At 37.4% G+C, this 1,118,578-nt stretch overlaps 3 protein-coding genes, 2 long non-coding RNA genes and 1 pseudogene across 10 annotated transcripts; 3 read left to right on the top strand and 3 right to left on the bottom strand.

Annotated features, from left to right (window-relative positions):
• Positions 1-50,011: 50,011 nt before the first annotated feature.
• On the bottom strand, positions 50,012-536,365 carry C7H8orf34 (chromosome 7 C8orf34 homolog). Of its 5 annotated transcripts, XM_004047129.5 has the most exons (14): positions 535,403-536,069; positions 433,702-433,849; positions 426,872-427,003; positions 404,528-404,656; positions 385,279-385,307; positions 351,590-351,762; positions 340,426-340,592; positions 232,483-232,618; positions 163,851-163,936; positions 151,434-151,510; positions 92,585-92,635; positions 81,474-81,567; positions 53,103-53,162; positions 50,012-50,796 (listed from the first exon to the last, which is right to left on the bottom strand). In XM_004047129.5, exons 1-14 carry the CDS (start codon positions 535,727-535,729, stop codon positions 50,789-50,791), a joined length of 1,617 nt encoding a protein of 538 aa, XP_004047177.4. In that variant the 5' UTR covers positions 535,730-536,069; the 3' UTR covers positions 50,012-50,788. The 5 variants fall into 5 exon arrangements, with proteins under 5 accessions (XP_004047177.4, XP_030869810.2, XP_030869809.2 ...); XM_031013950.3 differs by lacking the exon at positions 404,528-404,656 and having other exon boundaries at positions 535,403-536,365; XM_031013949.3 differs by lacking the exon at positions 92,585-92,635 and having other exon boundaries at positions 535,403-536,365.
• LOC134759022 (small ribosomal subunit protein uS8-like) lies at positions 347,647-348,042 on the top strand. The gene has a single exon (XM_063708997.1). It carries the CDS (start codon positions 347,659-347,661, stop codon positions 348,040-348,042), a length of 384 nt encoding a protein of 127 aa, XP_063565067.1. The 5' UTR covers positions 347,647-347,658.
• Positions 371,461-372,318, bottom strand: LOC109027901 (ret finger protein-like 4A; annotated as a pseudogene).
• On the top strand, positions 467,028-484,548 carry LOC129524327 (uncharacterized). Its single transcript, XR_008668109.2, has 3 exons — positions 467,028-467,165; positions 481,649-481,885; positions 484,401-484,548. It is a non-coding gene; the product is annotated as an uncharacterized lncRNA (long non-coding RNA).
• Positions 535,234-564,580, top strand: LOC109028095 (uncharacterized). The gene is made up of 3 exons (XR_008668108.2): positions 535,234-535,435; positions 560,280-560,415; positions 562,065-564,580. It is a non-coding gene; the product is annotated as an uncharacterized lncRNA (long non-coding RNA).
• A 65,113-nt stretch (positions 564,581-629,693) lies between these two features.
• On the bottom strand, positions 629,694-914,913 carry PREX2 (phosphatidylinositol-3,4,5-trisphosphate dependent Rac exchange factor 2). Of its 2 annotated transcripts, XM_019032811.4 has the most exons (40): positions 914,235-914,913; positions 849,027-849,098; positions 847,276-847,398; positions 844,810-844,914; positions 839,608-839,709; positions 836,281-836,442; positions 828,712-828,845; positions 822,419-822,522; positions 813,793-813,942; positions 811,062-811,206; positions 806,261-806,361; positions 797,883-797,986; positions 797,134-797,183; positions 794,440-794,515; positions 789,471-789,543; positions 786,342-786,484; positions 786,089-786,181; positions 783,540-783,688; positions 779,112-779,197; positions 776,203-776,339; positions 773,190-773,307; positions 769,705-769,889; positions 767,068-767,229; positions 758,564-758,786; positions 757,273-757,480; positions 751,000-751,179; positions 748,294-748,388; positions 747,424-747,506; positions 746,652-746,742; positions 745,889-746,017; positions 739,491-739,532; positions 732,638-732,855; positions 728,386-728,488; positions 720,525-720,668; positions 709,446-709,560; positions 675,158-675,224; positions 674,398-674,588; positions 649,013-649,115; positions 642,119-642,186; positions 629,694-635,397 (listed from the first exon to the last, which is right to left on the bottom strand). In XM_019032811.4, the coding sequence occupies exons 1-40, from the start codon at positions 914,373-914,375 to the stop codon at positions 635,352-635,354; spliced, it is 4,821 nt and encodes a 1,606-aa protein (XP_018888356.4). In that variant the 5' UTR covers positions 914,376-914,913; the 3' UTR covers positions 629,694-635,351. The 2 variants fall into 2 exon arrangements, with proteins under 2 accessions (XP_018888356.4, XP_018888355.3); XM_019032810.4 differs by lacking the exons at positions 629,694-635,397; positions 642,119-642,186; positions 649,013-649,115; ... (12 more) ...; positions 757,273-757,480; positions 758,564-758,786 and adding an exon at positions 761,165-761,746 and having other exon boundaries at positions 914,235-914,874.
• Positions 914,914-1,118,578: the final 203,665 nt, after the last annotated feature.

The raw sequence follows: 1,118,578 nt of genomic DNA on the forward strand, positions 1-1,118,578 counted from the left end.
ACCAGTGCTTTCTTATAAGAATAATAAGGAAGCAAACAAGGCTTTTCTTTTAGTGCATGGACTAAATCTGGAGCATTTCCAGGTCCCCAGAGCCCAATATCCTGCTTGGCCAACAATTATCAATCCAATCCTCTGGAGAAGTTTCAACAGACTTCCTCTCTGAGATGATATTTATATTAATTCTCTTAGTCTCCTCTTTATCACATGTTGGCTGTTCATCTTCCTTCTCTCAAACACCCAGATTATAATACTTGGAAAATTACTTGTCTTTCCTAGTGGATTTATTATGCCTCTCCCTGTTAATACCGGAAACAGTTAAGTCTAAGACTACAGTCATCCACTGATCTAGAATAGGCTGGAAGTTCTTCAAGAGGAGGTATTTATGTAGAAAGTAAACCAGTGAACAAAGAATAAGCAACCTCAGTTTGTTTTGTTTAGGTGTAGGAACGGGGACTATGGAATATAGTTACACATAAAGACATTTGAGAGCTAAAGAAAAACCTCTGGCTTAAATCGAAATGTTGAGTAAGATTTTCCAAAGCTCAAAACCAAACCTATTTCAATTTCACTGCTTGTTAAACTCTTTCATTTGAAATCCCTCTCAGTTGCTGAATTGTCTGCTTTTGTAGGAAGAAATTGTGATATTTTTTCCTTCTTGTCCTAGGTCAGTTTTAAAAATCAACTTTATTGAAGTATAATTGACATACAATAAATGACATCCATTTAAAGTGTGTAGTTCAATAAGCTTTCACAGATGCATACACCACAATCAAAATACAAAATATTTATATTCATCACCCCAAAAAGTTTTCTCATGCACCTTATTATCTATCCCTTTTGCTGTCCCTAGCACTGTGGGCCACCACTGATTTGCTTTTTGCTTCACAGAATAGTTTGTATTTTTAGTATTTTACATTAATGGAGTTATGCAGTATGTACATTTTTGTTTCTGACTTCTTTCACTCAGCTTAAAGATTTTAGATTCGGCCATGTTTTTGCATATATTCATAGTTTGCTCTGTTTTATGGGTGAGTGGAATTCTATTCTATAGATATATCACATTTTGTTTATTTATTCAACTGTTGATATGTGTTGGAGTTATTTCTAGCTTTTGAGTATAGTAAATAAAGGTTTGGGTGGACATGTTTTTATTTTTCTTGGTTAAATACCTAGAGGTGGGATTCTGGGTCATAAGGTAAGTACATGTTTTACTTTTTGAAAATCTGCCACAGAGATTTCCAAAGTGGCTGTACAATTTCACATTCTCACCAGTGATTTGTGAGTGTCAGTTGCTCCAATTCTTTATTCGCACTTGGCATTACCATTTTTAGTCTTTTTAGTTTTAGACATTCTAATGGGTAGGAAGTGACATTTTATGTGGTTTTAATTTGCATTTCCCCATGAGTACTTGATGTTGAGCATCTTTTCATGTGCTTTTTGGCCATTAATATATCTTCTTTTGAGAAGTCTGTTCAAATCTTTTATTCATTTTCATGTGGTGTAAGCCTTCTTATGATTGAGTTGTGAGAGTTCTCCATATATTCTGGATGTCATTCCTTTGTCAGAGATATGTATTGTAAATATTATTTCCCATTTGTAGCTAAACATTTCATTTCCTATTTCTGTCTTTAAAAGACCAAACTTTATTATTTTCATAGTCTAATTTATGAATTGTTTATTGTTTTATGATTCATATCTATTATGTTCTGTCTAAGCATTCTTGACCCTCTCCAAAGTTGCAGAGATTTTCTCATGTGTGTGGTTTTTTTTCTTCTAGTCTTATTCAAAGTAAATCCCTTCTAGAATAATATAATTTTGAGAATATCTCAAATACTATTTATTCAGTTTACAAATTTTGATATGTGTATCGGTAATGTCAGGGATCCTCAGCATTCCCAAACGGAATAAATGGTCCATAGAGTAATGCTGAACAGAAAATCAGGTTTTGGTGTAGAGCCATTTTTTTCATTTTCTTTCTTTTTTTCTTTCTCTCTTTCTCTGCTTCCTTCCTTCCTTTCTTCTTTTTCTTTCTTGCTTTCATGCTTTCTTTCTTCTTTCGTTTTTTCTTTCTTTTTTTTTTTTTGTAACTCTAGAAGCAGCTAAGATTCATCCATAGAATTTAAGGCCAGAAGATTAGAGAACAGCGATATTTTCGTCTGATTGCCACCAGTTTGTAGATAGAAAAACTGAAGAGTCTAAAGGTTATGTGATTTTCACATGAACACGTGATTAGTTCTTTTCTTTTTTTTTCTTTTTAAAAAAGACCAGGTCTCACTGTGTTGCCTAGGTTGGTTTCAAACTCCTGGGGTCAAGCAATCCTCCATCCTCAGCCTCCCAAAAGGGCTAGGATTACAGGCATGAGAAACGACGCCCAGCCCGAGTTCTTTGTTTTTTCTACAAAGTTGTCTTCCTTCCATGAGCAATAATCTGAACCCTCACATGCAGTTCTGAAGTAAGAGTCTTCATATTTCAACAAATCTTGATTATGATCAGGAGATCATTACTGAGAATACGCCTTAATTGAAGTTCCAATCTCAAATATGCCTCAGAAGAACTACCTGAAAGTTGCTAATTTGAAATGAGAATTTCGCTATTCCCCAGGTAGCACCTTTCTAAATGATAGGATGTCAGAAAAACTCTTTCTCCAAATATTCCCTATTTATCCACTATATTTACTTAACTATTGCTGCATTGCACATTACCACCAAAACTCAGTGGCAACATCTGGGAAAGAAAAGAGAAGGGCAAAATGGGGTGGCAGGAATGTCACTTTCTGGGATCCTTTGTCTGGAAGCAGCCCCCCCCTCAAGAGGTATTAGGAAATACCTGTACTGGAAACAAAATTGTGAAATCCACTGAATTTGTTCTATTGAGTCCAGCTTGTAGAATGGTTATTTCATAGACTGAAATTGCCACACTGACCCTCAAAGTTCCTACTCATGCGGGACTTTTCTATGGAGAGCAGGAATTTTGCTAATCTGTTCAGTCCTTTTGATGAGAAAAAATGCACCCCCTCTGGGAAAAAGCAGCCTCTGGGATTGTGGCTGGGTGCATTTTGAGACGAAACAGTCATCTTTGTCTCCTGTAGAAACAATCCTCTGGCACAAAGCTTAGAAAGGGGAGGATGCAGTGCCTTTCAGCCTAACTCATCTCCCTAGTTGGGAGCTTTTGTGCAGGGTACATACCACCTATCTGGATTCAGCAGCATAGATTTCTAGAAAGGAGTAAATTCAGCATTCTTTGTTGTCTTTGCAGTCAAAAGTTGAGCTTAAATTTGGAGGTAGAAGACCTGAATTTGTGTTTCAGTATTGCACCTTACTTAGACAGCAATCTAGGGCAAATACCTCTCAAAGTTTCAGTTTCCTCTTCTTACATGAGGCTGTATGTGACAGATGAAAGTGTACATGACATAATCCTTGTGGTAATTAAAGATAATAATATTTTGATGTTTTATAAAGTATAAGTTTTATGTGACAGAGCCAGTTTGGTTATCTTTTGAATGAGTCTATGATACGGATTCTCTATTCTTCAAAAGAGTTAGGGAGGCTGCAGAGTTCACGGCTGGCCCATAGACTAAAATTGTGGACCAAGTGATCTTCAAATCTATGTGTGTCCACAGAAATTCTCATTATCATAAACTTACTGGTATGCATAAATGAATACCATTTCTTGCATATATTAGTGGCCCATTTCTTGCATATATTAGTAAAGCTGTGTTTTAAAAAAAACAGTTAATGGAGAAAGAAACAAAAGGATTACAAACACAAGTTAGAAGCGTGGCTGAAAATCATAGATATTTAATCTCTGTCTAAAAAATACAATAAAATTGTATGTGTGTTTTTTAATTTCTTAAATTTCCCCCGAGAGTAGAGAGCTATGGGGGAGTATTAAATGACAGGACTCCTTCAGTCTCCATTTTCTCACATAAATAAGTCCACCGCCTCAGTTATCTTTCTTATTTCTTCTTAAACATCTCCCCCAATCTTACCATTATCTTTACGGTACCAAAAAAAAAAAAAAAAAAAGAAGAAGAAGCGGCAGCAGCAGCAGCAGGTGGGGGTGAGGAGGGAAGGACAAGCTATTGCAATTACGGCAACAACATGAAAAGGAAACCAGACACAGAAAGAAAGACTGCAAAGGGAAAAATTTAGTTTAGATGCAAGATAAGATTAAATACTTAAGTATTGACAAACTTGGCCCTGTTTATGGGTCTCGAAAAATTTATATGCTGGATCTTAGGGAGCAACAGAGGGCCGTGAAAGGCTTGAACTTTTTGCAAAGCAAGAACATCTGGCTCTGAGGAAGTGGCCCAGGCAGGAAAGGCTCTGCCTGTCTGGTCCTCCCTGGTTCCCACATCAATGTTGGACTGTTTTCCCCAGCTCAGGACCTTCCTGAGACTTCCTGTAAATAGGCCAGCCAGTCACAGCCAGGGAAACTGATCTCCCTCCCCACCCCAAAGACGTTGTGAGAAAACCCATTTTCAACCCACAGTAGCCATGAAATTGCAGTAAAAACCAGTTCTAAAGAAAAACAAAACAAAAAGCCCATAAAATCTTGTCGAACCGACCTTTCCTGAAAGGAAGCAAGTAGGAGAAACAGTGGGGTGTTTCTAAAACTTGAATCAAGTCCAGGCTTATTTTAAGGGAAAAATATAATTCTTTCTGATCCCTGATGGTGTTTTAGGACACTTTCTTCTCCCATCAGCACTTCTCAGACCCCAGTTACAAAACAGTGACTTACAAAAAGACACATCCGTCAGGGAGTGGTGGTTCAAGCCTGTAATCTCAACACTTTGGGAGGCAGAGGTGGGAGGACTGCTTGAGCCCTAGAGTTCAAGACCAGCCTGGGCAACATTGTGAGACTCTATCTCAATAAATTAAATGAAATTAATAAAAAGATATTCAATGGAAACAGCTTTCGATTGTGAGTTGTTATTGTAGTTGGTATTTATAACTTACATGTTTTTGGAGTTCCAGAACATATCTGTGGCTCCCAGGGTTGAGAATTAACATTACAATGGAAAAGATGCAACTTAAATATGCCTGGTATTGAATCTCAGCACAAATACTTATCAGGTATATGATATTGAACAACTTACTTAAATATTCTGTGCCTAATGAGGTTAATACAGGGCCTGGCACATAGCAGAAGCAAAACACGTGTTCCTAGTCTGTATTCACAAACGATGCAGAGTATGGGTTTTCTATTGTCCCTTGCTCTATAATCTAGACAAACATTCATTGGCTGCCTCAGTTTGTAAGATATTTATTTCTTGGCTCTTTTTTTCCTTTTTTTTCTGGCTTTTATCATTACAAATTAGATTTCAGAAAATCATACTCAAACTTCTGTCTTAAGGAAAATTGGTGGTGCTACCCTTTCCAGATCTCAGAGGAGCTTCACCTCTTGATTTATTTCCAGGCACTGTGGAAGTTAGGAACACATAGTTTAGCATCCCCTCCACACTCATAGAAATGTTGGATAAAATATAATAAGAAAGTAATTTTAAATACATTGTCAATTTTTAAAAAGAAAAGAAAAATCTCATTAATACACAAATAAAGAGTGTTTGCAAACCTAAAGCTAAAGCTGCAGAGGAATGGGATCTGGATAAAGTCCTCAGAAGAGCAGAGGTTTATGGCCTAGGCTGAGATAGAAGAGGTCTCATGGTTGTGTGAAGAGGGATAGGATAAATCACAGAGAGACCTGAATCAAGCCGGCAGGCCTCAGGGAACACGCTTTCCATAATGCTGGAGCTGCAAAATTCTGCTTCCTGTCTAAAGAACCGGATATTTTGGGGGACTGCAGAGAGCAGAAAGAAGCACAAAGAGAAATTAAAAACCTAGGTCAATAACACATGCAGGAGTGCAATGTGAATTTATACTACCTTCGTGGTATGGGAGCCTATAACAGATAGAGGAAATAACACAACTGGTTTGGATCTTAGGGCCCAAGAAGTAAATGCAAAACTTAAAAAAAAAGCATAGAGGACTGCTTTAACATCTCAGAGTTATGGGAGTTCTACAATAAGTAAACTCCACCAAAGTTAAACTCACAGTTAAAAAAATTATTAGCCATAGAAGAAAATGTACCATCAACAGGGAGAGATGACATATGCAACCAATAAGAAAATTTAAACCCCAAAGTCAAGAAAAAATGCTAGAGCAACTGATATATAACTGTTTAAAAAATAATTTTTGACAAAATATCATCACATTGAAGTTGTTAAATATCATAGACAAAGGACTAATATCCAAAGTCCATGTTGATATGCATGTGTGTGTGTGTGTACTGAGTATATGTGTGCCTGTGTGTATATATGTGTGTTATTCTGATGTAGACTGGAGTAATATTGGAAGGAGATACACTTTATGGTTTGGGGTTAGAGTTTTATTAAGGCTGACAGACCAATCTTAGAAAGGAAACTTTTGCAGGAAACTGCATAGAGGTGGGGCGTCAGAAGATTTCCTTGGTTTTATTTAAGAGGAATTAGAAAAAATCCATACATCAGCTCAGGACAGCAGCAAAGGAATCTTGCCATCCACCTGAGACTTGCCTGAGACAAGTGAAACCCGGAGGCCCTAGTAGAATCAAAAGCAAAACTGCCTTATGAGAACACAGTCAGAATCCAAGGGACACAAGCAACTCCTGCAGGAGGTTAGTTCCCAACCTAAATTCACAACCTCGGAAGAAAACATGAGGTCAAATGAAAATGTGCTACAAGAGAATTAATGCCCCAAGGTCTGGCCATAAGAACAGTTTAATTTATACCATAACTATCTTTAGAACATTGAGAGTTGAAAAGGAAGATGAGGAAGCTGTAATGATTGCTGTCATGTGTACTAAAATACTTGTATGTTGGGAAAAGTGTAGAGATAATTCTAGACCAACTGAGATTTTAAGAAAAGCTTCAAAGGACAGAAATAGAATGGATAACTTCCAAACTCATGGAGGAGGGGAGAAGTAATAATAATAACAATAAATCTAGAATAACCCAATAGAGAAATGAAGAAGGGGAAAAAAGAAGCAAGGGGCAACTGTGGAAAAAAAACTGGTATAAGTAAGTCCAAATATATCAGTAATTACAAGTTCTTAAAGCTATATAATATCCTATTGTATGTATTTGTACATATAATACATATTAGGGACTTCTGAACTATGCCAACATTTTTGACACATGGTTGCAATCAATATCTCTGGGTCATTAATTGTCAGTGACTTCCCTTTGGCATTCTCCTTTGTCAATTCCACTCAACAAGCTTTTCCTTTTACTCATAGTACCGTATACTACTTAATAGTCATATCACCATACGCTATATAATTTACTACTTAACAAGTAGTGAATTTCTCCTCCTTACCTCTCTACTATCTTCCTGTTCTTTATTATTTTTCTTGATCAAATTGTTACTTATTTGCATATTGATTTATAGAGCATTTTTATAATGAAAAGTATAATTTGATTGTTAAATATATATCAGATTTTTTTTCTGAATTAGTCACTTGGATTGTCATTTTTTAATGTAGTTATCTTTTGGTTTCTTTTTCAGTTTAGGACCAAATTTATTGACCTCATGGTTTCTGTTTTTTAAGTCATATTTTAAGAGGTCTTCCCACACATACACAGACACACACACACACTCGTGCATAAATGTGCATATAGTGCATATGCCTATGTAAGGGTGTATGTATATGTGTATATATAATGCATATAGACTTACATATATAATATCGCCTCTAATGTTGGTATGTTCAAATGTTTTCTCCTCATGGAATTTATGTTTGTGTAAGAGTTAAGATAGGAAATTGTCTTTTTTTCCTAAATAGTTACCATAAGTTTAAAAATACAACTCTCATCTATGGATATGCAGTGCCAGCTTTACCAAATGGTAAATCCTTGTATATCTCTGAGTCTATTTCTGGGTTTTCTATTATGCTCTGTTATTCTGTATATCTATCATGTGATTCTACCCACTATTTAGTTACTGTAAATTTATAATATGTTTTAATATCTGAGCATTCAACTCAAAAACTTCTATGCCACTTTTATATGTATATTTTTCTACATGATCTTTAGCACCACCTTGGAGGGTTTAAAACACACACTACAAATATATAACACCCTTCATTCTTATTGACATAGCAGCTTTTATTTTTATTGATATTTATAGATAGATTTAGAGAAAATCTACTTCTTTGTAATTTTGATTTTTTTTACTGTTTTAAAACAGGGTATGCTTCACTCTATATTTATCAAACTATATTTTTATACTCATGAATCAACCTTCTCCCCCTACCCTGGTGATATGGTTTGGTTGTGTCCCCATTCAAATATCAACTTGAATTGTATCTCCCAGAATTCCCACATGTTATGGGAAGCACCCGGGGGAGGTAATTGAATCATGGGGTCTGGTCTTCCCCGTGCTGTTCTCGTGATAGTGAGTAAGTCTCACAACATCTGATGGGTTTATCAGGGGTTTCTGCTTTTGCTTCTTCCTCATTTTCTCTTGCCTCTGCTATGTAAGAAGAACCTTTCACCTCCCACCATGATTTTGAGACCTCTCCAGCCAAGTGGAACTGTAAGTCCAATTAAACCTCTTTTTCTTCTCAGTCTCAGGTATGTCTTTATCAGCAGCATGAAAATGGACTAATAACCTGGTAACCACCAATCTACTCTGTCTTCATGAGATACACTTTCTTAGCTCCCACATATAAGTGCAACATGCACTATACATTTAATCTTCTTTTGTGTAAATTGGGTACATTTAAAGGATTTGGAAAGATTTAAAAATGATGTAGATATTGCTTATTTCTTCTTCAGCATATTTCCAGATAATTTATACACTAAGTTGCTATTAAGAATGAGATTTTTCTTCCATTGTCTTTGCTACTGGATGTTATTAAGACATAAAAAAACTATTCATTTATATATGTTAATTTTAATTCAATCAAGTTCAAAAACCTTATTGAATTCTCTGATTTTAATGAGGTTTAAGATTTGATGTTTTCTAGGTATTGCATCATATTATTGGCAGTGATATTTCTTACTTTCTCTTGGGTTTTTCCTCCCTTTCTCTCTTGTCAGATATATCACTTACTATTTCCAAAACAACGTTACATAATAGTAATGATAATGAAATTCTTATTTGATTTTTGGTTATCATGGAAAGGCTTCCAATGTCTTCGGGTTGAGTTAAAGTATATATTTCATTATTTTAAAGTAGTTATATGTCAAGCATATATTTTGTCATATTAGTTTGCTTCTATTCCTATTTTACTTAGAGACATTTAAAAATATATATACATTTTTAATGGAAAAAATGCCTTTCAGTATCTTTGGAGATCATCATATTAATAGATTTTTTAATATTGAGTCATAGTAAAAATCTTTTTTTTTTTTTTAGGCGGAGTTTCACTCTTGTTGCCTGGGCTGGAGTGCAATGGCGTGATCTCAGCTCACCGCAACCTCAGCTCACCACAACCTCTGCCTCCCAGGTTCAAGCAATTCTCCTGCCTCAGCCTCCCGGGTAGCAAGTAGCTGGGATTACAGGCAGGCTCCACCACACCCGGATAATTTTGTATTTTTAGCAGAGACGGGGTTTCTCTATATTGGTCAGGCTGATCTTGAACTCGCGACCTCAGGTGATATGCCCGCCTCGGCCTCCCAAAGTGCTGGGATTACAGGCGTGAGCCACTGCACCTGGCCATAAAATCTTTTTATGGGTTTCTCTTGGTCAGGTGCTTTTCTCTTTGCTTATATTTTAAAATTTTAACTTAATATTGACAAATATTTCCCATGTGCTACTTTTTAAAAATTTGGGGATCAACATTGCACTGGTTTCAAAAAGAAGAACCAGAAATTGTCTTTTTTTGTCCATGTTCTACAACAGTTTATAAAGCTGTCTTTTTTCTGTTCTTTAAAAGTTTTATGTAATTTTCTGAGCTAACTCTCTGGTTCTAATGCCTTAGGGGAGGCAAGTAGGTACCTTGTAACATTATTTCCTGTTTGGAAATTGGTCCTTTTGTGTGAGTTTCAATTTGTTACTTTTTCCTAGAAAATCATCTATTTTATGATTTTCAAATTTATTTTTTTGAGTTGAGAAAAGTTTTCATTCATAATTCCTTTTATTCTTCTGTGTCTGTGGCTATTTTCCCATTCTCATTTTTTACTTTTATATTTCCCCCTTTTCATAATTATATTTGCTAATAATTTTTTTACTATATGGATAATTATTTTTCAAAAAGATGACTCTTAGTTGTATTAGTTCTACCATTTTTCAGTTTTCTTATTTATTAATGTCTGTTTTTATTTTTTAACTTCTTTATTTTCTCTTGTTTTTATTTTTCATCTTGTTTCAAATGTTTTTAGTTGTATGCATGATCTGTTAATTTTTAATCTTATTTGTTAATATAATTACTTAGGGCTTTTCTCTCAACACTGCTTACAGTGCAGCCACAGCTCTGATTTATTTTTATGCCATTTCTATCTGCTTTATATCTTTGTTATGAGTTCTTTATTTATTAGAGGTTTTTTCTTGCTTTTTTATTAGTATGCAGATATTTGAATTATTATCAGATTATATTTACAGTGCCATAAATCTTTAGAATTTACTGAGATCTCCTTGGTGGCCTAATATTTGTTTGATATGTGTTAGTAGTCCTTGAAAATTTGAGAAGAAGGTACATTCTAAATTATAAAATGATATATATTATATGTAATTATATTTAATTTTAAAATCTAACATATTACTTAGATCTTCTCTATCTTCATTTGTTCTTCACTTGACTTGTCAAAATTAAGAAGTAAAAGTCTTCTGCTCTTAATATGTTCAGTCTATTTATCTGTCTCTCTACCTCCACCTCCCTATCTGTGTCTCTCTCTCTCTGTTTTACATATTTATATTTTAGATAATTTATATCTTAGATACTAATGAAATTTGGACGATCTGCATAAATTGTGCCCATTATTATTATAAAAAAAACCTACTTGTTTTGTTCAATCTTTTTACTCTGAATTCTACTTATCTAATATTAAATGTTATGACTACTAGTTTCTTTCCTCTTCAATTATTGAAATGTTTTTTCCTTTTAAAAACAATTTTCCACTCTTTTTAGTCACTTTGTTTTAGATGTGTTCCTTATTTATGCTTTGTGAATTTGTACGATGACCTTTGTTATTATTCAGGAGGTTTGCTTTCTGCTTTTAGAAATGTTAGCAGTTACTTCTATTAATATAACTAGAACTTACTATAACATATTTAATTTTCTATGTCTATGAATAGTATCAACTAACTCTTAATATGAAGACACAAGAAATTAACATATTCCACAGCCTTTCAGTTCTTTCTTTCCTTTCTTCTCAGCATTGCCAATATAATACTTGATTATATCATTTCCATGGTTCTTGTAGTCTTTGCCTTTCTGACATTAAGAAGACAAACTTTAATTATCTGGTTTATCAGCTTTTAAATTAATAAATTAACTTGGCTATAAAGTGAAAAGTCAGTTTTATTTATACTACAAACTTCTTTAAATAATTTGTGTTTCTGTTGTGGGTATATATTCAAATGGTAGAACTACCTACACATCACATTCTTAACATTGGAAATCCAATAAGATTTTTATGTCTCTCTAAAAATAAATATAATTTTAAAAGCAAAGATTTTTTCCTGTAGTCAACTGAGAGTTAGCTAGCAATTTTAAGAAGAAATTTAGATAGGACAAAGGCATATACAGTATAGAAAAGAATAAATCCAATGGCACAAGAGTAGTATAACTCAACAGTTTGTTACCGAATATTTTAAGTACATAAATTTAAATCACATCACTATAGTACTATTTCACATGTAATAATGTTGCAATAAAATATTGCAAGACAAAGATAATATTTGTGAAGTGAAATAAAAATGCTTTGTCTTAGCTTCACCTGCATGGTGCCTTATGTAAACACACTGCTGTTTGCTCACTAGAAAGAATTAGTTGAATATACATTCTCAGGACAGCTTGACATACAGTCAAGAGGTACAGACTGTACTACTTGTCTAACTATGCAAACTTTTCATTTTGAGTTAAGTAGAAGAGGCAGTTTCCAATGTGTTTGTCTTTTGCCTGAGAACCTCTTTACATCTCGTGTAACCCCAGGAGACAATACCACTGGGGTTACTTAGAGGAACTCGGACTACTAGAATTGGATCTGAGTTTTATTTGCTGTGTCAGGAAAAGCCTACTTGTCTACAGGGTGACTGTTGCTATCTCAGAAGAAGTTCGGTCTTAGTTGTTTAGGAAGTCACATATGGGCAGTCTTCACATGGACTTTTTTATATGCCCTTAATCAGTTGCGTCTACCTTATACTGCCCCCTAGAGTACACAAAGTCCATTGACAAGCGTTATCTTCCACACATTTTGAGTGTGCCAACCACAAACTGCATCTTTAAGTCATTTCTCTATTGCTCATTCATACATGTATAACCGTAAATAAGATTTACAACTGACCTTTATTGTGAAGTACACATGCTATATCGTACTGCTTCTCTAACACTGCTCAAAAAGAATGTTAGATGTCTTAGTAGATAGACTCAACATGCCTATCATCAGAGAGATAGACATAGTTGCATTAACTTTCATAGCATTGACAAACCTCAGCCTCCTTGCTTGAAATGTTACCAATACTAATGCTATTTACCCCTATCATAATCATCATCGTAAGACAGCAAGCCTCCCTCCTACACATTTGTAACTAAACTCAGTGCTTCCAACTCAGAGATGGTTTTCAATCAATATATCCATTGTGTGAGAGTAAATGCGACTTGGCCATCAGCCAAGACTATGCCCAAGACATTAGTTCTGTGTTCCCTGAGTGAATTCAGCCTTTCTTATAGGATTCAGGTATTTAATCACTCCACGTCTACACAATATCACTGCGAGCCCTGGGAAGCATTACCACATTGCTGTTTTTATTTTGTCACTCACTCCCCTTACTGGTTTGTTTTTAGAGGTTTAACTGAGCCTTTAGCCTAAAGGCTATTTCCTTTACATGTGTTATACAGAAGTATGTAGGAATTTCGCCAAGAGGCAATATAATGAGTGTTGGAAATGGGACAGGTTTTGGGGTCAGATGGACCTGCATTTGAGATCTGGCACTGTCACTCACTTACTGAGCAACCTGGGAAAGTTTACTTAACGTCTGAAAATCTTATTTTTTCATCTGTAAGAATGCATACTACACTCCAAATTGCATAATTATTTTGAAAATTAGAAATAAAGCCATGTATCTAACAGATTTTCAAAAAGTAAATAGCTCATGGGTATGTAATGTATTTAAAAGAAAGGATTCACAGGAAAATATGTGACTTCTTATCTCTACTATCAAAGAAAAGAAAAAAAGAAACATTACCCTAAGAAAATAAGATATCCTTGGGTTTTTTTAGTTCTAATGTTTAAATTAATATGTTTCACATAAAAAATCTTCTACCAGTTTTCAATTACAGATGACTTAATCTAACAACAACCATCCAGGAAGTGTGAGGACTGTGCTAAGTGCCATGAGAAACTCAGGACACACTGCAAGAGCCTGGCACTTACTGAGGCTCAGAAAACAATACCCCAAAGTCTGGCACTTTGGCATGCTGGGTACTTGAACTAAAGGAGATTGGAAGGCCTGAAAAGCAGCCTCAGAAGCAGTATCTCTCCGACCTGTTCCTGCCTTCCTATCTCCCACCCCTCATTTCCTCACAAAGCAAGCCATAAAGACTAGAATTCCTCTTTCTCAACCTAAAAAATACATCTGTAATTTTCCCCTGCCTTTCTGTGTAAGATCTGGCCATCAAGACATTTTTTGACCTACCTTCCCTCATTCCAGGAAGGGTCCTGTCCTGTACCCGGGAGGAAGAAATGCTACACAGAGAAGCCAAGATGAATCTGAACAGACAGGCTTTGGTGAGTTTCTCCCCTCAGTTTATTACTATTAGATTATTCCCTTTTTGTCTGATCACATTTCTCCATGTCTGTCTATTCTTCCTGGAGCCTAACCATGAACAATAGACACTTTTCCCAAAGTCTTTGGATATGTGTCTCTTCATTTGGCAATTTTGATTCATGTCATTCATAATAAAATTGTAGCTGTTAAGTGTAGCATTTTCCTATGTTGTCTCAGTCATTTTAGTTAGTTATCAACCTGATAAAGTCATGGGAACCTCTTAATTTGCAGCCAGTTGGAAAGACATGTGGGTGGTATGTGGGCCCTGAAGTGTGGCTGGTGTTTGCAGTAAGGACAGCCTTGTTGAGGGTCCATGCCCTTTAACCTGTGGGTCTGGTGCTGACTCCAGGTGATTAATATTAGAATTGTATTACAGTATACCAGTTGGTATCAGAAGACTTGCTCAGAAAGTTCAAACTCAACTGGGGAGAAGATAATGATAAAACCAATACCAAAAATATAGAAATTATCTGGAATTGCACTAGGAGGTATTTGAGATACTCAGAAGATTTCCTGAAATAAAACACTGTATTAGTTTGCAGAGCTTCTAAAACAAAATACCACAGACTGGGTAGCTTAAACAACAGAAATTTATTTTTTCACAGTTCTGAAGACTGGAAGTGCAAGATTAGGATGTCAGCAGGTTTTGTTTCTTCCTGAAGCCTTTCTCCTTGGCCTCTAGATAGCCTCCTTCTTGCTGGGCCTCATGGACTTTTTTCTGTGTGTATGCACCCTATTTCTTCATTTTCTTATAATGACACCAGTTATATTGGATGAGGATCCAATCCTAAGAATCTCATTTTATCTTAATCACCTTTTTAAGGACCTTATCTTCAAATACAATTGCATTCTGAGATTCTGGGGGTTAGGAGTTCACATATAAATGTTGTTGGAGAGACAATTCTGCCCAAAACATGTAGTATTTGGACTCATCTAACCATAAGGTGTCAGTCAAAAACATGGTAGTGGAGGAAATTGCTAAGGGAATGAGTATAAAGAGAATATAGATAAGAGCTAATAACAAAGTACTTGGGAATAGCACATAACAAAATATAGAAAGTCAAAAGTTAGAAATCTAAAATACTTAAAGATCAAAGTGGAAAGAATGATGATAAATCATTCAACTATTATAATGCCACAAGTAGCTAATGCAATTAGTTTGCTGGTTACTCAACTAATAGGACTATATCACTGTGGCTACTGCAACAATTAATTAACTGGGGGAAGAGGAGAATCTGGAAGGCAATCTCCAAAACAAGTGGATGAGGACGGATAAAAGGAATAATGAATGTGGGCAGAAAAAGAAAAAAGAATAAATTACCAGCAGAATATCTGTGTCATGAAGCCTTTTATTAAAAACTAACCTCTGATCCATACTTGGAGGATAAGCTGATTTCCTCTTTGAGTATCTCTGATATCCTAGGCATGTAAAAAAAAAAAAAATGCAAAATCTTCCTCCCCTTCCTCCAAGACTGGGAAAAAAATCTCACTAATTTTGCCTGAACTCAACGACATTGCAAAGGAGGATAAAAATGAAATTTCTAATAGGTTAATCAGTTATATAAATTAATAGAAGTACTACTGACTTTTTAATATTTTAGTTATAATATATATAGCAAACAATCTAGGAAGAAATGATTCTTTCATTTACTCTCTAGATGTTAGAAGACACTGAGGCATCAACAGGGTTTAATTCCATACTCTGTCATTGAATATAGCAATTGTAATTGCACCAATCAGCGCTTTGTGTCAAGCTCAAGATTTATAAATACACCGATCAGCACTCTGTGTCTAGCTCAAGGTTTGTAAACGCACCAATCAGTGCTCTGTGTCTAGCTAATCTACTGGGGACTTGGAGAACTTTTGTGGCTAGGTAAAGGATTGTAAATGGACCAATCAGCTCTCTGTAAAACGGACCAATCAGCTCTCTGTAAAATGGACCAATCAGCTCTCTGTAAAATGGACCAATCAGCAGGATGTGGGTGGGGTCAGATAAGGGAATAAATACATGCTGCCTGAGTCAGCTGGGGTGAGCCAGCGGAGGTGAGCCAGCAGGGTTAAGCTGCTCGCATCCCCTTCCACGCTGTGGAAGCTTTGTTCTTTTGCTCTTTGCGATAAATCTTGCTGCAGCTCACTGTCTGGGTGGGGCCGCCTTTATGAGCTGTGAGTTGTAACACTCACCGCAGAGGTCTGCAGCTTCACTCCTGAGGCCAGTGAGACCATGAACCCACCGGAGGGAATGAACAACTCCAGACACACTGCCTTTAAGAACTGTTAACACTCAGTTTGAGAGTCCGTGGCTTCATTCTTGAAGTCAGCAAGACCAAGAACCCACAAATTCCAGACACATAATGACCATAGCAACTTAATCAGAACTCAGTGAGTAGTAGATTTGAACTTAACTAAGAAAATGCAACAAAAACTAAAGTAGGTTTTACTAAAATATATGATTTAATAAACTCTAAATCTACAGATTTTGCTGAAGTTCTTATAATTGGGTCATAGCAGTAAATTCAATAAATGACTTCTAAAATGCTTTAATGGTGTTTGTGTCCTGGACATGATTTTCCCCAAGAAGAACTGTTGTATTCACCCTACCTTTAACTGTTTCTAGTCAGTTCCACAGATTCCATGAAAGTTAACTCCAGAGCAGAGAATGATGCTGCAGTCGGGATAACATCCAATATTTGCAATCAGAAGAAATATGAGGTAACACCACCAAATAAATAATGTATTAACACTACAGAATTTCTTCACAACTAAAAAGAATGGACGTTGTTTATTGTACTCTACCAAAATACCTAGTGTTCTCTTTGAAAATAAGGAAAATAATCAAGACTCTCAGTTACTATTCAATTGTGTTGGTTAAGACTATTGCTAGAACACTACATATTCATTTCTATAGGCAAGAATATCATGATGAGGTAAAAACATCGAAGAGAGCCTGTATTCTAAGTTAGCTAGGAGATTAGACTTTTATTTTCTTCTTTGATAGATTATATAATTTTCCACAGCAGTGTACATAGAAACCCTAATATGTTACTACTTATAAAAATGAGACTTTTTGGCTGGATGCAGGCTCATGCCTGTAATCCCAACACTTTGGGAGGCCAAGGTGGGAGAATTTCTTGAGCCTAGGAGTTTGCCCAGCCTGGGAAACATAGGGATATTCTGTTTCTACAAAAGTAAAATACAAAATTAGCTAGGCATGGTGGTGCAAGCCTGTGGTTCCAGGTACTTGGGTGGCTGAGGTGGGAGGATCACTTGAGTCTGCGAGGTTGAAGCTGCAGTGAACCATGATTGAGCCACTGCACTCCAGCCTGGGTGACAGTGAAATCCTGTCTCAAAAAAAAAAAAATTAATTAATTAAATTAAAAAGAAAGATACTTCTTTAGAAAAATGTCTCTAGTCCCTTCTAGCTGGGGCATTTTATTCTTTGCTAAAAGCTGTAGCTCTTTGTATCATTTTATATCCATAATCTGTCATCTGTCATGTACCGTGTTTATCCATGTACTTGATTTGTATTTATTCTCTTTTTTTTTTTGAGACAGAGTCTTGCTCCATCACCCAGGCTGCGGTGCAGTGGCGCGATCTTGTCTCACTGCAAGCTCCACCTCCCGGGTTCACGCCATTCTCCTGCCTCAGCCTCCCAAGTAGCTGGGACTACTGGCGCCCACCACCATGCCTGGCTAAATTTTTTTGTATTTTTAGTAGAGATGGGGTTTCACTGTGTTAGCCAGGATGGTCTCTATTTCCTGACCTCGTGATCTGCCTGCCTCAGCCTCCCAAAGTGCTGGGATTACAGGCGTGAGCCACTGCGCCCGGCCGTAATTATTCTTTTCGTGTTAAGCAATGGTAAAAGAACTGACTGAAAATAAGAATATTAAAAAGTTTCTCTGCTAAAAACAGAAAATTATGTTTGTTACCATTCCTACTATAACCCCAGTGATATGGCTCCGATGAGTGGAGGAACACCAAGGTTCTTGGTCTTCATGCCAGTTTAGATAAAACGACACAGACATACGTGGAGTGGTTTTAAGGAGCAGACAGTTTAATAGGCAAGAAGAAAAGAGAAAGCAGAAGGAAAAGGCTCCCCGATACAAAGACAGAGGGAGGGGGCCTCCAAAGGCAAAAGAGGAAATCCCAAGTGCAGTGGATACCAGCCGGGTATATGTAGAGGCTGGAGGAGGTGGTGTCTGATTTGCATAGGGCTCAGGGGATTGATTTGACCAGGCCTGTAATTCACAGGGCCTGAAAAAGCTGGCCCTCCCACCCTAGCATTTAATATGCAAATGCAGGGCGCCACGATGTTCTACAAACGTGGGTATATGTGGGCGTGGGTATATGTGGGCGTGGCCATGTTGCCAGGAATATGTGGGGCAAAGGCAAGAAGGCCGCGGGAATCACCATGTTTGGGTAGACCCAGTTTCTAATGGCTTGCATTTGCCTATCAAAGGTTGCCAGCCGCTCTAAGAGCCAGGGCTTTCCAATTCTGGAGCTGCTTTAAAAATGAAAACTTCCCAAGGATCCCTTTTCCTTTCTATCTGCCTAAAATAATTTCTTAATAACTCCTACAACACAATGATTTTCAGTGAAACAAAAGCTGCTGTTTTATTTTTGTTAAATTGTTTTTCTTAGCTAAAGAGATAAAAGTGAGGATGAGGGATTCGAAATGTGGTTTACTTTATAGAGCTTGCAAAACTCACAGCATTTAAAGCAGTTTTTAACAGGAGTATGGGGATAGGGCTTGAATGAACTTGGAAATGCCATTCTATTGCTAAAATCATATGCATCACATTGTGTTCGTCTGCACATACGAGCACTTTTCTGGTAAGAAGTTTCAAACTTACAACAAATTTTCAAAAGAGGTCTATACTTTTGAAAGTGTAAGAAATCACTTAGTTTACTGACTTTCCTTATTTCAGGCCACATCCAAAAGTACAAAACAGCACATTTACATTTTGTATTTCACATTTTTTTCAATACTTACCGTGGGAGCCATAGGCCCTGCTAAAGTTTTGCTGAAAAATCATGGACATGATGCAGATTAATTAAGAGGAGAAAAGGCATATAAATTTATTTAACATGTATACACAGGAGCATTCAAAATGAAGAGCCAGCTTCTCCATGAGTTACAGAAACTTATATACCATCTTGAGTTTGCAGAACGAATGGGGGCTTGCATCCTGGTAAGACAGGATATAGGAAGAAGGAGAAGAGAAATTCTATTGAGGGGCAATAAATGACTGTGAAGGAGAATGATTGGATCAGGGAACAGAGATTAACTTTGTAAATAGTTTTCTTTGAAATTTAAATGATCCTTGGAGACAATCATTGTTCTTATTAAAAGGTCTGTTCAGGTATTGGTCACATCTTGGCCTTCTTTTCTGCAATAGATAATGAGATAACAGAGAGGGGAAGAAAACACAATAGTTCTCATTGGTAGGTCTGGATCCTAAGCAGATAAAGGAACTTCAGTTTATTTGGGAGAGACAGTGGTGGTGAGAGGCCAAAGAGATCTTCAGGCTTCTTCAGCTCAGCATGTCAAAATGCAATATTTTGGCATATGAATTTCTGAGCCCCAACATTCTCCCATCTGAAACTTCCCTAGGAGTTTCACAAACTAAAAGCTGAGTTAGTGGCTGTGGAAGAGAAAAGTTAAGCTAAAATATGAATGGCAAATAATTCTATTTAACCAATCTGTGAATAGGTCAATTAAACACCTCTTTCATTTTAGGAGATAGCATTGCAGATGGGCTTTCAAACAGAAGAAAAACAGGTTAATGTTGGAAACAGTCTATAAACCAGTTTCCTTACAGTCTGCAGGGCAGTCAGTTGAGGTGTCCAGATGTTAGACTCAAAGCCCAGTTAAAGAGGAAGCCAGCAATGGCAATCTGACAAGATTTTTTTTGCCTGTTTCAAAAAGTTTAAGCTTTAGCTTATAGGGCCTCAGGAAAAAGGTAGTAGCAATTTCATTGAGTCCAAGTAAGAAAAATCCTTTTGAATTTTTTATTACCAGATTTTAGTGAGGATAAACAGTTGATATTTCTGGCTTTTAAACTTTTTTTTTTTTAACCAATGACATCCTCCCAATTACCATAATCGAGGTTATAACTTAAGCGTAAGGTGTCTTCAAAGATGTGGCAAACACTTTTTACAAGATATAAAATTACCCCAAAGATAGCTCAAAGAAAGGAAAATTTTGGTAGCCATAAATGGAGTGTGACTCACATTTCTGTTTGGCCAGTCTCTGGAGTCTCAGCTGCTCAGCTCATTTTCTACATACAGAAGCCAAAACGCCTCATATGCCCCCACAGATGAAAGACAGGAAATCAAAATCTGTCCATGGAAGGGAAAATAATCAATAAATTTTGGGAAGGTAACACAAACGTCAATCCAGAAAGCACTAAGTCCCTTGCCAGAAGTTTAATCCAGGCTGCTGTGGTAAAAGGGCAGACCTTGGCTACTAGGTTACAACATGAGGTGGTCTTTATTGTTCTTCCCAGAAGAAATCCAGAGCAGACAGTTTGAATTTGCAAGGGATTTTAACTTTGTTTTAGGTCAGATTTTTTTTTTCTCTTTAATTTAGTCAGAGAATTCTCAAGGCTAACTGTGACCCATTATGTGTCCTTTTAAAATGTATTTTCCCATTAATTCTTTCCAATTAAAAAAAATCTCTAAAATCTTTTAAAATTTATCTTTTGGCCACTGACAATTAGAATTTTCAATGACATACTTAATTCCAATAGTGACTTTATCCAAAAGCCTCTTCATGTAAAGCCCAGGTGGTAATTTTCCAGGTTTTTACCATGTAAGCAACAGTTGTTCCCGGAGAGGGTGTAGAGGAGGCGATCCCCATGATCTCCACAAATTCATTCTCAGAAATAGACTCAACATAGCAAAGATGACAAAAACACCATAGGGTTGGGACTTTTTAAGACAAAACTCACCTAAAAGCTTCATACATTCAGAATGAAGAGTGTGCTGCTTAAAATATTACATGCCTCGGTCTTGCAATCTTTCAGACTGGCTGCCTAATGTGAACCTGAAAAATCACACCCTTCGGATGATGGAGACTAAGAGAGGACCCCCACTTAGTCAGTCATGCTCTCAAGGACATAAGACAGGATAAAAGGAAAACCTCATCTGTATTACAGGGACCCATAGCAAAGTTTGTTTTAATAGACACCCATCTAGCCAGAACCACCAAACCAGCCAATCTTCAGGGCTGGCTGAAACAATGGGCTTATAGGGGTTCTAGGCCCATGTTCTACACTATGGTACCCATCTTCACGACAGAACAACACAGAAGGACAAAGACAAAGGAAAATGGCAACAACAACAACAACAACAAATCACCTATTTCTGAGAGGAAAGGGGGGTCGAAGAATGTGAATATTCATACCTCACAGTACTGAAAGTACACTGGAGTCACTATAACCCAAGACTCATCACACAAATCCTTTTTTCTCATTAATAAAAGCATTGCAGATGAGACAAACAATGATTTTTTTCCCATCCACTCAACTGGAATGCAAAGAGAGAGAGAGGTCAGGAGACTGGCTGGTAAGAAATCCTTATCCCTTTGCTGGCAGGTCAGGTTCCTGGGTTCTCTTTACTGCCGCTTATAGAAGAGAAGAGCAGCTTTGATTACCCTGCTCACTGCACTATACTGTGGTGGCCATAGGCTCTTGGTCCCTTAAAGTTTCACTGAAAAAAAAATCACTGACATGAAGCAGATAAATTAATAGGGGAAAAGGCATGTAAATCTATTTAGCATGTATACACAGGAGCCTTCAGAATGAAGACCCAACTTCTTCATGAGTTACAGAAACGAGGTTACAAAAGAATGGGGGCTCGCATCCTGGTAAAACAGGTTATGGGAACGGTGGGGGTTAGAGGAATTTTACTGATGGGCAATAAATGATTGCAAGGGAGAATGACTGGATTGGGGAACAGAGATTAACTGATCCGTAGAGACAGTAATTATCCTCATAAAAAGGTCTGTGCAGCTATGGTCACAGCTTCTTTTCTGCAGTGGATAATGAGATAATGGGGAGGGAAAGAAAAAGACAAATTATTCTCCTTGGTGGGTCTGGATTTTAGGCAGATAAAGGAACTTCAGCTTCTTTGGGTGAGATCATGTGGAGGTTAGGTCAGAGAGACCTTGAAGCTTCTTCAGCTTAGCATGTCAAAACATCATATTTTGGGGTAACAATTTCTGAGCCCAATATTATTACGTCAACCCCTCCAGGAAACTGCAATTGAGCAGAATAGATAGTAATGATACTAAGGTTATAAGGGTGTTAAAAGATAACATTTTTTAAGGGTAAAAGCATTCTTCTCAAAAAATATAAAACACATGAAGATTCTATTAAATTCATTAATTAATAATGGAATCAAATGTTAGAACCAGTTCAGAGTAGTTCTTTTTAATGACACAAATGTAGGGAATAAGGAATGCTAAAACAAAATTTTAAATAAAGACAAAAGTGATCTATCTACAGGACAATAACCAACTGCATTCCACAAGGACCCAATTTGTTTGTATTTCAACTGAAAAGAATCATTCACATTATTATGAGTTTTAAATCCTTCAAAAACAATGACAAGCACAGAGATTGCTGATGGGTACACTATAAATGTTGCCAGTGCTCTCCCCCTCCCTCATTTCGAATGTCACAATTTTTCTGACATGCATCTGCAGAGAAATTGTGATGAAGTTTTTTTCTGTCACACAAAAGCAAGCATCCAATTTGACTGAGGGAGTCAAAGGTAGTCCCCACAGAAGTGGTATTTAAATGAATGTTGAATGAATGTGCATTAAGTAAAGAATATCTATGGGGACTTAACATTTGAAAGGTTCTGGGGCATCTGAAAAAACAGAGCAAAGCTGTTGGATGACAATGGAATGCTAATTTAGAGTCGTGTTTGGAAGAACTGAGGTCCCAGTGGTGGAATTTGAGTTTATGATTTCCCAAAGTACGCCTCCTAGAGGAGGAAGTATACATCAGTGCTTGATGGCTTTGAGAGAGTCTTGAGAGTGTAGCCTGCAGCTTCTCAATGAAAAATGTCAAATTTATCTGCAATCATGTTTTATCTTAAAATTTCGCTTGGTTTTTAATATAACAATCTATGAGATTACAACTTATTGAGTAAAATTTATTGTGCTTAGTACATGAGAGGAAAGAAGTATATATTGGTTTTGAATTTTGGCTGAACTGACATTCCGCAAAGTCATCACAGGCTCTTAGCCAGGCTCTCTGGATACACTCACTTTGTCTCCGGAGATATGCAAGCTCCTCAAATTAAGGTGCAAAACATGCATTGACTACAGGTTACTAAAAGCTTTTATTGGTCAGTGAAGTCACACGGTTAGTTTTATTATGTTTGGGGAAAATTACTGCCAATTCCATGAAAGAAGATTTGACCCAGCACCAGTGGGAAGCAGTGATCAGAAAATGGGCTGCCGAAACAGGCTTGGACTGAGGGTGTGAATGGGAAGAAAAACGCTATCTTACAGAGGTAATTAAAATGTTCTGACCAATTATCTACAGGCGAGAAAAGAGAAGGGTCAGGTATAACATTTCTGGTTGTATTCCTGCAGACAGTTTGCTGGTAGAACTGGAGTTAGATACTATGCCACTGATAGAAACAGGAGACAGCCAAGGGTCCCCGGAGAAACCCTGCCTTCAAGCCTAAAACGCCCTGCAGGCTGAAAAACCAGCTGCTGGTCCTGGATGAAACCCACAACCCAGAGGGAGAACTGCCCCTGTTTGCCCGCCCTTTCCCAGCCGATTCTTTCAGAATAAGGCCCACATGCGCACCGGGGAAACGGGTGGAGCCACAGAAAGTTGCGCCTTGTTCAATGGGGAGGAGTCTGGTCTCTTCAGTTTTCCTGTGCGTGGCCTGGAATCAATCTGTGAGGTGGGGGCCTATTGGCAGGATCCCCTCTCGCTTTCTTGAGAGTTTTTTTCTTTTTTTCCTTTTTGCCCAGTAAATTCTGTTCCCTACACCCTTCAATGTGTCCACGTGCCTAAATTTTCCAGTTGTTGATATATAAGAACCCGGATTTAGCTGAACTAAGGAGCAAAAATTCTCCTTAGAATTTTTGGAAGGTTGGTGTAAAGTTAACAGTTGCAGCCACCTGACAGTTTCTAAATCCCAGGTTTCTTGTATTACCCATTGCTCTTTTTCTCTAGCCTTTTAAAGCAGACCTGTAAGAGACCAGGCCAGCTTTAGCATTTCTTTTGTCTTTTAATCTGTAAGTTTTGTGCTTGAGCAGGAAGCAGACAGGTTACCTTTTTAAGACACTAAAGGAGATGAGATGAAATTATTTGTATGATCAAAATGCATATTTAGAGTGTGCATCTGTAAGTTTTCCATGATTAAGTTCTTGGGAAAAAATTTTCATTTTCCTACCTGGGATTAAAGAAAATTCATCATAATAGTGTAGTTAGAAGAGTGAATATGAGGATGCAAAGCCAAGCAATATTTAAATTTACCAATCTAAGAAGAAATCTTTAATCTGGCATTATGGCCAATGAATCTCATGTAAAATTTTCTTCCAGATTCCCACACAGCTTAACTTTTAGAAATACAACACAGGATATTTCAGAGATAAGCTGTGATGAGTTCAGGACACGCTACCCCCAAAATATGACACAGTGGCATATGTAATATTTTAGGTGGAAGGAATTTGAGAAATATCATGAGTGGGAAGTGTCTTCTGACCTTCCCATGAAGCAGATCATAACAACCTCATGTGAAAGGTGCCCTCCCTATACCCAGATGAAAGGAGCAGCCTTCTCTCTGAAGACACAGGGACACAGACAAGAACTGAATAAAGGGATTTTGCTCAGTTTTCCCCAGTTTACTCATACCCTTTATGCTATCACATTTTCCCATAACTTTCCACTTTTCATTAAACCTAGAATAAAAACTCTCAGGTTAAACTGTTTCTTTGCGTCTTCATTTCCTTATGAAAACTCCCATGTCACATAAAACTTAAATAAATGTGTATGCTTTTCTCTTGTTAATCTCTCTTTTGTTACAGGAGTACCAGCCAATGCACGTTAAGATGAGTAGAAGGAAAATATGTTTTTCCTCCTCTATAGCTACATAGTCACAAACAAGGCTGTACCTGTATAAGGTTTCTTTGGATAGCAGTGAGTAAAACCTACGCGGAGAGGTTCTATGCTGAAGGAATTTTGCTTACTGGAGGACCAGAAACACACGCGCGCGCGCACACACACACGGGCAGGGGACAAGGGCGTGGCAAAGGGCGCAGAGTGATTAGGGAACATGAGCCTTATGGAAACCAAAGGACCCTGGAAAGCAGTAATAGTCATTGCTGACATTCATTAATAGCTAATTATGAGTGTGTGTGTGCAACACACACACACACACACAGAGAAAGAGAGAGAGAGAGATTGATTCTGCTTTTTCTGGAACTAGAGCTAGAAACCTGGTTTAGGAGGGTTAGGATACAAATCCTATTCCTTTGGGATTGCATCCTTCAAAGGGTGTATGAGGAGAATTATCATTTCTTTAATAGTGCTTGGTCCTAAACTTTCCCACAAGTCTGGTCATGGAAAGATTTCCCAAGGAGTTCTGCTTTGAGTATTTATATCCGTCTGACTTCTAAGAAAAAGCCAAGAAATAGACAGAGAAACAAAGAATACCCTAAAGACACTTAGAGATGTACCAGATTGTAATGTTGCACGTTTCTTAGGACAATATCATATATCAGAAGAGAGTGGGTTTACTTGGATAGAAGTCAGAAATTTGGGGAAATAATGGCTGTGTTAGCAAATACTCCTTCACCCTACCAAGAAGGCTTGTTTTTCTTAGCACACAGTGGATTTAAAGTTACAGCCTGAGTGGATATTCCCAGCTCAGTTGATTTCTCATGAGCCACATATATTCACATGCCCCAGACAAGATTATTTCCAGTTTTCAGCACTCGTAGTTCTGGGAAGGGAGAGCTAAATTATGTGAGAGCACTCCCAGTGGGGGGACACATAGAGAGAGTTGTTCTAGCAGCAATAAAACTAGGGCAAAAAGGGGAATTGAAGGTTAGGCAAGTCTGAGGCCTCAGACATGGTGTTCAATCAATTATAACAGAAGGACCTGCATTGATTCCAGCTGAAATCTTAAGTAGGTAGCAGCTAGATTAGCCTCATCAGAGAAAACAATTATTTTTGGGGCCACCTGTGAAGATGAATTCCCTAAAAAGCTCTAATTTTTAGAAAATATTTCTTATCGTTTCAACAAACATTATGAAGTATATTCTGGACACTGGGAATAGAAAAGTGAGTACGAAGACCCTTTCCTCAAAGGTTTTCTAGTCTTTTCACAAATTCCTTATGGGTTTGACAACAGAAATAATACTTGAGAATATTTATACCTATAATTAATAAATTAATTTTTGCCATGAAGAAGGAAGATAAAAGAACATCCAAAAATTCATAAAATACTCTCAACAAAGTAAAAGTTTATTCCACATTGAATCAAAGTATTAATTTCATTTTCTGCAGATTTTTCAAATTGGCACTTGCCGTTAATAAGAAACTTTTACTTTGTTTCCATGATTTATATAAGGTAATTTATATCATTCAACCTGCTGTAAAAGTTGAGACTGTTGGAATTTCTTCAGTAGTTCCACTTCCAACCTTGTGCAGGAACTATTTCTAACTTCCTATTTTCAGTCTCCCCATCTGCAAAATGGATTTAATGACACATTCACCCAATAGATTTTTAAATAAGTATTTAAAAAGTAAATATAGGGCTGGGTGCGGGGGCTCATGCCTATAATCCCAGCACTTTGGGAGGCTCAGGCGGGCAGATCATTTGAAGCCAGGAGTTTGAGAACAGCCCAGGCAACGTGGCGAAAACTATCTCTACTAAAAATATGAAAATTAGCCTGGCGTGGTGACGCATGCCTGTAATCCCAGCTACTCAGGAGCCTGAGGTGGGAGAATCGCTTGAACCCGAGACGAGGAGGTTGCTGAGATTGTGCCACTGTACTCCAGCCTGGATGACAGAGTGAGACTGTATCTACAAACATTAGAATTAAAATTAAAAAGTAAATATATATATAAAGCACAAAAAAGAGTAACTTACTCATAGTAAGCTATTAATGAATGTCAGCAACGACTATTACTACTTTCCAGGGTCCTTTGGTTTCCATAAGGCTCACGTTCCCTAATCACTCTGAGTCCTTTGCCATGCCCTTGTCCCCTGCCCATAGTGTGAAGTGCTATTCCCTATTTAGAGAGCAATAGCCACTGCTTTATGTTCTTCACCTGGAAGGGGCTGATCCAGCAACAATCCCCAACACAGGGATTGGATCTTTTTCTTCTTCTTTCTCACAAAGACCAATGGGAGGCGGAGACCTAGGTAAGTGGGTCTGCTCTGTGTACTGGAATTTTCACTCGGGTGGGCAGTTCCAAGGTCTATATGGGAGGGGAGGGGAGGAACAAGCATATTTTCACTTTCATTCTCACACTGGGCTAGGTCTCTTTGATAGTTGATTTTGGTGCTCCATGTTCTCATGCTGTTGTCATATTTCTCACATTAGACAGAACCTGGGAGCAGGAAGCAGCCAAGGGAAGAGGTGATTTTTATTCAACCTTTCAAAATGCCAATATTGTTAATAATATTGTAGCACTACTAATAATGCAGGTGAGCAAAGAATTAAGCTTTCCTATTTGTCAATATAATATTTGATCATATTATATATGAGGCACACCAGCCTTTGTTTCCATAGGAAGCTTCCTCTAGCTCTATCCTGTGTCCTAGTTCCTGCAAGGTCTCTGCTGGTTGGCAATTAAATGGACTTACTTAAGGTTTAGTAGAAGCCATGACAAGTCTCTCTCTCTTTCTCTCTCTCTCTCTCTCTCTCTGTGTGTGTGTGTGTGTGTGTGAGAGAGAGAGAGAGTGTGTGTGTGTTTATGTGTGTGTTGGGAGGAGTAGGAAGAAGCATGGAAGAAGATATTTGTATCAATTTTTGCAGAAGAATGGATTCAAACCTTAGCATACATCAGAATCACCTGGGTTGGATCACTAGGATTCAACCTCAAAGTTGCTGACTCTGTAAGTCTTGTCAAGTATTGTGTGTGAATTTGAAATGAGAATAGTGTAATTTTTTCTCTATACTTTAAGGCTCAGTAAAATAGAAATTTTAGGATCAGAAAACACAATAACCAAATTTAAAAGCTCAGTGAATGGGCTCAAAAGTGGAATGGAGGGAACCAAAGAAAAAGAATCAGTGAACTGGAAAATAGAACGGAAATTGCCCACTCTAAACAAAGAGAGAAAATGGAAAAGATATTGAACAGCACCTCCAGGACATATAGTACTATAATGAAAATTTTTATGTTCATACCATCAGAATTCAAAAGGAGAGAAGAAAATGGACAAGGCTGAAAAAGTAGCCAAAAATTATTGACTGAAAGTTTTCTTCTTTTTTCTTAATATGTTTTGAAGCTCTGTTACTAAGTCCATAAACATTTTAGCATTGTTATATCCTCTTGATGAACTGACTGCTTTGTCATTATGAAAGGATCCTTTTTACCACTGGTAATTTTCTTTCTTCTGGAAGCTACTTTATCTGATATGAATATTACCATCCTGGCATTTGTTAAATTTAGGGTCAGCATAACAGATCTTTTTCCAACCTTTACTTGTAACTTATCATCTTTGTATTTTAAAGATTCTTTTGTAAGGAGCATGTACTCGGAGCTTGGCTTTTTGCCTAATCTGCAATCTAGCCCTTTTAAATCAGTTGTTGAGACATTTACATTTAATGTAATTTCAATATGATTTATTTAAAATGTACCATCTTGCTATTTTGTGACCTATTGTCAATGTGTTGTCCATGTATTCCTCTCGTTGTGCCTTATTAGCGTTTGACTTTTTCTTTTAATGATTACATTTGCTCTCCTTGATTGATTGATTAATTGTAAGTCTTTTATTTTAGTGGGTCATTTTGGATTTATAGTATACATCTGTAACTGACCACTGCATATATTCAAGTTATTTTATATCACTCACATATAAGAACCTTAAAATTATATGCATTCCTTCTCTTTTTCCATGCTTTGTGCTATTGTTTTCCTTTTTTAGTAGACTTGTAAAGAACCATTTTAGATTTACAGAAAATTAAAAAGTGAGTATAGACTTTTTAATACCCTGCATCCAATTTTCCCTATCATTAACATCTTACATTCATATGAGACATTTTCTATAATTAATGAACCAATATTCATACATTACTATTAACTAAGGTCTATAACTTTTGTTTATTTAGTTTTTAACTAATGCACTACCCAGAATTTCACATCACATTTAGCTGTCATGCTTCCTTAGGCTTCTCTTGGCTGTTGTAGTGTCTTAGATTTTTCTTGTTTTTGATGATCTTGACAGTTTTGTGGACTGCTGGCCAGATGTTTTGTAGAATGGGAAGATATTTTGTAGAATGTTTTCTATATGGGAGGGTAGTCTATTGCAGTTTGTCTAATGTTCTTCACATGATGAAGCTAGAATTACAGGTTATTAGGACGAGGACCACACAGGTATAGTGCCATTTTCATTATATTATATCAACATATTATCAATATGATTTATGAGTATTGACATTGGCCTTGATCACCTGGAATCCTGGATAGTGTGTGAGTTTAAAAACTACAGATATACAAACTATAGACTTTATTAATAATATATCGATATTGATTCATTAGTTATAGAAAATATTTCATATGAATGTAGGATATTAATGATGATTGTGAAGTTTATTTACTGTAAAGTTACTCTATTTTTCCTCCTTTCCATACTGTACACTTTGAAAGAAAGTCACTCTGTGAGCCCACACATAAGGAGTGCGGAGCTATGCTAGTTGGGCAGTAAATTATCTGGAACTCATCTGCATGGTAGATTTGCCTCTTCTCTTCCATTTGTCATTGTATTCACTTGTATTAGTATGGACTCATGGATACTTATTTTATACTTTTGGCAATAATCCAGTACTTGTTGGTCGAGTTCTTCTTCTTATGTAGTTTGTTCTTCAAGTTCTTTGGCCAGTGCAAACTCTTTCAGCTGTCTTTTGGGTTTCTTTGACATACCCCATCAGTGTGTGTGATTTTTTTTTTTAGCATGTCCTTACTCTCTGACATTAGACAACGCTCCAGTTTCATCCTGCATGTAGTCAGCTTTATAATAGAATCAGCCATTTCTTCATAAAGCCCTCGTTTCTTTTGTTAGAAAATAGTATTAGAGACTAAGATCAGGTAATAAGTGTGCTCTTTGCTATTGGGATGTCACCTCTTTTAGGTCTTCTCAGCTGACAGAGCAAAAAAAATGTGTTTATACAAATATGTGTATATACACATATCTACAAATATTTCTATGTGTAACCCTATGTATACATCTATAGTAAGTGACATGATTAGGCTTTGTATCTTCACACAAATCTCATCTTGAATTGTAATGTCCATAATACCCATGTAGTTTCCCTCATGCTGTTCTCATGATAGTGAGTGAGGTCTCATGAGATCTGATGGCTTTATAAGACAGTTTTCCCTGCTCTTGCTCACTTTCTGTCACCTGCTGCTATGTAAGACATGCCTCTTCCCCTTTTGCCATGATTGTAAGTTTGCTGAGGCCTCCCCAGCCATGCAGAACTGTGAGTCAATTAAACCTCTTTTCTGTATAAATTACCTAGTCTCAGATATATCTTTACAGTAGTGCAAAAATGGACTAATACAGTAAGCTAAACATGAGTTCACACTGATGTCTCCAACTTGAATCCACTGCCATAGACATCATTCAGCCTCTTCCATTGCTTACCTGTAACTTCCCACTCTGCAGTGAGAAACCTGGATCTCACCATTTGCCATTTATTTACTTAATTGTCCCATTTCATTATACGTGTATAACAGTATAAGGATTGTCAACCCATACTCTTATGGGAAACATCTTTATCAAGTACAATACTCATGAGCAGTTCCTTTTGACTTTAGTCCCACAGACTGTACTCATTTCCACAGATACTTAGATTAGCATCTTTTCCCCTCATTCCCTAAGTGAGGTTGTTTCATACATTTGTAAAACAGATTTTGTTGGCACCATCTGAATTCCTTCCTGAATCCCCTAAACTCCTAAAAGAAACTTTTAAGTGTGTATACATTAAGGTTCATTATAATTGTATAGGATTAGAAAAATATATAATGATTTATATTTATAACTGTAGTACCATACAGAATAATTTTACTGCGCCCCAAATCTCTGGAGCTTCATGTATTCTTCCCTTCCTCCTCTCCCCTAACTCCTGGCAACCAATGATCATTTTTCTTTCTCTATAGCTTTGAGTTTTCTATAATATTATATGTTATTATATGCATCGCATAATTGGAATTATACAATACGTTGTTTTTTCATACTGGCTTCTTTCACTTAGCAATATGCACTAAGTTTTCTCCGTATATCTTCTTGGCTGGATAGCTTATCTTTTTGATTTCTGAATAATATTCCATTGTGTGGAAATATCACACTTTATCCATTCACTAATTGAAGGACATCTTGGTTGCTCCCAGTTTTGTTGATTATAAATAAAGCTGTTATCAACATTCACATGCAGGTTTTTGTATGATCATAGGTTTCCAAATCAACTGGGTTTTTTAATGTTTAGTTTTTTAATAGGCTATGAAATTGTCTTCCAGTGTGGTTGTAGCACTTTGCATTCCTCCAGCAATGAATAGATTTCCATCTGCTGTGCTTGCTCACTGACATTTTTAGTATTGCCAGCTTTTTGCATTTTACCCATTCTAATAGGTGTGTAGTGGCATCTGCTTGTTTTAATTTGAAATTTGTGCCATTATTTCCATATATTTAATTCTACAAATGGTATAAACACTGTGATACTTTGTTTTTATTTTGGTTTTAACAGTTGATTAACTGTTAAAGAGATCTAAGTAAGAAAATATATATATATATATATTACCCTTAATAGTGACCCATTTTGATGAATTTTTCATTTGCATAAATCAAGATTTATATCTGCAAGCATTTTTTTTTCTGCTTAAAGGACTTCCTTTAATATTTGTTTTAGTAAGAGTTTGTGGGCATTGAGTAATTTCAGCTTTTTTATGTCTGAAAATATTTTTGTTTTGACCTTATTTTTGAAAGATATTTTTGTTGGTTATAAAATTATAGGTTGACAGATTGTTGGTTATAAAATTATAGGTTGACAGATTGGTTTGGGGTTTTATATTTCTTTTTTGTTGTTGTTCATTTTGTTTGGTTTGATTTTTCAGTGAATCATATTGATCCACATTCTTCTGGCTTGCATTATTTCTCACAAGAAGTCTGCTGTCTTCCTTATCCTTGTTCTTCTATGTATATGTCTTTTTTCCCTGTGGCTTCCTTTAAGAGTTTTCCTTTACCACTCATTTTCATCAATTTGACATACCTTGGTGTAGTTTTTTTTTTTTGTTTTTTTGTTTGTTTTTTTTTTGTTTGTTTGTATTTTTTTACGTTTCTAGTGCTTGGAGTTTATTAAACTTCTTAGATCTGTGGGTTTATAGTTTTTATCCAACTTGGAAAATTTTCAACTAGTATTATTTAAATATTTTTCCTTCCACTTTTTCCTCTCTCTTTTTTCTTAGGGACTGCAATTATGCATATAAAAGCTGTTAAAATTGTCCCATAACTCAATACTTCTTTCTCCTTCTTTTTCTTATTTCTGTTTTCCTTTTTTTCTCTTCCTTTCCTTTTTCTTTGTTAATTCTTTTTTACTCTTTGTGTTTCATTTGAAATTGTTCCTATTGCTATGTATTCAAGTTTATGAATCTTAATTTCTGTGAGTTTTCAAACAGCTATTAATCCTATTGTGTATTTTTTAATCTCAAACATTGTCATCTTCTCATCCAGAAGTTTGATTTTGGTCAGTTTCTGTATTTTCTAAGCCTCTATTTAACATTTCTGTCTTCCCTCTAGCTTCTATTAGGTTGGTGCAAAAGTAATTTTGATTCTTGACATTGCAAGTAATGGCAAAAACCCCAATTGCTTTTGCATCAATCTAATATGACATATGAGATAGTTATAATAATGGTTTTTATATCTTTGTCTATTAAATCTGTAATTCTTAACTCAGTTTCTATTGATTGATTTTACTTCTCATTGTGGGTCACATTTTCCTGCTTCTCAGACATTCTGATAATTTTTAACTGGATAATAAATATTGTAAATTGTACCTTACTAAGTCCTGATATATTTGTACCCTTTAAATATTCTTAAACTTTGTTCTGAGATACAGTTATTTCCAAATAATTTCATCCTTTCACGTCTTGATTTTAAGCTTTAGCAAAAAGGATAATAGCAGTAGTCTTATCTTAATTTTTCCCCTCTAAAGAGGTAAAACCCTTCTGAGTGCTCTACTAATGCAGTGAATTATGAAATTTGGCACTCTGACTGGTGGGAACAGGAAGTATTCAAAGCCATGTGGGAGCTCCAAATAATGCTCCTCTTAATCCTTTTGGATGGCTCTTTTCTTGGTCTTAGGTAGTTTCTTTACATGAATGTGCAGATAAGTACTCAGCTGATGACTTGAGAGAAGTATTCTGAAAATATCTGGAGTTCTCTCTTTCAAATTCTTCTGTCTGTTGTCCTTTGCCCTGTAAACTCTGTCTTCCTTGACCTTGCTAGACTCTCAGCTCGGTCTCCTCAGTCCAGAGAAATGAGAAAATTCTGCCTAGGTTCTCCTTTCCTAGGCCACTGTCTAAAAACTAGAAACTTTTTTTAGGCAACAGACTGAGACAATTGTAGGGCTCCCCCTGTTTGTTTCTGACCCTCAGTGATCAGTATGTTTCATTGCCTAATGTCTAATAGCTTGAAAACCATTTTGTTGTATAATTCGTCCATGTTTAGTCCTCCCACCTAAAAAATTAAAACAATGGGCAAAGTATATGAGCTCAACATTGGCCAGAAGTGAAAGTCTTATTACTCATTTTTAAATGGATGTAGTTCTATTTCTGCTATTTGCTCAAGAATAATTTACAGAGTAGCAGGAGAAGTAATCTGGGGCTGTAGGCAATTTTAAATGAGATGTGTTTCCACAAACTCTTCATCATCATAAACTTTTCATCCTGTGCTTAGAGGGCACATTTCTACTGAGGTGAACAGATTATCCAGACAGGTTGCATAGTTCAAAGTTAAGCACTGTGTTTTATTTCTACTAGGCTATTGAGTTGATTTAATTTATGCTTCATTGATGTTGATCAGGAGCTAGTATTTTCTGTTTCTTGTTAACTTGACTTCACATTCAGATGATTTCTCCCATTTGGTAGCAAGGATTTAAAAGAAATCTACATCCCACAGGGATGTTTATTACTTCAGGCCACCCACACTCCCTTAGGACTCTCACTTTTAAAGAATTCTATACCTGACTTAAGATGTGAAGCTATTTGTTTATTTTGGCTTTTAGCAACCTTTCTCAATTCATCTGAATTACAGAGTATTTGGCATACTCTTTACAGACCGTGGTTTGGAGAAGTAGCTATTTTCCATGTTCACTGCAAATAGAATTTTCTTTTCATATGTTTCTTGTTGTTGTTGTTGTTGTTGTTCTTTTGAGTTGGTTTCAGCAAGGGTCATAGATTTCACCATTACACTACCATCATTCACTACAAGCCCTGCTAATGAAGCTATATGTCTCTCATTCATCAAAGTCTGAAACCTCAGCCACCTTTCTAAATATGGGGAGCAAAAAAAAAAAGAAGGATGTTAATCATTTATCTGCCAATAATTTTTAACAATTTTTCTTACATTGATCTCTTTTCACTGCCACTAAACAATAGTGTAGACCTTTATCATTGAATGCTCATCTACAGAAATCTTCCTTTTATGTATTATTTAAAACCTTCATCTTTAAAAAGAATGTTCGTTTCGACTTACAATATGAGATGAAGGTATAAGTCTTGGCTTAGATGTTACCTTTTCAGTAAGGCCTACCCTGACTACTATATTAAAATCTTTTAAATTGCAATCTACTCTCTCCTGGCACTACCTAACTCCCTTTATCTTGCTCTACTTTTTCATTTTTTTCACAGAAATTATGAATAAGCTCTTAAATATATATTAGAGGCATATTATAGTTATATGATATATAAGTCATATTATAGAGAGTCTATCATATGGTGTATAATTTTATATACTTCTAATATATGATATAGCTTATTTTTTATTATGTTTATTGTCTCTCTTTGTTGGAATATAAGCTCATAGAAGCAGGCTTTTTTGTTTACCTAGAATAGAGGTTGACATGTAGAAAGTTTTAATACACATTCATTGAATTAATAGAACTATTAAAAAAGAGATAAGCTGTGAGAAACAAATGAAAAAATGGAGCTAATTGCTGCGTTTGTTGAGTTTCTTGGCAGAAAGGCAAAAATGTTACAAGCTACAAGGCTCACTTTTGATATAAATTGAAAATGATCTTTTACCCAGCATTAAACTGTCAAAGAATTATTGCAACAGCCTTCTAGTTTGTCTCTCTGCACTTAAAAATTTATCTCTCCTACTCCTATAGAAACATTCTTGCTGAAGTGCTGCTTCATACTTCATAATTCTTCTGTTCACAAACCTAAGGTGCATTCATATTTTCTATAGAATAAAGTATTAACTTCTTAGTTGCATTCAACATCATTATCAAGTTGGCCTCGATTTATTCTCTGTCTTTTTCACTCTCTATAGTTATCTAAATGTTCAACTCAAAGGTTATCTACTTTTACTGGTCAAAATTTCAATAAAAATATTTGTAAGAGTTTTGCACATCCCTTCATCCTCTCTTTTATTTGCAAGATTCCCATTGTCTTAGTCAGGTAGGGCTGCCCTAACAAAATACCATAGACTGGGTGACTTGAACAACAAACATTTATTTTCTCACAGTTCTGGAGGCTGGGAAGTTCAAGATCAAGGTTCTGGCAGAATTTGATTTCTGGTGAGGGCTCTCTTCCTGACTTACAAATGGCTGCCTTCTTACTGTGTCCTCACATGAAAATAGGACCTCTAGTGTCTCTTCCTCTTCCATAAGGACAATTCTAACAGATCAGGGCTCCCATTTAACTGTAATCACCTCCTAGTTCCAATACAGGCCCTATCTCTAATATAGTCACGTGGAGATGAGGGGAGTTAGGGCTTCAACAAATAAATTCCAGTGGAACATAATTCAGTCCCTAGCACCTGTCTCACACATTTTGGATTGCCCTTCACTTATCAGTGTTTTTCTCTTTTCTTATAACCCACTCAAATTCTTCCTGTTTTAAAAGTGGTTTATAATTCATTGATTTCTTTTGTCTTCCTCTGAACTTCTATGAGAATTGTCAGAGGCAATTAATTTCATCTGGAAATTAATTATACACTACCAACTGAATTTCTAGTAATTGGATAATATTTATCACTTGTGTTATTTAACATTTAAAATATTTGGATTCTTTCTTTTTAACAAAATTGTAAGGTCCTTGATGTCAGAGATTATGACATATCTCTTCATAATGTATAAGAACCTAGCACATATTCAATTAATATATGTTAATTTTGTTTCATAGCTATCAGTAATTTTAAAGTACTTGAATATATAGTAACTAATTTATGTCTTATTAGATTACCATGATAGGTAATACTAATTCTATTTTAAAGATGAAATAAAAACTCAGACAAACTATGTCACTTGTCCAAAATAATACATTAGCAGTAACACTACATCTAAGTTCTAAGGATGAGTCCTTGTTCAGATTTCTTTCTACCCACATTTACTAAATTGTGTTCAGTAGAACAAGAGTTTCTTTAGCTGTCACTCAAAGAGGACATCCACAAAAATAAGCTCTTCCTCTCACATCAGGTAGACTGACCTCTAATAAATGCTAATTGAAAAAATTTAGGCAGCAGAAGTCATAATCATTTGCCTTTATTTAGTGTCACTGAGTCATCACTCAATGTAGTTAGTACTTGGAGTGTTCATAGAGACTCACAGCCACTCCACAAGCCTGTGTGCTTCCCCCAGAGCTGAAAATACACAGCCTCCCCTCCCCTCAGTATAAGTGATGAGTCATTGACTCTAAGGTATGCAATACTTTACTTTTCAGACCAAATCTGGCTCCAGATTAATGGCACTACTTGCTTCTCATATTACTCTGACAATGGGCCTCAGTATATCAGTAGCAGGCCCTGCCTTCCAGAAGCTGTTGGGGTAGAGAGGCTGTAATTGCTCAGTGTATCAGTGGGCTTGAGCCCCTCAATGGGCAACCTCCACTGACTCAGAACTCTTGAATTCCTCCTCTCTGGACTTGATTATCTTGTAAAAGGCTGCCAGATCCGTGGCAAGGACTGGCATCTTTGTTCTTGACCAGAGTTTGGCCTAAAGGAGCATTTTATACAAATAAACATACTTTAACTTTTCTGTTCACAACAGACAGCACCTTTTTGCAAAGACACTAAGAGGCTTTGCATTCGTAGAAATCTGCCTGTAAACTCCAGCCCTATTCTAATTATTAGTGTGAACTTTTGCAACTTGATATTTCTGGGTTCAGTTTTATTTATAAAATGAAGATAATCTTTACCTTACATGGTTGAACTAGGATTAGAGATAGTACATTAAGAGGCTGGAATATTATCTGGCATAGCAGGTTGGTAATACAGGACTATTACTAAGAGATGGGTCATAAAATTCTTTTTTTCCACTTCGAGAAACCTCAGATGGCAAGAAGAAATGTTGCAGGCTTGTGGCTAATAGGACTGAAATATTATTAGGTCAGGATTTAATAGGTTTATTTTACATAGTAGTAAAGACAGTTGCCACTCAGTACATGGTTTGGCCTAAATTTGGGGTGTATAGCACATGTGTGGCCGCAGGAGTTACTTACATCTAAGAGTTATTATTTCTCCTACCATCTGGACTAGGGAACAAACCATAAATTAGCCCTGTTTTAACTTTACATGGTTCACTTTCACTGGAAATGTTTAACCAGCTTTTTAATAGTCATCCAAAGAAAGGAGTAAAGGCATATATTTTGATTTTCCTTTCATTTTCTATAAGCTGCAACTGTTAACTAAGAGACCACTGTGTTTGTAAGTGATCCCACAGATAAAATGTAGGTTGCATAGAGTCATGATGTTCTCCTCCCTTTTTTAGTTCTCCCCATTTGTCTGGTGAGAGGGGAAAGGAACCTAGTGTCTCTGTGTATCAGCCACACAAAGCCAGGGGCAATGTGAACAGTGTGCTGAAGCCAGCTTAGAGTACCTGGTAAGAGCCTATTATGCACATCTCTTGCCAATTGTATGGTCAGTGATAACCTCTTGGTAGCTTGGAATCAGCGATAGTTAAGATTACTTACACCATGAGAATGGGCATATACTACAAATCAGGACTTTATATTAGGGGAGATAAGGTTGCTAAATATTTACTAACAAACCACTAAAACTGACCTTAACACATCCTTACCCCCTGGTACTTTTATCAGTCTAAGGATATTTAACAGACACGGAATCTCAAATATAGACTGATTATGATTGAACTTTGATATATATTAGAGGGAAAAGAACTAGTATGATATTCCACACTTTGTAATGCTATAGCTCTTGGATTATTGGAAGTATATTTACTTAACAGCTCTGAAAAAAAAAGAAAGGTTGACCCAAAAAATCAATGTCGCTGACAGATGAGTGAAATAATAAACACAAACTCTGCAAAGCTTCATGCTGAGAAGGCGCACACATCACTCCAAACCTCTTTGGTCTGGCTATCAGGCTGGAAATCACAAACTTGAGCTGGCGAGGGAGATTTCCAATGTTTCTTGGGTTTGGCTCAATCAGGGACGCCACAGGCTGGGTTCACTTTCTTCTGTGGTATTGCTTTACTTCCGATTCCACAAGAACCATGAAGTGAAAGGATCAGGCAAACAAAACAAAGTACATGAAAAGGAAAGCAGGAAGGGAATTTGACCAGTGACTTCAACTCTCAGCAAGGATCTGGTTTGATTTTTATGGCAAAGGCTCTTGTGTAGTTCAGACCAACTCGAGCTCCCCTGCGCCTTCTCATCCCCTCACATTCCACTCAGCAAGATTTCAACGCAGAGATACAGAGCCGATGCCATGAATTTATTGCTTTGGCTTGTGCCAGCTCTTATGAGGATCTCTGGCAAGAAACGAGAAACCTGCTTTTGGCACCAATCAACTTGGCAGATGAAGATCTTCAACTTGTCGTGAAAGCAAAGTTGGTGTGTTTCCCATGCCTTGTATCAGAACATACACAGCATTTTATTTGTTCTCTGAAGATTATCTGCTCTGTTGAAATGAAGCTAAAAAATTAAAGGGACAACTTGATTATCCTGTCTTTGCCAAAGATGTTCATTCCAGAGCGGAAGCCCATCCAACAAAGCAGAATGCCATTCCCTCTTCTCAGTTAAAGGTTCTTTCTAATGCAGCGTTAACTTCCACATGGAAACAGAAGCACAGGAGGATTTTACTACAATTTTCAAAAAAAAAAAAAAAAAATGAGGTGTGACTGAATAGAGAAAGCCAGGAATGTCAGGGAATGAGGTACTACGTTGGGAGGGGTGCCAGGATTAGCCATGGTCTCTCTTTCCTTAGACCCATCAATGTTCAAAGCTGCCTGCTATGGCTCCATGTGGGAACCCCCCTGCCCAGCAATGAGTTTGGCCTATTGGCTTCCAGGAAGGCACCTGCCACACCTTTATCCATGGCTGGCCTTTGAATACCTGTGCAACTTTGGCCTCCCTGGAATTGTACATATATTTAAAGTCTGTTGAAAAGTCTGAATTAAGGAATTTTAAAAGGCCAGGAATTCTCTCTCTAAAGACCAGAGAACAATCATAAATATTTATTTTGAATCCTCTACTACCCAGCTTCGGCCTGATCAAAGGGAAAAATGGTGTAGTAGGCTCTTACAGAAGGGTGGAAAAACTGGGACCAGACATTTGTTTGCTATACATCAGATCACTTACTCTTTCTGGCCAAGCCAAGGCACTTACATGCACTAATGAAGGGGGCTAGACTTTAGTGGCCACATCCCTGGCTTCACACATCAGACAATTGGGATTCAAATTCCGGCTCCATCACTTCTTGGCTTGGGCATTACTGAGAAAGTGAAGTCTCAATTCCTTCATTCATCATATAAGGACAATTATAACCGATTGATTTTCTGCAAGGAAATAAGTGAGTCAGTGCATATAAAACACCCAGTAAAAGCCTTGTCTCACAGTAAGCACTAAATATATGGGTAGCTTTTATTATTACTAAGCATATCAAATTAAGCCTCTCCCAACTTATTTTATAAAACAAAATGCCCCCAGGCTACAATGGAGGGTACAAGTCAGTAGAGGCCCTGGTTTCAGGTTGCCTGGCTGGACTCCTCTGTTTATGGACATCAGAGCAGCTTTCTCAGCATCACAGCCTGTTCCTTTTTTTTGGTGCTCCGTTTGCTATACTGCCCAACTGACAAAGAGCAGCATCCCCCAGCACCACTTTGCAACTCTGACCCTTTGGTTTAATGTTATTTGTTTTTAATTAATGCCCAGAGTATTATGATTGTTATTAATATCCTATTTTTTGTTCTGGTCGTCTCCAGTCTTTTTAACGTCAGAGGCTGGGGAATTCCCTGGAACCGGTTGTTGGATTTTCAAGGTGGGAGGTTGAGGTAACCTCTCTTCCAAGAAGGGGAAACTCTTCCTTAATTGCTTCCCCAGGAAAGAGCCAGGCTTAGGATATTCACCCAAAGTAGCTGGTTCTCTTTCCTATATATTTGTTTATTTATTGAGAGCCTACTATGTGAAAACACAGACCTACCCCTAAGGATACAAAAATAAGTTAGAATCCATCACGGAAGAGGTTTCTCAGAGCCAAGTGGCTGAGACTATCAGTTTATCATTGTATGTTACCCAAAGGAAGGGACAAGGAGCTAGAAACATAACTACTATGATAAGAGCAGCACAACATACTCTCCAAGTTCATGTCCTGAATCATCAGGTTATAAATCCCTCCATGACTACACATCATGAAGTTATAATAAAGTCAGCTCACTCTGGAAGACACACACCTGCCAGGTTAAAACACAGTACAAAGGCCTTTCAGTCTCTACGTTCATGGATCTACCCTGAAAACTACTGCACCATCCCAGATAAGTTAATTCACATTTCTTTTTGACTGACGTGTCTCATCTATATAATGGAGATAATCATAGTGCTACCTCCAAGGGCCACCATAAAAATTAGATGAAATAATGCATATAGAGTACTCAGGGAAGTTGCTGATATTTGAAAAACCCTCAATACATATTACTGGCAAAGAAATAGTAATTTCACTAAAGGTTATTTAACAATGTGCAATTGCAAATTTGTTTCACAAAGAAAATTATAGGTATGTTTAACTTTTGCTTACAAAGCAAATGGAGTCTTTGAAACTCTTTAACTCACTGTATCACCATTAACAGAACTTCAAGTTGTGGTGTTTCTCATCCTTGGTTGCATATAAGAACCTCCTGAGAGGAATCTACAAGTACCCATGCCTAGGCTTCACCCCTAGATATTCTGGTTGATTACTCTGGGATTGGACCCCAGCTTTGGAAATGTTTAAAAAATCTCCCCCCAAGTGATTAGATGGTACAGTTAGTTTCTAGAACAACCTGAATTAGAAGAATGACAAGTAGAAGTTGATTCTTGTTAAGTTGAACCTGCATGCTCCAGTGTTATGTTGCTTTTGTAGTTTGGCTGCTATGGAGGATAGTAGGAAGTCACAGTCAAGTAGGGTATTTTGGAAAATGTGACACTTAAACCGAATTCCAATTTTCTGGTTAAAATGGTCAGGTCTAATTGTTAGACCCTCAGAGAATGCTGAAGACACAAGTTTCTAGATATCTGCATTTCTACAGTCATTTCTTAAGAGTATTAGGTACAAACACCCTTCATTTTATTGCACTTTGCAGATATTGTGTGTTTTTACGAATTGAAGGTCTATGGCAACCCTACTTCAAAGCAAGTCTCTTGTCACTATTTTTCTAACAGCATGTGCTCATGTCCTGTCTCAGTATCACATTTTAGTAATTCTAGCAATATTTCAAACTTTTTCATTATTATCTGTTTTGATGATCTGTGATCTTTGACATTACTATTGTAATTGTTTTAGGGCACCATGGACCACACTCATATAAGACAGTGAACTTAATAAATGCTGTGTGTGTTCTGACTGCTCTGCTGAGCAGCTGTTTCCCCATCTCTCTCTCTCTCTCTCTCTCTCTCCCCTAGGACTTCTTTATTCCCTGAGACACAGCAGTATCGAAAATAGGTCAACTAATGACCCTACGATGGCCCCTACGTGTTGAAGTGAAAGGTAGAGTCACAAGTCTCTCAGTTTAAATCAAACGCTACAAATGATTAAGCTCGGTGAGGAAGGCATGTCAGAAGACAAGACAGGACAACAGCTAGGCCTCTTGCACCAAATAACCAAGATGTTCATGCAAAGGAAAAAATCTTGAAGGAAATTAAAAGTGCTACTCCAGTGAACACATGAATGATAAGAAAGAGAAACAGCTTCGTTGCTGACATAGAGAAAGTTTTAATGGTCTGGATAGTTGATCAAACCAACTATAACATTTCCTTAAGCCAGAACTCAACCCAGAAAACAGCCCTAACATTTCAATACTGCGAAGGCTGAGAAAGGTAAGGAAGCTGCAGGAAAAAAAGTTGGATGCTAGCTGAGGTTGGTTTATGAGGTTAAAGGAAGGAGCTGTCTTTATAACATAAAAGTGCAAAGTGAAATAGCAAGTGCTGATGCAGACGGTGCAGCAAGTTATCCAGAAGATCACGCTAAAATAATTGGTGATGGTTGCTACACTAAATGACAGATTTTCCACGTAGATGAGACAGACTTCTATTGGAAGAAGATGCCATCTAGAACTTTCATAGCAAGAGAGGAGAAGTCAATGGCTGGCTTCAAAGCATCAAAGGAATGAAGCAACTGCTCAAACATACATCTGTGGCAACAAACCACATGGTCTTATTGCTATAACACACTACCTCTGCTTTTCCCCTTCAAGTGATCTATGTCTTGGCACAATGACATTCCTTCTAATATGAAGGCTATATGTTTAAATCTGGCTATAATTGGGAAAGATTTCCTATGTAGACTTCATTTTCCAATGATTTTTACAACTGTCAGTACCAAAAGAGTTTCCTGAGATGTACAGTTCTGTTTTTGGAACACAAATAAACCAAAGATAGAAAATAAGTTAAAAACATATCAGTAATGCATATGAAATTATATAACTTGTTCCATAAAATCTAGGAGATATAATATCCTCTTTATTCCACTTGATAAACTTCACAGCCTTGAGAAGCTAACTCCCTTATGTTCCATCTGAAACTTTCTTCTATCTTGAGGCTCTAGCATCATTCAAACCCAAACTTACAGATAGATTATGAAGTATAATCCTAAATAAAATAATTGGACTATCTTGCCTAGATGTTAAGTACACAAGTGCTAAATTCCTTGAGATCATAAATAAAAAATCTAGACTAGGTATAATAAAGTCAAGGTGAGACTTATTTTAGATGAACATTTTAATCTACCTTACAAATGTATCTAATTGCAAACTAGTTTTCTCAATGTACAACGGACAGTTTTTTAAAAAGGATCATGATCAGTTATGTTTTCTCTAAACTCAAGAGTGTCTACAAAACCTAAATTACATGACCTAGAATTGCCCTTTTTTGGATGCATCATTTAAATCAAGGAGAGAATTTGATCCAATATTACTCAAAATAAGCCATATTATGCTGCAGTAACAAATAAACCCTTAACCTTAGGGGTGGAATAAAGGTTTATTTCTCACTCATATTACCTGTTTAATACAGGTCAGCAGAGCTCTATTCTACACAACCATGAACCCAGACATCTTTAGATATTGCCATCTCAATTGGTAACATCCAGGATCACTGCAATAGAAAAAAAAGAGATACAGAGAACTCACACTTCTCCTAAATGCCTTGGACTGGAAGTGATATATATGACTTCCACTGATGGCTATTTGCCAGAACTAGTAATGTATAGTTGCAGCAGACTGAGAAATCTTTCATGTATCCAGGAAGAAGAGGAGAATGAGATAGAGTGAACAATACTGATCTTCAGCACAAAATATTTCACAGTGAATTCAAACAACAAATATATAAAAGATGTTATAACCTTGGCTTATAACCTACTCAAGCTATATGAGATAACTATACAAGATGTATATTTTCCACACTGAAGCACACATTTTTGTGGCTCAATGTAATCTATTGATAACATGATCCTGATTATGCTCTAAGGAAGTTTTCCTATATATGCTAATTACCTATAGCCTAAAATATTTTGCAATATCTAGTAAAAAGATTTCCACAAGCACAATTTTCCTCTTTTTCTAAGAATCCAAATGGTGAGGTAAACTTTGGGCTAATCATTACATCAAATACCTACTTATAAAGGGCCCTTCAGATATGGTTATAATGTCGGAAAACTGCAAGTTTACCAGATGAGATGCAAGCTCTTTTAGAGCTTCCATGTTTAAGCTGTAGGTTGGCTGTTTCCCCACAAGAAGCCATGTACACTGCACAGCCTCAAAGCCATGTGCTCCTGCTACCATTTGCTAGGCAATTTTTTAGAGCAAATGTCTCTGTAATAATTATAGTTTTCAGACATGGGGTCACATTACTATTGTAGTTTTGCATGTAGCACTTGGAGTTTTTCAGGCATATTTTAAATAATTATAATAGTGAGAAGAGTTGCCAAATCATAACTTCCACCAATACCCAAATCCACTTATGTTAGCTCTCCAGAGACAGACTCTGTAAACATCAAAGACACAAATGGACAAAAAGCCACCATAGAAATTTTACAAAAACAAACAATCGGCAAGAGCAGTGGTAAGAGGGCCAAATGCAAGTTGAAAAGCTAACACATATTTATAGTGTGGGCAAGCCACAATCTACAGCATAAGAAGAGCTCTGTGCCTAGGACCAAGGGGATGCTCGATGCTCCTTCCTCTCCTGAAAAGTAGTGTCTTACAGGACTCCGAGTTAAGCAGCTAATAATAGTTATTGTCTTTATAACCAAACGAAAACATGTTTGATTAGTTGTAGACAAAAGGGAAGATAAATAAAAATGTTGCAAATTAAAACTACACTGAGATAAACTAGCAGGAGTCATTTGTAAGCTTGATCCTAAATGTGTTAGTTGTCCCTTAAACACTAATAACTAAAGAAAAAGGAATTCTCAAGCAGGTGCTTCCACACACTGACTGAAAAGACCCCAAATTGACAATTCTTTAGCTTTACTTTCTAAATAAGGGAAGTTCTAAGTTCTTTACATCCCCCTCTCCTACTCATGTACAGTTTTTTAAATTTCATCCACCCACAGGAAATTTCTACAGCCTCATTAAACCAGACTACTAAAGGTTGTTGAACAAACGAACATGCCTGTCTTTCCCCTGAAACCCAGCTGTGCTTACAGGAACCGGGGACCTCAAAGTGCAAGGATTTTGACCTTCCGCTTACTAGAAACAGTGTGTGGGCCACCCACTCTATCAAGTGTACATAAAATCTTTACTCTTGAAATCACTTTTTCGGTCTCTTAAGTGCTGGTATGTTCATGAGACATCTCTTCACTGCAGACTCTCATTGGGTGATGTTAGCTATTGCCTTGATTTCTATTATGCACTGTTTGACTGTCTTTATGTTGATGACATTCAGAATCTTGGATATGGCTCCAGTCTCTTTAAATTTGAAATGACCCAAATGAACTCAACATTTTCCCCTCATTCTAAACAGATTTCACTGCCAGGTGTCCTGGCCAGAAATCTGACCATTATCTGTGACTCCTCCCTTCTATCTTTAATCAATTCACTGCCTAAATTTCTCTATCTATGCAGTTCTGTGTCTCCAACATTGATTACTGCAAGAGTGTCCTAGCCATTCACCCTACCTCTGGTTTTGTTCCTTTACAATTCATTTTCCACCATGGAGCCAAGAATTGTCTTTCTAAAATGCAATTCTTGCTATTTACTTGCTTAAAACTTCCATGTGTTTCTCTTACCCTCTGAATGTAATATATCTTTTAACAGCCTTTATGGTTTGGCTGCTACTAACTTCTCACTGCATCATTTGGCAGCAGCGTGCATCTCCCTGTGTTCCAACCATATTCAAATGTTCATTTCAGCTGATATGCCATGCTCATCTATGTAACTGAATCTTGATATAGTCTGCTCTCTCAAAATATTCTTCATCTCCTTTCTTCAAACCTATTCCCAACTCTCCTCAATCTTCCTGAATTTCACCTGAATAAACCTCATTCTTTAGACTGAACAGGGTAACCAAAGCCCAAGATTCTTTATCTGCAATGCAGACTAGATGGTCCTCAGGTGTGGGTCCTCAGCATCCTGTCTTTTGTTCTTAAGATTTACTGTAGCTGACTGTCAGTGTTGTTCCCACACTAGCCACCTAGCTCCATGAACGCAAGGACTGTGTATGTCCTACTACTGCTGGGTCCCCAGAATCTAATACCATAGTAGACATATAGTGGCTGTTCAGTAAGTATTTGTTGAATAAGTGTTATATGAAGCAGGGTGGGGGATCTGACATTCTGTGGATGAGATAGTCCCTTATTCTAAGGAAATGAAGGGCAATAGTCAGTTCATAAGACCTTTCTCTTTTCTCTGTCTGGGTGTACCCTGGTGGTGAAATCATACAAGGATAGTTATGGTTCCTGCCTGTCTCATTCCTAGAGGCTCCATCCAAGGTGAGTATTTTCTTGGCCTTCCAGCTAAAGGAAGAACAAGCCACTTTTTTATGGGAGTATGTTCTAGGAAGAATATAGTGCATATAGTGTCAGATGGAGATTTGAATCTAACTGGGAAAATTTCTATGAAAACAGCATAAAATCATGATTTTCTATTGTCTTACCAGCTGTGACAACCTCTCTTTTCTCTATTTTTCTGGAGATGTTTTTATTGGCTCTTTTCTGCCATTTATTTTTGCCTGACCTCTAAACCTAGGTATTCCTTAGAGAGGCTAGATCTGTTCAAGCCATAGGCTTTCCTCAGGCAATGTGCATAATTTCATCATTTTCACAAACCCATATATGCATATGAACGACATGTCTGTATCTTCAGCATTGCACTTTGGCCCCCATATTTGCTGAACATTTTAGATCAAATGTCCTATAGGTAGCTCCATCTCAACAGCCCTACATGGAAGTTAACATCTCCAGCACCAAATCTCCCTTTTTTTTCTTTTTTTCCTATTGTCTTACCGCCACTCCCAGTCCCAAGCCACAGACCGAAGAGGCACTCTTGAAAACTACCTTACCCTTCCCTTCTATGTGCAACAATTCCACAAGAACCACCCTTAAATAGATTTTGGTTCTATCAGCTCCCTGTTTCTGGAATATCCCAACAACCATTAGAACTTTACTATCGTTTGCCCTAATAAAAACCTAAATAGACCTTCATCATTTTATGTTAACTCTTGCAATAGGCTCCTAACTAGTTTCCCATTTCCAGGCTTGCCTGTTTCTAGGCTTGCCCACTTCCTGTTTCACCTACTCCTGCATTTTTACTTGCAGCTACCAAGGTGAGCTCATCTAACTGTTTATCCAATAGTGTCACTCTCCCCTCCCCTGCTGAAAATCTTCAGTAGCTCTCTTCAGCTATGGCTCTCATCCTTGGCTATTCATTAGAACCAAGTGAGAAGCTTTTTCATAAATATGGATGCTTGGCATCCCTCTCAGTCCAACTGAATTCTCAGTCCCGGAGTGTGGGGCCTGAGCATTTGGGATTCTGCTGAACAGCCAGTGTTGAAGACTACAGGGTGGCATATGAGAATTTTCTCATCCCAATCCCTGCCCATTTCTCTACCCATCAACTACCACATCGTATCACACTCTATTCGCACTAGTAATAAATATCATGCATTTATTGCACTCATTGCCATGCACACTCTGCCCACTCAGACATCCGTACTGGGTTTATTCTGTTGCTCCCACTAAGACCTTCCTACCTACCTTCATTGCTCCATTGACTCTGTCTCATCTTTAAAGGACTTGCTGAGGCATCATCTCTTCCAGGAAGACTTCTTTGATTTCCTACACACCCCACAACTTACCCACTTCCAAGTCCAGGTCTCAGATATATTCACAACTGTTCTTTCATGCTCCCACAGTAGTCTGGCCTGTAAATGTCTTTATCATTGCACACTACAACATGTTATTTAAATTATATGCTCATATGTGTGTTTCCCCTACTAGAATGTGATGGCCTCTATGTCCAGAAGGTCAGAAGTTACCTCAGCCCGCTCCGGGGACACACGGAGGCCATAGCATAACATGGGGCCCAAAGCCATCTGTTCACAGCAGTGATACTGACGTATGGAATCTGAGGAGCATTTTGAGAAGCTCTTTTAGTGCAGGTTTTTCAAGCCTCATCATTGCAGTAACTCTGGAGCTATGTTAAGAAACCCAAAAGAGGCAAAAAGAGTAATGGGAGCCAAGAGGGGTGCCAAGAGATTCAGGTTTCATGTGTGACATTTGAAACAAAAGACTGGGAAGCAACCTGGAGAAATTTTCTGATTTGGTATTTAGCTGTTCACTGGCCTTGACCTCTGGCCTTGGCCATGAGGAAATGGTTAAAGTCATTGACAAAGAAAAGAGAGCAGATAATGGGGTGTGTGTGTGTGTGTGTGTGTGTGTGTGTGTTTGTGTCCTGCCTCATAGCCCTTGATGAAGATTTTCTCCTTGACTAAACACCAGCCAAGCTCCTCTGAGTCCTCTTCTCAACTAACCCTCAACCTTGGCCTAAAACCACAAAATGTCAGCATAAACAATTTCATCCACCCCTGTCCCCCACTTTAAAAGATGTGAACAAATACTAACATAGTTTCTAACAGCTCAAGGGCATATCCTTAGGATGATGACTCCAGCGCCGTAAGTTCCTGACTGAGAAAGCTCAGGGTTGCAAAACAATTTACTGTTTTGTACCAGCCAACACCTGAATAGGGTCCCTATCTCCCAGTCTTGGAGGGGGAGTAGGAATCTAACTTTGATAAATGCCAGTTTGCAAACCCAGGTAGCTCCACGTGGACCAACCCCACTTTCTCACATTTTGTAAATGTCCACTTCCCTGATTCTGCTCAAGCCCCTGCTGTTCCCCGTCCCTAGCTCCTCATCCTTCCTCTGTAAGGCCTAGCCACCTCTGCACAAATCGTAGTTCAGTTCAGTTCACACTGGACCTACTTCTCTATTGCAATAATTTATGACTAATGAAAATGTGTCTTTACCACTTCCCTTGGTGTCTGGTTTTCTTTATCTTTGACAGCACCTTCAGCAATACACATTCTGATATCCTGGGGGATCTGATTTTTGAGGCTGATGAGGCACTTAGTAGGGTGACTATTTCCAGGAAAAGCTCAGTGAGCAAGAGGAGGATGAAAACCAACCAGGCAATGGTTGGAGGAAAGTGCGGCTCAGATGAAAACATTAGGAGTGACATATTTTAAACAAAGAATATTTCTAATAGAAAAAGCATTTGGATCCTCAGTTAAACAATTTCGAAGAAATATTCCTCATGGCAAGGAGTTTTAAATAGAAGAATGTTCTGGTCCCCTAAACTTACTCTCTTGCCTTCTCTCCTTTCTGATTAAAAAATTTACTGTTTCTAAACCTTCCTTTTTTCTACCTATAAAACATAAAAATTTTATTAAAATGAGTCACATGAGTTTCTATACACAAGAAAATGTTAATGTAAGAAAAATTGTTATATTATTTGATTTAGGGAATTGACTTAATTTATACAATCTGAATTATTTTTATTCTTTATCCATGTTCTGGCCTTTAACAACATTTGTTTCCCTGATATAGTTCCTTGTTATATAGTTTTGTAATTTAACTTTATGTCTTAAAGGTCCAGAAAGCAAACTTAGATTAAGACAAATAAAATAAAACAGACAGTAGAGATATCAATAGATTTACTTAGATCCATTTACTTAACATCAATGCATAACACATTCCAAAAGCGAGCATATATTAAATTTAAAATGGATCATCTTAATTGGGTTCAATAATTGGATAAATGGTCAAACAATTTTCATTTTCTATGTTTTGGGCCATGCATTTCATTCCTTATTGATTTGCTTTACTGAATTAACATATCAATTATTCATTTTAATAGGAATAGAGAAAATAATCATGAGAAAGAGCAGTGGTAGAGAATATACTTCTCACTGCTGCACACAACATGTATGGCAGGTGATGATACCAAACAGCTAATTTCTGCAGAGACCTAAATGTCACATCTTGGCACATGTGGATAAGTATAATGTTTAGTAATCTAAAAAATGAGAAAATATTATAAAAATAGAAGAAGTAGAAAACCCTAGACAAGTTAAAATACAGAAAAATTTTAAGCAAAGTTATTAGAATCAGGCAATATTTAATATATCAAATATTAATCTTAATAACTATTTATAAAGTAATCTAAACCCAGGACACTAACCATGTCAAAAGGCAGCCAGCCTCCTGACCACCCCACAATCCTTTGCCAGGATTAGTGTTCTCTGATTACATACTTGGGCACCCCCTGGCTATGATAGTACTTGTTTATTATTGAGATTATAAAAATAACCATTCTCTAAATGATTACACATAGTAAATAAAATTAGAACTATACATAAGGATTTGAATAACTGCATTTCTTTAAGGACCACTTGCAACTTCTTCTGTCTGTTTCACAAACCTGCAGAGGAGAAATGAAACAGAAGAAAATGTGCTTAATAACGTTTACATTATAGCATATTAAAAAGAAAAACTGTGATTTTAATGCTTTCCTCTATTCCAATGAACTTTTGAAAGGATATTGACATTAGAATACTACCTCTATTAATCATATTTGCAGCCAATATATCAATTTCTGATATCTGTATAAAATTCTAATCACATTAGATGGTGATATGGTTAGGCTTTGTGTCCTCACCCGAATCTCATGTTGAATTACAATCCCCATAATCTCAAGGGAGATACCAGGTGCAGGTAATTGAATCATGGGTACGATTTCCCCCATGCTGTTCTCAGGATAGTGAGGTCTCACAAGATCTGATGGTTTTATAAGGGGTTCCTCCCCCTTCACTTGGCATTTCTCCTTCCTGCTGCCTTGTGAAGAAGGTGTCTTGCCTCCCTTTTGCCTTCCGCCATGATTGTAAGTTTCCTGAGGCCTCCCCAGCCATGCTGAACTGTGAGGCACTTAAACCTCTTTTCTTTATAAATTACCCAGTCTCACGTATGTCTTTATAGCAGTGTGAAAATGGACTAATACAGATGGCAAGGGAAAATATTCATGTTTCTAGAATATTTTACATGTTTTTTCTGCTTTGTATCATAGTTATATTTAATATTTTTGATTCGCCAATTAGACCATAAACATTTTGAAGGAAGACCTTCAATCTCCATCTTACTCACATTACCTGAAGTAATGCTTTGTGTGTGGCATTAGCTTAGGAAATATTTATTTGACGAAAGAGAGGGAGAAAAGTTAGAGAGGAAGAGAAAGAGAGGGAGAGTCTGGTTGTTTTTGCACACACTTTTTATTTATCTGGAATGCTTTACTTACTCCAACTAACCCCAGCTAACTCTTTTATCAACTGCATCTTACATTCCTTTAGGCCTTACCCTTAGACATTACTTTCTCTTGACCCTTTGACTACTAGTTAAGATAGAACTCTCCTGATATGCATACTTATCCTCATGCTTCTATAATCACCATCAGCGCATTTTCTGTAAATAGCTGTTCACTGTGTTTCTTCTCCACAATTTAGTAAGTTCCATGATAAGAAAACCTATGATAGGTGCTGTATCACCCATGATAATGACTTGTGCTATTCTCTGACAGTAGTTCCTGATCCATTATAGGTTTTAAATATGAATCATATGAGTGATTTACTTGGTTAGAGCTCTTGAACGGAACAGCAGTATGCCTGTATGTCATACAAAGCACACTTGATGGGCTGAGGAAGAGAACCACGTGATAGTTGTGTACCTATATCCTTAATATACATCTCATCCTTCATAATGGATTCATAGCTTTCTAATATACAGATTGCTATAATTTTTCTAATCAATCTCTTTTTTGGTTATTAGGTTGTTTCTACTTTTTACATGCTTTCTGTGTTTTCTTGTAAAACATTCTTCATGCTTTATTATAAAATGTATGGCAATGAACATAATATTCTGGTAGCTATATCATAGTACATTGAAGAAATTATTTATTTAGATAATGTCCTAATGCAGAATTATTGAGTCAAGAGCAATTACAGCAGAGCAAAATTAAATGAGCAGACAAGGGTAACAGTAAACTCCCCATTACTCAAGGTGTTTATGTAGAGTCTGGGTGACCATTTGGTAGGGGTATTGCAGAGAAAAGGCTAGCATTAAATTAGGGAAGGAGTAGCTGGTTCTAAGTTCTTTCCAGTTTGATATTCTGTGATTCTATAAGTGGTAAGGACAATCTCAACACCTTTGCTTTTCTCTGGAACATACTTAAGAGATGACAAAGTGATTTATTTTTTATCTTTGTGTATCCAGTTCATAAAGTAGCCTCATATTCATGGACATGAAACTGTTCTGAGATCCTATAACTGCAGGGGATATATAATAGCATCATAGAGTCCATGGCCTGCATGTGGGAGAATATGTTTTTCAGCTCATATCTATCTAGAAGATATTATTTTTCCTGCCAAGGAGAAAGGGTTTAAAATCCCCATCCTCCCACCTTAGCAAGGGAGAGTGCAGACTAAATGAGAACTCCAAAACCTATAGAACATGCACACACACACACACACACACACACACAGAAACACACACAGACACACACACACACACACACACACTCTTAGGAAATCTTATAATCTTATGCAGGATACTTGGAGAAAAAACTATTCTCATTAGAGGTCATGAGGACTACGTACTTTTTTAATACAAATCCTGAGCAGTTTCAGAAGGTACCCGCCATTACCCGACATCGATATTAAGTGCCCTGAGCAAACATACCAGAGTAGACCAGTGTAGGACAAGAAGAGCATGGAACGCAAAGAAGAAGATCAGCGGAACCTGCACAACAAAAGAAACAGAGATAATATGCCAGGCCAGGAAAAATCATCAATCAAATACCATTCCCTAGCACTTTAACCAATTTCTAGTGAAGATTAATTGAAATTAATATCAAAACTACATTTATAGTATGTACTGTGCTGCAATTCTGTATTTTAACTGCTTAGAAGTGTGTATATCTTCATTCCATTATTCAGTCATTTTCCACTTAAACCTCTGGTAATTTTTCCAATAAAATCTAAGGCAAAATGCCCCTCCAGATAGTGTTCTGGATATGTATGTAGTCTATGTGAAGATCCCATATGAATTGTGGTCATAATTGTGATGCCCAAGGTGGATTAGGCAGGAAAGCCATGGTCTGCTCTGCAGACTGCTCCCCTAACACAGCTTATTCAGCCCCAGACAGGTACATGCTACTTATTGTGATGCTACAAAATTATAAATTACTACCATATTATCAAGAAATATGATTTCATGAGGTAGTATATATATGTGTGTGTGTCTGTGTATGTGTATATGTGTATATATATGTGTGTGTACCCATATATATGCACACACACTATATTGTCTGGTTCATAGCATTATAGGCTAAATGTGATTCCTCTAAACCCAGCCCTGAGGCAGAAGAATATAAGACTATCTTTGAAGGAAGCGAAAAGTAGTACCTAGTGGGGAAATGGGGCATGACTATTCTAGTTCAAAAGAGTGACAAAATAAAACAGAGGGTGAAAGCAGATGAAATAAGAAAGATAAGCATTTCCACATGTCTTGAAAAGAATGGAAATAGATTAAGTCCAAATTTTCCACAGCATCTCTTGGAACACTAGCCCTACAAGATGTTAATCTAGATGATTCACAAACAAATGGTTCATTGGTCAAATAATTTTGGACAACATCATACTATATCTGATTTTTGAAGGATCGAAATATACAACAGCACATTTAAGATTCTTAGAAGTCCTACACTAAGGAAAATGATTTAACCTGATATTTAGCAAAGTTATTTTATAGTAGATTTTTATAGAACAATCACTTTTAAAAATCCTATAAAGCATTCATTGGTTAAGTGCTACTTCAATTCGAATGAAATGACTTATTGATTTGGTTGTCATTTCATACATTCTGCAGCAAAATGGAAAAAAGCATGGATTTTATATTAAGCTAGAACTGAGTTTATCAGGGTGAAATCTTATCTTCACCCTTTCCTACATATATCACTTTGAGTAAGTTAGCATTGCTCAGAATCCTTCACAGAGGATGGTTCTAAGCAAAACACCTTTGGAAGTATCAAGTAATGGGCATTTAACATTTTTCAGTATTAAAATTTAGATGAATAGGAACTACAAAAAAATATTTGGATTGAAGGTGGAGGTTGTATATGGAAGGTAGATGCTGGATACAGCTGGAGAACTTGGTGAATTGTTAGAAATCTTATACATGGAAGGGTTTGAAATAAAATAATGATGTATTTTTGTTCTAGTGTTCTTTGCCACCCAAAGACATTAAAGGTGCTGGCAAGCGAGTGGTTGAATTCATGCTCTGTATTAGTAGTTCTTAAATTTTAGAGTGTATAAGAATCAGCCACAGGGCTTTTTAAAACACAGGTTGCTGGGCTCCAACATCAGAGTTTCTGATTCAGTAGATCTGGGATGGAGCCCAAAGAAACTGTGCTTCTAGTAATTCCCAAGAGATGTTGATGCTGATACTGCTTGTTTGAGAACTTCACTTTGAGCATCACTGTTCAGTGTAGCACAGACTTTAGAGTGAAGGATGAAGCTAGCTGTGGTCTTACATACTTGGAGATAGATGAGTAATCAAGTGTCTGGGTACCAAAACAAGACTGAAGTGCAGGTTTAGTAGAAAATGAGGAATTGTAAGGGAAGGAGGTTTGTGACAGATAGCAGATTACAGTAATGTAAGACTTTAGAGTTGGATGCTATTTCACATTTGATAAGAAAAAAGTATCATACAGCCTATGAGAATAACTAGATTTGAGAAGCAAGGAATTATAATGGCAGGATATTGGGTAAGTCACCCAAGTAGCAGTTAAAATTTTCTGATGAAAATAGTTGTGGTAGAGAGGAAAACAGTGAGCCCGATGGAAGCATCTCACAGGAATGAAGAAAAGTGATTGGTAAGACTATAGTGACCAGGACGAGAACAGAACAACAACAAATGTTAGGAGCCTTAAAAAAGGAATTTCAGGTAGAATGTTGATGCTATCTCATGGTGCTTGGCACAGGGCAATGGAGAGAAGCAACAGCTTCCTCTGGAGGAGGCTAACAGGGACCCAATGTTTTCCAGGAGGAAACCATTTCAAATAAGACCAAAAAAAAGCACATAAAGTATTATTTTAATACCACTGAAGAACAATCAATTTGCCAATCAAGTTCCAGTCCCATAGAGCATGGTGCAAAGATCTGGAAAATATTCAACAGTACAAGTGCAGGAGAAGACTTTATTTTGATTAGAGTATGGGGCAAGGGAGGGTGGCCAAGGATAACAGAGAATAAAAAAAAAACAAAAACAGAATTATCTGATTTCAAGTTTCTGAAATAACCTTTGACATAATACTTTTCTTGCATGGAAATCACTTAGGCATTCAGCCTGGTACTGCTTCCTTTTCTTTTGAAGTCCATTATTTCCTATACTTGTGGGAATGTAAGAAATGAAGCAGCTTTGATGGGGAAAACAAATAAGAGAGTGGCCATCAACTCTGAAAATAAACATAATATTATGGATTAGAACACTATTTCTTCTTGAGGATAATGCCATTGCTACAAGTTTTTTCAGAGAGAAACAGCAAAACAAATCACCTAAGGCAATACATGACAAAGCACGTGTTGGGATTAAAGTGAATTCTATGTTGATGCACCATGTTCATTGCAACTCTGATGAACTATGATTACTACAGAAGAACAGCACATTGAACATATGACATGTCATTAAACACATCCTGTTTTCTATCAGATATCAACAAACCACTTATTACATGCATGTATCTGTGTTTCTAGAGGTTATGACCTCCCTGAATAAACAGAAGACAAAGATAGAGACTGAGGTGTGGCCACATCTCAAGTGATCTTTAAAAGTTACATAACCAATTTGAACTAAATTTATTCATTTATTCATTCATGAAGTTGATTCAATAAATATTTGTTAAGCAAAAAAATTATGAACACATAAATATCTGTTAAGTATATGTTGAACATTTACAATGAAAAATAGGGATTTTAAGATTAAACTTTTCTTAATAGGCTAATTTTTTATAATTAGGTAGAAGTGATGTGTAAACTATAAAGCCTTATATAAGTGGTAGAAACTTTAAAAAAAATTTTAAAGTTTTAAAATGGATAATCCTATGTGTCCTAATATGGAAGAGAAAGTCACATATAATTTATGTCTAAGAACACAAGAAAAAGCTATGTTTTTGGTCTGAAGAATGTTTAATTATACTAAAGATGATATACAGTTTTGAGATACTTAGTCAACATTTCAAAACAAGTCATTTTGAAGTAATTTGGCAGCATGCTTTGAACAGTTGTTGTACTTTTAATAGCTTACCATGGGATTGAAAACATACTTAATGTAATTACTAAATGCTATTTATTTTATTCTGTCAAAATTCTAATTTTTATGTTTATCATAAACATTTTCTGGATGACTTTGCTTGTAGATAATAATTTGGAACACTGTAAATATAACTAAATCAAGTTGAAGTTTCTATTAAAAGCAGATTTTCTACTCAAATGTATTACTGCTTCAGTTTCTTTATATGTTGTTTTCCCTTATTTTCTTATTTTATAGTGTTTTCTTTATGTTAAAACTCTTTCAGTGCAGAGTGAGATCATTCCTCTCTTGATGTTATCTTTACACACATCCCTCCCACCCTGAAAGGTTTATTTAGCTTTTAGGGACACAGTGAAATTTTGGAGTGGAGGATCTGGTCTTGGGTTAGATTCGAATTTAAATTGCACTTACTAATTCTGTATTCTTGGGAAAAAATATTTCACAAATCTGAGTTTGTAAAATCATATTAATAATACCCATACAATACATTGTCACAGGGATTAAATAAGATACCACTACAAGGCACATAACAATCAAAATTTAATAAATGTTACTTCTGTCCCATTTCCTCCTCCTTCAGAAATGCATTTGTTTCTGTATAAGCTTTAAAATGTCAATGGCTCATAATAGGCTTTAAGGAGAAATGGAATGCTATGATTCTAAATATCTCTCCAAAAGAGATTTGGTGGATCTATTTAATGTTAGTGATTGCAGCAGCGGACCATCTGGAGCGGCTGCTGCGAAGACACCAGCTGTAGCAGGGGAGGCGTGGCCAGGGATGTGCACTCCATGGAGCCAGTGGGAGCTGGGAAAAGGTGGAAGCTGCCTGCGTCTGAGTTGGCAGGGTGGGAGCCCCGCCCAAAGGGCACAGGTGCAGCTGTTCAGTCATGGCTTTGGACCCAGGCATCCTTGTGCTCTTGGGGGCCCAGGAAGATCACCTGCCCCTGCAGGCTCGGAAGTGACTGCTCCCGCTGCCTGGCCTCTCCCCCACTCCTGATGCCCACTCCGATCTCAGAGCAAAGTTGTGACTCAGTTCAGGCACTGTCACAACCCAGCTGGGTGTGCATGCACTTGGGGCAGAGCTGACATGTCAGCCCCCTGCTGCCTCAGCCCCCTCCAGACTTTGAGCACCAACAAGCACGGGAGAAGTGTCGAGGGGGTACTGAGGGCAGCTCAGAGCAGGCCTACAGGCGCCTTATGGCACAAACAACCTGGGAACCATGGGCACCATGAATGGCAGGTTGATGGTGGCAGGAGGTAGACAGGCTCCAGGGCAGAAAGTGGTGGGTCCCCAGTAAAGCCCTACCTTCAAGCTGTGGATGGACTGAAGCCTGGGGGCTGGGCTGCCAGTTCTGCAGACCAGAGTGAGAACTTATGATGCTTCTCCTAGGCGCACGCATGGACCAGTCAGTACACACTTCCTCCCTTCTGAAGCCCATAAAAACCTGGACTCAGCCAGACTTGGTCAAATGTTGGGACCACCTGTTTGTGGAGAGGAGCTACCCACTGTGGGTCTCCTCTCAGGTGAGAGCTGAGCAGATGTCAGGATGACCTGCCTATAGAGAGGAGCTACCCAGTTGGAGTCTCTGGAGAGCTATCCTGGCACTCCATAAAGCACTTCTTGACCTTACTCACCCTCCAGTTGTATGCGTACCTCATTCTTCCTGGATGGAGGACAAGAACTTGAAATCCCCCAAATAGCGGGACTGAAAGAGCTTTAACACAAACAGGGTTGAAACATGCCCCTCACTCACCACCTTGCGGGCTACAAGAAGGAGAGAAGAGAGAAGGAGAGAAGAGCGGTGGCCCTTCAGGGACCCCAGAAGTAGGAGCTCCCTGAGCCAGGGCTTTGACACCCTCTTTCGGGCTCTGTGGTTCCTGGCATCTCCAAGATTACAGGCACCACCACATTCTTCACTGCCAGCAGCAGAAGCTGCTTGCAGCATGCCTAGTCCAGCCGCAGCCTCAGAGGAGACAATGTCGGTGCTGGCGCCTGGGGCTGCCTGCCCTGCCGCAGCCAGCATGCCTGGCTGTGTGTAGTAGCCAGACCCTGTGCCCGCTCACTCATGCACCCCTTACTACTCTGTGCCTGGCTTGCCCTTGGCAGGCATGGGATCTGGGAGGGTAGCACAAGCCAAGCACAGCCTGCCAGGCCAAGCAGGCAGGATGAGACCAGCAGGCTCAAGCAAAACTAGGCAAAGATGCCACTGGCCACAGAGGTTTCCAGCTGGTGAAGCAATACCCCAAAGATCCCCAAAGATTGACATTAGGCTAGTGTCACTTTTCTCAATTTATTATTCAATTAGCTCTCCATTAAAATATATGCTAACTCAGTAAGAAAAAAGTATTATGTCACACTTTTGGAGCTCTGTGCTTAGAGCTCTTCTTTTTAATCTTCACATGCCATCTTTATTATGCCTACACAAGTAGTTTCTTCAGCCACCATATCTATCCTCAGACTACCTCCAATGAGACCATGCCAGTCAACTTCTACACTAGCTCAAACAATGGAAATACAGTATAACATCTGCTGGAGGGAATAGTTTATTCATTGGTTTTCTTCACTTAAGTCTGAAGTGGAGGAAAAAGGAGGTAGGTTGGGATTAATGATGGTATAGCACTGGGTCCCCCATTTAGGAGCATGAAATATTTACATGATGAAAATCCTGAGTAATGGGTTCTTTTTTGTTTTGGAGTCTCACTTGCTAAATTGTTCAAGCTGGACTCCAACTCCTGGGCTCTTGCCTCAGCCTCTCAGTAGCTGGGACCACAGGCATGCAACACCATGGCTGGCTCCAAAACCCTTTCCTCCAGCTTGGGAGAGCACCTAAGAGCATTGCATAAGACAAATATATCACCTATGAACTCATCTAATAGAGAGGTCACTCTTTTTGCCCCAAATTAGGACTATAAAACCTTTCCCCTGTAGTGCTAAATTGTATCAGAGGCATAAATTGAATGTAGAAGCCATAGAATAATTCAGAGACACAGAAAAATGAGCTCTAGTTTTACAGGTGAAAAGAGAAATCATTTCTAGTTAGTAAGTAAAATGCAGAAAGTATTTAGCAGAGAACCCTAGAGGAGAGCATTTGCCTTTACTATCATGTAGTTAGTATATCCCTTATAGTTAAAATCTGACAATTGGACAACTGTAGATGCACTTGAGTGCAAGCCCTTTCTCTGCAATTTACTAGTCTGGGACCACCGGGAAGAAGCAAGACCTTAGCTGAGTCTTCTGACTTCCAGGTTTTTTTCCACTTCATGATAGCCTCCAGAAAAAGGAAATGAGCCTCCCACTGAGAAAGTTAAGTGGCAGATGTGTATGCTCACAAAAAAGGGTGAATCATTAGTAAATTACAGTGAACACTTAAGTGGCTGGCAACAAAACTATATAAAGGAGTAAGAATATTATGTCAATAATTACATCAGTAAAAGTAAATAGAAACCTAATAATAAGCAAAAGACTGAAGTCCTTGTAGGAGAGCAGATAAACTAAATATAGTTGTCCTATGGGTTCCAAGACCCCTGTGGATATTAAAATCCAAGTCCCTTATAAAAAATGGCACAGTCCCTAATAAAAAATGCTCAAGTCCCTCATAAAAAATGGCACAGTATTTGCAAATAACCTATGCATATTCTCTCATATATTTTAAATAATCTCTACATTACTTATAATAACTAATACAGTATAAATGTTATGCAAATGTTTTTTTATTATTTCTTTTTATATATATATATTTTTTTGATCTACGGTTGGTTGAATCTGCAGATGCAAAACCCAGTAGATACAGCAGGCTGATTGCATTGGCGCTCTTTTCATAAATAGAAACCATTTTACATGGTACATACTTAAAAGTAAAAACTTAGAACTAATATTTATCAAGCACATACTATGTTTGGCAAAAATAAAAACCATTAGAAAGTAAATATTTTCTTACTCCATGAAAACAAAATGCAATAATCTGAATATTTAATGGTTCTGCCCAAATTTATTGAACTATATTAGAGTGTAAAAATCCCTACCCAGTAACAGCAGGATAAATTATTTGGATAAAGCATTTCACTGAAAGTGCATAGAATAGCTGGATAAAATATTTTTTAAAAACCTGTGTGAAGGCACCAAACATCTATCAAAGCAGTAAAGTATTAAATGGCCAATATCCCAGATAATGAAGAAATAAAAAGAAATGAGCATAGAATTTGGAGACATGCTTCCTCTAAAGGTATCTACCAATTCCAGAGAGACTCCTGAGAGGCTGAGACCCTAAAGAAGGGTTGTAAAATCCTCCCAGGCTAAAGGGGAAAAAAAAGTGTAGTTGTAATCTTACTGAGAAATGTGACCCAAATAAATTCCCTAGGTTTTAAGCTTCTAGGCTGAAAGGCCACACTGGAGGAGTAAGGGTAAGATGGAAATATACCAGCCCTCTCAAGGAATAAAGCCCAACTTAAAATCTTTTTGATTTTTTATTTAATTCAAATAATCTCAGATTGTTAGTTTCCCTGCACCTCTGCTAGAAGCAAGATAAAATACTCTCTAGAAGAAGATAACATCATCCTAGGCCTCAAATTATCTTTGCAACATATCATATATAATGCTCAACATTTAATCAAAAATAAGCAGACACACATGATGACAAGGCCATGTGTTCTAAAGCCAAGAAAAAGCAACAAAGAATAGAAACACCCACAGGAATCACATAATGAACTTATCAAACATGGATTTTAAAATAAATATGCTTAATAAGAAAATTAAAGATAATATCTAGAATTTTAGAAAGAAGTAGAAACTACAAATGAACCAAATAAAAATGCCAAAATATAAAAAAACTACAAGTCAATGTATATATTAAACAGCAGATTTGATAGCATTTATAGAGAGAAACAAACTACATTTATTCAGAATTATACTCAGAGTTAAATGGATGAAAATATGTGAGCAGGAAGTAAGGGGAATTATTTTGCATATAGTTAGAATGTCTAGCATATGTGTAATTGAAGGCTTTGGTGATTTTAAAACATAGTCTTCAAATTCTTTTGTTTTCCCAAGTGGTAGAACCATGTCCGTTGACCTTGACTGTATTACCTACAACTGCTTGACCAAACAAAGATAGCAGAAGTGGTGCTGTGAGTTTCCAAGCTTAGGACTTAAGGAACAGGACTTTTCCACTTCCTGTCTTTATTCTTATAATCTAGCTACAATAATGTGAAAAAGTCCAAATATTTCATGGAGAGGTGCATGAGGAAATGTCTATAGGAGAGAAATCAAGGTCTTTGGCCTGCAGCCTTGAATAAACTCTCAGCCAACAGTAACCACCAATTCACTAGACATGAGAGTTAACCATCTTGCAAGTGTATCTCCAGCCCTAGGTAAATCACTGCAGCTGACACATCATGGAAAAGGCATAAGCCTCCTTGTTGAGCCCCACCCAAATTGCAGATATATGTACTAAATGAGTGATTATTGTTTTAGACCACTAAGGTTTGGGGTGATTTGTTAGGCAGCAATAGCTGAATGGAAAAGGAACCAAAACAAGACTCAAAAGAGAACAAGGCACAATCCACAGCTACCAAACATATAAAAACGATAGATTTAGAAGCACTTTGCTCATCCAAGTCTAATACAAAGAACCTAGGATTAAACTGAGCTTAATAACATGTAGGCACACCACGATAAAACTGCTGCAAAAATAAAAGACAAATGGAAAATGTTAACATTTGAAGACGTAATAATCTAACAGGTGACTAAAAATATTATTAGTAGTAATAATCTACAGGTGAAAATAAAATGACAGATATCATTTTATCTTCTCAACACAAAGAAAAAATGATATCTTTGACGTGCTGAAAGAAAAAAAAACTTTCTTGATTTTTATACTCAGTGAAAATATCCTTTAAAAGGAGAAATTGAGAAATTTCAGGCAAAGATAATTCACCACCAGTAATTACAAACTAAAACAAATTTTTTTTTTATTTAGGCAGAAGAAAGGTGATCCAATATGGAATTTCAGAGATATTGAAAAAAAGGAATAGTGACAAACAGAATAAAACTGGGAAAATATGAATGGATATTGGCAATATTTAAAAATAATAATGAAGCCTTATGGTGTTTTAAAATATATAGGGGATTTAAATACATGCCAATACTCCTATAAAATTCGGGATGAAGAGATACAAAGCTAAACATTTTTTAAGTTTTACAAAGCTAAAATATAAAAGGACCAATTGACATGAAACTTTTCTACATTAAACAATACATTGTTGCAATCTCAAGAACAGCTATCGAAAGAATCTTAAGAGTGTATAACCTTCAAGCTAAAATAGAATAAAAGAGCAATAACAAAAAAATTATCCCAAAAAAGGCAAGAAAGAAGGAAAATGAAAACATAATATAGTGGAGAAAATAAAATATAAAGTATAAAGTAAGTTGGTAATATAGTAAATTCAAAAATAAGTATAATAATAATTACACTACGCACAAGTAGACTAAATGAGTTAAACAGAAAGGACTGCTAGAATTGATTAAACAAATAGCCTAACTACATGTTGTTTTTGAAGAGAATTGTCTGATATATGTGATTACAGAAATAATGAAAAGTTAGAGAATAAAAATCATATACCATACAAACCAATTTTTAAAAAGCTGGGGTACCAATGTCATAGAATGTGGAATTTAATGCAGAATTAATTGCTAGGGATACAAGGAAATATCTCCTAATAATAAAAAGTTCAATTCACCAGGAAGATACACTTCTAAATTTATATAAAACTAATAATATAGCACCAAAATTTATAAAGCAGGAATTCATACAAAGAGAAACAGTTAAATCCGTAGTCATAGCAGGAGGTGTTGACACACAGCTCTTGCTAACTGATAAAACAACACCCCCCAAAACATACAGTAAGAAGACAGAATATTTGAACAACACAATCAGCCACCTCTACCTAATGGACACATAAAGAAAACTCCACCTAACAACAGCAAAATACATTTTACCATTGTTTTCCTAGAACTTGGTGGTTCTAAACATTTGGCCAAAGCTGGTCATTTACTGGATCATTAAGGAAGTCTCAACACATTTCAAATGATTTAAACCATCCATACAGAGCTTGTTCTTTCAACAAAATAAATGCAGGATGAAAACAAAGCTGGACTTAAAGGAAACATTTAAAACTTAAACCTACATATCAGAAAAAAAATGCAAGCCTGAAATTCAATGAGGCAGGCATCTGCCTTGTGCCAGATATCTTCTATTTTTCTGCCAGATATAATTTCTGTCTTTAATACTAAGTTCTTTGCTTCAGGAGACTGAAGTTTGTGGTCTATATCAACAGAATTCCCAAACCCTCTCCTTATATGTAGGTTTTGCCATAAGGAGCCTCAGCTAAGAAGGAAGGAATGGAAGAGAGTAAAAATTGAGGGTATTTATTCTGCCTGAATCCTTCCTCATCTTAATCTAGCTTGTCTTTCAATATTTATTTATTTATTTGTTTGTTTATTTATTTATTTATTTTGAGGCAGGGTCTTACTCTTGTCATCCAGGCTGGAGTGCCCTGGTGCAATCACAGCTCACTGCAGCATGGACCTCCCCGGCTCAGGTGATCCTCTTGCCTCAGCCTCCCAAGTAGCAAGTAGCTAGGAATACAGATATGCACCTAATTTTAAAAGTATTTTTAGCAGAGATGGGGTTTCGCCATGTTGCCCAGGCTGGTCTCAAACTCCTGGGCTCAAGCAATCTGTCTTGTCTGCCTTGGCCTCTCAATTGAAGGTTATAGTTAAAGTTAAATAGATGAATTAAACCCAGTTGTTTTTCTGAAATTCTATATGCAATTAATAAAGGGGATACTTAGCTTTACCATATTGACTGATGAAAATAATATTATATTTCTTCAAGGGTATTTATAAAATTCTTGCATCTGATTTGATTCATAAAAGCATGTTATTTAGCACTTAGGTATTAAATCTCTAGCCAAGATGCTCCGAAAAGTACTGAATAAGTAACATCTGCTATCTGTCCTCAGGGGTATTTTATTTTAATCGACGGGAAAACATGAGCATTATAAAACAATTGCAAAAGTTTGAAGATGGCAGATTTGGCTCTTAATTGTTAAGTTTCAATACATAGGGCCTTAAATGAGAAAATGACAGCAAAGTTGCGGAAAACTGATTTGCAGTGGCATCAGTAAAGATGCTTTGTTAGACTGCAATTATTCTGAAGCTAGATTCATTATCACTGCAGATACATTCAAGATGTTATTGATGATTTTTTTTAAAAATTGTCAGTTGACAGTGAACCTTTCATGAACTACCAAACTAAATTCTCTACATAGAAATGTTTGTAATAAATGTTCATAAGCAATACAAAAATATTATTCTAAGCTATTAGAAAATCAAGAACACTTTCAACACTGCCTATTTTTTAATTTGTGAAATGTAATATGCAAAAAAGTACTACAAAAGGTATAATTCAGTTAAAAAAAAATGACCCACTGACCACCATCTAAGTTAAGAAATATAATTCTGACAGCCCTGAAGCTCAATCATTATTACCTGCACAAAACTATCTATTATCTTATATGTAAGCATTTACTTGCTTTTCTGTATATTTTAACAAGGTATCAAAGCATATTTAAAAACAATTGTTTAGATTTTTCCTGATTATTGTAGAAATTTTGGTCTCATTTGATTATCATAGAAATTTTGGTTTTTAGGTCATCCCTGACCTAAAAGAGAAATGCTTCAGTAATTCATCAAGTATGATGTTTGCTGTAGGATTTTTGGAAATACGCTTTTTTTTTAGATTAAGAAATTTTTCTTACGTTTCAAAGCCACTGAATTTTTTGTCATGATTAGATGTCAAAATGTATCAAACACTTTTTATGCATTATTGACATTATTTATCTCATTTATTATGTTAGTGTGGCTAATTTCCTGATTAATTTTCAAAAATTAATCTGGTAATACATTTCTGCAATAAACTCAATGTAGTAGGGATGTATTACCCTTTATACATGATAGGAATTGGTTTAGTACCAATTTGTTTAGAATTTTTATATCTATGTTAATAAGTCAATTGGCTTATTTGGCTAAAAGTTTTTCTTTCTTATAATTCCTCTGTTGTGTATTGGAATCGAGGTTAGCTAGTCTCATAAAATGGATTGGGACGTGTTTCTTCTTGGATTCTATGGAAGTGTTTGCATAATATTAGAATTATTTCTTAAAAGTTTAAAAGAATTCAGGCCCCATATGGGCCTGAATATATTTTAATATGAGGTTTTTAAATTATTAATTTAATTTTTAATAGATATACGACTACTCAGATTTTCTATTTCCTGTGTGTCAGCTTTGGTAAATTGTATTTTCTAGAGATTTCTGTGTTACATTTGAATTTTCAGGTTTGTCTAACAAACTTTGAAAATATGTATCACTAATAGATGTAAAATTGAATGCACAAATATATTCTTCATGGTATTATTTAAAATAATGTTAGGCTGGACACGGTGGTGCATGCCTGTAACCCCAAAACTTTGGGAGGCCCATTGCCTCCCAAAGAGGCAGATTGCTTGAGCTCATGAGTTTGAGACCAGCCTGGGCAACACGGGGAAACCTTGTCTCCAGAAAAACTACAAAAATTATCTGGCATGGTGGCATACCCCTGTAGTCCCAGCTACTCGGGAGGCTGAGGTGAGAGGATGGTGTGAGCCCGGGAGGCAGAGGTTGCAGTGAGCTGAGATCACACCACAGCTCTCCAGCCTCAGCAAGAGACAGAACTTGTCTCAAATAATAATAGTAATAAGTTTTAAATGGCATATGAACTGTAGAAGAGTGATTAAATAAGTTATAGTACATCCAGATAATAAAATGCTATGTACTTATTTTAAAAATCATCTTACACCAGCCAGGCACGGTGGCTCACGCCTGTAATCCCAGCATTTTGGGAGGTCGAGGCAGGTGGATCACCTGAGGTCGGGAGTTCAAGACCAGCCTGACCAACATGGAGAAACCCCTTCTCTACTAAAAATACAAAATTAGCCAGGCATGGTGGTGCATGCCTGTAATCCCAGCTACTCGGGAGGCTGAGGCAGGAGGATCACTTGAACTTGGGAGGGAGAGGTTGTGGTGTGCCAAGATTGCGCCATTCCATTCCAGCCTCGGCAACAAGAGCAAAACTCCATCTCAAAAAAAATAAAAAATAAAGTAATTATCTTACAGAGGACTATTTGACAATATGGAAAATATTTATAATATAATGCTAAAGCCACTTTATAAAGCTGTATATAGAATGTATATTATCATATATTATTGTATGAATGATTGTATAGATGATCTCAGGTGTGGATATGTATGTACGCACATGCCTGTGTGAGAGAGAATGCACATGAGAATCTTTTTTTTTTTTAATTACTGCATTAAAAACAACAAAGTAATCACAGAGAGTATTTTGGGATGGTGAGATTATAGGTGATTTTAATTTTACTATTTATTATTTTTCCTTATTAAACATATCCCCTTCAAATTAAAGCATCGTATTTCCTCTTTCCATTAGATAGATTCTGAGAATTACCTAAATGCCATCAGACAAAACTAATTTACCTTAAGTTCTGAATGTGAATCTTTGTGGACTTAATCCTATCAACACTATAGAGTATATTTGTGGAAGAAGCTGCTGGTTAGCAGAAAGGATTCAGACACTGTTAACATTTTTTAAATGCAGTATGACAGTATGAATTGAAAACCCTTGGGCAGCTAGAGGAAAACGATTTTGGCTAACAAGGAAAACTTATTACCTTATCAGAGGGTAGAGATAGCAACCTTAAATTCTGACCAAGGTAGGAATGGAAGGTAAATGAGTGAAACAAATTGGTTGGAGAAACTTCTGGATTGGGAGAAACCATGGCAAACTGGACAGTATGTTCAGCTCAAGCTAATTCTTACTATGAGGGAAGGCAAGCCTAGTATTGCCGTATCTTCTGTTTTTCAAAGAGAGTATCTGAACTTTTTGAGATCTAATTTTTAAATGTTAGATTTATTTTTGTTAAAAGATTGTTCTGGCCAAACAAAGCACATCTGCAGACACACCCAGCCCATAGGCTGGTAATTCATAGTCTCTTGTTCTTAAACATTACAATACAAAGATAAACAATCACTTAGTGCCTTTTGAAACCCCAGCCTTAGCTATCAGCTTGAGCCCTGGGAGAGGCTTTTAACAAAAGCAGTAAGCCATTCCAAAATAGCAGTTTTTCTCAAAAGTTATATCTAAAATTAAGAAAGAAATCTCAATTAGAAGAGAAAATATGTAAACATAGCCTCATAGACAATAAATTCCCTGAATATCCCTCCTCTGCATATGCATTTATTTTTCATTTAAAGAGGCCTAATCTGAATTCTTTATTTTGGATTCAGAACACCAACACTGAAGCAAAAGAAAAGCCGATGAACGTAGAAAGCAGAGTGTGCTAACTTCTGTAGAATTTTATTTATTTCTGACCTCTTATCAACAAAGTAGCTAAAGAGCCCTGAAAAGTCACTGTCATTCTTTTGGGCTTCAGTTTCCTCACTTGTAAAATGAAGGGGTTGGGTGGATATTTCCTATCTTTAAAATTTTATGAGTCAATGAGACTACCTATACAGTGAGAAAACAGCCACATAAAATTTGCAATCCATTTATAGGAAGTAGTCATGTATACTTTGGAACATCAGGTAAGGGCTTACTCTGAAAATTACTCAAGTTTTACAGAATTAAAAATATAACCCAGAGTTACATATATTTACTGTTGTTTAGATTAATAACTATACTCAGTAAAAGCAAAGTTTTAAAAAGCACTTCTTAAATTATTTGTTTCATCCTCCTATGAGCTAGGCTGCACTATTGGTCTAACTTTACTCTCTGCCTAATACAGAAGATAGATAGCTTTCTTAAAAAAAACCCAAATTACTCTACAGTCTTTTGTACAAAAAATGTGTCTCGGGGAGGTGCTTACTCTTTGAGATAGGACTATGCAGAGGTAGTTTAGAACCCAGTTTTCTTCTCATCAATTCATGACATATGCAAAGAGCCAGACACCTGGGCCTCCTCAAGTTTTGAATTATTTGAATCCAAAGCTACAGATATAAATGCTCTCATTAGAGTTCTTCCCTATGCAAAGATTTTCGCGCTATCTACTTAATCAATTCACACTTCTTATCCTTACAACCTGGACCCTCTCTGCTCTTCTCATGACTTAGTTTTCCAGGCATATTTCCTTCTCACCCCCTGTGTCTAATGTGTCTCCCCAAACAGTATTAATTGCTATGTTTCCTGGGCCATCAAGTGTAACCGGTATTCTTCCTGTCTTTGTGCCCTTGCCCATGCTGTGGTTCTTGCCTATATGACCTTCTTGTCCATCCCTGCCCTTCAAAATATTATGCATCCCTCAGTTCAAACACCATTTGCCTCATGAAGATCTCTCCAATCTCTCCAATCTCGTGTTTCTACTGTCAACTCTGTGATATTTCCTTCCTATGGTTTCTTTAACATTTTACTTCTCTCAAGAAACAGTGTGCCTAATGCTTCAGATGCTTATGGACTTCTCTATAACTTGATAGGGGAAACACACAAGAAAGCCCAACATACGGTAGCTTCTCAGTATATGTATGTTGACTTTTCAAGATCCACAAATATGATTGCTTTAAGGGGGTAATCTGGCCCATAGGACTTATGAGACTCATTGGAAAATCTTAACTAAATTCCTGGTTTAGGACAAAAATCTCAGATCCGTTTAATCTGAGGAGGTGAAGCAGGTCAATGCTTCAAAAAGAGCCAAAGAAAATCATGAAACACCTTGGCTGGTATGAATATGCTCAAGTTCTTGCAGTGACAAAAAATATACAAAACAATCCATAGAGAAAAACAATAGGCTTTGCTTGCAGTCAGCCAATACATTCTTACTTCTGAAAGATATGCTCCATCTGATATAAGGCTGACCTATAACCTACATCCATCAAGGTTAAAGAATGAAGTAGATTTTCTTTTGTTTTGTGGTTTTAGGCCACACCTGGAGCAAATATAAGAATATTCCAAGACAAATAAAAAGTGTTTAATAAAATAATTAAAAACATGTGCCGCTCCTTTATAACTCTGATTTTTAAAAATAACAAAAATTTGGGCCATGTATCCCCTATTCTAACTTTTAAAGACTTCAACTCCACGCATTGCTCCAATCCAAATAATTATGCATTGTAAAAGAATAGTTCTATCATCTCATTGTTTAAATACAGCCTTCTCTGATGCTTGTTATGACATTTTCTGGTGAGTATTGCACATGACAAAGACATGTTAATAAACAAAGCAGGTAGTCTGAAGCATGTAACCTTATATATTGTTGAGCAACTTGACACATTTTTCCGTTACACTTAATAATAGTTTATGTGGTGAGATTAAGTTTTATATGTTACTAAATGTTACTCTTTAAATTTTTTTCTAGGGCCTTAGGAATCAATTGGACCTTTCATAATATAACAGTTTTACCACAAACATGGGGAACATTTCAAAATAAGAATAGCACGCAAATGATTCAGAGGCATTTGCCCTCTAGAAACTGTAAAGAAGTTATTCAGATCCAAATAATTCTCTACAACCAGTATTATAATGAAAAATTGCAATTTGGCACTGGAATGTTTTGCTTTTAACAAATAATTAACAGTAATTGTTTTTACCTTATTTTTATATTTATGGGTTAAAGATCAATCCTAAGATATTTATGATAGTAGCATAACAAATACGCAGATATCTGATATACCTAATTTAGAGATTTATCATCTGATAAGAGTTTAGATGCCCTGAACTTTTTAGACGCTTTAGAACTTTCTGAAGCTCATAATATGTTGAAAATGAAGATGTGGGATTAAAAAATTATCAAGCCTGGGAAGGTCCAGGCTGCAGTGAGCTGTGATCACGCCACTGCACACTGCACTCCGGCCTGGGTGACAGAGTGAGACTCTGTTTAAAAAAAAAAAAAAAAAAAAAAAGCCAGACGTAATGCTTCACACCTGTAATCCTAACACTTTGCGAGGCCAAGGCAGGAGGATCACTTGAGCTCAAGGAGTTTGAGACCAGCTTGGGCAACATAGCAAGACCTTGTCTCTATTTAAAAGCTAAATATATAAATAAATATATAAATAAATAAATAAATAAAATTTTTAAAAAGGAAAAAAGTATCAAGATTTCTTTTGATCTTCTGAAAGAACCTACTACAGACTACTAGAAAGTTTTGTCTTTTTTTCTTTAAGAGCTCATTTTTCTAGCTGTCTTCATGTGTTTTTATTGTACTACTATTGTTGTTTTATTCTTAGTTGTTTCCAGTGAGTGTTATGTCTTTTCTCTACAAATATTTGTGTTGTGTGAGATACCCTAGCTGACCTTTAAATACTAACAAAGCACCAAAGTCCTGTCTCACTTTTTTCCTGAGAAATGTATACCCAAATCTCTAGTGCCTATTTCTGATGCCACAATCCTCATGAAGCCCTGACACTTATCTGACCTAATTGGCTATTAACTCATTTTAGCCTTTATATTCCATACAGTGCACACTTTCTGACCCATCCCTTTCATGTCTTCATTAGCTAGATCAATCTGTTAGTACCTTATCTTGAGCCTCGTGACATAATCAACTCTAACACCCCAGTACCACTATCTCAAATATTGCTCAAATACAAATCTTGGGAGACTGCCTGGAAAGAAGTAACCTGAGGTTAGGTGAAGGAGAAGAAACGTTTTGTTTTTTTTTTTAAAGTGAAAAACCTGGCCACATTCTGGGTGGCCAATGGAATATGGTAGCTCCACTTATTGTACTAAGCTCTTCTGCTCTCAGGAGTCATAGCATCAACTGTGTCACTCCTAGTAATGAGAGGGGAAGTCATGAGTGAAGCATGGGTCAATGAAAATGAATAGGACTGAGCCCAATCAGGAGACCTTCATTCTAGTCCTGCCTCTGCCACTAATTAAGTGACATGAACAGGTCCACAGTCTCTTGGAACTTCAATTTCCCCATCACTAAATTGAGAGAATTAAGACTGAGATGATTAGATTAGATTAGCCTCTCCTAAGTGCTTAGAGCACTTCTTCTTCCAAAAATTAATAGATTCTGCAAATTATAGGCATTCTGAAAATAGACGTGCATTTTACAAGAACTCAAATAGGCTGGGTGCGGTGGCTCACGCCAGTAATCCCAGAACTTTGGGAGGCCAAGGTGGGTGGATCACCTAAGATCAGGAGTTTGAGACCAGCCTGACCAACATGGTGAAACCCCATCTCTACTAAAAATACAAAAATTAGCCGGGCGTGGTGGCATGTGCCTGTAATCCCAGCTACTCGGCAGGCTGAGGCAAGAGAATTGCTTGAACGCAAGAGGCAGAGGTTGCAGTGAGCCGAGTTAGCGCCACTGCACTCCAGCCTCAGCGACAGAGCAAGACACTGTCTCAAAAAAAAAAAAAAAAAAAAAGAAGAAGAACTCAAATATATTTTTCAAAAGCTGAACTAATCAAAGTCATGCAGATCTCATTGCCACAGGACTACCCAGTGATTGGATTATGTAAATATTTTAGAAGTCTCTGTGCCATTTCCTCAAGTCCAATAATGGACAACATTTCCCCCATTTTAAACCAGGATGCTTATTATATTTGATCTGTTCGTTTAAAATTATAGAGTTGCTTTGCTCCTCTTGAAAAGCTGTTGTTATATCAATGATATGGTCTTACAATTATGAATTTCTCAAATATTGTAATATGCAGACTTTACCAAAACTTATTTTTCCACAGAATTGTTTTTAATAGCTTCTCATGAAACTAGGGCCCAAAGAAGCAGATTTAATCTGGTTCTATACCCGATTTTGAAAATATCATACTTCCATTCCTCAAATAAAGAGAAAACTAAGCTGATGAAATCAAGGACTATAGTAGTAGAGAAATACTTGCAGAAAGGTGGTATGGGAATCTCCAAAAATCAGGGGCTCCTGAAAAGTAATAAGAACAATGGCAAAAATAATCATCAGAATTAACTTTTTTCAGAACTCTGGCAATAAACCAAAGACTTACAACAACCCATAGAACATTAACTCAAGAAAAACGGCTGAATCTCAATAAGAACAAGTGAGTTATGTGGGGTTTTAACTTGCCGTATGTCAATATGCTTCTCTCTAGCTCTGCAGTAGCCTTAAAAATCAGCAGACTCACGATGACAGTGGCTGTGAACCAGGCAGCCTAGCAACTGCTAGAGAGGGAAGGATGTATTTGACGTTTTCCCAAATGCGGCACCCTCAGACAATTGTCACTCCTTGACTTATATGGAAGCTGCCTTAAAGGGCTGTTCTTTAATTCACTTGAATTAAAGCTCACTCAGTGAGAACCTCTGCTCTTAGGATGTTTGTCAAAAACAATCAGGGACAGTAGGGTTACATCACAGCTGTCTAAGAGAGTGATACCAGCTGGGCTAAACAAGAAGCTTACCAAAAAAATTTAGAAGAAAATCTGGTAAATGAGACTTCCATGGAAGGCCACAGAGATGTGTAGTGCTGTGCACCTATTAGGAAAGACTCCATAAAGCTCTACATAAGGCTCTCTCTCTCACCTCTGGTTGACATAGAGGCTCTGTGGAAGCAGAGTTAAAAACTACTTGAGTGTTCATAAAATGCCGTGACACCTGTCCAGTCATTAGCTGACCACTATGCTACTTAGCAGAGACTTCAATGGCTGAGTACAACAGATAACATAGACTTGACCTGCATTACTTCACAGAAGTTGCTAGATAAAGAAACAGCAGCAGCAGCAGCAACAGCAAAACAAACAGCAGCAATAGCAAACCCTAGGAGAAAGGGTCTGAAGTCCAGAGTTTCCACATTATGTTATATTACATGTCCAGTTTTCAACAACAAAACAAAAATAATAAATGACATGCCAAGAAACAAGAAAGTGTGGCCCATAAATACGAAAAAAAAAAAAGCAGTCAATAAAAACTGTCCATGAGGAAGTCCAGATGATTAACTTACCAGACAAAGACTTTTAATCGGGGCTACTATAATATATTCAAATAACTAAAGGCAATTATGTCAAATAAATTACAGTATGAGAATGATGGGTCACCAAATGGAGACCAGCAGTAAAGAGATACAAATTATAAAGGGAACAAACTAGAAATTCTGAAATGGAAATAAAAATCCACTAGAAGGGCTCAACAGCAGATTTTAACAGTCATAATGGAAAAAATAACTTGAAGATAGGTCAATGTACATTATGCAGTCTGAGGAACAGAATAAAAATAGAACAAATAAAAATTAACAGTTACCTATAGAGTATATGAATATACATATACAGAGCATCCCTTATCCAAAAATCTGAAAATCCAAACCCCAAATGTTCCCAGATCTAAAACATTTTGAGCATTGACATGACGTACAAAGGAAATGCTGATTTCAGATTTTAGATTTAGGATGTTTATGGGTCCTCAACTGGTATGTATAATACAAACATTCCAAAATCTGGCTAGGCATGTGGCTCATGTCTGTAATCCTAGCACTTTGGGAAGCTGAGGCAGACAGATCACTTGAGCCAAGGGGTTCAAGACCAACCTGGGCAACATGGTGAAATATTGTCACTACAAAAAGTACAAAAACTAGCCAGGTGTGGTGGTGTAAACCTGTAGTCCCAGTGGGAGAATCACTTGGCCCCAGAAGGTTGAGGCTGCAGTGAGCTATGATTGTGCCACTGCAGTCCAGCCTGGGTGACAGAGCAAGAGCCTGTCTAAATATATATATATATATATTTATATACTGGGCACAATGGTTCATGCCAGTAATCCCAGCACTTTGGGAGGGCAGGGAGGGAGGATTGCTTGAGCCCAGGAGTTCGAGACCAGCCTGGGCAATATAGCGAGACCTTGTTTCTACAAAAATAAAAAGAATAGCCAAGTGTGGTGGTGCACATCTGTAGTCCCAGCTACTCGGGAGGCTGAGGTAGGAGGATTGCTTGAGCCCTGGAGGCAGAGGTTTCAGTGAGCTGTGATTGCCCCCCTGCACTCCAGTCTGGGTGACAGAGTGAGACCCTGTCATACTGTCTCAAAGAAATTTTTAAAAAGAGAAAAAAAATTCCAAAATCAAAAATATCAAAAATCTGAAACACTTCTGGTTCCAATAATTTCTGATAAGAGATACTCAACCTGCATGCACATATAAGTTTTAAGACCCTCATAGCTTATGAATAGAACATTTGTTATGTTAATAATAAATGAAACTAGATTAAGCAGCACTTTCACATCACCATTTATTTATTATACCAGGTTTTTGTAATTATGAACTATTTAGACTTATTTATACCAACACATTTTTATATGTACCATATTTTTCTCCCCCCCATTTCCTGTTTTCTATTGGAAATTAATACTTTTTTTTTATTTTTGCCAGTAATTTTTTTAATCTTCAACTTTTATTTTATTTCAAGTTCAGGGTGCATGGGCAGGATGTGCAGGTTTGTTACATAGGTAAATGTGTGCCATGGTGGTTTGCTGAATAGATTATCCCACCACCTATAGGTATTAAGCCCAGCATCCATTAGCTATTCTTCCTGATGCTCTACCCTACTTCAGACAGGCCCCAGTGTTGTTCCCCTGCATGTGTCCATGTGTTCTCATCATTCAGCTCCCACTTATAAGTGAGAACACTTGGTGTTTGGTTTTCTGTCTTTGCGTTGGTTTGCTGAGGATAATGGCCTCCACCTTCATCCATGTCCCTGCAAAGAATATAATCTTGTTCCTTTTTATGCTTGCCAGTAATTCTTAAAGGTTGACAACATGTTTACCAATTTTTCTTCTAATATTTGCTTTTTTAATACTTGAAAATCCTTCTGGAATCAATTATTTTTCTACTGAAATATAACCTAGAACAATTTCTTCAGTAAAGATCTGTGAGTAGTGATCACTCATACACAGTAGTTTCTCTGGACACAAGATTTACTCTCAGCCTTTTGGAAGTATGTAGTTTTAACTGAAGAAAATTCCACTGTCTAACTTTACTATTTTTATACAATCTATGTGCTTTTTCTTGTTGTTTTTTAGATTTTCTTTCTTTGTGATATTCTGTATTTTTACAATGTGAATATCAAAATAAATAGTGTTTGTTATGCTTTCCAATTTGAAAATTAAAACTTTCCATTAATTCTGGAAAATTTTTTAGTCACTGTATCTTTCACTATTGCCTTTCTTCTATTTTCTCTTGTGGAGATTGTACCATATGCAGCTTATAATCTATATGTATGTTTGTGTATGTATACATATACACATATATATTAAAAGCTATATCTATATATGTTTGTAAGTACATGTATGTATTTTTATATATGCATACATACACACATACACACACACACACTCATACACACACATATCACATGCCACTTAACCTGAAATTTCAATTTTCCATCTCTTTATATTTTTTATTGCTTTCTGGCAAACTTTCTATTTTTCTTTCATCTAATTCTATCTTCAGAATTTTTTAATGAGATATTTAAAACATTAAGTTTTTAATTTCAGTAACTATTTTTTTACTTGGAGAAGTTCTTGATAATCTTTTAAATATCTCTTTGTCTTTTTCCTTACTTTAGAATTCTTTCAGTATGGTTCCTTTTCCTTTTCTATCTTTAAATATCTTTTTTTTTTTTTTTCTTTTTGAGATGGAGTCTCACTCTGTCGCCCAGGCTGGAGTGCAGTGGTGTGATCTCGGCTCACTGCAACCTCCACCTCCCGGGTTCAAACGATTCTCCTGCCTCAGCCTCCCGAGTAGCTGGGATTACAGGCGTGTGCCACCATGCCCAATTAATTTTTTGTATTTTTAGTAGAGACGGGGTTTCACCGTGTTAGCCAGGATGGTCTCGATTTCCTGACCTCGTGATCTGCCCGCCTTGGCCTCCGAAAGTGCTGGGATTACAGACGTGAGCCATTGCGCCTGATTTATATATCTTTAAATATCTTAAGCATACTTTTAATATGGTCTCTTTCTGATTGTCTTATTTCTTTCCTTTCTCATCATTCTAATTCTAGTGTTTTTAGCATTTGCTGACTCTGTTGTTTTGCTATAACTTTTCAGGCAGCTTGTAATTTGATTGAGAGCTCATCTTCAGCAGGAGTTGATATTTAAATCTTTGGGAGTTCTAAATGCCCCAGTTCTTACATTTACACATGAGAGGACCCTGTGAATTTTAATGAAGCTGGCCAATTGTTATTATAATGTGGGGTTTCTGACAATACAGATAGTTTAAGTTTGAACCCAATAACCAAAGTATAGAGCTGAGAGTTTGATTCCCTATGTGTATCTTTACATTTTTCGTTCAAAGTCTAACACCAATAGCAAATTTCATGGCTTGTTCCACAGTTAGAGAGTACAGGTATTTTATTTCCCTTTTTATACCTGAGTCAGTCCTTGCAGGTGACAGGCTCTATACCGTGTCATCATCTCAATCTCCCTGCCTTAAGGAGACCCAGGGCCAAATTACCTATTGTTACAGACATTAAGACCTCAGGAAGAACTAGGACCCAAACCCAAGTGGGGAAGTCTTAATGTTTTATGACAGCATTAGCTTTCATCTGTGACTATGGCTATTATTTCTTTATTTGGGACATTTGTGTTGTTTTGTTGGTTTGGTTTGGTTTGATTGTTTGTTTGCTGTTTGCTTGTGTGTTTTTAGCTTGTTTATTTGTGTTTTTAAAAATCTAAAATGTAATTAGAGGGTACTGGCTAAATTGATTCTAGATGTTTTATGTTTTGATTTTGTAAGCATTGAACCCACAGTCTGGAGGACCTGTCTGATATTATTCGGCTCAGTGTCCCCACCCAAATCTCATGTCAAATTGTAATCCCCATGTGTCAGAAGAGGGGCCTGGTGGGAGGTAGTTGGATCATGGGGGCAGATATCCCCCTTGTTGTTCTCATGATAATGAGTTCTCACGAGATCTGATGGTTTAAAAATGTGTGGCTTTCACTGCTCTCTCTCTCTCCTTAGAAGAAAGTGCTTGCTTCTCCTTCTCCTTCTGCCATGACTGTAAGTTTCCTGAGGCCTCCCCAGACATGGGGAACTGTGAGTCAATTAAACCTTTTTTCTTTACAATTACCCAGTCTCAGGCAGTTCTTTATAGCAGTGTGAAAACAGACTAATACACTGTCTTTCATGTCTTCTCCATGTATATTTCTTCAAATTTTAGCCTTCCTTTTTCTCCAAACTCACATTTTATATTCAAACTTATTTATAGATGAGGAAAGAAGCCTAGAAAAAGAAGACTCAAAGTTTAACAATACTTTGAAGCTGATTCAGAAAACATAACCCTCTGATTCACTGAAATTTTTCTTCTAGTTCTCAACTTTTAGAATAAGCAAATATTACCAAAGTATGAAAAATGCAGAATTCAGAGTCCCAGCCACAGAGATTCTGATTTAGTAGGTCTGAAATAGAGTCCCAGAATATGAGTATTAAACAAGTTCCCCAGTAGATTCAAATATTTGGAATTTGATTTGTTTAGTGACTTCAGACCATAATCTGAGAGATTAGAAAGAAACACAACCCTGACACAAGTTTTTTCACACTTGAATTTATACTTTTTAATTAAAAGCAAAGAAAAAAACTATTTAATCAAGGGTTTTGCTTATCTTGCTTATAAAAAGTTTATAAAGCTCCCTATTTAATTGTTCACAATATCTTTTCCTAAAGGTGCTGATTTATAAAAATTTATTTGAGCTAAGTCTTATTTTTAAATGGTGCAATAAGAAATATGCATTACCCCTGACGTTATTTGGAAGCTATCTGCCAAGATGATCTTGTCTCAAGAGAAATTAGACAATTCCATAAAATTACCTAGGCATAATTTATAGAAAGCTGAGTCAAGAAACAGGTGTTGTTGAAATGATAAACTTGTCATCTTCCTCACTCATAAGTTTCTAGGATATGAGCCTGTAAATTCTAAATCAGATACTGGGCTCACAAAGATTTATGTCATTTATTTCCTTTTCCTGAGACAGAGGTAGATGATCTACGCATATCTAGCCAGCTGTTCTACAAACCACATGCGTTGACTGAAAGTATCAGTGGAGATACCAATGCTTCAGTGGCTCCAATGTATACATGTCCCAGCACCTGGTTGATGGAAGCTACTCTTATTTGCATCTCTGTGCTGGGAGCTTGGCTACAATGCTAACTAGCATTCCATTTCCAGATGGCTCCCATTACTACCCAATTACTTTAAACCCTGATTTTATTTCAAGCAATTTACCATTGTCAAGGGTCATCTCCCAGTACAACATTGCTAAGATCAAATATTTTTGCTTCTAGTTCTATGGTTACAAGAGTTCAGGAATGGACTTTCTTAGAGTGATTGATGGACCATTTAGCAAAACCCATGGATAAACTATAAATCCAATATTAAAATTTTAATAAAAGTATAAATAACTTTTATAACAGTTATTCATAGTTACAATAGTTATTTATTTTGTTTTATTTTTTAATTTCTAACTGTCCTGATAAACAAGTTGGAAAAAAATAAATCTATTCATTCATTTTCTCATTCATTTACTAATTCTTCTGATATTTATTGAAGGCTTATTTTGTGTCTCAATAAGATGAAAAAGGGAATGGACCCTTTCCCTCAAATAACTTGTACCCTAGTAGAAGAGAAGAAAATTAAAACTTATTGCCAAAATATTGTAAAAATATAAGCAGAAAGGCAATGTGTATTAGGTGACAAGGGTTGAAGAAAGTTCTGGGGATTTGCATATCCTTTACATGATTAGGCTATGTTTTCTACTCTTAATATTGATTGGAGATATATGGATTTAAGGAAAAGAAAAGAAGACTAAATTTGAAACTGGATATAATATACTATTTTGATGGATTATTTTCTTAAGTTTTAGTTTATTATAAAATATAGCACACTCATATAATTAACATGCTCTGCATTCTATAACAATGTTGTTTACCAGTTTTGCCCACTTTGGGCACCTCTTGTAGGATCTAACAGTAAAACTAGCACACTTTCCCATATTGTGTTTATACAATACACACCCACAGTGCTTGAAGGTTTTTTTTAACACGAAATTTTCGAAGGCCTCAAAAGAATTGGTGAAAAATCACTACAGCCAAAATCTAGAATGAGAGATTATGTATATTTAAATATGTGGGAAGATGGGGGGATGTGGATATGTTTGCATTTTTTCATAAAACTTTTGGAGCACTATTAATACTTTCACATTTGGGGATTCTTTTCTCTGTATCCCACAGTATTATATTTTCTAAACCATTTTACTTAGGATTCCTTGCATTAAGGGACTTCCAAAATACTCTTTGCTTTTGTACTTGCTTAAAGTACATTCCACTTTCTCCATCTTTATCAGTTGTTTTCTTTTTTTTTTTAGACAGAGTCTCGCTCTGTCGCCAGGCTGGAGGGCCGTGGCGCGATCTCGGCTTACTGCAACCTCCGCCTCCCAGTTTCAAGCAATTCTCCTGCCTCATCCTCCCAAGGAGCTGGGACTACAGGTGAGCACCACCATGGCCAGCTAATTTTTGTATTTTTAGTAGTGACGGGGTTTCACCATGTTGGCCAGGATGGTCTCCATCTCTTGACCTGGTGATCTGCCCACCTCGGCCTCCCAAAATGCTGGGATTACAGGGGTGAGCCACCATGCCCAGCCTATCAGTTGTTTTCTATAGAAGATGGGTGCTGTTTTCCTTCAATAGAATCTATAAAGTACCACTGTGTTTTTTACTCTGTTTCTGAATGTGACAGCTGAGTGAACCTTGGCCTCCATCCTCCTCCTCTAACCTGAGCACTCACTCTCATGCCCGTGCTCCCTCTGACCACATAAACCCACAGTATGGAAGTGGGGAAGTGGGATAAGAACATTTTAAAATGGCTTTTAACCTGGAAGTGTAATTTCCTGGATTCTCCAGATTCATGATTATAATGCTACCTATGTAACATATCAGTATTTCTCATGGTTATGGCTCAGGAGAATTATTTATTCATCACATCACACCAATTATCATGAGGGCTACATTATCACATACAATTGTTATTTTTCTCTGAGGGCTACCACTAGAAAAATACATAAATAAAATTTGATACTAACTTCTCAACCAGATTTCTGGGCCCATATGTCTTACAATTTCAATAAACCCTGGAGAGCATGCACTGAGCCATGGCATTAGTATAGTGATTCATTCCTCATTATTATTAGAATATGGTGACTTGAACCAAGAGCCATTAGTCTACTTGTTTTCAGTTATCTTATAATATTAACTTGTTTTGTGAACTTAGAACAGTGTCTACATATGTAAATATCTTCATTTAACTAATGAGTATAATTTCATATATAATAATCAGCTGATCCTGACATACTTTGAAATTTTGAAAATAATTATAAATTATCACTGATGTAATCGTAGACTATTCATAGAAGATTCATATTCCAACTAGACAGTCTATGTTGGTCTTTAGAAAGAATTGCTTTTTTTTTCTAGAAAGTTAGTCTATGAGTCTCTGTACCATAATTAAGATGTTACTGAATGAAGACGTAGACCTGAAGGATAGCTTGTCTTTACATGTTCTTCCTAACAGAGTCTGGATTTTTTTTTTTTTTTTTTATAGAAGCTGTTTATTGCTATGAAAGTGAAATAGCTTTATTGTGGATTTCCTTCTGGTAAAATAAATTTGTCAATAAACAATAGTGTCTACTCACGTTTCTCTTGTTCTGCTTCCACTCCTTCACTTTCTGTGTCGCTTGGCAAGATCCATGGTTGATGAACTACCTGCAATTGCTTTAAGGATTCATCCTGCAAAAGAACACATTTATTTTAGATTAAACTCTGTTTGATATCATGAACATTAATGTGAATAATCACTTCAATCTTTATGAGCTGCATCTTCAAAAACCTTCAGAATAATTTCCTCATTAAAAAAAGGAGAGCTCTAACTTTAAATTCATTTTCATGTCATAGACGTACTACAAACACTGAACTCATTTTTTACATTCTTCTTTCTTACATTCTTCTTAATAACATTTAGAGTCAAGAAATACCTGAACTGTATTCCTTATGAATTAATATTTTTATGGAAATGTTGACACTCATTCTTGGAAACATAATCATGAAATATTCAATATAAAATGGCATAAAATGTGCCTCTTTGCCATCAAGGTTTCAAATTCCCTTTAATGAGAATGAAGATGAATGGGATTTAGAGAACATCTTCGATTTCACTCTCCTAGTATTACTTCACTGCCTCCTTCCTCTTCTCACTTTCTGAAGTTTGTTAACATATTTCTCATATACTTCCTTGCTGCTCTTTCCCTTCTGTCATTGAACTAAAGCAGACCCTCATTATCTCCCACCCTGACTGTAGTAATAGCCATCTGGGAAGTTTTCCAGGATCATGTATCATATCCTGTCTAATTCTCCCACCAGTCATCTGCCAGAGCACGCTTTTTAAGTTGCCATATGATGTAATCACTACGTTGCTTATAATTTTTCAGTGGCTCTATTCATTATTCCCTGGGTAAGATTTAAACTCAAAGCCCTGCATGATCCATACTTGTCTAACATGTTCTATCATACTATTCTCTCAATCCCACCTTGACCACTCCAGCTATAATTAACTGGTAGCTCTACAGTGCATTTCCTTATCTGTCTTAAACATTAACACTCCTCTTCCAAGGCTCGGGAGTCACTTCTACTGGAAGTCTTCCCTGATCCTGCAAGGCAGAGTTACTCCTCTATTCCTTTATGTGCCTATTATACCAATAGAATCATACCATGTAATAATTATACTTTCATCTTTTCCATCCTTAAAAATAATAAAAAAGGTCCTTGAGGTCATAAATAACTTTTTTCACCTATGCATTCCTAGCATCTACTATATCCCTTGCACAAAATAGAGACTTACTAGGTAAACATTCATATAGGAGGAGGTAACGAAGAAAAGAAAGGAGAGGATGAAGGGTAAAAAGGAAGGAGAGGGGAAAGATGGTTCTCCTCTAGAACAAAATAACAACTTTAAATTTATTGAGCCATGACTCAAGAACATGTTTTCAAACATATTTGGAAAATTAAAAACATAAAATCAGTATGATCTGTCAATTCACTCTTTAGCTCTCAAATTCACTCATCATCTCTACCCCCTTTCAATTATATTTTTCTCCAATATGAGATATTGTGCTTTATTTTTATTCAGACAAATACTAACAAGGTAAAAATAAAGTTCCACAACCCTTGATATTTAAGAAACATGACACCACCAGTCATTAAATGTCCACTTTGCTTAAAACAGTTCCTTTATGAGATAAATATTCTATCTGCCATGGCTTTCATTTTGATGTCAAATTCTGGAGAAGTTCAGCCCCAATCTAGAGTTTCAAAACAGCACAATTTTCCAGAAGTTTGGAAGTGGAGTGGTGGTTTGGTTGTGTGATGCACAGGATATATTTTAGGGCAGTAAAACTATTCTGTGTGATATCATCATGGCAAATGCAAGACATTAAGCATTTGTCAAAACCCATAGAATTTTATACCATAAGCTTTAATGTATGCAAATGAAAAAAAATCCATTAGGAAGTTGGGGAATCCAAGAATGAATGGCAATATATCAAAAAAGAAAGAACATAAATGTGTTACAGATGTATGAAACAACCTCACTGAAGGGGGAGGAAATAAGGTGCTAACCTAACTAACTTTGAAAATGAGTGGAGTTTGTAAGACCAAAGGCTAAAGGAACTATACATATGCACTGTACTCGAGTTGATAAACTTGCTTTCCATAGGAGTATGGGTTAACAATTCTGAAACCACTATATATGTACTCTGGAAATGAACAGTAAAGTAAATGGATGATGGGAGCCAGGTTTCTCACTGCTGGTGTGGCAATTTACAGATAAGCAGGGGAAAGAGACTGGAATGATCCGTGCATAATGTATTAGAGTTAAAGACGTCAGTATGAATTTGTGTTTACCTTACAATATATACAGATGGCTACACACAGAAATGTTGATAAGTATTTCTTTTTATTTATTTATTTTCTTTTTTTTTTCTGAGACAGACTCTCACTTTGTTGCCCGGGCTGGAGTGTAGTGGTGAGATAATGACTCACCTCAACCTCCAGGGCCCAAGTGATCCTCCTGCCTCAGCCTCCCAAGTAGCTGAGATTACAGGTGTGAGCAACCATGCCTGGCCCATATTCATATATACACATATGTTTCTCTACTCTGGCACCTGAGAAGACTTAGAAGCAATGACACTCAGTAGCAATTAACACACCTACCACCCCAATCTTGGTTTCTAAAATCATTCTCCAATGAAAGAACTAGGGTTTCTGGATAAATGATTGGACTCCCTAGGACTGAGGGAGGAAATGTACAAGATAAGCCGAACCATCTGGTAGTGCCAAAAAGCAAGAAAGTACTCGAAAACACACACACACACACACACACACACACACACACACACACACATACACAATGATGGAAGTATGTCAAAAAGATAAGGGACTAACTGAAAAAGCTGTCATTAGCCAAAGCTAGAACAATTTGAGTAACAAAACACATAAGCCAGTATTGAGTCATTATCCAAAATATGCAATAAATATCTGTAAGTCCATATAGATAAAAATAAATGTTCAAATAAATAAATGAATGGATGAGAATAGACAAATGTGTATACAGGAGCATTTCAAATAATTTATGTAAATTCTCCACCCTTAAGGATGTGGGGAATAACTTCCCACTTTTTAAGTGTGGGCTGTGTTTAGTGACTTTCTTTCAAATAGTTCAGGAGGGATAGGGAAAGGATAAAAGTAACTTTACAGTGAAGAAACCTGACAAACCCTATCTCCAGCCAGGTGACCAAGGTCAACAGCAATACAGCATATTGATAGGATGTACCCTCGACAGGATGTGATGAAAATTAAATTTTACCTCTGTGGTCTTCCTCCTAAAAACACGTTAACCCAATCTAATTATGATGAAAATATCACATAAATATCAACGGAGGAACAATTTGCAAAATATCTGAGCTGTACTCCTGAAAGCCATTGTGGTCTTTAAACACAGGGAAAGCTTGGTTGTGAGAAAGGGTCACAACCAAGAAAAGCCTAAGGAGACACAATGACTAAATGTATTGTGGATCCTGGATGCGATCATGGAAGAGAAAATGACAGGGAAAACCTGTGGAAAGCTGCACACAATACAGATATGGTTACTAATAATGTATCAATACTGGTCTGTTAACTGTGACCAGTGCCCCATACTAACATAAAGTATCAGTAATAGTTAAAACTGAATAAGAGGCATAGCAACCTCTGTATTATCTATCTAATAATTCTGTACATCAAAAACTGTTCTAAAAAAGTTTATTTTTAATATTGAAAGTGTGAACCCCAAATATTTGAGATGGTTTCGGTTAATTTAGAAAGTTTTTTTTGCCAAAGTTGAGGATGCATACCTGTGACACAGCCTCAGTAAATCCTGACGACATGTGCCCAAGGTGGTCGGGGCACAGCTTGGTTTTCTACATTTTAGGGAGACATGAGACATCAATCAATATATGTAAGAAGTACATTGGTTCCGTCCAGAAAAGTGGGGACGGCTCCAGCTTGAAGTAGGGAGAGGCTTCCAGATCTCAGGTAGGTGAGAGACAAAAGGTTGCATTCTTTTGAGTTTCTGATAAGGCTTTCCAAAGGAGGCCGTCAGATATGCTTCCTTTTTTTTTTTTTTTTTTTTTTGAGACGAAGTCTTGCCCTGTTGCACAGGCCGGAGTGCAATGGCACGATCTCGGCTCACTGCAACCTCCACCTCCCAGGTTCAAGCAATTCTCCTGCCTCAGCCTCCCGAGTAGCTGGGATTGCAGGCACACGCCTCCATGCTCAGATAATTTTTGCATTTTTAGTAGAGACGGGGTTTCACCATGTTGGCCAGGCTGGTCTCGATCTCCTGACCTCGTGATCCACCCGCCTTGGCCTCCCAAAGTGCTGGGATTATAGGCGTGCGCCTCTATTTCAGTGAGCAGAAGCATGGCTTTGAACAGAGTGGGAGGCAGGTTGCCTTCAGCAGTTCCCAGCTTGACTTTTCCCTTTAAGTTAGTAATTTTGGGGCCCTCAAATTTTCCTTTTACAAAAGAAAACAAAACCAAATTTCAAAATGATTTTCTTTTTCTTTTTCTTTTTTTTTTTTTTTTCTTTTTTTGAGACATGTTCTCTATTGCCCAGACTGGAGTGCAGTGACACAAACATGGCACACTGCAGCCTCGACCTCCTGAACTCAAGCCATTCTCCCCTCTCAGCCTCAGGAGTAGCTGGAACTACAGGCACGTGCCACTATGCCTCAATAACTTTTTCTTTTTTTTTTCTTTAACTCCTTGTAGAGACAGGGTCTCTCTCCGTTGCCCAGACTGGTCTTCAATTCCTGGGATTAAGCCATCCTCCGCCTCTGCCTCCTAACGTGCTGGGATTACAGGCGTGAGCCACCACGCCCAGCCTCAAAAGTGATTTTCATTTTAAAAATAAAAGCACAAGATTTTTAGCACAAGCAGCTCTTGAAAATGGCCTGTTAATTGGATTAAAACTTAAATTCCTATCATAGGAGAGATGGGCTCCACAGCAGAAACTCACTGCCCCAGGGGTCAGAAGGCACAGCTTTTTATCCTGGTGAATCCAAGGCATGCTAAAGTCTTTTTTGGGATAGAATGAGATAGTTACTGGATTAGATGATCTCTTGTACTTCATAAGTAGTATCTATCTAGGTCTAGATTCCTTTAGAGAGTAGAATGTGAGAGGCACTAGATGGCCTATTGCAGAGAAAGTCAGCAAAAAAAAAAAAAAAGACACTCAATCTTGGAATATACCATTTAGATATAAACCAGTGTTTATTGTAAGGACTTTAACTTGCTTTTTTTTAAATTTATGAATTATTAAATTTGATCTTGCTGAGCTACACCGAAAAACAGCATAAATGTAAAAAATTGTAGATTTAAAACTCCATAACTATGTAGAAGATAACAGAAGTAAAATTTCAGAGAGGGAGATCACACTGCTGCAGTTTTTAAAAAATGTGACATAGTCTCTGATGTTCAAAGAAGAAATATGAAAAATAGACATTTTGGATACATAAGGGAAAATGAAATTGCTGAAGTGATTCCTTTAAAACAGAAAAATTTAAAGTGATCATAAAAAAGTGTTTTTAATTTAAAAATATTTTGGTTATTTAGCTTTTTGATTGAAATACTAAAATTTGTTTTCATGAAAAAGATATGAGTAGTAAGTCAATTGTGTTATTATTTTCCCATAATAGTTCAGCATATTAAGCAATACTACTGACTGGTTTTCGGTTTTAATGGCTTTATTCCTGAACAGATAAGCAGCATTCAGCTATTCTCTAATTAATGCAAATTGCCTAAAGTACAAATGGAACATGAGCTTGGTAAAATATGTAGTTTGGGAAGAACTTTAAAATGTTGAATTATTGTAATCATAAAGATAGTACAAATATTATTGTTAATAGATGATTTAAATGTTTTACTTTGGTTTTCCCCGGAATAGAGCTAGTAATATAACGCACCTGTTCACTTTATCAGTGCCAAAAAGCACCACTATGTATGTCTAAAGCTCAACCCATAAGGCTACATATAATTCTTTTTGATGGGGTCAAAGAGCTAAAATCTTGAACATTTTAAAATACAAAAGCTGACGTGTCCCTCTTTGCCAACTTATTCAAATATACATTTTCCACAAGAATATTAAACTGTATCTGAGTGTAGTACAAACTTTTTCATATTCCCAAGAGCAACTTCTTTGTGTTACTTTTAGAAGAAATCCTATTCAATCTTTCTCTAAAACACTTTCACCATAATTATAGCAAATGTACAGGGACTAGGAAGTGGTGGGAAATAGTGATATTTATCACATGGAAAATGGTTGCTAGCTCTGAATCAATATATTATTCTATCTGCTAACAGAATAAGTGCTTTACAGACTTCAGCAGCATTGTTGATCCACATGAAGAGCTTATTTTTAGATTCTCTAAATGCAACCAGTCAGTGATTTATCATATGTGGCCCTGGAAGTTCAGTGTATTTCAAGAAAAAAAAATTACTTCTTTGCTCAAACTTCTACCATTGGCTGTTTTAATTCTGAATCAACTAAGTATTTCTTTTCATTTGGTATTAATACGTCACTAACGCACAAAACATCAGTTTCTATCTTTCAAAATGGTTTAATCACTTTAATTTTACTTCCATAACCATGGAATCCCTGTAAAATAAGATTCCCTGAAGCATATTATAAAACAAACAAAGTCACACTCCACTCTGGATACATGTAATGGACTGCTTCCACTGACAAAGAATTAATCCTTCCGTTAAAAATCACTTCCGTTAAAACGAAATTCCCTTTATATAATGTACACAGCTAAATTTGTAAAGTTTGTAAATAACTTTCTTGTTGCATTTGTTAATGAAATGGTTCATACTATCCATGTGGGGTGTGTATGTGTGTGTTTGTGTGTGTGTTTAGTGATGGGGTTTCACCATGTTGCCCAGTCTGGTCTCTAACTCCTGGACTGCAATCTGCCCACCTCAGCCTCCCAAAGTGCTGGGATTACAGGCATGAGCTGGGCCAAAATCCACAATTTTTCAGTGAATTATACTTATGAAGCCTATTTATTTTGGGAATTGTAAAAGTTACTTAAGATTAAGAGCTATTAGTATAAATTAATAGAATCTGGGAAAATGAAAGAGAGAGAGTAATAACAAAGTCAGAAAAGTACAGTAGGTTGTGAAAAACATTACAAAGTAAATGCAAAATACTTAAATAAATTTACATGACTATTTTGCCATCCTACACTATACTTCGGGATTGTACTTCATCTTCTTTTCCAACTCATTCCACTTGGTGGCTTTTCTTTCCAAGGAAATTGTAGTATGAATTTGGAAAAGACTTAGAAAAAAACCAAAAGATGATTGGGTGTATCAGTGAAAAACAAGTCATTTTTCGAGCATGCCTGATTTTACAGAAGCTCTGGGACTTCATTGACTTTAGCTATTTTACAATTATGGAATTTGTAGAAAATGGTAGCAGTGCAAATGCCTCTTGTCCATATAAGTGTAAATCGTGTCCATTAGAATGTGATAGAGTGTTATCCTATGGATAGTGATTAAATTTGCCAATTTTTCCATCGATTTATAATGTCATTTCAGCATTCCTTTATGACTATGTAAGTGAGGGTTTAATTCTTTGAAATCATTGGAATGCTTTATTTGTTCCCTCATTAATTTATCAGTTAAATAAATCTTTCACGTGTTCATTTTACATCTGTCTGAGTGCCATGATTACAACTTTTTTAAAAATTATGATTTAGCATGTTTCTGTTCTTAATGAATGTTAATGATAAAATAGGATTTTCTTGAAAAAAGATCTTCATTTCCTAGTTTTCTAAGTGAAATAAAACTATGATAATTAATAATTATTTAAATTTTTAGAAAGTAAACCTTCGTGAATGATAAAAGGTAAACTTTCTCTTATTGATTATAGCGAATAATGTCATACACTCTCCATCAGAAGTAGAACTGAAACTTCTTTACACCACAGAGAGCAGAATACTACACAGGAGAAACAAGACAAGCAGGCCAAAACTGGCATCCAAAGTGATTCCAGGACATTGTGTTGCATAGAATTGATCCCCTTTCTGGTTCAGATGGCACATCTGGCAAAGCCAACCTCAACAGATTTGAAAAGACCTGTCTCGTGATTTTAATTCTGTTTGACACCCTAAGAGATTGTGAAGCTGCCACACTGCCACTAAGTTCGCACTCCCATGTGTGTTGCCTCTGGCCCTCACCAACTAACTTCCTAAGGGTGTGAGGAATCTCAAATGAAATCACTGACTTCAGTCTAGTTCTTTACGGCTTCTCAATCATTTGAATTGACAATACTTACCTGATGCATATATACTTAAATTACTACACTTCACTAATGATAAAGGGATTTTTAACCAGTATACTCTGCTGCTTCCCAGTTATTCGTCTGGGTAGTGTGTGTGTGTGTGTGTGTGTGTGTGTGTGTGTGTGTGTGTGTGTGTGTGTGTTTCAGAGACAGGATCTTACACTGTCACCCAGGCTGGAGTGCAGTGGCGAGATCACAGCTTAATGCAGACTCAAACTCCTGGGCTCAAGCAATCCTCCTGCCTCAGCTTCCTGAAGAGCTGAGACTATAGGTGTGTACCACTATGCCTGGCTAATTTTTTGATTTTTTGTAGAGACAGGGTCTCACTATGTTGCCCAGGCTGGTTTTGAATTTCTGGCCTCTAGCAATCCTCCTGCCTCAGCCTCCCAAAGTTCTAGGATTACAGGCATGAGCCACCAGCTTGGTCCTGGTAATGTGATATTGTAAATGGATTAAATTTGCTACAAAAATTATGATAATCCAGATTTGGAACTGATTGAATTTGATAAGTTATTTTAAATTATACTCTTTCTAAATGAATGTTAATATAATCCAAAAACTAAGATTTCTGTGATGTAAAATTATTCCCACCTTGAGTTATCAAGTATCTTAGATGTAAAAAGCATGTAATATTTTTAAAAATTTAACTATCAGAGCTATTTTGAGGACAAAGAAATGTAGCCAATTATAAAATATTTCATTTTTTATTTGGTCAAAACCACAAATCTTAGCCAAATAATACATTAAAAAATAGAAGATGTTGAATAAAAGCTCCATTTTAGCTTTACTTTTGAGAAGACCATATCATCTCTGTAGTTTTGATTCAGATCTAAACAAAATTGTCTAATTTCATGTGGTTATGATTCTGTCTCATTATAAAACTAGATGAAAAAAAGAGCATTTGATCTGCAAAGAGCTGTTCAAACTTTAGTAAGAAATGTTAAATATATTAAAAATGTAAACACTATGGTTTGAGTTTTATTGTGTATTAAATAAAAGCAAATGTTTGCTAGCTCAGTTTTAGCCTCAATGCTTCTAACATTTATAAATACTATTTTTTATTGTTTACCAATTCTACTAACATGAAGAAAAAAGAAAAAGTGAAATAAAAGCCTAAGTGAGAAAAGACAAAAGACTATCATTTTATGGCTCACATTCTAAACATGTTCTCAATGGAGAAGAGTTTAAGTACATATATATTTTCTAATACATAAATGGATTGTCTGTGAGAAAAGCCAACTAGTCGTAAGTTAATAGTTTACTAATTAAGATCTTAGTTTTATTGTAAAGAATGGTCATCTGTTGGCTTAAGAAAGAGCTAAAATCTCACTATAAGTCAATAATAAATGAAAGTACTGAGTAATACTAAACCCCTAAGAAAGGCAGTTCACATGTTTTGCAAAATTCAGACTGAAAGTCAGTAATGGATCTCATAAACTGGAGAGATTTTATATATTTTATTTCAGACAATTATTATTGAGAGTAGATGAATAAGCAAGATATAAATTTATAAACAAAGGTTTTCTCTTTACCTATTTTATATAAAATTGGAGATTTTTAAACAAAATTGGGATTTTTCATGATGCACACAGTTACTCCCTAGAAGGAACGTTGGAAAAGACACTTTATGGCAGAGCATCTTGGCACTTTTAGGATGCATATAAATCAAATGGAGATCATGTTAGGATGTTGATTTTGATTATTTGGGTCTGGGCTGAGCCCCAGGATTTTGTATTTCTTACAAGCCCCCGATGATGGCAGTGTTGTAGTCAGAGGACCACAGTCTGAGGAACAATAGCCTTTAAGTACTTTAAGTGAAAAGGCATAAATTCTCAACCTTCTTGCCACATTGAGCACTTACACTTGTGTACAACATGTACATTTACATTGCACATTAGTAATTATGAAGAAAACAAGCCTATTTTTCTTGGATGAGAACTACAAAATTAGAAGACTTATTCTTAAGTTCTATCATCAGCAGGCAGCCCATGTCTTGGCCCAGCACCTCAGTTCTCTTCAGGTGGGAACATGGGGTTAGACCTAGACAGGACATATTACAAGAGGCATCAGCTATCCCTCTGTGGAGGTGGCCTATCACCCACAGATCCACTGTTAAGTGGGGAATGCTGAACCAAGAGCTTGGGCAACCACAAAAATCCTTTTAGGCTGTTCTTAACATCACCAAACTGTTTCCCAGTTCCCTCCACCTGCAGTGGATTTAGACAGCTAATTTAGTGGCCACGGTGGTCTGGCTTCAGGCCAAGTTTTATGGGCTCTGCCCACTGGTTTATCTGAGAGTTCTGCAATAGTTTGCCATCAGTCCAAAGTTCCATGACACAGAACACCCTTGGATATCTCCAAAAATAATAAATCTAGAAGTCTAAAAAGTTTCCAAGTGAAATCTAGTATATATTTAATTGTTGGGATAGCCCTTTGCATAATGGCATGTATGAATATCATCCCTGATGACCATTTGTCCCATGAATGGATCCAAACCTAGTATAGATTGTTCTTTCAGTAGGAAGAGCGGTTGTGTCTTTTTTTGTGCACACTCCAATGTAAACCATGTTATTCTCATTTATTTGAATATCAACAAATATTTGTGTATAAAAATATATATTAGTACCAGGTTTATGCAGTTTTACTTTCATGTTCAGGATCACTGAACTGATACACAGTATCTTTCTCCCAATGAGGACCAAAACCTGTTTTGCTAACCTATTATTTATTATCTTGTTTTTGTGGACATGACCATTGAACACATACAGACTAGAAACCCTACAGGTAGATGGAGAAAGCCTAAGTGAGTGCTTCATCCTGTATCATAAACTGATTTCAGACTACATTATAAAGCAACCTTAAAACTCACTTCTTCCATGTAGTTTTTCAGTGAGTGTCCCACTCCACTGGAGGCTTCTCCCTAGAAGTAAAGAGGAAGAGAGGTTGAAAAGGTCAGGAGAAGGAGAGAAAAAGAATGAAAGAATCATGGAGAGTGAGATCTGAGAGCAACACCAAATATTTGCTATTCTCCCACCTTTTCAGTTGATACTTGTGGGATTGTTAGTTTGCCAAATTCTTACACTTTGAAAAAAAAAGAAAAGAATTTTTGCAAAACAACAATATAGCTTTCAAGTGGATTTTTAAAATATATTTTATTTTATTTTAAGTTCTGGAATACATGTGCAGGACGTGCAGGTTTGTTACATAGGTAAACATGTGCCATGGTGGTTTGCTGCACCTATCAACCCATCACCTAGGTATTAAGCCCTGCACGCATTAGCTATTTATCCTGATGCTTACACTCCCTCCGCCACCACAGCAGGTCCCATTGTGTGTTATTCCCCTCCCTGTGTCCATGTGTTCTCATCGTTCAGCTCCCACTTATGAGTGAGAACATGCTGTGTTTGGTTTTCTGTTCCTGTGTTAGTTTGCTGAGGATAATGGCTTCCAGCTCCATCCATGTCCCTGCAAAGGACATGATCTCATATAGATCTTAATTCATGTTAACAAATGAGCAGCTAGAGTAACTAACTAAATCTTGGAACAGAATGCTAAACAAATTGTGTAACATTTTCTGTTGTTAATGTTATAAATATAGTCTCATAATTAGGCTAAGGAAAGAAGTCACAAATTCTATATTCTATAAATTTGTGTGACGATCTAAAACATGGACTTAAAAATATTTTTTACATAGAGGACAGACAATTAACCTTTATATCCAGACTTTACATTAAGTCTTTCTTAACCTATTAATATGTAATTAGTAAATTCTCCATCATCTGTGTCTTTACTAGCACTTCACTGAGCACTAGTAATCACATATTCGAATTGTTGAAATTTATAAAATCAAATTAAACATATATCCCAAACTCATCTAAACATTGGTGGTCAAAATTGTCAAACAACTTGGTGCTTTGGATAAGTTATGCTTTTATACTCCATGACGAGAGACATTTGGAAATAAATTCTGAAATATCATGAAATTATAAATCCTAGGACACCATGTGTGTTTAAAAGATAATTAAATAAGTGTGCTAAAAGCTTACATTTGTTTCTACAGAATCTTTTTAACTTTCCAATGACCAACACATATATTATCTCATTGAGGGCAAGACAACCTCAGGCCAATTTAATACTTGGGGAAACTGAGGCCAAGAGGGGTAGAGTGAAGTGCCCTAAGTCAAGGACCAAGGAGAAGCATCGCTTGGACTGGATTCTAGTTTGATACTCTTCTTCTTTTTTTTTTTTTTCTGGGCTTACTGCAACTTCCGCCTCCCAGGTTCAAGTGATTCTCCTGCCTCAGCCTCCCCGAGTAGCTGGGACTACAGACATGTGCCACCCCACCCAGCTAATTTTTTTTTTTTTTTTTTTTTTTTTTTTAGTGGAGACAGGGTTTCATCATTTTGGAGAAGGTGGTCTCGAACTCCTGACTTCAGGTAATCTGCCTGCCTTAGCCTCCCAAAGTGCCGGAATTACAGGCGTGAGCCACCACAGCCGGCCCAGGGTGACACTCTTCTATGTCACTGAGATACAACAATTTAAAACATACAAAATTAAATTCATTTTAGTTTTTTTTAAAAAAATTTGGATGTATTCTTGCAAGTACTTGGGGAAAACAGGAGGCATGCTCATGTCAAAACAAAAATTGAGCTAGAAATAGAATGCTAGTATTCCCCAAAACTTAGAAATCACAGGTTAAATCACAAAGGTGGTAATATTTCTTCCTAAATCATATTTCCACTGGCAAAACATTAATATGCCGTAGTTTAAATGTTTCCAAATGCTTCCAAACTTGTAGGATTTTCAATGGATAAGATAGTGAAAGAGATAAGGTAGGTCTATTTGCTTAAAACATAAACTATTGGGAAAAATTAAGTTCATATAAATCCCTCAAGCTGTGAGGAATTTAACTCAAAGCACACAGAGAAAGCTGAGAACTTATTTCAGATAAACTGTTTATTTTTTTGTTTATTTTATATTTATATATATATATATATATATATATATATATATATACATATTTTTATACATAGATAAACTGTTTCTTAGAGGTGAACTTCCCACACTATCTTACCCTCATTCGGACACTAACCTGGGAGTGCTATGGGCTTTTCCAATGTGGCTCTTTCATGACAGAACAGATCAGTCCTTTATGTGCTAATCATCCTTTCTCCTTTGCCTGGGTTGTTAGGAGTAAGAGAACAACGTGGCAAATTGCTCGGAGTTACAAATGTGCTTTCTGGAGCAGCCAGCATGGGAGGCTTGCCTGGTTGGCCTCTGCACATTTGAGGGTTAACAGTGAGAGATGCAACTTCTTCCTGGTTTAGTCTTGGGAGAGTGTATGTGTCGAGGAATTTATCCATTTCTTCTAGATTTTCTAGTTTATTTGCGTAGAGGTGTTTGCAGTATTCTCTGATGGTAGTTTGTATTTCTGTGGGATCGGTGGTGATATCCCCTTCATCATTTTTTATTGCGTCTATTAGATTCTTCTCTCTTTTTTTCTTTATTAGTCTTGCTAGCGGTCTATCAATTTTGTTGATCCTTTCAAAAAACCAGTTCCTGGATTCATTAATTTTTTGAAGGGTTTTTTGTGTCTCTATTTCCTTCAGTTCTGCTCTGATTTAATTATTTCTTGCCTTCTGCTAGCTTTTGAATGTGTTTGCTCTTGCTTTTCTAGTTCTTTTAATTGTGATGTTAGGGTGTCAGTTTTGGATCTTTCTTGCTTTCTCTTGTGGGCATTTAGTGCTATAAATTTCCCTCTACACACTGCTTTGAATGTGTCCCAGAGATTCTGGTATGTTGTGTCTTTGTTCTCATTGGTTTCAAAGAACATCTTTATTTCTGCCTTCATTTCGTTATGTACCCAGTAGTCATTCAGGAGCAGGTTGTTCAGTTTCCATGTAGTTGAGCGGTTTTGAGTGAGATTCTTAATCCTGAGTTCTAGTTTCATTGCACTGTGGTCTGAGAGATAGTTTGTTATAATTTCTGTTCTTTTACATTTGCTGAGGAGAGCTTTACTTCCAAGTATGTGGTCAATTTTGGAATAGGTGTGGTGTGGTGCTGAAAAAAATGTATATTCTGTTGATTTGGGGTGGAGAGTTCTGTGGATGTCTATTAGGTCCGCTTGGTGCAGAGCTGAGTTCAATTCCTGGGTATCCTTGTTGACTCTCTATCGCGTTGATCTGTCTAATGTTGACAGTGGGGTGTTAAAGTCTCCCATTATTAGTGTGTGGGAGTCTAAGTCTCTTTGTATGTCACTCAGGACTTGCTTTATGAATCTTGGTGCTCCTGTATTGGGTGCATATATATTTAGGGTAGTTAGCTCTTCTTGTTGAATTGATCCCTTTACCATTATGTAATGGCCTTCTTTGTCTCTTTTGATCTTTGTTGGTTTAAAGTCTGTTTTATCCGAGACTAGGATTGCAACCCCTGCCTTTTTTTGTTTTCCATTTGCTTGGTAGATCTTCCTCCATCCTTTTATTTTGAGCCTATGTGTGTCTCTGCACGTGAGATGGGTTTCCTGAATACAGCACACTGATGGGTCTTGACTCTTTATCCAATTTGCCAGTCTGTGTCTTTCAATTGGAGCATTTAGTCCATTTACATTTAAAGTTAATATTGTTATGTATGAATTTGATCCTGTCATTATGATGCTAGCTGGTTATTTTGCTCGTTGGTTGATGCAGTTTCTTCCTAGTCTTGATGGTCTTTACATTTTGGCATGACTTTGCAGCGGCTGGTACTGGTTGTTCCTTTCCATGTTTAGCACTTCCTTCAGGAGCTCTATTAGGGCAGGCCTGGTGGTGACAAAATCTGGAAGCATTCCCTTTGAAAACTGGCACAAGACAGGGATGACCTCTCTCACCACTCCTATTCAACATAGTGTTGGAAGTTCTGGCCAGGGCAATTAGGCAGGAGAAGGAAATAAAGGGTATTCTATTAGGAAAAGAGGAAGTCAAACTTTTCCTGTTTGCAGACGACATGATTGTATATCTAGAAAACCCCATTGTCTCAGCCCAAAATCTCCTTCAGCTGATAAGCAACTTCAGCAAAGTCTCAGGATACAAAATCAATGTGCAAAAATCACAAGCATTCTTATACACCAACAACAGACAAACAGAGAGCCAAATCATGAGTGAACTCCCATTCACAATTGCTTCAAAGAGAATAAAATACCTAGGAATCCAACTTACAAGGGATGTGAAGGACCTCTTCACGGAGAACTACAAACCACTGCTCAAGGAAATAAAAGAGGATACAAAGAAATGGAAGAACATTCCATGCTCATGGGTAGGAAGAATCAATATCGTGAAAAATGGCCATACTGCCCAAGGTAATTTACAGATTGAATGCCATCCCCATCAAGCTACCAATGCCTTTCTTCACAGAATTGGAAAAAACTACTTGAAACTTCATATGGAACCAAAAAAGAGCCCGCATCGCCAAGTCAATCCTAAGCCAAAAGAACAAAGCTGGAGGCATCACACTACCTGACTTCAAACTATACTACAAGGCTACAGTAACCAAAACAGCATGGTACTGGTACCAAAACAGAGATATAGATCAATGGAACAGAACAGAGCCCTCAGAAATAATGCCACATATCTACAACTATCTGATATTTAACAAACCTGAGAAAAACAAGCAATGGGGAAAGGATTCCCTATTTAATAAATGGTGCTGGGAAAACTGGCTAGCCATATGTAGAAAGCTGAAACTGAATCCCTTCCTTACACCTTATACAAAAATTAATTCAAGATGGATTAAAGACTTAAACATTAGACCTAAAACCATAAAAACCCTAGAAGAAAACTTAGGCATTACCATTCAGGACATAGGCATGGGCAAGGACTTCATGTCTAAAACACCAAAAGCAATGGCAACAAAAGCCAAAATTGACAAATGGGGTCTAATTAAACTCAAGAGCTTCTGCACAGCAAAATAAACTACCATCAGAGTGAAAAGGCAACCTAAAAAATGGGAGAAAATTTTCGCAACCTACTCATCTGACAAAGGGCTAATATCCAGAATCTACAATGAACTCAAACAAATTTACAAGAAAAAAACAAACAACCCCATCAAAAAGTGGGCGAAGGACATGAACAGACACTTCTCAAAAGAAGACATTTATGCAGCCAAAAAGCACATGAAAAAATGCTCACCATCACTGGCCATCAGAGAAATGCAAATCAAAACCACAATGAGATACCATCTCACACCAGTTAGAATGGCAATCATTAAAAAGTCAGGAAACAACAGGTGCTGGAGAGGATGTGGAGAAATAGGAACACTTTTACACTGTTGGTGGGACTGTAAACTAGTTCAACCATTGTGGAAGTCAGTGTGGCGATTCCTCAGGGATCTAGAACTAGAAATACCATTTGACCCAGCCATCCCATTACTGGGTATATACCCAAAGGACTATAAATCATGCTGCTATAAAGACACATGCACACGTACGTTTATTGCGGCATTATTCACAATAGCAAAGACTTGGAACCAACCCAAATGTCCAACAATGATAGACTGGATTAAGAAAATGTGGCACATATACACCATGGAATACTGTGCAGCCATAAAAAATGATGAGTTCATGTCCTCTGTAGGGACATGGATGAAATTCGAAAACATCATTCTCAGTAAGCTATCACAAGAACAAAAAACCAAACACCGCATATTCTCACTCACAGGTGGGAACTGAACAATGAGATCACATGGACACAGGAAGGGGAATATCACACTCTGGGGACTGTTGTGGGGTGGGGGCAGGGGGGAGGGATAGCATTGGGAGATATACCTAATGCTAGATGACGAGTTAGGGGGTGCAGTGCACCAGCATGGCACATGTATACATATGTAACTAACCTGCACAATGTGCACATGTACCCTAAAACTTAAAGTATAATTAAAAAAAAAAAGAAAGAAAAGGAAAGAAAAAAACAGTGAGAGATGCTGGAGAGCAGTTTCTGGGCGCTCACGGAAGAGGGCGATGTGTTTCTTTGGAGCTGGAGTGTGTGGTTTTTCCCGTTTGTCTGGACATTTGCAGTCTTCTGCTAAGACCTGGTGATGACCACGGGTTTTCTTAATGATCGAATATAAATAAAGCAAGCTTCTTGACAGCCTTGCTTCTTTCCTTAGTGTCAGTGTCATATCTACACCACAGGAAAGGAGAAACCTACACAATACCATTTGTTTCAAGGGCCATACAACCAGAGTTTGGTTGTAACTGCCATTTGTAAGTCACTGCAATGGGTGACACCAGTGAATGAGGAGCATAAAGCAAAAGACTCTCGGAGGGGCCGGTGTGGCGGCTCACACCTGTAATCCCAGCACTTTGGGATGCCGAGGCAGGTGGATTACTTGAGGTCAGCCTGGCCAACATGGTGAAACCTCGTCTTTACCAAAAAATACAACAATTAGCCAGGCTTGGTGGTGTACCTGTAATCCTAGCTACTCGGGAGGCTGAGGCAGGAGAATCACTTGAACCTGGGAGGCAGAGGTTGCAGTAAGCCGAGATCATGCCACTGCCCTCCAACCTGGGCGACAGAGCAAGACTCCGTCCCAGAAGAAAAAGTAAAAAAAAAATAAAAATAAAAAGATTCTTGGAGGAAAATACAGAGGAAACTAACATTTTGAAGAATGCAAGTGTGGTACAAGGCCAAGTGGACACAACGAAGAATAAGGCATCAGGATCTCTGATTCTGATGGGTCAGAAGAGATGGCCCCAGTCAAGAGGCTTGATCCAATACATCTATCTCGGGTTCCCCATTTCCAACACCAGACCAGTGAAATGCCAGCATCCCCTCCTCCCTCTCACTGGGATCGCTAATGAAATAAAATCCCCTTCAAAGCACAAACCTATCAGTTTCAGATGTCCTTTTCTTAATTTTAAAGAATTGGCATTTTAAATATCAAGTCATTCTAGCAACATAATATTTTGGTAATTACCTGGGAATGAATAAAAAATGCCATAATGCAATTTCCCTTGAAAAACAAAGAGGGGGAGAGGATACAACGAGAGGCAGACAGAAGCATGTGAAGGAGGAAAAGGAAACAAAACATGGAAATTATGTCTTAGAAAAAAAAGAAGGAAGGAAGGAAGAAAGGAAGAAAGGAAGGAAGGAAAGAAGGAAGAAAGGAAGGAAGGAGAGAAAGAGAGAAAGAAAGAAAAGAAAGAAAGACAGAAAGAAAGAAAGAAAGAAAGAAAAAGAAAGAAAGAAAGAAAGAAAGAAAGAAAGAAAGAAAGAAAGAAAGAAAGAAAAAGAAAGAAAGAAAGAAAGGAGGGAGGGAAAGAAAGAAAGGAGGGAGGGAAAGAAAGAAAGAAGGAAGGAAGGAAAGAAGTAAGGAAGGAAGGAGAGAAAGAGAGAAAGAAAGACAGAAAGAAAGAAAGAAAGAAAGAAAGAGAAAGAAAGAAAGAAAGGACGGAGGGAGTGAGGGAGGGAAAGAAAGAAAGAAGGAAGAAAGAAAGAAAAGGTCTTTCTGAAATGTGGTTTCACTTATTGTGAGTTTTTAATATAACCACAGTTGAGATAAGTGTTTAAATGTAAATTAGAAAATTTAATATATTATAAACTCAGGGAAAGGGGCACAAAGAGGCTGATGTGATTACTGCTTAACGTATGGCATGGGACTATGCCTGTCAGAGATGAAGGCTCTTGTCTGTCCCCTGGTTATTTTGTAGTTAAGGAAACATTCTCAGTGAGATGGAAAATCGTAGAGAGTGAGGTAGGACTAGAACCACACTGTCCTCAATCCATTGCCATTTTTATTATGCCATGCTTCTCTTGTTTCAATCAATAAGTATTTTCTATTCATCTTTCACTAATCCTTAGACAAAATGCAAACAGACTGGCACTTGTGTGTAGGGTACATTTATTCACAAACAGTATCTGTCTAAGACCTCTGATGTTAATTTTCTTTTAAAAAATTCCATGAGAAACCTACTTCTACCAGAATAATTTTTCTTCTCATCTTTTTCAAAGGAAACCAAACAATAATTCTAACCTACAGAGCACTCTCTTAAGAACTACCTGAGGTATTTGGAACCCATGGAAGAATGGGAGCTCGATATGAATGGCCAGGGCATTTCTAACCCAAGGGGCCCATAAAACTTCACCCATCATTTTTTCCATAGGTATTTATTAAGCACTTCTCATGTGCCATATACTGTGTTAGGTGTTGGGACAAAGAGCTGAACAAGAGTTAATTACTACTATAAAAAAGTTTACCTTGAAAAAACATATACGAGTGATTAGAATACAAAGCAAAAGTTATTTGCCACACGTAAGATCAAGATGCTATGGGAAAAAGTCAGAGGAAAGGCATCTAGTCTTTCATTTTTTTTTTAAACAAACATGTATTGAGCACTCCCACGTGCTGGGAACTGTTGTAGCCTCTGCATACATGTGATGAAGGAGACAAAGTGGAGAGAATAGTGCTTGAGCAAAAAAATAAAAAAAAAAATTTTTTTTGTTTAGTCCTGAAATCTTAGTCATTAGTCCACATAAATGAGCTGCTTAAGGAGGAAGACTCATATTAGGAAGAAGGAAAATTTGGGGTAAGGGCCCAGACACAACAGAGGAAATATGTCAAACCACAAGCATTGCAATGAAGAGCACCAATTATACCACGCACTGAAATGTGTGCTGTATCTTCAGATACAGAAATATCAACATCATATATCACTTCCTAATTTCATACTATAATTTCCTGTAATGCAGCTGCTAATATGATGGCTACATGTTGTGTTTTCTCACTGCATTATTACACAGAGTTACCACATTTATGATAGTTGATGAAGAGATCGAAATTCAGCTTTCTGAACTCGACAACCTCTATAGGCAGCAACTACTATTCATGTCCAAAAGAACAGGCAGTGATTTATCCCCAATTAACGAAAAACTAGGTACAGTGGTTTAGAAACTCAAAAATTTTTAGAAAGCTCAAGTCTTTGAAATTATTCATGTATCCAATAAATTGTTATGTTTGTTTTCAGACCTACATATATGCCAGATGCTATTTCTGTTTAGTTACCTCCAATGCTTTTTCATATCGTTTACAATATTTTTGAAAATTTGCCCACAATCTTCCAAATAAATATAGCATCAATGCAGACCACATTTCTCTGGAAATGACCCCTTTTACTGGTAGAGAAAATACTTGATAAATTTAGCATTGCTAAGGACAAAAACACAGTGGCATTTTAAGATAAAATGTTATGATTCACTCTGCAGTATCATTTTTTCCAAGATTTTTATGTTAAGATAAACAGTTCCTTTAGAAGTTAATGCCTTTGCCTTAAAAGGATGAAAATGAGAAGGAGCAATTATGTGACTAATGACTAAAATTTAACACTAAGAATGTTAAATTTTAAATGACTTAAAACATTTTAGTGTTCTTTCCTATTTTCTGAAAAGTGACTATTAGCTGAAAAAAAAAAAAAGCCGTTTTTATTTTTCTCTTTCCTTCACTCCCATGTGAAAAAGTGAGAGGGCAAAGCCAGGAAAAAGGGGCTCCATATTTGGAAGAGTGGTGACTTTTATCAGTGGATGTTGGACAAGAAAAGGGACAGAAGGAGAGAATGTAACTGTAAGAATGAATGGCTAGTATTAATTGTTTGTAATTGCATGGACTTAGAAATAGACTAAAGCATACATTATTGGTCAATTGACTCTAGAAAGATCCATTTACCATTGAACTAGTCATTGTGCCAACATGTATGTTCCCTAATATTTGTTGATTATGTCAATAAATAATATTATTTCACTACTATGTACAAAAAATAGTATTCATTCATTCTTTCTAAAATGCTTTAACGTGTCAACACAGCAAATTATTAGCCATGGTATCTTAGAGAGCTACAACTTTTCTTCTGAAGCTGAGTTTCTTTAGCTATGAGGTATTGACAATAGAACCAGAGGGTTGTGTTTTATATGACATAATGAATTAAAAAGAGTATTAAAAACTTGAAAGATTTTGGCAACTGGAAAGTATGGTATTATTATTTGGTAAATATGTGTATCTCTATTGACCTACTCATCACTGGTTTTTCTGTCTCCTGCCTTGGCAAACTATGTATAGCTCTGCAAACTTGCCAGATTTCTCTCTTGTCCCCCATCTACTTGGGAACTTCTTCCTTGTACTTCTACCTTGTCTTTCAAGTCAGAAAGCCATCCCCGGCTCCCCTCACTCAAATCTTCATGTGCTCCCTTGAAACTACGCCTATCCTTACGAAAGCACGTATCGCGCTCACTGGTTACTTTCTACATCTTTTCTACTTAACTGTGAGTTGTTAGAGGGCAAAAATTGTTTTTAATTAATATTTGTTTTCCAAATCCTGGAACAGGGTCTGGCAATATAGATAAAAAGTAAACGTCTGAAAAATAAATAAATGAAGGAAAACAAATTCTAGATCTTAGCTGACTCTGGATGTACACAGAATCTATACAAATCATAAAGTTTGTAAATAGTAGGAAAAAAGAGCTAAGTCACTTTTAAAACTGGTGAATAGATATTGTTGCTGAATGTGCAATAAACTCACTGAAGAAACTGCTGATTACTTCGAGTTTGTAAGTAATTATTGATTATAACTTTCACCTTGAGCTGAGAAAAATACATATGAATAAGTATATTTTTATTATTTTTTGGAAATTTAGTGCTATGAATGAGTATTACCTTTGTAATACTAAAATATGAAAAGATTCAAAATGGCCTTCTAAAAAAATAATAAAATATAGACTAAAAGCAAAAACCATAAGGAGAAACAAACAAAAATAATGCCTTAAAATCACTAGAAAGTGAAAAAGAGGGAAAGTTTAAAAATAAAAAAAAATTAAGAGATTTTTCTTTAGAAAAAATCTTGGGAAAGTGAAAAACATTGAAGATAGGCAGAGGAGATCAAATATAAGGATAATAGCAGATCTTAAGGAAGAAAACAAAAAGCAAGGGAAAAGAATTATGCAAAAAGTTCTAATTCAAGAAAACTTTCCTGAAATTAAAAAAAAAGAAATTACATATTGCACTGCATGCCTGACAATAATGAATCAAAATGACTACCACATGATATATTCTAGCAAATTGATTGTATTTTTTAGATAAGAAAAATGTCTTTTAAGGATCTAGACAAAAAAGACCACATGATTTTTAAAGAGAAAATATTTATATTACCATCAGACTTTTATAGCAGTGCTTTATGCTAGAAGAAGAATGAAGTAATATACTTAAGATACTAAAAAAAAAAAAAGTGTGAACCCAGTGATCTAGTAGAGAAAACTCTAGAAAGCCAAAATGCCTAGGTATGGGAACTGGTGGTATTAACATGCAGTTGCCGGCACAAAGACCACGTGGCAGCTGAAGAGAATGTAGTATGCAGAGGCTATATCCTATGACATTGTGGATTTCATATGACTCTTACAAATTGCAAGAGAATGGTGAAAGCATGTGCAAATAATTTGTTTTCAGTATCCCTATTGTTAGATGTATCAGTATTTTTGTTCTGAGACTACCATGCATGTAATATGGAATAAAACAAATGAGTTATTATGAGATATTCTAACTCTAGAGTCACTTTTCATTGAGAACCAGAATTGTTGGTATGGAAAAAAGAGGAGATAAAGATACAAGAAACGAGGTTAAATGAAAGTCTTAGTATTTTCTAATTTGAATTGAAAGTGTTGATGAGAACTAACTGTCCACTGAAAAGAGATCGAAATAATGACAAACTCAGGGGCAATGAGCAGCCCTGGGGACCAGGTTGTTGCCTTGAAATATCACTTCTCACTAAAATAAGCTAAGACTTTTAAAAAAATCAGCCATTTTCAAAACACGGCTGATTCCATGTGTAGGGCAGGAAATATACAATATAAGCTTGGCACATCCTGTACCACCCAATAGCAAGGAAGCTATCGGAGACTACCAGGGGCATTGCAAAATGACTCATAAACAAACTTGAAGGAGCTCTCATGAGCCAAAGATGGGACAATTTGAGCTTAGCAATGATCATAATTGTCATGTGTTGCTATGTATCAAATAAGTTTAACAAAAGTAAGGGTTATCTTCAGGAGCTATTAGAGAAATGATTCGTTGTCTTGAACACTCATAAATAAAAAGGACAAATCAAGCAAGTACCCTACTTTCCTATCAGAACTGTATTACTGGCTCACCAAATAGTAAGTGAGGGAAAGGATTTCTTAACAAAAGTATTCCATCTAATAAATAAAAAATAAATGATAGAATAGAATATCATCAAATAAATAGATATCAGTATTTAGTATCACCGGCTGCTAAGATGATAAAATGAGAAACAATCAGATATTAAATAGCCACGCCAGCTAGGTGTGGTGGCACATACCTGTAGTCCCAGCTACTTGTGAGACTGAGGTGGGAGAATTGCTTGAGCCCAGGAGTTAGGGTTCAAAGTTACAGTGAGTTATGATTGTGCCCTTGCACTCCAGCCTGAATAACAGTGAGATCCCATTTCTATGAATGAATGCATGAATGAATGAATGAATGAATGGTCATACCAAAGAGGAGCTTTATCTTATTTCTGGATAATTTTCAGAAAAATATAGAGAACCGAAGGAGCACGTTGAATTGCACCAAGAATATGACGTTAGTAAAAGCCAGACTGTGGAAAATATTACAGGTCAAATGTCCTGCATTCTTTAACAGATAAACTGAAAGCAAATGCTAGGGATGGAGGAGGCATCTATAGACTGAAAAAACTTAAAGGATGTGCCAGATTTTTTAAAGTTGGCAAGGTTAACTTTGGGGGTCAATGAATGCATATTTAGGTGATAAAACTATTTTTTAAATGCAAGTAGTTTATTTCTATAAAAGAATAGTTTTTATTTGCAGTGGGAAGTAGAGGTTGTGACTGGAATACTGATCGGTTTTCTTAGTTGTCTGGCAAAGTGCTATTTATTTATTTATTTATTTGGAGGCAGAGTCTTGCTCTGTTGCCTAGGCTGGAGTGCAGTGGCGTGAGATCTCATCTCACTGCAACCTCCGCTTCCCAGGTTCAATTGATTCTCCTGCCTTAGCCTCCCGAGTAGCTGGGATTACAGGCACATGCCATCAATGCCATCACACCTGGCTAATTTTTGGTATTTTTAGTAGAGACAGGGTTTCTCCATGTTGACCAGGCTGGTCTCGAACTCCCGACCTCAGGTCTTCCGCCCACCTCAGCCTCCCAAAGTGCCAGGATTACAGACATGAGCCACTGTGCCCAGCCTCCAAATACCATTTCTTGGCATCAGTGGTGTTCTCATTATATTAAGTAATTAACCCATACATTTTATTTGAGTGATTTTCACTATTTGTGTTTAATCTTGCAATAAAAGATATTTAAATATAAACAGACAACTATTTCTAATATTAAACTACAGTTTTACCAGCATAATTGTAAAGTCCAAGTGAAACTTTAAAAAAGTAGAGTGAAATTTTACAAATCTCCATTTGTTGTTGGCTATATCTCCAAGATATGTGCCTATTCCCTTTGATCCAAAGCTTTTGGTCTAGATAAAGTGGTATTCCTTATTGGTTACATATCAGCAGAAGTAGTTAAATGACATTCTTATTGTTTTGATTTAATCTTAAACTAATCTAATTATAACACTGACCTCATAAAAATCAGTTAGCAATTTTGATTTTTACTTTTTGAAATAAGCCTTTAAATTCTCCTCCATTAAGCTCTTTAAAAAATCAATAGATTTCACTTTGGAATTTGTAAAGTACTTGTATAAATTCTCTAAGTCTGTGAAATATGAATATGAGTCACATAATTTAAACCAAACATGTAATGTATTCTTTTAAAATTAAATCAACCTGTGTCTTTGCAAAATGACTAAACGGCTAAGGTGACCAACTTCCTGAACTGTGACTCAGATAGGAGCATGGAAAAAAAACTGATACCCAATGCTCATGCAATACCAAGGACTTTACGTCTCTCATGTTTTTGGCTCATGCTTCCTTAACTTAAAAAAGTGATTGATTTTTCAGATAAGCGGTATTACTAGGAATTTCTCTATATTTAGGGAAACATTTCTCTAACTGATGCATGGACACAAGTAATTACGTGTTTGTTTCTTTTAAGATGTGTCTCTAATTTTTTTTTCATTCAACAACCAAAAAACCAGTTTCACATTTCAGAAACGTTTGCATTATTTAATACACATTAAAAGGTTATTGAACAACGTAAACTTCGTGAGAAAAATTATTTTTCACTGACTTGTAAACAAATTCAGGTCATATAATAGAGAAGTGCATTTAAATTCAAAATTATACTTTTAATCCTTAACATATTTAATTGAAGGGGCCTAAATTTCTATTTTTTTAATTAATTACACAAGTGATTTAGAGAAAATGCTATCTGCAGAATTAAGGTTCCAACCAAATTAGCAAAATGCATGAATGAACATCATCTAGTCTGTCATAAACTTGGCAGCTGATACCATTAACAGTGTCACTAGTAAAGTTGTGTCTTGCTGGTAGTAAATGTGTAGAAGCATAATCAATTGTCTAAGAAAAAGAAGTGACCTCCAAATATATGAGAGTGACTTGGAATCAGAAAATAGTGGGGGTTTTAATTTATTCAAATTATTATAATTACTAACTCTGGAGTTTTACCTACAGTCTCTAGGACACTTTGAAAGGTGATTTCCATTGGTGGGTCCAAACTCACCACCTGTGTTTATGTACATTATTTCTTTTGCTTAATGGGGGCTGGTCATTAGACTAAGACTTGGCCTAGACTCTACATACTGTCAGAAGGTGCAAAGGTGTTACCTAGAAAAGTAAGAGGACAGGCTTTGGGGTCAAACAAAGGTGTTCAAACTCCAGTTTTGCCACTTATGCTTATGCACATTGGGCAAATTTACATAACTTCCCTGATTTCCATTTTCTCATCTGTAAATGGTGATAACACTATTTTCCTCGGGGGTTATTATGAGAATTAAATGAAATACTGTCTATAAAGCAATGAAGACAAGGACAAGTCCCTGGCTGTCATTATTATAAATCACTGTGATAAACGTTAGTACTAGTATTTAGTTTATAATGAAAGGCAGGAAAAAACAACCTAATATTGTGAAAGGTACAGAAATGAGGGATATGCTTAAGACTTTAATAATATAGGTAGGAAGGAAATCAGATGCTACTTCTTCATTTATCTCTTATTTTTGTGTTACTTTCATTAGAAGAATCTTGTACTTTCAGTGATAGGAAATTATCAAATGGCTTCATATACAAATAAGTTTTCATGAGTAAATTCATGGATGAATGGAAGATTGATTAATAAAGGAACACTCTGAGAAATTGCTGAGACAAGGGAGTAAGACAGCATCCTTAGCAAGCCCTTGTTCCCGACTATCTATTCATCTCCATCTCAGGAAGCTCCCAGTGCTCTAGTCATACTGAATAATCCTGAGGCCCCCAAAGGCAGTGTCTCTTCTGTCTCTTTGTCTCCTTTCCCCCAACCTTTGGCATTCCTTTCCTCTTCCAGACATTCCTTTCCACATTCCATGTCCTTTTCCTGATGTTACATGGCAAGATTTTACACTTGGCAGGTCTCAGCTCCAATGCTACTTGTTCGAGGAAGACTCCCCCAGCCCACATGTTTGTGTGGTCTTCATCCCACTCTGCTATGTGCTGTCTTGACTCCCCACTATTAGAAAACCTGCCCACTGACTGCACTGGTAGAAGTGCTCTCTCCTACACTGTTGACTCCACAGACCCAACCTTAATATTTGCAAAGCCTGGGCCAAGAGGTCAAACAGAGGTCTGCACTGCCAACAAACTATCACATAAACTGTATTTTGACTTTCCATCAGACTTAGAAGGCCAGTTTCAAATTTAGAATCCTTGTATTCCTTCAAGTTCTGCACCAGAATTTGGCAGAAAAAAGAAAGCAGCAGGTAGGTGCTAACCTCTAACTCTATCTCCCTGTCCCCTCTCCTCACACCCTGCACTGTACCACAAGGGGCTCTATGAGGACATTATGTGGATATCTGTACCTGTATGTCCAAGCTCGTCCACATATCCCCAAAACAGCTGTCTCTTGCCCACTCCTCAGACCTAGAGTTAGCTGTAGGGAGTGATGGACTGAGGAAAGAGGCCAATGCAGGTCCAGAGAGCAGGCTTGGGATCTCTAGTGAAAGAGATTCTAGGATTCTAGTGCCTAGCACATATTCAGGCTCCAGAGAGATACATCTTGATCCCATGGACTCCTCATCCATGGGGAGGGATACAGCCTTGGGCTAGTCTAAGGCAACCAGTGAATCTCTTTTATGGTGGACATATCTATCTCTTTACCATTAATAGCACTTAGTGCAGGGCTTGGTACCTGAATCTCTCCAAAACAGTTCTTGAATGAATGAGGATTATTGCAAGAAGCACAAATTTCTAATTTAATATACAAAAGATAGAAGATGTCATCTGAAGACATAAAGACAAAGACTTTTTGTAACAATGTTGAATATTTCAAAGTGACAGGATCGGGGATATTCTAGTAGCAAGAGATGGGGGACAAGTCATATTTTAGATCTATATAGGATCAACAGAAAATTGAGTATGAATATGAAGTAGAGAAAGACATTTTCAAAATTGACTACGTTTGTTTTGAGTTGGAGAATGACCCAAAAACACAGGTGACCAAAAATAAACTGAAGGTAGAATAGAAGAAGAAGAAAAAGGGAGTAAGATCCAGTTGATTTGCCTACCACAAAGACACTGTCAGACCCATCAGAGTAAATGGTCTTTTTGAGAAGAAATAAAAGTCAAAAGCTCTCTCCAGGGAAGGCAGGGTCATTATCAAGGAAAATGGATAAAACTTAGAAAGGAAACAAAGTTAGGGAAGGATGTGAAATTACCTGCTTGCAGAAGATATCACTGCAATCACATTCCACTAAGGAAAGAGTATACCATTGTCTAAACCCCTTCAGCCTAGTCTTAAATTTTTGTTTACAAATTCATTCATTGGGAGTTTAGTCCAAGACTATTGTAGCATGAACTGAAAAAAAGTAAGTCCATCTTACTCCGAGGAGAATTTATCCAGTAGGAATCTGTTTCACTGATGCCTAGGACAGACTTTATAGACCAATCAGTTAGGGCAAAACCACAAAGTGATACCAGACCCAGCAACTTAATGAACCACAGTTCCAATGCTTCATTACATCTAAGACAGGGCACAGAGTGTGGGCCCTGTGATGATGTTCCTAGTCTCTTTGATGCAATACAGTCTTTCCTTCGTGGTCTAAAACCCTTGCCCCTTTGGGGACTAGAAGAGCCCCAAGATGTTCTATAGGAAGAAATTTCTCTGTTAATTCTTAGTCCAAAAAGTGAATATAATGTGCCTTACAGAACAAAGCTTACTTTGAGACCCTGAAAAGGCCAAACCACATCATAGAGAGTAAGAGGATATCTTCTATTCTCACGAAGGTATGCCCATCTTTAGAACCCAGTTCAAAGCAAACATCTTTTGAGGTCTTACTGAACATGACTGAACACTGAGGTTTATTACAATGTTTTTGCATGTGTTTGCATTTTGTGAAAACAGCTAAAATCAGAAACAGAGGAGCCAAAAAGATTTCCTGCCAAGTCTGGGAATCTAAAAGCCAGAAATTTCAAGAGAACAGAATAATTCTTGTAACATGTGTAGTGTAATTTTATGGACTTTCAATGTTAATTGAGATAAACACTTAAAATCTTGGGTACTTTTTGACAATAAACTTCAGAGCCAAACTATTTAGCCCCGTCTGAAACCCATACCAATATTGCAGGTTGAAAGTTAAATGTAAATCATCTTATGGTCACTGCCAGTTAGTTAAATATATCAATTTAATAAAGTCAAGTTATGAAACGGCAACCCCAATATTCTTAAAGATCACAAGTCTCTTGGGAGTTTTCTTTACTCTGGTAGGATACTCTTTGAAGCTCCGAGATGACACAAATCAAGCTAATCAAGGCCCCTTCCATACTTAATGTTACTTTAGAAAATTAAGAGAATCTTTAATCACTGACTTGGCCAAGCACCAGACTTATCACTGGCCACCACATGCAATTATGCAGTGTGCCACAGCCAAGGGGGTGAGTGAGAGCAGTGTTGGCCACTTTTATAAGAGCTCCAACAGTGATGGTGAGATTTAAAAAGTGTACAACAACAAATTTTCAAAGTTATCAAGAAGCTGAAACTAGCCCAGTGAAATTAACTGCAAAATACTCTACTATGCTTTTTATTTATTTTTTTTAAATCACATAGACACAGGATATAAAAACACAGCCACACTGTAGTTAGTGTTAAAGAAAAAAGGGGGCAGGGGAGAATTTTAGTTGACTACAACTTTGGTGTGCACCAGAAATGCAGTGGAAGCTACTAAAAAAGCTATTTCAAAATTAGACATCATTAGTAAAGGTACAGCAAACTTCTCCAGGCTGTTAGTGGGTGAATTGGACTTTGTTGATCAGGTTAGAGCACTGTGGTTCCATTTGGTGTGTTGGTGGCAAATAGAGAGGGGTCTAGAAATAAGGTCACATAAAGAATGGTTGAAGAAGTTATTTATTTTTCATCAGAAGGACAGAAGACCTAAAGAAAGAGTAGTGTGTTTAACTGAAGATTTAAAAGATGGAAAGGAAATTAGACGGTTTTTTGTTTGTTTCAGAGAGTCAAATTGGGGCTTATAGATGAAAGTTTCAGGGAGACAATTTTTTTTTCCTCAAAATAAGGGAGCACTGCTCTAGAGGAGTAATAAAATATGAGTGGGAGCAGGAAGTTTCAGGAAAGAACTGTTGCCTGAAATCCTGAGGGCAAGGTACAGTAGTGAGCTACAGAAGGGGTTCCTCATTGGGGAAGAAGTGGCTCCATATTCTGATACCAAATTTCTGTTGTGGTCTCTTCCTAAAGTTCTAAAGCTGGGCCACCACATTGAGGCAGATTGGTAGTGAGGGGATAGAATTAGATTGTCCCTTGTTTCTCATAATTATAACCTCGTTGCATTTAATTTGGGAGAAGAAGGTGGAAAAGTATTCAGATAGCCTTGCTTTTGACTGTGTCATCATCTGAATCAAGGTAAGGAAATTGGCCTTTATCCAGTACTGGCTATAGACCAGGCATATGTACTGCTGCTCTCAATATTCCTGCAAACGAAATACTTCTATTTTACAGCTGTAGAAGCTGAGACTAACAAGATTCCAAGGCAGAGCTAGGAATCCATAGCCTATGGTCTTCTAGAAGACAGGAAATGGAACCAACCATTGTATTAGTCAAATTAAATATTTCAACAGTGATAGAGGCTGATTTAAACTCACACCCTGGACTCCTAACCCAGTTCTCCTTCCATTATCTCAGGTAGATATTTTCCACTTCTTAGTTTTGCTACTCCAGGGTCAACCCAACAAATTATTTACATTAAACCTCAGTGTAAATTATTACGGACAAATGAACTCCTTGAAAATATACATAAAGTCATTTAAAGGAAAAAAAACCTACTGTGAGTTATGAAATCTTTTGTTAGGCTCTTATAAGAATTTAATAAGTAATATTGCAAAGAGTCTCATGCTCAGATAAATTAGTTCATTTCTGCCAGGAGGAAGAAGTAGGCACAAGGGTTTGAATCATTCAGTGTCTCCTCCAAGCTTCCAGAATATAAACACATTATTCAACACTCCCCGGAAATCAAGCTCCAAATTGGATTTGGACATGAGATTGGGTCTGAATCCTTTTTTTCTGACACTCATTTATTAGGTATGTGTGGCCTCTGAGGCAAGTCACTTCAATTTTCCAAGTCTGTCTTTCTCAGTTGTAAAGACACTACAACTAAGAATGCTTTCGATTGAACGAATTAGAGGCAATACCTATAAATCACAGAGCTAGGCACTGGAGAAATGATTCTCATTTTCATTATGACCTGCCACTCCAACATCACGGCCCCCCATCACCTAATTCTCCAGCTGTGCTGACCTGTGGGTGGCCTCCGCAGGCTGTCCTCCACCTGTGTTGTAATGACTCTTCCCAGCAACTCCCTTCACTATCAAGCCACAGGCCAACTTCTCCAGGAAGCTGTTTCTGATCATGCTCCACCCTGCAGGCTACTTTGTGTGCCTCTGCCTCTCCTAGGCATGCCATGCATACCTCTGTCACAGCACTTCCGTACTCTCACAAACATCTGTTCATTCAGCTGCCCTTCCTGTCATACTGTAAGTGCTTTAATGGCAATGAGTATATCTTTCATTTCCAGATTCCCAGTACCTCACAGGATTTCACCATAGAAAATGCTTAATAGATGTTTGTTGAATGAATGGATGCACTAAGCCTAGAAAGTGAATATAGCATGTTCTTTCAATGCTATACTAACTTATTTTTTGAAAATAGTTTTATCCATCAATCCATTCAAAATCCTACTTAAGAATTCAGTGAATTTTAAACAAACATGCATCCTGCAAGATAATCTGAAAGGTAGTCAGAAAAATCAAGGATAACTTTCTTTACATTTTTGACTAATATTCAAACAAACACACCACTTATTCATTCCCACATGTATATGTAAATTCAGTAGACCCTGACAAGGTACTTCTTGGCATTCTGTAATTCTTTCACAGCTAATAAATCTTTTGAGAGTTCACTGTTGAGAAAGCTCTCACTTTTGGCAGGCTGGAAATATAAGTCCCACACCAGGAGAAACTGAAACAATGAGGATGAATGGGGTGGGTGTGTGAAGAAACAAGAAAACTCAAAATCGCGTTTTTCTAATTTCTGAGCCTTCAGCATAAAGAAAGACTAGATCCTCCACTGTTGTTTTTATTTGAATGAGGATGGAATAACTTCTAGTTAATAGATGTTAACTTTAAATTAAATTGTAGTTAAATGTAACTTTAAAGTTAAATTAAATAGATGTTAACTTTAAATTAAGTTGATAATTTAATATTTTTTTCTTCCTGTAAGTAAAATGAATGTCTATATAATGGGTAAAAAATGTGACTTGGATATACATGTGCAAAGATTTGGTTAGAATGACTAAGAGGAATATGGTCTGTGTGTATATATTTTATATGTGTGTGTGTTTGTGTATATGTATGTATGTGTCTACGTATAATTTTTTAAGAGCATTTCCTTTGAAAGTTCAGGTGCTCTTTTTGGAAATGCAAATAGTTAAAGCTAAACTAACAAGTTCTTATCTTTATCATAATTGTAAGAAATGACAGTAAGATCACAGCTGTGCCAGTTGCTAAGAATGATTATAGGAAAAATAAGTATAAATCCAATTGCTTTTACTGCTGAGTTTAGAACAATTTTTATCCATTGAGGAAAGTCCGGACCATTTAGTAAGGAAGTCTACTTATTAGATATAATACACTATTTAAATGGATATGCCTATAAGAATCATAAAAAAATAAAAACAAAGTCCAAGGGAATAATGTACAGTCTCTATATCATCTCTGCTTGAGATGTAAGAAGTGCAGTTCTGCAAAGCCCCCAGGTTCCCACGCAGAAAGCAAGCCGCCACGATCCCTTATAACTCTTCCTGCCAGAGTTTGGACTAAAGTTAGCTGACTTGAAAGGCTTAATTAGAGATAGATAGTCCTTAATGATGGGACTATACTCCCTGATTTTTCAGAACAAATGTAAATATGTTCATATATCACTTGTTTCTAGAGAGTATATTTTGGCCTGATGTTCCCAGCCAAGGCCACTGCAGACTAAGGAGTATGGCTTGACCTTAACTTCGTAAAAGAACCATCCTGTGCTACTGACCTGATTCTGGCTTAGCTTGAGAATTTGCTGTTATACTACTATGGGGTGGACTACCAAAATCTACTGACCCACAGAAACAAAATAAACAATTCCACATGGGATGAGGAGAAGTTACTCAATTTTACTGTTTGTATAAAGCAGAGAAAATTTTAAAAAATATATGAGCCATTTGTTTTGCCTTCTTTGCTACTGTCCTAGCAGTGGGCATCCTAGACTGGCCAAATTTCATGTTTATGTCATTATTTCCTCAAACAGAGTGGAAACTCCTTATGGACAAAGGCGGAGTCTCATTGTAATTGCATCCCCGATGCCATCAGTGTGCCTGGCACACAGCAGGCAGCAGTAAATATTTGCTGACTGACTGAATGTGTACTTTGTTGGGCTATTCCAATCCAGGAGAATCTGGAACAATTGTGAATGAGTTACATACCTGCCATTTTAAGCACTTTACATATCTCAATTAATCCTTCCTAGAACCATATAAAGTTGATGTTATATGTTTTATGAGTAAAAATAGTAAGCTCAGAGAGACTGTATTACTTGCCCAACATCTTAGAGCTAAAAAACCAAGCCAGATTTGACCTTGGGTCTCTGGAACTCCACAGTCCACATTCTATCCGTTGTACGTTATGTTTACTTCTCAGAAGAGAATCAAAATTCAGCTTGGCCTAAATGTAAATTTTGCACCTACTCTTTACATGTTCACCACAATATTCCCTATAAGCAACATTTTTGTGCTTTATTTATTGATTTATTTATTTTTTTGAGACGGAGTCTCACTCTATTGCCCAGGCTGGAGTGCAGTGGCGTGACCTCGGCTCACTGCAGCTTCCGCCTCCCCGGTTCAAGTGATTCACCTGCCTCAGAAGCTGGGACTACAGGCGCCCGCCATCATACCCGGCTAATTTTTGTATTTTTAGTAGAGACGGGGTTTCACCATGTTGGCCTGGCTGGTCTTGAACTCCTGACCTCAGGTGATCCGCCCGCCTCAGCCTCCCAAAGTGCTGGGATTACAGGCGTGAGCCACTGAGCCCGGCTAACATTTTTGTTTTTAATCTTTCGCACTTGTTAAAGTGAGCTGGTTAACATCCGTCACTGACCCACTGCCTCCAGAGTCCTCCATTAGATAATCTGGAGGGACACAGGACCTGCAGAACTCTCTTGTTGAAAGCACATGGTTTAATCTTCATTTTGAAAGTTGGCTTGAAGGATCCTGATCATAAAAAGAAAATAAATAATTTTTAAAGTTGTGTCTTTTCTCAGTTGCACAGCAAGACTTTAAAACGGAATCAAATTTATTTTCAATCTAACAATGCCATTCAACTATGAAATGCAAGTGTGCTAAGATACCTTTTTTTATCTTGTGAAGGAGGAATTGTTTTAATTCATGAATAGTATACTTGGTAGGCATCTAATCACCCTATGTGTAAATCATTTATTAACCCATCTGTCAACTGTGTTTAACTAAATAAGAGTTCTCTTTCATCTTTAAGAAGAAATATCCATATGGGAAGCTCTAGATTTTCATAGAGCAACAAGCTAGTCCTGTTTAAAATCATATCAATCAACACAATCTAAATTACTGAAAATATTGATCAGGATATTTATTTACTGATACAGTTTTTGGCATGTTTTGGTGTACAGACTTACTCCCTTACCAGTCTTCTTTTGATGAACATACCTTAACATTTTTCCAATTTATAAATCAGTGATTTATAAATTGGAAATTAAATAAATTGGAAATTAAAAAGCAAAACTAAACAAACTCAGAGTACTTAAGTAAGATATTATTTAAGCTTTCATACTTTTTTCTTTCTTTTCTTTGAGTACCTCCTTTTCATCCTTAAAGTTTCCATTTATAATTAAAATTGTCCTCCCACCCCCTACCCGTTACTTCAGAAGTATACACTTCCGATCAACAGAATGCCCAGCAGAGGTGCTTAGCAAATGCTGGTTGGATGAAAAATGAATGAATGAGTTAGCGTCACAGTGCATTTTCTAGAATCACAGGCCAGAAGTTCAGCAGAGCTACACTTTTCAAAATAGAGTGAATTAGTACATAATGGAATTAATTCTGTGTAAGTGATCTATAGCATCAGAGCATTTATATCCCTCTGAGGCTGCAAATGTAGGAAAAATAAAGTCCCTGAATCCTGTTTCCTCATTCAAGCACACATTCTGTGCCAGGGTACTGTATTCAGCACAGGTGCCATCAGACATAATTTAAAGAGCAAGGCCACTGGCGGCTCTCATATGCACTGTCCATCTACATTTGGGACAGTCACTCAGGTTTTTTTTTTGTTTTTTTGTTTTTTTTTTTAGATAGAGTCTCACTCTTGTCGCCCAGGCTGGAGTGCAGTGGCGCAATCTCGGCTCACTGCAAGCTCCGCCTTCCGGGTTCACGCCATTCTCCTGCCTCAGCCTCCCGAGTAGCTGGGACTACAGGCGCCCGCCATCACACCCGGCTAATTTTTTTTTTTTTTTGTATTTTTAGTAGAGACGGGGTTTCACCGTGTTAGCCAGGATGGTCTCGACCTCCTGACCTCGTGATCCACCTGCTTCGGCCTCCCAAAGTGCTGGGATTACAGGCGTGAGCCACCGCGCCTGGCCAGTTACTCTTAGTTTTAAGCCACAAATATATTTGTACACGAAGTGACTTCTTAGAATGTGAAGGATACAGTTCCCCCTAGTTACCTAGGTGGCTTGGACAACCATAGGAGGTTGGACGTCTACACAAGAGAAGGCAAGGTATTAGAATTAAGAGTGGAGGTTGTAGCACCATGTGACCTGGTGTCAAAACCTGGCTCTGCTCTTCCCTGGCTGTGTAATCTTCAAAGATTACTGAGCCTCCCGGCAGCAGTTTCTACAACTGTAAAATTGGTATCAGATATCTACTACATAGGATTGGTATGAAGATGTTACAAAATATCTATGAAGAACATAGCATAGTCATGAGCAAATAATAAATTTTCCATATATAAAAGGCAACACCTTTATAATGCTGGCTTATTACTCTATTACTATTATTACTGAAACTGCCATTATGCCAGTTTCTTCTGTTGGAGTCCACAGGGAATTAGAGCAGACTCAAAATTTTCAGTGTCAGGAAGACACTCACATAATCCGGAATACAACTTTCCCTCGTCACTGAATCTTGACAGTTCTTCTAAGGTTGAGCTTGGGCTTTAGTTTGAATGCAGAGGCCCTGTTGTCTTCTAGAAAGATCTTATACATGCTTAGTACAAAATATTTACTGCAAGTCGAAAGGAAGAAATTTGAAATAGTGTGAATATTTATAATGACATAGGACACATTATTTCATCAGAATAAGCAACCAAAAAAATATGTCCTAGTTGTGCTATAAAATTTTCAGTTTTGTAGTGTCCAGAAATTTCCTACAAGGCTAAATATTTCTAAGCTTTTGAATACAGAAAAATATATAAATATACTATTTACTAATCAAAGGTTACATGGCCACTAAAAAAAATTCCAATGTGTCTATCCTATGTTCAACCAAAGTTAATAGATATATATAGTACAGTTGCCCTGAAAAATTTGTTCTACCTCAGCTTTTCATATACAGGTAGACATTTTATATAAACAATTCTAAGTGTACTTTTTCCGTGACTGGTAATAGACTATGATACCCATGTCACCTTCAAAGTTTTATAAAGTAGAATTTCAGAGGTAGAGACTTTTAGAGTGGTCATCGTATTTCTGTCTTCTTAAAAATCCCAGAAGTTACTCATGCAAATAGTACAGCTTCATTTAGCCCAGACGTTAATTCACTGTGGCTGGGACACCCTTGGGTATTCTTCCCAGGCTCTAGATTTATTCAAGGCCCAGGGAAATTTGGGTGGGTTCAGTTTACTTAATGTCTTCTTTGGCCTCAAGCTTCCAACCTTCACCTGCTGTTTAACATTCCTTTCTAGATTCTTAAAAACCCTGTTTACATCGAAAAGGAATGTTATGCCTCAATACAAAGTAATCATGAAAGAACATACTTGTCAACTTCATTCCTGGTAGCAGATTTTGGCTTCTTTTCTCCACTTTGAACTAAGGTAGCAATTTGACATAGCTTTAGAAGAAATGTAAAAGTAACGCTTTCAGGATACACTTTTTCAGGATTTTACTTTTTCTAAGGTCAACAGTATGTTTTATTAGTTTACAGTCTGACTTATTAGTTTGGTTTTTCTCATACCATAATGTGATCCATGTAGCTCTGCATTTTTTAAACAGTTTGTTGAACTAAATTGCTCCCGGCCCTTTTTTATTTTTTAAGTGATTTTTTTTTCCAGTTAATCCATTCACAAAATTGCTTGAAAGAACATGGTAACCAAATGCTAGACATCAACTACAGATACTGGTACTTGCACAGAATGTGGGAGGTTCATTCTCAGAGCTCCTTGCTCCTGACTAGAGCATGACTTGATCTCTCCAGCAGCCACTGAAAGGGCTTGGCACCAATGACTGTGACTCTATTCCTGGCCAGGAGCAGAACACACACCAAGAAATGTCATGCAGGGGCCATGCATGACAGATCAAAGTGATTAGTCAATTTCAACAATATGGAGGATGTTATTCACACATCAGAATTCTCTTTATCATGTTTGAAACCACATTCCTCAATGAAAAATGGTTTTCAAAACATAATTTGTAGGACAGGGCCTATCTCAGTAAACTACATTAAATTCTAAAAGAGGGTCACATAAAATGTAACTGAGGCTGGACTCCTAGTTTCCTGTTTTCCTTATGCTGTTACTTTGTAAATCTAGAAAGAGATACTGTGCTACATTAACTAGTGAAGCAAATGCTAAAAACAATTTCTGTGATAACAAAGATCAAGTTCAATCCTCCCTTGAAATCTTATCTAACTCTTCCAATCTATGGAAAGCTCTCCTGTCTCTAAACTGACATTATGTATACAGTCTACATCACACAATTTACTTAATGGTTTTCATCTTAGTGCATTTAGATAATTTTCCTAAGAGAACCATTATGTTTTTAAGGTTAAAACCATTTCACTTTCCACTTTTTTTCTACAAGGCTTCATGCAATCGGTTTAGTGAGAGGGGCCATGTTAGCAACTTAATATTTATTATCTCAGTTGATTAAAAAAGCAGGGTCAAGTTGTGTATTAAATTTAATATTCAGCACTCACAATCACATTTATATGATCCAAGAGTGCTCATTATTTACAAAACAGTGATCATTTCCTTTATCTACAAGAACATGTTTTCAATATTGCTGTGTTATGACCATAAAATATGCTGTCTGTCATTTTCTTTTAAGCTTTCCTTCAAGAACAAAATAATGTGTGGCAATACAGAGCTTCACAAGATACTGCCTGTCATTTTTAAAAATCAACAACATTTTCTGGTGGATTGGGAGGAAATTAGATCCATATGATTCTCAAAAAGACCTATCTACAAATATATGGATGGTTTCTTGATATTCAAAAAAACACAATTCAAGAGCTAACTAGAGAGAAATCCTGGCCTAAACATAAAAACTAAAGTTAAAATTAAGAAACATTTTTCCAACACAACCAGTTGGTCTCTGATCTATGAAGTGTAGAATTCCACTGCTATTTTATATAAGAATGGGAGAAAAATTCCCCACATTAATTCAAGTCGGAAAATACCAATCACCCATTATATACACAACCCTATGGAAAACTCTCGAAGGACACAAATTCCCAGTACTTCCACTGCGCATCCACAACGAAGCTTCCTGGTGAGGCCCTAAAAGAAGTCACTTGTCAGTTTTTATAGCATCATTCTCTATATTTCCCATCTAAATTCTTAATATCAGTGGGACATGGTAAAAGTTTAACAACCAGTTCTCCAGAAGAAAATTAAGGCTCTTAAAGCATTTGTTGATTTCTGTGGAATAAATCCTCCCATAGGGCTGATTTCAAGGTACCAATGTGATGTCATTGTATAAAGTTGGGGAAAGACGGCCCTACCCAGCCAGGGAGCCATACCACCTGGTTCCAGCACAGTAGAACCAGGTCAAAGGGAAGGTCCCACAGGATGAGCAATGAACTTACAAGTATAAGTCATGCCAGGGGACTAATTAGAAAAGTTTAAGGAGTTGTTGGCTCATAGAATTTGAAGGCAGGGAAATTTAATTTAATGAGACATCAGCACAAACAATCTGTGGAAGGTAAAAGGAGTCAAATTTTGATCACTCTAAATGAGGAAGAACTGGAAGAACTCTCTTACAAGTTTAACAGAGATACGTTCCCTCTCTTAAAGGAAGTCTTAGTTTGTTTTAACCTGGAGAGGTTAAGAAAATGTTGGAAGACTTCCTAATATTAGATGGTTGAGAATTCAACTGCTGTTAGAGTTCTCCACATTCTCTGAGCCTATGAGGCTGAAACTGCAATTAAACTAAAACATAAAAATCTTAATGCTTTCATCTTATGATCTGAAGAAAGTTCATGCATTGTGGGTATGTATATATAGATGAACTTATACAAGAGGTTTTGAGTTTATTTGTAATATAATAATTTTTTAAAATTCAAATATATATTTTATATTTTATAAATATAAATTTTACTATTAATTTCCCAAACATCATAATAAAATAATTCATATATTTCTTATAACCCCTATAGTCTATCTTCAGGCTTAGAAGTGGTTTTCATTAGTTTGTTTGTCATATTTTTTGTTTACTTCACTTAGTATGGCCAAATACTTCTCAAAGTAATTTCATGTTTTTCTAACAACTATTGGTAAATCTATATTTCAAATAAATCCTAACCCACAGCATAAGAGGCTGACTGTAATTTAAGCCTCTTATCCCTCAATACTGTGTGGTGTATAAGAGTTTTAACTTACTATTGAGATTCTATAAAAAACCACTTCACGCAACCTACATTTTTCTATTAAGACTCACCAAGTATTAAGTCCTTTAGCCTTTGCAGTCTTTTCAAGCAGAGGGGTGAGCTGGTCCACTTGGTCCTTAAAGTAATTTAAAAATAACAATCCTTCTCTGAAACTTGTTGCTGTCCTGGCAGTCAACTCTAATGCCACCCTCCAATATTAAGACAAGGTTCTACTTGAAATACCATGTAATTGAAATTACAAGCTCTGCGTTCTTCCTGGCAGTAAGCCAAAATATTTGAAATCAGCTTATAGTAAGCATATATTGAGCTAAGAACTGTCATGTTACAATATGGGATTCATTATGGTCATTGTTCCAGTTTACCCAGGGGTCCACTAGCGTTAAACACAATGTGAATTTCCTAAAACTCTGAGATATTCAATAATAGAGTCCCTCTCCAGGTCCTTCTGCCTTCTTTGATAATAATGCTTTGTTTTGCTATTCTTTTGTGCACAGTGCCTTCCAGCTAGAATATGCTCAAACAATTTTGAAACAACAAAATACAGTGTAAAATCCACAGGCTTTAGAGTAAAAGAGAATATCTCTTAACTCCCAGTTTCAGCATTTATGAGCTCTGTGACTATGAATATGTTAATCTTTTAGAGCTTGTGTTTCCTAGTCTTAAAAATGGAATTAACAACACCTGCCTAGTTGGAGTACTATAAAAATTAGAAATAATGTCTGTAAAGCTCCTAGAACAATGCATGGACATGGTAGACACTGAATTCAGGAACTATGAGGATGACTAATTGATTCTAAGAAAGCATCATTTCCCTAAGCATTCTGATTCTCCAAAAGCAGTGTACCAAAGCAAATTAATCTCTATTCATGTGGATTTTAGACTTTCTGTTTGTGGATCACACACAGCTTTTTTTATTGTGGTAAAATACACATAACATAACATTTACCGTTTTATATTTTAAAGTTAAGATTGAATGACATTAGGTACATTCACAATGCTGTGCAACCATCACAACTATCTAACTATAGAAATTTTTCATCACCCCAAAAGAAAACCTCAAACCCATTAAATACTCACTTCCCTTTTTTCTTTCCTCCCTGGCCCCTAGAAAACCCTAATCTACTTTCTGTCTCTGTGAATTAGCCAATTCTGGATATTTCATGTAAATGAAATCATAGAATATGTAAGCTTTTATGTCTGGCCTCTTTTACTTAGTGTAATGTTTTCAATGTTCTTCCATGTTGCAGCATGCAATAGAACTCTATTTCTTATGACTGAATAACGTTCTCTCATATAGTTTATCCATTCATTAGTTCATGTATGTTGGGTTATTTATACCTCTTGGTTATTATGAATAGTGTTTCTATGAACAGTTTTGTAAAGGTTTTTCCTCAAATACCTATTTTCAATTTGTTTGGATATATTCCTAGGAGTGGACTTGGTAGACTATTTGGTAATTCTATGTTTCACAACATTAATTTTGTTCCCTTAAGAATTGCAAACTGGAAATGTGAAGTTAAATATAAATCTGTCATATGACCCAGCAATTCCACTCCTAGGAATCTCTGAGAAACAAAAACATGTCCACAGAAAGATTTGCATAAAAATCTTCATAGCCACACTATTAATACTAGCCCAGTATTAAAAACAATCCAAATGTCCACCAACTCATGAACAGACGTACAAAATGTAGTGAATCCAAACAGGGAGTTCTAGTATTCATCAATAAAAAGCAATAAACTACTTTTTCCTATGTAACATGGTCATACTGCAACATGGCTGCAACATGGATGAACCACAAAAACATTATTTAAGTGAAAGAGACCAGACCTAAAATAACATATACAGTATTATTCAATTTATATGAAATTTCTAGAATAGGCAAATGTATAGGAACAGAAAGTATATCAGTGGCTTCCTGGGTCTAAGAGCAGACATGGATATTATTAACTGTAAATGGGCATGAGGAATCTTGCTGGGGTGATGACAGTGTCTTCAAACTGCATTATGATGATGGTTTCACAACTCAGAAATTTTAAAATGTTTATTACATACTTAAAATGGGTAAATTTTATTTTATTTTATTTTATTTTGTGCTTCCTATTTGTCCTTTCTGTCCGGTGTTTCTTTCTGTCTTTTTATTATTATTATATTTTAAGTTTTAGGGTACATGTGCACAATGTGCAGGTTAGTTACATATGTATACATGTGCCATGCTGGTGTGCTGCACCCACTAACTCGTCATCTAGCATTACGTATATCTCCCAATGCCATCCCTCCCCCGTCCCCCCACCCCACAACAGTCCCCAGAGTGTGATGTTCCCCTTCCTGTGTCCATGTGTTCTCATTGTTCAATTCCCACCTATGAGTGAGAATATGCGGTGTTTGGTTTTTTGTTCTTGTGATAGTTTACTGAGAATGATGATTTCCAATTTCATCCATGTCCCTACAAAGGACATGAACTCATCATTTTTTATGGCTGCATAGTATTCCATGGTGTATATGTGCCACATTTTCTTAATTCAGTCTATCATTGTTGGACATTTGGCTTGGTTCCAAGTCTTTGCTATTGTGAATAATGCCGCAATAAACATACGTGTGCATGTGTCTTTATAACAGCATGATTTACAGTCCTTTGGGTATATACCCAGTAATGGGATGGCTGGGTCAAATGGTATTTCTAGTTCTAGATCCCTGAGGAATTGCCACACTGACTTCCACAATGGTTGAAATAGTTTACAGTCACACCAACAGTGTAGAAGTGTTCCTATTTCTCCACATCCTCTCCAGCACCTGTTGTTTCCTGACTTTTTAATGATTGCCATTCTAACTGGTGTGAGATGGTATCTCATTGTGGTTTTGATTTGCATTTCTCTGATGGCCAGTGATGGTGAGCATTTTTTCATGTGTTTTTTGGCTGCATAAATGTCTTCTTTTGAGAAGTGTCTGTTCATGTCCTTCGCCCACTTTTTGATGGGGTTGTTTGTTTTTTTCTTGTAAATTTGTTTGAGTTCATTGTAGATTCTGGATATTAGCCCTTTGTCAGATGAGTAGGTTGTGAAAATTTTCTCCCATTTTGTAGGTTGCCTGTTCACTCTGATGGCAGTTTCTTTTGCTGTGCAGAAGCTCTTTAGTTTAATGAGATCCCATTTGTCAATTTTGGCTTTTGTTGCCATTGCTTTTGGTGTTTTAGACATGAAGTCCTTGCCCATGCCTATGTCCTGAATGGTAATGCCTAAGTTTTCTTCTAGGTTTTTTATGGTTTAAGGTCTAACGTTTAAATCTTTAATCCATCTTGAATTGATTTTTGTATAAGGTGTAAAGAAGGGATCCAGTTTCAGCTTTCTACATATGGCTAGCCAGTTTTCCCAGCACCATTTATTAAATAGGGAATCCTTTCCCCATTGCTTGTTTTTCTCAGGTTTGTCAAATATCAGATAGTTGTAGATCTGCAGCGTTATTTCTGAGGGGTCTGTTCTGTTCCATTGATCTATATCTCTGTTTTGGTACCAGCACCATGCTGTTTTGGTTTCTGTAGCCTTGTGTTATAGTTTGAAATCAGGTAGTGTGATTCCTCCAGCTTTGTTCTTTTGGCTTAGGATTGACTTGGCGATGCAGGCTCTGTTTTGGTTCCATATGAACTTTAAAGTAGTTTTTTCCAATTCTGTGAAGAAAGTCATTGGTAGCTTGATAGGGATGGCATTGAATCTATAAATTACCTTGGGCAGTATGGCCATTTTCACGATATTGATTCTTCCTACCCATAAGCATGGAATATTCTTCCATTTCTTTGTGTCCTCTTTTATTTCATTGAGCAGTGGTTTGTAGTTCTCCTTGAAGAAGTCCTTCACATCCCTTGAAAGTTGGATTCCTAGGTATTTTATTCTCTTTGAAGCAGTTGTGAATGGGAGTTCACTCATGATTTGGCTCTCTGTTTGTCTGTTGTTGGTGTATAAGAATGCTTGTGATTTTTGTACATTGATTTTGTATCCTGAGACTTTGCTGAAGTTGCTTATCAGCCTAAGGAGATTTTGGGCTGAGACAATGGGGTTTTCTAGATATACAATCATGTTGTCTGCAAACAGGGACAATTTGACTTCCTCTTTTCCTAATTGAATACCCTTTATTTCCTTCTTCTGCCTAATTGCCCTGGCCAGAACTTCCAACACTATGTTGAATAGGAGTGGTGAGAGAGGGCACCCCTGTCTTGTGCCAGGTTTCAAAGGGAATGCTTCCAGTTTTTGCCCATTCAGTATGATATTGGCTGTGGATTTGTCATAGATAGCTCTTATTATTTTGAAATACGTCCCATCAATACCTAATTTATTGAGAGTTTTTAGCATGAAGGGTTGTTGAATTTTGTCAAAGGCCTTTTCTGCATCTGTTGAGATAATCATGTGGTTTTTGTCTTTGGTTCTGTTTACATGCTCGATTACATTTCTTGATTTGCATATATTGAACCAGCCTTGCATCCCAGGGATGAAGCCCACTTGATCATGGTGGATAAGCTTTTTGATGTGCTGCTGGATTCAGTTTGCCAGTATTTTATTGAGGATTTTTGCATCAATGTTCATCAAAGATATTGGTCTAAAATTCTCTTTTTTGATTGTGTCTCTGTCTGGCTTTGGTATCGGGATGATGCTGGCCTGATAAAATGAGTTAGGGAGGATTCCCTCTTTTTCTATTGATTGGAATAGTTTCAGAAGGAATGGTACCAGTTCCTCCTTGTACCTCTGGTAGAATTCGGCTGTGAATCCATTTGGTCCTGGACTCTTTTTGGTTGGTAAGCTATTGATTATTGCCACAATTTCAGATCCTGTTATTGGTCTATTCAGAGATTCAACTTCTTCCTGGTTTAGTCTTGGGAGGGTGTATGTGTCGAGGAATTTATCCATTTCTTCTAGATTTTCTAGTTTATTTGTGTAGAGGTGTTTGTACTATTCTCTGATAGTAGTTTGTATTTCTGTGGGATTGGTGGTGATATCCCCTTTATCATTTTTTATTGTGTCTATTTGATTCTTCTCTCTTTTTTTCTTTATTAGTCTTGCTAGCGGTCTATCAATTTTGTTGATCCTTTCAAAAAACCAGCTCCTGGATTCATTAATTTTTTGAAGGGTTTTTTGTGTCTCTATTTCCTTCAGTTCTGCTCTGATTTTAGTTATTTCTTGCCTTCTGCTAGCTTTTGAATGTGTTTGCTCTTGCTTTTCTAGTTCTTTTAATTGTGATGTTAGGGTGTCAATTTTGGATCTTTCCTGCTTTCTCTTGTGGGCATTTAGTGCTATAAATTTCCCCCTACACACTGCTTTGAATGTGTCCCAGAGATTCTGGTATGTTGTGTCTTTGTTCTCATTGGTTTCAAAGAACATCTTTATTTCTGCCTTCATTTCGTTATGTACCCAGTAGTCATTCAGGAGCAGGTTGTTCAGTTTCCATGTAGTTGACTGGTTTTGAGTGAGATTCTTAATCCTGAGTTCTAGTTTCATTGCACTGTGGTCTGAGAGATAGTCTGTTATAATTTCTGCTCTTTTACATTTGTTATAATTTCTGTTCTTTTACATTTGCTGAGGAGAGCTTTACTTCAAAGTATGTGGTCAATTTTGGAATGGGTGTGGTGTGGTGCTGAAAAAAAATGTATATTCTGTTGATCTGGGGTGGAGAGTTCTGTAGATATCTATTAGGTCCGCTTGGTGCAGACCTGAGTTCAATTCCTGGGTATCCTTGTTGACTTTCTGTCTCGTTGATCTGTCTAATGTTGATAGTGGGGTGTTAAAGTCTCCCATTATTAATGTATGGGAGTCTAAGTCTCTTTGTAGGTCACTCAGGACTTGCTTTATGAATCTGGGTACTCCTGTATTGGGTGCATATATATTTAGGATAGTTAGCTCTTCTTGTTGAATTGATCCCTTTACCATTATGTAATGGCCTTCTTTGTCTCTTTTGATCTTTGTTGGTTTAAAGTTTGTTTTATCAGAGACTAGGATTGCAACCCCTGCCTTTTTTTGTTTTCCTTTTGCTTGGTAGATCTTCCTCTATCCTTTTATTTTGAGCCAATGTGTGTCTCTGCATGTGAGATGGGTTTTCTGAATACAGCACACTGATGGGTCTTGACTCTTTATCCAATTTGCCAGTCTGTGTCTTTTAATTGGAGCATTTAGTCCATTTACATTTAAAGTTAATATTGTTATGTATGAATTTGATCCTGTCATTATGATGTTAGCTGGTTATTTTGCTCATTAGTTGATGCAGTTTCTTCCTAGTCTCGATGGTCTTTACATTTTGGCATGATTTTGCAGCGGCTGGCACCGGTTGTTCCTTTCCATGTTTAGCGCTTCCTTCAGGAGCTCTTTTAGGGCAGGCCTGGTGGTGACAAAATTTTTCAGCATTTGCTTGTCTGCAAAGTATTTTATTTCTCCTTCACTTATGAAGCTTAGTTTGGCTGGATATGAAATTCTGGGTTGAAAATTCTTTTCTTTAAGAATGTTGAATATTGGCCCCCACTCTCTTCTGGCTTGTAGAGTTTCTGCTGAGAGATCCGCTGTTAGTCTGATGGGCTTCCCTTTGAGGGTAACCCGACCTTTCTCTCTGGCTGCCCTTAACATTTTTTCCTTCATTTCAACTTTGGTGAATCTGACAATTATGTGTCTTGGAGTTGCTCTTCTCGAGGAGTATCTTTGTGGCGTTCTCTGTATTTCCTGAATCTGAATGTTGGCCTGCCTTGCTAGATTGGGGAAGTTCTCCTGGATAATATCCTGCAGAGTGTTTTCCAACTTGGTTCCATTCTCCCCGTCACTTTCAGGTACACCAGTCAGACGTAGATTTGGTCTCTTCACATAGTCCCACATTTCTTGGAGGCTTTGCTCGTTTCTTTTTATTCTTTTTTCTCTAAACTTCCCTTCTCGCTTCATTTCATTCATTTCATATTCCATTGCTGATACTCTTTCTTCCAGTTGATTGCATCAGCTTCTGAGGCTTCTGCATTCTTCACGTAGTTCTCGAGCCTTGGTTTTCAGCTCCATCAGCTCCTTTAAGCACTTCTCTGTATTGGTTATTCTAGTTATACATTCTTCTAAATTTTTTTCAAAGTTTTCAACTTCTTTGCCTTTGGTTTGAATGTCCTCCCATAGCTCGGAGTAATTTGATCATCTGAAGCCTTCTTCTCTCAGCTCGTCAAAGTCATTCTCCATCCAGCTTTGTTCCGTTGCTGGTGAGGAACTGCGTTCCTTTGGAGGAGGAGAGGAACTCTGCTTTTTAGAGTTTCCAATTTTTCTGTTCTGTTTTTTCCCCATCTTTGTGGTTTTACCTACTTTTGGTCTTTGATGATGGTGATGTACAGATGGGTTTTTGGTGTGGATGTCCTTTCTGTTTGTTAGTTTTCCTTCTAACAGACAGGACCCTCAGCTGCAGGTCTGTTGCAGTATCCGGCCGTGTGAGATGTCAGTGTGCCCCTGCTGGGGGGTGCCTCCCAGTTAGGCTGCTCGGAGGTCCGGGGTCAGGGACCCACTTGAGGAGGCAGTCTGCCCATTCTCAGATCTCCAGCTGCGTGCTGGGAGAACCACTGCTCTCTTCAAAGCTGTCAGACAGGGACATATAAGTCTGCAGAGGTTACTGCTGTCTTTTGTTTGTCTGTGCCCTGCCCCCAGAGGTGGAGCCTACAGAGGCAGGCAGGTCTCCTTGAGCTGTGGTGGGCTCCACCCAGTTTGAGCTTCCTGGCTGCTTTGTTTACCTAAGCAAGCCTGGGCAATGACGGGCGCCCCTACCCCAGCCTTGCTGCCGCCTTGCAGTTTGATCTCAGACTGCTGTGCTAGCAATCAGCGAGACTCCGTGGGCGTAGGACCCTCCAAGCCAGTGTGGGATATAACCTCCTGGTGCATCGTTTTTTAAGCCCATCGGAAAAGCGCAGTATTCGGGTGGGAGTGACCCAATTTTGCAGGTGCCGTCTGTCACCACTTTCTTTAACTAGCAAAGGGAATTCCCTGACCCCTTGTGCTTCCCGAGTGAGGCAATGCCTCACCCTGCTTCGGCTCGTGCACAGTGCACGCACCCACTGACCTGCACCCACCCACTGACCTGCACCCACTGTCTGGCACTCCCTAGTGAGATGAACCTGGTACCTCAGATGGAAATGCAGAAACCACCCATCTTCTGTGTCACTCACGCTGGGAGCTGTAGACCAGCGCTGTTCCTATTCGGCCATCTTGGCTCCTCCCTTGTAAATTTTATAATACCTAAATTATGCCTCAACAAAGTTGCAAAAGCAATTACATAGGAGAAAATGAAAAATAAAAAAACATGCTATTCCTCCTTCTTATCCATTGCTACTCTAAGTCCATAAATTCATCATCATACTCAAGAAAAACAGGTTTCTAACAGGTGTCCTTGTCATCTATCGAATTGTTCTCCACTCAAATTTAACTACCTCAAGTCACCACCAGATTATTCCTCCTAATAATAGGAGAGCTGGACTTAAATTCAATAGAAATCATGGCTGTGAATGGAATTACTCAGAGAGAGTGTGCAAGATGAGAATAAAACAGGGACCAGAAGTATTGGTTAATGTCAAAATTTCAGGGGAAGACAGGAAGATGTCTAGCAAAGAAGACTAAGATGGATGGTCAGGAAGCCAGATGATCAGAAGGGAATGGGGTCTAAGAAGACAAAAGAAGCAGGACCTTCAGGAAGAAAAAGTGGTAATTAACCTTATCAATTTCCACAGAAGGATGAAATAAAATGAAGGCTGTAAGGAGTTCATTGGATTTTGATATGTAGAAATATATTTTCACTTTTGCAATGAATTAAAGAACTCATTAGTGAGAAAGAAGCTGTGTCTTTCTTTTCTAAGATGTTGGTGAAAGGGCAGAAGACAGGTAAGGGCAATAGTAGCTAAAGGTGGAAAATGAAATCATTTGTACATTTGTTTGCCATTGAAAAATGCTTGAGAATGTCCATAGCCTGCAGGAAAGTCAAAGAGAAGTGTTAAAAATACAGCAAAAAACAAAGAAGTACATTTTTAGAAATGGGGAGAAAGGATTCTATCAAGAGCAATCCTGGAACACGATAATTTAAACCTCTTCTGAGATTGGATGAAAACAAATGAGAGGGGCTGCTTACACAGATGAATACAGGCTTATGAATGTTAAAGGACTTTACAGCTTAGGGACACAAGTTTTGTTTGTTTGGTTTTACTTGCTTGCTAGTTTTATTTTTTCTTGAGAAGTAGGAGGCTAGGATCAGGTTTGGAATAATTGGTAGGGAGAATAAGATACATATTGAGGACAGATTAAAACTGGACATTAGCAGCAAAGGAAGGCTAAATGGAGAGTCATTGATGAAATGCACTGTTCAGGGACTGGCCGGATAAGGCAGCCATAAGGAGGCAATGGCTTAGGGCCTGGAGTTCTTAGGGAAATCAAAGAAAAGGAAGAGTGGGACTGATGGAGTTAGAAAATGAAAAGGAGGGTATTACCACTGACACACTGGAGTTCAAGTCCAGAAGAAGAACAAAACTAGGTTATGATAAGGTTACAGGTATGGCCACAGGCATGAAGTATTGGGTGGAAGGTATGGTAGAAAAATTTTGGAGATAGAATGTTAGATAGAATGTTGGATAGATTGGTTATGTCGTGTCAAAATCCTCAGTGACTGAGGAGTGTGAGTGCTAAATTGAAATTCTATAAACCTAAATGTCAATCAACAGATGAATGGATAAAGAAAACGTGGTACATATAAACAATGGAGTACTATTCATCTATACAAAAGAATGAGATCCAGTCATTTACAACAACATGGATGGATCTGGAGGAGATAATGTTGAGTAAAATAAGCCAGGCACCAAAAGACAAACTTGGCATGTTCTCACTTATTTGTGGGAGCTAAAAATTAAAACAATTGAACCCATGGAGATAAAAGAGTTGAAGGATGGTTGCTGGAGGCTAGGAAAGTTAGTATGGGGTGGGGTGGAGGGAACTGAAGATAATTTAATGGGTACAAAAATATAGTTCAAAAGAATAAGACCTAGTATTTGCTAGCACAACAGGGTGACTACAGTCAAATAATTTAACTGTACATTTAAAAATAACTAAAAGAGTATAATTGAATTATTTGTAACATGAAGAATAAGTGCTTGAGGTTATGAATACCCCATTTACCCTGATGGTATTAAGATGCAGTGCACACCCATATGAAAACATCTTATGTATCCCATAAATATATCCACCTATGTACCCACAAAAATATAAACAATATAAAAAATTTAAAATGAAATAAAATTGTTTATTTTTATTGGAAATAAATTATATCAGGTAATATGAATGTCAGAGGAAGAATTTTTTTATTTAACTTTTATTTTAAGTTCAGGGGTACATGTGCAGGTTTGTTATATAAGTAAACTTGTGTCACAGGGGTTTGTCGAACACGTTATTTTGTCATCCAGCTATTCAGCCCAGTACCCATTTTTACTGATCCTCTCCCCTCTCCCTCCCTTCACCCTCTGATAGGTCCCAGTGTGTGTTGTTCCCCCTCTACGTGTCCATGTCTTCTCATCATTTAGCTCCCATTTGTAAGTGAGAACACACAGTATTTGGTTTTCTGTTCCTGTATTAGTATGCTAAGGATAATAGCCTCCAGCTCCATCCATGTTTGCACAAAGGACATGATCTCATTCTTCTTTAGGACTGCATAGTATTCCATAGTGTATATGTACCACATTTGCTTTATCCAGTCTACCGTTGGTGGGCATTTAGGTTGATTCCATGTCTTTGCTATTGTAAATATTGCTGCAATGAACATATGTGTTTTTATGACAGAACAATTTATATTCCATTGAGAATATACCCAGTAATGGGATTGCTGGGTCAAATGATATTTCTGTTTCTAGGTCTTTGAGTAACTGACATGCTGTTTTCCACAGTAGTTGAACTAATTTACACTCCCACCAACAGCATATAAGCATTCCTTTTTCTCTGCAACCCCACCAGTATCTGTTAATTTTTGACTTTTTAATCATAGCCATTCTGACTGGTGTGAGATGATATCTCATTGTGATTTTGATTTGCATTTCTCTAATGATCAGTGATATTGAGCTTTTTTTTGTATGCTTGTTGGCTGCATGTAGGTCTTCTTTTGAAAAGTGTCTGTTCATGCCCACTTTATAATGGTTTTTTTTTCTTGTAAATTTGTTTAAGTTCCCTATAGATGCTGAATATTAGACCTTTGTCAGATAAATAGTATGCAAAAAACTTTCTCCCATTCTGTAAGTTGTCTGTTTGCTGATAGTTTCTTTTGCTATGCAGAAGCTCTTTACTTTAATTAGATCCCATTTATCAATTTTTGCTTTTGTTACAATTGCTTTTGGCATCTTTATCATGAAATTTTTGCTGGTTTCTGTGTCGAGAATGGTATTGCCTAGGTTGTCTTCCAGAATTTTTATAGTTTTGAGTGTCACATTTAAGTCTTTAATTCATCTTGAGTTAATTTTTGCAGATGGTATAAGGAACGGATCCAGTTTCAATCTTCTGCATATGGCTATCCAGTTATCCCAGCATCATTTACTGAATAGGAAGTCTTTTCCCCATTGTTTGTTTTTGTCAGCTTTGTTGAAGATCAGATAGTTGTAGGTGTGCAGCCTTATTTCTGGGCTCTCTATTCTGGTCTATGTTTCTGTTTTTGTACCAGTACCATGCTGTTTTGGTTACTGTAGCCCTATAGTATAGTTTGAAGTCAGGTAGCATGATGCCTCCAGCTTTGTGGGGTTTTTGTTTGTTTGTTTGTTTCTTAGGATTGCCTTGGGTATTTGGGCTCTTTCTTGGTTCCATGTGGATTTTAAAGTATTATTTTCTAGTTCTGTGAATAATGTCATTGGTTGTTTAATAGGAACAGCATTGAATCTACAAATTGCTTTGGGCATTAGAGCTATTTTAATGACATTGATTCTTCCTATCTATGAGCTTGGGATGTTGTTTCATTTGTTTGTGTCATCTCTGATTTCTTTGAGCAGTGTTTTGTAATTCTCATTGTAAAGATCTTTCACCTCCCTAGTTAGCTGTATTCTTAGGTATTTTATTCTTTTTGTGGCAACTGTGAATGGGATTGTGTTGCTGATTGGGCTCTTGCCTTGACTTTTGTTGGTTTAGGAGTGCTACTGACTTGTGTACATTGATTTTGTATCCTGAGACTTTGCTGAAATTGTTTTTCAGCTGAAGGAGCTCTTCCAGCTTTTACCCATTTGGTATGATGTTGGCTGTGGGTTTGTCAGATATGGCTTTTATTATTTTGAGGTATGTTACTTCCAAACCTAGGTTATTGAGAGTTTTTAATATAAAGGGGTGTTGAATTTTATTGAAAGCCTTTTCTGCATCTATTGAGATAATCATGTAGTTTCTTGTTTAGTTCTGTTTATGTGATGAATCACATTTATTGATTTGCATATGTTGAACCAACCTTGCGTCCCAGGGATAAAGCCCACTTGATTGTGGTAAGCTTTTTGACATGCTGCTGGTTTCAGTTTGTCAGTATTTTGTTGAGGATTTTTGCATCAACATTCATTAAGAATATTGGCCTAATGTTTTCTTTTTTTGTTTTCTGTTTTTGTTGTGTCTCTGCAAGGTTTTGCTATCAGGATGATGCTGGCCTCATAGAATGTTAGGGAGGAGCCCCTCCTCATTAATTTTTTAGAATAGTTTCACCAGGAATGGTATGAGATTTTCTTTGTACATCTGGTAGAATTCAGCTGTGAATCCATCTGATCCTGGGCTTTTTTTGGTTCGTAGGTTATTTATTACTGATTCAATATCAGAGCTTGTTATCGGTCTATACAGAGATTCAATTTCTTCTTGGTTCATTCTTGGGAGGATGTATGTATACAGGAATTTATCCATTTCCTCTAGATTTTTCTAGCTTATCTGCATAGTTGTGTTTATATTATTATCTGATGGTTATTTGTATTTCTGTGGGGTAAGTGATAATATCCCCTTTGTTGTTTCTGATTGTGTTTGTTTGGGTCTCTTTTCTTCATTAGTCTAGCTAGCCATCTATGTAATTTATTAATTTTTTCAAAAAACCATCTCCTGAATTCACTGATCTTTTGAATGGTTTTTCATGACTCTGTTTCCTTCCTTCCTCTGATTTTTGTTATTTCTTGTCTTCTGCTAGCTTTGGGGTTGGTTTTCTCTTGGTTCTCTACTTCTTCTATTTGCAAGGTTAGGTTGCTAAATTGAGATCTTTCTAACTTTTCAATGTGGGCATTTAGTGGTATGATTTCCCTCTTAACACTGCCTTAGCTGTGTCCCAGAAATTCTGGAACATTTTATCTTTGTTCTCATTAGTTTCCAAAAACTTCTTGATTTCTGCCTTAATTTCATTATTTACCCAAAAGTCATTCTGGAGCAGGTTATTCAATTTCCAAGTAATTGTATGGTTTTGATTGAATTTCTTAGTTTGGACTTCTAAATTTGTTGTGCTATGGTCCAAGAAACTAGTTTTTATGATTTCTGCTCTTTTGCATTTGCTGAGCAGTGTTTTATTTCTGATTATGTGATCAATGTTAAAGTATGTGCCATGTGGCAATAAGAAGAATGTATATTCTGTTCTTTTGGGATGGAGAGTATTGTAAGTGTCTGTCAGGTCCATTTGATCCAGTGCTGAGTGAGTTCAGGTCCTAAATATCTTTGTTAATTTTCTGCTTTGATGATCTGTTTACAACTGTCAGTGCAATGTTGAGGTCTCCCACTATTATTGTGTGGAAGTCTAAGTTGCTTTGAAGGTCTCTCAGAACTGCTTTATGAATGTGGCTGCTCCTATGTTAGGTGCATGTATATATAGGATATTTCAGTCTTCTTGAATTGAACTCTTTACCATTATGTAATGCCTTTCTTTGTCTTTTTTTTTTTAATCTTTGTTGATTTAAAGTTTGTTTCGTCTGAAAGTAAGGTTGCTACCCCTGCTTTTTTCTGTTTTCCATTTGGTTCGTAGATTTTTCTCCATGCCTTTATTTTGAGTGTATGGGTGGCATTGCATATGAGATGGGTCTCTTCAAGACAGCATACCAATGGGCCTTGGTTCTTTATTCAGCTGACCATTCTGTGCCTTTTAATTGAGACATTTAGCCTGTTACCAAAGGATTTTTATTTAGAGATGAAAATGAATGATCAGGAAGTTGCAGTGGAGAGCTATGATAAACAATACTGCCTCTCATAACTGTGGCATGAAAAAGTAATGAGTATTTGCATAAAAGAACAAGTGATAAATGCCTGGGAAAAAGGTTTCTATTAAGGACAGAAAATGGAGGCAGCAATGGACAAAGAAGTTGAAGATATGGAGCAATTTATTTTCCTTCAAATAAGAATTTAAACTAAGAGTTTTAAGGGCATACTGCCTTAGGCAGAGCTTTCCAACCCTGTTCTAGAAGCATGTTTTAGACATGCCTTGGAGATACTAAGACCTTATAGTTTCCAAAGCCATCCTGAGTTAAACTAAATCCTATTACTTATGGTTGTACTGACACTATGGCCACAATGATGATAATAATATTATGGCATACTCAAACATTTAATTTGGAGCTACTCTTATTTAGTTAGATAAAAACTTAAATTTCTAAAGAGATTAAAGGTCAAAAAATGAAAATTACTCAGATCCACATTACCCAATAACCTCAGCCTAATAATTGGACTCATGGGAGGTACCTAAGACACAGGACCTCCCTCTTTAAGTGTAGTTAAAAGAACTATAATGTGACGTTTGAAGTATACCATTATATTCTACTTATGACACTAACCATGTGGAAAAAGTGGCCAATGAATAAAAGGACACCTAAAAGTTCTCAGGGTGATTTTTCCTCCTTCAGTTCAATCTACCAAGCATTTATTGAGTATCTCTTCTTCTTGACACTGGGCTAGGTACTGAATATCCTGAGATGAACATGACTTGTTATGATAAAAATTATGTTTCATTTTATTGTATTATATTGATTTATTATAAATATATTCTAGTGTTGATAATCACAGAATCTACATCATGGAACTCTCTGAACTCATATCAAACAAGGGTAAAGTAATTTGATTGAAGATTTTGCAAGCTACACTGCCACCTATTTGCTAAAATTCTAAAGGACATTCAGAATAAACCTAAAGGAATTCTAGTTCTATATGATTGGGGGTGCCATTCTCTCTGTGCTTCATTTCACATCTTTAAAATGGAGATGATAATAATAATAACTTCTAGGTTTGTTGAAATAATAAAAAGCATTTTAGCAATGCACTTACAAATGTTATTGATTTTTGAAAACCAGCCACAGACCTGGACAGTTTGCCTTGCTACAGTCTATTTTACTGACAGTATGAAAACACATCAAAAGTCGACCATTTGACACTTGCACATCATGGCTGAGCAAAGGCTTAAAACCACAGATAAAATGAGGATGTTATGCTTTAACTTGTAATATACAAAAGATGATTTATTAAGTTTCTTTGCTTTCCTTTTATGTCAACAGCTGTATGAAAAAGCCATTGGCCTAAGAAATGTACAACATCAGCTTTCTGTTGTCTAGCAGGAAACCAGTCAACAGTGGAATAAGGAGGCTTTCTGAAATGTTACTGGGGTGTTGTTGAACCTAAAGTCACGAGCTAACTACATTCTTGAGAATCAGCCTTCAAAGACAGAATTTAAATTGGGCAGTTTCACAAAAAGAGGGAAAGAGGAAATTTGGTGTTTTACAAATTTGGATTAGGACTAATATAGTTAAGATTTAATGTTCATTAAAAGAATAAGTGATAGAATTGGCTAGGGTTCACTCCTGAGTATGAAACACTTTCTCATAAATTTCTGACAATTTTTATTTATTAATGACATTGGATTTATGTTTTTTCTTTTCTCTCTCAAGTTAGACACACTTGCAAATCATTTAAAGTATAAAAAATTATAACTGTGGCCTCCTCTATCTAATTTTATGAGTCTTGAAAAAGTTTAATGACATTATTTAACATAAGTAAATGTTTTGTTACTTGACCAAAGCAAACATGATTTTTAGGCCCTTAAAGGCATTCAACATCTCCAATATAAATGTGTTTGCAAAGAAAATACTTTTATAATTCTCTAAATCATTAAGCCCCAAAAATGCTTACTAAAAAAGACAAAACATTCACATGATGCAAAAAGAACAGACAGCTATGTGTCATCATTAATGCTCCATAAGAAAATAGGGTAAACATTGAAATTTCAGAACAGTTTGAATGGGTAATTTCAAAGTTTGTTTACAGCAGGGCAGTTCTTATGTTCAAAGCAAACCTTACAAATAAATCTTGTGTATAAGACAGATACCATTGAAACTGCTCTCTGAAGTCCAGGTACATACTGCCTGGCCTCCAGAAACTAGTGGGAAAGTGATTATTTGAATCCCATTAGTGCCCCAAGGTGGGCCACCAGGGCTTTGGAGTGTGACAGATAGGTTCCAATCATACCTACACCATTAACTGTAGTTACTTACCTTCTCTAAAACTTAGTTTTTCCATCTAAAAATTAAGATAAACTTACCTCACAAAGGGGTTGTGTAATTTTAAATAAGTTAGTGTAAGTAAGGCCTTAATTTCAATTATTTCATGTGATTATAGCAGAGTTCCTGCTCTTTCAGGGGAAGTATATAGTCTAGGAGAGCTGTGGGCCATTCACAATTAGTTTCCCCACCTGTATCTCTATCAATATCTACAGCAGTACATCTCAAGAAAGGTCTGGCTGCCCAGAGTGGCATGTATCCCACTATCCACCAGATGGGAACTCCTGGGTTGGACAGTCATGTGGAAAAATAAGAGTGCAGCAGAGATGTTAACATGATGAGTGTGACCGCCTTAACCCAGGCTGGGAGCAGAAGGAGGGATGAAGGATGGTGTGCAGCTTCCTAGGTTATTAACTAGGAGAAACAGTGGTGATATCCTGAAGGAAGAGGTTTCTACAGTAATGGCAATGAGGTGGGGCACTGGCCAGAAGACAGGAATGGAAACTGAAAGGGATCTGGAGGTGGAAGTTATGTTGGGAATAGAAAAGACTACAAGCAAAATTTGAATTGAGCATGTTCATTCATATTGTCATCTCCCAGGAATGCAGTCTAGTGAGGCAAATCCACGAAAGTATTATTGATTTCCCCACATTGATCACTGACTTGGCCTCAAGTGGTGGGGCCACAGGAACACACAGGTGTCAGGAAATGCACCCCTGGCAGAGGTTAATGACTTCCACTTCCAAGGTCTCCCTACTGTCTGCTTGCACTTGACTGTCCTTAGGCTGCAGGTTCTTCAGGCTGAGATATTCTTGTCACTTTCTCCTGGAACAACAGACCCTACATGGCCATTTCTCAACTTTTGTGATCTCCAAGTACAGATGTCTACTAGTTCTTGATTACCTTTTCTTGATATTATTTGAAGTTTGTCTCCTTAGCTAATAAACCCTTTATATTTCTTCTTCGATTAGGTGATCTTTCCAGAAATTTCTTTTTAAAAATATGCTTGTATTCTTACTACTGGAATGCAAATACTTTCTTGATAAACATAAAAAACCATTAGTGAAACTTAAAAAGGAAATGACAAGTTTCAGAAATTCAGATTTAAGTAAAATAAATACAGACATCTGATTCACAATTCTTGAGAAATGCAAATAACATTTTTGTAGTTGTGACATCATGGAGAGATATTTACTTACTTACTTACTTACAAATTACTCAGCTTCCTTTTTTCCCAAGAAGTTTGTGTTATTTCTGAATCTAGATGTCCCAGTATTCTGAACAAAATAACTGGAAGTTAAGATTTCAATTCTGTCTTCTAATTTATAAGATTCTTGTGAATATGATTTAAGCTTTATTTAAGAAACTCTATAAAAATCACTAGATGAAATACTTTCTGTATAAGCAAACTAAATAATCTCTAGAAGCTGATGAATAGTTTTTTGTATTCTGGGAAAAGGTCTCCCAAGCTTTTCTTGAAATATTGAAACACTAAACCTGTTCTTAAAAAAAAATCATATAAGAAGGCATGCTTTAGAACAGCTAGTTATTGTATGATGGTTAAACTCTTTGATTTTGCAAAAGAAGAACAAAAGGAAGGACTTTATCTACTTTAAACATGTAAAACTACAATAACTAAAACAGAAATAACATATGTTAATGGAGGCTAACTCTCCATTGCCTAGATGATAATCGTTAACTTAGTGCAGCCTACATTTGGCGAACGTGGAGTGGGTACAATCCTGGCTCCCCAGGCTTAGAAACTGAGGGATTTAAAGCAATCTATTACATCTCCCTCAATATTAGTTTTCTCATGTATAAGTTGGTTAATAATTACAATCTGCTTGCAAACAAAATGGGATAATGTTTGTACAATGCCTGGTAAAAATGAAAGATTTAATAAATATTAGCTGTGACAATATTATACATAGTAATTAAGATGAAAAGAAAAAGTTCAAATTAATAAAGAAGGGATGAATTATCAAAAACAAATGACACTAACAAACTGTTTCTTTTTTTTTGTTGAGACAGAGTCTCACTCTGTTGCCCAGGCTGGAGCACAGTGGGGTGATCTCAGCTCACTGCAACCTCCGCCTCCAAGGTTCAAACAATTCTCCTGTCTCAGCCTCCCAAGTAACTGAGGTTACAGGTGCCTGCCACCATGCCCAGCTAATTTTTTGTATTTTTAGTAGAGATGGGGTTTTGCCATATTGGCCAGGCTGATTGCAAACTCCTGACCTCAGGTGATCTGTCTGCCTCAGCATCCCAAAGTGCTGGGATTACACGTCCAGCTTCTAACAAATTTTATTTGGAAATACCTTGTTAAACCCTTGCCTCACAATAACCACCAAAATAAACTCAAAATTGATTGAAGAATTCCAAGAGGAAAATGTGAAGAACTTTTAGGTAATATTTGTCTAATATTGGAGAGAAAAAACTGTATAAAATGAATGGAAGAAATTGGAAAGAGAAAAATATAGCTTCTCTGTAATAAAAAAGCTATTATAACATTAAAAGACAAGAGAAAAATTGCTAAAAATTATTTGCCACAATATGAAATGATACAAGTCATTATTTTTAATACATAATAAATATCAACAAGTCAATAGGAAAATAAACTCTCCGAAAGAAATATGGCCAGGAACACAAAAAAATCATTAAAAAGTCTAATAAATATATGTAAAAATTATTTATTAGTGATTAAAGAAATTCACTGGTAAACCAGGAAATCCAACTTCAAGGACAAAAAGTTTCATTTTATATTTATCAACATGATGAAACAATTTTGTGGGATTTTTACTTTTCATTTATAGATTTTAAGAGAATACTTAATTCTGGCAAGAGTTTAGGAGATTCCTGGTAAATATGCCTAATGGCCTTCCTCTGGAATGTATTAAGACCTTTAAAATAGTTCGTATACTTTAACCCTTTAAGGACTTTAGCCTGAGGAAAACATTGAGACACTGACTGTGATTTTTGTTCTCCAAAGCATTACTCTCAAGCCTCAAATCTCAGACGCAATCTTAACCAGTGTGTCCCAACACCTTCACATCAAAACAAATAAAGGAAATAATAATATTTGTACAGTACACAGTGAACCCAGAATAGGCTGCTTGCACGGAATGAAAGTTCAACCAGTTACCAGAAGGACTGGAACGCTGAGGTCCCAGCATATCTGTCACCAATCCCAATGATCAGTAGCCTGGGACAAACTATTTGGGAATATCCAACCTAAAAGCCTAACATTAAATCACGTATAGCAACTCTATGTTATGATTTAACACCAAAATTAAAGTCTTAAACTTTTAAAAGGTGAAAAATAAGAGGCTACTTGGTCTAATTGGTACTAAAACAGATAAGGCTGCAATAATGCACAGCCATTAGAATTAGACTAATAGATAGTTTTATGTAAGAATATGCTTATTGCGTTTAGCTTGTAAGATAGATGTAATTTTTTTTTTAACTTTCAGAATAACAAAACCATAGTGGGAAAAAAGAATATGCTTATGATGTAATGTAAAGTAAAGAAAAGCAGAATGTAAGGCTTTTTATATTCAATTTTAAAAAGAGTTTAATTTCTGAAAAAGGAATTTTCATTCAATATAACCTAACAGTCAACATCCTTTCAATATAAACATATAAACATAATCATTTTCCAAATGTTCTTTTAATATACATATTAGGTCAACATAATATCAGGAATATAAAGTACTTTTTTGGTTTGAGTCAGCACACTTTTCAGATTCAGAACACAAATATGGTCACTTTTTACAATAAGCAGAAATATGATCTTGATTAGATGAATGTGGTTAAAAGGTAAAAAAGAACCCTGCAAATGTGTAAGCTTCTGTAGGGAAGCACTCAAAATCCACCATTTTATGTAATCTATGTAGTTTTCGTAGCTGAAGAAGGAGAGGAACATGTAAAGGAAATGCCCTTGTGGGTAATTTAATGTTTTTCCATTTCCACAAGGGATTGGATATTAATGTGTTTCCCAGCACACATCCTGCACAAGTCATAGTCAGAGCTATAAGGCTTTACCTCGAAACACAAACATAATCCATATTACTTTTTTTCTCTTCAGCCCATTTCTACTGCAATCTAATGAAATTTGCAGGAGGTGACAATCACTTTAGTAAAGAATTAGCAATAACTTCAAAATACCGAAAATGTAAAAATATAGTTTCCTTTTTGCTCATCACGTTCAGAACAGACTCATGACTGGGATCTCATGCTGTCATACATCTCCTCGGGTATTATTTGCCTAGAAATTAATTATACTTGCTCTGCATCAGTGTATATTAGGCCACACTCCCTTCCCATTATTTTAAAAACTAAAGGCAGAATTTAACTGATACCACAAAATAATGTCATACTTTTATTAATGGAGAAACAGTAAAATTATGTAAAGGGATTGAATTAATTACCAAAACCATAATCAATGTTTAAACATTTATTAGATCACACTTTATCATCTCAGGCCATTTTTTCCCTACGCAAATGTAACATTTAGAAGTTACATTTTCAAGCTCATAGATGTTTTAAAAAATAATATTTGCATAGGTCTGGGCAAATATTTTCATCCTTAACATGTCAGAAATCAACAGACCTGAAATGTCAAAAGGAAAAATCCCACCAGATCCCAAAATTTGGTTAGATAACTTGCCTACTAAGGCACTTAATTTTGAGCAGCTTTATTGGCATCTTAGCTGATGAGTCATAAAAGCCAAGTGAAATTCCACAGGCCAGAAGGAAAAAGAAATAGCACAAACCTTTAGGATTGAGCAAAATATGTATAGTCACTGTTCTTTAACATAAATTTCATTGCTACAATTAGCCGCCAGCAATTTGCCAACACTATCTTTCAAGGGACAAAATTCATCATAATTTATTACTTCTATTTGGTGAGATTATAATGAACATTCATTTCTTTTTCATTTTGCAAGAGTACAAGTTGAAATATGTTTAATCTTAATTCCACAAATGCTAGCTGTGTGCCTAGTTTTCCATTATAGATGGACATTGCAAGAAAAATTGCAAGTTGTTCATTAATTCATTCACTCAACTTTGCTTCTATTGCTCAACTATTTAAACCAATTTACATAAAATCACAAACCCTCTAAAATATGTGCAACAATTTATGTACCATAAAATTATACCTGAGTATGAAAAATAATCTGGAACATGTTTTATTGGAAACATTTAAAATGTTAAGTTGTGAGTATGATGAAACAGACAAAATGTTTCTGTGGGCAGGGTTGTGTGTACAGTGTAGCAATATTAATAAGAAAGGAGATATAAAGCAGGAATATGTATAGTTAAATACATAATGTAAAGGTCCACTAAAGAACTATTCCTCACCCATGTTTTATACAAGAATTATATGAGTACAATTTTTTATGCTTCCTGTCAAGCCTAAGTGTGATTTTATAATTTTCTTTCAAATGTATAGATTTGTAAAAATTATTTTTGACAAATCTCACCTGGAATCAAATGTATAGATCTTTTTATGCATGCCTGACAACACAAGAGGTAAAGATCTGGGAAAGAAGAAATGCGATAGAGGAATGAATCTCCAAGAAGACACAGTATTTGGCCTGAAAGTAGTATGTATGCTTCTGGAGAAAAGAAATAAAAGGCATTTGTGCAACTTGCATATTGAGAAATGTCATATGACTTCAGCAGATTGCCAAAGTTTCTTTAAGTCTTAGCAGGCAATGTTCATTGTGTATAATTGAATTCCTCTTTTAACATAATTCCCAAAAGCATCCAGGACTTATTATAAGAGGATTCCACTCTGCTAATTAACATTCAGTCAGTGAATAGAAATACAGGAGGGACTCTGCTGACTTATGTACTGCATTGGCCAAATAAAAAAATTAAAAATTAACAAAAAGTAATCATCTAATTCTTTCTTGTAAAAAGAAATTCATTTAGGAGCAATGCTCTTGCTGTTCAATCTTTCTGAAATTATACATCAGTTGTATGTGTTAGAGAAGATATATGCATAGATGCTTCATCTTCATGTTTTCCAATTATAGTTGTGAAAAGAGTATATTTGCATCTTATCCAAATTCATTATTTTTTAAGTTTCTATCCATGGGACCTTGGGAAATATGGCATATGTGAGAAATTTCAATGTCACACAATCAGATCCAAACTTCACTACTTGTGAGTAGAAGTAGAAAGAATCAGGAAGAGTGAAAAGGGTAAAAGCCATTCATTTGTTCCTACAGCAACAATAAACAGAATGTTGCATACACTAATCAACAAAACACAATGATATGGTTTGGCAGTGTCCCCACTGAAATCTCAACTTGAATTGTATCTCTCAGAATTCCCACATGTTGTTGAAGGGATCCAGGGGGTGGTTATTGAAACATGGGGGCTGGTCTTTCCCATGCTATCCTTGTGATAGTGAATAAGTCTCATGAGATCTGATGGGTTTATCAGAGGTTTCCACTTTTGCTTCTTCCTTATTTTCTCTTGCCACTGCCATGTAAGAAGTGTATTTCACCACCTGCTATCATTCTGTTCCCAGCCTTGGTTATGTTTTTATCAGCAGCGTGAAAACAGACTAATACAGTAAATTGGTACCAGTAGAGTGGGGCATTGCTGAAAAGATACCTGAAAATGCAGAAGCGACTTTGGAACTGGGTAGCAGGCAGAGGTTGGAACAGTTTGAAGGGCTCAGAAGAAGACAGGAAAATGTGGGAAAGTTTGGAACTTTCTAGACACTTGTTGAATGGCTTTGCCCAAAATGCTGATAGCGACATGGAAAATAAAATTCAGTGTGAGATGGTCTCAGATGGAGAAGAGGAACTTGTTGGGAACTGGAGCAAAGGTGACTCTTGTTATGTTTTAGCTAAGAGACTGGCAGCATTTTGCCCCTGTCCTAGAGATTTGTGGTACTTTGAACTTGAGAGAGATTATTTAGGGTATCTGGAGGAGGAAATTTCAAAGCAGCAAAGCATTCAAGATGTAACCTGGGTGCTGTTAAAGGTATTCAGTTTTATAAGAGAAGCAGAGCATAAAAGTTTGGAAAATTTTGCAGCCTGACTATGTGATAGAAAATAAAAACCCATTTTCTGGGGAGAAATTCAAGATGGCTGCAGAAATTTGCATAAGTAGCAAGGATCCTAACGTTAATCCTCAAGACAAAATGTCTCCAGGCCATGTCAGAGAACTTCTCGGCAGCCCCTCCCATCACAGGCCCCACAGGCCCAGGAGGATGGGCTGGGCCCAGGGTCCCTATGCTGTGTGCAGCTTAGGGACTTGGTGCCCTGTGTCCCACCCGCTCCAGCCATGGCTGAAAGGGGCTGATGCACAGCTCAGGCTGTGGCTTCAGAGGGTGGAAGCCCCAAGCCTTTGCAGCTTTGTGGTGTTGAGCATGTGGGTGCACAGAAGTCAAGAATTGAGGTTTGGGAACTTCTGCCTAGATTTTGGAAGATATATGGAAACTCCTGGATGCCTAGGCAAAAGTTTGCTGCAGGAACAGGGCCTGCATGGAGAACTCTGCTAGGGCAGTGCAGAAGGGAAATGTAGGGGTGGAGCCCCCACACAGAGTCCCTACTGGGGCACCACATAGTGGAGCTGTGAGAAGAGGGCCACGGTCGTCCAGATCCAAGAATGGTAGATCCACTGACAGCTTGCACCATGCTCCTGGAAAAGCCACAGCCACTCAACACCAGCCCATGAAAGCAGCCAGGAGAGAGGGTGTATCCTGCAAAGCCATAGGGGTGGAACTGCCCAAGACCATGGGAACCCACCTCTTGCATCAGTGTGACTTGGATGTGAGACCTGGAGTCAAAGGAGATCATTTTGGAACTTTAAAATTTGACTGCCCCACTGGATTTTGGACTTGCATGGGCCCTGTAACCCCTTTGTTTTGACCAATTTCTCTCATTTGGAATAGCTGTATTTACCCAATACGTGTACCCCCACTGTATCTAGGAAGTAACTAGCTTGCTTTTGATTTTACAAGCTCATAGACAGAAAGGACTTGCTTTGTCTCAGATGAGACTTTGGACTGTGGACCATCAGATTATTGCTGAAATTAGTTAAGACTTTGGGGGACTGCTGGGAAGGTGTGATGATTGGTTTTGAAATGTGAGGACATGAGATTTGGAGGGGCCAGGGGTGGAATGATATGGTTTGGCTGTGTCCTCCCCCAAATCTCAACTTGAATTGTAAATCCCAGAATTCCTGTGTGTTGTGGGAGGGACCCAGGGGGAGGTTATTGAATCATGGGGGCCAATCTTTACTGTGCTATTCTCGTGATAGTGAACAAGTCTCATGAGATCTGATGGGTTTATCATGGGTTTCCGCTTTTGCTTCTTCATTTTCTCTCTCTGCTGCCACGCAAGAAGTGTCTTTCACCTCCCGCCATGATTCTGAGCTCTCCCCACCCATGTGGAGCTGTAAGTCCAATTAAACCTCTTTTTCTTCCCAGCCTTGGATATGCTTTTATCAGCAGCATGAAAATGAACTAATACACACAACATCTGGCAAGATTAAAAATAACCAAATTTACCTCCAATGTAGCTCAGCAGACACTTTATCAAGATAATTCCAGAATTACCAGAGTCTCTAACTTTTGGATTAAGCTTGTCACAGATATTTTTTTCTTAGACATATACATTTTTCCCTTTTGCTTTCTTTCTCAGTAGTTTCCCCATCCCGGGACCTCTTTTCATACTGTTCTGGTTTCTCAGAGTCCTCCAATTCTGAAAAACCTGAGCAAGGCTTATCTCTTATGCTGAAATGTACGGATCCCTTTCTCTCATGAAAAACTACCTGTTCTGATCCAGTCCCCTCAAACTGTTGCTTTTCACTATCTACTTAATCCGGCGAATAATTCTACCTTTGATATTGGTGACCAGGCATGGTGGCTCAGCCTGTAATCTCAGCACTTTAGGAGTCCGAGGCGGGCAGATCACTTGAGGCTAGGAGTTTAAGTCCAGCCTGACCAACATGGTGAAACCTGGTCTCTACTAAAAATACGAAAATTAGCTGGGTGTGGCGGCGTGCATCTGTAATCCCAGATACTAGGGAGCCAGAGCCATGAGAATTGCTTGAACCCAGGAGGCGGAGGTTGCAGTGAGCTGAGGTCACACCACTGCACTCCAGCTTGGGTGACAGAGTGAGACTCCAACTTAAAAAATAAATAAATAAAAAATAAAAAATAAAAAAAGATATTGGCTACTGATAATAGCCTAATACTTATCTCCTTTTCATTACAGTTGTTAACAGTGACTCAGTGCCTAAATACAAATTTGCAAATAAGTACCAATTGTACGGATCCCAACAAGTTCTATGAAAGACAGTTTGGGCACTGGGAACCATGAGTTTTTGTCCTGCCCTGTCTATGTGACCTGGGACAAATCACAAGATCTTTTGGAAGCTCAGTATGCTCATCTGAAGCTAAGTAAGCACTACTTCACAGCAAAGTGATCAGGATAAAGTGATAAGCCACGGAAATGACAAAATTCAGACATCATTGGTATAAAATATGTGAAGCACTTAATAATTAAAAAGTGCTGTACAAATATGTGATATCATCCTAGTCAATTTTATGTATTTCCCCAAGTAGATAAAACTCTCCAGGAGGAGAATATACCAAAAGCATAACTTTTAGTAAACCCTGGGCATTTTAGGAAACCTTTTTTACAGAAGTCTTTCTAATTTTCTTTTCTACTTTAAGTAAGAAATGATGACCAGTTACATAAAATCTTATGAGAGTCAGATTATAATGAGCTAGTCATTACTGACTAATGAATACAATAACTTAAAAAATTTACAAGGAAAAAAGAAAAAAGTCAGTAAGACATTTACTATCAATGGTCTTTCTTAATTATCTTCATCTTCCCTTAACACCCATATGTTTATTTAATACTTTTACAGCAAAATAGATTTTTTAAGATAAAGGAAGCTCATTCCTGTAATCCCAGCATTTTAGGTGGCCAAGGAAGGAGGATTGCCTGAATCCAGGCGTTCAAGAGCAGCCTGGACAACATAGCTAGATTCTGTCTCTACAAAAAAATAAAATTTTGCCAGGTGTGGTGGTGCACACCTGTAGTCCCAGCTACCCGGGAGGCTGAGGTGCTGAGGTGGGAGGAATGCTGCAGCCCAGAAGGTCAAGGCTGCAGTGAGCTGTGATAGCACCACTGAACTCAGCCTGGGCAACAGAGCTAGACTCTGTCTCAAAAAAGAAAAAAAATAAGAAAGCCATAGAAATTATGCAATCCAAAATCATCGACATTAAGTGTTCATCAATCATTGATCTAAAATAATGTATTATATTTATGAAGCTAAGAGGTCATAATCAATACCTGCCTGTTCGGTATTTTCTTTTCATGGTTGTCTTTTTGTTGGTTTACCAAATGGCTTTACCTGACAAATACAGTTTTAACCTGCATAGGCTGTATATATACCAAGAGGCAGTCCAGAAAACAGAGGGCAGAGAGGGAGAGGGAAATTCCAGAAGAACGACTTGCTTATTTGGAGGAGGATAAAACTTCAAATATAAATGTTGCCTCCACGTCACTTAAATATTCACAAAATATTCAAGAAATGTTCCAGGCACAGGGTAAGCCACTAGGAAAAAACAGTTTCCAAGAGTCTGTTCCCCACTTATTAATATACAATATTCAACATGGAAAGTTAGCAAATAGAGACAGCCTGTGTTGAAACTACCTTAAATGGTTTTCAACATTTGTGGTATATTTATATTTGTACAGGATATGACTCAAAATTTGCTTTGAAGTATTTTGTATTTCTTACAGTAATAAAGAAAAAGTTTCTTTGTTCCAATTCTTCGTAATATTTAGATAAAGTCACAATTTTCTTCTTGATTTACTAAAAATACTATCCCAAGAAATACTACCGAAGTTTTTTTTAGAAACTCTATATCTAAAATATCATCATTTTAACAAAATTAACTTTTATTTTAACCCATGCTTTCCTCATAATAAAAGCAGCTACCATCTAGAAATTGCCTGCTTCAGGGTCCTGACATTCATTCATTTATTCATGTATTGTTTTATTCCACTTAATTCCAAAAAGATTTGAATGTGTAATATGATATTAACTGGAATTGGATAATTTTTAATGCAAAATCTAATGAATGTAAATAAAAACAAACAAAGTTGACCTATAACAAACTTTTGCATTGGGGAAGCAGTATGTGAACACAGTGGAAAAAAGCAAAGATCTCTAAGAACCCATTTGAAATCACTCATGAAAACTTCGGTCAAATAAAGCTAATTTCTTCTTTCTTTGCATTTTTATGTATTATTAAGGAAGCCAAATACTAAAGACAGGATATATCTTGATTGGAGAAAATGATTAGAAGAAGAATCTAATGGTATATGTTTAGGCCTGAGGGACAAATATGGACTTTGTGGAATTCACAGCTGATAAACCTTTGCAAAAAGTGACGAATGACAGATTATTACAACCTGAAGGACAACATAACATCATGAGGTTATGGAGAAATACTAAAGTTTATAAATGGCAGAACATTTCTTAAAAAATAAAATTAATGCAACAGTAGGTTATAATCACCAAATAATATTTTTTCCAACCACATACTTCATTGTACTCTATGTGAGAACATTATTTGGAACCCTAGATTTGGTTGTGGCATAACTCACATGTTACAGGGGACTTGGCAAACAAGGATATGTTCAGAGAAAGCATCAAGGTACTGAAATTGTTTGAAACTACACAATGTAAGCACTGGTTAAAAGAATGGACTATGCTTTGACCTAAAAATTTAAGTCTCATTTGGGACATGCTGGTAGCTTCTAATATCTGAACATCAGTTAATTGTAAAAAGGATTAGGTTTAAGCTATCACTCCACGAGTAGAACTAGGACCAATGTTTGTGAGGAATGGAAGACAACATCTAACAAACAGGAATAAACTGTTTCTACAAGAAACAGAAAAGCATTAAAAATATTAAGGATGTACAGTAGAAGGAAAATTGACTAGTCCCCAACTCCTGATATCACTGTTTTTTAACTTTAGGACCTTGGTTTAGTTCCTTAGCTCCTCTGAATTTCTGTTTCCTTATCTATAGGTTAGATATCTCTGCATTGAATAGAGGAGTGAAAATATCCTGTTGAAAATGCCAAGGTAAGAGATGGGAAATGCTGAACTGGAGGGTTACCATGGTTTTTTTTTATTTCTAAGATTTTACCATTTTACAGTAAAGGAAAATATAACAGTTTTCATCTCATGGTGAGGAATTATTGCTAAACTATGCATTCAACATACATACATATGTACGTGTGTGTTTCATATTATGGGCCTACTGTGTGTAGGTACTCTTCTAGAGATGTGGAAGTGAAAAAAATGTACAAAAATTCTTGCCCTGCTAGACCTTATATTATAGTGGAAAGAAATGGACAGTAAAACAAATAAGTAAATTGTATCACACAGTAGAAATCATAAGTACTGTATAAAAAATAAAGAAGGGAAATGCAAAATTTTAAATAGGGTCTGGGAAAATAACATCTGAGCAACGATATATTGATTTTGTCAGTAATTTTAAAAATTAATTTTATTATGAAGTTCATTGGAAAACTTGGTGCCTTTTACCAAATCCTGTGATCTGAATAATGTTTTAAATCATGTAATCTCATCACAGAGTGTTATGGGTTGAACTGTGTCCTCCTAAAATTTCATATGTCGAATTCCTAGCCCAAGTACCTCAGAATGCATTTGGAGATAAGGTCTTTAAAGAGGTAATTAAGTTAAAGGAGGTTATTAGGGAGTCCCTCATCCAATATCACTGGTGACATTTGTGATGTATCACTGGTGTTAAGTGCTTAGGACATAGACATGTACAAAGGGAAGAAGCTGTGAAGACTCAGGGAGAAGACATTCATCTACAAGGTAAAAAGGGAGACCTCAGAAGCAAGCAGCCCTGCAAACACTTTGATCTTTGATTTCTGCCTCCAGAACTTTGAGAAAATAACTTTTTGTTATTTAAGCAACCCAGTCTTTGCTACTTTGTTATGGCAGCCCTAGCAAATTAATACAGAGAATATAGACACATACAAACCCAGTCCAAATATTACATTTAAGATAAAGCGATTGCATTAGCTATTTTTATAGAAACTAAAAATATTTTATGAACTTTAGAATTTGTAAAAAACTTATTTTTATTTAGAATTTATATAGAATTTCAGGTTTTTTCTATTTATTCTTTTAACCTTAAATTGCATTAAAAATCTTAAACCTAATGGTTCTCTCCCAAAATACTGTATTGAAGATATATAGTTTAACAAACATATTACAAGGACTTCACTACTAAGAATAGCATAAGTCACATATAAACTTTCAGGATATGCAAAATATTTGTTTTACTACCAAGGTAAGTATAGTTAAACTTATTGAAGTTTCACATGGCAGCTCATAACCTTTCAGCATGCGCACATGCACAAGCAAGCAGTTAATAACACCAGAACTTCACTTTTCCCATCTAGTTCAAGTCTTCTTCCCCAACTGTTGAAACAACTTAGAACAGCCTAATTAATCAGTAAGAAAGCTGGCTTTATTATATTTTATTTAGATTTTCCTACTAGTAATTTAAATTAATTTTAGCAATTAAAAAATAAGTTAATGAATATACTTACAGGTCCTGTTAGTTTAGATGCTTTCTCAAATTCGTCACCCTCCTCCATTAGTGCTTCTTCAGTCCCAGGCAAGGAATCTATTTTTATTTTTAAAAAATGAATAAATTATACTCACATATTGCTTATTAATTCTCTGATATATAAACCTGTTGTGAGAAGAATAAAATGATGGAATTGGGTGTTGAAAAAATCATAGTGTTTGTGAGTTAAAATAGAAAGTGAAATAATATTTAGCTTAAAAACAACTTATGAAAAATGATAAGTATTTTTAATTTAGAAGGGCACAATAATGTCAGGAATAGGCAAGAGCCACAGTTATCTTAGTTACACAAATAAAGCAAGATATTTTGGCATATTATCCAGCTAATTGTTGGAACATAATTATATTTAATGCCCTTTTTCTGTTTTATAATTTCATGATTATTTCTTTTATCTATCAATTGTCTCCTTTTGGGGGGTTACACAATTTGAGTAATATTTTGTGCTCTCTCTTTTAGATGGAATGGAACATTCTGAAAAAAGTTCAGAGAAAGGTGCATATTATTAAATGGTGATCGGTTTTCCATTTCAACGTATGAAGGAAGAAGTTGCAATTAGCCTGAATTGAATATATTGGGGGTAGGTGAGTAGTGGCTTTCAAATATGTGAAAACAATGATGCAACTTTTTTCATATGTCTTCTGACATTATAACAACCACCACAACAACAAGGATTTCTATGGGTTATAAAGAATTCTGTGATAGGGATAGGTAAATGGAGCAACTAGAAATAATCTATGCTGAAGAATGTCGACTTCCTTAGTTGAGGTGGAACTCCTTCTTTTCAAATTAAAAAAAAATCAGTTAAGAGAAAGGTATTTTAAACCACTGGATTTAAAAATTAATTTCTTATATTTATTAATACTTGAGGGAGTCATATAAAGCCCTAAATATTTTCCTTTAGCTTTATGTACATATGGAGACAGATTTTTCTGTTGCATAAAATGTATACTCTGTAAAGAGAATTAGAGCATGAAATCTTTCAAACCCTTAATGGCCACTGAACACCAGGGAGACAATGGAAAGCTTAGCACAAATCCATAATAAATCATAGCTTTTGAATCATGGAGTGCTCTCTATCTCTGATAACTCAGAATTTTACATTCAAGAAGACAAGTTTCTAAATTCTGGGGCACACAGTTTATGTAGATGTAAATGTGGATTTTGTTTTAGAACACAGAATAACTTCCACCGTAAAACTGACTTCGGGAGAGACATATCATTCTCAAATTATAGGTGAATTTAAAGATTTTACTTACTACCTTTCCTGACAGAACATAGATATTAAAAATAAGCAAGTTTTAGTTGATAAAATCAGGAGAATTATACCAAATGCAAAACTATTAATCCACTTGTAAAGAATACTTGAAGCTCTAGCTCCCAAAACCCAATTGTAAAGGTGACAATAAATTTGTTAAATTAGGATGTAAATTAAGCATAATTTAAGTCCTCTAAAACTGAATTATATTCTGCAGAACTGTGAGCAAATGCTACTATAATTTTAGTATTCACTCAGTATGTTTCTTGTTTTGTTTGTGTATTGAAGTTCTTATTTCAATAATCTATTGACTTAATAAATAAATAACATTAAAATGTTCTATTCTACATTACACAGCAAATTATTTTCATATATAGGACAGTAAAATCCACCTTCTCATGGATTTGCTAATTTTTTTAAAGTTAGAAATACTATAAATAAGTTCTCAAGCTCTTCTCCACGAGTAGTTAATGGTTTTTAAGAGATGTCATTCTGCTTGATTATTTATGTATTCATTCATTCATACATTTATTGTATTGTATATTTGTGTATTCATTTATTCAACAAATACTATATGGCAAGCACTGTATTAGGTGCTTTTAAAAGAAGTTGAATATTTTCTATGACACTTTCTTTCATGAAATTTACTTGAACACATTTACAGGGCAGTATTAACTTTTTAACAAAGATGAACATTTATAAAGCGAAAGTATTAGTAACTTTGTATGATTTACATTTTGTTTGGTTTCATTTTTGTTGAATTCTCCCTGGTTATTGGTACCATATCCAGAAAGATCTATAATACAGTAATGCCCATTGAGCTTAGGATGAAGGGACAACTATAAGTACTGCCAGAACATTTGAGAGTTTACGTAACTACCGTTTTTAAAAGTTATGAAGTCAAATGGATACTGCCAAATAGCCCAAATCTAATAATAGGGTACCAATCTAACAAGCTAGTAGGGACCAGAGACACCATGAAAGTAAAACCTTAGTGTTTAATGCTTAGAGCAGTAAATGCCATTGTTTATGTGTTCTAAGTGCATCACTCATTAACAGTAACAGGTGAGTATATATGTGCAAGCTATTTTGCTCTGTCTATTCCAGAGCAATTTCTTTTATATATGATTTTCAAATGTAAGTAATTTTTTTAGCTATTTAAAATCACCTATGGGTGGGTGGGAAATGAGTCCCTAAATTTGTCAAATATTACAGTTTATCTTATATCCTCATTTTAGAGAAGAAGAAACTGAAGCATGGAAAAATAAAGTAATTTTACCAGAAACCTAATAATCTGTGGCAGGAGTAGGACTAGAAATTCAGCCTGTGTGGTTGATTGGACATGTTGGTGGGAACCTAAAAATCTGTAGTTTATTGCAGTGCTTAGCTACATCCAACTTTTTTCAGCCATTATTTTTACTTTTGCTGCTTGTGTCACAACAGACTTTTTTATGCACAGTTATAGCAATTTATAGAAATGTTTATGCTTCCCGAGCCAAGTTCAATGTGGATGCACAGTTGACATAAACTCACAATAGCACTTTTGGATACTATTCAATTATTGGATCTAGTCATTTGACTAATTTAAGTAGAAAAGAATGTACTAAATCAGAAACTCATATTCTGGAATCTGCAGATTAGGTATACTAATAATTGAATGTGAAGAATGCAGGATTAGGCATTTCAAGAAAGGAGCTTAAAGTATAATCTGCAACACATTATTGATATATTATTTAATTTCCCAGGAAATTTGAGTCCTTATAATACTCAGTAATTATGTAAATGAGAAGCTGAAGGATATATATAGGTAAAGATTGGTAGGTTGGAGTTATTTTGATAAAATTTAAAAAATTAATGGCAAGTAATTAAACAGTATCTTTCTTGTGCCTGGTTTTGTATTGGGCATGATGGGTAACATAAGAAAACTTCAAGCAGCATATAATCCAATGGAAGTAGGAGAAACACACAGAAGAAGCAATTCAAAAACAATTTGGAAATGAGAGAAAGAAAACATCAGAGAGACTTTACATGATCTTAGAACAGGTGATCTAAATAGGCAGAGAAGGGAGGGAAAAGGCCTTATTGCTAGTCAGGGAAGGATGGCATAAGTGAAGGTACACATGCAAGAATATCTATGAGCAGAAACCAGGCTGACTCCAGAAGCTATGCGAGTGTCAACGAATGGCCAGCCTGGGGCTTCCATGTTGCTAGTGACACATTACTTAATGTTCATTGTCAGGGTTAAAGGTCTATCATAAGAACATGCCATGTCATCACCATTATAACAGATTTGAGTATGCATTAACTATGGTCATTTCTTTCTATTATGCTACATTAACATTGGTTTATGTTCCCTTAGCAGTTTTTTAAATATTTATTACCTAATATTTGACTTATAAAAATGCAACATCTGTAAAACATTCATATAAATATAACATGTAAAATATATCACATCTATTAGTATATATGATCTATTTAAATTACAAATTACAAAGACAAAATAAACACCCCAAACCCACCACTTAATAATTAGGGCATTTTCAATAACCTTCATATATCCGTGGGGTCCTTCCTTATCCCATCACCCAGCCTCCTCTTACCTTGAGAATAACCAATATTCTGTGTTTGTCATTTTTTTTTTTGAGACAGAGTCTCGCTCTGTCGCCCAGGCTGTAGGGCAGTGGCACGAAATTGGCTCACTGCAAGCTCCTCCTTCTGGGTTCACGCCATTCTCCTGCCTCAGCCTCTCGAGTAGCTGGGACTACAGGCGCCCGCCACCGTAGCTGGGACTACAGGCACCTTCCACCGCGTCCAGCGGCAAAATCTTTGCATTCTTACACCGGGAGTCGAACCCGGGCCGCCTGGGTGAAAAAACCAGGAATCCTAACCACTAGACCATGTGGGAGACAACTCCTGTTTTTAAATATAGTTTTGTCACTTATGTTTTCCTAAAGAACATATTATTTAGATTTGCTTTTTGGAGCTTTATAAAAATGGCATTCTGTGACTTGCTTTTGTTCAAGAAGCATTAGGCTTTTAAGACTCATTTAATGGTGAGCTGCAACTTGCTATACCAGAGTGGGAGAACCAACTGCCATTTCAGTTTGGCTGCTTGAAATCAGCCACGGTGGGAGTATTCACACCACGGAAATCTTCAATCTCTACAAATCAGGGCTTCCTTTTTTCAGGAAAACAATTGTTGTACATTTACACAGTAGAAATCTGAATGCCTTTCAACTACATACAGGGGATGTATTTGTACATCACTGATTTTATCCATCGCCTGTATGTAGTTGAAAGGCATTCAGGTTTCTACTGCATAAAAAAATTTCACAATTTATCCATTTCCCTATCCATGAACATACTAACAAGGGTTGTTCATATTTCATGCTATATGATACTTATTTCTCTAAGGCATTTACCTAGAAATGGAGTTTCTAGGTTTTAGATTATATAAATGCTCAAGATTTTAAGATAATGGAAAACTTTTCCAAAACTCATATATCTGCCTTATACGAGTTTCTTTTCATCTATGACTTCACCAGCGCTTAGTTTTGTCAGCTTTCTTCATCAATGCCAATCAAAAGGTTATAAAAGAAAAAAGATTGTATCTCTCCATGGTCTTAATTTGCTTTTCCCTGATAACAAAGATAATTTAAGTATTTTTCATCTGCTTGTTGGACTTTTGTGTTTCCTCTCTGTAAAATGTATATTCATACTTGTTACTTATTTTTCTGTTGATGTGTTGATTTTTTATTTATTAAATTGTAGGTGTTCTTCATATTCTGAATATTAATCTTTGATCAGTGGCAATTATATTGCAAATATGTTTCCCTATTTGTGGCTTTTCTTTGGGCATCTGTTTTTTAATTTTTAATTTTTTTCAATAGGTTTTTGGGGAAAAGGTGGTGTTTGGTTACATGAATAAGTTATTTAATGGTGATTTCTGAGATTTTCGGTGCACCCATCACTGGAGCAGTGTACACTGTACCTAATGTGTAGTCTTTTATCCTTCGCCACCCCCACCCTTTCCCCCAAGTCCGCAAAGTCCAATATATCAATCTTATGCCTTTTCGTCCTCATAGCTTAGCTCCCACATATGAGTGAGAACATATGATATTTGGTTTTCCATTCCTGAGTTACTCTCCTTAGAATAATAGTCTCCAATTCTGTCCAGGTTGCTGTAAATGCCATTATTTTGTTCCTTTTTAAAGTTGAGTAGTATTTCATGGTGTATATATATCACATTTTCTTTATCTACTCATGGATTGATGAGCATTTGGGCTGGTTCCATATTTTTGCAATTGCAAATTATGCTGCTATAAACATTTATGTGCAAATATCTTTTTCATATAATGGCTTCTTTTCATCTGGGTAGAAACCTAGTAACAGGATTGCTGGATCAAATGGTAGATCTTCTTTTAGTTCTTTAAGGAATCTCCACACTGTTTTCCACAGTGGTTGTACTGGTTTACATTCCCACCAGCCCTGTAAAAGTGTTCCCTTTTCACCACATCCACACCAACATCTATTTTTTTTATTTTTTATAGTAAAAATATAAAAATGGCCATAGTAGGCCATTCTTGCAGGAGTGAGGTGGTATTGCAGGAGTGAGGTGGTATCACATTGTGGTTTCTATTTGCATTTCCCTGATCATTAGTGATGTTGAGCATTTTTCCATATGCTTTTTGGCCACTCATATATCCTCTTTTGAGAAATGTCTATTCGTGTCCTTAGCCCACTTTTTGATAGGATTGTTAGTTTTTTCTTGCTGATTTGAGTTCTTTGTACTATAGATTCTGGATATTAGTCCTTTGTCATAAGTATAGATTATGAAGAATTTCTCCCACTCTGTGCATTTTCTGTTTACTCTGTTGATTATTTCTTTGGCTGTGCAGAAGCTTTTTAGTTCAATTAAGTCCCATCTATTTATCTTTGTTTTTGTTGCACTTGTTTTTGGGTTCTTGGTCATGACGTCTTTAAGCTAATGTCTGGAAGGGTTTTTCTGACATTATCTTCTAGAACTTTTATGGTTTCAGGTCTTAGATTTAAGTTATTGATCCATTTTGAGTTGATTTTTGTATAAGATGAGAGATGAGGATCCAATTTCATTCCTCTACATGTGGCTTGCGAATTATCCCAGCACCATTTATTGAATAGGGTGTCCCTTCCCCACTTTATGTTTTTGTTTGCTTTGTCAAATATCAGTTGGCTGTAAGTATTTGGGTTTATTTCTGGGTTCTCTATTCTGTTCCAGTGGTTTACGTGCCTATTTTTATAATACTACTATGCTGTTTTGGTAACTATGGCCTTATAGTATACTTTGAACTTAGGTAATGTGATGCCTCCAGATTTGTTCTTTTCACCTAGGATAGCTTTAGCTATGCAGTCTCTTTTTTGGTTCCATATGAATTTTAGGATTGTCTTTTCTAGTTCTGTGAAGAATGATGGTGATATTTTGATGGGAATTTCATTGAATTTGTAGATTGCTTTTGGCAGTGTGGTCATTCTCACAATATTGATTCTACCCATCCATGAGTATGGAAAGTGTTTCCATTTGTTTGTGTTGTCTATAATTTCTTTCAGCAGTGTTTTGTGGTTTTCCTTGTAGAGGTCTTTCACTTCCTTGTTTAGTTATATTCCTAAGTATTTTTTTTTTACAGCTATTATGAAAAGGGTTGAGTTCTCGATTTGATTGTCCAGCTTGGTCGCTGTTGGTGTACAGCAGAGCTACTGATATGCGTACATTAATTTTGTATCCTGAAACTTTGCTGAATTCATTTACCAGTTCTAGGAGCTTTTTGGATAAGTCTTTAGAGTTTTCTAGGTATACAATCATATCATCAGCAAACAGTGACAGTTTGACTTCCTCTGGATGCCCTTTACTCCGTCTCTTGTCAGACTGCTCTGGCTAGGACTTCCAGTACTATGTGAATAGAAGTGGTGAAAGTAGGCATCTTTGTCTTCTTCCAGTCTCAGGGAGAATGCTTTCAATTTTTTCCCTGTTCGGTATAATGTTGGTCGTGGGTTTGTCATAGATGGCTTTTTTACCTTAAGGTATGAACCTTCTATACCAATTTTGCTGAGGGTTTTAATGTTAAAGGGATGCTGGATTTTGTCAGATGCTTTTTCTGCCTTTACTGAGATGATTATGTGAATTTGTTTTTAATTCTGTTTATGTGGTATGCTATATTTATTGACTTGCATATGTTAAACCATCCCTGCATCCCTGATATGAAACCCACTTGATCATGGTGAATTACCTTTTTGATATTCTGCTGGATTTGGTTTACTAGTATTTTGTGAGGATGTTTGCATGTATGTTCATCAAGGATACTGGTCTGTAGTTTTCTTTTCGTGTTATGTCCTTCCCTGGTTTTGGCATTAAGGTAATATTGGCTTCATAAAATGATTTAGAAAGGATTACCCTTTTCTCTACCTTTTGAAATAGTGCCAATTCTTCTTTGAATTGTCTGATAGAATTCAGCTGTGGATTCATCTGGTCCCTAACTTATTTTTGTTGGCAATTTTTTTTATTACTATTTCAATCTCACTGCTTGTTATGGGTCTGTTCAGAGATTCTATATCTTCCTGGTTTAATCTAGGAGGGTTGTATATTTCCGGGAATTTATCCATCTCCTCTAGGTTTTCCAATTTATGTGTGTAAAGGTGTTCATAGTGGCCTTGAATAATCTTTTGTGTTTCTGTGGTATCAGCAGTAATATCTCCTGTTTCATTTCTAATTTGGCTTGTTTGCATCTTCTCTCTTCTTTTTTTGGTTAATCTTGCTATATTTATGTTTTCAAAAACCAGTTTTTTGTTTCGTCTATCTTTTGTATTTTTTTTTTGTTCTTTCAGTTTGTTTTAGTTCTCCTCTGATCTTCGTTATCTCTTTTCTTCTTCTGGGATGGATAGTTCTTGTTTCTCCAGTTCCAGGAGGTAGGAGGTATGACCTTAGATTATTTATTTGTGCTCTTTCAGACTTCTTGATATAGGCATTTAATGCTATGAACTTTCCTCTTAGCGCAACTTTTACTGTATCCCAGAGGTTTTGATAGGTTATGTTACTATTATCATTCAGTTCAAAGAACTTTTTAATTTCCATCTTGATTTCCTTGTTGACCCAATGATCATTGAGGAGCAGGTTATTTAATTTCCATGTATTTGCATGGTTTTGTGCTTCCTTTTGGAGTTGATTTCCAATTTTATTCCAGTGTGGTCTGAGAGAGTATTTGATATAATTTTGATTTTCTTAAATTTACTGATACTTGTTGTGTGGCCTATCATATGGTCTATTTTGGGGAATATTTCATGTGCTGATGAATAGAATGTATATCCTGCAGTTGTTGGGTACACTGTTTTGTAAATATCTGTCAAGTTTAGGTCTATTGTTTCTTTGTTGACTTTCTGTCTTGATGACCTGTCTAGTGCTGTCATGGGGTATTAAAGTCCCCCACTATTACTGTGTTGTTATCTATCTCATTTCTTAGATCTAGTGGCAACTGTTTTATAAATTTGGGAGCTCCAGTATTAGGCACATATATATTTAGGACTGTGATATTTTCCTATTGAACTAGTCCTTTTAACATTATATAATGTTCCACTTTGTTTATTTTTAACTGCTGTTGCTTTAAAGTTTGTTTTGTCTGATATAAAAATACCTACTCCTGCTCACTTTTGGTGTCTATTTGCATGGAATACCTTTTTCTACCCCTTTACCTTAAGTTTATATGAGTCCTTATGTGTTAGATGAGTCTCCTGAAGACAGCAGAAACTTGGTTGGTGAATTCTTATCCATTTTGCCATTTTGTATATTTTAAGTGGAGCATTTAAGACATTTACATTCAATGTTAGTATAGAGATGTGAGGTAGTATTCTATTCATTGTGCTGTTTGTTGCCTGAATACCCAAGTTTTTTTTCATTGTGTTATTGTTATACAGGTCCTGTGAGATTTATGCTTTAAGAAGGTTCTACTTTGGTGTATTTCAGGGATTTGTTTCAGGACTTAGAGCTCCTTTTAGAAATTCTTGTAGTGCTGACTTGGGAGTGACACATTCTTTCAGCATTTATTTGTCTGGAAAATACTGTATCTTTCCTTCATTTATGAAGCTTAGTTTCTCTGAATATAACATTCTTGGGTAATAATTGTTTTGTTTAAGGAGGTTAAAAATGGGTCCCCAATCCCTTCTGGGTTGTAGGGTTTCTGCTGAGAAATCTGCTATTAATCTGATAGGTTTTCCTTTATAGGTTACCTGATGCTTTTGCCTCACAGCTCTTAAGATTTTTTCCTTCATCTTGACTTTAGATAACCTGATGACTATGTGTGCAGGTAATGATCTTTTTGCAATGAATTTCCCAGGTGTTCTTTGAGCTTCTTGTATTCGGAGTTCTAGATCTCTAGCAAGGCCAGGGAAGTTTTCCTTGATTATTCCCTCAAATATGTTTTCTGAACTTTTAGATTTCTCTTCTTCCTCAGGAACACCAACTATTCTTAGGTTTGGACATGTAACACAGTCCCAAACTTCTTGGACACTTTGTTCATTGGAGGCTTTGTTCATGTTTTTAAAATTCTTTTTTCTTTGTCTTTGATGGATTGGGTTAATTGAAAAGCCTTGTCTTTGAGCTCTGGAATTCTTTCTTCTGCTTGTTTAATTTAATTGCTGATACTTTCCAGTGTATTTTGCATTTCTCTAAGTGTGTCCTAGATTGCCAGAAGTTCTGATTATTTTTTATTTATGCTACCTATTTCACTGAAGAATTTTCCTTCCATATCCTGAATTATGTTTTTGATTTATGTAAGTTGGACTTACCTTTCTGTGATGCCTGCTTAATTAGCTTAATATTCAACTTTCTGAATTCTTTTTCTGGCAATTCAGATTTCCTCTTGACTTGGATCCATTGCTTGTGAGCTCATATGATCTTTTGAGGGTGTTAAAGAACCTCATTTTCTCATATTACCAGAATTGTTTTACTGGTTCATTATAATTTGCACAGACTATGTTAGAAGGAAGACGTAGGATTCAAGAACCGCTGTTCAGATTCTTTTGTCCCTTAGTGTGTTCCCTTGATGTTATGTTCTCCCCCTTCCCCTAGGAATGAGGCCTCCTGAGAGCTGAACTGTAGTGATTGTTTTTGCTCTTCTGGTTCTAGCCATCCAGTGGAGCTACCGGGCTCTGGGCTGGTACTGGGGAGTGTCTGCAAAGAGTCCTGTGATGTGATCAGTCTTCAGGTCTTGCAGCTGTGGATACCAGCACCTTCCCCGGGGGAGGTAGCAGGGGAGTGAAGGGGACCCTGTAAGGGACTTTGGTTATGTTTTTGTTTAGTGTGCTGGTTTTGTGTTGGTTGGCCTCCAGCCAGAAAGTAGTGCTTTCAAGAGCTCATTGGCCCTATGAGGATGCAAACTTGCCCTAGGAACACCTGGTTAAGTATTCAGGTTTCTCAGGTGGTGGGCAGGGCCATAGAGCTCCCAAGAAACTGTGCCCTTTGTCTTTGGCTACCACAGCAGGTAAAGAAAGACCACCAGGTGGGAGCAGAGATAGGTGCGTCTGAGCTCAGCCTCTTCTTATATGGGGCTCGCTGTTTCTGCTGTGGTGGATGGGGGTGTGGTTCTCAGTCCAATGGAGTTATATTCCCAGGGAGATTATGGCTGCCTCTGCTGAGTCATACAGGTCGCCAAGGAAGTGGGGGAAAGCCAGCAGTCACAGGATTCACCCAGCTCCAAGGCAGCCCATAGTCCTAAAGGCTGGTACACCCACCGTGCCCCCTCAACAGCAATGAGTTTATTTCCAGGCACACCCACTGTGCCCCCTCAACAGCAATGAGTTTATTTCCAGGCAGCAAGTGATCAGGGATGAGAATTTGCCCCAGACCATGAGCCTCCTCATCTAGAAAGCAAAAAGACTCACAAATTTTTGCATCTCAGGGAGCCTGCAGCGGTGATCCATTTCCTTCAAATAGTCTGTGGATTCTCTCACCTTTCCTGGTATGTTCCTGCGGTACTTCTTGGAGCAAAAGTTCACGATGTGAGTTTCTACATGCTGCTCTGTCTGTCCGAGTGGGAGCCGCAATCTAGTCCTGCCTCCTGTCCACCATCTTAATCCTGAGCTTCCTTGGGCATCTTTTGATAAACAGGAGTTTTTAATTTTCTATGGCTGAATGTTTCAATTATTTCTTTTATGGCTGGAGATGTTTTTTTCCTGTTGAAGATGTCCTTCTCAATCCAGGTGTAAGAAAAATACTTTCCTATAGTTTATCTTCTAACTATCCAGGTTGAATATATGGACTGTGTTTTGCTATTATGCTGACTGATGAAGACGCGATGTACCTTAGACGGCATTGGAGTGGCATTACCTGTACTTATTTACATATACAACAAACATTTTGAATTGCTCTGATATTAAGTTTGTTTGCTAAGTTAAGGAATTTCCATTTTATACTATAGAAAATGGAAATGAAATAAGCAGCTTTATTTTCAGAAAAACAATGAACTGAAGAGGGGTGAGATAGTCCGAGGAGGGCCAAGAAGGGAGTTGATGGAGAAAGAGGGAAAACACATAGACCAGGCAGTATTAGGGCAAATACAAAAGAGGCTGACTCAGGGAGGAAATTCTGAAGTGACGCTGACATAATTGGAGACCAATTTAATACAGGGCTGGGAGAGAGGGAGTATGATATTGTCAAGTATGATATTGACATTTCTGCCCAAGAAGAATGACTGGATCAATGACGTGAGAATGGGAGCAGCATGTATAGCAAGTGACAAGGGGCAGAGAAACAGTTCCATTTTCTAGAAATCCAGCTGACAATGTGGGTTTCTAAAGACAAGTTTGAATTAGTGACATAATTTAGGGAGTAGCCAACTTATAGTTGATATGTTTGGACCTTAAACAGAACAGGCCTAAAGAGATTACTCCTCAGAATCCGCACTTCTCAATTCCTTCTCTCCTTTGTTCTTATCCTGACACAAACAGCCCCAAGGAGTGTGCCAGCGGTAGACATGTGACCTGCAGCTGCAGTGAATTCATGCAAGATAAGATGTTTGGTTTAGTTTTTTTCCTTTACTTCTTTAATCTTTAAGTGCCACTAGAACTGCAATAAATATTGTTGGACTTAAAACTTACCGAATGAATCTGGGATTTTTTCATCTGGAGAATGGAGTATTGGTAGTGACTCTCCTGTCCTTTCTTCCAGGTTGTCTCCTTGAAGCCTAAATAATTAAAAATGATCATTGAAACATCTCATAATGTTAAATTGTGAAATGTGAGCTATGCACCATGGGGGACATGGCTGTGAACTTCTAGACTCTAAACTCAGATATGCATGTTCAAAATAGAAATACAAGTTCACTAAAGCCATTTTAATATAGGATTTTTGCTGTTCTAACCATTAAGGAAAAGTCTTCTATACTTCCTGTTACATACATACCAGGATTTATCTAGGTAGAATCTGCTTTTCTTCTCAGACTGACCGTAGAAAGGTTTAGAAGCACGTATTTTCACTTAAACACCAAAGGGGAATTGAGTGGAAGGAAAACAAGAGGCCAACACAGTGTGCTCACCTAACATCAGGGTCTGGGAGTCATAAAAGGGTTTTCCTGATTCCACTGATGTTTATCAAACACAATCTTCCAAATCAACTAACCTAAGCTTCAAGGCCTGTGGGTCGAGATATGTCTCAGCAGTGGAGGTAAAGTTTCCTAATGTGTGACTGCCCAGACTTCTCATAGACACTGAGCCTTCCTCAGGAGAGAACAATAAATACAGGCATAATTTATAACTATACTGGGTTCAAATGTTATATTGTTATGTAAGTTGTAATTTTTATAAATGTTATAATCCTCAGCCATTTTATGTCTTTGCTTTTATATACCACAGCAGAATCTCATATAATTTGCTTTTTGACTTTTACAAATTCAAGCATATATGCATATCTCTTGATCTTTTGTATAATTACAAACAATGTAAATTATATGTGCACCATAATTTTTATAATATTAAATTCTGCACATCCCTCTATTATACATTTATACTTACTTATTACCTTCTGTATATGAAATCACATTTACTGTATTGTATAAGAAAATTAAAGAATTCTCAAGGGGAATTTCCTGAAACTTGTAACATTTTTTGCTAAGCTTTGTGTGCTTTTGTACTTTTAATTAATTTTTTAAATTTTTTCTTGGGAAAAAGACCACTTTTAAATAAATAAATTAGCTACATATTTTCAAATATTCTCTACTATTTCCTTTTTATTGTATTCACTTTGGATAAACAATTTTAATATTCAGCAATATCAAATATTCTGTTTTGAGCTCTCTTTGTCCAGGACCATTCTATCAAAATCATATCAAAGAGAGAAGGTACAGAGGTGCATTAAATATTTAAAGGTATAAGTAAAAATTATTATTGAAAATTCACAATGAGCCCTAACACATTGGGATATTTAACATTAAGTTAAAACCCTAGGTCAGGTGTGGTGGCTCACTCCTGTAATCTCAGCACTTCGGGAGGCTAAGGCGGGTGGATCACTTGAGGCCAGGAGTTCGAGTCTGCAGTGAGCCATGATCACGCCACTGCACTCCAACTGGGGTGACAGAGTGAGCCCCTGTCTCTAAAAAAAAGTAAATTTTTTTAATCCTAAAAAGAAAATAAATCTCCAACAAAGACAGAAAGAACCAAGATCTAAAAATAGTGCTGTAATTTTTGTTTGCTTGTTGTATGCATCAATAAAACAAAATATTTATTTAGCACTTATTAATATGCTCAAGCATAAGCCAAATGTCATAGAGATGCAAAGAAATTATAACTGTTCCTGATAGGCTTTAATATAGCTCAGTTGAAGAGACCAATGGCTATGGATTAAAAACCCAACAAATTGGGTGGCCTTGCAGCTGGCTCGTCCTTGTCCACACAGTGCCCTCCAGATACCTTAAGAGCTGAGTTTACTGTCACTTGGCACCAATTCCATTGCGGAATGCTTCACAGTCCTGCCATCCTCGAGTACTCTGCCAATGTTTCCCAAGCTGTAACCCACACAGCACCACTTCTGTAAGAGGTTAATGGGCGCTATGCAAACAAGGGGTGTATGGGCAAGTCCGGGAAATACAGTCTAAATAAAAGTTAAATTGCTTTTTGTTTTTTTACCATAAGAGTTTTACTCCTACTCCCAAAGCTTTTTGTTTTGCTTTCTAAAACTCCTTTTCCATATTAAACAGACTCCCTTATATTTTCAGCCCCTAAACAGAATGTTGGCTGCTCCTCCTTTTCATATTGGGAAGTCTCCCCTAAGAATATCACATCCCTTTTCTCTAAGGGTCTTCCAGGACCTCCTCTCCCAGGGAGGCTGCCTGACCCACCAAACTGAGATAGCACAGGATTATATATAACTTTCTTCTCTCTGCCTGCAACAACTTGGGTCAGGCTCAGAATTTTCTTCTTCAACTCAAGTGTTATTTTTATCCTGAGTGATTTTGATATTCATGTGTATCTACTTACTAATCTTAAAGTCCCTTGACCTCCTCACATTTGGAGATCTTCCCTTCCACTTCACCTTCCTTAACCCAAGGACAGACAACTTGGAATTGCTTCATGGCAGAAATCTGTAAGTCCAGTGTTCTGGTCCCCGAAAACAAATTCACCTCCTTCAGGCTCTTTCAGTGTCACTCTCCTTAACACTTTCTATGCAACCAAATATTAACAAATCTCCATTTCCCTCTTCTTTCTCCTAGGTATCAGGGAGTGTCCCCTCCTGCTTCCCTGCCTTCCCTGCTCAGTTGGGACTCATTGTCTCAGCTCCTCTGCACGCCCGTCCTCTATCACTCCTGCAAAGGCAGACTCCAAACCTATATTAACCCACCATTTTCCCGCACATGTGCCACTGAACAATAATCGAGCAAATCATCATTCTAGGATTGGTGACTATAAATCAGTGGTCTCTAACTTTAAACTTGAACTTCTTGATTGTCTTTCTTTTTTCCATTCCTTTCAAAGTATTTTCAAAAATCTCACCATCAGCTCTCCTCTGTGTCACCCAGAACAATTATGTAATCAGGAGTACAGACCTCATCTTGCCCTCACACACCACCTCCAGAATTATTTTCCCCCTAATCTGTATTCACTACCTTTCCAATGCGCAGAGCAGAAGAGGCCCTGTCTCCTGTGTAAGGCTGAGACTATCCATTATGCTGGAAAGATTTGGATCTCAATGTCTCATCAACCTATTTTATCCACTATCACCCCCCAACCAGTATTTTTTCTGTTTTTTTTTTCCACTATCATTTCCCACAGCATATGAACAAGCTCACTTCTCTTTCAGTCTTATAAAAAACCCACAAAAATTAAATACCTCCCTTAATTATATAAAATAACTAGCTGTTTCCTTTTCATGTTCAATCTTCTTTGAGCCAAACTCCCATATTCTTCATTCAATGCCTTTACATCCACAGTTTTTATTCACTCCTACTCCTCAACCTGTTTTAATTTGGTTTCTGCCTCTACCACTGAGAAAACAGCTTATGCTGACTGTCTGACCTCCTAATTGCCTTGCACAATGGGAAATTTGCAGCTGTTGTCTTTATTTGACCTTGTGTTAACATCTATTTGTTCTTAAGGCTGTCATTGCTTTTCTTCTGTGGCCCTTCTCTCTCCTGCATATCTGACTACCATTTCTCAGTCTCTTTTAAAGGCTTTCTCTTTTTGTAAACCCATAAATATTATATTTTCCCTCAGCTCTATCCAAGGCCCTCCTTTTCCCATTCTAATCATCCCCCTGAATCATCTCAACCACTTTGATAGTTTTATTAAGTTCATATAGGTTGAGATATTTTAAACCTTTATCTTAAACCATCATCTCAAGATTGGTGTACCCAAATTCTTATAGGACTTATTACTTGTATGCAAGATAAGCACCTCAAAGGCAACATGTCCAAAAGCAAACTCATCTTCCGAATCACTCTGCCTCTCATTGCACATGGCTAACCAATCTGTCTTGCTGAATCTACTTCTTAAAGAAATGTCTTGAATCTATCATTTCTTTATAGTACCACCATAGTGTGATTTCTCATCTTGATTTGTCTGGATTATTGTGTAGTTTCCTTACAGAGAGCCATACTTAGAAACCCCTTTTCCATAAGGCTGTCAGAATGTTCAAAACACAAATCCAGCCATATTTTTCTCATGCTTTCAATATTTTAGAGCAAGAGGTCTTCACATTATATTCATGTTAACATTATACTCATGTTAAGACATAAGTATACTCATGTTGCTCTCAATATTTTAGGAGTATAATGTCAAGACCTCTTGCTCTAAAATAAAGTATGAGAATAATATGGCCAGATTTGTGAGTAAGCAGTCTTAACATGAGTATATAATCACAATAATTCACAGTGAGTGGAATGAAGAGTTGTGGGTGGATGTGATCTTTTTTGGAGAGAGAGACAGTAATTTTAGCCAGCTTCTCAAAATAATCCTTGACTCACAAGGATTTTAGAACTACCATTTTTATTGGCTTCTCATTACCTACAAGATGAGTTACGGCTTCCTTCGTAAGTCATTTGAGTCTCTATATTGCATAATCCCTACCTGTGTCTGCAAATTCATCCTCTTGGATCCTCCACCATGGATTTTATACTCCATAAACTCCAAACCGCTTTTGCTTTTTTCAGGTGTTTTGTTATTAAGCCTCTGTGTCATTATACTATTACCTCTGGCAGAATATATCTACCCCTCCCCACCACGCCATCCCTCTGCATTTTACTATTTGGCTTATTTCTAGCTTTTCCTTCTAGATTCTCCTCTTTTCTGAAGGTTTTCTTCCAAAAGTCTTAGCACCTGTGCAAATCTTTACCATAGCTCTTACTTCAACTGTGACTGAATTATTTATGTAGATGTCTGTGTTTGCCAAAACACTGCAAGTGTCTTAAAGGAAAGGATTTTGTTTTTCCTATTTTTATGTAATTAAAGTCTAGCTTAGATAGAGCTTGGTATATTTTAAACTCCAAAAGAGATTTCTTAAGGTACTTCTTAGTGATTATTTCATCTTGGAGATAAAGAAAAGAAAATATGGCCCAGCCCTATATTGGGGATTTTGTATAGAATACTATAGTATACTTATAATTATATTCCCTTGAAAAGTGGTAAAAATCATGCTGCATATAGTTAAGGTTAAGTAGGTCTTAGCCTTGTCCTCCCTAATGCAGGGTGTGAGGCAGAGGCTTATGTGTGAGTGGTTGTTTGACCCAGGAGGCAGGAGTGAGGGACGTGAGTATAAAACATGAAAGGAGGAAAGGCAACACAGCATGAGTCATTGAGCCAACCCTGGACAGGTGGCTGTTGCTCAACCCCACAAGAATTTTTGAGGAGCCTAATGAGGTGTGTCCACTGAAGGATGAAAGGACAAAGCATTTATTCATAGGCTCCTGGTCAAGGGTGGGCCTTGGCACTAAAATCCCTGAGCATTTGAGTTGCACATACATGTGTATTGAATGATTCCCATTGGCCATCCTGGGGCAGGAAATAAGATCTGAAAGAAACCTGGATGAGGCAAAATGCTGAACTTTGCATTTGCACAAAGTTGCTTGTCCCAGCTTTAAGCATGGGAAGAAATAGTTGTCAAGAAGAGGTGAGGCAGAGAGTATTTGAAGTGGGATACAAGTGGGGCTGATAAAGATAGTAAATGTGATTGAATTTAAAATAACTGACTGAGATTTGATTTTATACTGGCCAGTGAGATCTTGCTAGAGGAAATGCTGTTATAAATATTAGTAAATTCTATTCCAAGGTTTGTGTCATTAATCACCTTCTATTGACTTAGTCTTAACAGTGAATGAGGCAATGAAAGTTTGTATCCACAAAGATTATTGTACCTATCACAGAGCCTATGATAGTACCTAGTACATGTGCGTGATCAATAAATATTTGTTAAATAAATGTTGCTGAAAAGTCTCTGGCACTTACAAAATAGACTTAAGGAAGATGGACTAGTCAAGAGAAAAGAGGTCAGAGTTCATTAAGGGGATTGGTTGCGATAGCAGTAGTTACAACTTTGCTTGCTTGGTGATGTTATGAGATCCAACTGATCCTGATGTTTCACTCTGTAAGAAAAAGCAAGGAGACTGAAAATAGGACCAAGTAGCAGCCAATTACTGGGCTAAAAGGATCAGTAAAGATACACTCACAACAGCCGAATCCATAATGATGAGGGAGTTTTAAATAATATAAACAGTAAGAGAATGGATGGTGATTTGTGCTATTTTTTTTATACTTTAAAAAACCAAAACACCCAATAAGGTGATATAATTCCCTTAAAAAATTCCCTGATGTCAAATGTCCATTCAGTTAAACCACGTAATGGATGAGAGAAGATTTAAATAAGCAAATTAACAATTTTTTCATGTTGGACTGGAATGGCATTCAGATTTCAGGTTCATGGGCAGTCGTCCTTCCGTATATTATCATGGAAAAGCACACACACTCATACACATACATAAAATATTTTTAATCTTCCCTGAATACTTTCTGGAAGAAAACAGTATGTAACTAAAGAGTAGACATTTGTCAAATGTTTTTTTGAATTGAATAAGAATTGAATACGTTGCAAGTAACAAACAATATATCTAGATAGGTAAGATAAATTCAGATGCAGTCTTGCAAATCAAACAAGAGAAACTAAACTTCGTGTAGCAGGAAGCTTTGAAAGTTTTCATTCATATGCCTCATAGGGTAAATGCACTACTAAAAACATAATATTCATCTTTGGATTGGTAAAATCTAGGAGGGTATTTGGGGAGCTTTTGCGATAATCCAGCAAGAGAAGAGGAGAAGCACGGAGTAAGGAGTATCTATGGAGAATGCCCATGGTGGCTGGAGCTGTTTCAGGTGCTAAGGAGAGAGTAATAGGTAAAGCTGGCCAGCTTCCATTCTCATGGAGATTACATTATGCCGACTGGAGATGATGAACAAACAAGTAAAATATACAGAATCAGATGTTGATAAGAAATCTAGTTAAAATTAAAGGAAGGAAATGTAAAGCACAGAAGACATATAAGGAGGGTCTGGGGGAGGGTCTGGGGGAGGGGCAGTGTACAACTTCATAGTGTGTGTCTGGGGAAGGCCTTCCCTGAAGGTGATCTGTGAGCCTAAACTTGAAGAAGTGAGGGATTAAGTGACTTAGACCTCTGGGAAAGAGCATTACAGGAAGTGGGAATAGCAAAGAAAAATATATGGAGGCCAATGACCGGAGTGGCTTGAATGAGGGGAGGAATGGGAGAATATGCCATCAGCGTGGTAGCTGCAACATTTGATGATGAATAATCTAGTCTTCTGATGACAATGGGAAGCCACTGGAGAGTTTTGAAACACAGAAGTGACATGATGGGACTTTTGCTTTAACCTGCTGTATTGATAATAGACTGTAGGAGCAAGCATAGGAGCCAGGAGACACTTTAGGGGCTCTTGCACCAATCATAGTGAAAGATGAGTGTGGTCAACAAAAGGGCTGGAGGTGCTCAGAAATGGACTGGCTTAATTAGACTTCGGGGGTGAAAGAGCGGGGAAAAAAAATTGTAAATATTTCTGACCTGAGCAACAGAACTAATCCTGTTGTCATTTAGCAAAATAAGGAAAACAGAGAAATTTGGTAGGGATTAAGTGGAATTTTGTTTGGGATATGGTAAGTTTAAAATGCATTTCAAGGAACATTTATTTTACTTTATGGAATAAAGCATTATCTGATTCTAGAATCGCAATGAAGATAATTGAGATCTCTTTAAGCTAAAAATAAATAAATAAATCAATAAAATGCATTTTAGACAGGTAGGTAGAGGTGTAGAGAGGTAGGTGGAAATCTGTGTGAAGATATCGAACAGGCTGTTTGAAGTGGTGGGGAGAGTTTTGCCTTCCCTGGATTCCAAAATTTCTACAAAGAACTTTAGAATATTATATATTACTATTTAATCCAGCTACTTAGAATATTATGATATTATATTTCACTGCAAAATAAATAGCAGATCCTGATAAATGTCAATTAGATCAGGGGAACCACATTAAACAGTTTTGGTTTTAAGAGATTTTGAGCCATTTGCTTCAAAGGGTTAGAAAATTAACCTATCTTTCTCGTCTAAAGTCTGCTTTTAATTCACAAAGCCTCTTTCATAACAACATTCATGAAGTTACTTCTAAGTCTCTTTCAAAATGTTAAATTTCCATTTTTAGAATTCCAGTATGTTTCTCCAGATTTATTTTTTTGAGGGAAAGTCTAACAACTTATTGTCACTCACTCAATTTTGAAGTCTTAAAAAAGTCAAAACTGTCACCAACATCAAAAATTTATGGGGGACTTTCAAAGGCAGTGCTCTGCCTCAAGCCCTGAGCCTGTAATTTGGCATGAGACCACTTGCATTTGCATGATCTCCCCAATTACTTTGCAGGCTTCCTGAAGCCAGACACCAAGGTCTGATACTGTCCACAACATCAGGGCCTTGCACATTAATTTACACTTGTGGTCCCCAGAATAACTGTCTAATTCAAATGCTGTCTATCTGAATTCCCTCAGCATTTGAATGGTTCCCTTTTACCCCAGAAAAAAAGTCACTGCTGCCCTACAAAACCTTGCCTCCATCCTCCCCAAGTCCCAGTTCTTCAGCATGTTCTTCCTCCCATTCTCTTTGCCGAACCCATTTAACTCCATCTCGCTCTTCGCTTTCATCCTTGATCATTCCAACCTGACACCTTGGTGAGCAACCTGCTTACCTTGATTCTGGCCCTTTCACACCATCTCTCAGATCCCTCCCGGATATCCCTGCATCCCAGACACAGCTCTACCTCCCCAAATCTTCTTTTCCAAGAAAAATTTCCAACACTACCTAGATTTCCTTTCTTATTCTAGTATATTCTTTTCTAGTTTGTTTGTTTGTTTGTTTTTGGGTTTTTGGTATTTGTCGGTAGGCACTCTTGCTGTGGCTTGATCCTTGCTATTGATGTCACACAGGAGGATAAGTAGCAATGCATGAAGATGATAGTAGAATGAAGTAGAATAGCAGAGGACTGCCCTCACATTCTGCTTCTTCAATTCTCTCTCATTCGCAAGAACCTCTGAACATTTGCCTCTAAAGTATAATGATTAATGGTGACATAGAGATAGAAACCATCCTCTTTCCTGTTAAATTTTCCTTGTAACTTCCTATCTCCTGAAAGTGAGATATGGGCCTGCAAACTATCTGTAACTTTCTAATCAAATTTATAGTTCCTTTTATATATGCATGGTGGCAGACATGTAGTTGGCATAGGTGCTGTCTTATCTGGACTGCTAATTACTTTCCTGGCAGAGGCTTAAGAATTTTAAAAACAAATCTAGAGAAAGAACACTTGGAGAATAGATATGTTTTGTGTTTGGTCTCTTCTGCTTTACCTCACCTCAGATGTAAAAATGTCAACACTAAATAAGGTAGAGAAGATGAAGTCTGGAGCAGGATTGATTCATGACAAAACCAGATTTTCCAGGCAGATATGACCAGATTGTGGGCCTCTGACTCACATACCTTGGCCAGATTATTATGTGCACAAAGGACAACCCTGGGGACATTCCAATCTCCCTGAAACCTGAGGCAGCCAAAAGAAAGGATTATGTTCATATGGCCAGCATGCTCTGCAGCTAAGGAAACTCCAGGAGAAAGCAGCCAAACGGAATATCTGAGCTAGAGGCAGCCCTGGGCATTGGAATCAGCATACTTCATTCAGAACAATTATTCATGTTCATTTTTAACAGGGTTTCATGTCTATAAAAAGATCTGGTGAACTGTGAGTGTGCTTTCAGCCTGCTTTTATTCCTAGAGCCAACCTTTTAAAAAACCAATCTAAATGGACATAGGCAGTTAAGGCCTCTGTGGACTCTCGGTGGTTCTCAAATTTAAGACACCTTGAAATCTCCAACAGGACTTCTAGAACACAGATTGCTGGGCTCCATCATAGACTTTCTGATTCAGAAGGTCTGAAGTAGAGCCCAAGAATTTGTGTTTCTAGTAAGTTTCCAGATGATACTGATATTGCCGACAGGGTATATTGCCTTCCGTGGTGCCTAATCTTTACAGCTTTATAGCTATGGAAGGAGGCCTTTCCCTTCCCATCCATCCTCATTGTGGTAGTTGTATTGCAACATGCCCAGAATTTCAAAAATGGGGAAGACTCTACCAGGGGATGCTGGTGTTTTTCTTTCTCTAACTTGCTGGGTATTGAATTTTTGCTGAACACTAAATTTTCTTCCCAAATATGAGGCTCAAAATCTGAGTGTGACTCCACTTGAGCCCAGGATCCTGCATACTTAGCCTAACAGAGAATTGCTTGGTCAGCAGACATCAAGTTCAGCAGCTGTAAGGAATCTTTTTAAAGCACTGATTTCTAGCAGGTTGAAAAATGGGATTGTGTGGGAAGCTAAAACATCCTTTTGAAAAATCGCCAAAACCTTATTTCTTCTTTTAATCATAGATCCCTTTATGGTGCTGAAACTGAAGGCTGCCTCACATATGTACGTGGTGAAAAACCAGCCCCTCTTCTGTACATTCCTTGGAAGCATCTGTTAGATAGCTGACTTCTTTTGTATATAGCCAGTCTCTCTCCTTCTCTCTGGTGGCTAAAAGCAAACTCAGCACTTCCAGGCTTTTCTATGCTATAACATTGAAAGTGACAGTAGGTTTTGCTGCCTTGGTAAAACGGTTTAAGTTCCCTTCTTTGCTTTTTCCTTTTGATAAGATTTAGAATACTTAAAAATAAATTGTGATAACTAGTAAAATTAGAAGGTATACTGAAATGTTCAAGTATACTGAACATTCCAAAGTAATATTACTTAGTACCAGAGAAAGACAACATTTTAGTAGGGTTCTATCTGTCCGCAAATGGCAATTGGGATGTCACCAGTGATATACAGTATCACAAACATTGAGCAATTGCTACTAGACATGGAACCAGCAAGAAGAAATGAATCAGGGGTAGCCTCATAGCAACCTTCTTTAGAAAGTTGTACATTGTTTTGAAGAGTAAACAAAGGAACTCCGGAAAACCCCACTGAGTTCTTTCTAACTAGGAAGGATGGGGAACAGAAGACAGGAAAAATCTGAGATTCCCGTAGAGTTCTAAAACAACTGTGTCCTGAGGTTGCAGCCTAAGGAAAGTGAGCTGTCGTGCAACACCAACAAACAGAAAGGCTCCCCCAAGGGGGAATTTTATAACTCATTTCTCTGTGAAGGTTTAGGATCATGCCATGCAGGGATCACTTTCCTGAATTGGACGAAAGTTCCCCTAATCTGGAGCAGTGAGAGCAGTCCATGGGCTGGGAACTGCTTCACTAGGAGATACTCACTCTGCCAAGAGTCAGGAAATCAGTAGCTCCAATACTGTACTCAGGAAATTAGTTCAAAATTCTACATCCTCCATCTGCCCTTACTAAAACCTTCCCTGTGGCGGCCCAAAGAGAAAGAATCAAAATGCAAAACTCATTCATAAGCAAGCATAATATTAGGGATGACTAGCAAGTATTGAGGTCATTTGAGTAATAGAAATAAGACTAAGTCTATCATTCTAACAACTATGGTTAAAGATCAGAATGCTCACACTAAGATTCTACGCAGAGAAGACACATGAGGGGAAAAAAATTCAATAGTCATTAAGCAATACTAAACTGCAAAAATCCTGAAAGTAATGGGAGGAAGCTGCGAGGAGTCTAGGTACACCAATTCCTATATCTTACAGAAGTAAGAGATACTGCTTCTGATAATTCAATAAAGGTAAACTTAAATATATTCTCATTAGTGTAACAATAACTATCTGTGAAAATAAGCTATATAGCTTACAAATTATAAGAAGAAATACAGCAAATAAAAGGAAATATCAAGAAATATTAAAGTACCAAAAATGACTAGCAATTTACAAAATATACCCGATATAAAAATAAATTAGGTCATTTGTTTATTTAATATGCAGTGTGGGACAAAAATCTACCATATAGTGACTAAAAGAGGTATCTAGCACAGAGTTATAAAAAAAAGTTAAAAGTTAAAGGATGGAGAAAAATACGCATGAAAATGCAAAGTAATTAATCTGTCATAAGAGTAGAGTTGAAACAAAAGACAATGCAAAATAAAGTTTAGCCATAGTTAATATTAATACTAGGAAAATCAAAATTAGAGGGGAAAAGAGATTAAATAGCAGTGAGGTCGTTAATTGTAATGGATTTCTATTAGCGAAATTATATAGCACTAAATTATATAAAGCAAATCAATTATAGCTAAAGGAAATTATAACTAATTTTAGTAAAAAGTGAAGCAAAGCAATTACAGCTAAGAACATTTTGAGAAAAAGTAAATGATGTAGAACTTTTTTATGTAGCACCTTGGTAAAGATTTAAAAACATGATTTGGGGACAGATGAGTGCTTGTGAAATGGTGATGGAAGAGAATATGTACCACACTTTAAAAGCGTAATTTGGCTATCACTATAGATATAAACTTATATATAGATATTGATTCATTAGGTTTTGTATCTCTTCTGAATCATCAATTCCTTTTGAGGAATTTATCTGAAGTAGAAAATTTAGCAGTGTCAGAAAAATGCTCAGTACTGTGTTGTTTAGGGAACAAACTAAATGTGAACAGTAAAGGACTGGTAATAAAAAAAATAGGGACTATGTATATATAAAATCTAGTTATATATAATCTCTCTATATAATCTATAATCTATATATATAATCTATCTATATAATCAATATATAATATAATCTATTATGTGTTTTGATTGTATGATATATATATATAGTCCCTATTTTTTATTACCAGTCCTTTACTGTTCATATTTATTATATGAACAGTATTTTATTATATATTTATTATATATTTTACTATATATAACATAAAGTATATATACATATTAGTGTCTTTTTTTCTCCCCTTGAGACAGGATCTCACTGTCACACAGGCTCAAGTATAGTCGCGCAATCACCGCTCATTGAAGTCCTGACCTCTTGGGATCAGGTGATCCCCTAACCTCAGCCTTTTGGTAGCTGGGAATACAGGCGTGAGCCACCAGGCCCAGCCTATAATAGTGTCTTAAACAATGAGAAAAGACAATGCAGGTAAATATCTATTGATGTGCCAGATGAGTCACAACAAATTAACTGAAAGAGCAAGCAGCAAAACAACATATATTTTTCTTTTACTTCTGGAAAACAATCAAAACACATGATAGATTAATGAATGAATAAATGGATGGATAGATGATAGATAGACAGACAGATAGATTATATAGATGACAGAAAAAAGTACAAAGGAAATTACACTGGATTCAGTGCAAAGTGTGTCTCCCAAGCTCATGAGACATATGATAATTCTCCCATCCAAGTACTAAACAGGCTCAACCTTGCTTAGCTTCCAAGATCAGATGAGATTGGGTGTGTTAAAAGCGTGATAATTCTGATTTCAGAATACAGAGCATCAATATTACCACGAAATCGGTACCTATTTTCCAAATGCCTGGTTCTATGTAACACTCTCTGTATTTCAGTAGCCCAGAGTAGAATGTCAGAAATTTAAGCATACAAAGTTAATTTGTTCTCCTTTTCCCCTGTGTTTTAATGTAGCATTGAAGATGTACTTATAAAAAGGAATAAACAGGCTGGGTGGGGTGGCCCATGCCTGTAATCCCAGCACTTTTGGATGCCAAGGTGGGTGGATCACTTGAGGTCAGAGGTTCAAGACCAGCCTGGCCAACAAGTGAAACCCTGTCTCTACTAAAAATACAAAAATTTAGCCAGACGTGGTGGCGGGTTCCTGTAATCCCAGCTACTCGGGTAGGTTGAGGCAGGAGAATTGGTTGAATCCAGGAGGCAGAGGTTGCAGTGAGTTGAGATCATGCCATTGCACTCCAGCTTGGGCAACAAGAAAGAAACTCCATCTCAAAAAAAAAAAAAGGAATAAACAGTTGCTAATTGAGTAATTCTTACTTTAGCATTACCTGCCTGTGAGCTTAATATATTTTCTAGATATTAAGTTTGTTGTATGGCAGGAAACTTGGCTTGTTTAACTTTGTGTTTAACATAACCCTGCGAAATAAATATAAATTTGGATAGTAAATCGTTTTTTGAATGATCCAATATTAAATTGCTTCCGTTATTGGTATTTGGACATCATACTGAAATTTGTTAATAACAAATAAAATAAATAAAAATAAAATAAATAAAATCTTATGTTTGCTAGGGCTTATGCTCACCATTTAGGCACTGTGATCAAATTATAAGGCTAATTACCATAGCAAGTAATTAAAAGTAATGGAAATTCCAATTTTACTAAAAAGTGAACCAGGGAGATCCAGAATGTTAAACAAATGAATAACTAAGAAGCCCCCAGATGTGGATAAAAAAGTGAAATATAAGCTTTCACTATTCGTTCCTATTTATTACATAATATATCTCATTTATGACAATAGGGAAATAAAAATGAGAAAACAAATAGGAAAAGTATTTAAATCAACATTTTCTTATTGTGACAGTAAAATAAACTCTAACAGTGCTATTGCTGTTAAACAGTTAGAAAGGTTTTTAAGCAAGAATAGATACTAGGACATTTTCAAAAATTGTATTTTTTTTTTACTTCATAATTTAAATTCTTGATATTTATAGAAAAACACACAAAACTGAGAAACTTAGACTTTTCTGTCGTGGCAATTTCTATGATTATTTTATCTATAGAAGTAGCATATAAAGCAAACACTCTTTTTCAACCAAATTGTCATCATTTCCCAAATCACTAAATAATGTGTTTTTATTGTGTGTCATTCTGTCAAACACTTTTTAAAAAATATTCCCAAGGGGGGCATAGGGAAGCCAGATGCACTTAAGGCCTATTTGTTTCATTTTCCTAGGATTTTTGAAGGCAGCTTGTTTTCCTGGATAATTAATTTCCTGGATCAATCGCCCTCCTATTTTTAAAAGTATAGCCCTTAGAAAACATTCCATAAAAATCCTAATAAGAGGTGCTTAGAGAAAGGGCCTTATAAAAGTTATATTTTTCGGAGCATCCAAGTAGCAAATAAGTAGGTATTTGGGGATATTGCTTATATTGAGGAAGATTATTCATTGGAAAAGAAAATAGCAACTGGCACATTGCAATATTCCTCCACCCTTTTTGTGGTACCCCTTTCCTGTTTGCACCTCATTCTTAATTTATTATTAAAAGCCATCCACAACAGATGGGAGCTGCAACACATCCAGGGCTTACTTTGTACCAGACGCTGCAGGATTAAACAACCTGTCCGAGGACCCTAAGCTAGGAAGTGGCAGAACTGGGTCACTGTTAGATGCTGAAACTCAAATTCTTAACCGTTGTGCTGTACTTGTTTTCACAGGCTCAACTGGTTAGATGGAAATGTCATTTTATTGGGTCATTTATCAAAACAAAGCAATTCACTATGAAAATATGTTTTGGGTATCAAACCAGTACCTATGCATTTATTTTTAGTCTTCAGCATAATTAAATTCTCTGTGCAAAACACCGCTTGCCTTTTCCTACTCCAGGAAAGTCTTTTTCTTTTATTCCACCTGATATTCCTCTCATGCACAAGAAACTTTCAAATCTATTTCACTTACTTTTCACGAGAACAATTTTCAGATTTTAAAAAAGCTGAGATTAAGGAAGGTTAAGAAATTGTCCCCAAGTTATATACCTAGTAAGTAGTAAAATCAGAATGCATCCACATACATGTGTTTTGACTTTAGGGCTACTAAATCCTTCCATGGCATCACTTCCACTGGGCCCTACCAACAGAAGTCTTCCAGGCATTCTCCCTTAGTCACTTTCCACTATGCCTACCCAGGTCATTACCAACAGTACTGTTAATGCTGAGACCCACAGCCTTCCTTTACAGACTGATGCGTCTTCAAAACAGCAAGTACTTAATCGTTAAGATAGACAGCAAGATTCCTTGATCAGAAATTTAGGAAGGACAATTCATAAATTTGGGGGAAATCTAAGACTACAGGAAATGAAGAAATTATCATAAACCATGTCATTATTCTTTTTGACTTGGAGAAATTTAGCTCATTTATTCAGGTAAAGTTTTTAGGTAGAAAGTCTCTCTCTAGGTTTCTGCCTTATCTCTTTCTAGGTGTCTGGCTCAATTAGTTAGCTCTTTATCTTTAAATCATATGCTGATAGTTTTATAGTCTAAGTAAAAATTTCTCCCTAAAACCCACCGTAGGGGACCAGAATATGCCACCCAAAATATAAGATTGTACACTGAAGGCAGTTAAGAAGGAGCAGATACAGAAAAGCTCTCTGACTTCCTTCTATTTGCCTAGAAGCAAGACAGATACACAAAGACAAAAGGTATCCTGCCTTCCTTCTACTAGAGAGAACAAAGGTAACACTAAAGACTTTAGATCCTTATTTTCTGGAGATGATGCAGAGGAATCTATATTAACAAGTTTTACTAATGAGCCTTTACCTGTCATTTATTTGCCTTTCCATAAGTTTTTTTCCCTTAGAAACTCGAAGTCTTTTTTTGTTATAACTTTTCTAATAAATGTACCATTCTTTGTTGAAGACACTATATAAGCTGGAATTCAAAGCCACTTCTTTGTGAACTACTCATTCCCTGGGTGTCTCCCATGTACATAAGAAATATACATGTTCATAAATGACTGTGACTGTTTTTCTCCTGTTAATCTGTCTTGTGATACAAGGGTTTGGTATTGTTACAAAAAACTTATTATTGAAGAAAAAATTATGAATTTTCCCCTATACCACAGTCTAGTTATTTCTTATGTTTGATTTTTGTACTCAGCAGTCATCCTGAACCTATCTCCTATTCATTCACACAAGACGGTATACGTGTCCAAGAAAATCTTCTCTGCCTCCTTGTAGTTCCTTCTCTTCTGTTCTTTGTCCATTCAGCCATTCCAGATGGACAGTCCACTCATCATCTGCCAGCTTATCCTACCCTCTGATCTAATTTCAACAAACCTGGATCATCCCCGGGCTTTCTCATATTGCAAACATGAGTGTTTCTTGCCTTTTTTGCTACATAACCCTCCTCTCAAATATTTAATATTTGTCACATCAGTTGTTCTCTGAATCTCCACTCACAGAAAGAGTCTCCCCTCACATTTTATTCCGAGTTGCTCAGCTTTGTCTCATGTAATTCTTAACACAAACTTATAACCCAAAATATTTATTACTATTATTTTTGCTAAAACCAAGTATGCTCAGAAAATACACAGTCATTTGACATAGATGTTGGTTTAGGAAGGATAAGAAAAAGGCACACATTTACCACTAAAAAGAAAAGGAGGACTCACCTTTATCTTTCAAGTAAATATTCTTTTGATAAGCTAATGCTTATGAGGACAAACCTAAATAGAATTTGAACTCTGAATAAATTCAGTAAAAATTATGAACAAGGATTATTTTCCCTAACATGAACCACAGTGATAACTAAAATCAATGTATTTTTGAAAATTCATAATGCTTTGAACTCCACAAAAACAACTAAACAATTTTACCTTTAAACATAGTTAGAAAAAAGATATTTAAACAATTCACTTATCAGTTTGAAGTCATTTGTTTAATAGGAATATTTTGTAGATAATGTGGGTTCTGTTCCAGACCATCACAAAACGAAAATCACAATAAAGGTAGTCACAAAAATTGTATTGTTTTCCAGTGCATATAAAAGTTATGTTTATACTATACTGTAGTCTATTAAGTGTGCGATAGCATTATGTCCCCAAAATGTACATACCTTAATTCAAATACTTTATTATTAAAAAATGCTGACACAGAGACATGAAGTGAGCACATGCTGTTGGAAAAATGGCACAGACAGACTTGCTCCAAGCAGGGCTCACACAAACCTTCAATTTGCAAACAATGCAGTATCTTCACAGCTCAATAAAGCAAAGTCAATAAAACAAAGTATGCCTGAACTACACTGAGAAGGGTAGCAGAATGTGCTACTCCAAAATATGTCACTTTAGTATAAAGATTAATTTGAGCTAAAAGTACTTAAAAGAAACCAGCAGGTGCAAAAAGGATACACTGACCTGGCCCCCTTTCTTCCTGAAAGCAGGAGTTAAAACTTCCATATGGAAGATGTTCTCCCTAGACCAGAAGGAAAGTAGCATTCTTCTTATCAAGGCTGGGAATTTGAGACTGAGAGAGTTCTATACAAACAGGCCTTGTTAAGTTAACTCATCTTTCTTTAGCCTCCCCACATAGTTCAGTTATATTTTCACAATTGCCTCTATTTGTTCAAGCTAACGTAAAAGCATTTAGGTTTTGATACTTCTTTGAGTCTTCATTTCCTAATGAGGGTTACCATTTCATTTTGCTGTGGTCTGAATGTTTCCCCCTGACAAAATTTATATGCTGAAATTTAGTCTCTACTTTGACAGTAATAAGAAATGGGCCTTTATGAGGTGATTATGTCATGAGGGCAGAGCTCTCATACATGAGTTCACTGACCTTATAGAAGAGGTGGAAGGGAACTGTTGACCCCATTCATCATGTGAGTACTCTGCTAGAAGCTGTCTATGACAAATGGGCCCTCCCTAGACATTGAATCTCCTGGCGCCTTGATTTTGGACTCTCCAACCTCCAGAACAGTAAGAAATAAATATCTGTTATTTACAAATTACCCAGTCTAAGATATTTTGTTACAGCAGCCCAAACAGGCTAAGACATATGTCAAGCTTATATTAAATAAATTTGTATGCTTTCTCCTGCTAATTTTTCTTATGCCAGTTTAATTCTGAGGTCCAGCTGAAAAATTCTAGGAAGGTAGAGGTGAAATGTTGCCTCCCCTACAATAGTTTTCAAATGTCCATTGTATTATCTGAACGCTAACACTCATATAAAAAAAAACTATAAAAACAGGATAATTATTTCATTCCAATAATATAGGCAGAAATGTATCTGTTTGCTTCATTTGAACTTTTATAGCCTAACACGTTTTTAATTTCTTATAACAGGCCTGACCCCACCATATCAGTCCTTTATTCCAAAAAATGGATGAGGCAATATGATAAATTTGGAAAATGTGTCAAATTCCAAAATAAGACCAGCAATTTGACTACTTTAAAACTAGGAGGCAGCATTGCACAGTAGCAATTGGGGCTTTGAAGTCAGTCTAAGCCAGGGTTTAAATTTCCACCGGTGGCACCTGATAGGGTTTTGACCTTAAGCAGCTTACTTAGCCTCTCTAAACCTCACTTCTCATCTGCAAAATAAGACTAGGGAAGGCACCCACTTGGAAGAGTTTTTTTGTAAGGATCAGAGATAACTGAAACTTCAAGGAAGCAGATAGATCCCAAAACAGACCAGTCGGGTAACATAATGCCTCCAGGTTTGTTCTTATTTTCTCTCTCTTTCATATATTTATTGCCAAATGCCTCTTGGGAGGCAGGACCACAACTAGATGAGGCCCACCTTTTAAAAATTGCATAGTATTCTATATTAAGTAAGTTCATTTATACTGATGATGAACATTTAAGTTATCTCTGGTGTGTTGAATGATATACCATACTTCAGGGAGCTTCTTGCAGAAAGGCGATATTGCAGAGAAGTTCAGAGCATGGGCTGTGAGGCCACATTACCTGGGTTAAATGCTGGCTCTGCTACTTAATTTTTTTTAAGTGTTATTTTTCAATTTTTTTATTTCAATTGCTTTTGGGGTACAAGTAGTTTTTGGTTACATGGATGAATTCTACAGTGGTGATTTCTGAGATTTTAGTTTCCCCCATCACCAAAGCAGTGTACACTGTATCCAATATGTTGTCTTTTATCCTTCACCCACCTGCATTCTTCCCCAACACTCCCCCTCCATCAAGTCCACAAAGTCCATTATATCTCTCTGTATGTCTTTGAATCCTCATAGCTCAACTCCCACATACATTGGGAACATCGAGTATTTGGTTTTCCATTCCTGAGTTATTTCACTTAGAACAATGACCTCCAGCTCCATCTGAGTTGCTGCAAAAGATGTTATTCCATTCCTTTTTATGGCTGAGTAGTATTTCATGGTGCATTTATACCACATTTTCTTTTTTGTTGTTTGTTTTGTTTTGTTTTTTATTTTACTTTAAGTTCCAGGATACATGGGCAGAACTTGCAGGTTCATTACATAGGTAAATGTGTGTCATGGTGGTTTGCTGCACTTATCCACCCATCACGTAGGTATTAAGCCCCACCTGCATTAGCTATTTGTCTTGATGCTTTCCCTCTCCTCATCCCCCAACAGGCCCCGGTATGTGTTGTTCCCCTTTCTGTGTCCACATTCTCGTTGTTCAGCTCCCACTTATGACTGAGAACATGCAGTGTTTGGTTTTCTCCTCCTGTGTTAGTTTGCTGAGTATGATGGCTTCCAGCTTCATCTATGTCCCTGCAAAGGACATGATCTCATTCCTTTTTATGGCTGCATAGTATTCCATGGTGTATACGTACCACATTTTCTTAATCCAGGCTATCATTAACGGGCATTTGGGTTGGTTCCATGTCTTTGCAATTGTAAATTGCAACTGTAAATATTGCTGCAATAAACATACTTGTGCATGTATCTTTATAACATACTGATTTATATTCCTTTGGGTATATACCCAGTAATGGGATTGCTGGGTCAAGTGGTATTTCTGGTTCTAGATCCTTGAGGAATCGCCATACTGTCTTCCACAATACCAAATTTTCTTTATCCATTCATTGGTAGATGGGCTTTTAGGTTGGTTCCATATCTTTGCAATTGCGAATTGTGCTGCAATAAACGTGAGTGTATGTGTCTTCTTCATATAATTACTTATTTTCCTTTGAATAGATACCCAGTAGTGGGATTGCTGGGATCTACTTTTACTTATTTAAGGAATCTCCATACTATTTTCCATAGTAATTTACATTCCTGCCAGCAGTGTAACTGTTCCCTTTTCATCACATCCATGCCAACATCTATTGTTTTTTGACTTTTTAAATATGGCCATTCTTGCAGGAGTAAGGTGGTGTCTCATCATAGCTTTAATTTGCATTTCCCTGATGATTAGTTATGTTGACCATTTTTCATGTTTGTTGCCCATGTGTGTATCTTCTTTTGAGAAATGTCTATTCCTGTGCTTTGCCCACTTTTTGACGGAATTATTATTTTTTTGTTTTGCTTTGTTTTGTTTTTGCTGATTTGTTTGAGTCCCTTGTAGATTCTGGATACTAGTCCTTTGTCAGATGCATAGTTTGTGAATATTTTCTCCATTCTGTAGGTTGTCTATTTACTCTGTTGATTATTTCTTTTGGTGTGCAGAACCTTTTTAGCTTAATTAGGTCCTATTTATTTATTTTTGTTTTCTTTGCATTTGCTTTTAGGGTCTTAGTCATGAATTCTTTGCCTAGGCCAATATCCTGAAGAGTTTTTTCAATGTCATCTTCTAGAATTTTTATGGTTTTAGGTCTTAGATTTAAGCCTTTTATCCATCTTGAGTTGATTTTTTTATAAGGTGAGAGATGGGGATCAAGTTTCATTCTTCTACACGTGGCTTGCCAGTTTTCCCAGCACCATTTATTGAATAGGGTGTCCTTTCCCTAATTTATGGTTCTGTATGCTTTGTCAAAGATCAGTTGGCTTTAAGTATTTGGCTTTATTTCTGGGTTCTCTATTCTGTTCCATTGGTCTAAGAGCCTATTTTTATACCAGTATCATGCTATTTTGGGAGCTATAGCCTTGTAGTAAAATTTGAAGCCCAGTAATGTGATGCCTCCAAATTTGTTCTTTTTGCTTAGGATAGCTTTGGCTATTCAGGCTCTTTTTTTGGTTCCATATAAATTTTAGGATTTTTTATTCTAGTTCTATGAAAAATAATATATTTTAATAGGAATTGCATTGAATCTGTAGATCACTTTGGGACATATTGTCATTTTCACAGTATTGATTCTATCCATCTATTAGCATGGGATGTGTTTCCATTTATTTGTGTCATCATATTTTCTTTTTGGCAGTGTTTTGTAGTTTTGTTTGTAGAGCTCTTTCACCTCCTTGGTTAAGTATATTCCTAGGTATTTTATTTTTCTTGAAGCTGTTGGTAAAGGGGGTTGAGTCCTCGATTTGATTCTTAGCTTGGTTGTTGTCGAGTGCTATTGACTTGTGTACATTGATTTTGTAACCTGAGACGACTGAATTTGTTTATCAGATCTAGGAGTCTTTTGGATGAGTCTTTAGGGTTTTCTAGGTATAGGATAATATCATTGGTGAACAGCACTAGTTTTACTTCCTCTTTTCCAATTTGAATGCCTTTTATTTCTTTCTCTTGCCTGATTGCCCTGGCTAGGACTTCCAGTACTATGTTGAATAGAAGTGGTGAAAGTGGACATCCTTGTCTTGTTCCAGTTCTCAAGGAAAACGATTTCAGCATTTCCCCATTTAGTATGATGTTGACTGGGTTTTTCATATATAAATTTTATTATTTTGAGGTAAGTCCCTTCTATGCCTAGTTTATTGAGAGCTTTTGATCATAAAAGGATGCTGGATTTTATCAAATGCTTTTTCTGCATCTATTGAGATGATCATATGGTTCTTTAATTCTATTTATGTAATGTATCACATTTATTGACTCTCATATGTTAAGCCATTCCTGAATGTCTGCATGAACCCACTTGATCATGATGTATTGTCTTTTTTATGTGCTCTTGGATTTGGTTAGTTGGTATTTTGTTGAGGATTTTTGCATCTATGTTCATCAAGGGTATTGGTAATTAGTTTTCTTTTTTTTGTAAAGTCCTTTCCTGGTTTCAGTATTAGGGTGATAGTGGCCTCATAGAATGATTTAAGGAGGATTCTCTCTCAATCATCTGGAAGTTTCAGTAGGATTGGTATCAATTCTTCTTTGAATATCTGGTAGAATTCAGCCATGAATCCATCTGGTCCTGGGCTTTTTTGTTGGTGGTGGTGGTGGTAATCTTTTTTTATTACTGATTCAATCTTAACTGCTTGTTATTTGTCTGTCTATTTCTTCCTGATTTAATCTAGGAGGGTTGTGTGTTTCCAGGAATTTACCCATTTCCTCTGGATTGTCTAGTTTGTGCACATAAATGTGTTCATAATAGTCTCGAATGATCTTTTGCATTTCTATGGTATTGGTTATAATGTCTCTAGTTTTACTTCTAATTGATCAGCATTTATTTATTTATTTATTTGTTTATTTACTGAGATAGGGTCTCACTCTGTCACCTAGGCTGGAGTGTAGTGGCATGATCATGGCTCACTGCAGTCTCAGCCTCCCCAGTCTCAGTTGATCCTTTCACCTCAGCCTCCTGAGTAGCTGGAACTACAGGCACATGTGTCCACGCCTGGCTAATTTTTGCTTTTGGGGGTTTCTTTTTGTATTTTTGGTAGAGATGGGGTTTCACCATGTTACCCAGGCTGGTCTCAAACTCCTGGGCTCAAGCAATCCACCTGCCTTGGCCTCCCAAAGTGCTGGAATTACAGGCATGAGCCACCACATCCAAACCCTGGATCAGCATGCTTTTTAAAGCAATTTCCAAACTCATACCTCAACTTGGAAATTGTTTGAGTATTACATGTAAGGCCATTGGGTTGATCAATTTGGCAGGATTTATACACTGACAATTTTAACTGAATTGATCATGTTTTAGCATTTTGAAGACATATTACTTTGAGTCTCAGTTGTTCAGTTAATATTAATTTGGGCTGTGAATTTCTACATCCTTTATCTCTTTCTCCTCACCTTATTTATTTGTTTTTAATCATTTCGCTTTGAGAAGTTAAAAGGTTATTGAATTTAACTTACTTGTTATGCCTCTGAATGCTATGGTGAACCCTTGTCTAAAGAGATAATGAAGAGGAGCTCTAGTTATCAAAAAGTAATAAATGATAGAGAAAGAGGAAAGTTTGAAATAACAATAGGTTCAAGCATTAAGTATATATATGTTACCTTAGTATGAAAGTATAAGAGTTAAAACAACTGGTACAAATTTTTTATTTCCTTCAGATTTACTAATATTACCTATGTAAAGATTATGTTCTAATTTTACCTGTTGTATATTAATGAAACATAATTTATAATAAACTAAAACTAATTATTCTAAATTCTTATCACTTATTTCACCAAATTTAACTCCAACATAATTTTCCTTTTACCACACAAAAATTTTTTTGCACTCCAGCCTGGGTGACGGAGTAAGACCCAGTCTCAAATAAAACCAAAAAGGGAAATTTTTTAAAAAATAATTTTTTTTTAATAAGCAGCCTATAATTTTTTTTCTAAAATTCTTCCAGAAAGTTATGTGAAATTAGATGAGTGTCTTAAAGAAATGAGCTCGATTTACATGCTTATAGCAGGATTCTTATAGAAGATTAAAGGCTAAATATTATGCTAATTTTAAAATTATTCTCAGAAATCATACATAACGTCAGAGATTAAAGTCAGACAATTAATCTGGCACAAATTATTCATTGCCAACCCATTGTTAGAAAAGTTTAGAAAGATGTAATGACAATTAGTGATAAAAGGAGAATGGCTAGCTATCTAAATGGCTTGTCTCTTGTTTGCAGTACTTTGTACTCTACAGAATTTATAAATATTTCTTACAACTAGAATTTGTTGTGATCCCAATGTCCATCCAAACTGGCTCCTAAATCCTAATACTTTATGCCTGTTTAAGATTTCTTTTCTGTGATGTGAAACCTTTTCCACAGAATGTATTTAGGTCCTGTCTCGTTTTCTTCCTTTTCTGAACTGGGGATCCTGTGCTTCATGTTTGTCTTGAAGCAGACATCCCAGGCCCACAGTGATACATGCTGGCTCTCAGAAGGAAGCCCCATCACGCTCTGTATTTTTATGAGTTCATTAAACATTTTTAAATAAACAGGGTCCAGTTGGTGTCATGAGGCTTCATTCAGATGATGAAAGAAAAAGAAAGTAGAACAAATAAAATAGAGGAAGTAAAAGAAACAGAACAAGAAATAAGCAAACTTAACCTCCTTTGGATGTTACACAAAATGCTTACTATTTTTATAGTTTTTTGTTTTAAAAGTCTATTTAAAAACATGAGCCTATCTTGAGAAGAGTTTTGTGGGTGAGCACAATGTAGCTCCTTGTTGGCCATTACCATCTGGGAGTTACACTCACTGGGAACACAGTCAGCCAGACTGTGCCAGAGGCACATGCGGTCTGCCTCTTCCAACCCTTATGAACATGGACTATTTTTCTGATTTGAATGTGAAAAGTATCTCTAAAGGCCAGGTATTCCAAAAAATAATAAATGTGACTTTTTTTATTGTTATCTAGCTACCACCTTTTTTTCACATGATTTTTGGAAAGACTATGTACAGGTTCTGATATTTTACTCTCATATATATTTAAAAGTTGTTGAGATACGTTTTTTCTTTCTGAAACTTATACCTTTTTCCAGACATCAAATTTGTCATTTTCATTTCTACCCATGTTTCAAATGTGTATATATCAGAGTTATTTGTTTCTTTTTCTGTTTAGAATCAAGAGGAGTAAAGCAAAATAGAGTTACACCCCCACCAACCCTTCATGTTAGTTCTTCGGCAAGCACTTGAGACATAGGTAATTGATACAGAAACAGATCACTACTCCCCGTTAGGTCAAGATGAAATCTTTGTTCCTCTTCACAGGAATCAATTTTAAGTTCCTCACCATCTAGTATAGGCTGACTATTGATTCTGTTTCTAAAATTTTAACAGTGAGCAGGACTGACAGTCTTATATGAGTTCTAAGCCATAATTTTGTTAGAATCGTATAAATATCTTTTTAAATAAAATCTGAGTTCCCAAAGCAATATTCTATATGACTTAATTGAAATTATTTGACACCAGTCAACTAAATAAGCCTACAGTACAGGAATCTGGGGGGTCCAGATTTCTCACTGTTCTCATGATTCTCAAATTCAACTATAAATCATCTCATTTCCTTCTGTTCAATATGACTAAACTCAAAAGCTTACTTGGGTCCAAAATCAGTGATAAATCTCAACAGCCACACTTGGCAGTCAATCTGCCTTGCTATCACTTGGCAACAATGAGTCTGTGAGATGTGGAATCTCTAGGAGTGTCCTTCCAAGTACAGCCACGCAAAACATTTTTTTCCTCCTAAAAACTCAATAGAAATGTAATAGTTTGCTTCCTAATTTGGAAAAAAGTAAACAAAATTTGAAAAGAATTCAATAAAGTTATTGTAAAATTCCTTTAGCCAGAAAATAATGTGACTATTTCTATGTTCTAACAGTTAATTTTTAAATTTGGAAATAACACTTTGGTGCACATTGACTGAATTCAACAAGAACTACTGTTGAAGAGGAACCAAAATATGTCACTCTGAAATATAACTTTAGGAGACAGGAATACACCACCACAAAATAAGATTGTAAGAGGTCAGAATATGACACCTGAAAATGTGCCTCTTTGACATAGTATTATTTTAAGCTGATTATTTTAGTAATTGTAGACACAGGAGAATTCTGAAAACAAAGTATAAGTTGCCCTTTTATGAGGAAAATTTACACTTATAAAGAAATGTAAGGGATACTCCCTGTCTGCACCAGGAAGAGAAGGATGACTAAATTATGAGACTCATCAGTGGAGAAGGCACCAATCTAAATCTGCATAACAAACCTTACCCTTAAAAAAATATCTTTTTAACTTTTGTGGGCACATAGCAGGTGTACATATTTATGGGGTACATGAGATATTTTGATACAAGCATAAAATGCATAATAATTACATCAGGGTAAATGGAGTACCCATCACCTCAAGCATTTATCCTTTCTTTGTGTTACCAAAAAATCCAATTATACTATTTTAGCTATTTTTAAATGTACAACAAATCATTGTTGTACTACAGTCTACAGCAGTACTACAGTACTACAGACTACAGCACTACAGTCATCCTGTTATGCTGTTGAAAGCTAAATCCTATTTGTTCTATCTAATTATATTTTTATACCTATTAGCCATCCCCACTTCCCCCACCCACTTAACCCTTTAGTCTCTGGCAACCATCCTTCTACTTTCTATCTCTTCATGAATTCAATTATTTTAATTTTTAGCTCCCACAAATAAGTGAGAATATGTAAAGTTTGTCTTTCTAAGCCTGGCTTATCTCACTTAACATAGTGACCTCCAGTTCCATCCATATTGTTGCAGATGATTGGCTCTCATTCCTTTTTATAGCTTAATAGTACTGCATTGTGTACATGTGCACTTTCTTTATCCATTCATCTGTTGATAGACACCTAGGTTGCTTCCAAATCTTGGTTCTTGTGAACAGTGCTGCAATAAACATGAGAATGCAGATATCTCTTTGACATACTGATTTCCTTTTTGTGGGGGGGGGGGTGGTATATGCCTAGCAGTAAAATTGCTGAATCACTTGGTAGTTTTATTTTTAGTTTTTCGAGGAACTTCCAAACTGTTCTCCATAGTGGTTGTACCAATTTACATTCCACCAACAGTGTGCAAATGCTCCCTTTTCTCCACATTCTCACCAGCATCTGTTGCTGATATCTTTGGGATAAAAGTCATTTTAACTGGGGTAAGATAACATCTCATTGTAGATTGACTCACATTTCTCTGGTGATCAATTGTTGTGGGAAGTCAGGGAGCCCGAATGGAGGGACCAGCTGGAGCCACGGCAGAGAAACATAAATTGGGAAGATTTCATTTTAATATGGACATTTATCAGTTCCCAAATAATACTTTTATAATTTCTTATGCCTGTTTTACTTTAATCTCTTAATCCTGTTATCTTCATAAGCTGAGGATATACATCACCTCAGGACCACTGTGATAATTGTGTTAACTATACAAATTGATTGTAAAACATGTGTGTTTGAACAATATGAAATCATTGCACCTTGAAAAAGAACAGAACAACAGTGATTTTTAGGGAACAAGGAAAGACAACCATAAGGTCTGACTGCCTGCGGGGTCAAGCAAAAACAGCCATATTTTTCTTCTTGCAGAGAGCCTATAAATGGACATGCAAGTAGGGAAGACATCACTAAATTCTTTTCCTAGCAAGGAATATTAATATTAATACCCTGGGAAAGGAATGCATTCCTGGGGGGAGGTCTATACACGGCCGCTCTGGGAGTGTCTGTCTTATGCCATTGAGATAAGGACTGAGATACGCCCTGGTCTCCTGCAGTACCCTCAGGCTTAGTAGGGTGGGGAAAAACTCCACCCTGGTAAATTTGTGGTCAGATGGGTTCTCTGCTCTCGAACCCTGTTTTCTGTTGTTTAAGATGTTTATCAAGACAATAGGTGCACCGCTGAACATAGACCCTTATCAGTAGTTCTGCTTTTGCCCTTTGCCTGGTGATCTTTGTTGGACCCTTATCAGTGGTTTTGCTTTTTCCCTTTGTCCTGTTCCCTCAGAAGTATGTGATCTTTGTTAGACCCTTATTAGTAGTTCTGCTTTTTGCCTTTTGAAGCATGTGATCTTTGTACCTACTCCCTGTTTTACACCCCCTCCCCTTTTGAAACCCTTAATAAAAAACTTGCTGGTTTGAGGCTCAGGGGGGCATCACGGTCTTACCGATATGTGATGTCACCCCCAGTGGCCCAGCTGTAAAATTCCTCTCTTTGCACTCTTTCTCTTTATTTCTCAGCTGGCTGACACTTATAGAAAATAGAAAGAACCTACATTGAAATATTGGGGGTGGGTTCCCCTGATAATCAGTGTTGTTAAGCACTTTTTCATATGCTTGTTTGCCATTTGTATGTCTTCTTTTGAGAAATATCTATTCAGATCTTTTGCCCCATTATTAGATTTTTTTCCTATAGAGTCATATGAGCTCCTTATATATTCTGTTTATTAATCACTTGTCAAGTGGATAGTTTTCAAATATGGCCTCCTATTCTGTGGGTTTTCTCTTCACTTTGTTGATTGTTTCCTTTGCTGTGCAGAAGGTTTGTAACTTGATGTGATCTCATTTGTCCATTTTTGCTTTGGTAGCTTGTGCTTGTAGAGATAACTCAAGAAATTTTTGCCCAGTCCAATGTCCTGGAGAACTTCCCTAATGTTTTAGTAGTTTTATAGATTGAGGCCTTATATTTGAATCATAATTCATTTTGATTTGATTTTTGTATATGGCAAGAAATAGGGGTCTAGTTTCATTCTTCTGAATGTAGATATCCAGTTTTCCCAGCACCATTTATTGAAAAGATTGTTCTTTCCCCTGTGCATGTTCTTGGCACCTTTGTTGAAAACGAGTTCACTTTAAATGTATGAATTTCTTTCTGGGTTCTCTATTCTGCTCCATTGGTCTATGTGTCTGTTTTTATGCCAGTACCATGTTGTTTTATTTATTATAGCCCTGTAGTATAATTTGGAGTTAGGTAATACGATTCTTCCACTTTTATTCTTTTTGCTCAGGATACATTTGGCTATTCTGGGTCTTTTGTGGTTCCATATAAAAGATAGTGGTTTTTTTCTATATCTGTGAAGAATATCATTGGTATTATGATAGAGATTGCATTGAATCTATAGATTGCCTTGGGTAGAATGGACATTTTGCCAATTTGATTCTTCTAATCCATGAATATGGAATACCTTTCCATTTTTGTGTCCTCTTAAATTTTTTTCATCAGTGTTTTATAGTTTTTATTGTAGAGACCTTTCACTTCTTTGGTTAAGTTAATTCCTGGGTATTTTATTTTATTTTATTAATAGCTTTTGTTTTTTGTTTTTGTTTTGTTTTGTTTTGTTTTTAGACAAAGTCTCGTTCTGTCACCCAGGCTGGAGTGCAGTGGGGGGATCTTGGCTCACTGCAACCTCTGCCTCCCAGATACAAGCGATTCTCCTGCCTCAGCCTCCTCAGTAGCTGGGACTATAGGTGCGTGCCACCATGCCTGGCTAATTTTTTGTATTTTTAGTAGAGACAGGGTTTCACTGTGTTTCGATCTCCTGACCTTGTGATCAGCCCACCTCGGCCTCCCAAAGTGCTGAGATTACAGGCAGGAGCCACTGTGCCTGGCCTATTAGTAGCTATTGTAAATGGGATAACTTTCTCGATTTCTTTTTCAGATTGTTCACCACAGGCCCATAGAAATGCAACTGATTTTTGTTTGTTGATTTTGTATCCTGCAATTTTACTGACTTTGTTTATCAGTTCTAACAGTTTTGGTTTTTTTTTTTTCGGTTGTGGTCTTTAGGTTTTTCCAAATATAAGATCATATCATCAGCAAACAAGGATAATTTAAATTTTTCCTTTCCAATTCAGATTCCCTTTGTGTCTCTTTCTTATCTGATTGCTCTAGCTAGGACTTCCAGTACGATGTTGAATAACAGTGGTGAAACTGGGCATCCTTGCTGTGTTCCAGATCTTAGAGAAAAGTCTTTCAGTTTTTCCCCATTCAGTATACTACTAGCTGTGGGTCTGTCAAATATGGCTTTTGTTTAGTTGAGGTATGTTCTTTCTATATTCAATTAATTTTTTCAGGATTTTTATCATGAAGAAAGATGTTGAATTTTATCACATGCTTTTTTTTATCATCAATTGAAATGATCGTATGCTTTCTGACTTTCATTATCTTGATATGGTGTATCAAACTGATTCATTTGCATATATTGAACCATCCTTGCATCCCTGATATAATTCCCATCTGATTGTGATGAATGATCTTTCTAATGTGTTGTTGAAGTTTTGCTATCATATTGTTGAGAATTTTTGTATCAGTGTTCATCAGAGATATTGGTGTATAGTTGTTGTCATTGTTTTTTGTAGTTGTTGCTGTTTTCCTGATGTGTCTTTGTCTGATTTGGGTTTCAGGGTAATACTGGACCATAGAATGAGTTTGGAAGTATTCCATCGTCTATTTTTTTAGAACAGTTTGAGTAGGTATTAGTTCTTCTTCAAATGTTTGGTAAAATTCAGCAGTGAAGCCATCGGGTGCCAGGCTAGGAGATTTTTATTACAGCTTAAATCTCATTACTCACTATTGGTCTGTTTAGGTTCTGAATTCCTGCATGGTTCAATCTTGGTATGTTGTATGTGTCTAGGAGTTTATCCATTTCTTTTAGGTTTTCCAGTTTAAGGCATATAGTTTGTCTTAGTAGCCTCTAATAATCCTTTGAATTTCTGCAATATTGGTTGTAATGTCTCCTTTTTCATCTCTGATTTCATTTATTTGGGTTGTCACTCCTTTTTTTCTTAGTCTGGCTAAAGGTCTGTCAATTTCTTTTTGTTTTCAAACTGCCAATTTTTTGTTTTGTTGATCTTTTGTATTATTTTCTTCATTTCAATTTCATTTATTTGTACTCTGATCATTATTATTTCTTTTCTTCTACTATTTTTGGGTTTGGTTTGCTCTTGCCTTTCTAGTTCTTTAAGATGCATTGTTAGGGCCAGGCATGGTGGCTCATGCCTGCAATCCCAGCACTTTGTTAGGCCAAGGCAGGTGGATCTCTTAAGCCCAGGAGCTTGAGACCAGCCTAGGCAAAATGATGAAAACTTGTCTACAAAAAAAATAAGACTTAGCTGTATGTGGTGACCCATGCTTGTAGTCTCAGTTACTTGGAAAGCTGAGGTGGGAGGATTGTCTGAGTTTGGGAGGCAGAGGTTGCAATGAGCCAATATCACACCACTGCACTTCACCCTGAGTGACACAGTGAGACCCTGTCTTAAAAAAAGAAAAAAAAAGATGCATCATTAGGTTGTTTATTTGAAGTTTTTCTACTTTTTTGATGTAGGTGCTTATAGCTATAAACTTCCCTCTTAGTACCACTTTCACTTTATCCCATAGGTTCTGGTATGTGTGTTTCCATTATCATTTCTTTCAAGACATTTTTCAATTTTCTTCTTAATTCCTTTATTGACCCACCGGTCAGTCAGGAGCACATTGTTTAATTTTCATGTGTTTGTATAGGTTCCAAAATTCGTCTTGTTATTGATTTCCCGTTTTATTCCATTGAAATCTGACATAGTTTGGCTCTGTGTCCCCAGCCAAATCTCATCTTGTAGCTCCCATGATTCTCAGGTGTTATGGGAGGGACCCAGTGGGAAATGACTGAATCATGGGGGTGGATCTTTCCCGTGCTCTTCTCATGATAGTGAATGGGTCTCAAGACAGCTGATGGTTTTAAAAATGAGAGTTTCTCTGCACAAACTCTCTCTTTGCCTGCCACCATCCACATAAGATGTGACTTGCTCCTTCTTGCCTTCTGTCATGATTATGAGGCCTCTCAGCCACGTGGAACTGTGAGTCCAGTTAAATCTCTTTCTTTTGTAAATTGCCTAGTCTCAGGTATGTCTTTATCAGCAGCATGAAAACGAACTAATACAAAGTCAGAGAAGATACTTGATATTACTTCAATATTTTAAAAATGTATAGATGTTTTTGTGGCCTAACATATGTCTATCCTTGAACTGAGGAAGGATATTTGGCCTAACATATGTCTTTTCCATGTGCTGAGGAAAAGAATATGTATTGGGCTGTTGTTGGATGAAATGTTCTGTAAATATCTATATTAGGTCCATTTGGTTTATAATGCAGATTAAGCCTGATGTTTCTTTGTTGATTTTCTGTCTGAACGATCTGTGCAATGCTGAAAGTAGGGTGTTGAAATCTCCAGTTATTATTGTATTGGAGTCTATCCCTTTATTCAGCTCTAATAATTTTGCTTTATATATCTGGTGCTCTAGAGTTAGGTGCATTTTTTTTCTTTTTGGAGAGGGTCTCACTGTGTCACCCAAACTGAAATGCAGTGGCAAGATCACAGCTTAGTGCAGACTCAACCTCCCTGACTGAAGCAATTCTCCCACCCCAGCCTTCCAAGTAGCTGGGACTACAGGTGTATGCCTCCAAACCTGGATAATTTTTCTGTTTTTTGTAGAGATGGGGTTTCACCATGTTGCCCACCTGGTCTTAAACTCCTGAGCTCAAGCAAGCAGCTAGCCTCAGCCTCCCAAAGTTCCAGGATTATATGCATGCTCCGCCATGCCAGGTGCGTGCACATTTATTTACAATTGTTATATCCTCTTGCTGAACTGACCCCATTATCATTATATAATCATCTTTGTCTCTTTTTATAGGCCTTGTCCAGAGATCTATTTTGTCTAAGTATAGCTACTCCTGCTCTTTTTTGGTCTCCATTTGCGTGGAATATCTTTTTCCATTCGTTTATTTTCAGTCTGTGTGTCTTTACAGGTGAAATGTGTTGTAGGCAATACATCACTGAGTTTGTATTTTTATCCATTCAGCAATTGGATATCTTTTGATTGAAGAGTTTAGTCCATTTACATTCAATGCTATTATTGATAAGTAAGGACTTACTCCTGCTATTTTTTATTTGTTTTCTGGTTATTTTGTGGGTACTTTGTGTGTTTCTTTCTTCTTTCTTTCATTCCTATATGTCTTCTTTTAGTGAAGGTGATTTTCTCTGGTGGTATATTTTATTTCTTGCTTTTTATATTTTGTGTGTTTATTTTTTTATTTGAGATTACTATGAGGCTTGCAAATTCTAACTTAGAACCCATTATTTTAAACTTTCGACAATTTGACACTGATTGCAGAAGAAAAGAAACAACCTAACAAACAAGCAAAGCAAAAACTAATAAAAGCTCTACACTTTTACTTTGTCTCTCCACTTTTTAACTTTTTGTTGTTTCTATTTATATCTTTTTATACTGTCTCTGTCTTGAAAAGTTGTTGTAATTATTTTTGATCAGTTCACTTTTTAGTTTTTCTACTCAAGATATGAATAGTTTACAAACCACCATTACAGTATTATAATATTATGTGTTTTTCTGTGTACTTACTATTACCAGTGAAGTTTTGTACCTTCAGTTTTTTGTTTGTTTGTTTGTTTTGTTTATTAACATCTTTTTCTTTCAGATTGAAGAACTCTCTGTAGCATTTCTTGTGGAACAGGTCTGGTGTTGATGAAATCTTTCAACTTTTCTTTGTCTATGAAAGTACTTATTTCTTCTTCATGTTTGAATGATATATTTGCCAGATATATTACTCTAGGGTAAAAGTTTTTACTTCAGCACTTTAAATATGTCATGCCACTCTCTCCTGGCCTGTAAAGTTCCCACTGAAAAGTCTACTGCCAGGGGTATTGGAGCTCCGTTGCATGCTATTTGTTCCTTTTCTCTTGCTGCTTTTGGGATCCTTTCTTTATCCTTTGGGAGTTTGGGACCTTTGGGAGTTTGACTATTAAATGTCTTGAGATACTTTACTTTGGGTTAAACCTGCTTGGGATTCCATAACCTTCTTGTACGTGGACATTGATATCTTTCTCTAGGTTTGAAAAGTTCTCTGTTATTATCCCTTTGAATAAACTTTCTACCTCTCTCTACCTCCTCTTTCTTTAAGTTCAATAACTCTTGGATTTGCCATTTTAGACCTATTTTCTAGATTTTGTAGGCATACTTCATTCTTTTTTTTCTTTCATCTCCTCTGACTGCGTATTTTCAATTAGCCTGCCTTCAAGCTCACTAATTCTTTTTTCTGCTTGATCAATTCTGCTGTTAAGAGACTCTGATGTATGTTTCAGTATGTCAACTGCATTTTTCAACTCCAGAATTTTTGCTTGATTCATTTTATTTCAATCTCTTTGTTAAATTTATTTGATAGGGTTCTGAATTCCCTCTGTGTTATCTTGAATTTCACTGAGTTTTCTCAAAATGGCTATTTTAAATTCTTTGTCTGAAAGATCATATCTCTCTCTCTCTCCAAGATTGCTCATTGGTGACTTATTTAGTTCATCTGGTGAGGACATTTTTCTTTTCTGGATGGTCTTGATGCTTGTGGACATTCATCAGTGTCTGGGCATTGAAGAGTTAGATATTTATTGTAATCTTTACGGTCTGGGCTTGTTTGTATATATCCGTCTTGGGAAGGGTTTCCAGGTATTTGAGGGGATGTGGGTGTTGTCATCTACATTTTTGGTCACTCCAGCCATATTTGCATTTAGGGGCACCCCAATCCCAGTAACACTGCGGCTCTTGCAGACTCATAGAGGTACCACCTTAATGGTTTTGGATAAGATCCAGAAGAATTCTCTGGATTACCAGGCAGACTCTTGTTCTCTTCCCTTAATTTCTCCCAAACAAACAAAGTCGCTTGCTGTGTGTTGAGCTGCCTGGAGCTGGGGGAGGAGTAACACAAGTACCCCTGTGGTCACCACAACTGGGACTGTGCCGAGTCAGACGAAACCACTACAGCACTAGGTCTTGCCCAAGGCCCAGGGTTACCACTGTCTGGCTACCACCTATGTTCATTCAGAGCTGTGGGGCTCTATAATCAACAGGTGGTGAAGCCAGCCAGGCTTGTGTCCTTCCCTTTAGGGTGATGAGTTACTGCCAGTCCCATGAAGATCCACAGATGTTTTCCAGGAGCCAGAGCCTAGGGTTGAATAGGAATTTACTTGGTGCTCTATTCTACTGTGGATGAGCTAGCACCCAAGTCACAAGACAAAATCCTTCCCAATCTTCTCTTCTCTTTTCACAAGCAGAGGAGTCTCTCCCTGTGGCCACCATTGCTCCAGGCTCATAGCAAATACTGCCTGGCTACTGCTGATGTTCATTCAAGGCCCAAGGTCTCTTCCATCAGCTTGTGGTGAATGGTGTCAGGGCTGGACCCTCCTTTAAGGACAGTGGGCTCTCCTCTGACCCCAGGCAGGTCCAGAAATGCCATCCAAGAGCACACGCCTGGAATTGTGGACCCCAAGTGTCCACTTAGGGGTCTACTTGGAGTCCACAATTAGGTGTGGCTGAGCTGGTACTTAAGCTGCAAAACAAAGTCTCCTTTACTCTTCCCTCTCCTTTTCTTAAGTAGAAGTCCCTCCCATAGCACCATAGCTGGCAATATGCTGGTTCACAGCTGAAGCCCACACATATCTGAGTTTCATCTAAGGCCCACAGAGAGTACTGCCTGGGTACCACTGCTGGTTATGCAGGGCCCAAGAGCTCTTTAGTCAGCAGATGATTAATCCTACCAGAAGTAAGTACTTACCTTCAAGGCAGTGGGTTCTCTTCTGGCCCAGGGTATTTCCAGAAATGTCATCTGAGAGCTAGGGCCTGGAATGGGGGCCTCAAAACCCTGCCCAATGCCCTATCCTACTGTGACTGAGCTGGTATCCAAGATACAAGACAAATTATTCTTTATTCTTCCCTCTCCTCTCCTCAAGTGGAGGGGAGGTGTCTCTCCAAGAGCTGCAAGCTGCACTGCTTGAGGTTGGGAGAGGAATAGTGCAAGCACTCCTTTAGCCACCTGTACTGGTGTCTCACTAGATTGCATGCCCCCCAAGTCCACTGCCTCTGAAACCAGCACAGCACAAGGACTTGCCCAGGAATTGTCATTCTTGTAGTCTAGACTGCCTTTCAACTTTATTTATGACCCTCGAGAAATTTAGCCCATGCAGGCAAGGCTTGCTGGAACTCAGGTTCTTATAGCTGGTATGAGTGATTCCCCTCTGGCTAGGGATGGTCTAAATGCTCCGTCTGTGGGCGCAGGCTGAGTTCTACCTGGTGTTGCTTTCCATTGTGACCGGGCAGCACTGAGTTTCAATGCAAAGTCCCAAAATCTCTTGAGTTCTCCCTCCCTGAGCCCACAGATTCTCTCTTTGTGCCACATGGCTACTGCCAAGGGATGGGTGTAGGGTGGCCTTGGCAATTGAAGACTCTTTCCTACCCTCTTCAGTGCCCCTTTCAGTGATATGAAGTTAAAACCAGGTACTGTGATTGCTCACCTGATTTTTAGTTCTCATGAGAGTGTTCTTTTGTGTGCGGATAGTTGTCAAATTTGGTGTCCCTATGAGGAGGATGATCAGTGGAGGCTTATATTCAACCATCTTGCACTGTCTCCTAAACCCTAAATCCTTCCCCCTTGCCTCCACAACCAGACTTCTCTACACTCCTCTTTCTTTGTTTCAGCAGTCATAGTATTTAAGGTGGAATTCAAAGTAATATCTTTGAGATCTACTCCTTTCTCTGGGTATTTCTCATATATTTTATACATATGTGGTTTACTTGTTAATAAACTTTTGGTTTTTTTCCTCATGTTAATCGGTCTTCTGTTACAGGAGTCCCAGCTGAGAACTCAGAAAGGATAGAGTGAACATTATTTTTCCTCCCCTATAATGACTTATACTTTATCTAGCACAAAGATTCTGTTTACTAAATGCACTAATCTACCTAAATTGCAAACCTCAGGAAACACTTTCGTTAAAGGAAAATAGTTCTCTAGAAGCCCCATATTGACTTATATTAGTTTTAGTGTTAATTTAATAATAAACCACAATTTTATACATAAATTCCTCAGACAACTCTTACCCGATTATAAAACTTTAAATTATAAATTAAATAAAAGCAAAATTATAAAATAAGAAAACTTAATTTTTTAGCAACAATTTAACACAACTACAAATTGAAACCAATTGCTAAGGTAAATGTGGTGCTGACAACTGCAATGTGGGCTCTTCTGCATTCAGCATGCCCATGCTAGTATTGTATTCTAAAATGTCGCTCTACTTCTCTCCATTAGAACTATTGAGACAACTTAGTTCTCAGAGTGAACCAAGACTTCTGTTGACCTTTACTATTTACTTAGCTCTAACATGCCATTAAAGTATTAGATACAGCTGTTTCTCATCTCAGTAACTTGCAACTAAGTGGCAGCAGCACAATTTTCAACATCTGTGGGCACTAAAATCACATGATCGTCCTCAGTGATCAGATGGTTGTTCATATAATCCAGAATATGCTCATATTTTTCAGTTCATCTTTAACATGAAAATACAGATTTTGTAAAACAATTATGAATAAAAATATGTGGATTCAAAAGGTCAAATTGAGTTTGAAAAATGCTGGATTAGTCCCTGAAACTTAACAGCTATCATATCTTCCGCCTTAACTCATTACCACTCATTATTTTAGAGATGGAGCCAGCAGTGAGCCCAGACACAGCAATTCAAATTTGAAAAGAATCAGTGTAATTATCTAGTTAACTATTCAAAACTATATTGAGTGCATAATGTTCGCATTAAGTTGTGCTAGATAGGGAGGATAAGACAAGAAGCTCAGTCTATTTGTTACATGGACCTGTTGTCTAAAAGAGGAGAAAAATCAGATAATTAAATCACACAATTTATAATAATTTTCATAAGTGCTATAAGAAGTATTAGTGCCTTAGGGGCAGGGTGAAAGCTTCCTTTCTACTCACTGAAGGTTTACTGAAATAAATGACAATAGACAGATAAATAGAGAAAGAAGCCATAACAAATTAATGTGCGTATGTATATTGGAGTCCTGCAAATATGAGACTCAAAGAAGGGCCAGATGGTTGAGGGTTGAATGCCTTCTTCATAAGGGAGAGGGAAATGGGGGGTGTAGGCAATTGTAAGGGGATAGTAAATGAGTTTTAGAGGAATTAAATGAACCCAAAGAACAATGGTCTGGGACAAGTTTCCTCTGAGCTTTGCAGGAAATGGCAGGAAGGTGAGGGGTAGAACTTCACTGTGAATAAAATTTGCCTTATTACACAGAGAAGGTCTTCCAGGTAATCTCTCAAAGTTGCCCTCAAAAGAATAGATGGAAAGGTTATATGCGTATGGTGGCAGATTTTTAGTTTCTTATCTTCTCTGGTTGTTAAACGTTCTTGGTTATTTGATGAAATTCCTAGGGAAGGGATTTAAGATAATTCATTTCTTTTGGAAATAAGTTTCCTTGGTGAGATAAGGAAATTCCAGAGGGAGTCCTTCCCTGCATTTACTGAGGATTGGGGACAAGAGAAGATTAGAAAGTCTTTCATTCTGAAGCCACTTCTGAGGCCTTCTTGTTTTAGTTCAAAGTGTTCAGAATACCAAAATGCCAAAATTTGGGATATCATTTTATGAGGCCCAAACAGTGCCAAGTCACCTAGTATATCTAGGGATCTAACCTATCAGTATACTAAGATGAAAAGGCAGAATGCAGAGCTGCTGACCAGGTAGGCTAGCAGCATGCTGTTCATATAGAAACTCCATCATCATGAATGAGCCAAAAGAAGAAAGATCAAATCTTGTGTCTGGGAGGCATAATTGCTGAGTGAGTAGGTTATTCAGCCATTCATGTTACTGTCTTCAACAACAAAGAAACATTTGGTCAATTATTTGGGAAATCAGAAATTCATCCCAGAGTTAGACAAAGGGGGCCTGAAATGACAGTGGCCTGAGATGAAAATTCACCTTGATGTAAAACTCCATCACTCCAATTTTCTGTTTGTAGCTCTTCCTTGGAACTCTGAAAAACTCCATTGATATACTACAAAGACCAACTGATTGGACTGGAAGAATCATCAGCTTGGCAAGTAGTAGGTGTATGAATCCATCTGTGAGCTCAGAACTTTATTCATAGCTCAGAAAGATGGATGAAATATCAATATGAACATTACAATGGCTTACTTGCAAAAGCTGCTAGCATCATGCCCAATATTATTGTTTTCCTGATAATTTCCCGTTTGTTCACCTCATGGGATTTTTATACTGCAACACAATAACATTCTTGTGAGCCATCCTACTCTCCTTTTGAAATAAAGTAGAATACAAATAAGTAAATGGGTACATAAAAACATATGAATATGTTGTTACTAATATCAAGTGAGAGCTCATTCCTGCTTAACCATTTTTGTTCTTGCTAAAGGATCGTTTTTTTAAAACTCTAATATTTTTAGAGCAGCTTTGAGTTCACAGCAAAATTGAAAAGGAGGTACAGAGATTTCCCACATACTCCTGCTCTCCCCTCCAACATACATCACAGCCTCCCCCATTATCAACATCCCCCACCAAAGTAGCATATTTGTTACAATCGATGAAACTACATTGGCATTATCATCATCGAAAGCAGGATGAATTTTTAAAATTTCAGAGTTGAAATGGATATTTAAGGTGAGTTATTCGTTTTTTATTCCTATATAACAAATTACCACAAATTTAATGGCTTAAAAAACACTCATTTATTATCTCACAGTTCTGTAAGTCAGGAGTCCTGGTGAACTTGGCTAGGTTCTCTGCTTAGCATCTAACAAGCCCAAAATCAAGTCATTGGCTGGGCTGGGGTCTTATCTGGAGACTCTAAGGAAGCATCTGCTTTCAAGCTCATTGGAGGTATTGGTTGAATCCAGTTCCTCCTAAGGACTCCTCTCCTTGCTGGCTGTCAGTCAAGAACTGCTCACAGGTCACAGAGGCTGCCTCCTTTCCTTCCCGCAGGCCCCCTCCATCTTCAAAGCCAGTAATGACACCTTGAGCCCTTCTCTGCCTTCCTCTCTGCCCATCAACAGGAGAATGCTCTCTATTTGTAAAGGCTCATAGATTCAGTCTGGCTCATTAGGATACTCTTTCCATCTTAATGTCAGCTCTGTCATATAACACAACACATTTTGGGAAATTCTGCTTTTAGAAATTCTGCCTACCAGGTCATCTTGTCCGATCTTTTACTCAACACCAACTCTCCACCAGATAGTTACTTGGCATCTACTTGAATATTTCAAACAACAGAGCCTCACATTTGCTAGGAATCAGCCTTTCCATTTTTCTACCATGTCAGTTGTCCCAGTGTCCCTTCTGAAGTTGAAGGAAAGCCTGTGTATTCTCTACTTTAGTGCCAGTCCTGCTTTTTTGAGCAACAAAAATAAGTATATTTTTTCTTCCATGGAATTGCCCTTCAAATATGCATAACTCTATTTATTCTTTTCCAATATAAACTCCCCTAAATCCTCCTATTTTCCTAAATCATTGAGCTAAGGAAAATTTTGTATTTCTCCTGTGTTATACAACTTGGTACTTAGACCCAAAGGCAATTTTGAATGGAGGTTCAAAATAAAAATATAATAATACATTTTTAAGGTTAAATGTAGTAGCTATATATTGATACTTATAGAAGAAATTGATTTTTATATAAATTTATACTTTCAAAAGGATTTTTCTTGATTATTTAATATCTATATTATTTTCTAGAATTTCTGAGCTCTCAATTATTTCTAAATTATTAGATATCTGTCTCCCAAGATTTTCTGCTTTGCATTGTTGGATGTTTCATGGCAGAATTTTATTTTCTCCTCTGATTTTATTTTTCTGAATTAAAGCTGTTGGAAAATGATTCAATTTCATATTTTTATGAAAACTCTTCCAAAGTGTGCTGATCAGTTGTGACAGACAATTCAGTTTCCTTCATCCTAAGCAGAAACATTTACCCTGAACTGTTTTATTTTTAGTCACTCGCTTAACCCTCTAGTGACTAGAAATTGGCTTAAATACAAGTATCTATTCACTTGTTAGGATAATTGACTAAAATATTGGTGTAAAATGCCTTGCAGTAATAACTAAAATGAGTTAAAATAGATCTAGAATACAGAATCTTAGGCCAGTTTTGGAATTATAGTCATTGAGGTATTTATAACATCTAGCCTCTGGGAATGCAGCTTAAATGAGGTCTTATTTCTTTTTTTGCCCTGAGTTAGTACCACAGATCCTTGCACAGGGTAGGAATTCAAAAAATACTGATTGAATTTCATCAAGTTTCCATAACTGCTGCTGCTGGACTTAACAGGAAAATCTGGTACAGAAGTGAAAAACAATCTATAGCCACTGAGATAATAATTAAACTGTTGACATTAATCTTTGGTTTAACATGTCACTTCCTAAAACTTAAATTAAGGGTTTGGAAATCAGAGAAGATACCTAATTTGAGAACCTTTGATTCTTGTTTGATTTGATTCATTTTAAAAAGAAAAGGTAAAAAATATCTCCATGAAGCTTTTACTTTTCTAGTATACAGGCATTTGATAAACATTAAGTAATACACACATTTTGATGGACCAAGGGAATATAAACTCGTTGACTTCACTGTTTCAAAACCAACAAGGCTTTAAATAAATAGGGAGTGTCCTTTAATTTTCTTTATTTGCAAAAAAAAATTAATCAAATTTTGGCTCTAGAAGGTTTTTCATATTTTGTAATAACTATCAAGGTAAGTTCTGTGAGTTCTCTCCTTCAGCGATTAGAATAATTTTGCTCTGCATGTAAAAGCAAACCTCTAAAAAATAGCAGTGTGTACATATTATAGTGATATAGTAATCCATTTCATAAAAAAGATGCATTTTTATATGCAAGATGATAAGAAAATATTAATGAGGATAAAAATAGCACTTTCCTGGCCAAATTTAAGCCACATCATTTGAAAAACTTTAAAAGGGCACTTATCCTTTTAAATGCAAAAGAAGGAAAAATCAATTCATTTTTTCTAAATTGTTTCTTTTTGTATGTAAACAAAAATATAATTTGGAGTACACCTACACAAGAAAAATACACGCAAGCAAATTTTATTGCAAATCTAAATGAGACAAAAACAATTCTGCAGGAGGGTCGATTTGTTATGATTTCCTACTCAGTTCATGAATGGCAGGCCACTTCCTTATGTTGTGTGGCCACCAAAACAATGTCTAGCATATTGAATTTGCAGATCAAAATGTGTTTTGTTTGTTTTTCATATACACATCATTCGCTAAAGCAATTACAGTGAAGTAGTTACTTGGTTGGAAGAATTTCTGCCTTTTTAATAACTCTGAAAATCCTTTCATTCTCCTTTAAACAGCAATATCTACTTAGATTGTCCACTCCAAAAGGGCAGACATAGCCACAAATTTATTCTCACTGCTTGTTAATGACAATGATAACAAAGACATGGGGGTACTTTCTTATGGAAAATTCAGCTCATTATGCTAATATAATAGCCAGATATCACACAGCCACTTTCTTGGCCTCCTCCCCATCCCTACCTTACCCTAACATCGTTGTTAGCAGCAGAGAAGAAAAGAGCACGTGTTCTGGATGGAGCAAGACTTCCTGGTTAATTTCCTCCCCCTGTTACTTACAGCTTGTGTGGCACTGAGTACCCAACCTCTCTGATGCTGTCAGGATTAAATGAGTTAATACATATAAAGTGTTTACAAAAATACCTGCCATGGGACACACTCAATAAAAATTAGCTATTATTCCTAATTTTTAAATTTTTAATTTTTCTAATGTGCCTCATACACTTGCCATTAATTTGTTCAATGATTTGGTAATTATATGTGTTCTGGGCACTGTTCTCAGTGCTGGAATTATAGCAGTGAACAAAACAGACAAGATCCCTGACCTCATGGAGCTAGTATTCTAGCAGCGGGGAGATCCAGGAGCATGGAGTGAAATCAATAATAAGTGACGATACTTTGAGAAAAAAGTGTGGTAAAGAGAAGGAGTATAACAAGGTTGGGGTCATGAAAGGTCTCTCTGATGAGGTGACACTTGAAATGAAGGAACAGGACCTGAATAAATAGGTCTGTGTGGAGCCCACATCAGTCAGGAGAAACAGCAAGTGATGAAGAAAAGCAAGACTGGAATCTAGTTGACATGTTAGAGGAAGAGCTTGAAGGTCATTGTGATTGCTGGTCAGGACCACGAGGAGAATGGTATGAAATGATGTAAGAGAAGAAAAGGGGCAGCATCAGCACCTACAGTCAGTTAAGCAGGATTCAGTGCTCTTGGTAAATGTGGGATGGGATCTTGGCTGCAAAAATCACACCCAACCACCCGTATGCAACAATACAGGAAAGCTGCAGCTGGAGGTGAGGTAGTTGTTGGGAAAGGAATGTTGCATATCTCATGAATTCCTTTAGGTAATGTAATTATAGCAGTGAAAAAAACAGACATACACATACACAATAGCTACTTCTCTAAAACATTCACATAATTCTCATTGCTGCCTACTGCCTGTATACACAATTTAAAGTTGCCAATATTTCCACCTGTATTTTGAATCAAAATTGATCTATGAAGACGTACTGTAAATATTTTTATATTGACTCACTCAAATAAATGGACTATTCATTACACAAATGTGAATTTCATTTTGATGATTTTTTTCCCAACCTTCTGTCATCAATAAATTGAACCCAGATTTTTCTAGCTAAATCCATGGGAGAAGAGAATTAGCGTTTGCAACATAACCTGTTTCTTGAGTATCATGTAGTTGGATAATTCTTTTATAAATCTTTCCAAGTTCTAGGTATTCTTTCCACTCTAAAACATGGGACAATCTAAAATCTATATTAGAAAGTCTCTAATTCTAACTTTATCTAAACCATCTAAAATATGAATTGTCTCTCATCATATAATATTTTTATAGCAGATGGGAATCATGAACTGTAGTGAAATATGAATCTCCCAGGGCAGCAGCTACTCTGTCACCAGCCCATCCCTCTCATGAATGCAGCCAGACTTGCTGTGCTGTGGCTTCCCTGGTGTTCTCTCTGTGGATGAACTAGGGCACACTAAGGAAGGGGCATGTGATTAAACTTGTTACAAATGAATAGCAGATTACAGATGTTCCTCAGTGTTCAATGGGGTGACATCCTGATAATTTAGCTTCACCTACCTTAAACATATTCAGAACACTTACATTAACCTACAGTTTGACAAAGTCATCTATCACAAGGCCTACTTTATAATAAAGTGTTGAATAGCTCACCTAATTTATTGCATACTATACTGAAAGTGAAAAATAGAATGGATGTATGGGTACTTGAAGTATGGTTTTTACTAAATTTGTATTGCTTTTGCATCATCTCATGGCAGTGAAAAGGAGGCCTAGCATGACTAACTCCATTTTGCTCTTAACCCCCTCACCCCTTATGCCATTTAGGTTAACTGCTTTTGCTGATCTCTGCATATAGGCCAAGCTAACTACTGGAGGAATTCAGCCTATAGTTTAACTTTAAGGCAAGGATAATAATAGTATCTTCCCAAAACTAACCCCTGAGGAGACAAGAAGTGTATACACACAAGTGACAATATTATGTTAAAGATTTATAGGAGCTCTGTGACCTGACCAAGGAAAAGGAAGTTTCATAAACTCCATAGACCCTCACTGCCACCCAAATGTCTGTGCTCATTGGCTGTCTCTTGACCTCAACCCCACTCCTCTTTCCCCTTCCGGTAACAAAAGAGGCCTAAAATTCAACCCCACTCCTTTTTCCCCTTCCGGTGACATGAAAGAAGCCTAAAATTCACATTACTTTTTTTAGGACACTGGTCCACCATCTTCTCAATTTGTGGGCTGAGTAAAAGTCACTTTCTTTGCCCCAAACACTTTGTCTCTAAACTTATTGTCTATTTTGCAGTGAGCATTATGAAGTTTGGACTTGGTTACAATCATAAAATCAGAAACTCATAAGCTGAACCATCTTAAGTCAGGGACCATCTATCAAACAGTAATGCAATCTTTCATTTATGCTGAACAAAAAAAATCTAAAAACCCTATGGTCCTAGTTATAAAACTTCAATTATCTGCTCTCACAAGGCACTTGTGAGGCTCCTGACACCTAACTATCCTGATTTCATACAACATAGCAGGGATCCTCTGGCTCCAGAAGATTGTACCAGGGATGATGCCTGACTCAAATTCAAGGCACTGATGTCAAGGTGATAGAAAATAAGAACTTTGCTCAAGTTAAGACATGATATTGAATGTAACTGGTGGACTCCACCGGATTTTTTCTCTGGGATTTTTTAGATAAGATTTAGTGAGATACCAAGATGTGTAGAGGAGGAAAAATAATCTCTTCTACCTTTCGTGAGTTCTGGGTCTTTTGCTAATTTGTAAGAAAACAAATTAACAAGAGAAAAACAAACAGAAGTTTAATAACATGTGTATCTTCTGTATAAATGGGAGCTAACCCAGATAAATGAGCAAATCACTTGAGCAGATCTCAGAGAGTTGTCTTAGACTTCAGGATTAAACAATATTCTTCTCTGAAACAAAAAAAAAAATAAGGATGTAAGGAAAAGCCTAGTTATGATGAGGTGGTCTGGACAAACAAGAATAAGCTTTGTTATGCAGATTGATGTAAATTCCATCTCTAGTAAGAGTTTCTGTGATTTAGTCATATCCCTCTCTTCCTGGTACAGAGAGCGAGAAAAAGAGAGAGAGAGACCCTCACAAATGGAGATTTTCTTTATAAATGAAAATTTCAGTCAAAAAGGGTAACTTCCATTGTTTTCAGAACTCCTATGTTTACACTTTGTCAAAACAATCAGCTCAAAATAATCTCTATGCCAAAGAGGCATATTTGGGTGACATACTGTTAAGACTCAGAAAATGGTACTCCAAAGTATGGTGCTTTGACATGATGAGTGCTTTGAATTAAAAATGAACCAAGGTCCTCTGACCTCTTGTGCTATTGACTCTTGTTCCTCTTTCTACCCAAAAGTGAAAAAAAGGGGATTCCTATGAAGTTCCCTTATCTGTCTAAAGACAGATTTCCTCCTGTATCATCTGTTCTCATGCTGCTGATAAAGACATACCTGAGATTGGGTAATTTATAAAGAAAATAGGTTAAATTTACTCACGGTTCCACATGGCTGGAGAGGCTGCACAATCATGGTTGAAGGTAAAGGAGAAGCAAGACACATCTTACATGGCAGCAGGCAAGAGAGCTTGTGCAGGGGAACTCCCATTTGTAAAACCATCAGATCTTCTGAGACTTATTCACCACAATGAGAACAGTATGGGGGAAACTTCCCCCATGGATCAATTACCTCCACCTGGCCCTGCCCTTGACAAGTGGGGATTATTATAATTCAAGGTGAGATTTGGATGAGGACACAGCCAAACCATATCACTTCCTAAAGGAATTCAATGTCTTGTACTCCCTTTCTAGGACTCTCATCAACTAGGAAAGACTAACTGTATCATAGCAGAGGAGACTAAAGGTTGACACACAGATTGTCAACAGCATCACCTGTTCTTCTGAGGGCTTCACCTAGACAACTTTTATTACCTGAGAGATTTTTTATCTACATAACAAAACAACTTTTGTTTGCTGTGCATTTCCTCCCAGCACCCTTCCATAACCCATTGCCACTTTCCCGCCAAAGCCCCAAGCCCTATTCCTTTCTGCAGCTCAGCATGTTGTAAAAACTTCAATCATCTGGCTCTTCTTTGAGTTTCATATTTTGTGGGACTCCCAGGCATTTGCATATAATTAACATGGTTTTTCTCCTGTTAACCTTTCACTGTCAATTTATTTTATAGACTCAATTATTAAGCCTTCAGAGGGTAGAGAGAAAGTCTTCCTTCTCTCCTATAATAGTTTTTTTCCTCCTACAGTCATATGTTTGGGTGGTATGTCCTGAGCCCCTCACATTGAAAGGAATTAGCCAGCTTGCTTTAGGCAGACAGTAAGGAAAGGGTCCCCCGAGAACTTCCAACTACCCCACAAGTGCTTCACCAGATATTTTTTGCAGATAAGGGTTCTTGCACAACGGGCTTACCTAAATATGCCTGCAGCAGACTAAGGGCTCACATGAGCCCTAGGGGAATGGGGTAGAGTGACCAGGAATTCAAACTTTATACAAATAGGGAACCTAGTCCCATCAGCTTATATATAAAAGCCCTGGTATTCAGCTGGTAAGGGGGCAACCGGCAGCCTGCTTTTAGGACTCCTCTCTTTGCTAGGATCTTTCGTTTCACTTAATAAATTCTATTCCATTCACTCTTCAAGTGTCTGCATGCCTAATTCTTCCTGGTTGTGAGACAAGAACCCGGACCTAGCTAAGCTAAGGAGAAAAACCTTGTATCATTTTGGTGGCCCATATGGGGACCTAAGAAAAGGTGAGTAAAATGCAGACCCAAGAAGAAACCTCTTTCACTTTTTCATTTCCGAGCCTTCCTTTCAGACTTTTTCTGAAAACAAATGGAGCACCAGGTCTCTGTTAGCCAATTAAGAATGAATGGTACAGCTGCAGAGACTGCCATCTGCTCCCCAGGTCTGCTGCATGTGCATGCTGCGTCCAATGACCACACTGGGTGGGAATGCACACTGGTAGCTGCCCATGCCCCAGGGCAGTCTCAGGGATCAAGGCCCCGGCGTGGCCAGCTGGCTAGCAATTCCCGCTCACTGTCTCCTCGTACCACATGCCCAGAGTCTTTCCTCCCCCAGCCAAGCCAAAAGGAGGGTACAGCAGTTAAGAGTTTCTCTCCCTGTTGGAAGAAACTATTTGCATAATGCTATACATTTTTTCCCCCAGGCAGCTTCCCCACCCTGCACTGTAGCTGTTGTTTTCCCCCCACTTTTTGTAGCTATGTCAGGAGTTAACACATAGCCCTGTCAATACAGGGAATTTTTCTATGTGAGTGATTCTTCTTTTCCTTTTGGAAGGTGTCTTGCAAGGCCAGGACCCCAATTCATAGGACTCCCTTTTCTCTCCGTTGTTTGAGGAGGGCCACTTGGGACTTAATGAGTCCATGAACCCTCCTGAAGCACATTTTTGTCCCAAACACAACTCCTACCTTTGGCTTGAAGCCCTAGAAAGAAAAATTAGATCTGAGGGATCCAGAGGCAGGCAACAATGGAAGAAAAGGGGCACAGCACAGGTGAGCATGACTAATTTCTGCCAATTAGCCCTCCCCCCATTACGTGGGTAGAGGTCATGCTAGTATCCATGGCATAGACAAGGTCTAAGGAACTCAAAGGTTACCAACAGCAGGGGAAAGACAGTGTGTGGGTAAATGTGGATAATTCTCACCCTCCAGACCCCCTGTTAACATGAGTGAAAAAGCTGCATTGGCACCCATGGGCAGTACTCTGCTGAGGTCTCTGGGACTTAGGGATGTAAGAATAAAAGAAAGGAAGATGGACATGTCTTCTTTCTCTCCCTCACATACCCCTGGTATTCACTGGGAAGATAAAGTAACTAGGGACAGCTTGTTCCCCTCTTTCTAGATGGGTAACAATAATCTTCAGTCTGTATTTCTCTTGAATGCCTCCTGAATCACTGGGATTCCTTTGAGGGAAAAAATGGCTTCTTTCTCCTTTTTCCTCCTCTGTCCTCTCTTCACAGATGGGTAACCGTGTCCCTGTACCACAGACACTCCCCTTGGATGAATCCCCCAGACTGGGAAAAGTTAATTTCCCCAAAACTTAAACTGCATGGCTTAAAATTGAGCTTGGGGGAAGGTTATTATGTTAAGCTACTGTAAACTACAAGAATAACAAAATTTATTTGTCAATTGTGTTTTTGACTGTAACTACATTGGATATTTTGTCATTCGCAATTGTTGTCTTAGATCCTTTTCAAAGGTTGGTTTATAATCAGCTATAGGACTTTGACAGGTGCTCTTAAATGTAGGTTTCTGATATCTTTGATGATTGTAACATTGGAATAGACGAAAAATGTACAGGACTCATGAAGAGCTGAAATGTTCATGAATATCAAGCAGAACTAGAGTTAATGGAATGGACTGAACTAATAGAAAACCGAAGTAATCTTTTAAGCTTTTTGCTTAAAATGTTGCTGATCCTTGTTCTGTTTTTCAGAGTCAAGGAAACTTATTCTGAGCTATTTATACTCTTTAGCAGTGGAGTAAGGTATACTCCTGTGAACAAAATTTGGAGCATATTTGTTTCTCTCTGCCTGGCTTCTCCAGAATTTGGAAACTATTTGTGAGTATGATATAAAATACACTGTAAAATGTACTTTAAAAGACATAACTATGATCAATTCAAGAAAAAACAGTCTTATGAACTGAAATAGACTCAAAATGGATTGACAAACAGGAGATTAAAAACACCACAACCTATTAAGTTCCCAGCACCAGAAGGAGGCAAAAGAGGCTGGAAAGAGTAGGAAATACCCTGTTCTTGAAACCAGGCTCACTGTGTGAGATGAGCCAAAATTAAGTGCTCCAATATTAAATCAAGGCTGGAAAAGAGAAAAAAATACTGTATATCTATAAAACCCAGGGATGGCTCAATGACACAGAAGTAATCATCAACCAGAAACCCAAGCAAGCTATCTGCTGGCTGGGACTCTCAGGTCTCCAGTATAAAATCTAGTATTATACTGGACATCCCAGAGTGTCCTGGGTGAAATAAACTGAAAAGCCAGGAGACAGAAGGGGTTGAGGAAGGAAGGGAGGGAGGGAATCGAGGGAAATATCTCTCTTCCTGATGAGTTTACAAAAATTGTAAAGTACATGAAGAAAATACATGCCATGAAAGATAGCTAACCAACTGAAAGTAAAATGGTAAGATTACACCTATAAGGAGGTTTTGATAGGTGAGCTAGCTTAAAAATGACTTTAAAGCAATATATTTTAAAACTTAAGGAAAGAGAAAACAATGTTTGTCTAAACAAAATGGTATTGCATGGGGAAAACAAGATTTTACATAATTTAAGAACATAGAGATATTTAATCAAAATTGGACATAAAGGGATAATTTGGTTACTTGAAAGTAAGGTCCAGAATTTAAAACAGAACTTAGAAAAAAAAGATTCAAAACTATCAAAGAGACTTTAGGAGACATGGAAAATAGATTGAGAAGCTCACATATTCATCTAAGAGAAAAGAATGAATATATCGAGAAAAGAAGAAATAGAAGGGAATAAATTTTCAAAGAGAAAGTGGCAGGACACCTTACTAAAAATAGAATAGCTATGAGTCTCTGGTGGACAATAGTCATTTTGCTGTGCTTACATTAAGTGGGAATTTAAGAGCTGAATATCAAGCAAAAATAAAAGAACTTAAGAGTTTTCAGAAATAAAGGAAACATTACATATTAATGACAAAGACATTGGGAATCCACCAGCAACAATGATGGCCAAAAAACAAAGGAGTAACCTCTTCAAATTGAATGGAACAGTAATGGATAGCTCAGTCATTATTCAAAGGGGAGGGAAATTTCAAGACATTTTCAGACATGCAAGATCTAAAAGTTTACCACCCATGGAGTATTTAAGAAACTACTGAATGGTGTATTACAGGGAAAAAAAGTAAATTGTAATAAAAATATACGTCTTAAGAAGAAATTTTTTAAAAAATGATAAAACCTCTTAACTCATTGAGGTCCCAAGAAAAGTGATTTGATATTGTTGATATGGAAAAAGTATATGTGGGGAAGAGAAGAGGGATTGTGTTGTCTGGATAACATGATCAAAATGCCCTTCTTGCTCATAAAGAAAAAACTGCTGAAAGCAGATAAATAAAAATGGTAAATATTTGAGACCATAATAAAAAAAAATTTTAAACCATCAGAGTAGAAATTTGTAATCACTAGGCCATCGAGCCAGGAAAACTGCTGAGCTTTCTGACTGCATAACCAATTTTTATTTTTTCCTGCCCTTAACCTTGGCAATAACTTCCCTATTCCCACCTTTATAAACAGGCAGGCAATGAGGCAGGAATGATTTCAAAATATCCTGTAAAGTGTCAACACCTTGAATTAGATACAAAGGAAGCAACAGATATGTTGTTGCCTTTTTATCTAGAAGAGGAAAGTAAATAACAGTGAGAAAGTGAACAAGGGTGGAAAGCAGAAAAAGATAAAAAATGAAGCTGAAAAGTAAAAGAAGCAATCGCTTTTCATTTAAAAGCATGGAGAAAACTGTCTTAGTCCATTCAGACTGCCCTATAACAAAATACCTTAGACTGGGTAATTTATCAACAACAGAAATTTATTGCTCACAGTTCCGTAGACTGGGAAGTCTAAATCAAGGTGGCGGCAGATTTGGTGTCCAGTGAGGATCTGTTCCTTATAGAGAGTGCCTTCTGTATGTCCTCACATGGAAGGGTGGGCAAGCAAGCTTCCTTAGGCCTCTTTTATAAGGACACTAATTCCATGCATGAGAGCTCCACCCTTATGACCTAATTACCTCCCAAAGGCCCCACCTCTTAATATATACTGGGAAATAGATTTCAACATGAATTTTGGAAGAATACAAACATTCAGACTATTGCAAGAACTTTACAGAAAAGGAAGCGAATATGAACTGTGCTTAAACAGTGAGTATTTGGACACGTTTGTGGAGTTATAAGTAAGGAAGAAGTCCTTCCAGGCAGAATGAGGTAAGCTCATTTCAGAAAGGAAACCATAGGGCATATGAGGGACATTCGTAGGAAATTTGTAAGGAAAAGAGAGAAGCTCAATTTACCTAGGGTTTAGGGCAGAAGATAAAAAATAAAAATACATCAGGACAAAATTATCACTATATGTGTATTCTCAAGCTGTTTTCCCAAACGACCTTTTACTCCTATTACCAAAATCTAAAAGAATTTCAACTTTTCAGGACTTAGCTTCTATCTCTTTATTATGTTGACTAGATAAATTATAGAAAATATCAGGACTGAAAGAATCTAGAATCACAGTTGAATACTTACATTGGAAAGGGAGAAACCTACTTGGGGTGAAGATTGGATCCAGGAAGGCAGAGGAATCCAGGGTCTCCAGGGACTGGGTTGGAGTAAAGGGGATAGGCATTGTGAGAGGAGGAGGAAGGGTGTCACCAAGGCAGCTGTGGGGCTGCAACTTCAGTGTTTGTTGGATGCACAACTGGAATGTATAAGAAAAGACTTATGCTTATTGATAGTGCAATATTAATGGAAAGAAAATCATAAAGGACTTTTAATTCCAAACTAGAAAATTGAAGATTATGAATAGTAAGTTTCAGAATGAGTTATGGATGCAGTGTGCTATGGCTGAAAGAACACTGAATTTGTATCAGAAGCACTGGGTTCATGCCTACCTCAGCCATTTATTACCTGTATGTAGACATTATTTAACTGGATCATATTTCTTCATACATACAGTTGATGTGAAAATTACAAGGACTGGAATTACATGAATTAATGTCTGTGAAAGTACTTTGTCTAATTTATTCTATAAATAAAACATTATATTTTTATTGTGGTGGTCATGCCATTATTATTTTCTGTGTTGAATCTCTTAAATGATCTTCACCAACTTCTCGGGATTCTGTTAAAATTATCAATTAAGGGGGTCTCTTTTGCTAGCATATGGTTGAGTCCATGACCAAAGATTAGTTAGAGATCTCATCTCTCATATACAATACCTGATTTCTGGTAGGCACATAACCTGGGAGAGGAGAGCAGCATCTCTTTAAAGATTATTATGTAAACTTCGGGAGCGAAAAGGCCTAAGTTCTAAGGACATCATTATAAACTGGAGTGTCCAGGTGGCAGGGGCCATCTTTCCCACCACATGGAGCAGTCCATCAGAAAGTAGAATCTGGAGACAAAGATGGAGATGGAGATAGAGGTAAGGAAACAGAGAAAAGGAGAGAGAGGAAGAAAAAGGGAGAGTTTCCTGTTGATAATCCTCTAATCTTTCATTCATCCAAGTACTTAAAGAATACGTCATGTACACTTGGGTGCTATTTCCGGAGAAGGAGCTCCTTTACCAAGTATGCCTAAGATCAATTTTTCTAAGTCATTTTCAGAGTTGTGCAGCTGCCCTCACCAATAAGTCAATCTCTGTAGGTTTAAAGAAACCACCAGTCAGAGCAGATGCATTGGGAGTGTGGGAAATCTTTAGCACCTGCGGTAGATGTAGTACTGTGATTTCCTGGGCTGTGCCTGCAGCACCTGGGACCTGGCAGCTAGGCTGGAATCACCAAGCACAGGGACCTTCAACATGGTTCTGTCTGAATACAATTTCTCAAACCAATAATTATATTTTACCGCTAGAATTTTTAAGGTCCAAAAGAACAATTTAACTTTGGGTTAATAAGAAAAAGTCACAGGCCAAGGAATTGAAAAGCAGTTTCCACCTAAAGTTTAGGGGCCTAAGGCTAGATATTCAGCATAATTACCAGTGCCTACATTCTAGAAAGATGGAAATAGGATGACTACCATCCTCCTTATAATTGATAAACACAGAGTTTTAAATCTTGCTATTGTTGTTGTGGGTTTCCCCCTATCCCCTAAACAGATGCTCCTCGACTTACGGATGGGGTTACATACCTATTAACCCATCGTAAATGGAAAATATTGTAAGTCAAAAATGCATTTAATACACCTAACTGCTCGAACAAGCTTAGACTCACCTATCTTAATTGTACTCAGAACGCTTAGTGCGGCTGACAGGGAGCTAAAGCTTGCTGCCACTGCCCAGCATTGCAAGAAAGCATCATTGTACCATAAATCTCTAGCCTAGGAAAAAAATCAGAATTCAAAATTCAAAGTACAGTTTCTACTGAATGTGTGTGGCTTTCACACCATTCTAAAGTGAAAAATGGTAAGTTGAACCATCATAAGTTAGGGAACTTCTTTACTCAAAATCAAAGATTTTGTATTAAATGCTTTCTAATTCATGACAGGAAAAAGTTAATATTTTATACTAAAACTGAGAGATTTATTGCCTTATTTTAATTTTAAAAAATAGTTATATGTTTTACCTTTTAGTAGCTGGTACAGCTATTACCGAACGTAATACTGAGAATGTGGGCATGTAATATGATTATTGTAAGAGTTTAGATTTTTGCACCAAAATTAAATCCAAAGCTAATTTATAGAATATGTAAATACCTAATTACATCTAAAGCTATTTACATATTCTATAAATATGATATAAAACCTGAGTTTTGAATGACATGTATTGCAACAAAATGGGTACTAAATGTAAATAAACGCCAGTGATTTTTATTAAAGCCTCTAGAAAATCCAGACAATCTAGAAATTAGATATTTGGAGGATTTTCCATGTAAATTTTTTGGATATGCACTAAAGGTATTATAGCTGACGCATTTCCCCATTATCTTTCAAAAGTGTAATTTTATTCTAGTTTATATATACTAGTTTCAAAATATTCTTGACACTAAGATACTTAAATTTATATTTGCTTTACAAAATACAGTATGGCTTTTGACCTAGCAGTCAAAAGAATTTTTCAGGCAAAACTTCAAGTGCTTCAACATATTTTGTTTTGTTCTTTGTTATTTATATTAAAATGTAGAAATCATGTAGAAGTTGAGGTATTTCCTTTTTATATCCCCATGGAAGAATAGGAAGCTTTCATATGCAGGGCTCAAATAAAATTGAAAATAAATTAGATTAAATACTATGTATGTAAATCAATATATTTGATTATAATATAAGATGTATTTGTAGATAAAAAAAGCAATAAAATTATAAATTTTGAAGATTATACCTGGATTTAGCAATGTTGAGGCCCTGAATTAGATACAAATGAATCAGTAAATATGTTGTTACCCTTTTATCTAGAGGAGGAAAGTAAATAACAGTGAGAAAGTGAACAAGGGCAGAAAGCAGGAAAAGATAAAAAATGAACCTGAAAAATAAAAGAAGCAATCGCTTTTCATTTAAAAGCATGGAGAAAACTGTCTTAGTCTGTTCAGGCTGCCCTATAACAAAATACCTTGGACTGGGTAATTTATCAACAACAGAAATTTATTGCTCACACTTCTGTAGGCTGGGAAGTCTAAATCAAGGTGGCGGCAGATTTGGTGTCCAGTGAGGTTCTGTTCCTTATAGAGAGTGCCTTCTGTATGTCCTCACATGGAAGGGTGGGCAAGCATGCTTCCTTAGGCCTCTTTTATAAGGGCACTGATTTCATCTGTACTGAATGAATGCAGGTATCTTTATTCAAAATTATTAGAAATTAATAGTAGTATGAATAATAATATAAAGCAGAATTGTTTTAACCCAAACAAAATTATATATATGTTCTTGTCAAATAAATATGTATTAAAACATTGTGGTTGGACCAGACGGTGCTGAAATAAAACCATAATATATAATTTTGGAGTATTTTTTGATCATTTCTGTTTAAAATCAGGCCCTTCTCTCAGTAGTTGGCAATATGCACCAAGAGAAAATTAGTAGCTATTATAGACGAAATGTATGTGTCAGCCCAATATGTGTGTGTCTCCCCTGAATTCATATGTTGAAATCTAATCTATAATGTGACGCTATTTCAAGGTGGGGCCTTTGGGAGGTATGTAGGCCATGAGGGAAGATCCTTCATGAACGCAATTAGTACTCCTACAAGAAGAGTTTAGAGAGCTAGCCAGCTGTCTTTCCACCATGTGAGGATACACAAAGAAGTTTGCATTCTGCACCCTGGAAGAAAGTCCTCACCAGAGCCATGCTGGCGCCCTGATCTCAGACTTCCAGCCTCTAGAGCTATGAGAAATAAATTTCCCTCGTTTATAAGCCACCAGTCTATAGTACTTTTTTTATAGCAGGCAAACAGATTAAGACAGTAGCTAAAAACAGGAGCCTTTCAGGATATTAGAATGTAAATTAGCATTGGTCTCAAATTGAAGGTAAACTAAAATACAGGAACTGATTATTTACCAGACAAGTGTAGAAATTATATTGCTATACAGAGTAAGATACTGTGAATGACTCTATAAACTCTGAAACGAGTAACCTGGCTACAAATCATTGGTGAAATCAATGTAATCTAAAAACAAAAGGAACCACATAGGATTTTAAAAAATTAATTCAGGAGTTTTAATGTTTGCATAATTTTCTATAAGGTATCCCAAAAGTCTTACTGCGGTTTTAAATTTTAGTAACCTTAAACTGCACTAACAATCTTGGGACCTCTTACGTTTTACTTATTACATATTTTCTTGACTTGAAAACAAATAAATAATTGTATTTTGTCAGAAATAAAGATCTTTAGTAGAAAAAGAATTTTCTATTACAGAACCAAGAAGTTAAGTAGGAACACAACACTGTTATAATTTGAGTGGAAATATCAATATAAAGCCATGCCTTACATACATATTTATCTAATAAAGTGTATTTTTGCCCTGATCTTTTTCACTAAAGTAGACGAAAAGCAATGCCATTCCCACAATCCACCCTAATAAGCAGATTTTATTCTCTACTGTACATTTTTGCTAGCAGGAACCAGGGATCCTTGGAGAAATGTCTAATTCCAAGTTTGGCACTGTAAGGCATAAGATAAGCAGAAATTTATTATATTAGAAAGCACTTAAGATAAACCTGATTTCAGAAAAGGGTACCAAGACAATTCAAGGTGGAAGGAATAATCTTTTCAACAAATGGTGCTAGAACAACTGGATATCATGCAAAAGAATGAAAATGAATCCCTGTCTCACATCATAGACAAAAATTAAGTCAAAATACATCATAGAACTGAATATAAGTGGTAAATTTACAAAACTCTTAGAAGATCACATAGGAATAAATCTTTGGGAACTTGAATGAAGCAATAGTTTCTTAGATATGACACCACATGCCTAAGTGACAGCAGAAAACACAGATAAATGGGACTTGATCAAAATGAAAAAGATTTGTGCTTCAAAAGACACCATCAAAAAAGTGAAAACCCTCAGAATGTGAGAAAATATTTGCAAACCATGTATCTGATAAAGGTCTAGATACATAATGTATAAATAATTCTTACAACTGAACAATTAAAAGACAATAGCCCAAATTAAAAATGAGTAAGGAATTGAAATAGATACTTCTCCAAAGAAGGTATCAACATGGCCAAATGTCAATAAACTAACAAGGAATAGGCATGGAGTACTGGCCCACCTTCCTCTCCTCTGTCAGGCATCTTGCTCAAGGATGCATTTTGTAAAGGAGGTGTGGGGGATCAACAACCTTATTGGTTCCTTGATTTTCCAATATGGTTATTTCTCATTTTGTGTGTGACTCTGTCTATTATAATGCACGGAAGTCAGTCCATAGATATCACTTAGCACCCACTGGAAGGTTAAGACTCTTCCCCTACCTGAAAATTGAGTGCATAGACTTTCTCAAGACAATATACTATTTTATTTTATTTTATTTTATTTTATTTTAGATTCAGGGGTACATGTACAGGTTTGTTACATAGGTATATTGCGTAATAGTGGGGTTTCGGCTTCTAGTGTACTCATCACTCAAATGGTGACTATTGTACCCAATGGGTAATTTTTCATCCCTCACCCCCGCCAAACCTCCCCACTTTTGGAATCCCCAGGGTCTATTGTTTCCATCCTTATGTCCATGTGTACCCAGTGTTTAGCTCCCACTTATAAGCAAGAACATGTGGTATTTTATTTTCTGTTTCTTAGCTATTTCACTTAAAATAACAGCCTCCAGCTCATCCATGCTGCTGCAAAGGATGAAAAGGATTTTATTCTTTTTCATAGCGGCCAGTATACTGTTTTCATTCCCTAATTGTAGGATGCTTATTCTCTGGGTGGCCTTAGGCTTTTCCTGAATTTCTCTTCCACATATCACAGATATTCTCGAAAGTCCAAAAATCCTGGAAGAGAAAAGGAGTTTACCCTGAATGAAGGCCACAGCAAAGTCTTGAGGAACTAAATGGAGAAGTGAAAATATATCCTCAGGTCTGCTGGTATGAACTGGAAACCCAGTGGACTAGTTAGTATAGACTGCAGGATTCATAAACAGGCTTTCTTGCTGTTGTTTGAGCCGGCTGCTGTGACTAGGAAGATCACCTTTCCCTGCCTCTCACATCATCCATTTCCTTCACATCACAGTCTTGGGAAAAGGTTTTATGGAATAGATGGATGGATGAATAGGTAGATAAAGTAAACACACAGATTTGTACATCCATAGGGAGAATGATAAGGAAATCCGCCTCTCGATAATCACGGTGATAGAGGAGCTAGAAAAAAATTTAGGCAGATAGTGAGGGTAAAAGGAGTCCTCAGCAAGGCTTCCTTTTAACAAAAAGCAGAAACCATTTCTTTTCTAACTAAGAGCAGCCTGTAAAATTGAGCTGCAAACATAGATAAGCAAGCTGGAAGCTCGCTCTGGTAAATGCTGACAGCTGTGCCAATAGAACAGGGCTACCTGGAAGCCAGGTATGTTCAACATGGAGGCTCCCTTTTGTCACCACGTATATAGTGAAGAACCAGGCAACATGATGCCAGACAGGGAAGGAACCATCTGCATAATAAAAGACTAGGGTGGGGCAGCCAGCCTTTTCCCGCTCTATGCAAATGGCACACCTAGTCCAACCAATCTTTTGTGCCCTATGTAAATCAGACACCGCCCCCTCAAACTCATTTATAAAACCTCTGCATTTCACCAAGGAACTGGTAATGCATTTTCTCCAGGTCCCCTCTCTGGACCCCTCTCTTCTCTTCCTTTTGCCTGTTAAACAAACTTCTGCTCCGATCCTCACTCTGGTGTGTCGGCATCCTAGTTTTCCACGGCCATGGGACAACGAACCTCGGGTATCACCTCAGACAAACGATGCTGCTTCAAAAGTACTTCTATTTATTTAGTTAAAACCCAATCAGAATTATTCTTAATATTTTACTCGAACAACCCTCATGACTGTTTCACAGACCTTCAATTTAATATTTCTTTTCTTTTTTTTTTTTTTTTCTAAAATATACTGTGACTTCTCTGGATTTAAATGTATATTTGACTTCTTTCGAGATGTATATCGCCAGTTTTTTCTCTTGAAATAGACTTTTTTTCAGAGTAGATTCTCTGCTAAAAACTGAGGTAACCACTCCATTCCACTACAACCTCATAGGCAAAAATTATCATCCCCAGGTTCATACAGAAAATTGAAGTCTACAGAGGTTTTTTTTTTCCATACGTTGTACAGTGGCCAAGCTGAGATTTCAACCCTGATATCACTTGCTCTGAAGCACCAGCTCTTTGTCATGTAACAAGAAAGGCTTTGAGATGGTGTGTGTGAGTGTGCACACATGTGCATAAAAGGCCCTCCCTCCCCTATGAATCACAAAACAGCTACCAGAAGGAGTGGGGTTAAGGAGAATTTTGCATTGATTTACAAGCAAAAGAAAAACCATGAAATCGATGTGGCCCCAGTTTCTGGCTGGCATTTGTTATTCTCATGTCTTCCTTCATGCAGATCTTGAATGAACAATGAGGGCAGTATACCAATATTTCCGAAGGTGAGGCTTTTTTCCACAGTAACAGCCCTCATGAAATTGCAACCAATCACATCTGGGATGACGTAGCCATTCTAATATGTTTTATTTTCTCCCATGGCACTATCGTCATCTGACATTTTGGGTTGCACTTGTTTGCATGTCTGATTCTAGCTGGTATACAAGTAAGTTCCTAGAAATCGGAGGTGTTCATTTGTATTTCTAGAGCACATCACAGTATCTGACACAGAGTAGTGCTAGATAAATGCATTTGGATTCAAATTAAATGTTTCTATCTCTTGAAACATGGCAGTATATGGTGCGTTGTATACACGACTCAAATGGAATCTTTTACACCTCTAGGCCTGGGAGGTCAGCTTTATGAAAAACTTCAAAATTTAAACAAGTGATAGTAATACTTTTTTGTCCTTATCCATTTTCCTTCATATTTGTTTTGCTCACCATTCCTTCCCATGGGAAGCTGCTGAATATAAACGTGTAAAATAGTTAAGAAAAAATATCATAAACAAAATGAAACCAAATATAATGTATGGTTATTTACATAGGTTTTCTCAAGTCAACTAATAAATAATATAGACAATTTGAAATGAGTTCACATTGATAACACTTGACATTCATCTTTTTTTCCAGCTGTCACCAACAGTGATCTACTTGTGCTTTATCAAGTCCACATATAACTATACTCAATATATTAATCCCATGATATTTAGGAGAAATGAAGAACAATCTTTGGTTGAATTACATGAGACAAATCAGTTCAAAAACAACAAGCTATTTAGGAACAAGTTTCTCCTGGGATTCTCATGCTGTAGTTTCTGAGCCAGTATCACTGTATGTTCTCTATAATCCAATTTCTTTTAAAATGGCTTTCGGCTCCCTTTTTTGTGCACTATTGATGTTAAGCATGAAGGAATGCAAACACTTGCACCATCAAAAGCAAATAGCATCTTACCACCCGGAATGCCCTGGCATGAGTCCACACAAACAAGATTTAACTCTTGAGAATGGCAGTGGGTAGATAGAATTAGTGGGTGGTCTTTCCAGAAAAATGGCTTATAAACTTTATTGAAATAGTAATTTAGTGCCTTGGTATCAGCAGTTGTCTGCCAGTTATTGGTATCTTAACTGTTATATTAAAACAAAATTCAAGACATTAAATAGAGAATTTTAATGCAATGCTCACAATTTTTCAAATTATAATTTATTTAAGCCAGGAAAATTTTGATAATTACTGATAATTTGCATTACTGACCTACCAACACTTTACTTTTTTGATATGGCTTACTTTGTAGTGTGACTCCTAGGCAAGAAATGCAGCTTGTTTGGCCCATATCATTCGAGGATATCTAACTGTATTTGTGGAATCTTCTATAAGTCCAGCCAAGACACTCATTGACTATTTTAAACATCTATCTGATAACAAATAAACTCACCAATTATAAGAACCACTACTATATCCTACATAGTCAATGCTCTATTTACTCAAAATTGCTGTTTTATAAAGGCTTATTTTACTCATGATCTAAGGGGGAAAATAAGATGTTCTGGATTAGATTCTTTATAAATTTTGATGGTGAGTTATCTATTAGCCATGCATTTTCCCACTTGCCAAACAGTGTCATTTCTCTGTTTAAATCACACAAATTGCAGCAATGTTCACACCAGACTAAGGCTGTCAAGTGATATGAAAGTAACAGGATAATTTCCAGCTTAAAAACACAAGCTATTTTGCATTTTTCTAACGTCATGTGATACATTTATGAAAAAAAGCTTCTATTTTTCTTTATTTCTTATAACTATGCTAAACAACAAACCTTGTGTTATATTCTCGATCCTTTAATCACTTTTTGGCACAGAACACTCTACAGAGCTATTTAACGTAGCCCTAATTTCTCTTTCCCTGATGCCTGGAAAAGTAGAAGTTCCTCCAGTGGTTGTGTATCTCTCAAATCCCTCAGTCATTCCCAGTACAACGTGTCAGTCCCATTACTGATCACATCTTCCAGTCAGGCTCTGAATGAGAAGAATTCTTTGCAGATATTTCTTTGGCATAATGATTTCAATTCCTTTAAATATATACCCAGAAGTGGGATTGCTGGAACATATAGTAATTCTATTTTGACTTTTCTACAGAAACTCCATGCTTTTCAATAATGGCTATATTATTTTTCCTCCAACAGTGCACAATTGTTCCCTTTTCTCTACATCCTCACGGGTACTTGTTATCTTTCCTCTTTCATCTTTTTGATGACAGCCATTCTATCAGGTGTTAGGCAATACCTTTTGCAGTTTTAAATTGCATTTCCCTGATGACTAGTGATGACTAGCATTTTTTCATGTTATCTGTTGGCCATATGTATGTCTTTTTCTGAGATATGTTTATTTCAATCATTTGCCCATTTTTAAATTGGGTTCTTTGTTTTCTAGTTATTGAGTTGTTTGAGTTCCTTATATATTTTGGATATTAGCCCCCTATCAGAGTATGGTTTACAAATATTTTCTCCCAGTCTGTGGGTTGGCTCTATTCAGTGTTGCCTTTGCTGTGCAGAAGCTTTAGAATTAAAAACAGCATGTCATAGTGATATCTGCATTCCCAAGTTCATTGCAGCATTATTCATAATAGCTAAGTTATGGAACCACTGCAGGTGTCCATCATTGGATCAATGCATAAACAAAATGTGGTATATATACACAATGGAATACTATTCAGCCTTTAAAAAGAAGAAAATTCTGTCATTTGCAACAATGAACCTGGAGGATATTATGCTGAAATAAATAAGCAGGCACAGAAAGACAAACAGTGCACAATCTCACCTATATTTGAAATCTAAAAAAGTCAAACTCACAGAAGTAAAGAATAGAATGGTGGTTACCAGAGGCTGGGGGAAGGGGGACTAATGAAGAAAGAGAATATGTTGGTCAAAATGTACAAAATCTCAGTTGGACAGAAGGAATACATATGTTTCAGTGACCTATTGCACAAAACAGTGACTATAATAAATAATAATGCATTGTATATTTCAATCACTAAAAAAGTAGATTTTAAGTGTTTTTTACCACAAAAAAAGTACGATTGGTGGTGGATTTGTTAACTTGCTTGATTTAATCATTCCATAAAATAAAAATATATCAAAACATCATATTGTACCCCATAAATATACAATATATACAATTATTATTTGTTATTTAAAACATTTTTTAAATTAAATTTTAAAAATTAAATTATATTTAAAATTAATTTAAATTAAAATTTTTGCTCTTATTGCTGGATAAAAGCAATAAGGTTCTGGATATACCATATGCAAACTCACTTTCAGACACTGTGACAGTAGGGGTCAAAAGATGTGCTACCTTTCCTCACCCATCATAAGGGCCACAGATGACACTCCTATAACAAAAGACAAGGTAACAAGAGAAAAGCATAACAGATGTATTAACTAAAATTTTAAGTGACACAGGAGCCTCCAGGAATAGAGGCCTAAAGACCCAGGAAGAGGAATTCTGGTTTCTGTGTCTTGCTTCAAGGGAGAAAGAATGGCAGAAGACAGGAGGAGGAGACAAGGTCAGAGAGACATTGCTTCTGAGGTTCTACCAGTCTCCTTCAGTTCAAAGTACCCAACATGCCGAAGCGCCATATTTGGGGTAGCATGATCTGAGTCCCTATAACCCTATGAGTAGTTTACAACCAGTGGAGTATTTGAAAAAAAGATTAAGGAAAATAAAAATCTGAAGAGTGGACTCCACTTTTTACATTAACTAGGTCACTGATGGGCTTTTAGGAGAAACCCTCAACATCACTTGAGTCTTATTGATTCTATATCAAGACGGTTGATAATATCTTAGCATTATAGTATTGCTTCAATTTCACAAGACATCCATTAAGCTCACTTATTAAGTTCTATGAGAAAATGATTTCTTGACCTGGAAACTCTTAAGAAACAACAACAACAACAAAAAACAAACAAACAAAAACATTGCCACTTCACACGTTTCACTGAACACAGAAATCCTGAAAGATGGACCAGAGATTTCTCCCTTAGCCAGGCAGAAGTCTTAGGCAGACAGAAAACACTCAATGTCAGGAAAATGCGGCTCTTTTTTCCTTAATATCTTAGCATTTTAATGTGAGTTTCTCAAAAAGATGAGGAAAAAAGCTCAAAGCATTTTAAAATGCTCAAGTATTTACACAGTAATTATTCCAGCATGCGAGAAAAAGAGAAAACTGTGTTGTTTCTAGTTATCGTATCCAGCCTTCCCACTCGCCCTTGGAAATTATCTCCAAGGCTATATGAACTCCGTTTCACAGCTAAAAACCCAGCTTTTAAGAGCTTTCCCTAAAATGACATACCAGGTAATTTAGAGTGTGGATGTCAGATCCCTTTTCTCACACTCCAAAGCAGATTGTCTTTCTATTCTACCTTTGTGTAAACTCTTGAAAGGTATTGGTAAGTAAAGTGACATAATTTAACACTAATTATCCTAAACTGTCTTACTCATCTGCACCACACTGTCTCCAACCCTGCAATATTTGGAATTAAATCCTGATTCCAAGGCTAAAATCCAATGTATGGTTTTGCTCTATGAATTCTGCATTCTCCTCTCATCTGCGTCTTCCCCACAAAATATAGATGCCCAAGAAGAAAGCAATGGGGATGGGCATAGTTCTCTAATTGAAGCAGTCATTTCTCTACATGTTGGTCTGATCTACAGCACTGAATTTCTGACTGGCTCACTCTGTCTGGATTCTGAGGGATTACCTGGCTCTCAAGACTGCAGGCTGCTTGCCTTAAACTCGTGCCCATAACCTGACCCTCAGAGACATTAGAATGCTGTCTGTATCTTCTTGGCACTGGATCCTTCTCCCACTGGCCTGGCCAGCCTCTTTCACCTGCATTCTTCCAGACCTGATTCATTGCTTATCCTTGTTCTAGCTGAAGGAGTTTAGAACATGCCACCCCAAAATATGCTGTTTTGGTATACTGATTACTTTGAGCTGAAGGCACTAGAAAACAGCAAATGCAACAAGAGGCTTTCTTTGAATTTCCCTCATCCACCTAAAGACAGATTCTCCAAAAAGAACTTCATCATTACCATCAGTCACCTCCCTGGAATTTTCATTAACCAAGGAAGATGAACTTTTATCACAGGAGAGGGAGACTAGGAATTGACACCATGCCCAGGTAAACTTTCTCACAAACTACCATTGATTATCCTAAAGACCCATTCTTCTTTCCCCGAAATCATTCCTTCTCCCCTAAGTTGCCTCCATTCCCCTTACCCTCTCCCCTATGAAGATGGTATATAAGCTCCTAAATCTCACTAGGTTTTTGAGTATTCACTTTTCTTTCCTGTGATGCCACTTAGTTCATAATTAATTTGTAGACCTTTTCTCCTGTTAACCTGCCTGTTGTGAGTTTATTTCATAGATTCACTTACCAAATGTTTAGAAGGTAAAGGGAGAGTCTTTACTCCTTTACACGGTGTTTCTACAATTCAGAGGTTACAAACACCTCTAGACTTTAGACAGTTAGTATAAATGAATGAAGCTAAGCAGACAGACCAAAGTGCACTGGAGCATGACTGCTGGCCTCAGGGTCTAGAGAAGGAGGAAGCTACTAATGTGAAGTATTTCCAGAATATAGACCCAGTGTTATCAGCTGCACTGATTTTTAAGAGAAGATAGATATCCTGATTTTTTTTTATGTGAAATTGGTAACTAATTGGTATGGTCTGAATGTTTGTGCCCCTCCCAAATTCATATGTTGAAACATAACCCCCTGTGTGGTAGTATAAGGAGGTAGGGGTATTGGGAGGTGATTAGGTCACAAGGGTGGAACCCTCATGAATGGAATTAGTGCCCTTATAAAAAAGACCCCAGAAAGCTAGCTCACCCTCCCACCATGGGAGAACACCATGAGAAGACAGCCATCTATGAGGAAGCAGGTCCTCCCCAGACACTGAATCAGCCAGCACCTTGATCTTGGACTTCTCAGTCTCCTGAAGTGGGAGACATAAATACTTGTCATTTATAAGACACAGTTTATGGTATTTCTGTGTTATTTTATAGCATCCCAAATAGACTAAGACACTAATCAAGTGGTATTTCAAAGCATTATGTGGACACACAATACAACCAGACATTCCCCACCGTGATTCAGTTTATGACTTCTGCCTCTGATAATTGCTCAGCCCTGCTTAGAAAGCATAATTCTCACAATTTTAAATGCCTTACTTGCAAAAAGAGAGGTGAGACAATGACATGGATTGGTGTTGGAGAATTAATGATGGAAAGCTTTGATAATCACATCAACGTATGACAAAAGTAATCTACCCAAAGTAGCAATGGGAGACAGTTCTCCATGTGTCTCTCATATTTAAAGACATTAACAGCCTTTTTTGCAGATCACCTGTTCAAGAATATTTGTATAGCATGGGGGTCCCCAACCCCCAGGCCATGAACCGGTACTGGTCTGTGGCCTGTTAGGAACCTCCTGGCACAGCAGGAGGTTAGCAGCAGGCAAGGGAGCATTACCACCTGAGCTCCGCCTCCTGTCAGATCAGCCATAGATTCTTACAGGGGCATGAACCCTGTTGTGAGCCATGCATGAAGGGATCTAGGTTGCTTGCTCCTTATGAGAACCTAATGCCTGATGATCTGAAGTGGAACAGTTCTATCTCAAAATCCACCCTATCAACCATCCATCTAAAAATTGTCTTCCATGAAACCAGTCCCTGGTGCCAAAAAGGTTGAAGACTGCTGATCTAACACACAGCCTTGGAGAATACAGATGGAGGCCCTCCCTGGAGTAACAGGAGTGCTAATGGTCTGTTATGGAATAGTCACATTTTCTAAGTTCAGTTTCCTCTTACATAATATAACCTTTTGCACTATTTGTGTTACTCTGAGAACTGTGGCTCAGGAAACCAGTGAAGATGCTAATACCCTGGTTATTGTTATTGCTGTAAGTAGTAAAGTCCTTGGTCTCTGACCCAGGTGTTTCATGAGTTTTCCTAGTATGCATAAAACAGTGGCAGACTAATATATAAAGCTCCAAATGGGATAAAATCTCAGATTCTCTATAGTTCTCGACAACTGATACTTGTTTTTTCCTTAAATTCTAGCTATAGTAGCTGCTCTAAAATGAACAGTCTAGAATCTTCTTCCATACTGTTTACCACATTTATCTGAATCAATGTATTTCTCCTTTGCTTTTGAAAGTACAACAATGCCTTATTCTCCATCAAAACAGTCATGAACTTTCATCATTTCAAACACCTAAATCTCTTTCTATCTCATTGTTTTTATCTATTTTAGGCCTCCATCTTCACCTTCAGACAATAGCTTGGTGCTTACCAATAAAGCAGAATGACTAGTAGGTAGACTGTCAACCGATGCTGCCTGAGTTTCAAACTGTATTTTTCTACCTATTGGTTGTATTACTCTGGACAAGTTACTCAATCAATACATGCCTCAGTTTTCTTATCTATAAAATGGGGATAGTAATAGTAATTAACTCCGAGAATGACCTGCAAATTAAATCAGTTTACACATTTCATGTCTTTAGACTAGTATGTGGTTTATAGTAAGAATGTAATACATGCCACCAATGATTATTCCGTTGAATATTTTTTGAAAAATTCCGTTAAGGTCCGACTTTAAATGCAGGTTGTTTGTGATTTACAGTCTACATATTAGGAAGCTGAATGATAATTTAGGGCTACAAATGTGCTTGGTCCTTTCACAGTTCAAATCCTCAATAGATCAGAAAAACATTTTTTATAAACTTTCTGTTTTGAAAAAACAAACACCTCATATCCCAGTCTTCTACAAATGACATGAACCAAGCATCGACCCCTCTCCAGTCAAAATGTAAATATACAACTGTACTACAAAGTTTAAAACAAAGTATCATATAACTCTTCCAGTGATGACTGTGTTCACTCAGGATGCTTAAATATTATCACATAAATATTAGAAGTTCTCTTCACAGCCCTACTAAAAAAAGTCAATCCACCAAATATTACTTGTCTGAAGCAATGTTTCCATTGCTGTTTTCACTATGCTATGCCATTTCTCTTAGTGGCCTCAAATAACATCCCCTGATTTTCTAAGAGCTGTCCTTTCTATTCTTCTAAGCCTGTGAAAATTAAAATAAAACTTCCAAAGGGGTAAAGCAAAAGAGAAAAAGCTACAAAAATCTGGTTTGATTTTCCTACGCTTTCCTCCCTCCCTATATCCAAGCAGCTAATCTCCTCTCAAACAGTACAATAGAGCAGCTAGACATAAAGAAAAGGAGATAAAATTGGCCAGCCAGTACATTGTTCTTGCTAATCTGGACCATTTACATAAGGGTTAGAAGGCTTGTTTCATCATTTAAACAGGCTTAAAAGCCTCTTTGCAAATGAGATTTAGTTCCTACAAAAGAATGAATTCTAGCTATTTGGTGAGTTTCTGCTAGACCAGCACTGGGAGCTGACTTGGCAGTAACTACAAGCTACTTCTTTGGCCACATACAGTATAGGCAAAGATTGCTTCCAGCTGCCAAAACTGAAAAGTGTCAAGCTGATTAAATTCTTTCCAGGAGGTGAACAGGATAAGGGGCAGGTTAAGAGGTCAATAATATCAGATCTTAAACTGTACCTGGCCAAACTCTTCCTCTATGCAGGTGCTTTAAAAGTGGCTTTGAATGTTCAGAGCCGTTAAATTTTCTTTGAAAGAGAACGGAATGGTGGACAGTGAATGAAATTCAGAGACAGAAGACATAAAATAGTCTCAAGCTGTGAAGTGAAGACAATCTAAACTCTTTGATTCATTGTTGTTCTGAGTGGCACTGGGCACAGGATAAACTGCGTAACTAACTCCCTTGCCAATATTAGCACAAAAGATCACTGGAAGGAAAAGATGTTCTTAACACAGAAGAGTACAATCTTTGTATCAAAATCTTAGATTTTAAAAATCAAGATCATGTTTATATATACTATACCTATTATGTCTTTTACCTGGCACACCTTGAACAGATGTTCAGTGTGACCTTGGCCTGAGGCTCAGCAGGGTAAGTAGGACGGCCTTGGTTAAATTTGCTCCCAGAAGGTACCAGGGTTGTTACTCCCTCCATTCTTAAATCATTAAGATCCTCTGTAACAACACAAACAATTACAGAGAAAAAAATTAACTCTAGTGGAATTAAGGAGAAAAATTCATATTTTCAGGTATCTGCCATTAGTTTGTTAAGCAAAACAATATATATCCCCTTTGCAAAAATCTAACTACATATATCAATTATTTTTCAAATTATTTCTAGACGTAGTTGGAGACAAATTATGTGTGAAGATTTACAAGAGACACAACGGTGACAGACTGAATATATGGAGAGTGGGCAGAGCACTTATGACCACAGACCACTGACACACAAACTCTGCCATACCCACTGGGGAAGCCAAACTATAACCTCCGCAGCAATCAGCCCTAAATGGTCAGGACTTGGTCAATGACTGCCAGCTCTCCTATTTTTTTCCTTTGTTCTCAACTCAGAACCAACCACACAAAACCAAATATGTTTCAAAACCAATTGCATAAATCCTCCGCTTCTAACGAGTCTGCTTCCAGCTTCCCCATCAACAACCTCCAATCAAAATACAACTGATGTCTTCCCCTTTTTCACTCTCAATGTTTGCTTTCTACCTTCACCTGGGGAGGACAACAGTAAACCTGAATAGTCATGCTCCAAAGGTTTACTGAAGCCCACTTCTATTTTTCCCAGGTCCTTAATCAAGAATGAAAAGACCTAAATTTTCTCTTGAGATTCAGCTCTGTTACAATATGTATATGATCTCCTACTTTTTCAGAGAACAAGGAAGCTTGTAAAAAGGATTCCAATTACTTGCTCTCAGCTTTAGCACTAAAGATACATAAAGTTTCAAAAGATAAATCATAATTTTTACAAAAATCTAATTCATTATTGAAGGCATAACGTATGTGAGAAGGAAAATCACTGTCTTCTGATGACTAAAGATCATAAAAACATCCTAGATACCTCAAAAAACAATCAGGAGGATTGCATGTTTTAATTGGATATTACAAATGAGTGTCAAATAAATTGTTCCTGAGATGGTGACAACTCAGTCTAAATCATGAACAGGCCTTCTGGAATCTGAAGAAGCCTTGTCAACAGGCTTCTTCCATAGGCATCCCAAGTGAAAGCCTTGTTGTCCACTTGTACATAAGCAAACTGGAAAAACACTTAGGGTTTTAACTCAACTTCATGGGAGTCATCAAAAACTTATCACCTTGACCTGGTTACCAAGGCTTATTCCCCTTGTTTAAGAGCCTAGGTGCCAATTCAAAACCTGGTGCTTCTGCAGAGCTAATTACAGGCTCCTCCCTCTTGATCTCATGATTCCTCATGCAATACAGACATTACTACTCCCTCTGAACACACACTTTTCAGCCAGCATTAAACACTCATGAGAGTCTGTTACTCTCTTCCTCTCACATTACTGTTCACCACTAGAACACCCTATTTTTGCTACTCTCCTGCCCCTACCAGAAGAAGTGAACCCATGATTTCCCTACCGCAGTTAGGAAACTTTCTGCACTTCAGTATTTTTAAGAACTGCCATTGAAAACCGTGACCCAATATTATTTGTTGCTGGATCATATTTCAGAACTTTAAACTAGAGGTTATCAAGCAGAGTATGCTACCACTAATTTGTGTGACTATGAAATATAGTCCTCTATTGGAGGTAAAATTAGTCCAGATGGCAGAAATATTGTACGTACTCAACTTCATGGGAGTCATCAAAAACTTGTCCAGTTTGTTAACTGGACAACGACCTCAGAGTAAATATATATACAGGTACAATTAAAAAAAAATACATGACTTTGGCGTGCTCTGAAAACAAAGGGTTTCCTAACTCTGCTAGAACCTCCATCAAACATAGAGAAGATGTTTAAAACACTTTTAGATATACTCCTGCTCCATACAGAGGTAGTTTATTATAAAGATTGAAGCTAATGAAAATATAAACAATACAGAAGCTAAAAGAAATGTTCTAATGGAATATTTTGCTAAAGAAGCAGCCTTAATCAAGGTTATGAACCTATCTAAAATTTTAGAGAATAAATCTCTAGAGTACTTATAAGACACCATTATAAAATATCAATATTTAGCCCCTAATTCTGAAAAAAAAAAGAAAAGAAAAAAAAAGTTCTAGCTTTACTCAGATAATCTCTGGCATTTTTGGTGGCACCAGATGGCTTCAAATGAATACTAATTAAATTCCTCCATGAAATGACTCATCATGGTACAGATAAACTGGTTACAATCTTAAATCTTCAGAGTAGACAGCTGACTGGAGACTTTCAGAGGGAGATAATGACCTCAGAGAGTAGACAGCTTCTGCCCACCATATTGGATCAAGATCTCTGGTGTAACTGCTATTTTGTTTTTCATCTACTTAATTACAGCCATTCTCATTTTCTAAAGACCCCTGGTAGTTACCCACCCACAACGACTCTTTTTCTCTTTCATTTTATTCTTATTAAAATTTCGGATCAGAGCATAATCACTTTCTAACACTAATCTTGGATTATCCTAAATAGTAACCTTCAAGCTCATTGATTGCTGGATATGCTATCCCTCACGAGACTACCATAATCAAAAACCCTTGGAAAATTTTGGTCTCATCAAATGAGACCACAGGGAATTAAAACCAAAGCATTTCCACTTGAACTTACATGGATAAATCAACCTGCGATTTTGCTAGTGTCCCTTTCTCACAAAAAAACCCTATTATTATAATCTATTAATTAGAATCTATGTAATTCTAAATTTGAATTCAACAGGCTTCATAGGAAGATGAGCCAATTACTTGTCACCTGGAAGAGATTAATATAGATTCACATGTGTAACCCAACTAATGAACAGCCTCAATCCAACCTCAGGTCATGAACAATTTCTTTTTTCTGGATCCCTGTGTGTTCCTACCAGATGCTACTTTCCTTGCATCTAGATAGCTAGTCCTGCTTGCTTCATGCACACATACATCATGCACTTTAAAAATAGCATTAGAAATCTTACTGGTACACAGACACCCTAATTCTATAGATCATCAAGGCTGGAAATTTTAACTCTGATGCAAGCTCCTAAATGAGGCCTCCCTTTAATATTCAGGCACTCTACTTGGAGGAGTTACTGATTCATTGTTTATACAAACAACCAAAGCAGTTTCCAGCAATAGGAACCATGCAAACAGAAGACTATAAGACATGTATCACTAATGCTGGCAGAAACTATAAGTGATACTACCTCTACCCTAGATAGAATACAGATCCATCTCAACTGTTGGCAAGAGAGTTGAACAATCGCATTCTTCTGGATTTTTTTTTTCACTAGACATGGTGGTATATGTACCATTGTTGATACTTCTTGCTATACTTGGATCAGTGAAACAGGTAAGGTAGAAAAGTCTACATGTCAGCTTGACAAAAGGCTACTTGGTTCTCTAAGTTTGGTCCTCATGACCTGTGAGATTTGTTTTTCTAGCCTGGGTTGGACAATTCAAGTTCTTGGTTCTGAAGAACAAAGTCAGTCACCCCATTGGCTCTGAAGAACCAGGTCAATATTAAATTGACTTAAATTGTTTTTGTTTTTATCATAGTGTCCACGATGCTGGTACATTGAATTCCATGTGGAGGCTTAAATGCTTGTATGTGGCCACTCTCTCAGCAGATGATTGCAATGATGATGCAACAAAAAAGATGAAAAAGATCTTGTGATACGATTGACTAAGGATACAACAGAACAATCATCAAGTAGTGAAGCTCGGGATCTCTCACCTTACCTTTTGACTAACATCCTTTTGGCAAAAAAGAGAGTGACCAAAGGAAGGGAGATTGAATATACATGCAGACAATCATTTATTTTTATTTTTTATTGAGACAGAGTCTCGCTCTGTCACCCAGGTAAGAGTGCAGTGGTGCAATCTCGGCTCACTGCAACCTCCTCCTCCCAGGTTCAAGCAATTCTCATGCCTCAGCCTCCTAAGTAGCTGGGATTACAAGCACATACCACGATGCCTGGCTAATTTTTTGTATTTTTTTTTTTTAGTAGAGGCAGGGTTTCACTGTGTTAGCTGGGATGGTCTCGATCTCCTGACCTTGTGATGTTCTCGATCTCCTGACCTTGTGATCTGCCCACCTTGCCCTCACAAAGTTCTGGGATTATAGGCGTGAGCCACTGCACCTGCCCAGATCATATGCAGCATTAGAACGTTGACCCACAGTCTCTGCAGCCATTGCCTCAAAACATTCAGGACTTCATCAATAAAGATCAATTTCCCTCGTTTCACCCCTATTTCCAACTCAGAACCAACTGGAGAAAGCCAAATGCACTCCCAAAACCAATTGCATAAGATAGTCTGTTTCTAGTCAGCCCTTCTTCAGTTTTCCCATGCCAACAACTTCCAATCAGAACATATTCAAAGCCTTCCCTTTAAAAATTATTATTATAAAGTTTTCCTACTCCCCCCGCATGCCTTTGGGTCTCTGGTAAATGCAAGTGATAGTGGCTAACTCCCATTCTATAACCAGCTCTGAACAAATAGATAAATGTTCTCTGCTTGTTTTCATTTGTGTAGTCTTCATTTATTTCCACAATGCCAACCTTCAAATATCTAACGGTTTGTCATAGAGAAGAGATATTAGAGTTCCCCCTGTGCCTGCAGAGAAGAAATGTGTATAAGAGGAGAGTGTGTTTCTCATCAATATAACAACCTTTTAACATTTATAGTTGCTCAAAGGCATACTGTACAGTGCTGTGTAGGAGATGTGATTACCCCATTCCTGGAAATGCTAAAAGCAGAGGCTAAATAATTGTTTATAGTGGGCAAATTAGAGTTCTGCAGAAGCATTGTACTAAATGGCTTAATCCAAATCTAAGTTTCCCATACTTTCTCATCATACTTCTATGATTTAGGTACATCTGTTAAAAAGAATATGTTGATTATGTAAAAGAAGAATGTTTGTTTAAATGAAGCAATCACCTTTTGGGGGCCATTTTGTTATGAATTAGAACTAAAAGTTGCTTTCTCTTTTTTTATCTTGGAGCCACAAAGCACACCACACTGACTTATTAATGTCTTTCATACTGATATGAAGAAATTGTGTGGTTAATTCTGGGATAGGGAACCCAGACATGCTGGCCCCTCATTACCTTTGAGGATATGTTCAAAGGCCAAAATCTTCAACTATCTACTTGCTTCTGTACCATTTTTCTACTAATAAGACACAGAATCCTGGTATGGAGCACCATGGCAATTATCTAAGCATTTTTAGATTGTTTGACATATGTAGAGAAGGTAATAAGACATGAATTTTATGACTGCATTTTGATGAACAGTAAAAACTCCCTGCCAGAACTCTCCTTTCATGTGCAAATTTGAGTGTATTTAATGAGAATTTTTGAAGATTTCCCAGCAGCTCCTCACACCCCATCTGGATAGCACCTCTTTTTTCCAGTTCAGAATAACTATCACAGTGTGGGAGAACAGAGAACCCTAGAGTCAGAAGCCTTCTGGAATTCATTTGCTGGTTCACTGGAGACTTCAGAGTGCTGTAAGCTGAAACTGCTTCAACAACTGCTATGGTTCCTGTAGTGTCAGATGTGACTGTGGTGATGGCAGTGAAATTGGCTCCTGCAGTCTTAGAAGAGGCCTCACTCTGAAAAGTATCCATTCATTTTTTCTTTCTTTACAAATACTCATTATTTTAAAGAAGATCAATGAGCTCCTAATAACTACTGAATACTTACCAAGCTCTAAAAGGTGACAGAACCATAAAAAATTTGGTTTGGTCATGGAAGGATACTAATAATCTATGCTAAATATACAAAGAACAAAAATAAAATAAAATAAAATCTAGGTCTCACTAGTTCCATTTCCTTGACAACATTATTTAAGGGAGCAGGTGTCTAGGATTAAGTGATTAAGAGAAGTAAAACCCCAAAAATGCCTAAACTGAGGAAAATTTGGAAAGTTTATGAAAATGGAAAGGGAGAAAAACAAGTAATTTAAGTAAGATTCTGTCTAAGGACTTTTCAATACTGCATAAGTCGAGGGAGGAAATACCAGGGACATATCCTAGATGTAGAAAACTGAGAATCTTTGAATACCAATGGTATTGAAGGAGGTAAAAATATGCCATTCTGGCATGTTGACTATTTTGAGTTAAAGGCATTTGAAATACAGCAGGTGCAAGAAAATTACTCTGACCTTCATTCTATTTCTTAAAAACACAAAAAATGAAATTCCAATGTGAAAGATGCCCACTTATACCACAAGAAAAGCAACATTCTTATCATCAAGGACAAAAAAATTGAGACAGAGAGAATTCTGTACAGATCTTTAAAAATATCTCAACCTGTAAGCCTTCCCATATTATTTATTAGATTCTTCACAATTTACTATTCTTTGTCTGATTCAGTATATAAGTGATTGCCTCTGTTTTTGGATCTTCATTTCCTTTTGAGGGCTCCCATGCCATGTAAAACTGTATTAAGTATTAAATAAATTCATAGGATTTTCTTCTGTTAATTTCTATTGTGTCAATTTAATTCTCAGGCTCAGCCAAAAACCAAAAAACAAAACAAAACAAAACAAAACAAAAATCAAAAAAAAAAAAAAATTCCTGCAAGGGAAAAGGTAAAGTACTGCCTCTCTTATAGTATCAGAATCTTTCTGTCTTTTCTTCCTTCTTTTTTCATTCTTCCTTTCTTTTTTCTACTCTTTCTTTCTTCCTTCCTATTTTGGGACTTCTTTTCTAAGATATTCTCCAAAATATTCTCTACAATATCCAGCCCAGTGCCATAGATATGGAAGATATACCATCTTTGGTTGCAAGTAGATAAAAATTTAGTTTGTTAAGAGGAAATTTGGCAAGCTGGAAATTTCTTAGAAGAAATTAGGAATAGTTTCCACAACAAAGAAATTTGTGATTCTTAAGATAACAGTGGTAAAGAAGGATAATATAAAAATCAACCGATGGGAATTTTAAAAAATATACTTGCTATTTTGATGCTTTTGATGCTTTGAAATTGAACTGTCTAGTAAGTGGGAGAAGAATGTTAAGAAGACAGATAACAAAATATTATGTGATCAACCCCATCCCAGAAGAAAAATAAATGTTTTAACTGTTATAAGAAATACATAAGAAAGCAACTGAGGTTGGGGGGGAAATGCCGGATATTGTTTTTTGGCACTTGGCCCTATTCTTACTAGCTTCCGTGCTCCCCTGTATTGGAGAGGCTAGAAAACTAAGAATTGCATTGATTATATTCTTTTACTATCTAGTTCGCCACATAAGTTTTAGGATTTGTCAAGCAGCTGCAGTAACTAGAAGATTTAACAGGTAGAAGAGAGGTAGAACCACTCATTTTCCTCTAGCAGCAACTCCAATTGGGTGGACTTTGTAGATACAAGGGCTGTTGGTTGATTATTTTTTAAAACTCTCTGTACTTCTATTAATATTACAGAAGATTTATGAAATCTGAAGCAATTTCCTGCAGTTTTCTAACTTCTGGGTAGCAATAGCCAATACCTGCACTGCTGTAGCAGAGGTTCTCCTTGAGGGCTCTGACCTGCAGCAGACTTCTGCTTGGACATTCAGACATCTCCATACATTCTCTGAAATCTAGGTGGAGGCTCCCAAAGCTGAACTCTCGTCTTTTGCACAGCAGCAGGCCCAACACCACGTGGAAGCTGTAAGACTTGGGGATTGCATCCTCTTAAGCCATGGTCTGAGCTGTACCTTGGCCCCTTTTAGCCACGGTTGGAGCTGGAGTGGCTGGGATGCAGGGTACAATGTCCCAAGGCTGAACAGAGGAGCAGGGCCCTGGCCTGACCCATAAAACCATTTTTCCCTACTAGGCTGCCAGGCTTGCGATGGGAGGGGCTGCTGTGAAGATCTCTGACATGCCCTGGAGGTACTTTCCTCATTGTCTTTGCCATTAACATTGGGCTCCTCATTACTTATGCAAATATCTGCAGCCAGCTTGAATTTATTGCCAGAAGATAGGTTTTTCTTTTTTACTGCATGGTCAGGCTGCAAATTTTTCAAACTTTTACAGTCTGCTTCCCTTTAACTTCCAATTTCTGATTTTTTCTTTGTGAACGAATATGGGCGTACACTTTTACCAAAAGCCAGGTCACTTCTTGAATGCTTTGCTGCTTAGAAACTTCTTCTGCCAGATACCCTAAATCATCTTTCTCAAGTTCAAAATTCCACAGACCTCTAGGGCGGGGGCAAAATGCCACCAGTCTCTTTGCTAAGATATAACAAGAGTGACCTCTGCTCCAGTTCCCAAAAAGTTCCTCATCTCCATCTGACACCACCTCAGCCTAGACTTCATTGTCCATGTCACTATCAGAATTTTGGTCAAAACTATTCAACAAGTCTCTAGGAAGTTCCAATCTTTCCCACATCTTCCTATCTTCTTCTGAGTCCTCCAAACTGTTCCAACCACTGCCCATTACCCAGTTCCAAAATTGCTTCCACATTTTTAGGTATCCTTAGGCAGTACCTCATTCCTGGTACCAATTTTATGTATTAGCCCTTTTTCACATTGTATAAAAAACTTCCCGAGACTAGGCAATTTATAAAGGAAAGAGGTCTAACTGACTCACAGTTCCACATAGCTGAGGAGGTCTCAAGAAACTTACAATCATGGCAGATGGTGAAGGGGAAGCAAGACACATCTTACATAGTGGCAGGAGAGAGAGAGCAAGGAGGGAACTTCCAAACACCTTTACACCATCAGATCTCCAGAGAACTCCCTCACTATCAGGAGAACAGCATGGCGTAAACCACTCCCATGATTTAATCACCTCCCACCAGGTCCTTCCCTCCACACATGAGGATTACAATTCAAGATGAGATTTGGGTGGGGACACAGAGCCAAACAATATCAATAGTACTTTCTGAAATATTATGCATCTAATATGATGTAGCCTGAGATGTATAGGGATAGCAGAATGGAATATTAAAACAGAGTTTAGTCTCAGATGATAAAGGGAGATAATCAATGATTATAATAATTATGATATTACTATAATAATCATGCAGGAACATATCAATTCTGTGTTTCAGAAAGATAACTAGCTGGGCACAGTGGTTCGTGCTTGTAATCCCAACACTTTTGGATGGAGGTCAAGGTGGGAGGATCACTTAAGCCCAGAAGTTTGAGACAAGCCTGGCAACATAGTGGGGACTTGTCTTTATTTACTTATTTATTTATTTTTATTTTTGAGATAGAGTCTTGCTCTCTTGCCCAGGCTGGAGTGCAGTGGCATGATCTCGGCTCACTGCAACCTCCACCTCCCAGGTTCAAGTGATTCTCCTGCCTCAGCCTCCTGAGTAGCTGCAGGTGCATGCCACCACCATGCCTGGCTAATGTGTGTATTTTTAGTAGAGATGGGGTTTCCCTATGTTGGCCTGCCTGGTCTCCAACTCCTGACCTCAAGTGATCTGCCCGCTTCAGCCTCTCAAAGTGCTGGGATTACAGGCATGAACCATGAACCTTGGCTGGGGCCTTGTCTTTAAAAAAAAAAAAAAAAAAAATAGCTGGGCATGTTGGGGCATGCCTGTGGTCCCAGCTACTCAGGAGGCTGAGGTGTGAGGATCACTTGAGCCCATGAGGTTGAGGCTGCAGTGAGCTCTGATTGTGCCACTGCACTCCAGCCTAAGAGACAGAGTGAGATCCTGTCTGCAGAAAAAACTGAAATATAATTGTAGGTATATTTATTAAAAACCAATTAAATAAATAAATAATTTGCTAAATTTATAAAAATTAATTGTAGGACTTTTTTGGAATATAGTCAATATTATCAATAATATAACCACTATAAAATGTTCCTCAATGACATAAATATATTCAACTAAAATATTCAGTGAATGAATTAATAAATATATTACCTATAACTATAAGTGCATTTCTTATTAAGATATTTGTACTTAAGACTATACAATTATATATTCAACTAAATATCATGGATATAGTGTATATAGTGAATATATTCAATATACTGTAGAACTATACTGTTGAATTCATGAGTCACTAGTTACATGTTATTACTGAGTGCTTGAAATGTGGCTAGTCTGAACGGAGTTATGCTGCAAGAGTTCAATATACACAGAATTTCAAAGAAATAATACAAATAAAATAATGCAAAATATCTAATTTATAACTTTCCTGTTGACTACATGTTGAAATGATAATATTATGGATATACCAGTTTAAATAAAATGTGCTATTAAAATTAATTTTACCTGTTTCTTTTTCCTTTTTTAATGTGAGTACTAGAAAATTTAAAATTATTACATTGTTTCAATTATATTTCAATTTGTAACTCATTATTTTTCTATTGGACAGTGCTATTTTATGATATATGTCATGAATATATTAATAAAAGTTATATTTTAAAATAAACTCTCCTATGTTCTATTGCTTTATACTAAATAAATATTCCTTACATTGATACAAAGAAGAATACATTCATTGACAATATTTAAGAATAATATTCATGAGGTAAATGCAATCATATTATTGATTCTATTCAAAAGAATATTTTAAAATTATTTGCTATACTCTTATCTGGCTCTGTTTTCTTTCTAAAGCCCTTATCATTACTTCACTTTGTACACACATACACACATACGCATGCCCTTATCATTACTTCACTTTGTACACACATACACGCACGCACTTAAACATAAACACACATTTACACACAGACACATATATACACACACACCTATTACATTTATTTTAAAATATCTTTTTCTTTTCTGACACCTTAGAATAGAAACTTGATCTTTCTCATTTATTATTATAATCTCAGTTTCTTAGAAGTATGTCTAGCACAGAGTAGGCATTCATTGATATTTGTTGACCATAAGATTTTGTATAATTTGATAATTAATTAATTGATCATCTGATAAATTAATCTTTACATAGGATTGACTTTTGGAATGTTAGTTTTTGGAGGAATACATTTGTTGCACTTAACAGCCACTGGAAAAATTTTAAAAACTGGAAAAGGGAGATGTGGCAGGAAGCAGGGACCAGGAGTAAGAAGAGAAAGAAATGTATTGAAACGTAATTTCAGAGGAAGATTCAGTAGGATGTAGAGAACAATTGAATGTGCCATCTGAACAGGTTTCTCCATCTTACCACTTTTAGGGAATACAGGAAGAGACGGTGTTTTTGGTTTCACGCATGCTGAGATAGAGCTATCTTCAAGATATACATATGGACGTCTGGTAGACACTCAGAGGGACAAGTCTGGATCTAGTGAAGGAGTTTGGAATGGAGCTATAGACCATCTGGCTGAGAAAACCTGGTATAATTATCATCCCAGTAGTTAAAGTTGAGTAGTGACACTCCTTGCAACTATTTTTACAAGTAAAATGTGTGCATTATATGAATGTTATATTTAAGAACTTATAAAGAAGAGAGTACTACATTTTTTTTTCTTTTTGTACTAGGAAGCTCAAAGTAGTAATTTGTTTTTAAACATACCCTTTAAAAGTGTGTTGTATTGAGGAAAATGAACTAATTTATGACCAAAGACATGTGAGCTTTTCATCTTTACACAATAGCAAATAACCAAGAATTAATCAAACAAAAAAAGTGTTTTGATTTAATTTAAGGAAATAACAGCTGCCTAGATGAAATAATCCCAGGACATTCATTCAAATGTAATCTATGAAATAATTTGCAGCTGCTTGAACTAGACAATGTGGGAGATGAGTGAATTTTCACATCTGTTTCAAGGAACTTTTTAACTAAAATTAAAAGCTTTCCAAACATTAGTCCCTTCACAGTGATTCAGCGATGGGTTACACAAGAATTTTATGGCAGTTTTTCCCTGAATTGCAATTGGTTTGTTGATTTATATCAATAAAGCTGATTTGGTCAAAGGTTTTAAGCAGCTGTTATATATTCTGAGTGAATTATTAAAAATAAAGCAAATGTTAAGAAAACAGATTGGGACTTAGACAAGTTTGAAATAAAACGTGTATGAAAACATTTTTGTTATGTGAGACAGCTATAGTTCCTAAAAAGGGGAAAAGAAAAAAAGGAGAACGAAACATAATTCACTTTGTTGGGACATATTCTGGTTGAAAGATGAAGGAAAGATGTTCAGGCCATGTTTCTGTTGGTTCTCTATTTTTACAATCGTACCTTAAATATGAATTCAGCATTCTTCTTTAGTACCTCAGAATAGTACAACTTCAAGCTCATAAATAATCAAGCTTATAAATAATAAGAACAAAATACATGTCAGAAATTATAGGTTTTAACTTTTTAGGTTAACCTTAGTTTAAAAACAATTTAAGTTAGAATTGCATTTGGAAAAAGAGGGTCTGGTGGAATTTAAGTGCTGCATTGAAATTTTCCATTTTAATAACATAAGAGTAAGTAGGTTACAGAATATTTACTCTTCTTGACCACATGAGATCAATAAAGAAAGAAAGTGATTAGACTAATTAAGTTAGGGAAAATGTTTATATACATTTAAATTTACATATATTCCATGTCTTCTCTTGTTAAGTGAAAAGAGTAAAAAATTTTCTGAGGTTTTCTTTGTTACTTACCAGTTCCTTTTTAATTTCTTTGAATGTAACCATCAATAGTCAAACTCAATAGCCAAACCCAGGATGACCACAGACTTTTGTAAAAATTTGTAGACTAGAATTTGTTTGCTTAGATTGCAAATGAATCACAAGACTTCTGCTAATTGAACCCCTCATTATTTAAATTGTGAAGGCTCTTCTGTTAGTCAGAAAAATAAAGACATCTGGGAGTGGTTTTCTTCTTCCAATCTGGAAGAAAATACCAGTTCAAGCAAATTCAAATCCAAACACTCCCCAAAACTGGGTTTCTGCATCAGAGTGCATCTTTATTATTCTCAGTTTTCACACACCACAAATACAAAAGATTATATTGTGTACACTTTGTTTCCTGTAACTTTTGTCACCCTGTGAAGGTTTGACAGACAGAGGTTAGAGATTGTGAACAATTCTCTTTCATAAAAATCACAGAAACTCCTGGCATGTGAACTCATGTCAGGGGAGGGTTATGCCTTGCCTGGTGTAACTGAAAGCCCAGTAATAGCTTTAATTGAAGTGCAACACATTGTAAGCAACACAAAAATCTAGAGACAATGTCAGAGGAGGAGTTGTTGTCTCAGGGACCAGATTTTGAGGGGCAGTAGGAGAAGGCCATGGAAAGGAGACCAGCACAGAGGGTAGAAGGGTTCAGGAATACAACTGGAAATCAGAGTGAGGAAAGTCAGGCAGAACGTTCAGAGTGTTGACCTGGAGAAGGCAAGGATGGTACCTAGGTAGTCATCAGGAGAGGTTGGTTAACCTAAAAGACTAGGATTATGTAAATTATTGATTATTGTAAGATGATGGGTAAAAATGTGTAATTTTTTGCAAATATGAAAAACACCGCAAAATCTTGCAAAAGCTCATCATTTTAATTACTATTTTAAAGTATATTTATTCAATTCGAATTCTCCCAGGACACTTCTCTGGATAAAAAATCTTATATATTTAATATTTCTTGAGAGTTAAGTCAGTCTTTTTGAAAAGCTTTTCTCACCCCAGCATTTTATTTATGGAATTTTTGCTGGCCCTTTTAGGTACCACTATATTACAGAAAGCATTATTTCAGTTACTATAAATGATACATCAAACATATTTATTCTTTTTAGTTTCTAAACTAATTGCTGACCCTATTTAATAGAATTTTTATGCTTCTACAGCCCCTGTGTCAATAAATAAGATCCTATGTTGAGAACTTCCTATGTGTACTTTATTAATGTGTTGACTGCTCATGCATTTTGGCCATAAACCTAATAATCGAACCTTGTATCATAGTTGATGATATTTTGATTCTTGATCCAAACTACAAATATTAATTGAGCTCATTTTTATAAGTGCTTCTGCGTTGGGTTACGTAATATGCTAACTCAAAAAAGCCATTTGGAGAGACAAATGTATTATGTACTAATTGCTACAATCCCTATTTTAGCAGTTAACTTTTCTGCATCCATGCTCTAAATTTGTCATTAGTAAAGTTCAGACTCTGTCTGAAGTCAGTTTACTTTATATACAACACAAATGCACAAAACTAAATTGACATATTAGTGGATTTCAGTTCAGGATTTAATTTTAGTTTATTTTGTCTTTGATTTCAAATGGAACAAGATTTGGATGGTGAACATCTCCCACTCTCCCATTCCTTTCTTTCCTTGTATTCTGTCTTTGTATTTGCTTAAGTCCTAAGCTCTGACACTACTGTTCCTTCACTAAACCCTTAATTTTGCATACCTCTTTTGCTTCAATTTTCCTCCATTTGATGTCCTTTCTACTTCACTTCCCTTCCTCTCTCTCATCTCCACATGGATTTTAAACATTGCTCTCTTGCAAAAAAATCAAACTAATATTTATGAAAGGTATAGTTGAACTTTGTGTTATTAATATTGAGATTTTCAATGCATCAAGCAACATTCTTAATGAAGCAAATTTTAACCAACTAATGCTCATAAAGTAAAAAATATATCATTACACCAGTCACATTTGTCAAGGTTCTAAATCCAATGTGGTTAATCTGAAATGACATTAAGTTTCATAGCTATCCTCATCATCTCCCCTCCAAACTTCCTTCATTTCTGTCTCATGCTCAGCACTTTGGAATAAATAAAAAAAGAATCAAATTTGGAGACAAATTCAAAAGAAGACCCTTGCTGGCCATATACTAAAATTGCTGTTGATGTATATCGGCCATAGTTGCCAACTCACACTCCCTTGTGGTGTGCCACAGGGAGGAGCAGGCACATGACATACCTTTCCCACTGCTGAGATGCAAGCCACACGCCACAAGATGTTGCCTCCCTGTCTGACACATTGTAAATCCATTTTCCATTCTGTGCTGCTTTCTTGGAATTCACATGCTGTTCTCATCCCTTACACTTCATGCCACAAAACATCGCCACCCTAAGTGGAATTTTACAAGACCATTTTCAATTCTGTTTCATTTTCTTGGAGAGTTGCCTCTGTGAGCTCTTCCTTAATAACATCTCATGCAGCATTCTGTCACCTCACAACCTCATCTCACTTCCCACATTAGATACATATTTTGAATTTCCTAAAAGTGAGTATTTGGTGATAAGAGAAAACTTAAAAATTAAAAATATAAAAAGGTATCAATTAGCTACATAATATATTCCTTTTATCCAGCAGCCCTAGCCTCTTTCTATACTGGGAGCAGGCCAAGAATATTACTGCCCTGAGGTCTCTTGTACTTGCTCCCTTCTCAACCCCGGAAGCCTTTACCTAGCTAACCCATACTGTGTTCTCTCCCTACATTCATGTCTGCTCAAAGTTCACCTTCTAAGAGATCTCCTTGACTATTTTATGTAAGAGAGCATCCTCTATCATTCTTTATTCTGTTATACTTCTTTATCCCCATAGCATTTATTATCTCCTGAAATTACATTATAAATTTATTGTTCATCATCTATTTACTAATAAGTTATCAGGAGGCAGCCTGGGCAATGTAGTAAATACCAGCTATACAAAAAAAAAAAAGAAAGAAATTAGCTGAGCATGGTGGCACATGCCTGTGGTCCCCACTACTCGGGAGGCTGAGGAAGAAGGACCATTTGATTCCCAGAGGTCGAGGCTGCAGTGAGCTGTGATCGTGCCATTGCATTTTTTGTGACAGAGTGAAACCCTGTTTCAAAAAATAATAAATAAATAAATAAATTCCCAGGAGGGCAGGAACTGTCTATATTCGCTGCTGTATCGCTATTTCCTAGAATTGTCCTTGAAATATCAAAGCACACTAGTTATATATTGAATGAATGAGTGAATGATCACAACACCATGATATACATGTCATTATTGTCTCCATTTTATAGATAAGGCATATTACAGATAAGATCCCTTAGAAAGTCTAAAGGGTTTGCCTAAGGCACCCAAGTATTAACTGGAAGAGACAAGAATTGAAGTTTGATCTGTCTAAATTTAGAGCTGAGGGTCAGCTTTTATGTATATACCGCTGAGGTGTTATACATGCACCTTCTACAGATGATTTCTCAAACTAGTGTTTTTGTTAGCTAACATAATATTATTTGTCTTCTGTGTTTCAATTCATACCAAGTTATATCTACTTAACTCTGTGTGTGAGAAACTACTCTCCAATTTCAATTTTTTTTTTTTTTTTTTTTTTGAGACAGAGTCTCCCTCCGTCCCCCAGGCTGGAATGCAATGGCGTGATCTTGGCTTATTGCAAGCTCCGCCTCCCAGATTCAAGTGATTCTCCTACCTCAGCCTCCCAATTAGCTGGGATTACAGGCATGCACCACCACGCCCAGCTAATTTTTTGCATCTTTAGTAGAGATCGGGTTTCACCATGTTGACCAGGCTAGTCTCAAACTCCTGACCTCATGATCCACCTGCCTCAGCCTCCCAAAGTGCTGGGATTACAGGTGTGAGCTGCCGCGCACAGCCCAATTTCACATTTTTGGAGGAAAAATATCATTTGTTGAGTGTCTACTGTGTTTCAGTCACTCTCTTAGGTACTGCAATGGACTGAACATTTCTGTTCCTACCAAAATTCAGAGGTTGAAATCCTAAGCCCTGATGTGAAGGTATTAGGAGGTGGGCCCTTTGGGAATAATTAGGTCATGTGAGTGGAACACTCATGAATAGGATTAGTGTCCTTATAGGAGGGACCCCAGTGAGCTCTCTCACCTTCTTTCTGCCACCCAAGGATTAAAAAAAAAGACAGTGGTCCACAACCCAGAAGAGGGCCTTCATCAGACCCCAACCATGCTGGCACCCTGATCTCAGACTTCCAGCCTCCACAACTGTAAGAAATAAATTTCTCCTGTTGATAAGCCACCCAGTCCATGGTACTTTGTTCAGCCAAATGGACTAAATGCTTTCAAATGTTACACCTTATTTTCTCCCATAAAACAACATCCAAGGCAGTGGTTGTCAACCATGGGTGATTTTTTCCTCCCCTTAAAACAAGGGAACATTGGGACAATGTCTGGAGACATTTTCTATTGTCATAACTGAGGGTGGGGTGGGGAGTGCTACTGTGATCTAGTTGGTAGAGGCCAGCCCCCAACAAGTAAGAATTATCCAGCCTAAAATGTAAACAGTGCTAGGTTGAGAACCACTGCTGTAAGGATTGTCAAATGCCCTATTTATTGCATTACAGGCAGGTACTATATACGAATAAAATGCATAGATATAAGACAATAAAGAGTGTAAGCTGAGGACTGGGCAACTCTTTTGAAAGTGTTTAATGTGTGGGACAAACAACTGTGTAGGCCAGGTTCGGCTAAGCAATCTGACATTTGGTTAATAGAGTTTAGTTTGATCAAGTTACACAGCTAGTATGTGGTATAGTCTGGATTTGAACACAAAGGCAATGTTCTTCCAACCATAACACAATAACCTGTTCACACTACATTGCTGATTCACTCTACCTTACACAAAGAAGACTTGCTCCATAAGGGTCTCTGTTTTTACCATAACACCAGCCCAGTATTTCATCAGATACCCCATCACAAATGACATCTACGAACATTTTATGGAAAATGTCATGACACTATGAAAGAGACAGTTAAATTGAATTTTGCATAGCAAAACTTCCCCCAAATCATCTTTAAACATCTTTGCTCTTTCACCAATTTTTGTTCCCCGTGGCTACTCCATATTTTGCATCTCATCTTTTTTATTTTTTATTCTCTCAACTTTCCTAACTTCAGTTTCATCTCCAGTCCTTTTGAACTACAATTGATCTCACTCTGTTTACGCAGCCACTAAATACCATGACTAACAAAACAAAGATGCTATCTTGAGATTTATCTTCCTTATGAAATATTGTCTCTTATGCCCACTTACTGCAATGCCTTTGCTATTATGAAAGTCTCAAGCTCATTGCCATACCATCAACCTACCACACTGCTATATAAGCAACACAAAAAGCACATATGTTCTGGTCCCTTTCTCACTTACAACTTTTTTTTTTTTTCCTTTAAGAGCGTCATATGTCAGAAAGAAAACAAGAGGAAGAGGTTAGTAGATATTAATATGCTGAACACACTTGTGTCAGGATGACTTTAAGATGGCCCCATGATCCCTGCTTTCCTCCCTCATTGAAAGTCATCTGGATGTAGTGACTTGCTTTTAACTGAAGAATGCTGTCAAGTTGATTGGACTTCACTTCTGTGATTCAGTTACAAGACACTGACTTCCATTTCTGCCGGCATACTTTATTACTTTCTTGGCTTGCACACTTGTGTGAAACAAGTTGCAATACTGGGAGGCCACACCACAAGGAACTGAAGGTGGCCTCTGGCCAATGATCAGCTAGGAACTGACACCCACAGTTCAACAACACTTAATGAACTGAATTCTGTCAACAACTGTGTGACCTTGGAGACAGATCCTTCCCAGTTGAGTTTCAAAAGAGACCCCCTGAGCCCTGGCTGGCATCTTGATCACAACCACGTGAGATGGCCTGAAGTAGAAGACCCAGCTAAGCTGTGCCTAGAGTCCCGACCCACAGACACTGTGGGATAATAAATGGGTGTTGTTTTAAGCTGCTAAGTATATGATCATTTATTGCACAGCTATAAATAATGAATGCAACACTCAAGCAATTTTTCTTTTCCCCAAATTACTTAGAAGAAAATTCTTAGTGAAGTCTTGAAGAATTACTTCAGTGAGCAGTTTTGCCTTGACTAACCCAAGTTGAAGATCAGGTGAGACTTACATATAGAAGAAAAACAGTTAAGATTCCAAACCATCTTAAGACACCTGGGCATTCAAATTATTCCCTAAAATATTTTTCCTAGTTATAAAATGGCAAGCAAAATTATGAATTAAAGACTGACAGCTATCAAATGTTAATATTTGGCCAAATTTATGACATAACCAAGTTGACCATAGAATATTTTATATAGAGTTTACAGTTTTGCTATTTTAAATTATTTATAAAAGTCTAAATTATTTATAAACGCTGAAATTTTCTCTTTTGTGTTGTAGTGTTTATTACAGCTATGTTGTATTGATGCTGTGTCTTAAATTCAAACCACAATTATAACATCGTTTGGGTAGGAAAAATATGATCCAGTTTGTGAGTCTCTGATCCAACATGTGGTTTTTACAAACATATTCTGACAAAAAGTGGAGTCAACTTGTCACAGCTTTTCATAGAAGACACACACACACACAAAGACTGCTGGAGCACCAAAGCACCACGTGCCCCACTTTGTCCCCACTGTCCCAGCTCAACATTTCTGGATGGACTCCAGCCATGGCTTAGATAAAGCCACAGCCAGAGGAGTACACATCTTGTACTTCTTCTGGGGTTCATCTCCTAGAACTTTTGAAATTATGAAGAACACTTTTCATATAAAACATATTGAATAGATTTCCAGATCCAATTTCAATATATTGGTGTTCCCACATCCAGGCAAATATTTATGTATTTCTAACTCTATGGATCACTATTTCCGCATATAAACAACTCCCTCCATTCCACGAGGCTTGACTTATTTACAATCTCTAAAATACTTTCAGAGTGCCCCAAAACAAACTACAATTAGGATGGATAAAAAATCTAGTATCTATTTTCTAGAAATAATCTGACCTTGCTCTCAAACCTCCATCTTATTGGGTAATGGGGGGGAAATAAAAAGCTAAAACTAAATTAATGGACACTTATTTCTGCCATCTACAGTTATCTTCTTTTTCCTCTGGCTTAAACATTTTCTTTTTCTTTTTTTTTCCCCCAGTAAACTTAGTCTTTTTTTTTTTGGACACAGATATAGTTGAATTTAGGTTCAAAATCCCTAAAAAGACTCCTTTTCTGTTTTCAAGTTTCATTTTTCCTTCTTGCCACTCTAGGTGGCATCTGGCTGTAAGGGGAAGCTAATGTGTCCTCAGGGCAGTGGACAGCAAGGGAGCGCCTCTCCGTGCAGGACCTGAGGCCATCTTTTGTGTTCCTTGCTCACTCTGGTAATACAGCTCTTCTCCCTGGTGACTAGACCCAGCCTGTCCTCAGCATGGCCAGGAGCCTGGTACGCATCCCTCTACCACTGACTCAGCTCACCTTCACTCCCAGACCCTCTGAATGCCAACCCCAACCTCTTCCTGGACTCTGGCCTAGGCTGGGATGCCACACCCTCTGGTGTGAGGTCCCTTTGCGCCTCATTAAGTCAGTCCCATTATTCTCAATTTCCAGTTATCCTCCAGGTCCCACTCAGAGCACACAGGAACTGGGGGCTCCTCCCTGTCACATAGGAGCTCAGGAAATATTGGAAGTGCTATCCCTACCCCATCTGGCTAGTCTCTTTCTCTTCACCCCATTTCACCCTGCACTTCCGTGCTGTGTGAATACAGAATGGAAATCAATGGCCCAAGAGCTCCCATATTTTCCATCAATCAGTCTGAGGTTTTTGAATAAAGATTCTGTCACCTTCCTCTTCACTTCTAATCCTCTTCACTCTATTTCTACACCCTACACACCCAGGTTTTCTACTCTGAGGAGTAAATGAGAACATTTATCTGTGACCTAATTTTGTCTTTTTACCTTTTTTCCTACTGGCCAGAAATTATAAGGGCTTTTCTCTTTCACTGTATCAGCTGGGTACCTTCCTTATATCCGTATTTTGCTAAATTGTGACTATGATTTATAATTAAACCTCTGAGGAGCTTTGCATTAGAGACACAAAGGGAGAACATGTGGAATTAGGAAAATTCCAAAATTCTCTCTCCACAGGTCTTTCTTTAAGACGAATATGTACCTGTGCCCTCAAAGAAGTTAGCTTTGAAACATAAAACTGACCAGTAAGTAACCTCCTTATTTTAGATGTTACCTTTTCTTCCTGGAGGTGATAGCTTCATTGTGGTCAAAATCAGCAGAGAAACATAATATAAAATTAAAACATGATTCAAAATTTAGAAAAATACATTGGTTCAAGGGCAAAATATTATCCCTATGGTTCACGATAACCAGGTTCCCTGCATGCCTTGTTTATTACAGCCTGCCTGTCCGTGCTCAGGTTTCCCTCTCATCTGCAAAAGCTTCTCATGATTTATCTGCCAATAAAAATTCAACCTCTCCTTTATTTATGTATTTATTTTTATTTATTTGATATAAGGTCTGTCTCTCATTCAGGCTGGAGTGCAGTGGCGTGATCTTGGCTCACTGAAACCTCTGTCTCCCAGGCTCAAGTGATCCTCCCACCTCAGCTTTTCAAGTAGCTGGGACTACAGGCACATGCCACCATGCCCAGATAATTTCTGTATTTGTAGTAAATGAGATTTCACCATGTTGCCCAGGCTGGTCTCAAACTCCTGAGCTCAAGCGATCCCCAGGCCTCAGCCTCCCAAAGTGCTGGGATTACAGGTGGAGCCACAGTGCCCAGCCCAACCTCTCCTTTAAAGTTCAGCTCAAACATCAGCCCTCCATGAAGACTTTTCCATCCCCCTAGCTCTCAGTAATTATCTCTTTCCATTGGTCTTCAGTAACACATTATCCATGGTATTTAAAACTTAATTAGACATTATATCTTTAACTATATATTAAAATATTTCATTATAAATATTTGTCTATTATTCTTTTACTCAAACATCCATTATTGAAGGCTGACACAAATGTGAGTACCATCTGCCTTTTGTCTGCTCCCCTCTAGATCCATTTGAACTCTCACTAGTTTGAGAAAAAGCTTTTAAGCTATTTGCTGATTTTATAGTTCTTAGATTCATTCACATTATTTTGATTTGTAAAAATAAAGTACTAGATAAAAGGCCAGGTAGAGTGGTGCATGCTTATAATCCCAGCACTTTGGGAGGCTGAGGCAGGAGGATTACTTGAGCCCAGGAGTTTCAGACCACCTGAGCAACATAGAGAGGCCCTGTCTCTACAGAAAATCTAAACATTAGTAGAGCATTGTGTTGTGCACCTGTGGTTCCAACTACTTGGGAAGCAGAGGTGGGAGGATCCGTTGAGCCTGGGAAGCAGGTTTCAGTGAGCCAAGATCACACCACTGCACTCCAGCCTGGGTGACAGGGAAAGACCCTACCTTAAAAATAATAATAAGATGTTCAACCTTTGGCAAAAATAAAGAACTATATTTAGATAAAGAAATGGGAAAGAGGAAAATGGGAGACTAAAATATCTAAAGAATAAACTAATGTTATTCTTACCATGGAATGAAGGGCCTTCAGTATTTATGTCAGTGGCATAACTTTAATCATTACTCTTGCAATTTTATTAAGAAAAAAGAGACAGACCATGAGTTTAAACATCCCTGAAAATTATTTTAAGAAAATTGATATCCATTTGAGACATTCAAGACAAGATGATAGTAAGATTTGAAGATGAATTTTAAATTGGTAAATAGGAAGGGTATAGATGGTCCAAATAAAAAAAACAGAATAGAAAAAGGCATAAAAGAAAAAAGAATAAACAGAAATGAACAAAGCCTCCAAGAAATATGGGACTATGTGAAAAGACCAAATCTACATCTGACTGGTGTACCTGAAAGTGACGGGGAGAATGGAACCAAGTTGGAAAACACTCTGCAGGATATTATCCAGGAGAATTTCCCCAATCTAGCAAGGCAGGCCAACGTTCAGATTCAGGAAATACAAAGAACTCCACAAAGATACTCCTCAAGAACAACAACTCCAAGACACATAATTGTCAGATTCACCACAGTTGAAATGAAGGAAAAAATGGTAAGGGCAGCCAGAGAGAAAGGTCGGGTTACCCACAAAGGAAAGCCCATCATACTAACAGCGGATCTCTTGGCAGAAACTCTACAACCCAGGAGAGAGTGAGGGCCAATATTCAACGTTCTTAAAGAATTTTCAACCCAGAATTTCATATCCAGCCAAACTAAGCTTCATAAGTGAAGGAGAAATAAAATACTTTACAGACAAGTAAATGCTGAGAGATTTTGTCACCACCAGGCCTGCCCTAAAAGAGCTCCTGAAGGAAGTGCTAAACATGGAAAGGAACAACCGGTACCAGCCACTGCAAAATCATGCCAAAATGTAAATACCATCGAGACTAGGAATAAACTGCATCAACTAACGAGCAAAATCACCAGCTAACATCATAATGACAGGAACAAATTCACACATAACAATATTACCTTTAAATGTAAACGGACTAAATGCTCCAATTAAAAGACACAGACTGGCAAATTGGATAAAGAGTCAGGACCCATCAGTGTGCTGTATTCAGGAAACCCATCTCATGTGCAGAGACACACATAGGCTCAAAATGAAAGGATGGAGGAAGATCTACCAAGCCAATGGAAAACAAAAAAAGGCAGGGGTTTCAATCCTAGTCTCTGATAAAACAGACTTTAAACCAACAAAGATCAAAAGAGACAAAGAAGGCCATTACATAATGGTAAAGGGATCAATTCAACAAGAAGAGCTAACTATCCTAAATATATATGCACCCAATACAGGAGCACCCAGATTCATAAAGCAAGTCCTGAGTGACCTACAAAGAGACTTAGACTCCCACACATTAATAATGGGAGACTTTAACACCCCACTGTCAACATTAGACAGATCAACGAGACAGAAAGTCAACAAGGATACCCAGGAATTGAACTCAGCTCTGCACCAAGTGGACCTAATAGACATCCACAGACCTCTCCACCCCAAATCAACAGAATATACATTTTTTTCAGCACCACACCACACCTATTCCAAAATTGACCACATAGTTGGAAGTAAAGCTCTCCTCAGCAAATGTAAAAGAACAGAGATTATAACAAACTATCTCTCAGACCACAGTGCAATCAAACTAGAACTCAGGATTAACAAACTGAGTCAAAACCACTCAACTACATGGAAACTGAACAACCTGCTCCTGAATGACTACTGGGTACATCACGAAATGAAGCAGAAATAAAGATATTCTTTGAAACCAACGAGAACAAAGACACAACATACCAGAATCTCTGGGACACATTCAAAGCAGTGTGTAGAGGGAAATTTATAGCACTAAATGCCCACAAGAGAAAGCAGGAAAGATCCAAAATTGACATCCTAACATCACAATTAAAAGAACTAGAAAAGCAAGAGCAAACACATTCAAAAGCTAGCAGAAGGCAAGAAATAACTAAAATCAGAGCAGAACTGAAGGAAATAGAGACACAAAAAAAACCCTTCAAAAAATTAATGAATCCAGGAGCTGGTTTTTTGAAAGGATCAACAAAACTGATAGACCGCTAGCAAGACTAATAAAGAAAAAAAGAGAGAAGAATCAAATAGATGCAATAAAAAATGATACAGGGGATATCACCACCGATCCCACAGAAATATAAACTACCATCAGAGAATACTACAAACACCTCTACGCAAATAAACTAGAAAATCTAGAAGAAATGGATAAATTCCTCGACACATACACTCTCCTAAGACTAAACCAGGAAGAAGTTGAATCTCTGAATAGACCAATAACAGGATCTGAAATTGTGGCAATAATTAATAGTTTACCAACCTAAAAGAGTCCAGGACCAGATGGATTCACAGCCGAATTCTACCAGAGGTACAAGGAGGAACTGGTACCATCTGAAACTATTCCAATCAATAGAAAAAGAGGGAATCCTCCCTAACTCATTTTATGAGGCCAGCATCATTCTGATACCAAAGCCGGGCAGAGACAAAACCAAAAAAGAGAATTTTAGACCAATATCCTTGATGAATATTGATGCAAAAATCCTCAATAAAATACTGGCAAAACGAATCCAGTAGCACATCAAAAAGCTTATCCACCATGATCAAGTGGGCTTCATCCCTGGGATGCAAGGCTGGTTCAACATATGCAAATCAATAAATGTAATCCAGCATATAAACAGAGCCAAAGACAAAAACCATATGATTATCTCAATAGATGCAGAAAAGTCCTTTGACAAAATTCAACAACGCTTCATGCTAAAAACTCTCAATAAATTAGGTATTGATGGGACGTATTTCAAAATAATAAGAGCTATCTATGACAGACCCACAGCCAATATCATACTGAATGAGCAAAAACTGGAAGCATTCCCTTTGAAAACTGGCACAAGACAGGGATGCCCTCTCTCACTACTCCTATTCAACATAGTGTTGGAAGTTCTGGCCAGGGCAATTAGGCAGGAGAAGGAAATAAAGGGTATTCATTTAGGAAAAGAGGAAGTCAAATTGTCCCTGTTTGCAGACGACATGATTGTATATCTAGAAAACCCCATCGTCTCAGCCCAAAATCTCCTTAAGCTGATAAGCAACTTCAGCAAAGTCTCAGGATACAAACTCAATGTGCAAAAATCACAAGCATTCTTATACACCAATAACAGACAAAGAGAGAGCCAAATCATGAGTGAACTCCCATTCACAATTGCTTCAAAGAGAATAAAATACCTAGGAATCCAACTTACAAGGGATGTGAAGGACCTCTTCAAGGAGAACTACAAACCACTGCTCAAGGAAATAAAAGAGGATACAAACAAATGGAAGAACACTCCATGCTCATGGGTAGGAAGAATCAATATCGTGAAAATGGCCATACTGCCCAAGGTAATTTATAGATTCAATGCCATCCCCATCAAGCTACCAATGACTTTCTTCACAGAATTGGAAAAAACTACTTTAAAGTTCATATGGAACCAAAAAAGAGCCCGCATCGCCAAGGCAATCCTAAGCCAAAAGAACAAAGCTGGAGGCATCACGCTACCTTACTTCAAACTATACTACAAGGCTACAGTAACCAAAACAGCATGGTACTGGTACCAAAACAGAGATATAGATCAATGGAACAGGACAGAGCCCTCAGAAATAATGCCGCAGATCTACAACTATCTGATCTTTGACAAACCTGAGAAAAACAAGCAATGGGGAAAGGATTCTCTATTTAATAAATGGTGCTGGGAAAACTGGCTAGCCATATGTAGAAAGCTGAAACTTGATCCCTTCCTTACACCTTATACAAAAATTAATTCAAGATGAATTAAAGACTTAAATGTTAGACCTAAAACCATAAAAACCCTAGAAGAAAACCTAGGCATTACCATTCAGGACATAGGCATGGGCAAGGACTTCATGTCTAAAACACCAAAAGCAATGGCAACAAAAGACAAAATTGACAAATGGGATCTAATTAAACTAAAGAGCTTCTGCACAGCAAAATAAACTACCATCAGAGTGAACAGGCAACCTACAGAATGGGAGAAAATTTTCGCAACCTACTCATCTGACAAAGGGCTAATATCCAGAATCTACAATAAACTCAAACAAATTTACAAGAAAAAAACAAACAACCCCATCAAGAAGTGGGCGAAGGACATGAACAGACACTTCGCAAAAGAAGACATTTATGCAGCCAAAAAACACATGAAAAAATGCTCACCATCACTGGCCATCAGAGAAATGCAAATCAAAACCACAATGAGATACCATCTCACACCAGTTAGAATGGCGATCATTAAAAAGTCAGGAAACAACAGGTGCTGGAGAGGATGTGGAGAAATAGGAACAGTTTTACACTGTTGATGGGACTGTGAACTATTTCAACCATTGTGGAAGTCAGTGTGGTGATTCCTCAGGGATCTAGAACTGGAAATACCACTTGACCCAGCCATCCCATTACTGGGTATATACCCAAAGGACTATAAATCATGCTGCTATAAAGACACATGCACACGTATGTTTACTGCAGCATTATTCATAATAGCAAAGACTTGGAACCAACCCAAATGTCCAACAATGATAGACTGGATTAAGAAAATGTGGCACATATACACCATGGAATACTATGCGGCCATAAAATATGATGAGTTCATGTCCTTTGTAGGGACATGGATGAAATTGGAAATCATCATTCTCAGTAAACTACTGCAAGAACAAAAAACCAAACACCGCATATTCTCACTCATAGGTGGGAATTGAACAATGAGATCACATGGACACAGGAAGGGGAATATCACACTCTGGGGACTGTGGTGGGGTGGGGGTGGGGGGAGGGATAGCATTGGGAGATATACCTAATGCTAGATGACGAGTTAGTGGGTGCAGCGCACCAGCATGGCACATGTATACATATGTAACTAACCTGCACATTGTGCACATGTACCCTAAAACTTAAAGTATAATAAAAAAAATCATTAAAAAAGAATATGTGAAAAAAAAAAGAATGGATTAAGAAAATGTGGCACATATACACCATGGAATACTATGCAGCCATAAAAAATGATGAGTTCACGTCCTTTGTAGGGACATGGATGAAATTGGAAATCATCATTCTCGGTAAACTATCGCAAGGACAAAAAATCAAACACCGCATGTTCTCACTCATAGGTGGGAATTGAACAATGAGAACACATGGACACAGGAAGAGGAACATCACACTCTGGGGACTGTTGTGGGGTGGGGGGAGGGGGGAGGGATAGTATTAGGAGATATACCTAATGCTAGATGACGAGTTAATGGGTGCAACACACCAGCATGGCACATGTATACATATGTAACTAACCTGCACATTGTGCACATGTACCCTAAAACTTAAAGTATAATAAAATAAAATAAAATAAAATGAAATAAAATAAAATAAAATAAAAATAAACAGGTATAAAATAAAAGAAATTATAAAAGTCTTCTCCACAAGATAAATTCAGACCACAGGGCAAGAATTCCCATTACTGTCTCCTCTTGTACCGTCAAGTTTAATTTCAACAATGTATGTTATTTCCACTTTCCTTTCATCTCACTGAAACCCACCAGCTATGTGCGTTCAGTAATACTGCATCTTTCTAGAAGAAAAATACATATTCTCAATGTTCCCATATGAGAAAATAGCCATACTTTGTATACTGCAAAGCCACCAATATATATTCAAGTGGATGGAGCATTAATGGTGCTAGAAACAAAGCCAGCCAATTCTCGACTGGTCAGCACCTTATAAGATAACTAGAAATTACATTTTTCTAAGCATGGGAATTTTAACCTGGATGTTGATTTATTATTTATCACTGTTATTATTTACATTTATTAATTCAAACAGATCTATAAGATTCTCAAAAAGAACCATGTCAGCAAACAGTTCAGACACACATAGAGAAAAAATACATAAGTAATGAGGTAATGAGGTGAGGAAAGGACTAACATAATAATTGATCTATATGTCCATGTTTTCATTGATATTTTATTTTCTAAAAATCAGTAACTATAGCATATGTGTATGCCTAGTGCCATATTATAGGTCTTGGCATATGATAGATGTTTAATAAATGTTCATTGAATGTATAAATATGTAAAAGGTCCTGATAAGAAATACAATTGGATGAGTAAAGTGATATTTAACTACAAACAATCTTAAATGGCAATATAGTTTGAAATAATCAATCAAAAGGTTTTTCTTGAGCCGGGGCAAGATATTATTTCTATATTATGTCAGAATACTGGAAAGGTGATATGGTCTAGTTGTTCAGAGTGTCACCTCTGGAGCCAGACTACTGAGATTCAAATTCTGTTTACCCTTCTTGTTAGCTGTGTGATTTGGGGCAAGTTGTTTAACATCTCAGAGTCTCAGCTTGCCCATAAACAAAATGTGGAAAAGAACTGGCTAACTCAAGATTGTTATGTTGGTTAAGTGAGCCAGTGCATAAGAGGTGTGAAGTAGTGTCTGGCACATAGATAGCAGCCCATAAATGTTAGTGATATTAGTTTGGGAAGTGATAATGAATGAGAGGTGGAGGCAATTGCAGATAATGATACGAGATGACTGTCCTACCTCCCTAAAGCTATGGGAAGAGCGTTCCATCATCCTGCATGTTCATTTCACAGATACCCTGCCCAGCATGCTTCATGTCCCAAGTGATCTTTCACAAGTTTGATTTTCTGAACTTTCCAGGAAAAGGCAACAGACATTAAACTTGGCGTATGGTATTTGAAAACAAAGCCACATTAATCTAAAGTTAATGTGAAAAACAAAGCTTTTCTCTTCTGACTCACTGAAGTACAAGATTTCACTGTAGGTGTTTTCCCTCTTGGGGGCCTCTGCTCACTGCTTGTTGTCTGTAAGTACGTGGACAATTGAAGCTAGAGACTTAACTAACATGCATTTTCACTTTACCCCTTAATCAAAATTGTTGGCAGATTTAAACTCTATAAACAGTAGTTACCAACCATATGACAATCTATCTCAGAAGTGGAGGTTTCTATAAACTAGTTGATACTGACATAAGTTCATATCACTACAAAATAAAAGCTTATAAAACTTGAGGGAAAAGAGCGTAATCTTTCAGCTTAATTTTGAAGACTAGCAACTACAAGGGGTGGTTTTTCTTCCTATCTGACTTAAATAATGCTGTGTATTAATTTCTATGACATGAATGCTTTATGGTTACAATATTAACTGACTCTAAAGGTATAAAAGTATTTATGAAATGCATCCATTTCTTGTGGGCTAACAATCCTAGAGAGGACCTCTTGAAATCAAAGTATTTTACCCAAGCCTAAGGATTTCTCTGATTTCCCTTTTTCCAAGAGAAATGCAGTTGAACTGAATTGACAACCAAGGAGAACAAATACAGCAGTCAGTCCTATGTTTCATGTAAAAAGCTCATCAGTTTTCATATTTCTGCCTAAACATTTCTTGCTTCCATCTCTACACCTTTGCTCATACGATTTCCCTAATGTCTATCTGAATAGTCATCCCCTTGAAAACTCATCTTAAGATTCACTGTAGGCTGGGCACAGTGGCTCACGCCTGTAATCCCAGCACTTTGGGAGACTAAAGTGTGATCACCTGAGGTTGGGAGTTTGAGACCAGCCTGACCAACATGGAGAAACCCTGTCTCTACTAAAAATACAAAATTAGCTGGGCGTGGTGATGGCACATGCCTATATTACCAGCTACTTGGAAGGCTGAGGCAGGAGAATAGCTTGACCCTGGTAGGCAGAGGTTGCAGTGAGCTGAGATAGCACCATTGCACTCCAGCCTGGGCAAGAAGAGTAAAACTCTGTCTCAAAAAAAAAAAAAAAAAAAACAAAAAAAAACAAAAGATTCACTGTAACCAGAAAACATGAATTAATCCAATTTCTTTTCCAGTTAATCCTTGTTTTTCATCATTGGAATACATAAATAAAATGTACTTGACACTAACATTCCCTCATTAGTTACTTTTACTTAGTCCCTGACTGTTTACTTATAGTTTTCAGGTGTTCCCAACTAACTTAAAAACTGAGAAAGGCATAATAATATCTTCCACCTCCTTCTATGGCTCTGGCTTAGTGGCTGCACTTCCTAAAGCTTAGTAGATACCTAAGACTTGTTGCTGAGTATGCAAATGAAGCCAAGAATTTATGAAAGTTTGCCTATCTTTAATTATCTAAGTTCAAATATGATTATATTAGATTTTAATATCATGCAGATTTCTAAGGTCTTAATATAGGTTTACTATACTAACATGCATTCGATTATCCCCTAGGAATGAATCAGAGAGCCAGGTAGTACCTCATTTGAGAGAATCACTACATAAATAATATAACCACTGTTTATATAGAAGTGTCAACACTAACTCTTGGTACATGTGGTGCCACAAACAGTACATTCTCCAGTGCACTGCTCCACATAATTAGCTTCATGAATTACTCTTTTCCTGCCCACCTCCATTTCTCATGCATCCGCTCTTCCAGAGCTCCTAGAAATAACTGAACTGCATACTAAAAACTCTTGCAAAAAATTATGTTGAGGCTTATTTCTGTAAATTAAAAAATTCCGTATTGCATATATCTCAAAATTACATAAGTATACTGCATGCAGACATCAGAAATTCACATGTGAGATTGGTCTTCAATTCTATATTCATTAGTTTTTCCTGAGTGAATGTGAGAGATAACAATGCACTTGATCCATGCTCAGCCTCAGCCCTTATCTATCCCTAATTGCATTTGGGTGAATCTTGGAATTGGCAGAAACTCCCTTCTGTTCCACATCTTTTGCATCATTCTTTATCTCCACCTGGCTCCACTTGCCTGGCTTTCTTGTATTTGAACTCATCACCTCCCACCTTCCTGGAAACTAGTGGCTGGACCATAACTGGTACTTATCTGACTTGTTTCTCCCTTGAGGCCCACAGGCCTCCAAAACTAAGGAAGGATATTAATGGTACAAGGAGAACTTCAGCATTTTCCCTGGAAAAGTCATCCAGGCTATCCAATGGAGTTTTCTCCATTTTCTTACCCACTATCAATTTTTCTATCTACTGCAAACTGAATACTGCCTTCAGCACACTGTGTTCTCAATAGAGCTAGTAATTTACCAAATACCAAACCCAATGAGACTACTCAGACTCCATCTTAGTTTGACACCAATGATTACCAACTTCTCTTAAAACTCTTTATACCCTTGGCTTCTGTGACCACAGCAATTTCTTGATTTCCTTGTAGCTCTTTGTGAATTCTCTTTCATGAAGTTCATTTTGAGATTCTTCAAGTTTACATTCTTAGTTTTCTTATTCTCTGTTCTCTCCTGGAAGATCATTTTCATTACCAAGGGTTTCAACTATCACGTGCATACTAGTAACCCCTAGATACACCTCCAGGGAGCTTAGCCCCATATAGTCACTGGGCACTTGAATATATAACACAGAAGTTAGAGATTGTTTTGACTCCTATTCCACTCTCAACTCTCCTCTCTCTTACTTCCAACCTATGTCCAAAGTTTTTGTTTGTTTGTTTGTTTGTTTGAGATAGGATCTCTCTCTGTCATCCAGGCTGGAGTTCAGTGGTGCAATCAAAGTTCACTGCAACCTCTAACTCCTGGGCTCAAGCAATCCTCCTGCTTCAGACTTCAGAATAGTTAAGACTACAGGCCAGTACCACTGCACCCAGCTAATGTTTTATTTTTATAATTTTGTCAAGATGGGAATCTCACTATGTTGCCCAGGCAGATTTGAAGTCCTGAACTCAAGTGATCTTCCTCCCTTGGCCTCCCAAAATGCTGGGATTACAAGTGTGAGCCACTGTGCTCAGCTCCAAGTATTTCTTATAGTCACTTGTTTCACTTCATCCGTACTATTAACATTTTGGGTTGAAACATTCATCCTTCCTCTGTTGGATTGCTGCAAATGCCTTCAACTCTTCTCCTTATTTCTTATCTCATCCCCCTCATCAGACCTATCTTTGAGACAGCTGCCACATGATCCAAGGTATAGGTGCATCTGACCATGTCATACCCAGACCTTCCTTGCCTGCAGAACACATCTTAACTCCTTTAAATGTCATAGGAGGCGCTGCATGTTTCATACCCTGCCTGATTCTCAATTTCTTTTCCTGCTTCTGACTATGATCTAGTATCATGGAGTGGCTACTTCCAATTTCCGTCCACACATCATGCTGTTCCTTAGCATTATGCCTTTGCTCACACTGTTCCCTCCACTTAAGAATTCTCTCTCCATCCTCCCATCATCTGCATCTTTGCCATCAGAGAAATTCTATCCAAAATTCAAGGCTCTTTAACCCTCTCCCCATAGCTCTAGAGTGGTTTGGCTCACTTGAGGTTCCTCAAGTTTACATGCTTAGTTTTCTCTTTTTACTCTCTGTTCTCTCCTAGAAGATCGCTTTTATTACCACAGCTTTCATCTCTACATAGTTCTAGAGTGGTTTGGCTAATTTTCTCAATGTTTCTATTATACTCATTTCTTTCACATGGTATTATAATTTTTGCTTGACACATCTTTCTTTCCCACATACAGAGTACAGAACTTGAAGACAGAGTCCAAGTTTTATTGTTTTTTTTCTGCATTTGGTGTCTACTTCTCTGCCCAGCACACAGTAAAAGCTTGTTGAATGAATGAGTGAATAAATTAATAAAAAGCTACTATATTGTTTCCTACTATCTGTTCATTTTTTGACCAGAAAGTTCTGTTTATCTCACTTTTAGGAACTTCACTGGCCTCTCTGACCACACAGACTTCCAAAGTTGCTCTATAATTCATCTTCATTAGAGTCTTGTTGAACATCTCAACCACATCCTTTTGAACGTATCTTAGCTATGACCTTTGCCAAAACATAATCAAGACTACACACATATGCTACCTTCTAAATGACATTAATCATTGCTCTTGTTGATGACAAAAGCAGCGGGTAAGAAATAATAGGACAGATTCTCCAGATTCCAGATTTTGATATTCAACAGTCTTGTAGGTTCATTTACAAGGTACAAGAAATGATTTAACTTTACAATAAATCTGGATTTTTCAGGCCTCAAAGTGAACGTCAAGTAGGTGTCATGGGCTGAAAAATTTTTCCCCAGATTTCATATGTTGAAGTCCTAATTCCCAGTACCTTAGAATGTGACTGTATTTGGAGATAGGGTCTTTGAGAAAGTAAAGATAAAATTAGGTCCATTAGAGTAGGCCCTAACCCAGTGTCACTGGTGTCCTTAGAAGAAGAAATGTGGACACAGACATCTGCAGAGAGAACACCATGTAAAGAGACAGTGAAAAGGGGGCCATCTGTGGCCATCTGTGAGACAGGCTCCAGGAGAAACCAACCCTGCCGACACCTTGATCTTGGATGTTTATCCTCCAGAAATGTTGTTTAAACCACCCACCCTACAGTACGTTGTTATGGCAGCCTTAGTGAACATATATAATAGATAATAATGTTAGTCTTGAATATTTTGTTATTCATTGCAGAGAAACATAAAACTTGCTGCCAATGAAGCAAAGAAGAAGAAAATAATAATCGCTTTTCTTCTTTGTCTTTTTCGATGAACAAAGCCTTAGGAGACTAGCCTTGGGATACCTTCAGCTGTTGGTGATACACTCTGATTGACGATAAGAAACACAGATGGGAGTTTTCATTTTTAAAACACTCACAAATGGTAAACATCTGGAGATATGTAGTATGTTGGTGAATGTTTCCTGAGAGATATCACTGTGCAACATTTTACTCCTGTGGCCAGAGTGCTTTGAGGATAGACACATGGAGATCTTAAATTAGTTTCACTAGTTTATTTGCATGTCAAAATATCCAATAAACAAGTAAAATCCAATCAAAAATATATCTTAATGCCAAGGATTAATTAAGTGCTATGGTACCAGAGAATTTTTAGTTTAATAGATTTTATGCATGACCTCAACTATGCCCTCCTTCACTCCCTTTCTGCCTTCCCACCCATTCCACAAAAAAAAAATCCAGTGATCATTGCCTTTCCATTACAGCATTTTCCCAAAAAATAGTAAAGATTAGGAGGCAGGGTATCATGTTGCCTGTGTTGATTTAGCTACAAATTTATTGGATGACATTAATCTCACTAGATCCAAACCTAATACCAACAAATACAATTTAGCTTCTGAGGTAATACAGTATGTGACATCAAATCTCTTAAAATACAGCAACCTCTGATTATTAGAAAGCCAATTAGTATATTATAATATCCTTTATTCCATTACCTCTCTCTGTAATTTATGGGCCAACTTTTATCCATAAATATTTTGTTCATTTATGATTTTCTTAATATTCAGTCAGGATATATGAGGGAATATCTTTTCCACCAACAAATATTTGTTGTATACATTATTCCAGGCACTGGGATGTAAAATAAAGTAAGACACAATTCCTGCACCCAGTTAGTAAGGCTATTTTTCTTCACAATATTAATATAAGCCATGTTACCAAATACTTGTTAATTATGATAGTTTGCTTCCTAGATTTTTCTTAATGTATAAGAGAATTAATTACAAATGATCATGGTTTGGTTTTCCTCAATCCATCATTTATGCATCATATTGCATTGGTTGAAAGTTGCAGAAAGCATGACAATTTTGCTTTATCCCTGACTTCATGAGGGATTTCACATGTTTTTCATAGAATTTGTTTTTTAGAGCAGTATTATGTTCATAGCAAAACTGAGCAGAAAGTACAGAGATTCCCTGTGTACCTCCTGCCCCACACATGCACCACCTCTGCCGTTATCAACATCCCCCAGGGGTTCATCTCTTACAACTGATGGACCTACATTAACACATCATCATCACCCAAAGTCCATAGTTTGCATTAGGGCACATTCTTTGTGCTTTTACATTCTAAGAATTTGGACAAATGTATAATGACATATATCCACTATTACAATATTGAACAGAATTGTTTCACTGTCCTAACAATCCTCTGTGCTCCAGGGATTGATTCCTCCCTCCTCAAGCCCTGGCAAACACTGATTCTTTCACACTCTTTGTAGTTTTGCCTTTTCTAGTGTCATGTAGTTAGAATCATACAGTACCTATTCTTTTCAGATTGGTTTATTTCACCTTGTAATATGCACTTAAGGTGTCTCCTCCTCTTCGCTGCCTCTCATCTTTTCATGGCTTGCTAGTTCACTTTTTATAGTGCTAAAAAAAAACTCAGTTTCATGGCTGCACCATAATTTATTTATCCATTAACCTACTGAAGAACATCTTAGTTTCTTCCGAGGTTTGAAAATTATGAATAAAGCTGCTATAAACATCCATGTGCAGGTTTTTGTGTAGACATACATTTTCAGTTCATTTGGGTAAATACCAAGGAGTGCAATTGCCGAATTATATGGTAAAAGTATATTTAGTTTTATAAGAAACTGCCAAACTGTTTTCCAAAGTGACTGTACTATTTTGCATTCCTACCAGCAATGAATGAAAGCTGCTGTTGCTCCAAATCCTTGCCAGCATTTGGTGCTGTCAGTGTTCTGGATTTTGGCCCTTCTAACAGGTGTGTAGTAACATCTCATTGCTGTTTTAATTTGCAATTTTCTGAATGACAAATGATGTGGAGCACATTTTCAAGTGCTTATTTTCTATCTGTATGTCTTCCTTGGTGAGGTATCTGTTAAGATCTTTGGTCCAATTTTTAATTGGATCCTTTGTTTTCTTATTGTTGAATTTTAAGAGTTCTTTATATATTTTGGATGATAGTCTTTAATCAGATATGCCTTTTGCAAATATTTTTACCCAGTCAGTGCCTCTTGTCTTTATGTTCTCTTGACAATGCCTTTTGCAGAGCAGAAGTTTTTAATTTTCATTAAGTTTAGCTTCTTTTTCTTCTTTTCATAGATTGTGCCTTTGGTATTGTATCAAAACGTTATCACCAAACTCGAGGTGATCTAGATTTTCTACTATGTTATCTTCTAGTTTTACAGTTTTGTCTTTTACATTTAGGTCTCTGACCCATTTTGAATTAATTGTTATGAAGGGCATAAGGTATGTACCTAGATTTATTATTTTTAAATGAGGATGCCCAGTTGTTCCAGCATATTTCGGTGAAACTATGTCATACTATAATTCCATTATAGTGCCTTCACATCTTTGTCAAAGATCAGTTGATTATGTGGGTAAATTCTATATGTTTAAGCACATGAAAATTGTTGTCATTAAAAATATCTGCACTTATTGCTATAACTAATTTGTTGTTCATCTAGAACTTGTTTGTACTTTATTTTACTTATGTTTTCTTACAGAATGATTTGCTGTCTATCTTTTGCTGATAAAGTAAACATTGTTTATCTTTTGTCATTTAAATATTTTATTCCTGAATTTTATTTTAAAATGTTATTAAAATTTGACTGTTGGCTTAAAAAAAAAAACTCAATGTTGAATGGTACATAGACAGCCTATTCAGGTCTAAAGGTTATCCCAGCACCCCTGGATCTTTGATTCTTCTCTTCCATTTGTTTCTGGTCTTTTCTTCATGTCATATATCCTCTATCTTCACTTCTTCTATGACATCAGCTCTTTCATTGTGTTCAGTTCTTTTCTCATTTCCGCTTCATCTTGTGAAAAGCTTCTAAATAGTGCTTTCCATACAATAATTTGAATTTCCATGGTGTTTTTATCTTTATCTATTTCCAAGGCAAACTTTAATTTTGTAGGTTTACTTGTTAACTCTCGTAAATTATATCTTAATCTTCTTTCACTTTCTGCCTTCTAATTTGATTATTAGTCAGAAGGATGCAGAAATATTTTTCCGTAAATTTTAGACCATGGATATCACTGTGTTGTGACTTCTTTTATTGAGGTTATACACAGTGAAATGCACAGATCTTTAGTGTAATTTGAAAAGTTCGGCAATTTATTCTCTAGCCAACAGTTCAATGAAAGTATACAACTTTTCTATCCCCTAAGAAAGTTCCTTCAGCCAATACCTATACTCATATCCCCACTGTGGTTTTTTTCGTCCACAGATTAGTTTTGTCTCTTCTTGAAATTTATGTAAATGAAACCATACAGTATGATTTCTTTTGTATCTGGCTTATTTTACTTAATATTCTGAGATTCAGCCATAATGTTGTATGTACCAGTAAGCAGATCAAAGATATATATATATATATATATATATATATATATATATATATATATATATATATATATACACATATACATACACACTGAGTAGTATTCCACTTATAAATATACCATGATCTGGGTATGTTCCAGATGAACAACTGGATTATTTCAGTTTGGGACAGTTATAAATGAAGATATTGTGAATATAGTCTGGAGCATCTCATTTATTTCTTTTGGGCATATACCTGGGAGAGGAATAGCCTTGCCAAGTGCAAGTTTAGTTGTCAGGGTGATAGGGTAAGTATATATTTAACTTTATGAGAAACTATTAAGCTTTTTTCCAAAGTGGTTGCACCCTTGTACACTTTCAGGAGCAATGAGAGTTTTGGTCCTAGCCAAGGGGGAGTAGCTGCCTTCCTCCCAGGTGCTTCTTCTTGCAACAACAACAACAACAACAACAAACCCTGGACATAATCCCACGAACAAACTTAGGAAGATTTGAAAGATGAACAGAAGAGAATGGACTGATTAGGAACCTGAAGAATTAAGGGTGGCAAGGCTGTGATTTCCCTGGGTTTTCTTATTGCCTGCTATACATGCTGAATAGGGTGTTGCAGAAGCCTTGAACCCGGAACTGCCAACATGTGGAAAGAAAATAAGTTCCAAGAAAATCTTACTTGCTTTAGCAAAAAGTACAGGAAAAGGGTGGTCTCATGAACAGAAAACGTGGGGGGCAATACCTGCCCTACCTCAGCAAAAAGCCAACAGAATGACTTCCCCTCTCTGCATGGTTTCAGTGGGGCCAACGGGGAAATGGTCTTCCATTTCCCATTCAGCACCAGAGTGATGTCAATGATCTAGTACGAGCTGAGCCTCCATCCCACACATCTGGCAGCAATTAGACTTAATAAGGTGGTGTGAGACAAGGCTAGTCACCACTCTGCTTTACTTCCCCATATGGTTTGGCTGTTTCCCCACCCAAATCTCATCTTGAATTGTAGTTCCCATAATCCCCATGTGTTGTGGGAGGGACCTGGTGGGAGGTAATTTAATCATGGGGGTGGTTACCCTCATGCTATTCTCGTGATGGTGAGTAAGTTCTCAAGAGATCTGATGGTTTTATAAGGGGCTTCCCCCTTCACTCAGTTCTCATTTCTCTCTCCTGCCACCATGTGAAGATGGATGTGTTTGCTTCCCTTTCTACCATGATTGTAAGTTTCCTGAGGCCATGTAAAACTGTGAATCAATTAAACCTTTTTCATTTACAAATTACCCATTCTCTTTACAGCAGTGAGAGAATGGACTAATACACTCCCCACCAATGGTGTCAGCAGGGGCTGGGAGGAAACTGAACCTCCACCCCCATCATATCAATGATTAGAAGGAGGTGGTGGGAGGTGGGATTAGTTGGCACTCCACTTCCACCCTTCCCTCTCCTGGTGTTAGCAACACATGGCAGTGGATTAACTCACTGCTCCCATCGTGTGGCAACAAGGCTTTTAAAGTCAGCATTCTGCTTCTCCCCTCCCTGGTGTCAGTAGGCCCCACGAGGCAGTGAGCTGGCTCTCCTCATTGGAGGCAATGAGATGACCTGATGGTGAGGGAGGGAGCTGAACTTCCATCCGTGAGGCCGTGTGAGAGAGTGCTCTAGTTTTCATCAAGGCCCAGTGGGAAATGGAACATCCACATCCACCTGGATCATGTGCTATTCCTAAACAGGGAGACTGCCTACCAGAGAAAGAAGATAAAATTCCACCTCAAATATTTTAATATAATATACAAAATGTGCAGTACACAATAGAAAATCAGTCTTCCTACCAAGAATCAGGAAAATCACAACTTGAATGAGAAAAGACACCCAAGAGATGCCAATACCAAGATGAATTGGATGGATATTGCAGTTATCTGACAAAGATTTTAAAGTAGCCATCCTAGTAGTGACTTAATAAGAAATCAAGAATTGAATTGAATCAAATGAAAAGGATAAAATGAATCTCAGCAGAGAAACAGTAGTCAAAAAGACTCAAGCACAAATTATAAAAGTTAAAAATATAATAACTGAAAATAATTTTTAAAAACTTACAGGATGGGTTCAACAGTAGAGTGGAGATGACAGAGAATAAAATCAGTAAACTTGAGGACAGAGCAATAAAATTTAACTCATCTGAACAACAAAGAGAAAAATAAGACAAAAAAACAGTCTTAGGGACATGTGGAACGATCACAAAAAAGTTAACATGTGTACCGTTGGAGTCTCAGAAAAAAAGAGAATGGGACTGAATAAAGTATTTGAAGAAATAATGCTTGAGAAACATAAACCTATGGATTCAAGAATATGAGCAATCCCAAATAGTGTAAACCCCAAGAAATCCATACCAAGACACAAAATAATTATATTTATAAAAACTAAAAAAAAGTATTGAAAGCACCACATGAAAGAGGAAGAAACAGCACATGATTTATAGGGAAACACCAATTCAAATGATAGTGGATTTCAACATGAAGGCTAGAAGAAAGGGACATACATTTGTCAAGTGATGAAAGCAAAGAATTGCCAACTATTAGCCAGGCATGGAAAGGCAAAAATTGCATGTTTTCACTTATATGTGGGAGCTAAAAAAGTTAATCTCGTGAAGACAGACAGTATAATGATGATTACCCAGAGGCTGGGAAGTGTGTGTGTAAGGAGGAGAATTCACAGGTTGGTGAATGGGTACAAACATACAATTAGATGGAAGGAGCAAGTTCTAAGGTTTGATAGCAGAGTAGAGTGACTATGGTTAACAATAACATATTGTATATTTCAAAACAGCTAGAACAGAGGACTTAAAATGTTCCCAACACAAATGCTCAAGCTGATAAATACCCCAGATATTTTGTCTTGATCATTACACATTATTTGCATGTAGCGAAATATCACATATACCCCATAAATATGCACAAATATTATGTATCAATAAAAAATGTTTTTAAACCTGTCAACTGTAAAGCTATATCTGTCAAAAATATGCTTTAGGAATAGAGGGCAAATAAAGACATTCTCAGGCAAAGAAAATTAAGAGAGTTTGTTGCTAACAAACCTATCCTAACAGAATGGCTAAAGAGATTTATTAAAACAGGAAGTAAATGATAACAAAGGGAACATTAGAACTTCAGATAAGAACTCTGGAATAGGTAAAAATGGAAGTACATGTAAAAAACTATTTTCATGAGTTTTAAAAATCATATATGATGTTTGAACTAAAAATTACAACACCATCTGATGTGGTGCTCAGTGCCGCAAGGGGAATTAAGTTAAGGCAATTATATTTTAAAAGTTGAAAGGATAAAGGGCTTGAATGAGAGTACGATTTCTACACTTGACTCAAAGTGGTAAAACATCAATACCAGTAGACTGTGATAAATTACATGTGTATATTGTAATACCTAGAGCAACCGCTGAGAAGTCCACAAAAACAGATATGCTAAAAACCAATAACGATGGGAGTTCTAGTTACTCCACATACCTGTCATAATTTGGTATTGTAGTTATACTTTGCACTTCTGATAATTATATTGATCACATTTTTGTGTCTTTCTTATTGGCCACAGATGTATCTTCTTTTGTGAAGTGTCTAAGTTTTTTCCCACTTTTGTGGATTGTTTCAATTATAAAGTTTTCTAGAAATTCTTTTGACATATAGGTATGTATGTGTCTGTGTGTGTTTGTGTGTGTGTCTGTATACACACACATATACTTTTTTGTCTTTTCATCTTTTCAAATGTGACATTTGGTAAGCAAAACTTTAATTTTGATGATTTTCAACTTTCCAGTTTTTTACAACAGGTATATTTCACATCCTCTCTAATAAATGTTTGTTTTCTCCAAAACCTTGCACATATTATCCTCTATTTTCACCTAGAAATTTTAGAGTTTTAGCATTTATATCTGGGGGTATAATACATTTTCATTTCATTTTTGTGTATTCTGTGAGGGAGGAATACAATTTAATTCTTATCAAGCAAAATTTATTTAACAGACTTTCCTTTCAGACTATATATGTAAAGGTCCACTTCTAGACTTTTTTTTTCACATTGGCCTATTTTTATGTTCTTAGTTCAATACAACACTGTTTTGGTTACTGTAGCTTGTAAATTTTGATTTCAATTAGTATGAATCTTCCACTTTGTTCTTCCTTTACAAGATTACTTTCGGCTAAGATTTTTGTGTTTTCATACAAATTTTAGCAACTCCTTAGCATTTTTTATTTTTAAAAGCATGTTAGGATTTTCACTGGAACTGCATTATAACTATATTGAAATCTTGACAGGATTCATTTATCAAATTCATGAGCATGATATATATTATTTAAGTCCTCTTTAATATCTCTCAGAAACGTATATTTAGCATTTATGTAGACCCTCAATTTTGTTAAATTTATTTCTAAGTATTTTATGTCTTTAATGCTATGTTAAGTAGTATTTTGGGATTGTTTTATTCTGTTAATTCTGCTAATAGATGAAAGAAATATTGAATTTCTATATTAACTTAATCTTGTTTAATTTTTATTTATTTTTCTTTTTCTACTAGAATTCCACTTAAATCTCACCATATTGTCATTTTATATTCTCTTTTACCTCTGGTTTCATAAACTCCATATTTTCTCCATGTTGACAATACAAAACAAATGTCTGAAATTTACTTGTCTTTTATAGAGCACGTCTTGTCCTCTCATAACAGAAAATCCTCTTCCTCGTCCTCTGTATCTTCTATTTATTTTACGATCTACAACATTTTCATTTTTCTTTAAGTTAACATCTTACAAGTTTTCTATTCAGATCTGATATTTTTTCCTGAAAGAGAACTGACAAATTTTCAATGGATTCCTTCACTCTTCACCTAATTACTATCAGAATTCTCTTCTCATGTCTGAAAAGGAAGATCATACAAATGAAAATTTCTATTATCTATTCAACGAACGGTATTCTTAGAATGGGGCAGAAGACAGAACAAGTAGTCATAATAGAGAAATCTATTTTTCATTTGGTTTCTGGTCTCTTCTTGATGTTTGTTGATACCCTAAAGCCATGATCCAGATTTCTGTCTCCATGTCAGCAAAGTTAGCTGTGCCACGGCCTCTTCCCACTGGTGCACTTTGCTGTCTGAGGAACTGGACTTGCCACACCAGGCATAACATATAAACCTTGGGTCCCCAAGAACCCTCGGTACCCGTAGCTTTTGATCTCCATAAGCAAAAGTAGTCTCAAATGTTATGTCTAGAATATCGCATATCTCACAGTTCCTTTAGACATTTGGGGGATATGAATAGGGTAATGTATTGCTGACTACAAAGGAGAGTGGAAGCCCATCTGTACTGTCTTCATTTTGATCTGTGCTGCATTATTTCTAGCAGAAATGCATCAAGGATTATGAAAATTGGCCCATCTTCCTTGATTGTCACTAGTAAGGCATTGTTCATTTTCATTGATATGGGTAGGAGTGAGGAAGGAGGAAGTTATCCAAATATGTCCAAGCAGTCACCTTAGCTTAACATTACTTTTTAATTTTTAAAAACAATGATTAACATTGTTATGAATTTGTAAATTATCATAGTTTCATCAAAATATTAATGTTCTTGAATGTAGTAACAAAAACAAGGTCACAATTCAAAAGTACTTTAAATCTAGCTAGTTGTAAGAAGGAAAAAACTTTCTAGTTTTAAAATAAACTATTCACCACCTTCAGTTTTTTTATCAGTATAAACAAAGTTACAACTAAGACATATGTGCTACTGGCTGTCAGACCATGACAAGAAGCAGGAATAAAGTTACTCTTTCCCAGTAGTTATATTACTTTAAGGCTTAACGTGGGTTTAAAAGTATTATCTGAAACATGAGAAAAATTGCTCTTACAGTATCAATTTTCTAGTAAAGATAGTCCCTTTGGGGTTCTTCCTTGGTCGCCAAAATAATGAGGGAAATAACCCACTTAAATTTCCTTCGTCCGTGCACACACACACACACCACCACAATGTGGCAGATGTATTACCTGAACTGCAGGATGAATGTATTTAAGTTCCTCTAATTTTCTAGGATTTGTTTTTAGAAAAATAGATGAGTTTTCAATGTAAAGTTCATGCTTTCTAATTTAAACACTTTTCTAAAAAAACACAGATGAGGTCCTTTGTTAAGAAGATGAAGACATTTCCTACAAAATCATTTTTAAAAATAAGTAACACCTTAGTTCGTACCTATTTTAAAAATCCCAGCTATAAGAATAGTCTGAACACCAATCTGTAGGACACATGAGAATGCGCATGTGACCCACCCTTGCACATGAGACACAGGTGACTCTTGGTGCCATCTTCGCTGCTTGTTCCAAGGGGGTATCCTGCCTTCAGGAGCATGCTCAGGAGCATGAGAGGAGATTCGTCTGACATCCTGTCAAAAACCAGAAACTTCCCACCACCATGTGAAGTGTGGCTTTGAACATGCAAATGTTTCCCAGGAGCAATGTGACTGCATAACATTACTTTAATTAAAAATAAAGAAATCAAGTTTCAACACTCAGCTAAAAAATAGAAAATTTTAAAAGTCTTTAATGATTCAAAGAAACTGCATGTACATGGAAGATCCATACTATATATACTTTGAGAAGTTCTTTAAATTATTAAAATAGTTTATCTTCCCATAACAGGAAACAGTTCTCTGTAGGTCTCTTGTGTTTCTGCATGCCTTGTCAGCCTTTTGTTCTGGACCATCTCTATATGAATGTTTGCAGAGTGGACAGCTTTGGAACTTAGAGTATCTTGCTAAGGTGCAGAAGGCAGGATTGTTTGGAGATAATGTCTACCTCCATGACAAAAGTTGTGCAGGTTTACTTCCAGCCCCTTATGAAAGACTGAGGTTTCCTAGGCTTGTGGTTAATATACTGCACTAACCCACAGATATGCAGGTGTCACCTGGCCCCATCCTGTACCTATTGGAATGGAGGTATGAGTAACCTGCCTAAGAAAAAGCTGATACTCTGGCTATGGCTGTTGCTGTGAGTAAAGAATTGGCCTTTGTCTCTAATACAGGAGTCTCATGTGTTCTGCGAGAACCCACAACATTGTAGCAGACTATCTTATTGTCTTGCAAGTAGAGTAAAAATCTCATACTGTTCATAGTTCTTGACACCCATATATGCATTTAAAAATAATATATTAATTTCTAAAGGTAAACATGTTCAGAGTAAGCATTATACTATTTAATCACAATGTGAAAGAGGCCCTAGGAAATGAAGTACCTGAGGAATATGATTATCCAATGGAGACGGAGAGAAAGGGTAGTAGTTGAGCTCACATTACTCCGCCAGAGGTTCTCTGTCTCACCTCCATCTCCAAGTTCCTAAACTTACCTGGAGATGAGAACTAGCCTTTTTCCCTTTGCCCAGGGATCAGTCAAACTCACCAAAGGGAATATACACTAATAGACAAAGAAATCCTAAGGCACTCGAGGGGCAAAAGTACAATAAAAAGAAACACACAAACAGAATAGTCTGTACCAAAGGAAGTAGGCTTAAAAGACCAATTGAACAATAATCATAATGGATGTCTTCAGAGACATAAAGGGTGATATTGGAAACATATAGCAAAAATGAGTAATTAGAAGAAAAAAGACCACTTGAAGATATTGGATAAGAAAACAAAACAGGCATTATTTGAAATAAACAACTGAAATTGTTAAATATAAGCATAGATACAAGCAAAAAAAAATCACCTCACATTCTGGAAAATAATTTTAAGCATTTCTGCCTGAACATAGCAGGGAGGAATGAAGAGATGAAAATAATTTTTAAAAATTAAGAGAAAGATATACAGACAATATACACAAAAGTATTAATTTATGTATGATAGATGTCTGAGGTGAGGAGAAAAGAATAAAAAATGGAGCCAATATTTGAAGAAATAATGCCTGAAATATCCCTTAAACATACAAGTCCTCAGATTCAAATGATTTATCAGAGGAATATCTAAAGAATGGATTAAAAGAAAGAAATTCCCCCCACATCCCAGAAGAAACATTACAGGGAAATATAAGAATCCTGAGAGCAAAGAAAATTCTAAAAGCATTGAGAGACAAAAAATAGATTATCTATAAAAAACAACCAAAACAACATCAGACTTTTCAATAGCAACAATATTTACATATTTTTGAAGAAAAATATTTCAAACTAGAATTTTATTCATCACTGCCTTAATGCAAGGGGAAAATTTTAAAATGATATTTTTAGACATATAAATAAGCCCTTACACTTGTATCAAAGATCAATTGACAAATGTTTAAAGATCAACAACTTTGAAAGAACTATTAGAGAAAATAGCCCATAAAGAGAAAAATGAATCAAAGAGGATGCTAAAAGTATTTGGGGGGTAAGTGTCAGTATATTACTTAGAAAAGTTTATTATTGTAAGCAAAAAAAAATTTTTTTTTTACCATTTTTAACTGTAAAACCCCAGAACTAAAACTCTAGATGAAGTCAGCCAATGAATGCTATTGGGCGCTCAAAGGGGAGCGAGAGCAAGCAAAAACACTTGCCTTAGCTCAAAAGTGATAGGAAAAGATAAGAATATGCACTGATCTTAAAAAAGTAGGAGAAAATACCATAAAGTAAAAATAAATCTGTAAATTTTAAACCAGAAAGCCAGCAGGATTAAAATTGATCTATCCTATTAAAGGTATGAAAGCAGAAAAAAATGAAGCAATAAAGAACAGAACATTTAAAACAGAATAGCAGAAATAGTCCCTTATGGGAGAGTAATTTCCATAAAGTTACATGGGTTAAGTTCACTGTTCAAAAGTCCAAGACTGTCAGGTTTAATTTTTAAAATACCCAGAATTATAATGTCTAAAAGCAATAAATATAAAACAGAAAAATGTAGAATAGTAAAACATAGAAATATAAAACTGATGAACCATGAAGATATAAACAATGAATTCTAGAACAGTTGTTTTAATATTTTTAGGGAGGGTTGAAAAACTACCTATTGGGTACTGTGCTCACTACCTGGGTGATGGGATCATCTGTACCCCAAACCTCAGTATCACATAATATATGCATGTAACAAATCTGGACATCTATCTGCTGAATCGAAAAAATGTTGGAGTAAAAATACATATTTTTTAGATAAAAGACAATTTAATATAGAAAAACATCGTAAGAGGAAAGGAGGAATCATATTTAAATAAAGGGAACACTAAATCAAGAAGCTATAACCATCATTCCCATATATGGATCTAACCTTGCCTTTAAAAATATAAAGCAACACCAGACAATTATAGGAAGAGTTAGATAAATGCAGATATCCACGGGCCAAGGGGACGAAAAATAAACAGAGCGCATTTGAGAACACCTTTACTATACCCAAGATCCAGCTATATAGAACTTTAGATGACCAATCAGAGACAGGCACAGTTTAACCGTTCTAAAAAATATCCCAAGACCACAAGACTTTCACTAAATACCAATGAATACTCTATGGCCCCCAAAAAAGTATAACTAAAAAATTATTTTTAAAAAAACTTCTTCTGTCTGTACACAAAATGAGTCAGTATTAAATAATCTCTTACCTTAAAAAGAACATTTGGGGAAATTTAAATAATAGCTAGGACTAAATTAAAACGAAAAACATATATCAAAATTTGTGGGACACAACTAAATCAGCACTGAAGGAATATTAGAGAGCTGAACATGCTTATTAAAAAACAAGAACTTTAAGGTAATATAGCCAAGAATACTAAAGAAATGACAAAGGCTAGATCAGAAATAACTGAATAAAAACAGCAAACAATAAAAAAAGAAATGATTAATAAAACTAAAAGGTACTTTTTTGAAAAGATTAATAGATAGCTAAATCTTTGGCAAGACAGAAAAAGAAAAATAAGAGAAAAGCTGTAAATGAACAAAATACAAAATGTGAACAGGAAAATATAAAAATACCAGAGGATTTATTAGCAAATATACACCACCAGTGAAAACATTTTTTAAAAATTAATAGAAAAAATTTTTGCTAGACAAGTAAGCGCTAGAAGATTGAAAAATATAATAATAAAAATGTCCTCCATGCAAATGAGAATAAAAACCCCTAAACTAAGTTTTAAAGATGGACCCGGCATATTTTGATGGAACAATAAATAGCCTCTGTATTAAAAAACTGTCTCCAAAAATAGGAGAAAAAATTTTCATTTCAAGACCAATACTTAAAAACAGTGTCAAATGTACAATCTAATATTTCACATATAGATATAAAAATACTCAATAAGTTAATTGATTATAACACTATACTAAGACAACCATAAATACATGATCAAATAAGGTTTAATTTCAATACTCTTACACCACAAAAATCTATTAGTGCAATTGATTTAACTAATAGACTAATAAGAGATCACATCAGCAATAAAGCAGACATAGTAAAAGCATTTGATAACATTTAGCAAATATTTCCAATTGATGAATCTCAGGAAAATGTAACGATAGATGAGGACTTCATGTCTTGATAAAGGTTAAACACCAAAAACTTACAGCAAGCTTCACATTTAACAGAGATAACTTGAGATGCATTCCCTTTGTGACTAGGAGCAAGACAATGAAGCCCACCACAAAAGCCACTGCTCAACACATCGAATAAAAGAAGAAAAAGAACAAAAGATGGAAGGATTAAAAAAGAAGAGATACTTAGCACTTTGGAAGGCCAAAGTGGGCAAATCACAAGGTCAGAAGTTCGAGACCAGCCTGACCAACATGGTGAAACTCCATCTCTACTGAAAATACAAAATTTAGCCAGGTGTGGTGGCACATGACTGCAATTCTAGCTACTCAGGAGGCTAAGGCAGGAGAATCGCCTGAACCTGGGAGGCAGAGGTTGCAGTGAACCGAGATCACACCACATGCCACTGCACTCCAGCCTGGGCGACAGAGCGAGACTCCATCTCAAAAAAAAAAAAAAAAAAAAAAGAAGAGATAAATTGATAAACTGCAGTTATTCAGCTGATATGCTACAGAAAAAAACTAACAGAAGTAACACAAAATTAGAATAAATAATAGAATTCAGAAAGCTTATAAGATAAAATATTAACTTATAAAACTCAAAACCATCCCTCTATGCTGGCAATAACCAATCAGATTTTTGAAAATAAGATACAATCACAATAAAAGCCCAAACAATACAATATCCAGGAATTAACCTAATGAAAAAGCCCAAGATCTTTATGAAGAAACATGTAAGAAGTCATTAAAAGTTATACATGAAGTTGAATAAATAGATATGCTAAATTGATTTACAGATTAAATATAATTCCAATCAAAATGCCATAAGGAAATTTTTGTGAATCTAAAAAATTATAATTTAAAAAATTAAATATATTACCAAAGATGTCTATATGGAGAGTATGGAGAAAGAAAATGTGAATAGAGGATGAAAGAAAAAATATCTCTATAAAATAAATGGAGACATTGCAGGGACCAATGTATGAGTGTGTTATAAACTGAAGCCAAAGGTCAACTTGTAAGTTTATACACTTGTAAGTTTATAAATTTTTTTAAAAGCGCAAATAGCTGTGATTTTACTCATAAAAAGATTATCTTATTTGGGGGGTTCCTTTTAATAATAATGTCACCCAGTGCATATATATAATTTCAATTTAAGAACAAACAAAATATCTTACTCATGAAAGACAGCGGAGTTCATGAAATTATACAGCATCTGAGGCCAGCCGTTAGTAACAGTCTGATCATGGGCAATTCATTTTAAGTCTTAAATTCTCTAAATCACATTTAATTTATCTGAGAAATGCAAAATATAGCATGTATTTTAAAAGTTAGTGAGAATATCACAAGCATATACATGTCATGTAAGAGCAGTTAAAGTTGTGCCTGTCACATGACATGTGTTTGGGAAATAGTATTTTCTCATAGACAATAGAATCATTCACAACGTCGAATGAGATAGAGTTTTAGTCAACTCAATTATCTCTGAGAATACATTATAATGTGTAGAGAAAGTATGTTACATTAGCCTGTAGTTTAGCTTCTTCTTCTCCCTCCCTACCAATTTTACAGGACTTACTGTTTATGAAATATTAAGCACGCTTAAACATTCCTTTTTCGTTGTCTTCTTTGTCTCACTACGAAGGTGAAACTAATTCCATGAATAACATTAATGAGGTGGGGCTCAGTTACCTTTAAAGCAGCAATAAGAGATCTTTTCGGACTCCTATTAAATGGTTAAAATTTTACTTGATATTGCCCAAATATGCAAAGAAAATGTAGCTTCTGAATATTCTCTTAAATCTAATCTTCCTCTTATGGTCTCTACCCTACTAATGGAAGAAGCAAAGAAGCTATCAATAACATTATTTTGCCAAATAAAAGAGTTAGGACCTTTAGTTTGGCGATTTTCTTCTGAACGACTTAGACCCTTTCATGTCATATCTCAGCTTATCAGATTTTCCTCCCTTCCAAGATGGTGGCAGAGTATGCAGAGGACTTCACAAGACCTGACGACCTTGTGGCAGCAATAGAGGAAGGGCCTCAAATCGACATGGGTTTCTCATGCAGTGTGGCTGGCCTGATTCTGGCCTCCTTGGTGGTGAGATAGTCTCATCTGGGTTCTTCGGAATGCCATAATGGCGCCCATTGCCTCCAAGGAGAGCTCCCCCCACAATATAGCATCTTCTCCTAACTCTGGGTCTTTGCTAGTCCATGTGTGGTCTCAGCTGGTCCAAGGCCCATCCCTGATATCGCTGGCCAGGGGAAGCCTCAGAGCTGTCTCAGTTCTCACTAGACACTTGCCTCTGCCAGCGTAGCTCTGCTGCTCTCATATCACATTGATAAAGCTCTGAGCTCAACGCTGTGCGTCTCCTAGAGGCCTCAAGCTTCATACTGATTAGATAGACTCAGACTCAAATCTTGGGGGACTTCCACATGTAGTTAGATATTTTAAGAACTTCAACGATTTCATTTTTAAAAGTTTAATGATTTTAATATCTTGCAGTTGGCTTCGACAGGGGATAAAAATTAGGACTCTTTCGTCTACCCACTCTCTTCTCCTTTCCACCATCCTCCTCTGCCAAACTTATTTAAATTTTCCTCCTGTTCCCGTACAACAGGAATTATCATTAGTTAATATCCTGAGTTCTCTGTACTTTGGGCTTAAAGTAAAACCCTATGACCTGCTTCAAAGGTCAGATTTGTTAGGTTAATGAAAATAAAAGGGACTAAGAAATATCTCTTTCTTAATATAATTGTTTCTGAAAAATTGAAAAGTTGTACTATAGATTTTTAAAGGGTTTCCTTTCCTCCTTTCTTTCCTTCCTCCATCTTTTGCTTTTCCCTCTCTCCCTCCTTTTGTTTCCCTCCTTCCTTCCTGCCCCCCCTCCCCCTTTCTCTCTTCCTTTCTTTCTTTCTTCCTGTCTTTCCTCCTTCCTTCTTTCCTTTCCTTTCCTTTCGTTTCCTTTCTTTCCTTTCCTTTCCTTTTCCTTTCTTCCTTCCTTTCTCTTCCTTTCTCTTTTCTTTTTCTTCTTTCGTTCCTTCTTTCATTCTTTCTTTCCTTTCTTTTTCTTGTTTTCTCCCTCCTTCCCTTCTCCCTCTCTCCTCATCCTTTTTTAAAAATTTTTTCTTATTTTTTTATACCATGGATGCTGCTAAATATCCTCCTCCTGTTTTCTTTCTTCCTTTCCTCCTTCCTTCCTTCTTTCCCTCCCTCCCCCATCTTTTTCTTACTTCCTTTCCTTCTTCTTCCTTCCTTTTCTCTCTCCCTCCCTCACTCATTTCTTTTTCTTTTTACTTCCTTCCTTCCTTCCCCTTCCCTCCCTCCTTCCTGATTCCCTTCTCTCTCCATCTTCCTTATTTCTCTCTCTCCTTCCTTCCTTTTCTCTTCTCTCCCTTCTCTCTCCCCTCCTTCCTTTCCTCCTTTCTCTTTCCCTTGTTCTTTCTTCTTCCTTCCTCCCTTCTCCTTTCCTCCTTTCCTTCCTCCTCTCTTCTTCTCTCCTCCTTCTTTCTCCTTCTCTCCTTCTTTCTTTCCTTCCTTCCTTCTTTCCTTCATCCTTCCTTCCCCCACCTTTCTCTCTCCCTTCCTCCATTCCTTTCCTTTCTCTTCTTTCTCTCTCTCTTTCTCTCTCTCGTTCTCTTTCTTTCTTTCTTTCTTCTTTCTTTGTTTTCCTCTTTCTTCTTTCTTTCTCTTTCATTCTCTCCCCCTTCCTTCTTTTATTTTCTCTCCCACCTCTTATTTTCCCTCTTCCTTCCTTCCCCTCTTTCTTTTTCTCCCATTCTTTCTTTCTCTGTATTCTTACTATATTAATCTTAGTATCCTTAATATAAACAAATATTTCTGGCTAAATAGAAGAGAAGTCAAACACAATGAAATATGAAAGAAAGGAATAGCTGAATGAACAGATGGATGGATGGATAGATAGAAAGATAATATTAAATTAACTGTTGTTACTTCATCCTTGATTTTGAAGGAATCTTATGTCATATTCTCTAGTTTATCCTCAAAATCCCTGGTCAGTGTGATTGATTCGTAGCCGACTTATTTGTGCCTGGCCGTTTGCTGTTCATAGCCTTGGGAATTAGCCTAGTCCAAGGGTGAGCAAATTGTGGCTTGCAGTTTAAAATTAACCTGTTGCCTGTTTTCGCCAATAAAATATTTTGGGAACACATTCACACCCACTCATTTACATACTGTCTGTGGCTGCTCTGAACGATAGTAACAGGGTTGAGGAGTCTGCAACAGAAACCATATGGCCTGCTAAGGAGAAAATATTTAACTGATCCTTTACAGAAAAAGTTTACTGACTTCTGACCTAGCCCATTGTTAGAGAGGACTAACTTTTAGTCTTGCTGAATTGTTCTTTGTGAGGAGATGGGATCAATATTTTACCAATTTTCTGTCATCAGTGTTAATTATGAGTGCCATGTAAAATGAAACTATCCAATTTTCCACTTTAAATGCATGAAGACCTATCTAATGACCACACATTGGACTTTTGTCACATGAACTTAATACCTACAGTTCTTTTGGTCTTTCCTCATTCGACGGGGTTGCTAGACTTTTCAGTGTCCTGTCCTCCTTTCATTTTCCTGTAAATTTCTTTTCCCCAACATTCACAGAATATTTGTTTACCACTACATCTCCATGACATTAAATAGTGTCTGATGCAAGTGCAATACATATCATTGATTAAAAGAATACAAGAAGATTTGTGTTGAAAATGTTAATATTTTAATGCATATTCCTTTATTCTTTAATCATGCATCAACACCACACTATATACTATATGCTTTATACTATATGCTTTATACTATTTGCTTTTTATCCTGATTTTTGCTGCAATATATTCATCTTTACATCATAATTATCTTTCCACATGAAATTCAGTGTCTTAACATGTAAAAGAAAAACAATTTCAGATAAAAAAACTTACTTCAGATAAATACACAGGTTCAAGCTAACAGACAACTAGATTTCCCTTAAATGCGCTCTAAATTTTGGATGGGGAAGGGCAGCTATTGTAGTCATCACATGTAAAGGCTATTAGTACAATTACCGGCATATGTAGGTATAGCTATAAGCATAAAAGTGATCTGAATAAATATAGTTTGACTTTTCCTATTGTAGGTAAATGTCTCTTTAAAAATATGGCATCTAAAATTAAACAGAAATACCTAAAATATGAACTGGCCAGATCTGCATCCTTTGATCTGTACATACACTTTATGCTTTGAATGCTGTCTGAGATTGCATTCACATCTGCATTCACATTCTCTCTGTCTCATGACCTTTCTCACATTCTTCTCTCTTTCTCCTATTTAAACAGCCATGCTATTCTGATAGTTCTTTTTCCATGTAGCCATGTTGTTCAGTTAGTTATTCTTTTTCACACAAGCAGCAGTTGAATGTTGTTGTTATTAAATAAATCTTGTCAAAGAATAAAGGAATATGCATTAAAATATTAACATTTTCAACACAAATCTTGTTATTAAATATACTTTTTAATTTATCTGTTAATTTCATTTTCTTAGTTTTATTTTATTAAGTTTTCTTGAATCTCTTTTTTTTGTACAATGCTTATCTATCTTTCCTATCTTTGTGTCACTCAAAAAGATACTAAACTTGTCATCTGTCATTCAAATTTTGGCAAAATGTTCAAAAAGGGCCAGAGCCAATCCCTGAGAGCTCCACTTGAGGTCTAGATTGAAATCTATTAACCAACACAGATTCTATAAACTAATAACATAACAAGATGAAAAAGCAAGTTCAATGCTAATGCTCAAAGGTATTTGCATTGAATTTATTTATTTCTATTACTTATAGATTACCTGTTCAATAATATGTCTTAAAGCTTTGCCATTATTTAGTGCCTAAATATGGCACTGAATTTGGCAGTTTGACACATGACATTTCATCCTCAAAAAAGAAATCCTATGATAGATTACTGGAGAAGTGTGACCCCAAGAAATGAGTAATTGTCCCAAGGTCATCAAACCAGAGATGATGAGAAAAAGAGATGTGACTAACAAAAGCCTGTGCCTTTAATCACTAGGCTTCCCTGTCATCAAATTTACCTGAGTCTGAGCATTCATTTAAAGCCCCTAAAACAGGGGCTGTAAACTTTTTCTGTAGGGTTATGTAGTAAATATTTCTACTTAGCAGACCATAGAGAGTATTGCAATTAGTCATAGCATGGAAGTAGCCATAGAAAATTTGTTAACAAATGTCTGTGGCTTAGTTGAATAAAACTTTATTTATAAAAACAGACGAAGAACTGAATTTGGTCCTTGGGCTACAGTTTGCTGACTCCTGATCTAGGTGGCATGTTCCTATTTCTTTGCTCATCAAAACAAAAGAAGTTTTGAGAAACTCCTTAGCCATCAAATAGAAGAAAATATTAAGCTTGCTATTTGTTTTCAAGAAGGAAAGAAGTCGATCTTTATTTCATTTACAAACCAACATTGGTGCTCTCAATTTATCCCTGTATCTTATGGTCACATTTCAGGGAAAGAATGTGAAGTGCCTGAAGGGTTGAGTAGGATTTCCAGGAAACAGAGCAGTGTGACTTTGTTCATCTGTTCTCAGTGAGCCGCACTGCATTACAGTTTATCTGGACTGATTAAATGGATTAATAGATTTTATTCTCCAGTTTTAACTAACTAGCCCTCACAAAGTAGAGAGATGGCGTAAGAGATTTCTGAATAGAAGCTATAGATTAAAGATAATACTAATAATGAAATCATAAGCAAACAACAAGTAAGTAGCCAAACTGGCCCTTCTTCATATATACAAGATCTTTGTCAACCACATTAAGCAGTAAAGAAAGAATCGAAATCACATAGAACAATAAATGCAGATTTTTGATGTAAGTGCATATTTTCTTTGAAATATTGATGATGGAAGATATAGATAATTTGTTAATACATACTAAATAAATATACATGTATTGAGGCTTTTTCTCCCCCTCTAATGTAGAAAGGTGTGTAATCAAAGCCAGATGTAGACTATATCTTCTTCTGTTTTCTGCTCATTTTTACATATATATACTTAGAATCAAAATCTCATCCTTCCTCAGTTCTTAATATTATACTTTGTATTAATAGGTGGTAACCAGCCTCCAAGATGGTCCCAAAGGTCCCCATCTTGGTATTTACACTCCCATGTAATCCCCACCTGCATTGTACCAGGGCTGGATTGGGTGACTGATAGAATATGGCAGAAGTGATGGTATGTTACTTCTGAGGCTAACTCATAAAAGACATTGTGGCCTCCGCTTGGGTCTGTCTGCCTCTCTTTCTCTTTCTGTCTCTCTCCTCCTCAATTGCTTGTTCTGGGAGTAGTTAGCTGCCATGTCATGAGGACACTTCTGCAGCTTTAGGGAGAGGCCCATGCAGTGAGGAACTAAGGCCTCCTGTTAGCAGCCATGTGAGTGACCCTTCTTGGAAATAGACTCTCCAGCCCTGCCACACCTGGCTGACACACTGACTGCAAACTCACATGAGACCCTAAACCAAAGCTGCCCAGATAAGCTGCTCCCAAATTCCTGACCCACGCAAGCTGTGAAATAATAAGTATTATTTTAAGCCACTAGGCTTTAGAATAATTTGTTATGCAGCATAGATAACTAATATCATAAGTGACAGCAAAATAAACTACAAACTATTGCATAACTATCTCAATATTTTACCAAATATATGCCTCTTATCCAACATGAGAATCCAGTCTTTTATTTAACTATATACTGAAAATGTCTTTTATCCCATTCTTCACCAAACTAAATTTGTAAATTATCCCATAAAATTCCTTCCTACCTTTCAAAGCTTTTTTCTGGTTTTTTGTTTTTTGTTTTGTTTTACTGTTTCATCACTCTGTCACTTCCAAGAAGCTATGTTTGTGGTTTTCTTTCTCTCTGTTCTACAGATGTGCTCACCATACTTCTAATTTTTTAACATTTTGCTCAGTGGATTGAAATGTAAGCATCCTAGGGGCAATCAAAGTTCACTTCTCAGACTGCCCAGTGCTGAGCATCAGCATTCAGTGACAGAATTTTATAACTAAAAAGGGCCTTAGTTTACAAGTCCTAATATTTGAGGTTCAGAGAGAATAAGCAATTTCCCCAAGCCCACGCAGTGACCAGCCTGCCTTAGAGTCCAGGAATTCTAGTACTTCATGTAGTCATATCACTACATTTCCATGGTAAAACAACACATGATATTGGTGCAACAGTTAATAGGCTGTGGAGCCAGAGGGAGAAGGGCTGTATCTAAGTCCATGTTCTTTATGGAATCCTTTAAGTCTCATCAAAACTCAATTCATGTTTATTATTTTTATCATGCCAAATATTCCATTTCCATGCAATAAGAACCAGGTTTTAGAAAAAGAAAATAAAGAAAACCAAGACCAGAGGAAGTTACAGTCATGATTTATTTTAAGAGCCATGTTTTAAACAATGTTTCTCTTTCCAGATTTCTGGACAATTTTGTTAACGAGAACACTCCACCTGCCGGGTTTTCCCTTGATCCTGGCTATGATTATGACTAATGATTCCCAGCTGTTCCCTTTGTGGTGCATTTGCTCTTTATGTGCATTTGGGGCCTAAGAGATACAACATTGAAGGTATGGACATGTATATACGAATATATTTCAAATATACATATCAAAATGGATATTTATATGCATACAAGACAGATTTCCATAGAAAGCTATGTATCTCAGATGGTGGGACAAAACACTCACCTACTGAGGAGAGTGGATATCCATATGGAATACTGTTTTATTCATTTCTCCTTGTTTATAGTCATTCTTTGATCAGGTTCCATCCAACTTTTTTTTTCTCAGAGAACGCTATCAGGATGGAGGGCTTTTTGCAAAAATCTCAGTTGAGTTTGGGGGCAAAATGGAGTGGATCATTCTGAAGGTACCATTTCAAAGTTAGGGACAGATATTCTAATACTACCTGTGCAATGCATTATGAACAGTAGGCACATAAAAGTAAATATGTGTTGAAAAATAAAGAGAATTAATGCATCCGTAACCTGTGAACCCACAGCTAGAGAGGAATTGTCCTCAATACTCTACATTAACAATTTTCAAACATTTTTCTTCCATGATAAAAATGTAATTTTTCACATGGCAGATAACATATATAGATATAACCAGAGTTTTTTGAAAATTTTTGTGATTGCATAACATGCTTTAAGATTCATAACCATCAGTAAAATCCACTCACAAGGAGTACGGATTGGTTCAATAGGTGACAGTGTTCATGCAGCAGTCCCATGACGTCTATTTTAATTCTCCCTCACAAGAATATAAATTGAAATGAAAATAAGATCACGATATTATTTTAGGAAAACTTCAAGTTTGCTCTAATTTGAAAAAAAAAAGCATTGTTTATACTCGTTCCCCATTTAAATATTTGTAGTTGAAAATTACAAGTCTTCACAGCTGTTGACGACATGAGTGTAGATTTACACCCTTGGTGAGAACAATTTATCTACATGACCTATTGACTTTTAAAGAAATGGAGGTGGATTAGTACAATGAAATATATCAGTCCGGGGATCTGAAAATGGGTAATAATTTAAGTAGGTATCTGGGTCATTACCTACCTGAAGAATTTGTTGAGATTAGCATCATAGAGTGAATAGGGAATACGTTTTAGATTCAGAGAGAATTGGATTCAAATATTAAATATTTGCCCTGTCATACAGTAGTTATGTGAAGTTGAACAAGTTACTTAAATTCTCTAAGCTTCAGTATAAGTGGAGATATTAATTAGTTGTTAGAAACATTAAATTAAATAAATAGAGCCCAATGAAGTTTTTCATGCATGGTAGTCATCTAATATATGTACTATTTATCTTCCTGCAAATCATTTCTTTTCTCTCCATATGTTTGGCTATTATCTATTTCTGCTGTAGAAGATAAGAATATGGTACCCCAAAATATAACTGTAAAAGACCAAAATATACCACCCTAAATATGGCTCTTTTGCATAAGGATTATTTTGAGCTGATTATTTTGAGAAACAGCAGACACAGGAAAAGCTCTAAAAACAGTATACATTACTCTTTTGTAAAGGAAACTTACATTTATAATGAAAATCTCCATTTGTAAGAGTATCTCCCACTCTGCACAAAGAAGAAAAGAAGGATGAAATTACAAAAGACTCTTATCAATGGAGAAGGCGCCAAAACCTTTATACTAAACATTACTCTTATCTACCCTGATTTTCCCAGTTATCTTTCCATAATCTGCCTCCTCACAGCCTTTCCTTGTTTTAGTTGAAGATGCTATGTAAGTCCAAGTTGGGTGTCTCCCATGGATGTATGTGACATGCATGTTAATCAACTTCTGTTTGTTTTTCTCTTGTTAGTCTGTCTTTTTTTACAGGGGCCCCAGCAGAGAGTTTAGAAAGGTTGAGAGTATTGGAGCTCAAAAAACGAGTAATACCTAAAATATGGTGCTTTGGTATACTGAGTACTTTGAACTAAAGGACATTGGAAGGGCCTTGGAAGCAGCCTCAGAACCAAGGTCACTCTGACCTTCTCCTGCCTTTCTGCCTCTCACCCCTCAATCTTCCCTAAAGCAAGTCATAAAAACCAGAATTCTACTTCTCCAAGGTGGGTCATAGAAACTGGAATGCCTTTTCCCCAAAGCCCATCATAAAAACTAGAATTATTCCTCTAACCTTCCCCACATTTCTGTCTAGGAGCTGGCCATAAAGAAATTCTCTAACCTACCCTTGTCCTATAGTAGATTATAAGACTCTCTTTTCCAGAGGGGTAATATCCTATACCTGGAGGGAAGGAAGGCCACACTGAGAGGCCAAGAAGAATCTGAACAGATGGGCCTTGCTGGGTTCCCCCACTTCAGTCTATTGCGTTAGGTCATTCCCTCTTTGTCTGATCATATTTCTACATAGCTCTCCGTTCTTCATTGAGTCTAACCACACAAATGAAGTTTTCCCTTGGGTCTTTGGGTCTTCATTCTGAAGGTTCCTGGGTCACATAAAACTCTGATTAAGTAAGACATGCCTTTCTCCGGTTACCCTGACTTTTGTCATAGGAGTGTCAGCTGTAACTCTTATGACTGATGGAAGGTATGACAACCTTTCCACCCCTACAGGGGAAAACAATTTTGTTTTTACCTCCTCTACACTGCTCAGTGCCAATTCCTATCCTTTTGTGTGTGTGTGCTTTCCCAAATATCACAGGAGTTGGAAGACTTAGAACTACTTTACTGAGACTCTTGCATCTAGAATTATGGATGAAATTTGGTTCTGCCAACGAGATGTACTGGCAAGAAATTTGGAAGGTGAGACAATGATAAAGGATTCTTGCCCCTGCAACAGAAATGCCGGACAGCCTGTTTCAGGAATGTGAACTGTGGCAGTGGCTGTACTCCACTGCCTGCGACCAGCTTTGGGACCGCAGGACAGCTCTAACTTGGCAGTAGTTTCATGATGCTTCCTGATCATAGCAGAAGCTTCAAGAAGTCTGCACCACAGCAGTATGAGCAAAAATAAAAATACAAATAGACCTTGACATCCTGACTTTTGCTTTTCCATCTTTTCCAATAATTTTGTTAGCACTCAATGGAGTTCAAGATGTACTACCCTAAAATATGGTCCCTTGTCATTGGAGAAAACAGCAGATTCAGAAAGGATACTCTCACCTTTCACTCACTCTTCTACCCTGAAGCAGGCCATAAAACCTAAACAACATTTTTCTGACCTTCCCCTGAAGCAGGTCATAAGACTCTCATTCAAGAGGTGCCCTCCCAGTACCCAGAAGAAAGGAACATCTTTATTTCTAAAGACACATGGACACAGAGACAAATCTAAACAAATAGGCCTTGCTAAGTTCTCCCAAATTTACGACCATTAGATTATATTTTTTTATCCAATCATACTTCTCCACAACTACATCCACTTTGCCATTTCATCAAAACTTGCATAAGAAATACGCAAGTTTACCAGTTTCTTTGGGTCTTCATTTCCTTATGAAGGCCCTCGTGTCCCATAACACTTATTAAATAAATGTATATGCATTTCTCTTGTTAATCTGTCTTTGTCAGTTTTCCTTTCAGACGTAGCCAACACCCCTAAGAGATTTGAGGAAGACTTTTTCTTCCACCACACACTTAATTCCTGTATTAAATCACCCTGTACTTGAAATAGCTAGGGGATTTTCCACACTGAACCTTGAGTAATCTACCATGATGGGTTCCAGGCATGTTCTAGACACTGGGAATTAAAGTAGAAAAAGATTTCCTTTCTGATCTCAACAAAGTCAAATCCTAGGGAATAGGGAACTGCCATCATGAGAAAATCAGCATCTTTTCACTGTTCACAAGAAAAGCTATCTCTCTGGAGAATATTATATTTCATACTAAGTTAATAATTTTGGTACAAATTCTTTACTTTCTCATTTTCTCAGAAGTAATTCAGCTTATCTCCTATCTCCTTATGATTAGTAATAGGCATTGATTATACTTGTAGACAGAAGCTAACAACTAGAATTTTCTACCACTTAACAGTCTTATGACCTCCATCCTCTACTGCAATCTACTTGTTACAGCTAGAACACACTTTGAACTTGGATCAACCTGATAGGGGGCATAAGTGTAATGCTATCATTGTACTGAGAGCATTCACTATAAAGTTTCCTGGGTTTTTAAATGACTTCCAATTAAGTTAAAAAACGCAAATCTAATGATTAAAGATTAGTATAATATAAACAACTATAACTACTAACAAATTAAATAAGCATTTTAGGTCTCCTTTCCTTTTCTTCTTCTTTTACTCCCCTCTTCCTCCCCATCTCCTTCACCCCTGCCCCTTTCACTTCATCTGCTTTTCTTTTTATATATTTAAAAGACAGGGCTTTAAAAATGTATACCCCTTAAAGCTCTGACATTCTGTTCCTCTATTTAAGAAGAGACATGCTCTTGTTCTGCAGAGATTTTGTCCAAAATCATCTTTATGGTTCTGCGAATGAATAATTCTCTCATTTACTATATATATGTATACTTTATTACTCATTATATGTTTATTCTGTTTCTGTCCTTACTATGAATTTGCATTGTAATACCCCTATGAGCAGCCTTTTATAAAGTAATTCATTTGTCTTAGGTTTCTTTAAGAGTGAACAAAATTGATAACCTGAGCCTGGATGGCTTAGATAAGGTATAATGAATAGATTTAATCTGAATCTAGAGTAGAGATTACTCAGAGTGCTAAGTTGAGAATGTGTTTCAGGCAGTCTGAGACCAAGAAAGAAAAGTGACATTCTCATTTAACGATGACTGTTAAAACTATAGTTTGCAGTATAAGAAAGTAGCCTCACATACGCCATACATTTGGCATCCTTAGTCTAAAATTCATGTATTCTGTTACCCTCCCTTAGAAGGCACTTGCAGCTAGGCATAGCCTTTGGACCGCAAATGGTGATGGGATGAAAGTGTGCAGATTTAGCAAGCTCCCAGGTGCTACTGATACTGCTGATCTGCAGAGCGCACTTGGAATAGGAAGGTAGGGAACACTTAAATAAAAAGAAATAGAAAGTTTACTTTGCAGGTTTTCTCTACAGGGGTAAGATAAACCATCAGACTAGTTCCTTAAGGCAATAAAGGACAAAATAGTAGTTAAGGTTTAGTTGGCCAAGAGACAGGTATTGTCTGGGGAGCAGCAAAGCCAAGAGGGCCAAATCTAAAGGAGGATGAAATCCTTTGGAATTAATGTTTCTTTATATTACAATAAGAAAAATTAAGTTAGGTCTAAAAGTACCTGTTTGGTGTTTCTATCTGCATTTTAAAGAATGAAAGTGCTTTAGAAAAGCAAATTTTTAAATTCTGCTCCATCAATTATTTTCATTTTGTGCTTCTATAGAATTTGATAAAGGTCTTTTAGAAATATCGACTTCTCTCACTTACATCAAGATGAACCGAGGAAAAGCAGTTTCTGTACCTGGGAGTATCAGGGCATTGTGCACAATTGTGGCCATTAAAAAAAAATTTTTCAAAACTTTACAAGGACAAGAACTCAGAGGGACAGAGTCTAAAACAGCAACCATTTAAGTAGGTGTCACTCCTTAATTCTCATTTGGAAAATATGAAAAATTATTTTCTACTCAATTTTGGATAAGTTGTGCTGTGTTGAGCCTTATTTATTTTGCATGTTAAATCGCCGAGGATTGATACTTGTAAATTCTCCAAATTGGAAAGCAAAAGGAGTATGGCTAGGAATTGTCATTGTTTACTTTTAACTCTTAAACAATATAGTATTTTTTCCTTTTCAGCAAAATTTTTGCCATAATTACAAGTGTAATAGACCACATTTTGATTAGAAATGGAATTGTTTGAAATTCATATATACTAGTTGCATTCAAGTATGTGTTATGTACTAGTGGCAAAATAATGGCAAATGAAGAGAAAACCTGCGAACTACCAGTTAATTTCCTCAGAATATAGATCAATATTGAAATATATATATATATATATAGTATTTAATCTGCAGTGAACTATAGATATCTTTCACTAAATATTTTGCTGTAATTGGTTTTTATCTCCCTGGCCTCAATTGCTTATAAGCATATTAATGAAGCTTCTTAAGAAACCCATCTCTATGGGCCACCAGGCTGTTCTATATATAACAAGGCAACCCCATCAATGGTACCCTCCTGATCTAAAAGAATTTGTGTATTTTGCCAGAGGAACACATTTGTAGTAGTTTAGGCTCAGTTTCAATCAATAAGAAGTTCCTACTGAAATAACGTCTGATGTTAGACTGATTTAAGCAGGAAACAGAAATGAAGTCATGTTACTTTCCTTACAGCCTCGTTATGAACTACATGAAGAAAGGAGGTTTAGAGTGTATCTTGGCATCATAAATATTATTTAATCCTATTCACAAGACATCAAATTCCATGTTTCTTGTACCCTAATATTTTAAAATCATTTTTAAGTCTATAGTAAAACGTATTAGCCCCAAAAATCTTGGCAAGTGAGTGCCTATTTCTCTCCTTCTCTCGCTTCGTTCCTTTCTTTCTTCCTTCCTTTATTTTTTTACCTACTTCTTGCCTCCTTCTTTTTTAAAGTTTTTTTTTTAACTTATTATAAATGAAATCCCCCAAGACTATGGTGGAAAATGAAATGGAAAATACACATAAGTACAGAGAAGAGGACAACAATCTCTTATAATGTTAGTCTCATGAGAGAGCCACTGTTCACATTTCAGCATTTTTTTTCGTGTTTGTATGCTAAATATTTTCTTTAAATTTCACAGAAAGTTTTTTTTTAAGCAGAAATACAAAGTAAGGTTTTTAGAATCATTGTCTTTACATAAAAACATATTGTATACCACGTTTAGTTTACAATCCAAGTTTTCATTTTAATAGCCTACATCATTTTTTTCTTGTGTGGGGTTTACTTATATGTTACACATATTCATTTCTTTTCAAAAACTTAATTGTATCTAGATTTAATTTTTTGAAATTGCAAATCAAAGGCATTAGCACCCCCTAGTGGTATAACAAATTTTAAGCACAAATGAGTGCTATCTACATTTGGGTCAATTTTTCTTTCATTCATTCTCTTTTTAATAATGCATATAATAATTTTAAATATCCTACTTGTAACATGTAATTTCAAATATATTCTGGCAATTTCCAAGTGCAAATTGGTAACGTAAGGCAATTAAAAAATGGTAAAAGTAATATGCAGATTTAAAGAGAACTTTAATACTTTTGTTACATATTTTAAATATCAGCACCTATATGATAATTCCTCTCTCTCCCTTATGATGATAACAGTCTATGTCTAAATCACTTAAATTAAATTTTAAGAAGCATATAGAACTCATTGAATATATGTATGAATCAGCTGGGGTTTTGATAAAATGCTAGTTTTGGTTCAATATGTTTGGGTGGGGCTCGAGAGTCTGTATTTCTTATTTTTTCTCAATTAGCAATACCTGCACCTTGGAGAAACCTCATTGACTAGGTTACTGCCACGGCACAAAGCTAAGAGGGTCTGTATTTCTAATAAACGTCCCGAAGATATTGATATTGCTGATCGAAAAAAGCACACTTTGAGGAGTAGTAGTTAGGTGGAGAGGTATTTAAATGTATTGTTTAAAGCATTTTCCAATATTTACAAATATTATACATAATCAGCTAAGTAATAAATACAAGGATATAAATGTTTGGGAAATAATTGCACTTTAAGAAGAGAAATATGTTAGTAAATTAATTGGTTTGTGTGCATTTCATATTAATAAATTCACTCTTAAATTTAATCTGTTTCTTTTATTCCCTTTTGATTTACAAATGTGGAAAGAAAAAGTTATGGTTATATATATTTTAAATTTAAATGTTTCTTACCTGACAGATTTTCACAGAAATCTTTGCTGTGTTAAAAATCAATTAGAAGAATGAATTTTGACCAAAGAACTTTCATCAGCACCAAATTCCAAGGAGCAATGCATTTAGCAATGTGCTTGGCACAGAATAAGAACTGTAAATTTTCACCATTAATATATCATTCCATCAAATACAAATCCAAAGAAAGCCTTTACCTATAATAAATTTATTAATGATTTTATAGACAATAATATTGAAAGAATTGTAGCTGAGAAAAAGTAACTAAGAACTGGCACTTCCTTCTGCAAAGGGGGCACTCTGCCTATTATCTGTGACATTAAACAGACTCTAGGTTTCGATAACTTTCCATTCCTAATTTTGCACCATAGTTGAAGGAAAAATCTGCTTGAATGTTAGCTGAATACGTTTATTGTTTGTGTTTTATTCCTTACCACAGAGTATTTGAAGTCCCAAATCCTCAGGGAAAGGTTGCTATTTTTTTAAAATACATCTACATAATTACAATGTTAGTCTAATAATCATTATTTCTAGATAAGCAGATGGATAACATACAGAATGATGATGATGATGTGTTTGTGTGGGTGTGTATGTGTGTGTGTGTGTGTAAAAAGAATATTTAATTGGTGGTAAGTAAATGATTTAGCATCTTGAATATTGGGATAGGAATAAAAGCAAGACTATTGTACAGGTCCTAGAAAACTTTGTGATTGGCAGCCATTTCTGACGTCCAAATAACACAATTGTATTGAAAAAGGTAAGTAGCGAAGGCAAAAAAAAAAAAAAAAAAAACCAACCATCTGCATTACGTCAGCTCATCATGCCAAAAAGTAAGCGTATATTATCATTCAACTTGTCCAAATTAGGAAGTCAATCAAAGTTTAAACAGGTAAATAATTCACTTTGTCACTAGGAGCCAATGATAATACTTGATTAAATCTCAACAAAAATGATATGCTACTGAAGACCAGGAACCACAGCTCTTTAATGCAGGTAAGCCCCTTAGATCAAACAGAATACTGGCCCTGTTCACTCTCAACACAGGACTCCATTAAAAGCAGGGTCCATAGTAAGGGCTGGGGATGTCAGCCTCCAAACAGGTTTAGGATGAGTTATCATTGTGTATGAGCTGTAGAGATTATACACCCTTATACTGACAAAATATATTTATTTTTACTTCAATTATTTTAGAAGATGAAAATCAAGTATCCATCTCTAATGGCAAACTCAACTTCCTACCCAATGTACCACTGCAATCTGCAGCACACATGGGTTTGAAAACATGAGTAGGCAGTAATGTAACACAAATACGTCAGGAAGTGACAGTATGAAGGATTAGAAAACTAGACGGTTTATAGAGCTAAATGTTGCAATATAAACTGAAGAATAACAGCCTGACAAAAAGAATGATTAGGAAATAGCTGGTATAAATTACTTTTAGCTTTAGATATTTATTTTTACACTGACTTAGGTATACAACAATTTTATTGGCGTTTTAATATAATTCACCCAGAATACGAATGCATCACGTTAGCTAAGTACAAGGCATATGTATAAGCAAAAATTATAAACTTATGACACCCTTGTGCCTTTCTCCTAATGACATTTCCGACTTTTAATGGTTTGTATTTCTTCCTCTGCAGACATAGGACAATTAATATAGATATGTCATTTTTGAGTTTATATTTTACATAAACTTATTATTTTACTTTAAAATAGTTTCTAGCCATGGCATTAATATTTATTAAAATTTCTGTACATATAAAAAAAGGAATTTATTTCCATACATATGAAAGAAAGGAATAGGGAGTGTCTATAAATGAATGATTTTATAGACACTCCCTATTTGCTTTTTTTTTAAAGTAGACATGTTTACTGAGAAAGCCCTAGCAAGCACAGAAAATCTTCCAATGTGGACTAATTTGGATTATTTTCTACTTTTGAAGAAACTACATTGCTATTAGATTTTTGACAAATAAAGCTATAAAATCTAGTAGAACTTCAAATAAGATCTTCCATAAGTAGAATAGTAACCTCTTATGCATGTGTTTCGAGTTTCTATGAAATGGAAGACAAATACATGCATTAAGTTACTACTACATGTAAGACAAAAACAGCAACTAGTGTCCTATTATGCTGGTTTCCACTATGGGTAAGATAATACTTAACTAATTCTATATAATCAATAAGAAGTATTGTCTATTCTGCAGTTCCAAAAATTTTAAAGCACAATGAAGTACAGCAGAGATAACCTTTGCTATATGCTAAATTTTTAAAAATGGGAACATATGCTGGTTTCAAGACACTAATCTTATGCTAATTTTGCGAGCAAAGTGAAATAAGGTAGAATAGATACTATGTCAGGTAGGTGAATAATTTCTGATTGAACAATGAGGTTCAGAGAATATCACACAGTCATGAGATAGACAATAAGCTAAGGTAAAATCTCTTGTAGTATCATAATACTCACAAAAGTTAATATTTTTGTCATTTTTTTCTCAGTATTTGAATTAAGATAATTATTTCACCTATCAAATATTAATACTTACATATGTATACAGATGTTGAAATAGCAGCTAATATTATTAAAAATTTGAGTCAAAATCAAAAAGATCCGATAGACTAAGTTAACAATTCATAACATATGATAGTTTTATGGTGTGTCACCAGTATTACTTGAAAAATAATTTGGTAGTCAAATAAATTTGGGAAATGGGTAAAGTTTAAATCAGTTTCTTAACTGTAGAACTTCGCAAAACTTTTGATCATCTAATGCTCATTGAAAATGTGCAAGATAAGAATATGCATAAATACTTTCACAAATTTATTTCACCATAGATATTTTTTAAGGAACATCACATAGGACTAATATTTCATGAGATGTACTTTTGATAGTCTAATACAAATGCCAAATGACTAAACTTGAACAAAGAAAAAGCTAAATGCAACACTAAACAATATCCAAGATATGAACTCCACAATCCTGCTGCATTGAACAATTCCAGGGGAATTCACATTGTTGTATTCTATGTGGAAGCATGCCCTTAGATATTGTAAAAATGTGGTTATGCAATACCAGCCCTATGTGTTCAAAGAATAGAAGTAGATGCATTATATTGGTCAGGCCATCATGTTTTTTCCTGGACGCCACTTTTAACTAGAGCAGGCCTGTACCAGTCATCTATTATCATAACAAACAACTGCAAAATCTTATTTGTACAACGAATAAATCTTTCTCATGCATCTGCAGGTCCCTTGGGACAACTCTGCTGATGTCAGTTGGGCATAGCTGGGAGCCTGGCTCTAAGCTGCAGACTGGATCTGGGTTGGTTCCGTATATTTCTCATTCCTCCTTGGACCAGCAGTCTAGCTGGTGCACTTTCTGCTTATGGGAATGACAGAGATGCACAAGAGAAGTAGAAACATGGTGACTTCAAAGGCCTCATCTCAGAACTGGCACCCTGTCATTTCCACCCACATTTCATCAAGTGAAGCAAGTGACAAGGCACAACTGAAATTCAAGTGTTGGGGGAGCAGTATACTCTGTTCAGTAGGAAGCACTATACAATAACACAGCTAAGGGTATGGATACAGCAGAGGGTAAAGACCCAAAATCAATGTTCAATAGAATACAATGTTTAACTAGAGTCGGTCATGAAGAGAGGCCAGGGATAGACAGAGCCTGAAAAACCAGGGCATTGTGGAGTAGTTGAAGAAAATGAGGATGTTTAGCAGGAGGAATGAAGATGGGAGAGCCATGATAACTCTACTCAAGTATTTGAAGAGCTGAGTGTGAAAGAGAGCTCACAATTATTGAGGGATGCCTCAGGACACTGAAATAATAGAAAGACAAATTCCAGCTCTAACACAAAAATAAGCCATGCCTTATCATTATCCATAATGATTTGAAGCACATAAAATCTGTCTGTCAGATTCAAAGCAATGACCATCACACTCCAATCCTGCTAAACTTAGCACTTTCAAGAACTAAACACCAGGCATAAAACCCAAACATACTGTTTATGGGACACTAAAGCACAGTAACCAAATCTCGGCAAATAGGAATAAAATACATTTAAGAGTCCCCCTAGGTATAGCTTCAAGCAGTGCAATACTTCTGAAACCGTATAAGAAACAAAAATACCATACACACTGATCAAAATGATATGGAATTTTATTTCTGGATCATCAGTATCAAGATTATAAATACTTGAGTATTATATATATATTCTGATAATTATATCATAAATTATATTAAAATATATATATTCTGGAAATAATAATTACAATAAAACTGCAACACAGTTCCAAAAATGCTTATGTATTCATGGAGTGTGAATGTCATATGGAGTGTGTAATATGCATAGCTAGTATGTAGTGTTAATAATGTCTTCAATAGAAAACATTAAAATGACAAGTAATTTCATTTAAGAAGACCCATTATTGAAAAACATAGTTTGACAAATTTTTTGCTTGAAATACTATGTGTGTGTGTGTGTGTGTGTGTGTGTGTGTGTGTGTGTGTGTGTGTGTGTCTATACAGTCATGCACCACATCCACATAATGTTTCAGTCAGCAATAGACCATATATACAGTGGCCCCATAAGATTATAATAATATATTTTTACTGCAGCTTTTCTATGTTTAGGTGTGTTTAGATACACAAATATTATACTTGCCATTATATTACAATTGTCTATGGTATTCAGCACGGTAACGTGCTATGCAAGTCTGTAGCCTAGAGGCAATAAGCTACACCATATAGCCTACATACACAGTAGTAGACTATAACATGTAGGTTCGTGTAAGTACACTCTATGATATTTGCATAATGATGAGATCACCTAATGACACATTTCTCAGAATGCATCCCCATTGTTAAGCAACACATAACTATATATATTATTTTACGTGTGTCATTATTGTTAGTCTTCAAAAATTCACATTTGGTTTTCATAGCAAATAGAAGGCTCAGTCACCGTGTTCATACTCTGAAATCAATGAAAGCAATGTAGCTAAACTCCTATTTATCTTTGGCATTAAAATATAAAAAGAAGGCCATTTGCAATTTCTCTATGCTTCTTCCTACTTTTCTGTAAGTGCCACTTGTTTATAAGCCATAATATATAAGTTTGCACACCAAAAGAACTTTTCCTCCTCTTTTTTATACTTATTCACAGGCACCCATCTACAGTGAACTCACCCACCAACACAATAAGCACAGCAGGCTTAAGAACAACTTTAAAAGTATCTTACAGACTGTGGGTTCTCAGTACCTATTTTTGGATGAAAGGAATGATAGTTCCTGCTAGACTTGACCTTGTATCCTCTCTGAAGTTGTCTTGCTCCGAGTCATCTTCAACTTTGGAGCAAGAAGACTGAAATGGAATCTGCCTTGACTACGAAGTTCTCAATGGGTAATTTCCTTCTGGGGATTTACTTATGAACAAATTAAGCAGAGATTTTAAAAAGTGCCTTATTATGCAAGAAGGAGACAGGCCAGCAAATGAATTTGACACTGTAACTAAATGGCCTAGGAGTAGCTACAGGCAAAGAGCATTCCCTTTCCATGGAGGGAAAGGCTCTCTGGCATGGCTTTCTTGAGATTGCTGAGGTTGGCTGTATGCGCGTTCTAGATGTTTTATTTCCAAGAATAGACAAGCTCCTTCCTCCAGGGTCCTACTCTCCTCCACGGAGGAACAGTGCCATTTCCCAGTGATTTCTTTCAATGGTCAAAGCTCCTTCCATCAGCTTCATGATGAGAGAGGAACAAAAGTGCCTATTCCATTTTCTTTAATAGAGGACACTCCTCTTACTCCAAGTGTCTGTACCAGACCCTTAACATGCACCATCTCATTTGTACTTTAGACCATTTGTATAAGTATTACACTATGATTTCCAATTTAATTAGAAGACTCTAGGAATTAAGTTGGTGCTTCTCATACCTTAATGTGCACACTTATGACAATGGGATCTTGTTAAAATTTAGATTACAATTCAGCAGCTCTGGGGTTGGCACTGAGATTCCACATTGCTTGCAAGCTCCCAGATGATGGCTGTGCTGCTGGTTCTGGAACACCCTTTGAGTAGCAGAAGGTTAATGACTTATTTCACAGGGCTTTTACTTAGCAGGGGAAATATCGGAACCAATGTACTAGTTTTGAAATCTGTGCCACCGATAACTAGGCCAAGTACATTTCAAGTTTGTAGAAATTAGATAGGGGAACTGCAACTATTATGATATTGGATACATCATACTCACAATGAGATTGGTTTACAATGTTTTATTAGCATAAGGAATGCCTTTCTAACCACAGGAGAGCACCAAGTCTATGTTGTTGAATACTGACAATCACAATCACTGCATTACTCTATCTAGGTTGAACACGAGTTTCCTGTGATTGTTCCCATGGTTGACTGTGTTTGCACATTAGCTAGATTCATGAGAACAAGTGAGGAAGCTTTCTCAGGATGAGTAGGAAAGAGTAATTGCAAATATATATGGAAACAAAGATAAACAATGAAGATTATCCCCAAACTTAAATTTTCTTAATCCAGATTTGGCTTCAGATCTATATGCACTGGCTGGTAATCAATGTTCAGGTCATGTTCAGGTGTGCCCTGTAGGAATGGTTTTGATTCTCTGAAGAGAGAAAACTGTCTTCAGTATAGAAAAGTATGGGCTTCCAGCCAATTATTTTGAGGCTACTAGGGAATATAAAAGCATGAAAAAGAGAGGGAGTGAGCAATGAGAAGAGACTCAGTCTGGGGAAGGCTGAAATCAAAGAGCAGCCTGAACAGAGACTTTGGTGCTGGGACTTCATCGATCACTTCACTTTTTCTTTTCTAGCAGTTCATTCAATTCTTCAGATAGGTTGTGAGTACGGGAAGAATGTAGGCGCTCTACAGAGGTGGCTTCTAAAATATTAGTCCGTAGTATTTGTCCTCAAGGCAATTTTAGAAGCTGAGGTAAACGTAGTATGTTTAAACTTTAATGACAGTGACATTGTCCTGTGAATTCCTTGACAGATGATACTCTAATTCAGCACAGAGTTTGTAGTACTCTGACAACTTAGCTAAACTATTTCCCTGAATTCCTTTTCCTGTAGCACTCAGGGTTAAGGATGACAAGGGAATTTTGCAGGTGATTTGGGAAGAGGATACGAAGCAGTAGTCATGTTTAGGCTGGGAGGTCAGGCAGTCACAGGTATGGTTTTGGTTGTCTGGGATCCATGCAGCTCCTGCAGATGTCTGCCATGGGATCTGCAACCCAGGCATAGGGCAGTGTCCCAGCTTCTGGGAGTCCCGGGCATCAATGAAGGTGGAGGCCTGGAGGTGGGGAGGGGCCGACAAGTGTTCCCTTGGTCTCTGTGGGTTCCTGTTTGTCTTTGCTGTCTCCTACTTCTTGGTCCCCTTTGCTTCTTCATTTCCTGCTCTGTGGACTTGAGCCTAACACCAGATGTAGAGGCGACAGCCTCACTCAAACTATTTAATTAGCTCCCACCACGTGCGTGGTGAATTCCCATAATAAATCCTTTATTCTGTATCACACAATATTTTGTTTCTTTAAGCAAATTTTTAGCGATGCTGGCTCAATTTTAAGGTTTCTTTTCTTAGTAAGGGAAAGTGTGTGAAGATTCAAGATTTTATCATAGAAACCCACACCTTACCTCTATAAGAGTCAATAAATCGGGAGGTTATTTATTTGGAAAGACACACGGGTGAAAAGAAGAGAAAACAGACAGTCTACAACGGGAGTTGACAAACAAAAGCCAAATTTCTAAGTTTGATCCAATGTCTGTTTTTGAAATAAAGTTTTATTGGAACAAAGCCATGCTTACTTGTTTCCTTATTATCTGTGACTAATTTCAAGTTATGATGGCAAAGTTGTGTAGTGCAAGAGAGACGGTATGGCCCACAAAGTCTAAAATATTTATTATCTGGCTCTTGCCAGAAACAATTTTGCTTATCCTATTCTAGAACTTAAAGACAGGATCCTTTTTAGTGGCTCAGTTTTAAAATTTATCGATTTCTATTTTAAGAAGCCTCACATTATTAGAATTTCTTATATAAATATGTTTCAACAAAGGGTTATGAAAACTTATGGGCCTTCATAAAATCTACTGATCTAGTTATAATGTCAGTTACCATATATTAGTCATCTATAAGTATAGTTTGCTTTATTGTGCTTTATTTTATTGCACTTCACAGATTTTTTTTTTTCTAATTGAAGCTTTGTGGCAGCCCTGCATCCAGCAAGTCTATCAGCAGCACTTTTCCAACAGCATGGGCTCACTTCATGTCTGTGTCACATTTTGGTAATTCTCACAACATTTCAAACTTTTTCAGCGTTCAAAAATACTGAAGCGTTCAAGTGAAAGGATGAGTTGCAAGTCTCTCACTTGCAAAAGCTGGAAATGATTAAGCTTAGTGAGAGAGACACAGGGAAAGCCAAGACAGGCAGAAAATTAGGCCTCTTCACCAGTTAGCCAAGTTGTGAATATAAAGAAAAAGTTCCTGAAGGAAATTTTAAGTCTTACTCTAGTGAACACATGAATGATAAGAAAGCACCACAGCCTTATTGCTGATCTGTGATCAGTGATGTGTGATCAGTGATGTGTGGTGTTCCTATTATAATTGCTTTGGGGCACCATGAACTCTGTCCATATAAGATGGTGAACTTAACCAATAAATGTTTATGTGTTCCAACTGCTCCCCCAAACTAGCCATCCCCCTATCTCTCTGCTTCTTCTCAGTCCTCCCTATTCCCTAAGACACAACAATATTGAAATTAGGCCAATTAATAATCCCCCAATGGCCTCTAAGTGTTCAAGTGAAAGGAAGGGTTGCATGTCTCTCACTTTCAAAAGCTAGAAATGATTTAGCTTAGTGAGGAAGGCATGTAGAAAGCCAAGACAGGCTGAAAACTAGGCCTCTTCACCAGTTAGCCAAGTTGCGAATGCAAGAACAAACCAAACCCAAACCCAGCAGAAGAAAGCAAATAACCAAGATCAGAGAAGAACTAAATGAAATTGAAACCAAAAAAAATACAAAAGACTCGGGAGGCTGAGGCAGGAGAATGGCAAGAACCCGGGAGGCGGAATTTGCAGTGAGCCGAGATCGCACGACTGCACTCCAGCCTGGGTGACAGAGCAAGACTCCTTCTCAAAAAAAAAAAAAAAAATACAAAAGATAAATGAAACAAAATTTGAAAAGATAAAATTGATACATCATTAGCAAGATTAACCACAAAAAGAAGGGAGAAAATTCAAATAAGCTCAATAAGAAACAAAATGGGAGATATTACAACTGACAACACAGAAATACAAAAGATCATTCAAGGCTACCATGAACTCCTTTGCACACATAAGCTAGAAAAGCCAGAAGAGATGGACAAATTCCTGGAAAGGTACAACCCTCCTAGCTTGGAAGAATTAGATACTCTGAACAGACCAATAACAAGCAGTGAGATTGAAATGGTAATTTAAAAATTACCAACAAAAAAAAGTCCAGCACCAGATAGATTCACAGCAGAATTGTACAAGACATTCAAAGAATTGGTACCAATCCTACTGACATTATTCCACAAGACAGAGAAAGAGGGAACCCTCCCTAAATCATTGTATGAAGCCAGTATCACTCTAATACTAAAACAAGAAAAGGACACAACCAAAAAAGAAAACTACAGACCAACATAGATGAACATAGATGCTAAAATCATTAACAAAAACTAGCTAACTGAATCCAACAACATATGAAAAAGATAACTCACCATGATCGAGTGAGTTTCATACCAGGGATGCAGGGATGGTTTAACATACACAAGTCAATAAGTGTGATACACCACATAAACAGAATTAAAAACAAAAATCACATGATCATCTCAATAGATGCAGAAAAAGCCTTCAACAAAATCCAGCATCCCTTTATGATGAAAACTCTTGGCAAAGAAAAAGTTATTGAAGGAAATTTAAAGTCCTACTCCAGTGAACACATGAATGATAAGAAAGCACAACGCCTTATTGCTGATATGAAGAAAATTTGAATGGCCTGGAAAGAAGATCAAAGCAGTCACAACATTCTCTGAAGCCAATGCCTAGTTCAGAGCAAGGACCTGATTCTCTTCAATTCTATAAAGGCCTAACTCTCTTCAGTTCTATGAGGAAGGAGCTAAAGAAAAGCTGAAAGCTAGCAGGGGTTTGTTCATGAGGTTTAAGGAAAGAAGCCATCTCCATAATAGAAAGGTGCAAGGTGAAGCAGCAAGTGCTCATGTAGAAGCTGCAGCAAGTTATCCAGAAGATCTAGCTAAGATCATTGAAGAAGGTGGCTACACTGAACAACAGAAAACCAAATACCACATGTTCTCTCTTATAAGTGGGAGCTAAATGATGAGAACCTATGAACACAAAGAAGGGAAAAACAGACACTGGGGTCTACTTGAGAGTGGAGGCTGGCAGAAGGGAGAAGAGCAGAAAAGACAACTACTGGGTACCGGGCTTAATACCTGGGTGATGAAATAATCTGTACAAAAAGGCCCTGTGACATGACTTAACCTATGTAACAAACCTTCACATGTGCCCCCAAACCTAAAATATAAGTTTTTAAAAAGTGTTTGATATAATTATATCCAAAATTAAAAACACAACTTTACAAGTAATTAACCATGGATGTATAATTGTAAATATCTGAAATGCTTAACATAGGAAATAAAAATACAATCAAAAGCCAGGCTTTACAAAAACAATGCTGTGATGTTTAATAACAGCATCTTGAGTAAAACTCTTGTTTAGCCAACTTCATTCTTACCTATTTTTGTATAATTTGTATCTTCCTTCAAGCGATTCCTATTTCTTAAATGATTACCCATTTTGGATACATCTACACCTCTATTAAAATAAACCCTGTAGCTACATAGCTATGTTCCATTTAGAAAAATTTCTAGGAAGTCTAGAATTAGACTAGACTAGAATTAGGCAAACTCTCTAAATCTCATTTCAAACATTCTATTTAGAGGTGAAATAAAAGGATAAATCTAGACACACTGCCAGATCATATAATGTAATACCTTAAGCAACGTTATGATGAATTTTGCACACTCCATCACTGCTTTTCACTGAGGTTAGAAAACTCTCAGCATCGTGACACAAAAGATGGACTCATTCTGCTGTCACCATTATTTTAGCTTCTAAAGGGCACACTGCATTCCTACGTTGTCTTTTAAATGCTCATTCCCTTTCTCTCTTCTCTTCCAGCACTGCTCTTTCCTTTTTCCTTCCCTCTCTTCCTTGGAAACAGGGGTGAAAAAAGGCCTGCTTTGCATATCCTCAGAGATAGTTGGGGAATAAGAGCACTGACTCATTTTAGCTTTACCCTAACCTGTAACCATTGGACAAGCGGCTTTATCTTCAGGAGGGATTGATTTGCTTCCTAACATGTAGTGAGAATAAGTTAACCAAGTGTGATCTAAGAAAGGCCTACACTAACAAAAGCCCATCCTTCAGGAGAACAACGATCCAATTCTGAAAACATCATGACTACAGTGCTAGAGACAAACCCAAAAAGACAGGAGCAATGATGCCAATCCGGGCAAAAAAGAACGAAGTAGAAAGGGGTTAGACATGATATAAAGCAGAGAAAAAGGTGTCTGAAAACTCAAAAAGAAATTAAGGAGGAAAAAAAGAGCAGTTCACTGCAATTGTTTCTACCTGCTCCTATGGGGCCAAATGGAAGAAAGAAGACACTTCAGATATTTTTATGGGAATAATTCTGATGCCTGGAAATGGCAGGCACCCTACTCTCAACCAAGCTCCAAGAGTATATGCACAGCAGAGTCGGCTTCCTCCTCCAGTAGTGGGCAGAGGGAGGATACCCTCATTTGTTCCTTGGCACTTTTGTCTTTTGATGTTCCTACTAAAATTTAACTCTCTCTCTCTCTTCAGAAGAACAATCCAACCCTATAGATTCCATTAAATCCGAACATTTGGCTTATATTTTATAGCATACATGAAATTGACATCTGGGAAATTGACAAACCTCTCTGTTATCTTTCCCGTCACCTGACATTGGCTCTCTTTTGCTCTCTGCCTTTGCCCTGGTGCCTGCAGATTACAAACCAGGAGGAAGGACAAGTGAGGTGGTTGAAAGTTGCTGCCACCCCGGATCTGTGCTATGCTTGGGTAGAAATCTTCCAAAAAGCAGCAACCTAGTCCAGGGTGAGCCTTCTGTGTCCTACCCACATAGGACCAGGAGCAAAGAAGTTTATGCAAAAAGGGTGCACTATCCAACTCTTCATTATATAAGGCCACCCATTTCAGGCTTGAATAGAGAAATAAATATGAACAACTCAAAATTATTTGCCAATGATATGACTAAGTATCCAAGTTGACCTGACTAGAAAATTCCTCTCAGAGTTTCTCTCCCATCTTATCTGTTTCAATAAGCTGAAGTTACAATGATCAACTATATTTTGTTTCATTTTTGTTCCTTTAAAATAATATGGTCACTCTTTTTGGAGAAATATGTTGTTTGCAAATGCCGTTTTGCAAGATTTACAAAAACTGGAGGTTTTGTTCAATTGTAAATGTTAAAAATTTCAGAAATAAAGAGGTATATGGCATTTTTATCATGTTAGCAAATGTAGGGCATAAAGATATCTCCTTACTGAGAAACTATTGACAGCAAACTAATGTAGTTAAGGATATGCAGACTCTATAGTTATATAACATAGCATTTTTTATTTTGAAATTTAAATAAAGTACAGATATTTCTTTTTCAGACATGCTTTTGTCTCATCCGGTCATACTGAATATTGTGCAAAAGCTCCTAGTGATTTTCTGAAGCTAAATTGTGTTCAGTAATTCCTTTTCTTTTGCCTATCTGATTTTGTTTCAATGTTATTTGCTCCTTTCTTTATTCTCCCTAGAAATTTGCACATGCTTCTGTTATGTCACTCAATAGAAATGTCACTTTTCAATTATATATCTCTTTCCTCACTAATCTATGAAAATTTCGAGGACAGAAACCTTGCTTTATTTATCTAAGTACCACTGCAACATAATATAACATGAGGGACAAACTGAGTGTTGATGGAGTTCATGTCTTTTTTTTTTTTTAATCTTAACTCTTTCAAGCAGATAATCCCAAACTTGAAACATGAGCCCTCCAAAATCTGCTAGCTGGCTTTTATTTGAGCTCTCCTTCTCCCTTTGTAGCACTGGGATCTGTGGGTCATTCCATTTGAGAAAGAAGAAAACACCTTTTAAAAACCCTTTAAAAGTTGTGTTTTTATTTTAAACTTCCACTGGCTTTTGTTAAGGCCACTCACCATTTCTTATGATGATTCCAATGCACATAGCTTTCTGTTAATGCTTTATTTTCCTGACTCAGTCTGAACCTCTCTTTGCTAAACAGAGCTAGATATATTTAGAGTTATCACAACTGTAAAATCTGAAAGGATAGCTTTTCAAAATACAGAGAGTTATGGCCCTAGGACACGCTTCATGTATCTTTGCATACATCCTTACTTTGAATAAGAAATCAATATTTTAATTACTGTTTTAAAAAAAATTGTAAGCATTTTCCCGGCTATCTAACCAGGTTAGGTGATTTCTCTGAAACATTGTTAATTACTGAAAGAATCAAGGATGTGACAGTGTTAGTAACATTAGGAGGTTAATGGTGGTAGAATGAGGAAAAGAGTCACTGTAGCCTGAGATGGTGCATTCACATTCTATGTAGTAAACTGTGCCATTTAGATGTGTGTTTTAAAAAATTATAGTGCTGTGCCACAAAATATAGCTTTGGATACAGATCCAGGAATTATGGACAACTACCAACGTTAGGGTACAAATAGAAATTCTAATTTCTTCAGGAAATATTAATGTTTCAACATTTGATAGATATTAGGAACATCAGCAATGTTTTACATGTCATGTTAAATTACTGGGTATAAAAATAGCAAAGAACAAGTCGTACCACTTAAGGATCGCCCAATCTGATGAGAGACAGGTGCCTGTACATGTGAACCAGTAAGTTATGCAATATAGTTATGCATCAACGGATTTTGCCCAAAATGCTTTTCTCTTCCTCTTCTTTGCCTTCATGCAATAAGTCCTTTTACAAACAACAACAACAACAAAATTGCTTACAATGTATCTCTATGATAATGTGTTTTTAGGACAAATCAGGCTGCATTTTCCTCCCATTACCCCTCCAACACTGTTCTAAGTAACTGTGCTTGTTGGAACTGTTGGAACACTTTCTTTCTAACTTCCAAATAATCTCAGAGGTTGATAAATGGTGTCTAACACAATGCCAGCTGTAGAGTCAAACTGCAGAAATGATTTGCTCAATGTTGAATGAAAATAAATCCCTTCTTAGACTTAGAGAGCAGCTAAAACAGATGAAAAGTCATACAAGATAATGAGTTTCCCAAGTATCAGATTCATTTTAGGATCATGATCTCACCCTACCAAATACAGATGCTTTGGTCAATGAGGGACCACATATACAACAGTGGTCTCATAAGATTATAATGAAGATGAAAAATTCCTATTGCCTAGTGACGTCATAGCTGTCCTGACATTGTGCCGCAACACAGTACTCACGTGTTTGTGTTGATGCTGGTGTGAACAAACCTACTGTATTGCCAATTGTATAAAAGTTTAGCACATACAGTCATGTATAGTACATAATATTAGATAATAAGAATAAATATTACTGGGTTATGTATCTACCATACTATACTTTTTATTATAATTTTAGAGTATACTCCTTCTACTAGTTAAAAAAATTTACTGTAAAATAGCCTCAGGCTGGGATTTATTCCAAAAGAAGGCATTATTATCATAGGAGATGGCAGCTCCATGTACCCACCTTCCAGTGGGACAAGATGTGGAGGTGGAAGAAAGTAACATTGATGATGCTGACCCTGTGTAGGCCCAGGCTAACGTGTGTGTTTGTGCCCTCATTTTTTTGTTTGTTTTTTTGTTTTTGTTTGTGTTTTTGTTTTCTTTTGAGATGAAGTCTTGCCCTGTCGTCCAGGCTGGAATGCAGTGGCGCAATCTTGGCTCACTGCAACCTCTGCCTCCCAGGTTCAAGTGATTCTCCTGCCTCAGCCTCCCAAGTAGCTGGGAATACAGGTGTCTGCCACCACATCCAGCTAATTTTTTGTATTTTTAGTAGAGACAGGATTCCACCATGTTGGCCAGGCTGATCTTGAACTACTGACCTCAGGCGATCCCCCCACGTTGGCCTCCCAAAGTGCTGGGATTACAAGCGTGAGCCGCTGCGCCCGGACTTGTGCCTTAGTTTTTAACAGAAAAGTTTAAAAAAATTTTAAAAAGTTAAAAATTTTGTAAATAGAAAAAAAGCTTATAGAATAAGGATATAAAAAGGAAAGATTTTTTTTTTTGTATAGCTGTATAATGTGTTTGCGTTTTAAGTTCAGTGCTATTAAAAAAGAGTCAAAGAGTTAACAAAAATTAAAAGTTAGGTTGGGTGTGGTGGCTCATGCCTGTAATCCTAGCACTTTGGAAGGCTGAAGCTGGCAGATTCCTTGATCCCAGGAGTTCAAGACCAGTCTAGGAAACATGGGGAAACCCTGCCTCCACAAAAAATACAAAAATTAGCCCGGTGTGGTGGCATGCACCTGTAATCCCAGCTACTCAGGAGACTACACTGGAAGGATCACCTGAACCCTGGAGGTGGAAGCTGCAGTGAGCTGTGATCACACGATCACACCACTGCACCCAGCCTGGGAGACAGAGTGAGACCCTGTCTCAAAAAAAAAAAAAAAAATTAAATTAAAAGTGTATGAAGTTAAAAAAAAAAGTTATAGTAAGCTAAGGTTAATTTATTAATGAAGAAAGAAAAATTTTAAGATAAATCTAATGTAGCCAAAATGTAGAGTGTTTACAGAGTCTACAGTAGTGTACAGTGATGTCCTAGGCCTTCACATTCACTCACCACTCACTCGACTCACCCAGAGCAACTTTCAGTCCTGCAAGCTCCATCTATGTTAAGTGCCCTCTACAGGAGTACCATTTTTTTATCTTGCATACCATTTTTTACTGTACTTTCCTACGTTTAGATAAGTTTAGATGCACAAATACTTACCATTGCATTACAATTGCCTACAGTATTCAGTATAATAACATGTTGTACAGGTTTATAGGAGCAATAGGCTCTGCCATCTAACCTAGGTTTGTAGTAGGCTGTACCGTCTAGGTTCGTGTAAGTACACTCTATGATGTTCACACAAAGACTAAATCTGGTAAGGACGCATTTCTTAGAAAGTGTCCCCATCGTTAAGTGAAGCATGACTGTAACCAAATGAAGGTAAATCTGTTGTCACTAATTTAAGTCCTGGTTCTAGAGCAAACTAGGAAACAGCACAAGACAATGGAAGGCAAATACTTAGAGTAAAATGTTCAGCATGTGTGACTATAAGATAGTATATTTTTGATATGAAACTAAGTGAACAACAATAAAAAATGGTCAGAAATGAAAACTCCTCCTTCTTCCCCTACTGCATGTGTGTGAACTGTCTCTCGACACCTCTGTAGGTGCATAATGCTCTCCAGTACATCTTCCAGTCTGCCACTCCGACACTGTTTCATTCAAAAAAAAAAAAAAAAAAAAAACACCAGAATCAGGTGACTCCCTTGCTTATCCTCTTCCATAGTTTTCCACTGATTTCCAAACCATTTAATGTGGAATGCAAAGTCCCATTCTAACCTCAGCAGATCTTCCCAGCTTCATCACGCTCAGTATTCTGCCTCTGTCTGGTGAACTACCTAGTAGGAATGCTTCCCTGTTCTCTGTTGTCCCCATCTGAAACCCAATGTTCCTCTCTGTACCTACTTGACTTTCAGGGACTGTGTTCCATCAACTCCATGAATCTTCTATTCACAGCCCACCCTTCTACATTCAGGTGGAGCCCACCCACATGTCCCTAGGAGTCACATTCTTGCTACATCATAGCATGTATCACTGAGTATATTTTAACTGTTCATCTAACCGACTCCCTTCTCAAATTTTGAATTTCCAGGCTACATGCTAATTTCATACCTACATCATGTTCAGATTTAATTTTTTAGGCTGAGGTGTTTTTAGACATCTATAAACAAAAGCAAATCCAGGTAATTTCTCCATGTAGATGAATCTTCTGCATTAAGACAGGTCACACGTATTCTTATGACAACAAAAGAAAATTTTTTTTGCCATAGACTCATGTGCCATTTCTCAAGTTTCCATCAGTATCCCTTCTGATCTTATTTTAAAGTTCTCTTTAATCAGTTTTAATTTGCAAAACTGAAATTTTTGTCCTGCCTTCTTCAGAAACTCCACCCTCAACTTACAGACTTACTCACGTCTTATCATTTACAGGACATGTAAAAAAACACTCACACTTTAAAAACTATACTAATATAAAGTCGTTTCTTATCCCAAAGCTGAAAATTATTTTTCCTGAATTCCTTGTCTATGTTGATGATACCAGCCTTCACTCAGGCTGGACACATAGAAATTAGTTTAGGCTCCTCCATCTCTTACTTCCATAGCATATCATCATCTTCCACCTGTATTCCTGCAATCAGTGACCTCTGGTCTCCAAATCTAGGGATAACTCCCTTTCATCATTCCTACAACCAGCAGAATAACTTTTTAAAATGCAAATATGATCTTACCTTGTTTTATGTTCATGTTCACTCTCATTGGTGTCCTGCATCCCACTAAATCATCTCACAAGAAAACCCACCTTTCTAACTCAAGATCTTGTTAATCATGTCTTCTGTGATGCCTTCTGTGATTCTCCCAGTAATAGAATTAATCACCTATTATCTCCCCTGCATGTCTTACTTTGTACATACTTTTAATGTTGTTTATACAACATGGATTTGTATTCGGTTTTTTTCTTCTTTGTTTCTTGTCTTTTTCTCTACTATTTGGGTAGTGACTATACCTCATTTGGCTCTGTATTTTCCTAGTACAGGGCATAGCATAATCAATGACCTCAACAGCTAATCAGAAATGGAATCATAAGCCTCCACTAGCACTGATATCCTTCTACAATCACAAAAATAATTAGCCCATTTTTATATCTAAACATATTTTTTGCTAGAAGACCAGAAATTTCCTCCTGTGCTTGTGATCTCTCTCTCTCTTTCTCTCTCTCTCTCCCACTCTCCCTATCTCTTTCTCTCTTTCATCCTTTTCCTATTAGCATATTACTAACAATTATAGACATTTCTCAATTAACTAAATCCTCCATATTGGTACACTTTATGAGAAAAAAAAAAAACTATATAGTTAGAGATTTTCTTTTCTGTTTGGTAAAAACAATTTAATTTATTGTAAGAGAGGTATATTTCATTAATTTAAAAAATCAACATACATTTACTTTCCAACATTTTTTTAATGGAAAAATTTAAAATTATTTCTATTTAAGATTAGTAATCAAAGTTAGATTCAAAACCTAAAATGAGGTGAAGAATAGTTCGTTCTCCAATGCTATTCTTAAAGTGGTATTCACACAAGCTAGCTTCACTGCCTAATAGACCATTTTATTATGGCCTGTGTTGACTCAGAATAAAAATGCTGAGGGTTAATATAATAGTTTTCACCTATTATCCTATAACTTTTATCTATAAAAAGTTCAGAACTAATAAATGAGGATCAGCAGATGAGAGCCAGATGAAGTACCTTCTGAACTACAGGCGTTTGAGCATCTTTTCATATTTTAGGTGGAACATTTCCACGTTTTCTTTCTCCAGTTATAAAGGCATTTTTGGCCAAAAATCAGGGTAGAGAATGTTCTAAACTATTTCATTACTAACTCACATCTGTTCTAATTCTCAGCCTCTTATCTCTGACTGCCAATAATCGTGGCTGTCTATTATTCTGATGTTTATGCTATGGGCACCTGGTCTGGAAAGACTCCATCAGTCATATCCCTTATAATTAAACAGCATATAGAAAAACATCTTTGTTATTACAGAGTGAATGTTAAGTAGAAACCACAGTGAAAATCACCATATTCTCAGAATACCAAAGCATCTTAACTACTCTTTGGGAAGGATGTTTATTCCCCATTGGTGTAGGGAGCTGATTTGATAAAGGCGCATTTTTTGTTACAAGGTTGTTCTATGGCAGGCAATTCGTAGGGAAACCAAAGCACATTCTGATAGCTTACATGCAAGGTGGAGGTTTTGCTACTTACCTGCAAGATCTGGGTGGGCATACAGCAAAGAAATAGCAATGAAATATAATAATGGTTTTGTTTGATGAGTCACTTAATTCCTGGGATAAGTAGCCTCATTATTGTCTAATAAATAGTAATTTGAATCTGGTATCTTTAGGAAGCAATTTGTAAGTAGTTTATTTTAAAAGTAGAAACAGTTTTGTTAAGCTTTTGGGGCTCAAGTTTAGGATCAGTTTTCCAAAGGATGAGCTAATTAGAAAATTTAATTTACAAGAAAATTATTCCCCCACAGAGAAGGTTAATGGATTTTTCAGTGTAAAATTATTTGCCTAGAACTAAGTGCCAACTAAAATGCCAAATATAAATAGGTAACAAGTTAATTACAAAACACAGGAGCTAACAAACTTTATTTTACCCTCCAGGAAAATAATGTAGTCTGAAGCAATACTCAATCACTATGTAGATCCAGCAAGAATTTTTTCTGCTGTTCTTTTAATATACCAAAATTCAATAAAATACATATATTTTCACTGGCAATGTGAATAACTCAGGTTGTATGTATGGTAGAAATGATGGTCTGTATGTAGACTCAGAAATAGGTTAAGAAAACTTAGGTTTAAAAAAATTTATTATAAGCATTCTTATTTCTTATTTTATGAGAAAGCAAATATGGCTTGTGAAAGAATGAAAAATTTAAAAAGGGAGTATATATGGCTACTAGAAGCAACATTTGTGTTAGCTGTGAAAGGGAAATTCAATCACCATTAACTGCCATTTGTGGATGAAATCTATCATACCTACAACCTACATTACCACCAATGTTTTAAAATCCACAAGAACTTTGCAGTTCTTTCTAACAAACTTAAAATGCCATAAGGTCGACACCAGGGAGTACATCGGCCGAGGATCCCTGGGTAATGGTCTGATTCGCAGGGTCGTCCTCTCCAGCAGGCCTCAGAGGTGCCCTCGGCTCTTTATCACTTCCACGCCTGCTCCTGTGCCTGGATCCTGGGGTTTGCTGAGTCAGGCTATGCCTCCTGACTTGTGCGCTACATACAGTCTTCAAAACAAGCTCACAGTCTGCATTTCAAGCCTACAGAGTTTGCACTGTTAGCAAAATTATCAAGATACTAATCAGGGAAGTGACAGAATAATCACAGAAAATTATTTAGAATAAATAATTTCATCCTAAAATTCATAGTAGTTTTAGTATCTTCTTGTTTAAAATGGCTGTGTACAAATCAAACAATAAGGAAGTACATAAAGCAAAAAAAAAAAGATTCCCTCCTTCCTTAATACTGCTCCCCAAATTTAACTATAGATAGTAGCTTGGTTTACTAGATAGAGATTGAGATAAATATAAATATTTATATATCTATAGCTAATAAAATTTATATACTTTTTGGCCATAATTTTTTTTCAAAAATGAGGTGACATACATAAGGTTTGCTACTTGTTTTTCAAAGCTAATAATTTGGATGTATTTCATGTACTAGTATGTGGATTTGATTAAATTACACAATGTAAGTTGCTACTAATGTGGCTGACTGTCACAAAATGCTTTCTGCCATTTCAAATACAAAAGTGCTAGACACTCTCAGGTGTGTACCTGAACAAAGTTGCCCAAGAAAATAGGACAGGGATATTCATAGTGGTACCTAGGGTAATAGTGTAAATCTGGAAATTGATGAATAGAGAAATGGATAAACGCATTTTGGCATATTGATACAAGAGAATGCTAAGTAGCAGGTAAAGTAAATGAACTATACCTACATATACCTACATGAATAAATTTCTAAAACACAAAATTAATTGAAAAAGAAACTTTGAATTGTATGCATAGTACAATATCGCAGATGTAAATTTAAAAAATATATACATTATTATTGGTACATCCCTGAGCATGTAAAACTGTGAAATAATAGAATAAAAACCAAAACCAACATCAGCATAATAATTACCTCTAGAGAAGGGAGGGAACTGGAATGATGGAGATAGAAGACTGAAATTAGGGAAAGGCAGAAAATTAATAGTATAAGAGTGTTCTAAAATCTTAGTCTTGCTAAGGAGAAGCCTAAAGCTGCAAGATATGTATGTTAAAAAAGTTAAAGAATGTAAGTAGAATGCATGAATCTCACCAGGGTAAAAGATAAAAGAACAAAAGAGAGGTGGAAAATAGCCAACACTCATAAAATGCTTCTTATTGCTATGCATCAAGCACTATTCTACATATATTTACTCTCTTAATCCTCACAACAATCCTCCAAATGGTATCCCAATTTTGCAGATGAGGAAACTAAGAGAGAAGCTAAAATAATTGGCTCAAGGTTGTACAATTAGTAATGAACTTGAGAGGCTGAAACGATGGCTTTCTGTCTCCAATGCTTGTTCTCTTTACTATACCACACTATCCCTTTGGGCTTATTCAATAAAACTTGCAAAACAATAGAAATCAGTAAAGGAAAGGAAATAGGGTATGAAAACAAACAGAAACTTTTTAAAACATAAAAAAGTATTAAAAGTGTAAACACAAAAAAGTGGCAAAATAAAGCCAAGTATTTTCAGATCCACAATAAATGTAAACAGAGTAAAGCTACCAAATAGAGAACATGTCTCTGAGGTTAATTTTGAAAAATACAAGAGCAATCTAAGGTTGTTTAACAATGGACAAAACTAAAATATAATGGCACATAAAGTAAATTTTTTAAAAAAGATATGTGGGTGTGTATACACAATTCCATGCCATGTTTTGTTACACTGCATTTGAATTTTACATCTGCCAATGACTAGACATTTGCCTTTGTCCAAGTCATTAAATGTCTTTGAGCCTCATTTGCCTTGTCTGTAAAATGGGAGTGATATCAATCACACTATAGGGTTATTATGAAAATTAAATGTGATAATGCATATAAAACACTTAGTATGGTGGCTTAACCTGTAGCAATGCTTAATAAACTATGAAGAAAATTAAAATCTCAAAGTTATTCTTTTAAACTATTGTATAATTATATTAAGGACCATGAATAGCAGCTGAGATAGGAAAAAAAGAGTGACTGTACCCCATATATAAAAAAGTCATTTAATCACATTTAACAAGTTTCTTTCTTTTGACTAAATTTAATCAAATATGATTCTCTGTTTAGATACAGGTTAATTCCATAATAGCTAAAAGAATTAAAGAAACTGTTAGAAATCAAATAAAGCCAGGGTCATCCACTAAACTTAATTCAAAGCAAAATTTCTCACAAAAGATCAGCTGCTACCACCACCTATGCATTAATAAATGTGCTGCTTTACCTTATATTGTCAATAAAGGTAGGAATTTCAAGGAAGAACTTACTGAAAAATATAAACTAGAGTTGTAAGTGTAACATACATCTCAAACTTTTGCTATATGAATGTGAACTTTATATAACAAGACTATAAAACCTTTAAAAGGTTAAATTTCAGATGATAAACCTGTAGATATTTTTATTGGATTTTTTTCAATTTGCTAACCAATTTGACTTGAGGCACACATAGAAAAGAGCACATTTAAGAGTTTCTTGAAATATGATGTGTTACTAATTATACTATCTCATTTTTTGATTTTCATTGAATTTGAATTCCCCTCATTATTTCAACTTATTAAACTCAGAAGAGTTTTCCACAACTTCAAACTTCTCATTTTTTTTTCATAAAACTTTTGTTGTGGCATAGAATAAACATATTTATTACTTCACAGTCAAGAATGTGAGAAGGGAAAAATCAACAAACCCAAAAGTTAGTTCTTTGAAATATTGACAAAAGTTACAAATCTTTAGCTAGTCTGACCAAGAAAAAGAGAAAGAGAGGAGGCTTAAATTACTAAAATCAGAAATAAAAAAGGGGGCTACTGACCATACAGATATAAAAAAGGAATGCTTTGAACAAGTGTACGTCGACAAATTAAATAACAGATGAAATGGACAGATTCCTAGGAATAAACAAATTATCAAAACTAACCCAATTAAAAAATATAAAATCTGAATAGGCCTTTGACAAGCAAAGGGATTGAATCGCAATTTAAAACTCCAGATACAGATGGCTTCATTGGAGAATTCTGCCAAACATTTAAAGAATTTGTACTGGTGTTTCATAAACTCTTCCAAAAAATGAGTGGAGGATATGTTTTTGGTTTTTTTTTTTTTTTTTTTTGAGATGGAGTCTCGCTCTGTTGCCCAGACTGGAGTGCAGTGGCGCCATCTTGGCTCATTGCAAGCTCCGCCTCCCAGGTTCACACTATTCTCCTGCCTCAGCCTCCCAAGTAGCTAGGACTACAGGCACATGCCACCATGCCCGGCTAATTGTTTGTATTTTTAGTAGAGACAGGATTTCACGGTGTTAGCCAGGATGGTCTCGATCTCCTGACCTCATGATCTGCCCGCCTCGGCCTCCCAAAGTGCTGGGATTACAGGTGTGAGCCACCATGCCTGGCCCCAGTGGAGGATATGTTTTCAGGCTCATGCTATGGGACCAGTTTTACATAATTCCAAAACCAGATAAAGGCATTAAAATAAAATAAAACAAAACAACAGTATCTCTTATAGACGTAGATACAAAAGTCCTCAACAAAACACTAGTAAACTGAATTCAGCAACATATAAAAGGAATTATAGAAACAACAAATAAGGATTTATCCCTGAAATACAAGGGTGAGGTAACATATAAATAAAATATTAATACAAGATACCATATTAATAGAATAAAGAATAAAAACCACATGATCATCTCGTAGACGCCAAAATTTTGACAAAAATCCAACATCTTTATGATTCAACAACAACTTAACAAACTAGAAATAAAAGAGAACTTTCTCAAGTTAACAGAGAATCTACAAAAAATCCACAGCCAACATATACTTAATGTTGAAAGACTCAATGCTTCCCCCTAAATTACAGTACAAGGATGCCCACTCTGTTCACTTCTATTTTGGTCTTGTATATAGAAAATCCTAAATAACCACTAAAAAAACCTATGACAACTGACAAACATTAAGTAAGACTGCAAAATAAAAAAATTAGTGTACAAAATGAATTATGTTCTATACACTATCAATGAAGAATCCAAAAAGGAAATTAAGAAACAACTTCATTGACAATAGCATGGAAAAAACACTTAGGACTAAATTTAACAAAGGAAGTATAAAATTTGTACTCTGACAAACTAAAAAATATTCTTAAAAAATTAAAGATCTAAATAATTGGAAAGATATTGCATGTTAATGAATTAGAATAGTTAATATAAGTAATACTTCCCAAATTGATTTACAGATTTAATGAAATTTGTATTAAAATTCGAGGTGATGTTTTTGAGGAAGTTAAGTTGACTCTAAAATTTAGATAGAAATGCAAGGGAAATAAATTTGAAAAAGCACAGAGTTGGAGGACTTACTCATTTCCAAACATATCACATAGCTAGAGTAATTAGGATAGTGTGGTACTGTCATAAAGACAGACATGTAAGTCACTGGAATAAAATTGAGAGTCCAGAAATAAACTCAAACATGTACGGTCAATTGATTTTCAACAAGAATACCAAGCAAATTCAATGGAAAAAATTCATCTTTTGACAAATTGGTGTTTTGCATGTGGGACTCCTGAATATCCACATGCAAAACAATGAAATTGGATTCATATTTCACACCATAAATAAAAATCAACTCAACAGAAATCATGGGCATAAATGTAAGAGTTAAAACTTTAAAACCTTTAGAAGAAAACATGAGTTTATTTTTAGACATTCTGACTTAGCTAAGGTGGGGCAGAGGGGAGTGGAGAGTACATGTGAAGTTCAAAGTCTAGAAGCACAGACTCACTAAAAGACAGAGATGCAATCATGAGACTATAGAACACTTCTTCCCCCATCCCCATCTTACACATTGCTAAAGGCATATTTACAGCAGTTTCTCTTAACCAGTCCATCATGTCTGCCTATCAGGAAAGAACTACAAGACATAATAAAAGGCACAAAAAAGCCCCAAACAAACAAACAAAAAACCTCCTATAGCCTGAAGAGAGAGGAAACAAGAAGTAACCAGATTCAGCTACAGTGTGGATGTTGAAATGATCAGTCTGAAATTTTTTTAAAACTATGATTAATACAGTAAAGTCTCTAATGGATAAAGTAGATAGCATGAAAGAAAAGATGAGCAATGAAAGCATAGAGAGCAAAATTCTAAGAAAGAATTAAAAAAAGAAATGTTACTGATAAAAAACATGGTAAGAAAAATGAAGAACACCTTTGATAGCTCATTAGTAGACTGGACATGGCTGAAAAAAGAATCTCTGAGCTTCAGATTATGTCAATAAAACTTTCAAAACAAAAAAGCAAAGAGAAAAAAAAGAAGTAAAAAAATCACATCAGCATATTCAAGAACTGTGGGGCAATTGTATAAAATGTAACATATGCGTAATGAAAATACCAGGAAGAGAGGAAAGAGAGAAAAGAGCAGAAGTAATATTTCAAGAAATTTTGACTGAGAATTTCCCCTAAGTTACTGTCAGACACGAAGCCACAGATCCAAGAAGCTCAGAGAACATTAAGTAGGAAAATGTCAGTAAAACTATACCTAGGCATACTATGTGCAAACTGAAGAAAAGTGAAGATGAAGAAACTTTGAAAGAAACCGGGGGGAGGGGGGGGGGGAACAGAAAAAACAAAACAAAACAAAAAACCTTACCATTAGGGAGGAAACATAAGAATTACATTTGACTTCTCCTCAGAAATGATGCAAGCAAGGAGAGAGTAGGGTGAAATAGTTAAAGCATTGAGGAGGAAAAAAAAAACACAAAAACACCAACTTAGATTCCTGCACCATATGAAAATATCAAATCTCCTTTAAAACTGAAGGAGAAAAAAAGACTTTCTTAGACCAATTAAAATTGAGGAAATTTGTTGCCAGTAGACCTCTCTTTCAGCAAATGTTAAAAGTTCTTCAGAGAGATAGAAAATGATGTAGGTCAGAAACTTGGATCTGTATAAAGAAAAAATGAGCATTAGAAAATAAACAAGTGAAGGTGAAGTCAAAACTTTTGTTTTTCTTAATCTTAATTGATCTAACAGCTGTTCAAAATAATAGCAACAATGTATTAAATTACATGTGTGTGTATGCATATGTATATATGAAGTAAATGATGGCAATACTACAAGGAATATTAGGGAAGAATTAGGAGTATTTTGATATTGCAAGGTATTTGAACTACCCATGAAGCAATATAGTATAATTTAAACGTGGACTTGGAATAGCTATAAATATATATATTCCAAACTCCATAGCAACCACTAAAAAAAGTAAGAAGTATGACGGATATACTAAGAAGGGAGAGAAAGTTGAATTATATAAAATGCTCAGTTAAAACCATAAAGGCAGAAACAGGGTGAAAGACAACAGTAGGAACAAAGAACAAGAATAACACATAGAAAACAAGAAAAAATGGTAGCTATTAGTCCAGTTACATCAATAATTACTTTAAATGTTAATGGTTTAAATATGCTTATTAAAAGAGTTTGCCAAAGTGATCAAAGCCAAAATACGTACTGTCTACAAGAAACTCTCTTTAAATATAAACATGTATAAAGACTAAATTAAATGGATAGAGAAAGATATACCATGCTAACACTAATCAAGAGAGATGAAGTAGCTATATTATTTTCAGACAGAGCAAACTTCAGAGCAACAAAAACTATCAGGGATAAAAGAGGGGCTTAGAACAATAAAGGAGTTGATTAGTCAAGAATATATCACAATCCTTAATATTTATGTGCCTAACAACAAAGCATCAAAATACACAAGATGAGAACTGACAGAACTGTGAGGAAATATAGATAAATCTACTATTATAATTAGAGATCTCAATATCATCATTATCATTTCACTTCAGAAGCAAGACCAAATTTCAAGTTTAATTTTGACTCCTCAGATATTCTCATGATGTAACATTATGCAGACATGATTTTTATATATAAAAATCACTATTTTATTTTTTAGAAGTAAAACGTGCAGCGAAATGCACAGATACTAAGTGTATAATATTATGAGTTTTGGTAAATGTATGTATCAATATAAACTATTTCCATCACCATAGAAAGTTTCCTTATGCTAATATCAAGTCAATCCCTCACTCCCCACCTGTTCTGATTTCTATCACTATAGATTATTTTGGCCTGTTCTTAAATTTCTTATGATTAAATTAATATAGGATATAATAATTTGTGTCTGGTTTCCTTTGTGAACAAACATATTTACGAGTGTCTTAGTTAGCTAAAGGTGACAAAATAAAATACTGTAGATTGCCGTAGATTGGGTGGCTTAAACGGAGAAACTTATTTTCTCACAGTTCTGGAGGCTGGAAGTTTCAAAATCAAGGTGCCAAAATGGTCAGTTTTTAATGAAGACTCTCTCCTTGGGTTATTGATGGCTGCCTTCTAACTGTGTCCTCACATCCTTTTATCTGTGTCCTCACTCCTTTTATCTCTATGTGTGCATGAAGAGAATTTCTCTCTGTTGCTCTTCTTTTAAAGGCTAACAACTCTATCAGATTAGGACCCCACTCTTATAACCTTATTTAACCTTAATTACCTCCTAAAAGCCCTGTCTCCAAATACAATCCCATTGGGGTTAGGGCATCAACATGAATTGTGGGAGGACAAAATTTAGTCAATAGCAATAGGATTCATCCATATTGTTACACGTATCAGTATGTAATTGATTTTTATTGTTAAACAGTATTCTATTGTATGAATATACAACAATTTGTTTACATATTCTCCTGATGATTGACATTTGTATTGTGTTCTGTTTGGGTTATTTTGAATAAAATTGTTTTCTTATGCAAATATTTTTGTGAACATATATTTTAACACCCTTTGGGAAAATATCTAGGAATGACTATGTCATAGAGCAAGTAGATATTAAACTTTATGAGACACTGCTAAACACATCATACAAAGTGATTGTAAAATTTTGCATTCCCATTAGCAATGTTTGAGAAGTTCAGCTGCTCCACATACTTAGCAACATTTAGTGTTGAGAATCTTTCATTTTACCAATTCTAGCTGGTAGGAAGTGGCATCTCAATGTTGTTTTAATTTTTATTTCCCTGATGATTAATTATGTTAAACATTCTTCAAGTGCTTATTTCCCATTTGTTTATCTCTTTTGAAAAGTGCCTATTACACTTTCTTGCCTATTTTAATTAGGTTGTCTTTTTAAAAAACTGATTTGCAGGAGTTCTGTATATATTTTAGATACACATTTGTCAGATTTTAATATGTTGTATATATTTTATCTAAGTCAGTGAGTGGAATGCATTTACAATTTTTATTTTTTGAGGAGCAATCTGTCATTTAATGAAGTTTAATTTATCCATTTTTTCTTTCATCTTTAGTGATTTTTGTTATCTCTAAACAATTTTTGCCAGGTCAATGTTTTGAATATATTATACAGTTTCTCTGGAAGTTTCATAGTCTCTGCTTTTATGTTTGGGCTATAATTCATCTCAAAGTAATGTTTGTTGTGGCGTAGAGGGTCAAAGTTCATTCTCTTTCTTTACATTTATTCAATTGTTCCAGCACCAATGGTTGAAAATATTTTCCTTTCTGTATCAAATTGCCTTGGTGGCTTTGTTAAAAACTAATTGACCACATATGTGTGGATCTATTTCTGGACTGTAATCCATTCCACTAATCTGTTATTCTAGCCTTATGTCAATACCACATTGTCTTGATTATTATAGCCTTAGGGTAAGTCTTGCAATCAGATCCTATAATTCCACTGATGACATTGTTCTTTCTTCAGATGATTTTGGCCATTCAAGGTCATTATTTCCATATAAACTTTACAATTTGAATGTCAACTTTCTAAGCCTATTAGAAATTCATTTGAGACTGTACTGTGTCATAGAGATTTAACAATATTTTTTAAGTGTATATACTTATGTGTATAAGGGGTATTCATCCATAATTTTCTTTTTTCTTTTTAATGTCTTTGCCAGGTTTGGTATCAGCTATGGTGGTTTTCAAACAATCTGAGAAGTGTTCCCTCTGTTCTATTTTCTGAAAGAATTTGTTACATTTGGCATTATTTCTTCTCTAAATATGTGATTGAATTTACCAATGAAATCATGTGAACTGGAAGTCTTCTTTTTGGGAAGCATTTTGCTTACAAATATAACTTCTTTAACCTACATGGGACTATTTAGACATACTTTTCTTCTTGTTTTACATCCGCTGTGATGTGTTTTGCCAAATTTTTTTCCTTATATCTAAGTTGGCAAATTTGCTGGCATACATTTGTTTTTAATAGTCTTTTGTTATCCTTTGTGTCTGTAAGATCTGTAGTAAAATCAGTTCCCGTCTTTCATTTCCAATACTGGTAATTTGTGGTTCTCTACTTTTTTCTTTGTCAGTACTACTAATAATTTTTCAGTGTTGGCATTGCTAATATTCTGTATGTTCACATATTTTGATTTCATTGATTCATTTCATCTGTATTTTTCATTTTTTCTACTTATTTGGTTACAATTTGAATTTATTTTCTAGCTTTTTAAGATAGGAACTTATATCAATAATTTTAAAACTTTCTTGTTTAAAGCTCTGGGTTTCTCATTAACCACTGTTTTGGCTATATCTCCAGAGATTTTATGTGTTGTATTTTTATCATTTAGTTTGAATTATTTTCTAAGTTTTCTTTTTATTTTTCTTTGACCCATTTGTTATTAAAAGTGTCTGATTTCCAAATATTTTGAAATTTTCTTTAATGTCCATTATGGATTTCTAATTTAATCATGTTGTTATAAAAGTATAGAAAGTTGACCCTGTATATAAACTATTTCTATAAACATTTCATCTGCACTTGAAAATAATTTGTATTCTGTAGCTGTTTGGCATATTGTACTATAAATTTCAATCTACAGTAAATGTTGATACTGTTATTCCAATCTTCTATATCTCTACTGATTTTTCTCTACTTTTCTATCAATTATTTAGAGAAATATGTTTAAATATCCATCTATGATATCCCATTTGTCTGGTTTTTTTTAGTTTTGTCAGTTTTTACTTTATGTATTTTGAAACTCTGTTTTAAATGCATATGCATTTAAGATTGTTTTGTCTTCCTATTGAATATACTTTTTATCATTAAGCTATAACTCTCTTTTGCCTACTTTTTGCATATAATTCTTTTGCTAACTTTATACTTTGAACCTCTCTGGTCTTCAGAGTGTGAATCTTATAGTGAGCTTACAAGTTTTGCTCGTTTATCCAGTCTGACAACCTCTGCCTTTTAATTGGTGTGTGTAATTCATTTATACTTAATGTAATTATTAATGTGTTCAGGTTTAAGTTTACCATTCTGCTATTTTCTATTTGCCCCAACTGCTTTGTGTGCATTAGTTCCTCCTTAGTCAAATATATTTTAGTATTCTATGTGATGTTTTATATTAGCTTTTTAGGGAAAACTCTTTGTATTTTTTTTAACATTTTTAAGTGACTGCTCTTGGAATTAAAGAAATGCATTCCCAATTTATTATGTTCTACTTACAAAAAATATTATATCACCTCTTATAATAATGTAGAAGCTTTAGGACTGTAATTTCATTTACTATCATTCTTTGTGCTGTTTTATCACATAATTTTAATGCTGTGTTTATTATAAACTCTATACTACATTGTTTGTATTTTTGCTTTAAGCAGTCAATTGTCTTTGAAAATTAATGAAAAGTAAGATAGTCTTACATATTCACCATTTCAGGTAATCTTCATTCTTTTCTATAGATCTGATTTTCCCTCTGGTATCATTTCCTTCTAGCCTGAGGGATGCTTTAACAGTTCTTATAATGCAGGTCTGCTGATAACATGTTCTCTCAGCTTTTGCTTAACTATCTTTATTTTGCCATCATTTTGAACAATATTTTTACTGGATGTAAAATTTTGGAAGGCATTTTTTTGAGCACTTCAAAGCTATTATCCCATTGTGTTTTGGCCGTAGTTATTCCTGATACGGTATCAGCTGATATTTCATCATTGTTCCACTACTGTACTATCTTTTTTTTCTCTGAATGCTATTGAGTTTTTCTATCTATAACTGAATTTTAGCAGTTTGACTATAATATGTATATTAGTCTGTTTTCATGCTGCTAACAAAGACACACCTGTGACTAGGTAATTTATAAAAAGAAAAAAAGAAGTTTAATGACTCACAGTGTCACCTGGCTTGGGAGGCCTCACAATCATGGAGGAAGGCAAAATACACGTCTTACATGGTGGCACACAAGACAGAATGAGAGCCAAGTGAAAGGGGAAACCCCTTATAAAATAATCAGATCTCATGAGACTTATTCACTACCACGGGAACAGTATGGGGGAAACCGCCCCCAGGATTCAATTATCTCCCACTGGGTCCCTCCCACAACAGATGGGAATTATGGGAGCTACAATTCAAGTTGAGATTTGGTTGGGGACACAGCCAAACCATATCAATATGGCTAGGTGTATTTTTCTGATCCTGTTTTATCCAGAACTTCTTATGGATTCATGCTCGTAACCAAATTTGGGGATAAAATGGACATTATTTCTTAAAATGTTTTTTTCCATTATTTTTCTTTCATTATCTGCATAATTCTGATAAAATTTCTTATTATTTTGTATGTTCCACTGACCAGTGAAGCTTGTTTTATTTTTTCTTTAATCTTTGCTCTTCAATTTGAATTATTTCTGTTGACATATCTTCAAATTTGCTGATTTTTTTTCTGAATTATTTGATAAGCTATCAATCTTACAAAATGGTTTTTAAAATTTCGGATACTAAACTTTTCAGTTCTAGACTCTTCTTTGGTTCTGTTTCTAGTTTCAATTTCTCTGCTGAGATTTTCCATCTGTTTACTCCTTATGTTCTTTTCCTTTAAATGCATACAATACGTACAATAATTCCTTTTTACAAGTCTTTGTTAGCTAATTACAACAGTTGCATATATTGAGGTCTGTTTCTATTGTTTACTTTTTGTTGATTCTTTTTAAGGATGCTGGCTTATGTGGTCTTCTCTAAAGGATGTTGAGTTTTGAGTTTTCTTCTGTCAGGAATTAAATTATAGACAGATCAACTTCACCTTTGTACTCATCGGTTTAGTTGGGTCTATTTAAATGATTTCCTCCTTCTTAGGCATGGCTGTCAATTCAGTGTGTGTCCCTAATATTTGACTTTTCCAAAGTTTCCTTTGAGTGACCAAGAAATTCAGGGAGATTTATTCTCTCTTGCTGGGTAAAAGCTCTGATGTGTCCCAGCTCAGTTTGGTTTCTGTTTCTCTATTCACTTCTCAGACACAATAACCATTCTCTCAGGTCTTGAGTGGTCCTGCTCTTGTAAGAGCATCCCAGTATTGAGCTAAGAACCCAAGAGAAGCACCCCTGTAGACTATGTCCATACCCTCTTCTCAGCTTTCTTCTTTTGGTGTTCAACAAACGCCAGTCACCTCGGCAATCCCAAATGCCAGTCTCTTGCTCCTTAGGTCTGTGGGATCACCACTCTTCATTCTACACCTGAGTTCCACTTTCAAACAAGTTGGCCAGGGGAGTGTCACCATGAGGAAAGCCGGGGTGAAACACAGAGCTCGCCTTGTTTATTTCCCTACTCTCAAGAACCAAACACCTGTGCTGCCTTTTGTTCAGAGTCTAAAGAGTCAAGTTCAGATATTTTGTCCAGTTTTATAACTGTTCAATGTGGAGGGTTACAGCCAGTTATGACCAGTTATTCTGTTATGACTGGAAACAGAGCCCCTATATTAAATTCAAAAACTTTATCAGAAGAAAACTACATATATACTCATGTAAATATAAAATATTAATATGAATTTGTATTTTAATGTTTACGTGTTGCATAGTTAGTGTTTAATTGCAGGTTTTGGAATCTGACTCCTGAGTACCAACTATGTAATCTGGGTAAATTTTGTTTATCAAGAATCTGTGTCCTTTTCTGTGGTGAGAATAATATTGCCTGACCCACTGTATTTTTGTGATTGTTAAGTAATATACAGAAATCATTTAGCACAGTACATTGTATATTGTAAATGTACATAAATGTTAATGTTATGCTACACGCACTATATGCAAAAGCATCTAGAAAGCACATCACTAAAACATCAACAGTAATTATTCCAAGGTAATATTTATTTACTCATTTTGACTTCTGTATTTCTGTGCTTTCTACATTAAATATCTTTTCATAATCAAAATTAATATTATTTAAAAGGAAATTTGAATCTCAGATGATTTCACATTAAAAGGCCCTGAAATTAGCCTATATTGAATTACAAATGCCAATAGTTTTTTCAGAAAGCATCATTCTTTGTTCAAATGTCTAAAATTTTTTGCTTATTAGGAAGGTATTAAACCATGAAAGCATGTTAATAATATGCATATTTGAATATCGAAGTGGCAGAAAGAACTAAGAATATTAAGATCCTGAAACAATTTTAAGATCAGTAATGACCATATATGGCTTTTCTCACTTGGTTTTCTTTGTTTATGGAAAAATTACTTAAACTGCTGCTTACTAGAGAAAGCAATAATACAACTTGGAAAATAAAGAATAAGTTTTTAAATATGTACAGTATGATGGTATTACTCTTTATGATTAGAGAGTATATTTTAAACAAAATGGCATTTTCTAAAGGAACAATCAAGTTTGCTACTTGGCAGAAAAAGAAATAGCTCCATGAGCAAATAATCTAAACCTTATTGTAAAAGAAATATGCTTTTGTGATTTTGGTGGGTTTTAAAAAAATGTATGTTCTTAGATAAGCAGAGACTGATTATAAAAATAAATAAATAAAATGTATGTTTTCAAGACTTTCTATCTCTCAGTTGAAAGCTTTATGTTGGAAAATAATTCCACTCACATTCTCAATTTTCCTTATCAAAATAGAGTTGCACAGAACTTGCTTGGCCCTTTTGTGTTTAGACTATATATATGAATAAAGATATCTTTCCTATCTTAAACTACATTCTATAAAAGATGCCCTTAACTCAGCCACCAAGATGTAGAACTCAGATAGTATCAAAATATTACCAACCCTAACTGTGAAAGTTTCAGATCATAAATGCCAAAAAGTCCATAAAGAAAAGATAAGCAAATCAGATGTAACCTGGGAGAAAAAAAAAAAAGAAAGGAAAAGTTTTGTCCCTTTTCCCTGACATCTCTTGATATATTTCTTATATTATTAGATGTGGATTCTCTGTATTGTGAGAAGATAAGAGAATGCATTGTAATACAAAGGTAGTGTATAGCCTGTATAAGCTTTGGAAAATGTTTATTTCTTTGAGGCAGGCTTGGAATTCTGCACATTCCATTCCCACTATAAGTTGGAATTCATGGGGGCCAATAAAGTTGTACGTTTCTACAAGCCCAATACCATCTATCTTTTCCATGCTACAGGAAAACCCCACAGTGTCTATGACTATAAATCAGGGAGACAAGTAACCTTGTATTAGGTTGGTGCAAAAGTAACTGCCATTAAAAGTAGTGGCAAAACTGCAATTTCTTTTGCACCCACCTAATAACAAAAACAAATGCATATACATATAATAGAAAATCAGATATATCATTTTACCTTTTGATACTTTTTAAATAAAAAGCTTGAATATTTCAAATTGTTTAAAATAATTGGTTCAGTCAAACTATATGAAAAATTTGAACATGATAATGTTCTTTTATAATGAGTGTACTGTCTTTAAATAAGCGAATAGGCCAAGATTCATTCTAACACATTAGGGAAAATTCAAGTTCTATGCCATGATCTTTTCAGAAAGTTGTCTGTGATCTTTAAAAGAAGGGAAGAAATTAGAAGTAAGACTTAACTATCAAGAAGATGGTACTTGTTGAAATAATTTCTAACTATGTGGAACATTTCTAACTGAGATATTTAGGATAAGACTAAGCATTTAAACCCCTAAGGCCAACCTTCTATGGTCTTACTTTATAACATGCACGAAACTTACATGCTAAAGACAGGAGAGGCGTTGGTATTAAAATGATATGAATTATAGTAACAAGTCTTTTCTCTATCTCTAATTCTTCTTTTTTTTTCTTTCTGAGACAAAGTCTCACTCTATTGCCCAGGCTGGAGTGCAGCGGTGCCATCATAGCTCACCACAGCCTCAACCTCCTGGGCTCAAGTGATCCTCTCCCCTCAGCTTCCCAAGTAGCTGGGACTACAGACGTACACCACCACACCTAAGTAATTTTTTTTTAATTTTTAATAAATATGAAGTCTCTCTATGCTGCCCAGGCTGGTCCTGAACTCCTGAACTCAAGCAATCATCCCACCTATGCCTCCTAAAGTGTTAGGATTACAGGTGTGAGCCAGCATGCCTGGAACTAGCTCTAATTCTTTATCAGATATACTGAGTACCTTCCATGCATGATTTTACTTCATCCTTACGAAACCCTAAGATATGAGTATTGTTATTAATTCCATTTTTCTGATAATGGACTGATACTTGAAGGAAGAAAGTTACTTTCCCTAAATCATATAATTAGGGTCGGTGGCGAAGCTTCAAACAAGGGCTATCTGAATACAAAGGTCACGCTATTATTACTTCTAATACTATGCTATTTTCTCTTCCATATAATTAATTTCCTGCAATAAATTTAAACTTTGTTTTACCATATTAATAATACTCTATTTTAAATTCTTTCTTCCTTTTTTTTCTTTTTTTTGTTTGAGACGCAGTCTCGCTCTGTCGCCCAGGCTGGAGTGCAGTGGTGCGATCTTGGCTCACTGCAACCTCCGCCTCCTGGGTTCAAGCAATTCTTCTGCTTCAGCTTCCCGAGTAGCTGGGATTACAGGCACGCACCACCACGCCTGGCTAACTTTTTTGTGTTTATAGTAGAGACAAGGTTTCACCATATTGGCCAGGCTCGTCTCAAACTCTGACCTTGTGATCTGCCTGCCTTGGCCTCCCAAAGTGCTGGGATTACTGGAGTGAGCCACCGCACCTGGTCTCTATTTTAAACTCTTTAAATACAGAGTCCTCTCAAAATGTCTGTAATCAGAAAGTAACTATGACACCATATGAGAGCACTTAAGAAGTGAAAAAGCGCTAGTCCAACAAATCCTCTTTTGACAATTCTTGAAAAAGCTTTAAAGAAATTAAAATTATATATGAATTCTTTTCTGTCATTAAGTGCCAGAGATAAAAAATAAATACATAAAATTGTATATGAAATTTTAAGTTCATACTAGATATAAGAAATACATCATTTATTAAAATAAGACCTTCAACTGTCTTTTGCAGACATAAACCAAAAAATTGAAAAGTAAAATAAAATCACTAGATTTTGATTTACCTTAATTAGAACACTTATATTTTTTCCATTTTGCTCTTTAGTGCTCCTCTATTTAATAGTTTCAGAGCAATTTAAAAAAATATTTAATATTGTTATGATTATTTTCTCTCTGAAATTGTTGAACATAAGATATTTTTAAAAGAAAAATCATAAGATTTTCATTTCAAAAATAATTCACACATAGGACTAGTTTACCATTTGGGATTTTGAAAATGTGTTTATAATATTCTTTTTAAAAATACTTGAATAAAACCTCATAAAAGCTGCCATTTTTCAGATGTTGAAAATAATTGACAAGTTTTGTGCCCACTCTTCTGTTAACATGTATTTAGTATTAAACTTCAATAATTTTTTTTTTTTTTGACAGAGTTTCACTCTGTTGCCCAGGGTGGAGTGCAATGGCATAATCTCGGCTCACTGCAACCTCTGCCTCCCAGGTTCTAGTGATTCTCCTGCCTCAGTGTCCCGAGTAGCTGGGATTACGGGCATGTGCCACCATGCCTGGCTAATTTTTTGTATTTTTAGTAGAGATGGGGTTTTTGCCATGTTGGCCAGGCTGGTCTCGAACTCCTGACCTCAGGTGATCCACCTGCCTCGGCCTCCCAAAGTGCTGGGATTACAGGCGTGAGCCACCGTGCTTGGCCAACTACAATAATTTTAAGGTTTCTATTTAGAGATATTTTAATAAGTTGTTGGGAATATTGTGATATATGAACATTTAAATGGATTCCTATAGTTATACATTCGATTTTTAATAAGTTCATCAAGAGTTTTAACGCTTCTTTAATATCTGTTGGTTTTGATGTTAAAATGCAACCAATTGCTGAATTAATTACACTTCTTTGCACATTTTCAACCATGAATAAAACTACAATAAAGTTATGATTTTGCACTGCTTTCAAATGACTTTTAAATAGAGTACAAAATTTAAACTCAGTCAAGTTAGATGAAAATTATTACTATGGCTAAACAAATGATCTTGAAATATAGCATTACCATTTTATAAAGCATTTGAAGTGGGCAAGTTTATTTCAAAAGCAACAATACCTTAATAATATGTAACACTGCTTTTCAATTTAGTTTAGGTTTGTTTACACAGTGAATTAATGTGAAACCATCAAATTGTGCTGCTTCAAACATTTTCATATTTATAAATATAATTCAAGAAGTTTTTAAGCTTACAGACTTTCAACACTTTTATAATTTTATTTACATAAGCATGTAAACATATAGTACAAATTTCTAATTTCTCTTTATCTCCTTGTCTCTCCACCTTATTCCTACCCTAAGCCCAACTTTTGCTACTAGAGATACATACGTAGGCAGAAAACATTTTTCTTTTCCTCCTAGGAATTATACATTTACACAGAGGAAAATGAAAGACAGTAGAATAATTTTCTATACATCCTTAACCAAATCATCTATCCTTGCTTTAATATCCAAGTTAAAAATGAAAAATTTAGTGCTTTGTGTTGGTATAGCCAACATTTTGGCTTGCAAAAACATACATAGCTTTACCTCTTATCTTTTCAAGCCTTTAATTTTATTGTGTTGTGGGAAACATACATTTTTGTGTTTTTAGGCAACTTCCCAAAGCTAAAGAAAGCTTTTTTTTCCTTTGTCTGTAGCATACAAAATGTATCTGGGTTCGAGGATATAAATTTATCTAGAAGAAAAGTTTTGTATAGAAATTCTATTGTCTTTTGTCAAATATTCCTGTTAGCCATGACAAAAAGAAAAAAATAAAAAGCACTTTAGAGAAATATCTCATTTTTTTTTATCCTCTCAACATCCCTGTTGAGTAGGAAGGTCACATGTAGTCACCAGCACTTTACAATTAATTACTTGTACCTGAGGGGACAATATTAGCAAGAGGTAGCATGAGGTCTAGACCTGGGTCATTAGAGTATAAGCTGGTGCTTTGGCCATATACCACTAACACCACCACATATGCCAATCACACTGTGTCTCATGCCTTTGCAAGGTATTCAGTGAAAAGCTATAACATAAACATGAAAAAATATATTATTCTATATTATTGGTATGTGTCAAAAAACGTGGAACTTATTCAAAGTGATAAATAGGTTTTAAACAACTCTTTTCACAAATATATTGGAAATGGCTGTGTCTTATAAAGAAATTTTCCAATAGGTATATAATTGAGATAAAAGGCATTTGTCAATAATTTGTTTATGGTTTTAGATTTCATTTTCAAACTATTGACGTTTATTCTACTATGTTGATTTATTTTTACCACTGGAAATTTTTTACAAGAAAATAAAGCAATATTTCTTACTAAACACCATAAAAGTAAATCACATAGGATGATGTATATATTTTGGTGGCATGCAGATTTGTATTTATTTAAAGGATAATCTCTACGATTTGCAAATGTTTTGATATTTTGCTGAAAAATACAAAAGTGAAGAATGAAGGGTATGAAAAACAAAACAATTCTAAACACAAAACAAGTAAATCTAGAAGGTAATAAAAGGGACTGAGACACATTTAGCAAAAGCAAAGAAAGAATCCTAAATAAAGCTTTTTAACATGATAATATGATGAAAATGAATCATAAAGAAACCATTTTCTCAAGTCTATGCTAGAATTACTTTATAATTTATGTGATTTTTTCTACTCTAAGCAGTTCATTTTTCAAGTGCTCCTATAAAATATATCAGGAAAGAGGACATAAGAAAGTGATACAAACTGCATTAGCCAAAGCAAGACTTGATCTCTTTAAAAAAAAAAAAAGAAAATAAAAAGAAAGTCCTCAGATTTCTTATGAATAATCTTTTTTATGAAGAACATTCATTTTAAGGTGATAACTTTTCTGTTATCCTGATTACTTCCAATGAGCAATATTCAAAAGATCAAAAGAAACAAAGAGATAAAAAGAGTTTCTATGTATAGTCCCTTGTGTTTTAGATTATTTTACATACTTTATTAAAATATAGGTACATGGATAGGTAGGTAGATTTTTCTTTAAACATTTAGTGCTCCCTCTCTCTCCTTTTTAAAGAAATTTTACATCATTCAGTGACAGCATTCATTACTCATTAGGCAAAACGCTTGTTCTTATTTTGCCAATGTGGGCACATTCCTCTTTAAGAAGCCTCCAATTTAAAAAACAGAACAAAGAGTGAATATTTACTTTATAAAGGTTGATCAGAATATAAGAAAAAAAGTGTCAAATGATCACCTTAATGTATTAACTCCTTCTAATAAATTGTTTTTATTTTACAAAATTTGGTAACATATTGAGGTAATAGAAACTCAATTACTATATTCAGCAAAGAATCCCAGTATAATTACACTTGTTCTTGATTATTCATTTTAAAACAGATAAAATGTACTTGCAATCACCTTGTCGCAATGTAATTTTACTTTTGAGTTTGGATTTTATATAATTATAGGCTAAGACCAAAAAGTATAAAACATAATTAATACTGTTTTCCTTTTTAGCATCTTTGGAATTTGATTTTTATATACTTGCCTCATCATCAATTCTGAGAAAGCTTAATAAATTTTTTATAAACTTTTAAAAATTGTATGGGATAGTAATACCCATATTAGAATGTACAAGAAAAGTAGTTATATCTTTCAAATAATACTGATATTTTTAAATGAATATCAATCATAAAGAGAATAATCAAAAACATGACTGAAACTCGCCTTTCAACAAGAATAAGATGAAAATGCATCTAATGTAAGAAAAATGGGCACATGTTTCCAAGGTGAAATATCTTTTAAACTAATGAAGTTCCTCAAATGTTCTCTGATAATTAATGTAGTAAAATATACAGGGATTTTTATAGATCTTTTCTTTCTCTTCTTTTTTTTCTTTTTTTTTTTTTTTGAGATAGGGTCTCCCTCTGTCACCTAGGCTGGACTACAGTGGCATGACCACAGCTCACTGCAGACTCGACCTTCCAGACTCAGTCCAGTAGCTGGGACTATAGGTGCATGCGACCACACTCGACTAATATAAGTATTTTTTGTAGAGACGAGGTTTCGTCGTGTTTCCCAGGCTGGTCTCAAATTCCTGGGCTCAAGCAATCCACCCACCTCAGCCTCCCAAAGTGCTGGTATTACAGGCTTAAGCCACTATGCCCAGCAATAAATCTCTCATTCTACCATTGTAACTTGTCATTCCATTTTTGAAAATTATTTATTTTATTAATTTAAAAAAATATGTGAAGATTTTCTATAACCTTTTTTTCATAGTGGTCATTAATTGCCAGAACGATTACTAAAATATTTGTACTAAAATATTTGAAAATATCTCATATTTGAGCATGAGATGACTTGGCAGATACTTTACTCAATATCTTCTATAATTACAGCACCAATTTCAGAGGTGCTTAAAATGATTATATCTTAAAAATTCACAAGTTTGGCTGTTTTATTATCTGACAAGTGTTAATTCCATATTAAGTTACTTTTGCAATGTGAATTTATAAGGAGCATTTAAAGCAATCTTACAGAAAATATTTGATCTACTTAAAAATTACAGGTGTTGTACTATAATATTTCCATATGCCTAAAACATTTAGAAAAGAAATCCACAAATATATAATTAAACAACTGTGAATAATTAAATATTAATCAGTATATATTAACAATGCTAGTTTCCTTAATAAACAAAACAAGAGTCAATAGTTATTACTAACTTCTACTAGTTCAACTAAAAGGATTTTTTCCCTTCAAATCAACCAATTTTATTGAAGAATAATCCTTTTTTTATATTAATGTCAACTAACAATTATATCTTTCACTTATTTATCACTTCACAAGGTTTACAGAGTGCTTTCCATGCATAATAAATATTTTTCAGCCAGTTATATCTTGGTATAGATAACAAAGACAAGTTAAACATTTACAAACACATAAGCTATAGCACACTCATCTACAAAATGTAGATTCAAAAAGATTTTAAATACCAGATGTCTCTATTGCATCTTACAATGATTCTATATAAACTCTATAAAATTAGATTTCACATAAATTTCCAAGAACTTAGCATTTGTATTTTTCTGAAATAGACACAATCACATACATTTTGCTGGAATCCATTTCAAAAACAAGAAATTGAATATGGCATTATTTTAAGGGAAAGTCCAGTGGACTTGTAACGTTCCAAGCTATAAGAGGATAATCTCATGACCTAGAGATCAACATTATTACACTACTTGCCACCTGTGCTGAGATATGTGGAATTACATGAAGAAAGTCCAAACCTTCAACTATCTCTTATTATTAAACTTGCTCAGACCACAGGCTAAAATGTCTAAAAAAAGAATTAATGAGGACTAATTATTAATTGCTCATCATTAGATAGTCTCCAAGACTCAATCCTCGGTCTTCAGCTTGGGAGACTAGAACCTTCAGTCAGGGCAGCTGAGATCTAGGGAGTACCAGCATGGAGTGGACAACTGCATCTCCTGAAAGAAACCCTGGATCTCACTTGCCCCTTCCCTGTTACTGTCCAAAGCAGAGGAACAATTTACAGGTGTAGTTATGGAGCACAATCACAAAACAGCCCATACCTACGTGAGCAAACCTACAATGACCACACCCCACCTGCTGAGCTTACATCTATTCATTTTTCAGGACTAGCCAGAGGAATCGGCTTCTCTAGGAAACATTCCTGGGTCACTGTCCTTTACCTCTGCTTTAGGTGTTACCCCTATATACAACTGTGTGCTTCATCCAATTAGCGCAGGTAGCACAGGTAGTGACGTATTGTATCTTGAACATTACAGTGCAAAATTCCTTCAAGCACAGATCACAATGATTTTATTTTTATGTTCCCAGACCCCAGCCAAGTGCTTAGCATAGAGTAAGTGCTCAGTAAATGTTTGTTGAATGAAGCTACCACTGCCACATAGGGCACGTCTGCCGTGTTAATGATTTGGAGGTGAGGAAAAGACCCAATTGAAAGGGACCAACAGCATGTGATGAAAACGCCATGATACAATCTCCTTAATGCTAGCATGAATGCAGTTTTTACAGCATCAGAAAACATCTTTCAAACCTGTCACCATTGACCAAATAACACCTTTGTAGGCCTATGCAAACATGATAAGCAATATATCATTTTTTATAATGATAGTATTTTACTGCCATAAACACTTAAAACCAAGGAATCTCATTTTTAACAAAAACTTCAGAAAATGGCCTATATTTTTCTGAGATTCCATATTCTATATGTAAAACGTGTTTAAGGCTTTCAAATAATTATATTATTTATTCTCTTTCTAAATAAAATACAAAGCATATTGTTACAAAGTATTTGAAAAAATCATACTCTTTATTTTTAACAGAATAATTGATACCACTGACTTTAAAACTCATTGTTTTATATGTGGATCACTCTGAAATAACATTTCATTTTCTTTCTTCAGAAAAATGATGTTCCAAAGAGAAGTTCAGTTTAAAAATTTATATGAAGAGATTTCTGATGAAGCAAAAACACACATATACTACATTAAAAAATATAAAAAGATATCCTACATATACAAGATTAATAAGGTTTCATGAAAGTAACAGGCCTGAAGAAACTTTGAAATCTCTGCAAACTTTCCCGTCATTTACGGAAAACATAAAACCTGAATTTACTATCTGCCCCTTTCAACTTTATTCTATTTTTCTAAAGCATCCTCAAAATAAAAGGTAGACATTTTGGAGTGAGGGCTAAAATATGTACTTTGGGTATATTTTATAGACAATAGATGTAAACAAGGCAATTATTATCAGAGAATAAAGCAGACAGACTTGAATTTTGATCACAGTTGCACACAGAATAATGCTTCATTACGTAGTCAGAAGGTAAAGTGCAGCATACACAAAGCACAAAAGACAGTCTAATAAATATTCATATGCTTAGGGTATTTCAATTTAGTTCTTACATGCAACTTTATGTGAGTCTAATGTAAATAAAATATGTACTAAATGGTTTCTTTTCCCTAAGACAAGGCTATTCAAAACTTTTAAAATCTCTTAATCACCACACTTTTTTTACAATGTCAAAGAAGAAAATGAGAAATTATTAATTTTTAAAATTACCCAGCAATTCCATTGCATCATCTTCATTATCAATATCTTCTTCTGTTACAGATGGGGTAGGGCTGTGGATGGACTCAAAAGAATCTTGAGAGAGCATTGCGGCCAGGAGTTTCTTATGTTGCTGTTGCTGCTGTTTTAATCCTTTGTTCTTAGGCTCCATCTTTAAGCTGAAGAAATATTTAAATGTTAATTAGCTGTGATAAGTAAAGAAAATCTACAAATAAATTTCCATTTGGTTATTTTATTACACACATATGTGGACATGTTACTAAAGTTTTCCCCAAGGATAATGGAAATATCATCTTTCTTGGACACCCATCCGTACCTCACTAAGGAATTCCCAAGTGAGTATGGGGAAACTGAAATTTGGCTCACTTAAGAGGGAAGGTGTTAACTTACTCCTACCTATTGTTGCCATGTGGAAATTAAAGTCTACTCGATGAATTTTCTGATTTTTAAAGAAGAGCTAGAAAGTCCAGATTATTAGTCCCTGATTTACAAAGCAAATGCATGTTAAGGAAAACACATTCGATGGAATAAATATTTTAAAATATTACATTAAGATGTTTTAAAATACTCAACTTTAATTTATTTTGCATATGTGTATATAGTTGTCTGAACGCCACTTTTTAAAAAGACTATTCTCTCCCTCATTGAATTGTCTTGCTTTTATTTATAGTGCTTTTGAGTCTATCTCTTTGTATAGTTTTATTAGTGACTGATCTTCCTGTTACAATATGTGTATATATATTGTACCACATTCAGCAGACTGTTTTATTAATATCAACATTTACCACTTGGAGTAAAGTATAGATACCTTACTTCCATTTTGGACCGTTTAGTTTCCCTACTTTTAAATATTATTGAGTATCAGATGGTGCTATAACTTTTGTTTCAATAGTTAAATAGCACTTCTAAAGCTCATGAGGATAGTCCATTGTATATACCCGTATTTCTGCTCTTTCTGTTTTTCTGTGTTCCTTCCTGATGTTTTGAAGTAGATTCTTTCTTGCCGCTGAGGTAGATTCATTGTCGCCACTCAGCTCTCCTAGCATCTTTAGTGGAGAAAGGGAGTCTCAAGTCTGGCAGGGAAGGAAAGCATGTCCCTTAACCATGTATTGCCAGTGAGAATCGTCAATTCCCCTGGCCTATGTCTCTGGCTTCTCTTGGTGTTGTTGGTGTAGCTACTGTTCAATCAGGGGAAGAAATAACCTACATGGGCCACCTTCTCTTGCTACTTTGGGAGCGAAGAAATGCTCCTTATTCTGTTAAGTGGGGAATTGCAAGGAGCCCTGCTGCTAAGCTGTTCCTCCAGCCCTCAGGTTCCTAACCATTCCACGTTCCTATTTACCCTTTTCACAGTTCTCTTTTGATGCCTCTTGCTTTATTTCAGGGTTTATAGGGGTATGTAGTGAGGGACAGCAGAAAGTAATTAGTCCGTCCCATCTTGTCCAAGCAGAAGTGACATGACTTGTTAATTAGAAAGGGCAACTGATACCTTTACACTGGAAAAATCTGGTGGACATCACCTTAACCAAGTGATCAAACTTAGCATCACCAATAATACTGGACAAATTGACATTATGTACTTCCTAATATGATAAGAAAGTACATCCCATCAACTATGTAGAATTTTTTTCCAAAAATGTCTAATCTGAATTTAATCAGAGAACAATCAGACAAACGCAGATTTGGGGAAATTTTTCAAGATAACTGGCCCATAGTCTTCAAGAATATAAATGTCATAAAAAAGAAACAAAAGGCAGAGGACTGTTGTAGATTACAGAAGACTAAAAAGATTTGACAACTAGATTCCACACATGATCCTTTATTAGATGCTAGATAAAAAATAAATAAACAAGTATACAAAAATCCATAAAGGACTTTACTGGAAAAATTGAAGAAACTTGAAAGTGGACTATCTACATTAGATAACTTCATGGTGGGATTGGTTTGATATGATGATTATATTATGGGTACATAAGAAAATATCTTTATTCCTAAGAAATACACGCTGAAGAATAACAGAATTAACATTTTATAAAATCTGTAATTTATTTTCAGATGGTTCAGCAAAAAATAGAATATGATATATGATAGATATATAGATAATAGGTCATAGATAAAGATGGTAAAATGTTCATTGGTGAATACAGGTGGAGGGTATGTGGATCTTGATATTACTACTTTTAAATATTCTGTGGTTTGAAACTTTTAAAAGTAAAAAGCTGAGGGAAAAAATAAGAACAAATATATGAAAACATACACATATTGGCAATATTTATTTTAATTTTATCTTCTATCCCAACTTAGGTTCCCAACAGAAATAGGATTGTTGCTAAGATGTCGTAAAAATGCACCCCTTTTTAAGTAATTTTTTAATTTGACTAACCCTCGATATCATTCCAAATACTTAAAGAAAATCATGTTTACTCTTTAATAGTGGAAATATAACATAAATATTCACTTGAAAATGGAAGGAAGAAGTTTATTTAGCTTCAGTCTCTTGCCATGGCATCTGTCCTCTGCATCACTGCATTACGTGTCTTCTAAACTGAGAAACAATGTAACAATGTTAAAGTCTTCCTTGACCCACTTTATTCATTGAGAAGTAAACAAAACCAATCAAAACAAAATTTTAATTTGGATTTCTTAGCTGATAGATCTAACATGTTAAGCTGAATTAACACCTAAATTATTTTATCTAAATTAAATTCATTTAAAATAACAATATTCGTGTAGTATTTTAGCCCCATTCGCTTTTGATTTTGACTACTAGAAGGGATATAGATACTGCTTTGAATGACAATTGAACATAGTTTATTTACAAGATGAATAATTTGGGGCAAGTTACTTCTTTCTTTTCCTCAGTTTTGTTATCCATAATGCAGCTTACTGTAGTACTTCCAATATATTTAATAACCCAGTGGTTGGACTATTAAAAAGCGTTAATAAATGTAGAACAGTGCCTGGCAAATAGCTCTACTTAGGTCTGTTTAATAAATCAATTAAATTTTCCTTCATAACTTTAAATTTTATATTGTAAATTTAATAAAATGTAATAGAATATTATACTTTATAATATTCTATGCTTACCAAATATATTTTATGTTTTCATGTAAAAAGACAGTTACGGCTTTAAGGCGATTTTCCCCCTTAGGAGTTAAATAATAATTCACAAAGTATAACTGTTTGAAGCAGATGTTATATGTACATTCTGACTACTGCTTGTGCTTACTATGTACCTAAATACATATATAGGATGGTTAGATATTAAATATTTTATGCAAAATTAATATATACTGTATCTTGAAATGTTATTTTATATGAATAAGCATAAATCAAATGTCAGCTTATAAAACATAATATAATTATTTCTAAAAGGAAAACATATCATCAAAACATGCCTACTTACAGAAAAAGAGTGTATCTAACCAATTATAAACTTAGAATTTTATTCCAGGTCCATAACTGTTTTTCTAGAATCCTTGGGGCTGGATGTGTTCTGTTGCATAAACTCTATATTATATAATACATTCCAGAGGGTCTGTGGCCTCACCCTGTTATCAAATACTTCAGTATTTCTACATCATTATGTATCAGCATTCCCACTGAGTGGGATAAATAAAGAATCTGCAGGGTTCATATCAGGTTTCGCTATAATGAATTATGAAAACAACTTTCATTGTCAGAGTATTTTGAATTTCACAATTACAGATAAGGATTGCGAGGAAAATATTTGAATAAATAACTGAGAGATGAAATCTCAAACACTGCTGTTTGGTCAAGTAAGATGGGGGCTGAGACTTGAGGTTGGAATTTCAGAAGGCAGAGGTCATTTGACTGACACTGGGTAACTTGGACAAGAGGTCGTCCTGTGACATTGACAAGGTTGCTTTCAATAGGTGGTGGGAATAACATTCTATTTGGAAAAGATTGCAAAATGAGGGGTCAGTGCACACAAGTAAACTACTTTGAGGAGCTTCTTTGTAAATCGAATGAAAGACAGAGAACAATTAATTGCTGGGGCCAGGGAGGCTTCACTTTTTAGAGAGAAGTTCCATCGTACTTTCATGCTGAGGGGAATGAGCTAGGAGAAAGGAATGGTGCAGGGAATGAAGAGAAGTGATGAGCTTACATGGGTGATTTAGAGTAAGGACCTAGCGCTGAGTGGAGGAGCTTGCCCTAGGCGGAGCATGAGTGACTCACCCATAGCCATAGGGAAGAGCAGAAAACCTGAGCACAGATAAGCCAGGTGCACAGAGAGTCTGCTGGAGGAAGCTTATGGAGGTTTTCTTTATGACTGCAGCTATTTTCTCTTTGAAACGGGAAACAGAGTCATTAGTTAAGAATAAGGATGATGGCGAAAAGTGTTGGAGATTGAGGGAGAGCAGGAAAAATGTGAAGTCATCATTGAGGAGAGTGAATATGTGAATGGCAGAGGCAGGTGCAGCTGCATCGCTGGGTAGCACCAGTGTGCCCCTGGAGTTTGGTGGTCGTGAATTCAGTGACACTGGCCAGTGTGGCCATGTGTCCTTCTGTAGCCTAGGTTGGTTCAGGCACAGAATAGGGAAACAATTAGATGTAAACATGGTAGAGTTTTTCCAGGAGAGTAAAACAGGAAAAGAGGAGCAGAAGACTTGAGGGCATATCCAAGGGACAAATTACCATGATGGGGCAGAGATAAACCTGACTAAGGAGAAAAATTAAGAACAAGGTGGGTGAGAAACAAGAAAACTTTGGCAGTCTCAGTGTTTTTGGGGTCCCAGTTAAAGCTGAGTGTCAGAGGCAATAAACTAGAAAGACGACAGGTGGTAGTCAGAAAGTGAGATGCCTGAAACTGACATCATGGATTTGCAGATAATGAGAATGAGAAGGTCTAGGATACGACAGAGGGAGTGATGGGGAGGTAGGGTGGAATTCAAGATACATGGCGAAGAGTAGGTAAAGAAAGTGAGAGGCCAGGTTTGGGGAAGGATCACCGATGATGTTGACGCTGACTTAACCAATGCAGCAAAGCTACTGGGGAGAGTTACAGGAGCCGGACATTTGAATGTTCAGAGAAAGGGGAATGGCTGGCAGTTAGCAAATTATTGCTAGAAGATAATGTGGGAAATTAACACACTGGGAAATTCAGAACAAGATGCAGAACTGGGGATTGTTTTAGGGAGGAGACAGCAAGATCTGGAAGCAGCAGACGATAAAGGATGACACCACCCTCTTCTCCAGCCCCACAACCTGTGGATCCTACAACCATTAAGAAAAAATAGCTGCCTGCTGCAGGGATGCAGGAGTGTTCATACAGATGGTGTTGAGTGAGATCAGAACAAGAGGGGTTTTTAGGGTTCTGAGGCCCCTCTTTCCCAGATTTGAACCTAAAGCTTAATAACAGGATTCTTAGAACAGCTTTCTGAAGAGAGACTGTAGAGCAAAGGATTTAAATGCACAGAATTTGAAGCAAGGCAGCCTAGCTCAGTGACCTAACGGCTATCAATCTTGGGATGGGGATGTAGCCACTCTGGGACTTAGTTTCCTCATTTATTTTTTATTTTTTATTTTTTTGAGATGGACTCTTGCTCTGTCACCCAGCCTGGAGTGCAGTGGCACGATCTCAGCTCACTGCAAGCTCCACCTCCCGGGTTCACGCCATTCTCCTGCCTCAGCCTCCTGAGTAGCTGGGACTACAGGCGCCCACCACCATGCCCCGCTAATTTTTTGTATTTCTAGTAGAGACAGGGTTTCACCGTGTTAGCCAGGATGGTTTCGACCTCCTGACCTCGTGATCCGCCTGCCTCGCCCTCCCAAAGCGCTTACAGGCATGAGCCACTGCGCCGGTCCTCTCATTTCTGAATAATAGTGTTTTCATAAGGATGAAATGGGTTAAAATACGCAAAGCACATAGAGCAGCCTCTAAGTGGTAATTAATATCATTATGTGTTCAAAGAACACAAGGGGGGCATCCTGGATATGTGAACGCCTCCTCTTGAGCCATAATATCCCACATCAAGAGAAAGTGTACAAAAAGAGGCCTGATGAGAAAGACTAGCAGTTAATATTTCAATTTGGTGTTCATATACTCAAGGAATCCATTTTGCTTTGGTTTAAAAGAGTGATTTCTAAACCAGGATCAAATGGAAAGGAACAGTTTAAAGAGGTCACCCCACAGAACCTCCCCTGTGGGCCTGCCTGAGCAGGTGGAGCCTCCTGAGCCTTCATTCTGACCACTGGCCCTCCTCCTCCTGACTCCTGTCTCACTCGTGGGCCTGAGCTTGCTCCATTTAGTTTCACTCTTTCTTTCTGAGCATAGGTTGGTAAACATTTAGTTTGATCTGATTCCATGCGTTCTTTTTGGTGAAAAATTGGATGATTTCTTGGACTATCTCCTAAGCTTGTTGAGTTCACCCTCACAGTCTTGTAGGCTGAACCTGTGTCCTTTTTTTTTTTTTTATTCCAGTCATTAATTAAAGGGTGCCCTTTGCACTAAGGCCTTGGAAGTTGAAGAGGTCATGAAAAGTTTCACACTCAATTGTTGCATATAGATTTTTATGCGTAAGAGCTTTTTTTAAGAATATATAAATATGATGTTTTAGAATCAGTTTAGCAGACACTTAAGTGCTTGTCATATACCTAGTACTGTGTGAACTGAGCAGAAACAAAACTTTTTAAAAATCATTCTCCTCCACTTTTAAGCAATTCCTTTGAGTCTAGGATTTTTTGTCATGTCAGTCTTATCCAGTATCTAGCACATTACCTGGTATTAACATAAGCAAATGAATACTAAATAAATAAAAAGAAAACTTTTAACCTGTCCAAATGACTTCATCAATGATCTGAAATTAAATGCATGCTCTTTTGGCTTTAAAAAGAAATTTATCTTAAACAGGCATGGTGGCTCATACCTGTAATCCCAGCACTTTGGGGCCAAGATGGGCGGATTGCTTGAATCCAGGAATACAAGACCTGCCTGGGCAACATAGTGAAACCCCATCTCTACAAAAAATTTAAAAGAAATTAGCTGGGCATGGTGGGGCACATCTGTAGTCCCAGCTTCTCAGGAGGCTAAGGTGGGAGGTTCACTTGAACTGGGAGGGAGAGTCTGCAGTGAGCCAAGATAACACCACTGCACTCCAGCCTGGGTGACAGAGTGAGACTCTGTCTCAAAAAAAAAAAAAAAGAAAGAAAGAAATTTGTCTCTTTCAGCTGCCATCTTTCCATGCTGCCACAACGGTGCACATGAATGTCTTGGTTGATATTCTCAGGAGCATCCACAATGCTAAAAAGAGAGACAAACACCAGGTTCTTATCAAGCCATGCTCCAGAGTTATCATCCTGTTTCTCACTGTGATGATGAAGCATGGCTACACTGGTGAATCTGAAATCATTGATGATTACAGAGCTGAGAAGATTGTTGTGAACCTCACAGGCAGGCTAAACAAATATGGAGTGATCAGCCCCAGGTTTCATGTGCAACTCAAAGATCTAGAAAAATGGCAGCATAATCTGCTCCCATCTGACCAGTTTGGTTTCATTGTACTGACAACCTCAGCTGGCATCATGGACCACGAAGAAGTAAGACGAAGACACACAGGAGGGAAAATCCTGGGATTCTTTTTCTAGGGATGTAATACATACTTACGAATAAAATGCCTCAGAGGGAAACCAAAAAGAAATTTGTTTTGGATTGAACTTGTACTAAAAAAGAAATTAAGAAATTTATAAGTTATGAGGTATAATTTTTGTGTGTTTTAGATATTTCAAGGCTTCTGTTCTTTGATTTCTTGGGCAGATTACATATTAATCAATTACAATTATTTATGCTTAAAATTTCCATGTTAGATTATTTCTAAATTACTAAATTTGATTTCTTTTCCATCATACCTATCACTACTTGAATTTATGGCATATATTTGTATATTCACTTGTTTACTGCTTGTCTCTTTCTGCCAACAGAAAAAATTCTAAGAGGAAGGGGACCATTTCCAGGTTTTATTCACAGGTAGGTTAGAAGCAATTATGAGCTTTAATGGAAAGAAAACTTCTTAATGGGAAGTGAATTTAGCTTTTATTTTAACATTTCATAAACACTTCTAAATTATAAAATTTTCTCTTTATTTTATGACCTATTTTCAATCTAACAACAGTGTTCACTTAAGAAATAAAGCCAATTCACCAGATCTACAGTATTTATGGATATTATTTTTGTTTTAATAAGGTGATTCAGCTTTAGAGGAACTTCATTAGGCTTCAAGGCTTAATGAGCATATTTACAAATTCACATTACAATTTAATAAGTAATTTTAGAAAATCCATTACTCAGCTATTGCAAAGTTTAATTAAAATGGCTTAAAATAAGATTATATAGGCTTATTAAATTCAATTTTTGTTTACATTTATATTATAAACATGGGATTATTTTTAATAACTCTAAATGTGCAATGAATGTATATGTTTTCCCACTAAATAGCTAGGCAAGTCATAGCAATTGATACCAATTGGTAGGATCTGACACTCACAGAAAGACTTCAATCATTTCCCAACACATTCACCTCTCTGTTCGGTGAATTCCTCTCACTTTTCTTACTCAAATGCTTTAATTTCTTTCTTAAGCACTCTTAATTCTGAACTGCTTTGAGAATCTAAGAAAGATGTGGCAGGACTCCATGTTAGTATCTCTTGTCTTAGTCTGCTAGTTTCCATTTATCACCCTCACAGTTTCTTTTCTAACCAGCACTTAATGCTTCAGGTGTCATTTGTATCAAGCTATTTGTAACATACTTGTTAACCTCTTCATACAATGTCATATTTGGGGGACCTAGGGAAAGAAGTTCACATACAGTACATCATTAAAAAAGGGGGTAAGCTTCTACCCATAAGACTCTCAAGGTTTATTATGCCATTTATTTAATTCCCTCTAATCTAATGGTGAAACTCTAGCCTATCATGTATCTATTATTCTGCATGAAAAGGAAAGCTGGCTATGTAACAAAGATGGAGTGTTGTAGTAGCCATTTGTGTAAGACTTAATGCACAATAGAGAAAAATTGAGATAGGAAAGGCTGCAAGAAATAAAGATAAGACTATAAATGGTTCTTCTCGTCAATAAGCTTTATTTAGCAGATGCCTAGCGTCAGCCTGTGCCTTTGTCACTCATGTAACAGATGTCAAACGACAACAAAAATGTGCCAGCCCCAGTGGAGAGGGTGAGGTGAAAAATGGATGGAGTCATGCTTGAAAATTAAGTTTTCTCTTTCAGGAGTCTAGGATATGATTTTGTCAGTTGGTCATTAAAGTATAGTACAGGTTCATTTCTATTTAAGGGTAAAAGCTAATACTATAGTTATGGACTCTGGAGCCATTAAAAAATTTTCTCCAACGATTTCTGCTTGATCCAAATCAAATCTAATGCTGTGTGAGTTGCTGGTATAAATTCAAAAATCCTATTTTGTATTAGAAGATGGAGAAAATATAGTTTCTAGCCCATGGTTTACTGCTGTTCCTGAAATTTAATTCAGATATGCATGTATTCTTTCTACTCTAATGGGGGCACCTGGGCAGAATTTCACCAGCTCTTTCTTGTCACAGTGTAATACCTCTATTTATAATTTAAAGACAGAGCAAAATAAAGCTGAAAAAAATTAAGACAAACATTTAAGAGACAGGTTCATGGACTGAGTTTTCTAGATAAGGGAGTCTGCTAGGATTAGAGAAAAGGTTCTCCCTTATTGAGTATTCAGGCGGGAATAAGAGCTCACTGAAGCTAGGAAGAAAATAGACTCACTGACACTTGAGATAAATAGTTCTGATTATTATTATGACTAAATGAAAGTACAATGAAAGTTGACATTTCTCTATTTTACATTTAAGAACTAAAGATCTACCAATGAATAAAGATAAAAGTCTAGTAGGTTTTATAAGCCTGGTATTAAAAAAATTACCCTCATTGACAGATGAAATTGATCTGGCATTTCACAAAGAAGGTAAATGGATCTTTATAAATGGTTTTCCTCTCCTCACACAGGACACTTCAACTATTTAAATAATTTAAAAGTTATTTCTCATGGAAATAGAATCAATTTTCTATAGGCCTGAAGCACATTAATGAGTATTCTGAATTTCCTTCCCTCCAGCCAAGTGATAAGTCACCGCAAAGAACCCCTGAAAGCTATTACATTGTAGAAAACACAATTTTCTTCTTGAGAAAGAACAGTTATTGGTTGCTGCTAAATTTAACATAGAAAATGCCAAGTTACTGTGGCTATGCTATGCACAGGAAAAACTCTTCTGTGACGGGCAGCTGGTAACACTCACAGAAAGCTTAAACTCCTGTCACATTTCCATTCATGAATATTTGTTTTTGCAATCTTGTCTAAGCCATGCCTCCCATGATATTTTTCACCCCAGATACTTTGCAGAAATTATCATTTTTGTTTTGAGTTTTACTCATTGCAACTGGTATTACAAAAAAAATTACTCTGAATATAGTTTTTCCAATAAATAAGATCTGGACATTTCAACATTAATTCACTATTACCAGCACATGGGCATGTAAAGTAAATCTCCTGCCACCATTTTGAGCATTAGGGGTCTGAGTAAAATCGAAGTATGGACTTTCACATTTACAAATAATAGCAGTTTCAAAAATTAAATGAAGAATATATACGTTAATAAATATATTCAATCATAGTTATCAACTCTAAACTTAAATGGTTCTAAGGATTCTCTCTCTTTATGGTCAATATTAACTTTGCCTCCTATGGTCTATTATACATTTAATAATTTTATTATCCCTGATGATTAACAATATCTTTCTGGTACATCAGAAGTCCCTCCTCTCCAATTCTTAACAGCCAGCCACTCTCTGTCCAATATTATAGTAGGTCTTGACTGGCAGCATATCTTGAAATTAATTCTCTATTTGGTTTTAGTAGCAAAGATATGGTGATCTAGATTTGAAGAAAAGAAATCAACACCAAAACTCCAAAGCAGGTCTGAAACTCTCATTTTAAGAGACAGCAACTGATGTTTTTATCCTATGTATAGACTAACATAATTTTCTATAAAAAATTACTAAAACGGATTTCATAAAAACCATGAACTTGGGTTTATTTTCCCTTTACCTTTTAATGACTAGTAATATAGAATCTCAGCAGACAGCTCATCTCACCTTCCTGCAGGGCTAGAGCCACTATCTTCACTTTCCCATTGGTCATTTTTGCTTCTTGGAATTGGAGGCTGTAGCATTTCAGCAGCTAGGGGATCAGCATCATTTTCTTCTCTACCAATCCATTCTCCAATCACACGGGGCCTCAGAAGAGAAGAATTAAATGTCACTGTTTCCTGAAGAGAAGAAAAGAATATGCTGTCTTAGATGGCTTTTTCTTATTAACAGGACAACAGGGAAATAAAGTTGCCTAGATATTTGACTGTCAAATGCTTTTGGTCTTTCTGAATTGATACAAAACTTCAGTTTCCTCCAACTCTACTAGATAGCTTGTTCTAGTGATTTATGCTAATTCCTAAGGTCACTGTGATAAAGGACCCAGGAGTGAAATCTTTGCTTTGAATTTGGAAGGCTGCAAGTGTGCTCTCAGGAAAGAGGTGTGGGATGAGCATTCAAGGCAGAAGGAAGAGTGTGTTGTAAACAGGGTGGCCCACATAGGCAGAGAGCTTGGTGTCACTGCTGGGAAATAGTAAATAATTGCCCAGGTAGAAACTGGGTTGGGGTCAGGGGATAGGGACAAGAAGAGATAGGGCTCGAAGGGTGTATTGCCTCCAACTGCAAAGCATTTTAGACATTTCAGGATCCAGTAGAAATTCGAAACACAGCAATATCAATGGCAGATATGTTATGCTAATTCAACAAATGTTAGTAATCTGTTTTCATGGACTCGGATATGATACAGCTATTAAAATACTATTGTAGTAGAATACTGAATACATGTATTGCTAGGGATTTTTTGTTATGTAAAAAAAGGGCAAGTTAAAAAGCAATACTTATAGTATAATCTAGATTTGTTTAAAAAATTCATATGAGTGTATATCTGTTTCTTGTTCACTAATTCACTCATTTCTTCACTCTCTAATATTTATTAAGACTTGCTACAGGCAAATAACTGCTTGATATGCTGAGGAAAACAATGGTAAAACAAGATCAAAATTTAATAGTGCCTTTATCTGAATGAAGGAACTACAGGTAATTTTAGTTTCTTCTTTTTGCGTTGCAACATCATTTCTATATTCTACAGTAAATATGTAATGAGAAAAATATATTTTTAATGCCTCTTCAGCTGAAAAATATAAGCCTTGCTTAAATATGTTTAGTGATAAATTTTACTATTACAATAGTCTTGAACAATTCTTTAAAAATTCAGAAGGTGGGCTGGGCGCGGTGGCTCACGCCTGTAAGCCCAGCACTTTGGGAGGCCGAGGTGTGCGGATAACGAGGTCAGGAGATCAAGACCATCCTGGCTAACACGGTGAAACCCCATCTCTACTAAAAATAAAAATTAAAAAAACAAATTAGCTGGGCGTGGTGGCGGGCACCTGTAGTCCCAGCTACTCGGGAGGCTGAGGCAGGAGAATGGCGTGAACCCGGGAAGTGGAGCTTGCAGTGAGCCGAGATCGTGCCACTGCACTCCAGCCTGGGCGACAGAGCAAGACTCTGTCTTAAAAATAAAAATAAAATTTAAAAAAACAATAAAAATTCAGATGGTGTTCTGAGTCTTCAGACTTCACAACATATTCTACATTTCAGTACAGAATATAATACAATATAATCTTACAGTACATACAATATAATATATAATCAACATACAAATATAATACCAAAAGCAACACATGAAATATGATTTAGAACATATTTGATGAGCATTTCTTCAAGTAATAGCAAGAGACAGAAAGGAACTACATATCTTAATATTGATCCAGCCTACATGAAAATACAGCAGATACATTTTAGGACCAGTGTTTGTAAAACTTAGTAAGTAATCTGAACTCTTTCTATACTTACATTCCTCACATCAGAAAATTAAAGCACTACAATGCATTTCAGCTGTAAAATAATGCAATCAAATGAATGTTTTCAAATAATCAGAAGGGCATATGCATCTGCCACAATTTAATATTATTTGAAGAACAGAAATTAAAATTAACAATACTGTTCAATTTTAAATCTGTATTTACTTTTTAAAGCAGATGACTGTGAAGACATGTTTTTGAATTTAAAAATCTATAAACACATTTATAACTTCAGAATACTTTTCCATCTGTAAGACTTTACAATGTTACTTATTCCTTGGATTTCATTTTCTCCAACTATAAAATGGGGATGATAAGAATTATAAAGCCTATTGTATCAAATGAATTAGTAAATAACATAGTTAAACCATAAAATTCTTCCCCCCCACCCCCAGGTGAAAGACCATTTTTTAAAAAATTTGTTTTGCTTTAATTTTCAAACCCTCAGGACTAATATTTTCATAAAATACCATGAAAATCAATAATCATAAACAACAATCTTTACAAAACAAAGTCATATAAAATATAAGCCAAGGGTTTTAAATCTGTTTTCATTCAACAAATATCAGATTGCTATAAAATTCACTAAATTCTCTCAATTCCTATACTTCTTTTATTAGAGAATAACAAAAGCAATTTAACTGGCTCTGCTTTGCAGGCTTTTAAAATAGAATTGCTGTGTGTCACTGTGTATTAAATGTTGTGTGTGGATGTCTTCTCAGTGAGCTACGAGGTCTCTGAGAAAAAACCATTATATATACACACATATGTATATGAAATTTGTATTTTAATTTTCATAACTTTCCAAAAGTAATACAGGTGTGTTCTGCATCTCCTGACTGACCAGAAAGTAGAGTTGCATGATGTAAGTGCCCAAGTTTGTGTTTATGTTTACAATTAAGTCGACAATGAGCACTATTACTTTGAATGTCAAGGTCTCATACATAAAGACCAAAGGAAGCTAAAGAATCTGATACTTCGAACAGTCACTTCTATTAAATGGGAAAGCTAAGCCTTAGATCTGTGTCTTTTAATTCTTACTTTAATATGCTTGACCGTAGTTTTACAATACATTTTTCATTTTGAAGCACATTTTATCATCGTACAATGTATGAGAAAAGAATAAAACCAGACCCTTGATTGCCACTGTTCTTTCAATCACAATTTATGTAACATATTCCCCTGTATCTACCACTTTTTTTTGCATACCTGCCTTTTTTTTTTTTTTTTTTTTTTTTGAGTCTTGCTCTGTCGCCAGGATGGAGTGTAGTGGCACGATCTCGGCTCACTGCAACCTCCACCTCCCAGGTTCAAGCGATTCCCCTGCCTCAGCCTCCCGAATAGCTGGGACTACAGGTGCACACCACCATGCCCAGCTAATTTTTGTAGTTTTAGTAGAGATGGGCTTTCACCATATTGGCCAGGATGGTCTCGATCTCTTGACCTTGTGATCCACGCACCTTGGCCTCCCAAAGTGCTGGGATTACATTCATGAACCACCGCACCCGGCCACAAATTTTAAGGCTAAATCAAAAGCCAATAACAGAATGTTCATAAAATCTACCTTGGACTATGAGTTTGGAGAGTTGGCATCTTTTTCTGGCTTGATATACTAGAGGCTGTCTGTTATTTAGGGCCCTAAAGGGAGGGTCAGAGGAAGCACATTAAATGTATTAAGTCTATGATCCATATTCTAAAGGTTTTTCATTGCTATTCTGTTTATTTTGAGGGAAGAGATACAAACATGTAAAGTACAAAATAAGATTATATATAAATTTATATATATATATAAATGGCCCCACATGTGTGTTTTGTAATTAAATATACTAGTTCAGAGAAGAGGAAGCTGAAGCTCAACATGGACTGCATTCAGCAGTGGTAGTCTCACCAAGGGACATGACCAAACTTCAGTATAAATTGTGCCTTCTTCCTTTTTTAAATTTTGGATTCAGGAGGTGCACATGTAGGGTTGTTTCATGGGTATATTGGGTGATGCTGAGGTTTGGGATACAGATAAACCATAAAATTCTGTGTATAAGCCAGATACAATTATTTAAGAGTGTGAACTGTATTCAAGTCATTTCTATATATTTGATGTATCACTGTGGAATGGACAAATTGAGTAAGAATAGATACATGGTAGTCAATAAGGGCAGAGAAACAGAACAGGGAATTGACAGTGCAGATTTTCATCCTATAAAGTTTCATTTTATAGATGTTATATTTAAAAGGTTGAATAATTAATTCAATGTTATTAATCTCATTTACTTATGGGGCAGAATTGGGCTTGGAGATTTGTCTAGCTATAGGCTCAAAGTAGATGGGACTTGAAACAAAGAAATGAACAAAGAAATTGACCACTGGAACAACAGAAATAGATGAGTTTAGGCACTGTAAGCCAAAGAGTGAAAAAGGTTTTAGAGTTGGGTATGATCAGAAAGTGGAGAGCAGTAGAGAATCAGAACTAACTCCCTGGTTGCTCACTAGGAAATCAAATGCAATGGTAGATGTATTGCTATGGAAAAGTAGAGCACAGAGAGAGAATAAACGGTGTGATATTCAGGATGTTTAACTCCACCTGGTGTAGAAATTTAGTGAGAAATAGCTGACAAGCAAAGCAATACTAAGAGCTGCAAACAGAGTCAGAGGAGTTAGGAAGTGAATATTTTACAGGTGAAAAATGGGGCTCTATTATATTTTTCTAAATTCACAAAGCTCTTTATATTCCTCACATTCTAGTGTTGATGAAAAATGGAAGCAAACACTTTCTCCTTTTAAAAATGTATATATCTCTGAAAAATTTTGAATATAGCCTTTTTACACACAGTAGATCAAAGTAGCAGAGTTTTGGTTATATTATTTATATTTGATTAAGCTAAGTAAACATCCTTCCATAGATCTTTATGAAAGGGTTTTAGTGAAGAGAGCAGTTCTAAACACTTCATATAACATAACACAGCAATCCATGGCAAAAGTAATTTAAAAATGTAAACGAATTAAAAATTATTTTGAAAATATTTTAAATACATGGGTAAAAAAACATTTAAAATTTCAGAGATAAACTTTTAAAATCCTAATTATTCTTTAGTAATGTAAAAATACATGTTCCTTTGCCCTTTCAAGTATAGAGGTCCCTAGGTTTTGACGTTCTTAAGCAAGTCAGCATAACTTTAATAAGAAAAGCAGGCAGGGTGTGGTGGCTCACACCTGTAATCCCAGCAATTTGGAAGACCAAAGTGGGCAGATGACAAGGTCAGGAGTTCGAGACCAGCCTGACCAACATTGTGAAACCCCATCTCTACTAAAAATAAAAAAAATTAGCTGGACGTGGTGGCACACGCCTATAATCTCAGCTACTCGGGAGGCAGATGCAGGAGAATCACTTGAATCTGGGAGGAGGAGGTTGCAATGAGCCAAGATCATGCCACTGCACTCCAGCCTGGGTGACAAAGAGACTCCATCTCAAATAAATAATAAATAAATAAATAAATAAATAAATAAATAAATAGCATTCCCAGTCAAAAATTCTCTCAAAGCTTACAAATTTCTGCAGTATGGCTTATCAGCAAGAAGCTCACCTATCCAGGAAATAGTTACCTTGTCCTAGGCTCTCTCTCCAAGAGGTCTGCTTTCAGTGGTTATTCCAAGAGTTCAACTACTATGACCACTGGTTCTCAGCACAGCACTTGATTATACTCCAAGTTATGTGACTCTATTTCCTCTTGTTAATAAAACTGGATGTTTATGGAAGGCTGACATCATATCTTAAACTCCTTTGCTCCCCTCATAATAAATAGCATAATTCTGATTTCATGAAAATAAACACGAAAAGATGTGTTGAACGAATTTTTAAAATCCTCAAGAATGAAAAATAGTGCATATGCAGTGAATTATGAAGTATCTCTACATCTAACCAAAATCATGTAAATGATTCCCAGACAACACTGATTAATGTGCTTTTTAAGCCATATAAGAAGAATGTCTACAAGATGGTCATTTTTTTAAATGAAATATTTCTTATAAACTCTTAAGGTTTGGATAAATTATTTTGATCCTGCTATTTCAAAAAAGGAAGTTTTTGGAACATAATTCTGTTACACAAACACATTAGATGTTTGGAATAGATAATAAACATCTATACACATTGATCTATACACATCAATATACACATTGAATTCAAGTTAGGGATTAAAGATGGTAATGTAAGCAGACTGTTAGCTCTTTTCCCACTAGCTCTTATTCTTTGTAATAATTCGTGTGAACTGATTCATACATAGTACAATTTGTGTGTACTGGCTGAAGGCCAGTACATCACATCAGCTGTTGAAAAGAGTATTCAAAGAATTTTTAATCTTTAATGATATTTACTTAACAGAATGCATTCTTCCCAAAAACTTTATACTACATTCAGTGAAAAACCTGGAACCATCTGTGTCTTACTAGTCAATATGTTAAAACTGTAATATGAATAATGTAAAAGGAGAAAATTGCTTTTATTTTACTCAGAACATATTAATGAGATGATTGTTGCTCTTGAGTTTTGTTACTAAGTTTCAACTTTGTTTGCATATACTTTTCACAATATCAATTATAAATGGAGTGCAAGGACATAAGATCATTTGGGTTTACACTGCTTTAAGATGGTTAACGTTGGAAAGTTTATGAAACACAGGCCAATCTTGCTGATTTGTATCTACCCACACTTAAGTGGTGAAGATGAGAAATTATCTTCTATAAAAAAAAAAAAGAGAAATTATCTTCTATATCTCATAGCATGTAATTTACATAGAGCAGCTGGAGAAAGAAGGGAAAAAGGGAGGGCTGTAGGCATTACAGGAAAAAGACAAAAAAAAAAAAAAACTAAATAAGTGAGGTCAGATCTCAGAACTCAGGTTCTATTCCTACATTGTTTAGAAAGGCTTCCCAAATAATTAAACTACTTTTTGAAAATCGTATGACTGACAAAAATTGTATATATTTAAGGTGTACAATGTGATTTTTTAAATGTACATATATAGCATGAAATGATTACAATAATCTAGCTAATTAAAATAATTAAACTACTTTTTATCATGTGCACTTAGTATATTGAACATGTATACACTATTCAATTGTTTCAATGCCAGCTTTCTCATTCTGACTCATATCTGTTCCATTCCCCCCTGTTCATTTTGTTTGCTGATTCCCATAATCTCTTCCTTAAAATTATCTCCTACTATAAAATTGCACTCCCGTCCTTGATGAAATTCTATTTTCTTATATTTCTCTTATTGTGTTTCTGCCTGATCCACAAATACCCCAACTCCAACTATTTGGGTAACTGTTACACTGTTGAATGAAAATAAGACCATTATAGAAAAAATTTTATGGACTACAAAAGCCCAGTCACAAAAGCCAGGTAGCCATGTCCTATAGGCTAGAAAAGCAAATTATACACTATCTTAATAAATAATTTAAATAATTTTTGCACTGCTATTTCTCCTCATATTACGGGCTGGATATTCTGAAAATACTCTTCAAAATATTTAATACTTCTAGCTGAAATGGAACAAGACATCATTTGAATGCAAAGCTTAGGAGAAAATAACTTGTGGGAAAAGAAGGGAAACCATCAGAAGGGAAATCCAAGTCCAGACTAAAAATGAGAGGGAGCTGATGCAAGCAGCTGCCCTGTACACGTTGACAGATCCCTGGTTGCCTTGAGCCTTTGCCTTGCATGATAATACCATTAGTGGGTGGTAGAATGATAGACTTAATGGCCCTGATTCTTCACCTTCCTGCATCTGAGACAGCCAGGTAGGAGGGTATCCTCAGAGAAACCCCAACCAGCCTGAGCACTGGGGTGGAGAAACAGAGGTTCAAAACATTTGCAGCAGGGAGGAGCCTGTCCCCTCCTCATCCTGTGTGGAACCTGGGATCTGAACTGTGAGGTGGGAAGCACTCTAGCAGGGACTCTGGCCTAGTGAGAGTCCCTGTTTCCACCTTTTACTCCTTTTTCACCCAATAAAACCATGTCTTACTCACCATTCAAATTGTCTGCGAGCCTGAATTTTCATGGCTGTGGGACAAAGAACCTCATCTTTAACTGAACTAAGGAAAAGTCCTGCAACATTTTTGATGCCCAACATGGGGCTTGAGAAATGGTGAGTAAAATGGGGACTCAAAATCTCTTCCTGTTGCTTCTAAGCCTTTTCATCCTTAGACTTCTGAGGGTAGCGGAAACCATGCCCCCACCCCTCATCACTCCTGGGCTTTTTCATGGCCTTTTCCTTCCTTTTCTGGGACACACTGGCAAGCAGCAGCTCCCTGCCACTCCCTGCTCCCTGCTAGGGCTGGGATCACATGGCCCAAAGGTCCCACACAGCCAGCTGTCTGGTTCCCAGCCATGTGCTGCCACTGTGTTCCCCTTCCCTGGACAAGGGGTTCAGCTTCATTGGACAGTAATTAAGCATTTCTCCTGGTGGAGGAACCACTTGCCTAAGAATAAGAGGTTCTTCACCAGGCATATTTAAGCTGTTTGTTTTTTTCTTCTCCTTCTCTACCCCGTCAGCAGTTAACTTTTATTTTTTATTCCTTTTAGAAGACGTTTTTACTAGGCCAGGCCCCACAAGTATCACTGTTTATATTCTCTGCAAAGTTTTGATTGTGAAATCAAGCCTCTGTCTTGTTTTACATCCTGAGGGCATGGCTTGTAACTCCGGTGGCAAGGCTTTGTTTAGCAACCCTACCTTAGAGAATAAGTTCCTTTCTGGTTTGACATCTGCAGGTACTCCTAGCCCTGCCTCTTCAAGGATCCCACCCAGCAACTAGGTTTTCTTCTTCCTGTCTGTGTCTGTACTGTGTATGATGTCTGTAATAAGAGCTCCTAATTAATTTGGCCTAAAGAAAGACAAGTGCTTGGATCAAGTATTTTTTCAAGGGAAGCTAAAAGCTGTGGTACCTTTCAGTTCATGTGACTTTAATCTTTCAGAAATAAAAACAGCCTTAAAGGTTATTGGTAAAATGCAGGGATCATTAAAATGTAATGTAGGTGAACTAAAATATGCAGGTCAGATGAAAGGTTTGCTAAGTGTTTTGAGGTTACAAACTGCTTTTTTGGTTTTGAAACTATTTGATGTGCCGGCTTCACAATTGGTAAGGCCTGGGGACATATGGAACTAATCACGCCCTTAATTATGCTGGAGTCAAACCTTGGCTGCACTTAGCACACAATTAAAGCAATTTACCAAGTTTTACCTTAAAGTCAGAAATTGCTAGGAGTTACAATTATAACATGTAATTGAGACTACTGGAAATAGATTTACATGCAAGGTGTGTAAGAACAGTAAAATTTGTTGTTGGTGGTTTTTTTTTTTTTTTTTTTGGTAAAAGGTTATAAGAAGGTATGGAAATGTAAATTTTTGCCTAGGGTTAAAGGACTGCTTTAAATTAGATAGGAAAAGCTAACAGTTCAAACAAGTGGTGGAAGAATTCTGAAAATTAATCTTGCAGAAGAGGTTCTCTGTGTGAACATATTGACTAAATATGTTATATTTAGTTATAAAAGGTTATAAAAGGTTTTTACTTATTTAAAATTTCTGATTCATCATTTTGGCAAAATAAATAATTTATGATAATGTGGAATTCTATTTCATAATATCGGGTGTTTTAAATCTCGAACATATTTGACAGCCTTCCCCAAATCAAACTTCATTTTCAAAATTGTTTTCCCTGACACCTGGCTTTTTGAATGGTTCAAAGGGCCCCTGAAACATCCAGAAAGAAAGGTAAACAGGATTATTTAACATGTTTAGGTACACGGGATTGCCAAAATGATGTTCAATTCTTCTTTAGGTTATATTTTTGTGAATAATGCTAATGTATGTTCCAAAATTGTATGGGATTTCTAAAATTCTAATGTCTAAGTATATGCTATCAATCATAATTAACGTTGTTATGTTAAGTTATGGTAAACCACAAAGATAACCAAACTTCTTTGTCAGTTGTGTTTCTAACTGTAACTATCCTGGACATTTTGCTATTCACAGACAATTATTGTCTTGTTTTAATCCTTTTCAAAAGATGGTTGAGAATAAGCCATAGAAATTTAACAGGTGCTCCCAAATACAGGCTTCTGATAAATTTGAAGATTGTGACATTTGAACAAAGAAAAAAAACGCTTCATAAAGAGCTGAAGTGTTCACAAATATCAAGCAAAACCAGAGTTCACTAAATGGACTAAAATCAGAAAGCTGAAGCAACCTTTTTGACTTTTGCTTGGAATATTGCTGATCCATATTTTGTTTTTCAGAGTCAAGGAAGCTTATTTTGAACTATTTACAGCCTTTAATAATTGAGTAAGTTATACTCTTACAAACAAAATTTGGAGCATGTTTGTTTCTCTCTGCCTGGTTCTTCTAGAATTTGGAAACTATCCATGAGTATTCTTAACTTATGGCATTGTTAAATTTAGTGAACCCCAAGTTTCTCTTCAAAGAATCAGCACGTCAGTATGTTCAGCCCTCTTATTTTCTATTCTCCATTTTAAAATTTAACTTCCTGGTTCTCTTCACCCCTTGCCTCTAGTTTCAGTAAAAAACTTTCCTGCCAGTTCTAATCAGTAATTCACATATGTTCCCCTGGTCATCTGCTTTGACCTGAGTCACCGCTGGTCACCTGCTCCATCCTGACTCATCCTGAGTCACCTGTTCTGTAACTGTCCTTCCCGCCAAACTACTCACTGCCCCCACTCCAACTAGTACCCCTGCTCTCTTTAAAATAGCCAGTCGAAATTAGCTTAGACGGCGGTGCAGCCCAACCCTAGTCAATAGGCGAATGACACAGCAGTAGGGGCTACTTGCATCAGGAATAAAAACCCCTTCTCCTCCCTTGTTCAGGTGTGCTCTCACCATTGCTCCATCCAAGAGGCGCACCATTCTATAGAAGTAAAAATTGCCTTGCTGAGAAAACTAAATTTATGTTTGAGTGCTATTTCTTTGGCAGCACCAAAAAATTTATTTATAACAGCAATATAGTTGTTTGCATCAGTGCCATAAGAATCCATTTTTCTTTTGCAACAGGACACAATTGGAGAAAGTGGTTATTTTACCAAGGCTTTGACTGGAAGAGTATGCTTCCCTTTAAGGAGTCAATCTCAGCTTGCAGAGCCAATATAAGCCCACTGGGGAGACTGGCCTCATACCCTCATCTATGCAGTCCCTGTACAGGGTTCCTGACATATGGTCAGTGAAGAATGTCACTTTCTAACAGGCCGAGGAGATCCAAGTTTATCTTCAGACCTTAAGAGAAGAGGATCACACAACTCACAGGTATTGGAGAATACCCAACCCATGGCTTGGATGGGTTTTAAAGGCCTTATCTGAGATTCCTTGGGGGGAACAGAGTTCCCTCAAAGCCAATCCAAAAGGCCTATGTAGAAATAATTATTCTTGCTGTACTTTATGCAAATAATCAGGCCAAGTATAAGATTAAAGTCTATTTTGCAAACAACTCGGTCCTATTATGATTTTTTTTCTCAACATAAATGAGGACAGGAAAGACAGAAATCATGTTTCAAAACTTATCATACATTTGTCATTAAATTCTAAACTCACTAGTTGTTTTTCAGTTTTTGCCTACATTTTAGACTAACCCTGCTTGTTCCTGTGAGCCAACCAGCAATCTCTGGTGGCAGCTCCAAAAGAACAAGAGGAATAGCTAATGTAAAAACCTGGGTTAATATTCTAGTTCTGAGTAATTATCCTGCAAATCCTGCCAGGTGATGGGATAAATAGGATGCCCATCCCTCAGAGGTTTCCTTTTGGGAAAGTAAGACCAAGGGAGCTAACCAAAGCCAAGCACCATCCACCCAAATCCTACAAGCATAACTATAGTTACCAGTTTTCTGGGTCTATCATAAGACATCCTTTCCTCTCCCTTGGGGGAGAAGGACTCAGTTCTGCAATTTCACCTTGGTATTTGGCTTACGATAGGGAGTGCATGCAACTCCCCAAGGCACATTTTGTCCCAGACTCAATTCCAAGCTTTGGGTCAAAGCCCTAAGAAAAAAACTGGATTTACAGGATCCAGAGGCAGACAACGACAGATGTTAAAAGGCACAGCACAGGTGAGCATGGCTGATTCCTGCCAATTAAGGCAAGCCCAAGCTTCCTGTTCCATGGATAAAGGCCACATTAGTATCCACGGCATAAATGAGTCCTAGGAAATTTGAGCCTACCGACAGCAGGGAAGATAGGTTGTATGTGGATAAAAGCAGATGATTCCACCCCCTTGGCCCCCTGCTTCATGGGTGCAAGTCACTTTGACACCCATGACAGCATCTGCCATGGTCTCCAGGATTCAGGCATGCAAGGATGAAAGACGGAAAGAGGATGCTCTTCCTTCTCTCCCTCACTTACCCCAGGTATCTGCTAGGAAGAGAAGGAAACCAGGGATGCCTTTTCCCCTCTTTCTAGATGGGTTAGCCATTCATCTTCAGTCTGTACCCCTTTCAAATGCATCTCAAATCCCTGGGACTCCTTTAAAAAATGCCTTCTTTTTTCTTTCTCCTCTGTGGTTCTCTCTTCCAAACAGGTAATTGTGTCTCTGTACTATGAGACACACACCTCAGTGCATCCTCCAAACTGGGAGAACTTAATTTCCCAAGTCTTAAATTGGTTGGCTTAGGAGCTCAGGGGAAGGGAACCCAGAAGCCCAACATGCCAGCAAAAGGATAAAGTTTTTTTTTGCCAGAAGGGCTTTTGGCTTCCCTCTCCCTGTGCACACTGCTAAAAGGCCTTGGGATTTTTGAGCTGTCCTTAGCTCCCCTTGTTTTGCTTTGATACATGCTTTCTAATAACCCAGTTTGTCTGCTCTTGCCTTCAGGCAATCAAACTCCAAGCAGTCATGCAGCCAGAGCCTTTGACAACGGCCCCTTCTGCTGGAACCCTCAGATTGGCCTCTGAGGGAGCTCTGACTGCCATTTTCCCCCAACACAGTGCCCCCTGTCAGCAGGAAGGAGTTAAGATTGGTCTTTATCCTTATCCTTATTTTAACAGCAGTTAGATGTACTCTTTAGAGGGGGGAATGAGACAGCCAGGTGGGAGAGGGGTCCCCAGAAAAACTCCAACTGACCTGAGCACTGGGGTGGAGACCCAGAAGTTCACAACATTTGCAACAGGGAGGAACCTGGCCCCTCCTCTTCCTGTGTGGAAACTGCAATTCGAACTGAGAGGCAGGAAGCACTCTAGCAGGGACTCTGGCATAGCGAGAGTCCCTGTTTCCCCCTTTTCTTCCTTTTTCACCCAATAAAACCCTGTCTTATTCACCATTCAAATTGTCTGCAAGTCTGAATTTTTGTCGCCATGGCTTCCAGATGCCTTGCATTTTTTGACTTGCTCTCTTGCATTTCTGTCATCCCCTTGAGAAAGACACACCTATGCTTGTCCGCCAGTCTCAAAAGGCAGATGCAAAACATTTGGAACAGACTGAAGTCACTCTGGACAAGCCCAGGTTATATCAACCGACAGCCAGCCAACCTCTGGACACATGAGAGGGCCCAAATGAGACCTGTTGAGCCCATCCAGCCAAGAACCAGCCTAAATCAGCCAAACCCCAGGAAAGTAGGAGAAATATTTATTGTATTCAGCCACTGAGTTTTGGAGTAAATTAGTATGTAGCTATGGCTAAATGAGGTAGAAATTTATCCTAGAAGTAGAGTGTTGACTAATAAAAGCCCAAAATATATGCCACTGATTTTGGGATATAGTTGCAAGGGAGGCTATAAAAATGTAAGAAAATTATTATGAAAGTTTGGAAAAATGGAGACCAGTGTTATGTGCCATTAAAGTGTTTGGTAAAATGATCATCTATGATAACTTGGAAGATAGAAAGAGAACCTAATAAATTTTCAAAATTGGGCAAGAAGGAAAAGTATTGCAAATATTATCCACTTGATTTTAGCTACATATGATGAGTGTCTTCAATAAATAGATGAGCTTAGAAAATAACTGGCCAATTTGCAAGCAAAACTCACAAAAAAACATTAAGAGTCTGGCTGAGTTTCTTATCTCTGGTCTTTCCAGACAAATAGTTTAAGATTAATATATATCTTTGTGAAAATATTAAATTCACGGCCTTGCCAGAAAGATAAGGCCTTAGGGTAAAGAAGAGATCAAGGATGTAACTATAAGACCCTTTATTAAGACCTCTGAAAATAACTGAAATGGTGCCTATTCAAGGTGTTTCACAACACCTAAATTACCAGTAATTAAATCTAGAAAAATAGGCTTGTCTTAAAAATAATTATGGATATAGTTTTTCACATAAGAAGAAGAGAGGAATCAAACTATATAAAGAAAATCCATAAATTATTTGGGACAATTTGACTGACAAAAGCATCAGCCTGGAGTTAAAGGGGCTGAAACTGTTTCAGATATAAAAAGCCCTCTGGGCCCCCAGTTTTCTACAGTAAGTAAGTAAGCTGAGGAAGTTGCTCAAAGGCATCTTTTCCAATGTCCTCTTAGAAGTGGCCAAAGAGGTTAACAAAAAGGAAAGAAACTTCCAGAGGGTAAAGCCAAGAGCTGCGGAGAACAATAAATGGAGACTCTCAGGGAATCCAGTTCCCACTCTCTGGGTGCAATTAAGGAATACCCCCACACTCCTGGGTAAAAAGATCTGATGACATTTGCCCAGCAAGATTTCAGAATTTCTATGAGCCAGTGGTTTGTATGAACCTCCCCTTTTCTAATGGTAGTGTTTAATCTGATTATCTCATGTCAGTCTCATCATCTAATGGAAACAAACAAACAAACAAAAAACTGTCTTTTTTAATATAGAGAAATTAAGATAATTCAGAGACAAGTAATAAACCAATGGGTGCAGCAAGTTTACTGGATTTAAGATAAAATTACAAAAATCATTTTTATTCCTATTTGCCAATAAATGTAACTTATAAAACAGATAGGAAATTTATAATAATAGCCAAAAATACAAGATGCCAAGGAATCAATTCAATAAAAATTTGCATGACCTTATTTCAAATCTAGTAAAATTTAATTAAATGGAATGATGCTATATTCATAGGTAGGATGACTCAGAAAGGTGAAGATGTCAATTCTCCCATAACAGTCTAAAACACAATGTAACTCCAAACTCAATAGAATAACAGAAATAAGCAATTAGGCCAGTGGAAGAAAACAGAGGGCTCAGAAACAATGTAAGTGGCAGAAAAAGCATGCATATCAATGGACAAATGACAAACTTCAAAAATGGCTCTAGAAAACTTATCATCCATGTGAGGAAAAATATATTCCAACTTCTCACCATATTAAAAAAGAGATGTGGTAGATTAAAGATCAAAATGTGAAAAACAAAACTTCTAGAAGAAAAGAAAAAACAGTATTTTTATGACTCCAAGTAGGAAAGGATTTCTAAAACAAAGCATCAATACCACAAGTTAATGTTAAACATTTATATTAATAGAAGGCACTATTTAAAAAGTGATGACAATCCTCCAAATTAGGAAATAATTGAGACATGTATACTAACAAAGGTTGGCATCCAGGATATATAACAAACTCACACAAACTCAAAGAAAAGAAATGAGCAATAAAAATGGGCAGAAAAATAATCAGGCATTTAACTTTGTTGTTAAAAATTATGAAACTGCATAGCCAGATGCAGTGGCACGTGACTGTAGTCCTAGCTACTCAGGAGGCTAGGGCAGCATGATTGCTTAAACTCAGGAGTTCAAGTCCAACTTGGGTAATATAGTGAGACCTCATCTCATAAAATAATTATAAAATTACTAATTAAATCTATGAGAAGCAATTTTCATTAAAATGTTGGATAACAGACAATGTTGGCCAGGATCAGGAGTTAAAAAAATTATGAACTGTTGGTGGGAGTATACATTGATACAATCTCTTTAGAGAGAAATTTTGCATTATCTAATAATAAAATCTACATGATGTAAATGCCATATTGCTGAGAAAGTCATCTTCTAATTTTGTATCTGAGTGTGTGTGTGTGCATGCACATATGTGTGTGTGTGTGTGTAGTAACATAACAAAACCAAAAAAAAAAAAAAAAACTCCAAGGGGATAAAGTTAAAATTCAGAATAGAGATGGAGTTGGCTACCATCCAATAGAGGTTGATTTCATTGATGAGTTATTTTTAGCTACATGGTAGTTACCTAGGTGCTCATTATATTATTCTTTATATATTTTGATGCATGATACAGTCATAACAACTTTTGAAAGTAAAAAAAAAAATTGCTAGATTAATTGAATTCCAACTAGTTCAGTTTTTCAGTTTTGGTTCAGATATATTTTTATTCCTCAGTTAACTTCAATACCTCTCCCTTGCCTGATTCTCAGCCAGTCATGTTGCTCATTCTTTCAGTGAGAAAACGAAAGCAATCAGAAGAGAATTTGTTCAACTTCTTACCACCAAACCCACCAGCTACTGGCATTCTTTGAGTGAATGAAAGAATGATACAAAATTCAAGTAATAATGATCTAATATTCAATAATACATTATCGACATAATTAGTCATTTAAAAATGTAAATAAAAGCTACAATGAAATACTACTTCACTCTCGTGAAGATGGCTATAATTTCAAAGACAAACCATAACAAATGATGGCCAAGATGTGAACAAATTGGAACGCTCCATACTTGCTGGTGGGAATGTAAAGTGGCACAACCCCTGTGAAAATCAGTTTGGGGCTAGGCATGGTGGCTCACCATGCACTTTGGGAGGCCAAGGCAGGCAGATCACCTAAGGTCAAGAGTTCGAGACTAGCCTGACCAACATGGTGAAACCCCGTCTCTACTAAAAATACAAAACTTAGGCCAGGCATGGTGACTCACGCCTGTAATCCCAGCACTTTTGGAGGCTGAGGCAGGTGGATCACCTGAGGTCAGGAGATTGAGACCAGCCTGGCCAGCATGGTGAAACACCATCTCTACTAAAATACAAAAATTAGCCGGGCATGGTGGCGGGCACCTGTAATCTCAGCTACTTGGGAGGCTGAGGCACGAGAATCGCTTGAATGCAGAAGGTGGAGGTTGCAGTGAGCCGAGATCACACCACTCCACTCCAGCCTCGGCGACAGAGCAAGACTGTCTCAAAAAAAAAAAAAAAAAAAATTAGCCAGGCATGGTGGCACATGCATGTAATGCCAGCTACTCGGGAGGCTGAGGCAGGAGAATCGCTGGAACCCAGAAGATGGAGGTTGCAGTGAGCCAAGATCGTGCCATTGCACTCCAGCCTGGGTGACAGAGCAAGACTCTGTCTCAAAAGAAAGAAAAAAGAAAAAAAAGAAAATCAATTTGGCAGTTCCTCAAAAGTTTAAACACAGAGTTACCATATGACCTAGCATTTCCTATCCTCTGTATATACCTCAAAGAAATGAAACGACATGTCCATACAAAAACCTGTACACAGATATTCATAGAAACATTATTTATAATGGCTGAAAAGTAGAAACAACTCAAAGATCCATCAACTGATGAATAAGAAAATGTGGCATACCCCTACAATGGAATATTATTCATCAATAAAAAGAAATGAAGTACTGAGACACAACAACATAGACAAACCTTGAAAACATTATTCTAAGTAAAAGAAAACAGTCACAAAAGGTCACATACTATATGATTACATTTATATGAAATTTCCAGAATAGAAAAATTTATAGAAACAGAAAATAGATTAGTGGTCGTCTAGGGCTGAGGAGTTGGAGGGACTGGGGAGTGAGAGTAACTGCAATGGATAGAGTTTCTTTTGGGGATGATGAAATTGTTCTAAATTTAGGTTGTGGTGATGATTGCACAACTCTGTGAATATCCTAAAAACTACTAAACCATATACTTTAAAAGGATGTATTTTACGATATGTGAATTATATTTCAATAAAGCTGTTAAAATAATACATGAAATTCATTTTCCCTTTTACAGTAGACTAATTAACTAAATCCAGATCTAACTGGGTCTAACACTATAGTATGGACTTGGAGTGACACAAATGAAGGATCAGAACCCAGGAGGTGAATGTTTATTCCACGTCTATGAAGTACTAGTTTTGAGATCTTGAGCAAATCACTGAGTCACTTTGGCCTCAGTTTTCTTATTTGGAAAAAAAAAAAAGAAAAAGAAAAGAGCACAACTACTCCATTGGACCATTTTGAGAACTAAATTTAATAGCACATCCTAAAAGCACCTCATATGTTTCCCAACAGGTGCCCAATATTCTCTCTTCTCCCCTTCTTTCCTATCTTCTGCATCCTACCTATGATCTAAAACTTTTTACTCTTTATTATGAAAATGTTCATACAAATACAAAAGTGGAAAGATAAATGAATGCCTTTGTACCCACACACATTTTCATCAGTCATCAATTCAAGGGTAAACTCACTTCATTTTTATCTGCGACCCCCACCCCACCTGGCACATCCCTTCTACATTCCCCCTTCCTTGCCCAGATTATGTCAAAGCAAATCTCATTCATCATATCATTTGTAAATATTCTGGTATGTACTTTTTTTTGGTAAACAAATGTAATAGTATTAACATAGATAACAATAATACTCTAATATAAACAAATATTTAATTAGCTTTCCAATATCCCTGTTTATCTAGGAAAATTATCTCTGGAGAAGTCAGGCTAAGCAAGACTCCATACACTGCAACTGATGGACAGTCTTTTACATTTCTCTTAATTATTACATTTCTCTTAATCTATAGCTTCTATTCCTCTGCTTCCATTTTTCTCTTATGCTTTTTGTTGTTCAGAAAACCTGGGCCTTTTGAGCTTTTTATCTTGTAAGTTTTCCACAGTCTGTATTTTCCCCTTTACATTCTTGTGATGTGGTTTGAAACGTTCCTCTGCTCCTTGTAATTTCCATAAACTGGTAGTTAGATCTGGATTAAAGTTTTCTGTTGTTTTTGTTTTTGCCAATACTACTTGAGAGAGTATGGTTTTCGTTTCATCTGGAGGCACATAATGTCCCACTGATTCTTCAGTGATGTTGGCAGCATTGATAATTATTGCTAGATCCATTAATGTACTACCATTGCCAAATGGTAATTGTCTAATTTCATAATTCCACATTCATTTATATACTGGAATACTTCCGTAAAGAGAAATTTCCTGTCCTCAAATATTTGGCTACCTTTAAGTGTAATTTGTATAGGAAAAGCAGATCAAATGTTTGATTTTTTCCCTCTACTTTTACTAATTTTTAAAAATAAGAACTTGGTCCCCTAACATCTCCCAAAAATGACTAACGATGGCTTTTTTTTATGAACATGTGGATTTTAAAATATTTGCTATAACTCACTATATTGAGGTTATTATTCTTACTCATCTTTAAATCCTCAACTCTTCCCAGTGGAAGATTACTTATGCTAGCTCCGAGCTTTTTTGACAAAATCTTAGTGATCTTTGGTAGTGTTTTTGCCTTCTGGTACAAGATAGAGCTATTTCAGGCACTTTTTGTATATTCCTTGCTCCAGACCTGGAATCAACCATTATTCAAAGGGAACCTGATTCCTCTTAATGTGAAATGGTGAAACCGCATCTCTACTAAAAATACAAAAATTAGCCGGGCATGGTGGCGTGCGCCTGTAATCCCAGCTATTCAGGAGGCTGAAGCAGGAGAATCGCTTGAAGCTGGGAGGCGGAGGTTACAGTGAGCTGAGATCACGCCACTGCACTCCAGCCTGGGGACAGAGCGAGACTGTCAAAAAACGAATAAACAATCAAACAAACAAAAAACATCCTTAAAGACGAGAATCTGAACACACACACACACACGGAGTACTAATTCTATTGGGTTGGTAATAAGTGGATAAACTAAGAAATATATTTTTTTTGAAATGTCAAAATATTTACTTATTGAAGAAAGCAACATGACAACAAAATTGACTGATCTTTCCCTTCTACCCTTTGTACCTATGTGTATCTAGCAGAAAATTCTTAGCTCTGGCTATGGGCATACAGAAACTTCCTATTGATGATTATATTCAAATGTTTATTTACTTTCCCCAGAATAAATTGGGGGACTGGCATTGTCTGGATTGATCACGGGACAGATACTCACAAAGCTCCATCCTGAGTTTCATGTTTATGAGCAAAAAATGGACACAGTGGCTAAAAGAAATTTTGTTGTGTGTGTAGATATGGCACCTATCACTAACGTTATTAAAAAAAATGAAACCCATGCCTATATCCAGGAAAATTCCCACTCTGTGCAACTGGGGACTCACCTCTAGAGAACAGGCAAAGGCATAGTGCTGGCAGCAAAGACCTTTCCTTTTCTGGAACCTACAGTCCAGAAGCCTTGTTCTGAAGAAAGTACAATGTCCCCTGTTGATTCACAGATTCCTTACAAATGCCCACATCCCATACTTTGCTGGTGCCCACATCCACCTCCCAGTAACAGTGGCTGGAAGTGAAGCCGGGGCGCCCAGGACACACAGTGCAGAGTTGAACCTCTCAGCTTGCTCCTTCCTATTCTGGCTGAAATTCCCAAATGGACACTACTTAGGTCTTCAGAAATGGTGAGATGGTTGTTGGCTGTGTCCACATCCAAGGTCATATCCACTTGAAACTTCTTCATCCTTGGGTTCATAGTTAGAATAGATTTCAGCTTGAGCTCTAGTTCCTTGATCATGGAAACCAGTGCCCTCAGCTTGAACTTGGGCTTGATGTTATTCTTAGGAGAGACCACAGAGCAGAAGGGGCACAGTAAACCTTCCCCATGGGGCTCCTTCTGCAGTGAACTGATGCATTGGAGGCAGAAGGCATACCCACATTTCAGTGGCACAGGTTCTTCAAGATCATTTGGACAGATGGGACATCTAATTATTTCTTTGAAGTGTTCAGCCATGGCAAATGTCTCTTATTCCCAAGCTTCTCCCTCTGCCTCCCTGTCCGCAGTGGTTTGTGCAGACAGCTCAGATCGAGAAGTATCTATTTTAAAATTTTTTTTAATATAATTCAGACTTCCAGAAAAGTTGCAAAAAGAAAAAAAAATCTGTATACCCTTCCCCTGATTTGCCCGAATGTTAATTGTTAATGTAATAATGTCAAACACTGTTGGTTCGTATTTTGCATTACTATTTTGGTTGACACTTTGCCTTACCATTTTTTTCTCTCTCATCTGTGTGTGTGTTGAGGGGTGGGTGGTTGTGAGTGTGGATGTGTGTGGGTGAGTATTCTCTTCTTTACATATAAAATTTCCTCAGAACCACTGGAAAGTAAGTTGCAGATATGATGCTCCTTTGTCCCTAAACACTTTAGCGTATAGGACATTTTCTTATATGGTCAAAGTATAATAATACAATACTAATGCACCAACCTTGTTTAAATTTCCCCAATTATCAGAATACTGTTGTTCATGGTAAAAGAATATCCTGGATCCCACGTGGCATTCAACTGTCATTTTAAAAAATCTCCTTTAACCTGAAAGTGTTCAGGCTTTCTTTGATCTATGACCTTCATGTTTTTGAAAAGTATGGGCCAGTTATTTTTTAGAAGGTCCCTCAACTGGTGTTTTCCAATGTTTCCTTATGATTATATTCAAGTATGCACTTTGAAAAGAATAACACAGAAGTGATATATTTCTGTTAGGCCATTTTTATTACTATAAAGGTATACCTGAGTCTAGGTAATTTATTTTAAGAAGAGGTTTAATTGGCTCATGGTTCTGCAGGCTGTATAGGAACCACGGTGCTGGCATCTGCTTCTGGTGAAGTCTTCAGGAGTCATGGCTGAAGGCTATGCATAGCCACCATTTCACATGGCTAGAGCGGGAGCAAGAGAGTGAGGAGGAAGGTTGCACATACTTTTAAACAACCAGATCTCACATGAACTAACTGAACAAGAACTAACATCATCAAGGGAATGGTGCTAAACCATTCATGAGGGATCCGCCCCCAATCCAATCACCTCCCACCAGGCCCCACCTCCAACATTGGGGATTACATTTCAACTTGAGATTTGGAGGAGACAAACATCCTATATCAATATTCTTTTCACATCAAAAGACACATGATGTTGATTTTTCTCTCACTGAAGGTATTAACCTTGATCACCTGGTTCAGGTGGTATCTTCCAGGTTTCTCCAGTGAAAAGTTGCTCCTTTTGTTAATTAACAAGTATCTTCTGGGGAATATCTTGGAATTCACCAAAATTTTACCTACGAATTTTAACATCCTTTGCTGACACCTGACTGCATCAACTACTATGACGGTTGCCAATTTGTGGCTTTCTAATTCCATCATTCCTTCTAAATTTATTTGTTGGTAGTGTACTATGCATCCTCCTTCACCTAATGCATGGATGTATGGCTGTATGTATATCAGTATGGACATATGGATTATTATTTTATTTAATGGGCTATAACACATTTCCATTATTATTTATTTTTATGCTTGAATTTTCCCAGATTTTGCCAGGAGAAGCCCGGATAATCTGGCTCCTGTGTCCTTTTGACAAGTCCCATCATTATTTGAATGTATCTTTGATTTCTGGCACTAAAAAATATTCCAACTATGCAGCCATATAAAAGAACAAAATCTTGTCCTTTGCAACAACATGGATGCAGCTGGAGGCCATTATCCTAAGCGAATTAATGCAGGAACAGATAACCAAATACCACATGTTCTCACTTATAAGTGGGAGCTAAGCATTAGTCACACATGGCCATAAAGATGGGAACAACAGACACTGGGGACTATTAGAGTGGGGAGAGAAAGAGAGGGGCAAGGGCCGAAAAACTACTCATTGGATACTATGTTCACTACCTGGTTGATGGGATCTTTCATACCCCAAACCTCAGTTTCACGCAATACACTCATATAACAAACCTGCACGTGTACCCCCTGAAGTGATTTTTAAAAAAAGATATTCCAGACTCAACTTGTACTTTCTTAGTGCAGTCCCAGATTCAGCCATTTCTCCAAGGAGACTTGATTCCCTTTAAAAGAAAATGCTATTTAGAAAACAATCTCTGGGCTCTAGTTGTGCTGACAGCCACTAGAATGTGCATTTTATTTTTTAAAAGAAAAAATACTGGGTTCTTAATGGTATTTCTGATTTGAAATCAGGATTATAATATTTTTACTTAAATTTATTGACCTTACATTTTATATATATATATATATATATTTCTTTTCCCCTATGCCAAAAATTCTAGTTCTTAAAGATACCAACATAATTACTTCTTCTGTATATCATGCAAAGCACACACAATAGTCTCATTATGATTATATCAGCACTATCATTAACAACACGATTACTAAAAACACTTTCAGACTGTGGGGCTGTTCTCCCTGTCCTTAGAGTACCTCCCACTAGAGACAATCAAATCACTGTCGATAATGGCTTAGAGTAATTCATCTCAGCATGTTTATGCCAAAAAATTGAAATGCAGTTGTGCTCACTTGTTCCATTTCATTTTGGATAATAATAAATTACTGTTTTAAGATTTAATATTTAAGTTGTTCCAAAGTCAAATATTCAAAATTCTAAGAGGGCAAGCTTCTATCCCTATCTTCTCCTCTCTTTACCTTTCTTTATTTCTACCCCCATACCATCTCTTCTGCCATAGGCAACTTTTAAAAACAATTTGATGTGTGTGCATATGCATGTGCGTGTGTGTATTTTACAGTAGGGCAGGTTTTGCTGTTGTTGCTTTAGTTTTCACAGAAGCAAATGTGGGCTGGGCACCGTGGCTCATGCCTGTAATCCCAGGACTTTGGGAGGCTGAGGCGGGTGGATCACCTGCGGTCGGGAGGTCGAGAGCAGCCTGACCAACATGGAGAAACCCCATCTCTACTAAAAATACAAAATTAGCTGGGCATGGTGGTGCATGCCTGTAATCCCAGTTACATGGGAGGCTGAGGCAGGAAAATCGCTTGAACCCGGGAGGCGGAGGTTGCAGTGATCCAACATCGCACCATTTCACTCCAGCCTGGGCAACAAGAGCGAAACTCCATTCCCCCCACCCCCCCCCAAAAAATAGAAGCAAATATGTATCTATATTTTCATTACACTTACTTAGATGAATGGTAGCATACTAAGAACACATTTCTCTCCCTTCCTTTTTTCATTTAGCAATATATTATCCCAGGGGTCATTCCTTAATACACAGAGATATCCTTTCATTTGGATAGCTGTATAGTACTGTCTTGTATGGATATACTGTAATTATCCAGTATTTTTATTTTAATGGACATTTTGGTTTTTCTACTCTTTTGTTATTAAAATAGTATGACAAGGTACAGCCACACATATAGGTCTTTTTGTATTTTTGCTAGTGTGTCTTTGGAATAGATTCATAGAAATAGGATCATTTCATCAAAGAATAATTGCACATATAATGTACTAGATATTGTAAAATTTCCCTGCATAGTGTTTGTAGCATTTTGCATTCCCACTAGCAATGTGTGAAATTGTCTGTGTTTCCAGTGCCTCACCAACAGAGTATCTGACAAATGGGGATTTTTGTTAATCTGCCGGGTAAGCAGTAATGTTTAATTTGCATTTATCTCGTTTTGAGCAAAGCTGAGCATCTTTTTATATAGTTAAGAGGATTTTTTTCTATAAACAACCTCCTTATATGGCTCATTTGGAATTTATATGGTTATATGGAATTTAGGTCTTTTATTCTCTGTTTTTAGAAGCTCCCTACAATTAGAAATATTAAGTTCTGTCTGTGATATAAACTGCAAATATTTTTCTTGGGTTGTCACTTTCCAAGTTTTATTTTTGGGAGACAAACATGGACCACATTTTTAAGACAAACATGGACCACAACCATGCTGAGAGAACTTAGAGCGAAGTTTACATGGCTATCTTTCTTAGTATTAGAAATTTTACCTGATAAACATCAAACATACGACCAACATAGCATATAAAGCAGCTCTACAGATATTTTCCTACTGTCCAAAATATCATATAATGCACACGTAGGTCACATGTGAGTAGGCAAGAGATTCTGGAACACAGAAGCAAGACAACAGGATCACGGCAATTTCAGTATGCTCTGCTTGTTATAGGAAATCCCCAGAACATTCTCCAATTACTGACCAAAAAAAGCAATAAAACTCAGATTTGTCTGCCTGGGGAGAAATAAACAGAAATAGAAAGTGAATAGCAAAACAAAGCTATCTGGTGAAAAGACATTCTTACTTGGAAGGAGTTAAGATTTTGCCCCTTCCATGGGTGTACTTAGTGAGGCAAGCGTCAAGCGGCTTGACTGCCCGTGGCACACTGTCTACAGCTGCTGTCAATGGTACACATATAGCCAGTGTGAAGCAACTTAAAATAGGCCCTCCTTGAGCTTCCTAACTTTTTAGAAAGGCAAGATTACATAGCAATTAAGTAAATGAGTTTTGAAGGTAAATTTATGCTCAAATTTGAATTGTGCATTGTATTACCTCTCTCTTAAATTTGCTCAACTCACCAAACTCTCTGGGCTTTCATTTTCTTATGTGTAAAATGGAGATCATGAGAGCTTTCTCATGGGGTTGTTGTGAGTATAAGTGAGAATGTGTCCTCAAAGCACTTAGCACACTGCCTGTCACACTACGTGCTTGATAAACACAGTCTTCATGAACTGCCTATTGAGTCTATTACATGGTCTCATATATATTTATCTTGCGTGGTAAAGCAATTTTTGTGAGCATGAACATTATACTATCTGAAGTCTATTTCTTAAGAGGAAAAAGTCTTCTTTTTAAGACATTATTCTGTCTTAACTCTCTTAACTACTTTATAAAAACAACCACAGCTCTTAATGTAATAGAATAACAAAGAAAATGTCTTGTGGTAGGAAAACCAGCAAAAGGCCACAAAAGGCAGAACAACATAAACAGAAAAATAAACTTTTAGTAATTTCTGGCTAGTTATTTACCCAGTAATTATTTACCAAAAGCTTAGCGTGGGCTATACAATAGTACCCATTGTGGACAAAAAGTTTCTAGTAATAAACATAGCAATTATTAATTGAATAATTACTCTGCACTAGGCACAAAGATAGGAAATGTAATGACATAACCAATTGCACAGATTGAGAGTGTAGACTCTGGTCTGTTAGACTGTCTGGGTTTCAGTTCTAGCTCCTCCACTTACTATGTGACAAAGAGGAGTTTATAAAACTCCAAGTGCTTCTGTTATTCCATCTGTTAAACTGGTGAATAATAGCACCTGTCTCATAAATATGATATAATTGTTAAGAGCCATAAGCTCTGGAGCTAACTGGCTTTGATTTGTGCTCCACTTCTATTTTCTTTTTATGTGACTTCTGCTAAGTTTATTAACCTCTGGATCCCAATTTCCTCACCTGTCAAATGTGGATAATACTCCCTATTTCCCAAGATATTAGTAAATACTAAAAGAGATAATGTAAGCAAATAATGTAGAATGCTATCTGGCATATAGTAAGTTATCAATAAATGTTAACTATGTTTATTAAGATAAAATGGCATAATCTACATAAAATGCTTAGTCCAAGGTCTAGAATTTAGTATGCACTAAATAGTACATTGTTATTTTATATATATATATATTATTGTTACATGTCTATTTAAAGTTTCAAGGACTAGAAACAGACTCACTACCACTCAACATGTAATAAGAGCTAAAGATAGCAGTATTTCTGATGAGTTATCTAAAAGATATACAGACTGCCTATTGCTCTAAATACTCTAAAATATACCCCACACTAAAGCTAGAACATCAGGGAGGACTGTCCTGTACTTCGCTATTGAGACCTCCGGGGGAATTGTTCTAACTGAAGTTTACTTTTGCTTTATGACATCTGCCTAGGTCAGTAGACATTATTCTAAGAGCTCCTGTGAATGTACTGATGTTATAAAGAATATATACATATACACGCACACAAATATATATTTTGAGATATATATATATTTTGAGAGATATATATATATTTTGAGAGAGATATATATATTTTGAGATATATATAATATATATATATTTTGAGATATATATAATATATATATATTTTGAGATGGAGTCTCACTCTGTCACCCAGGCTGGAGTGCAGTAGCGTGATCTCGGCTCACTGCAACCTCCGCCTCCCATGTTCAAGGGGTTCTCCTGCCTCAGCCTCCCAAGTAGCTGATATTACAAGTGCCCGCCACGATGCCTGACTCATTTTTTGTATTTTTAGTAGATACAGGGTTTCACCATGTTGGCCAAGCTGGTCTTGAACTCCTGACCTCAAGTGATCCACCTCCTCGGCCTCCCAAAGTGCTGGGATTACAGGCGTGAGCCACTGCACCCAGCCTAAAAGACTATATTTTTTAGTTACAGAAAAATCATAACATAAAATTCACCATCTTAACCATTTTTAGTGTACAGTTCAACTATGTTAAGTTTATTTATGTTGTTGTGCAGCCAATCTCTGTGCGAACTAATGTTGGGCAGACATCTTTCACATTGCAAAATGAAACTCTACACTCATTAAACAATAACTTCCCATTTCCCCTTCCCCTCAGCTCATGACAACCACCGTTACACTGTTTCTGTAAATCGGATTACTCTAAATACTTCATATAAGTAGAATCATGCAGTATTTGTCTTTTTATGACTGGCTTATTTCACTTAGCATAAGTTCCTCAAGGTTCATCCATGTTGTAGCATGGGACACTATTACCTTCTTTTTGAAGGCTGAACACTATTCCGTTGTATGATATATGTATATACTGCATTTTGTTTATCCATTCATCTGTCATTGAACATTGGGTTGTTTTCACCTCTTGGTCATTGTGAATAATGCTGCTATGAACATGGGTGTCCAATTATTTCCTATAGATCTTTCTCATGAACCTTTTGGATATATACTTAGAAGTGGGATGGCTTCATAATATGGTATCTTAGTTCATTCCTGCTGCTATAACAAAATAACTTGAACTAGGTCATGTATAAATAACATAAATTTATTTGTTACAATTTTGGAAACTGGGAAGTCCAGATCAAGGTGCTAGCAGATTCAGTGTCTGAATCTGAAGGTAAGAGCATGTCCTTTGTCTCTGAGTTGGTGCCATCTTGCTGCATGCTCACATGGTGGAGAGGAAGCAGAAAAACCAAACAGGTTTCCTCAAGCCCTTTCATAAAGGCACTAATCTCATTTATGAGGGTGGATCCCTCATGGTCTAATCGCCTCCTAAAGACCCTGCTTCTTAATGCTCTTACATTGGGGATCACATGTCAATATGAATTTTGGAAAGATACAAACATTCAAACCACAACAGATGGTATTTTATTTTTAACTTTTTAAGGAACTTCTATACTATTTTCCATAGTAGCCGCACTATTTTACATTCCCACAAACAGTGCACAAAGTCCCACTTTCTCCATATCCTCATAAACACTTGCTATTTTTTCATTTTGTTTGTTTGTTTTCTGATAGTGGCCATCCTAATGGGTCTCAGAGGGTATCTCATCGTGTTTTTTTCCCTCTGGTGATTAGTGATATGGAGCATCTTTTCAGATGCTTGTTGGTCATCTGTACATCATCTTTGGAGAAATGTCTACTCAATCCTTTGCCCATTTTTAATTGAGTAATTAGTTTTTGTTGTTGAGTTATAGGAGTTATTCATATATTCTGGATATTAACTTCTTATCAGATGTGTAATTTGTGAGTGTAGTGTCCTTTGATGCAAGGAAGTGTAATGATATTTTGAGGGTATCAATGCCTACATTATACAGCATCTTTTTCAGCAGGAGGTTATAGTGATCCTCCATTCTCTTCCCTTTGAAATACTTTCCCATATACTTCTTGGAAATATTTTATATTGTGGATATTTTAGTTTAAATTACTTTCCATGGGAAATTAACGTTAGTTTTAATAGTCACTAAAACCATCTACATTTTACAGAGAAGGTAACTAAATTTCAGCATATGGAAGTAACCTCCTGAAGGCTATGTAGTTAGTAAATGGCAGGTGCTGACATTCAGTCCAAAGCCTTTCTGTGGATTTTTTCAGAATACTGGGCTACTTCTTGAAGCAGTCAACACAAACTGTGTCATTTGTGATGCAGTCACTGTGCTCGCTAAAGGATCTCGGCAGGTGAGCTCACTTTCTGCAGGGCTGACTAGGGAGGCTGGAACTTGAAGGAGGGATCACAGCCAGAGAAAGAAAAGGGAATGACATGAACAAAAATGTGAAAATAAATAAAACTATGACCTAGAAGTACTGTCTTCTGGCTACTTTACCCTATTTCTTGTGGAGTGCAATACAGTTTGGATGGAAAAAAGAAGGAAATCAAGCATAAGAGATAGATGTCAGCCACAACATGGAGACTGTTAATTCTAGTCTTAGAAATCTGGACTTGAGCCTGGCATGGTGGCTCATGCACAAAATCCTTTGGGAGGCTGAGAAGGAAGGATTGCTTAAGGCCAGGAGTTTGAGACAAGCTTGAGCAACATAGTAAGACCCTGTCTCTAAAAAAATTAAAAAATTAGCCAGGCATGGTGGCACACGTTTGTAGTCCCAGCTACTCAAGAGGCTGAGGTGGGAGGGTCATTTGAGCCCAGGAGATCGAGATTGCAGTGAGCTATGATCGCAGCACTGCACACCAGCCTGGGTGACAAAGCGAGACCCCATCTCCATTAAAAATAAAATAAATAAAAGAAAAATGGCTAAAAAAAGAAATTTGGGCTTAATTTGGTAGATACCAGAGAGTCAAGAAAAAAATTTCAATAAGATTTTGCTTTAGGAAGAATCTTCTTGTGGCATGTCTTAGGTAGGGTTCCCTAGAATGAGATGCTGAGAAAGTGATTTATTGAGGAGTTATCTCAAGTGAAACCTATAAAAGAATGAGGGAGCCAGGAGAAGATGAGGAAAGAAGCGTGTACACACCCAACACTCATAGCAGCTGAAGGATAGGTCACACCACCCTACTGGAGGGAAACTGGGCAGGCACCAATCATGTCTACTATGTGGCATTTTGAAGGATGAATTGGAATCATGGGAGCTTGAAGAACCACATACAGATATAAAAGGTACTACCATTTGAACTTGGATAGTGGCAGTGTGGGCAGAATGACGACTTCCCAGAGATGTTCATGTCCTAATACCCGAAACCTGTGAATATGTTCCATTACAAATGAATTAATATTTACATTTCTATATGTAATTAGTTACATAATTACATTTGCATGAATATGCAAAAGGACTTTGCATGATTAAGATTAAAGATCTTGAGATGAAGAGATTATCTGCATTAACCAGGTGGCCTCAACCTAACATGATTCCATAAATAGGGAGAGTTGTTCCTGGCTGAAGTTAGAGACAGAAGAGATGTTGCTGGTTTTAAAGGGATAACAAGGGGGCCATGCACTAAAGGAATACAGGCAGCCCTAGAAGCTTGAAAAGGTGAGGAAACAGATTTCCCCTGGAATGGAAGGAAGGCAGCCCTGATTACACCTTGACTTTGTTTAGCTCAGGGAAACTCATGTTCAACTTTGAAACTACAGAGCTGTAAGATAATAAATTTGTGTTGCTTTAAAGTGTCACAGCAGCAATCGAAAGCCAATACAGTAGTCATCGAAGAGAAGGAAAAACGTTAGTGACTAAGGAATTGATGGAATTCCCACAACTTAAAAAAAAAAAAAAAAAGCTTAAAAAATAACAACCTCTGTTTCATTTTATTTCTTTATTTTAAATAGAATTAATGATTCTTATTACCTTTCTCAGAGTTCACAAAGTAATGTAAAAGGCCATGAAAAAATGATTTCAATGAAACTATAACTGAATTAGAAAATGATGGTTAAAAAATTCCAAACTTTATAAAGGTTGGGAAAAAAATATATTTAGTGAATCCCCAAAATTGTTAAGGGAAGAGTAAAAAGAAGAAGCTGTATTTACTGTTACATTAAAGACATAGGTACAAGGTGAATACTAACTGCAAACCATTCCGATTGGCTGTTTTTCAGTGGCTGCCTCCCTGAGATTCACATTTTCTTATTCAGGAAAATTCAGGACTGTGAGCTTCATGGTCACCAGAGGGTGCTATGGGACAGGCTCTCCTGCTCCTCCAAGGGTGACTGCCAGACAGGCAAAGAATGGTGGCAATGGCTCTGGAAGCCTGTGACTCCTTTCTGTTATCTAGCACTCCAAAAATCAGATGCAAAAGTGGGGTCTTTTTTTTTTTTTTTTTTGCACTGAAATTTTGCTTTAAGTGAAAAGTTATTTATGACAACTTTTGGCATCTTCCTCAATAAAAATGAAAAATAATAAATGTGCAATAAAATTCAGCAGTTTCCATAAAGTCTTCAAAAAATAGGAATATTAGGTAAGTAAATGAAAATCAGCAGTGTCATACAATTTAGTTAAATGGATATTCCCCTGAGCTACTGCTGGGAAGAGAGAGGGTGTGAGGGAGAAGGCCATGTCCTGAAGCTGACACTTAACTGGGTGTCAGGGCATCCATAATTTATCCTGTGAGGGTTATATCTGTTTCAGTTCCAAGAACAGTTAAAATTCTTTAGCTCATCAACAAAGGTGTGGACACAAAAGCCGCTGCAAGTCAGAGCTCAGAAAAAAAGAGAAAGACAAGAGCCAAGCACAGTAACAACCGCATACGAGCTAATTTATGGCTCAGGCAGCCAAGGTTTTGCAGAATGTATTAGAAGGAGCAAATGAACCTAGAAATGGTGATGGTTATATCTTTGTACTTAAAATGAACATAGACCATAACTGCAAGACGAGGAATTATTACATTTCTGCAAACTGTAAGGAAACTCATGGCATAAGAAGGAGACCAGCTAGGGTGAGACAATGACAGGCACACAGAGGGGGACTAGAAAAGCAGAACAAGGCCAGAAAGCCATGCCTACCACTTATGCACTTGCCATTGAGTATGGTCAACATGGAGTTCTGCCTGGAGTCGGTACAGATGATGATGTAACTCATTCTAAAATATTATGATGGTTTGTTTATTAAAGGAAATAGATATTTAACAATATATTCATAAATCATATTTTTTTAGTGAGTCAGAAATACATTCTTCTGGTACAAAATCCAAAAGGTGTTATATTATATTTGGAATAGGATACTAGCTTTATAGTTTTTGTAAAAATAATACAATTATTACAGAGTAGCTTATTGTTTTAAAATGTCAGGATTTATATGATACCATTTTTTGTAGAGGTTGAGCATCCCTAATTTGAAAATCTGAAATGCTCCAAAATCTGAAACTTTTTGAGCATCGACACGATGTCACAAATAGAACATTTTATACTTGACCTCGTGTGATGAGTCACAGTCAAAATCCAGTCAAGACTTTGTTTCATGCACGAAATTACCAAGAATATTGCATAAAATTATCTCCAGGTGATGTGTATAAGATGTATATGAAACACAAATGAATTTTGTTTTAGACTTTGGTCCCAGCCCCATGATGTCTCTTTGTGTATACATGAGTGTTCCAAAATCCAAAAAAACACCTGAAATTCAAAACACTTCTTGCCCCAAGTATTTTGGATGAGGTGTATGCAACCTGTACAATACTTTCTATCATTTTTTATGTATCTATCTAGCCCCCAAGCCAAATTTCAATATATTTTCTGTCTCAAAAGATATCTAGAGCAGTGTTCACCAAATATTGATGATGGCTATTTCTATGTGCTTCTCTCTTTCCAGCCACACATCTGATGTTAGAGATTTTTCAGCCAAAACAACATATCACAACAGATTGAATGCAGAAGCAGATATGAAAATGTAGCAGTTTTCAATTAAGCCATACATTAAAGAGATTTTCAAAATGTAAACAATGCAACTTTCTTACTAACATCTTGTTTTAGAAAATAAAAGCATTTTTCCTAAAACTGTTATTTGTGTTAAGGTAATGGTTTAATCACTGCTAATTAAAAAAAAACATAAATTTGTTATCAGTTTAAATTTTTAACGTTTAGATATCTAATATCAATATATTATCAACACAAGAATCTAATATTGATAGATATAATCTTTATAAATCAAGACTCTTTGGGGTCCTCTCTAATTTTTAACAATGTAAAGGGCTTTTGAGACTAGAAAAATGAGAATATGTTTAGTTATAAATCAAATCTCTCTCATAAGCAACAACTCATATAAACATGTTTAATAGGCAATTCAAAATAAACAATCTAAATGAGAACTCTTGATGTTATCCAAACCTGACAAATTTGATTTTTTCCTAGTTTTTCTAATTTTAGTAAGCAAGCAGTACCACAATTGACCTAGTTGCTCATCTCCCAAACCTAGCAATCCACCATTGACTGATTTGTTCTGCAATTCCCCACATCCAATCCATTAGCAAGTTCCAGTGACACAACTGTAGAAATATATTCCTAACCACACCACTTCTCACCACCATCATAACTACTACCCCACTTCAAAGCACCATCATAGTCTCTTGGCATCTCGGAAAATTAAAATAAACAAACAAAAAGCTTTATTGGTAAGGTTTCCAAAGAGGAGCTATCAAAAAATACAATGTTTTCCATATCATTATCATTTAGATACAAGTGGAATAAAATAATTTACATAATATAGTGTTATGAGTTATTTTGCAATATAGTGATTCAGTGATTACAGTGATTTCATTTTCTCTAACCAAATTCTAAAGGCCTTGACTCAAAAGAGTAGGTGATATATATTTAATGGAATAGCTTTCACAAAACAATATGCATTTAACTTTCAAAGTTTTAAAATGTTAGCCCAAATAAATTATACTTGAACATTTTATGTTTCAGAAAATTTATTTATGTTGAGACAGTGGAATAAAAGGTAAGTTCTACATTTTCTTTTCACCAGATGTATAGTTCAACTTACCTTATCGAGTTCATCTGAAATTGCAATACCTGGGATTTAAAAGAGATTTATAAAAAAAAGTTTTAGAAGCAATCTTTAATAACCTAATGTTCAAAACAAACTTTCTATTTGTAAAAGTAGTGCATTTCCTATTCTATTTGTTTTCTTTTTATTAGTGCTTCAAAATAATGTGGCACATCCTTTTTAGCAATGAAAACAAATTAGGAGTTTAAGTCAATTATGACAGCCATGAACTGCTGAAGCAATGCAAATGATGCAACAAAAACAAAGCAGCGCCATATTCCTTGCAGGTGGTTAAAGGCAGAACAAACTTGCGAATGTAATTGTAGAGATATCATTTTTATGTTATGATGACAATAAAGTATAATTTTTAGCCTGTTACTATTTTGCTCCTTGTTACGAATTTAGATTCCCAGAATAATTAGATATTAAGGCAGAATTGTGGTCCAAGATGACTTATTCTAATGTCTTTAGTTTGTGGATGAGGAAATAGATGAGAAAGTTTAAGGAATTTTCCCACAGTCCCTCAGATTGACAGCTCCTTGAGCCAATGCATAAATGATTCCTCATCACAAGTTCCTTCCCTACCATCCACATATTTCTCACTGCACATCAGTATAATTTCTATCTTTATCCTTTCTCCAAAATTATTCTAAGTCAGCAATGTAAAAAGTTTAGTCCTTAATTTATTTCTCTGTGATGATACACTATCAATTCCACTTTACTGAAATGCTGTCCTCTCTTTTCTGTTCTCCTTTGTCTCCTTCACAGGAATTCCCTTTTTTGCAGGGATAGGGGTCCTTTCCTGAAATGGCAAGGGCTCTTTGCTGAGCTGTCTTTTCTTCTCATTTGATATACTTCTCTTGATAATCTACCCCATACCTTTGATATTTTTATTTCTCTATATGGCACATCTTTACTGCCAGCACAGACTTTCTTCCTGAGGTAATTGTTGAATTCTTGTGGGCATTCTATTCTCAACTTGTCAGACTAAAGACATCATCCTCCTCAACTCACTCTGCATTTTATTCTTTTGAACAATGGGGCTAAACTTCAGCACTGTGGCAGGGCGCTGGAGCAGGTGTGGCCAGCTCTCAGATTCAGGGCACAGAGCAAAGGGGGGTTGGTGTGAAACCCCAGTAGGGAATGAGCCAAGAGATAAGGAAAGGTCTAAAGTTTGAAGCCCAGGAGAACTTGGAGAAAATAAGAATAGGAATTGAAGCTGAAGTTCAGCAGACTACAAAGAACAAGAAAGAATGAGCTGGGTTGGAAGAAAGAACCTGAAAGCAGCCTCAGGATAATGAACCTGAGTAGAGTGTGTTACAGGGTTCAGATCCCCTGCCTGCCTCGGGTATAGATGTGGAGGGTATAAATGATATTTTATTAGTTCTTATATCATCTCCCACACCACTAACCTAATGAATCAATTATACACAAAGCTGAAAAAGTACGCACAACTTCATCTCAGTAAATGGCACCATTGTAGATCCCCTTGTAGATGACACTAGAAACACAGGTACATTTGGGGCTTATTCTTCAATATTTTATAAAATTCTTTTTTTTGGTAGAAGTCATTGGTAACTAAGAATTTTTATGTGTCACATCAAAAGAGAGTCTAACTATCATTTCAGGGATTTGGGGTGACCAAAGCTTAACAATTATTCAAGGACTTGCTGTATTATGAAGGTAGTGCCTTCAAACAGTTAAAGGAGAAAAAGCTTTAAGGAGGGCTAGCATTGGAGCTGGGCTGTATCACTGCTGAGTGAACCGTGATGGAGAACTCAGATATGACAGCACCACAGTCAAGGGGAAGATGTGAGACTAAGAGATCTAAGAGTGCAATTATAAACCTTTGTGAAGACCTAACATAAATCATACATTTGTGGAATTTTTGGGCTTAAAAATTATAGAGAATTACAAATGGTCATTTAGAATAACTCAGATGTTAAGAAAAGATAGGACATTTATGGGATACTAAATGGCTTATGTCACATTCTATAGATTTAAAATACATTATTACAATTTATAAAAATCCAAACATGTCTTTTAAATGCTTATATTTACATGTAATATAATTCTACAAAAAAAGTTCCTTTCCAATATGAATTCAAGATTAAGACTGAATGTCTTAAATATAAAATTTTAAAGAGCTTAGTCTACTTTAAAAGAGAGAGCATAGATAATATGAAACAGAATTCTGTTTCTCACCCAAAGTCATAAAGCTTAGATATCTGAAATTAAATAATCCATAATTCAATTATTTGGGATTTTTTAAACTCTCTTAACCTCTTGATTTATTTTTATTTTTATTTTATTTATTTATTTATTTATTTATTTATTTATTTATTTATTTATTTTTTTGAGACAGAGTCTTGCCTTGTCTCCTAGGCTGGAGTACAATGGCTGGATCTCCGATCACTGCACCCCCACCTCCCGGGTTCAAACGATTCTCCTGCCTCAGCCTCATGAGTAGCTGGGATTACAGGCACCCGCCACCACGCCCAGCTAATTTTTGTATTTTTAGTAGAGACGAGGTTTCACCATGTTGACCAGGCTGGTCTCAAATGGTCTCAAACTCCTGACCTCGTGATCCGCCTGCCTGGGCCTCCCAAAGTGCTGGGATTATAGGGGTGAGTCACTGCACCTGGCCCGATCTCTTGACTTTTTTTTTAACTTCCTGCATCACGCTCTCAGGCTTACAAAAAGAGTTTTCTCATTTAACTTTTAGAAAGCTACCAGTTGATCTTTCTTTTAGGCCTCATATTTATGAATCCATTATTCATAAAGATAGCGGCAATATATCACTGTTCCAGAAAGAAGCAAGAACTGGCAAGTAAGTAAAAAAGCCCTGTGAATAGTCAAAATGTGTGTCACACAGAACTGGCACATTACTCATGGGCTACCTCCTCTCAATTTTAGCAAACATATGAGCTGTTTTTCAGGGCTGGAAAATTTTAGCAGTTGAAAATGGAGATGAAGAGAAACATTGCTTTGAAGATGTATTTCAGTACTAAGAAGTAATGGACCCCAGAATAAAACTCAAACTAGCTAAATGGAAAACTTGGTTTGGAGAAAGAATTATGCCTTCAATTATGCCAACTCTTTGGTCTGACCATATTTTGTTCAAATACTTATTATCACATTTTCTTAAAATTTACATATTTTGATGACTTTGCCTGAGAAATTATCCAAATAAATCTCCACTCTATTATCTGTAATTCTTTCAGCTTTCTATTATGAATGTCAAATCGCCTAGGGCATTTTTTTAACTTCTTATTTCATTTTTAATCAAAGCTTAAACAGATTAAAAGCAGATGAAAGAATTTTAATGAAACGCTTCACAGAGGCATGAAGCTCTGATGGGAACCATTTCTACTGAGTAGCCAGGATATCTCTCCCAGTGTCTAGCAGAACATCCACAGCTATTCCCTGAGAAGAGATGAACAACTTTTAGGCATTTTATTAACTTTTAAAAGGTATCACATTTTAAATTGAGACTCTTTTTTAAGTTAATGAAGACTGGGGATCTTCAGAAAACAGAAAATATGCAAGAGAAAATGAAGTGGGTTGCTAAGATATGTTGTAAGAAAGAAAAGCCCAGGACTTGAGGGTAGGACTCTTAATGAGCACTGGAACACATGGTCCTTGTAAAAGTCAAACTAGAGCTTAAAGGAAATATCCTATCAGGGTGATATAGTTTGGATTTGTGTCCTGCCCAAATCTCATGTTGAATTGTAATCCCCAATGTTAGAGGTGAGGGCTGGTGGGAGGTGACTGGATCATGGGGGTGGATTTCTCATGAATGGTCCAGTACCATGTATTTGTTGCCTCTCTCATGATAGTGTGTGAGTTCTCAAACGATGTGGTCCTTTGAAAATGTATAGAAAATGTGTAGCACCTTCCCCAACCTTGCTCTTGCTTTTGCTTTCACCATTTGACTGCTAGTTCCTGCTTGGCCTTGCGCCATGATTGTAAGCCTCCAGAGGCCTCCCCAAAGGAAGATGCTGGTTTTACGCTTCCTGTACAGCCTGCGAAACCATAAGCCAATTAAACCCCCTTTCTTATAAATTACTCAGACTCAGGTATTTCTTCACAGCAATGCAAGAATGGCCTAATACACAAAGTAACCATTGCTTAGGGTAGCAATAATGTCCAGCTGTAGGAGTGAGCTGCCTGGAAGTGAAGGGAAAAACTAGTTCTTTCAGAAACTGAGCTTCTCTTCTGGATAAAGAAGCAGTGGCTCCCACAGGCATGTCAGAGGTAGACATGAATCAGGTAGAACTTTCTGATTCACTGTGGAGCAAACCTATCTAGATGGCCTCCATCTGTGTCATTTAATTTATAGGCCTTTCCATTTATTCTCAACTCCAAAGAGGTCTCACTGTGCGCAGGCTAAAGCAACTCCATCTTTGATGCTAATCTGCCATGTTGACTTCTGATCAACCCAGTTCTGGGAATGCCTCTAAGATTTCCCATTTATCTATTATTCCTTGTTTAAGAGCAGGTACTTACCATAAATCCTGCCATTAGGTCAAAACAACCTTGATGCTATCGTACTTCAGTTGTCCTACATATCCCTTCTAAATCACATACGCCCTTTCCCTATGATATATAAGCCCTGGGTCTGGAAGATAATGGTGCAGGGAGTCACCTTGTCTTGCAACCTCCCCAGGCACACACGGCTTCTGTTCATTAATCCCTATTAAATGTGTCTTTCTAAATTCAACTTGCAGCCTCTTTCTTCAGCCTTTCAGCTTCCTCAGACTTTTGGGGGTACATTTGCATAAACCAGCACAGCACAAAACACATTAGTATCAGAAACTTATTTCAAAACACAGTTCTCATATTCTCATATTTGAGTTGCCTTCTATAAGGGAAATAAGAGCAATAGGTTTCTTCAAGACTTCCATCTTTCTAGGCATCTGCTCAGCCACAGAGTTAGAGTTAGGTTGTAGTTATAAGAAATGGAAGTAGCAACTTTTCAAAATTCTCTATACCTTAGTGTAATTCATTTCACAAAAGTAGGTTCGATTCATACAGTATAAAATAGTACTATTTCTCCAAAATCTACTTCTCTGTTGGAAAAAAATGCCAATTGTATTATAATGTAGAAAATTAGACTCCCCAATTCTTTCTTGTTTTAAGCCTTTTTTCAACTGTGAAATAAAATTCAATACAAAAATAGAGCATATAACTTGGAAATATTAGTTTTATGCTAGAGCTGGCCCATACTGGCTTCTGAAAACCAACTCCCCACATTCCTTCCCAACACCTCATTCAGTGATGTCACATAGGTAGCTTGAAATTAGCCATAGTGGGAATATTTACATCATGGAAATTGACAAATGCTGAAAATCAGGGCTTATTTTCAGAGTCAGCTTACTGGCATGCCACTGAGTATAAAGAGTAATGTTAAAGAAAATACCTGTGTAAGTAAAACTTTTATCAATAAATGGGTGATCAACAACCTCTGACAATTAGTCAACTAAAACACCCTTTAGACTGGGCACAATGGCTCATACCTGTAATCTTAACACTTTGGGAAGCCGAGGTGGGAGGATCACTTGAACTCAGGAGTTCGAGACCAGCCTTGGCAACATAGTGAGACCTTGTCTCTACTTATATTTTAAAATAAATTTTAAAAAACACCCTTTATATAGACTGCTAATTGCTTTTAGAGCAAAGAGCATTCCTGCTAGAAGTTGAGGAATTCAATCCTCAATTGGTGTATTAGTTTGTTTTCACATGGCTGATAAAGACATACCTGAAACTGGGAACAAAAAGAGGTTTAATTGGACTTACAGTTCCACACGCCTGGGGAGGCCCCAGAATCATGGTGGGAGACAAAAGGCAATTCTTAGAAGGCAGAGGCAAGAGGAAATGAGAAAGAAGCAAAAACAGAAACCCCTGATAAACCTATTAGATCTCATGAGACTTATTCACTAGCATGGGAATAGCACAGGATAATCTGGTCCCCATGATTCAATTACCTCCCCCTGGGTTCCTCCCACAACACGTGGGAATTCTGGAAGATACAATTCAAGTTGAGATTTGGGTGAGGACACAGCCAATCCATATCAATCCTTCCCTGGCCCCTCCAAATCTCATGTCCTCACATTTCAAAACAAATCATGCCTTCCCAACAGTCCCCCAAAATCTTAACTCATTTCAGCATTAACCCAAAAGTCCACAGTCCAGAGTCTTATCTGAGACAAGGCAAGTCCCTTCTACATATGAGCCTGTAAAATCGAAAGCAAGCTAGTTACTTCCTAGACACAATGGGGGTACAGGTATTGGGGTATAGGTATTGGTTAAATACAGCCATTCCAAAAGGGAGAAATTGGCCAAAACAAAGGGCTTACAGGGTCCATGCAAGTCCAAAATCCAGCAGGGTAGTCAAATTTTAAAGCTCCAAAATGATCTCCTTTAACTCCAGGTCTCATATCCAGTTCACGCTGATGCAAGAGGTGGGTGCACACAGTCTTAGGCAGCCCCGCCCCTGTGGCTTTGTAGGGTATGCCTCTCTCCTGGCTGCTGCCATGGGCTGGCTTTGAGTGTCTGTGGCTTTTCCAGGCACACGGTGCAAGCTGTTGGTGGATCTACCATTCTGGAGTCTGGAGGATGGTGGCCCTCTTCTCACAGCTCCACTAGGTGGTGCCCCAGTAGGGACTCAGTGTGGGGGCTCTGACCCCACATTTCCCTTCCACACTGCCCTAGCAGAGGTTCTCCATGAGGGCCCCGCCATGGAAGCAATCTTTGCCTGGGCATCCAGGCATTTCCATGCATCCTCTAAAATCTAGGCAGAGGTTCCCAAACCTCAGTTCTTGACTTCTGTGCACATGCAGGCTCAACACCACATGAAAGCTGCCAAGGCTTGGGGCTTATACCCTCTGAAGCCACAGCCCACATTGTACATTGGCCCCTTTCAGCTATGGCTGGGACACAGGGCACCCTGTGCACACAACACGGGAACCCTGGACCTGGCCCATGAAATTACATTTTCCTCCTGGGCCTCTGGGCCTGTGATGGGAGGGGCTGTCATGAAAGTCTCTGACATGGCCTGGAGACATTTTGCCCATGGTCTTGGGGATTAACATTAGGCTCCTGGCTGCTTATGCAAATTTCTACAGCCAGCTTGAATGTCTCCCCAGAAAATGGGTTTTTCTTTTCTATTGCAAAGTCAGGCTGCAAATTTTCCAAACTTTTATGCTCTGCTCCCCTTATAAAAAACGGAATGCCTTTAACAGTACCCAAGTCACCTCTTGAATGCTTTGCTGCTTAGAAATTTCTTCTGCCAGATACACTAAATCATCTTTCTCAAGTTCAAAGTTCCACAAATCTCTAGGGCAGGGATAAAATGCTGCCAGTCTCTTTGCTAAAATATAACAAGAGTCACCTCTGCTCCAGTTCCCAACAAGTTCCTCATCTCCATCTGAGATCACCTCAGTCTGGACCTTATTGTTCATATCACTATCGGTATTTTTGTCAAAGCCATTCAACAAGTTTCTAGGAAGTTTCAAACTTTCACACATTTTCCTGTCTTCTTCTGAGGCCTCCAAATTGTTCCAACCTCTACGTGTTACCCAGTTCCAAAGTTGCTTCCACATTTTGAGGTATCTTTTTGGCAAAACCCCACTCTCAGTAACAATTTACTGTATTAGTTTTCACACTGCTGATAAAGACATACCCAAAACTGGGAACAAAAAGAGGTTTAATTGGACTTACATCTCCACATGGCTGGAGAGGCCTCAGAACCATGGCAGGAGGTGAAAGACACTTCTTATATGGCAGAGGCAAGAGAAAATGAGGAAGAACCAAAAGCAGAACCCCCTGATAAACCCATCAGATCTTGTGAGACTTATTCACTAGCATGAGAATAGCACAGGAAAAGCTGGCCCCCGTGATTCCATTACCTCCCCCTGGGTCCCTCCCACAACATGTGGGAATTCTGGGAGATACAATTCAAGTTGAGATTTTGGTGAGGACATAGCCAAACCATATTAATTGGTTATCCAAGAAGAAAAGTTGAAAACATTTTCTGTTATGGGCTAAATAGTAAATATTCTAGATATAGATCATATCATACTTACACATTCTTGCTCTTGCTTTATAAATAACTCTTTAAAAATGTAAAAATCATGCTTAGAACATGAGCCACAAAAACAGGCCACAGGTTAGATTTGGCCCATGAGCGAGAGTTTGCTGAGCCCTGCTCTAGAAGCACATACCAATTTTCATCCTTGATTAACCAGTGCATTCATTTCTTCAAGAATAGTTTCAAATGGTGTTGGTTTTCATCAGGCCCCTCTACCCATCTCTTCCTCCTTCTTACTGTATAGGACCTCAAAGTTTAATATCCTGAAAACTTGAAAACTATAAGATTTGAACTTCCTGGACTTCCTGACCCTACGTCCCCCTCAAAAAGCCATGGATGCTGTTCTCTTCAGTCTCAGAGGACAAAGTGCACTTATATCCATTTGTTTTCTTGGCTCCATCCCCAACCTCCATTTCTGGTATTTACTCCAACTATTATCTTCTCTCCCTCTCCTGAATCTTCAAGTTCTTTATCTTGGTTTCCGCTAATACCCTAAAAACCATTAAATGTACACACAGACACATACATATTCTCTCTCTCTGTTGCTTTCTCTCTCTCTCTCTCTCTCTCTCTCTCTCACTGTTTCTCTGTGTCTCTCTGATACATGCACAGAAGAAACTAAAGGAAATCAGGCCAAAATGATGAAAAAATTCCAAATTTTCCCACTAATTGCTGCCCCTTTTCACATCTTCTCTTCCATCAAAACTTTTTGCAGGATGTATTCCTCCTTTCTCTACTCCTCATCTCTCTTCACTGCTGTCCATTCCTTCTTCCATCTACTGCATACCAGCTTCTGCTTCCAGTAGTCTCTAAAAATTATTCTTTAATTATTCTTAAAATTATTCTTTATAAAGTAACTATACACATCCTGATTATCAAGTCAAATTGCATCTTTTCTCTTCTATTGCAAATATACACCCTTTATATTTCATTTTATCAAATCAAGACATGTTTAGCATTAAAAAATAGGGAAAAATAAAATAAGCCCCCAGTCACAGACAACTAATGACAATAGCTTATTCAGTGTTCTTTCAAATAATATTGTATGCATATGATATGGTTTGGCTCTGTGTCCCCAACCAAATCTCATCTCAAATTGTAATTTCCACTTGTTGAGGGAGAAACCTGTAATCCTTACGTGTTGGCAAAGGGAGGTGATTGGATCATGGAGGCAGTGTTCCACATGCTGTTCTCATGATAGTGAGTTCTCACAAGATCTGATGGTTTTATAAGAGGCTCATCCCCCCTCACTTTCATTCTCTCTCCTGCCATCTTGTGAAGAAAGTGTCTGCTTCTCCTTCTGCCATAATTGTAAGTTTCCTGAGGCCTCTTCAGCCATGTGGGACTGTGAATCAATTAAACCACTTTCCTTTATAAATTACCCAGTCTCAGGCATTTCTTTATAGCAGTGTGAAAACAGACTAACAGCAAATTGATACTGGGAGTTTGGGGCACTGCTATAAAGATACTTGAAAATGTGGAAGTGACTTTGAAACTGGGTAACAGGCAGAGGTTGGAACAGTTTGGAGGGCTCAGAAGAAGACAGGAAGATGTGGGAAAGTTTGGAAATTCCTAGAGACTTGTTGAATGGTTTTGACTAAAATGATGATAGTGATATGGACAATGAAGTCCAGGCTGAGGTGGTCTCAGATGGAGATGAGAAACTTGAGCAACTGGGAACTGGAGCAAAGGTCACTGTTGCTATGCTTTAGTAAAGAGACTGACGGCATCTCTAGGGCAGATCTGTGGATCTTTGAACTTGAGAGAGATGATCTGAAATTGAAACTTATGTTTAAAAGGGAAGCAGAGCATAAAAGCTTGAAAATTTTGCAGGCTGACTATGTGGTAGAAAAGAAAAACCCATTCTCTGGGAAGAAATTCAAACCAGCTGCAGAAATTTGCATAAGTAACAAGGAGCTGAATGTTATTCACCAAGACAATGGGGAAAATGTCTCCAGGGCATGTCAGAGGTACTCATGGCAGCCCCTCCCATCAAAGGCCCAGAGACCTAGGAGGAAAAATGGTTTCCTGGGCCAGGCTCATGGTCCCTGCTGCTCTGTGCAGCCTCAGGACATGGCATCCTGCATCCCGGCCGTTTCAGCTCCAGTGGTGGCTACAAGGGACCAAAGGCCGTTGCTTCAGAGGGTGCAAGCCCCAAGTCTTGATGGCTTCCATGTGGTGTTGGGCCTGTGGGTGCACAGAAGTCAAGAATTGAAGTTTGGGAAACTCCACCTAGATTTCAGAGGATGTATGGAAATGCCTGAATGTCCAGGCAGAAGTCTGCTACATGGGTGGAGCCCTCATGGAGAGCCTCTGCTAGGGCAGTGCAAAGGGGAAATGCAGGGTTGGCTCCCACAGCCTCAGGTATCCCTCCTTCATGGCTGGCACTGAGTGTCTGTAGCTTTTCCAGGAGCACAGTTCAAGCTGTCAGTAGATCTACCATTCTGGGATCTGAATGATGGTGGCCTTCTTCTCATAGTGCCACTAGGCAGTGCTCCAGTGGGAACTGTGTGTGGAGGCTCCAACCCTACATTTCCCTTTTGCACTGCCCTCGCAGAGGTTCTCCATGAGGAGTCTCTGCTTTGTTTCAGGCTCTATTCATTTCTGTCCTTGCCTCCAGGCATGGGCCATATCAACTCTGTCCCCATGTTGCCTCCAAGAGTGATTGGTAAAATAAAAATGCAAACTTGCTTAGGATCATAATCTACTGACAAGATTCCTGTAGCATAGAAGTCCCTACCCCTGATTCCTGACTTCTCTGTAACCCAGACTTCTAGCTTCATTCCCTTTATTATTTGCTTCACCCTTCATGCACCAACAATATGACATGTGATCTGAGAAATCAAAAGAGACACCCCTTTATCAACTAGGATGGACCTTAAGGTTAAGGAAACAAAGATTACCTAGGGGTTGAGATTTCAAGGCCCAGCTGACATGGCAACTTCCTAAATTCCTATGGCTACAAGAAAATCCATACACTTGCTAAACTCTCTAGCAATAAGGGCTATTAGGAAAATTATCATACTCCCTCCCTAACTCTGAATTACAACCCAGACCACTAAAGTAACAGGACCAGCCTTACAAACATTCTTTTGTGATAAGCAACTGCAGACTTTAAGCCAGTTTCAGCCAACGTATAGAGACTGTGCATAAACTGTCTTTATATCCTATGATTCACCTTTTGACATAGTGATATTCCACTTCATTTTAATGCTAAAACCACACCCCAAAGTGAACATAGCATATATGTTACATATATCTTTGCCCATTGTGCATGTACTCAACTGCCCGCATAAATATGTATGGTTTTCCCCCAAATCTACTGAATATGTATGACATCTTTGTAATACAGACCCTGTAGGGCATAAAACCCAACTCGCCCTTTCCCTCTTCAAAAAGAGCACTTTTAGTTCATACCAGACTATCTCTTACTGTTTTGCAAACTGGTATCAGCAATAAAACTCTCCTTTTTACTATTCAGTCATCCTTGTGGCCTTTTCAATGATAAAACTTCCTCTTTCTTTGAAATACATCCTTACACACATGCTTCTCTCTTCCAGGAATATCTGTCTCCATGACACATCTTGACTCTCCTCCTACTGTACCTTGACCTTTGGATACTTCCAAATTTGATTTGGATAACTTTTCTATCAAGTTGTCCCTAAACCCCTTTGGAGATTCTTCTATGCCTCCTCAGCTCTTTTAAAGTACTTTGTACAGGACTTTGAAACTATGATTTCCAAACCTGTCTCCACTACTAAAATGTAAGCTTGAAGTCTAGTTCCACGTGTTAGTCATCTTTGCATTCCTGCATACATTCAATGAATGTGGGAATGAATGAACAAGTAATTGCCACATTATCCATCTCTATTTTCTCTCATGCATAGTTATTCTATCACTCCTTAGTCTGTTTGTCAGAAAAGACTTCTTGGGTACATTCCTGACTGACTCACTAAAAAAGTCCTTTGCTATTTTTTTCTCTTGGCTGAGTGCAGGTTGCTATTAGCAGTCACAGAGCATAAATATCTGTCCTCTGTTCCCCCAGCAGCTGGGCTCTTTTCCTTGGAAAGGCTCCAGCCAGTGTTTTCATATGAACTGAAATCCATGGACCAATATCTGGATGGCCTAAAGATACTCATCCCACCACTGCCTCACATCACAGGGAGCTGTCAGAAGCAGCAAAAGCATTAGACCCAGAGAACACTGGAAACCCTGCCACCCTGGGAATAGTGCCTCACGAAGTAGAAGGTTTTGTTGGCCAATTGCATGAAATAAAGAACTGCTGGTCTTTAGCTTTTGGGATGTTTATTTATTTGTTTACGTGCTTACTTAGCTATCTATTTATCTTTAAGCATCACAGTCAAAGCCAAAGATCCCAGCAAACAAGTCAAATCTACTAACAGCCAAACACATGTCATCTTATCCCAAAGGCTCACATTTTAAAAAGCAGAAGACTTGTTTAAGTGAAGAAAGCCTGACTCGGGGGAGGTCTCAGAAAAGAGGGATCAGGATGAAATGGAACCAGAGGTAGCCCTCTTCAAGCAAACCATAACCAAGTTATGTGCTAATCTTTGTGCCAAGTCCTAGGGAGTGCAAGAGCAAAGTGGCTCTGCCCTCAGGAAACTCAAGGTCCAGAGGAGATAAATAAAAACAGATCATAGCATGTAAGTGTGTTCAGAGAAAAGTATAAAAGCACAAAGAGAGGGGATGCAAATCCACCCCAGAAGAGGACAGCAACAGAGAAATAATCTTGGAGGAAGTGGTATTTGAGCTGAAGCTGAAGAGAAAAGTAAATATGGCTTGCTGAAGAGGGAAGCAGTGGAAGGAGCTGACGGTGAGACTTCAGGGCATGGGGACAACATAAGCAAAAGCATGGAAAGGGGGAACCTCGAGGGAGTGCGGTGCATAAAGAAAGTCATAAGCAATGGTACTGGAGACCCAATAAAGGGCCAGATCCTGGAGCACTTTCTCTGAAGTTCTATGGAGGCACTGAATACCCGAAACAAGTGAATGTCAGGCTTTCACTTTAGAGCCACTACACTTACAGTGAAGGCTGATTGGCAGAATGGAGAAGCAAATCAGTAGTGTGTGTTCCTTGCTTCTCCTGGGCACCAAGCTAGCCTACTTTTTCCAGCTCCCTTGTAGTTAGCTGTAGAATATAGGAAGATAATGTATGTCACTTCTATGATTTGCATTAGAAACCTGCACCATGATCTTTTACAGGCTTTTTCTGCTTCCACAGCGACCTTAAAAGTCAGTGTTGAAGATGGTAGAATGACAGGATGGAAAGAGTCTGCATTCCCAGAACATCACATGAAACTATTCGCTGAGTGAGAAAATATTTACGTTGTATCAAGCCATAGAGATTTTGGCCATGAAACGCTCCTAAACATAAATTTATGACAGTCCAGCCAGCCATAAGCTCAATAAGGGCAGAGGCTGTCCTCTTTTTTTTCCTAACACAGGGCAGGAATGAAATATCTTAAATGGATAAACCAATAATCTGGTCAGAGATGTTGAGAGAGTGAACTAGAAGATATTGATAGGAGTGAAGATATAAACTAGACTCAAAACATATCTTAGAGGAAAAATTAGCAAGATTTGATAACTAATCAGTTATGAACAATAAGGAAGAAAGAGGAATCTAGAAGGGTTCCAGTTTGGAAGAATAGGTAAGTTATGCTACCACCACCTAACACACAGCATGCAGCCAAAAGGTCACATTTGAATAGGGAGGTGTGGTGCACTTAGATACATTGAGTTTAACATGGCATTGCGATAGCCAAGTGGAGATATGCTTTTGGCATGTTGTAAAAACACATAAAAGGTGTGGCTGGAAATACACTCATTTGAGTTAGCTGCGTAGGGGTGATAAATGAGGAGGGTGAATGAGGTTGAATGGAGAGAGCACTTGAAAGAACAAAGGCAAAGGATGAATCACGAACCATAGGAACAGCATTAAGAGTGGCAAGGAAGAAAGATAAACTCCTGAATGAGGCCTACAGGAAGTGATGCAAAGGGCATCCAAAGAGGATGGAGGGCCAGCACCCAGAAAGGAGGTGAACAGAGAGTCGGAAGAATGACAGCGTAATCAATGGGGTTACAACTACCAGAGAAATTTTCTAACATGAAGACTGGAAAACTGCTCATTCCGTTTGGCAATTTGGAAATCACCTGGTGACCAGTGTGAGATAAGTTTCAGAAGTATAGGTGCGATTTTATAATTAGTTTGAGGAGTAGAAGGAAGATGAGCAAGTAGAGACAGTGAGCACTAACTGATATATGAGTTAAAAAGAAATTATTTAGGCAGGTAGTGAGGGTAAGGAAGCCCTCAGTAAGGTTTTCCTTTCAATGCAAAGCAGCCCCCAAATCATTTTCTTTTCTAGCAAAGAGCAGACTGTAAAATAGAGTTGCAGACATAGACAAGCAAGCTGGAAGTTTGCATGGCTGAATGCTGGCAGTTGTGCCAATAGGAAAAGGCTATCTGGGACTAGGGATGTTCAAAATGGTGGCTCTGTCTTCCCTTTTCCTTTCCAACCACGTGTGCGGTAGGGAGCAGACAACATGGCACCTGCCAAGTGGAAAGCCTATTTGCATAATAAGATTAGGGTGGGGCAGCCAGCTTCCTGGTATGTTATGTAAACATCACACCTGGTCCAACCAGTCTTTGGGCCCTATGTAAATCAGATACCACCTCCTCAAGCCTCTCTATAAAATCTGATGCACTCGGCAGTGGGCCAGAAGTCCCATTTGGACACCCCTCTCTCTTACAAGAGAGAGAACTGTTCTCCTTTTTCTTTCTTTTGCCTGTTAAATCTCCACTCCTAAACCCACTTCTTGTTGTGTCTGTGCCCTCAGTGCCCTTGGTGTGAGACAATGAACCTCGGGTATTTACCCCAGACAACGATGCCGCTTCACAACTACTCTTTCAAACATTGTATGAAGGAGGAAGAAGGAAAACCAATGATGTCTGGAGTTAATCTCAAGAGAAGAGATTTTGTGGGGTTTTTTTGTTAACATTAGTTAGAGCAGTGATGTCCAGTATGGTAGCCACTTGTCCTGTGGCTACTGACCAGTTGAAATGTGGCTAGTTCCAAAACGAGAGGTGCTGTGAATTAAAATTTACACTAGAGTTTGAAGACTTAGAATCAGAAAAAAAGAATATAAAATATCTCGAAAAATTTTTATATGGAATACAATGAAACATAATAATTGGATATATTGGGTTAAATACAACATTTTATTCCAATTGTTTTCACATGTTTCTTTTTGCCTTTTTTAAATGTGCCTGTTTGAAAATATAAAACGTATACCTGGCAAACATTACATTTCTACTGGAAAATGCTTAGCTGGAGCATGCTATAAGTGAATAAGTAGTAATAACAATAATAATATCTATGGCAGGCAGAATTCTAAGATGGCCTTCAGGATTCACTTTTGTGGCATCTTTTCCTCTTTGAGTGTGAGTGGGCCTCCTGAGCATGAAGGGTTTTCACACCCTCAAATAGAATACTAACCAGGAGACTTTGAGTAAATCAGAATGGGGATTACTCTATATGGCTCTGACCTAATCAGGTGTGCCCTTTAAAGGAAGGTAAAGAATCAGACAGCTACTCCATCGTGGCCTCAAAGAAGAAGCAGTAAATGACTATTGAGATGGGGGCAAACACTTGAAGGAATGCGTAAGAGCCCAGGCTCTTGGGAAGAAAAAAGTAATGTTTCAGGAAAGTACAGAAATGCTACAAAGTGAGGGATCAAGGCACCAAAAACCCACTATGCCTACTTCGTCATGACTATGTGGCAATACAAGCCGCTGTTGGAGTCATTCTAACACGTCTGCGTTTCCAAGAGAGCAATATCATGCAGATTGCCACCGTTTATGATTGACTTTAAGATAAAATGTTACATTGAAAGGTTTGAAAAAAAGCCAGAAAAAGAGCGTGGTACAGTTGCTACTGAAACAGAAATCATGTTTGCAAACTGAAGAGACTATCTAGTCTTTCCTGGTATTATTTGAGTCGTGTGTGTGTGTGTGTGTGTGTGTGTGTGTATGTGTGTGTGTGTGTTCATTTAAGTCTCTAAAAGCTGGCAGTAGATGAGCTGAAATAACTATCATTTTGAGGGATATAAATGATTATTTGCTGTCAATCTCAACTAAAAAAATAATACTTCTAAAATATGTAGGACTTTTTTAGACCGTACAACTAAGATAAAGTGAATTCTCATCAGTGACTACATTAAAATTAGATCACTAAAAACTTTCAGCCTTTTGCATCAATGATTATGCCACTGGAAAGAAAGGTCCACAGTATCAAAACATGGAATATTCCTTATGAAGGTACCTGGAGGAAAATCCCATCCCCTATGTCTTCCTAGTAATTAAAACAATGGGTAATAAAGTTACTATCATAGAAAAAGAGTTAACAAGCTGAAACTATTATAAGAGTCAAATAAAAATGAATTACATCCTAGTTCAAGTTGGAGGAAGTAGGAATGCCATTACATAGCTAAACTCTGGGCAACTAGACTGATAATCATCAGCAAACAGTAAAGCTGCATTTGTATTCATGTGTACTGACCAGGGCAGGCATGTTGATAACTTGGTAGTAAACATGTTGTGCCTAAGATAATTCAATAATAAAGCTTAGATACAGAAAATCATAGAAACTCAAGTCATTCCAAGAAAGTATAATTTTGCTCAGAAAAATAGTCAAAGAGCAATTCTTCCCTATGTAACCAACCATCCTCTTAACTCACATAAATCCCACCAGAATACCCTAAAACAGTAGAGTCCCTTAAAACCATTAAGTGAAGCCAAAAACAATCTTCTACTATATCTATAGGAGTTGACTATGACACTTCATTCTGGCCTCACTATGGAGTCACATATAGCTTTTCTGGCCCTTATTTTATCCCAAGAGTAATGTCCTATACCTGTATCTCTTCTACTCTGATGACCAAGGTCTGTCTTTATTGTTTTACCAGGCTGGCCTGCAAGTATTAAACATGGCCCTCATTAGCTCCTGATCACTGGACTCAGTTGTGAGGCTCCACCTGTGTTATGATCTGAATGTTGGTGTCCTCCCAAAACTCATAAGCTAAACTCTAATCCGCAATGTGATGGTGTTAGGAGGTGGAGCCTGGGAGGTAATTAGGACATGTGGGCTCCTTTCTCATGATTGGGATTACTGCCCTTATAAAAGAGGCCTCTGAGAGCTCCCTTGCCCCTTCCACCATGTGAGGACACAGCTAGGATATACAATCTGTGGAACCAAGAAACAGGTCCTCATCAGATACCAAAGGTGTCAGCACCTGGATTTTAGACCATCCACCCTCCAGAATTATAAGAAACAAATTTCTGTTGTTAATAAGTCACTCAGGCTACAGTATTTTGCTATAGCAGCCCAAACGGGGTAAGACAACCTGGAAGGCCACAGCCAGGTTTTCTTGGTCCACAGCTTGAACTCTGACACTTCTGCTACAGAAGTGGGCAACTACATAATTGAAATGCAGTCAAATCCCTATATTAAAAATTTGGGGGAACACAGCAAATACTATTTTACAAATTAACAACAGTATAACAAGTGAAAGGCAGGTGTCACATTTTAAAGGACAAAAGTTGATTGACCGTGTATTTGAAAGTCTTTACAATGATCAGACACATTCTTCAATCACCCTTCTTTTAGTTCATGTTATTAGGTAAATTGAGAGACTATAAAGAGCCCTGAAGCTCTGCCCCAAATGGTAAGATTCATAAATACGAATATGTGCCTTTGCCATATGAAGAGAATCAGGCTCTTTTCATAAACATAATATAATCATAAGCCAAAAGCCCACTTTACTCTTATTTTCTACAAAAGGAAATTTAACCAAACGTGGAGCTTTCTTGAATCCCATTCAGAGGGTTTTTACTAATGGCAAAGCATAAGATCCTGTGATAAGGTAGCTTAACTTCTGAAAGGGGTTCACTGCACAAAAATATAGAAGGGTCTAATGAAGAGCTGTGAAAAAACTAAAGCTGTACACACACACACACACATAAAATACCAAATGTAAATATGTATAATTATAATTACATATATAAGCATATGTATATATAAACTTCTTTCAAAATATATCAAGACAATGTTTGCCTTTGATAAAAATAATGAAATTAGTAAGATTCTGCAATCTAAAATAAAAATAGAGATCCTAAAATATAATCCACTAGAATTTGCTAGTGTTCTAACTACTTTCCACTGAAAAATCTGTAGTATTCCATGGCAATAAAAGAAAATTTTGGTGAGGCCATGGCATTAATGTGCTTCTAAAGGAGCCTAATTTTTAAAATTGAGAAAAACCTAAGGGAACCAAAAAAATGTAGGAATACTTTTAACTCACTACTAAAACCATATAATGTATACGTATGGCTGCATATATAAATGAATTTATAAATCAAAATAATCATTTTATTGCCTACTCTTACAACAATAACAGTTATTTAAAAGGTTTTACTTGAAATGTATCATTTTTAAACCTTCACACCTAGCAGAAGAAGGCGGCATAATCATGTCTTTCTGCTTTGGAGATGAGCGGACCAAGGCACATGGAGGGTAAATGATTTATCTGATTTATTATGAATTATGTCATAGATGGCAGAGAAAAACCATAACCTAGGCCCTCAGATTACAGAGATGTTGCTTTCATTAAAAAAAAAAAATAATCACTAGGCATTGTGCTAGGCTCTGAAAAGATTCTAAGAAGAATTTGGTCCAGTTACCATCCTTAAGAAGTTTAGAGACATCAAAAACTCACAGAGGCAATGGGTATGTTTATTAATTAGAAAGATGCAAAACAGTATGTTTCCAAAGAAAAGAACGAAGAAGCTACTATTAGGCGCACATTTAAACTGGATAACAGAAACCATGTAGAAATGTTGGAGCCAAACAGCTACGAGGGGTTCTACAGCTCTTTCTACTCCATGTGATCAGTCTACCCAAGAATCTGTATAATATGCAAAATCAAGTTCCTTTCCAATCTCATGCCCTTAGAACTACTCAGCCTCTTGCAGAATTAGAATGAGGATGTTAGAAATGGGTTATTGGCACAAGTAATGAATGCTTCGGCTTTAATATTGGTTAGGAGTTTCAATTATAATCAAGTAAATGAACTTACTTCGAGAGAGATTCTCAAGGGCTTTCCCCAGCTTCTTGCTCTCCTGAAGGATGTGATTCAATTCATCAAAATCACGGCTTTGTGGTTTAGTCCTCCAGTTCCACTTTGGATGCTCTACTGACCTTGGCACTACGTTTAAAAAAAATGGTAATTTCATAAGCATGCTACATAATGACACAAACTGACTATTCATCATCACGTGAAAGATTGTACCAAGATCAACGTATAGAATAAAAAGTGTTTATCTTGAAGATGGTTTTCTTGTGAGAAAAAAGAGGGGAAGATATGAAGCCAGGCTTAAAGAAAATATTTTAACTGAAAAAGTAAAGGGAAGTGTGGTGGAGTTTATAGAAAAAAGAAAATTCAGGTATTAACTTAAAACTAATCATTTCTATAACACAGGGAGAAACACACAGGCAAAGTGTATTTTGTATTATGTCATCAGCCTAAAAAAAGCACGAACGCCCTCAACAGCAACTGGTAATTATTAAGTAAATATTTTTAGGACATTCATAGAAGGCTAAATATATGTATTTATCTTCATGTCCTCCTCAAATTCCCACTAAAATGACATTACAGTGAAGGGATTCTTTTCCTCAAAGAATTAGTTGAACAAGCATAGAAGACATTATTAGGCAAGAAATAGCAATATATTTTGAGAGAAGATGCAAAATGGATGGATGAGTGGTAACTGGATTTTGCAAGGCAAAGAAAACTGAAACCTAAGTCTCTGAACAGAGGAATACCAAGAAAATCAACATGTCACACTATTTAAATATTGAAGCTTCAATCCAGGAGAACAATGTCAAAGTAATAATAATATAAGAACTTAATTGTTTTTCAGATTTAAAGGGCCCATTAAATGTCCGGCACAAGTCGAGGCATATTTTTTTTAAAAAATGGTTTAATAGTGGCAATAAAGAAAACATTGTAAAACTTTTCAGGGGCAAAAATAGCAAATCAAATTGACACCAGACTTCTCAAAGGTAACACTTGGCCTAAGAAGACAAGAAGCAATGCCTTCTAAATTCCAACTATAGAGTACTTCTTAGAACTGTATACCCAACTAGGGAACCAATTAGGATACTTTGAAGGACTGAAAAATTTATCTTGCAAAAGCATTGTTTTTCAGAAAGCTCCTACTGGAGGTGCTCAACCAAAATGACCAAGTAAATCAAAAAATGGCAAGACTTCGATTTCAGGAAACAGGTGACCTCCCACTCTCCCAATACGGAAAAGGAACAGGGAATTCTCAGGAAGATAGTGAAAGACAGTCTCAAAAGGCAGTTGAGAAAAAGTCTAGAAACCAATGAGTCAAGCAGGGAGCAAGAGGACAGAGGGCTACAGAAAAGAAGTCTCTAAAAATTTTTAAAATAAAGGATAACTATAAAATAGAAGTTAAGTTTACTCGTCTCTGATCATATTGAGAAGGTTTAATTCTTTGGGCAGGGTTTGGCAAAGCATTAGTGATGGGTACATAGTAAACAAAGCAAACAGAAAAGCAAGAGAACTGTCAATTCTAGAATAGTTGGACATCTTATGGCTCAACCGTGAACAATATTAATTAATTAGTCATAATAATACCAATGTAGAGTACATATTTAATCAACATTTGAAATAACTGCATTACTATATGGCCAGGATGAGATGGGGGTTAGAGTTTGGAGCACAAGGTAATGAAGGATGTCAAGAGATAATGCCTCAAATTTAAAAAGGAAGAGAACCTTATGTTTCATTGTGTAGATTTAGGAACCAGAAGCAACATCTAAAAGAGGTGAAAGTGATTGCAGGTTAGGAGCCGAGTTGGGTAGAAAAAAAGGACACCACTATCTCATAGTACTACTTAAACTTTTTTAAACCATGTACCATTATGTTTTGATAAAACTACAATAAATTTAAAAAATATTTATATGGTAAGGACATAGGAAATAGTCTCCAACTAATGAAATATATCATTGTCACCTTTTTAAAAAGTAATCTGGCAATATCTATTATGATGAAAAATGCACCGACCCTGTGACCCAGCAATCTTATGTCTGGTAAAGTCATCATAAAGAAATGAAAGCATCTATATTTATATATATATATGTACAAGGTTGTTTATTTTCACAGAAAGTGCAAGACTTTGTTTGTTTTAGCAAATATTTCATGGCCGGAAAACCCTGTTAGTAATCTAAATGTCCTTCAACAAAGGAATGGCTGAATAAATTATCTCCCATTCACATTGTATACAATTATTTAAAAGGGCAAGTTAAATCTGAGTATATTACTGTAAAGATACTTCCATGGTGCATTTTATTTTTCTTTTTATTTGTACAAATATATAAGGTATACATGAAATTTTGTTACATGTATATAACACGTAGTGATCAAGTCACTGTATGGATTAATTGTGAACAATGTTAATTAATCATAATATCAACATAGAGTACATATTTAACCAACACTTAGGGTGTGCATCGACCGAGTACAGTACACTTGTGTTAACTATAGTCACCCTACTCTTCTATCAAACATTGAGTTTATTCCTTCTATCTTACCGTATGCTTATACTACCCTTTAGCCCACTTCTCTCATTTTCCCCCATGCCCCAATCACCCTTCCCAGTCTCTGTTATCTATCTTTCAATCCCTTACCTCCATGTGATTAGTTTTGTTGGCTCCCACATATAAGTGAGGGCACGCAATATTAGTCTTTTTGTGCCTGGCTTATTTCACTTAAGATAATAACCTCCAGTTTCACCGTGTTGCTGAGAATGACATGATTTCATTGTTTTTTTTTTTATGACCAAATAGTATTTCATTGTGTATACGCACGAAATTTTCTTTTTTTTTTTTAATTAGAATTTCTTTTTTTATTTTATTTTATTTTATTATACTTTAAGTTTTAGGGTACATGTGCACAATGTGCAGGTTAGTTACATATGTATACATGTGCCATGTTGGTGTGCTGCACCCATTAACTCGTCATTTACCATTAGGTATATCTCCTAATGCTATCCCTCCCCCCTGCCCCCCCACCTCACAACAGTCCCCAGAGTGTGATGTTCCCCTTCCTGTGTCCATGTGTTCTCATTGTTCAATTCCCACCAATGAGTGAGAACATGCAGTGTTTGGTTTTATGTCCTTGCGATAGTTTACTGAGAATGATGATTTCCAATTTCATCCATGTCCCTACAAAGGACATGAACTCATCATTTTTTATGGCTGCATAGTATTCCATGGTGTATATGTGCCACATTTTCTTAATCCAGTCAATCATTGTTGGACATTTGGGTTGGTTCCAAATCTTTGCTATTGTGAATAGTGCTGCAATAAACATACGTGTGCATGTGTCTTTATAGCAGCATGATTTATAGCCCTTTGGGTATATACCCAGTAATGGGATGGCTGGGTCAAATGGTATTTCTAGTTCTAGATCCCTGAGGAATCACCACACTGACTTCCACAATGGTTGAACTAGTTTACAGTCCCACCAACAGTGTAAAAGTATTCCTATTTCTCCACATCCTCTCCAGCACCTGTTGTTTCCTGACTTTTTAATGATTGCCATTCTAACTGGTGTGAGATGGTATCTCATTGTAGTTTTGATTTGCATTTCTCTGATGGCCAGTGATAGTGAGCATTTTTTCATGTGTTTTTTGGCTGCATAAATGTCTTCTTTTGAGAAGTGTCGGTTCATGTCCTTTGCCCACTTTTTGATGGAGTTGTTTTTTTCTTGTAAATTTGTTTGAGTTCATTGTAGATTCTGGATATTAGCCCTTTGTCAGATGAGTAGGTTGCGAAAATTGTCTCCCATTTTGTAGGTTGCCTGTTCACTCTGATGGTAGTTTCTTTTGCTGTGCAGAAGCTCTTTAGTTTAATTAGATCCATTTGTCAACTTTGGCTTTTGTTGCCATTGCTTTTGGTGTTTTAGACATGAAGTCCTTGCCCATGCCTATGTCCTGAATGGTATTGCCCAGGTTTCCTTCTAGGGTTTTTATGGTTTTAGGTCTAACGTTTAAGTCTTGAATCCATCTTGAATTGATTTTTGTATAAGGTGTAAGGAAGGGATCAAGTTTCAGCTTTCTACATATGGCTAGCCAGTTTTCCCAGCATCATTTATTAAATAGGGAATCCTTTCCCCATTGCTTGTTTTTCTCAGGTTTGTCAAAGATCAGATAGTTGTAGACATGCGGCGTTATTTCTGAGGGCTCTGTTCTGTTCCATTGATCTATATCTCTGTTTTGGTACCAGTACCATGCTGTTTTGGTTACTGCAGTCTTGTAGTATAGTTTGAAGTCAGGTAGCATGATGCCTCCAGCTTTGTTCTTTTGGCTTAAGATTGACTTGGCGATGCGGGCTCTTTTTTGGTTCCATATGAACTTTAAAGTAGTTTTTTCCAATTCTGTGAAGAAAGTCATTGGTAGCTTGACGGGGATGGCATTGAATCTATAAATTACCTTGGGCAGTATGGCCATTTTCATGATATTGATTCTTCCTACCCATGAGCATGGAATGTTCTTCCATTTCTCTGTACCCTCTTTTATTTCATTGAGCAGTGGTTTGTAGTTCTCCTTGAAGAGGTCCTTCACATCCCTTGTAAGTTGGACTCCTAGGTATTTTATTCTCTTTGAAGCAAATATTCTCTTTGAATGGGAGTTCACTCATGTTTTGGCTCTCTGTTTGTCTGTTATTGGTGTATAAGAATGCTTGTGATTTTTGCACATTGATTTTGTATCCCGAGACTTTGCTGAAGTTGCTTATCAGCTTAAGGAGATTTTGGGCTGAGACAATGGGGTTTTCTAGATATACAGTCATGTCATCTGCAAACAGGGACAATTTGACTTCCTCTTTTCCTAATTGAATACTTTTATTTCCTTCTCCTGCCTAATTGCCCTGGCCAGAACTTCCAACACTATGTTGAATAGGAGTAGTGAAAGAGGGCATCCCTGTATTGTGCCAGTTTTCAAAGGGAATGCTTCCAGTTTTTGTCCATTCAGTATGATATTGTTGTGGGTTTGTCATAAATAGCTCTTATTATTTTGAGATACGTCCCATCAATACCTAATTTGTTGAGAGCTTTTAGCATGAAGCATTGTTGAATTTTGTCAAAGGCCTTTTCTGCATCTATTGAGATAATCATGTGGTTTTTGTCTTTGGTTCTGTTTATATACTGGATTGCATTTATTGATTTGCATATATTGAACCAGCCTTGCATCCCAGGGACGAAGCCCACTTGATCATGGCAGATAAGCTTTTTGATATGCTGCTGGATTCAGTTTGCCAGTATTTTATTGAGGATTTTTGCATCAATGTTCATCAAGGATATTGGTCTAAAATTCTCTTTTTTGCTTGTGTCTCTGCCCAGCTTTGGTATCAGGATGATGCTGGCCTCATAAAATGAGTTAGGGAGGATTCCCTCTTTTTCTATTGATTGGAATAGTTTCAGAAGGAATGGTACCAGTTCCTCCTTGTACCTCTGGTAGAATTCGGCTGTGAATCCATCTGGTCCTGGACTCTTTTTGGTTGGTAAGCTATTGACTATTGCCACAATTTCAGATCCTGTTATTGGTCTATTCAGAGATTCAACTTCTTCCTGGTTTAGCCTTGGGAGGGTGTACGTGTCAAGGAATTTATCCATCTCTTCTAGATTTTCTAGTTTATTTGTGTAGAGGTGTTTGTAGCATTCTCTGATGGTAGTTTGTATTTCTGTGGGATCGGTGGTGATATCCCCTTCATCATTTTTTATTGCGTCTATTAGATTCTTCTCTCTTTTTTTCTTTATTAGTCTTGCTAGCGGTCTATCAATTTTGTTGATCCTTTCAAAAAACCAACTCCTGGATTCATTAATTTGTTGAAGGGTTTTTTTTGTCTCTATTTCCTTCAGTTCTGCTCTGATTTTAGTTATTTCTTGCCTTCTGTTAGCTTTTGAACGTGTTTGCTCTTGCTTTTCTAGTTCTTTTAATTGTGATGTTAGGGTGTCAATTTTGGATCTTTCCTGCTTTCTTTTGTGGGCATTTAGTGCTATAAATTTCCCTCTACACACTGCTTTGAATGTGTCCCAGAGATTCCGGTATATTGTGTCTTTGTTCTCGTTGGTTTCGAAGAAAATCTTTATTTCTGCCTTCATTTCGTTATGTACCCAGTAGTCACTCAGGAGCAGGTTGTTCAGTTTCCATGTAGTTGAGTGGTTTTGAGTGAGTTTCTTAATCCTGTGTTCTAGTTTGATTGCACTGTGGTCTGAGAGATAGTTTGTTATAATTTCTGTTCTTTTACATTTGCTGAGGAGAGCTTTACTTCCAACTATGTGGTCAATTTTGGAATAGGTGTGGTGTGGTGCTGAAAAAAATGTATATTCTGTTGATCTGGGGTGGAGAGTTCTGTGGATGTCTATTAGGTCTGCTTGGTGCAGAGCTGAGTTCAATTCCTGGGTATCCTTGTTAACTTTGTCTCATTGATCTGTCTAATGTTGACAGTGGGGTATTAAATTCTCCCATTATTATTGTGTGGGAGTCTAAGTCCCTTTGTAGGTCACTCAGGACTTGCTTTATGAATCTGGGTGTTCCTGTATTGGGTGCATATATATTTAGGATAGTTAGCTCTTCTTGTTGAATTGATCCCTTTACCATTATGTGATGGCCTTCTTTGTCTCTTTTGATCTTTGTTGGTTTAAAGTCTGTTTTATCAGAGACTAGGATTGCAACCCCTGCCTTTTTTTGTTTTCCATTTGCTTGGTAGATCTTCCTCCATCCTTTTATTTTGAGCCTATGTGTGTCTCTCTGCATGTGAGATGGGTTTCCTGAATACAGCACACTGAAGGGTCTTGACTCTTTATCCAATTTGCTAGTCTGTGTCTTTTAATTGGAGCATTTAGTCCATTTACATTTAAAGGTAATATTGTTATGTGTGAATTTGATCCTGTCATTATGATTGTTAGCTGGTTATTTTGCTCGTTAGTTGACGCAGTTTCTTCCTAGCCTCGATGGTCTTTACAATTTGGCATGATTTTGCAGTGGCTGGTACCGGTTGTTCCTTTCCATGTTTAGTGCTTCCTTCAGGAGCTCTTGTAGGGCAGGCCTGGTGGTGACAAAATCTCTCAGCATTTGCTTGTCTGTAAAGATTTTATTTCTCCTTCACTTATGAAGCTTAGTTTGGCTGGATATGAAATTCTGGGTTGAAAATTCTTTTTTTTAAGAATGTTGACTATTGGCCCCCACTCTCTTCTGGCTTGTAGAGTTTCTGCCGAGAGATCCGCTGTTAGTCTGATGGGCTCCCCTTTGTGGGTAACCCGACCTTTCTCTCTGGCTGCCCTTAACATTTTTTCCTTCATTTCAACTTTGGTGAATCTGACAATTATGTGTCTTGGAGTTGCTCTTCTCGAGGAGTATCTTTGTGGCGTTCTCAGTATTTCCTGAATCTGAATGTTGGCCTGCCTTGCTAGATTGGGGAAGTTCTCCTGGATAATATCCTGCATAGTGTTTTCCAACTTGGTTCCATTCTCCCCGTCACTTTCAGGTACACCAATCAGATGCTGATTTGATCTTTTCACATAGTCCCATATTTCCTGGAGGCTTTGTTCGCTTCTTTTTATTCTTTTTTCTCTAAACTTCCCTTCTCACTTCATTTCATTCATTTCATCTTCCATCACTGACACGCTTTCTTCCAGTTGATCGAATTGGCTCCTGAGGCTTCTGCATTCTTCACGTAGTTGTCCAGCCTTGGCTTTCAGCTCCATCAGCTCCTTTAAGCACTTCTCTGTATTGGTTATTCTAGTTATACATTCGTCTAAATTTTTTCAATGTTTTTAAGTTCTTTGCCTTTGGTTTGAATTTCCTCCTGTAGCTCGGAGTAGTTTGATCATCTGAAGCCTTCTTCTCTCAACTCGTCAAGTCATTCTCTATCCAGCTTTGTTCCGTTGCTGGTGAGGAACTGCGTTCCTTTGGAGGAGGAGAGGCACTCTGCTTTTTAGAGTTTCCAGTTTTTCTGTTCTGTTTTTTCCCCATCTTTGTGGTTTTATCTACTTTTGGTCTTTCATGATGGTGATGTACAGATGGGTTTTTGGTGTGGATGTCCTTTCTGTTTGTTAGTTTTCCTTCTAACAGACAGGACCCTCAGCTGCAGGTCTGTTGGAGTTAGCTAGAGGTCCATTCCAGACCCTGTTTGCCTGGGTATCAGCAGTGGTGGCTGTAGAACAGTGGATTTTCATGAACTGCAAATGCTGCTGTCTGATCGTTCCTCTGGAAGTTTTGTCTCAGAGGGGTACCTGGCCATGTGAGGTGTCAGTCTGCCCCTACTGGGGGGTGCCTCCCAGTTAGGCTGCTCGGGGGTCAGGGGTCAGGGACCCACTTGAGGAGGCAGTCTGCCCATTCTCTCATCTCCAGCTGCGTGCTGGGAGAACCACTGCTCTCTTCAAAGCTGTCAGACAGGGATATTTAAGTCTGCAGAGGTTACTGCTGTCTTTTTGTTTGTCTGTGCCCTGCCCCCAGAGGTGGAGCCTACAGAGGCAGGCAGGCCTCCTTGAGCTGTGGTGGGCTCCACCCAGTTCAAGCTTCCTGGCTGCTTTGTTTACCTAAGCAAGCCTGGGCAATGGTGGGTGCCCCTCCCCCAGCCTCGCTGCCACCTTGCAGTTTGATCTCAGACTGCTGTGCTAGCAATCAGCGAGACTCCGTGGGCATAGGACCCTCCGAGCCATGTGCGGGATATAATCTCCTGGTGCACCGTTTTTTAAGCCCGTTGGAAAAGCTCAGTATTAGGGTGGGAGTGACCCGATTTTCCAGGTGCCGTCTGTCACCCCTTTCTTTGACTAAGAAAGGGAACACCCTGACCCCTTGTGCTTCCTGAGTGAGGCAATGCCTTGCCCTGCTGCGGCTCACGCACAGTGCGCTGCACCCACTGTCCTGCGCCCACTGTCTGGTACTCCCTAGTGAGGTGAACCCGGTACCTCAGATGGAAATGCAGAAATCACCCGTCTTCTGCATCACTCACGCTGGGAGCTATAGACTGGAGCTGTTCCTATTCGGCCATCTTGGCTCTCACCCTGCACCAAATTTTCTGTATCCATTTATCTGCTGATGGACACTTAGGTTGATTCCACATCTTTTCTATTGTGAATAGTGCTGCAATAGACATGTGAATGCAGGTATCTTTTGGATATATTGTTTGCTTTTCTTTGGGTAGATACCCAGTAGTGGGATTGCTGGATTGAATAGTGGTTCTATTTTAAGTTTTTTGAGAAATCTCCATACTGTTCTCCATAGTTGCTGTACTAGTTTACCTTCCTACTAACAGTGTATAAGAGTTCCCTTTTCAGCTGGGCACGGTGGCTCACGCCTGTAATCCCAACACTTTGGGAGGCCAAGGAGGGTGAATCACGAGGTCAGGAGCTCGAGACCAGCCTGGCCAACATGGAGAAACCCTGTCTCTACCAAAAAAAATACAAAAATTAGCTGGACGTGGTGTCGCGCACCTGTAGTCCCAGCTACTCGGGAGGCTGAGGCAGGACAATCACTTGAACCTGGGAGATGGAGGTTGCAGTGAACTGAGACCATGCCACTGCACTCCAGCCTGGGTGACAGAGTGAGACTCCATCTCAGAAAAAAAAGAAAAAAAGAAAAGAAAAGAGTTCCCTGAGTTCCCTTTTCTCTGCATCCTTGCTAACATCTATTATTTTTCTTTTTAATGATAGCCAGACAATGCATTTAAAAATAATAAAAACACATTGTTTAAGAATAGATACAGTTTAAGGTCACTTTTATACAGCAAACCAACCCATCCATATCATATCTACTAATGTGTACAAAGGAAAGAATATACAAAGACACAAACTATTTCTAGGGGAGTAGAATTTGACGGGAGACAAGTGAAGGAGACTATTTCTCTTTCTACAGGTCTGTATATTTTACATTGTCAAAATAAATAAATATTACTTCTGTGATTTAAATAAATCTAGAAATTAAAAATAAAACATGAATGCAGCTGCCTCATCTGAGCTTCTTGGTTTAAGGGAACCTGGGACAGGGAATATCAGCTAAAATTACTAACATGCCAGCGTGCTAGCAGCCGAGAGTAGACACGGTAACCGTGATCAATCCAGAAAACACTTCGAGGCCCATGACCGCTACCTCACAGACCATTCCCCAGGGGAAGCCTATGGAGGAACCTAGGTTTAAGAGAGAGAAGTTCAGATGAGGGAGTGGAAAAAACAATATTTGTATCAGATTCTTCAAAACTTTGGCACTTTTGTTAACCCTCTTTGAATAATTTCTTTAATCTGCAATCTGTATCACTACATTATCTGATTTTCTGCTAATCACTATATGTTTTCAAGGTCTCTCTTTATATTTTCTTTTTAATTTACAAAATAAGAACTCAGGTTTTTTTTTTTTTTTAATTCTAGTGAATATCCCTGGATATCTACCAGACACAGCCCAGGTTCCCATCATCCCAGCTGAGCGCAGCATCTGCAGACCTACCCACTAAATGCACCACATGGGCATGTCAGGTGAGGCCAGCAGAAGAACTGGCCAGTCTACATACAGAATCATGAGAAACCACAAATTGTTGCTGTTTTCAGCCATGGAGTTTTGGGAAAATTATATGCTGCACAACAGAGAACTAATTAATACCATACCCAAGAACATTTCCTTGGCGACTTTTGAGAGGAACTGAGACCAATTTCTTTTGATGTTTTTGTAGCTTGTGACAATTTGATACATGTAATAAATCTTGCCTAACTTATCATGGGAATCAAACTAGGACAACCAAAGCCATGGTATAATCAGGATCTAATCACCCATGCTGGGTGATTTCAAAAGCTGTTTTTATAAGTAATGGAAATAAATTTGGGAAGTCATTTGTCTGGTATACCATCTTTGGATGAGAACGTCTCTAAAATTTTCTGATAGATTGAAAACATTATTTAAGTCATACTAAACTAAAAGTAAAGGGTTAACATTTAAAAATGTTTTAAAAAATATCCACAGGGAAAATGAAAAATAGAAGAACAGTGTCAACTACCTAATAAAACCTGTAGAAGAAGATGACAGAATCTGAGATTAGGAAGAGTCTTTGGGGTCACTGACGCAGAGCTCACTCTAGTACAGGTGCAAGGTACCCACAGCACCTTGCAAATAGCTTTTCCTCAGTCTTCGCTGAGGACACTATGTTACAAAGCAGCCTATTGTATATTAAGGAGTGCTAATTTTTGAACAATTCTTTATTATAGTCATCAAATTCTAATTCAATATGACCTCCACCAATCGTTTTTATGAGTTTAAAATAAATTTACTGTTTCCTCCACATAACATTTGAGATACTGCCTATATATTTCTTTTGAACCAAAATAACTTTCTACCCTGTTTTCTGAAATTTAATAAATGCTAATGTTCTTATCTGAAAGTTCTCCCCAAGTACTCTACTTTCATTTTAAATATGCCAGGAAATATCCCCAGTACTACAGTTATACTGAAAACTGATTATAATGAGATAATTACTTCATGTCTTCTGCCTTCTGTATTTCCATATCATGATTTTTCAGCTATTGTTCTTCTGTCTTCATTTTTTTATATTTATGTAGTTTATACTTTCTATACATATATGTACATATATACTCTCTTTTTTCCTAAAATTATAATGACAGTCTATAAATATGCAGCTATTTATCTTTATATATTCTGTGCTAAATGCATCATTTAAAAAAATACCCTGAGAATGCCTCCCTTAAATGCAGGAGCATAAACAAAACAACTGAGAGTTGATATCAATTTTTGGTTTTAACCTAAACCAACATATTTACCTCAATTTTCTCATCTGGATTATAAATTTGAAATGGTTATAAAGGATCAGCATTCACTATCATGCACAGAATATTGACAGACAATGTCTTTCTTGTCATTTCTGCCAAAATTCTGCTCATGATCTGCAACCATTCCATACAATAGGTAACCAGTGGAAATAGTTAATATTACAAGGCAAAACCTTCATCAAATCATACTTATCTTATCTATGACACATAACTATTGAAGATTGATACTATAACGCTACCTTGCAGATCTTTGTCCCTATGCCAGCTTGCATTGTATAAGTGCTATTTTTTGGTTATTTGAAAATGCCAAAACATTACAAGGCAAAACCTTCATCAAAACCTACTTATCTTATCTATGACACATAACTATTGGAGATTGATAATATAATGTTACCTTGCAGCTCTTTGTCCCTATGCCAGTTTGAATTGTATAAGTGCTATTTTTTGGTTTGTATAAGTGCATTTGAAAATGCACAATTTCTAAACTAATATTACATAAAGGCTAGAATATATTTTAGTAAAAATCCATCTTTACATTATCCTCATTTATTCATTCAATCTTTTATGCACTCATTCACATAGCATAAATTACGTGTTTGTCACTGTTCTATATAAATGGGGATTAAGGTAACAAAACACTCTGCACTGAAGATATTACATTCTACCAAGCTCACAATCTTTTGAATGGGCTAAGAAGTTGCTTTTTTCTTCAGAAAGTTCTTCTGATTAATATATAGTAGCTATTTTAAGTAAATTTTAGACAGAAATTTTTTTTTTTCAGACAGAGTGTCGCTCTGTCACCCAGGCTGGAGTGCAGTGGTGCGGTCTCAGCTCACTGCAAGTTCCGCCTCCTGGGTTCAAGTGATTCTCCTGCCTCAGCCTCCCGAGTAGGTGGGACTACAGGCACCCACCACCATGCCCTGCTAATTTTTTTTTTTTTTGTATTTTTAGTAGAGACTGTGTTTCACTGTGTTAGCCAGGATGGTCTCGATCTCCTGACCTCGTGATCCACCTGCCTCCGCCTCCCAAAGTGCTGGAATTACAGGCGTGAGCCACCACGCCCAGCTAGACACAAATTTTTTTTAATGAATTGATAACTGTTTTTTTCTACCCACAGAAGTTAATTACTATTAAAATATTTATGTCTTTTTCCTTTTTTCTTTAAAACATATGAACAATACTCAGAAAATTTTTTGGTTTTATTCTATAAATATTTATTCCAGGCAATATTTTAGTTAAGAAAATATCCTTCTATTCCTAAAGCGTTTTAACCTCATTATATTTACAATAAGAAATAGATGTAAATTTGTATCAAATAGCATTCAGTTATTGATTGAGTCAATAGTTTTTTTACTTGATCAACATGTATAATGTGCTGACATATAATGGTAATACTAAAAGAACAGAAGAGAAAGAATAATAAAGGAATAATGATCAAAAGATATTCCATGCAAATATTAATGAAAAGAGAGCTGGGTGACTGCCCTAATATCAAACAAAATAGATTTTAGGACAAAAATCATTATAGGAGGCAAAGAAGGGCATTATATAGTGATAAAAAGGATAATCTATCAAGAAGATATAATAATTATAAACATATAAACACCTAGCTGCAGAGCCTTAAAATATAGGAAGGAAATATTGACATAATTTAAGGAGTTAGAGGGCCCTACAATAATAGTAGTGGACTCTAAAATCCCCACTTTCGATAATGGAGCAAATAGAAGGAAGACCAATAAGGACATGAAGGACTTGAACAACACTGTAAACCAGTAAGACCTAACAGATGTACACAGAACATTCCACTTTAACAAGAATACACATTCTTCTCAAGTGTGCATGGAACATTCTCTAGGAGAGATCTTATGTTAGGCAACAAAATAATCTCAAAAATTTTAAAGGATTGAAACCATACCAAGTATCTTCTCTGACAACAAAAGAATAAAACTGGAAGTCAAAGGAAAAAGAAAAATGGGAAATTCACAAATATGAGAAAATTAAACAATATACTCATTTATAATGAATGAGACAAAGAAGAAATCACCAGATAAATTAGAAAATACTTTGTGACAAAAAATATGAAAACAACATACTGAACCTTATGATATGCAGTGGAAGCAGTGCTCAGATAGAAATTTATAGCAGTAAATGTCCCCATTAATAAAGAAGAAAGATGTCAAATCAATAATCTAACTTTACACCTTAAGGAAGTAGAAAAAGAAGAGCGTAAGAAACCCAAGCTACCAAAGGATGAAAATAGTAAAGGTTAGAGCAGAGATCAATGAAATAGAATATAGAAAAACAATAGAGAAAATCAGCAAAACCAAAAGTTGGTTCTTTAGAAAGATGAAAAAGTTAACAAAACTTTAGCTAGATTGATTGAAAAAGAAAACTCAAATTATTAAAATTAGAAATAAAAGTGAGACATTACTACAAACTTTAAGAAAATTAAAAAGTATTATAAGAGAATACTATAAACAATTGTATGCCAACAAACTGGATGACTTAGAAAATTTCTAGAAACATGCAAACTACCAATACTGACTCAAGAGGAAATGGAATATCAGAATAGACTTATAACAAGTAAAGACTTTGACTCAGTAATAAAGAAATCTCCCAACAAGGACAAGGCCAGGATAAAGTGGCTTCCCTGGTAAATTCAACCCAGCATTTAAAGAAGAATTAACACCAAGTTTTATCAATTCTTCCAAAAAAACCTGAAGAACAGGGAACACATTCTGATTTATTCTAAGAGGCCAGCATTGCCCCAGTACCAAAGATAAAGACATTACGAGAAAAGAAGATTACAGACCAATATCTTTTACGAATGTAGATGTAAAATCCTCAATAAAAGACTAACAAACTAAATCCAGCAGCATATTAAAAGGATTATACATCACGACCAAGTATTTATCCTAGGAATTCAAGGGTTACTTAAGAAAATTATAAAATGTAACACATCATATTAATGGAATGATAAGAAAAACTGCATGATTATCTCAATTGATTGAGAAAAAGCACTGGAAAAAAATGCGACACACTTCCATCATAAAAATATCCAACAAACTAGGAATAGAAGAGAACTTTCTCAACATGATAAAAGGCATTTTGGAAAAACTCACAGCTAACACCACACTCCATGATACAAGACCAAAAGTCTTTCCCTTAAGATGAATAATGAGAAAAGGATACCTTCCTGCTTTCATCACTTCTGTTCAACCTTGTATTGGAATTTCTAGCTGGGGCAATTAGGCAAGAAAAGAAAAATAAAAGGCAACCAAATTGGAAAGGAAGAAGTTAAACTATCTCTATATTCAGATGGCATAATCTGATCTTTCGAGAGTCCTAAAGAACTCACAATAAAGTGTTAGAACTAATAAACTAGTTCAGCAAAATTTTGGGAAATAAGATCAAAATACAAAAATCAGTTTTATTTCTACACCCTGGCAATGACAATCTAAAAATGAAAGTAAGAAACAATTCCATTTATGATAGCATCTGAAGGAATAAGATCCTCTGGAATAAATTTAACCAAGGACATGCCAGTCTTGTATGCCAAAAACTACAAAACATTGTTTAACAAAATTAAAGGGGATCTAAATAAATGAAGACATTACATGCTCATGAATTGGAAATCCTGTTATATTCCCAATACTCTCCAAAGTGATCCACAGATTCAATGCATTTCCTAAGAAAATCCAAATGGCCTTTATGCAGAAATATTTTAAACAACTGACTCTAAAATTCATATAGAACTTCAGGGCACTCAGAGTAGCCTAAACAATCCTGAGAGAGAAAAAGAGAAAAATAAAGTCAGAGGACTCATACTTCCCAATTTCAAAACTTATTACAAAACTACAGTTATCAAAACAGAGTGTGTGTTACCCACAAAAGGATAAACATGTAGCTTAATGGAATGGAATTGAGAGTCTAAAAATAAACCCTCATATTCATGGTTAATCGATTTTCAATGGGGTGACAAGACTATTCAATGAGGAAAGAATAGTATTTTCAAAAAACTGGTACTGAGACAACTGATTATCCACATGGCAAAAAATGGAGTTGGACACCCATCATCTGCTATATGCAAAAATTAACTCAAAATGGAACAACTACCCGCATGTAAGAGCATAAACTATAACTCTTAGAAGAAATTATAGAGATAAGTCATTATGACCTTGGATTTGGCAAGAGTTTCTTAGATACGACACCAAAAACACAAGCCAAAAAAAAGGAAAATAGATCAATTGAGCTTCATCAAAATTAAAAACTGATGTACATAAAATAACACTGTTAATGAAGTAAAAATATAATTCCCCAAGTGGAAAAAATATTCATAAATCATATCTCTGATAAGGATCTAGTAGCCAGAATACAAAAAACTCTCATAACTCAAGAATAAAGAGTAACAACCCCCTTAAAAATGAGCTAAGTGTATGAATAGACATTTTTCCAAAGAAGATATTCAAATGGCCAAGAAACACTTGAAAAGATGCTCAAAACTATTAACCTTTAGGGAAATACAAATCAAGACAACAGTGAGATACCACTTTACATCCAACTGGATGGCTGTAAATTTTTTTTAAAAAGGAAAGGGAAGAAAGGAAAATAACAAGATTTGGTAAATACATGAAGAATTGAAACCCTTGTATATTGCTAGTAAGCATGTGAAATGGTGCAGCTTCTTTGAAAAAAAAGTTGGCAGCTCCTCGAAGTTACACATAGAATTATCATATAACCCAGCAAATCAAGTACACAGTAATATAAATTATTATATTATTTACATTATATATCAATTATTATGCAAATAATGAAAAAGGTAATAAAAATGCTTGTATATGAATGCTCATAGCAATATGATTCAAGATAGCTAAAAGATAGAAGCAAACAAAATACCCATCAGCAGATGAATGGATAAACAAAATGTGGTTTAACCACACAATGGAATATTATTCAGCCACGAAAAGGTCTGAAGTAGTGTACATACCACCACAATGTAGATAAACCACAAAAACATGCTAAGTAAAGTAAGTCAGAGACAAAAGGTCATACATTGTGATTTCACTCGTATGATATACAGGAATACCTTGCTTTACTGTACTTCACTTTATAATGCTTTGCAGATAATTTTTTTGTTGTTTTTTTTACAAAGTAAACATTTGTGGGGACCCTGCATTGAACAAGTCTATCAGCTTAATTTTTCTAACAGCATGTGCTCATTTTGTGCCTCTGTGTAATATTTTGGTAAATCTCACAATATTTTAAAGTTTTTCCATTATTATTATATCTGTGATGGTGACCAGTGATCAGTGATCTTTGATATTACTATTGTAATTCTTTTCAGGTGCCACAAACCACACCCATGTAAGATGGTGAACTTAATCAATAAATGTGTGTGTTCCCTCTACTCCACTGTCCAGCCATTCCCTCACCTCTCTCCTTCACCTTGGGCTTCCCTATTCCCTGAAACACAACAATTTTGAAATTAGGCCAATCTAAAACCGTACAATGGCCTCTAAGTGTTCAAGTGAAAGGAAGAGTTGCAGGTCTCTGCAAAAGATAGAAATGATTAAGCTTAGTGAGGAAGGCATGTTGAAAGACATGGTAGGCTGAAAGCTAGGCCTCTGGTGCCGAACATTTAGCCAAGTTGTGAATGCAAATGAAAAGTTCTTGAAGAAAACTATAAGTGCTATTCCAGTAAACACACGAATTATAAGAAAGTGAAAGAAGCTTATTGCTGATATGGAGAAAGTCTGAGTGGTCTGGATAGAAGATCAAATCAGCCACAACATTCCATTAAGCCAAGGTCTAATCCAAAGCAAGGTCCTAACTCTCCTCAATTCATGAAAGCTGAGGAAGCTGCAGAAGAAAATTTGAAAGTTCGCAGATGTTGGTTCATGTGGTTTAAAGAAATAAGCCATCTCCATAACACAAACGTGTAAGATGAAGTAGCAAGTGCTGATGGAAAAGCCACACCAATCCAGAAGATCTAGCTAAGATAGTTGATGAAGGTGGCTACACTAAAAAACAGATTGTCAATGTAGACAAAACAGTCTCATGTTGGAACAAGATGCCATTTAGGACTTTCATAGCTAGAGAGAAGAAGTCAATGCCTGGCTTCAAGCTTCAAAGGATAGGCTGACTCTCTTATCAGGGGCTAATGCAGCTGGTGACTTTAAGTTGAAGTCAATGCTTACTCACCATTCCAAAAATCCTGGGGACCTTAAGAATTATGCTATATCTACTCTGTCTGTGCTCTATAGATAAAACAACAAAGCCTGGATGACAGCACATCCATTTCCAGCATGGTTTACTGATCATTTTAAGCCCGATCTTGAGACCTACTGCTAAGAAGAAAAGCTTCCTTTCAAAATGTTACTGCTCATTGAAAATGCACCCAGTCACCCCAGAGTGCTGATGGCAATGTACAAGGAGATTAGTATTTTCGTGTCTGTTAACACAATATCTATTCTGCAGTCCATGAATCAAGAAGTTATCTGGACTTTCAAGTCTTATTACCTAAGAAATATATTTTATACGGGTATATCTGCCATAGATATTGATTCCTCTGGCGGATCTGGGGGCAAATAACTTGAAAAACTTCATTAAAAAGATTTACCATTCTAGATGCCATTAAGAACATTTGTGATTCATGGGAGGAGATCAAAATATTTATATTAACAGGAGTTTGGAAGAAGTTAATTTCAACCCTCACGGATGACTTTGAAGTGTCCAAGACTTCAGTGAAGGAAGTAACTGAATATATGGTGGAAATAGCAAGAGAACTAGAAATAGAAGTGGCATCTGAAGATGTGACTGAATTGCCACAATCTCATGATAGAACTTGAATGGATGAGGAGATGCTTCTTATGGATGAGTGGATAAAAGTGGTTTCTTGAAATAGAATCTACTCTAGGTGAAGATGTTGTGAATATTGTTAAAATGTTACATCGGCTTAGTTGATAAAGCAGTGACTTAACATACTGCATCAACTTAAAATATTGCATCAACTTAGTTGATAAAGCAGTGACAGGGTTTAAGAGGATTGACTCCAATTCTGAAAGAAGTTCTACACTGTGTACAATGCCACCAAATAGCATCACATATTATGAATAACTTTTTCATGAAAAGAAGAGTCTATTGGCTCCATGAGTCCATTGGCAAACTTCATTGTTGTCTCATTTTAGGAAATTGCCACAGATACCTCAACCTTCAGTAGCCAACACCCTGAACTGTCCACAGCCATCAATGTCAAGGCAAGGTTCTTCACCAGCAAAATGATTATGACTCATTGAAAGCTCAGATGATTGTTCGAATCTTTGGAAATATTTTATTTAAAATATGTACATTGTTTTCTTATACATAGTGTTGTTTCACACTAGACTACAGTAGAGTAGAGTATAAATATAACTTTTTTATGTGCTGGGAAACAAAAAAAATTGTGCGACTGACATTGTGATATTCACTTTATTGCAGTGGCCTGGAACTGAACCCACAGTATCTCCAAGTTATGCCAGTACCCAGAATAGATACATTCATAGAGACAAAAAGCAGGTTGCCAGGGGCTGGTAGGAGGTGGGAACATTGACTCACTACTTACTGGGTACATGATTTCCTTTTGGGATGATGAAAATGTTTTCAAACTAGATAGGGGCTAGGTAGCATAATATTGTGAATGTACTGAATGCCACTGAATTGCACATTTTAGGATGGTTAATCTTATGTTAATTTTATGTAAAAAAGTCTTGGTGTGATTTGTTATAAACCATAGTAACTGGAACATCTCTAAAAAGTTTTTGCCTCTCTTCAGGTATGATTTAAGGTAAGGATCAAAGTTGTGTTTGTTTGTTTGTTTGTTCTTCCATGTGACTAACTTTGTTGAGCATAGTGTTTATAAATATTAATTAAGTCAATGCAGTTGAAAGTCTTGTTCAAATTGTCTATATTCTTACTAAATTTTTTCAGTCAATTTATTCTGTTTATATCTTCCTTTAGTTCTATATATTTTTGTGTCCTGTATTCAGAACTTTTGCTATTGGGTGCATAAACCTTTAGTATTATGATGTCTTCTTAATTAAATAACCTTTTATGATTATGATATGGTCTCTTTATCTGTGGTAATATCCTTTATCTTAAATTTTTATTTGGTTTATTATTACTTTAGCCATATAGGCTTCTTTTTGTTAAAGTTTCAAACTGTTTGTATCTGCATGTTTTAAGTATGTTTCTTATATTTTAAAAAATCTATACTCTTTATTCAGTCTGACAATATTTGCTTTAATTGGAAAGTTTAGTACATTTATATTTATTATAATTGTGGGCATGTCTGTACTTCAACTTACAATATTGGTGTCCAATTTCTATTTTTCCAATCTGTTCTTTGTTTCCCTGTTACTTTTCTCCTGCCTTTGTTTTGTGAGGATGAATACTTTTTTCACATCCAATTCTAATGTGTCTACTAATTTTTAATTTAAGCATTTTGTGCTAGTTCTTAGTGATGCTTTAGAGATGAAAAATGCATCTTTAACTCATTACAATCTATGTACAGAGATATTTTACTACTTCAGAAATAATTTGTTTTAACAAGTATTTCCAAAGAATAACCCTAAATCTGTTGTATTCTTATTGTCATATATATTAATTCTACATAGGCTATTTTTTTAAAAAAAGTATGCTATTTTATTATTATTTTTGCTTTAAAAAGCTTGGTAACAGTCTAGTGAAACTAGAGGTTGGGAGTAGGTTACCTGAGTAAAAAGGAATATATTCAGACGCCAGACCACCAGCAGCACCCTGTGGCTACATAGCATCCTACAAAGAACACAGGACCTGCACAATGAGTGGACCTTTAGGCATTCTCCCCTTAATGATGAAGTGGTCAAATTCAGAACTGATTCTGTAATTTACTAATCTCCTAAGGTTTTGAACTTATCATTGGAAGAAAGCAAGACTAAAAAGAGAGAGAGGTAGGGATCCATGATGAAAAGGGATACTGAGACTTTATTCATTTCATTTTTTATTTCTTCCTTTATTCATTTTTATCATTTAGCATTTATTAATTGAAACAGGCACTGTGCTGGATATTACTGGCTATACTGTTGTAAAAAAGACATGCAAATTTTAAACTTGTATATTTTTTAAAATGTTGGGACCTAATTCTATATACCAAACTGATGAAGCAGGACAATTTGGTTACAATCACAATTTCTGAAGAACATTTTAAGTTGTTAACACTTCATATAATTCTCACAAGAACTTGGTGTGGTTAATGCAATACTTTTTATGAGTACCACTATGTAAATGAAGCTGCTCACAAAGTTAAATTTAGTTGCTTTCACAAATGACCCAGATGCAGATTCCAGTTAGCACATAGTGGTTTTTCAAACATTTTCAAACAAAGATAAATATTTTCTGCCTACTCCTTTCTCTGTTGAAACTAAAATCAAACATCTCACCCTGTAACAAGCACAAGGAATTGATGTATAAGAAGAACAGCTTGCAAGTTCTCTTTTCTTCCAAGAATAGCTGTGATTTTCTAGAGGCTCCTGAGATTTTTGACATGTTTATACATATGTGGGGATAGCAGAGCACTGGAGAATCCCAGTAGCTACCAAAGCAGTAGGCCATTGAGAGAGAAGGGATACTTAGGTGGTATAGCTTGGATATTTGTCCTCTCCAAATCACATGGTAAATTTGATCACCAATATTGGAGGTGGGGCCTGGTGGAAGGTATTTGGGTTATGGGGGTCAATCCCTCATGAGTGGCTTGGTGCTGTCCTCATGGTAAGGAGTGACTTCTCACTCTATTGGTTCTTACAAGATCTGACTGTTAAAAAGAGCCTGGCACCTCCCTCTGCTATCTCTTTCTCCTTCCTCTCGCCATATGATGTGTGCACCCCTTCACCTTCTGCCATGAGTGGAAGCTTCCTGCGGCTCTCACAAGAAGCAGATGCTAGTGTCATGCTTCTTGTACAGTCTGCAGAACCGTAAGCCAAATAAACCTTTTTTCTTTATAAAATACCCAAACTCAGTCATTCCTTTGTAGTAACATAAAAACAAAGATATTACAGTAGTAGTGAAGAGAATATAGGGACTTCCATCACAAATTAATGAGTAGGACTTCAGGAAAATCCCAGATGAAATATTTTTTTAAAAATGTTATTAAATGTTTTGAATAGAAATCTTCTTTGCTTCTATTCTAAGAGATTTAACTTGCTTTTACATACTTCATTAAATATAGGTAGCTACTGCTTTCAATATGATGTAATGCTACAATTGGCTATGAGAAACAAGACACCCGCTCCATGCAGTTTATATTCTTCAAGGAATATTATACTCAAAAGGGTCCAAGTGAATTACACATGTTTGAGAATATAAGCAAGCAAATACATACGTATGAATGAAGATCAATGTAAATGCGGAGTAAAAGTGAAATTCACTAAGATTAAAGGCCAGAAATATCAGATGAAAAGTTGGGCTTCAATTAATACCTTTTCTTCATTTTCTTAACAACATAAACTTACATGCTTTGAATAGCATTTGAATAAGAGACTTCCTTACATGATTTGGAGTCCGGTGATGGTGGAGAAATATTAGACACAGCAAGGTCACTTTTTGATTTTTTAGGCTTCTTTGCATTTAATTGCCAAGGTTTATCATAGCTTCTGAAATCCCTTCTTGTTCCTTTGGATTCTGTTAAAACAAAATATATATAAAATGGCAACAAAGTGATTTCAAGATTGACCAAAAACCAAGTCCATGAGGTCATTAAATATACTTGACAAAACATATAGGTCACCTCTTATCAAAAATAATGTACCCACGCAAAAGTATTACTTGTTTAATTTCATCTGTAAATTAGACTTTTAAATCTGATATGAATCAGTTTATATATGCATATGATTAAGATTATATCATATAAAACTATGAAATTGGCTGGGCGCAGTGGCTCATGCCTGTAATCCCAGCACTTTGGGAGGCCAAGGTGGATCACCTGAGGTCAGGAGTTCGACACCAACCTGACCAGTATGGTGAAACCCGTCGTCTCCACTAAAAACACAAAAATTAGCCGGGCATGGTGGCGGGCGTCTGTAATTACAGCTACTCAGGAGGCTGAGACAGGAGAACTGCTTGAACCCTGAAGGCAGAAGTTGCAGTGAGCCGAGATTGTGCCACTGCACTCCAGCCTGAGTGATAGAGACTCTGTCAAAAACAAAAAACAAAAAACAGGGAATTAATTTGAAATGTTTTCCAGGCGGGGGTTCTGATCACTTAAAATAACATTCTATGAATGTCATGGAATAAAGCATTGTATTCTGTTGTAAATAAAAACAAACATTTCAGTAAATTTCACTCACTTGATGCCACCTTATCTATCATGACAAGTAAAATCATTGATATTCACCCAAATCAATTTATCTTCTATTGCAAGAAAGATAAATTTAAATCAACCAACATTGTTACTTTGAAATTCCCCTTAGAAGGTGGTCACTGTCTTGCCCATTCCACAATTAAAGGGTGTTTCAAGAGTTCATCCCTCTTGACTTCTTTTACAAGAATTTCATGTTTTTACACAGAACAATCTTTTCCTCATCCCCATATCACCTGATAACTCTTTCTTCAACTCATTTATTCCTTCTTCATCTTCCATTCCTCTAATCTATGTGGCATTCTGTAGGGTTTCTTTATGCCTTCTTGTCTTAATTTACAAATTTAAAAACCACCCTAGCTTTATGGATGACTCATAAGTCTTTTCTCTGGCCACTCACTTATAAATAACTAACATACACCATTACACATTAATGGATTCCTCAAACTTTCATGTTAAGGTTGTACTTAACTAGCTGTTACCCAATTTGTCCACCTCCAAAATCCCATTAAATACCAAAAAGGCATGAAAATTCTAAAGCATTAGGAACATAAATATTTGTCCACGGTCTGCTAGAACCCAGAAGTATTTCCATAGATAAGGTTAAGACAGGATATAGGCCAGTCAAAAAGAGAATGGAAGATTTCTAGGTGTCCACCCCAACCTTGGAGTCATCTCCTTATGTTGTTTCACAGTCTTTCAGAATTTGTCTTTCTATATCCATTCTTGGACTATAAATTCTTCTAATGCAACATAGGTAATGGGAGAAAAAAACCTTGGTCATAAAATATAGCATCTCTTTATATAAAGGAGTATTAAAAGGAGCCAGAGAGGAATGAAATGAATGTTGTGACTTTCTTTATTCTCTGCTTCTAGCAAGAAAAAATCCATATTAATTCAAATAATTTAGCAATGATATTTTTATCCAGTTCATTGAAAAGAGATAAGAGATAGTAAGTCATGCATCAATTTTGCAGAAACTTTAAGGATTCAACTAATATTGAAAATTTTAATAGTAACCATGATTTCACCTCTCTAAAATTTTGAAAAGAATCCAAATAGTTCCAAGCGATATGGAGAGAGAACAAAGAAGAGTCCACCTACACTGTTTGTTGATAAATCTAGAACTAGATAGAACATTCCTCATTGACGTTTGAATAAAAAGAGAAAATATTATTTTAAGAATCATTTAATAGAAAACAAGAATACAGTATTCACAATGGAGAGGTAATCATAGTTTTAAAAAATATTTATAATGGAAAGCTATTAAATGTTGGAATGTGACTGTGACTATTTTGTCTTCTCAACAAAAATAAAAGAAAGTGGACTCAATGAAGCAAAAAGAAATTAGAGAGAAGATAGGCTAACCAACCTATGAATAAAAATATAACTGTGTACAGAAATAATAAAAAGAAGATGAGATAAAGAAGTAGCAACAGGAAACTAAAATGCAATACCAATATTTAAATTTGCATTCAAAGCCAGAAAGAGAAAACTGACAGTGTAGAAAATTGAATCAGTGACACAGAGAAAACACTTTGCTTGATACACTTCTCTAAAAGAGAGTCAACAAAGAAAAGCAAACACAATGCCAAATGAAATGAGAAAAATAGAGAACAGTAAATAAGACTCAACTTACACATAATAGATTTTCCCGAAAAATCATAGTTGACATTCCAGTAAAATTTGGAATATCAGAAGTAAAAAAAAATTCATAAGTATTCAAGAAAAATAATTAGTCTTTTATTCCCACAAAGGAATAAAAATAAGGCTGTTTTCAAGATTCTCCTCCACAATATTAAATGATAGACTTTTAAGGAGAAAATGTTGTGTCCCATGTTGCTAAATATATTTAAAGGCAACAAGAGGATATCTTCAGATATTTCTGAAAAGTATGATACCCATGTACTTTGAATATTGAGACGTTTTCTGGCTAATTAAAAGATGCACCAGGCTGGGTGTGGAGGCTCACGCCTGTAATCCCAGCACTTTGGGAGGCCGAGGTGGGCAGATCACGAGGTCAAGAGATCGAGACCATCCTGACCAACATGGTGAAACCCCATCTCTAATAAAAATACAAAAAAAAAAAAAAAAAAAAAGGTTAGCTGGGCATGGTGGCGTGTGCCTGTAGTCCCAGCTACTTGGGTGGCTGAGGCAGGAGAATCGCTTGAACTCAGGAGGCAGAGGTTGCAGTGAGCCGAGATCATGCCACTGCACTCCAGCCTGGTGACAGAGCGAGACTCCATCTCAAAAACAAAAACAAAGAAAAGATTCACCAAAATCAAGAATTCAAAATTACAGTCAGGGTTTAAATTGGCATTATTTACCATCATTCAATTATAACCCCTTCAGTTTCATTAGTATCCAAAAATTCATCTATGCTTTTCTCTTCCTTCCTGCCATACTTTCCCTCTAAAATTTTTCCTCTTCCTCTGGGCCATTTCCTTCCACATAAACACTCTTCCATCCTCAAATATCCCGTTTCATGTCTTAGCACAGCCCCCATTCTTCCCACAATAGCGTTCCCTCCTCTGCAGCTTCCTGGGATGGTGGATGCTCTTGCCCCATGTCCCATGTTCCACCAACCACAGGCTGTGGAAGCAGGGCTGGATCTCCTGGTTCAGTGTTGCTTCTATGATAGAAGCCTCAACAGTAAAGTAAAAGTGTCTGTTCTCTTATGGGAAATGTCACTTAGCTATACTACTTATTTCTCTTCATTATCACTCATTATCACCATCTTTTCGCCTCTGATTAATCTCACAGCCTTACTTCAGACAGTGGCATAGTCTTTTCCTGTCTCTTTTCCTTTCAACAACTTGAAAGAAACTATAGTGACCTCTTTATTCTTAGACAAACCATGCATTAAGCTTCATACTTCCTTGCCCTGCTCAACTCTGAAGTGCTTTGTCTCCCTGATATTTCTGCTACCTGCAAACTAAAGCTGCCCACAGGATTTTCTCATTATATGGAATCATTCCACATCAAACATCTTGATCTCAAATATCACAATCTCTCAGCACAGCTTGTATCCTTCTGCATTGCTCATATTTTCACTATATTGATCTCCTGAAAGTTTTGATTGGCTTTCTCTGTCTGAACCTCTCCATCCACTTGCTCTCTACTTCTCAGACAGCTTGATCACCTGCAGTTTGCTCACAAATACCCTCAACTCCTTCGGCAAAACTGTTCTCCCACCCTTGAGGTAGTAACACAACCACAATTCTCAAAGTCCCTCAAACTGGTTTCTCTCCTCCTTCCCAGAACTTCTGGGCACTGCTAGAGTAAATTAACAATCTTATTCATAGTTCCCATGATTAATTAATAATAATTAATTCATGTCCTTGACTTCTGTTAGGCCCCAGAACTGCGTGACAATCTTTTCTTAAATTTTCCTTTGCCAACTCTTTTTTCCTTTCTCTTGGTGACTTTCCATAATTGGTGCCCTTACTTCAATCTTCCCTGTCTGACCCCCCAACCACTTGTCTTGGCAAATATCCTCACCACATAATAAACAGACAAAATTTAGGGCACCTGAAGTCATCTCACACTTGCCTTCTCCCAGTCCATCCCATACTCTAACTATAAATTTTACCCACATCTTCCTTTATTCTTTCACTCTTATTATTATCTGTATGATATTGAAGGTAACATCTGGGACTCCTGCTTTGACCCATCCCCAAAGCTTTAGACTCACATCCAATAGCCTGCTGTAATTATCTACTAAAGTGTGCCACAAGAAATTAAAATTCATCAATAGGTACTAAGAGAACTGATACAATAACATGGTAGTTCTTAATCATGATCTCTTTCCCATGGTGTTTCCTCCCACATTATCCCTACTCCTCAAATGCAGACAGGACTTTTAACTTGCTTTGAAACAGTAGAATATAGCAAAGGTGATGAGGTGTCAGTGTTATGATTACATTCTAGTATATAAGATCCATCTTAGTAGATTGGAATGAGAGAAATGCCCTTGTTGACTTTAAAGAAGTGAGTTGCTAGCAGGGCGTGGTGATTCACAACTGTAATCCCAGCACTTTGGGAGGCTGAAGCAGGAGGATCACTTGAGCTCAGGAGTTCATGGTTATAGTGAACTATGATCATGCCACTGCACTGCAGCCTGGACAATAGAGCTAGACCCCGACTCCATTTTAAAGAAGAAGAAAGAAGGAAGAAGGAAGATGAAGAAGAAGGAGGAGGAGGAGGAGGAGAATAAGAAGAGGAAAAAGAACAGGAGGAAGAATTAGTAAGCTGCTGCTATGTGAGAGACATGTGGCAGGGACTCTGGGTTGTACCTAGGAGATGAGAGTAGCTCCTGGCTGAAAGTCAGTCAGAAAATAGGGACCTCAGCCATATAGCTGCAGAAAATTAGTTCTGCCAACAACCCAAATGAGCTTGGAAGCAGATTCTTTCCTAGTCCAGCCTCCAGATGAGAATGTAACCCAGGCAACACCTTGATTTGCAGCCTTGTGAGACTGAGCAGAAGACTCAGCTAAACCGTGCACAGACTTCTGACACATAAACACTGAGGTACTTAATGTGTGCGATTTAAAATGCAGAGTTGGCCGGGCATGGTGGCTCATGCCTGTAATCCCAGCACTTTGGGAGGCCAAGGCGGGCGGATCATGAGGTCAGGAGATCGAGACCATCCTGGCTAACACAGTGAAACCCCGTCTCTACTAAAAATACAAAAAACTAGCTGGGTGTGGTGGCGGGTGCCTGTAGTTCCAGCTACTCGGGAGGCTGAAGCAGGAGAATGGTGTGAACCCGGGAAGTGGAGCTTGCAGTGAGCAGAGATCAGGCCACTGCACTCCAGCCTGGGCGACAGAGCAAGACTCCATCTCAAAAAAAAAAAAAAAATGCAGAGTTTAATATACTCCTATCTCTCCAGGTACTGATTTATAAAATATGGACTCACATGAGCTACAGTAAATTCACAGATGCTCATCTGATCTGCGTTTATGTGGTGGGTACCATCTTAGTACCTACAAACCAAAGCCCCTGCCTACCTACTCATTCTACTTAGAATCTAAACCCAAGAAAGTTAAGGCCAAGAAAAAGTAAGAAAAGTAAGAGTTTCTTCTTTTTATGCCAAAAGTTCATATTCTAACTTCCTATATGATGCAAATAACTTTTGTGTGGATAAATGACATCATAGATGTCTACATTCTTCAGAGGACACCTACTCTCTACACACTTTAGTGTAGCTTTGGGACCTGGTATCAAGAAGGCATTCATATGAGATACAGCCAAAGAAGACCAAAATCCTTTCATGGGATCCCATAAAGCATGAAGAGGCGGAGAGAAGTCATAATGCCATCCAAGGAAAGTCATTTGGAGTACAGTTGGATTTCTACGGGAATCAGACAAGAAGTTGGTTACCCAAGCAATGGGCATGAGGGGATTTGGATTTGAAAGTAAATGTCAAACTAACAGACCAATGTGTAAACACATTTTATGAGCAAAGATTGAGGTCAAGTCTACCCAATTCTTTCACTAGTGTTTACTGGGGAGAGGAGGCTATGATACACTCGAAAAACTAGTTCCCTGATGTAAAGAGTCAGTGAATCTTCCTAAGGTTTACTACACAGGATAAAATTGGGGCATGGAGAAATAAAGAACAACCATCAGTTTGGGCAACAAGAAAAGTAATCCTGTAGAACTCTACTATTGTCTTTCTATATAGATAAGCTATAAGCATTTAATTCAAATTATTCATTAAAAAATAAGTTTAGGATAACTAGTCTGAATTTATACAGGATAAAATCTTTTGATGCAAATCTGAATCTTATCTGTATTAAAATGCAAAATGCTGATTCTTGTATTTTGAGACATAATACATTACGATATATTCAAATTTAATAATTTATGACAAATTTTAGCATCTAGGTAAGGTCAGAGATGAACACATGAAACCTTTGGTAACTATCTATCTAGATTTATCTTATTAGTATCAAAAAGAGTTTTGAAATTTTGACATTAAATGAATCCCAAATTAACTGCATAGACATTCTTCATTTACCTGATTTTTCGCTTTCTGCCCATAGAGCTGCAGATCCAGACAAAGTTCTTTGAAGTTGTCCACGGTTCCCTTGTTTAGACTGAAGATGGTCAATGAGAAATGGGATTGGCTGGTCAGGTGTCTCAGTTATTAACTTGGTCATTAATTCCTGAAGGCAGAATAGAGCACACAATTATAATTAATAATAACAGCAACAGTAATAGCAAGCACTTACATAGCATGTAATATTGTCAGGCACTGGTCTAACTGCTTTATATACAGCAACTAACTTCATGCTTATACAATCTTTTCAGACAGCTACAAGTTACTGCCCTTATTCTGAGGAAACAATAACAGAGAAGTAAATTGTCTATATTACACAGCTAATATGTGGCAAAACCAAGATATATTTAGTTTTTATTTTGTATTATACTTAGCCAACAACATACTAAAAGTTTAATCTAAATTCCTTTAAAATTATAGCTTAAGAATTTTAAACTTCAGTTTGCTATTTTGAGAGATATCATCATAAACTAAACTTTTGCTAAACTTCACCATCTACCTTATATCAATGTCATTTTTTTCTTCTTAATGTTATAAAAATAACAAAAATGAAGAAAATTTTATTGGAATTAAAGGAATAAGTAATAAGTCACAGACTTACAGAAACCAAAAACTGTCTTAAAGTAGTCTCCAAGAAATACAGAATTCTCTTTTTGTAAAAATCCCTGTTACGTGTCCTTCCTTCTTCCTTCCTTCTGCTCTTTTTTGAGTTGAGCAATGTGAGTTCTCTATGTGCAAAGCAGGCTGTTCCATTTTGGACAGCTCTAATGATACTTTAAATTGGGCTGAAATCTGCCCAAGGGTAATATCTACATATTTTTTTTCCAGTCAGGAACAGCAAAGAGCAATCCCCAATATGTAGTCCATTAGAATCCCTAGATTTTTCGAATATGAACAGCTGTCAAGCCACGTGGATATCATTTTGTGCTGTGTAATTGGGTTTGTGAACTTATGTGCACCATTTATATTCATATCAGTCACATTTCATCTTGTTGGTTTTAGCCTAGAATTCTAGTCTGTTCATTGCTGTTTTAAGCTAGGATTCTGTGAGAGGCAGTGTTCTAGTGCTCAAAAAATCAGATATTAAGAGAGCTAACAAAAGTGTTACTGGAAATTCCCCAGTGCATCTTTTTTTGTTGGTGGTGGTCTGTTTCCTTTGCCTTGAATGATGTTATCTCATGGTCAGATGGCTGGTTTGTCATCCTTCGGTCTCCAATGATACTTCTACAAGAGGTTACCCTAACCAATCTTCAGAAGTCTTTATTATTTTATCATTTTATCTTCCTCACAGTATTTAGCACTCTCTAGAATCATTTTAATATTTGCTCACCTGTTTGTTATCTCTCTCCTCCCCCACCCCTACTGTAGCACTTGGAAAAAGACTTGCTTAGTTTGATATCAGTTTTCTCTGTAGGGCCTAGAACTCTGCCTAGCTCATAGCTGGTGCTGAATCAATACCTATTGAATGAATGAATCAATGAATCGATCAACCAATCAATGTTTGCTTTATTGACTACAGGTAGATATTAGTAACTAGAATCCCTTATTGTACCACTAAACAACAGTTAAACCTTTTATAGCCCAGCAAAATATAGTGCTCAGACATGCTATACAAGAAACTGCTGTCCAGATTATCTAAGGGATATTTATTTACATTTTTAAGTCTAGGAAAACATGGCTTTACCTGGGCAGAGGCTAAATGGATTTTGCAGATAACAAGATCCCAAGTTGATCACAGAGTCATGGATTAAATATTTCTGCATATTTAAAAAATGCGTTGATGGAACACAGAGTTAGAAGTAAAAAGATCAAAGGATTTCTACCATAAATACATTATGATGCAAGGTATTTATTAGACAAGTGTAATACTTTTTATATTCTGAAAAACAAGTAAGCAAACAATCAGTTGTCACAGGTATTATTCATTTATGCTATTTAATATTTCAATTATAGTTATAAATTAAAAAAGGCCACCTGCTACTGTTGTGAAGGTAATTGTAAAGTAATGCAGAGTTCAGTTAAATCATAATTATACATCTGTGGAATGCAATCTAAAACATTTTGGATTTTACCTCTATTATGTATTATGCTTTATTTGAACTAATTTTACATTATAAAGGGTTCCAGAAAATAAAAAGAAAAATAAATAGAAGGTACAACTGGATGGCTATTGTCACAGAATGTCTGGATACTCAGATAAAGCAAAATTAAGTCAGGTAATGGAACTTTAAAGCCACAGCCATTTCTATCCTGACACCTCTGAAAATCTCATGGTTTTTGTTTTGTTTTTGAATTTACCTTTCAGAGTAGATGGAAAGTTTCTAGATTTCTTTTCTTAATAAACTAAAGTATTCCTACATTTTTCTTTAGAAGATGGATTATTTAGTCATAATAAACCAAGTAATTACTATTAAGTTTTAAAAATAGTATCAGTCTATTAACTATTTTGGATACATTTGTATTGTATTAATGAATATATGAGATTAAAGACACAGGACAAGTTCAGTCGTGAGCGAAATGATCATAGTCGATGTTTGCAATAGAGCATGTTGGGTGTCTTGATTGGACAAGAGTCTAGTTTTAAATGATTGTATTTGCAAGAGTAATTACCCTGCTTCTCACTTAATCCATGTATCTGCTGGACTTGAATGATTCTGAGGACTTGAACTTGACAGAAACCCCTTTCCCAGACATGAAAATTTAAATCCTTAGATTTGCCAATCATGGCAATAAAAAGATTGATTTCTTTCCACCACTAGAAATTAGAGCCACAGAGGTAGACCTGAGGGACTGATAGATTTGGAAAGGTGAGAATCAAGTTGCACAGCTAGTATGTTAATTTGGAGTAGAAATCAATTGCAGAAAGTTTTACAGGAATCATTCACCGTAGGAAAAAAGTATTCTAGAACATCAAGTCAGTTTCAGGTACATAAGCTGAACACCAGTAGGAAACGGCACTTCCAGGGAGACAGAAGAGCCTCACCTTCAATTCTTACCATCAGTGCAAGGGTTGTGACATGAGATTCCCTGGGAGAAAAGGAATTTTTCAGGCTGTGGGTGTATATAAATTAATAGAACAACGAAGTGATAAGAGCACTCCTGCCCTGAAACAAAATGTTTGTGGACATTTTAGACTAAGTACTCAGGGATTGATAAAATGTAGGTGTTAATTTTAATATGATACTCTGTGCACTCACAGGCTAGTTAAACTGGGACATACAAGTTGCTAACAAAATATATTAGCAGCTGTCACCAACAGGAGATTTAGTTCATACTTATATCAATAAAATTAATATAAACAACATGCAGTTGAAGATACAGGAAACTAGTGATTAGACACTCAGTCTTTGAAATCTGATAGCCACTATTTTTCTTTTCTTTTCTTTTTTTTTTTGATAGGGAGTCTCACTCTGTCACCCAGGCTGAGGATAGAGTGCAGTGGCACAGTCTCAGCTCACTGCAAATTCTGCCTCCTGGGTTCAAGCAATTCTTCCACCTCAGCCTCCTGAGTACCTGGGACTACAGGTGTGCACCACCACACACGACTAATTTTTGTATTTTTTGGTAGAGATAGGGTTTTCCATGTTGGTCAGGCTGGTCTCAAACTTCTGACCTCAAGTTATCCACCTGCCTTGGCCTACCAAAGTGCTGTGATTATAGGCATGAGCCACCATGCCCAGCCTAATAGCCACTATTTGAATCCTTCATCTCCTACTTTAACATTCATATTCCATCTATTAGATGTGAAAAACAATAGTAGCTACATCATACGGTTGCCATGGAGATTAAATAAGATAACAACTGCAAAGCACTCATTAAGTGCTTGAGCTATATGTAGCCTTCTGTGATGGACTAACACCCTTTCTAAGGCTGGGAATGAATTCTCAGAATCTCCATATGATCTGAGTTAGAGTTTTCCAGTGAAAGAAATGTGTAGGAGATTCAGAAAGCAGAGTGAAGCACAAAAATATTAATCTTCGGAGTTGAATGCAGGCAGATGTGAGAACAGATGAGAGATTCACAGCAGCTTCCTAGCAAGCTTGTGGAAACCTCCACTGCTGACTGAGATAGCTATGAGGGTTCCACAAAGACACCGAAGAATTGCCGCAGCTTCCAGGCAAGCATCTGAGAACCACATGCTTCCCTGCTGCAGGCTGGTATATTCAGGGTCAGCCCCTCTGACTTTTGGTGATACCCCCTCAAACTTCAGCAGCATTTCCATGTCCTCTGTGGCCCAACCTTCTAACTCTCTATCATAAATCCATTTTTAATAAACCCTATTTAGCACAGCTACATAGAGTGGTTTCCATTTTCCTGACTTAACTCTTAGTGATATACTCCCAAAAAGTCTTAGCCAATATTTTTATTCTTACTATTGTTTTTCTACATTTACATATCATATATTTATATTATATATTTATGTTTATTATTACCACTATTATTACAACATTTATCAATATACACTTGTAATATTATATATGAATAATACATATTTTATTGGACTTATATTTTCTGATAATAAAATGAATCAATATTCTCTTTTTTTTTTTGAGATGGAGTCTCACTCTGTCACCCAGGCTGGAGTGCAATGGAGCTATCTCAGCTCACTGCAAACCTCTGCTTCCTGGGTTCAAGTGATTCTCCTGCCTCAGCCTCCTGAGTAGCTGGGATTACAGGCACGTGCCACCATGCCCAGCTAATTTTTTTTTGTATTTTTAGTAGAGATGGGGTTTCACCATGTTGGTCAGGCTGGTCTTGAACTCCTGACCTTGTGATCCGCCTACCTCAGCCTCCCAGAGTGCTGGGATTACAGGCATGAGCCACTGCGCCCGGCCTCAATGTTCTCTTAATATTGTTTTTTATCAACTAGAATCTTTAACTTCATGAGTATACTACATAGTGAGACAACTCCCTGCACTAATACCTGTTTCCTTTATTGTTAATTATAATTTTGTTGCTGGAACAAATACTTTTAAAATTATAAATGCATACAATTACAGCACTATTTATGATAGCAAAGACTCGGAGCCAATGCAAATGCCCATCAGTGATAGACTAGATAAAGAAAATATGGCACATACCGTGGAATACTATGCAGCCATAAAAAAGTATGAGTTCATGTCCTTTGCAGTGACATGTATGAAGCTGGAAGTCATAACTGTCAGCAAACTAACACAGGAACAGAAAACCAAATACCACATGTTCTCACTCATAAGTGGGAGTTGAACAATGAGAACACATGGACACAGGGAGGGGAACACCACACACTGGGACCTCACATCACACACAGGGGGTAAGGGGAGGGAGAGCATTAGGACAAATACCTAATGTATGCTATGCGGGACTTAAAGCCTACATGATGGGTTGATAGGTACAGCAAATCACCATGGCACATGAATACCTATGTAACAAACCTGCAGGTTCTGTACATGTACCCCAGAACTTAAAGTAAAAGAAGAAAAAGGAAAGAAATGCATACAAAGACAAAATTCCTTTTTACAAATTTTGAAAAGAACTTAGAGAACATAAATCATTATGTAATTATTGAGTGAAAATGTATATTATGCAACATGTAAGGGCTACTGGAATTTAAGGGTCTAATAACCAGTAACAGATAACCTTGTACTGCTATTTAGAAAATTAGCATGATTGAGCTGGAAAATGAATACTAACTAGTAACAATGATCGTCTCAAAATGCATTTTAATGTTAATTTTCATTAGATAAAAGCAAAGCCATAAGTAAGTTGGTAACTCATCATAGACTCACTTATTATTAAAACTGGAATGAGTCATTAAGCAAAAGTAGAAATTATTAGTAAAAGATCCATTTCATTTGATAGAACCTGTAAGATTCCTTGATTATAAAACAAAAGACCACTTGGGCGCACAGAAACTTCGATTTGTACACAATATTCCTGGTGTTTACCCATTCGTGTACTGAGCCTCTAAGGTTTCAATGACTTCAGGTTAAAAACCCTGGCTCTGGGTACCACAGCACACAGCCAGCATGGCACTCTGCCTAAAAATCTGTGACTTGGGACTAACTTACTTTTTGCTTCATTTCCCTAACAGGAAAGTAATGCTTGTATCCTTTTTAACCTCAGGAGAAAGTTATTAGGAAACAAAGTTAAAACCATTTCCAAAATCCCAGGAAGTTTTTACTACATGGCCTTTTTTGTTATATCAATACATATGCAGGGCATTGTACTCTATTAAGGATGGAGGTGGTACCAATCAGATATGTTTTTTATTCGGCACCCATAAATTATCTCAAATATTAATAGCATATGGCATGTTATCAGCTGTAGAATGTTATTTAGTTCACAACTAGCATTAAAATCTGATGACTGAATTTATTTACTCTAAATCTGCATCTGTTTCAATTTTCTGTTTTTAATCAGGTCTCTATTAAAAATTTGCATTTGAGATCACAGCCTTCCAAACATTCACCCCCACCACCACTACCCAACAGTATTTCATAAATAGGCAGGTAATGAGCGTGGAATTGACAATGAATACATGAGAAAATATCCACTTGATGTTTGGTTGCCTCCAAAAATGTATTTTATTCTCAAATCGCCCCCATTTAAAATTGATGTCACCATTCCCAGTGGATGAAATTCTACTTGGTTTCCACCCGCACTCATAGCCCATGCATGCCTTTTCTCTCATTCTATTTTTTTTGAATGGCAGTAGAATGGTAAGCACGTTTTTTCTGCCTCATTACACCCCTAAGATCTGTTACAAGTTTTGGCTTTGGTAAGAAACAGGTTCTAATGCAGTATCTAGGTTTCCATGCACAGTGAGAACAGGACAGACATCTCTCTGATCTCTTTCTGTCAGAGTCTTCCCTGACATTCAGAGATCTCAGACTGTCCCCTAGTGGTTCAACCTTCCTCCACCTCAGATCCACACCTGCCCTAAATCTACTTATCTTATTCCCAGTCAAAACTGTGATTTCAATGGAAGGCAGGAAAGCAATGTGAGTAGTAATGATTTAAAATATCAGTCTTTTATTGAGCACTATTGGAGGCCAAGATAGGCGGATCACTGGAGTTCAGGAGTTCAACACCAGCCTGACCAACATGGTGAAACCCTGTCTACTAAAAATACAAAATTAGCTGGCCATGGTGGTGTGCATCTGTAACCCCAGCTATGTGGAAAGCTGAGGCAGGAAGATCACTTGAACCCAGGAAGCAAAGCTTGCAGTGAGCCAAGATCCTGCCTCTGCACTCCAGCCCAGGGCAACAGAGAGATACTCTGTTTCAAAAAATAAATAAAATAAAATATCAGTCATTTATTGAGTCTGATAGGCACAAGTATCAGGTATTTTACATAGATTTAATAATTCACTATACATTTAAGAATTGCATACAAGATGCATAATCCAGACAACATATATGCACTTTTACAACAGTGCTTGTTAAAAGTTGTTTCTTAACTCCTTGCTTATTCCAGATCACATCTGACCCTCACCAACAACCCACCAATGCACACAGTCATAGCCACACATCGACAGCTCTATAGGCCTCGGGAGTAAGATCTTTTGCATTCCTGATTTGAAAGACTCTTGGCTTTCTTAAACATGATTTAATGTAAAATTAGGTTTATCATATCCATTTGTCATAAATTTTAAAAGCATAATTAACCTTGTTGTATACTATGGAATAAAATCCAGAGATAAAGGTAGGAAAAATAAAAGAATAAATTGCTTGAATAATGAAGATTAGGAATGATGAAAATACCACAACTAAAAACTAAACATTCTAAACTGTAAAGCTGAATCATAGACACTGAATTCTCTCTACTTTCAATAATACAGGCAAGTAATAAATCTAACCAGCAGAACTATCCAATTATGACAAATGATGCAATATTTTGTCTGATGCCTACTAATACAGAGATGTCTTCTCAGGTTAATAATTGAACATTTAGTATGCAGTTTTAAACAGTCTTCATATAAAAGCACAAGCTTGTAGTTAAATTTCCAGGCAAACACCAAGGTTTCCAGTGAGAAATTAGCATATCCTATGGAAATACTTTCAGTTAAGGATTACACTCCTCAACTAATAGTCTATGGAAGCAACTGATTTAGTGTTAGGTAGGACTTCACACAGTCTTACTTGAAAATACCTCTGTAGGAGTACAATATAGGTGACAGTGGAAAGAGCAAAGCAGTTCAAAAAACTCAAATACATTAAATAAATTTGTGACGCAAGTAGCAGATGTATATAGAAGTTCCCATAAAAAAGAAAATGTCTTTCAGTTCAATAAAAATTACTTTATTTTAGCCTTTTATCATTTATAAAAAATGTGTACCTAAAATGAGGTGCTCAGAATGACAGAATAATGAGAAACTGGTGATGGATACACTGTACCATCAGAGCTGAACACTAGTACATACACAGACCTTAGTTTGATTCCATGTACCTTAAAAGAGAATTTGGGGTGACAATGTGGTTTAATAGGAAGGTACAGATTTTGGTGTTTGACCTGGATTTATAGCCTGGCTCTATCCCTTACTGTCCATGTGAGTTTAAGCTACTCATTTAGTTCTCTGAGCCTCCATTTTATCATCCCTAAAGTTGGTAGGACAACATCTCCCTTATCAGTTTGTGGTAAGGAGTAGAAAAACTGCATAAAGCATATCATGTGGGGTATATGAACTAGATTTCATAGCAGTGTGTCTTCCCATTTTGTTTCCTATAAGAAAAAAAATGTTCAGAGAAGAGGGGTTGCCTGTTTGGTCTCTCTCAATGTTATATTTCTCAAGATAAGGAAACAACTTGTCACATTGTCTTGCAAGTCATCCCCCAAGAGAATATTCAGCTCCAGGCAATTGCATGATCAAATCTTTAGAGCTGCTAAGCTGGAAACAGCATGCCCTTCCTCATTCACAAGGACCATTTTAGTCTAAAATTCATCACTCTCCAGTTACTGTGGTCACGTTTTTTGCTTTGCATCCAGCATCAAAAACTAATTCTCTGGTTTTCTGGATACCAATCATATGTCCAACAGTTCAATTCTGATACTGTGTATGTGTTGGCATCAAATCCTGCAAATTAAAGACTCAGTCTCACAAGATTCAGATGCCACTGAAAAGTCCTAGGCCACCCATATTTCTGACCAATTGGCTATAAGTAAGCAGTCCCTATGATCTCCTCAGGTTTGACAATTTGCTAGAATAGCTCACAGTACTCGAGAAAACACTTTACTTTCTATTACAGGTTTATTATAAAGGATACAAGTGAACAGCCAGATAAAGAGATACATAGGGTGAAGTCTGGAAGGATCCCAAGTGCAGGAGCTTATGTCCCTGTGGGGTCGGGGTGCACCACCCTCACAGCATGTGAAATGTGTTCCCCAACTAAGAAGCTCTCTGAATCCCATCATTTAGGGTTTTTTTTATTTTTTTATTTTTTAATGGAGGTTTCATTACACAGTCATGATTGATTAAATCATTGGCCATTGGTGATTGGCTCAATCTCCAGCCTCTCTCCCATCTTAGGAGCTTTTGGGGTGGGACTGAAAGTTCTGAGCTTCTCATCAAGGTTTGGTCTGTCTGGCAAGCAGCCCTCCACCTGAGGCTATCTAGAGGCCTGACAAGTCACCTCATTCGAACAAAAGAAGCTCCTCTCACCCTTATCATGAGAAAATTCCAAGGGTTTTAGGTTCTACGTGTCAGGAACTAGGGACTAAGACCAACTATTTTTCTATGATACCATACCACTAAGCACCACAGTTCACTTTTGCCTGTTGTCAATGTTAAAATAAACAGGCACATACAATATCTATTACCTAAATCTTATTTGTTTTGCTCATTCCTATGTTTGTGAGATTTACTCATTACTCCATATTTGCCCATGATATATGCATATACTGCATATAGCTCTAGTCTGATTCATTTTCATTGCTGTTTAGTTTTCACTGTATGAATACACCGCAATTTATTCATCCACTCTACTATTAAAGGTATTTGAGTATTTCCATTTCTTGGTAATTGTGAATAGGGCTGCTATGATCAGTCTTGTGTGCACATGTGCACAAATTTCTGTTGGACTTATCCCTAGCAGAGGGATTCATGAGTAATAACATGTTTGTCTTCAACTTTATTAAATAATTTCAGATAGTTTTATAAACGTGATTGTAAACAATTGTCTCCCACCCGCATTCCCATTTCTCTACATCTTCACCAACATGTTGTCATTTTAATTTTTTAACTATTCTGGTGGTATAAAAGAATCCCTATGATTTTAATTTGCATGTCCATGATTACCAATGGAATTTAGCAACTTTTCATATATTCAATGGTCCTTCAGATACCCTCCATTTTGAAAGCACCTGTCTAAATTTATTTGCCATTTTTCTACTTAATGCCTTTCTTTTTCATAATGGTGTGTTGAAGTTCTTTGTGTATTTTGGATATAAGATCTGTATGGGGGGATTGCCTTTTCATTCACTTAATAGTTTCTTTTGATAAACAAAAGTTCTTTATTTTAATGAAGTCAAACTTAATTCTTCATTTTATGCTTTGTGCTTTTGTGTCCTATTTTTTAAAATCCTCTATCTCATGTTCATGCAAATATTATCCTACGTTATTTTCTAAAGTTTCACTGTTTTTGCCTTGCACAGGTAGGTCTGCAAAGCATCTAAAGTCAACATTTATTATGGGGTGAGGTAGGTGTTATTTAATTTTTCTTCATATGAATTTCCAATCATCCCACACTCATTTGTTTAAAAGCATTAACTTTTAGCTACAAGGACTGCCTTTGTCATGAATCAAGTGGCCATATATTCACAGGCCTATTTTAGACTTTATAGCCTGTTTCATTAATCTATTTGTCAGTCTTATGCCATCATTACAACATCTTCATGACCACAGCTATACAATGAATTCTGGTACCTTGAGGAAAAAATTCATCCTAATCTTGTTTCTATCATCTTCTTATTTATTCTGCCAAGATTATGTTCATTTTTCTCTTATCTTTTTTGACTGAAATTTTTTCTGTTTTCTCTCATTAGTCTTAAAGTCAGACAGACTCTTTAATATTCTTTTAATGGTTATCCAGAGATTATAGACTAACACTTCATTTACCTACATTAAGTGTTTATTACTACTTTACCACCATCTCAGATTTTATAAGGATTTTAGAATACTTTGATTCCAGTTATCATGCATGGCTTATATTTTTATTGTTATGTCTTATAACTCTCTCTATATATATTTTAAACTCTGCAAAATATTTTTAATTTTTATCTTATACCATTAGCATGCATTTAGATGTACCCACGTATTTGCCATTTTTACTGCTCTTATTTTTTCCTTGATCTCCAACCATCCATCTGGGATCATTTTCAGCAGCATAAGGAAAACCTTTTATTTTAGTGGTGACAAATTCTCTGTTTCAGTTTGCACAGAAATATCTTTATTTGCTTTTTAAGCTTGAAGATATTTTCATTGTATCTAATTATATATTGAGATTACATTCTCTCCATTTTCTTTTGTTTCCTTTTTTTGAGAAATCAGCTATATTTCTTTAAAGAACTTCTGACTTTTTCTAGGGAATATTATGATTTTTATTTTTTAAAATCTCATTTTTAATAATAGAACATAATTATATGAATACATTTTATATATTATATAATATATATAAGGATGAAATAATCTTTCTTATTTTGTTTGCATATAATAAAAAAACTTAGAAATTTTTAAAACATTTTAATTTTGAAATAACTATACAATCACAAGAAGTTGCAAAGAAATGTGCAAAGGGGTTCCATATACATTTCAGCCAGCTTCTTTCAATGTTGATATCTTGAAAAATTATAATACGATATGAAAATTAAGAAACTGACATTGGTACAATCTGTAGAGCTTATTCAGATTTCCCAGTTTATATGCATTCGTGTGTGTGTGTGTGTGTGTGTGTGTAGTTCCATGCAATTTTATTGTAGTGTGACTACATGTAACCACTGCCACAATCAAGATGATTAATTGTACTATCATCCAAAGACTCTCATGCTATCACTCTATAGTCACATCCACCCATTCTTCCCTCTGTATCTAACCCCTAGCAACTGCTACTCTATTCTCCATCTCTATAGCTTTATAACATATAGTTATGTCATATCTTATATATTGAAGTATATATCTTTTTGATATTTGCTTTTAATATTAAGAATAATTTCCTTGAGGTTTGTCCACATTGTTATGCATGTAAATGGTTTATTCCTTTTTATTGCTGAGTATTATTCATGATATAGGTGTACCATAGTGTGTTTAACCATTCATTAATAACCCTTAAAGGACCTTTGGTTAGTTTCTCTGTTTTTAGTATTATGAATAATGTTGCTATAAACATTTCTGTATAGGTTTTTTTGTATACATGAGGTTTCATTTCTTTAGGATAAGTACCTAAGAGTACAATTACTGCATTACATGTTAGGGCCATTTTTAGTTTTAAAAGAAACCACCAAACTATTTTCAGAGTCACTATGCAATTTTACATTCACATCTGCAATATATACGTAATTTTACCCATTCTTACATCTTTACAGTGATATCTCATTGTAATTTTAATTCCATTTCTCTAATGGATAATGATATTGAATGCCCCCTGATGTGCTTATCTGCCATCTATAAATCTTCTTCAGTAAAATGTCTATATTTACTTTGTCTATTTTCTAATAGGCTTTTGTTTTGTTTGGTTTGGTTTGGTTTTTTTTTTAGATGGAGTTTCACTCTTGTTGCCTAGGCTGGAGTGCAATGGCGCGACCTCAGCTCACTGCAACGTCTACCTCCTGGGTTCAAGGGATTCTCCTGCCTCAACCTCCCGAGAAGCTGGGATTGCAGGTGCCCACCACCACATCCAGCTAATTTTTTGTGTTTTTAGTAGAGATAGGGTTTCACCATTTTGGTCAGGCTGGAATTGCTTTTCTTTTTTTTAATATGTTTTGAGAGTTCATTTGCATTATACTACTGCTTTGTTGGATATGTAATTTGGAAATATTTTTATTCATTTTGTAGTTTTCTTTTTTGCCTTTTTTTTCTGTTTTCTGTTTTTTTTTTTTTTTTTTTTTTTTGAGACAAGGTCTTATTCTGTCACTCAGACTGGAGTGCAGCAGCAAGATCTCGGCTCACTACAACCTCCGCCTCCCAGGTTGAAGCGATTCTCCCACCTTGGGACCCCGAGTATTTGGGACTACAGGAGTGCACCATCATGTCCAGGTAATTTTTGCATTTTTTGGTAGAGATGGGCTTTCGCCATCTTGGCCAGGCTGGTCTTGAACTCCTGACCTCAAGTGATCCACCAGCATCAGGCTCCCAACGTGCTGGGATTACAGGTGTGAGCCACGGCACCCGGCCATTTTTTGCCCCCTTAACAGGATTTTTCATAAAGCTGAAGTTTTAAATTTTGATGTGGTCTTATTTATCAATTTTATTTATTAGTCATACTTTGGTAGCATATACAAGAGATATGAAGATATGTCATCTTCAGCAAGTCCTAGGTCCTGAAAATTTTCTTCCTAGTTATCTTTTAAAGTTTTATAATTTTATACTTTAAAGTCAATGACCCATTTTGAGTTTATTTTTGCATAAGATGCAAGGTTTAAGGTCAAGAGTCAATTTTTCCCTACAAATGCTCTTTATCCAGTATCATTTATGGAGAAGAGTATCCTTTCTCCATTGAATTACTTTTGTGTCTTTGTCAAAAATTAATTCACATATCGGGTATGTATATCTATTATATTTTGTTCCATTGACCTATGTATTTATCCATCTGCCAGCACCACCATGTCTTGATTTCTGTAGTCATATCTTATCCTTTGAAATCAGGAAGAGTGGTTTCTCCTACTTCCTTTTTTTTTTTTTTTTTCCTTCCAAAACTGTTTTGGCTATTCTAGGCTCTTTTCATATAAAGTATAGAGTAAGTTTGACTATGTCTACAAAAAGCCTTGATGAAATTATGATAAGAATGCTTTATACACATCAATTTATGGAGATGCTAAATGTTTTAACCAGCATTTTGTACTTTTCATCGTAAAGATCTGGTACATGATTTTTCTTTAGTTTTATAATGATTTTATTTTGTTTGAAACAATTGTAAGTTATATTTCTAGGCTGGCTTTCACTTTTGTCAGTATACAGAAATTCAATTGATTTTATGTATCGATCATGTATCTATATTGAACTCAGTTGTAGGAGTTTGTTGGGATCATCTCTGTAGACAATCATGTCATTTGCAAATAGAAATAGTTTTATTTATCCCATTCAAATCTGTATGCCTTCTATTACTTTTTATTGCCTTACTATAATGGGAAGAACTCCCAGAAATATGTTGAATAGCAACGGTTAGAGTGAACATCCTTGTCTAGAACTCAAACTTAGAGGAAAAGCATTCAGTTTTTCACAAATAAGTATAATGTTAGCCATAGGATTTCTGTTGATGCATTTATGAGGTTAAGGAAGTTCCCCTCTATTTTGAATGTACTGATAGTTTTTATCATTAATGGCTATTGGGTACTGTCCAATGATTTTATTTTTGCATCAGTTAATATGATGTGACTTTTCTGCCTTAACCTATTGATATGTTGAATTATATTAAATGATTTTCAAATATTGAACCAGCCTTACATGTCTGAAATAAATCTCACTCAATCATGGTGTATGATTATAATTATTATTATTTTTGGGACGGAGTCTCACTCTGTCACCCAGGCTGGAGTGCAGTGGCGCAATCTCAGCTCACTGCAAGCTCCGCCTCCCAGGTTCACGCCATTCTCCTGCCTCAGCCTCCCAAGTAGCTGGGACTACAGGCGCCCGCCACCACGCCCAGCTAATTTTTTGTATTTTTAGTAGAGACAGGGTTACACTGTGTTAGCCAGGATGGTCCAGATCTCCTGACCTCGTGATCCGCCCGCCTTGGCCTCCCAGAGTGCTGGGATTACAGGTGGTTCTTTTTTACAATTTCTATTTCTTAGCTAAGATTTTCTATTTTGTATTTATCTCAAGAATATTTGTAATTGATTGTTTAACCACTTTTATGACAGCTGCTTTAAAATCCTTGCCTGATAATTTCAACATCCAATTCTTCTTGATACTGGTTTTTGTTATTGTCCTTTTCTCATCCAAATTGTGGTTTTCCTATTTCTTGGTATGATAAGTGATATTTTTAAATATCCTGGGCATTCTGTTAATATGTTAGTAGACTCAAAATCCTATTTAGTGATATCCTATCATTTATTTTAGTAGTCAGTTGCCCCGTTTAGGTTGAGCATGTAGGTTCTGGCCTACTTTTGTGGGCTTTAGTTTCAATGACAGCTTGGTTTTTAAAGCCCTTGCAATGCTATTCTGGTCTGCTTCACTTTTCTAGTACTGCTGGAACTCCCACTCAATATCTGCTGTTGGAATCACTGGAACTTAAAGTCCATTCCTGGGCAACTGGTATCAGTGGGTGAACATGGGCAGGGGGGAGGCAAGAAGCCTCTGGCCCTTGGTCTTCTTATGTCATTTCATGGAAGGCAGGGACACAGGTGATATGGTGTGGCTCTGTGTCCCCACCCAAATCTCACCTTGAATTATAAACCCCATGTGTCAAGGGCAGGACTAGGTGGAGGTAATCAGATCATGGGGGCAGTTTCCTCCCTGCTATTCTTGTGATACTGAATGAGTTTCACACGATCTGATGGTTTTAAAAGCATCTGGCATTGCCCCTGTTTCCACTCATTCTGTTTCCTGCTGCCCTGTGAAGAGATTCCTTCTGCCATGATTGTAAGTTTCCTGAGGCCTCCCCAGTCATGTTGAGCTGTGAGTCAATTCAACCTCCTTTCTTTATAAATTACCCAGTCTTGGGTATTTCTTCATAGCAGTGTTAGAGCAGCCTAATGCAGTAAATTCATACCGAGATAGTGGTGTGCTGCTGTAAAGATACCCGAAAATGTGGAAGCAACTTTGGAATTGGGTAACAGGCAGAGGTTGGAACAGTTTGGAGGACTCATAAGAAGACAGGAAAATGTGGGAACATTTGGAGCTTCCTAGAGACTTGGTGGCTCAGAAGATAGGAAGATGTGGGAAAATTTGGAACTTCCTAGATTCTCTTGTTGAATGGCTTTGACCAAAATGCTGATAGGGATACGGACACTGAAGTCCAGGCTGAGATGGTCTCAGGTGGAGGTGAGGAACTTGTTGGAAAATGGAGTAAAGTTCCCATCTTGCTATGCTTTGGCAAAGAGGCTGGCAGCATTTTGTCCCTGCATTAGAGGTCTGTGGAACTCTGAACTTGAGAGAGATGATTTAGGGTATCTGGCAGAAGAAATTTTTAAGCAGCAAAGCATTCAAGAGGAAACAGAACATAAAAGCTTAGAAAATTTGCAGACTGACAATGTGATAGAAGGGAAAAACTCATTTTCTGGGGAAAAATTCAAGCCCGCTGCAGAAATTTGCATAAGTAGTGAGAAGCTGAATGTTAATCTCCAAGACAATGGGAAAAAATATCTCTGCGCATGTCAGAGACTTTCATGGCAGCCACTCCTATGGGAGGGAAAAATGTTTTCCTTGGCCAGGCTCGGGGTCTCCCTGCTCTGTGCTGCCTCAGGACATGGTGCTCTGAATCCCAGCTGCTTTGGCTCCAGCCACGGCTAAAAAGGGCCAAGGTATAGCTCGGGGCATTGTTTCAGAGGGTGTAAGCCCCAAGGCTTGGCAGTTTCCATGTAGTGTTGAGCCTGTAGGTGCACAGAAGACAAGAACTGAGGTTTGGGAACCTCTGCCCAGATTTCAGAGGAGGTATGGAAGGGCCTGGATGTCCAGGCAGAAGTTTGCTGCAGTAGCAGAGGCCTCATGGAGAACCTCTGCTAGGGCAGTGTGGAAGGGAAATGTGGGGTCGGAGCCTCCATGCAAAGTCCCCATTGGGGCACTGCCTAGTGGAGCTGTGAGAAGAGGGCCACCATCCACCAGACCCCAGAATGGTAGATCCACCAACAGTTGGCACTGTGTTCCTGGCAAAGCTGGAGGAACTCAACACCAGCCTGTGAAAGCAGCTGGGAGGTGGGCTGTACCCTGCAAAACTACAGAAGAAGAGCTGCCCAAGGTCGTGGGAGTCTACCTCTTGGATCAGCATGACCTTGATGTGAGACATGGAGTCAAAGGAGATTATTTTGGAACTTTAAGTTTTAATGACTTCCCTATTGGATTTCGGACTTGCATGGGGCCTGTAGCCCCTTTGTTTTGGCCAATTTCTCCCATTTGGAATGGGTGTATTTACCCAATACCTGTATCTCCATTGCATCTAGGAAGTAACTAACTTGCTTTTGATTTTCCAGGCTGATAGATGGAAGGGACTTGCCTTGTCTTACATGAGACTTTGGACTTGGACTTTTGGGTTAATGCTGGAATAAGTTAAAACATTACAGAACTGTTGGACACACATGATTGTGTTTTGAAATGTGAGGACATGAGACTTGGGAGGGGCCAGCAGCAGAATGACATGGTTTGGCTCTGTGTCCCCACCCAAATCTCACCTTGAATTGTAATCCCCATAATCCCCATGTGTCAAGGTTGGAACCAGGTGGAGGTAATCAGGTCATGGGGGTGGTTTCCTGCATTCTGTTTTCATGATAGTGAGTGAGTCTCAAAAGATCTGATGGTTTTATAAGCATCTGCCATTTCCCCTGTTTGCATTTATTCTCTCTCCTCCCACCTTGTGAAGAGGTGCCTTCTGCCATGAATGTAAGTTACCTGAGGACTCCCCATCCATGCAGACTGTAAGTCAATTAAGCCTCTTTTCTTTATAAATTACCCAGTCTCATGTATTTCTTCATAGCAGTATGAGAACAGACCAATACAACAGGTCTTTGCTTCTGTTGCCACCGCAGACAGATGACTTCCTGCTGGTGCCCTATTTGTAGAGCCAGGGTTTGTTCAGCCTCAGGCCTTGCTGTTGCCACTGTGGAAACATCAGACCACCCACCAGTTCCCCAATTGTGTAGAAGGGGCTGAGTAGCCTAGGGTTTTGATGATAATACTACTGACATATCAAATGGCTCATGATGATGATACTACTGACATATCAAATGGCTTACATGTTCTCTGGATGTACAGTAGGAGTTGGGGCTTGCCACTAGGTTTTTTCTAGGGTTTCCTGGTCCTTTGGCAAGAGAAAGCAAGCTTTTGTTCTTGTTTCATTTTGTTTTGTTTTGTTTATCTATACCTGTTGGTAGTTCCAGGTTGTAAGCCTCTTTGGCTCCCAATCTGAGGTATAAGAGATATAAAAAGAAAATTCAGGAAATTCATCACATAGTTATTCTTTTTAGTCAGTCTACCTTCTTCTTTCTAGATTTCAGAGCTCTTTGTCATTTCCTGTTGAATAATGCCCAAGGTCTTTCGTTTTATTTAGAATAGAGGAACAGGGAAAGTAAGTCTATGCCATCTTGTTCAGAACTTGAAACACAGTTTTGTCTTGTTTTTGTAATTTGCATTTTTACCATATGTTTACATGTGGTTTTTTTAAGTTCCTTACTTATGGCTTATTAGGCTTTTAAATCTATGGATTAACACCTTTCACAATTTTGGGATATCCTCAGCTAGTATCTCTTCAAATCATTATTCTGCTCCTTTCTCTTTGTTTTCTACTTCTGGGACCTCAGTTAAATTTTATTACTGCCTTAGACTTTCTCACTGCATCAACTCTGCTTCTATTTCTATTCTTTTTTTTTCCATGATTTTGTTTCTATCTGCTTCATTCTGAATATTTTCTTCTGGTCTATGATACAGTTTCCATGTCTTGTCTTCAGCTATGTTTAATCCTGCTATTAAGCCTGTATTTTGAGTTCTTGATTTCTGTTAATGTATTTTTTATTTTAGATTTTTATATAGAAATTATCTGTTGAAGTTTTAATATTGCCTCTATCCCCTGAACATAGTAAGCTGACTTATTTTAATGTCTGTGTCTGATAATTCTTATATCCCTAGACTGTCCTTGTTTAATTCTATTGTTTATTATTTCTACTGGCTTCTCTTGATGTTGTACCTGGTTCTGTGTATGTGTGTGTGTGTGTGTGTGTGTGTGTGTGTGTGTGTGCCACATGTTGTATTGCATAATTAGTTTTGGGGAATGATTTGTAGCCTAGGAGGATGCTACCTTCCTCCAGAAAGTAGAAAGTAGTTCCTGGTACCTGTGGATGCTAACAATCCACAAAGTCCACAATCATTTTGAATCAATTTCAAAAAAAATTTTTTTTTTCTGGAATTCCAGATGACCCAAATATAGAATGTAGCTTTTGTGAGAATTAATGTACTGTATCTTTATTATTAGTCTGACGTTCTTCTGGGTCCCAGTCCAAAGAGCAGGGCAGTTGCTGGTATCCTTACTCCTGGCAGTCCCTAGTCTCCAACTGTTGCCCTTCTCCCTGGGAAGCTATAAAAAGCATCACTTTGCCTCTCAGTGGTCTCTTTAAAAAGGGTTAATTCTCTCAAGGAAAAAGTAGCCCCAAATGCAATGCTCACTTTCCTGAATTTCTATCTTCTCCTGGATCTCAGGCCAGTCATCCTTCACTAACCTGTTAGCTCTTTGAAGCTCTCAGATAATTTATTTTCTTTTTTTTTGTCTTTTTTCTTTTTTTTTTAATTATTATACTTTAAGTTTTAGGGTACATGTGCACAATGTGCAGGTTAGTTACATATGTATACACGTGTCATGCTGGTGTGCTGCACCCACTAACTCGTCATCTCGCATTAGGTATATCTCCCAATGCCATCCCTCCCCCTCCCCCCACCCCACAACAGTCCCCAGAGTGTGATGTTCCCCTTCCTGTGTCCATGTGTTCTCATTGTTCAATTTCCACCTATGAGTGAGAATATGCGGTGTTTGGTTTTTTGTTCTTGTGATAGTTTACTGAGAATGATGATTTCCAATTTCATCCATGTCCCTACAAAGGACATGAACTCATCATTTTTTATGGCTGCATAGTATTCCATAGTGTATATGTGCCACATTTTCTTAATCCAGTCTATCCTTGTTGGACATTTGGGTTGGTTCCAAGTCTTTGCTATTGTGAATAATGCCACAATAAACATATGTGTGCATGTGTCTTTATAGCAACATGATTTATAATCCTTTGGGTATATACCCAGTAATGGGATGGCTGGGCAATTAGATCCCTGAGGAATCGCCACACTGACTTCCACAATGGTTGAACTAGTTTACAGTCCCACCAACAGTGTAAAAGTGTTCCTATTTCTCCACATCCTCTCCAGCACCTGTTGTTTCCTGACTTTTGAATGATTGCCATTCTAACTGGTGTGAGATGGTATCTCATTGTGGTTTTGATTTGCATTTCTCTGATGGCCAGTGATGGTGAGCATTTTTTCATGTGTTTTTTGGCTGCATAAATGTCTTCTTTTGAGAAGTGTCTGTTCATGTCCTTCGCCCACTTCTTGATGGGGTTGTTTTTTTCTTGTAAATTTGTTTGAGTTCATTGTAGATTCTGGATATTAGCCCTTTGTCAGATGAGTAGGTTGCAAAAATTTTCTCCCATTTTGTAGGTTGCCTGTTCACTCTGATGGTAGTTTCTTTTGCTGTGCAGAAGCTCTTTAGTTTAATGAGATCCCATTTGTCAATTTTGGCTTTTGTTGCCATTGCTTTTGGTGTTTTAGACATGAAGTCCTTGCCCATGCCTATGTCCTGAATGGTAATGCCTAGGTTTTCTTCTAGGGTTTTTATGGTTTTAGGTCAAACGTTTAAGTCTTTAATCCATCTTGAACCGATTTTTTGTATAAGGTGTAAGGAAGGGATCCAGTTTCAGCTTTCTACATATGGCTAGCCAGTTTTCCCAGCACCATTTATTATATAGGGAATCCTTTCCCCATTGCTTGTTTTTGTCAGGTTTGTCAAAGATCAGATAGTTGTAGATATGCAGCGTTATTTCTGAGGGCTTTGTTCTGTTCCATTGATCTATATCTCTGTTTTGGTACCAGTACCATGCTGTTTTGGTTACTGTAATCCAGCATATAAACAGAACCAAAGACAAAAACCACATGATTATCTCAATAGATGCAGAAAAGTCCTTTGACAAAATTCAACAACGCTTCATGCTAAAAACTCTCAATAAATTAGGTATTGATGGGACGTATTTCAAAATAATAAGAGCTATCTATGACAGACCCACAGCCAATATCATACTGAATGGGCAAAAACTGGAAGCATTCCCTTTGAAAACTGGCACAAGACAGGGATGCCCTCTCTCACTACTCCTATTCAACATAGTGTTGGAAGTTCTGGCCAGGGCAATTAGGCAGGAGAAGGAAATAAAGGGTATTCAATTAGGAAAAGAGGAAGTCAAATTGTCCCTGTTTGCAGACGACATGATTGTATATCTAGAAAACCCCATCGTCTCAGCCCAAAATCTCCTTAAGCTGATAAGCAACTTCAGCAAAGTCTCAGGATACAAAATCAATGTACAAAAATCACAAGCATTCTTATACACCAATAACAGACAAAGAGAGAGCCAAATCATGAGTGAACTCCCATTCACAATTGCTTCAAAGAGAATAAAATACCTAGGAATCCAACTTACAAGGGATGTGAAGGACCTCTTCAAGGAGAACTACAAACCACTGCTCAAGGAAATAAAAGAGGATACAAACAAATGGAAGACCATTCCATGCTCATGGGTAGGAAGAATCAATATCGTGAAAATGGCCATACTGCCCAAGGTAATTTACAGATTCAATGCCATCCCCATCAAGCTACCAATGACTTTCTTCACAGAATTGGAAAAAACTACTTTAAAGTTCATATGGAACCAAAAAAGAGCCCGCATTGCCAAGTCAATCCTAAGCCAAAAGAACAAAGCTGGAGGCATCACACTGCCTGACTTCAAACTAAACAGATATTTTCTTTATTTTGACCAGGTATTCTAGTTTTTCTTAGTTTCATTCTTGGTCCAAAGTTTCCAGTCCACCAATACTAAACTCTTCCAGTATCATTTATAAAAATGTGTTCAAGAACAATATAGGCTCTTATTTTCTCCTCTCATTTTCATAAAAGTAATAATTTTATATACTTTACTTGTTCATTTAATAACATATCCTTTAGATATTTTTATATCAGGACATACAGTGAAAACCAGCAGTATAATATTCAATATTCTCCTGGGTGCTGTACAAGTTTATTTAATCAGTCTGACTGATAGACACTAAAATTAGTGCCTATCAGTAGGCACTAATTTGCTATTACAAACTGCAATATATGGTCCATTTTGCATATGTGCCAATATATTTGTAGAATAAGTTCCCTGGAGACTTAAAAGTAAACTTAAAATTTAATTTAAAAAGAGTATATGAGAATTCTCTGTAATTTTTAATCTTTTTAGAAACTAAAAATGCTCTAAGAAATAAAGCCCATTAACTTCTTAAAAATAACTTTATTTAGAAATATTTCAATTAAAGTATTTTGGTATCTTTAAAATGATGTTATGAATTGCCAGGTATATTGAAACTCTACACAATAGTTTTAATAGCAGTTACTGAGAACCATGGGTCATTTTTATGAAGAGAGAAGCTCAACCCATATAATACCTAAATCTTCACTCCATCCTTTTCTCTTCCTGGGTTTTAAGAGGTGCTAGAATGTTTACTCAGAGGAAAGTAATGGTGTAATACTTAAATACAAAGGAGGAACATTTATAAATAATTGTTTTAGAAGTTTATGTGAATAAATATTTACAGATAATAGACATAATATTTAAAGATACTAATTCAGGCCAGGCACGATGCATCATGCCTGTAATCCCAGCATTTTGGGAGGCTGAGATGGGCGGGTCACTTGAGGTCAGGAGTTTGAGACAAGCCTGGTCAACGTGGTGAAACCCCACCTCTACTGAAAATAGAAAAATTAGCCAGGTATGGTGACATCTACCTGTAATCCCAGCTACTCAGAGGCTGAAGCAGAAGAATCACTCAAACCTGGTAGGAGGAGGTTGCAGTGAGCTGAGATCGTGCCACTGCACTCCAGCCTGGGCAAAAGAGAGAGACTTTGTCTCTAAATAAATAAATAAATAAATATATGTATGTATAATAAAATAAAATACTAATTCATATGTTTATTCAATAAATGTTTGCTGAGCATCTACTATGTGCCAGTTTCTGTTCCAGGATCTTGGAATATGAATGAGAACAAAACAGAATTTTTAAAAATCTCTGTTCTAGAAAGGTTGTATTCTAGTGGTAGCGAGAATACATAAAATAATATGCAAATTATAGAACATATTGATAAATGATGAGTCCTATGGAGAGAAATAAATCAGGGAAGGGGAACAGATGCTGCCACGAGTGAGGATTGTTAAACATTGAAAACACTGGAAATTAATTAATTTCTAACCAGCTGGGAGTTGTTTAAAGATTACTTGTAAACCTAACATTGTTCTTCCTCCTAGTAGAACCCAAAATCTATAAAACACCACCTTCTGCTCACATAGTTTGGTTAAGAGAAGAAAGTAAAATAATTAATCTATGACGCACAGTCCTAGGTGCTTTCAATACATTTTTTTCATGCTCATAACAACAATCTGTGAAGCAGGTATTCTTTTGCTCATTTTAGAATAAGGAAATTGGGGTAAATAAATCTTAAGTAACTTTACCAAGATCCACAAAATTGCCAAGTTCCTTCCATAAGATTTTAAATTTTAAAAAAGCAAGTCTTCTTAAACGTAATCCAGGACTCCCTACGTATATAACAGCACAAATAGAGAAGCCATTTGGGGCAGACTTGGTGGCTGTAGACAGCATTTGCTGAAGAAGTTTTCTTACTATCCCTGAAAGGAAGACAGATTAAGTCTTGGATTTGAGCATCACTCTGTGTGAAGCACAAACTAGAGAGGTGGAGAATTTTCGGTAGCTAATATTTTAATATGAATGGCTAAGTAATCTTCAGCTTAGGCAAAAATGGCACTATTGGCTTCTGGATTCCAGAGTGGGTTAAATAACTAATCTACACACAGTGGAGCAATGAGGCTGGATTTCAGAAACTACTGCATGCAAGCTCCTGAACCCCATGTCTGTCTTTTATCTCTCCATACACTTTTTTTTCTTTTTTTTTTTTTTTACTGAGATGGAATTTTACTCTTGTTGCCCAGGCTGGAGTGCAATGGCACAATCTCAGCTCACTGCAACTTCTGCCTCCTGGGTTCAAATGATTCTCCTGCCTCAGCCCCCTGAGTAGCTGGGATTACAGGCATGTACCACCACACCCAGCTAATTTTTGTCCTTTTAATAGAGACAGGGTTTTGACATGTTGGCCAGGCTTGTCTCAAACTCCTGACCTCAGGTGATCCACCCGCCTGGCCTCCCAAAGTGCTGGGATTATAGGCGTGACCCACCGTGCCCAGCCTCTCCATACACTTTTATCTTTCTTTATACCCAGTTTTCTCCATACGATGGAAAACATGATTCCTGTAGCTTCTGAACAAACCAGTCTCCAGGGCCACATTGCTGTCTGACTACACATGGCTGACCTACTTAGCTCCCACACCTCAGGTCAACAGGCAGAAATGAACTTTGACACTGTGGGTCTCAAATTTTAAATTTCCCAGGGAGAAGACATAGTGAACATACTGATCAGGTGCCCAGCTGGAGCCATTGGCTGTAACTCAGGCAGTGATGCCATGAGGAACATCACAGCTTCTCAAGAGCCACATGAATGTTGGAATTGGCAGTTTATTAGAAGAAGAGGGAATGGTGGACAAGTTGATATCACAGGTGCCAACTATACAGAGCTTCACAAAAGAGATCATCACCATAGGAACCACACCTAATAAAACATAACTCTGATCATCTTCAATATTCTCAAGCAGAGTTAGTTAGGCATAATAAGTGTTTGAATAACATCATGAATAATTCTAGACAACCCTCATCCTACTGTATGAAATCATTTTATTTTACCCGTGCAGTTCTCTGAGGAGTTCTTGAGGTCAGGAAACATGTCTTAGACATCTCTGTTTCCCAAGATCAAAAAACAATTCCTGGCACATTTGCTAAAAGAAAGAATGAATAAATTATGTCAACAGTGTTACTAAAAGCTTTTTATAGATGTATATTACCTGAAAAAATTTCCTTCTATCATGGCATTTGAAACTAACTAAAAATTGTTCTCAACCTGCAGTTTCATTTCTTATGATAATATGCTGTACACTCTACAGATAGCAAAGGTTCCCTTGATACATCTTTCACTTTCGTACAACATATTTATAGTAGTCTCTCATCTCATAATAAACAACGCTGGCATGGTCTAGAGTTTAAGGAGCTCACATTCTTGGGAGGAAGCAGACAATAAATATATAATCAAATCAATCAGTAAAATAAATACATATTCTGGAAAGCACTATGGGAAAGAAGGCAGAGTAATACATTAGAGAAAAATGTGGATGGAATATATTACATAGGGTGATCAAGATAGCATCTCTGAGGGGGTGATATTTAATCTGAGGCCTCAAGGTAAAAACTAGAATCAGACATTCAAAAATCTGGCATTCCAGACAGAGAGAATAGTCCATGCAAAGGCTCCAGGGTATTGGAGAGGTTGATACATTAAAAAGAATTGTTAAAGTGCTCACAGGGATGAAATAGCATGTGAGCTAAAGAGGTAGGAGGATGTCTAACCTTGCAGAGCAAAGGTGTAGAGTCCAATTGTTGCTTTAAGTGGAGTGCAAAGCCAATGAATGGTGTGAAGGAAGAGCTAGTGACATACATTTGCCCTTTTAAAGATGTGTCCAGGCTACTATATAAAGGTCAAGAGAGGAAGAAGGAAGAACTCTTCAGAAACTAGTGAACTATAGTGGTGGTGTAAGTGAGGGTGGAAAGCAGTGGCCTGACTTTACAAAAATTACAGAAGTAAACTTGACTGGGGAAAGAGTCAATAAAAGCAAGCTAAAGAATGACACACCTAGGTGTCAGGCTTGCATGACTGGGCTGATGTCGATGCCATTCACCATAGCATGGGACAATGAGCAAGGGATTGTTTAGGGATGGGTACCAAGAGCTCCAATTTGAGCATGATAAGAAGAGCTGTAAAGCAGTCAGATAGATGAGAGATAAAGTGCCTACAGTAATTATTAAATTAATGTGTTTTAATGCTTCCTTTAGAATAACCGGTGCTTTTATTTGTTCAGTAGATATGTACTGAACACTCTCATTATATAACTCAAGCACTCTGTGCTGCAGATAGTCAGTGAACAAAATAGAAAGATACTTCTGCTCTGCAGTTGGCAGTGTTTGTCTGTAGATTTCCTCTTCAGATTGCTTTGATTATCTCAGTAAAGTAGGAAACAATGGCAACAGCAGAAATAGGAGATGAGAGATGAGGACTGGGGGTTTTGAGAAAAGGGAAACATGAAATAGTGATCCAGGGGTCTGCAAGAGCAATTGAACTAAGAATCTGATGATTGTCTGGCCACTTGAGATTTGTGGTCACAATTTTAAAGCAAGACAAGTTGGTATAGTAGGTAGCGTATTTTCCTCCCAGCCGTGTTCAGCTGCACAGGTGTAGGAATGAAAAAGGCAGAAATGTGTATTTAGGTAGGGCTATGGATTAGCTAATTGAGTAGGATGAACTGAGAGAGGGGCAAGGAAGCTATTGTAATGACTGGTCACTGACCACAGAATTTAAGCTTGATAGGACACAGAGTGAGGACACTAAGGTGATAAGGGACAACAAAGAAGTGGTGGGATCAATGGGTGGGATGTCCAGGTAGGGTCGAAAAGTCGTTGGGGTTGGGATATTCAAGGCAGAGAACTAGAGATAGGCCAAGATAGTCAGAGAGAAGGATGGCTGAAAGTGAGACTACAGAGGGTGAGAAAATGGAGAGAGTTATTGGTAACAGTAACAGGAGTGGCTGAGACAGGAAATAAGGTAAAAATCGCTGGATAAGAAGAGTTCAATAAAGAGGACATGATGTTGGAAAGGTCATCTACCTGTACACAAAAACTGCCAAGAATGAATATAGGTGTAGTATTAGCGGGTGAAGAGGGCAATAATTCAGAGTTAAAACTATTGAGGAATTTTGGAGAATGACCCAGGAACCTGTAGAGAAAAGTAAAAATGAGAAGTGGTGGGAAATGTAATCTGATGGCATGGAGTTCAAAGACAGGTCTATTTTTAAAATATCTCTTATATCTAGCAAGTCTAAAATGCTTACGAAGTAACCTTTCCTCTATATTAGAACTATTTCTCAGCTAGGAAAACTATACTACTATTACTAAAATAAAAAATTATAAAACATTACATTAATATTTAAATTTGCATATTCCTTTTCAAAGAGAAATTATCCCAAATATGCAGAGCACCAAGTCAGTGTGTGTAAATGGTTAACTGATGAGGTAGCTAGTCCTGTCTTAGTCTGTTCCGGCTACTATAAAAAATAACAGACTACCTAATTTATAAACACAGAATTTATTGTTCACAGTTCTGGAGGCTGAGAAGTCCAAGATCAAGGCGCCAGCAAGTTCAGTGTCTGGTAAGGACCTATTCCTCATGGATGGCACCTTCTGTGTGTCCTCACATGGCAGGACAAAGGGGTTAAAGCTACTTCAGGTCCTTTTTAAGGGGACTCACTAATCCCATTCATTTGGGCACTGTCCTCATGACTTAATCACCTCCCAAAGGCTTCACATTCTAATACCATCACCTTGGTGACTAGCTTTCAACATATGAATTTTGGAGGGATACAAACATTCAGTCAACAGCAAGCCCTAAACACACATGAAAATAAAAGCCATGGCATTAGGCATAGAAAAAAATCTGTATAATTTAGCAGCATGCTGACTTCACATAGTCCCAGTGGTTTATTGAAAGTAAAAGAACATATTGATGTAATTGCTGGTAATACAGTTCTAATTCACAGACAATGAATACCTCCTATTTGCAGAAGCTATATGCTGAACTCTGTTTGTATACACTTTACATAAGGTTTTGAAGATTTATATATGTTTGATAAAAACACGGTATCTGCTTAGTACCAAAATTATTCAATGGACAATACACAGCAATCACTTTAATTCTTTGATGGACAATAAATAGGAATCACTTTCTACAAACCCTTGCTGAGTCCAAATGAGTTCACTGCAGCTAGTAAACCACAAGATGATTTAGAAAGATTCACAATCATTCAATAAAATCTAATTTCTGCTGAGGCAATGGACAATCCTATCTGCTTGTTTTCATGACTAGTTTTACATATGAAATATATTATATATGCTTATATTTGTTATTTGACCAAAAATATTTTTCTTCAACACTAAATAAAGACCAGAAATACTACTTAGAAACCATGCAGTTCATGATTCTTTAACATTTGTGCAACAAGCTGAATAGATATTGGCTTCTTATGTAATATAGTAGAATGAGCTTACACATATATACATTGAATAGCCCTTCCTTCATGCTCCAAACTTCTACTAAAATAACAGAAAATGTATTACTTAAAGAATGAAAACACAATAGCATGGGAAAACAAGAAATTCTGACAAATTCTGGAAGTATGAAGAATGAAGCAGGTGAGGTAAGACTGACAGTTACATCAGAGCAGAAGAGCTGATACAGCCTAAGACACCAAAATTAGTTCTATTCTTACTACAAGGGTCAGAGAGAACATTCAGGCTAAGGAGAAGAACCAAGGGGAAGCCATCAGTGTTATTCATTGAAGAACTGCATTCTGAGCAGCTGGACTAGTTGGGATCCTATCTCCCTCTAGGAAGGGGTGCTGTTGGCAGTTGCGGCTTTTACCCACAGGAGAAAGTCAAAGAACCTTTCTCCAATGCCATCTGCCTGAGAATTCTTCTGGAATGGTATTGAACTCCAAGAAGCAGTAAAGCAGAAGTTGTAATGCTGGACACCACATCTCCTGGAAGATGAGGACAGGTGCCTATGACTGAACTACAGTAAAGCGCTCTACCTCCAGAGGAAGGCCTTCCTTACTTTGGCACTTAGACTTTCTACCTGTGTACAGCTATCCCCCAGTATCCACACAGCATTGGTTCCAGCACTCCTGCCCCTTCCCAAATACCACAGTTTGAGGATGCTCAAGTCCTTGATATAAAACATTGTAGTATTTTTATATAACTTATGCACATCCTCCCATATACTTTAAATGATCTCTAGATTACTTGTAATGGCTAATACAATGTAAATTCTCTGTAAATAGATATAATACTGTTTTCATTTGTATTATTTTTATTGTTGTACTGTTATTTTTTATTGTTTTGGGTTTTCTTCTAAATATTTTTGGTCTGCTGATGCAGAGCCCACAGGTACAGAGGTCCAACTGTATTGTACAAGGAAGCCTGATTGCTAACCTCTCTACCCAACTCACCCAGCTTTCCCAGTCAAGGAAGACTTCAAATGAGGGTATCTATTCAAGTAGAGAGAAACCTAAACAAGCTACCTATGAATATATGCAACCTTATATTGTATTTCTATGCAGTCACGTCTCACTTAGTAATAGGGATACATTCTGAGAAATGTGTTGCTGGGCAATTTTGTCATTGTGGGAACATCACAGTGTGCACTTACACAAACCTACGTGGTCTAGCCTACTACACACCTAGGCTGTATGGCATGGCCTACTGCTGCTAGGCTACAAACCTGCACAGCATGTTACTGTACTGAATACTTCAGGCAATTGTTACACAGTGGTAAGTATTTGTGTATCTAAATCTATCTAAACATCAAAAAGGTACAGTAAAAATACGATATAAAAGATTTTTCAAATGTTCTCTTATATAGGGCACATACTATGAATGGAGCCTGCAGGACTGGAAGTTGCTCTGGGTGAGTCAGTGAGTGAGTGGTGAGTGAATGTGAAGGCCTAGGACATGACTGTGCTAGACGTCATAAACACTGTACATTTAGGCTATGCTAAATTGACAAAAAGGCATTCCTTTCTTCAATAATTAAGGAAACTTAGCTTACTGTAACATTTTTACTTTATAAACCTTTAAGGATTTTTTAACTTTTTGACTCTTCTCTCATAACACTTAGCTTAGAAACAGATTGTAGAGCTGTACAAAAATATTTTCTTTATACCCTTATTCTATAAGCTTCTATTTTTAAAATTTTTAATTTCTCATGTTTTAAAATTTTGTTAAAAAACTAAGGCACAAACACACACATTAGCCTAGGCCTACACAGGGTCAGGATCATCAATATCACTGTCTTCCAACTCCACATCTTGTCCCACTGGAAGGTCTTCGGGGCAATAACATACATGGGGCTGTCATCTCCTTTGACAACAATGCTTTCTTCTGGAATATCTCCTGAAGGACCTGCCTAAGAGTGTTTTCCAGTTAGCTTTTTTAAAATAAGTAAAAGTACACTCTAAAATAATTATTCAAATATAGAAAATACATAAACTAGTAACATAGCCATTTATGATCATTATCAAGTATTATGCACCGTACAGAATGGTATGTGCTATACTTTTATAAGACTGGCAGCTCAGGCCGGGCACAGTGGCTCACGCCTGTAATCCCAGCACTTTGGGAGGCCAAGGCGGGTGTATCATGAGGTCAGGAGTTCAAGATCAGGCTGGCCAACATGGTGAAACCGTGTCTCTACTAAAAATACAAAAATTAGCCAGGTATGGTGGCGTGTGCCTGTAATCCTAGCTACTGGGGAGACTGAGGCAGGAGAATCGCTTGAACGCAGGAGGCAGAAGTTGCAGTGAACCGAGATTGCACCACTGCACTCTAGCCTGGGTGACAGAGCAAGACTCCGTCTCAAAAAACAAAACAAAACAAAAAACAAAAGACTGGCAGCTCAGTAGGTTTGTTCACACCAGCATCACCACAAACACATGCATAATGGATGTTATGAGGGCTACGTCACTAGGAAACAGGAATTTCTGAGCTCCAGGAATTTCTGAGCTCTACGGGGCCACTGTCATATGTGCAGTTCATCATGACTGAAACATCACTATGTGGTGCATGAAAATTTATGAATGGACAACCAGAAATCTGAGGAAAAGTTGTATGAGTGTATAAACAAAAAGGACACCTGAGCCAAGAAAAACATAGAGCTATTTCAGGAAAGTAATGAAAACTATGAAAATTGGGATCCTCAGTGGCAGCAGTCCCCAAACTTTTTGGCACCAGGGAGCAGTTTTGCAGAAGACAATTTTTCCAAGGACTGGGGGTGTGTGGCAGGGATGGTTTCAGGATGATTCAAGAGCATTACATTTATTGTGTACTTTATTTATATTATTATTACATTATAATACATAATACAATAGTTATACAACCCATCATAATATAGCTGAAGTTGTTTTCCTGCAACTAGATGGTCCCATCTGGGGGTGATGGGAGACAGTGACAGATCATCAGGCATTAGATTCTCATAAGGAGCATGTAACCTAGATCCCTCACATGCACAGTTCACAATAGGGTTCCTGCTCCTGGGAGAATCTAATGCTGCTGCTGACCTGACAGGAGGCAGAGCTCAGGAGGTAATGAGAGCAATGGGGACCAACTGTAAATACAGATGAAGCTTTGCTCATTTGCCCACCACTCACCTCCTGCTGTGCAGCCCGGTTCCTAACAGGTCATGGACCTGTAACAGTCCATGGCCCGGGGATGGGGACACCAGCTCAGTGGGATGGGAGTGAATGTTCCTTTTATAAAACAGGAACTTGTTGTCATGAAAAACAAGAAATCTTACGAAAATAAGTAATCCATGAGGTTTAAAATATATTGCCAAAATCAAGATATAAGTGGAAGGACTGAGTAATAAATTCAAAGGATCTTAAAAATTTAAGCTGAATAAATCTGTTGACAAATGAAAATAACAAAAAAAAGGGAAAGTATAAATTAAGAGAAATGTTAGCGAGATACAAAAGGCCTAACATTTTTAAGAAGGATTTGAAATAAATTCAGTTGCCAACGCAGATGAGAAAACAGAAAGCAATAATAATTCCCTAAGCTGAAGAGACAGACCCACAGCAACAGACTGAAAGAGCTCAGAATTCACGAACAGAACCATGAGTAAACATCCTGAAGAAATGTTGTGAGTTCAAAGACAAAATAATATAATAAAATATTTCAGAGGGGAAAAATGCTACCTACAGAGTAAAAAGAATCTGATATATCAAATTTCTCATCAGTAAAACTGGATGTTAAAAAAACAAACAGCACGACCTTTACTGTAGATCTTAGCCTGTAGGGAGCAGGCAAAATTATCTTACAGTTTTACGAATATGTCCCATTGTAAATCAAATGGGGGGCCAGGGAATTAGGATATTTTCAAACATGAACTTCAAAGACTTTATCTCCCTTACATTCTACTTGAAAAAAATATTTAGAAGAGATACTCTATAACGATAAAAAAAAAAAAAAAAGGAACCTAAGAAAAAGTAGCCAGGTATATGAAAATGTAGTGAAATGCTAGAAAAAAAATTGTAATATAGAACCTGACATTTTGTAAGTCCTTCAAGTGATAATACTTTAATAAAATGTTATTACTTTTCCAGTTCTGTGGGTATGATTCCTCTATGTAGATCGATAGTTGCAAAGCTGAGGCAGATCGTATGCGTGTAGCTCATGCTCCAGCCTCCTCAGCATCCTGCTTCTGAGACAGCTCCTGGCTTCATGCTCCTGGTTTACTCTCCTCTCTGTGAGCCACCCAGAGCACAACCCCACCAGTAACAAGAGGCTCTCACAGCATCACCTTGTGCTTCAGTTTACTCAAGATAGCAGTCCTTTGTAATCCATTTAGGATCTGTGGGCGGAATAATGCTGCCTTAGAAGCTACTGGTCTAGGTCGGATGTGGTGGCTCATGCCTGTAATCCCAGCAATTTGGGAGGCCAAGGTGAGTGGATGACTTGAGGTCAGGAGCTTGAGACCAGCCTGGCAACATGGCGAAACCCCGTCTCTACTAAAAATATAAAAATTACCTGGGTGTGGTGGCCGGTGCCTATAGTCTCAGCTACTTGAGAGGCTGAGGCCCGAGAATCACTAGAACCTGGAAGCAGAGATTGCAGTGAGCTGAGATCGCGCCACTGCACTCTAGCCTGGGTGACAGAGCAAGACTCTCTCTCTCTCTCTCTCTGTCAATAATAATAATAATTAATTAATTAAAATCATTAAAAATTTAAAAAAGAGAAGAAACTACCGGTCCAGGGTGAGCTGATCAGCTCCCTTCACCCAACACACTCTTAGGAGGCTCCCAGAATGCCTCTTATCTCTCCCAACTGGGTCATCAACAGAAACAAAAGCCTTCTATTACATCACTCAGACCGTCGAGCCCACAGTTCACAAATCCAATCTATCTTCAACTCTTGATAATTCCAAACCCTTCCTTCATATAAGAAAGACCAAAACTACGTGTATGTTTACTGAAACCAAAGCCCCCAGAGGACCAGCAGATCAATTGTCTGTCTACGGTAAGCCCTTCCATTTGTTTCCTCTCTGTTTCCCCTGCAGGCTTTTAGCCCCATGTCGGGTCCCCAGGACCAACCCTGCTTCACATTTCAGGACCACACAACCCTCCTCCTGACACTCAACTCTCCACCCTATAAATGAAAATTCCTTGTGAAAATCTTAGTCTGTGCCTTTTATTTGGTGACATGGTTTTTGAATGTTCCCATACCTTTGTTTTCTTCCTCTAATAGCAAACTCTTTTTGTATGCTTTGTGATACTTTTTCATGGCCTAAGACACTAGAAAAATTCAGGAAATCTAAAAGTTGAGATTCAACAATAAAAGCACTAAGTTTCATTATAGAAGGAAAATAGTACAGAGCCTTTTAAGTAGTTTATTCGTCTTTAGTTTCTCACAGAATTATGGGAGGGAGGTAGATTAGAAACAAAAATTAAGTGTGTATTTTCTTCTTAGTTAGTTTTTTAATAGTGGCAAATAGATTTTGTCTTGTGTGTTTTAGCTGTTCTTCTGTATGTCTGACACAGGCATTGTTTACCAGGAAGAGGAAAATAATTCACAACCATGTGAAATGGTGATAAAATGGATACTGTCTGATATAAGACATAAGTGGATACTCCCTGGACAAAATCTTAGGTGACACAGTAACTGTAACCTATCCCACAGCTATGAGCTCTCTACCAGTCCAGCTGAATCCACCATTTCTGGTGGGGAGTCCATGAGAACTGTCTTAATATGCAGTGGTCAGCCTGGTCCACACCTATAAAATTACAATATCCTAGGGAGATCTGGCTGGGTAACAGATATAACAATATTTTATTTTAGGACTTAGGTGAGTCCAGTGATCTGAGAATAAACCAAACTCTTAGCATTTGAGGTGGCTTCTAATATCTAAGGATTCAAGTACCCTAAAAGGCCCAGAATTCCTTTACTGTCTGCAAAGATCCAACGTAATAGCCCTGTGCCCAAAATGCTAAATCTAAGCTAACATTGATATCAGGCTCCAATCAACAAATGATCATCAAACCACCTTAAGAATGTACTCCCATTCACATTTGCTACAAAGAGAATAAAATACCTAGGAATACAACATACAAGGGATGCGAAGGATCTCTTCAAGGAGAGCTACAAACCACTGCTCAAGGAAATAAGAGAGGACACAAACAAATGGAAAAACATTACACGCTCATGGATAGGAAGAATCTATATTGTGAAAATGGCCATACTGCCCAAAGTAATTTATAGATTCAGTGCTATCCCCATCAAGCTACCATTGACTTTCTTCACAGAATTAGAAAAAAAACTAATTTAAATTTCAAAAAAAAGAGCCCACATAGCCAAGACAATCCTAAAAAAAAAAGAACAAAGCTGGAGGCATCACACTACCTGACTTCAAACTATACTACAAGCCTACAGTAACCAAAACAGCAGATCCTGGTACCAAAACAGATTTCTAGACCAATGGAAAAGAACAGAGGCCTTAGAAATAATGCCACACATCTACAACCATCTGATCTTTGACAAACCTGAGAAAAACAAGCAATGGGGAAAGGATTCCCTATTTAATAAATGGTGTTGGGAAAACTGGCTAGTCATATGCAGGAAACTGAAACTGAGCCCCTTCCTTACACCGTATACAAAAATTAACTCAAGATGGATTAAAGACTTAAACATAAGACCTAAAACCATAAAAACCCAGAAGAAAACTGAGGCAATACCATTCAGGACATAGGCATGGGCAAGGACTTCATGACTAAAATACCAAAAGCAATGGCAACAAAAGCCAAGATTGACAAAGGAGATCTAATTAAACTAAAGAGCTTCTGCACAGCAAAAGAAACTATCATCAGAGTGAACAGGCAACTTACAGAACGGGAGAAACTTTTTGCAATCTATCCATCTGACAAAGGGCTAGGGGAGGGATAGCATTAGGAGAAATACCTAATGTAGGTGATGGGTTGATGGGTGCAGCAAACCGCCATGGCACGTGTATACCTATGTAACAAACCTGCACGTTTTGCACGTGTACCCCAGAACTTAAACTATAATAATAAAAAAAGAATGTACAGAGACAAAAGGTAAACTGAATCACTCATGTGTAGTAACTCAAGGTTTCCAAGACATGGGGGAAGAAAGCACAGAAGGTCAAGAGGAAGAGCCGCAAATGGCAAGAATGAGCAAGACAGTAAGGGATGGAGCATGACACAGGAATCATTGCCAGTCCTCAGGCACTCCTGCCTTCCAGTGGCCTCCCCTATGGGCATAAGTGTACATTATGGAAGAGTTGTCATATCCACTACTATCAACTTAACATCATAAAGCTCCTACTGATGTCTGTTCTAGGTCAAGTCGGAATCCTCAAGAAGTAATTTGATATTTGGAAGCACAGCACTGCATGAATTTGAAACTCCAGTAACAGCAGGAAACATCAACAAGGAGTTTCCCTGCCTGCTGCTTCCCAGTGACTGGGGAGGGGTACAGTCACTGGGATGCATGGGGCTTCCTCTCACAGCCCCTGTGGTAATGAAGATTTTATTTGCAATCATATTCATTGGCCATTGTTACCAAATGGAAAAGACTTATTCATATGGAGTTCTCACCAGCACATGAAACATTCTCCAAGATAGACCTCAAAATAAGTCACAATACATTTTTAAAAATCAAAATCATATCAAATATCTTCCCAGACCACAACAGAATAAAACTGTAACTCAATATCAAGAGGAACTTTGGAAACTATACAAATACTGGAAATTAATAAATGGAAATTAAACAACATGCTCCTGAATAATCTTCAGGTAAACAAAGATATAAATGTTTAAAATTTTGAAACAAATGAAAATAGAAATACAATATAACAAAAGCCGTGCAATACAGTCAAATCAGTGCTAAGAGGGAAGTTTATCGCATTAAATGCCTACATCAAAAAAGTAGGAAGATCACAAATTAACAACCTAATGTTGCACTTCAAGGAACTAGAAAAACAACAGATCAAACCCAGAGTTAGCAGAAGAAAACAAATAACAATGATCAGCGCAGAATTAAATGAAATTGAGATGAAAAAACAATAAAGGATCAATGAAAGAAAAAATTAGTCCCTCAAAAAGATAAACAAAATTGACAAACTGCTAGCCAGACTAACCAAGAAAAGAAGAGCGATGATTCAAATATACAAAATCAGAAATGAAAAATGAGACATTACAACTGATACCCTGCAAATACAAAAGATCATCAGAGATTGATATGAAACAACTATATGCTCACAAATTAGAGAACCCACAGGAAAGAAATAAATTCCTGGAAACATACATCCCAGAATTGAAGCAACAAGAAACAGAAATCCTGAATAGTCCAATAACAAGTAACGAAATTGAAGCAATAAAAATCTCCCACAACAACATAAAAGCCCAAAACCAGGTGAATTTGTAGCCAATTTTACCAAACCTACAAATAGCTAATACAAGTTATCCTGAAACTGTTCCAAAAATCAAGGAGGAGGGAATTCTCTCTAACTCATTCTATGATGCCAGTATCACCCTGGTACCAAAACCAGATACGAACACACACACACACACACACACACACACACACACACACACACACACAAAAGAGAACTATAGACCAATATCCCTGATGAACATAGACGCAAAAAGTCCTCAATAAAACATTAGCAAACTGAATCCCAACAGAATGTTAAAAAGATAACACACCATGATCAAGTGGGTTTTATATTAGGGGTGGGTGCCAAGATGGTTCCACAAACATGAATCAATACATGTTAAACATCACATAAACAGAATTAAGAAGAAAAACAAATGGCCATTTCAAGAGATGAAGAAAAGGCTTCATTTCAAGAGATGAAGAAAAGATAAAAATTCAGCATCCCCTTATGACAAAAACTCTCAACGAATGGGCATAGAAGGAACATACATCCAAATAATCAAGGCCATATATGAGAAACCCACAGCCAACATTATAGTGAATGGGGAAAAGGTGAAAGTATTCTCTCTATGAATTAGAATAAGACGAGGATGCCCATTCTGACCACTCCTATTCAACATTGTACTGGAAGTCCCAGCCAAAGCAATTAGGCAAGAGACAGGAATAAAAGGCATCCAAATTGGAAATGAGGAAGTAAAATTATTCCTGTTGGCTGATGATATACTCTTATTTTTAGAAGATCCTAAAGACTCCACCAAAAAACTCTTAGTTTTGATGAATACATTCAGTACAGTTTCATGATATAAAATCAACATATACAAATTAGTGGTGTTCCCATACATCAGTAATAATTCAGCTGAGAACCAAATCAAGAAGGCATTCACATTTACAATAGCTACAAAAAAAAAAAAACTAGGAATATGTTTAACCAAGGAGGTGAAAGATCTCTATAAGGAAAACTACAAAACACTGATGAAAGAAACCGAAGATAACATGAAGAAATGGAAAAACAACCTATGCTCATGGACCAAAAGAATCAATATCATTGAAATGACCACACTGCCCAAGCAATCTACAGAGTCAATGCAAACTCTATGAAAACACCAACATCATTTTCATTTTTTAATAGAATTAGACAAAACTATCCTAAAATTTACATAGAATCAAAAAGGAGGCCAAATAGCCAAAGCAATCCTAAGCAAAAAGAACAAAGCTGAAGGCATCACATTGCTTCACTTCAAATTATGTTGCAAGGGTATAGTAACCAAAACAGCATGGTACTGACACAAAAATAGACACATAAGCTGGGCATGGTGGTGCACACGTGTAGTCCTAGCTACTCAGAAGGCTGAGGCAGGAGGATCACCTGAGCCCAGGAGTTGGAGGCTGCTGTGAGCTAAGATCGCACCATTGCACCCTAGCCTAGATGACAGAGCAAGATTCTGCCTCTAAAAAATAAAAATAAACAGACAGACAAACAGACACATAGATCAACAGAACTGAAAAGAGGATTCCAGAAATGAAGCCACATACAACCAACTAATCTTTGACAAAGCTGAGAAGAACATACACTAGGGAAAGGATATCCTTTTCAGTAAATAGTGCCGGGGAACTTTGCAATAAATAATGCTGGGGAAATTGGATAGCCATATGCAGAAGAATGAAACTAGATTCTTATCTCCTACCAGATACAAAAATCAACTCTAGATGGACTAGAACTTAAATTTGAGACTTGAAACTATAAAAATATTAAAAGAAAGCCTAGGGAAAACTCTTTTGCACATTGGTCTTGGCAAAGAATTTATGACTAAGACCTCAAAAGCACAGGCAACAAAAACAAAAAATAGACAAATGGGACTTCATTAAACTAAGAAGCTTCTGCATAGCAAAGGAAAGGATCAACAGAGTGAATAGACAGCTTGCCAAATGGGAGAAAATATTTGCAAACCATGCATCCAACAGTAAACTAATACCTAGAGTTTACATGGAACTCAAACAACTCAACCACAACAACAAAAACCCCAAATAATTCCAGTAAAAAGTGGCAAAGGACATGAATATACATTTTTCAAAAGAAGACATACAAGTGGACAACAAGCATATGGAAAAATGCTCATCATCAATCATCAGGGAAATGCAAATTAAAACTACAATAAGATATCATCTTACACCACTCAGAATGGTTATTAAATGAAGTAAAAAAATAAATAACGGATGTTGGTGAGGATGCAGAGAAAAGGGAATGCTTACACACTGTTGGTGGGGATGTAATTACTACAACTTCTATGGAAAAGAGTATGCAGATTTCTGAAAGAACTAAAAATAGAATTACCATTTGATCCAGCAATCCCACTACTGGGAATCTACCCAAAGGAAAAGAAATTATTATATCAAGAAGGTACCTGCTCTCATATGTTTATTGTAGCACAATTCACAATAGCAAAATTATAAAATCAACCTCAATGTCCATCAACAGATGATTGAATAAAGAAAACATGATATGTATACACAGTGGAATACTATTTGGCCATAAAAGAATAAAACCATGTCTTTTGCAGCGACATAGATGGAACTGGGGGCCATTATCTTCAGTGAAACAACTCAGAAACAGAAAGAGAAATACTGTATGTTCTTACTTTTAAGTGGGAGTTAAATAATCTGTACACATGGACATAAAGTGCGGAATGATAGACAACAGAGGCATGGAACGGTGGGAGGGTAGAACAGGGGGGTTGATGATGAGAAATTAATGGATGCAATGTATGCTATTCTGGTGACAGATATATAAAAGCTCTGACTTCAACACAGCACAAACTATTCATGTAACAAAATTACAATTGTACCCCCATAAACTTATAGAAATGAAATAAACTCATATAAATAAATAAATAAATTTTCACTATTATTAGGACTAACTGGCACTGACTTAAGGCATTCTAATAAATACAGTCTTATCCTGAAAAATATTAAAGATAGGATGGGTGATATAATTTTCTGGGTTCAGTACAAAATGAATATGGGAGGTCCCTTGTTCAAAAATGATTAGGAATTTCAAGACAATAACAGCAGAGTATTAAATCAAGAAGGAGACCCTCTGAGAATAGTGGCCTGAGGGACAGCACAGGTCACACACCCACGAGACAGCCCTGACAAAAGGAATGTGAAGAGTTGCTGAGTAAGACACTGCTGTGCTGTCACCTGCTTTTTCAGTAAATTTCTCCAATGTTAAAATTGCATATTTAGCAAAACAATCCAAATATAGCATGAATATCTCAAGAGTACTTGAAACTTTTTCAAACTGCTATAAAATCATGTCTTTGATAAGGAGGATGAGTTATATATGTGAATTCTTCTGTGTCCAAATAATTAGTTTTTTAGTGTATAAGTTAAAGTGTACAACATAATACTTTGATATACTTATACTAATACATAGTGAAATGGTTACTATTGTCACTCAAATTAACATATCTATCATTTCAAATAGCTATCTTTTGTGTGTGTTTTTTTACCACACCAAAAAAAAACTTTATTTTATAACACTGCTGAGTTTTCAAAATATTATGTTAGTAAACTGTATTTTGTCCCTGATAACTGTTTCATTACAAATTCCTTTCAGGCTTATGTAAATCAACCTATGAGCATATATTTAATAAAAGTGGGATAGCCTTCACAGATATTAATCACAGGTTCAAGTGTAAGAGAAATTTAATTAGCTTTATTTTAGCTTACTTAGTAGGCTTTTAAATTAAGAGGCCCTGAAGACTTCTGTTGGCTAAAGGACTAAATAAAAACCATAGGATATATTTTAGTATCTTTGTGTTTCTCTAATCTATGCCTCAGGTTGTTACATTGCTTTACTTGTGTTATGTGTATTTTGCCAGTCCTGAGAAGATATGTCATGAATGAAAGGAAAAAATAGACTAAAACAAATCAATAGAAAATAAAATATAGACAGGCCAGGTGCAGTGGCTCATGCTTGTAATCCCAGCACTGTGGGAGCCCAAGGCAGGTGGATCTCTTAAGGCCAGGAGTTTGAGACCAGCCTGGCCAACAGGGTAAAACCCCATCTCTACTGAAAAGAAAAAATTGGCTGGGTGTGATGGTGCACACCTGTAATCCCGGCTACTTAGGAGGCTGAGGCAGGAGAATCATTTGAACCCAGGAGGTGGAGGTTGCAGTGAGCTGAGATAATGCCATTGTACTTAAGACTGGGCAACAGAGTGAGACTTCATCTCAAAAAATAAAAATTAAAAAAATAGGGTCAGTTCACAGGACAAAAGGAATGGCTTTCATGCAGTGCAGCACAATTCAACAGATTGTTTCAAACGTAAAAATGTGCATCCCAATCTAGCCACTCTAAAATGATAAATGCACAAGGATATAGTCAAGTGCTATTTATAATAACCAAGATTGGTAACCACCTAAAAGTTCATTGATAATATTTTGGCTGAATAAATTATTATACCATATACTTTGGAATATTTTACAATTATTAAACAAAATAAAGAACTTTATATATACTCATATAGATTTCTCTCCACATTAAATTGCTAAATGTAAAAATATACTTAAATAGTTAATTTATTAGTTTATGATTTGTAAGGTAATTGTTCACTAAAGTGGAAGTTGGGAGCCTAGTTAGGATAGCGTTTAGGAAAACATGGGAATTGAAACAAGAATGGAGAAATATTTTGGAGACTAGGAGAAGAAAGATTGCTTCAATGTAAAAACAATGAATGCCTGTAATCCCAGCACTTTGGGAAGCTGAGAGGGGTGGATCACCTGAGGTCAGGAGTTTGAGACCAGCCTGGCCAACATGGAAACCTTGTCTCTACTAAAAATACAAAAGCTAGTCAGGTGTGGTGGCAGGCTCCTATAATCCCAGCTACTCAAGAGGCTGAGGCAGACAATTGCTTGAACTTGGGAGATGGAGGATGCGGTGAGCCAAGATCGTGCCACTGCACTCCAGCCTGAGCAACAGAGTGAGACTCTACCTCAAAAAAAAGAAAATAAATAAAATAAAAATTTTTAAAAAACAAAAACAATGAAGGGGTGTCTTAGTCCATTTGTGTTGCTATAAAGGAATACTTGAAGCTGGGTATTTATAAGGGTTTAGTTGGCTCACAGTTCTGCAGGCTGTATAAGATGCATGGTGTTAGCATCTGCTTCTCATGAAGGCCTCAAGCTGCTTCCCCTCATGGCAGAAGGTGAAGGGGAGCTGGCTGTGCAGAGATCACATGGCAGGAGAGGAAGCAAGAGAGAGAGAGGAGGCACCAGGCTTTTTTTTTTTTTTTTTTTTTTTGACAAGCAGCTTTTGCAGGAACTAATAGAATGAGAATTCACTCATTACTGGAAGGACAACATGAAGCCCTTCATGAGGGATCCACCTCTATTGCCCAAACACCTCCCACTAAGCTCCACCTCCAATATTGGGGGTCAAATCGTAACATGAGGTTGGAAGGGGACAGATATCGAAACTATAACCAGGGGTACAGGTGTGGGGAACAAGAGTGACAGTCTAAGACTGCTAGAACTGGAAGGGCCTTCAAAATGATGTGGTAGAGCTTTCTTGCTTTACAGGTGAGGGGGCTGAAGACCATAGGAATAAACTGACTTGCCCAAGTTTACAAAGCCTTAAGAGTTGTGCTATATATGGTACAAGATGGGATTTATAATTAATTTATTATAATGATCATTAATAATTAATTCCTCATTAAAATTTTAGGAAATATTATAAATTTTAAAACATGCTGGTAAGTTCAATAAACAAGCATTTAGCCATTTTTTAAAATCGTATGTCAAACTCAATGCTAGAGTCTAGGAGATACTAGGATGAATAAAATATGTCTTCTGTTGTTTGGAGGTGGGGTCACAGTGTGCAGCGGTTAAGAAAAAAATATGCCAAAATATGCTTGAAGTGCTATAAAAAATGACTTTATTTTCTTTAATAACTGTAAAATATTCCAAAGTATGGGGTATAATAATATGTCATTTGGTGTAAGAGTTGCTAAACTTCTATATCTACTGCCTCCTTAGGAATAAGTTTAGAAAAAAATATTTGATTTTATCACATGTAAAGTGTCATCACTATGTACACTTACTTCCTCTCCCTGCCTTCAGGTTCTGTAGGTTTTCTTACCATTGAACACTTCAGATGAATATAGATGTTTGTCTTCTACCCCACAACGTCACAACTCCAACATAGACATTTGAAGTTGATTTCGTTTCCTACTTGGCCCTCCCCAGTACCCGTCTCCCATCAACCTTGACTGCCTTCTAGTTGTTCTTATAATATAGTTCTAATGTAACAGTTGTCTACGTGCCACTTTCTTCATAGACTATGAACTCCTAAACCACAAGGATCTTAGCTTTCATACATTCTAAACTTTCTATTGCCCATATTAATGATATCTATTGATGAAATCAGTATATTTTCAATTTTATTTTTCATTGTTATTTGACATGGTGAGGCAGAAATAAGAAGTATAAAACAGAACATGTCCTTTGACATCAAGGATTTCACAATTAGTACTGACCAGTGATTCTCAATAGAAACAGGGGGCCCCATTCCAGATGTTAGGAATCTTGGACTAATGACAGCCAGAATATGTGTGTGTGTGTGTGTGTGTGTGTGTGTGTGTGTGTGTGTGTGTGTGTGTGTGTCACAGAGAGAGAGAGAGAGAGTGCATGTGTGTGGCTTGCATTCAGAGAGGGATGGAAACAAACATAATATATTTTGTGACCTTTCCCCAATAGTTATATGTCCAGGAAAAAAAAACCTTGTTCTATTCTTCATTTATGTCTCCCAGAATGTGACAATATTAATCCCTAGGCACGTCAAAGTGGCTCACTAGGGATTTACATACTGACAGTTGTTTAAAAAAATACTTTTTGTACTTTTTCCACATATTTGACATTTAGGAATGTTCTATTACTTGACATGGTATGGAGACATTCATATTACTGATAAATTTCTTGCTAAATTCCTTCCAAAGCTGCCAAAATAAACTGCTTAAAGTCATACTCTAGGAAAACTGTAGAATTTAAACTGCAAACATTGAACAGTATCTTCTCATCACTAGCACTCTACAAAGTATGATTCATTAAGTTAGAACTATCTCTAGAATTACCACATTTTTAAAGGAAGTGGTTTTATTCCTTAGTATTTTCTACAGTATAGTCTTTTGGAGTGAAATCTTGAGCAAAAAATTAAATGAAACGCACCATCACTAATGGTGGCCACTAGATGGCAACAGCAGAAATGTCACTATTTTTAGTACTAAATTACGGAGCTAGCTTCCTTCACTTAAGAAATTATGTGCTTATTATAAACCACATGACTTCAAATCAAGATGAAATTCATCATTAAAATCATAGAAAATAGTATAAGTTTAGAAACAAATTACTTTGTAAAATATTTGGCACTCAAAAACAAGTCAATAATTGCCAAAGGATGTATGTTTCCTCCCTTTTTATTGCGGTACTATTCACAATAGCAAAGACTTGGAACCAACCCAAATGTCCAACAATGATAGACTGGATTAAGAAAATGTGGCACATATACACCATGGAATACTGTGCAGCCATAAAAAATGATGAGTTCATGTCCTTTGTAGGGACATGGATGAAATTGGAAATCATCATTCTCAGTAAACTATCGCAAGAACAAAAAACCAAACACCGCATATTCTCACTCATAGGTGGGAATTGAACAATGAGAACATATGGACACAGGAAGGGGAACATCACACTCTGGGGACTGTTGTGGGGTGGGGGGAGGGGGGAGGGATAGCATTAGGAGATATACCTAATGCTAGATGACGAGTTAGTGGGTGCAGCACACCAGCGTGGCACATGTATACATATGTAACTAACCTGCACATTGTGCACATGTACCCTAAAACTTAAAGTATAATAATAAAAAAAAAGTGGCATGCCTACCCACTCAATTTTGCTGCCTGTGGCATTATTCTTGAATTCTCCTCCACTCGAAGCCCCCAAAGGTATTTGATTGCTAAGTCTTACTGGTAACATTTCATTATTTAGTTTTGAATGTAGCCAGTCCTCTCTTCAGTTTTCACTCCCTGGTCTCAGCCACTGTCATCTCTCCCCTAGATTACTGTAATGCCCTGCTAACAGGTGTTAACTATCGTCAACCTTGTTTCTCTCCAACCCATTTTTCAAACTGAAGCAAGAGTGTATTTGTGAAGCTCTCACAACTTATTTCACTCCCCTGTTCAAAGCCCCTCAATGATTCACTATCACCTTCAGAATCAAGTCCAAACTCCTAAAGATCATTATATGGACCTGCATGAACTGATGCTTGCTGAATTCTCTAATTTCATCGCTTGTCAGTTCTCTTTTCTCAAGTTCTATGTTTCCTTTAGTAAATCTTCTTCTAAAGCCTCCTCTTTCTCTATTTTTTTTGCCATGGTGTCATTTTCTTTCCCCATGCCATTCTTAGGAAGCCCAGTGCAGAAAAAGCAATGCTAAAGCCTGACCTGGTGACAGAGTTTCTCCATCTGTCACTGCAGCCTAGTGCTGTTGCACTACGCTGCTAGGAAGGTTGACTGTCAAATTCCTCATTATTCACTGATCTGTTCACATTCCTGCGCTTTGTTCTACCAAAATTATGGAATGTCCTCTATTTTTTTTGCTCCACAATGTCCTCCATCCATTTCCTGCAACAGTGAACAACTCTGCCAAGAAGAATGTGTCGATTCTCTACATTTTTATATTTAATCAAATCATATGAATATAGCCAACATTTTTTGTAATGTGTGGAAAATATTAGAAAAAGAGTAAGACTTTAAGATAGTCTCACAGATTAAAACTCTCCCCTGGTTTCAGACCATCTAGACTTGACCAATCCTGCTTACACCTGGATTCACGTTATTCACAAAAAGGCTATTCAGTTTTATGAAATTCACCAAATACAAGCTATACATCCATTTCAGTCTTCAGCATTTCCTTCCTTCATCAGCCCCAAATAACTCATTTAAAGTATGAGTGAGAAGTACAGCACTGTTTTACAAATGAAATAAAATGTTGGCTAATGGATTAAACAAAATTAAAAAGAGAATGTGTTTTTCTAATACATTCCCTTAGGAAACATTTCCAAGGTCAACATTCAATCCTTAGGCTTTTTCCAAAACATAGCCTTTATTACCTGAAGCCAAGAACATGATATTATCACTTTTCAAAATCATAATAACCTATGAAAGAAGAAAATAGGACTCTAGTCCCTACCATAAGCATATTCTTCAAACCAAGAATAGATTGAGAATGAACTGGGGTCACTCTCGTTTCAAGTGGATTCTTGGAGGCTATCCATTTTTTATATATTTAATCTGAATATTCTTTTATTAATATTTGTTAAAGCATATGTGGGTATAAAAATTATTTGGAAAGCAAAATTATTTTATAATAGAATTTTATCTGTAGTATCTACAAAAACTTTAAGAAAAAAATAATAGTCTAGGCAGAACTTTTTTTTATATTCTGAGAAAATATACAAAAAGTTACTAAGAATAATCCAGCAAACATTCTTGTATGTGCAACTCAAGAGTAACATATTATTTTGCTTCCAGAGTTTTTAAATTATAAAATAAATAGGACATTGCTAAGAAAATAGAAATCCTCTATGCTCCCAGTAAATACGGGAACTTGATATATATTAGCAACAGCTTTATATATCAAAGGAGAAGAGTAGACTATTTTATTAAGGGCATTTGGATGATTTTCTCTATAGACAGAAATAAAATAAAATTAGGTTCTTAATTCAAACCCATTGGAAAGTAAACTCCAGATTTATTAAAGGCCTAAATGAAAAAAAATTATAAAAAGAATATATAAGAGAAAACATTTTTGACCTCAGGGAAACAAAATATTTTGTAGATAAGAATAAAATTCATGGCAAAAAATGAAAAGTAATTTCAAAATCAGAATTTATATTCTCATAAAGTCAGCTACCCTTTACCAACAAAGGCATCAAAAGTATTTCCCAGGAGTGAAAAGTTGTATGAACAATTTAGCATTCATTAGCGATACTCATTGGTTTTCCTAGTGGTCCTCTTTCTGGGCATGTGGTGGAATTGCACTTTCCCAGTTCCTTAAATGTCTGGGTGACCATGTGATTTCTTTGGCTGATGAAATGTGTGCAAAAGTGATTTATGTCACTCTCGGCAGGAGTCTTTAAGAGCCAGAGCACGATCTGTCATATTCCGGTCCCTCTGCTGTGGTGGCTGGCCACATTTTAGATATGTTCTGATAAGACCAGAACTTACCACTGACTCAGATGGACATGGAGTGTGAGTGAGAAATAAACCTTGTGGTTTAAGCTACTGAGATTTTATGGGTTGTTTGCTGTCTGTCACTTGACAGCAATGTGACAGTATCTTGCTGGACTCTGATAGCAGTGACAGAACCTCAACACACAATTGCTTAAGGAAAGAAGATAAATAATTAGTTAACAAGAACAAATCGCAGAAGAGGAAAGATATCTTGGACCATTCATGGTTACCTCTATCCAACTTTCATTATAGCTTCTCTGAGCATGTTGGCTTCATGCTCTTAAACCAGCCTCCTTCATGGGGTGGGAGACATGGCTACCAGCATGTCAGTATAGCCTTGGGATCTGAGCTAGTAAAAAAAGGACAATCTCCTTCCAATTTGAATTTGTAAACTTTTGTGACAGAACTCTGGTTGTCCTAGACATGGCTTGGCTCTTGGGCTTGTGTAAGTTACTGTGGGACATTGGCAAGTATCATCCTTTTTAGGATTATAATATCACCTCCTATGGTTTTATTAATGTTAAATGAAAGAATCCATGTGAGCATCTACTTACTACTCATGCAGTAAGTAAATACTAGCTATGATTAATATGATGACTATCTGATGGTTAGTTTTATGTGTCAATTTGGCTAAACCATAGTACCCAGTTATTTAATCAAACACTAATCTATGTGTTGCTGAAGACATTTGGTAGCTATGGTTAACAACTACAATCAGTTGACTTTAAGAAAGGTATATTTCCCTTAATACTGCAGGTGGGCCTCATCCTACTAGTTGTAGGCCTTAAAAGCAAAAATTGAGCTTTCCTGAAGAAGAAGAAAGTCTGTCTCCAGGCAGCAACACCAACTCCTGCCTGAGCAGTCGCCGACCTGCCCTGCAGATTTCAGACTTGCCAGCCTCCAAAATCACATGAGCCAGTTCCTTAAAATAACTCTCTATTGGCTCTGTTTCTCTGGAGAACCCTGTGATACAGACTGTGACTACCCTCAAAGGTAACCTTCATCTCCATTTCATAGATAAAAATCTGAGCTTCTAAGAGATGGAACTTGATTCCACAGTCAGATCCCCTGTGTTCCAAAACCCATGCCTGGGGAACGTACACAGCCTGCACCATCCAAACTTGATAAAATTCCCATAGCCAAAGAAAAAAGGATAGAAGTAACAGAGATGGAAAGAAAGAGTCTGTTCTAGTTTTAATGAATTGTATGTGATACATAAACCATTCATAGTCTGTCCCGATATGTACTAACTTCCACTTCCAAGGCATTTGTCATTACATATATTATCTTATTGCTAGCTACTTCCTCTTGACCCCTTTATGATACATTTAGAAAGCAAGTGGCCACTACCCTTTTGTTCAAAAGATTTCGTGAATTTAAACAGTTAATTTGATTCTCTCTCAAACTTTTCTTTTCTCAGGAAATGAAACTCAGTTCATGGAATTCAACTCAGACATGCAACCCAAGGCACTAACACATTAAGGGGCTGTCCAGGGCACAGAATGGTGGGCTGGACAGGGGCCCTCACATCCTTCAGCCCCAATTAAGTGTATGCCCACTGCATCCTGCTTCTTTCTCCTTCTTTCCATGGCAAAACATCCCACACCAAAAGATACAACAGTGAGGGGAAAAGCAAAACACATTCAAATTTGAAATACGATTCACAAATCCAGGGTAATGGAAGAGTCACCTTTCTTCCAATAGTGATGGTGGTGGTGACCCCTTCAAGAGTAACTGCAGCTCACCAAAATGCTTACTCACATGCCTTAATACATAACACCTTAGAAAAGAGGTCAAAAGAAAAGTGGTCATCGTTAGGATTATGTAAGCCTAAACATAATTTTCATCTAAAGAAACCGTCCTTGAACTAGATTTTGCTTTCTGTGAAAAGCAAATATATTTCTCCCCAGATAAGTTCACTAAGGCTTTCAAAAGTAAATAGAAAAGAAATTGTCAAATCATCTCATATACATCAAAAAATCACCTTCTTTTATTTGCTCGCACCTTCAGGGTTTTCATTTATAACCTCTTGGCTGAAGAAGTGTCCAAGTGTCTAATAAATTCTGAGTTCCTAAGCAACAATTTAAAAAGATAGTCACCCATGCCCTTTACAATATGATAATTACAAATTAAATCCCTGCCTCTTAACAAGGGAGGCCAATGTACCATGTGGATAACAAGTATACTTAGGTGTTGTAGGTGCTTAAAATGTGCCCATGAGTAATCATCGCAATGCCTTCCAATCATCTATTTCATTCCATCTACCATGATCTCTCCTACACGCACTGGGATGATTCTTATTTTTTTGTACCTCACATTCGAGTAGCACTTAATAGCATACATAGCACTTATATATATGATGCCCCATTTAACTCTTGGCAACTATGCAAGTATTATTCTCATCACCACATCACAGATGTGGAAAGTAAGAGCCTGTCCAAGAACACAGATCATGAAGCAAAACTGACATGGAAACCAGGTCTTTGAACTTTATAATTGCCCATTTACTGTGCTTTTTATTCAACATATAACAGGCTCCATGAGGACAATATTTTGCTCACTATTCTATCTACATTTTCTAGCAGAGACAGGAGATTTAATGAATCTCTGCAAAATGAATGCATACAAAAATACGAATGCCAGACCCTACTAGCAATGATAAAGCTTCAATTCACTGAATACCTCCTGGGTAGCATACCTTGTAATCCATATTTTTGCACACATTCTTCATCAACTGACAGTACAAAAGAGTTGCAGTACAGTTATGTGACAGAAAAGGCTAACGAGAAACTTACATCACTCATGTAAAACTCAGCTTAGGGCAGTTGTTCTCAAAATGTGATCCCTGGACCGGCAACATCAGCATGTTGGGAAACAGAAATGCAAATTTTGGGGTACCACTTTACATCTACCAAATTACTTTTACTACTTTAAATAGTCTTAAACACGGTCTTGTTATTTTACCCCTCTATAACATGGCTTTGACTACTTTGTGTTTTGGCACTGGGCAACTGATCTGTATCAAGAAAGATCAACTTAAAAAAGTAACTTGGTGAATATCCACTTGTTCATTTCTTTTGATGAATGTCCACTTGTTCATTTCTCATCAGATTAGTATCATGATGCCATATTGCCTCAGGCTGGCTAAACTATGTGTGTGAGTTGAAGGGGTGAGGGAAAAGTGGAGGAGAAGGGGAGATAAAAGTCCATATTCCTAAGGAGCTTAAGACTAATAGGAGATTTTTTAATAGAAGAGAAATTTTTGTATCAAAATGCATACCATAATGACATAGAAAGTGGTTACATGTACTTTACATGTCAGAAAAGGGGTGATTCTCAGCTAGCTGAGGTGATCAGGCAAGAATTTTCATGGACTCTAGAGAAGGAAAGCTATATCAGACTCCACTGGGGCTCTGCAGAAATACACAGAGACTAAACAGCTTAAGGACTGAGTTTGCCAAATACAAAATATTAGTAATTGCACTTTATCCCAAAACTCTTCATACAGGCTTTGTGAAGAATATTTCCATGGAAAATAGTGAGTAAAGAGTGGGTAAACGGTAAATTGAATGTCTGTTTTATCTGGAATAAGACCAAAATTGGTCTTGGGAACAAAAACCAGAAGCAATCTTCATGGAATTCATAATTGGAAAAGATCAGCGGAAAATTACCACCAACAATAGAAGGCAATCAAGAACCACTGTAACACAACTACCATGAAATGCACACTCAGTGCTAATCAGTAAGTAGCTCCCTAAGCAGCAGTGAAGTCCTGCAACAAGAGAAGATAGCTCAAGTTTGAAAGCAAGTAAATACCTTTTACTAACTCAGGTGGATGAAGGGAAATAACATTATTTATCAAAATTTACATATATGCTAAATAAAGAAAAAAACACTGTAGAGTTGTCACATTCATGCTCTATTACCTATTTTGTATTTGTTTTAGATTTCAATAAATGATGAGATAGGTAGATCAAAGAATGAGCTATTTTGACTACTTTTGGCTTTGCACAAACATTAAGAATGGTTTTCTACGAGGTTGTTTTCTTTTTTTCAGACACACAGTGCTATGAAGGAAACTCTTTTGCCTATGGTAAATCTCCATCCATCTCTGTATCTTCTTCCTTAGGAACTCGGTGTCTATTCATGACTCTATCATCCTCTCCACCAGCATGGCTGCTCCTTCTTTCTCTATTTGTAAGGAAATTAACTTTATCTTTTTAATCCACATTTGAAACTTCAGGATCATCCTTGCCCATACCTCACACTCTATAACTATTCAGTTATACTTCCTATTTAATAGTCCTCACCTGCTGCCTCCTTTCCCAGGTCCACTTAACCATCACCCTAGGTTAGGTCATCATCATTTCTCTGCTAGTAATAAATGCTAACTAATACCTTACACATCCCAGTCACCCCACACACCACCATAAGATGTATCTTCCCAAAGTGGCAATTTGACATGCACTCTCCTACCCAAATGTCATTAGTGATACTCACTTGCCTAACAAAGTTAGTACCCACTTCCTGCCTGACACTGAAGTTGGTCCATGTGCAGAATAAGGCTACTGCCCATCACCACCTTTCACCTTCCTCCCACACATGCACCATGAGCCAGATACACCAAACTACTTCTCCAAGAAAACACTGCATGTGGGTCTCCATCATGCCCATCTTTGTATCATGCCATCCTTCAGCTTGGAATACCTCAGTTAAAATACATTTGCATTTTAGCAAGAAACTTAATGCCTTTCCCTAAAGCAGTAGTTATTAATTTGTGGTGATTTTGTCCTTCAGGGCACTTTTGGCAATGTCTGGAGACTTCTTTCATTGTCACGGCTGGGGGAGGGCTATTTCTGGCATCTAGTTGGTAAAAGCCAGCAATGCTGCCAAACATCCTACAGTGCCCAGGACAGCCCCCACAGCAAAGAATGATCCAGTCCAAAATGTCAGCAGAGCTGAGGTTAAGCAACCCTGCTCTAATGCTGTACACAGCGTGGGCATCTAAAGGTCTGCAGAAGTCCTAGTGGTAAAAGGTATTTTGAAAGGAGAAGAAGAAAATCCCTTAATATTTCTCAAATCATAACACAGATCTAAGCAGAACTAGCAGTTACCCAAGGACAGCTTCTTATGTCATAGACATTTAGGAGGTTATAGAAGAAAAGACAACCCATTCAATGTTTAAACAGTTAATATCATTAGGATGGTATTACGTTGTTTCCACCTATAGATTCTAGCTTTGTCTCCTGAACAGATACAGAATAAATATATGTTTTATACAACAGCCTTTCATATATTTGAAATATATGTGCTATTCCCCTTAAGTCTTCCTTCTTAAGGTTAATATTGCTAAATACTTCAAAGCTTTTTTATTATGCTAGTCATTGTAGAAATGACCATTGCATTTGGAATATTCTAAATTAAATGCTGAACTTCAGATTTATCCCTATAAAGCTTCATATTATTCATGCCAAGTTCAGGCTCTGTTTTGTTTTGTTTTAATGTATTTCAAAATAAATAGGCCGGGTATGGGTGTCTCACACCTGTAATCCCAGAATTTTAGGAGGCTGAGGTGTGAGGAATGCTTAAGCCCAGGGGTTCAAGATCAGCCTGGGCAACACAACGAGACCTCATCTCTATAGAAAGTCAAAACCTTAACCAAGTGTGGTGGACTAGTGGGCCACGCCTGTGGTCCCAGCTACTCTGGAGGTAAAGTAGGAGGGTCACTTGAGCCCAGGAGGTTGAGACCACAAAGAGCTATTACCACGCCACTACACTTCAGTCTGGGCAACAGTGAGAAATCCTGTCTCAAACATAAGTAAATAAGTAAAATAAAGCTGATTTTTCATCATCTAGGTTTTTGGTAAAAATACTGAACAGGCCATGTTCTGGCACTAGCAAACAACTAGGGACAGTCCTCCAGGCTCATACCAATCATCAATCCATCCTCATGGGCAGGGGGATTCAATAAGATCCAAATGGCTGCACTATCACTAATTCCACATTTCTCCATCTTATACAAATCTGTGTTGTGTATATGAAAGGCTTTTCCAATTGTCTGGAAAAAAAATCTCAGATAAGCTATGTTTCCTACATGGATCTTATCTGTGAGCCTGGTTATCTTATCAGAAGCAAAGATTAAGCTAGTGTAGAATGATTTGTTCTCATTAAACTCACACTGGATTCAATGGAGCATATATCTCACTCACTGTTTTTATTATTCAACATTTAATCACAAATTGTATAATTTTATTATAGGTCAATTAATCTTATCTTCTGTTGATTCCAGAATATACCTAGTTTGCTATGTTGAAAACTAAAAATGCTATTCCTGTTTCCAGTGTTTAGGCACATCTGTCAGCTTGGCAAGTATAGTGTGGGGATTGAGAGCATGAATACTGGAATCAAAGTACGTGGGTTTGCTACTTTGTTCCTCCATTTGTTTGATGTGTGACCTTGGACAAGTTTCTTAACCTCTCTGTGCCTCCATGTCCTTATCACTAAAATGAGGCTGACAAAATTACCACATAAGGTTGAGGTAAGGATCAAATAATACCCAGTGCTTAGACCGTGACTGTCGCATAGTAATTGTGGTGAGGTATTGGCTTATTAATTAAAGAGGACACTCCATGGTTCTGCGACCTCAATTCAAGTTGTTTACATTCACAAGGATATAACCACACTGAGCCAAGAGACTTTAAACTCATTAAAAGCATATTGCATATTTTTTTCATTCCTTCGTTTTCAGCTTCTTCTTAATCAAGAACACCCTATTTTCTGGTGTTTAAAGTTAATCCTCTTTGATAGAAAATCTATCAGCAAAATAAAGGTTGAATCACTCTACACTCTCATGTCATCTGTTAAAATTTCACCATCTGCTCCCACCATGAGCTTGGTTCCATCATGTTATTATTAGAACCTACATTTCCAATCTTTCAAAATATATGCAGAGTGCAAGAGAGAACAAAACCTTTGGCTGAGTGGAGATAACAGTTAAGCCTGCACGTACCAACTGGATCACTTTTCTTGTCAAAGCATTTTATGTATTTAAACAACCAGTTTTAGCCTGATTAATCTGAGAGCAATCAGCAACAGCAGAGGGCAAACCATGCCCTTATGGAATAAACTCACCCTGGCTTTTACTATGCATCTCCTCACTTCTTAAAAACACAATGTTTGTTGTTGTACAATATTTAATCATACAGCCTAGAGTTTTACTATTAACCAATTAATCTTGTCTTCTTTTATTTAACAAGTAAAGCAATATCTTGGCAACAAAAGCGCAGACCCAGAAGCAGAGGCCAGTGCCATATATATTAAACAGACTGCCCTGCATTCCAAACATATTGTTGGGCCAGACAGCAAATCAAGAAGTGATGCAAACAGCAAGATATTAGTACTTTCAACACTAAACTGGCAAAAGCCATTGATACATGTTCTTTTGACCTACTGTTTTTGCTGTTGCTGTCATTTTACTCTCGAAGGAACCTATTGAAACTTCAAAGGAGAGGGTTGAGAACTCTATATTGACATTGACTTTAGATGTAAACAAAATTTAAAAATAATAGTCTTAGAAAATAGAATTGGAAAGAGCCAAATTTTCACCTCTAAAGCATTTCATTTTAGTTCATTTTGTTAAAAGGGTAAAACTTTCCTTCCTATCATGTCTTCTGAGAAAGGGTAGTGTGGTTAAGTATCTCCTAAATAGGACACACATCCGAATGGCAGACAGTTTGAAATTCACCAGTATCTATACCAAAATCCTGTATGTTTCTTTTGGCAGAACAGAAATCCTCTTCCTCCCACCCTATTAGGGAGATTACATTGTCTCATTTAGACTGCTTAATGATACAAACATGGGTTCTTTAGCTCAAGGAGTATTTTTTCAGCACCTGGCCAGTGCCAGGCTATTCTCCTGGACACATTGGCACAAGACAGTCATGGAGATGCCAGTGACTGCAGAGAGGAAATGAGCAATTCTCAGCACAAGTCAAAATAAAGAATCAGGATGGGCTGCAGTGGAGGATGTAGTTTTTTTCTAATATTTTTCCAGAAGGGTGCACTATTGCACACTGTACAGCTCGAAGCACAAATTAGGATGTGATAACTTAGAAGCTTATTCATCATTCTTACATTGTAGATGCAGATGTATATACTGGACCTGAAACCTTAGAGAAACATTCTAGACCCGAGTATACTTTCTCCCAGCAGGGACCTTGAAGGGAATATGTATTTCAATCACATGAAAACTATGAACTTTAAACATTAATGCTGGAAGAAAAATTTCATGATGGGGAAATTGCCTGAACAAGCAAGACAGACCTATGGAACAGCTCATACATTACCAGTCACCATCACAGGGATCTGAAGTAGGAAATGGGGAAATGGGGCTAGAGGACACAGTTTTATGGTTAACATCATGGCCCAAATTTAGGCAAACGTTTCCCCTCTTAATGTGCTCTACATAGTACAGTTGAAGTAAATTCAGAATTTTCAATAAAATTTTACTAGAAACTAGGATGTAAATAAAGAATATAAACATGGCCATGATAATGGCCCCAGATAATTTCACTCTCAAGTGTGTGCTGGACCTAGGATGACGGTCACATCTTCCTGACTTTCAGATTTCCTAATTCTTGGCCTGACATTATCTTTAACCTCTGCTACAATATATAACCTCCTAGATACGCAGACTCAATGTCTAGGCCAAAAGAAAGACAGCACTTTTCTGATCATGAGAGTGGAGTTTTCATTTTCTAGCTCCTGTCTGAGGAACCCCTTTCTCCCAGGAGGATGAAACTGGCATGGATGCCAGTGCACGGATGCAAAGTAGACCTATCAGAAGATATGATATAAATATAAATATAAATTTCAGAATTGCCAAATAGAATTCTATTCCAACCAAATAGAAAGTGTTGGAATCCATAGAATCTTTCTAAAGGAAAGTATAAAATAAAAAAAGAGGAGATCTAGGACTGAGTCCTGAGACTGTTCAACTTTTAAAGAGCAGGTGGAGGTGGAGGAGTTCCTAAGGGAGACTGAGAAGAAATGGCCTGAAGAGGCTGGAAGAAAACTAAGGGAGCATGGTGTCACAGGGGCCAAGGGATGGCAGCATCTTACTGTGTGGAATAGATGGGAGGCCAGGAATGATGGGAAATAGAAATGCTTCTGAACCTAAGGCCCATTGGTCCAGCAAAAATATTCTGCAATGAGAGCAGTACTCTAGGTCTGCTGTGTTCAACACAGTAGGTACACGTTACTTTTGAACTCTTGAAATCTGGCTAGTGAGAATGAAGACTGAATTTCTAATTTAATTGACTTTAGTTCATTGTATAATTATTTCTGTATCACAGATGAGGAAACAGAGGCAAAAATACAGAGAAAAAAGCAACCTATAACACTGTGAAGATTGTAAACTGTAAAAATCTCTCTGGAAAGCATTTTGGCAATATATGTGAAAGGTCTTAAACTGTGCACATCATTTTATATGCAATTTAATCAACAAGAATTACTAGGAAGTAATCAGATCTACATATTTATCCACCACTACAATGGTTATAACTGCAAAGATGCAAAATATAAATATTCAATACAATAGGAAATAGATAAAATATGTTATCATGTACTTATGGAATACATCATGAATGGAAAACCACTAAACTTATCAATGAAATTTCTTATGTCAGCTATGTTTCTAATTGAAAATTTCAGGTTGCAATACTATTTGTATATGATTGAATTTTGTTAAATACCAAATATATATGTGCATTAAAAGACTGGAAAATATGTATCAAAATGTTAACAAAGTTATGTCTATGAAGGAGCACTGGAGAACTTTTACATTTTTCTTGATTATTTTTACTTTCTGTTTTTAATCTATAGGTATTTAAGTCATTTTAAAAGAAAAAATAAATGGAATGCACACACATCATACTCAATTTGTAAGCCATTTAATATACCTATTTTAAATGCTGTGTGTTGTAAACATTAGATACAAGTGGTGGGAATCTTGTAATGATAACGGAGTACTCCAAAAGCAACATTTGCAAACCCGAAAATACAATACTAGCCATATATGAGATGTGAGCATCTAGTGGATTAACTAGAACATGCTTGAGTTAACCTCTATAAGTTCTTTGGAATAAACTTAGAGTAGAGCACTTGAATGCAGATCAATGAAGTTTACTGGTTTCCCTTTTTAAAGAAAAATATTCTAGTCTTCCTGCTTCAGATAATACAATAGTCAAGCTTCTTGTACTTCTTAAAATATTTATGAAAAAATACTGAACACTGAAGTATTCCTTCATTAACCTTATTTTGTACAAAATAATTCAAGCTGTGCTTTCTGATGATTTCCTCTAGTATTCTTAATTGTAAATTCTGTCACCTCAAAGCTTCTTTTCTCTAGGACAACTTATCTCACTGTCATTTTTTTGCTTATATTTTATCATCTAACTTATTAATATGGACTCTCAATTAGAATATAGCCTCAGGGCATAATGGAACACATAGAAAGGAGTTAATGTTTTCCCAAAACAATCTTCTGAGATACATGAATGTGTGGTAAATTTGATTGCCTTGAGTTGAATGTAATATATATATTAGCTCTTCTAAGCCTGAGTTTCAATCCTGAAGTTCTTTCCAAATTGTCTGCACACATAAAATATTTGCTGAGCTCATCATTGTCTTATGTATGTCTACCAAGTTGTACAATTGAATTCAGGTAGTGTAGCATAAAGAGTTTTTTAATATCAATGCAATATTGATGCATTCAATAAATTCCAGCTAAGAACCAAGACATCTTGGGCCTGCATTCATCCAATCTAAAAAAACCTGTCAACAGTTTTGCTGGCTTGACAGCCATGGAGCCAAATACTGATAAAAGTGTATTACATTGGAAGCAGGAAATTATCCTAATCAAAATGTCACCTCTAAAAATATCTTTTTTAAAAATGACAATACTGTAAACAGTAATTTCCGCAGTGACAATTAAGCATAATTAAATGCTAGGTTTCTCTTCAAGCCTCTTTTATTCCCTCCAATTAATTTTTCTGGCTGAACTCAGTTTCTCTTTCAAGTACATCTTGTTCCTGTCATGGCAAAATGGAGCTACCATTTCTTTTTAACTTATCAACTGAATTTAATTTAAAGGCATATTCAGCCATATTTAGAGTCTTAATGGCTTCAAAGATATTTTCTCTAATCATAAGCAGAGCCTGGGATTAACATGCAACAAGAAGGCTGGGTGTGGTGGCTCACGCCTATAATTCCAGCTCTTTGGGAGGTGAAGGCAGGAAAATTACTTGAGTCCAAGAGTTTGAGATCCACCTGGGCAACACGGGGAGATCCTATCTCTACAAAAAAATTAAAAAATAAAATTAGTGGGGTGTAGTGACGCACTCCTGTAGTCCCAGCTACTTGGAAGGTTTCAGTTGGGAGAATCACTTGAGCCTGGGAGGTTGACCCTACAGTGAGCCATAATTGTGCCACTGCACTCCAGCTTGGGTAACAGAGTGAGACTCTGTCTCGAAAAACAAACAAATAAACAAAAACCATGCAACAAGAAGCGTGGAGATGTATACACATGTGACCAGAGGGTGTCCTGGCACATCTTTATCTGGGAAAATGACATGATCCTGACTTTTTTCTTTTCTACAAAGTGGCCTACACTGGACAGGGTTTATTTTATTTGAGCTTTTTGTACATGTTTGCTTGTTTGAATAGGAATCAGTGACTTGTTGTAGGAATGAGATAATATTGCAAAGAGAAACAAAAGGAAAGTTAAAGCCATGGAAGCAATGAAAGGAATGAGAGAGATGAAGTTGTAACAACAGCAAGAGAGGAACCAAGTCAGAAAGAAAAACAAGAGTAGCAACAATAAATAAAATGGTATTTCAGATCATCTAAATTTCATCTCAGTCAGCGCTGCTGTGGAGCGGGGCATGAAGATAGATAAACTTCATGCTTGGTTAATGTACCTGTAGGAATGTGAAACTACATTAGACATTCTTTCTTTGTGGGAAAGGAAACAGATCCTTCATGGAATTTGTTCAGAAGACGGCCTGATTCTTGCCACCAGGAAGGAAGTGGACCTGAAATTAACAACCGAAGTAACACTGGAATTTCTTAAAGGTGCAAAAATCTTCCACTCTCAAATATCTACCAGTTGCTAAAGCATTCCATCATCTTTTCTCTCTTCAAACAATGATCGGTTATAGGTTGTTTACAAATAAATGCCATGTCCAATTGTAATTAATTGATTTATATATGTAGTTTATTAATATAAGTAATATGCATGTAAATATTCATTTTGTTCATATACTAAGTCTTCTCTCTTCGAGATCCTAAAGAATGAGTTTGAAAAGCATTTAATAATATACAAATAATTCATATAAATGTTTGATGTTTCATTTTCCCTTTTCATTTCAAAGATACTCCTTCACTTTTTGGAAGTTATAATATTAGGCCTTTCTTCTTAACTGGATGTTTTTAACGTCAGCCTTTATATATTGATTCAAACTTCATACTTTAAAAAGAAAGTTACAATAGAGACATTCAACCCTTCTATCATTTATCCTTAAATTTATGTATCTCATATGTGTATTGTTTCAAGATGCTCAGGCTTACAAGTAACAGGAAACTCAATTCTAACTAGCTTAAATAAACAAGAATTAATGGCTTATTTAGCTAGAAATTTCTCAGCTTGGACAGACTTCAAATTGATTGGTTAAATTGCTCAGGAACATCACCAAGGACTTGGTTATTTCTGTTCTGTTATTCATGCTTTGGATCTCATCCTAAAATAAGCTCTGGGCCACACACAGTGGCTCATGCATGTAATCCCAGCACTTTGGGAGGCTGAGGCAGGAGAATCAGTTGAGCCCAGGAGTTCGAGACAAGCCTGGGCAACATGTCGACACCCCATATCTACAAAAATTAGCTGGGCATGGTAGCATGTGCCTATAGTTCCAGCTACTTGGAAGGTTGAGTCCAGGAGGCCAAGGCTGCAATGAGCCTAGATTGCACCACTGCACTCCAATCTGGAGTAAGACCCTGTCTCAAAAATAAGAAAGAAATAAAATTAAAATAAGCTCCTTACATTCTTGTAGGAGAAACTTAAATTTAACTCTGCCAACAAATCAAGGCATGGGCAAGGAATTTTTTCTGAAGATCATCATTCAAGCATAGAACATGGAAAATGGGGATTTCAGTATACATTTGTTGAACAAATTAATCAAGAAATAAATTAACATGATTCCAAGTGAGTTTTGTCAGGTCTCTGCCTGATATGGTTTGGCTGTGTCCCCACCCAAACTTTCATCTTGAATTATCTCCATAATCCCCCCGTGTCGAGGGTGGGACCAGGTAGAGGTATTTGGATCATGGGGCAGTTTCCCCACACTTTTCTTGTGACAGTGAGTAAGTCTCATGATATCTGATGGTTTCTGATGGTTTCATAAGCATCTGGCATTTCCCCTACTTGCACTTATTCTATCCTGCCACCCTGTGAAGAAGGTGCCTGCTTCTACTTTGCCTTCCACCATGATTGTAAGTTTCCTGAGGCCTCCCCAGCCATGCTGAACTGTGAGTCAATTAAACCTTTTTCCTTTATTAATTACTCAGTCTTGGATATGTCTTCATAGTAGTGTGAGAACAAACTAATAAACTGCTTTAGCATACTCACACATATGACCTAGAAAAAAAAAGAGATTGCCAAGCCTTAGAAAAAAAACTTTTGTTAAACTGCTTTACCCAAAAAAGTGGTCATGTGAACTGTTTCCTAATGATTCACGTTTAATATAGGATATTGTCCAATGATGCTCAAAACATTTGATATTACTGAGAGTAGCAGAATCCTACAAAATTCTTACTAAGATTATAACTGAAACCTCCACCTCTACCTTAACTCCTAAGAGTAGGCTTACCACAATTCCCTTTTCTTCCTCCTCCCCCTCCTCCTCTTCTTCCTTCTTCTCCATCTCCTTCTTCTTAATTTGAGACAGGGTCTCCCTTTGTCACCAGGCTGGAGTGCAGTGGCATGAATATGGCTCACTGCAGCCTCAACGTCCTGGGCTCAAGTGATCCTCCCTCCTCAGCCCCCTGAATAGCTGAGACAATACAGGTGCATGCCACCACATCCAGCTAATTTTTTTTAATTTCTTTTTGTAGAGACCAGGTTTTGCCATGTTGCCCAGGCTAGTCTTGAACTCCTGGGTTCAAGTGATCCTCATGTATCAGCCTTCCAAAGAGCTAGGATTACAGTTGTGGGCCACCATGCCCAGCCCCTTCTTGCTTCTGCTCTTCTCACATTCAGGCCTCCATGAAGGTTCCTCCTCTCAGCACTTAGTGCTGACATTTTAAACAAAAACAAAACTAAACTAAACAGTGTATTTCTTGTATCCATTGCTCCACTGGGAAATTTGGAACTCTGACATCCAAATCCCTAGATTACAGACAACTTTTCCACTAGGTCTCTGTCCCTAAGGCAATGGCCCTTCCGTTGATATTTTCTCCCTAGAAATTGGAAACAGAGGACTCTGTATAAAATGTCATGAGCCAGGTTGATCAGATTCTAGATGAAGGGTAGTTATCCACTGACTACTCAATGTCAGTGGATACAAGAAGTAACAAAGAACTCAGTATGGGTTTCCTTCAAAAGGCATACAACATAATGGACATAAAACAAAACTTTGTTTTGTTTTGATCTATTAAGTTTAAATATAGTTGAATAAACGGGCCTGGAGAGAGAGAAGTAAAATGATTGAAAAAAAAAAAAAAGAGAAAGATGCACAGAACATAAAAAAGGGAGGCAGGCCCAAAAGGAAGGAGTATAATGACCCTACAGGTTTCGGATTATCTGGGTCCTGACTACAGTCCAGCCACATCCTATATCATTTCTCCCTTCATTCTCTACTTTCAAGGAACACTAATCTTATTCCCATTTCAATTAGGCCAAACATCTCCCCATATTAGGGAATTCTTCTTATGTTATTCCTTTGCCCAAATCCTGTGCTCAGCTTCCATCATTCTAAACCTATTTGTGTCCATGCTCTGTTGGACTGCTTTCCTAGCCTATGTGCGTTTCTTGAGACCCCCCCCCCCCATTTATAAGCTTTCAGAAGAGCTGAGCTGCACTTTTCCTTTCTCTTCTCAATACAATCAACATTATTTATTGACTTTTATTTTATTTTATTTTATGTCTGCCTTTTCTGACAGGCCATATGATTATTCCTTCCTTCACTCATACAACAAATACATGCATTGTTCTAGGCCATGGAGATACAAATATGAAAGAACAGGAAAAGGACAGGGACATTGACCTTACCTCCCTCAGCATCATGTGTCCTTAGCATCTCAGTACCTAACCCAGTCATGGTATATTGTAGGCACTCCATAAAAGTTGAAGAATAGACAAACGGTTGGGTTGATGGAAGGAAGCAGAGATACAGGTTCCGTTTCTTGACTTGACTCAAACCTATATACATGCCTGAGTCTAAAGCCTATTATTTTAATGATTTTGGCTTCACTGCATTATGCATCTATGTCTTCAAGTCTAATCATACTTTTGGTACCACACAACACCTAGCCCAGTTCTAGGCATATAAGTACTCCCTAAATAAATGCTGACTAATTGCTAGAGTACAACAGGTCAAGGTAAGACACACACATATTTTAAGTAGTTTGTGTTTTGTTTTTCTAAACAAGATAATATTCCCAAGGACCCATTCTCTAACAAATACTTCATGAATTGGTCTGTCATGATTGAAAGATTGTCTTGTCTTGGCTCATGCCATTGTTTTTTTCTGAGGTTTGAAAAAATTGTGAAAGGTGCCAGTATATGAATAAAAGCAGAAATACTTGAACATTCTATATGAGTTTCTATTGCAATGATGCTTGTGCATGTCCATTTAATGGTTGCAGCTGTGGTTTCTCAATGGGGTGTACATGACTATTTGTTAGGGATTATCAGAACTTTTACTTAGATTAATTTTTGTTTCAGCTTTTGAACTTGCCCTTGCTTACATGTGTTTTATTATGTGTAACATTTATTGATAGATTTATGCATGCATATAATTTATACATGCACCTAAATATTGTGAATAACAAAATATGTTTTATAAATAGGACTGCACAATCAAAACATTTGGAAACTACCGAGCTAGAACATAATACAGCAAAGCCCATGTCAAAAAGTCAACTTTCTATGTCACTTTATTGCACATAAATTAGATGCCTCTTATATAGGGCATAAAATTGAGCTAGTCCAATAAGAGGATGTGGATAAGTAATCACAGATCCATCTCTGCTAAAGAATTAGAAAAACATCTCAGAGAATATTATTAATGTTGATTCTATCACATCTTTTCCTACATGAAGAAAGAAGTAAAAACTACCATTTATTGCCATCTTATTTTGCAGCAGTCGCTATGTCAAAACATAAATCCCTATTTAATCTTTACAACAACACATTAAGGTAGAGAATATTTACCTTACTTTATCATTGAGTAAATCAAAGTTCAGAGAGTTATAGAACTCCCTAACGTTACACTTCTAATAAAAAGAGAAACTGGTATTTGAGTAATTTTTAATTGCATATTCCAAGCATCTTCCCCCAAGACAAAATAATAATTTTAGTACTTGGATGCAACCTCGGGCCAATTATTTAAACTCTTCACATTTTTTATTTTTTGAAAGGAAATGATAATAATAACTACTTTCTGGCTGGTTAGTATATTTTACTTAGAGACTCTGTAGCACTGGGAGAAATACATTAATGTTTTAGGAGCTATATGGTATCCACAAGGGTTCACTCTCCTAATTTCAAAGCTTGCGTTGAATAATTACAATGAACTTCAAATATTTTCATTTGTGTTTGGTGAACAGCTGAAACCTCAAACAACATCTGTGTATGGTAAGTTTGAACTACAATGAATCCTGTCAAATGCAAATAATAAAATTAATTTGCACCTACTGTGCCCTAGTCAGCATTGGGGAAAACTTTAAACTGGATTTAATGAGAGGAGAAGCTGAATATGAAGGATTAAAAGCTCCCATCTTACCTTAGCTGTAGATGTATCCAAAACACACCATAAGGGATACAAACATATTTTAATATAAGCTTCACATTAAAAAAAATTCTAAAGTACAATCATAGTAAGAAAGAATTATAGACCAGGTGTGGTGGCTCGTGCCTGTAATCCTAGCACTTTGGGAGGTCGAGGTGGAAGAATTAGTTGAGGCCAGTAGCTCAAGACCATCCTGGGAAAAATAGCGAGACTGCATCTCTACAAAAATTAAAAGATTAGGTGGGCATGGTGGTGCACGCCTGTAGTACCAGCTATTCAACAGGCTAAGGCAGGAGGATGGCTTGAGCCCAGGAGTTCAAAGTTACAGTGAGCTATAATCATGCCACTGCGCTTTAGCCTGGGCAACAGATAAGACCCTATTTGAGAAACAAACAAACAAAAAAACATAAGAAAGGAAAGAACTAGAATATATCCTTTAGTTTTTGAAAATAATCAGGATGCCTTGTGGTTATATTTATTTTAACCACATGTGATATGTAGTTACCAAGTCTTGGTATATGATATATCAAGTCTTAGTATGTGATGTACCAAGAGTCTAATTTGATAATAAACTCCAAAGTATTTACTTATTTCAAAATCAACGTAGAGAAAACATACTTTATTTTTTTGGCCATATGCTGCTGTAAATAAATATATAGTGACTTAAAGAAATAAATTTTACCATTAAGTTAACCATAGTAATGGGAAATAAAATGAGACAGTTCTGGCTGTCTCAGAACTCTTGGCTAAAGCATTAAAGCTGAGAACAGAGGATGAGAAATAAACCCCATTAAATATGAGGCTCTACATACATCTGCACAGGGCTTGTTGGTTAAGGGGGACAAACTGGTTCAGTTATCATTTCCACAGTAGCCAATATAAGAGAAAGAGAGGAAAATGCTTTGGAGAGAATTCCTATGAGTAGAGAGAGCTGGATTATTTCATCTGTTCCCTTTCCCCCCATCTGTGGTCATCTGCAAGTCAAGATGAATGTCTTTTTGACAGTTATGAAATTACCATTTCTGGCCAGGAGCAATGGCTCATGCCTGTAATTCCAGCTATTTGGGAGGCTGAGGCAGGCAGATCACCTGAGGTCAGGAGTCTGAGACCAGCCTGGCCAACATAGCGAAACCCTGTCTCTATTAAAAATACAAAAATTAGCCAGGCATGGTGACGCACACCTGAATCCCAGCTACTCGGGAGGCTGACGCAGGAGAATTGATTGAATGCAGGAGGTGGAGGTTGCAGTGAGCTGAGATTGCGCCATTGCACTCCAGGCTGAGCAACAAGAGCAAAACTCTGTCTCAAAAACAAAACAGAAACAAAAACAAAAAAAGTAAAAAGAAATGATCATTTCTTAACAAACCCACACTTCTATGCTGTGCTTTGTAAGGAAAGGTCTGGTACTCTGCACATTAATTTCCTTTGTCAGCTGAATTCCTGTTAAAGTTACGTTCAGAAAACCAAACATCGCATGTTCTCACTCATCAGTGGGAGTTGAACAATGAGAACACATGGACACAGGGAGGGGAACATCACATACTGGGGCCTGTCGGAGGGTGGAGGACTAGGGGAGGGATAGCATTAGGAGAAATACTTAATGTAGATGACGGGTTGATGGGTGCAGCAAACCACCACAGCACGTGTATACCTATGTAACAAACCTGCACATTCTGCACATGTATCCCAGAACTTAAAGTATAATAATAGTAAGTTATGCTCATAGGGAGAGTTGCGAAAATGGGAAAACAGGAAGAGGAGAGGAGGGACTTATTCCCTCTTGATTGCTTGCTATTCCTATTAATATAACCCCTTGGCCCACCAGAGAACCATCTCTAGCTTCTTTGGCATTGGAGAACCATTCTCATTACAAGTCCTCAGAGGGACCAGCAACATCTAGGCTAAGCTTTCTTCTCAGCAGGAGGGACTGGGTCTCTGAGATTTAAGTTCTGACAACCTCAGTTTCTTTCCTGTGTTTCCCTGGGCTTTAGGGGTAGCTGCTTCCTGAAGTTATTAATAACCTTATGTTATCCCAGTTTTTCCCTGTTTGCTTTTTCAGTCTTCCAACTCCTATGCCATCAATTCTCTGTAATGAATTATGTCTTTTGAACTACCAAATATGGTTTCCGTTTTCTAACTGACTCCTGATTGATAAAGTATTTAGGATCAAGAACCTCAGAGATGGAACTTTATGATTAGCTTGGTCATGTTTGGCCTTGAATCACAATGTGAAACTCTTTGCCAGTGGAAATTATAATACTAACAATTATGTGACATGCAGAGGCTTCTTCATTAAAAATATTATAGCCTGTGTTTGATTGTGATGAAGTTCTTACAGAAGCCAGTACTTTGGGGAACCAAGTGGCTGTTACATTTGACCATTACTGTAGCATTGGTGACCATAAAGACTGTGAGGTAGGGTAGCTTATAGAAATAAGTGGTGCCTGTAATCCCAGCACTTTGGGAGGCTGAGGCAGGCTGATCATGAGGTCAGGAGTTCGAGACCAGCCTGACCAACATGGTGAAATCACCTCTCTACTAAAAATACAAAAATTAGCTGGGTGTGGTGGTGCACGCCTGTAATCCCAGCTACTCAGGAGGCTGAAGCAGGAGAATAGCTTGAACGCAGGAGGCAGAGGTTGCAGTGAGCCGAGATCGTGCCATTGTACTCTAGCCAGGGCAACAGGGCGAGACTCCGTATCAGAAAAAAAAAAAAAAAGAAATGAAATAAGTGGCAAGCTCAGAGCCTTAAACTCTCAGCCCAAGTCATAGTCAGAGAATTACAAAGCTTCAACACTAGTCATAAAATAATCTTTTGTTTCTTATAGTTGTCATATAGGATGTCATAAATAAAATAATCTTTTGTTTCTTATAAGATGTCATATAGGATGTCATAAAATATCTAACTTAAATTTTCAATTTGTGAGTTTGTGAATTCAAATTATGTTGCAATTCTATAATTTGCCAAAACTATGGAATTATTAAAAATTGTCAAATTATAGAATTGTAACATAATTTGAAATCACAAATTACATTGCAAGATTGTACCATTACAGTGAAATTTGAATTCACAGGCTTCCCAAATATAAAAGTTATGGCATTGAGTGAGAAAGAATGGGAACCTGTTATTTGAATGAGGACAGCTAAATGGAAGTAAAAGAAACTGAAAATCTTGGACCCCAAGCTTCTTTGGGCTTCTCTTGCCAGCAGAAGCAGCTTGCTCTCCTATGTTGGAGGAGAATCACCTTCCCTTGATCAAGGGCCCTGATTAACCTCAACTGGGCCGTTGTTTGCAATGGGATACCTCTTTCCCTTAAGACCCACCCCCAGCCACCACTTTTTTTAAGAGTCAGATACCAGCTTGCTCCTGGAAGACAGGTAAAAAATGTGACCCTGTAGGAGATAGCTTATACTCCGTAAAATTCCTCCAATTTCATTTTGACTTACATCTGGGAAATATGTGCAGAAATGGATTCTAAGGATGTTAGACCAAAGTGAATGGAATATAACATTATATTGAGCTGGATATTAATATGGGAGAAGCTAGAGATTCTTCACGTAAAGTGTTAGCTCTCAGGTACTAACAGTTTGCTGTGCTGGAGGACTGAAACCTAGCCTCAGCAGAGTCCTGCAAACAATGAGGCTGACATGCCACAGTAAATCATGATACAAAGGAAAGAATCCAAAGACTTGGAAAGATAAGCATAGTGAAGTGAATTTATCATGTGCACACTGGACATTCACCCACTCCCCACTCTAGAAAGGCCCAGAGCACATTTCCCCATGAAAGAATTTAAAAATACATTAGTGAGGAGAGCAAGACAGTCTCCTTGATAGGCTCCATACTAGCTGCCTTCTGAAGACCAGGGAGGGCAGTAAGAAATGTTGCCACTGGGATTGGCTCTTCTTTCAGCTGGGATGATGGATTCCAGAGAAGCAAAGTCCAGGTGGCAGTGCTTAATTTCCATAGGCAAAATGGACATATTTACCATAATGGGCAACAGAGACAAAATAATAAGCAAAATGTTTTGACCAACAGGAATATTTCATATTACCTGATAATCAATCAGGGTGTCTGTAGGAGGGGAATAGATGGGCAGCCTACAGAAATATAACTTAATCCATATCACAGGAAAAAAGCTAGGTCTGGTAGGCTAAAACCTGAATTGAATTACCACAAATGGAGAGTCTGCCCCAGGGAAAATTTAGGGGTCAGCCAAGTTGGTAAAGTTTCCAACGGCCCATTAATCAGGATATCTTTCCCAAAGTTGCTGCATCTATGCCACCTAACACCACAAAGGAGCATGCCCTCTTTGGATTTTGTAGGCATTCTATATCACAATGTCCTGGACAACCCATAAAGCTTCCCTGCGTGAGGGGGGTCCAAAGCAAGAGAAGACTCTGCAGGCAGTACAGCTCAGCACATGCTGCTCCAGTGCTCAACCCTTATGCTCCAGTAGATCCAACGATCTACTGATCGAAGTGCCTGTGCCAAGGGGAATGCTACATTGAGTGGCTGGCAAGTGTGCAGAGAATTACAGTGCAGACCCCTGGGGGCTTTTAGTAAAGTCCTGTCTGCTTCTCCAGATGACTAGTTTTCTTCTGAGACACAGCTTCTGGTTTGCTGTTGGGCCCTGGTACAATGCCTTACTATGGGACATCAGTTGCTCATGAGACTGAAGTGGCTCACCAAACCATAAGATTGGATATGCAGAGCGGCAATCCAGAATGCACAGGGAAGTTACATGTCAGGTAGCTCAAACTCCTTCAGTACCAACTTCTGATACATTATATTCTTTCCTTCAATCCATACCTATGTCCTTCATGGAAAATTGATTACGACCAGTGACTAAAAAGAAAGAAGAGGCAAACAGAAAATGTGGGACTGGTTTAGACCTAGTCCGGCATGGCATTCTGGCATAAAATAGAGGTGGACTATTACAGCATTACAGTTCCACTCAGGCATCTGCTAAAATGGCACGTAGAAAGGCTCCCAAGAAGCAAACCTATAAGCATATTTGGTTGTCCACTTGAGTGGCCTGTTGCCAAACGCAGGAACACAGTGATTTACGGGCAGTGAATAATGGAATGGGTTAGAGATTTGAAAAGAACAGAACTGGAAGATTGGTTTCAAGGATGTCTAGGAATAGTGATGTGGAAGCACTGCTTAAAATGTGCATAAAGGATGAAAATATTTATTACTTGTCTGCTTTTGAATCTGAACCAAAAGAAGATAGAATTGAAAATAATGAACAACAGCATATAAACTAGAAAAAGTGTCAGCTAGAGGCAAAGCGCTCTAAAATCCTTGCATTATCCAGGAGAAAGGTGAAGATAATGCTCAACTTCAGATTTTAAGTTACATATACATCTTACTATTTCTGGGATAACAACAAAAGAAAGAATTGAGTTTGAACCCTCCAAAAGTAGAGGGAAAAAAAATCTTAAACCAAATGTTAGCAATCCAAATCTAGCAATGCAAAAACTAGATTATACATCTTAACCTGAATCAATTTCTTCCAGAAATGCAAAGTTGGTTTAACATTTAATAACTCCAGTAATGTAATCTTTCCCATTAGCAGAATAAAGGGAAAAAAATCATATGGTAATCTCAATACATAAAGAAAAACCTTTAAATATTACTGGACTCAACTTTTAATTAAAAGTTTTAGCCAACTATTGAGAGAAGAAAACTTTCCTAATTTTATAAAGGTACCTAACACAAAAAAGCTAATATTGCAATGATCATTCTTCTTAAAATCAGGACCCACACAAAAAATATGAAGTTTACCACTCTCTTCAGCATAATATTAAAGGTCTTAACTAGCAAAGTAAGACCAGAACATAAATAAATAAAATCTGTAGAGAGTGAAAAGAAACAAAAACTGTCATTTTTCATATTTTTCATGAATAATAGCCATAATACAGAGCCAAAGAGGAAATAAAAGCTATAGCAACTAGACAGAAAGAAACAAAACTGCCATTTCTACAAACAATATGCCTCTTTACACTGAAAATTCAAAATAATGTCAGTCTAAGGAAGAATAAATAAGGGAATATAGCATGGTTCTAGGTGCACATTTAAAATCATTGAAAAACTTTCCTGCATCAAAATTAAATCTACTTTCTGGTGCAATTTCAGAGGATAATCTGTGGTAAAACTTCCCTATAAACTGCGTTTACCTAGGAGGCTGGCATAATGACTTTGCTGAGCTGAAAGATCCTCCAACATCACACTTTTAAATACTTTAAAATACAGAAGAAAGTAAACTAATAGACATAGTTAATAGATTCTATAGCACCTTCACTAGTGCAGAGCAGAGTAGAAATTACCAATTTATCTTTCTTCAGCTCAGTGATGTACTTTTTTCATTGACAGTGGACTCTGCTAAATATTAAGCAAATATAATCTTGGTTTTAATGATGAAAACATCAAATTGAGAATGTGTATAAACTCTATGATTTTAATAAATAATCTTCATTACTTAGTCAATAATAGCCAACATGAAAAAGATCCCTTCATTGAAGAACCTCAAATTTATAATCTTTATAAGAAAGAAAGCAATCGATCAATTAAACAAGGAAATACCATTCATTTTAACTACATCTTTCTTATTCTTGCCTGAACTGAATGGAGTCACATAAATTTGTACAATTCAAGAGCTCATTTTACACAGATCACATTTGCAACTACACAGATAACTTGGGACTCTTACGTTACAAATAAAAAATCCAAATCAGTTTGGCTTACACCTAAAGGAGGATCCATCAACTCACATAACTGACTATAGAGATTGTAGTTCCGTGTACTTTAGTAGATCTTTAACCTTCTTTGAGTTCTTTGCCTATTTTTCTTTTGTAAAGCTTAGAAATCATGGAAAGGTTCAGCCTGCTTTGTGTACAAAACAAAAATTATTTCACAGTTCTGTAGACCATGCTATTTTGTATGCCTTTATTCACCCAACAAGTACTCAGTTAAATTCTTATGATGCATACATTTACTATAAATTAAATATTTGGGAGAAGTAGTAGAAAAAAGCCAACAATATAGTTAGAAAGACAATCCATAACCCAGAAAGTAGTTAAGTAACAATGTGGTTAACCACAGAAATGGGTGCAATAGCTCATAAGCACAACAGAAATGGAAAATGTAAGGAAGCTAGAGCAGTCAAAACATATTTAATTCAACAGGCAAAACATGAATTTTCCCCTAATGAGTGATAGTTGGATGGAGTAATGTGGTAGATATAGTGGCACATGTCCAGATCCTTCCTTCAGAGCTCATTGTGCCAGCTGCCAGGAATATTGGCTGTTGAAGACTCTCAGAGGCCTCCTCTAGAATCCTCCTCCCACAAAAGCTGCCTCCTCCGAGGTTACAGTCTCTCTCTGGAGGAAGCCTGCCTCTAAAGACTGGTCCATGCAATGTACAAAGGCCTTACTCCATCTTCTGTTGGAGCAACCCTTCAGTGCTTTCCAGTTGCAGGGCTCCCTAGGTGAGCCTCTCTATGTAATTGGCTGTGGACACAACTGCAACTGCCTCATAGTTCAACATCTTCTACTGAAACCTTCTTCCCTCACTCCTTTCAAGGTGCTATTCTCATGGGCACTCCACAATTAACCCTCTGCCTGCAAATCTCCATCTCAAAGTCTGTATCCCAAGAAACTTTTTCTAGGACATTATAGAAAAAAGGGGAGGCCGGATGCGGTGGCTCACGCCTGTAATCCCAGCACTTTCAGAGGCCAAGGTGGGTGGATGACCTGAGGTCAGGAGTTTGAGACCAGCCTGGCCAACATGGTGAAACCCCGTCTCTATTAAAAATACAAAAATTCGCCGGGGGTGGGGTGGTGCACGCCTGTAATGCCAGCTACTCGGGAGGCTAAGGCATGAGAATCACTCAAATCTGGGAGATGGAGGTTGCAGTGAGCCAGGATCACACCACTGCACTCCAGACTGGGTGACAGAGCGAGGCTCAAGACAAAAAAAAAAAAAAAAAAAGAAATAAAAGGAAAAGGGAAATATTCCATGTAGAGACATTACCAAGCAAAAAGATGACATTATATATATTGGGGAGAACTGGACAAGCTGGTCTGGCTGACACTAAAGGCGGTGTGTGAGGACAATGTATAGTTAAGTAGATTTTGAAGGTCCTAGAATGCTGCCCTAGTTTGGAATTAATCCCATGATTCAGTGCATTCTCAGTGGCCCAAGGCTGTGAATTCCGGATGTCTGGAGGCAGGACTAAAAGTGATAAAATGCAACCATGAAAATTCTCTAAAATTTGATTATCTTTAAAATTTACATGAACTCTGCATTTTGTCTACAAGTATTGGCATGTGTCAAATAACGTATGCAGACTCCTGTTTAAAAAGTATAGCCACAGGAAGTGGCCAAACAGTGTATGATTATTTTTTTAGTAGAGACATGCCATGATAAATATCACTGTTTGGAATGGTCAATGTATCAGCCACACATAAAATGAATGGGGTTGGGACCATTTCATGGGGTTGGTTGAGTGTCAGGACTAATTTGGCAAAGACGAGAAAAGCAAGGGAAGGACACAAAAGACATTTCACAGAACTCATTAGAAGGATCTGATAATTTACCAGACAGAATTTTTGTTTAAGGAGAGAAAAGAAAGAACGGTAACTGGGCCCTGGGAAGAATTAAGCCACAGCTGAAACAAAGAGGTAAGGGAAGTGGAACATCTTGTGTTATTTTGGTTCCTTTTTGTCATTTTGAGTTTTGGGTACCTATAAGATCACCTCCATGAAATGTCCTTCAAATAATATTCACTCAAAAATATTTGTGAAATAGGCATGCTGTGAAGGCAGCTGCTGATACAATCATATTAGAGTAGATTCCAGCTTGGCTTTAGACATGTATGAATGAGGCTCAACATAATTCCTTCATAATTCTTTCAGTCACCTTCTTGAGATCACCTCAATTTTCATGTCCCTTTGTGCTTATGGTATTTCATTCCTTTACATTCCTACAAAGACCGAGGGTGCAGGATGAAATAATGCAAAACTTTGTGAACCCAGGTAGCACGCACTATCCACAATTCTCAACGTTTTTTCAGCTCTTTAAAAGAGAGCCTTAAAAAGAGAGAGGGGTGGGTATAGAGTGATAGGAGAAATGTATCTGAAAATGTTGGCTCATTCGTTCCACCTCCCCACCTGGCACTGTCTCAACTCACCTGATGCTCATTTCTATTCTACGTACTCCTGCCCTCTTATCACCAGCACTTCTGGGTTGGTCTCTTCAATTAGGGTTCTTCTCTCACCCTCTGCCAGAAATCCCCATTAAGGTTTTAATTGACAAGAGATTCAGTATTAATATGCAGATACAGTACCAATGTAGGAGTCACTAGGGGCCTCTCGAAGACTAAATCATCTAAAACAATGACTTAACAATACTAAAAGCATAGTGCAGCAATACAGTCAGCTTGGAAAATTGAATGGATTGCTCAGGAGCAAAAATAGCTCATTACATAGTACATTATATAAAAATTAGCTTGCTAACATAGTATATCACATAAAAGCTATAAATCATTCTTGTTTTCTGTTCTTTTTGCATACTGTACACAGCAATAATAATATTGTGCATATAATTTTGCACTCTCTCTTTCCACATTTTTAATGACTTCATTATCTCTCATCTGGGGAAACATTTACTCCTTTTTAATGTTTGGTAAGAGAAATAAGAATGAATAGCAATATAATTTTTACTTGTCAATTTTTTAAAAAAATAAATATATAGGCCAGTCGTGGGAGTGCACGCCTATAATCCCAGCACTTTGGGAAGCCGAAGTGGGTGGATCACTTGAGGCCAGGCGTTTGATGCCAGAGTGACCAACAACGGTGAAACCATGCCTCTCCTAAAACTACAAAAATTAGCCAGATGTGGTGGCGCACACCTGTGCACTCAGGAGGCTAAGGCACAAGAATCACTTGAACCCGAGAGGCAGAGGCTGCAGTGAGCTAAGATCATGCCACTGCACTCCAGCCCGAGTGACAGAGCGAGACTCTGTCTCAAAAAAAAAAAAATATATAAATAAGTCAATCTGTTAATAAACACCCCCCCCCCCAAAAAAAGAATAAATTGCCAATTGTAGAAATTGGCCTATGGTCCACGATGAAGATGTGTCAGAGACAAAGCTGGCAAAGTCCTGTTCTTAGTGGAGGCTCTTTTTAAGGAGGCAGAGCCAGACACTGAACAAATAAACATGGAAATGTCAGTGACTGATGAGTGATGTGGTGAAAATAAACTAGTGTGGCATGAAGGAGGCTATTGGGATTGAGTCATCTGTGCGGGTCTATCTAGTATATATTTAACCTGAGATCCAAATGGCAAGCTGGAGCCGGCAACACAATAGGGAAAACTTTCAAGAGAAGAAAACAGACTGTGCAAAGTCTCTAAGGCTCAAATCTTGCCTTTTTTGGTGCTTCATCTTTGCTGTTCATAAGACTAATCCAGGGAGACATCATGTACAAATAAATTCTCACTAAGCAATCCAGAATGAGCCAAACAAATCTTTTTAGTAAGAAAGCCAGTTATAGCATGGATCAACAGGAAACAGATTATAGCTCATAATGTACCAAAATGATGTGGGCCGAAAGTGTGTTGCTTTACGATTTATTTAAAATATTTATATTTGTCCTTATTTCAGAAAGAATTTAAGGCATTTTCCAAGGAAGCATAAATTACATTCAAATAGCATAAATAAACAAAGGAGTGAAAAAGATAAAGTAAAACAATGTGAAGACAATGTGGGAAAAAGAATGGGGGTATAAATGCCCATGATAATGGGCTAGAGTCTGGCTATGTCAGGGCCATGAGTTTTCCAGAAGCCCATGCAAAAAAAAAGTGGGGAGGAGGCTATTAGTTGCACAATTCAAAATATCTATGTAAATATTTTTGACAGTATCAAATTATGCAGTAGTTCTCATAAGTGTTTGCTACCAAATGTAATAAACATGTCCCTCAACATTCTTCCTTAGACAAAACTGCCATTTTAATCAGTGTGGTTCTTGTAATAAAGAATCATTCGAGAGGTTTCTTCAATCACTCCACTGTACAATTCAGTGAAAGTAATTCCTCAACAGGCCAGCCTTATGCAGAATAGATATCCAGCTCACTGTTTCACAAAATTTATCCAAAAATATACTTTTTAATAAATTAGAAGTTGATGTAAATAAACCTCATAAATTCTTCCCTGAATATTATTTTTTAAAACTGAACTACTGATGAACCTAGTAATGCTGATCTCTGTGTTCCCTACTAATCTGAAGATTATAGGAGTGGAATGTTGCCAGTTGCACACAAACTTCAATGTCTTAGCCAAACATTTCATAAAGGTTATAATTAAAATCGAAAGCTGAAACTTTTTGTGAAGCTATGGAAAGTCTGAGAGCTTCCTCAGAGTAGAGTATTTATCATCTGCTTAACATTGTCACCTACTTAACATTATTGCATATTATATCATTACTATACAACTAAGAGCAAAAATACTAGAGAATGTCTCAATAAATATTTTCAGCAGAATAGAATATTATATACCTAATAGGCTGTAGCTGATTTTAATTACCATTTTATATAATACTAAGATGATTATATTTTTTATACAAAACATATAACAGGAAAAAAATAAAATGAACAAAACAATTCCAACTTTTCTAGAGAGAATTCTTAGAAATAAAAGAAAATTAAAGATAATATCTCAAAAACATACAATTATGATAAATCTTATGAAATTCACTTCATATGAATAGATATATTGTTTCAATGTATAGACAAATAAAATGTCTTCTCACTGCAATCTAGCTTGTCACTATGAATTTAGATCAATATCTCCAAACAGTGAAGGAACAGCAGGAGTTATATGCTCCTATATTCGCTGGGCTATACCTCAAAAGGAATCTTTTTTATATTAAAGGGAAAATTTCCAATCTAAAATTATCAGTATATTTCATGTAGAATACTACATATACCAATGAGATCATTTACATAATTTTAGTAATTTATCTTTAGATGTTTTTATTGTTGCTAAGAACTTCCAGGAACAAAACAACAGAAACTGGTTTATTTAATAAATCTTTTACCTTATCCAGTTCACATACTTAATTTCATGGCAAATTTCTTGAAAATTAATCTCTGAATCTCTGAAAACTAATCTCCAAATCTAAATCACAATTTAAATATGAATTTCTTGCTTCTAATATTACAATGATGAAATGTATTGATGAGTATGAAAATTGAGCAGGCATATAAACAGAAAATCAAGGCAGGCTTTTGTAAAATTGTCAGGATATAATAGTAGGGAATGTCCCAAATATACCAGTAGTTTCTACATACATATGAGTTTTTGTGTTTATTTTTCTCGGTAGATAATATAGTACCCAATAAATATGTACCAATTGGTGTAAATGAAGTCTCCAATACCATGCACCAAAGAACTTAATAGCTGTTGAAAAGATATCCAAGTCTGAATGAATTTTCCAGAAAATAAAGTCTCCCATAAACTGCTAAGAATATTCTCAGACTTGTAGTGACAAATGATATTCACACATAAACCATACATTTCAGATTTGACAGGCTTGCCCTGATTTTTTTCATTCATAAATGCATTTGACAACTCTTTAGAAGAACATCTACTGTGTAGCAGACATTTTCTGGTCATGAAGATACAAGCAATTTAAAAGACTGGCAAAATATCCACCTTGAAGGAGTTTATATTCAAGCAGGAATAAACAGAATATAAACTGTAATCAAAGGAATACATCCAACAAGATGATTTTAGATGATGATGTGAAGAAAAACAAAGACAATTATGCTACAGAGAAACAGGGGAGTTGGAGTTGTGTGTGCTATTTAAGGGTGATCCAAGTTGCCTCTCTGAGATGATAGGACATATTCTGGATTCTTTTCTAATTATATGATATGTTTCCAAAGTTTGCCAAAGCATATTGTCACTGTGGAGATGCAGGAGCAAGCTAGGCTTCCTCTGCTCCCACTGATGAACACAGACACATACACTTTGCCCTGCCCAGTACTGCTCTCTTTTACACCATCACCAATATCTTTTCTATAGATACCAGAGCTACAACCTAAAAGAACAGATGCACACTCTGAGTTCTAATCTCAGGATACCAGAAGGCAGCCTTCAAAAGATCTCTCCACCTAGTCTGTCACTGGGCCATTAATATTAATAGAAGAGAAGCAACAGCATCTACTGTTTTGCTGGCCAAAATGTATTGGGTGTCCACCAAATGCCAGTCACAGAATTAGGCTCTTCAAACTGTTTTCACCTCATAAATTCCTCACAGTGTCCCCATTAGGTATTATTTTGAAGATGAAGACTCCAATGTTAACAGAGATTAAATCACTTGCTCAGGGTCAAGCAGACAGATTGCCAAACCTGAGTTATTCCCAAAGATTATCTCCCAGATATAGCTGTGTCATGCAACTTCCTCCCTATTAAAGGCAAATGCACTTGTTGTCTGTGTGTTTGGTGGTGGGGCAGGGGGGTTATACATTACACTTTGAGCTTCAGTTCAGTGTTAATTTATTTCTCAGCCCCTCTCTTGAAAGCAAATATTAAAAGAGAAAAAGATGGCTGAAAGCTAATTGTGTATTTAAGTATATAATTAAAATATATCCACTGTACATAAAGGTAACTTAATGGGATGGGGGTTATTTTTCTCTAGATCTTAAAAGAATAAATATTAAGATGCTATTTGCTAACTGGTTCTATTTTCAATGTTTTTTTTTTTATCCAAATAGGATGAAAGCATACACAAGTCAATGCTTGGTTTACTTCAACAGATATTTGCTGAGCTCCTGCTTTATGGCCCATGCTCCCCTAGACGCTACAGTATCTGTACACTGTGCATCTGTGCAGGGCTATTGCACAGATGCACAATGAAGCACGAAGCAAAACACCTGTTTTCCACCCTCAAGACTTTACGATCTACTTTGAGATACACGGCATGATATAATGTATGAACAAATATCTTTTGTCCGCAGATACCTGGTAATCACACACCCTTGATGGTAGGTAAGCCCTCTCTATCTCAATAGACTGTGACCTCTAGGAGACACAGAGGAATGGCATAGAAAGAGAAGCCCTACTTAGATCAGTCATATCCATCCACTAAAGTCTGGCAGTCAATCAGGGAAGGATGATGCAGCCCCATCACTCTGAAACCCAAGTGCCTTCAGCATTATTTTATTTCAAAATAAAAATATTCTCAGCTGGGTGCTGTGTGTCACACCTGCAATCCCAGTGCTTTGAGAGGCTGAGGCAAGAGAATTGCTTGAGCACAGGAATTCTAGTCTGTGGTAAGCTATTATCACACCACTGCACCCCGGTCTGGGCAACAGAATAAGATCCTGTCTCTAAAAACAAAAAAAGTCTGTAAGAATAAATTGCCTAGAATAGTACTATGATTATTAGGTCTGTTATCTTTCAAATAAAATTGGGTATAAGTTTTCTACAACAGTGAGTTCTACAGAATTGAACTATACAATATTATGGTTAAAATATCTGTAATTCTAACTAATCTCATACTTTTGTTTTATTGAAAAATATACATGTAATATATAAATATTTTAAAACATTGAAATAATTTAGCGCACAAATTAAAGTCACCCTCTGACTACTCCTCTCTCTCCTTATGTATGAGTAAACACTGTAAACAACTTGATGTTAATTCCCCAAACAACAAGCACATACACAAATACAAGCACATATAGACATCTTGTTTTGATATACACAGTTGTCCCTCAGATGCAGAAGGGGATTGGTTCCAGGACCTCACTTGAATATCAAACCCACAGATCTCAAGTTCCTTATATAAAATGGCATAGTATTTGCATATAAACTATGCACATCCTCCTGTATGCTTTTAATCACCTCTAGATTACTTATAATATCAAACAGAATGTAAATTCTCTGTAAATAGATATTATACTATATTGTTTAGAGAATAATGATGAAGAAAAAAGTCTGTACATGTTCATTACAGATGCAATTTTTTTCCAATATTTTCATTCCATAGTTGGTTGAATCCACAGATGCAGAACCCAAGAATATGGATCAACTATATATATATATATATATATATATATATATATATATATATATCAACTGTATATATATATATATGCACACACACACATATATGTGTGTATATATATACACACACACATACTTATATGCATACAATACACATATATATACACACAATACATACATACACACATCCATAACTTTTTATTATAGTTGAGACATAAAAATATATAAATAATAATGTAACAATCATGTATGCATCACTCATAAAACTACTGGAAAATATTACCAAAATAGTTAAACTTCCCCCATCCCTCCAAAACATTATCACTTTCTTTAGCTGTATTATAGTGCTCATCCATTTATTTAGACTTTTATTATATATGTGGGCGTCCCTTGTGGGGGAGTGCAGTTCTAATACTTCATTGTTTAGGTCCAAGGCCACATTTTCTGTCCCTTACATAGCCATTAAGACCCTATGCTCAAAATTCAAGAGATGAAGCACACATGCTCAGCAGGTGTGGATTCAGTGTCAAACTCCCAGGCTCATGACCCATTTCCTACTTATGTCTAGCCCATGGATTTCCCTACTGTATTTTAAACTTCTGTACATTTAAAAGGAGGTAATTTCTAAGTGATTTAATAAGGAATTGTTGTCAGTTATCTACTTCATTATGTTGCAAGAGATATAAGCATTCCAAGATTCAGTCCCTTAAAAATATAGACACCATTCCATGTCAATATAGGCATTGAGTATATGGATATTTATTTGATCCTTTTTAACAGCTATTTGTGTTCAAAAAGATGCTATTTTACTATCTGTACATATTTATTGTTCACAACTTCTGACCATCTTGTATAATTTGCAATTAATGTCCTTGTAAATGTTTTGCATGTGTGCAAATATTTCTCTAAAATACATTCCTACAATTAAATTGCTGGTTTAAAGAGTTCTTTTTCACTTTGATATATTTTAACACATTTCGAACCCAAAAGGCTCTTTCAATTTGCAATATTACCAAATTTGAATGAAAGTCCAGAATAAAAAATTGTAGGAAGGGTCCCTGAGACAATCATGTGCGTAAAGGAGTGCATTCATGAAAGCTGGATCACTTTTCCCCAGCAACTTGACAGCCAGGAGTGGAGGCTGCCTAACACAGCAAGTAAATGGAGCAGTTTCTGACTGAAATTTGAGGATAACTTTGCATAATGTCTATAAAAATTATTGTTTAGCAAATGTCTACATTTTCTAAAAAGAAAAAGAAAAGCGACCAAAACAACATCTCTGCCTTAGCAAGAGCACATGTTTCCAGTTTCCGTGATTTGCTTTCAAAATGACATATCAGACATAGTTTTCACGTCTCTGAACTCTCAGTAGGCCCACATTTTAATATAATAATGTAACTTTTTTCAGTGAATTGAATAAAGAGTTACATATGTGCTTCCTCTTCAAGCTCTGTTAATTCAGATTTCCTAATATTTTGAATACCAAAAATTATTCTTAAATGTTTGGTAGAATATTCAAGACAATGAATAGCCAAGCCAGAGAGTAGGAGAAAATATTTGCAAAAAAATGTATCTGATAAAGGAATGTTATTCAAAACATACAAAGAACTCTTAAAACTCGACAATAAAAAAAAGTCTGATTCAAAAATGTTCCAAAGACCTTAACAAACAGCTCACCAAAGAAGATATACAGATGGCAAATAAGCAGATGAAAAGATGTTCAACATCATATGCCATTAGGGAATTATAAATTAAAACAATGAGATTCCACTACACACCTATCAGAATGGTCAAAATACAGAACACTGACAACACCAAATGTTGGCAAGGATGTGAAGCAACAGAACTCATTCTTTGCTGGTGGAAATTCAAAATGGCACAGTTACTTTGGAAGACAATTTGGCAGTTTCTTACAAAATTAAACCTATTCTTACCATATAGTCCAGCAGTCATGCTACCTGGTATTTACCCAAAGGAATTGAAAACTTATATCCACAAAAATAAAGAAAAAAGAATGAGAGGAGTGAACAAAACCTTTGAGAAGTATGGGATTATTTAAAGAGGCCAAATCTATGAGTCACTGGCATCCCTGAAAGGGAGGGAGAGAAAACAAGCAATTTTGAAAACATATTTCAGGATATTGTTCATGAAAACTTCCACAACTTTGCTAGAGAGGTCAGTAGTCAAATTCAGGAAATACAGAGAATTCTTGCAAGATTCTACACAAGAAGATCATCTCCAAGATGCATCATCATCAGATTTTCCAAGGTCAAAATGAAAGAAATAATGTTAAAGGCAGCTAGAGAGAAAAGGCAGTTCACATACAAAGGGAACCTTATCAAGCTAATTGGATCTCTCAACTGAAACCCTACAAGCCAGAATAAATAGGAGGCCTATATTCAACATTCTTAAAGAAAAAATTATTCAACCAAGAATCCTATATCCAGCCAAACTAAGGTTTTTAAGTGAAGGAAAAATAAGATTCTTTTCAGGTAAGCAAAAGTTGTGGTAATTCATTCCCACCAGACCTGCCTTACAAGAGACCTTGAAAGGAGCACTTAATATAGAAAGGAAAGACTGCTACCAGCTAATATAAAAACATATTTAAACACGCAGACCAGTGTCACTGTAAAGCAACCACACAAACAAGCCAACATAATAACCAGCTAACAGAAAAATGACACAATCAAATCCACACATATCAATGCTAACCTTGAATGTAAACGGACTATATGTCCCACTTAAAAGGCATAGAGTGGCAAACTGGATAAAAAAGCAAGACCTAACGGTATACTGTCTTCAAGAGACCCATCTCAAGTGTAATGACACTCATAGGCTCAAAATAAAGGGACGGACGAAAATCTACCAAGCAAATGGAAAACAGAATAAAAGCAGAAGTTACAATTTCAGACAAAACAGATTTCAGACAAAACTAATTTCAGACAAAACAGATTTCAAACCAACAAAGATCAAAAAAGATGAAGAAGGGCATTACATAATTGTAAAGGGTTCAATTCAACAAGAAAACCTAACTATCCTAAATATATATGCACACAACACAGGAGTACCTAGATTCATAAAGCAAGTTCTTAGAGACCTACAAGGAGACACAGGCTCCCACACAATAATAGTGGGAGACTTCAACACTCCACTAACAGTATTAGACAGATCATGAAGGTAGAATATTAACAAAGATATTCAGAACCTAAATTCAATATTGGACCAAATGGATCTGATAGACATTTATAGAAGTGTTCACACCCAAACAACAGAATATACATTTTTCTCGTCACCACATGGCACATACTCTAAAATCAGCTACATAATTGAACATAAAACAATCCTCAAAAAATGCAAAATAACCAAAATCATACCAAACACACTCTATGACCACAGCACAATAGAAAAAAAAGCAAGACTATGAAAATCACTCAAAATCATGCAGTTACATGGATAAGTAATGAAATTAAGGCAGTAATCTAGAAGTTCTTTGAAAATAATGAGGACAAACATACAACATACCAGAATCTCTGGGACACAGCTAAGGCAGTATTAAGAGCGAAATTCATAGCACTAAATATCCACATCAAAAAATTGGAAAGACCTGAAATTAACAACCTAACTTCATAACTGAAAGAATTAGAGAAGCAAGAACAAGTCAACCCCAAAGCTAGGAGAAGATGAGAAATAACAAAACTCAGAGCTGAACTGAAGGAAAATGACTCAGAAAAAAACCTTTCAAAAGATCAACCAAACCAGGAGTTGATTTTTTTGAAAAAAATTAATAAAATATATAGGCCACTAGCTAGACTAATGAAGAAGAAAAGACAGAAGATCCAAACAAACATAATAAGAAATGATGAAGGGAATGTTACTACTGACCCCACAGAAATAAAAACAACCATCAGAAACTATCACACACAAACTCGAAAACCTAAAAGAGATAGATAAATTTCTGGGCACATACACCCTCACAAGACTGAGCAAGGGAGAAATCGATTCCCTGAACAGACCAATAACAAGCTCCGAAATTGAATCCATAATAAACAGCCTACCAACTAAAAAAAGCCTGGACCCTGATAGAAACACAACCAAATTCTACCAGATATACAAAGAAAAGCTGGTGCCATTCCTACTGAAATATTTCCCAACAATTGAGGAGGAGAGAGTCCTCCCCAACCTATTATATGAGGTTAGCATTATCTTGATACTAAAACCTGGCAAAGACACAGTAAAAAAAGAAAAACTTCAAGCCAATATCCTTGATGAATATCAGTGCAAAAATTCTCAACAAAATACCTGCAAATTGAATCCAGCAGCACATCAAAATCTAATCCACCATGATCAAGTAGGCTTCATCCCTAGGATGCAAAGCTGGTTCAACATATGCAAATCAATAAATGTGATTCATCACATAAACAGAACTAAAGACAAAAACCACATGATTATGTCAATAGACACAGAAAAGGCTTTTGATAAAATTCAATACTCCTTCCTGTTAAAAACTCCCAGTAAATCAGGTATTGAAGAAACATACCTCAAAATAATAAGAGCCTAAGAGCCATCTATGAAAAATGCACAGCCAACATTATACTGACTGGGCAAAATCTGGAAGCATCCACCTTTAAAACTGTCAAATGACAAGGATATCCTCTCTCACCACTTCTATTCAACATAGTATTGGAAGCCCTGGCCAGGGCAATCAGGAAAGAGAAAGAAATAAAATGCATTCAAATAGGAAGAGAGGAAGTCACGCTCTGTCTCTTTGCAGATGACATGATTCTATATCTATAAAATGCCATAATCTCAGCCCCAAAGCTCCTTCAACTGATAAACAACTCCAGCAAAGTTGCAGGATACAAAATCAATGTACTAAAGTCACTAGCATTCCTGTACACCAATAACAGCCAAACTGATAATCAAATCAGAAAGGCAACCCCATTCACAATTGCCACAAAAAAAAAAAAAATAAAATACTTAGGAATACAGCTAACCAGGGAGGAGAAAGATCTCTGCAACAAGCATTACAAAACACTGCTCAAAGAAATCAGAGAAGACACAAATGAAAAAACATCCCATGCTCATGGATAGGAAGAATCAATATAATTAAAATGACTAGACTGCCCAAGGCAATTTATAGATTCAATGCTATTCCTATCAAACTGCCAACAATGTTCTTCATAGAACTAGAAAAAACTATTTTAAAATTCATATGGAACCATAAACAAGCCTGAATAGTCAAGGCAATGCTAAGCAAAAAGAACAAAGCTGGAGACATCACATAACCCAAATTCAAACTATACTGCAAGGGTACAGTAACCAAAACAGCATGGTACTGGTATAAAAACAGGCACGTAGACCAGTGGAACAGAATAGAGAGCCCAGAAATAAAGCTGCATATCTATGACCATTTTATCTTTGACAAAGCTGACAAAAGCAAGCAATGGGGAAAAAAACTCCCTATTCAACAAACGGTACTGGGATAACTGGCTAGCCCTATACAGATGATTGAAGATGGACTCCTGCCTTACATCATACACAAAAATCAACTCAAGATGGATTAAAGATGTAAATGTAAAACCCAAAATTATAAAAATCCTAGAAGACAACATAGGTAATACCACCGTCGACACAGGAATGGGCAAAGATTTCATAACAAAGACACCAAAAGCAATCAGAACAAAAGCAAAACTTGACAAATGAAATCTAATTAAACTTAAGAGCTTCTGCACAGCAAAAGAAAATATCCACAGAGTAAACAGACAACCTACAGAGGGGGGAGAAAATATTTCAAAATTATGCATCTGACAAAGGCCTAATATCCAGCATCTATGAGGAAGCTGAACAAATTTACAAGAGAAAAATAACTCCATTAAAAAGTGGGCAAAGGACATGAACAGACACTTCTCAAAAGAAGACATAAATGTGGCCAACACACGTATGAAAAAAAAAGCTCAACATCACTGATCATTAGATAAATGCACATCAAAACCACAGTGAGATACCATCTCACACCAGTCAGAAGGGCTATTATTAAAATGTCAAAAAACAACAGATGCTGGTGAGGTTGTGGAGAAAAGGGAACACTTATACACTGTTGGGAGCGTAAATTAGTTCAACCGTTGTGGAAAGCAGCGTGGTGATTCTTCAAAGACCTAAGAAGAGAACTACCATTTGACCCAGCAATCCCTTGAGTGGGAATATACCCAGAGGAATAGAAATCATTCTACCATAAAGACACATACACAAGAATGTTCATTGCAGCACTATTCATAATAGAAAAGACATGGAATCAACCTAAATACCTGTCAATGACTGACTGGATTAAAAAAATGTAGTACGTATACACCATGGAATGCTATGCAGCCGTAAGAAAAGAATGAGATCATGTCTTTTGCAGCAACATGAACAGAGCTGGAGGCTATTACCCTTAGCAAACTCAAACAGGAACAGAAAACCAAATACCACATGTTCTCATCTCTAAGTGGGAGCTAAATAATAAGAACTTATGAACACAAAGAAAGAAACAACAAACACTGGGGTCTACTTGAGAGTGGAGGGTGGGAGGGGGAAGAGAAGCAGAAATGATAACTATTGGGTACTAGGCTTAATACAGACTGATGAAATAATATTTATAACAGCCCCCCATGAAAGATGTTTACCTATATAATAATCCTTAACAGGTGGCCCCAAACCTAAAATAAAAGTTAAAAATAAAATAAATAAAATTTAAAAAGCTTATGTCCATGTAGAAGCCTGCATATGGATGTTTATAGCAGCTTTATTTATAATTGCCAAAACTTGGAAGAAACTAAAATCTCCTTCATTCAGTAGGGAAATGGATAAACTATGGTATATCCAAACAATGAAATATTATTCAAAACTAAAAAAGAAATAAGCTATCAAGCCATGAAAAGACATGGAGGAACCTTAACTGCAAGTTACTAAGTGAAAGAAGCCAATCTGAAAAGGCTACATATTGTATGATTCCAACTATGTAACATTTGAGAAAAGGCAAAAATATGGAGATAGTAAAAAGATCAGAGGTTGCCAGGATTTATGGGGGAGGGAGAGACAGATAGGCAAAAACACAGAGGATTTTAGGACAGTGAAAATACTCTGTATGACACTATAATGGTGAATATACATCATTGTATATTTGTCCAAACCCATGGAATGTACACCAAGAGTGAACCCTACTGTAAACTATAGACTTTTGGGTAATAAGGATGTGTCAATGTAGGTTCATCAATTGTAATAAATGTTACACTCTGGTGGAGGATGTTGTGATGAGGGAGGTTGGTGCCTGCATGGGGCAGGTAGCATATGAGACACTTCTGTAGCTTCCTGTCAATTTTGCTGTGAACCTAAATCCTCTCTAACAATATGATCTTTCTAAAAAAAAAAAGGTAGGGAGATTATTAAAATATGTTTATTTCAATGCAGAGATTTGGGATTCTCAGAAAGTCTCTAATATGGGAAATTAGTATGTAAAATATATCATATTTCCAATCAACTAAGAAAGAATACACATTCAATCAGTGGTATTGAGGCAGTTCTGCATACATATTGAAATAAATAACATATCCTATTTCATTCAATACAATTTCAAAACAATTGATTTCTTTACTAACGTAGGACAATGTTAACATAGATGTGGGGGACAGGGTGGAGCAAGATGTGTTATTCAGGAAGGTGTGCTTTGGTTGTTAAATACAACTGGGCATTGTGGTCAGAAAATGTGGCCTGTACAGTTTTCTAAGTTAATACATTTGTTAGTATTTTCTTTGTGGCTTAAATCATGGTAAATTTTTTTCTAAATGCCATGTGTGTATTTTTTAAATGTATAAATTTACTTGATGAAAATGTTTCTGTACCTTGACACATACACCACACACATATATATAATACACAAAAATATATATACCCACTTATATGTATATATGTATAAATACACACATGTATGTATATATGTATATATATGTATGTATGTATAATCAAGCTTCTAAATTGGTTATTCAATTCCTTTCTGTATTAATTACTTGCTCTACCAATTTGATAGGTGTACTCCTGAAAGGAATATTTTAAATTTTCCTACTATGAATATTGATTCTTCCTTGTATTTTTAAGCTTATATAGTTAACTGTCAGGCCTATAAATTGGTTATTCAGTTCCTCCTTATTTTACCAATTTAATATGTACTCCTAAGGGAAATATTTTAAGTCTGCCTACTATGAATTCTTGTACTTTTTGGCTTTTCTATACATATTTCAAAGCTTTACTTTATGGGCATAAAAGTTTTTAAAGTATATCATGGAGTACTTATATATAATAAATATTTTTAAATCTCTGTAACAAATACAATGTACCTCACTTTAAATTCTATTGTTTCAGATACTAGCAATGCAATATCAATTGTCCCATTATTATTTTATTAGTAAATATTTTTCCATTTTCCTTTGTGTTCACCATTCTGTATCATCTTGTTCCTGGTGTGTCTTTTATACAGATTACGCAAAGATTTTTAAGCCAATCTAGGAATCTTTGATTTGATAAAATAATTTAATACATTTATATTTATTAAAATTCCTGCTCTGTCTGGACTTGCTTCTGGTATCTCCTTTTGTTTTCTATTTCTCTTGCTCTCTCATGTGATGTCTTTAATGTGCTATTCTTGACTTGTTAATTTAACTAAATATTACTTACTTTTGGTATTATGTTTCTAATTATTTGGAAGCAACACACTTATATTCTAGAGACTACTCTTAAATTTTCAACACGTATGTTAATATTTTTCTATCAATATCACAGATCACTACCCAAGTTACTCCCCAATAAAAATTACAAAAAGTTTGCTTAACACATATTTTGCTCTTAGATTTTTCACTTCTTTATCTTTATCCAATCTATCTGTATATTCAAATTACTTTACCTTCCAATTAACTAATTCTCTAATTTGCTCTATTCTTTCTATTATGCAACCCTGTCTACTTTCTTGAAAGTTAAAAACTATATTTTGGGCTGGGAACATTTTTCATTAAACTTTATATTTTGAAGTAATTGTAGACTCATATTCAGCTGTTAGAAACAATATAAAGAAATCCCATGTACATTTTATTCATGTTCCTCCGTTGGTAATATTTTGCAAAACTATAGAAGAATATCATAACTGGGGTATTTATATTGACAAAATCAGGATATAGAACATTTTGATCACAATAAGAATCCCTGATGTTGTTACATTGTTTCATTCACTTTCCTCACTTCCCTACTCCATCCCTGACACCCAGAAATCACAAATAAAAATTTTGTCACTATTTTATAAATGTAATCACACAATCATATAAAACGTAAACTTTTCATTTGGCTTTTTTCACTCAGCATATTTCTCTGGAAATTCACCTAGATTTTTGCATGCATTAATAGCTTATTTTTTTAACTGCTGAATAGTATTCCATGTCATGGATGCGCCACATTTGTTTAACGATTCAGCCATATCTGGGTTGTTCCTAGTTTTTTTACTATTGTAAATAATACTTCTAGAAACATCATGTACAAGTTTTTGTGTTAACATAAATCTTCATTTCTCTGGGATAAATGTTCAGGAGTATGAACACTGATATTTGGTAGTTGCATATCTACTTTAAAATAATGTTGGCTCACACCTGTAATCCCAGAACTTTGGGAGGCCGAGACAGGCAGATTGCTTAAGCCCAGGAGTTCGAGACCAGCCTGAGCAACATGGTGAAACCCCGTCTCTACAAAAAATACAAAAATTGGCCTGGCATGGTGGCTCATGCCTGTAATTCCAGCACTTTGGGAGGCCAAGGCAGGCGGATCATGAGGTCAGGAGTTCGAGACTAGCCTAACCAACATGGTGAAACCCTGTCTCTACCAAAAATACAAAGATTAGCTGGGCATGGTGGTGCATGCCTGTAATCCCAGCTACTCGGGAGGCTGAGGCAGAAGGATCGTTTGAACCCAGGAGGCAGAGGTTGCAGTGAGCTGAGATTGTGCCACTGCACTCCAGCCTGAGCGGCAGAGCGAGACTCTGTCTTAAAAAAAAAAAAAAAAAATTAGCCAGGCATAGAGCATCATGTGCCTGTAGTCCCAGCTACTTGGGAGGCTAGGTTGGGAGGATCTCTTGAGTCCAGGGAGGTAGAAGCTGCAGTGAACCAAGATCATGCCACTGCACTCCAACCTGGGACACAGAGTGAGACCCTGTCAAATAAATAAATAAATAAATAAATAAATAAATAAATAAATAAATGTAAAAATAAAATAGAATAATTTGTCAAAGTGTTTTCCAGAGTGATTGGACCATTTTATATTCTCACCTGCAAAGCACAAGTGATTCAGTCTCTCTTCATCCTCACCATCATTTGGTGGTCTCAGTTTCATTTTAGCCATTCGGATAGGTGTGTAGTGATTTCTCATTGTGGTTTTAATTTGTATTTCTCTAATGGCAAATGGTTTTGAACATCTTTTCATGTGCTTATTTACCATCAGTATAGACGCTTATGTGAAATGTCTCTTCTTGTCTTTTACCCATTTTCTAGTTGCATTTAGATTATTAGAGGGAGTGTTGGTTAATTTGTTTTGTTTTGTTTATACAAGTAGTCTCCCCTTATCTTGCAGGTATTCATTCCAAGACCCCAAATGGATGCCTGAAACTATATACAGTACCAAACTCTACTTATACACAAATTTCTTCTTTTCCTCTTCACAATTTCATGAAGCTTCATTATTACCGTATATTTTAGCAACCTCAGCCTATGACTTTTTTCTTTCCCTTTTAAGGAGAGCACTTTCGCCTTTTCACTTAAGCACGTTAAGACTTCTCTTTGGCATATCTGAATTGCCAGAATCACTACTTTTGCATTTGGGGACCATTATTAAGTCAAATAAGGGGTACCTGAACTCAAGCACCGAGATACCACAACAGTCAATCTGATAACTGAGACTGCTACTAAGTGACTGACAGGTGGGTGGGTGGAATAGACAGTGTGGGGACGCTGGACAAAGGAATGATTCACACCTCACCCAAATCGAGTGGGACAGGGTTAGACTTAATAATGCTACTCAGAATGATATGCAATTTAAAACTTATGAATTGTTTATTTCTGGAATTTTCTGTTTTGTATTTTTGGGTCATGGTTGACCATGAGTAACTGAAACCACAGATAAGAGGGGGCTGCTGAGTTTGAGAGCTCTGTATTCTATAAATAGATCTTATCCATTTGTTAGATGTGTGCTTTGAAAATATTTTCTCCTAACCAGTAACTTATCTTCTAATCTTTTTAATACAGTCTTTCACAGAGCAAAAGTTTTTAATTTTGCTGAGGTCCAATTTATCAGTATGTCCTCCTATAGACTGTGCTTATGGTGTCAAGTCTAAGTGTAACTCTAGATCTCTAAGAACTTTCCTTAGAATTTCCTTGTTTTTAAGTTTTGTTTTTTAAAATTTACATCTATAACTTTTATTGACAAATATTATATTTATAATGTACAATGTGATATTTGATATATTATACATTATGAAATGACAAAATCATGCTGATTAACATATCTGTTACCTCACATACTTATCATTTTTGTTTGTGGTAAAAATCTAAAATCTACTCCATTAGGAATTTTCAAGTATACAATACATAATTGTTAACTACAGCCACTGTGCTATAAAATAGAGCCCAGAGTTTATTCCTTCTGTCTAACTGAAACCTCATATTGTTTGACCAACATCTTCCAATCTTTCTCCTCACACACTCCACCCTCAACCCCTGATGTGTTAGGCCATTCTTGCATTGCTATAAAGAAATACCTGAAACTGGATAATTTTTAAAGAAAAGAGATTTAATTGGCTTATAGTTCTGCAGGTTATACAAGAAGTGTGGCACTGGCATCTGCTCAGCTTCTGGGACGGCCTCAGGGAGCTTTACTCATGACAGAAGGTGACGTGGGAACAGGTATGTTTCATGGCAAAAGCAGGATGGGCAGAGGGGCACAGGAGTAGGTGCCACACCACTTAAACAGATCTCATGAGAACTCACTCCTATCGTGAGGCCAGCACCAAGCCATGAGGGATCTGTCACCAGGACCCAAACACTTCCCACCAGGCCCCACCTTCAACACTAGGGATTACATCTCAACATGAGATATGGAGGGGACATCCACACTATATTATCTGGTACCCAGTATTCTATTAATATTCTCTGCTTTTATGAGTTCAGTTTTTTTAGATTTCCCATATATGTGGGAAATAACATCATTAAATCTGTGATATACTTTAAGTTAATTTTTATACAAGGTGTAAGACTGAGTTCGAGCTTTGGTTTTCTGCCAATGGATATCCAAATGCTCCAGGAGCACTGATAGTTGACAAAGCTATCCTCCCTCCATTGAACTACTTCTGTACTTTGACAACCCTCATGAACGGGATTGGCACCCTTAGAAGAGTCCCAAGAGAGTTCCTTTGCCCTTTCCATGTGAAGACACACAGACAAGCCACCATCTACGAATCAGAAAGTGGGCCCTCACCAGACACCAAATCTGCCAGGCACCTTGATCTTGGACTTCCAGCCTCTAGAACTATGAGAAATAAATTTCTATGGTTTATAAGTCACCTAATTTATGGTATTTTCATTATAGCAGCTGGAAGGTACAAAGACAGTTGATTACATTGATTTTCTAATTGGATTATCCTTGCACCTCTGTAAGAAACCTGACTTGGTCATAGTGCATAAGTTTGTTTTTTTTTTTTATTTCTGAATTCTGTTTGTTAATTTTGTTAAGGTTTTTTGTGTCTATATTCATAATGTAATGAATTTTATCTGTAGTTTTCCTTTTTTGTACAGTTTTTGTCTGGTTTTGGCAAAAGGGTAAAACTAGCTTCATAAAATAAACTGGGAAGTATTTCCTCCTCTCCTGGAAGAGAGTGTATAGAATTAGTATTGATTATTTTTAAAATATTTGATGATAATCTTCATTGAATTGGTTTGGGCTGGAAGATCTTTTCTTGGGGAGTTTTCAAAATGCAAATTCAATTCAATTATATACTTCGTGTTCCATGAATTGTCCAATTTGTATTTTCAAAGACTTTGTTTATTTCAATTAAGTTGTCAGTTATGTGCATAGAGTCATCCCTAGTATTCCCTTATTACTCTTTTAATGTCCGCAGTCCATAGTGATCTCCCATTTCATTCCCGTTTTTGAATTGAGATTTCTCTCTTTTTCCTTTGTCAGTCTTGCTAAAGCTTGGTCAATTTTATTAATCTTTCAGAAAATAAACTTCTGCTTAGTTCATCTCATTTTCCTCTGGCTTTGTTCACTCAGCATAATTCAGGATTCATTTGTGTTACTGCGTGCATCATTAATTCATGTTTTTATTTAAGAATAGTATTATATTATATGCATGTATGCAATTTTTTTATCCAATAACGTATCAATCCACCTATTTTCAATTTGGGGCTACTAGAAATAAACCTCACTTGCCAAACTTTTTTCCAAAGTGGTTGGACCATTTTGCATTCCCACTATCAGTATATAAAAGTTCTAATTGTTTCAAATCTTCACCAATGCTTATTAAAGTCAGTCTTTTTAACTTTAGACATTCTAATAAATGGGTGGTGGGTTTAGCTGTATTTCCCTAATGATATTGAGCAGCTATTCATTCCCTTACTTTGCCACCTATACATCTTCTTATGAAAAGTGTTTATTCAATTATGTTGTTTATTTATTGAATTGTTTTTTCTCTTCTTATCATAGTGTTTTAACAAAAGTATTGTATATATATAATAGGCAGGAGTCCTTTTTCAGATATATAGTCTATCTTTGGTTTGCCTTTTCATTTTCTTAACAATGTCTTTTGAAGAACAAATGTTTAATTTTAAATAAGTCCATTTTATTGATTTTTTTACAGTTTATATATTTCTGTCATATTTAAGAAATATTTTCCAAACCCAAGCTCACAAAAATTATCTCCTACACTCTCTTTGAGAAGAAAAAAGGTTTTACATTTAGGTAATAATCCATTTCAATTTACACCAATACTGCACTGCCTTTTCTTTTACTTATAACTGATTTAATGACTGTTGAAGTCAGGTAGCATATATAATTCAACATATTAATAGTATTGAGTTTTCCTATGCATAAATAAGAACACAACTCTCCATTTATTTAGAAATTCTTTAACTTTTTTTAAGAGTTTTTATACTTTTTAGTGTAGGGGTCTTACATATCTTTTTAAAATTTAATTCCTAAGTATTTCATATTTTAATACCATTATAAATGGTACTTTTACTATTTTAACTTCTGATGGTTGTTTGCTTGAACATAAATATGTAATTGATTACCTATTACATAAACAGGTAATTGTAAAAGATACCTTGCATCTAAAACCTTAATAAACTTACTTATTATTTATTGTCTCTTTTTTGTAGATACCCTCTAATTTTCTACGTAGACTAAAAGTTGTTAAGATGTCAATTCTGCCTAACAGCGCCTATAAATTCAACACAATCTGAATCAAAATTCCAGCAGGTATTTTTATATGAAAATTAACAAAATCATCCTAAAATTTATATGAAAATGAAAAGGATCTAGAACATATAATTCTTAAACCCCCAAAACAACCCAAATAAAAATGGGCAACATATTTGGACAGACACATCACCAAAGATATACGGAAGGCAAATAATCACAAGAAAAGAAAATTCGTTGCATTAGAGATCAGAGAAGTATAAATTAATATAACAATGAGATATCATTACAAACCTACTAGAATGGCTAATGGGTTTCTGGCTAAAAAGACTGACAATACCAAGATTAGGTGAGGATATGGAACAACTGGAACTCCTATACACTGTTCACAGAAATGTAGAATTGTACATCCACTTTAATAGCTAGTTTATTTAAAAATTTAACATATACCTACCATATGGTTCAGTCAATCCACTCCAGGTATTTACATAAGAAAAATGAAAGCACATAGCCATACGGAATACAACTCAGCAATAAAAGGAAATAAAAATTGGTAACATGCTGCAACATGGATGAATATTAAAATAATTAGGTTAATAATTATTAACTTAAAGATGTTAAAGAGGATGTACCAAAAAATTTGCATAGTGTGTGATTTCATATACATGAAACTCTAAAAAATGAAACCTAATCCATAGTGACAAAAAGGAGATCAGTCATTGCCTGAAGATGCAGAAGGAGTAAGGAGAAGAGGAGTTACAAACAGGCTTCTAGACAATAGGAAGGGCATATGACGAGCCTGTTCCAACTGAGACAATGCATTTTAAGGTACTTTCCAGGAAATTCCAAACAATATTTTCACTACATATGCTGTGGTTTGAATGTGGCCCCTTCAGAATTCATATGTTGCCAATCTGAAGGGGTTTATAAGTGAGGTCTTTAAGTGATGATTAGACCAAGAAAGCTGCTCCCTCATTAATGGGATTAGAGACCTTTTAAAAGAGGCTTCATACAGTGTTGGGCTAGCTTGCCTTCTGCCTTCTGCCATATGAGGACAAAGTAAGAGGGCCCTCACCAGACCAAATGCCAGCACCATGATCTTGGACTTCCCAGCCTCCAGATCTGTGAGAAATAAAGGCATTGTGTAATAGCAGCAGAAAAACTAAGAAAACACATCATTGACTCTGTGTCACTGACTATATATAGGTGCAAAGAAGATGCCACCATTCGTAATAAAGAAATTCTGTACACAAAGGAGAAAGTGTCTCCCTCAGCACTCTTTCTTATGTTCCAGCACTCTTATGCATTTATTGTTTAAATATTTTTTTCAGATATTTCAAAATGATTTTGAGAGGGAGAAGAGGAAAATGCATATGCTTAGTTAACCAGAATTGCAAATTGTCTTTACTCAGATTTGTAGCTATTTATTGTATAAGCCATTTCCTTGTATAAACATTGATGAAATTCTGAACTACATTCACATAATTTACTGTTTAAAGAAACCCAATAGGTGAACTATTTTGCAAATACTGATTTCCTAGGTGCTCTTTCAAATTATTTTTAGTAATTTTTCTTTTAAGGTAATTTTAAATTATAGAAAAAGTATAGGAACAATACAAATAATTCCTTATTCCATTCACATGGAGACCACATTCAAATTTTGTCAACTTTCCCAATAATCTCTTTCATAACAGAAGTATTATATCTAGAACCATATTTTGCACTTAGTTGCCATGTCCCTTCAGTCTGAGGCCTCTCTTGACCCTCATGACTTTAACATTTTTGAAAACTCTAGAAAAGTTACTTTGTAGATTTTCTCTATTAGCTTTGTGAGATATTTTCTCATTATTCAGTTCAGGTTATACATGATTGTCAGGAAAATCACAAAACAATGCTGTGTTGTTTTAAATGCATCCTATCATGGGCATACAATATTGCTTTAACCCATCACTTGAACGAAGTAGTGTCTGCCAGGTTTCTTTACTATAAAGTCACTTTTTCCCTTTATAATTTACAAGTATTTTGTAGGAAGATACTTAGAGATTATGTAACATCTTATTGTTTATCCAACTTTTACCCATTAATTTTAGTATTGATTAATGTTTCTTGCCTGAATTATCTTTCAGATGGTTGCCAAGTAGTAATTTTCTAATTCCATCATCCTTCTACTTTTATTAGTTGGCATTCTACTATAAGGCAAAGTTTTCTCTTCTCCCCATGAATTGAGCACATTCCACATTCCATTAGATCCCAGTGAAGTAAAATATTCCTATTTTATTCAGTAAAATAATCTGTTACTATCATTCTTTATTTTGACCCTCAAGTTGTCTTAGGGGTAGGCACATCCTGTGTCCTTTGATACATACCTACTATTCTTTGAGCTCTTCCTTACTTTTTGACATATGATACTCCAAACCTTGCTTAGCCCCAAACCTGGAATCAACCATTTCTTCAAGGACACCTGGTTCTACTTAATGGAGAATGGTAGTTAGAAACCAAAATGTGGATGCTAGGTGTGCTCATTGCTACAAGGATGTTGTTATTCCCAGGCCCTTCCAGTAGACAGAGTTGGGAAGTAAATGTAGGTATATGCACTTAAGTATATGTAAATACATACAAATCTATATTTGTTTCTATTACATCTATACCTATTTCTATTATTGAAAGTCATGAGATCAGACCAACACCTCCAATTTCAATCCAACACAACAAGGTTCATTCTAGCTTCCCCTATACTATCTCTGTGACTCCTATGTCCATCAGTAAGAAGGCTGACTTGAATATATATTTTTTCAATATATTTAATTATTTTCTGAATACCCTGCCCCTACCTTGTATGTAACAAATCTTCTGATCCTGCCAGGCCACTGCCCACTCAGCCCCTTTCTTTAATTGTGCTCTGATACTTTCCAGGTGAACTCCGAACTTAGCTCTCCTTGTCATATGGGTCTTAGCTGTAGTCTTAGCTGTTCTCTTTGTATGGTTCATGGCTTCTTAATTGAATTATGAAAAAAAAAAGGGAGGAAAGCCTATGTTATTTTTGTAGTCTCATATTTCCATTAATCACATTCTCTTAAGAGAGACCCACAAACATTAAAATACTATTTTTTTCTTTTCTTTTGTAATGGGGTCTCACTCTGTTGCCCAGGGTGGAGTGCAATGGCATAATCTTGGCTCACTGCAACCTCCACTTCCTGGGTTCAAGCGATTCTCCTGCCTCAGCCTCCCGAGGAGCTGGGATTACAGGCGTGCATCGCCATGCCTGGTTAATTTTTGAATTTTTAGTAGAGATGTGGTTTCACTGTGTTGGCCAGGCTGGTCTTTGGTCTCGAACTCCTGACCTCAAGTGATCCAGCTGCCTCAGCCTCCCGACGTGCTGGGACTACAGGCATGAACCACCATGCCTGCCCAAAATATTATTTCTTTTTTCAAATTTATTGATGCCATATTGGTATATGTACATATTACTATTTCTAAGGTTATATAGTGATTTATTGAATTGAATTTTGGGTCACTTTATTAAGCTATTTAAAAGCTGCATGAAAATAAAACACATTAAGGCAGAAATGAAAAATAAATGGGCTGGTAATAGAAACATGTTAATTAAAGTAACATTTTAAAAAACTGTTTTGAAGTAAATCAATGACAACATTTAACTTGGACTCTAGGCAAAATTTTATAAAATGGAACTGCTTTCTTTGTCTTCTGCCTCCTCTAAATGCTCTGAGATTATAAAGATTAATGCAAATTTTGATACAGGAAAAGTCTTCATAACTTTGAGCACTGGGGAAGATCACCTGACAATCATTACTCCAAAAAATATATTTACAATATTTAAGTTGAACATATTATAACTACCAAGCTTATATTTTATTACTTCTCTAATAAAAGCATTTTGCTAATCATTTTTATTAAAATGACACTTTTACCTTTATTAACGACAAATTATTTTTAAACATTAAAATATCTTTCTGGAGGGGAATTTTACCTCTGGCCATAAGTGAGTAACTAGTATCCTTCTTATCCCCAAACAACTGCCCTAAACAATCATAAGCCTGCCTAAATTAGACAAAAATATTTCTTTTCACGTATTAAATAACAGGTAGCCCAAGGCTGTGATCCTTATGAGAGGGGGAACAATGAAAGGAGATCTCCGCAGACACTACAGCTCTCTGATAAAAGCAAGGGGCATTTTTTAGATATGATCAGGGAGGTCAATAAAGTGAAATAATGGGCTTGCTGAGGGTTGGCAGCAAATTGGAGTTCAGGGTTGCATACATGGCTGGAAGAAGTGCAGTGGGGTACCAGAGAAGAGCAAGCTGGGCAACAGCAAAATATATAAGTGATGCAGGCTTTGACCATAAGTTTGATACGTCCATTTTATAACATATATGCCAAATCAGTTAATGCAAATTTACACCATGTGAGTAGAAGCACTTTGAGCGGAACAGAGAAGGTGATAGTGATTCCATTCTATTTGGAGTGGGTCATACCATACTTAGAGAAATGTAGTGACTTTTGTTTGCCACATCTTCAGTACACAAATTTAAAAATTCTATGGTGATTTTATGAAGATCCCCACTATTTGGCTTCTTAGTAACTTAAGATTTCACACTCTTGTGAGTGTGATCAGGCCTGAACCAAGATATATAACTGCCCTGAGCACTCTTCCAATCAATAATGGGAGAAACTAAAAGGTTTCTATTTCTTCATATAAAATGTGTGTGTACACAAACACACATGGAATATATATATTCCACTATATATAATATTTATATATATTACAAATATTTATCTTGTAAGATGTAAAACATTACATCTTACGAAAATTAGAAAGTTTGTGAAATGTATTTTTCATCTTACACCTTCATATTATCTAATCAGAATATCATTGCCCAGAATTCTAATGCAATGATTTTTAGGCATAGTTTTGTAATGCTCCAAAACATCTTCAATGAAATTTAAAAGTAGTACAAATTTATTCACCTGAGTCAGCTGGAAACAAAATTAATTTAAATTTAAAATGAATTTTGAAACACCATACTGCATGTAACACTTTAATAAGCATCTCAAATCATAAAATATTAGCAATAAACTAAGTAAGAAATAAACTAAGTGAACAAACTAGGTAAATAAGCCCTACAGGTAAAAAAGAGGATACAAGTATTCTCAATATCAGTGAATAGGTTACTTTTTGCTATTGTTTTAAAAAACATTCATAGATTATCTTTAAAGTATCTCATACCAATTAAGTTTTCTTAAAACATTCCTAACTTAAACTATCCACAAGGGGGACATATTATCAGATACCGCATATTTTCCAAACTGAAAGAAGCCTGTGTCAGCTACACTGACTCAACACAACAAAGCATAGATGACAAGACATGGAGCTGCCAATTTCAATTTGTGAGTGGTAAAACGAGATTTTAGCTCAGTTTCTCAAAATGTGGCCCAGAAATTAAAATTGTAGCAAACATTTGTGCTGCTTCTTAATATGTTCAGATTGCTGGGCACCTCCTCTGACCCAAATCAATTCCTGTGAAAACTATTGAGTAAGGTCCTAGAAGAGAACGGACGGTCTCTAGGTCAACAATGTCCATTTCACAGGTGGCACTGGTTTTCTAACATGAAACAAGATAGGCTACACGCTAGTAAAATCTTCCAATTTTGTGAAATACGTATAATTGTACTCTCAAAGTCAAGCTCTATCATGATCAAAATTGTTGCATAAGGAACTGTGTTACATCCAGCTTTTATTAAAAGAGAATTTATTATCCATTTTTCTCCCTTCAATTATTTAAAGTAAACATCAAACCTTAAAAAACGCACTACTCTTCACTGCAATCTAAGCTAATGCCAGTGTATGTCATATGTATTCAATAAAATACGAAGCATGGTGGTGCTTGTTTTTTGGTGAGGGGACCTAAAGCTTTTATGAGACATGTTGCTATCACTTAAAATTCTTCAGCGCATAACTTGCTGGTGAGCATTAAAAGGTGGGGGTTAGGGGGCACTTGATAAATATCCATTTGAGTTTATTTTCTAATTCTGCAGAAAGTTTACATATATTCCTAATTTTATTATTATTAAAATCTTGGGGATTTTAAAATAACAAATTAAAACAGTATTTATTAAAAACAATTCATTTATTCTCCCAGGCTAATTGTACTTTATACTCTAGGAGAGTAGAGAGAAAACACACACTCTAAATATATGTATTTTATGATTCTTTCGATGCAATTAATACACTGCATTGCAGAAGGTTTTATGCTTCTGCCTTTAAAAAAATTATATAGGATTATGTATAATCAATAATCATTAAACTAAAGGCAAAGAAAAGAAATCTGGTAGTTCCATCAATTTTATTTCGCTCTTGCATGGATTGCCTTTGTTAACATTTTTGGCAGAAAAAAAAATCAATGCAATTGTAGGACTCTGCACCCCACAGTGCGAGCTTCAATTGAAACAATGGTCTTATCGTCCAAGACAGATCAACGTTAAAGTTGGGCAAAAAAACTTAGGAGATCTTGCAAATCTTGTTATGTGAAACCCGTCCTCCCAAAAGACCTATTGGACCACACCTTTGTCCTCCGCGCCCTTTTTTTTGCAGGGTCATTAACTCGCATTATTTTTTTGTTCTCCACAGTTCTCACTTGCTTCTCTTCAGTCTTTGCTAGGTTTTCCGCGATCTCCAGTGCAGCCCCTTCCACTTGCCGCGATTCTGCCTCTCTCAGACACTGACACGTAACCTCCTCCCCATACCAAGCCCTCACCCCAAACCAAGCTGTTAAGAACAGCTACAGCTGCTTCTGGGAGACGTGGGGGGCGGGGGCAAGGCGGGGGCAAGGCGGGGGCAAGGCGGGGGCAAGGCGGGGGCAAGGCGGGGGCACTTCGACCCTCCCGCGAACTCTCGCCGCCGGTCAGTGCTCCCTGAACTGGATGGGACCAAGGGAGTCCCTCCGCAAGGGCCTCCACTTGTGACTACGGTCCGTACGCCCCACCCCTGCCCAGCACCCTGGCAACCCGCGGGACGCTTTGCTGGTGCCAGGCTTCAATCTCTTGTTCTCATTTTCTCGTGTCCTCGCGCTCTTCCTTCTACTGTATTTTTGTCTTAAATTCTTTAATGGCGAGAGAGGAAAAAAAAAAAAAAAAACCAGCTCAGAGCTATAGTCTTCTTCCGCAAATACGTGTGTGCTTTTCCGAACCTTTCTCCGTCCCTTTCTCCTGCTAAAACATGTGGGGTCTGCAGTGCAAAGGACTCTCCTTTCGTCCAGTGACCAAATGGCAGTCTCTCAGTTTGCCAGTTTCATTCATCACGCCCGCACCGACTGAAGCCTACTCCTCACCAGTTCAGCTGTCTTCCAGTTAATTGTATTAACTGCTAAGCACCTCCCCCACCTTTTCGGGTTCTATTACCGCCCTCATTTAAAAAAAAAAAAAAAAAAAAAAAAAGAAGGAAAGAAAAGAAAAGGAAATCCAACACGAACACGCAAGATAGCGTGAATTCAAAAAAGAAAGTGTGCGTGTGCAACACAGTCTGAGTGTGTGCATCCGTATGCGTCGCCTGCCTCAGCCTGCCCGGGTCCTGAACATGTGGCTGAGAGGTGCAGGACAGTCAGAGGGCCAAAACTTCCCCTGCCAGGCTGAGGCTGGGCCCTCCCGAGCTCACCTGTCCGCGTTCAGGTAACTGGCTAAGTGCCCGCCCGGCCGCGTTCCAGGACACCTGGCCGGGACAGAGCGAATGCCAGTGAATCCCAGGGCGCCCTCTCCCGCGCGTTGGTTCTCTAGCCCTCCTTCCCTGGGAGGGGTGGGATTGGGAGTGTTCTGTTTTCATTACTGCACCCCTTCCCCTAAAGACAACGGGACTGCCCTCCTCCACAGCGCCTTACCTCAAACAGGGGACCGATCTTGTTCTTCTCCAGGTAAGCCTGGATCCGGGTTTGCGGATGAGACGCCATGGGGAACAGATGGGACCACGAAGAGAGTGCAGGGAGAACGCGCGGCTGTGCGCCTCCGCTGGGGACAACCCTCCTTTTACCCGGACTGGGGCCGGGACAGGAGCTCCGGAGCCTCGGCTGCCCTGCGTGGCTGGCTCGGCCCCGGCCTCGGGCGTGGGTGGCAGCCCGGGGAGCCACGCGCGCGTGGGGCGCTGAGAGCCGGAAGCCTAGGCGCAGCGCCGCCAACTCAGACAACTCCGAGGCGAGGGGAGAACTCATTCATCGCGTTCTCCGCCTCGCGCCCACCCTCGCCGCTCTCCGCAGCGCCCGGCGCAGTGGGGAAATTCGAGGCAGAGTTTCCTTTCTCCTCTGGGCGGCAGCAGCAGGAATCAGGGGGCGGGAGGCGAGCTGTGTCGAGGGGCGCACGCGGGCGGACAGGGGCCGCGGGGCTCGAACTCGCCACCGGTGTGTGTGCGTGCGTGTGTGTGTGTGTCCATGCGCGCGCGACTGTGTGTGCCTCCTTTCCCAGGTGACGGAACAAACAGCCCGGGCTGCTCCCCGAGGCTGCTCGCCCTACCAGCCGCTCCCTAGCGACAGCGCCGCTTAAAAAGCCAATGGTGAAGGTGCTTCTTTCAAAGTGCACATAAATCTGGTGCTTGTTGGCTACTCCTTGGCAGCTACAAATGCAGTTCGAAAGGGGATCGTCCCCACCGCCCCTTCTGAGCCTCTCCTCAGCACCTTCTGCCCTGCCTATTCTAGCGCAGGGGTTGAGAAGGGCAGAGTTGTGAGAAGGTGCGTGGGTTTAAGGGTTTGCCGCGAAAAAGAAGTTGCCTTCCTTTTCAAAATCTGGTTTGGCCTGGAGCAAGTCGACGGGTGAACGCAGCCTGAGAACCCAGCTGAAAACTCTCAAAGTGCAGGAGCTCAAAGGCTGGAACCAGCCTTTCAGCATTTGACAGGGAGAAGAGAAATGAGCGAGCCAGCCCTCCCCTCCAAAGTTGGCCTTCCTAATCCACGCCTTGAGTCATGTCTGTATACCTATAACTGCATCTCAGACACCACACTATCCCACTTCACAATGTTTCCTCTAAGATACTGCGTGAGCTGCTCAAATTTAGCCAATACCTTTCTTATTATGCAGGGATTTCCGAGTCGAAGGTTTGCAGATAGCCCAGGCTTCCTCACAGAGCTCTCTTTCTTGTGAAATACAATACTAAGGTCCCAATGACAATTTCCCTGGCTCCTAACCATGATGTGCTGCCAAAATTAGATTTATTTCTAATAAATATAAATTTTCAGAATGATGGAAACAGTTTTCCTAAAAGCTGACTGCAGCAGTATATATTTTTTTCTTTCTTTCTTCACTGTGTTCTGGATTTCTGTTACTCATAGTTTCTTTATTGGTGTTCATGTTTTCCTTCTGTATTTTAAATATGTGGAAACATGTAATAGATAAGTGTGGAATATCCCAGGAACTATTATTAATTTCATGCATTAAGACATAAGAAATCTGCTAGAATAGCTAGGAGCTTAACCATCCCTGATAACCTGAAATGGACTTGATCCAGAGTGGAAAGATGTCCACATTAATACTTTTACAATCGGACTCATATGATCTGCCTAGGGAGAGTTAAGTTAAATAGCAGTGAGGTGTCCAGGGTTGCCTCGTGCTTTCCATTGCGGTTCGAAGGTATATTTACTTATGTATTTTTTAATGTGTCCAGGAGAAATTAAATACACAGAGTGAATACCAACATTTCTATTTGCTAAAAGGTATAGCGTAGAGCCATAAGGAAGGCCATCTATGACCCAGCTAAAAAGCCTACTATTTTTGATACCACATAAGGTACCAAGATGGTACGCTTCCTGAAATCAAGAGTCTTTCTCTTTTAAGAGGCATCAGGAGGATGCTTCTTTAAGTGAAATAAAGACACTTATTAAGTCTTCACCATGCTCAGACTATTGCACTTAGGGCTTTGAATAGAAGAGACAAAGCTTCAGCTGGCAAAATGTGTATGTTTTAAAGAGAGAATGAAGCCAAGTACAAAGGCTCACGTCTGTAATCCCAATTATGTGGAAGGATCACTTGAGGCCAGCAGTTCAAGACTGGGCAACATGAAAAGACCCCATTTCTAAAACAAATTTTTTTTTTAATTAGCTGGGCATAGTGGTGCACACTTATAGTTCCAGCTACTGGGAAAACTGAGACAGCAGGACCCTTGAGCTGCAGTTTGAGGCTGCAGTGAACTATGAGTGCGCCGCTGCATCTAGGCTGGGCCATACAACAAGACTCAGTCAAAAGAAAGAAAGGAAGAAAGAGAGAGAGAGACAAAGAAAGAAGAGCAACATGAGGATATGCATACCCATTTATGTATGTTAAAACTCTGAGCATCCCAAAATTGCACATTTAAAATTCAGGGAATATTTTCAAAGCTTTTCAAGGCCAACATTAAATATCACCTCCTTCATAAAGCACTTCTTGGTTCTTTCTATTTATCCCTAAACATGACTTCATTACTACAATAAACATTTATTGCATAGCTTCTCAATGACAGACATTATGTTAAGACTGGGAATTCAAAGGTGAAAGGCTTTGTCTTTGTCCTCAGTTGCTTCGTCTTGTTGAGGCAATTGGCATATATATAAATAATGGCATCAGATGCTGGGCTTGGTGGCTCACACCTGTAATCCCAGCACTTTGGTAGACCAAGGCAGAAGGATCACTTGAGCCCAGTAATTTGAAACCAGCCTGGGCAGGATAGCGAGACCTTGTCTCTATTAACAATAAAATAGTAGTCTCAGCTACTCATGAGGCTGAGGTAGGAGGATCTGTTGAGGCCAGGAGTTTGAGGTTGCAGTAATTGCACCACTGCACTCCAGCCTAAACAAAGCAAGATTCTATTTCTTTTTTTAAAAAGATAGCATGTACAGAGGCACAGAGACACCCAACAGGCTGGTAGTTAAAGATATGTAAAGTATATGTGGAGGTGTATTATTTTCATGTGAGGTTAAAAATGTAAGCAGTGTTCAGCTCATTGAAAGTCCTAAATGCCTTGTTAAGAACAATAGACTTACATCTTGTGGATAATGAGAAGTGACTTGTTAGGCTACAGAATCTGTAACAAATGATGGGGTTATTGTTAGGACTTAAGATATAGGGTTAAAGGGGATGGGATGGATTCCAGACATAGTGAAGGACTAATGTTGATTAACTAAATGAAGGATGAGGTTAGAGAAGGAAATCAAAGATGACACTCTGATATCTGACATGAAGCTAAGAGATGACAAATTATTTACCCAAGTCACCCAATGGATCATTGGTAGGGCAAGGTTTTAGTTCAGGTTTTTCTAACTCTAAAGCTGAAGCTATTTCTGCTCTCTACCCTGTAACCTGGAAACTAGTCAAAAATTGAGTTTATAGATATTAGCACCCCTTTGTGGGAACAGCTATGTCTCATGACTTGGCACATAGTAGATACTCCAGAAATAGCAATTAAATGAATGAATTGAATTTTAGAATATCAATTCAGTCCAGCTATTTTCTTTCAGTCTAAACTTTGCCTCTGACTCATGGCATTTATACTCTGTTTTGTTTCCTTTAGTCAATTGCATGCATATTTTGGTCCCTCTTTTAAACTGCAAACTCTCTAAAATCATGAACTGTATCTTAATAATTTTCTTATACTTTACGGCGTGTAACACAGTATATTTTCGCATAGTAGTTTCTTCATAAAATATCTTTAATTAAGGTACTATTACTATATGTTTTAAGATTTGTATTAGGTAGTCCCTTTAAAATTGGCTGAAAGGTAACCATTGTCTTGGATTGAATTTATCAACTTTTTCTGCACATATGCCATGGTACCTTTAGGATCCTTTCGCCGTTTTTGGCTTGGATACAGCATGAAAAGACCATTTTCGGTGAGACTGTTTCGACCTCATTGTGTTATAGAAGTGCCTGTCAGCATAATTTACAGATGTACAGAATCCAATTTATAGAATGCACTAAAGCCATTGTCCAACTCCATTTGTAAGACACCTTGCACAGTTCCTTACACAAATAGGTTTCGGAGAGATGAGGGAACAATGGTGAAGTCCAGTTGACCCAATTAGGAAGTATTAGCAATGTAATCCATTGAAATTAATTAAATGTTGAAGTCAGAGAGCAGAGATGTTCTATATGGATTTCTTGAATTTAGACTTCTATCCCTGAAGCATACTTATCCTCTTTCTGTTTCGGTTTCACCTTGCCACTTTGTAACAAAAAGGGAAAAATATCTTTCCAAGGAACCCAGCACATATGAATAATCTGGCCATAAAAGGGAGGTGCACATAGTTTTCTTCATTTTTCCCGAAATGCCTCCCACAACTAATGCAAATGAGCTCACATACAGCATTTACTAGGTACTAGGTATTGATAACAGCACTTTATACACTCCCTCAACTCATTTAATTCTCAAAACAACATCATGAAGTAGGTACTACTATTATTCCCATATTTTTAGACGAGGAAACTGAGACACTTACCAGGTAAGTAACTTGCCCAAGGTCATAGCTAGTAAGTAGCAGAGTATCTTGAACCCCAGTGATGTATTAAACCCCCACTGTCAAGGTTGCAAGAGTACCAATTCAAATACAAATCAGTCTGATTCCCTTTGCTTTGGATTAGTTCTGACCAAGCTGTGTTTTGATGACTAGTTTGACTTCCCCAGTGTGTGGGTATGGGAAAGGAAGTAGTATGGGTAGCAGATAGCAGGATAACTTTCTGGCTCCATACTAAATGAATATGTTGTCTCTTGTGAGTTTGAATAATAGCTAATCAACCACGTTGGAACTGATTTTTTTTTTTCTTTTTTGAGATAGGGTCTCACTCTGTCCCCCAGGCTGGAGTGCAGTGGCACGATTATAGTTCACGGCAGCCTCGACATCCCAGGCTCTTGCAATCCTCCCACCTCAGCCTCCTGAGTAGCTGGGACCATAGGTGCATATCACCAAACCCAGCTAATTTTTGTATTTTTTGTAGATACAGGATTTCACCATATTGCCCAGGCTGGTCTCGAACCCCTGGCCTCAACTGATTGTCCTGCCTAGGCCTCTCAAAGTGCTAGGATTACAGGCATGAGGCTCTGAGCCTTGCCCTGATTCTAACTGTGTGGAAAATATCAACTTACTGGATCTACTAAATTGACAACTCAAATGATGGTGCCAGCTTGTGAAATCCTGCCGTTCAGCCTTCTGAAATTACATTTCTATCTCTTTAATTTCTGCCTTTACTCATTAGGTTTTAATATTTATTTTTTAATTTTTTAATATGTGGACTGTATATAAGCAATCTCCATCTAAAAGACTTTATGCAAATGCATTTTATAACATGTTAATTTTTGTTGTTATGAATCATTTAAAGGAAATCTATAGATATCAGACTATGTAGATACCCTTGATGTTAATTGCCCATAGTCTGTTAAACCTGATATGCTTTTTGCTTATAATTTCCAAGAGCGTATTGTCTTGATTTTTCAAGAGTCTTTGTTGGAAGGAAAAAACAAACCTTGAGCCATGAAAACTGTTATAGGATACTGTAACATGATACTGAATTTATTGGAAAGAAGGAGGAAATAAGAGCAACTAAGCAAACAAAAGACAATGTCATAAGGCAAAACAATTCTACTTGGTGTGCACCCTGGGGAGCCCGACACTCTGCCTAGGACAGGATATACTATTGCTCTAGTCTCACTATCAAGGAATAAGCAACATGGGACTTATTTCTCAAACTCGGATCTCTGTAAATGTCAGCTAATGCTTGTTCATAAGGAAGCACATTACAACAACCTCTGCACTAAGGGTTAAAGGTACTTTTAGCAGAATTAGTGGAACCACCATTACCTAGAGGAAATTTAAATTTTAAAAATAAAATAAAATAGAAGGATGACTTAGCTTTCTGCAAAAACACCCTGGAAACTATAATACTCAAAGTAGTCAGCAAAGCTCTTCTTCCAAAGCAGATGTCGTCAGCCCATTACCTATGGATAAGACCCACCCCTCAACCCTCAGATGGTCTCAGTCCTGGGAGAGAGATAATTTTCTGATGTCTAAGGATACGCTAAGTTTCCACAAAGGTCAGGGAAATACACTTACTTATCATATATCTGCCACAAAAGATTTACGATGGGGTCATAAAGACCAGGAACTAAACTTACTAGCTTTGTCTGGGAGGATTAGGAAACCAAATATTCAATGAATGAATGATGAATGAGTGGAGAGATAGAAGAATAAACAAAGAAAGAATGAATGAGTAAAATGCTGGTAACTTATTAGGTAACTCAGAGGCATAATCAAGTTCTCAGTCATTTATACTTAAGTTCCTTTTATATATGCATAATGAAGTATAATTAATTTTGTTTAAAAAAACCTAAGTATTTTTGAAGTACTTAAATATAGTAAATGTTTCAGTAAGATAACAGCATTGATTTGTCTTTGTGTCTTTCTCTGAGCCTCTCCTCTTCAATTTGTCACTTTTCTCTTTCCTTCTCTTCCTTTACTCCTTCCTTCCTGTCTTTTTTAAGGAAGTTTCACTTACCTTGCAGCCTAAGCCTGAAACATTTGTGCACAATTGTGATGTCTAAAGAAAAACTAAGGTTCCTACTGAAGTTGAAAAATGTTTCTGCTACATTCAGTTTCTAAAACATATTCTAACATTCTTTTGTCTATAATAGCTTACCCTTGACCCTTCATATTCCTAGGCATATTTTTATATCAAATCATTGTCACCAAACCCAAGATTTTATATATCTTAGGATGGGTATTTTCCACTCTCAACATATATTAACTCATATGATGTGATTTGCCAAAAGTATTATCAAAAGAAAATCATTTTTTCTCCTTTTCAATCATTAGCTTTCATAAAATGACATCACATTAAACATGTGTCTTTAATAAAACAATGACAGTAAGGATATTTCAGGATTCAAACAGGACAAGGTAATTTGGTAAATCTTATACATTTCACTGATATTTAATTTCAAAAGTCTCCGTCCAATGATAAATTAAAATTAGCAATAGAATGGCATCCCATGGAATGAAATATATGATAAAAGTTTTCTAAAGTGTGTTCTCTCTGCTCCCCACAACAAATTATCTTTCTTTACATTTGTTCAGAACTTGTGCTGATATTTAGGTGCCCTTTGACATTTTTAATCTCGCTTGGAGTGTAATTTTCTCTAAGACAGCTGAAATGGCTTTGGTGTGAAACTTGAGATTGAAATACGGGTCAGTTACTTGCTGACAAGTGTGTGACCCATGATTGCCTACAGTTCACTCTGCATTTTACAGATGAGAAAACTGAGGTCAATAGCATTCGATAACATATCAAACTAGTTGATGGAAAAGCCAAAATTAAAATACAAATCAGTCTGATTCCAAAATATATGTTATCTTATTACACAGGGCCAATTTCAATTGTTACTGTTTTGAATACTGTTTAAAACATTATTCATGATGCTTGTTAAAATGTAAAGTAGATTTTATTCAGGACTATTGCAATAAGTATGGGGACTACTGCTATGGGGTTTTGCAGTAAGGGACAGAGACTGGGCTCAACTCAAAACACAAGAAAAAGTGAGACTTCATAGCCAAAATAAAGAGTAGAAGTCATTGGATGAAAAATTATTAAGAGGAAACATTAGGGATAAGTGGGGGATTGTGGCTATACCAATTTAGCAGAATTTTTGTTAAAACTGGGCGATGCAAAGGTGGACAAAGCAGCCCAAAAGTTGATGTATAGTTGAGAAGAGTATTAAGAGGAGCCTGACTAAAGTATGGTCAAGGAGAAACTTTTTGTCAGGATCCAGTAACACTTCAATTTCTTTATATTATTGTTGTAATGTTTTTACATTCAAAGCTATTTGCATCTAGAAGCATAGTTAATAATGTTGTTTAATGGACTTGTAAAGCAACTGATCAATCTCATACATTTCAACAACATGAAAAGCTGTTTGCACATTGTAATATGCTTTTTGTTACTAATTTCTCACTGACAATTTTTTTTAGAATACAAGAAGTGATATTGGAGAATACTTAAAACTTATAGACTCTGGAATATAATGTTTTAACATCTTAAAACCTTTCTGGCTATGGAGACTGCCCCTTCCAGAGCTAGTCAATTTTTTTTTTTGAGACGGAGCCTTGCTCTGTCGCCCAGGCTGGAGTGCAGCGGCGCGATCTCAGCTCACTGCAACCTCTTCCTCCCAGGTTCACGCCATTCTCCTGTCTCAGCCTCCCGAGTAGCTGGGACAACAGGCGCCCGCCACCACGCTGGGCTAACTTTTTGTATTTTCAGTAGAGACAGGGTCTCACCACGTTAGCCAGGATGGTCTCAATCTCCTGACCTCGTGATCCGCCCGCCTTGGCCTCCCAAAGTGCTGGGATTACAGGCGTGAGCCACCACGCTCAGCCTAGTCAATTCTTAGAGACAACAAAGAGCTCAGGAAGCATCGTCTTTGATGTAAAAAATAACCAGTCCAGGGTCACATCTCGTCTATCTGACCAGCACACTCCAGGAGACAATATTCCTCTGCCTCGATCATTCCAGGTTCAGATGCTAGGCTACTAGAGCCTACCCATATAAATTAGGGCCCACTGATGAGTAAACATTACACAAAAGAACACAGAATAGACCTCCATGGATTTGAATCCTGGTTCTAGTACATACCAGCTTTGAATTTTGGCAAGTTCCTCTCTAAGCTTCATTTCTCTCTGACAGAAAATTAAACAATACTAATAGGCCTATACCAAGGAGTTGTTGTGAGGTTTGCTTGAGAATATGTCAACATGTAGCTCGATGCCTACCGAGGAGTAAATGCTCAGTAAATATTACCTATGTCATTGTTGACTACATTGGAAGATATTTCAGAAGTTATTCATATTTCCTCCTCTTCCTTTCCCCCAATTTAAAGGGAAGCAAATTCTGGCCACAAAAACATTGGTCTGACTCTCTCATTTGTCTTATCTCTAGTCTAAAATAGCTTCCATTTCACCATTCTGCCACTCAAGAAAAATTGGAGATTTAAATGACCAGTTGAATAAAAGGTTATTATTTAATAAGCTGATGGCCTTCAAATGCCAATATCAAAAAAAGGAGAAGAAAAACAGAAAAAAAACTAGTTTGAAAGTAATTGTTGACATGATAATACATTTGAAAGTGATGATATATATTTATTTCCAAACTCAAGAAAAAGACATTAACATATCACGAACTTCCTAAGCCTAGTTTAAAGAAATATATTCTTATAATTAAGATCATTTAATACCCAATATTGATGAATTTGATTTTTGATGTCCGTGGATTATATAAAAACAACCAACAAAAGTTTGAGGGTTTTTAATGATGTTTTTTCTCCAGCCCAAACTTCTGTGATCTAAACACCCTTGGTTGTGTGGTAATCCTGTATAAGTTGGTGCATATTCTAGAAAGAATCAGCTTTACACTTTAAAAAGGAACTGACACAAACTTTCATATTGTTAATTCTCAAGACCATACTTCAGGCTCAACCAGTCTCTGCACTCCTGTTGGTTTCTGAAAGAGGAGCCAGAGCCCCAGTTTGCTTTCCTTGCTTTCCTGTTGCTCATGGTGACCATTTACTCTTTCTCCCTTTTAACTTTTCTCAGACAGTGGCTGTAGAGCAGTGTGTGGTTTGCCACACTCATTCTTCTTTTACTGCTCCTAAGAAAAGAAGAAACAGCTCTTTTATTTTACTACCTTACAACAAATCATAAGCAAGAAAATAATCTGGGAGAAACACAGGCTTAAAATGACATCTTACCACTTCTATTCAACATTGCATTAGAGGTTCTAGCCAGGGCAATTAGGCAAGAAAAGGAAATAAAAATCATCCTGATTGCAAAGGAAGAAGTTAAACTATCTCTATTTGCAAATGACATGATCTTGGGTATATATAATCCTAAAAAATCCATCAAAAAAAAAACTTTTGGAACCAATAAAGGAGTTTAGAAAAGTTGCAGGCTACAAGATAACATGCAAAAAGCAACCATATCTCTATACATCTTCAATGAACAAAAATATCCCATGAAATTAACAAAATGATTCTATTTACAACAGCATCAAAAACAAGTGAAAAACTTAGAAATATATTTAACAAAAGTAGCACGGACCGGATGCGGTGGTTTATGACTGTAATCCCAGCAATTTGGGAGGCCAAGGCAGGAGGATTGCTTGAGATCAGGAGTTCAAGGCCAGACCAGACAATATGGCAAAACCTTGTCTCTACAAAAAATACAAAAAATTAGCCAGGTGTGGTAGGGCATGCCTGGAGTCCTAGCTACCTGGGAGCAGGGGTGGGGAGGTGGGAGATGAGGAAGGGTGAAGGGGACAGGGCACAGTGCTGAGGTGGGAGTATCGTCTGAGCCTGCAAGGTCAAGGCTGCAGTGAGCCATGTTTGTGTCACCGCACTCCGGCCTGGGCAACAGAGTAACATCTTGTCTCAAAAAAAAAAAAAAGGTAGTATAAAACTTATTCTCCGAAAACTACAAAACACTGGTGAAATAAATGAAAGAAGATCTGAATGAAAGATAAAATGTAGCCCTGTGTGTTGGCAGATGCCTGAAGCCCCAGCTAATTGGGAGGCTGGGGCAAGGCAATCACTTAAACGGGGAGGCAGAGGCTGCAGTGAGCCGAGATTGTGCCACTGCACTCCAGCCTGGGTGACAGAGCAAGACTCTGTCTCAAAAAAAAGATAAAATGAAAGATATTCTGTGTTCATGAATTGGAAGACTTACTATTGTTAAGATGGCAACGCTCCCCAAGTTGATCTACATATTTAATACAATTCTCTTAAAAATTCCAACTCGATTTTTTTTGCAGAAATTGGCAAGCTAATCCTGAAATCATATGGAAATGCAAAGACCCAGAATAACCAAAACAATCTTGAACAAAATTGGAAGACTCACACTTCCAATTTCAAAACTTACTACCAAGTTCTACAGCAATTAAAGCAGTGTGGTACTGGCATAGGGACAGACATATATATCGATGGAATAGAATTGAGAGTCTAGAAATAAAGTCTCACATGTATGGTCAAATGATTTTAGATATGAGTATCAAGACAATTCAATAGAGAAAGAATAATATTTTCATCAAATTGTGCTCAGACAACTGGATATCTACATGTAAAAGAATGAAATTGAACCTGTACCTCACATTAGATACAAAAATTAACTCAAAATGGATCAAAGACTTAAATCTAAGAGCTAAAGCTATAACTCTTTTATAGGAAAAAAGAGGCATACATCATGATGACATTGGGTTAAATAATGTTTTCTTAGATATAATACCAAAAGAACAAATGACAAAAACATAAATTGGATATCATCAAAATAAACACCTTTTTATGCAAAGAACACCATCAAGAAAGTGAAAAGAAAATCAAAAAATGGGAGAAAATATTTTCAAATCATGTATCTGATAAGGAACTTGTGTCTCCAATATATAAATAATTCTTATCACTCAATAATAAAAATGACAAATGGCCCAATTAAAAAAGTCAACGTGGCTGAATAGTTACTTCTCCAAAGAAGATATACACATGGCCAATAAACACATAAATGCATGCCTAACACCATTATCCATTAGGGAAATGCAGATCAAAACCACAATGTTATACCACTTCACACTCACTAGGACAGCGCTACATAATAAAAAAGACAGCACTGGCAAAGTGTCCAAAAACTGGAACTCTCATAAACTGCTGGTGGAACTGCTTTGAAAAAGTCTGGTAGTTTCTCAAAAGGTTAAATGTCGACTGATTGAGTGATCCAGCAATTCCACCCGTAGGTTTATACCCAAGAAAAATGAAAATGCGTGACCACATGAAAGCTTATCCATGAGTGTTGGTAGCAGCAATATTCATAACAGCCAAAAAGTGAAAACAATCCAAATACCCAAATATCTATCACTTGATAAAAGGCTATATAAAATGTGGTATGTCCATATAATGAAATATTATTTTGTGATTAAAATGAATGTAGTACCAATACATGCTACACCATGGATGAACCTTGAAAACATTATACCAAGTGAGAGAAACCAGTCACAAAACACCATGTATTGTATGATTCCATTGATATAAAATAACCACAATAGGCAAGTCTGTAGAGACAGAAAGTAGATTAGTGGTTGCCTAGGGCTGGTAGGAAGGCAGGAAAGTGTTGCAGGGTGACAGGTGTGAGGGAGGACAGCAACAGGGTGGAGGAATGGAAATGACCACTAATGGGCTTACAGTTTCTTTTTCATGTGATGAAAATGTTCTAAAATTTATTTTGCTGAAGGTTGCACAACTCTGTGAATATACTAAAAGCTATTCAATTGTACACTTTAAATAGGTGACTTGTCTGGTATGTGAAGTATATCTCAACAAAGATGTTATTTTAAGAATTAACAAGGATGGGCATGATGGCCCATACCTATAATCCCAGCAGTTTGGGAGGCCGAGGTGGGAGAATCACTTGATCCCAGGAGTTTGAGACCAGCCTGGGCAACATAGCAAGATGTTGTCTCCACATAAAAGAAAAATTTAGCCAGTTGTAGTGGCACACACCTGCAGTCCCAGCTACACAGGAGGCTTATATTGGAAGGATCACATGAACCCAGGAGGTTGAGGCTCCAGTGAGCCATGATTGTGCCACCGCACTTCAGCTTGGGTGACACAGTGAGACCCTGTCTCAAAAAAAAAAGAAAAGAAAAAAAAAAAGAATTAGCAGTAATTGTTAATTTTTGTTGATTCTAAGGTCCTCTTGGATCCTAGATTTTTTTTAAACTGTGAAAAAAATATGTTGTTATGAAACACACACACACAATTATAAAAAGATTTCAAAAAGGAGCTTTCATTTAGTGAGCCACAAAATGGCACAAAAATGCAAGTTTAAAAGCAAAGGGGAGTTTAATAACTATGCATTAGTTTGGAGCTATGTGCATCTGTGTGGCTTCAGAAAATGAGACACTGGGTGAGGCCAGAAAGCAGCAAAAATGCACTGTGAAGAGAAAGAGAGCTATGTTGAGTTGATTTCAATTTTGGTGAACTAAACAAGATATATAAACACAATTTTGTGTAATTTTTGCCTTAGTTTACTTCCCCCCTGTACTTGGGAAATATTCAGTAAGAACTCCTTCTGTCTTTCTTGCTATGCGTGGGCTCTGTGTTGAGGGTCTGCCTGTGTGCAGAGTGGCAGCTGGGCCAAAGGGAAGCCAATTACATCTGCAACACTGGTGTTGCTTTCATTTTTGAGAGGAGTAATTAAAAGTCCTTTTTGTTTTGTCCTTTCTTCCTTTCTTGAGGTTAAGGATTACATTTTTTTAAAATTCTTTCTGATCCTCTATAGTTCAGCATTAGACTTTGTTGGGGTTCAAAAAACGACAATCCAAAGTATAGCACTTTGGCCTGCTGAGCACTTCCAACTAAAGCAGGGGCCCCCAACCCCCAGGCAACAGACCAGCACCAGTCCGTGACCTGTTGGTGATCGCACCTCACAGGAGGAGGTGAGCGGCAGTAAGCAAGCAAAGCTTCATCTGTATTTATAGCCACTCCCTGTCACTCGCATTACCGCCTGAGCTCTGCCTCCTGTCAGATCAGTGGTGGCATTAGACTCTCATAGGAGCGTAAACCCTGTTACGAACTGCACATGCGGAAGGGTCTAGGTTGCAAGGTTCTTATGAGAATCTAATGCCTGATGATCTGTCACTGTCTCCCATCACCCCTAGATGGGACCATCTAGTTGCAGGAAAACAAGCTCAGGGATCCCACTGATTCTACATTATAGTGAGTTGTATACTTATTTTATTATATATTATAATGTAATAATCATAGAAATAAAGTGCACAGTAAGTGTAATGCTCTTGAATTATCCTGAAACCACCCCCTCCCCAGTCCATGGAAAAATTGTCTCCAACAAAACCAGTCCCTGGTCCCAAAAAGGAGGGGGACTACTGATCTAAAGGACATCTGAAGAGCCTCAGAAGCAGTCTCAGGACCAAGGTCACTCTGACCTTCTCCTGCCCTCCTGCCTCTCATCCTTGAGTCTCCCTGGAAGCAAGTCACAGAAACCAGAATTCCTCTTCCCCAAGGCAGGTCATAGAAACTAGAACCCCTATTGCCCAAGTCAGCCATGAATACAAGGAATAACCTACAAGGAATACAAGGCTAACCTTCTCACCTCCTACCTTTCTGTCTAGGAGCTGGCCATAAAGGAATTCTCTGACCTACCCTTGTCTGATAATAGGTCATAAGACTCCTATTGTAGAGGGTTCTTGCTTCATACCCAGGTGGAGGGAATGCCACTGAGAGGCCAAGAGGAATCTGGACATGCCTTACTGGGTTTTCTCATCTCAGTCTACTGGATCACACCCTTTTTTCCAATGAAGTTTTTATACAGCTATTCTTTCTTCATTCAACCTAAGCATAAAAATGGATATCTTTTCTTGTACCTTTGGATCTTCATTCCAAAGGCTTCCATGTCACATAAAACTTTAAGTAAGTCATTTTTGTATGTGCTTTTCTCCTGTTGTCTTTTGTTATAGCAGTGTTGACTGGGACCCTTATGAGGGGTGAAGAAAGATATCATATGCTTTTTACCTCTACAGCTCAATGCTGCAAATATCCTGCAGCTTGTCTTGCTTTTTCCATGAAAGTGAAGCTTTGAGAATTATCCCTGATGATACATGTCTGTGGTACATTGATTTTCACTGCTCTGCATATTCCATTGTGTGATTAGAGCACAACTCATTTACCCATTCTCCTGTTCCAAGTTTTTACTAATGCAAACAATGCTGCAATAAAATTCTTGTTCATGTCTGAATTTTTGCATGGCCTAGAATTTCTCTGGGGTATTAATCTGCCAAAGGAATTGTTTGGTCATAAAGACGGACATGTTCAAATTCATCAGGCATTGTCACATTGCTCTTCAAAGCCGTTGTATAAATTTATCATTCTTCCCACAACTTTTGAGGGTTCCTGTTGCTCAAATCCTCATACCAAAGAAACAACACTCTAGAAGATGCGAGCCTCAGTCCCAGTTCTCCCCATCTGTACACTGGTATTAAGTTTCAGCACCTATGTTACTTAGAGCAATAAATATCCCAGAGCAGACACAGTGTCAGCTTTGCAGTTTGCTGTCCTGATTTTTAGTTTCTTCTTCATTTCTGGCCGAAGGCAATTTTTCTGCCTTTCTTAGCAGCTCAGCCCTGTATTTATAAGGATGTTAGTTATAATTTATTGAGCAATTCTTGGTGTTGGTAGCTGGAGGGTCTTCAAGTTATCTGTACTGCCAGGCCCTTAAATCCCTACCAGTGTTTTCAGCAGCTGACCACTCTTTAAACACTCCCCAAATGTTGGATACCATGAAATAAGTGGAATCAAATTAGCAGCTACGATGAGCTATGAAACTCTTTTCCCAAATATTCATTAGTCACCATTACAGCAGCATGGCATAACAATTAATGGTAAGGACTCTGCAGCCAGGTTTTATGGATCTGAGTCCCAGCTCTGTTTGACTTTGGGCAATATACTTCATCTCTTTGGACCTCAGTTTCTTCATATGCAAGATGAGGATGATGACAACAGTACCTATTCGGTAGGGTTGATGTAAAGACTCAATGAGTTACTAGTGATAAAAATGTCTAGAATTGTACCTGACACACAGCGTATGCTATGTAATCAATTGATGCATGAATAAAATCGAATAATGAATATTAGACATACATTTTTGTATGACCTGTATTATATATTATGTGAATATTTTAATAATGATTTTTCCTTCAATCCCCAGCATCAGCGATCTAAGGTTGGTAACATCATAGCACTACTTTCCACGTTTAATGATTCTAATGATAAATCACTTTTACCTAAAAGCATCTCTGTGTCCTTGAATACAAGCAAAATGGCTGATGTCCATTGCAGAAGATTCTTTCCATTGTGGGAAGAATTCCCTGCTCAAACCAAGCTGTTATACAGCCTGGAAGCAAGAGTATTAGGAATGTAAGAGGGAGAAATGAATAAATATGAGGAAGAAGGACAAGAGAAAATACAGACTTGTTCTTCCTCCTAACCCAGTGGCGTCCAGTTGCCAGTGGCAGAATGCTGCCCAAGGAGCCTCTTCCCTCCCTTACTCCTCCCAGCTCCGCGCTTCAGTCACAGCAACTCTGTGCTCGCCACATGTGCCCCGCTGCTTCTCTAGGTTCAAAGAGGCAATTGGGGCAAAATACTGCAAAAAACTTTCTTTTTGTCTACAGTAGACAATTTGCATATTTGAGGATGTCCAGGCTGTGAGAAACCCATGCCTCAGGGATCTGACCCATCACAATAATGAAATATTGGAAAATAATCCATATGACTGTTTATTCTGCTATTGTGTCATGTATTGTCATTATCCTCTTTCCACCCTTTCAGGCCATACACACCTTAATATTTTGTACTTCACAGGTGTACAACATACTTTATTTAAACTGAAATGAACTTATTAAGGTTCACTACACAGCCCATACAGCAAACTTGATAATGCCTCACAGTAATATGAATTTAGATGTAACATGATAAGAAATTAGCTCCCTCCTCAGCCAGCACCCATTCTCAAACCAGGAAGGCCAAGCTCAGTTCTCTTCCTGGGGCTGTGGAGGACGAAGTGATTACCTCATGACTGTTTTGGACTTTCTCATACACAGAGAGATGGGTATTATTCTAATAATATGCAAGTTTAACAAATATCATTTTGTTTCTTTTTTCACACCATACCTGGAAAACTGACTAGAAAATTTTGTTTGCAAAAATGGTTTGCAAACTGGGCTGGGTGTGGTGGCTGAACACTAATCCCAGCACTTTGGGAGGACCAGGTGGCAGATCACTTGAGGTCAGGAGTTTGAGACCAGCCTAACCAACATGGCAAAACCCCTTCTCTACTAAAAATCCAAGACAAAACAAAACAAAACAAAAAGCCAGGTGTGGTGGTGCACACCTGTAATCCCAGCTACTCAGGAGGCTGAGGCGGGAGACTCTTTTGAGCCCCATAGGAAAAAGTTGCAGTGAGCTGAGATCATGCCATTGCACTCCAGCCTGGGGAACAGAGTGAGACTCTGCCTTGAAAAAGATATATTTTTTTGCAAACATTGTTAGTCATTTTCCTTGACTAAACTTTTGGACCTCACTTATAGTTTTACAGAGGGGTGGGGAGTGTTACTCTATTTCTTTATGAAGAGAAAAAAGAAAACTCTTACCAAGCAAAACAGAAACCTGTTTTGATTTATATGGTGGACCTATCAACCTCTTTTTCTATAATTTTTCTGTAACTGCCTCAAAGGTTCTTCTTGCTCACTGCACAAACAAAATCATTTCACAGAGATCATGGCATTGCAATAAAGGTAGAGTTTAATTGACGCGAGGCTGGCCATGCCACGTGTATTACTCAAATCAATCTCTTCGAAGGCTTGGAGGTTAGGGGTTTTTCAAAGATAGTTTGGTGAGCAGCAGGCTAGGGTATGAGTGTTGATTGGTCGGGTCAGAGATGAAATCATAGGGAGTAGAAGCTATTCTCTTGCACTGAGTGGGTTTCTGGGTGAGGCCACAGGACTGATTGGTGGGTCTCAGTGGAGCCACTAGTCATTAAAGGTGCAAAAACCTGAAAAGACATCTCAAAAAGCCAATTTTAAGTTCTACAATAGTGATGTTATCTGCAGGAGTAATTGGGGACGTTGCATATCTTGTGACCTCCTGAATAATGAATGGCTGGCAATCATTTATGTCTACACCTTAGCAGAATTCGGGCCCCTCTAATCCTCCTAGCCCGGTGGTCTCTCACTAGCTTTACAAGGTGGCTGAATTTTGGGGAAAGGCTACTATCACTTAAGCTATAAACTAAACATCTCCCACAGTTAGCTTGACCCACGCCCAGGAATATTCAAGGGCGGCTTGAATGCTAAAGGCAAGATGGGGGTTGGCTAGATCAGATCTCCTCCACTGCCATAATTTTCTTGCTGTTGTAACTTTTGCAAAGCCAGTTTCATTTCTACCACACAGCATTCAGGATTCAGAAATACTTGGTTTCACTATTATTCTAGGCACACAAGAACATTGTGAGTCCTGGCCCTTTTATTATTTATTCATTTATTTATTCATTTAGATGGAGTCTCACTCTGTTGCCCAGGCTGGAGTACAGTGGCGCCATCTTGGCTCACAACAACCTCTGCCTTCACCTCCGGAGTTCAAGCAATTCTCCTGCCCCAGCCTCCCTAGTAGCTGCGATTACAGGCATGAGCCACCTGGCCTACGATCCTGGCCCTTTTAAATCAAGTATGGGCATATGACTAGTTCTGGCCAGTGGTTTGTGGGAGGATGTGTTGTGTGTCGATTCCAGGGTGGAACACTTAATTGTGGGAGCAAGATCTTTGAATTGTGCTCTTTATCTGCAGTAGTGATTGTAGATGGACAGGAAGAGATAGAACCTCCTTCATCTGCATCCCTGAAAGACTAAAATGGGGGGAGTCCTCACCCACACCCTATAGGTATGCAGATTACATAGAAAAGAAAAAGGTTATTTGGGGCTGTTTTTTTAAGCACAGCATAACTTAGCCTATGCTGTTAATAATCATGCTAGCTCATACATGTGGGAAATACTTTCCCTGTGATGTTGACCTGTCAGAGTGAAAATAATACTCTACATGTGAATCTCAAAACCTGAATTATATTCTCAGGTGTGCTTCTTATTACAGATACAGCCTTGAGCAAGTTAATAATTCATCAAAAAATGTGTTGAGCACCTACTGTGTCCCAGGTGTGTCTTTGTCACATTTGTCTCTGGGCCTTGGTTTTAGCAACTATAGAATTAAAGAATTTGACTAGATTTTTAATTTTGTGATTTTAACATTATTATAGTATTACTTTGTGCTCACTCGGCTTATTTCTTGGGCTCAAGTGTGTTTTCCAATGACACCTCTGCTCCAGATCTCCTTTTTTCTAATCTTTTCTTCTGGGAGAAGATAGTGCCTCTTATGCTTATGCTGCAATTAAGCAACTTGTGGAAGAGGCTTATGTGGTGACATTAGGAAAAAAGGTAAGCAGACTGTATCCTTTGAGCCAAATCTGTGTTTTACTGGTATACAACTGTACTGTGCTATTTATTTATGTATTGTGCATGGCTGTTTTCACTGTACGCTGGCAGAGTTGACTAATTATGAAAGAAGTAGAATTCCCCACAAAGCCAGAAAGAAAGAAAGCAAGGAAGCAGGGAGGGAGGGAGACAGGGAAGGAGGAAGGGAAAGAAGGAAGGAGGGAAAAAGAGAAGGAAGAAGGGAAGGAAGGAAGGGAGGGAGGGAAACAGGGAAGGGGGAAGGGAAGGAAGGAAGGAAACAAGGAAGGAGGGAAAGAGAGAAGGAAGAAGAGGAGGGAGGAAGGAAGGGAGGAAGGAAGGAAGGAAGGAGGGAAAGAGAGAAGGAAGAAGAGGAGGGAGGAAGGAAGAAGGAAGGGAGGAAGGAAGGAAGGAGGGAAAGAGAGAAGGAAGAAGAGGAGGGAGGAAGGAAGAAGGAAGGGAGGAAGGAAGGAAGGAGGGAAAGAGAGAAGGAAGAAGAGGAGGGAGGAAGGAAGAAGGAAGGGAGGAAGGAAGGAAGGAAGGAACGAAGGAAAGAGGGAAGGAAAGAGGGAAGGAAGGAGGGAGCCTACCTAAAATCTGGCCCTTTACAGAAAAGTGCTGACTGCTAGCCTGGAAATATCTCCATGTGTTTACTCTAATTTCTTATTTATCTCTTGTTACCTGTATAAATTTCTAGAACTCCAATGATACTGCTTTTGCTAAGGTGGCCTCAGGCCTCCTAACTAAACCTAATAAACATCTTTCAGTCCATTTGATATAGGAGTTAGAAAGAAATTATTCAGGCAGATAGTGAGGGTAAAGAAGTCCTTGGTAAGGTTTTCCTTTTAATGAAAAGCAGCCCCAAAATAATTTCTTTTCTAACAAACAGCAGCCTGTAAAATCAAGCTGCAGACATAGATAAGCAAGCTGGAAGCTTGCACAGGTGAATGCTGGCAGCTGTGCCAATGGGAAAAGGCAAACCTGGGGGCCAGGTATGTTCAACATGGCGGCTCCACCTTCCCTTTTCCTTGCCAACCATGTGTACAATAAGGAGAAGACAACATGGCGCCAGCCCGGTAGAAAACACATTTGCATAATAAAAGATTAGGGTGGGGTGGCCAGCTTCTTCATGAGATATTACAAAAGAAATAGAATGCCCCACAATCCAGAAAGAAAGAAAGGAAGGAAGGAGGGAAGGAGACAGGGAAGGAGGAAGGGAAATAAGGAAGGAAGGAAAGAAGAAGGGAGGGAGAGAGAGAGAAGGAAGAAGGGAAGGAAGGAAGGGAGGGAGGGAAGGAAGAAAGGAAGGAAAGGAAGGAAGGAAAAGAGGGAGGGAGGGAAGAATGGAAGGAAGGAAGGAAAACAGGGAGGGAGGGAGGGAGGGAAGAACGGAAGGAAGGAAAGGAAGGGAAGGAAGGAAGGAAGGGAGGGAGGGAAAGAAAGAAAGAAAGAAAACGTCACACCTGGTCCAACCAATCTCTGGGCCCTGTGTAAATCAGACACCACCTCCTCAAGCCAGTCTATAAAACCCAGTGCACTCTGCCATGACTGAAGTCTCATTTGGGCGCCCCTCTCTTTCCCAGGAGAGAGAGCTATTCTCCATTCTCTTTCTTTTGCCTATTAAACCTCTGCTCCTAAAACCATTTCTTTTGTGTCCGTATCCTTGATTCCCCTGGTGTGAGACAGTGAACCTTGGGTATTTACCCCAGACAATAACGCCGCTTCACTTTCAAGAAGATATCTCTAAAAGATCAGATTATGGCTAAAAAGAGATGTAAAGTTAATGGACAGTTGATTTTTAATTCTTTTTAATTTTTAAAATAAAATAATCTTAAGACTAATTTCAAATACAGACAAAATATATTTAAATTTGATTTTACTTAATACTTTAAATATAAAATAATTTTAAGATACATTATGTTTTATGATAAAAGAATTTTTTAAATTATAATAGGAAAAAAGAAAAGTCCTGGAGGAGAGAAACAAAGTTTTGATTATGAGGAACTGCTGCAATCTCACTTTGACTCTATTGAAGGGTACAGCAAGGGAGAATGGCAATAAATTATTTAGGAAATATGTGTTCAGGGTAGAGCACAGATAGCACCATACATCAAGGAAAGAAGTTTAAGCTTTATTTTGTAGGCAATGGGACAGAGTGATGTTTTTCAGCTTAAGGTGACCTGCTCAGACTAGAGTTTTATGGAAATCAATCCTGTAACAACTAATGTCCCTGATATATTTTGTTTGATCTATACACAACACAATATAGCACATTTACATTTCATTTCTTCTAAATAAATTCAGTACTGCATAAAAATTTATTCTATACTTACTTGTGTACTTTTCATATTTTCACTACTCTCAAGTCAATTCCTTGAGGAGAAAGAAATCTAGAAAATATCACTGAGTTTTCTTACATGAAAAAAATTATTATAAAATATACATTGCTTCACTTAACTTTATGCTTACAAGTTTATGACTAGTAGGCTTAACTTTTCCATTGGAAAAAAATCAAGATTATTATATTTTATGACATGAATTTTGTAACTGCCCAATGGGTTCTTCCTCCCCATTGCACACACAAAATCAACTCACTGAGACTATGGCATTGTGGTAAAAAAAAAAAAAAGAGTTTCATTGATGCAAGGCCAGCTGTGCCACATGGGAGATGGACTTATTACTCAAATCGATCTCCCCAAAGGCTTGGAGGTTAGGGGTTTTTCAAAGATAGTCTGGTGGGCAGGAGGCTAGGATAGGGTGCATGCTGATTGGTTGGGTTGGAGATAAAATCAAAGGAATGGAAGCTGTCCTCTTGTGCTGAGTCAGTTCTTGGGTGGGGGCCACAGGGCTGGTTGGTGGGTCTAGGTGGGGCCGTCCAGCTGTCAGAATTGCAAAATTCTGAAAAGATATCTCAAAAGGCCAATCTTAGGTTCTATAACAGTGATGTTATCCGCAGGATTAACTGGAGAAAGTGCAAATCTTATGACCTCCAGAATAACGGCTGGTAATTATTGAGAATTTAAGCCCCTCTTATCCTCCTAACTTGGTAGTCTTTCATTTGTTTTATAAGAACAGTTTAGTTTCGGGAAGGGCTATTTTCATTTAAACTGTAAACTAAATTTCTCACAAAGTTAGCTTGGCCCACATGCAGAAATGGACAAAGAGAACCAATCTCTAAGGCTAGAAGCAAGATGGAGTCAGATGTCTCTTTCCATCATAATTTTGCAGAGACAGTTTCAATTTGAGCTAGGAGAATGAATGTTCTTTCTCAACAATAGAGAACATGCTTGATGGTATTCTTTAATATAACTACACTTAAATTTTATTTTCTTATTCATTAAACAGTTAAACAGCTTTATAAGACATGATGAAAGCAGCCTTCCCCTAGTTCCTTCTTCACCCCTGATCTGTGATCTCCAGAGGAAATGATGTTCAACTCATTTTTTTCTGGTATTTATTATCAAATTCCTCAACGATAATATAGAATATTGTTTCTTAGTTTTTTCAATATTAGTATCTACTGACTTCATACTATGGAAGATGAGGATTGAGTTCTATAATGTACCCTTTCCTATAGTCACCCACTGTAGTTATTGATCTTTTTTATTAATATTCAATTTGACATTTTGATTTGCATATAATAATCCATAGCTGAACCACACACTCATTAATGAAGGAAGGCTTTTTTGTGTAACACTTTTGTTGCTTCACTTTAATCAAGTCCTATTGCTTGTTTAATTCCTTTCTTATGTACCTTCCACTGATTTTTGCCCAAACTCCCACCCATTCATCTAAATAAAACTCCCCACAACCTGTTCATAAACAACAAGCAAATGTGATTGTTTTGTTTCTTAGAACAATCCTTCTAGAGTCCTTGGATACCCTTGCTCTAACTGGGAAAATTTGCTTCCTGGGACAGCTCCTCTTCATTATACTAGGATTTCCTTTCACCATCATCTCAGGAATTCACTTCACTCCACTCTAAAGTCAGATTTCCTGTTTCCCAGAAAACAGTTCATATTTCTTTCTTTATTGGTTTACAAGTTTACTTCAGGTGAGCATCACAGTAGATTACTGACAAAGTGTGCATGAAAGATCAATTTTTTGAGACTTTTGCATCTTTTTAAATGTTTTATTATTATAATCCCACCACTTGACTATTTGATAATACAATGCTAAATTGGAAATAATTCAGAATTTGAAAGGCATAATTCCATCATCTTTTGACAATAGTGCTGTAACACCATTCCAATCCCCAGTTTTTTGTTGACAACTTGCTTCCACCCCCTCCTCACCCACCCTCCCCACTCTGCCCTACTCCATCTTTCCATCCCCTATTCCATGTTCTGGAAACTTTCTAAATAAAATCTCTGTCCCTGGGTTCTGAAATGTCTTGGTAGGGGTAATATCTTTCCTCAATCACTGTGATAGTGTTAGAGTAGGTAGTTAGCCAGACATGAGCAGGACAGGAGAGGGCCCCCCACCTCACCAGGAATGTCAGGTGACTATCAGGTAATAGTCAGGTGGTTATTAAACTCTCTAAAATAATAAGTGGTAGCAGCCAGCACCAAGGAAGAGCTGTCTCCCAATGATAAAAAACACCTGAAGCTGGTGATCAGCAGCTTCCCATTAAGATCTTAGGAGTTGGGTGATTGGGCTCAAGCATGCGCACTAAGAGGCACAGTAGTAGAGTTTAACTGGTATATGACCTTCCTCTAGGAACACTTGACTGGTAAGGGAAAAACACCTCAAGTGAGCATGCGCACAACTTCAGTCAACACACTGCATATGTGGTGCCTCCCAAGTGCTGGCAGGCCACTGCACATGCAGACAGCCCATCCCAAGGGAAGAATCAGAGAGAAGAGACATAAAACCCTGGAAGCATGCCAACATATAAAACTCCACGTCAAGGACTAAATGGCACACTTGGATCTCTCAAGTCACCTACATGGTCCTCTTCCAAGTATACTTAACTCTCTTTCATTCCTGCTCTAAAACTTTTTAATAAATGTTCACTCCTGCTCTAAAACTTGCCTTGGTCTCTCACTTTGCTTTATGGTTCTCAGATGAATTCTTTCCTCTGAAAAGGCAAAAATCAAGTTACTGCAGACAAATATGGATTCATCCCTGCTTACATACTTTGGTGCTGTTGTTACCAAAACACCAGGCGTTCAGTCTAGGTCCTGCTACTTGCCACACAGAAAGCCAAGCCCTAAGATGACAACTATTGACAAGGAAGAAGCCTTTAATCAGGTGCTGCAGCTGAGGAGATGGGAGCTCAGTCTAAATCCATCTCCCTGACCCACTAAAACTAGGGGTTTATATAGAAGGGAAGAAATGTAACAATGTAAAAGAACAGGAACTAGGGAGGGGCAAGGAAGCAATAATGATGAATGACAGGTCCTGGCATCTGATTGTCTGGATGTGGTGATCTGGTGAATTTTAGTTCCTTGATATTTTTTTTGGAGAGGCCTGAAAGTTGTTTCCTGAGGAAGGAACTCAGATAAAACAAATATAAGTTTTAAGTTTTAAGACCAAAAGTGTCAATTCCTATGTTTATCAAGAAGAACTGTCTATGGGACAATTTGGGTCAGGTTCACCATGACTGGGATACTGCATGGGATGGGTTTGTGAGAGCACCAGGTATCCTAAGGGAAACTTTGGAGGGAACCAGCTACCAGATGGTTTGATTAGTCTTTTTTCCTATACCCAGGTTGGACACCTAATTTGCACATCAGGACTGCCATGGACCATGGTGCAATGAAGGTGAAGACTGGAGCACTCATCACCCATGGTGGGATCCCAAGGACTCTCCACTCTACTGAGGGAATACCACCAGTCTACCACTGGTCTGTATCTCCTGCCACACTGGGGAGGTGGAGCATGAGCACAGGTGTTAGGAAATGAAAGATTGTGAACTATGCCTGGGCAAGATGAAGCCAGAGGAAACTGGTGGAGGTCTGCAATGGTCCTGATGAGCAAATCGATTGTCCAACCTGGATATAGGGATGAAAGACTAATTGAACCATCTAGTAGCTGGTTCCCTCCAAAGTTTCCCTCAGTATAGCTGGTGCTCTCACAAAACCCATCCCACACAGTTTTATCCAAGTCACAGCACCAAAGTATGTTAGCAGTGGTGAATCCATATGAGTCTGCAGCAACTCAGTTCTTCCCTAGTCAGAAGAAAGAATTCATCTGCAGAGCATAAGTCAGAGTGAGAGATCAAGGCAATTTTTAGAGCAGGAGCGAAAGTTTATTTAAAAGTTTTAAAGCAGGAAAGAAAGGAAGTAAAGTACACTTGGAAGAGGGCAACTTCAGAGTTCAAGTGTGCCATTTAGTCCTTGACTTGGGCTTTTTATATGTTGGCATGCTTGTAGGGTTTTGCATTTCTTCTTTCCTGATTCTTCCTTGGGGTGGGCTGTTTGCATGTACATGCCAGCACTTGGGAGGGGCCCCATGAGTAGTATGTTTACTGGAAGTTTTGTGTATGCTCACTTGAGGTGTTATCCCCCTTATCAGCCGAGTGTTCCTGGAGGAAGGTTATATGCCAGTTAAACTCCACCATTATGCCTCTTAATGTGCATGCTTGAGCACACTCAACTAACTCCTGAGATCTTATTGGGAAACTGCTGATCACCACCTTCAGGTGTTTTCTATCTATTGGGAGACTGCCTTTCCCTGGTGCCAGCAGCAACCAATTATTATTTTAGAGAAACAGTTTAACAACCACCTGACTAGCACCTGATGGTCACCTGACATTCCTGGTGGGGTGGGGGGCTTCTCCTGCCCTGCTCATGTCTGTCTGGCTGTCCACTCTAATAATAGACACATAGTCCTTTCAGTCTAGGAAAGTACATTCTTTCCTACCTGTTGTGGGACATTTTCTTCTGTTATTTCTTTGATAATTTCCTCAGAAACATTTTTTCAATTCTCATCGTCTAGATTACTACTTAGATGATGTTGAATCCTTTTGCCTAATGCTATATTTTCTTATCTTTACTTTTCTATTTTTCCATCTCTTTGTCTTTTGGGCAGATTGTCTCAACCTAAACTTCCCATCCTCCTATTGATTTTGTGTGTATTTAGGAGATGGGATTTACTATTTGAGAGCATTTTGTTGTCATAAGATTCCTTATTTATTTTGCCCTTTCTTTTGTAAATTGACAAATAAAAATTGTACATATTTATGATATATAGCATATTTTAATATATGTATACACTGTGGAATGACTAATCAAGTGAATTAACATATCTATTACCACACGTACTTACCATTTTTTGTAGTGAAAGAACATTTAAAATCTACTCTCTTAGCAATTTTCTAGTATACAATACATTCTTATTAATTTTACTCACTGTGTTGTAGAATAGCTCTCTTCTACTTACTTCTGCTAACTGAAACTTTGGATCTGTTGACCAACATCTCCTCAACTCCTTCCTCCTTCAGCTCCTGGTAACCATAATTCTACTCTCTATTTCTTGTTTCTTTTTGAGACAGGGTCTCACTTTGTTGCCCAGGCTGCAGTATAGTGCCCTGATCACAGCTTGCTGCAACCTCAAGCTCCCATGCTCAAGCAATCTTCCTGCCTCAACTTCCCAAGTAGCTGAGACCACAGGCATGCTCCATGACACCTGAACTCCTGAACTCAAGCGATCCTCCTTCCTCAGCCTTCCAAAGTGCTGGGATTACAGGCATGAGCCCCTGAACCCTGCCTACCCTCTGTTTCTATGTGGTATTTGTCTTTCTAAGCCTGGCCTATTTCATGTAACATAATTTCCTCCAGATTTATCCATATTGTCTCAAATGACCAGATTTCTTTCTTTTTTAAGGCTGAATAGTATTCCATTGTGCATATATACTACATTTTATTTATCCATTCATCTGTTGATGGACACTTAGGTTGATTCCGTATCTTGGCTATTGTGAATAAGCTGCAATGAACATAGGAGTGCAGATACTGCTTTGACATATTCATTTCATTTTCTTTGGATATGGATCCAGAAGTGGAATTGGGCTGGAATATAGGCAGTTCTATTTTTAATATTTTGAGGAAACTCCATATTACTTTCCATAATAGCTGTGCTAATTTACATTCCCACCGCCAATGTATAAGGGCTTCCTTTTCTCCACATCCTCTCCAACACTGGTTATCTCTTGTCTTTTTGATATGTTTTCTCTTCTCTGTAAAGCTATTGGTGGTAGCATTTTAGTTTTTCCAAATTTTTTTAATCAAACTTTTGAAACGTATAGCTGAAATGAAAGAATTTTAGCATGAACGCTAATATACACCCAGCACCTATATTCTTGCTTTTTCATGTATTTACTCCTGAATTAATATATTACTTGTTATATGCTTTTGAAAGTAAACTGCAAACAAGTGCATTCTTCTCCTAGATCTTTCCACATGCTCTGCCATTAATTAGAGTTCAATGTTCAATTTTTTCCTTTTGATGTACAATTAATACACAATTAATTTACACACACATTTTACTTAGTTCTGAAAAATGTATATACTTTTATAACTCAAAGCCCATCATTATAGAACATTACTATCACCCTAGCAAAATCTTTTGTGTCCCTTCTCAATCACCAATCCTGACCACACCCCAAGAAAACTACTGTTCAAATTTTTCTCCGTCATTGATTGGCTTTGTCTGTTTTAGAACTTCATAAAAATAAAATACTGTAGTAAATTATGTACAATTTTACGACTAGCTTCCTTTGCTCAATATAATGTTTTCGAGATTTATTCATATTGCTGCATGTCAATAGTTGGTTCTTTTTATTGCTGCATATTTCATTGAATAAAAATGCCAAAGCTTGTTTATTCATTCTTGTCTCACATCAAAGTATCTGGGGGATGTTTTCCACTTTTGGCTATTAGAAATGAAACAGATTTGAATATTGTTGTACAGGCTTTTTATGCATATATATGCCTTCTTTGAGTAAATACCCAGAAGTTATGTTACTGGATCATAGGTTAATATATGTTTAGTTTTAGAAGAAAATGCTAGCTCTTTTTTCCAAAATATTGTCCCGTTTTACACTCCCAGCAGTAATGTATGAGATTTCCAGTTGCTGCACATCCTTACCAAAAATTAGCTTTTCGAATTTTAGTCATTCTAATGGGTGTGTAGTGGTAGCTCTATGTAGTTCTAATTTGCATTTCTCTAATGACTAATGATGTTAAACATATTTTTATGTACTTGTTTCATGTACTTGTTGATATGTCTATTCAATTCCTTTTACCGTTTTTATGGAGCTGTTTTTTTATTATTGAGTTGTAGGATTTCTTTATATATGCTGCATACCAGGCCTTTGTTATATACATGCTTTGCAATGTACATTGTCTTAAAATCTGTGGCTTGCCTGTTCAATTCATTAGTGGTGTTTTGTTAAGCAATTTTTAATTTTGATGAAGTGTAACTTATTCATGTTTTATTATGGTTATTTCTTTATGTTTCAGGTCCCAAATTTTGCTTTCTCACAAATCACAAACATTATCCTATGTTTTCCTTCAAAAATTATATGGTTTTATGTATTTTCAATCTCAAAATATTCTCTAATGTTTTGCTGATTTATTTACTAAAGAAATTTGAGGGATTTGCTATAATGTTAGGGATTTTTCTAGATGCCACATTGTTATTGATTTCTAATTTAATTATATTATGCTCAGAAAACATATTCTGTATGCTTTCAACACTTTTAAAGTTATTGAGACTTGTTGGAGGGTCCAGCATATAATCTATCTCAGTGAACACACTGTATTTACTTGAAAAGATGTATATTCTGCAGTTATTCAGTGTAGTGTTCTATAAAATCATTTAGGTCAAGGTGGTTGATAGTTTGTTCAAATCCATCTACGTCTTCATTAATTTTATTTATCTGGCTCTATCAATTGCTAAAAGAATGTTGTTAAAAATTGCCAACTATGATTTTAGAATCATTTATTTCTCCCTTTGATTAATGAATGTTGTTTCATGAATTTTGAAGCTATTCAGAGACAAAAAAAACTATTTATGAATATTGTCTTCCTAAATGAACTGATGATCCTTTTGGCATTATGAAATGTGTGTCTTTATTTCCAGTGTTAATTCCTTCCTGAAGATCAGCAGTGTGATATGTTATCATTTACCTAAAACGTGAAGAATTTCCATTAGCATTTCTCAAGGAGATAGTCTACTAGTAAAGAATTCTCTTTTCTTTTTCTAAAAATGCCTTTATTTTGCCTTCTTCATCTTTGCTGGTTGAGAATTGGTTGTTAGATTTTTTTCTTCTGTTCTTTCAGGACTTTAATTATGGTGTATTGCTATATTGTTCACCTTTATAGAATGTGTTGTTTTTCTCTGGATGTTTTCAAGATTTCCTCTTTATTTTTTGGTATTCAGTGCTTTCATTAGGATGAGCCAAAATTTAGTTTTATTTTTAATTTTTCAACTTGAAGTTTGCTAATTTTTTTAAAAGCCTATTGAGAGGTAGATTTGACATACAATAAGCAGCACGTATTCAAAATGTATATTTGGATCATTTTGATACATATATACTCAGGAGATCATCACCACAATGAAAGCAATGAACATATCTATTACCCTAGAATGCTTCTTTCTGCCTTTTAGTAATTCCTCCCACATTCCATCTGATTCACAGGCTCCCACTGATCTCCCTTCTGACACTATACATTTGCATTTCCTAGAATTTTATAGAAATGAACTCATACATTATGTACACTTTTTGTCTAGCTACTTGCACTGAGACTCAATTATTTCAAGAGTCATACATTACTGTGTGTATCAATAGTTCGTTCCTTTTCGTTGCTGAGTAGTATTCTGTTGTATGGATGTACTACAATATATTTATCCACCTGCTGATGGACACTGAGGTTGTGTCCACTTTGAGACCACTACAGACAAAGTTGCCATGAACATTCGTATACACTCTTTGTATTTTTCTTGGGTAAATGCCTACAAGTGGAATGGCTGGGCCATATTGTAGAAGTATGTTTAACTGTTTAAGAAATTACCAAACTGCTTCTAAACAGGTTGTACCATTTTACATTCCCAAGAAAAGTGTTTAAGGGTTCCAGTAATTTCATATCCTTACCAGCATTTGGTATGGGCAGTCTTTTTCTTCACCTTGGTAATGAAAAAACGAATTTAATAGTACTTAACAGTTCTATATGATTTTATCGCCAATGGAGTTTCATGTATTAAAATTGTTTTGTTTTGTGAGACAGGGTCTCATATTGTTGCCAAGGCTGGAGTGCAGTGGTGTAATCTTGGCTCACTGCAACATCTGTCTCCCAGGCTCAAGCAATTCTCCCACCTCAGCCTCCCGAGAAGCTGGGACTACAGGTGTGCACACCATGCTTGGCTGATTTTTGTATTCTTTGTAGAGAGAAGGCTTTGCCATGTGGCCCAGGTTAATCTTGAACTCCTAGACTCAAGTGATCCACCTGTCTCAGCCTCCCAAAGTGCTGGGGTTACAGGTGTGAGCCACTGTGCCCAGCCTAAAATTGTTTTTAATAACTTTAAAATATGATCACAAAAATAATGTATTATAGAAAATTTCAAAAATATCAAATGATGCAAAAATACCTGTAATTGTGTCACTTAGTCATAATGCTTGTGAACATTCTAGACTTCTTATTTAGATATACATGTTTTTAAAAAGTGGATTCTAGTTCACACGCTGTTTTATAATCCTACTTTTTTCTTAATACTAAATCATGAACTCTTGAGGTCATGAAATATTATTCCACTATGCCTTATCTTTAGAGGACATAGAGTTTTCTGTCACATGGAAATGCCGTATTTTATAATATCAGGTTCCTGTTGTCAGACATTTAGTTTGTTTCTGGGTTTTCACTTTAAAAATTATGGTAAAATACACATACCATAGTGTTTACCATATTAACCATTTTTAAGTATAAAATTCAGTGTTAAGTATATTCACATCGTTGTGTAACCAATCTCCAGAATTTTTTCATCTTGCAAAACTGAAACTCTTTACTTTTGAACAACTCCCCGTCCTCCTCTCCCCTGCAACTTAGGAAGACCGCTGGGCCCAAATGGGTCACTTCTCCTTCACTGTAGCCTGCAAGTGCTCTCAAGTCAGTAAGCTGGAGCAATCATAGTATTGACCTCATTTCTTTTCTGTTATCATTGCCTGATTTTCAGTGTCTCAAAAAGTGTTGTCTTGCATATTCTATCTAAGTTGGAGGGTTGCTTTAGATAAGAGGTAAATCTGGTCTGTTACTCCATCTTGGCCAGAAGTAGCAGTCACAGCCATTATTTTCCACATATTCTTTTCCCTGATTCTCTTTCCGTTCTTCTTCTGAGACACAACAATATACATCTCTAAGACCTTTTGCTATTGTTTCATAGGTCCCTGAAATGCTGATCCTCTTTTTCTTCTATCTTTATCCTTTTCCTTCTTCTGATTAGATAAATTATACTGATTTATCTTCAGGGGTTACTTACCCTTTATTCTGCCATCTCCTTTCTGCTGCTAAACTTGCCCAGTAAATTTGAATTTCAAATATATTTTCAATTCTAGAATTTCCATTTGGTTCTATCTCTCTTCTAACAATTCCTATCTTTTTATTTATCGTGAGTGGATTTCCCTTCATTTCATTCAGTGTAGTTGTGCATCCATTCTAAAATCCTATCTACCATTTCCAACATCTTGGTCACTGTGGGGTTCAATCCTTTTTACTGCCTTTTCTTTTGAAAATGGGTCATATTTTCCTGTTTTGCTTTGGTAATTCTAGATTGCATTCTGGACATCATGAATTCCGTAATTTAGAAACGCTGGGTTCTTCTAAATTTCTCCAAAAGGTGTTGAGTTTTTATTTGCAGGGAATTGACTTGGTTTGTCTCAAACTGAACATACGCTGCTTACAGTTTTCTTTATGTATGCATGGATAGGGTGACCATCATTTTTTTTCAAAATTTATGTATGTAGAATTTGGGGATCCCCTCCTTTACTCACACATTTCCAGGATTTTTCGTTCACTTTCCAGTATCTCTCATATATCTGAACTCTGTTCTTTGTTTCTTCGAGTCAGAAAAATGTTTTTTTTTTTTCTGATGTTTTAGCCACTCAGTATGTTGCCAGCTTCTGATTGCCCTTAAGTAAAAAACATTTTTAAAAAGGTAGAGAGGAGAGTCCCTTCTTCCAAATGTCATTTCTCCTGTGGAATCCACCTACTTCTGTTCACTCTCAACTGTTTTCAGGTAGTTGTTTTCCATATATTGTCCAAGGATTATAGGTATCATATGATACCTATCAACTACATTAACACATATAAATTATATATTATATGTGCTCACCCTAGTAGTAAATTCCTTGGGCCCACACTGGAAGTGGTATCTCTAGTAATTTATTTTTAAAGTTTTCCACTACTCTGCATTCTCTCTCTTTCCTTTGAAAAATTTACCATATTTATTGCTTTTGGACCCTCTTTCATATTAAAAACTTGATCCTGAGTTACCCTTTCATTTTCAAAATTAATGTAAAGAGGCAGATTAGAAGGTCTGCCATGGTGACTAACCTGTTAAGTAAGTAATAAATGCAGTTCTGCTAAGACTTTCTGATTATTTTGATGGAAGACCCTCAAATGTGCATACCTAGAAGTCCTTGGGCGGCTGGTCAGTACCTGGTCATGTATTTCCTGATACCATGCTTATACTGAAAATATATTAACTAAGGTGATTGCCAATCACATAGATACAGATCTTTAATGAAGTTCCTTCTTCAAATGTATTGCATATGCTTTCAGTACATATGTTTTTCTCTGTGAATACTTACTGTCGACTAAATTAGATATTTCAGTTTAAATATAAATCCTTCAAGTCCTTAAAAGTTGTTTTAAGTCTTAGGTGATGGCATGATACTCCAATCACCTTTATTTTCACTGGAACTTCATTTATCCTTGGTAAGAGAGGCTTCTTTCTTATATATATATATTCGATGTTACAGTCATACCAAGTGACATCTACTTTGTCACATAGATCTTAGTTTTTCACACTTTCATGACATGACACAGAATATTTTTTCTTCCTAAAATGTCCCTTTCTTTCTCTATTTATTTACTTTCCCTACACTCATCTCCTCTTCTGTGAGTGGTTCTGACTTTTCCAGACAAACTCACTCTGACTCACCCCTTCTGTGCTTACCTCAAATAGTACATTTACCTCCAACACGTATTTACTTATTGTTTTGCTTCTAATATTTTATATATATATATATCTCCCTTACTAGCTTGTGAATTCTGTAAAGGCAGGGGCTAACACATTTTATGAAACTGCTTTACCAACTGACAAAATCTTCAGTTATGACCAAAAAGATCCATACCAGTCACATTCCACATTCAATCTATCTGTGGCAAGAGTCAGACTGCCCCATTTCGAAACTTATACTTTTATTATTATAGAATAGCATTTAGTTGAAAAGTGTGTGTGTGTGTGTGTGTGTGTGTGTGTGTGTAGAGGGGTGCTCCTTATCAACATCTTGGGAAAGTAGTAACTAAAGTTATTTTATATTCAAGTATTTAAAATTCTAAATTATGATAATTTAGAGCCTCATTCTGTAAACTCAAATGCATTCATTATAGGTAACACAGAGTCTGTTACCCTTTATGCTACAGTGATTTCTGTTGTGAAATTTAATATGAGTGAGATGCTTGTTTCTATAATGAATTTGCAAATATGTGTTTCTATTTCAAAAAGTAGTGTATTCATGTGTGCAGGTGTCAGCTGGATAAATATATATAACAGCTTTTTAAGTATTATAGATTTTACTTAATGATGGAGATGGAAGGAGTACTGTAATATGGGGAAGCTTATGCTTCAATTATAAGTGACAAAGTCTGGGCCTGTTATATAGAGTAAGCCCAAATCTCTTCCAGATCTTCATGTTACTGAACTATTTGAAGGAGAATCCAGCAGCTGTTGTGTGAATCTGCTGAAGCATTAGAAAAAAAATATTCTCCATGTAAATTTAACTTAAAATTCTATAGAATTCTTTAGGGATTGCGAATAGATACAATAAATCACAGCTATAAGAAACAACAAAATAAAGAAGTGCTCTTATGGCTATCATGAGATTGCCCTATGCAACAACTTCAGAGATCTGAAAATACATGCAAGTGTAATTATATGTGTCTGTCTTTATTTTAAATATGTCTAGTGTAAGTTTCATCACACTCAAATAAAATACATCTCCCAAAATTAGATGACACCAATTTCCTGAGAATTCTTACAAATTTACTCACCCAAAAAGTGAAGAAAATAAAAATTTAACCTTGAGAATGTTTCCTTAAACCAAATGGAGTCTGGAGAATCAAAGAATAAAGAATAAAGGGTGAAGCAGAATCAAAACAATGCTAGTATAATAAAGGTTTTGCTGGCAAACTTAATAAATTTTATGACAATTTAATAAATTGAAGGCAGGAAGACCAGGATACTTACTGTAAACCTTTTTTCACCTTCAAGTCTGGCCAGGATTACCAAACTTCTTTGATGACTAGAATGAGCCCAGGCACTTAACTATAATAACTCCCCTGGAAACCCTTACTTTAGTTGGCTTGGTGGCCCCTAGTGTAACCAGCAGTGAGTCAGTACAGGTCTGTGGCAAACTCAATCCCTGCCTCCTTAGAGGAAAGAACTTGGCTGAGGGGCAGAAGTAGGGTATAAGGTAGAGGGAGAAACTGAGGCAAGTTTTATAGCAGGTGTGAGAGTTTATTTTTAAAGTTTTAGAGCAGGAGCGAAAGGAATCAAAGTGGACTTGGAAGAGGACCAAGCAGGTGACTTGAGAGATCCAAGCGCCCTGTTCAGCCCTGGACTTGGGGTTTTACATTGGCATGGTTCCAGGGTTTGTGTTTCTCCTCCCTTGAGCCTTCCCTTGGGGCAGGTTGTTGCTTAACTGCCACTCGCACAGTGTTGGTCAGCATTTGGGAGGGTGACTGTATGTGTAGTGCATTTACTGAGGTTGTGCACATGCTGTCTACGGGTGATTCACCTTTACTGGTCAAACACTCCCAGAGAAGGTCATACATCCACTATTTTGCCTGTTAGTGTGAATGCTTGAGCCCACTTGCCCAACTCCTGAGATCTTATCAGGAAGCCGCTGATCACCACCTCCAAGTGTTTTCCATCTATTGGGAGACTGCCTTTCCATGGCACTGGCTATGACCAATGATCATTTCAGAGACACAGTTTAACAACTGCCTGACCATCACCTAATGGTCACCTAACATTCCTGGGTGAGGAGCCCTCTCCTGCCCTGCTCATGTCTGACTAGCTACCTACTCCAGAGCCAGGAATCTGATTTTAATTAGTAATCCTGATACAAATTTACTCACCTGAAAAGTGAAGAAAATAAAAACCTAACCATTAGAGAAGTTAAGAAACATTGTGACATGCACCATAATTCTAGATGAAATTTAGTGGATGCCCATCATCTGCTTTTCTTAAGCCAATTTAGTAAGTACAGCTCTCATGACTATCACAAGAATGACATTTTGGACTTTAAAAGTTGAAAGTGGTCATTTATTTTCAGATGTGGAAGGTCCTAGATTTCAGTGCTCCTGGAAGCTCTCAGACTGTGGTCCCATCTTCTAGCCATAATCCATAAAACTAATTAAAATATATTGTAGATAGACAGAGTGATAGGTGGATGTACAGATAGATAGATAGACATATAAAAGATTACTGGGAGGAACTGAGGACTCTATTTAAGTGTCAGGAAAGAACTGTAATAAGTGCTGTAGAGAGCCGTAGGTGTCAGGATGGTCAAATAGGTAACAATGAAGCCTTTAATCCCTTACTCTGACAGTGTAAGGACTAGATCAAAAGGAGAAAGTAGACAATGGCTTTCCCAGTCTTCCATTTTCCCCCCCATGGAACAGCACCAACAGAGGAAGAGATGTATTGGCACAGGTGGGAGGAGTGGGAGCAGGATCCTTTCACTGCCCAGGAAGTTCTGGAAAAAAGGCTCCTGCCATTTTACAAATCCTGAGAAGGGAGGGCTAGGAGTACAAAAGTACTGAGTCAGAATAGAGAAAAGTTTCTTCAAGGCCTTCCCATAAGTAGGTCTCAACAGAGGTGCCTAATCAGTTTCAGTTGAGTATCCCTGCTGCCCCAAGTAATGTCTTAGAATGGAGACACCTAGGCTAGGAATGCAGATATGGTAAGGTTATGGTCAGCGGGAGGCAGGGGAAAGGGTGTTAAAAGGAGAGAGGGGAGTTGAACAGGAGCTGAGTCTCTGACTGCAACTCTCTCCAGAGGCTGCAATGCACTGGCTGTGCAGAAAGCCTAGGGTGAGAGGGGCAGCTTGCCCCAGTGAGGAAGCCAGGTAAAACCTGTGTCATTGCCCATGGTTAGATCTGAATGATCACACATAAGATTTTGGCCTGGAGGCTGACTCCCAAAATGCCAAAATAAATCATTGGCATTTTCCTCAAATTGAAATGTTCTCTTCTAAGAAATAGATCTGTCTGACCTCATCTAGAAAAAAAATCAAATGATTTAATGAGTCATACAGATCACTTTATAGCCTTGTAGTTAATATTAAGCTAAATGAATCATTGCCTTATTTGGAAGTAATACTGTTTTAAATATTAATTCACATTCACTCATCTAAATAATAAAAGAATAATAATGCTATACAAATATAGTCAACTGATCTTTAATAAAATTGCGAAAGTACTTCAATGGAAAAAGACAGCCTTTTTAATAATTGGTACTGCTAAAATTCCACATCTATATGCAAAAACTATAAAGCTTCTTGAAGAAAACATAGAAGAAAAATTTTGAAACCTTGTGTATTAGTTTGCTCAGGCTGGCATAACAAAATACCACAAACTTGGTGGCTTAAATAATAGATATTTATTTTCACACAGTTATGGAGGCTGAAAGTCCAAGATCGAGGTGTTGGCAGATTTGGTTTCTCCTGAGGACTCTCTCTTTGGTTTGTACATGGCTGCCTTCTTGCTGTATTCTCATAGGGTCCTTTCTCAGTGTGCATTCATCTCTGATGTCTCTTCCTTTTCTTATAAGAACACCAGTCACATTGGATTAGTGCCTACCCTAAAGTTCATTAAAACTGGCTATACCAATTGCTAGAGAAGATCAGAGCAACAGATCTTTCATTCATTACTACTGGAAATACAAAACAGTATAGCCACTTTGAAGACCATTTGGCAGTATTTTTTACAAAGTTAAACATAGTCTTATCATATGATCCACCAATTGCACTCTTAGTTATTTACCCAAGTGATTTGAAAACATATCCACACAAAAACCTGCACACAAATGTTTATAGCAACTTAAAACTGCCGAAAACTGGAAGCAACCAAGATATCCTTCAATAGATGAAAGGATAAACAAATTGTAGCATATCCAAACAAAGGAATACTATCTGATGATAAAAAGAAATGCACTATGGCCTTTCCAACTTGGGCCCAGCAGAATGACTCCCACAAAGAAGGGTGGTTGGAAGAAAAAGGGCCGTTCTCCCATCAACGAGGTGGTGACAAGAATACATCATCAACATTCACAAACACATCCATGGAGTGGGCTTGAAGAAGCATGCCCCTCCAGCACTCAAAGAGATCTGGAAATTTGCCATGAAGAAGACATGAACTCCAGATGTGTGCATTGATACCAGGCTTAACAAAGCTGTCTGGGCCAAAGGAATAAAGAATGTCCCATATCGTATCCATGTGTGGTTGTCCAGGAAAAGTAATGTGGATGAAGATTTATCAAATAAGCTCTATACTTTTGTTACCTATGTACCTGTGTACTGGGATCTTTGGGGTGTTGATTTTCTTCCCAGAAACCTCTGTGGCTGATGGCGCCCTTGCCTGAGTTCTTGTCCTGTGTTCAGGAAGAATGAGGTATGCAGACAAATGAAGGGTAAACAGGATGAAGATAAGTTTTATTAAGTGTTACAACAACTCGGAGGAGACATGCAGTGGGTAGCTCATCTCTGTAGGCAGGTCATCCGTCCAAGGTTCAGTTCTCAGCAGAGAGGAGGCCCTGGAGAGGGTGGCTCCTGTCCACAGGTAAGTCATTCGGACATCTCTGCAGGTCTCTGAAACTCTCAGCAGAGAGTAGCTCGTCTCTGCAGGTCTCTGAAGTTCTCAGCAGAGACAGTAGCTCCTCTCTACTGGTTTCTGAAGCTCTCAGCAGGGAAGGTAGCTCCTCCCTACCATCAGGTCATCTCTGTAGCTCTCAGCGAGAGGGTACTCCTCTTTACATCTGGTTCTACTGTCATCTCTCTGCTGTCCTCTCCTCCGGCCATTGTCCTCTGCCCTGGACCTCAGAGGGGAGGAAGTGCCTGCCAATTGGTCCCTGGGCAGCCATAGGGAGCCCAGAAGAGGCACCATGAGTCCCCACTCAGGTCCACGGGAGTGGCAGCCTAGCCCGCAGCCTGCAGGCCCTCCCTGGCCTGAAGGTGGGGCTTTACTGGGGACCTGCGCCCTTCATCCCAGGACTCTGTCTGCCTCCCGCTGCCAGTCAAGGCCCTGTGGCTCAGCCCAAGCCCTGCTAGGAGATTGGAGCAGGCACCAGAAGTGGAGAGAGGCCAGACAGTGGGAGCAGACACCCCTGAACCTGCAGGGATGGCGGGGCATCCTTCCTGGGGCCATTGAGAGTGCCGGCTGCAGAGACGCCCGGCTCCTCCGCCTGGGAGGGTGGCCGCAGCAGCACCGGGAGCAGAGCAGATCCTGCCTGCTCCTGCCCCTCCCATGAGAACACAGGGAGGCTCGGAGCCGTGGCTGCAGTTTGGGTGGTTGTAGCCCGTCCAGGAGGATGGGACTCCTGCCTGCTCCATAGAGCAAGACACCTGGGTCTGCAGCTGTGTTTCGGGTGGCTGCAGCGTCATCCGGGGAGCTCTCGTCCCAACTCAGAAGGGGCGGGGCTCCCACCGGCTCCATGGAGTGTCCAGCCCCAGCCCCGCCTCCCTCCTGCAGCCAGAATGATGGCAGTGGTCACTTCCATCACGGGTAACCACTTTCAAAAATCTACAGTTAGTGTGGATGAGAACTAACTGCTGATCCTTAAATACATCAAATAAAGTTCTAAAATTACCTTAAAAAAAAAAAGTGCACCATCAAGCCACAAAAAGACTTGAATGAGTTGAAATATATTTTACTAAATAAAAGAAGCCAGTCTGAAAAGGTTACATATTTTGTGACTTCAACTGTATGATATGCTGAAAAAGATAAAAATATAGAGACAGTTAATAGATCAGTAGTTGGGTTGGATTAAGGGTTGGCAGGGTAGAATAGGTGAAAAACAGGATGTGTGTAAGGCAGTAAAACTATTTATTGTGGTGAATACATGATGCTCTGCATTTGCTAAAACCCATAGAACTTAGCTCAAAGAATGAAACTTAATGCATTCAAATTTTCTTTTTTTTCTTTTTTCCCCCGAGACAAAGTCTTACTCTATCACCCAGGCTGGAGTGCAGTGGTATGATCTCGGCTCACTGCAACCTCTGCCTCCCTGGTTCAAGTGATTCTCCTGCCTCAGCATCCTGAGTAGCTGAGATTACAGGTGCCCACCACCGCGCCCAGCTGATTTTTCTATTTTTAGTAGAGACAGGGTTTCACCATGTTGGCCAGGCTGATCTCGAACTCCTGACTTCATGATCTGCCCGCCTCAGCCTCCTAATGTGCTGGGATTACAGGCATGAGCCACCATGCCCAGCCACATGCAATTTTTAATAAAATATTTTAGAAGGTTTAGGGATCACGGGATCAAATGCAGAACATGACAAAATAATCTAACTGCATTACATGTATATGAAACAACTTCCCTGATGGAGACAGGGTAAAGTTTCTGACCTAAGTAGCTGGAAACAGGGTGTCAGACCAAAGGCAAACGAACCTCTAGGAAAGCATTGTACTCTAGTTGATCACATTATTTCCCACAGAGATACAGGTTATCAATTCTACAACATGTATAGATACTTGAACAGGTATATCACCAAAAAAAGATATAGCAAAGACAGTTACACACTTGAAACAATGTTCAACATCACTAGCTATGAGAGAAATAAACCATATCACACACAATAGAATGGCTAAAATAAAAGTTACTCACCATACCAAGTGCTGGTGAGAATACAGAGCAACTGGAACTCTCATATATTGCAGGTGGGAATGCAAAATAGTACAACTACTCCAGAAAACAGTTTGACAGTTTTTTTATAATATTAAATATAGACTTACCTTATGACCCAGAATTCCCACTCTTTGACATTTACTAGAGGAGTGAAACATTATGTCCATATAAAAACCTACACGGAAATATTCATAGCAGCTCTATTACAATTACCAAGAACTAGAAACAGCTCAAACACACTTCATTGGGTGAATGGATAAACCAACCACGGTCCATCCATACAGTGGAATACCGTTCAGCAATTAAAAAATGGGGAATTTTAAAATACAATTTTAATTAGTGTAAATTAATTAATGTAAATTAGTGTAAATTTAATTAGTGTAAATTTAACTTTAAAAACTGACATTTGATTTAATTATTGGAAAAATGTTAAGGTATGTTTGGAACAAGTTGGATATGTAAATCTTCTTTTTCAACTGTACATCTTATAAAATCTAAATACAGATTAAGTGTATCTGATAAAATTTAACTTTCAAATTGAGATGCACTGTAAGTGTAAAATTATACACTAAATTTTGAAGACAGTTTAAAGCAAGAGTATAAAATATCTTTTTTTCACCATTTTATGTGGATTATATTTTGAAATGACAATGTTTAAATTCATTTGGAAAAATTAAAATATTAAAATTTTAAAAAAGACATGAACAGTGTAAGTTGTAATGTAGCAAATATAAAGATGCAAGGAAGAATGAATAATAATGGAAATCACAGAATGCTAAAAAGCTTTGGGAAATACATGAGACAAGAAAAGGATTTAAATGCAAAGATGATTCTGACTAGTCAATCACCATGATGAAGTTGGTGCTGAACTGATTAGGCTCTGAGGTTCTACTCACCAAATATTAAACCATTTTATCTTTTAACAAATTGGCCTGTGTAGATCATTGAGATTAGCATCTTTTTAAAACTAATGAAAGGGAGTAATCTGAATGTTTCTGTATGCTCATTCAATAATTGCAAGGGGGCCGGGCGCGGTGGCTCACGCCTGTAATAACACTTTGGGAGGCTGAGGCGGGCAGATCACGAGGTCAGGAGATGGAAAACATCCTGGTTAACACGGTGAAACCCCATCTCTACTAAAAAAATACAAAAAAATTAGCCGGGCGTGGTGGCGGGCGCCTGTAGTCCCAGCTACTCGGGAGGCTGAGGCAGGAGAATGGCGTGAACCCGGGAGGCGGAGCTTGCAGTGAGCCGAGATCGCAACACTGCACTCCAGCCTGGGCAACAGAGCGAGACCCGGTCTCAAAAAAAAAAAAAAAAAATTGCAAGGTCTCTTCAGAAGTTTTATTAGTTAAGAGATAATCAATTAATATTTTAAAGGCATAAAACCAATTCTTAAGGTGAATCCTTTGTTTTACACTGGTGGGTTCAATTTTTTTAATGCAAGAGAAAGAAAGAAATTAAGGTTACTACAATAAAAGTCTTAATACCATATTTGCATTTTCATTATATGAAATGTTATTTCTCATATGAAATGCAAATTCATATCATGAAAATGCAAATATGGTATGAAGATTTTTATTGTAGTAACCTTAATTTTATCTATATGTTCATCCCATTATCTCTTTATTTTCCTAGAAAGAGGCATTTGTGCTATTTGATAGGAGAATACACAATAGTGCAATACTGAAATCTCTTTTTGTGTATTACTTAAGTCAGAATGACATTCTGATAACTCAATTATTACGGGCATTCTTTTCCAGTGTATACAGTGTATCCAATGAGATTCCACGTTCAAGTCAAATAATAAAACGTGTGTTTTGGTCTATTTCTATAACAATAAGATAATTCTTTCAGATCTTTTTTTTAAATCAATGATTAAATCTACCTTACTTTTTCAGGTTCTGATAAAAGACAGTCTGTGTCCCAGTCAATAGTGCTGGGAAAAAAGGATCGAAGAGAGTCCAAGTAGTGGATTCAGTATTTATTAGCCTTGTTTTCTCTATAACGAAATGATGCTTCTGCCTTACTTTCTCTTCAATGCCTCCTAGATCAGAACAAGGTTGAGGAGGGAGTAATACATATGAGGGAGACTTAGAATGATTTATTTATGAGCATGTAATGTGACCCTGCCATTCTTGTGATTATATACGCCACATAAAAAATTTACTGGTTGTTTTTATTTTTCCCTGTAGAAAAGAGAGAGCCAAAGAGGCAAGCTCCAAGGATTACATGGCCAAAATATACTATTTTTTCTTTCATTCATTGAATATTGATAATAAGTTGCAATCTGATTTTGTGAGAACATATAAGTATTGCTATAATAAATGAAAGAATTTGTGCATTTTGAGAGTTTTAAATTTTAATGCTGCTTTTAAAGGTTGATGATTCACTGGGTTTCTAAAACTAAACTTCTAAAATGTAGTTAAATTAAATAACAATGAAAAGGGAGATGACAGAAAAATAATATTCAGAAATGTTTTATTGTTATTATTGTAACTGTAATAGCTTCGTTGACTGCACATGGCAAGTCAATATGCTGAGACACGGGATTGCAGCAGAGAAAAAGGATCAATCATAGGGCTGCCAAATGAGGAGATGGGAGAGAACCTCAGATTTGTCTCCCCCAAGAGTTTGAGGCTAGGGTTGTTAAGGGTTTTGGAGTAGGCCGAAGTGTGAAGATCCTTGATTGATCAAAGAGTGCAGGTGAAGTTGTGGGACAGGGAGTTGAAGAAACTATATTTATTGGAATTCAGAATCTTAAAAACACCTTAAGCAACTCTTAAACAAAAGCCTTATGATTCTAATGTCGGAAATCATATCTATTATAGGAACAATGAGGATGCAAATGGTAAATATCTAGTGCTACATGACTTCTGTGGTCAAGGTGCACCCTGTGAAGTGAAGGTGCACCCTGATTAATGATCAATTATAGCTATATTTCTGTCCAGAATTCTTGTTAACCCTGTGAGGACAGCTTCCTCATTCTTTTGGAGACATACACACACACACACACACACACACACACACACACACACACACACGGCAACGATACATGAGAGTACAAAATGAGGAGCACAAAAGGAGAGTACACATATCAGACCCTGCAATATCTGGACTCTAAACGACTTGTAAAAACTTCTCGTCTCCGATTAAACCAGATTGTTCTGCTTACTATTCTCCAGAATTCTCACCTCTGTACTTTTACTCAAATTATTTGCCGCAGTTAAATACCATCCTCCTCCCTCACCCCAACCTGAAATCCACAAATCTTTCAAGCCTGGATCAAGTGGCACCTCCCCTAACTACACAACTCTCTCTCCCTCTCCTGCCTCTGCACTCATGCCTCATAATCAATGGTGCACACTAATGCAACACCCCAGACAGTGCCCATTCTGATTGGTTAGCTATACTTTTCTTTCTTGTTGGTTAGCTACACTTTCTCACACTATACCAAATGTAACTTTTAACATTTTCCTTGTGTGATTCATTTTTAATTCAATGAATATTCACTGAGCCTTTGCTCTGGACACTGAGGATAAAATGGAATAAAAAATCAGACATAGGGCATGATAGCTCATATCTGTAATCCTAGCACTTTGAGAGGCCAAAGTGGGCAGATAGCTTGAGCCCAGCAGTTCAAGAGCAGCCTGGGCAACACAGCAAAACCCTGTCTCTACAAAAAAATAAAAAAAATTAGCCAGGCATGGTGGCACACACCTGTAGTCCCAGCTACTCAGGAGGCTGAAGAGGGAGGATCACCTAAGCCCAGGAGGTCGAGACTGCAGTGAGCTGTGATCATGTCACTGCACTCCAGCCTGGGCCAAAGAGTGAGACCCTGTCTCAAAAATATAAAAAATAAAAAAATAAAAATCAATCCAGTTTTTTCCCTCATACAGCTTACAGTCTAGCAAGCTTTTGTTCACATCATTTGACTATGATTCTATTCCAATAATATGCTTTGGATAATTATATTTATACATGTATTGATCTTATGTCTGTAATTATATTTCAGGCAGTTATAGTACAATCTCAACTTTTGCATCAGACATAATGCCTGGAATAGGACTTACAAAATACAGAGTTAAAGAAAACTAGAAGAACAATTACAGAACCATGAAAAAATAGTTGAATTATAAAGTAGAAAATTGACAGGGAGAAGATTGAAGGGTCAAGCCTAAAGTCACAGGGTGAGATATTCTGAGTAAGTGTTTATTGATTTGATGAACTTGAAGAGACCTCTGTTCAAAATCTCATGAGAATCTTTGCCAAACTATTTCCCTCATTTGCTAGTTTATATTTTCCATGTCATTGGTGGTTTATTTAGTAACAGATTTCAGAAACAAATTTTTGATGAATCTCCCTATTTTTACACATGGAAAAATAAGCCATAAAATATCATGAAATATCAGCTGAATATAGACAAGCAATAGCAGCAGCACCAGCAAAACTATACCTAAACTATAACTTGTTTTTTTATGGTGCAGTGAGCAGAGTTATAGTTTACATTGAAGATCAGAGACACACTTGATTAATCAAAACATAGAATCATGAAACAGAATAGAAGCCAGAAACAGACGCACACATGTAAAGTCATCTGATTTTTGAAGCATACCACCCTCTAAGTTATAAAAATCATGTTTTTAGTTAGTTTAGGATTTCTAGCCTAGGCAAGATGTCATAGACTTCATTTCTCTCTACTCCTGCCAGCTAAGTATGACTACAAATGCTGGAAATAATACACTAGGCAACCAAAGGCAGGATTCTGAAAGGCAGTAAGAGGAAGGAGAACTGAATTGTGACCCCAGGAATGGAGGAACAACAGAGCTGCAAGGCATTTACATCTCCTGACCACACCCCAACAGAAGAAAGTAACCTGTATTTTCTGACACACAACCTAGCAACAGGAGATAGCTCAGGTAGTTTGATTCCTCCCCTAAATCAAATGGGAGTCTCTCCAACAAAACCGGGAAAACTAGTCAAGCCCTGTGTCGCTGGCAAATGAAATTCATTAGGAGCCTGGCGAATGAGAGTGGCCAGTGGGAGGACTCATTCCCTGACAGGCCTGGTTCTCTCTCACTCTCGCTGAGAGATTCTGGGTCAGTGGGGTGTCACCTGCAAGAAGAACCCCACCACAAGAAGTGCCCCAGCCCCAGAAGCCTCTTTGTTCCAAGGGACTCGAAACTCCCATTCCCAATCCAGACTCAGTAGGAGGCCCTGAGAGAAGATATCTATCACAACAAACACCTGGCCCAGCAAACAACTTCATCATCAAGGGCCTAACACTTCCTTCTCCCATAAAAAGACACCAGGCATCTGGCCTGAGGCAACTCATTTTGTCCTACCAGGCAACACCAGCAGGGGCAAGTGGGGGCCCTAGTAGTACCAAAAGACCAAAAGAACACCACAAACGCTCTGAAAATTAAAGTGTCATTGGAACCATAGCCTACAAAATTAGACTAGGACCTGCATGCTAAACCCAAACAAGATGACTGCCTGCTAGAATAAAATATTTAAGGCCGGGCGCAGTGGCTCACGCCTGTAATCCCAGCACTTTGGGAGGCCAAGGAGGGCAGATCATGAGGTCAGAAGATCGAGACCATCCTGGCTAACGCGGTGAAACCCCGTCTCTACTAAAAATACAAAAAATTAGCTGGGCGTACTGGCTGGCGCCTGTAGTCCCAGCTACTTGGGAGGCTGAGGCAGGAGAATGGCGTGAACCTGAGAGGCGGAGCTTGCAGTGAGCCGAGATTGCACCACTGCACTCCAGCCTGGGCAACAGAGCGAGACTCCGTCTCAAAAAGAAAAAAAAAAAGTATATATATATATACACTATATATATATATATATATAATATATGTATATATAATATATATATAATGTGTGTGTATATATACATTAAATATATATATTTAAATAGGATCCAGAATCTTCTAACATAACCAAAATGTCAAAGATACAATAAAAAAATCACAACTTGAATAAGTAAAACTGTCAATGATGTAAATGTTGAGAAGAGTCAGATGTTGGAATTATCTGACCAAGGATTTTATTTATTTATTTATTTTGAGATGGAGTCTCACTCTGTCACCCAGGCTGGAGTTCAGTGGCGCGATCTCGGCTCACTGCATCCTCCCCCTCCTGGGTTCAAGCAATCCTCCTGCCTCAGCCTCCCAAGTAGCAGAGATTACAAGCATGTGCCACCACGCGGGCTAATTTTTATATTTTTAGTAGAGATAGGGTTTCACCATATTGGCCAGGCTGATCTCGAACTCCTGACTTCAACTAATCAGCCCACCTCGGCCTCTCAAAGTGCTGGGATTACAGGCATGAGCCACTGTGCCTGGCCTGACCAAAGCAGCTATCATAAAATCTCAGTGAAATAAAAGAAGTAAAAACAGAAACAAATGGAAATTATAGAAAAAAATAACAAGTTAATAAAAAAACTTATTGGATGGGTTCTATAGCAGAGGAGAGATGACAAAGGATAAAGCCAATAAAGTTGAGGGCAGATCACTAGAATTTACTCCATAAGAACAACAGTGAGAAAACAGACTGAAGAACCAACCAACCAGAACCTTACAACCTGTAGGACAATAACGAAATTTCCTGTAGGACAATAACGAAATTACAACCTGTAGGACAATAACGAAATTTCCCACGTCTGTATCATCAAAGTCTCAGAATGAAAGAAAAAACGGAATGGGGCTAAAAGAGTATTTGAGAATAAAATGACTGAACTTTGCCCAAATTTGGTGAAATAAACAAAACTACAGATTCCAGAAGCTGAATGAACCTTAATCAGGATAAACCCAAAGATTTCAAACAAAGATACTTTGGAAAAAATTAAACAGAAGGAAGTGGCACATTTTTCAAGTTCTGGAAAAAAAGAACTGCAAACCACAAAATCTATATCCAATGAAACTGTCTTTCAGGAATGTAGGGGAAATAAAGACATTCTCAGGAAAAGGAAAACTAAAAGAGCTTTTGCTTGTAGACCTACCCTTAAAAGGTGGCCCTAAATGAAGTTCTTCATACAGAAGGAAAGTGATAAAAAAGGAAATCTGGAGAATCTGGAAAGAAGAAAGAACAATGAAAATAACAGAAACATGGGTACATACTATATACCACCCCTTTCAAGAGTTATAGAAATCATGTTTAATGATTGAAACAAAAATTTTAACAGCATCTGATACTCAAGACAATGATATTTAACAGTGAGGAAGGGAAATAGAAGTAAGGTTTCCATGCACTTAAAGTGGAAAATGTTCATCCAAGTTGACTGTGGTAAGTCACTAATGCATATTGTAATGCCCAAAGCAACCGCTAGAAAAATTATACAAAGAGACACTCTGAAAAACACTATAAATAAATAAAGGTGGAATTCTAAAAAATGTTTAAGTAATTCACAAAATGGCAAAAAAAGATAAAGAAGTGAGAACCAGAATGAACAAATAGAAAACAAATAATGAAATGACAGACTTAAGCTCTAACATCTTAATAATTAACTTAAATGTAAATGATCTAAATATACCAATTAAAAGACAGAAACTGGCAGGATATATAATAAAATATGACCCAAGGATATGCACTTTACAAGAAACTCACTTTAAATTCAATGACACGGGTAGATTTAAAGTAAAGGGCTGGAAAGAATATACCATGCAAATATTATTTGAACAGAAGGAGAAGTGTCTATATCAATAGCATATTAAGCAGAAATTAGAACAAGGACAATTACCAGAGATAAAGAAAAATATCACACAATGATAAAAATATAAATTCACCATGAAGACATAAGAATCCTAAATGTGTACACATCTAACAATAGAGCTTCAAAATGCAGGAAACAAAATTGACAAACCAGAAAAGAGAAACAGACAAAATCACAGTTAAAATTAGGGGCCAATTATCCATCTTAGCAACTGATAAAACTACAAGGTGGTATATAGGCACAATTATAGGAGCTCTGAACCAACAGAATTCAATTCATATTTATAGAAGAATGCTCAATCCAACAAACACAGAATATAGATTTTCTCAAGTGTCCATAGAGTATTCGCCAAGACAGACCCTATCTTAGGCCATAAAGCAAAGCTCCACGAATTCAAGATTGAAATCAAACAGTGTTCTCTGGTCCTAATGGACTCAAACTAGAAATCACTAAGACACAATAGGAAAATCTCTGAACACAGTTGTATTAGTCCGTTTCTCATATTGCTGCAAAGAAATAGCTGAGTCTGGGTAATTTATAAAGAAAAGAGGTTTAATTGGCTCACAGATCTGAAGTTTATACAGGAAGCATATACAGAACCAGCTTCAGCTTCTGCTTCTGGGGAGGCCTCAGGAAACTTACAATCAGGGCAGAAGGGGAAGTGGGCACATCTTACATGGTGCTAGAGTGGGAGCAAGAGGTGGGGGGAGGTGCCACATACTTTTAAATGACCAGATCTCATAGGAATTCACTCGCTATCATGAGAACTGCACCAAGAGCAAAATCTGCCCCATGATCCAATCACCTCCCACCAGGCCCCCCCCCCCCCTCCAACATAGAAGATAACAATTTGGCATGAGATTTGGGAGGGGACACAGATCCAAACCATATCAACACTAAAATTAAACAACATGCTTCTAAATAATCTATAGGTCAAAGAGTAAGTCTCAAAGAAAATTTTACAATGTAGACCTGATCAAAAATAAAAATACAACATATCAAAATATTGAGGATGCAGCTAAAACAGTCCTGAGGGGAAAATTTATGGCATGAAATCAGTACATTCGATATTAGAAAAACCTCAAATCAATAATCTAAGTTTGTACCTCAAGAAACTAGAAAAACAAAGAGCAAACTAAGCCCAAAACAAGTACAAGCTAGGGAATAATAAAGGCAAGAATAACAATTAATAATGTTGAAAATTGAAAGTAAAAGGAAAAAACCTGTTTTAAAAGTTCCTCAAAAAAATCAACAAGATTTATAAACCTCATGCAAGGTTTACAAAAATAGAGAGAAGACACAAATCATCAATATCAGGAATAAACAGGGAGTATCACTGCAGATCCTAAAATTATTATATGAATTGTAAGGTAATATTACAAACAGTTTTACAATTGCAAATCTGACAATTTAGTAGAAATAGACCATCACTCAAAAACTAGGAACTGCTTGTGGTAGTCCTAAAACTAAGGCCTAATATGTTGGCCTTAACATCTGCTGAAATTGGGAGGGCCCTGAGTGACCTACTTGCAATTTCCCCTCTACATTCTGATCCTGTGGATAAGGTCCTCTAACCAAACAACCCTTCTTATTAAAAGGACCAGGCATTGTACCTGTTTATCCCTGAGTTGCAGGCTTCCGTTTCCTGCCAGGCCACAGATTGTTCAAATGAGTCAATCACATCTTCTTGTGGGAACCAAGAAGTGCCTCATCCTCTTGAAATTATAAAGCCTGCCTTCCACGGCCCCTGGTTGTTCACTCTGTTCCTGAGTTCTATCCTGAGTCTCTGTGCGGCATGTGATATCCCCATCCCACAGGCTGTGAGTATGTGTGACTAATGAACTGTTGTCAATCTCATCTTTCCAGTGTTGGGTGTTGTGTGGTTGGCCATCCCCATAACACCGGGAGGGAAATCTCCCTTTACCAATGGGGCAAATAGGAAGTGATGAAAACATTACCAAATCTCAACCAAAATGAAATAATCTATATATTCCCATAACCATGAAATAAGTTAAAATAATAATTTAAAAGCTCCCAAAAAAGAAAATCACAGGCCCAGATGGTTTTAATGGAGAATACTACCAAACATTTAATGAAGAATTAGCATCAGTTTTACACAATCTCTTCCAAAGAACAAAAGAAGACATGCTTCCCAATTTATTTTATGAGACTAGTATTACCTTGACACCAAAAATACAGAACTATCATGAGAGAAAGAAACTACAGATAAATATATCTCATGAACTTAATCACAAAACCCTCAACAAAATTTTAGCAAACTAAATCCAGCAATGTATTAAAAGAATAATATAACACAACGAAGTGGACTTTTTCTACACGTGCAAGGTTAACTCCACATTGAAAAATCAATCCATGTAATCCACTATAGCAATAGGCTAAAGAAGAAAAAATTTTTTTTGGAGTTTTCTTAAGATTTATATAAATTATATTTAGTCATAATGCATGAGAATAACGCATCTTGGCAGACATCTTGGCTGGTATATGTGGGAATTGGTGTTCTACTTGATTTATACCATACTTAATTCCATTTGGTAGATAATTACACATTTTATTTGCAGGTAATATCTGTTGCATAATTAAATTATTTTATTTGCATTTTATTTATTTATTTAATTTGAGATAGTGTCTTTTTTTAATTTTTATTATACTTTAAGTTGTAGGGCACATGTGCACAACGTGCAGGTTTGTTATATATGTATACATGCACCATGTTGGTGTGGTGCACCCATTAACTCGTCATTTACATTAGGTATATCTCCTAATGCTATCCCTCCCCCCAACTGTGAATGGGAGTTCACTCATGATTTGGCTGTTTGTCTGCTGTTGGTGTATAAGGATGCCTGTGATTTTTGCACATTGATTTTGTATCTTGAGACTTTGCAGAAGTTGCTTGTCAGCTTAAGGAGATTTTGGGTTGAGACAATGGGGTTTTCTAAATATACAATCATGTCATCTGCAAACAGGGACAATTTGACTTCCTCTTTTCCTAATTGAATACCGTTTATTTCTTTCTCCTACCTGATTGCCCTGGCCAGAACTTACAACACAATGTTGAATAGGAGTGGTGAGAGAGGGCATCCCTGTCTTGTGCCAGTTTTCAAAGGGAATGCTTCCAGTTTTTGCCCATTCAGTATGATATTGGCTGTGGGTTTGTCATAAATAGCTCTTATTATTTTGAGATACGTCCCATGAATGCCAAATTTATTGAGAGTTTTTAGCATGTAGCGCTGTTGAATTTTGTCAAAGGCCTTTTCTGCATCTATTGAGATAATCATGTGGTTTTTGTCTTTGGTTCTGTTTATATGCTGGATTACGTTTATTGATTTGCATATGTTGAACCAGCCTTGCATCCCAGGGATGAAGCACACTTGATCATGGTGGATAAGCTTTTTGATGTGCTGCTGGCTTCAGTTTGCCAGTATTTTATTGAGGATTTTTGCATCAATGTTCATCAGGGATATTGGTCTAAAATTCTCTTTTTTTGTTGTGTCTCTGCCAGGCTTTGGTATCAGGATGATGCTGGCCTCATAAAATGAGTTAGGGAGGATTCCCTCTTTTTCTATTGATTGGAATGGTTTCAGAAGGAATGGTACCAGCTCCTCCTTGTAACTCTGGTAGAATTTGGCTGTGAATCCGTCTCGTCCTAGACTTTTTTTGGTTGGTAGGCTATTAATTATTGCCTCAATTTCAGAGCCTGTTATTGTTCTATTCAGGAATTCAACTTCTTCCTGGTTTAGTCTTGGGAGGGTGTATGTGTCAAGGAATTTATCCATTTCTTCTAGGTTTTCTAGTTTATTTGCATAGAGGTGTTTATAGTATTCTCTGATGGTGGTTTGTATTTCTGTGGGATCGGTGGTGATATCCCCTTTATCATTTTTTATTGTGTCTATTTGATTCTTCTCTCTTTTCTTCTTTATTAGTCTTCCTAGTGGTCTATCAATTTTGTTGATCTTTTCAAAAAACCAGCTCCTGGATTCATTAATTTTTTGAAGGGTTTTTTGTGTCTCTATTTCCTTCAGTTCTGCTCTGATCTTAGTTATTTCTTGCCTTCTGCTAGCTTTTGAATGTGTTTGCTCTTGCTTCTCTAGTTCTTTTAATTGTTATATTAGGGTGTCAATTTTGGATCTTTCCTACTTTCTCTTGTGGGCATTTAGTGCTATAAATTTCCCTCTACACACTGCTTTGAATGTGTCCCAGAGATTCTGGTATGTTGTATCTTTGTTCTCATTGGTTTCAAAGAACATTTTTATTTCTGCCTTCATTTCGTTATGTACCCAGTAGTCATTCAGAAGCAGGTTGTTCAGTTTCCGTGTAGTTGAGCAGTTTTGAGTGCGTTTCTTAATCCTGAGTTCTAGTTTGATTGCATTGTGGTCTGAGAGACAGTTTGTTATAATTTCTGTTCTTTTACATTTGCTGAGGAGTGCTTTACTTCCAACTATGTGATCAATTTTGGAACAAGTGTGATGTGGTGCTGAGAAGAATGTATATTCTGTTGATTTGGGGTGCAGAGTTCTGTAGATATCTGTTAGGTCCACTTGGTGCAGAGCGGAGTTCAATTCCTGGATATCCTTGTTAACTTTCTGCCTTATTGATGTGTCTAATGTTGACAGTGGGGTGTTAAAGTCTCCCATTATTATTGTGTGGGAGTCTAAGTCTCTTTGTAGGTCTCTAAGGACTTGCTTTATGAATCGGGTTGCTGCTGTATTGGGTGCATATATGTTTACGATAGTTAGCACTTCTTGTTGAATTTATCCCTTTACCGTTATGTAATGGCCTTCTTTGTCTCTTTTGATCTTTGTTGGTTTAAAGTCTGTTTTATCCGATACTAGGATTGCAACCCCTGGCCTTTTTTGTTTTCCGTTTGCTTGGTAGATCTTCCTCCATGCCTTTATTTTGAACCTATGTGTGTCTCTGCACATGAGATGGGTTTCCTGAATACAGCACACTGATGGGTCTTGACTCTTTATCCAGTTTTCCTGTCTGTGTCTTTTAATTGGAGTATTTAGCCCATTTACATTTAGGGTTAATATTGTTATGTGTGAATTTGATCCTGTCATTATGATGTTAGCTGGTTATTTTGCTCGTTAGTTGATGCAGTTTCTTCCTAGCCTCGATGGTCTTTACAATTTGGCATGTTTTTGCAGTGGCTGGTACTGGTTGTTCCTTTCCATGTTTAGTGCTTCCTTCAGGAGTCTTGTAGGGCAGGCCTGGTGGTGACAAAATCTCTCAGCATTTGCTTGTCTATAAAGATTTTATTTCTCCTTCACTTATGAAGCTTAGTTTGGCTGGATAGGAAATTCTGGGTTGAAAATTCTTTTCTTTAAGAATGTTGAATATTGGCCCCCACTCTCTTCTGGCTTGTAGAGTTTCTGCCGAGAGATTAGCTGTTAGTCTGATGGGCTTCCCTTTGTGGGTAACCCGACCTTTCTCTCTGGCTGTCCTGAACATTTTTCCCTTCTGAAATGAGGGGAAATACTTTGGTGAATCTGACAATTATGTGTCTTGGAGTTGCTCTTCTTGAGGAGTATCTTTGTGGCATTCTCTGTATTTCCTGAATTTGAATGTTGGCCTGTCTTGCTAGATTGGGGAAGTTCTCCTGGATAATATGCTGCAGAGTGTTTTCCATCTTGGTTCCATTCTCCCCATCACTTTCAGGTACACCAATCAGACGTAGATTTGGTCTTTTCACATAGTCCCATATTTCTTGGAGGCTTTGTAGTTTGTTTTTACTCTTTTTTCTCTAAACTTCTCTTCTCACTTCATTTCATTCATTTGATCTTCAATCACTGATACCCTTTCTTCCAGTTGATCAAATAGGCTACTGAAGCTTGTGCATTCGTCACATAGTTCTCATGCCATGTTTTTCAGCTCCATCAGGTCATTTAAGGACTTCTCTACATTGGTTATTCTAGTTAGCCATTCATCTAATCTTTTTTCAAGGTTTTTAGCTTCTTTGCAATGGGTTCGAACTTCTTCCTTTAGCTTGGAGGAGTTTGATCTTCTGAAGCCTTCTTCTCTCAACTCGTCAAAGTCATTCTCCATCCAGCTTTGTTCCATTGCTGGCGAGGAGCTGTGTTCCTTTGGAGGGGGAGAGGTGCTCTGATTTTTAGAATTTTCAGCTTTTCTGCTCTGTTTTTTCCCCATCTTTGTGGTTTTAACTACCTTTGGTCTTTTATGATGGTGACATACAGATGGGGTTTTGGTGTGGATGTCCTTTCTGTTTGTTAGTTTTCCTTCTAACAGTCAGGACTCTCAGCTGCAGGTCTGTTGGAGTTTGCTGGAGGTCCACTCCAGACCCTGTTTGCCTGGGTATCAGCAGTGGAGGCTGCAGAACAGCTAATATTGCTGAACAGCAAATGTTGCTGCCTGATCATTCCTCTGGAAGCTTCGTCTCAGAGGGGTACCTGGCCATGTGAGGTGTCTGTCTGCCCCTACTGGAGGGTGCCTCCCAGTTAGGCTACTCAGGGATCAGGGACCCACTTGAGGGGGCCGTCTGTCCGTTCTCAGATCTCAAACTCCATGCTGGGAGAACCACTGCTCTCTTCAAAGCTGTCAGACAAGGACATTTAAGTCTGCAGAGGTTTCTGCTGCCATTTGTTTGGCTATGCCCTGCCCCCAGAGGTCGAGTCTACAAAGGCAGGCAGGCCTCCTTGAGCTGCGGTGGGCTCCACCAAGTTCGAGCTTCCTGGCTGCTTTGTTTACCTATTCAAGCCTCAGCAATGGCGGACTCCCCTCCCCGAGCCTCGCTGCCACCTTGCAGATTGATCTCAGACTGCTGTGCTAGCGATGAGCGAGGCTCCATGGGTGTGGGACCCTCTGAGCTATGCACAGGATATAATCTCCTGGTGTGCCGTTTGCTAAGACTGTTGGAAAAGCACAGTATTAGGGTGGGAGGGACCTGATTTTCCAGGTGCCATCCGTCACTTCTTCCCTTGGCTAGGAAAGGGAATTCCCTGACCCCTTGTGCTTCCCAGGTGAGGCAATGCCTTGCCCTGCTTCAGCTCTCACTCAGTGGGCTGCACCCACTGTCCTGCCCCCACTGTCCTACAAGCCCCAGTGAGATGAACTCGGTACCTAAGTTGGAAATGCAGAAATCACCTGTCTTCTGCGTCACTCATGCTGGGAGCTGTAGACTGGAGCTATTCCTATTTGGCCATCTTGGAACCACCCCAAGAAGAAAATTTTTATGATACTATCAGTTGATGTAGAAAAGCATTGACAAAAGTCAACCTTCATGACAAAAACTCTCAGCAAACTAGATATAGAGAGTAACTACCATCACAAAAACCCTACAGCTAGCATCAGACTTAATAGTAAAGCACTGATTACTTTTCTCTTAAGAACAGGAACAAGACAAAAATATTTGATATCACCACCAGGAATCAAGCAAGGAGTATCACAGAAAGATCCTAAAGCTATTATAAGAACAATATGGGACTGCCACAAACAGCTTTTCACTTCAAACTCTGGCAATTGAGTAGAAATGGATGATTCTATTCACCATAGTGCTCTAAGTTTTAGATAGTGCAGTAAAGTAAGAAAAATAAATAAAAGGCATACCAATTGGAAAGAAAGAAAGAAAATTGTCCCTATTTGAAGATGACATCATTGGCTATATAGAATACTCTAAGAAATCTACAAATAAAGACATAGGGCTAATAAGTGAGTTCAGTAATGCTGCATGATACAAGATTAACACACAAACATTAAACACTTTTCTATACAGTAAAAATGAACATGCAGAAACTGTCATGAAAAGCATAAAATTACTTACAATCACTCCAAAGAAAATGAGATACTTAGGTATACACTTAAGAAAACATGTATTAGATCTGTATGCTGAAAATTACAAAATCCTGATGAAAGAAATAAAAGACCTAAATAAACAGAGATACAAATCATGTTCATGGAATAGAAGACTCAATGTAGTTAAGGCATCTATTCTCCCCAAATTAGTTTCTAGGTTTAATGTAATTGCTATAAAAATTCCAGCAGGGTTTTTTGTAGACATGGACAAGTTATTATAAAATTTAGTGATGCATGGTGGCATGAGCCTGTGATCCCAGTTACTTAGGATGCTGAACTGGGAGGATCATTGGAGCCCCAAAGTTTGAGAGCAGCCTGGGCAACATAACAAGACTCAATTGCGAAAAAAAAAGGAGAAAATTTGTATGGCAAAATATAGACTCAACAATAGCTAAGATAATCTTGAAAAATAATAAAATGGGCAAAGTCCCTATCCTGGATATAAAGTCTTACTATATAGCTATGGTAAACAAGATAGAGTGACATTGTTGAAGGAATAGACCCATAGATCCATAGAACAGAAAGGAGAACCCAGAAATAAATCCATACAAATATGCACAACTGAGTTTTGGCAAAATTGCACAAACAGTTCAATGGAGGAAGGATTTAAAAAAGAACTTTGACCAAAACTTCACACTTTATACAAAAATCAACTCAAAATAGGTCATGAATTTAAGTATAAACTATAAGAGTATCTTGGGAAAAAGGGAGAAAATCCTCAGAATCTAGAGCAAGACAAAGAATTCAAAGACAAAGGGAAACATAATAAATTAGACTTTATACAAATGTAAAGCTTTTGCTTGACAAAAGACCTTGTTAAGAGGATGAAAAGACAAACCACAGACTGAAAGAAACTGCTTGTAAACCACATATCCTACAAAAGACTAGTATATAGAACATAGAAAAGATTCTCAAAACTCAACAGTAAAAAAATAATCAACTCAGAAATAGGCAAAAGTCATGAAAAGAAAACAATTCTCCCAAATGATGTATAGATGGTAAATAAGATGTTCAATATCAACAGCCATCAAGGAATTGCAAATTAAAACCACAATAAGATATCACTACATATCTATAAGAATGGGTAAAATTAAAAATGGTGGTAACATCAAATGCTGGTGATGATGCAGAGGAACTGGATCACACATACATTGCTTATCAGAATGGAAAATGCCACAGCCACTCTGGCAAATAGCTTGACAATTATAATATGATCCAGCAATTGCACTTCTGGGCATCTACCCCACAGAAATGAAAACTTATGTTCTCATAAATAATAAATACTTGTACATGAATGCTCATAACAGCTTTATTCATAATAGCCAAAAGCTGGAATAAACTCAAAAGTCCTTCAGCGCTTGAATGGTTAAGCGAACTCTGCTCTAAGTATCTCATGGGTAATACTACCCAGAAATAAAAAGTAATTCCTGATACAAACAACTTTGGTGAATTTCTGGGGAATTATCCTGAGTGAAAAATGCCAAACCTAAAATGTTGCATATTGTATGGTTCTATTTATGTAACATTTTTGAGATGACAAAAATTGGAAATGTAGAACACATTAGTGATGGAGCAGGGTACTAATTTCAAAATATTGGAATATGAGAAATCTTTACCCCTAAAACTATGAACAAAATAACTTTAAATAGCTCTTCATATAATTTATACAGCTTAGTCATATCCATTGTATCATCTGATTCTTATTGGCCCTTTGAGATAATGCTATTATTAATTCAGTTTTATAGATGAGAAAACTTAGGCACAGAAAGATGAAAAGGCTGGACCGTCACAGCATTGTCAGTGAGTGGCCCAGTCAGTACTCTAAAACAACTCTTCTGGTTCACATTCTATCCACTGTGTCTCAATAACTTAATCACTTCTTGATGATTCAGAAAGACTTTCAGATCTTACACTGTGCCAGGCTCATCAATAATCACATTACTCATCATGAATAATATTATAGATGGAGAGGCTGTAAGAGACTTAGTTTGGATTTGTAGTGACACTTGTTTGATGTCAACGTTCCCTTTGTCAATAAGACAGAGAATTAAAGTAAAACTTCTTTGAGCTTCCTGCCAGTTCGAATAAATAGGATTTTCCTAACCTTAAACCTTTATATGAAAAAGCTACCCAAATAAAACATACTATTGTAAAAGAATGAATAATTTTTTAAACAAAAGGAAAGAAACATTACTGATGAATTATGTATGAAGGGATGCAGACTGTGCAAAAATATTCTTATTCCTGTACATTTGTATACTTGAACCTTTGAGTCAAAGGTGCTAATTTAATAAAAATGCACAATAATCAGTGAGTCCTCTTTGGATGTTATACATTCTGATAAAGGGTAATGAGCTTTTCACTATACTAACCACTATTAGGATGTTATACTGTATAACATTCAGTCAAAATATTACAAACAAATGTCATCTAAATTTAACCCTGAGCCAGATGACATGATTTGATTTCACCCTTGATTGCTTTAGCTAGCAGAGATATCATAGTTTTGGAGAAACAAAACTCGAATTATGGCATTGAAAAGAAAATGACCACTATCAGCAACAATCTGAGTTATTTCACATTTGAATGGAATTCACACCTATTGACATCCAATAGAATAAAAAGTATAAAAATACTTTTATTGATTTGCATATATTGAACCAGCCTTGCATCCCAGGGATGAAGCACACTTGATCATGGTGGATAAGCTTTTTGATGTGCTGCTGGATTCGGTTTGCCAGTATTTTATTGAGGATTTTTGCATCAATGTTCATCAAGGATATTGATCTAAAATTCTCTTTCTTGGTTGTGTCTCTGACCGGCTTTGGTATCAGGATGATGCTGGCCTCATAAAATGAGTTAGGGAGGATTCCCTCTTTTTCTATTGATTGGAATAGTTTCAGAAGGAATGGTACCAGTTCCTCCTTGTACCACTGGTAGAATTCGGCTGTGAATCCATCTGGTCCTGGACTCTTTTTGGTTGGTAAGCTATTGATTATTGCCACAATTTCAGAGCCTGTTATTGGTCTATTCAGAGAGTCAACTTCTTCCTGGTTTAGTCTTGGGAGGGTGTATGTGTTGAGGAATTTATCCATTTCTTCTTGATTTTCTAGTTTATTTGTGTAGAGGTGTTTGTAGTATTCTCTGATGGTAGTTTATATTTCTGTGGGATCGGTGGTGATATCCCCTTTGTCATTTTTTATTGCGTCTATTTGATTCTTCTCTCTTTTCTTCTTTATTATAGTCTTGCTAGCGGTCTATCAATTTTGTTGATCTTTTCAAAAAACCAGCTCCTGGATTCATTAATTTTTTGAAGGGTTTTTTGTGTCTCTATTTCCTTCAGTTCTGCTCTGATTTTAATTATTTCTTGCCTTCTGCTAGCTTTTGAATGTGTTTGCTCTTGCTTCTCTAGTTCTTTTAATTGTGATGTTAGGGTGTCAATTTTGGATCTTTCCTGCTTTCTCTTGTGGGCATTTAGTGCTATAAATTTCCCTCTACACACTGCTTTGAATGTGTCCCAGAGATTCTGGCATGTTGTGTCTTTGTTCTCGTTGGTTTCAAAGAACATCTTTATTTCTGCCTTCATTTTGTTATGTACCCAGTAGTCATTCAGGAGCAGGTTGTTCAGTTTCCACGTACTTGAGTGGTTTTGAGTGAGTTTCTTAATCCCGCGTTCTAGTTTGATTGCACTGTGGTCTGAGAGACAGTTTGTTATAATTTCTGATCTTTTACATTTGCTGAGGAGAGCTTTACTTCCAACTATGTGGTCAGTTTTGGAATAGGTGTGGAGTGGTGCTGAAAAAAAATGTATATTCTGTTGATTTGGGGTGGAGAGTTCTGTAGATGTCTATTAGGTCCGCTTGGTGCAGAGCTGAGTTCAATTCCTGGGTATCCTTGTTAATTTTCTGTCTCGTTGATCTGTCTAATGTTGACAGTGGGGTGTTAAAGTCTCCCATTATTATTGTGTGGGAGTCTTTTTTGAAATATGTTAGTAAACTATGTATTAGCTAAAAGATAAAAGCAACATGGTCTCCTTTATTAGAAAATTTCTGTGGACTTAAAACTGAAGAGTGGTGTCATAAACTAGAAGTTTCAGTTCAACATATCAAAACCAAACTTCTTTCTATTCTACAAAATAGAAGTCAGTGCAACTATGTTTATTTTTGCTTACTGAAACCCAGCTCCTTCCAGAGGCATCTGAAGCTATTAGGTCTAAATAACATCTTTGCCTTTCAAGGAGCATTCAACCTCTTGAACTGAATAGATTTGAGCAGAGTAATAAAATAGGGTCCATGCCTGAGTTTACCAAATTAAAGTAGCTTTACTTGGCTACATTAGTACTTCATGTACTCATGAAGCAAAACAATTTTAAATTTCATAAAAGTTTCAGTGGTTTCATTGCCATTGAAACCACAGATTTTGAATCTCAATCTTTTTTCTATAAATGCCAAAGTTAATCTACTCATCTCAATCACACCTTCTTCATAAATACTCACCCACCTTCCTGCCCTCTGCCCTGAGCTTTGTCTTCAATCTTTTCCTCAGCTCTACCAGCTCAACACTAGATCAACTTTAATAAAAATGAACTGCATTTTTTGCAGTTTATGTGCCAAGCACCATATTCACTTCTTTTATTTAATTCTCAAAAGAATCAGATAAAGTACATATTGTAATTTTCAATATTTTGCTGATTAGCTAACAAAGCCAGTAGATGTAAAGTGACTTTCCCAAAATCACGTGGAGAGCTTCATGTCTAGATTGGAACCCAGGAATATTTGTTCTTCAAACTTTGTTCTTAATTTCTGTCTCCTGAGCACAAGAATCTGTTCATTCATTGGTGTCTGGCAGGTATTCTAGTTTCCCTAGGTGTAGGGTCTGGTCTTTCAACTTCTTTTTTCACTGAGGTCTTTCTAGGAATTAGAGCCCTGCTACCTACTGCCAGATACCCCTAACAATGACTGCCCCCTTCCGGAACCACCCTACATGTCCATTTATAGAAACAGGGGCTTGTGGACCTCCATGAAAGGCCAGAACCATATGGGTTCCTTGTAAATGAATCAGCACTGAGCTTTAGGGATTTGCATAAAGATTAAATATTCTTATTTTTCTTAGGTATACAAATTCAATCCCTAAATTTTTATTTAAGAATTATAGTTAGCTTAGTGAGTAGTTTCGGACACCATTGCTTTTTAGCAATTGCCTTAACATTGCTATTTGTTATATTGGATTACTTTTTAAAAAGTTATCATATATGATTATTGCTGAAACATTAACATTCCTCTCTGGAATACCCAGGTGGAAAACTGGCTTCTTGATGATATTGTGTTCTACTCAGTCTCCTCATACTATTCCAGCAGATCTGTCTTTTGAAATCTGATCCTTCATCCTGTTCATTCATATTCTTTTAGCAGGAAAATCTGATCTGTTTTTTTATTAATATCCCAAGTCCAATTTTAAAAAATTCATAACTAGTATCAGGGCATATATTTTTGTTCATGTCTGTAAACAAGTAGCTTAACTGTTCAAGCTCAGAGACTATGTAATATTGCCTATTGAGCCTAAAATGAAATTTTTTTGTAAACGCAACAGCACCTACTTTAAGGCTCAACATATAGCAAGGTTTTGGAATTGAGTCATAATGATTCATAATTGAATGCATGCTCTGTCAAATAGCTTTTACTGCTCTGGGAATTTTAAAAACAGATATTATTTCAGGTGATGCCTCACATAAAATCACATGCATAATTTCAGATGAAAATATTTTTTAAATAATTGTATGTAATGGAATCTCATTGAAAAACTCAGAAGTTTTAATAATTACATATATTTAAAACAACAGTTTAATTTAAGCTATTATCTCTAATTAAAAAGAATAGGTAATAGTTACTTAAAAATAAAACAAAACAAAAAGATTACTGAAAAAAAACAACAACAACACTAGACTAGGTGGTTAACCTCACAAATTTCCCAACTGTAAGAAAATCAACCAAAAAGCCTTAATGGTTTTGTAACATTTTTCCAAATTCACATGGCCATGATTCCTCTCACTGTATATCGGAAATAAATTATTTTATTGGAGGTTATTGAATGAGTACTCTACTTTTCTTTCCATATTTTAAGGCCTGTTTTGCTCTGGCTTTACTTGGGGGCAGCTGTAAACTACATTACAGATTTTGAAAACCAGTGGATTAAATCACCAGTGATTGCTCAACAGGGAAGCCTCTCCCCACTCTCTCAGGGTACTCCTATATGGTGACTACCAGCACATGGAGCAAAGTATTGGATTTGCTTCTGTTGACTACTGTGTTTCCAACATCATTATTTTATGAAACTGATGATTTGTATCACCACTATGAAATGCTGGCATAAAACTCTAAACTCTGTTGAGCCTACATTACATCTTATTGCATATAACAGAGGGATTGGCACTGTGACGGAGGACCATGGCAGGAATCAAAACTCATGTGTTTCAAGATGTTCTTCCAGTGACTGTGTGAAACTAACAGTTCCAAAGTCTTACTATCGGTAAGTGAATTTCTGTTAAATTTGGAGCGCATGTCCCTATCTTTAAAATTATTCTGAAAAAAAAAAAGAAATGATGTGATTGTGTTTTACCTAAGTAATCCTAGAACTAGAAATGTATTATGTTGTGTGTATGTGTGTTCCAAGGATGCATATTGAAATGCCTATCCAAGGATAACCACTAAAAAGCATGCAGTGTAGACCTAAAAACTTAAAAGAGAAAAAAAAAGCCATAATAAGAAATATTTGACTAATACAAAAGAAGTTGGGAAACGGGAAAAAAAGAACACCACATAAAGAACAGATGGAACTAGTAGAAAACAAATAGTAAGGTAATAGAATTAAACCTACTGCAGCAGTAACTAATTTAAGTGTAAATAGACTAAACACTCAAAAGACGAAAATTACCACACTGGAAAGAAAAAAACAAAAAACCAAGATCCAACTATGCATTTTAAATACAAAGACACAGATGGTTAAAAGTAAACACATCACACAGCACTGGCATGAGGATGGGCAAGAAGGGGAACTTGAGGAGATGGTAATATTCAGAAAAAACAGTTCTGAGGAATAAGAGAGGGAATTTTCAAGAAACCAACAGAAGATTTCCACTTAATTGAAGGCCAGTTTGAACTTGGAGTTCACAAATTTTCAGAACTCAAGTCTTTAATAATAAGCCCAGTAGAAAAAAATATTATTATAAAGAAAAAGTGGCCAGGCACAGTGGCTCACACCTGTAATCTCAGCACTTTGGGAGGCCAAGGCGGGCAGATCACCTGAGGTCAGGAGTTCGAGGAGAGCCTGGCCAACATGGTGAAACCCCCTCTCTACTAAAAATACAAAAATAAGCTGGGTAAGTGGGTGTGCGCCTGTAATTCCAGTTACTTGAGAGGCTGAGGCAGAGTTGCTTGAACCCAGGAGGCGGAGGTTGCAGTGAGCTGAGATCTGCCACTGCACTCCAGGCTGGGCGACAGAGTGACTCTGAACAAAAAAAAGAAAGAGAGAGAGAGAGAGAGAAAGAAAGAGAAGAAAGAAGGAAGGAAGGAAGGAAGAGAAAGAAAGAAAGAAAAAGAAAAAGAAAGAAAGAAAGAAAAAAAAGAAAGAAAGAAAGAGAAAGGGAAAGAAAGAAAGAAAGAAAAGGCAAAGTTAAGACAGCAAAGACATTTTTGCTAAAAATCTAAAAGTGGAAGCTCAGGCTTCTAACTGATATAGAAGAACTTCTCCCAAATTCTCTCAATCCCAAAATGCTGTTCAAATATTTTATGATTTAAATGCAGAAACATTTCTGATCACATCTTCACACAATGCAACTTGTTTTTGTTTTTTGTGGTTTTTTTTGTGGGGGGGAGGTGGAGTCTCATTTTGTCACCCAGGCTGGAGTGCAATGGTGTGATCTCGGCTCACTGCAACCTCAGCCTCCTGGGTTCAAGTGATTCTCATGCTGCAGCCTCCCAAGTAGCTGGGATTACAGGCGCATGCCACCAGCCCAGCTAATTTTTGTATTTTTAGTAGAGTCAGGGTCTCACCGTTGCCCAGGCTGGTCTTGAACTCCTGACCTCAGATGATCCACCTGCCTCAGCCTCGCAAAGTGCTGGGATTACAGGCTGTAAGCCACTGCGCCCAGCCCAACTGTTCTTAATGAAACTGTCTTCATGAGAAAACATAAAACAATGAGCAATTTATTCAATCTAGTTTTATAACTGCCACATCATTAAACACATAAAAGGGTTTTGCAGTTGCTTGATAATAAGAAATTTATACTTTCCTAGAGATAAAACCATTATCTGGATTTACATTCAGTTTCCCATTCTTCATTTTGTAAATAATAAAATATAATTGAATTATATTTCAGAAAATAGTTTAGTCTCGACTGCATTTTAAAACCTTCCAGCTAAAAGACATTACAAATTTTATAGTTTATACATGTAAGTTGCTAGAATTTATCCACATATCATATATTAATTAAATGATCATAGTCACATGGATTTTTGTATTGGTTGGAGGGAATAATACTGTTATATTTTCTAAAAGCTTTACATTCCTCAAATTAAGTGAGAAATTAGATAACTAAATCATTGTTTCTAGGAGCTTCAGATACATCTTACATGGAGAAGTAACGAAGAGAACATACTGAAAAATATCTCTATGTCAGACACTCTGTGTGCCATTTACTGAAAACCCTGACTCACCATCAGCTCAATTTAGGCTAATACCAAAAACTGACCTTGACCTAGGCTTTCTGTCATAAGAAAATGCCAAACACTCCTTCACTTCAGAGCATTTAAGAATGTTGCTTCTTTTTGTGTTTGAAAATGGCTTTTGACAGCAAAGTCAAAAGAAGAGCTATAAGCACTATTTGTACATAGAGACTGTCTTCTGACTGGTGGCTAATGTACTTAGAGACTACCTTTTTTATTTTATCAGTTCTCAGTGCTGAACACAGTACAAATGGTAATAGTACACTAATTTCTGACTCTATAGTTTAGGATTATCTCCCTGAATTTGTTTTCTAGAACCCCATAGCTATGCCTCATTGATTACTTTTCTCCCTAAGATTCAGTCTCATCATCTATGAAATGGAAAAGTAATGCTGATTTCACAGAAAATTGCAAAGATTAAATATATTACTATATCTAAAATGCCAAGTGTAGATCAGAACTTGGCACATAGAAAAGAATCATTAAAAAGCAAATGATTTATTTGTTAAAAAATTGTTCGGAATGTCTATATCACTTCTGGCTCCCAAATATTCAACTCTCCACTCCAACTCTTTGTCTCTATCCACCCTGTCTCCCTCAGTTTCTCCTTGGGATCCCATTCCTTCCTGAAGTGAACCTCTAGAATCCTTTCCCTAGGACTGAAAAATAAGGAACTGCTTAACATATATAAATGAAATTGAATAAAACATCCAAAGCAAATATTCAGCAGTAAAAGAAGGGCCTTATTGTCACAGCTGATAATCTGAAAGAGCAGCTCCAAGTGCCCTGGGAAAAGCTGCATTTGTGGGATTAGGGTCTGATATGGTTTGGCTGTGTCCCCACCCAAGTCTCATCTTGAATTGTAGTTCCCATAATCCCCATGTGTCCTGGGAGGGACCCGGTGGGAAGTAATTGAATCACAGGGATGGGTTTTCCCATGCTGTTCTCATGATAGTGAATAAGTCTCACAAGATCTGATGGTTTGATAAAGGACAGTTCCCCTGCACAAGCTCTCTTGCCTGATGCCAGGTAAGCTGTGATTTCTTCCTTCTTTACCTTCTGCCATGATCGTGAGGCCTCCCCAGCCATATGGAACTGTGAGTCCATTAAACCTCTTTTTCTTTATAAATTACTCAATCTCGGGTATTTCTTCATAGCAGTATGAAAATGGACTAATACAGTGTCCAGAGCACAACATAGTGATGGGTGCTTCTGGAGCTGCCAAATGAGGAAAGCAACTCTGACCCTCCAAGGCCTTACAATGTAGTAGTGTTATGGGATGTATGTACCAATACATTTAAGGGAAGAGCATATAGTAGTGCTATGAAGAGTCTCAAACACAAAGCCATGGGAATTCAGAAGAGAAAATGACTGAAGGGAATTAGGAAGGCTTTGTGGAGATCGTGTCATCAACATGGTAGTATTATTTTAGGCAGAGAGCATGGGAAACACATAATGCCTAAGGGAATGAGGGTGGGAAAGCATACAGCACGTGCATCAAAAGACAGTCGACTTTGGTATCAGCATAGGATTTCTATAGAGGAGCAGTAGGAGATTAACCAAGGTAAAGCCAGTTAAGGATTAGAGAATGAAGGCCTTGAATGTCAGCATAAGTACTTTGATTAACTCAAAAGGAAAACAGAGAGCCATGGAAAATTTTTTACATAAGGACTACCAAGTGATCTTATGTGTTTTAGGAAAATCTTTTTGATAGCAATGTTTAAGTTTTAAAAAGGAAAATGACTCCAAATTGGAGATTTTAATAACTTAGGCAGAAACCATGAAGAGATTACACATGGAACCATGACAGGAGATAGAAAAGACATGGCTGAGACTTGGAGCTATATCTGTATCTGTTTTTGTACAGGTGGAGTTTGACTTGTTAAAGAGAAAAGTAAAGGAAGCAATTGTACTGAACATGAGGAAAGAATCATCTTGGAAATTGATTTGAATGTTTTCACTTAGGCAAAAGTTGAAGCTAAATACCTGGAAAGATTGGTGACAAAGTAATTTCAAAAAAGAAGCCACTCCACAGGGTCCTATCCCATAAATATCAGGATCAATGAAGACAAAGGCTGAAGTGGGATCAGGACAGTAGGGGTCACCTCTGAATGGGGAAAACCAGATTGCTATGGCAACATGGGACCCTCTCTGGGGACCTTGGGTTGAGCTTCATTTGGTTTCCATGGTGGTGCCATGCTCTGTGTCTGGGACTTTCATGAAGGTCATGGTGTTCTTTGCAATTTGATTCCCAGCTCAGAGGAACTCTGAGCATGTCACAAACTGAGTAACAGTAATCAGTGTTGCTGCCCTTCACTCTTTTGCTAAGAAGAGAAGGCATAAGAAAGAGACCACCTCCTCACAAAGCGGCAAGGCTGAAGGAAAGTAACATCAGGCTGAACTCACAAAAGGAACATCCTCTGAACTGTCAGAAGACAAAATTACAACAAATTTAGTTATAAATCTAACTGGCTTTTATTTGCAATTCATGAATCGGGGTAGCCTTCATTCTACAAAATAGAATGAGAACTCCCACTGGGCAATTTCAGAACAGTGAGTTTGGAAGGTGGGAACAAGGAAACTAACAAAAGAAAAAAAGCTGATTGGTAAATGTCAAGTTACTTCAGGTTACTTTATGGTAAGTGTTTAAGCAGAGGGGACTTCCTTATTACACCTATTCAGATAAACTGGGGTCTCCTGTTTCCAGAAAAAAATTGATGTGTTTAGGGATCGATTTGATTCCTCAAAGTTTCCATCTGATTATGTGGCATTTAGCATGAGTGACTCCATTTTGCTTCAGTTTGGTCTGTTGAGGCCTAGTGCAGGAGCTCAGTCCAAATGCCATGAATAAAATGAAACATAGGTTCAAAGTATTTATGGAAAAAGTTCTACTTGGCAATATCTTTAGGTGAAAACCAAGTGCCATTTCTTTTGTTCACCAGTTAGAGGTAAGTACATACTATGTGAGTTTAACAATGATTTTAAAATAAATTCAAATTAACATGGGCATATATACAACAAATAAAGTGATTTTCCAGCAATGGATGCCCAAGGAAAGATTCTTAGTTATGATACATTTTGGTTTTAAATTTGGTAAGTGTATTTTCAAACATTTCAAACATAAATTCAGTGTTTGAATTATATACGAAATATAATCACCACAGCTTTTTTTTGAGACAGGGTCTCACTCTGTTGCCCAGGCCGAAGTGCAGTGATGCATTCATAACTCACTGCAGCCTCAGACACCTGAGCTCAAGTGATCCTTCCATTTCGGCCTCACAAGTAGCTGGGACTGCAGGCACACACATCCATGCCCAGATAATTTTTTAAATTTTTTGTAGAGACAGGTTCTCGCTATGTTGCCCAGGCTGATTTTGAACTCCTGGATTCAAGTGATCCTCCTGCCCCCCAAATTGTTGGGATCACAAGGGCTAGCCACTACACCCAGCCGTTTTTTTTTTTCTGTTTTTTAAAGAAATCATTTTGTGAACCAATTAAATCAGATTTGTAATGCCTTAATAGAGAAAAATTACCTTTTAAAAAAAATTCAAAAAGAAACAAACAGGCCTTCCAGTTTGTTAAATGTCTGACTCTGGATATGAAATTGAGAAGATAACAACAGCTAGAATATACAAACCATTGAATTACAGCATTACCAAATATTTTTAATAAAGTCGACATTCCCTTTCCCTTCCTAAAAATTTCTGAATGCTTATCTGCTTTTTTTCTGAATAAATATAGTTTTTGGAAATATAGTATCCTGAAAGATCAACTTTTATTTGCATATCACAGAAGATACAAGAACTAGACACTTGTTGCAGAGCATGATGCTAAAAACCCATGCTTGCTCAACTATTTCAACAACAGATACTTACGTAATGCCTTATGGTTTTAAGCACGTTCATGTAAACTCTTATTTGACCCTTATATTAATCTTATATGCCAGTTCCTGTTGCAGATCTCTTCTAAAGATGAGAAAACTAAGATTCAAACACTCATCCATGATTACAAAGCTCCAAAATATAATAGTTGAGATTTGGATTCAGTTTTTCTATTAACTCTAGTGCTCTTCAGGGAGAATGACTGTTATGATGGAAATTTTTTGAGAAATTCCAATCTGTATTATGGAGCAGACATCAGTTCATATTGCATTCTTTACTTTGAAAAATGGAGAGATGTGCACCTGAAGTCGAATACATCTTAATAAAGAGAAATACAATATCTTTCTACAGCTAAATTTGAATGCACAGACCCATTATTAGTCTTGAACCATGAAGAAACATATTCTTTTGTCATCCTTATCTTGCACACTGTAATTAGGATGGAGAATTCATTTATTTGTAAATTCCATGCTACATGAATCAGTAGCAAGGCTTTTCTGTATTGTGTAAGTGGATAACTAGAACATGAAGTGATAGATGCTGTAGGTGACTTGTGTATAAAGCAATAAAAGCATACAGGCACAGAAACAGAATATTCTGTTATGGAGACGAGGAAGAAAATTCAGGAAAGCCTATGGAATAGCGTGGCCTACACGCTCCAAAATAAACAAATAAAACCATCACTACTACAGACAATGTGCCTGAATCTGAAGCTGTGGCCCTCCTTTTCACTCTGCACTGAAGTGTCTGAAGGGAAAAATAAACAATGCCTAGCTATGCTGCTGTCAAGTATTTTTCAGAGAATCCTGAGAAACAGAAGATTTTGTGTGAAATATTATCCACAAAGTATTTTAAATGGAAGGGACCTGGGCTCCGTCACCCAGGAAACTAAACTGTCCTAGCAGCACTCTTCATACAATCCTAGGCCATTACCCTAGAGAAGGAACAAAGGAAGCAAACACACGCTGTTTTCAAAGCCATAACTTGCCTTTTGAGGCTTCCCTAGCTAGGTTCCACTAGAGCAGAATTTGGTGTCACTTGTATGAGACAGGTGACTAAAAACCAGGGTTTAGAAAATAATTGTCTCTTGCTCATGGCCAAGATAAATCACAGTTCAATTCAAACCCATTTCTACTAATGAAATCTTTATTTATTTACTGATTTTTGTTCTCATTTTTCCATTCAGCCAGTAAACATGAACTATTTCACAGTTCAAACAGACTAATAAATTTAGGCAGAACTGGGTGATGGCTTTCATAAATGAAGGAAGGCATGAATAAATAAATACATAAAGTGGTCTCTTCTGAACCCCGCAGTTACACTTCATAAGAATGACAATCTAAAGTGGCCAGAGTTGCCCTCTCCAACTAGTCTCAGGGGACCAGCAGCATTGTTTTGAGACACAGAAAACGTTTTCTTGTCACTTCAGAAATGAGAGGAATCAAAACTTGCCTGTGGTTCAGGGCCCACATTTATTCCACTAAAGTAAACACGCATCAACCAAGGCACCATCTGCAGGCAACATGACCATCCTGGGAAGTGGCCATGCAACTGCAGGCAGCTGTCTCTGATCTCTGGACTCAATCCTTTTGCTGGAGGATTTCCCTATGAAGCATAACATGTTTTGCGTGGATTTAAATTAGCATTTCAAGTCCAAATGATTTTTAATAGACTTTTGTAAATGACATGCGAAATGGTTGCATCTGAGTATGGTAGAAGACTATAGAGGTTAGAAAGAAGTGGGAACGGAACTTATGGGGCAGAGAAATCTTTGGGGGTTTAAATGAGAGCAAAAGTCTTCAAAAGGGAAAAAGCCATAGGGAGAGATGGGAGGAAATACAGTAATGATGAGAAAATGAAACTAAGATCCCCTCGTGCTCACAACATAGAAATCGGCAGCATTCTGTGGTATGTTAAAGTATTGGATGGATACTGCTGAAATCGATTAGAAACTGAATAGCTGTGTGTCTCAGGGGTCAGCGCCCTGGAGATCAGAGCCCAATACAACACAGGTAGATAACAGAAAGCCTGCAAAAGTTTAATAGAAAGCTGATCCTCATTTTCAGGAACCCCAAATGATTGACAGGGCACCACAAAACCAAAAATCTTACTTCAAGGAAAATGAGGAACAAAGAAAACACTATATAAACTTTGCTGAATTAATATTAAATGGCATATTGTGTTGATTATTTTTCTTTCTAGGTTTCTCTGCTCATGGCATTGATACTTGTATATGGGGCATATGCAATACCTGGTCATAATGTAACACCACAAAATCTTGGCTTTTGAACTCCAACCAGGAAGGAGAGCAGTTAGGCAAAGCATGTAAAAGACAAAATATTCCACAGTTATTGAATGTGTCTTTAAGAATTATAAAAAATAAATCAGATAAATCAGATAATCAGATAAATCAGAAATCCCCATATCCAACCAGTTGCCAATCTATTCCAATTCTGCTTTCAAGATGAATTTCCTTATTTTTTCTTCTTTTTCACTTCTATATTTACTTCCCCAATTCAGGCTTTCATGCCTTCTGTCTTGAATTGTTACTTCTAGCTAATGAAGCGTGGCCTTACATCGAGCCTATATCTTATTGCCAAATGAATGTTTCTAAAGTTCTGATCTCATGTTCTCTTGCTCAAGACTTACTTTGTGTGTGCATTTCAATTGTGACAGAATAAAACTCAAATTCTTTATTGTCTACTTTTAAAACAGACCAATATGCCTATACACCGTGCAGTTAATGTCCAATAAACATTTTTATTTAAAAAGAAGAAAAAATGAAAAAGCAACATGCCTTCCAGTCTACTTGTAGCAAATGAACCTGCTAGACTGAATTTGCTAGATTCAAACCAGCTTTGCTCATTGCCGTATTCCTAGTGCGCCATTGCTAACCCTCATCAGACTTTGCGTCTTCTTTGGCTTGCATTTCACCGTTTGGATTTGATTGTAGATTCTGCTTTTCTTAGCTCCGCCCTCATCATTTCCTAATAGAGCTCTTATAAATATTCTATTCTTTGGATTTGTCATTTTACAGAGTCACTTTTTCTATTCTGTGTTCATTTCTAAAGTTCTTACTGCATGGGGCTAGTTTTACAAGTGAAACTAAAAAAGAAAAAAAAAGTAACGATTACAACTGAACCAATATAACTCAATTGACATAAAGAGTTACCATCTGTTAAATGCTCACTGTGCTGCTGGGCTAAGTGTTTTATATACTTTATGGTATTTTTTTCCTTGCCAGCACCATTGGATTTCCAATATTCTTTCATTTCTCTGATGAAGGAAGTTAAGATCAGGCGGCTTAGTAAATGAAAGAGAAAATATTCAAACCTTCTGAATGCAAAACCCCACGCTCTTAACTAATCCTTATCTGTATTTGTCTGTATAATTATTTTCTAAGTCCAAATGTGGAAAGATGTTTTATAATTGTGGAATCATCTTTAGAAAAGAGGTTAAGTGAGGATGGTGCTTCATTGGTTTGAATTACCCCCCTCCGTAGTAATAAATGGTTATAAAGTTCCCGGTATATTACTGAACGATTTTTATGGGGAAAAGTATTTCATGATTACTGTTTCATGGAGAAAATAATTCTTGGATAAAAACCAGGGTTTAGAAAATAATTGTTCTCCAAAAATCAACGCTTTTGCAATCCTAGCTTTAGGGCCTGAAAAACAGATGTCTGAGATCTCCAAAGACTTCAAAATAACTGGTGCTGTAAAAGGCAGATGAAAAACGAAAATGTATTATATAAAGTTTTGTGTCTGGTATGAAAATGGTTGATAAGAATCAACTACTTTTGAATATGGATAGTCACAATACTAGCTTAAATGGACTTTAACACACCAACCTTGAGAGCTGATAGAAATTGGAATTTATTTTCATTATTAAATTCCTAATTGACAGTATAAAAATGGAGACAGAGTAAGGCATCAAAGATAAATCAAGGTTTATGCAATAATATTTCATGTTGGCTAAGTTTCTCATTTGAGTTTTCATTCACATTACCATATAACTAATAACAACGAAAAGTTGCACAGCCTAGGAAAGAAATATTGTCAGGTGTTCCCTTTGTTTACTAATTACCAAAGTAGATGAAATGGGCTTTAATTGCATCTGGAAGGATTAAGTTAAAATGATCAAGAATAAGAGAAAAGAAGTCTATTAAATTAAATATAAGGAAAAATTTCCATATTAGATAAAATATATTTAACTTTATATATATAGTCTATTTAAAACATTTCCATGGAAATGTTTTGAAACAGGTCATAATTTTGGTAATTGTGATTCTTTTAGATAAAATTGAAAATTCTGAAGTTAGACATTCACTGAATTTGGTGGCCAAGGACGTTTCTTGACCCAGATTCTCACTTCACTTTACTAAAATCCTCTCCTTTTTTCTTGTGAGAACCCATCTTAAAGGTGGCAGACGGGGGCTGTGTGCCATCTATCTTACAAGATGAGAGGACCTGGAAAATATAACATCTCCTTTAAGTGGTTTTCTTTGAGCACTTTCTCTTTCAGGTATTATTTTTAAAAGGAAAAATATAAAATACTAAATACATTTTTATTATCGTTGAAAAAACAAGCTTCATGCAGCTGTAATTTGAATTGAAATAAAAAAGCTATAAATAGACCCCAAAATGGGGACAATAACTTTATTCCGATATCAAATTTTGGAGCTTTACCATTACATTTTCTCGCCTACCTTTACTTACACTGTTCGAATAATACCTGAATAGATTACCACGCTAAATAACTGAATAGGTTTGGGAGAAAAGGCTACCATTGAGAAACAGAATTATGTACTCATCTTCTTGCAGTATGAAAGCCAAGGAAAAATCACTCCCTGCAAAGAAAACCTGCCCTATGTTCCCAGTCTGTTATGTGTATCATTAATGTCATGATGCCATTGTCCTCTAGAGGGTAACATTTGGTTGCTATTTGCATTGTTATTATTTAGCCTTTATACAGCACAGTCATCTTTTCTTAGTTTAAAAGGTCAATTGTGATCTGAGGTTTTTCCAGGTTTCGTTTTCTTATCTTTTGTTGAATTCAGTGAGACATTTGTTTGGTTTGCTGTAGTCTGAAAGATTCCATGCTGAGAGGAAAACTGAACACTAAGGATGCTTCAAGGATACATGTCTTGTTGGCTTGCTGTTTTATATGTTGAAAATACATGCTTTGGCCAGGGGCCATGACACACACCTGTAATTCCAGCACTTTGAGAGGCTGAGGCAGGCAGATCACTTGAGGCCAGGAGTTCAAGACCAGCCTGGCCAAAATGTTGAAACCCCATCTCTACTAAAAATACAAAAATTAGCCCAGCATGGTGGTCTGCGCCTGTAATTCCAGCTACTCAGGAGGCTGAGGCATGAGAATCCCTTAAACCCTGGAGGTGCAGGTTGCAGTGAGCCGAGATCTTGCCACTGCACTCCAGCCTAGATGACAGAGCGAAACTCTGTCTCAAAAAAGAAAGAAAGAAAGAAAAGGAAATACATGTCTTCATCTATTCAGGACATGGCTCTCCCCTTTAGCGACTCACCACCAGCCTCTTCAGATTGCTGTTCTAAGGAGAGAGGAGAAACAGGTAGAATGTGTTCACCCTAGGTTTTGCGTTTGGCTGCGGTCAAGGGGGTTTGCTTCTCTTGAGTAGTTACAATAGTTTGTTGCTGACATTCATACACTGTTTAATAACTAATCTTTAAAGGACATGCACCTAAGTGGCTTAAGTTCTCAATGTGAATGTAGTCATGATTGTATCAGTTCATACCACTCTTTGTCCTGCTGCCTTAATCACATCCAGTTATGCAATCGAAGGACTCGGTAATGTTTTAGGAATTCTCACCAAAAGTGACAGGGGTCTGGTCCCAGCATTATGGCTTTTCATGGCTACACAGAATTCTTGTGCCCTGTGTGTGCAACAAATTGTAGGATGATTTATATTCTCTTTCTACACACCCCCAGCTCTCCCTTCACCACCTCCTGGTCCATTTGGCTTCCACTCTAGCTGCATGCTGAGAATGGCGTCTGATCCTGAATCTGAGCCCAGATAAACACATTCATTCCAGCTGATCCAGTGAATGCCAAACTGACCCCACTTAGTAATTCTTAAATAAGGTGCCACTTCTTTATCCACAAACTTGTTTGTGTCTCCACAGACCTCTGAGTCACCGTGACTCTTGCCCGGCCATGTCCACCTTACCACATGAGGCAGCTCATCTTTTAAGACAGGAAGTCGGCCACAGGGCAGAGATCATTGTCTGGCTTCAGCCATAACTCAGTGTTCCTGTCTGGATCAACTGAGAAATATTTTTACCTCCAAATTCTAACAAGAGTTTTAAAATAAGCTAATTAACACCAAGACCTCTATCCCTGCCATCCTTCACCACTGTCGTTAGCTCAACCTTTGCAGTTTTTCTTCTGTTTCTGCATTACCATTCTAGTCTCTGGGTTCCCAAACCCATCTTTGTGCTTTTGAGTCTCTAGTCGTTTATTTCCATTGTTCCCACCTTACCCTTTCAAGCCCTTCACTCCATATTCAGAAAATCTTTCCTTAAGTAGAACCCACCTCTTCCTCAGGACTCTGCCTCATCTTACCTCTTCGCCTCTACACATCTTCATCCTGGAAACAAGTGTCTATATTTCTAACACTCTCTATTCTTATTTCTAGACAATCTTCTTCTCCCTTCCCCAGGGGATTTTAGGCTGATTATCACATCTGATTCTTGCATCCTCCCTATTGCTGGGATTTGCTTACTTACTTTTTGGTTTCCAGTTGGAAGAAAATTGCCAGCATCCTTTGAAAATTCTCACATATGGCTTAAAGCTTTGACCCCACCCCTATTTCCACCATCATCTTGGATGACCTATCTATCCGTGTAAGGATTCAGTAACATCACATCCTCAAAGCTACTTGCTGTTTGCCGTTGTTTTCAGCCACCCACTCCCATGGCTTCACCCTAAACTTTGCCATCCCCAAGAAATGTCCCCTTCCTGACACTTTAAAGCTTAACATCCCACTTCTCGGCCACCTTCTCTGTTTATGCTTGTTTCTTATTCCTCTTGCTCTCTCTCCAACTCAATCTTCTCTCATTGAAATTGTTCGCTCCTGGATATCTCCTATTTCTCCCACGATATCAGCAACTCTCTGCCTTCCATCCTTTTCTATTTAGCCTAGATCCCTTCTTGCAATTGCCATCAATTCGATTTTTCCTGTAAAACTTTAATCTTAGATGAAACCAACCATCAGACTTTTCTCATTAGATACCCCAACTCTTAAATCTTGCTAAAGAAACTCACAACGTAAAATGGATAGCCTTCTACCTCTGGGCTCTCATTATGCACTGAAAACATAGTCAGAAGCTGCTTCACCACATAAGTTCCATATGTTAGTTTAAAAAACAAACTCATTTTATTAAAAATTGGCTAAGCTTAAAGAATTTGTTGTTGGCATTCTATTTGTTGACTTTAACAAGTACTGTTGGTGAGCCTTTTTAAAACCATAATTGTATGTTTTTGTGTATTTAAAAATAAAGAAATAACATGCTGTATCTGGCATAGTATCTCCTAGACAAGGGATGGCAAATACACTTCTTTTGCATGCCAATTTCAATTATTTGAAGGGCCAGAGACTCATTTTTACTGGCTACTTCTATTAGTCCATTTTCATGCTGCTGATAAAGACATACCTGAGACTGGGTAATTTTTAAAGAAAAAAAGGTTTAATGGACTCACAGTTCCACGTGGTTAGTAAGGCCTCACAATCATGGCAGAAGGTGAAAGGCACTTCTTACATGGCAGCGGCCAGAGAGAAAATGAGAACCAAGTGAAGGGGGTTTTCCCTTATAAAACCAACAGATCTCATGAGACTTATTCACTACCACAAGAATAGTATGGGGGAAACTACCCCCATGATTCAGTGAACTCCCACCAGGTCCCTCCCACAACACGTGGGAATTATGGGAGCTACAATTCAAGATGAGATTTGGGTGAGGACACAGCCAAACTATATCACTACTTGACATAAGGTGCAAAATTTGGTTAACAATATTTAGATGTAAAGGGTTAAGTAAGGCAGATACTTCACTGCTTGGAATAGCTTTTTAAATAGTACCTGCTGACATGTATTCAACCTTTAGGTTTCAGTTTAAACAGGACTTCTTCAACGGCTGCCCACCTCCAGGCTTGATTAGATGTTCTTGCTGTATGTTCCTATCAGGGCTGTTAAACAGATTTTCTTCCCCAATAGACTATAAACTCCCCTAAGAGACCTGCCTGTCATGCCCACCATGGTATCCTATGCTTAGGAGAGTGTTGGCACCAAACAAGTGCTTCATAAATATTTGCTGAGTAAATGAACAGTGTGGTCCCAACCTGCATGTCCACACCTGTTCTCTGCATATTCTTCCTGTTCTAGCCAAACTAGGTCACTTGCTGTTCCCCTAAAGGCTCCACGTTTCCCAACTTTCATAGTTGTAGACTTACAGTAGATTGAACTGCTCTCCTGGAACACAAACTCAACATACCCATTTTGAGGATGTATCCTCCAATGTCCATTTCCAATTCTACTCTCTCCAGGAGGCGGTTCCTAATCTTCTTTTTCCATTTGGAACTCCTGAACATTTAGTCACTTCCTTGTATGCATTTTTTGAACTGGAAGAAACCTGGCATTCATTTGGTCCAACTCTAATTCAACATATGAAAAAACAGAGTCTTACAGCATGTAGGACCCTCCCCAAGCTGATTCTACTCAGTTGAGGACCTGAGCTTAGAAATAATCTCCTGTGTTCTTTCCACTGCACAATGCCACCTTCCTAAAGTAGATGGTCCACCTTACCACTGTTAGCCAAGAGTTCTAATTCATCTGATGGATGCATGGGTATCTAATACGTGTAAGTGATCACAGTAGGGATTCTCACAATTTAAAAAATGCTTTCCAACTTTTAGGAAACAATTACGTATGCTCCCTCAATATAATTTTTTGGTAAATTGAGATATTCGTATGTCAACATCTCATTTCATATATCAGAAATTTTCACAATGAAATGCATCTGTATTAATGAGTATAACATTTGAAGAGTATTTCTTACCTTCATGCAAGCTGAATATATTCACCCAGATTCCAGATTTTCTTTTTTAAAGAAGCACTTTAAAGCCAAATACATCATGGTGATATTAATCTCCAAAGAGAAGCTTTTATGAGCCCTTCAGCTAGAATCTAGAATTGCAATTATTTTCTAAACTAAACTACAGCTTTCAGCTTTTATGGTTGAAACATTTACCAAAGGTTGAAGAGGCGCTTGTGCTGCAGTAGATTTTGTCCATGACCTCCACAGTGCTCTGCTCATTCCCATTGCCATCCCGCTGCCTGATCTTTTGGTTTAACCTATTAATATGTGTTGTGGTCCCCATGCCCATTATTAGTAAAGACTGATTTGGGGCCTTTCATAAAAGAGAACATAGTAACAATAGTCAATGTAGCATTGCTCTAGCAGAGCCCTGTTTTTTTTTTAATATATAATTTCTGGCCATCTTAGCACACACCCTGCCTGTTTTTCCTTACTAGCTCTATTTTGCAGAATCATACTCATCTTTCAAGGTCCAGCCAAGTTCATGGCCAGCTCGAGAGTTCTTACATCTGTCAGCAGTGATTACTCCATCTGCTGGATCCTAAAGACAGATAGACCTTTGGATCAACAGCAGCATGAATACACATCAATATTTGGAGACTGGTGGAATCTGCTTTTGCTGCTACCTAGTTTGCTGAAATAGTAAGTGGAAAAAATAGAAGAAAATCTACTAATGCTGTATAACCAGCATTCCAAGATGAGAATGGTTGATAATCTGGAAATTTCTAATAATTATGAAGTTGGCAACTAGCTGATTTAGATAAAAGTATGAGCTAAGAAAACGTAAAAACTAAATTTTGTAAAAACACCAGATACACAAGCAGGCTAACACAAGGATAAAGTAACACAAGGATGAGGGTTATTTTCCCAGAAGTTGACAGAAATGAAATTATCATGGAAAAAGGGAAAGGAGATATATCAGAGAAAATTAGCATGTATTAAATGCTACTGTGTGTAAGGAATTATGTTAAGAACTTTATGTCATTTTATTTAATTCATACAACCACAGGTGAAAGAGGGTGACTTGGCCGGAGTATCTGGCTAGCTGTCATTTGCGCCAACTATTTTTGTTATAGATATGTATGTTTATTGTGTCCACCACTCCCCACTGGCTGCATGAAGATGCAAAATGCACTACTTTTCTAGAAAACCAACAGAGACTATGTGGGAATTGGAGTGATGTGCAGGGCTTTTGCTATACATTTGAACAAGTAAAGCAGTCACAACACAAGATTGTTACCCTGCTGAAGAAGAATTGTTGGAATAATTTCACAAGTTTTTCGTTTAGTATTGATAGTAATAGTAACTAGCCTTTATTGCTTTATAATACCAACACTATTATTAAGCCAGTGTAAGCATAAAAGTAAATCAAAATTTATTTCTAATAGTAAATATAAAGTTCTGGAATTAAAACCTATCAAATGAAATACCAAGTAAGGCTATGCAGAACACATAGTTTTATTTGATGTGATTATAACTCCAAAAACCCAGAACATTTTATATGAAATAGTGGTTTAGGATAAATGGACACTGAGCAAATGTTAGAAGTATGTGGATGTCAGAGACTTCAATAGGTTATTAAATTCGTCTTCTTGTTTGGGGGAAGAGCTTATTTAAACTTATCCCAATAAACCTTTTCTCTGGGTTCTTTAGAGTCTCTAGAAAAAAGAAAGAAAGGAGAGAAAGAAAGAAAATGAAAGAAGAAAAGGAAGGAAGGAAGGGAAGGAAAAGAAAGAAAAAGAGAGAGAAAGAAAGAAAAGAGGGAGGGAGGGAGGAAGGAAGGAAGAAAAGAAGGAAAGAAGATGTGTTTCCTTAGCAAAGCATTGATAAGACTTAGAAATGGAAAATTTTCTATCATTTGGGCAAGAATTCACTTTTTGGGGCTGTTTCCAATCCCCATAATATTTTATTACTTGCTATGCATCTTTAGCACTTTGTAATCCTCTGCCATTTGGAGGCTAAACCATGCAGAACCACATAGATTGCAGAACCCAGCAGCTCAGAGAGCTTGCTAAGCCCAGTGTATTCTACTGTTGGCCTTTGCTGGCTCTATACACCCTACCCCTCCCAGCAGCATGAAGTGACGATGTTGCCTCGGCCCAGTGCTAGAACCAGTCTGGTTGCAGATGAGCAGGGGACCACAGTATCATGTATTGCCCCAAGACGTGTCTTCACGCTGGCTAATCTGGGTCCCAGCTCCAGTTCACTAAGTCTAGAATTGTATGTTTCCTATGGCCTCTGTAACAAATTATCACAAACTTGGTGGCTTAAAACAACAGAAATTTATTCTCTGACAGTTCTGGAGGACCGAAGTCCAAAATCAAAGTGCTAGCAGGGACTCACTTCCTCAGAAGTCTCTAGGGGAGAATCTTTCTTTGTCTTCTCCAGTCTCCAGTGGTTGCAGACCTTCCTTGACTAGCAGTTGCAAAACTCTGATCTCTGCTTCTTTGTCTCTTTATTCTTTCCAGCTTTGTTGAGGTGTAGTTGACAAAAGTATATATTTAAGGTAGAAAGCATGATGTTTTAATACATGTATACATTGTGAAGTGATTGCCACAATCAAGCCAATTAACATATTCATGACCTCATATACTTGTTTTTATAAATGGTAAGAATACTTAAAATCTACTCACTTGGCACATTTCATGTATACAATACACTGTTATTAACTACAGTTACCATGTTGTACATTAAATTTTCAGAACTTACCTATCTTATGACTGAAACTTTGTACCCTTTGACTGAAAGCCCATTTTCCCCATCCCCTTCCCACAGCCCCTGGCAACCACCCTTCTATTCTCTGTTTCTGAATTTGATTTCTTTAGATTCCACATACAAGTGAGATTATGCAGTATTTGTCTGTGACTGATTTATTTCACTTAGCATAAAGTCTTCCAGGTTCGTTCATGCTGTCTGTCTTCACATGGCCTCCTCTATGTCTCAAATCTCCTTTAGCCTTTTACTTATAATATAATAATCATTTCTTAAAAGAAGACATACAAATGGCCAGTAAACATATCAAAAAATATTGCAAATCACTAATCAATATAATACTTATAAGGGCATCTGTCATTGGATTTAGGTTCCATCCAGATAATCCAGGACAGTCTCATCTCAAAATCTTGAACTTAATTACATCTTCAAAGATCCTTTTCTAAGGTAATATTCATAGCTTTCAGGTGTTAGTGCAAGGACATATCTCTTGGGGGCTATTGTTCAACCCACTATAAGGATATTGTTTCAGTTGTGATTTCTTATGCCTGGAACTTGTTCCACTTACCTTCAGAGTTTGGTTAAGACTTTTGGGACTTCATCTCTGATACCACCCATCCCAACCACAAGTTTTTCTCCAACTATAAGATAGGGTGGCATTGTTGCAGGGGTTTTAAAAGCAGAAGGCCTAGATTCAAATAAAAATTTTACCACTTCATTCATTCATTCATTCATTCATACGTATTTACACCTACTTATTGCCAGGCACTGTCCTAGGCATTGACAATACAGCATTATAGAAACAGGCCAAGTCTGTCTTCTTAAAGGTAACATTTGAAAGAAGGAGGGGACAGGCAATAAATACATGCAGTATATCATATGATTTCAGGTACTGACAAGGTAAGGGGCACACAGGTATCACAAGGTAAGGGGCACAGAGAGCCATGGCTGGGGATGGAATTGAAAAGGAGGGCTTCTCCTAGGTGGTAATGTTTGAGCAGACTTGAGCAAAGTGTCATACTAAATCACGAGAATATCTGGGGAAGTACCTAACTGGAAGAGGAAGGAGTAATAACGCCCTGGGACAAGAAAGACCTTGATGAGTTTGGTGCATTTGACAGTAGGCAAGAAGACCAGTTATAACACCCATGTTCATAACAACATTATTTGTAATGGCCAATATGTGGAAGCAACCCAAATGTGCATCGACAGATAAGTGAATGCACAAAATGTGGTGTTATTCTTACAGTGGACTATTATTCAGCCTTAAAAAGGAAAGAAAATCTGACCCATGCTCAACATGGATGAACCCTGAAGTCACTGTGCTAAATGAAATAAGCCAACCACAAAAAGTCAAGTACTGTGTGATTCCATTTATATGACGTAATTTGAGTGATGGGGCTGAGAGGAGGGAGGAATAGGGAGTTGTTTAATGAGTACGTAGTGTTAGTTTTGTGAGATGAAAAGAGTTCTGAAGATTGGTTACACAATAGTGTGAATGTACTTAACACCACTGAACTGCACACTTAAAAATGGTTAAGATGGTAAATTTTATGGTACGTATATTTTACAACTACAACTAAAATTTTAAAAAACGCAGTTGTTAAATCTCTGCAAGCCTCAGTTTCTCCACTGTAGAATGAAGATAGCAATAGTAAATAGATCATACATTTGCTGTAAGAAGGAACAGGGTCATCCAAGTAAGAGGTATCCACACGGCTTGTAAAAACTGCTCCTCCCAACGTAACTGTTCTATTATCACCATTGCTGTTGTTGTTCTTGCTGTTCTCCTCATCAGCAGTTCTCTCAGACACTATCTCTTTACTCTGCTTTATATTGTTTAAAGTGCTAATCCGCTGGGTGCAGTGCCTCATGCCTGTAATCCCAGCACTTTGGGAGGCCGAGACAGGTGGATCACCTGAGGTCAGAAGTTCAAGACCAGCCTGGCCAACATAGTGAAACCCTGTCTCTACTAAAAATACTGGGCGTGGTGTTGCATGCCTGTAATCCCAGCTACTCATGAGGCTGAGGCAGGAGAATCGCTTGAACCCAGAAGGCGGAGGTTGCAGTGAGCTGAAATCACATCATTGCACTCCAGCCTGGGCGACAAGAGCAAGGCTCCATCTTTAAAATAAATAAATAAATGAAGTGCTAATCTTCTATGAAGTATTTTATATACTATAAAGTTTATTATTTCATTTGCTATCTCCCTCATGAGAGCAATAATTCCTGTTTTAATTTATCACTGTGGCCCCAGGGCTGAGAACAGTGCTGGCACATAGTAGGTGCTAATATGCCAGTACATACCACTTGAATAAATCAATTCTATTATTGTTATTGTTAGTATTATATGAGAGTTGGGTATATTCCAGCACAACGAGTTAAGGACTCTGAAGTACAAGAGATAATGCTGATGAGCCCAGATGACCCCTACGGAAGTTTCTTCAAGCAGTTGAAAATGAGAGTCTTTCCCTAGGATGGTCACAAAATAGCTTCAGAGGTGATCTGACCATCCAATGTAACTTTATTGTTATATTCTCAGATATTCTTAGAAGAAATTTACTCCTGCCCCCTTTTGCCCAGCCATCTGTGTTTTAAAATAGGTTTCATTATTTTTCGGTATGGTGGGGACAAAAGATGAGGAAACAACTGCCATTGAAAAGACGTTTGTTATGTACTCGCAGAGCCCAAGAGAAAGGGGCATGCCACACATAAAGGGCCCCACAAGTAAGCACCAGGTCAGGCAGGAGGCCAAGGGAGAGGTGGAAAATGTGGACAGGAAGCTTGATTGTGGTTTCCATGTAGGGGAAATGGTGAGGCATGGTAAGCAGGCTTAAGATTAGCCAGTTTGTCTAGAGCAATCAGGCAAGAGAAAGAAATAAAGAGCTTCCAAATTGGAAAAGAGGAAGTCGAACTATCACTGTTTGCCTATGATATGATTGTATAGCTAGAAAACCCTAAAGACTCATCCAAAAGGCTCCTAGATTTGATGAACAAATTTAGTAAAGTCTCAGGTTACAAAATCAATGTACACAAATCAGTAGCTCTGTTATACACCAACAAAGACCAATCTGAGAATCAAATCAAGAACTCAATCCCTTTTACATCAGCTGGAAATAAAATAAAATACCTAGTAATATACACTTAACCAAGGAGGCAAAAGATGCCTACAAGGAAAACTACAAAACACTACTGAAAGAAATAATAAGTGACACAAAAAAATGGAAACACATCCCACGCTTATGGATGGGAAGAATCAATATTGTGAAAACGACCATACTACCCAAGCAATCTATAGATTCAGTGCAATTCCCATAAAAATACCATCATCATTTTTCACAGAATGAGAAAAACATCCTTAAATTCATATGGAACCAAAAAAGAGCCCACATACCCAAAGCAATTCTAAGAAAAAAAAACAAATCTGGAAGCATCACATTACTGGACTTCAAATTATACTACAAGGCTATATTAACCAAAACAGCATGGTACTGGTATAAAAATATGCACTTAGACCATTGGAACAGAATAGAGAACCCACAAATACTAAATACCACAAAAGCTAAATACTTACAGTCAACTGATCTTCAAGAAAGTATACAAAAACATGAATTGGGGAAAGGACACCCTATTCAATAAATGGTGCTGGGAAAATTGGCAAGCCATATGTAGGAGAATGAAACTGGATACCCTTTTCTCACCTTATACAAAAATCAGCTCAAGATGGATTGTACACTTATACCTAAGACCTAAAACCATAAAAATTCTAGAAGACAACACTGGAGAAACTCTTCCGAATATTGACTTAGGCAAAGACATCATGACTAAGACCCCAAAAGCAAATGCATCCAAAACAAAAATAAATAAATGGGACTCACTTAAACTAACAAGCTTCTACACAGCAAAAGAAATAATCAGCAGAGTAAAGAGATAACCCACAGAGTGGGAGAAAATATTCACGAACTATGCATCTGACAACGGACTAGTAGCCAGAATCTACAAGGAGCTCAAATCAGCAAGAAAAAAAATAATCCCATCAAAAAGTGGGCAAAGGATATGAATAATCATTTCTTGAAAGAAGATACACAAATGGCCAGTAAACATATCAAAAAATGTTCAAAATCACTAATCATCAGGGAAACGCAAATTAAAACCACAATGAAATATCAAGATATCATCTTACTCCTGCAAGAATGGCCATAATTAGAAAGTCAAAAAACAATAGATGTTGGTGTGGATCTGGTGCAAAGAGAACATTTTACACTGCTAGGGGGAATTTAAATTAGTACGACCACTATGCAAAACAGTACAGAGTTTCCTTAAAGAACTAAAAATATCTAAGCTATCCCACTACTGGGTATCTACCCAAAGGAAAAGAAGTCATTATGTGAAAAAGGCACATGCACACACATGTTTATAGCAGCACAATTTGCAATTACAAGAATATGGAAACAGCCTAAGAGTCCACCGAATAATGAGAGGATAAAGAAAATGTGGTATATATACACCACGGAATACTACTCAGTCATTAAAAGGAAAAAAAAATGTCTTTTGCAGCAACTTGGATGAAACCGGAGGCCATTATTCTAAGTAACTCGGGAATGGAAAACCAAATACTGTACGTTCTCACTTTTAAGTGGGAGCTAAGCTATGAAGATGCAACAACAAACTGAGTGATATAATGGACTGTGGGGTGTGAGGTGGGGGTGATTGGGAAGGGGGTGATGGATAAAAGACAACATATTGGGTACGGCGTACACTGCTCAGGTGACAGGTGCACTAAAATCTCAGAATTCACTACGAAAGAACTCATTCAATAGTTTTGTATACCCCCAAAACTATTAAAATAAAAAATAAATTAATTATTTTTAAAAAAGATTAGACAGTTTGAATAATTTCAGTGGGCTCTGGAGCAGAGGGACTGCCCCCTGTCATTTGGTAAGTGGCCCTGAGTAGGGCATCTGGACAGTGGCCTGGAGTGTGAGAGCCCAGTAGAGGAGGTAGCCAGGAGTGTGGGCTCTGGATTGGTTGATTTCCATATGAAAATCACACTTGGGGGTGAGCTGTTTACTATCTCTATGGATAAGGTAGCCCTGGGAGTCCCTCCAAGATCAGCAATGGCCAGATGTCAAAGCATCAGAAGACACAAAATAAAAGCCATGGTTAATACAACTCCCCCAGGCGCCACCACACTCTGCCAAAATCAGGAACATTTCTTTTGCCAATCATAGGATTGGTCCTGCCTTTTTTAAAGAAAATACATCTCCTAGCTACCGCCTTTTATGAAGAAAATACATCTCCTTGCTAATACCACCTCCTTCCTACTGGCATGCCGTTTTCCACTGTGTCCATATTTAACATAATGATAATTATGATTTTGTAAAGAGAGATGTGATTCAACTGTGACATTTCAGAAAATGCCACTCCCATGACTATTGGCAGGCGTTACAATCAAGGCTCTGTTTTTTAAGTTTTTTCAAAGAATAGACTTTTCCCAATCTATTCTCACTGATGCATGTCCATATACATGTTCATTTAAACAGATATTTCAGATCACTCTTCACTCTGCCTCTTCTCTAAAGGCAAAGTTGGCCTCACTTGTGATCCAGGGCAATCTGCTGCCTTGGACTTGGGCATCCAATAAGTGCCTGGTTTATGTCACCAACTTGGATGAAATGGTCCCGAGTAAAATGAAACTTAATCACAGTCTTTTCCCTTTTCCCCTCTGGTTGAGGACTAAAATAACAGTGGGCTAAAATCATGCTTGAAAAGTATGCTTCAAAAGATGCTTGAAATGTATCCTAGAAGCTCCAGAAAAGCCACAGGCAATGCCTCTTGCTTGTCTTTGCTGATTTATAGTGTCAGATGTGCAAACACTGAGTAATGGCTTTTGATCATCTCCTTTTACTCAGAATGGCACAAGACATTCTTTTAAGATTTCAGCTTTAAAGCTGAAGTTCAAAGCCACTGATATTTATTTTTTAATTTATGCAGCAATTACTATACTGTTAATAATGATCTAGTTAACAAGTTCTTCTACCTCTGAATTTTAACTTTATCCCAAAAGGAATGGTCAGGAAATAAGTTCAGAATTACACACTCCATTCATTGCTTAAATGTGAATTCAAAATAAATATGCAAAAGACTTTTACTCTGCTTACTAAGAATACTTTTATTATATGTACAATAGTGGGTGTAATTTAAATATAAAAGCCTGCATCATTTCAATCATCTGCTTTTCTTTTCTATTTATTTATTTATTTATTTGTTTATTTTTTTGAGACAGAGTCTTGCTGTGTTGTCCAGGCTGGAGTGCAATGGCACAATCTTGGCTGACCGCAACCTCCGCCTCCTGGGTTCAAGCAGTTCTCCTTCCTCAGCCTCCTGAGTAGCTGGGATTACAGGCATGTGCCACCACACCCAGCTAATTTTTTTTTTTTTTTTTTTTGTATTTTTAGAAGAGATGAGATTTCACCATGTTGGCCAGGCTGGTCTTGAACTCCTGACCTCAGGTGATCCACCCACCTCAGCCTCCCAAAGTGCTGGGATTATAGGCATGAGCCACCGTGCCTAGCCTGCTTTTCTATTCTTGAAGGCTGCCTCATATAAAACATGAAACTCATGTTTGGATTGTCACTCTGCCAAATATGCACTGAAACCCTTAAACCCATTTTCCCACAAAATAATGGCCTCTACCAACGTTAACATCGCATGGAAATCTACAGTTGTGTAATACATCTCCAAGGACCAAAGTCAAATACAACCGGGCAGGAAAAGAAATCTAAGACATAAATATTTGCATACCTTTATCATGAAAAGCATTTTAGGTAAAATAGCTACAAGAGAAAAATATCTAAGTAGTTTCATTCTTAACCGAGAAATCAATCTTCATTGATCCCTATCTGTAAGGTTAAAAAAAATCCTTTACAATGCCTTCTACTCAGACTACAGCTCCAGTTCTCTCCTTTTCAGGCAACTTTATAAGAAAAGTGATCTATAGTTGCTTTGCCTTCCTCTTCTCCAGCTCAGTTTATAACCTATGGTAACCTGGCCTCCGGACCAAGTATCTTGTGTAAAGATAACAACTTTCCTGTTTGAGTTTTTAAAGATCAGAAAATTTGATTAGCATGTCAATGCAAGATAAAGGAGGTAATTAAGATTGGCACATAAATACACTGGTGCTACTCTCTTGGCCATCTGTTGTTTATGCCTGCTCAGAATCCATTCCTGCTTCTGGTAATACCACCCTGATTTTTTTCGAGAAACTTCTGACAGGCCCATGGTTAACTGGGTGATAATGTAATCCAGGTCTGGCCAATAAGATACAGCTTGCCTCTAGTGATGATTGCTTAAGGGAAAAATCACATGACTCAAGCTAGACCAATTAAAGCAATGCAGAGATTTTGCCACAACTCTTGGGACATTCTCTTTCATTGCAGTTGGTGTATGAAATGTAAGTTTAGTGATGCTGGTTATGAATTTGCTACAAAAACAGAAGGTAGGAAAGTCAAGAGATGAGAAATGTCTAACGACACCATTTTAACCAAAGGAGCTGATCTTGCCCAGGAGATCCACCGACAGCATCTTATAGCTTTGTTACATACTTTTTACCTTTTGTTCTGGTTGTTAAAGCCAGTCAGACTTTGGTTTCTAGCTATCATTTATACTGAAAGAACTGGATGAACAGAGATATCATCCAGTGTTGAGCAATAGACACTCTAGTGGGATTGTTAACTGTTATTTTTTTAAGTTTTTAATCTTACAAAATGTAAAACTTTTGCATCTAAAAATTAGAGAAAATACAAAAAAAAAGAAAAAAAACCAATTCAAGGGTCAAATGTGCTTTTTACTTCTCAGTCTACTAACAATCACTGCATCATTATACATTTCCCACTTTGAACTCTACTTTGTTGACTTCTATGACCACACAATTTCATGGATCTCCTCCCAACCACTTCCAATACTTCTTCTGGATTTCATTTACAGCTTCTTTTCATTTGCTTAATTTTAGTGTTCCAGAACATTATCCTCAGCACTCTAGTCTTTTAACTCCATGTGCTTTTTGTGGGTGGCCTTAATTATTCATGTACATTTCCTAGATCTCCAGTCCCCATTTTTTACTTAAAGTTCAGACAGGATTTTCCTATAGGGTAGGCCTACTGGCTCCCTCCATCTGGATGTACTCAAATTCAACATGCCCCAAAGGGCATCTATTGTCTTTTCTTCCTAGACTACAACTTCCTCTGCCATCCCTTTTTAATCGAACCAATTGTCCAAGCTAAAAACTTTGGCAGCATCCTGATTTTTTTCCTATAATTCACTTCCCCACATCCTATGGATTAACAAATTTTGTTAATTTGCCTCCTAAATATTTCTTAAAAATCCTCCTCCTCTTTTTTCTGATACTCTTTTAAGAATTCTATTACTTCTCTTCTAGACCAGCAATTCCCAAACCCAAGTGTGCAAAAAGAATCACCTAGAAAGTTTATTAAAAATAAAATCTCTAATTATAATTTTTCAAGAGACTGTGATGGACTTGGTCTGAGAGATAGATTTGGTCTGAGAATCCCATTTTGAGAACACTATTTGGATTATTGCAACAGCCTTCTAACTGTGCTGCTGTGGATGTTAACTATTCTGATAATTTGTTCACCTGCTTGAAACTGTTCATCTGCCCACAAAGATAAATTACAAACTCCTTAGTATGGCATACCATGCTTTCAAACTGCAGCTCCAATCCCATCTCTCTACCCCTTAAGTAAGCTATCTGAAGAAAATGTCTCTGGAGAATAGGTCTTTTTTTCTACCTTTAATTCAGTTCAACTTCATAAGAACACAATGTGTTATTACCTAATGAACATTATAAAGTCCTTCTAGCTGCCAAGTTCAGTATTAAATTCTTATCTATATTATCTTATTTAATTGATGCTACAGCCCTATGAAGTAGGCAGCATTGTTATTACGATTTTACAGCTCAGAGGATCTGAGGCTCAATAACTTGTCTGTGGTCACACAGCTATTACATCCTGGAGTGGACTTTAAATCAGAGTATGGACATCTTGTTACAGGCTTGCCACTGCCTCTGAACTATGAACTCCTCAGGAGCCCAACTGTCAGGCAGGGCCCAACTGTCAGACAGGGTCCAACATCAAACCTTCTATACAGTGGTTGCCTAACTAACTTTGGCTAGTTAGGATAACTTTGGTTAGGATAACTAATGGTTATCCTAACTTTCCAATCAATGTTTTATATAATTCAAATAAGTTTTTCAGGAAATAATGCACACTGGAGTCTCAGAAAGATGGGAGGGTGGGAGGGAGATGAGGGATGAGAAATTACTTCATGAGGGATGAGAAATTACTAAATGTGATTTCATTTTCGGGAAGATATTTTCCTTATTAATAAAGCTACCTTTAAAACTTCCACTTTGAAAGGCATTTAAAACTCATTCTATATTTTCAATTGATCTTCATTGACATAATTATAGATTCACATGCAGATATAAGAAATAATACAGAGAGATCCTGTATACCCTTTGTCTAGTTTCCCCAAAGGGTAACGTCTTGCAAAACTATAGGACAGTTTCACAACCAGAATGCAGTACTGACATGAATACCATCAAGATACAGAACATTTCCATCCCCACAAGAATCACTTCTGTTTCTCTTATGTAGCCACACCCACTTCTCTCCTGTCTCCTTCTCCCTAATCTGTTCTCAATTTCTATAATTTTGCAATTTCAAGAATGTTATGTAAAAGGAAGCAGACAGCATGAAACCTTTTGCAACTTTTTTTTCTGAGTTCTTTACATGTTCTATGATGCTAATAATTTATGGGGTAAATAGTTTCAACTATTTTCTCCCCGTCTATAACTTATCTTCATTGTCTTCACATAGGCTTTAAAACGGAAAAAGTTTTAAATTTTTAATAAAGTCCAATTTATCAACTTTGCCTTTTATGGATCATGGTCTTTGTGTAAAGTCTAAGAACTCTGCCTAGCCCTAGTTTCTGAAGAATTTTAAAATATTTTTTCCTAAAAGTTTTGTAATAGTATGTTTTGTTTTATGTCTAAGTCCATGATCCTTTTTTTTTGGTTTTTGTTTGTTTGTTTGTTTGTTTGTTTGTTTTTGAGACAGTGTTTCACTCTGTCACCCAGGTTGGAGTGCAGTGGCACGATCTCAGCTCACTCCAACCTCCCCATCCCGGGTTCAAGTGATTCTTCTGCCTCAGCCTCCTGAGTAGTTGGGATTACAGGTGCCCGCCACCACACCCAGCAAATTTTTGTATTTTTAGTAGAGACGGGGTTTCACCATGCTGGCCAGGCTGGTCTCAAACTCCTGACCTCGTTATCTGCCTGCCTTGGCCTCCCAAAGTGCTGGGATTACAGGCGTGAGCCACCGCGCCCAGCCCATGATCCATTTGGAGCTAATTTTTGTATAAGGAGCAATCTTTAGTTTGAGTATCATTTTTATGCCTATGGTTGTCCAGTGGCATCAGCACCAGTTATTGAAATTCTATCCTTCCCCCATTGAATTATTTTTGTACCTTTGTCAAAAACGGGAATCTACAATTGTCTCAAAATAAAAGTTTCATTAAAAAAAAAACTGAGGGTGATGAAAATTTCTCAGAACTTGATAAAGATGATAGTCACACAACATTGTGATTTTGTTAAATGCCACTGAATTGCATACTTTAAAATTGTTAATTTTATGTTATATGAATTTCATCTCATTAAAAGAGTGGAAAAGCTTATCTTAACTTTCCAATTGATGTTTTATATAATTCATATAAGTTTTTCAGGAAATAATACACATTGGAGACTCAGAAAGGTGGGAGGGTGGGAGGGAGATGAGGGATGAAAAATTACTTAATGGACACAAGGTATACTATTCAGGTGATCGTTACACTAAAAGCCCCAACTTCACCACTACTTCACTACTGCATGTAATAAAACTGCACAGTAGCCCCTAAATCTATTTTAAAAAAAGTTTTTCAAAGATCTTGTCTAAAATCCTCTAATATACTTTGGCTGTGCTCCCATCCAAATCTCATCTTGAATTCCTATGTGTTGTGGGAGGGACCTGGTGGGAAGTAATCATGGGGGCAGGTCTTTCCTGTGCTGTTCTTGTGATAGTGAGTAAGTCTCATGAGATGTGATGGTTTTATAAGTAAGAGTTTCCCTGCACAAGCTCTCTCTTTGCCTGCCACCATCCACATAAGACGTGACTTGCTCCTCCTTGCCTTCTGCAATAATTGTGAGGCCTCCCCAACCACGTGGAAGTGTAAGTCCTTTCATTAAACCTCTTTCTTTTGTAAATTGCCAAGTCTCAGATATGTCTTTATCAGCGGAGTGAAAACAAACTAATACAGCCATTTTTTATATCATCATACAGCCTATTTTTTTCCTCCGTATTCACTTACAGCTTCCAGATCACTCATTGCTAAAGTGAGGTAACATCCTAATGTCTAATCTCTGGGGTAAACATTTTTAAGTGAATCAACATGTGGGCAGTTAAGAGCAGCAGCAGTTTTTAGCAGACCTAACATTTCCTGGCAATCAATTCCTGCATGTCCTTAGTCATTCTCTGACCATTATTTATATCCTCACTTGTCTTCATCCCTCTGAATTAAAGTGCCCTAAACAGAACACTCTCTTATATCATGTGATGATCACTGCCTTCTTTCTCGGAGCACACAGCTCTGGAATAATTTATTTTATCACTTTCTGGCAAAGAGTTCACAGGCCTCTTCTGAATGAGAGCAACATAGTGAGTCAAGGGCAGCGAGTCTAAGAAGCCTCTGACTTGATGAATATCTAGAGAGTCTTGTACTGAAACTTCCTCCCATATATTCACTTTTGATTAATAGCAAATGGGTCCACATTTCAATCTGGAAATGTCCTATCTCAAGGAATCTTGAGGCTGACCCTAGGTGAGACAAATACCTTTCCAGACCTGGAGGTCCATATCATCAACTGGCTTCGAGAAATCAATGAGCTGTTTATAACACTGCATTCAGATCATCTTAAAATGCCCAACCAGTGTCAGGCTAGAAAACTCCACACTTAGCATATATCTTTTTAATACTTTTTGTGAAGAAAAATCAGTCTTTTACCTTCAAGTTGTCTAACTCATGACAGCCTGGTCATGGCCATCAAGCCTTACAAATTTAGTCCAGAAATCATGGTAAATTGGAGCCAAGTTTTGACATAATAAAGTGTCTTCTAATCCAATATGTCATCATATTAGAAGGCTGAAGTGATTAAAAAGGAGAGGAAACATTTCCATTTTTCTATGGAATATGCTTTTTATGGCCTCTAATACCCTGGACCTAGATGAATGGTGAGAGAATAAAAATTACAGTATCACAATCTGCTTTTAATTCTATTTCACTGTTACTGTTCATTTATGCAAGTATTTGTCACTTCTTCCTTTAAGCCCAAATGGCACCTCCATCAGGTAAAGACCCCACCATCTATCAACGTGCTTACTACTTTTTTCTTCATGTTATGCAGTTTCTAGAATAGTTTTCCCATATTGTGCTTTAATGAATATTTGTATTCCAAGGAAATGATAACAAATCTTCCATAAAACACGTCCTATATTCTAGTGCGTTTGGGAAACATTGCATACCATCATTGTCCTCCAAAGTCACCATGGTTATTAGTACATTAGCAGGTTGGAAAAGTCCTATAATAGAGAAACCTGCTTGATTCTGTGTTTCTTAAACTCATTTCACCACAAAATACTTGTATGGGGTATGTGTGTGTGTGTGTATGTGTGTGTGTATCTCACTGAATAACAACTCTGGAACATAAATGTCTGGAATGCTGTTCTGAAATAAATAAGCTACACCTGCTGATTCTATTTTCTCACTCATATTACGGTATTAAATCTGCAATCTCGAAGTATACCAGCAATCTCCAAAAAGTAAAACCAGTTATTGATTTTGGTTTCCTCCAATTATTATTTGATTTGACTTTTTTGAAGTAGCCTGCACAATCAACAATGTATACAAACTCCCCACTTGGATTTCATAATTTTTATCATTATTATCAACTATTTATCTCATTTTTTGAATGCTCATAATGTCCAGTGTCCTGACTTCTTAGCCTGGCATTCCAGATCCAGCTGTATTTTCTATCCATGTCTCTTTCTAAGCACATCCACTGATCTTTATCATCTGTCCGGACTGAGCCACTCACCATCCCACCAAAATATCTGGTGCTTTTTCATCTCAGTGCATGTATTCATCCTGTTTTTGTTAACAAGGTTGCTGTTCCCTTCTTCTGTTGCTTAATCTTACTCATCTTGAATGCTGATGACCTTTCCTGACCCAGGCTTCTCTCATCATTTTTGTAGTTTTTTTTTTGAATCAATGTTTTCCTCATTTAGACTGTAAATTTCATAAAGGTAATGACTATACATGTGTTCCTAAATACTAAATATCCATCTTAGTTCAGTGCATGACAAGTAATCTGTAGATGTTCCATAAAGAGATGTTGGATTGAATCTAAATTTTTTGAATTCTATAGTCCGTGTCTCTCATTGCCTTCTCTCTCATTTTGCATTAGTGTCCACTGCTTTGTCTTGGTAGTTGCCATTTTGGATTGTGTACTGCATTAATCATCTTAAATATACCACCCTCTATAACCCTAGAGTTTGGGAATTATGTGCATTTGTATACCGTTAGCAACTAGGATAGTGGCTGATATTAATAAGTACTAAATAAACCTTGATAGGTTGGCTAGTTAATTCAGGGGACAGTGTAAGTCTCTTTTCTCTCGTGAAGTTTTCCTATGCCGTGGCCCATATTAAGCTTCTCTCTCATTTCTTCCTAGCAGTTACTGTCCCTCCAGCTCATATTTGTAGAATTTGTTTCATACGTGTGTCAAGTTTCTTCTATCGAGCTTGCGAATGCTTGAAGGGTGAAAATCTGTGTTTAACGGTTTTTGTCCTCCAAATAGGTAAGAACATAATAGGAATTAAGTTTAAATGGAAAGAAGCTGAATTGGTCATACTACATTTCACTTTATTATTATTAACATTTATCATACATGGTTACTATTCCAATCTTTCATGCAGACAAAAATAAACAATATAAAATACATAATGCACTTTGATAATTTTAACCATACGTAAAATATGGAGTAATGGAAGCTATGTTACATGGATATTTTACAAAGGAAAAAAGATGACTTTTATAATAACACATCCAGATGAAATTTATCATTAAATTTTGGATTTCATATGATGTTAAGTATGGATATATTCAAAACAATTACTATTTATAGAACCAATTTGATATTTTGTCATTTAAAATAATGAATACTATGTAAATGAGTATTTATAAAAATATTTTTAGGCAAAAAGCTCTGTTCTACTCATTTACTTGCCAGTTACAAAAATATATATTCATCTGAAACTCTAATAAATTTGCTTGAGGCATTAGATATTCAAATTCAAATGTATATTTTCTAAAGCGTCTTACCAATTTAGTGTTCTTGGCTACATACAGTATATTTGTATATATGATATTAGGTTTGTGTTACAAATAATGCCATTTTAAGCAAAAGACACAGATGATCAATAACACACAGAGACACCACGAAGGTTTTCAAATCAAACATGTCCACCCATATACCAGCCCCAATGGCTGTGCCTTGCACAAAGTGAATTCTCAAAAACATTTTTCGGATGAATGCTTGATCAGATAGCATTTATCCTGTTATTCGCACCTAAAATTAACTCTCCAAAGCTATTTCTAGTAGAAATGCAATTTTAAAATTTAACAATTTTGTTCTAAATTAGTTATTTCTCAATGGCAGAACCAGGTCAGTTGATTCCAGATTGAACAGCAAGTAGTGTCAGTGATCAAAAGACCAGGTACATTTACACATGGTTGGACAGCTCTGATGCTTATGGTAAGACATTCATTCAATACATTGAACAACTCGATTTGTCGTACATTCACACAAAACAAAACAATCTTATTAATTTTTATAACATTATCACAAACACTAGTAAATATAATAATATATATAGGCATATACATACACATATATATCTCATTTAGTAGACTTAGTAGACTTCAGGTATCTCTTCTCAGTGAGAGGAGCAAGCTATCCTGAGTGAAGCAGGCCTTGTGTCTACATAACAACTGCTCAATGATGCACAGACCACACTTTAACAGTCTTCCATGTATGACCAGCAGATTGTTGGCAGTATGAATGCTGACATCACCGTTAATGCCAAGCCTTTGAAGCAGTAACATTTTTGTGAAACCAAAGACTAACTGTAATGACTAGTATGGAGTTGTAGCACCTAGGAAGATAATGGTCAATATTTGTTCAATGGAATATCCTGGGGCCATTTTTGGTACAGACCCCTCTTGTAATTTTCCCCCACCTGTTCTTCTTCATGCAGGGTGAAACTTTGCTGAGGCTCATCACTAAAAGTTCAAACATTCGATAGAAGACAGATTATTTTTCTCAATCAAAATTCAGATCACTTTAAGTCATTTCAAAGCTTGGCCCTAGTACTTAAGCAGGACAACCGACAATTCATTTAGCAAATTGGTTAGTATATATATGTGTTAATGAAATTACTGCTATGAGAGAGTTCTTAAGCGATAATTTAGTAAGATAATTCACATAACAATGTCTTTAAAAATTAAACATAGTTTCCAAAACTTCACAAGCAATTTAGTCAAATATTAAAGGTTAGTTTCAATACCACTAGCGCATAAAGTCTAAAAACGACCTTTAAAGTAAAATGTAAAGTAAAAGTGACCTTAAAGTAAGACTATTCATTTTAAATTTCAATATTATGGCTTTTCAGAAGTATAAGTGAATAAAAATATACCCACTGCTCTGCATCAAATCATGCTACACAGGAAAAGATCTACTTGAACTAACAAAATAATACTTTAGTATTTTTAATGCAAAGGTATTAATTTCAAAACACAGAGTCATTTACTCTCAATTGAACACTTCCAAATCAATAAATACTAATTTTGTCTATAAAATGTACAAGCCCAAAGGACTGAAAATAGTTTGTTTTGTTAAATTAATTAACATGACCCTTAGGCTTTGTTTACCCATTCATTTTTTTGGTTCTCAAAGTTAGTGTCAAGGTCAATTTCATTTCATTCTGAATGTAATGATCCCAAAATTTAAATTAATAGACTCAGAACCAATGTCATTTCAATGTCATATATATTATAGTATCATAAAAAGTTTACCTAATTTTAAATTGATTTAAAATTTGCTGCAAGAAGAGTGGCCAATGAATGCACAGTGAATCCAAGCCACCAGAAGAATGTGTTTTAAAGAGATAGAAAACAGTATGAGACTTCAGATTTGCAAATTGATAAAATAAAGCTTATACTATAAATTCAATATTATATATCCAATATAAGTAAAACTAGCACAGAAATTCTCTCCCCATTTTCTCTCTTTAAATAGGAATGGAAATATATGTAAAATTCTAATCTCAAATTTTTCATACTTTAATATCACATTAAATTTTGTAATATTTGGAATTAATATTAGAAAAAATTATAGGAGATAATAGAATGCTTAAGAAGTATTGACTATGAATTTTTAGTTCACAATTATTTTTGAGTCAGGCTCTAAGTTAAGATCCAAACTTTCTATGCATGACCTTCCCTTTTAGGTTGGGGGGCAGTGGGAGTTGTCCATGCTCAGAACCTGGAAGAAGTTAGCAGGTTTTAGCAGTATTTGAAGGTGCACTGGTTATAGAGGAGCATGTAGCATTAAGGTAAACATATCCTAAAACCTCAAGGCCACTTAATGCCCAATGTCACATGGAGGTACATATGGCATTGAAAAAATTGTCATTATTCATTCATCCATTAGGTATGTTTTTTACTCTTACCACTGTGTTGGAATTATAATAAAGTTTTATGCGATGTACTATCTAAAACTGTTATTTTTGATGAGGAGGAATATGATACAAAACAGTTTTTCAGATTGCAACACTGTTGAGTTACCTCAAAATGTGCATCCAGAGTTGTTAAATGTCCAGGAAACACTATAATTTTCATATAATTAAAGCATTCACATATTTCCATTCACCATTTTTTAATACAAGATGTATAATTTAATGACAACACATGCCGCATAACTCCAAATTTACTTACAAATCGTCGTAATATTACAATAGTTCTTATATTGATAAGGAAAAGTAGCATAATGCATTAAGAAGGCAGACTTCCTGGGTTCAAATTTTGGTTCTACCCCTTGTCAATCATGTGACTTTGTGCAAGTCACTGGGCTATTCTTTACTTTGGTTCCTCAACTCTAAAAATGGGCGCGATAAAAAGAGTACCATGTCACGTCATTATTATGAGGATTAAGTGAAGCAATAACAACAGAATACAGGCAAAGCATTTGGAGGTATTACTGGGCATGTAGTAATCCCTTAATAAGTGTTAGCTACAATTTTTATTACGATCAGAAGTTATAGTGACTGATGTTAATATAAACCATTACTTATTTTTGAGCATTTAGTAAGTACCAAGCATGATAGACGACACACTTATGTTTAACCCTAAAAATAATATGAAGCACATTCTATTATGAAGAAAGTAGATCCTTAAAAATATAAAATATGTTAGCTTATAAATACCACAATATAGCTGATAATTTGCCCCATGAAATATGGCAAAGTACAACTGAAATCATTTTAATGACCCTTGCATGCCTCTAATGAGGATTACTGCTTCCAGGATGGTGATGAGAAAACAGTCATGACAATATGAAAGGACTTGCTAGCTAATCAGCTGTGTTCTCTCATTAGCCCTATGAATGTTAAATCCTTGAAGGTTATTTATGTAAAGATATCTTTATTAAATTCAAAATGTTCAACTTTTTCTTGAAAACTCTGATGTTAGGTTCCTTGTTTTTCATTGTATATGGACTTCTCACAAAAGTCTCTAGAGCTTCTGTGCCAAATAGCAATTATTATTACCTTACCTAGTAGTATACACATATTGCCTACACATGTAACATGGTATTTTTGTTATTCAATACATAATGGTTAATGATAAAGGTTTTAATAATAGTTTGAAAACCATGATCAAATTTCATAAATTAAAATTTAATAATGGGCCGGGAGCAGCGGCTCATGCCTGTAATTCTAGCACTTTGGGAGGCTGAGGTGGGCGGATCACTTGATGTCAGGAGTTCAAGACCAGCCTGGCCAACATGGTGAAAATATGTCTCTACTAAAAATACAAAAATTAGCCGAGCATGGTGGTGCACGCTTGTAGTCCCAGCTCCTGGGAGGCTGAGGCAAGAGAATGGCTTGAACCCAGGAGGTGGAGGTTGCAGTGAGCCAAGATTGCACCACCGCACTCCAGTCTGGGTAACAGAGTGAGACTCAGTTTCAAAAAATAAAAAAAAAATTAATAATAGTTTGCACATACTTTAGATATGAAAAGCATTTCACATACTAAATTAGCGTAAACCCATATAATTATCACAATCATGAGTGTTTTGTTTGAAAATTATGGATTTAAAATAAATATTACTGTATTTACTATGCTAAAAACAATGTTATTGCATCAATGTAGAAATGACAAACATTACATATACTTTAGAATAAGGAGAGAATACACCTTGTGCATCCATAAATTACAAAGTCCCCTAATGGTCCTTTTAAAGTACAAATAAAGCCTTATTTTCATATCTTATACATATATCTTAACAGAAAAATTCTCATGATGGTGTATTCTTTGAAGAGTCTGACCTCTCATATGAGAGCCTTCATAAAATTAAGAGTTTTAGGTATCTAACTTAAAGGTTTAGTTTTAAAATAGGCTTACAGTCCCCTTCTTCATCCTGGTTCCCCTCCCTGACCCCCAGGGCACTTCCCTGATCCCCAGGGCCATTATGGCACAGCACCCAGTATTCATGGCCCAAGGAAGCCATGCCCATTGCAGACATCAAAAATAGCATTGATTTGCTAGAGCTGTCCACAAGAATAAAGGATGCCCAAAGGCAGCTAGAAGAAAGTGAGTCCTGCTGGAGGCCTTAGTCAGCTTTCTTCCCCTCTAATAAGAAATAAGCCCTTAGGAGAAAGAGTAAAGCATGCTTTTCCACCTTTTACACATTAATGACTTTCTCTCTTGCAAATGGGGGACTGAAAATATATACCACACAGTCTATATTGTCCTTAACATTTCTCATGATGAGTTGCAAGATGTCGCCAGGTTTCTTCAATAATGGCCTTCTTCAAGAGGAGCTCTCCATTATTACATGTGTCCACTTGGAAAAGATGAAAACAAACATAGTAAAACAATTGTAATGAATGGGAGAGGAGGCATGGTGGTTAATTTTTAAATCTCTAATATTTTTTTCTTTATGTCCCAGGGATGGATTTTACTCTAAAAGTGAATACTTAATGTCAATACAGAGAGACATCAGTTCGTGAAGCTGAACTGTCTGATTGAACTTCTATCCATTTCCAGCATAAATATCCAAGTATAAACTGAACACTACTTGTTTGCAATGGGAAGAAAGATTTACAGAAAAAAAAAAAAAAAGCATTGATTTATCTTCAGTGGAGAATGTTTAGCCAGCATGTAGTTTGTCTAGTCCAGCATTCAGGAGCTTCTGCCTGCCTGGTTTCTTGCGAATTCTTTTCATTCTTCTCCAGCTGGGGGAGGCGGCTCGCACAGCTTGTACAGCCTAGAAAAGGCATGGTAAAGTTTGACAGTGACTTAGTGTATTACCATTACATGAGGTGTCTTTATTGGTAGAACAAATACATTGATGATAATTTATTGTTTCGTGAGTCATGATCGGATTGTCTATTTCACTAAAAATAGCATATGAATTAGCAAACTCCAAAGATTAGATTCTATGATTTAGAAAACACCAGTGCCCCTCTGCATAGCTTGATGGCTGTGGATGAAGCAATCCTGAATTTTTTAAACCTGCTGCTTTTTCTCCAGTGCCAACCGCCCAGGCTGTTCACCACACTTGTGGTAAAGCTTACTCTCTGGATTCCAGGAAATGATATTATTATGATAATTACCATCATGTCTATCATGATTATTTTGTAGCAAGATGGCACCTATCTCATAGGGGTCTACTGATTTTCTGACTTGTTTTAGAAATGTGCTTCATTTTGTACTATCCTCAGAGTGCAGGCAGTTGGCTGTGGATAGGCTGACATGGCAAGATTCCTGAGACCTAAATCTCAAAGGCACAATTGGCTAGAGTTTCCTAAGGATAAATTACCCAGCTCTGCCCAGGGCCCACTCACCCGACTGTGGGCTCTCCAAGTGGGTCAAGGATCCACTTAAACCATGGAGATGCCTGGAAATGCTTCCCACTGCAGCCCAGGTCTAGTTGTTCAAGACTATGCAGCATTCAAGGAAAACTCAGGGGGTTTAACTAGGGTCACACAAGTTCTGGTGCTCCACATTCTCCTGAGTGGTTAAATGATAACGGCAGAACCAAAGTAAAAGGGAACATAATAGCTGCTTGATAGCCCTAGTGATCTCAAGGCCATATGCATTACTTACAGCATATCCTGAGAGATTGATTGGCTGAACTAAAATGCTGGATTGGACTATGCCTGTTCTCTAAACAGCACCCATGGCCACACTGGTCCCACTGCAGAGCTTGGACTAATGATGTCAAAATATAAGCTGCAGATTTCCACTTGGCATCTTTTCATAAAAGCACTACAACCCAGGACTAGCTGTGGTGATTCAATCCCTTTTACCGACTAAATTGAAAACAGCTTCAATGTTGTTGATCAATTTAGCAAATTATAAATTTCCTCTCCCTTTGACATTTAATCCCATGCTAATTATAGATCAAAGGAGAAGAATGAGCAAGATTTAATATTGAGTTATAATTCCTGGTTAACAAAATGAGCTTTCCTAGTATGAGAACATGTAGAAGAAGCTATTGACTTTGGAGGTTTGCAAAACGTATTTCAAGTCCGGAAGGTGGTTGATGCGCTACATGTTATCTCCATGCAAGAGGCGAATACTGAAATAAAGACATCTCACATCAGAAGAAGCTTATTTCATCCTTCCCAGAGAAAAGAATACATTCAATTGACCCGATGTACTTCAAAGGTTCTTTTGCAGCTGAAGAATATGGTGTTACTTCAAATTGCATTCCCAGGGCTGGGATAATGAAAGAATAAGAAGGCTCTTTTTCTTCTTAATTTCCTTCCTCTTATTTCCCTGACAGTGCTGCCTAATGACTGAAAAGGCACAATGGGCTTAGTCACGTAGGACAGGAATGGGAAGATGGGTGGCGAATGTCCTGCCCCATGAGATCTGGGCTGAGCCATCACATTCCATTACCTTGCTCAGCACGTTTCCACGTAATGTAACTAATAGCACTGGGTAGACGAGTCTTTGAAATGTCTGCCTTGCAAATGGAAGAAAAGGCTACTCCCTGTGATCACCTAATGAAATAATAGCTCTGGGTATTGTGGAACTGGGCAGATTCAGCTTCTGTGAGGCTTCTTGGAAGTGACTCGGGGTTATTTGAGTTCAAACACATTTGGAATGGAAATTGCAGAGCTTTGGGAATTTAGAACAGGCAGATGAAGTTTCTAAGTGAAATGTAATAGGTGAGAGTTGGACTCTCATCCTGCACTGAAGCATTTATTTTTTGGCAGATAAATTGTTGGGCAGTGTGAGGCCTTGGTCTGCCCATCATTTGGGGCCCTTTTGTATACTCATTCCACTCACATCAGTGGCCCTGCACGAAAAAGGTTTGGTTTTGGCCTTCTTTCTCCTATTCTTGTTTGAGCTTAGGTAGCCCAAATTTCCTGACCAAATGCAAATCTGCCAAGAGCAGAACTTTCCAACTTCATGCTATAGATGGTGCCTTTCACCTTTCTACATAGCAACAATAAAAGTTATGTGAAAGGAGACCACAAAGTAAACACCTCTTTCAAGGTTAAAGCATCAATCATATTCTGTCCCAAGGCAATTCTCCCCATCTCACAAATGAGAAAACTGAGTCTCAGGAAAAAACTCCTGACTAAATAAGGTCACATAGCCATTTTTTGTTTCATTTTTTTCTTTCTTTTTTTTTTTTTTTTTTAAAGAGACAAGGTCTCACTCTGTCTCCCAGGCTGGAGTGCAGTGGTACGACCATAGCTCACTGCAGCCTCAACCTCCTAGGCTCAAGCTATCTTTCCATCTGTCTCCTGAGTAGGTGGGACCACAGGCCAACAGCCCAGCTTATTTATTTATTTATTTATTTATTTATTTATTTATTTATTTAGAGACGGAGTCTCGCTCTGTCGTCCAGGCTGGAGTGCAGTGGTGCAGTCTCGGCTTACTGCAACCTCCACCTCCTGGGTTCAGGAGATTCTCCTGTCTCAGCCTCCCGAGTAGCTGGGACTACAGGAGCATGCCACCATGCCCAGCTAATTTTTTTTATATTTTTAGTAGAGATGGGGTTTCACCATGTTAGCCAGGATGGTCTTGATCTCCTGACCACATGATCCGCCTGCCTCGGCCTCCCAAAGTGCTGGGATTGCAGGCGTGAGCCACTGCACCCGGCCATTTTTTATTTTTTATTTTATGTAAAGACAGGGTCTTGCTTTGTTGCCCAGGCTGGTCTTGAACTCCCAGTATCAAGCAATCCTCTCACCTCAGCCTCCCAAAGTGCAGGGATTACACATATGACCCACCGTGCTCGGCCAATTTTTTTCACTTTTAACCACCATAGAATGCCCCCTCCTGATTAAGCAACTAAAGAAAATCAGGTTTTCATAGCACAAGAGTTGCAGATTTTGTGACATAACAAAAACTTTATTTTGTGAATAAAGCCAGTGTGCTGGATGTGCAGTTCGACATCTGGAATGTAATATTTGGCTCCTGAGGAAGAGGGGCTTATTGCCCTGAAGAGCCAATGTATGAAACTGGGAGGGGGAAGGTCCTTTGTACTCCCTCCTCACATACCCATTCTATCCTATCACAATACCCATTCACTTGATTCTCTAAATTTATTTTGTCTTTGTATTCTACTAGGCTGCAAGCTCTTTGAGTGCATGAAGTGTTTCTCATCCATCTTAATACCCCAATGCCAAAAGCAGTTCTGGACACATCTTTTAGTCACAGATTGCTAAAGGGGAGGATGCAAAATGCATTGGAGCCAAGGGTGTCCAAGAAACATCCCTCCCCAGAGCAGGCTTTACCTACCTCAGAATTATTAAACTCTGATACTCTGCTTTCTAGCTTTCTGATTTCCTAAATTATTATATTCACTCTCCCAGTAGTGTGACTATGGCTGATTGCTCCTTTTTGAATTCCAGAACAACCATCTCCAGTCCATAGCTCACTTTAGATTCTGTAGCCCCGCTTCCTCTGCTTTCTCTTCAGTGCTGACAACCCCTGAGGGTGTCCTGACCTCCTCTCATCTCTCTTACCCATACATTGTGGTAACGAAATTGATTTCTGTGTCTTCACCTACCTCCTAAATATCGAAGGCTCATAGGACTATAGTGCCACCTATTCTTTTCTCCTTGGCTTTTGACCAGTGTATTCCACTGTCCACAATGTCCTCTCCAGGGATGACGATTGATGCTCAATCTCAGTACTACCAAGCTGAGCTCCCCATCTCCTCCCTGTGCGTGTGCTTCCCTTCTGCACCCACTGTCTCAGAGGAAAGAACCACCAGCACCTCATTATCCAAGCCAAAGATTTGGTGGTCATCCTAGAATCTTCTCTTTCCCTAAACTCCTTTATCCAATTGGTGTCCAAAGACTATTGATTCTGTCTTCTAAACATCTCTCTAACCCATCCTCTCAACTTGGTCTCAATACTACCGTACTTTTTTTTAAGCTCCTGCTTCAGTCTTAGCTGTCCTCAAATGGGCCCTCCTGATGTTGCCAGAGATAAATTCTAAAATTCAAATCATCCAGATAAGAAGATTGCTAATGCATGCCTCCCTATTGTCTTCAAGTTAAAATCAAAACTCTTCTGTACTCCTACAAGTCTCTCTGATCTGGCTCTGGCCTATATCTCCAGTCTCACTTCACATCATACTTGAATCACATTCAACCACCAGTCATTGAGGTCTAGGCATAGTTCTCAAAACATCACTTCTTCTGTGGTCCTTGGTACTATTGCATCCCCAGTATGGGACAGGCATTACAATGCTGACAGGCCCAGGAGTATTCTGTGACCTCTTCTCTCTGTCCTTAGACTGCATTATGTCCCTTCTCTGTGTTCTCATGACAATCTATGCCTATTTCCATCACACACTGTGTACTATTTTCATTCTATTCCATTGTTACTCTACTACACTTCAACAACTGGTGGAGGACACTATGTCTTTAGTCCTCCAGCTTTTAGCAAGGGGCCTGACACCTATAGACACACAGCAGAAATTCAATATATATGCTCTGAGTAAATTTTTTAAAACTCAAGAGGATGGTAAGAGGAAAACTCTGATAAGGATGGGTTGAGGATTTGAATCAAATAGTATCTCAGACAGAGATAGCAAACTTCAGCTCCATGAAGATGTTTCCAGAAATACTATCCCAGCTTTGCCCATGGATGGCCTTACCTTGACTGCCAAATGTGTTCTTCAACTCACTGTCTTTGGGACTGGAGTCCAGGTTCTCAGCTGGGAGAGATCCCAGCCCCTCTGTGCTCCTTGGCATTCTCTCTGCACCCTCCACAGGGTGATTCCTGTTTTCTACCTTTCCTTGTAATTATGCCTTCTTCACCTCATCTTTTTAACTGAAAACTGTTTGAGGGCCAGGGCTATTTCTAATTCAGGTTTATACTCTCCTTGGGGCATAGCAGAGTGCTTTGCATTTCTGAGGTCCTCAATAAATATTTGCAGAATGAATGAAAGAATAAATAAAATAAATTTTAAAAATTACTCTTGCTTTCTCTCTCAGGCCTATTACTCCCTTGTAGATAATGTCAACTTTATGGCTGGCTCATTTTATTGCGTTTCGTTTCAAGTGTTTTTAACATCACCCAATAAAGAAAAAAAAAAAAAAGCAAGTTCATTGGTTTCTTTTCTTGTGTTCAGCTTGCATATTGGTTTATTGATCAGGGTGCTGAAGTCTGATCCCCACCCCACTGTTTATTAGTGTTTATAGGTCTAGCTAAGAACACCTTGCTGAGCCATGATCTTGTTTTCTTATTGGAATTTTAACACTTCACTGGGTCTATTATCCAAATATACCATGCCTCCCAAGGTGCTGGATGGAGAATGCGTATGTAAAAATAATCCTTTAGCAATATAAAGCCTTAGATTCTAACCTAATCAACTGTGAAAGACGACATTAACAAAACTTCTGGATTAAATAGAGTTAGGAGTCAGCACTAAAAATAAGTGCAATTAAAACATGAGTGCTCCATCCATTTTCAGGGGGAAAGTATGTTTTCCCTTTGAAAGCACTTTCACTACCCACGTGGTTTTTCAGAATGAAATATTACTTCACAAATGCTGCAGCCATCATTCCCACTCTGGTAACTGCTCTGTGAAGAGAAATAGTGTTTTGTCTGTGGCAGTGTTTGGAAGAACCTATTTTTTGTTAAAATACAAATGTGTAAAAGCAATCAAATGTAAAAGAAATTATTTAGCTTTTCCCCCCTTCAAGATAGATGGTTGCCTACCCTCATCACCACGGAAATCAAAACCAGAGCATTTCTCTGATGGCTATTATTTATGTTCCTTTATTTTAAAGTCAATGGGAGTCCTTTCTTATGATGCTGTGTGAACTGTAAATATTTGAGATAACAAACAAAAATCTCAATCATTCATTTCTTCATTCAGACATTCTTGAAATCTGTTCAGATATTTGATGTTTACTATGATGAGTAATAAATAAAATCCAAAGAAATATTCTCTGCCTCCAGAAAACTTATATTCAGGTTGGGCAAAGGAACGTGTGACAATATATTGCAACAAGATATGATAAAGTTTATCATAGGTCAATATGACAAGATGCTAAGGGAGTACAGAGAGGAAGGAAACTCAAGCAAGACTCCAAGGAGAAAATGACATCTAAGCTAGGTTTTGCAGTGAAATAGGAGTTTCCCATACAAACACATATAGGGAAGGCAATCATGCTAGAAGGAACAGCATGTACAGTCACAGAAGTATAAATGAAAATGGCATTTTGGTTGTTTGGCACAGCTGGATTTCAAATTTTAGTAGTGCCTGTGTGAGCTTTTCTTTTTGAATTCATGATAGAACTTGCAAAATAGAATAATATCCATTTATTTCTGGGAGCATTTATGTGTAATCACACTTAGCCATTGGGTGTTTCAAGGGCAATCTCCGTAATTACAATCAGTACGACACGGGGCACATCCTAGATCAGTTGCATTAGCGGAGGGACACTGCCGGGGAAAATGCTGGCAAATCTTTCGGGCAAGGGCAGAGCAGGGGATGCACTTACCTTGGTGCAGACTGTGGGGTCCGGTCTCTGACTCCCAAATTCTTCGCTGTGTTCTGAACTCTTGCTCCCTGAAAGTCAGGAAAATCACTTTTATCCCTACAGTGTGTTAGTAATAATTTAACACACCATTAACATCTGTGTGTAGGATACTTATTCAAACAATGTCTTTAACATCAAGGGAGATTAGCTAAAAGAAAGACAGACATCGCTGTCTGAGCATTTTCAAAATCAATGCTTTTAATAAAAATGTGCTGTTATGTTGCTTTGTCTTTATTCCTAGAAGCGATCAATACTTCAGATGTTGAAAACAGACCAGGCACAGTGGCTCATGCCTGTAATTCCAGTACTTTGAGGCGCCAACGTGGAAGGGTTACTAAAGCCTGGGAGTTCAAGACCAGCCTGGGAAACACAGTGAGACTGTCTCTACAAAAAATAGAAAGATTAGCCTGGCATGGTGGCACGCAACTGTGGTCCCAGCAACTCAAAAGGCTAAAGTGGGAAGACTGCTTGAGCCTAGGAGGTTGAGGCTGCAGTGAGCCATATTTGTGCCACTGCACTCCAGCCTGGGAGACAGAATGAGACCCTCTCTCACAAAAAAAGAAAAATAATAAAAATAAATAAAAATTTTAAAAAGATGTTGAAAATAGTAAATGAGCAGACTATAAATACCTGCTCTGTGTTACCACTTTTCTGGAACAGAAATCACAGTTTTATCACACCTGTGAACTTGTTTTTCTCTTACCTGAATCAATTTTACTAGTATTTAGCAAAAAAATATTTTCTTAACTACTGCTAAAGCAAGTTTTGGACAAGCCATGTCCATGTGGATCTATGAAATCTAGTAATTCTGCTTCAGAGTTTATAATAAAATCTACTTTGGCAATGAAAAATTCTTCGCAGTCTGTCAAGTTCATGAATGAAGTTATAATCACTTTAGTTCCTCATGAAAATTACTTACTACATAGGACCAAAGACCAGAGTTTGGGGTTTGGAAAAGGTTAAGGAGAGTTGTTCAAAAACTCTGAAACTCTCTCTCCAGCTACTACATTCTGAACTAAGGAAAGAAACAAGATAAAAAGAAGGAAAAAAAGGATGTAAAATAGGAAAACAAAAAGGGAAGGGGGTGTGGCATCAAAAAGAAAGGTGGGAAGAAATTTAGGAATTGCAATTAAGGACTTAAGAAAAACTATTCTGGCTAATCCAAAAGCAGTTATCTCAATTGACTGTTCATAGGCAGTTACAGATCAATTGAACTCATTATTCTGCTCTTTCCCCACTTTTCACCACTGCACTTAACCAGTCTTTAAAAACAAAAACAAAACAAACAAAGAAAACTTTTTATTTTGAAGTAATTTTACAGTTAGAGAAAAATACAGACAGAACTGAGACTTCACATACTCCATGTGGCTTCCCCTAACGTTAACCCTTCACTTAACCACAGTGTGATTACTAAAACCAAGAATTAACATTGGTACAATATTATTAACTAAACTGCACATCTTATTCAAATTTCTCCATTTTCTCCCACTAAGGTTTCTTTTCTGTTCCAAGATCCAACCTAGGATCCCATATTGCCTTTCGCTTACCTGTCTCCTTACTCCCCTCCAATCTGTGACAGTTCCTGAGGTCCTTCCTGCCATTCATGACCTTAACACTCTTGATAAGTATTGGTCATTACTTTGCAGAATGTCTCAGTTTGGGTGTGTCTGATGTTTGCTCACGATTAGATGCAGGAAATGCATTTTGGGCAAGAAAATCACAGAAGTGATGTCATGCCCTTCTCAGTGCATCCTATCAGGGGATACAGGATATTGGCATATCTTATCACTGCTGACATTAACTTTGATCACTTTGGTGTCTGCCAGATTTTGGCACTGTAAAGTTACTCATTGCTTTTTTTTTTCATAGTTAATAAATATATTTAGGGATATACTATGAGACTATGCAATATCCTGTTTCTCTTCAAACTTTCACTCACTGATTTTAGCCTCTGTTGGTGTATCTTGTCTACAACAATAATATTGTTTTGTTTATGGACTGGAATTCTGTTAAAAAGAGTAATCTCTTCTCCCCAAGTTATTTATTTATTCAAGTATATATTTAAATCAGTGTGGACTCATAATTATTTTATTCCATGAGATATAATCTAATACTTATATACATTTTTTTTTTTTTTTTTTTTTTTTTGCTAAAATTGTTTCAGTTTTGGCCACTGGGAGCTCTTTCTGGTTGTTTCTTGTGCCTTTTTAATATGCTGCCATCATTGTTTAGTACTCCTTTATTTTCTGGCATCTCAAGATGTTCCAGACTTGTCTTCCTTGTCTCATTTGGTAATTTACCATTTCTCCAAGGGGCCCTGGCTATTTTTATTGGAGAATGGTATTCAGAAGCCAAGATTTGGACACTGAGTGTGCTCTTTACTACTGGGAGAATAACTGCAACTAGGCCTTTCCAGCAGGCAGGGCTAATTTACAAATACAAACATACTCATACATCTATATTCATTTCTACATCTATCCATATTTGTATGTGTCTGTGTGTGTATTTATCAGTTCATACTGATACATGTGATTTCAATCCAGTAGCATAGGGTTCATTCCAGATTCCAGCCTTCTTCCTTTCCTTATTTGTAACTTTTTTCTCAGACAGTGAGAAATCAGCCTCTCGTTATTTACAGTATCTTATTTGTTCATTCTTAGTAACACATGAATTAGTTTTAGAATTCCCAAATCATACCCTACGAAAAATAGATTTACTAACTAGTGTGAAGTATTTGTGTACAATGCTTTTTGTCTACAGTCTTATAATATTTCCATTAAGTAATTCCATTAAGGAAAATGTTTGCTTTCTTAAAAGGTTTCAAATAAAACTGAGCTTGTCATGCTGAAGACATCTATTGGCACATTTCACTTTAAATTCATCTATATTGTTCATAAACTCAACACTCCAGCTACTTGCATTTTTACACTCTGGCTTGTATTGCCATTGCTCCCTCTACTTAAATACTCTTCCTGCCCCCTTCCCTTCCTGTCTGCATCATATTTATCTTCCAAGTTCCAAATCAAATATCATCTTAGTTAATAATTGATTGGTCACTCACCATATCAGGTACTGTTTTAAGTGCATTAAGTATATTTACTTATTTAATCCTCACAACAACACTATGAAACAAGTACTATTATTATCCTTGTTTTAATACTGAGGAAACTAAGTACCAAAGAGGCTAAGAATATCTCCCTGAATCACCCAGATAGTCAACACTGGAGTTGGAACTCAAACTGTGGCTGCCTGGCTCAAGAGTCTGCTCTCTTTTATTCACAATAGCAAAGTCATGGAATCAACCTAAGTGCCCATCAACAGTGGGCTGGATAAAAAACATGTGGTACATATACGCCATGGAATATTATATGCCATAAAAAGGATAAAATCATGTTCTTTGCAGCAGCCTGAATGCAGCTGGAGGCCATTATCCTAAGTGAATTAACACTTGAATAGAAAATCAAATATTGCATGCTCTCACTTTTAAGTGGGGACGAAACAATGAGTACACATGGACATAAAGATGGAAACAACAGATACTGCGGACTCCAAAAGGGGAGAGGAAGGAAGGGGGATAGGATTAAAAAATTACCTATTGGGTATTATGTTTACTGTTTGGGTGATGGGTTCAATGGAAGCCCAAACCCCAGCATTATGCAACGTATCCATGTAACAAACCTGCACACGTACCCCTTAGATCTAAAACAAAACAAAAACTTGTTCTGTGCTTTTAATCGCTATCATAAATTCATCTTCTGCATGAAGCCCTTCGCCAGCTATCCTAGTTAGAATGACATCATTGAACAAATATCTTTTGGCATTTACTTTGTACTGGGTACTATTTTGGGAAACTGTGATACAAAAATGAGTAAGACTTATCCCAGCCAGGGAGGGGCTCAGTCTACTCATTTGCTCCCTGTTCTGAGTCTTGATACACTGAGGTTGGTTACCCTAGAGAAACTTGCTTGCTTGTGCCCGTGGCATGATGATTTTCCTTTGGACGTGTCCACCATGAGATAAGGCAAGGAGCATGTCAACCTCATGTCTTTGTTCTTTGTGCCCAGTGTGATGCTTTGATACTGAAGGTAAGGGGTCAGGATACTTTAGAATCCCAGTTTTTATTAAAAAGGTTGAGAAGACATTTCTTTCTAGGCTGCCAACAAAGAACACTAGGAATATATAATTATGGCATAGAAAACTTTAAATTTATAATGTAAATGACAGTTTCTATTGCAAGCCTTTTATTAATCAAATCAGCTGGTTACATAAAGTGCTGCCCAAGGTTGTTACAATCATTAGCAAAACATCGTGAAAACATAGTACCCTTCTCTTCTGTCTTTTATCTTTCCTTCAAACTCAAGCAGTGAATTAAAATAACAACTCTACGAAAAGTATATACACAAAATCTGCAGAGGAAAACAATATTGAAATTATAAATAAGAACAATAAATCATGCCAAAAAGTTTCTTATTCCCCAAAAAATTTAAAAACCTTAGTTTTTTCATTATATTATTCATTTATATATTATAAAACTTTAATAGATAGTAAATATTATTCTTTAATATATCATAATACAAATTCGATAATGCAATAATGCAAATACTTCAATATATACTGAAGATGACAAATATCTAACCACTTGGTCTCTAAAAAGCTGAGTCTAAATGGTTAAGTAATTGTCCCTGAGGCTGAAAGGTAAAAAGGAGAGAAAATCCAGGCTAGACCTTTGATTCAGACTTGCATTCTAACTGCTCAAATCATAGGTAGGTAAGAGTTGGCTTGTGGATTGGCCCTCAGCCACAAATCTCACTGTCTGCTACTGCTGAATACTGGAAGGAGAATCCGCGACAGGGGACTGTTGAAGAAATCTCCGGGGCCACCAGTCTGCCCAGTTTCCTTAAAGAGGGTCCCAGGCTCTATGATCTTTCACAAAGAAGTTAAACCTTATTTCTTTGCCTCTCATAGCCATTGGGACGTCACAACTTGGGGCAGAGGAACAAATAACAAAGGAAGAAAGCTACCTATTCCAAATGTATTCATTTTTTAAAAAAATTCGGGGGAAGAAGTGATATATACTGACAAAATAGTGTGGTTTATATATCAACAGGAATTTTATAAGGAACCCATGACTTTTGAGTTTTAAAATTATACTATACTTACATAATACACATCAATATAGTAATACAATATAAATATAATTTACATTGTATTTTAAAGAGCTTTACACCAGTTAAGTGAGTCATCGGGGCCTGCATAATATCAATATTACTTTTTCTCTATTTCCACTTTTAATTTTAAGAAGTTAATGTATTTGATATAATTATGACTATTCAAATCTATACAGTAGAAATGGATATGTCACCAACTCATAACTACCTCCTTAGTGGAATATTCTAAAAGAAAGTAAATTCCAGTCTCTTTTGCTTGTTATAAGCTATAATTTTGAGATGGCGCTTCCCAAGTCTTCCTACAAACCTACTCTAATAAGCAACGTAATCAAACAGAAAGGCAATTAATTTCTTTCTGTATTTCTTAGCAACCTAAATCTCAACTCTGATATGGATAATCATAAGTTTACCTGGATCTACTTTTTAAAACATAATTTGTATATATATCCAAAAAGTCCTTCCTAAACCTGCTGGCAAATCACATCTGTGTTTACCCTTTCCAGCTGGCCCACAGTATGTTACATGCTTCTTAGCTCTAAACTTTACTTAACAAATCTCTCTTGGACCTTCTAAGATCTTGGTTTTCAGTCTTCAGCTCCTGAACCCTAACCAGAAGTACCAATGTATATGTTCTCTCTGTGCCTGATCTTCGCATTGCAGACACCAGCTTGATGTTGGCTTCTTCAGTTGACTTTTTCATGGGCTTTGTTGGCATTCTGCAATGCAGTCTTGGGAGCAAGCCCAGAGGGATTTATATGTTTGCCTGCGAGTCAGACACTAAGCTTCCAATAAACAAAGCAGTCATAATTACAAAGCATATCTTAAAAATTAAATCACTCACTGTCACTGGGCAACTCAAACCAAGTCAGCAAGTAGAGAAATCTGTTAAATCAATTTCTTGTGGTAGCCCAAAGAAAAGGTGGTAGAATAAAATATAAAATTTGTCTTTTGATTTCTTTTGTCTTTCTGTGGGTTAAGCATCTTTTCTGCTAGATTAAGCACATTTTCGTAATTAGTAAATTGGAGCTTAGTGCATTTTTTAAAATAACTTTAAGGGGTAAAAACTAAACCGCCACACTTAGAATACTATTGGGCTACTGTATAGAATAAAGTTCATTCTATTTATAAGAGAGTATATTCTCGCCTATAAGTACTCCAGTGACCCGAAGACAGTCCAAAGACTGCTATTTATCCCCTAAAGGAAAATTTGAGGTAAGTGCTTTATCCTCAGAAAAATGTACACACTGAGTATGGCATGAATGTCCCTTGGCAGTCGCCAGGAGCCAGCAGGACCCTCAATTCTTTCCTCTTCTTCCTTGCTGCTGTCCCTCTCCGCCCCAAGCTTTACCACTAACAATTGCCAAAAAATGCCATATGTCCTTTTACTTGTTCCTTACATAAACGCCAAATTCACTGCTGCCTTATTCCACTTAGTCAAGTCCCTTTCTGCCTGCAGATTACTGCGTAGACTTCCCTTTTTCCAGAGTTGTCTAAGATTCTTGCAGAACCTCAGACCGGTGCCTGCAGCATCTTCTCCCTGGGAGCATTTCTCATTCATGAGTTACCTCTGAGCCTAGTAAACTGTCCATCACATCCAGGCACCTGTCAGACCCCTGATAAATGAACAAAGGAATCTTCAAGTCCAGGGCCTACAAAACAACTCTTCCCAAGTCTGCATGAGACCTACCTGCTTCCGCATCACATCTGTAGCCTGCATGATGTAACGAGGTGGCAGTCCGTGGCTTCTGGCCAGAATGATGGCTTGCTCCAGCGTCACGCTCAGGGTGCACCTGTGGGCCAAGGCAAGGGCAAGTCAGACCCCATGGTTCCTGATACACCCTTTGAGATGGTGTGGATTACTAATCACAGAATCAGAAAGCACCAGCCAAAATAAAAGCAGCTAGACAATGAACCGCTGATTTTTCTACATAAAATACCAGTTTAAAAATAGATTATAAAGGTACATTACTGGGGTCAGAAATTAAGTATTTAAATTTAAAACAAACCCATGATGAACTGTTTATAAGAGCACTTATCTACAGAAAATTAAATAACCAGAATTAGAACAAGTTTTATTACTAAATATTATTCTTTAATGATATTTCATGTAATTTAGAAGAAATGACTAAAGAATATTTATCATTAACTTCTACATATTGATAGTTAATAGATTTATACTGATTTTTTGCACAAATATAGCAGAAGAATAAATGGTGAAATTACTATTTACTGAGGTCAGAATTGATTTTTTAAAATGTGTTTATTGGACTCAATCTAAAAGAGTATTTGTAAAAGTTCTAAAAGAAACTCATAACTAGTTATATAGAAATGTGATACCCAGAGTAGCCCTGAGAAAAGTGTTCTAACCAGCATTTAGTGACTGGTGAGCCTTTGTTCTTTTCCTTCTCTCTCTCTCTCATTTTTTTTTTTTTTGTTTTTTTGTTTTTTTGAGACGGAGTCTTGCTCTGTTGCCAGGCTGGAGTGCAGTGGCGCATCCTCAGCTCACTGCAACCTCTGCCTCCCAGGTTCAAGCAATTCTCCTGCCTCAGTCTCCCAAGTAGCAGTAGCTGGGATTACAGGTGCATGCCACCACACCCAGCTAATTTTTGTATTTTTAGTAGATATGGGGTTTCACCATGTTGGCCAGGATGGTCTCAATCTCCTGACCTCGTGATCCACCAGTCTTGGCCTCCCAAGTGCTGGGATTACACTGTGCCCGGCTGTTCTTTTCCTTTTCTTTAAGGCATTCTTTTATGTTCTTCCATATTGATCTCTACAGTACCCCTGAAAGCCTATGTTTATTTGTTAACATTTTCAGGTGCTGGTCTCTGAATTGTTCTTTTAAAAGTTCTTTTGCATACATTAAAAAGAACATTAAAAAATGTTCTTTTGCATACATTTCATAAAAATTGTCAATTTTAGATGCTTCTCCTAAAATTGTATTAATGGATTTTGTTTTATTTTTTTCCAACATATTTGTATTTTAATTAGCCTTTTCCTTATTTTGCATTTACCTCCCTGTAGTTTGTTGTTTTATTTGTGTATTTTCCTAGATCTGTCTAGTATTTTTCCCTGCAAATAAAAGTAAGTTCTACAATGCAATTGTTTCCATGGGAGAAAAATCTAACTCATTGGCTATGTGGCTCTAACACAGAAGTTCTTGGTTATGAGGCTCTAACACAGAAGTCCAATGCATTTGGTAAGTTTTGATACTGATAATTAGAAAAAGAGGAGAGAGGGATTTAAAACATTCTTGTTGTAATATTAGAACCTCACAAAGTGCAACTGTGTGATTACACATAACTGCATTCTAAGGAGAAATATTTAGGTTCCATTGGCTGTTAAATGATTTGAGAGGCAGCTTTCTCATTACAGAGAATTCATTATTATTATGAGCACATGTTCAAGCTTCATCATTAAGTTCTAGTTGTACATGATGTTCACAAACTTTTAGTGTGTGAGTCCGACAACAATGCATATTGTTTTACATGTACATGCAAGCTGCAGAACAGCCTATGCCAATGAAGGCCAAGCAGTAATAACTAACAGTTCATGTTTAAAAAATCAGTTTTCAGCCGGGCACGGTGGCTCACGCCTGTAATCCCAGCATTTTGGGAGGCCGAGGCGGGTGGATCACAAGGTCAGAAGATTGAGACCATCCTGGTTAACACGGTGAAACCTCGTCTCTACTAAAAATAAAAAAAAATCAGCCAGGTGGTGGTGGTGGGTGCCTGTAGTCCCAGCTACTTGGGAGGCTGAGGCAGGAGAAGGGCGTGAACTCAGGAGGCGGAGCTTGCAGTGAGCAGAGATCGTGCCACTGCATTCAAGCCTGGGCGACAGCGAGACTCTGTCTCAAAAAAAAGAAAAAAAATCAGTTTTCTACAAAGCATTTAACTGCCAGCTTACTCAACAGACCATAACCTTTTTCTCCTCATTAAGGTCTCCTCCACTGCGATTTTAAATCTTTATTGATCCTAACATTTTAATCAATAATGTTCATTACACCAGCTGAATGAAGCCAAGGGGAGGAAAAAAAAAATCTTTACCTGTTTCTAATCATGCTGAAATATGTCTGTGCTTTACTGATAAAGCAGAACTTGCTTTATCTCTCGTGTACTCACTTATAAACAAGACTTACACACTGTGAAGGGTTTTTAACAGACAGCCTACAATTATTACTCATTTTCTTAATCCTTTTAAACTGATCTCTTTCTCCCTACCTCAAGTTGTAGTAAGCAGCAGTACAGCAGCAAATCACCCGCCAGAGATTTTAAAAGATTTTACTGCAATCAGGAAGCGAATGTGCCCAGGAACATGCTCTCTGAAAGGATACCTCAAAGTGTGATTTGCAACCAATCACACAATACCTAAGAGAAAAATCTACCTTCAAATGGATATGTGTATTTTCTTTCCCCAGCATTTCAAAAACAGATGGCTGCACCTTTATTTGTCTTTTCATGCTAACCATTATGTATCTTCCAATTAGGACTCAAAATTAATTTGAAATTTTAAAAAAGTAAAAAGTGTTAAAAAGAGGCAATCACATAAAGGTGGGAAATATCGCCTGTAATTTGATTCATGGTTGATGGGTCCAACCAAGGCCTTGTATTTCCACTCACAGCATCACAGAATTCTATTTTCCTAAACTAAGCATGCGAAAGAAAGCCTCTCAGGAAGGCTGCCACTTTTCTGTCAGTATACCATTATTTGCCCCATAGCTTTTCATCTTCTCCCAACTATCTCAATTTGAATGTCAAGTGGAAAAAATCAGCATCTGCAAGAAACATTCCGATGCTGGCATTCTCTGATGGAATCCAGGTCCAGAAAGTGGCACACAGTTTTTCAGTGGTACATAAATATATACTCAGAGTCAGGTTTACGAGAGCTCATTTGATTTTACAGGCACTTTCTGATGACCAGAGAGATTGATATGCTAGCCCTGGGCAAAAGAAAGAAAGGAGCATATTAAAGGCCAGGAACCCTCATTCAATAGGAGGTTTCTCTTTTTTTGGAGATAGGGTCTCACTCTGTTGCCCAGGCTGGAATGCAGTGGCGCCATCTCAACTCGCTGCAGCTTCGACTTCCTGGGCTCAGGTGATCCTCCCTCCTCAGCCTTCCAAGTAGCTGGGACTACAGGAATACACCACCACATGCAGCCAATTTTTGTATTTTTTGTGGAGATGGGTTCTCACTATTTTGTCCAGGCTTGTCTTGAACTCCTTGTCTCAGGCGATTTCACCTGCTTCAGCCTCCCAAAGTACTGGAATTACAGGTGTGAGCCACCATGCCCAGCCCAATATGGAGTTTCTTACCTGATGCCCCAATCTTCTTTCTAACATGAACTCTGTTTTACAATTAAATTAAAATGTGAATAAATCTATATTTTTACCCCACCTGGAAAATATAGGCCTTCAATTTTTCAGCTCCTTCTACTACAACATCACTTAAAAAATATTCACACAATTCTTTCCCTAGAAGCCACAAAATAACAAAATAAATGTCACAGAGTAGTATTTGTCCTTCATAAAAAGGCAATTGTAACATAGGCAATGAAGAAAGTTTGTCCTTAATTTTAGTAATAAGACATTCCAAGTAATGGCTCTGCTTAGAGTATACATGTGAGGAAGCACACTTGATAAGGTAGCAAAGTTATACAGAAATGTTTAATATCCCCATAGGAAGAAAAAGGAAAAGGTCAATATATCTGTGCTTATAATTAATAAATCTCCTTGACATATTTTGTACTGAGAATAGATCCCAAATCACTCAGATATTTAGCAGTTTTAATATGATAAATGTAACCTGCAGCTAACGGGTCCCATTTAATTTGAAGGACACTTTGATTTGGCAATGCTAAGGAAGATGTATTAAAATATATTTTCTTGCATGATTCTTTCTTTCATTTATTCTTTTGCCAAACATTTTTTGACTGTCTACTTTGTACCTACAAATACCATAAGTTGCTGGCAGGAGTGGATTTACTGTGGAGCTACAAAAGCTTGAGTTTCAAGGCTCCTTACTTGTACGAATCCCTTTCCAGGTTCTGGGAGGGGCCTTAGCACTGTGTTCACACAGTCACATACCTTTACAAATGTGCAAAAGCAAAGTGTTTTAACTGCAAATGATATGGCTGCTGTCTTCTTTCCATCCCAGCTTCCTTCTGTCATGTTGGGTAGTGTTCAATTCGCTGTGGTTATTTTTGAAACTGAGCTAAAGAAAGTTGAGTTGGGATGCAGTCAGGCTAGGTTTGCTGGGATGTATTTATTGGACAATAATTACTTTCATTTATGGCTGGGTTATTGTAGTATCCTGTGCAGAAATGGCATCCAGAGTATTCCTACTGCCCATTGTACACAGTCATCCAATGCTGGAAAAGAGGTGCAGGGCCAGAGGTCATGATGTAATACGTCCATATCCTGAGGCCCCCAGGATGGGAAATATATATGTTTTGGAGGACAAAAAGGTTGGAACTGTATACAGCCAGAAACTACTCTGTGGCATATTCTCTCAAATTTATGGTTCATACGCTAAAGAAACTTAGAGAAGTTTTTTCTTTTTTTGCATTTGACAGCAATTTAAAAATGTATAAGACATTAGTAATAACTCATTTTGATGTTGGAAAGCTTTTATAAACTCTTAATAATTTAAATTTGATCATCCATGCTACAGAAAAGACAAAATAATTGTTCTATTCTCTCTATAGAAAATTATATTGCAAAGTTGTTATAATTTGAAGAGGCAAAGAGTATGTTACAAAAATTGTGGAGAAAAAATATACAGAAGTGGGGCAGTTCATAAAGTAACAAAAATTATTGTTTTGTGGATTTTATAATGCTTGTGTTACTTATCAGATTTTAAACATTGCAATTTATTTTTCTTACATTCTGAATATTAACTTTCATTCCTATTTTGTTTTGTAATTTTCTAAATTCTTTCTGACTTTATTTTACTTAACTTCAGACCCCCAAATCTCCATTACTCCAGTGTGTAGGAGATGCAACAGTGAACAAAACCAAGTCCCATCTCTTTTGATGATCAAATTTTAGTGAAAGGACAAAGAAAATAAAGAAGCAAATGGATAATATCAGGTGGGAATGAATTACCCATAAAAATAAATTTTGTGGCAGATTAGAAAGTGGAATGGTACTAGCGAAGGGTGCAATGGCAGAAGGAGGTACTGTTTTGGGGAAGACCTTTTCAAGGAGAGTTAAGTGCAAAGGCCCTGAGGTTAATGCTGGTTCAGTCTGCTCATGAACAAGTATGGAGCTCAATATGCTGGTGCACACAGGGAGAAGGAGATGAGGGTGGGGAAACAGCCTGGGCTCAAACATGCAGAGCCTTGGGCATCAGAGTTTAGGAGTTAGTGGGTTTAGTTACTTCTTTGGTTGACATGAAAAAAATTTCTATATTTACATTACACGATATCAAAGAACAATTTGTTACGTAAATTACCAAAGTAATTTACTAAATACCCAACCATAACAGTTTATCAACACTGTATTCAAAGCATCTTCAGTTGCTTTCCAGTGGCAACATTTTCAAAGGCAAACTCTTCATCCTCTCCCACTTTCCACTTCCTTGTCCCAGTATCCTACTTACTCCCCACAACCCACAACTTCTTTCCGCTTTCAGTCAGCATCTTAGTGCCATTGTACAAACCCCTCCCCCAATCCCATGTCCATTTTTACTCTGTCTTTCACTACTTTCAAACTATCTTGGAACCTCTTTCTGAATGCAAAATGGCAGCTGACAACAGAAGGGTTTGAAGACAATCTTATGGAGCTGTACCCAGGTTACTTCGACTCTCAGGCTGCATCTCCTCTGTGAATTGAGGAAAGCAGGTGTACTGACCTCATAAAGTGCAGCAAGAATGACCTGAAGTGATGAGTGTGATACCTGGCCATGGTAAGTCTGTGTAGAGGAGCCTCCTCTTTATGGGCAGTACATTATTTGGAAAAACTTATGGAACACAAGTAAATCCCAGTTTCTCAAATCTCATCATATTTCAACTATTTAAAAGGTTTATACTTTTATAGTCCTTTTTATTCTAAAGAGATGCTCATTAAAGTAAACCTGGAGTAAATTATGATGTTATAAGATTATAATAATTACATGAAGCTAAAGACAAATGTATGCCAATATTTGTTTTATAAACTGAGTTCAGTTAAAGTAGAGTCCACCTGACTATAATTTGGGCATTTGCTGATAACATTCTTTGTGATTTTTTTTTCAGGTGTTTGTCCCAGTTGATCTTAGATATCAGATCTTGAGTTTATTTTATACAGCAAACTGCAGAACTAAAGGAAGGTCAGGAAAAGCATGTGAACTGGTCTCCTCTTTCCCAACTATATTTCTAGATGCCAGAGGTGTGTCTCCCATCCCCTCCTCAACTAAGTCTCAGAACAGAGACGAAGGTTTGTTTCCTAAATTGGCTTACATGCAAAATACTGTATTTCAACCATTTCTAACTTAGGTTCATTACACTATATTTAGTTCACTTTTTAAGATATCAGTTCTTACCCAAAGTGGATATTGTTTACATGTTAACCCTCCCCTTTAAGATGACTCATAAGATTTCTATAATAAATTAGATGGAAGAGTCTCTCGAAAACTACGGGCCTCCTACGTTTGGTCATTTACCATGATTGCAGACAAAAACAACCGTTTTATTCTAAAATCACTTCTATATTTCAAAACCTCCAGAAGCCTACTACTGCCTCATTTAATATTGATTCAAACTGTACTGAGCAAGGAAGCCAATCTCTCAAGGACTGAAATGCATTTTATTGAGCACTTGGGGAGATGTAACACCCCTTTTGGGCCACAAGGGTGATTCAGTAACTCACAATGAAATGACATGGGAAACCAGAACAATTCGAGGTTTATGGTTCTGAGCTCTGTTTTCCTACTGTGGATTTATTTGCTAGCTTTCAGCATGCTCACTGTCAGGAACACTGATATTTTGCTTGGTAGCCAATCATTATATTGCTATTTCTTGAGGGCAACCCCAAACGTTTGTATTACTAGTAGAGGAGGGTTACTCAGACCCTAACACATTAAATAAAACACATGAAAATCTAGGGTGATGCTCTCTGAATTTGTAGTCATGACAATTTGCCATAAATTGACATTATGTAGATGTTGCAGTAAAAAAATTTTTTAAAGTAATTACAAATGGGAAATGTAAACTTTAGTAGGGGATACTTTTTATTTCCCCACATTTTTAAAATCGAGGGTGGGATTAAACATTAATTTGAAAACTTCTATAGTTCTCAATAATGTTACCTACAAAGTTACCACTAAAAATTATCCCTGAAAGAAAAATACACTGAAATCACTGAATTTAGGGATACATGTTTAGACTTTGAAAGTTACTTGAGTGGCAATTTTTAACTCTTTTGTACAGTAATAACTGAATCACTTGGATAAATATGATCTTTTTTTTGTGTCAGTGCAGTTTTATAATTAGCAAAAGAATTTCCTGTTAGTAAACTATGATATTTGGCAAACACACTACAGGCATGTGTCAGGGTTTTCTGAGTTGAAGGGATCATGGTCCAAACAATAGTTTGATCAGCTGTAGAAAGCGTGTACTAGCCACAACCCCTTGAAACTCATTTTGATTCACTTGCATTCTTATCAAGGTTAGTTTGATTTTTGTACTAAATATAAAGGGAAATCAATATTTATTAACAAATTTGAAATCAGTAAGTTTTTCCCCAATGTAGAATTGGGGAAATCAGATCACAATCTGATTTTGTTTTTTAGTTTGGACTTCCACGTACATTACCTCATTTTCACTGTTCTTTATAACTATGAGGCTACTTTTAGTCATGGAAACAAGAAGGATTCAATTCCCCTGGGGAAAATGCATGCTTCAGAGATTATGTATATAAGGACAGTCTGAGAAACCTACTAGTGTGATAATATTCTTCACATGAATTATGTCTTTATATAGCTATAGATTTATATTTAGAATCTTACAGATTTATTTCTTAGAACATAAAATCATTTCCCCTAGTTTATGAGGGTTCTCCTTTTTCCTTCTTTAATTAAAAGCCAGGTCATTATCTTTCTTCAAATGCTATAGCAAACAAGTTATTAGTAATCTAATCAGATGTGGTTGTCTGTGATACTTTACTAAGCTGAAGTTACCTGGGCAGCATTCAAATTTTAGAAAGGAATAATGACTATCTATTTCAACCCCAAGAGAACTAAGTAAATGCAATAAGCTGGAACATAGCACAGAGCAGCTACTCCTCCTATTTGTACACCACTCTTTTTATAAGCAGAAGCTTCCTTTTTTTTTTTTTTTTTTTTTTTTTTTTTAATGGGTCCAGGTCTTGCTCTGTCGCTAAGGCTGGAGTGCAGTGGCAGGATCATGGCTCAATGCAGCAAACTCTTGTGCTTAAGTGATCCTGCTGCCTTAGGCTCCTGAGTATCTGGGACTACAGGTGCCTGCCATTAATTTTTTTAATTTTTTGTAGAGATAGGGTCTCCCTATGTTGTCCAGGCTGATCTCAAACTCCTGGGCTCAAGTGGTCCTCCTACCTTAGCCTTGCAAAGTGCTGGGATTACAGGTGTGAGCCACTATGCCCAGCTCAGAAGTTTCTTTTGACAGATACAAGACACTGCTGATCATGTGATTTTATGCACTCCAAAGCAACATCTGAACACCCATCCTGGAAAGCCTGAGGCAGATTAGTTTCAGCAATCTTTGAACTAAAGATACATTTCTACATGTTGGAAGAATGTAAATGATTCTGCTCAGTTTCCAAATGCTTTTTACCTCTTCCTCTGCTTTTCTCGTGGTCCCATTTTATTCAGCTATTAAAAAACAAGCATCTGCATGAAACAGATGTGTTAGAAATTCACTGACCCTGATACGAGAGAAGTTAAAAGAAATGAGATATAGAAGTTATTTAATTTCTTACAAATTTCTGTACCATGTTTTTTTTTTTTTCCATGGCCTCAACCTTCCCATTTTTTAAAACCTTGCCAGAGTGGGTGTGGTCAGGATTAAAATTATTGCTTTCCAAAAATCTTTGTTTCGTGATTTATGACTTATTTCACGTCTAGAGTAAGAAATGTTATAAACCTCCAAGTTATCAAATTAAACTCATCCATTACAAGAGATTAATGCATGTGTGCATTTCAGTGTGTTAATGTATCCACTACAGCACATTTCATGCCTATTAATTTCATATTTTATACTATCTCTCAAATATCTCCTCTCTAGCTGCACTAATATCATCTCCCGCCTAGATTGGTGCAACCTCACTCTAACCTTTCCTGTCTGGCCTCTTTCCATTGGTCTTCCTCCATAGTGAAGGTGACCTTTTTAAAATGCAGATATAAATACAAACGCAGGAATGGCTTCCCATTTCTTCACATGAAATACAAGATCTTCACAATATGGTCCCTGTTTTCCTCACTTCTACTCCATACTTAAATGATTTTGTAGTTTTCTGCAATCATCAACTATTATAGTTCCCATGTTTGTATGATCTCCTATGCCCTGGTTGAAGTCACACACAGTATCTCTTACCCCACTGTTTCATACTCATCTGGAAGGTGTAGGGATTAAGAACATGGGCAAGAGAGATAATTTCCTGAGTTGGACCCTGGCTTTGCTAATAACTGTGTGACCTTGGGCAAGTTACTGAAGCTCCTCAAACTCTGTTTCCTCCTCTGTAAATTGAATTTAATAATAATATACAACACACAGTGTTGTTTTCAGGATTGTATGAAATAATTCATGCCTAATACTTAGTATGAAGTATAGCGTGTCATTTATTCTCTATAAATGTTCAAAATTTTCATTACTATTACCACCACCACCACCACCACTAGGCTGTACTGGTGTCTATATTGACTGTAGCTTTTCTAGACCCTAGCATACTTCCTAGGACTCAGTAAGCATTCAATACATACTTATTTTAAAAATTACATGAATTCCTAATGTGTGCCAATGATGTTATATCCATGTCCCTAAAAGACTAGATTTATTTATTTATACTCTGTGCTTTCCACGTATTTGCTCAAGAAGTGTTCACTAATTAAATATATTCTGGGAAGTGATCAATGCATTATGGAGATAACAAATATTAGCAAAAAGAAATCACAGATTCTCTTATGGCTTCTAAATGGGATATGATTCTTCTTTCATAACCATTGCCTTGCATTTCCCTTTCTCTAGATTTTAACAATTGCTCCTACCACATCTGCTGGTTAACAACTCTCTTTGAATTATGGTAATACTTGAAATATATATATATTATAGCATCCTGATTAGTCTTACAGTAATTATTAATTGCTATATCATCAAAGTTGTCCATTTATTTATCAATATTTTACTAAGCCAGAAGAACATTTTTGAAACCTCAAGAGAACTGTCAAAATGACAAGTATATATTCTTCCTCTCCATTGTAGTTTGAAAAGTATGTATGCTCTCCTTTGGGTCACTTAAAACCCAATCCTTCGACTATATTTTCCTGTTTTCATTTTCATTATTAAAAAGAACTGACGCTACATACTACGGCTGTCTGGCTTCCCAATGCGGCTCCACTGTCAAGACATCAGACTCTAAGAGCAATGAGGCAGGCATCCTGGGGTCTCCCAGGCTGGGGTAGCAAAGTGCTTGACACATAGCAGTGCTCCACAGTTTTTTCTTGCTCAACAAATAAATGGATGAACAAATAGATGAATAAATGTCTAATTCTTTTTAAATCCTAAACATCTGTCTTCTGCCATACGCTCTTGGATTTTGATACTAGGAAATAAAACCCTATCCTTGAATTCAAGGGTAGCTCTTCTGCTGCTCTTGAATGCCTTTTTCAAAGCTCTAATAGGACCCAGCACTTTGTGTATTCTATTTCTTACAGATCAGAAGAGGTAACTTTTGTATTTTTCATAGTCCTCCCTATCATTCTCTCTGGTGAACCATTACTGTGATTTTTAATAGCTCTTACAGGGGTTATCCTATTTTTAGTAGGTACAATCTCATTTAAAACAGATGTGCTTCATATTTCTAGCTCTGCAACGAGAAGATGGATTCGCTATCAAAAGCACAGATTTAGACTGAACATTCTGAGTAGTCAGGAATGCTAGAACTGTAGTAGCTGTTTTCACATACACTGCTCTTTTAATCCTCAAGCCATCTTTGTGAGAAAGAAATCATTATTCCCATTTCACCAATAAGTCCCTGAGAGATGAGGTGATATAATCACTCACTCCCTTGCACAGCGAGTAAACAACAGGATTCAAAACCCATTTTTGGATTCAAAATCTAGGACTCTTTCTACTCTACCAAATTCAAATCACGTAGATTAATATATTTAGAGAATTCCAGCTCCCAACATCCATAATTCAACAATCACAAGCTTGGTCTCAGCATTTATATTTCAAATGCATTGTTTAGGTAGAGATCAATTCAGGCGGTCCAAATTACTTCACTGTGAATGTAGACTTCATCATACTAAAATGAGTTCATGACTAAAAAGAAACTAGATTTGAAGCATGCTAAGTAAGTATATTGATTGTAAAGTGATCAAGTAGTAAAAATAAATTGAAGGGAGAATGTGTTCCTTCTTGACTAAAGATTTACATTTTTCTGTATAAAATGCACCGTTCTGTGTAAAGTGTGTTCATTCCTGTAATGATCACATTTATTCTGGCTTCTAATTACTTTTACAGAGCACCACTGTGAAAAGTCTATTGACAGCTAGAGTGAAGCACCTGATTGAAGAAACTAATTCTCTAAGGTTTTGCAGTTATATTTTCCCTGATCCCTTTCATTACCATCCATGGAGGAAGAATTGTACATCTGAGGACTAATGCAGTCTGTTAAATAGTGATCAATCCCCACGTTGCTGGTACAGTTCTACATAGGCAGAGTCTCTGCAAAATAAATACGGAAAAGCCTGCAGCTGACCTATTGACTTTCCCACCTTATTCACCCTGAGCAAGGCTTTGGTGACAAGCAAAAGTCTTGAGAAAATTGCTACAAGTCAGTGGGAATGTGAAAAACCCAAACACTTAAGTTATTATTTTCCTGTAGGACAGAAGCAGCTTTTAAATGAAACACATAAATACTTTTATGTGGAGAAAAAAAGGACAAACAGACTATTTGTTTCAGCAACAAGTTCTCTTATCTAAATTATTAAATATTGATATTCTCTTTTTAGAAAACTTTGAATGACAGGATAACAACTGCAATTCAAAAGCCAGTAGTTACTCAGGCAAGTTTTTAGTATAATTTATAGAAATAGCCTCCCAATATTTATTGATACTTTCAATATTATTGATCATTTGACTCTTGTTAAAAGGACAGCCCTGGTGAAATCTTCCTATGACCATACTGGGTTTCTATGATTCATAGCCCGAGAGCTGGAAGACAAGGGTTTCTGAGTAGCTTAAAAGAAAGCAGAGGGGGCCGGGCGTGGTGGCTCATGCCTGTAATCCCAGCACTTTGGGAGGCCAAGGCGGGCGGATCACGAGGTCAGGATATGGAGACCATCCTGGCTAACACGGTGAAACCCCGTCTCTACTAAAAATACAAAAAATTAGCCAGGTGTGGTGGCGGGCGCCTGTAGTCCCAGCTACTCGGGAGGCTGAGGCAGAATGGTGTGAACCCGGGAGACGGAGCTTGCAGTGAGCCGAGATCACGCCATTGCACTCCAGCCTGGGCAACAGAGCTAGACTGCGTCTCAAAAAAAAAAAAAAAAAAGAAAAGAAAGAAAGAAGAAAGAAAAAAGAAAAGAAAGCAGAGGGAAAGCAGGCAGAAAGTAGCCCTGTGGAAAACAACTGAACAGAATGCAGCAGAGATGGGTAACAGCTGGGTAAGATCTGATCCTGGCCGCAGACGCAGAACTTGATTGAATACTCCACTCACTCCATCTATCTTAGGGCAAAAAAGCAATCGAATTGAAGGGATGCATTTTCAGCGCTGCACAGGGAATTAGCCATGAAATTCTCATTAAAGATAATGGGACTTTCTATTACCACTTTCAGTACATTCTCTGAAAGTTCTCAGCATTTATCTTTAAACTAAGCTTAAAAATCAACTGCCAAGCAAAAACATTCCACATCCCTCATTACTTTCTATGCAAGCCCATTAAGGTATGTTTTTCTTTGACACAGTTTCATTGTGGAGGTTAGCATAGAGGTGATTGGGGACCTTCTGGGGTTGGGTAATGAGCATTTAGGCACTTGGAGAAGTATTTGCTGTGCCAGGAATGTATATGACTATGAAACAGCAGTGTGTTAGGACCTTAAATACTGCAGCCCCCAGGTTTGAATCTGCTTCTCCACATTTTAGATTCTTCAGCCTGGATTTAACTCACCAACTTATTTCATTTCTATTTTGGTGGGTGGGGAGGGGGGAATTTAACTGAATAGGTTGGGTACCTATCCCAGCTACCTGAAGTTCCTTAACATTCTTATTCGCTCTCTAGATCTCAAATTTGACTTTTGTCCTTACTCCTCATAGGTTCTCTGATGACATAAATACTTTAAAGAGATGTCTAGTATGTGGTTTTCATCCATATCTCCAGTTCTTTGACACTGGACCATAATTGTTTTCTCTTTGGCCTGTTTATCTGAGACACTGAACAGAACTTTGTGCATTTGACACCTTTGAGTGGATCCTTCTGTTTTACCCTGAGGCTCCTCATCAGGGTGCACAGACGACGGGGATGTGAGGCACCAGGGAATATTAATACTCTATATGTGCTGCCTGGGGATCTTTCTTCTTTTCTCAACTTCTGTAGTTGGCAGCTGATTATTCTTTTCTCACATTTCCATGCCTGCTCCTGGAATACCTGCTCCTAAAACCCAAAGTGTGTTCCCTAAAAATTCTTAGTAATGTTTTAAACCCAGCTCAAATATATCTCTGTAAAGCCTTCTCTGCCATGATCCCCCTTTCTCTCTCTGTACTAATCACCTCCACATTTGTTTTTCCATAGCCTCCTGATGGCTATCCTTGTCAACTGTGAACCCATCAAAGGACATCTAAAATTCAACATGGGACAGTGTAACAGATTAATTCAACACCCTCTCCACAATCCCCTCAAAGATGAATGCATATTTTCTTCCTGTAGCAGCCCTCCATCCTGATTTATTTCCAAGCTGGTGAGTCGGAATCATCGATACTCCTCTGTGATGGTTGACTCAGGGTGTCAATTTGGCTGGATTCAGAGATACCCAGACAGCTGGTAAAGCAGTAATTCTTTTCAATGCTTCAGTAGGCACTGAGCCCTTTCTGCTGAGAGGGAAAACCATGTAGTGTGGCATTTGATTAGAATGATTGAGCTGTCCCAGGGGTGTCTGTGAGGGTGTTTCTGAAGGAGACTGGCATATGGGTCCATGGACTGAGTGGGGAAGATTCACCCTCAATGTGAGTGGGCACTGTGCTGTTGGCTGGGGACCCACGTGGAACAAAAAGGAAGAGGAAGGGTAAATTTTATGCTTTATCTCCCAGGAGTGTGACCGGTAGTTGGACCAGGAGTTTCACAGCATTGGCTTCCTTGGTTCTCAGACCTTCTGAGTTGCACTGAGCCACACTACTGGCTTCCCTGGTTCTCCAGCTTGCAGACACCCTACCTGGGACTTCTCAGCCTCCACAGTGCAGTGAACCAAATCCCCTAGTAAGTCCCTTCTTCGTCTCTCTGTCTCTCTCTGTCCTATCAGTTCTGTCCCTTTGCAGAACTGTGACTGAACATTCTCCCTCTCCCCTATTCTTTATTTCTCACCAATCACCAAGTCCTGTTGACTGCCATTTAATACCTTTCACATCTAGCCTTTCCCTTCTAACCTCTGTGCCAATGCTTCGGTGCTAGGTCTCATCTTCTCTTGCTGTAATACTGTAAAATCCTGCTGTCTCCCTGCCTCCGTCCTTGTCCCATTACAGACCATGATAGTAATCTTTATTTTTGTTGATATTTTAAAAAATATCTAATCATGTTATTCTTTAGCTGAAAACCCTTCATTGGCTTCCTAAGTCCTCCAGGAGAGAGTCACAAATCCTTCACCCAGCAGCCAGAGCCTTCCACTCTCCAATCCTGTCCAGTCGCTACCCTTTCCTCTCAGCGCTGCTTCACTCTCACTTGACCACCCAGCAAGAGCACAGGATTTCCTGTGTCCTCCAGCCATGTAATTACTTCTCCACTTTCATTGCCTGGTGAGTGCTGGTTATGCTTTAAAAATATGTGCTACCTGGCTGGGGGCAGTGGCTCACCCCTGTAATCCCAGCACTTTGGGAGGCCGAGGTGGGTGGATCACGAGTTCAGGAGTTCAAGACCAGTCTGGCCACGATGGTGAAACCCTGTCTCTACGAAAAATACAAAAAATAGGCAGGGTGGTGGGTGCCTGTAATCCCAGCTACTCGGGAGGCTGAGGAAGAGAATTGCTTGAACCCAGGAGGTGGAGGTTGCAGTGAGCTGAGATCGTGCCACTGCACTTCAGCCTGGGTGACAGAGCGAGACTCCATCTCAAAAAAAAAAAAAAAAAAAAAAGGTGTTACCTTACTCCCTTCCTGGGTATTTAAATCTCACCCCTCTATACTCTTCCTGAATATGTTAGAAGACCTGGTGCCAGTTTACGATCAACATCACAAAGGCAGGAATGCTGCTTCCTTCCTTCAGCCCTATGATGGTTAATACTGAATGTCAACTTGATTGGACTGAAGGATGCAAAGTATTATTCCTGGGTGTGTTTGTGAGGGTGTTGCCAAAAGAGATTAACATTTGAGTCAGTGGACTGGGAAAGACAGATCTACCCTCAATATGGGTGGGCCCCATCCAATCAGCTGCCAGCACAGCCAGAATAAATAAAAGCAGGCAGAAGAACGTGGAGAGATTAGACTGGCTTAGCCTCCTAGACTACATCTTTCTCTCATGCTGGATGCTTCCTACCTTCAAACATTGGACTCCAGGTTCTTCAGCTTTGGGACTTGAACTGGCTTCCTTGCTCCTCAGCTTGCAGATGGCCTATTGTGGGACCTCACCTAGTCGTGTGAGTCAATACTCCTTAATAAACTCCCCTTTACATATACATCTACCCTATTAGTTCTGTCCCTCTAGAGAACCCTAATACAAACACCCTCCATACTACCTGCTCTCCTGCTCTCTTAACATGCAGAAAAAAGAGAATCATTTACATCGGTGAGATACTCATATTTCTTCCCTCCTTTGGAAGATGGAAAATTTATCTTACGTCACTTATTAGAGTAGTTAAAAAACCCCTAGCCTCGGAGATCTCAGTAATATATTCCAGAAAATGACTGGAATTTTTATTTATAATATAATTTGGTAGACTTAGTAAAGACAATAACTTCAGTTTATTTGAAACAAATACAAAGAACTATGCTCTGTTTAATCGTTTTTAAAGTAGATACTGTATTTATCCCTATATCTATGCAAATAAAATGTAGTAATGTAAATACATTTTATTAATATGCTCAAATAGTAAAATTAGGTTTGGCAGATACAGATGAAATATAACTAATATTTATGTATTCATATGTTTGACATATTAGGACCTAGGTTTTTCCTGTTCTAATAATGAAAGGCAGTCACATCCTCTCCTTTTATATGCACCAAAAGCAAGGCCTGTTTGGCCAATATCACGTGATTCCTAGATGTCAGAACTAGAAAACACTGCAGTAAGATGTCACCCTTTCATATACTGTTTTATTAATCCTTGCTCACCATACATCTAATTTTAAGAAAATTATGTACATTTTAAAATAAAATGATTCAAGATACTAATTTATTAGGGTACATATTAATCAAGCAAAAAAAAAAGAGACAATGATATCACATGCAAATATGACCACCTTTTTAAGGATAAAGAACTTTTATTACAGATAATGGAAAAAAGTAATACAATGAAACCTTTTCATAGTTACAATATTTGATTTCTTCCTATAATTTTAACAATTGACCTGTATTATTTATCTGGTTGATTAAATTAGAATAAATTTTAATGTTTATTTGCCTATTTTACAATTCAGTAAAATTTCAAATTCTGTACTTATTTATAATGAAGGGAACATCTGAGAGTAATTAAGATTTATCTTTATGAAAAGATAGTGTACCAATTTATCATGGGTAGGATATATTTTGTCTTTCTGCCAGGCCCCTGTTATTATAGTATTTTCTTTTTTCCATTCCAAAGGGAAATTAAAGCATATATTTTATAACTTCTTTTGGGGACTATATAATATCCTTGGGTCATAAGCTAGAAAAAATATTTCTTCTGATCTATTTAGCCATCTCTCTAGTGATATAAAATTCAGGTGTCTCCTCTAATCTTGTTACTGGGTCTTTCAAAACTTTTTTGCACAAAAAGTAAATAAATACATTTGAAAGCTTTATTTGCTTATTGAAGTTATTTTTTCTGTCCCATACATAGAATCTAACCTACATATAGAAATCCCCAGAGTAAACCTATTCCTTTTACTTAATACGTCTTCATTGTGCAGTAGAGAAAAGATGCAGCTTCATCGTCTGCCCTATGGGAACTCTTTGATTACCTAAGACAGGTTACCTTGAATGCTCTACTTTAAAAAGATTCTGCATTACCTAATCTGGGCCTATTTGTCAATTTGTCCTTTGATGTCAGGGTAATGACAGAATAAAGTATTACAAAGAAAGAGTCCTTTAAAAGTTCCAACAAAAGTGGGTTTTTAAATTGTTAATTGATAGTTACCTGAATAAGATTTTTTACATTGTTTATATGAAGTGAGAGTCATTATACTGTTCATCTTCATTTGAAATAAAAACTGTTCCATTAACCATATTGGTAATACAAATTTCTTGTTAGTTGCTTTTATATTTTCCCTTATAAATTTCACTTTTTTAACAAAGGCTTATAATCATATTTTAGGTCCTGTGTTCTGGTTAGAAGACGGTTTACATTAGTTTCTGTTAGTGGGAGAAGGCTCGGTAGAGCCTTGGTAATTCAACCCCAGTCTGCAGCATTGTTAAATGTGAAAATATACCTCAATTTCCAAATCATCAACTAATAAGTGCATTTTGGGGAAAAAACTTTACATATGTTAAAGCTAACTTCTACTACATATTCAAGTAGCCTAACACTGGATTACATGGACAGTAGCTAGCTTGATGGTCATCACTATTATGTGTTTTACCAATGGTAATGGGCTGGTCTTGCCAGACTTTCTCTCACACCTGTGTGGGGCTCTGCACACAGGATATTTATGATGCCACCTGGAACTGGGTGCTGGTGACCCCCCCATGCCAATGCAGCAAGGCCTTCTTGATGGTGCCACTAACAACCCCCACCAGATGATGAACCACAGGGTATGCTAGTAAAAAATCCAGGACCCTGTTTCCTGGAAGAGATTCACCCTCATAACAAAGCATGAAGATAAAAGGTAACTCATATATACAGATCTCCAGTGTTTTGATTTGAAGACATCACACACTATTCAGAGCATGAGGCCTGCACTCAAGTCACCCACCTTCCCACATGGCCAGACCAAGACTCTGACACCACTGATAACCTATTATTTAAAAATATAGAATGAAGAGAATATGAAGACAAAAACTCTCTGGAACAAGTCATTACAGGGGAAAACTGTGATTCCAGATTTCTCACCTTCACCAGAAATTTCTTACACATATCCTTTATTCTTTCAGGTAGACTCTGCAAATTTCTACTCACTTGTTCCTACTGGCTAAGGAGGCCGAAATTAATGCGGAGGGAGGAAAATGGCATTTTTGTTTTTGGACTCAGTCAGACTCATGCTTCGGGCTTTATAACGTTTGCTGTATACTGATTTATATTGGTTAAAGAAAAACAGTCAGCTATTAAGCAAGGTGGGAATAAAGAACCAAAACAAATTAAAACGCCACATTGAATGGAAGGATGCTGCAATAAGAAATAAAAGAAATTTAGAAATCCCGGTAGCAAGCTTTTTGATTGCCTGCCACAATAACTGGCATGGGTACAAAAGCAAATTTGAAAAGCCACAGTGCTGACTCAATATCTTAAGAAGATTCAATTTGGCAAAAAGTAACTCTGCCTACAAAGCAGGTATATAAATATAAATAGCACAAGTCTTAGTAGAGAAACAAATTCAAAAGATATCAAATACTTTTATTTGTTCATCAAAAAAGGACAAATTAAAGAACAAAGGAAATATAATTGTACTTCTTATAATTGTATAAGAAGTACAATATACAAATGGATTCTAATACCTTCTGCAGACACGGCAAGGGTGAAAGTGCCTCACAACTATCTATTCCACTGGTGTATTGTACATAAGGACAACTCTTTTGGGAACTTGAACAATATATTAACCAAGAAGATTTAAACTCTTTGACACACTGATTTTATCTAAGCGTTTGGCTTTTTTCTTTTAGATTAATGGAAAATAAAACTGAAATTTGAACAGTAACATATAGAAAGATGCCGCTCTGTAGTTTATTACATACAATTGAGAAAGAAGATAAATCACTAAACTAATAGTTCAGTTAACTCTGGTATAAAACTGGTTGACATATTATGCAGCAAAAAAAATGAGAATAAGAAAGTCTATGTGCTCATTTTATATGTATATATGTAGCATGTATATAGCATATATATAATATAGCATATATATAGCATATATATAATATAGCATATATATATAGCATATATATTATGTATATATAGCATAGATTATATATATATTGTATATATATAATCTGCCACAAGTATAAGGCAGATTATTAAATTATATGCTCTGGTCCAAATGTGTCCTTCCAAATACATACATTGAAACTTGACCACCAATGTGGTAATATTAAGAGATGGGGCCTTTAGGAGGTTGTATTAGTCCCTTCTCACACTGCTATGAGGAAATACCTGAGAATGGGTGATTTATAAAAGACAGAGGTTTAACTGACTCACAGTTCCACATTGCTGGGGAGGGCTTAGAAAACTTACAATCATGGCAGGAGGCAAAAGAGAAGCAGGCACCTTTTGCATAGGGAAGCCGAACAAAGTCAGTGCAAGCAGGGGAAATGCCAGATACTTATAAAACCATCAGATCTCACGAAAACTCACTCACTGTCATGAGAACAGCATGGGGGAAACTGCCCCCATGACCCAATTACCTCCACCTGGTCCTGCCCTTGACATGTGGGGTTTATGGGGATTATAATTTGAGGTGAGATTTGGGTGGGGACACAGAGCCAAACCATATCAGAGGTGATTTAGTCATGAGAGTGGGGGTCTTGTGAATGGATTAACACCCTTATAAAATAGGTTTGGGGAGCTCTTCCCTCCCTTTTGCTCTTCTGTAATGTGAGAATATAGGGTTCAAGGTACTATCTTGGAAGCAGAAACCAGGACTCTCACCAGACACCGAATCTGCCAGTACTTTGATCTTGAACTTCCCTGTCTCCAGAACCATGAGAAAATACATTTCTGCTCTTTATAAATTAATCAGTGTGTTAGTCCGTTCTTGCATGGCTATAAAGAAATACCTGAGACTAGGTAATTTATAAAGAAAAGAGCTTTAATTGGCACATGGTCCTGTAGGCTGCATGGGAAACGTGGTTTCTGCCTCTGGGGAGGCCTCAGGAAACTTACAATCATGGTGGAAGGTGAAGGGGAAGCAGGCACCTCTTACACGGCTGGAGCAGGAGGAAGAGAGAGTTGGGTGGGGAGGTGCCATACATCTTTAAACAAGCAGATCTCATGAAAACTGGGGATGGTGCTAAATCATTCATGGAGGATCCACCCCCACGATCCAATCACCTCCCACCAGGCCCCACCTTCAACATTGCGGTTTACATTTCAACATGAGATTTGGGTGGGGACACAGATCCAAACCCTATCACTCAGTATCACATATTTTCTTAAAGCAGCACAAATAAACGAAGACACTATAGATATATATCTATATATCTATATAGAGATATATATCTATATATCTATATATAGATATATATAGAGATATATATATCTTTATAACATATATCATATAACATAGCTTTATATATTATATATATGAATTATATATTTTTTATATAAATATGAATTCATATATATGAATTATATATTTTTTATATATTTAATAAAACAAAGACACTATAGAGATATATATATCTCTATAGTGTCTTCGTTTTATTAAATATATAAAAAATATATAATTCATATATATAATATATAAAGCTATGTTCAGATGTGTGTTGTTGATAGAAGTTACTAGAGATAATGCAAAATGAAAATGAAAAAAGATGTCAGAATAGAATGTTTTTCTATATATTTAACTACCTTTTAATCGTATTTATACGATTAAAAAGCAAAAATTAAATTATACTATATTAATTAAAAGGCAAAAATCTGATCAACTCAAAAGAGTCCAGCCTACTCCTCTGCCACTATTTAATAGCAATGATGACATTAAACATAAGCGAATGGTTGAACAGAGTACAGACAAGGAAGTCCCTCAGGAGACTTGTCATTCACACAAAAGAGTACTCTAGAAAAGATAATTTACTAAAAACAAAACCAGGCTAAATGCTTTGGGAAGATTTTAATAATTCATCCTGAATTCTATTCCTACTAATCTCATATTCACTGTTGTATGTAGCTCTGCCATCTGATTCAGATTGGCATTAAAACATCTAGACATTAATGTTAATTAAATCTGCCTTTTCGTTCCAAAAAGCCACATTCTTCCCTTTAATATCAAACACATACAATATAATTCAATAGTTTTAAAAAACATTTTAGATCCTATTTCTGTCCAGTGAAATCAGAAAAGGCAGGAAATTGACTATTTAATGTAGATACCACATTGTTGACTTTTTTCATCTTGATTTTAAAAGTAAATGATAAAAATGGCTTGTGTAATATTTATTCTGATTCACGCTGTGAATTTCTCCCCTCTGTCAGAACCTGAGGGTAAACCTCCGTGTTTAATGTTGCTTGCAGGTGTGGATCTGGCTTGGGTTCCTCTCTAGCTGTCTAAATTAGAATTACTAAAGGACTATTTTAGGAACAGCCTTCTGTGGCATTTTGGATCCTAATATAAATTAACACGTATCTTATCATCATGAAAAATCTAAGCATAGCCTTCACTGAAAAATTAAAGACTATTTTACATTCCCCATTTTATTCTGCATAATGGAAAAATAAAACTATACAATTTTCAAATAGTTTTGACCTTAAATTCAGCCCGTTATGGGGCATTGGTGCCTACAGCTTGGTAAATGTCTCATGAAGTGAATTAACTAAAGCTATATTTATTTTGAATTGTAGAAATCAAGAAAGTTAAAGTATTTTAAAATGTCAATGTCCCTTGTAATTCTAACACACTAATCAATGCATATAGTAAGTAATAGCTGTGGAACATCAAACTATTTCTCTTATACAATACCAGTCTAATTCTAAAATTGCTCGTGAAACATCCGAGAGAATAATTTGGACAACTTAGTCATGGTCTCTAGGGTTAAATGGCAGATTTAACTGAATTACCTTTCAGTAAATTAATGTGGAGTTAAGAGTAGGTGCTTATAGTTTCAAAGTCTGAAGGACCCCCTTGGTTCCAGTGTATCCAGACCTCTGATAACTATGATCTTGTACCAGGGTAAGAGAAGAGCATAAATACTCAAGGCAATGACGCTTTGTTGAGGCCACAATGGACTCCTTGTTGTTGCTTGAACACACTGGGCACTTTCCCACTTGAGGACACTCAAGCTGCTGGTCCCTATGGTCTCAATGCTCTTTCTCTGAGATATCTGCATGACCCACTCCTTCATATTTTTTTTTTTTTTTTTTGAGACACAGTCTCGCTCTGTTGCCCAGGCTGGAGTGCAGTGACATGATCTCCGCTCACTGCGACCTCCGCCTCCCAGATTCAAGCAATTCTCCTGCCTCAGCCTCCCGAGTAGCTGGGACTAGAGGCACTTGCCACCATGCCCGGCTAATTTTTGTATTTTTTTTTTTTTTAGTAGAGATGAGGTTTCACCATGTTGATGAGTTTGCTCTCGAACTCCTGACCTCCTCAAGTGATCCACCCACCTGAGCCTCCCAAAGTGCCAGGATTATAGGCATGAGCCACAGCGCCTGGCCACTGCTTCATTTTATACCAGTATCTTATGAAATCCCCCATCACAAATCTCCCCATCTGATTCAGGTTGGCATTAAAATATCTAGATATTAATGCTAATTCAATCTGCCTATCTTTTCTCTACCCTATCTTCCTTTATTCCTTTGAATTCTGTTCTTTTTTGGATTTATTCCACCTGCCACATTACATATTTATTTGTTTACTTTATCAACCATTTCCCCCCAATGCAGTACGTACTATATGAAAGTAGGGACTTTATTTTCTCAATGCTGTATCCCCAGCAACTAGAACAGTGCTGGCACATGATTGGTGCTCAATGCATATTTATTGAATGAATGAATAATGAATGAATGAATAGGAACAGACCATATGAACATAAGCTTATCAGAAGGAAGATATTATTTCTTTGCTAGCAAAAAAAACTTTCAAAGCTTTGATCCATTCAGATATAGATGATATTTTCAATTAAGCTTTTAATAAGCTTACAATAGAGAGCAAAGTACACAGCAATGAAAATTAAAGTGAAAAATTCTACATATTTTGCCAACCACAAAAAATTAATGTTCTTTCAAGAGAAATACTCTTGCCATTTTTCATAAGCACATTCATGCTGCATAGGGCCTGAAAACTAGAATGTGGCCATCTCAAGTCAAAATGGAGTTTCCCAGATGGAGAGGCTGCTGCCTTCAATGACCTTTCTTTCTTTTCTGCCTCTATAACCTGATCCATGAAAACTCAATTCAAACATAACTTTCTCCATGAAGAGTTCCCATATCTAACCATCTCAAAATCTATTCTCCCTCTGAATCCTACTCTTTAGCTGTAACTTTCCTAGGCCATTTATGTTTTCTTGTTCTTGAGTTGTGTGGGTTGTATGTGTGTGTACTTTTATCATTATGTTATTTTTGTTAAAATTTTTGAAATTTTTTTTGCTTGCTCTTCATCCTTTATGTCTCTGACATGAACACTTTATGATATTACACAGCCAACAGCACTGACTGCAATCCTTTGCATGGATTCAGTGCCAAGTAAATTTGAATAAATAAGTAAACACCATCCTCAAAATCAAACCGACCTGATGTAGGTGACGGGTTGATGGGTGCAGCAAACCACCATGGCACATGTATACCTATGTAACAAAACTGCATGTTCTGTGCATGTACCCCAGAACTTAAAGTATGATAAAAATAAATAAATAGAAGAAGAGACTGTCTCATGACAGACTAGCTCCCTACTTAGATTAAAACAAGGACTAAAATTCTCTTCTATTATTTCCATTTACTTGATTTTATTTCCTTGTGGCAATGGAGAGGCGAAAGCATATGATTATGAAGAGGGACTTGACCCAGGGATTCCCACGCGCACTTTGAGTCTAAGTCTGATGTATCTACAGGAATTTTTATGCCTATCATCTTGGCTGCCTCAGACAGACCACAGTTGCCTAAGATAAACCACCTGAAAAGAACCCATCAAATATTTCCCTTTACATTTTCTGGAATAGCACATTGTGTGAGCTCCTAGACCATAATTTCACCAGTAGTTAGAAAGCAGTTGCAACTCCAAGCAGCATCTAGCTCACAACACTTGGGTTGTAAGGATTGGAACCACTGAATGTGGAATGTCTATCAAAGGCAGTGAGAAAACCAGTTTTGTTGAGCTAGTTGAGTCAGCTCCTACTAATTTCTCTAGTGAATAAAATGAATGTACATTTTTCCTAAAATGCAAGTATGTTAATTTAAATGCAACTATGATAAGATTTTGGGCCACAATGATATAAACTTGGGATTGCCTTCATGTGTATGACTAAATAGTCACTGAAAATACAAGAATTAAAACCAGAAAACGTCCAAAATCTTATTCCAAATACACCTGAGTCTTCGAATGTTTCCAGTTTTAATTTTGTGAAGCCAAAATGTAAACAAAAACCATCAAATAAAGTGTGATCTAACAAAGAGGCAAGCAAGGCGGGAGGGTCACATACCGATGCACACCGCTGCTGCACATGATGATGTGGCAGGCGCCCAGCCTGTTGCACAGCTCCGAGGAAACTGACAGCAGTCCAACCCCAGAGGCACTGCAAGCTGTGTTTGCACAGGCAGCTGTGCGCTTGGATCTGATAAACGAGGCTACCAGTCGGTAAAGTTCATCCAAAGCGTTGAGAGGCCTCATTAGCTGCAGAAAAAAAGTGATGAACGTCAAGTTCAACATGTTTAGTAAAATCCTTTTAGATGGGTTGGTATAGCTGTTAAAGAATAGTCTAAAATTTTATTTCGTTTTGGTGGTAATGGAATTAGAGACTACAAATATTTATAATTACTCATATGTCTCTGACATGAACACTTTATGATATTATACAGCCAATAGCACTAACTGCAATCCTTTGCATGGATTCAGTCCCAAGTAAATTTGAATAAATAAGTAAACACCATCCTCAAAATCAAACTGACCTAATGTAGGTGATGGGTTGATGGGTGCAGCAAACCACCATGGCACATGTATACATATGTAACAAAACTGCACGTTCTGTGCATGTACCCCAGAACTTAAAGTATGATAAAAATAAATAAATGAATAAATAAATAAATAAATAAAATAGAAGAAGAGACTGTCTCATGACAGACTAGCTCCCTACTTAGATTAAAACTACTTAGATTAATTTTTCTGCAGAACAACAGCAGAAAATTAAATAAGGGAGGTATTTAAATTAAAAAGCACCAATAAATATAATCATCTGTTTTTACCTTATCTACATAGGCAGCTTTGGATGTGGAGTTTGGTGGTGAATTTGACTTGTCCAAGTAGAATGCCCTGTAAGAATCCAAGAAATAAATTATCATTTGTTGTTAGGAAAAGACATAATATGCATGAAGATGTTCAAGAATCACTGACTTTCTTTTAAAAACAAGTGAATAAACAAAAGCATTGAACATTAGAAGGTTGGGGTTGCACAAATGTCAAAAGGTTTCCATTTTAAAAGATGGATAAAATTACCACTGGGTCTATTACGAATTGTGTGGTCTTGGAGAAATCACTTGTCTATGCTTAGTTTTCTCATTTATAATTTGAGGAAAGCATTAGCTTCTACTTCATAAGACTGCCAAGATTAAATGAGTTAATGCAGATAAAATATGTAGAACAGTGCACAGCACAGAATAAGTGCTTATTAATATTTATAATGATCAATATTATTAAAAAGTTGAAGAAATACATTTTTGTGACTATTGAAGAACGTTATCCAATTTTCATTTATTGTGAGAAAGATTATGAAATGAATGCTCATAAAAACCTAACTTTAAACAACACTGAGGCGATTCTTTCCAGCACCAAGTTATGCTCCGATTAGAAGTGAAACTCTCTCTAAGGGTTCAATGGCTCTTTTTTATTACCAGGATACAATATGGTAATGACTATTTCAACACACAAAGTGGAATCCTAGTGGCCTAATACACTTTGTGCAAAAAACAAAGGACACACTGCAAAGGATATGATCTCATTCTATTTTATGGCTGTATAGTATTTCATGCCATTTTGTGTATTAAAATAGCCATTTTAATATGCAAAGTGGAATCCTAGTGGCCTGCAATAATTACAGCAATTTCCAAATAATTATCGCTGTGTTTGCTTTGCTTGTGGCTTGATACTAAACAGAAATTTTAAGGGAATCATCTATGGAGATAAAATAGTTACATTTTATTTGACCTAGTATCTATTTTTTTTAGTGATGGTAAAATGTATACAGTATAATACAAAATTTAGCATTTTAACCATTCTTTTAACTTATTTTAGATTCAGAGGGTATACATACATGTTTTTTACATGGATATATTACACAATGGTGGGATTTGGGCTTCTACTGTACCCATCACTCAAATAGTGACCATTGTACCCAATAGGTAAGTTTTCAACCCTCATCCCCTTCCTACCTCTCCACAAGTGGGAAGAGGTGGGAAGGGGGTTGTGAAAAGTGTCTATTGCTTTTCAACCCTCAGTGTCTATTGCTTCTATCTCTGTGTAAGTGGGAACATATGGTATTAAATTTTCTGTTTCTGAGTAATTCCACTTAGGATAATGCCTCCAGCTCCATCCATGTTGCTACAAGGGACATAATCTCATTTTTTTTATAGCTGCATATTATGCCGTTTTGAACATTCTCAAGCATACAGTTCAATGGCATTAAATACATTCAAATTGACCATCTAGAATCTATTTTTGATGAGGTGAGAAACTTCACATTTCTAGAATGTGACATTTTAATGTCAGTGGAACAAAATAAGTCCCATGATATTAGAGTGAGTTGTCATATTAGATATTCAAATAAAAGCTGATTATATTGTTGTTTCAGAGCATCTGTAGGACTTCAAAGTGTTGGTAAATTATTATCAAATTCACAGTATAATTGGGCAAAATCAGTGAGCGACAACGCTATATGCTGTGTGGGTTTTTTGAGTCCCACTGAACATATGTGTTCACACCCACACAGAGTGATATTCCCATTACTAGCAATAGTGTTTTGTCTTTTTAAAATAAAGTAACATGGATTATTCAAACTTTACACTTTAAATTATGAATGCTTTAGCTCTAAAGACTAACTTCCAAAATGACAATTATGCTCATCCTTATTGAGAGGCAGTTCCTTCTTGTCTAAAATACATATTGAATCCTCCTCAAAAAGTTTTGTAAACAACTCAGCATCCAAGATTGGCTGTTACTCATTATAACTCTTTTTGCATTCCTAAGAGATTTCCAGGTACCATCTGCAGTTCCCTCAGCCTAAGCACATAACACTGATGGGAGTGTGGGGGCTACAGCAACCCCAGGCAGCAACCCACCAGACTGGGTCATAGTGACATGAGCCACGCAAAGTGGAACATCCATCAAGTGCCATGAAATACAGTTCTAACTAGCTGAGTGAATTAGTGTCTATTAAAAGCACTAGATCAAGAGCAAAATAAAAGACTGAGGGATTATTTCCATGATGAAAATCAAAGGTCTCATTTGAGACATCATTTTAAAATTTTCAAGATTTTCCCCAGTATCTGAAAGAGATATAATCCGAGAGGAGTGCTGTCATCATAAAAGGAAATGAGCTTGAACTGTGTGACGTACATGCAATGGGGCAGGAGCTGGGGCAGAGTGAAAGAGCAAGTTAGGCCAGAGAGGTAGACCCCAGGACCTTACAGGCCCTGATAAGGTTTTATCCTAAGCAAGTTGGGAGCCATAGAGGTAAATGGCCATGGAACTTGCCTCATTGCCAGAAGACTGGACGTTTTAAATATTATTGCTATGTCCAACAATTCATGTTCTACTGAAAGGTCTGTGTGTCCTTTCACTTCAATTGTACAGGTACTTATGTAGGATTAAACTGTGAAAACCCACTTATGCACCATGCTTTAACAAGTCCGAGCATTTTGTTCTTTTGCTTCACCTTTTAAATAAATAAAATATTACAAATACAGTGGAAGCCTCCTGTTCACCTATTCTTATTTCATTTCTGCCACTAAAATGTAAACTCCCCACTAGAATGCAAATCCTCTAGTAGCTATGGATTTTATTTATTTTTATTCATTTCTGCATCTCTAGCACCTGTAATAGTATGTGGAACATAGTATGATCTTAATAAATATTTGTAAATAAATAATAACTTGACATTTTTGTTTCTTTATGGATGGCTGATATGGTTTGGCTGTGTCCCCACCCAAGTCTCACTGAATTGTTATAATCCTCATGTGTCAAGGGTGGGGCCAGATGGAGATAATTGAATCATGGGGGTTGTTTCCCCCACACTGTTCTCCTGGTAGTGAGTAAGTCTCACAAGATCTGATGGTTTTGTATATGAGAGTTCCCCTGCACAAGCTCTCTTGCCTGCCTCCATGTAAGATGTGACCTTGCTCTTCATTTGCCTTCAGCCATGATTGTGAGGCCTCCCCAGCCACGTGGAACTATGAGTCCATTAAACCTTTTTCCTTTATAAATTACCCAGTCTCAAGTATGTCTTTATTAGCAACATGAGAACAGACTAATACAATGGCATTCCTTTGGGCATCCAAAATAGACTTTGCAAGGCTGTTTCGATCTATTAAATCTTCTGGGGAAAATTCATTTTAATGGTCCATTTTGTTGGCTGTCTTTCTTACTGCTAGGTTTCCTCATGTGCTTTGGAATTATGTTTTGTAAGTTCATTTGAAGTGGGATGGTTTTTAAATTATTTTTATTTAGTTTTTTTGATATAGCTCCATCCTCTCTCTCTCTCATCATCCTCTTAAAAATGGTTTTGTGCCCAGGATCACACATTTGTAAGCAGTTGCATATCTGATCTATGACATTGTTTTGACATCTGGATTATCACCAGTCATGTCCCCGAACTAGTGAGTGATTTGGTTGAGTTTGGTTCAGTAGTTCAGGGCCATGCCTAAAACAACTTCCTCTTCCCATCTTAAACACCAAGCATCACAAAAGCTAGTCTCAAGCAACAGTGATCAGCAGATTTTTCATACTTTCATACTTCATTCAGAAGTGGAGTCCTCTACTACCTGGTTTCAAATGGTGAGGCTAGCTCTGGATTTCCACCTAGTGTACAATAATGTTCATGTCCTATTGCTCTGCAAACACTGTCCCAGCCCCCTCTGTCCACCTCCAGAGTCCAGCAGGCCAGAGGCCTCAGTGTAGCCCCCAACTCATCACTTGCATTTCATTTCCATTCTTGGGCCACAGAGATAACAAACTGTTTTTAAGCCCAGCTGTGATTTTTGCATTTCCTATCCTCATATTTTATCTAGCATTTGTTACATGCTTGGAACAGAGGCGGCATCTCAAAGCTGGAACCCACAGAAGTACCTCGATCAGATGTCCTCATGCCTTTTCTCAAGTAAACTTGATAGAAAAAGCAATGTGGTAAAAAATAGTATACAAGTCACAGTCAAATTATTTAGCCTGTCATAGTGTCAGTTTTCTTATTTTCAAAATGGATATTAGAATTGCCTGACATAGCATGATGTTGAAGATTAAATTAATGCATATGAAATGATCATTAGTGTGATAAGCATATAGGACTCATTCAATAGACAATAGTAACTATAACTCAAGTACACACAGTGGGAAGCATCATTGGACAACTTTTAGCCATGATAAGGCATAATATTAAGGCCAAAGCCTTCCTGCTTTCCGTGGAGGTAATCTAAAATATTTTATGACACATGTTAAGAAATAAAAATTAAGTTAGATATTTGGAATCTATGTAATTTCATGATCAGTGTGCAAGTAGAATTTAGGCCTAAAAAGAAAAGAATGTTTTTCAGGGTAAAGGAAAGAAGACTGTCATTTAAACGGCTTAACTAGGTGCAGCTCTTCTAAACCTTGAATTATCCGGGAAGAAAACTATTCTGTAAAAGCAGCCCATAGCTCATCAGTACCACCTAAGGGAAGCATTGCTGCAGAAACAGCTGGTTGCATGGAGCACTCTGTTCTTTCTGAAAAAGATGTTCCTTAAAAAAAAAAAAAGTCATTGATTCAGCCAGTTAAGAGCTGTTTAGATCATGTTGATCTGATTCTGCTACATTCACTTAAAATGACTTGATACAAGTCTTCAACTATTCAATGGTGCAAATGTTTGAAGGAAAAAAATAAGTTACAGAAATAACTTTTAAAGGTCCAAAATGTAGCCCACATCAAGTGAAACTTTATTTAGCAACAATCTGCCTTTTTAAAACTGCTATAGGCTGGGCACGGTGGCTCACACCTGTAATCCCAGCACTTTGGGAGGCTGAGGTGGGTGGATCACGAGGTCAGGAGTTCGAAACCAACCTGATCAACATGATGAAACCCTGTCTCTACTAAAAATACGAAAATTAGCTAGGCGTGGTGGAGAGTGCCTGTAATCCCAGCTACTCAGGAGGCTGAGGCAGGAGAATTGCTTGAACCCAGGAGGCAGAGGTTGCAGTGAGCTGAGATCACGCCATTGCACTCCAGCCTGGGCAACAGAGCAAGACTCCATCTAAAAAAAACAAAACAAAACAAAAAAACCCTGCTATATAGCAGAACTAAGTTAGAAAAACATCCAATGTTTATTAAGCTTTTTTTACACGTTTTTTTTAAACATTTAAAATACTCTTAAAAGACAAACGTTTACTGAAAATTTAGAATTAGATATATTGGCTCATCCAGACCTGTGCTAGCAGTTAAGATTTGTTAATCCATGGTAATGGAAAGCAACAAAATATTATAAAGCATATCTATGCATGGATGAAGTCCAGAGAAATAACCAGAAAATAAAGCCACTTTGATACTCCTATGTAATATAAGTAGCCAATAATTTTTTAATTCAATTATTTTTTAAAATAAGAATTTATACTTGAGGCTACAACTAATTTCAGGTATTTCTCATCAGAAAAAAATTGTTCAGATATTTTACCAATCATAATGTTTACAGGTATCTGAAGAACTTCAGTATCTTTCAGAATTTGACAAACTGTGGACAGGACATAAATATCCAAAGCACTTTCCTTAATTAAAAAAGTCTTGCAATGCTCCTTAATCAAATTTTATGAGAAAAGTTAATGGCAAAATTTGATGAATGCCAAAACTAACCATATTTTATTATGCTTCTGAGGTTAGTAAGAATGACATCATGGTCCTTTGAGTATAGAAAATCTTATTAAGACATTTTGAAAGTATGGCTACTATTTTATATGGGCTGCAGAGTACGTTTCCTTTCATGCTGGCATACAGCAGGCCTCACTGTCATAACTTCGTCAGTTAACTCTGCCATGTAAAATAAATATATTATGACACTATTTCTTTCATTTAGTCCCTATAGGATAAAATACCAATGAGAGAGGTGGTAAAATGTAAATTATAGTAAGCAGTGGTATAAATATATCCAGTCAAAAAACTACAATGAAACAAATCTTGGCATTTATTGCATACCATCTAATCAAGAAGACAAATACACAGGTACTTATAATGCAGGGCAGGGAAGTGATAGGTGAAATTAAAGGTATAAAGAGTCATTGGGTCTACAGAAGGAAGGCCACATAAGAATATGGCATAGGAGTTAGACTTTGATGCATGGGTAGAATTCTGACAGGTCAAACTGGGAAAGCTGTATTTCAAGTGGAAGCAATGCCCTAAACAACAGAGCAGGTACAGAATGAGTGGAGCCAATGTGACTGAAGACTGGGTTCATGTAAGGTAGAGAGAGAGAGAAGGCTGGCTAAGTAGGCTGAATCCACATTATAAGGAAATTAAATATCAAACCAAAGATTTGTAATTAACTTGGTAAGCAGTGAAGAAGCACTACAAAATTAACACTTAGCTATCAGCAGAAAAAGGAAAAACAAAAGGATGAACGAGAGGAAATACATGACTCATCAAATATGAAAATTTAGAGAACTGAATGCTGCGAGAGACCCTAAAAAGGAAAGAATCATTCAGCATTCAAAACAAGACTGTGGTAATATAAATAGGGAATTGATGTTTGCCGTGAGACAGAGTAAAGGAGTCTCAGGAACGCTGAGATTGGTTTAGACAGTTATGTAAGTTAACATACTAATTTATGAATTAGGAAAGTGCTTTATCAAATGGGTAAGTAATGAGAATCCTAGCTCAATAGGGTTAAGCTGGTGCTCCAGGGATGCTCACTTTTTCACACAAGGAAAGACAATGCAATTGCCTTATTTAAAATATTTAAACCAATTTATTTTGTCATAGGAAATATACAGAGGTTAAATCAGTGACAAAAATGGCATTCTTCTTATCTGGCAAACTTTTTCCCCCCTTTTCTTGGCATGATGGAGGATATCCGGTTCTTAAGAGAGATGATTAAGGCCTAAGAGCCTCGTGCTTTGTAAATAAGAAGGAACTATACTATTCAGCCCAGATTTCTGCTATACTCTTGCTTCTTCTCCAGACCATTGCTTATGAGACATTCTCCATATTTATAATCATTTACAGAAAGTTCTCACTTGGTCAGACAGATATACACTTCTCCTGATATTGCTTCCTATCCCAAAATATTCTAAATGGTATTAGGTTGCTTTTATGCATTTTACAAGTATTTTGGATTTGATCAAGTATTCTGCATTTCAGAAAAGAATGGTAACAGTGTTTAATCAATTACAGATATCATTTACAGACATGATTAGATATGTCATCATAATGGTACAGCAGTTGACTACAGGTGTGACTGGGTATCTCTATGAGTTTCACTGTTAAACTGAACTTGACTACTACAGCACCTAAATTAGGAAAATATAAATCTATAAAAAATTCTCATGAAGAGACACTGATCTCTTGTATAAATGAAAATCACCAGACAGGTTCAACCTGCGGCCACGTGTGGTTAAAGAATACACGATGATGAGTGGAAAGGTGGGAGAATATTAATTTGCACCTCTATCCCACCTACCTTCCCCATGCCCATAAGCATCAGCATTGACTTCTCTGGTATGCATTTTACTTAAAGTTACGTGAAGAGACATTCTGAATAATGAGATAATCTTCTATTTGCCTGGATGTCTTTTGGCCTGACAAAAATGGAGCACCTAAGGTCACAGTTGTCATTGAACTGCCTATTACCAATTAACAGCTTCATTTCTACTTGAGTGTTTAAAAAACCTGCTAGAATATTAACAAGACAAGACAATAAATGTGACTATAGAAAGTAAGACTTTACCATATTTTTTAAAAAAGCATTTCCCTGACTTCTTTTATCCCCTGAAAATGTAATGATGTTGTGAGAGGTAGTGGAGACACACCTCTCTACTCTTCACTGCTGTCAATACTCTCACTCTTCTCCTTTTTGAGAAGCCTCCATTAGTGACCTGACTAGGTTGAAATCCTATTCTCTGCTTTCCAAATGCTCCGTCACTCCACTTTGATTTTTGCTCTCTCTTTTATGATTCTGCTAAGGTGACATTCCTTCTCCTGCTCCTGCGATATGTACATATCACTGTGGATGCCACCTACTGTTAAAATACTGCATATACACATATTTTCGAATGGCAACACCATGTCCTGCCATTAGGGAATATTATCTCCATGGAAATGGACAGGAAAAGAAGCAAATCCTTTCAAAACATCTCATTATACCTAGGAAAAACATTAAAGTCAAGTCATATACAAAAACATTAAAGTCAAGCCAATTATTTCAAAATAATTCTATTTAATTTGATAATTGTGTTTCAAGATAATTCTGCATTTTCATACCAAAGAATAACTTTTTAGGTTTAAAATCATAAAATTCTTACAATGACACTATGAATAGCAAGTTCATGGGTTGGATCTTTTTCCACCACGTCCTTTCTCTGTATACCCTATTTAACTCCAATCTATCTCTAAAAATACCTTTGTAAAGCATAAATACAATCATTTCATTACCTTGCTTTAATATCATTTAAATTTCTCCGGTGCCAAAAGCCTCACATTTTAGCCAAGCATTCAAGGGCCTTCCTAATTATTTACCAACAAACTTCCCATTCTATCTCTCAACACCGTGCCTTGCCATGTCCTTACTTGATCTCCCCCAACACACCATATACATGCAAGTTTTCCCACTTTTTGCATATGGTTCTCTCCTGCCTGGAATTCCCTCTCACCTCCTTCTGCTTGGCAAAACTCTACTGATTCTTCAAAACTTAGCTCAAATGTGACATCTTGAGAACTTCTCCACTGAAACAAATTTATCCAGCTCTATTATACTGAGTTGCACTCATCCTGTTCCTTGTGCTAAATTATGCACTCTCAGTGGGCAGAGACCCATTTTTTAAATTTGTAATCCCATAATGCAAGGCAATGAGTGCCTGAAACATGGCATGTACCTAATACTTCTTAATGTAGTATTGAACTGAATCGAACTTTATTTCATGAGAGCTAGAAAGGGTTGAAGTTACTATACTTACACTATGAAACTATATATATATAAAATCTAACAGAGGAAAATGTATTACAAAGTTTAATTTTAAAGACAGATTAAATCACTATGTACATTTTAAGAGGATTCTTTATATGCAGGAGGAATTATTCTTAAGCTTATAAATATTAGCTACAACTCCATTAACATTGAAACATAATACTTAAAGGAAAGTATTTAACAATCATCAGAACTTAAAATTAGAGAGTGAGTATGCTTACCAATCTCTCCTTCAGTGAAAGACAACTATAGTCAAGAGAAAAATATTCTCAGGGTCCCTTGCAAGTCACACAATAAGTGTGATGATAATAGCACCACCGTTTTACCTATAAATTACTCTAGCAAGAAATGACACAGCAAAATTCTTGTTCAGTTCTAAGAAAAGACTAAACATGGTTGCATGCTATTATACTGAGATTTTAAGTGCTTAACTCCTAGCTTATATACTTTTGCACTAGAATCAATAAGAGGCTGAGCTTTATTTGGCAAAATTCAAGGTCCTTAAGTACAGTAAGTCACTCAACATTGCTTATTATTATTCTTCATTCTTCCAGACTCATCTTCCACATCACCTCCTCACTCAAACTGTGTCTGTATCTTTCAAGTCAGTAGTTTTTCCCTATACTCCAGCACCTGGCACATCCCTTAACTTCAGTATCTGCTGCTCCAGTATCTGCTGTGACATAAGGATGTGTTTACATTTTTCTTTCCCCACTAAACCATAAGTACCTTGAAAACAGAGACAATGTACAGTTTCTCTTTTATCCCAACACACAGTATCAGGTACACAGTGAGTGGTCAACATATTTTGGTTGAATAAATAAATGCATAATTAATTTCCAAAATTTATTGATGAATAATAGCTCCAAACGATTTCCAAGGACAATGTATCTTCTTTCAAGTAAGATTTCATATCAAAAAATACTGAAAATTATCCATCATGGATGGTAGCTGTTGCTCAAGGAAAAAACCTGCCAAGCATAATAAATTTTCTCCATCACAAAACATACATCCCTTTTCACTATTTCTCTTATAAATTGTAGTTATAATAGGAAAAAGATAGCTGACTGAGAAAGACAAACCAGGTCTCTACCCTATTTTAAACTTCCAAAGTGCTTAATTCAAACCAACTGAAGCAGTATGGAATTGTCACCATCTTCTAAGATATTAAGGCAGACAATTCAGGAATGAGTCTCATCTTATAAATAGCTGTAGACATCTGCTACCGAGGGAAGGCCAGGAAAAATGGAATATGGCTAGAATTATAGATATACAGACATTAGAAAGATGTCACTAGCAGTATTTAGAGACATTGTGAATACAGTAAGAGAAATATATCAAATAATTGAAGCTTCCTCTTGATACCCATTTGGTAACTTCACTCCTCAGATGAACAGACTGATCAAAGGTGAATCTTAAGGGAATAGCTGGAATTGAACATACTCTGCATGAGGACACGGACTTTGTCATGTTTATCGCCTTAAGCTCAATACCTAGGAAACTAACCGACAGAGAGCAGTTGCTCAGTAAATATTGTTAATGAATCAAAAGTAAATAATTTAAAGACAAAATGAAAATTAATAATGAATAACAAGGGACAATCTCATGCAATATTGAGTCTTCCCTGCAAAGAAATGTAAGCTTGACCAAGTTCATTCTAGTGAAGAAATAAATATTCATTCACTCCCTGCCCCTTCTAGACATAGTCCAATAACTCCTCTCCTTTTCCATTCAAAATTTCTCCTGAAGAAGTCCAATCGGCTAATCCCACTTCCAAATCTTCAACCCACTCTCCTCAGCGGACTGTCATCCTACGAGAACCATTCCCTCTAAGGACACCAATGACTGCATTGGTCCAATCCAGTGGATACTTTCTAGATATCATGTCCTGAATCTCTTCTTAAATGTAGCACCCGCTCCTTCAAATTCTCTATTCCCTTGCCCTTTTGACTTTGCCCTGGAGCCTTGTTGGTGCTCACCTACTTTCCCTGCTTTACCTACTCTGTGTCCTCTTCACTGCCTATCCCATAAGCATCTGTTTTCTTAGGTTCTGCTTGCCTCACTATTCACACTTTGAAACTTTTCCCAGGCCATCTTGTTTTCCTCTTAGGGACCCAAATCTGTAAACTCATAACTCTGAACTCCAGATTTGTGTATTCGCTTATTTGTTCATAAACAAATAATTCGTAAATCAGGCAGCGCCAAGTGCTAGGGATAAAAAGGTAAAAATAAGACAATATTCATCTGTAAAGAACCAATGGTGTGGTTTAGAAAAGAGGAAAATAAAGATATGATTATAATCCAGTGCAGTGAGTGATCTACAAAGGTTTAGCAGAGTGCTGGAAAAACACACTAGGACAAGGATGTATTAGAGAGGCAAAGTGAATGAAGAGTCTTTAAGACATAAGGAGAATCTTGAGGGTGAGAAAAGGAATGTCCCATTTTGATCATGGAATTTAAGTCTGGAAAGGTATTTAATTCCCTGAAAAGAGGGGGAGGTATGAACAATAGAAATAGCAGTTGGGAGATTACTCAGCAGATATGAATAGTAATTGAATGAAGGAAACAATTGATGAAAGAAGAAAACAGAGGAGGAGAAAATAGACAAAAGGTGGGAAGAGGAGAAATAGAGACAATCTTATTTATCATTGATTCTGCCAACAGTGAGGAGGTAAATGATGTGAGACTTAAGAGATTTTTTTTCACTTGTTCTTATTGTTGATAAACTATGTAAAATCTGTCTAACCTTCCTGAAACCCTGTGGCATTCAACAATAGAAACATGAGAATAACAAAAAATACTAATCCCACATTATGAATTCTGGACATAAGGATGTGTTCTTAATACTTTCAGTCAATTATTTCAACAAATATATTTTGAGCATCTATTAAGGTACAAAGCAATATTCTGTAGAGCAGCAGACAAGAGACAAAGCTCCTTCCTGCAGGAAATATGCATCTAGTACTCAGGAGTCAGGGGCGTGTCCTTCTTTGCCTGGCAAGTGTTGGATGAACCCAACTTGTGCAGCCTTTCCTTTATGGGAAAACAGAAACTGCTAACACTGGCTCTTTCTGCACCTGCTTTTCTACTATAGGGTGACCCCTTCCCCAGTGTTGTTTTCAATGACATTTTTTCACCTGGGCATAAAGCAAACTTGTTCTCCCTCTTTCAGAATCTGCTCTCAGCTCAATTTCCAATTTCCTTCCCTGTTTAAAGAACACACACAGATATATAATAGGCCAAAGATACATCTCTCAGCAGCATTAAAAAAAAAAATCCCAACCTATGTCCCCTAGCTCAGTGTCACTCAAAATACAGCTTGCAGCCTTCAGTAAAGAAATCATAAGTGAGAATTTAGAAATTAGATTTCTAAAAAAGTCTGAAATTGAATTTAAAAACTAGATTTGGTCAATGCAAACTGTGTAACAATTTATACTGCCCTGACATACAAACATTCAAAAGCCTTTGTCTTATTCACCAGAGGAGAGACTAGAGCAACAAGTCACATGCGGTTGCACCATCATCATGCACAGTAGGGCCACATCACAAGAAGTAATATTTGTTAATTATAAACGAAAAGTGTATAAAAACTGAAAAAAAACTTAAGTAGCCATCTTTATTTAAAATCTGTCATCTCTGCAATATTTTAATTTTTAATCAGACTTTTAAAAATGATAGTTTAACATTATTAACTAAATTAGAGAAATAAAATTGATGTTTTTATATGTAATTTATTGATTGCAATACAACTTCACTGGGATTTTATGGAGAAATTGCTTTGAAATCTCTTCCTTCCTTACTGTAAGCATATCTCTATGAGATTTGTTTTCTTCTACCAAGAGCGTTATTAAAGCAAACACAAAAGTTTAAATGTCAACTTTTCCCTGTAAACTATGTTGTCATTCTAACCTGGATTAGATATATTACCAAGCAAGAAACTAGCTATTAGTTTCTCATATTAAAAACTTTAAATATTGGCATATGCAGTGTTTATTAAAATACATGGAAAGAGCTTCCACACAGCAAAAGAAATGATCATCAGAGCAAACAGACAACCTGCAGAATGGAAGAAAAATTTTGCAATCTATCCAACTGCCAAAGGTCTAATATCCAGAGTCTACAAATTTAAAAGAAAAAAAAACAAGCAACCCCATTTAAAAATGGGCAAAGGACATGAACAGATAGTTCTCAAAAGAACGCATACATACAGACAACAAGCCTATGAAAAAAAGCTCAACATCACTGATCATTAGATAAATGCAAATCAAAACCGCAATGAGATACCATCTCATACCAGTCAAAATGGCAATTAAAAAGTCAAAAAAATAACAGATGCTGATGAGGTTGCAGAGAAAAAGGAAACACTTTTACACTGTTGGTGAGAGTGTAAATTAGTTCAACCATTGCGGAAGACAGTATGGCAATTTCTCATAGACCTAGAGGCAGAAATACCATTTGACCCAGCAATCCCATTATTGGGTATACACCCAAAGGTATTATAAAGATGCATGCACATATATGTTCATTGCAGCACTATTCACAATAGCAAAGACATGGAATCAACTCAAAAGTCCATCAGTGATAGACTGGATAAAGAAAATGTGGTATATATAAACCATGGAATACTATGCAGCCATAAAGAGGAATGAGATCATGTCCTTTGCAGGGACATGGATGATGTTGCAAGCCATTAGCCTCAGCAAACTAATGCCAGAACAGAAAACCAAACACTGCATGTTCTCACTTGTAAGTGGAAGCTAAATGCTGAGAACCCATAGAGCAAGGGGGTTGGGGGAACTACACACATTGGAGCCTGTTTTATGGTGTTGTGGGAGGGAGAACAGCAGGAAGAATAGCTAATGGATCCTGGGCTTAATACCTAGGTGATGGGATGATCTGTACAGTAAACCACAATGGCACACATTTACCTATGTAACAAACCTGCATATCCTGCACATGTATCCCAGAACTTAAAATAAAAGTTGGAAAAAAAAGTACATGGAAAGATGTTGAGTTTGGGGAATTACTATTTCATTTACAACTTCTTTAAGAGACAGGGCCTTACTGTGTCATTCAGAATGGAGTGCAATGATGCAATCATAGCTTGCTATAATCTCAAACTCCTGGGCTCAGGTGATCCTCCCACCTCACTTACCTGAGTAGTTGGGACTATAGGCATGTGCCACCATGGGGCTAATTTTTAAAACATTTTGTAGAGATGAGGGGTGAAGGTCTCTCTATGTTGCCCAGGCAGGTCTCAAACTCCTGCCCTCAAGTGATCCTATTGCCTTAGTCTCCCAAAGCTCTGGGATTACAGGTGTGAGCCACCACACCTGGCCACAACTTTTATTTTTGATTGCAAAATAACAGAAATGACTTAATAGCAATTCTTTATTAACTGCCTACAGAATCTGGTAGCATTCAAGGCATAGTAAAACAGACCTGACTGTGATACTTTTCAAATAGCTTTCAATCACACATTGCATAAAAAGTTCCTACTTCAAATACTCCCATTGGAGGTACTTGTAGGCCTTTGTTCTCAGCCTTTGTATCATTGTTCTCAGCAGATCTGGGCAATTATCTTTTCTGTCTTTGGGCTAAATCCAGGACTGGAAGCACAGCTGAAGCTGTACATTCTTCTGGATAGTTTTTTTTTTTTTTTTTTAACAATTGTCTCTATCTTTATAATGTTTACTAGTGTGAAATCAAATGCAGTATCTACATTATTCTCAGGAACATGTCTGCGTGCAAACAAGGGTCTTCCAGTTGCATTTTGCATAGCTATTTCATGCAAGTTACTTCTACGTCTTTTCTACTCAGTGGGGCCTGTTGCCTCAATACCAAGCACCCTGGAGAAACTCTTGATGTTAATTTTGTTCTCTGAATAAGTTGCTCTGCAGAAAAACTCATGAAAGCTACCTTCCATGAAACCCATCTTCAGATACAAATCTCTGTGGTTAGCCATTCTATAGGTTAGGCAAATACTGAGGATGATACATACCTCTTCTCAGCTAATGCTCGTGACAGTCTGTGAAGCATCACTAGCCTGAATGGACAGATTAGAAAACAGGCTTGAAAATATTAATATCAAGCCTGTTGGGGGCAATTTCTTAATATTTTCAAGCTAGTCAATGGAAGGGTGGGGATTGGAATCCAAGTTTGGCCAACTCTCCATCTTCCAGTATATTAATGCAGCAATTCCACATCATTAACTTTCTGTGTCTTCTCACTCACCCCACTGTAGAAATTTCATATTTACCCAAAACAAACTGAAAACTTTCTCCCCATAACCTAAATGTCATTTGGTCTATTAAGCATATTTCTATATTTTTTCATACCTGGCTCAGAAGATATGCAATGAATGTCATATTAGATCTACTGAAAATACTGCTCCTTAAGACTAGAAAGGGATTTGTTCCTCTGTCATCTCTCATTGTGTTTTCTGAATGCATCTAATTTTACATTTGAGTTCACTGATATCTCAAGTACATGAAGTTCAAAGTTTACAGGAACTGAAGCACATCCCAGATTTTTTTCAAATATTAATGTGTACACAATCTCCCAAGTTCTGGGATTATGAATTAATGTGTATACAATCTCACAAATTTCTGGGATTTCCTTTACAATCATATGAAATATATTATGAATGGAATAGAACTATAGGCTTTCAATTCTGCTTGATTGAAATGTCTTAATATTTAAATAGACAGAAGAAAATATACTAAGCTCTGCTTTATTCTATTAAAACATTTTATATTTAAACATATATATTTATCATTATACAGTTAAAATTATATGTTATCATATATAATATTATATACTATATATTTTGATACTTTTTTGGAATTTGATACAAAGAATATGGCTGGTAATGCATTTTGATGGCATTTAAAATTGATACAGATGAATCCTTCTTCCCTGACCATGTGAAATATTGCATGAGGAACATTCATTACGAGAGCAGGAACACTTTAGTGGGCCTGATTCAGTCTCACACCAGAAATACTTTCTTTTGTTTTCAAGTAACAGTAAGACTCCAACTATTTCAGTTCCTTCTGCCTTTTTCTTCCACTCCATCTCCATTTGTATCTACTTAGGGTTCTCATTATCGCTTGCCTGAAATATTTTATGTTTCCTAACCAGTATCTCTGGCTCATCTTCTCCTCACCCCTAATTTGTCCTCAATGGTACCACAGGGTGCACAGTTGAATATGCATCCTCTCCGACCCCGGCCTGCCCCACTTAGAAGTCACAAGCCAGTTGCCTCACTTACAGGCTTCTGCTGAAGTGTCTCGGCTGGCATCTGAGGTCCTCTGTGGCCAGCTCCTGCCCCTCAATCCCCCAACTTCACTTTCAGCCCCTTCCCACATATTATAGTCCCACAATGCCTTGGATTGTATTGTTTTCTCTCTCTGAAACAGCTTCTCCACTGCTCTCCACCTGGCCCACCGGTAGTCATCTGTCAGAACTGCCCCCAGTCCCCGGACTCCTCAGTGTTTCCTAAATGCTCCTGTCCTGTGCTCCTCGGGCATCTCAGGCATCCTGTTACACCAGCCATGGCGTTCGGTAGAGTATTTCAAAATAACCTGTTGGTTTCATTGACTCTTCCTTTTAAAATTCTCAAGAGCATATTGTCCGGTTCATCTCTGTATCCTCAGTGCTGTGCACATTCCTGCGCTTGCATACAAGTGCACAATATTGTTAAGCCATAAAGAATAGTTCACAAAACAGAATGGAAGGAGCTAGGAAGACCCATCTGCTAAGTCATCATGATGTGAGTCAAGAACCTGCCTCTGTTTATATCTTGTGTCCTGGTATGGTTGCCCTGGCTTTTGAGCATTTACATACATACAAACATTTATTAATAATCATCTATTAGTAGCTGCTTTGTCAACAAGCAACAAACAACAACAACAAAAAAAGACAAGGTGAAAGGAGAAACAGACACAAAAAGTATGTAAAGCATAATGGGTTAAGTGTTATGATAGAATCATGGAATAGGATTATTTTTAAAAGACTGATATAGGGGAGTAGGAAGACCTCAGTGGGGAAAGTGGTGGCAAATTTAGGGGCATGTGAGAAAAGATGGGTAGGAATTGGCCAAGGAAAGTGAAATGGATGTCATTCTAACTAAAATTATGAAAAGCCAAGCCAAGCCAAAATGTGTTGATTCTTTTCCTAAATGACTGACAGAATTTCAGAAACTTGAATCTACATAACATAGAACTGTGCCCCTACTTGAAGTTTGGTGTGGGGGGGAGGTGGGGCAGCATTTAACCAGGCAGCTAATTTTATAAATCTAAAGATCTATTCTTTACACAAATCATGAGTTTCAGTAAATCCATATTAATTTCTTCTAAGTTAAAATCACGGCTTTTCTATCAAAAGCTCTGGCTGCAAGCTAAATTTCGTGACAGGTGCAGGGATAAAGCTTTGAAAGTGTAATTTTTAATCACTCATTCACCTGCAGGGTACATCCACAAAACAAAAGAAGTCTGAAATGTCAGCAAAAAGGAGCAGAGCAAAAGCAATAGGAAAAAAAATCACTGAAGGAGCTTGACTAAGATGCCTTGAATATATTTTTAAGATGGATTGTCCTTGTGATCAGATAGAAAAGTCAGCAGAGTTAAAAATAAAAATCAATCTTGCTTCCATAAGCACTGACAATTTTTCCTCACTGAGTATATTTCCCTAACTACCTTTTTGGGGTATGCTTATTTTTCCTTTGACACTTCCAACTTTCATTTATTTCCAAAGGAAATTCAGAGCACAAATACTTTGATCTTCCCTTTGCTTTGGTGAAAACAATGGCTTGTATTAGCTTTGAGACAGAGGAGGTTCTCTTCAAAGAATTCTTTTTGAAGATGATTTCATCTGCTCCTACTTGTCAGCCAGCATATCTATTCATCCTTAAAAATATTATCACAACGAAGGACTTATCACAAAAATAAAAAACCCATAGGTAAACAATTCTAATCTCATTTGTTGCCCTTACCTAAAAATTGCATTAAAAATTTCTAACATGAAAGTAAAATAGATATTAGTTATAATTACAACTTCTTAAGGGCAAATGAATTAGTCTGAATTAAAATAAGAATAAGTCCAGTCCAGGTAAGTTACATAATACTACATGCATAAATGTACGTGCAGTTATATCACATTCTCAGTAAAGCAATGGTGGCAAGGTTTCATAGAATTATACTATGTTTCAAATTAAGAAGATATATATTGCTTTCAAAGTGTCACTACAATTTCAACTTTATCTGATCTTGCCTCATGTGAAATTTATGAACCTTGGCTATGCTGATGAATTTTCTTGAGATGTCTCCAACAGAGTCAGCATCTGCACCTTTCAAATGGCCTGGAATTTTTTGGATATAAAACAAAGTAGGCTGGATACTGGAATAAATTCAATAAAATGATAATACCACAGAAAAGATGGCCAATGTGTTATGACTAATCTGGTTTCCAATTCAGTTCAACTATTTTTATGGTACTAACTTTGTACCAAGCACAGTGAGGAACTAGGACATGGTTGCCTTCAATATGTATTGAGGAAGTCAGACAAATAACCAACAAGTCCAATTAAAACACATGAAATCAAAGAGGTTATTAGGTTTTAAAGAAGAGAGTGATTGATTAATTCCAGCTGAAGCTATAACTAAAGGCATTCTGCAAGAAGATACATTTGAAATCGGTCATAAATAATCACACTATTTGAGCAAATAGAAATGGAGCTGAAGCATGTCCTGGGTGAAGGCTGGGTTAAAAGGAGTTGAGGAAGAGCTGGATGCAAAGAAGGTAAAAGAAAATATGTTGATTCTGGTCACAAATATGTTCCAGGTCCCTCTTCCTCTTGAATTCCAGCTTCCATAACTTTACAATTTCTCCTTTCCCCTTTAGGATTTTCCCGCCATGCTGTTCCCTCTGCTAGAAAATATCCCTTCTCCCCCAAATACTATAACCTTAACTCCTCTTTCAGATCTCAGATTAAAGACTGGTTCCTCTAATTCATTCCTGAAACCTTCAAACACCGCCACATCCCCAATGGCTTAAGATTGATTATCTTCTTGTACTCATGCATAGCACTTTACACTTTCCCTACATAATTTGTCTCACATGTTGCTATAAATTATTAGTTAAAATTTTGTTTAATATTTATCATAACCTACAGACAAAATGTTCTTGGCAAGCAGCAATTTAACTCTCGTGAGGCTCTCGGGCGCGAGGTGCTGTCCTTGGTACTTGATAGGAGCACAGTATTTGTTGAACACATGCAAGTACCCGCAGTTCTTTAGTTTTACTTTGTGCAAGAATTTGGCATTTGAGTATAACCTATTTTGTAAATGGTAGATCTTTCATAAATTTCATGTGTAGGAAAGACATCCACAAAACTTTCAAGCATTATAAACTAATTCAAACTCTTTGTAGATTTAGTTGTTTTCTCCTACCAGGGGAGAATCACTTCTCAAATAAAACAAAACATACAACTATGACAACTCTGATTTCCAAGCCTGCACACAGAAATGAATTGAATATGAATATACACATTTGATTTACAGCTAGTCCTAAAGAAAGCAAAATATGAATGCATCTTAAGATATTAAAAAATGAAATTCTGCTAAAAGAGAAAACAAAAATAAAACTGCTATAGAGGAGATAAATATGCATCTGGAATGTTTCTCGTTAATTTAAAAAGAAATCACATCACGTAATATCTCTAAAAGCTGTAGCTCTATAAATAAAAACAATTTAAGGACAAAGGCATTCTTTACATGCTAATTAATATTCTCTTTCTCCCTCTCTCTTTCTCTCTCTCTTGTTCTCGCTCTCAGATTTTAAGCTATACTCTTGTGGTTTCAGGTAGTTTCCAAGATCCTTATGAATAGAACACAAAATTTTCCATTTCTATATACTGTTTGTTGTCAGACAAGGGATGTGACACAGAGCTGAGGGCTCAGGGAAGAAAGAGAAGGGGATGGGGAGATGTGCCGACACTCAGAGACAGGGCATGGAAGCTGAAGTCCCACTGTCCCTTCACTTTCTCATGCTGTTCCTCAGCTGCACTTAAAGACATGAAATGGCAGTAAGTCCATGGCATTCTTCATATTCATCACATTTCAGGAGAGCACAGCTACCGATTTTTTTTTTTTTCCTGCAGAAGTAGTGAGAAGTGACACATTTCATAGATACACTATCATAAGAACAGTGAAAACACACTTCTGGCCAGACATTTCTCAGTTGAAAAAATTGTCCAAAATACATGGTTCTCAGATTAGTATTTGTGTAGCATTTCTTGTTAACATGAATAAAATATCTATCTTCCTTCTACTCATTACATAAAATATATTTGGCTTTTAAAACTTTCTTTAAAGAAAATGTGCCATTCTTTATCGATGAAGGCACACCATCAGAGAATACTTGCTTTGAAAAAGTTTCTTCTTTCCTTTCAGTAAAGATGATGAATTTACATTCAGATATGCCAAATCATAAGCCCCCAAAATTCAGTATAAAGTTGTCACTTCATGCAAAAATAATCTCAGTAGCTAACATATAACTTGTTTCTCTTTTTGATTTTTATCTCATTTTACTATTTTATACTGAAAATAATATTCTAAACACAATAATCTAAACCCTTCAAATCTGAAAGGAATACTTTGACACGAAGAACACTGTTCACATTTACATTTTATCTGTAAATGTAAGTGCAGTTGTGCTTTTGCCATGCATTGATGCTTCCTGCCAATAAGCAGAATACATTAAAACGAGTGGGTTTGGTAAAGATATATTACCTTTAAGTGGGGCAGGGAAAAATGAGGCTGATAGGGATGATAGCTCATGGCCAGAGAGACTAAAAGGAAAGACTTAGGTAAGAGAGAAAAGAGAAGACAAAACAGGGTGAGAATGGTGAATGGAGGGGATAAAAATGCCCCATCCCCTGAATTTCTTTGTCAGAATTCCAGAGTTAAACACTTTACATGCTGTTACTCTTTAATAAATAGAAAGAAATCAATCAACTGACTTGGCCCAGGAGGAGGTTATATTGTGGAAACAGCTGTTAAGCATTTCTGCTAGCTCAGTTTATTCACTGGGGTCAAAAAGCAAACCAGGTTTTCTCCAGGCAACTAGGATTAAGGCTATAATGCATGTGGCAAAGGCTCTCCAGGTGCCTGTCTCTGTTCATGTTTCCACAGGATACCGGGGGGAAATGGTCAGGCCAGCCATGTGGCCTTGGCCGGCTTCACTACAGCCTTGTGCAAACTTTAACTATTTTCATGACTACTGATAATCGATGCATGAAACACAAAGGGACAGCAATAACTCAATAAAACCCTTCAGTGGCCTCTCCATTGTGTTTACAATAAAATAGCAGCTTCCTACAATGGCCTACATACAGCCCTACATGACTGGGGCTCTGTCCATCCCTCTCAACACACACCCTTCTACTCAATGTGCTGGACTCCCACTGGCCTTCTCTGTCTTCCTCAAACATGACAAGCTTATTCCTATGACTTGAGTGCATCCATTCACTGGCTCTGGAAAGATCTTACCCAAGATTTTAGAAAAGCTGTCTCCTTATGATTCAGGCTAATGTTCAAATATCACCTAGTATTTAAGTCATCCTTAACTACCTCCTCTGAATTACTAACCTCCTAGTAGATCAGCTTGTTTTATATTTTCTTCACTGCATTTTCCACCATCTAAAAGACTTTGTTTATGGACTTGTTTACTTGTTCATTTTCTGTCTTTCTCATTCTCACAAGAATGAAGATCTCCTGAACATCGACTGGATAAATAAATACCTGATGGAACGGAATCAGGGCAGCTGGGGGCAACTGATAATATCTGACACCAAAGGTTAGTAACACAGAATTTGTTCTCACCGTCTACTGTTCACTCCATTGACTCAGATGGCCTAATATAGTATAAACAATATGGATAATAAAGAGAAAATGTCTTTGATTTAAATTCTGATTTTCCCACTGATTATCTGGCTAACCTTAAATTCCCCTTAAAATGGAAATAATAATATGGAATTCACTGGGTTTTCAAACAATCCATATAACTCACCTAACATTGTGACTGACTCTTAATATGTTCTTAAAATTTGGTAGGTATTGTGGTTATCTTTTTCTTTTAAGTAGAAAATGACTTCCACCTCTTTGCTGTTCTGGAACAGCATGTCTGTTCCACGTCTGTTCCATCTCCAGTTATGGAGTTTGTTCCACATCTCTGGAACAAACTCCATAATTGTAGTGAAATTCATTGACTTTGCTTGTCCAGCATTCTGACCCTCACTCTTGGTGACAGTCCCTTGGTGTCATCTAGTGCCAGGCCCACCCAGGAATGGGTGCGTGGCCTGGGTCTGGCTGATTGCCTCCCCAGGTCCTTCACTGGGGCTCTCAGAAAGGAATGGTGGTTTCACCTTCTCCTCTTCTTCTGAGAATAGAACACTCGTTTGTAGGAACATCTTTACCCAAAAAGGAAGGCCACACAGAGGAAAGAAACACCAGCAGATGGAGAGAGAAACGGTATCTTGAGGACCTGTAATCCCCCTGGATAGAGCTGTGCCTGAAGTGGCCACAGCCTGGATATCTCCGTTAGACGAGCCAAGTCAGTATTTTACTTATGCCAGTTTGAGTTTGGTTTCTGAAACTTATAATCTAAAGCATGCTTTCTAAGACAATGATAAAGAGTTTGTTGTAAGTTAAAAAAAAAAAAAAAGTCATCTTCTGAGGTCCAACTAGTAAGTAAACAAATTACTTTCCAGAATAAAACGGTTTGAAATGAAAGTGTGAAAAAGGCACTCGGTTATTAAGGAAAGACTGACACCTCAGGGTGACTTTTTAACACAGGCAGTAACAGCCCCTATAAAGAATTGGTCAGTGTGGGCTTGTGGCCCGTAAAACCAAGAGCCGATTGCCCAAAAGCAATTTAGGAGTATTTGTGGTTACAGATTAACAGGAAAAATAAAGGAAGAAATCAACACCTTACCCAAGAAGCAAGCAAAATGAGACGGCATTATTGAAAGTCAAAAGGAAGATAATTGTCTTCCTGTGCAAAGGAAATCTAATACACAACAAGGAGGATATACAGCAGGTAATTCTGACAAAGGCACCTAATTTGTACTGGAGATTGTACATTTAAAAATGCTTTCTCCAAGAAAGAGACATTAAAATGTTTTCTTAGGAGAACAGGGTATCATGTAATTAATGCTCATGCTATTTTCTTAATAAAGTATCATTATTAAAAACATCTTGTCAGCTATCTGTTTTATATGAGTATATATTACATTTCTGTTTTTTAATAAAAGATCCACAGGAGTGTGACTGGTATGTCACATTCCCATTTCTCCCTGCTAGTTATACCTAAAAGCTTTAATGCACTACACATATATTTGTGGAGAGATTCTTAGGCAAAATACTTTGATAAACACAATGGGTGATACCAAGATAAACGTAGGACATGTATCAAAGAGGTTATACTAGAATAAAAAGATGAGAAATCTGTACACATAGCTGTATCATTTTCAGGGAACACTGAATTCTGTAATAACCATAAATAAAGCACATTTAAAGACTAGTAGAATGATCTGATATTCATTTTGGCCAAGGGCAATGGTTCTGAAATTTGAATGTGCATAAGAATCACCCACCAAGTTTATTAAAACAAAGGCTGCTGGGCCCATCCAAGAGCTTTTAGCAAGTCTGCAGATGATACAGATGACGTTTGTCTCGGGGTCATATTTTAAGAACCACTTTAGGGGATTTGTTTCCAATTTGGGGTGCACAGTAGAATCTCCTAAGAAGCTTTCTAAAATTCTAGTGCTCAGGTTTTATTCCAGTCCAATACTAAAAGAAAAATATTTTACAAAGGGAACTATACTAGAACTGGACATTGATTTACACCAAGAGTAGTTTTATAAACAGTTGGAAGCAGATGCTAAGTGAGAGGTGAAAAGTCATGGAAGAAGGCAAATACAGCACATGATTAGAAATGAGGGTCAGGCAAGGTGTCTCATGCCTGTAATCCCAGAACTTCGGGAGGCCAAGGTGGGCAGATCACCTGAGGTCAGGAGTTCAAGACCAATCTGGCCAACATGGTGAAACTCCGTCTCTACCAAAAAATACAAAAATTAGCTGGGCATGGTGGCATGCCTATAGTCCCAGCTACTGGGGAGGCTGGGACAGGAGAATAGCTTGAACCTGGGAGGCAGAGGTTGTAGTGAGCCAAGATTGCACCACTGCACTGCACTCCAGCCTGGGTGACAGAGTGAGACTCTGTCTCCAAAAAAAAAAAAAAAAGAGGAGAACACATCACTGCTGATGCATCCATAGACAGTAGACAAAAGCAATCTTGGGCCAAGTCATGAAAGATCCCAACTGCCATGCTGAGGAGTTTGTGACCTTTTTAGGAGGTGGGAATAAGACATCACTAAAGTGCTTTGAGCAGGACAGTGACACAGTGTGAATCGTGGCTTAAAATTATTATTTGGAAGCAAAATTCTCAGTAAATTCAAACAACTCTGGTTCTTCCCAACAAGGAGATTAAATTACTACAGCAATGATGTAGACCCATTTTCTTAAACTGGAGTCAAGAGTTATATTCTCAGAGCCACAAGTTCTCTACAAATGCTTTAATTTTGTATTTTGTTTAAAACTAACGTAAGAATAAATTTTTAACTTTTATTTTTTTTCTCTGTCACCCAGGCTGGAGTGCTGCGCTGTATGATCACAGTTCACTGCAGCCTTGACCTCCACAGCTTAAGGCATACACCCACCTCAGCCTCTGGAATAACTGGGCCATCACACCTGGCTATTAAAAAAAAAATGTAGAGACAGGGTCTCCCTATTTGCCCAAGCTGGTCTTGAACTCCTGGGCTGAAGTGATCCTTCTACCTCAGCCTCCCAAAGTGCTGGGATTATAGGCATAAGTCACTGCATCCAGCCACAGAAGAATATATTTTGTCAGATATCAAGGCAAAATTTCTCTTGTGATGACAATTGACAATTGAAAGATTTTTGCAAGATTGGACTTAAACTTCTTAAATCAATGTTTCTTAGTCAGTAGACATACTTCTTAAGAAGTCAAGATTAACTCCCCATCCCTCTTTCTTCCCTTTAAAAATCCACTCCTAACTGCTGCTAATCAAAGTGTTTATTCAGGGCAACTTGAATCCATGCTCCTAGGTTGCAATCCTCAAGCTTGGCCCAAATAAACTCTCTACTTATATTAATTTTGCTTTCGTTTCTTCCTTTTAGGTCGATATATTTGGCATAACTTGGCAGATTTCAGAGTGACTCCCCCGGACCACCTGGTGTTTTTCTCTGAAAGCAGGGCTTGGTACCAGCACAAACATTCCATCTTCAGAAGTCCTATTGGGTGTTTCAGGTGAGTTCACCTGAATTCAGACCTCCCAGTCTTTGGTCGAAGGTCTATACTTTATTTGGGCTGTTTTTCAAACCCTCTCTCTTTCCTTTACGAATGAGGGCTTCAGTCTCTGTCTTTAGACAGATGATTCAGGCAAAGAGCTCTGCAGAGGACTGCCTCCTTCAGCCTGTCTCAGGACCAGGGCTTCAGGTCAAAGTTTGCCTGCCCCTGTCTACAGCAGAGGTTTGGGTAAGGATTGCCAGTTAGGCACCAGTGGTCTGGTTTTACACAGCATGCTTTAAAACATTGCAGATACTTTCCTATTTTTGAAATTTGGGCTTCATTTTTCATCTGTGAGCAGCTCCTATTAAACATCAGCTGAATTTATATATAACACTATGGACATCTTCTTGTAAATATCTAGGAAAGTGGACCCACCTAACACGGAATAGTCAAACAATAAACCTTGCCAAAACTGGGGATCTTTTGAAATACCTAAAATAATTTATTTTTGTGCACAATAAGGAAAAGCTGGTTTTGGAACCAGATAATTAAAGACCTACTTCCAATGGTACTGGAAAAAAAACTTCTAAAAGAAATCCTGAGACAATTGCCTCCATTCAGGAGGTAAACAGTACATACCCATCACCACCACCACAGGGAATTCCCTAGGTGTTTGACTCCCTCCCTGAAACTCCTCTTGTGACATAGTGACTCCAGTCCTGGAGTCGCTGTGAGCAACTTCTGGTTCTGGGGAATGCCTGGTTCTCAAACTATTCTTTGCTCAACTAAAAAACCCGTCCGTGAAAACACCGAGGGGATGGGGGATAAAAAAGAGAAACTTAAGTAAATAAATAAATGAATAAAAACACCACCCAATGAACAAGATGGGTCTCCAAAATACACCTGTGTTGCCTAGCTGACAATTGCTTAGGTCGATATAACAGGTAATTAAAAGACTAATAGTCTAAAATGGGGAAATGAATGAAAATAAAACTACTGAGATTATAAACATGTAGATCCAACCATTTTCTTTAAACCAAGACTAATTTTTGATGCTGATGTTGAAATGCTAACATCCAGGGAATGAGCTGAGGCAGCACTCCTGCTGAGATTAGATCTGAATCAAGTTAAAATCCTCTAAATGCTCAAACAGGCTGCTTTGAATACCCAGCAAGATTTAAAAACCAAAAAAAAGAGGCAAAAGTAAGAAAGCCTTGCACTCTGTGGTCTAGTGGCTATGATTTTGTGCTTTTACCACCAGGGCCTGGGTTTTATTCCTGATTAGGGAATTAGCTCCTTTTGGTTTAATATTTTTGTGACTTTTGACTTTGCTACTCAGGAGAGCGCCTTTGGTAAAAAAAAAAAAAAAAAAAAAAAAAAAAAGAAAGGTTTGGCTGGGCTCAGTGGCTCACACCTGTAATCCCAGAATTTTGGGAGGCTGAGGCGGGCAGATCACCTGAGGTTGGGAGTTCGAGACCAGCCTGACCAACATGGAGAAACCCCGCCTCTACTAAAAATACAAAATTAGCCTGGCGTGGTGGCACATGCCTGTAATCCCAGCTACTCGGGAGGCTGAGGCAGGAGAATCATTTGAACCCAGGAGGTGGAGGTTGAGGTGAGCCAAGATCGTGCCACTACACTCCCGCCTGGGCAACAAGAGTGAAACTCCGTCTCAAAAAAAAGAAAAAGAAAAAAGAAAGAAAAAAAAGCCAGATTACCAGCTGTTTTTCTTGGCTATAATCTGACAAGAAAAGATTTATTAAAATGTATTTTTTAAAAGGATGCTATGGTCAGAAGTCAGCTTGACTAAAAGCTGATATTCAAGTACACACACACACAAACACATTATATACATATATTAATATATATAGTGTGTGTGTATATATATGTGTGTGTGTGTGTGTGTATGTATATATATATATATATATATATAAAACACATATTAAGGCCTTTCTGCTTTTTCTCTTTGGATCCTGTTTTGGGGACTACTATTTTCCTGTGGATGGAAATCCTTCATTAATTATCTGCTTGTTCCCTCTGCTTACTTTCTTTCTTAAAAATTGTTCTATTGTTTACTTCTATTCTTCCTGACTCCTTTTTCCTCTTTGCCATCTTAGGTACCACATAAAATGATCTGGGAGAGATATCTAATGACTCAGACTGTTTAAGAAATACAGAAAAAGGTGCCACTGACCCCTTTTTTGGGTCATCTGTTTTCCTGTAAAGTCTAGAGAGTCATGGACAGATTCCTCTGAGGTCTCATACCCTACCGCTGTCTTTTGTACTGTGTTACCTGATCTCCTTGGCTTTCAGGACTACCAGAGATTACTTTGTACTGAGAGAGAACTTGACCGTGATGTATGTGATGACTGGAGAGTCACTGGCAGAGCTGCAGTTTTGGAGGTGGCTGAGGGCTATTGTTTACAATAAATGGTTATTGCTACAGGACACTACTCATTTCCTTGGGAGTTTAGATGAGACAGGTGAGGTTTAAACCTTGGAGAAATGTCTTTGTAGCACAGTGCACTGTAGAAGCATTGCTTGGCCTGGTCCCATGGTGTTTCCCTTTCTTTGTGAGGGGAGAATCCAGGATTCAGTGCAAAATCAGAATGCTTGATTTAAAAAAATCTAAATGCTCTGCCTTCCAACCGTGCCTGCTTTTCACGTATTTAAATTATTCAGCTTTAAAAACTGCAAATACTTTGTTGACCCTCTTCCTTAATGGGCTCCACCTTGAGCCCATTTGGAAAACAGACACTAAATTAAAAGCTACCTATGTAAATGAAATTGGCCTCCTTATGAAATTCTATGGTAAATTCCTATGACTTTGTGTTACCTTGAAATTCATTTTTAACCTTCCTCTAGCATACCCAAATTCATTCTTTAAAAATACTACATTTTCTATCTTTGATTTGAGATGCAAATTTGCTACCCTGTTTCTCTAAAATTCAGTAAGGGCTTCAGCCACATGAAACAGATAAACTTTAACCTTTTCCATTTACAAAGACACAGTTTGAATACAACTGTCCTTTTAAACTAGAGAGTTTTATCTGACTCATGGCTAAAGTTTTAAAACTAAACCTATAAGATCTTTATGACTGCCTGTATTTTTGTGTACACATGTGTACACATCTTTTTGTATGTTGTCTATAACACCAAACTGGCTTGTACATAAGTGTACCCATAAATTAAATAACTAGACCAAATGCTTTTCAAATTCACATGATTTTAGTAATCTTTGGTGAATAAAGATAGTTTAAAAATTGTTGGTAAAATAAAATAGGAAGAGCTTCATAATTTGGACATTTTTGTCTGTGTTTGCTGGTCAGACAAGTTTATACTATCTCTGCTAGATGTTTTAAGGTCATAAAACTGTAGCTTGTATGATATTTTTAAATATTTGCTTAATTTGTCTGTGAGCTTATGTCTTTGGATTTGAGCATGTAGATCTGGGATCTGGACAGATGGCCACAGTGAGGCCTGGGGACAAGTCCTCAGAGCCTAGACCACCAACTAAAAAGCAGAATCAAGCTTAACATGGCCTCTTTCTCCCTGGCCTAGCTTTTCCTCCTGGCCATGCTGGGAGTGGTCCTATCCTCCAATCATACTCTTCACAGCTCTCTCCTCTGTTCTGAGCTCTGTACTTGGTGTGGAAATTCAGGAACCAGGTGGGCCATTCTCTTCATTGCCATCTTTGGATGCCATGTAAATATTAGGGACCTAGGAAAACTGGGGAAGACATTATAGAGGGTACCTGTTTCATAATTTCCTAATTCTTTTCAGTAATTTAAAAGTCTTAAGATTGTGTTATGTTAAATTAAGTAATAGCTAATCATAAAATGTCTGAGTCATTTCTAAGTAAGTTAAAATACTGAAACATTAATTGTTAAACATAAATTCACATTTATATACTTTAATATCATATTTTTATATGGCATAGTAAAACTAAATATATTTAGATCTGTTAGTAAACAGAAATTGAGAAAACCTCTTTCTAAAGAATTATAAAATGGTTTTCCCATCAAAAAATACTAGTATAAAATAGTTCAAAATTACTTACTTTTTAGGTTTTTCACTGAAAATTAGTGACTAGGTTAAAACTGTGATATGGTTTGGGTGTGTCCCAACCTAAATCTGGAATTCTAGCTCCCATAATCCCCACATGTTGTGGGAGGGACCAAGTGGGAGGTAATTGAATTATGGGGGTGAGTCTTTCCCATGCTGTCCTCATGATATTGAATAAATCTCAAGAGATCTGATGGTTTTCTAAATGGGGGTTCCCCTGCACATGCTCTCTTACTTGCCTGCTGCCATGTAAGATGTGACTTGCTCCTCCTTGCCTTCCACCACGATTGTGAGGCTTCCCCAGCCATATGGAACTGTGAGTCAATTAAACCTCATTCCTTTATAATTACCCAGTCCTGGGTATTTCTTTATTAGCAGTGTGAGAACAAACTAATGCAAACTGTAATCAGTACGTGTAACTAAAACTACCAGATATAAGAGAAACATGTCTATTACAGAACATATAAAGAAAATACGATGTAAAGAAAGTTGAAAAGATAGAGTAATTTTTTTTTTTTACTTGAGAGAGAACTTTATATGGTCACAATAAGGGAGAAGGGAAAGTAAATTTTTGTCCTATGGTAAAATGTAGGATACAACTGATGTTTTAAGCAAGCTGTAGAAGATTTGCAGAAGATGGATCTTGTGAAAGAAATTTTGTCTGTGATCAAATTAGCTGAAATTAAAAGGGGATTATTTAGTTTTTCTAAAAACTTAACATTAATATTAAAAGCACACTGATGCAGGGTCAGGATCTGGGGCATGCTATTAGAATAACAGGGTTTTCTTAGAGCATTGTTCTGCTCTCTAATAGAAAATTTTAGGCCAGGCATGGTGGCTTATGCTTGTAATCCCAACACTTTAGGGGGCTGAGGTGGGCAGATCACGAGGTCAGGAGTTCGAGACCAGCCTGGCCAACATAGTGAAACCCCATCTCTACTAAAAATACAAAAATTAGCTGGGCGTGGTGGCAAGTGCCTGTAGTCCCAGCTACTTGGTAGGCTGAGGCAGGAGAATCATTTGAATCCAGGAGGCGGAGGTTGCAGTGAGCCAAGACTATGCCATTGCACTCTAGCCTGGGCAACAAAGGGAGACTCTGTCCCAAAAAAAAAAAAAAAGAAAGAAAGAAAGAAAAGAAAAGAAAATTTTAAAAGGTTATAAAAGGTTTATGAAAATCTTATCTTGTGTGGTCAAAGCTGATTAAGATTGGATGGATTTGTTTATAAGGTTTTATTAAAATAACTTTACCATTAATAATATACTGATGCAAAGGTAGAACTTGGTATTTTCTTTTGAATAGGATTTTTACACAATATTAATGAGATCATAAAAATCTTTTGTTTACCTTTTGAGTAAACTGTCAAAAAAGAGAAAGATTCTGTTGGTCTCATACTGTCTTTATTAGGTATTTTGATTTTTTGAAAAACTAAGTCTTCTCTCTATCAAAGAATAAAGATTTTTGCCTTTTGAAATCTTGGAATTATCACTTTGGCTAAATGAATCTCATTTTATAGTTACTTATGATCCTATTTTGAACAAATGTTTTAAACCTTTAATATTTGACATACTTCCTCAAATCACATTTCAAATTCTAAAACTGTGTTTCCCAAAGTAACCCCTGTAAGTCCAAGACAGACATATTAGGCTTATTTGGTATATTACATTCATACAGGAAGTACTATCAAATAAGAAATGGTGTTTAGCATTCTTTGGGTATATTTATATAAATGTGTTAGTAATATGTGTCCTAAAATTATATGAGCTTTCTAAAATTCTGGTTTGCCTTGATATATGTTATCAGTGATAATTATGCTTATTATGTTAAATTATTATAGGCCACAGACATAAACAAATTTACTTTTCAATTGTATATATAACTATGATCATTTTAAGTCATTTGCACAGTTAATTACTTAATTCTGATGCATCTTCTAAAAGATCTCTACAAGCAAGTAAAATTCTAAAGTGTTGTGTCTTCAAAGAAGTTCATGCAAGGATGGAAAAGACTGATGTGAATATAGGTTTCTGATTACTTGGAGATCATACCACTGGACTAAGAAAAAACTTCCAGGATTCTAACTGAAGAGCTGATATGTTCATGAGAATTGCTAACCCAACATCAAGTGGAACAAGAATTAATTCCATGAGACTAAACTAATAGAGGACTAAAATAATTTTTAATGATTTTTTTGTTTGAGACATTGCTGATGCTTTTTATGTTTTATTTTCTAGAGTCAAGAAAACTATTTTTTTTCTTTGTGAGCCATTTATAGCTTATAGCAATTGGGTGAAGTATACTTTTGTGAGTAAAGCCAAAACAATTGACTTTCTCTGTATCACATTTCTCCAAAATTTGGGAACTATTTGTGAGTACTCTTAATTTCTAGCAATGTAGTTGTTTATATAAATTCAACAAAAATCTGTATTCTTTTTTAAGATACATAATTAGATATACTGGTTCTTTTACTGAAACTTTGACTGGAATGGCATAGTTTCAGATATAATCAGACTGCTTTGAGGAATTGATGTGGACTCTGTAGAGCCAATTAAAAAAACCCTTGGAAAGACTGCTCTGGTACTTTGTCTGCACAATTCCTTTATAAGGTTTCTGTCCTCATGGTAACTAAAGAATGTCACTTTCTGACAGGACCAGGAACCTCAGGTTATTTTGGGATCTCAAGAAGAGCAGAGTTCACCCATTTTTTACAAGTACTGCAGACAGTCTGAGGGCAAATCCTTGGATTGGCTGGCCTTGGGGCTTTTAAAAGCTGAATCTAAAGCTACTGTGGAAGTCCCGGTAAAGCCAACTTAAAAGAGACTATATGGCCATTCACTATTCTTCTTGCACTTTATACAAATAAGCAGGCAAAGCATCATAACACTAAAACTTATTTTGCAAATAAATTGGTTCAACTAAGATTTGTCTTTGGTAAAAATGGAGAACTGGATAAAGAAAAAATGTTTCAGAAAAAAACTATAGTATGCCTGTTATTAGATTCTAGTCTTGTCCATTGTTTTTGAGTTTTATTATTTGCCTACAATTTGGATTAAATCTTGAATTACTTCCCAGCTATGAGTCTCTAAAGAAGAACCTGGATTTAATTTTCTTCATGATATTTTTAGTTGACTGCCTAATGGAATAGTTTTGTCTTTGTTGTTGTTCTGGCATTTAAATTTTATTTTTAGTTATAATCCTTACATGGATTATATTTCCACTATCTCTTGTTGTTTTCCTTCTTCTGATGAAACTAAATTGGTGATACTCTGAAGTCTAGCTATGATTCAACAAGCAACAGCAGCCATAAATCAATGACTTTGACAGAACTACTTGGGAATGAGCCTTCCTGATGATGGACACCTTGATACTCAAATTTTGATCATCAATGCTGTTAAGAAGAATGATTTTTGATCAAAAGGGGGAAATGAGAGAAGAAAATAACTTTTATCTGAGGAATGCAAGCTATTTTAATTAACAGGCCCAGAGAGACATTAAAATGAAACAGCAATTACATCCTCCTAGTCCCTTTGCACTATGTATTTATCTCTTGAAACTGCTGGCTATCACCATAAGTAGCTGTAACTTAACATAAAGATGCCACACTGGATGCTACAACCCACACCCTAGAGCTTAACAATGCACAGCCAACCACTTGTGAATGTTATTTCTGTAAATCAGTGAGAATGCCTGACAAACAACTTTGTATCAGCTCACTCCTTGTCTCCCATTTTTTCCTTTAAAAATCTATTTGTAATTGCTGCTAATTTGAGTGAATATTCAGAGCAATTTGAATCTATGCTCCTGGCTTGCAATTCTCAAGCTTGGCCCAAATAAACTCTCTACTTATACTAATTTTGCCTCAGGTTCTTCCTTTTAAGTTGACAGCACAAAAAATTAAAAATGTCAAAACAGTATTTTTGATTTATTAAGGCTCAAGATAGAACAAAATATTTTTTCTTTTAAAAATAAAAGCCTTAATTTGTTAAGTTTTTAAAAGTGATCTGTCAACAGGGTAATTCATAAGATAAGAAGGAGATATGTGTGTGTGAATATATATACATATATATATTCACACACACACTAATAATTTGTTGACAAATAAAGCTTTTGAATTATAATACATTTCCTTTCACTTACTGTGGTTAATTTTCCCTGTCATTTATCATTGTACCAGTAACACTATTTTTTGGGGGGAAAAAGACAGTAAAATGCAAGCATTAAGGGACACATTTGAAAGTAAATATTTTTCAATACCAAGCACACGATCAATCATATATTCCATGCTGAACACATATTCTCTCTGTGTGGGGGTGCCAGCTATTTGGTGGTACATAGAGAAACCTGTTTTACCCTTAATCCAATAAATCTCATATGGGACACCACTATAACATATGTCAGTGATTTTCTTTCTTGGAAACAGTCTACTATATATTTAACCCCTTCTCTTTATCTCTTCAGAAATTTTAAAATTTGCATAAAAATGTCAACACACTTTTACTTAATTATTTTTACTGGGAAAAAGTATAGCAAATTAGAATATTTAAAATATTAAACCCTAAATCTGAGGACTTTATATCAAAAGAAATGTCATTAATAATCTAATATGATAAATAGCATCAAAAGTCCTATTAACACATTTCTATCAAAATATAGACACTCATTATTTTTCAGTTGGATTGTTACATACCTGAGCTTCTGGTTGTACTGTTTGACCTTTTCCAGTGAGGCTGCATTTATCTGAGCTTGAAATTCTTCCACAGAAACATTGTCTCTGTAATAATATCCTTCCATGCTCTCCAGTGCTGTGTAAACAAGTAAACATATTTTACAAGCAACTTTATAACTCAATTTCTCCACGTGTAGTATAATTTTATTGATTATTAGTAAATTTAGCAAATAGGACCAATTATCAACATATATGCAAAAAAACTATGTTAGGTCCAAAAATGAATGAAAACTGTTCTGCTCTCAAAATAAATATCAAACATTTGGTGATTTTTCTGTCCAATGGGCAAAGAAAATTTCTGGTTTAACTGTCCTCTATTTTTAAAACATTTTGTATATGTTGTGGGAGCCCAAAATATGCCGCTCCAAAATATAACTGTAGGAGACCAGAATATATCACCCCAAAATATGTCTCATTGGCATAAGGATTATTTTGATCTGGTTATTTTGAGAAACTGCGCGCAGACACAGGAGAAACTCTGAAAACCGAGTAGAAGTTTCCCTTTGATAAGGAAAATTTACATCCATAAAGGAAACCTCTACTTGTAAGAGTGTCTCCCCCTCTGTACTAGGCAGAGAAGGAAGATGATCACAGATAGTTTTATCTGCACAACAAATCTTACCCTTTTTTTTATGGTGCTTTCCTGGTCACCTCCCCATAACTGGGCCTTCCCTAGACCCTTCTTCTGTTTCAGTAGAAAATGGTTATATTTAAGCCTAAGTAAGTTCAAAGCTACCTCTTTCAGATTTAGTCACTATTCCTTAGGTATCTCCCATGTATACATGAGGTATACCTGTTATTAAACTTCTGTTTGTTTTTCTCTTGTTAACTTGTCTTTTGCTATGGGGACCATCCCAACGAAGAACTATGAAAGGTAGAGAGAAAATTATTTTTCCTCCCCTACAACATTCTTTGTGAAGCTAAACTCACACTTCCAATGTATTTGATATTTATACACACACGTCTATTACATATGACACATAGATGTACATATTCGCAACATATGTATGAGAGGCAGAACTGTGCATTAATGTATGTCAGAGGCCTGGCACAGTGGCTCATGCCTATAATTCCAGCACTTTGAGAGCCAAGGCAGGTGGATCATTTGAGGTCAGAAGTTCAAAACTAGCCTAGGCAACATAGCGAGACCCTGTCTCTAAAAAAACAAAGTTAAAAAATTAGCCTGGCATGGTGGCATGCACCCGTAGTCCTAGTTACTCAGGAGGCTGAAGTGGGAAGATAACTTGAGCCCAGGATTTTGAAGCTGCAGTAAGCTAGGATAGTGCCACTGGACTCCAGTCTGGGGGACAGAGTAAGACTCTGTCTTCTAAAACAACAGTAACAACAACAAAAACATGTCAGAGTAAAAAAATGGAAATTTTCACTCCCCATGCATATTCACATTCTTGCATAACCTTAATTAAGAAATATTAATGTAATAAAAAGTATAAATTGAAATCTTAGAAAATCACCTCTACTCAAATTGTCAATTTAGTTATAATATCTCACTAATTTTAAATGTATTTTGAAAAGCATATAAATTTCCTTTTTAATAACATTTTTGATTCAGTATTTTTCCTTTAACCTTTATGAGGTATCATTTAAAAAATTTTGGAGAGGAAATAAATCACAGGGCAAGGGCCCAGAAATACAAGATTTCCTGTGGAAAGGTTGCCAGTAACAGGAATGGCTATGGATCCAAGTTGGAAATGTAAATTATTTTCCCTTGAAATGCATTACTACTTATGAGCCTCAATTTTTAATAAACAATTTCAAAATTCAAAACAATCTTCTTTCAAGACTGCTAAATGCACTAGTTTCTAAACTAAATCACGAGATTTCTTTAAAGTGAAATAAACTATCACCATTTTGAGGGGGGGAAATAGGAAACTGACTGCTAATTTTAGCTGTGCTATAGTTTTATTAAACTAGTCACAATTCCAGAACACTGAAGAAAACAATAAAATTTTAAAGATCCATGTCAAATTTGCAGATTTTTTTTAAATGGAAATTTAAAAAATTGGTTTATAGTTGAGAAAAGCAATTGTGGAAGATTAGGGAGAAAACATACTACATTTACTTCAGTACAGAAAATGAAATTTGTGTGCTTGTTTCACAGATTTTTAATTTGTTTATTTCTTATGGCTTCTGGGAAGGAGCCCAGGAAACTTTACCCTTAAAATATGACACTTTGGTATACTGATTACTTTAAATTAAAGGCTTCTGCAAGTCAGCAGATATTGGATGAGGCTTTTCTCTGATATGCCCTATCTACCTTAAGACTAGACCTGCAAAAGAAAACACAATTGCTTCCCCTACCCTCCCTGGAAATCTCATTATCTATCCTAGAAAAGAAGACTGTGGAATGCAACCCACCTAGAAGGACTTTTCCCACAAGATAATATCTATTTCTCCAGCTCATTCAAATTCCAAGACAATCATTTACAAGTTAATTTCTGTCTCCTGGGCCCATTCATTCTCCCTAATAAACATTTTACTACCTCCTACATTCCCCACCTCTCCCATCGCCTACGAAGAAGGGTATATAAGTATCTGGACCTCACTGAATTATTGGGTAATCACTCTCCCATGATTTTGCCCCGTGCACATTAAATAAATTTTGTATGCTTTGTTTCCTTATTAATCTGCCTATTGCAAGTTCATTTTCAGCAACCCTTCAAAGGGAAAAGGACAGGCTTTCTCTCTTAGAGCCTACATCTTCATTAATTAGAATAGTTGTAACTGGCTCAACAAAATTCTGGTCCTGAATACACACAGGAAATAAAAGAAACTCTCCCTGATAAAATAATCCTTAAATACATGCCATGTTCACAAGCTGCTATTTGTGAAAGGTAAATATCCCAGGAGGATTCAGTCTGTCAATAGTCATACTTCAAGATAAATTACTCTTACCAGCTGGAAAGCTGATGTATTAGAGTAAAATTCCAGTTTCTGCTGTGTGACTTTGGTCAAGTTAATTAATATCTGAGATTCTCAGGTTCTGCATTTTTGACTTGCAACATAAAAGTACGTACTAATTATGGTTAATGAGAAAGAATTTAATTAAATAATAGTATTAAGACAGCTCATGAGTATTCTTACTTATTGAATGAGTTTTATTTACTAGGCAACATGCCAAATGCTGTACAGGTATTACCTAATTTAATTCCAATGAGATACTGATTATGCAGAGTGTGCTTAGCCAAACACAAAGTTTGTAGGACTAAGAGAAGGGTCCATGCAAAAACACTTTGATTTGTGACTTAAAACCAGAAAGACAGGAAGGAGAACAGTGGGATGGCACAGCAGTGGAAATGTGAGGGGAGAGGGCTTGGGGGAAACCACCTGGGAACTAATTTTTGTAAAGATCTTGATGGTTCAACTTTGGCCAGAATGGCCAGTCCTGTCCCAAATTTTATATAAGAACAAGTATATAAACATAATTTAATATAATTTTAATGAATACTTCTACAATCTCATAAATTTCCATTTTCATTACACTTTTGACAATATTATTCCAAATTGACAAGGCAGTTAAAATTCACAATCACATAACATTTTTTAAAAATTGGAAAAGTGCCTAACAATTTTGCCAAGAGTCTTAGTAAGAATTCTGTGTCACATGTATAGGGTTGTGGGGAATGAACAAAAAAAGATGAGTTTTATATTTAAAAACTAAAATTTGTATGACAGAGAAGAGGAAAGATGACAACATTCCCTATTTTAGCTAAACAACTTGTTTATTTATTGTTATAAAAAACCCAGAATGACATTCTACCAAATTAAATAACATGTTAATTTCAAACATGTTAAATTTGGCATTTCCTTGTCTAATTTCCTTAGTTCTCATCCATAAAATAATATATTTCTCAAAAGCAGTATCAACATACTTGGTTGAATATTTAGTTTATTTACTTCTACTACTTTTCAAGTAGAGGAAGAAAAACATTCCATTAAATTTAGGTAGTCAGCAAAAAAGGAAAACCTAATGAATGTTAGAGAAAATTAAAGATTAAATTATTCTTAGACTGAAGTGGGCTACATTTCCACTTACTCAAAATACCTTTCAAGGCTTTCCCAAGAAAGGGATTAATCAGGAAAAACATAGAATCTCTGAAGAATAATTTTAAGAACAGTGTCAGTCTGCTAACATTCTCTTTTGATAGCACACTTGTTTGGTTAAATAAGACACAGCACATGCACTGTGAGAATTCCCCAGAAATGGTCACCATGGGTCATAATTCCTCAGAATTGGTCCCAGTTATTGGGAGAGAAGCAAGATTTGTTGATCCCATTATGACATGTGAGAATGGCCGTGTGATACATAATAATGTTTTGTGATTCTAAATGTCTTGAAATGGAGTCATTTATGACAAGTCACTCAGCCCACAGTGAAACTGCTGACCCTTCAAAGTGATAAGCATATGTACGGTGGACTGAGGTGATAAGATGACACCTCCCGTGGCCAGGCACCTCAGAGACACCACAGGAAAGTGAAGCCAAAGGGGCTGAGATGATGACTACGGACACACTCCTGTGGAGAGCCATAAAAACAGCAAGAAACTGACAATAGTTGAGATGCCTGCAGAAGCTTTGCCAGGAGAACTCTGAGGCCTCCTCGCCATTGGTAGTGGCTGCTAGAAGCTCTGCCAGGAGACGAGCAGGGACCCCCATCCCCTTGCTGGTCAGTGTTTCCAGGGAAATCCAGGCCTTCCTTGTGCCTCAGTCAGCCTGCGGGCCTCCTGAGCTACTCACCATGGTTTGTTCCCCCTCTCTTTTATGTCTGCCTGTGTGCATTGAGTATATTTGCATGATTTTTGCTGTGTGAAATCCTTACAATAAACTATGAATTTGAAAGCATTTAATTGGCCATTGAGTCGTCGTGAAACCTCCCATCCTCCTCCAATAGGAGTTGGCACAACTAGGCTGATTGGAACCGTGCTGTCTGAAGAGAGGTGGGTTTACACCTTCACACAGACTCCTAACATTTTGGAAATCTCCATCCTGGAAACGACTTCTTCTTTTGTAAAAAAGCTATATTGTTTCAATTATAAATATTGTGTAAAACTCAAATGGAAAACTAAAAGATTTATCTTTTTTTTTTTTTTTTTGAGAGGGAGTCTCGCTCTGTCACCCAGGCTGGAGTGCAGTGGCGTGATCTCGACTCACCCGCCTCCCGGGTTCACACCATTCTCCTGCCTCAGCCTCCCCAGTAGCTGGGACTACAAGTGCCCGCCACCACGCCTGGCTAATTTTTTGTATTTTTAGTAGAGACGGGGTTTCACCGTGTTAGCCAGGATGGCTACGATTTCCTGACCTCGTGATCCACCCACCTCAGCCTCCCAAAGTGCTGGGATTACAGGCGTGAGCCACCACGCCTGGCCAAGATTTATCTTTTAAAGAGCCTTAAGAAGAGTTTAGGAGGAAAAAAAAATTGAATAAAGGGCACTTAGAAAATGACAATGTTTATAACAAAACGTTCCCTTTCATTTAAAAGAGAAAGCACTCAAGTTTCTATGTGATTTTTATTATTCTCAGAGCAAAGAAAGATACCTTGTCAAGAGGTAAGACTTAGGGGTGGTTGGTTTGGGTGGCAGCTTTTTTTTTTTTCATAGGAGGTAAAAAAACGAGAATACTCAAGAGCATGCTGGCAGAGAAAAGACCAGCATCACATATCCTATTTGGTTTAAGGCAAACTACCATCAGGAGACCCAGGAAATAAGTATTTAACAACACTTTACAAGGAAGGGATGCTATACTTCAGGACACTTTATATTCACTATATATATTCGAAGACCTGTATATGATGCCACATTCCTGAGAGGTAGAATACCCGGGTCCAGGAACCAAGGGTGAAAGCAGAAATGACCGTGCTTAACATCTGTCGAGGTTTGTATGTGCCCACAAAAAGATATGACAAAGTCCTAACCCCTTGGGGCCTACAAATGTGGCCTTATTTTTGGTTTTGTTTGTTTTGAGATAGGGTCCCACTCTGTTGCCCAGGTTGGTGTGCAGTAGTGCTATCATAATTCACTACAGCCTCGGCCTCTTAGACTCAAGTGATCCTTCCACCTCAGTCTCCTGAATAGGTAGGACTACAGGTATGTGCCACCAGAACCAGCTAATTTTTTTTTTTTAAGAGATGAGGTCTCACTATGTTGCCCAGGCTGGTCTCAAGTTCCTGCACTCAAGTGATCCTTCCATCTTGGCCTCAGAAAGTTCTGGGATTACAAGTGTGAGCCATCACATTCAGCTTGACCTTATTTTGAAATAGGGTTTTTGCAGATGTAGCCAAATTAAAAATGAGGTCCTACTGAATTATGATAGGCCCAAATCCAATGATTGGTGCCCCTATAAGAAGAGGGCAATTTGTATGTAGAAACACAGAGACAGACACACACAGAGGGAAGAAGACCGTGTGAGGATAGGGGCAGAGATTGTAGTTATGCTGCCACAAACCAAGGAATGCCAAGGACTGCTGGAAGACACCAAAGGCCAAAAGAGGAAGGAGGAGGCATGGCCTGACAACATCCTGATTTCCAACTTCTGACCTTCAGAACTGTGGCAGAATACATTTCTGTTGTTTTAAGCCACCGAGCTTGTGGTAACTTGCTAGGGCAGCAATGGGAAATGCACGCATCATTTCCAATGACTCACTTGGGTAATGTGAGCTTCCAATCCCTGAAACACTTGGTCTGTGGGTTTCCAAGGCACCCACAGCCAAGAAGATCAATCGCCACCTCGGAAAAGCTGCTCCACCCTAATCATCAGAAGCAGGTAGGGCTATTGTTACACAATGGGAGCCAGAAGGAATACGTTTGGCACCCAGGTATCTATTGGAGTCCCTCTTAGTACTTCCTTGCACAAATTTGATGATAAATGGACAACTGCAGCAATTCTGGTCTGAGAAGGGTAGAGTAATCAGAGGATCAAGCCCCTTAGGGATGAAGGTATTGGTCATGCCACAGATTAGCCACAGAGACCAGCAGAGGTTCAGACAGAGGGTGAGGCTAATCTACAATGGATAGCAGAAGAGGGAAAATGAGACTGTGGCAGCTGTAGACAAGCTGGGGCTGCAAGGGCTATAGCGAATCCTTTTAATTTTTCTCTCCTAAATTATCCCCTCCCCCATCCAGAAAGGAGGCCCAGGGGAGTCCTGGAAAAGCCTCTCCCAGTCCCTACACAAAGACATGGGTCTGACAGGTGCAAAGCATGGACTACAGAGGATGCTCAAAGAGCCACTGGCTCAGATCCTCTCTCAGAAATGATGGGCTCATTGCCCGGCTGCTGTGATAGCCGCAGCAGACATCTCTCAGCTGTTCACTCTCCAGCCTTTGCTGGAGAAAACTATCCCACTAGGATCACACCTCCTCCTAAGGACAGCCTGCATCCTAACAACCTAACAATGCAGAAATATTTTACATTGTTCCTGGACCCTTTGCTTCAGCTCCCTAGAATCTAGACATGCTGAACATTTGTAAGATGAATTAGTCTAATTAAATAAAGATTAGCTGGATAATTGCACAGCGTTTCATAATCCACACAGACCTAGAATGGTTTCTCACTTTTGGTGGACTCCAGAATCACCTGGAAAGCTTCTAAAATATCCTGGTATTTGGGCTCCACTTCTCAGAGATTCTTCCTTAATTGATTTTGCATGGGGCAGAGCCTTGGTATTCTCTAAAACCTTTCCAAGATCGTTAATGTGCAGCTAAGTACTGAAAACCACTGACAGATCAGGAAATTTAGTCAGTGGGGAGCGTGTAGAGAAGTGGCCCTGAATATTTATCCTCTTTGTACTCTCATTTTCTGCCAACTTATAGTTGCTTGCTTTATCTCACCAAGGGCTGAGGGATCCCAACAGCATTCCCTGCCCTGTAGGAAGCACTTAGGAATACCAGCCAGAAGATTGTTTTAGTGTGATTGGCACATTCTAGCAGTTTGGTTGGTTATGCTTTGCACTTACTTTCCCGACCAGCTGTTTCTGTGTTCCTTACCTTGAAAATCTGTATCACTTTTGTCTGCCTAGGTTCCTGTTCTTCCGCAGTTCTTGCCTTCAGCAATACACATTGGCCGCCAACCCTGCTCACTTCCAACCCTGAAATTCCTGATCTAATAGCTGGTCCCTTCTCTGCAGGATGCCCCATCAACTACTGTGCCCTCCTTTTCCCAGTGATCCATGGAGGCAAGGAAAATGAGAAAGGGGTGACACATTTGCTTCCTGTTCTACTCTAAGTATATGGTACCACAGACAACTTTAGGAGGGTTGACTTTAGTAAATTTCCTAGGAAAATTTCAAATTCATCCATTCCTTCTATTTTTTTATTTGCTAGCAAAGAGTCATGTATATACAAAACTAAAATGCTTTAAATAAACTTTCATTCCAGGAAGAGATGGCATTTGGAATCTCTTTCATTTACCACTGCCTTCAATTACCAGATGGTAATCTCTACTCAAACTAGGTCTGATTTTCCTGTACTTCTCTCAATCTATGAATACTAAGCTACTAATGATTCCTCATGGGAGTTTTATAAAGGCAGAAGAACTTCTGCACCCCCCTTAAATAAACAACTTTATCACTGACAGATTTTTAATGGTACAGAATGTTTTCCATCTTGTTTACCTATCTGTGACCTCAACTGCAGAAGTATTTCTACTGTTACTTATTCAAATCATTTTTCATATTTTGCTGCTGTGAGCATACCAAAACGTAATGTTTGCTATAGCTTTTCTTTAAATTACATTTTAAAAGCTATAGTATATTCACTGAAATAATACATATTTAGGGATTATTTTTAAATTGGCTTTTGCCAAAGTTATAAAATAGAGGTTGCTTGCAAAATAATTTTTTGCCTATGTGTACATTTGCTGTTGGATATGATTATTCAGCTATTTATGGCTGATGTGTCATAGATGCAATAATTTTTTTAAAGATGCTTAGTGCCATCTGTCATCTCAGTAAGAATTTCAAAGACAAAATTTTTAAGAAGAGAGAAATAAAGGAAAAGAGAGAAATAAAGGAAAAGAGTCTTTAACAATTGTAAGTCCTGGCTAAACCCTGTAAAAGTTAACATTACAGACCAACGTCCATCCCTATCTTCTCAAACTATCTATCCCTGTAATGGCTATTTATTTATTTATTTATTGAAGCAGAGTCTCACCCTATTGCCCAGGCTGGAGTGCAGTGGCATGATCTCGGCTCACTGCAACTTCTGCCTCCCAGGTTCAAGCAATTCTTGTGCCTCAGCCTCCCGAGTAGCTGGGATTACAGGCGCATACCAACACACCTGGCTAATTTTTGTATTTTTAGTAGACACAGGTTTCCACCATGTTGCCTGGGCTTGTCTCTAACTCCTGACCTCAGGTGATTCACCTGTCTCAGCCTCCCAAAGTGCTAGGATTACATGCGTGAGCCACCGCAACTAGCCCAACATATTTTAGATTAAATTATTCTTCTAACTTGTCTCCAAAGGTCCATTTTTGCCCATTGCTTCTTTTTTTTTTCTTCTTCCTTTTCATTATAGAATCTGGATTACCTACACTGACCCTGTCTATAAATCACAGTCCTCCAAAGAGAAATGAAAATACCTTCTAGTAACTCCTAAAATCATCTCTTCACTGCAATCTTCATCTGTTAAAATGTATTCCTGCCAAGTATGTTTGAGGTACTCACAGTTTTTAAACTATGGTAATTGAATTCAGGGTTTTAAAATAATATGCACGTGGTATGTATTAGTCTGTTTTCATGCCGCTGATAAAGACATATCCAAGACTGGGCAATTTACAAAAGAAAGAGGTCTAATGGACTTACAGTTCCCCATGGCTGTGGAGGCCTCACAATCATAGTGGAAGGTGAAAGGCAAGTCTCACATGGTGGCAGATAAGAGGAGAGGGCTTGTGCATGGAAACTTCCATTTTTAAAGCTATCAGATCTCGTGAGACTTATTCACTATCACAAGAACAGCATGGGAAAGACCCGCCCCCATTATTCAATTACCTCCCACCAGGTCCCTCCCACAACACACGGGAATTCAAGATGAGATTTGGGTGGGGACACAGCCAAACCATATCATGGTATAATGCAAAATTTTCATTTAGTAGTGAATTTAGATTTCATATGCCTGTCCATTCTTTAGTTACATAGATAGATAGATTTTATTCCCTCTACTCTTCTCATTTTTTATTAGAGCATTGAAATTCCACAGCAAAACCAATGTAGTTCTTGAAAACTCAAAAGAAGAAAAAAATAAAATTCCCTATGGTATCATTCAGAGAAACTGATACGATCTTGTGACATGACACACATTTTTTTTAGAATGTGGAGGGAAATAATAGACTAGAGGACACGCCACAATAATCAAGACTTCTGATCTTTTTTAGGTAGCATTTTATGACCCCAAAATAAGAAAGATTCAAGACCTTCCCTCAGAAACAGAGTTCACTACAAGAATTTTCTGCTCATGCTAAACTTAATTTATTCTGCTGCAGATGTTGATAGTCACGCTTGGAAAAAACAAAATCACAAAGGAATATATATTTTCTGACCAAAAAGAAACGTTGACATAAAGAATTTTAAAAGCATCAATTTAACCACCCATTGATACTGAAAACATTTAACATACATATATGTAGGTATAGACATACATGTGTGATATAATTGAGACTAAAGTATAAATTCTGTTTAATAATCTGCATGCATATATTAACTTTTTCTATCTCATAAAATATTTTAACCATGAAACTGTAATGATTTTACCATAATTTAACTTACTTAAGCAGTTTATTTAACCCAAATTATTTTATCTTTATCTACACCACTCATGTCTTATTTCTCCATTATAAATACTGCTGCAACTGTACTTGGTAAATATTTAAATCATGCATTATTTCCTTAATAAACATTCCCAGAAGCAAATATATTAGCTAAATAATATTTTCAAATTAATTTAAAAATCCCAACTGTTAAAATCACATTTATAAAGGCATTAATAAAGATAAAATAATTTAAGTATAGCAGCCATCAAAAGAAAAACAGTTTACCTTGTGCAAAAAGAACAGGATGAATTTTAAACCCTCCTCCATTTTTCAGCCGTTGAGGAAGTTGTTCAAAATGATAACTATCAATGTAGAAGTAAACTTTCAGAGCTTGCCGACTTCCTTCTGCTTGATATGTAAGAGGAACATCTAAAATGATATTTAATAGTATATTACTTCCTAAAATAAGGATATGCTAGATGGTACTTTTGTTAACTTTCAGGAAGAATCCTGAGAATTACTCGACACCAATATATTAAACGTGATCATGTTTATCAAGTTGGGATTCGACATACAGTGCTATTCAGTGAAACTATTAAATCAGTTCTCATTAGTTAAAGCAATGGATGTGTTACTATATTATAAAAATTCCATAATAGGAAACTTTGTTACACTTTGACATATCAGATGTCTCACTTAACTAAATGAGGTGTTTAGCTACACATGGTTTGGAATCAAAATCTCCCAGGGCAGCTGCTTCATTCACATTTTAGTCAGAATGAGTCCTTGGGGTATACTTCTTAAGCAGTGTGCAAGAAATTGAGTACACAGCAACCACTATCAAAATTAGCATGGGTTCTGCAAGCTCTATTCCCTGAGCACCAGATCGGAAATATATTATCCTTTGTTGATGCCCCACAGTCATTAAAAATTGTCCCAAGTCTTGTAGCTATTTTCAAAGATCCTAAATTTAATTACTTAAAAAAAACCAATCAACTTGAAAACTAAATTTCAGTCGGAGTATTTCACAATGCTACCATAAATCCTCTCCATTTTATGATACTTATCCATGACAAATATTTCTGTCTCATTAGAAAAGAATGTAAAATCATCCTAAAAGGCTTAATAGTCATAATAACCAGTTAAAAATTAAGGACAAACAAATGTAATCGGCATTTAATACATGTTCCTCACTCAGTATTTATAACTTCTGACCTGCTTCTTGAAATAAAACTGCATATAAAAGTAGAGTTCAAGGTTAAATGGCATTTATGATCACAGATTCCAGGCTCCTTATTAAATCTATCTATTTAATTCTGCATACCAATATGGGAAACATGACATTAATATCTATTTATCTCCTTTATGCCATATAAAGTACTTATTTTATTTTTGTTACTATTTTTTAAATGAAGACATGAAGCATTCGATTTAGAAAAGAGAATGAACAGGTTTCTCACCCAAAGGGTTGAAAATTAATAGCATTTGAATAATTGGGAAAATCTTTTTTTTTCTGATTTCTAAAATAAAGACTAAAAGAACTATGGACACTAAAGAAAATACAGATTTATACCTACTAAATATCCGTATCCTCTAGTTCCCCTTTTCACACACTGTCTCACATATATATTTTAATTTGTGTTAAATTCCATACCCTTCATCTTTGGCATTAATATAGGCAACCTCTATGCTAACAAATGGATAATGTTATTGAAAGAAAAATAGTGATAATGATACAACAGTTGGAGTTTCATATTATAGAACTAACATAGAACAAATAAAGATGTTATATTAGGAATCAAGGAACTAAAACTTAATGAAAATTATAAAGCATATTAATTTAAAGTGAAGTTCAAACTAAGAGCAGTAAAACTCCTGGGCTCAAGTGATCCTCCAGCCTTGGCCTCCCAAAGTGTTGAGATTACAGGCATAAGCCACCACACCCAGCCCATTACCACTCCTCTCAACATCATACTGGAAGTCCTAGCTATTGCAATAAAACAAGACAAGAGAAAAGAAACTATAATGATTGGGAAAGGAAAATATCAACAAAAAAATGCTCCTGGAACTAATAAGCAATTATAGCCAGGTTGCAGGATACAGGTTAATATAAAAAAGTCAATTCCTTTCTTATATACCAGCGGTGAATAAGTGGAATTTGAAATTAACAACATAATACCATTTATATTAGCACCTCCCCAAAATAAAATACTTAGGTATAACTCTAATAAAATATTACAAGATCTATATAAGGAAAACTAAAAAACTGATGAAAAAAATTTTTAAGAACTCAGTAAATGGAAAGACATTTTATGTTCATGGATAGGAAGACTCACTATTGTCAAGGTGTCATTTCTTCCCAGCTTGATCCACAATGTCAGTGAAACACCAAGTAAAATCCCAACAGGTTATTTCTTGGATATTGACAAACTAATTATAAAGTTTATATGAAAAGGCAAAGGACCCAAAATAGCCAACATAACATAGAAAAAGAAGAACAAAGTTGGAAAACTGATACTCCTTTAATTTAAGACTTACTATAAAACTACAGTAATGAAGACAGCATGGTATTGGCCAAAGAACAGACAAATAGATCAATGAAATAGAACACAGAGCTCAGAAGCAGTGCAACATATATATAGTCAACTGATCTCTGACAAAGGAGCAAAGATAATACAATGGAGCAAAGATAAGTCTTTTCAACAAATGTTTCTGGAAGAACTGGGCATCTACATGCAAAAACATAAATCTAGACACTCACCTTATATCCTCCACAAAAATTAACCCAAAATGAATTATAGACTTAAATATAAAATGAAAAGCCATGCAATTCCTGCCAGATTTTTTAAGAGAATACTTAGATGACATTGAAAATACTGATGACTTTTAGAAAGAACACCAAAGGCACAATCCATGAAAGAAATAATAAGCTATATCCCATCTAATGTAAAACTTCTGTTCTGCAAAAGACATTGTCAAGAGAATGAGAAAACAAGCAACAGACTGGGAGAAAATATTTGCAAAAGACACATCTGATAAAAACTGTCATCCAAAATACACAGATAACTCTTCAAACTCAACAATAAGGAAACAATCAAAGTGTGTTAATCCATAAAAATGTCTGAGTGAGTAATTTATAAAGAAAAGAGGTTTAATTGGTTCATGGTTCTGCAGGCTGTACAGGAAGCAAGATGCTCACATCTGCTCAGCTTCTGAGGAGGCCTCAGGAAACCTATAACCATGGCAGAAGACGAAAGGGGTAGCAGGCACATCATATGGCAAGAGCAAGAGAGCAAGTGGGGACGTGCTACACACTTTTAAACAACCAGATCTCATGAGAACTCATTATCATGAAGACAGTACCAAGGGGAAGGCACAACATCCTTCATGAGAAATCCACCCCCATGATCCAATCACCTCCACCAGGCCCCACCTCCAACATTGGGGATTACAATTAAGCATGAGATTTGGGTAAGGACACACATCCAAACCATATCACCAATTTTAAAAATAGGCTAAAGACCTCAACAGACAACTCTTTCAAGAAGATATAGAGATGGCAAATAATCATATGAAATGATGCTCTTATCATTTGTTATCAGGGAAATGCAAATTAAAACTGTACTGAGCTACCACTATACACTCATAGAGGGGCCAAAATCCAGAACACTGACAACATCAAATGCTGACAAGGATGTGGAGTGATAGGAGCACTCATTCATCACTGGAGGGAAAAATGCAGATTTTCCACAAAATAAATTTCATGATATAAAATTTAATCCTTTAGCTAGTTTAGTCCTCTCTCACTAATTAAATAATAAGATATGGGAGTACCTTGTAGTTTCCTTATCACTAAAGTGGTTAAATTGCCCATTTATGCCTTTGTATTTCTCACCAGTCTCCATGCACATAGCCACTCTGGAAAACAGTTTGGCACTTTGTTGCCAAACTAAGAAGCTCTTAACATACGATCCAGGAATCATGGTCCTTGGTATCTACCCAAAAGAGCTGAAAATTTATATCCACAGAAACACCTGCACATGTGTGTTTATAGCCACTCTTCATAATTGCCAAAACTTAAAAGCAACCAAGACGTCCTTTGAATGGATAAACTGTGGTACATCCAGCCAATGGAATTTTCTTCTGTGCTAAAAAGAAATGAACTACCAAGCCATGAAAAGACATGAAGGAAGCTTAAATGCATATTACTAAGTGAGAGAAGACAATCTGAAAAGCTACCTGCTGTATGATCCCAACTATATGATGTTCTGAAAAAGGCAAAACTATGGAGAAAGTAGAGAAAATCAGTGGATGCCAGGGGTTGGGTGCAGAGTGGGAGGGAGGAGGAATGAACAGGCAAACCATATGGGATTTTAGGGCAGTAAAAATACTCTGTATGATACTATAATGGTGGATACATGTCATTACACATTTGTCCAGATCCAGGGAACGTAGAGCTCCAAGAGTGAATCCTAATGTAAACTATGAACTTTGAGTGATTTTGATGTGCTAATATAGGTTCATTGATTTTAAGAAATGTACCTCTATCGTGAGGGCTATTGATAGTTGGGAAGGCTGTGCATGTGTAGGGACAGGGGTATGGAAAATCTCTGTACCTTCCTCTCAATTTTGCTGTGAACCTAAAACTGCTCTAAAAATATAAAGGCTTTTTAAAAAGTGCATAATACTAATGTGGAGTTGAAAATTGTTGCCTTTTATTTGTGGAAATTTATTAGCTATAAAAAACAAACTTGATAATTAGGACTGTATAATATTTAAAACTTTCAAAACCAATATTGCAAGAGGAAAAGGTCTCTGATAGCATCCTATAGAGGGATTCATCCCACAGAGGAGTTTCAACAGTGCCATCCCATCCTTGTAAACATAGCCTCTAATCATTGAATGGGCCCGTGAGTTTCAAAATAAGTCTTTGACTAAGAAGCTGTTAGTTCCCTCTGCCTTGGTTGCTCTTCCCTGACTTTCTGCAGGGTTGGGTCTTTTTATGCTTCAGATCTCAGCTTAAAAGCTACTTCTGCAGAGAATCCTCCACCAGTCACCCCTTGAAGGGCTGCCTCGCCTTTTTTCTTTATGCATCTGCTTATTTCCTTCATAGGATTTATCACAGTTTTATTTTTATATTGATTTCTTATTGATTGTTGATTATTCATTCCTCATTCATTATTGATTCCTAATTCCTTATTCCCAACTAGGCTGTCAGCTCCATGAAGACAGGAACCATGCGTGTCTCATCCATGATGGCACCTACACCTCCAGGCACAATGCCTGGCCCATATAAGGATAGTGGGGACTCAAACATATTCATTCTCCTAATAATGAACTACTATAAAATGACCCATATGACCATTGAAAAGGAGAAGACCTGCTGTCATTACATTATTCTCCTAAACTGATGCACATTTTCCACAAAATAAATTTAATTATAGACAAACTTACCATTTAGCTAGTTTATTACTCCTTCACTGATTGTGTGAAGCACCTCGTATTTCCCTTATTACGAAGTGGTCAAATTGCCCATTTAATTCCTTGTATCTCTCATTAGTGTCTAAGTTCCATGCCTTAGACACTAATGCAAAAAAGCCTTGTTTAATTTGCACACCATGATATCCCTAGAACTTGGTTCAGTACTTAGCATGTTATATATAATTAATAATTATTTCTTCAATGAAAATTAACTGTCTTTAATCAAGATATTTGACTTCTACTTGCTTGGCATGCCATAATTCTTCAGAATCTCATTATTCTTTTCATGCAAAAGTGAGATTATAGGCGATGCTATAAATGTAGCTTTTGAGAAGAATGCAAAGTAATAAAGTAAGAAGGATGAATTCAAATACTTACTGAATACTAGTATAGCCATATGTAATGTTAGAGTCTTTCAAATACATTATCTTATTTAAGTCCCTTAACCCTGTGAGTTAGGGAAAGCTATAGTTCTCATGCTTAAAGATAAGAATGAAGCCAAGATTCGGACCTGGAATTCTTGACTTCAAAGCCAATGGTGTCTTTACACCTTCATGCTTCCCCATCTCTGTACTTAGTCCTCCCTCAAAGGCATGCAGCCAACTAGTCTCCATCCCAGTGATACAGAATTAATTGGTGAATCTGACTTGTCCGCATCTAAGTAACAGAAAGATCAAACTACATGCAACGCATAATAAAGCTTCATTTTCTTACACCACTTAAATAAGACGTGATGACCTCTGAATACAGAATAATTCTCTTATTTCCTGCATCAACTTAAAATAAGAATTATATTCCTATCTTCACTGTTTTTAGTGTTCAATAGTGCAGCATTGGAACCAGCCCCTCACTAGAGAACTATTTTCAGAAGTTGAGGTTAAGCTTTGAAGAGACACATTAAAATGTATTGCCAAATATATTCAGAATGCCTGTATCTGTTATAGTGACATCTACATTTACATACTATTATTGCTTACACGGTCTCAATTATTTTTTATATTTAGTATGTGTTCCAAAGTTAAATCTTTCACAGTAGATATGCAGTAAGGAAGTATTTTATCAAGCTTATGATATTGGTTCTTCTCCTACTTGTTCAACAGACCATTTGCCAATAATGTCATAGGAGAACCATGGAAAACAGTACTCCTATAAACTTACAGTTCCTCAGGCAAAACTTTAAACAACATATTAGGTTATATCACGAAAATAGAGTTCTCTCTGCCTTCAGCAAAACTATGCCCACATTATTCAAGTAAATGAAAATATATCCTATTCTATACATATCCACAGAAAACCACACAATTTGTTCAAATAATATTATCCTTATCAAATAATACCCTCTGCCAGAAAAATTCTTGAATAAATATAACCTAAATTTCTAACTTTGTGCTTCTTGCTCTCTTCCTCATTCATCAGAGGAAATGAAACTTTAATAATATTCTGTTCTCTCTATTTTCATAAATTAAACAGCATTGACATTGCTTTATTTCTAAATAATCTCCACAGCTACCCTCCAGGCCAAGTCACCATCCTCTCCCACCTGGGAGAAGTAGCTTTCTAACTGATCACTGGGCTTCTGCCCTTGGTCCTAGAATAGTCTATTTAACACAGCAGTCAGAGACAGCCTTTTAATATGGAAGGCACATCCCGTAATTCATCAGTTCAATGTCATGGTTAGGAAGCAAAGCTCTTTCAACAGCTGGCATGCCCTTCATAGTCTGGCCTCCTTGCTGTTTCCATCTCTTTTTCTGTTCCCCTCACTTGCTCCACTCCACCTATGCAGGCCAACTTCCTATCCTGAGAGCATGCCATGTCTGCTCCCAGCCTCAGAGTCCAGTGAGCCTGGGACACTGCTCCTCCGATATCTCCATAACTCCCTCAACCTTTTCAGGGCCTGCTCTCCTTTTAGGTAAAGATTCCTCCCTACCCCATTCATTATCTGCAACCTTCCATCTGCCCCTTCATTGGTATCCTTTGCTCTCTTTTGTTTCCCTATATATCTTTCACATAATTGCCTTCTAATTTATTATAAAATTATTTTGCCTATTATTTATCTCTCCTCACCTTAACTTAATCCCCATAAGAGATATCTATCTGTTTAGTTCTCTACTGAATCCAACACCAAGAATAGTCTTGGCAAGAAGTAGGCATTTAAGGAGCTTTTGATACATGAATAAATGAATGATTATCATCTTAAGTCAGATCATGAATCAAATGAAAATGTATGGAGTCCTTATTTATTGTACTGGACATTAGGAATGTGAGAAATAAAACCTGAAGAAGCTTACACTTTCTAGCCTAATACACACGATACTCATACTTTTGAAAAAACAAGAGACATATAAAAATAATAACAAACTATTGAAGATTTCTTAGACTGATAGATATATTTTAACTATATTTATGGGAATGTGGAAATAGTAGATAATGATAACTTGCAGAAAGTAAAAGATATGGACATTAAACCATACATATTGCTACTTCTCTGAATATATAACTTTTAAAATACTGCCTTTGTCAGATTAGTGATGGAAAATTTCTAAATCAAAAGGATACATTTCAATCACTCAGTTCATAAAATACTTATCAAATATATTAATACCAAAGTTATATCATATATAATTATTTGATGCCAAATAAATTTTGTAAATACCTAATTACTTACTTGCAACCAGGGGTTCCTCTTCTGATGGTTTAAAGTAAAAGGAAACCTTTTCCAAATCAAATAGTGCAACCAGTGTATCTTCTAACATGGCTTGTTCATCTGTCTACAAAGAAAGAGAAACAATATATAATACAAGATGATATAAAGCAATATAACGTAACATGACATAATGTAAATTCAGACCAAAACAACTTTGCTGTGTTTTATTTATATACAGGTACAAAACAAAATTATAAAGACTTCTTTAATAATTTACTGCCCAAAATGAAATGAACAAATCTCTTAAAGTTACAAGTTTCTTTTATGGTTTTATATTTTCACTTTTCTCTATTGTTTAAATGGTTATGTTATACACACATTTTTCAGTTTATTATGTAGCTGGATTCTAATCATATTGATTTCATTTATTATTTACAGAACACAAAAAGCATGCTATTTGCATCTAAACTTCTAAAATCTTATAACATCTGAAAAGCAAAAATGTTTTTATTTAAAAGACAAACTACCTAATAGCTATCCTATTTTATAATGAGATAACTTATTCATATTCATTTGCTATATTTAGTAACTGTGATTAAAATCAATTTTAATGTGTGATTATTTGGCTTCCAACGAGCTTGGGAGCAAGAATCATTTTCACCTCACTTGTCTTTATGGCGTCTTAGTCTAGAATCTTGTGAGTAACAGATCCTGTTTGTTTTAATTATTCGTCTCATTCTTATAGCATATAGTTTTATAGCTAAGGCAAGTAAGGCCCAGACATTAAAAAAGTTAGTGTGTGTCTCAGTGATGTCATCTTTCTGGTACTAGCTTCTGGCCTTCCTATTAGGAGTTTAATGCATTATTTACAGGGTCTTTTAATAGTTTTATCATGAAAATATAATTAACTTTGTCATACATAGCTTATCTTCTAAAGGTAATATTTGTTTCCTTAAGAATGTCAATGGTCAGGCACGGTGGCTCACACCTGTAACCCCAGCACTTTGGGAGGCCGAGGCAGGAGGATCACTTGAGCCCAGGAATTCAAGACCACCTTGGGCAACATAGTGAGACACTATCTCTCAAAAAATCAAAAAATTATCTGGGTATGGTGGCATGCACCTATGTAACCTCCCAGTTACTTGGGAGGCTGAGGTGGGAAGATCACTTGAGCCCAGGAGGTTGAGGCTGCAGTGAGCCAAGACTGCACTGCTACACTCCAGCCTGGGTGACAGAGCAAGACCCCATCTCTTAAAAAAAATAAAATGTCAATGATACTTTTAAACAGTTAGTTTAACATGTTGTATACAGCATTTGTAAAAGTTGCTGTAGGCCAGGCATGGTGGCTCACGCCTGTAAGCCCAACAGTTTGTGGGGCTGAGATGGGTGGATCACCTGAGGTCAGGAGTTCAAGACCAGCCTGACAAAAATGGTGAAACCCTGTCTCTACTAAAAATACAAAAATTAGCCGAGCATTGTGGTGCACACCTGTAATCCCAGCTACTCGGGAGGCTGAGACAGGAGAATCACTTGAACCTGGGAGCCAGAGGTCGCAGTGAGCCGAGATTGCGCCACTGCACTTCAGCCTGGGTGACAGAGTGAGACTCTGTCTCAAAAAAAAAAAAAAAGTTGCTGTAAGCTCGTAGCCAAATCTGGGGGCAGCATCAGTAGAAGATGAAGGAGGTGGTAAAGAATTTCCATTCTGTGAAAAAGAATCAGTGGAGGTAGCCCCAGACCCCAAAGGAGGGCAGCGTGGAGACACAAAGAGGTTGGAAGAACTGTCACCTTTGTACCTTGGTGTGATGTTTAATATAGTGCACAGTACATAGTAAGTACTGGAAAAATGTTTATTAAACCATTATCTTAAAAAAATCCTTTTGAAGCAGCAAAAAAATGTCATGACCCTAGAAAGAAAGGACAGGACTGAAGAATCAGTGCATTTTCCGGTAGACAGAAATTCACAAAGCAAGAAATGTTCCAGACAGTGTGGCCTTTGAGAGCTACAGCACAAGCCATGGTGTTCCAGCAAACATTGCCAAAGCCAGGCCCAAGTGACCACTGGCTGTGCCTCACACTCAGGGGCACACAGACCACCAGAGCGCTGCTCCTAGAGCCATTCACATTCCTGGGTGGATGTTTTCTTTCTGCCTTTGTGACAGAAGCAGAAAGACTATGGGTTTCTTGAATTTTTCTTTCCTTAGCAACCTCTCTATTTTCTTTTTAAAATCAATTCATTAAATAAATTTAAGGGTTTCACAAGACCAGTTGAAAAAAAAAACCACACCGCTTCATTGAGATATAACTCACATACTGTAAAATTCACCCATTTAAAATGTATAGCTCAGGGGTTTTACTATATTCACAGAGCTGTCCAGCTAGCACCATCGTCTAACTTTAGAATATTTTTATCAACCCCCAAAGATACCCAATACCCAATAGTATTCACTCCTCATTTTCCTGCCCCCAACCATCAGCTGTAGGCAACCACTAGTCTACTTTCTGCCTCTAAAATGAACCTAGTTAGTACATTTCACCATAATGGAATCAAACTATCTTTTGTGACCGGCTTATTTCACTTAGTATAATGCTTTCAGTGTTTATCCATGTTGTAGCATGTATCAGTACTCCATTCCATTTTATTGCTGAATAATATTCCATTATATGGACACATCACATTTTGTTTATCCATTCATCAGTTGATGGACATATAAGTTGTTTCCATTTTTTAGCTACTATGAATAATCTTGCTAGGAATGTTTGCATACAAGATTTTGTGTGAATGTAAGTTTTCATTTATTTTAGACATTACCTAGAAATAGGATTTCTAGGTAATATGGAAACTCTGTGGTTCATATTTTGAAGAACTGCCAAACCAGTTTCCAAAATGGCTGTGCCACTTCCCACAAGCAACTTAGGAGGGTGACAAAATTTCTCCACATCCTCCCCAAAACTTGTTACTATCTGTCTTTTGTATTATAGCCATCCATATCGCACGCATTGTGGTATTTCACTGTGGTTTTGAGTTGCATTTCTCTAATGGCTAATGATGTTGATCATCTTTTCATGTGCTTTTTGGACATTTTTATATCTTTGGAGAAATATCTATTCAAATCCTTTGTCTACTTTTTAATTGGTTATTTGTCATTTTACTGTTGAATTTTAAGGGTTCTTTATATATTCTGCATATGTCACTCATCAAATATATGATTTGTAAATATTTTCTCATATTCTTTGAGATTTCCAATAAAATTAAGTTTAAAGTAAAAGCACTAGCACTTGATTAGACAATGGCAGTTTAAAAGTAAGGAAAATAGAATAGAAATAAAATAAAATAAAGCCTTACTCATTTACACATTCATTCAACAGATAATTGATGCCTACCATGTGTTAAAAAGTAGGCTTCCTATCATATGTAATTCACACACACACACACACACACACACACACACACAATTTGTTTTTAAGCTCAAACATGTTACTTGGTAGCTACATTTTCTATGTGTACTTTAACAGATGAAATAGGCTCTCATGTTTAAAATCACAGTTCTATTCAGTGATCACCTAACATTTATATATTAAAGTGAACACATTTGCTTTTAAACATGATGATAACTATCCAAACCACAGGAGGTATACGTGAAAAAACTCTTAAGTTCACCACAGTTTTATTTTTCAAATATTTCAAGATGCTTTCATCATATCCACTGTGGAATCCCAATGCATAAACATAGAATATTCTACAGTAATTAAGGCAATGCTCTTCGATTTAGCAGGACAAACATGCATACAAAGAAAAGAACTAAAATTATTTAACATATGCAAATTTTAAACAGATTGTCAGGCAGTATGGTATTTGAGCTCTCCAAGCTTGGCTCTCAAGCCTGCTCCAGGACATCCATCTCAATAGGAGCTTTGGTTTCACAGCAGCCTGTGTCCTTGGACTGGGAATAAGGAACAGCAGCAGAAAGACCCTTTTTCTTCTGATGACCTTCTCCAGTCAGCGTGTAGGGATACAAGAATTAGTAACAGATGGAGGCTTTCTCAGCTTTTAGCAGCCACAGAGAAGAGATACAAATCAGGAAAGAAGGAATACATTCTACATACTTATTAAAATTTGAAGGACCACAGAAAAATGTATATTTTTAAAGTAGCTGAATGCATGCACATGCATAGAGATAACCAGCGGGAAAGAAATAACTACTTCTTATTTCAAAACATGTTACAGTGCAGGTTACAGTTGACACAGACAGTGGGAGTCATGTGATTTCCTTACCAAGTTTGGTGACAGAAGTGACTGAAAGTGAAAAAGAACACCTGCATTCGCTATCTGGTCCAGCCACCTCCTGCTGGCTTCCCAAGTTTCCATCTCATTTTCCTTGCTGTTGTCAAACATCTGGTTCAAGGCCGCCATGAGCTGCTCAGAGAAGGCACAGACAGTGGCCACAAGAGTCTGGCAGAAAACCATGTCTCTACGGAGCTGTGTCTCACTATCTGTGATCGAAGAGAACATAGAGAATGCTTTGAAAAATGTTGCAGATGGTGAAAACCAATGCGTTAAGCATCTACATTCACTAGCATTTCATCTTTTCACTAAAATCACGCATGTGAAAAATGTGAATTTGAGCTCCATAAATGACCACACACATTTTAGCAAATATGCTTTACAGAAAACACTAAACACCAAAAAATGTTAGAAATATTAAAATATTTTTTCCTAATCAATATTGTGACTCTATTCTAGAATCATTAAATTGTTTGTTAAAATCTGAGGGAGAAAAATAAGGCTTCATTTATTTATATTTTCTATACCTGATGGGACACAATTTGCATTTGCTGCAATGACATTTTCCTAAACAAAACTCAAAGTCCAATTCGTCAGTTTTTGTTGGCAAATTAGATACAATATTATTAATACAATTTTTAAAATTAACAACTAAACCTACTCAAATATTAATGTGAAATACACATGGGGAAAAAGAGCATACGATGTTCAATTGTTTGCAATTATAAGCAAATCTGTCTCTCCTGAATGGAGTTATTAAATTTCATGAGCTATAAGTATGTTCTAATATATAAGAATATGAATTCCTATAATTCTTTCAAATAAGTAATATATTTACAGTTTTAGTATGAATTGATTTGTATATGTTTACCAGGATTCTTATCCTGCAATTGACTGGAGTTTTGGTTAACCCACTGATATGGTTAGGCTTTATGTCCCCACCCAAATCTCATCTTGAATTGTAATCCCCAGGTGTTGAGGCAGAGACCTGGTGGAAAGTGATTGGATTATAGGGGTGGTTTCTCCCATGCTGTTCTTGTGATAGCGAGTGAATTCTCACGAAATCTGATGGTTTTATACATGGCAGTTTTTCCTGTGTTCTGACACACATGCTCTCTGCTCTCTCTTGCCTGCCGCCATGTAAGACATGCCTCCTTCCCCTTCTGCCTTCTCCCATTCTAAGTTTTCTGAGGCCTTCCTGGCTATGCATAACTGCGAGTCAATTAAACTTCCTTCCTTTATAAAGTACCCACAATCTCAGGTATTTCTTTATAGCAGTGAGAAAACAGACCAATACACCCACTTTGAAGATATGTTTCCACTGTGAAATTCGGAACTAGAGATTTTTCAAACGGAAAGAAGCTAACACACAGAGTTCATTTCTTCAGGTGGTTGGATATATACAAACTACAGAAACACAAAGCTACACATTCCACATATTGGAAAATCACTTCCACTAGAAGTGGAAACAACAAAGGGAAAAATAACCTCCTCTCAAATGTGTACTAAATATTTCAAGGGTTCATAGACTCTTCTGGAATAAAGAAGCATTGTCAATATTAGTGTATAACATAGAGATAAATGCTGACTTTATTCAGTGGTGAGCTCCTGTTTTATTGACAAAAAAGGCATAATTTTTAAGATTTACCAAGAACATTGAACATCTGTTTTTAATAACCATCAAAGGCATGTGTACACATAATTTAGTTTCTATGATACTCGGTTTCACTGTAAAACCTACTCTTAAAAATTTTATTAGAAAGATAATTAAATATTTAAAATATTTAATTTTGTATCTGAATATTCATTTATTAGGCTAAACTATAGAAACATGCTGCTTTGGTAGGTTAAAATGGTGGAATGTGGCCATTCCACATGGTTCAATTTACTAATTTAACCAACAACATGTGCCCCATGCTACTAGATAGGAAAGGGCATTTATAGGTAACTATAAAATCTTTAAACTGGAAATGAACTTTGTCAAATCCTCAAGAAAAAAAACTAAACACCTATTTTGTTGTGCACAATTTCTATCACAGTAGACATTGAACAAATGTTTACTAAGTCAATGATTAAAATAAAGAGTCGGTGGCATTAAAAATAAATAAAAAAGTGAAATGAAAAGACATGAGTTCATTCTCTGGTTTCTTGAAATATCTGGATTTAATTTTACTTAAGAGGCTAATTCAGATAGCTTGTTAGCTCCAGTGTGCACCTAGGGTACTGAGGTTCACGACAGAAACTAAATAAGTAAAATAAATTGCCCTACATCTTTGTTGAAAATTATTACTTTGTTTTTCATATGTTCTATAGTGAAGCAGAAAATCTGGGTGAATTTTTAAAAATACTTCAGTAGATTTGGCAGAAATACTCCCACCCATACCTTGAAAATGATTTAATAAAAATCTAATTGGAAAGAAATTATGGATATTGAGTGAAAAGCAAAAATCTAGAGAAAGAAGGATCTGCACTGTAAGCTTTCACAAAAATCACCAGGATTAATAACTTTGCCACTGGTAGAAATAATAATTTCCAAGTTTCTTTTGTGAAAAAGTTCTTTTCTATTTTTAACCTAAAAAGAATACTTAGATGTTTATTCTATATTCTGCTACTATATACTATTTGCATTTAAGCCAAAATAAGATTTTTCCTTCAACCTCTTTATCAAATCAGAACTGATTGCAATTAACAGTCAACTTTTCAATGTGCAAAACCTGTTGATAACTTGTAGTTGTTTTCATTCACCAACTCAAATGTTTAACACTGAATGAATACCCTACAGGAATTGACAGCTGCAACAACTACTAGAGGATCCAAGCTGGGGCCTCAGCCATATTGAATAAAAATTCATATTTCATGAGATGATTTTCTGTTGCCACCTTCCTATTTTCAACAGAGAGTAGATGAATTGTTTGCACAGATTCAAAATGTACATATTATATCAAGAGCTTTTCAAGTTAACTTTTTACAAACCATCATCTCACAGTGAATAACAAAGTTAGAAAACAGTGGCATAAGCGGGACCTTGTGACCTATCCCCTATTTATATTTACAGCTTCTCAACATACCACTTCCCTCCATTCATTCTACACTACAGCAACAATGTTCACAGAATTATTGGGAGAGCACATTAAAACAACGTATCTGAAAGCAGTCAGAAGCGTGGGGTACACAGGCCTGTCCTCTTTGAGCCACACAGTACCGGTCAGCAGTCCTCAAATACCAAATGCCCTATGGCCTACACTGGGCCTATACCTTTCTTCCAGATGCATTGCATGCCCTTGTCCTTCTCCTCTGCCTAGCAATCTTTAAATCAATCTTTAAGAGTCAACTCATCAAACTATTGAAACTCATTGAAAGATTATCTCCCCTTGTGAAATTCCCCTCTCCCCAAGGAAGTACTGGGGCTCTTCTTCTGGTCACCATAGACCTGGGGGTATCCTTCTACTGGAGGGCTAATTATATAGCACAGTGGGCCTTCATTTATGAGTCTGTGTTCCCAAGCAACCATCAGCACATCAAGGCCAGAGAAGTGGCATGTGACTTAGGCTCACACTCCTTAGAGGCATATCATCTGCTTTCAACCACCCATTCTAAGCCACATTTTAGGTTATCAGATCCCCATGTGGAAAATGGGGTTCATTCCTCCTTCTTAGGTCTACAGTAAAGATAAATGAGATAAAAAGTATTTAAAGCACTTAACAAAGTAAAGTGGTGTAGCACTATCATTGTGATTCTTCTTTTTGTTTAGCATCTAGCACTGTGCCTGGCACTGAGTAGGTGCTCAGCTTTATTGCTCATGGAGAAGGAGCAATTTGTTACATAAATACAACAAAATCTACTAACTTTCAGCAAAAATATCCAGGTCTTTTTCTTTCAATTATGCAACCATTCAAAATTTACAAGTATCCATCCTTTACCACAGGTATTTTTGGGTTTTTTGTGTGTTTTTGTTTTGTTTTGTTTTGTTTTTTAAGAGAGAGCGTCTTGCGCTGTCACCCAGGCTGGAGTACAGTGGCACGATCATAGCTCACTGCAGGTTCAAACTCCCAGGCTCAAGAGATCCTCCTACCTTGGCCTCCCAAATAGCTGGGACTGCAGGTGTGTGCCATCACATCTGGCTAATTTTTAATTTTTTTTTTTTTTTTTTTTTGCAGAGGCAGGGCCTCACTAAGATATCCAGGCTGGTCTCAAACTCCTAACCTCAAATAATCCTCCATCCTCAGCCTCCCAAAGTGCTGGGATTATAAACACGGACCAGGGCACACTGCCTTCATTTCCTATTTTTTATGAATAAGAAAGAACTATAGCAAAAATCACATCTGCTTTCAGCTACTAGCAAAAGAAGAAAAACAGAGATTTTGAGGGTTTTTTTTTTTGCTTACTATTGTTGTAGAGTAAGATTTTTATTATTTATTTTTATCATAGAGTAATATTTTTCTTATAGTGAGAGTACACTCAAAAGAAATGGTTTTTGTACCTATCAAAGGCTTCAGTTTCATTTCAGTATTTAAGCACCTATTTAAACTCATCTTCTAACACATGTTTTAAATTACACTATTTAATCTTGGCTGTTTAGAAGTTTAAGATCTGTAATTAGCTAGCTGGTCTAAAAAGAATGAGATGGTTTCTAGACACACAAAAGCAATCTCAGAAATTATGCTAGCACAGAGATTGCAGGGAAAATAAAGCAAAATAAGCAACAAAAAAGGAGATTAGAGAAAGAGAAAGGTAGAAATAAAAGGAGGTTAAGAATATTTAAAAGACACAGTCTACCCTTTTCAAATAAACATAATTTCACAGCCAAAAATATGAAGTATTTTGGCTACTGTTTTGGTGTCATCCTATATAGAAGAGGGGAGAGAGGGTGAGCAAATAAACAGGAAAATGAAGAATCATAAGAGGAATAGAAAAATAAAATTGAAATCAAAATAAAAATCTACCAGAGCATCCATTTGAGCATTAATGAATAAAACGAAGCATCCCAGAATCACCTCCGGAATTGGCAAACCTAAGTTTGAATTTCAAAACTGCCACCTACTATTTATTCATTTATTCAATAAGGCATCAATATGCCTAAACTTCTAGATGCTCCAACGTCAGTGTTGACTGTATACTATGTGCTGGTTATTATTAATCTGCCAGAATGTCAATTTCTTCACCTTTAAAACTGTGGAAACAATAATATTCTCACATGGTGGGTGGTGGGGACCCAGTGAAATCCAAGAAAATGAGGTCCATGAATTGTGTTATTAGTAAAGCTCAGAAACTGTCTGATATTTTTGTCGTTATTATTACTCAGTCAAAAAGCAAGGCAAAACCTTTTTTCATTAGGGCAAAAAACCAATGGACAAAAAAAAATGCCTTGTTGGTTAACTTGGTCCATTCATCATTTAAAATTTCCAAGTGTGGTACTTTGGAAAAGTGGTCACAAATTATTTCCCTGCCTGTATCCACACTCTTGTAATGTAATTTTGAGACCCTTTCCTTCAAAAGTAGAATCTATGTCTCTACCCCTTAAGTCTGGCCTTGCCAGTTACATGCTGGGGCCAGTAGAAGGTGGCAAGCTCTTCGGCATTCCCACTGTCTTCCTGGAACCCTGCAAATCCACCATGTGAACAAGAACAGGCTAGCCTCATAGATGACGAGAGACAGGCAGCCCAGGCAGCCCTGTTACCTCAGCTAACAGCCAGCCAAATGTTACATATGTGAGCAAGGCCACCCTAGATCACCTGTGCCTAGCCAACCCACCACCTGACAGAAAAAACATGGGCAAACCCAGCCAAGATCAATAAAACCTGGCACAGACCACCAGAAATGCCCAGATGACACTAGACAGGTAAGCAATAAGAAATGGTCATTGTTTTATACCAGAAAGTTTGGGGAATTTTTTTTTAACACAACAAAAGCTAACTGCTATCACAAGTAATCATTCAGGTTATATTTTTTAGGAACAAATCCCTATCAACATTTAGTTAATGTAATAGAATTTCTGTGTATACACATACACATACTTTATGGGAAATAGATTAAAATAATAAAAGGAACTCATTCAACATATCTATATATCTCCGAATCTACAGAAAGAGACGCACAGCAGGCTATTATCAAACTGTTCACTGTAATTAAATGGCATGTAGTTGAGTTTTCCCAATCTTTACGATCTATTTCCTTGTAAATGCATTTTGAATGAAAACCTTGTTGAAATATTTCATACATTTTTCCTTTTTTCATTCATATAATTTTTCATTCATTTTTGCCACAAATATTTGTTGAATATCTATATGCCAGCCACTATTTTAGGCATTTGCTGATGAACAAAATAGACATAGTGCCTGCCTTTATGACATTTACAGTCTATCATCTGCAATTTAGAATCTCATCAAATATTTAATTGTCCTTTAGTGTCATTTTCCATTACCAATATTTTTTGAGCTCCCACTAAGTGCATGGTAAAAGTGTTTTAATGTAAGATTTGTAAAATGTTTACATACATTCATTCTTGCTCATAAACAAAATTTAGACACAATTAACTTTAGCAAAACCTACTCCCTTTCTCCTGTTTAATAATATTTTGTTTAAATCTATATTCATATATGTTTTCATGGTTTTTCTTATAAGAGAATACAAGTGTGTGTGTGTATATATATGTATATATATATATGTGCATTTTTATTAAAATGATGTGAGTACTTTTTCTAATCTTTCCAAAGGTTTGGAGAAGGTAGGGATCATATTTGTATTTTGTAAATGGTTGAAGGCGTTGTCCTCAAATTTCAATGCCTTTATGATCCTGGGCCACAATCACTTAAATAGTAAAAAAAAATAAAATGCAAAATGTTACCTGAATATTCAAGAAGAGCCAGGAGTAGCCTACACTTTACCTCTGCAGAGAAAGAAAACACATCAGTTAATTGTTCACTCTTTCTGTCACAAATGCCATATTTTAACTGTGTAGTCAAAATTAGTACGATCTTATTGTACTAGGTTCATGCAAAAGTAATTGTGGTTTTGCCATTACTTTCAATGGATGGCAAAAACAGCAATTACTTTTGTACCAACCTAATATTAGATAATAAAAATCAATTCACTTGACATGCTACTCTTGCCTGTTTGCCTACACAAATTCTATCCATTGTTCAAGATCCTGAAATGTCTCTGAATTATATTAGTCAATGAAACACCATTCAAATCCTGGCAGCTTTTTAGGTCATCCTTAGCTGTTTTAGCCTGCTTGGTGTTCTGCAAGCTACAACTGTTGCAATCACTAGCAATAAACTGTCAAACAATATTTATGCTACTGTTATTTAAACTTTCAAAGTTTACACATGTGTGTGTGTATATATACACACACACACGTATATATGTATATATATATTACACACATATATATACACACACCTACGTGTGCATATATATATATATATATATATATATATATATATATATATATATACTCTTCTTCCAACTCCAACCCACACAGGGTCAATCACAGATGTTTGATAAATGTGTATGAATTTCATACGAATTGCTATGTGTCCAATGAGTTACATGTCCATTTGTTTCCAACCAATAAATAATTACAGTTTATGTGCAATAGGTAAATTTAAAAACTTACAAAGTTCCTGCTAAATGCCCAAGATTATGGGAAAAAAAAGATTAAGTTATATCCTATTCTAGACAGATTCACAGTAGAGTCAGAAAGACAGAATTGACTGAAAAGAAATGCAGGAAATACTTCAAAGGGCACCACATTTTACAAGTGAGACTGAAAGCAGAAAAGGATTTCAGAGGCAGCAAAGTATAATAAGCTAAGAGTCAGAAGACTGCTGTTATATACTAGCTTTGTGGCTTTAGAAAATTGCTAAATTACTTTGAGTCTCAACTCATTCATAAATGAAGATAACATCTGCCTTATCTATTTTACAGGTCTGTGTAAAATATAAGTGAGAATATGTGTGAAAAGTCTTTGAAAATTGTTTAAAATCCTATATACAAGTGAAGACTGTTATTATTGTAATCTGAATCTGGCCAAAGTTGGTATAGAATTCTAAATGAGACTAGAAAATATTTCATAAAACTTTAAATTATCACTGTCAAGAAAAGAGATATTCTAAGATTGAGAGATTTTGCTAGCAAAGGAATATAGTAGAGAATGAATAACAATTATCTAACAATCTAGCATACAGAGATTTTATTATATCATTAAGAGACTGAGATTGGGATATGATTAGAAAGCCCCGCTGAAAAATGGCTTCTAACAGATCAATGTGTTTAGTCTTACCTAATAGAAAATCACTGCAAGACTCTGTGACACAGTAGTGAAATTATGAACACGATATTTTAGGAAGATGAATTTCGTAATGGTTTTAAGAATCAGAAAAAGATAGGGAGAGGGAGGTTAGCCAGAAAAATCATTGTAATTACTGAAGTGTGATGAAAAAGGGAAAAACTGAAGAGACACTCTTTAGAATATTGGGACAAATGCAGGGAAAAAACTTTTTAAAATATAGGTTGCTAAAAAAATATGAGATTTAGAATAAAGCATTTTTCTTTTTAGGGAACAGAAAGTGGAAATGTGTTCACTAATAAACATCTGAATTTAAGGTGATGGTGGGCTACTCAAATAAAAATCTCTTCATTCAGCTGATAATATGAGGCCATAACTTACCTCAGAGGTTAAGCAGGAGATAGGCATCGTCTTAGGGACACCATATAATTAATCTGTCCTCACTTAATTCACTATCTTCTCTGCTCTCTTCTACACACAGTTTAATCTGCTATGAATGGGTGAGTATATAATGATACAATTTTTGAATAGCACTGCAACAGTTCTAAATAAAGATCATAGAATTATGACACCTTGATATCACCTGTGGTATATAACGAATGGGGTATTTTGAAATCGGAGACTAGGAAAAACATTAGAAATGGGGTCATCCCAGCTGCTTATATAAACCAAGAAATTCTGGCCCGGTAGCGCCAGGTTAAATTAAGTCCCAAGATCTAATCTTTCATTAAGTCATTCACTATATAAAGACAGTCTAGGAAGTAGAATGAAAATGACTTAAGTTGAATAGGATAAATTCATGCTGAACTAGCGAAGTTACTCAGAGTGCCTCCACGTAACAAGCAATTGATTTCAATGATCCTAATGCTTTTTTAACTCCTAACAGGACCGGACATCACACGGATTACCAGGAAATGGTAGCATGCCCTCTCGCTTGCATAGTCCATTGAGATGAAGCAAAATGTAATCATTTTTAAAGACTCACTTAACATGGTGACAATCACAGCTCTTACCCAAACAGCTCACTGAAACTCACTGAAATTTGCAACCAGAGATGCAACTTAAATTCTACAGAGAGCCCTCCCCACACCATTGACTATAAGACTCTCAGCCCATCCAACCACACTCAACTAGCCATTGGACTCCCATGACCAAGAGTGGCACCCAAATTCACAACACATATCAATCAATCCATCAATCAGTATGTATATAGTTATCATTCTTATAGCTGCTTATTGTGACATGAGTTACAGAGAATACAAAAGCAGGTCTTGAAATGAAAATGTAAGATTCTTAAAATGAGTACTTTTTGAAAAATTAAACTTTTTATCCTGCATTAGAAATATATTTTTTTAAACTTTTAAGTTCAAGGGTACATGTGCAGGTTTCTTATATAGGTACATTTGTGTCATGGGGGTTTGTTGTACAGATTATTTCATCACCCAGGTATTAAGCCTAACACCCATTAAGTATTTTTTCTGATCCTCTCCCTCCTCCTACCCTTCACCTTCTGATAGGCCCCAGTATGTGTTGTTCCTCCCTTTGTGTCCATGTGTTCTCATCATTTAGCTTCCACTTATAAATGAGAACATGTGGTATTTGGTTTTCTCTTCCTGTGTTAGTTTGCTAAGGATAATGGACTCCAGCTCCATTCATGTTTCTGCAAAGGACATTAGCTCATTCTTTTTTATGGCTGCATAGTATTCCCTGGAATACAGGTACCACATTTTCTTTATCCAGTCTACCACTGATGGGCATTTGAGCTGATTTCATGTCTTTGGTATTGTGAGCAGTCCTGCAATGAACATATGTGTGCACATATCTTTATGACAGAATGATTTATATTCCTTTGTTTATATGATGAACCACATCTGTTGATTTGAGTATGTTGAACCAACTTTGTGTCCCAAGGATAAAGACTACTTGATCACGGTAGGTAAGCTTTTTGATGTGATGCTGGATTTGGTTTGCCAGGATTTTGTTGAAGATTTCTGCATTGATGTTCATAAAGAATACTGGCCTGAAGTTTTCTTTTTGTTGTTGTATTTCTGCCAGTTTTTGGTATCAGGATAGTGCTGGCCTCCTAGAATAAGTTAGGGAGGAGTCCCTCCTCCTCAATTCTTTGAAATAGTTTTGATAGAAACTGTACCAGCTCTTCTGTGTACATCTGGTAGAATTTGGCTGTTAATCCATCTGGTTCCAGGCTTTTTTTTTGGTTGGCAGCCTATTTATTACTGATTCAACTTTGGAGCTTGTTATGGAGGTCTGTTCAGGGATTCAATTTCTTTCTGGTTCAGTCTTGGGAGGGTGCATGTGTCCAGGAATTTATCCATTTCTTTTAGATTTTGTAGTTTATGTGCATAGAGGTGTCCATAGTTATGATATTTATGTGTAAATGCACATAAAATGATAGTTATGTGTATTTCTGTGGGGTCAGTAGTAATATCTCCTTTGTCATTTCTAATGTGTTTGTTTGGATCTTCTCTCTTTTCTTCTTTACTAGCCCAGCTAGTGGTCTATCTACTTTATTAATTTTTTCAAAAATCATCTCCTAGATTCATTGATCTTTTAAATGGTTTTTTGTATCTCAATCTCTTTCAGTTCAGCTCTGATTTTAGTTATTTCTTGTCCTCTGGCACCTTTGGGTTTGATTTTCTCTTGCTTCTATAGTTCTTTTGGTTGTGGTGTTAGGTTTATAAATCAAGATCTTTCTAACTTTTGCATATGGGCATTTAGTGTAACAAATTTTCCTCTTAACATTGCCTTAGTTGTGTCCCAGAGAGTCTGGTATGTTTTACCTTTGCTCTCATTAATTTCCCAGATTTATAAAGCAAGTTCTTAGAGACCTTCAGAGAGTCTTAGATTCCCACACAATAGTAGTTGGAGACTTCAACAACCCACTGTCAGTATTAGACAGATCATCAAGGCAGAAGATTAACAAAGATATTCAGGACCTGAACTCAGCACTGATCAAATGGTCCTGATAGACATCTAGAGCTATCTCTATCCCAATACAACAGAATATACATTCTTCCCATCACCACATGGCACATACACTAAAATCGATGACATAATCAGACATAAAACACTTCTCAGCAAATGCAAAAGAAGTGAAATCATAACAACCACTCTCTCAGACAATAGCACAATCAAATCAGAAATAAAGATTAAGAAATTCACTCAAAACCATACAATTACATGGATATTGAATAACCTGCCCTTGAATAACTTTTGGATAAATAGTAAAATTAACGCAGAAGCCAAGAAGTTCTTTGAATCTAATGAGAGCATTAGAAATTTCTATCTGAAAGATAAAATTGTTCAAAACAAAAAAGTGGGGGAGATGATTTAAGGATTTCTCCATTCCTAGCCAATATGCATTTACCTTAAAACAAATATAAAATCTCAAAGATGATGAGAACAACTGCAGAATTATAGTTTCTAGTAGTGTCATAATACTGGCATCTATTCAGCAGAAATGTCTTTTACTCAGTAAAGTATATACTTAAATTTCTAAAACATAATAGTTTTTCAAAAATGCATTTAACATTTATGCTATTCATGTTTTGGGGAATTTTAAATTCAGACTTTTCATTAAATATTATGTTATAAAGTATCACAGATAAACATTACATTAGGCCATAAAATAAAAATATAGCCAAGGAAACCAGCTGTCAAATACAAGATTTTATCGCAAGATAGAATCACTATGATTTATTTGGGGAAGTATTCCATATCTGTACAAATTTCCTTTCTACTAATCTCTAAACATAAGTTGTTATATTTGAGTATAAGTCTATGCAGAAGACTTAGTAATCACAGAACATTTAAGCCATCTCTGTCATTTAATAAATGTGGAAGTTGAAGCCTAAAAGAGTTAAGTGACTAACTCAGACTCCATTTGATATAACGGGTTGTCTTTTGTCAGCAAAATTTACAGCTCTCTTTAATTTACCCCACTTAAGGTAATAACTGCAGTTACACTGTAATTCTGTTAAATACCATTGAATACTATTGACCACATCCAACTGACATACAAATGACTGAGGAATAAAAATGTAAACACAGGAATAGTATTTATTGTGTGGGTTTCTCGACCTTAGCACTATTAACATTTTGGATCAGAGAATTCTTCCTTGTAAGGGACTGTCTCGTACATTCTAGAATGTTCAGCAGCATCCCTGGCCTCCATCTAGAGGTCAGTAGCACACCCACAATTGTGACAACCAAAAATACCTCCAGATGTTGCCAACCACTGTTCTAATCACTGGGAAGAAAATTGCTGAGTTATATATTTTTAAAACTAGATGAATTCTCATTTTATCTTTTTCACCATAATCATTTTTGAAACTCTCAGAATTTTCACTTAATCACACTGATTCTAAACAACATGCAATCTATCTCAGTGAAGTCATCTCAAAGTTATATATCTCCACTTTACAGGTTTTACCAATTATAGAATGTCATGTAAATAATGTTATGGTAGTTAATAGCAATCAACTTAGACAAACACTTCTGACATAAAAACTTAAAAATTAATGATGCAACCTATGTGATTATTTTGATTCTCACACAGCTTCACAACTGATTTTTTTTTTTGTGGATAAACTTTTGCTTCATGCCTTTTTGTAAATCCTTCAGAATTTGTTTATGATATTGTCTCCTATTATAGAGTCTTAAATTCTCTTCACGTTCTATTTGTCTTCATAACTTTGAGCCCTTATTTTATTCACTGAGAATATTCTCCATGATGTTTATAACCTTGGGACACAAGACCCTATAATCTTATTCCTTCTTGCCCTCTTCCTCCCTCACCATTTTCAGTACTTTTATTTTCTTCACAAAAGGAAACACTGCAAAAAATAATCAGGCATTACCAAACTTTTGGTTTTAGTGGGTTTTAAATTGATTATTGCTAATATCATGCAATGTTCTTTGCTTTTTATGCTGACCTTCAACAAATTTCCTGATGTTCTGAGCAAGAGTCCGGACGCTGCTGGGAAGATTCCAAGGATCTTGCTTGATATGAAGCCGTAGCCTTTTTGGACAACTCAGCTTTGGTTCCATTTCCTGTTGAAATTCTAAATAAACACAGAAAATCTCTCTTAAATCTCAACTAATTCCTAAACAATGAAGCCTTTAGGCTTCAAAACCTTCTTCTGTCACTGTTGTCCTAGACTATTGACATGGTGGTCATTTCTTTTGCCACACCATCAGAAAATCCGTTAAATCTAAAAAGTCAAACCTTAATGTTATTTTCTTATAAATGTTTAAATGAAGCAAATTTAGATGAAAACTCTACTTTCATTATCCCAAACTAGTTACTTGTCAGAGTGGCAGCTCCATCCTTTCCATTCATCAACTCTCATTCCCCACACCCTTTCCTCACCACTGGGAAACAGCCAAGAAGACACTATGCTTGGTTTCAGCAAAATCAACTTCATGTTTATGTATCTTCAATTAACTCATTTTTGCTCAGCCTGGCCCCTATAGGCATTAAACATTTTAAACTTTCAAAGAAACAGACATGTAAAAATTCCTATGCTGACTTTTTTACATATTCAAAAATTATCAGAATAGAAGTAGTGTTTGGTGAATTATGAAACATGAGTAACTGGAATTGTTCCTCGTATGCAATCTGCTTGCTTCATGACTATATTGTCTACCACCTTGTTTTTCTCAATTGCTTCTACTAGTTAATTTTTCAAGGCTTACCTTGCAATCCTCGGCCCGGAGTGAGATACTTGGTTTGGTCAAAGGCCCTCACAACAGCCTGCCCTTTTAGGAGATTGGTAATTGAATCCACCTATCAATAGTAGAGATTTCTGAGTTACATATTTCTCATAGTACATGATACATATTTCTAAAAGTAAATCTTATAAAATATTTTTTCGTAAAGCAACAATTATTTTTGAAACCCCATGATGCTTGTGAAATCGATCTTTACATAAAATATTGAAATAAATGCACCTGATAACATTTGCAATGACATTTCTTACTATCTTACCATATATTAATACAAAATATAAATTTACTATATAAGTTATTGGAATCCTTTTCAAAGTGGTAAAATCTTCTACTACAAATTTTGGTTATGGCTATAAATTTTGTTAATGTAAAACAACAAAATTAGCATCCAAGGCAATATCTTGTGCTTTTTAAAATTAGAAATAATGTTGAGCAAGAAATATCATAAAGCTTTCTGAAAACCAAAAACAAAAAAAAAATACTAAAAAGGGTAACTCCTATGTGTATAACAGTAATTTTCCCAGGACTGTAAAATACTTGATATTCACAAAAATCCTTTAGGTTAGTTGGCTGAAGGAATGTTTATTCCTAGTTTAAATGTCAGAAATTGAGGTAAAGGAGGTGGAAGGACAGATTGAGGCCTTTCTGTTCTAACTCTGAGCTCCTTTTACTGCATCTGAAAAAGGGACTCCTCACAGTTTAGTTGTGGAACAAAAGCCCCACAAATGCCCGATTGTACCTGGCTGAAAAGATGCTCAAGGCAACTATGTATCTTGTCCTGTTTATCATGAGATATGCGAACACTTAGGGGAAGTTCATCACCTAGATGTCAAAACAAAAACAAAACCAAAAACAAAAATCACTCATCTTATGTTTAACGTACCAAAATATTTTAATATTAAATAAAATGTAAAAATTAAACACAAGCTGTTATTCCATGCACAGTTCTCATGTTCAGAGAAAGAGTTCCAAAAGATTTAATAGCTCCTGGGATGTTACTATTTCTTCTGAAGGCAGAGTGCCTCCCAGAAAGGACACTTGTTAAAGATTCTTTCAAATGATGTTCCTCCAGTGGTTGAAGAGTTGACATAAACTGCATAATCAAAAATTAAGATTTTCCCTAATTGGAATGAAAGGTCTTTGTTCTTAACACACACAAGATAACATATTTATAAGATAATTATATCAATCTGTTTCTCTCATTACCCTCAATCCTCAACATCCACATATAAAGCTAGCTTAGGTGAACCTGCTGTCTTAAATGCTTCAAACTCCACACCTGCCCATCCCCATCAACCATGCCTAATACTTTCAGTATATGTCCTGTGTACCTATAATCCTTCATAGAACCATACAGAGATAATAGAGCATATCTGAAGATTACAATTAGTTTGCTTATTTCTTTGCTTTTTAACTCACTCCCTTTAAAATGGGATTGGGAAATAGACTATCAAGCTCATAAAACTGAAATGCAGTATGTGTGGCCACAGAAAGTGACTGATAAAAGGTAAAAATAAAAATTCATGTGGATCTAAGAAATTAAAACCTTAAAGTTATCTCCTATAGGACTAACATCAAAAAGACCACAGGCCTTCACCAACGAACACACCTGAGTCCATTTCATCACTGTGGAAATACGAGCTGCACTGGCTGCTGCAGATGCTGGTGAAGGAGGCGATGGAATTCCTATTGCTGTTGCAGTCACTGAAAACAACAAGTTTCATGTTACTGTAAGAGTGCATCTGCCCAGGTGTCCCTGCAATTTCTTATGACATAAACTTATATCAGTTATATTTATTAGTATGTTTTAGAGAAAACTATGAGAAAGATAAACTTGTTCAACTCAGTCTATCTTACTTTTTAAACATGGCATATTTTCTGTCTTTTTTTTTTTTTTTTTTTTGGAGACGGAGTTTCACTCTGTCTCCCAGACTGGAGTGCAGTGGCGCGATCTCGGCTCACTGCAAGCTCCGCCTGCAGGGTTCACACCATTCTCCTGCCTCAGCCTCCCGAGTAGCTGGGACTACAGGCACCCGCCACCACACCAGGCTAATTTTTTGTATTTTTAGTAGAGACAGGGTTTCACCATGTTAGCCAGGATGGTCTCCATCTCCTGACCTTGTGATCCGCCCACCTCGGCCTCCCAAAGTGCTGGGATTACAGGCGTGAGCCACCGCGCCCGGCCAAAGATGGCATATTTTTGATTCAATTATATTTCAAATTTTCTTGTATCATATAATCTAATCCTAAATGATTTTTTAAGGGCAGTTAGCTATAAAACTAGGAGTCACACCAAACTTAAAATTCTTTATAATCTGTTTCATGATACATGCCAGTAATTAGATAACTTGCTAATAGAGACAAAATACTGTTCTGTGATTTCTGTCCCTTTCTGGTAGCTTAAATCATAACTTATTGGTTACACTCTGAGCTTCCTTAGGGAGGATAGGAACCTTGTCTGTCTCCACCTCAGAGCTTTTAGCACAGGGAAGTGCTTGATAATGATGAATGCCCAAGGAAAGAAAGGTTCAATATGTTTCTGTGTGAACAGGGACAAATTTCAGAAATAGTGCAGGAGATAAAATATTTTCTTTCCTCTCAGAATAAGTAAAAAGGACGTCCTTAACTTTAAATTTACATTTAAAATTTCTATCTTAGCCTAGAGGGAAACTGTCAGGGTAATTTTAATTATCTGATAACTAGAACTTGAGGTAAGAAAGTATTTTTAGACATGTAATTTCCCACTGGGAAAAACTCTACAGATTCCTATTAAAGGGCAGGTTGGGATGCTTAGAAGTGAAAAGTAAATGAAGTGATAAAAGTGGTTAATCTGTCTGATCTATTATTAAATCTCTAGAATAACTCTTATGTGTTCATTAAGATCCTTTTTGGAAACATAGAAATTGGAATAGTAGAGTGGTTAAGAGACAAACTGGGAAGCCAGACCACCTGGTCTCATAGGTAAATGGTATCAGCCCTCTGGGCTTCAGCTTCCTGATATGTAAAATGGAATTCCTATCAGAACCTGCCACCTGAGAATTATGTAAAATCTTCCTCTTTCCCCCATGTGTTTGATAAAAGTATATTTTTAATGTTAGCTCCTAGTTTGTAGCTAGTTATACTCTGATGAGAACTTTGATTACTATTTAATCAATATCTTTTCATTGCAAAATGCTACATAATAAATGAGTGAAGAAGACAGTTTCTGCTTTTAATTAATATAAATGAAAAATATGTTGAAGTTGTATACACAGCTTATGTGGCTGGTTATGACAGTCCTCAGTGAGGTATCAGGTGATACATGGATTCAAGGAACAAAAAGTAGTTCGAATTAAGGAAGTTCATGTGAGGAGACATCATTTGGAAGTCTAGTAGGAAGACAATAACAGAGTTTGGAGGCAAAGTATTTCGGGTTGAACTAGGCCTCCCAACAAAATTCATATGTTTGAAAAGTGATCCCTAGTACCTCAGAATGTGACCTTATTTGGAAATAGGGTCTTTACAAAGGTAATCAAGTTAAAATGAGGTCATTAGGGTGTGACCTTAAGCCACCCTATAAAATGTCCTCATAAGAAGGGAAACTTTGGACACAAGACACATATGGAGGGAAGATGACGTGCAGAGACACAGGGAGAAGATGGCCGTTTACACGTCAAGGAGCCACGCCTGGCACGGATCCTTCCTCCACAGCCTTCAGAAGGAACCAACACAGCCCACACCTTGGTTTCAGATTTTTGGCCTCCAGAACTGTGTGATAATAAATTTCTGTTTTTTAAGCTGCCCAGTTTGTAGTAATCTGTTACAGCAGCCCTACAAAACTAATACAGAAGGTATCCAAGAGAGTAAAAACCACAAGCCTTGTCTCCAAGGTAGGCAAGGAACATTAGTCCAGTTAGGTTGGAACATAGACAATGAAAATAAAAGAGAGAAAAAAGGGCCAAAAGAACTCCTATTCACTACCCAATAAACCAGTGACAGAAACAGATAGTTGAAAACAATGTTAATCCTGTATAGGCACAATTTTCTTACCTGCTATCTGTGTTACACAATCCATATACAGAACAACTCTCCCAAATTAGGCTCACACAACCAGCGAAAAAATGCTTTTTCCAAGCTACTCATATTAGAAAAGGGAAGGATTTGAAATATTACATTGTCCCACTATGCTTTGTCTGAGGTCGGTAGTAACAGGTGATTATTGTGAAAGACCAATTAAAAGAAAAACAATCAAAAACTTTTTTCAAGATCTTTGTGGAAAATCCAGCATCATATTTGACTTTGTTAAGAAAATGAGTTTGAGGAATTAGTGAATTACCTGTAAGAGTCTCTGTTGCTGATGGTGTCATGACCAGAATCTTCCTGTTCATCTCCTGCTACATTAAAACATACCCGTTTGCTGTTTCTTTCTCCCTTCTCATTGTCACTGTCTGTTGGTATTATGCCCTCTGATGTCTTACGTTCTAATTTAGGAGAATATGTTATTGAAGACAGAAGGCTGCAATGTAACATTAAAAAAAAATGCACATTTTCAAACTGTCTGCTATATATAACTACCTTATTTGCTGAATACAATAGGCTTACAAATATTTCTAGAGTGCTTCAATGTTTCATATCAAGTAAATATTCTATTGCATAAAAAGCATGTCATTCAAAGTTCACTTGTTCTTCACAAAATAAGTCATACAAACAACATACAATTTAGACCAGAAAGCTTCATTGAAATACAGGTTGTGCCATGTATGACTACAGCTAAAACAAAGCTGTGATAGTTTTGTTTGACACTTGTGAAATGGAGATAATGAGAATAACTGGCTTCCATGACTGCTGTGAGAATGAATATTCCTGGTGCATAATGGGTGTCACCTCTAGCCCCTGGCCATCAGCACAACCATCACCACCTTATGAAAATACTCGGTAATCGGCCGGGTGCTGTGGCTCACGCTTGTAATCCCAGCACTTTGGGAGGCCGAGGCAGGCGGATCACCTGTGGTCAGAAGTTTGAGACCAGCCTGACCAACATGGAGAAACCCCGTCTCTACTAAAAAATACAAAATTAGCCGGGCGTGGTGGCGCATGCTTGTAATCCCAACTACTCGGGAGGCTAAGGCAGGAGAATTGCTTGAACCCAGGAGGCGGAGGTTGTGGTGAGCCCAGATCGTGCCATTGTACTCCAGCCTGGGCAACAAGAGCGAAACTCCAACTCAAAAAAAAAAAAAAAAAGAAAGAAAAGAAAAGAAAAAAAGAAAATACTCAGTAATCTTTAAAGTGCTAGCCAAATATTAAACCCAAACTATAAATGGGCCTTAATGTCCTCACTGGCTCATATTCAGTATTAAAAACCCACCTACCCTCTATCTATGCCTTGGGTTTTGCCCAGGCATTCCCTATTTGGCAGGGAGAATATTGGATTGTCTATCCGTCTCCCTGCTCGTACAAACAGGAGTCCTGGCCTTGGGGATTACAAAACACTAAACAGAGTTACATACAATGTGAGGATGGGGTAATTACAATCTCATCTGCAAGCCAGCCAGGATGAAATGTCCCAAATCTGCCCACAGAAAGAGCTCCTCCACTTGGCTCCAGGCTAAAATGCCGCAGTCAGACTGAACTGTGTGAAACCTGCTGAGGACTTTGAGTAGCTGCTGACTGCAACATTCTAGGCTTGAACATTTGGCTGTGGCATGTTTCTGTTACAACTAACTCAAAATTAGGCAAAAATGGAATTGAACTTTATTATCAAACAGCATGCTAAAAAACTTGCAAAATGAATTAAACCATGTCTAAACAAAGGACCCATACAGGGCTTCTCAAGCCAACAGCCATCTTCGCATTTACTAAATACTTGTGATTTGCAGTTCCAATCAGTAGCACATATCTTGATTCTCATTTTTCCATAGCAATGTAATGTTTGTTATTTCAAGACGGTGACGATATCTTATACCTCTTACGCATATTCCATAATGTCAAATCCAATGCTGTGCATTGAATAAAATACCTGTTAAGTGATTTCACTTAACACATTTATTATACCATGCACTGTTCTTGGTGCTGTGGATATAGTAGTTTATAAAACACACAAAAGGGCCGGGCGCAGTGGCTCATGCCTGTAATCCCAGCACTTTGGGAGGCCGAGGCGGGTGGATCACGTGAGGTCAGGAGTTCGAGACCAGCCTGGCCAACATGGTGAAATCCCGTCTCTACTAAAAATACAAAAATTAGCTGGGTGTGGTGGTGGAAGCCTGTAGTCCCAGCTACTCAGGAGACTGAGGCAGGATAATCGCTTGAACCCTGGAGATGGAGGTTGCAGTGAGCATAGATCACACCACTGCACTCCAGCCTGGGCAACAGAGTGAGACTGTCTCAAAAACCAACCAACCAAACAACAACAACAACAAAAATAAAATACAAAAGCCCCTGCCTTCTTGGAGCTCAAATTCTACTGAGAGAAGACAAGTAAAAACAAGTAAACTTTCTAGTATATCAAACGGCAGCAAATGGTAAGGAGAAAAAGAAAGCAGGGAAGGAAGCGTGAAGCTGCCATTTCAAACAGTGGTGCAGTCAGGTCAGGTCTCACAGCGAGGTGAGATTTGAACAATATTTTGACATTTTATAGTTTTTAGACACCAGTGAAAAATTGAAGGGGCTATGTTACATTGCTTGAGGCCCTGTGAACATTTTTAATAACCAAAAGCTATGGATGATTTTAAACACAGTTTTTCTCTTTGGAAAGATACTTTTATGTCCTGTAAGACAGATTGTCTATTTATTCACCCTCTCCACCCAAAAGATTAAAACATTAGACTAACTCCAATTATCCAAGCTCCATGCTGCACAGACAGATGAACTCTGAATACCAAAGAGGGAAAAAAGGCAGGAGTTCTCATTTTGCCAAGAGGCCTCTGTGCTTATGTATCTTTTAAATTAGAAGTCATGGGGCTAAGCATAATTTTTTTCAAAGTTATATGAATTGTATTCAGATATTTGCTTTTTATTTAAAACAGCTGCAATCATGCTTGCATTGACCCTGTGGGAACAAGTGTTAGGCTTACAAACAAATGATAGAAAAACTGTATTTTTAACACCATGTTTTGCATAAAATTTCTAGATTCTGAAAAGCAACAAGGCATCAAACCATAATATTTGTGCTTGCAGAAATCCCTTCACTTTCATTGGTATAAAATATTAAGTTACCTACTAGAGGTCCATTAATTAAAACCTTCAGCAGCATGCAATTCCAGGTGAATCTTCTCCTTGTGCCATTGATAAGAAAGATTTTTGTATACAGTATGTTGCAATGACCTGTGTGTTTTTAAACATCATCATCATTGCTAACATCTGTTCAGCTTTCATGACAGTCACGATGCTAAGTCCTTAACAGGTATGAATTCATTTAATCTCTAAAACCACCTTATGAAGTAGGTATTATTATTTTCCCCATTTTAGAGGTGGGGTAGGCAAGACATATTGTTACATACATATCCTGTGCAAATTAAGCAGGATTTCCTCTCCCTGCATCTAACTTGCACACTCTGGAGGGAGTAGGGTGCATCCCAGTGTTTCATAACTCAACTCACAGAAGTACTGTGAGAATGAAATAAGCCAATGTATATAATAATGTAATCTTCCCTGGCAAATAAGCATCTATAAAAAAGTTGGTTTTTATGGTGTGCCCCTCTTGTACATTTAGTAACAAAATGCTTGGGGAAACCTCAGTGATTACTCTACCACCACCACCACCACCATTCCTATCTGTAACCCCCGGGTTACTAACTGTCTTAAAGTGTGGTTTGTTCACCACTCAATCCTGAGGCGTCTGGCACCTGCAAAATGAAGTCTGTTCTCAAATTCCCTATGTTTACCAGTCCCCTTTCCTCCCTGTGAGAATACACAAATCCTCTATTTAAAAACCCTGTCAAAGGTTTTGGACATTAATTATTTTTCCTTTTACTTATTTCTTGTACCTAAGTGTCATTACCCAGTAAATAGCCCATTGCAGGGCAAAAGTCTTTAACTTTCCAAAGTGAAATTGGAATCACAAATCCTTGATTAAATTCATTACATCATCTTACCTCATGTTACTAGACAGCAAATTCATCTCTAATTCCATCTTTGGCTCTGAAGCTAAGTAGGAGGATTTAGTGAAATGCCTATGTGTTAAAGGAAATTTCATTTCTAAGAGAGGTATTCCCAGGTGACAGAACAACCAGACTTTATGATAAGACAAGCTCAACCCCAGGACCTTTCACAGGGATGAATAACTTCTAGAAAAGCTAACACTGAGGTGTTATCAGGCAGTTTCTCTTAAAACTTGGCAACACATCCGAGATCTGCTTCTTCACTTGCAAAGACATCTCTGACCAGGAACAATTACTATAGGGTGAGAAAATTGTTCAGATACTAGATTTTTAAATAATGTGTTAACCTCGACTGCATGGCAGCATCTCTGAATATTAAAGGCAAGGGGGAATCCAGGCACTTAAAATAATTGTACTGTTTTACAGGGATTATATTGCACATTAAGTTGTGTGGAACCTATTTATACTTAGAATTAAATTATGTGGTGTACCCAAAGACGACCAAGGTGGTTTCTCCAATCATTTGCTCACTGTGTGCCACTTTTCTAATAAACACACTCAGTTGGGTAGAGGTTTTTAGAATAACAGGGTGGGGAAATCTTCAGTGAAAAACAATCATTTTAAGTAGTTTTAGTTAATAAAAAATAGTCTGAAACTAGTGTCTTAAATATAAATATTTTAAACCAAGTAAAAGGAGCTCCTTGGGTTTACATATTTTTCCTAAAAATATTTCTACATTACCTGAACCTTAAAAAAAAAAGTCAATAAATTAACAAAGTCTGGAGGATTGTAAGGCAGTGCTAGATCATCAATGCATTAAAGATTAGTGCCTGAGCAGTGTCAGCTGAGGCACATCAATAATCTTGCCATTGACAAGACTCATCCCAAAATGGCAATAACAACTCTTGGAACTGGAAGTATGGGATTGGTCCAGATGTTTTCTTAAAATCCCTTTGAGGCCTAGGAGCTATGATTCAATGCCACTATTTATTGCCTTATTAATAAAAATTCTATATACTTCATAAATACCTCTGGGAGACAATAACTGGTTTCTAAAATATATCATGCAATAAAATCTCATTTATTAAATGAAGTAAAATATCATATCCTAAAATATAAACTGCTGTCACAAGGATTCCAACACAATTCAAAAATGTCATGCAATTGCTTAAAAAAATACTCTCCTTTTCTCTTAGCAATCTTGAACTGTTTAATTCATCTGTAAATGGGAAAAGTCACAGTATAATATACAAAACTAGCATATTAGAAATAGAAAAACAAAATCTTAATTCTAAATCACTCATAAAACTTCAGAAAATTAGCGAAGTAAATACTAAATATTGGGATAATTTTTAAAATCTGATGCATCTAATGTGATTTTGATCTCTAAATTTCAAAAATGTGTAAAATGAGAGATCATGTCAATTATGACTTCATCCGTATAATGTCTAATTACAACAAAGGCTAAATATTTTGTGTCAAAACTGCATTATCCATGAAGTACAGGATGATAGGTGTGTGCGTGAAGTTAAAAGAGTTCACATCCGTAGCCATTTAAATCAACAACTTCATGAAGAGAGTACAATAAAAAGAAGATAACAGTATTTCTATTATTTTCAGAATCTGCCAATTTGGGATATATTCAGTAATTTCCATCCCTTGAATGGATGAGCAAGCATTATATTAGGCAGTGTGCTGATTACTTTCTATATTAATTTGTATAATTTTCATGACCACAAACTTGTAATTCATTATTATTACTCAGTCACTTCTGTAGATGAGAAACTGAGCTACCTCAAACCCCATGCTGTTCTGACTATACAGAGCTGTCTGGACTAGATGTGAAGCATCGTCCTATACCATGATATGACAAACCATCCTACCAAGCTCAGGCAATTCTCCAACCATCATATTCTTACATAAGAATTAGAACTGATTTATTTGGAAAAGTGCTCATTAACTGCCTCCACCTTCTCTTGGTTAAAAATACTGGCACAGGTATTTGGGTTATTGCTTAGCAGGCCGTGAATTCAATCAGAACAGAAAAAAAGATTTGTCCTAGAGATACATAATTTTGCATTTACTCATTTAACAAGTATGTTAAGCATTTATTATACTTTATGTCTTTTATAAATATCTATTGAGTGCATATTCACCAAAATTTGCACCCTGAACTACAAAGAATATAAGGAAATCCTCATACAAAACTGGTATTCTTTCAAATATATCTTTCAAGGTAATATTTTTACACTGAGACTCATTTAGTATCCTTGTATAAGACAGAATTTTGTCATTCTCTTCCCTAGTATTAAATGCTTACTTAAAATATATACCTATATGTATTTTTTCCATTAAAAAATATTTTTAAGATTTTGGAATGAAGAGGATCTACATAATCAGCACAAATCTCCTAAATTTCCAGTAACTAAAGAGAGAATGATTGAATTTTTCTAAGCCACATTTTTATGGCTATTTTATTTGGCAAACTTAAAAGTGTAGTACAAAACACTTACTCATCTATTTGACAAACACACATCTCCACCTCTTTCAGTGCAGTCTGAAGTTTGCCCAGCAGTTTCTGATAGATGTCTTGGGTTTCTAAGTCTTCTTCTTTTAGCAGATACCTGAGACCATGGCCATCCTGCTGTCCCAGAGACAGACCTGAAGGGGCCGCCATGGTTGTGATGGTATGCTGAATGTACACCATAGGGCTCAGTTTCCCTGAGGAATTAAAGTCATTCCTTAGTAATATGTATCACCTTTAACTTGCGATAACAACCCAGTCCAATTAATTTCATTTATTTTTTAATTGACAGATAAAATTATATGTATTACATGTACAACCTGATGTTTTGACGTATATATGCATTATGCAACAACTAAATCTAGGTAATTAACATATGTATTACTTCACATAGTTATCATGTTGGTGCTGAGAGCACTTTATATCCACTCTCTTAGGATTTATCAAGAATACAATATGTTAACTATACTCACCATGTTATACAATAGATCTCTTGAACTTATTCCTCTTATCTGATTGAAATTTTATATCCTTTGACCTTCATCTTTTCAATCCCCCACCCAACCACCCCAGGCCCTGGTACTCACCATTCTACTCTCTACTTCTATGAGATCAACTTTTTTATATTCCTCATATAAATGAGATCATATAGTATTTGTCTTTCTGTGTCTGGCTTATTTCACTTTAACATAATATCTTCCAGGTTCATTTATGTTGTCACAAATGACAGGATTTACTTCTTTTTATGGCTGAGTGGTATTCCATTGTGTTTATATACCCCATTTTCTTTATCCAGTTAAATTAAATTTGAGATTCCATAAAATAAAATGCTGATCCGATGCTGAATTTAATTCAGAAATTAGAGCCCGTGGGGAGCTGTAATTAAAAACTAGAGGATAGTTTGATCCCTTGTCTACTGTGATGGTACAGAATGGCACTGTGCATTGCTGCAGCTGTTCCTCAGGTATTGTCCTCAAAGTTTCAGGGCCATTTCAGATCAGCAGCTTTCACAGCAAGATGAGCTGTGCCTATCATATGCATAAGGAAAGCAAGAGCAATCATCCTTCTTAGAAGAAAAATAACAAAAATGCCTAACTCCATTTTCATTCAGTATACACTTAGGCATAATTATCCAAATGATTACAGCAAGAAATCCTTCCTTTATAAAAGTTCATGCTTGTTTGCACACCAGGTATCTATTGAATTTCAGGGATGCATGAATAGCTATGATTGCCTAAATTGCTTTTCATGATTTGATAAAGTTGCAAAAGCTAGCATACCTTGCTCCGAAGATTTGTTTTCTTTATCATGAGAATTATGCTTCCTACTATCCAACTGAACACCAAATGCACTTCCCAAAGAGGTTGATGTTTTGGGATAAGAAACTTCCATCACGTTGACATGGCAGTTGGTAGGGCAGAAATCACTGCTGTGCAGTGGGGAGATTTTAGATTTGGCCTGTTTAAAAGTAGGCCAGGCCCTATTCTTCAGTACACGAGAAAACTGCAAATTAAAGAAAACATAAAAAGCAGTTGAACACACAGTAATAACTCAGGCATCTTTTTTTCACTTGCATCATTCACAACAAAATCAAAGGCAAATTAAATCATGTCAACTGGAATGAGTGAAATAAATTATATGTTGTTAGAAATTCCATTGTGATTTCAAAACTGAAGCATTCTTAATAAAGCCAAGCAATATAAGCAGCAAATGCATATGATTCCTTTGAAACTGTGATTGCAACTTAGGTGTTAAAAGAAATGAATTTCTGTGGCCAGCACAATATACTTGGACTCAAATCCACAGGCTCCCAGCAGCTGAAAGAGCCTGACAGGGCAAGTGGCATCCCAGGACACCAGGAGAGAATGGAGATCTTCCAAACAAGGCAAAATGGCAAAACAGGGTAGCTGCCAGGTCAAGGGTGGAGGAAGATGGGATGTCCCAAACACAAGCATAAAGCTAATCCAAAGCACCAGTCTGTGTACAGGTCAGACAGTAGGGTGTGGAGGCTGAGGCCCAGAATGGCAGGACAAATCTGTTTCCCATGCCTCCTGCTAATCATTGAGTCAGGATCAAACTGAAGACTAGTGTGCACTCTGCCTTTATGGTTTGAGAATAAAGTGATACTCACATGATTTATATGACTTCCAAGGTAGCCACTCCGCTGCTTCAAACCTTGCCATGGGTTTCCATTCAAATGCATCTACTCCTCCCCAAGGTCTCCAAAGCAGCCCAAGTCGGATCCTCACCTAGCTTCTCTATCTCAAGCTTTCTTCCCCTTGCTCCCTAAGCTCCTTCTGGCCCTCACTTAGTTCGTCTCACACACTATTTACTCATTCTGACCCTTTCTACAGGCTGTTCAGTGGGCCTAGAATGTTCTTCTTCCTTCATTGCCGAACTGTTTCCTTTGAAACTTCAATTTCTATCAAATCATCAGGAGGCCTTCCCTGACTCCTAGTCTAGGTTCAATTTCCCTGACTACTGCTAAGTTCCAGCACACTGTAACCTTCCTATTATATAGGTATAAATAATTGTCTTATTTCTAGTTCCCCTGGCAGACGGTAAACCCCATGAGGCTAATACATAGGTCTGTTCTGTGTACCATCAGTAAGAGTCTCGTAGAGTTAGACTGAATTGTAGTCTCAAAAGCAAAGGATTCAGAGTCACTAGCTACCGTGTTTTAGTTACAGCTGTCACAATAACTGATATGTTAGGCAAGTCAGTGTCTTTTTTGCATTCTTCGTAACACAGTGGACATGGATTAAATAATGTCTATATTCTCTTCTCCCTTGAAAACTATAACCATGATCCTATCTATTTATTCTACTAGTAGAGTAATAATTTTGGCATGAATAAGAATAAAAATTAAGACTATGACTGGTCATTATCTAACTTTTCTAGATTAAATTCAAGAATAAATATCAAAATTGACATTGCATAAATATAAGCTCACCATTAGAACAGGGACTCTCTTATATGAATATGTGTAGATTATATATATATGTGATATATATACATACGCATGTATAATGTGTGTATTAAACTATGTCTTCAATTCACGTGTCAGAAGCTGTGTAGTTCAGCCATGTGCCAGCGCACAGTAGGAATCTAAATGGAACTGAATTGAAATGCAGGAAATTATTAACAAAATGATGAGCAAATTTAATAATAATGGACAGTGAAAATTTATCCTAAATATCTTTTAAAGAAAGGAATTTAGAGAAATCCTGACCTATCCCATCACTTTACTAATAAAGAAACGGTGACTTGGAGGCTTATATGGGACATAGAGTTTAAGGCTAGATGCAAAAAACTTTCAGTCAAAAGTTCTTTTCCACTGTTATTGCAGGATAAAAGTCTCACAAGGCACCCATGGCACAAATAAAGGCACTGAAATCAATGTTATTAGGTAACAGCATCCACCATAATAGGAAGTTATGCTTCTCTTGCCTTCTTCCATTTTAAACAATTATCCATCCATTCAAAAGCAAGAAGAGAGGCATCTATTCCAGACTCTGTGCTCAATGCTGGAGATATAGCCCTTGCCCTCCTGGAGTTCATGGTATAGTAGGCACCACAGGAAAAACAATGCAATAGTATTGCTGTATACAACAATTGTTTATTGCAATTACTAGGTTGGAGCAAAAGTGACTGCGGTTTTTGCCATTAAAAGTAATGGCAATGTGCCATATATATAATACATGTGCTATATATATAATACAGTAATGCATTGCTTAACAACGGGGATGTACTCTGAAAAATACATCAATAGGTGCCTCTATCTGAACATAGAAAAAGTAGAGCCAAAATGTAGTAGTATAATCCTATGGGACCACCATTTTATATATATATACATATATATGTATATATATATGTGTGTGTATATATATGTATATATATATCCTTATATATATATATCTCCATATATATATATGGTCTGTCATTTACTGAAATGTTATGCAGTGCATGATTGTATATATACAATTATATAATGCACGTAAAAGCCAGATAGTTAGAAATTTTGGTACAAGCTGAAAAGGAAGTGAATAGGGTGATGTCAAGAAGTGTTAATGGAGTAATCGGGGAGAGCTGGCAGAAGATTCTCTTGCTAGGGGGACTGGCTTTCCAACCTGTAGCTCAATACAAATGCCTGTGAATACAGGATGTCCCCCTGCCCACATGCTAGGAAGGGCTGTGTACTGGGTCTAAGGGAACTGAACTGTTCCAAAGGGTAAGAATCAGACAGGGGCCCTCTCTGCTAAGAGCATTTCTTGAGAAGGAAGGTCCTCAGGAATGCAATGCTGTCTTCCATCCTGGGATATTCCTAAGAGAGGAGGAGGCAGCAGGAGGAACCCCATAGTCACAGGTACTGGAAATGTGCTGCTTACACTGTGAAGATCAAAACTGTGCTCCCAGACAGCATGCCGTGCTGTGAAATTGTAAGACCTTTCTGAAGCTTGAACCTAAAATATGGAAGGTACAGTTCTTGAATTGATGGTGGTTCATGCATGAGAACATCCTGATTGTGCAAATGGCCCTGTAAACATCAACCTGCCTATCTTTTTAGCAACATCAAAGGAAACACTGAACTCATTAATCTGCTTTGGAGAAACTCCCAGGGAAAGGTTAACAAAACAAAAAGGTCTTTTCCCCAAATAAAAACTGCAATTTTGCAATAAAGAAATGCACAGGGTGGGTGTGGAGAGAGGTGTATGGGGAGGGACAGGACTTCAGATCTACTATGGACACCACAAGCCCAAACTTACTGCCACCTTTATTCATTTACCCAACAATGACTTGTGGAAGGCTCTCTGTGCATCAGGTACTGTCCTCAGCATGTTGGGGAACGTCAGTAAACAAAACAAAGATTCCTGCCTTCCGGGAGGTTACATTCCAGTGAGAGGAGAGGTCAACAGTGAATACAGTAAGTCAATTATGTAATGTTGATAGATGGTAAATGTAACTGAAAACAAAATTGAGCAGTGTAAGAGGGTTGGAAGTTTCAGAGGTTGAACTGAAGAATGGATTACCAGTTGTAAACAGGATGATCAGAACAGGCCTCACTGAAGCTGGCATTTAAGCAGTCTGGAAGGAGTGGAAAGTTAGAAATGTGAGCATCTGGAAAGGGGTCATTTTTGGCAGAGGGAAGAGCCAGTGCAAAGCCACAGGGCTGGTGTGTCCAAGGAACATCAAGAAAACCAGTGTGACCAGAGCGGCAGTGAGAGGGAGGCAGAGGAGGCAGGATTGGAGAAGCAATGCAGGGAGGGAGGGCACAGATCCTTAAGGCCATTGAAAGGATTTGGCTTTGACCATGAGTGAAGTGTACAGCCACTCAGGACAACTGTGGGTTGGTCGGGAGCAGCAAAGAGACCACTTACAGGAGAGATGGCAGTGGCTCACCCAAGGCCACCAGCAGTAGAGGTAGGGAGGAAAGGCTGCATGTTTGAAGGTAAAGCCACAAGAATGGTGTGAGAGAAAGGGAAGTGAAGAGTGTATTCGAGGTTTTAGGCTGAGCAATGGGGAGGATGGGCATAAGCCCGAGATAGAGAAGACAGCAGAAAAGGCAAACTGCAGGGGCACTGGGGTGGGGCAGGGGAAGGATCAAGAGCTGATTTGGAACATGTGAAGCGTGAGATATGGATTAAACCCAGTTGCAGAGGTCAAACAGGCCAGGACCCTGAATGAGATCGCCAGAGGATTGAAAATGGAGAGAGAAAAGGAGAAGACGGAGTGCTGAGCCCTGGAGCTTTACCAAGGAAAGGGGAGGGGAGAAAAGGCGGAGCCAGCATAGGATACCACAAAGGAGCCCCCACAAGAAAGGACAAAAATCAGGCATATGTGGGGTCACGGAGAACCGCCAAGTAGAGGTTTACGGTCAGCTGCATCAGATCCCACTAAGACAAGGAATGCTGTCAGGATAGTCAATAGACTTTGGCAAAATACAGCCATTTCAGTTACACAGAGGGAAGAAGAGGCCCACTGGAGTGTGTTGAGGGTAATGAAGATGAGACAGCAGGTATAGACAGCCTTTTCCAGGAGAAAGATCAAAGAAAGGGAACAGTGTGGGGTAGGGGAGGGCTATTTCTTTTTAATGTAGGTGATATAAAACATATTTGTACACTGACACGAATAAACAATTTCTGAAGATGGAACTTCAGGTTTTTAATGCATTGGTAGCTAATTCGTGAATTATTGACTATAGCAGCACATTTTAATCCAACTATAGTCACTTAACTAAATGAAATAATACAATGGTAAGCTATTATTTTGCAGATAGCTTCCTATTTCAATTAAGCATAAAATCTTTTTGGCATGGGGTTATAGAAGTTTTGTATTGTACCCTTTTGAGGGAAGGGGACACGGGGAAGATTTTTTCCTGCAATTTTCCCAGTCCATATATCAGTGTGAGAATTACATGGCATTAATAAGTAAGGAGGGACTTCAGACATTCAAAGGAAGACTTCCAGTTCCTGCAGGTAATATTTTTGTGTAAACAGGAACTATCTCTTGAATATATGTTAAATATTTCTATCTAGGAAGTACTCCCAATACCCAAAATAAGCCCAATTATGGAATTATTCTAAAGCAGAAGAACGAATGTAAAACAAAGAAGCGTTTCCAGGCCAATTTAAGGAGTAAGTGTTCCTCCCAACAGGGCATAATTTTACTTCTGAATTGTCCCCAAATCCTGCTCCACAGAGAAAAACATCTCACTTAGGATTCATCCAGGTCATCAGTAAGGTCTGACCAGGTTTCACACATGTGCCAAAAAACATCTGTGGCCTGTACAACCAGCCAGGAAATCTATTATAATTGCAGCAGTCTTACTACAGAAACTATAGCAATCAACTGGTTTCTATTTTTAAAACCTAAAACTTTCAGAGTCAAAATAAGGTAAAGCCAGCATCTTTGAGATTTTAGTTTCTATGGATACATTTTATTTCACAAAAAGAAGAGTGTTAAAGCCTTCATCAGGAAGAAAAATATGTTGCTAATAATAGTTTTAAAGTATATGTGTGAAAATTAAAAATCTATATTCGCAAATGCTATGGGTTCTGTTGACATGCATTTGATACATAAATGGAGCTAATCTCACATGACCTATTAGGGCTACCATCTTAGACACCTAAATCTTATTCAAATTGAAAAGATCCTTGCAATATTTTCTTGCTAACCTTGCTTCTCTATCTAATGAGAAAACCAGTTATTTTAAATATGTTTATGGCCAAATGGGATGATGACAAGGAGAGCTTTTAAAGCACATAGGCCCTAGGTGACTACATGTCTCTTTTTTATTTCTAAATTAAATTAAACACAAGTGAGACTACATTCCATAGGAACCTAGTCTGTTAGTTGCCACCTACGTGACCTTAAGCAAATTCTTAATCTCCCGAAGAAAGAGGCAGGATGAGAGAAGAGTCCATACACATGGCTGTTTTGAGACTCAACTAACAATAATGTACATAAAAGAGCTTTCCATAATTTGGTGACATTATTTTTATCATCTAACATCATTGCCCATTAGCCTGCCCATCTGCGCCTTAAAAGCTTCTAGGATCTCAGTTACCTATGAGTAAACGGAACATACTTCTCACCTTCCAGGGTGACTATTGAGGATCTCCGACATTTATTTAAGCCTGTGTTCTCTTGGTCCTTATTCTTAAAGCAACTGCATCAATTTGCTACCTAATATACCCTGATCCTAAGATTATGTTTGTTTATATAGTTTACCATTTTCCATGTATACTTCTTTAAGCTACTTCCACTTTTTTGTTGTGTGAAAGAATGAAGAGAGGAAAGCAGGAAGAAAGCAAAAGAGAAATGTCCCAGGCACGGTGACCAGTTTGACACCCAGAATCTGCCTGAACCTGTATCACACCTTCTTGTACAGATCCATTTCTAAAGTAGAACAACTCTCTTTTTCAAAATTTCTTCGAAAGGAGAATACTGATTTGCATTTGTTTAGCATTTTTGTTTGCATTTGTTTAGACCTTTTACTTCAATTTTACTTCAAAGCACGGTCATGTTTTATAGAGAAAGGAGAAGTAAGAAAAGAATCTTCTGTCCTTCAACTCCAACAAGGTACATTCATGGAATCTTCCCCAAACTCAAATAGGTGAACTGAACTCAGCAGTCATGAAAAGCAGATTAACAAATGTGGCAGGTAACCAGCAACCCTGAATATTAGTTTTCTTCATGTGAGTAACTTTTTAAAAGATACAATAGTAATGCAAACTCAACTCAACAACCCAAACATCACAGGAATTGTTTAAAGGAAAAAATCATGATCTCTTTTCCCTTGACTCATTTAGTTTAGGTAACCAATGTTGTGAGTCCCTTGGGTATTAATGTACACACATCCCTATTCTCATGCAGCCAAATACAGACATATATGGGCTTATTTTAATTACCATATCAAGAACATAAAACACATATACTTCACACATATTCATATACATTGAGATAAAGAATATTATCTAGTACGGCTGCACCAAATTTTAAGCAACCAACTTCATTTGGATGGCAATAATTTAATCAATTAGTCTTTTATTGGTATAAATAGAAACAATTTTTAAACTTGTTCTAGCATGTGTTTTGGAGATGAATTCCCATTAATTCTACCTTTAAAATATGTCCCCAAATTCATCTAATGTTTTTTGTCTCCTTCATCTTCAATGTAGTCCAAGCCATCAACATCACTCAACTGGGCCATTGCAACAGCTTCCTACCAGTCTCTATTTCTCCATTTCTTCCCCCTTGCAATCCATTCCTACAAAAGCATGATCTTTCAAAAGCCTAAATCAGATGAAGTCATCCCCCTGCTTAAAACCTTCCAACTGGTTTTCATTAATATAAGAATAAAATCCAAACTCCTTCCCAAGTCCCAAAATGTACAGGAGCTGCCACAGCTCTTCACAGTTGGCCCCACCTAAGCCTCTGACCTTAAGCCCAGTCACCAACCTCTAGCCACCCTGGCCTTCTTTCTGCTTTTGGGCCTCAGTACCAGCTGTTCCTTCTCCCTGGAGGCTTCTCTCTCCAATTGAAAGGGAGAGTTCTACTTGTCATGCAGACAAGTTCTACTTGTCAAGCCTTCTCAAAGGGGCTTTCTCTGGCCACAGAGTCAAAAGGATCAACCTGGCACTTAAACCATACTTCCCTATTTTGATTTCCTCATAATAATTCTCAATATTTGATTCCCCTCACTTTGCAGGGATTTATTTACTTATTTGCTGTCTCTCCCACTTGAATGTGAGCACCATGAGAGGAGAGAAATTGTCTCCTTCCCTGCTATATTCCTGGAACCTAGAACAGTACTTGGCACATAGAGGGTGCCTAATAAATATATGTCAAATGAATGACTTAATCAATTAATTTTTAAAAGCCCACAGTCTATGTACTTTCTCATTGAGAGTTTTCATTCTCTGAGTTGGGAGAAAAGAAAAGAAGAACTATAGTATAATTTTAAATTTTGACTTCAGAATTAGGTGGTCTGCATTCAATGCCCAGCTCTATCTTTTACTAGAAAATAATTTAATTCTTTAGGCCTCAGTTACTATATTTTGAAGATGTGTTGTGGGACAGTAACATAACTTACAAGTTTGCAAAGATCAAATGAGGTAATGGATGTTCAGCCATTTCAAAAACTCTAAAATATTATATAATGTTATCATCTCAGTAAAATGGTACCTAACAAATATGTAAAAAAAATCAAAAATTGATTTAAATTTGACATTCAAATAATAATTTCAACAATAATTGTGTATAAAATCAACAGAACCCTTACCTTTTTATAACTGGATATTCTCTGACATACGTGTTCAATTCTTTCACTGCAAAGGGCACTGAATTTACTCTGAAGGTCAGTAGGAATCACTTCATTTAGAGAATTTAGGCTGGTACAGTTTTGTACAAAATGCTCATCACTTTTAGCCAGGGCTTCAAGAATCTGCAATGACAAACACACACGCACACCCACACACACGCACACCCAGACACACAAACACACATACAGACACACACATGGAAAAACAAAACGAAACAAGAAGAAAAACTTCAAAAGTAGCTATATCAAATTTTCGTTAAGTTAACAATACAGGGCAACTTTCCTATTTTGTTCTCTGGGTAGCTGCCAGGCAATTTCTACCTTCAGTCAGGAGGTGCTGTCAGTGAAGTGATCTGACTTGTCTGTTTGAAATTTCAGGTTTTCCTTCTGCTAACTATAGGAGCCTGCTTGGTGAGGTAACTGGACTTCAAAGACTCCCTGCTGGATACATCAGTACATTCTGCTGTGGGACACTTCTATATTTTAGTCAGAGTCACTCAGAACAATTTTTTTCTCAATTTGGTAGAACAAAAAAACATAAAGGAATCCAATATCATTCTTACTTGTTTCTTAGAGTCTGGCAAGTGCAAAAAGAATATATTTGACAACCGCTTGCTGAAGAAATGAATAAATGAAAAGTTATTTCAGTAAGGTAGAAATTAATGTTACTTGCAGCATCTGAGCTCTTGCTGTAAAAGCATTAGATAAAAGTATTTATGTGATGTTTTCAATTAGTAAGTTCTTTTGACTATTTGAATCAATCGTAATAATATGTGTTGATGGGGAAGGTGTACCATCAATCACTAAGAATTTCCAATAACCTGAGAATTAATTATGTGAGAGATATATATATCTATATATATACATATATATGTAGCATTTCTGATTAATCAGACATTGCAAGAATTGATTACACCCATAATCAATATTTTATAATATTCTGTGAAACATAAAATGTATATATGTTCTGGTTATTTGAGCTCCCTCACCACCTCCACTTCCCTTTTATGCAGACTATGGAGTATGAGTTTTTATTTAATCACTAGTCTAGAACTTAGAGTTAACTTTATCATTAGCAGGGTGACCTTGGCTACATTTCTTTCTTGACTGTTTTTTCTTCATGTGTAAAATCCAAGTGATATTTGCAATACTAGTTCATATGCTGTCATGTATAGAATAATCCATGTAATTCTGCAAACTTGAAATAGCTGGAAAATGAGAAAATAATTCTAATAACCTGGTTCCAAACTTTTACATGGATCCCATTAATACTATAATGTAGACGGGAAGAGACTGCATTTTAAAAATATATATTTTAGATATCAGTAGATATATAGAGAGGTACAACATCATCAGAATGATGAGATTTTTAAAAAGCTAACTTTCAGAATATAAAACCAAAAGATAAAATAATTACTTTTAAAATAGTTCATTTAGATGTCTATATTACTTCCTCCCATTAAAATTTTAAAAATACATGTTAGAAATGCTACATCTATCTCAACTATTCATATTTTAAACAACAATTCAAACAGAGACATAAAGGTAGGAAAGCTACATCTCATTTTTCTTACTTGTGATATCTGAATTCTCATAGAATATAGAGCAGTATGAAACACTAAATCCAACACCTGTGGAGGATACAGTAGGAGTCTGATGGATTTACCTTGTAGGCAAGCCATGAAAAGCCAGCAGTTGCCTCTTTACCATGTATTTTATTAATTTGGATAAAGGCTCCCTTCCTTCCTCTCCATCTTGTTTCAGCCTAAAGACCTCTGCAAAGGTGATGTCCTTTCCAAATGAGAATTACATAAATATCAGAGGATCTATTCATAAACTGATCTCTACAGTTCCCGAAATTTTATGAAATAAACATGGCACTTGCCAAATTTGAAATTTCTTATAATGTATTTCACGACTTTGAATACTCTTCAGAGGATTATGTACATTTAAAAAAAAGTAGCATCTGTCATGAAAACCATCTGAATTGGATTCACAATAATGAATTCACAGACACAGCAAACTTAAATGCTGTGAAGTCTTTGCCATATCAATGAACACCTGCCTAAGCAAGGGTTTCATCTAACTTAACACTGTGCTCCAAAAGGATCAATAAAAGGAAGTTGTATGCATACCAAATAGTGGAGGAGGGGGAGAAAAATAAGAAATTGAATGAGGCTGGGCACAGCGGCTCACGCCTGCAATCCCAGCACTTTGGAATGCCAAAGTAGCTGGATCACTTGAGGTCAGGAGTTTGAGACCAGCCTGGGCAACATGGTGAAACCTCATCTCTACTAAAAATACAAAAATTAGCTGGGCATGGTGGTGCATGCCTGTAATCCCAGCTACTTGGGAGACTGAGGCATGAGAATTGCTTGAACCCGGGAAGCAGATGTTGCAGTGAGCCGAGATCACGCCACTGCACTCTCACCTGGGTGACAGAGTGATATTCTGTCTCAAGAAAAAAAAAAAAGAAGTTTGAATGAGCTGACAGCTGCAACATGTATAGCTATTTTTATTTTTTTAAGTGAAGGAGAGGGAGGATTTCAGTTCCTTTATTTAGAACAAAAAATCTTATTTCTTCAGCATCGCTCCTACCTTGGCAGTTAAGCTGAAGAAACCTTTGGGCTCAATCATCTTTTCCACCACATTGCACTTGATGCCAGCTGTGCTGTCGTACTCATACACGACACCATATTCCAGGTGGACATTGTCCACTGTCAGACTCACATGCTCCTTCTTCCCATCAATGATGGCCATAGTGTTGAATTTGTCAATAACCTCTGGAACAAAGACAACTGTAACTCAGTAAATTCATGAAGGGTTTGTTAATCTCCTCAAATAATTTTGTGTCTCTTTAAATAATTTTTAAAGAGTTCTTTAAGGGATGGTTAAATCTGATGTGTTAAATGAAGCATCTATTCTTGTTAACATTTTAAAAAATAACATTTCGAGAAAAGCATATGCTTGAGTGATCCAAACCTCAGCACTCTAACATGACTAGTCTTATCTTTGCATATCTACTTCAATCTGTGGACCATATGTCTACCTATTTATATCAGTATAAATACTATACCTAAATTTTTTTTATTAAAGACACGTATGACTTAAAGTCAGGATTTCTAAAACTGCCTCGAATGTTGTATGAATATTTTCTTAAAGCAGGAAAAAAATTCATAAAGAAGGCCATATTGAAGAAGCAGAAAGGAGATGCAAGAATCATTTTATTTTGGCAGACAGGGTGCCTGCAGTTTCCCAAACAGCAACTTACAGAGAGGGCTCATTGAGAAAATTTCTCATTGTTCACTATAACAAAATTTCCATCTAAAATGTCTGCCTATAGTTTTTTAGCCTACATATGGTATGTCAGCTGGTGAAAAATACCTAAAATCTCAAGTAAGAAACTCCTGGGAAACCTAATAGTAATTAAATAAACAAAACTAGAATATTAGTTTACTTAGAACGACAAAGCCCAAAAATAGCATAAGCAGTAAATATCAAATAGGCAAAAGTAGAATATTGATTTATCTTAAAGTAACTAAGTCCTAGAATAGCTACAAATCAATTTCCAGAGCATTATAGCAACCAATCTACCTTTCAATGTGGCACCAAGGTTGATTTATTCCAAATTAGGAATACAAACCTCATAATAAGGTCCTGAGATTTGTCCTGTTTTGGATAAATATTATGTATTACCATAACAACCTTATTGCTCCAATGAGTTGAGATGTTTCTGATATTACCCATGATTTCGGTAGCATCCAACCAAGTGGCCTTCCAGGAGTGCAGAGAAAATAGCTTTTCCTAAGTACCTCCCATACGATCAGTGTGTATAGGGAATATACAGTAAGAAATATAGGCTAGGCGCCATGGCTCATGCCTGTAATCCCAACAGTCAGGGAGGCCAAATGGGAGGATCACTTAAGCTCAAGAGTTTGAAACCAGCCTGGGCAACATGGCAAGACCTTGTCTCTATCAAAAATTAAAAAAATTAGCTGGGCATGGTGGCATGTGCATGTAGTCCCAGCTACTGGAAGGAGTAGGGAACTGACGGCGGATCACTTCAGCCCAGAAATTAGAGGTTGCAGTAAACTATAATAGTACCACTACACTACTGCACTCTAGCCTTGGTGACAAAGAAAGACTCTGAAAAAAAAAATGGAAACGAAAGGAAAGGAAGGGAAGAAAGAAAGATATATATACATATATATATATATAGATATATATACACACACACACACATACACACACACACACACACACACACACACACACACATATATATGTATGTATGTATGTATGTATTTGGCCCCGTTCCTGAAAAAAAGCTTTTAAATCCTTGTGATTTACTGAGTGATAGAGGTGACAGGAATGTCTTTTGTTATTTATAACAAGCCCCTTTAGAACATAACTGAGTTTATGTGAATGAGGTGGCACTTGGTGAGCCCACAGCTAGCGTCAGGATGGGGGCTGGTTGTCAGGGGAACCAACCATGCGATTAGAGGGTAGGAGCTTTCAGTCCCACCCCTGGACCTCTGGGGAGGGGAGAGAGGCTAGAGTTCAAGTTTAGTCACCAATGGCTGATGATTTAATGAATCACGTCTAAGGAATGGAACCTCCATAAAAATCCCTAAATGACAGGAATTGGAGAGCTTCTGAGTGAGCGAACACACCCACGTGTCTGGAGGGTGGCACACCCCAACCCCTCACAGAGCTTCCCACTACACAGCTCGGTGCTCAGCACTCTTCCAGACATCGCCCTATTTATCTCTTCATCAGGCTTTTCACTTCTTATCCTTTATAATAAACCAGTGATTGTAAGTTTCTGGGTTCCCTGAGCTGTTCTAGCAAATAACTGGACCCAAGGAAGGGATGTGGGAACCCGCTGAATATATAGCCAGTTGGTCAGAAATACAGGTGAAAGCCTGGGACATGTGACAGGCGCCTGAAATGGGGGCAACCTTGTGGGGCTGATCCCCTAACCTGTGTGTCTGTGCTAACACCTGGCTTTACAACTAAATTGAATTGTAGGACACCCAGTTGGTGTTAGGAGATTTGGGGAATTGGTTGGTATGGGGCAAAACCCCACACATACAGGATGTCAGAAGGGTTTTGAATGAAAACACCTCAGAATAGGGAATTATTCTCCAGCTGTGCTGGTTGGGAGGAACCTAATAGTGTAACAAAGATATCCAGAGACATCCACCAATAATATGAGTGGAAAGACACCAAGAAAATATAAGAGGTGATCCATGGGCTTCTGTGAAAACGTTTTGAAACAATAATTTAAGGTATTTGTCAATTGCAGACATAAATGTAATTGCCTCAGTCGCCCTTGGCAAAGAAGCCACTGAATAGAGCCATTTGCTGGTTTAGTCCATTGAGGAAACAGAAATGATAACCGTCCTTATCAAAAGATCTCTCTCTCCCTCTCTCTCTTTTTCTCTCTCATTTTCACACTACTAGTTTGCTCCTTTCCTTACTGTCAATGTTAGAATGCAGTAAAAGTAAAAAAGAATCTTCTAGAGCAGGGCTTCTCGAATTTTAATATGCATACAAATCAAATCTAGTTAAAATGAGAATTCTGACTCAGTAGATCTGGGGTGCAGCTGAGATTCTGTATTTCAGTCTAGCTCTCAGGTGATGTTGATACTGCTGCTCTGTGAGGCACACTGGAGGCCAGGTCTAAACAACACTGAAACTCCAAACAAGGAAACACATTATAACCTGGGTTTGAATCCTCACTCTACTACTTAACTAGTTTGAGCAAGTCCTTTAACCTATATAGGCTTTAGTGTTTTCTCCACTCAAAAAAGAATGATGATACTCATTTCCATCTTACGAGATTTTCTTTTTTGATGACTAAGTGAGATAGTCCATAAACACACTTCCTAAAATGCCTAACAAATAGAATTTGCCAGCTACTAGCTATTATTACTTATGCATTTGACAGACATCTGTTTGGTGATAACGACTTAAGAATGTGGCTTCAACATGTACAGGACCTTCAATATTTGGGAGTAGGCACATGCACAGTGGAAAAGAATACTATAAGCACATGAAGAAGAAAATAAGAAACCTACCTTCTACTTTACAGTCAAAAGCATCCCCTGCTTCATCTCCAGGGGGCTTGGAGTGAGATTTTTGAAGGTCTTCTTGAGCACTCTCAATGCTATTATAAACCCATTGTATGGAATCTTGCTGGAAATGAGGGGGGAAAGAAACCTCAGAGGTATTAGTGCTTCCTAAAATACATGCCCATTTGGAGACTTGACCTTATTTATTCCTCTAGATTCTTTAAAAATAGTAAAATTTGAAAGAGAGATACAATTAACATCAGAAACTAATAAAAACTCAAGGACAATTATATTGTTTAACAAACATACTTTCTTTCTTTTCTTTTTTTTTTTTTTTTTTTTTTTGAGATGGAGTTTCCCTCTTGTTGCCCAGGCAGGAGTGCAATGGTGCAGTCTCGACTCACCACAACCTCCACCTCCCTGATTCAAGCAATTCTCCTGCCTCAACCAACTGAGTAGCTGGTATTACACGCATGCACCACCATGCCTGGCTAATTTTGTATTTTTAGTAGAGACAGGGTTTCTCCATATTGGTCAGGCTGGTCTCGAACTCCCGACCTCAGGTGATCTGCCTGCCTCGGCCTCCCAAAGTGCTGGGATTACAGGAGGGAGCTACTGTGCCTGGCCTAACAAACTGACTTTTTAAAGCTTCAAGTTTTATCTTCCAAGATATGTTCCAAAGATGTATGTTTTTAAATAGGATATATTCCCAAATGTCTTACTTAAATGCTTCAAGTATATCGTAAGTAAGTTATAAATCACATTTTAAAATAATCAAATGTGGCTGGGCATGGTGACTCACACTTATAAGCTCAGCACTTTGGGAGTCTGAGGTGGGAGGATCACTTGAGCCCAGAAGTTCAAGACCAACCTGAGCAACGTAGTGAGACCCCATCTCTTTTTAATAAGACAACAAAATAAAATAATTGTGAGAGGGACAGTTGTCTGATGAATCAATTATCTATAATTGTACAAATCATTTACATGTTCTCCTAATAGTCAGATATATTCTAATACATTTACTGCTATTTTAGAATCAAACAAATATGAAAATTGGAAGGACATCATTCATCTTATTGGTCTCCCAAGTAATGTAACTATCTTTTAATCCCTCCAAATAAAAAACATCCTATTTTTAAGGGCGATTTCCTTAAAAATTATCCTATATTTTAACAGCAGTTCCAGTCTTATTTAGAGAAATGAGAGAGATGAGATGACTACCAAACAAATGCTTCAAGGGTTGCATTACTTTAAGGGTTATAGATTTTCTAGATAAGATGTTAAATCAAATTAAACTGCATTATTGAAGTATGATACAATATGTATTATCTATTTTTTGTATTAGCTTCTCAAGTGTGTCTAATTAATATATTTGCTACAAATCATTAAAATGCTAATTAACATTTGATCATTCCATTACATCTTGGTGCCCTGTTGTGGCCACCAATGAGCCACACTGCTTAGTTTCCCACACTGACCCTGGGCTTGGCCACGTGATTTGGTTTGTCCAAAGGGATACTAGCAAGTACAATCTAAGTAGAACGTTTATCACTTGTAATGTTCCCTCTTAAAATTCAGACACACACTGAAAAGAAAACCCTGTTAGAGACTGGAAAAAGAGGCCATGCAAAGGTGCTCTGGAGGGTGATCTGCCACATGGAAACAGAGGCCACGAACAGGGGAAGCAAAAGTCGGGTCCCAGCAGAATGCAGCCACATCAGTAACCTCATAGGAACCACCCCACGGCCGCCCGGTAGAATCAAGACAAATAGTCAATTATCATTGTTTTAAGCCACTAAGTTTTGCAGTGGTCTATTTTGTGGCAATGGATATCTGGGAGAGCATGTTAGTGGATTTTTCTGCCCATTTATTGCTTTTCTTTAATTATTTCACTGATCAACACCTCTATAAGAGGGTAGGCAGGGAAAATAAAAAGAAATGAAACTCAAATTGATTTCTCTGCTTATTAACATTCTGGTAGAAGAGAAAAGATTTGATCATTTCAGAGGAGACTTTAAACATTCATTCAATAATACAGTTCAACAAATATTTATCAAGCTTCTATCAACCAGAGTAACCTATGAGCCTATGTATAACTTCCAATTTGCTATGCTAGGTCTGACCTTCTCATTAAGTAAAACTGATCAGTTATTTTCATGTAGATCCAGTATTTTGCAGGCCATCAGCCCTGGCTTATGAGAAAATGGCCATTCATCTTCCAGGTTTGGACATAGTCGCATCCTCAAATCCAATCCAGAAATGAGTACTTCATTATGCATGACACGAAAATACAAGGCTTCTCCTGTAAAGTTCTGCCTGCATCTAGCTAATTACATTGCAGGAGTTTTCTCTTATATGCCAATACTCACATTTTCTTCATAACAGCTTTGCTTATGAATTTGATTCTAATTTTAGTTTTTTGTGGCACTTGTAGATCAAAGGATAGTGTTCTACGATTTTAGATAACGCCGAGTACATTTCGGTATTTTCTTTTAAGACCTAAATGCAGTTACCTAAATACATTTTGGTATTTTCCTTTAAGAGCTAAATCTAGTTACGTAAATAAATATACCTCAAAATCAATCATGGACCTTATAAAACCCACAATTTTTGCTTTTTCACAGAAGTCTTCTAATAAAGAATATAGGTATTTATAGTTCATACACACAGACACAGACACAATGATCATTACATATTCTAAAGCAATCACAAGGGCCAAGAAAACAGTTCAAACCTTTGGATTTCAATTTGATAGAACTTGTATCTCAATGAAAATGAAAATACCCCAGACCACTTTTTAAACAGATGGCAGTACTGTAATAATAAAATGTGACCATTTAAACACAATCAATTATAATTAATTATGCAGATAAAGCAATCATTATGAGATTTATAATGCTGTGTTTAATTTTCAACTTAAAATTGGAAACCACAAACATCTCTGGCACTATCCCACCTCACCCCTTAGGTCTTTATGCAAGTAGTCACTCAGATCCAGATTATCCGAAGGGCCACTTACCTTCATTGGCCGCCTGTACTTCCTGCAGGCTGTAACGTGTGCAATGACACTGGCATGTGTCTCTTTACTGACATTGATTCCATTCACCTTGATAATGCACTGTCCAGGGTGAAGACCAGCTGCTGCAGCCACAGTTCCTATAAATACAAATGAGAAAATAACCAAAAACAAATTTCAGGAATAAGATTCATTTGTATGATATATACAATTATGGAAGCAATTTTAAAATATGATCAAAGTCTAGCTAGTATAATCTTGATAAACTTGGTTCTGAGAGCAATGCCCACTCAACACTTTTCTGCTTTTTAACTTAACTTTCAAACTGTGATCAATAGAATATTTCTCACCTCCCTAAGAATTAGTTTGAAGGGATGTTGCAAAGTGACTTTTATAATACTAATCAGTTCTTTTTCCTTCCAAATGTCTAGTCAGTCTTTCTAAATATGCATATATAATGGCAAAATGAGAAGACCAGAAACATATGCCTTACTTATCTTCCTTTATTCTACAACATTTCTAAATATTCAAATAGTATTCACTTTTGTTTTTTAAAATGACAACAATTTAACATGCACATAAAAAAGAAAATCCTTAAGAGAAAAATCAAGTCAATGAGCAACTATGATTGGACTGGTTTTTCCAAGAAAAATAAGAGTTTGACATATATACAAAAAGTCAGAAAGACGGGAATTTGTAGAGAACAGAATTAATGAGATAGCATCACTCATCCTGTCATTTTGTTTGCATTGATATAGATTTAAATATGAAAGTAACATATCCTAACCAGTGAGCTAAGATTTCTCACAACCTTCCAATTATTGTTATTTGATAGTGTGATCAAATCAATATTAACAAAATACCATTAATAAATACAAGTAATGAATACAATGCAAATAATTAATACAAATGATTATAAACTTGTAAGTATATTAGAAGAGACTTCTTTTGTGACCAATGTCTCTCATAAAGAAATTATTAAACATCTTTAAGAAAATAATTTACATTCAAGAATATATCTTTGCATTTCTTCTTAATCCCCATAAAATTCACTCCTAGAAATGTTAAGTGGCTTTCTGCATTGAATTGAGTCTTAGGGGAAAATGGAAAATTATCAGCAGAAAGAACAGCCTGAAAAATGGCCTTGCTTCAAGAAATCACCTGGCCACTTGGAAGCATCCAAGCTGTTCTGTTTGTGTGAGCTTAGAATGGGAGTGGATGGAAGAGACAGGATTGGAGAGTTGAATAGAGCCAACTGTGAAGTCCTTGCCTTGACTAAGAGTCTCAACCTTGCTATAAATGGAAGACTCCGAGGGCTTCCTGTCTGAAAGGCTGAATTTGTCTGTAACATAGGAACAAGTTCATCTTGGGATATAGGAAGCAATTTTGAGGAGCATAAAAAACTGATCAAGGACACATTTTTAAAAATGCTGAGTAGTAATACGGGCCCAGTAGAAGACAGTCAATTGGGAGACACTAATTCAATAACCATGACAGTTTTTTCTAGCTACAAGGGAAAAAGAGAGAAGATGTGGTTAGGTTGATCCAAGGCTGAAGTGCAGTAGCTAGAATGCAGCTGAGGGTGGGGGACAGGGGAGCCTGGGGATGCTGGCAAGCATGACTGCAGTGACCCACACGAGAAATCTCTTTCTCTTGTGGCAAAATTACAGTGCCAAAAAATAACCAAATATCTTTCCATTTCATACACATCTGAGAGAGAAAGCACTTGAGCATTTCTGTCTTTTACTCTTCAGAAGCAAAAAGCACAGAAACCAGACGTAGGCCAACCCCACCACCAAGCTCCAAAGATAGAACCTTGCTCTTTAAATGACATTGTAATAAGGGAAGAGGTACAGCTTGATTCACTCAGGCTTTAAGCTATTTTATAGCACTATTAATGTGAATTATTCCTTTTTGTCTTCATGAAAATGCAGAAGATATTTGGTGCCTCAATATCCCATTTTAGTTTGACAATATTTAATGAGTTATTGGGAAGGTTTTAACTGTCTATCCATCTATATGTTTTAGAAATCTGAGAGAAAAGACAGCTTTCTGAAATCAGATGTTTTTATCATACATACAATAATGAAAGTAACGTTATAATATAATAAAGGTCTAGCTAGTATGTCCTTGATAAATTTGATTCTGATAAAAATGCCCTCTTAAAATTTTCTTGCCAAAATTTTGGGTGATCACATCAAGATACTTTACATTCTTTAGTAATAAAAAGCATGTATGTCTCGTTAGATAAACCCATGACTTCTTATGCTAATAGTGACACTTCTTGCTATAGGCGCAAGTTACTTACTATGTTTAGCAATGTGGGATCTGACAGTTATTTCCTTCAATTATTGCTAGCGTCAATTTAAAATTTAAAAAATACATATGATAACAAGAGATGTCAATAATCAAACAAAAAAGAATAAGTGTAAACATAACTTTTTAGTTACTAAAATTATTGAATTTAAAATGCATCTTATGATGAGATTTAACCACGGTTTATAAAAGTACCTGAAGGAAGTATATAGCAATAGGTTATAAAGTCCACAGATCAACTTTAAACCTAAAAACTCACAACTTTGGATTACTGACAAAGAAATACAATTACTTGAAATCAAGAAAAATACAAATAGAAAATCTTAAATTTATTATATTCTTTGGATAAACTGAAGCATGCAGAAAAGTGAGATTTAGGCATAATTCTTATATCAATTTTTTAACAATGATACATATGGCTTAGAATTTTTTCTTTTTTTAATGTTTCTGGAATGTGCTACCATTGAGTTAATACAGTGAAAATATAATTGAGAATCATCACAACATGGTTCTGCCTGTTTTAAACACATTCCTGTTCCATCGTGCACATCCCAAACCTGCTGGAAAGCTGTTTCCCTGCAAGACGAATTTCCTACCTCTTCCTACAGCATGCACAACAGAAGGGCCAAATCCTCGGATCTGGAAGCCAAGTCCATCAGCTGAATCTGGAATTTTCACTGTCCTAAATCAATCAGAAAATAAGGTAAGATGAAGCGTAAGAATCAAAACTGGTTGAAATAATCGTCGTGTACAGCTTTACACCTCTCAATAAATACACATTGAGGATCTACGGTGTGAAAGATGTTGGGATAGAAATCCTTGGAGACAAACATGGTCCCCAACCTCATGCAATACAGTGTTTCTAAACTGAACACAGTTGTTACATAGTAAAGCCTGAAAAAGGAACATTGGAGTGTAGTGGCTTCACTACTGCTCACTGCAGCCTCAATCTCTCTGTCCCAGTGATCCTCGCATCTCAGCCTCCCAAGTGGCTGGGACTACAGGCACAAGGTGACACCATGCTTGGTTATTTTACCTTATTTTTTTCATAAACACGGGGTCTCCTACATTGCTCAAGCTCATCTTAAATTACTGAACTCAAGTGATCCTCCTACCTCAGTCTCCCAAAGTGCTGGGATTACAGGTGTGAGCCACCACACCTGCTTAAACCTAGCCTTGAATCTTCAAGTAGTCAGTTTGTAGGTGGATAACTTAGATAAGCTCCTTAACTACTCTGACACAGAAAATTTCACAGAAAGATAACATTGTTAAAAGTTATTTTGCAGGGTATCTGTGGCAATTAAAAAGAAATAACCTTGGTAAGTTGCCCTGTACTGTGCTATGAGCTATACAGGTACTTAATAAACAGAAACTTTTCTCCTTAGTTTACTGTTACAAAGACAACAATGAGGGACCTATGAAATTCTTTATAAAAATTAATGTAACAGAAATACAGAGTTAACACATTTCTACCTATTGGGAGCTTTATCAAAGAACAACAAAGAGCTAGTTATAAAGAACAGATCTGTCAAACGTGGTATCAAAATATTTTAAGAAAATGATTCACTTTAGTATTTATGCAATGAAGGTTTAAAAGAATAATACATCAGAAGGCAAACCTGAATAAGAGAAGAAATCATTCCAATGAATCTACATTAAAAAAAGAAAAAAGATTATGAAGAGATGGGAAACTTGAGCAAGCTGTCACGGCAAACCAGTCAGGGGTGTCCAATTTGGCACTCATAAATAAGATACTCCACTGAAGAAAGCCAGAAATCAGATAGCAACAATGAAAAGCAGAGAGTGCAAGATGCGAGGGAACATCATAACAATACGAGTATGATATCGCAGCCAGGAACAAAAACAAATGAATACAACGCAATAAATTGTGATAGATAGCCCTTGATGCCCAAGAAACAAAAGTGTTTCCCAAAAGATGAGTTAATCATAAAGCAAATGTCAGCAGCACTTCAAGGGCATATTAAACAGAGTCTGAAGGTAGATACAGCAGGACTTATCTGCAGTTTATGAAATTGCTGTGGGAGAGTTTGAGCAAAACTAAGGGCTCAAACACTTCAGAAAGCCATAGGCTACATTTAGGCCTAAGGCAGAGAGGGTGGCACTGCAATCTCAAATATAACCTAGGCAGGCATTCAGGGATAGAAATGAAGATTTCCTGCTCTCGGAAAACTTGAAAGTATTATTATAAATTAGGTTATACACTATGAAGTTATCTGTATGTATGTGGGATCGAGGTCACAGAATTAATGTATCCTTTATCCTTAATTAGTTTTTGGTGTACAGGGCTGTATTCATTTCCTTTGAATAACACATAGTTATCAGTGTTTGTCAAAGTTTCACTTGAAAATGAAAGATAACTGACCAAAGAAAGAAAAAGGGAATGAATACCTATTTTGGTGAGCCTGAAACAAAATCAGAAGAAGTTCATGCTTCTATATATTATGAATGAGAGTTCACTTCTGCTGAAACAACATAGAACTTTCAGGCCATGGTGAATTATTGTTGCTTTTGGATTTTGAGTAATTCACAGTGGCCTCTCAATCTTACTGAGCAAGGTTTTTCTATCCTTCTAACACTGCTATGGAAGGTTGACTCTAATCTTTAAGAGAACTATTTTTTCCTTAATCGAAATTGTACAAAACACCATGACATGCATTTTGGTCCAAATGTTGGAACCCCCTCAGTAAAATGATCTTTAGAAAACATGTTTCCCTGGTGAGAACATTATATTCCCTATTAAAAAAGAATTACGTGTATACAAGACGGATGTTCTATTTCCTACAGAAAATAAGTGTACTAAATTATCTGCTACAAAGTCTTTTGAAAAATCCCTTGATGCTATCAAGTATGAAATATAGCTAGAATCAAAAGAAAATTCTTTTGCATTTATCTCTCATATTTTTCCCTTTTCCTCAAAATGGGATACTACTTAAATTCCAAGAAGCTATTGTAAGAAAATATGACAGTGATTTATAGAACTCATACATTAGAATAAGGACATAAAGGAAAAGTCATTTATTTCAAACAAGTTTTTTAAAAATGAGTATGCCATCTTCAAAAAAATGAGTATGCTATACAATGTAAAATATGCTCTTGATATAATAAAGTAGCAATGAAACATAATAAAATGAGAAGACAACAGCATCATATATAACATCACTGGGTACTTACTATGTACTGGATACTTCACTAAGTTCTTTACAAACCTAGTTTTATTCAACATTCTTTGCAGTTCCATGGCACAGGTACTCTTATCCCCATTTTATGGATGAGGACGTGAAGTTATACACTTAGCTAGCAAGTAGTGGAAGAGAGGCTTGAACCTGGAATCTAGAGTTCTAGACACAGCGCAACGAACACTAAGAAGAGTCAGAAGACATAGATTGCTATTCTGCTCATCTAGCAACTAAGTCTATGACTGAGGATTTGCTCCTATTTATTCAGTTTTGAAGTTGATGACCTCAAAGTCTCTAACTGTTGGAATGTCTCTGATCAGTAGATCAGTATTTGTAGGGTTAAATCAGGGGGCCCTAGGGAGGACCTAATGATTGCTTTGAATACTACTCCCTTATTCCTTTCCAGTCTGTCTTCTTCCTTTTAAATGCCCTCAAAGTGTCAGGAGGTGGGCAAGCAGGACAGTCTTCTCCTAGACAGAGTTGAATAAAGGGAGAGGAACAGACCATAATTAGGTTTAGAGGGAAGACATTGCTGTGCTTCTTTCCTGCCCTCTAGCCCCGTCTTCCTACATTAGTAAAAAGTGAGTGTCAGGCTCACTCTTTCAGACCTCTTGGTAAACTATTGGTAGAAGCTAAAGCATCTACTTTAATGATTTCGCACTGCCTTGAAGAGACTCACTAGGGAGAACCCAGCCCACTGCACTGCACTTTGACTCTTAAGATACTTAACACTGCAGAAGTACATCCAGCTATTCCTGAATATATATAACATATAAACATATTACATATAAATATGTATTTTTACATATTAAAATATATTTAAGGCAGGGAAGAATACTGCATGTACTTTTAATAGGTAGTTAAAATTTAAAAAATCTTATTTTTGAAGTGCTAAACTTCATTTGCTTTAAAACTAATGAAGTTGCTTATCATGATTGACAAATGATACAAGTAAAATTTAAACAATAATTTTGATATATTATGCTAAGTAGTTTGTACAAATCATCTCAATTAATTAATTGGTTAAACAATTCAAGGTAAATATGATAAGGAAATACTAAACCATTGATGGAAATGATTTGCACAAGAAAAGCCCATGTCTTGCAAGTATATGCATGGTATGTTATTAAAAAGTAGCATACAGAGCATGCTCTCATTTTGTGGGTACCTGATTGTATATATGTGTACCAATACTTTAAAAACTTTAGTTAATACTTAGTTTCAAAGGAATAACAATGGCTATTTATGGGTGATATTGTAAGAAAAAAAGTCTCCCTTTAGAAACATTTGTATTCTCTACATTTTCTATAATAAACATAACTTTTTTTCTAATCATAGGTAGATAGTTAATAGAATTTTTTAAAGAAATGGACAAATTACTAAGCACATGCAAGTATGGATTATCTTTCAGTCTTTTTTGCATCTCTTATGAGTGTTGAATTATAAATGGTATCTGGTATCCAATCATCTGATAGCACCAGAAATTCTTATAGCGGAACATGGAGAAACACAGTTCTTTATTCTCAAATGTTCTACTAGTTTTCTTCACTCATAGTAAGACCCAATTCAACCCAGACCAGGAAAATGTGGGCAGCAAAAGAAAAGCATTGTTTCCACTAAAACTACATGATTCAAGTAACAAGTATGTTAGCATCACAAGCGATGTAGCTTCTCCCATCATCCGTAAACCAGTATTAGTGATACTGGTGAGGTTCAAGCGTTCCAAGCAATGAGATGCTTAATTCTAAGCATTTACTTAGTTATCTTTTCTGTGTTACCTATCTATGTATAACTTTTAAAAAATCACACATAAATCATACAACTTACTCTCTTGGCTTTGTGCTCACAAGAACTCTTAGAGGTTTTCTGCTGTTTAAACACGATTTCAGGAAGCAATCCACTTCATTGAAAGGTCTCATAAAAACTAGGTCACCATTAATAGCAAAAATCTTTTTCCCGACTTCCATGCCAGCCATCTAAGAGAGAAATTACAAAAAATAAGTCAAAGTATATTTTAATAAGAAATTTTGAGTTTTTCACAAAATTAGAATATGAAAAGTTTCAGAGCTTATAGATATTGACATTTTAACACACCTGCCGTGTTTTTATACAAATTCATAAAGCAGAACTGTGGATAACACAGTTATCCTTCTCTTTGGCCTAGTTTTAAATTTGAACACAGAACTTTACCAAAATTATCCCCATTTCCCTCCCTGACTTAACATCCTACTCCCCTCTTCCGTTATATTTTACTGTTCTTTAGCTTATTTCATCCTTTTAACTATAATCAAATCCAAGGTTAATTTTTTTTTACTGTGTTTTCCACCTATAGCCAATTAACTCAGAAAGTGTCAACTTCTGTATCTACATCAATGACACCCAAATATGCATCTCTAGCCTGACATAGCTCAAGCGGCTCCAGTGCAGGAGACAGAGGGAGCCTGGAATCCAAAGAAGAGAGCTCCAACCAGCATAGAGTTGTCAACAGTGCAAGCTGCTGAAAAGAGGACAAGGAAGATATTATCCCTCCACGCCAACCAGCATGCACTTCTCAACCAGCCTTACTGCCTATAAACTACCGCTGTTTTGACTGTCAGCTAAATGATGAAAGCCTGAGAGAGGGCATTTTATTAGTGGCGTAATCAGATGCAGCTGTGCTCTAAGACCATCCTCTGAAAATGCCTGGGAGAAACTATTTCCTTCTCATAGACAATTACTAAAAATGGTCATTCGTTGGCCAGGTCCACTAACAGTGCATACGTTGATCAGAGTTATTTTGTTTGAAATTAGTGTGCTGTACAGAAAGTTTTGTCTTGCATGAACCTGTGTTTTGATAAAACAGAGACCTTGGGCATTAGCAGATAGGAGGATGGGTGACAGTTTACCACTAACTTTAAACAAGTTCAAAGGTAAATACCATATTTTGTTAATTTTCATATTCATTAAAGATCTAAATATTGAGAAGTTTGCTTGAGGATTAAGTATCTTCCAACCAGGGGCACCAAGGTGAGGATACTTTAAACTAGATACATTTGGGCTATAGCACTGAAAAGTAGGGCCTATGAGGGTGGGGGATTTTGTGTCTTGTTTGTTGCTGTATTCCCAGAGCCTGGAACACTGCTGAGTATATAACAGGCACTAAATAAATACTTCTAAACGAATGAATGAATGAATAAATGATCAGAAGTTTTTTTTGTTTGAAAGGCTGGTAAAGTTGCTGGGTGCAGTGTCTCATGCCTGTAATCCCAGAACTTTGGGAGGCTGAGGTGGGCAGATCACTTAAGGTCAGGAGTTCGAGACCAGCCTGGCCAACATGGTAAAACTTGTCTCTATTAAAAAAAAAAAAAAAAAAATCAGCTGGGCCTGGTGGCACGGGCCTGTAATCCCAGCTACTCTGGAGGCTGAGGCAGGAGAATCACTTGAACCCGGAAGGCAGAGGTTGCAGTGAGCCGAGATCATGCCACTGGACTCTAGCCTGGGCAACAGAGGGAGACTTTGTCTCAAAAAGGCTGATGAAGTGAGAGAACATCAGGAGCATTAATCCAATGAGAAAATAGTTAAAGCATGTCCTTTGGTGATGAAAGTTATACTCATATAAAACACCATCAACGGTGATGGGAAAACAGAAGACACGGCTCTTGACAGAAAGGAAGAACCATCTGCCGTGCATAATACAGTGCTACGCTATGCAGTCTCCACGGGGCTCCAGGTTGGAGTCTGTGATTAGTGAAGCTCCAGGGACAAAGAATGAGCCACTTGGCCTCCCAGAAGGTCAGGAAGTTCACAGTTGAAGGACTCTAGAACAGGGGTCCCCAATCCTAGGCTGCGGACCAGTATGGGTCCAAGGCCTGACAGGAACCAGACGCACAAAAGGAGGTGAGTGGCGGGCAAGTGAGCACAAACCCTGAGCTCCACCTCCTGTCAGGTCAGCTGTGGCATTACATTCTCATAGGAGCGCGAACCCAACTGTGAACCGAGCATGCGGGGGATCGATGTTGACCACACCTTATGACACTCTAATGCCTGATGATCTGAGGTGGTACAGTTTCATCCCAAAACCATCCCCCACTCTCCGCCTGTGGAAAAATTGTCTTCCACAAAACCAGTCCCTGGTACCAAGAGGGTTGGGGACGGCTGCTATAGAATACCCACCACCTCCCGGCCCCTGTTATCCCTGAGTAGCCAGACAGGACTCAGCTGCTGCTAATCCCAAAGGTATTCAGTAGAACCTGTGAGTAAGATTATCCAGAGACATTATGTTCGATAAAGATAATTTCAAGGCTGATTATCTTTAAAGGCAGATTTCAGTTTGTTTAGAATTTCTCTATTTTTATGTCATGATAACAAATTTAAATTAAAACGCTAATTTACATTACCTCAGCATTAGATCCCTTTTCTACCAACTTTATTATTGGAACTTTATTTTTGTCTTCTAGCCCAAAGCCATAGCTGCCTTCATTGGATTTAATCTGAAATGCAAAATATTAACATTATTGATAAAGCAACTATGAAAAAAATTACAAGTCAAACAGAACGAAGTAATGTGCATCACCGTCAAACATGTTTAATGCAGTCTTCTGCTAGTGTCTAATCAAGAAGAAAACTTATATAACATATCAATAAACTTACCAATAATGACTTAGCTATAACATTTTCCACAACTTTTAAGTCATGTTTCATAAGTCGATGTTTCATATTTGATCCCTCCATTTCCTCATCCGAAAAAAAACGGAAAAGTAGGGGTTCATCTTTGAATTCGCTTTTTTCAAGGACTACAGAAAAAGACAGATGCAAATTATTTCAGCTAATTCAAAAATCGCACTCATTTTCAATAGCAGTGACATTTACAAATTAATACCTGCACCCATAACCTCAACTTTATACTCCTAGGACTAGTTACATTCACAAGTAGCCCCGGGTTTTGTTTTTTTTTTCTCTTTCTTTCTATAATTTCGAGCCAATGTCTCCTTTCAATTACTTTTACCCACAGGATTTTGAATTTTTTAAAACAAATAGTATTTCTTCTAAGGCTAACTTTTTAAAATTTAACCAAGTCCTTCGCTTTCCAGATTAAAATCCAAATTTAAATAAAAGATTATAATGAATCCAAAAATGCATGCCTCCAAAACATAGAAATTTATGGTGTTTTCAATTTGTAGTAAACACTTTAAGCATGTTTTTAATATCCCACACAATTATGGGAAAATTCAAATGGGTTAAGTGTTGCCTTCTGTGTGTGAACAACTCCCATTGTGTTCACTTTTGTCCCAATACTTCAAACCAGAAATATGCCTTCTGGGTGAAATGTGATTTTAGTTTCCACGAATTCCTGTTTCTTTTCTGTTTAAAAGCAATATTCTCAAATAACCTTATTTCTAGAAAGGTCTGTTTCTTCCCCCTTATCTGAACATTAGCATTTCCCCCCAAATCCCCTAAGATTCTTGGAATGCACTGATGAAATAAAGTTTATGTTTTGTTAGTATTTTAAAAAATAAGGCTAAATACTGATATGAAGAATTTGTATTCAGTGAGATCCTGACAGCTGTCAAAATACTTTACAAAAAAAAAAGTTCTCTATTTCTTATTTGTCTGTCCTTAATACCTTGAAGGTTGATTCATTAAGCCAGAGACTAAAAGAAAGTGATCCCAGGGCACAGCAGAAAAAGTTAGGTTTTGTGATGAGACAGGCCTGAGTTTAAATTCCAGGTCTGGAAATGAGATAAGGAAGTTACTTAATCCCTCTGAGTTTCAGTTTCCTCATCTGTAAAGTGGGGGCAATAAAACCTTCTACATATTGTTGCTTAAAACCAAAATGAGGTAATACATATAAATAACTTGGCATATAGTAAGCAGTCAAAAGGGATAGCTATTTGGTTTCATTATTTTTACAGAGCTCCAACAAATAATTGTTGACTGGATGAATGGCTTTATTGATCTTTGGTTGAAAGACTGGATGGCAACTTGAGTTAACAAACGAAACTATCAACCACAAATTTAAAAAACAACGGAAGCCATAATTAGCAACAGAAGTGAGAATCTATTTTATTGTTACTATTTTAAATTTTTGTAGAGACGGGATCTTGCTATGTTGTCCAGGCTGGTCTCGAACTCCTAGGCTCAAGCAATACCTCCCACCTTGGCCTCTGGAAGTGCTGGGACTACAGGCATAAGCCACTGCGCCTAGCTCAGAACCTATTTTAGATTGACTTAATGATCTAAGCAGTTTCCCAAAGTTCACACAATATTTCTGCTACAGCTGTTTCCCTCCACCAAATTGTCTTTTAAAAGGAGCATGATAGGGCATCAATAAAGCCAGGTAAGAGCTACACTGTTCATGCTTTACTGTCAGACTTTGGTATGAAAAACTTTTGATGTAACTCAACATTTTATAATAAACGCTTAGATAAGATTACTGTGTGTTGGTGCTTTACTTTAAAGAAAAAAAATTGAAACTTTTGCAGGTTTTCAGCTTTATATTACAGGTTTAATCCCCTAACATGATGTAATTTCTTCCATTCATAGTTTGTTCTTCAAGGACCAATATTTCTCCACGACAACTCACAGAGTGATCTGGAGATAGGGAAACTGGATGGAATTTCCCCCAAAAAAATGATAACCAAGGATCTTCTCAAAATCACTGTAACCTTTGCTGTACTTCCTTCTTCATAAAAATGTAAAGATATTCTGAAAGTAACTGACAAATAGGTATGAGTGCTATCAAATATATGTTTATAAGGATATTATATTAATAATTAAAAAGAGGCCAGGCATAGTGGCTCACGCCTATAATCCCAGCACTTTGGGAGGCTGGGACAGGCAAATTACTTGAGGTCAGGAGTTCGAGATCAGCCTAGCTTGGTGAAACTCCATCTCTACCAAGAAAAGCAAAAGTTAGTTAGACGTGGTGGCATGCACCTGTAGTCCCAGCTACTCCGGAGGCTGAGGTGGGAGAATCGCTTCAACCCACGAGGCAAAGGTTGTGGTGAGCTGAGATCATGCCACTGCACTCTAGCCTGGGTGACAGAGTGAGACCCTGTCTCAAAAAATAAATAAATAAATAAAAAGAGAGAGACTACTGTTTGGGTTTATGGATTCTATATGATGTTACAAACAGGAAAAGCTTACTATCATTACCCTGATAAATCTAAGAACTTTATTTAAAAATTCTTGTTTGATGACTTACTTGAAGTCATCCCAGGGCACAGTAGAAAGAGGTTTTGTGGTGACTTACTTGAAATCATCAAACAAGAAAAAAAATTAACATTTAATGATCAAAAATAATTTTTTCCTAGAGATCTATAATTTTGTTCTCTGAGGTAATTTTAAAAACATTTTTCTTAAAAATAACAGTAAATAGTCAACCACATATGCTGTCATTTATTCATTCTAATATATACTGGCATTCAAAATAAAACCATAAGTCTAATCTGAAATAGTCTCAAAGAGGTTTATGAGCTTAAAAACAAGACAAAACAGAAAAACTTCTAGCTCAAGCCATTGTTCTTCTAGAATCAGCATAGGCTAGAAAAATAGGATAGTAGTCATGGCAATTGGTAGGTAACAGCAATTAGACATAGGAATGGCACCAGCAGTAAAACTGAATGCCGTTGTGGTGACCCAACCTGAACCCATGGCAAGACCCAGACAGTCTTGCTGGCTCATCCCTAAATGACCTCACTGCAGCGCGGGGTGTTGCAGTATCCTAAGAACGAACGTGATGAAATACATCTGTAAGCTCCCAGGGTAAAAAATCCCTACCATGGTGCATAAATCCATTGTCACAGAGTCCAACGCCAAATATCATTGCCTCTTCTCTGGTGCGGCAATCTCCCTGTTAACCAAAAAAGCACTGTGGGAGTTAATAGGCAACGAAAGGCTTTGTGGCAGCTTTGCTCCATTTAACATTCCCAGCACCAAATTCAGACAAAGCTTCGCTTATAAAGCATGCATTGCTTTATAAGACAGAATGCATCTAATTGTTACAAAACATTCAGTTGACTACGAAAACATTTTCTTTTGGCATTAAGTAAAACAAAGATTTAATATTTCTTGAGAAACAAACATACTTTATTATACACAAAACTATGTAACAAAAGTTTATTGCTACCATAAATGATGCCTGTTATTTCTTAGATTAGATTTCTTAGATTTTATATTCCAATTATGCAACAGGGAAATATCCTGTAAATTGACAACACTCTAATTAAACAATCATTATGTATGACCTCAGTCACTAACTATTCCATTCCACCAAATGGCCTTGCCCTGTGAGGACCCCTGAAGAAACCTATTAATCTACGATGACTTGTAAGACCTTACAAGTAAATCGTTTGGCTGAGCTAGCAAATACAAGTTTCTCTTTCATTATTTTGCCAAAAAAAAATCAGATCATTTAACTGAATCCAACAAAAGAGCCCAAAGCAACCTTTTTCTTTTGGTTTTCATTGAGAAAACACCTATTTTATGCCTTTAAGTATGGATCCATGGATATGAACATGCATGTGTGTGTGTGTGTGTGTGTGTGTGTGTGTGTGTGTGTGACCTTAGAGTTGTATTGTTACAGTTCAAGCAGCTTTTTTCTCACATATTATCTCATTTTTCCCCAGTCCTATCTTTTAGCACTTAGGTATGTTACCAAATCTACTCTCTCCTCTCTGGCTTCTATTCCATTTCTACTGTCAATACCTTCATATGGTGTTTCTTCTTCTCCCTTCTAAATTACCATAATTTTTTCTGGACTCTTTCTAACAATTAAACTATTTTTTTTTAAGATGGAGTCTCACTCTAAAATCTATAGAGATTGAGTGACTTGTCTCAGCTCACTGCAACGTCCGCCTCCCCGGTTCAAGCGATTCTCACACAACCTAGTGTCTGATGCCAGCTCTGCTAGTAACTAGTTATATAAACTTAGACAAGCGATTCTCCCACCTCAGCCTCCCGAGTAGCTGAGACTGCAGGCGCATGCCACCACACCCGGCTAATTTTTGTATTTTTAGTAGAGACGGGCTTTCATCATGTCGGCCAGGCTGGTCTCGAACTCCTAACCTCAGGTGATCCACTCACCTCAACCTCCCAAAGTGCTGGGATTACAGGCATGAACCACTGTGCCTGGCCAGAATTAAACTTTCTTACACAGAAACTCGGTTCCAAAACTAAACAGACTGTTCTTTTAGAATCATAATGTATCAAAATTCTCTGTTGGGCTTTTAAAACTTTCCATATCTTGGTTTTATGCTATCTTTCCAGCTTCACTCTCCAAAGCTCAATACCATACCTCTTGCTGTAGGCAACTTGGCCTCCCTGCTGTTGCCTGAAGTCTGTGCTCATTCTTCTCCTCCTTTCACTCATGTAATTGTTCATAGCTGCAATGCCCTTCTCTTTACCCTCCACTCACTCACATTCTACCTGTCTATAACGGAGCAAAATAAGGGTCCTACCTCATGCTGTGACAAATCCAACCCTCACTAATCCTCCTAAGAACTACTAAACACATAATCTGTAACTTCAGACTCTGCATCTGGCCCTCTTCAAAAATCGAGCTGTTTTGTAATTTTTATGCATTCATTCAAAAGATACTTATTTTTTCTACATATTGTGCCAAGTGATAGAAAAAATATATTAAACCACTCAAGCACAAAATAATTCCCTGCTTTGAGGTAATTCAAATCTAGGGTAGGATTTGGTCATTAAAAGGTAAGTACTTTACTAATAACCAATTTAATCCATATTCCCAATGAGGCAGATATACCTGGGGATCTGGGACCACAGAAGGTGACCCTGAGCCTAGGCTAGAGGATCTGGCGAGGCTTCTTGGGGGAGATGACGCTGCAGCAGAGCTTTAGAGGGTACAAGAAAATTAGCCCAATTGACCAACATCACTTCAAGGCAGAAATCATGATTGCTTCCTGCTTTGTTTGTGTATTCTATCATCAAAGCACTTGCTTGAACATTAAGCTTACAAGAAAAGCTTGTTTAATAATCACTGACATTTGATTGCTTTATTTGATTAATTATTCAAATGAAACACTGGCCAGACTAATATTATTGAACATAATGGTGTAAAAAACATAGCCTAACATGTTCTGGGTTTCCTATGCTTTTTTAAAATCCTCCTTGTGCCATATGCACCTGGTGAGCATTTAGAAAAAGCACAGTAAGACCACATGGATGTGAAGAAGCAAGGCATTATTTAATTATGAACTATGAGTGATCCATACCCAAATCACAATGTACAGGAATTGAATGATGTTTTAAAGGTATATTACTGCACATGCCAAATAAGAATTTAACTTTGTGAAATAGGGTATTTTATTACAAACCATTATACTATAATAGAAGCAGCACAACAACAGTGAATGAAAAATGTATTCAGAAGAACACAACACTCATTTTGTCTTCCAAGATGACATCGCACAATATATTGCAGAATAAGAGAAAAACTATAGGCTCTAGAATATACTCCAATCATAGTAGAGCCAGTTTTTTTACTCTGTGTTCTAAAACCATCCAAATCAATTCAGTGTCTCGGTCCATACTGGGCATTCAATACTATCATTTCAGAGTCTTGGTAGAAAGAGACCCTTACTTGAAAAACAAAAAACAAACAAACAAACAAACAAAAACCTCTTCTTCATGTTAGATTAAGAACTTTAACTTGTTGTTCTCTTATCCTTCCATTACTATTTCTGCCTTTTCCAAGGCAGCCTATGTGGTCCTAATCAGAAGTTAAGCAATCAGAGTTGATTATGTTGATACTTACATTAGGATGTTTTACAATATCAGAATCGTAAAGTTTCGGTGATAGAAAAGAGACGGCATGTACAGCTATTGCAGTAAGCAGTGAACAGTTGTAAAAACTAAAATCTATAGAGATTGAGTGACTTGTCTAAGTTTATATAACTAGTTACTAGCAGAGCTGGCATCAGACACTAGGTTGTGAGTCCCAGCCAATGCAATTTCTATTATGTACAATTTCTGCAGACATTGTCATAATAAACCATGAAGAAAAACTGAAGAAAAAAAAATTGCAGCTGGGTGTGGTAGCTCACACCTGTAATCCGAGCCCTTTGGGAGGCTGAGGCAGGTGGATCACTTGAGGTCAGAGGTTCGAGCTGCCTGGCCAACACAGTGAAACCCTGTCTCTACTGAAAATACGAAAATTAGCCAGGTGTAGCAGTGCGCACCTGTAATCCCAGCTACTTGAGAAGCTGAGGCAGGAGAATTGCTTGAACCCCAGAGGCGAAAGTTGCAGTGAGCCGAGATTGAGCCACTGCACTCCAGCCCAGGCAACAAAGTGAGACTCGTCTAAAGAAAAAAAAGGCAACTTGGTAGTTTTTGAGCACCTTAATATATTCTTCTAATGTTAACCCTTGGAAAGTAAAAGTGCCAAAAAAAAAGTTGATACTTGATTTCCTGAGCTAGAACTTTAAAGGTTTACTCAGCATCAGTTTTTGCTTCAAATAAATTTTCTTTAAGTTTCTCACATAATCAACACATTATACAAGTTCACATGAATTCTAGAACTGTATAATTTCTATGTGAAAGTCCAACTCCAATAATGAATATAAAAATCAATTCGAATGACACACATTGCCCACAGTGTTATGAAAGGCTCTGATGCTAGAAAAGCCACTGAAAATATAAATTGATGTTTTATCTAAAGGTAATTGTTTAGTTTCATCTAAAATCTTAACTTCTAAATGTAATAAATGTAAGTGCTATGAAATATAAAAATAGGTGTTCTTGAACAGCCTAAAAATAATATTAACTAATATAAATTATCAAAATATATGTGTACAGATGAACCAAATGTGGATTAAGTATTAACAACTGAAACAAAAAATAAACATTTTATGACAAACTATCAACTATTATCTACTTGAAACAAAGAAAGCAAGCCACCCTTAAGAAAAAGTAAAGGTGTGTATGAAATTGACTCACATAGCTAAACATAGTGACTTGCATTTCAACCAAGCAATATCCTCTCCCCCAAAATAGTCAGTTCAGTTACAGTGGGTATCAGTTTTCTTCATCTTTTCTTTAATAAGTGAAACACATTTTATCATTTACTAGTTGATCTAGTATGATCAAACATTTAAATATTTGAATACCAATACTTAAATTTTTGAATATTGGAATAATTTATGGTTGAATGTCTCTTATGATGGACAGGATGCCCTAATTTGTTTTACTTATAAGCGAATGACATTTTCTCAATTCTAGCAGTCAGCATCTAAATCTTGAGAAGCAGGTCAACAATAACAACAATAAATTCCCTTCTTTTTTAAAATGGACACAGGCAGACATTAAAGCTCATTATCAAAACACTATTATTTTCTAAAAGGGAAAAAGGCACAGGGAGATTAGAATAACTTGCTAGCATTAATAAACAGATACTTTAAAACAAAGTGTAAAAAACATAGAAATATTTTAGTAAATGAGCATAGCTATTCTTCAGATTCTCAAATTAGTGTTTTTTGATGGATCATCTGATATTTTAAAAATAGGAACATCTTCCTTTTGAGAAACAGGATAACACAAAAGTGAAGTTTGAGGACTCTAAAATCGATTATCTAGGTTCAAATCCTAACTCTGCTTCCTATTAGCTGTATGTACTTCTTTTTTTAAATGCCTGCTACAGATGAAAAAGAATAAAGGTCCTAATTCACACACTCAGAGTTTAAAGCAGCAGCAAGTGAAACTCAGCAACTTCTATTTGTCTATTTACCTGTGCAATTAACCAGTCTATCAGTTTGTTGGCCATGACCACAGATTTGTAGGTCCTTAAATGGTAATCTTTATCTCTATAAAGGAAAAAATAAAAACAAACAAACAAACAAAAAACAAAAATTAAGCAAGGGGATAGGTGAGCACAAGAAAATATTTTCATTTAGTATCAATATGCAACAGAAAAGTTTACCATTGTAACCTGAGTTAATTGCCCAAATTACATGCAAATAAGAGAAGTTTATTATGCATGTAGAACACCTGAAAAATCCTCCACCAGCTTATACCAAGGGAAGAGACTCACAATGTTACCAAAACAGGACATCTCTTCTTTCACATTGTCTTATATCCAAATAGATTATTACTGCTATGTTAGCTGGAAATATAGTAAGTCCACACGTAACATTGTGGATAGGTTCTTGGAAACTGCGACTTTAAGTGAAATGAAATACTGGATGCTGTAGGAACCTAACTCTTATTTATGTCAATTAGCCTATGGCAAAATTGGTTTCATTATACGTCATTTCACTTAAAGTTGCAGGTTCCAGGAACCTATTGATGACATTAAGTGAGAACTTACTGTACATCGTATTAATAAAATAATAAAATAGAATTTCTTCTCTTTAAATCACAATAGATTATACTAAAAATCTCAAAATCTGTAGAGTAAAGAAATGCCTTTTATTCCTGCTCCTGAATGCTCCAGGAAGGCTGGATTTGCACTACAGTATCATTCTCACAGCTCTGCCCTAGTGGAAAACAAGCAGGTCTGTCCTGAAGTAGACACACTGAGAACCTGTTATTCTTTTTGCCTGATTAGATCATGGACATAGTGATACTACATCCCCAGAGAACCAAGAGGATCAACTGGCTCTCCACCTCAGACTCTCCGTTCAGTAGATTTCCCAGAACTGAGAAACCATTCAAAGTTCTGTTAGATACCAACCAAATTTCATGATCAGAACTGAATACCCAAGGGCAGAAACCTATAATTCATTTATTTTCCAGACCTGCCTGGATCATAAAAAAATGAAAAAGTGGCAGTCTTTATAAAATGTCAAAAATTCTAAACTGCAAAAGACTTGAAGTGACTAATAATTACTAGCTATATTCATTGTTCTTTAAATCTATCTCCATGTTTCTGACACGTCATCACCCATTTCATCTTGGTTTCCATAAGCATTGTAAGAAGAAAAAGCGTAGTCTATTACAGACCACATTCAAGTCTACGGCTCTTCATGCTAAGTAACTTTTCTTTTTATAAGCTGAGTTCACACATATTAAAAGCCTGACTATCATACATTCCTTCTGTTTTATGGTTTTTTCCCATAAATTCTCTCTTGACAACTCAAAAACAATTGTCATTTTTAGCCAAAGAAAAATTCCTTATCAGCTCTTAAAGATGCAGCTTTCTTGATAAGAAATCTCATATGACTAAAATATATTTTCAGAACACATTTTTGCCCATATAAAACCTACATATACAAAGGTTACATGGTACATTAAACATTATTGTTTTATCTTAGTTTAGTAGAAAAGAATATTTAAGTACCCAATTGCTATTAAGTACTTAATATCAAGTTATCCAAAATATTTATGGGTATCTGTGAAAGAATTATGGCAGAGTCAACAAATATTTATTCTTTTTCATCTTTTTCCACTTTGTGAAGTCTACTTGTGAAAGTAAATAGGGCACTTTCAGGATTGTGGGTAAGATCCTGCTTTCTCCTCCAGGACCTGCAAACAGTGTGTTCTCTTTGCAGTATAAGTGGGCATTCCAATATACTTAGCAATATCTGCAATCTTTATTTTTTTAAGCTTCGCATTTTCTTGGAATTACAAACCAAAGTGAAAAACAGAAACACTAAACATTTGGATTTTATAGCCAAGATTGAAAAGCATTTTTATTTATTCTGAAAACGGTACAGGCATATTTTGTTGCGGACTATGATTTAGTCAGTAAATTCCAAATAATATCTGACCATTTCAAATTAGTTTAACATTCTATCAGTTAAGTTATATCAGTGTATATTGCAAAAGTACAATTTCCTGAAGATCTACTCTGTTAGTAATCATAATACAAACCTCAAAGTTTTCTATTGCCTTTCTAAAGAGATAAACTAAAAATTAATCCTGATTCCTCTTTTAAAACAAGTGTGCCTCTTCAGAAGGAAAAACATGATAAAGAATAAAATTATAAAATTATACTTATTAACTTCAAAATAATTCTTAATTTCCAAGTACAAAATCTTTTCTTGGGAAAAAGGATTATGAGAAGAAAAATTATAAAATAAAATACATATTCAATATTTGATTATACAATTTAATGTAGAAAGTTAATATACAAGTAATAACAATGGTAAATATGTAAACAGTATTTCCAAATCCTCTCCCAATCAATCAACTATAATTTATTAAATATTAACTGAAAGTGGATTATTTCAAGTGTATAATTTACTATGAACTAATGGCAAAATAATTTTAGAAATCATAATAAAGAGTGAAAAACACTATATAATTAGAATCTTAAGAAAATGTAGGGATATTTTACAATAAATTATTCCTTAAAATAATCTTTTAAAGTAAAGTGAAAAAAAACAAAATAAGCCAACAAGTTCCGGCTGAATAATATTTACCTAAAACATAGTACAAATATTTCCATTTAAGTTTCCCAGAACTTAAAAACCAGACTCACCTTATCACTGGAGTAAAAAGGCTATGAAGACGACAATATAATCTTACACCCTACGTAAAATAGAGATATATCAACAACAAGTGAGATCACCCAAGGGACATTTCAATGAAATCTTGAAGTAACAAATTAATTCACTGTCAATATTTTAGAATCATCACAAAATCTAAACCAATTTAAAAATTATTCAAATATCATGATATATCATAAAAATAATATGATTTAAATCATTAAAGAATGGGATTAAAATTGTGCTATAAATTCCTCATATGTGACATACACATATACAAAGATTTTTCTAAATTATGTTTCTTAAAATATAAAATTTCTAACATAAATTAAACAAAATATACCAATACAGTAATACATCTATAATACTTGTTCATCATATATCAACAAAGTATTGTCAACTGTACAAAAAACTGACATTACATTTATTTTACACATTTGTATTTTTTTTAATTCAAGTATTTTGACGACATGTTGCTACATGTAAAAGGGTTTTCCATGGATATAACCTGGTGAGTGATGCAGCAGTACTACTACCATTTAGAATTAGGTAAGAGAATGAGAAAACAATTGAACGTTAGAATTCTTGAAATACCAAAAATAAATAAAGAGGCTTGCTTGTATATATAGTCGAAGAATTTTCCAAACTAGAAAAATCTTTTATGTTTCTCAACTACCTTTTATCTTCTGAAGAATGACAACATGCATTCTACTATTGGAGAGGTTGTGGGAGAGGTCGTTACCTTTGAAATCACGTCCTGCATCTCATTTCTTGGATAAAATGTTCCATCATCATAGCGAAATCTATATAACATCTGTTCTGGTTTGAATTGATGTTTATCAGTAACTAAGAACATAGAAATACTATATTAAAATAACGATACTTTAAAAGGGGGCAGATAAACAGCAAATAAATTTATTAAATGCTTATTCCCAAATACTAAAACTTTTAGTTTTACAAAAAGCATTTGCTTTTCTAACACAGCAATACCAATTGAGTATTTTAACAGCAAGATTCATGATAATATTTTATTTAAAATATTACAGTTTCCATATAATAATTTGAGAAATAAACTGACGTTTGCAATATTCAGCTAGCATAATATATGTATTTATATATGTACATGAGTATATAGTATGTATAAAGGTATACACAATGTGTACATTTATATAAATATATGATTTTGTGTTTTCTGTTTCTTCACAATGCTACAAAGCTGAGCAAAAAGTGCCCTTCAAAGAGCAGATACTCAAACTAGTGCATTGTGATTTGATTTTCGGTCTTGGAAATGAATTTTACCACGTATCTGTTTTATCACACTGTGATCAGGCGAAGACCACACATACACCAATCTTGACCATTTATCCTGTGTTTGGACCTCCAGAGTAGCTTAAATCAATTTAGTATCTAACTGATGCCAAAATTGTAACTGTTCTTACATTACGAATTGCTTTTTTACATGTCAGTTAATTTTTTTTCTTATTGGAAAACAAGACTGTTCATTCTTTATTACCATCCTCAAGATAAGACTTTCATATTAATAAAGACTCCTATTCCCAGGATCTGATGCCTTCACTGATGAATTCTACCAAATATGTAAAGAAGAATTAATGCCAATCCTTCTCAGACTCTTCCAAAAATAAAAGATAAAGGAACACTTCCAAAACTTATTTTACAAGGCCAGATATGAATACTACAAGAAAAGAAAATTACAGACCAATATCACTGATGAACATGGATGCCAAAATCCTAAACAAAATACTATCAAATCAAGTTCAATATCACAATAAAATGATCATATACCATGATCAAGTGGGATTTATCCTTGAGAACTAAGGGTGGTTCAACATATGCAAATGAATAATTATGACGCATCACATTAACAGAATAAAAGACAAAAATCATACGATCATCTCAATAGAAGCAGAAAAAGCATTAGTCAAAATTCAACATCCTTTCATAATGAAAGCTCTCAACAAATTTGGCATAGACAAAATGCACCTCAACATAATAAAGATCATACATGACAAGCCCACAGCTAACATAATACTCAATGGTCAAAAGCTGAAAGCTTTTTCTCTAGAATAAGACAAAGATGCCTACTTTCTCTACTTCTGTTCAACATAGTACAAGAAGTCCTAGCCAGAGCAATTAGGGGAGAAAAAGAAATAAAAGACATTCAATTGGAAAGAAGTAAAATTGTCTCTATTTGTAGATGGCATGAACTTATATATAGAAAACCATATAACTTCCACCAAAAACTAATTCAGTAAACTTGCAGGATACAAAGTCAACATTAAAAAAATCCATTAAAAAAATCAGTAGTGTCTCCATATACTAACAATGCACTATGGAAAAAAGAAATGTTAAAAATGATCGCATTTAAAATAGAATAAAAAAAAAGATGTAACACTTAGGAATAACACAAGAAGGTGAACGATCTGTACACTGAAAACTATAAACCATGAAAGAAATAATAAACTACAAACTATGAAAGAAATTAAAGAAAACACAAATAAATGGTAAGAAATCCCATGTTCATGGAAGGGAAGAATTAATATTGTTAAAATGTCCCTGCTACTCAAAGCTGTCTACAGATTCAATGTGATTTCTATCAAGATTCCAAAAGCATTTTTCACAGAAATAGAAAAAACAATCCTAAAATCTGTGTAGAAGCACAAAAGACCCACAATAGCCAAAGCAACCTTGAACAAAAGGAACAAAGCTGAAGGCATGACATTACTGACTTCAGACTCTACTACAAAGCCACATTGATAAAAACAGCATGGTACTGGATAAAAGCAGACATATAGACCAATGGAACAGAATAGAGATCAGATCCCAGAAATAAATTCACGGATTTATGGTCATTGCTCTTCCACAAAGGTGCCAAGAACACACAATGGAGGAAGATAGTCTCTTCAATAAATGATGTTGGGAAAACTGGATATCTACATGCAAAATAATTAAATGGGACCCTTTATCTCACACCACATATAAAAATAAACTCAAGTAGACTAAAGATTTAAACATATGATGTAACACTATAAAACTACTGGAAGAAAAGATTAGGGAACAGCTACTTGACATTTGTCTTGGCAATAATTTTTGGAGAGGACCCCAAAAGTACAGGCAACAAAGGCAAAAATAGACAAATAAAAATAGACAAATGCAATTGCATCAAACTAAAAAGTGTATGCACAGCAACAGAAAGAATCAATAAAATTAAAAGACAATCTATGGAATAGGAAAAATATTTACAAACCATATATTCAGTAGGAGGCAAATATTCAAAACATATAAGAAATTAATTCAATGCAATACCAAAAATACAAATAACCCAATTAAAAATGGGTGAAGAACCTAAATAAATACTTCTCAAAAAAAGAAATAAAGATGGCCAACAGGCATATGAAAAGTCGTTCAACATCTCTAATCATCAGGGAAATGCAAATCGAAACTATAATCAGATATAATCTCACACCTCTTAGGATGGCTATTATCAAAAAGACAGAAGTGTTGGTGAGGATGTGGAGAAAAGGAAACCCTTGTACACTGTTGGTGGAGATGTAAATTCATATAGCCATTTTGGAAAACAGTATGAAAGTTCCTCAAAAAGCTAAAAATAGAACTACCATATGATCCAGCAATTTTACTTCTGGGTGTGTAATTCAAAGGAAATAAAATCAATATGTCAAAGAGATATCTGTACCCCCATGTTCATTGCAGCATTACTCACAATAGCAAGATAAGAAATCAGCCTAAGTTTCCACGGATGGATGAATGGATAGGTACAGAAAATATGATATAATGTATTCCATACTTGAAAATTGCTAAGAGAGTAGATCTTAAATGTTCTCACCACAAAAAAGTGATAACTATGTGAAGCGATTAATACACTAATTAGCTTGATTGTGGTGATGATTTCACAATTTACACATATTTCAAAACATGTTGTATACCATAAATATTTGTCAATTATACCTCCATAAAGCTGGAGGGAAGGGGAGGGAATCTCCTACTAAATCTCTACGCTTTCTCTTTTTCAGGCTAAGTTGTTTTATACACAGTCTAATAAAAAAATGTCTGTTTTAGAAAGTAAAAACCTCAAAGTAAAAGTCAAAGAGTTTATATTTAAATATTTTCTTTACAGGGAATGCAACATTTGTAGAAGAGATAATTTGCTGCAAAGAGCTATATTTTTATGATTAGATGAAAGACTTTGACCTTTAGTTTTTGCTAGAAATGTTGAAAGAGGAAAGAAAGTTGTCAGAATTCTCATTAACTACATTTGATGCATCCAGAAGAAAGTCAAAAGACTTGTTAATACACATGAACACATACATACATATGTGAAGTTTCAGCTCTTTTACCCCAGCCTATTCAAACGTTCTACATGGCTTATGACCAAAAATTGTTTTTTTAAAAAAAAGATAGACAATACTGCTTTTTGGTATCTTTTCCCCAAGCCAAGCCATACGTAAAAAAGCCTGTATGAAAGAAATATAAAATCAAGAGAAATAACGTGAAACTCTACAACTTGTTTTAAGATGAGAATTTTTTTCTCCTATGCAATCTACCTATTCCCATTTTTATACCTTAATAATCATTGAAATAGATTGTCTTGATATTCCAAAACTCAAGAAGTTGAGCCCAGATGTTTTTGCCACAATGAAACAAGTGGTAGTCTAACCTATTCGACAGGGAGAGCTTAGCTGTAAGGCAAATGCTTCTGCCTTTGATAATGAACCTTGGGTTAATCTGCAACTCTTAGCTGTTGCCTTAGAAAAACGCTGAACTGTTCTGCATTCAAATTTGCTCTCCCAATTTATCTAGCATGGAAAATGGGTGTATAAACTACAGTTCGGGTCCTCTAGTGAAGAAAGCTGCTTAATGCAATCTTTTAAATAACTGTGTGAGAGAACCAGGAACATAGTGCAAATGTTTAACAACTGGCTCTCTAGGTGGTGAAGGTAGGGGGTGTAGAGGAGAAGTTCTGATTTGTAGCATTTGCCCATTTCTGTTGTATAAATATTCCCGCTCTGGCCAATTTCAAGTTTCCAACCTAAAGTCACTGAACATGAAGTCAAAGGTGCGGTGGCACTCATTACACAGTATTTCCACTATACACAAGCAATAGATACAAATAACCTCGACAGCATAGACAATAGTAAAACATTGTAAAATAATGAGAAGGTGATACATTTTAAGAATGTTTTACAGGTCCGGCATGGTGGCTCATGCCTGTAATCCCCGCACTTTGGGAGGTTGAGGTGGAAGGACTGCTTGAGCCCAGGAGTTCAAGACCAACCTGGTCAACATAACAAGACCTCATTTCTACAAATTAAAAAAAAAAAAAAACAAATTAGCTTGGCATGGTGGCGTGCACCTGTGGTCCCAACTACTCACAAGGCTAAGGTAGGAGGATCGCTTGAGCCCAGGAGGTTGAAGCTACAGTGAGCCATGATCGCACCACTGGCTGGGTACTCTAGCCCGGGCAACAGAGCAAGACCCTGCCCCCCAGCCCCCCAAAAGAGTGTTTTACCTTTTTGCAACATAATTTATGCACTTACATGTTTATATAATTGAATTAATAATAATTGTGTTTAAAAACTAATCAGCCTACAAAATGTATTTAATTATCAGCTCTCATGAGCTTGTATGAGCCAACTTCAGCACACCATGGGATATAACAAATATTAATAAGATATGAGGTCTCTGAATTCTCACATAAGCATTCCTACTACAAAAAGTAGCACTAGATAACATGCATATTGTCAGCATACCACAGAGAAAGCATACGCTGCTTTCTCTCAACCTAGAGTTCCTCAACGCTAGAGTTCCTGCTATAGCAAGGCTTTGCTGATGGTGAAGTTCTCAATCATATTTGCAATGTCAATAATAGCAATAATAGCCAACTTCTTTTTTGCTTGCTCTGTTTAAAACAGATGGTTCATTCAACTTTATTTTAGGAATTCTATTTTCACCAAAATGCAGCTGGAACCTCATACTAATGATACTAGCACATTTGGCTCATACCTCTTCATTCTAATAGAATTATTCTATTAATGTGAAATTGCATAATATGTTCTCTCACCCCTAGTTTGTATGTCAACATGAACCAGCAACCTTTATTTCTTGGTAGTTTAAGTCTGTCTTTTTACTCTGTCCATCAAGAAACCCAGCTGCTCTCATACTTCCTTCTAGAAAGGCAGAAATACGCTAGGATAGGATGGGATAAGTCATTTTTGCAGGAAATATTGGGAAGAAAAACTAGCTGGTTTTCCACTAGTTAACACTAGCTACTGTAACAAACAAACCTCCCTAATATAGTGACTTGTGTTGTAGAAGCTAATTTTTCACTGAGGTAAAATCCAATCAGTGGCAGAGGATGAGTGATGGTGCTCTCCTCATGCAGGGTCTAGGGTCTGACAGAGGCTCAGCCATCCTTAATGCATGGCTCCCAGGGTCACCTTGTGTTTTGTGTTTTTTTAATAGCCTGTACACTTCCCTTGTGCATCACTTTTGTGTACATGTCCTTGGCTGCAACTCAGTTTCACAGCCTCCCCTTGACTGCAAGGAAAACTAAGAAATGCAATGTATGCACACCCACAAAAACAAAAGCTAAACCAATTTGGTAAACAACTACTCAATTTCTGCCACTGAGGCACAGTTCCCAGGTCAATATAAGATCTATGCGATCCTATTAAAGACAGGGTAATTATTATATATGCTTGTTAGCATTTTATGGTGTTAGTATACAATAGTCATAATGTTATTTTTACTTTTTTTAAACGATGCTTTTAGCCTACCAGATGCCAAAAGCAGCCATATAATGCTTTTAGATGTTTTAATGATGCTAATGAAACAAGCGCAAAATCATATACAATTTATAAGTATCATCTGTTCACTCAAAATATAATTATTCATTCATTCAGCAAATATTTATTGAGCACCCGTATGGGATGGGAATGCCAGGCATTTGCTGTATAATAACAAATGAGGCTCTTGTTTGGATGGTGCTTATATTTTTATTGGAGGCCAGGGAAGGGATAGGGAGATAAAGAGGTAATAAACAAAGACACAAGTAAAACAACATAATAATTTCAGAGTGATAAATACATGAAGAAAGATTTCAAAGTAAAAAAAAAAATAGGACATTGGAATCACAGGACAGGATGGGCTTCTAAAAGTCAAAGGGTCATGGAAGACATGAGTAATGAATACAAAGATTTTTGTCTTTTCATTCACAGCTCTGACTCTACCACTTAGAAAGGCTCCTGGCATATATTAGGGATTAATAAATAACTGTTGAATGAGAAGAGCAAAAGCTAAGGTCCTAAATAGGAAGTCATCTTGGAGTGTTGAAGAAAGAGACAGATGGTCAGGGTGGCCACAGTGCAACAAGTTAGGTAGAATGCGAGGTGTCAGGCTCTGAGAGGAAATCAGGGGCCTTATCTCATCGGATGTTGTAGGTCATGGTAAGAAGTTTAGGGCATGTAATAGGTCTGAACTTTTCTTTAAGTTTGATTGTAAGCAATTAGATGGTTATAAACAGAAGGATGCTTTGATCATATCCCCGTTTTAAAAGGTCTTTTTAGCTGTGACCCGGAGAGTGTACTACAGGAGTGGAGAACAAAAGTGGAAGCAAAGGAGGAGATGACGGTGACTAGAAAAAAGGTAAGGATGCTGAAAGGGACAGAATTCATTGTTTAGGGACTTAATTTGGTGGTAGAGCTCATAGGGCTTGACGGCATGAGGGAGAGAAAGGAATTAAAGATGATTCCTAGCTGGGTGGATGGTGGTACCATCACGTAGCAACACCCAGTGTGATAAGAAAAGATGGGAAATATCTGATTTGTTTGCACAGCATCTAAGAAAGGAAATGAACATCAAAATACCATAGGCCAAACATCCATATTTATTAATAATTCCCTGGCTTTTTCTCCTCCCCCACAATTTACCATAGAAATTCTTTAAACCTTTGTCCTGAGTCCCATTAACACTGCTTTCTTGGTTTTTGTCTGTTTGTTCATTGTCAGTGTTCCCAGGAGTCTAGTACTCCCTTGAAATGATTCCAAATGTGTTTCTCACCTTATTTCTATCCTGAGCTTCACCCCAAATTCTCAACCGCTTGCTGGCCACTCCCCACTGGCTGGCCTACACAGTCCACAGCAAAGCCTGCATCTTCTCTTTCAACCCTGATCCTCCTCCTGAATTAGCTATCTCAGTCATTCAGAGAAGAAGGCTCAGAATACTTTAATCTCTCTCTTCATTCTTCATCACCCACATCCAAAGAGTTATAAAATATGGTATTTTAGCTTTGCCAGCATCTCCCCATGGGTTTTTTCATGCCCATGGAGGAGGCAGACCTGCTAAAGCCCTTGTCCCGCCACTCCTGGGTGCAGCAGGGCCCCCTGAGGGGCCTAGTGCTCGCAGTCTTGAACCTCTCCACTTCAGGCCCCATGCTGCTGCATCTCACAGCTGTGGACCTGAGTTCTGATCATGGCTCTGCTTAAAAGCATTCATCAGCTCCTGGCCCCCTTCGGAATAAGCCCACATGCCACAGCAGGAGACTTCATATGTTCTGGAATCCAGGCTCTGCCTGCCTTTTTGCCACACCTCCCCTCGCCAGTATGTTCATCCATGGACCCACGTGAGGCTCTGTGCTGGTGCCCAAAGAAGCCACCACAAACTCACCCACCACTGTGCTGGAGTGCTGTTACTTCCTCTGGGTGGAATGCCCTTCTGCCCTGCGGTCCCTGGCAGAGTTCTATTCATTCTGCAATGCCCAGCATCACTTGTCATGTCCCGTCCTCCATGAAGCACTCCCAAATACCCTAATTACTATAGAACTAACCATCCCTTCCTCCACAATCCCACTTCTCTATTTTCTAACACTTGCCTGTATTAAAGCTCTTCATTTTAAGGTTAACAAATATAGCCCTATAAACCCACACTCCCTGAGACACTGTTCTACACGTATTAGGTACTGAAAATGTTGTTAAAAACAATAAGCATCCTATAATGTGGGGAATTGCAAACTAAACTGATAAATGGGATTAAGATACATATGGCGAATAAATGTATTAAATAAGTAATTAATAATAAAGTAATTACCATGGTGAATGATTCCATTTTCTAATAATGCTTGTCCCAAGTGCACGCCTTCCTCAGGCCTGTGAATCTCTCCAATTTCCAACAGCCATGACACAAATTCGCTGCAACAGAAAGCCAGTGAAAAAGCTAAACGGTTAATGTTTTCCCCAGCAAGTCTTTCTATACCATCCAGTCATGAAGCAATGATGAAAGGAATCTCAAAATATAAAGAAATATTTGCAACACATTTCAACAGATTATTTTTTCACATATGTAAGGCCTACAGCAATTTAAGTTGAACTCTATTCTAGAAAACCCATGTCTGTACATTCAGACATTACTAAACTATACTTAGTTTTAAACTATTCAACTTGTTGAGGCCTCTAATAAACACAAAGTGAAAATTTTAGAGTAGCTTTAATTAAAAGGTTACCATTAACATAAAGGCAAATGTGGGACTAAAGGATTGCAACAGATCCTAAAGATAGCTAAAGTCAGAACTGAATAGAGTAGTAATAACTTAATATAAAGAGCTAAACTGTCTTTAATGTGGTTCCCAGGCACAGAGAACCAGTGAGTTTAAAGATCCAGGAAGGAAGAACAAAACAAAACCACATGTACCATGTGGTAGGTAGGATTCTACAGAAATCTTCTCACTGCCCTCCCACCACACCAAGATTCCCTCCCCTTGGTTTTTCAATTAAATTCTAATCTAGGTATTGCTCTGAAGGGAGTTTTGCATATGTAATTAAAACTCCAAGTCAGTAGACTTTAAAATATGTAAATTATCCCAGTGGGCCTGATTCAGGGAGTGGAACCCTTTGAAGCAGAGTTTTCTCAGGCTAGTGGCATGAGAGGAAGTCAGAGAAATTAAAAGCATTAGAAGGATTCAATGTGCCACTGCCAGCTCTGAAGATGGAGAGGACCTGGTACCAAGGCATGCAGCCTGCAGAAGCTGAGAGCAACCCTTGGCTGACAGCAAGGAAACAAGGACTTCATTCTTGCAGCCTCAATGAGGAGCTGATTCCTGACAACCACCTGAATAAGCTTGGCAGTGAACTTTTCCCCAGAGCCTCAAGCTAAGAGCCCCGTCTGGCCAGCCCCTTGATTTTGGGGTCATGAAACCCTAAGCAGAGAACCCACTTGAGCTCTCCTGGACTTCTGACTGGTGTTGTTTTAAGCTGCTAAGTATATGTTCATTTGTTATACAGCAATAGAAAACTACTGTACACCAAAAGACATAGAAAAGTTCTACTACATTGTTTTGAAAATGTTAAATTACTTGGTAAATTCATTATTGTATCTCATCTGTCATCCGTAAGGAATACTCCAGCACAGAACCATCCATCAGAACTATCTACCACACACTGCTGTGGCTGTGAAGGCCACAGTGGATTATAGGTTACATCTGTCACCACTGCAGGGCAGCCCCAGGCATCATACATAATAAGGATGATGGTTGGTATGACTTAGGAGAGCCTCAGCTATGTAGCGATTTTAAAAAAAGGTCACGTGGTATCATTAAGAGAACACTAAATACAGAGACATTTTACAAATAAAAAATATTATATTGCTCATGTTTTAAAAGTCTAACATTTGAACTTTTATATAAACTATTGAATTTGTTGTAGACTAGTTTTCTTTTTTTGGCTACAGAAACAAAGCTATGGACTACATCAGGAAATTATTTCTTCATTAATTTCAAAAACAAAAGCAAGAAAAATGGCTAATGTCAAATAATTGAGGGACATAAAATTCTAAAAATGGGTTGTCTAGACTACAAAAATACTTTAAGGCAGAAAAAGTTGTTAATTTTTTTTTATTCTTTTATTAAATAAGAACCATTCAAAACCATTCGTTTTCTATTGCTGCATAACAAATTCAAAAGAAAAATATAAGAAAAGGTGAAACAAAGTGTAGCAGTTAATATCATGTACTTTGCCATAAGACAACGGGGACTCAAATCCTGTTTCTGTTTCCACTACGTGCGTGACAATGAGTTCATGAATTTAGCTCTTTAAACCCCAGCTTCTTCATCATTAACACAGAGATAATATTAAGAATGTCGGGCCGGGCAAAGTGGCTCATGCCTATAATCCCAGCATTTTGGGAGGCGGAGGCAGATGGATCATTTGAGGTCAGGAGTTGGAGACTAGCCTGGCCAATATGGTGAAACTCTGTCTCTACTAAAAATTAAAAAAATCAGCCAGGTGTGGTGGCATGCACCTGTAATCCCAGCCACTAGGGAGGCTGAGACAGGAGAATCACTTGAACCCGGGAGGCAGAGTTTGCAGTGAGCTGAGATCATGCCACTGCACTCCAGCCTGGGCGACAGAGTGAGACTCCATCTCAAAAAAAAAAAAAAAAAGAATGTCAATGTCATAGTGCAACCAAAGGATTAAATGAGATGACAGATGTCAGGAACTCAGCACGGGGCCTGGCACATAGTGAGATTTACTAACTCAGTGGTTGACAAGTGGGTTGAGATGGTTGTTATGTAACTAAGGCATAATTCTCTAGTCTGATGGCACTAGATTCCTGAAAATGTCAAATTACAGTGAGGGAAAGAGCCAATTTAAACACTGCTATAAATTGGAAATATTTTTAAGAGTGAGAGGTCGAGAATAAAGGAACCCAATGAGTGGCTTTATCATTGGGCCTACTCAGGGAATGAGGAAATTCCATCAACACTCTGCTAAAGGACAAGGATCCACTCAGAAATGATCTCAAACTTGTGCTGTAAGCGGCAGTAGTGTGCTGTTATGGAAAAGGCCGCAGTAATCTAACATTTACTGAGTCTCTCAGGTGCTCTGGGAGAAGCTTCATATAGCATCACAATGAATGTGCACTATTCCCATATGACACAGTGTAAGTGAAGGGTTAGCAAAACCTATTCTTCTTCAATAAGAACAAACTTGACCCTGGGCTAACTTTCTGTAATAGCTATGCTCCCCTAGACACCTGAAGAAGGTAGGGTGTCAACTGCTAAACTAGGCAGCATTGCAATGGTAAAAATGACCCCTGGTGGCTAATTTGCATACCTATTAAAACCTACTGGGAAGCCATAACTTGAAGTCACTCTCTTGCAAATGGGCATATCCCAGTGAGGACCTTGAAAGTTATGCCCATGGGATGGGTACAGGAGATACTGTCGTTTTGCTGCACAGGGCTTCTTTGCCAAGATAAACTCACATCTTCTCTTTCCCTTGCACAAGAGCTACTACCAGCTAAGAGGTACCTACAAGCAACAGTATAGCTCACTGGCAGATGTGTAGCCTGGTGGGAGGATCACTGTTAGAGAAGAAGAAAGCCAGATGCTGCTCTGCAGGCAGAGGGTTTCCTGGCCTATAGATTTCTGAGTTGGGGGTTGGGGAGCGTATTAGCCCATTTTCATACTGCTGTAAAGAACTTCCCTGAGACTGGGTGTATTAGTCCATTCTCACACTACTATAAATAAGTACCCAAGACTGGGTAATTTATAAAGAAAAGAAGTTTAATTGATGCACAGTTCTGCATGGCTGGGAAAGCTCCAGGAAACTTACAATCATGGCAGAAGGGGATGCAGGCACACCTTACACGGCAGCAGGTGAGAGAAGGCGAGTGAAGGAGGAAGAGCCCCCTATAAAACCATCAGATGTCATGAGAACTCACTCACCATCATGAGACCAGCATGGTGGAAGCCACCCCCATGATCCATCACTTCCCACTAGTTGCCTCCCCTGACACGTGGGGATTACAATTTGGATTATAACTCAAGATGAGATTTGGGTGGGGACACAGCCAAACCATATGAGGGAGGCAGAGGTAGCCTATGATTATGTTGTGTGTTCCCATCGCTGGTTAAAAAGGTATCCCAGTGAGCACTGTAGGTAAACTCTACCATCATCTCCATGTTTTCAGAGCAAATGGAAACTTAGCTGTCCCAAATCACACAACAAATTGGTGGTACTACTAGGAAGTGAATAGATAAGTTTGATTGCAGTCTAGACTGTAAACTGTGACTCCAGTCTACTTTATAAACTTGGGCATTGGTATTCACTAACCATATGAAATTGTTAAGCTCCCTGATCCAGAGTTTCTGTATCTTTAAAAAAGTATAATGGTATTTGACTCCTACCTAAGTATGTATTCCAGCATTAGAAATAATGTATAGGAAGAAGCCAGCAGAGTCTGGCCTAAAAAGAGCTACCTGAAGGCAGCTAACCTTCCTTCTGGCCCTGCACTAATTAAACCAGCCAGGGAATCCCACTTAATGTTGTCCAAAGGAACCAAACAACACTCAGTCACTCTGTTCTACTCCAAAAACCAAAGTGACCTCTCCGCCTATTGCTTGCTGCCTGTCTCTTCACATGACCCACATTTTCAGACTCTTTACCTACACCCTTTATCCTGAGCCCAGCTGCCTAAATTCTAAATTAACTGGTAGTTCAGACTGTCTCTTATCTTCCCTGTCTTTCTGATTCTGACTTTCAGGCCCATGTGTATACATGTCTGTGCCCAACCAGTCATCCTGTCCCCTGCATGCAAACCTACCTGCCTGCCACTCCCTGCCTGGCCCCAACCTCCCTTTCCCCCAGGATCATGACATATCAGAAATCTCAGAAGTCGTGAATGAATGGACAGATGCCTTAAGTTTCCTGGTCATGATCCTGGCTCTCTGTCCATTCCTTCATCCTGCTACCGCCCGGGAAATGGCAACTGTAAAGAAGTTTTCAAAAGTGCCTAAGGGAATATTTTTAAAGGAAAACTAATTGAAGGAAAGTTAACAGGTGAGACAATGAGAATGTAAAAGAAAGTCATGCACCCAAACTCCCAAACCTACCTTCCAAGAAAGCATTTAGGGAACGTAGTCAGTTTTCTTTTTCTGTCTTTGATCAGATTTCCTTGTCTGCACATCATTTTATAAAGTTTCTCACCCTGTTCAGAGATCATGACCCAGGTATCTTGCTCCATTCCTAATTTTAAACCTATCAAAAATGAGAGAAAGGAGAGGTAACTGAAAATTCTCTTCATTCATTCATTCAGTTATGGCTTCATTAAGCAAGCATTTGTTGCAGGTCTACCATGTGCTGGGGGTTGTGGATACAGATCTCTGTATAATAGTGCCCTGGTGTTCAAGAAGCTCTGGGGCTAGGGAGACCTGCAAGGCAAGATCCCCAGGGTATATGTCACCTTTGTGCAAATTGTGCCCCAAAGGCATAAAGCTTTAGCCACGGGAGTAAGAAGAGCAGCTGAGTCTCAGCTTCCATTAAGCCCTGGACCAGGCACCCTTGCTCAGGGTTAGATCAGCAGAACTGGACACAGTAGCCCTAGAGACAGTTCTGGTAGAAAAAAATAATGCAATATAATAGAGGCATACTCAGCCTACCTCACCTCTCCCTGAGAAATGTTAAGAAAGGTTTCACAGAAGGGACCTGTCTTGAATGCACAGGTGTGAATGGGGATTTCTAGAGAAAGCAGAGCTAACTCATTTGAAGCAACTTGGAGGCCCGGAGCCATGGGTTTTAAGAGAAAAGATAGGAGATGAGCTGGTAGGATAGCCAAGATCCTTGCTCAACCTGCAGTTTCAATTTATTTCATTCCTTAGGTATTGGGCATGCAGCTAAGTGTTTTAACCAGTGGGAAGAGAAAGGTAGGGTAGTGCAGGAAAGAAAGTTGTGTTGCTTTGGAAACAAAGCTCAGAGGACAGTGCGGGGAACAAACTGAAGAGGGAAAGATTTTTAAAGAGTGACACTGTTAGGAGAAACCTCAAAAGTTCAAACAAGTTCAACTCACTGCAAATAAGGGTAGGGACATAGGGCAAAGAGGATGAAGTTGAGAAATAGTTAGGAGGCACTATTGATAAGATATTGGTTAAATGTAGGCATGGAAAAAAGAGAAATCAGATGCCTTCCGGGCTTCTGATGAGAGTGACTGAATGGAAGCAGGGAGGTGTATTGGGCAAAGGCATCCAAGTAACCAGGAGTCCGGTGGGCACCAAGTATGCCTAGCATGGACATTCATGTGGGAGTCCAGGACTCAGGTGAAAACACGAGCATGCTCAGGGGAGAGGGCAAGGCTGGACATAAAGTTGAACAAATCGGCAGTGTAAAAGTGGGAGTTAATCTGATGGAATAGATAACCCAGGCAAGGAATCTAGTTAGAGAAAAACAGTGCCAAGCTAAAATCCTACGAACACTGGCACTTAATCAGGACTGATGACGAACTGTTGCAGAAGAAGGAGCAACATTGTATTATTTTTAGTCGTCTAGCTGCAAAATTTCCTACCAGACTTTTATTTTTGACAATGCTGGAGCCATTATCATTTGTCTTTATTCATAAATAATCCCTTAAGACTGCAGTCTAATAAAGATAAATATAAAGATAAAGATCATAAGCAGTTTTAGAGAATGTGCTTCTTCTCTTGTTTGGGGGTTTTTATTTCGTTTTGTTTTTTTCTCTTGGGTGCTTAAAAAAAGGTTCAACTTGATTGAAAGTTTGATTCACCTTTTAACTATTTGTTTGCTATTCGAATTGACTGCTACATTCAACAAAACTTAGTCAGTCATATATTCATAAACTTTGTTTTAAAATTTTCTATCTGGTTCTTCATCCAAGATCAACCAAAGGAGTATTTGAAAATGTTTTGGAAATTCTACAAGTATGTACCATGAATATTTCAATCAAGGTAGCAACGTTGCATATTCTTCAGGGGAAAACATCTGAAGATGGAAGAAAGAGTTCTTTGTGTTCTGAAATTTCATTACCAATGAGGTGTTTTATTCTTGGGTCTCCAGAAGTAATCAACATTGTCATGATTCTTAATTAAGAAATCAATTGTTAATTAGTAGAAATACAAGCATTTCTATTTCTGAGCTGAATTATAGAAATATGCCTTTTTGCAGATAAACTTCACACAAGTGAATATAGCCAGGCCAAATTCCTTTTGCAAATGTTTCTAAAAGCATAAAACAAATTGGAGCTAGGCCTCCTCATATGAACAAGCAACTAATTGGGTTACATTATACTGTATTCAAAGACCTAACAATTTTTAAAAGTTTGTATAAATCCAAAGTGCTTTAATCTATAATTAGGAAGCTAACATATTGGGTCTGAGAAATTTTAGTGTTCTGTTAAGTATACTGAGAACAATTGGAGGCTTTACAACACTGCATTATGTTATTGAAGCTTGTCACTTAAAGAAAAATTTGGCAATGCTGCTTTAGAAATAGCAAGAATAAAATGCAAAGAAAATTGAACAAATTTTCTATTTAAAAAAATTATTTAAAAGACACTACCAGCCATAACATAATTATTTTGCTAACTATATAAGTATTACATAACAATTTTGTAAGTATCAAATAAGTCTTTTAGTATGAGGCTCACATCACATAGTATCAGGTTGGTGGAGAAGTAATTGCTTTCAATGTCAAAACCGCAATAACTTTTGCGCCAACTTAATAAATCAAGTGACCATCATATACCTTTCCACTTTCTCATGTTTTCCCATTATCTGCTCCTATGCTAACTTAGAATCTTCACAAAGTGTAACAGCGCCCAATTCATACACCCACCTTTCCGCCGTTCTCTTTCTTTCAAAATAGCTTCAAACCATTCATGCTTCTCTTCAGGTGTTTTTGCCATACAAACAAACCATTTATTTTTTGCTGTGTTATGTATCTTCCATCCATTAACAACAATGTGTCCACTGCTATGGAAATCAGCTGTAAATTAATGGGTAAAGGCAAATGAACAAAATGTAATACACAATATTATTATATCCACACTATCATTTAATACACAAAAGTTCCAAAACCACTGAATTGTTCAACATCTCTTTGCTTTACATATGTATATTGAAAAACATAAACATTTAAAAACTTTAAGAATGCTTTTATATTGGATGCTGTCAGTGCTCAATAACGGACATTTCTAGCTCAGAGTGTTAATACATTACATGAAACTAAACACTACAAACTAAAACTTACATGCTCTATGCACAAAAATATTGTCAAAGTTTCTAAAGCAATAAAAGAATAACATGCAAGGTGTTTTCTTCTCAAACATTCAAGATGTCTTATTTATTTTATCTTTCTAATATTTCTTTGAAATAGCATTCTAGGTTTCAGAGACAGTCTATGCCCCATGGAAAAATTTTCTATTATTTAATGAACTGCACACTAAGGATTGACCAATGGAACACACAAACAGTGCAATTACCTAAAATTGCAATAAATGGAAACATACAAATGCCAAAGCATTATCATCATAGATGGTCAAGACATACACTCTTTAAAGCCACTTCATTCCATTTAAGTCACATAAATAGAAACTTATAAAAAAAATTTTGAAGATAAATTGACATTTAATTGTCTTTTTGATACCTCACTACAATTTTAGGTAAACTGTCATGCTGGGTTTGAAAATGTCAACAGCAAACCCTATACAGTAGCTCTCTGCCTAACAGCAGGTAGAGAATAGTGACATAACTTGCAAACGACCTTTACTGGCATGACAGTCCCTGCAAAGCAAAGATCCCAAGATGGAAAAACCTACGACAGAGGCCTGAGTCAGCACCTGTACCAATTAAAGTGACCCTTTTCATGTGTCTCTCCTGAAAGTCATTCAGCAGCAAAGGCCAGTGCTGAGGAGGTAAGCCACAAGAAAGTTAAAAGTGGTTTAGAAAATGACTTTGTGGCACTTCGCTTGTTTTGTTCTTTTTTTTCTCAGATGATCTATTTTATTAAGTTTTTGAGTAGAAACAGATGTGCTTGGCACTCATTCTCCCAAAATCTGGTTCCCATAGTCTTTTTCGTTAGCTCCAAAATCACTACACATTATATGAGGTCAGACTAATAATACCACAAATCCATTATCAAATGATGCTGTTCAGTTGTGGAGTCTTTAAAGCTTCCAGATTACTTTTGAGTCAAAATAGAATGACATTAGACATTAGTCTGTATTTTATATAGGTGCTATAATCCATGAATAATCAAAAATGACTTCTGATGATATAGAGATTTAAACTGACCAATACTTTCCTCCCAAAAAGTTACAAGCAATTTTTTAAAAGATTTTTTGTACTTTTATTACCTTTATGTGTTTAATTCATGTTCCCATCCTACACAAAGTAAGAGAACTTCATAATTCATGTCAGGTAAGTATTCATGGGCATTAGTAGGAAAATAAGAATATTACTTCATAATTACAGTGCAATCCCTCCTTAATATCTATAAAAATAACCAACTGAGAAATTACAATAAACTGGGGGGAAAAAATTCAGAAATTCTCAAATTCTACACATTTAAAACTCTTCCCCCAACCCTAACCACTTGTAACCTAACAAGACCAGAGTCACATATAAGCCCAAGCTTTTTTTCAGGCTGTCTTCTCTCTGTTCAAGTCAGGCCATGATTAGCTAAGTGAACCTTGCACCTGCAGCTTAAAAGATCCCACATGGCCACTCATGTTATTATACCTTTAACCATTACTCTGGATAAAGAAAACCAGAGTAGCCAAATGCAGTCTACAGTCATAAACACTGGACTTACTCTAAAATGAACACAGTGTAGCCCTCCCACAGAGCACAGGGAACACAAGTTCATGTGCCAAAATCATCCGAGTCATGCTCCTGCCACCGCACAAGTGTACCCCGGGGCCAGCCATCTCTATAACAGGGAGTTTTCCTTCCTTTCTCTCCTGGATTGAGTCTGGTCACTGGCCTCTTCACACCCTGCTGGCCCTTCCTCAAATATTTTTCATCAGGCCACTTCTTAGCTCAAAAGCCACCCACTGGGTGTCTCACCACTGAATCAAGTCAAAACTACATGTAGACTTTGCTTTAAAGATTCTTCCCAAAATAACTCAACTCTGTCTAAACACTCGTTCTATTTTCCACTATGTTCTAATGTGTTCCCACCATGCTTTTCTTGTCTGCTGCTCTCCTGGCTGTCCTGTGAATACTTATATATTCCCCAGACTGAGTTTCTCATCAAGCTACCCCACTCTCCTCTCTGCCTCACAGATTCTTACTCCTCTTGAAAGTGGACCCATCTCCTCCATGAAGCCTGGCCTGACCAATTGAGCCTGTGCATACAAATTTCTTTTGGAAAGCACATAATTCAACTCAGAATCAGATAAGTGAGCATGTGATTGATCACACGTGGCTATTGTTTCAATGTACAGAAACCAAGATCATTAGCTGACTGTCAAATCTATTAATATGGTTTGGGTCTGTGTTCCTGCACAAATCTCATGTCAAATTGTAATCCCCAAAGTTGGAGGTGGAGCCTGGTGGGAGGAGATTGGATAACGGGGAAGAATTTCCCCTTTGGTGCTGTTCTCATGATAGTGAGTGAGTTATTGTGAGATCTGGTTGTTTAAAATGTATAGAACCTCCCCCACCCCTCTCTCATGCTCCGGCCAGGAAGACATGCCAGCTTCTCCTTCACCTTCCACCATGATTTTAAGTACCCTGGGGCCTCCCCAGCCACATGAACTAAACAGCCCACAGAACTGTCATCCAATTAAACCTCTTTTCTTTATAAATTACCCAGTCTCGGGTAGTGATAGCAGTGCAAGAATGGACTAATACCTCCACTGTCTCAAATAACAGCTTAATTGCTGCACTAGTATTTTAAAAGAACAGCTTGTGTCAAATAATTTTAAATGAAGAAATAATGTTCCCTTTTAAAGTTTATATGCTAGCTAATTTCTATCACACCAATTTTAAAAATAATAAGTAATTGTAAACTATATATATATACACATACATAAACACACATATACAATTGAATATACATACCACAGTCCTCAAAATGTAGTATACATACTTCATAATAGCATCAAAATTACCAAATATTATACAAAATAAGCAACTGCTTCTCATTTTTTTCAAAAGATACAGTGACATATAATAGCTTCACAATTTTAATCATAGCACATTGTTCAATATCTTCATACATCAAAATAAAAATTAAACTTATCCCTAAAGAACACCCTCACTAAAGTCATTAAAAAGTCCAACATTGCTTTGTGCTTAGTCAGAATTTTGTTTAAAAAATTTAAATGGAAAAATAATTTATTAAATGGCAAACTCAGGAATTCCCAAGTTTCAATGGATCTAAAATGTTAATTTTATAGGAAGAATAGATTTTAAATTGCCATTCTTTAAATTTGGAATATCCAAATTCAACAGTCTTTAGTCACTGATTTCTTCCAAAAACAGAAAAATCCAAGGGACAGACCTGAACAAGTCACTAATTACTTGAAGCTATACAGTTTGCAAATTCCTTGCTCTTATTTCAGTACAGTTTCATATAATGAGATGGGATTTTTCCAAAACTGATACACTGTAAATCTCAGTGGATGTGCCAGTATTCTTTCAATAAATTTGCATTTCAATAAGACGGAAAATATCCAAGTATTATAAACAGGCTAAGAAACAGAAGAAATTGCCAGACTATATTACTGAAAACATCAAGAAACTGATGTCTAAATAATGTATTCAATCCTTGTCCTGGAGATCAACACTGTGGATGCATAAATTTCTAAGGGAAACTTTAAAACTTATAATTTGTTCATAAATATTTAACATTGAGAAAAATTTTTTGAATAAATCTTTGATTTTTATCAAATAATAGAAGAAAAATTTCCAGCATCCCAAATAGCATATGATATTATTTTTGGCAAAAAAAAAAAAAGATTCTAATTGACTTTTCCTTTTAAAAATCTAAAAAGTAGTTCAGCCCTTGACCTTTCTGAACTCCCAAATATACTCCCTTAAATTAATAACATTGAAAATGTATTAGAAAAAAAAACTATTACATTATTATATTCTTTTCAACATTGTTACGTTTTAATTAAGAACATACTCAATCCAGCTTATGCAACAATACTACAGTTGTGAAAGTAACTGGTTTATCTAGTCAGTCGACTGGTATGCAACAATAAACGCTATTTTTGGTGATCAGGCATGAAGATAAAGATGATGATCATTGAGATAATACAGGTACTTGATTTAAGTGAAAAAGGATACAAAATTATAAAGTTCACATTTTCAAGCATTTTTAAATCTATGCATTAAAAGGAAAATTGCAGGAAATAGTTTTTATATAGTCTTATGTGTTTGTCTTTGTATGACATTATTATCTACTGTTTTTTGCCTTTCTATTTTTCTGCAATGTCCAAAGTTTCTTTAATAAGCACAATTTAATTTTATTAAAAAAAGTATTCAACATATTAGAATAGTTTCAAATATTTATATCTAAAGGGAGAGCTAAAAATTTTTAATTGACTTACTTTTAAAGAACACCTTAAGAATAAAAATTTTTCATCTTATCCAATTAGAATATGACAAATATATTGAAATCTATGGTATGCCCAACACTGAACTACAGACCACATTTTCTAAAGGTCAACATTCTTGCCCTCTGTCCAACCATAGAAATAAACCAGTGCATAAGAGAGAATACTAATGATCTGATACTACTTTCCGAATGGCTTTCCAGTCATGTACTATAAAAATTACCATGAAAATTAATTCTAGGAAGTTCAATAGCTTTCCTACTATTGCCTTTAAGCTGAATTTTCTTTACAGCATCATGATCAAACTAGTAGTCCCAGAAAGAATCTTCAAAGAATAACTTAGATTCACTGAGAGTTGAAATCTGAAGAATGGTTGAATGGAAATTTGGCCACAAATGCAAAGGTCAACATCTGCCTTGAATATAGGAATTAATTAATAACATGGACAGACTTAAATAAATATATATACAAATTTTTGCACTTTTGCACATCATACCATCATTTAAATTTCTTTCTATACTAAGATATAACTATGATATAAACCAAGTCATTAAGTATTATGAATAAAATTACAATAATATTATTTATCAAAAGATTTGAGATGTTTACATGTTGGCTGAAAACTTTTGTCTCATCCCAAGTGCAATTATTTTTTCTGCAAGTTTTGAGCTATATCAATGTGATTAGTCATCTGATAGAGCTTCTTCCTTAGAAAACTATTTTATTATACATAGAGTATAGAAAAATACTCAGTATTTGTATAATTCAAATGGAAGAAAAACTTTTCCATTCCATTTTCCATCACAAGTTCTAAGTGCCAGGCCCAGTGTTGCATGTCTGTAGTACCAGCTACTGAGGCTGAGTTGAGAGAATCATGGGTTCAAGTCCAGCCTAGGCAAGATAATGAGACTCCTCACCACCACCCCATCTCAATTTAAAAAAAGCAAAAAGTTCTAAGCATGCTTAAAAAAATACATATATATATATATATATATATATCAATTCATCCATTTTATTATTTATAACTAAATATGGTATGGGTGCTTGTTTTTCTTTTGGCAATGACAGATGAGCCTGATAGTATCTGTTTATCCCTCATTTAACTTATCCAGGGGCCAAGTATGGGGAGTACTTGGCATAGGGACATTAATCAGCTCTGCGGAGATCCATCTGCATCAGAGCTTCATGTGTAAAGTAAAAAATATAGCAGACTTAAAACCTGAGCTCATCAAAAAGAAATGAAGATGCTATGCTGGAAATGACCAAGGAAACAACAAAGGAAGAAAGTTCATGCAGCACCCAGATCATTTCTGGGTGCAACCAAACCCAACCTCCATACGCTGATGCCTTGTTCCTTCACTGCTCTCCACTTGGTCCTTCTCTATGTCACAAAACATGTACATGGAAGCCCAGCAAACTTAACTCTAGCTGCAGCTCTGTCCTAGTCAGCTTGGTAAACATGGACAAGTTAGTTCTTAAACCTGGCCTCATTTCGATCATCTGAAATGCTATTGGGGTACATTAATTGATCACCAAGATCCTATCCATCTTCAAAATTTCTATTATTCAATTTCCAAGTCTGAGACCCCCCAGGAACCTAGTGGATATAGCCACGAGAAAACTAAATTGTACTTTCAGGTATGGTATGGTATCCAGTTGCAGGCTGAAAATTCTTTAAGTGATCTTGTAGTGACCAGGTACAGCCAAATTCCTGCTACACGCTGCTTATATATATTCAAGAAAAAGTAAAGAGGGGGAAAGCCCCAGTTGAATAACACAAAATGTAATAAATGTTTTCATCTTACTTTAAAGAGAATCAAGCCTGCAAATTTGTGTCAAGAGGTTCCATTGGACAACTAATTTATGACAACTAAATATCCTGCAATTTTATGTCTTTCTTCTAATTCATACACAACAAGGTCTTAGGCCCTGCCTTCCACAATGCTTTTGCCCTCAGGAACTGGGGACCTGTAGGCCGGAATCTTACTAGCATCAACAAAACTTTCAGGTGGAATTGAATCCAAGAACCATCTGTGCAATTCAAGTCACCCTTCATAGGATCTCATTCCCTTACAATCTGGCCCAGATACACTGGAAGACAGCATTTTATGGCCATGCCTCCAAAGGTCCTGGGCTCTTACATCTCTTTATCTAGTTCTCCAGCTGCCCAAAAGCACAGTAATCATAGTAATCACTATCACAACTCAGTCAGACCACCAATGCAGATGGCACTAATAGTGGCACTGACATCACGGGGGGTGAAGGGAGAAAGTGGGACATAAGGGGTGGATATTCAATCTCTCAGGAAATAAGGCCAGGGACTCTATGCCCATGGGAAAGCCAAAAGTGGAAGAAAATAAAGGAAGCGCCTAAGCAACAGTGGGGAGATGGTCCCATTATGGGTAATCAGGTCCAATAAAGAACAGAGTAGAAGTTTTTAGTGTTCTTCTTTTACTATCTGACTTCCTCCCAACTCAGGTTCAAAGTTGGGCATTTGGGTAGTCTCTTGAACATGCAGGTTACAGAGGCAAGACAGCTCTTAGCATGTTAGACAGATAACATTTCTAAATGTCACTATATAGTCTTCTTAGAAAGCACAGAATAAATTACTGCTACCTTGTAAAAAATAATGTGTACATCCTGCTATGGAAAGATAGCCAACTAGGTCCCACATGTTAGCACGGGAGTATCTGCAACTGCATTACAGTCTGTAGCATAGAAAGGGATTTGAAATGAGATATCTACCTCTGCCAACTGTCTGGCAACTCCACACCACCCCACAGTTAGCCACTGAGGAACCTCTCTACTGGATGAACACAATAGCATGGCTCCAAAGCTGAGTGCTCAGTCTCAGGCACCACCTGAGTTTTGCTCATTGCATTCCTTTTTCCCTTACCTACAGCAATCACAGTCCATTATTTTAAGTACCTGACAATTTATTCAGAGGCTAACAATGGTATTGAGAAATTGCCTACAGGTGAGCATTTGAAATTCTGTGCTTCTGACAGATTATAAATATTCTTCTCCCCTCTGGGACCCCAGAGTGACAATGAAGGTATGTGAGAGGTGGAGGGAGCTGATCTGTGTCCCAACCCCATGTGTATAACGAATATCACTAAAATTTAGCAACAGTTAGTATACTGCATTTCATCTTGTCTTTTCTCGTAGAAGCATATTTTTTAAATTCTAACTAAAATCATTGTGGAAAAATGGAATTCACTTTACTAAGTATTTATTTTAGAGACAACTTTTTTTTTTCAAATAGAAAGTACAATTTATTTTAACTTTACTTAATGTTTGTGACTAATCATGATTTCATAAATTAGCTTATTAAATCCCATACTTTCAAATCCATGAAGCAAAAAGTTACTACCTTTGAGTAATAAGATATTTAAAACAAGAACTTAAAATTACACAAACCACCTCCATTCACAATTTGCTTACAAGAAAATTGACAACCTGTCTATATGAAAAACAACTACATAGCTAAGACAAATCTATAGTTTGCTATATTCTACAGCGAATATATTATAGGAACAAAACATCATTGATATGCTTATAAAACAGTATAACTAAAGAAAATTCATTCATTAACTCTTTTCTGCACAGTGCTCTCTGCTTCAGTCCCGTGAATGCCATGGGACACTACTCGGCTATTTCTCTGTATCTGTGTTTCATGTTAGTGTGTTTTGGCTATATATAATTTTCCACTTTCACAGTAGTCCTCCCCTCCCTTATCTCACCTTTCTCTTTTCTCTACCCAACCACTTTACCTAACAAAGTATTTCTAAGCTATAATACATGGCAGGTGAATTATCCAAGTGAGAAATCTGTCTTACAAAGGAGTTTTCTATTTACTATTGGCATCCCATTTAAAATCTACAAATCACTTACCGGTACCATCATCCACATTCTCCACTTCCATCACCTCCGTGTTGATCCGGCCACGAAAAAGGTACCGATGTCCATCTGTAGATGCCTTGCTGTTCTTCAACCGTCTTAAGATGGAATTAAATCACAAAGACTTTGTTACTAAACAATGTAAAACAATGTCAAAACAATATATTTTAGGCAATTCTTTGAAAAAAGGCACCAATTCAATCGACAATATCAAACATTAGACTCCTGGAGATCTTTCCATTTGTCCTCCCATTCATAACAGCACCGGTTGCTTTAATGAAGTATGCAACTTGCATACTAATTTTTAAAAATAAATTCAAGTTTTAAGCTAAGGATAGTACACAGGTGGGAGAGCGAGTATGTGCTTTTGCTCAATATAAGACATTAGTGGTGCCCAATCAGACTCTGACAGACACTAACAACTGGCCATTTTAAAATTTCATTTGAGTTTCTTTCACCTTCATGACTCATTTTTCAGTAACTAACCGGTAATTTCCAGTTATTACTTATGATCCCTCTTCAAAGAATTGGCTGTGCTGGAGGTTCTTAAGCTCAGTGATATCCAGCTATAAAAATATTTCTCCTATCATATTTTTATAATATAATCACTGTATACTTGTTGAACAAGTCTCTTAATACCTTTGCAATCCTTCATGAAGGCCTTATTTATTTCTAAAATACCCAAAACATTTCAAAACTATGTGTGTATTACATCTAGTGCCAGCTTTTAATCTTAAAAAGTATGTAACACAAAGTCAAAAATCCAGCTTTACAGATGACCATTTCCAACAATGAATTAGGAAGTCATATATGTTTGTATTTGAATCATTAAGCACACAGGAAAAAATATTTTTTCAATGTTTTTATTTCATTAAATTAAACAGGAAAAACTCTAAGAAATGATTCAAGGGGATTAAAAAATACCTAGTCACTCAAGAGATTTCCATTGACCTAGACTATTCAATGGGACTCAGTGACAAAATCTGGCTAATAATTTAATATAGTCAAATAATGATTAATGTGTTGTGTTATGTAGACACACCTAGCACAAGTTAAGATGTAGCTGTACACAAACTGCAACGCCCCCTCTTCCTATCCCGTGCAGTTAGATACCTGCCCTGGTGTGGATAGGGTAGGCCAGGGACATATCTTCAGATGCTATCACACTCTCTGGGCTCCTTCCTTGGAAAAAAATTGCATATTCCTGACTTAGCTATCCTCAAGCCTCATCCAAACTCAGTAGTCCTTCATCTCTATAAAGAAAACTAAGCAAATCGATTCATTAGTCTGACTGGACAGTTTGTCAGCCCCAGACCTTCATCACCTTGCACTCCCCATGTTCATTTTGAAAGCAACCTCTAAATGTTCTTCATTAGTAAGCATAAATCAATGCTATAAATTAGGAATTCATCCCAGGTAGCTATGAAAATTGGCCTCACAGGAGGTTGACTATAGAGAGGAATGCAGATCAGACTAATATGCAGGTAACTAATACGCAGGTATTATTCCCAGCTGGAAAATAATATCATGGTGTTTTGAAAAATAGAATTTCTTGTAGGTTGGTACATCTAACTTAAAACCAATCATATTGAAAAGACTTAATATCCTTAACAGTTTAGTCACAGGCAAAACAATCATGGATTATATATAAGAATCCATCACTTAGTTCTCAATATATCAATTTTTTATGATCTTACTGTGAACTCTGTATGGGTTTTGTATATTTCTCTTAGGCTGCAGATATTAATACTCAACACAAAATTCCAGTAAGTGTTTGATCAATTCTATAATTCTTAGCTCAGATAGATTTTGATCTCTTCAGAAAATGACCCTACTGAAGCTTAAAGACTGAAAAGCCTATAGTTTGAAAATAATTATGCTGCATATTATAATATTGCAAATTTAAATGTATTGATTCTATTATTTAATTCCTAATTATGTGTTGCAATGGTCACCAGGACACATATACAAGAATGTATACAATAGTAGAAAAACTCAGGACAACCCTAAAGCCCACTGATAAGAGGATGAATAATTAAATTGTGATACATTCAACTAATGAAATATTATGCAGCAGGTAAAATGAATAAATTTTTCTACACAAAAAATGGATATATATTTTTAGAAACTATGTTGAATACAAATTATAAATTGCAAGAAACTAAAAACACTATGATACTATTTTTTAAAACTCCTAAACAAGCCAAACTAAGCAATATCATGTTATACGTATCAAATACTACATCATAACTTTTTTAAAAACTAGTTTCTCCTGAGATTAATAATATTAGAAATATCCAGAGCAAGGATGCCTAATCTAGCACTCTGTTATTTAAAGAATGTAATTCTAGAATTAAATTCATCAAGTCTCTAGTTCATATAATTACAACATTATGGAAGTTTGTAAAAGGCTCCCTTTACTCATATTTTCTGAAAGATCTCTATATCTTAGAAAGCATATGCTGAGGTGAAGTTCATAAAGGAGTGAAGTATTCTAAGTGAAGGGAACAGATGGTTTGCTCAAGCAGCTTCTCCAGTCCTGGAAGGGAATGGACATGTTGAACTATTGTTATTTCCATTTCTAACCACTCTGTATTTGATCCACATAATACATTCATTAAGGGCATTTGCTAAATAGCAGGATTTTAATTTTGTTAAACTTTTCCTGTGTTTAATGTGCAATTCCAGTCATAAGACCATATAATATCATGATTTGTCCACTAATGTTAATTTTGCAAAAGATTTGGGTCTTGATGGCAGGCATAGATAAAGATGGGATCAATTTTAATGAAAAAAGATTTCATCTTCAAATGGGGACCTTTAATAATTGCACTAAAACACCTTGATTCACATTACAGTTTCTTAACGAGTAACACACAAGTAAAATAACAACCTCTCCTACATCTTCCAAAAGCCAATTTCTATTAATCTCAATCTTGCTATCAAACACAGAGAACCTAGAAGAGCATAATAAAAGATTCATTTTCACATGTGGTAAAAAGGAATTTTAAAAAACTCATTAGAATAGAGATGTAAACAATTTAATTATTTTTTGGCTCTAATCCTAATCTGTTCCCTCTCATGAAGATACATGTTGAATTCCTATGTTTTCTCGGCTTATATAATTGCATTTTTGAATTAGTGTCTCTTACTAGGGAATTCTAATACTACAATCCACATGGCAGAATTACCATATATCATCATCATAGCTACCAAATGTTTGCTAACTTGCTCTGGGCATCTTGATAACTGATTTAAGAAGACTCATTATAAGAGACGAAGAATAACTCTCCCTTAAGTCTGTCTTATAAATCAATCGGTTTTGTGTCTCTAATTCTCACTCTACCAGAAAATATTTGACTATAGTTTTCTAAATGCTGAATCTGGAATAAACAGTCATTTAAAATCCTGTACTTTCAACTACTGCTTTACCTTTAAATTGAATGAACCCATTGGTACCATTTCACTAAAACAAATGTGTCCTATATATGGTTAGGGTGAAGTACGTAAAGGCTCAGGAAACTTCTCAATTAAATGTCACTCTACTATTTTGCTTAAAATCAACATGCAAAAAAATTTTCCCAAGAGTTTAAGAAAACATCCCATAAAGTAAGAACATTCTCAAGAAAAAAGTACATTCATGCTTTAAAACAAATAGTATTATATCAATAACATTAATACACAAATTATTTACATTAATGATGGCTAAGCTCTAAAGGGGACTAGTCTGTGTTCCATTCACTCATTCATTGATTCTGTGTTTCTTAGCTGTCTATCACAGGTCTGCTCCAATTTCCAGAGAAATTGCATTGAAGGAGCAGTAAGGCCCCTGTTCTCATGAACCTTGCAGTCTAATCTAGTAAAGGTGGCAGGAAGTAAACAAACAAATAATGAAAGAAATAGCAAGTGACAAGTGCTTTCCCAATATTGACAGTGACTGGGAGGCCACATTAGATGGGATGGTCAGGGAAGACACTACAGAGGGAGTGATTTTTAAGTGAGATCTGAAAGCCACAGAGAATCTGGCCATGGAAATCTCAAAGGACAGGGCACACTGGGAAGGGAAACAGCCAGTACAAAGGCCCTAAGAAGGGAGCACATGTGGCATAATCAAGGGATGGGAGAAAGAGAAGGCTAAAGGAAGGAGGGAGGTATTGTGTTTGGAGAAATGGGATGTGATGATGTGAGAGGCAGGCAGGAGCTGGACCAGGCAGAATTTTGTAAACTAGGGTAAGGAGTGTGAATTTTATTCTAGGTGGGGCCAAGTACGGTGGCTCACGCCTATAGTCCCGGCACTTTGGGAGGCTGAGATGGGAGGATTCTTGTGGCCCAGAGTTCAAAACTAGCCTGGGAAACACAGTGAGACCTTGTCTGTACTGAAAAACAAAATCAGCTGGGTGTGGCAGCATGCACCTATAGTGCCAATTACTTGGGAGCCTGAGGCAGGAAAATTGCTTGAGCCCAGAAGTTCAAGGTTGTAGAGAGCTATGATCATACCATTGCACTCTATCCTGCCTGGTCAACAGAGCAAGACCCTGTCTCAAAACAAAACAAACAAACAAAAAGAACTTTATTCTAGGAAGCCAATGAGGGCTTTGAGCAAGGTGACAACATGATCTGATTTGTTTTATAAAAGGTGCTCTGGTTTCTGTGGAGAGCATAAATTGTGGAGGCGTAAGAAAAGATATGGTGGGTCAGTTAGGAGACAACTGTTGTCACCAAAGGGGGATCCTGGTGGCCTGGAGCAGAGTATTAATGATGATGGAGAGATGTGGAGAGATGTTTGTAAGTTTTCAATGCAGATGCAGGAAGATTTTCTAATGGATTGGATGTGGGATGTTGAGGGAAAAACAGGAACCAAGGCTAACTCGTAATTTTTGGAATTGAGAAAACAATAGAAAGGGAAAGCTGGGAGAGGAGTGACTTTAGGAAGGGGAACCCAGAATCCCATTTCTTCCATGCTGTGGTTGAGACTCCTCATGGCCATCACAACAGGCAGGATGTAGGAGTCCAGAATGTTGGGCTAAGGATAGAGATTTGAGAGCAACTGACACAGATGTGGGACATGAGTGATGAGACTGGATAAAATCAGCTGGGAAGAGTCTATGAATATGAAGAGGGAAAACGAGTCAAATGCAGAGCCCCACAGCACTCCAATATCCAGCCAAGAGAGTGGGGTATAATAACATTAAAGAGAAGACAGTGTTTTGGGAAGGTAGGATTGCTCAGCTAAGTTACAGGCTGCTACAAAAACAAACAAAACCTTAAAGAGCAGAAAAGTGACCACTGGAGTAAGAAGCACAGTAGTGCTTCTTACGGAGATTCTGATGGGAGTAGCTCAGTGGAGGAGAGGGAACAAAGATCTTGCTGAATGTTGCTCATGCCAGAATAGCAAGTGAGAAAGTAGAAAAAGTGACAACATAAAACTCCTGCAAGAAAGTCTGCTATGAAGGGTGACAGTGTGACACAAGATAAAGGACTTTTAAAATTTGAGATAAGAGATCTTCGACAATGTTTGGAGTCAGAATAACTGAAGTGACAATACCAGAGGAAGACAGCTAGGAGGACAGAGGATGATATTCAGAGTAGAATGCCTGAAATGGAGATTTCAATTTTATGACTGTTGGTATCAGGTAAAAGTATGGCCCTAGGACAGGAGACTCAGGTGTAATGGCAGAAAGACTCATTGCAGGTGAAGAGACAGTGGGCTTTCAGGTCCAAAATTCTGGATAGATCATCCATGTGAGTTTTGAACACCCCCAAAATGGCAACATGAGTAGAGTAGAAAGAAAATGATGCAAGAGCTAGAGAAATCACTAAATTCATGTGTGACAGTGAGCTATTATGTGTTCTATAAAGGGGAGATGAGGGAAAGGTAGTGGAGAGGAAAGACTCACGGCATGAACTTCACATGTGCTGGGATTCTTGAAGGAAGAGGGGGAAATGATTGGGAAACAAGATTAGGAAGCAAAGAAGACACACCACCCTCTCCTCCAGGGCCTGAGATATGTGGGTTAGGAACAAACTGCACCTCTCCTCAAGAGGGCTCTGAGGACCCAGCATCATCAGATGACAGTAACATTTCAGTTTAGGTTTTACAAGAAGGTGAAGTGAACAACCAGTGAGCAGACTGAATATATGTGAAGAAATGCACTGATGATGATGGGCTCTGGGAAGCACAGAGAGAAAGGCAGAAACTGTGAGCTGGATAGATGAGTTCTGGGAAGCACAGAGGGAAAGGTAGAAACTGTGACCACTTCTGAAGTGTGTCCTGCTTAGGATCTTACCTGTGTTTTCTTTTGCAGTACACCAAAAGATTATCGAAAAGAAAAAACACCCGTTCTTGAATATTTCCAGAAGAAATTTTCAGTAAGACTCCACACATTAGCATTTCAGTGCAGGTGTCAGTGATGTTGGACCCCTAAGTCAGGAGAAATGCAATTAATGTCTGCTTACTTGGTTGACACTTCTGTATATAATTATTTTTCTACTTACAATTATGGTTGTTTTTATTTTAAGAAGCAATCTATGCACAGGCTAAAGTGCAAGCAGTAGAGATAGTTATACACTGATTGGAGGGCCCCTAACCCCCCAGTTTCCTCCGATCAGTCTGAGCAGACAGAACCACTGTTAAGAGATTCTGTGTCTCCTTCCAGGTGTGTTGTGTACATACACAAGCATATAGAATACTTGTCACCTATGTCATGTTGAAAGGAGATGACTTCAAATTAATTCATAATGTTAACAATTATAATTTCTCTTTCTTTGTTCTCTTTTTCCTCAGTATGTGGGAAAAACAGACTCCACAGGCACAAAGTACATGAAATTGTCTAAATTTTTAGCAGGTCTCAATTTATATATCCAACCCTAGGATGGAGAAAAGAAAAGAAATAAAAAGAGAAAAATTATTTAAAGGGAGCAACTTTCCACAGAGCCTTTCACCCTACTTATTAGAAGTTGGCAAAGGCACTCTAGCTAATTAAATAAGTGTTTATAGCATGCCCATCAAGATTACACAACTAGTGACAAAGGCAATTCTTAACACAAGCACTGGCCACTAGAACTGAAGAGGAGCCACAAGATGGGAGGAGCCTGGGCCCTGAATCATCAACAGAGGAAAGCTGCCCCCTGAGTTGGACACAAGCATCGGACTGTGGTGGGAGATGCACAGAAATGTCTATTTTGAGCCATTATAAATATTATAGTCTATTTGTTTCTATAACCTAATCTATCATAACTAATGCACTGAGTTGGACCAAAAAAAGAAAAAAATGAAAAAGGACGTTTTCCATAAAGATCTATATGTGTGCTCTGCAAGAAACTTTCAGTTTCAATTATATCAAGATTCTTTAAATCTGGAGTAAATTTCTAATTTTTGTTTAACTCAACGCTTCTAGTTTTAATGTTTCATATTTAAAATTTAGAACATTAATTTTAAATTTCATATTTCCACAATAATCACTGATAATAATTTCTCTGGTCAATGGTAAAAATTTAAATTAAAATGACAACTAACACCTACAACGACAACTCAAACTTCCAAAATGGGGAATTATTCAGAAAGTTTTTTTATATTAATTTGATTTTCTGTATATTGCAAATTTTAGACATTTTCCTTTATTATTTCTTCTTTTTTTTTGAAATGGAGTTTCGCTCTTCTTGCCCAGCCTGGAGTGCAATGGCACGATATTGGCTCACCACAACCTCCGCCTCCTGGAAAGCGATTCTCCTGCCTCAGCCTCCCAAGTAGCTAGGATTACAGGCATGCCACCACGCCCAGCTAATTTTATATTTTTAGAAGAGACAGGGTTTCTCCATGTTGGTCAGGCAGGTCTCAAACTCCCGACCTCAGGTGATCCACCCACCTCAGCCTCCCAAAGTGCTGGGATTACAGGCATAAGCCACCACACCTGGCTGTTCCTTTATTATTTCTTTTTATCCTGAAAGTGGATATACAAATGAAGATTTGGAAAAAAAAAAATTACAGAATTTCATGTACTTTATCATGTGTTCATTAAGCAAAGTGGTTTTAATTTATAGCAATTTCACAAAATGTACAGAATAGCCCTCCGTTAGACCATTTCTTACGATGACCCATATAAGCCAACCCTGGATGATAAGTTGTTGCATTATGAAAGGGTTACTGCAGATATCATCTTAATTTTCACATTAAATAAACCTCCCGAGTACCTCAAATTAACATATGCAGATATTAGTAGATGCATTCTTAACAAAACATTTCCTGACTTGTTGATAATTATCTTTCTTAATAAATGCAAGGAGTATTTTATATAAAATTGAGCTAACTATTATGACATCGTTATCTTACAACTGATTGAAAGTGCTGCTACAATCAACCAAACCCCTAGGTCTTTTTCCTCCATGCTGTTCGTTCGTTTGACTTTTTGAATCACCTGTCCAAATTGATACAAGAAACTCTCAAGCCCCTTGCTAATATACAGACCTATTCTATCTAAGGCATTATTATAAGTCCCCATCAGCTCCTCACTCCTGATCAAAAAAGAGTACGATTGACTGACCTCTTTAAGGTCAACATTTCTTTTCATAAGCAACCCACATCATCAGTTTAGTCAATTATTAATCAAATTTTTAGTAAACAAGGACAAGCACAACCACTGATAGCTTCTAGAATTCATGGTTATGCCGCAAAGTGTATCTCACAATATACACGTAACTTCGGTCAGATTGTGTTTTACTGAATCTGAGATGCTTCTGTCACTGAGATGATGTACCTTTAACACTTAAAGCAGGCTTCAAGAATTAGTGCAATATCACCTTTCACCATCTTCTACCACAGTAATCTACCATTATGGCATGAAATATCTTCCTTGAGTAATTAAATAATTCCCTAAGAATTGTTAATGTACTAAAGGATTCTATGTCAAAATGTGCAGATTTGTCTAAAAATATTATCCTAACACAGCAGCTTACAGCATTTTCCTTTATACTGCATTTATCTTTTAAACTCTGAAGAACACCCACCATGCCGCTGATTTCCCATGATTTAAATCTGTGCATTATCTCTAGGATAATGGCAGGCAAAAATCATTAAGAACTGTTTAACCACATATATGTATGAACTGACTGCAGAGAGAAATTACAACCTTGGAAAAGATGAAAGATGACAGGAGGCCTTGAAACATCCCCACTCGTATACAATGCATCAGCAGACAAAGATCTAACCGAGCTAGATCCATTCACAGTGGAAGAAAAGAAAATTGACAAGACTGACAACTAGAATGTGCTTCAAAGAGAATAGTTTTGATATCAAAGGAGTCTCTTAAAAAATTGATGAAGCATTTGAACATTCTTACAAAGATAAATCTTTAAAAAATACTATGAAAACAAACATAAAATAAAGAATATTATATTGTCTTATCATAAAATGTTTGACCCTCCCCAAAAAAGACTCAGGATTTGATTTGCTCTTTTTGAGGTTAAAACTATTAACTAAAATTATAATCTGATTTCTGTGACATACAAAACAAATAACATAAATTTTCATTTTACTAAGATAAAGTCCCATCAAACCTTCCCCCCTTCCACCTCATTGAAATTTTGTGCCTCTTTTAAACTGGATTCATTTTCAGTGGTCTTTTTCCAGAACCACTCATCCTCAAATAACAAATACTATATGACTATATATAAATCAATTCTATCTCAAGGTAGAAGATGAATTTGTATCTGCCAAATCACCTCGTACAGAGGACAAAAAGAAACAAGTCCCAGCACTAAGCTCTGGAAGACTCACATCCATGAAATAACAAGAAACATGACTTGAAGTCAATACACTGTCAGGCACAAACTCAATCAAATGGAAGCAGCAAACAGATTCCAAAACCAACAAGAAGTAATTTTTAAATGGTCCCGTAGCACTGTATTTTTCCATGTAAAAAGGTAGTAAAGAAATGTCCAATTTCTTTCTGTGTCTCTTTACTTTCTAAAACACAATGCTTATCTTGAATCTCATTTATCCCAACACCTTCATATATTAATAATTCCTTCTCTTATCTTTTATCGTAATAGTGTTTTCCATATTTGAGATATCAATTCCAAACAGGTGTATCAAGGACTTAAAGCTGAATTAATGACAACGTAATGTTTATTGATACTCCCTTTTCAAAATACTTCAGTATAGCTCCAAAGGCTACAGTTATCATTACAACATAATCAATCAGCCAACACACAGACAGAGAATGATCCTGTTCTATGAAATGAATCAGTGACTCTGATTAAACAGCTAATAAACTTCTCTTCCAAGGCATATTAATCAGTGCTCCACAATTACCTTCAGTAGACTATCTTGTAGAATGTTCTGAATGTTGCATAACTTATATGACCGAGATATAATAAATTATACTAATAAAAGGCATAACTTCAAAAATGAACAAATAAAACATACACTATAGATTTTCTGTGGTGGCAGTTACCACATAAATGCTGACAAAAACCTAATTTCGATAATCAACTTACTTTTAAAAGACAAGCAGGAAAACAAACTTAATCCAAAGAATTTGCCAAATTTGTATCTGAGTGGATATAATAGCATGTAGTAAGGAATATAAGCTTTAGAATCAAGCTGCCTGTTTTCAGCTAAATGTTGTCACCTGTTAGTTACAAGAACTCGTGTACATTAAATAGCCTTCATTTTTTAAATCTGTTCAATGGAGAGTATAGCATCTCAGCCAACTGTGGAGATGATTATAACTCATTGTATGTGATTATAACACATACAATGGAGAATCAGTATTTCCCCAAAAAGAAACTGGAGGACTGGCAGTCAAGATCCTCTGCCCTTCCCTTAGCAAATTTACCCAAGCAAGATTAGTTGAATCTTGGATTTTGATCTTCAGTCTTGAGTGTAGTCATGTAAAGACGGAAAAAATTATTTGAGCCTATTCACTTTAGCTAGGGCATGGATGAGACTGTCAAATACTTTCAGCTGCCTAGACACCCTTCTCAGGTCTGACACTGTAGCTTTTGTATCGACTCTGCAAGCTACCCAATCTTTTAAACTAATTTTTCTTTTAGTTTCTGTTGCTTAGAACCATATAACCCTAAGTACTATAATACTTTCAGTAGATAGGTGCATATATTAGACAAACGAGGGGAATTTTTTAAAGCTTTAAAATACCACCTCATATTTGCATAGCATTTTACAGTATTCAAAGCACTTTTACTTATTTCATTTGACTTCTGCAATAATCTGCACTTAGAGTCCAGACTAAAAACCAACTCTGCTCAAAAGCCACGCTTTTCTCACTGTCATATGTTTTGCAAACAAGAAATTTCAATTGCTTGTTTACCTAAATTCAACATTCAGGAATGTAAATAATTTAGTAGAACAAAATACTAGATAGGCACATTGTGCCTAAGAGATTTTATTGTTTAAAACAAAAGTTTTCATTTGATTAACAGTGAAGCAAGTCCCCAGATAATTAAGTGAGAGAATAATCCACCCATAATAGAAACAATGCAAATTCACGGTGTATCAGACTTGGATTCCATCAAATAGAATTTTAGTTACTGAAGGAACAATGTCCTCCCTAAGGAGGCCCTGAAGGTGGTCTGCAGGAGGCTGTGGAAGGAGCTGGAGAGGGAGTTGTTTCCTAGCATGAACCCAAGGCTCCTAACCTCAAAAACTTGTCAGGGAACTCTGCATTCTGTAACTGTCATGCCACCCTACGTCTGAACTTCTTCCTGTCCTAACGCTAAGGTAGCCTCTCCACAGACACACAAAGCTTCTGCAGGCTGAGCAAGGATCACCATCAGCAAGTCAAAGACAGCTCTTTAACTCATTACAGCTTTCTCCCAGGGCCTGAATTCAGCCTGTGTGACTCTGCGTCCTTACAGAGAGTCCTATGAGACTAGCAGTTTCTCCTGAACTCCCCAGAAGGGACCAGGCCTGAAAACCAAGTTCCCCCCCTTGATGGGGTGGTGGGCTGGGACAGGCAATGGAGTTCTTATCACAAATTGCCAAACCCACTGACTGGGCCCTGCTCCAAGCTGCACTCCCTCAAAGTCCCAAAACTCCCAATCTCTGTATGGCTGTCTTTCGCAATCATTGTCAATTCCTACTCAAGTAGAATTTATGTTGCCACTTCTTCTTAGAACCACTTTCTTGGAACCCAACTTTCGTATTATCTCCCTTGTGCATCCTGGAACTCTGACTGTCGAGTTTAAAAACGACAGCTATTTAACTTACCCAAGTTCTTATACCTAACAAGTGGCAAAATTCCTCTCTAATTTCTCTGAATACACAACAGAATTCCTTAACTCCATCCAGTTTTCTCTGTCTCAATGCCCCATTTTCTCTTGCACTCAGAATTTTGTAAAACCACGAAAGCTGGTGAAGTCAGGCACCCTCGGTTGTGGGCTACATATGATATAGTTCCACCTACATTCATTCTTCCTTTGAGTAACTGGTGTATACTGTATAAACAATATCAATAACTTTTAAGGAATCTCTCATTTCTGCAGTACACTCAATTTTTAGGATATATACCAGGATGAAACAAAATTATGACAGATTCCATTTCCTTAGAGTGCCGAAAAAAATCTCTGAAGTTTTTGTTTTAGTAAAAGGCCTGGCACATTTCACTGACAAATTCTGCAATTTAAAGCAAGTTCGGTTTTTATTCCAGTGTTTGAGTGACAATAGAACTCCAAAAGCAAACTTGAGTCCATTTTTCTCATCACAGCAAGACAACAGCTCCCCAGGAAAGAAATTATCATCATGAATCAACTGTAAAACACACAACCATTTTAGCCGCCTGAAAGAGGCAGCATTCATGCTGAATATGAGGGCACTCCGGACACTTGAAATGGAAAGAGTTGGACAAAGAAGCAGCTAGGTCAACCCCAGTTAGCATTTTAAAAGATTCACAGGAGAGAAGGGACAAACGGAAGAATTCTTTAAGGTCAATATTTGAGGTTTCTTTGCATATCTGGGTGAACATAATTTTAGGTCCAAATGAAAAATAACATATCAAAGGTAAGAAACAAATTCACCTAAAGCCTTAAAGATAAAAGCAATCCACTTGGTTTTATGTGATACAGTATTTGGCTAGGAGCATTTTCAATCTTTCCTACACTTAAAAATTATCTTAATTGCTTACTTTATAACAAGAAAAAATTTAACCTAGTCCAAAGCTTATACTCATATAAATTAGGGCAATGTAATGACACAATTTTAGTTAATTCTTTGCATAGTGGTAAAGTAACATAGGACGCCAACCGCATGAAATAACTGGGAATCAAAGTTACCATTAGCTGAAAACATTTTACAGATTTTGAACTATTTTTTTGGCATAAAAAAATTTCCTTAGTGACTCAGGAAGCCATAACATTTTCATCTTGAATAAACCTTAAAAATAAGATCATAGCCAGTTCCTTCAGTTTATAAATGAAGAAATCAAAACAAAGAGGTTAAGTGAACACCTAATTTAGAGTCTGAAAGTAATATCACAGCACACCTACTGACCTTTCCTTCCCTTCTTCACTCTCCCAGGATTCAGGCTATGTACTTATGGCCAAAGTTAAGAGAGGAACAGGATCATCATGATGCATAAATGCTAAAATATTAAAGCTTATAGCCCACATAGTATCTATTGGCTCCATCACAAACTTATTGGGTCAAGGTTAACTCAATTAACCACCACCTTAAAGATACTTTAAAATAATGATGAAAGTGAGCACTTTTCAGAATTGACTACAGTCCTCAAGTAATATCTGAGAAAATGACCATTTATGGTTCCATCCAACGCCAGTAATTCTGCACGAGGCCTGCAACATAAAACTATCTTAAGCTCGATTGTCAAGCAAAGTGAATGTACCTCCCAGCCTTCAATGTGAGACTGCCATTCCTCTAAAACTTCTAACTTCTCCATCTGTCTCTTGGCCTCGTTTATGTTGGAACAGACAGCTTTCATGGCTTGGAGGGCTTCCATCACTGCTGCATAGTCACTGTGTTTCCGTGGAGTCCGCTTCAGCAACTCCTGTTTATACACAAAAAAACAAATCGCCCTTTGATCTTCAGCTTTCTGGTACAGCAGGTTCAGACTGACCAGGAAATGAAAACTGCAAAGATCGTGAGAGCCACTTCCATAAGTGACATCACAAATTCCTCTAAGATCAAAAACAAAAGTTTGAATCAATGAGTAAGTATAACCCAAATGCACATTTTTGCAGTCACTTTAATTTTTCCTCAAACTTACTTTGTTTTTAAAAATTAAGTTAGGTTCCTCCTTTCGAATGGTCAAATATCTTACTGGGAGGATAAATTTTTATGTTTTTAATAATTTGACTTTTGTTCTAACAGAAGCACATCTTTATATGTTAATTTCATTTTTCTAGAGTCTTTAACAGAATAACAAATCTTGAAGTATGTCATAATTTCAAAAATAATTTAGAAATCCTATTTTCTAATATTTTTGAGAAACTATAAAACTATGTCATAAACAAAGTAAAATTTTAAAATAATGTCTTATACTACAACAAGGTAATTTAAAACTTCTACAATACTCCATCATTAAAGGAGCTATTTATGCTGTTTTCCCCAATTACTCAGGCTTATTCTATGTGATGAATGAACTGCCATATACCCCTCAATAGCTTCCTTTTTTGTTTTTGGTATTTAGGGGATTTGGGGGGTCTTTTTATTTATATTTTTCCCATTCATCAAAACTAGAATAATCTTTAATCTCTTAAACATATTGAAAGCCCTTGTTAGTTGTTTAAAAGCACAAAATTAAACATCTTCACCCACTGTCTAGACAGTTGGGACCACATTGCTTTTTAATTAGTCATGTGTTTCCTTACTATGGTTGCCATCATCACGTAACTAACACAATTACAGAAATCCTGAGGCAAGTCTTGAAAAGAATTTTCTAAATTCTCAACAAACAGTGGGAAAATATGCAGTTGTTATATTCTTTTGAGTTCTGTTATTGTTGAAAACTCTGCCATAAACTTGGACCCTAAATTCATTATGTTCACACCTTGTTCTGCAGAGCTAACACCAGAGGATTACATATTATATCACTCCCAAGAAAAGGTTTAAAAGTTATGCTGGATCACAAATCCATAAGTGAGACATGCAGGCTTCTCCAGAAACTCTAAAGAGTAGAGGCACCACAGGTGCCTCTATGTCAAGTGGTCAAGTCAGTCTGCAGGCCATAATTTGGAGTCCAATTATCTAAGGAGTTGAATATGAATTGACATAATGTGAAATAGTGAGAGAAAACCATCACTCACAATCCCTTGGCCATTACTTGCTAAGAACCCAATGTTGATTGACCAACTCAATAATTTCAAGCTCCACAAATAACATCAATGTATCTTTTCCTAACACTACAGCCTAATCCATATAATATCTTTTCTGAATAAATAAAACCACCCTAAATCAAAGAAAATCCCAGCAGAATTTTTCAGCTGATGGTACAACACAGACAAATATCAATGCCAATGTATCTACTACATGAGTTAACAGTTTTTTCATGTTGATTTGTGGAGATAATCTACCAGAAAAGGGAAAGGAGGTCATCCATCCACTGCTTGAAGGGGCTCTAAACTGACCTTCTGGCTAAGAAAGGATAAATCCACGATGCTTTCTTTTGGGAGGTCAGTTCAAATACCTGAGTTCATCCCTAATCAGAAATGAGTAATTTAGAATAACCACTTTGTCATGATGTAACCTTTTAATCTCCCTATCCCTTCTTAAATCCCCTGGGATTCCAAAATCAGGGTCAGGAATAACTGCAGTTACGAGTACACATGCAAACTGAGTCAAGTCAGAGGTCTGTAGGGATTCTCAGAAAGAAAGGAGACACATTTGCAACAATACTCCCTCTGCAGAGCTGGGGACTCCTGTGTCAGCCTCTCTGTGGCTTTTTATGGCTTAAGCAAGCAATGCTAGACTCTTATTTCTTTAACAAGGAACAAATATTTTCAAATAAAATTTACACAGATACCCAATTTATGGAATTGACGAGTTGTATTAAACTATATTTTTAGTTCAAATTCAACATTTATTTCTTAAAAAGCAAATCACTAAAAATACTAGTTAATATGCCTCTAGTATTTCTGAGTATTTTGTGAAGTTTAGATGCCAAGTAGTAGTTTATATATTAAAATAAATCAGAATCAAATAGATATGAATAATAATGGCTAATACTTATAAAGCACAGACTATGCTAATTGATTTATATAAAATAGTTAAATTAATCATTATCATTATATAATCCTATATATATGCATATATATGTATTCAGAATACACATGCATACGTACATACACACATTCCCATAGGTCTGTGCTATAATTTCATCATCATCATAATCATCATCTCTATTTCATAAATGAAAAACCAAGGCATTAAGAGGTTCAATTACATGCCCAGTAAGCACAATACTTGGGATTTAAACTCAGAGTTCATGTGCTTAACCACTATCCCAGGCTGCCCATCCTGATGTTATGGTTCCAAAAAACGCAGTTTCAAAAATTGCTATCTTGACCTATTCATAGGTCCCTTGCAGTAAGGGCAGTAGTTGGCACCTTACAGTGTATTTTTCATAATAAAAATTGTGGTTACTACAATGAGGCAACAAACCTACAACCATTAGTAGGATGTTTTACATCTTCTAAAGGCAATGTTTTCTTAGCAATCTCATTCCACATTCTATCATTTATTGTCTCATGTGACCCACACTATTCCCTTGAATAATAATTTTAAATCCTAGTTATGCAATTATATAATTTTGACCTTAATTTCATTAGCATCACAAAGTCATCAAAGTTTAAGGAAATCAAAAATATACCAGCAGTGGATTTATTTAAAATAAAAGGCCCTGCAAAATGCTATATAAACTAGTCATAATGAACTTAATGGGATCTATCTCGAAGCTAATGCATTTCCTCTAAATGAAACTTAAACAAGTATGTTTTATACAAAGAGCACCAAAAGCTCTTTCAGTGGCTTTTCCACTGAACATCTGTTTCCTACACTATATATAAATTTGTGACAAAATGGCCACTTTTTTCCAATACTTATGGTCTACGCTTCCTTTAGAATATCAGACTCGTTAAAATAATTTTTTAAAAAGATCATCAGCAAAATATGTAGGTACAAGAAAATGGCTACAATGAGGTAGCACATAAAATACCTTCAAAATAAGAGGGTACTTGCATATTCTTTGTATTGGTGTTACTAAATATCCTTCCAAGGGAACATCTGTGTTCTTCCGTCCTCCAAGCAGCATGCAGTTCTGGCGTGAAAATAATCAAAATTAATTACATTTTTAAAAATCTCACACTGTGAAACTTTCTTCTACCATAAAATGCTGAAAACTAGTGAAAGCATATGTCTTCATATACTTTCTTTCTCTAAGAAGAGCATATTCAGTCACAAACACTCACAGAGAGACAAAGAGAAACACTAGTTACAGAACTGTGTTTTGAATCTGTATCTTAAAAATTAATGCACCTATATTCTCCTGAGTATGAAGTCTGAGGAAAAAGAGATGGGAAAGAGATAGAGAGATGAATGAATGGATGGATTAATGGATGGATAAGTGGTGGATAAATAGATGGTTGACACATAAATAGATAGATTGATTTTGCTAATAAAGAAAGGTATATTATGTTGTAGAAGGGCAAGTATCAAGACAGTTGGGTTCTAACTCAGGCTCTGCAACTGACAAGTGATACAACTTGGGTTGATTTCAGAATTCTACTTTTCCTCTCCATAAATAGGACAGGTTTTAAGCAAGTGATCTCTGAGTCGCTTTTTTGCTATCACACTACACCAAAGACACTGGGCAGCCAGTGTCAGAGAAGGAGGTCAGATAGGATTTCCACAGAGGCAAGATGAATGAGGAAATCTCAAAATCAGGAATCAGAGTGGGGTGAAACTGAAGCAGGTTCATTGATGATAAAGTGGTGGTCAAGAGAAAACTGACTCTGATTAAAAAAAAAAAAGCCTTTACCTTCATAAACAACATGCAATGAAACAGACTTGAAACTTGCCCAAACCTTCTTTCTGCAGTGCCTACAACAGACAAACTATTTAATAAATATCTAACAGAGGGAAGAGAGAGCCCCTCAAATACCAAACTAAGTTAGCAACCTTCATAATACAATTTTTAAAATACTGTTTCAGGTTCACTGAGAGGAGAGGCTGAGTGTTGATCAGGAAAGGATGCAAAAGGAAGACTGATAATAGCAGAACAATTTTCCGCTGTCCTGAGCAACTGCATATCAGCCTCAATATGTGTGTCCAAGTCAGCAAAATCAGCACTCTGAATGTAACTTCACCCAGACACCTCAGAAGGCATAGCAGCAAATGCATGCTCTTATGCAAGCATGCTCTTTGGGGGTTTCACTCCCTACTTCAATCGGGTTATCAAAATATTCTTTCAAACTATATATGGTATTTTCCCCCAGAGGAATCCTATGAAACACAACTATCTACATCTCATTATATTTCCAGTGATATTTCCGTTCCAGTATGTTAGCATCCCTGTAAAGCAGCAGTCCCCTCACCTACCTCTGGGCTGAAGTGTCCTAAAATCACTCAGGGCTGTCTAGCCCACTTTTATTGCCTTGTGTATTAGTACTGCATAGATTGTGAACTCAATTCATAATACCACAGGTTGGCTACCACTTTAGACTGGCTGATGAGAGCCATCTCCTTATACATACATGAAGAATATGTTTCCTGACCAGGTACAGTGGCTCACACCTGTAGTCTCAGCACTTTGGGAGGCTGAGGTAAGAGGATCGCTTGAGCCCAGGAGATTGTAGAAAAATGAAAAGCACATCAGGAACCAAGAGGAAACATCAAGCTTACCAACATGTGTGTAACTTGGAGTCACTGAAGAAGAAAACAAAGGGTCAGATAAATATTTCTAAAATAATGCCTAAAAACTTCCCAGATTTGATGAAAAATTAATCTATAGATTCAAACAGCTCAACTATAAATAAGAAATGTACAATCATCCCCACACATAAACACATCATTGAACTACTGAAAGAAAAACACAAAGAGAAAATCTAGAAAGCAGCAGAAAAGAGAAAAATGACCCATCATATAAAGTATAACAACCATACAATTATAGCAGATGCCTTATCATCAGAAACAATGGAAGCCATAAGGTAGTAGAATGACATATTCAAAGCGCTGACTGAGAAAAAAATCTACCAGTCAAAAAGTTCTATGTCCAAGTAAAACTATCCTTCAAAAATGAAGGCAAAATAAAGACATTCGCAGATTTAAAAAAATTAAAAAAAGACTGAGCAAAGTTATTGCTAGTAGAAATGACTTACAAGAAGAAGAAGTACTAAGGGCTGAAAAACCTAATATCAGAGTCAAATACACAGGAAGAAATACGAGCACCAGAGATGGTAAATGTGTACATAACTATAAAAGACTGTAGAAAAATACAGAAAGCAATAATTGTAACACTGTGTTGTGAAGTTTATAACATATATAATGTAATATATATGGCAATAATAGCACAGTAGAGGAGAGATGAAATGGAACATTTTCCATTTCTACTCAGGAAATATTATAGCCAAATGTCCCCTACTTTTAACTGGAATTAGGTCAACATTAACCTAATACGGATTTGATATGTTAAGATGCATATTGTAGTTCCTAGAGCAATCACCAAAAACACTCCTAATAATATAGTTTAAAAATTGAGAGGAATCAAAATGGTACATAAAAAATGCTTGATTGACACAAAAGTAGGTGGTAAAACAGGAACAGAGAAACAAACAAAAAAGACATGTAGGAAAAAGTAATAAAATGGCACATGTAAATACCATCATATCAATAATTACATTAAAAACAAACAAACTGAGGACCCCAGAGACTGTCAGACTGGACAAAAAGCAGACCCAACAATATGCCATCTGCTAAAGACATTTTAAAGATCATAAATAGCTTGTAAGTAAAATGACAGAAAAAGATGTAAAATGACAGAAAAAGATATAAAAATAGTAAGAGAGCTATCATAGCTATAATATTATTAGGAAAAATAGACTTTAACAAAAGAAATGCCACAAGGACAAAGAAGACCATTTCATGATGATAAATAGAAATATGAATATAACAATTATGAATGCGTGCATATCTAACAGAGTCCCAAAATACAGCAAACAAAAATGGACAGAGTTAAAGCGTAAAATAGATAATTTAATTATACATGGAGATTTCAATATCTCATTCTCAATAATTGAATCGTTAAACAATATGAATAATATGAATAGTAATTCATAGCATTGTCAATGCATATAATTCATAGCATTGTCAATATATATGAATATTATTCACATCATATCATATGAACTAGAAATATAATAAAAGTTATTAAACATAAGAAAGAACATCTACCAAAAAAATCAATAGCAAACATCATACTTAATGCGGAAGGACTAAATGTTTTCCTACTGAGATTAGAAACACGGCAGGGGTGCCCACTCTTACCACTTTTATTCAACACTATACTGAAGGTTCTAGCCAGTGCAATAAGGCAAGAAAAAAAATAAGTTATCCACAATGGAAAAGAAGAAGTAAAATCATCTTTATTATCAGATAATTGATCCTATATGCAAAATACCCTAAACAAGCTACAAAAGAACTACGTACCAAATACATAAATTTAGATCACAGGACACAAGATCAATAAACAAAAGCCAGTTAAATTTCCATATATGAGCAATGAACAATTTTAAAATGACATAAGATAATTTCAATCACAATAGCATCAAAAGTGGAAAAACAAAGGAAAAAAAAGTAAGTACAAGACCTGAATACAGATTTCTTACATATGACAAAAAAAGCACGGTCATAACAGAGAAAAATGTAATAAATTAGACTTCATCAAAATTTAAAACTTCTGATTTTAAAAAGATGATACTTTAAAAATGAACAGACAAACAACACTGAGAGGAAATATTTGCATATTATATACCTGATATAGGACTTATATCTGAAATAACAAACATTTACAGCTCAATATACAATAAACATCCCAATTTTTAAATGGGTAAAAGATTTGAATAAACATTTCACCAAAGGAGACATGAAGAGTTAATAAGCACATGAAAGCATGCTTAATGTAATTAGTCACTGGCAAAATACAAATTTAAACCACCATGAGATAGCACTACACACCCACTAGCATGGCTATAATCAGAAAAACTGAAAATGCCAAGTGTTGGCAAAGATATAGAGAAACTGGAATCCTCATGCATTGCCAGTAAATATGGCACAGCCACAGTGACAAATAGTTTGGCAGTTTCTTAATTAGTTAAACATGAGCTTATCATACAACACAGGCATCAATTCCACGTTTAATGTCTACCCAAAAGAATAAAAACATTATGTCCATTCAAAGACTTGAATATAAATGCTGATAACAGCATTATTTATAGGAGCCCAAACTGGAACCAGACCCAATTTTCATTAAATGGCAAATAGATAAACAAAATACAGCATATCCATACAATGGAACAGTATTTTGCAATTAAAATGAAAGAAAATGGATACATTCTATAGCAAGAATGAACTTTGAAAACATTTTACTAAGTTAAAGAAGTCAGGCACAAAAGACTGCATTGTATGATTCCACTTATATAAAATATCCAGAAAAGGCAATCTATAGAGATGAAAACAAATCAGTGTATGCCTGGTGCTAACGGTGGGTACAGAGATAGGCTGTAAAGGGACATGAAGGTCTTTCTGAGGTGACAAAAATGATCTAAAACTGAATTTGGGGGATGGCTGTGCAACTCCACACTCTGCTAAATATCACTGAATCGCACAATTATAATCTGCTCCTCACTAGCGATTAGTTTGCCTGTGACAGCCAAAATATGCATTTGTTTGTGCTAACCTAAAGAAATTAAACACATATTCTTGTTGTTTTTATGAAAACAAAATGAGAAATGTATGTAGGCGAAAGGTTAAATTTTACACTTATTTTCTACCATATCCACAATTTTCTTCCTTCCTGTTACTGCCCTACTTACAGCTCTCTCAGCAGAAGTAAAGGACGCCCTAGGGAACTGGGGCTATAAAGCAGTGATGAACTCTGGCAGAAGCTCCTCTCTCGCTAGGAACCTGTGGGGTCTCACAGATAATTCATAATCAACCACGAGGGGGCATTAGCAGTACTTCCCCAAACACAAGCTGATCCCAGCTCTCACTTTTATTTTCATCAAAGGACTCTTGCTTCCTCGCCTGGGGATGCTAACAGAGGTATCCCACAGATTTTTACACCATATTGATGCTATTCCTTGGCTCTCACTGGATCTAGCAACACATATCAACATACAGTAACACATAAATATACACTTACCAAAAGAAATGTCCGGATTGTTCTTATTTTGTTGAGTTCAAGAAGTAATTTTTGTGCCTTCTCATGGTTACTACAATATTCATCATAGATACGAAACTTGTCTTTCTGTGAATTCATGTAAGAATAAATTAGTCATTTTATTCACCATTCTGCAATTTTAACCTATGTGATATGCGTAAAGAAACTTCACTGAGTGTTTACTACGTTTTAAGAGCTATACTGTGTGTATACAGCTATATATAAATTTTATTTATTTTCCCTGGCCCATGAAGAACAACCTAAAAAGGAAGATAGACGTATATCAGTTATACTCCATCGTGATGAATTCAAGTAGACAAATGAACCAAAGGGTGGCAAAGCACAGAAAATAGAGGGCTGAGCTTTGCCATGAGGATTCAGTTACAGCTTAAAAAGAGGAAGAAATTACATGCATATTCTTGCTGTTATTTATGAAAACTGAATAAGGAATGTATGTAGAAGAAAAATCAATCAATCTGAGCAAGGTCCAGGTATATGAATCCATGATTCCTAGGCAGGGAGACGGAATAAAGTCATTTAGATGAAGGCAAAAGGAAGTGCCAGATCATATAGAAATAGAGAAACACAGGACCCTGCAGTTCATATACACCAGTCTAGACAGTTGTGCTTAAGAGAGACACTGACAACCTGAAGAATATCTAGCAACAAGCAACTAAGAGAATGAGAGACCCTGAGGACACCACATCTGAGAGGTTGTTTCAGAGAGTCATATTTTTAGGTATAGAAAAGTCAGGAAATCATGAATACTTTTAAACAGCGTTATGTTGTAAAGGACTGACAGTCCTATGTAGCTCCAAATATAAAACTAGGATCTTTAGGTGGATGTCGCAAGGCAGTGGTGGATGTCGCAAGGGCAGTGATGGGCAGATTTGGGATCAACATAGAGATTTTCTAACAGTTAGAGCTGTCACTAAAGTAGGAACAAAATAAACAGCCTTCACAGATAAATAGGAGATATTCTTTTAAAACAAGAGGATTTGTACCATCATGATCTCTAAGCTCCCTTCTATTTGTAAGATTTTCTCAAAGTGCCTTATCACCAAAAGAGTACCAATAAAAGAAAGACACAAAAAATTTACTGATCAAATGTTAGAACAAAAGCGTGCCCATTGAAATTTTAAAGGCATGCATTTAGAAACATTAAGTGCTACTTTATATAACCAGCAGAAAATGTATTGAATCACTTATCTCAAGAAATGATATGAGCTAGAAAAAAAATAAACTTCAGAAATAGTTTAGCTAAATTCAGGGATGACAGATTCATAAGGTGTTACTAAGGAAATGGATGTCAGAGTGCAAGATTCCCAGGCACAGCCCTGGACTGAGATAGCAACTACTCCAGCTGGCAGAAGATTCTGATTCTTTTGATTCTTTCATGAAATAAAGCAGGCTTAAGTGAGTGGACACAAACACCCGTGGCTTCCAGCTGTGCCCAAGAAAAACACAGCTTGATCTTCCTATACCCAATGAGACTCTCCTTTTAATATAATTATTTTTATGAAATATTTTCTGACTATAAAAAGAACACAGAGTCTGCTCACTACATAAAGACAGATTTTGAAACTACTATCAAAACCTTTCTAAAAGACTAGATGGAAAATTAAAAATATACAAAATTTGATTTCTATCACTAAATACGCTTACACATTTTTAAACAAAACATTATTTGTCTAGCATTTTGATAAATACATGGATTCATATTGGTATTCTCAAAATTAGCATCAGCGTAACGGTATACATAGCAGCATTCTTTTTTTTTTTTTTTGGTGTGAATGCCCTTTAGTTCTGAAAACAATTTTCATTACACAGTTGTCTTTTTATTTTGCAAATTAATTGCATAAATAATTTCAGGCATCATTTATAAAGAGATGAAAATGATCATACAGGCACAGGATGTGTAATTTGAAACAACTGAGTACTGGCTGGTTATTGCATCTGCACTGCTCAGTACAATCTTCTGAGAAACCATCCTTGGGGAAAATTCCTGCTACTGGGTTTATTCAACTCCAGGTTTGTCACAAGTTGATTAACAAGGGAACATTCTGACTAATAAAAGGCTCATCGTGCCATTATAGGAATGAGGATTTTCTGTCTCAAAAGAAAAATGCTCTATGTTTGAGAGAAACATAAAAATTCATTCATTATGAACAGCCTGAATATTCATTAGAATTCAAAGCTACAGAGGATGCGAAGAACTAACTTGTCGGGGAAAAGAAAAGGCTGTTTATTCTTCAGTAAAATGGATGATGTGAGGCACTCTCCCCTTTTCTGGCTCTAAGTGGAAGATCTCATTGGCCTTAAAAGACCTTAAACTTTTGGTGTCAGATTTTACTTCTAATACTGAATTCACACATACCACTATGCCAAGAGCTAAATCTCAAAATCTAGGGGAAAAGAACTTTTAAAATAAAAAGAAATTTATCCTACAAAGTGAAGAAAGCAGGTTCCCACTTCTTGTTGAGCATTAGGTTCGGGGTGTAAGCATTCTTCCACAACTTTTAAGAATTCTTTATGTACTGCAAGGATGTCTTCAATGTTTGAGAACAACATCTGTAAATAAACAAATGTATAAGTAAGCTCAGTAGTGAAGCAATTTTTTTAAGTCTATGATAGCATAGTATTCTCTCTCCAACCTGAAAACCACACATCCATGCCTTCCTCCCACCTTGCCGGCAGAGCCTCAATTTTGTCTGGACTTCCCCTCCATGCCGCCGACACAACTCTGGGAACCAGAAGCCCATGGCTGGCTCTCAGGGCAAGGCCTCGGTTGCCCAATCCAAGCCAGGTATCCCACTCCCTTCTCAAAGCTGGGCTGCATGGAAACCAGCAGAGTTGCTGGCAGGCTTTTCTGGAAAGGGCATCTATGCTCCTAAGAAGGGCATACCAGAACGGACAGTCCTCTTTTCCCTCTGGAAGGTGCCACATGTAGAAGTAAAAGCTGGGACAGCTCTGCAGCTACAAGAAGAGCCAGCTTGAGCACAAAGCTGATAACCTGGGTGGCAGTGATTAGCTGGAGAGGATGTAGCGACCTTGCTGGCCTCTCTGGGTCACAGGTGCTAAACCTTCTCCTCTGTCTGGAGTCCCTGATATGTGAGCCAAAGTGTCTTCAATTCAATTTCAGTAAGAGGATTCTTTAGCTTACAACCAAAAGCAAGCTAACTAAAATACTCTCCTGGGAGGAAAATTTTAAAGTTAGTTATTTTACTCATGGGGAAATAGAGTCAGAAGAACCTTTAAAAATCCTTAGAATGTTTTATATTTCCAGCAAAATAAAACAGTAAGTTAGCATCATAAATATCAGGAATAGTACAATTTAAATGACTAATCATTATAGTATAATTAATTTTCATTTACCATCCTTTTTTTCAAGACTGTTCACAGTTTTCCTTCCTTGCAGTTTAAAAGAAACGATTATATGTCTGTTTCTGAATTAAGGATATTATGTGGAGTGAACCATTGAAATATTTGGTTCTTCAGTGATCACAGAGACTGGAAGTCACGTTTGCCCACACCCTGCCTCCCTGAGCCACCTCTAACAATCCTCTTATACGGCTCAGCTCCCTCCTTCTCCAAAACATTGAGGTTCTTAGCCTCCAATTCATTTTATTTATTTATTTATTTATTTTGAGACAGAGTCTCACTCCTGTTGCCCAGGCTGGAGTGCAACGGCGCCATCTCAGCTCACCAACACCTCTGCTTCCTGGGTTCAAGCAATTCTCCTGCCTCAGCCTCCAGAGTAGCTAGGATTACATGCATGTGCCACCATGGCTGGCTAATTTTGTATTTTTAGTAGAGATGGGGTTTCTCCATGTTGGTCAGGCTGGTCTCGAACTCCTCACCTTGGGTGATCCTCCCACCTCAGCCTCCCAAAGTGCTGGGATTACAGGCATAAGCCACCACACCTCCAATTTATTTTTCTTCCTCTGTTCAAATGTTCCCAAGGCCTTGGTTGAAAAAAAAAAGACAACTCTATGACTTCTCTGCCATTCTCCTAATCTTCCATCTCTTTTCCTAAGCCCTATTTCTCCTTTTTAAAATTATTACCAATACAACTGACTGGAACAGCAACTTGTAGTGGAACTGCCGATCAACTGAAGGGCTGTGAAGTACCATGGCACCAGCAAAATTTATCTATAGGAAACTCATGCTGAGGTTGAAGGCCAGTTGTACCTCCTCACCTTCACTGTTTCTTCTGTCACATTTTTGTCAACTTTTGATGCTGCACACTGGTTCATTCTGTGTAAGAATGCCTGCATGAAACAAGAAGACATTATGAAGGTAACATTAGGTTAATAAAATGACTGGGTGTTGAGTAGAATTAAACTAATTTCTTTACAACAAACCAAAGTGTAAAACTCCATTTGTTGAGTATAATAGTTTTGTTGTAACACAGAAACCCTTGTGCATTGCTGTTCCTCTCTGGGAATTATACTTCCATTACCATGTTGGGGTAGAGCCAGAAATCATCAAGTATATGTACGTTAAATTTATCCACCAGGATCTCAAAGTTGTGAAGTAAGCATTTAGAGTCAGATGTTTCCTAAACTTCTAAGACTTGCAAAGCACAAGACCAAAATTTAATGGAAAATGGCATTTCTAATAAAACAACAAAAGGGCCAGAGATTCTGAAGTGATCCTCTTCGAAATTAGAGATAGATAAATAGATAGAAGATAGGTAGGTAGGTTGAGTGATTGATAAAATAGATGATAGATAGATAGATAGATAGATAGATAGATAGATAGATAGATAGACAGACAGATAGATAGCTATCCCTGCCACTATGTCCCAGGAAGACATTTCAAGAAGGAATGAAAGAATTTTCTTTCCCCTCTATCGCCCACCCCCAGCCTTTTAAGAAGCCAGAATTTAAATTTCTGGGTTCAGGTCCGGGCTCTCCATACCTCTATGGTAGGCAAATAAGCCCTTTAGTAATTCAAAGATTTGGACTCTTCTCAGTGGTCATTAAGTTTTGACCAATGGCTAAACAGGCTATTATTTTCACAAAGGAAAAAAGAGTAGAATAATTTCATTATATTGAGCCTTGAAAAAGAAAGTTTAGGGGAGAAAAAGGAGAAGAGAATTTCCATCTAGCAAATTTCGTTTATGTCCTCAAGACACCATCCATTATCACCCTCAGGACATGGCTAATAAGAGTATAAAATGGTACAACATTTCAGAGGGCAAATTGACAATATATCTCAAATTTTTAAATGGGTATTTCCATCTAGTATGGTGGCTCATGTCTATACTCCTAGCGCTTTGGGAGTCCCAGGCAGGATCCCTTAAGGCCAGGAGTTTGAGCTCAGCCTCGGCAACATAGCAAGACCTTGTCTTTACAAAGATTTTTAAAGTTTGCTGGGCGTGGTGGCACACACCTGTAGTCCTAGTTACTTAAGAGGCTGAGGTGGGAGGATCACTTGAGCCCAGAAGTTTGAGGCTGCAGGGAGCCATAGTCACACGCACCACTATACTCCAGTCTGGGTGACAGAGTAAGATCCTATCTCAAAAGATAAAAATAAAAATAAATGGGCATTTTCTTGAACCCAGAAATACTACTTCTAGGACTTTATTCTAAGAAAAATATTCAAACAAGGGGATTCATTGTATTGATTACCAAAATGGAAAAATTGGAAACAATCTAAATGACCATCAATGAAAGAATCACTAAGCATATTATGATATATTCAAATTATAGACTACTATAGCAAAAGTGCAATCATAAATGGAATGTGATGAAAACTATATATACACATACATGTGTATACGAGATGTCTATAAAATATTGTCTGGTGAAAAAATTTATTAAGTGGCATACTTGCTACATACATACATATATGCAGATGCAAAGAATATATACAGATATACAAATGGATAATATCGGTGTGTGCTAATGTTGAGAAAAAAGTAGGCGGCATTTACCAAAACGCAATGGGTAGTTCCTTTTAGGTAATAGGAAATTGACCTTTGTACACTTTCTAATTTTTGTAATATTTAGCTATAAGCATGTTATAACTTATATCAAAAGAGGAACAAGACTATTTAAAATAAAACTAATGAGCCACAAGATCTCACTCCTAGCATGACCTTCAGAACCACATTTATTCCTGATTCAACCAGTTCATGTTTCAGATTCTGTAACTACAATGTCCGATCAGAAGGAATAGCCTCAACTCTTCAACATCAGCTGAAATAAATAAAATGAACATGTATTGGATATCAATCTAATTTGTCTATTGGGAACAAGTGATATAATTTTTGAACTCTTATCTAAAGTTAAGGATAATTGGTGAAAAAAATTAGAATTTTCTAAGTACTCATTAGTATTATTCTGTTTAATTTTTTGCTTTAGTTTTGTTTTTCTTGAATATTTTCCACATACTCATCGCAAAAATGTTCTTTATCTCATTCCATTTACTCTTAAAATAACATGGTGGTTTATTTGCCTAGTTTACATAGTTTACATTTCATATTGACCACATAGTAAACAGGTAACCTCTCGTGCAAGCAAAGCTTAAACTTCACCTCTACATTTATAAACCTTTTCTTCATAAACTGAACTCAGTCACATTCTGAAATGGATAAATTAAAGTGAGGAAGTAGTAACAATGCATCAAAATATGAGTTAGAATGGAACATACAAACTAAGAAAGTAAACCATGTCTTTATCTGACTTTTTATCTTCTTATCCTCCGTGACAATATGGAACTTTTTGTTTAATTGTATATGAAAGGAAATCTGGAACTTGTTAGCATTTCTGACCAAGCATTTCTTTTTCCCAAGGTCCTCATTTTATACAACAGTGAAGGCAGATTTTAGATGTTTGCTGAGAACGCAAAATCGTGAAAACAATTTGACATTTTTTAAGAGAGGTTTAAATCTTCCTTCCTAAAGCTAGGAATAAATAGGTAATTTCAAAATCATCCTTTAACAACCAGCATCTATAGTGTCCTATCAGACTCTGTTGTCATATGTAATCCTTCTTATATCAATCAAGGAAGCATTAGTAGCCTAGTCACAAAAATACATGAAGGATTCTACACATTGTTTTATCTCTGCATTCATTCCCACTTGTCCAAAATTTCATCAGAATCAGATAATCTTCATCTTGACACACATATATTTGAAATCAAGCAGTGGAAAATAGCTTTTTTATGCTAGTGGGTTTCAAACTTTTTCTTGTGTTTAAGACTTGGAGAGTTACTTCGAAATGCAGATTCCTATCCCCAGAGGTCTGACTCAGCAGATTAATTTAGGACCCAGAAATCTACATTTTGAGCAGGACCTCTATGTGATTCTGATGTAGTTGGTCCAGAGATCATCTTCTGATGAACAATTCTTTATATTTATTCTTTCGAAGACTAAAACAAAAAGCAGACTTTGAGAAATAAATGAGTCTTAACAGGAAAATCGAGTTTACTTATTTCACTTTGACTTTCAATTCAGTGTTAAACAGTGGTTGTTTCTATACAACACCCTCTCACCCAACCACTTGGGGATGCTGGCACCCCGCAGAGGACGCGCCTCCCACCCATGAAAATCACAATCAAGGCTGCATATAACAGGTCGCAATAATCTCTGAAGGGTAGGGAGATGCAGACACTACACAGGTGAGTCAAAGACAGGCTAAGTTGCATTCAGAGGAAGTGAGGCTCTCGCAAATGCCGCCCCCCCCGCACCCCGAGGATCTTTCAGCTTGCATGTGTGTGAACATGTGCTCCACTCACCAGCGTTCCCCTAACAATGGCTCCACAAAAAATATTCCTAGATATCACTCTAGGAATGGGCTTTTTCCCAGAGTACTCTTTATTTTCTCTTTAACTTGCTCCATATTATCTTGTATTTTTGGTAAATGCATATGATAAATATTATCCACTAATTAAAGTTTAATAAAGCTAAAAATGTCACAAATTTGCTATCAAGAATCAAAAGGAAGAAACTCATTAAGATGAAATAAGAAGATGACAGCAATCTCCTTTATCCGTGTCTGCCCATTTGTGCTGTTGCTAGTTCAAAAGTAAAGCAAAGCTCACCATGGGCTTCACTCTCAGAATGCATTTTCTTATTTTATAATTTCAACATATAAAATGATCTCTTCAAACATATTTTTGCCCTTCCCACTCTTTTCATCAGTCCAGGCACACATAGTAGATCATTCTCAAAAGTCCCGCAGATTTTAACAATTTATACTTTTAATTCTAGATACCCGATGCCAATCTGAATTTCGTATCATACAGCACTAAACCTTATTACTCCAACAAATATTCTACATTCAAAATTCTGAATGTAGACTATTTAGCAGCACCCTGTCACCTTAAAGATTTGGCTATTTAATACGGATACAGATAGGTAAATTGTATATATAAAGGCGAAATAGGAAAAATTTAAGACGGACTCCACTGTTGCAGGAAAAAAGACTGTACTAATTTCATGAAAATAAATGAGAAAAAAAATAAGGGTAAATATTTTCCTTTTACCCTTTAACTTAAAACAATAATATCACATCACAATTTTTTGGAAGATAAGGGCTTTGTTTGGTCCTAATAAATGAAAGAAGTTTGTCATTTGGGTTTGCATGAACACCTGGTTGGTAGTGGCATCACTGGAATGGAGAAGACTGAAAGTGAAGAAGGTTTTGGGGTGGGAGAATCAGAGTTTGTTCTGGACCTGTTGGGTCTCAGATTTCTATTGGGCACCAGTGTGGAAATCATGAGCAGGGAGTTAGCCATTCCAATCTGAGGTTCTAAGGGAGGGATCAGGGCTTACAGTAAAAAGTTGATTGTCACTGGCACAAAGACGTAACTTAGGGAAAGTATATATAGAGAGAAAAAAATGACCAGCCCCAGTCCATTGGAGACAGTGTGGAGATGGGGAAGACAAAAGGCATGAGGACAGAATCATTTTATCTATTTGTTTACTGTCCGTCTCCCACATTTGGATGGGAGCTTCATGAATGCAGAGCCTACCTGCTTTGTTCACTGGGATATCCCCAGCATCTACAGCAATATCTGGCACTTGGTAAGTGCTCAATAAACTTCTGCAAAGACTGACGACTTTTGTTCTTAACTCAATGGTTTTCATTTATGAAGACCACCAGACTGCACTGCATTAATTTCCCTCGTGTATGAGCTTCCCAAATATTCATTAGCACTTGGAATATAGGATAGCACATACTCTTTTCCTCTTCTATCACCATATGACACGGTTTATCAGTCTTGACATTATTGACATTTGGAGCTGGATTAAACCTTTGTTTAAAATAAACCTTTGTAGTGAAGGACTGTCCGGTGCTCACAGGATGTTTAGTAATCTCTTTCCCACTCGGATGCAATGAACAATAATTATAAAATGATGTTACTTTATTCCTACAGAATATGAGCAGCATCTTTTCATCCTTGAAATAGATCGTCGTTTTTCCTAAACTTCCATGACAACATTCAATCCACACAAAACTCCAAAAACTGACAGAATAATAAGTCATTTGTTAGTAGTCCAGTAGTATCTAAGACTCAGCCTCGTGGGCATTTATCACTCTACAAATCATTAAAATATCCCACACCTGGATTACTCAAATAAATGCCTAAAGAGATTGCAGTGATTCCCAAACAGCATGTCTAAATCCTCAGTGAAAGCCTCTTGATTGTTGCTGTTTCCTTGTGATTCAGAAACAAAAGAATTTTTTGTGTCAGTTATTGAGAGTCTTTTAATATCTGTCTAATTTCCCACCAAAAGATGCTTTACTCTTTTTCAGACCAATTATTAATTCAAAATGAACATAACTATCATCTCAGAGCTTAGGTGAAGATAATTTTTCATTATACCATCCAAATCAAAAAATAAAAATAAAAACCCCCCTTGGCTGGAACTTGACCAAGATGTGAGAGCAAGATGTGAAGATAATTACCACATTGTTATAGTGTATTCTATTTGACCTCAATATAACAAAAAATAAATATGAAAGAACTGCGTTCTTCAGGAATTTTCAGGGGAAAGAATTCATCATTTGTCAGCATACGATTGGTACGTTACATACAAGGCACAGAGTTTTGAAGATATTTAATACTTGGGTGACAGGAAAGTCAAGAGTAAAACTGGTCAGAAGATGAAGCAGAAATCAGGACCATTACTGATAGAATTACAATTATGCATAAAATTACTAAAATTAAAGGTGGAAGTTACAAAATTTATTGAGATGACTGCAGTGAAACACTATAATAAATGCCATCTTTTCTTAAGTGTGTTTTTTGTTAATTTCTTAAATGTTTAATTTTTTTGTTGCATTTAACTTCTAGTTTGTTTCTGCAGTCTTGATTCCCACAAACTCATCTCACAGCTCAGCCTATAAAATTATTATTTTAACAGGATATTTAGCTTCCATTGGTCTAAGGCAATGAGTTGGTCTAAAGCAGAGGTCAAAAACAGTGGAGGTAGGTTTTAACACAGCACTATGTGGTTAAAACATTGATTCAATTGCTAACATTTAAAAAAATAAGAGTATTCATAAAAAAGTCAATAATTACAGCCTCTTTTCAAACACTTGGAGAAAATTAACACAGGGCCTATCTACCTGAATAATAGTAAGTTAGAGCTGAAGAAGCCATATGTTCCCTTCATTTTGCCACAGTCACCACTACTCCCTATCATCATGTACACCAAAGCTGAATGTTAATTGCCATGTATTCTAATAGTAATGTTGTTGTTTTTTTTTAATACAAAGCCCATTTTACTCATTTTTTTTGACTTGGGAATCTTTGTAGCCGTAGCCATTTCCATTTCCAGCCACAGTCTTAAGGTTTTGTCAAGGTCCTTTTGACTCATAACTTTTTAATACTGATCATTCCAGAGTTCTAAGTTTTAAAATAGCATTTGATCTTGAAGTGTTTGGGTGAAAATGTACTCCCATGATCAGAGAAAAAAAAAGCTAAAACAAAAATACTTAAAAATAAACCTAAGAAAATTGGTGCATGTTTTACTTAACTCTTAGTTCCCCAAGGAATCTAAAATTAAGCGAGATATTTACTCTTAGAAGTGATATCTTTTGTTAGAGATAGCTCTGGCAGGCATGTATACAGCTAGTTTTCTCAAGGATTGAAACAACTCCATGTTCTTTATTTAAAATTTGTTTTAATAAAGTAACTTTCTGGCAATAAATTCTTACTGGTGTATTCATTCCAAGTATCATTTGATTCATGAAGATCTTGTGTTCCTTGTATTGTTTTGGGTCATTGATGTCTCTTTCCTGAATGGTCAGGGATACACCAAACCCTAGGGAGAAATCAGTTTCAAAAAGAACGAAGATTAGGAAATGTATGATGTTTATAGTGGGCTGTTTGGAAGCCTTCAAAATTAACCCACCACCTTCTTCCCCTACACACCTAGAAATACGCACTCAAACACATACAGATACAGGATGTCTCCTCAGGGTGGAGTTCAGCTCTGTGGTGAGCATTTATGAGAGGCCAGCTGCTTTTAAGTCTCAGTTTCCTCACCCATTAAATCAGGTTAATAATCACATGTGCCTCACAGAGAGGTGGAGAAGATTACATGCAGGTAATGATAGCCCTTTGCAAAGTGCTAGCACACAAATAGGGCCCAATAAATGTTATCTGATATCTCTGCCACTGTGCCTATTATCACTATCCACTATTACTACATCCACAGCCTAGTCCCATTACTTCTACTGTGGTTATGATTACTACTAACACTAGAGAGAACAGAACTAAAGGGTAAGTTAAGGGCCCTTTCTCCTCCTCTCTGCTCCTATATTAGCAGTAAATCAATCCAACAGACTCTACTTTCTGGAGAAGTCCTTGATATCAGAACAAGTATTATAATTCAAGGTATCGAGGCAAAAATTCTGTTTATTTTTAAACTATTGGATCTTCCACAATGTAGTGGATCTTTTCTGCTCAGGATCCCAGGCTAGCTCCCAGTGGTTTGGTATACATGTCAATCTCTCTAATCATACATTCATCTTCCACCCATTGCAGAAATTTGGAGATTCACAAAGAGTAGAAGATAGAAAAAGTTTATTGAGGATCAAACTCTAAGGTGCTAATAGGGATTGTTGTCTATGTCCTCAATCCTTGAAAGAACTTAGAGCACGAGGTATTAATAAAAATGGAACAATGCAAGTGAAGTTTGGTCAGACCACAGCTTTAATTTCAATGAGATGTCACAAGATCAGGGCATGGACCAGAAGCACACAGGCTGGAAGTAAAATGACAGGCTGATCTGACAAGACCTCTACAGAAAAGCCAGGTTCAGAAAAGAAGACTGTTCCTCTGGAAGCTGCCTTCTTCTAGGTGCTACCAACTCTTTACAGCACCAATGGAACACTTAAACAAAAATAATTCATAAGACCGGTTTATAAAATTTAAATTAAAATGTATTTATGTATCATAAGTCATTATATTTGTAAAGAAACTTAATGTCAGATGGAAATAAACTTTTAATGAGGTTCAGAATTATAACAAAGAAAGACATTTCAAATATCCCACCATTTTTCTGGTATCATTTCATATAAAAGTATGTTTCATGGTGTCAGCTGGTGAAAAACACGAAATAAAATGGATTTCTAAATGCAGTTCAGAAGCTTACATGAACATATTTGTCAACTTTTTTCTTAATGTCTCTATTAAATTGCCTTATTTTTAATATTATACAAATACTTATATAGAGATGCCAGTAGACTGTTATGTCTCCCACATAATAATACTTCATATTGTGCTGGTCAGGAATTTACGTTGATATCAGATCACTTGAACAACGCAGCACAATGAAAGAAAAGGGTAAGTGGGAAGTACAAAGTACATTGTATAGATAATATTCTCAAGCACATATTTTTCTCTGGCACAGGAAACTGGTCATTTCCCGAATTTAAAGTGCAGAACACTATTCCTGTTTTAGTCATTATTCAAGAATGTAGTTCCCATGAAAAGGATATGTAAGCAGTATAGAAGGAAATGTATTTAGTGCTGGAAAACCCAGAGAAATGAAGGAGGATCCCAACCTGAAGATCTGTCGCTGCCTGACGGCTACTCCCCTCCTTCATCTCACACCCTGATCTAACTCACTGTGCAACCCATGAGGTATAAAAGAAAGATTTATAAATTAGTTTCATAATATTTATTTCAATTAACATGAACTTGTTTTATTCTTTAAACACATTTATTTTGCGTGTCAGTCCGTTTTCATACTGCTATAAACACATACTCGAGAAATGGTAATTTACAAAGAAAAAGAGGTTTAATGGATTCACAGTTCCACATGGCTGGGGAGGGCTCACAATCATGGCAGAAGGCGAAGGAGAAGCAAAGACACATCTTACATGGCGGCAGGCAAGACAGCATGTGCAGGGGAATTCTCCTTTATAAAACCATCAGATCTCATGAGATTTATTCACTATCACAACAACAGTACAGAAAAGACATGCCCCCATGATTCTATCACCTCCCACCAGGTCCCCCCCATGACACATGGGGATTACGTGAGCTACAATTCAAGATGAGGTTTGAGTGGGGACACAGCCAAACCATATTAACTTGTCTCCAACTTTTTTACCACAGAAACTTAGGCACTTACTTTACCTTTTCTTTAAAACTGACTTCTAAAATTGTCCACCATCATCCTTAAAACACACATGACTTAAAATACATGTCAGTATCCTATGGCCCTTTCTGATTCACCATATTCTCTCCTTCTCTCATGACCAAATATTGTCTTTACCCTCTTCATTCAACATATCACCCCTTGCTTAGCCTGCAATTTGTTTCCTTTTCTTTTCCATTTGACTCATACTCTATTCCTAAAGGGAATTAGTATAAAGTAACTAAAACGGTTAGTGCTGGGCTGATACGGACAAGTATTAATAGATCAATGGCACAGGAACAGTCCAGAAAATATCCTGAGTATTTAGAATTTACTATTTGAAACAGGTGGCACTTCAAATCAGTGGGGAAAGAATGCCAGGTTTTGGGACAACAGGCAGTCCAGTTTCTAGTCTTTACCAAAATATGACAGAAGTCAGCAACATGAAGTGGTGAACAGCTTTCTGGAGCCACTCTGCCTGGATTTGAATCCCAACTCTGCCAGCTACTAGATGTGTGACCATACAAGTAACTTTACCTCTCTGAGGCAGAGCTTCCATATTTGTAAGATAAGAGTAATATGGTATCTACTCCTATAGACTTGCTATAAGCATTAAACAAATTAATATACGTGAAGTAACTGACGGCCGGGTGCAGTGGCTCATGCCTGTAATCCCAGCACTTTGGGAGGCCGAGGTGGGCAGATAATGAGGTCAGGAGATCGAGACCATCTTGGCTAACACGGTGAAACCCTGTCTCTACTAAAAATACAAAAAATGAGCCAGGCATGGTGGCGGGCACCTGTAGTCCCAGCTACTCAGGAGGCTGAGGCAGGAGAATGGTGTGAACCTAGGAGGTGGAGCTTGCAGTGAGCCAAGATGGTGCCACTGCACTCCAGCCTGGGCAACAAAGCGAGACTCCATCTCAAAAATAAAAAAAAAGTAACTGGTACATCGAGTGTCAATGTCTATGTTTGCTGTTATTACTATTTTTTTCTATTTCTTATAACCAAATATACTTCTTCAATGCTGTTTTCATTAAATAATAGCAAAACTTCTGAAGACCTTCAAAAAGGAGAACCATTCTTTTTTACATCATCCACATAGCAAGCTATATCAATGACAATCACCAACTAGGAGGAACAAGTATTGCATATGTATAAATATGTAAAACATTTTTGAACTGCTTTTAAGTCATTCATGACTTTTTATTCATAATTTACTTTGTAAAAATCTGTGTAAGTGGTCAAATATCTGAAAGCATTTTCTTACAAATTCAAGAAATATGAGAAAAACTAAATAAGCTCAACTGTGAAAACCTGGGATAATAATTATTATCAATAATCCTTTTATGTTTCAAAAATCAAGAAAAAATAAAATATGAAATATCATAAATACTTCTACATACTTCACGAATAAAATAGCTGCCAACAAAATGCTCCTAATGAGTTCATTTCTATGGATATTGGCTTGCAGCTCCATCGACAGCTGAATATTCATGAGGCAAATTAGCTGCAAATAAACAAGGAAACTTTCCTTCCACAGGAAAAAGAAAAGCTATGATAATTAAAAAATATTTTAAGCAGTTTTTTTCTGACCTGGGTTATGAAAATTAACCATCAAAAAAGTATAGTGTCTGTCTATATAGCTTTGTCTATGAGCTTTGTTACATAACCACAAAGATGCAGCAGATTTGCTCGACTACTGCAAAATCCCAAATATCCCCTAACATCAATAGTTTTCTTGTTTCACAGGATCTGAATAACCTTAGGTCCTCAAGAACCAACAATTTTGGGGATGTAAATGAAACTGTCCTAGGCTGGGTGTGATAATTAATCTGGTTTAGGGCAATTATTTGCAGAGCTTAAAGCTTGAACGTGCACATAATATGTAAAAGGTCATGGTAAATTGAAATCTGAACTAGGTCCAATATTGGGGGGTGTAGTCTGAAGGCCCTAAGAGGCTCAGCAAGTAGACTCCAGGCAACAGTGACAGGATTCACTCTAGGGAGATGACATATAGTAGCTGGTCACTGGTCTAAAGGTGACCCTGATGGATGCTGCTTGAGGCGGAGTAGGAATAAAAACGGTTGTGAAGAAAGGTTAGCATCTAATAGGATATAATTGACTTCTTCCAAATGCAGTGGGATTTAGGTTTCAGCCCCAGGCCTAATAAAAAAATGGAATAAAAATCAAGACTGAGGATAGAATCTAATTGTATAGAGTGGATGTACACTGTTGAGACAGGTTATACTGCATCTCAGCGGGGAAACTGGTGCCTCCCTTCATCCCAGGATACCTAATTTAGGACAGCAAAACTAATTCCAGACCATGCCTGCTGGGGAAGAGGAGGCTCCTATTACCCTCCAGCTCAGCCAGGGCTGCACCAGGGCAGTTGGGGAGGCGGAGCATACAGGAGCTTAGGGGACCAGCAAACTGCTAATGAGCTGCTCTCTGCAGGTCAACTGTAAAATTGTACATTTTGGTCAAAGAATAATGGCAGGAATTGAATTTCAAAACACATATTCAACAATATATCCCAAAATCAACTGAGGGCAAGTGTCCCACTGGGAAACTAATGCATATGTCCTGAAATTATCTGTATATTTTGACCTCTTGTCATTAGACAAAAAGGAATAATATCCTTATTGCATGAGACAGTCACTGTGAACCCACTCTATGACAGGCTCTGTTCTCAGCGCTAGGTGAATAACAATGGAAAGGCCAGTTCCTTGCCCTCAATGAGTGTGCATTCTAGGGAATGGATGTGCCAAAGATGAATAAACCACTAAATAGACAATGCAAGTTCAGATGGTGGTAAGTACTAGGAAGAAAAATAAAACAAATGAATGGAAAGGCTTCTTAGAAGACACATCACTTCAGGAGAGACTTTAAGGAAGTGAGAGTACAATGCATGGGAATATCTAGGAAGGATCCATGGACAAATGCACCAACAATTGGAGTGAAAGAGGGGTATGTACGACCCAAAGGAAGAAGAGACTGTGTGTGGCAAAAGGGAGGAAAAGAGCCATTTGAGAAGTGGTTGTTAGGTGAGGGTAGGTCATGGATGGCCTGGGTGATGGCAGTGGAGAGTTCATTTTATTCTTAGTCTGATGGGCAGCCATTGAAAGTTTGTAAGCAGAGTTGGTGTGAAGCTCACTCCAGCTACTTCGTGGAGAACTGGCTATGGAGGGGCCACCTAGGTTTCCACTGAAATAAGACAAGTGAAAGATGATGGCGCTGTGGGTAAGGTGGTGAGGAGCAGTCAGAATCTGCCTACGTTATGAAGTTATTGCTGGCAGGATTTGTTCATGGATTGACTGTGAATTGTGAGCGGAAGAGAGAAATCAAGGTTGCTGCCTACGTTTTGGGCCCGAGCAACTGCATGAATACCAGTGCATTTACTGGTATGGGAGAGACCCTGGGGAGGACAGGGTTGAAGGAAACACAGCAAAGGACCTTATCAAAGCAATACATAAAGCAACAGGACAGATTCAATCAACACAAAAGCAATTTCAATCAATAAGGAATCCCCTCTTATCCAAAGAATTCTTTTCCATTTCTCAAAATTATTTAAAACACCATTTACGGGAGAGCTTCATGGCTATTTCTTCCATTTCCTGTTACTTCATTAAAATCTCCCCTTCTGTGGGCTGAATTAGGAAAGCCGTCAAAAAATATTAGCAGGAAATAATGTCAATTGATTTCTTATTATGTTCTATTTAATAAATTGAGAATAAATGAGATGTGGCCATGCTTGGTTTCTAATTCTTTTTTATTCCAATGTGACACAAATAAATGAAAACCTCTCAATGTCAAATGCCCATACCTGAGGGAATATGGATTCACACATTAAAAGCATTATATATTTTTAGAGATTACAAATGTTTAAGAAAAATATTAAAAAGTATTTTAAGCAAGAAATTACTTGCATCAATACTAAGCTTATCTAAAGTAAGGAGAATGTTTCGTATCAGTTGACATGGTCCTTTTATCAGTGGCAAGAAATACAAACAGTTTTGATTTTTCAAGAGTCTAATTCAATAAGGATGCACACAGGTGTGATGCCCATTGACTAAATAGTAAATGAAAGCACACAAGAAAGAATGAACTTGAAATAACTACCCATTGCCAGAAGGTCAGTGAAATCAAGAAAGGCAGAGAGAGAATAATGAAGGTCACCATTCAAACTTACTTTTCCTATCATAAATAGTCATAGCAAAGATGATAAAGTATTCATTTTTTCACCAGCCATACAAATTAACTCAATTCATGCTTCAGTAATCCTGTGAGGCTGGGAGTAATCTTAGCTTCATTTTGGTAATGGAGAAACTGAGTCTGAAGGAGATTAAGTAGCTTCTCCAAGGTGGAACAGTCAGGAAATGAAGGAGCCTGGATTCAATCCTCACTTGACTCAGCTCCAGCTCTCTCACTGCCAAGCTGCATATATTCTGCCCACACTTCCCCACAGGTGAGTTAAAAGAGTCAGGCCAAACATGGTGAAGCCCTGTCTCTACTAAAAATACAAAAATTAGCCAGGTGTAGTGGCACGTGCCACACGCCTGTAGTCCCAGCTACTTGGGAGGCTGAGGCAGGAGAATCGCTGGAACGGGGGAGGCAGAGGTTGCAGTGAGCCGAGATTGCGCCACTGCACTCCAGCCTGGCGAGAGGGTGAGACTCTGTCTCAAAAAAAAAAAAAAAAAAAAAAAAAGGTCAGGCCAGAAGACCTCCTGTGGAGGCTGAAATAGGAACCAAATTAGTCAGTTTCTAAATCTGATATCCAAAGTTTCCATTCTTGCCTTGGAAAAGGATTCTTTCATATCTTTTAGCAAAGAAATTCTCTTCTCTTTAACGTTAACTCGGCTAATGGTACTGACTTTTTCCTAACTGAATAAAAATCACAGAATTTGAGTAATCTTATATCTCTGTAACAGAATATTGCTCCTTGAAGAAAACTCTCCAGAACTCGTTTCCTCTCATCCTAATTACAGCAAGTAACTTAAGATGACCACATTACAGAACAGGATACAATTGAGCACCCACTTTCAGTTAACAAGTTCCAGGTGTTACCAGGGCCCAGCTAAAGTCTTCCTGGTCTATAGTACTCACTAGCTCCACCCAAGAAAGGTGGCCCCAGACCCTTAACCTCCAATAATCTTTTGCCGTCTGAGATATTTAGATACTGAAAGAGTCACATTGTTCTAATCAGAAAATACTATACTAAGAAACTATTATACAAGCCAGGCTCAGCAGCATTCACCTATAATCCCAGCCACTCAGGAGGCTGAGGTGGGAGGATCACTTGAGCCCAGGAGTTTGAGTCCAGCCTGGGCAACAAAGAGATACATCACCACCTTAAAAAAAACAAAGAAACTATTGCATGGAGAAATACAGGGACTTATAAAAGTTTAGGATTTAGTTAGAATAAATCCCAAACCCTGAAACAGTCTTCGGAAATCTTTTAAAAATAATGTACAAATCAATAAAAAGTAGCATAAAAATCTCCTTTGAAACTGTCCAATGAAGTTAATGATAAAAATTAACTGTAATTATTATAGTAAGCACCGATCCTCCAGAGAGCTTTCTGTCCCCTGTACAATATTGAAATATGAGTTCCTCAAACAGCACAACTTCCCTACTACCACAGCTCCAAAGTTCATGATTCAAACAGCCATATAACTTGATTTAACCAGTCTGCAAACTACAATATCTATACTTTTCTGAAGCTCCTGGGTCAACAAACTCTGTTTTCCACCATGTAGTAGGCATTATAATTTTAAATGCATTAATGATGTTTCCCAAACCTCTTAAATTTAGGAAGAACCACTCACATTTTGCAGCTTGAACCACTCACATTTTTAAGGAAATGCTGCTCTGAAAAAAAAAAATGAATTAAGAAGCAAATAAAATTGATCTAGATGATGTAAACATCAACCTAAGAATATCATCTGAATTTCGTAAGTTCCCATATTACAAAAAATTACCAATAAGTTCACATACTACAAGGGGTACACTGAACGCTTCTATCAGGACAAAGAACTACAGGGACAATCATATTAAGAAAATTAGTATCTTCCAGCCAGGCACAGTGGCTCACGCCTTTGGGAGAGCACTTTGTGAGATGGAGGTGGGAGTAATCCCAGCACTTTGGGAGACCGAGGCAGGAGTATCACTTGAGGTCAGGAGTTAAAGACCAGCCTGGCCAACATGGCAAAACACTATCTCTACTAAAATACAAAAATTAGCCGGGTGTGATGGCACACACCTATAATCCCAGCTACTCATGAGGCTGAGGCGTGAGAATCACTTGAACCCAGGAGGTGCAAGTTGCAGAGAACCAAGATCATGCCACTGCATTCCAGCCTAGATGACACAGCAAGACTCCACCTCAAAAAAAAAAAAAAGAAAGAAAGAAAGAAAAAGAAAAAAAAAAGACAAAATTAGTATGTTCTCCATGCACTTTCTTTTTTTTTAAGTTTATTTTACATTCAAGGGTACGTATGCAGGTTTGTTACATAGGGAAACTTGTGTCACAGGATTTGTTTTACAGATTATTTCATCACCCAGGTGCTAAGCCTAGTATTTTTTCTGCCCCTGTTCCTCCTCCCACCCTCCGCCCTCAAGTAGACCACAGTGTCTGTTCTTCCCCTCTTCATGTCCAAGTGTTCTCATCATTTAGCTCCCACTTGTAAGTGAGAACATGCGGTATTTGGTTTTCTGTTCCTGCATTAGTTTGCTAAGGACAATGGCCTTCAGCTCCATCTATGTTCCTGAAAAGGACATAATCTCATTCTTTATGGCTGTATAGTATTCTGTGGTATGTGTGTACTACATTTTCTTTATCCAGTCTACCCTTGATGGGCATTTAGGTTGATTCCATGTCTTTGCTATTGTGAATAGTGATGCAGTGAACATACATGTGCACGTATCTTTATGGTAGAATGCTTTATATTCCTTTGGATACATACCCAGTAATGAGATTGCTGGCTTGAACAATGGCTGTGTTTTTAGCTCTTTGAGGAACTGCCACACTGCTTTTCACAAGGGTTGAACTAATTCACACTCCCACCAACAGTAAGTATTCCCTTTTCTCTGCAACCACAACAGCATCTGTTATTTTTTGACATTTTAATAAGAGCTATTCTGACTGGAGTAAGACGATATCTCCATTGTGGTTTTGATTTGCATTTCTGTAATGATTGGCGATGTTGAGCTTTTTTTCACATGCTGGTTGACTGCATGCATGTCTTCTTTTGAAAAGTGTATTTTCATGTCCTTTGCCCAGTTTTTAATGGGTTTGTTCATTTTTATTGTAAATTTAAGTTCCTTATAGATGCTGGATATTAGACCTTTGCCAGATGCATAGTTTACGAATATCTTCTCCTATTGGGTAGGTTGTCTGTTTGCTGATAATTTCTTTGACTGTGAAGAAGCTCTTAAGTTTAATTAGATCCTATTTGTCAATTTTTGCTTTTGTTATGATTGCTTTGGCATCTTTATCATGAAATATTTGTGAGTTCCTATGTCCAGAATGGTATGGCCTAGGTTGTCTTCCAAGGTTTCCACAGTTTTGGATTTTACATTTAAGCCTTTAATCTATCTTGAGTTAATTTTTGTATATGGTGTAAGGAAGGGGTCTAGTTTCAATCTTCTGCAGATGGCTAGCCAGTTATCCTAGCACCATTTATTGAATAGGGAGTTTTTTCTCCCATTGCTTGTTTTTGTCATCTTTGTCAAAGATCACATGGTTATACGTATGTGGCCTTATTTCCAGGCTCTTTATTCTGTTCCATTGGTCTATGTGTCTGTTTTTGTACCAGTACCATACTGTTTTGATTACTGTAGCCCTGTAATATAGTTTGAGGTTGGGAACTGTGATGCATCCAGCTTTGTTCTTTTTGTTTAGTATTGCCTTGGCTATTCAAGCTTGTTTTTGGTTCCACGTAAATTTTAAAATCATTTTTTCTAGTTCTGTGAACAATATCATTGGTAGTTTAAAAGGAATAACATTGAATTTGTAAATTGTTTTGGGCAGTATGGACATTTAAATGATATGGATTCTTCCTATCCATGAGCATGGAATGTTTTTCCATTTGTTTGTGTCATCTCCAATTTTTTTGAGCAGTGGTTTGTAATTCCCATTGTAGACATCTTTCAACTCCCTGGGTAGGTGTATACCTATGTTTGTTTGTTTTGTGGCAACTGCGAATGGAATTGCATTCCTGATTTGGCTCTCTCTCGCCTAACTGTTGTTGATATATGGGAATGTTAACAATTTTGCACATTAATTTTGTATTCTGAGACTTTGCTAAAATTGTTTATCCGCTTAAGGAGCTTCAGGGCTAAGACGATACGGTTTTATAGATATAGGATCATGTCATCTGCAAATAGGGATAGTTTGACTTCCTCTCTTGCTATTTCTCTTGCCTAATTGCCCTGACCAGGACTTCCAATACTGTGTTGAGTAGGAGTGGTGAGAGAGGGCATCCTTGTCTTGTGCCAGTTTTCAAGGCAAATGCTTCCAGCTTTTGCCCATTCAGTATAATGTTGGCTGTGGGTTTGTCACAGGTGGTTTTATTATTTTGAGGCATGTTCCTTCAATACTTAGTTTATTGAGAGTTTTTTAACATGAAGGGGTCTTGAATTTTATCAAAAGCCTTTTCTGAATCTATTGAGATAATCATGTGGTTTTGGTCTTTAGTTCTGTTTTATGTGATGAATCACATTTATTGATTTGCATATGTTGAACCAACCTTGCATCCTAGGGATAAAGGCTACTTAATCATAGTGGATAAGCTTTTTGATGTACTGCTGGATTCAGTTTGTAAGTATTTTGTTGAGGATTTTTGCATCAATGTTCATCAAGAATATGGGCCTGAAGTTTTCTTTTTTTGTTGTCTCTCTGCCAGGTTTTGTTAGGATGATGCTGGCCTCATAGAATGAGTTGTGTAAAAGTCTCTCCTCCTCGATTTTTTTGGAATAGTTTCAGTAGAATGCTACCAGCTCTTCTTTGTATGTCTAGTAGAATTTGGCTATGATTCTGTCTGGTTCTGGGCTTTTTTTTTTTTTTTTTTTTTTTTGGTTGGTTGGCTATTTATTACTGATTCAATTTTGGAGCTCATTATTGGTCTGTTTAGGGAATCGATTTCTTCATGGTTCAGTCTTGGGAGAATGGGTGTGTCCAAGAATTTATCCATCTCTTCTAGTTTTTCTAGTTCACATTCACAGTAGTCTTTGATGGTTGTTTGTATTTCTCTAGGTCAGAGGTAACATCCTGTTGTTTCTAATTCTGTTTCTTTGAATCTTCTCTCTTTTCTTCTTTATTAGTGTACCCAGCAGCCTATCTATCCTACTAATTTTTTCAAAAACCCAACTACTGGGTTTGTTGATCTTTTGAATGGTTTTTGTATCTCAATCTCCTTCAGTTTAGCTCTGATTTTTCCTCCATGCATCTTAAGTGAATATTTTTAAAAGCTTTACCCAGAATTTATGTATTTCAATTTAGATGTAGAAAGTTGCAAGAGACCATTGCTCCCACTCTAACAAGCAGAACAAGCTACATAAGTTACAAAATCGCTCTCTTTCAGAAAGCTAATGATGCAAAGAAACCTAAAGGAAATAAATTCCAGAAAGTGTCAAGCCCTTCATAAGTGAAAAAGGACCTATGGCTCTTCTCAAACCTGCAGCAGTAGCTGCAGCAGGAGTGTGAATTCACCATAGATCAGAACACAGAGAAATCAGCTAAAGTTTTCAGGAATTTTAAATTTTTGTTTGTTTGTTTTTGTTTTAGAGTCAGGGTCTCAATCTGTCACCCAGGCTGGAGAGCAATGATATGGTCATAGCTCACTGCAGCCTCGAACTCCTGGGCTCAAGCAACCCTTCCACCTCATCACCACTTGAGTACTTAGTACTTACTATAGGTATGCACCACCGTGCCTAGCTAATTTTTTGTTTTTTTTTCTAGAGACAGTGTCTCACTATGTTGCTCAGGCTGGTCTTGAACTCACCTCAAGCGATCCTCCTGCCTTGGCCTCCCAAAGTATTGGGATTACAGGCATGAGTCAACATACCTGGATTCAGGAACTTATAGAGGCTGCATATGAAATTAGAATTCCAAAGAGTCCTAGATACAAGCCAAGCTTACATGTACCAGCCAGTAAGCCTTCAACAAGTGCTAAAGCACGCTGAAGGTTGGGGACAGGGCAGGAGAAATAAGAAAGGTCCCCCATGGGGCACACAGAACTTTCCCCACTATAAGGCAGGATCCACTAAAAACTGGAGGCCAGGCAGAGGAGCTTAGAGGCATCCTACTGAGACCTTCCAGGGTTCAGGGTGGCAGGATAGAAAGAGAACTTCTGAAGTGTAGAAAGCCAGGATGGGACTAAGGCACTAAGAAAACTCCTCAGCAATGCAAAAAGTTAACAACACAGCTGCAGAGCCAATGAGATCTCTCACAGTTTGACAACTAGGCTATAAAATATAAAAAAGATTTCCTGATCCTCAGCAGTACTCCAATCCCAAGCCCAGCAGAAGGGTAAGTCCTGCTCCCTCATTCAAACATTTGAAGCTAGTGGTGAACAAATGAATAGAAGGTAAAACTTTTTAAAAATACCACGATAAAAATCTTAAAATAATAATATTATCATTTATAATAGCATCTAAATGGAGAGCTACCACGTTCATGGATTGAAGAGCTCAATATTTTTAAGATATCAGAAAGAAATGATAGAAAAATATATCATGATCTTGGGAGAAGTAAATGTTTTTTATGACAATATATATTTTAAGATATTGAGAACTGATATCAATTAAGATATCTTAAAATACTGAGAACTGATATGTTAAAAATATTGAGTTTTCCAAAATTGATCTATAGATTCACCACAAGCCCAATCAAATATCAGTATTACATTCTTTTGAAGAATCTAACAAGCTGGTTCTAAATTTTATAGAGAAAAACAAAAGATTTAGAATGGGCAAAACAATCTTGGGGGAAAAAAAGGAAAGTTAGACAACTTATATTCCCTGATTTCAAGACTTGTTATAAAGGTACAGTAATCAAAACAAATAGAATGAGCATAAAATGGACAAATACAGTAGTCCCCCTTTATCCCTAGTACAATTGTTCTATTTTCTTAGTTATTGTTATTAGTCTCCTACTGTACCTAATTTATAAACTAAACAATCATAGTATGTATGCACGGGGACGGGGGGAAACAGCATATAGGGTTCAGTACTATCTGCAGTTTCAGAAATCTGCTGGGGGTCTTGGGACATTTCCTCCATGGTTAAGGGGGAACTACTGTAGAGCTAAAAAAAAAAGAAGAGAGAAACAGACTCAAACATGAGGGTTAACTGAATTATTATTATTAGGTTGGTGCAAAAGTAATTGCAGTTTTTCCCATCAAAAGTAATGGCAAAAACCACAATTAGGAGCTCATTAGGAGCTATAAACACAATGGGCATAGCAATACTTCCCATAAATACCACCCATTAAGATGTATTTTCAGTTAAAAATGATGAAGTAAATATTTACATATCTGATGAAACAACTCAATAGTTTTTCACTCACGCTGACTGCAGTTTTTGCCATCAAAAGTAATGGCAAAAATCATAATTACTTTTGCACCAAACTAATAAGATGCCAGTTGAATTCAACAGAGAAGGAAATATCATTTTAACTATGTTGCCAGAACCATCCATTCCTATGGAGAAAATAAAACAAACCTCAACTCCTATTTCACTACTTACAGAAAAATTAATCCTAGTTTTATCAATAGACCTACATGTATAAGGTAGAAATAGAGAACTTCTAGAAAGAAATGATGGAAAATTATATCATGATCTTGGGAGAGGCAAATATTTTTTAAGATAAAATGATATACTAACCATGAAAGTAAAAAATGTAAAATAGATTTTATCGAAATTGAAGACTTTTGTCCCCATCAAAAGTACAATTAAGGAAATTAATAGGTGAGCCAAAGACAGGGAAACAATATCTACAATACATACACCTGACAAAGGGCCCTTATGTAGAATATATAAAGAACACCTATAAAACAATACTAAAAGGCCAGGTGTGGTGGCTCATGCCTATAATAGCAGCACTTTGAGGGGCCAAGGCAGGAGGATCACTTGAGGCCAGGAATTTGAGACCAACTTGGGCAACATAGTGAGACTCCATTTATTAAAAAAAAAAAAAATTAGCCGGGCATGGTGGTGCATGACTGTAGTCCCAGCTACTCAGGAGGCAGAGGTAGGAAGATCATTTGAACCTGGGAGGTTGAGGCTGCAGTGAGCTGTGATCATACCACTGCACTCCAGTATGGCTGACAGAGCAAGACCCTGTCTCCAAAAAAATAAATAAAAAATTAATACTGAAAAAAGAAAAACTACCCAATATTTTCAAATGGGTAAAAACTTGGACATAACAGAGATAAAGAAATGTCCATTAGTATATAAAAGGGTACTTAGATCTTTAGTTATCAGGAAAATACAAATTAAAATTAGAATAAAATACTATTAACTAAATACCATGAACTAAAATTATAAATTCATAATTTATAATGACAATACCAAGTATTGCTGAGGCTATGAAACAGCTGGAACCCTTATGCATTGCTGAAGAGAATGTAAAATTGCAAGCACAGCTACTTTGAAAAATAGTTTCTCATAGAGTTAAACATACATTTGCCATATGACCCAACTATCCCAAACCTTGGAATTTGACCAAGAAAAATGGAAACATATGTCAACCCAAAGACTCATGTTGGAACATTCATGGCCACTTCATTCATAATAGATACAAATTGGAAACAACCTAAATGACTATCAAGTAGTGAATGGATAAACAAATTACGTTCTCATTAGGAGCTATAAACACAACGAGCATATCAATGCTTCCCATAAATACCATCCATTAAGATGTATTTTCAGTTAAAAATGATGAAGTAAATATTTACATAGCTGATGAAACAACTCAATAGTTTTTCACTCACGTTGACAATATGAAAGTTTTCAACGTAAATATAGTTTTTTCAAAATAAATAAGTTCAACATGGTGTGGTATCTTGATTAATGAAGTACACTAAAAGGATGAACTAATTCTGTCTCTCTGTTGGGCAAAGAAAACTATTTTCAAATTACAGCATTACATAATCAAGTACATATATCTGGCTTTATTTAGGACTACAAATGATAATTTAAAAGTAAGTTAAAGTGCCCATCACTTATCTTCAAAACAGGGATTGATATCATATGTTGTTTGTGATAACATACTAGTGAAAATAAAAAATTAAAACCAGTAATAAAAAGATATAAGAAAATGCTATTATCACAAAAAAATGTAATCATGAAAACTCAAGTGATTCTATTATGTGGCTTTACAATAACTCTAAAATGTATACTTTCATTATTAATAGAACAGTTATTATTTACCAGTATGTATGAAGGGCAGTGAATATAAAGGTACACCATGTAGTCTTAAAAAAGAAAAGGAAAGTAGAGAACAATACTGTGGAAGAGAGAAAAAGAAAATAGGAAAGAAAAGAATAAAAGGAAATAGAACTTCTCTCCTAAAAATTCTTAAAATTTGGTTTTAGAATAGAAATATAAACGTCCTGAATTATACTAAAACCATGTAGAACTCCTTAGCATAAAATGTCTTATAGGATCTAACCCCTGCCTCCTCTCCAAGTATATTTCTTGGATTTCATATTTCCCCTGGATTTTACACTTCCTGGCATACAGCACTAGGTCAATAAATATGTGTTAACTCATTGCCTGGACCTCATGGTGAAGTCATTCTGAAAATTTAGTCAGGAAAGCTGGTTGTTGATAAAATTCTTGAAGACCAGGTCAAATATGTTTCTCTGATTCTCCCATGGAATCTAGCAAAGGACTAGATTCATTACATATTATATAGATGCTTAACAAGGCCTGTTTAATTCTTAGGATATAACTTTCTTTTCTCCACTGTTCTTTTATGAATTCATTTTTTTCCAACAATTGTTTATTATTATGGGAGAATAAATCAGCAGCTATATCATTGTCTTCAAGTACAAGGAATCTATTTAAGATTTAACAAAACAGTTGACATCAAAAGGCTGCAATCATTGAAAGAACCCCCGTCTTCTCTTCTCTATCCCCAAAGTTAGCTAATACACAGTAACAATACAATACTAAGGTGATTCCAACTGAGGTTTTGTTATACTGTCCATGCCAGTGTGAAATGCCTGTCAAACGCAAACAAGGTGACTCTTGGGCTGGACTAATATAAGCTGTCTCTTCTTAAGCGTTAGCTGTGATCTCAGCCAGCCCACCAGCTGATGACCAGTGGGACACGTTTCTGAGAATTAAGTTTAGCCTATGACCTTGGACCGGAACAAAACATAGCCTGGCTTCCATTAGACGTGTGCTTTAACCAATGGAATCTCCTAGGACCAGATAACAGTAGACAGGTAATAATCATTTTAAAGTTACATATAATTATTATGCATCATTCCTGCAGAATTTACTTTTTAAAATATTATCTCTCAGCTATTTATCTTCCTATAGTTCCTCCAATTATTGACTCCAATCACTTCTCTCTTCAATTATCAGTGTTATTAATGATGAGAACTTCATCTGCCTGTTTACAAACATTCAACCTATCCTTCGAATCCTAGATCAAAGCCCACTTTCTCTATGAAGATTTCTTCCAATCCTTTGGCTCATATATTTTTTTCCTAATTAGATTGCCAATAGAACGTATTGGATAGAATGCTTGACATTTAATATGTATATGTGGTGGGTATTCCCATGGTGATTGGCCCTGGATAAAATACTCAATAAATAGTTAATGGACTGAGGTAATATTGTAAGGCTAGGGGCTGTGGCTCACGCCTGTAACCCCAGCACTTTGGGAGGCCGAGGCAGGTAGATCACCTGAGGTTAGGAGTTCGATACCAGCCTGGCCAACATGGTGAAACCCCACCTCTACCAAAAACACAAAAATTAGCTGGGCAGTAGCAGCAGGCACCTGTAATCCCTGTTACTAGGAGGCTGAGGCAGGAGAATTGCTTGAGCCTGGGAGGCGGAAGTTGTGGTGAGCTGACACCACAACACTGTACTCCAGTCTGGGCGACAGAGTGAGACCCTGTCTCAAAAAAAAAAAAGAAAAAAAAAAAGACTGAAGTAATACTGTAAAATTTTTAAAAGTAGTTGCAAGACATAGTATTCTTTCAAAGAAACTAGAATTATAACTACAAATTTGACATTTCTTCTTCAGTCATCTTATGATTTCCAAATGGATGCTATTATCTGGAAAAGAGACACAGTTTAATAAAACATCCTGTGAATATAGTCAGATGATACAATTGAAGCAAGGTTTTAACTTGAGAAAACTATTTATATTTAAAAGAAACAGACACAAATTCTTAGAAAATAGAATACCACCTATAAATACATCTAAATCTACAGCCATTTAAAATAACCATTTCTTCCTCATTTAAAAAATAAGAACATTTTGAAATCTGCTTACAAACATCAGCCAAGGATAGTTTCAAGTGGTTCAAGTTATAAAATAAGCAGTTCGGAATCTTCAAATATCTATTTTTAAGTAAAAACTGCAATTTCTAATAATCTTAGAATTTCCCATTGAATTATGTTCAGCTGAAGTTTTTCCTTAAAAATTACTAACTACATTTTCCCTGTTTTTGTTGGGTACTAGTTATGACCCCCTACGCCCTCTGAAAGAACAAAGCTTGGTTCCTCTAACAAGAAGACAGTTCCTATTATGTTCAGATGAATAACTCAAACTAAAGGAATCTGCACCGTTGCTACAGAGGCTATAGAAATTAAGCTTTTGGCTGCTTCTAAGTCACAGTGCCAATATTCAGATCCTACAGTCATAGTGCCATTGACAATGATGTTTTTTGCAACACACTGCACTGTTTTAAGAGTGCCTAAACCACTGTATGCTGTACTAGAACATCAAACAAGAAATCTGTGTCTTAAAAATCACTTATAATTCCTTAGTCTCACTTTTTTTAAAAGGTTCAATATCTGATCAAGTCAGATTTTAAGTAATATCCCATAGAATTATAAAATGCTCTATTTCTCTTAAGTTCTTAAATGCTTCTCAGCCTAAATGCTTGTTGAATGAGTAAATACTAAGGAAATGTTAATTACACTTCTCAACTGAGACTAATTAATACATACAAATTAGACATTTATCCATGAAAATAGAGAAAAACCAGAATGTTAAGTTGATTAGGGGGTTGTGTCTTAACAAATGGTCAATCTATGACATCATACTACCCATATCCTTGCAGAACCACAGAGAGAGCAAGAAAAGTGAGCAGACATCCTTGATTGAACCTTAAGACCAATATGGCATTCCAGCACTCGTATCTTAGCTTTGGCTTCACAGAAGAGCGGTATATACTAGACAAAGAGCAAGTGTAGGCCAACACAGGACTGTCCATGGGAAAGACCAGAGTCCTTCACTGAGGGAATCTACATGCTCCCTCTTCAGCACTTAATGCGTTGCTTGGGCTATCTTTTCAGTACCTCTGTCCTGACTAGAGCTCACGTGAACAAGGATGAAAAAGAGTGAAGATAGTATAATTTGTAATAAAGGTTAAATGACTTCTATGATTTAAAAATTGAGAAGGATTCCTGTTTAAAAATATAGGTTTATTAGGTTATTTTTTGAAACATCAAATATCCTGACTGTACTGGGCCCACATTCCTGGCTGGCACCAATTGGCTAAAGTTGAGTGTCAGTGGTCATCTGTGTTCCTCAGTCATTGCCACTCCCTAATGTTTACCCCTGAACAGCTCTGCTCATTGATATGGTTAGACTTTGTGTCACCAGCCAAATCTCATCTTGAATTGTAATCCCCATAATCCTCATGCTCCCCACGTGTCAAGGGAGAGACCAGGTGGAAGTAATTGAATCATGGGGGTGGTTTCCCCCATGCTATTCTCATGATAGTTAGCGAATTCTGATGAGATCTGATGATTTTATACGCGGCTCTTCCCACTTCGCTGGGCACTTCTCCTTCCTCCCACCTTGTAAAGAAGGTGTTTGCTTCCCCTTTACCTTCCGCCATGATTGTAAGTTTCCTGAGGCCTCCCTAGCTATGCTGAACTGTGAGTCAATTAAACCTCTTTCCTTTATAAATTACCTAGTCTTGGGTATTTCCTTATAGCAATGTGTGTATGGACTAATGTACTCATTTTTGCTCTCTACCTTGCCCCATGAGTGTTTTATTTGAACCTCCAGGTATGAAGATGAAGCATATGAACTCTGGAGTCTGAGTGCTTGGGTTTAAATTCTACCACTTACTTAAGAGTTGTATGAGCTTGGGTGTATTCTTTCCTTCTTCTTACTGCTCTTTTGTTTTCTCCTAATAAAAGTATAATAACTAGTTTGTGGGGTTTCAGGGAGAATTAAACATGATTCTAAAATCAAGCATATAGCCCAGTGCCTCCATAAATATTACTACGATTAACGAAAACTCACCGACACACACAAATCGGGTTAGCTCAGAATCCCTCCATGGCATTGTGTGTATAGAGCTGTGACCTCTGGGAAGCTCTCAAATCAAATGGATGGCCCAAGGGCCCAGTAGCATGATCTAGGTAGGCTGCTGGGGATCTTGGGTGAGGTGAGCTTAGTGCTGAAACTGACACTGTATCACTAATGCCTAACATTCTCCTTTAAGGCTAATTATGGGTCCTATCCCTGGCGGCACATTAAAACCACCTGGGAGGCCGGGCACGGTGGCTCACGCCTGTAATCAGCACTTTAGGAGACTGAGGTGGGCAGATCACCTGAGGTCAAGAGTTTGAGACCAGCCTGGCTAATTTGGTGAAACCCTATCTCTACTAAAAATACTATAAAATACCACCTGGCATGGTGGCGGGCACCTGTAATCTCAGTTACTCGGGAGGCTGAGGCAGGAGAATTGCTTGAACCCGGGAGGCGGAGGTTGCAGTGAGCTGAGATCATGCCACTGCATTCCAGCCTGAGTGACAGAGCAAGAATCAGACTCAAAAAAAATTAAAAATTAAAAAATAAAACCACCTGGGAGCACGTTTTTAAAAGGCAAAATGATTCCCAGGCCCTATCCAAGACCATGTAAATCAGAATCCATTAGAGTTGACCTAGGTTCTTTTTTTTTTTAATCTCCCATGGTGATTCTAATACACAGACAGGCTTGAGAGCCACTGACCTATGGCACAGACAGCATCACCCATATCCAGCAACACCAGGACTCTTAAGATTCACTCCAGGCCTGGTGCAGTGGCTCACACTTGTAATCTCAGCACTTTGGGAGGCCAAGATGGGCAGATCACTTGAGGGCAGGAGTTCAAGACCAGCCTGGGCCACACGGTAAAACCCCATTTCTACTAAAAGTACAAAAATTAGCTGGGTGTGGTGGTGCATGCCTGTAATCCCAGCTACTTGGGAGGCTGAGGCACAAGACTCCCTTTAACCCAGGAGGGAGAGGGTGCAGTGAGCCAAGATGGTGCCACTGCACTCCAGCCTGAGCAACACAGCGAGACTGTCTTGAAAAAAAAAAAAGATTCACTCCAGAAGTTTACATTTTTACAGATGAGCAGTTTACAAAGCCTTAAAACTCAGAAATTATTGGTCCATCTAGCAGAAAATATTTTGTTTGTAAACATGCCTGCATTTTGAATCTATCAGCCGCATATTTAGAAACATATGGAGACAATTGTTTACAGAAATGTGACATTTCTTCAAGTGTGTCTCTAGACAGGTTATTTTAAATGCTTATTTAGATACACTTCCACAGCCTAGAGGATAATTTTTAGTCTTCAGAAGGTCACTGAATTTAGCAATAACACATTGAATAATTAAAGAATAACAAAGCTATTTTTACATAATACTGAGACAACTTTAAATCGCTAAGGTAAAGTCATAAACTTTCTACTTAAAGTGGCAAAATCATCAATAGTTTTGTATAAGTATAGAGAAACATTATTTAAAAACACTACATATATGTAATCTCTGCTAATTTGGCTAAACAGTTCAAATACTTATCAAATTATAGTAATGTATCAAGAATGACAAAGTAACAAAAACACAAGTCATTCATTCAATGTTGAGAAGATAAATGGTATTATTATTTAGTAATCTAATATTTCATTTAACCAGATCTGAAAATTTTAAATTCTTAGAATAGTTAAGATTTAGAAGTTTTAAAAATACATTTAAAACCATTCTTTAGCAAAATTTAGGTAGAAAAAAAGAACTATTTAATTTGAAAAAACTATTACAAGGAAATCTATTATTCTTTCTAGTCACTAAATTATAATGTCTTTTGTATTTAAATGTAAATTTGGAACTTTTCCTACTTATTTTAGCATCACTCTTTTCTATTAAATATTAGCTTTCTTTTCCTATCTTTTTTTTCACATCCATTCCTCATTAATTTTTCTCTCCTTCTCCTAAACTGGGGGTCACATACTCAGATGGCTCCAGAGCAGACAGACACAATGAGCAAAGTGACAGCAGGTACTCATGTCCCCAGGCAGAGGTCACAAAACAGTGGCCTGTGAATCTGGCCAATACACGTGCTTGGTTTGCTTTTAAAAACATTTAGAAAACTCTGATGAAAATATAGAATTCCAACTTACTCTGGAAAATCAGGTGTTCTAGGATCACTACGGCCATGCTGCCTCTTGGCGATAGTTGGCTGGAGCTGAGTCTCACAGTCCATGGGGTGGGGCACAGGCTCTCTCCACCTTGTCACCTTCCCCACCACCTTCTTGTCATGTACACGTGACCTGTCAAGCTTCTGGGAGCTTCCCAACTTTCTCACAAAAGGCTGAGCTGGTGAAGGGGAAGGCCCCTAACTTACGCCCAAGACTCCACAGGTAGGGTGGGGGCCTGCAAGGTGAAAGTGAGCAGTGGGCACCAGCCTTGGGAAACAGAGAAGATGGGAAAAGTCTCCTGTGTCCATTTCAGGCATTCAGGAGCCAGTGTTCTATTATGAAAGAGAAGAGTCAGGTAGACCTGAGCTTCCATCAGGGGCTCAGCCATGGGACTCTCAGTTGTAGGACCTTGGTGGATGCCTGGCTTCCCTGTGAACAATGGCACTTTCATTCATCTCTGGTGAGGACTGTGAGGAGGACTAAGTAAAGTGATGGATGCATTGTGCCAGGCACATGGCAGAGCTCACCTGACTCAGGGAGCAATAGGGACTTTGGTTAGAGAAATTGGTTTCAAAGTCCAGTTCATAAAGGTTTCAGCAGAGCTTCAGCCATGGTGTGCAGTCACACTCAACTTCTTACCACTATCAATTCTACTGTTCTAAGCCTGGTTCCATGCCAGAGTGAGGGAAGAGGCTCACCAGAATTTAGGAGAGGCAGATAGTAAGGTAACTGTGGGCTCTGGCATATTTTAAAAACTAAAAGAATAGGAAGAGAGGCAATCCAAAAGTCTATGACTAGAAGGTGGAGGTGTTCAGATATTTTCTATGGTACAAGGATGAGGCATTCATTTTGCGAGGGAACAAAAATGAAAGGGGTTATTCACACTGAAAAACTATCTTTGCATACCTGCTATTCTACCTACGGGTGCTGCAAAGACACTGCGTGTATTGCATGTGTGTTCACACACACACACACACACACACACTCCCTGGCTTCCACAATTCCTGAGGAAGACAGACACATTCACAAATACCTGATGTGGGGCTTGTCTTAGCAAGTGACAGTCTAGAAATGGGAATTTACAGAGCACAGAGAAGGGAGATATTAAATGGAACTGGAGGGTATCCTAGACAGACGCTTAGAGAAGATGGAGTGTGAGCATTACAGACCGAGAACGGCTTCAGCGGGCAGGCAAGGTTGCAGGGGAAAAGGCGCTTCTAGCAAAGGGAACCATTTGAGGCCAGATCCAGAGGCAGAAGCTACCAGTTCTGTGTGAGGACAGATGATCAGTCCAGCGCACGTGATGGGGACATGGGGGAGCAAGGTAGGAGATGAATCTGAAATGTACCTGGCGAGGAATAGTGGATGCCTTTCAATGCCAGCTGCAACTTCATGCTGGACACACTTGGTAACTGAAATTTTGCCCCAATGCACATCACTCTCCCCACAGAAAGACAACCCCTGGACCTGTGCAGAAATCCAGCCGATTGAAGAGGAATAAGAATTATTCTAAAGGTGCCCAGACAGTACAAAGAAAAAGAATTAAGCTTTATGGTGCTAATAGTGGTTCTGAATTGATTTATTTAGCGTTGATAGCCAAATTCCTTGCTAGCTTAACTTTAAAAAAGAGTTGACTGGCCTTATATAGCTCCAAAAAAATGAAAACAATGACTTGAAAAAGGAGCAAAGAAATACATCAGAAATTAGTGGTGTTCTTTTTTTTTTTTTTTTTTTTTTTTTTTTGAGATGGAGTCTCACTCTGTCGCCCAGGCTGGAGTGCAGTGGCATGATCTCTGCTCACTGCAAGCTCCGCCTCCCAGGTTCACACCATTCTCCTGCCTCAGCCTCCCAAGTAGCTGGGACTACAGGCACCTGCCACCACGCTCGGCTAATTTTTTGTATTTTTAGTACAGACAGGGTTTCACCATGGTCTCGATCTCTTGACCTCATGATCCACCCACCTCAGTCTCCCGAAGTGCTAGGATTACAGCTGTGAGCCACCATGCCTGGCCAGTGATGTTCTTTTTTAAAACATCTTTAAGTTTGGTTTTCGTGAATTCCAAATTGCAACACAAAACATTATCTCTTTTAGTACTGACGAGAGCCAAAAAGAGTCCTAGAGATCACTTGAAGCTCTTGGCCTTACTGTTACTCTCTGCCCCAGTTTGTTGGCACTGTGTTCTTCAACTCCATAAGGTTCTTGAAAGAAAGGCACCATGCTGGGTGCCAGCAACTTATAATCAAGCCCCTGCCATTAGAAGTTCACTATATGATGGAAGTGATACACATGTAAATCTATGACTTAAACCCAATGAGATGAATCTCCATGAAAGTGTTACAGAGGACTCAGAGGCCAATCCAGCTAAGCTGTCTACATGTAGCAAGCAAGCACGTCATTTGCATGTAGACAAGCCACCTGTAGTCAAGCCACCTGCAGACAGGATGCCTGTAGACAGGATGCCTGCATGGATGGAGCAGCCCTACGCTCCCGGCATGTCCAGGCAATGTAGTGTACTGGCCAAGAGCAGGAACTCCATCACAAGACTTCTTCAGTTCAAATCCAAGCTCTGCTACTTCCGAGCTGGGTGATTCTGGGAATTTCTCTAATTTCTCTGTACCTGAGTTCCCCATCTATAAGAGTGCCTACTCTCTGGGATTATGGTGGAGATTAAAAGAATTTATATATACATACTGTGCCTTGTACATAAAATCATTTTCATCAATATAACCTGGTTATCCCAAAAGAGATAGTAGAAAGGCATATTAATTTTTCCCCCATTTTTCCTGTCTCCAACCAAAAGAAAGATTATGAAAACCAACTTTTCTCTCAAAACGCTTTTGCCAGTCAAGTGAAATTAACCTTGAACTTCCATCTCCCAAGTGACAGCTGGCCTGAGATCTTTCTACAACTATGTGTGGCTTCCTATTCATAAAGTTTCCTTAAAGCTTCAATTAGATCTATGTTCCCTGCTAGAAACCACATGGTCTGATAATAGAATTAAAGGGACACCACTCTGGATAGCTCTGGTGGGGAACACAGGTCGCTTGCATGGATGGAGCAGCCCCATCGCCCACAGGGAAACAGTTGCCCCTAGGACCAGCCAAGCCCAATGGCCTGCCCAACATCACCCTGAAACTGTCCTCTGCAACTGTGTTTGGCCATGCAGGGAAGAGTATCCTTCTTAGTTCCCTTACAGCCTACTGTACTCAGCAGCCCTCCTGGGGAGTCTCTGCCTCTGAGTTCAGGATTCACCAGCTGCCCTACTTAACAATGAGAGCTTGGTGTCCCAGAAGAAATGATCATTTTCCTATCTCTGACAATAAGAAAAATTAAGTGCACGGTAAATCATCACACTCACAGCTCTAATATTGACATTTAGACCAAAGAGAACTACCTTTTCCATATTTCATTAGGTTTTTAAAAAGAAAACTTGGGTAAAATCCACTGCAACTATATTAGCATCAATGTTAAGTATAATCTAAAAACTGCTTGTGTTAAAATTAAGACAAATATGGTCATTGAAATTAAATATTACATTATATCAAAAAAATTAGAAGAAACAATCCTTAGAGAAAAATCAAATTTCCCACAAAGCTACTTCTTTACCAAAAGCATCCCCTTTATTCTCATCCCTCTAAATTGAAATCTGTTAATTAGGTTGGCAGCAAAGCCTACCAAATGCTGATGAGTATTCACGATGCTATTGTGTTTGGCTTTGAAAACAAGTCATGGTTAGGAAATCAACATAGGAAGCATACTTCAAACATCCAAAAGCGTTTTTCTCTGCCTAGCAACTGGCAAGAACTTGGTATGTTTTCTCTGCTTCTATGTCATGTTGCTCTGGTCACTGGAACAACGTGGTCGCTACAAAAGGCAAGAAAAAAAAAAAAAACTTGTGTACTTAAGCACAGCCCAAAGTCCTAACAGGGACCCGTGCAACTGGGCTGGGTGCCTGGGCTGGCTTCCTTGCCAAGGAAAGGGGAGGTGGTGAGGCCCCCTCTCCCTCTCCGTCCTGGTTTCCTCCTCACCCCACATTGCAGCTAGGACCTTCAGCATTTCCTCTTCTGGGAAGGCTGGGAATTGGCTGTTTTTATGAAATGAACATGACCCAGAAAAGCATTCAGCATGATCAGCTTGTGCATCCGAGAGTCCTCAGCTGTACTTCCCATCATGAAGTGTTTGAGCTCCTGTTTATTAAAGCACAGCTGGAACCGGCAGACCTGCAGTCTTCCAGGCTAACAGTAACAGATCTTTGGCACTGAATCGCCACAAGTCCTGGCTTGCATTTCTACCTAGGAAGTTGAAGAAATTCCTTTCTTATAAACTACCAGAAGTAGTTAAATAAATGAACAACTCACAGTAATTACTTTCCTTAATCAGGCATGTACTAATCAAACCACAGACACATACATACACATGCATGTATGTATGCACATCACCATGACACTGCGATAACATGCTCTGGATTTCATGCCTAAAACATTAAGTGATAAAGTGCTTTCCTGTTCAATTCAAAAAGCACAGTTCAACAATTATTTATTGAATACTATGTGCCAGGCACTGAGCTAGCTTCTAAGAAATTAATGTTGAATAAATCATACTCTTCGTTCTTAATGAGTTCATGATCCAGTAGGGGACACGGATGTGTATATGAATACTTGCATGAAAGTGTGCTGCACAAATATTTATTTTCAAGGTTCAGAAGTAGAAGAGAAGATGGAGTGATCAGTTCTTTCTGAAGGTGGAAAGGGTGATACGGAAAAGCTTTACTAAGAAGCTGACACCTTAGAACGATTCTAAAGAATGGACAGAAATTCAAGTTGGGGAGGAAATGGGGGGAACACTCAACATAGGGAGAATAGCAGGATCAGAGGCATGAGAATACAAATTCCCAGAGCAGTACCAAGCACAGCATTAGATTGATGTGCACTACTATGTGCCAGGCACTGTCCTATGCTTTTTACAGGTATCACCTCAATCTGCACAGCAACCCTATGATGCTGGGACCAATATCATCCCCATCTTACAGATGTGAAAATGGAAGGAGACAGAGATTAAGAACTTCTAGGATCACACAGCTTTGATCCCAGCCATGTGGACCCAGAGCTCACGAAGAGCTCACAACCCTAATCACTACTAAGGAAGCACTCAATAATAACAATAGCTAATGGAGAATCAAAGAGTGGTAAATAAATGAAGAAAACTAAACGCTCAATTCTGGAGCAAAAATTTCATGAAGTCTGGCAGAAGGAAGAGGGCAGGAAGAGGATACTGCTGGAAATTTGGGATCCTGGAGGCCCTCATGGGCAGCTTAACTGCTTGGAACTTGCCCTGTGGCCATTGTGGGTGACTGAACTATATAGGAAGTTCACTATCATGGCAGAGTTGGGAACTTATCTGAGTCAAGAATGAATGGAGGCAGGAACCTCAATTAGGAGGCTATTCTAATAACTCAGGTGAGAATCTTAGTATAAAAACTAAGTGACAGGAGGATGGAGAGATGAAGGAAATGAAAAAGTGCTTACATATTCGAACATCACTCAGCCAGCACAGCTGGGCAATACAGGGAAGGACCTGCATCTGCAGGTCTGTGGAGCTGGGTCAGCTGGAGGGAGCATTTAATCCCTTTTCATGAATGCCTTGTGGGGCACGGCCAAGGTAAAACATAGTTTGTTTCTTTCACCATTGATCCACCATCATCAGTATGCAGACACCAAACAAAGGTTCAAAATCTGTTTTCATCACTGTAATGTTCACTTTTGAGGAAGCACACAAACTTAAAATTTTAGAAATTAGCATATCTGCTTAAAAAAATACCACCACCACTATGGCCCATATAAAGTAAATGTTCTGCCAATGTCTTTCAATATTGTGTAAAGGAATCAGGAAAAACAGATAAAAACTAAAGCTTAACAATGTGGTTCAACTCAATCAAATAAAGATTTGAGGACCTGCATACCGAAATTGAGGTAGTCCAAGACATACCACAAAGAAGATGCTAAAGGCCATGCCAGAACTGAGCATGAGGTCTATTGGAGAGGGTCAGACAATTGAACAAGTAAATATAATGTTAAGGCGGGAAATCATTAGTGTCATAGACAAGTCAGAATATTCTATGACGGTTTAAAAGAAACTGTAACCCCATTCCATCTTGAGGGTCAGAAAAAGTTTTATAAAGTAGGCAGCATTTTAGATTGGCTTTGAGAGGCTGTATGCATAAAGAAGGAAATATAAAGGCAAAATACTATCAGCTGTTCTTATACATAAAAATACATCTACGCAAGTGATCAGCAGCTCTCATTAGGCTCTCTACCAAATTCCCAAATGAAATACATATATTTTTTAAATATTTTACCCGTAAACAATGACAATTCTAATACATGTCAATGTATCTTTTATTAGTGGTCAAATTCCCTCCCATCCCTTACTACCTGAGGGGGAATCCAGGTATTACAATTGCAAACAGCATGGCAGGCATTATTATTTTCCACACTTTTAATTTTTTTTTAGAGACAGGGTCTTGCTCTGTTGCCCAGGCTGGAGTGCAATGGCATGGATCATAGCTCACTGCAGTCTCAACCTCCTGGGCTCAAGCTATCCTCCCATTTCAGCATCCCAAGTAGCTGGGACTATAGGCACACACCACTATACCGGCGTTTTTTTAATTTTTATAGAGACAGGGTCTCACCATGTTGCACAAGCTGCTCTCAAACTCCTGGCCTCAGTGATCCTCCTGCCTCCCAAAGTGTTGGGATTACAGGTGTGAGCCACCGCATGCAGAGGCTATCCACACTTTTAAATCAGGAAATTGGGACAAAGCTATTACATAACTTTCCTGAGGTCACACAGCTAGAAAATGTTGCAGCTGGACTCAAGTTATTTAACTTCTACTTGTTCACTGGTAAAAGGAGACAGGGGATTAAAACAATCCAACTATCCAAGTCTGTTGTGATGACTAAACCAGATAGAGTGTACAGAGTGCACAGCTGAGCATCAGGCACTAACAAGCACTCAATCCCTGGTAGCTGCGATTCTTATGGAAGCCTCTCAATTGAGCAACCAAGTCACTTCCCAGTAGTAAAACCACTAAGAAAACCTCACAGCACATAGTTCTTACCTCATGCCGAGGGCTCACTGGCTTCAGAGCTCCTAAGTGCATGCAGCTCAGGCTGCCTGATTAATACATATTTTAAGGATATCAAGAGTATCTGTATTTTACACTCAGATGTCTTCTAGTGGTGTTAAAGTTCATTGAAGTAAAACTCTGACAGCTCACGGTATCCCTAACAAGGTAGCACCACCCTTAGCTGAAACACTCCCAGTTACACAGCGAACTTGTCACTTAGACATATTTATTTGGTCTTGTTTACTTTCCTGTTCACAAGGAAAAGCATTAGAAGGATCATCTCATCACAGAGCTAAACCTACCTCCCTGAACTTCTATCTAGTGGTTATTGTCTCCCCTCTTGCTCTCAACAACTGTGATGTCTCCTTTACTCAGAGGGTAAATAGCCTGTTTCATTATCTGTTTTGCCTGCAATATTGTTCTCAGACTTCCACTACATTGGTTTCCTTCCTCTGGCCATTCTTTTCTCTGTAACTGTCTCTTTTAAAAGATGGCATCCAGAACAAATTGCAATCCCTTGACAGAGTGTGGAGCAGTGCTATCACCCTCCTTTATCCAGGTCGTCCTGACAAGACATTCGCTTCTTTTATCAATGTCATAAGGCTGTTCCCTTATGTTAGGCATTTGTTGGAAACACCCAACATCTTTTTCCCCAATAACTGTGAACTATAGGACACTGTATTTATGGTTTAAATTGTACTTTCCTATTTTCAGGCTATTACACTTCCTATCAAAAATAATTATGTTGTTTGCTCCTGTTATTTACCACATTTGCTGCTATTCCATCCAATTGCCCTCTAGATTACTTACACCAGGTTGTTGAATGGACAAAGTGATGAAGAAAGCCACGTGCAGTTGTATTAGTCCATTCTCACACTGCTATGAAGAAATACCCAAGACTGGGTAATTTATAAAGGAAACAGGCTTAACTGACTCACAGTTCAGCATGGCTGAGGAGGCCTCAGGAAACTTACAATCATGGCAGAAGGCAAAGCAAACAGGTCCTTCTTCACATAGCAGCAGCAAGAAATTCAGACTGAAACGAAGGGGGAAGCCCCTTATAAACCATCAGATCTAGTGAGAGCTCACTCACTATCATGAGAACAGTATGGGGGAACCACCCCCATGATTCAATTATCTCCACTTGGTCCCACCCTTGACACATGGGGATTATGACAATTCAAGATGATATTTGGGTGGAGGCACAGCCAAACCATATCAGCAATGTTCTGCAGTACTCTAATGGAGGTACCCTCCAAACACTGTTCCCACTTAAACTGTAGCTTCTCTCCTTTAGGAATGGCCAACTGAACTACTTTTTGTTCTGAGAACATGTTGCCGGCCCTTTCCCCTCCATTTTGCATATCCTTTTTGTTTATTTTTGGAACACCCAATCCTATTCTTTGTGCTGCTCAAAAGTCTACCTTTTCTTCAACTCCTATCAATTCCACAAAGGGTTACCAGTCCCAAGTTACTGCAATATTCCAAGTAAAAAAGTAGAGGGGAGACCCTGGAGGAAGGCTAGGCTCTTAGTTTCTCACAGTGAAAATGGTAACCTACTTCATCCCCACTCTTCCCCTCTCCTCTTTACCCAACATGCCCTAAGTTCTGAGCAAAGGGAACTTGCCACTGATTTCTGAATATGCCAAACCTTTCTCAGCTCTGTGCCTTTGTATCAAGCTACTCTTTTGCATAGAAAACCTTTTTCACCTCTTTGCTCAAATTCCTATACTTCTTTCAAGTCTCAGTTCAAGTTTTATCTGTGCTGTAAAACTTCCTGGACTCCCCTAAGCAGAAGGAGTTGCTCTGAACCTAGTTTGCTTGTCTTGTCTATGAGATGGCATATTGTAAGTGTCTGTCTACATGTCTGGTATTGCAGTAGACCATGATCTCCTCCAGGGAAGAGTTAGGTCTATGAAACCTCAAGTACTCAGAGTAATATCTGCTCCATGGAAAACACTCAATAAATATTTACTGCATAAATAAATGAATGGGAAGATGTAAAAGACATCATAGTATTTTTTTTTAAAAGCATGCTAGTAACTAAAGAAGTAAGGAAAAATCAAGATAGAAAGTGTATGGCATTTGTTTGTAAACATACATATTTTAAGCTTAGTAGCTGAAAGACTCTTTAATCTTTTATATGTCCTGATTCTTCAGAGTTAACAACCACAAACACAAACCACAAACCATAAAACCATCTGACATTAATTTGAATTTCCATGTCATTTATTTTTGTCCAAGAGCTACACTTTACCAAAAAAAGAGAAAAAAAGAGTCTGGCATTTTGGAGTCAAACTTTTCCATATGATATTGGCATTTAAGTAAGTGTGCTGGGATTGAAAATAATCAGTCCTGGCTTATTTGGAACAGTTTTTTCATTGCGATTTTTAAAGTAAATAGCCCCAGTGATACACCAAAAAAGCAACGAAAAGGGAAATTCCTCAAGTTGATTAGATGTGAAGAAAATGTAATTTTAGTACTCATTAATTTACCTTACAGTAAATCATATGATAGAGCTCTAAGGACATAACCCAACAAAAGAAGAATAGTGCCCTAAGATGCTTTTCAGTTGTACACACCAACATAATTTGTTACTTCTATCCTAACAAGTGATTCACTGAAGCTTAAACCCCTTCAGTATAACAGTACACAGAAATTTCAGCTGTTTATTAGTATCCTGTCTTTTATCATTGTAAGAAACAAAGTGATTTTCTTTCTCACGCTATTTGCAAAACAATAGCTCTGAGCAGATGAAATATTTTCCAATAAGCTGTTATTAATTCAACAAGAATGTCTAATTGAAAGGACATTTCCTATTTTTTATACTTACATACTGTAGTGTAAAGTGCATGATTAATTTAGAACTTCTTTTTAGAGAACCAAGCATATGTGCTGTAAAACTTCTAAGTGATCAATCAGCATATATTTCTTGAATAACTACTCTAAGCTATAAACTCTGTTTACTAGGCATTATCATAAGAATAAATATAGATATATATGTATAAAACCTAGCCATTATACTCTAGAGTGGCTTATAGGCTACTTACAGATATAAAACTAACAAGTTCAAAGGCAATCATAAAACCATTGAAAAACCACCCAAGAGAAAAGTGTGCATACATTTACCAAAGATTTAGAAGACTGAACTATCCACAATAGTCGACAACTGGAAACTACCCAAATATCCATCAAGAGTAGAATGGATGAAGCGTATTACATTCATATAATGGGATACTACATAGCAATGCTAATGTTTTAACCACAGCTCCAGTCAATAATATGGATAATCCCACAAACATAATAAGTGAAAAGAGTATCTAATGGATTATATAATGGATAAGTATATTCATACGAAATTTTAAAACCAGACAAAACAATCTATGGTGCTGGAAGTCAAAGTGGTTGCTACCCTTGGAGAAGGCTGTTGCTGAAAGGGAACACGAGGATGGCTTTTGAGGTGCTGGCAATATTCTGTCCCTTGCTCTGGATATTAGTTACACAGGTGTAAGGATATGGGGAAAAAAAACTCAGTTTCTCCTATGATACTCTCACAACACAGAAGGCTTCTGTAGCCAAAGGTGTATGTGCGGGGGGAGAGGAGGGGGGAGCTTTCCCCACACACCAAGTAAGCAATCAATTCTGCAGTGGACACCAGGTGGACAGATAGCGTCAGATTCCACAGGTTGAGGGCTCGGTCCCACAAGACTAACCCCCACTTCAGATGCCAATCACATGCCCCGGGTTGTGACCTGTGTTTCTGATCAACCAGCTAAAAACCGGGGTTCCCCTCACCCTTCCTTGGGTATGATTAGTTTGTGAGAGCAGCTAACAGAACTCAGGGAAACACCTACGCTTACCGATTTCTTATAAAGAATATTACAAAAGATACAGATAAACAGTCAGAAAGAGATGCATAGGGCAGGTTCGTGTGAGGGGATGCAGAGCTTCCATGCCTTTTCTAGGCATGCCACCCTCCAGGAAACTCTACATGTTCAGCTATTCAGAAGCCCCCCAAACCTAGTGCTTTGGGGTATTTATGGAAGCTTCATTATGTAGACACAATTGATTAAATCATTGGCCACTGGTGATTAGCTTAACCTTCAATTCCTCTCCCCTCCCCAGAGGTTGAGTGTGGGGCTGAAAAGTCCCAACCCTCTAATCATGCTTTGGCCTTTCCTTTCCTCATTCTACCTAGGGGATTCCAGCCATCAGTCAAACCAACAGCATACAAAGGTCACTCTGTCACTCCTGGGATTCCAAAAACTGTAGGAGTTGTATGTGAGAAAATGGGGATGAAGGCCAAATACATCTATGTTATTATAAGAAAAAAAATCACAATATTACGACAGGTGTGTTTAACTGGTGAAATTTATTAATAATTTACACATGTTCCTGTATGTTGTTTCAGTTATCTGTCACTGCATGTCATAGTTCAGGCTGCTAAAACAAATTACCATCAACTGAGTGGTTTGTAAACAACAGAAATTTATTTCTCACGGTTATGCAAGCTGAAAAGTCCAAGACTGGGGTGCCAGCAGGCTATGGTGAGGACCCTCTTCTGATGATTTCTCCTTATATCCTACTGTAAATGAAAGAGGGGGAGAGAGCTCTGTGGAGTTCTTTTTATAAGCATACTAATCCTATTCATAAGGCCCTACCCTCATGACCCAATGGCTTCCCAAGGCCACATCTCCTAATCCCATCACATTGCGGGGTTAGAATTCCAACATATACATTTAGGGGGGAGACAAACATTCAATCCGTTATATTGCATAACAAACTATGCCACACTTAGTGGCTTACAATAACCATTTATTTTGCTCACAATTTTATGAATTAAGAATTTGAGAAGTGTTCAGCTAGACATTCTGCTACATGTGCTACCAGCTGGGGTGGCTGGAGGATTCATTTTTAAGATGGCTCCATCACTTCATCCCTCACATGTCTAGTGCTTTGGTGTTACCTTGGCTTCTCTCTCTCTGTCTCACTCTCTCTCTCTCTCTCCCCTCTCGCTCTGTCTCTGTCTCTCTCTCTCTCTGTCTCTCTCCCGTCTCTCTCTCTCTCTCTGTCTCTGTCTCTCTCTCTCTCTGTCTCTCTCCCGTCTCTCTCTCTGTCTCTCTCCTGTCTCTCTCTCTCTCTCTGTCTCTCTCTCTCTTTCTCTCAGTGTTTCATATTCCAGGGTCTCTCCACATGGCTGAGGCATCTCACAGCAAGTTGGTCTCAGAATAGTGGCACTGCTTCTATGGCAGCTATCTTCGAGAGAGCTATTCTAAAAGCACATTTTCCAAGAGATCCAGGGATAAAATTTCAAGAGCCCTTAAGACCTAGTCTTGGGAGACATTGGTCAATTGCAAGTTTCAGAGCTAGCTCAGAATCAAAGAAAGGGTGCTGGTGGGGGTTTGGTTCATTAGGAAGACAACTTTGGGGACTAGTTGCAACCGTGTGTTATAACTTCATCAAAAGCCTAAAAGTATAGAAGAATCTATGCATTTTTTTTAATCAAAAATCAGTTACTATCCTGGCCAGGCACAGTGACTCACGCCTGTAATCCCAGCACTTTGGGAGGCCAAGGTAGGTGGATCACCTGAGGTCAGGAGTTCGAGACCAGCCTGGCCATCATGGTGAAACCCCGTCTCTACCAAAAATACAAAAAAAAAAAAAAAAATTAGCCGGGCATGGTGACACACGCCTGTAGTCCCAGCTACTCAGGAGGCTGAGGCAGGAGAATCACTTGAACCCGAGAAGCGGAGATTCCAGTGAGCTGAGATTGTGCCACTGCACTCCAGTCTTGGCGACAGAGCCAGACTCCATCTCAAAAAAGAAAAAAAAGAAAGAAAAATCAGTTACTATCCTGATAAACATTAAATATACTAGCTGAAAAAGACATGCTAACATAGAATACTTAGGCACTGCTTCCCTGCCACACTAGCTATTCGTAGTAATATTTGTTTGCTGAATTCTGTTGCTCTCGTTTTCTTCTTTGTTCAATGTATTAAGATATTACTATATACTTGGAAAGGTAGGCAATAAAAAAAAGATACATACTAACATTTGTTTCACTTTAAAAGCATGTATTCACTCATTCATTCTTTAGGTTCACTATAGGCCTGGCACTGCATTAGAAATTAGTTATAGAGAATAAAAATGTGAAAAAGGCCCAGTTCCTGCCTACAGGTACTTATATAGCAACACAATGAATAGGACAAACACACACACACACACACACACAGACACACCAAAAAAAAAAAAAAAACAGGCCGTGTGCAGGTAACATCAGCCAGATCCATTGGTTCATTATAATTTCAAAAGACTGAGAGGCCCCGACTAGAGGAGACCATGAACTTTGGTTGGTTTTCAGTAGGTCAGGGTGAGCTACAGTTTTGAGAAAGCGAGGGACAAAATAAAAATCATCCATTCATTGGGAAAACTAGTTTCTTAGCAGTGCAGGAAGGCTTGAGAAGAAGAATAATAAAGGCAGAAGCCAGAGCTCTCCAGAGAGAGGTGCACAAGCCCACACTGAGAAGTGGTATGAGGAACACACAGCAAGGATGGATTCCGGAGCTAATTCTGAGTCACCACAGTCAGGATGCAGCAGAGACTGGATGTGCACACAAAAACTGTCCATTTTTCTACATGGTCTTACAACTAACTTAATATCCAGTTGTTTATATCCTTACATGAAGAAGGTAATAAAACTGCAAGAGACCAAAGCAATAAATGAATTTGAAACAAAATTATTTCTAAAATGATATCACTGCATCATCTCTAGGTTAGGAGGACCATCATAACTATTCATTCCAGTAAAAGTTAAGTAACTTTTTCTTAATATTAGCTTTGTACAATCAGTTCCAAATAAATTCTCAGAATTTGCATGATAAATAGTAGGAAAATTTTCTCACCCTCATACTTGGCCAACCCAATTATTTTAATCTACCAAAAACAATAAAAATGTCAACTCCCTTTCACGCATCCTTTGTTATCCCTTATATGGAAAAGTTAGCTCCAAAATGTAATGAACTAGCATATTTCTAGGTAGGATTTTAGCTAATTGATGTCATGTTATAATATATAATACCTATTAAAATATATTTTCAGAACATGAAGAATGTTCATCAATTTTCACTTTTAAAATCAAGTTTATGAGAATGCTTTTTAAAAACTCTATAGATTTTTCTTTTACTTTTTTTCTCTCTTTTTGTTTCATGGCAATCATGTTGTTTCTTCTCAACCAGTCTTGGCAAATTGTATCTTGTTAGTCTAAGTCCAAAGTAGTACACCAAGGCACCACTGAAAGAAAAGCTTTCAAACACGAGGTTTCTATAATTCATATTATCTTAAGAAAGCTGTTTATCAGAACACATCAAAGCAATTTTTAGTAGTAATTCACTCTTTCTCCAATTTTCAATATAAGTGAAGAAAGGTTTATAGCACATTTTTATAATTCATAGAATATTTTCTTGATTATTTATAGCGTATACTAATCTACTTCAGCCAATAAGATACTTAACACCTAGTATGTAATAGACATATGCTAGGTTCTATAGAATATATGAAGGAAAAAAATGTGCATTAAGTTTTGCAATAAGTGAAAGGACCTTGAAAGTTAGAACAGTTGAACTAGCACTGTTCTTGATGTTAACTCTTAGGTTCCACTTTCACATTTTACATTTAACTCTTGGTATCCATGTGTTCTGGGGCTACTACTAATACAACTGTTCCCAGCTGTAAAATGTCTGACTTGCTTTACTATCAGGCCCAAATATGATAATGTTTTATAAACTGTGATATACCACACAAAAAAATTATCACAAAACCCACATACATAGTAATGCAAGACCAATAACACTGAAGTGCTAAGATATGCATTACCAACAATAAAACCTATAGTTAGTAGTGACAAGAACCTATACAGGAAGTGACAAGAAGATAAAAGTGGTATGAAACAGACTAGGAAGAGATTTCATTACAAAAAGGTGATGTTTGAATTGGATCCTGAGTATGGATATTCAAGAAGAAAGAAGAAAAGATATTCAAGTATGGATATTCAAGAAGAAAGAAGAGCATACATAAATAGAGGCAGAAAGGCAGATCAGCAAGATGTTTGATGGATCACTTGAGAACCCTATAGGAGAGATTCTTCAGGAGTAGCTACAGCAAGTTAATTTGACAGATATGCCAAGGGCCCTTTTTTATAAAAAGGCTCTAGAATGACAAGTTGATAAATTAGGATGTTTGAGCATCAAGGAGGCAAAGTTTATGATAAAATGAAATAAAAAGATGAAAACACTCCTTTAGGAAGATTAATCTGAGCATGTTTGTTGGATGGATATCAGTCTGCCCATACTTTTATTGCCGTATCACCCCTAAAGTAAAGGAGACTACTTCAGAGAAGAAGCAGGGGAGGCCTGGAGAAAGGGGTATATCTAGTGACACTTAGAAACAGAAATCAACAGGACATTGAGAGTGGCTGAACAAGGGATGAAAGATATGGAGACAAAGATGACACTGAGCCTTCCAGTCCAGGGACACCAGAGAAGACCAATTACAGAAAAATAGGGGAGGGACAAAGAGGAGTTACATGTCCTCTAAGGGAAAATGATGAATTTAGTTTTGCACATGTTGAGTTTGAGGCAAAAGTGAGACATACAATGGAATGTCCTTATATAGAAGACATGACTTTGGGATTCAAAATCTTCACTGGAGCAATATAATTTAATTTGGTTTATGTAAAGGTAATTGCAGAGGCCATGGTCAGTTGATAAGCTTACTGGAAGGGATTAAAGTAGGTAGAAAGGGATGCAAAGGTAAGAAATGAAAGTTAGAAGAAAAGTGGGTAACTGTAGAGTTTCATCAGGGAACCTAAGGGAAGCCCCACAGGGAGGGAATTTCAAACAAGTAACACTGATGAACAATGCCGGCGAAGTGAAGGGAGCTCAAAACTGGTGACAGAACTAAGAGGTATGGTTAAAAGATAGTCACGGGGAACCTTCAGGAGCCTAGCTTCTTAAAAAAAGGGTCTGAAAGCCAGGTTGGGAAGCAGTTGAAAGAGGAAGAGAATGCAGTAAATTCAGCAGTAAATACAACGATGTAGTCAGGGAACCTGAAAGCTTTGGGACAGAATTTACACAGGAGCTGCAAGAGGCAATGAGATTCAGAAGAGGTTTCACGTACTTTCAACACAGAATACATGACTATATATCTGATGGCATAAACAGGAAGAAATCAAATTTACACTTTTGTTCCTTACTCATATGTAGAGGTAATAAGTTTTATGGAGATCACCAGTGGGCTTTATTACAGAAATTACTGCAATCAGAAGTCAAGGGCAATTACTCATTCAGCCAAAAGTAAAGACACCTGAGCCCCTCACGGCAGTGAACTTTAATTATATCTTTACACATAAGGGAAAATATGAAAACAAAACAAAACCATTAAGGACATCACATCAAACAAGTGGCTTTACAGAAATCAGTTTCTTGCACTTCAAATCTCCCTTGGCATGCATATGCTTATGTTCACAAATTGGCACTTAGAAAATAATTCTCCATATCTCATCACAACAAAGAACTTTGGAAAATACATCAGTCCTCCATGGGAATTCTCCAAAGACTTTAAAATATTAATTTCTACAACATCCTTATTTCCCAAAGTAGCATACTTCCTTTCCCACGTCAGGAGTACTTCCCACTAATCACTGTTGTCTTATTGCCTTGCTCAGACACATGGAAAATGATTTGTTGACTGCTTTCTACCTAAGTTAAATCAAAACTTTAACTATATCTTTTCCACTAACAGTATTTCTCATTACTATTGAAAAGTATTAATGGATAACTATATCTCCAATAAATGCAGCCTCCTAGCTAATTTCATTTCTCTTTAGTTTCCTCTTCAATGTTGAGTTACTTCTTAGTTTTATAAGTGGATTTTGTCAATGCGTCTCTTCTCATCATTCATTCTATTATGATATTACCTATTTTTTAGGGGCAGTTTGGAAAGCATGTATCTCAATCCTTGATTAATATACATAAGAATGTCATGTATTCATTTCCTTGTATTTGTGAACCCTACTCCCACACTAGAATCACCTGGGGAGCTTTTTAAAAATAGCAATTCTTGACTTCCACCCTCTCTCCCCGCACCCTGAGATTATAATTAAGCTGGTCTGGACCGAGGTCCAAGCATCAGCAATATTCCTCACCGATTTAGTCTTTCTGACTTTTGTTGAGCTTAATGAATTGATCTCTCTCAGGTCTCACCTGTGCCCAACAGAGTCATTCCTGCACTCTGACTAGAAGCCGGCCTCCCAGACGACGCTTTCTGAACCAAGGCCCATTGTTTTGACTTCCTTACTCAAAAATCTCCCCTAGCTCCCACACTGTCTACTAATTAGTTCTAAACTACCTCTATTGTTATTCACCATCTGGCCCCAAGCTACCTTTATCACCCCCTATACCACTCTACACCTCTGCACCTACTCTTCAATGGGACCATTTTAATCACTGTTCCACAAAAGCAACACCATGAAATAGGACAACCTTTTCAACAGTTCCTGTGAAAAGTAAAATCTAGTCAAAAGCCACAGGCCTTTACTCTTTGTTACTAGAACGACAGACGAAAGGGAATCTGTTTGCATTGGGTAAATAAATATAAGAATAATAATTGCAAAACAGCTGCACATAGCACCTTTCTGCTGCTATGTTAGCAGGTGGATGAAGTGAGCCCTGCATCCCCAGTCTCTGTCCTGACCCTCAAGCCTCCTGACATGCACTTGGAATAGGCTCCTGTATGATAATCAGTTGTTTCACAATCACAGAAGGGGAAAATGATTTTCTCCTGATTTATTTCATATTTCTTACTCTGAAGTTGAAAGAGGATTACCTCTTGATCAAGAAAACATGAGTCTGTAGCTATTAGTGTGAGAACTCTAACTCCAAGTTATGTTTGGTATATTTTCCCAAACTAGCAGCCCAACAGAATCTCTGTAGGAGGTTGTTGGAGCTGAGAACTGCCAAGTAAGTTATTAGGCTTTATTTGAAAATTAGTTCCATCAGAGACATAGGACCGTAAAAATAGATTAGGGGTATGGTTATTTTTGCTGGCATAATTAATACCATGTTGTTGAAAGGCTGATGGTCATTACACTATTTCTTCATATGAATAGGAATAGTTCTCATTTTAGGTTTGGGGGTTTGGGCCTTTTTATTTATTATATTTTTTAGTGTGGGGCGGTAGTTTGATGATTAAACTGTATCTGAACTTTACACTGCTTTACATGAAATTTAGAGGCTATGACTCCAAGGAACAGATTTTGATCTGTTTAGATTAACAGATTGAGATGAACTCACCTTCAACAACTGTTACACAAATATACACCATCAGGTCAATAAATAAAACAACTTCACACTTTGACTTCCCAAAATGGAGATAGCTGATTTCTCTCTTACTATTTCCCATACTTATGGAATCTCTAAGCAGATTATAACTACAGCATAAACAACCAAGAGGAAAAAATATGGAAAGTACTGGGAATTAGAGCAAATTGAGCTATAGAAATTTTAGAAATTATAGAAATTTTCAGACCGGAGTGAGACTCAGATGATGGGCATAAGATTCTCTAACTCTCTTCCTTTTGTTTGTAGCAACCCATTTCACCTGTGCTCACCTGGGAATGCATGTGAGCTGAAGGAAGAGACTTCCCATTTTTACACAGTGGTAGCAAAATGAACCCACTCACCAAAATAAATGGCAACCTTCGAACAAGCTGTCAGGAAGAATTTCAAGTTTTTCCTGAGGGTTCCATCTCCAGAAGAGACCAGACTTGATGTATAAGGAAGGTCCCAGCAGCTGGTAAATATTCTTCTAAATTATACAATAATCATAAAACATTAATAAACCTTCCTAGGTGGAAAATGGACTTGAGGGAGTAACTACAAACCAACTGTCTCAAATGTTACTCTAATCATCTCAGGAAGTAAGTTTAAAAGCAATCAAAATCTACCTCTCCTTGGGTTATAATTTTGGTCCTAATCCTTATTATTATGGGATGGTCCATCCCTCAGAGTCATCACAAGCCTAAAGGCCACACTCAAAGCTACACAGTCAGTGCCAGAGGCTCCTGCATGAGAAAAGATACAGGGGGTGATGAGACCAGAATACCTGAGAGTGGGCTCAGCAACAGCAACGACATTTCTCTAAAAGGTAGCGAGATCTCTGAAGCTGCTGCTTTGGCTGTGGCATTCATAGACCACAGAGAGAGAACTGAACTGGGTTAACCCTTGTCCCCGGTTCCTTTATGACCCCCTGCCACGTTCAGACATTGTCTTAGACCAAACTCTAAATGCGGCCTCACTCCCCAGTGATAACCCCAACCAAACACTGTGCTCTTGATAAATGAGCACTGTCAGCACTCAGGGCCTCCAGGTCAGGCTCTGGCATGGTGACCCCAGCCACACGACAACCTGATGACTGGCATGAGCATTAAGACGCTGAGCAGAGTGCGGCAGAAAATCTCAAAGCCTCCAAGTAAGAGCTACTGATGGATTGAAAATTCTGTTACAGAGTTCAAGGAGTTTTACATATCTGATTTCCTTCCTAGGCACTGTATCTTGCATTATTTCCTTAGGCAAGTCTTGCCTTTAAAGTTCACCCACGTATCCTTTGCATTCTTGTGGGTTAGTTTGGTACAACGGCTATTAGGTTAAGGCTGATTGTCTCCATTTTGTCAGATTCAAACCACAGTCAAAACCAGTTCCCCTGAAAAGCATAGATAAGAAACCCAGGATTTTCCTTACTTTGAAACAATCAGGCAGACAGGTCACAAATAGCACAAAAGAGAAGTGGATGCAAAAGATTTCAACTTTCTGTGGTAATTGTGTTTGCACTTCCTTTTAACTTTTATGATGTATGAGCCACAGAAAGGTCTCCTTAAAGAGAAACAGGAAGAAGAAAGCACATAACCTTATCAAAAAAATACAGACAGCTAAATTCCTTCCCTTTGGTTATACTTTTTAAAAGCCCAATATAATTATTCACCCATTACTATTCTGAAGTTGGTAATGATGATGGTAATAAACCTATTTCCTTTTCTTTGTGCTGCGAATTCAGTGAACCAAAGAATGAAGCTCCGCAAAAGGCTGCTTAAGAAATATCATTTCTAGAACTAACCCTGAAAAAAATGTCAGCACCAGAATCCGAGCTCCCAGATTCTACTAACAATTTAGTCAAGAGCCGACTGTTCCAGGATGCTAAGGAGAAAGGGGATATTTTCCACAGCCCTCAAGTGACCTCTCCCCTCCCCAGTCTCTGGCAGAGGCTTCCAATAGCACTTTACAGGCTACATAGGGGCCTCTTCCAGCTGTCCACAAGCCTCAAGGGAGTCATTTCTATAGGGCAATCAGAGAGACAATACCACAGGAAGAAAGCCGGGGAGGGTTTGCAAGGTACTCTTTTTTTTTTTTTTTTTATACTTTTAAGTTCTAGGGTACATGTGCACAACATGCAGGTTTGTTACATATGCGTTACCTGTGCCGTGTTGGTGTGCTGCATCCATTAACTCGTCATTTACATTAGGTATTTCTCCTAATGCTATCCCTCCCCCAACCCCACGACAGGCCCAGGTGTGTGACGTTCCCCACCCTGTGTCCAAGTGTTCTCATTGTTCAATTCCCACCTATGAGTGAGAACATGTGGTGTTTGGTTTTCTGTCCTTGCAACAGTTTGCTCAGAATGCAAGGTACTCTTGATCCTTCCTATCCCCTTTCAGGGAAAGGCCTTAAATAAGAAAAATGTATGAAAGCACCTCATACCTTAGCTTTTAACTCACGTCTGGGATTATCTAAGGCAATGGTCATAAAATGGCTTTTAAAGCCTGCTGCACATTCAAGATCTCCAATTCCCACCCCTGCCCCACTTGTTCAATGCTTCCGTCCCCTCGCCGCTAAAGGATACTTCATTTCCAGCAGAAGCTTTTCAGCCTATGGTGCCCCAACTGCACAGCGTGCTGGGTTCCCATCCATGATGAATTTGAATGTTGGCTGCAGTTCCACTAGACGCGGAGCTGCTGGGCATGAAACCTTATTGACAAAACACTCCACAAAATAAGCTCCTCAATGGTATAAACACAGAACAGAGTGAGGCAGTGGATTTTAAAGTTTGCACCTTTAAAAAATATATGCCTATTATATTAAAGTCAATAGACTGAAAAATGACAACTAAAGAATGACACTAGTTAAAGCCTTAAGTCTTAGTGTCACCATGCTTTTTCTAATCTGTTCTATTAACTTTATTTATTAGCAATGTACATCTGGGTTTAATCTCACCTCTGAATTATCACTACACTGAAGATTTAAACAAGAAATCAATTGGCACTTTCCTCCTGGATATTGCCTGTTGAGGTTAACAGTAAAAAATAAAAATTCTTTCAAATATTTTTAGAGATTTACAAAAAAGAAGAGTGACAGAAAAGAGTGAATGCCTGCTTTTTCATCTTACACAAAGTGTCAAAACACATGCACACTTATTCCTCTTCTCTGCTTCACTTATTCTCCCAGGCATTTAGACTAGCTAATATATCATATATTTTACTCATTTATCTTGTAGCTCCTAGGTTAGAGTCGGAGCTCCATGAAAGCAGGAATTTGTAATGCTTGTCAGTGCTATAGCCTCTGAACCTAGAATAGAGATTGGCAGACAGTAGGTGCTCAAGAAATATGCCTTGGACCATGAAGAATAAAAATATCTGGATTTTGAAAGCAATCATTGGAGAGAATCAATCACAATGCTTAGCATATTAGGGGTTATTTCTTAGGTTGCCTGATTCATTGCCGAAAATAAGGTTTTTCACTTAATAAAGTTGGTTTTGCACATTATAGCTCTGGTTGCATTTTCTTGTTGTTGTTGTTGTTGTTGTTTTTTGTTGTTTGTTTGTTTTTTAGAGACAGAGGTCTCACCATGTTGCCCAGGCTAGATTTGAACTCCTGAGCTTAAAAGATCCTCCCACTTCAGCCTTCCAAGCTCTGCCCAGATTGATGCATTTTATGGTAATTCCTTTTTTCTCTTTTACAGATTTTTTAGTTCTGTATTATTTGAAAAAAAAAAAACCTGTGGATTTTACTTAACACATATTCAGTACTAAGGGAAATTACAGAATATCATAGAGGAGTTGGAACTTTGAATTGTGACATACTGGAAAAGAAATAATTTGTAGGAAGGATATATAGTACAACATAGTAAAACTATAGGCAATTTATTTTCTTTAAATGTTAGCAGACATTTTCTTTTTGAAAAATTTATTCAAATATCCTAGCTGACTACCTAGATCTCTCATTACGGTTTGCTTATATTTTCACAACATCATCAAAGGTGAATCTGACCCAAATCCTCATCTATAGAAATACATATATTTAAAATTGAAGATCCAGTCAAGTACTAAGCTCTCAAATTTTCTGACAATCCAACTTATCATGTTCCTCATAATGAAGTCAACCATAAGTAGAAATTTTTTAAAAATCTTAAATCCCAAAGAATATTTGCTACCCTCAAAACATTTAATGATACAGAGAAGACCCAACCTACATGTGAGAATTACTAGCGCACTAAAACTTATACAGGAGAAACATCAACTTCTCCTATTTTAATTGAAAGCTATGCTCTTCCATCAATAACATGATTCCTTTTTGGACCCTAAAAATCATATGGTTGTGCTAATTGTCCTTGCTAGAAACTGAGGAAAATGTCTCTAGCTATGTAACATGACCCATTTACCAAACTTCATTCTATGACTACCAGAAGGCCATTTACTCTCCCTCCTCTATCCTGTCAAACAAAGTAGGTCTGGCAAACAGAACACTCTCAAGAATAGTGATCATTTTTAACAATGGATTCATTTAATATATGTTTAAACTACATTAATGCTTTTCACCTAAGCAATCAATAGAATATCCACTGAATGCAGACATACACACATTTTGGACAGTGTGTGTGTATATATACACATACACACATATATATATACACACACACATATATATATACATACACACTCATAATAATTACATATGTTAATTATACAAACTAATTCTATATCTTTGCCTCAAACGTCTTGTGATTTGATCATATATAGGATAAACACATGAGCTACATTTAAACACAAAGCCAAGGGTTCAAACCTGTTAGGAAGCACCGTAAATACACAGAGATCCAAAATGATCCCAGAGGACTTAAATTCAGCTGAAAATAGCATCAGTACCAAATATATTAACAGATATGCCAATGGGAGAACTAAGGTTTTCTATTTTTGAAAGTTTCATGTGTTTCCTTATTTCTGTGAGGGAAACTCCTGACTTCTGGGTAATCTTTGGCTCCTGAGTGCTTGCCTGGCTCTAACCCTGTCTTGGATTGACCATAAGCTCCTGTTGCTCTCTTGCGCTTGATGGTTTGCCTGAAATGAACTACTGTTCCTTCCTGATTTCTAGCTTCTGTGTACTTCCGGAGTCAACAAGTTCTGCGTCCCTGCTCCAGCAACTGCCTTGGTTTTCCTAGTCCTGATTAATCACACCATTCCCACAATCCAGAAGAGTCCGGGCTGTGATTCATCAGCAGAACATCTTGGAAGAGCTATACAACTTTTGCAGTGGATCTTTTCAGGATCCCCACTCTCCCAAATAGGAACTGACCAAAATGTCCCCAGGTGTAAGTTTACAATGATCCGAGCCTTGAAGGTAGTTCTAAGTCGTGAGTTAATGAATATGCAGTGCCTAACACATAAGAAACACATAACAAAAACAGAATTTCCATATTATCTTGGAATTTTTTTTCTGGAAACTTCCACAAAATTTTAAAATTACATAAAATCACCAAATACCCCAAAGCCTTTCTGTAGTGAAAGCCAATGGAAAAAAAAACAAAAACAACCTTGAGAGCTCTGGAGCTCTTACAAATATATCTGAAGAGAGAGATAAATGTTAGATGGATTGCTATGTGGGAAAGAATATATTATTTTAGAGGGAAATAATCCAAATTATATTTTAAATACAATAGGTTCTTACAGTAAAGGAATCCAATAATTAATATAAATGATTTTCTGAGGACAGGAGACTAAAGTATCAATGGATTCAAAATGTGGCAGAGATGAGCCTTTGCCCCTCAATATTTATTCCCGTGTCATTATTTCAGTGTAGAACTCCCTAAGTTTCAGCTGGGCACATGGCTGTCCAGCCAGTCAGCCTATTTCCCAGTCTCCCTTAGAGCTGGATTAGCCATGTTACAAAGATCTGGCCGCGGGGATGAGAGTGAAAGTGATGTGTGTCATTTCTGGGTCATATCCTTAAAGGGAGTGCTTGCCCTCCACTTTATCTCCCACCCTCTGTCCCCCTGGGGCTGGAATGTGAAAAGTGTAGTGGTAAGTCAGCTTCAACCATAGGGAAAAGGACAACACCCTACTATACTGGTTCCCCCACCTTCTCTAACCCATTGGAAACACCTAGAGAATCTACATAAATACTGAGGCCTGGCTCTCACCCCCACATACTCAGATTTCACTGGTCCTAGGGGCTGGTAGAGCAATAAGATAAAAGAAGCAGGAGTCTCTGAATAACCTGATGCGGCTGAGCTGCTAACCCCACTGGAACACCACTGGGGTATATTTAATTTAAAAATTAAATAACTAGAGTTCTAAGAGAGAATGCAAAAAAGGCCATGTTGATTACATATGGCTTTCCTAGCCACAAACAATCCTTCTTCATTGTTCAAACTATTGTTATTTGGTCTCAGTTAAAGCAGCTGAACAAATATCCTTACGAATAAACACAAAATTCTGGCCTTCAGGAAAAAAAGAATATGTTAAGTACAGGTAAGAAAAAATACTACTCTTTTTCTAAAGGAAAAACTAAAGTATAACTATTGAAAACAAAAAAGTGCAGTTTTAGCATAATCTGGGGAAATTATGGCTGAACTAGAGATTTATTAAAGAAAAAACAAAAAATAAACTAAAAATATTAGACAAAGACAGAAAAAAGATACTAAAGTTGGCCAATTCATTGATGATTTGCATAAGTCAGTGAGGCCTTGGTATCAAAATGTGATGATTTTAGGACAGAGTTAAATAAATATTGATTTCTCTTATAGGCCCATTTTTGACAGGACATAGGTTAGACTGCTTTAAGACATGGTCTTAATAAGAAATAATAAAGATATAGTCTCCTTCTATTTTGTTGCTCTGTCACCCTGAACATGTACCTTCCATTTCATGTTCTAAAATGGCTGCCCGATCACCTGCCATCACATCCTCATACCAGGCAGGGAGAAGAGGGAAAGGAGAAAAGAGAATGCACACTCTTCACAATAAGGGCACACTGCAGAAGTTACCCAGGCCACTTCCTCACACCCCACTACCCAGAACCTTTACATAGGCCCACACTTATCTGCATGGGAGGCTGAGAAATGTAGTCTTAAGCTGGACCTAAAACTTTTATCACTATAGAAGAAAAGAACATTGGGTATTGGGGACACTTAGAAGTCTCTGCCAGAGGTTTCATTATGAAGTGGTACAAGAAAACTTGAGATAAAGTTGTGTCTAGAATATTCAAAATACATTTTGTAAATATATAAAATATGTAAAATCGGCCAGGCATGGTAGTTCACACCTGTAATCCCAGCACTTTGGGAGGCTGAGACAGGTGGATCACCTGAGGTCAGGAGTTCGAGAGCAGCCTGGCCAACATGGTGAAACCCCGTCTCTATTAAAAATACAAAAAATTATCCAGGCGTGGTGGCAGGTGCCTGTAATCCCAGCTATTTGGGAGACTGAGGCACGAGAACCGCTTGAACCCAGGAGGCAGAGGTTGCAGTGAGCCGAGATCATGCCACTGCAGTCTAGCCTGGGCAACAGAGCAAGACTCTATCTCAAAAAAATAAAAAAATAATAAAATATATAAATACAAATATATTTATATATAAAATTATAGAAAGCCAAATTTGACATAGTTATACAGTATAGAAAATGAAAGCCCCCTTCATCTACATACCTCTGGGAAAATAATGAATTCTTAAAATAATCTTGAAGTATGTGTGTGCGGGACTAACATTTAGGTCAATTAATAGAATATAATAATGCCTTTCCATAGATGGTCTCCTAGTGCTACTGATAGAAATAAGGCTTTGGAATGAGAGATGTTATTTCTGGAATCCTAAAATTTCTTTCTTTGGGGCAACAGTCTCAAATAAGAAAAGGCTGGAACTCCTAGGAAGCATGAAAGCAAGGCCAAGTTGAGGCATTACAAGGCACCAAGGGAAAACATTAGCATTTCTTGCACAATCTCTGAAAATGTGTCACCATCTATAAAGCCTCTCCTACTGGCAAGAAGGCAACTTAAATAGATAATTAAAATATCAAAAGTGGCAAATCAAAATCAAACATAGATATCAATCCATATTTGACTCTTTCCGAGAAACAAAGTTTTCAGATGAATAAAAATGTTTATCCATCTATATTCTACATTGCGATATTTTCACTGTAAGACCAGAGAATATTTTTATATCAGTATTCTAAATTTAATCAGATGGAGTCATTTCTTAAGTACTATACAATTTAACCTTTCAAATGAAGGGCTTGCCTTTTAATGGAAAATATGCATTTCACATTAATAACAAAACACAATGTCCTCGGCTAAGATACTCTCGAGCAAAACAGATCCCTTTTTGTACACTATGCTCCGTTATATGTAAGGCTATACAACAAATTTATTCTATAAATCAAAGTCTGAAATCACCGATACCAATTAGAAGTGCTTAAAAATCATAACTTCAAATTAACATATCATTTTCTTAAAATTTCAATCATTGAACTCTTGGATCAAATGCAATAGTTTATGAAAATGGGGGAATTTTTTTTAAGCAGTTATTATTAGATGTATCATCATGTGAATAGTTATGTTCAATACCAGGGAAAAAGTGACCCAGCCACACTTTTAATCAATGAAACATTTACTACAGAATGCTTTTCCTGAATTTTTGATTGTTTGAGGCAACTGCAATGTTATAAATCAAAGATGATTTTAATATAGCTAATATAATTTTAATAAATTGTAAATTCTTCAATTTACAATTATAATTAAATCAAAGATCTTGATTTTAACATAGCTAATAATATAATTCTAATAAATTCACATTTGAAAATTTTTAATAAATTTAATAACACTTTTAATGAAGAACAAAAATCTATCTCATGAAAAGTAAATATAAATAAAATGTTTAAAGAAATAATGCAAACTGAAACAATTATTTTTAGGTCAAACCAATAGTGCTGAAAACACAGACATAATAATTTTATTTGGTATGAAAATATAATACCAGGTATATACTAAAAGACTACTTAAGAAAATGCTGTTTAAAACAAGTGCTGAAGAAACTATAATCACACTAAAATGTCAGATAAATCATTTTCTTTTTTTTACATGGCTAATGACTGATATGTGCATCAAATGTAAAATAGAAGTTTTATACTATTTGCACCATGGTTTAAAAAATGGTTGTCATTATTTCTGAGATTTGAACCTATTCATACTAGATGTAATAAACCAGAAGTGCTTACGTCTCTACTTGAGCTCCTAAATTTGTATGTTGTGTTTAAGAAAATCACAGTTAAAAGAATAATTGAACAAAGCCTATCATACAACCACCCTCAGATGTCCAACCTCAATTCCCTTTTCTATTCCTGAAAGTGTGTGTCCAAATCATTACGATTCTCTTCAGGGCACTGCCCTCTCAGCAAGAACAAACAACAAAACAAGAACAAAACAAAACAGAACATCAGACAGAAAACCAGAGTTCAACTTCATAGAGGAAGAACGACCATCGGATAGCAAGCAACCTCCATACTTGCCTCTCCCCTAAAGTGGCCCTTGTCCTTACTCATAAGTTCCTTCTGGAGGAAAGCCATCCCTCCCTGGTGGCTCCCAGAACGCTCCCTCTCCTGCATTCCCTAGGCCCCGCTGGAGTTGTCAGAACCTTCTTCTATTAAACTTGTCCTTATGCTTCCAGGCTTGGAAAAGACAGGGTGACTGACAGACCAGGCTGGTGACTCTCAAGCTGGTCTGAGCCGTGCCAAGCTCAGTCTGTGGATAGACAAGACAGAGGAGAGGGAGATAAGCTTGGAGTTTAGGGAGGGGGAAAAAAACCACTTCCGGCCGGGCACCGTGGCTCACGCCTGTAATCGTAGCACTTTGGGAGGCTGAGGTGGGGGAACTTCCGTAGCTCAGGAGTTTGAGACCAGCCTGGACAACACGGTGAAACCCCGTCTCTACTAAATTAGAAAAAATTAGCTGGGCATTGTGGCATGTGCCTGTAGTCCCAGCTACTCAGGAGGCTGAGGCAGGAGAATCGCTTGAACCCGGAAGAGGGAAGGTTGCAGTGAGCCAAGATCGCGCCACTGCGCTCCAGTCTAGGCGATAGAGCGAGATCAATAAATTAATTAATTAATTAATTAATTAAAAAGAAAAGAAAAGGAAGAAACACTTCCTACCTATCAGGACTTTACCTACAGAAGCTGATTTGAATTTCAGGCCAGCCCTGTGAGGTATTATCAAATGTGTTTTCCAAATATGAAACTGAGACATACAAAGGCTGTGTTGTTTGCCCAAAGAGAGAGTTTGTAAGTTTCAGTGCGAGGATTTTAAACCAGTTCATCAGATTCTGTGCCATGCAGTTCACCTCACTGTCCCAGTGTGGGAGGGAGAGCCTCTGGTATGTGTTCACAAGGGGCCACAAAGACCATCCCAGGCCGTTCCACTAGCTGTACACTGGAGAAGCAGCAGAATTTTTAAAATACACAAGTGACAGCTTGCCCATTCTTAGTTTTACTATGTTTTACTATGGGTATGTTACACAGCAAGATGGCTCAGAAAATTTCAGAAAATTTTGCCCTGTCTTATCTCCCAGTGCCATGGGGGTGCTTGCTATGCTTCCCCCAAAGATGCCATTTGCCTTCTGCCACTTTCTGTTTTCGCTGCTTTAGTTCCCTTTTTATTGTCTCTCTACCCTTGGCTAGGCTCATCTGCCTTACCCATCCCTAGACAAAATCATCCCCTTGTCTCCTCGCAGTTACCACCAAACTCCTTGAATAGTTTATCCATCATCCTTCACATCCTCAGCTTCCACTCGTGTCTCAACTGGTTCTGACAGTCTGGCTTTTGCTCACACGCTCTACTGAAGCTAAAACCCCAATGACATTCTAACTGCCAGATCCAGCGACCTCTTCAGTCTTCACACACCCCACTTCCCTCAAGTCCTGCCACTTTAAAGCGACCTTTCTTTGAAAACTAGATCCTTCCTTGGCTTTCAAAGTATCAACTTCTCCTAGTTCTTTGTTTCAGCCTTCGATAGCTCAAAGTCACCTGCACACTCTACTCTTCCTCTATCCTTTAAACATTGACTCTCCAACACCCTACTTTTTGTTTGTGTATTTTCTTCCTCTAATTGCTCTCCTTGTGCCATCTCACTCAACTGATGGTTTCAAAATACATGATTAGTTAATTTTTAGATCTCTCACTTTTGGCCCAAATTATTTCTCAAGTTCCACATTCTTATCTTCAAAAATCATAGTAGTATTTGTGGCTCAGCTCAACACGTCCAAAAGCAAATTCATTTTCCTTCTCCTCCTAGTGCTGTTCTGTCCCCTGCATTCCAATTCTCAGTCAATGACACTACCCATCTAGTCTTCAAAACTAGAGACTTAGCCCCATCCTATGTTCTCCATTCTACTTAAACCTCCACTTCTGAGAGTATACAAAATATTAAAGCTTCTACCCAAAAAAGCCCTCATAGTTGGGCGTTTGATTTGTTTGTGGTTTGGTTTGGGTTTTCTGTTGTTATTGTTCTTTTATATTTTCCAATGCTTCTACCCCAGATCAGACTTTCCACATTTCTTACCTGGACTAATGCAATGACAGACTCTTAATGGGTAACTAGACTTCAATCTTTGTTCCTCAACCTTGTCAACAGAATTCTCTTGCTAAGAAACAAATCTAATCGCATAGGTACTATTTTTATATTAAAGTAATTGGTATTATAATAGGGTATAATTATAAGACTGTTTCAGACCCTAAATGTGAGGATCTGCCACACTGAGGTCACATAACACATGCAGCACTTTGGGGATGGATAATTCTCCCAGTATAGCACATTCCTCCTCCTCCTTTAGGAGCCAGCTCTATCATCACCTTTTTCCAAAACTTCCCTTGACTCCCCAACTGAAAGAATCTCTATTGCCTCCACGTGACTTTGCTTATGGCTCTAGTGTCGCAGCTCCCATAGAGTATTGTGATGACCCGGCACCTAACATAAGCTGCGTTTGTCTGCACAGGCTGCCGTAATAAAATACCACAGATTGATGGCTTAAGCAGAAATTGATTTTCTCACAACTCTGAAAGCTTCGAAATCTAAGATCAAGGTGTCAGTAGGTTTGGTTTCTCCTGAAGCTTCCCTCCTTAGCTTGCAGAGGGCTGCCTTTTCCCCATGTCCTCCCAAGGCCTTTCCTCTGTACACCCCAGTATCTCTCTGTGTGTCCAAATCTCCTCTTCTTTGAAGGACATTAGTCAAACTGAATTAAGGTCTACCCTATGACCTCATTTTAACTTGATCACCTATTTAAAGGCCCTATCTACAAATACAGTCCTATTCTTAAGTATTGGGGATTAGGACTTCAACATATGACTCCTGAGGAGGGACACAATTCAGTCCATAACATAAACCTTAAGCATAATGTGCTGAATCAATCATCTTTGCCTGGAAGAGTCAGGTCATGACTTAAAGCGTTTGATTTCAGATGCATTCAAATCCTGCTTTGTTTGCTTTTGCTTTGTTTGCCTGTTTGTCTATTTTCTTGAGCACCTGCTATTTACAAAGCCCTGTGTTTAGGCCAAGAAAAGCATACATAGGAAGTAAATGCAAACCCCCTTTTCTCTGGGAATTTGCCATCTAGACAAATGTTTTTTCTAACTGCTTTTACGAAAGCTCAAATCTGAGAAAGGTAGAGCCATGCACAGAGAAGCCAGGGTGGCAATAAAATCTAGCCATAAAATCTAGCTCTCCAGCAGCCCTTGCAAGGGCCTCTGGAGCTCCAGGGAGCACAATTTGAAAGAGCTAAGAGACACGCATATATTAAGCTGAATAATAGAGTGAGGATGCAATTGTTTAAACTCCAAGTCGCCATACTAACTGTGGTTGTTGTTACCTGGAATATAAAGTTTTCTCACTGTCTTAAAATCAACTAATGAGCATTTATAAGAATATCATTAAAAAGACTACACTAACAGAAGGAAAACAAAGAAGGAGGAAACAAAGAAGAGAATTGGGGACATATAGAAAGGGTAGAAGAGGAATATAACAGAAACAAAAATTCTATCTAATGATGATCATAGGCATGGCTCTTTATAACAACTGTAGCATCAGCAAAATAGCAGTAACTACTTATAGGACCCTCTTATGAGCCAGATGGGCCAAGCCCAATGCATACATCTTATCATCCTTACAATACCCCTGAGAAATGCTATTGTTCTCCCTCCTACGAATGAAGAAAAAGGGGCATGAAAAGTTAGGAATGTGTTTAAAATCACAAAGCAAATTAGAGATGGGACTCAAATACCAAGGTATCCAAGATCAAAGCCTGGACAGGCAACAAACTTGAAAATATTTTGTTTATGACAAGACACATAGCTTGAAGTCATTGCTTTAATATGCCCACAATGTGGACTAGCCATGCATTCTGGTTTGCCAGGAACAATCCCAGTTTCCATCTGTTTCCCAGTGTCATTATTAATAGCACTCCCTTTCACCCTCAGAAGTGTCCCAGTTTAGACAGTAAATTATATGGTCATCCTGCCTCAGTGCCACTGACCCACAGTGTAAATGGCCTACACAATTTTCCAGGCCCAGTGCAAAATAAAAATGTGAGGTTTCTTGTTCAAAAAGCAGGGGGCTGTGGGGGAATGCTATTAAAGGTACTGAAATATAAAGCTTTTTTCTTTCATGTATCTGCTCTGCTCATGTCCACCGTCCCATCAGACTTCATTTGCAAAACACAAGGTCAAAGATAAAATTGGCAAGAATTTCAAGATGGCAATAGCAGAGCATTAAAACAAGCTGGGCATCCTTCTCAGCTCAGAACCGTGGGCCACTGCACAGGATGTGCATCCATGAAGCCAGTCCTGGGTCTTCCTTTTCTCTGTCCACTCACATGAGTCTGTCATCTCGGCAGGCTCTGTCACAGGTTTGCAAACAGGAAACAGGTTGTAACTTACTATTGTCCAGACTTTGGATGTTAAATGCTGGATGTCAGGTTCATGTAATCATTTATTTAGAAGAAATGTTTGAAAATATTTTTAATAAAGCACAAAATTTCATTTCCCAAGCAAAACAAGAACATAAATTCAAGCAAATTAGGTCACTCTCTACCATTTTATCTGTGACCTAAAAATAATTAATCTAGATAGTGTAACCTATCCATGATCTCAAACAAAAATTTAAAATATATGAAACAATAGTGCATGCAAAGTCTTTAATACCTCAATACCTGATTTAAATCATGTTTCTGTTTTAAAGGCAGGTACCACATGTTTAATTTGAAATTTTTTGCTGCATAAATTCATATGTGCCTGAGCAAAACTGAAAATTCTACTATCTATTTAGACCAAATGGAAGAAAACAGGAAATCAAAATGTTCAGGATGATTGAGGCACTATCCTTAAAAATGGAGTGGGAGGATAGAGGATGGGTCAACTCATTGATTCCTGCATGCACTCAACAAGCATTTATTGAGGACCTACAATGTCACAAGCACTGCACACAATTATGGAACGCACAGGCACACAAGGTGGTATGTCCCTGTCCTCAAGGAGGTCTAACAGAATGAGACCAAAGTAAACAAATGCACACATCAACTACTTTGGGTACTATGGAAGAAGGAAATGCAGGGTAGAGTGGATACAAAGCAAGGAGCACCTGGGAAGAAGGGGCTAATTGAGCCTTGAAAGCCCAATAGGAATCCACCAGGTACAAAAGGAAGGCCCCAGGAAGAACAAAGGCAGAGGCCTGAGGAAGCACAGCCCACCATGGAAAGAGTAGCCAGGTGAAGACACAGAGCTTTGTTCAAACAGCGGTGTGTGCCTGGGGGCAACTACAGAGAAGATGCAGATAGACCCGTACCTTAGCGTAGAGAAGAAAGGCAATGCTCATGGGCTGTCTTGGGGATGGCAGTGGGGGAAGATGCTCTTTCCTTAAAGGCCAAAGTGTGGGAATTGAGGAGAGAGAGGGCTCAGAAATAGCAAAGATTTTAGAAAAGCTTTTCCCTCTAGCCATATGATTTCTTTTTTTTCTTTTTTCTTTTTTTTTTTTTTTTTTTTTTGAGATGGAGTCTCGCTCTGTCACCCAGGCAGGCTGGAGTGCAGTGGCATTATCTCGGCTCACTGCAACCTCCACCTCCCGGGTTCAAGTGATTCTCCTGCCTCAGCCTCCTGAGTAACTGGGATTAAAGGTGTCCACCACCATGCCCGGCTAATTTTTTGTATTTTTAGTAGAGACGGGGTTTCACCATGTTGGCCAGGCTTGTCTTGAACTCCTGACCTCAGGTGATCCACCAGCCTCGGCCCCCAAAAGTGCTGGGACATATGATCTTTTTATAAAGCTAATAATACCATTTTTTTTGCTTATTTATAGGGCAGTTAAGTAAAAATATGTTCTTAGTAGAACTAAAAATATGTTTTCTACCTCTTCTTCCTCTTCCTAATAAAGATTAGTCATCCTTCATCCATGTTAATGGCTTAAAGCAATAATAGAAATGATTAATGACTAATCTAACAAATATTTAATTTGACTTAGGAGTAAACTATCAATTTTTGGCAACAAATTTGCCACTCGACTTATTTAATACTATGGCTAACTTTTAAAAATAACTTCTATTGCTTGTTTCCATCTCTGATCATTCCCTTAGGATAGGTTCCTAGAAGAGGAATGACCAGGCCAAAGGGTTTGAATAGATTAAAAGCTCTTGGTACATATTAGCATAGTCTAATATCAAAACCAGAGTGACTACATCAACTTCAGGTAACCAAGAAAACTCCATGGGGAGTAAATGTTGCTATAAATAACACCCTAAAAAGAAAATCTAATAATGTATTATAAATAGATCTTAGGCTTTGTAAGCCAGAGTAAACTTTTATTTAGGATGGCATTCAAACTAATTAGTGCATTTGTGCATATAAACATAAACAGGCACAAATGATGCACAAAGAAAATGAAAAGTGGAAGAGCCCATAAATTCTGAAAGAGATAAAAAGAAATCATGAAATGATGTTCTCCTTATAAAAGGGGAAAATTTATTTTATACTTTCCATACTTTCTTACCTAACTCTATATACTAACAGTAAGTTTTCTGTTGCAATGATCAGGTTTAAGATTAGAAGAAAAACTGATATTTTAAATAAAGATCAACAAATTGGTTTTTAATATAATTAGATTAACTGTCTCTGCAAATTAGCATTCTGCACAGTACTTTGTTCACAGATCTTCAGAAAGAGTAATTATGTAAGAAATGACTCAGATTCTTCAAAAGACAACGAACTTTGTTACCAAAAAAGTTTCATGAATGCCAAATTTAAAGCTATCAAAAATCAAATCTTAAAAACATACTTTTTTGACAATCTTTGTTACAAGGAAGTATATAATAATTCTATAAACCACCAGTTCCAGGATATTCTCAAATACCTGTATATTTGCAGAGAATGTGGCCCCTGGAAGTCAAGTATATTGATTTTGAGAAGTCAACCATAACGCAGCCTGTACATTTTACATCACTTGAGACATTGTTCTTTCCTTCTTGCCACAGCCAAGAAGTGAATTTTATCTGTCATGATTACAAGCAGAAAGTTGACAGATTTCAGAACACTAAGCAGGAAGTTTGGCACCTGAAATATTTTCCTTCAGACCAAGGGGGCATGGAATTGGTTGTTGGAAGGAGAAGGATTTGGATGAGATCACAAAAACTAAAGCTCCTGGTTCTTTGAATGATGCTCTCCCAGGAATCTGGGTGGAAAGAAGCCAAGGCTCAAATTCTTTGTCTTTTCAGCAATTAATAGGAAAAATTCAACCTTTGAGTGTTATCTCAGCAGTTACTTTCACTCAGTTTTGCCCCTTCGGCCCTAAAATGAATGAAATGTTTTCAAAGCAGATGGCAGTGAGTCAAGCAGAAACGTGGAATGTAAGTACATCCCCACTTCCACGAAGTCCCGAAGCTTGATTACAGCACTCTCATGGGCCATGTAAACAGGGGACCAGAAACTGAGCAGAAGACAGATTTAAGCCGGGGGGAGGAGGGGGGGAATTGTAAGACTAGGACAGGGTGAGCGCCACATGTGGCTTTAATATCCAACAGCTGCTAGAGATCATCACCCCGCTGCTCTCTCTGTACCCCTACACCAGAATCCTCTGTCTCAAAGACCATAACTAAAGCGGCCACTGCCATGTTATCTGAGTAACGAACTCAAGCTCGAGCACATTCAAGGATTTTTTTTAACTTAGTGTACCTGAATGTAGCCGACTGGACCTTTAATCACTAAACCAAAGCTTTAAAACAAAGTCTCCAGGAAAGAACAAGAAGGAAAATCAATTACACAGTGCACTTGAGCAGACTGGGGAGGCGGGTAAAAGAAAAGTGAGGGAAGATGGGGCAGCCGGGATTCCCTGGACTGGAGCTCTCTTCTCTAGAGCTAACTTTTCAGACCTGGAGGTCTCCAAGGCCCCCGCAACTCAGTGAGTCTCGGGGCACTAACAAATCCCCGCGGGGGTCACCGCGCCCGCGAACGCAGAGTCCACACGTGGATTCCCGCGCCTGTGATGCCCCGACCCATCCCGCGTCCCCGCACAGACAATGCCGCGCGTCCTTCCCGCAGCCACTCCGGGACCCGCGCCCCGCGCCGCCCGGACGTCCCCCTGCGTCTGCCGGGGACACTCACCGACACCAGGAACTCCAGCGTGCCCACATAGTCCCGCTCGGTCTTCTGGAGCTCGCTGAGCACGCACACGCGCAGGCGAAGCTGCTTCTCCAGGTCCTTGGCGCTCTCGGCGCGGCTGTCTCCGCGGCTGTCCTCGCTCATGGTCGGCGGCGGTGCGCAGCGCGGCGCTGCCCGCCGTGCTGAGCGCTGACCCGCGCGCCCGCTGCTGCCCGGCCCCCGGCGGCGAGAATGGAAAGTTGCCGCCTCCGCCAACTCCGAGGAGAGACAGAAGACTTTACATGCTGGGGAGAGTCTGGGCGCAGCGAGAGGAGGGGATCGGGCTGAAATCCCGGCGCGGGGGGCGCGGGGCTCTGCAGAGGAAACTCCTGGGAGTGGGGGCTCCGGCCAGGCCCTGCGCGCCCGGCCCCGCTGCTCTGGCCTCACACGGCCGGGGCTGGAGGGGAAGCGGCTTCGGCAGCCACAGCAGTGACTTGGACATTAATCAAAAGCTTTGTATCCATGTGACTCCGACCCTTTACCCTTCGCCAAATCTCAGGAAAAAGGAAACACAACCCTGGGGAAGTACTGCGTACTGGCTAATCACACACGCGCGCGCGCGCACACACACACACACACACACACACACACAGCAGCAGCACTTGATATGGAACTCACAGGAGGTTCCCAATCCCAGAGACACACACTCCAAGGCGCAGCTCGAGGGTTACTCCTAAGCCTCCGCTATTGTTTAACTTTAATGTGTTTTGTACAAATCCTGAAAGCAAAGAAACAAGTCCCCACGGTTACATAACTGGATGGGAACAAAAACAACCACGGTATTGACCCTCCCTCTTTGAAAAGAAACACATTGATTTTGGGTTTCATTCAGGCACAAAACAGGTTTGCTTTTAAAACCCTCCAACTGAGAATAGTTCACAGGGCAGACACCCTCCAGTCTGAGCTTGGAAAGTCAATTAGCATAATAAATGAAGACACTATGGGAAAATGACAGCCTCTGCCCATGCAATAAACCCCAGATAAAATAAGCATCACCCTTGTACTGTGCTGTTTTCCATGTCTACAACTTTTTTCAACATCAAGATAGTATGTAAATCCATTGAGAGGCGAGGGTATTTGTGCCAGTTTTGTTTCTTAGAGCTGCTGTGATTTAAGACGGTGTCACTAATTGAAAAGATAAAGCTGTTGTTGAATGCTCATCAGAAGATAGAAAGCTAGATAGATAACGGAAATAATCTTAGATTTTTGAAGATAGACACACAGAACATTCTTGATTTTAAAGTTAAAGTTTATTGCCTTTTCTCACTTGGAAACTAAGCCTTAAATATTTCCAATACATTTAAGAAACAAAACAATTTATATTTTTTTTGAATTGGTATTTTCCACAGCTCAACTTCAAACAGTCTAAAACTAATGGCATTTAAATAAACTGAAGAGTGAATAGAGTTGATGCAAGAAAGTGGTATGTTAATTTGTTGCGGTCACTGAAAGCATTAGCAAAACTCTAAAACATAAAGATGCTTTTCACTATATTTACATTAAAATAATTACCTATTGGTTTTCCAGATGATGTCTTTCCACAGCATAGTGTGACCATTCCCCTCTGTAATCACACAAAGAAGGATTGTACTTTCTTTGTATATTAAAGATAAAATTTTCGAATGATGTACACAAAGCTGATGGGCAAGATGTGATTTTCCTCTTTCTTTTACAAATGACTATTTAGAGGTAGCCAAGAGCAAAGGGCAAACAACATAGATGGCTTCACACCCTGTGGCAGAAGAACAAAGGGCAAAGCATATTAAAGAGCAGACCTCACAGCACCTAGTAAACAATAAACAAAAGAAGCGGAAGACATAGGAAGCACACATCCAGAAATGAATGGGAAATGCAAGCATGACTGAACCTTCTCCCCATGTACTACAGGCAGCATTTCTTCCTCCCCAGGTCTGCACCTTTCCCTAGGGAAAAAAGCAAATAAATAAAGCAACTTTCTATCAGTTGTTCTCCTAGATAAAATAGAATCTCTTGTACTAATTGTCCCCAGTAAAGAACTGCTTATGCAACTTCCTTCTATCAAAAAATTAGTCTATGGACAATCCGTTAGGGCTGCAAGCTCATCTCTGAAAGCAGGACACTTGAGTTTGAATCATTAATGGGGTTTTACCCATCCAAATCATTTACCTCAATCCCACAAACATGCACTGAGGATCTCTACGAGCATTGCATAGTGCGAAGGCCCAAGAGCCACAGAGACCCTGATCTGCAGACACATATTTCTCAAGGTGGCTCACAGGCCATTGAATTACAATCACCCGAGGTCTTGTTAAAATGAACATTGCTGGACCCCACCACAAATTTGTTGAATGAGAATCCCACAGATATCTGCCCTAAATTCTCTTACCAAGGTCCTCAGATTGTTCTTAAACTCACTAACGTTTGAGAACCACCATCTAAAGACTTACAGTTGAGTCAGGAAGAGGGTCAAAGTGACATGTAACTCTGTTTAAAAGGTAAGATGCAATGAATGCTTTGCAAAAAAAAAAAAAAAAATTGGTGTGATGGAAGCTAGCAGAAAAATATTCATTTTTAACTGTGTAAATACAAATTTCTCTCAGAAGTGCTTGTGTAGAAATTCTTAAGATATTTAAAGTTTCTGAACACACTTCTACTCCTTGGTCTACTCCTCAATATCATTTATAATTAATGAACAACTTCAGGACACCGTGTAGTGCTTTCTGCCAGCCAGCTCTCAATGTCTTCTGTTGTGCTGGCTAGAGTTCTTAATTCCTCATCAAAGACATAAGAGCATAAGAAAACAGGGCTGGAGTATCTGGAAACCTTCACTTTGATGGTAAATAAGGTCTTTCATAAACTCTGAATGTGCTGTATCCCTCCCCACTTCCTCTATTGAAACTTTAGGCCCTGTCTGCCAGGAAAAGGAAAGCAACAACCAAAATGATGGACAGGATCCAGTTTTTTTCCTCAAATACTAATGAGGTTGAAGCATCCAGTGAAAAGGAGATGAGAGAAAAGAAAATAGAGGGGAGACTAAGTAGGAAACTAGCTCAGCCATTCAATGTATTCCATATGCATGAACTTGGTGTGGTTAGAATCCATTATCATATGGGAGGTTAAGGCTGGAGAATCACTTGTGCCCAGGACATCAAGGCCACAGTAAGCTATGATCACACCACTGCACTCTAGCCTGGGTGACAGAGCAAGACCTTGTCTCCAAAGAGAAAATAATAATAATTTGTTATCATAAGGTTCAAACAGTCAAAGCACAGAGCACAGTAAGCTTCCTTTGGTCAGGCCCAGAGAAGGGCTATTCCTACACTAAAAGCCTAAAAAATACAAAGCTGCCTTTTTGGAAAAAGAGAACTCCTTGGTCATATTTCAGATAGAGGTCATTTTAGCCTTTCTGCCATTTCACTAGATCAAATTTGATGCTGAACTTCAGTAGAAGATACAGCACAGAAAATAGAAGGTTGCTTTATTGCATGCCTGTCTTGTTAAATAGGGAACTCTAAGAGTCAGACTGCTCTTTATCGGTAAATTACACAGTAAAGCTCTTTATACAGTAAAATTGATTCTGTCATTTTGTTTACTATTCTGGCCTATAATAGACAACTCTAGATCACATATATATACACACACATATGTAAATTTATATTTTCCATACATATTTTATATGTGATATATGATATATGTTTATATATGTATGTATACATATATGTGTGTATATATAATGTATATATATTATATACATATAATTATATAGAGAAGACTATCATAGACACATTGGAACTATATTAATACACATTTAAGGCTCTTGGACAATAAGTAATTCTAAAAATATTTATTAATTTATTTTACAGTTCATGCTTAATTCCCTGGTAACTTCCACTTAATTTTTTTGGCAATTTACTCATAACAAGCACAGGATGTTCTAGAACATGTAATTAATTCTACGATACCAGTATAACAAGTTTAGAATATGTATTGCTTAAAAGATGAAATGCAGTTTTCATAAACCATATTTTATTCTCCAATACAATGTTTTATGGCAAACTAAATCAATGTTTGGATAGTATTACTTTAGCACGAATCTATAGTTCTTAAAGATGCAATCATTTTCAGATCAGACTAGCTTTAGACCAAATCATCATCATAGCCATCATCTAACATGTAATGGATAATCACTTTCTCATTATGACAACTTAATCCACAATCATCCCAGTAAAATAAACAGCCAATTTTTGTCTGTGAGTTGTCTCCGAAGAATATCATCCTTGCAGTGTCCATCTGACTTCTAAGCCTTGCCTCCCCATCACTTCCTAAAAAAACGTGCAACTGCACATGCCTTCAGGCTATGCTACATTACTCTTCTGCAAAAATTTCTAAAGAGTTCTGTTCATTGCCTGTGGTAGGCAGAATAATGGCAGGCCAAAGATATTTGCATCTTCAGCCCCAGAACTATAAATGTCACTTTACATGGCAAAAGGCAATTACCTGCTGATATAACTAAGTTAGGGAACTTGAGAAGGAGAGATTTTTCTGAATTATGTGGGAGTTGGGGGTGGGCAGTATAAGCACATGAATCCTTAAAAGCAGAGAAGCTTTTCAGGTATGATTATAGAGGGAGATGTGACTGAAGGAGTGGTCAGAGAGATGCAACATTGCTGACTTTGAAGATGGAGGAAGGGGCCACAAGCCGAGGATCATGGGTAGCCTCTAGAACCTGGAAAGGGTCCTCCAGAGCCCCCAGAAGGAACACAGTCCTGCTAACACTTTGATTTTAGTCCAGTAAGAACCTACAAGACAATAAGATAAGTGTGTGTTGTTTTAAACTATTGAGTTTGTTATAATTTGTTACTACAGCAATACAAAACTAATACATTGTCCTAACTTCTTTACCTCCAAATCTTTTCTCAATCCCTATAATGTGGCTACTCTCCCACTGCTGCAATGACACTCATCTGATACAGATCACTAATGTCTTCATGTTTTTAATTCCAATGCATGCTTTTCATTTCTTGTCTTATTTGACCTTCCTGCAGCATTTGACAGTGTTGGTTCTCTCTCATCCTAGGAAAACTTTCTTCCTCTGCCTTCTAAGATGTCAATGTTCTCTCATTCTTTGGATCCCTATACCCTTTCCTTGCGGAGTTCTCTTCCTGGACCCATCTGTAAATCTTTAAATTCTTAAATTGTTTTCTACAAGTTGATGTTCTTTGGAGCTTGGTCCTCAGCCTTCTTTTTCTTAGTCTCTCTGGGTCATTTATTCATCATTTCCTATTCCTATTCCCAATTAGTCAAGGATTGCCCCACTGGGCATTAATTGACTCCTGTACTTCCTTGTTGCCCATGCATGAGTGCCAAGAGGCTTACACAGATAAGATTTGAGTCAGGAAGCAAGAAGGGTGAAACACTCTTTTCTTCTTGCTGTATGCAGTTGTGAAAGCACCTGTGGAACTGGTCTCATGGTCATCAGGAATAAGAAAAGAGGTCAAGAGAGTTTTTCCTGGAATACAAGAGGGTTCTGACCCTGCTCCAAATCCTTCAGAATAAAGGCAAATGTCATGTATCACATGAGGACTCTCTGGCCTCATTCCATGCCACTTTCCACTTTGCAATGTGCACCCCTGCCACCGTAGAGTACTTTGACAATTCTTACAATGCCAAGCTCCATAGTGCAGTCTTTTTCTCTTAACAAAGCAGTGAGTACACTTTATCATAATTGCAGATCAATTGACAAGATTCTCTACAGACAGACAACAGTGTCTTGAAGGAAAAGGCCCAGAGCCTTCCCAGAACCTTCCCAGAACCTGGCATGCAATTGTAATTCAATAAACACTTGCTAACTGAATATATCAATGAATTGATGGAAGAATAGAACACAGTAGAACTCTATTGGCCTTCTACAGCTTAATCACTCTATCTCTAAACAAGATAGGTCTGACTTGGTTTTTTGTTTCTCCTTTATCCATTCTTTAATAAGAGAAGCCAACATAAATATTTGTGTAGTTTCCTCAGAGAAAAATGTTCTCACAGTAAACAATCTTTGCTGTGGATTGTGAGCCTGTGTAGAGGAAAAGAGGAAACTACAAATATCACATTTATTTTATTATATTCTCAAGGAAGTATCACTCATCTTACCTGAAATGTGCTAATCACATAATCAAATCCATCTATCCTGCACCCAAACGAACCATAAAAAACAGAGTGAAAGGGCCAGGCGCGGTGGCTCATGCCTGTAATCCCAGCACTTTGGGAGGCCGAGGCGGGCGGCTCACTAGGTCAGGAGATGGAGACCATCCTGGCTAACACGGTGAAACCCCATCTCTACCAAAAATACAAAAAATAGCCGGGCGGGTGGTGGGTGCCTGTAGTCCCAGCTACTCGGAGGCTGAGGCAGGAGAATGGCATGAACCCGGGAGGCGGAGCTTGCAGTGAGCCGAGATCGCCCCATTGTACTCCAGCGTGGGTGACGGAGCAAGACTCCTCAAAAAAAAAAAAAAAAAAAAAACAGAGTGAAAGAAGTGTATGATAATAAGTTCAGGAGAGAAATCACGATTACCAAAGTACAAAAACAAATTTACTGAAAACAGATATTTAATGTATTAGGCCTCTTTTAGTAATGGAGAAGAATCTCTCTCTTCTGGAATACTTCAAGAGTCATGTAAATATAAAATACAGCCATGCAAAATAGCTTTCTTCTACCATTTTTAAAAAATAGACTTTATTTTTTGAACAGTTTTAGGTTTACAGAACAATGGAGTGGAAAATACAGAGGTTCCATATGGACCCTCATACGTCTCCCCCTAGTTTCCCCTATTAATATATTGCATTAATGTGATAAATTTGTTACAGTTGACGAGCCAACATTTATATAGTATTATTAACTAAAGTCTGTAGTTTACGTTAGGATTCACTCTTTATGTTGTACATTCTATGGGTTTTGACAAATGTATAATGGCATGTTTCCACCATTATAGTATCTTACAGAATGGTTACACCGTCCTAAAAATCTCCTATGTTCCACCTATTCAATGTTACCTCCCCAACTCCAAGCCCCTGGCAACCATCGACCTTTTTATTGTCTCCTTAATCTTGTCCTTTTCAGAATGTCATGTAGTTGGAATCATACAGTATGCAGCCTTTTGTGAAAGATATAATGTATGTGTCTACATTCTCCTTTTTTTGTATGGGGATATCTAGTTTCCTAGCGCCACTGGTTGAAAAAATTATCCTCTCTCTATTGAATTATCTTTGCTACTTTTCCCAAGATCTATTGACCATATTTGTATGTGTCAGTTTCTGGCTGTCTATTCTATTCCATTGATCTAATTTATTCTTTTGCCAGTACCACACTGTCTTGACTACTGTACTTCTCTATAGAAAGCTTTCTAGTAAGTCTTAAGGCCAGGTAGTGTCAGTGCTCTGACTTTGCTTTTCTCCTTCAATATCGTGTTGGCTATAATAAGCCTTTTGCCTCTCCATATGAACTTTGGAATCAGTTTGCTGACATCCACAAAATAACTTGCTGGGATTTGGATTGGAATTGCATTGAATCTATAGATCAAATTGGGAGGAACTGACATCTTGACAATATTGAGTCTTCCTATGTATGTACATGCAATATCTCTCCATTTATTTAGATCTTTTTTCTTTCATCAAAGTTTTGTATTTTTCCTCTTATATAACTTATACATATTTTCTTGGTTTTCTACCTAAAGTATTTTTTTCTTTCTTTTTTGGTGCTAATGCAAACAGTCTCATGTTTTTAATTCTAAATTCCAATTGTTCATTGCTGGTATGGAAGAAAGCAATTGATTTTCTTGTATTAACTTTGTATCCCACAACCTTGCTGTAATTACTCATTAGTTCCAGGAGTCTTTTTTGTTAATTTAGGGGATTTTCTACATGGACCATCATGTCATTGGCAAACAAAGACAGTTTTGTTTATGTCTTCTTCTCCAATCTTTTATTTTCATTTTATTTCTTTTCTTGTCTTATTTGGTTAGTTAGCACTTGCAATATGATGCTGAAAAGGAGTTGTGAAAGCTGACATTATTACCTTATTCCTGCTCTTAGTGAGAAAGCATCTAGTTTCTCACAATTAAGTATGATGTTAGCTGTAGGGTTTTTGCAAATGTTCCTTAGCAAGTTGAGGAAGGTTGTGTCCACTTTTAGTTATAATTTTAATTCTGATATTGATAACCTTGTGCCAATGTATAATACACTTAAGCTACTATTTCTTGTTTTTGAAAATTTGGGCAATGTCTCTGGCCTGCACACCATACCCAATGAGACGATTAGCAATTCTGCCCGTCTCTCTGCCTCTCGCCACCTTCTACTTCTACCTTCTGAGCTGTATCTTTAGTAGCAGGTTTGGTAATATTTAACTTGTAACCACATGTAAGTCACCCACATTTCTTTCTAAAACCTTAAAATTAATAAACAGGGTATATATTATACAATTATTTTACTAATGCTAACTGCAGAAACAAATAATATAAGATTGCATCTCATTCTCTCTGTGACCAAAGTCATAACCTTCATGACACTCAAGGATCACTTCTAGGTTAAATCGTTTCTGTGTCATAACACACCATCATTGCTGAAAGGCATGCATGTCATCTCTTAGTTTCCTTCATATTTGAACCATGACTTTGTTACACAGCCTGTTTGTTCATTTTCTGTTTTTGTTTTCTATTTTTGGTGGGGATCCTAAGTGGAAAGAAGAAATATATATTCTTTCTTGACATACTCATTAATATTATCTAGCTCCTTAGGCTAGATTTGTTTTGGTTCTTCTATTCTTCATTTTCCTCAGAGCCCTCTGATTGTATTCCCAGTCTGGAATGATTGCTTCAGAACCTGACAGATAACTGTCACCCGGGGATTGTTTTCCCAAGGCTTCTAGGTGAAATCTATTATTTTTTCCATCAGAAATCTTCTCTCTGAGGCCGGGCACGGTGGCTCATGCCTGTAATCCCAACACTTTGGGAGGCCAAGGTGGGAAGATCACCTGAGGTCAGGAGTTCGAGACCAGCCTGGCCAACATGGTGAAACCCCGTCTCTACTAAAAATACAAAAATTAGCTGGGCTTGGTGGTGAGCGCCTGTGATCCCAGCTACTCAGGAGACTGAGGCAGGAGAATTGCTGGATCCCCGGGGGTGGAGGTTGCTGTGAGCCAAGATTGCACCACTGCACTCCAGCCTGGGTGACTCCTTCTCAAAAATACAAAAGAAAGAAAAGAAAAAAAAGAGAAATCTCTCTGGATGTATTAATTTCCTGGGGCTGCTGTAACAAAATACCAATATCTTACAGTTCTGGAAGCTAGAGATTCAAGACCAAGCTGTCCACAGCGTGGGGGAGAATTCATTCATGCCTCTTTCCTACTTTCTAATAGCCTCATACACTCCTTATCTCATAGACAGTGTTCTCCCCGGGTCTTCACATCATCTTTCCTCTATGCTGTCTGTCTGTGTGTTCAAATTTTCCCTTTTTATGAAGATACCATCATATTAAACTAGGGCTTACCCGAATGACCTCATTTTAACTTGATAACCCACGAAGACCTTATTTTCAAATAAGGTGACATGCACAGGCACTGGGGGTTAGGACTTCAACATCTTTTGGGAAGACAATTTACCAACATCATTTGATATCTGCATTCATTTTGTTGAGTTATAGCTCAAGTAACTTCCTTAAAAAGGGTACAAGAGATATAAATTGTCTGAGCCCTGGTGTGTCCAAAATATAATCATTTTGCCATCATGCTTTGTTGATATTCTGTGTAAGAATGCTAGGTTCAGAATTATTGCCTGTTAGAATTTTGAATTTTGAATGCATTGCTCATTTTTCTACCATTCAGTGTTGGTGATGAGAGTTAATGCTAGCCTGACTCTCTATCCTTTGTAGAGGATCTGTTTTATCTATCTGGAAGTGTTCAGGAGTCTTTTCTTTATCTTTCGTGTAAAAAAAAAAATTCAGGACTATGTTTACATGAGTGTTCTTTCAATTATTTAAATCTTTCAAACAGAAAAGTGATCTCTTTTGACCTTTGGGCAAATTTTTGTATTATTTCTTGAAAATTTCTTCCCTTCTGTTATTGTATGTCTAGTTCCCTGAATTCCTATTAGTTGAGTTGCACTTCCTAGAAATATTCTCTGCATCTCTTATCTAACTCAAGCGTTCAACCTTTTTATTTTGTTTTGTTGTTGTCTCTGTTTTCTCCAATCTCTTTTCTGTTTTTTCTCTATGTCTTGAGAGACTTACTTTATATTCAAACTCTTATTTGAAATTTTAATTTGGGATATGATTATATGTATAACAAATGTTCTAATTTGATCCCCAATTGTTTCTTTCTCACAGCACTGCTTTTGTACTTTGGAGACACTACCTTCTTAAATTTTTCTCCAAAATGTCTTTGTTTCTTCTAGAGACAGTTTTGTTTCTTAATCTTATCCTTTCTTTAATGGGTTGAAGGTCTTCAGACATCCATTCTATTTAAGAAAGAGGAATGGAATAATTTCTCTCTGTAGCAGAGATGTTTCCTCTATTGTTTTATGTGGGACTGTTTTCATGCTTAGTCTCTCTCATTGACAGGAAGGCTAAACGGGGACTTTATGTATGTGTCCAGGGCTTGTCTAGATGAAGTGAAGCCTTCAGGAGGAACAGGCAGCAAGCAGATCATTAGCTGTGGAAGTTCCAACTGCCAAAATGGGAGAACTTTACTCTGAGGTATGGCATGAAGTTCTAATGCTGCCTATGTAGATATTCACATTTCAGTAGAGGAGAAGCCTTAGGTATTTTTGGAGATTGATGCTTCGTTCCTATGCTAAAGATCAGAGAACACAGAGAAGAGAAGCAAAGAAATGGACATGTCAGGAAGAGAGCAGTAAGTTGCTCTGCAGATAAGTTTCTCAATTGATCCACCCACCAACACTCCCCGCTGCAGCCCCCTCCTGTCACTCTGTTCTATCACTTCCTTGCTCTCTTTTCTTTGTCAGAAAGGCTCCATTGTCTTTTTATCTTGCAGATATTTATAGACATTTCTTTGCTGCACAAGTTTCTCTTTCTTTCTCTTTATGGCAATGGGTTTTCTCCTTTTATCTATTGGTGGTGGAGGGATGGTTTGAAGAGATTAAGGAAAAACACATAACCTCAGCCAAGTATCTTGAACCATCCTTAACTAGAAATTTCAAATGTCATATAATACAGCTGCCAGTGAAACATATAAATACCAGGATTTATGATTGCCAGAAAACAGGACCAGTCGTTTCTTCATATCTTAATGACAGGTGCACGTACTCTTAAATGCAGGTACACGTGGAGAAACGTGATAGAACAGAACACCAGTTCTGAAGGGAAAGTAATGAAAACTGGAATACACTCTAGACCGGGGTATCCAATCTTTTGGCTTCCCTGGGCCACAATGGCAGAAGAAGAATTGTCTTGGGCCACAAATAAAATAGAATAACACTAATAGCTAATGAACTAAAAAAAATCGCAAACAAATCTCGTAACATTTTAAGAAAGTTTATGAATTTGTGTTGGGTCACATTCAAAGCCATCCTGGGCTGCATGTGGCCCATGGCCATGGGTTTGGACAAGCTTGCTCTAGATGAAGGAATCTACGTGATAATTTTTAAAAGGTAATAGTGGATAATATGTTGTGCAATCTATGTTAATTTCACTGCAGAACTTACCTCGATCAAACATTGTAGATAGCAGGTAATGTCCAGTAATAAATTATGGCACCTTGTGTCCTCACCCCTTTGTAATTTGACAATCCTGCTGTTTCCATTAAGAGACAGGGTCTATTTTTCCATTCTGTTACATCTTAGCTGGCCTTGAGAATTGCCTTTACTAACAGAATATAATAGAAGTGATGACATAAAAGTTCCAGAGATTAAACCTTAAAACAAGTTGTAACTTTCACTTTTCCTCTCTAGAAAACCTGAGACCACCATGCTATGCAAAAAGCCTAGTGAAGCCTACTAAAGGATAAGAAGCCACATAGAGGAAGACCAAGATACTCCAACCAGCAGTCACCATCAATTGCCAGACATGGGAATGAGGCCACTGGGACCCTCCAGTTCCAACTGAGCTGTCAGATGACTGCAACTACGTGAATGACCTCAGGCTAGACCAGAAGAACCACTCACATGGCCAACTCAAAAAACTGAGAGAAATAATAAATCATGGATGTTTTAAGACACTAAGTTTTGAGGACTTTGTTCTTGAGCAATGGTTTACTGAAACAACATCTAACAGAAGTTCTGAATTTTTGTTTCTATTTAGACAATTTTAATGGTATGTGCTGATTCATTGAGCAATCACTGTGGCTAAATTCCATGCCCTTATTGGCAAAGGCCTGCATTTTTCTGTATCCTTGAACAAATTGTTGTAGCAAAAGATTGCCATGAGGGGCTTAGGTCAAATCGGATCCGATTCCCAGAGCTGAAAGTGAATTTAATCCCACCCAAAATTAGGAGGGAGTGAAATGGATACTAGAGAGGCACAGGTCGGGGAAGGTAACAACTGACCATGGAAAAGTCCCTTTCCCTGAGCATTATTCATCCCCTGCTTCTACTGAGGCCAACGCTGTCACCATGGAAGCAGCTTCTACCTTTGTCTCACCTGCCACCATGAGAATTCCCACCTCTGACTCTGCTATAGTTGTGGCCAATGTTTCAAGCTCCTTGCTGCCACATTACAAAGCTATTCCACATTTGAGTGACCATAACTTTTAACATGAGCTGCAGCTACTGCCAAAGTGCTGGACTGCTTTCAGTCTAAACTGAGCTGGGAACAGTGTGTCAAGAGGGTCTAACCAAAAAATAAATAAATAAATAAAGTTGGAAAGACAGAAGATATGATGCAGAAATAAGGGACAAAATGAGGAAGAGGAAGGAAGTACTCAGTCCTAGCTTGGTTGTGAAGGTGGAGGTCTCATGAATGGTCTGGGAAAGGCTACATGTTCCTTCCATTAAAACCAACGGCAGTTTTGGACGTGGCAAGAACAGCTTTGACTGCAAAATCAGCTATAAATAAGAGAAATGTTGATGCACAGGGGAAGACCCAGGGTTTTGGAAGTTTCAAACTTCCAAAGTTCCAGGACAACCACCACAGCTGCCACACAGAATAATGTGTGGGCTTGTGTTACAGGTCACACATCTGGGTCTCTAAAGAGTGTCTCTTTAGACATAAGGATGTCCTTATCCCCTGGCATTCATGCATACCTTGAGGGAGTGCAGAGAAGGATTGCTCATTTTAACAACTGCTAAGCCCTAAGAGACTCTGTATATTCCAGTTGCTTAGATTTGGCTGCAACAAAAGTACAGCACTGCTCTGTAACTGCAGTCCAGCTCAGGTTAACATGTGGACAGTGAGAAGAGTATCAGGGATGAGGGAAAGGGAGGGCATGCTCCCGGCAAGAAAATGGAAAAATATGCATATCATGGTTGGGATTCTCTCAGCGCTCACATCCTTTCCTCACACATTTGTATGTGTTCAAGCCATACAATACCAACTTAATGGATTCCACTTGATATTTCACTTTTTAGGATATTGCATCTATATTCATAAGAGCAGTGGCTAAGTAGTTCTCTGGGCTCCCTTTAACAAATTCTGCCTGTAAGGTTAAACTGAATTGTTAACATCAACAAAGAGATGTCTAGAAAAATCTATGGTCTGGAACAGGTTAAATAACATTGAAATTACCTGTTTTGAAATGCTAGCTAGGAGTCAGTGATTAAGCCATCCTAACCACACAAAGTAGCCTGGCACCTTTAAATAGTAGAGATTTAACATAATTTACAACCCCTTTTGATATTTTCTCCTTTTTCCTGTAAAGATTTTGGTAACTATACTACAAGGCTACAGTAACTAAAACAGCATGGTACTGGTACCAAAACGGAGGTATAGACCAATGGAACAGAACAGACCCCTCAGAAATAATGCCGCATATCTACAACTATCTGATATTTGACAAACCTGACAAAAACAAGAAATGGGGAAAGGATTTCCTATTTAATAAATGGTGCTGGGAAAACTGGCTAGCCATATGGAGAAAGCTGAAACTGGATCCCTTCCTTACACCTTATACAAAAATTAATTCAAGATGGATTAAAGACTTAAATGTTAGACCTAAAATCATAAAAACCCTAGAAGAAAACCTAGGCAATACCATTCAGGACATAGGCATGGGCAAGGACTTCATGTCTAAAACACCAAAAGCAATGGCAACAAAAGCCAAAATTGACAAATGGGATCTAATTCAACTAAAGAGCTTCTGCACAGCAAAACAAACTACCATCAGAGTGAACAGACAACCTACAGAATGGGAAAAAATTTTGCAATCTACTCATCTGACAAAGGGCTAATATCCAGAATCTACAATGAACTCAAACAAATCTACAAGAAAAAAACAAACAACCCCATCAAAAGTGGATGAAGGATATGAACAGATACTTCTCAAAAGAAGACATTTATGCAGCCAAAAGACACATGAAAAAATGCTCATCATCACTGGCCATCAGAGAAATGCAAATCAAAACCACAATGAGATACCATCTCACACCAGTTAGAATGGCGATCATTAAAAAATCAGGAAACAACAGGTGCTCATTCATCTTATTCATCTCTTTAATATTTATTTCTAATTTAAAAAATTATAATCAATAATATATACTTTAAAAATATGTTAAGTATTTATTTGTGGGTGCCTCTATGATCACTTTTTATAAATGTGCATGATCATTTAGTGGGAAAATAGTATATTCTCAATTTTAAAAATGTAACATTATACATGAATAAAATTGAGGTTTTGTTGAATTGTGTAATTCCATCATATTCTTAATTAATTTTTATCTTCCAAATTTATCCAGTTCTGAAAGAGCTATATTAAAATATTCACTATAATTAGTTATATTTTTACCATGATCTTGTTAAATTTATAATTCTTTGTATTTTATGTATTTAACTGCTACATTTTAGGTATGTGAAAGTTTACTGCTGTTTTATATTCTTCATAAATTATGTCCTTAATTATAACATTATAATTGTAATCCTATATTTTATAAGTATTTATGACATTTAATATTTTTCATTTTAAATTCTACCAATCTGATATCAGCATTATCACTCCCATGGTCTTTTATTTCTGTTTTTCTGATCTCTCTTTGCCCATCTGTTTATCTTCATTATTTTTTATTACTAGTTTTAAGAGTTCTTGAAATAAACAAGCTCTGGGTTTGCTATCTAATACAATCTAACAGAATCTGACTTTTAATAACAGAATTCAATCCTATTGTACACAGTATATCAAAGTAATCAAGTAGAATTTATTTTATGAATGGAAGTGTGGTTCAAAACCAAAATATTCCAATTAACATAACTCACTAGTTAACAAGTTAAAGAAGAAAAACTTTTTGATTATTTCAATAGATCCTGAAATGGCACTTGATAAAATGTAGGAACGATTTATAATAAAAACTCTCAGAAGGTATTGAAAGAAGTGGCTTAAATATGATAAATGATGTGGGCTCCAACCCACCCACAAATATTATTCCAAATGGTAAAACACTAAAGCCATTTTCATCAAGACAGGAACAAGAAATGAATGCTCTCTGTTATCATAATTAAGCAATATTGATTTAGCGGTTCTCGGGAATATATAATATTAAGATAAGGTAACTGCTGTGGTCTGTTTGTAGTCCCCCCAAATTCACATGTTGAAACCTAAGCCCCAAGGTCATGGTAATAAGGGTTGGGGCCTTTGGGAGGTGACTAGGTTGTGAGGGAGCTCATGAATGGGATTAGTGCCCTTATGAAAGAGGCATGAGGGAGCTTGTTTGCCTCCCAGCCCTACTCTGTGAGGACACGGTGAGAAGGCGCCATCTGTGAGGAACAGGACCTCACCAGACACCAAATCTGCTGGCACATTGATCTTGAAATTCCCAGCCTCCAGAACAGTGAGCAATAAATTTATGCTGTTTATAAATTACCCACTCTAAGGTATTTTGTTAATAGCAGCCCAAAGGGGCTAAGACAGAAATAAAATATCAGTAGACATTAAGAAGGGATGAAGAGATTAAATTATCTTTCTGCTGATATGATTGTATGCTATAATAAGGAGATTACTTTTTAAAAGATAAATATGCAAAAATATAGCTTTATTGTATACTAGGAGTAAAGAGCAAGAAACAGAAACAGAAAATATACTTTATAATATGGTTAAAAATACATAATATGCAAAATTTATGTCTAGCAAAATACTTATTTGAATATAATCATAAGTAGGCCAGAAGCGATGGCTCACACCTGTAATCCCAGCACTTTGGGAGGCCAAGGCGGGTGGATCACTTGAGGTTGGGAGTTCAAGACCAGTCTGGCCAACATGGTGAACCTCCGTCTCTACTAAAAATACAAAAATTAGCCAGGCGTGGCGGCACAAACCTGCAATCCCAGGTACTTGTGAGGCTGAGGCAGGAGAATTGCTTGAACCCAGAAGGCAGAGTCCGCAGTGAGCCAAGATCATACCACTGCACTCCAGCCTGGGTGACAGAGCAAGACTCTGTGTCAAAAAGAAAAAAAAAGAATATAATCATAAGCTATTATTAATGATCACATAACAAAATCTTAAAAGAGAGTCTTTATATCATAAAATACGTGATGGAAAGGGCAAAAGAGATTTGCCTTGCAAACACTACAACTTAATACGAAGCCACCCTAATCAAAAGAATATGACATTAGCAATAGGCAACTATATTAGAGTAATAGAATAAACAGCCAATAGAAATGTATATGTAGAAATTTAATACCTAGCAATTGCAGTATTCAAAGACAGTGAGGAAATGAGACTTCCACTTCAGGCTATGATGGAATAATATGGACTGGATTTAGTGTCTCATCTTAAACAACCAGATAAGCAGACCTGGTATATGAAATAACAGTTCTTAGACATGTGATTCCCATGAAGGGAGAAATAAACAATATGAGACCTATGAGTTGAGGAAGCTTGGCACTCAAGTGCAACAATTCAGAAAAACTTAGGTTTAGATGGCTCCTACCACCAAACCACACCTGTAATCCCAGCACTTTGGGAAGCCAAGGCAGGCAGATCACCTGAGATCAGGAGTTCAAGACCAGCCTGACCAACACGGAGGAACCTTGTCTCTATTAAAAATACAAAATTAGCCAGGTGTGGTGGCGCATGGCTGTAATCCCAGCTACTCAGGAGGCTGAGGCAGGAGAATCGCTTGAACCCGGGAGGCGGAGGTTGCGGTGAGCTGAGATTGCGCCATTGTACTCCAGCCTAGGCAACAAGAGTGAAACTCTGTCTCAAAACAAACAAACAAAAACAGAGGGAGCTAAGCACAGAGTGCTGTGAATACAGTACTGGTCATCTCACTCCGACTTGGAAGCGGTTAAAGAAGGCTTCATAGAAGACATTTCTAAAAGTGTCCTGGATCATAAGAAAGGTTTCAATAAGGAACGAAAAGGAAATGAAAGGGAAGAATGGCCCACTCAGGAACAACATCATGAGAAAAGGCCTGCAGACAAGAAAGTGTGCTGTGTACTTAGACAAAAAGTAGTTTGCTGTATGTGGGGAATGGGAGCTAGAGGGAAGGAAGATAAAGAGACTGAAGGTAAAGAGAGAAAGAAAAACTGATAGAAAAGGTTTCCTGAGAAGAAATGAGATATAGAATCCAAAACACAGAGGGAAGAATTAGCAGATGATGAACACCTTTTCTGTTGTACCAGAAGAAAACAGTAGGCACAAAGGTGGTGCAGGTGAGTCTGGGCATGTTTGGGCAAAAGGGAGTTTCTTTTGATGCCTGCTCTGTGAGGTAAAATGCGAATTCATCTGTTGGGTTGTAGCATCAGAGCCGAGGAAGGAAAGAATTGAGGATCCAGACAAGACTAGAAATCATAGCTTCATGGAGGCGCCAGCCTGGCTTGTGTGTGATTTGCTCCAGCAATATTCCTGTGTTAGTCTGTTCTTGTATTGCTATAAAGAAATGCCTGAGACTGGGTAATTTATAGAGAAGAGAGGTTTAATTGGCTCATGGTTCTGCAGGCTATACAGGAAGCATGGTGCCAGCATCTGCTCGGCCTCTGATGACACCTCAGGAAGCTTACAGTCATGGCAGAATGTGAAGGGGGAGCAGGTGTCTAACACAGCAGAGCGAGAGCAAGTGAAAGAGGAGGAGTTGCTATACATTCTTAAACAATCAGATCCCACAAGAACTTACTATCATGAGGACAGCAGCAAGCCATGAGGGATCTGCTCCCAGAACCCAAACACCTCACACCATGCCCCACCTTCAACATCGGGGACCACATTTCAACATGAGATTTAGAGGGGACAACATCCAAACCATATTAACTCCTGATACTCAGAGCAAATGAAGCACAGAAGTGACACCTGAACAGAGTAGAAACCCTGTTCCCCACATTTCCGAATGCCACTTTCCCCCTCTTCAAGTGTCAAGCAACATCCGTTGAGTTTCCAAGGGTTCTGAGTGCTGTAATAAAGGAGGCAGAGAGACACGTCAGTAACTCCGAAGGTTTGTACATGAAAGAGAACCTCAGATTCATTTACTGCGGTAGGCAGTGCTGGCTCTGAATGCTTCACCTCTCCCACATTGCTTTAACTTGCCTAACCCTCCTTCATGGAGAGAGATGATTTAATCTGGTGGATTCATTTTGAAAGTCATGTTCATTTGTTGCTATTGAATACATTACATAGTACCCTTCTCTCTTCTGTGTATTTTCAAACCAATTTTATACCTATTTTTATAGTTTTTAGAATGTTCCTAAGTGTTAAAGTTAATAATGTGTCTGTATTTTCCAGAACCAAACTCTCATAGTTTGACTCATTAAAAGATTTGTGTAACTTACTGTGCAGAATATTGAAGGCAAGGATTATGTTGACTTCACTAAAACTTGTTTTCTACAGGAGCATAAGGCAGCCAGCAGGTTGTTAGGGAAACTCTGAAAGAGAGAAAGAACCTAAGCTGGATCTGGGCTTTTTCTAAGCATCTCACAGCATAAATGAAACAGACCAGCTGGGCGCGGTGGCTCACGCCTGTAATCCCAACACTTTGGGAGGCCGAGGCGGGGGTATCACGAGGTCAGGAGATTGAGACCATCCTGGCTAACATGGTGAAACCCCATCTCTACTAAAAATACAAAAAATTAGCCGGGCTTGGTGGCGGGCGCCTGTAGTCCCAGCTACACTCAAGAGGCTGAGGCAGGAGAATGGCCTGAACCCGGGAGGCGGAGCTTGTAGTGAGCCGATATCGTGCCACCGCACTCCAGCCTGGGCGACAGAGTGAGACTCCGTCTCAAAAAAAAAAAAAAAGAAAAGAAAAAGAAATAGACCATCCAGAAGGGTTAGACAGTATTTCACGTCTTCTATTCACACTTCACTTTTACACTGAAAAAAGAGGCGGAGAGGGATTGAGAAAACTGAAATAATAGACAAGAGGAAAACTTCTCCTCTTATTTTCCTGACATAAATATTTTTGTTCACCATTTGAACAACACTTTGGAGTCAAAATTACAGCAGCTTCTCAATTGTCTAACTTATTTTAAATTTTCTAAGAAGCAGAATCAGAAACTGTTCAGGCCAATGGATAAAAAGTTTATTTTTTTTTTTGTATGTGCTAAAATCAAAACTGATGAGACAAACATGGGGACAAGCAACAAGAATATGTGAAACCTGGATAGTTCTGAAAAATCTGGATGGTTTGCACTCCAAATCAGTTAGGAACTACTATCTGTCGAGAATCTGTGGACATTCTCTGGAATTTTTAAGAGTTCAACTTTTTTTAAGAGTGATCAGCAAATTTGAGAACTCTCATTAGACCTATCTTACGATTTTCCTAATTGAAAAGAATAATTTATTTTCACTTTTAACTAAAGAATGATTAAATTCCATGTCCAGAGTTGTTTTCCAAGTTAAAAAAGATCCTCAAGAGAAAGAAAATAACACATCATATTTGCATACTGAAGGATGAGACATGTAATCAGTTATTCGCAAGTCAATAATTTAAAAGTCACTGGGCTGGGAATGGTAGCTCACACTTGACCTGTAATCCCAGAACTTTGGGGGCTGAGGTGAGCAGATCCCTTGAGCCTAGAAGGTCAAGACCAGCCTGGGTAACATGGCAAAACCCTCTGCTACAAAAATTACAAAAATTAGCCAGGCATGGTGGTGCACACCTGTAGTCCCAGCTACTCGGGAGGCTGAGGCAGGAGGATCACCTAAGCTGGGGGTGTTCAAGGCTGCAGTGACCTGTAATCAGCCAGTGCTCTTCAGCCTGAGCACTGAGCAAGACCCTGTCTCCAAAAAAAAAAAAAAAGTTACTCGTTAATAGTCACTATTGTTCCTTAAAAGATTATTATTCATAAACAATATTCTTTCAAGATAGTCTTTACAGGACAATACATGTTTATTCAAAGTTTAGAGTTAATACCTCTGGTGTTCTTAAAACAGTGCCTAGTTCATGTTTTAGCCCTATATAATGGTTGGCAAATAAAATAATAAATATTTCTTAATTTTATTATAGCTAAGTATCCTTTTGGCTTATTTCCATGTCTCCTCAACCACAGACTCTAAAGATTTAAAAAAATGCTGTTTTATTAAGTAAAATGTTCTTACTGTGCTTTAAAATCAAAATATACCTCAACTGTAGTCACAAAAAAGATGTTTATGTTGACTTAAATCCCTAATCTTTATGAATAGAGGAAAGCATTTTTCACTTTAAATTTCTTTTCTGTAATTCAAAAAGGAGAGAACCGTTTTTAATATGACTGACATGGTCTTTGAAATTTTAGTTTAAGGCATTAGAGAATATATCTGAGAGCTTCTTTTAAGGAATCTTTAAGAAATACCTAATACTTAGTGCAAGCTTTCCTTTCTTGTAAAAAGTTTGGAGAAGCTATAGTCAGATTAGATGCCATGGAAAATTCATCCTTGATTTTGACCAGAAATTTCCAGTATACCAATTTTCACAAGGAATACTATTTTCATTAGACTCTAAGAAAAATTTGGGATGGATCAAGCGTGGGTGTTTCTAGTGTATGCTTGTTTGTTTTCAACCAAATATGAAGATGACTTATGAAGTTGCTTTAGGCATTTTTTCCTGGGCTTCTCACTAAAGCAGGGATGAAAGCGTATTTGGGAAGTCCAGATGATTCTTATTTCTCAAAAATTGAGTCGATGGGCACACAAGTCTCCTAGCCAAGAAAAAAAAAAAAGTGTTCATGACACTAAAACTTGCCATTTTATTTCTATCTCTCACTCCCTTTCTGTATCATCCTTATCACAGCCATAATCTCTATCATCCTGCAACTGCCCCAAACCCCTCATTCTTTGGTACATGCAGCTGACTTTTCCTCAGTTTTATGTAATGATTTACATAACATGCTGTACAATCACATTCTCAAGGCAGGTCCCCAAGTTTTCTCGTCCCATCTGATTCACCCTCTGTAGATTCTCCTTCACACAAATGTAAGGCCACCACTGTGGTCTTCTCGAGGGACCTTACCTGTCTTGCATCACCTGGTGTGGTCTTCCTTGCCACATGTCTTCCTTTGTGACAAAGAAAATATTAATGGTTACCATATGTTTCAGCTCCACACACATGTATAGAAAAGATCAAAGAAAATAGCAGTAGATCTTCCCTCAAATCAAAATGAAATGTATCAATGGCAATGCTGACCCCACTAAAGACAAAAACTGGACAAAACAGGCAACCGACAAACCAAATTTGCCACTCAAATCTTAAAAGACTCTGGGGCCAAAGATTTATTAATATACATACGTATGTAAGTAGTGTATTAATATACTTTCAAGTATGGTAGATATTTCATTCAGGCTAGGTTGATGATATCAACATATCTATTTGCAACTAATGTTTGTGTTTTAAGTAAAGGAACTGTATTTAATATATTTGTTTTATGTCAGAAATGCAGTTAATTTAGAAGAGTCTTACTTCCTAATGAATGTCATTGTATTTGGTCTTCAATGGTCTTGGGTAGGTGGGTTGGGTGTGTGTGTGTGTGTGTGTGTGTGTTTGTGTGGCCGGGCACGATGGTTCACGCCTGTAATCCCAGCACTTTGGGAGGCCAAGGTGGGTAGATCACAAGGTCAGGAGATACAGACCATCCTGGCTAACATGGTGAAACCCCATCTCTACTAAAAATACAAAAAATTAGCCAGGTGGCGTGGTGGTGGGTGCCTGTAGTTCCACCTACTTGGGAGGCTGAGGCAGAAGAATGTCGTGAACCCAGGAGGCGGAGCTTGCAGTGATCATATAGAACTTACCATATAGAACTTATCTTTATGGTAAGTTCTATTACACACACACACACACACACACACACACAACTTAGGAATGTAAGCCGAAACAAATAATCTTACCTTCTAATTGGAATAAATAATAAAACATTTATGGCATTTTTTTTGACATAAACTTTGCACAGTGTCATTCTTCTGTCTTAAACAATGACAATCATTTCACCCCCTCGTGTGAGCTTTTGCATGATTAAATCTTCATTTTAAGATGAGCCCAGTTTATTCAAACCTCAAGTGAATTGACTTATTTAGAAAAGTTGAACTTAGAAGTAAAGACTTCTTTCCTCCAGACTTGTGAATGTATACCCAGAATTAACATTAATGGGAATTCTCAGACTTTTCTTTCTTTTTTTAATTATACTTTAAGTTTTAGGGTACATGTGCACAACGTGCAGGTTTGTTACATATGTATATATGTGCCATGTTGGTGTGCTGCACCCATTAACTTGTCTTTTAACATTAGGTATTTCTCCTAATGCTATGCCTCCCCCCTGCCACCACCCCACAACAGGCCCCAGAGTGTGATGTTCCCTTTCCTGTGTCCATGTGTTCTAATTGTTCAATTCCCACCTATGAGTGAGAAAATGCGGTGTTTGGTTTTTTGTCCTTGGATAGTTTGCTGAGAATGATGGTTTCCAGCTTCATCCATGTCCCTACAAAGGACATGAACTCATCATTTTTTATGGCTGCATAGTATTCCATGGTGTATATGTGCCACATTTTCTTAATCCAGTCTATTGTTGTTGGACATCTGGGTTGGTTCCAAGCCTTTGCTATTGTGAATAGTGCCACAATAAACATACGTGTGCATATGTCTTTATAGCAGCATGATTTATAATCCTTTGGGTATATACCCAGTAATGGGATGGCTGGGTCAAATGGTATTTCTAGTTCTAGATCCCTGAAGAATCGCCACACTGACTTCCACAATGGTTGAACTAGTTTACAGTCCCACCAATAGTGTAAAAGTGTTCCTATTTCTCCACATCTTCTCCAGCACCTGTTGTTTCCTGACTTTTTAATGATTGCCATTCTAACTGGTGTGAGATGGTATCTCATTGTGGTTTTGATTTGCATTTCTCTGATGGCCAGTGATGATGAGCATTTTTTCATGTGTCTTTTGGCTGCATAAATGTCTTCTTTTGAGAAATGTCTGTTCATATCCTTCGCCCACTTGTTGATGGGATTGTTTGTTTTTTTCTTGTAAATTTGTTTGAGTTCACTGTAGATCCTGGATATTAGCCCTTTGTCAGATGAGTAGATTGCAAAAATTTTCTCCCGTTCTCTAGGCTGCCTGTTCACTCTGATGGTAGTTTGTTTTGCTGTGCAGAAGCTCTTTAGTTGAATTAGATCCCATTTGTCAATTTTGGCTTTTGTTGCCATTGCTTTTGGTGTTTTAGACATGAAGTCCTTGCCCATGCCTATGTCCTGAATGGTATTGCCTAGGTTTTCTTCTAGGGTTTTTATGGTTTTAGGTCTAAATTTAAGTCTTTAATTCATCTTGAATTAATTTTTGTATAAGGTGTAAGGAAGGGATCCAGTTTCAGCTTTCTCCATGTGGCTAGCCAGTTTTCCCAGCACCATTTATTAAATAGGGAATCCTTTCCCCATTTCTTGTTTTTGTCAGGTTTGTCAAATATCAGATAGTTGTAGATATGAGGCATTATTTCCGAGGGCTCTGTTCTGTTCCATTGGTCAAGTGGAGAACAGCCCCCTGCAAAGATGGCAGGAGGATAAACTAAGAAAATCTCAGTCATAGCCACTTTATATTGTTTTCTCCAATCAAAGGCTAAAATTGCATTTCTAAAATGATGGGTGTTGGGAATAAAAACATTTACGTAGAATAGCTTAAAGCAAGTAGTCTAATTTGCAGAATGTAATAAATAGAACTAAGAATAAAATCATGTCTTTGTGGATACATGCACTATAAGGGAAATAAACACACTAAAATTAAAATATCATTTTATGGAAATGAGTTTTTCTAAACTGGTAAGTGTACTGTTCAAAGAAAAATGTTTCAAAGGCATACTTCCCTACGTGATTAAGATTCTTTCCAATTAAAAACCTCTGTCTTAAAATATTCTTCAAAGACATTGCTAGTCAGGAAATCCCCCTGGACTTCTTGGTGACACTTCTTATTTTTTTCAGTCATAGGAAATTACAATAACAAAATACAACAGAGCCCACACATGTGTTAGCCACTTTTGCCGTAAGGTCCTCAATTGATGCAAGATGTGCCCGTTGGAAAAAGGGGGAGGGCCAAAGGAATGCAACCTGCAGACTCAAGCACTAACTCCAGAGACAGAACAGTAAGTGGGAGCAAGAAAAGTGAAACAACTAATGTTTATTCATTTTAAAGTTTATCTGTATAAGTGAGTATGTTTGTGTTATGGGTATATTTTGCCTGGGCACAAAGGTACTCAATAAATATTGGTTGAATGATCACTTTTTGTTTTACAAAACAAGGATCCCTCAACAGACAGAATTGAAATAGTCACTTCTCAAAGAGTAGCTTTCCTATTAATGTAATCAGGATCAAAATAAAAGGCCTGTTTACTTAATTTTCTCAATATATGTGAAGATATAAATTAATGTATTGAGAGAAGCATAACACTTTCAATGATACCTTCATCATCAAACATTCCAAGTAGTACCAACAACTTCAAAGTATTAGATACATAATCTGTTCCAGACATTGTGGCAAGCACTGCATGGAATTCTAGCACCAACCCCATGTATCACTCCATTTTACAGATTAAAAAATTAAAGTTGTACCCAAGTTCCCAGAGTGAATTTGTAGCAGAGATGGGTTTTATTCATGTGTGTCTGACCTGAGGGTATGTTTGTTCACCTACACAAAAAGTTTTTAGAGCAGTCCCCTGACCAGAGGCAATAGCATTATCTGGGAACTTGTGAGAAATGCAAATTCCTAGGCCCTGTCCCAGATCCACTAAACCAGAAATCTGAGGGTAGGGCCCAGCAATTGATTTCTTAACAAGATCTGTGGGTAATTTTAATGCCTGCTCAAATTTGAGAATAACTGCATATTCTATGCTACATCTAACATATACTATCATGTTATGATGACTGAATATATACGAATGTATTAGGCATGACTCAAACTCTTTAGAAATTGCACAGCTTAGTCATGGTTTGCAAAACATTACAAATATCCTTATAAGTGGCAATACAATAATTTTAAGAGTACCAAATCTAGAACTGATTCCAATCATTTTTATTAGCATTTTAAAAAGTGAAGAGATTGACTCGATATATTAGTCAGAATTGAATTGGAATATCCGGGATCTTTCTTTTTTTCTTTTTCTTTTTCTGAGATAGAGTCTCTCTCTGTCACCCAGGTTGGAGTGCAGCGGCACAGTCTCAGCACAATGCAACCTCTGTCTTCTGGGTTCAAGCGGTTTTCATGCCTCAACCTCCCGAGTAAGTTGGAATTACATGCATGCGCCACTGCGCCCAGCTAATTTTTTGTATTTTTAGTAGAGCTGGGGTTTCGCCATGTTGGTGAGGCTGGTCTCGAACTCCTGACCTCAGGTGATCTGCCCGCCTTGGTCTCCCAGTGCTGGGATTACATGAGTGAGCCACCATGCCCAGCCCAGGATCTTTCTTTTTTAATGTATTATGAGATGAAAATGAAAGTTAAAAGATAATAAACATAATTCTGAAATTAAAATTTTTTGTTGACCACTGTTAATCAATTGAACTGTTGATTGACATATAGATATCAGCTTCTGTATAGATGATTAAGTTTCCTTAGATTGATTGTAATCGGCCACAGTCATTACGTATAGTTAACCACTCTAAAATTTCTTAAACATATTTATCTATTTAACTTAAAATAAGCTATTTTTATATATTGTACAAAGAAATACCTATTTCTAGATTGGTAAAGAATAAACAGAAATGTATATTTACTACGAGAAAAATAAATGGTGCATTTTTAAGAAATCATGTCATCTAGGCCAATGCCAGCATTTTATAAATAAGAAACACTAGGTCCAATGAGATAACATGAACTTACTACAAATAGCCTAATTATTACCTTGTACATGATTGATACTTGTTACAGCTAGTTTCCAAGGGCACCATGCAACTAATTTCTTCTCTCCCTGAATGCACATGCCATTTCTCAAATGAAGAAGTGAGATGGATTTACTCTCCCTTTGTCTGAGGATGCCTTTATTGCTCCCGCACTTTTCAAGGATATTTCCACTAGATATAGAATTGCCCTCAAGCACATTAAAGATGCTATTCCACTGTTTTCTTTCTTGCATGGTTTTATTATTGTTTTATTATTTTATATAATAAAACTTTATATAAGTTTTATTATTGTTACTTGGTAAATGAGTCTTCTCTGATTGCTCCCACCATTTTCTCTTTGTGATTTTCAGCAGTTTAAACATGATGGTCTTGGCTTATTTTTGTTTGTTTGTTTGAGAGGTTTATTTACAAAGTCATTCATCATAGATTTCTCTGAGCCTCTTAGATCTATGGTTTGATATCTGTAATTTTGAAAGTATTCCAGACAAGATTTCTTTAAATATTTCTTGTATTTAATATAAGAAATTTAATATAAATATTCTCTCTTCCTTCTTCTTTTGGGATTCCAAGCATGCATATGTTATACCATTTAATATTATTACATGGCTATAAGATGCTCTGTTTGGGTCTTCACTTTTCTTTCTCTTTATGTTACAGATTGAATAATTTCTACTGACCATCTTCAAGTTCACTTATTCTGCTCTGGGCTATGTAAAGTCTACTAACAAGTCCCTCAAAGTCACTTTTCATCTCTTTGACTATTTTTTTTTTTTTTACTTCCAGAATTTCCATTTGATTCTTTCTTATAGTCTCTATCTCTCTGCTGAAATTGCATATCTGACTTGGTATGTTTCTGTTTCGTTAGAGCCTTTAACAAATTAACTTGTAGTTATTCTAAATTCTCTCTCTGTTTGTCTTATATCTGAGTCTGGTTGTGAGGACTGTTAATTTTTTTTCTTTTCAGACAGTTTTTTTCCTTGCCATTTTGCATACCCCGTAAGTTTCTTGTTGAAATCTGTCATGTTGTATAAGATACCAGATACTGAAGTAAATAATTTTTGAAGTTTGCAGCTAAGCATGCCTTTCCTTCTGCTAGACTTTAAGAGTGGGAGTTTGTGTAATCTAGTCAGAAGCTGGGCTACATTTGAAGTTTATTATTGTTATGGTTACCCTCAGTGAAGTAGAGCTTCAAATACCTCTAGTGGTGTCTTCTGTTTATGGCATGGGTTAATTGGCCAGTGGGTTTTCTCATCACCTGCCCCCTACTTGGTCTTGAGTCTTCTCCTTGTACTGTTTTTTTTCACTGTGCATTGCACTGTTATTTCTACTCAACACTTGTTAGTGTGATGATCAGGGCGGGGTTGGGGGTGGGGGGTGGGGGGCGGGGGCGGGAGTTGTTTCTTTCTGATGCAGTGATTAAGCCTCAGTCTTAGGCAGGTGATGTGAACCTGGGTCTCAGAAGTATGCCCTTTGAAAGTATTCCTGCATCTTCTTCAGATGTAATGCTGGGCCTAGCACATATTCTTGCCCTTCTCCATTGGTATTTTTTTCTTGTTTCCCTCTCTAACTACAGTGAGTTTTCATGTTACAGTGAGAACCCCCATGTTACAATTTTTATCACCCTTTCCCCTGTAGATTAAGGACTTTGTGCCATAAAGGATCTAGGGGAGATCTATCTGGGAAGAGCTGTGGCAGTAGTTGATGCTCCCTGCATCAGCAAGCACCTGAAGGAGGTTTTTTCAGGATTCTGCCTAGTCTTCCCTATGAGCACCTGGTAGAAATCTTGGAGGGAAAGCCTGCAAGAGGATGCAATCCCTCCATGTCTGTAATCTCCAGGGGCTTCATACTTCCATTCTAGCTGATACTTGGCCTCTAGCAACTTATCAAAAGTGGCTAGCTCAATCTTCTTACCAGCTAATATGGTATTTAGTAGTGTGTGTCCCAGGTAAACAAATGCTCAAGTTTTAGTTCTCCCTGAAGGTACTCATCTCTTTCCAGATTTTAAGTAGTTGTTTCCCAGTGACCTCAGTTCTCTAAAGGGTCCACAAAAATGTCATTAGTTTGCAATTTGTCCTGCTTTTGTCTTATTATAAGAGTGGAAGTGATGTCTTACTAAGCTCTCTAACCTCTGAAAGAAAACACTCTTCTCCTTCCTTCAAAATCTTTTTTAAATGTTCTTATCCGTGATTGGCTGTGACCAATAGAATACAGTGGAAGTAATATCTTGAAGCTTTGAGACCAGACCTAAAAAAGTGTGGCAGCTTCCAAAGCCCTGAGCCACAATGTAAGAAATCTAGCCTGCCCAATGGAAAGAGAAGCCATATGTAGGAACCCTGTGGTGCCAAACATGTGAATGAAGAAGCCATCTTCAATAATTCAGCCCTACCTGCCACGTGCCTGTAACCTCATATGTGACTCCAAGCAAGACTAGTAGAACAACTGTCCAGTGGAGCCCCAGCCAACCCACAGAATCCTGAAAAACAATAAGATTACAGTTATTTTAAGCCACTAAGTTTTGGGGTGGCTTGTTATTCAGCAATAGATAGCTGAAGCAGTGCAGAGTAAATATTTATGGAATACAGAAATGAAAATGTTAGACATATTACCACAATCATAATTCTCTAAATACCATAGCTTTCTCCAAACAGCTTCAGGCAGCCAAGCATGTTAGGCAAAGGGCTATTGAGAGAAAAAAATCAATACTAAGGGATCTTAAAAATGAATACCATGTGGTTACTTTTTTTTCCTCTAGATCTGAATGGAGATCAAGAATCACTTTAAAGGCTGGGCAAGGTGGCTCGTGCCTATAATTGCAGCACTTTGGGAGGCCAAGGTGGGTGGATCACCTGAGGTCAGGAGTTTGAGACCTACCTGGCTAACATGGAAAAACCCTGTCTCTACTAAAAATACAAAAATTAGCTGGGTGTGGTGGCAGGCGCCTGTAATCCCAGCTACTAGGGAGGCTAAGCAGAAGAATCACTTGAATCTGGGAGGCAGAGGTTGCAGTGAGCCGAGATCATGCCATTGCACTCCAGCCTGGGCGACAGACAGAGCAAGACTTTGTCTCAAAAAAAAAAAAAAAAATCACTTTATTATTTTTTTATTTTTTTGCAGTTGCAAGATTTAATAGAGTGAAAACAGAGCTCCCATACAAAGGGAGGGGACCCAAAGAGGGTAGCCGTTGCCGGCTCAAATGCCTGGGTTTATATCCCGATCATTGTCCCTCCCACTGTGCTCTCAGGCAATAGATGATTGGCTGTTTCTTTACCTCCTGTTTTTGCCTAATTAGCATTTTAATGAGCTCTCTTTACTACCTGGTTCGTCAGGTGTGAGCTAAGTTGCAAGCCCCGTGTTTAAAGGTGGATGCGGTCACCTTCCCAGCTAGGCTTAGGGATTCTTAGTCGGCCTAGGAAATCAAGCTAGTCCTGTCTCTCAGTTCCCCCTCTCAACAGGAAAACCCAAGTGCTGTTGGGGAGGTTGGCCGATGACCGCTCTAACTGCTTCCTGCTGAACTGGGGCGTAGTAAGGGTTGCACAGTTGAGATTTCCTCGGGAGGGATGCCTTCAATGTCATTAACATTGGAGCATGGGCTAGCAAGCCAGTCCAGGGGTCCACAGTAGATCTTAGTCATGGACTGCATCTGGGGTTCCATTTGAAGAACAATTTGTAGTTTTACAGCTTCGATTCTGGAAGAGACAAACTTAAAAAGGAGATTAAAGATACAGGGATTGAAATGTATGGCCTGTAGTGTAGAGGATTATTTCTTTGGCACACTTCACAGGCCCTGACTATCTGCTTGATAGTTTTGAAAAGGCCTGGTCCAGTAAATAATAATTTGGCCATCTGATGGGTGCTATCAATGCCTAAGTGAAAGGTTTGGTGAAGGGTTTTAAGTAATTTTTATTGGTTAGCTGCAGGCAGAAGTATTTTTCCTTCTTCTGTGGCTAGCCATCCTGAGAGGAGGAAACTATGTCCTCATGAGGTTCCGCATTCTATTTCTTCTGCTGAGTACTGGGGCTTGGTTTCCTGGAGAGGATTACCCCATATTAGGGGTTCTTCTATAAGCATTTCTAATGGAGGGTCCTGCCTTATGGCTCTTTTTGCTTCAATATCAGCTTGGCAGTTCCCTTCTATTTCCCTTTCCTTTCTGATGACCCTGGCAGTGTAGGACTCTTTAGGTTTCTGTACCACCAATAATAATCTCCTAATGGCTTCCTGATGTTTGACAGGTGTTCCCTCAGAAGTTAGGAATTCCCTTTCTCTCCATATTGCTGCATGGGCATGGAGGACTATGTAAGTAAACTTAGAGTCTATATACATATTTACCCTTTCTCCTTCTCCTAATTCTAGTGCCCGAGTGAGGGCTATTAGTTCTGCCAGCTGAGCGCTAGTTTCTGGAGTGAGGGGATTGCTTTCAAGTATTCCATTATCACTGACCATGCATAACCTGCTTTTCGAAATCCTTTTTCTACAAAGGAACTTCCATCAGTATACAAGTTGAGGTCAGGATCAGTCAAGGGAACCTCTAGAATGTCGCCTCGAGTGGCGTAGGTTTGAGCAATTACTTGTTGACAGTTATGTTCTATCTTTTCTTCATTGTCTGAAAGAAATATGGCTGGGTTAAGAGTTGCACAAGTGCACAGTCGCAGCACTGGCCCTTCAAGGAATAGAGCCTGATATTTAAGTAAACGGTTGTCTGACAGCCACAAGTCCCCTTTAGCAGTGAGTATGCCGTTCACACCATGAGATGTCCACACAGTAAAATCTCTTAACGATGAGAGAATCTATGTGTTATCTTGACCAAAGCATGCACTCAACAAAATGTTGTCACATTAAACCCAAAGTTAGTTTGCCTGGAACTGAGAAGCCATTCTATCTGACTAGAACAGGAAAAACCCAAAACTGTGTTACAATACAAGCTCTTTAAAAACCAATCTTTATAGATCATGATTAAAATAAGATCTAAATAAATCATAATCATACAAAGGAAATAACACCAACAGTATGTATAACATTCTAAAGATATTTCCACTTATTCCAATTGTAAATTACCCTATTTACTTAAAAAACAATTTGTTTAAAGTTTCAACCACTTTGAAGAGCGTCAAAAAAATAACTAAAAATGAAGAAAACAGAGATATTTTTACCAACTCAGAAAACAAATGATGCCACACTACAATTAGTGGTGTTCTCTAACCATAGACTCTCTTAAAACTTAATTAAAGTTTAACAAAGAAGGACTAATGAGATAAATGAGTCAAAGGCTGATCAGCACAAAGCATAAATAAATTCCAGGAATTTAGATAAATAGCACAAATTTACAATTGGGATAAATTCAGAAATCTCTCTGAAGTATTATATTAGTTCCCTTATCAAGATTCCTTTAAAACCCTTCCTCTTACAAATCTTTTACTCCTGATAAGAAGACAAATTATAATCATAATGCTATTAATTTTATAAGATGATACTCCTATCTGCCCCAGGCCTAGGTAGATAAAAGTCAACGAAGCATGCCTTCCAACAAGGACAGATTTCTTAGGGCTACACATGAGGAATTACATGCATACTTTATGACACTTGGAATAAAAAAAATCGCTTTAAATTTAACTTTCTAAATTTAATCTTTGACTTTCCAGGTTCCCCAGCTTAATTCAACCTGGCTATCTAGGGCAAGTATTGCAATTATCAGGATTGGCATGCAGCAATAGTGCTTTGCTTTAAGGAGATAAAAATACTGTAAAACATATGTCTCTGTTTGTACCACAGTTAAAACAATGGTCAAAGAGGTAACAACAAGTGAATAGAAGCGACTGTGAGAATTTGTGCTTGGAATTTCCCGTGGAAGTTGTAGATTTTTTTTTTCCTTTTTCTCTTTTTTGATGGTAGTCAATGATTAAGACTTTGTTTATGTACTATAATGCTTCCTGTACAGGTGTAGTTTGAAGTTTAGGGAGGAACTTGAAGAGAATATGAACCTACCATTTGTTTTATTGTTACAGATGTTGTAGTTGAAATTTTAAATTTTAAATTCTTTCTCAAAGAGAACAATGTAAGTGTAAATTGGATCACAGGACTCATTTTAGAGCTACAGGGGATTTTTAAAAAGGAGAAAAGATAACGTATTATTTATTAAAATTTTACTATTTGCCAGACACCGTATATGGTTTTAGCTCTTTCAATTCCATTATTCTGAAAAATAATTTTGCTCCCGTTTAAAAATGCCAAGACTGAGACTCAGAAATAAGGAATTTATTTAAGTTCCTAAAACAAAATTGGTAGCCCAATTACAATAAGAAACCAATTGCTCTGAGGATGATGTTTTATTCCAGGACACACTGTGGCAATTAGGTGGCTTACCTCATTCATTCATTCATTCATAAGATAACTATGGCATGCCCACTATATTGTAGGCACTTTGTAAAGCTTTGTGTAGGCAATAAAGAATGATCGAAATGTAGTCTTTTCCTCAGAGAGCTTATGCTCTAATTTCTGTTAGTTTGGCCCAATGAATTATTTCTCCTTGATCAGACCATCAACATTCATTCATTCATTCAATAAAAATGTATTGAGAACCTGATGTGAGCCAGGCCCTATTTTAAATACTTTATAAGTAGTAAATAAATTGAATTTTTAAAAAATTCCAAAACCTGCCCTCATGAACTTCACAAGAGGCAATTAACATGATAAATAAGTAAAATATGTAGAATATTATTTCATAATAATTACTAAGGAGAAATAAATAAATGAGGGGAGGGGGAAGGCATGCGAGGGTTGCAGTAGCAAAAAGGGTAGCGGGAGTAGTCCACAATGAGGGGATGACAGTCTCATGAAGACCTTAAGAAAGTGAAGAAAGAAAGCATGAAGATATCTGGGCTAAGAAGAGCCTTGTAAGGAGATGTGGAGTGAGTGTTCGGGCCTGGAGGCAGGAGTTTGTGTGTAGGAAACCGTACAAGGAAGAGAAGGACAGCAGGAGATGAGGCCAGGGCAAAAAACAGGGCCTGTTGTGCAGGCCTCTGTGGATCAGACTGAGGGCTTAAGTAAGGTGGGGTGCCACTGGGAGGGTTTGAGAGGTAGGATGCATGACTTGGCATTTGTTTAACCATTGATTCAATAACATATACTCATCCTGCAGCCCAAACCAAAGGCAATCTATTCCTTTACACTTGAAACATAACAAACGTAGTATGATATAGATTATTAAGAATGATTTAGATTTGACACAGATAGTGCTGACTGAAGAAAAGATACATTAACTTCTCTTGAATAAAGTATTTCCTGTATTATGCTCAACCTGCCCATAGCAAGTTGGAGGCTCTAGGCCAAGGGCTACAACATCAAGTACCATTTTTAACTACTGCGTTAGCGGGTGTGCCTAGAGCTATGGAACTAAGTGTTTTTCAAACTTTGTGAAAATGTGTGCTTTCGTCTCTTCCCCCACTTGCCCCAGGCAACCTATTTTTAAAGAGTGAATCACTCAAAAAAAAAAATAATAGCCACACACAGTAGACATTTCCCTATGGGCATAGGCCAGCCTGAAAATAGTTGATTTTCTTACCGAAGGACTCTTCACATCTCCCAAGAGCCTCACCACTGTGGTTACTGTGGAGGCTGCAGACCCCAGGTTTGGCTGGTGATAACAGCAGTTTAAGTGGCTTTCCTAAAGTTAGGCACTTAAGCATTGGCAGAGGTAGAACCATACCTAATTAATAACATCTTTTGTGATCGCACATCTTCACCACAGCAGGCACTTTGCCAGGAGCTCTGATATCCGGGGGCAGGAGAAGATGGATGTTCCAGCTCCAGAAGAGACCAAGAATTCATCTTTCCTCTGCCTTTTTATTCCATTTAGTGGATTGCAGGAGCCCTCCCACACTGGCAAGAGTGGATCATCTTTTCTCAGTCTACTGACTCAAATACCAATCTGTTTAGGAAACACCTCACAGACACACCCAGAAATAATGTCTCACCAGCTATGTGGGCATCCTCAGCCTATTCAATTGACATAGAAACTTCACCATTACTCCATCTCTGAAATAGAGTTTAAGAAGCTGTTTCATAAGATGGGACTCTGACTCAACTCATCCCTAAGCATTTGCCAAGTATAAACCTGGAAACTGTTATAGACCTTTCACGCTTCTCTGTTTACTCTTTTAGTTACCCATGGGTGGGCTATTTGGGATATAATATTTTTGGTAGAAATCCTTCAATGATTTAAGGGAATTTCGTAGATCTTGATTATCTGTCAAGATTTTTTTTCTGGAATAAATTATTTTACTTACATAAAAAGACTATAGGCTTGGCAATGGGAGAGCATGCTTTCAAAACCCAGATAAATACATAAGTTCAGTTTCCCAGGCAAAGTCCAAAAGACTTTGCATATTAACCATCAACATATATACATTAACTTGCATTAAGAAAAATACATAAAGGTTTCATTTAACAATACCCTAGTTGGAGACACCATCCTACCCACACCCTCATTGTCCTTCAGAGTATGCTAAGTAACCAGATGATGGTATGCCATTTCAAATAATGCTTTGAAATAAAATCCCACATGCAGAAGACTGTGCTTTAGCAGTATTGAGAGAAAGGGAAGACATACCGAAGGAAAAAAAAAAAAAAAAGACCTCTGCCCTTAAGGAATTTTTTTCAATCTTGAAATCAAACCAGACAAACATCATATGCATACATGAAATAATGTTGATCATTCTAAATATCAATTAGAAGGTAATGAAAAGCAAATAGGTAACTTATTTATCCGATAAACATTTGACACTTAACTGACCTATTTTGCTCCAGGCATTTGCTCAGCTGAGATAAAAAGGGATTTTGTGAACTATGTCTTACTGCCTGCTCTTAAAGTACTTGTAGTCTTGAGCGAGGATGCAGAATGACAGAGAAATGTGCGGGCCTTTATGTGGCAAGGACTAGCATATAAAGGTAACACAGGGTTTGCATGGACACACAAAGAAGAACTGTTGGACCTAGTTTGGGGATTTACAGAACACTCAAAGGAGGTTGTATCTCATACTGAAGGACAAGCAGGAGTTGGCCAGTGGTGACGATGTGGTGGGAAGGGTGAGAGCTATTCCAAAAGTGGAAAGAGAGAGCATGCATTAGAACTGCAAGTACTGAGATGACAGCAGTTGTTCTCAAGCTTGAGCCGTACCAGAACCCCCCAAAGGGCATGTTAAAACACTGATTTTTGGGCTTTATCCCAGAGTTCCTGATTCAGGTCTAGGGCAAGCCCTAAGAAATCCACATTGCTAACAAGTTCCCAGGTGTCACTGATGCTGCTAGCCAGGGGACCCCACCCTGAAGTCTCTGGATTAGAACATGGTGTGTGAAGTGAGTCATGGTACAGGTTGTGTCTGGAGCCATAAATTGGGCTTCTGTCCTTTCCCAAAGGAGCTGCGGGCAAAGAGATGGAAAGTAGAGAATGATGGGTTGAAATTTGAGTTTTAAGAAGACCTTTCTGGATGATTGGAAGTAATGGAGAGAGGAGAATGGCAAGACTGAAGATTAATTTGGGCTTTTACAGTAATTCAGGAGGAAAATGCGGTCATCAGAGCAGTAAGACAGGGAATCTTCTGTTTGACATTTTCAGAGAAACTAGTCAGAGCAATATGTAAAGCTGAGTCCAGAGGGCCAGGGAGGGGACTCGAAATACACCACCAAATTATGGTTCCAAGAATAAAAAACCAGGGAGAGAAGCAAAGGGCAGATGGCGCAAGTGATCCTGGAAACAACCTGAACAGCCATTTTTGTCTGCTTTATTTTGGCATTCTTAGTAGGGGCAGCCATGTTAAAAAAAAAAAAAAAAAAAAGAGGATGAGGGAGCAAAAGTTGGGGAGGAGTTTTTCTAGTATTTGGGCCCTTGGGAGTCTGACAGTTATGGGTTTATATACTAGGCTTCTTTGAGTTCCAAATAAACTATAAAACAATTCCAGGTTAGTCAATGAAACTGAAATTAAGCAAAATGACAAACCGAGTAGACTCGTACTTTATTTTTTATCTCATCTCCATGGGGATACTGGTATGATCAAAACTACCATTTCCTAATTCTTTCATAGTAAAGTACAAGAAATATTTGTGTTACATCTAACTGTAGTTAGAGCATTTAGCCATAAATTGGGAGCAAAGTGAGATCTTAAACTAACAGGATATAGTGATTAAGAATGTCAAGGAACTGCTGCTCTCATTAATCATACTAAAATAATTTAAACCTCTAAAAATGAAACAATGGCCAAAGGTACTTTCCATTTAAAGAATTACTATTAGCTAGAGGAAATATGTCTTGTTACTCTGTATTGATTTCCAAACAAGGACAATTACAAATTATACTAAAATAACCCCATGAGTCTACAACAGATGCAGGGAAACACACATACACACACACACACACACACAAACATGGACACATATACACATTAAAGCAGTTTGTTGCAAATGTGTATTTTTTCTTATTGAAGGACAGATTAAGCATTCCACTAAAGAATTTACATTCTTAATACACTTTTTATCACTTACTCCCATACGTGCTCTAAGTAACTTGCACAAAGATAAAACCTGCAAATACTTGGAAGCTATAGAGGAATAGGCATTAAAAGCACATTTTTCAATCGACTTAATGCTTAAGACTGGAGATGTTTTGGGAGAGAGAGAAAAATACATCCATTTTCCAAAAGAAAAAAGCAGTTGGCAAATTGAGAGAAAAACAATGTGGAATTGTCATTAATGCTAATGAGAGCTGCCTTCTCATCAAGAGAAAAATACAAATTCCATCAGATGCTATGAGCTAAACTATCCAATCACCCTGATCATAGAAACAAACAGAACAATTTAAAAAGTCATCAAAAATGAAACAACAACATGCCTCAAATAACGTAACAGAGGTGCCCAAAAATAGCAAATCTCCATTTTCCTTTTTCTCCCCTTTTCTGTTTGCTTGCTTTTCTCTTGGTCTGCAGTTGCAAACAAAGCCTGCTAAGTGCTAAGGAGGCTCTTTTTCGACCAGCAGCAAGCGTTTGCTGGTGTTGGGCCGCCTCCTGTCATTGCATTACCAGGCCCAGTCACTGATGCTTGCTCTAATCAGAGCTTTGTTCTCTCGCTGGGCTTCAGGACAATTCTACATCCAGTCTGTGAACAGCAACGAGCAATGTGGAAATTAGAACAAATTCTTCACAAGTTCACTTCCCCTGCAAGGGCTGGAACAGTGCCCAATTCAGAGAAACCTCTCACTCAGCTTGCAAAGACTCAGACTCAGTAGATTTGGGCTGGGTTTGGTGCAAAGAAAAATCAGTTCTTTGCAATAAATTCTTAGAATTATAGTGTTAAAAGGTAAACTTAGGCACATTAAAATTTTAACAAATTTATCTGAACATTCAGCTATTTGTGAATGGGCAGCCCCAGACCAGGAGTAGTTCCATAATCCAGGCATGTAGCAGAGGAAACTTTTATAAGGTGTTTGTGAAGCAAGACAAGGAAAATGTAATTAACAGATTAAAGTGAAGAGATCTACTTAGAGATTAGTTTGGCATTTTTGGATTGGTTAAGTTCCATTTTACTGTTTACATTGAGTTGGGCTTTGGTTTGCTTACATGGGAACCCAAGATGCTAGAGCCATTTCAGCCTAGTGGCCTCTGAAATAATTTTAATGATAGATTTGGAAGCTACCTTAGAGATCTTCTGGCCCATATTACTAATTTGATATATTGTATGGCATTGTTAAATCATACCGTCTTGGAAGTTACCCCATGCCCATTTTCCCAGGCCAATATGTAATCTCCACGAATCTTGTTCATATTCAGGTTGGCTCTGAGAAGTAAACTATGTCTGTGTCAATATAAGCTGTACTAAAACTAAAATTCACTGTATTCACTATATTCACAAGCTGACTACAATGTTTCATAGCACCCTGTACCACCATCACCTTCCAAGCCCAGAGGAAAATGTGTGCTTCAGTGGAAAGCTATGTACTGTGTAGACCTTTAGCACAGTCTTTGGGGTTATCTGCCTGATTCCATGGGGACTGTGTGGTCTTCATTACCTTTGAGCTATTTTTTTACAACTGTGAGTTGTAGAACAGTGATAGCAATGCAATAATTCTTGTCTATAGATATATAAATAAATTCAGTCCAGTGGAGGGAACTCCCTCCCCCACACCCCATTCTCAAAGGGCAGGGAAAAAAGAAGGGGAGGAAGGCTGGGTTGCATTCATTTGCACGTTTACTCCAATATTTCTTATCTATAAATGGCTCTGCCTTTTGACATCTTTGGACCAGTTATAATGTCTATTCAGTCTTGCATTTGATTAATGAGGTAAATAAAAATTTTTGATATGTTTATTTTATATTTGTGTAAGAATCATGCCTATACTTTAGAAAAATATATATTCCCTAACAACACTACGATTTTTAAGTAATTTCAGAGCACAGTAATGGAAACTAATCAAATCCATTTTTCAACTCATTTTCTTTGTACTACAATAGTCTAGTTAAAAATAATAAACTAATTGGCCAAAAAGTGTTTAATTTCAGTTATGTTCTCATATTGTCTATGTGCTGAAAAAGTTTTTAAAGTGCTACCAAATAGGCTGATGAGAAACTAAACTCTGTGTGTGTGTGTGTGTGTGTGTGTGTGTGTGTCTATTGGGGTAAAAGGAAAAAATCCATTACACACTTGACATTAAAAACACTAACACAGGAGCAGAGTGTGTATTTGCCATATTGCAATGATCAAAATTCTGAAATACTCCATCTAAAGTATTAGAAAAGCTAAATTAGAAGACCATATTCATCACAAGAGACAGAGTATAAGACTCCGTTATCTTAAAGAAGTTACTCCAATGCTATTAAAGATGATTTCCAACTTTATAAAGATTTAGCACTATAAATATATTTCAGCTTTCTTTCAATTTGTATAACAAATAGGTTTCATGTTTAATTACTTTGACTATCAGGAATAAAAAAGTAAAAAGAGTGTTAGGCTTCTGCCCCACTTAGTAATATTCTTAGATAAACTCATTCATTTGACAAACATGGAAAATGTATTATGCATAAGGCATCATGCTGAATACTGTTAGAGTTCACCTAAGATTCATTTCTATCTGCGTAGCTTTAGCCCAGTTGATACCCTGCAGGGTACTGAGAGGGCCTCCTCCAACACTCAGCTGAGGTTGAAGAAGGCCCCCAGCAATTCTCATGCTCTATCTACCTCCTTATCCAAAATAGGGGCACATCTTGTCAAGTGGATGGTTACACCAAGGATAAAACTAGATAATATATATAAAAAGAGTTGCAAAATCCTGTCCACATTTTAATTATGATTGTATATAATTAGAAATGCATCCATTTTAGAAACACATCAGTACCAAGAAGAAGCTTTTGAACCTGACCTGGAATTGAATTATTGTTGTTACTTTAATGGCTACCAGATATTTTCCATATATTATTCCATTTAATGATCATAGTAATCCTATGATAAAAGCATAACCAAAACAAATTTATGGGTGATAAAGTGAGAATCAGGAAAATTCAATCACCGCCCACTATTTATTATTAATTAGCGACAATGAACAAGCAGCTGAATTAGTATTTGAATACGGGCTTGCCTAGTTTCAAAGCACATGCCTTTTTCTACTGTTCTACAATGTTGGTTTTTATACTGGGTGATTTTAAACTGGTTAACCGAAGAAGTCATTATTCCTCTAAGAAATCTTCTCCTATCTAGGATCAATTAAGTTGATTTCTTATGTATCCTAGTCAACTGGGACTTTCAGCCTGCTTGATTCAGCAGCAAACAGGACTCCTTCATAACCATAAACCAGGACTCCTTCACTCTGTGGACATTTCTCAACACTCAAACACACAAGGGATCTAAGAAATGTCATTCCTAGTTAGGTAAACGTTTCCTGAAGTAATAGAGTAGTCATGCTGTCTGAAGTTACCATCTGCTAGTCCATTCAACTACCAAGTATTAAACTGCACTACAAGGTTTGGAGAATTTTCTAGAGTAAATATTTTAACTAGTTCTTCCAACAGAGAGCTAATCTTGAATAAATAATGCTTGGAAAGGTAAAATGGTTATCAAGTATCCTGGCAATAAAAATAAGTCGTATTATCAAAAGACTAGAAATTTGTCCCCGCCTTATAAGGAAACAAGCAATGATCTGGTATAAGAAATAGCCTTTTGAAGCTAAAATAAGAACTTTATAAATAAACCAAAGATACTTCAAGTGCTAACACACTGAGTCCTGTGCAAGACTGAATTATGAATCTTTCAAAATCCCTCAAAGAGCTCATGGTCTGTTAAAGGAGCCCCCTTTTTGGTTATTTGCCCATGTGAGAATGTAATGGCAAGACATTGGTCCCCTTCTGTGAATATTTCCCTGTAAAGAGGTTTCCCTGAAATAGGAGTCACCAAAACCTTCATTATATTCACTGGCATTTAAATTAATCTTTTGGGAAAAGGTGGTCAATAAAACCTCTGCAAATGTGAGTACATGAGGGAGTGTGAAATAAGGACGGGAGAGGGGACCAAGCCAGGAGCAACTGCCACCTAGAGCTTCAGTTGAAATTCAGGAGAAACATTCAGAAAAGAAGGCTGGGCAGGAGTGCCCAGAGAAGTCAGTGTGAACCCAGAGGAGTGGGGGTATTGAAGCCACAGGAGTCAGGCTCTACAGAAGGAAAGGATGGCCTACTGTGAGCAACCAGGTGAAATGAAAGCCCAGGAGTGTGCATTTATTTCAGCGAAGGTTGCTGGTGATCTTAGAGACATTTTGGAGGAATCATGGGAATGGAATACAGATTGTGGGTGTAGAGGAAGAAACAGGATGTGACAAAACAGAAGCAGGGAACATAGAGAATGTTTTGTTAAGTTTGGCTGTGAAAAGTCAGACAAACATGGAAAGGTTGCAGGAAGGGAGTGTGAAGCTGAGGTGTTTTGGTTCTTTTTTAATAGGAAAGATTAGAGCATATTTAAATGCTGATGGGATGGGTCAAAATTGAAAACATAAGAGAAGGAGGAAAGAATGCATAGAGTAAATTGTTTTAGAAGCTGAGAGAGGATGGCATCCCAACCACACATGGAGATGCCGGCCCTGATGAGAAAAGGAGCAGGAGGACAGGAGAGGCTGCAGGCAGAGGCTGATGCGTCTGTTGCTGGTAGAGCGAAAGGAGCGAGTTTCTTCAGGTAGCTTCTGCTTTTTAATCAGGAAAGTGGAGAGTATATCTGTCAAGAATACAGGAGCTGGAAGAGAATTAATTGTTTATTTTATTTATTCTTTATCACTGATTATCCTGACTATGTGCAGATTCCAACAATTAACTATGCTATTTAACAACATTTTGTGGTGATGCTTTAGTGGAATTTTTGTATTCTTTTCTCTCTCTCTCTCTTTTTTTTTTTTGCAAATGGATAAATCTTAAAATAGGGAGATTAGAAACTATGTTTGAAATAGCTCATTCTGCCTTATGAATAGATTTACTAACAGAGTTTAACTTCCAAGTCAAAAATTCAGACAGGGATCTTCAAAATAAATGGTGGGTTAGTTTAGAAAAGAGAATGTCAATTAGCATAGACATGGCCTGATAAATGCAGTGAGAAGAATCAGATCATTAAAAGAACATTCCCTAACACAGAAGATATAGAAAAGTAAAATTATGCCTTCTGGTATTTTTTTTTAAATCAGCAAATGTCAACAGACATGAGTTCTATTACGGAGACCGGTTTAATCAGAAGCAGAGGGAAGCAATGTTAACTGTGGAAAATCTTTGAACTAACACAGAGGAACCTTTTAAATTAATCTATGACAGTCAATAGAAAAAAAAAAGTCCAGTAAAAAAAATGACAGTAAAGAATAAGAAGCAGGAAAAGGAAATGGCCCATCAGTTAAGGTATAATTTTGCTTCTCTGTTACGAGGGCTAGCTGCCAAGAGATGAAATTTCTAGCTATGAAGAAGAGAAACTAGATAATAAACAGGTAGAGAACAAAACATATGTATGCAAACATATACAAATAATTATATATATGAAAAGAAAAAATATAAAACCATATATAGTATGGAGTAGACAGAGGAACAAATCTAACACATATGTGTTACATAATACCAGGGTTTTTAAGTGATACTAAACATCATCACAAATAAGGAAACAATACACATTGTGTATAATAGAATCAGATTTTTCAAAAGCCTTATTTAGTAAGGAACTGGCTTCATTTTTCAAAACATGGGAAACTCACACACACAAAAAAAATACCACTCATTAGATGTAATTAATTTCACACAAAGTTTCCTGAAAGTAACTGAAGGAAAACCAAGCTGTGGCTTATACTGAACATGCTTTAGGTTAAAATAATGAGAAAAAATAGCCACTAAAGAAAAAGAAAAAGCATACTCAAATATTTGTCATGTTAGAGATGTGTTGCTAGAGGTATAATCTACACATCAGTTGTGTTCTCCTGCACTTTTGAAACCTCAACAGGTCCAGACTTGAACTCTCAGTTTGCACAGTATGGAAATCCAAAGCATACATGAAGAACAACCTTCATGAGGTCCAATTTGTTTCTGGGTTTATACCTCTGGGCCTGATGTCTCTATTTAACATCGAGCTAATTAAGATGTAAAAATCACATCTGCCTTCAAGTCCACTTGCACACATATTTGTGAGTGTGGTATACTCTGGCATTTGGTACTGGATGGGCCATCTCATTGTAGCAATGCAGACAGTTTCCACTGAGTGTTCAACAGCCCTCCTTGCAAACCTTTCAGCCACCCCATATTTTCCACTGGCTGCTCTGCCTCCTGTCATCCAGCATGTCAAAATTTCCATTTTCTAACCCCTTCTCTCCTCTTTCTCCTCTTGGCTTCCCTCTCTACTCTACCTCTCCTTCTCAGAAACAAAAGAAATTCCTTTATAATTCTCATAGGGAGCAATTTGACCATTCTCTTTTGTGGCTTTGGCTTTGTCAACCACCACACCCCACAGGGTCCCACCTTCTACCTAGTGGCTAATCAAGACATTTCCTCAAACAAAAATAGTTTCCTCCCCAAAAGCCATTCTGGTGCCAATTGTGGAAAAAATACATTCATAACCTAAATTACACAAGTGCTTTAAAGAGTAGATTTAGCACAAAAGAAAACAATATATTGATTGAAAAACCCATTTCATGTAATAGTAATGTACAATGTTACCTGCAATTATTGAGACTAAAATCTTTCTTAGAATAGGTAGTGCCTATAATAATTTTTCTGTTTTAGGAAATTCTCAGTGAGATTGGCAGTCATGTACAAGAAAGCTTTCAAAAAATTAAATAAATGAAACTTGAGGGAAGACTGCATGTTTTGAGTGGGGCTAACTTCCATTGAGCATACACTTCCGTCAGCTAGGAGTCCTCCTCCATCGGCCTCAGTAGAGCTTCAGAAACAAACAGCAACTTCCCCAACACCCATGGGCTAAGGCAGGACCATAGTAAATTGCCCACCTTCCTGTTGTGGTGAGTTCTTCATGCCTTTTAATCCTGTTTGTCTCAGATTTCCCAGCAGTCGAGGCACCTGACTCACTCCACATCCTGGCTTTGCTTGCTAGGTAATCAGGGCTTTCTCTTCTTCCCCTGGGAATTCTCGTCAGCTCTCCCCTGTAAGAGATGTGTTCTTCTCTAGATCCCAAGGATTTCTAATGCTGTTTATAGTTTCCATGAATGCCATTCTGAGTCTAGCTTTTGTATATGACCTGATTTTTCTCTCTAGAATCATCTGGGATGATGATGATGATGATGATGATGATGATGATGATGATGATGATTTTTGGGGGAGGTGGGGGGGACCTTATTTGCCTTTCTTTTCAGTTGTCTGGCTGAACATCCAATGGGTAATTTTAATCTGCAAACTCATGTCTTTCAATTCTAGGAATTTTTAAATGTTATTTCCTTCATATATTCTCTCTCTTTTCTTTCTGGGACTACTATTATTTAGAAAATGGATATCCTACCCTGATCTTCAAAAATTGTTTTACCTTTCTTCTCCTATTTTCTGTTTCTTTTCCTTCCATTTTCAGGATTTTCTTGACTTTACCTTGCAATGTTTCTATTGATACTTTTAGTTCCCCTCCAGTTTGACTCTCCAAGAACCCACTCTTGTGCTTTGATAATTCACTTTTTATCACATTCTATTCTTGTTTTGTGGATGTGATATCTCCTAACTCTTTGAGAATATTATTAAAAGATTTTTGGAGTTTCTTTGTTGCTCTTGTAGTTTCTATTTTCTCTGAGTTTTTATGTGATTTTATTTCTGTATTTTATGTGAAAAGCTCTATTTGCATGAAGAGGATTTGTCAATAGCAGATATCACTTGATGGTAAGCTAGCTTTTTCATTGAGGGATAAGCAAATATCCCAATCTTTTTGTCTTTTCCACAGACCAGTCAGTTTTCCCTGAAAGGCATCTTCTGTTCTTCAACCTGGGTAGCATGAATGAGGCTGGAAGTATTCTCATTATTATTTGGTAGAGAAATTTAACCTTTTGAGAGAATAAAATTCCAGCCTTCTGTTGGCATGAAGATGGGCTACCCATTGGCTGAAGATTGGAGGACAAGATGCAAAGACCTGTTCATAGACACATTTTCAACTGATAATCCAACGGTCCCTGTCGCCATCAGTTCTCAAGTCCTTCCAGGGTTCTGAGACATAAATCATCTTTCTTTTTGTCTACTTGCCCTTAACACTACAGTCTTCCCTTTTACCTTTTTCTAGACTGCTAATCAGTTACCCCTGGTACCTTCATTTTCCTTCTTTCAAAAGCTTGTTGAAATCTCTCATCTACTGTTATCTTCCATTCAGTTCTTGTGAGCTCCTGCATTCATCCCTTAAAAAAAACCTTCCGTTACTATCTTTTTTTTTTTTTTTTTTGAGATGGAGTCTCGTTCTGTCGCCCAGGCTGGAGTGCCGTGGCGTGATCTTGGCTCACTGCAAGCTCCGCCTCCCGGGTTCATGCCATTCTCCTGCCTCAGCCTCCCGAGTAGCTGGGACTACAGGTGCCTGTCACCACACCTGGCTAATTTTTTGTATTTTTAGTAGAGACGGGGTTTCACCGTGTTAGCCAGGAAGGTCTCGATCTTCTGACCTTGTGATCCACCTGCCTTGGCCTCCCAAAGTGCTGGGATTACAGGTGTGAGCCACCACGCCCAGCCCATTACTGTCTTTTTAATGGTATTATGAAAGGAATCTGAAGTGACCACTTGTACTCAATATACCTTGTTAATCAGAAGTACAATTCTCTCTTCAATTTTTGTAATCTGGCTTCTATTCTTACTACTTCAGTGAAATTACTCCTGCCAAGGTCACAACCAAATTCCTTATTGCTAAATACATTGGAAATTGCCTTGATCCCATCCTTCTTGATGTTTTAGCATTTAATCAACTGATGACTCCTTTAAACTCTTTTTGGGGGTTGACTGATGCTTTCCTCTGACATCATCCTTTGATCCTCAGTCTTCTTTGCTAGATCATCCTCTTTTGTCTTCCCTTCGCTTTCAGTATCATTTATTAAGCTGATGATTCCCAAATGTGTAGGTCCAGCTCAGGCCTGCCTCATGGCCTCCAACTCATGTAAAACAATAGCCACCACAACTAATGACTATTATATACTTGCTATATATCAAGCACTGTTGTGATTTTGTATGAGTTATTTTAGTTGATTCTATCAATGACTTGAGTTTGAAGCCTTATTAATATCCACATTTTAGCAGATGGGGAAACGAGACATGAGGAGGTTCAATAAATGCCCAGGGTGTTTGAGTCAATGTTCAACTCCAGGATGTCTGACCCTGAAATTACCTCATTGTAACTGTACTCTGCTGCCTAACAGTCCTCTCCAACTGCCTGGTTAACAGGCATCCAAAGTGTATCTACTAAAAGTTAACTTCCTCATGCCGCCCTCTCTAAATAACTCTCTACTGCTGTTCTCTACCTTGTAGTAGCGGCTCATGCTGAAAGCCTAAGAGCCTTTTCTAATTTCTCCCTTCTTTGTCTTCATTTTCACTGAATCCATCATACAAGTCCTACTGATTATATTCTTCAAAATGCCTCATATTGGCCCTCTCCTCTGTTTCCATAGTCATAACACACATCCATCTACCCTGCTGCCATAGCCTTCTGACAAGTTTCTTCTCCTGCATTCTTAAATTTATTCTCTATACAACCTACAGAATTATCTTTACAACCCCAAATTAAATCACATTTCAGCTTTTCAGCGCCTTCCCAGTGCTTACAATAAAATCCCAAGCCATTACCATGACCTACAGCACTCTACACAGTCTGATTTCCACCTATATTAGAATCCTAACTGATGCAATTGTTCTTTCTTCTGGTTCACCATAGTGCAGTCACAGAGCCCTTCCTCAAATAAGCTTACTCCTTTACATGCCTTCTTTCCCTTACCAGCTAATCTAAAGTTGCCCCCATCACCCACTCTGCCCCACTTCACTTTTCTAGTGTTTTATTAACACTAATTACAAATAGTAATTATTTCATTCATTTGCTTGATTACTTGACTGTCTTCCCCCACAAGAATGTAAGGACTATGAGGAAAGAGACTTTGTGTCACTCAGTCAATTCTAGAAATTGCGCTAAACTGTGTCTAGAAATATCCTAGACCATGACAAAACAAGACTTATTAGATTTTGTAGAAGTTCTCTTATCTAATATAAACTACACCAGTACATGCAGAACTAACAGATGTTTTATACAGATACAAAAATATTTGTTATAAGCAATGTGCTTACATAATTGTGAAGGCTGAGATATCCCAAGATCTGCAGTTGGCAAGCTGCAGACCCAGGAGAACTGATGATGTAGTTCCAGTCCAAAAATCAGCAGAGCTCTATTGTTTCACCTAGAGTCCAAAGGCAGGAAAAGACCAATGTCCCTGCTCAAACAGTCAGGCAAGAGGAGTCTCTTCTTACTCACAGAAGAGTCAGCCTTTATGTTCTATTCAAGCCTTGAATAAGGCCACACACATTAGGGAAGGCAATTTACTCAGTTTGATTCAGATATTCATCTCATCTAAAAACACCCTCACCAAAACACCCAGAATAATGTTTGACCAAGTATCTGGGCACCCCAAAACTCAGTCAACTTGACACGTAAAATCAACCATCACAGTTGGTTAATCAAAAAATGTCCATCATATTAGACAATCATGAAAGAGACACATAGAGATCTTTAACATTTTATTTTACTTCAAACATTTAAATGCATATTCATTTCCCAATCATTTATAGCAGGCCCAAAGCCTTTTCTTTGAGCATGAATCTAGTAATTGGGGTTCCAGATCATCTTGCCCACAAAACTATACTCATAATTCATCTTCGACATTTCCAGTGTCTGTTTCCTTACGTGAAAAAAGAACTTAGAGACAATTATAATACAATCTAAGAGCACAAGTTGTTCTAGGCTTTTAAAGTAATTTTTTCCAATTTCTTAATAGTTATTTGATTTGATTTCATTTTTAAAATGCAATTTGCTTTCTAAAGTATTTATTTTGGTTTTCACAGTAACAGCATTTTAAAAAACTTGACATAGTATGTAGTTGTTAAATTATTATAAGGACAAGGTTTGGGGTCAAACATGACTGAGTCTAGGGAATCATACAACTCAGCTTGCGGGAGCACACTGCATGGGCAGAATAGGGAGTTAGTGTACAATGGTGAAGTTTCAGTTTTCCGTGAGGAAAAACAGTTATGATTCACAGAGAGATGGGGTAGAGTCAATTAATCAGGACAGTCAGCTCAGTGGAGTCTGCTCAAAGAGCTGCTCCCAATAATAGCCAAGCTAAAAGGATGTTAAATATTAACATCTGTTTGCCTCAGATTTATTCAGGAGTCCCCAAAGGACACAGATTATCATGAAAACCAAAATAAACAAGAAGAGGAAGAGAAGCCACTTCCAGAATCTTCTAGAAGTTTTCTCTGTTCTATTTGGTTATATTTGCCACTTCCTATTTTCATGATTGCCTTCAAATATGTAATTTGAAAACTTTAACTCTTATTCTAGCCTCTCTGAGCTATACCCTTTGGCATCCCAAGAATAAACTCGTATGCTATTTTATTAAAGTGTCCATGTTTATTCTAAGTCTTTTTAAAAAAAATTAAAATTATCCTTTAATCTATTAGATGATAAAATAATCTGTGCTGCACAGTGAAAATAATTTATAAATGATCCCTTTGGTTAATAACATCATGCCAAAGCAAGTCCCATTTTTCACTTTTTTGTAATGATAAAATGTAATTTAACAATTTCATGTAATGAGATGATACTATAAAGAAATGTTATTACTTTTGTTAATTACCTCCATGACATATTTGTAAATGTAAGTGACAAAAGCTTGTAAAAATTAAACTTCAAGAGATGGAAAAACTGATTATTTAGTAACTTTATTTCTGAATAGCTAAAACGATAATAATGTTCTGCCATAATTATCTAACTCAAGCCATCAGGGACCGCACTAAACGCTCTAATGACCAAGCAGTAACATTTGTGCTGGGTAATTTGTCGCATTTTTCTTTGGAAGTTGTAGTCCGTTGGAGGCAAAATAATGTGCTGTCTATGAAAGGGCTCTAGGGCCAAATTACCTGGGTTCGAATTTCAACTCTGTTTCTTTATATTTCAATGTGTGGAAATTATTTATTTAAGTTCCATAAGTATGTCTTGTCAAATGCTGGATCCTTGAAAATATCACTAGAATAATTTATAAGGTAAATCTGAGTTTATTGTTTACCTCAGTAAGGCAGAATGCTACTTTGACAATGAATTAGTGGCATCTTGGAAAGGAGACAGGAAAGTTGTGATATTTATGAGGTTTTGGGGTTTAAGACAGGTCTTTCAGTGCAAGGGGTATATGCTTGATGGGAATTAAGTAAAAATCATGATAGAATGCTTTAGGATTGGTGGGTGCCACAAAATGAGGGCTTGGAGGTGAGGGTATGGAAGAGTCTTAGAGAGTGCAGAGTAGTTTGATCCTATTGTTGAAAAGTCAGCCAGGTGTGGTGGCTCATGCCTACAATCCCAGCACTTTGGGAGCTGATGTGGGACGATCACTTGAACCCAGGAGTTCAAGACCAGCCTGGGTAACATGGAGAGATCCAATCTCTACCAAAAATACAAAAATTAGCCAGACATAGTGGTGTGTCCCTGTAGTCCCAGCTACTGGGGGTGTTAAGGTGGGTGGATTGCCTGAGCTCAGGAGGTGGAGGCTGCAGTGAGCTGTGATTGAGCCACTGCATTCCAGCCTGGGTGACAGAGTGAAACCCTTTCTCAAAGAAGAAAAAAAAGAGAAAAGTCAACCAGTCCTGTGTTTATTAAAAATGATTTTTTTTCAGATGTTCCTGAAAGGAACATTAATGTTATTTTTAGTTTTTATCTCCCTGGACAAATACTTCCTGGAATAGGAAAGTCATAGCAGTGAAGATAGTGGTGGAATACAATCACGACAATGTGGACAGTGAGCTCTGCTTGTTGGGGGAGAGGGAGGGGGAGATGATTTGATTCTCTGTTTCTCATTTGCAAATGGGAATCATACTAGTGCATTTATGGGTGATGGTACTAATGGAGAAGTACTAGCAAACCTTCCAGAAGGAAAGTACATACAGTGGAAGGAGCAAGAGTTTGGAGTCAGTCAAATCTAAATGTAAATCAGAGCTACAACTCGGCCACAAAAAAGAATGAAATTGTGTCTTTTTCAGCAATATGGATAGAACTGGAGGTGATTATCCTAAGTGAAATGATAGACACAGAAAGTGAAATACTGCATGTTCTCACTTATAAGTGGTAACCAAATAATATGTGCATACGGACATAGAGAGTAGAATAATAAACACTGGAGACTCAGAAAGATGGGGTTGGGAAGTGGGTGAGATGAGAAATTCGTTTTGGGTCCAGTGTACATTATTCAGATGATGGTTACACTGAAAGCCCAGACTTCACCATTATGCAATATATCCATGTAATAAAATTGCACTTGTACCCCCTTAAATCTATACAAATTAAAAATAAAAAAATAAATCTGAGCTACAATTTTTTAGTAAGTATAGTCCTGTTTTGTGACCTCTAGAATGATAGCTCTTTCACAGGGGTGTTGTGAAAATTAATAAAATAATGAATGAGAAAATAATCTATGGGAGATATGTGTTTCAGCAAGAAACCTACAGCTCATTCCAACGGGGGACTTGAAGAAGGTTTGATGAAGGGACTAATTGCATAGGTTAAGGAACCAACAGAGAGGATGCTGGGTCAAAGCGGGAAGACGTGTTACCATTCCTAGGCCAGAAGGAGCAAGGGAAGGAACTGTCCTGGAGCCTGGTAAGAGCTGTAACACTGGATGAGAAGAACACCTGACTACCCGACAAGACCTGAGGCCGCAGGTAAAGGAATGTGCACACTGCCAAATCAGGAAGGGAGCAGCAGGAATAAATACCCTGGCCTCTTCCTCCTCCTGTTGTCCAATCGCCTGCATTGCATTTACCAAACCCAACTAAAAGCTGAGGGCAGATGAGCCTGGGTAACACACTCCTTCCGGATCAGCCTCCTGGGGCAGGCAGAACCACAAAGAATACATCAGGAGACACACACACTGAGAATGACCCCATCTTGTAAGTACTTTTAAAGTCTCAGTTCCCTACTGTGATTAACTCAAGAATGAGGATACAGTTGAAATAGAGTATGCCAGTCTAGTGCTAAGGACACCTCTATATATCTTTTTGGAGGTGGAGGGCAGGGGCTTTTAAGCACTAACCATGTACAGTCTGTGGTGTAATAAGAGTGGCTAATGCAAGAATGTTTACTGACTGGGCTTCTTCACTCTAAAAGAGCACCAACATTATATGTGCTTCTTGGCATATTAGGATGTAAGAATATACAATGTTCATTAGGTTCAGAAACACAAAGTCCATTCATAATGTCCATTCAGTTCTAGAAACTCCCCTTAACAAAATATGCAGATGTTTCTTTTAACTTGGAACAAAAATGAATTGGTTGACTAGAAGGTAACTCACATTGTGGAATAAATTATATATTATATATAATTTTATTAGCTATAATATATATTTTTATTATATATAAATTATATATATTATATATAAATATATATATATATAAAATGCAAGTAATCTATGAGTACTTCTATACATGGCAGTGATGTTACCCACCAATCTGCCATCACAGGGCAAGCTGAAAGGTTTAGCCAGAGGCAGAGTAGAGGGCCTTTCTGGAGCCTCTTCTTTATGTCTGGGTTCTGCGTTAGCCTCAATCTCACTTATTTTGAACCTTAACTTGGTCCCTATTGAGTGGCCATTTACTGATGCCAATGCTTATGATTGATTGCAGGCCCTTGTCAAAGACATGGAGTGGATAAGCCTTACTTCTCTTACCATCTAAACTTCTTTTGAATATCCTAGAATGCTCACAAATGTCTTCCCCAAATGCTTGTTTTTGCTGGATAGCAAAGTATTAGACTACTACTCACTCCCACCACCCTGACAGCTTTAAGCAGGAAGAGGAATATCTTCCAGAATGAATCCTATCTGATGGCCTTTCTCCTATTATTAAAATTCGCTTCCTTTTGTGGTTGGCTGTTTCTCATTGCAGACATATCCCACACTCTGGGATCAGAGCTTGACCTAACTCTCTGAACTGGGATGTTACTAATCAAATGCTCCCCTTGTATCAGCTATTCTTAACCTTGTGACTGTCTCACGTAGAAAATGTTGAAGGGAGGATGTTCCCTATTAAGTAGATGATGGAAAGGGTTCCTTATGGATGATCACCGCTTTTCAGAAACCAATCACATACTTTTAGGGCATTTTACATCCCAGTGCTTCTCAGTGATACCTTTCCCATTACTTTATCCTAAAAACTCATTTTTTAATTAAACAACTTTTGAAAAATGACAATGAGTACTTTCCAGGGGACCCCTTTAAAAAGACAATACCAATTTGGGTGTATAATTTCAGATATGCTTATTTTAAAAAATAAATCCTATTTCTTTACAGTAAACCTGAGTTTCATATCCTGCATGCTCTTATGCACAAATCTTTTCATCTTCTCTAAAGGACTGCAAACTCCTTCAAGGCTGGGGCTATACCTCACTTATTCCTTTTATTCTACCAATATATTCCTTTAATTCATTTGTGAAATGCTGCCGCCAAGTGAAGAGCCATTACATGGGAAAAAATTTCCATTAAATTTAACGGGAAAAATTATGATGCTTGTCATCGGAGCCCAAGATATCCAGACAGTTTTCTTTTTTTTCTTTTATTATTATTATTATTATTATACTTTAAGTTTTAGGGTACATGTGCACAACGTGCAGGTTAGTTACATATGTATACATGTGCCATGTAGGTGTGCTGCACCCATTAACTCGTCATTTAACATTAGGTATATCTCCTAATGCTATCCCTCCCCACTCCCCCCACCCCACAACAGGCCCCGGCATGTGATGTTCCCCTTCCTGTGTCCATGTGTTCTCATTGTTCAATTCCCACCTATGAGTGAGAAGATGCAGTGTTTGTTTTTTTGTCCTTGCGATAGTTTACCGAGAATGATGGTTTCCAGCTTCATCCATGTCCCTACAAAGGACAACGAACTCATCATTTTTTATGGCTGCATAGTATTCCACGGTGTATATGTGCCACATTTTCTTAATCCAGTCTATCATTGTTGGACATTTGGCTTGGTTCCAAGTCTTTGCTATTGTGAATAGTGCCGCAATAAACATATGTGTGCCTGTGTCTTTATAGCAGCATGATTTATAATCCTTTGGGTATATACCCAGTAATGGGATGGCTGGGTCAAATGGTATTGCTAGTTCTAGATCCCTGAAGAATCACCACACTGACTTCCACAATGGTTGAACTAGTTTACAGTCCCACCAACAGTGTAAAAGTGTTCCTATTTCTCCACATCCTCTCCAGCACCTGTTGTTTCCTGACTTTTTAATGATCACCATTCCAACTGGTGTGAGATGGTGTCTCATAGTGGTTTTGATTTGCATTTCTCTGATGGCCAGTGATGATGAGCATTTTTTCATGTGTTTTTTTGGCTGCATAAATGTCTTCTTTTGAGAAATGTCTGTTCATATCCTTCGCCCACTTGTTGATGGGGTTGTTTGTTTTTTTTCTTGTAAATTTGTTTGAGTTCATTGTAGCTTCTGGATATTAGCCCTTTGTCAGATGAGTAGATTGCAAAAATTTTCTCCCATTCTGTAGGTTGCCTGTTCACTCTGATAGTGGTTTGTTTTGCTGTGCAGAAGCTCTTTAGTTTAATGAGATCCCATTTGTCAATTTTGGCTTTTGTTGCCATTGCTTTTGGTGTTTTAGACATGAAGTCCTTGCCCATGCCTATGTCCTGAATAGTATTGCCTAGGTTTTCTTCTAGGGTTTTTATGGTTTTAGGTTTAACATTTAAGTCTTTAATCCATCTTGAATTAATTTTTGTATAAGGTGTAAGGAAAGGATCCACTTTCAGCTTTCTACATATGGTTAGCCAGTTTTCCCAGCACCATTTATTAAATAGGGAATCCTTTCCCCATTGCTTGTTTTTGTCAGGTTTGTCAAAGATCAGATAGTTGTAGATATGTGGCGTTATTTCTGAGGGCTCTGTTCTGTTCCATTGATCTATATCTCTATTTTGGTACCAGTACCATGCTGTTTTGTTACTGTAGCCTTGTAGTATAGTTTGAAGTCAGATAGAGTGATGCCTCCAGCATTGTTCTTTTGGTTTAGGATTGACTTGGCAATGCGGGCTCTTTTTTGGTTCCATATGAACTTTAAAGTAGTTTTTTCCAATTCTGTGAAGAAAGTCACTGGTAGCTTGATGGGGATGGCATTGAATCTATAAATTACCTTGGGCAGTATGGCCATTTTCACGATATTGATTCTTCCTACCCACGAGCATGGAATGTTCTTCCATTTGTTTGTATCCTCTTTTATTTCATTGAGCAGTGGTTTGTAGTTCTCCTTGAAGAGGTCCTTCACATCTCTCATAAGTTGGATTCCTAGGTATTTTATTCTCTTTGAAGCAATTGTGAATCGGAGTTCACTCATGATTTGGCTCTCTGTTTGTCTGTTGTTGGTGTATAAGAATGCTCATGATTTTTGTACATTGATTTTGTATCCTGAGACTTGCTGAAGTTGCTTATCAGCTGAAGGAGATTTTGGGCTGAGACAATGGGGTTTTCTAGATATACAATCATGTCATCTGCAAACAGGGACAATTTGACTTCCTCTTGTCCTAATTGAATGCCCTTTATTTCCTTTTCCTTACTGATTGCCCTGGCCAGAACTTCCAACACTGTGTTGAATAGGAGTGGTGAGAGAGGGCATCCCTGTCTTGTGCCAGTTTTCAAAGGGAATGCTTCCAGTTTTTGTCCATTCAGTATGATATTGGCTGTGGGTTTGTCATAGATAGCTCTTGTTATTTTGAGATATGTCCCATCAATACCTAATTTATTGAGAGTTTTTAGCATGAAAGGTTGTTGAATTTTGTCAAAGGCCTTTTCTGCATCTATTGAGATAAGCCTGTGGTTTTTGTCTTTGCTTCTGTTTATATGCTGAATTACATTTATTGATTTATGTATGTTGAACCAGCCTTGCATCCCAGGGATGAAGCCCACTTGATCATGGTGGATAAGCTTTTTGATGTGTTGCTGGATTTGGCTTGCCAGTATTTTATTGAGGATTTTTGCATCAATGTTCATCAAGGATATTGGTCTAAAATTCTCTTTTTTTGTTGTGTCTCTGCCAGGCTTTGGTATCAGGATGATGCTGGCCTCATAAAATGAGTTAGGGAGGATTCCCTCTTTTTCTATTGATTGGAATGTTTCAGAAGGAATGGTACCAGCTCCTCCTTGTACCTCTGGTAGAATTCGGCTGTGAATCCATCTGGTCCTGGACTTTTTTTGGTTGGTAAGCTATTAATTATTGACTCAATTTCAGAGCCTGTTATTGGTCTATTCAGAGATTCAACTTCTTCCTGGTTTAGTCTTGGGAGAGTGCGTGTGTCGAGGAATTTATACATTTCTTTTAGATTCTCTAGCTTATTTGCATAGAGGTGTTTATAGTATTCTCTGATGGTAGTTTGTATTTCTGTGGGATCGGTGGTGATATCCCCTTTGTAATTTTTTATCGTGTCTATTTGATTCTTCTCTCTTTTCTTCTTTATTAGTCTTGCTAGCAGTCTATCAATTTTGTTGATCTTTTCAAAAAACCAGCTCCTGGATTCATTGATTTTTTGAAGGGATTTTTATGTCTCTATCTCCTTCAGTTCTGCTCTGATCTTAGTTATTTCTTGCCTTCTGCTAGCTTTTGAATGTGTTTACTCTTGCTTCTCTAGTTCTTTTAATTTTGATGTTAGGGTGTTAATTTTAGATCTTTCCTGCTTTCTCTTGTGGGCATTTAGTGCTATAAATTTCCGTCTACACACTGCTTTGAATGTGTCCCAGAGATTCTGGTGTGTTGTGTCTTTGTTCTTATTGGCTTCAAAGAACATCTTTATTTCTGCCTTCATTTCGTTATGTACCCAGTAGTCATTCAGGAGCAGGTTGTTCAGTTTCCATGTAGTTGAGCAGTTTTGAGTGAGTTTCTTAATCCTGAGTTCTAGTTTGATTGCACTGTGGTCTAAGAGACAGTTTCTTATAATTTCTGTTCTTTGACATTTGCTGAGGAGTGCTTTACTTCCAACTATGTGGTCAATTTTGGAATAGGTGCGGTGTGGTGCTGAAAAGAATGTATATTCTGTTGATTTGGTGTGGAGAGTTCTGTAGATGTCTATTAGGTCCGCTTGGTGCAGACCTGAGTTCAATTCCTGGATATCCTTGTTAACTTTCTGTCTTGCTGATCTGTCTAATGTTGACAGTGGAGTGTTAAAGTCTCCCATTATTATTGTGTGGTAGTCTAAGTCTCTTTGTAGGCTTCTAAGGATTTGCTTTATGAATCTGGGTGCTCCTGTATTGGGTGCATATATATTTAGGATAGTTAGTTCTTCTTGTTGAATTGATCCCTTCACCATTATGTAATGGCCTTCTTTGTCTCTTTTGATCTTTGTTGGTTTAAAGTCTGTTTTATCAGAGACTGGGATTGCAACCCCTGGCCTTTTTTGTTTTCCATTTGCTTGGCAGATCTTCCTCCATCCCTTTATTTTGAGCCTATGTGTGTCTCTGCACATGAGATGGGTTTCCTGAATACAGCACACTGATGTGTCTTGACTCTTTATCCAATTTGTCAGTCTGTGCCTTTTAATTGGAGCATTTAGCCCATTTACATTTAAGGTTAGTATTGTTATGTGTGAATTTGATCCTGTCATTATGATGTTAGCTGGTTATTTTGCCCATTAGTTGATGCAGTTTCTTCCTAGCCTCGATGGTCTTTACAATTTGGTATGTTTTTGCAGTGGCTGGTACTGGTTGTTCCTTTCCATGTTTAGTGCTTCCTTCAGGAGCTCTTTTAGGGCAGGCCTGGTGGTGACAAAATCTCTCAGCACTTGCTTGTCTGTAAAGGATTTCATTTCTCCTTCACTTATGAAGCTTAGTTTGGCTGGATATGAAACTCTGGGTTGAAAATTCCTTTCTTTAAGAATGTTGAATATTGGCCCCCACTCTCTTCTGGCTTGTAGAGTTTCTGCTGAGAGATACGCTGCTAGTCTGATGGGCTTCCCTTTGTGGGTAACCCGACCTTTCTCTCTGGCTGCCCTTAACATTTTTTCCTTCATTTCAACTTTGGTGAATCTGACAATTATGTGTCTTGGAGTTGCTCTTCTCGAGGAGTATCTTTGTGGCGTTCTCTGTATTTCCTGAATTTAAATGTTGGCCTGCCTTGCTAGATTGGGGAAGTTCTGGATAATATCCTGCAGAGTGTTTTCCAACTTCGTTCCATTCTCCCCGTCACTTTCAGGTACACCAATCAGACGTAGATTTGGTCTTTTCACATAGTCCCATATTTCTTGGAGGCTTTGTTCATTTCTTTTTATTCTTTTTTCTCTAAACTTTTCTTCACGCTTCATTTCATTCATTTCATCTTCCATCGCTGATACCCTTTCTTCCAGTTGATCACTTCAGTTACTGAGGTTTGTCCATATATCACGTAGTTCTTGTGCCATGGTTTTCAGCTCCATCAGGTCCTTTAAGGACTTCTCTGCATTGGTTATTCTAGTTATCCATTCATCTAATTTTTTTCAATGTTTTTAACTTCTTTGCCATTGGTTCAAACTTCGTCCTTTAGCTCAGAGTAGTTTGATCTTCTGAAGCCTTCCTCTCTCAACTCATCAAAGTCATTCTCCGTCCAGCTTTGTTCCATTGCTGGTGAGGAGCTGCGTTCCTTTGGAGGAGGAAAGGCGCTCTGATTTTTAGAGATTCCGGTTTTTCTGCTCTGTTTTTTCCCCATCTTTGTGGTTTTATCTACCTTTGGTCTTTTATGATGGTGACGTACAGATGGGTTTTTGGTGCGGATGTCCTTTCTGTTTGTTAGTTTTCCTTCTAACAGTCAGGACCCTCAGCTGCAGATCTGTTGGAGTTTACTGGAGGTCCATTCCAGGCCCTGTTTGCCTGGGTATCAGCAGCAGTGGCTGCAGAACAGCGGATATTGGTGAACCGCAAATGCTGCTTCCAGGTCGTTCCTCTGGAAGTTTTGTCTCAGAGGAGTACCCGGCCGTGCGAGGTGTCAGTCCACCCCTACTGGGGGGTGCCTCCCAGTTAGGCTACTCGGGAGTCAGGAACCCACTTGAGGAGGCAGTCTGCCCATTCTCAGATCTCAAGCTGCATGCTGGGAGAACCACTACTCTCTTCAAAGCTGTCAGACAGGGACAGTTAAGTCTGCAGAGCTTATTGCTGTCTTTTGTTTGTCTCTGCCCTGCCGCCAGAGGTGGAGCCTACAGAGGCAGGCAGGCCTCCTTGAGCTGTGGTGGGCTCCACCCAGTTCGAGCTTCCCAGCCACTTTGTTTACCTACTCAAGCCTGAGCAATGGCAGGAGCCCCTCCCCTAGCCTCACTGCCACCTTGCAGTTTGATCTCAGACTGCTGTGCTAGCAGTGAGCGAGGCTCCGTGGGCATAGGACCCTCCAAGCCATGTGCAGGATATAATCTCCTGGTGTGCCGTTTGTTAAGCCCGTTGGAAGAGCGCAGTATTAGGGTGGGAGTGACCCAGTTTTGCAGGTGCCATCTGTCACCCCTTTCTTTGACTAGGAAAGGGAATTTCCTGACCCCTTGCACTTCCTGGGTGAGGTGATGCCTCGCCCTGCTTCGGCTCATGCACAGTGCGCTGCACCCACTGTCCTGCACCCACTGTCCGGCACTCCCCAGTGAGATGAACCCGGTACCTCAGTTGGAAATGCAGAAATCACCCATCTTCTGCATTTCTCATGCTGGGAGCTGTAGACTGGTGCTATTCCTATTCGGCCATCTTGGCTCCACCCCCTCCAGACAATTTTCTTAGAAAAATATATGAACTGGACAATAAAAACAAAGGCTTGCAATTAATAAATATTTTAAAGTAAATAAATACACATTGTATTTAAAATGTGGTGAAGGTTATTTGCTGATACGGTTTGGCTGTGTCCCCACCCAAATCTCATCTTGAATTGTAATAATCCCCACTTGTCAAGGGCGGGGCCAGGTGGAGATAATTGAATCATGGGGGGCAATTTCTCTCATACTGTTCCTGTGGTAGTGAATAAGTCTCATAAGATCTGATGGTTTTGTAAATGGGGAGTTCCCCTGCCCAAGCTCTCTTCCCTGCCACCATGTAAGACGTGACTTTGCTCCTCCTTTGCCTTCTGCCATGCTTGTGAGACCTCCCCAGCCATGTGGAACTGTGAGTCAATTAAACCTCTCTCCTTTATAAATTACCCAGTCTTGGGTCTGTCTTTATTAGCAGTGTGAAAATAGACTAGTACATTTGCGAAAGAAGATAAAAGACTTACAGTGGGTGGTAGGGTGATGAAGGAGGGGTGTCAGAAAGATATTCTTTGGAGGATGTATTCTTACTTATGTATCATTCCCTTCACCAATTTTTCAGCATTTTCCAGGCTCATGGTTGCCTTGCATTCAAATCTACACTTACAATTAGTTACAGCACAGAAACATATCTTTAGTGCGAACTAAAGTCTAACTAACCATGAGAATGCTTTAAAATACTTCAAAGTAGCCCACACAAACAACATGCTGTAGAAGCTGCCTTCCCATCCTGTTTGCTTGTCTCATGTACACAAAGGAAAACATTTTGTGTGCATCCATCATGGTGTGCCATGTAAATTTGTTCCATATGCTATTCACTGACTAAACTGTTGTTCTGAGTGAATTTTAAATGTGTCATTGCCTGAAATTATAATGTTGAAATACCACTTATAGCATATATATTCATTTTGCTTCAGGGTGAAAATCTCTTTATCCTGGAAAAAATAAAGTCATCGTCTGAAAAGTAGTATAACTTTTCAAGATACTTTTTGTTGAAAAGTCACTAAGCACTCATTAGGTAAAGTAAGTTGTAGCATATTACAAGCCATGTACTCAAATCAATGAATGGATGAATCAAGAATAAAACACCATTCTTTTAGTTTTGTTTTTTTCTAAGACATCTTGTTATAGCATAAAACACTATTCTTCTAATAACCTTATTAGAAGATCATTTAAATCAATAGTTTAACTAGTCAGTTGCCTGTAATGAGGAAGTTGTTTTGGTTGCAACAGTCAAAATGTCTTCAAATTTTTTGACTTGCTATGTAGGCTATTTATCCCCATGTATTGAGGTGTTTTAGATTTCTTAGACTAGAGTGGAGACCTCACATTGGTTTTCAGCAATTTTGAAGCAGAAACTAGAGCAACATAACATGAATACCTGTAGATTTTGGAGGGTGAGGAGGGTCATTATCTTATGAAGAAGTCAGAGCAAAGAAACAGCCTTGAAGAGCAAAAGACCCTCATAACCCAGCACACCACCATGCTCTGGCCACTTGAGATCATGTGAGAAGGGCATCTGCGCCCACTCCCACCCATTCCATGTCAATCTTCAAGGAGCTCCTACTTTTTTGTACTCATTTGTCTTTCTTTACCTGTCCTTCTTTTATGCTCACCTGTTTTGCCGAACTCCTATTAATCCCAATGGAGAAGGCACCAGGTTCAAGAGACAGAAGAAGAGACTCAGAGCCAGCAAACAAAACGTGGGGTTTCACTGGGAACTTATGTACAGAGGAGAGAGTCCAGTGGCAGTGAGCTGGACAAGATACCCTCATGCCCAGTGGTAGCAAGCTGGGCAGGAAAACCACACCTGCATACAGTATACATGGCATTTTCACTTGCCAACCTCCTCTGAATGACCTCCACCTGGCAACTTTCATTTGACCCAAAACACATTTGACCCATCTGCTATACAGCCTGAGTTCCATGGGACAAGCTGGGGGCTAAGATGCTCATCATAGACAAGAAACAAATCTCTAGGCTGGTCACTCCCAGATTCCCTAGCCCAGAACACACATTCAGGTGCATCTGCCATACAGCGTTATTCTCAGGGCATGCTTAAATTATTGCTATCAGGTGCGTTTACTCCATCACCCTAGCTGTTTTCCTCCTAACACTAATCAAAGTCACCTTCCTTTGTATATGCTCAACCAATTTCTCACATCATCAATACTTTATCCTACCTGGCAGGTCTCTCTTCCTTTCTTTCCTTCAGACCCTCGTCACGCCCCTTTCCAAGACCATGGCAGGAGGACAGGCCTGTGAGACTACCCAGCATTGTGATGTGCCTATATGTGTTTCTGTGCATACACGTTTATCTCTAATGTACCACTTTATATTTATGAGGCCTTTATGTGATCACTCAGACCTGAACTTATAATTTCTTTTTTCCAGCAAGAATGTTATTGCAAATGTCAAATAAGGATTTGTTAGCACCAAGAAGCACAGTCCCAGAGATTTTTGAATGTCTGATCAATTGCCATATAGGCTGAGAAAAACCTTAGCTATTGGCTATTTCTTACTACTTCTCCCACTTCCATTACCTTCCTTATCCTCCCCCAAGGTTATGATTACAAGACAAATTGAAACAAATCCAAGGATTTCAAATTTCCCTGAGGAAAGGTATTATAGATTTATGAAGTTTTAGTCCTAATCTGAGTGGTCATCCAAACACAAAGTAGTTATTTGAAAGTAGAAGTAGATCCTGTCACCGATTTCATACAGAAAGAAAAGGAAGAAAAATTGATCTAAGATTTTTGCCTCCATGAGGGCTATTATATTTTATGAATATTGACTTGTTAACAAAGACAATAAGATTTAGAATCTAATAAAAGCGTATATAAACATTTGTAAAGGGATTTAAAACTTTTCCTATAGAATAACTTACATGAAGTTAATAGAAACCTTCCATCATCCCTAGTACCCTCTGGTGTGCGTATCAACCAGATATGGTGTCCATATCAACAGGGCTCAAGTGAACCTTCTATGCCTATTTCAAAGAAGTCTCTTCTAAGAACAGAAACCTACTAAACAAAGAATAAAATACTTCTTTCCTCTCCTGGTTCTTATAAAGTGCTGATGTTTCCATTTTGCCTATTACGATCACTCTTACTAAGTGTAGTGGCTCATGCCTGTAATCCCAGTACTTTGGGAGGCCGATGTGGGCAGATCACTTGAGGTCAGGAGTTCAAGACCAGCCTAGGCAACATGGCAAAACCCCATCTCTACAAAAAATACAAAAATTTGCTGGGCATGGTGGTGCGTGCCTGTAGTCCTAGCTACTTCAGTGGCTGAGATGGGAGGATGGCTTGAGCCTGGGAGGCGGAGGTTGCAATAAGCTGAGATTGCACCACTGCACTCCAGCCTGGGTGACAGAATGAGACCCTGTCTCATTAAAAAAAAAAAAAATCACTCTCAAATTATTTTTCTGGGAATAAATACTCATTTCTGCTAGGCTTAAACTAAAACTCAAACCCACTTTTCAAATCCTGCTAGTCTACTTGGTATAGGTGAATGAAGTCACCTATTTATCTAGTAGTTACTGCCATTTTACACATTTTCAAGTGTACAATTCAGTGGTGTTAATTACATCCATGATGTTGTGCAACCATCACCACTATCTACTGTATTTCCAAAACATTTTCTTTACTCCAAACAGAGATTCTGTAACCATTAAGTAATAACTCCCAATTTTTCACTCATACCAGCTCATGATAACCTCTAATGTACTTTCTGCCTCAAAAAACTTGCCTATTCTAGATATTTCATGTAAGTGGAACCATGCAATAGTTGTCCTTTTGTGTCTGCCTTATTTCAGTTTGCATAATATTTTTAAGGTTCATCTGTGTTGTAGCATATATCAGAACTTCATTCCTTTTTATGGCTGAATAATATTCCATTTTACATATGTACAAAATTTGGTTTATTTATCTGCTTATAGTCATTTGGGTTGTTTCTTACCTCTTGACTATTGTGAATCATGTTGCAATAAACATTGGGCATATAAGTATCTGAGTTCTTGTCTTTAATTCTTTTGGGTACATACCTAGGAGTGAAATGTGTGGGTCTTAATGTCAATTCTATGTTTAGCTTTTTGAGAAATCATCAAACTCTTTTCCACAAAAGCTATGCCATTTTACATTCTCATTAGCAACATAGGGTTCAATTGTTTCACATGCTTGTCAACACTTATAATTTTCCATTTCTTTAAAGTTATAGCCATCCTAGTAGGTGTGAATTGGCATCACATGGTGGTTTTGATTTTATGTTTTTCTAATAATTAGTGATGTTGAGGGTCTTTTTCTGTACTTATTGCCCATTTGTATATATTCTTTCAAGAAATACCTATTCAAGTCCTTTACGCATTTTTAATTGGGTTGTCGTCCCATTGTTGAGTTTTGGGAGTTCTTTAAATATTCTAGATATTAAACCCTTATAAGATAAATAATTTGAAAACATTTTCTCCAATTCTGTAGGTTATAGTTTCACTTTTTTGATAATGATTTTTGATGCACAAAAGTTTTTAACATATCTATTTTTTGTTTTGTTGCTTATGCTGTTAATGTCAGATCTAAAAATCCATTGTCAAAATCTAAGGTCATGAAGATTTATTTACTCCTATGTTTTCTTCTAAGAGTTTCTGGTTTTAGCTGTTATATTTCCATTGTTGGTCCATTGTTTGTTAACTTCATGTAAGTTGATAATAATGAGTTATTATTTTTTAATAGACAGGGTTTCACTCTCATCCAGGCTGGAGTGCAGTGGCACAATCACAACTCACTGCAACCTCAAAGTGATCCTGCTGCCTCAGTGTTCTGAGTAGCTAGGACTACAGGCAAACAACACCACAGCTGACTAATTTTTAGACGAAAAATTTTTTTAGAGATGGAGTCTTGCTATATTGTCCAGGCTGGTCTCAAACTCCAGGCCTCAAGTGATCCTTCCACCTCAGCTTCCCAAAGGGCTGAGATTATAGGAATGAGCCATCGGGCACATTCAGCCATTTTGAGTTAATTTTTGTATATGTTATGAATTACCTATTTATTTTTGAAGATCATGTCTTGATGTAGGTGGCATGCTGACATGTGGAATGTTGCAAGAATCCCCAAACACATACAAGTTTATCTCCATTCAATGGAGTATCGATGTTTTTTCTGAATTGGAATAATAAAAAAGAAATAGAGAACAAAATTAATATTTCATGTTTTAATGCAGAATACTAGATTCCTATGTAAAAGGAGAAAAAACATGGAAGTTTCGATCAGGTAAAACTTGTATTTCCTGTCATCTACAACACACTGCTTCTCCATACTTCATAAAATGCTTCCAGCTGAATAAAGGAAGGGAATTAGAGAGGAGAGTTTAGATAAGACGGACTCTAGAGAAAAATCTATGCTTACTTCCCAGACGGATTCACAGCAAGAGGAAGAGATAGAATCCCATATTTAGGGGATCTGAAAGCAGAGGGGCGACTGTTATGCTTTTTACCTGGCTACACATGGAGGCTGTAAACCTCACTGACCATTCTCTGCATCCTCATGATGAAAAATGCCGGTGGAGATGGGCCCATAAGCCACCATATATATAGGCATACAGAGACAAATGAGCCAGAGAGGAACCTCAGAAATATTTGCTGAGTGTTTTTACTCCCAGTGCTTGAGGAGCTGCCAAATTTCTCATATGAAACATTGTAAATTGCCCTAAGATTAGAGAGTTTCTGTTGCTATGACTTTAGAATTAAGGTCAAAACATAGTCAATTATATCTAGTACAATTATATATATCCAACAAAGAGGTAATATATTTTGCAGGAATAAAGAAGACACAGTGAGGCCTATGTTCAGCCTTGCCTCACCTTATGGCCAAAAGTTTCTCACCAAAATTCACCACTCTACCAGAATTTGGAGGGTTTGCCAATTTAAATAATTCTATAGAAACTAGCAACTAAATACAGTTGAATTTGTTTATAGGAAGTTGTATCAAGATGTTTTAAAAGAACACCAATATTTTATATGCTGCTTTTAGGAAGCTTTAAAATGATCATTTGAGACACTGTTGCATGCAGATAAATTCTCTAGTCTGCTTGTGTGTCTCCAGTGCAATTTAAAACACAGATACAGGCAAGAGAGAAGGGCTGGAGGCTAACAGAATTTGGCAGCAGCCGTAAGTCTTTCTTTTCCTGTAATAGCTTTGTAGATGTCAGCATGAAAGGACAAGACCTGGTCTCTGCTCTCACTTCAAAGGAGTCTAGGCATTAAATCTCCAACAGTCTCATGCCTTTAGCAGAAGGCTTGTGAAGACAGGGGCAACTGATGTGAATCCCAGGGGAGGAAAAGGTAATTTTCTAACACAGAAACACAAATCATCCCGATGGATCCTAGTAAGTTGAGTATGAGGGGAAAGATGCTAAGATAATGTAGAAAATGCTGCAACATATTGAGAAGGAGAATGGAATGTGGAGTTCAGTATTCCCTTTGGATGGAACTCAAGGGAAAACTCATAGGTGTTATCTGTTTCTGTGCTCAGAGCCTGCATTTATACTTCTAAGTTCAAAGACTCAGTTGACTAATCTTAAATCATTATTGTTTGTCTTTTAAAAAAGTACTTGTACAGAAAATTACATAGTATTATAATATTTGTTGGCAGTCAAGAAAAGGCAAAAGAGCTAAAGCAATCACCACTGGTGGACTCTCACTTGAGCTCCCCATTGAATAATCAGCAATGGAGAAAGCAGTTGACATTCAGCTCAATGAACACACATTGAGTATGTAACATGATCTAGGCACTAATTGGTTTCTTTGAAAGGGAAGGGACCTACATATCCATAAAACACAGACCTTCCCCCAAGTGACAAATCAAGAAGTCTAGAAGCATCTTAGACTTATGTGTGCTTGCAAGGAAAGTTCCACAAGGCTGTTGGGGAGTCTTCGACCAAAGTCACCCATCAGAGGAGTCCCACATGTCCCAGGAATTTGGGATTTTTTTGTCATACTCATTCACTGATGGAGAGCAGCACATGGGAAGTGTGGCTGTGGTGCAAATGTGGTGATGGATTTCAGAGCCAGGTAGAAGATCTCTTGGTCAATTACGCTCCCTGCTCTGACAGGCAAGTTCCCATGATGGCCACACCAGTGAGTCAGCTCCCTGGAAACGTCAGTATAACACAGGTATGTTGTTGCATCATTTAGTATTGTAAATTTGTCTGTTTAAATAAGAAAATTAGTTCATATATTTACTCAATAGAGAAATGAGTGTTTTCGACCTCAAAAAGATAAAGTAATTTATTACTCAGAGAATCTTTGCACCTACTGGGCTCCTTTAACAGCCACTGGATGGTTTTTAGTTCAAAGAAAGTTGCCACTCCCTTCTCAGAAAATGGCAAAGGCGGAGAGAAAGATTTGCTGTTGTACTAATATAGAGAAGAAGCAGCTCTGTTCATTTCTTTTAATTTTCTCTGAAGTGAGCTTTTCTTCTTCATGGCAAATGATTGTTCTGCCTGAAGCTATTTGTCACTGGGATGGGAACAGAAGGGTGGAGTAACCATGTATGCAATGTTCTTAGCATATCTTTATTAGAGTCTAATTCTTTACATCTGCCTCCTACAGAGAAAACTCTCCTTAAAATGGTAGCATCCACTTTACGAGTTAAGAAGAGTAAGAAGTGAGCAACACATGGCATTCTATTACGGCATTGCAAGTTGCGGCAATGATTTCTTTGTTGTCTTGATATCAAAATTTAACTCTATCATGGTATAAATTGATCCTGTCATTGTGACCCATGAACATTTACTGAATATTTATGATATGTTTACCAATGAGAATGCAAAGAGGTCTCAGACTCTTTATCTCAAGAGGCTTATCTATTTAGGGGGAAAATGCATGTATATTAAAGAATTCCAGATAGTATAGTCTACCAAGTCTAGATTTTATTTATTTCACTTATAAGCTATAGAATGAACCTGTAATGCTTTCCCAGAAGTGTAGCAGAAGATACAAGATCTTGGGTCAGAAATGAAGGATTTTGTGATTTATAGCACAGCAAGCAGCAGTGGAGTTTGGGGAACCCACTGCTTTTCCAACAAGCAGAAAGTTAGCCTGATCTTTGTTGAAGGCGGATACATTACCTCATCTTTCAGGTAACCAGCTGCATAAACAAGTGTGAGAAATGGCCTGAGTGTCAGGGCCTTGCAGTCTTGGCTCACCCAGCAAGACATGTAGGAACTCAAGAAGCCCAAAGAAGGCTGCTTCCTCCAACACAGACAGAGTCAAATGGTCAATACCAGTGACAGCACCACTGAAGTTTGGAAATCAGAAATAACAGGACATTCGTGACATAGGGGAAATGGATTTTTTTTTCATGAATATAAACCAAAAATAAAATTCTAAGCCCCTCAACCATCTGAATGGACCCCTCCTTTTGGCCAGGGCACTCCAAAGTTAATCTGAAAAACTAATTCAAGCCATGATAGGAAGTAGGGGTCAGACATGCCTCATTAAACTCTCCTCCCTTTTGGAATTCAGGAAAAACTGGACTAGCATTAACAACACAGACCTTAAGTCTGATAAACATTTACAATCTATTCTCTCTGAAGCCTGCTACCTGGAGGCTTCATCTGCATAATAAAACCTTGATCTCCACAACCCCTTATCACAACTCAGACATTCCTTTCTATTGATAATAATTCCTTCAACCAATTACCAATCAGAAAATTTTAAAATCTATCCAGGACCTGGAACCCCCACCCCTACCTCCTCATGCTTTTGGTTGTCCTACCTTTCCAGGTCAAACCAATGTACATCTTACATGTATTGATTGATGATTTGTGTCTCCCTAAAATGTATAAAAGCAAGCTGTACCCCTACCACCTTGGGCACATGTCATCAGGACCGCCTGAGGCTGTGTCACAGGTGCATCCTTAACCTTGGCAAAATAAACTTTCTAAATTGATTGAGTCCTGCCTCAGATACTTTTGGGTTCACATTACAAAAACGAAGAAAAGATTACTGCCTATAGTAAAATATTTATTATTAGCTTACCTCAACAGGCAGCAGTGCTTTGCTTATAAAAACAAAACAATGGGGTAGAAAGAGAGGGAACAGGTCTTTGGGAGTTTTAATACTTATTAACAATGATGAGACTGGATGAACTGCATTGCGAAACATAATGTAAAACTATCATTCATTGTCAGTGATTTAAGGAAGGAATGTTAGATGCAGGAATCTGATTATAATCAAGTGAATTGAAATGTTATCTCCACCCAGAAATTTCTACATGTTTTCTATTGAATGTCCCTCCTAGGCCACAATAGAAACAGTAGGAACAATGCCCAGCATTTTAAGCTTCAATTAGCTGCATAGTGATTGATGGGAGTATGGGGATTTAAAATCCTTTATGCTTCCATTAGATAAAAATCTGTGACATGTAAGTCATGATTATTCATCAGCATGGGGCCAAGTCCTGCTCCACACCCTTGTCTGCTTGGCCCATTTTCCTCCATGAGCTCCAGAGCCACACAAGAGGTTGTAGCCAATAGTGACCTTTTGTGCCAGAAGCTTCACTGATTCTAGCAGGAAACTGAGTTTCCTCCACTTGGTTCCAGAGGACACTGTACATGACCTTGAAGTATTTTGTGATCCTATTGTGTGGCCAACAGCAATGAAGCAGCAACATTTCCCAGAACAAAAGCAGATGACCTCAGGCAGACACAAGACTGATGGGCAGTTGTGAAGCAGGCCCGGGCTCCCTGCTTTAGAGAAGAGAAATGGAGCCATCATTACAGACACTGACTCTCTAAATTTATCAATTCCTGGAAAAAGAGCATTAAAAAGTAGAAGTTATTGGCTAGCCCCGAAGTATTATTTAACGTGGAAAAGTGGCCCAAGTAAAATATATAAAAGTCAAGGTTTTTTTCAAAAGTAGTGTCGATCAACTTTCTTATTCATAGTTTACATACAGTGTCTTTGATTATGAAAAAGGCTCTGTGCGTGTGTGTATGTTTGTGTGTGTTTGTGTGTGTAATTCTAGAATCCATTTGTAACTTTTTAAATTAAAATCCCATTTTAGGAGGAGAAAAAATAAACTTTCATCTCCATATAAAAGAAAAGAGCTTTGGGAGATCTCTGTTACTTAATTTGAGCAGTTTTTTTTCCATTCTCTGAAATTGCCTCTTCCTTCCTCATATTTTCCCAAATTATCTCGGTTCCTAGTTTACAACCTGCCCTAGCTTACCTAAACACCTTCTTCTTCAGGGATTTTCAAGTATCTAATGATAAAATATTGTGACACCTCTCAACCATATTTGTACTTTAAAAGAGAAATTTTGTTTTCAAAATACAAAGGGGTCTATTACTAACAGTAGATTTTTTAGGAATGAATGGATGGCATTAGCAGCAACCTGGATGAGATTGGAGAATATTATTCTAAGTTAAGTCACTCAAGAATGGAAAACCAAACATTGTATGTTCTCACTCATAAGTGGGAGCTAAGCTATGAGGATGCAAAGGCATAAGAATAATACAACGGACTTTGGGGACTCACGAGAAAAAGGTGGGAAGGGGGTGATGGATAAAAGATTACATTTTGGGTTCAATGTACACGCTCAGGTATTGGGTGCACCAAAATCTCACAAATCACCACTGAAGAACTTACTCATGGAACCAAACACCACCTTTTCCTCAATAACCTATGGAAATAAAAAATTTAAAATAAAATAAAATAAAAGCTGTCCTTCCCAGGTTAAAACACACACACACACACATACATACACACACACACACACACACACACACACACCAAAAAAACCCAAACAAACAAAAACCAGTGGATTTTTTTAAGGGCTATCTTTTGGGACAAGAAGAATCTTCTCCCATTTCTGGAGCTATAAAACATTTAACAAAATATCTAGTTTGCTTCTGTGTAAGTCTATCTCTGGTTCCCTTCACCAAACAGAGTATTTCTATGTCCAAACTCAGACTGTATCCTTGACTTTAGGCCTATTTGTGGACAATGCTAAATGCCCAGTGGGCAGTTTCCAGTCTCAGCAATAAACCAGATGTTTTGTCTGATATCAAACCAGAATGTATGTGAGAACACATAGATGTTTGATTGAATTTTTCATTTGTCATCCAGATATTTGGCACTAAACACAAACAGTCTTTAGAAATCACAGAAGGAATTCATTCTCCAGGCATTTCATATAATCTGCCCTACAATGTCGCCTTTCTGTTCTAAAAGAGTTTCAATGTCCATTGAAAGTGGCAGCGGCATGGAGATCTGTCACAGTAGAGGCATTAGATATTTGGAAGGTTCCTTTGCTCTTTTGGAAAGTCAGCGCCAGTCAGGAGCTGGAGTTGCTCACTGTGCCACTCAGGATAGGCTAGGTTGGCAGTGGTCACCAAAAATGTCCCAAATCTTAGTGGCTGAAGCAGTAAGGGTTTATTCTTCACTTATGTTCATGTCTGATGTGGGTGTGGGGTAGTAGTAGCTAGGGTGGAGGGATGGAGGGTGAGTCTCTGCTCAGTAGTTACTCTGAGACCCAGACTGAAGAAGCTTTGCTCTCAGCATGAAGGGATTTCTGCATTTGCCCAGCAGGGGAAGAGCAGAGCTGGGGGGTGTCCTTCAGGCATTTGGTAAAACCTTGAGTTGGAAAGTTTTCTCACCAGAGCTAGTCACATGGACACATCTAACTTCAAGCAGTCAAGACATCACCATCCCCCAGAGTGTGCCCCAGCAGGGGAACGGGGACCAAAGAGGAGCGCACAGCAGTAACGTCTATCACACACCCATGCATGTCTGAAGAGGAAAAAGTCACGAAAACAGAATTTCCTCAAAGCTAGGCTTCTTCTTAGGGCAAATCAAACATTCCTTGGTTTCCTCAGCCTAAATACAGGGTCAAAATTTATCAATATTTTATTATATGTAATTATGTTTTTACTTTACATACATTTTATTATTACATTGATAGAATCACTGGAAGTATGCAGTTTTTTTGGAATTTAAAAGTTTATTATCTCCTTCCCTTTGGGAAAAGCAAATACTTAAAGTTAAGGTGTCCCAGAAACTTCTGCAAAACAGACATACAGATAAATAAGTAACATGTATAGTTGATATATAAACTCCACAAGAGAAGACACAATATTTATTTTATTCACCTCACCCTGAGGCTTATAATGCCCACCCGTCAGAGGTCTGCACAATGCCGGTAACCTACATGCAATAAATATTTGTTATATATGAAACAATATATATTAAATCAAATAAAATGGAGATCTGTAATGAACAAGACAATGATTTAGCTCCCAGGACACTAGACAGAGGGTCTACCCAACACATCAACCTTACAATTTGAGGGGTGACAATTTCATGTCTTCCAAAACATTTCCCCACATATAACTAATGATAAAGTATTAATCTTTCACTAGACCTAAAATTTTCAACTGTTAGAATGATTCCCATGAATTTGATAACAAAGGTGGGGAAATCATCTGCATTCTATTTTGGCTTGAAATATTTATTAGTTTAAAAAATACCTAAAAAACACTGGCTGCATATGTGTTCTAACAGTAACAAATACTTCTGTGGTGCTGATTTTGTGCAATGCACTGTTCTGAATACTTAACCTACGTTAAATTCTTTGAGACATCAGAACTCTTTGAGGTAAGTACTATTATTATTATTTTCATTTTAAAGCTAAGGAAGCTGAGAAAAGTGAATGCAATTAACTTGTCCAAGGTCACACAGCTAAGATGTGATGCGCTGATTCAGCTCTGATTAGAACCCAGACACTCCAACTTCAAACTAAACTGTTGCCCTTGATTCTGTGTGGTGGCAGTGAAGATGAAAAGGATCCTACCCTTATCTCTGGAATAAACTCACATTAGAGCCATGGTGTGCAGGAACAAAACAAAGCTGCCTGCTTTTGTCACTTCCATTAAGCATAGTGTTGGAAATTCTAGGGAGGGTAGTAAGCACTAGACTCTCCCCCACATTGATCCCACACTATTACCCATCTTGTCCCCTAAATTTTTCCCCAACCTGTCCTCCACATATGACTCACACATATGGTCCCCTACACTGTCTCCCACACTCTCCCCTACAATGTGACTCCACACTGTCCCCTATACCGTCACCTACATTGTGTAACCAATCTTCAGAACTCCTTTTATCTTGCCAGTCTGAAACTCTTTGTCTATTTGGTTCTCTTTATCCTTTCCATTTCTCTACTGACTTTGTTCATTTATTCTGAAAGCATTTTTCTTGACCCCCATGAACATATTTATAATAGCTGCTTTCAAAGCCTTGTCTGCTAATTACAATATCTTGGGACATTTTGAGATTAGTTTCTACTGCCTACTTACTGTCTTGTGTATGGATTACATTTTCCTGTAGCTTCACACATCTCCTGATTTTTTTAAGTGTGTGCTAGATCCTATGAATGACAGCTACAGAGACTGGATTCTGTTGAATTTTTTTTAATAGGGTTGATCTTTTTCTAACAATGAATTAACTTGGCTGGACTCAAACCCCAATCTCCATCTTTCCTACAGTGGGCACAACTGAAATTCTCATTCGGTTCATTCAGAGTCCAGTGATTGTTTTTACACTTGGCCCCTGGGTTCTGCCCTGCATATATGTAGCTCAAATATTCACCAGTCATTTGCAGGCAACTTAACATACGTATTTTGGGATTCACCCCTTTGTGGTTCCCTCCCCTCCAAAATATCTCCCCTAAACCCCCAGCATGACCCAAAAATCCTCTGACACAACAAGTAAGACTCTGGTTTTCTGCCTGCCTGGACCACATATAGATTGTGAAGTATTTTGAAGCAAAAATTCAAATGTGTAAATATTTTCTGTTATAATTTTCATCACTCAAGTTTAGACTCCTTCACAATTTTATCTGTTTTTTGGAGATCAAAAAGCAATTATATATTATATATATAAATTATATTTAACATATAATAACAGAATCATAATATATAATTATATAAAATTATATATGTAATATATAATTTCATATATATGTAAGATAGAATTTCATATATATAATATATACAGATACAGCTCTCTGCATAGATACATAGATATGACTATAGATGCAGACATATTATTTGTCCACATTTTATCACCATTATCTGTAGGAGTGTTAGTTCATCAAGCTACGCCACCATTGTTGTGTCCAACAGGACACCAGAACCTGTTCCATCTGATTTCTGGATTTTACATAATTGGAATTATATAGTAAGTATACTTTTGCACCTGGCTTTATTTACACACTATGTTTGTGATAGTCATCAATGACACTAATGTAGATATTGTTTGATCATTTTAATTGCTGCATAGTATTCTATTATATAAACATACTACACCTTATTTATTCATTCTACTCTTGATAATCATCATTTGGATGTTTTAAATTAATAGGCTACTTTTAGAGCAGTTTTAGATGTATAGAAAAAATCAGTGGAAAGTACAAATGGTTCCCATATGCTTCTTCTCCTCATTCCTCCTATGGGTTCACTGTCATTAACATCTTGCAAAGTACGGTAGATTTGTTACAGCTCATTAACAAATGTCAATTCATTATTATTAACCAAAACCCATACTTTACATTAGAGTTCACTCCTTGCGTTGTACATTCTGCGAACTTTGAAAAATGTGCAATGACGTGTATCCACCATTGCAGTATCATACAAAATAGTTCCACTGCCTTAAATGTTCTCTGTGCTCCACTATTCGTCTTTCTTTTCCTCCCTCTGAACTTCTGGCAACCACTGATATTTTTACCATCTCCATAGTTTTGTCTTTTACAAAATATCAAATAGTTAAAATTATATACTATGTAGCTTGTCCAGGTTTGGGTAAATACTGAGGAGTACAGCTGCTGGATCATAGGATGAGAATACAGTTGCTTTTGTAAGAAACTGCCAAACTGTCCTCCAAGTGGGTATACTATTTTTGTATTCCCATCAGCAATACATGAGAGTTCCTGTTGTTCCACATACTTGCCAACATTTAGTGTTGTCAGTGCCTTGGATTTTACCCATTTTTATAAGCATGTGGTGATATCTCATTGTTGTTTAAATTTGCAATTCCCTAGTGATATATGACCTTGAGCATTTTCATATAGTAATTTGTCATCCACATGTCTTTGGTGAGGTATTAGTTCTGAACTTTTTTTCATTTTATAGTTGGGTTTTCAACTTTCTTCTTCTTTTTTTTTTTTGGAGATGGAGTCTCACTCTACTACCCAGGCTAGAGTGCAGTGGCATGATCTCGGCTCACTGCAACCTCTGCCTCCCAGGTTCAAGCAATTCTCCTGCCTCAGCCTCCCAAGTAGCTGAGATTACAGGCATGTGCCACCACACCTGGCTAATTTTTGTATTTTTAGTAGAGACGGGGTTTCACCATGTTGACCAGGCTGGTCTCAAACTCCTGACTTCAGGTGATCTGCCCACCTTGGTCTCCCAAAGTGTTGGGATTACAGGTGTGAGGCACCGGCCCCTGCCCAATTTTCTTATTGTTTCATTTTAACAGTTCTTTGTACATTTTGGATCCTGGTCTGTCTTGTCAGTTTGGACTGCTATAATAAACGTACTAGGTCAATAAGCATTTATTTCTAACAGTTCTGGATACTGGGAAGTCCAAGATCAAGGAGTCAGCAGAGCTAGTGCCTAGTGAGAGCCTGCTTCCTGGTTTGCAGTTAACTGTCTTCTTTTGGCAGATAGCAGAGAGAGAGAGAAAAAATGCATACTCTTGTGTCTCTTCTTGTAATGGCACTAATCTCTATCCATGACGGCTCCTCATGACCTAAGAACCCCCGCCAAAGGCTCCTCACCTCCTAAAACCATCACAGTGGGGTTCAGACTTCAACATACGAACTTTTGAAGGACACATTCAGTCTATAACATTCCACCTCTAGACCCCCAAAATTCATGACTTTCTCACTTTTAAAATACATCCTTTTTTTAATACATTCTTTCCATCCCAACAACCCCAAAAGTCTTAATTCATTTCAACATCAACTCTAAATTGCAAAGTCGATTGTAAATATCATCTAAATCAGAGATTTGTGATACTCGAGCTACATTCATCCTGTTGCAAAATTCCTCCCCAGCTGTGGACCTGTGAAACCAAACAAGTTATGTGCCTCCCAAATACAGTGATGAGACAGGCATAGAACAAACATTCCATTCTCATTCTCATTTCAAAAGGGAAAAATATGAAAGAAGGAAGTAGTGACAGGTCCCAAGCAAATCCAAAACCTACCAAGGCAAATCCCATAAGATCTTAAAACTCAAGAACAATTCTCTTTGGCTCAATACTCTACCCTCCAAGACTACTAGGACAATGATCCTGCCCCCGAAGACCCACTGGGACCGCAGTCACACCCCGTGGCTCTGTCAGGTGCCCTCATGACTCTCTTAGGTCGTGGTCCCACTCTTGGAAACCAAGGTGGATACAGCCTTTTTCCATAGATCCATGCATTCTGGACTTGTGGTGGGAGTGGCAGCCCTATTGACCCCTGAATCACCTTGGAGGTTCTTTTTTTAAAAAAACTATAGATTCAAGGAGTACATATGCAAGTTTGTTACATAGGTATATTGCAGAATGCTGGGATTTGGACTTCTAATGAACGCATTACCCAAATAGTGAAAATAATACCCAATAGGTAGTTTTTCAACTCTTGCCATTCTCCCATCCTTCCCCCTTTTTGGAGGCTCCAGTGTCTATTATTTCTGTCTTTATTACCATATGTAATCATTGTTTAGCTCCCACTTATAAGTAAGAACATGCAGTATTTGATTTTCAGTTTCTGAGTCATTTCATTTAGAATAATGGCCTCCAGCTTCATTTGTGTTGCTGTGAATTATATTATCTCTTCCTTTCTTTATATAACTTTTTTCAACTTTTATTTTAGAATTTTATTACCTATGTAATAAACATAGGTATGTTGAGGTTTGGAGTATGAATGTATCCATCACCTATGTTGTGAGCATAGCACCTGATAGTTTCTTTCAACCTATATCCTCCTCCGTCCTTCCTCCTTCTTGTATTCCCCAGTGTCTGTTGTTCCTGTTTTTATGACCATGTATACCTAATGTTTAGCTGCCACTTCTAAGTGAGAACATGCAGTGTTCGGTTTTCTGTTTCTGTGTTAGTTTGCTTAGCATAATGGCTTCCGGCTGCATTCATGTTGCTGCAAAGGACATGATTTCATACTTTTTTGTTGCTGCATAGTATTCCATGGTGTAATGAAAAGAAAATAAAGTCTCAGGACCCCAATTTACTATGCCTACAGAAAAAAATTAAGCTGGAAGCTGAATCATGCAAGAGACTGCCTTTCCTTTTGTTCCTAAGCAGATAATTGCAGATAAAAGGCCAGATGCATTTTATTAAAGGCCAGATACCTGCTTATACCTAGGCAGATACCTACAGGTAAAAGGCCAGATACAGATATGTTCACTTTACCTTATGTAAAGTGCCAATCTACTGAGCAGGAGATGAATACATAATTGACTACCCCCCTACCTTCTTTTCTCTCACAACATGTGGATTCAGTAATGTGAATCTACCCTCCTCTTTCCCCTCTACCCTGATTTTCCTCTTGAAATACTAAAGCTCTCAAATCATCTTTGGAAAAAGGCATGGACCACAGACTGGTCTTTTGGTTTTGTGCTCCTTTTTTGGGAGGGTGGGGTATGTCCTTAACTTTGGCTAAATAAACCTCTAACTTGATCGAGACCTGTCTCAGATACTTTTTAGTTTACGGTGTATACATAGCTCATTTTCTTTATCCAGTCCACCATGGATGGGCACCTGGATTGATTCCATGACTTCGCTATTGTGAATAGTGCTGCAATAAACACATGAGTGCCAATGTCTTTTGATAAAATTATTTCTTTTCCTTTGGGTAGATACCCAGTAGTGGTATTGCTGGATTGAATGGCAGTTCTATTTTTAGTTCTTTGAAAAATCCCCTAACAGTTTTCCACAGTGGTTGAACTAATTTATATTCCCACCAACAGTGTATAAGTGTTCCTTTTTCTGTGCAGCCTTGCTACCATCTGCTGTTGTTGACTTTTTAATAAAAGCCATTCTGACTAGTGTGAGATGGTATCTCAACGTGGTTTTAATTTGCATTTCTCTGATGATTAGTGATTTTGAGCATTTTTTTTAATATTTGTTGGCTGCTTGTATGTCTTGTTTTAATAAGTGTCTGTTCATGTCCTTTGCCCATTTTTTAATGGGGTTATTTGGTTTTATTTCCTGTTGATTTATTTAAGTTTCTTATAGATTCTGGGTATTAGTCATTTGTCAGATGCATAGTTTGCATATATTCTCCCCTATTCTGTAGGATGTCTGTTTACCCTTCTTGGTTGTTCTTTTTGCTATGCAGAAACTCTTTAGTTTAATTAAGTCTCATTTGTCTATTTTTTGTTTTGTTACTATTGTTTTTGAGGTGTTAATCACAAATTTTTTATCTAGGCCAATGTCTGGAGATTTCTCCCAGGTTTTCTTCTAGGATTTTTATAATTTCTGGTCTTACAGTTAAGCCTTCAATCCATATTGAGTTAATTTTTTATATGGTGAAAGTAAGGGGTACAGTTTCATTCTTCTGTGTATAGCTAGCCAGTTTTCCCAGCACCATTCATTGAATATGGTGTCCTTTCCCCGCTGTTTATTTCTTTTCACTTTGTTGAAGATCAGTTGGTTGTAGGGCTGTGGTTTTATTTCTGAGTTCTCTACTCTGTTCCATTGATCTATGTGTCTGTTTTTGTACCATGCTGTTTGGGTTACTATAGCCTTGAAGTGTAGTTTGAAGTTGGGTAATGTGATGCCTTTGGCTTCATTTTTTGTGCTTAGGATTGCTCTGTCTGTTCTGACTCTTAGTTTGAAGTTGGGTAATGCGACACCTCTGGCTTTGTTCTTTGTGCTTAGGATTGCTCTGTCTGTTCTGGCTCTCTTTTTATTCCATGCAAATTTTAGAATGGTTTTTCTAATTCTGTGGAAAATGATGTTGGTAATTTGATAGAATTTTCTTTGAAGTTGTAGATTGCTTTGGGAAGTATAGTCATTTTAATTATATTAATTCTTCCTATCCATGAGCATGGTATGTTTTTCCATTCATTTGTGTCATCTACATCAATATTTTGTAGTTCTCCTTGTAGAGCTATTTCACCTTCTTAGTTAAATGTATTCCTAGGGTTTTTTATTTGTGTGTGTGACAATTGTAAATGGGGTTGAGTTCTTGATTTCATTCTTAGCTTGAGGGTTGTTGGTATATAAAAACGCAACTGATTTTTGTGCATTAATTTTGAATCCTGAAACTTTACTCAAGTTGTCAGGGTTCTTCTTATCTGTCCTTTAAGGGTAGTTCACATTCACATCCTTCCTTCATTCCATCCCATTTTTCTCTTTCCTTTAGTCCCAGCTGACAGTCTTTGTGCTGGCATACTTCCATCTCTATTTCTGACTTCTGTTGAAATGGCTGCTTAAGTTCATGGTTCATGGATATGCTAATTGTATCAAATGAGTGATCATCTTGGTGTTCCCTTCCAAACACAATTTCTTTTATTTTTTTATTTTTATTTTTTCGAGATGGAGTTTCACTCTTGTTGCCCAGGCTGGAGTGCAATGGCACAATCTCAGCTCACTACAACCTCCAACTCCTGGGTTCAAGCAATTCTCTAGCCTCTGCCTCCCGAGTAGCTGGGATTACAGGCAACTTCCACCACACCCAGCTAATTTTTGTATTTTTAGTAGAGACAGGGTTTCACCATGTTGGCCAAGCTGGTCTTGAACTCCTGACTTCAGGTGATCTGCCTGCCTCGGCCTTCCAAAATGCTGGGAATACAGGCGTGAGCCACAGCACCTGGCCCCAAACACATTTTCTAATTTTTTTTTTTTTTTTTTTTTGCAATATGAACATGGTGAAAATGTGTGTAATTTTTAAGTTCTGCTTCCTTTGCTTTAGCAATTTTGTCTTCAATTCATTTGTCTTTTCTCACATTTTACTATAAGTAGTCAGGAGAAACCAAGCCACTCTTGCAACACCTTCTTATAAATCTCCTCAGCTAAATATCCGATTTCATCACTAAAAAATTCTACTTTCCTCAAAACACTAGAACATGAAGACAATTTAACGAAGTGTTTGTCACTTTATAACAAGAGTCATCTTTTCTCCATTATCCAATAATATGTTCTTCATTGATTAATGAGTTCCATGTGAGACCTCATTAGAATCACCCTTAACATGCATATTTCTGCCAACATTCTGTACATGATTATTTATGTATTCTCTAAGTACCTGTTTTCCCACCATTAAGTGCGATGTTAGCTGAAGACTTTTTGTAGATATTCTTTATTAAACTGAGGAAATTTTCCTTTTATTTCTAGTTTGATGAAAGCTTTTTTTTTAATCACAAATCAGAGCTGGATTTCGTCAAATGCTTTTTTTGCATCTATTGATGTGATTGTGTGATTTTCTTCAGCCTGTTGATGTTATGGATTACATTAATTGATTTTTGAATAATGATCCAGCCTTGTAGGCCTGAGATAAATCCCAACTGGTCATAGGGTATAAGTCTTTTTATACATTGTTGGATTTACTTTACTGTAATAATATTTTGTTGAGGATTTTTGTATCTATGTTCATGAAAGGCATTGGTCTGTAATTTTTTATGGTATCATCTCTGCCTAATTTTGGTATTGGTGTAATGCTCCCCTCATTGAATGAGTTAGAAAGTGTTTACTCTTAGCTTTCGTTTTCTGGCAGAGATTGTTGAGAATTCAGATAATTTCTTCCTGAAATGTCTGGTAAAATTCACCAATGAACCCAAGTGGGGCTTGTGTTTTTTATTTGGGAAGGGTATTAATTTGATTTCTTTCATAGATACGGGTCTATTCAGGTTATCTATTTCTTCTTATGTGAGTTTTGGTAGGTTATGTTGTTCAAATAATTGATCGATTTCAGATAGGTATCAATTTTTTTATCCTTTTAACATCCATGGGATTAGCAGTAATAGTTTCTCTTTCATTTCTGACCTCGGTATTTGTGTCTTTTCTCTTTTTTTAATTATCCTGATTAGAAGTTTATCAATTTCATTAATATTTTCAAAGAGTCAACTTTTCTTTCCTTGATTTTTAATTTCCTATTTTCAATTTTACTGATGACTGCTCTAATTTTTATTATTTCTTTTCTTCTGTTTATTTTGATTTTAACTTGCTCTTCTTTCTCTAGTTTCTTGAGGTAGAAGGCTAGATTATTGATTTTAGATTTTTTCTTTTCTAATATATGCTTTCAGTGCTATGTACTTTCATTTTCATCTAGTTCAAGATAATTTTTAATTCCTCTTGATACTTCTTTGATCCATGCGTTATTTATGACTGTGATGTTTAGTATCAAGTATCTGAAGATTTTCCAGCTCTCTTTCTGTGTTTTTTTTAATCTACTTCAATTTCATTGAGATCTGAGAGCATATTTTGTATGCTTACTATTTGTTTAAATTTGTTGGCCAGACGCAGTGCCTCATGCCTGTAATCCCAGCACTTTGGGAAGCCAAGGCAGGCAGATTACTTGAGATCAGGAGTTCATGACCAGCCCAGCCAACAAGGTAAAACTCAAAAATACAGAAATTAGCAGGAGAATTGCTTGAACCTGGGAGACAGTAGGAGAAACAGCCCTTATTTGGACACATAAAAATGAGCCAAATGGTGTTGCCAGTACAGATACAGCATGAGCTACATCTCCTTCCCTCATGGGACCTAAAACCTAATTCAGGATTAACTGAAAAAGAATTCAGTGGGACAAGACAGTGCCTAATCAAGTAGGCCCAAAAGATGTACAAAGAAGGGGAAATCACAGAAGTAAAAAATTGAGAACCTAGTGGGTGAGTAAGATTTAGTAGAGCAGAGGACATGATGGCACCCCAACCATGGCAGGGCAACGAGCAGAGTCAATCAGAGACACTAGTGAGTTCATTCCAGACTTCACTCACATTCATAATTTTGAACTATCACTCTGATGTTGGCAGAAATTGAGCTAAGATAGGGCACATTACTTATTTTAAAAATCAATATGCTATAGTAACTCTATAAAAGTGTTTGATAGCACAACAGGGTGACTATAGTAACTTAATTATACACTTTTAAATAATTTAAAGAGTATAATTGGATTGTTTGTAACTTAAAGGATAAATTCTTGAGGGGATAGATACCCCATTCTCCATGATGTGCTTATTTTACATCTCATGCCTGTATCAAAACATCTCATCTACCCCGTAAATACATACACCTACTATGTACCCACAATTTTTTTAATTTTAAAAATAAAAAATTAATATTGCCTTAGGTAATGTACCCTAAAGTGTAAAAAATTACCTTCTATCAACTTATTTATGGGTTGTTAACAGCCATACATTTTATATACAGATAACGTTCATCAGAGTATTGGATTTGGAAATTCAGATTAGGCCAAATAAAGAGATCAGGCTGTCATGTAATGGAAACATAGCACTCTATTACCACAGAACTTTCCCACAACATAGAACGGGACCATTTTGGAAAGGTATGTTCTGACCTTGGAGTCTAGAGAGCAGCTCTAGAGACTTTCCCTCATTTTGACTTCTTAGCTAGGGCTCTCTCTCTCTGCCTAAGGCCAAGAGTGGTGAATTTTACCATGGCTGCCCTTCACAGTAAAATTTGGCTGGTAAAGATTTATTAGGTCATGTCCTTGGAGGAGTAGTGGGAGAAAAAAAAGAATTCTTTACCACAGAACTGAACTCATTTGCAATAAGTAAACTTCCCCATTATTGACAGGTTCACAGCAGACGGTTCTAGACCCTAAGACTACAATAGCAAAAGATACCAGGGCAATGATTCAGAAGTTGTTCTTACTACAAAAGGATTCCGTAATATTGTGAAAGCCAGCCAGGTGGAGTGGCTCACACCAGTGCTTTGGGAGGCTGAGGCAGGAGGATTGCTTGAGACCAGGTGTTTGAGATGAGCCTGGACAACATAGCAAGACCCCATCTCTACAAAAAAAATTTTTTTTTTTAATTAGCCAGGCTTGGTGGTGCATGCCTATAGTCCTAGCTACCCAGGAGGCTGAGGCAGATGGATCACTGGAGCCCAGGAGATCAGGCAGCAATGAACTATGATCGGGTCACTGCACTCCAGGCTAGGTGACAAAGTGAGACCCTGTCTCTTAAAAGAAAAAGGTAGACTTAGTATATGTCATAGGTATGACTAAGAAATGGAGGCAGAGAATGCAAATTGTCATTTGGGAACTCTTGGGGACAGAGCTCAGTTAAAACTTGGGTCTCCTGATTTCAAGCTGTTAATCTTTCTTGGCATGGTATTGCCAATGAAGAGGCTGATTCAAGGCCCTTGATTATTTTTGAAAAAGAGAGGGATGCTCCTTCCTTTATATCACCCATTTTTCCTGTCCAGCTTCATTCTGCAGCACTTTCACATCACCACATATACCTCTCCCCAACTCAACTACTTTTTTAGTTTGTCAAATAATCCATGCTTTATCTCACTGGAAACATCCCACATGTTACCTCAGTGTGACTTTCTTGCTCCTGACCTCTGTCCTCCACCACCACTCCCCACACACCAGAAGTACACACTTCAAATATATCATTCATCCTCCAAACTCATGGGGCAGCAGAACTGCTCTGCAAGACCACACTCTTATTTCCTAAACAGTCCTCAAATAGCTGTGCCCACACTGGACTGGATGGCTGAGAGGGAGGGAGACTGAGCAGTTTCTGCTGTTATGGACTGAAAGTTTGTGTCTCCCCAAAATTCATACGTTGAAACCCCAACCCCCAGCGTCGATGTATTTAAAGATGGAGCTTCAAAGGGAGTAATTAAAGTTAAATGAGGTCATAAGGTTGGTGCTTAATCCCACAGGATTGGTATCTTTATTAGAAGAGATATCAGGGACCTCTTGCTTGCGCCCCATCCCCCTCCCATTCACTGAGCAAAGGCCACATGAAGACATAGTGAGAAGGCAGCCATCAGCTCACCAGGAACCTACTCTGCAGTACATTGATCTGGAACTTTCAGCCTCCAGAACTGTGAGAAATACATTTCTATTCTTTAAGCCACCCAGCCTCTGGTATTTTGTTATGGCAGCCCAAGGAGACTAATACACCTGCTAAAATTATTTTTCTCTTCCCAATTTATTCTCCCACAGTTTCCAGGGAAAGAGGAACTTATGAACACTAACCTGTACTGGACTCTAGTATAAATGGGTATGTAATTTAACTGCAACAAAAACAAAAGATAATCATTTAGTTATTTTAAGACCTATTAAGATCAGTATTTTCAGGTGACCCAAAAAGACTACCATGAATTTTAAGAATTATTTTATTGCTTGAGAACATATTCCTTCTACTCACTGATCTCTGAAGAGGGTAAATTTCCCACTGGGGGGAAATTCAAAGCTCTAGTATCAGTTATGCATGTTGTACCCTGAAAACCCTAAGAGCCGCTCTTAACGTGATCTGCAATGTGACCTTCTCTGTGTGTTTCTTCTTTTCATTAACCAACTTCACTACATTGATTTCTTATTAGATAATAAAGTAAATGTGAAATAATAACTATGGCACCATTAACACAGTGGCTATTAAATGAAAGACAGTCAATAGTTTCTTTTCTTTGTTTTGAACTCAACTGACTATTAAACAGGCACAGTTTGGGAGAGTTTGTTAATTGAGATTATCACTCCAACATGAGGAATCAGAGCTATGGAGCAGCTAATGCCACCTGCATTTGGCCTGAACTCATTCGCCATTATCATGATTATGTTTTTGTAATTCTATTTAGTATTTCATGTGTGTAATGTCCTTAATACCGGGTTTCACTACAACCGTGGTTAGCCACATTAATTAGCTGAATTCAGAGAAGAGCACTTGGAGTGAGTTGTTTGAGGTTTATATGTAAATTAGTGCAAAGTGTATGCAAGTAGGTTTCTAATTCCAAATGCTGCCTCTTGAAAAAAGTCCACAACACAACTATGTGATGCCCACATTCACTGCTCTGACCATTTAATGACATTTGCACGTGGAGACACCATTAATCATTACAGATCAAAGCACTGCTGCTATGAGGGCACACGTGGGGTCTCCCATGTGGCCAATATGCTCAGTTACATGTTTCTAAAGGGAATGGAAGCTCTGGCAACAATGGCAGGGTAGGGAGAAAAAACAGGAGTCTGGCTGTTTCCTCAGCAGCCCAACACCCATCCAACCTCTAGCCCCTGGTGCTAGTCAGAGAGGGAGAAACCCAACCTGTCCTAGATAAGGACCTACAGCCATGTTGAGCCCTGGGAAAAGCTGCCACTTGGGTGAGGCTTCATCTGGAGACCATTATCACAACTGCCGTGTGCAAGATGCTAATGATTTAAATCAGGTTGCAGGAAATGAAAAGTGGCTCTTTCAAAAAATTGGAGGAGGGAGGTGCACCAGCTTCAGAATATGTATGATCATTCTGTCAGGAATAAATAAAATGTCTTTTCAGTTACCGGCACGGTAAGTTGGGCTTACTTTGGGACTAAGCCCTGAATCTAGTGAGCTACACATCAGAAGAAATGGGAGGCAGAGTAAGCTCTCCACTGAGAGTCCCATGAAAATAATACTGTACTTGATAATCTCAGATCATTCCCCTTTGTTTGTTCATTTATATTAAGATGAGTTAGGAGGTCGGAAATTATGTCAAAAAATATCAATGTATAACTGGTCCTAATACATTGCCAAATAGCCTTTAAAAATCTTATCCTTGGCCGGGCGTGGTGGCTCACACCTGTAATCCCAGCACTTTGGGAGGCCGAGGCGGGTGGATCACGAGGTCAGGAGATCGAGACCATCCTGGCTAACATGGTGAAACCCCGTCTTTACTAAAAAATACAAAAAATTAGCTGGGCGTGGTGGTGGGCGCCGGTAGTCCCAGCTACGCGGGAGGCTGAGGCAGGAGAATGGCGTGAACCTGGGAGGCGGAGCCTGCAGTGAGCCGAGATCGTGCCACTGCACTCCAGCCTGGGCGACAGAGCGAGAGTCCTTCTAAAAAAAAAAAAAAATCGTATCCTCATGAATACTCCTATTGGTATATGAGAAGTATTAAGAAGACACTTCTCTCATTTCCTCACTGACACTGGGTATTGTGAGTTTTTAAAAAATCTTTGCTAATTTCATGCTTAAACATGTATGCTTTTACGGCCATTTCTTTCTTTGTTGTGTTAAAACAGAAACGAAAACATGTGAAAATATTAAAGTTTATTAGAGCAAACAACAATTCATGAATCAGGCAACACAACACTGCAAGTGGTTCAGGGTTCCAACGAAAGGGTGGGGGCCGGGGAGGCTTTTTTGGGGTGAATGCAGAAGCAAGGTAAAGAAAATATTTGATTGATTGAAGAGGAGCAGTGGCCTTATTTAGTAAAGTCCCTAGTTAGGGGTTAGTTGGTAATTTCTGATTGGCCTAGAATATGACCATTTACTGAGTTGGGTTCAGTTTGCTTACATAGGAACCCGGGGTGCTGGAGGCCCCCTCAGCCTGATGGCATCCCAATTAATTTTTTTAAATACTAGTGATATTTAGAATCTTTAATAATAAAAGATTAATAAAATCTTTAATCTAATAAAAATATATTAGACATTTGTACTTCTTTTTGTAAACTGCCTATTCTTGACATTTTACTACTAGGATGTTGCTTGTTTTCTTACTAACTTGTCCATCACATGTATTGCAAATATTGGTTGATTTGTCTTTTATCCTTGCTTACAGTGTTTAATAATTAAAGAAAAGTAACCATTTAAAAAATTGTATCGCAAAGCACAAATCATGGCACCTTTCTAAGCAAGTGGACAATTTTTTCGTGGCTATCCTGAAAATGGACGCAAAATAGTTCTCCCTGATACTTACTTTTCAGGAAGCTCTTGCCTGAGTTGTAGGAGTGCTGCACCCTATAATAAGCTATAAGAGGAGCTCCTGCCCTTCAGCAACTGTGCTATCCTTTGTAGTCTTAAAGCTTGGAGCCTGGCACAGCCAAAACCAGCCCTGCACACAGTAGGCAGGCCAAGAAGTTGGAACTATTCTAGTCCCTGCCTGCAGCTGGATGGCAGAGAAGGTGCAGTACTCAGCAAACCCGCTAGGTGTACTTAGCATCAGGGAGCAAAAAATTAAAAACATATTACTCTGGAAATTTCCTTAGCTTTGATATTCAACCTGGAAACAGACTTGCTTCGAGTGCTCCGGCATCTAGCATAACAGCAATTTCTCTTCCGCTCGACTGAGGAAAGGAAAACATTTAAAAAGCATCCACCAGGCCTGCCATCTTACAAGGAGATGAGATACCCAAAAGGAACTGCTATGCTACATATCAACGGGGAAATCAGACCACATTTCTTCCCCTCAATTATTCCTAAAAAGAGTAGTGATCGGCAGGTAAGGGAAGAGAAAGGTGGAATAGAGTATATGCTAGTTAGTAAAGAGGAAAAAAATCCCAGAAGTAAAGTGTCAACCAATTTCAAAGCAGGCATAATGTATGCATTATCCCTGCTCTTTTCTGAATAATTTTACAGCCCTGTACAATAGGAGCTGCTGTCATTGCAGAAGGAGAGTCAGCTGTGGAAAGTCCTTGGTGCAGCCAGCTTCCTCCCAGCTCTTCCCTAAGGCCCAGCAGTAATTAACCCTTCTTCCACTGGGTCATTGTACTCTGCCTTCTCAGTTGACTGGCAGAAAACCCTGGTAAGATTCCAGGTGGTAGCTGCTTTCCATCCTAGATGTTCATATCTTACAGGAACTCATTATGAATAGTCTCCAAGACTTAAAAGCATAAGTCTCTAAGTGTATAATTTGGGTATAAGGAAAGCAGTAACAGGTGTTTTCAGCATCTCTCAAATCATAATGTGAAAATAGCCTCATCTTCATAAGGCCAGCCCTTGGTATCTCTATCGTGCAAAGTAGGGTAAGTCCAAGATGACTTGAAAGACAGTTTGTATGCAACACTATCTTCAGTCCAACTGCCTCACTTTAAATGACCCAGTGAGTCTTTGAAATAAGTATAGAACATAGAAAAAGAAAAAAGTTATCAGACACAAAATTTTGCAGATCAGAGGAAAATCTTCTTGAATTTTCACATTTTATACCTCCTATTCTATTTATATGACTATATCATCAGCACTTCTATAATAAAGTGAATTTCCAGCTTGAAAACCTTCAGCTACTTACATAAACAAGCAAACTCTAGAAACACAATTTGTTTTTAGCTGATAAAAGTAATAACACATCAGTGGCTTCCAAGGGAAAAGCTTTCAAACAAGCCATTTTGGATTGAGATTATAGAAGATGGTAGGTATCACTCTGAAATAGAAGAACTAATCCAGAACACTCCAGACTTTGATTAATAATATAGGAGTTTAATCAGATGCCCAGGAATCAAACTCCCATTATCATCCCTGGAAGCATTTCTGAAACTTTCCCTTTAGACACAAAATGCCAGGCAAAAAATAAAAAATAAACAGCAGAGAAAGATTAATCCTGCTTGGGCAGACGCTTAAAGCAAATTAGTGCCCATACCTCACATCTCTCAGAGCCGTACTATGAAGTTTTCACCAGAACCCTCCTTGTCCCACTCAACAGGAGCCTTCACATCACTCCCCACCTCATTAAAACAAAAATGAAACAGCCCAAAGAGAGAGAAAGAATCAATGTGAAAACTTTAGTTCCTCATTTAAAGCACGTAAAGGATTTAACTGGAAATGCAAACAAATACACTTACCTCCTGGCAAAAACACTACTCTTAACAGAACATGCTGTATGCTTTATAATCTCATCACCAGCAAGAACCACTGTATAATGTGGTATATAATCACTTTTCCTACACCTAGGTAAGCATTATTTGTTTTATAAAATAGAAATTATATTCTCTACTTTTATATCCTATTTTTTAAATTATGTTATTGTAATTATTTAACAATTCTTTGAAATAATTTTGATGGCTACAAAATATTAAATGAAAATTAATGTGATTTATTTCACCATTTTCCTTTTGGATATTTTGGTTGTTCCCATGTAAGTTTACATTTCTACAATTATTTGATGAATGTTTGTTTACCTCACCAGGTTGCAAACCTTTGTGTGTGTGGTCACCATTATATTCTCATTCCATAGGAGTACCTGAAGTACAGTCGGTAGGCTACAGCGTCAGCGTCTGTAGAACGGATGCATTCTTGGCTCAAATCAGCCTCATCCACAAAACATCTGTAACCTCAGCCGTACATAGTACTTTTTCTGTCTTCTAAAATTTCACTCTAATTCTTTTATTTACAACTCTTTTACTGGAAAAGAGGAAAAAAACTATTTATTGAGCACTCTTATGTGCCAGGCACCGTGCTAAACATATTCGAGAAGAAAGTCCACACCAAAAAGGTGTACTTCAACTTTAAAGGACATAAGAAATTTCATGCCATGAAATTTTCAATCAAGGAACCTTTCAGAACTCTTCAGTGACCTCACTAAGCAGTCTGACCCTGGAAAGAGCTTCAGATTCCCATCCCCCCAAAAAATATCTCAGCCCCTATGTCTGGGGACTGTCTGAGAGGACAGAAGCCCCGAACATACTGCAGCTTGGAGGACCTGACATACAGGCTGATCCCGGCACAGGGAGGTGTGACCCAGCAGCTCAGGAGTGAGTGCTCTAAAGTGAGTTGTGAACAGCTCTGATTATCAAAGAGGGTGTCACCAGGACTTTGTGACATTCTCTGCAAAGAGATGGGAAAAAATGTAAAGGAGAAAGTCTAAAGGATAAGCCATTAACTCATTCTGGAACTAATGAAGAAGGGAAAAGGAAGTAATATTGTAAGATGTTCCTGCCTTGTTAACCTACTGCACTTATTTTCCGAGATTCATATCTAAAATAAAGGCATAATTCCCCTAAACTCTCAAATTGCAAGCCAGAAATAAAAGTGTAAATAATCATTCACTCAAGTAAACAGAAGTCTCTGCTTTCTTCTCTTCTGAATGATACTTTAAAAACTAATGAATGTCTCAGAATGTTTTTCTACCTCCCGTATGGGAGACACAAAAACTGCAATCCTTCAACCTTAAGAGTTAATAAAAAATAATGTAAGACATTTACCCTCCTTCACACCATAAATTTTGAATAGCTTTGTTTTTGGAGTATCATAACACACATGTTTAAGCAGCTGAGCAGGTGTTTAATTAATCTTTACTAATGACTCCGGGGAAATGCAACCTCACTTTCTAAGGATAAGTGAACGTGTGTGAGGGATTTAGAGAGTGAGGGAGGAAAGCATGGTAGCTGAGGTTCCAACATCCAATCATTTTGATTTTAGAGACAACATAGCCTTTCAAAAGTTAAGCAGTTTATGGGCTGGGCACGGTGGCTCACGCCTGTAATCCCAGCACTTTGGGAGGCCAAGGTGGGTGGATAAGTTCAAGACCACCCTGGCCAACACGGTGAAACCCCGTCTCTACTAAAAACAATAAAAAATACAAAAATTAGCCAGGCATGGTGGCATGCACCTGTAATCCCAGCTACTTGGGAGGCTGAGGCAGGAGAATCGCTTGAACCCAGGAGGCAGAGGTTGCAGTGAGCCGAGATCACGCCACTGCATTCCAGCCTGGGTGACAAGAGCGAAACACTGTCTCTAAAAAAAAAAAAAAAAAAAAGCTAAGCAATTTATATGATATGTTACTATATGGATGAAAACATGATATAAGCTAAACAAGGCAGGTACATAGCCAAATGGAGGTGAAGCAGACACAACAAATCTTAGTACATTTTGCTGTCTATTCATTTCCCTATCTGAATACTCTCACCCCATCATCCCTGCTCTGGCCTAACCTCCTCTCCTACAAGGCACAGAGGCCATGGTCAATGCTGCTTGGAGAGAAAAATAAATATAAGAACTACTGTCTTCAACACATTCCACATGCCAACCCCCATCTCTCTTCTCAGACAGTTTTTTTCCCTCTTCGTGCATCCGAGTACATCCTGGTAGATGTACCTTAAAGGTAACTTTTACAGACAATGCAAGAACACACTAAAACTGAATGCACTATCCTACATGATCTGTGAAGACTCTTCTACATATAGGATTTTAAATGTCTATGAGCATCATAAAAACTACAAATCAAATAGCTTTTAACACTTGGGAGATATAGACTGACTTCAGGATAACAACTGGGGCAATTGCCACTTTGTACAGTGACTCAAGGGCAGAGGCTGTATAAAATCAGGAGAAATCTATTACTTTCTTTCCTTTTGATGTCCATGAGTAAGTCAGTTTCTCCCTGAATGACCAGCACTGATAATCCTGGCATTTGTAATATAAATGAGAGACGACACTTACGTAGCTTTCACTTTAAAACTTTAGCTGCCTTCTTTTAACTCTAAAATCCAAAATTCTTAGTAGGCACAATTCTCTCAAGTGTCAAGGGACCAAAATAGGTCAAATTCTTTTCCAACCAACCTCTTCTATCTCAATCAAGAATTCCTGCTTTCTCCCAATCAATAGCCCAGCAATAAAAATAGCTGTTACCTTTAACATCCATGTGAGTCATTGTACTGCCCTAAGAGGTTAAAAGAATACAAAGAAATCAGAGAAGAAAAGGGCACATGCTTTTTTAGCTACAGCATGAAGCTGATACTTTGGAGAGCTGGAGGGCTTACAATTCCCAGCACAGAACAGATGAGCAGTGGCTTCAGTTAAAGGTTAACTAGAAAACTTCGTTCACTCTCCATTTTTGCATCTCCCCATCAACACATCTGCAACTGCCTCTTTCCAGCCTGCCTCTGGCTTGCGTTGATCTCTGGGAAGAATCAGCATATCTTCAGAGAGAGTTGGACCTACTAGACCAACCAGGTAGCATCCATGCTACATAAGTGCTGACATGGCATTTCTGAGCACTAGTTTCTCAAGATACCCAGATGAAAACCTGCTCAAACCTTCCAGAAAACTGTGGACTTCGTGCCTTCTTAGGATTAACAATGGACATATGTATTTTCTGTATTAATTTGACCTTGGGATCTATTTATCAAGCTGCACTAATTAATATCCCAAGCATCTTGAGTTCTACAGAGCATGTTCTGGCAAACATTGCTTTCTGCCTCTGTTGGCTGCCAACAGCCCAGAACATATTTCTTCTGCCCTACTTTCCAGATGAAAGGAATGCTGTTTTTGTCACATACACAGCTCTTTGTTAATTGCTGAAATGTACTCCTGAAATGTATATTCTACTGTCTTTCTCAGTGCCACGTCTCTAAAGTTCTGCCTCACTCTTATCCTTTGTTGGCAAGCCAACTTCCACTCATCCATTAAGACCATTCAATCATCACTTTCTTTAGGAAGTCTCACCTTCTGTCTGCTTTCCATCAACCTAACCTCCCTCCTCTCCAGGCTGGATTAAGTGCCCCTCCTACATACGTATCACCACTATTCATCAAATTAAAGAAATACATCTTTGTTATTGGCTTGGTGCTAGACACTTAAAGGTGCTCAAAAAATACTTGTGAATAAATCTCCAACTAGTATATTTGCTCCTTGAAGACAAGTATTATAGTTTACCCATCTTTCTGGCTCTAGCATCATGCAAGCAGATAGTGGCTGCCAATAAATATATTTGTTTGACAAACATTTATTATTCATATTATATACTCATACAGCTCCTAACATCTCAAGAGTCAAAATACTGACTATTTGAGTAAATTACTTTGTTCATTAATAGAAAAGGATTGGAATAAGGAAAGGAAATCTTCCAGGTTAGTGGGTAGGGATGAACAAGAGATCCTCATTCTAAAGACATTGCTCTACACTTGCTATTTAGCTCTTAAGAATTTTTGACATGAGGTAGGAGAGGAGTGAGGAGGCCCCTTTGCTAGCCACCATCCTCTGGTTTGTATTTAAATTGGGCTCCTTCTAAGGCTGTAATACCAGAGGGGTCAAGGTGTGTGCCAAAGACCTGCAGATACCAAAGCCCAGGCTATATAGTATTAATATACAAGGTTCCATTCACCAGTAGCATTTTCAGCACTCTGGACAGCATCATTTTTCTTTCATGTTTTTGAGATAGAATTTGTACTTCAGAACTATGACCTGATTATGCAGAGGAGGACTTAGGAGACAGCACACAAATTAATTCACAAGGACCAAGGAAAAGTGCTATACAAAGCAGTTGGTTGTGTCCTCTCTCTCATGACTTTGAATTATCCATTTAAGAGTCACAGTAAACCAACCTCAAAAGGATGCACAAACAAAACAAAACAAAAACAGGACTCTAGGGGCCCATAGACCTGAACCAAGGGAGGTCTGATAGCACTGAGGTTGAGAGCACAAGCTCACAACATAAGCTCTGCCATTCACCAGTTCAGTGATTTTCAACAAGCTCCTTAACCTCCCTCACTATTCATTTTCAAATCTGTTAAGTGGCTTTGTGTGGCTAAAAATAAGAAGAATGATACAGAAAGACTTTGGCCAGTAGTAGCTGCTAATGTTATTTACTGGTGTTAATGTCATTGTTATAAAACCAGCTGAAGGAAGTGACAAGCTTATGTTCCCTATGACAAACATAAATAAGAGCCATTGAAATCAATAATTACCTCCCACAATCCATCGTTAAAAACAACTCAGAAAATAAGATATTAAATACTTCCCCATTAAAATTTTTATTGTGTTTATTTCTATAGAACCACCTCCCTCCCCAATAAACACAGAATAAAAGACAGAGAGGATCAGGGTATGGGAGAAATGCCTCAGGAAATAGTCTATTCTCTTTAAGTTTCACCCAGGCTGGAGTGGAGGGGTCAGCCTGCACCTTCTAGCAATCCTCTCCTCTTGTCTCCCAGGTGGATCCTGGCACTCTTTGAAACTTAAACCCACAGTTATTTTGGACACAATGCTTTTGAATGCCATGGGGATGACAAATACTTTGAACCTGTGGAGGGAATGCCACAGCAGTTTGCACACCGTCATCCTCCACTCCCGGGATCCTCTTGGCCGGGCATGCCACGCACACACAGTTGATGGACTTCCCACACAGCTCTTTTCCACAGCTGTCTCCATCCAGCATTGGCCCTTCTAGACTTTGTGGAACAGTCTCAGAGCCGAGATGCATTCCACTGACTTGTGTTAATGATCTGCACAGCCCCACTTTTGAAGTGCCAGGCCATCTTCACCTTGATAAAGATATTCTTGCTATCTTGAGGAGCTGGTCATGGCCAATATGGGTCTCCTCCTGAGCAGAGATGGCCAAGAGGCCCTGCAGCATGGTGAACTTACTGCTAACAATACTAACAACTAACAAAAGAAGAAAATGAAAACAAAGAACAAAGAGAAAAGTGAGAAAACAAAAGAAAAGAAAAATGTGAAAAAGAAAAAATGAGAAAAAAAGAGTAAAGAAAGAAAATGAGTAGGCGTTTGTATTCAATGACATGAACAGGGTGGTGTAATTTCAGGGAATGGTGCTAGTACTTCAGGGAGGGAACAGAGAAGCCTTCAGTTATTCCTCCTCTAACACTCATTCTTTATGTAAATCCAAATTTCTGGCCTGTATCACTTTCCTCCCTCTCTGAAGAACTTTTTTTAACCTTTTTTATTTGTGAGACAGATTGATGGGTGACAAATTTCCCTAATATTTCTTTGTCTAGGAAAGTTTTTATATCTCCTTCATTTTGAAGCATAATTTTGCTGGACACAGAATTCTAGGTTGGTGGATTTTTTTTTCTTGCTTGTCTGCATTGTTTCAGAAAAAAGTCTAATTTAATTCTTATCTTTGTCCCTGTATAGGTGAAGTATTTTTTCCTCCCTCTTGTTTCTTTCAAGATTTTCTCTTTTTCTTTGATTTTCTGTACTTCGACTATGACTAGGTGTAGAGGTTTTTAGTATTGCCCTGTTTAATGTTCTTTTGGATTCCTGGGCCTGTGATTTTGTGTCTGTCATTAATTCTAGAACATTGTCAGCCGTTGTTACTTCAAATAATTCTTCTGTTTCTTTCTCTCTTCTGTTTTTAATATTGTCGTTATAGATATGTTACACCTTTTAAAATTGTCCCACATTTCCTGGATATTCTATTCTGTCTCTTTCATTCTTTTTTCTCTTTGCTTTTCAATTTGGGAAGTTCCTGTTGACATATCTTTGAGCTCACTAATTCTTTCCTCAGCCGTGTTTTGTCTACTCATGAACTCATTAAAGGCATTCTTCATTTCTGTTATACTGTTTCTGATTTCTATCATTTCCTTTTGGTGCTTTCTAAGAGTTTCCATCTCTCTGTTTACATTACTTATCTGCTTTTGCATGTTGTGCACTTTTTCCTTTCAAGTCCTTAGTATATTAATCACAGCTATTTCAAATTCTTAGCATGATAAATCCAAAATTGCAGCTATGTCTGAGTCTGATTCTGATTTCTCTGTCTCGTCTAGCTGTGTTTTTGCCTTGGATATTTTTGTTGAAAACTGTCCATGACATACTGAAGTTTTGTGCTTCTTCGGCTAGGAGTTAAACTGTGTTGATTCTTTGTCATAGCCATGGATGCTAAAGACCAACATTTTCTTTGGTGTCCTTATTTTTTTCTCCTCTGTTGTCTTTGGGTTCTTCCTTGAGACTTCTTAAATAAGGACTGAGGCTTGCAGTTCTTTTAGTTTAATCTGCTATTATACAGAAGCCCTATTGATGTGGTAGAAGAGTGTGAGGGGAGGGAAAGCATGTCGTCCTATGATTAGGTTTCAGTCTTTTATGGAGCCTGTGCCCCTGTGACCTGCACAAGTGCTTTACAATCATGCTCTACTCTTGCAACAAGGCTTAGGTGAGACAGGAAGGCTAGAAGGGACTGGAGTTGGATGTTTTCTCTTCCTTTCTCTTTCTGTTAGGTTCTGGTAAAACCCAAGGTGGTTAGGCTTTGCTAAAGTAGTTTTCCTTGAGGGCACATTTTTATTAATCCAACACTGGATGTATTTCAGAATGGTTACTTTTCTTTATTCCTTGCAGGAAGCAAGAGGGAGTTTTCCTTTGATCTTCACCCTGAGCATCTGATGGGACTCTTGGTGATAAAACTCATGAAAGTATGAGGTCCCCAAAGACTAGGCATACCCACCTCCCTGAATTTCCAACTCTCAAGCATGGGCACACTGAGATCTAGCAATTTATTGATTACAAGTTAAGCTTTTATACCCTAGTACCAGCTCCAGTAGTGGCTTTTGCTCCTGGGCTTGTATTCCCAGAAAACTATGGTTCTCCGTACTCACCCATCTCTCTGATTTTGGGGGCAGTGGTTTGCCTTGTGACCTCAATTCTCTGACAGATCCAAGAAAAGATGTTGGCTTTCAGTTTGTTCATCATTTTCCTTGTTGTAAGGATGGAAATGATGATTTCCAAGCTGGAAACCAGAAGTCTCATATAGATTTCTTCAAGGTTTTTTTTCCTATGAAAAATAACAATGCTCCACACATTCTTGTATGTCTTTTGCTGTACATATATATGCATTTCAGTTACACCAAGAACTAAATATCTGGGTCCTAGCATATGCTAATTTTTAGATCTAATGTACAATACCAAGCACAATACACTCCCTTCTACAGCAAATGACAGGTCTCATTGCTCAGCACCTTCACCACCACTTGGTTTGTCAGACTTTTAAGTTTTAGCTATTCTGTTCCATGTATGGTGGTATCTTATTGTGATTTTAATTTGCATCGGCATGATTATTAATGAAGTTGAAAACCATTTGGAGATCTTCTTTTGTAAATTACCTGTTCAGGTCTTCTCCTATTTTCTGTAGATATCTTTTTCTTATTGATTTATAGAAGTTCTTTACATATTCTGAATGTGAGCCCTTTATTTTTATAACCAAATTATATATTTTTATGCCCAAAATTGCAAGAAGAAAAGTCAGAGAAAGGGACATGTAAATTTCTTGATGTATCCACATCAAGAGCCACAGATTCACCAGAAACCTATAAGCTTCCATTCACCTAGTTGACGTGAAATAACTACTGGAAAAGGGCTTTAAGTTGCTCATTGGTTTATTTTACGTATCAGTACACTGTAGAATCAGTTATCAGACTTTGATGATAATTGACATTATTATTTTTAAATATAAGGACAGATTGCCACAATGAGAGTAAATATGCCTTTAGAAAATCTATTTCAGTCTTACAAATTAATAGTATGACAAATGTTTTCATTTCATTTCATAATAAATCTATGATCCTGAGGCTGAATTCAATAACCAAAGCATGCCTGAAGTTGCTCAGACACTTCACTATACCTGTTTTAACAGTGCGATAAATCTAATATAGCTGACTCCATCTTGCTTCTAACCTTACAAGCTGTCTTTGTTCATTCCTGCACATAGGCCAAGGGAGGAATTCAGTTTACAGTTTAACTTTAAAGCAAGGATGAAAATAATTGCTTCCCAAAACTAACCCCCAGGAGATAAGGAAGTATGCACACAAACAACTATGCTGTCTTAAAGATTTATAGGAACAAAGTGGATCTGACAAACAGTTAACCATAAACAAAGTTCTGCCACCTCCTCAGATCCTTGCTGATGCCCAGATGGGTGTGGTCAGCAGTCACCTGTGGACCTTAACCCCTCTCTGTTTTTCCTTCCCCTAACTTAAAAGGAGCCTAAAAATCTATCCACTTAAGATGGTTCTTTAGGACATCAGTTTGCCATCTTCTTGGTTTGCTGGCTCCCTGAAATAAAGATGCCCTCCTTTCCTTAACACCTTATCTGTCGACTTATGAGAGCCCTCATGCAGTGAGCAATACGAGCTTTGGACTCAACAACACTGTGAGTCAATCAATGTCTAAGGTTGAACTATCCATCAGACAATGGAACATAAGGGTGGCTTCTACGTGAATCTGACTGTTGGTTCATTTTCCAGGAGAAAAGAAGGTCAGAAGTGGCTTCCTCCTGGTGAAACTGCCCAATATCACAGGGCACCCACATTCACTGTTGGAGATTATAATACCATCTAAATTGGGAACAGTTAGGGTGTGTGTGTGTGTGTGTGTGTGTGTGTGTGTGTGTGTGTTGACTAATTCTGTGGAAAAAATGGTTGTGGGGCCAAGGATGGGGGGATAATTTGGTTGAGGCAGCAGAATATACACATTGTGTCAGAATACAGAAGCAGAGTTGGATGATAGCTCAAAGGATATTCCATCTCCCATTGTATTTATTAACTAATTTATTTTAATATATTTTATTATTTTTTAAAATTTTTGTGGGTAAATAGTAGGTTTACATATTTATGGGGTACATGAGATGTTCTGATACAGACATGCAATGTGAAATAAGCACATCATGGGGAATGGGGCACCCATTCCCTGAAACATGTGTACTTTGAGTTATAAACAATCCAATTACATTGTTTAAGTTATTTAACAATATACAATTAAGTTATTATTGACTATTGTCACCCTATTGTGCTATCAAATAGTAGGTCTTATTCATTCTTTCTGTTCTTTTGGTATCCATTAACCATCCTTACCTCCCCCTGAACCCTCCACTACCCTTCCCAGCCTCTGGTAACCATCCTTCTACTGCATCTCCCATTTTAAATAAGGTGATATTACATGAATAGAAACTGTTCAGGTGGGGGTAGAGGTTTGACTTTTGGGTGTAGTATCCTTTTGGTTTCAAGATTAACATGGTCTTTATCTGTTGTCCCTGATGCTCACTTGATGCCCTGGGTAATGGAGTCTCCCCACAGGAATCTAAGCCATCACCAGTTTTAAGGGATGAGCAGTAGATGTGGAGTGATATTTGCCATGCTTTCCAGAGATCTCCTGCTGAGGCTCCACTGCTTGAAGCACACCCTCCGTGGTGCCAAGTAACAACAGGATGGAGCGTCCATTCACGGGCCTGTATTTTGGGTGGTTTAATAGGTTACAAAAACACTGTTTTGTGAGCAGAAATGAATCCGCTGCAAGAAAAACTAGTCAAAGCTGGAAGAAGGGCAGGTCCTTTCGTGCTAACCTGGGGCTGAATAATTGGGAAGGATGCAGGCTGAGGCAATAATGAGTCTTTTGTGATGGAAACTGATAACTACTCAGGACTATAGGGCCTGAGGCTTCATCATACATGGGCGTTTATGAAGGCAATAATGAGTCTTTTGTGATGAAACTGGTAACTACTCAGGACTATAGGGCCTGAGGCTTCATCATACACCATGGGGTTTATGAAAGCTTGAAATCAACCTAATAATCAAGATGTGGACTGCTAGTTATTTGCTGTTTTTTAAAATCTTTTTAGCCTGGGGAAATGACAGTGTGGGGAGGAGGAAAAGGAAGAAATCCCAATGGGCAACAAGGCCATTAATTATTAAAAAAACATCCTTATGGCATTATTCTGACTCACAGCTTGCATGAAGTTGGAGTTAAATTGCCTTTTTGTTTGTTTGTTTGAGACAGGGTCTCACTCTATCACCCAGGCTGGAGTGCAGGGGCACAGTCACAGCTCACTGAAGCCTTGACCTCCTGAGCTCAAGCGATGCTCCTACCTCAGCCTCCTGAGTAGCTGGGACTACAGGCACACAGCACCACACGTGGCTATTTTATTTTTTATTTTTTATTTTTTTGTAGAGATGGAATCTCACTATGTTGCCTAGGCTGTTCTCAAACTCCTGGCCTCAACTGATCCCCCCACCTTGACCTCCTCAAACACTGGGATTACAGGAATGAGCCACCACATCCAACCAAATTGCCATTTGTAATGTTCAAATTACTTATTTGGTTGCAAAAAGTATTTCATTTATACTTCATTTAGAAAACTTTGAGGCAGGATTCTAGGACTTAGTTTTAACCCCTGAGTCTACCCCTTGCCCTACTCTTCATCATCCTAAAAACATGGGAAAGCCAAGACAATAGAGTACACACTATTTATGTGCCATGAAAGCAGAGACTACATCTCCCTTGTTCACTGCTATATTTCCAGGGCTTAGTGTAGTGTCTCGCACATAGTTGGTTCTTGATAAATATCAATTGAATAAATTTCTATTTTCCATATTCCCTTATGTCAAACTTCTAAAACAAAGTAAAACTAATAGCTTCTAAGTAACTGTAGATTCTGGTAAGCTTCATGTCAGTTTCTCTTGCAATGTTACATATTTGTTTATAAAACAGCAACTCATCTGTTTAGATTAAGGAAAACAAATGAAAATTATCTGCTCTGGGCCTACTTACTCATGTTCCAATGATATCAGACATCCTTATTTTTTAATCATAAATAATTCGGGTAAAAGACACAAGGGCAGTATAGTCAGAGGCATTTCAACCAGAGCGATTCTTTCTTGAATAGGGGGCTAAAATAAGTCTAAGACCTGTTGGGTCACATTCCCAGGAGGTTAGACGTTTTTAGTTACAGGATGAGACAGGAGGTTGGCAGCACTGGTTTCACAAGCTACAGGTCATAAAGACCCTGCTGATATAACAGGATGCAGTAAAGAAGCTAGCCAAAACCCACCAAAACCAAGATGGCCACAAAAGTGACATCTGATCATCTTCACTGCTCATTATATGTTAATTATAATGCATTAGCATGCTAAAAGACACTCCCACCAGCACCATGACAGCTTATAAATACCATAGTAACATGGGGAAGTTACCCTATATGGTCTAAAAAGGAGAGGAACCCTCAGTTCCTGAGTAGAGATGAGTGTACTCAGTCCAGCAGCCCATGCTGCTACTCTGCCTATGGCGTAGTAATTCCTTTGTTTCTTTACTTTCTTTATAAAGTTGCTTTCACTTTTAGATTCACCCCGAATTCTTTCTTGCATAAGATCTAAGAACCCTCTCTTGGGTCTGGATGTATTTGTTAATGCAGCCTTTAAAGATTTAACCAAAACATTTGTAGTGAGTCAAAAGGAACAAACCAGAGACCAGGTTTCTCAATATTGGGGTGATGATATGCTTCAGAGACCTAGATCAGAGTGGGCTTTAAAAGGAAAACTCCTTGGAATGGTCCACCTAACTTTTCAGACTTCACTTTCTGCTTCTTGAATCAGGGAGGAGTGCCCAGTGGTGTGACTTGAGTGCATTCCACCCACACAGGCCTTCTAAGAAGGTGGACCATGTCTTCTCACCATCCTGGCCCAAGGAGCAGGTGCTTGCTTCAAGGACAGCTAATTTGTAAGGGGGTGACCATCTTAGCAGGTGGACTAGTGTCAGATCTCTGCCTGGCAGGAAGGAGATTAACTGGAAACTTCAGAGCCTATCTTTGTAAAGGTTTGAAATCAAGACCTAGAGAGACCATCAGCAGTTGCTGGTCTGGGCAGAGAATAAGCAGGCAGACAGAATAATGGCAGAAGTAATGAGTCAAGACAAGCCATGAACAAGCAGAGGCTGGAGTAACCCATTTTCCATAACAGCAGCCTCAGTTCCAGAAGTAGTCGATGTCTACCCATAAGGAGACAGCTAGGAGTTGTTTAATCACAGAGCTGCTGTCAGAATGCTGGACCCAGGGCTGTCTTTGAATGACCTTCTTTTAAGGCCCTAGAAGGCCTGATAAGGGGTATTCCTGTTCTTTTCCCCTCCTATCTCTTTAGTTAACCTTGAAGAGCCTAATTAACACTTGTATAAGTTGGGATCTCCTCTGGCTTTAATATTCTAGAATTACACTGAGTACAGTTAAAAAACTCATTAATTCAGATGGCACAGTATGAATTCCTAATTAGTCTATTTGGACCAAGCTGAAGTTTATGTTTTGCTCAGCAAAATTTTATTTAGTTCAAACTACAAAGAAAAAGGGGTAGAGAAGTTGTTTAGAATGATTAGTATGTTAGTTTAAAATTATTTTATGTTTTTATTAAAAATGTATGACCCAAGGAACTTTAATTGGGTAGAAGAAATAAATATTCTTAACCTTCATGCTTTGTTTCAAATATTTACTGAACCTCTCTGTGGGCCAGACACTGTGCTAAGTTACCAGAACATAGAAATATAGAATCAGTTATATATGGCATGCTACTGTATGTTAATTTTAAAAATAAAGTAAAAGGGCAATAGAAGAAATATCTTGGAATGTTGGTATTTGCCACCCACCAAATTGTGTATGTGTGTGTAATGGGCTTTGTCCTCAAGCAGCTTAGAGACTAGTGGGAATGCAGAAAAATCAATACATTAGTGTGATAAATGCTGAAATAGGGGTACATGCATGGTGTGTTAACAAGCATAGATGATGACTATCTCAGTCACCCTCATGGTGGGGGCACAGAGAAATTGCCTGGGGATGACTGGGGCTGAGACTTGAAGGATGAAGAGGAGAAAGCATCTCAGGAAAAGCATTTTCAGGCAACTACAAATAGGTCCTTGGAGCTAAAACCTGTACTTCAGGAAACACAGTCAATTCTCATTATTCATGGTAGTTACGTCTTATAAACTTGCCATGAGCACTAGGTTATGAAATACTGAACTATTGCTCCTAGAGGCAATGCAGCATTAGATTCCTATAAGCCTCTGGTTACATCTTCATTAATTGAAATGCCATGTGTGTTTTATAGGCTGCTTTGCCAGAGTCCTTGATAAAAAGCCAGTCTCATCAATGTTGCAAACCTGTTCCACATAACACTTAGTAGTATTTTTTAAAGTCTTCTGCAGCCTCCTGATTACTTTGGCCACACTTATCTCTGATGTTTATAACATGGAAATGGTATTCTATTTAACACAGTGCTGGAAGTCCTAGCCAGAGCAACTCAGCAAGAAAAAGAAATAAAAGGATCCATATTGGAAAGGAAGAAGTAAAATTATGTGTGCCCAGATAACATGACCTTATATATGTATAGAAAATGCTAAAGGTCTCACAAAAAACTATTAGAAATAAAAAACAAATTCAGCCATGCTACAAGTTACAAAATTAACATGAAAACATTATTTGCATTTTTATATACTAACAACGAATAATCCAAAAAGGAAATTAAGAAATAATTCTACTTAAAATAGCATCATAAAAATAAAATACTTAGGAATAAAGTTAATTAAGGAGGTAAAAGACTTCTGCATTGAAAACTACAAAATGTTGTTGGAAAAAAATAGAGAGGACGTAATTCCTAATTTCAAAATGTATTACAAATCTACAGTAATCAAAATAGTGTCATACTGGCATAAAGATAGACATATAGACCAATGGAATAGAATAGAGAACCTGGAAATAAGCCTCACATATATGGTCAAATGATTTTTGACAGGGGAGCCAAGACTATTCAATGCGAAAACATTCTGCAACATGGATGACCCTTAAAGACATTATGCTCATTAAGCCAGTCACAAAATGACAAATATTGTATGTTTCTACTTATAGGGGGTACCTAGAATAGCCAAATTCGTAGAAATGGAAAGTGGAATAGTGGTTACCAGGGGCTAGGGGGAAAGGGGATGGTTATTGCTTAATGAGTACAACATTTCAGTTTTGGATGATGAAAAAGCACTGGAGAAGGGTGGATAGTGGTGATGGTTACACAATATGAACGTACTTACTTCCACTGAACCTCTTAAAAGTGGTTAAAATGGTAAATGTTATGTTATACATATTTTGCCACAATAAACAAACAAATAAAAGACAATTGTCCATGTACATGATGGCAGCTCTCAAAGAATATTATTAATCAGAATTTATGCGTACACGGGTCCTTTCTTTAATACCATGTGTGATGGTTAGTTCTAGGTGTCAATTTGGCTGCATACCTAAGTAGCTGGTAAAGCATTATTTCTTTGTGTATCTGTGAGAGTGTTTCCAGAAGAGATGGTTAGTTCTAGGTGTCAATTTGGCTGCATACCTAAGTAGCTGGTAAAGCATTATTTCTTTGTGTATCTGTGAGAGTGTTTCCAGAAGAGATGGTTAGTTCTAGGTGTCAACTTGGCTAGATATCTAAATAGCTGGTAAAGCATTATTTATTTGTGTATCTGTGAGAGTGTTTCCAGAGAAGATTGGCATGTGAATTGGTGGACTGAGTGGGGATGATCCTTCCTTAATGTGGGCGGGCATCATCTAATCAGCTGTGAGCCTGGATAAAACAAAAAGGTGGATGAAGGATGCGTTTTAGCTCTCTCTCTCTTCTGAAACTGGATGCCCTTCTTTTCCTAGCCTTGGACACCAGAACTCTAGGTTCTTGGGCATCTGGACAACGGATGCTCGCCAGCAGTCTCCTGAGCTGTCTGGCCTTCAGTCTCAAACTGAAAGTTACATCATTGGCTTCTCTGGTTCTGAGGCCTTGGAACTTGGACTGAGCAATACTGAGGGCTTTCCTGGTTTTCCAACTTGCAGGAAGACTATCATGGGACTTCTCAGCCTCCATAATCATGTGAGCCAATTCCCCTAATGAATCTCCTCTCATCTATCTATATCTATGTATATCTGTCTGTCTATCCATCTATCTGTCTGTCTATCTATCTATCTATCTATCTATCTATCTATCTATCTATCTATCTACCTATCTATCTATCCTATTGGTCTGCCTCTCTGGAGAACCCTTATTAATACACCACGTAATGCTTTTTGCTACAGGAAAAGAGTCATGAAATCCAAAGTTATATTTCATTTATGTATTTATTGATTTATTTATTTTAGAATGAAGCAAACCTTTACTTTTACACACTTTGACAAATAAGTTTTCATTAAACAATCTTTCCAGTGGAGAATAGAGAACATGAAATTTAGCCTCCAGACATCAGCAGTGGCTCTGCTCAGGGCCTAGGATCCCCCTTACCCAAGCAGTGAGGTGGAAGGGTGTACTTCCCTTCCTTTATTAGCTTATCCCGCAACTTCTTGATGGCTCTCACAAGTCCCATTGTTTTCTGCTGAAGCATGCACTCCATGAAATCATCAGATTCTCTCTTGCACTCTTTCTCTTCCCAGATACTACCTATTCCATGTTCACATTCTATCATTTTTTTCCCAAAAACGTGGCACTGAGCAGGAATCTTGCAGGGTTTTGGATTTTCACCCATGGATCTATGTTAAGGCCTGGCCTTTTTTGTACATCAAAGAAAGGGATGGTGTTCCACCGCAGTGCCCTTAATTCTTCTCTGGTTGCCACTTCGGGATGACTCCAAAGTTACATTTTAGAATCTTCTGTTTCTTTGTTTAAAACAAATGGGTATTTTATACTTTAGTTTTTTTCCCCAGAAATTCCAAACTTTTAACATAGTAAACTTTTATACAATATAAAATTCCCATAAAAATAGATTTTAAAAACTAAAATATATAGTATGTATATAAATATATTTAAAAGGTAAATATTTATCTCCCATCCCATCATCGAAGTCTTTATCTACCCTATTTGCAGATGTCTAAACAGTCTTCACATTCATTGGAAAAGTAAAAATCAGTACCAATATTTTTCCTCCTGCTGGATCCAGAATTGAAATTCACTTTCTTTTTTCTGTAATATGATAGAAAACTCTCACTAGCACACAAAGCTACAATGGAAGTTCACTGAAATGATAATCCCCTCTTAAGATATCAGAATAAGAAACCAACTCAAAATTGAACTCAAAATCAAAATATCCTGTTGTGCCAAACCCATACTATACCTAGAGGGATGTTCAAAAGCTTAGATGATTTTCTATAGTCTCATTTTTATGTTCTTTGGTTATTGCTATTTTTGCCCTCTGAGAGATATTTTTCTCTACTCCCACACAGTTCAATTTTCAGTGACATTTCTAATCAAACCAAACTCAAGACAGGAAAGCTTATATTAAAGTGTTCATTCTTGGGACTTCACACTACAAACCAAAATGGAGAACTAAATAAATAACAGAAAGTTAGTTCTAACTCATGCAAGCCAACTGGGCTTTAAAACATTTGGATTTCCTTGAATATTTGCACTGAGCATGAGTTAGATACTGAAATAATTAATTAGTAGGAAAGGGCAACAATACAGAGTTAACCATTTCTACTTTATATAGAAAAATACAAGTCAGAGGAGCTGCCACACAACTTTCTTAATATCTTAACAGCATAAAAATAGATGCAATCATCTCTGTAAACTGTCACCTTAGGTAACCCAAATAAGTTATTTCCCAGAATTTTTTTTTCTTCAGTTCTTTCTGGAGCTCATCAAATGTGCAAAAAAAATTAAGAGTGCACATCATAGGCTGGGTGCAGTGGCTCACGTCTGTAATCCCACCACTTTGGGAAGCCAAGGTGGGTGGACTGCTTGAGGCCAGGAGATCAAGACCAGCCTTGCCAACATGGCGAAATCCCGTCTCTACTAAAAATACAAAAATTAGCCAGGCACAGTGGTGCACACCTGTAATCCCAGCTATTCAGGAGTTTGAGGCATGAGGACTGTTTGAACCCGGTAGGCTGAGTTTGCAGTAAGCCAAGATCATGCCACTGCACCCTGCCTGGGAGACAGAGCAAGACTTTGTCAAAAAAAAAAAAAAAAAAGCATACATCAAAATGATTACTCATTTAAGACAATTTAAGAAAAAAGTATAGGTTCTTCTTCATGCTGTACAAGATTAATTTATCATAAGTGAAAGAGTTAAAGCCAAAATGAAATTATAGGGCTGGGCGTGGTGGCTCATCCCTGTAATCTCAGCAGTTTGGGAGGCCGAGGCAGGCAGATCACGAGGTCAGGAGATCAAGACCATCCTGGCTAACACGGTGAAACCCCGTCTCTACTAAAAATACAAAAACTTAGCCAGGCGTGATGGCGGGCACCTGTAGTCCCACCTACTTGGGAGGCTGAAGCAGGAGAATGGTGTGAACCCAGGAGGCGGAGCTTGCAGTGAGCCGAGATAGCGCCACTGCACTCCAGCCTGGGTGACAGAGCAAGACTCCATCTCAAAAAAAACAAAAAAAAAATGAAATTATAAAGGCACTATAGGACAACAAATACCCATGCATTGAGAAATGGCTAAGTATTGAAAGCAGAAATTAAAAACAGCCACAACAACAACAAAATCATAGATTTTTCCTAGGAAGCACTAAAGTTGAAAAAAATAAATAACAACAAAAAATATAAACAGTGACCTTTGTGGGGTAAGCCCAGAAGAGCAAAAGGGTGCTAAGAATGTGGCTTGTAACCAAAATTTCTAGAGTCAGTTCCTGCAGTACTCACATTAAAATGTTTTAAATGCTGTTCCTCAGAAATTTTACCTTCTGCTCAGAAAAACATTCATTTAAGAAAAATTTATTACATGCTAATTACATGCCAGACACCTGTGATAGACACAGAGCTGGATTGCCAAGATGCCCCTGCAGGAGAGGACTTGTTGCCTCCAGCTGTCAGCCCCTGCAGGGGTGGCCTCAGCTGTAGAGCCACCCTGCCCAGGTCAGGCATCCTCAATGTCTGATGTAGGTGGGTGGGAAAGTTCTGATCACTCACGAGGGATGATGCTGCTGTGTTATTTTATGTCAAGAGCTAAGGCACTGGGGCCAGCACTGCAGCTCCACTCCTGACTTGGCTTGATCTTGCTTCTGCCTCTTCCCTTCCACTGGTGTTGAACCAAAGGGCGTGATCTACTGAGCAATCCGCACAGAAACTCCCTCCAGCATCTGCTCCCTGACAACCCTGCTAGCAATAGTTCCATTCTAGATGTTGGGGATGCTATAGTGAACAAGATAAAGACCTTTGTTCTTAAGCACTTACACCTGGTGTAGAGGAAACATAAAATAAAAAAGTAAACAAATGAACAAGAAAAATGAACAGAATCATTGCAGAGAGTAATTGTGTAGAGAAGAAAATAAAAGAGCATAATTTGAGAGAGTAACTGGTGTTGTATGGGGACTATTTTTTTTTATTGAGAGGCCAGATAAGGAAGTAGCATTTGAACAGAAAGCTGACAGGAAAGAAAGAGTCAGCCAGGAAGAGATACAGTTGCAAATGTTAGAGGAAGTTGTAAGGACAAAGACACTGCCATCTAAAAAACTAAAAATGTAAAGCAATTGGGAGAAAATGTCAAAGAATGTCTGCATGACCTTGATATTGGAAAGGATCTTTTTAAACAAGTAATAAAAATTTTAAACCACACACAAAAAATTAACTGCATTAAATTTTAAAACATCTTGTGAACCCCGAATATCTGAGACAGGTCTCAGTTAATTTAGAAAGTTTATTCTGCCAAGGTTGAGGACACGCACCCTTCACACACCCTTCAGGAGGTCCTGATGACATGTGCCCAAGGTGGTCAGAGCACAATTTGGTTTTATACATTTTAAGGAGACATGAGACATCAATCAATATATGTAATATGTACATTGGTTCCTGGAAAGGCAGGACAACTCAAGCAGGGAGAGGGCTTCCAGATGACAGGTAAGTGAGAGACAAACAGTTGCATCTTTTGAGTTTTTGATTAGCATTTCCAAAAAAGGAAATCAGATACTCAGCTCAGTGAGCAAAGGGATGACTTTGAGTAGAATGGGCGGCAGGTTTGCCCTAAGCAGTTCCCAGCTTGACTTTTCTCTTTAGCTTAGTGATTTTGGGGCCCCTAGATTTTCCTTTCACATTTCCCCCCTTTTCTTCTTAAAAATTTTTTTGGAGAAAGCATTTTATAAGAAAATGAGTCTCTGGTCTCAGGTTTCATCTGATCCCTTATGGCTAAGATGATTTATTCCTAGATGGGTAGGTCCCGAGTTACTAGGAAAGCTAATTTTTAGCAAGTTGAGAAGTCTTGTGTCCTATGAAGAGAAAACAGGGGAAGAAAGGGAGAAAAACAACAACAAACAAAAGAATAATCCTGGAAAATCAATATAGGCCACATTACTCTGAAAGCCATACAACAGTAGGCAGGTTCGAAAGTGGCTCATGTATGTAAATAGGTTGCTGTCATTTTCTTCTGAAGTTTAAGTTGTCTAGATTCAGTTTGCAGGGGAAAAAAGGAAAAGGAACAAGAAAAAAAGTGAAAACACTATTTTGACGACCTGTAGCCAGAAAAAATTAGAATTCAGTGCAAACCATAGAAAATAATAAAAACTGAAAAACATTAGGCAAAACTAGAATCTAAGAATAGGTGTACTGTAGGTTTTGAAACATAACTCCAGTTTCCCATTTTTACTAATGACACATCATGATAGACTAATTTGCTTTATTATACTTGGCCAGATTAGTTGTATAAAGTGCAGCAAGAATAATTATTTTTCACATAGGCTTTATAAATTGGCTTTGTTGGAACTTTGTTCCATAGAAGGAATCTCAGATAAGACTCCTTTTTAAAGCCAAGCCCAGCCATGGATTTGTTACCATCAAATACCAAGGAGTTTGGTGAATTCTTCTCCTCAAGATTACTTGGGGTTCCTGCGCCTGTCAGGAAGTGATATTCTTTGCTTATTACAGGTCAGGAACCCTGTACAGAGACTGTGTAGACAAGGTATAAGGCCAGTTTTCCTACAGAGGCTTTTATTGGCTCTGTAAGTCAGGTTTGATTCCTTAAAGGAAAGCACACCATTCCAGTCAAAGCCTTGGTAAAATAACAAGTTTCTCCAACTGTGTCTTGTTACAAATGAAAACAGATTCTTGTTGCACTTATGCAAATAACTATATTGCCATAAATTAACAATATTCACAAATACTTTCCAAATTCTGGAGAAATCAGGTAGAGAGAAACAAATATGCTCCAAATTTTGTTCACAGGAGCATACTTAATTGTTAAAAAGCTGTCAATAGCTCAAAAGAAAAGTTTCCTTGACTCTGAAAAACAAAACAAAGGATCAGCAACATTTTAAGCAAAAAGTCAAAGAGATCACTTCAGTCTTCTATTAGTTCAGTCCATGCAGCTAATTCCTGTTCTCATATTCATGAACATTTCAGCTGTCCATGAATCCTGAAACTTTTTTCCTCTATTCTGACATCACAATCTCCAAAGTTATCAGAAACCTGCATTCAAGAGCACCTGTTAGGGATTTATAGCTGTATAGAAGATCATCTTCTAAAGAGGACCAAAACAAGAGAACAATTTTCTGTGGATGACAAAAAGTTTTAGGGCAGCCATAGTCAAAGACACAATTGACAAGGAAATTTGTTACCTCTGTGGCACACAATAATTTAACATAACAATTATAATTATTACTGATAATGTACACTAAGTCATATCAGAATTATAGTTTACCATAATTTTAGAAAACATACCAAATAACATGTGTATCTAAATACAGCCCAAAGAAAACCAAACACCATTTCATGTTTGACAGTGCTTCCTGTATAACTTTTATACCAAATAAGCCAAATATGTCATCTTTGGACTGTAGGGAACCTATTAATAATATCTTAAAGGATTAATTAGGTCAGGAAAAGACATAATTTATAACTTGATTTTGGAACATTTGTCAAATATCAAAGGTTTATAATACTTGATATCACAAAATAGGATCACCGGTCATTGTAAAATAAGCCATTCACTTAACCAAATTGATAACTCAAGGATTTCAAAAAAGATGAAAACCTTCATTCTTTGAGCAGACAGACTTAATTTTCCAAACAATAAGCCCTAATAAAAACAGTATAAAGCCAATTAAATTTTTTCCAGAATTGCATAAACAATTTATTTAATCTTGATCATAAGATATAACTTTCATAACCTTTATTAAGGAGTCAGTAAATGCTTCGACACACCTTGTTAATCTAACACAGGGGCCCATATGCTTGTCTTGCATCAGTATGCCTTTGACATTAATGGTTAATTTATAAAGAAACTGAACTTATTTTATCTTTAAAAATCTGCCCTTACAATCTCACATGCACGATAGTCCCTAGGCCTGAGGAGTTGAATAGCTTTAATTTCTGGCCGTGTGTCTCAGGAATGCAGTTTATTTTGATTGGCATCTTCTACCAGGCCTGAAGATGAGGCTTTAATTACTGTCAGTGTTTAAGATGTAGCAGGACTTGGTGTCCTTTTTAGACATAGGAGTCAAAGCCCTGTAACTCAATGTCACAAGGACTTTACAGGAAGATACATGGATGTAAAAACCTTAATTTAAAAAAAAATTTGTTTTTGTTGTTGTTGTTGTTTTGTGTTTTTTTGAGATGGAGCTTCACTCTTTCTGTCCAGGCTGGAGTGCAACGGTGAGATCTTGGCTTATTGCAACCTCTGCCTCCCGGGTTCAAGTGATTCTCCTACCTCAGCCTCCCAAGTAGCTGGGATTACAGGCAAAATAAAATCTTTTTTAATCTCTGTTTTTTCTAAGCAATCCAAGCTTAATAACAATGGCATAGGAATTATTTTTGATAAAATGTAAAACCTTTTAGGCCAGTTACCAAAACGCAAAAGAAAAGACCTTCTGCAGTGCACAGATTTTGTCAGAAGAAAATATTTCCTTTAGACCTTTAAGAAAACATTGTTAGCATCAGGCCACAACAAACTGAACCTGAGAAAAAAAACTTATATGAGCTGAAAATTAGTTGAAGGTGAGCATTACTATTGCACGCCTTTTAAAAGGGAAGAGAAAACCGATGCCTCTAATCCCAACACTTTGGGAGACTGAGGAAGGTAGACTACTCGAGCTCAGGAGTTCAAGATCAGCCTGGGCAACGTGGCGAAACCCCGTCTCTATCAAAAGAGAAAAGTCAGGCAAGGCAGCATGTGCCTGTATTCCCAGCTACTTGGGAGGCTGAGGCAGGAGGATCACTTAAGCCCAGGTGGTCAAGGCTGCAGTGAGTCATGATTGCACCACTACACTCCAGCCTGGGTGACAGAGCGAGAGAGACCCTCTCTAAAAATAAATCAATAAATAAATAAACTCCCCGAAATAGCTCTTTATTTACAAAGTTCTGCATGATATCATTTCAAAAGAATAAATATACCACTAGGAGAATATTAAGATATATTTTGACAATATTATAAGAATTTTGAGTATAAAAATTATATTTTATTTTTTAATGTTATTCGTTTAAATGTTAACCTGTTTCTTCTCTGTTTGAATAGCATTAAAAATAAAATTTACCTTCTACATTCTCTGCTGAGCAGATCTTTTAGAGCCGTTTTTTCACCTCCTCCATTCAAACATGATTCAATCCATTTCTTGAAATTGAAAATGGCTTCCAAATACCACTATCATTTTCCTAGTCTAATTTTCATAGGCACTTCACAGAATGCTAATTAAGTCCCATTTACAATTTTTGTATTTATTTCATTCATTAATGGAGCCATACAATTTGTATTTGACCAAGTATCTGACAGACATGAAGAGATGATTTCTTTAATATATTATACCACAAATGTTTTTGTGAATTTTACTTTTTCATAATGATGGAAAGTTATTTCTGTGACATTCTGAAGTTTGGTAAGTCATATTTGAAAATAAGTAAACGAATTATCTATGTGATGGGTGGGGGTGTTTTAATGACCAAGTTTTATACCCACTGCTAAATCCTAACTGAATACAGTACATATTATCATGTTGGGTTGCCTAACATCAACTTCTCTATTCTTCTGGTGAAGCAGAGTTGATGAGTCTGTCAAGACAAGATACTTTGCCCTTCTCAGCCTGTTATATTCTGAATATTTGTGTCCCTGCCCCCAAATTTATATGTTGAAACTTAATCACCAATGTGATAGTATTAAGAGGTGGGGGGCCTTTAGAAGCTGATCAAGTCATGAGGGTACAGGCCTCATATATAGAATTAGTGACTTCATAAAAGAGCTGTGCCCCTCCTGCCATGCAGGAGTGCAGTAAGAGGCACCATGTATGAAGCAGAGAGCACCCCTCACCAGACACTAAATGTGTGGTGCCTTGATCTTGGACTTCCCAGCCTCTAGAACTGTGAGCAAGAAGTTTCTATTATTTATGAACTACCCAGTCTAAGGTATTTTGTTATAGCCACAGGAACAGACTAAGACACTGGCCAAGGCTTTTTATTTCCTAGGACTTCACATTTTTAGTAGAGAGACAAAAGGATTTGAAAAACTGTGGAGCTGACTTACTGAAATAATAGATGAGTCGCTGCTACTGGATACCCAGAGCATCCCTGCTTCATGCCCTTTCCGGCCTGGCTCTTCAGCAAAGCTTTTGTTTAGTAAGTCATGCCAGATCCTTCCAAAGGTTAACTTTTCTTTATCAAACTCAGTTTTTCCTGCTTTCCACCAAGAGCCCTAACTGGCACATAGGTTTCAACATGAGTGAGCTATCTAGGGTTACAGAAAATGTCACCACTCCCTAAATAGCTACATAGTCTCTGAGGGTGCGGATGGTGTTTCTCATTCATGTATACTTAGTGCCTGAAACAAACTCCTGGAACATCTATAACTTATTTTTTCCAGATTTCCATGCCAACCTTCTGGCTTCTCTCAATTAAATGTGATACCTATCTCCCACCTGCACCCTACCTTCATGCTTCAACTTCCCTGAATTCAGCAATTTTTAAACTGAGAAGTTTAAGAACCCAGACTGTTTCTCAGCAAATATTTGTTAATCAAAATTATTCTGTGGGGACCATATTAAACTTATGGCCTTGTATTAATAAAATATGTACCAACTAATTGAAAGAAAGTTGTCCCAGAAGAAAAACGTGTGTCAAATTTCTCTTCACCTAGGATGGAAATCTATATAGAATGATAAATATTGACCTAGACAAAGAAAATTTAGTCTTTCTTAAATCTAAGTTAGCTTAAAATAAAGTAAGAGGATTATTCTAAACTCATCCTGGGTATTGTCCGCTACCAAAACAGCTTGAACAAGATTTAGGAATAAATTGTTTCTTTAAGAGAATAAATTATTTACCTGCAAACTAAAAGTAAATATTCAGATGCAATATAAAGAAAAAAACAAAATTTCTCAACACCCAAAATAAGGAAAATAATTCATCAGTTCCATCTTGGAGAACTGAAAACAATTTTGCAACATTTATTGGGGGGTGGGGATGGGATTTTTTTTATGGCCATTATATTCATCATAGAAAAAAATGAAAAATATAGTAAAATACTAAGGACATAATCATCCATGATTTGTAAATGGTTAAGACTCTCTTTCTACTGTAGGCAGCCGTAAAACCCAATTCAAATTGCTTTAGCATAAAGGGAATCTCTTGGCTCCTAGAACTGAAAAGAGCAGGGTTTGAACTAATTTCAGATACCACTTGATCTGAGGTCAAATGGTGTCACCAGCTCCAGATTTCTATCTTGCCTCCTCTGACTCTGCTGTCCATGAGGCTCGTTCCATTCCCAGTCAGACTGTCTCTTCAGGGTGGCTGGGCTCAGGACACATTAACCCAAAATATGGCACATTGGCATTTGAGAAAACAGCAGAAGCAGAAAGGTTTCTCTCATCTTCCCCTTGTTCTTCTCCTGTGAAGCAGATCATAAGACCCCCATTCTAGGGGTGCCCTCCCTATACCTGGAGGAAAGACACATCCTCATCTCTGAAGACATAGGGACACAGAGAAGAATCTGAGCAAGCAGGCCTTGCTAAGTCCCCACAGTTTATGACCATTAGATCACATTTCCTTGGTCCACTCATACTTCACCACTGTGCACCTCTTCATTCAACCTAATCATAAAAATACACAGGTTTTCCTAACTCTTTGAGTCTTAATTTCTAAAGGCTCTCATAAAGCTTTTATTAAATAAATTTCTATGCTTTTCTCTTGTTAATCTTTTTTATAGGTGCCTCATCCATGAACCTAGTAATGGGTGAGGAAAGAAATCTTTTCTCCCCGACAGAGACTGCAGTGTGACTGTACTGCAAAAATGCCAGTACTGCCTTACCTCCAGCTCCACATCCCATGGGAAAGGCTCTGCAGCCTTGATGGCTGAAACCAAAGCTTTGGCAATGAGATGTGTTGGCTCAGGGCCTGGCCCTGAGTCCTCCCCTAGCTCAGTGTGCCAACAGACTGGGGGAACCAGGGGTGGAACCCACCTCCCAGACCACAAGGGCTACAAGTAGTGGAGACCTTGATACCATTAGTGAGACTGGGGGCTAAAGCCTGAAGGAGAAAGAATGGGGATGGGAGCCAAACCACAAATGTCTGCTACCATACCTCCATCACTGGAGGATAACAACCATTGACATGTTGCTATATGTATGTGTGTAAGAAATTAGAGCAGTTATGCGCCCACCAAAAATGTACAACTATGGCATATCAATTTAAGAATGTTAGAAAGAAATTAGAGCATTTAAAAATGGATGTATAGTCTTCTCCTTTTACTTTATAATGTACAAAAGGCATCATTATGTGAAAAGAAAGTACCTTTAATTTGACAATTAGCACATAGTCCAAATATGATAGATTCAGTAGAGCTAAGTTAAAATTTAAAATCAAGGTCAGGAACATGTGAAAGACTTAGGAAAAAAAAAAGTTGAAAAAAGAATTCAAGTTCATGAATTTTGCATCTGAGAGTCAGAGCTACTAATCTATCAAATACTTTGTTTATAGCATCGGAGCAAACTGTTCACGAGTAATTTTAACAAGTTTTTCTTAATTCATTCAAGGGGTAAGTATAATGAAAACTAAAGTAGGGTTACAGACAGGCCAGAATCGAATGACAGAATAAGCATGATGAGTTATCTGTATTCATTTTACATGACTGATACACTGAAAATTTTCCTCAGTCAAAAACAACTTCCATATGATATCATACTGGTCAGGGATGGTAGCAACTGATACTAAGTATTGCAGGAAAAGAGTTGGTTAGAAAAGTCAGTTTCACATTAAAATGGCAATGTAGCAAACATACATGCATCTGGTTAAGATTTATTAAAAATAAAACATCTAGCAGAAGAGGAAGTTTCCACCAATGCTATTAACCATGCATATTTGATTTCATCTTCAATGCCACGACTGTCACACTGCATTTATTACTTAGACGATCTCATTACTTTTCCTACACTTCCTTCCTTTAATTGAATTTTGTGATCTTATAACCCATGACATGTAGCACTCACACAATACTACAGTGATATGTGCTATATATATACGTATGACAAAGTTCTGTGATCAAAGAACAAGATATGTCATCCTCCAGATACTGCAGTCAGGGTCAGTTCTCAACTATTTCTCCTTGGGAACAGGGGTATGTTTACTATTGCTATTACTAAATATTTATGTGACAAATGAGATGCTCAAAAGTCTCCAAACAACTTTTATGTGTCATCTTCTCAAAGGCTTGCCTTGATGGAATGACATTCCTACGCACATTTTGCAAAAGGACAGCTAAGTCAACATCAATGGGAACATCAAAACCAGGAGGCAGCCATGACTTCAGGACAAGGATCATGATTCCTTCCAAGAAATAGAAAACCATTGTGGACTTTGAGCAGGAGAGGGAGTTCTTAGCAGAAAAGATGTTTGTTTTTGTTTCTGTTTCCTTTTAGAGAGATAACTTTGACAGAGTATCATAGGTGAATAGGTGTGTGAAGAGAGTGGAAAAAACAAGGCAGACAAAACAGTTGGAGAGAACTGCAATAGATCAGGCTTGAGGGGACAAGGGCCAGATAAAGGATTTAGCATTTGCAAGTGCAGATGTAAAGCAAAATGGTGAAGAGATACATGGTCGGGAAGCACCAATGTAGACAAAGGTTTGAGCCTCTTCTTCCTACCAAGTGAATCAGGGCAAGAGTCGCAACTGAGTGGCACAAAGCAATGGCATCACCATGGGGAAGCCTGGATTCAGGTACGGGAATGGGGAACGAGGTCGAGAGCTAGAACACCTTCTTTCAATAGATTGGACAGAACAGAAAAGTCAAGGTCTGGAGCTAGAAATACCTACTTCGTGGCCAGACCCACTTTCCAAAATGGTAATAAGTTTATTTAGGTAGATGGATTCCAGACAAGGTAATGACAATCAACAGATGGAAAGCTAGGCCAGGAGCTGACATCAGGCTGGCCTAAAGAAGTAAAAGAATATTATCAAAATTAGACGACCCAAAGGGTGAATGTGAGCCAACAATCTCTAGAGATCCAGGCAACAGACAACGTTATGCACATCTGACGTTTCCCCTTCCAAGGAGTGAGAATTGACAAGGATGAGGCGTGACCTGTTCCAGGTGACCAGCACATTAGACAGGTATTTGATGCAGGGGCTCCAGCAAGAGGAATGGGTCACGAGGCTGCTGGAATGAGAGGACAAACAGAGAGCTGGGTGTTAACCCCCAACTATGAAAATTGAGACACAAAGTCAGAGTGAGGTTGACGTACAGCAGAAGCACTTGAATATTGAAGACTAAGGACAAAATTGGCCACAGGCTCCAGAGCCAGTGGTCTCTTCCATGGAGAGAGAAAGGAGTACAAAGCTAAAGAGATACGAGGGTGTTTTCTGAAGTATTTGAAAGAGTAGTTAAGATAAAGGATAGTTTGTTCAAGACAGATTGGGGCTCCTAGGCACACTGAAAAGAATCAGATGTGACAACTGTCTAGAGAGTAATTTGTGAAGAAAATATCATTTTCCCAATGGATACCTAAAAAGAAACTTCTCTTTTTCCCTTGGTCTATAACATAGCAAGCAAAAATAAAACAGGAAGGAAGGAAGGAAGGGAGGAAGGAAGGCAAAAGGGGAGGAAGGGAGGAGAGGAGGAAGGGAGGAAGGAAGGAATGGAGGTAGGGAGGAAAGAAGGGAGGGAAGGAAAAGAAGAGAAGAGAGGGGAGGAGAGGGGAGGAGGGGAGAAGAGAGAAAAAAGGAGTGGGGGGGAGGAAAGGGATTCTCCAAGTAAGAGGCTCGAGAAACTACATCCTTGACATTATTATGTTATTACAATTATTGGTAGTAATATATGCTGTCATTGGTATCATATTATTTCTCCTTATCACCAGGATTGCCCAGTTTTTTAATTGTACAATTGTTGTCATGTATAATTAGTTGTCTTCTTGAAGACACTCATTAAAACTTTCCATTTTAATTTGGACCAGTGATTTCCAGGCTTGCTGCACAGTAGCTGTCATCCTAGGTTTCTTTTTGTTGTACTTCTGGGTTACATCCAGTAACTCAGATCCCTTCTCTTTTTTTATACATACATTTTTCATTTTTCTGGTAAATATCTTCTGGCACTTTTCTAAGAGTAGGTGTGTCAGCACTAAATTCTGAATTATTACAAATACAAAACTGTTTCATTCTGCCCTCACCTTTGATTGGTGATTTGGTTAGAAACAAAAGTATTAAAATAATTTCCTCTTGGCATTTGCATGGCACTACTACATGTTTTTAGTGTCACTGGTTCTTTCCAGCAGGTCTCACTTTGAAGATATCACTCCATTTTCTATAGAACCTAGTGGTAATGATGACAAGTTTGATGCTGATATGATTCTTAGTCCTTTATAAATCACCCGCCTTTTGCTCCAAAACCTTTCATATGTTCATTTTACGTTTCATATGCTGGAATTTCACAAGGGTGGAGTTGAATGTGGCTCTTTCAAAATAATAATAATTATTTATATTATTCATTCTTCTTGATGTTCAATGGGTCCTTTCCACCTGCATGTGGGTCTTCATCTCTGGGAATGCATGCTTTTTTTTTTTTTTTTTTTTGAGACAGAGTTTCACTCTGTCACCCAGGCTGGAGTGCAGTGGTGCGATCTCGGCTCACTGCAAGCTCTGTCTCCCGGGTTCACGCCATTCTCCTGCCTCAGCCTCCCAAGTAGCTGGGACTACAGGCGCCCACCACCACGCCTGGCTAATTTTTTGTATTTTTAGTAGAGATGGGGTTTCACCATGTTAGCCAGGGTGGTCTCGATCTCCTGACCTCATGATCCGCCCGCTTTGGTCTCCCAAAGTGCTGGGATTACAGGCATGAGCCACTGCACCCGGCTGAATGCATGCTTCTATAATTCCTTTGAATATTCTCTTCTTTTTCTGGAACTAATTAAATGGATTATTTAGACTCAACCTCTTTCTCATCTTTTCTCTTTCATTTTCTATCGCTTGGCCATCTAGACTTTTTCTGATGGTTCTTTGTGGTAATTTGTGTCTTTCTTATCTTTCTTTTAAGAAATAATTTCAAACTTAACTGAAAAGTTTGTGAGAACAGTATAAAAAACACCTGCATATCCTTTACCCAGCTTCACCAATTGTTAACATTTTGTCCCATTTTCTTTATCATTTGCATGTCTGGGCACATGGTCTCTGTGTGCAGGTATACATGTATGTATAAGTCAAGGAGAAAAGCCTGGGATACAGATCCTTCCCCGACAGCCCTCCAAAGGAACCAAGCTTGCCCACACTTTGATCTTGGACTTCCTGCCTCCAGAACTGTGAGACAGTACATTTCTGTTGTTTACGTCACCCAGTTTGTGGTACTTTGTTACAGCAGCCCCAGCAAACTGACAAAGCACTCAGTGCTCATTTGCCCTTCAATGGTAGTTACTTTTGATCAAAAGTAATCAAAAGTGGAGACATATGGGTACTTCACTGTATAATCACTGTTTCTCTCTGGCAACTAATAAGCCACATGTGGGGAGATAAATTTAACATCACATAAGCATCCTGTTCTTCGTTACAGCTGCATAGTACTCCATTGTGCTTATTCAAACAATCTCCTACATTTAGAACGCAAGGAATTCTCAATATTTACTGGAATTTTTTTGGTTATCCACTCACATGCAATTTGACAACCATAATATTCTCTGTCACCTTGAAATGCTGAAAGTATGAGTCTTGTGTGATTTTATTTACTTTCATTGTTGATTTTATGTCATCTAGGAAAGGTATGGGAAAATTCAAAATCGGGTGGGCACACTAAACCTCTAGATTGCTAGTTGCATTTTTAAATTTCAAAATTTATTTTGTAAATTCTTTTTTATAGCAACCTATTCTTATTTTATGGATCAATATCTCTCCAAGTCTCTCAGAAGATATTACTAACATATATGTTTTAATTTCCCTTCTGATTCTTTAATTAATCCTGTTTTCTCCAGGGTCAATTATCTTTTCCTTTTGTACCTGTTTTGCCCTTGAAAAAGGAGGGTTGTTGATCGTCCATTCCCGTTCATGGATAAAGGACTGAGTTGCTGATATGGGTATATGGCATGGATCTCCTATGAATACATAGAATCTCAATTCCCTGCTAAGTCCCTCATCTGAATGGAAAGGCTGGCTGTAGTTTCTGTGTACATGGTGCCACCCATCAACCGGCAAGGCCTGCTTAGGGTACACAATGGGTACCCCAACTCCTATCCCTACCAACTCTAACAAAGAGAGTTTTCTTTAGCGGGGTGCCATACCCACACTCTGAACCCTAGGATTCCTCATGTATATTAGCTGATCTATTTTAGAGGCCATTGCTCCAGTTTTATCCTAGAAATAATCACCATAATTCATTGAGGAGATGATGGTGAGGGGTGGGAGTGAGAGCCCAAGCTCAAAACCAGTCTAGAAACACTTTCTAGATAACTCCTGAGTTAATCGCCTACCAATTCTTATTCTCTATTCTCATCACTCTTAGTCTGTAGTCTTCCTATGATCATGTCGCCAGCTTCTGCTTCCACTGTAGACACTTTGATGATGATTCTTTTGGAATTTGGCTCCTGCTTTAATTTATCTTTCAGTATTGTCCATTTGGTTTTCCATCTTCAGGAAACTGGTTGCAATCTCTGATCTCCACTGTTCTCTCCTCTCATCTCAGGGGTATCATGAATTAATTCTGCTTTAAATTTCCTTATAATCATTTCAATGGAATATGTGAAGGGAGGAGAGGTCAATGTGGATATTCAATTAGACAAGCTTGGTTAATGCTCTTATTAGAGCATGGACAGCACCATGAACTCCACATACACGGTATAGGGTGAGACTGAACTGCTTATGGCAAGGGTTAAAAAGCCTGAAGGTTTGCACCCTGGGTAGGAACTGTGGTCATTTGCCCTAGTCAGTCCAGAGGGTGCCAGTGAAATGTTTTGCATTCCAGCAAATTTACCCTATGCATATTACAACCATTCAAAACCACCATCCTAGAACAATAAAGGCTTAATATAATGATAGATCCATAAGTAGATAAAAGGAAATCAATCTGCTAATCTTCTCATTTTCTGATCCTTCAGCAGACAGAGAACATCTGAAAATCTGCTTATCTCACTACACTAATAATATCCATCCTCCATCCTTGACCATTTCAGATACAGTCACCTGGACTGAATCAGCCTCAGGATTTACATACCAGGAAACACTACGCTGCCTCTCCTATTTCTATACTACTTCTGCACATTTATTTTATAACCGTAGCAATAATAGTCCACTTTTAACATCTTATTAGGTGAAAGAAAAGGCTATTTCTCAAAGATCATTCATGGTAATGGCATTCTACTTTTTGAAGTAAACTTTAAGGATTTCACCTGGAATCACTTCCACTTTTCAGCACTAGCTGTGAAAACAGAAAGATCCTAGAAGATGAATGCTATTTTTCTTAACACACCCAGAAAGGGAAGGAATTTTAACATTTGATAATGACCAACATTCATTTCATTACTGAACTGTCTTGCATTCATTCTACAGAAAGAACTGGAGAGACTGATCCCTCCTCTTCAGGTGCTCCTGTGGGACTTTTGACTCTCCCTGTTGCATTGTGCCTATTATAGTGATTGATCACTAACATTGTTCATTCTCTAGTTCACGTTTTCATTTTTTATATCCCTATATGAAGTCTCTAACTATTCAGTTCTTTATTTTCTCCTTTCTTCCTGAAGCTGGCCTTCTCTTGTTTCATAGATTTCTCATTAATGATCACACATAAAAAGTTTGCTGCAGGGTATCTAAGCTCAGATTAAGGATGATTTTCTTTCTCTCGAATCTGGTTCACGTTCTCCTTAGTTGATGTCTTCTTTTTGATCGGCAATGTTTCATGTATTAACTTGGATTCACATTCACAGAGAAAAGACTTCTCACTGTCATCATCATGCTTTCAAAAACATGCAAAAGGAAGGAAATCAAGCATGGGTTTCTAATGCCATCTAAAATTCTGTCTGATTTGTCAGCTCTCTTGTCTTGCAGACCTGTTCACCTGTCAGAGAGCATACTTTAAAGGTAAGTTTTCAAAAAGGCTTAAAGAACAGATTTAGAGATAAAGTTGATGGGAGATTACCAAACTCCAGCAAAGACTTTGATATAAATAGAGTTTTCAAAATAATAATAAAGAGTATTTAGAATTTCAACAGCAAAGTCTTATCACCATATCCCTAGAAATAAAATCAAAGATTAAAAAAGTAGTAGCTCATGACGATGAAGACTTTAAGAAGTTTACTTTATTGAGTCTAGAGCCACCCACTCATTCTATTTGTACTCAATGTTATACTAGAGTGGTTAAGAATGTGGGTTTTATATTCAGAGAAACTTGATTTCAAATATACCTCTAACACATTAATTATATGATTTGTAGTATGTTAATATTTCTGAGCTTCATTTTTCTAAGATATAAAAGGGGATGATAATAATAATATCTACTTCATGGAGTGGATACAATGATTGAATTAGATAACTATGCAAAGTGCTTGGCAGAGAGTCTGACCTAGAGGAAATAGAGAAAAATATTAGCAGATGCAAAGAAATACTATTTGAATAATATTTCTATCATATTACAAAATATAACTTGGAAATTGCTACCCTTATTTATTTGCTATTGCAACATCTTTATTTTATGAATGGAAGGTATACCCTCCCCTAATGTAACTTTTTTTTTTTTTTTTTTTGAGACAGAGTCTCGCTCTGTCGCCCAGGCTGGCGTGCAGTGGCGCGATCTCGGCTGACTGCAAGCTCTGCCTCCCAGGTTCACGCCATTCTCCTGTCCCAGCCTCCCGAGCAGCTGGGACTACAGGCATCCGTCACCACGCCCAGCTAAATTTTTGTATTTTTAGTAGAGACGGGGTTTCACTGTGTTAGCCAGGATGGTCTCGATCTCCTGACCTCGTGATCCGCCTGCCTCGGCCTCCCAAAGTGCTGGGATTACAGGCGTGAGCCACTGCACCCGGCCCCCTAATGTAACTTCTAAAAATTATATATATGTATATATACATATATATAATTATTATATATACATATATACGTATATATACACATATGTGTATATATACATACACACACACACACACACACACACACACACACACACACCCTTTTGAAAGATTGACTATGCCTGTGACAAAGTGTTGGGGGAAAACCCAGAGAAAAGGAGCAAAGCGGAAGCATGTGAGGAAGGGAGCAAGTGAACCCTAAATCTGCGGGATGCTCTGGCATCGCCCCCACCTTGAAGCCTGGAGTGTCAGTGCACAGGGAGTCCAGGGACAAAGCCTTGGGCCTTTGTAGAGAAGGGAGATGGATCAAAGTTCATCCCACTTAATGTCAGGATCTTGGAGAAACATTCTCTCAGAAACAGGGCAAACTAGGAAAATAATAACCTTTCCACAAAAGCAGTTGGCAAGAAAGTTTTCTGTCTTGGCCTTGCTTCGAGGTAGAGGTTAAAAGAAAAATCTTTCCTGAGTGTTCTTGATTACCAGCCAGATCTCCTGTGGGTGTAGAACCTGATTTACAGTATTTTCATGGCACTAAAAACTACAAACCAAAAATTATAGCTTAAAGTGTTTACAAGTTTATAATGCCCCCAGGTACTGGTAGGAGTAAAAATAAACACTCCCTGACCGTTCCTACATGTTCGTGCCCAGATTTAAAGAATTCTCAGAAACATTTCCAACAAATATAAGTTCACAATAAAAATAATAATAAAGTACACAAGAAAATAAATCGCTAGAAGTGAGGGACAGAAAAAACAACCAGGAACAGAATCAGACACTCAGAAATATAAGACACTATAATTTCCAGGTGCAGAATATAAAACACAAAATAATTATGATATATATCATATATATCTATAAAACAGGAGCAAGACATTATAAAAAATGAAATGGCAGAATTTTTTAAAGAACCCAAGAGTTGTTTTAGAAATAAATAACACAATAATTTAAATTTTAGAACGATTTGGAACGGTTAAACAGCATACCTAAGATAAGAATGAGTACATTTGAAGATGTTGGACAAAACTACACAGAATGCAGAAAACACACAGAGTAAAGAAATGGAAAATATTAAAGGTATTAGGTTGGTGCAAAAGTAATTGCGGTTTTGGCTATTACTTTTAATGGCCAAAATTGCAATTACTTTTTTTTTTGTTTTTTGTTTTTTGCTTTTTGTTTTTGAGATGGAGTCTTGCTGTCACCCAGGCTGGAGTGCAGTGGCATGATCTCGGCTCACTGCAAGCTCCACCTCCTGGGTTCACGCCATTCTCCTGCCTCAGCCTCCCAAGTAGCTGGGACTACAGGTGCCCACCACCATGCCTGGCTGATTTTTTTGTATTTTTAGTAGAGATGGAGTTTCACCGTGTTCGCCAGGATGGTCTCGATCTCCTGACCTCAAGACCGCAATTACTTTTGCACAAACCAGATAGGTTCCTAGGAATTGGAAACCTAGCAAGCAGGTATAATATTTATATCATTTGCACTACTCTTCCCGTTGCCTTCCAACCCTGATACATAAGCAACTTCTTGCTGGTGCTCAGTGCTGCATTGCCATCCTCCCTACAGCTTAGCATTACCATCACTTCTGTAACCAATTCCCTATATTAAATTTCTTCTACTAAAAGATTAAAAGTGATTTCTTTTTTCCTTGTTGGACCCAGAATGATAAAAATGATTAAAATGGCATTTTAATTTTAATTTTCAATTTTTAACTTTCTATATTAAGTATGCCTATTATAGAAGTTTAAGAGCAAGTGGAAGGAAGGAAATAGCTCCCAATCAATTGAAAAATGGGCAGGCAATAAAGGGAAAAAAGAAACAGAAATACCAAAATAAAATAAAAATCACAAAATAAAATGGTAGAGATAAATACATATATATTAGTATTTTCAATAAATTGAAGTAGGTTAATGGAAATAGTTGAAATCTTCAGTTAAATGGCACAAATGTTCATAAGGGGGTCAGAATTCAGCTACATGCAAAGAGGAAGAGATACATAAGGTATCCCAAAAAGGGTTTAAAAAATAAAAAGATGGAAGTAACTATAAAAGTCAAATGCCAGCCAAAACAAAATTTGGGTATACCAAACTAACATCATACAAAATAGAAATTAAGGCAAAAAAATGCTTTTACTCTTTATGATAAAAGTCTCAGCTCACTGGAAGGATGAAACAATTCTAAAATTATTTATTTGCACTTAGTAGCACAACCTCAAAAATATAAGCAGAAAATGACAGGAGAAACAGGCAAATTCACCATCACAGAAGGATACGTATTGACAAATCTTTCCTAATGGGTAGAACCAGATTTTTCAAAAGGTAAAAATCACCATTGAACATCATGATTAACAAGCATAACCCAATAGATGTACACAGAACCTTAATCCAATAATTGTAGAATATTCTTTTCTTTGAAATATACATCGAACATTCCCAAAACTCCTACTAATAGAGAACTCCTTCTTGAGTTGTTATGGCGCAGCAGAAACACAGCTCTGGCCAGGATTCTATGGTTTCTATCAGCTTGCCTAGCTACTCTTGTACTCTGCAGACTGAAATGGCAGCGCCACCCTGGAGCAGTCTAACTCATTGAGCATTTTTCAAACTGTTATTCATATCTAATTTCCCTGGGTCCCTGGTGTTCTCACGGGTGCCAAACAAAGCCTGCATCTGCCCCTGCATCCTCAAAGCTCCACTTCAGAAAAGACTAAAATTGCCCATTGTAAGAGATACCCAGGTGTCCTGGCCAGTGATCTTCCCTTAATCATGGCAGACATTTCTAGAACGTGTCTACTTGTCCTTAAAATCACTTAAATTCCCTACCTTAAATGGTCAGTGGGAAAATAAGTTAAAGTCTGGTTTTCTGGTTAGTAATTTACTTTTCATACCGTCTCTAAAAATGTTTGTAAGCAGCAAATGAGGTTTTCTTTTTAAAAATTTAAATACATAAAGGCATGCAGCGCATTTAAAATTGTTTTAAAGACTACGAAAATGTCCATATAGTACCTGATGTTACAGGACATAAAAAGCCCTCCCAGGGATACTATGATCTGCTTGTGTGAATGAGGTTTTCATGGTCAAGGAAGTGATAAAGCCAAGAGCTTATTATAAAATCACAGGCAGTGTTGAACTTCACCTGATCCCTCTCTTTATGGAAAATAATTGAGACAGTTGAGAAACCCTCCACCCTTTGTGATCCTTTTATGTTATTAGAAACAGTAAAATGACTAAGCAGCTAATCAGCCAACTCCAAAGAGCCACCATGTCCTCATGTATTTCCAGATTAGACTTAACCTCCACTCCACTCTTCCTCAATGATTCCATTTCGTAAAACCCCAAGTTTTCTTTCTCTTCTTTGAGACAGTCATCATTAATAAATGTTTTCCCTGTTGCAATAGCCTGAATAAAATCATTCTTTAAATTGTCTAGTGCATTTTGTCTTTCACGGTTTGGTGCCATGACTGAGATAGGACTGGTCCTCACCTTCAGATCTCTGTCTGCTCCTACCAAGAAATAAGGTTTTTCAGAGCCCTGTGTGCTCTGTTCCTGAGTGGTTATCCAGGGACCCCAAAGTGAGTTAAGCTCTTGGTCCTGTCTTCTGGACTCTTGTCCATCTGTAGCATTACAATAATTCAATTTAACTCCTCTTCAGTATTCATTTTAAATCTGGTGCCAGCTTCTTTTGGTTTCATCGTTGCGATCATTTGGTGATTTCTATAAATGTATTAATCATTTATAGGGATCCTGTTTCTCTTGGTTGAAAGGCAACAGGGAATCTGGTATGTTAACTTTTTCTGTTTATCTTTTTGTCTGTTAGAGCTCAAATTAATTAAGAATTTGTACCCAGTGGGAAAAAACAGCTCAACAGATGTGGACAAGTAAGATGTGTACTTTTGTGTTTATACTTGACAGATGGCTAAAATTTTAAAAATAAAGCTATAAACTTTCTATTTGTGTCTGTCTGCATGTTTATATGTCTGTCATTCAGTAAGGCTGTTGCATCTCATCATACAAGTATGTAAAATTTTCTTCCTCTGATGGTAATAAATTAGATTATAAAATCTCTTAAAAGAGCCCTATTCTAATTGACTTAAAGATTAAAAAAACACTTATTAATGGGACATTCCTAAAATTACCATAAATTAAGAAAATTCACCCTCAAATATTTTCAATATAAATAAAAAAGAACCGGGTATGGTGGCACCCATCTGAAATTCCAGCTACTCAGGAGGCTGAGATGGGGGATTGCTTGAGCCCAGGAGTTCAAGACCAGCCTGGGCAACAGAGTGAGACCCCATCTCTCTATAAAAAATAAAAGAAGTATCTTATAAAAATGAACTCAGAAATTTTTTAAAAATTCAAGTTCGTATAATTTACATAAATCTTTGGCAAACAAGACTACCTTAATTGTTTTGATTTAATTAAAAACAGCTATATATTATCCAATAGGCCAGGTTGAAGGATAATATACATGTAGACCTTTGTCTACTTAGGTATGTTTTTCCTAAACATACAGTTTACTGATTGAATAATGTAGCATTATTTCTACTGAATGTTTAGGATTAAAAAATGTAAACAGAATCACTATTTTGACAGATTGTATTTCAACAGTGTTGTGGACACACTGCAAAGAGAGAACGGACACCCACCCAAAATGTGGTTCAGATTGCAGACTGATGATGTCACACGAACACTAAGAAGGTATCAGAAGTTTTATTACTCATATAAGGAGGCTTTCTGGAGACAACAAAGAGGGAAGCCCTTCCAAATAGGCCTAAACTGACTTGGCAGAAGGCAAGGAAAGGAGACTGGTTTGAGGTTTTGATGGTGGTTAGGGGGTGGGCATGGAGCGATGTTTCCCACCTGCAAGCAGGGGCTTGCTGGGCTTGAACTTCCCATCAGCACCAAGGAAGGAAGAACACAAGCTTTCTCTTCAGTTTGCTCACATGTGGGACAGAAAAAGAGGGAGAGGTGAGGCTTAAAAGCTGTCAGCTGGCCAGGTGCAGTGGCTCATCCCTGTAATCCCAGCAGCACTTTGGGCAGCCAAGGTGGGTGGATCACTTGAGGTCAGGAGTTCAAGACCAGCCTGGCCAACATGGTGAAACGCCATCTCTACTACAAATTCAAAAATTAGCCAGGTGTGGTGGCGGGTGCCTGTAATCCCAGCTACTCAGGAGACTGAGGCAGGAGAATTGCTTGAACCCAGGAGGCAGAGGTTACAGTGAGCCGAGGTCATGCCACTGCACTCCAGCCTGGTGGCAGAAAAAAGAAAAGAAAAGAAAAGCTGTCAGCAGTCAAATAGTAATGTAGGCAGTCTCTTTATTACAAATAGCACTTATATTTTGTAGTATGTCAACTTGAAGATGATTTCCAAGATGTTTAGGTAACTAAATTTTGCACTGATACTACATTGAGTTAATATTCGCTAGATGCCTAGGTCATTTTTAAGTAAGAAAAAATGCTGAAATGTTAGTTATCAAGCACAGTTTAAATTTATGTATTTTTGTCTCTTATTTTTGCGATACATAAAGGGTATGTATTTGGATCTGTTAAAGAGAAGGTTCATTTTTGCTACTTTGAGAAGTTGTAGTGTAAGAGATGTATTTGTGTTAAGGAAATGAGCGTAGTTCTGTCCTCAAGTAATGTTGCGGGAAGTCAGGGACCCTGAACAGAGGGACCAGCTGAAGCCATGGCAGAAGAACATAAATTGTGAAGATTTCATGGACATTTATTAGTTCCCCAAATTAATACTTTCATAATTTCTTATGCCTGTCTTTACTGCAATCTCTGAACATAAATTGTGAAGATTTCATGGACATTTATCACTTCCCCAATCAATACTCTTGTAGCAGGATGAGCTGCAGACAAAACCTCTCAGACCCCGAGTTGTAGAAGGAAGGGCTTTATTCAGCTGGGAGCATCGGCAAGCTACTGCCTTAAAATCCGAGCTCCTGACTACACAATTTCTGTCCCTTTTAAGGGCTCACAACACTAAAGATTTCACATGAAAGGGTTGTGATTGATTTGAGCAAGCAAGGAGTACGTGACAGGGGCTGCATGCACCGGTGGTCAGAGAGAAACAGAACACGGCAGGGAGTTTCACAGTGCTCTTCTATACAATGTCTGGAATCTATGAATAACATCGGTTTCTAAGTCATGAGTTGATTTTTAACTACTATGTTTAGGCCAGGCAGGCCCAGGTCCGGTTTTCGGCCTGGCACCGGGCTGCCTGTCTTTGATTTCACTTCCTTGTTGTTTCTTCTTAAAACAGGTACTGGGTGTAAAACAATATGAGAGGGTCTCTCTCTCCCCTCACTCTTGTGATTTCCTATGCCTGTCCTTACTTTAATCTCTTAATCCCATCATCTTCGTAAGCTGAGGATGTATGTCGCCTCAGGACCCCGTGATGATTGCGTTAACTGCACAAATTGTTTGTAGAGCATGTGTGTTTGAACAATATCAAATCTGGGCACCTTAAGGACAGGATAACAGCGATTTTCAGGGAACAAGGGAGATAACCTTAAAGTCTGGCTGCCTGTGGGCTGGGCAGGACAGAGCCATATTTCTCTTATTATGGAAAACAGGTAAGAGAAATATCGCTGAATTCTTTCCCCAGTAAGGAATATTAATAATTAACAGCCCTAGGAAAAGAATGCATTCCAATGGTGGGGCCTCTAAAATGGCTGCCCTGGGATTGTCTGCCTTTATGCAGATGTAGATAGGGATGAAACACGCCCTAGTCTCCTGCAGCGCCCCAAGGCTTGCTAGGATTAGGAAATTCCAGCCTGGCGAATTCTAGTCAGACCAGTTCTCTGCTCTTGAACCCTGACAATGCATGCACATGGAAGTTCATTAGTGATTCTAGTTGCACCCTGACCTTCTGCCTTGTGATCTTTTGTTGCCCATGAAGCATGTGATCTCTGTGACCCACACCTTATTCATGCACTCCCTCCCCTTTGAAAATTGCTAATAAAAACTTGCTGATTTTATGGCTCAGGGGGCATCATGGAACCTGCTGACATGTGATGTCTCTCCTGGACACCCAGCTTTAAAATTTCTCTCTTTTGTACTCTTTCCCTTTATTTCTCAGACCAGCCGACACTTAGGGAAAATAGAAAAGAACCCACAAAGAATTATCGGGGATGGGCTCCCCCGATAAAGTAAAATGACTGGTTGTTCCAGAATGAGGGGGACAAAATGTAGGGTAAAACCTGAGTGAATATAAAAAGCTGTGAAAGATTTGTGGGAAGGGATTTTTTTTTTGTCATGATTAAAGCTGACTGAAGTTTGATGGGTTCATTAGTTTCCAATTGCTCCTGAAGCAAATTACCAAAAATTTAGTAGCTGAAAATAACCCAAATTTACTATCTTATGATCCTGGAGGTCACAAGTCCAAAGTGAACCTCACTGGGCTAAAATCAAGGTATCATCAGTCTGCATTCCTGGAGGCTTTAGAAGAGAATTCATTTCCTAACGTTTTCAGGATTGCAGAGATTGCCTGAATTTCTTGGTTTATGGACTCCTTCCATCTTCAAAGCCAGCAATGATCAGTCAAGTCTTTCTCATGTTGCATCACTCTGCCGCTGATTCTTCTGTTCCCCCCCACCCCAACCTTCCACATTTAGATGACCATTGTTATTACATTGGGTCCACTAAATAATACAGGACAATTTTGTTACTTTAAGATCAGATGGTTGACAACCTTAATTCCATGAGCAATCTTAATTCTTCCATGCTGTGTAACATAACATGTTTATAGGTTCCAGGGATTAAAATATGGATGTCATCGGGGGGAGGGGGAGGGGCATCACCCTGCCTATCACAATAAATTTACTTATAAGGTTTTCTCAAGGATATTTTAAATCAAATATTATACTGGTACAAAAATAGAATTTGGTCTTGTCTCTGTAAAAATGGCAAAATTTTCTTGGCTTATTGGCCCACTCTAGGGAGAGGGGATAAAAGGTATTCTTATTGTCTATGTAGTCAGCCTAAATAACTGCCCAGATCCCTGTTGGGACTCAATTGCCTGGCAGCTGGCCGTTTTCCCCAGAATCTGAAGAAGACCCACCAGCTGAAGCCTGAAGACTTGATATAAACCTCAAAGGAGTTACTACTGCAGCTGACCATGCATGGGCTGGATTTCTCCCTGGACACCAAGGGAGAGTCTGTATGAGCCACTAAAGTGTGGTAAAGTACTTGGGTGATGCACCTGCTTCCAACAGAGACACCATGACCACAAACAACATCGCCAAGAGCACTGACCTCCTACTCCAGAGCTTCAAGAAACTCCAGGAGCAGTCCTGCATACCCAAAAGATTTTATTCCAACAATTTTTTGGAATCTACTGGCTTAGTTACTCTCAGAGTTTAACTCCTGGCTCTTTATTTTAATCAATTTTTGCATTAATATTTTTCTTTCTCACTTCAAGCATCTCTGTTTAAAGATGCCTGATCTCTAGCACTCTGAAGACTGACTGCACCACTGCCAAACAGAGTTCATCCGATTTTACAGAAACGACACCAATAAGAGTCCTCAAGAGACTATTTCCTAGATCTTGCTTTGTCCCAGTCAGGAGGTTTGTGATTGCTACTGAGTTGTTGAGGGAGGAATGACATTCATTGTTTTGAACAAAAGTGGGCAATGACAGTGTTTAACTTTATGTGAACCCTGTACTTCTGGAAAGTAGCAACAGGTTCGAGAAATTCTTCCACCCTTTTGTGACTTTTTTATGTTCTAAGAAATGGCCAACTAATAGCAGAGGACCACCCTGTGTTTGCAGGGTTAGAGATAGGACCTACTTCCTCCTTTCCTCAACGACTCCCTTGTTTTATAAAATTCAAAGTTCTTTCTCTCTGCTGTGAGGTGTTCATTACTGAACATTCTCCCCGGTGCAGTAGCCTGAATAAAGCATTTCCTTAATTGTCTAGTACATTTTATCTTTCAGAAAAACAAAGTCATCCTTAAATTATTTGTTTTCTCAACTAACATTTGCTTCACTTGAAACCACTGCTCCTCAAGGGCTTGGTTAGTATTCTGGAGCATGAGGTCTGGAGTGAGTCTCAAACTCTGGCTCTACTCTTCATACTGTGTAACCATGGGCAAGGGACATGACCTTTTTGTCTTAATCCACTCACCTATAAATGGGAATGATGGTGGTGGTGGTGGTGGTGGTGGAGACTACAACACAGGGTTGTTATGTAGTTCATAACAAGTGCCCCATTGTTATTATTTGAAAAACACCTTAGGCTCATCAAGTCCTGATATTCTGAAGAGAGTTTATATCTTATTCCATATCTCTAAACTGAAATTTCACACTCACTTTTTAACCCCAGAGCTTGCACAATGCATACATCATTGACCAATAATAAATATTGAACAAATTAATGGATAAATGCATGAATAGATGGATGGATGGATGGATAGATGAAGAAAGAAACTTTAAGAGAGGAGGCAACCATTATCATAAGAAAAAAAGATTGTTTTTAATCAAAGGTAGAATTTCTTTCCGTAGTTAAATAAACAAGTTGAATTCCAAGTTGTATCTCACAGATGTTCATTAATAGTCAGACATCAAATCAAATACATTTTATTAGGTACGTGTGATAGGGCTACACCGGCAGCTGATGTGATCCAGAACATTGCATTCAATGCTCTGCAGTTAAGGAATGTGAGGCCATGTGATCTAACTTCAATTAATGACAGCTATCTCTGGAAACTTGGTTTCTTTCCTTAGGGAAATAGAGTATAAATTAAAGTCTAGCCAGATTGAAATGCATCACTGTTCAACCAAGTGCAGAAACTTGAATTCACACTTTTTGATTTGTCAGTAAGACAGAAACACTTTCAACATATAATCAGCTCCATCATGCCTCACAGCAAATGGAAACACATAGACTTATCCAGACACTAAATGTGGGAAGTCTTTTTAAACTTTAAAACAGACAGTAGAACTGTACGTCACTTTTAAAAATTAAGCTGTAATGTGATATTCAGCTTATGTTCTGAAACAAATCAATATTTCAGGCAACCAGCCATAATTCTTACGATATACTGCCCTCCAGTGGACTCCTGTCAGACATAACCTCTGAAAATTATTTTAAATAACCTTTACCTAAGCTATCTTTTAGGTGTGATATTTAATCTTTGACATAAACTTTAAAAATCCTCTTGCAAATACTAAACAATAATCTTCAAACCTTTTTTTCGAGAACAGCTTTGCATTTAAATGACCGGATGTTGAGTGGAATAATAGACATTGGAGACTCCAAAAAGTGGGAGGGAGGTGAGAGATGAAAAATTGCCTACTGGGTGCAGTGTTCACTATTCAGGTGATGGGCGCACTAAAAGCCCAGACTTCACCACCATGCAACATATGTATGTAAGAAATCAGCACTTGTACCCTCTAAATCTATCAAAATAAAAAATAAAATAAATTCCCTCATGTCAAGGTAAAGTACCTTGTTAATTTCGCCCAGAGCTTGACTCCCTCACTAGCTTGCCATAGTGTGTTTCTGTTTGTTTGTTTGCTTGCTTGTTTTTGCACCCCTCTCATTAGTGGATCCAGAGCCTACTACTATTTTTTTTTTTTTTAGACGTGGTCTCACTCTGTCACCCAGGCTGTAGTGCAGTGGCAGTCTCTGCTCACGGCAACCTCTGCCTCCCTGGTTCAAGCGATCCCACCTCAGCCCCCCAAGTAGCTGGGATTACAGGTGCATGCCACCATACCTGCCTAATTTTTTTTTTTTTTTTTTGAGATGGAGTCTTGCTGCATCCCCCAGGCTGGAGTACAGTGAGGAGATCTCGGCTCACTGCAACCTCCACCTCCTGGGTTCAAGCAATTCTCTTGCCTCAGCCTTCCCAGTAGCTGGGATTACAGGCAGCGTGCCACCATGCCTGGCTAATTTTTGTATTTTTGGTAGAGATGAGGTTTTGCCATGTCGCCCAGGCTGGTCTCAAACTCCTGACCTCAAGTGATCTTCCCACCTTGGCTGCCCAAAGCGCTAGGATTACAGGCCTGAGCCACTGCACCCAGCCTGGAGCTTACTACTACTTCTAACTAAATTCACTGTGTAAGAGACAAATAATTTTGTGCCTCTACTGCCTTTCTTATTAGAAGAAGCTCAAATAGCTTCTTTAAGTGCTGCCTTGACACTCCTAGGTAAGCAAACAACAACTATTTCTTCTCATTTGATAAATGACAATCACAGATCAATGGTAAAGTTTAGAGCAAAACTTAGATGTTCCTATTTCTGGTAAGCCGTGGATGTGTAAGTTTCTGTGAACAGCAAGATGACATCTGACACACCATGATTCTGACCTGCTCTACTCAGAATTTGGTTTGGTGAATTTTTTCCTGTCTTTTGTTGTCTACCTGGTTTCTTGACACTTACATTTTAGTATTTGAACACCACAACATTTTCTGTTGTTTTAAAGTAATACCTCTTGGCTGAACACAGTGGCTCACCTCTGGTAATCCCATCACTTTGGGAGGCCGACGTGAAAGGATCACTTGACTCCAGGAGTTCTAGACCAGCCTGGGCAACACAGCAAAACTCCATCTCTACAAAAAATACAAAAATTAGCCGAGCATAGTGGCACATGACTGTAGTTCCAGCTACTTGGGAGGCTGAGGTGGTAGGACCACCTGAGCCCAGGAGACTGAGGCTGTGGTGAACTGTGATCGTGCCACTGCACTCCAGCCTGGGTGACAAAGTGAGACCTTGTCTCAAAAAAAATAAAGTAAAATAGTACCTCAGTCTAGGGCTGGTCCTCCTCAAATATCTTTTCCATTTTTCTCTGATGGACATTGTACAAAAAACATTACATAAGGAATTGGAAATTTAGTGCATGTGATTTTTTTAAGGGCAAGTATTTATGATAAATACTAACCAAACAACAGAACTCTTCTAGGTAACTAATTAGGTAAAAAAGAAAATGACCAGAAAGACGTTTCCAGAAGAAAGTTTTTTTTTTTCCTTTAAAATAAGCATGACAGAAGTTAAGTTTGATTTAGTCCTCTTAAATGTACACATAAAGTATTAAATCATTCAGTGGAAACTAGCCTTTTCCCAGGTAGTAGAAGACATTTTTAGAAGTGGGATTTTAAAATATTGTCCTAGCAGTAATTCAGCATCAGATTATTAGAAAATGATAATGTGCTTACTGGCTAATGAAATTTTGAAGTCCTATAGTACTTTGAGTCACACTGTTTATTTTGAATGCACTTCTAAAATATTCCCTCCACGCTTGCAAAAATGAACATGGGGAATTGTTCATATTTGTTCCTTCACACTCACAAAAATGAACATGGGAAATTATCTGTTTATAATAAAATTATAATTATAAAAGTACACAATTTTATTATAATATATAATTTTACATAATTGAAATTATAAAATTTCAATTACATTTTAAATATATCACAACCAAACTTTTAGATAAATCTCCTTTACAGACTGCTTTAACAAAAAAGACTAAGTTAATCAAGAGGAGCTCTAGAAAGTGATGAATTAAATTTGACTTTAGTGTAATTTTTATGTATTCAACATGTTTTCACTTATTCATTCTCTTGCTCTAAAAATATTCCTTGAGCATACCAGAAAGTATATAATATGTGATGAATTCGGACATGAACATAATAAGGTCCTGCTAAGCGGGAGTCCCACATTTAGTGGGAAAGTCAGATGAGTATATAGATCATTACAGTGTAGGTAAGTGTTGCAGGAAAGGCACACAGAGGTCACTGTGAGAACATAGAAGGAGCATGTAACTGAAAGTGGGGAAGCTTCAGAGAAGCAGCATTACTTGTGTCTTAACAGATGAATGAAAAACATTCCATTGTGTATATAGTCCACATTTTCTTTATCCATTCATTTGTTGTTGGACACTTTTGAATGTTCTCAACACAAACAAATAATAAATGTATGAGGCGGTGGGTAAGCTAACTACCCTGAATTGATCATTATCCAGCATAGACTACATCGAGACATCACATCGTACCCCATAAATATGTACAATTATAATGTGTCAATTAAAATTTTTTTAATTTTTAAAGATGGAGAAAAAAAAGATAAGTGAGTCTGCTGAGTACACAAGCTACAATGAGACTTTCTCGAATGCAGGTGCAACCAGGCACTAAAAAGTCTGGCTTGTGAGGAAAACTGCAAATTCTTTCATTTGGCCTGAGCCTGGGTAGCCTATAGAGGGAGGGGGAGCTTCCAGGGTGGGCAGGGGCCAGACGTGAAGGGTCTTAGGTGTTTTCGCAGCCACTTTGGAAAGCAATAGAAACAGCTGAAGAATCTTAAGCAGGATAATGGCATGGTCAGATTTAAATTTTAGAAAGCATACCCTGATAGTAATGTGGAAAAAAAAAAAAAAACAAAAAACTGCCAGGGACATTTATTTCATTACTGGCAAAGAAGCCAGTTAAGAGGCTATTGGGAGTAATCCAAGTAAGAGATGATGAGAAATGCAAGGTCAAGAAGACAATATATCCAGTGAAATGTCTTCAGATACATACATTAAATCCCTTTCCACATATATAAATTCTCTAAAGTGTTTGTATGAATCACATCAAATTGTTTTGCAGATGAACAATTTTGCAAAAGTGAATTTCTAATCAGAAATACAACCACACATCATTAATAGAAGCAGTTGCTACTCATATTTGCTTAATTTTTCTTTCACTTTAGAGTATCATCCTGCATACCTATTTATTTCTGCTCATGTCTCTAACTCTTCCAATCTATTATACAATCAAATCTGAATCTTGCCTTCTCAAGTATATCCCATCCCCTCCCAGGTTATTTTAGAAACTTAAAAGCATTATTCATGGGCCAAAGGAAATCTCTAGAATAAAAATTAGTGAGAGAAAGAGTTGATAGAAAAAGTGACAAGTGACAATGATAGACACTTAGGATAATACGCTGGTACTTCCACAATGACTGAAGATATTCTAGAATACAATGCACTAGTTCTATATTAGATGGAGCTACTCAGAAAATCATTTATTAAAAACACCCCAATCTTGGGCCAAAAATAAAGTGAAAATGAGCCCAATTTCAACGCTTAGATGAAGTTGTGTTGAAAAAGAAAAGCCGAGCTCTTTGTGATCTCCACCACAGTTGAACTCCATTTTAGTGGGGGTAAAACTAAACAAGAGTGCTCAATTTATAGGAAAAAAGAGGCTATACCTGGTTATGTTATCATGACCTAGGTGCACTGAGGGCCTGTTTTACAGACTGGATGAGGAAGGCTCTCCATCCAGACACCCCTGGATGCAGAGTGCTGCTCAGCCACTTTATGGCTTTGGGAACTTGGACACTACATAGCTTATCTAGGCTAAATTTCTTCATCTGTAGCAGAGTTTCTCAACCTCGGCACTGTTGACATTTTGGGTTGGATAATTCTTATTATGGGGCATAATCTGGAACATAATCCCAGGTGAAGTCTATGCAGGAGATTCTCAGCATATTTCCTCTAGCATGACATGAAGCTCCTGCCTGCATTCAGCCTCACCTCCACGGGGTGACTGCTACACACACAGTTCCATGAAAACAAGCCAAATTTTGCAGGTAGACACCCTGCATCCAGACTACATGTGTGCAATAAAGAACAATATTTCCCAAAAAAGTAAAGTCTGCAAGAATGGCAGTCTGGCCAAAACAAAAGGAATTCATATTACAAAGAGAACTTCTAGGTTTTTACTCTAAAACATCGGCATTCAAGCCACTTTACAATTTTCCCTAAGAATAGTAGGGTGGATTATTTATATTTGTGTAACCAAAGAGTCTATTTATTTTTGTCCACACAAAAAAGCACAGTCCAAATTCAAGTTTTTCTCTTTTACTAGACAGAAACTGCTTGTTAGCAGGTTTGAAATCAGAGTTTGCCAGAGCTTCTAGTCATCAACTTTTCTCTGTGTTCATTTGGTTCATTGGTTGATTTTTAGGAACTGATTTCTCATCCGGGCATCTGGCTACAAATGTGAATTTTATCTTTTTTGGCTTATTTATAAATTATGTATTCATTTATTCACTTATTTATTTTAATTAACAAAAATTGTGTCTATTTATCATGTACAATATGATGTTTTAAAATACGTATACACTATGGTGAAGCTAAATCAAGCTAATTAACACATGCATTACTTCACACACTTATTTTTTGTGGTGAAAGCACAAAATCTATTCACTTAGCAATTTTCAAGAATGCAATCCGTTAACTACAGTCACTATATTGTACAACAGAACTCTGGAACTTACTCCTCCCTAATTGCAATTTTGTGTTCTTTGTCCAATATCTCCCCAATCCCCACCCCGCTCCACTCCCTGCACCAGCTCCTGGTAATCACCACTCTACTCTCTACTTCTGAGTTCAACATTTTTAGATTTCACATATAAGTAAGATCATGCAGTATTTGTCTTTCTGTGACTGGCTTGTTTTACTTAACATAATCCTCTATGTTCATCCATGTTATCGCAAATGACAGTATTCCCTTCTTTATTAAGGCTGAATAGTACTCCATTGTGTATACATACCACATTTTCTTTATCCATTCATCCCTTGATGGATACTTAGATTGATTTTATATCTTAACTATCGTGATTAATGCTGCAGTGAACAGGGGAATGCAGATATATCTTTGACATACTGATTTCATTTCCTTTGGATACATACCTACTAGTGGGATTGCTGGATCATAAGATGGTTCTATTTTTAATTTTCTGAGGAGCCCCTCTACTCCTTTCCATAATGGCTGTACTAATTTACATTCCCACCAATAATGTGCCAGTCTTCCCTTTTCTCCACATCTTTGTCAACACTTGTTAGGTTTCATCTTTTTGACAGTAGCCATCTAGCAGGTGTGAGGTGATATCTTATTTTAATTTACATTTCCCTGATGATTAATGATATTTAGCTTTTTTTATATATACCTGTTGGCCATGTTTACTTCTGTTGAGATGTGTCTATTCAGGTCCTTTACCCATTTTTAATCAAGTTATTTGTTATCTCACTATTATTTGTATTCCTTAGGTATTTTCAATATTAACACCTTGCCTGACATATGGTTTGCAAATACTTTCTCCCATTTCTTATAGTTTCCTCTACTGTGCAGAGCTTTTCATTTGATGTAATCACATTTGTCTTTTTATTTATTTTTTTTTTTTTGGCTTTTGTTGCCTATGCTTTTGGGGTCATATACAAAAAAATCATTGCCCAGACCAATGTAATGGATTTTTCTTTCTATGTTTTCTTCTGGTAGTTTTATAGTTTCAGCTCTTACATTTAAGTCTTTTATTCACTTTTAATTGACTTTTGTGTATCTTGAGAGACAGGGGATCTAATTTCATTCTTCTGCTTGTTGATATCCAGCTTTCCCAACACCGTTTATTAAAGAAAATGTCTTTCTCCATTATGTATTCTTGGCACTTCTGTTAAAAATCAATTGACCGTAAGCTTGTGAATTTATTTCAGGGTTCTCTATTCTACTCTATTGGTCTTTGTGTCTGTTTTTGTGCCAGTACCATGTTATTTTGATTACCATGATTTTGTAGTATACTGTGAAGTCAGGTAATATGATGCCTCCAGCTTAGTTCTTTTTGCACAAGATTGTTTTGGCTATTTGGGGTCTTTTGTGATTTCATATAAATTTTAGGATAGTTTTTTTCTATTTCTATGAAAAAAAATGTCATTGGAATTTTGATAGGGATTGAATCTGTAGGTCACTTTGGGTAGCATGGACATTTTAATAATATTACTTCTTGCAATCCATAATTATGGGATTTCTTACCATTTATTTGTGTTCTTCAGTTTCTTTCATCCATGTTTTATAATTTTCAGTGTACAGTTCTTTCACTTTCAGAGGGAAACTTATTCCTGAGTATCTTATTTTTTTGTAGCTGTTGTAAATGGGATTGTTTTCTTGATTTCCTTCTTGGATAGAAACACTATGGGGTTTTCTATGTTTTTTTAAATAACAAAATGTCTAGTTGTTTAATAAAATGTTTTTAGAAACTTAACAATATAATTGTCAAAACCAAAGAATAAAAATACTAAATATATCACTTTATGGCACAGGACAACATAAATTTATTTCTGCAACACAGCAGGCAGACTTTTGTGCTAGAAACAGAGTGGAGAAAAATCTAAAGCAAAAAGTCAGGAAATGGGTGTTCATAAATTTCTGGTTAACTCAGGCTCATGGTTTATTGTAAGAAACAAGGGCCTTTGAACATCAGATTTTGTTTATAAAAATAAAAACTTCCTCAAATATCAGATATTTTCACCTTAGCAAATATTTTTTCCTTTGATAATTCATAATCCTGCTGTTCATTTGTCACATTTATGAATATCTTGTATGTTTATTTTATATCCTGCAAATTTACTAAATTTGTTTATTAGTTTTAACAGTTTTTTGGTGGATGTTTTAGGGGTTTCTCTATATAAGATTATGTCATCTGCAAATAAGGACAATTTAACTTCTTTGTTTTCAATTTGGATGCTTTTTATTTCTTCCTCTTGCCTAATTGCTCTCAATATGACTTCCAGTACTGTGTTGAATTAAAGTGGCAAGTGTGGGCATCCTTGTTTGTTCATTTTGAAATGTGAACTACTAATTTTAGCTTCTTTTTCAGTGTTGCAAGTTACAAAGCCAAATTTGATGGCCAATTGAATGTAAGAAAGCTTCAAGCTCCACTGTTAGGTGATTTTTCCCTTACAGCCACATTTTTCCAACTTTTGCACAATTTGAAAATGTCTTGAGCTTTTCTTTTCTTTTTTTTTCCAAGATGTGTTCTCACTAGGCTGTAGTACAGTGGTGCAATCACAGCTCACTGCAGCCTTGACCTCTCAATCTCAAGCAATCCTCCCACGCTGCTGGGACTACAGGCATGTGTCACCACACCCAGCTAATTTTATTGTGTTGTTTTTAGAGAAGAGTTTCACCATATTGCCTAGGCTGGTCTTGAATTCCTGGAGTCAAGCAATCCACCCACCTTGGCCTCTCAAAGTGTTAGGATTATAGGCATGAGCCATGGCGCCTGGCTGAGCTTTTCTTTTACTAACACATCTTCTCTATCACTACCTTCCCTGGGAGAAAAGTTGAACTGCTGGAGCCACAAGATAACAAGACATATCTATATATAATTTTTTATCAAGAAAATATTTTATGATTTTTAGTACTTAGCAACACTCTCAATTTCCAGTGTAAATTAGTTTAACCATTGGGAAAGACAGTGTGGTGATTCCTCAAAGACCTAAAGACAGAAATACCATTCAATTCAGCAATCTCATTACCTGCTGTATACCCAAAGGAATAGCTCTTTCTGTCATAAAAATACATGTATGCATATGTTTATTGCAGCACTATTCACAATAGCAAAGACATGGAATCAACCTAAATGCCCATCAATTGTAGAGTGGATACAGAAAATATGACACATATATACCATGGAATACTATGCAGCCACAAAAAAGAATGAATCATGTCCTTTGCAGGAACATGAATGAAGCTAGAGGCCATTTTCCTTAGCAAACTTAGCAAATGCAGGAACAGAAAACCAAATACCACGTGTTCTCACTTATAACTGGAAGCTAAATGATGAGAACACATAGACTACAGGGGAACAACACACATGGGGGCCTATCAGATGGTGAAAAGTGGGAAGAGGGAGAGGATCAGGAAAAATAATGGCTACTAAGCTTAAAAGCTGGGTGACAAAATAATCTGTACAACAAACCCGCATGACACAAGTTTGCCTATATAACAAACCTGCTCATGTACCCTGAACTTAAAATAAAAGTTAAAAGATAAATAAAATGCATTTTTAAATAAAATACATAAAATTTAAAGAAAAAAATAAAAATGACTTGTATGGTCAAAGATGCAGCTGAGGGATTCCAAAATTCCCCAAAAATGTTATCTGCTGTCAACTCTCAGTTTTTCAGATATCGCTTCAAGTGTTGGAACAAAAGAAGTCAGCCCAAGCCCACTTTAAAAAAGCTAAGCCATGTGGGAAGGAGGGAAGGTATTTAAACATAGGTATTTAAACATCTCCTTTTGTGACATGCACCATTTCTCTAGGCAGAGCGACCTCAAACAGTTCCAATGTGGTGTAATCAATTATGTAAATAAAAATTCTCAGAGAAGTATGGCTATTCTTCTATCTGTACTCATCAAGAATAACAGTATTAATAATTATAACTCAAAGCCCACTCCAAACTTCACAAAACATTCTAATAGTCTCAGTAATTTTAATAGTCTCAAGGCCAAGTAACCCTTGCCTCCTTCCTTATTCTCATAACCATGTGCTGATTTTGCCAAAAATGGAAATGCTTCTTTTCCAACGAATCTAACCAATGCCCACCTTTGTGTATGAGGAATCAGCTGCCAACATGGTAGGAATTTATGGGTACAAAGAAAAGTATCCTCTTCCAAATCTTTCTGGTACCCCCGTCCCAGGAATTTAGGTTCTATTTCTTTGGCATAAGGGGTTTCTTCATAAACAAAGTGATAGTAATAATAGGTACTCACTCTCTGCCAACAAGACAGAGTTCAGATGCATTCAAAGGAGCAGAAACTTAATGGTGCTGGCCACTGACAAGAGAAGGAAGAATAAAACCTAAAAAGAATGTGGACAAATGTTAAAGAACAGCTTGCTCACTACACAGTTTTTCCAAGGGCCAACTCATTTCAAACCCTATAATTTACCTCTTCTTACCTATTAAAGTGAACATTATGAGATTTTAAAAGGTCTTCTTGGATAAGTAAACAGGCCACTCACCATATTAACCATGTTCTACCCATCAGGTAAATTGCTAACTCTGCAATTCATTGCTTGTAAGGAATAATTAGAAAAATGTTATAGCCGCCAGCAGCATTAAGGGCTCGAATGTTCTGCAAAAGTAAACATACCACTTGAAATGCCATAGAGCTTGGAGTGTGTGCGATACCCTGATAAGGTTTCTAAATGTCATTATTTATTACTGTTTTTCTACAAGGCAATATAGGAACAAAAATCCTTTTATAAATACAAAGGTGCTTTCTCTAGGGATTTGGTTCAGGATCTATTTCACATCGAAGCTTGATTCAGAGACAGATATTACTTCCTAAAATTTTCAAGTAACACGATTCCCAAATATTTTACTTTTCAATCAAAATCCAAAATAATATTGTGTGTAGGAGATAATAGACCCTAAGCCAATAAGATGGAGGATGTCAGTAGTAATGCGTATCAGCATTGTTCATCGACCAAGTGCTTTGTCATCGTATCTGTGGCAGAGACTTTAGTTATTTCTAATATTCATGATATCCTTCTTATGTAGTATTAACAAAATAATAAGTATTTTTAACAGAGGTCATAACTGCCCAGCAGAAGGTTATGTTTTTAAGACTGCACTTGCAACAAAAGTATGGGAACCTGGCTAACTTCTAGACATGGGAGCATGAATGGAAATGAGGTGTACAACTCTAGGTCTGGCCCTTAAAGGAAAAGCCACACCACTCACTTCTCCTCATCCAGTTCCCACTGACTTGGATTTGGAAATACTCATCGTAGGTCCCATGTGGAAGCTGAATGTTTAAAACTGTCATGCAATAAGATAGGAGCCTGGACTCTGAGGAAGGTACACCCACCATACCAAGCCTGAACTTCTCATTAGGACTTTTGCATTACAAAGAAATCAACTTTAATCTTGCTTAAGTGGCAATTATTTTGGATCTGCCATTAGCATCAACCCAAATCTCTCAATCCATCTTCACAGCAATCCTAAAAGGAAAATGCTATTTTCCGTCTTACAAATCAGGAAAAATTTTAAAGCCTGTTCTCCTGCCAGAACCATTAGCTGACAACCCTAAGTTGAAAACTCAAAACCAACTTTCCGCTATACCATTGAAACCCTTACCAGGCTGAGACAGTCTAACTCTAGGCCTAGGTTTTTATGACCTGGGAACATCTGTGTTTCTCTCATTTCAGCCTCAATTTTGTTACCTGTAAAGTCTTGTGCCACTCTAGGAATTTAAAGTAAAATAGGATTAATACAGAAACTTTATCATTCTTACGTATTATCATTCTTACAAAAGTCTGAAAGCTCTGAAATTGCTACCACTGGATTTTGGGTTTTAAGGCCACATCACCTTAGATGTCGTCAGGAAATCCCTGCTTCTACAGTGAACCCTGCCGCCACCAAAACTTCACATCCATGGAGAGGATTTGAAGCCAGCGTCCACCTAGAACTGCAGCAGCAAAAGAAGCTGGGATGTGTCATTTTTACTCTTCCAACTCCTTCATACATGGGGAGATATACAGGGAAATGAGGATGAATGCACAGAGAGGATTGGAAAAGACAATCTGTAAGAATCCTGGCCCCACTTCTTACTTGCTGTGTGTCCTTGAGTAAGTAACTTAACCTATCTGTGCCTCAATTTCCTCATCTAAAAATAAGGATAGTGGTGGTGTGCTCCTATAGTCGGCTGAGGTGGGAAGATCACTTGAGCCTGGGAGGTCGAGACTGCAGTGAGCTGTGATCGCGCCACTGCACTCCAGCCTGGGTGACAGAGTGAGAACTTGTCTCAAAAATAAATAAATAAGGATAATAATAGTACCTACTGCACAGGGTTGTGGTGAAGATTAAAGGAGCATAAAAATATGTGAAGTGTTTAGACAGTGACTGGCACATAGTATTACAAGTGTTATCTATTATAATTACCATTAACATTATTAAGCCTCTTCTAATGCCAAAATTCTCTTTGTTTTCTAGTGAGTCCAAAGGGTGAAGTACATAGGCGATGCACTTCAAACAACTTGAGCTAAAAGAATAAATGGCTAGTGCCACATTTACCTTCAACTGAAGAAATTGTAAGAACAATCACCCGGCATCTCCTGGGGTGCCATCTGCATGGGGAATTCTTGACTGTCGCAGGAAGTCTGTGACTTATCTCTCTTTATTTATTACCTTCTCGATGCTGAGATTTCTAAGATTCTCTCAGATAAAATTCACTCTCATTTTTCTGGTTATTTTTTAAATAAAATTGTGGCAGAGACTGATAATTTTCAAGCACTAGATATTCTCTCTCTCTTTCTCCTGGTGATAAATTCCCCTGGTATTGTGGCTGGATACATGGTTGTTTAGAATAAACACTGCATTTCAGCCTCCCCTGCAGCTAAGGTGAACATGGGACTAAGTTTTGGCCAGGGGGGCTGAAGAAAAGTGAAATGTCATTTTGTCCTTCAACAAAAGGTTGTATCTTTTCCTTCCCTTTCTCTGTTGATATACTGCAGCCCACTAATACTGTCTTACAAGGGACAAATGGTAAATATTCAGAAATTTAGTAAGCCAGTTGTTAAACTGTTGGTAGTTTCACATCAGCCATGGCAGGAGTATTTAAAACATAAGAATCTGCAAACACTACAAACCTGGGCTTTTAAAAAATGTTCCTGATCGTGTTCTTTTTTTTTTTTTTTTTTTTACAGAGTCTGTTTACCAGTACACCATTGTCTGTGCCCTCCTAGAATAGAGACTCTTAAGTGAGATGTAGGCATCCAGGTGATGAAGGCAGCTTGTACAATTTGAAAAGCGAGGAGGAACCTGGGCTCCCAGTGCACAGCAGAGCGACCATGCCAGCCTGGACTCTCCATGTGTGAGATATAAGTTTCTATCTAACCCAGTGGTCTTCAATGGGGACAATTTTGCCCTCTAGGGAGACTTTGAAAATGTCAGGAGACATTTTTGATTGTCAAAACCAGAGAGTGTGGTTGTTACTTGTATCTGTTATCACCTCTGGAGGGTATCATTGCTTCTGGAGGGTATAGCAGCTACATTCATTGCTTCAGGAGGGTATAGCAGCTACATACTTACATATATATGTATATATATATACACACACACATATATACACATATATGGCTGTATTTAATAATAATGTATTAATACATTATTTAATAATGTGTGGCTGTATGTAATAATATATGGCTGTATTTAAAATAAAATTGGAAATAAATCACTTATATGATGGTGTTTCTTAGCATTTTCCTATCTTTAAAGCATTTATTCCTTGAAATCTCTGAGGCACTCTTCTGGGCAGTGCTAGAGTTTATTTACCAAGTGACTCAAGGGGTCCAAAGAGTTACTGCTCCTTCAGAAAATGAGTAACTCACTCCTGCCTACCACCTAATATTGGGAGCAAGAGGTGAGGGTGTTAATATTTCCCCTCCAAGAAAGTGATGGACTTCAATTGCTCCCTGTAATTTCCTTCTGAAATTATGCTGAGAATGCTATTGAACTTGACCAACAGAGTTTCTCTGGTAACAAAGAAATGAAAATAAATTTTGCAGAAATGTCCACTGGGGAAATACAAATGTTGACAAAGGAAGCAGAAATTTTAGCTATCCACGGATATTCTGTTGAAAAAAAATGAAAATGCATATTCTATGAGACCAGAGTAAGCCCGAGAAAGAGAAAGCAATAGTACTCTCTAGTTTTTATGTAGGGGAAATGGACAGAGTTCCGATCTCTCCAAAGTAAATGAATTATTTTAGCATTAAGGATAAACAAAAGTTTATCTCTCAGTTATTTTTATAATATATAGTATAAATAATATATTTATAATATAAATTATATATGTATGCATATGTTTGTTCATACCTACTGATGAATTCTAAAATTTTAAATGTAATTACGATAAAAAATCAATTTAACCTGATTTGTGTCTCTGATATTTTACCTAATCAAAGGATCACACTTTTGCACATAACAATAACTTTTCTTTCCAGCATTCCAGATTCACCCTGTAATTCCTATCTCTTAAGTCTGTCTGATTTTTTCTTTCTTCACCCCTTTCTTTCTTTCCCTCTAAAATTCATTCAGGTTTATGACTTTGTCTACCCCTTACCTCTTGAACAAAACGACTCCAGAGGGTTCTCCTTTGGATTCATTCTGACATTTTATAAACATATTATTTGCATTCTACCAGATACTCAAAATTATCAAGAATGCTACCCCTCAAAAAATGTTTAGTATTTATCATCATGATCATTTTTAACCAGAAAACTTTTTTCCCAGCCCCTCAATTCAAATAATTTACCAATTCATCAAGTTTTAATACTATCATTAACCTAATCACCACCAAACATTTATTTATTGAATACATTCTATATGCAAATGCTCTGGAGGAAACAAAAATGAATCAGACAGATCCTCCTCTAAAGAGACTTACTCTCTGGTAAGGGAATATAGACATTTTAAAGAAATCATATATTATTTACATTATGTTTCAAGAGGAAGTTGTTATGGTTTAATAAATCAGCATAATATTAAAGCAACACATGTGAGTCCATTATCCCTATCATATATTCATATATCCTCCTTTTACAGCTGAGTTCTTTTGTTGAAAGAGTTATTCATTCCTCATCTCTGTAAGTGGCTTCATCTATGGAGACAAATCAAGCACTACTACCAGGAAATCCCAAATTAGGGCTGCTGTTCTGCCATCCTGAAGCCCAATGGGTGTGATTGGAATGCCTTGGCCACTGAGAATCTTGCATTAAAATATAACTGGAGAGACTGATGGTGGGAGAAAAGTGTCCATGGATACAGCCTAGAGCTTCATAAAGAAGCACCCCTCCAACACTCTGATGCGTCCCCCAAGGGTGCTGACTGTTTAAGGCACATCCTCGGCTCCCTCACCGCTGTTTGCATTGCTAAACCCACCTCCAGAATACCAGCTTATATTTGTGTCAGTCCCTTCTAGGCCTTCCGCAGGCTGTGTGGCTCAGTCTCCACCCCCAAATGAAAGCCTCTGTCACTTCCTGGTTATACATACTGGAGAACATGGAATCAGATTTGTAAATTTAAAATGACATTATAGGCTGGGCACAGTGGCTCATGCCTGTAATCTCAGCACTTTGGGAGGCCAAGGCAGGCAGATCACCTGAGGTCAGGAGTTCAAGACCAGCCTGGCCAACATGGTGAAACCCTGTCTCTACTAAAAATACAAAAATTAGCCGGGCATGGTGGCATACACCTGTAATCCCAGCTACTTGGGAGGTTGAGGCAGGAGACTCACTTGAACCTGGTAGGCAGAGGTTGCAGTGAGCCAAGATCATGCTACTACACTCCAGCCTGGGCAACAGAGCAAGACTCTGTCTCAAAAAATAAATTAAAATAACATTATAAAGTTTTATCAAGTGAGCATTATATTAATAATTTGACACGTAGTGTAATTGTTATGTAGTATGCAGTTACATCTGAGATCAATAACATCTATATTTTACAAATATTCACAAAATTTGCTCCGTTGGCTAACTTCTTTTAAGACCTTGTTTTCTTCACTTCTTGTCTTTAGATTCTCCTCCATAATCAAGAGTATGACTGACCATGTGAACCTAAAGCCTATTCTGAGTCTTGTATTTCTGAATTAAGAAATGTACACCTCAGTCACAATAGCTTTCCTCAAACTGTGAAGACTGAAATATGCCTTACTTCCCTAGAATGGAAAAAATCACTGCCCCCCAGGTCCCCACAAAATGTTCAGACTATCTTACTTTTATGGCACCACTTTACCTTTCCAGCGTTTTACATGAGAAAAAAGTTTTCTATTGCTGTAAGAAAAAAACTCTTGGTGTTTTCCTTTTCATTTTTGCATTAATTTGGAATCCTAATTGGAATTTAAAAGAAGAATAAAGTTTCAATATGAAAATTGGATTCCAAATATGGCCACTGAAAAGGTCTGGGAATTCAAGAGTAGCCCAACGTGTCAAGCCTGGATGTGGGTCAGAATCATCTAGGGGGCTGGTTAAACTGAACCTCGTCCTCATAGATTCTGACTCAGTAGATTCAGGGACTGATCCAGCATCTGTCTGATAAAGGATGGTGTCCCAGTACATACTCAGATGGCACAGTGAGAGAAGAATCAGAAGAATCATATATATTACATACATATATATATATAATATATTAATGAACAAAGATGACAAAGATTTATGTTCTTGGGAAGTTAACCGGTGGTTCAAGCCACTCACATTCAAATAGTACCCACGGTGAAAGATCACCAGCCAGTAGGATGAGTCATCTGAATACTGTGCGCCATAAACACGTCTTTATCTGCTCCTGGAATCACTGCTATTCCATTTCCCAATTTAAATGAGGAATGAGGTCTTCATGCAGAGGTAAGAATACCCTCTTGCTATAGACCAAATGGGTTCTCCCTAAATTTGTATGTTGAAACCCTAATCCCCAATGTGATAGTATATGGAGGTGGGATTTTGGGGGGTTTAGCTGAGGTCATGAAGGTAGAGTCTTCAGGATGGGATTAGTACCCTTATAAAAAGAGAACAGAGAGCTAGCTCACTCTCTCCACCACGGGAGAACATGGTAAGAAGGTAGACACCTCTAACCAGGAAGAGGGTTCTTACCAGAACCTGACCATGTAGGCACGCTGATCTCTGACTTCCAGGCTTTAGAACTGGGAGAAATAAATGTTTCTTGTTTAAGCCACCCAGTCTATGGTATCTTGTGATAATATCCCAAAATAACTAAGACACCCCTGATTGTGTCAGGGGTCTGCGTGAACCAAATGGCCACACTCAAACTGGGCAGTTGAGCTTAATAAAGGAGTTATTTACAAAGGAATGGTCAGGATCTAGGGTGGTTACAAGGGATGGTGGTGAACAAAGGAACAACAAAATAACAAAGGAGAGCATGGAACTAAGTCTGTAGGGACAGGGGAGAGAGAGGTATGAAAAAGGCCACCTAGTAAGAACCATGGCTTTCAGTAGAGAAATGCTACTCTCTACTAAAGGAGGGAGCCAAGGGGATCAAATCTATCTCATTCTTTGCAGATATTCTAATCCAAAAAGACTGAGATTCAATCATTAGCAAATATTTATATAGCACCAACTAGATGCCAGGCACTGTTCTAGGTGTGTGGAATACATTAATGAACAAAGATGACAAAGATTTATGTTCTTGGGAAGCTAAATTCTTGTGAGTACAATTCATGTAAAAGTAAATGAATTCTATTATATGGTAGAGGGCAATAAATGCTATAGAAAAAAGTGGACGGGCCGGGCACAGTGGGTCATGCCTGTAATCCCAGCACTTTGGGAGGCCAAGGCGGGTGGATCACCTGAAGTCAGGAGTTCAAGACCAGCCTGACCAACATGGTAAAACCCTCTTTCTACAAAAAAATACTAAAAAATACCACTGGGGGAAGCCGAGGCCTTTTTCTGATCTCCACTGGCAACTTCCAGAAGCCGAACCCAGCAGGAAGCCAGAGGATGAGGGAGCTCATTGATGCAGTCCACACTCATCTCATGTCCTTATCTTCAGGCAACTCCTTCATTTAATTACCAGATTTCATTCTCTCTAGTCTATCCAAGGAAATTATTTCAATAACTCTCCCATAATTTTTTTTACTTCCTCCTAGATCATCTCATGAGAAAACAAACATATAATTTTTCCAAGCATAAAAAAATAATTTTTCTCTTGACTTACCTTCTCCCATCAGCTGCACACTACAGTTCTCTTCCTGTTTGCAGCAAAACTTTGTTGAAGAATTATCAATACCTGTTGCTTCCAATGCCTGTTCCCTTTGAATCCATTTCAATCAGGCTTTTGCCTCCCATGTTTCCATTAAAGTTTCTTTTTCCAGCCGGGTGCTGTGGCTCACGCCTATAATCCCAGCACTTTAGGAGGCCAAGGCAGGTGGATCATTTAAGGTCAGAAGTTCGAGACCAGCCTGGCCAACACAGTGAAACCTCATAAAAGTACAAAAATTAGCTGGGCGTGGTGATGCATGCTACTTGGGAGGCTGAGGCAGAAGAATCACTTGAACCTGGGAGATGGAGGCTGCAATGAGCTGAGATTGCACCACTATATGCCAGTCTAGAAGACAGAGTGAGACTCCATCTCAGAAGAATAAAAAATAACAACAAAACTTATTTTTCCATTGGCCACTGCTTTTCATCTCATGTGACCTATTAGCAGCATTTCACACAGTTGATTACTCTCATTTTTGAAACACCTTTTTTCACTTGTCTTCCAGGACATTACATTCTCTTCCTTTCTTTTCAACATCACTGGTTGCTTCTCATCAGTCTCGTTTGCTGTTTCCTAGTCTTTTCCTTTGAGTTTTAATGTTGCAATCACCCAGGACTCAATCTTTAGTCTTCTTTTCTTCTCTGCATTTGTTTCCTTGGAGATTCTATCCAGCTTATGGTGTTCAATGCCATCTGTATGCTGACAGTTCCCACATTTAAATTTCTCACCAGACTCCTCTTCCTAACTCCAGACTCGTATATATGACTGTGTTATAGGCATCTCTACTTGGCTACTAGGCATCTCAATCTCAATATACCCCATATTGAACTTCTGATCTTCATTCTCTCAAACCTGGCACAGCATTCCATGTCTCCCTTGATAAGAATTCCATTCTTCTCATTGATCTGGACAATATTCTTGAAGTATCCTTGATTCTTTCCTTCTTTCACTCAATTGGATCTGTTAAGAATTCATATTGGTTCTATCTGCAAAAATAGATCTATCACTTTTCTACCTTCTCACTACCTCTTCTGCTACCACTCTGATGAGAAACACCATAATCTCTTGCTGGATTATCCCAGTAACCTCCTGACTGGTCTCTCCCTATCCCTTATTTTATGTTATTTTATGTTATTTTTTGTTTTTGGAGACAGCATCTCACTCTGTTGCTCAGGCTGGAGTGCAGTGGTACAATCAAAGCTCACTGCAGCCTTGACTTCCCAGGCTCAAGTGATCCTCCCACCTCAGCCCCCCAAGCAGCTGGGACTGCAGGCATGCACCACCAAACCTGGCTAATTTTTTAATTTCTTTGTAGAGAGGGGATCTGGTTTTATTGTTCAGGCTGGTCTCAAATTCCTGGCCTCAAGAGATCCTCCCACCTCGACCTTTCAAATTGCTGGGATTACAGGCGTGAGCCACAGCACCCAGCCTTCCTGCTTCTATTCTCCTACTCTATAATCTATCTTCAACATACTATCTAGAATGTATCTCACATCTCTGTAATATGTGTCCATTTCAAAAAACTCTTCACAGTGCCCTACAAAACCCCAAAGAGCTACTACCCCTTTCCCAACATCTCTCTTATCTCTTCCTACCAACTCCCCGCCATTCGCTGGTCTCTTTGCTATTTCTCAAACAAGCCAGGCACAAACCCCGTGAAAACCCTGAAGATATTAGCATCAGCTGTTCCTTCCACCTAGCATGTTCTTCCTCAGGTGTGAGCTTGGTGCCTATTTCAAGACGTTAATCAAACCTTACTTCTTCAATGAGGCCTACCCTAAATACCCATTTAATACCACAAACTGCCTCCTGCTGGCATTCCTGAACTGCTTTATCTCCCTCTACTTTTTTTGTTGTTTGGTTTTTGTTTTGTTTTTTTTGTTTTTTTTTTTTTTTGAGATGGAGTTTCACTCTTGTCACCCAGGCTCCAGTGCGGTGGCGTGATCTCGGCTCACTGCAACCTCCGCCTCCCGGGTTCCAGTGATTCTCCTGCCTCAGCCTCCCAAGTAGCTGGGATTACAGGAGCTCACCACCACACCCAGTGGTATTTTTTAGTATTTTTTTGTAGAGACAAGGTTTCACCATGTTGGTCAGGCTGGTCTTGAACTCCTGGCTCCAGGTCATCCACCCGCCTCAGCCTCCCAAAGTGCTGGGATTACAAATGTGACCCACTGGGTCCGGCCCATTTACTTTTTCCTATAGCATTTATTGTCCTCTATCATATAGTTGAATTCATTTAGTTTTACATGAATTGTACTCACACAAATTTAACTTCCCAAGAACATCTTTGTCATCTTTGTTAACTAGTATATTCCACACACCTAGAACAGTGCCTGGCATCTAGTTTGTGCTGAATAAATATTTGCTAATGATTGAATCCCAGTCTTTTTGGACTAGAATCTCTGTAGTTAATTTAGCTATTTGATACCTGGTTAGGAAAACCTGTCCCCACCTTACCAAACAATTACCAATTATCACCAAAATAAAGCACCATCCTTTTTCTATTGGTTAATATAAGGCCTCTGAATTTCTTTTCTCATAAACTCGGCTTTTCAAGTTTGTAGAAGTTGGCAGCATCACATAGTATTCTAGGCCACAGGTACAACTGTTTTGGGCTTTGGGGTTCTCCCTGCATTCTACCATGTCTCCCCGGCCTTAACTTTAAAATCCAATATAGCAATGCGTCTTCAGGTGCTTTGGGACTGTCCCAACCTAGAGTGAGGACATCACCTTGTACTTGTGAGGTTTTCACATTAACATTCCTATTCAAGAATAAGTGGGGAGCAGGTGGCCTAGCAAGAAAGACATCATCCACACCACTGGAGCCTGCCTCATCTGAGCAAAACGGTCAGGAAGTTTTGCAGATGCCAAGTTCACCTGGGAAACTATAGTGGGTTTAGGGCCCAAAGCCTCAATGAAGAATCAGATGTTCCCCTGTGCATATCCTCCCTCAAGGACCCAGAAGAGGTGGCAGCAAGCACTCTTGTCTCTTGATCCTGGCCACTGCCCAAAGGTATCCTCTCTGCCTTTCTCCCCTTTTTGTTTTTTTGCCTGTTTGTTTGTTTGTTTTTGAGACAGATTCTCCCTCTGTCACCTAGGCTGGGGTGAAGTGGCACAATCTTAGCTCACTGCAGCCTCCGCCTCCAGGGTTTAAGCATTCAAGCGATTCTCCTGCCTCAGTCTCCTGAGTAGCTGGGATTACAGGCACGCACCACCACACCCAGCTAATTTTTGTATTTTTAGTAAAGACGGGGTTTCACCATGTTGGCCAGGCTGGTCTCAAACTCCTGAACTCAAGTGATCCACCCTCCTTGGCCTCAGAACCTTTCTCCCTTTTGAACCTGCTAGTGCATTGAGAGGGCTGGGCAGAACCAGGGCATTCAGGATTTCGGCTCTCTCACTCTCTTCACTTGGGTTCCCTTTGGGCTTGTGCCTAACACGTATTACTGCACAGTTTTCGAGAGCTGAATTGGAATGGAGGTAAGAACAGGAAACTATTAGCTAATTTGGAATGTGAGATTATCTTCAGATTTCAGTGACATGTGCTTTTTCTCTCCTGTTTTTGCATTGGCCTTTACTATGATTGATTACAATTGTGTAAAATTGTGTGTTAGACTGGTAAGGGGAGAAAAAAATATTAACCATTAACATATCTATATTTTTCTGCTGAGGCAACAGCAAAATCTTATTTCAGCTTTGAAAAAACAAGGTCTCTAGTCCTACCTGATATCGATCTTTCTGTTGGGAATGCAGGTTCGCACAACAACTTACTCTGGGTCAGACACTAATAATGTTCGTCGTACTCATCTCCATCGACCTTTCACTTATTGTCCCCAGCAAGTTGTGACGTGGAAGCCACTAATTTCCATCTCCACCCAGTCAATAAGAACCCCACTGCCCAAAAACAAAGATTTAAAACCAGGTACTATGTCCTGTATCAAAGATGTAACCAGGGCACTCAACTTAAAAGGTTTCATGAAATATCCATGCATAAAAATGCATAGCCAAGGCTTAAAGGAATAAGGGTGGGGGGGGGGGCTCCTGGTATTAAAAAAAACTTGTCCCCCTGATATTAAAAACACTAAAGGACTGCCATACAGCCAAGTTCAAGAAAGCATTTTTCAATGTGTGCTTAGTATAGAGACATTTAAAGCATGTGTCTCATGCTATAATGCTCAACAGCTGCAGCGGTAACCTTCCATGTGTTCCATATGGAACTGGGGTTATAATCAACTCCTTCTGGAAAGGCTCCCTCGGACTTCTTCTTTAATTAGGATTAAAATGTGCCGAAGGCCCACAGGAGATGCGAGAGACACCTTTTATTTCAGTCATTATCATTTCTCTCAGGCAAGATCACCTTTCAGAAAAAGATGTGTAGACTCTCTCTAATCTTCACAAAAAGAGGTCCAGCCTGTTAAACTAATTTCCCTCTTTTTTTTTTATCATCTGAAAATAACTTTAAGGCAGCAAACTTCAGCAGAATGGCAATTGTTCACTGCTCCACTAAAGATAATGCTGGGATCAGTAGTGAGTGGTTTGGGGCATTTGTGAAAAAAAAATCAAAGCGTACTTCATTAGGAAGGGCAGACACAGGAACCTGAGAAGGAAAAGTAACAGGTCATTTTAATGAGATGATGTTCCCCCTAATGGACACAAGGCAATTATGTAAATTAATATTCACTGAAGGCTTGAAAGATATCAGTAAAAAAGCTCCCAGAAATCAAGTATGCATGCAAAAGAAGAATTCATAAAAGGAACACATAGATTGACCACTATATATATAAAACTTCTATATGACAGAACACTATAAGCAAATTTATAAGGCAAACAACAAACTTGGGGGGGAGACTGCAATATACATGTCAAACTGAGGGTTAATATTCTCAATATAGAAAAAGTTCTTAGAACTCAATAAGGAAAAAAATATATAAAACACCTCAAGGCTGGGTGCAGTGGCTCACACCTGTAATCCCAGCACTTTGGGAGGCTGACGTGGGTGGATCACTTGAGGTCAGGAGTTCATGACCAGCCTGGCCATCAAGGTGAAACCTTGTCTCTACTAAAAATACAAACATTAACTGGGTGTGATGGTGGGCATCTGTAATTCTAGCTGAGGCAGGAGAATCGCTTGAACCTGGGAGGTGGAGGTTGCAGTGAACTAAGATCACACCACTGCACTCCAGCCTGGGTGACAGAGTAAGACTTCATCTCAAAAAAATAAAGAAATAAAAGACCTCAAAAGAAAACTTAGCAAAGCCAAAGAACAAAAACTTTACAAAAGAAGAAACACCGATTGTATTACTCAGGGTTCCCTAGAGGAACAGAACTAATAGAATTTATACATATATATATATATATGTATATGGGAGTATATATATATATATATATATATGGGAGTATGTGTGTGTATATATATGGGAGTATATATATGGGAGTGTGTGTGTGTATATATGTGTGTGTATATATATATACATATATATATACACATAGGAGTTTGTTAAGTGTTGACTTACACGATCACAGTGTCCCACAAATAGGCTGTCTGCAAGTTTGAGGAGCAAGGAGAGCCAGTCCGAGTCTCAAAACTAAAGAATTTGGAGTCTGATGTTTGAGGGCAGGAAGCATCCAACATGGGAGAAAGATGTAGGCTGAGAGCCTGGGCCCGTCTCACCTTTTCACATTTTTCTGCCGGTTTATATTCGCTGGCAGCTGATTAGATGTTGCCCACTAGATTAAGGGTGGGTCGGCCTTCCCCAGCCCACTGACTCAAATGTTAATCTCCTTTGGCAACACCCTCCGAGACATACCCAGGATCAATACTTTGCATCCTTCAATCCAATCAAGTTGACACTCAGTATTAACCATCACACCAATACATATAATAAAAAAGATAGACTTCATAATTAAAGAAACTCAAAGCAACAAGGAGAGATCAGTTTCTGCTATTAAATGCATGCAGAATTCAACAAATTTTTAAAATAAAGATACTTTGAGAAATTTTTTTTAAGAAGAGTTACTTCCAATATGGCAAGAGTATCAGGAAGAAAAAGTAGAGGTAAAATAAATTGTTACAAAAATTTAGAAGAACAATCTGGCAATAAATATTTATACCCAATAAATATTGCCAGATATCTAAAAAGTTTCACTGTTAGGAGCAATTCCCCCAGAAGTGTATTCATTCATTTATTCACCTTGTAGAGGTGAGACAGAGCTATTTTTATATGTGATGAATCAGAATTTGTGTGTGTGTGTGTGTGTGTGTGTGTGTGTGTGTGTGTGTGTGTGTGTGATGGAGTCTCCTTCTGTCACCCAGACTGGAGTGCAGTGCCCCATCACAGCTCACTGCAACCTCCACCTCCTGGGCTCAAGCAATCCTCCCACCTCAGTCTCCTGAGTAGCTGGGACTACAGGCGTGTGCCATCACTGCTGGCTAATTTTTGTACTTTTTTATAGAGCTAAGGTTTCACCATATTGCCCAGGCTGGTCTCAAACTCCTGGACTCAAGCAATCCACCCGCCCTGGCCTCCCAAAGTGCTGGAATTACAGGTGTGGGTCAGAATTTTAATATTACATTAGCAGCAATGGAATTTTAGACACCCACATTTAAGGCATCAATAGGCAGTAAAGTAGAAAGACATGAATAATGTTTATTTATAAATATTTTATGAAAAGATTACCCTTCATTACGTGTTTAGGATGAGGCAGGACCTATACTAAAAATGCAGAGAAGAAAGCACACACTCTTACAACAAGCACTCTCAGAATCCAGGGTCAGCCTTTCACAGCCCGTTGTGATGACCACAGAACATCTCTAGGTCCGTAGAAAGAGTGTAATATTCTGCAAAGTCAGGAAGCTAGAAAACATCACATTTTTCTCCAAGGCAAGAAGTCAGAATCAGGAAGCTCTGGATTAAAAATTCTGAGTCAGAAATCTGGGTTAGGGCCCAACAATCTGTGTGTTTTCTAGTCTTCCAGGTGATTCTGATGCCCTAAAGTTTGAGAACTACTGATCTACCCCATTATAATTTTTTTCTCCATCTTCAGCTGAGTCTAAGATATGTTCACAAGGACATCACCTCACCTGCAACTTACAAAGAGCTTCCTACTCATTTTTCTCTATTACATCTGTCTATGAGAGGCTCTATTTCACCTAGATAATATAATACGTTAAGTTACAGTAACATTTATTCTGCCACAGCTGTGTGTGTGTGTGTGTGTGTCTACCCAGACATAGGGGAGTCAGCTGGAAAACTGAAGCCTGAGACCCCTGAGATTTTAAAAGTGGCTTCTAACAACAACAACAAAAGTGCATTCTAATATACTGAGCATCTGATCAAGGAGTTATCACATTGCATCAACACAATCTGTATAATTCTTCCCTACAGCTTATTCTTGTAGTCAGACTTCATTCTACAAGTCAGACTTGTAGTAATAATTCACTCAGCATCCATTTCTTTATATCTTTTTTTAATAGTACATTGAATGCATTCTCAAGCATTTGGTGCCAAGTTCTAGCTGCTCTATCTGGCTAGTGCTAGTCAAGCTTAGGTGTAATTTCCCAATGGTAAAACACCCCAAGTGTGCTTATTTTTTGAGAGCCTAGTAACTAAAAGTCAGAAAGGCAAATGGCCTTTTGGTCTTCATCCCACCATTGTGGCTGACTTGCAATTTCTAACGGGTTGTGCTGTAACATTTGCATATGATACAGTCTTAGATGTCCTGGCCACCATTCAAGCCACTTTCTTTTCTCAGGGAGAAGAGCCCACATTTAATAGGAGTTGAAATAGTTTTCCAAAGGCGCTAACACCAAGATTGATACAACTTTGAGCTGCTGAAGTCTGCTTTTATCAAATGAATGCTATACTGATTTTGCAATTAGATTCACAAGAAAATGAATTTATCCATGAGGTTTTTCGCTTCCTTTCTAATGGCATTCTATCCAGAAAGCAATTTCCAGTTGAGCTCCATAGCAAGTTGCCAGGGATGACATAACTCACGCCAGGGACTGCGGTGGTGCTCTGTCCTCAGCGAAGCACACACTGCTTCTTCAGCACAGGAATGCTTTCTGTTTCAACCTAGGAGCAAAGCCTGTGTCTCTGTGTGCTTTCCTCCCCAGGTCATAGAACCCGGCGCCATGGGGCTGCTTTCCAGACTCTCTCATGGCAAGAACTAAAATATTAGGCTGAAAAATATCTAAAAAATTAGAATAGAATAGAATTGAATTGAATTGAATAAAAACATGCTTTGCAATAATGGACGAAATAATCCATTATTCAACAGATCGGTGGCTGAATAACACAGTTCAATCTGGCAATGTCTAAAGTGCAGCCACCAGGACTGCCAACAAGATGGTGGTTCAATGACTTCCATGGCTACTTGGCAGCATTTGGTGTTTAAACTGCTGCACCCACCCAGCGTATTGAAATCTAGACCATTTTGTTAGTGTCCCCAGAATCCACTATTCCTCCTCACCCCATTTCTCCAATGGTCCAGCAACATCTCGCTGAGATTCCACAGGTTGAAATTCAATGGAATGCTGCTTTCACTTCCCCAAGCCTCAGTAGCAGAATTCCACAGATCAGAGATTCCATGGGAGGAAGTTCAGAGGCTGGGCTTTTTCTCCGCACCATTCAGAGCCAGCCTGGCAATTTTCAGTGTACCCTAATGTTCAGCCTTCACCCTCTAACCTTCCCACTGACCACACAGTCACATAACAAGAACATGTATCTGACCCTAGGCCTTCAAATTCACAATAAAACATTGTAAGAATATATGTACCTGAGTGTGCTCCAAGTCTAGCATTTTCTTGCATATGGACTAAGTGGGCTTTGGCATTCACAGTTGTGTGTGGTGTCATTACATTCCAGCTCTCAACCTATACTAAGGCATCCTCCATGGCACTATTTTCTCACCTTTTTCACACCATGATACCTTGCCAGATGGAGGAGGGCAGCCCAAGCCCACCTCCTCACGGTCATTCAAGGGTCAAGCCATCTGTCCCGGCATCTTGCCTTCCACCTCCAGTTGCTTTATTTGAACACATACAATCCCAGACACCAGCTGTCCTCATCTTCTGTGGTTTTCTAACCAACCATACCAGGAGACAAAACTTGGCAAAGAAAAAAGAAAGACTTCAGACAGAACAGGACCATATCGAGATAAAGTTGTGAGGTTGACAGGGTCTCACTTGGCTGCCTTTGCATTTCAGAATTCTCCTTCCATCCGGGCTGCCCACACAGCCTCGTGCTATTCTCTGGCAGCTGCAGGTTACCACTGTGGGGTCCTGCCTGCACTTGCCTTCCAGAATAGCACCTCATTCTCTGAATAATCCTCTTCTCTTCTCATAAACACAATCAAATGTTATACGTTCTATTTCATTCTTATCCCTGAGAATCTTGGTATCTTCTAGCTTCTCTGAGAAAAAAATCTATAATGCAATTAATAGGTATTAATGAATTAATGTTATGTCTCCCTGGAGAAGAGTTCATTTTCTTGTCCCATTTTTCTTAGTTAACTAACATCTACTGAGTAGTTAACTATGAAGGAAACCCCATTTTACAAAAATGAGTAAGATAGGATCTCTGCATTTAAAGAGTTTACGTTATGGCTAAAAGGAAGGGTGCTAACCAAAACACTATTAAATAAACTGTAACACAAAGTCATTAAGTGCTGTAATAAAAGTGTGCAGAAACTGATATGCAGACTGAACAGGAAAAAGAATAAGGAGAAGGGACAAGAGCATTTGGAAGTGAAGCTAAAAAAATATATATCTAAAGACTAGTTGTAAAAATCTTTGTGTCATTCTAATAAGTTAGACTTTTCTCTCTTCCTGCAAGTGTAAAATGTAAACAATAATTTTCTGAGGATAACTTGGCCTATGAGGTGACTGTAAGAGAAAGGTTTTAGGCTTCTCGCTGGTAGCGAATATGCTTTGGGTCAGGGAGTTCTGGCAGAGACCCCTACAGTACCGGTCTGGTTCCTCTGCTATCCTGACACTGTTTGGGAAGTAGTTTATTGTTTGGTTGGTTGTTTTTTAGAAATGGGGTCTCACTCCAACACACAGGCTGCAGTACAGTGGCACAATCAACTCACTGCAGCCTTGAGCTCCTGGGCTCAAGTAATCCTCCCAGCTCAGTCTCCCAGTAGCTGGGACTAGAGGTGTGCACCATGGCTCCTGGCTAAATTTTTATTTTGTATTTTGTAGAGACAGAGTCTGGCTATGTTGGTCTCAAATTCCTGGCCTCAAGTGGTCCTTCCACCTTGGTCTCCCAAAGTGCTGGGATGACAGAGGGAAGTCATTTTTTTCAATATCATTTTAAAATATCTTTCACTCTGTGTAGCCCTTTCCTCTCAGATGATTTTAAGAAAAAGACCAAATCAACATCAAAAAGAATGAGGGGCAATGTTATCTAAATGAAGTTTGGGAGCACAATATTCTAACTTGTTTGGAAACAGCAATATTAAAATCCAAATAACAATACTAAAAAAAAATAAATCTCAAATTAAATTGACAGATTATTAGCTGAGATCACATGAAAAATAATGAAAAATGTATGGAATAAAAGGTATGCAATAAAAATGATAATTTAGAAATTAGTAATAGGGCTTTCTGTTTTCTTAATATAATGCTTGGAAACCCAGCATGTAAATGCGATAAAACATAGCATTTAACATTGTACATTTCCTTGTGAATTTTTTAAAACCACTACCCACAATTTTGACAACCACAGCTATGCACTGTGGGAAAATCTGAGCCAAAACATATGGGAATGTGAGCCAATAAGAGAGGGAGAGACACAGACAGAGAGATTGGTGCATGTTAAAGTCGTGAAGGAAAAAAAAAATTGAGGATTTTCCAAAAGTACAGAACTAAATTCAGTCCTACAGCCACATAAGGAAACTCTTAACTGTAACTGATATACCATCCGGTATTTTGAAACTCTAAGTGGCCTCTCAGCATTATTTTGCATTTAGTCTCCTTTAACTATTAATCTGGAAATACCAGCCTCTACCAATGTGCCTTCCCTGTGCCCTCATTAGTTTCTTTAGTATACATGAATTTCAAATTTTTGCTGAATGACTTCAAGTGCATTCTAAATAGGATTATACGCATTTGTACACAAGAATGCTAGTAAGCAGCCATGGGCAGTTCCCAATTTAAAACAGGATTGCCTCCCAAAGATGTATTTGAAAGTTGGCTAACTGGGACTCAGAAGGTATTTTCTTGTGGAAATACCATTTGAGAGATCAAATTGTCATTGACAGGATTAGAGACACATTTCCAGTTAGTTCCAGTTATATTAGAAGCAGCAATTCCTCTAATTGCTTCTTCTGGCTTTTGAGAGATCAAATTGTCATTAAGAAAAAAAAATCAATACATTATTTGGTGCTAATGGTAAACAGTTTCCTGGACTGCCCACCAGAGTAAAGCCAGGCCACAACACACCTAAGCCATAGTTCCAAGAATACAGTGGAAATTCTGGCTCCAGGGAACAGGGCCTTTTTGGTGGAGTGGGAGGAAAGGTCTATTGAGACAGGAAGACATTGGGAGGTCTGCTACTCGCTCCTAGTCTCTTAAGCCTCTTACAGTATTTTGCAAAACAAAATACCATACACTGAGTGGTTTATACACAACAGAAATGTCTGTTGCACAGTTCTGGGACATCCAAAACCAAGTCACCAGCAGATTCGGTGTCTGATGAGGGCTCTCTTCCTCACAGACAGTCACCTTCTGACTCCAACCTCACATGGTTGAAGGAACTAGGGATCTCTCTCAGGTCTCTTTATTTATTTTTACACTTATTTTTATTGTATATCTTTGAGGTGTACAACATGTCTTCATAAACAAATACATGCTGAAACGACTATTACAGTCAAATAAATTACATGTCCATCCCCTTCCACAGTTAACATGTGTGTGTGTGTGTGTGTGTGTGTGTGTGTGTGTATAGCAGGAACACCTAAAATCTACTCTCTTAGCAAATGTTCAGTATACAACATCATTAACTGTAAACCTCACGCTGTCCATTAGATCACTAGACTTATTCATCCTACAGATCTGCAAATTTATACCCTTTGATCTACTTTTCCCCATTTTCTCCCCTTGGTAACAACCATGGTTCTATTCTGTTTATATATTTATTCCACTTTTCTTTTCAAGATTCCACATGTAAGGGAAATTATACAGTATTTTTCTTTCTGTGCCTGACATTTCACTTAGCATAATGTCCCCTAGATTCATTCGTGTTGTCACAAATGGCAGGATCTCCTTTTCTAAGGCTGAATCTATTATATATCTAAACATTTGTTGGCTGGGCATGGTAGCTCATGCCTGCAATCCCAACACTTTGGGAGGCCAAGGTGGGCAGATCATTTGAAGTCAGGAGTTCAAAATCAGCCTGGCCAACATGGTGAAACCCCATCTCTACTAAAAATACAAAAATTAGCCAGGTGTGGCGGTGCATGCCTGTAATCCCAGCTACTCAGGAGGCTGAGGCAGGAGAATTGCTTGAACTGGGAGGCAGAAGTTGCAGTGAGCCGAGATTGCACCACTCTACTTAACCTGGGTGACAGAGCAAAATTCTGTCAAAAAAAAAAAATTTTGTTAACCTGCTGATCTGTTGATGGACACTTAGGTTGTTTCCATAACTTGGCTATTGTAAAGTGCTGCAATGAATATGCGGGTGCAGCTATCTTTTCCACATGCTAATTTCATTTTCTTTGGTTATGTACCCAGCAGAAGAATTGCTGGGTTATATAATAGTTTCTATTTTTAATCTTCGAAGGAACCTCTATACTGTTTTCCATAATGGATGCTCCAATTTACAGTCCCACTAAAAAGTCTACAAGGGTTCCCTTTTCTCCACATCGTTGTGGAAACTTGTGATCTCTTGACTTTTTGACAATAGACATCTAACAGGTATGAAATAATATCCCATTATGGTTTTGATTTGCATTTCCATGATGACTGGTGACGTTGAGCACATTGAGATACATGTGTTGGACATTTTTACATCTTCTGGGAAAATGTCTATTCAGGTCTTTTGCTCATTTTATTAATTGGGTTACCCATTCATGACCTTATCACCTTCCAAAGGCCTCACCTCTTATTATAATCACCTTGGGGCTGAAGACTTCAACATATGAATTTTGGAGGGACAGAAACATTCAGACCATAGTATCTAGGATTCTTATATTACATATGAAATAGATTGAGTGTTTTGGCCATTCTCTTGCCTCTCGTTTAGTATTCCCGCTCCTTGCTAGGGATCCTCTGGGCCACCATGGGTCATCAGCTAGCTTCTGTGGCACACTCCCAGACCCTCCTCCCTCCCAGAAAAGTGCTCCAAGTTTCAAAAGTACCTTCGTTGCCTTCACCCCAACCCAACCCTCTGTCTGAATGCCGACACCTCAGCAGGATGGGGGACAGCATTAGAGACACATTTGCAGTTAGTTCCAATTATATTAGGAGCAGCTATTCCTCTAATTGCTTCTTCTGCCTTTTGAGACATCAAATTGTCATTAAGAAAAAAATCAATAAATTATCAAGTCCCTCATTCTTGGCAGTAAAATTGTCCTGGCAGGTGCCTAGATAGCAAAGTCCCTGTAGCCATTATTTCTTGTTCCTGTGCCACATTTAACATTTTTAAAAAGCTGTCTATGGCTTATCTCTCCTTTTGTCTTTCCTTGAATGTTCTTCAGCATATTCTATCTAAATACACAGTGCTTTTTAAAAGTGAGATCTGCTGCTTTTGAAGGAGGTGTCATTTGTCACTGTCCTATTCTAATCATGATGCTCATTGCATGAGTCCATGCTGCATGCTGTCCTTGAAACAGGGTCTCACTCTGTCACACAGGCTGGAGTGCAGTGGTATGATCACAGTTCACTGCAGCCTCCACCTCCTGGGCTCAGGTGATCCTCCCACCTCAGACTCCTGAGCAGCTGGAACTACAGGCATGCACCACCACACCCAGCTAATTTTTCAAAAATTTTTGTAGAGATGGGGGTTTCACTTTGTTGCTCAGGCTGGTCTCAAACTCCTGGGTTCAAGTGGTCCTCCCACCTGATTGCATGCCGTATGAACTTAGGTCAAGAGAAGCAGGTGGAGAACATGGATAGCAGGGAAGGCTCAGCTCATTCCAAAGCCTGACTGATTGACTGGTGGTGCAGGCTGGAGGACTGGCCAGCAAGTGGGACCTCACACATTCATGTGCACTCCCAATGTGCAGTCAGAAGGACCTGGGTTCAAATCTGAATTTTTCCACTTACTAGCTGTGACTTTGGGCAAGTTACATTAACTTTAGTTTCTTTGCTTGAAAACAGAGACAAAATCTTCATGAAAAAATCCTTGTGAAATAAAAAAAGAGAATCTATGACCATAGACATGAAGAAAAAAATACTTGTGATAAAGCCAACTTTCGTAAGGATATTAAAATGCCTATTAATTCTCATACCCTTCGTCTGTTCATCAACTGAGTTCATAAGGATTGGTCCCAGCCCTTTTTTGTTGCTTTTATCTCTCAAATGTGTGATTTTTTTTGTTATTTAAATTTTAACAAATGTATTTTTATCTCTACAATGATTATTTGGAGCAGACCATATGTCTTTCTTTCACATAATCCCTTACTTCTAACATGACATTCATTGTAAAATGTCTTGAATTAAGTTTATAACATAGTTTTTTGATGGGGATGGGAATGTATACATTCAGAAGATATAATATACACTTTATCTGTACATTAAAAATTCTTAATTTTCAGAAAGGCTAAAAGTGAGATTTCTAAAACTTGAGTAAATCAATTTGTTTCTGCTCTATTTTGTTACCTATCAAGAAACAAGTTATATAAAGCAATGCAATGCTAGCCGAGTCCCTTTGCTCTTCAAATGTTTAGTTGCAACTGCACAAATTTAAGAATTTGCACAAATTCTGGATTCCCCTAAATTTTTGCAAATTCCCAACCGCTTACTTTTTTTAGGGTTCCATCTGCAGCCTGGGCATCCCTACAGGGCTGGGCTGTGTGCTTTGCCCCCTTTGACTCTGATATAAACAGGACAGGGTTTGACAGCTCTAAGAATTCTATACAGTTTGGATCTGTGTTGGATTGTAATCTCCAATGTTGAATGGAGGTGGGGCCTGGTGGGAGGTGATTGGATCATGGGGGCAGTTTCTCATGAATGGTTTAGTACCATTCCTTGGTACTGCCTTCACAACAGGGAGTGAGTTCTGAGATCTTGTCGTTTGAAAGTGTGCAGCACCTCCCATCCTCACTCTTGCTCCAGCCCTCACCCTGTGACGTACAAGCTCCCACTTCACCTTCCGCCATGATTGTAAGCTTCCTGAGGCCTCCCCAAAAGCAGATGTCGCCATGCTTCCTGTACAGCCTGCAAAACTGTGAGTCAATTAAATCTCTTTCTTATAAATTACCCAGTCTCAGATATTTCTTTATACTCATGTAAGAATGGTCTGACACAAATTCCACTCCCCAAAGCAAGCATGAGCAGCCCCCACTCACCAAAGTTTCCCAAGCACAGACAAAAATCATGTCACTATGCACCATAGGCATCCTTGTTCTCAAAATATCTGTCAGGCAGCCACCACTCTGGAGCTTCACTTGTCCCAGACTTATCAGGGCCGCAGGCTTCCTCCTGTTCTTCCTTTCTCCTCCTCCCTTCCACCAGTGAGGCTGTAGAATTCCTGCTGAGACTCAGGAGAGCATGTCCACTCTCCTGTTCAGGCTTGGTCCTGCCGTTACTGGGACTGTCCTCTGTCCCCAGCTCTTATTAAGACCTTCCAAGAAACAATGATGTTCTCCCTAAGAAGTAACGCTTCTCTTCCCAGAAGCCTCCTAACCAGAAGGTCCATCATGCTGAGAGGTGGCCCCTGTCTTTGAAACATGATCATGAAAATTGTTCAGAGACAGTGGGTTCTCAGGTCCCAGATATCTAACAAACTTCACATATTTTGCTTCTTTAAAATTGTACTAAAAATTATTCTGTCTTTTTATATATTCTAGACATTAGGTGACTCTACTTACTGTGGCTATTTCAGATACAATTACATGTGAAGTTGTAGAAATGATGTGGATTTGGTCAAATCGTGTTGGGTCCCAGTTCTGCCGTTTAGCAAGTGACTCTAGTATGTTTTTTAACTTTTTTTTTTTTTGGCTCATTTTAAAATTATTATTCTGAGCCTCAGTTTCCTTATCTCTTAAGTGGGAATAATAAATGTGGCCTCAGGTGGGTTTTTCCCTGGTTGTTTTCACTTTTTATTTGTTTTGTTTGTGGGCAGAACGTTAGCCTTATTCCCTTGCTTCTCTCTTGTCAGGTATTCTTCCTTCTGTACTAAATGTAACAATATTGAAATTATCTATTCCTAAAGCCTAAATGGAAGCTATCAGTCCTTTTTATTTTCTAAAACAATTAATAAAATCAACATTAAATGATAGAAAGATGATAAGCCTAGGAGCCAGACAGATGGCCACGGGTTCTTTTTTTTCTTTAGATCTTTCTTCTTTTTGGCAAATAAAAATTGTATACATTTGTGGTACACAATGTGATATTTTGATACATGTATACATTGTGGAATGGTTAAATCAAGCTAACAAACATATCCATCACCTCACACACTTAACATTTTTTGAGGTGAGAACATTTACAATCTACTCTCTTAACAATTTTCAAAGATACAATCTTTTTAAAGATACAATCTATTATCATCACCTCTAGTCACCATGCTTGGCCAGATGTGGGTTCAGAAGGTAACCTTGGATAGAGTCTTCTCTCTGTCAGTTTCTCCTCTATAAGTGGGGTTGATAACAGCCCTTGCCAAGCAGGTGTGAGGAGTGGAGATGCTTACATGGAACTCCAGCACACACTGAGTGACTGAGAGCCCAGAGATGGAGTGTGCCAGTCCCCAGCTCACTTCCTGTCACATTCAGATGGAATGCTAACCCCCCTCCCCCGCCATTCATGCAGAGACCATGACAGGGATGCCAGTGGGTAGCTCACGCATTTCTAAGGGACTCTCTGACTGTGCTTGTTAAAGGGAGGCACTGTGTCACCACTGTGATCGTCAATAAGGAGTAGCCACAGAAACAGCTGGCTCCAGAGCTTGCATTTCTAGGTAGGCGCTCCATCTGCAACCAAACATGTTTCTGTCCTCAGTCCTAACCCACGTGTCCCATGAGGCAGGATCATGTGTTTTAAAGGATCTCTACGGATGAGAATCAGTGACTAGTCTGTAGTGCATCTGGTGTTATTTCCATCTGAACACTCAGGAAGCCAGAGCTCCAGACAGGCCTGAGCACTGTGGTGTGTGGAATGAGCTCCTTCACCTTTGAGTTCAGTCACTTAGCGCCAACCACAGCATCTAGCACAGAGTAGACACTCAATGAGGTGTCTATAAATTAATGGTACAAGCACCACTGACTCCTGATTATGTTCCCTAAGAATGCCAAAATGTTCAGAAAGTGAAAGCAGTGAAGCAGTCAGTAATTAGAATTCCAAAAACTTTTAATGCCACACTCAATCAAATCGAGCAATTCTGCCTTATTTAGTCCTATTATAACCATCAACCACTTTGGTTATTTTTATCTCTGGCTTAAACTCCCTGGCTGGTTATGCCACCAACTATCAGCTAAATTTAAAGATTCAACTGAGTATAATATTTAGGGGTCATTTTTTAGAATTAGTAAATTTCCTTCAATTCTGATATTTTACTTAAGATTAAAGATATTAAAATTATCCATTTTCTGGTTGTTACAAGTTTTCTATAGTATATACCTTATAATTTTAAATATATAGGCCACGTATAGCCAAGTGAAAGCTAGAAGCAATACTCTGACTTTTAATTAAGTAACAATTTTAAAGTCATACATAAGACTCCAAATAAAATGCTTTCTCCAAATAAAAGTTGTATATATTGCACTAAAGTTTAAACTTTAGAGCATTAATGATAGCCAGACTTTCTCATCTTTCTTGTCTCCAAATTCTCTAATATAATTATTTGCTAATACTAAAGCATACAGAATTTATTCAATATAAAGGCATGAATGCATTATTTCTGTCACTAGAGGGCAGGAAATTAAAGTACATTATTTCCAAAACCTCATAGAGATAAAAATACTGTATTTAGGGAATCATGATGATTTTCTAAAAGAAGGAAAGAATTCAGTAAATAAATATCCTAATGAATAATTCATGAGCACTAATAAATGTAACAAATGGTCAACTCAATTGGTTTTCCCTTAATAATTTTTATAGGAAAGGAATATGAGTTTGTATTGGAGGATAATCTTAAGAATAAATATTTTCCTAACACACAATGCATCTCTTGTTTAATAGTTTCAATTTGCTGTAAAAGAAAAACTCTCTTCTTGCTTTCTTCTGTGGCTATTCATGTGCTGTGGGGTTTCTCAAAAATGTATATAATCTGTTAACTCTTTAGCTAATTGTTTAAATTTTAAATAATGGAACTCCTTCTGTTGACTTCCAGTTACCTTCTAAACAGCTTTCCAAGTGCTTTTCCATAACTGGCACCCTATAAATGCCTCCTTGCCCTAGATCTCCAGCTAAACCTCCTAAGAGGTTTTTCACACCTAACATTTCTGGAAGCACCCACTAAATGAACCAGACAGGGCTCAGTGGCTTTCTATACTCCGTGGATCCAAAACACATAGGTAAAATTAGACATTTAAATAACAAAATAATACAAAGAAAAATGACCAAAGGTTAATGCTGTGGACAGAGAATTCAAAGCAAGTAATCTTGGGCATTAATGATCCCTTTGTCTCAATGCTAGTGGGGTAGGCAGAATAATGTACCCCTAGAACCTGTGAATATGTTACTTACATGGCAAAGGGACGTGCAGAAATGATTAAGGTGAAAAACCTGGAGATGGGGAGCATTTCTTCTGGATTGTCCAGGTGGACCTAATCAAATCACACAGCTCGTAAAATCAGATGAAGGAAGCGGAAGAGGAGATAGACGAGATGGAAGAAGAAGAGATTGGAAGCATGAGAGGGAATTGACCCACACTTCCTGGCTTTATAGATGTGGGAGTGTGGTTACCCTCAAGGAATGTGGGTGGCCTCTAGAACCTGTAAGGAGCCCGCAGCTGATGACAGCAAGAAAATGAGGACCAGGGTTCCATGGCTGTGAGGAACAGAATACTTCCAATGACCTGAATGAGCAAGGAAACAGATGCTTCCTTAGGGCCCCAAAGAGGAGAACAGCCTGTCCACACCTTGATTTTAGCCCTGTGAGACCCGTGTTGGACTTCTGACCTGCAGAACTGCAGGACAATATATTTGTGTTATTTAAGCTGCTAAATTTTGTGTTATGATACTCTAGGAAATGAATTTGCCTGACCATTAATGATGGGATGGGAGTCTCCCTTTCCAGGTCTCACCCACAGCCTTGGCTTTGCACGCTGTTCCCAGCGTCTGGAACATACCCCTAAGTTTTTCTGTTTACCCACAACTCCACTAAGCTTTCCTGTAAACAACAGTGCATGAACTGAGTCCTGTAGGAGTAGTTAGCCAGAAGAAATGGGAGCTGTTCTGATCCTGCCCTACTAGGCTTTGAGGGCAGGGGGCCTCTTATCTAGAGAAATGCCCTCAAAGAGCAACCAGTAGGTGTGACATAGAGTTGGCCAGTGTTAGCGTCTACAGCCATTACCAAGAAATGTATCCACTGCCATTGCCTGCCCAAGGGCCTTCTAAAGTTGCGGAGAGTGTCAGGAGGGAGGCCACCCAGGCTGTTTTCCAGGACAGACCACAGGAGAAAGGGAGCCTATTCAGGGGCATTTAAAGAAACCTTTTGTGCCCAGGGGCTTTTCATTAGAGCAGGGGAGTATATTTCAATGATTTCTTAAACATTCACTGGGGCAGACTTGAGCATGAGGGAGGTTTTAAGCCAGGCAGAAAGTTAGTTTCAAATACTAGTTAATAAATCTATTTTTTATTTTCTTTTCTTGCACAGAAGCTGGTAATCTAGGACTTACATGTGAACAACTTTATATGAATATTTTTTCTACTTGGTTTACTTGGGTTGGTATGATACATTATATGTAAGTTCCTTGAACACTGTGGATCACCCCTAATATGTATGAATGTCTGAGGTTTTGTAAATTAAGGGATGTTTGTGTGAATAAAGTTATTTGATAGGGTCAAAAGAGCAAAAATAAAAGAGAAAAAAAGAAATAGCTGTCTCAGGCAAAGGGTCAGTGTGAATAAAGGCACAGAGACAAGAAATTGTATGATGTGTGTGAAGGAACTGAAGGCTGCTTGCATGTTGAACAATAAAGTAAGACAGGGAGCAAAAAGAGTGAAGCTGAATGAAGCAAATCAAAAACAAATGGCATGTTGAATGTCACCTCAACCTGTAAGCAATAGGGAGTGATATGGTTTGGCTGTGTCCCCACCCAAATCTCATCTTGAATTGTAGTTCCCATAATCTCCACCTGTCATGAGAGGGACCAGGTGGGGATAATTGAATCACGGGCATGGTTTTCCCCATCCTGTTCTCATGATAGTGAGTTAGTTCTCATGAGATCTGATGGTTTTATAAGGGGCTTCCACCTTCGCTGGACACTCATTCTTCTCCTTGCTGCAGCCATGTGAAAAAGGATGTGTTTGCTTCCCCTTCTGCCATAACTGTAAATTTCCTGAGGCCTCCCAGTCCTGCAGAACTGTGATTCAATTAAACATCTTTCCTTTATAATTTACCCAGTCTCTGATATGTCTTATTAGCACATGAGAACGGACTAATACAGGGAGCTGTTCATGGACTTGTAGGCAGAGTTGAACAGGGTTTAAGCATGATGATCATAGGCAATCATTCTTGTAGCTATAAGGAAGACAGAGGCATTGGAATGTTTCTGTAAAAGGCCAGGTAAGATAAGACAATGGTAGTAAGGATAAGAACAGCTGTGTGAGGATGAATCCAACTAGTATCTAGTTCATGAAATCAGCAGAATAGTTAGTTACTATTGTAGTCTCCATTTATTTTTTCAAATGAAGAAACCAAAGCCAGACAAATTATGTAACTTTCCCAAGGTTGCCCGCAAATATTCATGTAACCGTTCAAATTCAGGAGATCTGAACTCCAGATTGTATGCATTTCACTGTGACATACAACAACAAGGAAAGGTGTAATAGAATAGGGGTCAGGAGAGGGAAACCATGAAGCACTTTGGGCATTCAGAGTAGAGAGAAAATAACTTTTGCTGATGGAATCAAAAAAGGGTTATTGAGGAGGTGGCATTAGGTTAAGCCATAGTGGACACGAGATGCCTGGAGCACTGAAAGAGAGGGGACAATGCTGAAGGAGGGAGGTGACTGAAGGTCCAGAGGTGAGCTTGTACATGGGAGGCATAAGGAAGAGCTGTGTCTGGTTTGGTGTAAAAGGAACAATAGCATGTGATAGGGCTGAAAGGGAGGTGTGGTGAGAATTTGGAAGAAGCTAATTAGGCCTTTTTAAAGTAATCAAGAAAAAAATCTACAGAGGATTTTGAGCAGGGTTAAGATTATGATCAATGGTGTGTTTTTAGGGGGAATTCATTCAGCAGCAGTGTTCAGGGAGAGTTAAAATACCATCTCTAGGCCAGGCACAGTGGCTCACACCCATAATCCCAACATTTTGGGAGGCCAAGGTGGAAGGATTACTTAAGGCCAGGAGTTTGAGACCAGCCTGGGTGACATAGCAAAATCCCATCTCTACCAAAAATTAAAAATGTAGCCAGGCATGGTGGCACTCACCTGTAGTCTTAGCTACTTGGGAGGCTGAGGCAAGAAGAGTGCTTGAGCCCAGGAATTTGAGGTTACAGTGAGCTGTAATGGTGCCATCTCATTCCAACCTGGGTGACAGAGTGAGACCCTGTCCCAAAATAATAATCATCTCTCTTTAATGCTACCTGCCTCCCAACATTGCCCTGTCAGAAGTTATCAAAGAATTCTATATTGGTTTCCTATGATGTTATAAGTAATTACTGCAGACTTGGTAGCTTAGACAACACACATTTACTCTGTTAGAGTTCTTGAGGCTGGGAAGCCCAAAATCAAAGTACCACCACATTCGGTGTCTGGTGAAGACCTGATTTCTGGTTTATATATGGCACCTTCTTGCTGTATCCTCATATGATAGAAGGGGCAAAGAAGCTCTCTAGGGCCTGTTTTATCAGGGCACTAATCTCATTCATCCCTTTAATCCCTATCACCTCCTAATAGCATCACACTGGTGATTAGCAACATATAAATTTGGGGGGACACAAACATTCAGTCCATAGAAGCTACCATATTGATAAATCTCAGAAATGGAAAGGAAATTATCCACCTTGGAAACCCAACTGTCTGTCTATGAAGAGGTCTACAACTAGATGCCTTGAAGTCCTGAAATAAAATAGATGGCATCATCAGGTAGGGTTTTTAACGAGATCATTTTGGCGAAGGAATTGTTTGCATTGGTGTAGATAGGGTTAAGGGAACCAACAGGGGTGTTGAAGCACACACAAGGGCTATCTACAGCTGGAAACCATTACCACCGGTAGGCCTGAGGGAAGAAGGGGCGAAAGATGGGCCAGGTGTGGTAGCTCATGCCTATAATCCCAGCAATTTGGGAGGCTGAGGTGGTCAGATCACTTGAGCTCAGGAGTTAGAGACCAGGCTGGGCAACATGGTGAGACTCCACCTCTACAAAAAAGTTAAAAATTAGCTGAGTGTGTTGGCATGTGCCTGTAGTCCCAGCTACTCAGAAAGCTGAAGTGGGAGGATCACCTGAGCTTAGGGAGATCGAGGCTGCAGTGAGCCGTGATCGCACCACTGCACTCCAGCCTGGGTGATAGAGTGAGACCTTGTCTCAAAAAAAAAAAAAAATGTTGAAGAGGGAAGCTTTTCTGGAATCAGGCATGACCAAGCCCTTGGGAGAACAGAGAGTAATAATCATGCTCACCAATAACGTACATTTTCGTAAGGCTTGGAGATGTCAAGAACTAAAACTAAGCCACATCACCCCTTTTCCCACCAGTCATAATATATAACATCCTGCTTTGATCTCTAAAAGTTGGTTACAACCCCAAACACAGATGTTTTCTGGAGATCACTTTTGAAAGATTTTGTGCAGTAACACCCTCAATTTCATCCAAACGAATTAACTAAGGTATCTATTAGCAGCCTTATGTTCATCAGAGCTCTGAGTTGGTTTGACACAAACTGGATAAGGTTAGAGGAACCTGAAGCGTGGACAGTTCCATCCTGTCACCAACCCTATATGAAATGCTGATCCTCACTTAGGCCCTGAGCAACAGTCTCACTCTATCTAGTGAGGATGAGAATTGTACCTTATCTCTACTTTCCAGGCCACAATGTCATGAGATTTTGTACAGTGTGCTGACAAAGGTGAGTCTTGAATGCAAAGACTGGGAGGAGGCTGGTCACTCCTCAGTGCAGCAAACAATTCCTGCAGGATTTGAACCCCAAAGAGACTTCCCTGAAAGGTAATAGAAAAGCTGTAAACAGGAAACCAACACTTCTACAACAGGATTCCGCATATTCTAAAAGCCTAAAATATTATTTTTATTGTCATTATTATTACCTTCACTGAAACTCTTACAAGAAAACCATCACACATGGACTTCACAGTTGAACTGGTTTTTTTTTCCTGTTTTTCAGTTCCTCTATAGGCCCAAAATAGGTAATTACAGAGGCAAATGAAACCCTTTATACAATCCAAAGGTTTTGAGGGAGCCATCACCACCTACACACCAGGCAGCAGGTCTCATGGGAAACATTAAGTGTGAACCACATCTGAGTGAAAGTGGAAACCAACAGCTTTAGTTCTGGCTTTGGAACATATGGTGCAATATATTATCAGCATGCAGACTATAATTAAGGACACAGTTTCTCAATAATAATGCCTAAATGTGCATGTCCTCGGCTGTATATTGCCTTCTGGAATGGAATCAGATGTGGTCAAGTTTTGGTCTTGGGGCAACACTGAAGTTTGTTGACTGCAATGATCAGGCTCCAAGTGATATGTGCCTCCCTCACCCACCGCCACCAGCCTTCAAGCAGCCAGCGGTATTTTCTTGCCCACAAGTTTCATATTTTGTGTAATATGACCCCATTATCTTGATCCCAAGTAAATGGGATCAGGGCCTGGAGTCTGAGTCAGTGACTTTTTTGTGGTCAGCAACCTATGAGGTGGTTTAGCCTGAGAATCTCTCAGAGGCACTCTGCACTGAGAGTGTCAACCCCATGCAATTAAATATTCTCTCTAGAGAAACCTCAATGGAGGCAGAAGCTGGGTGGCAGAAGCACCCAGGAGTAGGCACAAGCCGTGATGTAAAGAATAGTCGTGAAGAAGGCAGTGGGAAGTGGCGGAGAAGCTGTAGCTTGGCATGAAGCACTGCCATAGAATCTGAAGCTCCAAATAATTCTGTAAGCAGAAAAGAGAGCAGGGAGCTGTGGATGCCCAATTCTGATGCAGCTACTGCAGCACCCTGAACAGCCATGAACAACATTTCACCTCCTTAGTTGCCTCTCTGTGAAATTGTGTTTCCCTATGTATCCTGATAAAAACTCCTCTCACTGAGGTAGCATGTGCACATCTCCATGCCTTGCAACTGAGAAAAAATAAAATGAACACAGAAGACTTTGTGTTGAAACCACATTTGTACACACGAAAGTCATTCCCATCAGGAACATTCTTTTGGCACACATAGGACAGTGGGTAAGTACAGGGCTTGGAGAAATAAAGCAGCAAGCACCGTGCTACAGTTTTGCCAAACCAGCCAAGTGCCTCCCATGTGCCAGAAACTCTACCAGGACAAAATTGGTCACAATTTGGGGAAATTGTTGCAAGTAATTTGAAAGAAACATTAACTATTACAGATTTTAATTCCTACTGAGCATAACACTACAATATATGTAGGAACACAACTACATTGTGGGCTCCCTTAGTGCCAGAAATGCGTCCTATTGTTTATGCCTGACCTTGCATACCTATTGAATGGTGTGATGCTGGTCACTGCTTCTTACGTCTAGGTTGTCAAGGCACCTGGTCCGACATTTAGGTAGATGTAGCCATGAAACAGCAGTGCCTTGGGTTTATGGCTGTTTAGAACCCCCCACCTGGAAACCAATGAAAGGACAAAGAGTAATCTCTATTATAAATGTTAACATATATCTTATTATTAAGAGCAGCAAAAGATAACTTCCACCAATTTCTTCATAGGAATAGCACTGTGGCTTGCAGTGGAGGCAGTTCTTTCTCAGAAGGCTGGCTAGTTGACTGGCCACTTCCAAAATGGCAGTAAATTCTGATTAATTCCGCAACAGCACAAGGAGCAGCACGAGGATCTCATCCTTGGTTTTGCAGACTCGCATAGATGGATGTATAGAAACTAGGATGTCAGCTTATTAATTCACATTAGCAATGTAACCACCAGGTGGTGGACATTTACATCTGCCTGAGCATGGTCTCCAAATGATAGGTACATAGAAAGCCATATTCCAGGCAGTTCCTTAGTTTGAACAGATTGAAGGAACCATGGTACATTATACTTTTATGTTTTATGACATCTGTCGTCTCATCGCAGCCATATCCACAATGGGCAGGTCTTTACCAGGCATACACTGGGCTCACATTGGCACCATGGGGCACCCCTTCTTCTAAGCAGGGCTTGGATGAGCATGGGCACCAAGTTTTGGCCTTTTGAGGTCTCTTTTTATGTTATACAGCCCAGAATTATTACCTTTGTTGGCCACCTACCTCTTTGGCAGTCTGACAAAGCCCATAAATCCCTGCTTAGAATAATACTTTTAAATGCGTAAAATAATACATAAGGTTGCAAATGAAACCAATTATAATGAAATGGTTCTATCCACTCAGTTTAAGATGCCATGAAAACTGATGCATTCCCACAGTCTTTCTCCGAATCAGGTATAATAAAATCGATTGCATTTTTCTTACTAAATTAAACTCACATTTTTGCCTGGCCCCTTGGAGATTATTTCTAGATTGCCTTGGTTAGAGTTTGGGAAATTTCCAACTCTTCTGTTCTGCCGCATAATCACAAACTGTTTCCTGCTCATGCCAACACATGGCTCACACCAACACATGGCTGACAAAAACCATCATTTCTTCTATCTTCAATTCCTAGGTTCCTCACTATCACTCCCAAGTACTGATACACAGCAGAAAAAAATTAAGAAGCAATGCTGTACAGTGATAACAGTCTAGATGGAATGCCCTCATCTTAGCTTGCCTAATATTTACTAAATACCAACTGTATATTGAACATGACAGAGATCCACCCCTTGTTCCCTGGAATGTCCGAAGTCCAGAGAGCTCTTCTTCAATTCAATCTCATCCCCCAAGAGACTCTAGGCAAATCACTTAACTCTCTGGGCTTCAATTTTCTGCTGTGTAAAAGTTGTAAATAACAGCAATATCTCTACAGATGGTTGTGAATTAGATAAATGGAAGAATGTATGTGAAAATTGTGTGTATTACTAAATAGGGCATTGAAAAAGACAAACACCTAGATACTTTGAGAACATTTATCACACCTAACTTCAACTCCTGCTAGTTACCACTAAGCAGACCCCACCTCCCCAACATTCTTCAAGGTAAGAGGCATCAGGATCTTATCCTCTTTCAATGTATCATACCATTTTTTTCTGTTATATGTATTAAAGTAGAATTTGCCATTAAAATAGCAGCATCTTAAAATATCCTTGGCCCTCCTAAGATATTTCAGACCAGAAAACCACTGTGGGTGGTTAAGCTCCATGACTTTAACTACCTGTTATTGACTTCTCAGAAACTGAGCTCCCCATTCTTAGAGGTGATCAGGCAGGAGCTTATAACATTTCCTGGGAGGGTCTGATTTGTGTGACCTGCATGCCAGGAAGCCAACAACCTACACTCTCTTTGTTTTATGGATCTCCTAATCAGGACTTCTGAAACAGTCTGCCCACCCTCTCTCCACAGAGCTGGTGTTAGACATTTTCCTCTTAGGCATCCTTTCAGATTGCCTCTTTACTCAATCTGTGGGTGTCACATATAGGTTACAAGCTGCACTCACATATACAAGGACCGGCAAAATAGCCCAAGAGCATTTCTTCCTATAAAACTGCTGAACATATACCAACTGTGTAAAAAAATCATCTCTGAAATCTAAGTCTTGATAAGCTCATAAAGGACTGTGAGTCTCTTTTCCTATGCTTTCCATTTCAGAGTATTTTTCTTTTACATCAGAAAAAGCTGGTTTTTCTCTGTCTCTCTAAAACATAAGAGAAAACTTATGTTTACCCCTCATAGACATGGCAATCATCATACAGTCCTCACCACTGTCTTACTCATGTTGAGGAATTTTTCCCCTATTTGAAATAAATTCATAAGAAATAAATTCTGCTAGCTACAACATCGGATTCCCAGAAATGTCACATTTTCTAGAAATGTTTAAAAGTTAAAAAAAAACTTTTTTTTTCATGAGACCTTGAATACAACAGAGTAGCACTTATGCCATGTTTCTTCACATTGTTATTGCTGAGCTCTGATCTTTTGGTTACCCCTCTGGCAGGTGTGTGCTGTGCTGACCATGTAACCATGAGGAAGACGTGATCCCTGCCCTTGGGTAACTTACTATCTGTCTGCGGCTTTCAACACTGGCATCATTGCACACCCGCTAAGAGGTAATTTGTTACCATCAATAGTACCATTACTAATCTACCGAAGTTAGTGCATGATTTTACTTTCCTCTTTGTAAATTGGATCACATTTTAAATTATCCCTAAAATGCATGCAATCATTCTGATTTGCTTTCTTGAGTGGGATACAATGGCGGGAGTTACAGTGACACCCAGATTTTGCTCGAGGGATATGTGAACATCACCTTTCATAAGTGTCACGGAAGAGGAAGAGGGGTTGAGAACAGCTTGCCTGGCACGTCCAATGATTTGTTGGCCTTGACAATTGTAGGAAGATTAAGATGTAGCTCCTACCCTTAAGGAGCTTATAATACAACCGGCAAGACAATTTAAACACAAATCTATCAGACACCCAATGGATAAGATATAATTCAGAGCTAAATTATGGGATTTGGGTGATGGAAGTGAAAGAAAGCAGAATTCAGTGAGGAATGACTTCATATAGGTCTTGGCATATTTTGTGAAGGTGGAGAGGCTTCAAGGATGGGAAGACTTTGACTGGGCCATAGGCTTAACAGGTGAGCGTCACAGAGAAAGGAATATTGAAGAGGCGTGGGCTCCCTCCAAAGTGAGACTGACCGAGCCTACTCTTGCTGCTTTCAATAGTCTTTCCACATCTCCCACTAATCCACTCAGAGCTACAGCTCTCATTAGGTCAAATCTCAAATCTATCCATTTCTCCTCAACCCCATAGCCTTCACCTTAACTCAAGACCTCATTAGGGCTCACCTCTTTTCCTGTAACAACTTCCTAATGGCTCTTCCTGACTCCATTCTTGGCTGGCTCATCCTCTACAGAATGACCCTCCTAATATCAAATTGACCATGAAACTAACTCCTCTGCTTAAAACTGCTCCATGACTCTCCTTTTGCCTCTGGAGAAAGCTCAACATGAGGCTTATGATAGTGTAGTTTTCACTCACCTCTTCAGCTTCATCTCTTGCCCTTCTCCACTCTGCATTCTCCTCCCCAGCCACGGACTTATTTGACATTCTCTGAGTGCAGCATGTTTCCCACAAAACGCTACGCCTTTATATAAACTACCTAGGTGTTTGTATTTCTCAGTGTATAAGCTGTTACTCCTACCTGGCATGCTCTTCTCTGAATCATTCCTCAACCTCCCATCTGCCACCTCACCCACCTGTTGTCTTTGTTTGGCCAATTCCTTTCTATGTCTTGAGTTCAGGTTGGGCTAGGTGTTCCTCCTATGGCTTCCCATGGAGCCTTGTGTTCTCAGCACTATCCTGTAGCTGTCTGATAAAAGGATTATAATTTCCCTCAGGGCAGGAACAATGTCTTATCTATCATCATGTCCCTGTTGCTTAGCACAAAGCTTGTCACATGTTTGTTGCATGAATGAATGAAAGGAAAGGAAAGGCCATGATGTGTGAAAAAACGAAGGAGAAAATTGAGGCTCAATTAAATAAGTAGCATGAAGTCCTTATAAATTCTTCAGCAGAAAAATACAATTCAAGTGGTTTTAGAAGGATGATTAGAAGGTTCATTCAAGAAAAATAGGTGATGGGTAAGGAGAGTAGCTAGGAGAACATCATAATAATTGCATACTGATGTAATGACATTGGAAGTAATAATAGTAACAATCATGTCTAACATTTATTCAGCACTCAATAAATGCCAGATACTGCTGTGTCTTAAATGTATTAACTTATGTTCACAACAACCCCTGCCTAGAAGATAAGGAGAGATTTCCAAGAAAGAAAAAAAAACATATTTTTTATCTCATTCTGCATATGAGGAAGACTAGGTATGGAGGGGTTACATAACTCACCCAAGATAGCAAAGCTACAAAGTGGCAGAGATTGGAAGCAAGCTGTAAAAATTATTTCAAAGGGAGAAGAAACACAACTTGAGAGCCAGGCTATTAGAAGACAATGGCATAGGAGAATCAAAAATAACTTTCAGGTTTCTAACCTAGAAAAACATGGAAGAAGTTGGGAAGATAAGTCACCTTGTTGGGAGATACTGTGATCATTTGGGATAGACTGGACTTAATGTCATGGCTAGACATCCCAGTCAAAATGACCCGTAAACAGTGATAATTACTCACGGCAGCCCCACACAAACTTCCTGCAAGCCTATTGCCATACACTTGCATGGGTTTGAGGAGTTGCAAACGTGAATGTGAAATGACATTTTTTAAAGTATTGACTTAATGATGTTCAGAAGGTGAAGAGGAGTCAGTGAAGGGTTTTAAACAGCAGGGTGACATGGTTTTAGTTCACTTGGGTGACCAAGCAAAAGGTGGCTTTGAGGAGGATGTTCTGAAGTCAGGAGCACAGGTTAAGAGTTGAAAAGCTGTGTACACTTAAAAATGGCTAAAATGGTAAATTGAAAGTATATGCATTTAACCATGATTAAAAAAAAAGACTTGAGAGGTTGTTTCAGGGGTCTAGATAAGAAAGAATAAAGGCAGGAACTGGGACAAGGTCAAGGGAAACTTAAAGATTTATTTTGTCATCAATCCTCCCAGTTATTCTAGCTAGAAATATAGGAGTGATTATTATTTAATACTTATTGACCTAGTGCAACATGCCTGGCACTGTGCTAGGACACAAAGATGGATAACAGTCTGTGCTTAGATTGCATAATGCAGTCAATTGTCTAGGGAAGTAAACATATATATATATACAATATTCAGAATACACCACGTCAGGGCAGTATTAGAGATAAGTAAAAGCCATTATGGAAGCACGGTGGAGGGCACCCAACCCCTATAAGTTGGGAAAATAGTTGTGGAAGTGTTCTGAGACATAGTGGTCCCTGACTTGGATCTTAAACAGCAAAGAAGACCTTACCAGGTAAAGGAGAATTGGAGGGATAAAAGGCATTCCAAGTTTTTTTGTTTGTTTGTTTTTTAATAAGAGAGAGAGAGAAAAGAAGAAAAGAGCACATGAGGTATTGTTAAGCCATTTTCTGGTAGGCATGGGGGTAAAGGGAGAGACTGGGAGGTCTGGCCCCTGAAGGTTCCAGCATACTTGCTGCTCTCATGACACAGCCATTCCCTTTTCCGGCTGTATTAGTTCGTTCTTACACTGCTAATAAAGACATAACTGAGACTGGGTAATTTATCAAGGAAAGAGATTTAATTGACTCACAGTTCCACATGGCTGGGGAGGCCTCACAATCATGGCAGAAGGCGAAGGGGAAGCAAGACACGTCTACATGGCAGCAGGCAAGAAAACCTTGTATAGGGGAACTCCCCTTTATAAAACCATCAGATCTCAGGAGACTTATTCACTGTCACAAGAATAGCATGGGAAAGACTGCCCCCATGATTCAATTATCTCCCAGCAGGTCCCTCCCATGACACATGAGAATTATGGGAGCTACAATTCAAAATGAGATTTGGGTGGGGACACAGCCAAATCATATCACCTGCATAGGTGGTGATAGAGCCCAGAACCCTCATGACTCTGGTGGAGAGGGCAGCATAATCAGGCAGGGTAGACAGCTTGTACCTTTGGGAGATATTAGGAGACAGCCCCCATGACATGCTTTCATCCTCCCTCCAGAAGAGGGAGCAGGGAGGAGGCTTCTTCAGAAGATTCTGAGGATGGAGCAGGCCTTGGCAACAGTCATCACTGAGATAAGACTGAGTAAGAGTGGAGAAATGGAAGTTTCCCAGAGCTAACTGTAGAGTTATGAATGAGTACCCATGGAGCACATCTTAGAGACTCCCAGGACAAACACAGGAGTCACCACCTGCAGGAGAAATGAAGTTCTAGGGATGTCTTCGATGGTGCAAAAGTCAGAAAAATGTATTACATAACACTTAAGAGCAGTATCTAAAGTCAGACACTTATTTTAAAATTCAGACTTTATCAGTTGATAACTGTCGAGCTGGGCAATGCTGTTAACCTCTAGGATCCTATGCTTCCTTTTCTACAAAATGGCTGTAAAAATAGCACCTGCTTTACGGTGCTGCCACGAAGACTGAATGTGATGACACCCTGTGCTTTGTTCAGTCCCTGACACAGGAGAAGATGCCCAGGATTTGTTACTACAACCATTACTACTCAAGATACCCCCATTTTACCCTTCCCAGTCAGAAGGACAAGACACTCAGAAATGTAGACCCCAGTGGTATCATTTTCAAATTGATCACGTAAATCAGTGTTTTTTAAGAGTTAGTTTTCTAGAAATTTTTCTTCCATAGAGTGAAGGACACTTACCTAGTTACTCTTACATAGCTGAGTATCTCTACATAAAGCAAAAAATAGAAAAAAAAATGCTTACCATTTACTGGTAATATAAAATAAAATATGCCAAATATGGCTTCTTAACACTAATTTTGGAGTGAACTAATTAATGAGAATTTCTCTCTTTCTGTCCTATAGTTTCCTTGTTTAGTAAAAAATTAAGTAGTCTTGTTATAAAATTAGTTCAATAGACAGAGCTGATGTCCTTGGAGAGGACTTCAGGGCAAGGTCTGGTATTTCACACACAAGATGAAAGAGCACATAGCAGCTATTTCTGGAGCTGAAAAAAGGGGCCATTAACACATTTCAGTGAGTTTTTCCCTCGCGAAATTGTGCCAGGTACACATTTTACATTTTCACTTACTAAGAAAATGAATATCTTAAAATACAAGAACTAATTTAACTCCAGTGTAACATATTAACAATCCCAAGTCACCCTTATCATAGGAATGATTCAAAAGTTAAGTGAAATGAAGATTTCTACACTGTGTTTTTTAAATAAAGTCAAGGCAGAAAAATGTTACTTGCTATCAGAAATGTATGAACTCTAATGAATAAAAATATAATTTACAGGGAAAACAAAATTTGTCTAAGTGAAATTCAATCTGGTAATCATATTGCCAAACAATACTTCCAATTTGGTATAGAAACTGACGCCTTAAAACAATTGAGAGTACAAAACTATCTGGCAATGTTAACTTCTGAAATGATCTTCAAACTGTGTAGAAAGGACTAACATTGTTAAGCAGGAACTGAATCCCAAGATACAGAGGAAAGTAAAGTACTTGGTCACAGTAGATGGTATCAAACTTTCAGACCAAGACATATTATATCTCAGGATACAAAGGGAATGTGCAGGTGCAATCAGGGACCCAAATAGATTCCCCAGGAGAAATCAGAGAAATGAAAATATACTAAGACTTGGGGTAAAATGCCTCTCTCTTCAAAAGATAAGCCATAGAAAATACTACAGAATAAACTTCATATCTATATCTGGAAAAGTTCTAAAATGGTTTATAGCTTGCCAATATTTAGGAAAGAAAGAGGTGGTCAAGAGGTTCCATAGGTTCCAAGTGGGTTCGCTAAGGAAAGGAACTGCCCAAGTAACCATCAGTTTAAGGAGTTGTCATAGATACCACATAGGATTTTAGCAAAGCCGTTTAAAAGCTTTTCTACATGATCCAAGGATAAATATACTATATGAATCAAGGCTGTATTTGCAGGCTCATTTTAACTGGATTTGTAGATAGTTGAATAATGTTAAATATGGATAAGAATCCACCTGGAAGGGGGTCTCTAGGGTTTTCTATTTGGTCTTCTTATTTCTTATAATGTTGTCAACGACCTAAATGAATACCTAAAAAGGTACATAAATATCCATTGAATATTAGAATAAAGATTTTAGTAGATTTTGCCTTTTCTTTCCCCAGACTGAAGAAAAAATTGGGGCCAAAATAAATAAGAGGAAATTTATGAAATTTAAATAGAAACTTTTATGTATTGATTCAAAACACAAATATACAAGGCATTTTATTTCATAATGACCCTGTGATGTGAGTATTATACTTGCATGTTGTAGATGATAAAACTGAGGTTTGCCAAGTTAGTAACTTTCCCAAGTCACTTTACAATCTCTTGCTTCCGTGGTCACATCTCTTTCTACACAATCTGATCCTCCTGCATCCCTCTTACAAGGAACCTTATGATTACTTCAGGCCCACTATTATAAACTAAATGTTTGTATCCCCCCAGAATCCATATGTTGAAGCTTAAATCCCTTGATGTTATGGTATTTAAAGGTGGAACCTTTGAAGACAATTAGGTCATTAGGGTAGAGCCCTCTTGAATGGGATTAGTGCCCTTATAAAAAGAAACAAGAGAGGTAACCTTTACTTTTCCGCCATGTGAGGACAGAACAAGAAAACAGCCGTCTACACACCAGGAATAGTGTCTTCATCAAACACCAAATCTGCTGGTACCTTGATCTTGGACTCCCCGGCCATCAGAACTGTAAAATATTAATTTCTGTTTTTTAAGCCACCCAGTCTACAGGATTGGATTATAGCAGCCCAAACTTAGTAAGATGCCCATGCAAATAATTCAGGGTGACCTCCCTACTCAAAATATTTAACTTAATCCCATCTGATATGGGTTGGATCTGTGTCCCTGCCCAAATCTCATGTCAAATTGTAATCCCCAATGTTGGAGATGGGGCCTGATGGAAGGTGATTGGATCATGAGGGCAGTTTCTCATGGTTTAACACAATCCCCCATGGTGCTGTCATCACAATAGTGAGTTCTCATGAGATCTGGTTGTTTAAAAGTCTGTGGCATCTCCTCCTTCTTGCTCTTGCTCCTATTCCAGCCATGTAAGATGTACCTGCTTCCCTTTCACCTTCTGCCATGATTATAAGTTGCCTGAAGCCTCCCCAGAAGTCAAGCAGATGTCAGCATCATGCTTCCTGTATAACCTTTGTAACTCTAGCCAATTAAACCTCTTTTCTTTATAAATTACCCAATCTTAGTTATTTCTTTACAGCAGTAAATGGGAATGGACTAATATATAATCGGCGAAGTTCCTTTTGTTATGTAAGGTCACATTCACAGGTCCCAGGGATTTGGAAATGAACATCATTGAGAGACATTATTCAGCCAATCATACTGGTACAGAGTGATCGGGGTGTAAGTATTACAGATGAGGTCAGAGAAGTGACGAGGAACTAAATCACATGGGCCCTGAAGGTCACTGTAAGAGTCTTGGGTTTTATCATCAGTTAAGTGGAAAGACATGCAGAGAAATGACACAACTGAACTTGCATCTTTAAAGGACCACTCTAGCCAATGCATTGAGAGGGGTCTACAGAGAGCCATGATATATGTAGGAAAAACAGTAAGAAGGCACCTGCCATGATCTAGGTGAGAAACCAAGGCAACTCGCACCAGGGTGGAATCAGTGGAAGTGGTCAGAAATCATTGGGTTTCGAGATACCTTGAAGAGTAGAGCCAAAAGCATATTTTGACAGATTCAGTGTGCTCAGAGAAAGAGTGGTCAAGAATGATTTCTTTTTGATCTGAGCAATTAGAATCATGGAATTGCCACCAACTCAAATGGAAACTTCTGTAGAAAGAGTAGGTTTGGAGGCAGATGTTAGGATAGAGCTGTGCATTCGGTTTGGGATATGTTAATGTTATCATTAATATCCAACATCAAAGTAGAGCTATCAAATAGGAAGTTGGATTTAGGAATCTGGCATTTAGGAAAAAATCATGAGCTAGAAATATAAATATGGGAACATGGGAATTGTCAGCGTATCAGTGGTATTTTCAGCTATGAGACTGGATGAGATCATCAAGGGGATACATGTAAAAATAAATAAGAGATGATTAAGAACTGAGTTCTGGAGCATGTCCATGTTCAGAGGACAGGGAGAAGAAGGGGAGCTATAAATAGCGACTAAAAGAAAGTGACTGTGCAAGAGCAGTTTCTTGGAAGACAAGTGAAAAAGTATACTAAGGATGATGAGTTATCCTCTCCAACACATGGGGTGAGCACTGAGAACTGGATTGACCAATCTCTGTGACCTGGAATAGTCTGATAACTCTGAGTAGTAAAAGCCAAGACAGCTTTGCCACTGCTTCAGCTGGGGTCAAACCAGCTACAAGCAACACAATCTACGTGCTATACAGGGCTTTACATAATCCATAAGCTGGGTTCCATTACTTTCAGTCTACTGAAACCAATGGGCTATTTGCAGGGTTTATCTTATTTGGATTCTCAGTAAGGAAAAATGTAGTCAACCACTCCCACCTGAAATGCTCTCTCCCTTGCTGCTACCATTCTCTTTGTTAGAGAACCATGGTTTGGGCCGGGTGCGGTGGCTCACGCCTGTAATCCCAGCACTTTGGGAGGCTGAGGCGGGTAGATCACAAGGTCAGGAGACTGAGACCATCCTGGCCAACATGGTGAAACCCCGTCTCTACCAAAAGTACAAAAATTAGCTGAGTGTGGTGGTGCACGCCTGTAGTCCCAGCTACTCAGGAGGCTGAGGCAGGAGAATTGCTTGAACCCAGGAAGCGGAGGTTGCAGTGAACCCAGATCATGCCACTGCACTCCAGCCTGGTGACACAGCAAGACTCTGTCTGAAAAAACAAACAAACAAAAAAAAAACATGGTTTGGGAAAATTACTAGAGCATTTTAGGCAAAGAAATGACATGACTATATTTTACACTTTGGAAAAAAATCACTCTGAAGGTATGTTGAGCCATGCAGAGAAGTAGTACAGGAGGATCTCAGGGAAGAGACTGAAAGAAAGGAAGCCGTGTGAGAGCTAGCTGCATGGAGATGGTTCAAGGATGAGAAGAAAAACAGTAGGTAAATGTATAGGAAGTAGAGTTGATTAGACCAGAAAACCCAGTTTGATGTGAGGACAGTGGAGGATGTGGGTTCAAAGATGACTACTAAATATATGGATAAATAGTGGATGATTGCATCCGTGGGAAACATTTTTAAGAAATAATATTTCTGTGACTCTGTGTGAAAATGTGATCATTTTCAGAGACTCTGATTCAGTAGATCTGAGGTGGAGCCTAGGATTCTGCATTTATAGTGAATATCCCAAGTTAACCTGGTCCAGACATCCATGCAACATACTTTGAGAAACACTAATACAGGCAATGCTTGAATCCATGACAGAATGTGCAATGCTCATTCTCTTAAGACATATTTACTAGGCTGGGCATGGTGGCTCACACCTGTAATCCCAGCACTTTGGGAGGCTGAGGCGGGTGGATCACCTGAGGTCAGGAGTTTGAGACCAGCTTGGCCAACATGGTGAAACCCTATCTCTACTAAAAACATGAAAATTAGCTGGGCTTGGTGGCACGTGCCTATGGTCCCACGTACTTAGGAGGCTGAGGCAGGAGAATCGCTTGAACCCAGGAGGTGGAGGTTGCAGTGAGCCAAGATCGAGCCATTGCACTCCAGCCTGGGCAACAAGAGCAAAACTCCATCTCCAAAAAAAAAATAAAAAAAATGAAAAGAAAAGACATATTTACTGAGCTCCTACAAGGTGGCATATATGGTGCTAATTGATGGAGATGCAAAAATAAAAACAAAAACAGACAAGGCACCTGTGCTACAGACTGGTGGAGCTGTTGGAGGGGACAGACATGCAAATTTATCATTACAGACTCTGCGAAATGCTTTAAGAAAAAGTAACAAGCCTTGTGGGAATACAGGACAGGAGAACTAGATCTAGTTTCAGGAAATTAGGAAAAGTCTCTCAGAGGAGGCAGCATTTGGGCTGAGATCAAACGAATGCCTAGGAGTTAACTTGGAAGTTAAGTGGGCAAGGAGGTAAGATTATAAAGAGTGAGAAGGAAAGAGGGCTGAGGCAGAACTTCTGGAAAGCTATTATCAGAAGTCAGGCAGCAGAAAAGGATAATGAGAAGGAACAACCAGAGAGATAGAAGAAAACGGGGAGAGAATGATGTCATGGGACCTGCAGCAGAACATATAGAAAAGGAAAGGAGTGGCCAATAGTGTCCAGTTCCAAGGAGAGTCCAGTGAAGTCAGGACTGAAGAGTGACCTTATGCCAGGACACTACAGGACTGCAGAAGAGAGGCAGGGAGGTGTGGAGGCTAGGAGGGTGGATTCTGAGGTCACCTGCCTACAAACCCCAGCCCTACCACTTACTATCAGTGAGATCTTTAGGAAGTCTCGTAATGTTTCTAGTGTCAGTGATCCCATCTGTAAAATCTAATATGATGGGAGGCTCATTAGAACAGAGTTATTTATCTGGCTTATTCATTGGAGTATCTCCAATACATAGCACATGCCCAATATATTGAAGATAATAAATATTTATCAACTGAATAAGTATAGTAATAGTAATACCTCACAGTGTAGCTAGCATTCAGTGAGTTAGTATGGATAAATCACTTAGAACAATGGTTTCCAAACTTTGCTGTATTTGGGGATCATCTGAGAATCTTTACAACATATTGATACTTAGCTCCATCCCTAGGCACTGATTAAGAGTTCAAAAAACTCTTCAAGTGAATTCAATGTGCAGCAAACTTTGGGATCCATTAATTTAGAGCAATGCCCAGCATATAGAAAGCATTTTCCAAATAAACTAAGTTGAGGAAGCTTGCAGGAAGAGACAGAATTCAGGGGGAGGGTGGAAACCAGAGTGCAACTGACAAATTACATGTACAACATAATTGTGAACTCAGTGCTCATTATCCAAGAGTTACCCCCGCTAGTGTAATTGCAGACTTTGCCCCACTTGGTGCATTGAATTCTTTGGTCTTTCTACCAAAATTAAGTAGGTATTATTTGTGCTCAGCATCTGTTGGAAAGAAGCAAAGAAAGTGTCTGTAAGAGTGAGACTTGTCTCTCCAAAAGGTGGGCAAGGCCAAAATGCACACTGTATAAAAGAAAAGAAAAGAAAAACCCAGTGAAGTCACCTGCAGTCCCGGTGGTAATATGTACCGATGCTTCCAAGCAGTTTTGAAAACGATTCCTACCATCACTTCAGATCAGCTGAAGAATTCAGCTCACAGATAGGTTTTATTTCATCTGTAGCTTGTGTAACCCTATACAGACTATATTTTCTCCCTCTGAGAAATCTTGCAGCTGTGAGATTAATGCCAAGTTGTGTGTTTCAAATACAATTCAATAAAGAAGGCTTCCCTCAGATAACAAGAAGCTCTCTGAGATTATTTATACAACAGCTGTTAACTTTTGTGTTGAATTCTGGTTGGATATTTGATGCTTTCCTTTAATTCAGAAAAGCACTTAAAGCACTTAGAAAGGCACTGGATTGATTTTCAGTTTTGGAATCCCATGTTGGCAGAGCAACTTAGACACAGTTCAGTAAAATTTTGGGAGCAAATTTTCTGCTCTAGCAAGCAGGTAAAAAATGGAGTTAGAAAGGCAGTCTGGACAAACAAGAGTTTGCTTATGACAGAATAAGGAGTTCACACTGAAGGAAATGTGGACACAACTGAGAGGGAAGTCAGATGAAAGTAGGGGTAGAGGATTTCAAGGTTAGTGGAGAAGGTCAAAGATTAGGAATTAGGGTGGCGTTTGCAAAGGACAAGGCCTGGAAAAAGGAGGAGAGAGGATGAGGAGGGTTCCAGATCAGGGAGAAGGGGTAGATAAAATACTTAAAAATTATTCACTGGGAACATGAGAGAGAAGAAATGAAAGAAACAGGCAAAGAAGAGGCTTCCCAAACAAGGGAGAAAATGAATAAGTAGGCCAGTTAACATGAAAAAGTCTGGGGCAGGGTCCAGGCGTGGTGGTGGTAGAATTACATGCTTGTAATCCCAACACTTTGGGAGGCCAAGGTAGGCGGATCACATGAGCCCAGGAGTTGGAGACCAGACTGGGCAACACGGTGAAATCCTGTTTCTAAAAAAAAAAAAAATACAAAAATACAAAAATTAGCCTAGTGTAGTGGTGCACACTTGTAGTCCCAGCTATTTGGGAGGCTGAGGCAGGAGGATCACTTGAGCCTGGGAGGTGGAGACTGCAGTAAGCTGAGATGGTGCCACTGTACCCCAGCCTGGGCAACAGAGCAAGACCCTGTCAGAAAAGAGAAGAGAAGAGGTGAAGTTATTAGCATAGAATGCTTTTATCATTGCTACCTTTGAACAAATCTGTAAGCAAGCATTTTCAAAAGTTCTTAGTTTCAATTTCCAATAGAGTCAATATCAGTAGTTGTAACCCACATAAAAGAAAAGAAAAGTAAAAAGAAGGACGGAGGGAGGGAGAGAGAGAGACAGAGAAAGGAAGGAAGAAAGAAAGAAATGTTGATGTGTGAACAAGATGATAAGGGCAGTTAAGTCAGGAGCCTAGGAGAGCCTGGGTCGTGTTCTGATTTGAAGGAGGAAGGAGAAGGTGGAAAGAGAATCGAACTCACTGTTCTCAGCCATCATTGATGACTTTTCCATTTATCCTGTCTGCAGCAAAAAGCAAAGTAAAATGAAAACTATCTGTGGATGATAGAGATTTAAATAGTTGTGGTTAATTTATTACTGATAATTTTCAAATGTGAAAGTTCTGATAAGCACTCATACAAGAATAATGCAACTGACAAGCAAATTTGGTGGCATGAAAAACAAGGTAATAAAACCATTCCAAAAAACTTAAATGCCTTAAAGGACCATGATTAAACCTATTTTCAAAGAAGTCAGCAAAATTAATCTTAATTTATAAAATTAGATGAACATACCTTTTTTGTACTTTTTTTGTATTTTTTTATTACACTTTAAGTTCTGGGGTACATGTACAGAACGTGCAGTTTTGTTACATAGGTATACATGTGCCATGGTGGTTTGCTGAACCCATCAACTCATCACCTACATTAGGTATTTCTCCTAATGCTATCCCTCCCCTAGACCCCAGCCCCTGACAGGCCCCGGTGTGTAATGTTCCCCTCCCTGTGTCCATGTGTTCTCATTGTTCAGCTCCCACTTATGAGTGAGGACATGTGGTGTCTGGTTTTCTGTTCTTGTGTTACTTTGCTGAGAATGATGGTTCCCAGCTTCATCCATGTCCCTGCAAAGGACATGAACTCATCCTCTTTTATGGCTTCATAGTATTCCATGGTGTATATGTGCCACATTTTCTTTATCTAGTCTATCATTGATGGACATTTGGGTTGGTTCGAAGTCTTTGCTATTGTGAATAGTGCCACAATAAACATACATGTGCACATGTTTTTATAGTAGAATGATTTATAATCCTTTGGGTATATACCCAGTAATGGGATTGCTGGGTCATATGGTATTTCTAGTTCTAGATCCTTGAGGAATTGCCACACTGTCTTCCACAATGATTGAACTAATTTACACTCCCACCAACAGTGTAAAAGCATTCCTTCTTCTCCACAACCTCTCCAGCATCTGTTGTTTCCTGATGTTTTAATGATTGCCATTCTAACTGGCATGAGAAGGTATCTCATTGTGGTTTTGATTTGCATTTCTCTGATGACCAGTGATGATGAGCATTTTTTCATACATTTGTTGGCTGCATTAATGTCTTCTTTTGAGAAGTGTCTGTTCATGTCCTTTGCCCACTTTTTGATGGGGTTGTTTGTTTTTTTCTTGTAAATTTGTTTAAGTTCTTTGTAGATTATGGATATTAACCCTTTGTGAGATGGATGGATTGCAAAAATTTTCTCCCATTCTGTAGGTTGCCTATTCATTCTGATGAGGTCCACTCCAGACCCTGTTTGCCTGAGTATTACCAGTGGAGACTACAGCATAGCAAAGATTGCTGCCTATTCTTTCTTCTGGAAGCTTCATCTCAGAAGGACACCTGCCAGATGCCAGCCAGAGCTCTCTTGTATGAGGTGTCTGTCAGTCAGGATGTCTCCCAGTCAGGATACACGGGGGTCAGGAACCCACTTGAGGAGGCAGTCTGACCCTTAGCAAAGCTCGGATGCTGTGCTGGGAGGTTCGCTGCTCTCTTCAGAGCCATCAGGCAGGGACGTTTAAGTTTGCTGAAGCTGCACCCACAGCTGCCTCTTCCTCCAGGTCCTCTGTCCCAGGGAGATGGAGGTTTTATCTGTAAGTCCCCGACTGGGGATGCTGCCTTTTTATTCAGAGATGCCCTACCCAGAGAGGAGAAATCTGGCAGTCTGGCCACAGTGGCCTTGCTGAGATGCCATGGGCTCCATCCAGTTCTAACTTCCTGGAGGCTTTGTTTACACTGTGAGGTAAAACCGCCTACTCAAGCCTCAGCAATGGGGAACGCCCCTCCCCCCACCAAGTTCGAGTGTCCCAGGTCAATCTCAGACTGCTGCTTTGCTGGCAGTGAGAACTTCAAGCCAGTAGATCTTAGTTTGCTGGGCTCCGTGGGGGTGGGACCCACCGAGCCAGACCACTTGGCTCCCTGGCTTTAGCCCCCTTTCTAGGGAAGTGAATGGTACTGTCTTGCTGGCATTCCAGACACCACTGGGGTATGGAAAAAAAAACTCCTGCAGATAGTTTAGTGTCTGCCCAAATGGCCACCCAGTTTTGTGCTTGAAACCCAGGGTCCTGGTGGGGTAGGCACTGGAGGGGATCTCCTGGTCTGCAGGTTGTGAAGACCATGGGAAAAGCACAGTATCTGGGCTGGAGTGCACAGTTCTTCAGGCTCAATCACTCAGGGCTGAAAAACACAGCACGAGAACTTCGTGAAGCATACACAGGTATCAATAGCCGAATCGATCAAGTGGAAGAAAGGATATCAGAGATTGAAGATCAACTTAATGAAATAAAGCAAGAAGACAGGATTAGAGAAAAAAGAATAAAAAGAAATGAACAAAGCCTCCAAGAAATATGGGACTATGTGAAAAGACCAAATCTGTGTCTGATTGGTTTACCTGAAAGTGACAGGGAGAATGGAACCAAGTTGGAAAACACTCTTCAGGATATTATCCAGCAGAACTTCCCCAACATAGCAAGACAAGCCAACATTCAAATTCAGGAATTACAGAGAACACCACAAAGATACTCCTCGAGAAGAACAACCCCAAGACACATAATTGTCAGATTCACCAAGGTTGAAATGAAGGAAAAAATGTTAAGGGCAGCCAGAGAGAAAGGTCTGGTTACGCACAAAGGGAAGCCCATCAGACCAACAGCAGATCTCTCTGCAGAAACCCTACAAGCCAGAAGAGAGTGGGGGCCAGTATTCAACATTCTTAAAGAAAAGAATTTTCAACCCAGAATTTCATATCCAGATGAACATACTTTTTACAGAGGAAATAATTCTGATATATAAAATAATAATTCTGAGACATAATTCATAAAAGATATCAACAATTTACAAAGCATAGGCTAAGAGCATCCCAAGGTTGTCAAGTAAAGAGATTTAGTAAGTTTGGATTACAGTTTAGACATCAATATTTTTATAAAATTTTATGCATGCATCTGAGGTGCATCCCCATCTGAGAACCACTGAACTAAAAAATAGTAGATTTATATTAAGAATAAGCTTGTAGCCAATAAGCATTTAAACAATAACTAAAATTCATGACTGATAACACTTTACTACTGATGCCCAATACCATCAGGCAAAACAGCACCAAGGCTCTGATAAATAGAAACATATCATGGACATCAAGAGCTTTGAAAAATCCCTGGAACTTCCCATACAGAATTTCCACAATTTCTGAAATATTTATATTGACAACATTTTACTTATGAGAATTCCACCTGGGAAGGAGAAGCATCTCTTTTGATTTGACAGCTCTTCTCATGCAATACATCAATAGCAATGTAGATTTAAAAAACAAAAAAAAACTAATTATTTCTAGTACTTTTCAAGGTGAAGAAACAAATCCTTGTGATTTTGCAGGGGTCCTCTGGGAAATCACAAATATTGTTTTAAGTACAATTCTGAAAGTTTTACTTTACATTTTTTTCTATAATTGAGGGTCTAATTTTAGGGAGACAAAGATAAAAAATATTATCAGAGGAAATTAGGCGCTTGATTAAGGTTAGATCACAAATGCCTGAAAAATATTATTACCTATTTAATTGAAAGAACAAAAAATTCAAAAATAAGAATAGATGGTAACATAATTATCCAAATGTTAGTTATTACAGAAGTGAGGATTCTTTGTTTCTCTCTTTTTTGTTGTTTTCTTAAGTAATGTTGGATGTAATAAAGTCAAGTTAAAGCACAGAGAGCCGTTCTGATAAGACACAGAATCTTTGCTTTGTAGGCAGATGACACAAGAAGATTAACCCTTCATATTGTAAGCAAAAGCAAGAAGCAGTAAATCAAGGAAGCAAGCCCATCCACGCTGAACAAACTTTGCTAACCTACTAACACATTCCATAACTTTTCAGACACAGGGATTATAAACCAAGGCAAAGAAAATTTACATTCCAAGCTTTGCCTTTCATTGTGCTCTTTAATATTCTGGAACAAACTGGGGCTTTAAGACGGATCTCGCAAGACCACAAGAACTAATTTCATAAGATGCTATTAGCATAGAATGCTTTTATCATTGCTACCTTTGAACAAATCCCAAAGTAAGCATTTTCAAAAGTTCTTGGTTTCAATCTCCAAGAGTCAGTATCAGTAGTTGTAACCCACATGAACAAAACTCCTTGGGGTTGTCAATAAGTTTTAAGAGTATAAATGGGTCTGAAGAACAGAAAAAAGAAAAAGAGAAAAGAAAAAATAACAGAGAAGTACTATTTTAGGAGAAAACTATTCTTTTTCTTAAAAAAACAGAAGCACATACAGAGTCATATTTTCTCTGTCACTATTGCTCCAAGTATATTCTCAACCACCAATATTAATTACAACTTAAGCAAAGTAAATAATTTTTATTTCACAAATAACACTTGGGAGTAGATAATAAAGAACAGTCTGTAACAAGCATTCATTTTAGCAACAAGCAGAAATCATAAACACACATAACACAATTCTCTATGGCCACATACTTGCTGTAGCCTTCCATGCCTTCTGAAATTGGCAAAAATTAACCAAGGAGATAGCCTATCTGTAGCACATAAAAAGCAAAAGCCTGTAAACATAAAATTATGGTCATTAATCAATGTTTCAGTGTTCTATATTACTTAGATGTAATTTAGGTATCCAGTGATTATTCATTAATCAGTTTAAGGCTCTAAATTCCCTAAAGATCTTTTTTGAATTGAGATATAATTCACCTATCATAAAAGTCACCATTTTAATGTGTACAATTCATCGGTTTTTAGTATATTCGTAAAGTTAGGCAACCACCACCATTATCCAATTCCAGAATATTTACATCACCCCAAAGTGCAACCCTGTATTTATTGGCAGTCACTCCCCATCCCTCCTTTCCCCTTGGCAACTGCTAATATATTTTGTTTCTATATACATGTTTTTATCTATTCTGGACATTTTATGTCAAATCATATAATATGTGACCTTATGTCTGGCTCTTTTCACTTAGCGTTTTTTTCAAGGTTTATTCATGCTGCTGCAAGTGTCAATACTTCATTCCTTTTTCTAGCCAAATAATATTCCACTGCATGGATATAACAGTTTTATCTATTCATCAATTGATGGACATTTTGGTTTACTTCCACTCTTAGGCCATTATGAATAATGCTGCTATGAACATTTGTGTGCAAGGTCTCATATAAACATATGTTTTCAATTTTCTTGGTGGAAGCTAGACATGAAATTTCTAGATCGTATGGCAACTCTACATTTAATTTTTGAAGAATTATAAAACTGTTTTTCACAGAAGCTACATCGGCTTATTTTCATATCAACAATGTCTGAGAGTTCTGAATTCTCCACATTCTTGCTAACACTTGCTATGGTCTTTCTTTTTTTTTTTTTTTAATTATACTTTAAATTTTAGGGTACATGTGCACAACATGCGGGTTAGTTACATATGTATACATGTGCCATGTTGGTGTGCTGCACCCATTAACTCGTCATTTAACATTACGTACATCTCCTAATGCTGTCCCTCCCTCCTTCCCCCACCCCACAACAGGCCCCGGTGTGTGATGTTCCCCTCCCTGTGTCCATGTGTTCTCATTGTTCAATTCCCACCTATGAGTGAGAACATGTGGTGTTTGGTTGTTTGTCCTTGCGATAGTTTGCTGAGAATGATGGTTTCCAGCTTCATCCATGTCCCTGCAAAGGACATGAACTCATCATTTTTTATGGCTGCATAGTATTCCATGGTGTATATGTGCCACATTTTCTTAATCCAGTCTATCCTTGTTGGACATTTGGGTTGGTTCCAAGTCTTTGCTATTGTGAATAGTGCCACAATAAACATATGTGTGCATGTGTCTTTATAGCAGCATGATTTATAATCCTTTGGGTATATACCCAGCAATGGCATGGCTGGGTCAAATGGTATTTCTAGTTCAAGATCCCTGAGGAATCGCCACACTGACTTCCACAATGGTTGAACTAGTTTACAGTCCCACCAACAGTGTAAAAGTGTTCCCATTTCTCCACATCCTCTCCAGCACCTGTTGTTTCCTGACTTTTTAATGATCGCCATTCTAACTGGTGTGAGATGGTATCTCATTGTGGTTTTGATTTGCATTTCTCTGATGGCCAGTGATGATGAGCATTTTTTCATGTGTCTTTTGGCAGCATATATGTCTTCTTTTGAGAAGTGTCTCTTCATATCCTTCACCCACTTTTTCACGGGGCTATTTTTTTTTCTTGTAGACTTGTTTGAGTTCTTTTTAGATTCTGGATATTAGCCCTTTGTCAGATGAGTAGATTGCAAAAATTTTCTCCCATTCTGTAGGTTGCCTGTTCACTCTGATGGTAGTTTCTTTTGCTGTGCAGAAGCTCTTCAGTTTAATTAGATCCCATTTGTCAATTTTGGCTTTTGTTGCCATTGCTTTTGGTGTTTTAGACATGAAGTCCTTGCCCATGCCTATGTCCTGAATGGTATGGGGTTTTTATGGTTTTAGGTCTACCATGTAAGTCTTTAATCCATCTTGAATTAATTTTTGTATAAGGTGTAAGGAAGGGATCCAGTTTCAGCTTTATATATATGGCTAGCCAGTTTTCCTAGCACCATGTATTAAACAGGGAATCCTTTCCCCATTGCTTGTTTTTGTCAGGTTTGTCAAAGATCAGATGGTTGTAGATACACAGCATTATTTCTGAGGGCTCTGTTCTGTTCCATTGGTCTCTATCTCTGCTTTGGTACCAGTACCATGCTGTTTTGGTTACTGCAGCCTTGTAGTATAGTTTGAAGTCAGGTAGCCTGATGCCTCCAGCTTTGTTCTTTTGGCTTAGGATTGACTTGGCAATACGGGCTCTTTTTTGGTTCCATATGAACTTTAAAGTAGTTTTTTCCAATTCTGTGAAGAAAGTCATTGGTAGCTTGATGGGGAGGGCATTGAATCTATAAATTACCTTGGGCAGTATGGCCATTTTCACGATATTGCTTCTTCCTACCCACAAGCATGGAATGGTCTTCCATTTGTTTGTATCCTCTTTTATTCCATTGAGCAGTGGTTTGTAGTTCTCCTTGAAGAGGTCCTTCACATCCCTTGTAAGTTGGATTCCTGGGTATTTTATTCTCTTTGAAGCAATTGTGAATGGGAATTCACTCATGATTTGGCTCTCTGTTTGTCTGTTATTGGTGTATAAGAATGCTTGTGATTTTTGCACATTGATTTGATGAGTTGAGAGAGGAAGGCTTCAGACGATCAAACTACTCTGAGCTAAAGGAGGGAGTTCAAACCCATGGCAAAGAAGTTAAAAACACTGAAAAAAAATTAGACGAATTGCTAACTAGAATAACCAATGCAGAGACGTCCTTAAAGGACCTGATGGAGCTGAAAACCAAGGCACAAGAACTACGTGACGAATGCACAAGCCTCAGTAGCCAATTTGATCAACTGGAAGAAAGGGTATCAGTGATGGAAGATCATATGAATGAAATGAAGCAAGAAGAGAAGTTTAGAGAAAAAAGAATGAAAAGAAATGAACAAAGCCTCCAAGAAATATGGGACTATGTGAAAAGACCAAATCTACGTCTGATTGGTGTACCTGAAAGTGATGGGGAGAATGGAACCAAGCTGGAAAACACTCTGCAGGATATTATCCAGGAGAACTTCCCCAATCTAGCAAGGCAGGCCAACATTCAAATTCAGGAAATACAGAGAACGCCATAAAGATACTCCTCAAGAAGAGCAACTCCAAGACACATAATTGTCAGATTCACCAAAGTTGAAATGAAGGAAAAAATATTAAGGGCAGCCAGAGAGAAAGGTCGGGTTACCCATAAAGGGAAGCCCATCAGATTAACAGCTGATCTCTTGGCAGAAATTCTACAAGCCAGAAGACAGTGGGGGCCAATATTCAACATTCTTAAAGAAAAGAATTTTCAACCCAGAATTTCATATCCACCCAAACTAAGCTTCATAAGTGAAGGAGAAATAAAATCCTTTACAGACAAGCAAATGCTGAGAGATTTTGTCACCACCAGGCCTGCCCTACAAGAGCTCCTGAAGGAAGTGCTAAACATGGAAAGGAACAACCAACCGGTACCAGCCACTGCAAAAACATGCCAAATTGTAAAGACCATCGACACTAGGAAGAAACTGCATCAATTAACGGGCAAAATAACCAGCTAACATCATAATGACAGGATCAAGTTCACACATAACAATATTAACCTTAAATGTATATGGGCTAAATGCTCCAATTAAAAGACACAGACTGACAAATTGGATAAAGAGTCAAGACCCGTCAGTGTGCTGTATTCAGGAAACCCATCTCATGTGCAGAGACACACATAGGCTCAAAATAAAGGGATGGAGGAGGATCTACCAAGCAAATGGAAAACAAAAAAAGGCAGGGGTTGCAATCCTAGTCTCTGATAAGACAGACTTTAAACCAACAAAGATCAAAAGAGACAAAGAAGGCCATTACATAAAGGTAAAGGGATCAATTCAACAAGAAGAGCTAACTATCCTAAATATATATGCACCCAATACAGGAGCACCCAGATTTATAAAGCAAGTCCTTAGAAATCTACAAAGAGACTTAGACTCCCACACAATAATAATGGGAGAATTTAATACCCCACTGTCAACATGAGACAGATCAACGAGACAGAAAGTTAACAAGGATATCCAGGAATTGAACTCAGCTCTGCACCAAGCAGACCTGATAGACATCTACAGAACTCTCCATCCCAAATCAACAGAATATACATTCTGTATATTTAATGTACATTTATTTATTTCTATAGGCCAATTGGAACAGAGCTCCTTCAGTAAGAGTCTCTTACATCTCATTTATTAGAACTCCTTGGGGAGAGAAAAACATTGCACAGTCAATGAGAGATAAAATCCTTTCCAGATTACAAACATGTATCATACAGACCCATAGATACCTTAAAGCTTCAATTCTGCCATTTTAGTCATAGATCAAGAGTAAGTACAGAAATACAGAAACTCACTAATACAGATATCAAAGAGCTGTTCTCCTTTGTAGATGTGATATTCTGAAATAATCTGAATTCAAAATAGGCAAATAGACAAATACAAGAGAAACAATCAAGATTTCCATCATCTCTCACTCAAGAGAGAATAGATCTCTATAAACCACAAATCCATTTAGAGAGCTTACCAAATGATTAGATCATAAACCAAATTCACAATCACTGCTTCCATCAATGGGGAATAATTTATTGGCTATACACAAAGAGATAACAAAAACAAAAGACAAATTAGTGGAGAGGAAAATTGAAATTAGAAAACAGAGAATAAGCAAAGATCTATTACCACTTCAGATTCACCTCTATAAACCAAGAAAAGACCTCCCTGGGGAAAGGGAGCCTCTGACTTGCCCCGTTTCTAGTGATGACGTTCATCCAACTCTGTCAGAGTAGGGCATCTCAGTGGAACCTCCAAAATGACTAAACAATCTTTTTTTTAAGCCTCTCATACAAACAGAAAATGAACAGGCATCAAAGATTTTATCTAATTATTAATTAAATAACTGGGAAAGATGTTACTGCTAGTTCAAAAGAGAAATCAAAGAACTGCAAATTTATATGGAGTAAAGAAATGGTGGAATTACTTTACAAATGGAAGCAAAACTGACTTTTTTCATAGGGCAGGGGGAAGGTCATCCCTTTGCCAGTCAGAAGTTATTTAGATGTCTATAAAAAGCAAGAATCATTTAAAATGGGCAAGAATTATTTACATTCTAACTGGTTTCTTAAATCTATAGGACTGTAAAATAGTCTAGTCGTGACAAAGTTGCAGACAACCTCCATAGACTCCAGCATTCCACTGAAAAAAAGGTTTGGTAATTTTTTTTTTTTGCTTATTTCAAAGTCTTAAATCTCTCCTTACAAGATCAAATACCAATACAAGTTCTTAAAAGAATCTGGTAAATTCTTCTTCTACAGTCTTTAGAAACATTTGACCTTTGACAGCAAATAAAAATCTTTGCATTACATTAAATAATTGTGCTGACTCCGTCATGTGTTTTCTCATTTGGCCCTTTAGGAAACTTATTTAATCACCTCCTCCTATGAGTGTTTTTCAATGTTAATTTGTATCTAAGATTTCTACGAACTACGCCATTCTTCCAATTGGTACTTTTGAATAAAAAAAAATCCTCTGTTTATTTTTTCTGTTTATATTCAATATAATTATGATCCGCAGTTCCTAAAATTCTCTTTTGAATGTAAATACATTCCCTTAGCTATTGACTTTGTCATTTTATTATGTCTCTAAAAGTCAGCAAATTCTTCAGAAAATTTTAGTTTTGTATTTTTAATTTTGTAGTTAATAATTTTCAATAAATTAATTCCTCTTTGTGATACCTTACAGCCAATCTCAATGTCTTCTACCGTGTATTCTTCAATTCACTTTCTGAGAGACTGAAACAAATTCTCACATGATTTTTATTTTTCTATGTACTTTTGGGGACGTAGAAATGGATGTCCCTCAGCACCAAGAGAACTTTCTCCTCCCTACACCTTTATGATTGTCCAATATGTGCCAATGTGAAACATTTCTGCTTGTCTGACTTCCTTCATTCTTCGTAACAGCTTTTCTCCTTAAGGCAAATTTTCTCACCTATTCTTTTGATTCTTGTTATATCTGAAATTTCCCCTCTAGTTAGTCTTTTTTGCTTACAATTGAATGTTTTCTATCATTAAACTGTTTCCGTTCTTATTTGGTATTTTTCTCCGTCATCTCTCACTGCCCTAGGTAAATAAATAAGAAAGTAGTTTTTCATTCATTTGCTTGAATATTGTTTTTGACTTTAATCAGACTTTTAAAATCTCTGTCTTCTGCTCCATCCCTCTCAAATTTCCCTTATTTTCATTAAAATACTTAATATCACAAGTGGTAAAACACATACATCTTTTCCCTGTCACTAGCAGTAGTAATTTTTAAAAGCAATTTTTAAATTTTTAAAATATTTTTATCCATTATGTTTTCTCTATTTATTCCTCTGTAAGAGTCTTGGGACCAGGTATCAGGAAAGATGGGAAAGTAGGAGGTAGAATGTGAGACAAAGGAGAAGGGAAAGAAGAAAAAACAAGTGATATAGACAGGAGACAGGGAAATACTAGAAGATGGTGGTTCCCCAGCAAAGGCCCTATCCTCAAGCCTGGAGACCCGTGGCCCTAAATGGGGATAGGCATTCCTATTTTCACGCCCAAAAGTTGCCTTTTGGCCCATCATGCCCCTATCCTGTACCCATATAAACCCTGAACCCCAGGCTCTAGAAGCAGATGAGCAAATGAGGAGATGAGACAAGCAGACAAATAGTGGAATGTTTCGGCAGAGAAAGAGAGAAGAGGAGGAGGAACATCTGAACACCATTCGGTGTCTTGTTCCAGTGTCTTCAGGGGAAGATTATCTTCCCACTCCATCCCCCCTTCCGGCTCCCCATCCATCCCACTGAGAGCCACAATAAAACTCCACATTCATCCTTCAAGCCCATGTGTAACCCAATTCTTATGGGACGCTGGGTAAGAGTTCAGGATTCAGAAAGCTGCAACACTGGCCCTCTGCCCTTGCAAAAAGCCAGAGGGTCCATTGAGCTGGTTAACACTTAAACCATCTGCGGATAGCAAGGCTAAGAGGGCACTGTAACACTGGGGCCAAAGGCACCCACCCCTAGACACTACCGTGGGGCCAGAGCCCAAAGCACTTGCCCTGGCTCCTGCACCTGCCCATCTGCGTGCTCCCCCTGCCATCAGGGTTTTGAGCAGCAGCAATAGAACAGGCAAGCCACACCCCTGTCACATGTCCTGTGAGAGGGATCAAGTAACTCTCCCATTTCACAAGGACAGAGAGAAGATGGAAGCCTCCTGCTGCTTTGAGTCAGCAGGTAGATCTCTTTATTCCCACCTTCCTACACTAAAGTACTTTAGTTTTGCTCTATAAATTCTATAAAACATCATCGTAACCTAATTATAAGGACCTAAACATATAATAATTGGCTTGCCCGTTAATAAGACTTACTCTTCCAGTTGCTTTCACATCAGAGTGAGCCGAACTCTTCTTGTGAGACACCTGGCCGAAGACAAAGATGCAGACTGGGGCTCTGGATGAGAGCTCCCAGAAAGGGAAGAGGTCCTAGCAGCTCTGGGCTGAAAGGCGTGCCAAGGCTTTGTTAGCAGATGTCTGCTGTGTACCCAGCACTGCCCCAGGCACTGTGGAGTACAAAGACAGACATAATCGAGTGCTTGGCATGGAGGAGTTTTTCATAAATGGTAATACTGAGTTGTGTCAACACAGTCAAACACAAGGGTGTATATGAATAAATGCTGTCCACTCAAAGAAGGTGACCACTGCAGATAGAAATGGATTGGAACAGCTTCATGGGAGATACTGACTTGAGCTGGGTCTGGCAGGGATGGAAGGATTTGGCCAGATAGAGACAGAAAGGCTGAATGGAGATGGCCACTGGTATCAAGGAAGCACCATAAACAAACACAGAGGAAGGACACAGCTTGAGAGGATACAGAGTCTTCAGAGAATACTGAGGAAGATAAAAATGAAAATGTTTTCGAGGGCCTTGAATGCCAAGCTGAGGAGCCCGAATGCCACTCTTCATCCTGTCGAGATTCACTGGCAGACAGCTCCTGCTGCTCCCTGTGCCTGCAGTGGTCTCATCCCATCCCTCATTCCCTGCACACTACCATCCTCCTCTGGGAATGACTGGCTCCTTCTCATCCTTGGTTTAGACGTCCACTTCCTCCCAACACCCTACACATGCGATCCGTACCTGCCCTCTTAACTTTCCATCACAGCATCTCCGATTTGTTCCTATAGGATTAACGGAACCACCAAATGTAACAAGGAGTTTGTGTAACTACCCAGCCCCTCCACCAGCACTGAGTGTCACAAAGTCAGAAACCATATCTGCAGCAATGGATCAAGAAGAGAAGAAGGCAGGCAGAGTCCTCATAAAATGTCTACTATTTAAGCAGGCAGAAATTAGAGAGGAACCCCAGGAAGGACAGGAACAGAAGAAGACAATATCTCAGAGCCCAAGGGAGAAGAGAGTTTCAAACAGCAACTGGCAAGCAGCCTCAGAAGCCATGCAGATGTGGAGTAGGGTGAGAACAAAACATTTTTCCACTTAGAAATCACCGCTGATATTTGAGAGAAAGTTTCAGCGGGGTGGTAGGGAGGCAAAGCCATGGTCAGGGTTCAAGAGTGCACTTCTGGCCAGGCGCTGTGGCTCACGCCTGTAATCCCAGCACTTTGGGAGGCCAAGGCTGGCAGATCACAAGGCCAGCAGATCGAGACCGTCCTGGCTAACACGGCGAAACCCCGTCTCTACTAAAAAATACAAAAAATTATCCGGGCGTGGTGGTGGGCGCCTGTAGTCCCAGCTACTCCGGAGGCTGAGGCAGGAGAATGGCGTGAACCCAGAAGGCGGAGCTTGCAGTGAGCCGAGATTGCACCACTGCACTCCAGCCTGGGTGACAGAGTAAGACTCTGTCTCAGAAAAAAAAAAAAAAGAAGCCTGGGAAACGAAAAAGAAAAAAGAAGCCAAGCGGCTTGTGTTTAAGGATGAAAGAACTGTGGTTAGCTGATGAGAGAAAGACTAAAGACACGGGAACAAGACATGATAGCTGATGGTGCTGAAGACAGTTGGGAGGGAATCGTCAGTGAGGTGTTGTTAAGGGAAGCTTCAGAACATTCCTCACAGACTTGCCAAGACCGCATGGGGGGCAGTAGCCTACCTTCACATTTGCTGTTTCCTTACCTGTTGGAATAGTGGCAGAACGCTATAAAAACGAAGTGACAGGCGATAAGGTCTATGCAAATAGGATGTTGAGGAATGATCACAAACTGCAGCGGGAGGGATGTCTGTACAACTTTTGTCTGAAGAAAGTGCTACCACACTGTTTATCTTCTCCAGATAGCTTTAACAACATAAATCTATGTAGCTCTCACTCATATACCTGAGGAAACAAATTGCAAAATCTTCCTCCATGGTATCATAGAATTTCAGTTCAGGAAGAGACATTAAAAATGATCTCATCATCAACAATGGACTCGAATCAAGGATGATATTTTCTTTTCCCAAGTAGTTTCATTTCTTTCTGTGCATGGTAATATTTCTTTTAATAAAGTTCACTCTTCCACTAAACTATGATAAAGTCATAGCCAATAAATAGAACTTCTCATCTTCCCATCTCCAAATCCCTAGCTGGTTTAATAATTCACTCCCTCTCAGTGCCTTAAAAATGGAATTTTTATCTTTGAATTCATCTATAAAACTGTTCTCTCCTCCTCCCATTTGCTAAATGGACTCCATTTATCTCTCATTTTATGGGAGCTTATCTACTCCAAGAGAAGTTTGATCAGATAACCTGGTCCTTAGTAAAACAGAGAATGATTGCTAGGAATGGCTTCTATTGTTTGAGAACCTTTCTTTGATCTGAAATTTTTAGGAAGGTTACAGGATGTCACCGGAGTTTCTGGCATTTTTGATGGTCCAGGAAATGATTCCTTTGGTCTCAGAGTCTGGAGAGCCTCTGCCGAACACGCTTGCGGGATCCAATCCTTCAGAATGATTTGAGGATGAGTTTAATTCTCAGTCAGAGACTGAACATTCCTAGTTTAATGTTGTGATATAATATGACAGATTTATACATTGTTCTGACATAACAAAATGCAAGGAGATGAAGTGTTTTATTTACACAGTAACCTCTTATTTCCACAGATCATTGGCTTTCCTGGGCTCATCTAAAAGACCTGTGAGTACTGCTGTGAGTCTTGCAGAGCAGCCTGACCAGTTTAGGAAGACAAACGTACGAGGCCAGGAAGTCAGGAAAGAAGGCAACATAAAAAAGAAACGAAACCAGACATGATCACCCGGGGAACTTCCACTCTCCAAAAGCACCCATAGTGTTCTCTGCTCCCAAGGTGCTCTCTCCTCTATCTGCACACAGAAGCATCTATGTTAATGTTTGTTAAATGAATTTCTTCCCTGGTTCATCATTCATCCAACAGACATCGTTGATCACTCCTTCAGGAAACATTGTATTCCCTCGATGAGG

This window comes from Gorilla gorilla, chromosome 7 (genome assembly GCF_029281585.2).
Source record: "Gorilla gorilla gorilla isolate KB3781 chromosome 7, NHGRI_mGorGor1-v2.1_pri, whole genome shotgun sequence".
In the NCBI taxonomy this organism is placed as follows: Eukaryota; Metazoa; Chordata; class Mammalia; order Primates; family Hominidae; genus Gorilla; species Gorilla gorilla.

Excerpts from the sequence above, each read along its gene's own strand:
- PREX2 (XM_019032811.4), bottom strand. The coding sequence starts at position 914,375 with ATGAGCGAGGACAGCCGCGGAGACAGCCGCGCCGAGAGCGCCAAGGAC. Across the intron at positions 806,362-811,061 it reads CCTAAATGCTTTCTTGGAAG|CGAATTTGTGTCATGGCTGT; the intron begins GTAGGTTTGGGA and ends TTTCTGTTGCAG. Across the intron at positions 758,787-767,067 it reads GAATATCCAGTTATAAAAAG|TTTTCTCGTGTACTGAAGAA; the intron begins GTAAGGGTTCTG and ends TTTAATTTGCAG.
- LOC134759022 (XM_063708997.1), top strand. The coding sequence starts at position 347,659 with ATGAATGTCTTGGTTGATATTCTCAGGAGCATCCACAATGCTAAAAAG.
- C7H8orf34 (XM_004047129.5), bottom strand. The coding sequence starts at position 535,729 with ATGAGTTCTCCCCTCGCCTCGGAGTTGTCTGAGTTGGCGGCGCTGCGC. Across the intron at positions 427,004-433,701 it reads GGCAGAAAGCGAAAAATCAG|AATCCAAAGGAACAAGAAGG; the intron begins GTAAATGAAGAA and ends TTGTTTTAACAG. Across the intron at positions 340,593-351,589 it reads GGCTCTAGCCCTGCAGGAAG|CTTAAAGATGGAGCCTAAGA; the intron begins GTGAGATGAGCT and ends ATATTTCTTCAG.